Source organism: Pleurodeles waltl, chromosome 3_1, assembly GCF_031143425.1.
Source record: "Pleurodeles waltl isolate 20211129_DDA chromosome 3_1, aPleWal1.hap1.20221129, whole genome shotgun sequence".
Taxonomy (NCBI): domain Eukaryota; kingdom Metazoa; phylum Chordata; class Amphibia; order Caudata; family Salamandridae; genus Pleurodeles; species Pleurodeles waltl.
Window position 1 is genome coordinate 1,515,537,183 of NC_090440.1, and position 1,153,433 is coordinate 1,516,690,615.

A 1,153,433-nucleotide genomic window follows, 5' to 3' on the forward strand; every position below is an offset into this window, starting at 1 on the left:
GGCGGGCCGCCGTCAGGTTACCGTTCCGCGGTCGAAAGACCGCGGCGGTAATTCTGACTTTCCCGCTGGGTTGGCGGGCGGTCGCCTTCAGACCGCCAGCCAGCCCAGCGGGAAAGAGGCTTCCACGATGAAGCCGGCTCGGAATCGAGCCGGCGGAGTGGAAGCTGTGCGACGGGTGCAGTTGCACCCGTCGCGTATTTCACTGTCTGCGCAGCAGACAGTGAAATACATGTAGGGGCCCTCTTACGGGGGCCCCTGCAATGCCCATGCCAGTGGCATGGGCACTGCAGGGGCCCCGCGACCCCCCCTACCGCCATCCGGATCTCGGCGGTCCGACCGCCGGGATCTGGATGGCGGTAGGGGGGGTCGGAATCCCCGCGGCGGTGCAGCAAGCTGCGCCGCCGCGGAGGATTCAATGGGGCCGCGGTACACTGGCGGGACCCCGCCAGTGGTGCCGGTCCGACCGCGGCTTTACCGCCGCGGTCGGAATCCCCATTGGAGCACCGCCGGCCTGTCGGCGGTGCTCCCGCGGTCCTCCGCCCTGGCGGTCAAAGACCGCCAGGGTCAGAATGACCACCTATGTATCCTGATACTTGAAAGACTATGGGTCCTGACATTTAACACCTTGTAACACCTATCATGCATGCATTTCTGCATTGTGAATTATGATGTTTTTGTTACACATTTTGTGTAATGTTTTACCTTGTTATTTCTAACTGTTCTTCTTTATCCTTTAGTATATTTAGTATAAGGGAGGGGGATGTGTTGTGATGATCTGGGGAATGTTGGGGAGCCAGGAACCTCGATGACACTGGTGTTCCAGGTATTGACGTGGAGCTGGGAGGAGAGAGTTCCATGGCGGTTGAGGCGGTCAGAGAATGTACGTCCTGCTGTGGGTTGGTTACTACGGAATAAAACTCTTTTATTGAAATCATTCGTCTCAGCATCCTAACAAAGTTGTCAACAATATTAGATAAATTATCTACAGACACCAGAGGTGCAATTTTATTAATGGACACAGAAATGATTGCCGTAAGATCAATGGTTGTACAAAATCACCTTACGTTAGACATTCTTCTCACAAAGGAGGGCAGAGTTTGCAAAATATTGCAAGCCCAACAGTGCTGCATTTTTATTCCTGATAATAGTAAGAATATAAGGAAGTACACTGCAAATATGACAAATGTGAAACAGGACCTGAAGGAGTCAACAGTGACCTGAGCAAGCTGCGGCATATCCAGAATGCCTCCGCCAAGCTCATCATGAACATCCTCCACCAAGAACACATCACAGGACACCTGAGAGATCTGCACTGGCTCCCCGTCAAGAAAAGCATCAACGTCAAGCTCCTCATAAATGATTACAGTGCCCTCCACAACCGTGGACCCAGCTGCCTCAACCTCCGCATCATCTTTTACTTCCCTGCCAGACATCTCCATTCCTCCCAGCAGTCACTCGCCACCGTACCACGCCTAAGGAAGTCCTTGGCTGGAGGAAGATCCTTCACCTACCTTGCGGCAAAATGCTGGAACACCCTGTCTCTCACCTCAGGCAGTCTCCATTGCTACTTCAATTCAGGAAGGACCTTAACACCTGGCTCTTCAACTGAATCTTGAGGACCTACCCCCCAGCGCCTTGAGACCCTACTTTTATAAATGCTGATTGATTGATTGAACGGTGTCTGGGAAGCAATAGTTTTGGACTTTTCATCCTTGGCATGGTCACACTTAACTTTTTGCCTCTGTTTCCTAGGTTGTTGATGTGTGCTGGACTCTGTTTTTACTGTTTTTGTTACTCTTGGCACTTTACCACTGCTAACCAGTGCTAAAGTGCAAGTGCTCCTATACTAAATGTGTATGTAATTGGTTCATCCATGATTGGCATATTTGATTTACTGGTAAGTGCCTAGTACAGTGCACTAGAGGTGCCCAGGGCCTATAAATCAAATGCTACTAGTGGCCCTGCAGCACTGGTTGTGCCACCCACATTAGTAGCTCTGTAAACATGGCTTAGACCTGCAACTGCAGTGTCTCTGTGTGCAGTTTTAAACAGTAAATTTGAATTGGCAAGTGTACCCACTTGCCAGGCCTAAACCTTCCCTTTTCCTACATGTAAGGCACCCCTAAAGTAGGCCCTAGGTAGCCCCAAGGGCAGGGTGAAGTGTATGTTTAAGGTAGGACATATAGGGGGTCATTCTGACTTTGGCGGGCGGCAGTAATTCTGAGTTTCCCGCTGGGCGGGCAGGCGACCGCCAGAAGGCCGCCCGCCCGCCCAGCGGGAAACCCCCTTCCACGAGGATGCCGGCTCCGAATGGAGCCGGCGGAGTGGAAAGGGTGCGACGGGTGCAGTTGCACCCGTCACGATTTTCAGTGTCTGCTATGCAGACACTGAAAATCTTGGTGGGGCCCTGTTAGGGGGCCCCTGCAGTGCCCATGCCATTGGCATGGGCAATGCAGGGGCCCCACGACACCCGTTACCGGCAGCGCCGCCATGGAGGATTCCTCAGGCCAGGGGAAAACCGGCGGGAAAGATTGAAAGATTGATGCCCACGGCTGGAGAAACGGCGCGCAGCATCGCTCACGAAGGCTGGTGAGGTCGTAGCCCGCGCTGCGTGGTTTTCAGATCATCATGCAGCAGGATTTCTGACACAAACACTACTGGGTGTGTAAAAACAATGCAAGGCCTGCCCGGAACCGAGAGTGTGGTTCAAATAGACCCATTGCTCTCCTGCGGAGAAAAGAAACGACACATGCTGACTAGACTCAGAGAGAACAATGCAAGGTCTCACTCGTGAGTGAAATTGATGCATCGCAAGCCCTTTTTGACGCACACTCACCTATGCAGGTTTATTTTTGACACATTTCCATGCTAACAGTGTTAGCGTTGTGTACATTCCAGGTACATTTCCATGCTAGTAGTGTTAGCGTTGTGTTTAAAACTACATGAAGACTCTTTTTGGTTTTTATTTGATAACTTGACTTGTGTATTGTGGATTTTTGTCATTTTCATCTTGTTTTGTTTAGATAAATATTTTCTATTTTTCTAAACCTGTTTTGTGTCATTTTCTAGTGCTTTTATTGAATTACTGGGTGTGTTGGTATGAATACTTTACACCTAGCACTCTGACGTTGAGCCCGCTGCTCGTGCCAAGCTACCAAGGGGGTGAGCGGGTCTTAGCTGAGGGTGATTCTCTTTTACCCTGACTAGAGTGAGGGTCCTTGCTTGGACCGGGTGTAACCTGACAGCCAACCAAAGACCCCATTTCTAACAAATAGGTAATTTTTTTTTTTTAGCAGTTGGAAGGTAGTTTTGAAGTCTAGGGAAAGGAAGTGTTGGAACCATTTTGAAACCTCTATTGATAATGAATTTATGAGCTAGATGCAGTTGGTCTTTACAAATTATTTAAGAAGCTGAAAGAGAAAAGAACCAAGGCTAAAGGGAGAAAAGACGAGATTAAGATGGAGACCAGCAGGATCATATACTTTAGTAAAATCAGGCAGTTAGAGGAGTCCAGAAAACCTTACCTGGAACGACCTCTGAAATTTTGAGCTGTCTCATTGAAAGTGAGAGTTGGAATATGTGTGATGGCTTCATTCGCCATCAGAGGGGGGTCTGATGAAGCAGAAATTTTAGTATTGTCCCACATGTCACAGTGATCATCCATACATAACAGTTAATGCATTATGATAATCAAAGTACTAATAGTTTGATTGTTATATGATGCAATGAGAAGCCATATTAGTGAGCTTTCCCCTTAGAATAGTTACCGAAACCTATGTGGTATTGAGATTAAATTTCAGGTTTGAAGACTTAGGCCCTCATTATGAACATGGTGGTAAACTCTGCTCCACTGTCAGTGGCGGTAACTACTGCCAACAGTCAGGCGGTCTGGACCGCCAAATAATAAACCACCTGAAAAACAGGCATCCAGAAACTACTCACCGCCAGCAGAGGAGTGCCGACAACGATGGAAGTGACCACCAACAGGCTGACGAAAAGGCCCTACCCGCCCATCAAATAATGAAGCACTAGACCGGCGTCAGTTCCAGGGGGAGAACCACCGCCACGCAAAGCCAGGCAGAAATGAACTAAATAAAAGGAAACACTGAAGGCTCACACAACACGCCGAAGCGGACATGGATAGAGAGTTGAAAATCATGCCAGCCCTGCTCCTTGCTATATACCTCCACGACCGAGACCGCCGACGAAGGCGATGACGGTAAGTACCACAACCTGCTAAACAAGGTAAACAAAAGGGCACAGTTACATACCCACCCACTCCACTCACTCCGCAACGCACCCACAACCGCTTACAACAGCACAAGTCATACACCCCACAGCAAGAGGTACTTACCCAACTCAAGGCAAACTAAACCAGCCCAAAGTACACACATGTGCACAACACCCCCACAAAGAAACGATGAACCAAGGATCCTGAGTGTGCCAAAACCAACACTGGCCACTCGAACTTTAATTAAGCTCCATGAGCAACAGAAGTCCAACAGAAGGCCACTGGCCAGTCCATATTTTGAAGTCTGATGGGCCCCATTGGCCCCAACTTGACTCCCACAAGTGCAAAGGTACTCCACACCATAGGGGAAACAATGTGGCATCCAGGCACCTCAGGGAACAGGGGCAGGAGGTGGCGGGGGTGGGAACTTATGAGTGGGAGGAGGTGGCTTGGCTTTACGGTTGAGAGGTGGAGGGGGCTTGGGTCTGGTCGTAGAAGCTGGTGGAGCGGCCTTGGACTGGTGTGCAGCAGATGTTCCTGGGCCAGCATGGGGTCTCTTGCTTATAGGGGAGGTAGCACAGGATTGGGAAGGGCGGACAGGGGCGGGCTGTGATGTGGGAGGAGTGGACAGGGCAAGGAGGTGGGCACGTTTAGGGACGAGACGGGGTGGGCCAGTAGTTTCGAATAGGTCAACACAGGATAGGAAAAGTTTTTTAGGGGCAATCGGGGTGGACCTGGCGGAAGGCATGGGAGTGGAGGTAGAGGGAGTGGTCGTCACTGGTGTAGGTGTGTGTGATGTGGGTGCAGGTGACTGTACAGTATGCTGGGGTGTGGTGGATGTGTGTTGGGTGGGTGTTTTGGAGCGTTTGAGTGTCTTGGGAGGAGGGGGGGTAGACACAGTTGGACAAGACAGGCTGCAAGTGTAAATGTATGTTGTCTGTGTGTTTGCAAGTTTAGTGAGTGTGCTGCACATGTCAACCAAAGTCGTTGGGGTGAGTGCAGGTGTGGTGTCTGGGGTGCATGAATGGATGTCTGATTTTGTGGTGACTGCAAGAATGGGATCAGCAACAGTGAATGAGGGTGCAGTGCCTGTGAGTGTGCATGTAGAGGTGGCAGACAGGGAGGCGTAAGAGGTGGACACATGGGGGAAGTGGATGTAGGGGTGTGTGCCTTTGTATGTTGGCTGTGTGTATGCCTGTGGTGGGAAGTGTGGTGCTTGTGTTTTGCAGTGTGCTTCTCGTGTGTTGAGGTGTGTGCATGGCTGTCAGAATGTGTGCTTGGGACAGGTGAAGGGGGTGGGGTGCTGGAAGGGGTAGAGGTGGTTTGAGGGGGAAACGTAATGACCAGGGACACTGGCTGCCGTCAAAGAGAAGGCCAGAGCTTGAAAAGATCTCTGTAGGCCAGACACGGCACCATGAATGCCACCCAGGTAGGCATTGGTCTGCTGCACCTCTGATGCTAGCCCCTAGATGACATTGACGATGGTTGTCTGCCCTACAGAGATGGTCCTCAGGAGGTCAATAGCCTCCACTGGGAGGGCAACAGTCCTGACTGGGGAAGGGTATGAGGTGCCTGGGGCAAAGGAGATGCCCACCCTTCTGGGTGAGTGGGCACAGGCAACTCGGTGGGGAGCAAATGGGACTGCGGTGATGGTATGAGGGGTGGCGGAAGATGACACAGAATGGGTGGGCCCACTAGGGTCCGCCACCGCCAGTGAGCTCCCATCGGAAGAGGTATCAGAGTCACTACCTCCTGTGGTAGTTGCCTCCCCCGTGGTACTCCCCTCACCCTCCAACACACTGGTCCCCTTGGCGTCGCGCGACTCTACCTCTGTCGAACCGTGGGCACTGCATCCCCACTCGCCGGTGCCTCAGCTCCCTCGCCAGATGATGCTGATGTACACAGACAACACAAGAGAACAGGGATGGGGGGACACAACAGGAGAGACACTTGTAAATAGCTGAATGGAGGTACATAACTGGTTTACACATACACCCACCATGCAAATATTCCACTATGCAGCACCTACCGCTATACATATGGCTATGCCCCTGACTAGTGGCCACAACCCTGCTCTACAGCATTCCCTACATCACTGAAGGACCTGAAGTACTGCAGACCTGACCCTTACAAACCAACTCCCCACAGGGGCCATTATGTAAAAGGACATCAGTCAGAGTCCCTGCCACTAGACAGCATACATACCACAGCACGCTCACACATCCATCAAGGAGACATACAATGGTTTCTGTACTCACCCCCTTGTGTCTACTATGCAGCCTGCAAGCGGCCATCCAGGTCCGGATACACCACTGCCAGAATGCGGTGCATTAGGGGGGGTCGGTGCCCGACGTGCACCCCGTCCTCGTTGGGAGGACTTCCCCAGCTGGGCCTCGCAGGTCTTCCTAGCCCAGTGCTGCATGTCCTCCCACCGCTTCCTACAGTGGGTGCTCTGCCGGTTGTAGAACCCCAGGGTCCGCAATTCCCTGGCGATGGCATGCCAGAGTCACCTCTTCTGATGGGTGCTGACCTATATGGAACACACAGAAAATGGAACACAAAGGTCAGAATATGGCCATTACATTCAGCTGACTACACGTCTTCTATGGGATGGACACTCACAACAGCATAACAGGACCTCACACATGCAGCATGTCAGGAATCCCACAACAGTACAGTGTCAAACGTGCACACATGTTTACAGCCATCTACCTCCATTACACACATTCATGCCCCCCAATCCACCTATTCACCTGTACCTCTGGTCGACCGTAGAGCTTGGCAGACAGGGGCAGGACCCCGTACACAAGCTCATCCAGTTCCTCGCTGGTGAAGGCGGGGGCCCATTCCCCTGCCTCTCGTGCCATTTCCAGGACAAGACCCAGGACACAGAAGCACACTCAGGGGAGCACCTGCATGCACGTAATCCGGGAGTCAAGTGAAGTTTGGGTGACAAGATGGCGTATGCTCCACAGCGGTGTGCACCGTCACCGCCGGAGGCGATTATGATACGCTAAAAATCCTTATTGACAACCATGTTAACCAATGAATGATCGCACAGCAGTGAATACCGCCTTACACTATTACGACAACCGCTAGCAGTATGAGGTCACTTCCACTACATTCGGGATTACAGGTGGCAGACATTTTGGTAATTACTACGCAGTTATTAATTCCTCATCTCCACCATGCAGGCCCTATTGTCCCCAACTCCCATAGGCATAAACAAATATATATTTACTCACCACAACAGTCCCCATGTATCAATGAGATATGTCACTTCAGTTTAACATCCTACTATGCATATGTGTCGTTGACTTGTATGCAGCAGTGCTGAATATTTAACATTGTGGGCAGATGTATGAGTGTTCCTCACATGTATTCTCAGCTCCTCCTAGGTAGAGACCCATGTGGCCTCATAGGTGTACAGACCACTTGTAGATTTGGGGACCATGGTGGAGCGTCACATCACTATCAATTACAGACTCAACCGTGCTACAATTCCTGAACTTTGTGCATTACTGGATCCAGCACTGATCCCGGGTAATCAGAATCAACATGCCATCCCTACTGAAGTGCAGGTGCTCTCTGCACTCCATTTCCTGGCCACGGGCTCATTTCAAGTGACAGTGGGCATGGGTGCCATTTTTCACAGCCAATATTTAGCATTGTACTGTTCAGATTCCTGAATGCATTTGTACGACACCTGCAGTCCTATGTGAGGTTTCCCCAAAGTGCTGGCCTCCCTACCATCAAGTCTGACTTTTATACATGTGCCAACATTCCCCATGTGATAGGTGCCATCGATGGAACACACATAGTTCTCATCCCCCCACGAGTAAGTGAACAGGTGTACAGAAACAGGAAGACCTTTCACTCCATGAACATTCAATTGGTGTGTACTGCAGACCAGTACATCTCACACGTGAATGCCATTGCCCATATTTATATTTTGTTGACGCAAACCAGCGCCGGCACTGGTTTTCATAAAAAAATTTACCGCCAGCTAACGCCATTCCTACGCGCCATGTGAGCGCCTTATTTAAGGAATGACGTTAGCCGGCGCTGCGGACTTGTCTGAGTCCCAAAAAATTACTCAAACCAGGCAGCGCCGGGTTAGGGGAAAATGGGGGTTGTGCATCAAAAAAAGGTGCAAATCAGGTTTGAGGCAAAAATCATGCCTCAAACCGGACTTGTGCCATTTTTTGACTCACAACCTCCATTGAAATGACTCCTGTCTTAGCAAAGACAGGAGTCATGCCCCCTTGCCCAATGGCCATGCCCAGGGGACTTGTGTCCCCTGGGCATGGCCATTGGGCACAGTGGCATGTAGGGGGGCCCAAATTAGGCCCCACATGCCACTTTAAAAAAAATAAAAATACTTACCTCAACTTACCTGTACTTACCTGGGATGGGTCCCCCCATCCATGGGTGTCCTCCAGGGGTGGGTGAAGATGGCAGGGGGTGCCCCTGGGGGAAGGGAAGGGCACCTCTGGACTCCTTCCATGTTCAAAGACCATGGAAGTGAGCCCACAGGTCCCTTAATGCTGGCTTGGGAGTCAAAGTTTAAATATGGTACACGGTTTGTGCCGAATGTGCGTAAAAAACTTTTATGCACATTCAGCGCAAACAGAGTATAAATATTCCCCCATGTTTCCTGGATCAGTCCATGATTCCTTTGTGCTGAGGAACAGCAGTGTGCCACACATGATGGAACAACTACAAGGGGCCAGGCTGTCTGCAACGGAAGTTTGCCATTGACAGACCCGGTTTTCCCCCTTTTTCAGGTGATTCTGGCTACCCAACATGCGTTGGCTCCTGACACCAGTGAGGAATCCTAGGACAGATGCAGAGAGGAATTTCAATGAGGCCCACGGACGTAGTAGGAGGGTGACAGAGTGAACAATAGGTCTCCTGATGACTAGATTCCATTGCCTCCATATCTCTGGGGGATCCCTGGCCTATGAGCCTGAAAAGGTGTTTAGAATAGTGGTGGCCTGCTGCATGCTGCACAATGTGGCTGTGAGGAAATCTGTTTCCCTGTTAGAGGAGGAGGGGGCTGTATTTCCAGACCAGCTTCCTCAGAGAGGGGATGAGAGTGATGGTGATGATGAGGAGGGGGGGAAGATGTACATTCCGGGAACCAACTGATTCAATTGGACTTCCAGTAACTAAGTGGTACTATTTGATGCTGTTGCTGTCTGTGCAGTATACTGTCAGTATGCCTTATACTCTATGGGGGTGTTGGGTCTATAGACATTGTCACTGTGACCAGGTTTGCATGGGACATGTGACATTATGGACAACTTGTTTGACAATTCTGTTGGCACAACCACATGTAATGCTTGGGGTGCCATTCCTGCTATTAAGATATGAATAAAGGATTTCAAATACAATTTCATGCACACTTCGATTTCATTCAACATAATGACAGGGAACATTTACATTAGCGAACAGGTGTTTTAATTCGGTGTCAGGGATGCCATGGTGCTCTTTACAGTGATGGGAGTTGGCTACTGGTGGATGTCCATATTGGCTACATGGTCTCAGTGATTGTTGGCAGTGGTAATATGGCCATCTGTTATTTACAGTTTTTGGGGTTGTTATTGCCCAGTGTGGACGGTGGTTCAGTGGCACACTTGGAGGACAGTTCTTGTCAGAGTCACTTCTTAGAGGGAGCCTTGGTCTTGGCAGGTGTTCCAGTGACATATATGGGCCTGAGGGACCTTTAGGGTGCCTGGTGTTGGCCTGTACGGGTTGAGGTGCAGGTCTCCTGTGTGTCCTGAGATGGTGGCACAAGTCCAGTTGCTGCTGCTGCATTTGTTGGCCGGTCTGCATCTTGGCCTGTAATAGGGGCTTCCTGGTCTGTGGGGTTCTCAGGCTGGGTTGGGACAAGGTGCACCAGCGCACCTGCCATGGTGGCCATGGTGGCATTGTACAGTTTCCACTGCTCCATGGTCTCTTGGTGTTGGGCTCTCTGCAGCCTTTTGCTCTGCTCCAGGGTGGCAACAATCTGGGCCAATCTGTCCATGGTATGGCGGTATGCTCCCAGGACCTCTGAAATCACATCCTGGGCTGCAGCATCCATCCTGTGGCCTCCCCCCTGGGCCATTGATGCCCTCCCACTGGGCCTAGCCCCCTGTGCCTCTTTCCCCTGCACAGGTCTGGCGGTACCACTTGTACTGGGGCCATCGTCTTCCTGCCTGTTGGCAGGTGGTGACTGTGGCCTCTGTCCTTGTGTTCCACCAGTCTGTGGCCTTGACACACAGGTGTGGTGCTGGTTGCCCTGGCCTGATGTTGGTGGGTGTGTGGTGGGTGTTTCAGTTGTGTCCAGGGTGGGGCTGCTGGATGGTGACAGTCCAGGACTGTGTGAGGGGCCAGGGTATTCCTCACTGTCCAGAGTTTCCTCTTCAGTGTCCTGAGTGGTGCCTCTGTCTCCATATGGGGCACTGCCACTCTTTATCCTGTCCATCAGGGTGGCATGGGTGGTGGTGTCTGTTAGGAGGAATGGACATGTCTGCTACAGTTGCATAATCAGACGGGGGCACAGGGCAGGGCTGTTTTGTGCTGGTTTTCCACTTTTGGGCCATGCAGGGTGCCTTTGTGAGGTTGCCATTGCATTTTGCTTAGGATGTGGAGGTGCATTGTGGGTGGTGTAGTGCCTTTGTGATTCCTTGCAGGGGTGGGGGCTGTGCACAGGGGGAGGTATGTGGGCCAGTTGGTGGATTTGTGAGAATGCAGGGTGACTGGATGTAGTGATTGTGGCCTGGGTGGGGTAGTGGTCCTAGTGGATGTTGGAGGGGTGGGGTGGTGCATGCATTACAAGTGTGGTGGATAAGGGGTAATTGTAGATGACTTACCTGAGTTCATTCCTCCAGTGAGTCCAGTGAGCCCCTCAGGGTGAAGGATGGACAGGACCTTTTCCTCCCAGTCAGTGTAGTCGGGTGGTGTAGGTGGAGGTCTTCTCCCAGTCTTCTGGACTGCAATGTTGTGCCGGGATGCCATGGACCTCACCTTCCTGCGCAGGTCATTCCATCTCTTGCGGATCTCTTCGCTCATGAGTGGATGGTGTCCCATTGTGTTGACCTTGTTGACATTGGTCTGCCATAACTCCATCTTCCTGGCGATGGGTGTGTGCTAGACCTGGGCCCTGAATAATTTGGGCTCGACCTTCAGTATCTCGTCCACCAGGGTCCTTAGCTCCCTTTCTGTCAAGCATGGGTGTTTGGGGGTGCCATGGTGTGTGTTGTGAGTGGTGTGTTGTGTGGATGTAGGTGAGGGTGCTGTTGTGTGTTTCAGTGTGTGATTCGTCTGTTGTGGCGTTCAGTGTCTGCTTGAGGAGTTCTCAATCTCAATTGTCCTAATGGCATTGCAAAGGATTGTGGGGTGTGTCTGTTTGTGTTTTATAGAGTTGTGGATGTGTGTCCGATGTTTTGGTTTCAAACTTGCCAATGTGTGTATTTCTTACTGTTGGGTCCTATTGCTGGCCGTGGCGATCTGTACCACCAATGGTCGTTCGACTTCCACTGACCGCCGAGGTGATTTGTGCATCATTATTTGGAGGGCAGGAAGTTTGTTTGCTCGGCGGTGGCGGGGTGGAATGTCCTGCATTTCCACCAACAATGTTCTGGTGGTGACTGGTGGCTGGGAAAATGTTGAAGGATTCAGATTTTTGCATCTTTATATGGTGGGTTTCTGTTTACCGCCAATGGCGGGGAATGGGGGTTACTGCCATGCTCATAATGACTGCCTTAATCTTTCTTTATGTTATATTTTAGAGTCTAAACTACTTGTTACACATTAATATGTTTTTTACTCAACCAGAATGTATACTTGATAACACACAACAGAAAATGCATGGTGTTCGAAAGGGGGTCTTTGGTTGGCAGTCAGGTTACCCCATGTCCAAGCAATTACCCTCACTGTAGTAAGGGTAAAAGAGAATCACCCTCAGGTAGCCCCGCTCACCCTCTTGGTAGCTTGCCACGAGCAGGCAGGCTTTACTTCAGAGTGCTAGGTGTAAAGTATCTGTACCAACACACACAGTAGCTCAAAGAAAACATTACAAAATGACACAACACAGGCTTAGAGAAATAGAAAATATTTATGTGTTGTTTTTCCACGCCCAGAGATGTTGTGTCGTTGCAGCCTCCGTCAGAGATGCCGAGTGTTATTTCTCCAGTCGTGTGCATTGATTTCCCAGCCATGCAGCAAGCGATAGGTTGATTTCTGCTGCGGAGCTGGCGGCTTGTTGTTTCTTTAGCTGCTCTCGGAGGTTGCGTCAGAAATTTCCCCGCACAGTGATCTCTACGTGAATTTCCAACCTTGGTCCACCAACTTCACCTGTCAAGGCCCCAGGAACTGCATAGGGTACAACTTTGCAGGGCAGGAGTCTCAGCAGAGGTTCCAGGTGCTGGCAGAGAGAAGTCTTTTCTGTTCCTGAGACTTCAACAACAGGAGGCAAGTTCAGTTTCAAGCCCTTGGAGAGTTCTTCACAAGAAGGAAGGCAAACAAAGTCTAGTCTTTGTCCTCTTGCACAGGCAGAAGCAGCAACTGCAGAATCTTTACACAAAGCACAGTCACAGGCAGGGCAGCTCTTCTCCAGGTAGAGGTTCCTCTTAGTTTCCAGAAGTGATCCAAAGTCTGTGGTTTTGGGTTCCCTTCTAATACCCATTTTGCCCTTTGAAGTAGGCTAACTTCAAAGAAAAGTCTCTCTTGTTTGTGAAATCCTGCCTTTTCCAGGCCAGGCCCCAGACACACACCAAGGGGTTGGAGACTGCATTGTGTGAGGTCAGACACAGCCCTTTCAGGTGTGAGTGACCACTCCTCCCCTCCCTCCTAGAATAGATGGCTCATCAGGATATGCAGGCTACATCTCAGCTCCCTTTGTGTCTCTGTCTAGAGAGAGCTGCAAACAGCGCAAATGTCAAACTGACCCAGACCGGGAAACCACAAACAGGTAGAGTCACAGAATAGTTCAAGCAGGAAAATGCTCACTTTCTCAAGTGGCATTTCCAAACACACAATCTAAATATCAACTTTACTAAAAGATGACCCCAAACTCCACATGTCTATCCGCTCCCAAAGGGAATCTATACTTTCATCATTTTTAAAGGCAGCCCCCATGTTGACCTATGAGAGGGATAGGCCTTGCAAAAGTGAAATCTGAATTTAGCAGTACTTCACTGTTAGGACATATAAAACAAATTAGTATATGTCCTACCTTAAACATACACTGCACCCTGCTCTTGGGGTACCTAGGGCCTACCTTAGGGGTGCCTTACATGTATGAAAAGAGAAGGTTTAGGCCTGGCCAGGGGGTACACTTGCCAAATCGAACTGGCAGTTTAAAACTGCACACAGATACTGCAGTGGCAGGTATGAGCCATGTTTACAGAGCTACTATTGTGGGTGGCACAACCAGTGCTGCAGGCCCACTAGTAGCATTCGATTTACAGGCCCTGGGCACCTCTAGTGCACTGTACTAGGGACTTACAAGTATATCAAATATGCCAATAATGCATGATCCAATTACATACACATTTTGTATAGGAGCACTTGCACTTTAATACGGGTTAGCAGCGGTAAGGTGCCCAGAGAAACAAAAACAGCAAAAACAGAGTCCAGCACACATCGACAACCTGGGGAACAGAGGCAAAAAGTTAAGGGAGACCATTCCAAGGATGAAAAGTCTAACACGTGTCCCCCCAGCTGGAAGTGGGGAACAACTACCCAACCTCATGGGAGTTCTCATCACTAAGGCAGAAGACTCTGGACAGACCATCACCATTGACGTGTTCTGTACCAGGGTGGTGTTCCACCGTAAAGATCATCCCCTGTATAGAAATGGACCACCTCAACAGTTTTGGACTCTCACCCCTCATCTGCATTAACCATCCGAGGGGCCTGTGGTTGGTCTGAACCCAGAAGTGAGTCCCAAACAAGTAGGGTCTTAGCTTCTTCAGCGCCCAGAACACAGTAAACGCCTCACGTTCTATGGCACTTCACCGACATTCCCTGGGAAGTATCTTCATGCTAATGGAGGCTACAGGTTGATCTAGGCCCTCTACATTAAGCTGTGAGAGTACTGCTCCAATACCATGCTCTGAGGCATCTGATTTCACAGAAAACTCCTTGGAGTAGTCAGATGTCTTCATCACAGGTGCTGTGCACATGTCAGCCTTCAGGGCATCAAAATCAGTCTGGCAAGCCTCTGCCCAGACAACCTTCTTGGGTTGCTTCTTAGAAGTCAGCTCAGTCAAGGGGGCTCCCAAGCCAGAATGGTGTCAATTTGTGGCTGTAGGGGTGCCACCTGGCCACTCCCTACCTGGTGTCCCAAGTACACCACAGAACCCCAACCTATTTGGCACTTGCTTGACTTAATATTGAGGCCTGCAATCTGCATGGCCTTCAACACTCTGCAGAGCTGTTGCAGATGTTCCTCCATGAGGAACTAAAAACAGCAATGTCATCCAGGTAGGCGGCACAGAACTCATGCAGCCCAGCCGACACCTGGTTGACCAACCTCTGAAAGGTAGCAGGGGCATTCTTCATCCCAAATGGTATCACTTTAAATTGAAAGTGCCCATCTGGGGTAGAAAATGCAGACGTCTCCTTGCCCCCCTCAGTCAAGGCAATCTGCAATACCCAGACGTTAAGTCAAACGTGATGAGGTAGGTGGCAGCTCCTTACCAGTCAATGAGCACATCAGCTCGGGGATGGGGTGTGCCTCAGTCTTGTTCACCGCATTGAGTCCCTGGTAGTCCACACAGAGCCTGAGTTCTGGAGTGGCACCAGGTGCAGCAGCCTTTGGGACCAATACCACTGGGTTGGCCCAAGGACTACTGGAATGCTCAATAACCCCTAGAGTTAACATTTTGGATACCTCATCCTTAAAGCTAGCCCTGACCCTATCAGCCACCCTGTATACTTTCTGTTTAATGGGTGGACTCTCCCCAGTGTCAACATCATGTGTGCACAAGTGTGTGACCACCTGGGATCAGGGAAAACCGTGAGAACTGTGGCAACACCTGGCGACAGTCCCTCTGCTGCTCTGCAGTCTAGAAGGGGGAGAGGATCACTCCCTCCACAGGCCCATCTTTTTCTCCTGCTGACAGGAAGTCAGGAAGAGGCTCACTCTCCTCCTCCACCCCATCATCTGTTGCAAGGAGCACAGACAGTTCAGTCAGCTCAAAGTGTGGTTTGAGGCTGTTAACATGCAGGACCCTTGAAGGGTTCCTGGGAGTCTGCAAGTCCACCAGATTGGTGAGTTCACTCTTGCAATCCACCACCTCAAAAGGCCCAGTCCACTTGTCCTGGAGCACCCTAGGCTCACTGGTGCCATCACCCACACTTTTTGACCGGGTGGAAACTTGATCAGAGTGGCATTCCAGTCATACCACCGTTTCATATCCTCCTGGCTTGCTTCCATGTTCTCTTGTGCGAGACACCTGAAGCAGGCAGTCTGGTTTCTCAGATGCAACAGGGAAAAACGAATTTAGCAGTATTTCACTGTTAGGACATATAAAACACATTAGTATATGTATTTCCTTAAACATACACTGCACCCTGCCCATTGGGATACCTAGGGCCTACATTAGGGGTGCCTTACAAGTAAGAAAAGTGAAGGTTTAGGCCTGGCAAGTGGGTACACTTGCCAAGTCGAACTGGCACTTTAGAACTGCACAGACACTGCAGTGGCAGGTCTGAGCCATGTTTACAGAGCTACTAGTGTGAGTGACACAACCAGTGCTGCAGGCCCACTAGTAGCATTAGATTTACAGTCCCTGGGCAACTCCAGTGCACTGTACTAGGGACTTAAAAGTAAATCAAATATGCAAATCATGGATGAACCAATTACATACACATTTTGTATAGGAGCACTTGCACTTTAGCACTAGTTAGCAGTGGTAAAGTGCTCAGAGTAACAAAAACAGCAAAAACAGAGTCCAGCACACATCAACAACTTGGGAAACAGAGGCAAAAAGTTAAGGGAGACCACACCAAGGATGAAAAGTCTAACACATGGACATAGAATTTGTATGAACTATTAAATGTGGAAGTTCTGTATATCAAGCTAGCATGGGAATTTACCATCACACCAACAACAAAAAAGCACAATTTCAGTGCCTAATATTGTCATCTGCAAATATTGTTTTAGACTTTGATTACAAATTTCCATTTTTACCATTCCATGTCAAAACTCTTATTTAGGAAGTAATCACAACTACACGTGGTTCTGCATTTTCCTCATACTATAGTTGCTGTACTTGATAAATTTCCCATCCCCACAAATAATTTAAACCTGTCTAAAATTTACAGGGGGTAAATTGTTGTTAAATTTTATGACATGCAGATTTTAATGAATAAGGAACCATTGTTTATACACCATTAAGCATTTTAAAATGGAAAATTGAATCCAACATGACTATCACATGGAGGGAATTCTGAATCTTTACATTTTTTATATTTAGTACATTCCTTTCTAGCATACTTATGATCAAGGCCTAAAAATGCTGGGGCTAATGGCAAAGCCAGAGAGTGTGAAGAAAGTGGAGGTTTCCTGGACAATGAATGTGTCCATGCCTCTAGCACCAAGGGCAGCAATAACTGCATGAGCAGGTTAACACTTGGAATCAGCAAGGTGGACTTATGCAAGCCACTTTTCAGACCATAAGCATGGGCAAGCTTCCCCACACCTTTTCAGATATAGGTAACACCCATTGGAAATGCCCACTTTTTTCAGTTATGGAACATGGCAGGAGCCTTACAGAAAGAAGAAGCAGCAGGTAGGAGCAGACTTGTGAGTGTGTCCCAGAGGAAATATTAGAAACCAACAAGTGATATAAAGGGGCTGATTAGGGTATCATTACAAGCCCCTAGAGCCACAGTTGCATCATTTATTTTATGCAGAGGTAGCACTAAGCTGTCCCCACACTGTGTCACATTTGCACGTTGGTGCAATAGGACCATAGCACCAGTTTGTAAAGCCTTGTGCCATGTTATACCTGTGCCAGGTATAATGTATACAAGTCATGTGTTCCCCTGCAGGGATGCCCTTAAGAACAGCACAATGAAATCTTGTAGCAAAAATTTTTAACACCTGCTCAGGGCAGGTGTTAAAGTTATGCTGTGCTTTGTTCTATGTGCCTCCCAATGATTTGCTGGACTAGCAACACCATTTTTGATGTTAGTCCAGCAAAGCGCCACAGCTCTGTCAGGAATTCTGATGCAGCTGTGCTAACGAACATCATGGTGCATTGTATTGTAAATACAGAGCTACCATGGTGATGTTAGGGGAGCGTGGGGCGGTGTAAGCAAACTGGCACATTGTGAGCGATGTATCAGTTTGTAGTAATTGAGGCCCTATTTATCTTGAGTGGGTCCACCTTCAGACACCTCACTAAAATCATGTAAAAACACAGAAATTCCTAGGGAATGACTGGTGACATGCAAGGATATAATTTTTTTCTTTTATAATAACCACACCTAGCTCTCATTCAAAAGGTCTGCAATTAGAACAGTAAGTGCACCATTCTACAGCGGATCGTCGTCTTCTCAGTGGCCACACCAGTATCCCAACAGGATTGAGAGCCACAAACTGCTCCAAGAACTTTCAAATTCAACATGATCAAGAACCACATACTGCTCCAAGAGCTTTCCACACCAATACCCCCAATGGAATCCCAAACCACATCTCACTCCAAAGACTTTTTCAATCTGTTTGCCCACAAGAAGCTCCTATCACCAAAGGATTACAGACATCTCTGCCAGAACCATCCCAAGACCTGCAATGTTTCACAAGTTATGTGCTTTTATGCAAATATACATCCTCTGTTTACTAGGGGTGCTACCGCATCCATGCATTTCCAAAAAGCAACCTTGTCCAATTTAGTCTTTTCAGAAATCACCACAGCACTTGCAGAGGAACCTCTTCCATATCACCGATAATCACACAGCATCCTGCACTAGCATTCCACACAACATGTGATATAATTACATGACCACCGTGGGTTCCCAGACATCAGCCGGGTCATGTAACGTCTGTTCGCTAATACCACATACAGTAGGTGCAGATAGGCTTTACTTATCCCAAGAGAAAGCCCCTGAAAAAGCAAAATGCCTTCTCTATCTCTACCTATGTAGGAATATGGCCAAAATAGTGGAGCTCAATAGGGTAGTAGTATATCTGACCTGCTACAAGGACAAACCCACAGGTCTGTACATCTCACCGAGCCTAGCGTTCTCCAAACTGAGCTAGACAGGGGGCACAGAAAGGGAGCCATAGGGGAGGATACTTTTTGGCCCCAAGATTTTTTAGAGAAGAGATTCTTGGAGTTAGCTAAACCACCTAGCGAGTGCACAGACACATTGTAGGAAAGTACCCTCTTTTTGCCATGGTTACCCCCCATTTTCTTCCTGATGTCAGTGCTTGACTGTGTTCACTGAGATCCTGCTAACCAGTACCCCAGTGATTATGCTCTCTCTCCTCTAAGTTTTGCTGTTGCATACTGTTCACTCAGTATTTCACCCAAAACTGATATACTGGTGCCCCCTTAAAAGTCCCAGTATATGGTACCTAGGTACCCAGGGCATTGGGGTTCCAGGAGATCCCATGGGCTGCAGCATTTCTTTTGCCACCCATAGGGAGACCATGCAAAGGATTCGGCAGGACTGGCATTGCAGCCTGCATGAAAAGGTGTATGCACCCTTTCACTGCCATTTACACTGCACCAGATCACTTATAAGTCACCCCTATAGCAGGCCCTTCAGCCCTGAGGGCAGGGTGCAGAGTACTTGTGTGTTTGGGAAGCTCTGCACTAGCAGAGGTGCCCCCACAACCTCCAGGAACATTTTTCCAGACTTCGTGAGTGCAGGGATGTCATTTTACTCGTGTACTTGGCATAGGTCACTACCTATGTCCAGCTACATAATGGTAACTCCGAAAATAGGCTTGTTTGGTATCAAACATGTTGGAATCACACCCCAAGGCTTTTGCAAGCATTGGTTGTATGATTCCATTCACTCTAGTGGCTCATTAGAAGACCCCAGTATTGCCATTCCAGCCTTCTGAGGTTTTTCAGGCAGCCCCAGCTGCTGCCACCTCTCAGACAGTTTTCTGCCCTCCTGTTGCTTGAGCAGCTCACGCCCAGAAAGGCAGAACAAAGGATTTCCTTTGGGAGAGGGGTGTTACACCCTCTTCCTTTGGAGATAGGTGTTACAAGCTTGGGAAGGGTAGCCTCCCCAAGCCACTCAAAATGCTTTGAAGGGCACAATTGGTGCCCTCCTTGCATAATCCAGTCTACACCAGTTCAAGGGGAGTGACCACTCCTCTGTCCATCACCACCCCAGGGGTGGTTCTCATAGCTCCTCCAGAGGGTCCCGGGGTTTTGCCATCTTGGATTCCAAGTTGGCAGGGAACTCTGGGAGCATCTGAGCGGCCAATGCCAACAGGTGATGTCAGAGCCCTCCCCTAATTGGTGCTTACCTGGTTAGCTGACCAATCCCCCTTTCAGGGCTATTTAGGGTCTCTCTCTTGGGTAGTTGTTCAGATTCGGATTGCAAGACTCCAGCAGGAATCCTCTGCATCCTTTACTTCACCTACTCACTGAAGAACCTGCATCTGGACCCTCCAGGAACTCTACAAACTGCAACAAAGAAGCAAAGATGACTTTTGCAGCATTGTATCTTCAGCTCCCGCCAGCAACTGCAACTGTTTTGCGGCGCGCAATCTCAGAGGTCAGCCTGTCTTCAGCCTGAAACAGAAGAATGAAGGACTCTCCCTTGGAGGTAAGGAGTCATTCCTCTGCTTCAGCAGGCACCTCTCTGCATTGACCACCGGCAGCGTGGGTCCCCTCTCCTAATGAGTTGTGTGGATCCAACATCACAGGTGGCAGACGGAAGTAGTGCCGACGGTCCTGAAGTCCTACTGTCCAACTTTGGTAGAGGTAAGAGCTTGCCTCCCCACGCAAGACAGTACCCCCGTGCACCACGTATTTTGCAGTTGCCAAAACTTGTTGGCATCCTCCCACAAAGTTCTTTGGTCACCGTGCAGCTCTGACCCCCAGCACTCTCTCTGCAATGCACATCTTTCTGAGTGGTTCTTCGGCAACATGTGATACTTTGTTGCAGTGCTTCCTGGACCTCCTTTTACACCTTCCTCATCCCTGTGCTGTGGGAATCCTGTCTATGCTGCCTGGTATTCTGAGGGCTCTCTGAGTTGGTGATAGTCCTCCTCCAGGGTAGAGTCCACCAAGTCCTTCCTGCTCCTGGGCAGCGTCATTTTCTGCTAACTGCGAGCTTTGTTTGTACCAGGAAGGCTTGTTGGCGGAATCCAGCAACACAAACCAGACAGCAATCTTTCATCTGACGTGGGACATCATTGGCACCAACCAGGAACCCACATCCGCCTTCTTGGGTACAGTATTGACTGTTGTTCTTCACCCGTGGTTCTTCTTTTGCACCTTCATTCGGGTTTGCAGGGGCTCCTGTTCTCCTCTGTGCTTCCTGGACTTCGTCACCTTTTTCCACAGGTCTTCAGGTTGAGTAATCCACAATTTCCAGGGCTCTGGGGTGGGTTCTATTATTTACTTTTGGTGTTTTCTAATACTCCTAGCGCCCCTCTAAGCATTACACTTGCCTACGTGGGAAACCAACATTTGCATTCCACTTTCTTAGAATATGGTTTAACTGTTTTTACACCTGATTTTGCATACTAGTGTATATAATTTGTTTATTACTTACCTCCTAAGGGAGCATAGTTTCTGTGGTATTTTTGGCATTTGTGTCAACAAAATAAAGTACCTTTATTTTTGTAACACTGAGTATTTTCTCATGTGTGTGAGTACTGTGTGACTACAGTAGTATTGCATGAGTTTTGCATGTCTCCTAGATAAGTCTTGGCTGCCCTAGAGAGCCTGGCTTCTAGACATTCCTACATTTCACTAATAAGGGATAAATGGACATGTTATAAGGTGTAAGTACGATAGGTACCCACTACAAACCAGGCTAGCCTCCTACAGACGTTTGCTCCCGCTTCCATATGTGGTCACAGGATGGCCCTTAATGTTTCTGGGGCTGTCTTATTTAACAACCAGAGGACCACAGACATGGAGTTTCAGTGCATGACCATCTACCTCGATGAGATGATCTGTCAGAACTCTACTAACATCCGCTAAGGAAGAAAACAACACTTGCAACAGGCTGGAGTGAAAAGAACTGCTCATTATTTTGTCTGGGCTCAGTACAAGGAAATTCCAGAGGAATTTATACTGTTCACCAACGCCCATGTGTCAGCGGGAGGGTCCATACCCTTCTTCACCTTGCTGGTTGCAAATAACCAGGTGGTAAATGCTTAAAATGATGAACAGTACTGATCTTGGCCTTCATGTGATCAGGAAAGAGCTGTTGGGCTTGATTACTGCAATGGAGGTTGGAGTATGCATTGAGATCAGTGCATCCTTCTGTACGTTCATACCTGGCAATGACATGGACAATGGAACTCTGACTCTTGCCATTCAAGCATTGCACCAACTACAGAAAGAGATGTGTGAAGAGGGAGGACCCCCTGAGCAGGAATTGTTCACAAACTGGTTCTCCTGTCTTCCATGTGGCTGACTGGTCTGTGCACATTATTATTGTCCATTTTCATTCTGTTACAGCTTTTGTGTAATATCCTCCTATTGGGGGGGGTTCTTATTGTAAATTTGCAGTCCTCAAATTGGGTAGGACACAAGTAGCTAGGCAAGTGGGACAATAAGCTCCCGACAATGTGACTGTCACGATGCATGGGTTTGATGGTGTAGTTGAAAATTCAGCCAGGAGGGGGAATGTTAATAATAGAGTAATCGATGTTGATGCACACAGCGATATATTCATATACATGAAGAATGTTGCATCACAACTATTAGATTCTCCTGTTGTTAATTCTACATCAACCTCGGCATGTAGGTATGTGGTCAAGCAGGCTCTGAGACCTAGGCCTGAGGTTACTGACTGACAGGTCACAGATGGGGTAACACCTAGCCGGCAGATAAACGCACAAACAGGAAAACTCATATCAGATCCCACAGGTAGGCACAACAACACCACAATGGTCCCTGGTGATTGGCCCCAAAAAAACGCACATGGCCAGAGGGGTGCTTGCATTTTCAAAACACCATAAAGTTAGATGTCACATGTAGTTAGAAACACTTACCCAATCAGAACACAGCATACACAGCACATGCAGCAACCACACGTCCATCAGCACGAAAATCTGGGCACGTACTCACTCGCCCACATTGTGTCAATGCAAGGTCAAGGTTCACCTGCATTCATTATATGGAACTGTATTTATGACTCCATGCAACTATTAATTTTTTTTTTACCAAGAAAGGAATGTTTTATCAGATCTATTCAGAGAAATGTATAAAATCCTACTGCAGACTAATGTACATCGAGAGACAGACCTCGATTCTAAAACTGCTCTCCCGGCTGTAATGTTTAAATAGACAAACTGTTACTATTTTTTCAAGTGCCTTTGGTCTTTTGTTTTTGAAGGTAAATCCACATTCGAGCAACATTTTGGTGAGACATCCAGGAGATGATTGGTTCCTCTGACCCAACTGCGACCGATGGGTGGGGACACCACCATGAATAATTCACGTTTGCTCAATGAGAAAGGCGAGCAGACGCCGCAATTGATTAAAAGTTCTGCTGATTCCGCAGGGCGGAGGTCCACCCTGAAGCTGCCATCAGAAGGGTAAGAGACTACATCAGAGCCTTAGTTGTGGCATTTGGGTAAAAGACTAACAGCCCAACAACCCTAAGCACTTCCAGCACCGCCCCAGTCCAGCGCTAGAGCTCCCTGAAGTTTGATCCCCCCTGCCTGTCACATACAGGCCACTGAACCTCAGTGGCACAGAGAACACACACTGCCACCGGTTCCAGGGAATGCACCTGAGTGACAGTAAGGTTCATAGCATTTCTGGACAATGAGAGAACTAGCAGGGGTGAGGAATGGGGTCCCAGTCCTCTGTGATCAGATGCTGAGGAGGGAGCCACAGGGTACACTCAAGTAACAGATGAAACAGCAGAGAGTGAGGTTGAAGGCAGGTCCGGACAAAGAAGAACAGCACATAACCCAGAACAAAGGAGGCAATCTAGGTGAGATTTAAAAGAAAGATGTGAACTGAGGAGAGAGAGGGAGACAGAGAGAGAGAGAGAGAGAGAGAGAGAGAGATAGAGAGAGAGAGAGAGAGAGAGAGAGAGAGAGAGAGAGAAAGAAAGAGCACCCTGGAAACCCAATGAGAGAGTAAAGCAGCACACCTTCCACCTGAAGAGAGCAGGGGTAGGTACAGAGCCCCGGTTGAGGAAGAATCTGAGGTAGAATTAGGGGAGAGGCTTTTGACTTGGGTCCATGTCTCACCAGAGCACAGCAAAGGAGTGGGGCAGACTAGGAAACAGGGGCCTAGGTAGCGTGGTGCAAACTTAGCTTAGGTACAGGAGAACGAAAATGGCACCTTTTAATGCTCACCAGGAGAGCAGCGACAAAGACGCCTGCTGCTCCGCCAAAATGGTCAGGACAAATAATACAAGAGATATAGGTGGTCATTACAACCCTGGCAGTCGGTGTTAAAGTGGCAGTAAAACCGCCAACAGGCCGGCGGAAAAAAAATGAAATGACGACCGTGGCGGAAACCGCCAACATAGACAGCAACTTTAACACTCCGACCCCCACGGCGGTACAAACAAACACCGGCGGTAACCACCAACAGACAGGCTGAAGACAATGTACCGCCCACTGTATTACAACAGTCCAACCCACCACCTTTTTGGGGATTCACCGCGAACAAAAACACAGTGCAAACAGGACTTGGAAGGGAAAACGCTCACCTCTACACACCCCACGAGGAACCAGGATGCCATGGAACCGGAACTCCAGATACTGCCAGCCTTTATCTTCCTGCTTCTCTACCAGGAACAACAAAGACAGCGGCGAAGACCACGGCGAGTACTGCACCTACGACACAGGGGAGGGAAAAAAGAGTGACACACACTCGCAACACGCAACACTCCCACCCCCACCCTCACCCACTACAACACACACACAAGTACATGTAGTTACATTACATTAACAACCCCCAACTCCCCCTGGAAGAATGCAAGGACAAAAGGAAATGAGTCGAACGTTTGTAATATATTAAAAAACAGTAATCAAAAATATATACATTCATATACATATATTTACAATAGAAACAAATATATACACCAAGAATACAAGTCCAAGGTATTCCACCATCATAGTCCGTGGACCACTGGGCCCAAAATGCATGGGCGAGGCCCACACTCAATACCCGATCAAAACGGAGAGAACACTGCTAGGTCATCAGATAGAAATACAACAGGCACCTCAGGGGGAGGGGAGGGGGGGCACCTCAGCCGGATGAGTGCACATCGCCAGATCCACAAGGGGCTCCATGCCCATTGGTGTATCCTGGGGAGTGCAAAGCCAAAGTCTCTCAAGTCTCGCCAGTGGGTGGTTTGCCCACTGCTTTATCCTGGGGAGTGCAAAGCCACAGTCTCTCAAGACTCTCCAGTGGGTGGGTCGCCCACTGCTGCATCCTGGGGAGTGCAAAGCCACAGTCTCTCAAGTCTCTCCAGTGGGTGTGTTGCCTACTGCTTTATCCTGGGGAGTGCTAAGCCACAGTCTCTCAAGTGTATGCCTTTCTCCACTGGTTCTGGAGGGGGCTTTGTGCCCAGAGTGCTTCATCCTACCAAGGACTGAGGTAGTAGATGTCAATCTCCACTGGTTCTGGAGGGGGCTTTGTGCCCAGAGTGCTTCATCCTGCCAAGGAATGAGGTAGTGGATGTCAATCTCCACTGGTTATGGAGGGGGTTTTGTGCCTAGGGAGCTTTGTGCCCAGAGTGCTTCATCCTGCCAAGGACTGAGGTAGTGGATGCCTTTCTGCACTGGTTCTGGAGGGGGCTTTGTGCCCAGAGTGCTTCATCCTGCCAAGGACTGAGGTAGTGGATGTCAATCTCCGCAGGTTCTGGAGGGGGCTTTGTGCCCAGAGTGCTTCATCGTGTCAAGGACTGAGGTAGTGGATGTGATACTCCACTGGTTCTGGAAGGGGCTTTGTGCCCAGAGTGCTTCATCCTGCTCGTGGCAGCCTCAGTAGCATCGGAAGCTTTAAGGCTCGCTGGCCTGCGGTGCTTGTTGCAGCGGTGTCCTGTTCAGCGGTGCTGGTGGCGGCGGTTTTGTGTTCAGCGGTGCTAGTGGCGGCGGTGTCCTGTCCAGCGGTGTTTGTGGCGGCGGTGTCCTGTTCAGTGGTGCTTGTGGCGGCGGTGTCCTTGGCAGCGGTGCTTGTGGCTATCTTGTCCGCCGTGCAGGTTTTCCCAGACTTGCCTATTTTACTGTACCCCTTCCCCACCTTGGATGGTGGCGCAGCTGTGTCCACACTCCCAATTGTACCCCTGGGAGAGGCTTTGGTTGAAGATTTTTTCCCGCCAGGCACTGGCCAACCTTTTTGTGCTTTTGAGGTGGGGGACTGTCCATGGTCTGGCTCCTTGCCACACTGGCTGCCCTGCTGCCTGGCGGGCTCCAGAAGCCGGTTACTAGTGGCACCACTGTTCCCGCTGATGTTGTGGCTGAGGCGCTGGCTGGGGACCTGGAGAGGCGGGCCCTAGGAGAATGGGGACGGGGAAGAGGCCAAGGTTGGACAGGAAAAGTTTTTGGGACACAATGGGACGGGTAGATGGAGGGGGTTTGGGAGTGGAGGAAGAGGTAGTGGTTGTAGGAGGTTTGCGATTGGTGACTTTGGGTGAAGGTGAATGGGCTGGAGGCTGTCGTGAGGTGGATGGCTGTTGGGTGGGTGTGTGGCTGCGTTTGTGTACCTTGGGAGGTGGGCTCACAGACACACTGGGAGAGGACACAGGGCATGTGTGAATGGTAGTGGGGGTGGTGACTGCACATGAGTGGGGTGTGGTGGTGGGTGTGCTGGTGATGGAGGTAGTGGCTGACGATGTAGTGCATGCAGGTGTGAGTGGAGAGGAGACTGGGAGGGAGACAAGGACGAGGGGGACACAGTGGAGGCAGTGGCTGTTGGTATGTCTGCATGTGCATGATGCTTGCGTGAGTGCCTGTGGGATGTATGGTGCTTATGTTTGCTTGAGCTTCCCTTGTGTGTTGATGTGTGTGCATGCTGGTCTGATGGTGTGCTTGGGATAGGCTGAGGTACAGGGGTTTGGGTCTGGGTGGAGGAAGTTGGATGGGGGAAGCTAGAGACAGGGACAATGGCTGCCATCAGTGCTGAGGCCAGAGTCTGAAGAGCTCGCTGACCAGAATGAATGCCCTCCAGGTATGCATTGGTCTGTTGCAACTGCCTCTCTACACCCTGGATGGCATTCAAAATGGTAGACTGCCCAACAGTGAGGGACCTGAGGAGGTCAATGGCCTCCTCACTGAGGGCAGCAGGGGTGACAGGGGCAGGGGCTGAGGTGCCTGGGGCAAAGGAGATGCCCGCCCTCCTGGGTGAGCGGCCAAGGGGCAAAGGGGCTGCTGGGAGGACGGTGCTGGTAGGGGGGTGGCGGCTGTACCTGTAGATGCGGGGAGCACAGAGGGGCCCGCCACCGCAAGGGAGCTCCCATCAGAGGAGGAGTCCGTGTCGCTGGTCTCAGCTCCTGTCCCCGCTGTGGAGCTCCCCTCGCCCTCCGTCCCACTGGTGAATTCTGACTCCGTTGTGTCACCCTCCAGGGCCATGTGGGATGCAGCTCCCTCCTGCTTCTGTGCCACTGCTCCTCCGCTTGATGATGCTAATGCACACAAGCACAGGGAGACCACAAAAAGGGGGGGGGGAACAGAAGAAAGACATGTTGAGTGAATGCAACACCGCTACCGTTGGCGGACACTACAGACACAAAAGCCACCTGCACTACGCCTTGCACTTGGAGTTCCCCAATCAATCACAGGGACATGGGTTACAAGGCTTTGCCCGATTGCTGCACACATGAAAGTCACAGGAGCCTGACTAGGTGTAGTTGGCTCTGTACACCGGTGTGGTGGGGTGCCACAGGGCCTGCCTTAAGAAGGGACTTTGCCTACTAAACTTGCCCTGGCCTAGGGGAACCCACAGCCCTCCTCCCCCACCCAGACACCTACAATGCGTGCTGAATCAGCTGAATGAGAGTGTACTCACCCCCTTGTGGCTGCTGTGATGTCCTCAAGCACCCATCCAACTCCGTGTATGCCACCGCCAGGGTCCGTAACATCAGGGGGGTCATGGTGAGACGGGTACCCCTCCCACGTTGGGAAGCCATCCCCAGCTGGGCCTCCGCCGTCTTCTTGCTCAAGCGGCGAATGTCCCCCCATCTTTTCCGGCAGTGGGTGCTCCGTCTGCGGTAGACCCCCAGGGTCCGGACTTCCTTGGCGATGGTACGCCAAATATCCTTCTTCTGGTGGGCGCTGACCTACAGGAATAGTACAGGGGAAAAGGAGAAGATATAACAGTCCGCACCGTCACAGTCATTGGCCCGCATCCCTACCCTTGCCATGACGCACATGCACTCACCGTCCTTTCATTCACGACTCATTCCCCCCGCTATCTTTCATCCACACCACTCCAAACAGGCATTGCCCATACAGCATGCTCACAGTGTACTCACCTGTTTGTCAGGAGGACCGTAGAGTAGTGTGTACTGGGGGAGGACCCCATCCACTAGTTTCTCCAACTCCTCCGTGCTGAAGGCAGGGGCCCATTCCCCAGACACACGAGCCATTGTCTCTTCCAAACTGAGGTCACAGCAGCACTTGCAGTGTAGGACCTCTCCTGTCAAAGATCAGGTATCGAGTGATTGAACAGATAGAAAATGGCGGTCACGTCCGCGGCGGTGCGTACTGTGACTGCTGTCTTACATTGTCATTCGCTCCTGGGACCCAGAGGGTCCAATGTTAACCAATGCAGGATTGCGCCGCGGTCTTCGACCGCCTACCGCGACGGGGTACAACCCCAGTGCAGTTACCTCATATCCCCTTGTCCCACATTACAGGTCAGGCAGCCGCCATTTCAGGCGTCCACATAGCATTATTTTTTCCTGTGTCACACATATCTAGGCCTTGCTTAAACACTAATCCAGCCATATGTCGATTTTAAAACATTTTCAGTTTAAGTTGTGTTTACGTACCTCAGTGTTGGTTGACTCTCTGCTCGCTGTTCTCCTCCATAGAGAACGTCCGCTGGGGCAGGTGAGGAGATGACGTCATCCTCCAGTGTACAAACCGCTGGTGGACCTGCCGACAATGGAGGAGCGACATGTAATTATCACCTACAGACTTGATCGTACCTGGAACTGTGTGCCCAATTGGAGCCAGAACTGATGTCAGCTATCCGCCAACCCACAGGAACACCCCCTCTAGTGCAGGTGCTGTCAGTACTCCATTTCCTGGCAAGTGGGTCTTTTCAGACGACAGTGGCCATAGCATCAGGGATGTCCCAGCCTATGTTCTCCAAAGTGTTGTCCAGAGTGTTGTCTGCCCTGCTGAAACACATGCGCAGCTACATCGTTTTCCCTCAGGTGGAGGATTTGCCTACAGTGAAAGGTGACTTCTATGCCCTGGGACATATCCCCAACATTATAGGTGCCATTGATGGGACACATGTGGCCTTGGTACCCCCCGCAGGAGTGAACAGGTGTACCGAAACCGGAAGAGTTACCATTCTATGAATGTGCAGATGGTGTGTTTGGCAGACCAGTACATCTCCCATGTGAATGCCAAATTTTCTGGCTCAGTGCATGACGCTTACATTCTGCGGAATAGCAGCATCCCTTATGTGGTGGGGCAACTCCAGAGGCACTGTGTGTGGCTATTAGTGAGGACATGGACCCAATACAGTGTGACTAGGTGTCTGGGTCTGGGGATGTCCCTAAGAGTTAGTGTGTGTCTAACATTTGCAGGTGACTCTGGTTACCCCAACCTGTCATGGCTACTGACCCCAGTGAGGAATCCCAGGACAAGGGCAGAGGAACGCTACAATGAGGCCAATGGGCGGATTAGGAGGATTATAGAGAGGACCTTCTGCCTCCTGAAGGCCAGGTTCCAGTGCCTCCAGATGACAGGTGGTTCCCTATTCTACTCTACTCACCAAAGAAGGTGTGCCAGATCATTGTGGCCTGCTGTATGCTTCACAACTTGGCTTTGCGACGACAGGTGCCTTTTCTGCAGGAGGATGGTCCAGATGGAGGTGTTGTGGCAGCAGTGGAGCCTGTGGACAGTGAAGACGAGGATGCAGCAGAAGAGGACATAGACAACAGGAACACGGTGATCCAGCAATACTTCCAGTGAGACACAGGTAAGAAGACAACACTGCCTGCTACATCTGATTTAATTCTTCTCATCTGTCTGTCATTTTCACCCAGTGTATGGACACTGAGTTGTCACTTTCCCTTTCGATTTCACAGATGTGGGTCCCAATGTGTGACCTCTGCTTTGTTTCCGCATGGACTAGAGCTGTGTGACATAGGTATGTTGACATTACATTGGATATAGCATTTTGGCACAGTTATTGCTAATACACATTTTCGAAAGCACAAACTGACTCCAGATTGTTTTGTGATTTAAGGGTGTTTGTTTAAGTGTAAAATAGTGGAGGGGGTGGAAAATGGTCAGGGGTGATGGTAGAGGAATGTCCATGGCAGAGTCCAGTCTATTAGTCTCACAGGTGCATTGTCCAAAGGGGCATAGGAAGTGGAGCTGGGGCAGTTGATGGATGGACAGGGTGACAAAGTGGGACAGAAGGATGACAATCAGGGTGGTCTCATTTCTTGGCAGGAGTCTTGGCATTGTTCTTTGTCTTTGTCTTGGATCTCAGGGACCGCTTGCGGGGTGGTTCTCCATCTGCAGGGGGTGGGGTGCTAGTGTCGTGGTCCTGAGGCGGTGCCTCCTGTCCACTAGCGCCGGCGGGGGTGGTGGGCAGTTCATTGTCCAGGCTAGTGTCAGGGGCCCCTTGTTGTGCCACAGTGTCCCTCCTGGTGTTGACAAGTTCCTTCAGCACCCCTACAATGGTGCCCAGGGTGGAATTGATGGATTTGAGTTTCTCCCTGAACCCCAAATACTGTTCCTCCTGCAGTCGCTAGGTCTCCTGAAACTTGGCCAGTACTGTTGCCATCGTCTCCTGGGAATGGTGGTATGCTACCATGATGTTGGAGAAGGCCTCGTGGAGAGTGGGTTCCCTGGGCCTGTCCTCCCCCTGTCGCACAGCAGCCCTCCGAGTTCCCCTGTTTCCTTGCGCCTCTGTCCCCTGAACTGTGTGCCCACTACCACTGCCCCAAGGTCCCTGGTGTTGTTGGGGTGGTGGGTTAGCCTGGGTTCCCTGTAGTGGTGGACACACTGCTGCTTGACGTGTCCTGGGGACAGAGGTATGGGCCCGCTGGGTGGGTGCTGTGCTGGTGTTTCCAGAGGGGGAAGGCTCTGTTGTGGCTTGTGCCAGTGTGAGGGGAACCGACTGTCCCGAGGTCCCAGATGGGCCGGGCTGGTCATCTAGATCCAGTTGGACAGAGCTGCTGTCATCACTGTGGGCCTCTTCTGTGGGTGGAGTGGACATGTCTGGACCCTATTGTCCGGTGTTGTTGGGTAGGGGTGCTGCAGGGGTGTAAAAACATGATTATTACATCTGTGTGTGCCATGGTGTGCAATGGGTGAGTGACCCTATACCCCAGTGCTTGCATTCTTGTGTGGGACCTTGTGTAATAATGGTTTAGGGGGGTGTATGGGTATGTGCAGTGGACATGCTTTGGTGATGGGTGTCCATGCTTTGGTGTTACATGTAGGGCTTGGGTTTGGGACGTGTGGTTTGTGATATTGGGACATATGTGGGGAGCTGGAGTGATGGGGTGAGGGCAAGGGTGGGGGTATGTGATAGTATGCAGGTGGGTGGGGGATGAAGTAGTTAAAGGTTTGACTTGCCAGAGTCCATTCCTCCAGCTACTCCTGCGAGGCCCTCAGGATGCAGTATAGCCAAGACCTGCTCCTCCCATGTAGTGAGTTCTGGGGGTCCACCGCCAGTCCTCTGAACCGCAATCTGGTGTCTTGAGACCACGGAACGCACCTTTCCCTGTAGGTCGTTCCACCTCTTCCTGATGTCATCCCTAGTTCTTGGGTGCTGTCCCACTATGTTGACCCTGTCCACGATTCTTCGCCATAGCTCCATCTTCCTAGCTATGGTGGTGTGCTGCACCTATGATCCGAATAGCTGTGGCTCTACCCGGATGATTTCCTCCACCATGACCCTGAACTCCTCCTCAGAAAACCTGGGGTGTCTTTGTGGTGCCATGGGGTGGTGTGGGTGATGTGTGGGGTGGTGTGTGTTGTGATGTGTGGGGTGATATTTAGAGGTGTGTTGTGAGGTGCGTGGATGTGGTGTGAATGACGGTGTTGAGTGCCTGTGGATGGTATTGTTCTTTCTGGTGGTGTCTCTCTATGGCCTTCTGTCGCAATTGTTGTCGTAAGGGTTTGTGGGTGATGTGAATGTGTGTTTTATATTGTATTGAGTGTTTGGGAGTGGTGTGTGTATGTGTATCAGGTGTGTGTATTTTGAATTGTCCAATGTGGTTGTGTTTTGTAAGTGAATGTGTATTTTGAGCGCGGCTGTGTGTACCGCCAATGGAATACCGCGGTTGAAAGACCACCACGTGGATTCGTGGGTCGTGATAGTGTGGGCGTATTCCTGTTGGCGTGACGGTGTCGGGTTTGTTATCGCCAGTTTATCACTGACCTATGGTGTGGCGGACTTGTGTGGGTGTCTAGATTTTGGCGGATTCCGAACTGTGGGTCATATTGGCAGTGGCCATATTCCGCGGCCGCGGCGGTGTGTTGGCGGTCTTCTGCACGGCGGTAGGCGGCTTTTACCGCCAATGTTGTAATGACCCCCATAGTGTCTCAGGACTAAGGTGAGATCATTTCATGGCTGTTTTGTCACCTGCTAGTCCGCTAGATTGAAGGAAGTGATCAGTATGATAGACCCTGACTGGAGGAGGGATCATTCGAACTGGGAGACATAGCTGTTGTTTAAGATTGCATCCGGCATGGAGGGGAAGATCCCAAGTGGAACTTCTCTTACATGCAGGGTTGTCTAAAGAGATGGGAACACTATGTCGAGGGAAATCCAGGAAGCTGCCCAAAATGAAAATATGCCCACCACTACAGAAGGGCAAGTCAGAGACCAACCATGTGCCCTGGGCTCAGATGGACGAGGAAGGGCTAAGAGCCACTATTGTAAGATGGGGCAGGGTAATGGATCTCATGCTTTGAGAAGAACACTGCAGGAATAACCTTAGCTATAGGCTATGTTAAAATTTTGCTGAGTACCATTGTCGGTGAACAGACTAACATGGTGTTCACCCAAGCCTGCATCCCAGCTATCACACTGACAAACACGGAGCATGACAGCTCATATTCAATTCATACAGGCACCAAATATGGACAGTCCTGAGGGAAATGTTCCATGACTGCCCAGAAGATGGACGTTTGATCGCAGAGACCATGAAACTAGGGAGACCACAACAGGATTTCCAGACAGGTTGATAAAACAGTGGGGATAGGATACAGAACAGTCATGGACTGATATGGGTCCTCAGGTCATCTTTTTTTACAATATACTCAAAAGGAGTTTACCCTTCAAAAATACAAAGTGGTTTGAACAGCATAGTAGGGCTAGACACCAAACCCTGATGGGAGGTAGAAGCACACATATTGCACTTTCAAAAAAAGAAACAGGAAAAGGACAGGGAAAACCAGTTGCATGCCCAGAGAAACACTGCTAAGTTGCTCTAACATAAACTAAGGAAAACCACCCTCGAGAGGGCCACATTGGACACAAGCACACAAATGGCACCAGTTCTGAAGGGTGATACACCAAAAAAACCCTAGAGGGTTTCAATAGTGAGGGAGGTTGGCAGCCCCTAAACCTCATACAAAGCTACTATTGCCACAGAATCGGCCATATGGCCAACAGATGATAACTAAAGGCACACCACAAGCATAAATTGATGAGCTGGGGCCACAGCTGTGGCAGGGAGGAGTAACGGGGTAAGTAATGTCTTCACACAGACGCAGAACCCAAATGTGCAGTAAACTTAAATACCACCAATGCAAATCATCCATTTCTCACACACCTTTCACTGTACTAAACTCAAGAAAAGGACCAACGAGACAACATCAGAAATGTAAACCTTTACTTTCATTCTGGTATCCTCACTAGGGCCTGCCATTCTGGGTTGCTGTCCGCCTATTGATTGGGTGTCTTCACTAGAGTGCACCATTCTGTGTTGCTGTGTGGCTATCGACCAGGTATCCTCACTAGAGTTTGGCATTTAGGGTGTCAGTGGGAACCCAGGCCCCACTCTGCTGCTGGTCCCCCAGGACAGTGATGGTTGGCCACACCCCAGAGGGAGGGCAGTCTGACGAAGGAGGGCTGGACGGCTCCCCAACCAGTGCTTAAAAAAAGCTAGCACTCAAGTTCCTCACACCCACAAACCAACTAGGGGTGAGTTCCTATAACAAGGTCAAAGGTCCCCATTCACATGCACCCAGCCGGGACCGAAATGTATTTGGTGTGCAGTCCAAGTAGCAATAGTGCCCGCAGAGCGTGAACGGCCTCCAGCCAAATGGAGGCCCCTTTTTGGTTAGAGAACAAAGCTTATTAAAAGTGTATTGCTGACAGTGATTTTTCATAAACATTGGAATGCTTTATTACAGTAATGGTTACAACTAAATCATGGTTACAAATTTCAGTGACAGAGAGATTATGTTTAACATGTAATTCTTGGTCTTTTAATATGGTAACCCTGAAAAACCAATAGGACTGTTTTATTTTAAGTGATACTCTCCCATATGTCAATGTGCTATCTGGTGTGGGAGGGGGTCACTATGATTTGTCGGGCTCATGACCCATCAGGGTCGGGTGTGATTTCAGAATGACATCAAAGCAATTTCCAAAAACCTTGTGTAAATATTTGTAAATCACTGTGAAGTATTGAATAATGTGTGTGTAATAGATGCATTTTTCTTTTCCAAAGAAAAAGCACAGACTGGACCGTAATGTATTGAGTTCTACCTTGTTGCGCAAGCAAATGGTGATTACTACCCTACTCCACCTCCTGTGTGCAGGTCTTAGACTGCTCTGCTTCGCATACCTGAGAGAGTCAGGTGCTCCAGTGGGGTGCTTGAATTCCAGCGAGGAGATAATTGTGGACCTATTATTTTCCCAGGCCTCACATCTTGCAGAACTAGTGGCCCAGCTTCCTTACAATCTCCATTCCACATTGGGCACTAGCAGCTGTGCCTTACCCTCTTTGCACACATCACCGTTTTGGAACGTGTATAACCATTAAAATACAATATAGTAATGATAATACTGCTACTAATTGGTCTTATTAATTCATAAACGGTTGGTAACAACATATTTGGTGTTGCATTCTATACATCAGTTTGGTGAGGTGTAGATTTGACAACGAAAGCACGCCTTGTTACACATCAAAGCCCCGAGCTGCAGGCTACAGCCCTGGGGTTTTTGTGTGTATTTTGAGAACATGGAGGGATGTATTCCATCACTGCAAACCCCAGTCGCCTCTGTGTTTGGTGAGGGAGCAGAGGCATTGTGTTGACAAGGTGAAGAAATGCTGGCAATTTTTCCTACACGCAGCAGTAGCAGATTGAGTAGAATTTAGAGAGAGGAAGTGAGATCAGCCTTTATCTGGTAGAAATAGAAACCATTCAGAGGTGGGTGCTTCTGGGCCCCCTTCCCTTGCTTAATAAATAATAGATTTACAATAAGAACAATATTCTCGCCAAAACTGTTGTGATAAATGGATTCTATTGCTAATTCCTTGTAAGAATAAAATATGTTTCAGTCCCGCATCCTTACAGTGAGGCTAACCCATCGTTGGTGGTGCATGTTGCTTTATTTTTTCTGGTTTTGCGGATGCCCCAAACATCCATTTCCACACGTATGTCAACAACTTACACCAACAACTCACTGGTGCGCAGTAACTGGTGAGGAACAATAAAGGCTTCAATACATACATTTGGTAAAGGGTTCATGAAAGTATGTTTCATGCAGATAGTTTTTAATATAACACAGTATCATTTTCCATATATATATTACTTTTCTGGAGAACAGCGACAGATGAGGAATTCTTGGCTAGTTAATAAATTTTCATTAGTGAAATTTTGTATTCGCAAAAGCAGTCTGTCTACTGTGCTGCCACTCAATAGGACAAATTCGACATACATTTAGTTTTGGAAACGGCATAAGAGCCATACAAATTCAATACATTATGTATCTGTAATAATTATAAATTCAATACACCCCCAAATCATTAAAGCGCTTATGAAACTGTCAGCATAAGGGACCCAGTTATAGGTACATTCTCAGTTTTTAACAAAAGCATGGTGGGCTATTTCATCATGATTTACGTTAATTCTCGACTTGCCTGCATTCCACCAACCATAGATGATGCGGTGGTTGAATGACCAGCCATTCATAACAGAGAATATTAAAAAGGTCAGTGTAGTATAGTATGACAGAGCAGACAGTAAAAGTCTAGTGTTTGATTTGTATTTCGAATCAGTGAGGGGATATAATGTTATAAAACGTGCAATAAAACCTGATCAAGTGCTGTATGTTTAGTGTATTGCATGAATCAAAGTACAATGGTTCATTTGCCCATCTTGATGAGTAAACTGAGTGGAAGTATTAGAACACTAAGAAAGAAGAATCTCCGGTGCTCTTGTCAGCCTCACAGCGGTAGTATAATGTGGAAAATGTGCTGTATTTACTTACCTAACTACTGTTTACTCTTAATAATAAATGAGCCAAACATGTTTCAATGATGCTAAATTAATAATGAAAACATAGCAACGTTTTGCAATAGTTATTTACTTTATCTTTAGGCTTGAATAAAAGTAAAATATTGCCTTGAATAATAAGAACTAAGGCCAAGATTTACTCAGTTCACCCAATGCAGCACAGTATCCAAATGTGCTGCGCTGCGTTGTGCAAGAAGGGAAACATAGCACAGCGCCTTATCTACAAAGATTCCCCTTCTTGGGATGTCAGGCCAAGCGCTGGCACAGCCAGGCTCCCTTGTGCCATGCACACCTTCCCACCGTGGTGCGGTGCTCTCTGTCCAGTATAGGATTTGTGTTGGAGGTTTACCATTCCAGTACAAACTCCTGTGCGTACACAACCCAAAATGATTTCATGCATTTGACATGTGCTGTGCACTGCAACACGTGCAATACATCAGTTTTTTTGACAAATGAACACATTTCTCGATGTCTTTGCCTGACTCAAAGGAACATTGCTTTTTAATATTAAGCCCAGTCTGACTCTCTTAGTAGATCAAGATGTGTATCAAAACATGTAGGTGTTTTTCCTTGATCCAGCCCAGTAATGTCCCATTAGTTTTGTACGTGAAAACGTTCACCACCTTTTCGTAACAAAACACCTTTTTCTTTGGATAATAAATAGCATGCACTAACTCACTGGTGCCGGTACAAAGCTTAACTAACTCATGGTCTAACTCTGTAAACAGTTCTTCCTTCCAATAGCAATAAATGAGTGCATCTTAAGATAGTGTCTGTGCGATCGACAGCAGTGTCTGCTTCTCCACTATGGCGGAGGAGTGTCGCCTCTCCGCCAGCAGCAGAAGCTCAAACCTTTCACAATGAAGGGATAATAAACAGTTGAGTTTACTATGTTTATTATCCCTTCGCTGTGAAAGGGGCCATGGGATGACGGGAAGTGAGGGGGTGCAATGTGCACTCCCCTCACTGCGCATGTATGTTTGACCAGCCATCTCAGGCCGGCCAAACACACATATGCAGTGTGCTCTCTCCAGCCCGGCACTGTGTTGCCGGGCTGGAGAGAGCAGACACCGGCTCCGAGTCTGCCTGGTAGCTCCCTGGCTGGGCACTCCCAGCCAATCCTGATGCTGCTCTGAGCAGCATCAGGATTGGCCGCAGGACAGGCTAGGATCATGTCATGCCTGCACTCCATGATGGTGGAGAGGCGACACGGCGGAGCAGAGGTAAGTATATTATTTATCATTTTTTAAGTGTATTAAAATTCCTACACTGCTCCGCACATGCCGATCCGCCCCCTGTACCCCCAGCGGGCAGTGACTGACAGACAGGACATTTTTATTGTTTTATAGCGTCTTCTTCTGTTCAGTATGTCTGCCCACATAATGCTTTAATTTAGAGTTTACTTGTGCATTCTGGGAAACAACACGGGGTCACAAGTGCCTTCATGACCATCCCTCATGCTTAGCAGAATTACACATTTTCTTTCATTCTGTATGGGGTAGAGAAGGTTACACAACATAATCCCTGTCTGGCAAACAAATAATTAAAATGGGCTCTATGACATTTTATACCACTATTCGATTTGATACACAGTGGGGATGCAGTGCATCACTGAAGGGAGACAGAGTGGTGCACCCTCAGGGACAATACCTTCAAACACCTGACAAAGTGGTAATTTATTACTGGGCCAGTCTGTTAGGTACCTGACTAATGCTGCATGCCCTCAGAAGCCACTCAGGCTAATATTAGAGAACTACTCTTTAGATCTGGCGTTAATTAAGGCTTGTTATAAGTAAGATGGCATTACATTCCAGTGAGTAATTACATCACTGGGAAAAGATCAGAAATAGGTTCATTTGATTGGGAGTTTGCCCCAGGTAAGTAATGCTCAACAGTGTAAACAGGATCTCATTAATGAGTATCTCAATTGGGAAGACCATGGAAGAATAACCTGGGGGTTGCCATGATTGTTAGCTGTCCAAGCGCTATTACTTAATGTGCTCGAGAGCTTTCAAATGTATGTTGTCCACTGAATGTAAAGCTACTCTATATTTGAGCTTATTGTTAACCACTTGATTGCTCTGGCATCCCCCCTGGTGCTGAGCCTTTTTTTCAGATGATTGTGGCAGTTCGTGTTTCAGCTTTCGTAACCCTTTTCCACAAAATTATCCAGGCAAAATTTGCATCCTTTTTCCGAGATATTGGATGTTCTAGAGTTACCCAGGATGTGCCAATTTGCCTTGAGGAAATTGAAAAAATAGGTAAAAATATAGCAACATTTGGGGATGGGGTAGGAAATTTGGGGAAAAGTGGCGAATAAGAAAGCATATTTTCCTCAAAAGTTAAATTTTCCTTTTTATGCAGTTTCAACATACTTGCACTTTAGGATGGACACAGATTTTAAACCCGTGAGCGACCCCCAAAAATCTATATATATTTCTAAAAACTAGACAAAAATTCAAATTCGGAAAGGGATCATCTGTGTATATTGATGATGGTTTCCTAAAAGAATCTAGGTATTGAAATACAAGAAACCGAAAATATTAGGAATGAGATTGCAATTAATGACAACATTCTCATTTGTTAGATTTTACCATGGTGGTCAATTTATAAAGTTAACATATGGTTGAGTCCATCAGATTCTTTTTGTTGTAAGAATATGTAGTGTTTGTAGGCTACCCAAAACATATGCTACTCAGAGCCAACAATTGAGCTGCAGCTGGTTATGATTTTTCATTGTCTACCGACAATACAGCAATATGTAAGGAAAACTATGTATTTTTTAAATGTGCAAAAGACACTAAGGGGCATATTTATACTCTGCTTGCGCCAAATGTGCGTAAAATTTTGACGCACATCCGGTGCAAACCCTGCCCCATATTTATACTTTGACGTCTGACCCCCGGATGTCAAAATCCCACCATGCGCGTCATTTTTTGGAAGGGGGAACCTGCCTTGCGTTAATTATATGCAAGGTAGGCGTTCCCTTCCAAAAAATTTCTTTAAGGCCTGTGTGCCTTATTTATACTCTGGCATCATTTTGATGCACAGGAGGGTGCGGGCCTTAAAAAACGGCGCCCAGCTTGTGGGGCGCCGTTTTTTAACACCTGGGTCAGGTGGGCGTTAAGGGACCTGTGGGCTCAGAAGGAGCCTAGAGGTGCCCTCCCGTGCCCCCAGGGACACCCCCTGCCACCCTTACCCACCCCAGGAGGACACACAAGGATGGAGGGACCCATCCCAGGGAAGGAAAGGTAAGTCTGGTAAGTATATATTTTTTTATTTTTCTTAAGTGACATAGGGGAGCCTGATTTGGGCCCCCATACATGCCACTATGCCTAATGACCATGCCCAGGGGACAGAAGTCCCCTGGGCAAGGGGGCATGACTCCTGTCTTTGCTATGACAGGAGTCATGTCAATGGAGGTTGGGTGTAAAAAAAAATGGCGCAAGTCCGGTGTGAGGCCTGATTTTTGCCTCAGACCTGATTTGCACCATTTTTTCATACACAACCCCCATTTTCCCATACGCCGGCGCTGCCTGGTGTGAGTCATTTTTTTACACATACCAGTCTGCAGGGCTGGCTAACGTCATTCCATAAATAAGGTGCCCGCACGGAGCGTTGGAATGGCGTTAGCTGGCGGTAAAAGTTTTGACACACAGCTGCATTGGCGCAGTTGTGCGTCAAAAAGTATAAATATGGCCCCAAATTTAGAATAGTGGGTATTGGTACACCTCTGAATTTGGGGGAGGCATATAATTATGTGATTCAGAGGGAATTTTGCAAAATGACCTTTTAAAGAGAAATTCAATTCATAATAGCAAATGTCATTCTATTTTGTGTTACCACACTCGTCCCGATGAACCCACTACACCAATTGTGTGTCTTGCCCTGGCGTCTGTGACACAGAAGATCCCCAAAATGCAATATGGAGACATCAACATTTCCAGTTGAACAATTACCTGTTTTGAAAATGGGGGTGACTGTGATATTTGGGCACTGACTCCTCCAACGCTAAATAAAATCTATCAAACTTGTTTTTAAAACTAGACACGGAGAGGAGTCTAGGGTGGTGCACCTTGCATAGATCCAATGACAATTACTTACCCACAGTTCTCATCAAACCTCAAGCTTTGGCAATTTTCCTTACAGTTCTATAAGAGAAGTTTCTGCAATCTATGATTAAGTACAAATTACCTACCACCCAGAGTTCCCACAGTTTTTCCGATAAGAACAGCAGTGCACTTGTATTAGTGCACCTAGCACCTGCAATGAGAAAGGCCCCAGAACACAACATGGACAGATCATTTTTTTTCCACTTACAACAGCCCTAGTTTTTGCAATGTTGCTAGTTGTTGATTTTGGGACTGGGCTCAGCCTCTATCAACAGAAGCCCACTGATCTCACACATTTCTGAAAACCGAGATGCACAGCAGTTCAGGATGGTCTGGCTTGCTTAGACCCCATGAGGTTTTTTTACCCACAATGTCCTTAACACCTCAAATAGAGGGAAAAACACAAATCTTTCTCAAATTCCTGAGACTGAAAGTTCCAGAACCTTTTAGGATCCACAAATTTCCCTCTACCTACTGTTCCTATACTTATCTTGATAAAAATGGTATCCCACTTTTGGGTGGACCTAGTGCCAAGGACAGGAAAGGCCCTAAAATGGGACATGGCCAGATCAAATGTTTCCAGTCATTTTTTTGCAATATGGGCAGATGTTTAGTTTGGGCCAGGGCTCAGCTGTCACCAAGAGAAACCATCTAAACACAGATATTTCTGAAAGTCATAGACCCAGGGTGTCCAGGGTGTTCTGGCTTGCTTGAAACCAATTAAGGTTTCTTACTCACAATTACCTTCAAATCTTACATTTATGTAAGAGAAAGATTGAGAATCCACCGGTATCTACAAATGTCTTCCTACCCAGTGTTCTCACTCTTGTCCTGAGAAGAAAAGTATCCTACTTGTGGACCACTCAGCAATACCACCCAGCATTGCCACACTTCTACCGATAGAAGTGCTACCCAGTTGTGTGGCTCATCCTAACACCAATAAGACAACAGGCCTCAAAATGTAACATGGAGACACAGGTGGTAAGATTTTTTTAAAGCCATACAATTCCTGAAACTCTACCTCACATAAATGTAAAGAAAATATGTAATTTAGGCTAAGTTTGAGGTTGGCAGGACATTATAGAAAGGAACATGTGAGATCCATGCAAGGAACAGCACCCTGGATTTCCCAGGTGTCTAGATTCCAAAAGTGTCAGGGTTATGTATGGTTCCCGCCGAATCCAGAGCCAATCCCACAGCTATCCCATGGCCAAATCCGGTCATTTTTTTTACAGGAAATGTTCAAGTCTCCACATTGTATTTTAGAGCTGGTTGTGTCACAGGCACTACGATGAGCCAAACAAGTGGAGTTGTGTTTTTATCAGGAGAAGTTTGGGAATGCTTGTTGGTAGCATTATTGTCCATTCATGCATATTCCAGAACTTTCCCCTCATATAAATATGAGCAAATTGTGTGATTTTAAACAAAGTTTGAGGTGTGCATGGCATTGTGGGTAAGAAAACAACATGGATCCCACTTTAGGCTACCCACACTGATATCCCCTGTGTGTGCAGTTTTCAGAAATGTCTGCTTTTGGGAAGTATCACAGAGGCCACCAAGCCCGGGCCCAAATGCTGCAGCTACACCCAACAGCAAATCAACTTATTGTTTTGACAGAAAATGTTGAAATCTGCACATTGTGTTTTGGAGTCAAGTCTCATAAGTCAGGAAATGTTTTGATCGGAAAGAGTTTGAGAATAATGTGTTCTTTGACTTTTGTGGGTCTGCACAGATCCCAGAACTTCCCGTTGTAGAAATGTGAGGGAAATGTATGTTTTTAGCATTTGAGGTGTGAAGGGCATTGTGATTAAGAACAAATTGTGGAATCTCTATAAGGGACACCATTCTTGACGTCCTGGGTGTCTAGATTAAAAAAATGTCTGGACTGGATTGGTGGCCAGAGTGGCCGTCAGGTTCAAATATTGCAACTATGGATCACCAAATGAAGTAATTTTATTGACAATAAACATTGATGTTTGGACATTGTCTTTTGGGCCCTGTTATGTCAGGGACACAAAGCTGAGCTACACAAGTGTAGTAGCATTTTTGTCAGAAGAAAGGTAGGAATGCTGGGTAGTAGAAATTTTGTCAACCTGTGCTGATTTGTAAGAAAATATTGGGTTTTTAGCTACTGTTTGAGGTCAGATGGGAATTGTGGGTAACAAATGTCATGAGTCCTGTTTAAAGCAAACCATCCTGAACTCGAACTCCCCTGAGCACCCCTGCCTCCCCCAATCCTCCCCCCACTTGTTAAAATTTAAAACATGTCTCATTTGGATAGGATTCCATGAGTGGCGGCTAAGCCCAGGCCCAAGTCCTGCTGCTATCCCCATTGCAATAAGTACGTCTTTTTTTGACAGGAAATTGTCATGTCTCCACATTGCGATTCTGAGTCCGCTGTATCACGGGCACTAGCTGAATCGCACAAGTGTTGGGAGACATTTGGGAATTATTGCAGTAGAAATTTTGTGGGTTCATAGAATTCCTGACACTTTCCATAACCGAAATTCAAGCAAATTGTATGATTGTAGGCAAAGTTAGAGGTTTGCAGGCTTCGGTGAGTAAGAAGGCATCATGGAATCTACACAAGGTGCACCACCCTGGACTCCCCTGTGTGTTTAGTTTTCAAAGTTTCACAGCTTTGATAGATTTCACTGGACGGTGGTCCGGTCTAACTACCGCAGCTACCCATAGTCAAATGAGGGCAATAATTTTTTCCTAGAAGTTTTGATATCTTCATTTTATGTTTTGTGGTCTGTTATGTCACGGGCAATAGACCATAAATGGGGTGGCATTTTTATCTAAAGAAAGGTTGGAATAGTGGGTGGTAGGAATTTTATGGACCTGTGAAAATTTCCAGAATTCCCTTACAGAAAAATTAGGCAACCTTTGATTTTACGGACAGGTTGACGTTTTTAGGGGGTTGTTAATAGAATGTCATGCATTTCACACAAGGCACACCACCCTGACACCCCTGCAGATCTAGTTTTAAAAAATGTCTGGCTTTTATGTGCTTCCTTAAGCAGTGGAAGAGCTCAGGCAGGCCCTAATACTGCAGCTACCCCATTATTATTGTATATGTTTTGACAGGCAATGTTGATGCCTCCACTTTGCATTTGGGACTTGTTGTTTCACAAACCTCACAAGTGGGGTAGTATTTTCAATGGGAGATATTTGGAAACGATGAGTGATAAGGATTTTGTGGAGCCATGGAGTTATCAGAACTTTCCTTTACAGAAAAATGTAGAAATATTATGATTTTGGTCACAGTTTCAATCAATCATAATACTTGTAAAGCATGACTAGTCACCTGCTAGGGTCTCAAGGCACGACACGGGGGGGGAGTAAGTGAGCGGTTGTTGAGGAACAGAGGGGATCAGGTGAAGAGCCAAGTTTTGAGGTCCTTTCTGAATTGTGATAGAGTGGGAGATCTTCTGAGTTGAAAGGGAAGGGAGTTCCAGGTCTTGGCGGCGTAGTGGGAGAAGGATCTTCTTCTGTCCGTGGCCTTCCGGACGTGTGGGACGGAGGCGAGTGCAAGGTCGTCAGAGTGCAGCTGTCTGTTGGGTGTGTAGAAGTGGAGTCTTTGGTTGAGGTATTCTGGTCCGGTGTGGTGGAGAGCTTTGTAGGCCTGCATGAGAAGCTTGAGGCTTGCATGGCTTTCTGGGTAATAACACATCATGGGATTACTTAAGGTAAACAATCCTGGACTCCTCTGAGTGCCTAGTTATTGAAAATGTCTGGGTTTGGTAGATTTCTTGTGTGGCGGCCAAGCACGGGTCCAAATACTGCAGCTACTCCCATTGAAAAATAAAGTCATTGGCGTATCATTTTTATTTGGGATATTTGGAAATGGTCGGTGGGAAGAATTTTGTGAATCCCTACAGATTCTTCCACTTTCTCTGATAGGAATATGAGGAAAATGTATGATTTTAGGTTTGTATGGCACTTTCGATAAGAAATTGTTGCGGGTCCAAACAAAGGCCAAAATTCTCAACTCCCCTTTGTGCCTGGTTTTGCAAAAAGTCTGGGTTTGGTAGGTTTTCCTGGGTGGTGGTTAAGCCTGGGCCGAAACACTGCAGCAACCCTCATTGCAAAATCTGGTTATGCTTTTCGACTTGAAATTTTTATGTCTCTTCATCGCCATTTAGTGCCTGTTTTGTCATGGAAGTTAGGCCAAGCCATGCAAGTGGGGTAGTGCTTTTGCGGTAGAAGTACTGGAATCCTGGATGTGTAGATCTGTGCAGATTCTGGAACTCCCTAGCAGTCAAGTGTTAAAATAACTATTTTGGCAGATTTGTGTTAAGGATACGAAACTAAGGCATTCTGCTTTTGGAAAAATTGAAGGATGGATTTGATCTTATTACTAGTAGAGTTGACATGATTTCTTTGGCTGTCTAAATATCATCCTTGATTACACTACTTTCATTAAAGTGTCTTTGTATGCCACTAAATACCACTGTGAAGGCGTGTACGTTTGATCCACATAACTAGCTTTTGCTATTAAAAGAACTATTCTCATTAATACATAGACAAATGGTTCATAAATCACATTAGAAAGCCGTTTCCTGGGGCACTGGCCCTCACCCTTGTAGTCACAAAGGCGCTTTGTGCTGACAGCCCTGGGACTCAGGTACTCTGCTGAAATGAAAAAGTGACTGCCCTTTGGCAATAATACTGCTTCTACATTGAAAAGCCGACAAGCCATACTAAAGTTTCGATAAACACCACCACCCCCTACATTATCAATTACATTAACTTTACTTTAGTGGCTCTGAAAATATAAGCATTTGACAGAAAACCTAGTTAGCTTGCAAACAGAATGGCCTTCACCACCTTTGCTAATTCGATAGGTATATTTTCCTTATCAGCGTCTTTGGCGACTCATTTCATCTTCCTGCAGGCCTACCTATCACAGTCAAAAGGTGAAATGCCTGAATATTAAGCCATAATCCATCATTGTACACACACTAATTACTTTCTGTCCTCCCCTTCCCTTGTCACGGTGCACTAAAGCAGTTTTTTACAGAGTGACTACATTCATCTGAGCTGTTAGCTTCTCTGCTTCGCTGCATCCCCGTATGACCGGCTTGGTCTCAGCCCCCCAGAGAAAATGTGTGCATGCATACAGTATGTGAACTTTAGATAAATAAATAAACACTCCGAACAGCTTCCAGATAATTGAAAGCGAGTGAAGGAGGGAGCTGAAAGAAAACAATTTCTCAAGGGACAGGCGGCGGAGGTGGCAGGTATGATTAAAATCCATATGATTTATGGCTAGGTGCATTGCTAACATGACAGTCAGCCCTTTAGTGTTTGTTTGTTTTGGTACATTTGACAATAAAGTTTATTTTTTTTTCTTTTATTTTCCCTGCAGGTTCTGCTCAGGAGTAAGCCACAGAGGAATTCCCAGTGCCTGACTGAGCAGTAATTTAGCAAGCTCTCTGGTGCTCTTTCGCTGTCAGCATTAACATGTCAATTCATTTTAATAGTCTGGGCATGCTCGCTGGGCATGTATTTTCTCAGTGGGTATCCCAGGAGCCCACCGTGTGGCGCAGAAATGTGTTATAGCTTGTCCTGCATGGCAAGTTTATTATCGTTTTAGCCAAGAGTATTTGTTAAAACGCCTCACAAAATAACCAATGCTCATTGTTGCGCTGCTCCACGTTGAGACGATGCTGAATTATACAGTTTAGGTGAGGCTAATTACTAAAGTGCTAATAACTCAACAATATGGCCTACATCTGGATTATCTGTGCATGGCACTGGTTCAAAACATGCCCGGTGATACTTCATCTAATTTGGCAGAGTTAGATGATATCGTGCTATTGTGGGAATTAATTGTAATGATGATTTATAGTTGTCATGGCTCTAATATAAAACCAGCCCCTTTTTTCTTTCATTAACAAGATTGTGCAGTATTCTGAAAAAAAGGGACGAATACAATGCATAACGTACGTCTGTCATTTCAAGTTTTACTTAATGCTGTATCTAGCTTTTAAAGTGAGCTTGAAGGGTATATCAACATATAAATCAACTAGATATTTGTTTGATTGGTTAATTATGAAAAAACGCTGTCTTTTTTAACTAGGGAATGAATACTGTAAAGTGAAACTGGACTTATATTTTTTTGTTGACTTGCGTGATTACTACATATCCAGGGTTGCAATTTGGCAAACCTTTTACTTAATCTTAATTTACCTAAATGCCTTTTCCAGATTCGATTTAAAAAGGTTGGGGGGCATATCTATGAGCCCCATGCACAGCTGTTGCATCCCTTTTGGCGGCACAAACCTTCAACTCATATCTACGAGTCCACGCAAAGCCACTTTGAATGGCCTCATAGATAGGGAGTAAGGCAAGGCAGCACAAATCGCTGTGCTGCCTTATTCTGCATTAGGGAGGCATTTCATGGGAGTTGCGATGGGTGTTTGCATGCAATTCCAATAGATTTTGATGCATAGATTTACAAGAGCTTGAAAAACTGGGAAACGCCACAACCCTAGGCCTCCCCAGTGGAGGTGCAACAAGAAAAAATGCCTTTATTTCTACTATTTTTTTCTTCTTTCTCTGTGTGTAGAAGAAAAGGTGGCCTTCCTGCACAAAAACAATCCTGCCTACAATGCAGACACCCTTGCACAATGGTGCAAGGGTGCCTGCATTGGGGCTAGGATGCCAATACATCACCAGCACAGTAGAAAAGGACAGGAATGCTCTGCATGAAATAGATACCTGCCCTTTCCCTTTGACACAGGCAGTGCAGTACCTAAATATTTCTTTTTTTGGTGCTTCAAAAATCTAATCCTGAAACGTTGTGCAAGCTCAGCACAAAGTCAAGCACCTGTTTTTCTTTGCTTTTGAGGTGGCCGATTACCTAAGTTTTCATGCAGAGCAACAACAAATGGTGTAACACTATTTTGCGTGAAAAGGACAGAGCAGAAGAACACCATAACTACTAAAATATGACCTTAATCTCTCTATGCCTGGGCAGGAACAGTTCCTGCTGCTTTTGGCCAAAACAATCACCCCTACACCATGGTGCAAGGATCTGTGTGTGTGATGTCAAGTATAGAATTTGCACTGGAAGAAACACTATGCTTAGACATACGTTTGCACTTTCTTCACTTTACATGTGTCCTATACAATACTTTTCTCTTAATTGTGTCACAAAGTTTCGTCTACCATTTTAGTAGATCGGACTTTGTGTCAAAAGTCATGGGTGATTTAACAGAAACCCCCTTATACTACCCACGGAAGACCCGATTGAGGAAAAGTGGAGTCCTGTAGCACAAAGCTCTACTTTACATTATTTAGGGTTACTTTTAAATGTACATACAAATTTTCACTGGAAAATAAATTCCAAAACATGTTGAGCAGGTATGTGTCACTTTTGTAACAAATATCTGTCAGAAAGCATTATTCAATCTGCCCCAGTTGCCTAAGGTTATACATTTAACTAGAAATTTCTCCAAGCTAATGTGTGAAATTTAGAAATAAAAGTTGTAAACTTTGAGAAGCAATCTATGCTTACCATTTCTGACTTGTGCTGTCTTCATTTCATTCATTAAGTTGGGAAATTTGTAAGTTATGTGCATGGGTTTTAGACATCATGGCCCGTATTTATACTTTTTGACGCTAAACTGCGCTAACGCAGTTTAGCGTCAAAAAGTTTAGCGCCGGCTAACGCCATTCTGAAGCACCATGCGGGCGCCGTATTTATTGAATGGCGTTAGCCGGCGCTAGCAGACCGGCGCTGCCTGGTGTGCGTGGAAAAAAACCACGTACACCAGGCAGCGCGGGCGTAGGGAAAAATGGCGTTAGGGCGTCTGAAAATGGTGCAAGTCAGGTTGACGCAAAAAAAATCGCCTCCACCCGATTTGCGGCATTTTTAACGACGCCCAGACGCCATTTACATGACTCCTGTCTTAGTAAAGACAGGAGTCATGCCCCCTTGCCCAATGGCCATGCCCAGGGGACTTCTGTCTGTCCCCTGGGCATGGTGATTGGGCATTGTGGCATGTAGGGGGGCACAAATCAGGCCCCCCTATGGCAAAAAAAAATATATAAAAAAAAAAAATGTATACTTACCTGAACTTACCTGAATGTCCCTGGGATGGGTCCCTCCATCCTTTGGTGTCCTCCTGGGGTGGGCAAGGGTGGCAGGGGGGGTCCCTGGGGGCATGGGAGGGCAGCTGTGGGCTAATTTTGAGCCCACAGGTCCCTTAACGCCTGCCCTGACCCAGGCGTTAAAAAGAGGCGCAAATGCGGGGTTTTTTGCCCCGCCCACTCCCGGGCGTGATTTTTGCCCGGGAGTATAAATACGACGCATTTGTGTCGCAGTCATTTTTTTGGACGGGAACGCCTACCTTGCAAGGAAGGCGTTCACGCAAAAAAATGACGCTCTTTCCTCATACTTTGGCGCTAGACGCGTCTAACGCCAAAGTATAAATATGGCGTTAGTTTTGCACCGAATTTGCGTCGAAAAAAACGACGCTAATTCGGCGCAAACGGAGTATAAATATGCCCCCATATACTTAATGAGAGGTGAGAACGCATAATGAGCAATTATGCGTCACGGGAGTGACATAATAATGTAATCAACAATACGTATATTCTATGTCTCAATGTCACTAAAGTAAAATGGAACATTTAAATGTAATATTGAAGGTGCATTCACAATAGAATAGTAATAAGTCATATATGTGTTCTAATATTGATTTTAACATGTTGGATTGTGATTCTTACACATATTTATATTCATGTAGTTTTAATGAGGTATTATGGTGAACTTGCATATTATCATGTTTACTCATAATCATAAGATGCATGTATAATCATGTGTTTCAAATATGAATTAAAATACCATATTAAGTTAACTTGACTAAAGGCCTGAAATGTTGATTTTGTGTGCCTAACTTCCAATGTAGAGTTTGGCTTGTGTTGGAATGTTCTTTATTTGCAGATGCACCTGTCTGAATCTACAGTTAATAAATGGCATTTTGTGTAACTGAGATAGTAAGGTATGGGAAGATACTCTGGTGGGGACATAAGGAGAGCTAATGAACTGGGAAGGAAGGCTCCTCTTGGCGCCCCTGGATCCACAAGACACTCAAGGTCACCCTGATGTTCGATCGTGGGATGAGAACTTGGAAGGGGTTGCCAGTTTCAACTGTGCAAGGAAGATGGACAATTACTGTTGTGATGTTGTGGATTTCTCAAAGGTTCTGTAGGTTTAATTAGCCAGCATAGCTTTTCATGATAGAGCCGCAGATATTTTGTCATAGTGGAACCAATTCTGGATGCACATGTCAAGTTTGTGAATGATTGGACAGTGGGAATACAGCCTTACTACTCCCTATGTAATCATGGTTTCGCCATCAGTGCAATATACAGACAAACATGTGAAGTTAAATCTGTGAATAAAGACATCAATACACCGTTTCTTTTATTTAAGTGTTGGAGGCCCCAAGGAAGTCCACAGGTATGTACACAGAGTCCAGGTTTACCAAATCCAGCACAGAATTTGTGAATCCTTCGATAAAGGCTGTTTTAAAATATTTTCTTTACTATACAGGAGGGCAAGAGCTAAATTCTGATGTTAAACATTATCTGTTCTTAAGATCAGTAGCAGCCACTGATGTGCAAGAACCTATCCACAGTGGAAGGAAGGGATGCTATAAATAAATAAGAGCAACTATAAGACTTTTGGATAATATTATTAATTGAAAGATAGTGAAAGGATCGGTTAGTTATTTTCTACAAGATAAGACAGACTAAAAATCTTTATTAAGTGTATTGAAAATCTCTGATATCATACATACAGTACCAAAAATAGCTATGAGGAGGAAACAATTGATGATTAAAAGGAAACTTTAGAGAAGGCAACTAGATTATTAAATAATCAGGGTCAAACTGTCCTATAGGGTAATCAGGGAAAGCCCAACGGGAAGGTCTAACAGGTCAGTGTGTGGGCCAGTTTTTTGCCTAATTGTGGACCTGCTTTTTGGTCTGCTAATCTGGTCTTTCCTGTAGATTGATATTGAGACAGAAATTGTCTGCAAGAAGCCCCGATCCATGAAGTATTCCATAACTTACAAATCATTAGTCCGCATTTTTTACAAATGGAAAACTGGCCCAATGTGTGAACATGGGTCAGTTTTTAGCTAATTCACTAATAGGAACCACTTTTATTATGGTGCCTGAGTCTTTTTCCTGTCCCAGTTTGACTTTGTACATAGCAGGAACAAGGAAGAAATACTAAAATGGTAACATTGTGGAAGTTTGTAGCATGCTGTGAACCACAAGCATTACCCTACAGTGAAAACACTGTGCAGTAAGTCCAAGAACATAGAGCATTTTCCATTCGCGTTTGTACGAGAGAAGGGAAGTGGAGTGATTGTTGTCAAATCTACTTTAAGCTCTGTTTTTCTGAGAGGTTTTATTTTTGTTTATAAAGTGTAACTGAAAAAGTAAAAGTGGGACATAACACGACAAGCATCTGATTGTTTTTAACCCTTTATGTTCTGAGGATTCCCCAAAGTGCTGAACCATTTTTTTTATATTTAATGCCCTTTGTATTAAAACCATCACACCTTTTTTCCACAAAAGATATTCAGGCCAAATTCGTGTTCGTTTTCATACAAAGGACTGGGACTCTAAAGGCACTCATGATTTGTGAATTCGCTTGAAAGGTATTGCTAAAATTGAGTTTTTGGTGGAAATAGAGAAAAAGGTGCTGTGCAAAAAAATTGCTTCTTAACTATACCCAAGAGGTTTACAGTGCTACGATCACACTCTTTTCAGCTTTCTGGAATGGATTTTTTCATTACTATTTTTCCAAAATGGTAGTTAGTACTTTCCCTTTCATGGATTCGTCTTACTTGCTGTTTGGAGGGGGGGATGGTATGAAACAGAGATGATCCTGGAAAGGTAGAAAGTTTAGGAATAGTGGTTTTTTTCACAACTCAGAATGTGGTTTACCCATATGTGATTCAGAGGATATTTTCCAAAATGTGCTATTTCTTTCACACTGACTTACATTTGGAGGCCAGAAATGTACAGAAGCTCAATATACATGTTTAAGAAGTCTGTGTTCCCACAATTCAACTGATAAGATTGGTACCCTGCATGTGTGAGTGGGTCTATCACAGGAGACAGGAAATTGCCAGAACTACATCGAGGCAACGTTAAGGTTTTTGAATTTAGATTTTTTAATTGCATCAAATCTTACTCTGAATATGGAATAGCTGTGGTATGTGGGTCTGAAGTTGGTCAGCACACAAGGTAACCCAGCACAACCAACCATTTTTGAAAACTAGATTCCCTGGGGAATCCAGTGTGATGTAGCTTGTATGGAACTGCTCCTTTCTGATCCAGAATTCACTGCAAACGATAAACATTGCCAGAAATCACACATTTTCCTCATGTTTTGTAAGGGGAAGTTTCTGAATCTGTGAGGTCCTACCTTCCAGTATTCCCACACTTCTCTCTATAAAAATAGTAACACCATTGTGTGACTATTCCTGGTACTCATGACAGGAAACTCTCCAAATTGCAGCCCGGAGACATTAAGGGCCTGATATAGATATTGTCGGAAGGAATACTCTGTCACAAAGGTGACAGGTGTCCCATCCACTTTATTACGATCTCCATAGGATATCATGGGATCATAATAAGACAGACGGAATATCCGTCACATTTGTGACAAAGTATTTCATTTCGCCAAGGTTCCAAATCAGACCCTAAGTCCTTTCAAAACTCAAACTGTCTTGTGCACACAACCAAGTTATACAAAGAGTATTATACATATGTAATAGTAAAATACAAGAGTCCTGTATTATAATTGTTAGACCTCACAGCCTTAAGGTGGTCACCCTCAACTTTTTGCCTGCCTCCCTCCACTTTTTGGAGACTGTTTTTGCTGGTTTTAGGACTCTGCACACTTACCACTGCTAACCAGTGCTAATGTGCATATGCTCTCTTCCTTAAAACATGGTGATATTGGCTCATACCCAATTTGCTTATTTAATTTACTTATAAGTCCCTAGTAAAGTTTGCTACATGTGCCCAGGGCCTATAGATTAAATGCTACGAGTGGACCTGCAGCACTGATTGTGCCACCCACATAGGTAGCCCTTAACCATGTCTCAGGCCTGCCATTGCAAGGCCTGCGTGTGCAGTTTCACTGCCAATTTGACTTGGCATTTAAAAGTACTTTCCAAGCCTTAAACTCCCTTTTTCTACATATAAGTTATCCCTAAGATAGGCCCTAGCTAACCCATAGGGCAGGGTGCTATGTAGATAAACGGCAGGACATATACCTGTGTAGTTTATATGTCCTGGTAGTGTAAAACTCCTAAATTCGTGTTTCACTGCTGTGAGGCCTGCTCCTTTCATAGGCTAACATTAGGGCTACACGCATTTACTGTTTGAGTGGTAGATTCTGATCTGAAAGGAGTAACAGGGTCATATTTAATGCGCCCAGAATGGTAATACAAAATCATCCTGCTGACTGGAAAAACTGGACTAAATATTACTATTTTAGAAATGCCACTTTTAGAAAGTGAGCATTTCCCTGCACATAAATCCTTCTGTGCCTTACAATCCATGTGTGGCTGGGTTAGTTGACAGCTCCCCTGTGCATTTCACTCAGACAACCCCAAACACAGGATGCTTAGTCACACCTGCACACATCTGCATACTGAATGGGTCTTCCTGGGCTGGGAGGGTGGAAGGCCTGACACTTACATTTCAAAGGACAGTAGCCTGCCCTCACACAGTGGACTGCCAAATCCCTTACTGAGACCCTGGCAGACAGGATTGTACTGAAAGGGGATCTTGTGCACTCCTAAGCCACTCTTTGAAGTCTCCCCCACTTTAAAGGCACATTGGGTATATAAAGTGTGTCCCTGCCCCTCTCAACTCAGACACTTCTTGATAAGCTATCTACTGGGAAAGGAACTCTGAACCAGAACCTGCAACCTGGTAAGAGATGCTGCCTGGCTGCCCAAAGGACTCACCTGACTGCTTTGCTGTAAAGGTCTGTTGCCTTGCTGTTGCGCTGCTGCCTTGCTGCCCTCGGGCCTGCTGAGAAGTGCTCTCCAAGGGCTTGGATTGAGCTTGCCTCCTCTTTTCTAAAGTTTCAGGGCCAAAAAGACCTAGGGGGTTATTCTAACTTTGGAGGAGGTGTTAATCCGTCCCAAAAGTGACGGAAAAGTGACGGATTTACCACCAGCCGTATTACGAGTCCATTATATCCTATGGAACTCGTAATACGGCTGGTGGTATATCCGTCACTTTACCGTCACTTTTGGGACGGATTAACACTCCTCCAAAGTTAGAATAACCCCCCTAATCTCTGCAAAAAACTCCTTGTGCAGTGAAAAATCGATGCAGAGCCTGCCGGAATTGACGCACGGCCTGCACTACAGTGAGAAAATCACTGCATCACTGAACCGGAACGACACAGCCCGGCTTCGTGAATGGAGATCAACGCAGCGCCAGCATTGCAACTGGAACTTCCACGCATGGCCCACCGGATCGACACATCGCCAAGCAGCAATGATGCAGCCCGACTTCCTGCAAGAGGAATCGACGCAGCGCCCATCAGATCGACGTTGCTCCTGTGACTTCGTCATGCATGCCCAGGATTTCTCTGCATCGTCCTGGGTCATCGAAATACCACACAACCTAAAGAGGATCTAAGTCTGTGCGCCGGAAATCATTGCAAAGCCCTTGCTGCGTGGAAAAGCATTGACGCATCGTCTGTGTCCGTCCAGAGAAACCGACGCACACCTCGCCATTTTCCACGCACGTCCTCCTCTGCGGTCCCATGTAGATAATTTAGACGCAAACCAGGTACTTTGCGCTCTCAAAAGACCATTGTTGTTTTTAAGAACTGAAATACTCTATTTATCTTTACACAAGTGATATTTCAACTTGCATTTATCAAATCTTGATCATTTTGACCTTAATCTACTCAGATAAATATTATATAATTTTCTAAACCTGTGTGGTGCATGTTTGTGGTATATGCATTGTGTGATTGCATGATTTATTGCACAAATACTTTACACATTGCCTTCTAAGTTAAGCCTCTCTGCTCAGTGCCAAGCTACCAGAGGGTGGGCACAGGGTAGTTTGGATTGCGTGTGATTTACCCTGACTTGAGTGAGGGTCCTTGCTTGGGCAGGGGGTAACCGCAGTGCCAACCAAAGACCCCATTTCTAACAATAATACTAAAGAAGCACATTAGAGTAACACATCAATGTTCTCCCATGAAGTGTGCATGGAATAAGTCCACAAATAAAGAACAAGAATCATCACAATATGATTGAACAGTGTTGTTCCATAAACTGAACACCAATGAACAGAGATAGCATGTTTTTATGTTTCCAAAGATTGTACAGTTTATTTTATAAAGATGCTCAGTGTGATCAAATGTTTCAGTACTACCCTATGGCCCAAGGTTTAAACATGTAGCATTAAAAAACACATCCTGATTCGAACTACTATGTTTACATTTTCAGTTTCTCATTCCTATCAGTTGATGGGTCTGAATAGCCTGTTTCATGATTCTTGTATTTAGCAACCATGTAAAAAGCTTTGTCATTTCCTAAACTAGAGAGATTTAAAACAAAAGAAATATTCTTAAATGGCATTTTTCCAACTGCCAGACGACCATTGCATACACTGTTCTACGTCTTCTGGAAGAATACATTAGACGAGAATAATAGATTCAAACTTAAGCCTGCACTCTATGGTAAAAAACTAACGTTTTTCTTAAACATTGAGACGGACAAGATCTTAGAGACCTTTCTTGGTCACAAAGTAAAAGACACTAAAGAGTGTAAAATCTTATAGAAAAAGAATCAGCCAATCAGTTGAAGCATTTCCTTTACTTAGGTTTCTCTCAGTACAAGCAAGGTAGAGACCACATTCCCTCAGAGCAACCCAGAGGTCACAATACCCAAATTAATTGAAAAATGTGCTGAAATTACTGACTTTCTAAACAGGAGTGAACTGTTGGTGGCCAAAGCAGAAAATGAACAGGCTCTTTCTAGGTTCTGCACTGATGACTGTTCAGAAATGGAATACTTTCTCTTTCGAAGGTGTGGGCTGCAAGCCCATCTACTCAATTTACTTTGTTGAAAGAGAAACATGTGTTTCAAAAAGTCAACAAAATAATGCTAACAAATTATGACACTAGGGGCCAGATGTATCTAAGCCCCTTTGCGATTGCAAAAAGCCATTTCAGAATGTATCAAAGGCATTCTGAATGCAATTTTAAGGAATCGCTAAAATAGCGATTCCTTAAAATTGCTACCCTGTTTAGAGAGTCACAAATTGCGACTCTCTAAATAGGAAATCGCAAATAAGGAATCCTTATTTGCGATTTCCAAAGCACATGTAACAAGCAATTCCTTAATGCGAATTGGGCATTAAGGAATCGCTATTTACCACCAAGTTGAACTTGGTGGTAACCATGTTCAAATTTTAAAAATGCATTTAAAATGCATTTTTAAAATTTACATGTGAAGCACACATGCCCTTTTGGCATGTGTGCACCTTACATGTTGTAAAAAAATATGTTGAGGTGCAGCAGAGGGGGCCTTAGGCCCCCAGCACCCTGGACTTTGCATTTCCAAAAATTGTGAATTCCAGTTAGGAATTCGCGATTTTGGAAATGCAAAAAATTTGCAAATATGGGCCAACAGGCCCATAGGTGCGAATGGGGGCCGGTATCGCAATTTGCGATTCAGTAATAGCATTTGCGATTTTTAAAAAATCGCTATTACCGAATCGCAAATGTGATACATTGCATTTTGCGAATCAGAAATAGCGATTTCTTAAAAATCGCTATTTCCGACTCGCAAAATGCATTCTTGATACATCTGGCTCTAGAAGTCTTCCCAAATTCGTTGGGTTTCTTCAGCAAAATGTTCCTGCCACGTTTAGGCTGTCACAGATTTACATCACTGATTAACCTAGAATAAAGGTTTATGTGAAGTAGGACATATTTAGATGTGCGTATACTTGACCTGAATTTAATTGAATTGGCACATATAGCGCACTGCCTCTCCGAGGAGTAGTCTGGTGCTCTGCACCTCAAATACATGTCCAGTAGCTGCAAACCGCAAAACATGATTAAAAAGTCACATTTTCAGCTTCTTTTCAAACTTAGCAGCAGTTGGGTTGGCCCTCAGCTCGAGAGGCAAGCTATTCCATGCTGCCGAACCTCCCAACCCTCAGAAAGAGAAGTATCCACCAACAGCCCTGGAGCACCTAATCCTAAGGATAATGGCCAGAATGGTGATGGTCCAGTGCAGGTGCCTAGCAGGAGCATAGAAATCAATCCTATCCCTAAGGTATCCTCCACCATACTGATGAAGGGATTTATGAACAATGACAAAAGTCTTAAATAAAATCCTTTTTTTCATACGGAGCCAAATATGAACTCTAAGATACGGGACATGCGTATTTTCAGTAGTAAGACTAGGGTGGGGGCTGCTGCATTTTGGACCACTAGTCACTTGTTGGACACATTTTCAGGGAGGCCTAAGTACAGAGTGTTGCTATAGTCCAGCCTTGAAATTAATAGATCCTGTATGACAAATTCGCTGGCTGACAGCAAAATAAAATACAAAAATGTTCTTAAGACACACAGCAGTCTCAGAAAGGTTACTACCACCACATTAACCTGTGATTTGAAAGGGAGGCAGTCACCGAACTTGATACTCCATTTGTTTTTTACAGAATTCGCCTGCCTTCCAGGAGGAGGGACACCTGCTGGTCAAAAGGATTGCCATGTCTCAGGACCTCCATGCCAAAGAAACACAACTCTGTATTCTCATCATTACAGTAGAGCTGATAATGCGTGAGCTACTTGAAGACAGCTGACAGGCACACTCTGATATTTTCTCCCCAAAAGCCTATGCCCCTATCCCAGGTGAAGAGTATCAGGGTGTCATCAGTGTAAGAAATGTTTTTTCTCCCAGAGCCTCAGTGCGTAGTGCAAGTGGAGCGGGATAAATGTTAAATAATGGAGGACTCAAGACAGAGCTCTGTTGAACTCCCACTCATAGTTCGTCAGACCTAGGTGAAAAAGAAGGAATTCAGGTCTCTTGACCTCATCCCTCCAGGAACGAAGCCAGCCAGTCTAGTGCTCTACCCACAATTCCAATAGATTGCAGCCGAGTAGGAGAGCGGCATGGGACACCGTGTCGAAGGCAGCAGAAAGATCTAACATAATTAGCATTGCCTTCCCTTTGAAATCTAGGGTGCCTCTCATAAAATCTGTACCTCTATTAGTGCCATCTCCATGCTAAAGCTGGGCTGATAGCCTGACTGCCTCAGCTGTAGTAGATTATTGCTTTCCAGGTATTGAGAAAGGAGATGACTGACATGCTTCTCAGGAACTTTACATAAAGCTGAAAGCAAAGAAATGGGTCTGCAGTTGGTTGGTTGACCTCAGTCAGCCTAGGGTTTCTTCAACAGAGGTAGTATTTTAGCCTTTTTCCAGGGATGAGGCACTAATGAAGCTGATAAAGAATGATTTAAAACTTTGTTGGCCAAGGGATTAATGGTGCTTTCCCCAGCACTAGTACATTAGGAGGGCAGGGATCCACCAGGGATCCACACTTTAAGCCACATATGGCCATAAGTGATTCTTCGAGGGAGATTACCGGGACAAAGATACAATAGGTTTTTGTGTCGCATCTGCATACATTCCTTTCAACTTAGGGCTTCATTTACAAGAAATTGGGGCATCAATCATGATGCACCAATTTGCTTGCGCCGACCTGAGCCCCCCCTTACGGCACCACAGTAACATTGTTTTTACAATACAGTGCACAGTGGTGCTCATTAGCACAGCTGCGTCAAAATTTCTGATGCAGTTGTGGTGCTTTGCTGGACTAGCATAAAAAATGCTGGCGCTAGTCCAGCACAGCACGGGGAGGCCCAAAGAACAAAGCACAGCATCACTTTAATGCCTGCCCTGAGCAGGTGTTAAAAAATTACACTATAATGACATAGTGAAATCTTGCAGATTTCACTGAACCATTCCTAAGGGCCTCCTTGCGGGGGAACACCTCTCTTGCGTACATTATACCTGGTGAAGGTATATTGTGGCACAAGAGTTTACAAACTGGTGCAATGGTCCCAATGCACCAGTTTGTAAATAGGAAGCTGGGTGGAGGACTGTTCTGTGCGCCTCGCAAGGGGCTTGTAAGTGAGCCCATTTATTTCCTCCAAAATCATACTAGAGGAGAGGCTATGATGAACGACGCTGATCTTGTTCTGTAAGTACTGGGCTAACTGTTTCCCCATTCAGCCACATATACGCTGGCCCTTTCTCATAATCAACCTACGTAAGTTCATCATATTTAGATGTCAACATCACTCATGCAGACATTTGTATTGTTAGTGAATGACAGGCTGTCAATTGTAGCTCACACCAAATTAATGATTTTGAGGAAATGTGGATCATAGTTCACGAAGAGCAACTTTAACTCCAAAGCCTGGCCAAAACAGTGGTTGTTCCATTACATAATTCAGAAAGATTTTTTATTTCAGGCACCTGAACAGGTGATGTCAAAGTACCACCACAGAGTCAAGTTCCGAGAAAGAAGTATTTTTTCCGATTATTTGGTTTAGGTTTTTTGGCAAGTTGTTTACCAGCAAGAACCCGACCGTTGTTGAAGTTGAAGTGTATTGCTCTTCTTGTCATCTGAACATCTTGATAGTATTTGATAGATTAATGTGGACGCAGAATACCCGCAAACCTACCCATACATGCTCTTTCAGCAGGGCAGAGTTTAACTTCAAACACAAAAACGTTGATTCACCCAAGTTTCACAGGTTGCTGAACTAACATCACACATCACAGACCAATGACATCACCTTAGTCCCTTCCCTTACAGTCGCCTATTTACTGCTGAGGGGACAAGGAGGCGAGCAAGTGCTGAGAGCCCAGAAGGTACACATAGCTCTTAGAGGTCTCTACCTTTTGCTCTGCTGGAGCCTTCATGGCCCCTGGGACCTGTAGAACAGTCTCAGGGGAAGCAAAGTGCAAACTAAGAGTAGCAGCTGCATCTCGTCTTTGACAACCATGAACCGATATTTTCTGGGGTGGTTGTAGGTTGAACGGCATTCCACGGTTGCTGTTTGCCTTATTAAAGCTCAACTAACTGTTTGCTCAGTTGGCTAAAAAATATGTTATCCCTCCACTACCTATCGTCATTTTATTGCGGAGACTAGGTTATGAATAGACCGCATTATATTTGTCTAGATATAGATTAGGGAATCAGGGACGTGTACATCTCTAAAATGTTATCTTTGTTTATTGATTGGAGTGAAGATTATGTTACATTGGGTGAGCTGTTATCTACAAAGCCAGAAGTTTTAACATGTAACACTGACATCTCCACTGTGGATGATCAAAATGTTCATTTGCCTGTCATTCAAACGTCATTGAACTAAATTAACACTAGGCTATGCCCACAGTATCTTCGACAGAGGAGAAATGAGTAAATGTATTTGTACAATGGGAAATAAACAATTTGCATTTTAATGTTACCACTTTGCCTACTTTTTCCAACACACCGAACACTTAATTAAAAATATCTGCTTTTAGATGTGTAACAGCCTTGTCCATAAACGAAAATATGCACAGGCCTGAATACTGCATAACTCAGTGGAGACTCTGTGCAGAGGAGCTGGCATCTAATAAATCCCAGCCATTTATAATTTATATGAATACCCCTGTGCTTACTGTGAGTTATTCACGTGGAAATTGATACATCATGTTTTTTAAGAATGAGGCCCCCAGTCTTACTTCAAATAAAGCGATGAGGTTCATTTAAACCTAGTGTGTTCCTTCCGGCCTTCCAGACTTTTAATCTTCTCTTGTGGTACAGTAATACTTTTTCCTGCCTCATGAGAAAGGCGTGTAAGGTTGGAGTTCAGTTCATTAGCAGTATTTAACTAAGCCAAATAGAACAGAAGCTAAAAGGTCACCGCTGACACCGGACTCAGAACAAAGGTGAATTATGATGTCCTTTCTTTACTTATGTCATATAATTGAGTACAAAAATACATCCAAAATGATCTAATAAGTACATTAGCAATCAATTTTAAAATATTCCATTTAGCACCGTGAATTACCTTCTCACAGAAGAGGTAAAGTGTCATTATGGTCACCAGTCAAAATATAGTGCATGATTACGGAAAACTGGCATAATATTCAATGTTTTAACTTCCCTTTGCAATTCTTTCCTTGCTTTAGGGTCGTTCTCGTGTCTTGAATATATTTCCTTAATAATTAGTTTGTTCTCTTTATGTTTTCAGCTGCATTTTATGCTTTATTTGAATAATACTTAGACCGAATTAGCATGCTCTGTCTCGGTGCTATTAGCCTCTCTTTCGAGTCTTTGCTAATGTTGATGAAATATGAGGTTTCATCTTGGTTTCAAAATGCCATTAAGGGCTCAGGTGGTAAAAATCAACATGAAAAATACATGCTGCCTTCTCTCCTTAAATGCAATGTTGTAATCAGATTTCAAGTCATCTTACCTACCTCACTTATAGCTTTTATGGAGATTAATTAGTTTTCGGTTCTCAGTCATATGATCTTGTGCGGGTGTCTTTTACTAACTATGGCAGTCTGGATAGAACCGTCTAGAATTATGTCTCATTTCTTTGATCTCAAATTAATCCTGCTTTCTTCGAATCAAAGAGATCATCTATGTTTTTGAGCAAAATAATTTGATTGAGTGAGAAGGTGCACATTGAGCACATAATTTTGAAAAAAATATTACATTAAATCTAGATTTTTGTTATATGACTTCGCTCTTTATTTTCTCGAGGAATTTGCAAATACCCCTTTCCATTACCCTCTGATGCGCGACTGAATCGACTTAGTTCACTTTTGTATAGTGCAAACACTTACATTGTATTCTATGAGGATTAGATATATTTGTAAGAAACAATATAAACATCCACTGACCTTGCAAAATACGCCACTAACTGTTATGCCCCCACAGCTGCAAAGTTAGTTGAGAGGTGGATTTTTTTAAACGTTATAATTTCTAAAAGGAGGGTTCACAATAGGTTTATAGGAGAGATGAAACAGATGTAACAATTAGAGCTTGTTTTATCAAGCAATGGCATGTTCATCTGGCCTTGAACCTAGGCTGATTGTTTCCTATTCGGCAGCATTAGTTGCTATTAAAAACAAGTCACTACGGGGCCTGGAAGGACGAAGAGGAGAAGAGGGGTTACTGGATGCCTAGACAAAACATGTTAAGGTGGGGAATGTGTTAGCAGGACGGGTATAAAGTGAAGGGGAATTTCTTCACTGTTGTGAACTGTAAAAACTCAATAAATCTTTTTGAAACCTAAAAGTAAGTCACTAAATTGTTAGTCTGGTAACAGCACATTGTTCACATTTGCGTAAAACCAAGGGCACAGTCATTCCTGCTGATAGGTAACCAGCGTTACCTACACACTGAGAATATCACTTTTCTTACCTTTACAGTGGCCACACCTAGTGGTAACCTGAAGCCGCAGAAACATATATGTTAAAAGTAGACTTAACATGGAACAGAAATTAAAAGCCACAACGGGCACATATTTTACAAAAACGAGGAAATCCTTACAAATAAATGAAATCACCAATTTGTGCACCATAAGAAAGAAGAAGAATAAACCAATAAATGGAAGAACATTGTGTTTCTGTCCAGAAAAGATGTTTAAAAATGTAAGAGGATATCCTTCTCCATTCCCGGTACCAGAAGACCAAAATCATTAATCGAAGCAAACCCCAGCTCCTGATTCGGTACCCACAAGGTGACCACATAGTAAAAAAAATAACATTTCTGACAGCAGCTCCCTTCACATTGACAATTGACATGATGGAGCCACCACCGGACTGCTGCACGGAGACACCTTCTCACAGACGTTACCAATGTACCATTGACTGGCCAACTTACTGCTCTAAATTAGAGAAGCAATTTCAAATACATTCCTTTTACTCCCCTCGCTCCAAAACCTGGGACTCCAAAGAGAGATCAAAACCATAAGGATAGACAAAATGCCAAAAGAGAGGGGTGCAGACCGGGCACAATGGAAGGATGGAGGGGAAGTAAGAGCATAAGAGAGGGTGGAGAGCACAAAATAGGGTAGCAAACGGAGCCCAGACAGCACTCCTTATGGGAGAGAGAGTTAGAGGGTAAGAGAGCGCGAGTGCAACATAGGGGTACAGAAAGCTCAACAGAAGGATGGCAGAAAGAGTCAAATGAAGGAGGGATACAGACCTCTGTTGAGGAGTGGCTGAGTGAATTAAAAAAGCAAAACAGTAGAGTGAAAAAGGCATATTATAGGGGGCAGAGAGAGCACAGAAGAGAGAGACAGAGAAAACACACCAGGAGTGACTAACAAAGTCTATCGGAGGGTAGCAAGAAGAGAGCACAGATGAGAGGTGGCAGAGAGAGGGCACATCCTTTCTGTGGGAGTTCAAAGCTACAATCTTTGCATCGTTCCTCCAGGTAATGACAGAGGAAGGGAGTAGATACAGCCCTAGAAACTAGGAGTCAGATTTAAGAAAAGTGTTAATACAATACATGTAGCACCACTTTTCTTGCTGCCCCTTGCGCCCCCTTACCGCCACCCTGTGTGCGCCATACTTAAAATACAGCGCACCATGGTGCACGGTAGGGGGGCAATAGTGTGAGAATTTGACGTTATTGATGTACTGTTCAGGGTTAACACCAAAATGTTGGCGCTAATCCTGAAAAGTACATAGGGGCACATTGAAACCAATGGCATGCCTCCTTTTAACACCTGCTCTGAGTAGGCATTAAAAAAATGTCGAAAAAAAATGAAGCAAAACAATCTTTTAGATTTCTTTGCACCATGTTTTCAGCCCGTCTAATAGGGGAACACCCCCCTTGCATACACTATGCCTGGCGCAGGCATACTGTGGCGCAAAGGGTTACAAAGTGGCGCAATGCATGCATTGCTCTACTTTGTAAATTTAGTGCTGCGATTTTGGCCTGATTTGGCCACATTAGCATAAAACAGAAATTATGCTAGTGTCGAGCAAGGAGGCACTAGGGGCTCTTAAATATGCCCCTAAGTTTCAGACAGAAGGAGATTTTTGTCATGTGTGATCTTATTGTGGCAAAACATAAAACTCTGTGAAATCTGCTTACACCCTGTCCTTCAAAAACAATAGCATATAAAAACAAGTATGTATGAACAAACTTAAAAATACTAATGATAGTAACTTGGGCACATATGGTCCTTGTGCTAGCAGCCACGAGTACACTGCAGAAAGGAGATCAGCAACACTGATACCAAGATGAGAAAGTGCAAGCCATTACGAAACTGTGGCATACTAGAAGGATGCAACAGGACGCTGTGATAAGGAGAGACAGCAAGGACAGGCCGTTGAACAGTGGACAGCTACAAGATGATGATACATGTTGTGTTAGCTTATGCTATCTTATTAGTTATACATATTAAGAACCTTTTCATAGTGCATTCCCATTGTTAGACCTGACAGCTTTTTGGTGCGTCTCCCCTGTCTTTTTGCAGTCTGACATCCTGTTTTTATGGTACACTGGACACTGTTTTTGCTGTTTTTTTGTCTCTGCGCACGTTACCACTGCTGATCAGTGCTAAAGTGCAAGTGCTCCCTATCTAAATTGTATTGGTGATAGGGTTACCCATGATTGGCATATTTGATTTACTGGTAAGTCAGCTAGAGGTGCCCATGGCCTGTAATTCAAAGATGCCAATCATGGATAACCCAATCAACAATACTATTTCTAACACCCACCAGTTGTACGGTCACACAGCTTTCAGAATAAAGCCATTCCTTACAATGACCTAGAGTTGAAAGAAGGCTGTGAAGTCCCTTAAACAACAGGGGTGCACCAGATAGGATTGACAAAACAGAGAGGCGTTAACAAAGTGCTGCATTGACAGTGGTCAGTGACAGGGACTTGGATGTGGGTTTGACATGGGACTGAGGCAGAGAACAGTGATACTGGCTTATAATATAAAACATGGGAAGAAAGTTTCAGAAAAGTCCCTGGCTGAATAATGACTGCATTTGTTCACCTTATAGGCTTGGAGATCAGTGTCAAAAATACTGGCTCTCATGGACGAAACCATTTTTTATCTTGTATAGTGCAGACCATTATTTTGTGCTGCATACCACTCTTCAAAACTCAGCTTGACTCTTGAGAGGGTCCTGCAACCAACTGGCACTGGGTGCTTCAACCTGTATGGTGGCCATAGGGCTGACAATACATTCTGTTCCACCTCACCACACAGAGGTCCCACACCCACCTGTCTTGATGTCTGTCTTGTTTTGTAACATGCATTTCAAGAAAAAGAAGAAATGGACAAAATAGAGAAATAGTAGAATGACAGAGCAAAGATGAGAAAAAAAGGAAGGAGAAATAAATGTCAGAACACCTTCCAGAGGGCCACGGGACATACAAGTGCTACTGGCCCTACATGGTGGTTGAGGCTTTTTACTGCTGATATACTGGGGCATGATCTACTATGAATCCTGTTCAACTGGGCCAAGTATCCCTTCTGCATTTAACTCTTAGTGGTATCTGTGATCGAGCAGTTTAGACTCCCTTGGAGGGGAGGGCATGGTTAGTGTAAATACAGGTCATTGGACAAGACTGATTACTCAAAGAGGAAACAGTACACATAATAAATCAGTGTTCATCTAAATACACGATTTTATAATAAAAAGGAGGATTTTTATTTCTAACTCTACTTATGGAAAGGAATTGAACATTCAAAAGCAACAACACAAACCCTTTGAGGTTGGAGCTCTAATAGATGTCAGGGAAATAACTCTCCCACCCTACTTCGTGTAAAATGTTTGGGGTTATTCCTCATTCACTATTGGGCACATTCAGGTAATACTCACTACTAGGCTGTACTCAAGAGTTCCTCTTTGACTCTTCATGATTTAGTCAGAAATGCCCATGGTGCTGCAACTCCATTAGCAGTGAGTTCCCCGAGTCCCAACTTGCCCAGTTCACATCTCATTCACTCTTGCAACAGGGAAGAGTTCATCTGTGCAGCAGGTGCAGGTGCCTGCTGCATGAGCACCTGTGAGTCCTGCTCTGCACAGAGAAGTAGGCCTTGAGGCAGCTCATGCAACAGCACCCGGAGGCACAGGTTATCTCTTCTGTGCGGCAGTGCGGGAGACTGGAGTTCTTGCAGTTTTCAGAGCAGCACCCAGATCGTGCAGACACTGTAAGTTGGCTTTGCCAAGTGGGTGGAGGAATCCTTTTTTCAGATCCAGACTATAGTCCAGCGAGGGTGTGACATTGTTCATGACAATCTCTACAGTCTTCGGTCTTCAGTCAAGGGCAGTTCCCTCTTAGTGTGGGTCGAACCTGCCGAAGGTAGCATCAGTCTGTCCTTCGGGCGGCCATCTGAATCCTTCGGCAGTTTTGGTACTGGCATACCTTCCTGGCATATAAGGTTACCACAATACAGGATAGTTCAAGCACATGCTCCTCTGGTACAAGTGCCCACAACAATGTAGCTAAAAGTCTCAGTGTGTCACAGCAGCAATGTTACCAGTGACCCCCTCTGACATACAGGTTCAATGCAGCGCAGTGATACAGCTTCATCCAGCCCAGCATGTCACTTAACTCACTGCTCAGTTCTCAACAGCCCTGTCCTAGCATATGGGGATTGATGAGCCAGCAATGCATATGGGCAATGGCCCGAGGGGTGCACAGACATTTCCCTACACCTCGCTCAGGGAATCCTCATGTCAGGGCTCTGCACTGTACTTCACTTACTCCAATGTTTTCCTCTTTCTCACAGCACACTAGTCTTGGCAAGCAGACAGGCAAAGGTGCTTTAGGCTCCAGGGCAGGTGATCATGGTTTTCTGGGTGCTGCCCCCTGATCCAGTAGGGAGACTAGCAGTACTTTGCCCCCCATTCTGGTCACAGTCAGGAGTCCTGAGAGCCTACCCTTTTTACATAGCCCACCTGGCTGCTTGGCAGTTGACAAATTTTGGGGTCTCACCCACCCCTTCTTATCGTCCTTTTCACAACACCAAATGTGATTTACAATCTGAATGTTTGAAGTTTTATGAAGTTCAGCTTCTTTTGAAGTGTACATTTGTCTTCTTCTTTCAACCTGAAAATATGTCTATCACAGGAGGTACAACTCTGAAACTGATTGACCCACAAAGCAACTTATGGGAGGTGACAAGAGTTCACAACAGGATGCCAGCCACAATGATGTGTACATCAAAAGGTTAATCCAAGTCTTCCAACTCTACTATTTATGATACCCTTATCAGTCCCATTTACCTTCCTGAGATGAGTCCAGGCCCCTACCAATCACTGTTTCAAAGAGTAACCTCTTGAAAAGTAAACTGAGAATCCCTTCCTCCCTTCTTCCAGTATGTCCCATCAGCTCTCAGGAAAGCAGCAATGCACAAATCTGTATTGGGGAATTCCTCTACCCCTCATGTTTTCAGCAGGCCTGCCTGGCTCTGCTAAAATTGACCCAGGATGCTCTCCATAATGTACCAATGAAAGCACACTTCCTCATTGTACATTCACAGCACACTTACTGCTCAGCATAGTTACCTCCATGTGTTGTACCATTAAATGTTCACATACATTCAGTACACTTATTCAGGCCGCACAAACTGTTCAGAACTGGCATCTCTACTGGACTAGGGTGTGCTATTTGGAAACACTCATGGCGTGCACACTGCACAGCACTTCTATCGTCATGTATTGTACTTCACACATGCACACATACACCCAACACATGCTCTCCTTGTGAATGTACTTAACAGCACTACATCTCTCATGTAATGTATTCACAACAGGCATGCATACACTCAATATATGTACTAACCACACGTACTGCACAGTACTGCTCTATCCCTGGGGTATCTATGATGCCTTTGCTTTTTTTTGTTTGCTCCCCTCTCATAGTAACAAAGCTAGGCTGCTAAAGCACCACATGTTGACTGGATCGGTTGTATTGCAACATTGTGTACCTATATTTGGCTATTGAGGCAGATCCCAGGGACCTTTTGTGCTCCTATCTCCCATTTCTGTGGGCTGGTAGCACCGTGCTATGAACACACTGAGAGGGTGCTGCAGAGCTAGTTGTGTTGGAGTGTGGAAGAAAGTGGATACACTTTCTTTAGTGGAGCATCAGCTCAGCAAGCAACTGCCAGAAGCTTCCGATCTATGCAGTGCCTTTGTTCCTTTTTCCTCCAAGCTATGAATGCCAACAAAAAAGTTACTTTTTTATTTCTTGGGGTACAGTGAATGATTTTCCCAGCTCATGCTTGATGATTTTCTCTTCCTTTTTCCATGGAAATGGGTGATTTTGTCATTTTCTAAGAATGTCTACATAATTTTAACATTAGGCTGACATTCTTAGAAAATGCCTTTCTAAGAATGCCTACAAAGAACAAGTAAAAAGTAGCAGCACTGTGGTTGTGGTAGTTATTGATTAATGCTGCTTGGATGCACTGTTTGATTGAATAATATCAGTTCAGAATTCAACTTTCCTAATTTCTTCAACAAACCAAAAACCATGCTGCTCTATTCTGCATCACACATCAAGATTCCTTGCTTTTTTTCTGTCTTCTGTTCAGTTTAATTCAATAGCAGTTTACTTCCTTAAGATTTCTTATCTAGTCTAAGATTTCTTCCAGCCAAATGAGAATTTTGTGAAATATGAATTTCTTTTGTTTTGAACTGGCAGCCCTATCGCAGCTCTCATACTTATAAGATAGGTTCCAAGGATATTGGAGTATGGGTCTGATCAGATATCAAAAGACTTCGCCCAAATATAACCTCCTTGGAAGACTGAGGCCCTCATTCTGACTTCTGCTGAACCTGAACCGCCACGCCGGCAGTGGTCTTTTAACCCCCAGTAGGGTGGTGGTGCAGACCACCAAATAACGAGTGTGGCGGTTTGGCCTGTGCCAAACCACCATATTCCCGTTGCCAGGGCGGCTGGACTTGCCGGGCCAGAGACGACCATCTCCAACCCAGCGGGCCACCCAATACCGCCAGTGGTATACTGAGTCCCCGTTTGGCAAGGGATTCTGTGGCAGGAGCACTGCCGCAAAATCCCTGGAGGAAAGTCTACCGGCAACAGGAAGTTGCATTCCTGTTGCGGGTACATGACCGTCCCACCCCCTAACCCCCAGTAGAGACCCTCCCACCCTGCAGGTAAAGAACTACCACCCCCCGATCCTCATCCTGCACCTCACCCCCCCAAATACACACACAAACTACCTGACACACATGCACACTCATAACACCCTTACACACATGTGCACACACGCATCACCATAATTACACACAGACACATACACGCACACACAAACACTCCCCTCCAACCCCCATGCATTACATGCATACACACACTCACATTCACATAACCCACCCTCACTCCCCTTGCGGAGGACACTTACCTCGTCCGACGAGGTGTTCCTCCCTGAGGGGGCGGGACCTGGCTCTCCCACCGCCAGCCCTGCACCGCCATCACGACACCGCCAGGCAGCATTACAGGTCGTAATACAGCTAGCAGAGTCTATTTGGCGGGGCCGGAGGTGGGCCCACCTCTGCACCACCGACCGCCAATACTAATATTGGAGGATTTCCATCCAAATTGAGGCGGAAGTCCTTCAGTACTCGAAATATGGTGGTCGGACGACCGCCAGCACTGGCGGTTCTCTGGCGGCCAAGACTTTGGAGGTCTCACCAGAAGACTACCGAAGTCGGAATGAGGGCCTAATTGCCTACCACGCAGAAAGTTGCTATGAAAGTACATTCTAAGCCATGAAAGGCTCCCCCTATATCAACTAGGACCTACTGTTGACATTTAAAGTCATCTGATCTTTAGGCTTGACTTCAATGGTCATCATATATATCTATTATATCTAAAAGGTCATATATGCAGTCTAGACCAAGAATATTCCTACGAACACTGAAGGAGCCTATTTTATATGTACTGTGCGACATACTGCCACCTTTATACGGATCAAGATTAAGCCTACCAGGGACGACTGGAAAGGGATCCATACCGAAACACAAAAAAGCAAACCTCTGACTTCCACAAGTTGTTACCATCCTTGTTTTTGGCCTTCTCTCTTGATGTTGTAAACTCTACTTTCTCTCTTCACAACACCTTAATTCAATAGGTGTTTGATGTTCACATCTACAGGGAACAGTCATGCCTCCTTCACAATCTTTCAATCTGAATACCCCCACCACATAGACCATTCTGAGCTATGTCATCTTTCTACAAAGAGGCCACCTCTGAAGGCTACCTTCTACCTACAAGGTCCACAATTTCTGACTAGCATGGCTTGGCTTATAAACACCCTTCATTTTCCACATGAAAAAAAATATTCTACATAGGACAAAACACATATAAAAAAAAGAGGAATCTTGTTGACTGTCCCTTACACCTCCACCTTAAAACTGTATGTCTTCAACCAACCTCATATTCCATTGAGACATCATTGCAAAGCTAAAACCTAGACATTTTCAGGAGCCCCTGAGATTTCTATAAACTTGCCTTGTCCTAATCAGGGCACACACTTATATGCAGGCATGCTGCTTTTTCTGCCATTTCACCAAAAAGGTAACAATTCAAGCAAATTTGGTTTCATTATCTGAATACTGGAAAGAGCAAACTTCATCACCTGGGTTTGGTGTTTCCCATTTTCAAGAAGCTCACAAATGAATACAAAACTGAAAATGGATGAATACTCTTCCTCAATTTTGGTGGACTCCTCTTGTCCGGATGCTCTTTTTAGCACATTACCATAATGTCACAGCATTCCCAATCCGTGTGGATAATTAGAACTCTTGTTTTACAACCATTCTACACCACTTACATATTCCTGAAGGTAACCTAGCCCACAACCTTGTCCAATTAGGAATAATTGTTATCTCAAAAGGAAAAACTGCAATCTTTGTAATATGATGCTCTTTCACTCAATTTGTTTTACCTTGCCCTTTTGTGGAAACTATGAACAGGTTTGATGTAGGCTAAATTCTATAGGGTAAAGTTGCATTCTGGTGATCATTTCTATCCTGTTGGCTATGTCTGCCATATGCCCTATAGCATCAGTGGCACAGTGCTTGGTTCTCCTTACATTTGAGTGGCATCAGAATTCCCCCATATGCTGGCTCTTTCTCTTGGTCATTGTGGTGTATTAAGTGAGCCGGGTTGCACCTCTCTGTGAAGGAAAGAACAACATGCTGATGCAAGGTGGCCTCAATCAAGAGTGAGTCACTGCAAAGCTGTGGATTTGAGGTCTAGATGGCTGTACTGTTGGCCTTTTGTTGTCGTAGGTGTCCTAGGAGCCAAATGGTCTGCACAGAGTTCTGGGCTTCCTAGGAGAAATCTGATCTGCACATGCATTGGGAACCCCTCTGATTCTGCTCCTCTGGCATGGTATTACTTTCTACTCTTAGGACTACTGGGGGCTGGAAGAGTGAGGTCCACCTTCTTTTCTGCCCCACTCCACTGAGAGGGATAATTTCATAATGATGCTGTGGGCATGTCGTTTAGTAAAGTTTAAACATGTATTGCCCTTATATTGAAAATGCTAAAGTCACATGACTTACATGCAAAACCAGATGTTAGCAACACAAACAACACAGGCTGTCCAAAACATCTGAAGAATCTTAGTCTGACAAGAGCAATCATCATTAAACACTCCAAAAGAGCTATACTGAATAACAACAGAATTATTTGAGAAACAGCAACAGATTTCATATGTTGTGTAGTTGAATCAGTCATAATCAATTAATAAACATTCAATTCAATTATTGGGTCAGACATCCCTGCTTCTATTTTATTTAAAAAAGCCTGCCTGTGTGGGACAGAGCTTTGTCAGATGCAAAAAACAAAATAAGGCAAAATTAATTTGAAAAACATCAGAACTATGGTGCTAGCAAAAATGTGGTTGGATTTCTAAGGAGACCCTGTAAAGAAAACAAATGTGCATTGGTTATACCTCTCCTAAAAGAGACAGCAGATAACAAAGCCTTTGTCAGTAGAGCAGAGGAATAGCAGGTCTTTAGCAATCAGCATCAGCAATATGAAAAGGGCAACAGTTCAGTACAGTTGGGCCCAAAGTATCTGAACTGTTAGAATCATCTGAGGAAATGAACGTAACTGAACTACATAATCTAGAACTTTCTTTAATTAAAGTCCCAAAAACACTAGCTAGACTCATATTGAACAAGACAGTGAGGAGTAACCAACTGAATTACATTCTTTCTCCATTTTGCAACTTTCTCTACATTTCCTCGAGATAGGCCCATGTTGATTCTTCTCCGAATGGCAGTTTCCTCAGGGTATTAACATTGCAGAATACAGCACAGAACATGATATTTTAACTACCACTATATTTCCTACCAGAAACTAATACCCATTGTTAACACTTTCAATGGTTAACACAAGGAAGTACAGAACGAACAGATTGAAAAAGGCAGTAGTTTTCCACTTTGAGCTTTCAATGGGATAGCTAATAAACAACATTTGCAAAATAATTTCAATGAAGTCAGCATAACATCTCAACACTGTACTGTGGTATAATATTAAATATTAGGCCTTTTGAAAAATGATAATACAAGAAGAATAAAACCATTGTATGATTCAAACCATGTAAGTTCATAATTAGTATTTCATGACTATTAATTAATATCATGTATTTCAAATCCTATTTAGTACATTATTTAATCAGTCAATAATAATTTCAAATCATTAGTTCCATTCATCAATATTAATTATCTTTGGTCAGGCCAAATGGTTATGATTCAACAAAATGTTTTCAAAGTCATTTATTATTTCACATGGAACTCGAGGTGGTGGACACCTCCATGTCAGCCAGATTTCAAAAGTTCATGTTTTACATTTCTAGTATGATTCTCTCTAATAAGGCCCTTCAGTACACGTCATTTATGTGATTTGTTTACTTATATTTTATTAATAATGCTTGTTCTCCAACAATCCCTCCTCTGACAGCAAGATGTGCTGTCACAAAAGAACACATCATTAATGGAACAATTCAAAGCTTAGTTTCTTTTGGTATATCTGCTGTTAGGTTTTCGCCATTCTTCAAAACTTCTCAAATCACAAAAGTATCTGCTTCTCATTCTTTTAATTTCTCTTTCTTCCCTCCTTTGTTTATTTCTCATCATTTGTATTTTGGGAAGAAAGTGCAACAATGTTGCACCTTAAGCAGCCGACAGACTCCACCTTCTTTTGCTAAAAGGATGTCGAATGCAAGACGGTTCTGAAGAACTATAGAATGGACCTCAACCATTTCTGTATCCATGAGAAGCATTGCTCCAGAAAAAATTGTAAACATTCTGTCCACAGTAGTTGACAATTTTTAAATGTTCATGTCATTCAGAACAACTGCTACAGAAGGCTTCAAATATATCCCCAATTATTTCTGAATAGCTTGCCCTTTTTTGATCTTGGTCTTGATTTGTAATGAATATCACTTATGTTGTCTATCTGGTACATTTTATGGAAAACCAGTTTCAGATAACAAGTCCCATACCATCCTCTAGGGAGATGATAAAAGGCATTTTTACCACAAATATAATACACAACAGGTATCACAGAATCATGTCCATTTAGCATAAAGTCCCATGTCTTCCAAAATAGAAATACGTGCCTGCATTCACTCATTCCATAAACTTAGTATCAGTTCTGGATTGAGGCCTGTATATACAAAGCTTCCCTATGTGTTAGTTATGCTATATGCATTCTTATAATTGTGTTTTATTAAGACCTTTTTTATTTTCTCTTTTATTGCATTTCTTCTATATTCAGCCTGATTCAGGAAACTTTTCTCAACTGGTGAAAGCTTGCATGTCAAGTTAATCCCTGAGAGCACAGGCCGTACTGAATGTCAATGTAGGCTCAAAAACAACCCCTACAAGGTCTATATTTCTAGCTTTAGCAATACTACTCAGGTGTTGGTTAACTGGAACAAAAGAAAAGACCAGATTGAAATTAGAGTAAAAATACTGTATGTATTCCTGATGATGGAGCCTTGTTAATAAAAGACTACAACTGATCCCATAAATTAGTGGTATGCTATGATATGCAATTCCTTCTTAAACCAAGGAAGGAACTTGTGTACACACAGAGCATCCTCTCCATCAGTAGTCTCAACATATTCATGTCGCAAACAATAGTACACATTAGAAGAAAGATCTCCTTGTGAGCTATTTAAGTGAAAGTAACTCTCATATTTATAGAACTTGTCTAACTCAGAAAATCTAGTAATCTCTTGTATTGGAGAAGGTGTGTAAGTAGTTTCATCTTTATCAGAAATACTCATGCTTATAATCAACAACAAACTTAACAACCCATATATACAACTGACAATCCAACACACACATACTTGCACCCATTGTTCATATTGCAGTTGAGATTCATGGCCTGTAAAGAATCAAAAATGGAAGGAGGGAAAATATAAACTTAACTATTCAGCCACAACAAAAATCAAAAATAACCTTCCATTTTCTTTGCGATTATATACAGCAACTTTCAGGCTCTCCAGAATTCATAAAAAATCATTTTAGCAGTTTTATCAAAATCAGTTTAGAGTGTCTCTTTTAGTGGATCACAGTCTACTGGTCACTGACTATTATTTCCAGTGTGTAATGTCTTTCTTGGTCAATTGGCAATGTCATTTCAAAACTCAGTTCAAGTGTGATTTCAATGCTTCAAAATGCTGAACTGGATTCTCAAGGTAAAAACCATAGGACATAAACTTGTGTTTCAAATCATCGGCTGCAAGGTTCGCCCATTCAGGACCTGAGTATCTTCAACTTGCAACTCTTTTTGATTTTTGACTTGTACTTATTTCTCCTTTACTCCAATCACTTTCTTCTGCAGTTTCTGCTTCCTCATTTATGCTTAGCAACACATCAGAAACCTTTTCAACTGCATGCAAGAAAGGCCACTTATCTACTTTCACAGTTTTTCTAGACAATGATGATACAACTGGAATTACAATTCTTCTTGGTCTAGCAGGGATATGACAAGTTCTTTGACTTGTTTCACCTGCAAAAGTAGCCACTTCAGGAGGAGTCAAATCTGTATGATTTTGATTCAACTCAACTCCACTATCACCTACCTCACGAAAACAAAATAGTTTTATATCTTTTTCCCAATCATCTGCTTCTGGGATAGTCCTCTGGCTGAGACTCAACTCTTCTATCACATCCACTTCTGTTTCTGCTGATAGAGGAGGAGTGTCAGGATTGTCATCATCCTCAAGGTCAGCTATCAGAGGAGTACCTGGATCTTCACCAGTTTGCAGTCTTTACCTCTGCAGTCTCTTGCTCTGCTTCTGTAATGTGCTCCTCTTGAAACTGTACAGTTTTTGCTGGTGCTCTCAGGAACACTGGGTATTCATCATTCACAGGATATGGCACTTTACGAGTATGGCGTGCATTAATCCAGTTTGAAATTCCAGCACACTTCACAGCAGTCGTAGTCCCCAATATGGCCCGGAATGGACCTTTCAACCTAGGCTCCAAGCAAGTCTCCCACATCTGCTTCTTAATCACCACCCAATCACTAGCACTTAGACTATGACACTGGTCTTGGGATGGTGGCATGGCTATTGCGTCCACCTGGTGAGACAAAGAGTGAACCATATCAGATAGACCCTTGCAGTAATCCAGCACCAAGTTATCTGTTATGCTTACAAGTGCAGGAACAACTGGCCATCTCATGGCTCTGCCCATCAGTATTTCATATGGCGAGAGTCTTGTCCTTCTGTCAGGTGTACTTCGTATGCTCATCAGAACCAGAGGTAAGGCATCAGGCCATTTCAGAGTAGTAGATGCATACTTTTTTGCCAGTCGAGCTTTCAGCGTGCCATTCCTTTGCTCCACTAATCCAGAAGCCTCGGAACAGAAAGTACAGTGCAGCTTCTGCTCAGCGCTTAAGGCTGAACATAGCATTTTTACCACCTCATTACTGAAGTGACTTCTGCTATCTGATTCTAAAGAGGCAGGGACCCGAACCTTGGGATCAGCTCCCTACGTAACAGCTTTGCTACTGTGAGGTTATCCTTTCTACATGTACGGTAGGCCTCGATCCAATGACTAAATATACAGACAATCACCAACATGTACCTCAAACCACCACACAGTGGCATCTCAATGAAATCCATCTTCATTCTGTTAAATGTACCGCCTGATCTTCCAATTTGACTCAAATTGACAACAGTTCTCTTTCCTGCGACCATATGCTGGCATGTATTGCATCTGTGACAAATTCCTTTTGCAACCTGTCTACATTTCAGATTGAACGAGGATTGCTTAAATGTTAAATCATTGCATCTCTGCCAATGTGAGTTTGACCATGATTGTATCTAGCCATTAGTGTCAGTAGACAGTTTAGCAAGACTACCTGCCATTCATTTGAAACCCAGGTTTCATACATTTCTCTCTGGTCACAACCCCATTTTGTCCAGTTTCTTTTTCATATTCTGGAACCTCACCTTGCAATCTTTTTATTTCTTCCCAAGTGTCAACCATTGTCAACAGAAAACGTTGACTTGTCTCATCAGTACCTGTTACATTTTTCCACTCGTCATTGAAAGTGGCACAATGAAGTGCATAATATCTGGCAATTTGATCAGCATATGCATAATCCATAGAGATACAATCATTTGCTTTGCAATGCAGAGTTAACTTTACAACTGCAACTTTCTCAGGTAATTGCAGAGCTTTTAGCAATTCATTAATTATGTTACCATTTCTGATTGGTGAGCCTGAAGAGATCATGAAACCCCTTTGGGACCACAACTGCCCAAAGTCATGCACAACACCAAACACATATTGTCTGTCTGTTAAAAAATCATAATTTTGAGCTGTGATTAAAGACAGCATGCGCTAGTAAGAGCAACCAATTCAGCCACTTGTGCAAAAATACTCCTTGAAGCCATGACGCTTGGCACAGACCAGGGCTGGTGCACACAGCATAACCAGCTCTTAATGTTCCTGCATTGTCTCTTAAACAGGAACCATCAACAAAAATTTGGGGCACAGTTCATTAACATCCAGTAACACTGCATTTACATTTTCACTTCAGCAGTGTCTATAGGTAACAAAGTAGCAGGGTTAAGTATTCCACACCTCTTCAGGATAACATTTGGGGAACCCAGAGTTAATACCTCATAGCGAGTCAACCGAGCATTTGTCAGGGAAGGAGTCTTTGTCCTGGTAAGCAAGACCTCGACTGAGTGAGTGACAAGAACAGTTAAAAGATGTCCTATCACAATGCTCTCACTCTGGGCAAGACTAGCCCCTACCGCAGCCACCTGTTTCAGGCAGCCTGGTGAAGTAGCAGCACCTGGATCCAATGTAGCTGAAAAACATGCTACAAGATGATTTATGTCACCATGTACCTGTCTCAGTAAAGAAAGAGCACAACAACCACGTTCATGACAAAACAGTGAAAATGGTTTTGTGTTTTCAGGCATTGCCAGAGCTGGTACTCTGCACAGACTCTTTTTCAGCTCATTAAAAGCTTTCATACAAGCTTCATCAAAAGGCACCGTATCAGTAATATCTTTGTAAGTCAATCTTTGCAAAGGCTTGGAAATAATAGAAAAATTGGGAAGCCACTGGCAACAGTAACTCACCATTCCCCAAAACATCCTGACAGCTCTCTGAGTAACAGAAGAGTTTATTTGCACTATAGATGTAACACTCTCTGTTTACATTTCTTCCACCTTTCTCTATTTGATGTCCCAAATAGTTTATTTCTTTTTGACAGTTCTGTCATTTTGCTGGAGACACTTTGGCCCTCATTACAATATTGGCGGTAAATGCCACCTACCGCTGTGCTGACAGCCACCAACATACCCTGACCGCGGCAGTATACCGATAAAGGCATTATGACCCACACATAGAAATCCGCCATTATACAGACACACACACAAGTCCGCCAGACCAAAGACCAGTGATAAATTGGTGGTACCAAAACCCACACCATTACGCCAAAAGAACTACGCCCACAGTATCAGGGCCCATGAATCACCGCAGCGGTCTTTCAATCATGGTAAACCATTGGCGGTACACACAGCTGCGCTCAAAATACACACATACTAACAAAACTACACCACATTTGAGAATTCAAACTATACACACCTGACAAACATACACACACCACTATAAAACACACACCCACATTACCCACAACCCTTTCAATGAAAAAAAAGATTGCCAACTGAGAGAGACAAACCAGGAGCACCGACTCAATCTGAGCTACAGAACACCATCACCCATACACCATCCACACACCCCAGGTTTTCAGAGGAGGAGCTAAGGGTCATGGTGGAGGAAATCATCCAGGTAGAGCCACAGCTATTCGGATCACAGGTGCAGCAGACGTCTATTTCAAGGCAGATGGAGCTATGGCGGAGAGTCGTGGACAGGGTCAAAGCTGTGGGACAGCACCCCAGAACAAGAGATGACATCAGGAAGAGGTGGAAGGACCTATGGGGGAAGGTGTGTTCCATGGTTGCAAGACACCAGGTAGCTGTACAGAGGGCTGGCAGTGCACCACCACCCCCTCCCCCACAACTAACAACATGGGAGGAGCAAGTCTTGGCGATCATGCATCCTGAGGACCTCGCAGGAGTAGCAGGAGGACTGGACTCTGGTGAGTCAAATCTTTACTATTATGTTCCCCACCGTACCTGCATGCCATTACAAACTCATACCCCTACCCTCACCCCCATCACTCCACCACCTCACATATACCCCACTATCATAATCCACCCATCACAAAACCAAGCCCTGCATGCCACACCAATGCATAGACACCCATCACAGACCTGCATGGACACCCATCACTAAAGCATACACATTAGAGAGAATCACCTAGCCCACAAAATCACAACTCACACAAGGCAAAGCTGACAGGGCAATCACAACCATACATGGAAACACACCCATGCACAAATGGTGGGAGGACCTGCGCTGCTGGGCAAGGAAGATGGCGGGCTGGCCTCCCAATGAGGAATGGGCGCCCGTCATACCCTGACCCCACTGATGTTCTGCATCCTGGCGGTGGCTTATCCGGAGTTGGATGGGCACTTAAAGGCATCCCAACAGTCACAAGGGGGTGAGTGCAGATTCAGATTCCTGCGCGCGTTAAGGTTTTACCTGGGTGGGGGATGTGGGCTGTGGGTGCCCCTAGGCCAGGAGCGAACATGGCAGGGTAGGTCCCTTGTTGGGCAGGCTCTGAAGCACTCCATCCCCAATAGTGTTAGTGGCCATCTACTACTGGGCAGGGTCCTGTGGGTTTCAGGTGTGCAGCTAATGGCGTTAGTCATTGTACCTCATGGGCTGGTGACTAGCTGTGTACATGGTAGTGCATGGCCTAGTCCATAGGGCTTCTCCCTGTGTGTTGTGCATGCCAATGGTAGTGGTGTTGCTGGCATTGACCAAGTGTATCCCCTGTCTCTCCCCCCCTTTTTGATTTGTCACCCTGTCCTTGTGTGCATTAGCATCATCTGGCAGAGGAGCAGAGACACCAGCGACGGAGGGAGCTACATCCCAGACTGGAGGCCGAATCCCCCGAGGGCACCAGTGGGACAGAGGGCAAGGGGAGCACCACGACAGAGACAGTAAGGGACACTGCAGACAGGAAGCTACCTGGTGGTGGCAGTCACCTCTGTGCCCACCCCAACTACAGGTGCAGGCACCACCCCCGTACTAGCACCGCCCTCCCAGCAGCCCCTCAGCATGTTTCCCGTGCCCGCTCACCCAGGGGTGTGGGCATCTCCTTCGCCCCAGGCACCTCAGGCCCTGCCCCAGTCAGCCCAGCTGCCCTCAGTGAGGAGGCTATTGACCTCCTGAGATCCCTCACTGTTGGGCAGTCAACCATACTGAATGCCATTGAGGATGTTGAGATGCATTTTCAACAAACAAATGCATACCTGGTGGGCATTCACTCTGGCGTGGTGGCCCAACAGAGAACATTTCAGGCTCTGGCACTGATGGCAGCCATTGTCCCTGTCTCCAGCCTCCCCCCTCCAACTTCCTCTACCCAGTCCCAATCCTCTCAACTATAGCCTATTCCAAGCACACCTTCAGACCAGCAATCACCCAAATCAACACACAGAAGTGGCTCAGGCAAACACAAGCACCACACTTCATCTCACAGGCACTTACACAAGAACCATCCCCATGCACGCACACCAACATCCAGTGTCTCCACTGTGTCCCCCTCCTCCTCCTCATCCACCTTACTCCCAGTAGCATCTCCACTCACACATGCATGCACTACATCCTCATCCACTACCTCCATCACCAGCACGCCCATCACTACACACCCCTCACTGGCAGTCACTACCCCCACATCCATGCACACGTCCCCTGTGTCCTCTCCCACTGTGTCTGTGACCCCTCCTCTTAAAGTACACAAACGCAAGCACACACCCACCCAACAGCCATCCACCCCACAACAGCATCCAGCTCATGCACCTGCACCCAAACACAGCAGACTGACACCTCCTACAACCACTCCCTCATCCTCCACTCCCAAACCTTCACCCTCTTCCCGCCCCAATGTTCCTAAGAAGCTTTTCTTAGCCAATATTGACCTGTTCCTCCCCCCCCGTCCTTCACCTCAGGCCAGGGTTGCCAGAACCCAGCCCAGCACCTCAGCCACCAAGTCCACGTCCTCTGTGGTTTCTGCAGCTGTCAGAGGCTGTAGGGGGGCACCCGTCATGCCAGCCAGTGTTCCACAAACCCCTGCCAAGGCCATGAATATTCCGCCACCTGGCAAGGTCAAGAAGGACAGCATCCAGCAAGGAGAACGAGCCACAACCACCCAGCAAGGACACGTCAAAGACTCCAGCTGGCAGACCCAAGGTGACACCACTATCTGCCAAGGGCAGGAAGGGGCACAGAACACCAGCCAAGGCACTTCAGCCGTCCAAGCCTGCAGGTGAAGGCCTGGTGCCTACCAGTACAACCGCCAGCACCGCCACCTGCACCACCGCAATCACCACTACTGTCAGAAGCAGCAGCCCCAGTGGGCAGCTGTCCCAGGCTGCAGGTGAAGGGCTGGAGCCTCCCCTCACCCATGGCAGCACCTGCACCGTAGCCAGCACCACCACAAGTACTGCCGCAAGCACCGCCACCTGCACCGCTGAAAGTAGCACCACTGCCATCAGCAGCAGCCCCAGTGGGCAGCCATCCAAGGCTGCAGGGGAAGAGCTGGAGCCTCCCCCCACCCCTGGCAGCACCGGCAATACCACTACTGTGCAGCCATAGCCGCCAGCGGATGGACTGTAGTCCTGCTCCCATAGAGTATCATGCATCCTGGACAAAGCAAATCTCGTGGCTCTGACACCCAGGTGAGGGGCTGTGACCTGACTCCCCCAAGTGCTGCATCACTGGGCACAAAGCCCCCCTCCAGAACCAGTGAAAGAAAGCATCCACTCACCCTTTCCTTGGCAGGATGAAGCACACTGGGCACCAAGCCCCCTCCAGAACCAGTGGAAGAAGGCATCCACTCAACCTATCCTTGGCAGGATGAAGCACACTGTGCACCAACCCCCTCCAGAACCAGTGGAAGAAGGCATCCACTCACCCTATCCTTGGCAGGATGAAGCACAATGGGCACCAAGCCCCCTTCAGAACCAGTGTAGGAGCCTCCCACTAGAGAGACTCTGGCCTTGCACTCCCCAGGACCAAGCAGTGGGCAAACCAGCGACTTGAGAGACAGTGGCTTTGCACTCCCCAGGACCAAGCAGTGGGCAAACCACCCACTTGAGACACTGTGGCTTTGCACTCCCCAGGACCAAGCAGTGGGAAAACCACCCACTTGAGAGACTGTGGCCTTGTACTCCCCAGAAACAAGCAGTGGGCATGGAGCCCCCTCCCGGAGCAGTGGCGTTGTCACATCTTCCTGCTGAGGTGCCCCCCCTTTCCCCGTCCCCCTGAGGTGCCTGTGTGTTTTCGACCTGATGCCCCTGCAGTGTTCTCTCCACATTGAGGCAGGAGTCAAGTGTGGGCTTGGCCTATGTGTTTTGGCCCAGTGGGCCACGGACATTTTGAGTGGACATTGTCCCGCCTTTTGTAAATATTGTATATTTTGTAAATACTATTTTTGAGTTCTAAACATATTTATAACTATTTCTAATATAACACTTATTTGACACAATTCCTTTTGTCCTTGAGTTATTCCTGAGGGTTACGGGGTGTATATGTAATGTTGTTGCATGTGTTTGTGTGTATGGTGATGGGGGTGTTGCGTGTTGTGTGTTACTCTCTTTTTCCTCCCCCCTCTCCCCTGTTTGCTAGTGCAGTACTCACCGTGGTCGTTGTCACCGGCGTTGGTACTCCTGGTATATGAGCAGATACACCAGCATGGGAAAGACGTGGAGCTCGGGCTCCATGGGGTCCTGGTTGTTCCTTGAGTGTCGAAAGGTGAGTCGATTCCCTTCAGAACACTGTTTCCGCCGTGCTTTGATGTCGTTGCTACTGCCCCTGAAAAGGTGGCGGATTGGCCTCACATAATAAAGTGGGCGGTACATTGTCTTCCGCCTGGCTGTTGGTGATTACCGCCACAGTGCTTGTTGATACGGCTGTGGCGGTCGGAGTGTTAAAGTGGCTGTCTGTGTTGGCTGTTTCCACCATGGTCATGATTCAATTTTTTTTTACCACCGGCCTGTTGGCTGTTTTACTGCCGCATTACCACCGACCGCAAGGGTTGTAAAGAGGGCCTTTGTGTAAATGTTCACCCAGGTAATTTGGTACGGCAATAGTATCTTGCCTGCATGCTTCTTGTGTCTTTGAAGCAATCATTAAGTCATCAATGTACTGAACCAATATAGATTAGAAAGACATTTCCAATGATTCTACATTCTTTTTGAACACCTGATTAAAACTTGATGGGCATTCTGAAAATCCTTGTGGAACGCTACACCAGGAATACACACGATTGCAGAATTGAAAACAAAAGAGGAACTGGCTAACTTCATATAGAGGCACTGGGGAAAATACTTGGGATAATTCCACTATTGTGAACCATTCTGTGTCAGGTGGAATTTGGAATAAAATCACTGCTGGATTAGGTACCACTGGACAAAATCTGACCCCTATGTCATTTATCATCCTTAAACTCTGAACACTGCAAAATTTCCCACTAGGATTGTACAAACTAATAATAAGTGAATTACATGGGCTGCTCAGTACTTCTTACAAAACCACTTGTTCAACAAAATTTGCAATCAATCACATCTGGTGCCATGTGATATTGGGGAGTAATCGGCAAAACTGCATTAGGTTTAACTGTGACTTTGACTGGTTCCACTCCTTTAATTAGACTAATATCTTTTCCCGAAAGATCTCACACTTTTAGAATAACTGTTTCTTGTAGGTCACTTGGCAGACCTGTACTGTAAGTGCGGGGAAGCAAATAATCAATGGGAATTCTTCATTAATTAGATTACAGCCCACTGGTATGCATGATTCCTCATCATTACTGCTTGTTTGGATAGCAATTCCATAATTGTGCAAGTAATTAAACATCTTAATTTGCAGAACAAGTCTCTTTGCAACAGACATACTGGACTTGAGCCACAGACTACAAAGTTGTGCATGCCTTCAAAAGTTTCAATTTTAACAGGAATCAATTCAGTAATCAGCTTTAGTAGGTGTTGATTTGCTACTCCTACAACCTGTACTGTTCTCCCAGAAAGTGGCACATTGGGAACGTCTATAGTTCTGACAGTAGAGCATGTAGCTCCTGTGTAAACCAGGAATTAAATTTCATGACCCATATCTGTTTCATTTACATAGGGACCCTTCTAATACACCTCTAATGAAGTTGCCAGCACACATTCTTCCTATTCCGAACTTCCTCATGATTTCATCACTCAATTCATCATCACTGTATAATGGGTACTGTGTAATTATTTGTTGACCATTTTGACTTAACCTTTGACCCATGTTGACCTCAACCTCCAATGGCCTACCTGCTGCTACGCCATTGGAGCATGAGGTATTTCTATTTGCTGCTGCTGTGGCATCATTTGCATCCATTGTTGCATTTGCTGCTGTGATACCTGAAAACGTGGATTCCGATTTCTCAGTCATCTCAAATTTGGAAAAAGATTATGTTAATTCATCTGCATAACACCTTCCTGCAACATCAAAGGACATTCCCGTTTCCAGTGTCCACAATTCCCGCGCGCATGACAAGGTAACTTTTTCTTCATTGTCTGCACATCACCTGGATTCACATTAGCTTTCGGATCAATGCAATTTGCACTTCCACCACAACCACGTCCTCTTTCTCTCGCCTGTTACTGACCCTGAATCACTTGCATGTTTCCCAGTTCTTGTTGAACTCCATGCATCCTGAATTGTGCTGCTCTAATTTACATCACCATTGCTTTTTCTCCCAGTCTTTTCTGTTTCATGTCAATTTCGTCACTGCAATATTTAGCAAACTATAATACTTCATCAATCAGTTTTGCTTGCCAACAAATGACTCTCAAGCATGTTACTAATTACAGGTCTCAACCCCTGCACAAACCTGAACACAAAATGAATCACGTCTTTGAGCTCAATTTTCTCAGAACATGACAATTTAACTAACATTATTTCCTAGCAGAAACTAAGACCCATTGTTAACACTTTCAATAGTTAACACAAGAAAGTACAGAATGAACAGATTGAAAAAGGCAGTAGTTTTCCACTGTGAGCTTTCAATGGGATAGCTAATAAACACAGTTTGCAAAAGAATTTCAATGAAGACAGCATAACATCTCAACACTGTACTGTGGAAAAATATTAAAGCTTAGGCCTTTTGAATAATGATAATACATGAAGAATAAAACAATTTTAATATTCAAATCATATAAGTCTTATAATTAGTATGTCATGACTCTTAATTAATATCATGTATTTCAAACCATATTTAGTACATTTAGTCAGTAACAATTTCAAATCATTAGTTTTATTCATCAATATTAATTACCCTTTGTCAGTACAAATGGTTATGATTCATCAAAATATTTTTTCAAAGTTATTATTTCACATAGAACTCGAAGTGGTGGACATCACCGTGTCAGTCACATTTCAAACATGCATGTTTTACATTTCTACTATGATTTTCTCTAATTAGGCCCTTTAGCACACATCATTTATATGATTTGTTTACTTATATTTTATTAAATAATGTTTTTTCTCTAACAATGCTGTTTAGCTTCCTACTGAGAATGTGTCTGGTGCTCTGAGTGTGTTTCCAATTTCAGTGAAGTGTTGGCAGTGAGGATAGCCCCTCCACTGCTGAAAGTGTGAGTTCTTATATTGGGGTGCTTGTGAGTGGAGCTTGGATACACTGTGGTGCCCAGCACAGAGCCAGCACACTAGTTTTGGTAAGTTATGCTGCTAGAGCCCACTGCATGATCTAGTGAAGCTCACAATGACTTGTGCAGCTGCTGTGATTCTACAAGTTCTCTGCTGCTAATCCTCTGAACAGTGCATTGAGCAGATAAAGGACCATGACACAGCACAGCTACACAATTTGACTTATGACATTGAGGAAACTCCTACGGCTCATGAAGGATTTGATCACCCCACCAGTGTTTCCCGGGTGAACTTGTGGGAAGAACTTCTGTGCACCTTGTGACTTGTTGTGTCCTTTTCTTGAATTTGATGCAACTTTCATTGTGTAATATGGGGAAAGTAAATGTGTTGATGATGGACACAACTGTGCCTTGTTGCCTTGAGCAACTACTAAACAATCCCAGATACAAATCCAGGAAACAGAAACAGCTGGTTTAGCCATCACCGGCCCTTCTCAGATAGCTTCCCAGAACTGAGATAATTGTGAAAAGATTGAAATGGTGAAATGATTGATCTAAACAATCATGGAGAGTTGACATTGGGGCTTAAGATTGATCCAGTAGACATTGTAAACAACCTGGTAAGTGTTGAAGGAAAAGATGATGATCACAGTAATGCAGCCTGTCAAACTTGAAGATCTTGAAAGAATAATTAGATATCTTGAATTTAAAGCAGAGGATGTTGCTGGCTGCTCAGTGTGCAAAATCGTTTCGATTGAGAATCTTCCATAAAAGGCTAATGGCCCCAATGTAAACTCTTTCCAGATGAGTGGCTCCATAAAAATGTAGTTTCCAAGGGGACTTTCTAGCTTTTTCTCTGTTGAAGTGGCTAAAAGGACTCCAGTGCCCCTTGCTCAACTTGTGCCTCGCCAAAGCCAACAATTGCCAGACTTCTTAACTGCAGGGATCAAACTCCCATTCAACAGTGAAACCAGTATATTTCGATACCCTCATATCTTTTAGGGGCAGGAGGTGTCTCAATGGTTATTTGTGTTAGGGGACGTTAGGGAGTATGGACCTGATTTAGATCCTGGTGGAGGTGAATACTCTGTCACAAACAGACATCCATTCCACCGTATTACAATCCTATTATGTCCTATGGAGAACATAAGACGATTGACGGGCTATCCATCATGTTTGTGACAGAGTATACCATCTGCCAGGATCTCAATCAGGCCACATATCTTTTAGGATTTCTATTGTGGGCCCCTGGGAGATAGTGCTTTTCTCTCTTATATCATGTAATACCCCTCAATTCTATTTTTGTCACATTTGGGGGGGGGGGTGCTTGTGTTCCTTTACATTAATTACAATATCATCTTTTGTAGTGGCCTACCCACAGCTACATTATAGTAATATTTACCACATTTCCAATTCACAGTTTTCATCAATGTACTTTAATGGTTGTAGGTGCAGCCCATGTGAATTAATAATTGCTTTCCTTTATGTGATGTGATATATTTTGCTCTTTCTGTCATTGTGTCTGAAAATAATTGTATAAAGAAATAAAAGCTTCAAATATTTATACATTTGTTATTCATATCTAAAATTATGCAACTAGTTTTCTTATTTATACTTACAACTATGTTATTTTTAGGCATTTCACACGTACAAAGGGGGTGTTGTAATGTGAAGCAGGTGCTTACTTTTCTGTTGATAGAAAAAGAGAGTATCAGTTTTATTTGTAATGTATATTTGTTGTTGGCAGTTTGCGGAAATTGAGGATGCTAGGCTTTATTTGTTTCTGTTTTAGGGTGAGTTTCCACTTTATAACAATTTACATTTACATACTTTTTTAATGTCTTTTCTTTGGTATGAGATATTTGTCAGTTGCTTAATTTCTCAATGTATTGTTTTCTTTTAGTAAGTACAGGTAAAATGATGGAAGTAGTAGAATGTTTTGTTAACTATTAATTACAAGTACATTTTAGTTTAAATATATGTTTTACTTACTGTATAAAGTATTGGTTGATATAAATATACTTCTGTTTTCACATTCTGGTTAGAGAATCCAGCAGAGTTCCCTGTTCTTGCAGAATTTGTCATTTTTGGATTCTTAAGGTGCTAAAATTCTGTTTTGCGTTGAATTTGTTTCAGTTATGGTAAATGCTAACAGGTTTTATTTATAATATGTAGTTCTATACTTTTTAATACATACACATACACACTATATATAAATATATATATATATATATATATATATATATATATATTCCTCCACTAATGGTCCCCTCCATGCGCACTCTGTAGCTGGTGCCAGCATCAGGGAAGGACCGATTCCCTGAAAACTATATTCCAACGATTGACTTTCAGTCATAAGCGGCACGCGCAGGATCTTCAGAAATTCTATTTTTATTGCCAGATGACTCGATTACAATCCACACCAATGCATTTCAACCCTCCAGGGTCTTGATCGCTGAAACCCTGGAGGATTGAAACGCGTTGGTGTAGGTTGTAATCGAGTCATCTGGCAATAAAAATAGAATTTCTGAAGATCTTGCGTGTGCCGCGTATGGCTGAAAGTCAATCGTTGGAATATATATATATATATATATATATATATATATATATATATATTATCATGTGTATATGTCACATATTTCAGTGTTTAGGTTAATGTAAACACTAGGTATTTTAAAGCATATTAATGTATGCATGTTAATTGAATTAGTTTGGCAATGTTATTGTAGTCAAGATTGTATGAGGTGATATTTTTGCTATTTATATGTATATTTAAAGGTAAGAATATTTTGGTTCTGATAATGTTTGTTTAAAATGTTAGTAAAACAATATTTCTAACAGCAATATTTGTGTTCTCTATATTTGTGGTTTTATTAGTTAAGTATAGGAAGGCGATAGTTTTGTTAACAATATAAATGTTCTGATATTTTTGTATATCGACATTGAGTGCATCAATACTGTGTCATTGAACCAAAATGGGGTAACCCTATGTCACACAGATCACTGTGGCTGACATTCAGTTGTGTACCTCTAGTCACTCTCAATGCCTGTGGTGTGGGGCTATCAACCTTAGAGTTGCTCCTGCTGTGCCAGACTGCTTACCGGAGAATGGCAGGACAGATGAGAGGTCACTTCAAAAAGAAGCAGACTCACAACATAAACTTCAAAGACTCTGACCCAAAATCACATTCAGTGTCTGGAAATGGGCTATAAGAAGGGCATCTTGAGGAATCCAAAATTGTCAACTGTCAAGGAGCCAGTCGACCAATGTGAGGAGGTGAAACATTGCAAGACTTCTGCCTGTGGCCAGGACTGAAGGCTAAGGCCTGTCAATCTCCCAGCTGCGTGAGGGAACATCACTCAGGTAATCTAACACCACCTACTTGGGGCCTGGAACATCAGTGCCTGCCTGCTTGCCAAGACCAGCGTGCCCTGTAAGGAAGAAGAGAGTGTTGGAGGGAGTGAGATCTAGTGGGAGATCCTGGTGATTGGATCTCTGAAGCAAGGTGTGAGGAGAACATATTTTGCACAGTTTGAGTCATAGCCATTGAGTTAAAGGTAGTCTGTGACCCCATATGCCAGGTGGGCCACAGTGATGATTACTGCTGTGCTGATAGGGCTGTAGCCTGAATGCAGAGTGAAGTCAGCGATCCCATATGCTAGGTGGGGCTGCTATGAAGATTGCTGCCTGCCAATCTGGCCATAGGCCGATTGTGAAGTGAAGTCATCAACCATGTATGCCAGGTGGTGCTGCCCTGAAGATTGCTACCCTGCTGATAAGGCCATAGCCTGTGTGGGAGTAAAGTTGTTGACCTCATATGCTAGGTGGGGTCATTCTGAAGATTTCTGCCATGCTGATCGGGCCATAGCCTTTGTACAGAGTGAGGGCAGTGACCTTGTATGCAAGGTGGGGCTACCAGGATAAAGGCAAGGAGTGTGGTCTTGTTGAGACCGTCATTCCAGAGGCTTCAGCTCCTGCGAGGAGGGTGTGCTCGAAGGAAACTTGTCATCGAACTTGACTGAAACACTAGTGGAGACACTGGTCATTCAATCCCAACTGATTTATGGACTAGAAGGCCCCTGGGAATCTTGCATACCACATAGCACTTTGGCGCTGGAACACTTTTGACTTTAATAAGCATCGCAGTGTAGATACTGAGACTAAGACTACTAGTAGGCCTATAGTGAATGGGGAATAACTACTACCACTAACAGGGGAGTGGAACTCAGTAACACACCTACACACCTGTTAAAAAACTAGAGTCCTGACCTTGGGGGACTGTGTGCATTGTTTGTGAATGTGTTATTTTACTTTTTGCTAGTATATAAATACTTCTTTTTTCATAAAAGTAAGTATTGGCTGGACAATCATTTATTGATGCTACTGAATGTATTTTGAGCTATGAGCCTTTGTTCACCCCCTTTGTGTCTATCCCTGCCCCGCTGGAAAGCTTAGGAGTGCCCAACCCATGAGATCAGTGAGAATAAGGTGCTGAAGTGGTACATGGCCTTATTGATCTGGATCCATAATAGGTCAGGCCCCAGGACATTAGGAATAAAAGGCCTCAACTCCCACAGTTGGGCCCAGTAACTCCTGCTTAGCAATCACCGGCTGCAGGGTTGTATATGTGCCAATTGCGTTCTGGTGGCAAAGTGATCAGAAAACTGCTCTACTACCAATGACAATTTATACATAGCTTGTTCACATTTCACATTTAAGACAGTATGCTTTCTAACTAGGAAATTCCTACCATACAGCCACATGGACACTGCTGTACAATGCTCTTGGGGGGAGGGGCGGTAATAACACTGAGCCTCTAGAATACAGAGTCTTAGAACATTCAACAAAGGGTACTGGGAGAGCAGTGTATGCAGTACTAAGAAGTGCTGATAGCCCAGTGTTAAATGACACTAAGGCATGTTCGAAAAAGAACATTGTTGTGGTATTACCAGATGATGACTTGGTTTGAGTTTGCTTAAAACCCCTACAATTAAACTACCCATATCAAATATAACTGATTCCAGAACAACTTTGTAAAATGCACACAGGAGTTTCAGGGAAGTGCCTATGCATGATGTTCATAATGCTCAGTTCTACTCTAAGATTTGCGACTACATGGGAATATATTCACAAAGGCATTTTGTTGTATGTAAGGTACTACTCTTGTAGTACGTTTTATGTGCTCTTACATGCTTTTGTAAATTGGTCCTAAAACATGTAAAATTGGATTAGTATGAGAATATTCATACATATAGAGTTACTACAAATAGAAAGGAAAGGAAATAGAAACAAAAGTGCACTCTTTACATTTTTGCTAATATAGAGTTGAGGTTTGCGGGACGTTTCACAGGTGCATGTATGAGTATGTAAAAGATTACTCCTGTAGCAGTAATTCCAGTAGTCAGAACTGCTTTTGTGAATCGGTCCATTGTGTTTTTGGAGAGCGATGATTGAGACATGAGCATTGATATTGAACAGAATTAACCTTTGTAAACTTGAAATCGTCCTATTGAATATAATTGCTGGAGCTTCATAAGAATCTAAGGGAATGAGCTGGATGCAGGTTTATGTATTTACATACTTGGTTTTAGTAAACTTCAAGAGGGGAATAGTGATATACTAGAAGTCTGCAATGGCCCAACCATCAAAGGTTGGGTAACATATGTAATTAAATGGGTATAATCTGAGAGTAGGCACTCAGCACAGAGATTGATAGAATTCGAAAAAGGAGTATAGTTCAGTTTTGTAAAGCATTGTTTTTTTACTGTATATGAATAATGATAACCCACTGTTCATTGATCTGAGATACATTGACCTGTGTAGATAATGAATATTGCATGTATTCAATCAAAATGCTTTGGAGGTGATATCCCACCCGTCCTTGTTTAATTCCCCCCATTTCTTGTTTGATGGAAGCTTGCAATTCAACAAAATGTAAAAATAATTAGATGGGTTGGAGTAATGTAGTGTTACTGAACATCTTAATAATTCTATGGCACATGCATGATGCTATACTAGTGATCTTTCAAGAAGCAGGCAAACCTGGATCCACTATCTTCCATAGTTGATTTTTTTGTGTCTTTGAACTGAAAGACCAATGCATTGAGAGGCATTGTTAATAGGTTTATGTTATGTTAGTTACAGGGCTAAGGTATTCCCTTCTATTCCAAGTTCCACCATCTTGCCTGAACATCTTTGTTCCATCTCTTTGGTTTTACACAGTTAAAAGATGGCAAATGTTTGTTATAGTGAGCCAAGCCATACTATTAAGAGCTATGTTATGTTATATTGTGTTATGTTATGGGTATTTGTAGAGCACACTATCACCACAAGGGTGTTCTGGTGATGAGTAGGTATGTGTGCCTAGCCCGGCCTATGGTAGGTTGGCTAATTGAAAAAAACAGATCTTCAGCTTCTTGTGGAATTCCAGAAAAGAAGAGTCTCTGATGTGGAGTGGTAGGTTGTTCCACTCTTCAGGAGCAAAGTAAGAGAACACCCATTCTCCTGATCTGGTTCTGAGAATGCACAGGATGTGTGTGAGTAGGAGTCTTGGGGAGCAGAGGTGGCTGAAGGGTTGGAAGGAGATGTGACTGTTCAGCTAGCTGGGTCCTGGGCTGTGCAATGCCTTGAGTGTGCCTCTGAGGAATTTGAATTGGACATGTTTGTGTATCTGGAGCTAGTGTAGATCCCTGAGGAGTGGTGTGATGTGGGCTCTGTGTGGGAGGTTGAGGATGAGCCTGGCTGCTGAGTTGTGCATACTTTGTATTCTACTAGTGAGTTGTTTGGTGATCTCGGCAAAGAGGGTGTCCTCCTAGTCCAACTTGCTAGTGACTAGGGTGTGCGACAGTTTTTTTAGTGTTGCCTAAGGGCCATTTGAAGATCTTCCTCAGAGTTTTCAGAATGTGGAAGCAGGATGAAGTGACTGCATTTACTTGTGAGGTCATGTCCAGTTCTGACTTTGCCAGACTTCGCTTCAGCTTTATCTAACTCCTATTCCTTACTGCCAAATGTAGGAAGTAGGGAATTGTTTTGCCACTGTACCTCAGTGTTAGTGTTAGCTCTGCATTTTAGCTCAGCTGCCACTGCCTTTCATTCCTACTGCTGAAAATGAGTTTCACCCAGCACTACTGGTAGCAGAGAATCAAAGAATGGGTTTAAGTGAGTATGGAAGATGGGAAAAAGCTACCAAGCACAGTCCAAGGCAGCAGCATGAACATTCTTTGTATTACAAAATGCCCCTCTTACACTCCCTTTTTTGTAAACTTTGTGAAGCTGATGAAGCTCTTTAGAACATGCAAACTTGAAAAGTGTTTATAGTCACAACTTTGCACACGGCTACCTCCCTTGGCAGAGGTCTGGCTACATAAATTGGAGGAACCCATTATCAATGATGGAATTCTATCTCATTTTAAAACACATCATCCCCTTCCACGGAGGGTGTGTCAGGGTTTTCTTGATACACACTTCTGAATCACCTCAGCTTGTCCTCAGGCCCACACTGAGCCCAAATGCTTCATCGGGACTCGGAAGAAAACATCAGCTGATATGACTCATGTATGTTTCCCTGTTATGACTGATGGTTACCTCTTTCTTGTAATATGATGATACACAACATCAATGAAGGGATGAGAAACCACTGAGTAGTTTGTAGGCTCATTGTCAATTTTTGTATTGCATACTGGTCTGAGATTTTTCCATGAGGCAATTTCTCATTGGCAGTTAACATCTGCTTCTTCGAACTGTAGGACCATAGGTGTAAGACATTCACAGATGTATGTTAACAATGTGTGATGTCCAGAGATTTCTGGATGAAAGACCTGGTGTGAATAGGTTTGTCTGTTTCTCTCAGCACTGTTACCAGTAAACCATAACATTAGATATAGAGAACATCAAGTCAAGTAGGGCTAGGTGTTGAAACTAGCAAAAAAAAAATATAAAATCAGCCGAAGATGTCGAGAGGAAGAGGACTTTTTTGTAATCATCAGTTTATGAACTAAATCATATGTAGGGCTGCCCATGTTTGAGAAAAGATGTTCTGGTTGTCATGGAAGTCTTTCATACTGTAGACATTTCTTTATTTCTAGGGTATTGCATGTTGTCATATCTAGTGCGTGTCCCTTTAAGCGATACACACATACACATGCACTTGCATACACTTTTAATGCACTGCAAACTAAGTTTGGTGATGTGAGATAATAAAAGGTGCTTTTCAGCTTGGTCAGGCATGCATGCCAGCTACAAGACCGCGGATGAGAATTTCAGCATCACCTCTGCCCTTTCTACTGTGGAGCTTCTCTGCTGTATTCACAGAAAACACTTTGAACTGTGAAGCTGGCAGTCCTGATTGTTTTTACTTCACTTTTCTGCTAAACGTTTAACATGAATCGTGTTTGACAGTGCACTTGAAATGCTCTTAACCTCTGAGCCACTTCACTTTTCAGGTCCCATTTCTTACTGGCGGTGCATACCAGAATTTTTTTTATGTTTGGTCAGATGTTCTTTTCTGATTGTACCCCAAAAGTGCAACCTTTCCTGGTGGGAATTTCAGCTATAACTCATATGTTGAAAGGACCTCTAAAATGTTTAGTTGAAGTACCCAAGTTTGAATTGTTTTGTTGTTCCTCCAAAATTGCAGCGTAAATGAAATGTCTTTACATTTTTTGAGGCATAAAACGACATAAATATGCCATTCACTGTTCCTTTAACATAGCATATCAAGACCTAGCACGACACTTTCTTTGAGAAAGTGCATAGCACATGCGCTAGTTTGTGTAATCATGCTTTCTAGTCCTTGAGAATTAGGGCTGTTCTACCTGTCTTTGTCCATGTAATCTCGACATTTTGAATTAGTGAGGGAGGTGATTCGGATTTTGTTCCTCATCTTTTTTATGCTGAATGTACAGCTGATGAGGTCAGAAATGCTTTGCTGTAGGGATCAATTAGACATCTGCAGAAGGTCACCAGGCTAAGGAGCTGCAACAAATTGAAGCAAAGGCTCATAAATTATGAACAGCGAGTTGCAATGTGCAGGCACATCTAATGTAGAAAAGTCAGCTACCAAAGCAGCAGAAAGCACAACATGTGTGATAGCTTCTTAAATCTACTCACGTGAACGTGTTTATTATGTGTGTGTAAATGCAAATGTGGTCAATCTACTGGGGATTCTAAACGACTATTCCAAATCCAATAAATGTTGCCAGGCCTGCGCCATCAATATTGGAAATCTTTGTTTTACAGAGAAGCTGGAGAATGCTGTGTGTTTGCCACATTTCTCGAAGGATGCTTTATTCATAGAAACAATTATCTTGTCTGCATAGATAAACCACCAGATTTAACGTGTGATTCATCACAGGCAGATCTTCCCAGAGACAGGGTAAACATTAGTCATTGCTTTCTGTGAAAATAATGCAAAGTGAGAGACTTGGAGAGATACATCTTTTTCATGAATGAATGGAATTGTGTTAAAAGACTTATCCATGTTTACTGAAAACTCTATCAGAAGCAGTTGAGCATGCATTGTGAGAGTTATTTTCGAATATTTGACAGTTTGGAGAGACCACAACGATTCTGCACGCAATTTCGAATAGTTTTGCCAGTGAGAGCTAACCAAGCATATCTATTTTAGTACAAAGGTGCAAACACGTTGGTGAATAAGCGTAAGTATACCTATTTATTCTCTGCGTAATATTTATCAGTCATGTTGAGGTCATCGGAAAATATATTCTGAAAATCCATGTATTCAGTATATGCTTTGGAGTCAGTCATTGTTGTAATATTGACATATTTAAGAATGCAGATGAAAAAGTACTTAAGTAAAATAGAAAAACTCCGGTGTATAAATGCAGAATACCTTGCACTGCAAAATTAAATGTATTACTAAACATTATTAATACATTTATGTTTACACCTAACATTCAACAAATGGTAGGTTCTTTGCACTACTGATGGGGTATTTTGTCATAATTTGTACATTTTTGCTTTCATTGTCAGATAAACAGTATTAAACAGCTTTATTAAGGAATAAAAAATGGTGCACTTTTGTCTAGTTAAAATCTTACCTTCTGAAACCCAGAAGAAAGTAGATTCAGAACTAGTTCTTCAATTGAAAAAGTGTGTATTTGGTTATGCACATAAGTATGTTGTGGCTCTCGCAGTCTGTGTAAAGTGTAGACGTGGTATCTATTTAAAAACATTCTCATGATGAACAAATACTCTTCTGTTTTGTTTTCTGTGATGCATTCTACAACACATTTTCCTTATATATTCAGTTATATTAGTTTTTAAAGCATAGTAAATGATTACCTTACTGTGCACCAAGAGACAGTCTTTATTGAGGCTTTTCAAAGATCCCCTCACCATTACTCTCTAACAGTGCTTCTCATCTCTCCACAGCCGCTCTTTCACATGTATTTAGTTTGTTTTGTAGCACCTCTCTTACCAGTGCAGGGTGTTGGAGAACTTTACATCACACACCCATATAGAGACAATGAATCATATGTGAATAAACAAGTTTACAGAAGATGTTACATTAGACAAAGGGGACTGCAAGGGGTAGGATTCACATGTCATCCACACTGGTAGGCATTTTGTAAGAGTGCTTGGTTTGGGTAAGCATAAACTCAGGTGTCAGAACGCAAGACAGTGGTTAGGGTTGTCTTTACTAATCATTTATTTCTACCGAAGCACTTTTTAGGAAAATTATGATAGATTAAGACTGGAGAAAAAAACATAACTTTGCAAACTGCACAATGCAGTTTGCGTGTAGCTCTTTGATGGCATTTTATAGCTGAATGTGCTAGATTATGATTGTTACTTATGAACTCCACAGTAACAAAATAAACTCTGTGACAAAAGCAGTAACCCACTGAGCTATGCACAAAAAAATACTGGTCTGTGATGTGAATAGTACACATTCTTTGCAGCAGGCACAATAATCCTCCGGGCTGTCTTAGATGAGTCACAACTGCCACCAGACAAAAGTCCAATCTCTTTCCAGCAGGTATGTTAATCACCAGAATTATCTTGGCACTTTTATTGTTGCTTGAAAACTGTTGGATATACAAGAAACTCTACAGTGCTTTTAAAACTGCTAAACTGCTAAACTGCTACAATCCACCCCTCCCCCAGCAACAAAAGCGTTCCACCCTTCCAGTCTCCTGGTGAAATGACCAATGCTTGGTACGGCCAGTCCGGCCTTGATAATACCCACATATGATGCTTTATAATGTACTTCATATTCATTATAATCTTGAAGCCCTCAACGAGAATGACTGTTATGAAAGCAGAATTACTTGAACAAAGTTCTTCTTTTCTTTGTTTTTGCACTGTCTTAGCACTCCAAATGAAGCTGATGGTGTCAGAAACACCTGTTCTACATTTTTTTACCAGTTTTTAACTTAAAATATATTAACAAGTCTGCTGTGAATTTAGGACACAGACCACTGAAAATGTACACTACACATAAATAGACAACAATAATGTGCATTCAGATTAGCTAATGTGACCCTCATTCTGAGTTGATCTGTCTGATTGATATTCTATTGCCCGGTCAATTCGAAGTGGCCCATTGCTCCCCCAATCAAATACCATTGGTTCTGGAGCAGGCCAAGGGCACAGATATAGCCTGACCCCATGCGATACACTATTTAATCACAGGAGTCTGTGACACACACACCCCCTTTAGCCCCTGAAACTGCTGTGTCCTGATGCAGTCCTGACCCGCTGACCGCCACCCCTAGACCCACTTTGGCTCGATCCTATATACAAAATCGTTTGAGCAGGTGGTAAACAGGAGCCGAAAGTCCCTGGAATTAGCTATTACCATGGAAAAAAACAGGCCTGGTAACCCTAGGTCCACAAGGTTATTTTTCATTCCAAGGAGTTGCACGTGTAATGGTTGGAGTTGGGAATTGGCAAGTTGGGCCCTGGTAGAGGTAGCTCCACCTCTAAACTCTTGTGGCTGAGTCTTCCATATTCAATATTAATGGATAGGAACCTGTGTTTCACAGTGTAAATCATTTCATCTGGCTAGCAATGATTTTAAATGCTGCTGAGGTTGCAAGTACAATTTGTGATAAAACAGAACGCCAGTGAACAACAGTGTGTTTGTATGCACTGTGAAATGCGAAGGCATTGGAAGTTCTTATAATTACCTAAGTAACTTCCCAATGGTGCAGTAAAACTAAAAAAATAAAATTAAAGATAACAAATGCACATCTCCATTGGAAAAATATAGAAGTAAGCACGCTTATGCTTTTATAATTCTATCAGATAAAGAATGTAAAAATTATGGTAAAAATGCCAATAGCATCATGCTCTGGTGTTCAGTTAGTTCAATTTTATGTGCAAAGAATGGTTTAGGCTTAAAACACCGACAGAGTTAAAGCAAACTTAGCCTCAAGGAAAACTCAGTGAAATGACGATGCTTTTAACAAGGTTATTACTTAAGCAGCGACAGGTTTTTCAGATTTTAGCACCACCACGTTTTCACAGAATCTACAGCAAGTGCTAAAATAACACACACCTTCAGCTTCATTAAATTCACCAGTCTGATAAAATAACTGATATTTTGCTATATTACTGTAGTACCTCAGAAAACTGACTATAAATACAGTACACTAATAACAACTGTTTGCAGCACTTAGACAATAATATTTCATGTGCTTGGGAAAACTTGTTTTTACGAGGAGACTGCCATTATGTTTGCATATTGGCGGAGCCGGACATATTTAGATATAGTATTTTATTATTGTAGCAGCAGAAGTCTTAGAAAATCCTTGGAACTGATTTGATATTCAGAGGAAGAGGCTTGCTTAGTTAATCAAGTGAAATCTTATGTCAGTAAACACATTTATATCAATTGTTTTATAGTCAGTTGAGACGTTTTATGGAAAGTGGAGTAGAGAACAGTGTAGGAAGTACTGATAAGAACACTAATTTGAATTAGGCCGTCAGATTTTAGAAGAACCACGACTGGACAAAGCGTATCCTTAATAAATCAATGAGGATGGGCCTTCAGGGACCTGAAAGACATATGGCTAGTAATGGTGTATCTCAGGTTGTCTCATGAGGGAACCCATCTGGACACAGGCCTGCTGTTTTTCGCAGGCTGCCTTTTCCCTAAAACACCTTCAGTATTATCCACGGCCTCCCTCTCAAATGTCAGACCACCTGGGATATCCAGCTGTCAGCCTGAAAGGGGAGCTGCCTGGGACAGGCCGCGGCCTGCTCATCACGAAAGTACTGTCAATGACAAACAGTCCATGCTAGGTGCACGAGGTGAAGGGGAACCAAGGGCACCGAGTCTTCCACTGCACATTTCAACTATGTGGAACTCATTTAACTCCCAGAATAACACCTATAATTTTACCCATCACGTAAAACGTGCAGAAGAGCCACTTAAATTGTGGATTTCGATATTCATATTTACAAAAGGTTCAGAAACGCACGTCATAATTTTAACTACAATTATTTCATCAACAACAAAGTGAACAATAGTTTTGCACACAACATTTTGGGTTCACATTTCGAATGGTTGTGGACCTTGTGGTGATATATTTATTAATGTCTCAAGAAGGGTCATTCGAAGGCAATCGGGTGCCTCCTTCCAGAGTTGATTGACTAGAAATATGCAATATGTCGAATTCCAAGAATTCCGAGAACATTCTTTGACTGGAACCTTCCTGAGTATTTGCTTACATAGTATTATGCTTTTTTTCTTTTTTTTTATACTATATGTGAAGAGAAAAGTCACAAAGGTGCATTGTTATAAATGTTTGCTTTTCTGCATTTTCAACAGACTGTCTTTGCCTATTGGATTGACAGAATGTAATTGTTTTTGTAATACAACAAATTCTGATTTTTTTGCATTTTTTATTTGAAATTGTTCTATATTGACACCAAACGCTTTTCTGAGCAATATGATTGAAACTGCGCGTTTAAAATAAAATGGAAATAATAAACGCATACATTTCCCACGATACCGGTTTAAGAGATTAATTCTGATCCTGTAGAAACGAGTGTGAGCGAAAGAATCGGAATTTAAACTTGTTCGATTAATTTTACCACCCGCTGATTTCTCCTGGCCGATTTACCATCAAAATGTATCTGTGGCAAAAGGCAGGAAAAAAGGGAAATCTGGCGAAATTCAGTGTGGTAAAATGCGAATCGACATCTTGTGCTTTATTTTTCTCTGCAAAACTCAGAATATGTAGTGTTTCCTGTAGCTCTAAATATCGCACCCTAAGTTAACAATGTTTCCCACCCTTTTAGATCTGTTCACAATGTGCACACGTTTGAATCGCCACCAAAGCTCAAAATTGTTTTCTGCTTTAGGCTCCAGGCATTTTTGCAGAGATTTTAGCAATTTTTAATTCTGTGAAAGAAATGTGCAACATATTAAAAATAGGAGCTTGTCACAGATGTTCTTGATGTCCAAAATTTATTGTCATTCTAATCGTCCCAGAAAGCAGCCCTATCCTTCTATACTCCATCCTTTTGGCACGCCATAACTACAAGTCTCTGCAGCCTCAATCAGCAAAATGCTATCTACCTTTTAATGCCACTTCATTTCCTCAGATGTCCAACCCAAGATAAGCCAACCCACCAGTTAGTCAATACCTTCCAGACCGACCACTTCACAGCTATCTTCGCCTCTAACATTCTAGCCCCGATCATAAACAGATAATGCTTGCTTCAGCCACCACTCATTGCAGTCTCTCCGATTTTTAGCTACCCTTTGCAATGCCTCCATGCTTAGAATGGAGGGTGAAAAGAGTTATGTTCTGGCCTAATCATAGGTGGCAAATCCATTTCTCAGTCTCTGTGTGGCAGATGTGTTAATAAAACAGAGGCCCCTACCTCCAGCATGTCCCCTTGCTTCTAATGTTTCTACCTTCCCTGCCACATCTATCAGTACAAATTAATTTATAAACTGATTGCTCATGCAATGACTTGATAATTTGAGTTAGTTCTAAACTTTCACCTGGGACCTTGATTGGGAATGGTTTGTGAAATACATATATGTGCTTAAGGACTTTAATTACGAGTGGTTTGCGACATTTTGGTATGAGAACTGATTCCTTTTACCACAGATAATATCAATCTGAGTCTTGCAACAAACACCTCACAGGACAAGACATTAATTTTACTATGGTATGTATCAAAGTCTATATGTTATTCTCCAATTTAATGAGATGAACTCATAGTTGGTGTGTCAGAACTCCGTTCGGAGTGCCATTGGGCACACAGGGGTTACTGGGCCCAATCCTGGTGGTTTAGGCCTTTTTTTCTTGATGTCCTGGGGCATGACTGTTAGAAATGGGGTCTCTAGTTGTCAGGGGTTTACACTGTGGGCTACCAGAGACCCTCAGTCTAGTCCAAGTATGGGAGTCACACAGCTAAGATAACCCCCTACTCACCCCTTTGGTAGCTTGATTCAAGCAGTCAGGCTTATCTCAGAGGCAATGTGCAAAGTATTTGTACACGCACACACACACACAGTAACACAGTAGAAACAATACAAAAGAGCACCACACCAGTTTAGAAAAATAGCCAAACATTATCTGAATAAAATAAGACTAAAATGAAAAAAATCCAACATACACAAGTAAAGATATCACTTTTTAAAAGTGAAATGAGTATTAATCCAGAGGAATCAATGGTTGTATCTTTTTAACAGAGTGCATGCGATGCATAAAAAAAAAGGTGATGCGGGCCGCAGAGAAGCTGAGGCGATGGAAAAACAAGGCAGTGCATCAATTCCTTACTGCTCATGTGAGGTGATGGGTCGGTTCCTTACTGGAAGGGGATTGATTCTCTCCTCGCTGGAGAGGCGATGCATTGGTCCCTTACTGCGGGGGGTGAGGCATCGGTTCCTTACTGGCAGGGGAGGTGATGCATCAGTTCTCTCCCTGTAGAAGAGGTGATCCGGTTGTTTCTGGTCATGCAGCCGCAGTTCCATGTTGCAGTACAGGGTCGATCAGAAAGTGACACCCAGTAACGATGTGTGGGGAAATCCAGATGCACTGTGATAACAGAGCTGCAGTGGAACAGGAGCTGTGTCAGTCCTACTGGCACTGCGTTGATTCTTCCACTGCAAGACAGGTGTGGCATCAATTCTTCTCCTGCAAGCCAGGCGCTGCATTGATTTTCAGCTGCAGTGCATCATTGCATAGATTTTCTTCCTCAGGACAGCAGTTTCCAATTCCAAGGGACTGGATTTGCCACCACTTTGAAAGTCAGGACTCTCAGCAGAAGAGTCTAGGCAATGGCAGATTAAGTATGTGATGCCCCAGAGACTTCTAACAGGGGGCAAGCTCAGTTCAACCCCTTGGAGAACCTTGGAAAGCAGGATGTAGAAACCAAATTTCAATCCTTTCACTCCCAGGTCAGAAGCAGCAAGCAGCAGGCCAACACATCCAAGCAACTTATCCTCATTTCTTCCTTTGAATTAGGCAATCTTCAAAGGAAATTCCTTGTAGTGCAAAAGACCTGCTTTTCCTGCCCTGACACCAGACACACTCCAGGGGATTGGAGACTGCCTTGTGTAAGGACACGTACAGGCCTACTCAGGTGCACATGTCAGCTCCTCCCTTCACTCTAGCCCAGGGAGACCCATCATGGTGTGCAGAGTACACCTCAGCTCACTTTGTGAGCAAGTCTAGAGTGAATTCATAAACAGACCAACTGTCATCCTGACCCAGACATGTATCTACGCCCAGGCAGAGGCACAGAATGGTTAAGCAAAAAAAAGGTTACTTTCTAAAAGCCAAATTCACCAAGAGACATATTTTTAATTGTGAGTTCAGGGACCTCAAACTCCATATCTCCATCTGCTCCCAATTGGAAATTACATTCAAAAGGTATTTCCAGGCAATCCCCAAGTTAACCTATGGGAGAGATAGAACTTGCAATAGTGAAAAACAACTTTAGCAGTATTTCACTACCAGGACATGTAAAATACACCAGTGCATGTCCTACCTTTTAAATACACTGCACCCTGCCCATGGGGCTGCCTTGGGCCTACCTTATGGGTGACTTACATGTCGTAAAAGGGAAGTTTAGGTTTTGCAAGTGGGTACCTTTGCCAGGTCGAAATGGCAGGTTAAAACTGCACACACAGACACCGCAGTGGCAGGTCTAAGACATGTTTACAGGGATACTCATGTGGGTGGCACAATCAGTGCTGCAGGCCCACTAGTAGCATTTGATTTACAGGACCTGGGCACACATGGTGCACTATAGTAAGGACCTACTACTAAATCAAATATGCCAAACATGGATCAACCAATCAGCATTACAGTTTAGACAGAGAGCACTTGCACATTAGCACTGGTCAGCACTGGTAAAGTGCCCAGAGTCCTAAAGCAACAAAAACAAAATTCAGCATTGGATCAAAACAAGAGGTCAGAAGCCAAAAAGATGGGGGAAACCATGCCCAGGGCTGACAGGTCTAACTCGTGTCCCCCCCCCCCCCCATCCCCCCCCAGCTGAAAGTGTCTTGAACTACCCAACATCTTTTGGAGTTTTCATCACTAAGGCAGAAGAACCTGGACAGATCATTAGCATTGTTGTTTTCTGCGCCAGGGTGGTGTTCCACTGTAAAGTCTATTCCCTGTAGGGAGATGGACTACCTCAAGAGTTTAGGAGTCTCACCCCTGATCTGCATTAACCATCTGAGGGGCCTGTGGTCCATCAGAACCCAGAAGTGAGTCCCAAACAAGTAGTGTCTCCGCTTCTTAAGTGCCCAGACCACAGCAAAACATGACCTTTCTGTTGTGCTTGCTACACCTCTGTTCCTGGGCAAATAACCTCCTACTAATGAAGGGCATCAGTTGATATGGGCCCTCTTCATTTAGCTGTGAAAGCATGTCTCCCACACAATGCTCTAAAGCATCTGTCTGCACCACAAATTCTTTGAAGAAGTCAGGAGCCTTGAGCACGGGTGCTCTGCACAGGGCCTCCTTTAGGGTGTCAAAAAGAGGTCTGGCACACCTCTGTCCAGATCACCTGATGGGGCTTCTTCTTGGAAGTCAGCTCTGTCAAGGGGGCAGCAACAGTGTCATACCCTTTGACGAATCTCCTGTAGTACCCAGTGAGGCCAAAAAAGGCTCTCATCTCTGTCTGGGTCTTGCGGGGTGCCAAAGCCACAATAGTGTCAATCTTGGCTTTTAGGGTTTCCATCAGGCCGCTCCCTATCTGGTGTCCCTAGTACACCACAGACCCCTGCTGTATCTGTCACTTACTGGCCTTAATAGTGAGGCCTGTACTTTGCAGAGCCCTTAACACTTCCTAGAGGTGGAATAAGTGGTCCTCCCAGCTAGAGCTGAAGATAGCAATGTCGTCTATGTAGGCGGCACTGAAGTTCCCTCAACCCAGCCAGGATCTGGATGACCAGCCTCTGGAAGGTGGCAGGTGAATTCCTCAACCCAAAGGGTATAACACAGAGCTGGTAATTCCCATCTGGTATTGAGAACCCCAACCCCTCCTTGGCCCCCTTGGTTAAGGCAATCTGCTGGTACCCAGATGTTAGATCAAACTTGCTGAGGAACTTTGCAGGCCCCAACAGGGCAATGAGCTTGGGGGATGGGAGATGTATATGTTTTCGTGATGGCATTGAGCCTCTGGGAGTCAATAAAGAACCTTAGTTCAGGTGTGACACTGGGTTGTGTAGCCTTGGGGACCAGAACCACAGGGCTGGACCAAGGACTGTTGAAATGCTCAATCACCCCTAACTCCAGCATCTTTGAGACTTCCTCTTTGATGTTCCTCACTCTATCAGTCACCCGATAAGACGTGTGCCTAACAGGTAGGCTGTCCCCACTGTCATTGCCATGACTATACCATTGGGTGACTCCTGGGGTGAGCAAGAACACAGAGGTGAACTGTCCCAGTAACTGGCAACAGTCTTTCTGCTGCTTTACGGTCAATGTACAGGAGTAGTTCATACCCTCCAATGATCCATCCTACTCTTTGGAAGACAGGAAGTCAGGGAGAGGTTCCCTCTCCTCCTCCATATCATTATGTGTGACCAAGAGCATGGACCTCTCGAAATGAGGCTTGAGGCGGTTCACATGCAGGACCCTCAAAGGGTTCCTAGGCGTCTGCATTTCCACCAGGTAGATGACATTGCTCTTGTGCTCCTTTATCTCAAAAGGCCCAGGCCAATGGACTTGGAGAGCATGGGGCTCTACTGGGGCCATCACCCACACCTTCTGGATAGGCTGAAATTCAACCAGATTGATATTCTGGTCGTACGAGTGTTTCATGTCCTCCTGGATAGCTTCCAGATTCTCTTGGGCGAGTTTTCCTTAAGCGGGCTGTCTGGTTCCTGAAGGTCAGCATGTAGCTGAATACATCATGGGGTGGCTTCTTGGGAGCTTTCACCCAGCCCTCCTTCATCAAACTGACTGGCCCTCTCACAGTGTGCCCATACAGAAGTTCAAAGGGGCTGCAGCCAACCCTTTTCTGCGGTACATTCCTGTAGGCAAACAACAGGCATGGTAACAGGACGTCCCACTTATGCCTCATAGGTTCGGAGAAACCCATAATCATGCCTTTCAGGGTACAGTTCAACCTTTCAACCAACCCATTGCTTTGGGAGTGGTAAGGCATGGTGAACTTGTAGGTAATTTCACAGGCCTTCTACATGACCTTCATGTACAATTACATGAAATTGGTATCCCGGTGAAATACCATCTCCTTGGGCAAACCCACATTGGTGAAGAAGGCCATAAGTGCACTGGCCACAAGGGTGCAGTCACTGTCCTCAGAGGGATAGAGTCTTTATACTGGGTGGCATGGTCAACCAAGACCAGGATAAACATTTTACCCAGAAGCCCCACAATGGCAATGCCTACCCACTCAAAAATGGTGCTCATGACAAGGAATGGTTGAAGAGGAGTTTTGAGCCTCTTCTGAGATTTTTCACTCACCTGGCAGAATACATCAGAGGCGTTCCTCATTTGGGGCCAATAAAAGTAAGTGACAAGCCTCTCAAAGGTCTTGCCCTGCCCCAAATGACCTTCCAGTGGCACATCTTGAGCCAGACCCAGAAGGAAGGCTCTGAAACACTGGGGTACCACCAGCACATGGGCTGCCCCCAAGCTAAACAACCTTAGGCTCGCTACACAGGAAATAATTCTCCCAGTAGAACAGGTGAGATCCAGAGGTGTCATCAGCTGCCTGGGCCTTGGCCTGCTTCCAAAGGTCCTCAAAAGTGGAGCACACCTTCTGGGCTGCACAGAACTCCTTCCTGGTAGGGCTTCTTTCCTGCTGCCAATGGGTCAGCTCAGGTAGGTACCCTAGTTTGGCCACTTCGTAGGTTCTGGGGTTTCCCCCTCAGGTTCAGCCTCCTTATGGACAGTGGGAATCCAGTGGGAATCTCGAGCAGATTTCCTGCACTGCTTTCCCTTCCTCCTCATGGCAGGCACCTGAGCCACTGTTCCAGGCTCCAGGTCCTTCTGATCACCCTCTCTGTCAGCCATGGACTATGTGGTCATACATGTCCACTCAGACAATCCTAACATTTCCAATTGCGACCTGAGGTCCACCTCCTTCCAAGCAGTATGGTCCAGGTTGTTCCCTAGCAGACAGTCAACAGGCATTGATGGACAGCTACCCTAATGAACCTGAGACCGCCCCCATTCAAAGGAAACCTGAGCTACCAAACATTGACGCTCACTGATGTCTACTGCTACAACCTGGTGGACCACATTAGGGATTATCTGCTCCTGAGACACAAGAGAACAGCACACAGTTGTCATACTGGGTCCCGTGTGTCTCAGAGCCTCCACCCGCCTCCCATTGATAGTCACTCACTGCCCTTCCAGTTTGTTGTGTCAGGCATGAGGGTTCTCTGGACCACCTCACCCTCACCCAGGGAGATTAGGGTTAACTCGGCTGGCTCCCCAACACTAACTCAGGCCAACCTCTCCACAAGTATAACACTTGCCACCCCTAGTGTTTCCCCACTGGAGGTGGGCTGTACCCGCTTGGGACACTTGGGACTCCCCCTGAAATGCCCTTCCTGGCCGTAGGCGAAACACATCATGGGTCCCTTCCCTGCAGGCTTTCCTGAAGGGAACCAGCTTTTCTTTTCAAAAAGGGATTGGGAATCTTTACCCTGTAAAGTGGAATGGGGTCCTTTTGAGTACTCCTTACTTTTATCCTTATCCTCTCCCTCCTTCTTCTGTTGGGGACACTGCCCACCCTTGATTGAGTCTCCCACACGCAACTTATTTTAGACCCTGGTGCTGAGCCAGCGGTCCGGCTCCTCAGCAAGCTTTCTGGGGGTCAGTAAGATTGCTGTCAATCAAGTGTTGACGCAGCCCTGGAGAACAATGACTAGACAAAAGCTCCCATCCAATCAAATTTTACAGCCATTTGATATTTGTTACCTCTCTGCTCTTCACCCAACCAATAAGTGCTCTGCAGAAAGAATCAACATATTCCACCCAAGTCTGAGAAACAAGTATAGCACTCTCCCTAAAGTTTACCCTGAAACTCTCTGGCATAAGATTACACCTCCTTGTCAGGGTGAACTTCATGGTATGTCATCTGATCCTCTACTTCAAAGGCCAACAAGGTGCTCCTCCCATCCTCCAAGAAATACTTCCACAGGCCCACCCCCAATCTCTCTCGGTGGCCCTGTGCAACCTCAGTCCCACCTCATAACCCCTGAACCACTGCTCTATGTCATCCGCCACAACAAAATCCTTTACCATGTGATTGGGTATATGCACCTTAACCTCCAACAGTACCTACACTGCATTGCTGCCACCATATTTCCTGGACCTGCATTTTACATACAGCTCCTTCAGGCTCAGTTCTTGAGCTAAAAGCATTTTATTTTCTTCTATGGCGATTTTCTCTTTTGCTATAGAAATTTTCTCTTTCTCCACAGTGTTTTTCTCTTTTTCTGCTTCCCTTTTGAACCTGGCTAGTTGCAACTGAAGATCCATCTCATGCTTCAGCTTAAGCTTCTCCAGCTGTAGCTGCCTAGTCCCCATGCCTGTCCTCCAGCTCCTCTGGGGTCAGACCTCTGAGGAAACACTGCTGCTTGCCCTGGAAAATACCTTCCTCCCAGGCATAACCTGATTCTCCACAAAATTGTCCTTCAGATTTTGCTCCTCTCCCTCCACAATACCATTGTCCTCCCCAGTGTGCTCATCACCCTCCTTAGTCGCCAACAAGGCCTTCAGCACTTTTCACAGCTCCTCCTTTTTAGTGAGGCCTTTAATAGGACGTTTGAGCTCCTTGCAGAACTTTTTGAGCTGAGCTACCGACTAGGTCTGCAACATCTCCTGCTCAAACACCAGCTCTGCAGCTCCAACTGATTGATAACAAAACTGAGACATAATTGTGAATGAAACTCAAAAGTTGTGAAAAAGAAAAAAATCAAACGAATATGTTAGGGGTAATGCCCTGCAATATGGAAATAGTGCACACCAATCACTATATGTAAAGTACAAATACAAGTTACTTCCTCACTGCTGATCACCAGAAATGGGGCCTCCAGTTTGCAGTGGTTTGCACCCTGTCCAAGTAGGGTAAGGGAGTCACACAGCTAAATAACCCCTGCTCACCACCTTGGTAGCTTAGCTCAAGCTGTCAGGCTTATCTCAGAGGCAATGTGTAAAGTATTTGTACATACACAAACTCACACACATCCCTATACACGTGACACCCACACAAGTCCGCAACACCAAAGGTCAGTGATAAACTGGCGATACCAAAACCCACACTGTCACGCCATAAGAATACGCCCACACTATCACGACCCATGAATCAACGTGGCGGTCATTCAACCGCAGTAAACCATTGGCCGTACACACTGCTGTGCTCAAAATACACACACATTTACAAAACACTACCACATTGGACAAATCAAAATACACACACCTGATACACATACACACACCACACCCACACTACCCACAACCCCTTACAATGACATTTTTGAAAGAAGCACAGAGAGAGAGAATACCAAACACAACACCAGCATCCAACGGCACACAACACCATCACTCATACAACATCCACGCACCTCAAAGAACGCACACCAATACACCACATCACACAGCACAACAAACATCACCTCACACATCACCCACACCACATTATGGCACCTCAAAGACACCCCAGGTTTTCTGAGGAGGAGCTCAGGGTCATGGTGGAGGAAATCATCCGGGTAGAGCCACAGCTATTCGTATCACAGGTGCAGCAGACCTCTATTGCAAGGAAGATGGAGCTATGTCAGAGAATTGTCGACAGGGTTAATGCAGTGGGACAGCATCCAAGAACACAGGATGACATCAGGAAGAGGTGGAACAACCTACGGGGAAGGTGCGTTCCGTAGTATCCAGACACCAGGTATCTGTACAGAGGTCTTGCTGTGGACCCTCACTTCCTCCCCCACAACTAACAACATGGGAGGAGCAAGTCTTGGCGATCATGCATCCTGAGGGCCTCGCAGGACTAGCAGGAGGACTGGACTCTCGTAAGGCACATCTTTACTACTTTGTCCCCCCCACCCTACCTGCATGCCATCACAAACTCCTACCCCTACCCTCACACCCATCACCCCAACAACCCAAAGATACCCCACTATCACAACCCACACATCCCAATACCAAGCCCTGCATGTAACACCAGTGCACGGACACCCTTCACCAAAGCATGTCCAGCAGAGAGACTCAGCCAGGCCACAAAATCACCAATCACACAAGGCCCAAGACAATAATGCGAGCACAGAAGTAGAGGGTAACTCACCCATTGCACAAGATGACACACACAGATACAATAACTATGCATTTACACCCCAACAGGACCCCTACCCAATGTCACCGGACAGGAGGTGCCAGCCATATCCAGTCCCCCCACAGAAGAGGCCCACAGTGATGACAGCAGCTCTGCATGCCTGGACCAAGATTACCAGCCCGGCCCATCAGGGACCTCGGGACAGTCGGTTCTCCTGCCACAGTCCCAAACCACCACTGAACCTCCCCCCTCAGGAAACACAACCACAGCACCCACCCAGCGGGCCCATACCTCTGTTCCCAGGACACGTCAATCAGCAGTGTGTCCACCACTAAAGGGACCCCAGGTAAACCCACTAACCCAAGACAATCAGGGACCTGGGGACAGTTGCAGTGGGCACACGGTTCAGGGGACAGAGGCACAGGATAACAGGGAAGCTGGGAGGACTGCTGTGTGACCAGGGGAAGACAGGCCCAGGTAACCCACTCTCCACGAGGCACTCTCAAACATCATGGGAGCATACCATCATTCCCAGGAGACCATGGGCACGGTACTGGCCAATTTGCAGGAGACCCAGCGACTGCAGGAAGAACAGTACATGGGGATCAGGGAGGACTTGAAGTCCATTAACACCACCCTGGTCACCATTGCAGGGGTGCTGGCAGACATGGCCAACACCATGAGGGAGACAGAGGCACACCAACGGTACCCTGACACTAGCCAAACAGACGAACAGCCCTCCACGTCCGCCGGCGTTAGTGGACAGTAGGTCCCGCCATAGGAACAACAGGCCACCAGCACCCCACCCCCTGCAGAAGAAGCACCACCACGCAAACAGTCCCTGAGATCCAGGCACAAGACAGAGAACATTGCCAAATCCCCCGCCAGGAAATAAGACTCTCCTGATTGTCACCCTTCTGTCCACTATGTCACCCTGACAAACTTGAACTGCCATTAATCCACCTCCTATTCCCCCTTGTACAATGCACCTGTGATACCAAGAGACTGGACTCCACCATGGACATTCCTCCACCATCACTCCAGCCCACTGTACATACCCCTCCACCTATTAGCACTTAAATAAACACTCTTGAATCACAAAACGATCTGGAGTCAGTCTGTACTTTCACAAGTGTGTTATTACAACCTCTCTGACAAATAGCAATGTCAATGTTCATTTTCACATACCAATGTTCGACAGTTGTTGGGCAGCAGTAAACATAGCAGAAGGCAGAAAGTGGTACCCAGATCTGTGAAATGGAAAGCCAAAGTGAACTGTATGGGTCCATACATAGAGGTAAAAAGGCAGAATCATGCAATGTCCACCTGTAGTATGAAATGAGCAGTGCCAGTCTCTTACCTTTGTCTCTCTGGAAGTATTGCATGATGATTTTGTTTCGTTTGTCTATATCGTCTTCTTCTGCCTCTTCCTCCTCACTGTCCACAGGTTCCACAGCTGCCACAAGACCAATCTCAGGCCCATCCTCCTGCAGAAAAGGCACCTGGCTTCGCAAAGCCAGGTTGTGCAACATACAGCCTGCCACGATGATCTGGCACACCTTCTTCAGTGAGTAGTATAGTGAGCCACCTGTCAGATGGAGGCACCAGGACCCGGCCTTCAGGAGGCCGAAAGTCCACTCTATTATCTTCCTAGTTCGCCCATGTGCCTCATTGTAGCATTCCTCTGCCCTTGTCCTGGGATTCCTCACTGGGGTCAGTAGCCATGACAGGTTGGGGTAACCAGAGTCACCTGCAAATATCGAGGGACAACTGTTAGACACACACCAACCCTTAGGGACTCTGCCATACCCAGACACCTATTCAAACTGTGTTGGGACCTTCGGCTCACCTATCAGCCACACCCAGTGCCTCTGGAGTTGCCCCATCACATAAGGGATGATGCTATTCCTCAAAATGTAAGCTACATGCACTGAGCCAGGATACTTGGCATTCACATGGGAGATGTACTGGTCTGCTAAACACACAATCTGCACATTCATGGAATGGTAGCTTTTGCGGTTTCTGTAAACCTGTTAATTCCTGCGGGGTGGGACAAATGACACATGTGTACCATCAATGGCACCATTGATATTGGGGATATGTCCCAGGGCATAAAAGTCAACCATTCATTGTGGGCAAATCTTTCACCTGAGGGAAAACGATGTAGCTACGTATGTGTTTCAGCAGGGCAGACAACACTCTGGACAACACGTTGGAGAACATTGGCTGTGATATCCCTGATGGCATGGCCACTGTTGTTTGAAAGGACCCACTGGCCAGTAAATGGAGTACTGACAGGACCTGCACTAGAAGGAGGATTCCTGTGGGCTGGCGGATAGCTGACATCAGGTCTGGCTCCAACTGGGCACACAGTTCATGGCCTGTGGCACGATCAAGTCTCTAGGTGATAATGATGTGTCTCTCTTCCATTGTCGACAGGTCCACCAGGGGTCTGTATACCGGAGGATGACGCCATCTCATCATCTACCCCAATGGATGTGCCCTATGGAAGAGAAGGGTGAGCAGAGGGTCAGACACCACATAGCTTGCACAAGGGTGCTTTGAACAATTGCAATATATTCGGTGTGTGGCGCTGTCTGACCGTATTCCTGCCCAAAAGTGCTGTGACGCAGTTAGTTGCCCTGCCATGAGGCCCCCTGAAATGGCAGCTACCTGGCCTGTAAGGAGGGACAAGGGGAAATGAGGTAACTGCGCTAGCATCATGGTAGGCGGACGAAGACCATGGTAAATTCAGCATTGGTTATCATTGGACCCTATGGGTTCCAGGAGGCAATGACGATGTACGCCAACGGTGACGGTACACCATTTTCTATCTGTTCACTCACTTGATACCTGACCTTCAACAGGAGAGGACCTACATTGCAAGTGCTGCTGTGACCTGAGTCTGGAAGCGACAATGGCTACAGTGTCTGGGGAAAGGGCCCTGCCTTCACCGCGGAGGAGTTGGACAACCTGGTGGCTGGGGTCCTCCCCCAGTACACGCTACTCTACGATCCTCCAGAGAAACAGGTGAGTACACTGTGAGCATGATGGATGGGACATGAATGTGTGGAGTGGGTTGGATGGAAGATACGGGGGTGGGCTGAGGCCAGCATGTGAGGATGGTCAATGTATGTGTTTCTGGCCCAGGGTGGGAAGTTATGGCCAATGAGTAAGAAGAACCGGACGGGGGGGAGTAAAATCCATTCTTACTTCACTTTATCTCTAGTTCAGCGCCCACCAGAAAAAGGGTATTTGACATGCCATCGCCAAGGAAATGCGGACCCTGGGGGTCTACCATAGATGGAGCACCTACTGCCACAAAAAATGGGAGGACCTGCGCCACTGGACCAAGAAGACGGTGGAGGCCCAGCTGGGGATGGCCTCCAAATGTTGAAGGGGTGTCCATCGCACCATGACCCCCCTGATGTACCGGATCCTGGCGGTGGCATATCCTGAGTTGGATGGGCGCATGAGGGCATCACAGCAGCCACAAGGGGGTGAGTACAGTCACATTCAGCTGACTCTGCGCGCTGTATGAGGTGTCTGGCTGGGGAAAGTGGGCTGTGGGTTCCCCTAGGCCAGGGCAAACTTGCTATGGTAGGTCCATTGTTAGGCAGGCTCTGTGGCACTCCAACCCCAAAAGTGGTAGTGGCCATCTACACCTAGTCAGGCTCCTCGGGGTTCCAGGTGTGCATCAAATGGGCTTAGGCACAGTCCCCAATGGGCAGGTTATTTCCCAAAGAACAGTTAGTGCATGGCCTAGTGCATAGGGCTGCTTCCTGTCTGTTGTGTCCGCCAACCGTAGTGGGATTGCAGGCATTGACCATGTGTCTCCTCTGTCTTTCCCCCCTTTTTGTTTTGTCACCCTGTCCTTGTTTGCATTAGCATCATCTGGTGGAGGAGCATTGGCACCGGAACAGGAGGTAGCTGAAACCCACATGGCCCAGGAGGGGGAATGTACGGATTCTGAAGGTACCAGTGGGACGGAGGGCGAGGGGAACTCCACGATGGGGACAGGAGGAGACACCAGCGACAGCGACTCCTCCATTGATGGGAGCTCCCTTGTGGTGGCGGGCACCTCTGTGCCCACCGCAAAAACAGGTACTGCCGCCACCCCCACTATCAGCACCGTCCTCCCAGCAGCCTCTCAGCGTGTTTCCCGTGCCCACTCACCCAGGAGGGTGGGCATCTCCTTCGCCCCAGGCACCTCAGGCCCTGCCCCAGTCAGCCCTGCAGCCCTCACTGAGGAGGCTATTGACCTCCTGAGATCCCTCACTATTGGGCAGTCGACGATACTGAATGCCATCCAGGATATCGAGAGGAATTTGCAACAAACAAATGCATACCTGGAGGGCATTCTTTCTGGCGTGGCAGGCCAACAGAGAGCATTTCAGGCTCTGGCCTCAGTACTGATGGCAGCCATTGTCCCTGTGTCCAGCCTCCCCTCTCCAACTTCCACTACCCAGACCCAATCCCCTCTACCTCAGCCTATCCCAAGCACACCATCAGACCAGCATGCACAATCATCAACACACAAAAGTGGCTCAGGCAAATAGAAGCAACACACATCTCACAGGCACTCACAAAAGCACCATACCCGTGCAGACACACCAATTTCCACTGCTCCACTGTGTCCACATCCTCCACATCTTCCACCTCCCTCCCAGTCTCATCTTCACTCACACCTGCATGCACTACATCCTCAGCCGCTACCTCTATAACCAGCACACCCATCACCACACACTGCTCAAGTGCAATCACCAACCCCACTACCATTCACACGTCCCCTGTGTCTTCCCCCAGTGTGTCTGTGAGCCCTCCTCCCTAAGTACACAAATGCAGGCACACACCCACTCAACAGCCATCCATCTCACAAAAGCCTCCAGCCCATGCACCCTCACCCAAACTCAGCAGACGTACACCTCCTACAACCACTACCTCTGCCTCCACTCCCAAACCCCCTCCATCTTCCTGTCCCAGTGTGTTAAAGAATCTTTTCCTGGCTAACATTGACCTCTTCCCTACACCTCCTCCCGTCCTTCCCCGAGGGCCAGGATGTCCAGATCCCAGTCCAGCACCTCAGCCACAAAATCCTCAAGCACTGGGGTCCCTGCAAGTCCAGTAACATCGCGGGCGGCACCCATCAGGGCTGCCAGTGTGCCACCTAGTGAGGCCAAGGATCACCGTATTCCACCACCTGCCAAGGTAAAGAAGGGGCCCACTTACCATAGGGAAAAGCCGCCCCAACCACACAGCAAGGTCTCCTCCAAGACAAAAGAGGACAGTGCCAAGGTCCCAGCAGTGACTTCCAAGGTGGGGAAGGGACACAAGGCCAAAGGGAAGTCAGCTCAGGGCGCGGAGTCTCCAGGTGTGGGACTGGTGTCACCCGTTCTGCAAGACAGAACAGCAACCTGTACGGCGGTGGCAACCCCCACATGCACCGCCACCTGCACCGCCACATGCACCGCCACCTCCACGTCTGCTGCCTCTGCTACAGTCCCCAGCATCATCCGCAGGGGGCAGCCATCCAAGGCTGCAGGAAACATCCTGCTGTCTCCCTCCACAGGTGCTGACACCAGCACCACCGGCAGCATCTCCGCCGCAGGCACCGCCACCTGCCCAGCGACATGCCCAGCCAGTGCCACCACAGCCGACATCAGCATCATCCCCAGTGGGCATTCGTCCGAGGCTGCAGAAGACTTCTACATGAGGCACCACAACCAGCGCTAGCAGTACCAGCAGTTGGCAGGCAAAGTCACCGCAGGGAGGAGTGTGTCTCTGCCGCCAGAGTATCATGCTACCTGTTCCCAGAAAATCCCGTGGCTCAGACACCCAGGTGAGGGAATGTAAAATGCCACACCCCAGGTACGGCACTCTGGGAACCATGCCCCCTCCAGAACCAGTGGAGAACAGCATCCACTCACTCAATCCTTGGCAGGATGAAGCACTCTGGGCACCATGCCCCCTTCAGAACAAGTGGAGAACAGCATCCACAACCCCAGACCTTGGCAGGATGAAGCACTCTGGGCACCATGCCCCCTCCAGAACCAGTGGAGAACAGCATCCACAACCACAGTCCTTGGCAGGATGAAGCACTCTGTGCACCATGACCCGTCCAGAAACAGTGGAGAACAGCATCCATTCACCCTATCCTTGGCAGGATGAAGCACTCTGGGCACCATTCCCCGTCAAGAACCAGTGGAGAACAGCATCCACTTGAGAGACTGTGGCTTTGCACTCCCCAGGACCAATGCGTAGGTAAACCACCCACTTGAGAGACTTGAGAGACTGTGGCTTTGCACACCCCAGGACCAATGCGTGGGCAAACCACCCACTTCAGAGACTTGAGAGACTGTGGCTTTGCACTCCCCAGGATAAAGCAGTAGGCAAACCACCCACTTGAGAGCTTTGAGAGACTATGGCTTTGCACTCCCCAGGACCAATGCGTGGGAAAACCACCCACTTGAGAGGCTGTGGCTTTGCACTCCCCAGGATAAAGCAGTGGGCATGGAGCCCCCTCGTGGAGCAGTGGCGTCGTCCCATCATCCGGTTGAGGTGCCCCCACTCCCCTTCCCCCTGAGATGCCTGTTTTTTTTCCGACCTGTTGCCCCTGCAATGTTCTCTCCATTTTGAGGCAGATGTCATGTGTGGGCTTCCCCCATGCTTTTTAGGACCACTGGTCCACAGACATGTAATGGAACAGTATCCAGACTTATGTACTTGCTGTAAATATTTGTATATACTGATCTTTTAAATTTATGTTGGCCTATCTGGATTTTTGATGATTACACTCATTACAATCATTTCATTTGTTCCTTGCGTTCTTCCAGGGGGTTACTGGGAGTAAATGTAATGTTACTGCATGTGTTTATGTGTATGTTGTTGTGGGTGAGGGGTGGGGATGTTGTGTGTGTGTGTGTGTGTGTCACTCATTTTCCTCCTCCCCTCCCCTGTGTGCTAGGTGCAGTAATCACGTGGTCGTCGCCACCGTCGTTGATGTTCCTGATAGAAGAGAAGGTAAACCAACATTGGCAACACCTGTAACTCAGGCTCCAAGGCGTCCTGGTTCCTCGTTGGGTGTCGAGAGGTGAGTGGTTTCCGTTCCAAGTCCTGTTTCTGCCGTGCTTTTGATGGCATTGGTACCGCCCTGGAAAAGCTGGGGGATTGGTGCCTTGTAATACTGTGGGCTGTACATTGTCTTCCGCCTGTCTGTTGGCGGTTGCCGCCGCATTGTTTGTTTCTACTGCCGTGGCAGTCAGAATGCTAAAGTGGCTGTCTGTGTTGGCGGTTTCCGCCGTGGTCATAATTCCATTTTGTTTACCACCGGCCTGTTGGCGGTATTACCGCCGCTGTATCACCGACCGCCAGGATTGTAATGAGGGCCTATGTCTGAACACCTGCCTTGTGGGAACTATCCTTACCCAATGTTTTAAAAATATGCCAATAATAAAATAATGTGAAGAAAAGTTCAAAATAAAGGATCCTACTTCAACTCTGTAAATAAGTTGTTATTTAATCATGCGCACAGAACCCCCTTTGTGGGACTTGAACATGTGTTACCATCCTTGCGGGGACTTACTTAGTAAATATCACTTGTGATTGAATACATTCATAAAAACATTGCAAAATGTTATTTTTTAGTGCTTGGCCTAAATTTCCTAATAGTTTCACCCACACCCATTCACACATTCACTAACAACCAGAAAAACACTACTGCATCTTCTCACACACCCTCACAGCCAATCAGACACTCAGACACCCACTTGCAAACCCACAAAACTATAATTGCAGCCACTAACAGACCGGCAGAGCCACTCACACAACCAATTAGACACCCAGACAAACACTCACATGCCCACTTATAGTGATATCCATATAGACATATGGCAACAAGTATTCATACATTTACAAAGAAAACATATAGGTTCTCTTTCTCTAAATCAGAAAAGCTAGTTCCAAAAAGGACCTTGTATGTGTTGGAACTACAAAGAATTATCTGGAGAAATTCACAGAACATGTGCAAAGTCTTATTGAAAAAAATAGCACTTGTGGTTTACCACAGCCTTTACAAATGCTGGCATAGACTGCTCCCCAACTAAACAACTTTGTTGCACACTGCAAAAGAATGCAACTGTTAGCATCTGCTGAATAACAGCAGGAATGTTAGCCGTAACAGCTGCAGGCCCTGGGTCTCTATGAACAATTTGAGGTGCAGCAGATGATGCTGGTGACTGCGCTGCATCTCGCTTCATTTCTGATCTCATGAGGTGACAGGGACGAATGGTTTGCAAGTGCTTCGGTATGCTGCTGGTGCCAGCGAGTACTTCTTACTAGTTCCTCTGGATAGTTCTTTGCTGCAAAGGTTACAATATACAACCTTTGCAATGGTCTTTTCTCCAGAAGGTTTAGAGAAAAACTCCAAGCAATGGATTCCTTTCTGTGGCACTTGTTCTTCCTCTTCTTGTTCTCTCTGTTATTTTTCCCCCGGTCTATTCTAGCTCCCGATGCCATTTAAAAAATATTTTCCCAAAAAAACAACAAATAAAAATAACTAGTTCCTCCTGTGCTGCAGCGGGGTGAAGAATGAGACCCAAGCCAAATCTGTAGCTGGTACTTGCATTGGGCTCTTGAGAAGCCTTAAGCCCATTCTGAGCTTTTTCAAATCACTCAACCGACAAACTATTATTCAGGCAGTAATTCTGTCCCAATTAAATTACTACAAAATTCTGCACATAGGAGCCAACAAATTGACTACAAGAAGACTCCAGCTGGCCCATAATACAGCAGCTAGGCTGATAATCTCCCTCTACAAATTGTGCTCTGCCTCCGGTTTCTTCGCAAGCTGCACTGGCTCCCTGTGGATAAGGGTATTCACTCCAATAACCTGTGCATCAATCATAAGACCCTGAACACCAAGGGGGTTCCCATTCTGTCCGACCTCACCTTACTGACCTTTGTTGTGACCCTTTCACTCAGTCGATCTCAACATGGCCATTTTTCCCCAAATCAGGCGAGCAAGAGCAGGTGGTTGCTCTTTCCATGCTCTGGCCGCTTCTCTCTAGAACTCACTCTCTCTCCCGCAGGAAAACCTTAAACAATCTGCTTGTCAGGAAATTTCTTAAGACTTGGATCTTCTCCATCTAGCACACCCCATTAGGTGCCATAAGTTGCAGCTCATATGTCCCCTGGGCCCAGCACTGGGAAGCCCTGTTGTCAGGGTAACTATGCACATTACAAGTCCCTTTAACATAGGGTTATAGTGAGCTCTGTGCTGCACATATCAAATGCTACACTCCCTCCCTGCCAAGGAGAGTGTTCTCAATTAATAGTCCTGTCTCTTGTCAATCATTGCTTCAAGCACCAATCACCAAAGTAAGAAATCTAGCCATACAGGTTAGTCTGTCACAAACCAGAACACCAGTCGTGAACATGGAAAGAGGCTTTAGTGCCTAAGTCAGTTTTACACATACCACTACAACACAAAGAGGGTAGAGTGTTCTTAGAGAAAAGGGCACTATGGCCCTTATTACAACCTCAGTGGTCTTTTTCAAAGACCGCCGAGGTTCCGCCGGGCCGAAGACCACCAGTGTTGGCTGTCTTCTGCCAACCATATTATGACACCTGGCGACCCTCTGCCCTTTTTTGGATGGAGAGCCACCAGCAGCCATACTGGTGGTCGGCGGTGTAGTGGAGGCTGCTCCATCATCACCACCACCTCATCAGAACACCGCCCAATGAAATACGACTCAGTATTCGGCGTGGCGGTGTTCTGGTGATGGGGTGCTGGCAGGCCCCCATGGATCCCGTTCCCTCCCGGAGGATCACCGAAACAGGTAAGGTGATTGTCCTTTAGGGGAGGGGGTTGGGGGGGTGTTGTGTGGTGCGTGCGTGCATGGTGGGGGTGCGTTTGAGTGTGTAGAGGGGGTGTGTGAGTGTGTGTATGTATGTGCGGGTGTGATGTGTGTAGGGTAAATGTTACGTGTATATATGTGTGCATCTGTGCATGCATATGCGCGTGTATGTGTGTGAGTGGTGTGAGCGTGCGTGAAGTGAAGTGATGTTTGAGGGAGTCTATGGGGGTTGGGGGCAGGGATGGAGAGGGGGTCCTACTACCTGTGGGGGGTGGTCGTGGGTGTTGGGGGAGGAATCTGGGGAGAGGGAGAGGGGAGTGGGAGATCCTAATCAGTGCCAGGGAACGAATTCCCTGGCACTGATAGTGCATACCGCCATGGATTTCTTGGCGGTTGAATATCCCACAAAATTCATGGCGGTATGCGGGGTCCTGATACCCCCGGTGGACTAGTGACGGTCGCCGGCCTGGGGACCATTGTCTCCAGCCTGGTGGTCGTTACCGCTGTGGCAGATGGTGCGGGACATTGGCGGTTTGGCATATGCCAAACCGCCAATGTCATAATGGGGCTGTAATGACCCACAGCCTGTTTGCGGTCTTACCGCCATTTTTGCACCGTCCGCCAGGGTCGTAATGAGGGCCTATGTCAAACTACTGAATCAATTATTAATCTGGCAAAAAGGTAACAGCAGAGATGTCAGCCTATTGTAAATGTCTACTACAATGCCCCATCAACCCAGACAACCAGTTTACTAAACATATGAATTTACTGCAATCTACTACTACAGTAATTTATCACAAAAAGAGGTCTAAGAAATATGGTTTGTATGTCATAAAACAGATCTATACTCAGCCATCACTGTAGAGTGAAGCCTCAATAAAAAGCTTAGATTTGTGTGAAGCACTACAGAAACATCAGCAGGACACATATCAGCATAGAGGTTAGTACACTAATAAATAGTACACCCGCTCTGAAAACAGGATTGTACTTCAGATGATGTATGTTACAAATACTAAAATTCAGTACTAAGGAAAGAATGCAAATGTAACTAATGCAGTAGCTCTGTATGTATTTCTGTGTGAAGAACTTACGAAACATTAACATTCATTGGGTGATGTCATCAGTGGTCATTTGCGGTGTCATCAGTTATGTCAGTGACCATGTCATGAGTGATATAATATGAAGTCATAAGCAGTGTACTGAGGGGGAGTTAGTTATAGTTCACTCAGACAAGTATAACTGATGAAGTTCTATGTTTTTTTTGTGTAAAAACTGAGCCTAATTATAACGTCCTTGTAACCAATAATTTTTTCTTTGAATATACATTTACATATATATACACAAACATGCATATACACATATATATATATATATATATATATATATATATATATATATATATATATATATATATCAATCAAGGATTAGCAGTGCACTCCATTAGGGGGGATAAATCTTGTATTTCTTTCATTTGAAACTGGAAACAAAGGAACGAACAACGCGTTTCGACCGATATGGTTACATACAATGATAATTTCTGATACATTAAGAAACTAATGTTTATGCATAGGTCTCCCAGTATAAAATTTAGCGTTATTTTTAGTAGAGCGTTAATAATGGCTAGTTTAAATTTTAATTTAATTTAATTTCCATTAAAGTAGTAGCTACATTGACACATGCGTTTAACAACAAGTTGCCCTCTTTTTGTATATATTCATTGAAGATGAAATAATGTTGCTTGATTAGAACTGACTTATGCCCTCATTTGAAACGTAATAACATTTATAAAATCACCTATGTTTGTTTTATGTTGTGACGCAAGATTTAATGTTTCAGAACCACGAGTCCCAACATGCATGTAATTAGCACTGTATGTCACTATAAATAGAATTTGTAATAGTAACAGGATTTTCTGAACTCGAAAAAGACCAGACGGTCAAAACACGTTGTTCGTTCCTTTGTTTCCAGTTTGAAATGAAATAAATACAAGATTTATTCCCCCTAATGGAGTGCACTGCTAATCCTTGATTGATAAATTTTTTCTTGGGCTCAGCTCGCCCACAGCAGCAGCACCGGTATTTGGAGCGCGGTGCCTTCGAGAGCCGTTTTGCTTCATATATATATATATATATATATATATATATATATATATATATATATATCCTTCTGCCCTAAGGTAACTATAACTTGCACCCTCGCTATGCACTGCTAATTACCCCAAATATTATATCACTCATGACATCTTTGTCATCACTTAAAGAATCACTGTAATATTTGCAGTAAAATTATTGATGAGAAAACTGTGCATGGCAGGGGCACACGTTAAAATATATAATATATATATATATATATATATATATATAAAACCTACCTAATGGCAGTCGCCACTAGGTAGTTATAGTTAGGACCTTGTTGCCATAGAAAAAGCATTTTCTGACTTGCCCATATCTTTGACGCTGGTTGATGAATCTTCACAAAATTTTCGAACAAAATATGGCGCTCACTTCACCTGTTGTCTGGAAAGTTTTGGGGTGAACTGTCAAGTGGGGATTGAGAATAAGGGGGGTCTCAGAATGCTTTTTCCCCCATGGATTGTTCAATAGGGATTTTGAACATGACTATAGCCCGAAATGCTGGACGGAATTACACCAAATTTGGCAGAAAGCTATCTCTTCTTCCAGAAAGAGCCCTTTTTGATTCAGTAGTATTTGAAATTTTAAAGAAAAAACTTTTTTGTATATATAGGGGCAGAGAGCCATTGTGACACCTATGCAAGGAGCAGCACTTGGACTGATTAGCCACAACCTCTGCAGAAATTTGAAGCCACCATTTTAGAAACCGGGACACAGTCCGAGGACATGAAAATTGTAGGAGGCTGGCTCTCTATATAGTGTACAACAGTGACGTCCACTGTGAAGATAGTCCAAACAACCCCACTTTGGATTCCTGAGATAAAAAGCAAGCAGATTAATGCTCTATTTTTGTGGTAGTGTGGGTGAGCAGTTAGGCTTATCTTGGAGAAGTGCTAAGCGTTTGTTGTACTCACAGTATAAATAAATCTGGACCGACATTTGGAAGAATACCTCAAGACACATTTACAAAAATGCTTCTGATTTTTATAAAATTTTTAAGACCAAGTTTATCATTATATGGTCATTACTTCTTTTGTCATGATTTTTCAAAGTTTAGAAAATATATGCTTTTTGTGCGCAATTATGCATCATATGGATGAATGGGAAAATCTTTAAAAATGCACATAAAATCAGGCAATGGTCTCAAAAGTGACAACTTCTATTTTTAGATTGAGAGACACCTTAGGACGAGATAACTAATCAATAGGTCAATCAATACATCTATATTGTCATCAATATTTATCACAACAATACATTTCACTTTAGTCAAAGTCATTAATCAATTCAATACACTACCATGACCTTGCAGTCATGAATAACCACACCAGTTTAGTAGAATTTTATGAGTTTTATTCCCTATTGGTTACAATTCTAAAAGCAGATGTGTTAATCTCAAAACCAAGAAACATAATAGCATAGTCACGATATGGCAACTTTGATAAGATTTCATTAAGGCGAGAATCACAAACATCAAAACATAGCACGGCGTAAACATAGATCAATTTAGCAGAGTGTCAATAACGCGTCAGTTCAACAAAGCATAGATTCGGTTGTTTGTCTATTTGCGTCAATTTAGTGAACACCTGTCCTAACCACTGATTAGCATTGGCATGTTCGGCTTCATGCAAAACAATTTAGAACACCAATTTGGAAAACATCTAACTATGGTCTCTGTCAAAAGTAAGCAGTTGGTACCTAGAAAAGAAAAGCAAACAGACAAATCACAAATGCATTCTCATAATTACCCTCCAAAGTTTAGGTCAGCACACAGGTTCAGTCTTCGTCTTCAGGACATCAGTCAAATCGCCATCAGTCAGAACTCAGCTCCGGGGCAAAATGGGCACTTCCCTCATAAGGAGGTAAAGTGTAAATGGGCAATCTAAGGACGAGGATGGTTCTAAGCAAAATCAGCAAAAGTCAACAAACAGAGTGACAAAGTTTCTGGATAAAATCAACAGTATCTCCCTAACCCACCTAAATGGCTCCCTGTGTCATGGGTTTTTAACCCTTGTTCGTTGTACATTCCCCTAAAATTTAATTGGACATTGGTTATATCCCACTATCTTTAACCTATTAGAAAATGCATTAGGTCATTAATATTTCACCCCATATTATTTTACAGACACTTCATTGGTCCACATGATTAACGTCTTCAGAGGTAGCACGTCCGGTATGATTTCATCCTTCTGTAATTCTTTGCACATCTTTTGGTCAGTAGCTCCATGGTCCTCACCGGTTTGAATGACCTTGTACATTACATTAATCTACACTGTTGCATTTTGTCTAATATCATTCTACAAGCAATAAAGAATTTGTGAGAACGGATCTGCTATGGTTACATTCAGCTTCTAGTTTGAAGAAAACAAGAGGTCATGTCCTTTTGCGAGTCAGAACACTGCAAGATAGGAAATATAAATTTAATATGAGAGCCAAGCAGCTAAGCTTCGGCTCATGCTAACTTAAGGCCTACAAGGATGTCAGCACAAATTCAATAATACAATTATTAATAATTAGTATAAAACGTATTCAATATAACATTCTATAAACATTTTAGTCATTATTATTAGTCCACGTATACATTGGCGGCCACTCCCCGTGGTCACATTTCAAGTGCACGTTTAAGCAAAATTCACTATTACAGTTTCTATGCGGCATTATCACACATTAATTCATAAACATTTCAAGTTAATATAGATTATATAAGCTACGCTCTCAGATGAATGGGAAAATCTTAAAAAATGCACATAAAATCAGGCAATGGTCTCAAAAGTGACAACTTCTATTTTTAGATTGAGGTCGTTGAGATGTCCTGAAAGGCCAGCTGGAGAAGCTTGGGTGGTTACTGGTTCAAGCAGAAACAGCAGATAAAAGTCTTGGAGCTTGTGCACAATGGAAAAGGGGACACCTGGAAACACTGCACAGGTGGACCTTAAGGTAAGTCTGGTGGGTCCTCTTGGAGGGTAGATGTCTCAAGGGCTTAGGGACACCTAATGGTCATCTGTTTTGGTGTTGCAGGGGCAAGGGGGTCCGGGTGCAGTGCAGATAGGTCAGACAAGGGTTGTGAATCAGGGAGTCTTTGGAACTAGGTGCAGGTCAGTTGAAGGGTAGATTGCAAGTCAGCAATGCCACCCTGGGGGTGATTCCTGGGTGCCCTGAAGTCCCTCGACTGGTGCTTGCTTCTTGGCTTTGAGACTTTGGATTGGACTTTGGTTCTGAGTGATTGACTTTGGGGGTCCAGTACCATGGGCAACAGGGCATCTCAGGCCTGAAAGTTGCAGTGCCACAAAACGTGGCACATTGGTAAAGTCCGGTTTACTGGCCTACAGCCGTTCAGTATACTGGACTTCACAGGTTCCTTGCTTGCAGGTTGCAGGAGAATGCTACATGCACTCTGAGGGAGGTTCTTGGCAAGTTTCAGAAGGCTCTGGGGGGGTTTAGCATCCTTCAGGTTCTCAGGCAACACCTCAACTGTGATTTCTGAGTCCCAGGAGCAGCCACCAGGGTTTGGCACCTTTTTCTTTGTGCAGTGTGATTTCTGTTCTTGTGTCTCGGATCTTCTTTGTCCCTGATCTTCTTGTGTCTGTCAAATTTGATTTGTAGGTCTAGGGATGCCCACTAAACACTGCATTTAGTGGGTGTTGGGGGGAGTACTGCTAGTGGCCAATGTACCTTAGGGTGGCCACACCCTGTATGTGACCACTTCTGTGGAAAGAAGTCACATCCCTATCACAGTTTGGTTCCAACAGCGTCTCCTTTCAAGGATGCAGGGACTGGATTAGGCACCACTTGGCAGGGTAGGAGTCTCAGCAATAGAGTCCAGGTGCTAGCAGAGGAAGTCTTTGATGGCCCTGAGATTTCAGAACAGGGGCAAGCTCAGTCTAAGCCCTTGGAGACACTTCACAAGCAGGAAAACATAGCCAAGCCCAGTTGTTGTCCTCTCAATGGCAGAAGCAGGAACTGCAGGTCAACCCAGCAAAACACACTCACATGCAAAGGGGCAGTACTCCTCCTCCTACTCTTCAGCACGTCTCCTTGGCAGAGGTTCCTCTTGATCCAGAAGCAATCTAAAAGTCTGGAGTTTTGGGTCCACTACCCCTTTCTACCTTTGAAGTAGGCAAACTTCAAAGGAAAGTCTCTGTTGTTGACAAGATCTTCCCTTGCCCAGGCCTAGCCCCAGACATACACCAGGGGGTTAGAGACTCCATTGTGTGAGGATAGGCACAGCCCTTTCAGGTGTGTCAGCTCCTACCCCCCCCCCCCCACTCTAGCCCAGGAGACTCATCAGCATATCCCCAGCTCCCTTTGTGTCACTGTCTAGAGGGAATTCACAAACAGCTCAACATCAGTCTGATTCAGGAGTGGATTCCACAGGCAGGCATAGGCACAGATCTGTTAAGCAAGAAAGTGCCCAAATTCTAAAAGTGGCATTTTTATACTGACAATCTAAAACTTTACCAAAAGATGTATTTTTGAATTGTGAGTTCAGAGAACCCAAACCCCAATCTGTATCTGTTCCCAATGGGAAACTGCACTTAAAAGATATTTAAAGGCAGTCCCCATGTTAAACCATGCGAGAGATATGCCTGCAATAGTGAAAACCCAATTTGGTAGTATTTCAGGACATGTAAAACACATCAGTACATGCTCTACCTTTAACACACACTGCATCCTGTCGATGGGGCTACCAGGGAAGGTTTGGGCCTGGCAAGTGGGTACACTTGCTAGGTTGGATTGGCAGGGTACAACTGCACACACACAGACACTGCAGTGGTAGGTCTGAGCCATGTTTACACACTTACTCATGTGGATGGCACAATCAGTGCTGCAGGGCCACTAGTAGCATTTGATTTACAGGCCCAGGGCATCTCTAGTGCACTTTACTAGGGACATACTAGCAAATCAAATATGCCAATCATGAAAAAGCCAATTAAACATTCAGTTTAGCACTGGTCAGCAGTGGTAAAGTGCCCAGAGTACCAAAACCAGCAAAAACAAAGTCCAGCACACAGTCAAAAACACAGGAAGCAGAGGCAAAAAGACAGGGAAATCCACATCAAGGATGCCATGTCTAACAGTAAGTCTGGGCCTAAATAGTAACCCAAACACAGAGTTAAAGCCTTTCACCGAAAATCAGTACCTAGCAGAGTTTGACCAGCAAAGTACAGACATTGTGAAGTCAAATATGTTGTAAACATCCTATCCAAGAAGACGTCTAGATCCAGAAGACAGGTGTCTTCATGACATTCTTCAAAACTACAGATATAGAAGCAATGTAAGTGAAAACAGAGAAGGGAAATATGCAGTACTTGGATGTTACGGTTGTTTAGTGGTGCACGCAAAATCTAACTAAACATAGAAAACGTACCTGTCAAGAGTTTTTTCATTTGGTTCTTCAACTGTTCAAGACTTGGCAAAATGAATTAGAATTACTTGGAGACTATGACTGCCACAAAGATTCTTTCAATGCTGTCAAAGCTACTGTTCAGTGTTCAATTTTCATAAACTATTTACAAATGGTAAATGATGAAATACAAGAAGAAGAAATGATTGTTGCTGAGGTAGCTAAGGATAGTTTTCAAAACTGCTGTAGATCAGGACCACTGAGTCAGGATTCTCTTAGGCAACCTATTAATGAAAAGAAAGATGCAATAGCTATGAATGAAGTGGAAAATGAAATGGAGCAAGCAAGACAGGAATCTGTAGATCTGGAACAGTTAGTTGCACAACTCAACAACAAACAGAAAGACATTTATAGCAAAGTAAAATAGAAAATAGAACATGGATTTCTTCATGAGAAGAAACCATGCAATTGCCCATCCTTCAAGCCCATAATATTATATTTTAGTGGTCAAGTTGGTACCAGGAAAAGCTTTTTAATTAAAGTGAATCTGCACTTACCTACATAAGGCTACAGAATCAAACATATTGTTTGTGGTAACAGCACCCACTGGATTAGCTGCACAAAATATCAAAGAAATAGCTTTACGTAGAGGACATGCTACCGGTTGAACTTGGCAATGAACTGGAATACCAGACGTTATCTGGTGAAGCTTGTCATGAAGTGGAAAGAGTTTTGAAGAAATTTTTACTTCTAATTATTAATGAGGTAAGCATGGTTTCAAATGTAATGCTTGCCTTTATTCACTTCAGAATGCAACAGATTTTAAAAACAGAATATGACATCTTGTTTGGAGGAAACCATTGAAATGTTTTTGGTGACCTACCTCAACTAACTCCCGTAAAAGAATAGCCTGTTTTCAAGACTCTTTTGCATGAAGAAACTTGGAACTCATTGGGAAGTATTGGAAATCTAAACAATTGTCAATACTTCAAATACCAGCAACTCGTCTAAAATATGTGTCAAGCCTCTGACATGGAATAAGGAAATATTTTTAAGGATATTAGAGTAGGAGTTCTGATAGAGAATGGAAAATGTACCTTGGGAAGTCAAACTAGCTGGAACTGTTTTCCTCTAACAACTCAGCTACAGGGCTAAAATTTAATTTCTGAAATGAGGGGAAATCCATAGTTTCTTTATTGATATTCTTCAAGAAAGTGTGCCAATTTCAATTAAGAATTATTTTAACTGGGGAAAGAAGAAATTTTGAAAATTACAGCTGTCAACAAAACAGAACACCAGGTAGTGAAAGTGCTGCTGAGTGTAAAACTACAAGAAAAATTGAAATATTTTGAGAAATCTGTATCTAGGACTGCTGGCCTGGAGAAGTTTTTACGTGTGTGCAAAAACTGAAGTGTAATTTTGAGACCTAATTTAAATGTTGAAGGACTAGTAAATGCTGCTATGGTTAAAGTTATTGATTCCCTAATGGCGATGAGGTTGAATTCTTAGCTGTAAAGTTTGATTAGGTTGATGGGAAAAGGCAAATTAGAAAATGTGTTGTACTCTTTTTACTTGTAAAAGACCTGTGTGGGAAGTAGTTCCCAGTCTGTATTTTGTATGCTGTATCCATCCATAAATCACAAGGTTTATATTCAGATTCTGCATTTATTAATATTAGGAGTACAGTATTTAAAGAAGGAATGTCATATGTAGCATTGTCACTATTTTGAACAGGGTCTGGTTTATTTCGGGTTGATTGTAGACGTCTGGCATGGTTTGTAGTGGGTACTTAAGGTACTTACACCTTATACCAGGTCCAGTTAGTCCTTATAAGTGAAATGTAGTCAGTGTCTAGAAGCTAGGCTAGGAGACATGCAAAGCTCATGCAATACCACTGTAATTACACAGTACTCACATAAAAGAAAATACTCAGTGTTACAACATTAAAGGTACTTTATTTTGGTGACACAATGCCAAAAATATAATACAGACTATACTCCCTTAGGAGGTAACTAATACATACATTATATACACTAGAATGCAGAACTAGCTGTAAAAACAATAAGAAAACAGTGCAAATAGTGAAAATCACAATAGTTAGAAATTGTCCAAGGGAGAATACAAACCATATACTGTATTAAGAAAGTGGGATGCGAAAGTCGGTTTCCCACCTAGGCAAGTGTAGTGTGTAGAAGGGCGCTGGGAGTATTAAAAAACACCAAAGTTAAGTAAAAGAACCCATCCCAGAGCCCAGGAAAGCAAGAGTAAGGCCCTCATTCTGAACACGGCGGTTTTCACCGCCGTGTTCATGCTGGCAGACTTTCTAGTGGCCGCCAGCCCCCCTGGAACCCCAACCGGCCGTATTATAAACATTCTGCTGGTCCGGCGGGCGGAAACATTGTTTCTGCCCACCTGCCCAGCAGAATGCCTGGCCGGGACATTGCCGGCGGCTCCACATGGTGCCACCGTTAATGCCTCTGTGTGGCAGGGGCAGCTGCACCTGTCGCGCAGATCACTGCCCGTAAATCGGGCAGTGACCTCCGCGATGGGGCACTGCACAGGGACCCCTGCACTGCCCATGCCAAGTGTATGGGCAGTGCAAGAACCCCCATGGGGGCCCCGGAGCACCCCTTCTGCCAGCCTTTCCCTGGCGGGGATACCCACCAGGGAAAGGCTGGTGGAAATGGGATTATTATCCGAGGGGCAGCAGCGCTGCCCTGTCGGATAATGATTCCGTCCACCGCCAGGCTGCCTGTCGGAGGCAGCCTGGTGGTGGAGGAGGGCCGCCTATGGCGGCCCTCCCTGTCATCATTATGTGGCAGTCTGGGCTGCCATAGAGGATGGTGGGATTTCCCGCCACTGCCGGCATGGCGGCCCACACCGCCATGATCATAACAAGAGTCTAAATCACAGTAACTTACGTAGAATACACAAGAACACAAGAAACAAGATTATGCGAAACCAGAAGAGACTGCAAGACACCAATGATGGTCCCCTTCTTCCACAGGTCTTCAGGTCCAGGAATCCAAGTCCAAGAAGCACTGAAGACTCCAGGGAGAACAGGAGCCCCTGCTAACCCTGATGAAGGTGCAAAAGAAGAACCACCAGTGAGGAACAACAGTCAGTACTGCGACCAAGAAGACAGATGTGAGTTCCTGTTTGGTGCAGAAAATGTCCCATGCTGGATGGATGATTTCAGCCTGGTTTGCATTGCTGGATTCCACCAACAAGCCTTGGCACACAAAAAGCTTGCAATTAAAGGAAAATGCGCTGTCCGGGACCAGGAGGAACTGGTAGACTCTACCCAGGATGGGGAGTCAGAGGGTGCTCTCAGCAACTCAAAGAGCCCTCAGAAGACCAGGCAGCATGCACAGGAGTACCACAGCAAGGTGACAAAGAAGGTACAAAAGGAGGCCCACATCGCCAGAGAACGACGCATGAAGCTATGTATCACACGAAGGAGAGCTGGGGGCCGCAGCTGTATGGTGCACAAAGAAGTTCTTGGAAAACTGCCAACAAGCCTTGGAAACTGCAAAACACGAGGTGCACGGGGGTACTGTCTTGCTTTCCTACCTTGACCAAAGTTGGACAGTTGGACATCAGGACCGGTCGGGACCACTTCAGTCCACCATCTCTGATGCTGGATCCACATACTTCATCAGGAGAGGGGACCCAAGCCACTGGTCATCGTTGCAGAGTGGTTCCTGCTGAAGCTGGGAAGTGACTCCTTCACTTCAAGGGAAATTCCTTTGTTCTTCAGGTGCAGACTGAAGACTGGCTGTCCTCTGAGGAGGCACGACTGGGAAACAGTTGCAGTTGCTGGCAGGAACAGACGATACAATGTTGCAGAAGTCATCTTTGCCTCTTTGTTAGAGTTGTAGAATTTCTGGAGGGTCCAGATGCAGTTTCTTCAGTAAGAAGGTGAAGTAAAGGATGCTGAGGATTCCTGCTGGAGTCTTGCAATCCAAATCTGAAGAACCACCCAAGAGAGAGACCTTAAATAGCCCTGAAAGGAGGATTGGTCAGCTACACATGTAAGCACCTTTCAGGGGAGGGCTCTGACGTCACCTGCTGGCACTGCCCACTCAGATGCTCCCAGAGTTCCCTGCCACCTTGGAATCCAAGATGTCAAAACCAAGGGACCCTCTGGAGGAGCTCTGAGCACCACCCCTGGGGTGGTGATGGGCAGGGGAGTGGTCATTCCTCTTTCTTTGTCCAGTTTCACACCAGAGCAGGGACTGGGGGTCCCTGAACCAGTGTGGACTGGATTATGCAAGGAGGGCACCATCTGTGGCCTTCAAAGCATTTCCAGAGGCTCTGGGAGGCTACCCCTCCCATGCCTGTAACACCTATTTCCAAGGGGAGAGGGTATAACATCCCTCTCCCAAAGGAAATCCTTTGTTCAGCCCTCCTGGGCTTGAGATACTCAAGCAACTGGAGGGCAGAAACCTGTCTGTGGGGTGGCAGCAGCTGGGGCTGCCTGGAAAACCTCAGAAGGCTGTAATGGCAGTACTGGGGCCCTCTAAGGGGCCCCCCCAGAGTGCATGGAATCATACAACCAATGCTTGTGAAAGCCTTGAGGTATGATTCCAACATGTTTGATACCAAACATGGCCATATTCAGAGTTATGATTGTGAAGCTGGACATAGGTGGTGACCTATGTCCAGTGCTCGTGTAAAATGGGGTCTCCACACTCATGAATTCCTGGAAAATGATCCTGAAGGTAATGGGGGCACCTCTGCTAGTGCCCTCACACACAGATACTCTGAACCCAGCCTTCAGGGCTGGAAGGCCTGCAACATGGGTGACTTCTAAGTGAACTGGTGCAGTGTAAATGGCAGTGAAAGAGTGTATGCACCATTTCGCACAGGCTGCAATGGCAGTCCTGTAGAAGCCTTTGCATGGGCTCCCTATGGGTGGCAAAAGAAATGCTGCAGCCCAAAGGGATTCCCTGAAACCCCAATGCCCTGGGTAGTAGGGAACCATATACTAGGGACTTATAAGAGGGGACCAGTATGCCAATTTTGGGTGAAATATTGGGTTACCAGTATGCAGTGACAAAATTGAGAGGAGAGAGAGCATAATCACTCGGGTCCTGGTTAGAATGATCCCAGGGCCACAGCCAAACACACTGACATCAAGCAGAAAATGGAGATAACATGCCAAAAGGAGGGTACTTTCCTACATTTATTTTGATAAGAATTTAGTGCAGATGCAAGTTGTGTCAGAGGCTACACCAGATTAAGAAGTAAATATGCTCCTCATTTAGTACAGTATGCCGTTTATGAAAAACAGATATTATTTTCGAAGTGGAGACTTACAAAATAATCTATAAATTTTATCAAAAAAATACAGGAAAAACAAGGAAAAACAAAAAGACGCTTAGAAAAAAAATTGGAAAATGATAGAGATATTGTAGGTTACGAGTTGGAGAACACTAATGGTGTAAACTGCTATGCTAATTTTGTTCTCAATGTTCTCTTCCACCTACTACATGTTGTAAATGCAATTCAAGAAAAACCACAGAACACATTGTATACAGCAATGTTTCATTGCTTTCAATGCTTATCTAATGAAAAACCTGTAATCCATTCTGCTTCAGGGATTCAGAGCTAGTAGACATATAGGCCCTGATTCCGCCGTCCGCCAAGGTACCGCCGCCAAATGACTGCACCGCGGTCAGAAGACCGCGGCGGCCATTCAGACATTTCCTCTGGGCCGGCGGGTGCTCTCCAAAAGAGCGCCCGCCGGCCCAGAGGAAATGCCCCTGCAACGAGGACGCCGGCTCAGAATTGAGCCGGCGTAGTTGCAGGGGTGCGACGGGTGCAGTTGCACCCGTCGCGTATTTCAGTGTCTGCAAGGCAGACACTGAAATACTTTGCGGGGCCCTCTTACGGGGGCCCCTGCAGTGCCCATGCCATGAACAGGATGGCGGTAGTGGGTGTCTGAATCCCCATGGCGGCGGAGCGCGCTCCGCCGCCATGGAGGATTCCCCCGAGCAGCGGAAAGTCGGCGGGAGACCGCCGACTTTCCGCTTCTGACCGCGGCTGAACCGCCGCGGTCAGAATGCTTGTGGGAGCACCGCCAGCCTGTTGGCGGTGCTCCCGTGGTTGGTGGCCCTGGCGGCCACTGGCCGCCAGGGTCAGAATGACCCCCATACTGTGGATCCATAGTATTTACTGTAACTGCTCAACAAGATGCACAGGAATTCATAATGGTGATCCTTGGAGTTTTAGAAGAAAATGAAAATATTGATGACATATTTTGACTGACATGGAACCATGAGTATGAAGATTGATCTTTCTCATCTGCCACTGAAATACAATCAGAGAGATTTCTCTACTTAAATGTTGAATTCTAAAATGTGTCTTTTGATAAACTACAGAAGAGTGACAAAAACATGACCTATCAAATTGTAAATCAACTGTATTGTCTAGATTGCTTATGCCGAAAAGTGGTAAATACATTAAAGCAATGTTTCAGTCTTCGGTCTATGTGAATCATTACTGCTTGACACATCATTAGGCCTCTCAGGGGTAATGTCTACAAACAAATGTGCAAAATACAGCTGTTGATTATATCTGTTAGTAGTATTGTACAAGGTATAATAAACAAAATATTTTAATCATATGGTATTTTGCTTAGTGTAGTAACTGTAGCTTAATTAAATAATTTAGAAACTGTAGTGAGTGCAATTCCCAGTATCACTTATTTGTGGTGACATACTGTGGACTTATGTTTTTTCTACAATCTATATAATCGTGTTTTCCAAACTGTTCCAAAATTTTACAATATTCTGTTTATATGTACTAGTATAAAGCCTGGAAACAGAAAAAATGTGGGAAATTAAACATTTGTATTATAATGTCATAGTGTGATAGCATATGAAATGTATACAGTTTTGTTTCAGAACTATTCCAAACATAGTAGTAACATATTTATGTTAATTTTCTTTTTCAACAGTGTTTGGAGAGATATGGTATTAAATGTATCAAGACACTAGTAGTGGCAGAGAAATATTTCATTCAGATAGTTACGGGTATGAAATGCTTTGCCACAGCTTCTTTTTTATTACTCACCCATACAGTACTTCACACACGCTCAGTCACTCTCCCTTGTAAGTAATTACAAAACTGAACATCTACCACTTATACCCTCACTAACTCATTCACATAGTCATGCTCACACACCACTCATACACTTACTCACCCATACAAAACACATGTACTCAATCACCCAGAGTACTCATGCACTAATTCACTCATCTATATACCACTCATGCACCCACACACCCCATACACCACTTATACACTCTCAATGACCTATAATGCAATCATACAGTCACCCAGTCATCCATACAGTTCTCATGCACTAACCCACTCATCCATGGACCACTTATGCACTCACTCAGTCCAGTCCATTACAAACCACTCATACATTCACTCACCTATAGACACACTCATGCACTCACTCAACCACTCATACAGGACTCAGGCACTCACGTACTTGCACATGCAGGCACTCATACACAGTTAATCACCCATACACCACTTATGCACTCACTGAGCTACCCATATATCATTCATACAGTCACTTACCGATAGATCCAGTCATACACTCAATCATCCATACACCACTCATGCACTCACTCAGTCACCCATAGACTATTCATACAGTCACCCAATCACCCATACACTGCTCATGCACTAATTCACTCATCCATACACCACTCATACACTCCATTACATATAGATACACTCATATACTCAGTCACCCATACAGGACTCAGGTACTCACACATACACATACACTTGGTGATTCACCCATAAACCATTTATGAACTCAGTAAATAACTCATGCACAAAGTCATACAAACACAAAACGAAGAACATGCATTCAGACCATCACAAATATAACATGTTATTATTTTTTAACCAGAATGAGTGATTCCAAAAACAAGAACGTTTTTTTCAACTTTTTTCAATTTTGTGTTATCAAATAATTTTGTTATGTTTGGTGTTTTATTTTTCAAACCAAAACTTTAAAACATGGTGCTACCTTAAACACCACAAAATTTCATTGGAGAACAGAAAAAACAAAAAAAGAACACTTATGAGTGTTGATGCTGCTAATGATGGTCAGGATTGATTGCTCCCCCAACATTCAAACTGGCCTTACATTTTAGGCAGTACTATCCCACAGCTAATTCAGGAACAGTGACTGGTGGATCTGTAGATAGCACAGGGCCAGATGATGTGCCTGGCTACGACTCATGTTCTCTGTATGTTCCGAGGGAGGGTTCCCTTACCCTCTGTGCTCTTGCAAGGCATCCACTGTTGATTGTTTAGAGATGCTTCATTATGGATGAAGTTCCACAGGAATATTTTCTCTCAGGTACCCGAGACAGTACTTTTTTGCACAATGTGCATGTAACCTTCCGTGCATTCACCTGGTTTTCTCTCTCAGGGATTTAAAAAAAGGTCCCCAATATATTTTTCTTCCTCTTTTTTGGTGGTTCCTCTTTGTCAGAATGATTGCTTTAAATTTATTTTTTCTGTACTGAAGCAGCTGACAGTCTAGATTTGCCAGCAACAGCGAAACCACCAAAAACAAAAAACTATAGACAAACACAGGACTGTTCCCAGTGAAACACCAGAGGGGGGAGTGAAAATGGGTGGAGCATTCCTCTGCAAATAATGGAAAGGTGTTCAACCAATAAAATACTGCTTTGTGTGAGTCACGTGTGGTGTCGATTGCTTACTTATGAAATTTAATAAAAACAAGCTTTAAAACATTTGTCTGCATTTATACCACTTTTAGGGGCAGATTTATGAAAAGTGGTGCTGCACCTAGTGCAACAACACTTTTCTTGTGCCCATCAGTGCACCCTAATGCCACCATGTGTGCACCGTATCTAAAATATGGTGCACCATGTGGTAGTCAGGAGGACTAGTATCATAATCTTTTGACGCTAGTCCACCGCTTTGCTGGATTAGCATCAAAAATTATTGAATACAATGAAATTCTCATTTTAACACCTGCCCCTAGTGCCAGAATGCCCGCTTGCATACATTATGCCTGACGTGTCACTAGCAATGCTGTGATTGATTGGCCTCAACCTGGCTGCAAAGTTTCACCTGCCATTTTAGATATTGGTAAATGGTCCCCAGGGTGAAAAATTCTAAATAAAAAAATGCAATTGAATGGGTCAGGGTAGAGGGACCCTGACCCTTGGGTGCAATATAGGGGTTTGTAAGGGACCCCTGATGGGCAAAAAAGTGCCCTGAAATCTTTTTTTTCAGGTTTGTGGATCCACAGGGGCACTATGCACAGCCCTTGTTTAACTGTTTAAATCAGCAATGGATCCATGAATCATGCTGTAACACACATATATATATAAATCTATCTATATATATATATATATAGATATATATATATATATATATGTGTGTTACAGCATGATTCATGGATAAATATATATATATATATATATATATATATATATATATACAGATCCACATATCCACTGAGACATTCACAAACCCATGTAGACACACCCACTCACAGGCCCATGTGGACACACACTCACTGACAGTTCCACTTAGACACACTGTGAGAAAACATGGCTGATTGCAGAGGTCCCCTAACTCTGATGGCGCCCTGGGTACTGCTAACCAGTCCCAGGGCCTGTGCTCTGTGTAAAATGAGTATGCCAATCAGGATTATTATAATTGGTAGTATCAACCTACCTATAAGTCCTAGTATATGGTAAGGCATGTAGGTTTAGCTTAGGTACTGTACCCATAGCTCACTGCTGAGGTGCCCAGTGTCATTTTAAAGGAAGGCCTGCCTTGCTGGCTGCTTTTAACGTTTTATGCAAATTCGACTTTGGAATTAAAAGTACTTCCAAAGTCTTAAACTACCTTATTTTTACATATAATTCACCCCTAGGGTGTGCCTATGTGCCCCTAGGGTTGCATGCCATAAGCAGGGACCTTACAAAAATTGTTTTATAAGCCATGGTCAGTTAAAATAGCCAAAAAAGAAATTCCCTCACTGTAGTGAAAGGCCTCCATATGCTAAAATGGGGAGAGTTTATTTTAATTAAATTGAGTTTGGTATCAAATTATTTGTTATAATAAATCCCACAATTTACAATTGTTTGACATAATATAGCTAGTTCAGGTAAAGAGCTTTAAAACTCTCCCTGAAAGTTGCCAACTTCAGCTCTGTAGTGCCCCTCTCTGATTGGCCAGCCTCTGGCAGCCTGGCCAGGCTGCCTTCGTGAGGTATAAAGTGGCCTGGGCTGAACACAAAGGATGTGTCTGGGGGAGGAGATCTGCCTCAGCAGATGGGGAAGCAGGAAGTGGGGGACGGCAGCCAAACTGGTGTTCAAAGGCAGGGAAGGACATTTGAAGCAGCCCAGCACCTCCCTCACATCCTGCAACCCCAGACAATTAGGTGCCCTCTTGATTAGATTAGGAGAGGGCAGGAGAGGGGTGTGTTTAGGATTTTTAGACACACCAGTGGGTGGGCACAGCCAGATCTAACCTCCAAAAATCACTTTAAGCCATGTTGGATTTTTGAGGAACGTTGCTCCCTGGGATTGATTTTTGCCACACTTCCCAGGAAGTGGTCATCCAAGGGGGAAGGAGCCTGCCTGTGATTGGATACCCAGGACCCCCCTGTTTTTCACCCAGGAGCAAGGATAAATATGGAAGAGCTGCACACACACACACCTCAGATCCCCACATGGAAGAACATCAGAAGAAGAAGGACTGCCTGCTGGAACCCTGATCTGCACCTGGACACTGCACTCTAAAGGACTGCACCAGCTGCACACTTGGGCTTCACCACAAGAAGGACTTTGCCTGACTTCAACTGGTTCAAGGGGGGTCTCCTTGTTTGCTACAGGAGCAAAATAGTTAACCAGAGTCCCCTGCATCAAATCCTGAAGAAACTGACCAACCGGCCACTGTCCAGTGGTAATTTTGGAGTTTGAGGTGCATTCTGGGAGTTGGGGTCCGCACCCTCAAAGAGCAACCCTCAAAGAGCAACTCATAGCTTATGGAACCTTAGAGTGAGCTGTGGACTCCTATAGGACCTTCAAAGACATTCTGGAAGAAGATCTAGAAGTTTAGAGAATATTGGTGAACTTTTTGGAAAAAGATCCATAAAGGCACCGACCAGCCGCAATGAGTCTAGCCAGCTTGCCTCAACCGTGACTTGGTCTGACTTGCAGGTTCGTCCCGCTGAAGAAAATCTCCAAAAAAGTGACTACATTTGAAAGTAGAAATGTGCCTGGACCTCCAGCGCAGTGTATCCGAAGACGGCTCTGGGGATGTCAGATTAAAATTCAGGTTTGGCCTGGTTGAAGGATTTTCATCTTAAAGAATCATCTAAGTCCGAACGTAGAAATCTTCACTGAGGTCTCCTGTGACAGGTAACCGAGGAAGGGCTCCAGGGAGGTCGGATCGGACTGGCGACTTAGTCCCGCTGAAAAAAATTGACTGAGACCAAAGGTAAACTTTTGAGCGAAGCCTACTGCTTGCTGTAGCTGAGCAAGGCTCCATCTCAGTCGGTCTTAAACTTTGACTTTCCTCCGGTCGAGGTGTGATCTGATGACCAGATTTGCCGCATTTTATTTTTATGCACTAGAAAACAAGAATTCTTTAAAAATTCATATCTCCGTTTCCCCTTATCCAATTTTAAACATTTTGGTGTCATTTTGAAGATAAAAATATAATCTATTTTTATTAATTGTTGTTTGATTTTTATCGTGTTTTGTGTTTTACCTATTTACTGTTTTTAAAAGCTTTACACACTTGTCTCCTAAGTTAAGCCTTCTCGCTCATTGCTAAGCTACCAAGGGTTGAGAGGGGTTTAATTTATTGAGAACTAACTGGACTTCAGTGGAGGTTAATGGTCTATTGTTAAGTGTAGGTAATTACCTGCCCTTACCAGTAATCCACTTTCCAGCAATTTTGGTGTGCAGTGGTGAGATCCTGTACTTGTGTTTAAATTCACAATACAGTTTTAAGGGACATAAGTTAAAAATCCTCTAAATTGACCTAGAGCAAAAGCATTTTTGATTTTTCAAATTTGGACAAATTTTATAATTACTTAATTTTTGATTGTTCTAAATTGTTCTAAATTGTTCTGATCAATTGGTGCCAAAGGGGCATATTTATACTCTGTTTGTGCCCGATTTGCGTAATTTTTTTTATACGCAAATACGGCGCAAACTTAACTCCATATTTATATTTTGGTGCTAGACATGTCTAGCGCCAAAATATTGGAGTTAAAGTAATTTTGTGCCTGCGGAAAACTACCTTGCATCAATGAGATGAAAGTTAGGTGTTCCAGGGCAAAAAATGACTAAAGCCCCATTAATCCTCCAGTGCAAAAATGATGCACTGGGGAGGAGGAGTCAAAAAATTGAGCAAAGCTTGCTTTGCACTATTTTTAATGCCTGGTCAGGGCAGGCATTAAGGAACCTGCGGGCCTATTTCCATGGAGAACACCATGGAATAAGCCCACAGATGCCCTCCCCATGCCCCAGGGACACCCCCACCCACATCAGAGGGACAGTGGAGGATGGGGGACCCCATCCCAGATAAGTATAGGTAAGTACAGGTAAGTATTTCATTTTTGTTTTTTAAAGTTCAATTGGGGGCCCTGAAATGGGTCCCCCTACATGGCACTGGGTGCCAGGAGTCATGTGGTATGGATGGTTTTGCATCAGAAAGTGACTCTAGGCAGGTTAGAGTCATTTCATTTTTACTCTAACCTGCTTAACGTCATTTTTTGGTGCAAAACCCCCTTCTTCCATATTGCCAGCCCCACCAGACTAACGTCATTATTTTTTACTCTAGCCTACCCTTTGCACTGGCTTGCACCATTCCATAAATATGGTGCTCAGCTGGTGCACAGAAATGGTGCAAGCTGGTGCTAAACTTTTTGGTGCAAAACGGCGTTAGTGCAGTTTTGCAACAAAAAGTATAAATCAGGGCCAACGTTTCTTAAGTGACACAAAACTTGAGGGAGGCCATGGAGCTTGACCTGGCTAGCCTCCCACACTCACTGCAGCTGTGCTTGGGGTGTTGGGCAGAAAGAGGGGATTACCTGCTGCTGGGGGTTCTGTGGCATCAGCCCAAGAAGAAACAGACCTGGACCTCAGGGAAAGGGAACTTGAGGCACAGGTCCGATTTCCAGACAGGGCACCTCGGATCAGTGCAGGTTCATGATGACTTTGATGCCCAGTGATGATGCGTGAGAAATCCGGTTGCACGGTGTTGGAAAACCACGCTGCATAGGGTGTTGCATTGTTTCTCCAGCCGCAATGCATCGATCTCCCATCCACGATGCAGGTGGAGCGTCGATTTGAGCAACAGAGTGGGTGGCACTTCGTTTTTCAGCCGCGTTGCAGGTGATGCATTGAAAATTCCCCATAGGGTGTTCTGTGCATGGATTTCAGTCTGGGGTCTGCTGACTTCACCTCTCAAGGGCGCAGAAGGCAGAAAGGGCGGAGTCTCAGCAGAGAGTCCAGGTACTGACAGAGGAAGTCATTGATGGCCATGAGACTTCAAAACAGGAGGCAAGCTCAGTTCAAGCCCTTGGAGATTCTTCACAAGCATGAATATACCACAAAGTCCAGCCCTTATCCTCTTTCAGGCAGAAGCAGCAACTGTAGGCCAACTCAGCAAAGCACATCTCACAGGTAAGGGGCAGTACTCTTCCTCCAGCTCTACAGCTCTTCCCCTTGGCAGGGGTTCCTCTTGATTCTAGAAGTAATCTAAAAATATGGGATTTTGGTTCTACTACTTATACCCCTTTCTGCCTTTGAAGTAGGCAAACTTCAAAAGAAAGTCTCTGTTGTTTACGGGATCCTGCCTTGCTTGGGACAGGCCCCAGACACACACCAGGGGGTTGGAGACTGCATTGTGTGAGGGCAGGCGCAGCCCATTTAGATGCAAGTGACTACTCCTCCCTCCACTCCAACCCATATGGCTCATCAGGATATGCATCTCAGCTCCCGTTTTCGCACTGTCTAGGGGGGATTCACAAACAGACCAACTGTCAGTCTGACCCTAGCAGGGAATCCACAAACAGGCAGAGCCGCAGAATGATTTAAGAAAGAAAATGCCCACTTTCTAGAAGTGACATTTTCAAAATAACAATTTAAAAACAAACTTTACCAAAAGATGTATTTTTTAATTTTGAGTACAGAAACACCAAACTCCATATTTCTAACTACTCCCAAAGGGAAACCTCACTTAAAAGTTACTTAAAGGTAACCCCCATGTTAATCTATGAGAGATTAACATGGAACAGTGAAGAACTAATTAGGCAGTATTTCACTGTTAGGACATATAAAACACATCAGTACCTGCCCCACCTTTAACCTTCACTGCACCCTGCCGATGGCACTACCCAGGGCCTACCATAGGGTGCCTTACATGTACAAAAAGGAAAGGTTTGTGCCTGTTGAATAGGCAGTTTAAAACTGCACCCACAGACACTGCAGTGACAGGTCTGAGCCATGTTTACAGGGCTACTCAAGTGGGTGACACACCAGTGCTGCAGGCCCACTAGTAGCATTTGATTTATAGGCCCTGGGCACATCTAGTGTACTTTACTAGGGACTTACTAGTAAATTAAATGTGCCAGTCACGGAAGAGCCGATTACACATACAATTTACACAGGGAGCACTTGCACTTTAGCAGTGGTTAGTAGTTGTAAAGTGCCCAGAGTACCAAAAACAGCAAAAACAGATCCAGCACACAGTCAAAACATGGGAAGCAGAGACTAAAAGACATGCGAGGGTATGCCAAGGATGCCAGGTCTAATATTCTCCTTTTCCTAGTCATTTTGGATCACATACTCACTATTGTTTATTATTTTTATTTTATTTGTATTTATGTTTCTTGTTAGACCGCATTCAGACCAGTGGTATTGAAGCACTAAAACAGGAAAGTAGGCCGAAGCTATTCCAAGATCTAGGGGGAAAATAGCCAAGTCTTGAGTTGCTTACTTTATGGAAGAAAGAATGAGATTCCTCTGATCTCAATTTGAAAAGAATTCCATAACTTAGCAGCTGCTATTGCGAAAGCCCAACATCCCCCCATTTAAATTTTTTGCTCCTCGGGATCCTCTCCATTTTAAGATTAAGTGATCTAAGTGAGCAACTAGGTGTATACCAATTGATTGTGGTTTCTAAGTCATCTGTACCCTGGGAATTAAGAGCTTTACGCACCAAACACAGGGGCAACTTTATGGAAAGTGGAGTGCAGCACCACTTTCCCTGCACCCCCCCCCCCACCGCCACCATGTGTGCACTGTTTTTTAAATACGGCACACCATGGCACAGGGTAGAGGGCAATAGCATGATTTCTCATGATGCTTTTGATGTACTCTGCAGGAGTAGCACCAAAATATTGGCGCTACTCCTGCATAGTACATAGAGCCCCCATTCTAAAGAATGGAAGCCCCCTTTTAATGCCTGCTCTCGAGCAGGTCTTTAAAAGTGCTGTAAAAAATGGCACAAGGAAATCTCATAGATTTCCTTACACCATTCTTCTGACTCCCCTAACAGGGGAACGCCCCCTTTGCATACGTTATGCCTGGTGCCGGCATAATGTAGTGCAAAGGGTTAAAGAGTGGAGCAATGCATGCATTGTGGCAACCCGTAAATACAGCACAGGGATTTTGGCCTTTTTGGGCCACATTAACGTAAAAAATAACAACGTTAATGTGGCGCAAGGTGGCGCTAGGGCATTATAAATGTGCCCCACAGTGTCTTAAAGGTAATACATTTCCTAATTGGAAGCCAGTGCAGCTTCCACATGCCCTCCTTAATGGAAGAGAACCTGGATAACCCGAGCACCAGTCGGGTGGCTGAGTTTTTAACAAGTTGAAGCTTGTTCAAAGATGGTTGGTTAAATTTAAGCTATAGGGCATTTACAGTAGTCCAATCTGGACACAACAAGAGCCAGAGTTACCGTCACTCTGAGTTCCTGTTGGATAAATGGCAGGACTTTCTTTAGAATTTGAATTAGCCAGGAGGACGTGTTAGTAACTTTATTTACCTGACCATCAAAAGTTAATGCTGAGTCATAAATAACCCAGAGATTCCAGACCGCAGGTCTTGGTGTAGGTAATGCACGCATGTCTCGGGCTACCAGTTATGATTCCAAATGGTGGTACACGCACCATAGACTATAACTTCGGTTTTGTCCCCATTTATATTTAACCTGTTTTGATGCCTCTACTTACTGACTTCACTCACACAGGTTTGAAACCTGTCAGGTGTAATGTGAACTTTGTCTTGAACGGTAGCGATAACTTGGGTGTCATCAGTATATGAGGACACCTGGAAGTCAAAAGACCGAATCAGCTTAGACAGAGGGGCAACATACAGATTAAAGAGGGTCGGACTCAAAGATTATTCCTGGGGAACCCCACAGGAGATCTGGTAAGGGGCTGAGCGGAGGTGCCCGCACTTGACTTACAATATTCTCTCTTGGAGAAACGTCACCAAAATACTCAAAGCCAGGTAGGGTTGGTGGATCAGTATTTGGGGCAAGATGGTGTCGAATGCAGCTGACAGATCTAGTAGGATTAGAATAGCGCCCCCTTCCTGCTCCACCTGTTTTCTTATAATAATCAACAGGCCAGGAGAGACCCAAGGGAGACCCCAGTCATCCAAGAACCAGCCAGGAGGGTCCAGAAAAGTCCCAGGAGAAGAGAAAGCACAAGTGTCGCTTTAGCAAGGAGGAGCATGACATCTTGGTCAGACGTTGTGAGGTGATGGAGCACCAGCAACAGCTCTTTGTCACCTCCCAATAGCAAGTTGGTAGGAGAGACACAATATGGCAGCAAATAGTGGATAAAATCAACAGTGTCACAGAGGTGAAGAGGACTGCGAGCTGAGTGCAAGAAGTGCTGGCATGATTGCAAGCACAGGATTAAGGAGAAACTCACCAGGAACTGTAAGTCAGCACTGCAGATTGGAGGTGGAAGTCCCACACTGCAGGAGGACCTGGATGAGCTAGAGGAGGTGGCTGAAGCAGTCATCCTGGAGGAGCCACCTACCAGGAACCACCACAAATGCAGGGTAAGTTGCAGGGGGGGGGATATCTGGAACTTAACTAATGGCAGAAGGGGACGGCACATAGGACACACTCTATGCATGCTAGCGGGTAGCATCAAGATGCATAGGCCCTGAATCAAGATGCACCATCTCCACCCAAGCCACACATGTATTGACTCTTTGGTTGTGTTTTGCACTCCAACATATACACAACATCAACATAGGCCACTCATTATGGCTAAACTCCACCATGTAAATATGCACCACATTGCCTGGTAGGCATGCGCAAATAGTGTGGCTGTGCCATTAAAACACCCATTGCATTTTGTCAAAGCCCCTGTACCAGCACAACATAGACAGAGACTAGGAAGGAAGTCAATAACACACCAGGTGTGGTGTCCGGCTGGTGTCTCTGCCCAAAATGCTTCCCTTCCTCATGGTTGCAATGCCTTATCTTGTGTGTGCTGCATCTTGTAGCATACATTGAAATGCTATCTCAGCAAAAATAGCTTGTACACCAATCTTCACATGAACAAATCATCCCTTCAAGGCAGGCACCTCGTCATCATGCTACAACAATGTCTGTGTTGGTACAGGGAGAACAAATCTGTGCAGGTGCATGGGGAATTGCAGGGCTGTACTGTATGCAAGAAAATATGCACATTCCTGCATATCTAAACTGCTGCAGTGTACTGCAACACATATTGCAGCCTCCCTGAGCCATGCCACATGAGAAAAATCAGCCCTGAAGCTTGCAACCTATGGAACACAATCCATACTGGGAGAACCACAACACCTAAGACAACCATATGCGCCATATGGTAATGGCCACAAAATAAAATACATACAACACGTTGTGCATGTATGTGAACATCATGTGTGCAGCTGTACAAGTAGCAGCATTCTCACCATCTGACAAGATACAGGGCTAGATCAAACAGGAAATGATGATGCGTGCTGCTGTGCCAAATTTGCCAGCATCACGCACAGTCAGTTTCAAGATGCAAGGATGTGCCATATATATAGGGATACATCGCATCCCTGTGTACCCTCTTCCACAAGTGGTAATTAGATGTTGTGTGCCAACACAGCTACTCTTGGACCACAGTGCAAAATCTGAGGCAGTGTAAAAAAAAACGCAATTTGTGTAGTTATAGTACACCCACAGCAACACCCATTGCACACACCTTCCACGCAAAGGGCTGGGTGTGAAGGGGCCATATATGTAAGGTGGTGTCAAGGCACAAAAGGTGGCTTCATGCCACCTTGAACATATAGGGCAGGACATTGCTCTGCCTGAGCCTAATCAAAAGTGACACTCAGGTTGCTCTTAGGGCACCTACATATGCCCCAAAATGCCTATTGAGTTTGACCCATATAATGTCCAATGCTACACATAACTTCAACCACAACCTTAGGTAAGTAACATGTCACTGAGCCTCCAGTGGCAAATAAATGATGTCTCATGTCAAAGGTCAAAACAATCAAATATTGATTTTACATTATCTAATTGCAGAGGATGATGGTTTACCTCCTGTTGACTTGCCTGTCCTGGAATTTGCAGATGACATAGATGACCAGCTGTCAATCAGTAATGAACAGACTCTCCAGGATTCTCTAGGATCACTCCAGAGACCACCTCCAGTCGCAAGGAGGACACACAGCATTGTGAGGTCTCCACATGAACTACCCAGCTACCAACACACGCCACCAACCATTTTCACACAGCCCTGGACTCCAAGGACCCAGAGATCAGCTTTCATAGGACAGGTAGGAGTCCAATGGGAGCTGGCCAAGCAGGTGGGGGTTGGATGGAGACCATGGTAGGCAGCCTAGAGGGAGTACACACATGCCTCATTCAAAATAAGGACAACTCAGCTGCCATCAGAGGCACCCACTCCCCGCTAGGTGGACTCCAGAAGTCTCTGACTGATATAGCTGCTGTCATCACACAGAGCCTACAACAATCACACTCAACCCCCACCAATAAAAAAATGAAGCAAAACCCACCCCTATACTAAACCTAACATATGCCTACCCTACACTAACCTAATACTACCCATCACCACGCCCCAAAACCTAAAACCACCCCAAAATCTCACCCTAACACCTAAAGTACTCCACCCTCCCACCCTGCCCCTTAAACTACCACGACCCCCAGCCCTAAAACCTAAAATTACCTCATCCACCCACCCCAAAAAACTAAAATTACCCCACCCCTAAAACTAACCCCAACCCTACCCCAGCCCCACTTACCTGACCGCATCCTCTTCGATCTGAGTCTGTTTTCCTCTGTCTTAACCACGCATGTTTGTAGTTCTGGACATGCATGGTTAAGGCAGAGGAAAAAGGGTCATTGTTCAGGAAAGTGTTGTTCCACTTTTGTGGACAAAGACTCTTGTTTTTCCGCTGTTGTGGTTTAGGCTGCTTCCCATGCAGAATACCCTGGAGTCCATACATTAGTAATTGGCCTCCCTGATAGAAAACATGACTGCCTACCACCGTGATGTTGCTGCGGTGTTGAAAAATCAGCTGTTCCTCCTTGCTGCAATGATGCCTTATGTGTTGCCAACAAATGGCATGCTGCCCGGACCTTTGACTCCACATCTCTATCCCCTGACGTGTGTGTGGCTCCCTCTACCTCTACAACTGCATCAGCCATTGCACAGGATGCACCACACACAGAGGATGAAGATGTAGATGGAATACAATTCACGTGGAAAAGCACCCGGAAGCACCAGTCTGTGCCACATGGACAGTTTCTCCTTAGTTCTGGTCTTAAGATCATGCCAGTGTTGTGACAGTAGGAAATGCACCCTCTTCACCTAAACACTGTTGATTTGTCTGCTATGTACTGTCATTGTCTCTTTTATACCAAATGGCAATTTTTTAACTCCTCACTAATGAACACTACTGCTAACCATGTCTCATGACAAGTCCCTCAACCCTGGACTCCGATTGTGCTACATATGGCTAACGTTCACTCATGGGGTCTGTGAACTGGAGATTCTACAGAATTCACAAATTCAATTTCACCTGTAAATAAAGCACCTTGTACACATGTAGCATTTCTACGTTTATCCATGTCAATGTGTCAATGTGTTCAGAATATCAGCACATAATTGCATGACTGTCAGACACAAAGCCACACACTAGGATCCTAACATGAGAAAGATGAATGGTGGTGCTGTCGGCTACAACCAACTTACTGAGTGTTCTATATAAATTTTGAACAGATAACCTTTGTAGTAGACATATAGCTACGCTCTGAACCAAGTCAAAGATAATTTACTCAGATGGGAGTACCAGGACAATTTATTTGTGTGTATAGGAGAAGCTAACTTTATCAGTGATGCCCACCTGTCAGTGTTGCAGGACACAGTTTCAAATTTGCCTGTTGTCAGATGTGCCACACTTTTCAACAATGAAATTGCAGGACCCTATCAATGACAGATGAAGCATCATATTTACCTGTCCAAGGTAAAGTATACATATACTTTGTGAATGGCTGGAACACTGGATGGCAAATGTATGCACTAGTAAATGGTATGTAGCAGCCAATCTGACAGCTCTTTGGTCATAGGGGATACACATGGTAAACCTGGGAAATCAAGACAGTAAATATGCCCTGGGACATTTCTCCAACTTGGCCACTGCACTCATGAGAACCCCCAGACACACAATCAACTTACAAAATTATTAGGCTAAGAAAAACAGGATTTATTGTAAAAACATATACATACGACTAAGCTAAAAACTACCTTATGCTAAACTAATCTATACTAACTTAACAACTACACCTATCTAACCTATTATAAACTTATCATACACATGTAACACCACACTCTAAACATTGGTCCCCCACCCCCTTAAGAGACAAGATACACATAGATCAACATAAACTATAACTAAATATGTACTAACCTAAACTATGGCATAAACAAATATATATATTTTGGGTATTTTTATTTTTTATACACACATATTCCGGCATTACCCCTCACTCAACCCCCACCAATAAAAAAATGAAGCAAAACCCACCCCCTATACTAAACCTATGCCTACCCTACACTAACCTAATACTACCCATTTAAAACCCAATCTAAAACAATATTAAACAGTAAAAGAGAGGGAAAGGAACTGGGAGGTTGTAGAACAATTTAAGTTCAATTCTTTATTTCTTCAGTTGCTTTTTGATTTATCGCAACCCGTTTCTCAGCACTCTCCTCCAATTTTTCAAGTCTGGTTAAAATCTTGGCCATGTCCCATCTCATGTCTAGTTCACATTGGCTAGCAACAACTGACTGCAGCAGGTAGCTCAACTTGTGCCTGGCTCCTGGCTGGTGCAGTTGATGTGGAGGGCTTTGGACTGGCTGTGGTCCCCTGCACTCCTATGCCCATATTTATACCTTTTTTGCGCCACATTTGCAAAGTTTTGTGACGCAAAACCAGCGCAAACTTAAAAACACAATTATATTTTTTAAGTTTCCGCCGATTTTGCATCAAAAAGTGACACAAATGTGGCACAAAAAAAGTATAAATATGGGCCCTAATGTTTTTCCTACAGTGTCCTTGTGTGGCTGTGGCCGCTGTGGAGGTCCACCATGTGCAAATGCCCGCCTTTCCCCAGATGCCTTCTCACTGTGGAACCTCCTTCCCATTCGGTGGTATCCTGTTTCCACCTCCATTATGTGCCAGTAGTGTTCGCCCCTCCTATGAAAAGCATGCCTCTGGTCTGGTGTTATTTTGGCAGTGGAAACAAGAGGCAAAACAAGCATCAGTTACAGCATTGGGTGGAGGTTGTACATATTATGTACACTGCAACTGCAGATAACACACATTCCTCAATAATGACTTACTCCTCATCTATGACTATTTTCCCACCAGCCATCTACAGTATCATGTACATGTCACTGGGATAACAGCTATTCATTGTTAACCAACAGGGCCCAGAGCTGAACGGACAAAATTGTCCATGATCAACTTTTGTGTCAAACTTGTGATGATCACGTGCCCCAACAAGTCTGGATTTCCTGTGTGCCTGTGCATAAGGGCAGCTGTGTATGCAATCCATAACCTTGACACCCCTGGTGAAACATCAAGGCTTGCCCTGTCGTCAGGAATGCAAAGTGGGGGCAATATGATGGAGGGTCTGGTAACTTCCAACTGGCTATTCTAAGGTTTGGAAAATCTTCATTCATGTGTCACGGTGTAAGACCTGGCCTGAGCATATGTTAAAAGGGGGCACGCCATTGTCCATTATGTGGCGACATGTACAACTGATGCAATTTCCCCAGAACTTTTGGCCAAAGCCTGACCTACACATCGAATTTGTCTTCACATTACAGAACTGAAGCCCCCTAACCTGTGCTATGTTGTGCTAAATGTGTTAAACGGCACACACATGGTGGCTGTATGGGTGCCCTTAGGCCCACAGTTAATTTGAGACTGCACTGGGTGCTGCAACAGTATCCTAATACATTGTACATCATTTGCACATGCATGTCAAACATCCTCAAAGTACCAGGTAATCACACAGCATTCGCGTCATATGTGATGTTACCTACATCACTCACAAATATCATGGTGGCAGGACCATGTTGTGAAAACTGCTGAGATCTGTTGTGGGATGAATCATAGACTTTTCCCACAACCATCTGGAGCCGAGTTGTCTACTAATTGTGTACACTACTGACTGTTGTGCAGCATAATATTGGTCCTTGCATTAGTACAGTCTTATTATGTCTGAAGGGTTCTGAGGCACCTGTGGTGCATGTGTCTCCTACATAAGCCCCCAGAGACGTCTGAAGTTATAACCCACATCTATAGTGTCTTGACAGTAAGTGTAAGCTATGTGAGGAACACAGTGTTGACAATAGTGCTGTGAGAAAGTGGTTGTCAACAGGAATGCTACGTACATTAACAGCTGCCCTGACACCTATCATGGTAGACATCAATGAATATGCGGCCAGCCATTACAATTCCTTTTACACTCAATGTCATGCCAGCACACGTTGCCCCATGTGCTACAAGCAAGCCATTCATATTACACAACATTCCAACAGACATTATGTCACCATCCATTTTCCAATGATATAATAACGTTGGTCAGGCAAAACCATATTTCATAGCATTCCACACTTTAGACTGACAAACACCAAACCCCGGATTGGCACACATGACGCACAAGATGAAACTTACAAGCTGCATTGGGGTCTTCAAATCGGGCCTTCTCACCTACGGTGTAGGATAGGGGTCCACCTGCCAGACATCAATGGAAACCATTGCTTAAGGCAATTTGTACATATCAGTTATGGACAACATTGTTCACTGTCAACTTGTTAGGCTGAGTGAGCAAATCATCCTAGTGGTAGTTAAGAGCAACTGACAAACATCTATGAACAGTCAATCACACATAGTCTCAGGTAATGTAGACCCACGAACAAACAAACCATCACTGTCCCTGAAACTCCTGTGCTGCTTCTCACTGCACTATTTATACATTACATTGTCAAGCAAGTGTTTGGCAGCTCTACACCTCCATGACTATATGGGACTGCATTACACTGTATACTGCATCAAAGGGGCATGCAATGGTTGGTGCAGTGTGTTGGACCTGGCCCTTTTTGCAGGGTCATCCCCAAACTTTTTGCCTCATTCATCCTATTTTTTCTGACCACTTGTTGTTTGCTCTAGGACTCTGAGTACTTTATCACTGCTGATCAGTGCTAAAGTGCAGGTGCCTTCCCTTCTAAAGTTGGTATGATTGGCTTACACCTAATTGGCACATTTAATTTACCTGTAAGTCCCTTGTACAGTGGTATCTCTATACCAAGGGCCTGTAAATTAAATGCTACTAGTGGGCTTGCAGCGCTGTTTGCGCCACCCACAGAAGTAGTGGATTTAGTAGTAGTAGTGAATGGTCTTCCTGGGCTGAGAAAAGGGGAGGCACACCTGCATTTGTAAAAGCTGTGACCTGGCCTTACACAAAGTGCTCGTTTACCCCCAACTGTTGTCCGGAGCCTGTGCTGGAGGATAGAGAGAACACTCCTAGAAGCAGTTGTAACTGGTTGAAACCATCTTCTCCCCCTCTTTGAAATTGCTTTGCAAAACTGATTATAAGTACAGGGGATTTTCCCCATGTAAAACACACAAGAAACATTCTTTACGTAATGGACACAGAATGCTATTGGAGGGACCTACCAGGAACCGCCTTGGACTGCTGCTGCTGTTCTGACCTGATCTGCTGGGTCACTAGGAGGAACTGCCAATGACTGCATCCCCTTTGCGCTGGCTTGATGTTGGGCCCTGCCACCCTGTGCTTCACTTATGTCCCCAGAGGCTGGGTGCTGTGGCCTCTGCCACATAGGCTTCCTAGCCCAAGGACAGCGCTATGTTTGAGTTTCCTGTGCTGAGACAGAAGCACTTGGAGAGCGCTCTGTCCTTTATTTGTTTAGTGCCTGGAGAGCGCTTTTCTCTTCTTGCTGAGTGAGCTTTAAGCACAAGTAAAATGCTTTTATTTTTTTTAAGTTGCAGTGCACAAGGAGCGCTGGATTGGGTGTGATGAATCCCGTGTGAAGAAATCACCGCCACTGCCCGCATTCCCACAGCACATTCCGAAATGCACTACTTGACGTGCTCCCGGGTATGGTAAAGATTAAGGCGGGAACAGATGCGCTCCAGGTGGTGCCCCCTGGGTGCGGCGTACTGAGGAGTGCCCCCAGGGCACAAGCAGGCATCCATTCCTGAGCCTGGTGCTGCCGTGGTCGAGTCACAGAAAAGGAGGAAGCCGGCTTCCAGCGAGAGGGCAGGAGAGAAGAAGAGCGGGCCAGCCTGAGGGTGCGGGAGGCCCAGTGAAGCCCCAGCTGCAGTCCAGGAGGAGCACGGCTCGATGAGAGAGGTGCTTGTTCTCTCTGCAGCTGACTCGATGACGCAGGCAGCTGCAGACAGCGTGCGTAGCCTCACGCAGGGACCACCAAAGGCAAGGTGCCCTGCAAAGGAGAAGACCTGGGCCCCGGAGGGCCCAATGAAGGAAGGGGAATGTCCCCTGTGGTGGGAAACACATGGCCTGCTCGAGTGTGTAGGGGAGGGCGTGCCCCTGAAATGCACCAGATCATCCTTTCATGAGCATGTAGCAGGTCCCCGGCCTGGCCAAAGTTACCCTGCATTGCCACATTTATCGGATCCCTGACCAGAGAAGCACGTGAGCTCCTACTGGACATCTAAGGGGCTGGGATTTACTGCAACTTGGGTACGGTGGAGGTGAGAACACATCCATAATGATGTCCGGGCATTTTGTTGAAAGTTATCTACGGGGACATGTGTATTACTGGTAATATGTTTTAGTATAACCCATACATTTATGGTGATTTGTTTTCATAACTTGCCATGTATTTTCTGATGTTCCTGTTATGGGCATTTATGGTATGTTTACTAGGGCAAGTGCATTTTTAGTAACATGTTTACTGTGACCTTATGCCTTTCTGGTAATATGTGCTTTTACAGAGATATGTGCATTTTGGTACATTTTACCCGACTACTACTTATGTTGCAGGATAACCAGTAACCTATTTGTTTTATGTGATTACTGCTGGCTTTCGCAGAGTAATAGTACTGTTTAATGTTCTGACAACTGCTAGTTTTGCAGGGTATTACTGACATATGTTTGGTCTAATGATGTTGTATACAATACAGTTTATTTTTAGATAACTGGGTGTTTGTGTTTCCTTTGTGGTGGGGATAGTGTGTCACATGTGTTGTGTATGTTGTGCAAACGCTTTACACATTGCCTCTGGGATAGGCCTGACTGCTCGTGCCAAGCTTCCAAGGGGGTTAAGCAGGGGCTATCTTGGGTGTGTAACTCCCTCGCCCTGACTAGAGTGGGTGGGTATTGCTGGCTTAGCTGCATACCGTCACCAACCAGAAACCACATTTTTAACAGTGGCTATCCCATTGTGACACCTATAGCATCTGTGCCTGCCCCAAATGTTGTAGCATCTACCTCATTGTCACAGCAAACTTACAAACAACTGCTCAGAGGTTGTGTGTGTATTCCAAAGTGTTGAGGAATGCCATGATACATCCTTGTGTGAAGTAAGTAATATGTGTGTGCCATCACAAGGCAGACACATGATCAATAATGCTACTGAAGTTTACTTTTGTTAAAATAGTTGTACCTGCCTGCATGTTGATTGATTGAAATTATGAATGTATTGCCAATAGTGTGTGGCCAGCCATTATTGGCATGGTATAACATTATTTGTCCACGGAGGGATAAGAACATGGGCATAGACATATTCCTCAACACGGACACACTTGCTCTGTATCCAAAGATGCATTTGTTGGTGCAGGTTACTGAGTAATGTGCCAGTGATGGAGCAGATACAGGGTAGCCCCATACTGTTAGTGAGAAGCGACAGGCCTGTGGCACTAACTCAGCACGTGTGTAGTAATAGACATAGTTTAGGGTGTTTGTGATACACAATGTACAGGAAGAGGAAAGTGCTAGTAGTCTGGACCGAGTGCATGGTCAAGCTCCTTTATATGGCCTTGGCCAATGACACAAAGGGGCTGATTGAACAACAGTGGTGCAGCACCAATTGCATCAATACAGTCCTTGTAGCCCTCAGTGCACCCCTTATGCCCTCCATGTGTGTGCCTATGAGAATTAAGGCACAGCATGATGCAGGTAGGGTCAAACTGCATCTATTAATGTGTAGGTAAGTGATGTACTCAGCAGGAGTTGCAACACAACAAATCATCACGCATTCTGCTGAGTACATGGGAGCCCATCACAGACATTTATATGCTTCCATATCACACCTGCTCTCAGCTGCCATTCACAGTGCATGAAATATGGAATTTAGGTGTTTCTAATTTTTACCAGTGGCTTATGTATTTGCCTCCCAAACAGGTTTTGGAAACCCCTCCCATACATGATGCAGGCCTCATTTTGTGCTACTCAATACAGAGTTGCCCTATGTATGCATCACAACACATCGTAATGGTTGTGCGTGGAAAATAGTGCATCTGCCTTGCCTTGGCTTCATTACTGTACTTTTGATTTGCAGGTCTAAGATGCTGCTGGGGCTCTTCATACAGGTAGCATACGACATGTCAAGATCCATAACCATGACATGCAGCACTTAACCGTATCTACAACTATTATGCACATGTAAAAAATGGACTGTGGTGGAGCAGTTAGTAAGTATCCCATTTCCATACAACCTCAATGCCCAGATGAGCCAGCAGATCTTACTTCCTTGTAATGAGGTCTGCTCAGTGATGCTTCAGTTGGTGGTCTTTCCTTCCTGTCCCAAACACTCTTGTTAGGTGGTAGAGCACCTTGCCCCACTCCAACTTCCTTGCCTCTGTAGGGAGCCTTGAATGACATGGCCACCCAACATCAGCATCATGGCAAGGTAGTGCTGTACCAGCCATATAACCCCTCCCCCCCCCCCCAACTCATCAACCCAGATCCGCACCATCCTCCCTTTCCCAGACATACTGGACTGCAAAGGCACTTCACCCAAAAAAGAATGCCCAACACCTACCCAACAACTATACTACCTCAGACAAACACCCCACAACACACAGACAGAAACAGAACACTTACAATACAAAAGACAGTTTTAAAGACAAATAAAACAACAGCTACAGGACACAGCACAATAAACACTCCAAACCCCTGCAGCACCAGCTCCACCCATCCTCACATAGTCACAGACAATAAGACTGTGAAGTGCAAGTGAAATTGGACACACTGTACCATGCTTGGAGGCAGGTTGTCCTGTTTCATCACTTCCTGGGCCTGTGCATCCCGGTTTTAGTCAGGCGTCTTTTTTGACGCATGACGATCATGCGTCAAATTCTTCCCATTTAGGGTGAAATTGTCTGTGGACGTGCAATAGACATTCAGGGGCTAGGCTTCTTTTAGCTTAGAAGAATAGTATGGTATATGCGTAAAATAAATTGTGCATGAAGGTCATGCCTAAATTTTTCACCATGGTGAGTGAAATTGCCTTTGGACATGCGATAGACTTTCAGGGGCTAGGGATCTTCTAGATTAGGAGAATTGTATGGTAAATGCACATGCGTGAAAAATATTGACACAACTGTCATGCACCAATTTTTCAACATGGTGTATTAAAAGCCATGTGAACGTGGGATAGATGCTCAGGGACCAGGTGTCATTTTACTGACGTTGCAGAGTGTAGATTTGAGGCATTTGCATAATTATTTTTATGCATGACTTGATTGCGTGGAATTTTGCATTGTAGGCCTTCAGTGCACCCCGTTTCACTTACCATGTCACATGGGCTGTGCTACAATGTTGTTTTGTAGTATGGCTACATGTGCAGAACTATCCAGTAGTGTTATAATGGTAACACTGGTATGTTGAATCCATAGTTCGGTCTATGAGTCTGCTGCATGCGATTACTCATACCTTGTGCATATGTGCATGTGCAGCTACGCTGTGTCCACATACATGTTGGCACATGTGTGTACATATGTGTTTGAATACTAATTTGTGGGAGGGCTACATTGTTATGTCTGAGATTCAAATGTACACATTCCAAGAACACAATATATATAATGGCCTATGTCCAACACATGATAAGGCATGCAACAACCATGACAATTTGTACTCAGAATATGCAGTGGACTAGAACTGGGATGATACTATGTTACCCTTGTCAATTTGCGTATGCATGTGTGTCCACTCTGTGGTGTGTTATTGGATTTTAATTCATGATGCTCTGCTACACGTGTGACATATAGTTCCCCATGCATCTTATTTGCAGGAGATGGTATGTACACGTGTTACTGAAGGTTGGTATATGTTGTGTGTTTGTAAAGAAATGTGTAGTGTCATTTCTGTAACAAATGACCACAGTGGTGTGTTCAAGGGATGTGAAACCTCACATTACTACCCACCTGCATGGACACATGTTGGCATTTGATAAATGCATGTGTAGTTACATGAGTGCCACCTATGTTTCCATATGTCAGATCACAGGTGAAACTCATTTCTTACAGTCATTGATCTTTTGATACCTATGCCCTTACTTTTGTGCTAAGTTGCCTTTTTTTTCAGAATCCATAAACATTACCATGCCTGAGACATTATAGTGGTACATGTGTACTGAGATGTGTTATATGTGTGCATGCCTCCGACTAGACACTCACATTTGTCCACATCATGTTTGTTATGACTGCCACATACAATGACATACCACTGTGTAGCAGTGTTGCAGTCTGGTATAGATGCCAGCCTACTCATCATCACAACTGTGTGAGTTTGTATGGCAACACAAACCCATGCTTGCATGTGAAGGGGCATGTTAACGGAGCACCAGTTTACTCAGCCTCAGCCCATGCATTAGGCCCCTGACAATATCATGTGTTTATTTAGCCAGAGCAGTGGTGTGTGGGTTGAGCGAGGATCTAGCCTCTTCATGATTGCTTCTCAGCAGAACTATGCACACTCCCCTGCAGGCAGACACATGCACAATTGTAATCAAACAGACCTGGATATCACATTTTCCTCTGCAGTACTTCATGTTAGCCTTTCCTTCTCATGTACAGACGACTGGGTGCTGCACGTGTAAGGCATGTTTCATTATTTGATGTCCTTAGTTCTTTCCATGTTTAGCTTGTTTTGTTTAAGGGTCCATATCTGTTGTGACTTCAATTTTGGGAATATGCCAGGGTATAAATGGTGTTGCCTGTCACTGCCTCCTGTCATGGTGGCATGTGATGGGCAAATACCAGGGTATGGTAGTGGCAAACATGACTGAGTTATGTCCTGACCTGGCCACCCTTTCTGTACATATGTTAAATGTTGACATGTAGACACTGATGTGTTACAGTCAGTATTGGTCTATGTGTATTCCTTCTCCATGTTTTCCTACATTCCTTTAAGGTATGTATTGTCTGTGACATTTCTCCCATTTTTTAGGCTGCTTTCACTTTGCACATATCTTCTAGAGCAACATTGTCTGGTCATACATGGACAGGATGCTACATGTGACTTGTGTAATTTGTAGATGTACAAATCTCCTACTACTGGCTACTCGATAGTTACTGTCTCATTGACGGTATTTGTGAGATGTAATGAGTGCCATGCACACATGACATTACACCTGCCACAGTACTTGTGTTGTCTCCAAGTGATCTCCTGTGCTGTATTTGCAAGTATCTGTGGGCATCTCTAAGCTGTCCATTCACATCCTCCGTTGAACATGGGTATACATTTCTGCCAGCATGCCACAACTTAGGTAACTCTTTCCATGAATGAATGATGTTGAGGTGTGAAATCATTTCAGTGTTGTACTTTTCATTAGCCAAATGCAACATATATGGCTAGGTCTACTCCCACTCAGTTTAATGTTGGCTCTCTGACATTACTGAACAATGCTGGACATAGTTTCACATCCAACACCTTTTTGCGATGTTGTATCCCAAAACATGCTTGCGATCAATTGCTACTGTTGCTACCATGCACTTGTTCTGTCATGTGAGTGACAATGAGTCATGTGTATTGCTATGTGATTTTGTTATACAGAGCATACTAGATAAACATGCTGACACATGTCAAGCATTGTTGATACTGGTAAACCTGTTGCTACGTAGGACATATACCCGTACATCATACTTCCTATGTTTATCTGGATTTACTGTAAGCATGTGTCAAGACAGCATATGTGTGACATGTGTGCATCTTATGTACATAGGGAGTGTAACACACACTGCCTACATTCCACCCAAACTGTTATTTGGTGGTACACTGTCCCATTAAATTCTTAGATCCTGACAATGGGTCATGTGTTTGGATAGTGATTCTGCACCAATAGCTTCTTAATTTTCCTGGCAACCTAGTGGCCACTCCACAGCCAACGTGTGTGCTCCATATGTGAGGTACGGTCCACCATGTGTCAGGGTTGTGCCCAATGGCAGTGCCAGGAAATAATCTCATTAATACACTGTGCAGGCTCTGCATCTGACATTGGTTACAATCCCTGGGCATAGATACCTATGATGCCCCCCTTGTCCCACATGTACTATGCAGGCAAGGCAGCAATCACCCTGAGTTGTGACAGTGTTCAGTTCCAACAGTACTTAAACTCCATTTGCTGACAACCCCTACCTTATGTGTGCTCCCTTGCATACACCCTGTTAGGCATGGTGTTGTTGTAAGGAATGGGCTAGGATTGAGCACCATGGCCACTTGATGGCACAATATACAGGTGGTGCATGGATATAGGCCTTCAGGAGTCACATGCCCATGAATTGCGTGTCACTAATATGTGAGATGGGGGCAGTAAACCCTCTTACACCTCAAACGATGTTGCTGCATAACTTTTGTATTTCTTACCGGCTCCCTGATGTTTGAGTCACATTCCAGTGGTATATGTAGTGGAGAATCAGTAGGTCAAGGAGAATCAGATGCAAAGTATCTCATTTGTGCTATTTACAATTGGATGTTTTTAATCCAGTCACTATGTATAGAAGTTCTCAAAAATGTGGATAGTCCTATGAACTCCTGCAGCAGTGTTCTGTTGTTCCCCCTCCAAATTATCTGCTCCATGATCACCATCCTCCTCCTCGTTAGGGACATCTACCTGGTCATCCCAGGTGACATTTGTTCTGACACAGTTGTTTTGTAGGATTGCACATGCCAGTATGATTTTGCATACGTGTGGTGGAGCAAACAAGAGGCTTCCTCCTTTCAGGCCCAGGAACCTGAACCTTGATTGCAGACGCCCAAATGTCCTCTCCACCACATTTCATGTTCTTCTGTGCCCTTCTTTGTAGGCATGCTCTTCCATCATTGTGGGATTGGCAAATGGAGTCATAACCCATGGCTGTATGCCGTAACCTTGACCAGCAGCAAAGGAAAGTGAGAAGATGCTTTGCTAAATCTTTATAGTGGCTTGGAACATACCATGGCAGTTGTTAGTTGTAGTCGGAGTGGTAAATCAGACATGCGTGTGGTATAGTCTATGTTCCTGTTCTTGTGAAATGGTTTCAGTGGACTGTGTTAATAGACATGGCAATCTTGGGTAGTAACTGAAGGACCTGGGAATTTTCATATTGATTCCAAAATGATGGTTATAATTTAGCAGGAATGTGTTGTGTAGTCCATATTTGAAGCAGTGTTCTATTGTTAGATGGAACCTACCAGCTCCTTGCACCACAACGGTGTCAGATATAGAGACATCATAGTTGCCCTTCTAAGCTAGACTGTGCCGTCCATGTTACCATGTGGCACTGCGCATGCAGTGCAACATTTAGTGATCATTTGTGGCAGATGATGGTTGTGCCAGCCATCAAGTGTACGAGGATGCATATCACACATTTGTAGGATGATCAAATTTAGTGCAGTATATTTCTCCTAGCTTCCAATACATAATTTCTCACAGACACTTTCTACGTAGACAGTGCAGGCTTTGGGAGGGGGGGGAGGGGGCACACCTATTTTTCACATGGGTCGGTTAGTGCAGGGCATGTAAGATCAGGTATGCCCTCAATACTCCTACCAAGTCCTACTATGGCACCCATGATTTTTACAGTTTTTTCCCCACAAACTCTGCACCATGGTGGACTGTTTCTGGTACACAGAACATACATGGTTGGTGCTAGGGGCGCATGTGAAGTGGCACTGGATTAGGTGCTGCCCCTTTTCTCATTATTCTGCCCCATGGTCTTTAATTTCAGGTTAATTTGTATTCATATGTGTGACAATTCAGCAGACAGGTGTACATGCACACTTCAGTTATGTGTAGTTGATTATGACACTACTGAGTGACATTTGATTTAGGTTATGTCAGAGGCTTGCACCCTATGATTTACCAGGGACTGTGCCTATGTGTGACTTTCTTTAAATGGCCATGGTCTATGCCACTGATATAGCTGGGCTAATCTTTGTTTGGTGTAATGTGTGTGTGTGATTTGTATTTAGTTGTCAGCCTGTGGACACTTGTAGCGGTTTGTGAGCAGCTTCTGTATGCAAAGGGGACTTGGCTCCACCTGTCCTCACATGGTGTGCCAGTCAGGGTGTGGCTGTGTTATGTACATGTGGGTGTATGCAAAGTGCAATGAAGGCAGTGTAGTGTGGCATGTTACATATGTGTTGCCTGTACATCTATGTATCCCTGACTATGAGTTTTTGTGTGTTGTTTGCCTTGTTTGTCCTAGATGGTTGGTTTTTTGTGTGTGTAATGATTGGTATGGTGGCTTACCTATAAGTAGACCATTGCCATATTGCCCATCCTGGAACCATTGAAAGTGCAATGGCGGAATATTTATGCATCATAGACGCAGCAGAGATATTTTGCTAGGATGTTGGTGAAGAGCCCATGGTGGTCCACAAAGGACTGCACATTGATTGGGTGCGCTCATGCTTCCGATATAGGTGTTCTATTGTTGCAGGGGGCACCAGGTGCACATGGGTGCAATCCATTGCACCGAGCACATGGGTGAACCCAGCAAATAGGTAAAAACCTTGCTTGGTCTCCTGCTGCAGATGCTGGGTGTTTGGGAAGCAGCTGCAGTGGGGTGTATGATAGCATCCAGGACCCTATACAGAAGGACCGAGAAGGATGACTGGGACATACCAGCCAATTGTGCACCTGTTATCTGAAAAGATCGAGACGCCAGCATATGGAGGACAGCGAGGAGATTGGTCATGGATGGAATCGTAGTGGGAGTTTTCACCCTTGCTGTGCTGTGTGGCACAATGTGGTGCAGCAGGCGTACAATGGACTCCCGGTTCAGTCTGTACATCCTGATCACATCTTGTTCCGTGAGGCCAAGGATGGTTGTGCACGGTCTGAAGATCCTCTCCTGCCTTCTGCACTGCCTTTGTGGCTGCTGTGGTAGTGTTTGTGGTTACTACAGTGGTGATGGAGGGACCTGCTGCCGCCTGCGGCGTGTGCCAAGCTGGAGCAGTGTCACTTCAAATTTCTCCTGGAGGTTTCAAATGCTCCTCCTGTGTGTTTTCCTGGAGTTGTCATGTGTGGGCCTCTTTTTAATGTCTGGTCTGACCAGGTGTTTAATTTTTGCGCAAATTGGACATAGTGCCTCTTTTTTTCAGGTCCACTTCCTTAGTGTGCCATGTTTTTGAGTCAGTAGATAAATATGGTGCTAGCGTCATTTTTAGGAAGGGAACACCTACCTTGCATCTCATTGTTGCAATGAGATGCAAGGTGGATTGGCGCTCCATAAAAATGGTGCCAACTCTGATATTTTGACACTAGATGGGTCTAGCGTCAAAATATAGAGTTAGGTTTGCAACGCTTTAACCTTAAAAAAAAATATATATATAACGCTAAGGCAGCACAAACATTTCATAAATATGGGCCAAAAAGGTGACAATTTGTCCCTTTTTTTTTTTTTTTTAATGTTAGTTAGAAATACATTTTCCTTTCAAACATGTACCTGTTCTTTCGGTGTCTATACAGGTGGCTGTACAGGGACAGGAACTTCGTGGTCAGTAATTTCAACTCCTCTGCAGAGAAGTTGGGGCCCTGTCTCCTGCTTTGCTCTGAGAGGTCAGTAAAAGCAGCAAAGCTTAGGCAGGATTGTTGGCTGCAGTGTTAGGAAGCAAGTGAGCTTTTTTAATTTTAAATAGTATTATGCAATGCATTACTGTCATTAAATGCAATAGAGTAGTTTGTCATACTTCCACTGACTTAATTTTAGAAAAAGATTAAAATAATTTTGTGTAAATAATACATTTAAAATGTATTATTTAGAAACCGACGTTAAAATTGATAAATTACATTCCAACATCATTTTAAAAAATGCCACATGTTTTTGTGTCATATTTATACAACATTTAAGACATGAGGTGTGTCGATTATCAAAGAAAGGTTTGCAAATATAAAGTGATGTTTCTCTTTTTTTCTGAAATGCATACATGTGAACCTATGGAGAGGTAGAAGACAACAGCTTCAAGTTTTTAGACAATTTCCAGATCTTGCCACTATGGAAGAATGGGATATTATTCAAAATCCATACTGAATAGGCAAACTGTTCTTGATTTAGGTCAGCAGCTGGAGCCAGATCTTCTGCTTAACAATAGGGCTCATACATCAATAACACGAATAGTCAAAATCATGGCATGTGGCCACAGGATCCTTCCAATACACTGTGGCAGAATTTGATAGCATGTCACAAACAACTTTCAGTGGAAGTTCTCTCTTCAGTGATGAGACACATCAACAGTTTCCACGAATGAGGATTTTTTTTTTGCCAATGTGACAGGAGATTACTATGCTTTGGGGGGCATGTGTGCCACATGTGATTGGAGCAACTGATGGCACACATATTGCCTTAGTGGCAACACACAAGAGAACAGGTCTATTGCAATCAGAAGTACTTCTGTTCAATCATTGTGCACATTGTCTGCTTACCTGATTTGTACATCTCAAGCATGTGTACCCTTTTTCCAGGATCAACACACGATTCCTTTGTACTACAGAATGGCACAATATCCCTGCAAATGTCACAGCTCGGACTTGAGACGGTTTGGCTTGTTGATTAATACAATCGGTCATTATAATTAGTTGGTTAATTTCTAGTTTAAGAATCTACTATGGATTAGATATTTTTCCTCAATATATTTTTTTATTTCACATAGAAGACTCAGCTTATCCTAACTGTCCATGGCTGTTAGCATCCAACAATGCCAGGGGCAGTCCACTTCAATGAGGCCCATGGAAGAACAGATGCCAGTGGAGAAGGCTTTTAAGCTGCTAAAGGCCACATTTCACTGTCTGGATAATACTGGTTGAGCTCTCCTCTATTATCCAGATAAGGTGTGGAAAATCCCCTTGGTATGCTGCGATGGACCATCCAATACATTGGAGGAAGGAGACCATGATGAGCTACTGGGTGAGGATGTTGAAATGACAAATGAAGATGGAGTGGCGAAGAGGAAGGAAATGTACATCAATATGTTATTGACAAATATACATGAGTGTAAGTATATATCTACATCATGTTACATTCAATGTCTAAACAACTTGTAATATAATGAGCACATCAGTCTGTGCAGGGCATTTTTAGGAATGGGTAGTTCAGGAAATTCCAGAGCAAAGATGTTTGTTGATCAACATTTTGATCCACTGCCTACTGCATTGATTGACACTCATCTGTGATTGTTTTAAGTAATTATGTCCTCATAATTATAATTTGTCTATTTTGTCCTGTAAAATCATTAATTTATTCTCTTTTAGGGTCCTCCATGTCATCTTCATTTTAAAATTTCAAAGTTGTGATATTTGCAGTTATATGCTGCTATTGTAGAGTGCAAGGGCACATGAGTTGATCCTGTGAAAGCTACACGTATGTGCATATCTTCTGCAAAGACAACTTGCACTTGAGGTTGCATTAGATTTGTTTTCTGTTGAACGTTGCACCCATGTCAATGTGATGCTTAAGTTGCTCTAACCACATGTAAGTCAACCCAAAGAAAACTGATCTCCTTTCACATTTGCAAAATACTAATTTTATATTAAATCAATGGCTGCATACACTTGTCTCATCATTGCAGAAAGAACTTTTTGCAGACCACCACTTAGTCGGTTGTGATGTTCCACCAGATACAGCTCTAGCATATTGGAATTATGTTGTGGCCACAAAATGTAGTACTGCCATGATTTTGTCTATTGGTGTTATTGATGTAGTATTCCTATTCTGAGGCCAGATGTCAGCTTCCAACTGATGACATAAATAAGTTTGCTTATCGAATCTGATTTTTAGAATTAAATCTCATTCTTCCATGGTGTCAAGGTCTGGAATTTGAGAAATAAAAAAAGGCAGAGACTATTTGGGTTATGCATGGGTTGTAAGTTTAAAAAAAAAAACAATTACTCCTTACACATGTAAGAAATTATTACATTAGATTTGTGGTTATATTTTTACTTTTTTTTGTAAATGGGAGAACCAGTATCTAAATGTAATTGCTTTGGCACAATTGTTTTGATTTACATTTTCTAAATAATGATGGAAAGAACAGATAAAGTAAACAACATAAGAAATAAAAAAATCAGTATTTGACTGTTTAGGATTTATTCTACAAACACAAATCAACTAAAACAGAATGAAAACCTCAAAACAAACAGAAAAACTGTACATCATGGTGAATGAAACCTATTGTAGAGGAAAAAATGTTTAAAGTCCAATGTACAAAATACAACTGGAACCAAAAATGTAAATGTGTCCAGAAAATAGTCCAGAGTGAATGGTAGAAGCACACTGGAGGACATTAGATTCTCTGTTTTCTGCTGGTGGTGGTCTTGCCATCTTCTCCTGGTGGTTCAGATGAAATCTTCCAGAGGGGAGGCAACCACAGTTACAAGGACTGAGGTGGCTGCAGGTTTTTCGGCTTGTGGCAGAGCTTCCCTGTCTGCAGCTGAGGCAGGTGTATTGGGCATAATGTTGTATGGCTTCCGAAAGAGTGATGTTGCTGGGAAAGTCTTGAACATATGATGGTAAATGTCAAACAGAACCCCAGTAACGGAGCTCAAATTAGATTTAAGATTCTGCCTTTCTACATTGTGCTCCTCTGCAATGTCTATCCCAGGGCTCTGTAAAGACCTTGCCCAACATGTCTTCGGACATATGTAGGGATTTAAAAGATTTGGTCAATAGTGGCCTGGGTCACAGCGAACACAGTGGCCTCACTTTTCTGGCCCATAGATTCCTCCCACAAACCCTACCCCCAACTACCTTGTGCCCTTGAGCCAGTGTGCCCCTCCCACTGTGTCCTGGCAAATTTGGAAGAGGTGGTTGCGGAGCTGGCTCAACCGCAGCTAGGACTCGGGGCACAAGATTGGGGTGCTGTTCCTTTGGAACTAGGAAGTGGAGGCATCCACTGGCTGAGTTGTTGTAACAGCTGGGGTGGGAGGTGTAGGCAGAGTGGGACTCACTGGAGCTGTCAGTCCAGACAGATCATATGGGCCAGCCAGCTTCTCATCATCTGGAATTACAAAAGTGAAGACCTCACTGAAGGCTTGATCCTGGTCTGAAGAGGAGGTATCCTCAGTGACAGATGGGTGTCTAAGTACTGTGGGTATAGGACCAAATATTATTTACAAGTATACAATATACGTTTGTGTTATGCAAATGTATTCTGATCAACAAATAAAAATAGTATGATTGGATCCTTCCATGCTCTTTTGATAATTACCAAAACATTCTATAGTACACAGAAGCAAATTAATTACAGTGAACAGATGTTGTGAAAAGAGTTTACATAGCAAGTGTACATAAAATATACCACATACTCAACCAATTCAATAAGGAGGAGAAATGATAAACCATTCAAAGGTCTAACAGGCTGAAACGTAAACTAGTATACAACTTCTCAAAGTTCATATGATAACCAATTACATTAATCCTACTAAATACATTTTCATTACTACTTATATTCTGCATACAGCAGAACATGAAATAAACTCTTAAAGCATGTTGCTTTAAATTTGTGAAATCAATGACATCACTTCAATGATTAAAAAGGAAGTGGCATAAACTACATAAAATTCCATTTTTATTCATTGCATAAAACTGGGTTTGAGAAATGCCTAATTGTGACATATATATATATATAAATAAATAAAAAGACATGAGAGAATAACCAACGCCACATTGTAAACATGTTCCAGATACAAAAGCAAGGTATTGTGACAGTTGTTGGTAATGTCAAATTGAAAGTACTACACTTGGAAAATTGTAAGTTGACCACTCCTAGTATAATTTGACTGAATATGTACACACATTTACTAAAATCACACAAGTGTAACATGTTGAAAGGTGAAAAAGACTAATAGCACCATACCTTCATAGTATATTAGATAGGGTTTTGAACTGGCTAGCATAACTACAACAAAATACATTCAAACAAGTGAATACAAGAAACGATCAATCAAAAACATATGACATTTCCTAGTAGTAAAAAGGGAAGATAGCACAATGCCACTAATTTGAGGATGACAATAAATAAGTGATTGTAAACAGCTAATATGTCATTTTTGCTCTTTTGTTTAGTGAGACATTCAAAAATCTAACTAACCAGGATCCACTCCAGAGACTCCTGTCAAGCCTTCAGAATGTAGGATCTGCAAGACCTTGTCCTTCCAGGGAAATAGTTGTAATGGGGGCTGGGAGAACCAACACCAACTCTCTGGGCCTCCAGGTGACGCTTGGAGGCCAGGGAACTCTCTCTCCCACAGGTCATTCCACCTCTTCCTAATTTCCTCCTGTAAGTACAGGTTGTTGGCTACAGAATTCACTCTGTCAACTATTCTCAAATGCAATTGCCTTTACTGGAAATAATGGTATTTTGTACTTGAGATTCAAACATTTTCACTCTACTTGAATGATTACATCCACAGTGTCTGACAATTCTTCCTCTGCAAAACAGGGACTTCTCCACTCTACCATTATGAGTAAGTAAAATTGAATGCACTGGAGGACCTACAAGTTAAAGAATTTAAACAACTGAAAAATAAACAGAAAAATGTGTGGCAAATTCAGCTGCAAAATGGTGTTGCCCAATGGAATGCAAAAGACCATGGTCTGAAATAGAATGTATTCTGTAGTGTGGTATGCAGGTGTTCACAATTAGGCAAAGGACTTCAGCTGCTAGCATCCATCCAAAAGCCACAAACATAGTACCTTTTGAGCGGGTCCTAGATGGGGAGAGGCTATTAATCTGCATCAGATGAAACATGTAAAAGGAGGTCCAATGAGTATGTGGGAGAAACATTGAGGCTTGATGTTTTCCACAACTACTTCGAACTGGAATAGAAGGTGGGAGGTGGGGTGATGCTATTGCTGTGCATCAGATGAAACATGTGAAAGGAGAATTAGAGTGTGGGAGAAACATTTTGAAGCTTGCTGTTTTCCACAACTACTTCCAATTGGGATAGGTGGGAGAGATGCTTTTGATCAGCATTCGCTGAAATATGTGAAAGGAGCTCTGATGAGTGTGGGATAAAGGTACATCAATTCTCACAACCAACTATGTCTAACTGGAATGAGCTGGGGACATGGGAAGACGAGATGGGGCGATGACTACAGTGAGTATGTGGGATAAAGGTACATCAATTACTGCAACCAACTATATCTAACTGGAATGAGATGGGGAGATGACAGTGAGTGCGGGATAAAGGTTTATCAATTCCCACAACCACGTATGTCTAACTGGAATAGGGGGAGAGATGGGAGGTGCTTTTTATCTGCATCAGATTAAATATGTGAAAGGAGCTCCAATGCAAATGTGGGATAAAGGTGAATCTATTCCCACAACCAAATATATCTAACTGGAATGAGATGGGGAGATGACTACATTGAGTGAGTGTGTGGGATTAAGGAACATTCAGTTACAACAACCAACTATGTTTATCTGGGGAGATGACTAGAGAATGAGTGTTTGTGTAATGGTACATCAATTCCCGCAACCAAGTACGTCTAACTGGAATGAGAATGGGATGATGACTACAGAAAATGAGTGTGTGTAACGGTACATCAAGTCCCGCAACCAAGTATTTCTAACTGGAATGAGATTGGGAGATGAAGACAGTGAGTGTGGAATAAAGGTACATCAATTCCCACAACCAGTTATATGTAACTGCAATGCCATGAGGAGATGACTACAGTGAGTGGTTGTGTAAAGGTACATCAATTCACACAACCAACTATGTCTAACTGGAATGAGATGGGGAGAAGACTGCAGAGAATGAGTGTTTGGGTAACGGTACATCAAGTCCCATAACCTATGGGAAACTGGAATGAGATGGGGACAGGACTACAAAGAATGAGTGTTTGTGTAACAGTACATCAAGTCCCACAACTAAGTATATCTAACTGGAATGAAATGGGGAACTGGGGAGATGACTACAGAGAATGAGGGTTTGTGTAACGGTACAACAAGTCCCACAACCAAGTATGCGTAACTGGAATGAGATGGGAGGATCACTATAGAGAACGATTGTTTGTGTAACAGTACACCAAGTCCCACAACCAAGTATGTCTAAGTGGAATGAGGTGGGGAGATGAGATTACTACTGTAACGGTACACAAGGTCCTGCAACCATTTATGTATAACTGGAATGATATGGCTACAGAGAATGAGGGTTTGTGTAATGGGACATCAAGTCCTGCAACCAAGTAAGTCTAACCAGAATGAGATGGGGAAATGACAATATGACTGCAGAGAATGAGTGTTTGGGTGGCAGTACATCCAAGTATGTCCAACTGGAATGAGATGGGGCGCTGGGGAGATGGGGAGCTGAAGGCATGACTGCAGAGATTGAGGGCCATATTTATAATTTGACACAACACTGTGCCGGTGCAGTCTTGCGTCAAAAATACTGCTGGTTAACGCCATTTTGGTGCACTGTGCGGGCATCAAATTTATACTTTGACGCACGGCGGTGCAAACCACAGGTGTGAGTCATTTATTTTGACACTGCAGCGTCAAGTCGTAAAGCAAAACGACGTTAATGCGGTGGAAAGGACTGTGGGTCGATTTACGACCCCGCAAACCAGATATGCAGTTTGACGCAATAGCATAAAAATTCCCCCAAAACAGCCATTTCAGCAGAGGAGAGCCAAAATGGATCCCAGATGCCTCTACAGACCCCAGGAAGATAACAGACCAGGAACCAGCCAGGAGGACCCACACAAGAACCAGGACACTTAAGAAAAGAATGTGTTGCTTCAGTGCAGAGGAACAGGAAATTCTGGTTAAAGAGGTGACTGAACACCAGCACCAACTGTTTGTCACCTCAAAGTTGCCAATCAGTAGGAGAGAGGCTATATGGCAACAAATTGTCAACAAGGTTAACAGTGTGGCAGAAGTATGCAGAACAGTCAGAGTGTGCAGAAACGCTGGCATGACTGCAAGCACAGGACCAAGGAAAAGATGGCCAGGAACAGGAAGGCAGCACTGCAGACTGGAGGTGGGAGTCCAGCACACCAGGAGGCCCTGGACCACATGGAGATGGTCGCAGGCATCATTCCTGAGAAGATTGTCACAGGGATTCAAGGACAGGACAGACTACCAGGAGACCACGCACATGCAGGGTAAGTTGCATGGGGAATTATAATGCACTAATGTTAACCGTAAGCAGGGGGGATACCGACCACACAATGCATGGAACTCATAATATACATGGAGTGGCATGGGTAAAGGGGTATGGCATGGGGGCATGGCCTACACAGACAGAAGCTGGGGCACACCATTACACTACACCAACAGTCCCATGGGGCATGCTGTCATGCCAACGATGGAGCAAAGGAAAAGCCACGCCAGGAGGGAAGGGCACAACGTCTGACATCCCTGCACACATTAGCCACCATACCCCCTACATTAACTAGGGCCCAATTAACCTCTAGCCATACCGACAACTGGAATGTTAAAGTTGTCACTACCACCTCCGCTCTGTTTGCAGCTCAAGTAGCCAATAGCAGTAACTTCCCCATGGATCATGCACAGCAAAATTGAGGGTTGATGACAACTCCAATAATCCCCTGTAACAAGACAAAGGCCCCTGTCCTGTCAAATGTCAATGCCCATAGTTGTCGCAAACATCAGCCAATGTCATCAACAGTAGGAGCTACACAGCACGAAGGACATACCCATGCTGCATATGTCAGGGTCCATCCTGTGCCTGGGTGACAATGTAACATCCCAAATGTCATACTGCTCAGACAACAGCATTGAGGGGTAGGACACGTAACTGGTCACTGAAATACACCTGCACAGTAAGGGGAAGAAATAGGACACTGATAGGATTATCAGGGCAATCCAATGTACCACATATTCCCAACATCAGCTGTACACATTACCAATGCCAACATCCATATCGTGGCACAACAATGTTATGCATAGGCTACATGTCAACTACATAGAAGTGGATATCAAAGATCAGAGACTGGGGCAGGTCCAGATTGTTAAGTGTGCTGTCAGTGGCATCAGAGCACCCACAGCCAGTGAAAGGCCTCACCATGAGAATGGATGTAGACAGAGGGTTGAGTAGGACAAGAAGGTGGCAAATCACTATTTGGCCAGAACAAACACCTAGAGGAGATGATTGCAACAAGTCTAATAACTTACCACAGTACATGTGACATGCAGGTGGGGCATAGGCCTGGGAGAATGCCCATCTGAAAAACTGGAGCAATAAACATGAAACAAGATCACAATGTGAATTCATCACAAGGCAGGCACGTCACATCACTAATGCCACAACACAGACACTAATTGTACCCCATTTCATTGCAGAGGATGATGGATCTCCTGCGGATATGCCTGTTCCAGAATACCCTGATGACAAGCTGACAAACATTCCCCAGCAGACCATCCAAGAGGTCCTTGGAACACTCCAGACCCCACCTTCAGTCACAAGGAGCACAGAACAAGCAGCCATCAGAGGACCCAGCCACCACCCCAATTATAAGACCTGCCAGCTCCAATACAGCGGAGGACTGACGACACAGGCACCAGCTTTGAAAGAACTGTAGTTGGGGTACAGCGGGAGCTGGCCAATGAGGTGCGGGTAGGGATCCAAACTATGGGAGCCAGCCTATAGGGGGTGCGTTTGTGCATATCATCTGCAGATCAGGCAGCAGCCATGGAGGCGCTAATATCCTGCAAGGACTACAAGAAACGGTCAAGGAATTCACCACTGCAGTAAGGGAGTTGCCACAACACCTTGCACCCCAAACCTTCCACTGCATGCACAAATGCAATCATGACCCCCTCAGGGCCAACCTGGCTGCCTACCATTGTGATGTGGCTGCTATCCTTAAGAATCAGCAGATCCTCCTTGCTGTAATACTGCCCTTAAGACCTTCACAGGTAGCAGTGACCAGGATGTCGGACTCCACGTCTAACACAGAGGTGTGTGTTGCCCCTTCACAACCACCACCACCACGGATAGAGGAGGCAACACAGCAGAAGACATGGAACAGATCATTCACACGGAAAATTACCCAGTTGGAAAATGGGTTATTGGTAAGGGCAGGTATGTACCTACACCTAGCAACAAGCCACCAACCTCCACTTAGGTACAGTTAGGTCTCAGTAAATTAATCCCAGCTCAACCCTTGGTAGCTTGGCAACGAGCGTCAAGGCTTAACTTAGGAGACAGTGTGTAAAGCATTCAAATATCACAAAACAGTAATTAAATAAAACACAGGAAACAGTTTAAAAATCCAAAACCAATTTATAAAACTAGTTTATATTTTTATCTTTAAAATGACACAAAAACGAATAAAATCGGATAAAGGGAACCGGAGATATGAATTTTTAAAGAATTATTTTTCTAGCGCTTAGAAACAAAAATGGCCAATCGGGTCATCTGGTTGCACCACGACCGGGGCAAAGTCAGTTTCAGGCCGACCGCGATGGAGCCCTGCTCGGCTACAAGTCGCGGGACGCCTCGGTTAAAAAGTTACCTTCTGACTTAGTCTTTATTTTGAAGATTTTCTTCAGCGGGACGAACCTGCCAGTTGAATCCGACCTCCTGGAGCCCTTGTCCGGATACGCGATACTGGATTCCTCGGTGGAGATTTTTACCTTCGGACTTCGTTTTTTCAGAGATTTTTCTTTACCGGGACGAACCACCAAGTCAGGCCGGGTCGCGGTTGAGGCAAGCCGGCTAGAATTTCCGCGGCGGGTCGGTCCCTCTGGAGCTTTTTTTACAAAACTTCTCAAATCTTCTCCAAACTTCTGGGGCTTCACCCAGATGTTCTTTTAAGGTTCTTTTGGGGTCCACAGCTCACCCCAAGGGTCCAGAAGTTCTGAGATGGTCCTTGGGGGTGCGGACTTCAACTCCCAGAATGCACCTGGCGCAAACTCCTTTTTGGCCACTGGACAGTGGTCAGCTGGTCACTTTTCAAGAGTTGGTGCAGGGGGACTCTGGATAGCAATTTTTCACCTGCAGCAAACAGGGAGTCCCTCCTTGAACCAGTTGAAGCCAGGCAAAGTCCTTCTGGTGGTGAAGCCCAAGTGTGCAGCTGGTGCAGTCCTTCTGAGTGCAGGTTCCAGGTGCAGGGCAGGGGTCCAGCAGGGCAGTCCTTTAGTTCTTTTCTTCTTGAAATCTGGCGGGGATCTGAGGTGTGGGGGCAGGTCTGCCAGTTGTATCCTTGCTCCTGGGTGAAAAGCAGGGGGGTCCTGGTTCTCCAATCAGGTACAGGGTCGTCCCCCTGTGATGACTACTTCCTGGGAAGTGTGGCAAAAATCCATCCCAAAAGGCAACATTCTCTAAAAATCCAACATGGCTGAATCTGATTTTTGGAGGTTACATCTGGCTGAGCCCACCCACTGGTGTGGCTAAAAATCATAAACACACCCCTCTCCTAATCTAATCAAGGGGGCACCTAGTTGTCTGGGGTTGCAGGATGTGGGGGTGTTGCTGGTTGCTCCAGATGTCCTTCTCTGCCTTTGAAGACCAGTTTGGCAGCCCTCCCCCTTCCTGCCTCACCATCTGCTGAGGGGAGATTCTCTCCCACAAGCACATTCCTTTGTGTGAAGCCAGGCCACTTCACACATCAAGGCAGCTTGACTAAGCTGCTGCAGGCTGGCCAATCAGCACAGCAGCAAAAACAATGCAGGACTGAAATTGGCAACTTTTTAGGTAAAGTCTAAAACTCTTTACCTGAACAAGTTATATTAAATCCAACAACTGGAAGTTGTGGGATTACAACAATTAATTTGATACCAAATTCTTGGTATGCAACATTTAAGGAGACTTTAAAATTTAAAATAAAGTCTCCCCATTCTAGCCTATGAAGGCCATTTACTTCAATGAGGGAAAAACGAATTTGGCTGTTTTTACCTCACCAGGGTTTATAAATCTATTTTGATAAAGTCCCTGCTTATAGTTACATGGCACCCAGCCCTAGGGGCACATAGGGCACACCTTAGGGGTGACATGAAAAAATAAGGTAGTTTAAGACTTTGGAACTACTTTTAATTCCAAAGTTGAATTTGCATATAACTAATTTAAAAGCAGCCAGCAAGGCAGGCTTGCCTTTAAAATGACACTGGGCACCTCAGCAGTGCACCTAGGTGTGCACCACCTATGCTGTGGTCCCTAAACCTACATGCCCTACCATATACTAGGGACTTATAGGTAGGTTAACTTAGCCAATTATAATTAGCCTAATTTGCATATCCATTTTACACAGAGCACTGGCCCTGGGACTGGTAAGCAGTACCCAGGGCACAGCCAAGAGTCAGTAACCACCAGTACCTGTCCAAAAAGTGTGGGGGGGATTTGGGCAAAAAAGGAGGACTTTCCTACATACCCCGAAGCACTAGTCCCTGCCACATGGCCAACTATTACCAAGGTCCTGTGTTTTGTAACATGCTAGCCTTACAACAACTCTACTCCATGACTGTTCTGCTAACCACTGTATATCTTGCCAGCCTGCCCAGTGCCGGTCTCTTACTCCTTGGCAAATCCTGTCCCTCTGCACTGTCTGAAACATCACCCCAGCATGTCAAAAGCATTTCCCTTAACCCCTTGTGTAGGATCACAATGCAAGATGTCACTATAATGGACTCTCAATCATGGACAATGTACATATAGCACTACAGCACTTTTCAATAAATAGCACTTATGTCACATTACCCAGAGACAGATTTGTGGTGTATCAACTGCAGTAGATAACTGAAATGTGCCTACTGTCAAATAATGTAGCTTGTCAATACAACTGTCCTGAAATGATGTAGTCTGATAAATCTGCACTGTGGCCAGGATTGCATCATACTCTGCCCTTCCTGAGGGTAATATCTGATGAAGTGAGAAACCATACACCATCATGCTGTGTTGGACAGATTAATGCTTCCTCAAGGGATATTTAAGTCATCAAATTGTGGCAGCAAAATGTTGTCACCATGCAATACTAACATAACAGTGCACAGAAATCTAAGCCAACACTCCAAAAACTGCATAAATGAAGCAGTCTGCGTTTACATCCAAATAGGTAATCATGCTGAACAGTGTCACAAATGATCTATGCGAGTCATGAAGACTATTCTACAGGAGTGCTAATGACAACTCATCGTATAAGGGTGTCCTTGAACATCACACTGCAGTCAGACCTAAAACTGTTCCCCCAATACCAAGTCTGGAAGCACTGTTTGTGACTTCCAAAACATACTTAAACAAAAACATGTTGGGATCCATATTAACTGATTGGTGGTTGCAACGAATGGAGGAATCTTTGCAAGGTAGCTCTGGGGTAGCTGCCAATCTTACAGATGAGTTGGGATTTGTTTGTGGCATCGGACACAAATGTAATAGAACAAAATTAATGTACACTGATGCCAAGCAGCATTTCATACATACTGTAAAGGGTTCACTATATATTTATTAACTGGTAATCACAGAAGAGGAAACTGAGGGAAAAGTCTTACCTACCCTAATCTACCCTGACTACTCATTACCCACAACTGGCCCTAACTAACCTCAACTTACTTATCACATGTAATGAAATGTTCTAAACATTAACCCCTCCCCCGCCACCCCCCTTATGAGACGGGACAAAGAGGACAGATACTAACCTAAACATACTATCCTAAACAATTTTTTTATGTATTTTTATTTATTTTTTTATGTATTTTTTTATTAAAACACACAAGAACCCCAACATAGCACCCCACCCACTTAAGTAAAAATAGAAAGAATCAGGACCCCCCTAACACTAACAGCCTATACTAAACACTAAGCCCACTAAGCATGAGAACAAGGAAAAAGGAGGGAATCATGTCCATTGTCAAAGTCTAGAGGTTGGCCCTTCAGAGGGTCCACTTCACGGACCGCACACGCCTGTTAATATGGCGAACATCCCAGCTCAGATTACTGATCTTCCTCACATGGTCCATCTTATGTTCCATTGCCTGGAATGCTGCAGGGTCAACTGTTGGCACTGGCGCAGTCTGGGTACCGGCGGAGGAGGTTTGTGGTTGTGTAGAGCCAAGGCCTGTGGGCTGTCCTGAAGCTGTTGCAATGCTGGAGCCTGGAACAGCAGACGTTGGGTCAACAGTCCCAGCTGTGGGTGGTGTCACCTGGGCGGAAGTGGTGGTTGTGCTGGTGGTGGCCAAAGTAGGGCATGCTCCAGAGACCCGTTCATGGCAGTATCTACGGGCCATCCTCCTGAACCCCGACTCTACCAGCAGGATATGTTGGTATCTCATGGCCCACCTCTGGAACTCATGGACCTGGATGGGTGTCATGTTCGCAGCTGTGAAGGCAAAGGCAAACAATTTACATTAGAAACTGCATTGTCTGAAATGGCACAGGTAGTAAATCAGACAAGACATCTACTGTACTTGTAACAGCTCATATCACAATACAGATCATTGAATGTCCCTGATTAAGTACAAGGCAGGCCAGCCTGCAAAGGTCACATCACACATAGCACATCCAAAACCTACAAGATGGTTAGCAACTGCCATTGACTTACCATCTGAGTTCTGCCAGTTGTCAGCTAACAATCATGCTGCATATCCTCCGCCAATGCCTGGGCTACAGATGTCAGGGTACGGAATGCAAAACTAAAGCCACATGGGCTGCAAGTTGTAACTGGACTTGCCAGTATAGTACCCATGTGCCATACCAGAGTGTGTATACCGGGTTCCAACCAGTCAGTTATTCATATGTATACTGGTAGCATCAGTCCTAGGTACCCTATTCCCAAACCCATGCCTGTGTTTGGCGGGGGAGGGGTGGAGAAATTCCAAACATGGACTCCCAGGAGTGTATAGAAAACTCCATACGTGTTTGGCTCTACACACCACAGGTAAGGCCTATCAACAATTAGGAGTCTGCAAACCCTTGACCAATCCTAGCGCCACGTCATGAAATTCAGAGCTTGGTACACATCATATACTTCCAGTAAGGCATGACTTACAGACAGTTGCAAGAACACCCATGATCATGTTTAGCACGCACACCTAGGCCATTGCACTCAAGTGCCACATACTTGTAGCACTACAAGTGGAAGTACATGCTGCTAGGAAGTTCTACCTACAGTTTAATAAGTACTTTGGTGAATAGGGAAGCAGAAGTCTGTTGGAAAGCGATTTGCAGTACCAATCTGGGAGAATGTGGGTCTGACAGGCTGACTGGAGCGGAGTTCCAGTGACTCTTGTTGATACAAGTGTTATCCACATGACTCACCCCAGTACTCATTGTGGGGCCTACAGGAATGACCTAAAATCCCTAGGTGATTTAATCGGATAAGCATTGGCCAACTCAAAACATTTGAGAAACTGCAATCCCACTCATGGAACAAGACAAATGACTGGCCAGCGCATCACACCTTGCTATGTGTTCAACACAGGAGTCCACTCATCACCAGCAAACACAACATATAGCAGACATAACACTGGAGTGGTTGGGGTCCTCAAATGTAGCCACCCCTCCCACAGTGTAGGGTGCCGGTCCACCTGTAAGGCATGGAAGGACGAAATGTGCTCAGAATCTGTGCACTGACGGACAATTTCAAATACATATACAATGTGTAATCTGAATAAGGAAATGGCAGCCATTCAGACATGATGATACTGCATCTGATAGATCACGGCCAACATGTACATAGCATGGGTCCCCTGTGACAGTTACATACATCTGCACACATGCAGTGGCCCTAACTATCATATGGTGGCAAACATGCTGTCATTAGTGATCAGAAATAATGGAGTGTAATTGGATGTCTCTCTTGGATGCACGAGACAAAGCCTGGTTACGCGAGGACTGCATTTCAAACAGCCTATGTGGCCATGACACATTTATTACACATAGGTACAATATACAGAGGGGCAGGGACTTTTGTAAGCCCTCCTGTTAGTTTCTTCATTTGATGTGGCCCAGCAATGGTGATTTTCACCAACCATGGAGATGTGAACCCATGTGCATACCTTTGGACAGCCATCCATAATTGGAATGTGGCACAACTAACTAAATACCATTCTATGATGTTATCTGAGGGCACCTTACACCTTTTCACAATGTTTTCAAATCCATATCTGACATGTATCCAAAAAGATGAAGGACCACAATAATACTTAACATTCATACAACTTCCGTGAATGCTTTCCTTCCACACTCACATGACATGTCTGGGCCACTTTGCTATCATCAATTGACTAGAAGCCATCACTCATTTAATGCATCATGTAGTGTTTCTAAAGTCAGTCTAGCTATTGCGTCAAAGTTATCCAATATTTTAGTACATTTTTACTTCTCTGGCAAATGTGACCTATATAGACATGATTGGCTCCTATTTTGTTTGGTTGTCTGACACAAAGGTGGCACCAATTTACTTAACGGAAAAGTATCCTGTAGGTTTGCAGAGCATGTGCTTCCTGACAGCTAGCAATTGTGATCCTTCACATAGTGCATCAATTACCCTGTAATTTTCTGCAGCATTGCACAGTCAGCAACTTAGCTGGCAAATACTGTACAAATCTGATTTCAATACAGAGCATTTAATCGTGCACATTTACATGATTAGTACTCACCAACAGGGCCACCAATCACTATTCCCAGGTGGTCCAGCAGATCTTGCTCCCTGGTGATTAGGTCAGCCCACCGGTGCTTCAGCTGGTGGTCACTCCTCTGGCTGGCATACACGCGCTGCAGGTGATGCAGCACCTTTCCCCACCCGATTCTGCGCACCTCAGTGTGATACCCCTGTATCACCCTGCCCCGATCATGAGTGGTAGGAAATGGCACAAGCCATATAAAGCCCCAACTCCATCACCCATCCTGCCAAGACGTGGCCTACCAGACATCTTGGCAATGAAAAGGGGAATAAGGTATAAAGTAGAAAGGGGAAAGGGGGAAGTAGGGGTACAAAAATAGATTAAAAGTAAACTTAACCACTAAAAGAGCCCAACTATCCCCAAACTAGCACTACCCACAAAACACTGACAAACAAAAAACACAAGAATACTGGACAAAGTAAACAAAAACACTAGGACACTATACAACAATATTTATTTCACAAAACTCAGATAGCGCACACAGGGCACAAAATCACTGAACACAGCCACACAGTCTAGAAGAATCATACTGCAAAGTGAAAGTACACCCACTGTACATAATCTGTAAACCGGATATCCTATTACATCACTTCCTGCATGAAATGGCCGCAGTTTGTTGCGTTATGCGCAATTTCACACATACAGTTTGTGTCATTTTTTGACGCACAGGAGTCAAAATTAGGCTGCAGCCAAATAATTGTACAGACTATTTGGATGCAGCCAAATTTTCACTCCTATGCGTCGAAAAATAGGACGCACAATCTGTATTGCTGGAAAAAAAAAAATGAAAATGCTAGCAACGTCAAATTTTAAGTGCATGAACTGGTTTTGGGCATTTTTTCAGTTTGTTGGGTTACATTTGGGCCACAGATAGGCTGATTGCACCCACTATGGTGATGGTGTATGTTCACATGTGAGACACTGCAGCAGACGATGACCCGCTCTTCAACAGGAATTTGACGGTTGGCTGACGCACTAGATGGCCATGTGTGGCCTACATATATGTATTGCACAATTTGGGCATGTTTGGCATCAGGAGAGGATAGCAAGGTGTCGCACATATGTACAATACCTCAATGCCTATGGCATAATGTGTGCAGTGGCAACTAATGTAGTTGTTGACCAAGTGTGTGTGCGCATCACAATGCATTATTGAACATATGCTTGTATGAATGTGAAGTCAATGTGTCCATACCTTAGATGGAAGTCATTGTGGAAATGAGGACATGTGTTAGTCATACATGTAGCAACATCTGTTATGTGCACTTCCAAGATTTAGGGTAATGTAGATACCAAATGTGACAAAGCATGCACCAGATAGATGGCAGACGCTTGTTCATGTCAATGGTCCAAAATTTCACCATCCTATGTCCTGGATGTTTGCTAACAGCTTCCTAGGCACTTGTTGGTGAATCCCACAGTGAGTCAGACATATGCATTGAGGAAGTGAGTACCATGTAACTGGCCCAGACAGCCAAAGGTGAAACACAAATGTATGATGATGCCACAGTTGGTCATATAACTGAGACACAACTCCAGTGGCTGTGGTGGACCAGCCGACGAGGCAGCACGTGTCCACATATTTCCAGTGATCAATTGTACAGAGGTGACTTGTTCATGTGTGGTCCAATGTTGATCCTGTATATTTTTAGGGGGGTATGTTGTCAGTTACGTCCAGGTCTCATGAGTCAGTGGCAGCTATGCCTGTATCTACTGAGTATCCTTTGTTGATCAATGTGATTAAAGTGGATGAGGACATGATAACCTACATGGGGATGGTCCCACCCAGTCACTGAAGACATGTAATGAGACTCAACAGGGCAACCTTTCTTGTGCCAAGTGAGATAATGTCTCAGGTGTCATGTTCCGGCAGGTGTCATTACAACATTTGTACACAGGTTGGCCTCTGCAATTCCCACTGCATCTGGGAACATCATAGCCTCTGTGATGATTATTCTCGCAGCTATTCACCACACATGGCTCATCAATATGTTGTGAGCAATGAATGCAGTGTTAGGGAAGCAGATGTGGTGGGGTGTGAGTCCAATGATGGCATCCAGTACTTTGGGCAAAAAGGCAGAGAATGACGGCTGTGATATTCCGGCAACCAGGGCACCAGTTTGAAGAGACTTGCCAGCATGTGAAGTACAGCAAGCAGCTTTGTTTCTGTTGGGATGGTGCAGGGTGTCAGCAAGGTGGGTGCCAACTGTGGCTCTGTTTCGCAGCAGCTGCTGAACGGCCTGCAAGTTCAACTTGTACCTCTGGATGATGTGTTCCCTGAGGCCATGAAGGGTTGTTCTGGGGTGGAATATGCTCTCCTGCCTTCTGCGCTGCCTTTGGAGTCCCTGCTGGTGTTGTGGTAGCTGCTGGGCTCTGTCTGCGTGCACGCTGGATGAGAAACACCTCCATGTCTCCCTTTTGCTGCTCTGCTGCTTGTGTGTTCTGATTAAATACAGGTGCGTTTGCCCCATTTTAACGCCTGCCCTGACCCAGGGGTTAAATTTTGATGTAAAATCAGGCTGTGCGTCATTTTCAGGCTCCGCCTCCCGGCCGTGCGTCATTTTTACCTGAAAGCATAATTATGATGCACGTCCGTTAGTCATTTTTTGGACGGGAACGCCTACCTTACATATGATTAACACAAGGCAGGTTGCTGCATACAAAAAATTAAGCAGTGGAATTTGTCGTCCGTGGGCTTGGGCGTCAAAGCTTAAATACGGGGCAAGGTTTGTGCCGAATGTGTGTGAAAATTTTATGCACATTCAGCCCACAGAGTATAAATATGCCCCTGAGTGTTTGGGTGATGGTACATCCAAGTTCCGCAACCAGGTTTAGGAGGCTTGCCTGGTTTGTAGTGGGTACCTTGGGTACTTACACCTTATACCAGGTCCAGTTATCCCTTATTAGTGAAGTAGTAGTGTTCTAGCAGCTCAGGCTGATAAAGGGAGCTATAGCAGAGCAGCTTAGGCTGAACTAGGAGACGTGCAAAGCTCATGCAATACCACTTAGTTACACAGTATTCATACACAAGTAAAGACAATACTCAGTGTTACCAAAAATAGGTATTTATTTGGGTGACCGTACCAAAAAGATCTTCGAGACAATACTCCTTCTGGAGCCAAGTATTCTACACAATATATACACTAGACGACAAAATTAGACAAGTACATAGTCATAGAATACAAACAGGAGGAAATGCTTTGAAGGGCACAGATGGTACCCTCCTTGCATAGGCCAGTCTACACCAATTCCGGGACCCCTTCTCCCCTGGCAGGAAACTGGACAAAAGAAAGTGGAGTGACCACTCCCCTGCCCATCACCATCCCTGGGGTGGTGCCCAGAGTTCCTCCATGGTGTCCAACTTCAGCCAGTTTGCTTTGTAAGGTGTGGGGGCACTCTGGAGGGCTCTGAGTGGCCAGTGCCAGCAGGTGACGTCAGAGACCCACCCTGATAGGTCCTTAGCTGATAAGGTGGCCAATCCCCCTCTCAGGGCTATTTAGGGTCTATTCCTGTGGGTTCTCTTCAGATTCTGCTTGCAAGTTTCCTTCAGGAATCCTCTGCAACAACTTTGGACTCTTCTGACCTCAGATCACAAAACTTTTCTTCAGCAACCTCAGCTCCAAGTCAGCAACTGCAACAGTTTCCAATGTGCACGCTCTGGGACTCCCCATCTTGATCTTGCACCAGAAGGACTGAAAAAATCTCCTGTGGAGTGCCCGAGTCACTCACCTGATCCAAGCAGGCAGGTTCCAAGACGACGACCGGTACCCTGGGACTCCTCTCACAGCGACGAGCATGCTCCTAAGGACAGAGCATGGACATCATGGACACTGTCCTGAGGTCCTTCTGGCACAAATTTGGAGGTGGGAAGACCTTGCCTTCCCTGAGAGTGACCGTACCCCTGTGTACTGCATCTTCTTTGCCTCCTCAGGCCTCTGCACACGGCCTGGCCCAGGTCCCCAGCACTCCATCCTGTGACACTCAAGTTGCTGAGTTGTTATCTGGCAGCTTGGGACCTTCTTTTGCTGCATCAACTGTGTTTTGCACCTCCTTTGAACCCAGGTCCTGCGGCTCCTGGGGGTGCTGGCCTGCATCCTGAGGACTCTAAAGTGTTTGGGGATGCCTCTTCCTCCTCACACAGTTGAGGCCCCCAGATCCCTCCTGGGTCCATCCAGCACCACTTTTATGCAAAATGCACTTTTGTCGTAGCCAAGGCTTGTTGGCACCTTCCAACATGAAATCTCATCTGCAACAAACTTCACGCCATGGTACAACTTTTGCATCATGCAGCAACCCGTTGGCATCTTCCTAGAGTGCATTTCTGCAGTCTTTGACTAACAGGGGACTCTTTTGCACCCTCTTCTGGGTTTGGAGGGGCTCCTGTCAATCCAGAACTTTGACTTCTGGACTTGGTCCCCTTCCTTTGCAGGTGTTCAGGTCCAATAATCCAGCAGTTCTTTGCAGACTTTGTTGGCTGCTGCAAAATCCCAAAATTGAGGTGTAGGGTGTCCTAAGGAATCTTGCAGTACTTTACTCCTGCTTTTCTGGGCTCTGGTGTGGGGTAATTTACTTACCTTTACTGTATTCTTACCCTCTCGATTCTGCACACATTACACTTGTCTAGGGGGAGTTTGTGATTCACATTCCACTTTTTGTATATGGTTTGTGTTACCTCTAGAACCATTTTCTCCCACTGCATTCTATAGCATTTCCTATTGTTTGCACTGTTCTAGGACTATTTACTTGTTTAATTTTGGTGTCTAATGTATATATTATGTAGAATACTTACCTTCAGAAGGAGTATTGTCTAAGTTATTTTTGGTACTGTGTCACCCAAATAAGTACCTTTATTTTTGGTAACACTGAGTATTGTCTTTACTTGTGTATAAGTACTGGGTAACTATAAGTGGTATTGCATGAGCTTTGCATGTCTCCTAGTTCAGCCTTAGCTGCTCGGCTATAGCTTCCTCTATCAGCCTAAGCTGCTAGAACACTACTACTTCACTAATAAGGGATAACAGGACCTTGTGTAAGGTGTAAGTACCAAAGGTACCCACTACAAACCAGGCTAGCCTCCTACATTGGTGGTGCAGCGGTGGGATAAGTACTTGCAATTGCTTTACCACTTTGTTACCTGTGCTGTACACAAGAAAAGCTTGCTCCAATACTTACAGCATATATAATATATACCTAGAAACAATTTTGTAACTTTCTTAAAAGTTCTTTAAATGCTGCAAAAGTTTAAAAGTTCTGAAAAGTTATTTTCTCTAAAAAGAGAGCCCTGCTATTCTACTAACCATTTACTCACTTTCCTAAACGTTTTTCTTTCAATATGTCTTCTGTAGAAGCCACCCCTAGAGCTGTCACAATTACCTATGACAATTTAAACTATAAGCTTGAAGGGACTCTGCATTGAAAGAAATTTAGGGATTGGAAGAACCCTAATGAGGAGTACCTCTTAAATCTCCTCCTCCAGGATGACCGGGGAATCAGCACTGAGGAAGAGGTAGAGGATAACTCCAACCAGGAAATCAGAGGAGCAAGGTGAGTCCTGGGAGGGTCCTTCCACAGACATATCTGGCAATAAGCCCTCTAGTATAACTGGTAGTGGTAAGGGTTCACAGTCAAGTAGGGCTCTCTTCACCCCTAGAGGCCAGCTCACTAGTGGCCCCCGTTTGAGATGGGTCTGCCTCTGCACACTCATCTTACCTCTGTTTCAGAGGCTTCACATAATTCTAACCCTAAGGACCAGTCTCTAGATAGGGAACTCAGAAAGCTGAGGTTAGAGCAGGCCATACTGAAGCTAATGCAGCAGCAGTCGGCCTTAGACAGGGAATCCCTGGCTGTGGAGAAAGGCAGGGTTTGGGGTTAGTACCCCATGGCGGCGGCAGCAGTTTTAGAAATACAAATGTGAGGGAACCTTCATTTGATTCTAGGAATTTGCACAAAGTTGTCACTCCTTACAAGGATGGTGATGACAAGTGTTTTGCTGCACTTGAGGGCCTGTAAAGTTCAGATGGTCCCTCATGTACAGTGGGCTGCCATCCTTTGACAATAAGAAGTCTGTCTCTCCCCTTGACAGAGAAGGATAACCAGAGAGGATGATGCAGATAATTACCAGGTTCTTAAAATGCACTCTTGGGTGGTCTGGGCTTAACCACTGAACAGTACAGACCTAAGTTCAGAGACCAGAAAAGTGTCATGACAGGACAGACTTTGGGGACTGTTCTGTGAAGGCCGTAGAGGGTTGGTTACATGGCAGTAAGGTGACTGATTATGAAAGCCTATATAAAACTTATTCTGAGAGCATATCTTGAATAATTTTATGTCTGACTTGTTACATCAGTATCTTGTGGACTCAGATCTGACCTCTCCTCGAAAATTGGGAAAAAGGCAGACAATGGGTCAGAACAAGGGTGAGCAGAAAAGCTAATACAGGGGGTGACAAGGATGGCAAGAAGAAAGATGGTGAACAATCTCAGGACAAGCATGGGATAAAAGTAAACACAAAGATCCTTCTTCAGGTCTTACACTCCTCCGGGGGTGTGGATAAAACTTCAACTTCTTCTAACTCTTCACACAATCATGAAAAGCCTTTGTGTTGTGTGTAGAAATAAAGGCCATTGGCCAGGGGATATGTCCTGCACAGGTAAAGCCCCCGAGCCTACCACCACTAAGACAGACTCGTGTCTATCAGTGGTGGTAATAGTGGTGGGACTACTGGCAATAGTCAAACTAAGGGTGTAGTAAGGTTCACTTTTGAGACCATAATAGAAACTGGGGTAGACAGTCCCGAGATAGTTTGTCACACCTGATGACTTTTTACTTGCCACCTTGGCTGCTTGTCCCCTTAACATGGATAAGTACAGGCAGTCAGTCTTAATAAATTATGTTGAGGCTCAGGCCTACTGGGACACAGGTGCCAGTATCACTTTGGTGACTGAAAACCTGGTGTCATCTGCACAACACCTCCTTGGACAGAAGTACCAAGTTACTGATGTCAATAACTCCATTCAGTCTCTCCCCTTAGCTGTAGTTCAACTTAGCTGGGGTGGGGTTACTGGCCCTAAGCAGGTGGTAGTATCACCTATCTTACCTGTAGATTGTCTTCAGGAATGACCGAGGCCCCAGGTTGGGCGGAGGTCTAGTTTAGTACCCATGCATCCATGCTGGGTATCCCTGAGAAATTGCTTCCTCATTTCTGGTGAAATGAGGAAGCAAAGGAGAGAAAAAGGCCTGAAATCTCAGGATCCCTCTCCGCCAACAGGTAAGAAGGCTATCAAAGTATCCCTTCCCCACCCTGCCACTAAGGATACCATTCCTGTGGTGGGAGAAACCTCTCCTGGGGTGGAAACTGTACCAAAGGAGCCATCAGCTACCACAACTGGACTCCCAGTGGTAAAAGTACCTCTGTGGAACTAAGCCAGATGTGCAAAACTGCACCATTTTAGTAAATATGGAGCATCCCTCAAGCCCTCCCAGAGAAACTTTAGTGTAGCAGCCCTGCACTCCCTCTAAACACCTATGACAGCAGCCCTGTCCTGATGTGGAGCTTATAGGACAGCGTTCCTCTGCTCCAACTCAAGAGAAACCGCAACCTTGTTCTCTTACAGCCATATGGACAACATTTTTGCCCAGCTATGGCTTTGAGACAGCATTCCTGTCTAGCATTTCCTACAATTGACATAGGCCCAGTGGGCCAATCCCACTGGCCAACTTTAAAACATACTAATAGGAACTCTGAGAATTTACACTCACACTGTTTAAGTAAAAATCTTGAAACAGGGTAGTGTACATCCCCACAGGGAAGTAACCATATAGTGGATGATTAAGCGAATAACCACTATATCACTAAATTGCAGATCTACTCTCCACTTATCACCACTTAGACAATCAAGTCTCAACTGGCCATGGTTAGCCTTGTCCTTTGTTTGGGGGGTGTAGGAAAGTAGCCTCTTTCTAGCATGGTTACCCCCACGTCAGGTCTGTCTGAGTGAGTCTGTTTTTACACTGTCACTGGGATCCTGCTAGCCAGGACCCTAATGCTCATAGTTTGTGGCCTAATATGTATGCCTGTGTAGTGCCCAACTGTGTCACTGAGGCTCTGCTAATCAGAACCTCAGTCCTTATGCTCTCTGCTTTTAAATTGGTCACTGTAGGCCAGTGACATTTACCAATTTCAATTGGCACACTGGACCCCCTTATAAGTCCCTAGTATATGGTGCCTAGGTACCCGGGGCATTGGGGTTCCAGGAGATCCATATGGGCTGCAGCATTTCTTTTGCCACCCATAGGGAGCTCAGACAAACCCTCACAGGACTGCCACTGCAGCATGTGTGAAATAGTGCACACACTATTTCACAGCCATTTTCACTGCATGTAACTTACAAGTCACCTATATGTCTAACCTTCACTTGCTGAATGTTAGGTGCAAAGTTACTAAGTGTGAGGGCACCCTTGCACTAGCGCATGTGCCCCCAAAGAGTTCAGGGCCATTTCCCCAGGCTTTGTGAGTGTGGGGACACCATTACACATGTGCACTACATATAGGTCAATACCTATAAGTAGCTTCACAATGGTAACTCCAAATATGGCCCTGTAACGTGTCCCCTATTTCCAAATATAGTATTGGGGAGCCAATTCCATGCGTCCTGGGGCTCCACCTTGGACCCCCAGTACTGCCACACTAGCTCTGCGGCTTGCAGTGCAGCTATAGCCTCTGCCACCTTACAGGGTTCTGCCCTCCTGGGGTCTGGGCAGCCCAGTTCCAGGAAGGCAGAACAAAGCATTTCCTCTGAAAGCAGGGAGTTACACCCTTTTAGGAAATAGGAGTTGCAGACTGGGGAGAGGTAGCCTCCCCTACTCGCTGGAAATGCTTTGAAGGGCACATATTGTGCCCACCTTGCATAAACCAGTCTATACCGGTTCAGGGATGCCTTCTCCCTTGCTCTGGAAAGAAACTGGACAAAGGAAAGGGGAGTGACCACTCCCCTGTCCATCACCACCCCAGGGGCCGTGCCCAGAGCTCCTCCAGTGTGACCCAGACTTCAGCCATCTTGATTTGCCAGGTGTGGGGGCACTGTGGAGGGCTCTGAGTAGCCAGTGCCAGCAGGTGACAGAGCCCCTCATGTCCTTAGTTGATAAGGTAGCCAATCCCCCTCAGGGCTATTTTGGGTCTCCAATGGGTTCACTTCAGATTCTGCTTGCAAGTTTCCTTCAGGAATCCTCTGCAACAACTTCCGACTGACCTCGGATCAATCACAGCCTGCTCCAAGAAACACTGTAACTGCAACAAAGTGTCTACAAGAGACTTTTCTTCAGAAACCTCAGCAACTGCAGCAGTTTCCACAGTGTGCATGCTCTGGAGACTCCCTGTATTCATCTTGCACTAGGACCGAAGAAATCTCCTGTCACTCTCCTGCTCCAAGCAGGCACCTTCCAAGACAACAACCGGCATCCTGTGACTCCTCAGCGACAAGCGTGCTCCTAAGGACACAGAGGGTGGACATCATCAACATATTGTCCTGGGGTCCTGCTGGTGCAATTTGGAGGTGGTAATACCTTGCCTTCCCTGAGAGCGACGGTACCCCTGTGTACTGTGTCTTCTTCACCTCCTGAGGCCTCTGTACTTTTTGCAAAATTCCTTTGTGCACAGCCTGGCCCAGGTACCCAGCACTCCATCCTGCGATACTCAACTCGCCGAGTGGTTCTCTGGCGGCATGGGATCTCTTGATGTGCTGCATCAACTGTGTTTTGCACCTCCTTTGAACCCAGGTTCTGCGGCTCCTGGGGGTGCTGGCCTGAGGGCTCTACAGTTCTGAGAGCACCCCCTTCCTCCTCACACAGAGGAGAAACCCCCAGGTCCCTCGTGGGTCCATCCAGTGCCATTAAGCAAAATGCACTTCTCGTTGCCAAGGCTTGTTGGCACCTTCCAACATGAAATCTCATCTGCAACTTTATTCACGCTGTGGGACAACTTTTGCATCATGCTGGCAACTTCTTAGGGTACATTTCTGCAGTCATTGACTAACAGGGGACTCTTTTGCACCCTCTTCTGGGTTGGCAGGGGCTCCTGTCCTTCCTAGAGCTTCTTTTGAATTCAGAAATTGGTCCCCTACCTTTGCAGGTCTTCGGGTCCAATAATCCAGCAGTTGCAGACTTGGATGGCTGGTGCAAAAACCCAAAAATGAGGTAGTGTGTCTTAAGGAAACTTGCAGTACTTTACTCATGCTTTTCTGGGCTCTGGGGTGGGGTAATTTACTTACCTTTACTGTATTCTTACTCCCAGCAATTCTGCATACACTACACTTGTCTAGGGGGGAATTTGAGATTCACATTCCACTCTTAGTATGGTTTGTGTTGCCCCTAGAACCATTTTCTCCCATTGCATTCTATAGAATTTCCTATTGTTTGAATTGTTCTATGGCTATTTACTTGTCTAATTTTGGTGTCTAGTGTATATATTGTGTATAATACTTACCTCTAGAAAGATAACATTTGTTACTGTGTCAACCAAATAAATACCTTTATTTTTTGGTAACCCCGAGTATTGTCTTTAGTTGTGTATGCATAGTGTGTAACTATAAGTGGTATTGCATGATCTTTGCATATCCCCTAGTTCAGCCTAAGCTGCTCTGCTATAGCTACCGCCATCAGCTTAAGTGGTTAGAATACTACTACTTCACTAATAAGGGATAACTGGACCTGGAATAAGGTGTAAGTACCCAAAATACCCACTGCAAACCAGGCCAGCCTCCTACAACGGTATATGCAAGTCATGCAACCAAGTATATCCAACTGGAATGAGATGGGACAGGACTGCAGAGACTGCGTGTGTGGGTGACGGCACATCCAAGTCCTGCAACAAAGTATGTCTAACTGGAATGAGATGGGGAGGGGGCTGCAGAGAAAAATCAATAAAAAATTATAGAGCGTGCTACTCACTCGTGAGGGTCTCAAGGCGCTTGTGGTGGGGGGTGAAGGGGGTTACTGTTTGAACAACCATGTCTGGAGGTTTTTGGTTTTGCAGAGGTTGGTTGGGAGGGAGTTCCAGGTTGTGCGGGCGAGGTAAGAGAAGGCCCTCCCTCCTGTGGTGGTTAGTTGGATGCGGGGGGACTGTAGCTAGTGCGATGTCGGTTGATCGGAGGTTGCGGGTCGGAGTGTGGAAGTTCACTCTTTCGTTGAGGTAGGTCGGGCCGGTGTTGGAGGGATTTGTGTGCATGGATGAGGATCTTGAAAGTGATTCTCTTGTCTATGGGGAGCCAATGAAGGGATTTGAGGTGTGGTGAGATTTGTTCATGGTGGGGGAGGCCAAGGATGAGGCGTGCGGCTGGGTTCTGTATTCTCTGGAGTTTGAGTAAGAGTGTGGTGCTGGTGTAGAGGGCGTTACCGTAGTCTAGTCTGCTGCTGAGTGCATGGGTGACTTAAGAGTGTGGAAGCGGGAGAAGGTTAGTGCATTGATTTGCTGTGTCATGAGAGGGAGGTGTCCAGGATGATGCAGAGGTTGCATGTGTGGTTTGTGGGGCCTAGGGCAGTGGGCCACCAGGAGTCCTCCCATATGGTTTTGTTATGGCTGAAGATTCTGTTTTGTTGGAGTTATGCTTGAGGTGGTTAGTTGTCATCCAGTTTGCGGTGTTGAGGAGAGGAGCATGTAGGTTGGTTTTGGCGGTTGCGGGTGAGGGAGAGGATGATTTGGGTGTCGTCTGTGTAGGAGAGGATAGTGATTCCGTGTGGTCAGAGGATGTTGGCTAGGAGGGATCATGTAAATGTTGGTGTGGGGCTGAGGGAGGACCCTTGGGGGACTCTGCAGATGATCTTGATAGCAGTGGAGTGGAAAGGTGGAAGGCAGACTCTTTGGGTCCGGTCGGGGAGGAAGGAGGTGAGCCAGTCTAAGGCTTTGTGATGAATTCCTGTGTTGTGGAGGTGTGTGCGGAGTGTGTGGTAGCAGACAGTGTCAAAGGCTGCAGAGAGGTCTAGGAGGAGGAGTGCGACGGTCTCGCCTTTGTTGACTTTGGTCCTGATGTCAGTGCATGTGATGAAGGCGGTTTCTGTGCTGTGGTTCTTGTGGAACCCTGATTGTGAGGGGTCAAGAGTGTTTTATTCGAGAAAGTGGGATAGGCGGGCTTTGACTAGTTTCTTGGCAACCTTGGGGGGGAAGGGAGGTGGGAGATGGGGTGATAGTTGGAGGACCTCTGGGTTGGCTTTGGTTTTTTTAGGAGAGCAGTGATTTCTGCGTGCTTCCAGGGGTCTGGGTAGGTGGCGAAGTCAAAAGAGGAGCTGATTATGTCAGAGTATGGGGTGATGGTTGGGCTGGCTTTGTTGTAGATGCGATGAGGACAGGGGTCGGAGGGGGATCCGGAGTGGATGGAGTTCATGGTTTTTTCGGTTTCTTTGTGTGTGGTGGGGGTCATGAGTGGGGTTGAGTTGGGTGAGTGAGGGGTGTGTGGTATGAAGCTGTTGTGGATGTCCAGGATTTTGTGGTGGAAGTGGTTGGAGAGGGTGTCAGGGGTCGTGTGTGGGGTCTAGGTTGCTGGGTTTGGCTAGCTCTTTAGTGATGGTGAAGAGTTCTTTGCTGTTTTGGGAGCTGTTGTCAAGGTGCGTCTTGTAGTGATCTCTTTTGGTGGTGCGTATGAGTTGGTGATGGGTGCGAATGGTAGTTGAGGGTGGAGAAGTTGGTTGTAGAGAGTTCTTGTTGCCATATTTTCTCCACTTGGCGGCATTTGCATTTGGAGTCTTAGAGTTCGGCTTGAACCATGGGGCGTTCTTGATGTTGCGGGTGGCGGTGTGTTTTCTGAGGGGGCTAGTGTGTCTGTACATGTAGTGATCCATTTAGAGAGGTTGTGTGCTCCTGTGTTGGGGTCTTTGGTGTGGGGGGGGAGGTTGTGAGCCAGTTGGGCGTTCAGGCGTTGTGGGGATCTTGTCCCACATGCGGTAGAGTGTGGTGTGTTGATGGTGGTGTGTGGGGGGTTTGTTGAAGGAGAAGTGGATGCAGTGGTGGTCAGTCCAGTGGAGTTCGGTGGTGTAGGCTATGTGTTGGCTTGAGGTGAAAATTGCATCGAGCGTGTCCTGCTGAGTGGGTGGGTGCGGTGACCAGTTGTTTGAGTCTGAGGTTGGTAAGGTTGTCTATGAGGGAGGTTGAGTTGTGGTCTTGAAGGTTCTCCAAGTGAAAGTTGAAATCACTGAGGAGGATGTAGTCTGTGGAGGTGAGGGTGTGCAAGCTGATGGTGTTGCAGAAGGCAGGGCATGGTCCTGGTGGTCTGTAGATTAGTGTACCTCTGAGGGTGGAGTTGTTAATGTGGATTAGGAAGTGCATGTGTTCTGTGTTGTCAATAGTGTCTTGGGAGCTGGTGGTGACTGATGGTGTCCCTGTGTAGGATGGCGATGCCACCACCTGGCCTGTTCAGGCGGTCTTTGCGTTGGAGTTTGTATCCATTGGGGGTGGCGACGGCTATGTCTGGTTCAGAGTTCAGAGGAGGGGTTGGTCCAGGTTACCTTGAGGAAGGCGATGTCAGGTGAGTGATGTGATCCGGTACCAGAGTTCTACGGCATGTTTGTGAAAGAATGTTTTGGGTGACGGAACATCCAAGTCCGGCTGGGGGGGGGTGGGGGGAAGAAGAGGCGGGGAGGCGGCTGAGATGGCTGCCGAGAATGAGTGGGTGATGGTACATCCATGTCCCACAACCAAGTATGTCTAACTGGAATGAGAGAGGGGGAGACACCTGCAGAGAATGAGTGTTTGTGTAATGGTACATCAAGTCCTGCAACCAAGTGTGTCAACTGTAATTAGATGGGAATATGACTATAGAGAATGAGTTTAGGAAAATGGTACATGCAAGTTGTAGGAAATTCCTCCTTTTTTGCCTGATCACCCCCACACTTTTTGGATAGGTACTGGTGGTTACTGACTCTTGGCTGTGCCCTGGGTACTGCTTACCAGTCCCAGGGCCAGTGCTCTGTGTAAAATGGATATGCAAATTAGGCTAATTATAATTGGCTAAGTTAACCTACCTATAAGTCCCTAGTATATGGTAGGGCATGTAGGTTTAGGGACCACAGCATAGGTGGTGCACACCTAGGTGCACTGCTGAGGTGCCCAGTCTCATTTTAAAAGCAAGCCTGCCTTGCTGGCTGCTTTTAAATTAAAGTTATATGCAAATTCGACTTTGGAATTAAAGGTACTTCCAAAGTCTTAAACTACCTTATTTGTACATATAAGTCACCCCTAAGGTATGCCCTATGTGCCTCTAGGGCTGGGTGCCATGTAACTATAAGCAGGGACTTTATAAAAATAGATTTATAAACCCTGGTGAAGTAAAAACAGCCAAATTCGTTTTTCCCTCATTTAAGTAAATGGCCTTCATAGGCTAGAATGGGCAGACTATTTAAAATGTTAAAATCTCCTTAAATGTTACATACCAAGAATTTGGTATCAAATTAATTGTTGTAATAAATCCCACAACTTCCAGTTGTTAGATTTAATATAACTTGTTCAGGTATAAAGTTTAGACTTTACCTAAAAAGTTGCCAATTTCAGCTCTGCATTGTTTTTGCTGCTGTGCTCCGATTGGCCAGCCTGCAGCAGCTTCTGCCAGGCTGCCTTGATGAGGTGTGAAGTGGCCTGGCTCACACAAAGGAATGTGCCTGGGGGAGAGAATCTCCCCTCAGCAGATGGTGAGGCAGGAAGGGGGAGGGCTGCCAAACTGGTCTTCAAAGGCAGAGAAGGACATCTGGAGCACCCAGCAACACCCCCACATCCTGCAACCCCAGACAACTAGGTGCCCCCTTGATTAGATTAGGAGAGGGCAGGAGAGGGGTGTGTTTATGATTTTTAGCCACACCAGTGGGTGGGCTCAGCCAGATGTAACCTCCAAAAATCAGATTCAGCCATGTTGGATTTTTAGAGACTGTTGCCTTTTGAGATGGATTTTTGCCACACTTCCCAGGAAGTGGTCATCACAGGGGGACGACCCTGTACCTGATTGGAGGACCAGGACCCCCCTGCTTTTCACCCAGGAGCAAGGATAAAACTGGCAGACCTGCCCCCACACCTCAGATCCCCACCAACTTTCAAGAAGAAGGAACTTAAGGAGAAGAAGGACTGCCCTGCTGGACCCCTGGCCTGCACCTGGACCCTGCACTCAGGACTGCACCAGCTGCACACTTGGGCTTCACCACAAGAAGGACTTTGCCTGGCTTCAACTGGTTCAAGGAGGGACTCCCTGTTTGCTACAGGTGAAAAATTGCTATCCAGAGTCCCCTGCACCAACGCCTAAAAAAGAGACCAGTTGACCACTGCCCAGTGGCCAAAAAGGAGTTTGCGCCAGGTGCATTCTGGGAGTTGAAGTCCGCACCCCCCAAGGACCATCACAGAAGTTCTGGACCCTTGGGGTGAGCTGTGGACCCCAAAAGAACCTTAAAAGAACATCTGGGTGAAGCCCCAGAAGTTTGGAAAAGATTTGAGAATTTTTGAAAAAGCTCCAGAGAGGGACCGACCCGCCGCGGAAATTCTAGCCGGCTTGCCTCAACTGCGACCCGGCCTGACTTCGTGGTTTGTCCCGGTAAAGAAAAACATCCGAAAAAGAGACTAAGTCCGAAGGTAAAAAGTTGACCGGGACCTCCCAGCCATCGTATCCGAGAAGGGCTCCACGGATGTTGGATCAAGATCCAGGTTTATCCCGGTCGAAGGATTTTCATCTCGAAAAAAACGACTAAGTCCGAAGGTAGAAATAACCACTGAGGAAACCCACATCGCGTATCCGGACAACAGCTCCAGGAGGTCGGATTCAACTGGCAGGTTCGTCCCGGTGAAGAAAAACTTCAAAATAAAGACTAAGTCAGAAGGTAACTTTTTAACCGAGGCCTCCCGCGACTTGTAGCTGAGCAGGGCTCCATCGCGGTCGGCCTGAAACTTTGTCCCGGTCCTGGTGAAACCAGATGACCCGATTGGCGCTTTTTGTTTCTAAGTGCTAGAAAAATAATAATACTTTAAAAATTCATATCTCCGATTCCCCTGAACCAATTTTATTCGTTTGTGTCATTTTAAAGATAAAAATATAAACTATTTTTATAAATTGGTTTTGGATTTTTAAACTGTTTCCTGTGTTTTATTTAATTACTGTTTTGTGATATTTGAATGCTTTACACACTGTCTCCTAAGTTAAGCCTTGACGCTCGTTGCCTAGCTACCAAGGGTTGAGCTGGGATTAATTTACTGAGACCCAACTGTACCTAGGTGGAGGTTAGTGGCTTGTTGCTAAGTGTAGGTACCTACCTGCCCTTACCAATAACCCATTTTCCAACACAAGTCCTGCAGCCAAGTATGTCTAACTGGGGGGGAGATTAGGAGATGGCTACAGAGTACGAGTGTGTAATGGTACATCGTGATGGGGAGAGGACTACAGAGAATGAGTTTGGGTAACAGTACATCAAGTCCTGCAACCAAGTATGTTTAACTGGGGGAAGATGGGGAGATTCAGATGACACATGAGAAAGTAACTCCAATAAGTGGGTGGGACAAAGGTTCATAAACTTACACAACCATGTCCAACTGGATTGAGATGGGGAGATGAGAAAGTAACTCCGCTGGGGAGATATCTGCATCGGACGACATTTGAGAAAGTAACTCAGATGAGTTATTGTGGGAGAAAGGTTCATTAACTTCTACAATGAAGTCTAACTGGAATATGATGGGGAGATATCTGCATCAGATGATACATGTGAAAGGAACTCTGATGAGTATATGGGATAAAGGTTCAGAGGATCAATATCTTGCACCACCATGTCTAGCTGGAATGATATGGGGAGAGATACGTCTGCATTGTATGAAACATGTGTAAGGAACTCAGATGTGTGGGATGAAGGTTCAGAGGATCACTATCTTCCACAACCATGTCTAACTGGAATCAGATGGGGAGAGAGGGGGAGATGTCTAAGGAGAAGTTGAGAGAACAGGGAGATATATCTAACAAGATGGAGAGATGTGAGAGTGGGGAGATATGTCTAGCGAGATCTGGAGAATATATCTGTCAGATTAAACATGTAAAAGTAACTCCAAAGTGTATGGGATAAAGGTTCAGAGGTTCACTATCTTCTATGACAGGAAATGTGGAGATTACATCCGCATCAGATGAAACATGTGAAAGTAACTCGAATGAGTGGGACAAAGATTCAGAAGTTCACCATCTTCCACAACTATGTCAGACGGAGAGATGACATCCAATGAGTGTGTGGGATAAAGGTTTGGAGGCTTGCCATTATCCACAAGTATGTCTGACAGGGAGATGGGAAGACAATGTGCGTCAGATTAAACATGTGCAAAGTACTTCAATGAGTGTGGGCTAAAGGTTCAGAGGCTTGCTGTTTTCACAACTATGTCTAAATGGGGGGGGGGGGGGGGGGGAGAATGGGGAAGGATGGGAGATGCCACTGATCAGCATCAGTTGAAACATATGAAAGGGCCTCCATTGAGTGTGGGAGGAATGTTTAGAGGCTTGCTGTTTCCCACATCTATGTCCAACAGGAATGAGACTAGGACTATCAAACCTATCCAAAACCTCCTACACTGATTTATGTTAGAAATGGGGTCTAGTTGGCAGTCAGTTTATATCCTGTCCCAGTAGGACCGTCATTCTAGCCTGGGTAAGGAAATTACACATCTCAGATAACCCCTGCTTACCCCTTGGTATCTTGGCACAATCAAGCAGGCTTATCTCCAAGGCAAAGTACAAAGTATTTACACACAGTAACACCATGAAAAGCCACAAAACCATTCCACTCCAATTTAGAAAAATACTAATATTTATCTAAAACATACACGACCAAAAGGACAAAAATCCAATGTATACAGTTAAGATGCCAAATTTTAAAGTAAAGTCTTAATCCATGATAATCAATGGATAAAGGAATGTGTTGCTTTAGCACAAAGGACCTGGTATGCATAAAAAAACAGGTCCATCAGAAAAGCAAGTGATGCATCGATTCCTTACACAAGTGAAACCATGTGTATTCTTTCTCGACCAGGTAAGCAAGGCATCTATTCTTTCCTCACAGAGAAGGGATGCATCGATTTCCAAGCAGGCAGCCTCAAGTCTTTGCAGTGATGTTGAAGTTTCGACACTCAGGGACAATGTGTGGAAATTCCAGAAACTAATGAGCTGGGCTGGTGATAAACTGATTTCTGCAGCCACTACATCGATTTTACAGCCACAGGTGGGTGCTCCATCACTTTTTTGCCACTTGGCTCTGGTGCATGGATTCAGTCAGGTTTCACCAGCTTTTCCTTCGCAGGGCCCAAGGACTGATTGGCACTGATTTGACAAGACAGGGTCTCAGCAAGAGAGCCCAGGTGCTGGCAGATAAAGTCGGATGTCCGAGACTTCTTAACAGAAGGCAAGCTCAGTCCAAGCCCCTGGAGAATCATCACCATCAGGATACATAGCAAAGTCCAGTCTTTGTCCTGAGGCAGAAACAGCAACTGCAGGCCAGCCCAAGAAAGCACATAGCAAAGGTGCAGTACTTCTCACAGCTGTTCTCCTTAGTAGTGGTTCCTCTTGATCCTGAGGAGTTTTAAAATTGTGGAGTCAGTCCAATACTTACACATTGCGGCCTTTTAAGTGGACCAACTTAAAAGGAAAGTCTTTTTCCAATTTCTGTACCAATAGAAACAGAAAGAAACAGCATGGAAAGTTTGTTTTAATCATAACTACAGCTGTATTTTTCTTTTGGAGAATAGTTCATAAGGTGGTGGCTAGAAAAGAAAATGACAACTCAGATATTAAAGCAGGTGTAAACCTTCCTGCATGAACACACAGTTTACATCAGTTAATGCTGTATTGTATATGGGATTATTAGATTAATGATAATTCAAGTCTAGCTCCTTTGTAGGGTCACACTGCACTTTCTCAAGTATATTTATAGAGAGCACCTTCATGTCTGAGGATATCTTGGTAATGATTAACAGATGTTTGTTACCCAACACAATTGGGATCATTTTAGCAACCATGGAAGGATGAAAGGCTAAGTGAAAGCACTAGGATTCAAACATGTCATTATGAGGTCAAACACAGATCCATCAAATGAAAACAGTTTACTGAGACACCAGACTAATACTATCTGTTTGGTGTCTTCAATATATCTATCAATCTATCATTGCAGACATTGCTGTGGAGACTTGAGTAGGACTATCACACACTATCACTATGGGGACTTGAATATGACTCTACAAGCACACTATCTGAGACATGGTTAACAAAACAAACACTAACTTTGGGGACTTTGGCATCCCATTAATCACACTATCCCTGTGGGGACCTGGCATCCCTACATTCAAACATTCTGTGGGGACCTGGGCATCCTAATCACACTGTCATACCTGGGCAACCCCTATAATCACACTATCTGTGCGAATCTGGACATCAATATGATCAAACTCACTGTGGGGCTTGAACATCCCTGCAATCATACTATTACTAGGACTGCAACATCACTATAATGATGCTCTCATTGGGTACCTCCGGTAACACTAATCATACACAATTTATTTGAGGACCTTGATACCCCTATAATCACAAAGAAGCTATTTGGAACATTAGTATAATCATGCACTCTGGGGACCTGGACATGCCTATTGTCACATTTTCTCTGTGGTATCTGGGCATCAACATAACCACACACTATGTAGGAACTTGAGCATGACTCATGCACTTCTTCTATAAGGACATCCATATGTCTATGTTAAACTTTTGTCCCTACATGGACTTGATTTTGACAGTTTCTCTACAGGTCTATAGTTACTAGCTCTGAGGATGTGGCAGCCCCATAATCCACACTGAGGACTTGAGCATGACTAATATCTCTGTGGACCTGGGTAACATTTACACTGTGTGGGGCCTGGAGATCCCAGTAATCACATTCTGTGGGGACCAGGTGTCATCATAAGCAAACAAACTATCACTGTGGGGTCTTGAGCATCACTAATCACACTCAATGGGGACTTGAATGTGACTAAAGATGCTCCATCTCATTGGGTACCAAGGTTACACTAATCATACACCATTTCTATGGCGACCTCGATACCCATAGATTCAAAATTCACACTGAGTGTGGAGAGATGAACATTACTTTAATCATTGTCTTTGGAAACTTGAACATATATAATCACTATCAATGGGGGACCCAGGCATCTATATAATCACACACTATCTTTGTGAGAACTTGACTATCACAGCACTATCTTTTATGATAGACAGTCAGTTTCTCTACAGGTCTATAGTCATGTTTGTTTCCTTATTCCTTAACCCCTTCCCTGCCAACGATTTAACGGTTACATCCTTGGCAGTACCACTCGGATGCCAAGTACACAACAGTTACGTCCTGGACCTGGGACACAGGGAGCGCTAGCGCTCACCTGTGGTCCTCCCACCCCTCTTGGGCAGGGATGGAAGGAGAACCGCTTGCCCTTCCAGCGGTGACCAAATCCTCCACCCCGCACTGACATCTGATGTCAGCACACAATCATGCACTGACCTGATCAGAGGCCGCCCCCATCTTCCAGTGGAATCAGAAGAGAAATGCTTGCATTTTTCTTCCAATCGGGGGGGTGGGGGCAGGCAGAGCAGCTTGAAAGGAAAGGCCTTTCCTTCAAAATCTGAGCATTTCTGCAGCCTGATTGTAAAGCTATCAGGCTGCAGAAATGCCCACTATGCACCAGGGAGTTTTTTTTGTTTTGTTTACAGTGAAGGGAAGCAACCCCTTTGGCATGGTTCACTCACCTTGGGGTAAATTGTTTTTAGGCCATTTCAGCCTCCCTGGAGGTAGATCAGCCTATTTTTATTAGGCCAATCGGCCCCCACGGCAGCAGAAACCACTAGACACCAGGGATTTTTATATTTTTAAATCAATTTCACGCAAGATGCACTTATGCACGGTCACTGCCTTGGTGGAGGGGGGGTACACATTTATTTTAGGCCATTTGACCCCCTTGGGGCAGATCGGCCTATTTCTATAAGGCTCCTGCAAAGGGTGGGGTGGGCAGAAAGTGTACTAGATTCCAGGGAATTTAAAACAGTGGGTTGGTGGCTACCAACCAGCATGGGCATGGTTATGCCCCCACCTAAACTGAAGCGAGTAACAGTCTTCAGCTCTCCCCCCACACTAAGTGATCTTATCCCAAAGGCAAGCAAGAGGACATTTGAATATTTTGGGTTTTGTTTACATTTTGGCCACAAGAGCTTGTCTAACTCCAAATCGTCCCACTTGGAATGGAGTCAAGTCTGTTCCTGAAACAGAAGATAGTGATTTTAGCACCGCAAACCCTTTGTTGATGCCATTTTCAGGGGAAAAAAAAAAAAACTTTCTTCTGCAGCCATTTTGCCCCTTTTTTTTATTAACATTAGCTGTATTTTGTCTAATTTCTTGATCTCCTCCAGGGGAACCAATAAACTCAAGGTACCTCTAATTCATAGGATGTTGGAAAAATATGCAAATTTAGCGTGGGTAGCTTATGTGGACAAAAAAATAAGGGTTTAAGCATGAACTGCCCCAAAAGGCAAAAAAACGGCTTGGCACAGGAGGGAAAGGCCTGGCAGCGAAGGCGGTTAATGTGTGAGCACTCAGCAATAGGCTAAACATGCATTCAATATGCTATTGTTTTCTCCTGAAAAATGCATCATCATTAAAACTCAATTTGTGTGTGTTCCTATAGGAACAACATGTGTGGAAGGAACAAACTGATGTAATTTAGGTATAGCACTGAAAATAGCATTTACCTATTTGTTTATGACTGTATTTAATCACATGAAACGTCTGGAAAAAGTCCTCACAAGGTTAGTAACCCATGTCCAAGTTTGCATAAGAATGGTTCTGTACATGTGCTATAATGAAGCTTTATTTGTAAATTTTAATCAAGATCCAGTATCTATATTTTCTTGTCATTTTTCTGTAATTATTATATTTTAAGACCATTAGGAAAGCTCAGTCCCCCACAAGACAGGTACCCAAAAGGAGATATATATATATATATATATATATCTCAATTATTCGTCTGAAAATGAATCCCAGCTCGTACATGTTTTAAAATCTTTTTTTCTTCAATGTATGATGTCCATATGGGTTTTGAGGGAGTCTCCTTAAGGGCTGTTTAACAAAACAAAATAAAACCGTGTGACAAATATTCAATACAAAGCATTGAACATTTCATAGTGAATAAAAACATCCACAGATAAAATAACTGTTCTTGTGCCAAAATGCAAACCTAATGAACAGTTATAGGTTATACAATAGCAACGTCAGTGTCGTAAAAAAGGCCCCCGCGGTGCGGGTGATCGGGCGAGCTGCCTCCTCAGCACAGTGCTCTGGCCTAAGAACTCCTCCTTGAGCCCAGGGATTGGGAATTGGGAGAAGGGAACTTCCTGTACTGTCAGGGTGGTCTTAAAATTGGTTACGCCATTGAGCAGCTCAATTGTAATTACATTCGAACAGTACCTATTTCACTCTTGTATCTAGAACAACAAAGTAATTACTCTCTGACAGAGGTATAATTGTTGGAAAATATGAACACTCCACCAAACCAAGGTCACATCTCAGGCAGCAACAAACTCATGATATGAGAAAAAAACTTACTTATCTATTTTGGTATCTTAGACCTTAAAGATCTAACAATACTTTCCATCAAAGCTTAAGCCAAAAGGTACATTTCGCAGTAAATTACATAATACAATTCAAAACTAGAAATTATCTAATCTTTATCAGGATCGAACCCCGACCAGGTCAGTCTCATACATTGAGACACTGTTAAACCAACACGGTCCCACTTGCGTGTGAATAAAATGAAATCACTATTAGCATCCTACATACAATTTCTCGAAGATCCCCCCCAAAGGAAGTGAAACAAAGTAGTCAAAATAAATGTTTGCGTACTATAATAATGTAATTACACACGCAGTAAAACACTTATCATATTCGAACTGTTTAAATGATTCATAAAGTAGTTACATTCACCTACAAAAAGAAAGCAGAGTTCTATTTGGACATTAAAAAAGGTTAAGATCATCTCGGTCATGATTTTCTTCAATTAAGTTATGAATCCCACACAGCAGATTGTTGAGGTGAAATGTTGCAACGGGAGACAAAGGAAATCGAAAAGCCAATACGGACATTCAGAAAAGCCGTTGCTGTGTTAACATCCCCAGTAGCCCCTTCACTATATAGCACGCAAACGTGCAAGGACAAAAAGGGTTGAGATGTAGTATAACATTACCGATAAGTGATGACCCTCTTCCTGGGAAAAGTAAGTTTAAAGAAAAAAAATCTAAGGACATTTCAAACAGATACATTCCATATGTGCCCGTCACAAGCCAAACTGTACGCAAGGCCCAACGAGCCCACTATGCCAATCAGTTACAACTTTCAGAGCATCGGGACAGTCTCGCTGACACTAATGCAATAAATTATCTATTAACGCAACATTTCCCGGACCTAGAAGGAGTTAAATACACTCTAGAATTAAGCTCGTTCAGAAAAAGAGGATAACCACCCCATTACTTTAAATACGACACAGTCGTCCAAGTAGTCAGTGTCCAAAACAATATTAACCAATCAAAGGTATCATGAGGTAGAACAAGAAAATTTGGACCTAAAAAAAACTTTAAGTGCCCGCCATCTACAATTATATATTATTAAATTACCTCAAAAAAGACGCAAACAATCACAGCTCACATCGGCAAGAAACGTGCGCTCTTAAGCACCTGGTATTTATACCTTAGTGAATGATTTGCACCTGTGAGAGGAAGCATGGCCAACTATAGAGAAAGAGAAAAGACTTTTGAGCAAATTTCTAAACAGTATTCATAAGCCCCAACTACTACTATCAACCGAAACACAACACAAAGTGTGAGAACCGATACCACAAATAAATAATTTTTTTTTACTAAAAATGGGCTAGCTGGCAGAAAAGAAATGTTAATTAAGAAGGAAAAAAGCCGAAAAGGCGTGAACTATGCTCGAATTCTGAGCTGTAACTAGTCACATGAAGGTGCCTCTACTCCATATTGCTTCATATTTGTCTTTTGGAATAAAATCCTTCATTAAAATTGGAGGCGAACCCAAGAAACATTAGCAGCAGTCTTGAGTACATGAACCCTTTAACACTAACAGTCAGAAAGAAAAATCTTTCTAAATAGCCCGAGCAAGTCTCGAACCCCGAGCTTAGCCCATTATTAATAATAGGAAGTTGCATCTACTCTATATGGGCTTTCATCTAATTTTCAGAACAAAAACATAATTAAACCATTTTTAATTTGTTGATAAAAACTGTTTTCCTGGCTTTCCTCTTTTCTAAATCTTCACCACTCCTGTGATTTTTTACTTCCTTCATACCAATGAATTGTATATCCTCTGAGCAAGTGAGTGTGATTACCTGAAATGTATTGCCATTGGGTACTTGTCCAAATTCTTAATGGCCCTGAGATGCTCCTTCCATCTAGTTTTCAATTTGCACATGGTGGATCCAGTGTATTGTTTACCCACAAATATTATATAGATACTGTTGGAAGTGTTACAACAGATGAGTGAAGCAATACACAATTGATACTCTCCAGTTACATCTACAAATATCTTGACACCTGATACATGTTTACAACATATGCAGTTCCCACATTTGAGGGACCCTTTAGCTAGTCACAGAAGCAAGCTTGTTTTAGTACTCATGGGGTTGTAATTAATAGTGTCACTAGGGCTAAGTAATGTGCAAGTAATGTGTGTGTGCCTTTGTTTAGCTATATTAGCTGTAGATGGTAACAGGCTTTTGAGATCAGGATCCAAGGTTAAAACATCCCAATGTTTATGTAAGCTGTTATAGATTCTTCTGTTGCTATTGCTGTGAGTCTTGATACATCCAATCTCATTGTTGGTGTTTTTATTTTCTGTTGGAAAAGCCAATAGGTCAAGGGCACACGTTATAGTTACCTTAAGGCACAAGATATAGTTATAGCTGTTAAATTTCTATGGTTTATAAAATCTGGATGTAACTATAATGTTCCTGTAACCTTTGGTTTTTGAGTGAATATATATAGTATATTCACCAAAAAACCAAAGGTTACAGGGACATAGAATTCCTACAGTTATGGTTATACTTATAGTTTTAGTTATGTTAAGAACATATAGGCGGTCATTACAACATTGGTGGTAAAAGCCGCTTACCGACGTGCAGAAGACCGCCAACACACTGCCGCGCCTGCGGAAATCTGCCACAGCCATTATGACCCACAGCACGGAATCCGCCAAAATACAGACACCCACACAAGTCCGCCACACCAAAGGTCAGTGATAAACTGGCGAAAACAAAACCTCCACCGTCACGCCAACAGAAATACGCCCACACTATCACGACACACGAATCCATGAGGCGGTCTTTCAACCGCGGTATTCCATTGGCAGTACACACCGCCGCGCTCAAAATTCACACACACATGCAAAACACAGCCACATTGGACAATTCAAAATAAACACACCTGATACACATGCACACACAACTCCCACACACCCAATACAATATAAAACACACACCCACATCACCCACAAACCCCTATGACCACAATTGAGAAAGTAGCACAGAGAGAGACACCACCATCAACAATACTAGCATCCACAGGCACACAACACCATCACCCACATAACTTCCACACACCTCACACAACACCCCACTACATATCAGCACACTTATCACCACACACACCACCCCACACATCACCCACACCACCCCATGGCACGGCAAAGACACCCCAGGTTCTCGTAGGAGGAGCTCAGGGTCATGGTAGAGGAAATTGTCCGGGTAGAGCCACAGCTATTCAGATCACAGGTGCAGCACACCTCCATTGCAAGGAAGATGGAGCTATGGCGAAGAATAGTGGACAGGGTCAACGCAGTGGGACAGCACCCAAGAAATCGGGATGACATCAGGAAGGGGTGGATCGACCTACGGGGGAAGGTGCGTTCTGTGGTCTCAAGACACCACCTTGCGGTTAAGCGGACTGGCGGAGGACCCCCACCTCCTCCCCAACAACTAACAACATGGGAGGAGCAGGTCTTGGCGATTCTGCATCCTGAGTGCCTCGCAGGAGTGGATTGCGGAATGGACTCTGGTAAGTCAATTCTTAACTATTACATCCCCCACCCTACCTGCATGCCATCACATACCCCCACCCTCACCCTCACCCCCATCACTCAAACTCCTCACAAATGTCCCAACATCACAAACCACACATCCCAACACCAAACCCTGCATGCAACAACAAAGCATGGACACCCATCACCAAAGCGTGCCCACTGCACATACCCATACACCCCCCTAAACCACCATCACACAAGGTCCCACACAGGAATGCAAGCACTGGGGTGAACGGTCACCCACCCATTGCACACCATGCCACACACAGATGTAATAAACATCCTTTTATACCCCTGCAGGACCCCTAACCAATGTCACCGGACAGAAGGGTCCACACATGTCCACACCACCAACAGAAGAGGCCCACAGTGATGACAGCACCTCTGTCCAACTGGATCTAGATGACCAGCCCAGCCCGGGACAGTTGGTTCCCATCACACAGTCACAGGCCACTACAGAGCTTCCACCCTCTGGAAACAACGGCACAGCACCCACCCACCGGGCCCATACCTCTGTCCCCAGGACACGTCAATCAGCAGTGTGTCCACCACTACAGGGAACCCAGGCTAACCCACCACCACAACAACAACAGGGACCAGGGGGCAGTGGTAGTGGGCACACAGTCGAGGGAACGGAGGCCCAGGAACACAGGGGAACTGGGAGGGCTGCTGTGCAACAGGGGGAGGACAGGCCAAGGGAACCCACTCTCCACAAGGCCCTCTCCTCCATCAGGGGAGCCTACCACCACTCCCAGGAGACGATGGCAACGGTACTGGTCAAGTTTCAGGAGACCCAGCGCCTGCAGGAGGAACAGTATTTGGGCTTCAGGGAGGAACTCAGAACCATTAATTCCACCCTGGGCACCATTGTAGGGGTGCTGAAGGAAGTACTCAACACCAGGAGGGACACTGTGGCACAACAAGGGGCCCCTGACACTAGCATGGACGATGAACTGCCCACCACCTCCGCCGGTGCTAGTGGACAGGAGGCACTGCCACAGGACCACCACACCAGCACCCCACCCCCTGCAGAGGGAGAACCACCCCGCAAACGGTCCCTGAGATCCAGGGCAAAGACAGACAACGATGCCAAGACCCCCACCAAGAAATGAGACCAGCCTGAATGTCATCCTTCTGTCCCACTTTGTCACCCTGTCCATCCTCAAACTGCCCCAGCTCCACTTCCTGTGCCCATTTGGGCAATGCACCTGTGAGACTAATAGACTGGACTCAGCCATGGACATTCCTCCACCATCACCCCTCACCATTTTGCAACCCCCTCCAATATTGAGCACTTAAATAAACACCCTTGAAGCACAAAACAATCTGGAGTCAGTCTGTGATTTCGCAATAGTGTATTAGCAATTACTGTGGCAAAAACCTCTTTCAATTGTAATGTCAACATGCCTATGTCACACAGCTCTAGTCCATGAGGAATCACAGCAGATGTCACACAGTGGGACCCACATCTGTGAAATCGTAAGGGAAAGTGACAACTCAGTGACCATACACTGGGTGAAAACGACAGACAGTAGAGAGGTAATAGTGTTAAAGTACATGTAGTAGGTAGCTTTGTGTTCTTACCTGTGTCTCACTGGAAATATTGCAGGATCACTGAGTCCCTGTTGTCCATGTATTCTTCTTCTGCTTCCTTGTCTTCACTGTCCACAGGCTCCACAGCTGCAACAACATCGCCATCTGGACCATCCTCCTGCAGAAAAGGCACCTGTCGTCGCAAAGCCAAGTTGTGAAGCATACAGCACGCCACAATGATCTGGCACACCTTCTTTGGTGAGTAGAAGAGGGATCCACCTGTCATATGGAGGCACCTGACCTGGCCTTCAGGAGGCCGAAGGTCTGCTCGATTATCCACCGTGTTCGCCCATGGGCCTCATTGTAGCGTTCCTCTGCCCTTGTCCTGGGATTCCTCACTGGGGTCAGTAGCCATGACAGGTTGGGGTAACCAGAGTCACCTGCAAATGGCGAGGGACAACTGTTAGACACACACTAACCTGTAGGGATATCCCCAGACCCAGACAACCATTCCCACTGTCTTGCTTCCAGGTGCTCACCTAATAGCCACACACTGTGCCTCTGGAGTTGACCCATCACATAAGAGATGCTGCTATTTCGCAGGATGTAGGCGTCATGCACTGAGCCAGGGAACTTGGCATTCACATGGGAGATGTACTGGTCTGCCAAACATACCATCTGTGCATTCATCAAATGAAAACTCTTCCGGTTTCTGTACACCTGTTCACTCCTGCGGGGGGGACCAAAGCCACATGTGTCCCATTAATGGCACCTATGATGTTGGGGATATGTCCCAGGGCATAGAAATCACCTTTCACTGTAGGCAAATCCTCAACCTGAGGGAAAACGATGTAGCTCCGCATGTGTTTCAGCAGGGCAGACAACACTCTGAACAACACGTTGGAAAACATAGGCTGGGACATCTCTGATGCTATGGCCACTGTTGTCGAAATGACCCACTTGCAAGGAAATGGAGCACTGACAGCACCTGCACTTGGGGGGGGATTCCTGTGGGATGGCGGATAGCTGACATCAGGTCTGGCTCCAGCTAGGTACACAGTTCCTGGATTGTGGCACGGTCAAGCCTGTATGTGATGATCACATGTCTTTCCTCCATTGTCGACAGGTCCACCAGCGGTCTGTACACCGGAGGATGCCGCCATCTCCTCACATGTCCCAGCGGATGGTGCCTATGAAGGACAACAGCGAGCACAGAATCAACCAATTCAGAGGTACGTACCCATAGCTTACACAGAACACGAATCCTAATCCGAAAAGTGGCCTGTATATGTGTGTTGAGTCTAGGCCTAGGTATGTGTGATGCAGTAAAAAATAAAGCCATGTGGGCCCCTGAAATGGCGGCTGCCTGACCTCTAAAGTGGGACAATGGGATGTGAGGTAACTGCGCTGGCGTTGTACACCGTCACGGTGGGCGGTCGAAGACTGCAGCGCAATGCTGCATTGGTTAACATTGGACCCTATGGGTCACAGGAGCCAATGACGATGTACGCCGGAGGTGACGGTATGCACTGCCGCGGACGTGACCGCCATTTTCTATCTGTTCAATCACTCGATATCTGATCTTCGACAAGAGAGGACCTACACTGCAAGTGCTGCTGTGACCTCGGTCTGGAAGAGACACTGGCTCAAGTGTCTGGGGAAAGGGCCCCTGCCTTCACATCGGAGGAGTTGGAGAAACTCGTGGACAGGGCCCTCCCAGTACACGCTACTCTACGGTCCTCCAGACAAGCAGGTAAGTACACTAGGAGCATGCTGTATGGGTTATGCCTGTGTGGAGTGGGGTGGATGTAAGGGGGGGAGATTGCGGCGTGTATGAAACGACGGTGAGTGCATGTGCCTCATGGCAAGGGTAGGGATGGGGGCCAATGACTGCGACGGTGCACTTGGTAATAAGTTTCTCTTCCCCCTGTACAATTCATGTAGGTCAGCGCCCACCAGAAAAAAGATATTTGGCGTGCCATCGCCAAGGACGTCCGGACCCTGGGGCTCTTCCACAGACAGAGCACCCACTGCCAGAAAAGATTGGAGGACATTCGCCGTTGGAGCAAGAAGACGGCGGAGGCTCAGCTGGGGATGGCCTCCCAACGTGAGAGGGGTGCCCATCGTACCATGACTCCCCTGATGTTCAGGATCCTGGAGGTGGCGTACCCAGAGTTGGATGGGCGCTTGAGGGCATCACAGCAGCCATAAGGGGGTGAGTACACTCTCATCCTGCTGATTTTGCGTGCAGTGGAGGGGTCTGGGTGGTGGAGGTGGGCTGTGGGTTTCCCTAGGCCAGGGCGAGTTTAGTAGGTAAGGTCCCTCCGTAAGGCAGGCCATGTGGCACCCCACCCCACCTCTGTAGAGTTCCAAGTACACCTAGTAATGCCCCTGTGTCATCCATGTGTGCAGATGTCTTGAATAGCCTAGTAGGCCATTTCCCAGGGATTGAACAGTGGAGCCGAATAGCGCAGCGTAGTGCAGGGGGCTTCTGTGTCTGTCTTGACCGCCAACGGTAGCAGTAATGCATGCACTCAACATATCTTTCTTCTGTCATCCCCCCCTTTTTGTGGTCTCCCTGTTCTTGTGTGCGTTAGCATAATCAGGCAGAGGAGCAGTGGCACCGGAGCACAAGGGAGCTGCATCCCACATGGCCATGGAGGGCCACACTACGGACTCGGAGTTCACCAGTGGGACGGAGGGCGAGGGGAGCTCCACGGCAGGGACAGGAGCTGACACCAGCGACACAGACTCGTCCTCTTATGGGAGCTCCCTTGTGTGGGCGGCAACACCTGTGCCCCCCCATCTACAGGTACAGCCGCCACCCCCCCTTACCAGCACTGCCCTCCCAGCAGCCCCTCAGCCTTTGCACCATGCCCGCTCACTCGGGAGGGCATCACTTTGGCCCCAGGCACCTCAGGCCCTTCCCAAGTCACCCCTGCTGTCCTCAGTGAGGAGGCCATTGACCTCCTCAGGTCTCTCACTGTTGGGCAGTCCACCATTTTGAATGTCATCCAGGATGTAGAAAGGCAGTTGCAACAAACAAATGCATTCCTGGACGGCATTCATTCTGGTCAGGCGGCCCTTCAGTGAGCTTTTCAGACTCTGGCCTCAGCACTGATGGCAGCCATTGTCCCTGTCTCTAGCCTCCCCCCTCCAACTTCCTCCACCCATACCCAATCCCCTGAACCCCATCCTATCTCAAGCACACCTTCAGACCAGCATGCACACACATCAACACACAAGGGAAGCTCTGGCAAACATAAGCACCACACATCCCACTGGCACTCACGCAAGCATCACACAAATGCAGACACACCAACATCCACTGCCTCCACTGTGTCCCCCTCCTCCTCGTCTCCCTCCTCTATCCCAGTCTCGTCTACACTCACACCTGCATGCACTACATCTACAGCCACTACTGCCATCACCAGCACACCCACCACAACACCCCGCTCATGTGCAGTCACCACCCCCACTACCATTCACACGTCCCCTGTGTCCTCTCCCAGTGTGTCTGTGACGCCACATCCCAAGATACACAAACGGAGGCACACACCCACCCAACGGCGATCCACCTCACGACACCCTCCAGCGCATGCACCTTCACCCAAAGTCACCAATCTAACACCTCCTACAACCACAACCTCTTCCTCCACTCCCAAACCCCCTCCAGCTACCCGTCCCAGTGTCTCCCAAAAACTTTTCCTGTCCAACCTTGACCTCTTTCCCACACCTCCCCCGCCCCGTCGGTCTCCTAGGGCCCGACTCTCCAGGTCCCAACCTAGCACCTCAGCCACAACATCTCCGGGACCAGTGGTGCCTGTAGTCAACGGAATCTGGAGTGCACCAGCCACCAGGGCAGCCAGTGTGGCACGGAGCCACAGCACGGACAGTCCCCCACCTGTCAAGCATCAAAAGTTGGCCAGTGCCCGGCGAGAGAGGGGGAAGACTCCAGCCACCAAAGCCACTCCCAGGGTTCCCGGAGCGAGTTTGGAGTCAGCTGCGACAGCTTCCAAGGTGGGGAAGGGCCACAAGAAACCAGGAAAGTCTGGGAAGAGCAGCACAGCAGAGGAGACCGCCATCATCCCCGCAGCCCAGGAGGCCACCGCCATCATCCCCGCTGGCCAGGACTGACATCATCCCCGCTAGCCAAGAGGCCACCGCCATCATCCCCGCTGGCCAGGAGGCCACCGCCATCATCCCCGCTGGCCAAGAGGCCACCGACATCATCCCCGCTGGGACAGAGAGGACCGCCAGCACAAGCCCTGCTGGGACAGACAGGACCGCCAGCACAAGCCCCGCTGGGACAGAGAGGACTGCCAGCACAAGCCCCGCTGGGACAGAGAGGACTGCCAGCACAAGCCACGCTGGGACAGAGAGGACCGCCAGCAGCTGAGTCACTGCAAAGGAGCCCGCTGCCTCAAGCACCGCTGAACAGAGCACCGCCGCCTCAAGCACCGCTGAACAGGGCACTGCAGCTCCAAGCACCGCTGAACAGGGCACCGCCGCTACAAGCACCGCTGAACAGGGCACTACCGCTCCAAGCACCGCTGAACAGGGCACCACTGCTCCAAGCACTGCTGGCCCATGAGCGCCAAGGGCACTGACACTACTGAGTCCGTCACGAGCAGGATGAAGCACTCTGGGCACCATGCATCCTCCAGAACCAGTGGAGACTGTCATCCACTACCTCTGTCCTTAGCAGGATGAAGCACTCTGGGCACCATGCCCCCTCCAGAACCAGTGGAGACTGTCATCCACTACCTCTGTCCTCAGCAGGATAAAGCACTCTGGCCACCATGCCCCCTCCAGAACCAGTGGAGACTGTCATCTACTACCTCTGTCCTTAGCAGGATGAAGCACTCTGGGCACAAGGCCCCCTCCAGAACCAGTGGAGAGATACATCCACTTGATAGACTGTGGCTTTGCACTCTCCAGGATGGAACAGTGGGCAACCCACCCACTGTAGAGGCTTGAGAGACTGTGGCTTTGCACTCCCCAGGATATGGCAGTGGGCAACCCACCCACTGTAGAGACTTGAGAGACTGTGGCTTTGCACTCCCCAGGATTGAACAGTGGGCAATCCTCCCACTGTAGAGACTTGAGAGACTGTGGCTTTGCACTCCCCAGGATTGAACAGTGGGCAACCCACCCACTGTAGAGACTTGAGAGACTGTGGCTTTGCACTCCCCAGGATTGAACAGTGGGCAACCCACCCACTGTAGAGACTTGAGAGACTGTGGCTTTGCACTCCCCAGGATGGAACAGTGGGCAACCCACCCACTGTGGAGACTTGAGAGACTGTGGCTTAGCACTCCCCAGGATTGAACAGTGGGCAAGTGGCCCTCTCATGGATTTGGCATAGTGCACTCAACCGGCTGAGGTGCCCCCCCTTTCCCTCTCCCTGAGGTGCCTGTTTTCTTGCTCTCTGATGCCCCTGCAGTGTTCTCTCCATCATGGTCGGGGATCTTGTGTGGACCTCGCCCATACCGTGTGGGCCCAGTGTTCCACGGATTTCATTGGAGCACTACCTGGACTACTAAGCTTGGTGTATAATTTGTTTATGGTGTATATACATATTTTTGCGTACTGCATTTTAATATATTACAATGGTTACACTCATTTCCTTTTGCCTTTGCATTCTTCCTGGGGGGCGAGTAGGGGGGGGGACTGTGATGTATCATGCTGTATTAGTGTGTGTGTTGTAGTGGGTGAGGGTGGGGTGTTGCGTGTGTGTGTCCCTGTTTTTTCCCTCCCCCCACCCCTGTGTTGTAGGTGCAGTACTCACTGTGGTCTTCGCCGCCGGCGTTCATGCTCCTTGTAGAGGAGCAAGAAGATGAGGGCTGGCAGGATGTGCAGCTCTGGTTCCATGGCGTCCGGATTCCTCGTCGGGTTTGTAGAGGTGAGCGTTCTCCCTTCACAGTCCTGTTTCCGCCGTGTTTTTATCTGCGGTGAATCTGCCCCGGTAAAGGTGGCGGATTGGTAGGTTGTGATACTGTGGGCGTTACTTTGTCTTCCGCCTGTCTGTTGGTGGTAACCGCCAAGCTGTTTGTCTGTTCCGCTGTGGCGGTCGGAGTGTTAAAGTGGCTGTCTTTGTTGGCGGTTTCCGCCACGGTCGTACTTCCAATTTCTTAACCGCCGGCCTGTTGGCGGTCTTACCGCCGCTTTAACACTGTCCGCCAGGGTTGTAATGACCACCATAATTCCTTGCCTCAAGTTACTTTCCAGCACAAGTTATAATTTCTTCAGATAACTATAGCTGTTAGACCTGGCAACCTTGGCGTGGTCTCCCCTCACTTTTTGCCTTTACTTCCCAGGTTGTTGCTGTGTGCTGGACTCTGTTTTTGCTGTTCTTGTTATTCTGGGCACTTTACCACTGCTGACCAGTGGTAAAGTGCAAGTGCTCCCTATGTGAAATTGTATGTGTAAGTGGCTTTTTCATGATTGGCATATTTGATTTACTAGTAAGTCCCTAGTAAATTGAACGAGCGGTGCTGAGATCCTGTAAATCATATGCTACTAGTGCGCCTGCAGCACTGATTGTGCCACCCACATGAGTAGCCCTGTAAACATGGCTCAGACCTGCCACTGCTGTGTCTATGTGTGCAGTTTTATCACTGCCAATTCGACACAGCAAGGGTACCCACTTGCCAGGCCCAAACCTTACCTTTTTATACATATAAGGTACCCTTGAGGTAGGCCCTAGGTAGCCCCATGGGCAGGGTGCAGTGTATGATAATGGTGGGACATATACTAATGTGTGTTACATGTTCTAACAGTGAAATACTGCCAAATTTGTTTTTCACTGTTGCAAGGTCTAACTCTCTCATAGGTTAACATGGAGGCTGCCTTTAACTATCCTTAAAGTGCAGTTTCCCTTTGAGAGCAGATAGAAATATGGAGTTTGGGGTCTATAAACTCACAATTTAAAAATACATCTGTTAGTGAAGTTGGTTTTTAGATTGTTAGTTGGAAAATTCCACTTTTAAAAAGTAGGCATTTCCTTGCTTTAACCATTCTGTTACTCTGCCTTCTCGTGGATTTCCTGTCTGGGTCAGTCTGACCATTGGGCTGTTTGTGAATCTGCTCTAGACAGTACCACAAAGGGAGCTGGGGTGTAGCCTGCATATCCTGATGAGCCAGCTGGGCTGGCGTGGAGGGAGGAGTGGTCACATACACCTGAATGGGCTGTGCCTGCACTCACACAATGCAGTCTCTAACCCCAGGTGTGTGTCTTGGGTCTAGCCTGGCAAGGGAGGATCCTGTACACAACAGAGACTTTCCTATGAAGTATGTCGACTTCAAAGGCAGAAAGGGGTATAAGTGGTGGACCCCAAACCCGAGACTATTAGATCACTTCTTAAACCAAGAGGAACCTCTGCTGTTAGAAATGAGGTCTTTGTTTGGCAGTCAGGTTACTCCCTGTCAAAGCCTCTAGTCAGGGCAAAGGCAAAACACACCTGGTTAACACCCACTCACCCTCTTAGTAGCTTGGCACCAGCAGAAAGGCTTAACCCAGAATCAGTGTGCAAAATATTTGTACCAACACACACAGTAATACAGTGAAACACTACAAAATTAACACCACACAGGTTTAGAAAAATACAAAATATTTTATCTAAGTAAACAACACCAAATACAATAAAAATAAACAGTTCAAAATAAGACTTTAGTCATTAAAAACACAAAAATAGTGCCTAGAAGCACCAATACTGCAATTTGATATTAAGCAGTGTTGTGACAGAGTCGTTTCCCACAATGCAACGCCACTGGTGCCGTTTATGGAGTCAGTTGGACCCCAGGTACACTACCTTAGCAAAAAGTGAGGAAAACAGGCCTGTGCACGGAGTCGGGAAGCGAGGTGTCGCTGGATCTGAGGCGGCGTCGGTTCCGGTGCTGCGGGCAGAGGAGCAGAGGCATTGCAAAGAGGCATCTGATCCTTACTGCAGCGCGATGGAGGTGAGGCGGTGTCAGTTGTGAGGTGTGGGTCCCTTGGTACTTCCAGCAGAGAAGAAGTCTGGCGAAGTCACGGTACAGAAATTCACTTCCAGGGGCCCAGGAACTGGAATGGCACCCTCCTGCAAGCTACAGTACACAGTATGTAGACTCAAAACTGAATGGTGAAGCCTTTGCTGTTCCTAAGGCTTCAAAACAGGAGGCAAGCTCCCCTCCAAAGCCCTTGGAGATACCGCTCAAGCAGGAATGCACAATAAAGTCCAGTCTTTGCCCCCTTTCACAGGCAGAAGCAGCAACTACAGGATAGTCAAACAAAGAACAATCACAGGCAGAGGCAGCACTTCTCCTCAGCTCTTCAGCTCTTCTCCTTGGCAGAGGTTTCTCTTGATTCCAGAAGTCATCTAAAGTTTGGGGTTCTGGGTCCACTACTTATACCCCTTTCTGCCTTTGAAGAAGGCAGACTTCAAAGGAAAGACTCTGTTGTTCACAAAATCCTGGCTTGCCCAGGCCAGGCCCCAGACACACATCAGGGGGTTGGAGATGGCATTGTGTGAGGGCAGGCACAGCCCTTTCAGGTGTGAGTGACCACTCCTCCCTCCACTCTAGCCCAAATGGCTTATCAGGAAATGTAGGCTACACCCCAGCTCCCTTTGTGTCACTGTCTAGAGGAGATTCACAAACAGCCTGCTGGACCTGGCCCTTTTTGTGGGATCGTCCCCAGGCTTTTTGCCTCCTTCCGCATATTTCCCCTAACATCTTGTTGTTGGGTCTAGGACTCTGAGCATTTTTTCACTGCTGATCAGTGCCAAAGTGCAGGTGCTCTCCCTTCTGAAGTTGGTATGATTGGCTTACACCTAATTGACACATTCAATTGACTTGTAAGTCCCTTGTACAGTGGTATCCCTATACCCAGGACCTGCAAATTAAATGCTACTAGTGGGCCTGCAGCACTGCTTGCTCCACCCACAGAAGTAACCTTTCAAACCTGTCTCAGGCCTGCTAGCGCAGGGCCTGTGTGCACAGTTTAATGACACAGGGACCTGGGATCTAATTTTACTTGCCAGGCCCAGAACTCCCTTTTTACTACATGTAAGTCACCCCTAAAGTAGGCTCTAGCTAGCCCTATCGGCAGGGTGCTATGTATGTAGAAGGCAGGGCATGTGTCTGCTTGCGTGGCCTGTCCTGGTAGTGACAAACAGTCAAGTTGTTTTCTCACTGCTGTGAGTACTGCCTTCTCATGGGATTGCATTGGAAATGCCCTGCCTTATGTCTAGTTGGTATTGTCTGATTTATGAGGGGTAGCATGTTTGCTATGGTTGTAATGGTAGTGAGAAATGCTGCTTACTGGTGTAGGTGGATCTTTTTATGATCATTACAGAAATGCCCAATCTCGAAAGTAAGCACTTATCTGTGCTTATGACTCCGGTGTTTTGCAGTTTGACTCCAATCTATGTCTGGGCAGAGTGACAGTTGGGTTTTGTGCATACTTTTCAGACATCCTGTACACAGGGATGGCAGAGATGTCACAGAGGTGCATCTATATATTGAATGGTCTTCCTGGGCTGAGAGAAGGGGATGCAGGGCACACTTGCATCTGTATTGGCTGTGCCCTGGCCTCACAGAAAAGGCTTGTTCACCCGAAACTGATGTCTAGAGCCTGTGCAGGAGTAGAGAGGGGACACTCCTAAAACCAGTTGTAACTGGTCGGAACCTCACCTCCTCCTCTTTGTTATTGCCTTGCAAAACTGAGTACAGGGGGATTTTCCCATGGAAATGAGACATTCTGGACACTTGAACATGCTTGTAACTGGACGCAGAATGCTACTGGAGGGACTCACCAGGAACTGATTTGGACTGCTGCTGTGCTGACATGTGACCTGCTTGGTCACTTGGAGGAATCGCCCATGACTACAACCCTTTATGCTGGCCTGCTGCTGGGCCCGGCCGCCCAGTTCTCCATCTGTGTGTCTGCCAGGGGCTGGGTGCTGTGGCCGCTGACCCCTGCCATCACCCACTGTAGTGCATGAGGAACACTTCATTTATATTGTAGAGCACCTTGAGAAGTGCATTCATCTGCATATAAGCACCGGGAGATGCACTCTAATGGCTGCCTGGCTGCCTTGAGAGTGCCGAGTCTTGTAGGGCCCCCGTACAGTGAAAGTGTTTTGTTTTATTATCTTGAGCGCCGGGAGAACGCCTAAAATGATTGCTGAAATCAATGCCACAACCTGGGTATGTGGAGAGCCCGAGCGCACCCAATATCCTGCCATGTTCTGTGCCCCTGGGGCACCTAATAGTGAAGAGTGGCATGAGCGTGCTCCTAGCTGTGCCCCGAGCAAAGCATGCTCTGAGGAGTGCCCCCAGACACCAACAGGTCCTGACTTCAGCGTGATCACTGCTGCAGCCTGGGCAGGCTGCAGCTGACTTGGCACCGGATCGGGTGCTGGCAAGTCCATGTTAGGAGATGGATGGAGAGGAAGCCTCTTCGGAGGCTCCCCGCCCCACCAGTCTCTTATCCTCATGCTGCGGCGGGCAGGTAGGAAGCCTGACCAAAGGCTCCCCGCTCCAGCGGGCCCTCATTCTATGTGGAAGGACAGGCAGGGATGAAGCTTCATCGGAGGCCCCCCGCACTGAGCCCTTATTTTTGTCAGAGGTCACGTGCGGGGAGGAAGCCTCATCGAAGGCCCCCTGCGCTGCTTGACCCATCTCACCATTTGGGCTCTGTCCTCCTCTGGGATGGCCGGTCATGGCCTGGGGGGGCCACAAAGACTGCAGGTGCCAGGATTGGGTGTGGCCCCCCCGGAGGGGCTCCGATACCAGAACGGAGGGTTGCGTGCTGCCCTAGTCACCAAGCGGCCCCCGTTTCAGCACTGAGGAGCGCTGGGGGGGCCCTTTCCTTTGTGGCACTCAAGGCTCATGAAGACAGGTACATTTGGTGGCAACATGTTCATTTGGGGCACTTAGGCTGATATTTTTTCAGCTCATGACTGGCCATGTACATTTCTGATGCTCCTTCTATGGGAGTTCTGGGAATGTTATGCTAACCTGTTTTTAAGACTTGACAGGTGTTTCCTAATGTTCCTGGTATGGGCATTTATGAGGATCTTGTGAAATGTGCATTATTGTAGTAATGGTTTCCTGACTTCTGCTTACTAAACCATAATGAGTAACCTGTTTATTATATGTGACTACTGTTGATTTCTGCAGGGTAACAGTACTGTGTAACGTTCTGACAATTGCTTGGGAAGCAGGGTATTATTGACATGTTGTGTTTGGTGTAATGATGGTGTGTACAATACAGTTTATTTTTATATAATTTGGTATTGTGTTTCCTTTGTGGTGGGAATAGTGTGTCACTTGTGCTTATGGCTCTGGTGTTTTGCAGCTTGACTCCAATCCACGTCTGGGGCAGAGTGACATTTAGGATTTGTCCATACTTTTCAGACTGCCTGCACACAGGAAGGGTGGAGATGTCACAGAGGTACATCTGCATATTGAATTGTCTTCCTGGGCTGAGAAAAAGGGGAGGCGGGGAAACACCTGCATTTGTAAAGGCTGTGCCCTGGCCTCACACAAAGGGCTTGTTTACCCTCAACTGATGTCTAGAGCCTGTGCTGGAGGAGTGAGGGGACACTCCTGGAACTGGTTGGAACTGGTTGGAACCTCCGCTCCCCCTCTTTGTTAAACCTTTTCAAAACTGAGTATAAGTACAAGGGTTTTACCCATGAAAAGGAGACACTTGACACTTTTATCACGCTTGTAACTGGACACAGAATGCTGCTAGAGGGACTCACCAGAATCCGGCTTGGACTGCTGCTGCTGTGCTGACCTGTGACCTGCTATGTCACCAAGAGGAACTTCCACTGTCTGTATCCCCCTTGTGCTGTCTGGTTGCTGGGCCCTGCCGCCCTTTGCTCCTCTTTGGTGTCCCCATGGGCTGGGTGCTGTGACCACTGCAACTGCCTGCTAAGTGCCTCATGAACGCTTCTCTTTATCCATCTAGCGCCTTGAGAGCACGTTCTTTATATTTGCCTAGCACTCTACTTAATTAGCCTCAAAGCACCCTGAGAGTGCTCCTGGAGAGTGCTTTATTGTGTGGCTGCAGAAGAAAATCACCGCCGCGACCCAGGCACTCAGAGATACTCAAGCGTGTCCAAAGGGTGCTGTGTCCCGTGCCCCCGGGGCACTGCCAGGTGAAGAACTGAGCGAGGACACTCCTAATGGTGCCCCTGGGGCAAAGTACGCTGCAGGAAGTGCCCCCAAGCTCCCTCAGGCCTCTGCTCCTGGTGCCTGGAGCGACTGTGGTCAAACCAGGGCAAGGGAGGAAGAAGGCACCCAGCAAAGGGGCCACTGAAGAAGGTGGGAAGATCTTCCTGCCGGAGACCTCCACTCCCCAGTTTGGTGGATTGAATCCTGGAATGGGTGGGGTCCTGAGCTAGGAGGCTCACCCCCAACCTGCGTGCTGAGACCCGGGACACGTGGTCTTCGGCCCCCCTAGTGAGATGGGGCTGGCTGGAGCTGCCCTTCTCGCCCCACACTGCACTCCCCTGCTGGCGAACAAGGGGAAAAGGAGAATGGAGGAATGGACCCAAGGTGAGGGTTTCCAGTGTAGGTTGGCATTGTGGTGCTTTTTTTCTTCTCCCCGGCACATTTTTGGGGATCGTAGGGGCCTTCATTGTTTAGGAAGCCCTACACTGAGGGATGGGCTGAGGTCTCAATGGAGGCTCCGTCCCGCCAGGGGCAAACAGGTACCGCCCCACTCCAGGGGCATAGGAACTCCTGTGGGCCATGCATCACTCTCACTGACCCAGACCTTTGCGTTTGGTGATATGTATTGGGTCTGATTTGCCATGTGCTCCTTAATGCACCATAGAGTATCTGATGTGTTTGCTAATGTTATGGGCATGTATGCTAATATGATTCCTATAACTTGTCGTATGTTTGCTAATGTTCCTGTTATGGACATTTATGCCAATACGTTCTTATGACTTGCCATGTGTTTCCTGATGTTTCTGTTATGGGCCTTTATGAGGATCTTGCGATGTGCATTATTGTAGTAATGTTTTTCTTGACTGCTGCTTATGCTGCAGAACAATGAGTAACCTGTGTGTTATATGTGACTACTGCTGGTTGTTGCAGAGTAACAGTACTGTGTAATGTTCTGACAACTGCTTGGGTAGCAGGGTATTAATGACATATTGTGTTTGGTCTAATGATGTTGGGTACAATACAGTTTATTATTATATAACTTTGTGTTGTGTTTCCTTTGTGGTGGGGATAGTGCATTACGTGTGTTGTGTGTGTTGTACAAATGCTTTACACATTGCCTGTGGGATAGGCCTGACTCGTACCAAGCTACCAAGGGGGTGAGCAGTGGTTATCTTGGGTGTGCAACTCCCTTGCCCTGACTAGAGTGGTTGGGTTCTGCCTGGCTTAGGTGCATACCCTAGTCAACCAGAAACCCTATTCTAACAGAGTCCATACAACAATTTAAAGGGGCTAAAACCAAGTCGTTTTTGTGGCACCTCCCTATAAGCAAAGAAAAGCATGCCAAGGGGAAGTCCCACTTATGCCTGAAGGGCTCTGACAGGCCTATTATCTTGCGTTACAAGGTGCGGTTAAATCTCTCAACCAGACCATTTCCTTGGGGGTGGTAAGGAGTGGTTAACTCATAGGTCACCCACACTCCTTCCACAGAGATTTCATATATGTGGATATGTAGTTGGTACCCCTGTCAGATATCCCCTCCTTGGGGATCCCAATGCCGGTAAAAAAAAACATCAATGCACGTCCCACCACAGGGGCTGTGATTGATGTCAGAGGTATAGCTTCTGGGTAAGTGTAGGAGGCTGGCCTGGTTTGTAGTGGGTACCTTGGGTACTTACACCTTATACCAGGTCCAGTTATCCCTTATTAGTGAAGTAGTAGTGTTCTAGCAGCTTAGGCTGATAGAGGTAGCTATAGCAGAGCAGCTTAGGCTGAACTAGGAGACATGCAGAGCTCATGCAATACCACTTATAGTTACACAGTACTTATACACAAGTAAAGACAATACTCAGTGTTACCAAAAATAAAGGTATTTATTTGGGTGACACAGTACCAAAAATATCTTAGAGACAATACTCCTTCTGGAGGTAAGTACTAGACACAATATATACACTAGACACCAAAAGTAGACAAGTACATATTCATAGAACAATGCAAACAGTAGGAAATCCTAAATAATGCAATGGGAGAAAATAGGTCTAGGGGCAACACAAACTATATACTAAAAAAGTGGAATGTGAATCACAAATTCCCCCCTAGGCAAGTGTAGCGTGTGCAGAATCACTGGGAGAGTAAGAATACAGTAAAGGTAAGTAAATTACCCCACCCCAGAACCCAGAAAAGCAGGACTAAAGTACTGCAAGTTTCCTTAGGGCACACTACACCTCATTTTGGGGATTTTGCAGCAGCCAACCAAGTCTGCAAAGAACAACTGCTGGATTATTGGACCTGAAGACCTGCAAAGGAAGGGAACCAAGTGCAGAAGATGAAAGAAGTTCCAGGAAGGACAGGAGCCCCTGCCAACCCAGAAGAGGGTGCAAAAGAAGAGTCCCGGGTTAGTCGAAGACTGAGGAAATGCACCCTAGGAAGACGCCAGCAGGTTCCTGCATGATGAAAAAGATGTCCCACGGTGTGAGGATTGTTGCAGATGAGGTTTCGTGTTGAAAGTCACCAACAAGACTTGGCTATGACAAAAGTGTGTTTTTTGTCAAAATCGCGCTGGATGGACCCAGGAGGGACCTGAGGGCCTCAACTCTGTTTGAGGAGGAAGAGGAGGCTCTCAGCACTTTAGAGAGCCCTCAGAATGCCAGCCAGTACCCCCAGGAGTCACAGAGTCTGGGTTTGAAGGAGGTGAAAAATGCAGTTGATGCAGCACAACAAAAGAAGCTCCCACGCCGCCGGAGAACAACTCAGCAAGTTGAGCTTCACAGGATGGAGTGCTGGGGACCTGGGCCAGGCTGTGTACAAAGGAATTTTGCAAAGAGTGCACAGAGGCCTCAGGAGGCAAACAAGACACCGTACACAGGGGTAGCATTGTTCTCAGGGAAGGCAAGGTTTCACCTCCTCCAAATTGTGACAGGAGGACCTCAGGACAGTCTATGTGGAAAATGTTCACCCTCTGTGTCCTTAGGAGCAAGCTTGTCATTGTGAGCGGAGTCCCAGGGTACCAGTCGTCATCTTGGAATGTGCCTGCTTGGAGCAGGGGAGTGATTCCTTCACTCCACTGGAGATTTCTTCAGTTCTACCAGTACAGGATGAAGACAAGTAGTCCCCAGAGCATGCACACCATGGAAACTGTTGCAGTTGCTGACTTGAAGCTGAGGTTGCTGAAGAAAAGTGCCTCTTGTAGACACTTTGTTGCAGTTACAGCTTTTCTTGGAGCAGGTTGTGGTTGATCCGAGGTGAGAAGAGTCTGAAGTTGTTGCAGAGGATTCCTGAAGGGAACGTGCAAGCAGAATCTGAAGAGAACCCACAGGAGAGACCGTAAATAGCCCTGAGAGGGGGATTAGCTACCTTATCCGGTATGGACCTATCAGGGGGGGTCTCTGATGTCACCTGTTTGCACTGACCACTCAGAGCCCTCCAGAGTGCCCTCACACCTTGCAAAGCAAGATGGCTGAAGTCTGGGACACACTGGAGGAGCTCTGAGCACCACTCCTCTGGTGGTGATGGACAGGGGAGTGGCCACTCCCCTTTCCTTTGTCCAGTTTCCCACCAGAGAAGGGGTCCCTGAACCGGTGTAGACTGTTTTATGCAAGGAGCGCACCATCTGTGCCCTTCAAAGCATTTCCAGAGGCTGGGGGAGGCTACCCCTCCGGAGCCTGTAACACCTTTTTCCAAAGGGAGAGGGTGTAACACCCTGCTCTCAGAGGAAATGCTTTGTTCTGCCTTCCTGGGAATGGGCTGTCCAGACCCCATGAGGACAGAACCCTGTCTGTGAGGTGGCGGGAGCTGTAGCTGCAGTGCAAGCCTCAGAGAGCTGGTTTGGCAGTACTGGGGGTCCATGGTGGAGCCCCCAGTATGCATGGAATTGGCTCCCCAATACCATATTTGGAATGAGGGGACAATTCCACAATCTTAGACATGTTACATGACCATATTCAGAGTTACCATTGCGAAGCTACTTATAGGTATTGACCTATATGTAGTGCACACGTGTAATGACATGCCCACACTCACAAAGTCCGGGGAAATGGCCCTGAACTATGTGGGGGCACCTTTGCTAGTGCAAGGGTTCCCTCACACCTAGTAACTTTGCACCTAACCTTTAGCAAATGAAGGTTAGACGTGAAGGTGACTTATAAGTTACTTAAGTGCAGTGAAATTTGCTGTGAAATAGTGTGGCAGTCCTGTGTAAGGGTTGGTCTGAGCTCCCTATGGTGGCAAAAGAAATGCTGCAGCCCATATGGATCTTCTGGAACCCCAATGCCCTGGGTACCTAGGTACCATATACTAGGGACTTATAAGGGGGGGTCCAGTGTGCCAATTGAAATTGGTAAATGAAGTCACTGGCCTACAGTGACAAATTTAAAAGCAGTGATAGCATAAGCACTGAGGTTTTGATTAGCAGGGCCTCAGTGACACAGTTAGGCACTACACAGGCATACACATTAAGGAGGCCACAAAGTATGAGCACTGAGGTCCTGGCTAGGAGGATCCCAGTGAGACGGGGAAAACACACTGACATATAGGTTTTTATCTATGAGCACTGGGGTCCTGGCTAGCAGGATCCCAGTGACACAGTAAAAACACACTGACACACACTCACAAACAGGCCAAAAGTGGGGGTAACCATGCCAGAAAGATGCTACTTTCCTACAGAAAGTGGTGGAATGGACCAACAAGACCAAGAGAAACATGTTGCCCATGGCTCTCTTGGGATCCAGAGGCCCCACAATGTCAATACCAACCCTTTCAAACAGGGTGCTGACTACAGAAAAAGGTTGGAGGGCAGCCTTACATTTCCCACCACTCTTTCCATTTGCCTGACAAGTCTGGCAAGACCTACAATGCGCATCAGAGTGTCTGAAGATTTGGGGCAAGTAAAAGTAGGTGACAAGCCATTCTAATGTCTTGTCCTGCCCCAAATGTCCTGCTAAAGGCACATCATGAGTCAGACCCAGTAGGAAGGCTCTGAAGCACTGGGGTACACGAGAACACGGGCTGCCCCAGGCTCAGCAACCTTAGGCTCGCTATATTGGAGGCCATACTCCCAATAAATCAAGTGTGAAACAGACTCCTCGCCAGCCGCCTGGCCTGAAGCCTGCTGCAGCAAACCTTCTAAAGTAGGGCATGTTTTCTGTGCCTCATAGAATGCTTCCCTGGAGGGTCCCCCTTCCTGCTGCCTTTGAGTCACCTCGGGTACCTCCCCCAGTTCAGCCACCTTTTCATATGTAGGCTCTGGGGTGTTCCCCTCAGGTTCAGCCTCCTCTAGGGTGGGTTTCCCACACCCCTTGCCCTTCCTCCTTCGTGCAGACACAGGGGCCAATCTTTCAGGCTCCAGGGCCTCCTGATCACCCTGAAGGGCTGCCATTGACCAGGTGGACACACACCCACCGAGGCAGACCCAACAATGACCCATTCAAAGGGAACCTGCGCCACGCTGCCCAGGAACTCTGAGTTGACTACTGCAACTACTTGGTGAAGTCCATGGGGAACTAGCTGCTCTGGCTTTTGTGTCTCTAAGAGCCTCCACCCTCTGCCCATTGGTGATCACCCACTGCCTGTACGTCTTAGTGTTCATAGGTGTTAGGGTTCTCTGGACCATCTTACTATCCCCTAGTGAGTCAAGGGTCATCTCAGCTAGCTCCCACCCACCTGTAACCAACTCCTCCTAAAGAGCTACACTGGCCAAACCCTGTGACTGAGCACCAGTGGGTGCCTATGTCCCCATGAGACATTTGGGCTCTCCCCTCAGGTGACCCATTTGACACACATGCATAACACTTGCAGAGACCCCTCTATGCAGGTTTCCCTGTAGAGACGCATGTTTTCTTTTCAACTGGGGGATGGCAATCTTTACCCGGGGAACTTGGTTGGGGCCCTTCAGAGTACTCTCCCTGGTTTCCCTTACCCTCCACTTCTTCTGATGGGGACCCTGCCCACCCTCAGCGGAGTCTCCCCCATTCCTATTCTGGACCCTGGTTCTTTTCCCACTGGTCTGCTTCCTTAGCAAGTGTCCTGGGGTTAGTCAGCCTGCTGTCAATTAGCTGCTGGCACAGTTCTGGAAAACAAAGACTGTAGAAGTGCTCCCATGCAATCAAATTGTACAGCACCTCATAAGTTGTCACCTTACTGCCCTTCACCCAACCATCCAGTGACCTGCGAATATAGTCAACACATTGTAACCAGGTTTGGGATTCCTTCTTTTTGTCGGACCTAAACGTGTCCTTGTACTGCTCAGGGTTGAGACTATTGCCCTCGTCACAACCCTGGCGGTCGGTGATAAAGCAGCAGTAATACCGCCAACACGCTGGCGGTAAATACTGCCAAATTATGACCAGGGCAGTGTCAACTCACATAGACAGCCACTTTACCACACCGACCACCAGGGCGGAATCAACAGGCACCACAGCGGTAGCCGGCAACAGGCAGACGGGAGCCAATGTTCTGCCCTCTATATTATGGCAGGCCAATCCACCACCTTTTCTGGGGTGGTACCAACAACACCAAAAGCTTGGCAGAAACACTGCACAGAAGTGAAACGACTCACCATTGGACACTCAAGGAAGAACCATGCCACCATTGAGCCCGATCTGCAGATCTTTCCCATGATTTTCTACATCCTGCTCCACCACATACACCAACGACAGCAAAGACGACCACAGTGAGTACAGCCACCAAGCACACAGGGGAGGAGGAAAAAGAGAGTGACACACACATGCAACAAGCAACACCCCCACCCCCAACACCATACACACAAACAGATGCAGTAACATGACATGTATACCCCGTACCCATGAGGAATAATGCAAGGACCACAGGAACAGATGTAAGTAATTGTAACAATATAAATAAAGTAGAAATATGAAAATTCAATCAAAAAGTATATACATATGTAGAAACAAGGGACACTGCCCAGTCCTCAATCTGCGTTTGCCACAGGGCCACATTATAAAGTCCAAGGCCCCACTTGACTCCTGCAACAACACTGAGAGAACACTGCAGGGGCATCAGTTCGAAAATAGGCAGGCACTTCAGGGGAACGGGGAACAGGGGGGGCACCTCAGCAGGCAGATGGAACAACACCACTGGTCCAGGACGGGGCAACATGCCCTGTGCTTGGTCTTGGGGAGTGCAAGGCCACATTCTCACAAGTGGGTGACTTGCCCACATGCTCTGGAGGGGGCAACATGCCCCGTGCTTGGTTCTGGGAGTGCAAGGCCACAGTCTCTCAAGTGGGTGTCTTTACCACTGGTTCTGTAGGGGGCATCATGCCCTGTGATCTTCATCCTGGAGAGGATGGGGTGAGTGGGTGCCATACCCACTGGTTCTGGAGGGGCATCGTACTGCCCTGTGTTCTTCATCCAGGAGAGGATGGGGTGAGTGGGTGTCTTTACCACCGGGTCTGGAGGGGGCATCATACCCTGTGATCTTCATCCTGGAGAGGATGGAGTGAGTGGGTGTCTTTACCACTGGCTCTGGAGGGGGTATCGTGCCCTGTGATCTTCATCCTGGAGAGGATGGGGTGAGTGGGTGCCATACCCACTGGTTCTGGAGGGGGCATCAAGCCCCACAATGCAGATCTTGGGGAATGCAAGGCCACAGTCTCTCAGATGGGTGTCATACCCACAGGATTTGCAGGGGCAGGCCACACAACAGCCCATGGATGCAGGACTACAGACTGTCCGCTGGCGGTGATGGCTGCTCAGTGGTGGTGCTGCTGATGCTGCCGCTGATGGTGGGGGAAGGCTCCAGCCCATCCCCTGCAGCCTCGGACGGCTGCCCACTGCTGGTGGTGGTGCTGGTGGTGGTGCTGCTGCTGGTGGTGGTGGTGGGGGGAGGCTCCAGCCCATCCCCTGCAGCCTTGGATGGCCACCCACTGCTGGTGGTGGTAGTGCTGCTGCTGGTGGTGGGGGGAGGTTTCAACCCATCCCCTGCAGCCTCAGATGGCTGCACCATCATTGTTGGTGGTGGGGGCTCTGACTGAGTCCCAGCACCAGACCCCTTGTCCTTTCTGCCTTCTGGTGCAGGCCCCTTGCCCTTCTTGGCAGCAGTTGGGGATTGCTCCTTGCCCTACCTTGCAGCAGTTGGGGGTGGCTCCTTGCCCTTCCTTGCAGCAGCTGGGTGTGGCTCCTTTCCCTTCTTTGCAGTAGCTGGTGGTGGCACATTGACCTTCCTGGCCCCAGCTGGGGAGGGCTTCTTGCCCTTCCTGGCAGCACTTGGGACAGGTGCCCTTTCCGTGTGGCTGCCTGCTGCCCGGGATCCTTTCCCACCACGAGTTGCTGTGGACACTACTGGGCCCGTGGACTGGGTGGCTGAAGTGCTTGCCTGAGTATTACCCACCCTGGCCAGACGTGAAGGATGGGGGGGGAGGGCTGTGGAAGAGGTCAAGGGTGGAATGGAAAAGCTTCCTAGGGACATTGGTGCAGGAAGAAGGAGAAGGTCTGGGAGTGGAGAAAGAGGGAGTAGTTGTAAGAGGTGTCTGCTGTGTTTGGGTGCAGGTGCATGGGCTGGATGCTGTTATGAGGTGGATGGGTGTTGCGTTTGTGTACCTTCGGAGGGGCGACAGACACAGTGGGAGAGGACACAGGGGACGTGTGCATGGCTGTTGGGGTGGTGACTGCCAGTGAGGTGTGTGTTCTGATAGGTATGCTGGTGATGGATGTAGTGGATGAGGATGTTGTGCATGCAGGTGTGGGTATTGATGCAACTGGGAGGGATGTGGAGGATGAGGAGGAGGGGCCACAATAGAGGCAGTGGATGTTGGTATGTCTGCATCTGGATGGTGTTTGTGTGAGTACCTGTGGGATGAAGTGTGGTGCCTGTGTTTGCCTGTGCCACTCTTGTGTGCTGTCCTGTGTGCATGCTGGTCTGCCTGTGTGCTTGGGATAGGTTGGGGTCGAGGGGAATGGGATTGGGTAGAGGGAGTTGGAGGGGGGAGCGGGGAAACAGGGACAATGGCTGCCAACAGAGAGGAGGCCAGAGCCTGGATTGATCTCTGTTGGGCCGCCAAGCCAGTTTGAATGCCCTCCAGAAATGCATTGCTCTGTTGCATTTGGGCTGCCAGCCCCTGGATGGCTTTCACAATGATTGACTGCCCAACAGAGATGGATCGCAGGAGGTCAATAGTCTCCTCACTCAGGGCAGCAGGGCTAACATGGGCAGGACCTGTGGTGCCTGGGGCGAAGGACATGCCCACCATCCTGGGTGAGCGAGCACAGGCAACTCGATGAGGGGCTGCTGGGAGGGTGGTGCTGGTAAGGGGGTGGCAGCTGTACCTGTAGCTGGGGTGGGCACAGAGGTGTCCACCACCACCAGGGAGCTTCCATCAGAAGAGGTATCCGTGCCCAAACTGTCCCCTCCTGTCTCCGCTGGGGTGCTCCCCTCGCCCTCCGTCCCAATGGTGCCCTCACTGTCGGTGGACTCTGCCTCCTTGGTCCTGTGACTGCAGCATACCTGGGACCCACACAGCCCTGCCCAGTATTGTATGCCTAGGTTGGAGGAATTTCACATCAGACCCCTGCCCAAAATGAAACCTACTCTGCAATGTAAGGCCTGGCCTATGGGCACCCACAGACACATACCCCACCTAGACACCACCCCACCATGTGTAAGTAGTAATGATGGGCACTGTACTCACCCCCTTGTGGCTGCTGTGATGCCCTCAAGCGCCCATCCGGATCTGGATAGGCCACCGCCAGTATGTGCCCATCAGGGGAGTCAGGGTTCGATGTGCACCCATTCCTCGTTGGGAGGCCATCCCCAGCTGGGCCCCCGCCATCTTCCATGCACAGCGTCTCACGTCCTCCCACTGTTTCCGACAGTGGGTCCTCTGCCTGCCATAGACCCCCAGGGTCCACACGTCCTTGGCGATGGCACGCCATATACCCTTCTTTTGATGGGCGCTGACCTGCAGAGGTAATATACAGAGGGAAAGGTATCTGTTAGACCGTCCTGGCAGTTACACTCATGGCCCACCATGGCCCTTCCCATCCCCTTATGCACAGACATTGCCCAGCATACATGCTGCACACTGCCCAGGGCCCATCCATCAACTACCCCTACACAAGGCCTTCACACACAGCACTCCATGCATCATGCTCACAGTGTACTCACCTGTTTGTCTGGAGGACCATACAGCAGTCTGTACTCGGGTAGGACCCCATCCACTAGTCTCTCTAACTCCTCGGAAGTGAAGGCATTCCCCAGTCACATGGGCCACGGTAGGTTCCAGACACAGGTCACAGCAGCACATGCAGTGTAGGTCCTCTCCTGTTGAAGGTCAGGTAGCAAATGAGTGAACAGATAGAAAATGGCAGTGACATCTGTTTTGGTGCATACCGTCACCACCGGAGTACATCAACATTGGCCACTGTCCCCCTGGGGCCCAATATTATCCAATGAGGCGTTGCACAGCAGATCCCGACCGCCTCCCGCAACGGCGCACAACGTCAGTGGAATTACCTCACTTCCACCTGTCCCTTCATACAGGACAGGGGGACCATTTCAGGGGGGGCGCAGTGCATTGATCATAACTGCGTCACAGATCACAATTGTACATACAAGACATATGCCACTAATACACTTAAAATTCATATCATGCATTGAACTGTAGTGGCCACAATATACAGTTAATGACAGGCTCCTTTTGTCACTTAGACTGCAACTGCTGAGGATGAATAGAAGATGGAGACATCCCCCGTGTATTGACCCCTGGTGGACTTGGCAACAATGGCGGGCAGGCACATTATCCTCACCTACAGACTTGACAGGGCCACAATCACGGAGCTGTGTGCCCAATTGGAGCTTGACCTGATATCTGCTATCTGTCACCACACTGGGATCTGCCCTCTTGTGCAAGTCCTATCTGCGCTCCATTTCTTGGCAACTGGTTCTTTCCAAGTAACAGTGTGCTTGGCAGCAGGAATGCACAGCCAATGTTCTCAATAGTGCTGACAAGAGTACTGAGTACCCTCATTAAACACATGTGCAGCTACATTGTTTTTCCCCAGGTGGAGGATTTTTCCACGGTGAAGGCTGACTTCTATGCAATGGGACATATCCCCAACATCATTGGGGCGATTAATGGTACACATATTGCATTTGTCCCCCCCCGCAAAATGAACAGGTCTTCATAAATCAAAAACAAAATCACTCTTTGAATGTACAGATGGTGTGCTTGGTTGACCAGTACATCTCCCATGTCAATGCTAAGTATCCTGGGTTGGTGCATGATGCCTTTATCCTGAGGAATAGCAGCGTCACAAATGTGATGGCCCAACTCCAGAAGCACAGGGTGTGGCTATCAGGTGAGCCCTGGTTCCCAGCGAGTGGATGTTGGTGTATAGGTAAGGTATGGGCAATAAGGGATAGTGTGTGGCTAACAGCTGTCCAATGATATTTGCAGGTGACCCAGGTTACCCCAACCTATCATGGCTACTGACCCCTGTGAGGAATCCCAGGACAAGGGCTGAGGAACGTTACAATGAGGCACATGGGCGAACAAGAAGGGTCATTGAACGTACATTTGGCCTCCTGAAGGCCAGGTTTTGGTGCCTCCATCTGACTGGTGGATCCCTGTGCTACTCACCCAAGAAGGTCTGCCAGATAATCGTGGCATGCTGCATGTTGCATAACCTTGTCTTGAGACGCCATGTGCCTTTTCTTGTGGAAGAGGAGGCTGGAGATGGCCGTGTGGCAGCAGTGGACCCTGTAGACTGTGAAGATGAGGAGGTAGAAGATGAGGATGAGGACAACAGAACTGCAGTGATACGACAATACTTCCAATGACACACAGGTAAGACACTGTAACTTCACGTTTCATTGTCAGTTTTTTGTTTCACATTGTAACTGGAAGGCTGTGATTTCCCACTTCTATGGCCACTCACTTTACCCTTTGGCATCTCTTTTGCAGATGTTGGTGCCCCAATATTGCTCCTTGTGTGTTCCCTGCAACCAACTAAAGGTCTTTCCTATATAAAGATTACTGTACAGTTGAATTGCAATGTTTAAACCTTGTTAAACGAATACATGCTGAAATCATTTGACATACTCCATACTTGTATTTTTTCAAGTGTGTTTATTGCTGTGCTACAAAGAAAAGGGAGAAGTGCAATGGGCTGGGGTGATGATGGAGGAAAGTCCAGGGTATAGTTCCAGTCTATTTGTAGCACAGGTGCAGTGTCCATTGGGACATAGGAAGGGGACCAATGGCAGTTCAAGGTGGACAGGGTGACAGAGTGGGACACAAGGATGACAATCAGGAGAGTCTCATTTCCTGGTGGGTGTCTTGGCAATAGTTAATGGCTTTTGCCTGGATCGCAGGAAACGTTTGCAGGGTGGTTCTTCTTCTGCAGGGGGAGGGGTGCTGGTGGCCTGTTGGTCCTGTGGCAGGGCCTCCTGTCCACCAGCGGCAGCGGAGGTGGAGGGCTGTTCAGTTGTCTGGCTAGTGGCAAGGGCCTGCTGATGTGACACTGCCTGCCTCATAATGTTAGCCATGTCTGCCAGCACCCCTGCAATTGAGACCAGGATGGTTTTAATGGCCTTCAATTCCTCCCTGATCCCCAGGTTCTGTCCCTCCTGCAGCCGCCTGTTCTCCTGCAACGTGTCTAGGATCTGGCCCAGCGTATCCTGGGAATGTTGGTATGCTCCTAGGATCTCAGTGAGTGGCTCCTGGAGAGTCAGTTCCCTGGGCCTGTCCTCCCCCTGGTGCACAGCAGTCCTCCCAGTTTGCATGTTGTCCTGTGCCTCTGTCCCCTGAACCATGTGCCTACTGCCACTAACCCCAGGTCCCTGATTGTCTTGGGTTTGTGGTGTGCCCTGGGGTCCCTGTACTGGTGGACACATTGCTGATTTACATGTCCCAGGGACAGAGGTATTGGCACGCTGCGTGGGTGCTGTGGTAGTGTTTCCTGAGGGGGGAGGCTCTGTGGTGGTGTGTGACTGTGCCTGGGTAACCAAATGTCCTGAGGTCCCTGATGGGCCAGGTTGGACATCCAGATTCAGGTGAACAGAGTCACTGTCAGCACTATGGGCCTCTTCAGTGGGGGGCTGGATGTTGCTGGCACCTCTTCTCCAGTGACGTTGGCTGGGATACCTGTGGGGATGTAAATGCAGTGTTATTGTTTCTGTGTGTGACATATTGTACAGGGGTGGGTTGCCCTCTATGGCTGTTATTGCCCTGGCAGCTCTACCTTGTGTGAGTTGTTATGTGGTGGGCTAGCTGATTCTCTCTAGTGTGCATGCTTTAGGGATAGGTCTCCATGCAGGTCTGTGAGGGTTGTCCATGCATTGATGGTACATGCAGGGCTTGGCATTGGGATGAGTGAGATGTGATGGTGGGGTGTGTGGGAGGTGGTGGAGTGATGGGAGTGAGGGTAAGGGTGGGCGTATGTGATGGCATGCAGGTAGAGGGGTGAAAGTAGTAAAGAGTTGACTTACCAGGGTCCAGTCCTCCTGCTACTCTGGCTAGGCCCTAAGGATGCATGATTGCCAAGACTTGCTCTTCTCATGTTGTTAGTTGTGGGGGAGGAGGTGGAGGTCCACCGCCAGTCCTCTGTACTGCGAGCTGGTGTCTTGCTGCAATGGAACGTACCTTCCCCTGTAGGTCATTCCACCTCTTCCTGATGTCATCCCCTGTTCTGGGGTGTTGTCCCACGGCGTTGACCCTGTCCACGATCCTCCGCCGTAGCTCCATCTTCCTAGCAATGGATTTCTGCTGCAACAGAGCTCCAAATAGCTGCGGCTCTACCTGGATGATTTCCTCCTCAGAGAATCTAGGATGTTGTTGTGGTGCCATGGGTGTTGTGTGAGTATTGTGGGTGATGGTGTGTAGGGTGATGTGTAGGGTATATGATGTGGGGTGCGTGGGTGGTGTATAGGTGGTGGTGGTGTGTGTCTCTGGTCTTGTTTGTGGTTGTAGTGTCTGTCTTGTGCCAAAGGTTTGAATTGGTAAAGGGTTGTGGGTAATGTGGGTGTGTGTTTTATAGTGGTGTGGGTGTGGTGTGTGTATGGGTGTCAGGTGTGTGTAGTTCGAATTGACCAATGTGGTGTTGTTTTGTATGTGTGTGTGTATTTTGAGCACTGCAGTATGTACCGCCATTGGTTTACCGCCATTGAATGTCCGCCTTGGTGATTCGTGGGTCATAATGTTGTATGCACAGTTCTGTTGGCGTAACGGTGTGGGTTTTGATACCGCCAGTTTATCACTGTCCTTTGGTGTGGTGGATTTGTGTCTGTGGCTTAATAGTGATGGATTGTTGTGTGTGTCATAATATGGAGAACGGATATCCGCAGCCGTGGCGGTATGTTGGTGGCAGTCAGCATCATGGTAAGTGGGATTTACCACCAATGTCATAATGAGGGCCAATATCTTGTGAGGAGAGCATTCTTCAGTATAGAGTAAGTGAGTTCCTGATGATCCCCTAAAGATGTCAGAGTGTACCTCCCCTCTACCTCGAAGAGCTTCCACAGACCCGCCCCCAATGTGTTCCATGGATCATGTTCATGTGGAGAGAAGATTCATACCACTTGATCCACAGATTGATGTCATTCTCCCTCTTGTAATCCTTCACCAGGTCTTTAGGAATGTGCACCCTCCTCTCAGGCTGCACCGAGGTACTGCAGCCACCATCTCTGCTAGACTGTCTACTTTGATCTAGCTCCCTTAAACTGAGCTCATGAGCCAAGAGCATCTTTTTCTCCTCAATGGCCAACCTCCTCTGTTCCAGCTTCCTCTTAAGCTTCTCTAAATCAAACTGGTGCATCCTCTCTGCCTGTCTGTCTTGCAACTCCTCAGGAGTCAGACCTTTGGATGACACACTGCTACCTGCCCTGGAGACCATCCCCCCAGACAGAACAGGTACATCCACTACACTACCCGGATTACTCTGCACCTCCTCACCCACATCCTCCTCTTCTGTGTGCCCTTCAGCATCCTCAGCTGCCACCCAGGCCCTCAATGCCTTTTGCAGCTCCTCCTTTCTGGTGAAGCTCTTGATTGGGCAGGCAAGAGGCACCTCTACCAAGGGGAAGTGCTGGAGGAGGAGTACTGCCCCATAGGAAAGAACCCTTTTTTTGGGATGTTACCCCCAATTTCTGGCTAATACAATGTTTTTGATTGTGTCACTGGGATCCTGCTAACCAGGACCCCAGCGCTTATGTTTTTCCTCTGCATACTGGTGACCCAGTATTTCATCCCAAATTGGCATACTGGTCACCCCTTATAAGTCCCTAGTATATGGTACTTAGGTACCCAGGGCATTGAGGTTCCAGGGTATCTGTATGGGCTGCACCATTACTTTTGCCACCCATAGAGAGCCCATGCAAAGGTTTCTACAGGACTGCCATTGCAGCCTGCATGAAATGGTGCATGCACACTTTCACAGCCATTTACACTGCACCAGGTCACTTATAAGTCACCCATATAACAGGCCTTCCAAACCTGAAGGCTGGGTGCAGAGTACCTGTGTGTGAGGGCACCCCTTCACTAGCAGAGGTGCCCCCACATTGTCCATGACAATTTTCCCAGACTTCATGAGTGCAGGGACGCCATTTTAAGCATGCATTAGACATAGGTCAATACCTATGTCCAGCTTCACAATGGTAACTCCGAATATGGCCAAGTAATGTGTCTAACATCTTGGCATTCTACCCCAATGCTGATTCAAGCATTGGATTTATAATTCCATACACTCTGGGGGCTCCACAGTGGACCCCAGTCCTGTCATACCAGCCTTCTGAGGTTTTCCAGGCAGCCCCAGCTGCTGCCAGCTCACAGACAGGTTTCTGCCCTCCTATTGTTCAAGCAGCTCAAGCCTGGGAAGGCAGAACAAAGAACAAAGAAAGTCTCTAGAAATGCTCTGAAGAGCACAGATGGTGCCCTCCTTGCATAATCCAGTGTACACCAGTGCAGGGACCCTCAGTCCCTGCTCTGGCGTGAAACTGGACAAAGGAAAGGGAGGTGACCACTCTCCTGTCCATCACTACCCCAGGGGTGGTCCCCAGAGCTCCTCCAGAGTGTCCCTGGGTTTTGCCATCTTGGATTCCATGGTGATGGGGCACTCTGGGAGCATCTCAGTAGGCAGTGCCAGCAGGTGACGTCAGAGCCCTCCCCTGATAGGTGCTTACCTGTGTAGCTAAGCTATCCCCCTTTCAGGGCTATTTAGGGTCTCTCCTCTTTGTGTTTCCTTAGATACAGATTGCAAGACTCCAGCAGGAATCCTATGCATCCTTGACTTCACCTTCTACCAATGAAACTGCATATGTACTCTACAAACTTCAACAAACAGCAATGACAACTTCTGCAGCATTGTTTCTTCACCTGCTGCCAGCAACTGCAAATGTTTCCAGGTCATGCATCCTCCAGGGACTGCCTGTCTTCGGCCTGCACCAGAAGAACAAAGGAATCTCCCTTGAAGTGAAGGAGCCACTTCCCTGCTTCAGCAGGCACCCCTCTGCAGCGACGACTGGTGGCTTGGGTTCCCTCTCCTGAAGAAGTGCCTGGATCCAGCAACACAGGTGGTGGACTGAAGTGGTCCGACTGTCCTGAAGTCCAGCTGTCCAACTTTGGTGGAGGTTAACGCTTGCCTCCCCACACAAGACAGTACCACCTTGCATAGCGTGTTTATTCATTGCCAAGGCTTGTTGGCATCCTTCAACAAAGTTCTTTATTAACAGTGCAGCTCTGGCCCCCAGCACTCTATTCTGTGACACACAGCCTCCTGCGAGGTTCTCCTGTGGTGTGGGATCCCTTCGTGTAGTGCTGCATGGGCCTCCTTTTGCACCTTCTTTTTCTCCGTGCTATGGGACTCCTGTGCATGCTGCCTGGTCTTCTGAGGGCTCTCTGAGTTGCTGAGAGCTCCCTTTGTCTCGCCCTCCTGTCTAGTGGCCACAAGATCCCACATGGTCCCGGGCAGCGCCATTTTCCGCTAACAGCGAGCTTTGCATGTGTCAAGGCTTGTTGGCTGAATCCAGCGATGCAAACCATACTGCAATCATCCATCCAGCGGCGCACATCATCTGCACCAAACAGGAACCCACATCCGTCTTCTTGGGTGCAGTACTGACTGTTCTTCTTCACTGGTGGTTCTCCTTTTGCACCTTCATCCAGGTTAGCAGGGGCTCCTTTTCGCCCTGGACTCTTCAGTGCTTTTTAGACTTGGTCCCCTTCTTCCACAGGTCTTCAGGTCCAGGAATCCATCACTGGTGTCTTGCATTCTCTTCTGGTTCTTGCAATATCTTCTGTCACATGTTCTTGTGTTTTCTAGGAAAGTTACTGTAATTTACTCCTGCTTTCCTGGGCTCTGGAGTGGTTCCTATGACTTACCTTTGGTGTTTTCTTACACTCCCGATGCCCCTCTACGCACTACACTTGCCTAGGTTGGGAACCGACTTTTAGTATATGTTTTGTGTTATCCCAGGCCCATTTCTAACTATTGTGATTTTCAATATTTGCACTGTTTTCTAACTGTTTTTACAGCTATTTCTGCATTCTAGTGTATATACTGTGTATATTACTGACCTCTTAAGGGAGTATAGTGTCTAAGGTATTTTTGGCATTTGTGTCACCAAAATAAAGTACCTTTATTTTTGTAACACTGAGTATTTTCTTTCATGTGTGTGAGTACTGTGTGACTACAGTGGTATTGCATGAGCTTTGCATGTCTCCTAGTTAGGCCTTGGCTGCTCATCCACACCACCCCTAGAGAGACTGGCTTCTATACACTGACTAAATGTCACTAATAAGGAATAACTGAACCTGGTATAAGTGTGAGTGCCTTTGGCACTCACTACAAACCAGGCCAGCCTCCTACATGCCCCATTGCCTGTGACTGTGCTTTGCTGGGTTGGCCTGCAGTTGCTGCTTCTAGCTGAAAGCGGACAAAGACTGGGCTTTGTGGTATATTCCTGCTTGTGAAGTGTCTCCAAGGGCTTGGACTGAGCTTGCCTCCTGTTTTGAAGTCTCAGGGCCATCAAAGACCTCCTCAGCCAACACCGGGACTCTCTGCTGAGAGTCCTTTCCTGCCAATAGGCCCTTGAAAGGTGAAGTTGGCAGAACAAGAACTGAAATTGACACACAGAATGCCGTCTGGGGAAATATTCAGTGCACCATCTGCAATGATGTGCCAACCGCTTCCTGGCTGAAATCGATGCTCCACCTGCATTGCGGCTGGGAGATCGATGCATCACGTCTGGAGAAATGATGCAACAGCCGTTGCGGCTGCTGATAATCATGCAAGCCCCACGCAGTGCGGTTTTCTAACATTGTGCGATCGGATTTCACACACATCGTCCCAGGACGCAAAGTCATTGTGAACCTGCACAGATCTGAGGTGCCCCATTCGGAAATCAACACATCGCTCTCTTGCAAGGTAGAAAAACCACACATCGTCGACCCGTCCAGAGAAGAATCGACTTATGGCCTCACGGCCTCACTTACGAGTAAATAATCGATGCATCCCCGCCTTTTCCAACACACGCTCACCAGTACGGCTTTATTTTTTATACGAACCAGGTACTTTGTGTAAAATCAATGTTTCCATTGTTTTCTATAGAGTAAGACTCTTATTCTTTTGTAAATTCATATCTTGACTTGTGTATGTTGTATTTTTGTCACTTTGGTCTTGTTTCATTTAGATAAATAGGGGGTCATTCTGACCTGACCGCTGGAGCACCGCCAACAGGCTGACGGTGCTCCCATGGGCATTCTGACCGCGGCAGTACAGCTGCGGTCAGAAACGGGAAACCGGCGGTGCCCCGCCAGTTTCCCGCTGCCCTGGGGAATCCTGCAGCGCCGCCATGGGGATTCCGACCCCCTTACCGCCAGCCTGGTTCTGGCGGTTTTGACCACCAGAACCTGGCTGGCAGTAAAGGGTGTCGTGGGGCCCCTGGGGGCCCCTGCATTGCCCATGCCAATGGCATGGGCAATGCAGGGGCCCCCTAACAGGGCCCCACCAAGATTTTCAGTGTCTGCCAAGCATACACTGAAAATCACGATGGGTGCAACTGCACCCGTCGCACCCCTTCCACTCCGCCGGCTCCATTCGGAGCCGGCATCCTCATGGAAGGGGGTTTCCCGCTGGGCTGGCGGGCGGCCTTCTGGCGGTCGCCCGCCAGCCCAGCGGGAAACTCAGAATTACCGTGGCGGTCTTTTGACCCTGCAGCGGTATTCTGACGGCGGGACTTTGGCGGGCGGCCTCCGCCGCCCGCCAAAGTCAGAATGACCGCCATAGTGCCTATTTTTCTAAACTTGTGTGATGTCCATTTTGTAGTGTTTTCACTGTAATTTTGTGTGTGTTGGTACAAATACCTTACACATTGCTTCTGGGATAAGCTTCCCTGTTCGTGCCAAGCGACCAATGGGATGAGTGGGTTTTAACCAGGTGTGTTTCTCCTTTGTCCTGACAAGAATGAGGGTCCTTGCTTAACCTGACTGCCAACCAAAGACCCCATTTCTAACAGCCATCATCTAACCTGCAGCAAAGTGAGGAAGAGCATATGGGCAGGAAAGATAGAAATAACAGCTGACTCTTCCGATTGCGCTATATATTAAGGGCCTGATTACAACTTTGGAGGAGGTGTTAATCCGTCCCAAAAGTGACGGTAAAGTGACGGATATGCCACCAGCCGTATTACGAGTCCATTATATCCTATGGAACTCGTAATATGGCTGGTGGTATATCCGTCACATTTGGGACGGATTAACACCTCCTCCAAATTTGTAATCAGGCCCTTAGGTGGTCATTACAACCTCGGCGGTCTTTTTACAAGACCACCGAGGGACCACCGTGCGGAAGACCGCCAGTGGTGGCGATTTGCCGCTCAGCCTATTATGACCGTTGGCAGCTCTCCGTCCTTTTACGGACTGTGAGCCACCTACAGCCATACTGGCGGGAGGCGGGGAAGTGGAGGTTGCTCCACCTCCATCCCCACGCCAACAGAACACCGCCCAGTGAATCACGTCCTGTGATTCGCCATGGCGGTGTTCTGTTGGCGGTGTGGTGTCGGCAGAGCTGCCCCCATGGCTCCCGTCCCCTCCCGGAGGATCGAAGAAACAGGTAAGTCGATTGTCCGTTAGGGGAGGGGGTGGGGGGGTGTTGTGTGGGTGCATGGGGGTGTGCGTCTGTGTATGTAGAGTGGGTGTGTGAGTGCGTGGGTGTTGCGTGTTTTGGGAATGAGTGCGTGTATGTCTGTGGGTATGTCTGTATGGATGTGTGCGTGTATGTTTGTATGTGGGCGTGCAGGTCTGACTGTGTGTGTGGATGTAGGCATGTATGTCGGTGTGTGTGCGTGTGTGTTGGTGGTTCCTGCGTGCATGTTGTGTGTGTGTGAGTTATGTGATGTTGGGGGTCGGGGAGGGGGGCCCTGCGACCTTTGGGGGGTGGCAGGGGTGGTGGGGGTGTAGGGGAGGGAATCAGGGTGGGGGGTGGGGGAGACCCCTATCAGTGCCAGGGAAGGAATTCCCTGGCACTGATAGTGCTTACCGCCATGGATTTCATGGCGGTTCCAACCGCAGGAAATCCACGGCGGTAAGCCGGGTCAAAATACCGCTGGCGGTATAGTGATGGTCGCCGGGCTGGAGACCCTGGTCTCCAGCCCGGCGGGCGGAGTGGAGAACCAGCGGATGACCATGGCGGTAACCGCCATGGTCATAATACAAAAAAAAAGACCGTCAGCCTGTTGGCGGTCTTACCGCCGCTTCTCCGCCTTCCGCCAGGGTCATAATGACCCCCTTAGTGTGCTGTGGGGACTGGAGCCAGCCTGGTCATGTGGGCTTGGGATACTGTGTTTCCTCCAAGCAACATCTCACATCTTCTAAAAAATAAGAAACACACCAGAGTGCACTTTAAAAAAAAATAAGTGGCATCATGTGCCATGGCCAGTCTAAGAACTGCTTCTTAAAGCACAGAGAGAGGTTAAAATGGGTATATTGTTATGGTAGTGCTACAGAGGGGGATGGGACAACATCAAAGGAATCATCTTTGTGTTTCATGGCCATGGTGCCTGGGTAGGTCTGTAATAGGCTCAAGCCACACAAGAGAGGTACTGTTTTAATTGGAAGGAGTGTTGGAATGCTAGATGGCAGGAATTTAGTGGACCCCTGCTGATTCTAGAACCTTTCCTCATTGAAATGGGAGGAGAATGCATGATTCTAGCCAAAGCTTGGCCTTTGCAGGGCTTTTAGGGTAAGTAAACATCGGGATCCACACAAGTTACACTACCCTAGATTTTCCCGGTTCTCTAAGATTCAGAAATTCACTGAGTTCATTTTGTCTCTTTGCTGCTAGCTCACCCATAGCTCCAATCATGCATTCAATCACCATGGCATCACTTGCAATGGGGATAGGAATGCTCTAGTTCTCTGGGGGCAGAAAATCTGTTGAGGGTTTGAGGACTTTTGTTTAAAAATATAACCTTGCATCCAGTGGGCTTTCAGCCCCAAGGAATAACGGGGGATGAATCCTCTCCACTTAGCCTGGGTGCAGAAGAACTTCTGGTAGATTCATAGGCTGGAGGCATGGCCTGATGTCTGGGAGGGTTGCAGCCAGCACTTCTTATTTTATAATATCCTTGGTACATACAAGTGTACTTTTGGGAGTGTGGGGGAGATTCCCCAACCGGCCCCCTCAACAGAGGCAGAAAGACTGTTGGGCCCGTTCTTGAGAGGGCTACTGCCTGAGTGGGTGAGCCCAAATCTCTTCTTTTTTGTTAAATGATATTCCTGGTGCTAGTGAGCTTTCTGTCTATGCCTAGGTGGCCCTCCCTCATCAAATACCTCCTGGGCGATTCCCAGAGATCCACCAGAGAGATGTTCCACTGCAAAGGAGACGTTGTCTCAGTGGTAGTTTGTCACTTTCCTGCTTGGCTCATTGACATCTAAAGCATTAGACACCAACTGCTTTATGCTCCCGTGATGTCAGTTTGCTGTTCAGACTAATTGTCACACAAAAAAGTACTATAAGGTATGAGGGAATCTCATCCTTAATATTCTAAAGTAGTTTTACCAGATCGAAAATCCTTCTGCTGGTTGCACCAAAAATATTTTCTTCTGTGGTGGACAAACAGTTTATGTCCCCTGCACTTTTGTGGTAGTGCTATGCACATTAAACATTCTAAAAGGGATAAGAAGAAGATATTGGATGTGAAATTATATATTTTTTGAATTATTTGGTAGCTCCCCAATCAATCTCAATATCATAGTCATCAGGACACGGACATTTGTGAAGATTACACAGGTGTTATGTATAAGAACAGTCTTAGCAGATTTTTATGATATACATACACAGTATTGTTTCCTTCCATTACTCAAGTGCTGTACTTATATGTACTAATTGTAGTATGTTAAGATTTCAAAACAATGACCCTATTGAAGGGCACAGTGCAATGACAATAGAACATTTTAATTAATTTTTACATCTGCTCCTCAACAGGAAACAATACAGAGGACAATGACACAGAACCTGCAACCAATGTGGATGTAGAATACAATAGGACACAAATTAGGCTGGACACAGACCCCTCTAAGAAAGCATATAAAATGTAAAACTGAATTTGATGTTGATACCGTAGTACGCCCTACCAGATGTGCCAACCCCACCATTGTAGAGTAAATCCACAGAGGAGTAGCCAAAATCTTCCCAGGAGACCAATTAAGAGGACATTATTTACCCAGTTTATGAGGAAGCTCTATGCAACTTCACAGCATCACTTTGTGGATGACGACTCTGCAAGGAAAGTGTTAGAGGTACATCTCCTCAGCCACACAAAACTGCAAGCAGAGATGCTGTGCCAATTGAAACAATGTTTCAGTTTGTGCCATGTGTGCACACCTACACACCACACTATGCTTCATCCTAGTCTCATCTTGCTGCCCTTCCCCTACCAGTCTAAGCACAGACCCCCAAAATTATTCAGGCCCTAACCTACTCTCTACCCATTCATCTCTCAGCCACTCTTTCCCTAGCGAACACACCAATTACCCTCATGTGATATTGCCACCATAGACTTATACTATTGTTAGTATTTGCGAACTCCTGTTGTCAATGGTCTACCCCTCAACTTTGTCTATTGCACAGTGTCTCAGATGCTCATGTTCAATAAAAAAAGTTTACAAAAACAATGTTTCAGTTCACATTGCACTGATGCGAAAATTGTTGGCTAACACACAGATTTTGAAATACATGATTTCAACCGTTTTCTAGGCCCCAGAAAGAGTAGACACTACAAACCAAGAAGGCTCAACATGAAAGTCTGTAGGAGTTGATTGTACCATGCTCACAAAGCAACACTTTGGCTCTGCGTACAGCACATGGTGTATTCAGTAAGACCACTCCTGCAGTGGCTTCCCACTCTTCATTGGTAGAGAGTAGATCAAGGGGCATATTTATACTCCGTTTGCGCCGAATTTGCGTCGTTTTTTTTTACGCAAATTTGACGCAAAACTAACTCCATATTTATACTTTGGCGTTAGACGCGTCTAGCGCCAAAGTTCATGGAGTTAGCGTCATTTTTTGGCGTGAACACCTCCCTTGCGTTAATGATATGCAAGGGAGGCGTTCCTGTCTTAAAAGATGACTCCGAGGCATGTGCGTGGTATTTATACTCCTGGGCAAAAATGACGCCCGGGTGTGGGCGGGGCAAAAAACCCCGCATTTGCGCCTCTTTTTAACGCCTGGGTCAGGGCAGGCGTTAAGGGACCTGTGGGCTCTGAAGGAGCCCAGAGGTGCCCTCCCCTGCCCCCAGGGACACCCCCTGCCACCCTTGCCCACCCCAGGAGGACACCCAAGGATGGAGGGACCCATCCCAGGGAAGAAAAGGTAAGTTGGGGTAAGTTTTTTTTATTTTTTTTTGTGGCATAGGGGGGCCTGATTTGTGCCCCCCTACATGCCACTATGCCCAATGACCATGCCCAGGGGACAGAAGTCCCCTGGGCATGGCCATTGGGCAAGGGGGCATGACTCCTGTCTTTGCTAAGACAGGAGTCATGTTGATGGGGGATGGGCGTCGTAAAAAAATGGCGCAAATCGTGTTAAGACGATTTTTTTGCCTCGACCTGACTTGCCCCATTTTTAGACGCCCATTCGCCATTTTCCCCTACGCCGGCGCTGCCTGGTGTACGTGGTTTTTTTTCACGCACACCAGGCAGCGCCGGTCGGCTAACGCCGGATAACGCCATTCTATAAATACGGTGCCCGCATGGTGCTTCAGAATGGCGTTAGCCGGCGCTAATTTTTTTGACGCTAAACTGCGTTAGCGCAGATTAGCGTCAAAAAGTATAAATACAGGCCCAAATGCCTTTTGTCACTGCTCCTCCACCCTGGCATACTTTGTAATGTGCCTCAACTCCACCATACAGATGCCTGTAAAAACATGGGAATTAGTTATTTAATTCATTATATTCACCACATCTGGTTTACAAAAGTTCTAGACGCATGTCAGAAAATTAATTAAACACACTTGCTTGCACTGTGTTACATAGGAAAATGTTTTTTTAAAACAACAAGCAATTATTTATTACAATTATGCCTTATCTGGATATATCACCTTACCACACACACCTTTTCCATGCATAGCTTTACAATATATTCTTCACCACAAATACCTTTACCACACAGATGCCTTTATCACACAGTCATGCATGAACTAATCATGCATGCCTTTATCCTGCATTGCAAGTAAGTTTACGGTAATTAAAACCAGTTACATGGGAAGTTTTCATTAGGTTATCTTTTCCATAGGAAATTAATTTCTTGTTTGGCCTATAACTTTGTCATCGTTTGAGGAATCTCCACAAAACTTTCTAAAAAAGTGCTCTTTTTTGCTTAGTTTGTTTATGGGAAGTTTTGGGGTGATCCAACAAGTGGGGGATGAGAAAAAAGGGGATCCCAAAAAGCAAAAATCCCTATGATTTTTCTATTGTCTTTTTATGCAGCATTACTGCAAAAACTGCTGAATGGAATTACACCAAATGTAGCAGAAGTTAGAGCTTAGTCTTCAAATTGCACTTTTTATGATTCAGAATAAATCTGGTCAGTAGTTTTTGACAAAATGAGGTACAAAATATTTGCATATCTGGATGGTTGGGTCTGAGGGACTCCTGCTAGAGACTTGCAGGAGTGCCAGTTCAAAAACAAAACACTATCCAGTGGAAGTTAGACTCCAGCAGGAGCAAGCGCTCTGGTAAGCTGCCAGCAACATTTTTCTAATGTTGCTGGCAGCCATTGGAGGATTCAGGGACTTAGGGCCTGATTTAGAGCTTGGGGATATTACCACCAATCACCCGCGACCGCAGTCCATAATACTCCACCAAGCTGATGGTATTGACACTGTCATATTTAGCTTTATTGAGGTTCAACTGCCATCAGCGTCAACAAAGTCTCCTCTAAAATAGAACACTATCCAGTGGAAGTTAGACTCCAGCAGGAGCAAGCGCTCTGGTGAGCTGCCAGCAACATTTTTCTAATGTTGCTGGCAGCCATTGAAGGATTCAGGGACTTAGGGCCTGATTTAGATCTTGGGGATATTACCACCAATCACCCGCGACCGCAGTCCATAATACTCCACCAAGCTGATGGTATTGACACTGTCATATTTAGCTTTATTGAGGTTCAACTGCCATCAGCGTCAACAAAGTCTCCTCTAAAATAGAACACTATCCAGTGGAAGTTAGACTCCAGCAGGAGCAAGCGCTCTGGTAAGCTGCCAGCAACATTTTTCTAATGTTGCTCGCAGCCATTGAAGGATTCAGGGACTTAGGGCCTGATTTAGATCTTGGGGATATTACCACCAATCACCCGCGAACGCAGTCCATAATACTCCACCAAGCTGATGGTATTGACACTGTCATATTTAGCTTTATTGAGGTTCAACTGCCATCAGCGTCAACAAAGTCTCCTCCATTGCACTAGCTATATCCTGCAATATACCAGTGCTGGCAAGTAGCACTTCGTAGGGGTTGGGAGCATTGCGCCAACCATATTTAGATAACATAGTTGAGCTGGTGGTGTACCAGCAGCAGTCCCATGACAACAGGAGTCTCTCTCAAGACTCGTGCAGCATTGTACTATGGTTGTGGCTATTGGATGGATGTAAGCAGCCCACACTTGATGTATATTGGACCACTGTGAACACCTGTAAAATATACTATCATACACACTCCATTTCAGACCATAACCCTTTTCATTCCACTGCATACATGATGCCACTGACTAGCCAGATTAATTTCCTTTTTTCTATTCTTCCTCTGTTTTTTCAGTTTTTCGTTTTTTATTATTCTCATTAAAATCACTGTGAGGACACTAGTACATTTTTTTTCTGATCACTATGGCAGGGAGGCAAAATCTACGTTTTACAGAGGGAGAATTGACAACCATGGTGGATGAAGTTATGAGAGTTCCCACAAGCACCTTGTGGAGGCCCAGAGGACTGGTGGTTGTTCTCCCAGCCCACCATTACAAATCTTTCCCTGGAAGGTCTTGCAGATCCTACATCCTGAAGGCTTGACAGGAATCCTGGGTAGAGAGGAGACTGGTAAGTTACATCTCTGTATGTCACACTAGCCACAAATGGAGTCATTGCCCTTAACCTAACCATTCGTAATGTTTCTAGACATCTATCAAAACATATATATTTAAACTTCATTTTCCAAAATACCTCATGTTATCCAAATCAGCAGCATCATGATTGTAACAATCTATTTAACAATGACCAACACGTGTTGCCAGATTGTGTGTTGTTCTTCGTGAATCACCCCTTGTATTTGCCTAGTCCATTTCTGTATTTCAGTGTAGGTTGTTGTACTTCAAATGATAGTTTCCAAACTCAATCCACATGCACATGAAGGTATAGTGCTTGTAAGTGGTATCTTAACCTATTCACATTATACACAAGTGTGTACATATGGTAAATGTGTGCTTATCTTCACTGTATTAATATGTTACTCACTTTTATTGGCAGTAGTGTTTACAAATGACTACAACTACCATAATGCCCTGCTTTTGTCTCTGCAAAACAATAGTGCAATGTCTTTTTCTCCAACCTCAATTTCCTTCCACATATACACAAAAGTCAAAGCTTTACGAAGTTGTCATTCACTATTTTATGGTATGCATCAAATTTTCACATGCTGTGTTGATCCAGTATGTTGTCACCTTCTTGTTACTCCTTTGAATTGTTTTACTTGCTTGCATAAATCATAGTTTATGTATTTAAAGGTCTCTAATCATTTTCTTTGGCATGTTGAGTATAAGTAGTATTGATACACAATTTACTTTGCAGTGTTTCTATGATGGCATGTAATCCAATAAGTTGTAGCATGTTTTGTGTTTGAGGCAGCTAGGTCTTGAAATGACTCGGTTCTCAAATCTCCTCTTTATTGTGTTGAGTTGTATGTCTGGTACATGTAATGTACACATTCTAAATAACATTTTACATTTCAGGACATCTGTCCATCATTGTCACTGAAATGTGCATGAGTAAAAAGTAAACACTCACGCAAAGGCCTAAACATCCCATTAATTATAATTTTTCATTTTTTTAGGTTGCTTCAACTGTAGCTGAAGACGCATTTGATGTACAATACAGACCTTCAATATCTTTTTTCTATTCATATTAGGGCCAACACCCAGGGCCAGTGAATCACCATCTGCAAATGAAGACACCTTCACAACAGGTCAGGATCAAGCCTTCAGTGATGACACCACTCCTGCAAGTCTGGATGATGAGTGGATGCCTGAAGCATCTGGTCCTTCTAGGCAAACATCCCCAGTGAGTTACACTCAGCCCACACCTACACCTCCCACCTCAGCAGCTATAACAACTCAGCATATGGATACCTCTACTTCTTTTGTCCAGCAGACACAACTCCCATCTTGAACTCCCAGTCCTGACTACTGTTGAGCAACTACCACCCCCTCCAGTTGTGCCAGGACCCAGCGGGATGAGCCACATTGTCTCAAGGGTACAGGGTGGTGAGTGTAGGGGCCGTGGGAGGGAATCAGTGGGTCAGCAAATCGAGGCCACTGGCATCATTGTCATCAAGACCACCATTGATCAAGTGTAGGGAGCAATACAACAGTCTCAAGAAGTGATGGGCCAGGTCCTAACAGAGATCCAGGACCTTAAGCAGGTGCAGAAGGAGCACATTCATGACCTGCAAATCACAACTCCAATTTGTGCTCCTTGACACATGTGCAGGGCTTTTTCAGTACCATCTCTCCCTGTCTGTGGTCCTTCACTATCAGGACAAAATATACCTTTCACAGCCACAGAGAGGGAGGCCCTGCCACAATAGGAAACTGGTCCACCTATCCCAGGCCCTGTACCTGTAACCCCCGCCCCCCACCCGAGGGTACCTTTATCCGGACCACCAGGAGAGCATGAAAAGACATCCATCACCACCTCCAATAGAAGCAGCACCTAATTTCCTCCAGTGTGTTTCTATCATTCACTCTGTGAACTATTTCATGGACCCATTTACCTTTTTCGGGGAGAGTTGTATTTTGTACGTTGGACTCCAAACAATTTGTGCTAAATAAATATAGTTTCATTCAACATGGTTGACCTTAGATTTTTATTCTTGTTCTTTTTTATTCTGGTTACAAATATACTGCACTCATTTTTTTCAAAATAAATACACATAAAACAGAGTCAAAGACTTGTGTTGTATTTATTGTGGTAATTCCTTTTTTATGTCTTCTGTGCACCATCAATTTTGAAATCTGTGAAACAATATGATACTAAAACAAATACTAGGTACCAACTTGGTAATGTGATTCCCATGTAAAACAAATGGAAAAAGAAACAATGAAATCTGAATGTATTGGGGTCATACATTTGTAGGTGACACATCTGTGACACAATCAAATATGCCTCTCACAAACCATACAGAAGCCAGTCTGTGCCATTTGGAGGTTGACACTCCAGAACCCTGACACCATGGAAGGAATGGAATATTTCACAAAACCAAATTAAATAGGCAAACTACTATTGAATCATGACCTCAGCTGGAGTCAGACATCCTGCCATCACAATAGGAACCCTACATCAATAACACCAATAGTCTACTTGATGGCAGTATCCTAAATTGAGGCCCATGACCAGTTCAGGACACTGTGGCAGTATCTGGTGCAATGTCACTACCACCATTCAGTGGTATGCAAAAAAGGTTCATTCAACTATGGGGAGGCACATCAACAGCTTTCTACACTGAACACAAATTGCAGATTTACCCAATGTGAAAGGAGACCAGTATGCTATAGCTTCATATACACATGTGGTTAGAGCATGTTAAGCAGCACATATTGCCTTGGTGGCAACCTACAACAAAATACAGGTCTGATACAATCAAAACAACTTTCATTCAGTTGCAGTGCAAGTTGTTTCTGAATAAGATCTGTCCACCCAAAGTGGGCGTCTGTCCTAGGATCAACCCATGTTCAATTTGTACTTTCCAACAGCAACATATTAGTGGAAATGTCATAACTTTGAAATGTCCAAACGAATATGACATGATGAAAGACCCTAAAACAGAATAACAAGGGAAAATTAATGATTTCACATATAAAATTTGACTTGGATGATAAGTTAGGAGGACAGATATACTTAGCACAAGCAAAGTTATCCTTTGTCAATAAACACAGTAGTTAATGTAGGGAAAATTTGATCCACAAACATCTGTGCCTTGGATTTTCCTGAACTGACCATTCCTACCAAATTACTAACATAGATTGATATGTTCAGTATGTCACATGTTGTTCTGACAGTAGATGTCACAATATGTAAGGGTACACTTATACTCAGGTGAAGAAGTGGTCAATGACATCTTTACGTAGGTCAATTCCTTCCTCTTCACCACAGTCTTCATTGGGCGTTTCAACTTCTTCAACCGCTAGCTCTTCACAGTCTCCATCCTCTGCGATGACTGGGATGCTCTGTAGCAGGGCGATGTAATGCAGCAACCAACTGTGATTTGGCACACCTTATCAGGTGAGTAAAGGAGGGCTCCACTGGTCTTGTCCAGATAACTAAATCTGGCCTTTATGAGCCCAAAAGCATGCTCTACTAGCCTCCATATTGTTCCATGGGCCTAACTGAAGTGGACTTCCCCTGGCGTTGTTAAATTCCTTAATGGTGCCAATAACCATGGTCAGTTAGGATACACTGAGGCCCTCATCATGACACTAGCAGTAAATCCCTCTTACCGTAGTGGTGACAGCCGCCAACATACCGGCGCGATGGCGAATATCCGTTCGCCATATTATGACATACACTCAGCAAACCGACAGAATACTGCCACATATACAAATCTGCCAGCCCCAAGGTCTGTGTTAAAGTGTTGGTATGAACACCCATACCATTCCGCCAACAAAACAACACCCACCACATTATGGGCCACAAATCACCACGTTGGACATTCAATGGCACTAAACCATTGGCGGTACACACAGGCGCACTCAGAATGGCCACACAAATAGAAAACAACACAACATTGGCCTAAACGAAAATCACACCCCGGACACCGATAGACACATCACACACACCCACCCACAACCCTTTACAAACACCAAAAATTGCCACAAGACTAACATCAAGACTACTGAGACAACTATACACACACTCACCACAAACACCCATACATCCATCATGCACCCCACATCCTACACCCCAACACATTAATCAACACCCTCTGCACAAAACACACAACACGTCCCCACATGGGCACCCCCGTTTCACTGATGAGGAGTTGCAGGTCATGGTGCAGGAAATAGTCAGGGTAGAGCCACAGTTGTTTGGAGCACAGGTCCAGCAAATATCCTTTGCCAGGAAGATAGAACTATGGCGGGGGATCGTGGACAGGTTGAACGCTGTGGGACAGCATCCAAGAACAAGGGACGACATCAGGATAGGTGGACCGACCTATGGGGAAAGGTACATTCTGTGGGAGCAAGGCACCAGCTCGCCACGTAGAGGACTGGCGGTGGACACCCCCTCCCCCACAGCTCGCAGCATGGGTGAAGCAAATCTTGTCAATACTGCATCCTGACCGACTTACTAGAGTAGCTAGAGGGCTGGACACTGGTGAGTCAATATTTACTACTTATCACCCCCCATACCTGCATGCCATCACACCCCATCACCCTCACTCCCATCACTCCATACCATCCCACATACTGCACGTACACATCTGACTAACCCCAATGCTAAGCCCTGCATGCTATACCAATGCATGGACAGCCCTCCCAGCCCTGCATGTACATCCATCACCAAAGCATGCACAGCATGGAGAACTAACAATCCCACAATACATCACCATACACAAACAAAGGTGGCAGGGCAACAGCAATGATAGACGGGAAGCTTGGGATGTACAATATGTCACAGACATGAAGCATAATACATCACTTACATCCCCACAGATGTCCCAGCCAATGTCAGCAGCAAGGAGGTGCCATGGCTATCCAGTCCCCAAACAGAAGATGCCCCCAGTGATGACAGTAACTCTGCACTTCAGGATCTGGATCAACTACCTGGCCCATCAGGGACTACTGGTCAGTTGGCCTCCCAGCCCACTCACAGTCCACCACAGAGCCTACCCCATCAGTATCCAACATCACAGCACCCACCCAATGTCCCCACACCTCTGTCCCCAGGACACGTCAATCAGCAGTGTGCCCACCTATACAGGGACCACAGTCCACACCTCTCCCCCAAGACAATCAGGGACCTGGGTTCAGTGGCAGTGTGCACACCATTCATGGGACTGAGGCCCAGGGGAACAGGGACACTAGGAGGACCGCTGTGCACTAGGGGGAGGACAGGAGGCACTCACCAATGTCCTGGGGCCTTACCAACAATCCCGGGACAAGATAGTCCAGATCCTTACCAACATGCAGGAGAACAAGCGGCTGCTGGAGGAACACCATCAGGAGATCAGGAAGGATTTACAGGCCCTCAACACCAGCATGGTCTCCATAGCAGGAGTGCTGGCAGATATGGCCAACATCATGGGGGAATGGACAGCACACCAGCAGGCCCCTACCACTACCCAGTCTACTGACCAGCCCTCCACTTCTGCTGCAGCTAGTGGGCAGGAGGTCCTGCCACAGGACCCATAGGCCACCAGCACACCTCCCCCTGTAGAAGATGAACCACCCCACAAATGTTCCCTGCGACCCAGACAGAAGCCAGAGACACTTGCCAAGACCAAGACAACCACCAGGAAAAGGGACTCTCTGAATATCCCCCTTGTGTCGCACCCTGCCACTTTGTTTACTTTGAACTGCCTCTCCCCTTCCCATGGCCCATTGGACACTGGACCTGTGCTACAAGCAGACTAGAACAATACCCAGGCCTTTCCTCTACCATCACCCCATTCCATTGCACTTTTCCTTCAGTTATTTGCACTACAATAAACACCCTTGAACACAACATGAGTGGTAGTGTTTTATGTGATGAAAATTTGCATTTATGGAAACAGTCACATCTTGTGCAAATGATCTGTACACTGTGATAGCATACAATTAATGACCTATAGCTGTCTGTAGTCATCACATCAGTACACAGTTGGTATATCACCAAAATCTGCAAAATGAGAAGCCATAGGTGACAGTAAGTTGAGATGCAAAGGAAGTGAATGCCTTCCTGCTACAGCCACACAGAAAACATCAATAATCAGAGGAATGGTCAGTTCCACTGTCTCACCTGTGTGTCATTGGAAGTATTGACAAAAAACTGATGCTCTTTTGTCCACATCCTCATCCTCTGCCTCCTCATCCTCACTGTCCTAAGGGTCCACTGCTGTCACAGGGGCATTTCCAGTCTCCTCCTCCTGCAGATAAGGCACATGTCGTCTGAGGGCCAGGTTGTGCAACATGCAGCATGCCACTACAATCTGGCAAACCTTCTCGGGTGAGTAGCACAGGGATCCACCTGTCAGATGGAGGCATTTTAACCTGGCCTTCTGGAGGCCGAAGGCCCTTTCAAGAATTCTCCTTGTTCGCCCATGTTCATCATTGTAACGATTCTCAGCCCCTGTCCTGGCATTCCTCAGAGGGATCAGGAGCCAAGATAGGTTTGGGTAGCCAGAGTCACCGTGAAAGTATTGAGGGACAAACATTAGCCTTACACAATGGTACGGGGTTAACTCCAGAAGGCATATACTGACATACAATTGTGTGAGAAGTCAGGCTCACCTATTAACCACACCCTTTGCCTCTGTAGTTGTGCCATCACATTTGGGATGTTGCTGTTACTCAGGACGAAGGCGTCATGCACCAACCCAGTGACATGGGAGATGTACTGGTCAGCCAGGCACACCGTTTGCATATTGAGTGAGTGGAAACTCTTCCGATTCCTGAACACCTGTTCCTTCTGGCGGGGGGACAAACACAATATGTATATTGTCAATCGCCGCAATAATATTGGGTATATGTTCCATTGCATAGAATCCTGCCTTCACAGTGGCCAAATCTTCCATCTGGGGGAAAGAAATGTAGCTGCACCTGTGTTTGACCAAGGCAGACAAAACCCTTGCCAGTACAATTGAGAACATTGGCTGTGACATTCCTGCTGCCAAGCCCACTGTCACTTGGAAAGAATCAGTTGCCAGGAAATGGAGCACTGATAGAACCTGCACAGGAGGGGGGATCCCAGTGGGATGAGAGATAGCTGATATCAGATCAGGCTTCAATTGGGCACTCAGCTCTGTGATTGTGGCCCTGTCCAGTCTATAGGTGAGTATTATGTGCCTGTCCTCCAGTGTAGCCAAGTCCACGAGGGGTCTGTACTCGGGGGCTTGTCTCCTCCTGCTATTCATCTGTAGTGGTAGGTATCTAAGGGACACAAAAGTGAGTAGGCTGTCACAATTTGAACAATGGAACCACGACCTCAGTGTACATTGAGCATTGATGTGATGGGACAATGGGAATGGCAATGTATGTGCAAATTGGAGCAATGATGCAGTTATTGATTATCTAAATGTTGTCTACTACCATTAAATGGCGACCTACTGTCCTGTATCTAGGGACAGGGAAAGTGAGGTAACTCCGCCGACGTTGGGCGTCATGACAGAAGGCGGTTTTGGACTGCCGTGCTATTCCTCATTGGCTAATATGGGGTTCTATGGAGTACAGTGGCCAATGAGGATCAGCGGCAGAGGTGATGGTGTACACTGACACGGACGTGACCACCATTTTCTATCTAAATCCTCACTTGATTCCTGACTTTCCACAGGACAACACCTACACTGTGTGTGCTGCTGTGACATGTGTCAGGATCCTGCCATGGCCCGTGTGACCGGGGAAAGGGCCCCTGCCTTCACTTCGGTGGAGGTGGAGCCCTTGGTGGATGGGGTCCTACCCCAGTGTGGTTGCTGTATGGGCCTCCAGACCAACAGGTGAGTACACCTTGGGCACGATGCATGTGACAAGTTTGCATGGGGATGTGTGTGCAAGCCTTGTGTCATTTGGGGGTTTGTCTAGTGGTAGTGTACATGGTGGGCGCTGGGTGATGTGTGTGCCAGTAGAGATGGAAATGGAATTTGTGGGCAATATTTGTGACAGGCTGGATTGTTTGTGGAACAGTGTGCTCCTGTCTGTGTTTCTTCTGCAGGTCAGCGCCCATCAGAAGACGGGGTTGTGGCATTCCATCGCCAAGGACATGCAGACCCTGGGAGTCTACAGCAGGCATAGCACCCACTGTAGGAAAAGGTGGGAGAACCTGAGACACAGGGCCCGGAAGACCGCCGCGGCCCAGCTGTGGATGGCCTCCCAACGAGGGCAGGATGCCCATCGGAACCTGACCCCCTGATAGCCTGCATACTAGCAGTGGCCTACCCAGAGCTGGATGGGCGCTTGAGGGCATCACAGCAGCCACAAGGGGGTGAGTTCAGTGGGTGTTACAACTATAATTGGTAGAGGGCATGGGATCCTGTGGTGGGTGCCAGTTAGTGGGTGCCCCTTAATGCCAGCTCAGACATAGCAGCGTGATCTATCTCAAGGGTAATGGGTGTATTACAAAATCTGGTAACCTAGCTAGGTTGCATTCTATGTAAGACATGGCTTAGTGGGTGCAGTTGGTGGTAGTTGGCTCTCATCTTGCTGTGGTACCTAGCCAATGAAATGCCAGTGCGATGCATGGTGCTCAATCCTGATCCCTACGTGTGCCGGTAATGTGTATGCCATCTGTGGTGTTGGTGCTGTAATTGACCCAGTGCTCCCTTTCTCTCTCTCCCCTTTTTTTCTTCTGTCTTCCTGTCCATGTGTGCATTAGTATCATCTGGTGGAGGAGCAGGGGCACGGACGACAGAGGGAGCTGCATTCCACAGGACCCAGGAGGCAGAGTCCACCGACACAGAGGGAACCAGTGGGACGGAGGGCGAGGGGAGCTCCACGGTGGAGATAGGAGGTGACAATACTGACTCTGATTCCTCCTCCGATGGAAGCTCTCTGGTGGTGTCGGACACATCTGGGACCACCCCAGCTACAGGTACAGCCGCCACTCCCGTACCAGCACTGCCCTCCCCAATAGCCCCTCACCTGGTTGCCCGTGCCCACTCACCCAGAATGCTGAGCATCTCCTTCACCTCAGGCCCTGCCCCAGTGAGCCGTGCTGCCCTCAGTGAGGAGGATTTTGACCTCCTCAGATCCATCTCTATAGGGCAGTCAACCATTGTGAATGCCATCCAGGGGCTGGCATCCCAGATGCAGCAATGCAATACATTCCTAGAAGACATTCATGGTGGATTGGCTGCCCGACAGAGATCGTTTCAGGCTCTGGACTCCTCTCTGATGGCAGCCATTATCCCATTCCTACCGTCCCCGCTACAACTACCACATCGCAGTCCAAGTCTTCTCAACCCGAACCCATCCCATGCACACATACAGACAAGCATGCACACAAAACATCACACAAGAGTGGCACAGACAAAGAGAGGAAGCACACTTCAGGTCACAAGCACTCACAAAAACAACAGACAGATGCACACACAACAACATCCACTGCCTCTACTGTCTCCCCCTCCTCATCCTCCATCCGTACTCACACCTGCATGCACTGCATCAACAGCCACCATCACAACACCTCAAGACACTGTACATTCCTAAACTAGGATTAAATCAAATGATCCTCAAGTCAATTGTACTTACTAACAAGCCAGGGCCTGGAAGGTCCAAGTTGTGACATTTGCAGGGGTATGGTGCTTTTCCATAATAAAGAGGAATCATGTGTTGACCCAGGAAAGCGGGCACACACATCTGAGATGAATAAATCCGGTGTTAGAAATGGGGTCTTTGGTTGGCAGTCAGATCACCCCCTGTCCAAGCAAGGACCCGCACTCTAGCCAGGGTAAGTCACCCACAATCCAAATTATCCTGGGCCCAACCTCAGGTAGGTTGGCACTGAGCAGCCAGGCTTTACTTAGAAGGCAATGTGTAAAGTATTTGTGCAATAAATCATACAATAACACAGTATAGCACCACAAAAATACACCACACAGTGCTTAGAAACATATATATTATTTATCTGATAAGATGCAGGTCAAAATTATCTAAATGCATTGAGAATATGTTGAGATATCACTGTAAAAGTGATATAAAGTGTCTTAAGTCTTTTAAAAGCAATAAATGTCTCTTTCAAGCACAAAGTACCCGGCTTATGTGCAAAATCTCCGCAAAGAACCGCAGTGGAGGAGATGCGTGGAAACAAAGGGGTGTGCGCCGATTTCTCAGGCTGCACACAGGCGATGCGTCGTTTAGTTTTCACGCAGGGACGGCTGTGTGTCGATTTCTGGTGCCCAGTTGTTGATCCTCTTTGTGTTGCAGGGTTTTCGGGCGCCCCGGGGACGAGGTGTGGATTTCTTGCACTTGCAGGACGAAGTCACAAGAGCTGCGTCGATTTGGTGGGCGTTGCATCAAAATTTCTACCACATGGCAGGCGCTGCGTAGATTCGTCTCTGAAAGTCGGGCTGTGTTGTTCCGGCTCGGCTGTGCGATGATCCAGTCGGCGTGCGTTGAATTTCTGGTTGCCACGCTGGCGCTGCATCGATCCTCTCATTGCGAGGGCAGGCTGCATCATTCTGGTTTGGCGTGCAGTGAATTTTCACCGCGATGCAGGCTGTGCATCGTTTCTGGAAGGCTATGCGTTGAATTTCACCGCACAAGGAGTCCTTCTTGTAAAGATTAAGGGGGTCATTCCAACCCTGCCGGTAAAAGCCGCTTACCGCTGTCAGAAGACCGCCAACATACCGCCGCGGCCGCGGTAAACCGCCACGGTCATTCTGACCCACAACAGGCAATCCGCCAAAATACAGACATCCACAAAAGTCCGCCACACCAAAGGCCAGCGAGAAACTGGCGATGACCAAACCTCCACCGTCACGCCAACAGAAATACGCCCACACTATCACGACACACGAATCCACGCGGCGGTCTTTCAACCGCGGTATTCTATTAGAGGTACACACCGCCGCGCTCAAAATACACACACACTTACAAAACACAGCCACATTGGACAATTCCAAACACACACACCTGATACACGTACACACACCACTCCCACACACCCAATTAAATATAAAACATACACCCACATCACCCACAAACCTCCACTCCTAGAGAATCGGGACCACTCACAGAGAAATAGAGAACCGAGCACCCAGACGTGCATATTACATTCACCCAGCAATATTACCACGCATTTCACACAACACACCAATACACATAACCACACTTAGCACCACACAATCCACCCCACACATCACCCACACCACCGCATGGCACCGCAAAGACACCCCAGGTTTTCTGAGGATGAACTCAGGGTCATGGTGGAGGAAATTGTACGGGTAGAGCCACAGCTCTTCGTGACACAGGTGCAGCACACCACCATTGCCAGGAAGATGGAGCTATGGAGCAGAATAGTCGACAGGGTCAACGCTGTGGGACAGCACCCAAGAAATAGGGACGACATCAGGAAGCGGTGGAACGACCTACGGGGGAAGGTGCGTTCAATGGTATCCAGGCACAACATCGCGGTGCAGTGGACTGGCGGCAGACCCTCACCTCCTCCCCCAGAATTTACAACATGGGAGGAGCAGGTCTTGGCGATCCTGCATCCTGAGGGCCTCGCAGGAGTATCTGAAGGAATGGACTCTGGTAAGTCTCATCTTCACTACTTCATCCCCCCCACCCCACCAGCATGCCAACTCATACCCCCACCCTCACCCTCACCCCCATCACACTTACTCCTTGCAAATGTCTCACCATCACAACCCATCCATCCCAACCCCAAGCCCTGCATGCGACCACAAAGCATGGACACCCATCACCAAAGCATGCCCACTGCACATCCCCATCCCCCCCCCAACCATCGTCACAAAAGCCCCCACACAGGAATGCCAGCACTGAGGTACACGGGCACCCACCCATTGCACGCTATGGCACACACAGATGCAATAACCATCCATTTATACCACTGCAGGACCCGAACGCCACGTCACCGCGCAGGAGGGTCCACAAATGTCCACTCCACCCCCATAAGAGGCCCACAGTGATGACAGCACCTCTGTCGACCTGGATCTAGATGACCAGCCCGGCCCATCGGGGACCTCGGGACAGTCGGTTCCCCTCAGACAGCCACAGGCCACAGCAGACCTTCCCCCCTCTGGGAACACCAGCACAGCACCCACCCAGCGGGCCCATCCCTCTGTCCCCAGGACACGTCAATCAGCGTGTGTCCACCACTACAGGGCACCCAGGTTAACCCACCGCCCCAACAACAACAGGGACCTGGGGGCAGTGGTAGTGGGCACATGGTCCAGGGGACAGAGGCCCAGGGAAACAGGGGAACTGGGAGGGCTGCAGTGCGACAGGGGGGGGGACAGGCCAAGGGAACCCACTCTCCACGAGGCCCTCTCCTCCATCATGGGAGCCTACCATCATTCCCAGGAGACGATGGCGACGGTCCTGGCCAGGTTTCAGGAGATCCAGCACCTGCAGGAGGAACAGTATTTGGGGTTCAGGGAGGAACTACGAACCATCAGTTCCGCCCTGGGCACCATTGTAGGGGCTCTGAATCAGGTAGTCACCACATTGCGGGACACTGTGGCACCACAAAGGGCCCCTGACACTAGCATGGACCAAGAACTGCCTACCACCTCTGCCGGCGCTAGTGGACAGGAGGCCCCGCCACAGGACCAACAGGCCACCAGCACCCCACCCCCTGCAGAAGGAGAACCACCCCGCAAGCGGGCCCTGAGATCCAGGAAGAAGACAGAGTAAGATGCCAAGACCCCCGCCAGGAAAGGATACCTCCCTGATTGTCATCCCACTGTCCCACATTGTCACCCTGTCCATCCTTAAACTGCCCCTGCTCCACTTCCCACAGCCATTTGGACAATGCAACTGTGATACAAATATTCTGGACTCTGCCATGGACAATCCTCTACCATCACCCCTCAATGATTTGCAACCACCTACCAATATAGAGCACTGTAATAAACACAGTTATTGCACAAAACAATCAGGAGTCTGGCTGTGATTTTGTACAAATGTATTAGACATTACCGTACCAAAATGCTTATTTACATTGTGATGCCAACATACCACTGTCACACAGCTGTAGTCCATGGGGAAACAAAGCAGATGTCACGCAGTGGGGCCCACATCTCTGAAATCGGAAGAGAAAGTCACAACTCAGTTACCATACACTGGGGGAAAAGGACAGACAGTAGAGAGGTAGTAGTGTTTAAGTATATGTAATATGCCGGTGTGTATTCTTACCTGTGTGTCATTGAAAATACTGCTGTATTACTGTGTTCCTGTTGTCTATGTCGTCTTCTTCGGATTCCTCGTCTTCACTCTCCACAGGCTCCACAGCTGCTGCAACACCACCATCTGGACCATCCTCCTGCAGAAAAGGCACCTGTCGTCGCAAAGCCAGGTTGTGAACCACACAGCAGGCCACGATGATCTGGCACACCTTCTTTGGTGAGTAGAAAAGGGATCCGCCTGTCATATGGAGGCAGCGGAACCTGGCCTTCAGGAGGCCGAAGGTCCGCTCGATCACCCTCGTAGTTCGCCCATGGGCCTCATTGTACCGTTCCTCTGCCCTTGTCCTGGGATTCCTCACTGGGGTCAGTAGCCATGACAGGTTGGGGTAACCAGAGTCACCAATTAGCCACACACGTTGCCTCTGGAGTTGACCCATCACGTAAGGGATGCTGCTATTCCACATGATGTTCGCGTCATGCACTGAGCCAGGGAACTTGGCATTAACATGGGAGATGTACTGGTCTGCCAAACACACCATCTGTACATTCATCGAATGATAACTCTTCCGGTTTCTGTACACCTGTTCACTCCTCTGTGGGGGAACCAAAGCCACATGGGTCCCATCAATGGCACCTATGATGTTGGGGATATGTCCAAGGGCATAGAAATCACCCTTCACTGTAGGCAAATCCCTCATCTCAGGGAAAACGATGTAGCTCCACATGTGTTTCAGCAGGGCAGACAACACTCTGGACAACACCTTGGAAAACATAGGCTGGGACATCCCTGATGATATGGCCACTGTTGTTTGAAATGACCCACTTGCAAAGAAATGGAGCACTGAAAGCACCTGCACTTGAGGGGGGATCCCTGTGGGTTGGCGGATTGGTGACATCAGGTCTGGCTCCAGCTGGGCACACAGTTCATGAATAGTGGCTCGGTCAAGCCTGTATGTCAGTATGACATGTCTTTCCTCCATTGTCGACAGGTCCACCAGCGGTCTGTACACGGGAAGATTCCGCCATCTCCTCGCATGTCCCAGCGGACGGTGCCTATGAAGGACAACAGCGAACACAGAGTCAATCAACCCACAGGTACGTAACCACAGCTTGCACATAACACGATTCTCAATCCATTGAATGGTTTGTATGAGTGTTGATGCAGGCCTAGGTATGTGTGACGCAGTAGAAAGTAAGCCATGTGGGCCCCTGAAATGGCGGCTGCCTGACCTGTGAAGTGCGACAATGGGATGTGAGGTAACTGCGCTATAGTGGCACACCGTGGCGGTAGGCGGTCGAAGACCGCGAAGCTAAGCAGCATTGGTTAACATTGGACCCTATGGGTCTCAGGAGCCAATGACGATGTGCTCCGGCGGTCGCGGGAGTGGCCGCCATTTTATATCTGCTTAATCACTCGATACCTGATCTTCGACAGGAGAGGACCTACACTGCAAGTGCTGCTGTGACCTCGGTCTGGAAGAGACAATGGCTCATGCGACTGGGGAAAGGGCCTCTGCCTTCACTGCTCAGGAATTGGAGAAACTTGTGGATGGGGTCCTCCCCCAGTACGCGCTACTCTACGGTCCTCCAGACCAACATGTAAGTACACTGGGAACATGCTTTGTGGGCAATGCCTTTGTTGAGTGGGGTGGATGAAAGATGGTGGGGAGGGGAGCGATTGAGGCATGCATCAAACGACGGTGAGAGCATGTGCCACATGGCAAGGGTAGGGATGGGGGGTCCACTCACATTGAGCGTGCAGAAGGTGATGACTATTTTTCTCCCCTGTACATTTCACATAGGTCAGCGCCCACCAGAAGATCGATATTTGGCGTGCCATCGCCTAGGACGTCCAGACCCTGGGGGTCCACCACAGACGGGGCACCCACTGCCGGAAGAGATGGGAGGACATCCGCCGCTGGAGCAGGAAGACGGCGGAGGCTCAGCTGGGGATGGCCTCCCAACGTGGGAGGGGTGCCAGTCGGACTTTGACCCCCCTGATGTCCCGGAACCTGGCGGTGGCCTACCCCGATTTGGATGGGCGCGTGAGGACATCACAGCAGACACAAGGGGGTGAGTACACTCTCATCCTGGTGACTTTGCGCGCAGTGGAGGTGTCTGGGTGGGGGAGGAGGGCTGTGGGTATCCCTAGGCCAGGGCGATTTCTGTAGGCTAGGCCCCTCCCTAAAGCCTGGCCCTGTGCCCCCGCCCCCCACCTCTGTAGGGTGCCAAGTACAGCTATTCATGGCCCTGAGTCATCTATGTGTGCAGATGTCGTCCATAGGCTTGTAGGCCATGTCCCACGGATTGAGTAGTCGACCCAAAGTGCGCGGCATAGTGCAGGGGGCTTCTGTGTCTGTCCTGTCCGCCAACGGTGTCGCCAATGCATGCACTCAACATGTCTTTATTTTCTCCCCCCCATTTTTTGTGGTCTTCCTGTTCATGTGTGCATTAGCATCATCAGGCGGAGGAGCAGTGGCATCGGAGCACGAGGGAGCTACATCCAACATGGCCACGGAGGGCCATGCAACGGACTCCGAATTCACCAGTGGGACAGAGGGCGAGGGGAGCTCCACAGCGGGGACTCGGGCAGACATCAGTGACACCGACTCGTCCTCTGAAGGGAGCTCCCTTGTGGTGGCGGCAACATGTGTGCCCCCTGCAACAACAGGTACAGCCGCCACCCACCGCACCAGCACTGCCCTCCCAGCAGCCCCTCAGCGTTTTCCCCGTGCCCGCTCACCCAGGAAGGTGGGCATCTCCTTCGCCCCAGGCACCTCAGGCCCTGCCCCAGTCACCCCTGCTGCCCTCAGTGAGGAGATCATTGACCTCCTGAGGACGCTCACTGTTGGGCAGTCTACCATTTTGAATGCCATCCAGGGTGTCGAAAGAGAGGTGCACCAGAGTAATGCATACCTGGAGGGCATTCATTCTGGTCAGGCTGCCCTTCAGCGATCATTCCAGACTCTGGCCTCAGCACTGATGGCAGCCATTGTCCCTGTCTCTAGCCTTCCCCCTCCAACTTCCTCCACCCATACCCTATCACCTGTACCTCTGCCTATCCCAGACACACCATCAGACCAGCCTGCACACACCTCAACACCCAAGGGAAGCTCAGCCAGACATAAGCACCACACATCACACAGGCATTCACACAAGCAACATCCACATACAGACATACCAACACCTACTGCCTCCACTGTGTCCCCATCCTCCTCGTCTCCCTCCTCCCTCCCTGTCACGTCTCCACTCACACTTGCATGCACAACATCTTCAGCCACTACGTCCATCACCAGCACACACACCAGCACCCCCGCACACGTGCAGTCACCACCCCCACTACCATTTACACGTCCCCTGTGTCCTCTCCCAGTGTGTCTGTGACCCCCTCTTCCAAGATACACAAACGCAGGCAGCCACCCACCCAACAGCCATCCACCTCACGACAGCCTCCAGCCCAAGCACCTGCACCCAAAGACACCAGACTTAAAACTCCTACAACCACAACCTCTTCCTCCACTCCCATACCCACTACACCTACCCGTCCCACTGCTCCTAAAAAGCTTTTCCTGTCCAAACTCAACCTCTTTCCTCCAAGTCCCCTACCCCGTCCATTTCATAGGACTACAGTCAGCACCTCAGCCACGACAAAACCGGCCCCTGTCATCACAGTCTGCCATGGACTGTGGAGTGCCCCACCATCCAGGGCAGCCAGTTCGGTACGAAGCCAAGGCACGGGCAGCCCACCCCCGGAGAAACATCCCAAGATAGGCAGTGGCAGGCGCGAGAGGGGGAAAACACCAGGGACTAAAACTCCTATCATGGCTGCGGCAGGGAGTGTGGAGACAGCTGGCACACCACCCAAGGTGGGGAAGGGCCACAGGTGATCAGGGAAGGCTGGGAAGGGCAGCATGCCCGACAACACCGCCATCAGCCCAGCTGGCCAGGAGGGCCCCGCCAGCCCCATCCCAGGTGGGCAGGAGGCCACCAACAGGCCCGGCACTGAAGCCCAGGAGGGCCCCGCCAGCCACAGGACAGGTGACAAATGACCTCCCCGCCATGGCCGGATCCGCTGAACTGGGCCCTTCATCTCAAGCACCGCTGCGCTGGGCACCGCCGTCTCAAGCACCGCTGCGCTGGGCACCGCTGTCTCAAGCACCGCTGAACTGGGCCCTTCATCTCAAGCACCGCTGAACTGTGCCCTTCATCTCAAGCACCGCTGCGCTGGGCACCGCTGTCTCAAGCACCGCTGAACTGGGCCCTTCATCTCAAGCACCGCTGAACTGGGCCCTTCATCTCAAGCACCGCTGAACTGGGCCCTTCATCTCAAGCACCGCTGAACTGGGCCCTTCATCTCAAGCACCGCTGAACTGGGCCCTTCATCTCAAGCACCACAGCGCTGGGCCCTTCATCTCAAGCACCGCTTAACTGGGCCCTTCATCTCAAGTACCGCTGGCCCATGAGCGGCAGGGGCTGGCCCGCATCTTTGTCGGACAGGGCTCCACGAAGCACTCTGGGCACCAGGCCCCCTCCAGAACCAGTGGAGACTGTTATCCACTTGTGAGACTGTGGCTTTGCACTCCCCAGGATGTAACAGTGGGCAGCCCACCCACTGTCTGGACTTGTGAGACTGTGGCTTTGCACTCCCCAGGATTGAACAGTGGCCATGGAGGCCCCTCGTGGATCTGGCGTCGTGCACTCATCTGGCTGAGGTGCCCCCCCTTCCCTTCCCCCTGAGGTGCCTGTAGTTTTGCTATCTGATGCCCCTGCAGTGTTCTCTCCGTTGGAGTCAGGTATCCTGTGTGGGCTTTGCCCATGTGATTTGGGCCCAGTGGTCCACGAACAATGCCTGCTACAATGCTCGGACTTGTACATTTATGTATATAAGAGTTTTTGATGTGTATATATATTTTTTTGGCAGTATTACAATATATTCCAATGTTTAGAATCATTTCCTTTAGTATTTGCATTCTTCCGGGGGGTTTGGGGGGTGTCACTCTGATGTGTTGCTATGCATTGATGTGTATGTTGTAGTGGGTGAGGGTGGGTGTGTTGCGTATGTGTGTACCCGTAATAATTTCCCCTCCCCCTCCCCTGTGTCGTAGGTGCAGTACTCACCGTTGTCTTCTGCGCCGGCGTTCGTGCTCCTGGTAGAGGAGTAGGAACACTATCGCTGGGAGTATGTGGAGTTCGGGTTCCATGCTGTCCTGTTCCTCGTGGGCTGTATGGAGGTGAGCACTTTCCCTCCGAAATGGCTGTTTCCGCTGTGTTTTTATCGGCGGGGCTACCGCCCCGGAAAAGGTGGCAGATTGATAGGTTGTGATAGAGTGGGCGGTACATTGTCTCCCGCCTGTCTGTTGGCGGTGACCGCCGCGCTGTTTGTTTGTGCCGCCGTGGCGGGCGGTGTGTTGTTGTGGCGGTCCCTGTTGGCGGTTTCCGCCAGGGTCGGAATTCCATTTTTTTTTCCTCCAGCCTGTTTGCGATTTGGCTGCAGCTTTAACACCGACCGCCAGGGTTGGAATGACCCCCTAAGTCTTTTTGGTCCTGAGACTTCAGGGAACAGGAGGCAAGCTCCTTCCAAGCCCTTGGAGAGCACTTCTCACTGCAGCCAGAGAGCAGCAAGGCAGCAGGGCAACAGCAAGGCAGCAGTCCTTCACAGAAAGCAGACAAGTGAGTCATTTGGGCAGCCAGGCAGTTCTTTTTGGCAGGATGCAAGTTCTGGTTCAGGTTCTCTTCTCCAGGAAGTGTCTCAGTTGGTAGGGGCAGAGGCCCTGTTTAAATACCCAAATGTGCCTTTGAATTGGGGGGGACTTTAAAGAGTGGCTTAGAAGTGCACAAGGTCCCCTATCAGTTCAATCCTGTCTGCCAGGGTCCCAGAATGGGGTGTGGCAGTCCTTTGTGTGAGGGCAGGCTACTGTCCTTTGACATGCAAATGTCAGGCCCTCCACCCTCCCAGCCCAGGAAGACCCATTCAAAATGCAGATGTATGCAAGTGAGGTTCAGTATCCTGTGTTTGGGGTGTGTCTGAGTGAATGCACAAGGGAGATGTCAAATAAACCCAGCCAGACGTGTATTCTAAGGCACAGAAGGATGTAAGTGCTGAGAAATGCTCATGTTCTAAAAGAGGCATTTCTAAAACAGTAATATTAAATCCAACTTCACCAGTCAGCAGGATTATGTATCACCATTCTGGCCATACTAAATATGACCTTCCTACTCCTTTCAGATCATCAGTTACCACTCAAACAATATATAAGGGCAACCACAATGTTAACCTATGAAGGGAGCAGACCTCACAGCAGAGTAAAAACAAATTTAGTAGTTTTACACTACCAGGACATGTAAACTACACAGGGACATGTCCTGCCTTTTCCCTACACAGCACCCTGCCCTATGGGTTACCTAAGGCATGCCTTAGTGGTGACTTATATGTAGAAAAATGGGGGGTTTAGGCTTGGCAAGTACTTTTAAATGCCAAGTCGAATTGGCAGTGAAACTGCACACACCTGCCTTCCAATGGCAGGCCTGAGACAAGGTTAAGGAGCTACATAAGTGGGTGGCACAATCAGTGTTGCAGGCCCACTAGTAGCATTTAATCTACAGGCCCTGGGCACATATAGTGCACTTTACCATGGACTTATAAGTAAATTAAATAGTCCAATTGGGTATGATCCAATGTTACCATGATTAAAGGGAGAGAGCATATGCACTTTAGCACTGGTTAGCAGTGGTAAAGTGCGCAGATTCATAAAACCAGCAAAAACAGCATATAAAAAGTGGAGGGATGCAGGCAAAAAGTTAGAGGTGACCACCCTAAGGCTGTCAGGTCTAACATCCGGTAAGCAGGCAACTTGCACATTGATGGAATTGAAATTCTTCCAATTGCAGTAGACCTGTTCTGTGACGTTTGGTGGCACCAAGACAATATGTGTGCCATCAATTGCTCCAACCACATCTGGTAGGCCACACAAATCATAAAATTCTCCCTTCACATTGACCAAATTCTGAGCTTTTAGAAACTGGATGAAGCTTTTGATGTTTCTCATCACTGAAGCAAGGGCTTCTTGTAGCTCACCACTGAAAGTTGACTGTGACATGCCTACAGATACTACAACAGTGTATTTAAAAAAGTATGTGGCCACAAACTGAAGTACTAGGATGAGTTTCACTATTGGTGTTATTGCTGTTGTAGTGCTACTGTGAGGCAGGAGATCGTACTCCAGCTGCTGACACAAATCCAGTATAGTTTGTCTATTTAATCTGATCTTTTTTATTATGATCCTTTCCTCATGGTGGCAAGGTCTGAAAATGGTCTGAAGACTTGAGGATGCCTTCTCCTAGACATCCTGGGTTCATATGTCTGTACGTAAGGAAAACATACTATCAATTACATTTGTCACACATGAATTTCACAACCAACCCATATCTTATGTCTTGGGTAGATTAGTGATCTTCTAGCATCATATATGTTCCCATAATTTTGAAAAAAAATTCTACATGTCTGACTTTTGTTTTACAATGAATGTGTGAATATTCTATTTGAAACATATGTGCATGTTATGTATTTATATTTTTACAATTACGGTCAAAGGAAGTATAACATACACTGCAGCACTATCAATGTAAAACACAGTAACAGTTCACTGTTTTAAGTGTCAAATTGTGGCGAAACGGTGTTGTTCATATGTGAGATTTGTATACAAAGTACTCACCAATTTGAGTGCTGGTGGCGCACAAATATTTTAAAAATATACAGCTTCATGTTCTAAAATGGCAGGTGCCTGACTTTGTTGTTAGGACATCGACTATACAACGGCTGTCAATGTAAGTTGACGGTGTAGTAGGTGGAACACTCCACAACAGACACAGACACAGCCTTAGGCTAACATGTGTGATGGCTGTGCACAAAAGCCAATGGCTCTGTCCGTCTCTGCCACAGAGCGTGTACCCCATGTACTTGTATGCAGTATCAGGAAAAAAGCTCACTTGCCTCCTATCACTGTAGACAACAATACATCCTCAACCTTTGCTGCTGTTACTGACCTCTGGGAGCCAGGATGCTGGGCAAAGCAGGTAACAGGGTCCCTGCCTTTTCCCCTGAGGAGATAGAAATCCCCACCAGGGGGTTTCTGATCCTGTTTCTGTCAAGCCATCCACATAGGAATCTAGAGGAACTGTTACATGTTTGAGTGGGAAATGCTTGACAAAGTAATTTGTTCCTCCTTTCTACACAGTCTAATGTGTCCACTTTAGTTAATAAATAAAGTGTTGTTATTGGATTGTAGTGAATAGAATGATTTTGCTGGGTACAGAGTGTTGACAGGAATGTCTCTACATTGAAATGAAGTCACCTGAAGAAATAAGGTACATTTTCAGTTTGTGTTACTCAAAATTCCAGATTTAATTAGACACACTGCAGGCTCCTTACTTCCAGTGACCAGTAGACACTGCACAAGTAATATGAGAGAAAACATACAACCCATGTCGAAAAAAGTGAAATGTAAAGTGCAAGAAAATTTGTCAAAGGTGTGGAGTTGTCTGATGGTGTTCAAGTGAAATTGCATCCCATAGTTAGAAATCTTAGAGTATCTGTGTGTTTCAAAAATGTAATGGTGCCACATACAGTATGGTGAAATGTATTTCCTGCGCTGAAAGTCTAAATTACACTGGCTCTCAATCATCTATACAAGTATGTTCCATTACTACACACACCTGTTCATACATCACCAAACACAATGTTCTCACTGACACATGGCAGCCTTCCATATTGCACTTGGTCACTATGGGGGTCATTAAAACCCTGGCGATCTTTGAGCGCAGGGCTGTTTTGTTGGGAGCACCGCCAACAGCCTGGCAGTGCTTCCTTGGGAATTATGCGCACCGCCGGGACCGGCGGTTTCTTGCCACTTTAGTCCCGGCGGTTTAAATCCCCCAGGGCAGCGCTGCCCAGGGGATTACGAGTCCCCCTCCCACCACCCTTTTCATGGCGCCTTGAACCGCCATGAAAAGGCTGGCAGAAAGGGGAGTCGCAGGGGCCCCCTGCCACGGCCCCCTGCAGCTTTTCACTGTCTGCATAGCAGACAGTGAAAAGCACGACGGGTGCAACTGCACGCGTCGCACAGCCGCAACACCGGCGGCTCCATTTGGAGCCGGCTCCTGTGTTGCGGCCGAGATCCCCGCTGGGCCGGTGGGCGAAAACCAGGTTTTCTCCCGCCAGCCCAGCGGGGATCTCCAAATAGGCCCTGCGGGAGTGCGCCCACATTGACGGCCGCCTGGCGGTTTCAGCTTGCCGGGCGGGGGTTGCCGCCCGTCAAGGTTGAAATGAGGGCCTATATGTGGTACAAACCATAGCATCTGGGTCTTTGAAGATTAGGCATGAAGACAATGTAGCTGTGCATGGGATTATGTGCAAATAGTGTACAGGTTGTTTGACTTTTAGTGTCTCACAATGATTTGGACTAACCAGGATTGGCTTTCACTATAGGAACTGTTCCCTGGATTGAAGGTGATAGACAGTGTTGAGGTTACTCAACAGATCACTGCCAATTAGTATTTACTAGGAAATTTCAAACGTTTGAAAATAAATCTGTATTGACTGGTTTGTGAATGCATGTGAGAGATGCAAGAAAATTACATAACACCACTTCAGACAAACAAAATCACTCACAATCTCTTTTTTTTTTTTCACCAATACCTGTCAAAGCCCATCAAAAGTGGGGCATATGTAGTTGTAACGAAGGCTAGGAAGTGGGAAAAGCTTTATTGATTGAACTCCAATATTGGAGTGTAAGTTTATTGTGCGAGGGATGTGTGGGATAACTCATGGGCAGAAAAGCAATGATGTAGATGGGTGTGGGGCAGTATATGCACTTTAACATCTGGTCAGCCATGGGCCAGGTTCAGCATTTATGCACTTTATGTTGTATGGGGAAATGGAGGTCCAGGGCAATGGACAGCTTAGATGGCATTGCACTTTAAACATTGGTCAAGTATGGGCCATAGGTTTGCCCTTTTGTTTTGTGGCCACTGTATGCACATTAGGCACTTACAAGCATGATTGCACTATCTTTGGACCATTTTTGCTCCTCTGAGAGGCGAAAGTAAGGGCAATGAATAATTGTAATGTCTTATTGTCTGATATCAATGTGTAACTGCATATTGAAGGTCGTCTCTTTGAATGCCAATGACCTAAATAATTATAAAAAGAGGTGTGCAACAGAAGCGTGGGTTAGAGCTGAGAGTCATTCAGTAGTTTTATTGCAAGAGACACATATTTCAGGCAAGAAGATTTTAGAATTGTCGATGTTTAAAAAATGGTCAGATTATGGGGGTTCTCTACTGCTCAAGCGGCGCATCATTGCACCGCAATTTTTCTGGCCAAAAGGCTAGGAGCCGAAGTGCTGGATTTTGCTAGTGATACAAATGGAAGTTAGTGCTGGGTGAATTGTTCGGTGCTTTCTAGATGACTTTCGTTGGTATGCTTTCACGTCCTGTAGAAGGTAATCTGAGGTCTTACGAGGAGCTTTTTCAGTTTTTTATACAAGTTCCAGGTGAAATTATTATGGGAGGGGACTTCAGCTTTCGCCAGGACCACAATATAGACTCCTCAGTAAAAAAAAAAAAAAACTGTTAAAACCTAGAGTTCTGAAAGTTTTGAGGAACTATCAAAGAACCTTGGCACTTATTGATCCAAGGAGGGTGTCTATTCCGACTACAATAGAATAAACTTGTCTGTCTAGTAAATTCCGTAGCTTGTCTCAGATTGATTTCTCTTTACTTTCAAAAACCCTGGTTTTTATGGGCCAGCGGATGCTTCGTAATGGCTTTTCAGACCACGCAATACTTGCTTCGGAGGTATTGGTGGAAAACTCAGAGGTGGATCTTTAACGAGCAGTACCTACAGGAAAAAGGATGGGCTCAGATATGTGAAGAGGAGATTAGAGAGTATCTAAGCAGGCAAACATGGGTCAGCCCCTCCTAGTGTAGTGTGGGTTGCTCTAAAAGCATACATAAGGGGATCATGATAGCAAAGATGCTGCTAAAATTAGGAGCATAAAGCAACAAAAGCAGACTTGATAGTTTAGATACATTTTTAAGGCATCCTTTCAGAGCAAATAAGAAGGAGCTAGACCAGACTAACCAGGCATTAAGTGAGCTGTATTATACTAGGTGCACTAGGTGCAAGGTGGTGAATCCTGCCTTCATGCAGAAAGTTGATGAGTAAAGTAATTTTATGAGGAGATTCTTAACATGGTAGACACATGAGCAGGCTTCTAGCAATACGATTCATCCTTTGAAATGCCCAGCCTCCGGTGAAAGGTGTATGGAACAAAGGAAAATGTGGGAAATAATGTTAGAGCATTATAGACGGATATATAGTCAGAATGAAGCAGTAGATGCAGAAGCATTGGAGAAATATTTAAAAGGACTCACTATTCCTACTTCACCTAAGATATGGAAAGTATTGACCAGACATTAACCAAGGATGAAAGAGTGGAGGTGATTAAAAGGCTCCCAGATGGTAAGGTGTGTGGCCCAGCGGAATTTTTAAAATCCTTCCTTGATATTGGCAAATTACTTTTTTTTGGTAGCCAACACAATGCTGAAGGAAGGCACTATTTGGATATTGTTCCGTACAGGGAATGTGCTCAGCTATGTGAAATAAGGTAAAGATGGGGAAGATCCTAACCCGTACTGCCCATTACTTTACTAAACTCTGATTATAAAATAATCATGAAACTTCTTGCCAATCGATTTCATTTGATAGCAGCCAAATTAATCCATTGTGACCAGAATTGTTTTATTGCCAGTCGCCAGTTGGCAACAAATTCACATTATCTAGCCGAAGCACTGGACTATTTTTCTGTCAATATCACTCCTGCTGCCTTTCTTTTACTGGACGCAGAAAAGGCATTTGGCATTGTGGTCTGGGAAATGCTATTTGACATCTTAGCAAATTTTGGGGTGCCTTCCCAGATCACAGGGTTGGTGCACAGGATGTATTGGAATGCTGAAGCCAATATTATAATAAACGCCACCTGGGTGGGTAAATTACAAGTTTGTTGAGGGACTCGTTAGGGCTGCCCACTCTTACCAATTTTGTTTGCTTTTTCTTTGAGCCATTAGCAATTGCAGTAAGGCAGAATACTGAGATTTGTCCTCCCATTTTACAGATTGGGAAGATTGTACTGGGAAAATTATATGCTGATGATATTATGTTGATTCTCTACAGCAACAAAAGCTCACTGGGAAAATACCTTTGATATATTCCCGCAATTCGAGCAAGTGGGGGGCTAATAAATTAATAATAAAAAATTATTCTTTGCGGATGCAGCTCTGATAGATTACTTTCTGAAATTGTGCCTTGTGTAAACGGTCAGCCCAAAGATATTTGGGGATTAGTTATTCCTCAAAAGTTGAGGATTTATATGGTCTTAATTTTGCTCCTTTGCTTTTTTTTTAAGTGCAGGGTATGTCTGCACGGTGCAGATCCCTTTCTTTAACTATTTTAGGAAGAGTTGCTTTGATCAAAATATCTATTCTGCCATTATTTAACTTTTTGTTCTCAGCTACCCCATGTGTTTTAACCACATCCTTTTCGAGGAAAGTGGAGTCTATGTTTATATCTTTTATCTGGCAAAATAAAACTGCCAGAGTAGCACTAAGCACTTTATAAGAGGAATTGGAGAAGCACTTCCCAATCTCAAAGACCATTATGATACAATATCATTTTTTTAGCAGGATTTCTTGGAGTTGATTTTTAAGGTGCATAGCATACATGATGTGGTAAAACTAGCAAAATCACCAAAGAAAGTTAGCTATAATAGTATAAGGTGTTTTTTTCAGGAAGCAGGTCAATCTCTACCACAGATGCGCAGTTCCTTATATCAACGCTTCCACTCCTCTGTCAGAATTGGTGTGGGAGTCCGGCATTCAGCTGGATCCGGAGGTAGTAAGAAAATGGGAGAGTGTTAGATTTAGGAAGGTTGCAGACTTTTTGTCCGACAACAGGTGGAAGAGTTTGTCGGAAATTGGGGAAGTAGTACAAGGCGATATCCTGCTCCTTCGCTCTTATAGAGCAATGTTCACCATATTTAGTAACATTAATTGTGAACAGATTTGAGATAGTCAAGAAGTGGTAATAGAATTGGTGGAACCCCCAGACTATAAGTGAGCGGGAGAATGGAAAAAGCTGCTTGCAGATCTGAAGTTACAGGACCTTTGTTCGAAAGCTATTAAAAAATGGGAAAATTAGGAAGAGTTAGGATTAACAAAAAATATGTTGGAGGAAATCAATAGGTTGAATTGTAATGTTCTGAGAGGAATCAATTGGTGCAGAATACTATATTTCAGTAAATTACTTCTTTATAGAGCCCCACAATTTTTAGCTCTGGCTAATTCTAACTGGTCTGGGCACTGTTTTCTATGTATTGTGGGGACTGTTGCAAATTGGACAGATGTTATGGGTCTGTGTGCCCCTATTCAAGAATTTTGAGAAAAAATATTTAAGCACCAAGAGAATGCCTGGCGGATCAAAGTAACTCCTAGTATCTGGTGGATAGCATTGGGATACGATCCCACCAGTAGATTAGCTCCCAGATTCATAAAGCTATTTTATGTTGCAATGGCCACATCTTTATTACTTCAAAGGTGGCAAACCCAGTCAATCCCCACTGTAGAGGAATGGGTGATAAAAAGTAAGAAAATAAGAAATAAGGAGCAGCTTCACAAGTTGCAATGCAAAGAGCTCAGAGATTTGATCTCATCTAGGGGAGGTTTATGGCAGATGCTTTAGCATATTAAAGAAGCTGGTAGGGCTGTTGGGAAACTGTCTTATCTAGATAATTTTGATGATATTATGAAATGTCATATTTTATTGCTGCTTTGTTGAGGTACTCTACGATAAAATATGACCTATCAATGTAATGTATTTTCATAATATTGTCAGAGTATGAATGCCATGTTGCAATGGTTTCATAGTAATTTTGGATCTCAATAAACTAAAATAAAAAAGTGGGACACATGGAAGGCCATTGCAAAGAAGGTGTGAAGGTCCAAAAGCTGCGCAGCCTGCCTTGCAGGAAGAGGTGGGATGACCTCTAACACTAGACCAGAATTTTAGGCCAAGTCTGGCTTGGCCAGACTTCCCAAAGAGGCAAGAGCCTCCACCGCACCCTGCCCCCCTAATGGCCCACACCCTTGCCATGACCTACCCAGAGCTTGATGGACAGTTGAAGGCCCAACAGCAGCAACAAGGGGGTCATTTATTGTATGCACCTATTCTTGTTTAACTTTGATCATTTTAAGCTATGTTGTTTGGCATCAACTTGAAGGTTGACACCCATCCAATGTAGAAGATGATTTTTGGAGGTGTAAGTTTTTAAGACATGTCTTATGCTTTTGGTGTATTGTTTTATGCTAAACGTTTTCACTAGTTTCGTCATCACAAGCCAAATACTGTTTAGACCAGACACATATCTGCATCAGAAAAAGGGGTATCTGCATTTTCTCCACGTTATAAGGGACATTTGTACCACACTGTCCCATTTGAGGATTGGGTCATATGTGATATTCCATCACAAGGTAATTCAGGCCCTATTATTGCTGACATGGCATAGTATACGCTTATGATACTGTTGAAGTTTCAAATTTTACATTTGTAAGTTGGTACAATGACAATATGATCATGTTCATCTGCTTCAAAAGGTCTGGAAATATGTGTATAATGGCATCATTTTGTATCTGAAATATGCTAGAGATATGTTCTAACAGCAAGATTCAAGTCAGTTCATGCAGACAGTACCAGATTGTCATGAACCTTTAGTCCTTCACAAATGTGCATGTAAGCCAGTCTGTGTCAACCAACATGAATTCTTATGCCAAACTGTATTGACCCAAAATGACATTCAAGTGTCCTTAGTTGTGCTCAAATGAGAAATCAATGATGGTGAGAAAGTGATACTTAAGAGAACAATTGCAGATGTAAGTTTACATCACATACATGTTAGATTTTCCCACCTGGATAAATTAATATCAGCCTCAAAACATGAATCTATTGGAAATGTGGAAATATTTTTGCTCTGTACTTAAGTGAACAAGGAATATAACCAGTGTGTATTCATGCTTTTGATGCCATTTGTTATGCAGAGAAATAAAAGTGGATGAGAGACAAAAGGCATACATGATATGGGAGCTAGCATGGAGAATTTCTAAATGGTGAGCAAATGGTTTGTGGAATTCTTTCCTACATGCATGAGATACTGATGATACAGAAGGCAAGTTTGAGAGCCTTGAATCTAGTTTAATATGTAGACTTGGCAAGTGTTTTGTGAGCAAAGTTCATATTCCATTCTATTTACACAGATACACTCAGACTATAGTATAAGGCGAAGGTGGCAGCAGCCACTTTGACAGGGAAGAAGCTGGGCACTGTGGTACCAGTGCAGACACCACCAACACTGACGGACCCAGTTCCATAGAGGGTGAGGGGACAAGTACGGAGACCACCAGTGTCTCAACATCATCTTGGGAGGCTTCCAAGGGAACATTAGTCCTAGTGGTAGTGGACCCTAGTGCAACAAGTCTACCTGCATCTCTGTCCACCAACCATATTTCCATCTCCACCTCCCTCTTGCCACCCTCGAGTCAGCTAGATCCAACACCCTAAAAGGGGTGACATCACCTTTGCTACAAACACCTCCAAACCTGGCCCTGTCTCCCAGGCTGCACTCAATGAGGAGGCTATTGACCTATTGTGGACTATCTCTGTAGGCCAGACTGCAGTATTGTATGCCATGCAGGGGATTGTGGTCAGATGACACAGATGCTAGCTTACCTGGATGGCATTCACAGTGCCATGTCTGGCCTACAGAGGTCATTCCAGGGTCTGGCCTCCTCACTGACTGCAGCCTTCCACCCATCCCAAACTCCTACCCCGACTCCCACCCCTTCTCCATCCCAAATCCCTCTTCCCAGCCCAATCCAAAGCACACTTACACATTTGCATGCACCCACTAAAACAAACTCAAACAGCGCATCCAAAACAAACACAGCAAGAAACACAGACGCACATACAAACATAATACACCACACCCCCACCACCACCACAAGCATATCTACAGCATCACAAACATCCATACCCACCACCACCACACCTGTAGACACAACACTCTTCTGTGACACAAACATCCACACCCACACCCACACCAACACCCACACTCACATGTACTGCACATCCACAGGCACCAAATCCACACACAGAGCCTGTACAGCACACCCATCCACACACATACATTGCATGTTACACACACTGAACACCCACTGTCATCCACACAACAGACACCTAGTAAGAGACATAAACTAACACATACAACATATAAAGCAGAACCACAGGCACCAGCAACATCAACAGACACATCAGACACTACCGGGAGAGCCATGGGGGCCCCTGTACTGCCATGCACTTGGCATGGGCAGTGCCAGGGTCTCCATGGGCAGTTCCATCATGCTTTTCACTGCCTGAATTACAGGCAGTGAGTAGCGTAACGGGTGATGTTGCACCTGACGCACCGCAACATAGCCGATGTCTCGATTATGAGCCGGCATCAATGTTGTGCGTAGTTTCCTGCTGGGCCAGTGGGCCAGTGGGAACTCATAATAGGGCCAGCAGGCTAAAAACCGAACTGGCGCTCTTCCGACCCAAAAAGTGGCCTCCCTCCAAACTCATAATGCGGCCCAAAGTGTGTAAAGCATTCAAGTATCACAAAACAGTAATAAAATAAAATACAGGAAACAGTTTAAAAATCCAACAATATAAAAATAGGAAATATTTTTACCTTTAATTTGACACCAAAACAGATAAAATAAGATAAAGAGAACGGGAGATATGAATCTTTAAAGAATTAATGTTTTTTTAACAATTAGAAACTAAAAGCGCCAATGTGGTCATCTGGTTGCACCTCGATTGGGTCAAAGTTTAAGGCTGACAACGATGGAGCTCTGCTTGGTTACAGCAAGCGGGAGGCCTCAGTCGAAAGTTTACCTTCAGACTTAGGGGGTCATTCTGACCTCGGCGGTCGGTGTTAAATCGGCGGCCAACCCGCCAACAGGTAGGCGGTAAAAAAAATGGAATTCTGACCCTGGCGGGAACCGCCAACACAGCCCGCCACTTTAACACTCCGACCGCCACGGCGGGGCAAACAAACAGCGCGGCGGTCACCGCCAACAGACAGGCGGCAGACAATGTACCGCCCACCCTATCACGACCCACCAATCCGCCACCTTTTCCGGGGCGGGAGCACGGCGGAAACAGACCACGAACGGGAAAACGCTCACCTCTATACACTCCACGAGGAATCTGGACAGCATGGAACCCGAATTAAACATCCTACCAGCGATTGTCTACCTGCTCCTCTACCAGGAGCACGAACGCCGCCGCAGGAGACAACAGTGAGTACTGCACCTACGACACAGGGGAGGGGGGAGGAGAAAAGATTACGGGCACACACATACGCGACACACCCCCCCCCAAATCCCCACACACCAATGCAGAGCAACCAGTCAGATTTACACCCCCCAAACCCCCCGGAATAATTCAAAGACAAAATAAAATTATCATTAAAATAGAAGTATATTAAAGCATATTTGAACTTAAGTGAAATATGAGATTTTTAAAACAAATAAATCACAACATGAACAATGTATACATAGTCCAAAAGTCTGGCACATATTGGCTACATGCCATTGTTCGTGGGCCAATGTGCATAAACACAATGGCAAAGCCCGCACACGAGACCCGATTCCATGGGAGAGAACACTGCTGGGGCATCAGATAATAAAACCACAGGCACCTCAGGGGGAAGGGAAGGGGGGGCACCTCAGCCACATGAGTCCACGACGCCAGATCCACGAGGGGCCTCCATGCCCACTGTACCATCCTGGGGAGTGCAAAGCCACAGTCTCTCAAGTCTCTACAGTGGGTGGATTGCCCACTGTACCATCTTGGGGAGTGCAAAGCCACAGTCTCACAAGTCTTTTCAGTGGTTGGATTGCCCACTGTACCATCCTGGGGAGTGCAAAGCCACAGTCCATCTGGTGGATTACAGACTCCACTGGTTATGGAGGAGGCATGGTGCCCAGAGTGCTTCGTGAAGCCCTGCCCGACACAGATCCGGCCTTGCCAATAGGCCAGCGGTGCTTGAGATGAAGGGCCCAGCGGAGCGGTGCTTGACAGGAAGGGCCCAGCGGAGTGGTGCAGAGACGGCGGGGCCCAGCGGAGCGGTGCTTGAGATGAAGGGCCCAGCGGAGCGGTGCAGAGACCTCGGGGCCCAGCGGAGCGGTGCTTGAGATGAAGGGCCCAGCGGAGCGGTGCTTGACAGGAAGGGCCCAGCGGAGTGGTGCAGAGACGGCGAGGCCCAGCGGAGCGGTGCTTGAGATGAAGGGCCCAGCGGAGCGGTGCTTGACAGGAAGGGCCCAGCGGAGCGGTGCTTGACAGGAAGGGCCCAGCGGAGCGGTGGTTGAGATGAAGGGCCCAGCGGAGCGGTGCTTGACAGGAAGGGCTCAGCAGAGCGGTGCAGAGACAGCGGGGCCCAGCGGAGCGGTGCTTGAGATGAAGGGCCCAGCAGAGCGTTGCTTGAGATGAAGGGCCCAGCGGAGCGGTGCTTGACAGGAAGGGCCCAGCGGAGCGGTGCAGAGACAGCGGGGCCCAGCGGAGCGGTGCTTGAGATGAAGGGCCCAGCGGAGCGGTGCTTGACAGGAAGGGCCCAGCGGAGCGGTGCAGAGACGGCGGGCCCTGTTCAGCGGTGCTTTTCACGACGGGGCCCTGTTCAGCGGTGCTTCTCACCGCGGGGCCCTGTTCAGCGGTGCTTCTCACGGCGGGGCCCTGTTCAGCGGTGCTTCTCATGGCGGGGCCCTGTTCAGCGGTGCTTCTCACGGCGGGCCCTGTTCAGCAGTGCTTCTCACCGCGGGGCCCTGTTCAGCGGTGCTTCTCTTGGCGGGGCCCTGTTCAGCGGTGCTTGTCTTGTGTTCCTAGGGAACCAGATCTGGGCAATCATTCCCGCTCAGTCGCCATCCGACCTATCGCTTGCGGGGCCCTCCTGTGCTGGACTCCTGGGCCAGGGGGTGTCCTCCGTCACACCCCAAATAGGGCTGGTGGGGCCCTCCTGGGCAGCTTGCCTGCTGCTGGACTTCTTCGCCCTGCTGCCCTTGCCCTCCTTTGAAGAATCTCTGGGGCCCTTGCCTCCCTTGGAAGAATCTCTGGTGCCCTTGCCTCCCTTGGATGAATCTCTGGGGCCCTTGCCCTCCTTGGAAGAATCTCTGGGGCCCTTGCCTCCCTTGGTGGATGGGCCAGGTGACGGTGCAAGGCTGGTGTCCTTGGGGGCAGCCGTCTCAGGCCTGTGGCGCCGGCCCTTGCCTTTTTTGCTTCTTTTCCCAGGGGGTGGGCTAGCTGTCCCCTTGCTGCTGGCCGATGTTCCTGCCCTAGCAGCTGGTGGACTCCAATAGCCCTGAACGATGGTCCTAGTAGGTGCAGGGCTTGTGGTGGCTGAGGTGCTGGTTGGAGTCTTACGAGATGGAGGGGGTGGGTCAGTTGTTGGAAAGAGGTCAAGGTTGGAAAGGAAAATCAATTTAGAAAGACAGGGACGGGTAGTTGTAGTGGGTATGGGAGTGGAGTAAGAGGATGTGGTTGTAGGAGAGTCAAGTGTGCTGTCTTTGGGTGTAGGTGCTTGTGACAGAGGCTGTCGTGAGGTGGATGGCTGTTGGGTGGGTGGCTGCCTGCGTTTGTGTGGTTTGGAAGAGGGGGTGACAGACACACTGGGAGAGGACACAGGGGAAGTGTAAATGGTAGTGGGGGTGGTGACTGCACGTGTGCGGACTGTTCTGGTGGGTGTGGCGGTGATGGACGTACTGGCTGATGGTGGTGTGCATGCAGGTGTGAGTGGAGACATCAGAGGGAGGGAGGAGGGAGACGAGGAGGAGGGGGACACAGTGGAGGCAGTGGGTGTTGCTGTGTCTGCATGTGGATGTTGCTTGGGTGAATGCTTGTGTGATCTGTGGTGCTTATGTCTGGATGAGGTGCCCTTGGGTGTTGAGGTGTGTGCAGGCTGGTCTGTAGGTGTGTCTGGGATAGGCAGAGGGACAGGGGAGTGGGCCTGGGTTGAGGAAGTTGGAGGGGGGAGGCTAGACACATGGACAATTGCTGCCGTCAGTGCTGAGGCCAGAGCGTTGAACGATCGCTGATGGGCAGCCTGACCCGAATGAATGCCCTCCAGGTATGCATTGCTCCGATGCACCTCCCTTTCTACCCCCTGGATGGCATTCAAAAGGGTAGACTGCCCAACAATGAGCGTCTGGAGGAGGTCAATGATCTCCGCACTGAGGGCAGCAGGGGTAACTGGGGCAGGACCTGAGGTGCCAGGGGCGAAGGAGATGGCCGGCTTCCTGGCCGAGCGGGCACGGGGCGAAAGTTGAGGGGCTGCTGGGAGGGCGGAGCTGGTGCGCTGGGTGGCGGCTGTACCTGTTGTTGCGGTGGGCACGAATGTTGCCGCCACCACAAGGGAGCTCCCTTCCGAGGACGTGTCGCTGACATCTCCACGGGTCCCCGTTGTGGAGCCCCCCTCGCCCTCCGTCTCACTGGTTAGGTCCGAGTCTGTTGCAGGGCCCTCCGGGGCCATGTGAGATGCAGCTCCCTCGTGCGCCGATGCCACTTCTCCTCCGCCTGATGATGCTAATGCACACATGAACAGGAAAACCAAAAAAAAGGGGGGGGAAGAAAGAAAGACATGTTGAGTGCATGCATTGGCGGCACCGTTGGCGGAGAGGACAGACACAGAAGCCCCCTGCACTACGCCGCGCACTCGGGTACATTACTCAATTCTAGTGACTTGGCCTCCAAGTCTATGGACGACAAATGCACACATAGGTGAGCCCGGGCTATGGATAGCTGTACTTAGCACCCTACAGAGGTGGGGGGCGGGGGCACAGGGCCATGTCTAACGGAGGGGCCTAGCCTACAGAAACCGCCCTGGCCTAGAGATAGCCACAGCCCTCCTCCCCCACCCAGATGCCTCCACTGTGCGCTAATATAGCGGCATGTGCTGATACTCACCCCCTTGTGTCTGCTGTGATGTCCTCACGCGCCCATCCAAATCGGGGTAGGCCACCGCCAGGATCCGGGACATCAGGGGGGTCAATTGACGACTGGCACCCCTCCTACGTTGGGAGGCCATCCCCAGCAGAGCCTCGGCGGTCTTTCTGCTCCCGCGGCGGATGTCCTCCCACCTCTTGCAGCAGTGGGTGCCCCGTCTGTTGTGGACCCCCAGGGCCCGGACGTCCTTGCCGATGGCACGCCAAATGTCGATCTTCTGATGGGCGCTGACCTATGTGACATGTACAGGGTTGAAAAATAAATATCTTCACTTTTCTGCATGGTCGATGTGCGCGGCCCACCCTCCCCAACCTTGCCATGTGGCACATGCTCTCATCTGTCGTGCGTTGCACTCCTCATTCGCTCCCCTCCCCACCATCTTACATCCACCCCACTCAACACAGGCATAGCCCATACTACGTGCTCCCAGTGTACTTACCTGTTGGTCTGGAGGACCGTAGAGTAGCGCATACTGGAGGAGGACCCCATCAACAAGTTTATCCAATTCCTCAGATGTGAAGGCAGGGGCCCTTTCCCCAGTCGCAGCAGCCATTGTCTCTTCCAGACCGAGTTCACAGCAGCACTTGCAGTATAGGTCCTCTCCTGTGGATGATCAGGTCTCGAGTGATTAAGCAAGTAGAAAATGGCGGTCACGCGACCGCCGGCGCACATCGTCATTGGCTGCTGAGACCCATAGGGTTCAATGTTAACCAATGCTGCTTTGCGCCGCGGTCTTCGACCGCCTACCGCCACGGTGTGCCACGCCAGCGCATTGACCTCACATCCCATTGTCACACTTCACAGGTCAGGCAGCCGCCATTTCAAGGGCCCACATGGCTGAATTTCTACGGCGTCACACAGGCCTAGGCCTTGCATTGCCAATCATACAAGCCATTCAATGCATAGCGAATCGTGTAATGTGCAAGCTGTGGTTACGTACCTGTGGGTTGCTTGACTCTGTGCTCCATGTTGTCCTTCCTAGGCACCGTCCGCTGGGACTTGCGAGGAGATGAAGGAATCCTCCCGTGTACAGACCGCTGGTGGACCTGTCGACAATGGAAGAAAGACATGTCATACTTACATACAGACTTGACCGAGCCACTATACAGGAACTGTGTGCCCAGCTGGAGCCAGACCTGATGTCCCCCATTCGCCAACCCACAGGGATTCCCCCTCTGGTGCAGGTTCTGTCAGTACTCCATTTTTTGGCAAGTGGATCATTCCAAACAACAGTGGCCATATCATCAGGGATGTCTCAGCCTATGTTTTCTAAGGTTTTGTCCAGAGTGTTGTATGCCCTGATGAAATACATGCAGAGCTACATTGTTTTCCCTGAGGTGGCCGATTTGGCTACAGTGAAGGGTGATTTCTATGCCCTTGGACATATCCCCAACATCATTGGTGCCATTAATGGGACCCATGTGGCCTTGGTTCCCCCCAGAGGAAGTGAGCAGGTGTACAGGAACAGAAAAAGTTATCATTCTATGAATGTCCAGGTGGTCTGTTTGGCTGACCAGTACATCTCCCATGTAAATGCCAAGTTCCCTGGGTCAGTGAATGACGCGTACATCATGCGAAATAGCAGCATCCCTTATGTGATGGAACAGCTACAGAGACACCGTGTGTGGCTAATAGGTGACTCTGGTTACCCCAACCTGTCGTGGCCACTGACCCCAGTGAGGAATCCCAGGACAAGGGCAGAGGAACGCTACAATGAGGCCCATGGGCGAACTAGGAGGATTATAGAAAGAACCTTCGGCCTCCTGAAGGCCAGGTTTAGGTGCCTGCATATGACAGGGGGATCCCTAATGTACTCACCAAAGAAGGTGTGCTATATCATCGTGGCCTGCTGTATGCTTCACAACCTGGCTTTGCGACGCCAGGTGCCTTTCCTGCAGGAGGATGGTCCAGATGGTGGTGTTGTAGCAGCTGTGGAGCCTGTGGAGAGTGAAGAGGAGGAGGACGACGGGGACGACACAGACAACAGGGACACAGTGATACAATATTATTTTCAGTAGCACACAGGTACGAATCAACCACGCCATTTTACATTTACTTAAAGTCTCCTGCCTCTCTACTGTCTGAGTTCCCCCCCAGTTCCTGTTAACTGAGTTGTGACTTTCCCTTCCGTTTTCAGAGCTGTGGGCCCCACTGCGTGACCTCTGATTTGTTTGCCCATGGACTACAGCTGTGTGACAGTGGTATTTTGTCATCACAATGTAACTGCACATTTTGGCACCGTTATGTCTAATACATTTGTTCAAAATACAAGCAGACTCCAGATTTTTTTAGTGCAAGAAGTGATTTAATTCAAGTACTAAATTTAAGGAACATGATTGTAAAACGGGGATGGGTGATGGTGGAGTAATGTCCATGGCAGAGTCCAGTTCTCAGTCGCACAGGTGCATTGTCCATATGCCTGTGGAAGGATGGAGCAGGGGCAGTTCAAGGTTGGACAGGGTGACAATGTGGGACAGTGGGATGACATCAGGGGGTATCGTTTGCTGGCGGGGGTCTTGCAATCCTACTCTGTTTTCTTGTGAGATCTCAGGTTCCGCTTGCGGGGTGGTTCTTCTTCTGCAGGAGGTGGGGTTCTGGTGGCCTGTCGTTGTGTGGGGGCATCCTGTCCACTAGCGCCGGCGGAGGTGGTAGGCTGTTCCTGGTCCAGGCTAGTGACAGGGGCCCTTTGTGGTGCCACATGGTCCCGCAATGTGGTGACTATCTGGGTTAGGGCCACGACGATGGTCCCCATTGCAGAACTAATGTTCCTCAGTTCCTCTCTGAACCCCATGTACTGTTGATCCTGCATGACCTGGATCTCCTGGAACCTGGCCAGTACCGTCGCCATCGTCTCCTGGGAGTGGTGGTATGCTCCCATGATGGAGGAGAGGGCCTCTTGGAGAGTCGGTTCCCTGGGCCTGTCCCCTCCCTGTCGCACAGCAGCCCTCCCAGTTCCCCTGTTTCCCTGGGCCTCTGTCCCCTGGACGGTGTGCCCACTACCACTGCCCCCAGGTCCCTGTTGTTGTTGGGGTGGTGGGTCAACCTGGGTGCCCTGTAGTGGTGGACACACCGCTGATTGACGTGTCCTGGAGACAGAGGCATGGGCCCGCTGGGTGGGAGCTGTGCTGGTGTTCCCAGAGGGGGTTAGGTCTGGTGTAGCCTGTGGCTGTCTGTGGGGAACTGACTGTCCCGAGGTCCCCGATGGGCCGGGCTGGTCATCAGGGTCCAGGGAGACAGAGCTGCTGTCATCACTGGAGGCCTCTTCTGGGGGTGGGATGGACATCTCTGGACCCTCCGTGGCAGTGTGGTGGCGTTCGGGTCCTGCAGGGGTATAAGAGTATGGTTATTGCTTCTGTGTGTGGCATTTCGTGTAATGGGTGGGTGGCCATGTCCCCCAGTGCTGGCATTCCCTTGTGGGGGCTTTTGTGATGGTGGCTTGTGGGGGTGATGGGTGTGTGCAGTGGGCATGCTTTGGGGATGGGTGTCCATGCTTTGGGGACGCACGCAGGGCTGGGTTTTGGGATGGGTGGGATGTGATGGTGAGCCATTTGCAAGGAGTTGGTGTGATGGGGGTGGGGGTGAGGGTGGGGGTATGATTTGGCATGCAGGTGGGGTGGGGGGAATGGAGTAGTGAAGATTTGACTTACCAGAGTCCATTCCTCCGCCTACTCTTGCGTGGCCCTCAGGATGCAGGATGTGCAAGACTTCCTCCTCCCATGCTGTGAATTCTGGGGGAGTAGGTGGGGGTCCGCCGCCAGTCTTCTGCACCGCAATGTTGTGCCTTGATACCATGGAACGCACCTTCCCCCGTAGGTCGTTCCACCGCTTCCTGATGTCGTCCCGATTGCGTGGATGCTGTCCCACAGCGTTGACCCTGTCCACTATTCTTTGCCATAACTCCATCTTCCTGGCAATGGTGGTGTGCTGCACCTGTGCCCCGAAGAGCTGGGGCTCTACACAAACTATTTCCTCCACCATGACCCTGAGTTCTGCGTCAGAGAACCTGGGGTGTCTTTGGGGTGCCATGGGGTGGTGTGGATGAGGTGAGGGGTGGTGTATGCGTTGTAGAGTGTGGTGAGTGTGGTGGTGTATGGTGTTTTGTGCGTGGAAATTGTGTGGGTGATGTTGTGATTTGCCTCTGTGTGATGGTGTACTCTATGCTGTGCTCTCTCTCTCTGTCGTTCACTCGCAATTGTGGGCATACACTGCATGGCAAGTCCCATTCAACTTTTTACCTTCAGACTTAGGGAGTCATTCCGAACTTGGCGGGCGGCTACCGCCGCCCGCCAGGCGGAAACCGCCATGCGGCAGCACTCACGCGGCCCCCATTCTGACATTCCCGCCGGCCCAGCGGGAATGAGGCCGCAACACAGGAGCCGGGTCCGAATGGAGCCAGCGGTGTTGCGGCCGTGCGATGGGTGCAGTTGCACCCGTCGCGCTTTTCACTGTCTGCTAGGCAGACAGTGAAAAGCTGGCCGGGGCCCTGTTAGGGGGCCCCAAGACACCCCTTACCACCAGCCTCTTCCTGGCGGTGAAAACCGCCAGAAACAGGCTGGCGGTAAGGGGGTCATAATCCCCAGGGCAGCGCTGCAAGCAGCGCTGCCCTGCCGGATTATAGCCGCCGGGGCAGAAATGGGGGAAAACCGCCGGCCCCGGCGGTCCGACTGCGGCTTTACCGCTGCGGTCGGAATGGGAAAAAAAGCACCGCCAGCCTGTTGGCGGTGCTTGCGGTCAGAATGGCAGTTGCACCCGTCGCGCTTTTCACTGTCTGCTAGGCAGACAGTGAAAAGCTGGCCGGGGCCCTGTTAGGGGGCCCCAAGACACCCCTTACCGCCAGCCTCTTCCTGCCGGTGAAAACTGCCAGAAACAGGCTGGCGGTAAGGGGGTCATAATCCCCAGGGCAGCGCTGCAAGCAGCGCTGCCCTGCCAGATTATAGCCGCGGGGCAGAAATGGTGGAAAACCGCCGGCCCCGGCGGTCCGACCGCGGCTTTACCGCTGCGGTCGGAATGGGAAAAAAAGCACCGCCAGCCTGTTGGCGGTGCTTGCGGTCAGAATGGCCCTGGCGGTCTCAAACCCCCAGGGTCAGAATGACCCCCTTAGTCACTTTTTTGGAGCTTTTTCTGTGACGTCGGACGACCCTCCACAGCAAGCTGATTTTGAGTCAACGTCATTGGATTGCCTTTCCAGGAGCCCCGGGTGAAATGCTGGAAGCCTGGGGCTCTGGAGATTTTCAGCGGGACGGACCTGCAAGTCAGTCCCGGTCGCGGTTGACATAAGTTGGCTTGACTCTCAACGGCGGGTTAATCCCTTTATGAAGTTTTTTACCGAAAGTTTTCCAATCTTCTACAAACTTCTGCATTTTCTTCCAGAAGGTCTTGGAAGGTTCTTTAGGAGCCCACAGCTCACCCCAAGGTCCCTGAAGCTCTGAGTTGCTCCTTGAGGGACTCCAACTCCCAGAATGCACCTGGCTCAAACTCCATAATAATCAAGAGTTGATGCAGGGGACTCTGGTTAGCTATTTTTCACCTGTAGCAAGCAGGGAGTCCCTTTCTGAACCAGTTGAAGCCAGGCAAAATACTTTTAGTGGTAAAGCTCAAGTGTGCTTTTGGGGCAGTCCTTCAGAGTGCAGTTTCCAGGTGCAGGTCAGAGGTCCAGCAGGGCAGCCCTTCTTCTTCTGATGTTCTTCCTTGTAGGGTTCTGAAGCGCGGGTGCAGCTCTGCCATATGTATCCTTGCTCCTGGGGTGGAAAGCGGGGGAGTGACTGTACAATCACAGGCAGGCAACTTCCCGCTTGGATGACCACTTCCTGGGAAGTGTGGTAAACATCAATCCCAGGGAGCAACATTATTTAAAAAATCAACATGGCTGAAACTGAATTTTGGAGGTGAGGTATGGCTGAGCCCACCCACTTGTGTGGCTAAAAATCCTAAACACACCCCTCTCCTGCCCTCTCCTAATCTAATCAAGAGGCATCTAATTGTAGGAAAAGGTCCTGAGCTGCTCCAAATGTCCTTCCCTCTTTTGAAGACTAGTTTGGCTGCCCTTCCCCCCATCCTGTTTCACAATCTGCTGAGGCAGACCTCCTCCCCAGGCGCACCATTTATGTTCAGCCCAACCCACTTAACACCTCATCAAGGTAGCCCACCAGCTGTCAGAGGCTGGCCAATCAGAGAAGGGCACTACAGAGCTGAAGTTAGCAACTTTCCAGTTTAGTTTTAAAACTCTATACCAGAGCTAGTTTTATTAAATTCAACAATGGCAAGTTGTGTGATTTATTATAACAATTAATTTGTTTCCAAACTCAAAACATCTGCGTCTTATTGGGAGTTTATTAATTAAAATAAGGTATGCCCATTTTAGTCTATGGGGGCCATTCACTACAATGTGGGAAAAACGAAATTGGCTATTTTACCTCACCATGGTTTATAAAACAACTTTTATAAGGTTCCTGCTTATAATAACATGGCACTCAACCATATTGACACTTAGGGCACACCTTAGGGGTGGCTTATATGTAAAAATAGAGTATTTTAAGATTTTGGAAGTACTTTTAATTCCAAAGTCGAATTTGCATATAACTTTAGTTTAAAAGCAGCCAGCAAGGCAGGCCTGCCTTTAAAGTGACACTGGGCACCTCAGTAGTGCATCTATGGGAGCACTACCACTGCTGGGATCCATATACTGGGGACTTACAGGTAGGTTAGTACTGCCAATTATAATTAGCCTAATTTGCATATCCACTTTACACAGAGCACTAGTCCTGGGACTGGTAATCAGTGCCCAAGGCTCAGCCATTAGTCAGTAATCACCAGTATCTGTCCACAACAGTTGGGGTGACCAGGGCAAAAAGGAGGACTTTCTTACAGTGTGGTTCCAGTGGGACTAGCGGCTGGAAGTCTTGGAGCTGGTGCGCCACAGGAAAGGGACCAATTGGAAATGCACTGCACAGGGGGACTTAGAGGAGAGTCCGGTGGGTCGCCTTGGAGGGTGGAGGTCTCAAGGGATTAGGTACCCTTAGACCAACGCTTGTTCTCCGATGCAAGGGCCAGGGAGGCCAAGTGGAGAGCAGATAGGTCAGCCAAGGGTTGTGTGTCAGGGAGCCTTTTGAGCCAGGTGCAAGTCATATAGAGGGCGGTTTGCAGGGTAGCAGGGCCAACCTGGGGGTGGTTCTGGGGCGCCCTGATGTCGCTTGACTGGTGCTTGCTTCTGGACCTTGGAGAGTACGGAGTGGACTTATCTACTGGGTGTCCGATGGTGGGGGTCCAATATCCCTGCTTATTGCATGGTTCAGCCACTGGAGGTCGCAGTGCCACAAAACCTGGCACACTTGCAGGGGCTTGTCCTCCAGGTTTGTCAGGTGAGATTTGGACTGGCTGCTGTGTCTGGTTTGTTGGTTAGAGGCTGGTTGGTGAATTGGACTTCACTGAGTCTTGCCTGCTGGTTGCAGGGAGTCATATCTTCACTCTAGAGGGAGGTTCCTGGCAATTTTTGGAAGAGTGGAGGACCTCTGGAGTTTCTTAGAGTGCGTCCAATGTCCAGTCGACCCCTCAGTAGTGATTGTTGAGTCTTGGATGCAGCATGCAAGGTTTGGCACCTTTTTCTTTGTGTAGCAGGTCTTTTGTTCTCAAGCCTTGGGTCCTCTTTGGGAATGCGTCAAAACCACACACCACATCAGGGGAGGCGTAACAAGGAGAAATATCTTTATGTCTCCCTGTGCTCTCTGCAGCACACATAGAAAGAGGAAAACATCTCCATGGATTGTTTTTGTACAGAAAGGTGCCCCTTCCAGCAAAAAAACAATTCTGCATGCAATGCACGTACCATTGCAGCATGGTGCAAGGGTGCCTGCATTGTCACTAGGCAGCCAAAATGGTGTCAGTGCAGGGGGGCAGGACAGAAAGGTATAGTGTTTGGTAAATACAGTGCAATTCTCCTCTTTCCTTGTGGTGAAGGGCAGCACAGCAAGGTCACTTGCTGCCCTACCCTGAGCTACTATTTTAGTGAATATGCTGCAAAGTTTCTATTGTTCTCACATCAAGTACATGTTATTTCTATAAAACGAATACTGTCATTTTAATCTTGTACAATAATGGCACAATTTGAGTATACTTTTCCCGAAATGCCCTTCCACAAAAAAAAAAATGCCAATAAAGAAAATATTAAATGTTAAAAATGCAAAGAAAATGATTTCTGGAATACGAAGAATTCGTAATTGCCATTGTAAATGCTAAACTACTCAAAAACCGGCAAACCTTTCATACAAAGCATGCAAAATAAATACTCACACAGTAAAGAACAACAAACACTACACTTTAAATACATCTTTAAACTTTGAGCATATGCAATTTGAGAATATGACGGAATGACATTGTACATATTGTCAATTACAAAGGTTAAATCATGGACTCGGTTTTTGCATGATTCAAGACAAGATAGCTCTTAATTCAGATGTGCATGAGTTTCAAGTTTCAGTGCTGATCTGTGAGAGCAGAACATAGGAAATGAATAAAACACAAGTTCGACATTCATATACTATGGAGTGATGCTCATTCAAGGATGCTGCAGGAAAGAGGTAAACTGCGTATGTGAAATTATAAAAATGCCGAACAGACTGTCTTGTGATGACGTTTTCCCTCGATTGAGTACAAAAATGTATATATTTGTGTGAGCTGGTTAGGCTAAGATAAATCAGCAGCCTATGAAAAAATAAGATTGTCACAAGAGGAAGTACAGTAACAGATGTTTAAATCTTTGTTCAAGCAAGCTAGGTAATAGGAATCACTGAGAAGAGAAAAAAATAAGGTTGTCGCTGAACATTGTACATTGGAATCAGCGAATGGCTGAGGGCTCGTGTGAAGGACATTGATTATGTGCGAAGAAAGCAGAACAACCACCATATTGCCTGCAATACAAGGACACAAGAGAACAAAAGTGCAACTATTTGTGAATAAAGGTGGAGGTAGACAAATGGGGTAAACTCGGTGATTGTACCTAAAGGTCACTGCACCCATGCATCTTTGCTGAACTCTAGCTACAGCAGAATAAAAAAAACTCAAAGCAAGTAGAGGGCACTATTGTCCCCACACCCCGAAACTTGTGTCATTGAACGAAAGGAGAGATCTAGCTTTTTTTGTGAATTGAGTTTTTGGGTACTGACATTTTCCTGTCTGTTTTCAGAGGTCATTGAGCAGATTTCCACACATTTTTTAAATTTCAACTTCTTTCCCAACGTTTTGAACCTCGTTCATTCCTGCTGCTTAGTGAATGCTTCATAGACGAAAGTAGTTATTTTCCTTAGGGTTTTGAGAGCTAATCATGCAATGGACCCATTACTAAACCTTCCAAGACTGAAGATTAAAATATAGTTTTTTTGTAGATTCCCCTTTCAAAGCTTTACCTTGTAGCAAAAATGACTGACATTTTAGTTACATCATCTATTAGTCCTAAAAATGGTCGAGATGCACACATTTAATGGTGTATGGTCAAATAGAGAAAAGGGGCTTTATTTAATGTGAGGATTACGGGCCAGATGTAGCAAAACGCCAATTTGCGAGGTGCAAAGTGCAAGTCCATGCGACTCGCAATTTGCACCTCGCAAATTGGTATGCAGTACGGTGTCTCAGACACCGACTGCAACTCGCTATGGGGTCGCAATGACCCACCTCATGAATATTCATGAGGTGGGTCGCAAATTGCGGCCCCATAGCGAGTATAGGCACTCGCAAACATGGAGGCCTGCTGTAGTCAGCAGACCTCCATGTTCGTGACTGCTTTTAAATAAAGCAGTTTTTTTTTTCTCTTTGCAGCCCGTTTTCCTTAAAGGAAAACGAGCTGCAAATAGAAAAAAATACCGAAACCTTTTGTTTCGGGTTTTTTCAGAGTAGGCAGTGGTCCATAGGACCACTGCCTGCTCTGAAAAAATAATTTTGTGAGCATTCACAAAGGGGAAGGGGTCCCGTGGGGACCCCTTCCCCTTTGCGAATGAGTTACCATCCACTTCAAGTGGATGGTAACTGCGAGTTGATTCGCGACCGCTTTGGCGGTCACAAATCAACTTAAATCGCGGTGCGAGTCGCAAATAGGAAGGGAACACCCCTTCCTATTTGCGAGTCGGAAACACATTTTGCGAGTCGGTTCCGACTCGCAAAATGTGTTTCTGCATCGCTTGAGGGCTTTTGCACCTCGCAAACGGCGTTTTTTGCCGTTTGCGAGGTGCAAAAGCCTACCTACATCTGGTCCCACATTTCTTAGTGTTCCAATAATGAAAAAGCAGGCTGATATGGAAATTATTTAAATCTTAGCCAAACATTTCACTTGGTCCTTAGCTGATTCATTTGTATATTATTTATTTAATGTTATCTCTACAACTCTTAAGAATACATGCACTAAAAAATAAATTATGCTGTATCAGAGAATGAAAGTATAAACAAATTAAAAGCGACATATATCAAAAAGTTAATTATGGTTTTCAAGAGTCTAAAGAGAATTTAAATTCGATCAAAATAATAACAACGTCTTTTCAAATGTGTTATATAACTACCAAAACATTCCAAACAAGCCAAATATTAGTGCATTTTAGATTATTGCTTGATCATTCCTATAAAATAATCAAGATGATCCATAAATGTGTATACTTTGAGTAAAATGCAAGCCATTCCCGAGGGATTGCTGATCTAGTGCAAAATAGCTTACAGTTCATAACAATTTCCATATCCCCATTGTACAGTCACATCGGATCATCACAAACTTTACCAACGTTCCGTCTAACCATATACATGTGTGTTTGTTGGCGATACCCGAAGCCTAAATGTAGCACATAAATTGTTCTGTGCTTCAGGATAATGCTATCTCAATCCATTTAAAAGCTGGGATGATCCTCGTGTAGGAGGAACCTCTTAATCTGGGTGTCAATTTTAGTAGTGCTGTGCCAAGCTTCCCTGACCTTATAATGACAATTTTCCACTATGATCCTGCTGGGTGAACCTGAATTAATGAAGGATGTGTTTTCTCTGAACTGACCACCAGGGGTCAGGGGTACCAGGATGTAAACGTAGGTGTGAAAGCAAAAGATCTTTTCAATCTTTTGTAACAATGGTACATCAATGTGACCTCATAGCGCTGCACCATAAATAGACACTACAACCACTTTCTATCTATATATATGCAATCTCCTGCTCAGAGAGTGAACAACCTTCTGCTTATACTTTAGAACAGCAGCAATGGCTTTTCTCAGAAAATGAGCTGCATTAGCTTCTTGTTGGAATCATGGTAATCTGGTGAGACTATGTATACCTTTTAGAAATTGGGTTACTGGTTGAGTGTGGTGTCAGTCATGTGACCCAGGCAGGAGGCAGGCACCAGTTGGCTAAAGCAAGGAAATGGCAGATTTCTAAAATTAGCTTTTTTATAATTGTCTCTTAAAGACTGTGTTTGCATAAATTAGGATTTTAAATTAGGATTCCAGAGTCATGAAGCTTGAAGTGGTTATCTCTTTCCATTTGGAAATTACACCTAAAAAGTAATAAGGCAACTGTAAAGTTGTTCTATGGCAGAGATAGGCCTTGCAGTAGTGAAAAATGAATTTAGGAGTTTTTAAATATGCTATTTGGGGATGAGCCAATATTACAATGTTTTGAACGGTGAGCACGTGCACTTGATCACTGGTTGGCAGTCGTAAAGTGCTCTGAGTTATAAGGCCAACAAAAATAGGTCCAGCAAAATGGTGGAGAAGAGGAAAAAAGTTTGGAGAAAGACCTTCCTAAGGCGCATAGGTATAACACATGCCCTCCAGCTGAAAGTGGGGAGAACTATCCAACCCCTCTTTAATAAGGCAAAAATACCTGCGGGGAGAACTCCCCAATCCCTCTTTAGTAAGGCAAAAATACCTGAAGAGACCATCAGCATTGGTGTGGTCTGACCCAGTACTGTGTTTTCACGGTAAAATCCAGTCCCTGTAGGGAAATGGATAAGTTAAAAAACGTTGGATCTTCACCCCTTAGTCGCATTAGCCACCGGAGGGGCCTGTGTCTTTCAGAAACTGGAAGCGAGTCCCACACAAGTATGGTCTCAGCTTCTTCAGTGCCCAGACTACAGCAGAGGCTTCTCTCTCAATAGCACTCAACCTCTGTTACCTGCGAAATAGCCTCCTAGAGATGAATGATATAGGTTGAGCCAGGCCCTCCTCATTTAACAGTGACGGCAGCAACAGATGATATCAGCAATCTCCTTGACTGAGGCAAAACCACAGCCCTCCTTATACTAGACCTCTCCGCCACCTTCAACACTGTCTCCCGCCACACCTTCTGCACTAGAATGCATGATGCCGGCATCTGCAGCAAAGCCCTAGAGTCGATCCATTCTTTGCTCACTGGCCATACCCAGAGAATCAGGCTCCTACCGTTCACCTTACAACTGACAGAGATCAGCTGCAGAGTTTTTCAGGGCTTCTCCCTGAGCTACACCCTCTTCAACATCTACATGACCCCGCTTGCTAACATCATCAGAAACTACAGACTCAATATCATCTTCTACACTGACGATATCCAACTGACCCTCTCCCTCATCAACAAGCCTACAACTGCAAAAAGCAATATCCACAACAAAATGAGGGCAGTCGCCACCTGGATGAAGCCCTCCACCTGTGACGACTTCTGATGGCACTCACAGCTCGGAACCCCCTACACCAACCAACTATACATGCAACCTCTGACATCATTTTCAACTCCTCATTGTCAATGAACCACAAAGTCAACAGCGTTTCATTCTCATGGTTCCACACACTGTGCCTGCTCCGAAAGATCTTCAAATGGATCCAAATTGAATCAAGGAGGACAGTCACCCATGCACTCGGCACAAGCAAATTAGAAAATGGGAACACACTCTGTGCCGGCACCACCCAAACACTACAAAAAGAACTGCTGGGAATCCAGAACGCCTCATCCAGACTCATCCTGAACATTCACCGCCACTGACACATCCCCGGTCACCTGAGAGACCATCAATAGGCTCCAGATCATCAAAAGAATAATATTTTTAAACTCCTCATACATGCATACATGGCCCTTCACAACATTAGACCTGCATACCTCAATCACCACCTGATCTTCCACATGCCCACCAGACACCTCTGCTCTGGCCAACTGGCCCTCGCACGCAACCCAAGGATTTACAAGAACTCAGCTGGAGGAAGATCCTTCTCTTACCTCGCTGTAAAGACCTGGAATGCTCTTCAGCTACGCCTCAGGCAAGCACCCTCACTACCTTAATTCAAGAAGAACCTCAAGACCTGGCTCTTCGACTGAACTCCTACCACTCCCAGGGCCTTGAGACCCTCACAGGTGATTAGCTTATTCTACAAGTACGCTGATTGATTGATTGATTGATTGATAAGACTGCCCCATACCACGCTACTAGCCATTTGTTAAGAAAATAAATTACTGGTAAAAGTCAGGGGCCTTAAGCACAGGGGCTGTGCACATGACCTGTTTTAGAGAGTCAAAGGCCTTCTGGCAAGCCTCCATCCACATCACCTTCCTGGGCTGCCTTTTCAAAGCCAGCTCAGCCAAGGGGGAAACAATGGTACCACAATCCTTGTGTAGTGCCCAGTGAGACCCAGGAAGGCCTGCACTTCTGTTTGTGTTTTTTGGGGCTCCCAGGCCAGCATTGTCTCTATTTTGTCCTGCGCCTTTTTCCCTCTCACCAGGTGTCCCAGGTACATGACAGTCCCCTGCCCTATTTGGCACTTACTGACCTTGATTGTCAAGTCTGCCTGCTGCAGAGTCTGAAGCACTTCCTGCAGATGAAGTAGGTCGTCCTTCCAGGTACTACTAAAAACAGCTATATAATCTAAGTAAGCAGTACTGAAGGCCTCCATCCCAGTCAAAACTGGTTCACCAGCCTCTGGAAGATAGCAGGGGCATCCATGAGTCCAAAGGGCATTACCTTAAACTGGACATTTTTCATCATTGAATCAAAGGCTTCTTGTAGCACACAACTGAAAGTTGGCTGTGACATGCCCACAGATGCTGCCACAGTGTATTTTAAAAAGACAGTGGCCACAAAATGAAGTACTACATGGGTTTCACTACTGGTGTCATTACTCTTGTATTCCTATTGTCAGGCAGGAGATCAGACTCCAGCTACTAACACAAATCAAGTATGGTATGCCTATTTAATCTGATCCATGGTGGCAAGATCTTCAAACGGTCTGAAGTCATGAAGATGCTTTCTTCTAGCCATCCATGGGTTCAAATGTCTACATGTAAGGAAAGCAAACTATCAATTAGAATTGTCACACATGATTTTCACAACCAACAAATATCTTAGGTCTTAGATAGATTAGTGATCTTATTGTGTCATATATGTTCCTATAATTTTTGAATATTTTCACATTTAAAGTTTTTTACATGTCTGACTTTTTTTTTTACAAATAATGAGAGAATGGTGTATTTGAAAGATATTTGCACATTATTATGTATTTATTTTTATACAATTACCGTCAATGGAAGTATTACATACTCTGCAGCACTATCAATATAAAACACAATAAAGGTTCACTGTTTTATGTGTCATATTTTGGCAAAAAAGTGCTGCACATAAATGAGATTTGTATACAAAGTACCCAATGGTAAAAATGGGGTGTATGGTTGGCAGTCAGTATGTACTCTGACCAATCAGGGGCCTCACTCTAGTCAGGGTAATGGAGATACACACCTAGGATAATCCCTGCTCACCCCCTTGGTAGCTTGGCACAAGCAGTCAGGCGTATCTCTGATGCAATGTGTAAAGTATTTGTACCAACACACACAGTAATAAATTGAAAACACTACGAAATGGACACCACAGCAGTTTAGAACAATAGTCAATATTTATTTGAATCAAACAAGACCAAAACAACTAAAATCCAACATACACAAGTCAAGTTATGAGTTTTTAAAGTAAAAAGAGTCTTACTCCATAGAAACCAATGGAAACATTCTTGTTATACAAAGTACCTGGTTTGCATCGAAAATAAAGCTGCATGGGCGAGCATGCATTGGAAAAGTCAGCGATGCATTGATTCCTTACTCACAAGTGAGGCTGTGCGTCATTTCTTCTCCGGTCGGGTAGACAATGCGTCATTTTTCTTTCTTGCAAGAGAGCCATGCATCGACTTCCAGACAGGGCACCTCAGATCCACTCAGGAACACATTGATTTTTGATGCCTAGCGATGATGCGTGAATCTTCGGCCACATGGTGTTGCTACATGGGGTTTGTGGTGTTTTCAGCAGCCGCAAGCCGGTGTTGCATTGTTTCTCCAGCTGCGATACAGGTGATGCGTCGACTTCCCAGCTGCGATGCAAGTGATGCGTCGATTTCAGAATTTTTTTAATATGCCATTTGGGGATAAGCCAATATTACAATGTTTTGAACGGTGAGCACATGCACTTTAACACTGATTGGCAGTCGTAAAGTGCTCCTCATTTAACTGTGATGGCAGCAAGGAATGACCTACGCACTCTCCTCCACTGAGGCGAAACTGTAGCCCTCCTCATACTAGACCTCTCCGCCACCTTCAACACTGTCTCCCACCATACCCTCTGCACTAGACTGCATGAGGCCTGCATCCACAGCAAAGCCCTAGAGCAGATCCTCTCCTTCCTCACCGGCCATACCCAGAGAGTCAGGTTCCTACTGTTCACCTTACAACTGAAAGAGATCAGCTGTGGAGTTCCTCAGGGCAATACCTGAGCCCCACCCTCTTCAACATATACATGACCCCGCTTGCTAACATCAACAGAAACCACGGACTCAACCTCATCTTCTACACTGACAATACCCAACTGATCCTCTCCCTTACAGACAAGCTGACAACCGCAAAAAGCAACTTCCACAACAAATGAGAGCAGTGGCTGTCTGGATGGGCCCTCCGCATGGATGAAGCCCTCCACCTGGGACAACTTCTCATGGCACTCGGAACCCCCCACACCCACCGACCATGCACACAATCCAAAGGGCATCACCTTAAACTGGAATTGGCCCTCTAGGGTAGCTTACCTCTCTCTATAACCTTCTCTCAGGGCAATCTGCCAGTACCCTGAAGTTAAATCAAAATAGCTTAGGAACTTGGTAGCTGTTAACCTATCAATGAGCTCATCAGCTCGAAGAATGGGGTGTGTATCAGTATAGGTGAATGAATTGAGTAGTCGGGACAGCACCTGACTTATGGTGCGATGCCAGTGGCGTTGCCTTTGTTAACAACATCACTCGGCTAGACCAGGGACTCCTGGATGGCTCAATGACCCCTTGTTCCAGCACTCTAGTGACTTGTGCTTTGATCCTGACCCTCACTTTGTCAGACAGCCTGTACATTTCGTTCCTATCAGACAGGCTGTTGCCAATATTTATATCATGGGTACACATGTGTGCAAGTCAGGGAATGAGGGAAATAGGGAGGCAAACTGTTCCAGTAACTGAGAACAGTCTCTCTGCTAGGGTGGGATCAAGGTAGGGGAGTGGTTGGCACCTCCCACTGACTTATCTTTCTCTTTGGATGACAGGAGATCAGTAAGAAATTCAATGTCCTTCTCCTTCCCATCATTTGTCACCAGCAGCATGGTGACCGCAGATTTCTCACAGTGGGGTTTGAGGCGGTTGAGATGGAGTACCCTTAATGTGTTCCTGGGAGTCTTCAGATCCACCATGTAGGTGGACTCTCTTTTCCTCTCCACCACCTCATATTGCCCAGTCCAGCAATCCTGGAGAGTACTGTACTCCACTGGCTCCATCACCCACACTTTCTGTCCATGTTGAAATTCCACAGGGGTAGCTGGACAGTCTTACCACTGCTTCATATCCTTCTGTCTAGGCTCCACATTCTTAGGAGCTGTCTTTAAGAAGTTGTTCCTCTAGTTCCTGAGGGCGAGGATCTAGCTAATCACATCCTAGGGAGGGTTTCTTCTGAGTTTGCTCCCACCCCTCTTTGGCAAGGATGAGAGGTCAGCTGACACGGGAACAACACAGAGTTCAAATGGGCGAAAGCCCACTGCTTCCTGTGGCGCCTCTCTGTAAGCAAAGAGCAGTCCTCACTTCCTCCTCATGGGCTCAGGCAGGCTGGCAATTATGCCTTGAAGGGGCAATGCCCACCAAGACACGGATAACCTATTGCCTTGGGCAGTCTTGGGGTCCATGGGTCCTAAAATATCAATTCCCACTCTCTCAAGGGGTATGTCAACAAAAAGGATGGGAATCAGGGGAGCTTTTAGCTTCTTCTAAGTTGTTCCACTAGCCTGGCAGGTGTGAAACGTCCTACAGAAAGTTGTCTGCTTCCGGGGCCAATAGAAGTGGGATACAAGCCTGGCAATGGTCTTGCCCTGCCCTAGGTGTCCTGTCAGGGGCATCTCATGAGCCAGCTCCAGTAGGAAGGTCCTGTAGCACTGGGGAACTACAAATACACAAGTTGCCCTATTCTGAAGAATCTTAGGTTCACTTTACAGGATATCATTCTCCCAGTATATGAGGTGATCTACATAGGTATCAATAGCTGTGTGGGCTTTAGATTGCTGCCTCATGCCCTCGAGGGTTAGGCACTACTTCTATGCCTTGCAGAAAGTTCAGGTAGGGTACCACAGGAAGTAACGTTCTACCCAGGAGGCTCTGGAATGGCTTCCTCTGGTGCCCCATTTACCTATGCTGGGGGACATTCAATCAATCAATCAATCAATCAAAGGATTTATAAAGTGCACTACTCACCCGTTAGGGTCTCAAGGCGCTGGGGGGGGGAGCTACTGGTTATAAAGACATGTCTTGAGGCGTTTCCTGAATGTCAAGAGTTCTTCGGTCTGGCGAAGGTGGTGCAGTAGGGAGTTCCAGGTCTTGGCAGCTAGGTGAGAGAAGGATCTTCCTCCGGCGGTGGTGCTGCGGACGTGGGGGACGGAGGCGAGGTCAAGGCTGGCGGAGCAAAGATTTCGGGTGGGGGTTTGGAAGGTGAGTCTGTCGTTGAGGTAGGCTGGACCTGTGTCGTGGAGGGCTTTGTGTGCGTGGATGAGGAGTTTGAAGGTGATCCTCTTTGATACTGGTAGTCAGTGTAGGTCTCTGAGGTGGGGGGAGATGAGGTTGCAGCGTGGGACGTCAAGAATGAGGCGGGCGGATGGGTTCTGGATTCTTTGCAGCTTTGTTTGGAGTTTGGTTGTTGTTCCTGCACATAGGGCATTTCCGTAGTCCAACCGGCTGCTGACCAGGGCGTGGGTGACAGTTTTCATGGTTTCAACGGGGATCCACTTGAAGATCTTGCGGAGCATGCGGAGAGTGTTGTAGCAGGAAGAGGAGATGGCGTTGACCTGCTGAGTCATGCTGAGTGTGGAGTCCAAGATGAATCCCAGGTTGGGTGGGTGGGTGGTGGGTGAGGGTGCGGATCCTAGGGAGGTGGGCCACCAGGAGTCATTCCATGTTGATGGGTTGAAGCAAAAGATGAGGATTTCTGTCTTCTCTGTGTTTAACTTGAGGCGGCTTGATTCCATCCAGCTGGCAAAGGCGTGAAGTCCGTTGTGGAGGTTGTTCTTTGTGGTTGTAGGATCTTTCGTGAGGGAGAGGATGAGCTGAGTGTCGTCTGCGTAGGAAACTATGTTGATGTGGTGGGTTCGTGCGATGTTGGCGAGTGGGGCCATGTAAATGTTGAAGAGCGTGGGGCTGAGCGATGATCCTTGGGGCACGCCACAGATGAATCTGGAGGCTTCTGACAGGAACGGTGGGAGGCGGACTCTCTGGGTTCTGCCTGCAAGAAATTACGAGATCCAGTCCAGTGCCTTGTCACGGATTCCAGTGTTGTGGAGGCGTGTGCGGAGAGTGTGATGACATACCGTGTCGAAGGCTGCGGAGAGGTCCAGGAGGATGAGTGCTGCTGTTTCTCCTTCGTCGAGCATGGTCCTGATGTCATTTGTTGCAGCAATGAGTGCGGTCTCGGTGCTGTGGTTTTTGCGGAATCAGAATTGGGAGGTGTCGAGTGGCTTGCTGTCTTCCAGGAACCGGGATAATTGACTGTTCACGATTTTTTCGATGACCTTGGCTGGAAAGAGGAGGAGGGAGATCGGCCGGTAGTTCTTGGGGTCGTCTGGGTCTGCCTTTGGCTTCTTCAGCAGGGCGTTGACTTCTGCGTGCTTCCATCTTTCTGGGAAGGTGGCTGACTCGAAGGAGCTGTTGATGGTGTTGCAGAGTTGGGGAGCGATGATAATGTTTGCTTTATTGAAGATATTGTGTGGGCAGGCGTCCAATGGTGATCCGGAGTGGATTGTGGCCATGGTGTTGGCGGTGTCTTCTATGTTGATGGGGGTCCAGGTGTGGAGGAGGTAGGTGTTGCTTGGGGCGTTGGGTTAGTGGGTGTTTGTAGTCAGCTGGTGGGTCTGGGGGTGGAAGCTGGTGTGGATTTCTTCTATCTTTCGACGGAAGTGGGTTGTGAGTGAGTTGCAGAACTCCTGTGATGGCGGGGGTTCGTTGGAGCAGGTCCTGGGAGTGGAGAGCTCTTTGATGATGCCGAAGAGCCCTTTACTGTTGTGAGCGTTGGTGTCAATGTTGTTTTTGAAGTGGATCCTTTTGGTGGTGCGAATCAGTTGGTGATGTTTGCGTATGGCATCCTTGAAAGCAATGTGGTTGGAGTTGGTAGGTTCAAGGTGCCAGGTTTTTTCCATTCTGCGACGTAGCCGTTTGGATTCCTGTAGGTCTGGGGTGAACAGCTGGCCTTGATTCAGTGTTTTTTTTTTTTTTTGAGTGGTGCATTCAGCGGTGCATTCAGGGTCTGGCTTCACATGTTCCTTTTTCTTGCCTTTCCTGGTAGCTGTCTGAGCAATTCTTTCAGGCTTCAGACCTTCATGACTCCCTTCCTGGGTAGCCATAGGCCTGGTGGTCACACAAACCCAGTCATGTAGCCCTAACAGTCCCAGGTGTTACCGGAGCTCTGCTTCCTTCCAGGCAGAGTGCTGAAAGTCATTTCCTAACAAGTAGACTACAGGCATAGCACGGCGCACAGCAACCTTCAGAAGACCTGAGACCCCACCCACGCACTCAAAGGAAACAAGAGCTATGGGGTAGTGGGTCTCCCAGTAATCTGCTACCACAACCTGGTGAAACGTACTAGGTATCACCTTCTCTGAGGAACCCAGATGATACCTGAAAGTAGTTATACAAGCTCCTGTATTATTCAGGGCCTCTTCTTCCTGCCCATAGATGGTGACCCACTGCCTATACTTTGAAGTATTGGAAAGTACATGGGCTTTTGCCATCATATTTACATCGCCCATGGACACTAGGTTAACCTCAGTAGTATCCCCACACTAACTGGGGACATTTCCTCCCCAACCACTATGCTGACTATACCCTCTGACAACTGGGAAGCAGTACCCTCTTGGAGCACTTGGCATCTTCCATCACAAGCCCATACTAATAGCACTTTAGGACAAACTTTCTAGTTTTCTTATCTGTAAGATTTTTTTCTGGTGGCCGGATTGAGCTTGCAACCCTCTCTCCTGTGAACTGTTTTGGGGGCCTTAAGATAAATCCTTGGTTTTATTTTTATCTCCCTCCTCTTTCTTATGTTGGGAACCTTTTGGAAGCCGTCCCAGACACCTTCTTAGAAAATCGGGTGCTGATTTGCTTTCCACAGCTCTGAAAAACAAGAATGGAGCATGTGCTCCCTTAACATTAGGTTATACAGCCAGTAAAAATCATACAATTTGTTGACCTTCACCCAGCCCTTTAGTGCCTTGCTGGCCTAATCAAAGAAATCCACTGGACTGATTTGGGAGCTTATGGCTGTCTCTGAACCTCTGAAAGTACATTTACAGGGGCCAGCTCAAACTTAACAACAAGGATTGCCTTCATGGGGATATACCTGGTCTGAGTCTCTCCCTCTAGTGTCAAGAGCGTGTCCCTCCCCTCTGTGTTCATGTCTTTTCACAGGCTACCCCCCAGTACTCTTCATGGACCTTATGTACCCTGAGTGCAACTTTATAAGCAACAAACTACATGTCTATATCATCTCCCACTACATAGTGAGCACCAGCTCCTGTGGTATGGAGAAACTCACCTTACCAGCAGATAAAGTCGGCATGCTGCCACCAACATGTGGTTTGCCTTTCGCTTCAACTACATCATGTTTTTCATTCTCCAATAGTAGCTTTTTCTCAGCCAAGCCTGCTTTGCCTCCATGGACAAGTTATCCTCCTTTTCTATTTTAAGTTTAGCCATCTCTAGCCTGAGCTTTATCTCTTCCCTCCTGTTCTCTGTCTCCCTTGGAGCAGACCCCAGCACGCCCACACTGCTCTATGCATAGGACTTAAATTTTAATCTTAGAAGGTGGATACATCCCTCTTCAACAAGCTGCATACCAGGATCCTCCTAATAGTCCTACTCTGATCCTTCCTCATCATCTCCTTACTCCTCATCATCTGTTGGTGACTGGTGGGCCTCTACCAATACCCTTAAGTCCTTTTGAAGCTCCACCTTCCTGCTGCTCCTTTTTGAGGGCAGCTTCGTCTCCTTACTAACTCCTTGAGTTCAGCCACAGTATAGCTCTTCAGGTTGACAAGCTCAAGCTTCATCCTTGCATGTGGGGCTAAAGACACTGACAGGTGGTGTAGGGATCCATTTAGAAAAACATAAAGGACAATCAGGGAGAATTTAAAACTCAAAATGGCCTTAGATATGGAATGGTAGTATACACCAAATCACTGTTAGGCACTGCATAAGCACAACTGTTTCCTCATTGCTGAACACAAATGTTAGAATTTGGGTTATTAGTTGACTGTGGTAGAAGCCCTGGCCCAGCAGCAACCACAATCCTAGTCAGGGTAAGGGATGATCAACCCCCATATAACTTGTATTCAACGCCCTGGTAGCTTGGCACAGAGCAGTCAGGTTTAACTTATAGAAAATGTGTAAAGTATTAGTGCAACACTTCAAACATTAAAACAGTGAAACCATTATAAAAAATAAAGCAAGGCTAAAACAACAAAAATCCAATCAGTCGAACCAGAGTTGTGATTTTTTAAAGAATAAACTGCAAGATTCAGCCTAAAAGCATAAAGTGCCTACCACAGCTCTCTCGTCACAATGGACCAAGTCAAAGTCAAAAGTTCAAGCCTACTGATATGGAGCTCAGGATGGATACAGTCCCAAGTTATTTCAGCTGAAGTTTTACTGTCTCAATTTTTGGGTCAAGAGTCCTGTTTGTGTGGAAGATGTTTGCCAGGAATAATAGAGTGTTGCTGGCGATAGTTGATGAGGTGCGAGGAGCAGGACGGGTATCGTGGATGGGTGGGCTGGAGCCTCACATTGGTGTGCCATAGAGCTTGTTTTAGGGTAGTGTGAAAGGTTTGACCACACTGGGTGCTGACATGGAGGGTAGGCAATGACCTCAGGGGAGGGGCTGTGTATACCAATAATTTAGGATTTAAAAGCACCTGCTGCAAATTTCTTCGTGTGCCCAGCTTTTAGGCAGCAATAAAAATGTCAAGATCACTCTTGTGATTAATGTTCCTGCTAGGGAGAGATCAGTTTGTTGTTAAGTGGCAGTTTTGACTAACCATAAAGTAGTGCAAAGAACAGATCTGTGTTTTATGTCTATAGCTGAGTAGATTAGTCAACTCAGCAAAGCACAGTCACAGACAAAGGGGCAGTACTCTTCTTCCAGCTCTTCAGCTCTTCTCCTTGGCAAAGGTTCCTCTTGATTGTAGAAGTGATCTAAAAATCTAGGGTTTTGGGCCACTACTTATAGTCGTTTCTGCCTTTGAAGTAGGTAAACTTTAAAGGAAAGACTTTGGGGCATATTTATACTCTGTTTGCGCCATATGTGCGTCAAACATTTTGACGCACATTCAGCGCAAACCATGGACCATATTTAAACTTTGACGCCCGAGCCTGTGGACGTCAAAATTCCTCTGTGTGCGTCATTTTTGGGATGCGGGAAACTGCCTTGCGTTAATGACATGCAAGGTAGGCGTTGCCCCCAAAAAATGACTTTAAGGCCTGAACGCCTTATTTATACTCCAGCGTCATTTTGACGCACAGGAGAGAGCAGGCCTTAAAAAAACGGTAGACAGCCTGATGTGTGCCGTTTTTTTAACGCCTGGGTGACGGTAGGCGTTAAGGGACCTGTGGGCTCACTTCCATGGTCTCTGACTATGGAAGGAGTCCAGAGGTGCCCTTCGCTGCCCCCAGGAACTCCCTCTGCCACCCTCGCATACCCCTGGAGGACACCCATGGATGGGGGGACCCATCCCAGGTAAGTACAGGTAAGTTCAGGTAAGTATTTTTTTTTATTTGTTTAAAGTGGCATAGGGGAGCCTAATTTGGGGCCCCCTACATGTCCCTGTGCCCAATGACCATGCCCAGGGGACAGAAGTCCCCTGGGCATGGCCATTGGGCAAGGGGGCATGACTCCTGTCTTTCCTAAGACTGGAGTCATTTCAATGGGGGTTGTGCGTCAAAATATGGCGCAAGTCTGGTTTGAGGCATGATTTTTGCCTCAAACCTGGCTTGCACCATTTGTTGAGGCACGACCCCCATTTTCCCCTACGCAGGCGCTGCCTGGTTTGAGTCTTTTTTTTTACTCAGACCAGCCCGCAGCGCTGGCTAATGTCATTCCTTAAATGAGGCGCCCGCATGGCACGTAGGAAGGCCGTTAGCCGGTGGTAACATTTTTGACGCAAACCAGCGCCAGCGCTGGTTTGTGTCAAAAAGTGTAAATATGGGCCTTTGTTCTTCGCAAAATCCTGTCTTGCCCAGGCCTGGCTCCAGACTCACACCAGGGAATTGGAGACTGTATTGTATGAGGACAGGCACAGCCCATTCAGGTGTAAGTGATCACTCCTCCCTCCACTCTTGCTCAGATGCCCCATCTGGATATGCAGGCTACATCCCAGCTCCCTTTGGGTCACTGTCTAGATGGGATTCACAAACAGCCCAACTGTCAGTCTGACTTTCTAAAAGTGGCATTTTCAAACTGACAGTTGAAAAACCAACTTTATCAAAAGATGTATTTTTATATTGTGAGTGCAGAGACACCAAACTCTGCATTTCTATCTGCTTCTAAAGGTAAACTGTACTTAAAAGTTATTTAAAGGTAGCCCCCATGTTAACCTATGAGAGAGATATGCCTTGCAACAAGGAAAACCGAATTTGGCAGTATTTCACTGCCAGGACATGTACATCACATCAGTACATGTCCTACCTTTAACATTCACTACACCCTGCCCATGGGGCTACCCAGGGCCTACCTTAGGCGTGCCTTACATGTATAAACAGGTAAGGTTTGGACTTGGCAAGCGGGTACACTTGCCAGATCGATTTAGCTGTGCAAGGCTTCACACACAGACACTGCAGTGGCAGGTCTGAGACATATTTACAGGGCTACTCGTGTGGGTGGCACAACCAGTGCTATAGGCCCACTAGTAGCATTTGATTTACAGGCCCTGTGCACCTCTAGGGCACTTTAGTAGGGTCTTACTAGTAAATCAAATGCACCAGTCATGGAAAAGCCAATTACACATACAGTTTACACAGGGAGCACTTGCACTTTAGCACCAGTCAGCAGTGGTAAAGTGCTCAGAGTAACAGAAACAGTGTCCAGAACACAGTCAAAACATGGGAAGCAGAGGCAAAAAAGACAGGGGAGATCACACCAAGGATGCCAGGTCAAACAGCATTCATTTGGTAATGTATACTTGCACTAAAATGAAAATTGTGTATGTCTTCGATTTATGTTCTATACAGGTATGTCTACAATGATGTTTGACACAGATTTCTTACGGACATATGTATGTCACAAGTTGTTTTAAAAAATATTACTGCAACAAGTATTTTACTGCACTGGTTCAGATTTAATGTTAGGTGACTAAATAATGTACACAAGCAATATGTAATGCTTGCTTTTGAGTCTAGTGACAACAGGGTCATGTTTCTTTCGTGGTCCAGTAGCAAAAGCAGCGTCAGGACTCGTACAGTCGGGTCCAGTTGAAAACAGAAGTGGAAATGGGAGAAAATGTGGGTTTTGCCTCATTTCCCTTCCAATTTGTAAATTCAGGTGTGGAGGTAACACCACTACAGGTGCCTTGGCAGAAAGGCACATCGTGATTCGCTTGGCAGGAACAGTGGCTGTAGTGCCGCCACCAGCCACTTTATCCAGTGGTGCGGTCAAGGCCGGTTGAGATTTCTGGCAAAGTCGTCAGTACTCACATGGTCTCTCGTCTATGGGACCCCCACCATCTAAATTGAGCCGGTAGACAACCAAGGCGGGAGACAGGTGTTCCAAGGGAAAATAATCAGCAGGACTGTTACCGTCAAGATCTAAATCAGGCCCTTAATCTTAAACACATAGAAAGCCAATGAATATGCTGAGTCTCGAATCAGTAACTATAAGAGCAGTGGATTCATATTTTGGTATTAATTTGAAAAAAATTGTTTGGGTAAGTAATCAGGTTATTTGTTGACAGGGGTGAGAGACCCCTCAAGTAATAAACACAGGCCTTGTGTTTATGAACCACAAAGATCAGTAAATAAACCTGTGTTTAACGCTTGGATAGCCTGGCATAAAAGCAGTCACGCTTAACTTAGAGGCAATGTGTAAAGTATTTATGCAGCACTCCAGCAGTAATGAAGTGGAGCACAAGATGAGACAGTTCCCAAACCGATTTAGAAAAATCAAGTACAATTTATTAAACAAAAATGACACTAACATTACAAGAATCAAATAAGTAGAACTTTAGTTATGAAGTACTAGGTGAAAATAGTGACAAAAAGCACAAAGCGCCACTCAGATGTGTGTATTCACCATAGACAGGGTTAAAGTAACATGTACAGAGTGACCATGAAGGAGTAAGGGTCTGATGCAGATACCAGGTTCATCTCAAAAAGGGGAGTGCAGGCAGAAAGTCAGGGGGAATACCACACCAAGAATGTTAGGTCTAACAGTTTGCCTAAAATACGAGTAGATTTCTGAAGTACTTGGCTTAATTGGATGTCCAAACATCAGGAGCCAGGGAGGGATTGGCTTTAAGTAAAATATGTGGGTCACTGTTCATACAGGGAAGATGAGTATTCAGATGTCATTTAGCCTCATATGTTTATTTAACATTTTAATTAACATTTTAATTGGCTAATGTCATTCCTTAAATGAGGCGCCCGCATGGCACGTAGGAAGGCCGTTAGCCGGTGGTAACATTTTTGACGCAAACTAGCGCCAGCGCTGGTTTGTGTCAAAAAGTGTAAATATGGGCCTTTGTTCTTCGCAAAATCCTGTCTTGCCCAGGCCTGGCTCCAGACTCACACCAGGGAATTGGAGACTGTATTGTATGAGGACAGGCACAGCCCATTCAGGTGTAAGTGATCACTCCTCCCTCCACTCTTGCTCAGATGCCCCATCTGGATATGCAGGCTACATCCCAGCTCCCTTTGGGTCACTGTCTAGATGGGATTCACAAACATCCCAACTGTCAGTCTGACTTTCTAAAAGTGGCATTTTCAAACTGACAGTTGAAAAACCAACTTTATCAAAAGATGTATTTTTATATTGTGAGTGCAGAGACACCAAACTCTGCATTTCTATCTGCTTCTAAAGGTAAACTGTACTTAAAAGTTATTTAAAGGTAGCCCCCATGTTAACCTATGAGAGAGATATGCCTTGCAACAAGGAAAACCGAATTTGGCAGTATTTCACTGCCAGGACATGTACATCACATCAGTACATGTCCTACCTTTAACATTCACTACACCCTGCCCATGGGGCTACCCAGGGCCTACCTTAGGCGTGCCTTACATGTATAAACAGGTAAGGTTTGGACTTGGCAAGCGGGTACACTTGCCAGATCGATTTAGCTGTGCAAGGCTTCACACACAGACACTGCAGTGGCAGGTCTGAGACATATTTACAGGGCTACTCGTGTGGGTGGCACAACCAGTGCTATAGGCCCACTAGTAGCATTTGATTTACAGGCCCTGTGCACCTCTAGGGCACTTTAGTAGGGTCTTACTAGTAAATCAAATGCACCAGTCATGGAAAAGCCAATTACACATACAGTTTACACAGGGAGCACTTGCACTTTAGCACCAGTCAGCAGTAGTAAAGTGCTCAGAGTAACAGAAACAGTGTCCAGAACACAGTCAAAACATGGGAAGCAGAGGCAAAAAAGACAGGGGAGATCACACCAAGGATGCCAGGTCAAACAGCATTCATTTGGTAATGTATACTTGCACTAAAATGAAAATTGTGTATGTCTTCGATTTATGTTCTATACAGGTATGTCTACAATGATGTTTGACACAGATTTCTTACGGACATATGTATGTCACAAGTTGTTTTAAAAAATATTACTGCAACAAGTATTTTACTGCACTGGTTCAGATTTAATGTTAGGTGACTAAATAATGTACACAAGCAATATGTAATGCTTGCTTTTGAGTCTAGTGACAACAGGGTCATGTTTCTTTCGTGGTCCAGTAGCAAAAGCAGCGTCAGGACTCGTACAGTCGGGTCCAGTTGAAAACAGAAGTGGAAATGAGAGAAAATGTGGGTTTTGCCTCATTTCCCTTCCAATTTGTAAATTCAGGTGTGGAGGTAACACCACTACAGGTGCCTTGGCAGAAAGGCACATCGTGATTCGCTTGGCAGGAACAGTGGCTGTAGTGCCGCCACCAGCCACTTTATCCAGTGGTGCGGTCAAGGCCGGTTGAGATTTCTGGCAAAGTCGTCAGTACTCACATGGTCTCTCGTCTATGGGACCCCCACCATCTAAATTGAGCCGGTAGACCACCAAGGCGGGAGACAGGTGTTCCAAGGGAAAATAATCAGCAGGACTGTTACCGTCAAGATCTAAATCAGGCCCTTAATCTTATACACATAGAAAGCCAATGAATATGCTGAGTCTCGAATCAGTAACTATAAGAGCAGTGGATTCATATTTTGGTATTAATTTGAAAAAAATTGTTTGGGTAAGTAATCAGGTTATTTGTTGACAGGGGTGAGAGACCCCTCAAGTAATAAACACAGGCCTTGTGATTATGAACCACAAAGATCAGTAAATAAACCTGTGTTTAACGCTTTGATAGCCTGGCATAAAAGCAGTCACGCTTAACTTAGAGGCAATGTGTAAAGTATTTATGCAGCACTCCAGCAGTAATGAAGTGGAGCACAAGATGAGACAGTTCCCAAACCGATTTAGAAAAATCAAGTACAATTTATTAAACAAAAATGACACTAACATTACAAGAATCAAATAAGTAGAACTTTAGTTATGAAGTACTAGGTGAAAATAGTGACAAAAAGCACAAAGCGCCACTCAGATGTGTGTATTCACCATAGACAGGGTTAAAGTAACATGTACAGAGTGACCATGAAGGAGTAAGGGTCTGATGCAGATACCAGGTTCATCTCAAAAAGGGGAGTGCAGGCAGAAAGTCAGGGGGAATACCACACCAAGAATGTTAGGGCTAACAGTCTGCCTAAAATACGAGTAGATTTCTGAAGTGCTTGGCTTAATTGGATGTCCAAACATCAGGAGCCAGGGAGGGATTGGCTTTAAGTAAAATATGTGGGTCACTGTTTATACAGGGAAGATGAGTATTCAGATGTCATTTAGCCTCATATGTTTATTTAACATTTTAATTAAATTAAATAAATACATGAATAATGTATCTTTACAACCATGACATTTTCCAACCAATTGCATCCAACAAAAGACAAAACAAGCAACGTGCCCATCTAGTTTGGTAACAAGACTGAGACAGTCTTTTGGTACCTTTTGAGGGCAGAGCAATATGTCAATCCTAGATATACATCAGTTTATTTCTGTAGGACATGCCTAAACTACAGGAATCTGTAAATGTCATGCCATATTTCACAAATAAAAGATTACGTGGCTTCATGCTTGCTGGCCCCCAAATACCCTTCTTATGATATAATCCTAATCAAAATCAAATTGTCTGAACTGCATTAACTACCTGAGTTCCTCATTCTGTCACCTATCCAGTGAGGAGTCTCATTAGTAAATCTACCAGTACATCCAAGCATGAACATAGGTCAGTTTCCATTTGAATGATTGTAACCTTGGACTCCAGTCAAGTGTTGGGAGTAGAATGTAGAGGTAGTCACCATCTATCATTGCACATCATGTCAGAATCTACCACATAAAGACAAATATTTTGGCATAGAGTGATATTGTATCATACTCCACCCACAAAAGCCTATTGTCAACACCAGGACAGTGCGCGCTCTCCGGGCAACATAATGCAAAATGACAAACCTTATGCAATGTAATACTTCATGCATTGTGTGCTGATATTGCATATTAACTTTTTGCATTGCAGGTATTTACCTTGAAATGTCATTAATGCTGTTAATAATGTATTGTTCATTTTCAAGCCTTTCTTGCAGCCTGGCTGGGTTTGGCATGTGGGTGGGGCTTGGGTCTATTTAAGGAACCCAGCCCAGCTCCACGTGCTCACTATTCAGAGGTCCTGGTGCAGAGCAGCAGCATTTTCCTGGCTCCTGTTCCAGAGGCCTACTTGGACATTTCCTGGCCCTGTCCTTATTATCTAGCTGATCTTCAAGCAGGGTGGTAAGACGGAGGTAGGGTTAGGCCCCCGGACTCCGTTTCTAGAAACATTTGAGTTTTTGGCTTTGTGATTTTCAGTGTGCGTGATTTATTCTTGGCACTTAACCCTTGCAGTTCGGATCGGCATGATGTGCGATCATTTTGAGGCATTTGAATCTTGAGGGTTGAATAGGCAACAGTGTGCTCAATTCATTCTTGGCAATTAACCCCTGAAGTTCGCATAGGTCGAGTGCGCGATCAATTCGAGGCATTTGAATATTGATGGTTAAATCGGCAACAGTGTGTGTGATTCATTCTTGGCAATTAACCCATGCAGTTCGGATAGGCAGAGTGCGCAATCATTTTGAGACATTTAAATCTTGATGGTTGAATCGGCAACAGTGTGCGTGATTTATTCTTGGCAATTAACCCTTGCAGTTCGGATCGGCGGAGGGCGCGATCATTTAGAGGCATTTGAATCTTGATGGTAAAATCGGCAACAGTGTGCGCGATTCATTCTTGCCAATTAACCCTTGCAGTTCGGATCGGCAGAGTGCGCAATCATTTTGAGGCATTTGAATCTTGATGGTTAAATCGGCAACAGTGTGCGTGATTCATTCTTGGCAATTAACCCTTGCAGTTCGGATCGGCAGATTGCACGATCATTTTGAGGCATTTGAATCTTGATGGTTGAATCGGCAACAGTGTGCGTGATTTATTCTTGGCAATTAACCCTTGCAGTTCGGATCGGCAGAGGGCGTGATCATTTCGAAGCATTTTAACCTTGATGGTCGAATCGGCAACAGTGTGCGTGATTCATTCTTAGCAATTAACCCTTGCAGTTCAGATCGGCAGAGCACGCGATCATTCCAGGTATTTGAGTCTTGATGAGCAGTCTGGCAATAAGGTGTGCAATAATTTCTGGGCAATTGAATCTTGAAACTCAGGTCAAACAGAGTGTGATCTTTCTAGACAAAACAAGTTTAGTCAGTTTGCCTGTCCTACAGTATCACTCATGAACCCTATAGCAGTTCATTCTTTGGGAACAAATGTACTAATTGATTCTTGTTAAGATGTAATTGCTATTCTAAGGACTAACTTGAGAGAGTTCAATGTTCAGAGCATATGATTATAAAAAGGTTACGTTATTGAAAAGTTCTTGATCTCTCAAATTATTATAGTATAGATAATTAAAACAAAGTTCATGAAGATTAATGTGAATAACCTTGCTATTGTGTTCTTAACTCTTGCTTCCACAGGTCTCCTTCCCCGCTGTTCCCAACCTAAAACCCCATCCCCCACTTTACCATTCTTTAACTCTGTGCTATGATAGCTAGTAGAGTTTGGAGCTGCCAAGAGGTGGACATATTGGGAACAGAGGCAAACCCCGAGGATCCTGTCTCGCTGACACTGGCAATCATGTGTCATCTCTCCAACATTTTTCATTCCACTTAGAATCCTGCACTCATTCCTCCCTCAAGGTCCCCCTCAGCCACTCCTGCCCTTTACCCATCTCGTAGCTCTGTCACCATCAGTGCCCAGGTAGCTAAATCATCTTCCAATCACTCATCTTTCCTTACATGCTTCACTCTTATTACCTCTCCCTGTGCCCATTGTAGGAGGCTAGTCTGGTTTGCAGTGGGTACCTTGGGTAAATACACCTTATACCAGGTCCAGTTATTCCTTATTAGTGAAGACGTAGTACTCTAGCAGCTTAGGCTGATAGAGGTAGTTATAGCAGAGCAGCTTAGGCTGAACGAGGAGACATGCAAAGCTCATGCAGTACCACTTGTAGTTACACAGTACTTATACAAAAGTAAAGAGAATACTCAGTGTTATCAAAAATAAAGGTATTTATTTGGGTGACACAGTCCCAAAAATATTTTAGAGACAAGACTCCTTCTGGAGGTAAGTACTATACACAATATATATACTAGACACCAAAATCAGACAAGTAAATAGTCATAGAACAATGCTAAGAGTAGGAAATCCTAAAGAATGCAATGGGAGAAAATAGGTCTAGGGACAACACAAACCATATACAAAAAAAGTGCAATGTGAATCACGATTTCCCCCCTAGACAAGTGTAGTGTGGAGAATCGCTGGGTGAGTAAAAATACAGTAAAGGTAAGTAAATGACCCCACCCCAGAGCCCAGAAAAGCAGGAGTAAAGTACTGCAAGTTTCCTTATGACACACTACACCTCGTTCTTGGGATTATGCAGCAGCCAACCAAGTCTGCAAAGAACAACTGCTCTATTAATGGACATGAAGATCTGCAAAGGAAGGGGACCAAGTCCAGAAGTCGAAACACGTTCCAGGAAGGACAGGAGCACCTTACAACCCAGAAGAGGGGGCAAAAGAAGAGTCCACAGTTAGTCGAAGACCGCAGAATTTCACCTTAGGAAGATGCTAGTGGGTTCTTGTATGATGCAAAAGATGTCTCACAGCGTGAAGATTGTTTCAAACAAGATTTAGGGGGTGATTCTAACTTCGGCGGGCGGCGGAGGCCGCCCGCCGAAGTTCCCCCACCAAAATACCGCTCCGCGGTCGAAAGACCGCTGAGGGTATTTTGGGATTTGCCCTGGGCTGGCGGGCGGCCGCCAAAAGGCCGCCCGCCAGCCCAGGGCAAATCAACCTTCCCACTAAGATGCCGGCTCAGAATTGAGCCGGCGGAGTGGGAAGGTGCGACGGGTGCAGTTGCACCCATCGCGTATTTCAGTGTCTGCTAGGCAGACACTGAAATACTTTGTGGGGCCCTCTTACGGGGCCCCTGCCGTGCCCATGCCACGGCAGGGGCTCCCAGGGGCCCTGCGGCACCCCCTACCGCCATCCTGTTCCTGGCGGGCGAACAGGATGGCAGTAGGGGGTGTCAGATTCTAAGGGCAGCGGTAAACCGGCGGGAGACCGCCGGTTTACCCTTTCTGACCGTGGCCAAACCGCCGCGGTCAGAATGCCCTGCGGGGCACCGCCAGTCTGTCGGCGGTGCTCCCGCCGACCCTGGCCCCGGCGGTCTAAGACCGCCGGGGTTAGAATGAGGGCCTTAGTGTTAGAAGTCACCAACAAGCCTTGGCTATGACAAAAGTGCATTTATTTTGTCAAAATGGTGCTGGATGGACCCAGAAGGGACCTGGGGGCCTCAACTCTGTGTGAGGAGGAAGAGCAGGATCTCAGCATGGCAATCAGCAGCTCCAGAAGCCACAGGATCTGGGTTTAAAAGAGGTGCAAAATGCAGTTGATGCAGCACAACATAAGAATGTCCCACGCCGCCAGAGAACAACTCAGTGAGTTGAGAGTCACAGGATGGAGTGCTGGGGACCTGGGCCAGGCTGTGCATGATGTAATTTTGTAGAGTTCACAGAGGAGGTGAAGAAGATGCAGTACACAGGGGTACCATTGTTCTCAGGGAAGGCAAGGTCTTACCTCCTCCAAATTGCGTCAGCAGGACATCAGGACAGTCTACGTCCATGATGTCCACCCTCTGTGTCCTTAGAAGCACGCTCGTCATTGTGAGAGGAGTCCCAGAGTAACGGTCATCGTCTTGGAAGGTGCCTGCTTGGAGCAGGGGAGTGACTCTGTCACTCCACTGGAGATTTCTTTTGTTCTTCTGGTGCAGGATGAAGACAGGGAGTCCCCAGAGTGTTCACACCATGAAAACTGTTGCAGTTGCTGACTTGGAGCTGAGGTTGCTGAAGAAAAGTGTCCTGAAGGAAACTTGCAAGCAGAATCTGAAGAGAACCACAGGAGAGACCCTAAATAGCCCTGAAAGGGGGATTGATTTCGTTATCAGGTGTGGACCTATAAGGAGAGGTCTCAGATGTCACCTGCTGGCACTGGCCACTCAGAGCCCTCCAGAGTGCCCCTGCACCTTGCAAAGCAAGATGCTTGAAGTCTGGGACACACTGGAGGAGCTCTGGGCACTGAAGTGGTAATGGACAGGGGAGTGGTCACTCCCCTTTCCTTTGGTCAGTTTCCCTCCAGAGCAGGGCAGAAGGGGTCCCTGAACCGGTGTAGACTGATTTATGCAAGGAGGGCAGCATCTGTGCCCTTCAAAGCATTTCCAGAGACTGGGGGAGGCTACCCCTCCCCAGCCTGTAACACCTATTTCCAAAGGGAGAGGGTGAAACACCCTGCTCTCAGAGGAAATGCTTTGTCCATGTCTGTGAGGTGGCAGCAGCTGTAGCTGCAGTGCAAACCTCAGAGAACTGCTTTGGCAGTACTGGGGGTCCATGGTGGAGCCCCCAGGATGCATGGTATTGGCTCCCCAATACCATGTTTGGAATGGGGGGCAATTCCATGATCTTAGACATGTTACATGGCCATATTCGGAGTTACCATTGTGAAGCTACATATATTGACCTATATGTAGTGCACGCGTGTAATAGCATCCCCACACTCACAAAGTCTGGGGAAATGGCCCTGACCTCACACTTAGTAGCTTTGCACCTAATCTTCAGCAAGTGAAGGTTAGTTATATAGGTGACTTATAAGTTACTTAGGTGCAGTGAAAATGGCTGTGAAATAGTGTGTGCACTATTTCACGCATGCTGCAATGGCAGGCCTCTGCAAGAGTTTGTCTGAGATGCCTATGGGTGGCAAAAGAAATGCTGCAGCCCATATGGATCTCCTGGAACCCCAATGCCCTGAGTATCTAGGTACCATATACTAGGGACTTGTAAGGGGTGTCCAGTATGCCAATTGAAATTGGCAAATGAAGTCACTGGCCTACAGTGACAAATTTAAATGCAGAGAGAGCTTAAGCACTGAGGTTCTGGTTAGCAGAGCCTCATTGACACAGGTAGGCATTATACAGGCATACATATTATGCCACAAACTATGAGCACTGGGGTCCTTGCTAGCAGGATCCCAGTGAGACAGGCAAAACACACTGATATATAGGTTTTTATCTATGAGCACTGGGGTCCTGGCTAGCAGGATCCCAGTGACACAGTAAAAATACACTGACACACACTCATTAACAGGCCAAAAATGGGGGTAACCATGCTAGAAAGAGGCTACTTTCCTACACCCATTCAAACATATCTCTAAGCCAATCAGTGGAGCTGGGGGTTGTACACTCATCCATTTAATGGTGATGTGCCTTTTTGCCAACAGCAGGCCGAACAGAAGGAACTCGTGGCTGAGTTTCTTTTTCACTGGGGTCCAGATGAGTGCCAGCTGTACAATTTGTGGAGAACGTGGTACCTCCCATCAAATCACCTTATTTAAAGTCTCCAACACTATTGTCCAGTATGGCAATATCACAGAACACTGCCACACCACATGCACAAAGTCTGCCGCAGGAGAATCACATTGAGATGAGCAAGTGGCATATATCTTCTGTACAGTAGTAGGTGTAAGGTATGCCTGGTGTGTAAAGTTGTACTGTGTCAGCTTAAAATGTGCATTAGAATTCACTATCCCCCTTCATGAACCTGTTCCCATTCTCGGGTGATGAGTGACTCGCCCAGCGTGTGTTCCCATTTCACCTGTGCCTTGGGCACATTTTTTGGCAGGTCTGCTCTCAGTGTGCGGTAAAGATGCGAGATCAGTCTGCTTGCCCCATCCAATGTGAGCAGCCCAGCCAATGTCTGTGAGGGTATTGTTTCCTCAGGGAAACAAGGCCATATTTCTTGTGCTGTTGCCTGTATCTTAACATATTGCAGTTATTGCCTGGGACCTAACGTAAATAATCCTCCCGTGTCTACCCATGTGATAAATGGACCACTGAGATATAAATCTCCCAGGAATCTGCCGCCACCAGCTCTCCAATGTCGCACAGATATCACCTCAGGTATTCTCGCAAATGGTTGTAGCACCCAGAATGGCATATCTTGCGCATATGATGCGCAACGCATGACTCATAACTGCCCATTCCCAAACCCAGCAGCTACAATAACAGCTACAATTAGTAAAATGGCTCACAGTCATTATTGGGAGCATACACATTCAACATGAACAACTCATGCCCATCAAAATCACACACCTCCAAGTCACGTACAGCCATCCAGATCCATAATGTGTCTCCTGTAATGGAAGGGTACCCTAGAAGCCACCCAAATTAGTGAGCCTCGGTCATACCCAGAATATGAGTTTGCTTATAATTGTCCTCATCAGGGTTTACAGAGGCTAAGAAAACAATCTTTCCACACATGTGTATCCTGTAGGAATGCCACAGAGACCCCATAGCACTCTAGTTACGCAAAGACCCTTCATCATTTCACCAGCTGGGTGCGTCCCCTGACATTCCATGCTAGAAATTTAAACACTTCATCGGCCATAATCATCACATTTTATCACCATATCTTGACTAGCCTGCCAAGAGTTGATGTCCCCAAACCTCTCTCCATGGCCCCGCAACATGAGGTTGCAGTGTTCCCATCCTTATAAGCAGAATTTGTCTTTCTCTCCCAACTTCCCCCACCCCTTGGGCAGTAAAGCAAACACACACTGCTTAAACCTAGACAGTGCAGAAACTAGTGTCCCCCACCCCATTCCCGCTGGTACTATAATCAACTCAAAAAGAGAGATATTAAAAAAATAACAGAAGTATATGCTGCGCAAGGAGTCAGTATGCCATTGGGGCTGCAAGGCAGTGGTTCTCATTCAGTCCTGCCAGCGCTTGTGCCCATTAAAAACCTATTGTTCTGCCAACCTGATATAATGTGAAACAGATACAATAATAAACTTCTCCCCCCCTTGTATTAACAAGCATATGACCCAATGGCAAAATATAATTCAAGGATAGTTCAATTAGTTCCACCAGGAGTAACACAAAGTTTGCTGTCACTAATCAGTAAATGGTGGTCACAGCACACCAGGCACCACTGTACCAGATAGTATTTTGGAATTACACAGCATTGTAGTCTTATGGCACTGTTCTATAGGTACCACGGTGGACCGCCATCTGGGCCATCTGTGCCATCTGTGCCATCTGTGCCATCTGTGCGGCGTACCCCATGGTTCGTCCCTCAGCCCTACCCTCTTCAAAGTCTACATGGCCCGCTCGCTAACATCGTCCAATCCCACAACCTCAACATCATCTCACATGCCAACGACACTCAGCTGATCCTCTCCCTCACCAAGGACTCCGCCAAGACCTACCTCCGTGAAGGAATGAAGGCCATCGCCGAATGGATGAAGAGCAGCTGCCTCAAACTCAATTCCGACAAGATGGAAGTCCTCATCTTCGGCTCCACCCCCTCCGCATGGGATGACTCCTGGTGGCCTGCGTCTCTTGGTACCACTCCGACTCCCACCGACCACGCACGCAACCTAGGATTCATCTTGGACCCCTCACTATCCATGACACAGCAAGTCAACACCATCTGCATGCTCCGAAAGATCTACAAATGGATGCCCACCGAAACCAGAAGAACAGTCACCCAAACCCTCGTAAGCAGTAAGCTGGACTACGGCAATGTCCTCTATGCAGAAACCACGGGCAAACTCCAGAAGAGGCTGGAACGCATCCAGAACGCCTCCACACGCCTCATCCTGGACATCCCCACCACTGCTACAACACAGACCACCTGAAAAACCTGCACTGGCTTCCAATCAACAAGAGAATCAGTTTTAAACTCCTTACCCACGCTCACAAAGCACTGCAGAACACCTGATCAGAATACCTCAACAGACGACTCGCCTACTACACCCCGACCCGGCATCTCCACTCCGCCGACCTCACCCTCATAACCGTCTCACGCATCCACAGAACTACAACCGGCGGTAGATCATTCTCGCACCTCGCCACCAAAACATGGAACACTCTTACATCCCACCTGCGTCAGATCAAAGACCTTCTTACCTTCAGGAAACTTCTCAAGACCTGGCTGTTCGAGCAGTAGCAGCACCTCCCCCTCCTTCTCCCCTCCTCAGTGCCTTGAGGCTCTCACAGGTGAGTAGTGCGCTTTACAAATTCCTGATTGATTGATTGATTGCTGTCCGTGCCTATTCCAGGGCTACCCTGTTGAACCTGGAAGGACTTCCAGGAGTCCAGCACCATCTTTGTGTCTCTGAGGGTGCCATCTGAACACAGTACTATTTGGCCCAAAGGACCTTCGTCCCCGGAGGATTTCCATCAGTTTTTTTCATTTTTTTAATTATGCTGAGTGATTCTGCACTATTGAGGAAGGTGTTCCATCACCAGATTGATTTTGGATGGGAGCTCCAGGACAATGTATTCATCCAGTCACTGGCCTTAGCAGCTATAAAAAACGAATGTACCTTTCCATTATGCACAACACAGAGCTTTGCTGGAAATATCAGGCTGTACACAGATTAAGGTCGCATAGCCTTTTCTTAGCATCCAGATATGTTTTGCATTTGTTTTGAACCTTCTAGAAAAAGTCCAGAAATATTGATACTTGTCGCCCCTCAAAAGCCAGTGGGCCTTTAATATGGATGTGCTGAAGAATTGTGTTGTAATCCCTAAAAACGGGTGCTAATGGCACGTGGCGGGGCAACAGGATTCAATATAGGGACCGGCGCTCAATGCGCCCTCTCGACTGAACATTTTCAATAATTGAGGTAGGCACATACCTTTACTGATACAATCTTCCAAGAAGAGCTCCACAGATGGGCCTCCTGCCCTCTCAGGGAAGCCCATAAATCAAAGGTTATTTCTGCTGGACCTTTTTGATAAGTATTCCATCCATTCCTCAATCCTCGCTGTCAGTTACTGTAGTGAGAATATAATGTCTCGTAGGGTGGTCACTTCCTGTTGCAGCTCTCCTACATTTGTTTCTGTGTTGTCATGTAGTCAGCAACACCTCGGAGGTCCACTCTTAGGAGGTTGAGATCAATGACCACCAAGTCTATCTTGGTGGCCAGCTCCGTGGGGGTACTCTTGATGGCCTCCAGCAGGTCTGCTAGTGGAAGGGCAGGGCTTGATTGCTTATTGATCTGTGCTCTCTGGTCAGTCAACGATCTCTCACCAGTTTTTTCCATTGGAGGGACCCGTCTGTGTGCAGTTCACAAATTTATTGGACTGGGCCTGGCATGGCCCTTTATCTTTCACCATGGTGATAAGACGTGGGCTTCCAGGTGTTCACTCCACCGTGGTCCTTCTTAGTTGTTTTGACCCCAGACTCCCGGTTCCTGCAATGATGGTGGCTTGCTTTCACTAAGGGGGTCTCAACTGGTCAGCCCACAAGTGAGGATTCCCTAAAGGGGAGTTGCTGAGATCAGCCCCCACACAGGTCCAACCAATTATTGCAGAAAGAATTCAGGGGTCTAAGGCCTTCAGAACACCTTTCTCCATTCATTGAGTAGTAGAAGACTACTGTCTCTCCAGGCCCATAGGTGACTATATATGAGGCGGCAAGTGTTGTTCCTGGACCCCTCACTCACTGTCTCATTCACCAAACATACTTTGGGTGCTTGAGTCCTGCAGTACTTTCCCTGAGCTCTTCCCAGAGTTACAGTCTATCAGGTCCTCAGGCACCAGGCATGCCTACATATCTGCTGCTCTCCTCCGAGGCAGGCACTGCTCAGCTCTTTCAGGGGCTGATGCCCCTCTTCAGTGGTCTGTCACCAAAGATAGATTTGGTCTTGGGATCTTCCAGATGAGTCTTCTTGAATTAAAGAGATGCTACTGGTGAAAGTCTCCCCCAGGGACCTTCCACCATGGAAGGGACACTGTGCACATTTACTTTTTGTGTATGCTTCATGGGTCTAGGCATGAGCACAGAGTTGTCTCTGCATAGGATTCCAGGTACAGTGGAGTGGCATAGAATGTAATAGTGTACAGTAGTGTGACATACACTGCAGTGTTGTACAGTAGAGTGGCATAGAGTAGAATAGGGTCCAGTGGAGCAGCATAATTTGGAATAGCAAAGAGTGGAGATGCATACAGTGGACTGGCGTAGAGTGCAGAGACATACAGGGTAGAGTCGAGTGGCATAGACTGCAGTTGCATACAGGGGAATAGTGTATAATGGAGTGCTGTAGACCGCAGGGGGTACAGAGGAGTGATGTAGAGTGCATTGGTATAAAGGGGAGTGATGTAGAGTCAAACTGAGCATAGTGGAGTGTCAAACAGTGTAGTGGGGTAGATTAGAGTGGTGTACAGTAGAATAGCATACAGTGGGAGGCAAAGAGTGAAGCTGCAAGGTATGGCATGTGGTAGAGTGTTTAGCGTATAGTGGCATACCGTAGAGTGTAGTGGTGTAGAATGGAGTGGCAGACAGTGGAATGAGGTATAGTGTAGTAGTATAGAGTAGAACAGCATTGAGTCTAGTGGTATAGAGTAGAAAAGCATATAGGCCCTCATTACAACCCTGGTGGTAAATGCCACCTAGAGCCGTGCTGACGGCCACCAACATACCGTGACCGCGGCGGTATACCACTATGGGTATTATGACCCACACTGAGAAATCCGCCACTATACGGACACCCACACAAGTCCGCCACACAAAAGGTCAGTAATAAATCAGCAGTACCAAAGCCCACACCTTTACGCCAACAGGAATAGGCCCACAGTATCAGGACCCATGAATCACCACGGCGGACTTTCAACTGCGGTAAACCATTGGCAGTACACACCGCTCAAAATACACACATACTTACAAAACTACACCACATTGGACAATTCAAACTACATACACCTGACACACATACACACACCACACCCCCACACCACTATAAAACACACACCCATGTTAGCCACAACCCTTTCAACGAAAAAATGATAGCAAACAGAGAGAGACAAGCCAGGAGCACCCACTCATTCAGAGCCACTAAACACCATCCCCCATACACCATCCACGCACCTCACAGCACACACCCCAACACATCACCCCACACATCCTCACACATATCACTCACACCACATCCATGGCACCCCAAAGACACCCCAGGTTTTCAGAGGAGTAGCTAAGGGTCATGGTGGAGGAAATCCTCCGGGTAGAGCCACAGCTATTCAGATCACAGCTGCAGCAGACATCCATTGCTAGGAAGATGGAGCTATGGCGGAGAATCATGGACAGGGTCAATGCCGTGGGACAGCACCCCAGAACAAGGGATGACATCATGACGAGGTGGAACAACCTACAGGGGAATGTATGTTCTGTGGTTGCAAGACACCAGGTAGCTGTACAGAGGACTGGTGGTGGACCCCCACCTCTTCTCCAACAACTAACAACATGGGAGGAGCAAGTCTTGGCGATCATGCATCCTGAGGGCCTCGCAGGAGTAGCAGGAGGACTGGACTCTGGTAAATCAATTCTTTACTACTTTATCCCCCCACCTGCATGCCATCACATACCCCCACCCTCACTCCCATCACTCCACCACCTCACATATACCCCACTATCAAAACCCACCCATCCCAATACCAAACCCTGCATGCCACAACAATCCATGGAACCCCATCACCTAACGTGCATGGACACCCATCACCACAGCATGCCCAGTAGAGAGAATCACCTAGCCCACAAAATCACCACGCACACAAGGCAAAGCTGACAGGGAAATCACAACCATAGAGGGAAACACACCCATGCACAAGATGGCAAACGCAGATACAATAACACTGCATTTGCATCCCCACAGGACCCCCCTTCTCAACGTCACCGGGGAGGAGTTGTCAGCTACATCCAGTCCCCCACAGAAGAGGCCCACAGTGACGACAGCAGCTCTGCACGCCTGGATCCCGATGACCAACCTGGCCCATCAGGGACCTCTGGACAGTCAGTTACCCTCCCACAGTCCTAAGCCACCACAGAGCCTTCCCCCTCAGGAAACACCACCACAGCACCCATCCAGCGGGCCCATGCCACTTTCCCCAGGACACTTCAATCAGCAGTGTGTCCACCACTACAGGGACCCCAGGCAACCCCACAAACCCAGGACGATCAGGGACCTGGGGTCAGTGGCAGTGGGCACACGGTTCAGGGGACAGAGGCACAGGCCAACAGGGAAGCTGGGAGGACTGCTGTGGGACAGGGGGAGGACAGGCCCAGGGAACCCACTCTCCAGGAGGCACTCACCAACATCCTGGGAGCATACCACTATTCCCAGGAGACATTGGGCCAGATACTGGCCAAGTTGCAGGAGACCCAGCGGCTGCAGGAGGGACAGTACCTGGGGCTCAGGGAGGACCTCAAACACATCTACACTACACCATCCTGGTCACCATTGCAGGGGTGCTTGCTGACATGGCCAACAACATGAGGGAGGCAGTGGCACACCAACGGACCCCTGACACTAGCCACACCAAAGAACAGCCCTTCACCTCCACCGGCGCTAGTGGACAGGAGGCCCGCCACAGGAACAACAGGCCACCAGCACCCCACCCCCTGTAGAAGAAGAACCACCACGCAAACAGTCCCTGCTATCCAGGCAGAAGCCAGAGAACATTGCCAAGGCTGCCGCCAGGAAATTAGACTCTCCTGATTGTCACCCTTCTGTCCCACTCTGTCACCCTGTCCACCTTGAACTGCCATTACTTCCCTTCCTATGCCCCCTTGGACAATGCACCTGTGATACCAATAGACTGGACTCAAACTGGACCTTCCTCCACCATCACCCAGGTCAATTGCACATCCCCCTCTACTTATGAGCACGTGAATAAACACCCTTGGAACAAATAGAAATCTGGAGTCTGTCAAATGAGTCAAATATGTATTAGTACAACATTATCAAAGCATTGCAAGTGATATGTGCAGTTATGTTTACATTGGAATTACATTTAGTATGCAGCAGTAAGCATACCAGGAGCCAGAGTGGGCCACAGAGATCTGAAAATAGAGATGCCAAAGGGTACAGTAAGTGACCATAGACATAGGAAAATCAGGCTGCCATGTACAATGTCCAACAGAAAACTTAAAAGTTGAGAGAGTTTCAGTGTCTTACCTGTGTGTCACTGGAAGTACTGCTGTATAATATTACTTCTGTTGTCCACACCTTTTCCTCTGCCTCCTCTTCCTCACTGTCAACAGGCTCCACCGATGCCACAAGACCATCTCCAGGCTCATCCTCCTGCAGAAAAGGCACATGGCATCTCAAGGCCAGGTTGTGCAACATGCAACATGCAACATGCAACGATGATCTGGCACACCTTCTTGGGTGAGTAGTCCAGGGATCCACCTGTCAGATGGAGGCACCAGAACCTGGCCTTCAGGAGGCCAAAGGTTCTTTTAATTATCCTCCTTGTTCGCCCATGTGCCTCATTGTAACGTTCCTCTGCCCTTGTCCTGGCATTCCTCACTGGGGTCAGTAGCCATGAGAGGTTGGGGTAACTAGAGTCACCTGCAAATATCGAGGGATACCTTTCCGACACAAACTAACCCTTAGGGACCACCCCATACCCAGACACCAACTTAAACTGGGTGGGGACCTTGGGCATCATGCACAGAGCCAGGATACTTGGCATTCACATGGGAGATGTACTGGTCCACCAAACATACCATCTGCACATTCATAGAGTGATAGTTTTTTTCTATTCCTGAACACATGTTCATTTTTTCTGGGGGGTGGGGGCAAATGCTACATGTGTACCACCAATGGCAGCAATGATGTTGGGGATATGTCCCAGGGCATAAAGGTCAGCTTTCACTGTGCCAAATCCTCCACCTGGGGAAATACGATGTAGCTGCGCATGTGTTTCAGCAGGCCTGACAACAATCTGGTCAACACGTTGGAGAACATAGGCTGTGACATCCCTGATGCCATGGCCACTGTTGTTTGGAAGGAACCACTTGCCAGGAAATGAAGCACTGACAGGACCTGCACTAGAGGGGGGATACCTGTGGGCTGGCGGATAGCTGACATCAGGTCTGGCTCCAATTGGGCACACAGTTCTTGGACTGTGGCCCGATCAAGTCTGTAGGTTAAGATAATATGCCTGTCCTCCATTGTCGCAAGGTCCACCAGGGGTCTGTACACCGGAGGATGGATGTCGCCATCTTATGTTCATCCTCATTGGTTGAAGCCTATGGAGGAAAACGGTGAGCTTAGGGTCATATTCACGCATCAATTGAAATATTGATGCTTCTTTTCCTTTACAGAACGTGTATGTGAATCCGAGAGTCAGTTGCTGTGCCAATGTCTGCTGTGATGCAGTTAGGTGCCATGGCCTGTGCCCCCCTGAAATGGCGGCTGCCGGACCTGTGAGGTGGGACAAGTGGAAATGAGGTAATTCCGCTGGCACTGTGCGCCGTTGTGGTAGGCAGTCGATGACCTCTGCGCAGCTTCGCATTGGTTCTCACTGGGCCCTCTGGGTTCCAGGAGCCAATAGCAATGTACGCTGGCGGTGACGGTATGCACCGCCGAGGACGTGACAGCCATTTCTATCTATTCACTTACTTGCTACCTGGCCTTCAACAGGAGAGGACCTATACTGCAAGTGCTGCTGTGACCTGTGTCTGGAATCAACAATGGCTAATGTGTCTGGGGAAAGGCCCCTACCTTCACTTCGGAGGAGTTGGAGAGACTGGTGGATGGGGTCCTATCCCAGTACACATTACTCTACAGTCCTCCAGACAAACAGGTGAGTACGCTGTGAGCATGATGAATGGGCCATGATTGTATGGAGTGTATTGTGTGTGTAAGCCACATGTAGGGGGGCTGAGGTGTCCTGGGCAGAGTGCAGCATGTATGGTGGTCAATGTATGTGCATCAGGGGATGGGAGGGATATGGTTGGCCATGGGTGTGACGGTCCGGACGGTTAACTAATTCCTTTTTCTGATGTCTTTTTCCTGCAGGTCAGCACCCATCAGAAAAAGGGTATTTGGTGTGCCATCGCCAAAGAGGTGGGGACCCTGGGGGTCTTTGACAGGCAGAGCACCCACTGCCGCAAACTATGGGAGGACCTGTGCCGCTGGGCAAGGAAGATGGCGGAGGCCCACCTGGGGCTGGCCTCCCAACGAGGAAGGGGTGCCTGTCGTACCGTGAGCCCCCTGATGTTCTGCATCCTGGCAGTGGCCTATCCGGAGTTGGATGGGTGCTTGAAGGCATCACTGCAGCCACAAGGGGGTGAGTACAGAATCTGAATCATGACTGTGTGCGTGTGAAGGTTTACCTGGGTGGGGGGTGTGGCCAAGATGGCGTCCGGAGCAGACGCTTTGTGGGAGCTCCGCTCGTGGCCCGATAAATATATGGCAAAATATCCAGTCCTGCGTGGCTTTGAAGCCATATCTGGGGTGTGCGGTGCTTCCCTGGATCGAAGGAAATGTTCACAAGCCCGAGGCAATGTGCTGCCTGCCTCGGGATGTGGACCCGGAGGCCGGGCCTGCGAGCGCCGGAGCCCTCGATGGGGCAACGAGAAGAGAGGTGCTGCCTGGTCCGCGATGCTGGCGCAGCTGCTTCTGGACTACTGAGGGCCAGGAAGCCTGGGTAGAAATGCAGAAGGCGTCCGCTCGGGAGCACGGCCGGCCGAGCCCCAGCATTGATGAGTGGACCCTGCGGGGGCCCAGGTGGAGTGGCGGACTGCGTCAGGGCTGCACCCGCGGTCGGAAGCGCAGTTGATCCGGCAGACGGTAACGGCTCTCGTGAAGGCAGTGTGGTGATCGAGAGGACGCGCTGCTGCACTGGAGTGCGGTGAAGGACATGTGCAGGCACTGCAGGTCTCTTTTGTGAGTCCAGGCCGCGGCAAGGCACCGAGCAGGATCGCCCTACCATAAATGGAGTGCACTGGACACAGGTAGCGGCGTGCACGATGGACAGCGGTGGCTGGAAGCCCCTTTTCCCTTATCTCCCCTTTCTGGTGGTTCTGGGGCCTGATCGGACGATACGGCAATGACATAGTGAGTACTAACAACGCCTCTACAGCTTGCAAGATTGGACTGAGGGTCACTGTAGCTACCCACCGAGCTGCACATTATTCAGTCATTATATGTTCCTGCCCACTGATACATGAGGACCTTTTGAAGTACTGTGCCATAGGTGGGGCCTTCCTGGTATCGCGCTGCGCAGCGGAATTGGGCATCGGAGGCGGCCCACCTGGGACATAGAGCACGCAGACCCTGGGATCACCCTGCAACACACTGAAAACAAAGGTTAAACCTGGCCCAGAAGTGAACACCAGCACATAGCTTGCTGCGATCTGCGCCGTGGATCGGTCTCCTGGCACGGGATCATGACAGTGCACAGATTGGTGGTCTATCTCCTTTGGGTGCAATCATGGTTGAACCAAAATCGACCAAGGTGCGACATAACGCAGATGGGGGCGTCCCTCCCCTGGCAGGTGCTTCAGATGTTCAAGTCACCACTCTACCCCAGGTGAGCGAAAAACTGCGCGCTCACTCCCCACAGTTTGACAAGCTGCTACAAGCAGTGATGGACACTAAAACCTTGTTGGAGGGGAAAATAGACTCAGTTGCGCTGGAAGTCACCCTACTCCATATGGATCACCGTCAATTAGTAGATAGAGTCCCCATTACTGAGACGGTGCTCAGCATGGCTCAACCGGACATTAATAACATGAAAGCTCAAATACAACGGATGGAGGAGGTAATTACTCAACTGCAGCGCACGGCTGAAGATGTAGAGGGCAGTTCGAGATGAAACAAAGTTAGATTCCTGGGATTCCCTGAACAGGTAGAGACACCTAAAGCTGAGGTGTTTTTGGAACGTTGGCTGACATACACAGTATTGATGCATGACGCTCCCTCTGCATTGGTGGTAGAACGGGCTCACTGGGTCCGGGGCAGGCCGCTGTGCACGGGGGTCCCACCTCGACCCCTAATCACCCGTTTCCTCAACTACCGTGACAGAGATCAGATCCTTCAAAGCTTCAGATCTCTAGGCCCCGTTTGAATGGACAGTGTCATCACAGCATACCCTGACTATACTGGGCAGGTGCAACGTAAACGGACCTCGTTTGCAAAAGTTAAACAACTGCTCCGCAAATGTAATATTACTTATTTGCTCCTGTTCCCGGCTCGCCTCCGGGTGATGGATGGAGAAAGGACCCTCATCTTCCCGACCCCGGAGGATGCCTGGACATGGCTGCACGCCAAAGGCCTGGTGGATCCGACCAAAGAGGATACCAGACAGAAGGACTGTATTACCCCTCACTCCCGCAGGAGGAAAAGAACCGGGGTAGAGGCGCACCCGTCAAGGTCACAGGCGGCAGATGATCAAGCACAAGTCTTGAAGGAGGCCAGCCTATTCGTGGGGTCGCAACCCACAAGTCGCCGAGAGACTAGAATAACTGACTCGGGCTCACCACAAAGTAGTCCTAGCCCGCCTACCTCCCCGCTGTTATGTGTCCCGGACCTCACCCCGCGCACGGCCAATGACATTTGAAACTGCGGATTGTCGCACCTAAGTTGCAACTTCTTCAGACAAGAGAATCATGGTAGTCAAAAAGGATCAACACACGCTCGTTCATGGGCCTGCAGGTGAGGGCGGACAGCTTTCTTGTATGCGAAACGGGGGCCGTGCCCATGGTCTTGCGGGTTTGTGTTCTCATGGGAGTCCAAGTCGCTTCACTCCTCATGGGTGTTGGAACACCTGTGACCATGCAGGAGCACAATTTGACTAATGCGGGCCGCAGCCTGCGTTCCCCACATCTTTTCTGACTACACCCCCCCACACCCACATGGGTCTCCGAACAGAACAAGTTCGAACAGTTGTCTATACTGTTACCGGTTGTGCCAAAACGTTTCAAGTTGGGCTTAGCCCCATAAGTTTTCTTTTCCACAATATTCTTTCTCTATCTTTGTTTCTTTTCTTGCTCATGGGGGGGTGGATGGGCTTAGGGGGTTGCGGGGGGTGCCGGCCGGGGTGACTTGGGTTACCACCCGACCCGATCTCGCTGCACAGCGGTATATGGCTGGCTGCGCTTTCCCGCACGCTAATCAACATGACTACATATAGGGCCTGATTATGACCCTGGCGGACGGCGGAGGCCGTCCGCCAAGGTACCGCCGCTGAATGACTGCACCGCGGTCAAAAGACCGCGGCGGCCATTTAGACATTTCCTCTGGGCCGGCGGGCGCTCTCCAAAAGAGCGCCCGGCGGCCCAGAGGAAATGCCCCTGCAACGAGGACGCCGGCTCAGAATTGAGCCGGCGGAGTTGCAGGGGTGCGACGGGTGCAGTTGCACCCGTCGCGTATTTCAGTGTCTGCTTAGCAGACACTGAAATACTTTGCGGGGCCCCCAGGGGCCCCACGGCACCCCCTACCGCCATCCTGTTCCTGGCGGGCGAACCTCGTTCTTGGGATTATGCAGCAGCCAACCAAGTCTGCAAAGAACAACTGCTCGATTAATGGACATGAAGATCTGCAAAGGAAGGGGACCAAGTCCAGAAGTCGAAACACGTTCCAGGAAGGACAGGAGCACCTTACAACCCAGAAGAGGGGGCAAAAGAAGAGTCCACAGTTAGTCGAAGACCGCAGAATTTCACCTTAGGAAGATGCTAGTGGGTTCTTGTATGATGCAAAAGATGTCTCACAGCGTGAAGATTGTTTCAAACAAGATTTAGGGGGTGATTCTAACTTCGGCGGGCGGCGGAGGCCGCCCGCCGAAGTTCCCCCACCAAAATACCGCTCCGCGGTCGAAAGACCGCGGAGGGTATTTTGGGATTTGCCCTGGGCTGGCGGGCGGCCGCCAAAAGGCCGCCCGCCAGCCCAGGGCAAATCAACCTTCCCACTAAGATGCCGGCTCAGAATTGAGCTAGGCAGACACTGAAATACTTTGTGGGGCCCTCTTACGGGGGCCCCTGCCGTGCCCATGCCATGGAACCGCCAGGAACAGGATGGCGGTAGGGGGTGTCAGAATCCCCCATGGCTGCGCCGCCATGGGGGATTCTAAGGGCAGCGGGAAACCGGCGGGAGACCGCCGGTTTGCCTCTTCTGACCGCGGCCGAACCGCCGCGGTCAGAATGCCCTGCGGGGCACCGCCGGCCTGTCGGCGGTGCTCCCGCCGACCCTGGCCCTGGCGGTCTTAGACCGCCGGGGTCAGAATGACCCCCATAATATCTTGACATGGAAAGTGAGAGGCATGGCTGGCATCTCTTAGCGCAACAGCATACACGCATATCTGAAGCACCACAAAATACTCATAGCCATATTGCAGGAGACACACCTCACATCAGTAGACCTTAATGCTGTTGGTAGGAGGTGGTCTGGATTGTATACGGCACCGGGGCATCAGAATATGCTAGGGGAGTCATGGTGTGGATTGCTCCAGGAGTCCCCTACACGGTGGAGCACAGCATAGTGGACAAGGGGGGCAGATTTGTCCAGCTTGAGGGGTCCCTGGATGGGAGACTGCTGGTTATAGTGGGTCTATATGCTCCAAATGTTAAGCAAGGGGAATTTCTGTTAACCACTGACTCACGTTTATTAAGGGATCCGTCGTTACCTAGTATATGGGGTGGGGATTTGAACTGCGTACCATGTATAGACATGGACAGATCTCACCCTCCTCTCACGGGTGTACCTAGTAGGAGGACCTCCCAAATACTGCAGTCTTGGTTGTCAGATCGAAGGCCTGACTATATGTGGAGGTACTCACAACCATTGGATAGGGAATAAACCTTTTCAACCCCGGTCCACTGTCTTTACACCCGAATAGATTTGTTGCTTAGTTCCCACAGACTGACACACACCTTGACCAGCGCCACATATATGGCAAAGACCATATCAGACCACTGCCCTTTGATAGCATCCATTCAATTTAGAAGAATGCACACACGTATTCCCTCCTGGTGCCTCCAACCAAGCCTGCTGCTAGACCCTCCGTTTCCTAAGGAACTGGCTGATCACATAACTGCTTACTTCACACTTAATGCTTGGACAACATCTTCCCGGGCCAATGAGTGGGTTGCACATAAGGTGGTTCTAAGGGGCTTGTGCATGTCAGTGGCTGGGGGGTGCAGCGTACATTAACGCTGGATCTTTGAAAGACTGAGAGGGAACACCGGGCGGCGGAATGCGGGGTTGCAGGGAGCACAGTTGTAACGGAAGAACTCAATACGGTACGCGCACAGTGGACTGAGGTAGACTCACGTCTGCGACAATATGATTACCGCCACTGTGTAGCTCGCGTGCACTCTGAGGGGGTTCGTTCTGGCAGACTGTTGGCCTGGTTGGTCCCATAGGGGCTATTCGACTTGACACGGGAGTCAAAGTTAATACTCAATCAGAAATTAATGAAGCTTTCAAAGGATATTATAGTGCTCTATACAAGGCACGTCCCCCCCCCCTTCCTCAGAACAGCTGGGAGATTTCTTTAAGGAGCTCCATCTGACTCGCCTCATTGAAATGCAGGTGCAAGACTTGGAGAAACCAATTGACCTCGAAGAGATTCAGCAAGCCTTACGCCAATTGGCCCATAATAAAGCACCAGGCAGTGATGGCTTGCCCGCAGAGTACTATAGTACATTCTCTGCACAAACTCTCACACCATATCTAGACATGCTGAGAGAGGCCTTCAGTGTAGGCCGACTTCCAGAGTCGCAGTGGGAGTCAGTAATAGTGGTACTCCCTAAACCGGGTCGTGACCCTCTAGACGTCGGTCATATCGCCCTTTATCACTGTGGAATTCGGATTGCAAGTTATTGGGGAAGGTGTTGGCTAACCGCCTACTCCAGCTGATGTAATCACAGATACATTCAGACCAATCTGGCTTCATATCTGGCCGCAACACCTTCATTAATAAACGTGCCTACTGAGGATTATGGCAGATACCCCAGAGCTGGAATACAAATGGATAGTAGTATCGTTAGATATTGAGAAAGCATTCAACACTCTCGGTTGGCCCTTTTTGATGGAGGCATTGAATCAAATAGGGTTTGGTAAAACACTCATTAGGTGGATTAAGGTTTTGTACTCTGACCCGATGGCGAACGTTAAAATGGGTGGAACCATATCTGATGGGTTTAATATCGAAAGGGGCACAAGACAAGGTTGCCCTCCTTCGGCAATACTGTTTGCACTGGCGATCGAACCCCGGGCCTGCGCTTTACTGTGGTGCTACACCACTTTTAAATACCTTGGGGTGAATGTGTACCATGATGCAGTGGACCTTAAAGAGGGCAATTTGGGGCATGTCCTTAGGTCTGTTAGAGGCTCTTACTCTCATGGCTACTGTATTATTTTTCTGCACTACCTCTGATACTCCCCGGGCCTTTTTTCAGAGTCCTGGCCAGTCTGTTGACTGATCTGGTGTGGGGCAATGGGCGTGGGCATGTGGCCCTAACAAAAATATATCTGCCACTTACACAGGGCAGTTTGAGCGCTCTGCACTACGAGTTGTACTTTGCAGCTGCGCAGATTCAATGGGTGGTGTACTGGCTGCAGGACCCCCTGTGTTCTGAGGCGCAGACGGTACTTACTATCTTGGGACACACTAACGTGCTACGTTGGTTACTTGTTCATGATGGTCCGCTGCCCTCACGCACTACCCTATTGAATGTGGCTTGCTGGGCTTGGCATCGGTATGTGTCACTTGGGAACCGGACCACACAATACTCCCCCAGGAGTCCCCTGATGGCCGTCCCGAATATTGGGATGGTAGCCAGAAGGCACAGACTGATGTCATGGCCCGCAAAAGGCATATAAACGATAGGGGACTGTGACCGGCCAGGGTCAAGGACGACACGATGAGGTAGGGTTGGTTGATATTCTAGGTGTACTTTATTGGATTTAGAAATGTTTGGCGTGACATATAATGGATTTTCTTGTGCGGTTTCTTCTTTCAGTGTCCTTCTTCTGGCTTTTCACCTCTTCCCTGGTTTTCTTTCTTGCAGGGCTCCCAGGAAGCGCATGTAAGAAAAGAACAAGAGAAGGTACCGGTAAGTTCCTTTTCTTTTATCTTCTGGCTCTTTTCTTTCCCTACCCTGCATTTCTTTCTCCTTAGTCGTACTGTAGGAATTTTCTCTCCCTCTTGTTCTAATTTCTTTTTTTCTCCTTTTCTCTTCCACTTCTATCAATAGATGGGTATTGCCATTTCTACCTCTCACTCCCTGGAAGCACTCTCTATCAGTGGTTCCTTTTCTTATTTCTTCTCCTCTACTGTCTTTTCTGTGTATTACTTTGTGTCTTTCTGTTTTTATAACTTCTGTTGGGTTTCCCTTTTAGCTGGGTTTATTTTCTTTTCTTTACTTTTCTTTTCTTTTCTTTTTTTTTCTTTTCTTCTCTCTTTTTTTCTCTCAACTATTTGCAGGTGCAGACGTAGTGTAGGTGACTCTGCCCTTTTCTTTTCCCTGAATGTTGATATCTGTTTTCCTTCCCTTATTTTTCTACCCAGTTTCCCACTTACCCGTGCCTCTCCTTCCACTTTCCCCACCCAACCACCCTTGCTCCCCGAGTTTGTTCCCGAGACGCACCTGTGGTTGCCACGCTTCTCCTGAAGCGTGGCTGGTGGACTCGCTTTACGCTTCCTGGGACGCCGGGGTCTTAGGTCCGAAGTTCGACTCTTTTTCTCCTGTTGACTTTCATTGGTTGACGCCGCCTTCTTTTTCCGCACTGCTGCTCCTCACTCCTCCGGTGCGCAACCCTGTCTTCCCGGACACCGGCTTTTAGCTTCTCTCGTCCCGCGCAGCAACTTCCTGGCTCCTCCTGTGCTGCCAGAATAGATTCCTGATTTGCTGCCTCGACGTGAGGAACCGGGGTATTCACAACAGCGCCAGCACAAGCTGGGTTTGTGAATGGGTCGCATTGTGCCGGCCCGTCACAAGGACACTTTTTGAGGAGGGACACTTCTTGCCTTATGCAGAACTGGCAAGTGCCCATGATCTGGGACAAGGTTGGTTCAAAGCGTACGGGGGTTATGCCAGCTAGTACGCTTCACTTGAAAATGTGGGGACCATGAACCCCCAACAGCTCCTATCCTACACGACTTACTAGACGGCTTGGACACAAAAGTTAATATTTTAAGGATATATAGAACCTTGCTGGCTCATCCAGAGCAAATACAAGAACAGGCAAAGGCCAAATCGGATGGTGTCCTGACCGCGCTATTGACACAGCGGGCATGGAGCATGGCACTTGTTTTGACGCACTAAGGGGGTCATTCCGACTCCCGCCGGCGGCGGTAACCGCACGCCCGGCGGGAGCCGCCGAATGACTGCACGGCGGTCAAATGACTGCGGCGGCCATTCTGGCTTTCCCGCTGGGCTGGCGGGCGACCGCCAGAAGGCCGCCCGCCGGCCCAGCGGTTAAGCGCCTTCAACGAGGAAGCCGGCTCCGAATGGAGCCGGCGGAGTTGAAGGCGTGCGACGGGTGCAGTGGCACCCGTCGCGATTTTCAGTGTCTGCTTGGCAGACACTGAAAATCAATGTGGGGCCCTGTTAGGGGGCCCCTGCAGTGCCCATGCCATTGGCATGGGCACTGCAGGGGCCCCCAGGGGCCCCACGACACCTGTTACCGCCATCCTGTTCCTGGCGGTGAAAACCGTCAGGAACAGGATGGCGGTAAGGGGGTCGGAATCCCCATGGCGGCGCTGCAAGCAGCGCCGCCGTGGAGGATTCCCTGGGGCAGCGGGAAACCGGCGGGACACCGCCGGTTTCCCGTTTCTGACCGCAACTGTACCGCAGCGGTCAGAATGCCCATGGAAGCACCGCCAGCCTGTTGGCGGTGCTTCCACGGTCGTTGGCCATGGCGGTCGGTGACCGCCAGGGTCAGAATGACCCGCTAAGTCTCCTGGAATCCTCGATTCAGATACATGCAGTTCAATTACCTACACCAAACATACTTATCTCCACATAGGCTCTGTCGTATGTTCCCTCAGGTGAACCAGGAGTGTCCGAGATGTGGTGTTTCGGATGCCACTTTCTTCCACATGATGTGGGAATGTCCCCCAGTGTTGAGTGCATGGCAGAACATAACCTCATTGATGGCTGACTGGGTGGGTCACCCTCTATCTCCCACACCCGAATCCTGTTTACTTATGAACCAACAGAGATCCAGAGGGAGGAAACCGGTACATAGATGCATTGATCTGGCATTTGTTATATTTAAGCGCCTCCTTGCGATGTATTGGAAGGCGTCAAGTGTACCGAACGAACACCAATGGTCGAGGGACCTGTTGCGTTGGACGAGGGGGGAAGCACAGGTGCTGCACTCCCTCCAGGACAGAGGGGTGCTGATTAAAGGGGTTGACACGTGGGACTCTCTCATTATCCGGTTGGAGAATAAAGATGACACCCGACTGCTGTGAGGCTTCCACAGATTTGTTTACACATGACACTTAAGCACTTGAGATAGGGGCATAACGGTGAAAGTTTGGTGCATATCTGAAGTACCCCTGTTGCTACCTAACATCTCACACCAGTGTTGATTTACGAGACCCATATGGGGCAATAATGCAATAGGCCTTATAAGTGACATATTTATTACTGGGTGATAAGGGCACCGCATTCCTCTACACTCTACTCAGAAATATGCATGACATGAAACCCGCCCCAGCAGTCTGCCGCACTTCTCCTCCCTACTCCTGCTTCTCCCCCCACTCTGGGCACCTCTTCCCAGCTGGGATGTCCTCACCCCCTCCGTGTGTGATGTTTCACGAGCAATTATCTTATTTCGTTACTGTATGTTTCTATACTTTCCCTTCTCTTCCTTTTAGTTCTTTGATTATGAATATTTGCTCACTACAGGTTGCACTAACTTATGTTGGCACAATTATGTGCGCAGTAATATTGTACCTGGATGCATATTCAGACTGTTTTGTGATAAAAAGCAATAAAAAGATTTTTTTAAAGAAAAGGTTTACCTAGGTGGGGGATGTGGGCTGTGGGTGCCCCTAGGCCAGAGAGAACATGGCAGGGTAGTTCCATTGTTGGGTAGGCTCCGAAGCACTCCTACCCCAATAGTGTTAGTTGCCATCCACTAATGGGCAGGGTCCTGTGGGTTTCAGGTGTGCAGCTAATGGCGTTAGGCAATGTACCTCATGGGCTGGTGACTAGCTTTGTAACTGGTAGTGCGTGGCCTAGTGCATAGGGCTGCTTCCTGTGTGTTGTATACGCCAACGGTAGTGTTGTTGCTGGCATTGACCAAGTGTATCCTCTGTCTCTCCCCCCCTTTTTGTTTTGTCACCCTGTCCTTGTGTGCATTAGAATCATCTGGCGGAGGAGCAGAGGCACTGGAGACGGAGGGAGCTGCATCTCACATGGGCCTAAAGGCCGAATCCACCGATGGTGAGGGCACCAGTGGGATGGAGGGTGAGGATATCACCATGACAGGGACAGGGGAGGAGACGACAGACAGCGATTCTTCCTTCGATGGAAGCTCCCTGATGGGTGCGGACACCTCTGTGCCCACCCCAACAACAGGTACAGCCGCCACGCCCCCCCACCAGCACCACCCACCCAGCAGCCCCTCAGCGTGTTTCCCGTGCCTGCTCACCCAGGAGGGTGGGCATCTCCTTAACCCCAGGCACCTCAGGCCCTGCCCCAGTCAGCCCTGCTGCCCTCAGTGAGGATGCTATTGACCTCCTGAGATCCCTCACTGTTGGGCAGTCAACCATTCTGAATGACATCTAGGGTGTCAAGAGGCATTTGCAACAAACAAATGCATACCTGGAGGGCATTCACTCTGGTGTGGTGGCCCAACATAGAGCATTTCAGGCTCTGGCCTCAGCACTGATGGCAGCCATTGTCCCTGTTTCTAGCCTCTCCCTCCAACTTCCTCTACCTAGTTCCAATCCCCTCAACCACATCCTATCCCAAGCACACCTTCAGACCAGCATTCACCCAAATCAACACACAAAAGTGGCTCAGGCAAACACAAGCACCACACTTCATCTCACAGGCACTCACACAAGCACCATCCCCATGCAGACACACCAACATCCACTGCCTCCATTGTGTCCCCCTCCTCCTCGTCCACCTCCCTCCCAGTAGCGCCTCCACTCACACCTGCATGCACTACATCCTCATCCACTACCTCCATCACCAGCACGCCCATCACTACACACCCCTCACTGGCAGTCACCACCCATCCATGCACACGTCCCCTGTGTCCTCTCCCAGTCTGTCTTTGACCCCTCCTCCCAAAGTACACTAACACAAGCACCCACCCACCCAACAGCCATTCACCTCACAACAGCATCCTGCCCATGCACCTGCACCCAAACACACCCAGACTGACACCTTCTACAACCACTCCCTTTTCCTCCACTCCCAAACCCTCTCCATCTTCCCGCCCCAGTGCATCTAAGAAGATTTTCATGGCAAACATTGACCTCTTCCCTATCCCTCCCCCATCCTTCCCCTCGGGGCAGGGTGTCTAGAACCCAGACCAGCACCTCAGCCACCAAGTCACCGTCTTGAACTCATAGAGGCTCAAAGGGGGCACCCATCTGCCCAGCCAGTGTGCCACCAACCCCTGCAAAGAACAAAAGCATTCCACCACCTGCCAAGGTGAAGAAGGGGCCAGCATGCAGAAAGGACAAGGAGCACGCACCACCCAGTAAGGCCTCTTCAAAAGCTCCAGCTGCCAGAGCCAAGGTGACACCACGATCTGCCAAGGTGAGGAAGAGACAGAAAACACCAGGCAAGGCACTTCAGCCTATTAGCAGCCGTAGCCGCCGGCGGATAGAGTCCAGCCCTGCCTCCGTGGACTATCATGCAACCTGGTCCCTACAATTCTTGTGCCTCAGACACCCAGGTGAGGGACTGTGAACTGCCACACCCCAAGTGCTGCATCACTGGGCACAAAGCCCCCTCCAGAACCAGTGGAGAAAGGCATCCACTCACCCAATCCTTTGCAGGATGAAGCAGACAGGGCACAAGGCCCCCTCCAGAACCAGTGGAGAAAGGCATCCACTCACCCAATCCTTGGCAGGATGAAGCACACTGGGCACAGGCCCTCTCCAGAACCAGTGGAGAAAGGCATCCACTCACCCAATCCTTGGCAGAATGAAGCACACTGGGCACAAGGCCCGCTCCAGAACCAGTGGAGAAGGCATCCACTAGAGAGACTGTGGCTTTGCACTCCCCAGGACCAAGCAGTGGGCAAACCACCCACTAGAGACACTTGTGAGACTGTGGCTTTGCACTCCCCAGGACATCGCTGTGGGAAAGACACCCACTTGAGAGACTTCAAAGACTGTGGTTTTGAACTCCCTAGGAGCAAGCTGTGGGCAAACCACCCACTGGAGTGACTTGAGAGACTGTGGCTTTGCACTCCCCTGGACCAAGCAGTGGGCAAACCACCCACTGGAGTGACTTGAGAGACTGTGGCTTTGCGCTCCCCAGGACATCGCTGTGGGCATGGAGCCCCCTCGAGGAGCAGTGGTGTTCTTCCATCTTCCGCTGAGGTGCCCCCTCTTCCCTGTCCCCCTGAGGTGCCTGTGTGTTTACGAACTGATGCCCCTGCAGTGTTCTCTTGGTATTGAGGCAGGAGTCAAGTGTATGGTGTTGTGGGTGAGGGTGGAGGTGGGGGTGTTGCGTGTTGCGTGTGTGTGTCATTCTCTTTTTCCCCCCTCCCCTACGTGCTAGGTGCAGCACTCACCGTGGTCTTCGCTGCCGCCTTTCAAATTCCTGGTAGATGATTAGACAGACCAGCATGGGCAGGACCTGTAGCTCGGGCTCCATAGCGTCCTGGTTCTTCATTGAGTGTCGAGAGGTGAGTGGTTTCCCTTCCAAGTCCTGTTTCTGCCTTGCTTTTGATGGCGTTGGTACTGCCCCGGAAAAGCTTGCGAATAGGCGGGTTGTGATGTAGTGGGCGGTACATTGTCTTCTGCCTGTCTGTTGGCGGTGACCTCCCCGGTGTCTGTTGCTACCGCCGTGGCGAACGGAGTGTTAAAGTGACTGTGTTGGTGGTGTCCACCGTGGTTGTGATCCCATTTTTTATACTTTCAGCCTGTTGGCGGTATTACCGCTGCTTCAACACCGACCGCCAGGGTTGTAATGAGGGCCTATATTCCTAATTATATTCCTACGCCAGGACCTTGAGAAAGCAACATCAGATTTAGATCACAGCCTTCACAAAGCTGAGAAAAGACTTGAGCAGGTTGAAACCTTCATTGCCAAAGCACGTGAACAAGATGAATTGAAAGAAAGGGTAACATCATTGGAGAAACATTTCATAAGCATATTGGAAAAGCTGGAAGACAATGAAGATGATCCTAGAAGGAGCCACGTTAAACCAACAATAAACATCTGTCCTGACACTCAGAGAGATCTCTAGCTGTGGAGCATCCAAAGAAACATAGAAAATTGAAATCTTTTCTTGTAAACTTTCCAACACAACATATGTGGTGGTCTATCTGGCCTGGTTTGGCCTTGCCTGCCCCCCTCCATTGCACCAAAGTAGCCTGATCACATAATGTACAGTAACAAGAACAAGTTAACCCTCCATTTTGGATTTTCGTATGTTCACTATGGTCACAATTAAAGATGTTTTCGTGCATGATAAGAAGCCAGTTAGCAGTTGTGTTCCAAGGTAGATAGGGAGCTCCTGCCGAGCAGCAAGTTAAGTAGCATGGATAATATCTTTATCAAATTATGGGTTGTCCATATATTTACTCTTCAAAAAAGCACCCCAAATATTGATCCAACTTATAATTCCCAAGATAAAAGACTTATTAATAGTGTCAATAAATGTCCAGGGCCTAAGCACCCTGGTAAAAAGATGAAGTGTGTTGAACTACCCTTGCTGTGAAAATTTCTCAGAGAACCTTGCCTACTAAAAAAAAGACACAAAGGCTTCATTGATTAGTTTCCTAGCCAGTTTTACACAATGCAACCTCAAAGGCGAAAGTGGTGTTAGTCTTCCTACAAAGACATCTATAACTCGGATCTGCAACTATAGACAGGGCAAATACGATGGCAGGAAACATAGGAGGCATAAACAATCGCAAAATAACAGTCTTATGTATCTATGGCCCTAGTGAGGATAAAATACATTTTTTACCTCCCCGTTCTCCACAATCACCACTGTAACAGAAGACCTACTAGTCATTGGGGCAGCTTTAATACAATATCTACTGAAAACAGGTCAATCTACAGATAGGGATTATCATTAGAAGGTAGGACCTCGGCCTACACAATGTTTGATAGCTACAACACCTCCAGGAAAGGGACTATATGTCCTGCTCCAGATCTCACTTCAGAATCTACATTTGTCTTGTGAATAGAGCGATCTTTGACCTGGTCCTAAAAGATACCTGAGATGTAGGAATCTTGACAGATTACTCCCCAATTAGCTTGGCAATGGGGATACACAATTCTAAACCTCCAAAAGATAGACAATGGGGCAGATTTAAGAGCCCCTTGCAGCATGTAACAACACATTAGTGTCATTTTTTTTACACTAATGTGGCATTAGATGCCCAAAAACGCCACACCAGACTTACAAAGTGGTGCAATGCATGCATTGCGCCACTTTGTAACCCTTTGCACTGCATCATGCATGCACCATGCATAATGCACAGCGTTCCCCTGTTAGGGGGGCTGAAAAATAGTGCAAAGAAACCTAACAGATTTCTTTGCCACTTTTTTGTTGCACTTTTAAAGCCAGCTAAGAACAGGCATTAAAAGGAGGCACACCATTACTCATAATAGGCCTCAATGGGCTTGGCAGGATTAGCGTAAAAAAAATTGACGCTAATCCTGCAAAGCTCCAAACTAGTGTCAAAAATTGTAACACTATTTCCCTAACTACTGCCATGGTGCACTGTATCCTAAATACAGCGCACACACGGTGGTGTTAGAGGGGCACTAAGGAGGCGCAAGAAAAGTGGCGCTGTACTGGGTGCAGCACCACATTTCTTAAATCTGGCCCTATGTTGCCTCTATGATGAAGAACCATCCCAGACCCTCCTTCAATGATTAATGGTAAGTATGCTGAAGGCTATTTTTTCTACATGAGCATCATTATCCAAAATCATCACAATGATCTAGGCAGGTGCTCCCTGCTGCATATCATTTTGAAGGGTGCTGGGATGTCTCATGGTTCATCAGGATTAATTCCATAAAGATGAACTTCCTCCTGTGATCCTCTACATGGCTCAAACTCTCCCACTAAGATGTATAGAAATGTATATTAATTTTAGCCTGGGGAACTAGGCTACATAGATTGGTAAAATCACATTATTAACAACAAACCCTAAAAAGATACTAGGACTTCCAGAAATGTCTAGAAATCTAGAAGCAGCCCAAATTTGCTCAGTCCTAGACTAGATAGGTGAATCGTAAATGAAGCCCAGAAGCATAGCTGATAACCTCAGAAAGATAGTCCTAGATATCCTTAAGACACCCATGGTGCCCATACAACCACATGTCCAGTGCTTGCAAAAAAGCACACAGCAGAAACACTTCAGTCAAAAAAAAAATCACCTAGAAAATAAAATCACCCTTGCATCAAATAACTTGCTTCTAAAAAATAGGAACCACATGTGCAATGACATTCCAAGTCAGGATTTTCAACCTTCACTGGAAAAAGGAAAATAGAGGTTTATTCCTTTAGCAAAGTGTGTTATTGTAAGGGTAGTTATACAGCATTTTCCATACCCCACGGCAATCCTAAAGAGCTCTTACTGTGTTATTTATACAGCGCTTCATACCCCTGATAAGGTTGGTGAGCTTACTGATTTACTTTAGTGTTTTCTGTACTTTAGAAGTAGATGGTTGAATGTATGTTGTTTGTAGATTGGCCCAATGAGGAATCTGTTTTGATATTTGTGAAGTTTGAAACAATATGGTGACAGCACAGAGTGCCCAATGTAGTTGCACATTAGCATGGAGTGTAAATGAGAGTGTGAGGACAGATGCAGTCAAGCATGCAGGTACTCTCCAACTTCAGGCTAGCACTTTCAAATTTGGAGCCCACCTTTGGTGGATATTAGTTAGGACAAACAGGGGTTTGAAGTGTACCAAGTAGCATCAAATGAACAATTCCATTGAAGCACTGTAAGTCAGCACAGAAATGCTATATGGAGTTCACTCAGAGAAATAGAGGATTCACCCAACTGATTGTGCTTAATACGTTACGAGATTGGACGGGGAACTCAAATGTCCTCACCCCATTGCAGGCAGTGTTCCGAGATGGTATTGGGACTATTGAACAGGTCTTTGTACTTTAAATGCCAGAACTCTGCAGCGCTACCAATGCCACAGGACGTGCTAAATAGTGATTTTGTTTCCCGCTGCGGGGGACACTAGAACTCTGCTCGCTGCACCCAGGGTCATGGGGGGGGCGCCACCAATGCCACAGGATGCGCCAAATAGTGGTTTTGTTTCCCAGTGCATGGGGTGCCAGAACTCTGCTCGCTGCCCCCAGGTTCATAGGGGGCAGCGCCACCAACGTCAAAGGATGTGCTAAATAGCGCTTTTGTTTCCTGCCGCGTGGGACGCCAGTACTCTGCTCGCTGCCCCCAGGGTCATAGGGGGCGGCACCACCAACGCCACAGGAGGAACTAAATATCGCTTTTGATTCCCGCTGCATGGGAACTGCCCTCCGTGCCCGACAGAGACCGACTGAGGCCGGGCTGGGCTACTTCTCTTGGCCCTGAGGTAGGATTTGTTCCTGAGATATATATCATTTGTTTGGCATTAGTACTGTTGTGCTGCTGATAATTTTCTAGTGCAAGAATGGGGAAGCGCAAGGCAAACGGAGGTCCAACAGTGGGCCTAGTACAAACTAAAGTTCCTAAGCTACACCAAACGCCACATACTCTCTCAAATTGTGTACAAATGAAATAGACACTTAGATTGAAGAGATAGAATCATTACTGAAGAAAAAGGAGAAGCATCCTCTGAAAGGACTGAAAAGTGGCTCTCTTTCCCCTCTTCCTGAAGGCTAGAATTCCTAGCAAGGAAACCATTGCTCCAAATGGCGCTGCTTTGTTGACACCAGTGGAACAGGCCGAAGGTTTAAAACCAAAAGCGATGGGAATCAGTTCCTCACATGTAATTGCAGAGACTCTACCATTAATTAGCGTGATTGTTCACAATATCCCCTGCACAAATCGCTTTTTGCCACTGGAGACCCATGATTGCCTTTCTGAACAAGGAAGATCTATCCCAAGACCACGACCTCCAAGCCAACAGCCCATTGTGGCCCTTTCCCAGGAGGAAGTTGTATCTCTTATTACTGGCTTAAAAGAAGAAGTGAGGGAGCTGAAACAATTAATGGTGGAAGTACTAAACAATCTTCGTTCTACCAGTTTGATGAGGGATACTGCACCCATGTATAAACAAGAGTCCACTTCTATTTCCCCCACCTCCTCCAAACAAGGAACCGTGAGGAAAGAGGGCTGTTCTAGCCCTCTTGTTCGGTTGACCTATAGTGATGGAGGATCCCAGGCTAGCTCTATTATTTCACCTGGAAACAAGGGTCAGTCTTGTGTCTTGCCTCCTACTGGCTTCTGCATAAAATTGGCCATGGACATTACCTCTGTGCAAACTCCCTCTAAACCCTCTAATAGTGGCTATCTAATTTATATGTGTAAGGCACCTCCATTACCTCCCAATACACACGAAGATAGATCATCATTAATAAACAAAGCTATTCATTGGATATGGTACACTAGACAATGTGGTTCAATTATCCATTCAGTTATATTATCTGCTGAACATTTTACTGAGAAGGTGGGACACTGGGACAGTATTAAGCTGATGTTAGCCAGTCCTAGGTTGGTAAAGGGTTTGCTATTCCTGGATGCTTGTAATCCCTTGCGAAGTGGTTCGAATATTTGCCTCCAAAGCTGCTGGCCTGTGAACAGTGCCTTGATGGGGGGAATGTCCAACATTTTGAATAATAGATCCCAAAATGAGGGAACTGGGGCCTTAGCTCTACCTGAAATGGTAAATAGATACTGTCTCAGATATCAATTGACTGCCTTCTTCCACTGCCCCCGGGACTAACATTGTATACCCCTCTGCAGACAATTTGCATCCGATTAGTGAATTAGATTTTGAACTATCTCCCCCTAGGAATATGGATTAAGCCCACAATCCAGATATGGTAATACTTAAGGAGATTCCTGCAAGAACTTATGCTTTGGAGTTTTTCCAGAAGGACTCCAAGGGTTATGTGACTCCAACTCCGGAATTCATGACATGGAATGTAGCCTGAATCCGAAACAAGTTAGATTATGTTGATTGGGGGGAGCATATTGACAAGTTTAACATCTGTTTATTTCAGGAAACCTGGGCTACTTCAAACATTTATAAACAGGGGTATAGCTCCTTTTGTAAGGATGCTAGTCTGTCCCCTGCTGGAAGAGCAGCTGGGGGTCTTATTTCATGGATACAAATCTCCGAGGTGTGCAAAATTAAGGAAATTTATATGGACTTGGTTGATATATTGACTGTATCAATACAGTTAAAGCAGGGTCCCCTGTTCTTGTGTGTTAATGTTTACAATAGACCAGGCCCCTTGAACCAAATGTCTAAAACCATTTAGCTGTTGAATGCCCTTGTGTTGGATTTTCTTTCCTCTCATTTTATCATTGTAGCTGGTGATGTTAATGTGTCCCTTGAGATGAATTCTGTCTTTTCTGAAATCACGCAGATAGAGGATTCAATATGAAATATTCTACCTTTTCTGTCCAACAGAAAATAGCCGAAACCTAGCAGTAGGGCGCTCCAGGTCATAGATCTTATGATAACTCACGGCCTACACCCAGGAAATGGGTGTTTTCCATCGGACACTCAAGCAAAACCCTTGTTCTTTAAAGGGACTTGCAGTAGTTTACTTGACCTTGTGCTTATTGATGTGAGGCTTTGGCATGCTATTAAATACATTAGGGTGGGCAACCAATATAATAGCGATCATGCCCAGTCTTGGTAACATATGATGGGCAATTTTTTGCCAGAAGAGATGTACATCAGGGTTACAGAGGCACCCCTCCCCTAGTGGTGTCATCCAATAAGCTTGCCTTAAAATGGGAGTCCTTTATAAGATCAAATAAACTAGTAGCAAAAATGCGTGTCCTAGTATCTACTTGAACTATGAACTATCTAATGGTCATTGTTCATATACCCCGATTGAGGTCATGGACCTACATGCCGGCCTATTTTCTTCTTTGAAAGAGCTATGTTTTAGAACTGTTAGAAGGAAAAAACAACCAAAATTCGGAGTGCACCATAGGTGGTTTGGCAAGACATGCATTGTTTAAAAGCAATAAAATCAACTGATTGTTCCAGCCAGAGTCTGCTCCCTATCTCTTAGCCTTGTACCTGCTTGTTTCTTCCAGAGCCTACTCCCTGTTTCTCAATCCTATTCCTGCCTTGTTTCAGTATGACCCTGCTCTTTGTTTTCCAGTCCTGTTTACTGCTTATTCCTTCTCCCTGCATTCCAGCCCTGTCCTTGCTTGTTCCAGCCAGTGCCTGCTTCCTGTTTCCCATTCCTGCTTCTGTTTGTTCCAGCCAGAAGCTTGCTCTCTGTTTTCCAGTCCTATTCCTGCCTTTGCTTCAGCCTGAGCCTGTTCCCAGTTCCTGCCTCCTAGTTTGTACCTTCTGTTTCCATTCCCTCTTGGGTATTTGCGTCTCGTAAGTGTTCTATCAGTCTTCACCAGTGTATACGTTTTTTCCTTTGTTCTGGGATTGGCTCCTGGGTTCTAGGAGGCAATTTCATCCCCCATCCTTTGTCTAGTGTTATACGTTGCCTTTAGTGCCTAACCGTGACAGTGTGCTATTGCGGTTTTTCCAGGAATTGCCACTGTGTTTCCAGCTGGACCCACAAGAGCTTGTCTTGTGTATGTAAGTACTATCCTTGTCTGTGCTCGGAGGGTCCAGAGACAGAATCACTTCTGCTGCCTTCTTTCTATGGGGCTGGTGGGGTGACTATCTGCAAGAGCACACTGCACAGAGGCATTGACATTCCCTGTTGCTGTGGGAGGTTCTGCGCCCTACCCTTTGTGCAACCCCAGTGTGTTTGTCCATTAGAAATCCGTTCCCTGTTTGTTCACACAAGGGTTGCTCTGCTTTTAATTTCCTGTTTCCTGTGCCTGTCCATAGCTGTCCTTTCCTGTGTATGCCTTTAGCTGCTTTTCTGCCCCAGTACACTACCACTTTTGGATATTCTGTGACCTCAAGGGGTGTCCCAACCAGAGTTCTGATCAGACCCGCCCGAAACCGTGACATTTTCATTCTGCTCATGCAGTCAAAGTATTATTATGGAGTTAGTTTTGCATCAAATTTACGTAAAAAAATGATGCAAATTCAGCCTAAATCAAGTATACATATGCACCTAATTTTGGTAATTCTGTGTTACTCTTTGATGCAAAATTACCAAACATTACTCATTTATTAATGCATCAGTAATTTGGGAAAGAAAATCCTATCCCAAGAGCACATTCAGCAAGCGCGAGTAGCAGTTCACGCTGCTGTTTGTGGTCTGTTGCATTTTGCCCTATTTTCTTAGCCCAAAATGCATCATTGCATCCACTTTGGATCCAAGAGCAATTTTGATGTAAATTTATTTGAACAAAAAACAATCACATAGGTGTATATGGTATCTCAGTGCAGTGCACCACCTTTCATTAATTGCAGATAGGATCAATCGTCAAAAGTGAAGTATTTTTGGATTGAAAACTCAACCAAATTGCTTTTAGCAATGTTTATAATGCCACTAACAATTTTCAGATATAACAATTCAAAATTCAGTAAATTCATGGAAATAAGATTTTACTTTATTACATTGAGAAAAAGTTAATTTGCACAAAAAATATTTAGATAAATACAGGATTATGCAGCTTTGCCTTTTGAATGTCTGTCATTTCTGCTGCTAGCATGTTTTCTGTTGAGCAATGTGTGTTTAAATGCAAAGTGTGTTTAAGCCTGTAGTGCAGCCTACTGTCTACAGGGGCAGAGCTGAGCAAAAATGTAAACATGTGATGAAACACAGGTCCCCACAATGCAATTTTTTAGAAAGTTGTAAAAATTGACACAGATGTTCCTGAAGTCATTTTATATCATTTAGAAGACATTGCTGAGTGCAGGTCCCCACAGTGCAACCAAGTCCCCACAGCGTGAGTGTGTTATCACACCCAAGTCCCCACAAGTATAGTAACACAAACCTGCACACACACACACATACACACACACAGTATAACAGTGAAAACACTACAAAAGGACTCCACACTAGGTTATAAGAATAACCAATACTTATATGAATAAAATAAAATGAGACCAAATAGACAAAAAATCAACATACACAAGTAAATATATCACTTTTAAAAAGTTGAAATGAGTCTTAATCCAGAGGTGATGGATTGGTTTCCAGTCACACAGCCTCAGTTCCTTGCTGTGGTGCAGGGTTGGTGAGAAAGTGGCAGATGCGCTGAGATGATGCAGCCGCAGTGGAACAGGCACTACATCGGTCCTACAGGAGCGGCGTCAATTCTTCTGCCACAAGCCAGGCACTGCATCGATTCTTCTGCTGCAAGGCAGACGTTGCATCAATTTTCAGTCACAGTGCATCAATGCATGGATTTTATTCCTCAGTTAAGCAGTTTCCACTTCGAAGGGCCAAGGACTGGATTTGGTACCACTTGGCAAGTCAAGACTCTTAGCAGGAGAGTCTAGGCACTGGCAGAGGAAGTCTTTAATGTCCCTGTGACTCCTAACAGAGGGCAAGCTCAGATCAAGCCCTTGTAGAACCTTGGAAAGCAGGATGTAGAAAGCAAAGTCCAGTCCTTTCACTCCCTTGACAGAGGCAGCAAGCAGCAGACCAGCACAACCAAGCAACAGGCAGAGTGGCAGTTCCTTCTTTGGCATCCAGCTCCTCTTCCTGGTGGAATGCCCTGAGCCCAGAAGTGTTCTAAAGTTGTGGTCTCAGAGGTCTAACACTTACACTCATTTCTGACTTTGATCCTGCCTTTTCTGTCCTGAAACCAGACACACTCTGGGTTGGAGACTACTTGATATAAGGACCTGGACAGCCCTCTTCAGGTGCAAATGTCAGCTCCTCCCTCCACTCTAGCCCAGAAAGACCCATCAGGATATTCAGGGCAATGCTCAGCTTTCTGTGTGTGACTTTTCAGAGTGAATTCATAAACAGCCCAACTACCATCCTGACCCAGAAATGTATTCTACAGCCAGGCCGAGGCACAGAGTGGTTAAACAAGAAAATGCACACTTTCTAAAAGTGTCATTTTAAAATGTACAATCTCAAAACCAAGTTCACCAAGAGACATATTTTAAATTGTGAGCTCAGAGACCCAGGACTTCATATGTCTATCTGCCCCCAAATGGGAAATTACACTTGAAAGGTATTACCAGGCAATCCCAAGTTAACCTATGGGAGGGATAGAACTTGCAATAGTAAAAAACAAATTTAGCAGTATTTTACTATGAGGACATGTAAAACACACCAATACATGTCCTACCTTATATGCCTGGCACCCTGCCCATGGGGCTGCCTTGGGCCTAACCTAGTGATAACTTACATGTAGTAGAAGGGAAGGTTTGGGCCTGGCAAGTGGGTGCCCATGCCAGGTCAAAATGGCATTTTAAAACTGCATGCACAGACATCGCAGTGGCAGGTCTCAGAGATGTTTACAGGGCTACTCATGTGGGTGGCACAATCAGTGCTGCAGGCCCACAAGTAGCATTTGGTTTACAAGCCGTGAATACACATGGTGCACTATACTAGGGTCTTACTAGTAAAACAAATATGCCAATCGTGGATCAACCAATCAGCATTACCATTTAGACAGAGAGCACTTGCACTTTTGTACTGGTCAGCAGTGGTAAAGTGCCCAGCTTCCTAAAAGCAGCAACAACGAAATTCACCAAGGATGATAACAGGATGTCAGAAGCCAAAAAGATAGGGGAAACCATGCCAAGAGCTTACAGGTCTAACCCTGACCTACTATAGATCCTTAGCAGATGCGCCATGTACCACTTCAGGGCTTGACTCTCAGTGGCAGTACAGGTCAAGCAGTTCAAGGTTTCTCGGGAGGGAGGGTAGATACATGGGGGGTGAGCACAGGTTCCATAATTAAAATGTGAGCAGCTGCAGCAATAAATGATTGTCCAGTCAAATCCTTGCTTTAAAGAAAACATGGGTATTCATGTGCGATCATAAAGTAAGATACAAAATTCACAAACAATACACAAAGGCCCTTAAGGTCAGGGCTCTAGTGTGTCATAGGCATGTCCCTGTACCCCACTCCCCTCAAACTAGCAGCAATTTGTACTCTCCATTCACCATAAGTGACATTCAGATGAAACCCCACTAGTAGTCCAAGTCTCAGGAGTCCCAAGCTGACTCTTAATTAACGTGTTCCATTCCCTCAGCACTATCTTGTAAGCAAGTTCCTATGGGGCTGTCTGGCCTGAAATCAGTCTTACCCAGACAAGCATCTGTCTCTGGCAAGTCTTTCACACAGGCCACAGTGCGTTGTTTTTCACAAGCCATCCTGCAACAGCAGCAACTGGTGGGGGGCTTGCATTACTCCTCCAGTGCTGGATAGGGTCTTTGGTTCCTCCCATGCGGGAGCGAGAGGGATGCGACAATCCTTGTTCTGTTACTCAGTCCCACTAGAATCACCAGGGTGTCCTTATCTTCATTCAGTTGTCTCCACCAGATCAAGCTTCTTGTTTGGTCCCCAGTGGTCCTCTCTGGCATACGTGGTCACTTTTCCTGCTCTAGGCATAGTCTTCGGCCAGACTGGCACATCAACAGTCTTCACAATGGCCCCACCTGGCATAGCCAATTGCTTATTTGTTACCCTGACATGTGCTACGGCCTGATTGGCACAGCAGCAAACTTCACGGAGGCCTCACCTGACATATGTGGTCACCGACTTGTTACTGTACATGAGATAAGGCACCTCTGGCATGGCAGCAATCTTCACGGTGGCCCAACGTGGCTTACAGGGTCACTGACTTAACACTGCACATAGGCGATGACCCGTTTGGTGCAGAAACAATCACAGCTCACTTCAGGTCAGCCCTCCTCTGGCATATGGTAGTCACCAACTTTTCCCTGCACATGGGCAATGGCCAGGTCGGTGTGGCAGATGTTTTGTCACACCTCAATTTAGAGAGCTACTCAACAGGATTCCCCTACTGGATCTCGCTCCCTGCAACTCTCTTCTTCACAGGACACACTGGTCTCGGCAAATAGGCAGGCACTGATGTTCCAGGCTTCAAGACCTGGTGGTCTTGGATTCCATGGGTGATGTGCCCTCATTAGGCTGGGAGACCGGCAGGCCTTAGCATCTAGTCCTGGTCACGGGGAGATGTCTTGCAGAGCTTCTTTTTCATGCACAGCCTGACAGGCAGCTTCACAAATGACAATTTTGGGGGTCTCAAGTTCTTCTTCTAGTCCATTTTTCAGACACAAATATGATTTACAGTCTGAGTTTTTGAAGTTTACGTTGGGGGCCTCTTTCCTTTGAAGTGCACTTTCCTCTATTCTCTGTAGTTTCAAACAAAGTCTGTCATTGCAGGTGCGACTTCAAATCACATATACCCAAAACACAGGCCTTGCAATTAACTACAGGTTCACACTTGGATGTCAGCCACAGTGATTTGTGTATCGAAAGGTTACACCAGGGTCTCACCTCTACTTTTTATGATTCTCTTATCAACCCCATCTCCTTCCTGAGATGTACCCAGACCCCTTCCTGGTGACCTCTCTCTGAATCAAAGAGCACCCTTTGAAGTGTACTGGGTAGCCTGGCTCTCCCATCTTACAGTGTGTTCGACACAGCTTACAGGAATGCAGTAATATGCAAACCTCTCTGGGATTTCTTTACCTCCTCTGTCATATTTCTTCATTCAGCCAAGGGTCTCCCAAAATGGAACTCAGAGTCTTCCATGCATTGTGCTCTTCACAGGCATACATACACCCAGCACATGCATATAACACACGTGCAAAGCATAGCACTACATCCTTCATGTATTATACCATTCACAGTAACACATATATCTAGCACATGAATATAAGATACACACACTACACAGCACTACTTTATCCGCATATTCTACTAATCACAGGTGCACATACACCCAGCACTGGTATAATACACACGCACTTTGCAGCACTACACACATAAATTGATGTAGGCCAAGGATGAGTTAAGAACACAGCAGAGGAATTTGTAATGAGTGAGCCTGTAGGCCTCGCACAAGTGACCAGGTAAAAAGGACCTATTCACTTCTACTGGTCACTACACAGTATGCTGCCATCACTGCGATCATGTGTCTTAACTCCTGGCAAAGATAGTAGCCTTTCACCACTATGAGGATAGCGCTTTAGGCGTCCCTCCGGGTCCAAAAGGTCCCCAATCTATGAGACAGCCCTATGTCACGGTGCACACGCATTATCCATGTTTACCCATAACAATAAAAATCAGCATAAGGGATCCAGACATCATTACAGTTGGAGTACTCAGGGGCTGGGTGCACCTCCATCATCATGCAAGGGACTTTTCCTTCCCAATAAGGTAATATTTTTCACAGCTGTTAAATTCCAAACCCTAGATGTTAGCCGATGTGATAATTGACGCACCTGGGCAATGGGTACCGAAGATGAGGGCCTAGGTGGTTTTGGTAGCAGAAACTTTGAGGATTTGGGGAGGTTGTGTGTAAATAGTGCCAGTTCACTATATAATTTTCATGTGACATTCCTAAAGGGGGATATAAACCCGCTGTCTTACTTCAAACATGCATTTCATCAACAGGACTAGTGAATCTGTGTTTAAATCAGACGTGTAGATTCCCCCACAGTCACACGTGACACATAGAAAAGCACACATTTAACATTTCTTTCATTTTCAAGCTTTTTTTTTAGGTTTACAGAGTATTTACCAGTGCTTTAAATGGCCAGGTACTGTCTGGTGCTGTGTACCTAAGCTTTGAAAGGGAGAGGATTTGCACTTCTCACGATGTTGCAATACATTTAATGGGATAGTGCTGGCACTTCTCAGGAGCAAACAGGTACTCTGAAAAGCGAGTACTTGCACTTCTATTTTTCCATTAAAAGGACTGGTAGTTACAGGTGTAAAATTAACCACATCATGTAGTACGTACCATCACAAAACAGCTTTTTCACAAACAGTTTCAACACATTTTACTACTACGGCATATATAAGTTTAAAATATTGTTTAAAAATGATTCTGCTACTCCAATGTCTCCACATTTTTAAATCCATGCGACCATTTGTAGGCAATGACTCAGCACCTATATTTACCAAAAAAATTAGGTGCTGGATTCAGAGGATGATAAGACTGTGTTCTGTGAACTTAATTCTGTTCTACCGTTTAAAGAACTTTAATTTTTCACAGCTTCTTATATGGGACAGATAAGAAGTTATCCATAAACAAATATCTCTTTGTAGAATTAATTAGATAATTTGCAAAATGATCAGTAAATTGTTCTTCGATGGATTTCTCTGTGATAAGTGCCACCATCCAGGGATGTTTCCTTTCAATTTTCATTAATATATGTCGAGTTTCCTTAGTTTTAGTACGTGCAAGGCTACAGTGACTAACCAAGAAACTTCAGTAAACCAATTTTACATTTATGCGTGTACGTTTCAAAAATGTAAACAAATTGTCCACCCAATTTACACATCTTTTACCTCAGTATTTACACATATGTCAAAAATAAACACATTCATGTTTCGAATTTCTTTTAGGTTGCCAAATAATTTCAGCGTTTATAAAAAGGCTTTCAGCCCTACACCTACAAAAAATATAGTACTCGTTTAAAAAAATGTCATTATGAACGTAATAATGTTTTTTATACTGCGCACTTCATTTCTGAAGTCCAGCTCGCCACCTGCTAATGGTAAAGTGTTTTTGTATTATTTTATTAGAGAGCAGTTAACTTTAAGAATGACAGTCTTGAGCAAACAGCAAGGAAGAAATTAGCATAGCTTTTAGTTCAGTGGTTGCGAATTGTCAGAATAGTTTTTAATAAATAGGTTTTGCACATCGCAGATGGAGAGACAACACAACTGCCACAACTGCGGCCATGTCATATACCGTTTATATTGCAAACATTCAACACGTTCATTACAACCACCCAACTTGCATACAGGCCTCCAGGATAGAGGCTTAAAGCAACAGAGCCACCAAGAACTTGGAACTTTCTGCTTCAGAGACTCTAAATAAAACAGTGTAACAGCAAGTTTGGCAGGGCGGGAGCAGCTTTTTTCTTCAGTGCTATTATTCAACCAAACTCTAAATAAGGTCTCTAATTTGTATCAACTCAAAGTACTGAATGCAGAGTCATATGAAGGAAACACTACTTACATGAATACCTTCTAAATTCACATATTTAGTTGATTTGCTGTTATTTTACTAACATTGTAAATTCTCTTTTTGCTTTCTCTAATATGGCAAAAAACACAGCCATGGCATATGAGGGATGGATCATGAAGGCACTTGATTCCATCTCACAGGTTAAAAATAACGTAAATGGTCCTGGGTTCTCTTATACAATTAGTGCCTCATTTACGAAATGCTAGTGCCACAGGAGCATCACTTTTTTGCGATGCTACAGTGGTGCTGTGCACTGCGCGATATCTACAAGGCGGCGTTAAGCCACTTTTCCGGGCTTAACGCAGCCTTGTAGATATGGGCCGCCGGACGCAGTTTTTTGCGGCTAAGGGGCTTGCTATGGATGTTACTGTGGGCATACCCATGCAACACCCATTGCTTTTTGACACTGCCCCAGATTTACAAAAAAACGTAAACGTGAGGCAATAAGGAGAAATATTTTCATTTCAGCTCATTTTTTTTGCTCTTTCTGAAGCACACCTAGAAGAAGCAAACCACCATTAAAGATTTTGTGCAGTAAAGAGTTCCTTCCTGCACAAAACAATCTCCCCGTCAACGCGACCATCCTTGCACCATGGTACCATGGTGGCTGCATTGGCGCTAGGCAGCTAATTTAGCACCAGCGCAGGAAGAAACACAGGGATGCCCCACAATCTTTTAAATACAGTGCATACCTGTATTTTGGAAATGACGCAGTTCAGCACAGCAAGAATTCTTGCGGCTGCAGGCTGTGCTATTTTCTTGTAGATGAGGCCCTTAGGTTGATAAAATAGAAGCATCGCAGAGAGGAGAAAATATGGAAAAAAGACTACAGTCTGGTAGAAATAGACAGTTATGAGGAAATTATCTGGGTGTACAAACGTCCCATCATAGAAGGACAAAGTACATTTTTCATGTTAAAAATTGACAAAGCTTACACTCCACAAAGCTTTTCTCTGTGGTGAAGCTCATCTCCGGGCAAGCCAGTTCCCTCAATTTAAAACTCCCAGGCTTTTTGTGATGAGCTGGCTAAGTTTTTTTAATCAAAGATTTTGTCCGTCCCTCATACTTTTCCTCAGGTAGTTCCTCAGGATGATGTTTCACACCTAATTGCTGAGAACATACCTGATATTTCTCAAACTTTAGAATGATTGCCCCATGCTAGACCTAACATCCCTGGTGTGGTATTCCCCAAAACCTTTTGCCTTCACTCCTCCTGTTTTACTGATATTGTTTTTGTTGTTTTTTATGACTCTGTACTTTACCACTGCTAACCCATGCTAAAGAGCTTATCTTATCTCCTTTAAACATGGTAAAATTGGACTGCACCTAATTGGCACATTTCATTTACCTGTAAGTCCCTAGTTAATGGTACTGCATGAAGCCAGGGCCTGTAAATTAAATACTATTAGTCGGCCTGCAACAGCCATTATGTCACCCACTAAAATAGCCTTTTAAAACATGACTCAGACATGCCACTGTAGCCTGTAGTGCAGGCCTTTTAATACATATAAGCAACCCCAAGGTAGGTGATAAAGGCTCAAAGGCAGGGTGTTTGTTTAGAAAAATTAGGACATATGTAATTAAGTTTTACATGTCCTGACAGTAAAAAACCTCTGAAGTGAAGTAGTTTTTCACTGTTGTAAGACCTAACTCTCCTACTGATTAACACTGGGTTACCTTATTACATATTAATAAGTTCTACTTTCAGATTGGGAGCAGACAGAGCTTTGCAGTTTACACTCTAACAAACTGTAATTTAAAATCCTTTTTAGTGGTGAGGTTGGTCGTTTTCACAATTCTGAAAATGCCACTTTTAAAAAGTTTAAAGTATACTAAAAATGATTAATGGAATGCTTGAATTAATATCTGCCACTGGTAATTATTCAGTGCCACAACCCAGTTCATCATTATTTTGCACACCCTGCCCCTGCAATTTGGACCCAGGCATATGCAAATCAGTCTTGAACCTGCTCCAATGGGAAAAGTCCAGCCAAAACGTTTCAGTGCAAGCACCCATGTTTGTGATGCAAATTGCTATCTATTAAAGTTGTCTAACCTGAAGGACTTTGTGTCAAACAACACCACTTTGACGCAAAAGTACATTAGAGAAATATATTTATTACTCCAAACATTCCACATATTACATGAAAGCTGCACTGTAAAGAGCACATACAATCTGTAAAATGTTTAAAAATTCTGTAGGCATAATTTTTTGTCTTGGAAGGGTATACATACAGTGCAAAACCTATGCTGGACACCACCCACATGCCTTGGCTTCATGGTGCAAAAAATAAGTGGATAGCACTAGGCAGCCTGTTTATGCACCAGGACAGAAGGAGAGAGTGCCAGCAGGCTATTGCTAGTAAATATATGTTTGTGAGCTGCTCTCTCCCTCACATCACAACACAGGAAAGTTTGTTGCTGTGCTGTGTTGCCTGATATTTTAGTAAACCACCTCCTACAGCCACTGCCAGGCTGCCTTGTACGGACACAGAAGCACTTACCCTATGCCACTGGCAGGTTTCCTCCAGATATATGCTATCACTATCACTTGATAGAGAACAAACTGATACTCCAGTAGACACAGACATTGTATGAGGAGAATTGATACCAGAACCCTTTCTACCAAGGACGTGCAGACAATCAACCTCCCAAGAAAGTCACAACCTGTTGATGTTGGTCTGAACACCTGTTAGGTCCAAGAGATTCACAGTTGCGTAGGTACTTTCAAAATTATAAGTTCAGTAACCACAGAATTCAGGATCAGATACAATGATCATTAGCTAGTTTCTGAGAAGCATGCAATTGCTCCTAAAGCTGATGTTTCTTACTAATGTGAGCCAGCAGGCATCAGGATTCTCCCCAACAATTGCTATGCAGTCTAATCAAGAGTGTTGCATGGGAATTCAAGTAGTGGTCTACACATGTTCCAAGGAAGTGGCAATGTAAGATCATTAGTATAGGCATTGCTGGTTTTGTGTTGGACTTATGAAAACACAAGTTGACATGGTAACACAGGACACTTGGTGGCAAAGATGAATGAGGACACGCACAAGAAAGAGGAGACCTATGAGAAAATGGAGATAAACAGACCAGAAGAGTTGTAGTGTTGACTTTATAGTCTCAACCTGGCCCTGAATTAAAGATGGTAATCCAAGAGTGGTAGAAGTGATGGAGTGATATGTGACTATCAACTCTTGAGAATTGTTATTTTATACAAGGCAAGTGAGAAACACAAGCTTCACATGGTCATAAAAGCCACATGGGGATACAGGCATGGGGATGAAAGACTGATAAAATGGACAGGACAGATGGGGAGTTATATAAGGTGAATGGGGCATAGGAGAGGCAAGGAATACCATACAATGTATTCTTTGGCACCACCCTGGCAACTGGCCATAAGTATGAGGTTGCCAGAATGGAGTGCATGGTTTACAATATTTCATAGCTACTGGTGGAATGAACATTTGGGTCATGGCACCAATTCACATGGCCTACCAGGGAAAGCAGATGTTTGTGGGCATCAGATTTACTGTTCTAAAATGATGGGCATGTTCTGTGGCACAGACCTGGAAGATACGTTTACATGTTGCAGAAAGGAAAGGCTCTGTACAATAGATTGAAGAAATGGGAAGGCTGGCACAGAGAAGACACAGGGAACAGTTTACAGGGAGTCATGGTAGAGACGGGGCAAGAAAGTGGGGCAGTAGGCAGATGAAAATGGAGAGGTGCTATTAAGCACGGAGAGATGGGAAACAGTGTAAAATTAGAAAGAGGAGCGATAGGAACAGTAAACTGGGATGATGTGAGTGACAAGGAAGACACCGAGAACAAAAGTCAGAGAGCAGTGGAACTAGGTAGAACAGTAAAAACAGGGGCTGGTGAGGCATTCAGACAAGGAGATATTGAGACAGTGAAGGCACAACAGAAAAGGTAAACAAGGGAGAGAGGGAGATTAAGAGGGGACACAGGTAAAAGGCACTTGTGCCACAGCCTTTATGTGCAGTAACGGATCCTCCTCTATGGTGGCAGAGTGTCACCCCCACCAGCAGCAGAAGCTGCAAACCAAAAAATAAAAACAATAATAAACAAAGTGTATTATTGTTTTTAAATTTCAAGAGGCAGGGCCACAGCAGGCGCTGACAGGGAGGGAAAGGGAGTGCATAGCACTGTCCACAGTGTGCATGTATGTTTGTCTGTCCGTCTCGGACCAGCAAAACACACATGCGCACTAGGCTCTCTCCAACCTGGCACTGTGTTACCGGTATGGAGACAGCAGGCAGAGGCTCCTACTCTGCCTCGGAGTGCCAAGCCAGGGTGGTCAGGCCAATCGTAACACTACTTTCATGCTGCCAGTAGCCTGAAAGCAGTGGTAGGATTGGCAGCAGGGCAGACTGGGAGCCTGTACTTGCTGTGATGAGGATCGAGGAGCAGCGTGGCAGAGGTGGTGGCGGCGCATCAGGTAAGCTTTTTTTACATTTTTGAACTTATTTATTTATTGTTTATCCTTCTTTTCTCCCCCCCCGCCACCCTCTGCCCCACCCCTTTTGACTGTTTCAAGCCACGATTGCTTATATGGCCTTATTAAAGAGACATCAGGAACAGCAGGCCTGCATTTTCGGGTGAGATGCAGTCAACAACTGCTACTCCATCAGGGTGAGTAAAACATTTTCTTTGGGTCCTCCGCCAAGCAATGCAGCTTCAGTCTTAATCATGGTGAGATTCTTCTTCAGATCTTGTCCCTCACATAAATAAGGGCATTGCTATTTCTATTTGATTTTCCACAGTATGCCTAGCTATACCCACATGGCATTCCTCTGATTAGTGAGGTGTTATAAAATACAGATTGAGGGAAGCAGCCTGATTAATTGGTCAGATGCATTATCATGACGGGCCCTGCTGGTGCAGTGCAGTGCCGAGCACCTGCATGACGTAAAGTGAGTTCCTGTAACCCGACCTTTAACGGAGTAAGGGTGTTAGCGTGGCTGACCTTAATAAGTAAGCTTACAAGGGGATGCGAATAGGCAATTAAGATGTTCTTACCATAGCTCCAGTACATAATCAATACACAATAATCATTAGCAAGCAATAAAATGAATAATCAATGGAGTCAGTAATTGTTAAACGCCATGACCTTTCAGTCATGAATAACCACACCTTTACTTAAAAATTAGAATATTTATTTCCCTATATTAACAATGTTAAGGTCATCTAGATTAATTTTAAAATCGAATGAAACACATACAGAAACAATACTGGTTGTCCAAAGCGGTGGAAGACATGTAATCTAATCAGAGCTTGAACTACAACACATTCTAAGGTTATGGTGGAAATCAATAACAAAGTCAACTGCTCAATGTAATTATGTACATGAGGTTTAGCAGAGAAATTCCCCAAGCATTAGTCCCTGTTATCATAATTCATTAGTGAGAATCCTTAACTAACATCAGATTAGCATCAGCATGTTGGGCTTCATGCAAGACAATTTAGTAACACAAATTTGGAAAAACATCTAACTATGGCTCTATCAAAACAGTGCAGTTGGTACCTAGAAAGAAAAGCAAATGTGCATAATAATCACAGTTTAGGTTATACCTATCCTCAGTATGGATCCGCAAAGCAGAATCAGTCTTCGTCCTCAGGACATCAGTCGATCAGCAAGGCATCAGGATTCAGCATCAAAGTTCAGGAAAGGCAAAGACTCTAAGCAATAAAGTTATGCACGTCTCTTGTTAAGATGCAATATGGGCAATGGTCAGAATGTTCGTCTTCTCTGTCTTCTCTCCGTGTGATCCTGTTAAGTCAAAACTGTAAAAACTACCCCCTAAATCCATATTGGTCAGTTAATCGTATGTTCACGTTTTGTCCAATAAAAATAAAATCCCAAATCTATGAATTCTAATATTACTCCGTTCACATGTCGTTGGTTGATTTGTCTTGCAATGTCCTCATCATCCGTCTTGTCAGGTAACAATATTGTTGCAGCTTCTACTCTAGTCAGTATCTTCATTGTTCTGGTTCTGGGACAGTCAGTCTCACACACATTACACATAAAATGCTGCATTAGCAGGAACATAATCTTGTAGCACTGGATTCTCATGAGAAGCAAGCTTTAGCTACAAGCACATAATGTAAAATGGAAAATCACAGTTTAATTCTCTAGAACAGCTATTTTATTAAACAGCTTTTACATGAGGCCTGGCAAGTAGGCCAAGACACTTGCTAACTTAACCCCTTCGCTGCCAGGCCTTTTCCCCCTCCTGTGCCGAGCCTTTTTTTGGCTATTTGGAGCAGTTCGCGCTTAGGCCCTCATAACTTTTTGTTCACATAAGCTACCCATGCCAAATTTGCGTCCTTTTTTTTCAACATCCTAGGGATTCTAGAGGTACCCAGACTTTGTGGGTTCCCCAGAAGGAGGCCAAGAAATTAGCCAAAAAACAGTGAAAATTTCATTTTTTTAAAAAAAATTGGAAAAATGGGCTGCAGAAGAAGGCTTGTGGTTTTTTCCCTGAAAAGGGCATCAACAAAGGGTTTGCAGTGATAAAATCACCAGCTTCCCAGCTTTCAGGAACAGGCAGACTTGAATCAGAAAACCCAATTTTTCAACCCAATTTTGGCATTTTACTGGGACATACCCCATTTTTACGATTTTTTGTGCTTTCAGCCTCCTTCCAGTCAGTGACAGAAATGGGCATGAAACCAACGCTGGATCCCATAAACCGCAACATTTCTGAAAAGTAGACAAAATTCTGAATTCAGCAAGGGGTAATTTGTGTAGATCCTACAAGGGTTTCCTACAGAAAATAGCAACTGAAAAAGAAAAATATTGAAATTGAGGTGAAAAAAACATCAATTTTTCTCTAAGTTTTACTCTGTAACTTTTTCCTGCAATGTCAGATTTTCGAAAGCAATATACCGTTACGTCTGCTGGACTCTTCTGGTTGCGGGGATATATAGGGCTTGTAGGTTCATCAAGAACTCTAGGTACCCAGAGCCAATAAATGACCTGCACCCTGCAGTGGGTTTTCATTCTATGCCGGGTATACAGCAATTCATTTGCTGAAATATAAAGAGTAAAAAATAGCTATCAAGAAAACCTTTGTATTTCCAAAATGGGCACAAGATAAGGTGTTGAGAAGCAGTGGTTATTTGCACATCTCTGAATTCCGGGGTGCCCATACTAGCATGTGAATTACAGGGCATTTCACAAATAGACGTCTTTTTTACACACTGTCTTACATTTGGAAGGAAAAAATGTAGAGAAAGACAAGGGGCAATAACACTTGTTTTGCTATTCTATGTTCCCCCAAGTCTCCCGATAAAAATGATACCTCACTTGTGTGGGTAGGCCTAGCGCCCGCGACAGGAAACGCCCCAAAGCGCAACGTGGACACATCACAGAAAACAGACCTGTTTTTAGCAAAGTGCCTACCTGTAGATTTTGGCCTCTAGCTCAGCCGCCACCTAGGGAAACCTACCAAACCTGTGCATTTCTGAAAACTAGAGACCTAGGGGAATCCAAGATGGGGTGATTTGTGTGGCTCGGACCAGGTTCTGTTACCCAGAATCCTTTGCAAACCTCAAAATTTGGCTAAAAAAACACATGTTCCTCACATTTCTGTGGCAGAAAGTTCTGGAATCTGAGAGGAGCCACAAATTTCCTTCCACCCAGGGTTCCCCCACGTCTCCCGATAAAAATGATACCTCACTTGTGTGGGTAGGCCTAGCGCCCGCAACAGGAAACACCCCAAAGCGCAATGTGGACACATCACAGAAAACAGACCTGTTTTTAGCAAAGTGCCTACCTGTAGATTTTGGCCTCTAGCTCAGCCGCCACCTAGGGAAACCTACCAAACCTGTGCATTTCTGAAAACTAGAGACCTAGGGGAATCCAAGATGGGGTGATTTGTGTGGCTCGGACCAGGTTCTGTTACCCAGAATCCTTTGCAAAGCTCAAAAATTGGCTAAAAAAACACATGTTCCTCACATTTCTGTGGCAGAAAGTGCTGGAATCTGAGAGGAGCCACAAATGTCCTTCCACCCAGCGTTCCCCCACATCTCCCGATAAAAATGATACCTCACTTGTGTGGGTAGGCCTAGCGCCCGCGACAGGAAACGCCCCAAAGCGCAACGTGGACACATCACAGAAAACAGACCTGTTTTTAGCAAAGTGCCTACCTGTAGATTTTGGCCTCTAGCTCAGCCGCCACCTAGGGAAACCTACCAAACCTGTGCATTTCTGAAAACTAGAGACCTAGGGGAATCCAAGATGGGGTGATTTGTGTGGCTCGGACCAGGTTCTGTTACCCAGAATCCTTTGCAAACCTCAAAATTTGGCTAAAAAAACACATGTTCCTCACATTTCTGTGGCAGAAAGTTCTGGAATCTGAGAGGAGCCACAAATTTCCTTCCACCCAGCGTTCCCCCACGTCTCCCGATAAAAATGATACCTCACTTGTGTGGGTAGGCCTAGCGCCCGCGACAGGAAACACCCCAAAGCGCAATGTGGACACATCACAGAAAACAGACCTGTTTTTAGCAAAGTGCCTACCTGTAGATTTTGGCCTCTAGCTCAGCCGCCACCTAGGGAAACCTACCAAACCTGTGCATTTCTGAAAACTAGAGACCTAGGGGAATCCAAGATGGGGTGATTTGTGTGGCTCGGACCAGGTTCTGTTACCCAGAATCCTTTGCAAAGCTCAAAAATTGGCTAAAAAAACACATGTTCCTCACATTTCTATGGCAGAAAGTTCTGGAATCTGAGAGGAGCCACAAATTTCCTTCCACCCAGCGTTCCCCCACGTCTCCCGATAAAAATGATACCTCACTTGTGTGGGTAGGCCTAGCGCCCGCGACAGGAAACGCCCCAAAGCGCAACGTGGACACCACCAAAATTTTGGAAGAAAACAGAGGTGTTTTTTGCGAAGTGACTACCTGTAGATTTTGGCCTCTAGCTCAGCCGGCACCTAGGGAAACCTACCAAACCTGTACATTTCTGAAAACTAGAGACCTAGGAGAATCCAAGGAGGGGTGACTGGCGGGGCTCGGACCAGGTTCTGTTACCCAGAATCCTTTGCAAAGCTCAAAAATTGGCTAAAAAAACACATGTTCCTCACATTTCTGTGGCAGAAAGTGCTGGAATCTGAGAGGAGCCACAAATGTCCTTCCACCCAGCCTTCCCCCACGTCTCCCGATAAAAATGATACCTCACTTGTGTGGGTAGGCCTAGCGCCCGCGACAGGAAACGCCCCAAAGCGCAACGTGGACACATCACAGAAAACAGACCTGTTTTTAGCAAAGTGCCTACCTGTAGATTTTGGCCTCTAGCTCAGCCGCCACCTAGGGAAACCTACCAAACCTGTGCATTTCTGAAAACTAGAGACCTAGGGGAATCCAAGGAGGGGTGACTGGCGGGGCTCGGATCAGGTTCTGTTACCCAGAATCCTTTGCAAAGCTCAAAAATTGGCTAAAAAAACACATGTTCCTCACATTTCTGTGGCAGAAAGTTCTGGAATCTGGGAGGAGCCACAAATTTCCTTCCACCCAGCGTTCCCCCAAGTCTCCCGATAAAAATGATACCTCCCTTGCGTGGGTAGGCCTAGCGCCCGCGACAGGAAACGCCCCAAAGCGCAACGTGGACACCACCAAAATTTTGGAAGAAAACAGAGGTGTTTTTTGCGAAGTGACTACCTGTAGATTTTGGCCTCTAGCTCAGCCGGCACCTAGGGAAACCTACCAAACCTGTACATTTCTGAAAACTAGAGACCTAGGGGAATCCAAGGAGGGGTGACTGGCGGGGCTCGGACCAGGTTCTGTTACCCAGAATCCTTTGCAAAGCTCAAAAATTGGCTAAAAAAACACATGTTCCTCACATTTCTGTGGCAGAAAGTTCTGGAATCCGAGAGGAGCCACAAATTTCCTTCCACCCAGCGTTCCCCCACGTCTCCCGATAAAAATGATACCTCACTTGTGTGGGTAGGCCTAGCGCCCGCGTCAGGAAACGCCCCAAAGCGCAACGTGGACACATCACAGAAAACAGACCTGTTTTTAGCAAAGTGCCTACCTGTAGATTTTGGCCTCTAGCTCAGCCGCCACCTAGGGAAACCTACCAAACCTGTGCATTTCTGAAAACTAGAGACCTAGGGGAATCCAAGGAGGGGTGACTGGCGGGGCTCGGACCAGGTTCTGTTACCCAGAATCCTTTGCAAAGCTCAAAAATTGGCTAAAAAAACACATGTTCCTCACATTTCTGTGGCAGAAAGTTCTGGAATCCGAGAGGAGCCACAAATTTCCTTCCACCCAGCGTTCCCCCACAACTCCCGATAAAAATGATACCTCACTTGTGTGGGTAGGCCTAGCGCCCGCGACAGGAAACGCCCCAAAGCGCAACGTGGACACATCACAGAAAACAGACCTGTTTTTAGCAAAGTGCCTACCTGTAGATTTTGGCCTCTAGCTCAGCCGCCACCTAGGGAAACCTACCAAACCTGTGCATTTCTGAAAACTAGAGACCTAGGGGAATCCAAGGAGGGGTGACTGGCGGGGCTCGGACCAGGTTCTGTTACCCAGAATCCTTTGCAAAGCTCAAAAATTGGCTAAAAAAACACATGTTCCTCACATTTCTGTGGCAGAAAGTTCTGGAATCTGGGAGGAGCCACAAATTTCCTTCCACCCAGCGTTCCCCCAAGTCTCCCGATAAAAATGATACCTCACTTGCGTGGGTAGGCCTAGCGCCCGCGACAGGAAACGCCCCAAAGCGTAACGTGGACACCACCAAAATTTTGGAAGAAAACAGAGGTGTTTTTTGCGAAGTGACTACCTGTAGATTTTGGCCTCTAGCTCAGCCGGCACCTAGGGAAACCTACCAAACCTGTACATTTCTGAAAACTAGAGACCTAGGGGAATCCAAGGAGGGGTGACTGGCGGGGCTCGGACCAGGTTCTGTTACCCAGAATCCTTTGCAAAGCTCAAAAATTGGCTAAAAAAACACATGTTCCTCACATTTCTGTGACAGAAAGTTCTGGAATCCGAGAGGAGCCACAAATTTCCTTCCACCCAGCGTTCCCCCACGTCTCCCGATAAAAATGATACCTCACTTGTGTGGGTAGGCCTAGCGCCCGCGACAGGAAACGCCCCAAAGCGCAACGTGGACACATCACAGAACACAGACCTGTTTTTAGCAAAGTGCCTACCTGTAGATTTTGGCCTCTAGCTCAGCCGCCACCTAGGGAAACCTACCAAACCTGTGCATTTCTGAAAACTAGAGACCTAGGGGAATCCAAGGAGGGGTGACTGGCGGGGCTCGGACCAGTTTCTGTTACCCAGAATCCTTTGCAAAGCTCAAAAATTGGCTAAAAAAACACATGTTCCTCACATTTCTGTGGCAGAAAGTTCTGGAATCTGGGAGGAGCCACAAATTTCCTTCCACCCAGCGTTCCCCCAAGTCTCCCGATAAAAATGATACCTCCCTTGCGTGGGTAGGCCTAGCGCCCGCGACAGGAAACGCCCCAAAGCGCAACGTGGACACCACCAAAATTTTGGAAGAAAACAGAGGTGTTTTTTGCGAAGTGACTACCTGTAGATTTTGGCCTCTAGCTCAGCCGGCACCTAGGGAAACCTACCAAACCTGTACATTTCTGAAAACTAGAGACCTAGGGGAATCCAAGGAGGGGTGACTGGCGGGGCTCGGACCAGGTTCTGTTACCCAGAATCCTTTGCAAAGCTCAAAAATTGGCTAAAAAAACACATGTTCCTCACATTTCTGTGGCAGAAAGTTCTGGAATCTGGGAGGAGCCACAAATTTCCTTCCACCCAGCGTTCCCCCAAGTCTCCCGATAAAAATGATACCTCACTTGCGTGGGTAGGCCTAGCGCCCGCGACAGGAAACGCCCCAAAGCGCAACGTGGACACCACCAAAATGTTGGAAGAAAACAGAGGTGTTTTTTGCGAAGTGACTACCTGTAGATTTTGGCCTCTAGCTCAGCCGGCACCTAGGGAAACCTACCAAACCTGTACATTTCTGAAAACTAGAGACCTAGGGGAATCCAAGGAGGGGTGACTGGCGGGGCTCGGACCAGGTTCTGTTACCCAGAATCCTTTGCAAAGCTCAAAAATTGGCTAAAAAAACACATGTTCCTCACATTTCTGTGGCAGAAAGTTCTGGAATCTGAGAGGAGCCACAAATTTCCTTCCACCCAGCGTTCCCCCAAGTCTCCCGATAAAAATGATACCTCACTTGCGTGGGTAGGCCTAGCGCCCGCGACAGGAAACGCCCCAAAGCGCAACGTGGACACCACCAAAATGTTGGAAGAAAACAGAGGTGTTTTTTGCGAAGTGACTACCTGTAGATTTTGGCCTCTAGCTCAGCCGGCACCTAGGGAAACCTACCAAACCTGTACATTTCTGAAAACTAGAGACCTAGGGGAATCCAAGGAGGGGTGACTGGCGGGGCTCGGACCAGGTTCTGTTACCCAGAATCCTTTGCAAAGCTCAAAAATTGGCTAAAAAAACACATGTTCCTCACATTTCTGTGGCAGAAAGTTCTGGAATCTGAGAGGAGCCACAAATTTCCTTCCACCCAGCGTTCCCCCACGTCTCCCGATAAAAATGATACCTCACTTGTGTGGGTAGGCCTAGCGCCCGCGACAGGAAACGCCCCAAAGCGCAACGTGGACACATCACAGAAAACAGACCTGTTTTTAGCAAAGTGCCTACCTGTAGATTTTGGCCTGTAGCTCAGCCGCCACCTAGGGAAACCTACCAAACCTGTGCATTTCTGAAAACTAGAGACCTAGGGGAATCCAAGATGGGGTGATTTGTGTGGCTCGGACCAGGTTCTGTTACCCAGAATCCTTTGCAAAGCTCAAAAATTGGCTAAAAAAACACATGTTCCTCACATTTCTGTGGCAGAAAGTTCTGGAATCTGAGAGGGGCCACAAATTTCCTTCCACCCAGCGTTCCCCCACGTCTCCCGATAAAAATGATACCTCACTTGTGTGGGTAGGCCTAGCGCCCGCGACAGGAAACGCCCCAAAGCGCAACGTGGACACATCACAGAAAACAGACCTGTTTTTAGCAAAGTGCCTACCTGTAGATTTTGGCCTCTAGCTCAGCCGCCACCTAGGGAAACCTACCAAACCTGTGCATTTCTGAAAACTAGAGACCTAGGGGAATCCAAGGAGGGGTGACTGGCGGGGCTCGGACCAGGTTCTGTTACCCAGAATCCTTTGCAAAGCTCAAAAATTGGCTAAAAAAACACATGTTCCTCACATTTCTGTGGCAGAAAGTTCTGGAATCTGGGAGGAGCCACAAATTTCCTTCCACCCAGCGTTCCCCCAAGTCTCCCGATAAAAATGATACCTCACTTGTGTGGGTAGGCCTAGCGCCCGCGACAGGAAACGCCCCAAAGCGCAACGTGGACACCACCAAAATTTTGGAAGAAAACAGAGGTGTTTTTTGCGAAGTGACTACCTGTAGATTATGGCCTCTAGCTCAGCCGGCACCTAGGGAAACCTACCAAACCTGTACATTTCTGAAAACTAGAGACCTAGGGGAATCCAAGGAGGGGTGACTGGCGGGGCTCGGACCAGGTTCTGTTACCCAGAATCCTTTGCAAAACTCATAAATTGGCTAAAAAAACACATGTTCCTCACATTTCTGTGGCAGAAAGTTCTGGAATCCGAGAGGAGCCACAAATTTCCTTCCACCCAGCGTTCCCCCACGTCTCCCGATAAAAATGATACCTCACTTGTGTGGGTAGGCCTAGCGCCCGCGACAGGAAACGCCCCAAAGCGCAACGTGGACACATCACAGAAAACAGACCTGTTTTTAGCAAAGTGCCTACCTGTAGATTTTGGCCTCTAGCTCAGCCGCCACCTAGGGAAACCTACCAAACCTGTGCATTTCTGAAAACTAGAGACCTAGGGGAATCCAAGGAGGGGTGACTGGCGGGGCTCGGACCAGGTTCTGTTACCCAGAATCCTTTGCAAAGCTCAAAAATTGGCTAAAAAAACACATGTTCCTCACATTTCTGTGGCAGAAAGTTCTGGAATCCGAGAGGAGCCACAAATTTCCTTCCACCCAGCGTTCCCCCATGTCTCCCGATAAAAATGATACCTCACTTGTGTGGGTAGGCCTAGCGCCCGCGACAGGAAACGCCCCAAAGCGCAACGTGGACACATCACAGAAAACAGACCTGTTTTTAGCAAAGTGCCTACCTGTAGATTTTGGCCTCTAGCTCAGCCGCCACCTAGGGAAACCTACCAAACCTGTGCATTTCTGAAAACTAGAGACCTAGGGGAATCCAAGGAGGGGTGACTGGCGGGGCTCGGACCAGGTTCTGTTACCCAGAATCCTTTGCAAAGCTCAAAAATTGGCTAAAAAAACACATGTTCCTCACATTTCTGTGGCAGAAAGTTCTGGAATCTGGGAGGAGCCACAAATTTCCTTCCACCCAGCGTTCCCCCAAGTCTCCCGATAAAAATGATACCTCACTTGCGTGGGTAGGCCTAGCGCCCGCGACAGGAAACGCCCCAAAGCGCAACGTGGACACCACCAAAATTTTGGAAGACAACAGAGGTGTTTTTTGCGAAGTGACTACCTGTAGATTTTGGCCTCTAGCTCAGCCGGCACCTAGGGAAACCTACCAAACCTGTACATTTATGAAAACTAGAGACCTAGGGGAATCCAAGGAGGGGTGACTGGCGGGGCTCGGACCAGGTTCTGTTACCCAGAATCCTTTGCAAAGCTCAAAAATTGGCTAAAAAAACACATGTTCCTCACATTTCTGTGGCAGAAAGTTCTGGAATCCGAGAGGAGCCACAAATTTCCTTCCACCCAGCGTTCCCCCACGTCTCCCGATAAAAATGATACCTCACTTGTGTGGGTAGGCCTAGCGCCCGCGACAGGAAACGCCCCAAAGCGCAACGTGGACACATCACAGAAAACAGACCTGTTTTTAGCAAAGTGCCTACCTGTAGATTTTGGCCTCTAGCTCAGCCGCCACCTAGGGAAACCTACCAAACCTGTGCATTTCTGAAAACTAGAGACCTAGGGGAATCCAAGGAGGGGTGACTGGCGGGGCTCGGACCAGGTTCTGTTACCCAGAATCCTTTGCAAAGCTAAAAAATTGGCTAAAAAAACACATGTTCCTCACATTTCTGTGGCAGAAAGTTCTGGAATCTGGGAGGAGCCACAAATTTCCTTCCACCCAGCGTTCCCCCAAGTCTCCCGATAAAAATGATACCTCACTTGCGTGGGTAGGCCTAGCGCCCGCGACAGGAAACGCCCCAAAGCGCAACGTGGACACCACCAAAATTTTGGAAGAAAACAGAGGTGTTTTTTTGCGAAGTGACTACCTGTAGATTTTGGCCTCTAGCTCAGCCGGCACCTAGGGAAACCTACCAAACCTGTACATTTCTGAAAACTAGAGACCTAGGGGAATCCAAGGAGGGGTGACTGGCGGGGCTCGGACCAGGTTCTGTTACCCAGAATCCTTTGCAAAGCTCAAAAATTGGCTAAAAAAACACATGTTCCTCACATTTCTGTGGCAGAAAGTTCTGGAATCTGAGAGGAGCCACAAATTTCCTTCCACCCGGCGTTCCCCCAGGTCTCCCGATAAAAATGATACCTCACTTGTGTGGGTAGGCCTAGCGCCCGCGACAGGAAACGCCCCAAAGCGCAACGTGGACACATCACAGAAAACAGACCTGTTTTTAGCAAAGTGCCTACCTGTAGATTTTGGCCTGTAGCTCAGCCGCCACCTAGGGAAACCTACCAAACCTGTGCATTTCTGAAAACTAGAGACCTAGGGGAATCCAAGATGGGGTGATTTGTGTGGCTCGGACCAGGTTCTGTTACCCAGAATCCTTTGCAAACCTCCAAATTTGGCTAAAAAAACACATGTTCCTCACATTTCTGTGGCAGAAAGTTCTGGAATCTGAGAGGGGCCACAAATTTCCTTCCACCCAGCGTTCCCCCACGTCTCCCGATAAAAATGATACCTCACTTGTGTGGGTAGGCCTAGCGCCCGCGACAGGAAACGCCCCAAAGCGCAGCGTGGACACATCACATTTTTTCATTGAAAACAGTGCCTACCTGTAGTTTTTGGCCTGTAGCTCAGCCAGCACCTAGGGAAACCTACCAAACCTGTGCATTTCTGAAAACTAGAGACCTAGGGGAATCCAAGATGGGGTGACTTGAGGGGCTCTGACCAGGTTCTGTTACCCAGAATCCTTTCCAAACCTCAAATATTGGCTAAAAAAACACATTTTTCACACATTTCGGTGACAGAAAGTTCTGGAATCTGAGTGGAGCCACAAATTTCCTTCCACCCAGCGTTCCCCCAAGTCTCCCGATAAAAATGATACCTCAGTTGTGTGGGTGGGCCAGGTGCCTCCAACAGAATAAGGCCCAAAACTTGTAGAGATACAGGGGATAGTACTGCGAGTTTATAAGGACATATTCTTTTATACATCTTTAGACTGACTCTGCTTTGGGGACCCACATACGTGAGGTGTCATTTTATTTGGGAGACTGAGGGGAACACTGGGGAGTAGGAATTTTGTGCTGGAGTGGTGATCGTACGAAGAAAAGTCAGGAAAATATGCTTTTTTTAAGCACATTTTGAGGTTTACAGAGGAGTCTGGGTAAGAAAATGTTGGGGGATCCACGCAAGCCACTCCTCCCTAGACTCCTTGGGGTGTCTAGTTTTAAAAAATGTCTGGGTTTGGTAGGTTTCCCTAGATGAAGGCCGCACACAGGACCAAAAACATAGGTGCCCTCTCCCCCCCCAAACACAGGTAGTTTTGTAATATATCGTTTTGATGTGCCCACATACGTCCGTGATGTGCCAAACACTAAAATTTTGAAAAGAAACACACTTAGGTTATGTGAAAAAGACCCCTCACCCACCAACCAAGTTGGTGGCATGCTTCATCATCGGGGTCCCACCTGAGGCACCTAGCGTGTCATAGGTGTGCTGCGACGCCTGATTACAGCGGAGCAGGTTTGGTCATTTTTACCACACATACTGGTTGGATTTGGCACGAGGGTGAGTGATGGTTCAGTGGATCAAATTTTACTAACAAGAGCTTTCACAAAAATGAAAAGCACTGTTAGTAACTGAAAGGCAAAAAACTGAACCAATGACTCACAGCTCGTGAGCTGTAAAGCCTCGACAAGGCACCAACCGCTTTACAGTCCATTCACACAACTTTCATACATGACACACACAAGGCCATTCACACCGCCAGCCACGGGCCCAGCACATTACAACACTCACATCGACAGACAGCGCCACTCAAGGGCCCATCACTTACATACGCCCACATGCCTGATACAACAATCACACCAGCTGATGGGAGTGTGTGGACTGGTGTTTGGCTGGCAGTGTGTTGCAGTAGCCAACATCAAGTCAATATGTACAGTCTCAGCCAAGCCCCACTCCACACACAATGGCATCATATATTTTTTTATTTTTTTAAACAGAGGAACCCCTAACTAAGTAGAAAGAATTACAAAACAACAAACACAAAAGCTCTAACTAACAACATGACAGAAATGCTAACCATGAAACTAAACACATGAAAATACAAAACAGACATGAGTTTACACTCATGGTTGTTCCCAGAAATTCTTCTGGGTGTGGTAATTCTTAAAACAAGCACCGACACACAGCCCAGGCTTTGAAGGACAATCTGGGCAGTACATTCGAGACTCCCTCCGGATACCTCTTCGAAAACACACTCTACATTTCTTAGCTGGAAAGTCTTTTTTGGGTGTGGGAGGAATGTGCTCAGCAAAGTGGCGATCTTTCAATCTAGCCACATCCTCCACCACTGCTTCTCTAGGAACTCTGGCCTGTTCCACCACAATAAGGCTCTCTATCACTGACTCCTGAAATTTCACAAATGTCATCTTTGAGTCTGGAGACCTATCCCTAAACACAATAAAAGCATTGAAGGTTGCTAAGTGGAAGAGGTGAAGTGCTAACTTCTTATACCAAACATAAGACTTACGAATAGCAGTATAAGGTTCCAACCTCTGGTCAACTCTATCTACACCTCCCATGTGCTTATTATAATCTAAAATGCACACAGGTTTGCGCACTTCAGCAACCTGGCCCCAAACAGTCACAGGGGAAGTACTCTCATCATGGATGGTACTTAGCATGTAGACATCCCTCTTGTCTGAAAATTTCAAAGCTAGCAGCTCCTCGTTCCGCAAGGCACAGCACTGTCCCCTCTCAAGTTTTTTACAGACAAGCTCCCTTGGATAGCCTTTCCGGTTAGAACGGATTGTGCCACAAGCAACTGTGTCCACTCTAAACAATTCCTTGAACAACTGCACACCAGTGTAGAAGTTATCTACATACAAATGGTGACCTTTGTTGAACAGTCGTCTACCAAGATCCCACACTATTTTCTCAGTAACTCCAAAAGTGGGAGGACAACCAGGGGGGTCAATATTGGAATCCCTACCAGTGTACACACGGAAACTATACACATATCCTGTCCTACTTTCAGACAGCATATACAATTTAATTCCATATCGTGCCCTTTTGCTAGGAATGTACTGCCTAAAAACCAAACGACCCTTGAAGAGGACCAAAGACTCGTCCACACTTATCTCTTTGCCTGGAACATAGACCTCCGAAAACCGATCTACAAAATGATCAAGGACAGGCCTAATCTTAAAAAGACGGTCAGAATCTGGGTGATCTCGTGGCAAGGCTAATGCATTGTCAACAAAATGCAGCATCCTAAGAAGAAGCAAATACCGATTACGACTCATGGTAGCTGGAAATATAGCTGTTGCCATCAAGGGACTAGTAGACCAATAAGAAGCCAGTGACGGCTTCCTTATCAACCCCATCAAAAAAGTCAAACCCAAAAACTTTTTTAGCTCCTCCAAATTTGTGGGAATCCACTGGGCAGCTCTAGAGTGTGGCCTAAGTCTAGCAGCGTTGTCCCTCAAATGCTGCTCCGCATACAAATTAGTCTGCTCAACAATCTCTTCCAAAAACACATCATCCATGAATAACTCAAAGAAATTGATAGGCATAAAGTTCTCTGTATTGGCGTTACACCCCGGGAGACCAGTAAAGGCAGGCAACTCTGGCTGCTCCATGTTTGGGGCAACCCAGACATCAGGTCTTCTAACGGGAAACCTTTCAGCCCCAGGTTGCTGCACTATTGGCACATCAATGTCCTCCTCTAAAACAGAACCTTCATCTGCACTGAGTGTGGCTTCATCATCAGAAGATTCCCCTCCAACAGAAACATCACTGCCAGAATCTCTGACTTCCTCCTCTGCCTCAGATGCAGAGTCCGTCTCATAGTCATGATCAGACTGTGACTCAAAAAGCATACCAACCACCTGCTGAGCGGTCATCCTGCGGCTAGCCATGATCTCTCCTGCTAAAATTAACTGGACAAATTCACCACCAACAACCAGCACTGTGTAAGACAAGTAACAAAGTGTAGCTTTGTTAGTAAGAGTTACAAACTCAAAAACTATACCGCTCACTTGCCTGAAAAAGCTTGATTCACCAGCAACTACACAGCAATCACCAATAATATCCCACTAAAAAGAAAGAAAGAAAGGCAAATTAGAAATAAGACAAAACAAATATCATTGTGCACAAACCTAAGGACAATTTCACACACAATCCTGCATTTAGTACACCCCCTACAAACATGTCATTCATGCATGGCAACAATACTCCTTTGGAGTAAATTGTTTTTACTTACCTAAAACATGCAACTGTGCAAACTGCAGGTCAACCACCGCCAAAACCGCAAGGAGCCACAGCAAATAAAGCAAAAGCTTTGAACTAGAACAAAAAGGAGGAAAACATTTTTTATCACAAATGCAAAGACTTCTTCAGTTGACAAACACCCCACCATCAAACATTTTAGAAATTGGTGCCTAAGTGGATTCTGCCATAGGGGCAGATGGGCCTACTAAAAAAATAGGCCTGTCTGCCCCAAGGAAGCCAAAAAATACCTTTAGTACTGTGTCCCCATGGAGAGCGACCCTTGCCAAAGGGGACAGCCCTCAAAGAAAAAAAACACACACAACACTATCCCTGGTGCCTAAGTGGCTTCTGCCCCCTTGGGGGCAGGTGGTTCTAGAAAAATAGGCCCATCTGCCCCCAGGGGGGGCAGAAATGGCCAACAGGTCAATGCCCCCCTTGGGGGGGCGCCCGTGCCCAAGGGGACGCCCCCACACAAAAATAAACACATACAAAAAAATCCCTGGCGTTCTAGTGGTTTCTGCCCCCCTTGGGGGCAGATCAGCCTAAAAATAATAGGCTGATCTGTCTCCAAGGGGTGCAGAAATGGCCTGGGTACATGTGCCCCCAAAGTGGGGGGCGACCCTTGCCCAAGCCCCCCCCATCCACTAACACACACACACACACACACTATCCCTGGTGTCTACGTGGCTTCTGCCCCCCTTGGGGGCAGGTGGGTCTAGAAAAATTGGCCCATCTGCCCCCAGGGGGGGCAGAAATGGCCAACAGGTCAATGCCCCCCTTGGGGGGGCGCCCGTGCACAAGGGGACGCCCCCACACAAAAATAAACACATAAAAAAAAATCCCTGGCGTTCTAGTGGTTTCTGCCCCCCTTGGGGGCAGATCAGCCTAAAAATAATAGGCTGATCTGTCTCCAAGGGGTGCAGAAATGGCCTGGGTACATGTGCCCCCAAAGTGGGGGGCGACCCTTGCCCAAGCCCCCCCCCATCCACTAACACACACACACACACACACTATCCCTGGTGTCTACGTGGCTTCTGCCCCCCTTGGGGGCAGGTGGGTCTAGAAAAATAGGCCCATCTGCCCCCAGGGGGGGCAGAAATGGCCAACAGGTCAATGCCCCCCTTGGGGGGGCGCCCGTGCACAAGGGGACACCCCCACACAAAAATAAACACATAAAAAAAAATCCCTGGCGTTCTAGTGGTTTCTGCCCCCCTTGGGGGCAGATCAGCCTAAAAATAATAGGCTGATCTGTCTCCAAGGGGTGCAGAAATGGCCTGGGTACATGTGCCCCCAAAGTGGGGGGCGACCCTTGCCCAAGCCCCCCCCATCCACTAACACACACACACACACTCACTATCCCTGGTGTCTACGTGGCTTCTGCCCCCCTTGGGGGCAGGTGGGTCTAGAAAAATAGGCCCATCTGCCCCCAGGGGGGGCAGAAATGGCCAACAGGTCAATGCCCCCCTTGGGGGGGCGCCCCGTGCCCAAGGGGACGCCCCCCCACAAAAATAAACACATAAAAAAACATCCCTGGCGTTCTAGTGGTTTCTGCCCCCCTTGGGGGCAGATCAGCCTAAAAATAATAGGCTGATCTGTCTCCAAGGGGTGCAGAAATGGCCTGGGTACATGTGCCCCCAAAGTGGGGGGCGACCCTTGCCCAAGCCCCCCCCCCCATCCACTAACACACACACACACTATCCCTGGTGTCTACGTGGCTTCTGCCCCCCTTGGGGGCAGGTGGGTCTAGAAAAATAGGCCCATCTGCCCCCAGGGGGGGCAGAAATGGCCAACAGGTCAATGCCCCCCTTGGGGGGGCGCCCCGTGCCCAAGGGGACGCCCCCCCACAAAAATAAACACATAAAAAACATCCCTGGCGTTCTAGTGGTTTCTGCCCCCCTTGGGGGCAGATCAGCCTAAAAATAATAGGCTGATCTGTCTCCAAGGGGTGCAGAAATGGCCTGGGTACATGTGCCCCCAAAGTGGGGGGCGACCCTTGCCCAAGCCCCCCCCCCATCCACTAACACACACACACACACACACTATCCCTGGTGTCTACGTGGCTTCTGCCCCCGTTGGGGGCAGGTGGGTCTAGAAAAATAGGCCCATCTGCCCCCAGGGGGGGCAGAAATGGCCAACAGGTCAATGCCCCCCTTGGGGGGGCGCCCCGTGCCCAAGGGGACGCCCCCCCACAAAAATAAACACATAAAAAAACATCCCTGGCGTTCTAGTGGTTTCTGCCCCCCTTGGGGGCAGATCAGCCTAAAAATAATAGGCTGATCTGCCCTCAAGGGGGGCAGAAATGGCCCTAAAAGACATGCCCCCCAAAGGGGAGCGACCCTTGCCCAAGGGGGCGCCCCCCCATCCACTACACACACAATCCCTGGTGCCTAAGTGGCTTCTGCCCCCCTTGGGGGCAGATGGACCTAAAAAAAATAGGCCGATTTGCCCCCAAGGGGGGTAGAAAAGGCCAACAGTTCTCTGCCCCCTTGGGGGGGGCGCCCCTTGCCCAAGGGGGCACCCCCCCCACATAAATACACATAAAAATAAAAAACCCTGGTGATCTAGTGTTTTCTGACCCCCTTGGGGGCAGATCTGGCTAAAAAGTAGCCAATCTGCCCTCAAGGGGGGCAGAAATGGCCCTAAAGGACATGCCCCCCACAGGGGAGCGACCCTTGCCCAAGGGGGCGCCCCCCCATTCACTACACACACAATCCCTGGTGCCTAAGTGGCTTCTGCCCCCCTTGGGGGCAGATGGACCTAAAAAAAATAGGCCGATCTGCCCCCAAGGGGGGCAGAAAAGGCCAACAGTTCTCTGCCCCCTTGGGGGGGGCGCCCCTTGCCCAAGGGGGCACCCCCCCCAACATAAATGCACAGAAAATAAAAATCCCTGGTGATCCAGTGGTTTCTGCCCCCCTTGGGGGCAGATCCGCCTAAAAAGTAGGCCAATCTGCCCCCAAGGGGGGCAGAAATGGCCGTAACAAATTGCCCCCACAAGGGGTGCGACCCTTGCCCAAGGGGCCGCTCCCCGCCAACAAGAAACAGGAAAGAACAACAAAAAAAAAAAATCCCTGGTGTCTAGTGGGCATTCCTGCTGCCCGATCGCAATGCGATCGGGCAGCAGGAATGCTCAAAGAGACACCGGGGGAAAGGAAAAGCCTTTCCTTTCCCCCGGTGCCTCTTTAGCCCAAACCCCCCACCCACCGGGAAGAGGAACTCACCTCTTCTCCGTTCGCCGCACAGGAAGCAAATGGCTTCCTGTGCGGCGAAATCCCCATAATGAAGTCAGCGCGCGATCGCGCGCTAACGTCATTATGGGGGGGTGGGGGGGTCGGGGGTGGAAGGGGAAGGGCTTCCCCTTCCATCCCTGACTTTGGGGGGGTGGGGGGAAGCACACAGAGGGAGCGAGAGCGCTCCCTCTGGGCTGTGTGCCGAGGACGTAGTGGTTACGTCCTCGGCACAGCAGCACTGTGCCGCGGGACGTAACCACTACGTCCGCGGCACAGAAGGGGTTAAGGCCTACAATTAATAAAGCTAAAACTTACTGCATAACACATAATATGACATACTACTACATTAGTCAAGCATATATTCAACATTTCTTATTATTAAATCATTGATTAGTACATTTCCTTAACATTGGTGGACATTCTTCGTGATCACATTTTCAAATATGTGCGTTATTTTTCTACACAAACTTATTATTCAGAATACGTAAGCAATCATTAATAATTTTTTTATTAAAACAACTGTGCCTGCAAGGGCAATAGTTTAGACTGTACATCTCAGAAACAGAAAGAAGCAAACCTTGCTCACTGTTTCCGAGCTGCGTGGTCTGCATATAAGGCACTTACACAAAGAAATATTGGATTCAATTAATTTACTTTACACACAAGCTCGTAGAAATAGGCGCTCGGCTCTGGCTCCGCCATAGTGATATGACCCAGGACTTCCTATGATGTCCGCTTTTTCTCTTTTTGATTTCTCCTTTCCTTCTGACATTTACGCTGTTTATGAGAGTAATCTTTTCTCGGCAACTGCAGTGGAAGAGGAAACAGCTGATGGGATGCCCACATAAGCAATTTGTGTTAGTATCATGGATTAGTGCTTTTTGCTGTTCGTTAACAAATACAATTCCGAATTTCCATCACATACGTACACACATCTTTGAGACAGAATGTAGATGTACTTAAGTGAAATTAGGTGTGCCAAAACGCAGGCATAAGAATAACAACATGGTATTTCCATACGCTAGCTCTGGGTTGGACATTACTGTCTGTATCCATACATTTACAAAATGATTTGTGAATTCCAAACATTTATAAACTTATAGAGATTCCGCGTGCTTAAATTATAAGAATGTTTTTTTAAGTCAGGTCGAAGGTGTGTAACATCACCAGCACGTTAAAATGATCCGTTCAGTCACAGGCAGGTATTTCGCCCTCCTTTTAAGCCCGCTGTGTACTTTCAGTTGAACAGTCCATTGCTGCTTGCTTGCACCACAAACTAAAACTATGTATCTGCACCCGGCAACTCTCTCATTTAGTTTTAACGTTTCTAACTCGATCAAGGCGTCATCTATTCAGCTTAATATTGAAAGATATGCGCAGGCTTTTTGGAGCCGTTCTGCGTAGAGTAACAACACGTTTTCATTGACAAATGCTAAGAACATCTATGGAGGCCTATGGAAAACGTAGAAAGGACGCTTCCACAGGCAATTACAGTCGGACATACTTCCATCCCGTTCTACACTAACACTATCAAAATGTACCAATACATTTGCGATTATGATGGAATGCTTACGAAGTATTAGAGCACACGACGGGATATTAACTATTTAAATAGCAATTAAGTCGTTTAAGCAGCATCAGCACACCTGTACAACAGAAAGCATGCACACCCTAAACATCTGTCTGTGCCCACCTGCCAGACACCTGTTCTCCCTTTTCAATGCTGTTTGATTGCTTGAGATGTTTGAGACTCTTGTGAGGTAATGAGCGATTTTACATTCTGCATGATTGAAAACAGGTGTTCTAATGCTGTACAGAACCACGCATGAATAATTCAGTTTGTTTAGACGCAAGACGTTTAAAAGAAGTATTGGCTTTATTATTTTCATAAACATTATGCTTATGCTCATGATGAACAGTAACTGCTCTTTTTTCAGCATTCGCCAAGTGGAGGATGCCGCCTGCAATGTGCTCACTCTCTTTTCACTGTTTCTTTATCTTGAAATCTAAAAATAGGCACTCACATAATAAAGGGAAGCACAGATTCGTTTGCATCTGATCAATTAATAGGGACACAAATATAATGATATAATTCTGGCAATTAACTGAAACAGTGTTTTCTTAGTTTGTCTGCCTTCTAGTGGTAACTCAGTATAACTCTCACAATGTGCAGCAGGTTGTAACAGATAGAATAATGTATATTGTACTTAATCCCTATCGCTGCTGTAAATCCATTCTATAGTTTTAAGAGTGTCGACATAACTAAAACAACCACAAATTACAGCAACATTAACTGCATGAGTGCTGATGCACCCCCATACCGTTATTCACCCCTGCTGAGTATTCTTTTACATTTTGTATCAGTTTAGTTTGTTGTTAAGCCCTCGTAAGTTATTTCTTCAAAAGGTATATAGGACAATTTATTTTCCATCCCCACTCCCAGATGTGGACTGTACAGATATCAAGGGGCATTTTTATACTCCGTCTGCGCCGAATGTGCGTCCAAAAATTTTGACGCACATTCAGCGCAAACCTTGCCCCATATTTAAGCTTTGATGCCCGAGGCCGCGGATGTCAAAATCCCGCCGTGTGCGTCATTTTCTGGATGCGGGAAACCGCCTTGCGTTAATGAAATGCAAGGTAGGCGTTCCCGTACAAAAAATGACTTAAACGCCCATGCGTCGTATTTATGCTTCCGGGCAAAAATCACGCACGGCCGGGAGGCGGAGGTGGAAAATGACGCACAGCCCAATTTGCGTAAAAAATTAATGCCTGGGTCAGGGCAGGCGTTAAAATGGGGCAAACACACCTGTATTTAATCAGAACACACAGAAGCAACAGCAGAGCAGCAAAAGGGAGACATAGAGGTGCTTCACATCCAGCGTGCACGCAGACGCAGAGCCCAGCAACAACAACAGCAGCTACCACAACACCAGCAGGGACCCCAAAGGCAACGCAGAAGGCAGGAGAGGATATTCTGCACCAGGACAACCCTTCATGGCCTCAGGGAACATGACATCATCCAAAGGTACAGGTTGAATTGGCAAGCCATTCAGCAGCTGCTGCGCAACATAGAGCCACAGTTGGCACCCACCTTGCTGACACCCCGCACCATCCCAACAGAAACCAAGCTGCTAGCTATACTTCACATGTTGGCGAGTGGCTCCTTTCAAACCACTAGTGCCCTGGTTGCCAGGATATCACAGCCATCATTCTCTGCCTTTTTGCCCAAAGTACTGGATGCCATCATTGGACTCACACTCCGCCACATCTGCTTCCCAAACACACAGCAGAAGCAGCAGGAGACAAAACAGGGTTTTACCTCATAAATGGATTCCCACACATCCTTGGTGCCATTGACTGCACACATGTACTCCTTGTGCCACCTGCAGCAACTGAACACATATACCGCAACAGGAAGCACACACACTCCATCAATGTGCAGGCCATTGTGGATCACCAAGGATTGATCACCAATATTGTGGCAAAGTATCCTGGGAGTGTCAATGACTCATTCATCTTCTATCACTGTACCATCAATCAACACTTCCAGGATGGACGATACAGCAATGGACTACTTGTTGGTAAGTACAGAAACCTACTTATATACACCCTTCACAGCAACCCTATAGGACACACAACACATAGACCACGACAGCAACATGTGGACAGGAACACACTGAGGTTGTGACACCGCTAGCCATGTTTGATAGGTCTGCAGTGAACATGTCACACATCTGAAATTAGTGTACAGTCTAATGTCAAGACGTCAATGATCACAACGTATGGAGAGGTTTGGCTAATTGTCACCTTGCAAAATGTAAGCGTCTCACTGATGTTTAAATTAATCCATTGCATATGTCTAAAGGTATGAGATGTCCAGGGTACATAGATGCCAACGTGTTACCATTTCTGTCAATTTGAATCTGTGTATGGAACTATCATCTCACCCCCAGTGAAGACACAGGGATACCTGTAGCACAAGTCACAATGCTAGAGAGTGCACACTGTACTGCAAATCCCAAAACATACTGCTGACAACTGGTCAGCAGCCAAACACACGTTCAGCCAAGGAAACAACCCAATGCAGATGGTACATCCTAGAAGCCTAGGAATCAACACAATAACACAAAAGAGCCACAGACAACACAAGACAACTACTGCCATGCAAGGTGATATAAATGGGGCAAGATAAGTCAACATGATACCAATCATTTTCTCTTTCAGCTGATCAGGGGTATGGGATCCAGCCATGGATTATGACACCATTTGGCAACCCAAGCACTGCAGCAGAGCGTGCCTACAATGAGGCACCTAGGAGGACATGCACCATAGTGGAGAGGACCTTCAGCATCCTCAAGTCGAGATTCAGGTGTCTCGACATCACTGGTGGCAGCCTCCTATATTCACCAGAAATGGTCTGTAAGATCATTCTAACATGTGCCATCCTGCACAACATTTGTATACGAAGGAACATTCCCCTATTAGAACCAGAGCCACAAATGCCTGAAGAGGAGGAAGAGGAGGATGCTGGCCTCCAACATGAGGGGGAACAACAAAACACAGCTGCTGGATTGCGTAGGCGCCAACATATTGTGAACAATTTCTTTTGAAACAACTCACCATCACCACTGTATCAACATATGTAAATAAACACCTATAATAATCATCATATCATGGTCTGTGTAATACTTTTTACTCACCTTTATTTCTAACTATCAGAATAAGAGTGTAGCCTCATGGAGCATTGCTGATATACCGATCAGGACACAGAAATTTCCAAAGCAATTGTGATGCGTATAATTCAACAGTCATATTCACACACACTGTAAATTACATATATCCTGTACATTTCACCTTTGAAGGGCAATAGCAGAGGACCACAACTATTTCACACATACATGTTGGCAACATGGTTCATCGCAGCATATGGCACACAACTAAAACACCATCAGTCTATAAGGGAAAAAAAATGCCTCATACATGAGGCAGTGGATGTGCTATTGAATTGGTGACAGGAATGTATGACCAGACCCTTGACAGCAGTAAGTCGTACAGCACCTATTTTTGCAAGGACTATCTGTGTCTAGAGTTCCATATAAGCAGAACATAGACAGCACAAGTGCCACACCTATGACAAGCATTGCGCACATGACATTCCATGTACATGTCAGCCCATGTCCTTACTCATGACACACCCATGCTCCTGGTCTCACCCCACCTGTCTGAAGAGGTCCCTGGAATGGTAACATGTGTACCCAGATGTTCCCTCCTCTCCACACACAGACTAACAATAGTAATCCAGTGTGCTTCACCCTTTTGTATGGTATGCCATTGTCATAGTACATCTGACTGAATGGACGTCAGGTCAATTAATACACTGGCTTGTAGTTTCTAAGCCCTGTTATCACCTGTAGATTGCTTCCCATGTGAAAGGTACTGTTGAACATTTGAACTGGAATCTCACCTATAGGACTTGTGAGAAACTGATGCAGCACACACCTGTGAGCACCTCCATGCAGACCACCCATTTGAACATGCACTGCCCTTGCAGATGCTTGGAACAGCATAGAAGCTGCCATTTAGTTGATTACACTGTTATGCATTGCTAGAAAAATAAGCCGTGGAACACAGCCCTTGGGTTTATGTGTCACCTTCCAAAACACTGGACACAGTCTTTCATGTCAACTGTCTTGTTCTTCCTCCGACCAGTGTAAGTCAGACCACTGAGTATTTACCTTGTGAAATTGCTGGATCCTGATTGACCCTGCATCCTGTCAGCCTGACTGGCACCTGTCTGTGCGTTACCCTAAAGATTCCTTGTGTCTACATATGTACCACACTTGCTTTCCCAAACCTCACATTCCTCAGGGGGTATTTTGTCAGGTGCTTCCTCAGTGCATACTCAAATACATTGTATAGCATCATCTGCTTTTTTATTGTACCATAATTGTAAATTTGTCTCCAAATTCCCAAATAATGGCCTATCCCTTGTCTGGGTCTCATGTATGCATGAACAACAAAGTGTGACAGTGTACCAGGGCCGTATGCAGGAATTGGGTAAGGTGCCTCCAGCAGAACCAGCAACCTCTGATAATGTGCATGAAAATTCCACACATGTTAGGATCCTGACAATTCACACGCTGAATCAGATTGCTCACAACATATTGATGGCCTGTGCGTGCTGAATAGCTGCAAGATTAATCAATACAAAGGCTATGATGTTCCCAGATGCAGTGGGAACTTTACAGGCCAACCTGTGTACAAATGGTGTAATGACACCTGCCAGAACATGACTCCTGAGATATGATCTCACTCAGCACACCAAGGTTACCCTGTTGACAGTCTCATAACACGTCTGCAGTGACAGGGTGGGATCATCCCTATGTAGGTTCTCATGTCCTCATCAACTTTACTTCCATTGATCTCAGTAGGATACTCAGTAGATACAGGAATAGCCGCCACTGACTCATGATGAGACCTGGGCGTAACTGTGACAATATAGACCCCTAAAAATATACAGGATCAACATTGGACCACACACATGAACCAGACACCTCTGTGCAATTGATCATTGGAAATATGTGGACACGTGCTGCCTCGTATGCTGGACCACCACTGCCACAGGAGAGTTCTGGGCCAGTCATATGACCACAACTGTGGGGTGATGTTACAGTTGTGGGTCACCTTTGGCTTTCTGTGTCAATGACATGGTACCCACTTAGTCTGTACATGTGCCTGACTCACGGTTGGTTCACCAACAAGTGCCTAGGAAACAGTTTCCAAATTTCCAGGACATGTGATGGGCAACTTTTGGACCATTGACATGAACAAGCGTCTGCCATCTATCCGGTGCATGCTTTGTCATTTGTGGTGTCTACGTTACCCAAAATCTTGGAAGTGCTCACAACAGATGTTGCTACATGTATGACTAACATATGTCCTCTCTCATTTCCACACTGACTTGCAATCAAGGTTTGGACACATTGAATTCACATTCCTACAAGCATATTTCCAATAATGCATCTTGTGATGCACACACACACTGGGTCAACAACTACATTAGTAGCCAATGCACACACATTGAGCCATAGGCATTGAGGTATTGTACTTATGTGCGTCACCTTGATATCCTCTCCTGACACCAAACAAGCCCAATTTGTGCTATACATATATGTAGGCCACACATATGGCCATCTAGTGCATCAGCCAAGAGTGAAAATCCTGTTAAGGAAGTAGGGGATCATGGTCCGCAGCAGTATGATGTCTCACATGTGCCCATAAACCATCAAGACCAAATTGGGTGTAATCAGCCTATCTCAGTTGTGTCACAAATGTTACATTACATTAAAATGGTAAAATGACCCTAACCCAGTTAATGCCCTGAAATTTTGATGCATATGCGTAAATAAATGACACACAAGCGTAAAAAAATGGCACTTATGCCCGAAAAACTATGCATAATGCCCTGAAAACACCATTGACTCTTCCGCACTGTACCTCAGAAAATTGGTTAAGTGTTAGACTATTTCCAAATATATGGATGCAGGCTCATTTTTACCCCTGTGCGTTGAAAAAAATGACGCCCAGACTGTATGCGTCAAACTTTTTTGACGCATAATGATAAAAATGGCCACCATTTTAGGCAGAAAGTGATGTAATAGGATATCCTGTTTACAGATTATGTACAGAGGTGTCAGCACCAGAGCAATATGCGCTCTATTGGCGACAAAAATGCAAAAACCCAGCACTCTCAAAACAACGTAATTTATGCATTGTGCTGATATGTTGTGGTTTAACCTTTTGCATGTGCAGAGTTCAATCCTGAAAACTTATTTTTAATATGCTTACACATACTGTTCCTTTGCAAAGTATTGCTGCAGGTTTTCAGAGTGTGTTAGGGTGTGACCCCTTTCCAGGGCCTTCCAGAGACTTTCCCTGCAACATGCCTGGGCGTGGTTCTGGGCTGGGCCAAGACTCTATAAAAGAGAGCCAGCCCAACTCCCAGTGCTCACTATTCAGAAGTCCCGGTGCAGAGCAGCAGCTTCTTCCTGAGCTCCTGTCCCGGCGGCCTATTTGGATCTTCCAGTCTTCTGCCCTAATCCTTCATTGGTGATCATTGTTCCAGGCGGTAAGACGGTGGTTGGACTGTCCCGACACCGTTATTTAGAATTTTCATATTCTTGGTTTAAATTCTTAAATGAGTAACAGATTACTTGCGCGCTACCATTTCTTGACATTTAAATGGTAGGTTACAAAGAGGCAAGACGTGCAATTTATTTCATAAAGGTTTGACTTTGTTATTCATTGCGCGCTACCATTTCTTGACATTTACACGGTGGCTTAAGAATCGGCAAGACGCGCGATTCGTTTTATGGTGTTTAAACATTGTTGTCCATTGCGCGCTACTATTTCTTGACATTTACATGATGTTTTACGAATTGGCAAGACGCACAATTCGTTTCATGAGCATTTAACTTTGTTTTTCATTGCGCGCTACCATTTCTTGACATTTTACATGGTGGCTTAAGAATTGGCAAAAGAAGCACGATTCGTTTCATTGTACTTTGATCTTGTTATTTATTGTGAGCTGTTATTCCTTGACATATACATCGTGTTTTACGAATCGGCAAGACGCGCGATTCGATTAATGATGATTTGACTTTGATATTCATTGCGTGCTGCCATTTCTTGGTATTTTACATGGTAACACTCGAATTGGCAAGACGCACGATTCTCTCATCGAGTTTAATTCATATTGTTTATTGTATGCTACTATTCTAAGATATTTATTATGTAATATTCGAGTTGACAAGTTATGTGATTTGTTTCCTGAATCCATATTGTGTTATTCATGGTGCACAATCCTTTTATGGTGTTTACTATATATATATTTATCTGCAATATGCGCAATTTGTGTTGAAACATTTTAAGAGTACACAGAAGGCCAGAGTTTCTAGATGCAATATTGTATGGTCCTAGTATACATTCTCAAAACAGGATTTATATGACTGGTTTAAAATTTAGTCAGAATGTTTTTTTCTGATTCTCATGTAAAGGAAAGTACTTGAATAAGAAAGTTTCCATGTAATTCATCTTGATTCCCCTACAGGTATCCGGCCATCTTGAAACTTAGTCATTTTAAACTTAACTCTTAGATTGTTCATGTTTTCAGAGTGACTAGGCTTAGAATCAAAGTCTAGTATTGATTTCAGGAGATATAATTTTCACATATTGTGTGTTCTAACCTTTTTCTTACTACAGGTCTCCTTCCCAGCTGTTCCCTTCCTAATCCCCGCTTCCCCTCTTGGACTCTCTCAGTCTCTGTGATTTATCTATCAGAGTCTTGGAGCTGTTCAGTGGTGGACGTGTTGGGAACGTGCACAGACCCCGAGGATCTGGTGACTCTGGCAAGAGGGTGCACTTTCACTTTCACTTTGCAGTCTGTGATTCTTCTAGACTGTGTGGCTGTGTTGAGAGTTTTGTCTGGTCAGATTGTGCTTTTGACTCCTGTTTGGTGCATTACTTGTCATTTTATGAATAAAATGTTGTTGTATCCTGTCTGAGTGTTTATTGTGTACAATTCTCTAGTATTGTATTGTCTTTGTTGTTTTTGGGAGTCTGTTGTGGGTAGTGATAGTTTGGGGATAGTTGGGCTGTTTTAGTTGTTTAGTTTACGTTTTTCATATTCTACTTTCCCCCTATTCTCATTTGTTCCCCTTTATCCCCTATTTCCCTTTTTTCTGCTAAGATGTTAGGTAGGCCTCGTCTTGGCAAGATGGGTGAGGAGGAGCTTGGGGGTTTCATATGGCTGGTGCGTCATTTCCTCCCCCTTATGATTGAGGCAGGTGGGCGGGTGATACAGGGGTATCACACAGAGGCACGGAGGCTCCAGTGGGGAAAGGTATTGCATCACCTGCAACGCGTCTATCGGACCCCAAGGAATGACCACCAGCTGAAGCACCACTGGGCTGACCTCATCTCCAGGGAGCAAGATCTACTGGACCACCTGGGAATTGTGATTGGTGGCCCTGTTGGTGAGTACAAATCATGTAAATGTGCACGATTAAATGCATTATAGTGACATCAGATGATTTGTATAAGATCTGCCGGCAATGTTGTTGAGTGTGTGGAATGCTTTGGAAACATACAGGGTCATTCATGGACTATGTTAAGGACCAAAATTGCTAGCTGTTAGGAAGCAAGTGCTCTGCAAACTTACTGAATACTTTTGCTTAATGTAAGTTGGTGCCGCCTTAGTGTCAAACAGTAACACAAATCAGGAGCCAATTATGTATAGATATAGGTCACATTTGCCTGTGAGGTATAGATTTTCAAAATCATTACCAACATTTGTTGACGCAACAGCTAGACTGACTTTCGAAACACTACATGAGGCTGAAAATGAGTACAGGCTTCACGTCAATTGATGATAGCAATGGGGCCCAAACATATGTCTCACGTGTGTCTGGTGAGTGTGTAACGAAAGCGATCACGGAAGTTCTATAAATCTTAGGGATTATTGTGGCCCTTCGTCATTTCGGATACATGTCGGATCTGGATTTGGACACATAGGGAAAAAGTTCAAGGTGCCCTCAGCTAACATCTTAGACTGGTATTTGGTGTTTGTTGTTCTACCTTTCGTTTACGGATGGCTGGCCAAAGGTATGCACATGGGTTCAAATCTCTATGGTTGGTGCAACGCATCATAGCTGGGCCACATCAAATGAAGAAAATGTAACAACATGAGGGCTTACAACTGACCCTGACCCTCTGTACATTGTAACTGTGTGTCATAAACTTGCCATGGCCACAATGGCTGGTTGAATGGTAATGCACTCCTCAAGGAAAGTGTCTTTGAATGTCTCTCTTGGGTACACATGATGAGACGAATACACTCCATTATTATGTCTGCTCACTAATGAAGGAGCATGTTTGCCACCACATGATAGTTAGGGCCACTGCATGTGTGCAGATATGTCCGTAAAATTCACAGGAGACCCATTGTATGTACATGTTAGCCATGCTATATCGGATGTAGTATCATCATGTCTGAGTGGCTTTACTTACTTATGTAATCTTACACATAGTATTTGTCTTTGGAATTGTTGGACAGTGCACAGAATTTGAGCACATTTCTCCCTTCCATGCCTTACAGGTGGATCCGCACCCTACACTGTGGCTGAGGTGGCTTCATTCGAGGACCCAGACAACTCCAGTAAGTGTTGATATGTCTGTTATGTGTTGTGTTTGCTGGTGATGTGTGATGGACTCCTGTGTGTTGAACACACAGCAAGGTGTGATGCGCTGGCCCAACATTTGTCTTGTTCCATGAGTGGGATTTCATTTTATCACCATTTTAGAGTTGGCCAATACCTTATCCTATTGTCTTATTTAGGGATTCTAGGTCAGTCCTGTAGGCCCCGCAATGTGAATGGGGATGAGTCATGTGGATAACACTTGTATCAGGAAGAGTCGCACTGGACCTAATCTGTGATTTAGTCAGCCTGTCAGACATACATTCTCCCAGAATGGGGCTGCTAAATGCTTACCCACAGACTTCAGCTTCCCTATTCACTAATGTACTTATTAAACTGTAGGTTGAACTTCCCAGCAGCATGTAGCGCCACATGTAGTGCTACGAGTATGTGGCACTTGAGTGCAATGGCCTAGGTGTGCATGCAAATCATGGCCAGGGGTGTTCTTGCATCTCTGTGTTAGTTGTAAGTCGTGGGTTACTGGAAGTACATGATGTGGACAAAGGTCTGCATTTCCAGACATGCGTGGTGCTGGGATTGGTCAAGGGTTTGCTGTCTCCTATTTGTATATACACCTTACCTGTGATGTGTGTGTAGAGCCAAACACATGTCCAGCTTTCATAAGCTTCCTGGGTGTCCATGTTGTTTGAAATTGTTAGCTCTTACTCCACCCCCCACCCTCAAACTCAGGCATGGGTTTGTGAATAGTGTACCTAGGACTGATGACACAACTTTGGTACACAGACATGAAAATCAGTGAATCTTTTGTCTGAGCCTAGTATACACAACCATTTTTCACACATGAGTACTATACTAGCAAATCCATTTACAACTTGCAGATCATGTGGCCCTAGATTTCCATCCCGTACAATGACATTTGTAGCCCTGGCATTGGCGGAGGAAGTGCTGCATGATTGTTAGCTGACAACTGGCAGAACTCTGAAGGCAAAACATGCCAGTTGTTACCCATCTTGTAGGGTTTGGATGTGCTATGTGTGATAGAACCTTTGTAGGCTGGCCTGCCATGTACTTCTTCATGGACATTCAATGATCTGTATGATGATATGAGCTGTTACAAGTACAGTAGATGTCTTGTCTGATTTACTTCTTGTGCCATTTCACACAATGCAGTTTCTAATGTTATTTTTTTTATTTGTCTTCACAGCTGCAAAAATGACACCCATCCAGGTGCGGGAATTCCAAAGGCGGGCAATGAGGTATCAGCATATACTTCAGGTAGAGTCTAGGTACCGAAGAATGGCCAGCAGATACCAGAACGAACGGGCCTCCGGAGCCTGGAGGGCATTCCCACAGGGCGGAACCACTTTGCTCACCACAGCCAGCACCACCACCACTACCACCCAGGTGGCACCACCAACAGCTGGGACCGTTGTGGCAACCAGATCAGCAAGTTCTCCAGGCCCTAGCACAGCACCACCTGCAGGGCAGCCCACAGACATGGACACTACACAGCCCCACACTTCATCAGCTGGCACCCAGACCACCCCAGCTGCAGCTATTGACACTGCTGCTTTTGCTGAGATGCAGCGTAAATTGGACCGTGTCCTGCAAAAAATGAGTCACCTGTGGCAGGATGTGCGACATATAAACCGGCGGGTGCGGTCCATTCAGCGGACCCTCAGGAGGGCCAACCTATAGACATTTTGACGGACGTGATTCCCTCCCCTCCCTCCTATTTCCTTATTCTTATACTTTGTGGGTTTAGGGGGCTTAGTGTTAGGTTAGTATAGGCTGTTAGTTTAGTTAGTGTTAGTGGGTGGGGTTGGGGGTCCTGATTATTTCTACTGTTTCTTTTTTGAGTGTGTGTTGGCAATGTTGGGGTTCTTGTCTGTTTAAAAAAAAATACAAAAAAATATATATTTGTTTAGTATAGGAGAGTATGTGTTTAGGTTAGTATCTGTTGTCCTCCATGTGTCCCGTCTCATAAGGGGGGTGGGGGGATGATGTTTAGAACGTTTCGTTACATGTGATGAGTAAGTTTAGCTTAGGTTATTTAGGGCCAGTTGCGGGTAATGAGTAGTTAGGGTAGATTAGGGTAGGTAAGGCTTTTCCCCGAGTTTTCTCTTCTGTTTTTACAGTTTAATAAATATGTAGTAAACCCTTTACAGTATGTGTGACATGCATGTAGGTCAGGGCCTTGGCATGAGTGTACATGATTTCTTTTGTATTACAATTTGTGTCCTATGCTACAAACAAATCCCAAATTAGCTGTAACATTGGCAGCTACCCCAAAGCAACATTGCAAAGATTAGACCATTCATTGCAACCACCAATCACAGTTACTATGGATCCCAACGTGTTTTTTTTCTATAAGTATGTTTTCAATGTCACATACAGTGCTTCCAGATTTGGTATTGGGGACACTGTGTTATGTCTGACTGCAGTCTGATGTTCAAGGAAACCCTTATAAGGTGAGTGGTAGTAAGCACTCTTGTAGTATTGTGTTCACGACTAACATAGATTATTTGTTACACTGTTCAGCATGATTACTTATTTGAATGTAAACTCAGACACCTCCATTCATGCAGTTTGGTGACTGTTCGCTTAGATTTGTGGGCAATGTTATTTGTGTTAGTTTTGCATGAAGGCAACATTTTGCAGGCACTATTTAATGACTTAGATATCCCTTGAGGAAGCATTATTCTGTCCAACACAGCATTATGGTGTATAGTTTCTCTTTTCATCAGATATTACCCTGAGGAAGGGCAGAGTATGGTAGAATCCAAGCCACTGTGCATAGTTAGCAGACTACATTATTTGAGGACAGTTGTATTGACAAGCTATGTAATTTGACAGGAGGCAAAATTCAGTGGTCTACTGCACGGTTGATGTGACACATTACACAGAGACAAAGTGGTTGTGGAAGTGCTATTTATTGAAAAGTGCTTTAGTGCTATATGTAGATTGTCCATGATTGTGAGTCCATTATAGTGATATCTTCCATTGTGATCCTACACAAGTGCTAAAGGAAAATGCATTTGACATGCTAGGGTGATGTGTCAGACAGTGCAGAGGGACAGGATTTGCCAATGAATAAGTGAGAGACAATCACAAGGCAGGCTGGCAAGATATACAGTGGTTTGCAGAACAGTCGTTGAGTACAGTTGTGGCAAGAGTGGCATGTTACAAAGCGCAGGACCTTGGTAATAGGTGGCCATGAGGCAGGGACTAGTGCTTCCGGGTACTTTTACGTGTGAAGGTGATCTGTTCCATGTCTTCCTCTTCTGATGTGTATGTTGCTTCCTCTATCCTTGGTGGTGGTGGTTGTGAAGGGGCAACACACACCTCAGTGTTTGAAGACGTGGAGTCAGACATCCCGGTAGCTGCTACCTGTGAGGGTCTTAAGGGCAGTACTGCTGCAAGGAAGATCTGCTGGCTCTTAAGAATAGTAGCCACATCACAACGGTAGGCAGCCAGGCCGGCCCTGAGGGGTTCAATGTTGCATTTGTGCACGTGTTGACAGGATTGCTGTTGTAGGTGTTGGGTCAACTGTATTACGGCTGTGCTGATTTCCTTCAACCTTTTTTCTACTTCCTGCAAGATAGTTGTTCGCCTTGGATAGCTGCTGCCTGTTCTTCAGTTGACATCATGCACAAAGGCACCCCCTCTAGGCTGGCTGCCATAGTTTGCATCCCCACCCACACCTCTTTGGCCAGCTCCTGCTGTACTCCAACTACAGTTCTTTCAAAGCTGGTGCCTGTGTCATCTGAGTCATCAGCTGTATTGGAGCTGGCAGGTCTTACAATTGAGGTGGTGGGTGGGTCCTCTGTGATGGCTGCTTGTTCTGTGCTCCTCCTTGTGACTGAAGGTGGGGTCTGGAGGGTTCCAAGGACATATTGGAGGGTCTGGTGGCTGATGTTTGTCAGCTCGTCATCCATGTCATCAGTTTAGTCCTGGACAGGCATATCCACAGGAGATCCATCGTCCTCTGCAATTAAATAGGGTACAATTAGTGTGTCTGTGTTGTGGCATTGGTGATGTGACATGCCTGCCTTGTGATGATTTCACATTGTGATCTTGTTTCTTGTTCATTGATCCAGTCTTTCAGATGGGCATTCTCCCAGGCCTATGCCCCACTTGAAAGTCACATATATTGTGGTAAGTTATTAGACTTGTCAGAATCATCTCCTCTAGGTGTTGGTTTTGGCCAAATAGTGATTTGCCACCTTCTTGTCCTACTCAACCCTCCGTCTACATCCATTCTCATGGTAAGACCTTTCACTGGCTGTGGGTGCTCTGATGGCACTAGCAGCACTCTTAACAATCTGGACCTGCCCCAGTCTCTGATCTTTCACATCCACTTATATGTAGTTGAAATGTAGCGTATACTATGCAAAGCATTGTTATGGCACGATATGGATGTCTGCATTGGCAATGTGTACAGCTGATGTTGGGGAATGTGTGGTACATTGGATTGCCATGATAGTCGTAGCAGTGTCCTATTTCCTCCTCTGGCTGTGCAGGTGTATTTCAGTGACCAGTTACATGTGTCCTCTCCCTCAATGCTGTTTTCTGAGCAGTATGACATTTGGGATGTTGCATTGTGACCCAGGCACAGGATGGACCCTGACATATACTGCATGGGTGTGACCTTAGTGCTGTGTATCTCCTAATGTTGATGACATTGGCTGATGTTTACGGCAACTATGGGCATTCACAATTGACAGGACTGGAACATTTGTCTTGTTTCAGGGGATTGTTAAAGTCGTCATCCTCAACCCTCTAATTTAGGTGTGTATGATCCATGGGGACGTTACTGCCATTGGCTACTTGAGCTGCACACACAGCGGAGGTGGTAGTGGCAAATGTTGTCACTGTTACATTCCAGTTGTCGGTATGGCTAGAGGTTGTTTATTGGGCCCTAGTTAATGTAGGGGGGTATATTGGCTGTCGTGTGACAGGATGTAAGATTGACGTTGTGCTCTTCCCTCCTGGCGTGGCTTTACCTTTGCTACATCGTTGGCATGGCAGCATACCCCCATGGAACTGTTGTTGGTGTTGTGTTATGGTGTGCCCCAGCTTTTCTCTTTACAGGCCATGCCACTGTGAGGTACCCCTTTACCCATGCCACTCCATGTATATGATGACTTCCATGCATTTTGTAGTTGGTATCCCCCCCGGTTGTAGTTAACATTAGTGCATTTTAATTCCCCATGCGACTTACCCTGCATGTACGTTGTCTCCTGGTAGTCTGCCCTGTCCTGTCCTTGAATCCCTGTGACAATCTCCTCAGGGATGACGGCTGCCACCATCTCCTCCATGTGGTCCAGGGCCTCCTGGTGTGCTGGACTCCCACCTCCAGTCTGCAATGCTGCCTTCCTGTTCCTGCCCATCTTTTCCATGGTCCTGCGCTTGCAGTCATGCCAGCGTTTTTTGCACTCGATGACTGTTCTGTGAACTTCTGCCACGCTGTTAATCTTGTCAACAATTTGTTGCCATATTGCCTCTCTCCTACTGATTGGCAACTTTTAGGTGACAAACAGTTGGTGCTGGTGTTCCGTCACCTCTTTTACCAGGATTTCCTGCTCCTCTGCACTGAAGCGACACTTTCTTTTCTTCTTCTCCCTGTCCTGGTTCTTGTTTGGGTCCTCCTGGCTGGTTCCTGGTCTGTTGTCATCTTCCTGGGGTCTGTACAGGCATCTAGAATCAATTTTGGCTCTCCTCTGCTGAAATGGCTGTGTTTGCGGGGAATTTTGACGCTATTGAGTCAAAAAACGCTGCATAACCGGTTTGCGGTGTCGCCCCACAGTAATTTCCGCCGCATTAACGTTGTTTTCCTTTACGACGTGATGCTGCGGTGTGCGTAAAAAAAATGACTTACACCTGTGGTTTGCGCCGCCGTGTATCAAAGTATAAATTTGAAGCCCGCAAGTTGAAAAGAAATGGCATTAGCCAGCGGTAATATTTTTGACGCAAAACTGAGTTGGCGCAGTTTTACGTCAAAAAGTATAAATATGAGCCCAAGAGTTTGTGAAGGGCCTCAGAAAATAGCCAAAATCAGTGCTTATTTTGTGCGCATAAAAAAAAAATGCGGAAACGGTGAAGAACAAGAAACTCGGGGCCTTATTTACCCTGTTCTTTCCCTATTACTATGTGTGCTACACTATGCAAAGAGGAAAAGACTCTTGTGATTATTTTTGCGCAGGAAGGTGTCTCTTACTGCACAAAAATAATCATCCCTACAATGCAGGCATCCTTCCATCATAGTGCAAGGGTGCCTGCATTGGTGCTAGGCAGCAATTTGTGCACCAGCGCAGGGGGAGAGGACAAAAATGAGCCTTATCATTTAGACACAACGTATTTCTGCCCTTTTCGAGTGGGGCAGGGCGACACAGCAAGACACTTGATGCACCGCCCTGTGCCATTGGCCTTGTAAATGACGCCCTCTGTGTTTTTTAAAAAAAATTACATTAACTAAAAGTTTACTGTGCTAAGGTCTGTGGAGATTTTTATTTATTTTTACATGTTTGTTTTTTCAGTTGTGGTCAATAGTTCCTATTTTCACAGTTCAAATCTATTGGAGAATAATGGTAGAAAGGAATGTGAATGCATAGAACCTAGAAAGCTATACATTTAAAGAGCTAGACCCTGAAACAACTAGACAGCCTTCTGAGATGCAAGGAGTCCTTTAGGTCGATTGCTCAAGGTTTTCCAAAAAATAACAACATAATAACTGAATTAGTGAAATTGTTAATGTAAGTAGAAAAATAGAGAAAGAGGCAACACGAATTTCATGTGCATCTTTTTGCACTTAAGATCGATCTACAAAAGTAACAAAGTTACGTCAGTCAGACCCTTTAAGTCACAAAGATATGTAGTCTTTGTCGAATTTCCTAAGCTGTAAACCAAGATGCGGCTTACTATGATTTTTCACAGTGATTGGCCATGTGTCACTTCATAAGGAATAACCTGATGTATAATAGCTGGGTAAGAATGAAAGCTGTGTATTTTTTATATTGTATCCGAAAATCTTGGTTAAGAGATTTGGGTGTTTTTTATCATTCAACATTTTGGATTTTCCATGATCCCAGGTGATTCTGAGGGTGTTCTTTAAATGTATTTTTCAAGCCTGCTCCCTTGCAATGTCAAAATTCAGTATATAGTAATGAATGCCGTACCATTCTACAGTCTAACAATTCTCTGGATAGAAGCAGTACCCCATTTGTGTGGGTGGATATACAGGTGAGAAAGAAAAGGCCCAAAAATACACCATGTATTGTCAAGATTTTAAAACGTTGATCAATTCTTGACAAGATGGTCTAACATGAACGTCACTCAGGGGTGGCAAGGGGTCGCAGCTGCAACTCCTGGCACTGGCTTTGCGACACCTGGTGGTAAAATCAGTCCCAGGCACACAAGGGCAGCCCCACTTTACTTGTTTTTAGTTTTTTGTTAATTCCTTATTCCACTAATAGTGAACAATATGTTATTATCCACACTTAGGGCCAGATGTACCAAAAAAGCAATTTGCGACTTGCAAATTGCGAGTCCCTGCGACTCGCAATTTGCAAGTCGCAAATTGCTATGCAGTACGGTGTCTCAGACACCGACTGCAACTCGCAATGGGGTCGCAATGACCCACCTCATGAATATTCATGAGGTGGGTCGCAAATTGCGGCCCCATTGCGAGTATGGGCACTCGCTAACATGGAGGCCTGCTGACGTCAGCAGGCCTCCATGTTAGCGACCTGCTTGTCAATAAAGCAGGTTTTTTTTTTTTGAAGTGTAGCCGTTTTCCCTAAGGGAAAACGAGCTGCACTACAAAAAAAAAACGAAACCTTTAGTTTCGGATTTTTCAGGGCAGGGAGTGGTCCCTTGGACCACTCCCTGCCCTGAAAAATATTTTGGGGTGCAATCACAAACTGGAAGGGGTCCCATGGGGACCCCTTCCAATTTTCGATTGGGTTACCATCCACTTGAAGTGGATGGTAACTGCGATGCCATTTGCGACCGCATATGCGGTCGCAAATGGAATTGCATCCCAATGCGACTCGCAAATAGGAAGGGAACACCCCTTCCTATTTGCGAGTCTGAAATGCATTTTGCGAGTCGGTAACGACTCGCAAAATGCATTTCTGCATTGGGATATGCGTTTTGCGACTCGCAAACGGCAAATTTTGCCGTTTGCGAGTCGCAAAACGTTTGCTACATCTGGCCCTACGTGTAATAAAGAATGAATTACAGTTTGCTGGAATATAATTCTTCCTGGAAGCTGAGGTAAGTAAAAAAAAAAAATTTAAACGTATTTTGTGTGCGCTTGCAAATGAGAGCGGGCTTATGTGAGAACAAGAGTGTGTATGTGAAAATGTGTGTTATGCATAAGCATGCATGTGTGAGTGAAAGTAAAGGTTAAGTTGCATGGGATGTCACCTCTGCTGACCCTGCCATTTCAATGATTTGATTTTCATGTGGTCTACGCCTAGGGTTAGACTGCACCCAGGGAACCCTGCCAACCACAGACATTTCTGAAAACTAGATATGTGTGAGAGTCAAGGGTGGTGTGGCTTGTCTGGATCCCACTACTATTTCTCCCCCAGAATGTCCTACATATTTCAACATTTCCAGTTAGGGAAAGTTGCAGAAACTGTGGAGAAAGAAAAAAGTTTAACCACCCAGCATGCCCACACTCTTCCAGATAATACGACTTGTGTGGGTGGGCTCATCATCCAAGACAGAAAATGCCCTAAACGCACCATGGAAAAGGGAAGAGTTTTGATTTCAGTTGATTTGATTCTTGAAATATGGGTACCAGATGTATTTGAGCCTGGGATTTTACTGCACTCACCGAAATCTCGCATCAAATATATTGCTGATTTTTTATGTGAATTATACTGACACTTAGGGGGTCATTCCGACTCCCGCCGGCGGCGGTAACCGCACGCCCGGCGGGAGCCGCCGAATGACCACACTGCGGTCAAATGACCGCGGCAGCCATTCTGGCTTTCCCGCTGGGCTGGCGGGCGACCGCCAGAAGGCTGCTTGCAGCGCCGCCATGGAGGATTCCTCAGGCCAGGGGAAAACCGGCGGGAAACCAGCGGTTTCCCTTTTCTGACCGCGGCTTTACCGCCGCGGTCAGAATTGGCCTGGATGCACCGCCAGCCTGTTGGCGGTGCATCCGCGGTCCCCGGCCCTGGCGGTCTATGACCGCCAGGGTCGGAATGACCCCCTTAGTATATTGATAGCTGTCATGTTTGAGCATACTCATCAGAAAGCACAAGGAAACATTACCACCTTCAGACATTGCTGGAGGAGAACTGTCAGAAAACGATTGCCCAGGCCTTGTTCACATCCACACAGGATTATGCCAATAGTCTTTATTTAGTCCTACCTCCTTTCTTAATTCAATGGCTCCAAACTATTAAAAACTCTGCTGCACGTTTAATCCCCTTAGCACCCCCCTATTGTCACCATGTGCGTGCCATATTCAAAATATGGTGCATCATGGCAGTAGTATGGGGCTAGCGTCTGCATTTTAGACACTAGTCCGGCGCTTTGCAGGATTAGCGTAAAATATTCTGACACTAATCCTGCAAAGCACCTAGAGGCCCATTGTAAGCATTCTCTTAGATTTCCTTGCACCATTCTTTTGGACTCCTAATTGGGGAATGCCCCTTTTGCATACATTATGCCTGGCACAGGCATAATGTAGATCAGAGGGTTACAAAGTAGCGCAATGCATGCATTGCACCACTTTGTAAATATGATGTCGCGTTTTTGGCCTTCAATGCCACATTAGCATCAAATTATGACGTTATTGTGGCTTTGGAATGGCTCTAGGGGCTCTTAAATATGCCCTTTACTTCCCAAATTATGGAATGCCTTACCATTCAATCCTCTTTGTAGCTCTTCTGAATTTGTCTACCTTCCAGAAGAACCTGCCTAAATCTACCTTCAAGAAGAGAATCAAGACCCTACGTTTTGATTCTAGCCCATTGTGCTAACTGGCTGGTCCCTGGTTGGCTTCTCATCTTTAGCTGAACTTTCCGCTAATGCTGGCATGCCTCTTTGGAGGTTACTGGATGCTTTAGAAATGCCATTGCGTTGTATTGTAATGTATTGATCACTAGAAGCATAGGCAGGATAATTTTGGGAAAACTCACAAAAAGTCATTAACATTTCAGTGAGTGAAAGTTTGAGACTCGGTGATGCATTATAAAAGTCTTACTATATGTGGGGCGAACTTGGGCAAGGGACCAGAACGGTAAAAAATGCACGATGAAGCCTTAACATTTTTTATATCAATTGTGTTGATTATTGGGATCTAGGTAGCAGCTTGATTTGAATCTGGGGCAGGCGGTAACCAGGGAAGCCTACTAGTCCGAGACATTTCTGGAGGATGAGGCAAGGCTGTTGTTGCTTGCATATTACATGATACTGTTGTGTAGCCATTTTAGTTATAGCTCCATGCACATTATTTTAACACAATATGTAACCTAGATATATTTTATTCAGCTTCATCTTATTATTGTTAAAATAACCATTTTTACAGTCTTGTTTTATTTCTGTCTATCTAATTGTTTTTGCCTAGGCCAGCACTCTGTTCTCAAACAAGACATTCTTGATCACTCTGTGCTTCTTTCAAGGCTACAGCACGGTACATTGCCAGTGAACGTGGTAGAAGTTTAGTCTCTAGCATTTGTAAAAAACACACATCTTTACGTAGGGACATTTTCTTGGAATATCAGCTATGTTATTATAAAAACACTTCCTTGTCCCTTACACGTTAGAAGGATATTCCAGCCAGGGAACCACAACTCTATGCTGATTGCCAAATGCTTCGCTACAGACGCTAAAGCAGACCGCAGGCCTTTGCTCAGGTATGGGGGTTGATGTCTTCCCAGGGGAGCCAGAGGGGCAGAAGTAGAGCTTAACATGTAGTGCTCAATCATAATGTAGGTAGGAATTAGTCCATCGATTATAGTGACAATATGATAGCATTGTTTCTATGCTTCATTCTTCTCATCACAATTTTAATACTGTCATGTTGTGTCGTCCTGGTTATTGCAGTTCACGCTTTGCTATCCAAGATGCAGTCGTTTTATTAAACTCATTATTGAAACATATACTGCTTCTGTTTGTCATTTATATATGAGACTAAATTGTAAATGAGAAAAACGGATGAGACCTCAGTGACCACGACTTCCCTGTGAAGCCAGGTATGTAATGTGCTCGACTTCCCAGTCATCGCTATCTCTTGGTGGGGATGAGGCACTGCTAGTGGGCCGGAGTAAAGACCAGGATTGGAGCGACAGGTGTCACCCGCAGTGGGTTAGATTTAGTCTCCCTCACCGCGAGCGATTCTGCCGCTCAAAATCCAGTAGTCTCATTAGAATAAGGAGAGCCTACGTGACACTGCTTTTTCTCATTCAGAAGATGTGTTTTGTGGCTTACTGTGTGAGCCAGTAATGAAACAAGAACTCACCATAGAAAAATCAACATTTTTATTTGAATTATTTGTATTTTTATTATATTGCTATAGATATAGATATTGATATAGTTTTGTAAAACGCGACAAATGCCCGAAGGTGTCTTGCTGCTGACATAAAGACCAGGTAGATAGCACCAAACATATCAGCCTTAAATAGGGGTGGTGAGCAAACAAGTTTTAAGATGCTTTTTAAAACTAGCAAAAAATGTCTGAGTTCTGAGAGCCACAGGAAGTGAGTTCCATAACTTGCATGTGCAGTACACAAAACTCCTGCCTCCCCATGAGACTTTGTTGCAGTTAGGTATAGCTAAAGTTCTAGTTACAATGGAGGGCAGTTGTCTTCTGGGAGTATACCATTTGAAGCTTTTCTGTTGAGGCTTTGAACCAATCACATGAAGGGAATTATGGGCCAAACAAAGTGATTTGATGGCCACCTGTTTCTCCATAGGAAGCCAATGGAGGTCATCTAACACTTGAGACACAGAATGTGACTTAGGTAAATTCCTTAGATGACGGGCAGCAGCATTCAGTATAAGTTGGAGTTTAGAAAGTGTGCCTAAATGAAGGCCCTGATGCAGAGCATTGAAGTAGTCCAGCCGAGATAGCACCAGTGCAATAACAGATTTTCATTCGATCAAAAGGGGTGAAGGGAAGAACTTTCCTTAACATTTTTAAAATGAAAAAGCAGGAAGAGGTTATTTTCCTAACCTGCTCTCTGAATGTAAGGCTGGGGACAAACATAACCCCAAAATTTTTGACTTTCAATGCTAGACTGGGAAGTGTACCCAGGGACTAGGGCCATCATGAAGAGTTCGAGAACGAGGTGTTCTTGCCAAGAAGAAGAATCTCAGTTTCATCTGAATTTAGCTTGAGACAATTAAGCCTCATCCATGTGGCCACCTCACACTTACGAGAATTGAAACTGTTTGCGGCCTCCTCAAAACTGTTCAGGGTGGACACAGTAATTTGTGTGTCACCTACGTATGCTATAGTGGAAAAGCCAAAAGATTTATCCAATCTCACTAAGGGAGTAGAGAAAATATTAAACAACAAAGGGCTCAGAGAAGAGTTTGGGGAGACGTCACAAGGTAACAAGATGGATTTTGATCTAAACTCCCCAAGGCAGACCGACTGTTCTCTATTAGAGAGAAAAGAGAGCACGAGGCCTAATGCTGGTGTCACATAGTTTCTCATTATCCTAATGAGACTACTGGATTCGGGCTGTAGAATCACCTGTAGTGCAGGGGACTGAGTCTGGTCCCGCACCATGTGACAGCTGTCAACCTAATCTGGGTTCTGTCCTGGTTAACTGGCAGTGCCTCATCTCCACCCAAGAGCAGGGATGGTGGTGCATGACATAAATTACTCCTCATGGGAATCGTGGTCATTCATTTCTCTCAGTTACATTAGTCTCACATGTGTTGGGACAACCAAAGGCAGAGTAAAGTTCAGTAAGGTTTTATTGAAGTAACTGCATCTTAGATAATAAGGCATGTATTGCAATAACTAGGACAATGAAGCATAACAAGATTCAAATTGTGACAACGAGAGTAAAACACAAACATAACACTACCATATTGTCACAAGTGTTTGTAGAGATAGTTCCTACATAGGCTATGTTAGAGCACAGCATGTTAAGCTCTATTTCTGCCCTTCAGGTTCCCCTGGGAAGCCATCAACCCTCATACCTGAGCAAGAGGCCTGTAGTCCACATACGCAGCTGCAGCGAAGCAATCAGCATGTAGTTGTGTTCATCTGGCTGGAATCTCCCTCTAACGTACATGGGTCAAAGTAGTGTTTTTATAATAAAACAGCTTATGTTCCAAGAAAGGATCCCCATGTAAGAGTGTGTATGTTTCTGTGAACATTGAAGACAAAGCGTACCACTTTTGCCGGCAACCTATACTGTAGCCTTGAGAAAAGCACAGAATGAAAGAAATGTCTTGTTTAAGAACGTGGTGCCGACCTAGGCGGAGAACAGCTAGATAGGGAAAATAAAACAAGACCGCAAATATGGCTACTGTTAAAATAATATACCGAAGCTAAATAAAACATATCCAGGTTAAAGTGCACAGCGGCAGGCCTAGTTTTGCTAAAATAACATGTATAAAACTAACGCTAAAATAGCTACACAACACTGGGCCACAAACCCCAATATGGGATAAGTGTTAGTTAAGGATGTCATGACTCACCGTATCAAAAACAGCTGACAAATCAAGCAAGATCAGTTCCGTCTTCCCATCTGATTCACTCCGAAACTATAATAAAGCTGTTTCTGTAGTATGGTAAGATCTAAACCCACCTTGAGCTTCATCTAAGAGATTGTGCCTTGGGATTAACAAACAGTTTTTATCAGAAGGGGGACTATCAGAGCCTTTTTCCATTAACTAGGAAACTGGCCGGTGGTGATAACCCTGTTCATTAAATTTGTCAAAGTGGGAGCAACAGTCTCAGCTATTCCCTGAATAAGTTTTGGAGAACAGGGATCTAACAGTGCACTACAGTAGGTGAGTACGATAATTTCAATCAACATTAAATAACAGGAACTCTTTAAGCCCTTGATTATTAGTTTTGGGAGTTTAATCGCTGGGAAAGTAGGGGTTACTACTAATGTTTGCATCAAAATCGCTGCAAACAACTTCAACCTTATTTCTGAAATAGCTAGCCAGACTGTCACAGAGAAACTGATTAGGTGAGGCAGTAGCGGGAGAGGAATGCTTTTTGACAGTTTTAAACTGGGCCTGTAAATCAAATGCTACTAGTGGGCCTGCAACACTTGTTGTGCCCCCCACATTAGTAGCCCTATAATCATGTCTCAGACCTGCCACTGCAGTGTCTGTGTGTGCAGGTATAACCTGCCAATTCGACTTGGCAAGTGTACCCACTTACCAGGCCTAGACCTTCCCTTTTCTTACATGTAAGACACCCCTACGGTAGGCCCTAGGTAGCCCCCTGGGCAGGGTGCAGTGTATGTTTAAAGTATGACATACACTAATGTGTTTTATATGTCTTAAGAGTTAAAGACTGCTAAATTTGATTTTCACTGTTGCAAGGCCCATTCCTCTCATAGGTAAACATTGGGGCTGCTTTTAAATATCATTAAAGTGTAGATTTCCTTTGGAAGCGGATAGACATGTGGAGTTTGGGGTCTCTGAGCTCACAATTTAAAAATACATCTTTTAGTAAAGTTGATTTTAAGATTGTGTGTTTGAAAATGCCACTTTTAGAAAGTGAGCATTTTCTTGCTTAAACCCTTCTGTGAATCTGCCTGTTTGTGGATTCCCTGTCTGGGTCAGTTTGATAGTTGGGCTGTATGCACCTCTCTCTAGACAGTGGCACAAAGGGAGCTGGGGTGTAGCCTGAATATCCTGATGAGCCATCTGTGCTAGGAGGGTGGGGAGGAGTGGTCACTCACACCTGAAAGGGCTGTGCCTGCCCTCACACAATGCAGTCTCCAACCCACTGGTGTGTGTCTGTGGCCTGGCCTGGTCAAGGCAGGATTTCACAAAGAAGAGAGTTTTTTCTTTGAAGCAAACCTACTTCAAAGGCCAAAATGGGTATAAGAAGAGCACCCAAAACCACAGACTTTAGATCACTGCTGGAAACCAAGAGGAACCTCTGCCTGAAGAAGAGCTGAGGAAGAAGAGCTTCCTTGCCTGTGACTGTGCTTTGTGGAGCTATCCTGCAGTTTCTGCTTCTGCCTGTGCAAGAAGACAAAGACTGGACTTTGTGTGCCTTCCTTCTTGTGAAGAACTCTCCAAGGGCTTGAAACTGAACTTGCCTCCTGTTGTTGAAGTCTCAGGGACAGCAAATACTTCTCCCTGCCATCACCTGGTGTCTCTTCTGATTCTCTTGCCCTGCCAAGAGGTACCCTATCCAGTTCCTGGGGCCTAGAAAGGAGAAGCTGGCAGGCCAAGTTTAAGAAATCCACGCACAGACTGCCGTGTGGGAAAAATTTCAGCGCAACCTCCAGAAAAACAATGAGCTGACGGCTTTGCGGCTGAAATCGATGCTCCGCCTGCAGTGCAGCTGGGAGATCGACACACGCAGCTGGGGAAATGACGCGCAGCATCGCTGATGGAGGCTGGTGAGATCGCAACCTACACTGCGCGTCTTTTGGATCACTGCGTGGCAGGATTTCTGACGCAAACATCGCTGGGCATGTAGAAACGACACAAAGCCTGCCCGGACCAGAGAGTGCTTGTCCGGATCGACGCATCACTCTCCTGTGGAGGGAAGAAACAATGCACGCTGACCCAACTGAAGGAGAAACGATGCAGGGTCTCACTCATGAGTAAAATCGATGCATCACAAGCTTCTTTCAACACACACTCGCCCATGCAGAGTTATTTTTGACACGACCCAAGTACATTTTCACGCTAACAGCATTAGTGTTGTGTTTAAAAGAACATGAAGACTCCTTTTGCTTTTTAATTATTAACTTGACTTGTGTATGTTGGATTTTGGTTGTTTTGGTCTTGTTTTGTTTAGATAAATATTCTCTATTTTTCTAAACCTGTGTTGTGTCATTTTGTAGTGTTTACATTGAGTTACTGTGTGTGTTGGTACAAATACTTTACACCTAGCACTCTGAAGTTAAGCCTGCCTGCTCGTGCCAAGCTACCAAGCGGGTGAGCGGAGGTTAGCTGAGTGTGATTCTCTTTTACCATGACTAGAGTGAGGGTCCTAGCTTGGACAGGGGGTAACCTGACTGCCAACCTAAGACCCTATTTCTAACATGTCTTAAAAATGAAGCCCCAGGAAAAACAATAGCATCAATCTAGATGCCAGTGCCACACTAAAAGAATAAGAATATGTATGAGTAGCAGACGTATTTGTGCTATCGGCCTCATTATGATCTTGACAGATGGGATACTCCATCCTAAACATGACGGATACCCCGACCGCTACATTTTACAAGTTCCATTATGTCCTTTGGAACTTGTAAAGCGGTGTCGGATAGGGATGTCCGTCACTTTTGTGAAGGGGATTCCATTCGCCAAAGTGATAATGAGGCTCTAAGATTGGATGGCACTTGATGAAACCAACCAACCCTAGATATTGGTGAGAACTAGGCAGCTTAGGCAATCCAGGGACTCATTGCAATTTCTTACAGTAAATGTTCTGCACATTTTAAACGTTGGGTGAAATCACAGAATCAAAGAATCACAGCTTTATGACAAAAGAGAAAACCCTTTGACCCAAAGAATGTAGGGCTCTGGGGAGCTGCTATAACTGAGAGAGCTCCTATAGCAGCTGAAGAAATGGAGTGAGTGTAAGTCAGATACTCATGGCTAACTGTCCCTGGGCCTGAAGATTGCCGCTGCCCTTCAAAAATATTTATGATATTTTTAAGGCATTGCCAAAATCTGTCAACTCATGTCAAATCATTGGAGAAGAAAACTGTATGGACCTCTGGGGCAAAGGGACGGCCCTTTCAAATAAACAAATACTCCCGGGCATCTAGTCAGATGAGCGCCCTCAGAGATTTATCAGACTGAGAATAAATGGCCAATTGTGATGTCAAAGGAGAATTAAAAAATGGTCCTTTCTGAGGAGGGGGCAGCTAAGTATCAGGAAGGGCCAACGTTTAACCTCATTGATAAAAAATGCAAAATACATATAATCTCTGGTCTACTAGTAGGATGTCTGGTCCCCTGGAGCTAAACACACCAATCCCTCCTGACCAGGGACCAAAAAGTCTGCATAACCTCCCAAGGAGAGGTATGTGTGGGCCAGTACCATTAATGGCGGATCCTTCTTCCCCATTCAAATAAATATAACTCCTTGGCATGGGGTGAAGATATACATCTATATATCTATATCTATACATAAATATATATATACATTCAGGGATGTTATAGATTTTTTTTTTAAAACAAATAAATTAATTTAAAACACCAAATGTTATAGGGATGTTATATATATATTGAGAGAACAACAGAACCATGGGAGGAGCCTCAAGGCCCTCGCGGGCCTAACGGCTCCTCAAATCCTGTGGGAGCCAGCATTGCTCCCACAAGCAGGGAGCTGCTTTAAATAACAGCTAACTGTCTGGGGGAACAATGTTTTCATATGTTTCCCTGCAAGCATATTTGCATTAATTTTTATTAAAGCCCTATGGGGGTGGTGGTTCCAGGGGCTGTGGGGGGGGGCTCATCCCCCCGCATTCATTGTCATTAAAGCCCCAGGGAAGTGGCAGTCCCTGGGACTGGAGCAGGGGCCACACATCCTCACTATATGCGATGTAATAATCACCCTATGGAGGTGGCTGTTCCTGGGGTTTCAGCAAGCCCAGGAGGGGAAGCCCTGTGCACCCCCTCCTTATGTTGGACATGCCCCCAGAGAGTTGACCCACTGGGCCTTCATTAAAAGCAAGTGCGGTTGCCTGCATTTGTTCTTTAAAAACAAATTTTGTGAATTTGCAACGTCATCATGAATTCATAGCATCAAATGTTTTTTAAAAGTGCTTTTTTGCCCTGACGGGGTCCCTCTGGGGACTTCAGCAGCAGAGCTAATGGGTCAGGCTGCATCTACCCTGACCTGTTTTCTTTTTTTCACTTTTTTTTCTGGAACTTGGCTAAAGCCGAGTCCCAAGATGGCTGCCACCACTTCCTGGTTTAAAGTGTTCGCAGGCAATCAGAACTCTGCAGCTCTCTGCACGAGCTCCTATTATTCACAAAGTCATTGGGGTGGATCTGCAACACTAGATATACAAATTTATTTTCCCTTTATTATCTCAAAGACCACTGAAAGGATTTACATTAAATAAGACAAAGCATAATCCGTGGACGAAAGCTAGCTTTCTGCCAAATTTGGTATATTTTCATCCAGCGGTTCGAGCTGTGGTTGTGTTCAAAGTTCTAATAGGAATTAACATATAAAACAGATGTTTTTGAGCCCCCTTTTTTCTGCCCCCACTTGACAGATCACCCTGAAAGTTATAGTGTGCAATATATATATTTGGGGTGATCCGTCAAGCAGAAGCCAAGAAAAAGGGGCTGCTAAAAAAGTTGTGTTTCCCATGTTAATTCCCATAGGACCTTTAGATACACCTACAGCCCAAACTACTGGATGAAGTTGCACCCAGTTTAGCAGAAAGCTAGTTTTCAGTATTCAGTTTGTGCTTCCACTTATTTGATGTAAATCCGTTTAGTAGTTTTTGAGAAATTTTGGAAAATCCAATTTGTATATCTCTGGCTGCAGCAACTTGAAGATTATTTCATGAATATCTGGTGGAAATTCACAGGTTTTCACGAAAGCGCATGCAAAAAGAAGTACTGTAATTGGCTGACTGCAACATGACTAGAAAGTTCTGGTGGCCATTTTATTTCACAAGACATAGGGGGTCATTCTGACCCCGGCCGGCGGCGGAAGCCTCCGGCCTGGCTGGGACCGCCAGAATACCGCTGCGCGGTCAAAAGCCCGCCGCGGGTATTCTGGGTTTCCCGCTGGGCTGGCGGGCGACCGCCAGAAGGCCGCCCGCCAGCCCAGCGGGAAACACCTTTCCATGAGGATGCCGGCTCCGAATGGAGCCGGCGGAGTGGAAGGGGTGCGACGGGTGCAGTTGCACCCGTCGCGATTTTCAGTGTCTACATGGCAGACACTGAAAATCTAGGTGGGGCCCCACGACACCCATGACACCCCTCACTGCCATCCTGTTCCTGGCAGTCACAACCGCCAGGAAAAGGATGGCGGTGAGGGAGTCGGAATCCCCATGGCGGCGCAGCAAGCTGCGCCGCCATGGAGGATACCTCAGGGCAGCTGAAAACCGGCGGTCTCCGTTTCTGACCGCGGCCAAACCGCCGCGGTCAGAATGCCCTTGGGAGCACCGCCAGCCTGTTGGCGGTGCTCCCGCGGTCGTTGACCCTGGCGGTCAATGACCGCCAGGGTCAGAATGACCCCCATAGTCCCCAGCAGTGAAAATCCTAATTGAAAGTTTCATAAAATGTCCGGTTAAATGTACCCTGGCCCCAGGGGTGTGATATAGGTGTGTTTTAAGGGGAAATTATGAGGTTAAAATAATTTCACATCACCATGTGCGATATTCACAAAAACTCACAAATGTTCATGAATTTTCGCAAAATATTCGCAAATATGATACAAATCTGAAAGAAATATCACAGACTCATTTGTACACTAACTCATTCACTCATACATGTACTTAGAAAATCATGTGTCCACTCACACACCCATTCAGAAACTCATGCACCCACTCACATCCACTCATAGACTCACATACCCTTTTTCAGACCCACTCAGACACTCACAAGCCCATTCACAGTTCCACTGAGAGAGACAGTACTTATGGCCAATGTGCGCTGAGCATGGCCAAAGGCTGTGTATTGCATGGGGTTGGGTGTTTAAAAGGGCTTGGCTGCAAGGCGTGGCTGCAGGCCAGGCCTTGCAACCACCCATTGCTGCGCATGACCTTTTTCCGTGTGCGGCAGGGGTCAGAATAACATGTAGTAATTAAAATTATTTTACATTAAAAAACATAGATATTCACTGAAAAAACAAAGGTTACAGGGACATTACAATTAAGTTTTGAATTTACTCATACAAAACCAAAGAAATTCAGCAGTTATAGTTAGAGTTCTTTAAAGTAACTATAGCTTGCATCCTTCGCCATCCACAGCTAATTTCTCCACATATTCTATCAATGGTGATATCCTCTATGGCATCTTTGATATTATCACTGCAACATTTGCAATAAAATTATTGATAAGAAACCTGTGCATGACAAGGGCACGAGTTATAATTACTTGAAAGAACTTTAACTATAACTGCTGAATTTCCATGCCTTTGTACAAGTAAATTCAAAACCTTACTGTAACGTCCCTGTAACCTTTGTTTTTTTCAGTGAATACCTATATAAATATTTATATATATATATATATATATCTACTGGAGAGCTTGAGAACTCATCTGGGGGGGGTCCATTTCTTCTCAAATTGTGTTTGCCCAAGCAGGGCTGAAATGGACAGGCTCATAATTGCTCGTCTAGGCAGCAGTTTCTTTCAAACCTTTTTTCTGCATTTTTCTTCTCAGTGTTTTGAAGGAGATTTCTTTTTTTTTTTTTTACTCCCGGTTTCTTGTTTTTGTTTGAGCCCTTTTTAAAAAATAAAGAAAGTGAAAAATGGTAAAAAACACAAAAAATGCAGTTGTACAAATTGTTACTCAAAAAAGCTATTTTCAAAGCTACTCTATACTTTCACTATGTATGTTGTTTGTACTATGTTCACCTTTTTTTCTTCTTGGTTGCTCCAGCGAACCACTCACAAGAGTCATGATGCTCTCATATTCAAAATGGGTGACTATCGTGAGATTCTTGTGAGAGCCAGGTGCACAGTTCTCTGCTTCCACTGTAAGGTGACAGTTTGCTAGTTTGCACTTGTGAGCGTCTCGCAAAAGTGTACTTTTATAAATGGAATTTACATTTTCACTGAACATATCCTGTTGTAATAGGTATTATTTATATGCACCAGATTTTCGCTACCCATTTTTTATTATTTAAAAAAAATACTTTACAGGTACAATTTACATTTTCCTTCATTACATTACGTACCACTTACAATCCCCACTACTAGACAATCAAGAGAAAATGGCCTCTCCACTGAGAGCTTGAATTAAAAAAACTAGTGTGTAGAGTAGAGTGTAAAGAGACACTGCCTCTCCATTCACACCTTTTCCTGGCTCAATAGTATGCATTATAGGATAGTACTCACCTCACATGTAACACCTCACTTTTCCATACTAGAATTACAAGTACTGCCATCCCCATTAAAATCTCTCCACAGGGAAATAACCATATTCATTAGTCTGTGGAAATGGATTTCATTCAATCATAGCTCTCCGCAGCTTAACATGTATGTGTATGCATTAGTAGGTAGGGGACATTGTCTTCTGTACTAACACCTATCTCCAGGACAACTTTGATGTGCAGTATGGTGTAATGAACCAGTGGCATCTGTCCTCATACCTCTCCTCTACTCATTCCTCTTCTAATGCTGACAGGAATGCATAGTAGACTGTGGTGAGAAACTGCCCTGTTCCTGATGCAAGTCTCTTGCATGATAATTCTGCATAGTAAAAAGTGTGGAGAGACTGGGCTCTCTCCTGTGATGTGTCTCTTGGATAATGCTTATGCAAATAAGGGTGTGAAAGGTGGTCACACCATTCCCAAGTATGACAGAAATACAAGTAAACTATGGAGTTTCCTTTATACACATAAGTATGTCTTGCATAACATCTACAGAGATTATGATATGCAAACACTCTGCCTTTTTCAGGTGAGATATCTCCCCAGAGTACATACATTTGAAATCGGCTGTTGGTAGAAACTGTTCCCTCTGCAAAATCGCCTCTTCATAATGATGAATGTCCATAATGGAGTATAACATGGACTATTGTCTCTCTTCAGAACTGTGTCTTGGACAACTTGTGTCCCTATGTCATTGTGAAGACATACTTACCTATGCTTCAGATGCCTCCCAATGGCAACACCCATATATATTAGGGTGTGCACAGCAGCTGATAGCAGTATGTATTAGAGTATACACATGCACTTACCTCTGTGTTAAGATCCCTCTCTTGCATCAATGTTACCAGTATTACAGCATGCAACACCTCAGTGTGGCATGCCAACTAACCATACCTGCATTTTAAAACAATTCACTCCTCTATTATTAACTCTCCATAGAGTAAAAGATGAGCATAGTATCATTTACATACATCTACATTTAATAGCATATTTAACAGTACCTCGAACATGGTACTGCCAGTTTTATTGAATTTCACAATTCTATAATAACCTTCAGATTTACAATAAATATTAAGGAAACAAATCCACAGTAACATTAAACTTATTTATTACAACAAAACAATTTAACAATACAAAACTACACCAACTATACTAACAAACATTCTAAACAACTATAACATTAAAAAAACAATTTTAAAACACATAACATGTTTTCTAACACTCATAAGCACTTCCTAAAACAGCCACCCTTACACTTTATTTGCCTACAGGATTTTGATGTAGGTAGCACTTCTTTTAAGGGACGGGCGCAAAGCGCTCCATCCCTCTTCTAATCTCTCTTTCGGGGGATTTTAACCATGCCCATGTTAAGTCAGTCACTTTCATTAGTTAGTGAGCTTGCCTTTTAAAATCCGCTGGTTTTCATTCATAAAAGGCATGCATACATCATCCCTTTTCTGGTGTTTAGCCCTCCTCGAGAGCACCAGTAAACTACTGAAAACATATGAGGCCCCATGTTTTACGTATGGTTTCTGGCTACTAATAGCTCTAACTCGACGTAATGCGAGACCCGTTGCATTGCAAATGCTTGTTGAGTCTTGTAGCCACCATAGCCTGACAAATAGCCTTTGGATTCTGGCCAGGTGGCAATAAATTCTCAGCAAAGCATTATATCTATATAAACAGTTCACAAAGTCTAGCTCCTCTAGAATTAGCCCATGCTGCTGGAGAAATCAAGTGTTCAGACAACTGCACATCTTCCCAACTTGAATACACTGTGTCTAAACAGGTAGTTATTGATGAACAGCACAATAATCCTGCCCTTCTTAACAAGACTCTTATTTAAGCAGATAATTTTCCTCCTCAGAGACAAGTTTCTATTTTCCTCCTGAAAAAGACATTATTACCAAAAAGATAAAAATTAAATATAGGTCAATAATTGACAACAGGGATACATCAGTACATTTTGTAAACATAATATGCAGAGTCTAAAAAGAGCAACCAGGGCAACCAGATTAGTTATTTTGTGACGGATACTTTAATCCTTAGCGTTGCAGTATGCGAACAAAAATACAAATATACATTATGTGTCCGGATAAGTGAGGGTCCTTCGTGATATCAAGGACCAATAGTACACATCAGGCTACGTTACCTGTCAGCGCTACCTTACGCTGTACCCGGCACGCTTACCGAAGCGTCACTGACTCCCGGATCCTGGGGAATCACCGATCTCTGCTCCAATTCGCAGACTTGGTCTACTGAGACCTCAGACGGAGTGTGTATCCCATACTACGGATTCACCCTTTGGGGTATTCTTATGCCCTGATGTGTACTATTGGTCCTTGATATCACGAAGGACCCTCACTTATCCGGACACATAAATCACAATCTTCCGGCCTTGAAGAAGTCCGTAAGGACGAAACACGTGTTGGCTATCACTGATCTCACGTATTTTCAATTGTTTACATGGACTTTGTACATCTATGTATATTTGTATTTTTGTTCGCATACTGCAACGCTAAGGATTAAAGTATCCGTCACAAAATAACTAATCTTGGAGTGCCCTGGTTGCTCTTTTTAGACTCTGCATATTGTTTTATACAGCACTCAACGTAGTCGGTGCTCTGCTACCGCCTATGTGTCTGTGTATTTTCGAAACCCGTGGTGGTTGGGTTTCTGCACCAGGTTGGCACCCAACATATGTTTGTACTCTTGATAATATATTTCTGTATTTACTTTCTGCCAGATGTGCAATGATAAGCATTTAACCACTTCTTCTGAGGAATGTTGACTTATTGCACATTTTGTAAACATGTCTACATCTTTTACCTACAATCCCATATTTAGATCTAATGCACCATTAAGTTGTTATTCCTTTCTCCTGAAAAAATCCACACCTGTGCCCAGTGCAGGTTTTTCACACATACATTATAACTTGCCATCAAACCTTGTCTCATAAAAGCTTATAAAGTAACACATTCCTCTTGAGACAACTTTGCTGACACTCACCACAGCTTTTCACTCTAGAAATAGCAATATGTCCACTCAAACATTTCAAAGAGCTAAAGTATTATGAGGTTCATAACTACAGTACAGCTTGTATCATTAAATTATTTGTTCTATAATTTGGCAAGCACTGCTTTCTTCACTTACAAGTACCCATAGTTTGAACATTTAATTTTTAACACAATCTGCAAACCTTCCTCACATCTCTCTTCATTGTAATATGTGCCTTAAAATCCTATATTAATATATCTACACCACCCAAACACCTTTCTCTCTATAAACACGACAGCTTCGGACACTAGACCCAGCCAACCACCAAGAACCTACAACCCCAGCCATCACCCTCAACGCCTGGACTCACATCAGCACGGAGGAGACCAAAGCTACCATGAATTCCATCCACCCCGGTGCCCCCAACAAAGCCGATGACATCATCGTCCCGCATCTCCAGACCATCATCAACAGCTCGTTTGCTTCTGCCACCTTCCCCGAGAGCTGGAAAAACGCAGAAGTCAACGCCCTACTGAAGAAACCTACGGCGGACCCCAGCGACCTGAAGAACTTCTGTCCTATCTCACTCCTCCCCTTCCCTGCCAAAGTCATAGAGAAGACCGTCAACAAGCAACTTACCAACTTCCTTGAAGACAACAACCTACTCGACCCCTCTCAGTCCGGATTCCAAGCCAATCACAGCACAGAAACCGCCCTCATCTCAGTCACAGACGACATCAGAACTCTGATGGACAACGGAGAAACAGTCGCCCTCATCCTCCTCGACCTATCGGCTGCCTTCGACACCGTCTGCCACCGAACCCTAACATCCCACCTGTGCTCCACTGGCATCCAAGGATTGGCCCTGGACTGGATCTCCTCTTACCTCTCTAACCGCTCCCAAAGAGTCTACCTCCCTCCGTTCTGCTCAGACCCCACCGAGATCATCTGCGGCGTCCCACAAGGCTCCTCGCTCAGCCCGACTCTCTTCAATGTCTACATGAGCCCCCTCGCCGACATCGTACGCAAACACAACATCAACATCACCTCCTATCCCGATGACACTCAGCTGATACTTTCCCTCACCAAGGACCCCACTGACGCCAAGACCAACCTGCAAGATGGAATGAAAGACGTCGCAGAATGGATGAAACTCAGCCGTCTGAAACTGAACTCAGAAAAAACGGAAGTCCTCATCCTCAGAAACACCCCGTCCGCCTGGGACGCCCTAGGCACCGCACCAACCCCCTCAGACCACGCATGCAACCTCGGATTCATCCTGGACCCGCTTCTCACCATGACCAAACAAGTCAACGCCGTATCATCTTCCTGCTTCCTCACCCTCCGCATGCTCCGAAATATCTTCTGTTGGATCCCCGCTGACACCAGAAAGACTGTGACCCTCGCCCTCGTCACGAGCCACCTGGACTACGGAAACACCCTATACGCAGGAACCACCGCTAAACTCCAGAAACGTCTGCAGCGAATACAAAACGCCTCCGCCCGCCTCGTCCTCGACATACCCAGCAACAGCCACATCTCCGCCCACCTGAGACACCTGCACTGGCTTCCCGTCAACAAAAGGATCACCTTCCGGCTCCTCACCCACGCACACAAAGCCCTCCACAACAAGGGACCCGAATACCCCAACTGTCGCCTCAGTTTCTACACGCCCACCCGTCAACTTTGCTCCGCCAACCTCGCACTCGCAGCTGTCCCTCGCATCCGCCGCACCACGGCAGGTGGGAAATCCTTCTCCTACCTGGCGGCCAAGACATGGAATTCCCTCCCCACCAACCTCAGGACCACCCAGGACCACCTCGCATTCCAGAGGCAGCTCAAGACCTGGCTCTTCGAGCAGCAGTAACCCCCTCCCCCTAGCGCCTTGAGACCCTCACGGGTGAGTAGCGTGCTTTATAAATGTCTTTTGATTGATTGATTGATATAAACATACTGTGGAACAAGTGTACCAACATTAGTACACTTAACAACACTTCACAAGAAAGTTTTCAAAATATATTGCTAAATACCTGAACTTGGAAATCTTCCTTAAATGCAAATTACAACACCAGTCAATTTCAAACCAGATGCATTAACTTCTGCTTAGCACAGCTCAAAGAGACTTCCTTTTCCTCCAAAGCATGAAGGACAGACAGAGCTATTTCTGGTTCTGCACCCAATCACGTCATGGCATTTATCCAAACATGTAATTAGAATGGTAACTACTGGTTGAGCCGTAGCCCTGTTTTTGTTGCAAGACTCTCTCAGGATTGTAAAACATCTCATACCAGACCCATTTATTTTCTTCATAGTAGTTATTCTTCGGACACCTCCTCTCTATACTCTGCACACACACAGCAGTCTCAACTAAAACCTCTCCCTTGGAAAATATTTTGTGCACCTCACTTTTCGTTTTACAATCTTATGAGTATTCCATGAGTGCGGGAGCACCCTAATGCATGCCTTCAGCTGTGTATTTCTCTGTCTCTCATGAGAATCTTGTGAGCTGAAGCATTTAGGATATTTCTCATGGAGAACAGGTCTGCATCCTTTAGTATGGATAGTAGAGTATTCAAACACATAAGCCTGTGCACTGACAACTTTCTTTATAATCAGTTTTCTCTACAACCCAAACCTTCTTTCCACAATATCGCAAGACTCTTGTGAGATCAAAAATTAATTTTAAATCACACAGTGTGCACTCTTCTTCATTGCAGTACTTACAACTTTTACTTCCTTCTCCTACGACTTTATGAATAAGTAACCACTCCAGTCCCACCGTTCCACCATATGGCAGCAGTATAAAGCAGGGAGTGATGAGAGACTGGACTCCTCAAAAACATCTCACCACACAATAAACACTCTATACAGTAGGGTATAATATGGACTGGCCATTTCACTGAGTCCTCTCCCACGACAACAGGTTTGTGCATTATAGTGTAGCCATGGATTGTCTCACCAGTAAGAACTCTCACTTGGATGAAGGGTGTGTGTAATAGTATATAGGAAGAAACTGGCCGCTACACTAAGAGTTGACTCAGATTACAGTTATGCATACCAGGGTGTGTGCCGGGACCTGTCTCTCCAATAAGACCTCTCTCCTGGATGACAGGTGCACATAGTAGGCTGTGGGAAGGAAGGGTGTGTCTAGTAGGGTGTTTGGATGGACTAGCCTCTATCCTAAGATATCTCTGTTGAATAACAGATATACAATTAGAATATGGTGAGGAAATGACCTCTGTACTGAGAAGTTTATCTTGGATGACAAGCATACAGGCTAGGATACAGACAGACTGCCAGGTCAGCTCAGATATCTTTCCAGAGTAACATATGTCCAAAATAGGTTGTGAGTATAGACTTGTGGCAGTGGGCATAGCGATAGGGAGAAATGAGGCACTCAGGTGGGTGATTGAATATATAAGTGGTTTATTGTAAATTACTGGTATCTTTGTAACAGTCACAGTCTTCTCTCGCTATGTTTTGGTGATCTCCTTTGTTCTCTTCTTTCTCAGAGTTCCCGGTAGCTGGTGGTGGCTTCCCGGCGGTGGTATCGTTAGGTGGACTAGAAAAAGGAACGAAAGGTAGGTAAGTGGTATGTCTGGGTGACTGATTTGTATGAGTTAGTGTGAGGGGAGGGTGTAGAGAGCGAGAGAGAGAGATAGAGAGAGAGATATATGTGGGTGGAGTGAGTGGCGGTGAATTGGTATAAGACTCCAATCCAAGGGAAAAGGAAAAGGAAAATAGGAAAGGATGGGTATGAGTTAAAGGGTCCCGTTCCTTCACCTCTGTGGATTCCAAAACCCTCTTTCCAACAAAAGAATCGCTCTTGCTCTGTGTTATGTGATTAGTGTTTCCCCTCGTGCTGATACTATTATACCTTCCCAAACTCCCCTCCCACCTCCCTCTACTCGCCTCCTTCACCCTCCTCCCTTCCCACTATAGCCCTTATTTTATCCTTTAGATAGGACCGTACCTACTGTAGCCACGCCCCTCCAGGGACGTGGCGGAGCTCCTGCATTCTGGGACCTTCTTGACACTCCGTGGGGTTGTTCCTGGATGTCAATGTACCTCGGTTAACTGGTTCACTTTCCTCGTTGTCTGTGCTACCTTCGTTCGCGTCCTCCTCATTTTCGCTCTCCTCTCGAGTTTTGGCATCTTCCTTTTCCATGTCTTCCCTTCTCTCTACACGGCGCACACGTTGTCCGTCTTTTCTTTTTAGGCTTTCGGGAACCCGGATATCCGGGTTCCCGACTTCCGCAGCGTCTTTCTCTATGGGACCCCCGGGGCAGGTCTCGCTCCGTGAATCTGCACCGCATGTAGCCAGGATTTCTGGCACCCGGCTACAGCTTCCTTCCCAAGAACGGAACTGATGGAGTTCCGAGATCCAAGGATAACGTGATAGATAGTCTGCAGTACACTGGAGATTCCCTGGGATAAAACAAACCTGAAATGAAAAGGGTTGGAGTTCCATAAACCACCTGAGGATGCGCGAGTTCGTATTCTTGTGGGAGGCTAACCAGGTGAGAGGACCATGGTCGGTATATAGAATAGAGAGATGACCCAGAAGGTAGTACTGTAGATTCTCAATGGCCCACTTAATGGCTAGACACTCCCTCTTGATTATTGGATAATGTCGTTCCCGAGGCATCAGCTTTCTACTAATGAATACTATAGGGTGATTATGTCCGTTTTCGTCTGCTTGAGACAATACTGCCCCCAACCCCACGTCTGAGGCATCGGTTTGTAGGTGAAAGGGTTTAGTAAAGTCGGGACATCGCAAGACCGGTTCAGTCATGAGGCGGGATTTTAAATGTTGGAAACTAGATAGTTGATCTGCAGTCAAGACTGATAGTTTGGATGGTTGGCTTTTCTGTAACAGGTCGGTAAGGGGTGCTGCTATTGTGGAATAATTGGGTATGAACCGTCTGTAATAGCCTATTTACCCCAAAAAGGAACAAAGTTCTTTTTGTTGTTGTTGGAACTGGGACCCGTTGGATGGCCTCCACTTTGTTTTTCTGAGGCTGCAGTTGTCTCTTCCCTATAAAGTACCCGAGGTATGCAATAGGGTCATGGACTAAGTGACACTTCTTCGGGTTAGCTGTAAAGCCTGCTGCACTTAGGACACGGAAAACACGGTTTAGATGGTCGAGATGGGCTACCCAAGATTCGCTAAAGACTACTATATCATTTAAATAGGCGGCTGCACAATGTTGGAGGGGTCTTAGAAGGTGGTCCATTAACCTCTGGAAGGTAGCAAGAGCACCATGCAGGCCAAACGGAAGCATTGTGAACTGGTTAAGCCCTGAGGGTGTCGAGAAAGCCATCTTTTCCTAGTCCGCTGGAGCCAGTGGTATTTGCCAATACCCCTTGGTTAGATCGAGGGTTGACATATATTGGGCCTTGCCTAATTTTTCAAGTAGATCGCCGACTCGTGGAATGGGATATGTATTGAATTGGGATATGGCATTTAACCAGCGAAAGTCAATACAGAAACGGATTGAGCCGTCCGGTTTCGGGACTAATACGACCGGTGAACACCAGGGGCTGACGGATGGTTCTATAACTTTCATTTGTAGCATGGTTTTTATTTCCTGCTCAATTAGATGTCGTCGGGCCTCTGGAATACGGTAGGGTCAGAGACGTATGGTTTGACCCTCTGGGGTTTTGATATGAGGTTGTATTAAGGTTGTCTTACCGGGCTTTCCTGAAAAGAAGCTGGTATGCTGAGCCAGGAGGCTATTCAGCTGTCTTTGTTGGGGTTTTGGAATATCTGGATTGATCTGGGGACGTTCCGAGGATATATCTGACTTTGTGGGACATAACTCAATATCTGAGGGTTTCTCGGGTGTTACCACAAAACCTGTTGCTACAGGGGGTAAGAGAATAGTGGGTTCTTCCCACTTCTTTAGCAAGTTGATATGATAAATCTGAACTCTTTTTGGATTCTGAGATAATTCTATGAGGTATGTAAAAGGGGAGACCGGTTTTACAACTGTATAGGGACCTTGCCATTTGGCTAATAGCTTGTTGTCGGAACTGGGACGTAATATGAGGACTTTGTCGTTGGGCTGGAGTTGTCTTACTTTCGCACCCTGATCATAATAACTCTTTTGCTTGCTCTGGGCCCTTTTCTTATGGTTGCAAACGTCTTCCCATACTGTTTGTAGTTGGGACTTGCGTTCATGGACGTAATCTAATAAGGGTTTTTCACCTTCTTCTTCTTCTTCCCATGTCTCGGCCGCCATATCTAATAAACTACGGGGTTGTCGCCCAAAAAAACAGCTCGAAAGGACTATGTCCCATAGAGGCTTGTTCGTGGGACCTTATGGCGTAGAGGACCAGTGGGAGCTTCCTATCCCAGTCTCGCCCTGATTCTGAGATGGTTTTCTTCAACAATGATTTTATGGTACGGTTATACCTTTCGACGAGGCCATCAGTTTGTGGATGATATATCGATGTTTTAAGTTGTTTGACTCCCAGTATTTTAAAGACGTGTGCCATTAAGGCTGACATGAATGGTGTACCTTGATCAGTTAAGATTTAGCTAGGGAACCCGACTCTGGAAAAGAAGCCAATCATGGCTTGGGCTACATTCCTGGTCGTCATACTCGTGAGAGGTATGGCCTCTGGATATCTGGTGGCGTAATCAACGAGGACTAAAATGTAGGTATACCCTTTGGCGGATGGGGCCTATCAAGTCCATTCCAACTCTGAAAAAGAGAATTTCTATTATTGGTAAGGGTTGTAAGGGAACTTTTCTCTGGGGTCCTGGGTCTACTAATTGGCATTTGGGACATTGGGTACAAAACCGTCGGGTATGAGCATAAACTCCTGGCCAATAAAACCGACGTAATAAGTATTCTTCTGTTTTCTCTCTACCATAATGTCCCCCCCAGGTTGATTGTGAGCAAGGTAGAGAACCTGTGTTCGGTAGGGCTCGGGTACCACTAATTGTCTTTTTTCACAATTGTCATGTTTGATGACTCGGTACAGGAGATTTTTGCATATGAGGAAATATGGACCCACCTCGCCTGTACTTTCTGTTTTGGCTCCTTTCCAAGCATGTTGAAGGGACGGGTCTTCCCATTGACTGCTACGGAAGGAGGGTAAGGGGGACGGGATAGTGCCCAAAACCTTCCTTGAGTTCTCTTCCTTCTCCGGTGTCCAGTATAGTTGTTTCTCGCGCCTCTTTTCCCGTTTAGTAGGTCTGTAACGGAGGGGTTCACTCTCTAATGGGATGTCCGAAAAGGGAGCCTCTGCCCACCAAGAGTCTAACTGGACTCTTGTTTTTACCCTCTGTAATAGTCCCGGAAAATGTATATAATCTGTCCCTATGATACACTCTTCAACCAGGTGGTCCATAATCCCCATTGGGACCTCCTCCTGTTTACCTTCCCACTCGAGAAGAACTGAGGAAAGGGGGTATTCCCTCTCATCTCCGTGGATACAGCATATGGAAACCCGCTGTTGTGGCTGATGTTCTGATAGTTCAACCAAACTATTTCTAAGGACTGACTGACTATATCCGAGTCTACTAGGGCTTTAATGGTTTTGCCATTGACTCTTATCTTCTGCATATATCTGGGGTTGCCCTTCCCTGTGCAAAGGACTCTTCCCTGTGTTATCCAGATCTCCATAGGCTCTGTCTTGTCCTCCTTACGAGGGCATGCCAGTGCTATGTGTCCCCATTCGCCACAACTGTAGCATTGAGGTTGCTGCATAGGAGGTTTTTCACCTGCTCTGGGCAAGGGAGTGTCTTCGACCATCTTTCGGAAAAAGGGCCGAGCAGGTACTGGTTGAGGGCTTGTCATTTGGAGGGTCCACTCTTGAACTCAGTCGACCGGTGGTAGGCACAGGCCAGGTTAATTGTCATGGTGGTATCGACTTTAGGGTGCTGTCGAATGCAACTATGTGTGGACGGGGGAAGGGATTCCAAATACTGTTCCAGCAGGACCGGTTTTATGACGTCTTCCCTTTCTGTTCCTATGGGCCCTAGCCATTTAAGTCTTTGGGCCTGATTCTGACCCTGGCGGCCGGTGATCGCCAGGGTCACCGGCCACGGGAGCACCGCCGACAGACCGGCGGTGCTCCGAAGGGCATTCTGACCGCGGCGGTTCAGCCGCGGTCAGAAAGGGTAAACCGGCGGTCACCCGCCGGTTTACCGCTGCCCTTCTGAATCCTCCATGGCGGTGGAGCGCGCTCCGCCGCCATGGGGATTCAGACACCCCCTACCGCCATCCTGTTCATGGCGGGAAACCCGCCATGAACAGGATGGCGGTAGGGGGTGCCGCGGGGCCCCTGGGGGCCCCTGCAGTGCCCATGCCAATGGCATGGGCACTGCAGGGGCCCCCGTAAGAGGGCCTCGCAAAGTATTTCAGTGTCTGCTATGCAGACACTGAAATACGCGACGGGTGCCACTGCACCCGTCGCACCTTCCCACTACGCCGGCTACATTCTGAGCCGGCGTCCTCGTGGGAAGGTTGATTTGCCCTGGGCTGGCGGGCGGCCTTTTGCCGGCCGCCCGCCAGCCCAGGGCAAATCTCAGAATCACCGCAGCGGTCTTTCGACCGCGGTGCGGTGTTCTGACGGGGTTACTTTGGCGGGCGGCCTCCGCCGCCCGCCAAAGTAAGAATGACCCCCTTTGTCCTTTACCCTATAATACAGTGTCCTGGGGTCTACGGTAGGAGCCCATTTTATTTTACAGACTCTTAGGCGATAGTACTCCATATCGTGTCCCACACGTTCCAGGATACTCTTCTTGATTTCCTTGTATGGGGTTGTCCCATCTGGATTGGCTGTTTGATATGCTGTTTGCAAGATGCCCGTTAATAAGGGAGCCACATATTGACCCCATCGCTCTTCAGGCCATTGGGCGGAAGAGGCCACTCTTTCAAAATTTGCATCGGGGTCCTCCCACTCTTGAAACTTTTGGAGGACCGAACTCGGTACTTTGGGGTGGACCTTACTGGCAGCAATGGTATCTGTTAACTTTTGGATGGCTGTCTCGCGCACCGACTGATTATTTGCCATTATAGTGGCCTGGCTTTTTAGTGCATTCTGGAGGGCCTCTCTATCCTCCTTGGCTTCCCTTTGTTGTGCTTCCCATACCATTTGCTGATGCCGCTGGCCTTCGGCGAGTTATTGTATCATATCCTCTATGGTGGGCTTCACTTCCATGAAGTTCTCAGTGGGCTACCCTCTATCGATACTCCCTATCCCACTTCTGACACCTCTGTGGCAGTGGGTATAGCGATAGGGAGAAATGAGGCACTCAGGTGGGTGATTGAATATATAAGTGGTTTTATTGTAAATTACTGGTATCTTTGTAACAGTCACAGTCTTCTCTCGCTATGTTTTGGTCATCTCCTTTGTTCTCTTCTTTCTCAGAGTTCCAGGTAGCTGGTGGTGGCTTCCCGGCGGTGGTATCGTCAAGTGGACTGGAAAAAGGAATGAAAGGTAGGTAAGTGGTATGTCTGGGTGACTGGTTTGTATGAGTTAGTGTGAGGGGCGTGTGTAGAGAGCGAGAGAGAGAGAGAAAGAGAGAGAGAGAGATAGAAAGAGATATATGTGAGTGGTGGTGAATTGGTATAAGACTCCAATACAAGGGAAAAGAAAAAGGAAAATAGGAAAGGATGGGTATGAGTTGTAGGGTCCCGTTCCTTCACCTCTGTGGACTCAAAAAACCCTCTTTCCAACAAAAGAATCACTCTTGCTCTGTGTTATGTGATTAGTGTTTCCCCTCATGCTGATACTATTATACCTTCCCAAACCCCCCTCCCACCTTCCTCTACTCGCCTCCTCCACCCTCTTCCCTTCCCACTATAGCCCTTATTTTATCCTTTATGCAGGACCGTACCTGCTATAGCCACGCCCCTCCAGGGACGTGGCGGAGCTCCTGCTTACTGGAACCTTCTTGTCCCTCCGTGGGGTCGTTCCTGGAGGTCAATGTACCTCGGTTAACTGGTTCACTTTCCTCGTTGTCTGTGCTGCCTTCGTTCGCGTCCTCCTCGTTTTTTGCTCTCCTCTCGGGTTTCAGCGTCTTCCTTTTCCGCGTCCCTTCTCTCTACGCGCCGCACGCGTTGTCTGTCTTTTCTTTTTAGGCTTTCGGGAACCCGGATATCCGGGTTCCTGACTTCCGCTGCGTCTTTCTCTATGGGACCCCAGGGGCACTTCTCGCTCCGTAAATCTGCGCCGCACCCAGCTACAAGACTGCTTTCTCTACCCTTACTTCTCTTTGTGATAATGATGTCATTTATACATTATAAAATGAGTATCCTCTCTGTTGGTAACTGTGTCTTGGACAACCAGTGTGCATATTTAAATGCATGTATATACTCACCTCTCTCAGACTCTCCTTATGGTGATAGACATGTATAGTAAGGTGTACACAGAGCCAGGCCTCGGTGCTGAAACGTCTATTGAGAATGGCAAGCATATATACTAAGATGTGCAAAATAACTCCTTTCTCCAGAGACTGATAGCAGTATATCGTACACTATAAGAATGCATTCACCTCTGTACCACAACCTATCCCTTATATAAAAATATGTATACTACAGTGGGAAGAAGCACGCATCTCTTTATAATACCTTATACATACAAATACATGGAGCAGTAAAGTTACAGTTCTTTAAGATGGAATTATCACTTAATGTCATCATTGCAAGACTGTAATAATTTTGGAATTTTTAAAAAGTTAATAAGGAAATAATTCTGTAGTAACTTCAAAATTTTATTTGAAAAAATATTTAACAACAAAAAACAACTACATTAACAAACTACAGCAACTGTAAAAAAAGAAAACAATACAAGCACATGTATTCATTTTTTAATTTTTCTGTACCCTCCGATCACCATGCAGATCTACCACCTCCACTTTTGCTTCATTTGCCAACTGGATTTTGATGTACATATATCTTCTTTTCCTTTGTTTCAGCCACATTACCCTGCCAAACAATGTCTCCTTTAATAATCTATTTATGGAATGCTGGGTAGCAAAAGAGTAATCGGGTAATTGGAAACAACCAGTTTGTACCCCATTACAGGAATCTACAACTGCCCAAGCAGATAACAAACCTTTTCTAAATAAAGCACTTTTAAGCTGTGTAAGACAGCAGATCATTGTGTTATCAAAAACACGAAGAGCTATACAGAACAAGCTTCTTCAAGGGTACAAATGTTGCCGTAGGCAGTAACTACAACATCAATTTTGCAATTATTGTTTTCCTGACTCTCCACACAGTTACTGTTCCATCTTTCTTCCAAAGTGAACATTTTTGTTTCCTCGTGGATGTATGCTGTGACATGATACTTCTGTTTTTCAAAACTTCTGATTTCTATATTTCTCATAAATAACACAAGAAAACCAAAAAACGTAAAGTTACATTCAGATCAATAATTGAGAACAGCGATACTTCACAATATACTTGAAAGGCTTTTTATTTTTTTTACCCACAATCACACAGTTATATGTACTGTACCACAAACTTTATACTTCTTTCTCTTGAAGAATTCAACAGCCTCAATCAGTGCATTTTTTCACAATTAAATTATAAGATGCACGTCAAACTGGGTTTTATGAATGTTTATAAAGTAACACATACCTCTAGATAAACCTTTCCTAACAGTGAAATAGCAATATCTCCACTCAAACATCTCATAGGTATGTGTACAGTAAGGTTAATAAAAACACTAGTCCTTGTATTAACACATTGTAGATTCCTTATAATCTCAGAAACACCGCCTCTTCTACTTACAACTACATACAGATTCAACATTTCATTTTTTAACACAATGTCCAATACTTAGTGGTATCTCCCTACAATCTAAACTCTATGCCTAAAAACCTATACAAAAAATGCACCTCCACACACAGCATTTGACTCACTAAACATTGTATAGAATTCGTTTGTTATCAGTAGTATACTTACTGACACTTCTCAACTAAGTTCATAAAGTATATTTTTAATTACCTGAATTTAGAGCAGTTTCCTAAATGTAGCTGAAGACACCAGTTTGTGTCAATTAAAAAATTCAGTCACTTCTGCTGAGCACAACTCCAATAGGCTTCCTTCTCTTCCAAATCACCAAGAACAATGTGAGCTATCTCTGGTTCTGCACCCAATCACATCACTGCATTTCTTCAACAATGTAATAAAAATGGTAACTATTGACTGAGCCTTGGCCCTTTTTTTTTTACTTCCCACATACGATCATGTAAAACACACACAGGATTGTAAAACACCTCTTGGCAGGGCCAGTATTTTTCCATGCAGAGGTTGCAAGAGGCTTGTGGGATTGTAAAATACTTCATGACAGGCTCAGTAATTTATCCTCAGGTCTCATGAGATTGCACTTGTCCATGCAGCAACCTTCACTCATTGAAGCTTGTGAGCTACTCATGAGAGAGTCTCACGGAATACCACCAGAATTGTAGGGAAATAGTAGTATTTGGAATGGAGTATCCCCTCTACTAAGACCTATCTGTTACTTGACAAGTATGTGTAGTAGGGTATGGGAGGAGACTGGCCTTTTCACACAAATGTCTATCTCATTTGACAGGTGTGCACAGTAGAGTGTATGGAGGGACTGGCCCCTCCACTGAGACCCTTCTTTTGGATGATGGGAGTACGTAGTAGGGTGTGAAGAGAGACTGGCCCCTTCCCTCAGACCTCTTCCTTATATGATAGATGTGCGTAGTAGGGTGTCTGCATGGACTGTCCTCTCTTTTCACACCTCTTTCTCAAGTAACAGGAGTGCATAGTAAAATGTGTATATGGACTGCCCTCCCCTTCCAGATCGTTGTATCAGATGATGGGTTTGTGAAGTAGGGTGTATGGAGAGAGACTGTATATCCATTAAGTCCTCTCTCTCAGATGATGGATGTGCTTAGTACTGTATATACATGGATCAGCCACTTCTGCCAGACATTTCTCTCAGATGACAGGCATGCATATTAGGCTGTGCACATGGTCTGGCCTCTTCTCTCGCAACTCTGTCTCAGATGACGGGTGTGAGTAGTAGGGTGTGTGGAGAGAGACTGTGGCAAACACTACCTTCAGTAATACTCTTTCCTACAGCAGCAAGTGTGCAGACTGCAGTGTAATCAAAGATCACATACACTTTTTGTCGCACAAGAGTCTCGTGAGATGGTCACTTTTTTTAAAAATAAGAATTAATCATTTACTCATCACAGTGCGTATCTCCTACACACTTACTCTCAAAAGCAATGGCCACAAAATGCATTCCAACTAATGGAGTTTATTCAGAACTCATCCACTCCTTTTTACTATTTGCAATCCTCCAAGAGTCCCGCAAGAAACTAAAAATTAGTTAAGAACAATATACATTTATATTCATCAAAATAGTTGACACTTACACACCTCCTCTCTAAACCTTGGGGAACAGCATGCCTTTCACCTCAAATTTTTCACAGTAAACAGTAATGACTTTCCTATGTTATTTCTAACATTCCAACAAAGCTTAAACTAATGTTATAGTTAGGTGAACTGTTCAGTAATAAAGTCACATTTTAAACCCTAAAAAACACAAAAATTTACCAGTTATAGTTGTCCTAAGTAACTATAACTCATGCCCTAATCTAACTATAACTGATGCCCCGGCATACACAGTTTTCTCATCAATAATTTCATGGCAAACATTGCAGTGATATTATCAATGATGTCATTGAAAATTAAATGAGTGATTTACTGTATGTGGTAATTAACAGTGCATGGCGAGAGTGTGAGGTATAGTTACCTTAGGGTACAACTATTGTTACTTAGGATAACTGTTACTGGTAAATTTCTGTGTCTTTTTTAGTTTAAAATGTTATGTTGTTACTGGACATTTCACCTAACTATAACATTACTTTAGGCCCCTATTTATGAAAAGTTTGTGCTGCCATTGCACCATTTTTTTTACTCGAACGTGGCGGTAACCCTGCAATATATTTATAAAGTGTCGCTAGAGCTGTCTAGCATTACTTTTCCTTGGCTTCCATCATTTTTTAGGGGTACCGATTTACCTTGCGTTGTTTATCAACAATTCTATGCAAGGTAGCACACTAGCACTATATTTATGAGCCTTCAGATAACTGATGCACACCTAGGATCGCCTAGGAAAAATGGTGCAAACTCTGATTTGTGTCAAAATGTTAATGCCTAGTCAGACCAGGCCTTAAAATGACACAAAGCCATAAATATTTAAGGAGCACTCACAGAAGGCACTCTGGCAAACAACAGGACAACATGAACCCGTTACTCCTACAGCTTGACACCCGGAGACGACAACAGTGATGACGCAAAGCACCACCACCACCACCACTGCAGCACCTCAACCACCACAACAGCAGCCACATATGCAGTGCAAAAGGAGAGAGAGAATATTTCACCAATAGTCATCCATCTTTGGCCTCAGGGAACAAGAGGTCATGCAACACTATCGTCTGAAGTGGGAGTCCATAGTAAGCCTGCTCCACCAAACTGCTTCTGACATCACAGCAAGAGTGGAAAGTCCAACAACCATACCACCCATGACCAAGCTCCTGGTTGTGCTTCACATGCAGGTCTCTGGTTCAGTTCAGATCACTGCATCACAAGTGGGTGGTATCTCTCAACCATCCTTTTCTGCATCCCTCCCTGTGGTAGAGGACACCATCATCTGCCTCACCCCGCACCACATCCTGTTTCCCAACACCCAGCAACTGCAGCATGAGGCAAAACAAGGATTCTACCAGATCGCTGGGTACAATGGATTGTACACATGTCCAACTTGTCCCTCCTATTCCAATTGAACACCTTTTTAGGAACAGGAAACACACACACTCCATAAATGTGCAGCCCAGTGTGGACCATCACAGGATATTCACCAACATCCTTGCTAAATATCCTGGCAGCTTTCATAATGCCGACATCTTCAGGCACTCAGGTCCTCATTCCGAGTTTGGCGGTCATTTTCGAAGACCGCCGTGCAAACGGCAGCCGATACACCACCAGCAATGGTGGAGTGAAGCCCACCGCATTATGAGTTACCAACACAACACCGCCAAATTATGACCGAAAAAACAACACTGTCGGCCCAAACGACGGTATGAGGGACACGGCTGCACCACCACGCTGAGAAAAAGCCATCTGCCAAATTCCGATTCACAAATCAGCATCAAGGAAACCAACACGGCGGTAATCCATTGGCGGTCCAAACCGCAGCGGGAAAAAAGTAGCCACCAACGCAGCAACACTGCACCAGATAGGATAACACCAATAGAAACACCTGCAACAAATACACACACCTGTCCACAGCACTACAAAACACCCTCCACACACACCCAGAATCCTTTGCAAATAGAAACCCTGCCAGAGTGAGAGAAGGACACACTGAAAGAAGGCACTACACCTAAATACCACAGACACCATCATAGTAACCACGCACCACACAACACACCACTGTACACAAACCCCACATAGCACACACACATACCATTACACATACTCCCAACTACAAACAGCACACACAGAATCCCTGCACACCATATGCCCCCACCTACAACACAACCACCATGGCACCACAAAAAAAAAACAGATTCATAAAGGAGAAGCTCAGGGTAATGGTCGAGGAAATAGTAAAAGTGGAGCCGTGACTGTTTGGAGCACTGGTCCAGCAGACATCCATAGCCCGGAAGAATGACTTATGGTGGAGGATAGTCAACAGGGTGAAAGCAATGGGGAACCATCCATGCACAAGGGAGGACATTAGGAAGAGGTGGAACAACCTTAGGGGGAAGATAGTGGCCATGGCTTCGAGGCACCAAGTGGCCATCATGAGGACTGGTGGCAGACATCCAGCACCTCCCCCAGAAATGGCACCATGGGAGGAGATGGTCCTGGCCATACTACATCAGGAAGGGCTGATGGGAATTGCTATTGGACTGGACACTCATAAGTCCACTGTACTTATTGGCCACCATGTCCCTGTGTACAGCATGTACTCCCATCACCTTCTCACCCCCTCAAACCACTTGAACGTGCACAATCCCATCATTGGCCCTATACCCACACTTGTATGACACATCTCCCCACTGACGCCATTCCCTCACAGCCCAACCTAGTGCATGGATGCCTCACACAGCAGAAAGTACCACAACTACCACAATGCAACACTCCCTACCCTTGCCTGACTGCTACGTCCATATCACATCTCTGCAATTGCATGTTAAACCATGCCACTCCCCATCACCAATATGTGCTAGGAATGCACATCAGTATATGGCAATGACAGTAGCAAGACAAATGTAAACTGTACTGCAAATTAGGGCCATTGCAATTTTCCACTGATGGGAACACAAGCAGTGGACTAGAAAGTGTCACTGCCATTACTGCCCTACAAATACAGTGAATGAGGGAATACAACCATGTGTGTCACCGCAAAAATAACATCATCTGACAAAATACCTCTCATCTCACAGGTCTTCCAAGTACTGACACACAGCAGAGGAGCCCAGTGACAGGAAGCCCAGGCTTGGATGCAGCACCAATCGGGGAGGATTCCAATGCAAGTCTGGATTCGGACAATGAACCTGGCCCATCAGGCATGAGTGGTAAGTCCACCACACCCAGCCTCACCCTGCCCATAACTCAAACCACCTCCCCTGTGGCAGCCAGTGCACAGCAGAGCCCACCTTCCCATACCTGTGTCCCAAGGTCACATCAATCAACAGTGTATCCCACAGGACAGGGGCAGGTGTCAACGGTGCAAACCCAAGACAATGACAGTCCTGGTGTCAGTCAGAGGGGGCACACTGCACCACAGGCACAGGGAGCAAGGGCCAGTGGGAGGACAATCGTGGGAAAGGGACAAGGCAGACACAGGACACGACTGGCCAGGAGGCCGTCTCCAGGGTCCTGGCAGCCTACCAGCAAACCCAGGATCAGTTGGGCCAGATACTCACCACCTTGCAAGACACACAAGGCTGCAGGAGGAATACCACCAGGATGCCAGGCAGCAGTGGCAGGCACACAATGCCACTATGGCCTCCATCTTAAGGGAGTTCAAGGAATTCAACTGCATCCTGCAGACATTTTCCACACAACTGCAGGCCCCATCCAGTAGTCAGTCAACACCAATGCCCTCAACATCAGCACCTGCTACTGGAATGGAGGCACAGCAGGAGGACCCACAGGACAACAGCACCTCTACCCCTGTAGCTGAGGAACCCCCCGTAAAAGAGGTGTCCCATCCAGACATCATGCACGACCCCAGGCCAAGACCAATCCCCCCACCAGGAAGTGATCCCTCTTCTGAAATGTCACCCTTGTGTGCCACTGTGAAATTCTACACTAAATAAACACCTATTATCACAAGTCATGGTGCATGTGTCTTTAATGTTAGTATTGCCAAATATGTTGAAGAACAACAAAAGAATACACAGGTCTACACAACCTAAATGTTCAAGTTACAGATGTAGAGGGATACTCCAGCAGCTGTGTAAGTACATCCTTTTTGTTTTAACATCCACTGTCAACTATGCCAACAGGCAAATCTGCAAGCAGGCTGCAAAGAGAGATGTCACCTGAAGAGGGACAAATAAATGAAATGAGGTACAAGGTGGTAAGGAATGTAATCCACAGTCATACATCAATAGCATTTGAAAACAAACACAAGATGAGTATCCCAGCAGCTATGTTACACCATATCTAAGGGACTGCATTGGCATTCACACACGTGTGGGACAGGAAAGATGAAACATAGGTAACATCCTCAATTGCACAACTCCTGAGTAGTCATGAACAGGTACTTGACACCCAGCAAATGACAATGCATGACATGCCTATGCAGCAGGGCACAAATGATAAGTCCCCCTAACATATCCCCAAATAAGCAGCTTGAGGACCTTAAGCCTTTAGTGCAACTAGAAGGCTGTACCGCAATGGCACCAGCATTCCACAAATGAACTTAGCAGCTGTGCATTTCTACTACATCTCATGGTGAGTCACCTACCCTTCAAGGTCATTACCCAATGTGCAAGGCTCCAGTCCCCACACATACCTTGATGCATGTAAATACTAGCTACAGATTGGTTTCAGCAATACATCTCCCAAGTGCAAATGATATATAACGCAGACATACCTGAACATCAAGGAAAGTAGTCACGAATCATGTCAGTCCTGTTGTCATGTGCCTCATCCTTGTCAGCCTCTCCCTCAGCATCAGAGTCACCGGGCACAAACACAGCTCCAGCATTTACGTCCCCCTCCTCCAAAAGTGGGATGTGCCTTCTGAGGGCCAGATTATGGAGCATGCAGCATGCAACAATGATTTTGCAGACTTTCCCTGGATAGCATTGTAGTGCACCATCAGACACATGAAGACAACAAAATCTGGCTTTCAAGAGACCGAAAGTACATTCAATAACATGCCTCGTCTGGCCATGTGCCTGATTGTATCTGTTCTCCCTAATAGTTGGATGTCTCACAGGTGTCAGGAGCCAGGGCAGGTTGAGGTATCCGAGGCCCCAGGGCAATGTGAGTCCCATCAATGGCCCTAATTACATGTGGGACATTTGAGAATTTTTAGAACGCTGCTTTAACAGTTGGAAAATCTGGAGGTAGTTGTAACCTAATGTACCTGTGCACAGGCTTGAGTAGGGCATCCAGCACATCCTGCAACACCTTACAGAACTAGGACTGCGAAAAGCCTGCAGCCAGTCCCACTGTGTTCTGAAAAGAGCCACTCACTAGGAAATGCAGGACTGACAACACCTGGACTTTTGGAGGGATGGCAAGGGGATTCCTCAAACCCAGCAAGAGGTTGGCCTTCAAATGGGTGACCAGTTCCCTGATGCACAAACGGTTCAGGATAATGTGGCACTCTTCCATGGTTTCAAGATCTACGAGTGGCCTGTAAATTGGTGCATTCCTCATCACTCCATTGTGACAAAAACTGTGCGGGGGTACAAACTGCAATCAGGGTATCTGTCACAATGTAGGCTTCACAGTATGACACATGACAGTCATTATGTAATAGTTATGCAAGTTGTCTGTAATGTGTCTGTAATGTGGGAGTACACATTACTCTACCCTCTGTACCTAACCAGACGATGGCACATGATTCCTGTGTGAATCGTATACAGGACATGTACACCTACACCTTCCCTATGTTTTAATATACTGATCAAATATGCTTACAATTGTTGTGAAAAGTCTATAAATTTCAGTAGACACGCACTATATGTGGCTATATTCTGTCCGGCATGCATTGTACTGCTGGAAATGACCTGGTTCCGCCGGTAGGAGTTGTCATGGCGGAGTGCGGTCAGAACTGCTGTGCAGCTCCTCAGTGGTTAACATTGATGTCAATGGGAGACTGGGACCAATGATGATCACTGCCGGCGGTGACAGTCATGACTGCTGTAGTCGTAACCGCCATTTTATGTGGGACAGTTCATTAGACTCCTGGCATTCGGAATAGACAGACCTCCACTTTGTGTGCTGCTGTGTCCTGTCTCTTGGAGCAACAATGGCACGCACTGCAGGGAAAAGGGCCCTAGCCTTCTAAACAGAGGAGCTGGAAAAAAAACTGGTGTAAGGGGGCCTACCCATGTATGGGCAGTTGTACGGAGCTCCAGGACAACATGTCAGTACAGTGTCCTTGGTCCCACAAGTTGAGAGTTGTTTGACAACGTATGTGTATGCACATTGACATGTCATGACTGATTAGGTCTATAGCATGCACATGATATGTGTGGGATATTGCCAGTATGCATGAGCAGCGTTCGTTGTGTGACGCCAAAGCTTACTCCTAGATTGGTATCATTTACATCTTGTCCCCCCTTTTCTCACTCTTTCCCCATCAGGTCAGCGTCCACCAGAAGAAAGGGTTGTGGCGAGCCATCGCCAAGGAAGTGCAGACCCTGGGGGTCCATTGCCGGTGGATCACACACTGCAGGAAGCAGTGGGCGGACCTGTGAGGCTGGGCACGGAAGACCGCAGAAGCCCAACTGGGGATGGCCTCCCAACGTGGGAAGGGTGCACGTCAGACCCTGACCCCCCCCAGTTGGCCCGCAGACTGGCGGTGGTGTACCCTGATTTGGATGGGCGCATGAAGGCAGCACAGCAGCCACAAGGATGTAAGTGTTGACTGTCAGGTCACTACTGCCTTCGGCGAGTTGTTGTATCATATCCTCTATGGTGGGCTTCACTTCCATGAAGTTCTCAGTGGGCTGCCCTCTATCGATACTCCCTATCCCACTTCTGACACCTCTGTGGCAGTGGGTATAGCGATAGGGAGAAATGAGGCACTCAGGTGGGTGATTGAATATATAAGTGGTTTTATTGTAAATTACTGGTATCTTTGTAACAGTCACAGTCTTCTTTCGCTATGTTTTGGTGATCTCCTTTGTTCTCTTCTTTCTCAGAGTTCCAGGTAGCTGGTGGTGGCTTCCCGGCGGTGGTATCGTCAGGTGGACTGGATTTTGGAACGAAAGGTAGGTAAGTGGTATGTCTGGGTGACTGGTTTGTATGAGTTAGTGTGAGGGGCGTGTGTAGAGAGCGAGAGAGAGAGAGAAAGAGAGAGAGAGAGATAGAGAGAGATATATGTGAGTGGTGGTGAATTGGTATAAGACTCCAATCCAAGGGAAAAGAAAAAGGAAAATAGGAAAGGATGGGTATGAGTTGTAAGGTCCCGTTCCTTCACCTCTGTGGACTCAAAAAACCCTCTTTCCAACAAAAGAATCACTCTTGCTCTGTGTTATGTGATTAGTGTTTCCCCTCATGCTGATACTATTATACCTTCCCAAACTCCCCTCCCACCTTCCTCTACTCACCTCCTCCACCCTCTTCCCTTCCCACTATAGCCCTTATTTTATCCAATGTCAATGTACCTCGGTTAACTGGTTCACTTTCCTCGTTGTCTGTTCTGCCTTCGTTCGCGTCCTCCTCGTTTTTTGCTCTCCTCTCGGGTTTCAGCGTCTTCCTTTTCCGCGTCCCTTCTCTCTACGCGCCGCACGCGTTGTCTGTCTTTTCTTTTTAGGCTTTCGGGAACCCCGATATCCGGGTTCCGGACTTCCGCTGCGTCTTTCTCTATGGGACCCCCGGGGCACTTCTCGCTCCGTAAATCTGCGCCGCACCCAGCTACAAGACTGCTTTCTCTACCCTTACTTCTCTTTGTGATAATGATGTCATTTATACATTATAAAATGAGTATCCTCTCTGTTGGTAACTGTGTCTTGGACAACCAGTGTGCATATTTAAATGCATGTATATACTCACCTCTCTCAGACTCTCCTTATGGTGATAGGCATGTATAGTAAGGTGTACACAGAGCCAGGCCTCGGTGCTGAAAAGTCTATTGAGAATGGCAAGCATATATACTAAGATATGCAAAAGAACTCCTTTCTCCAGAGACTGATAGCAGTATATCGTACACTATAAGAATGCATTCACCTCTGTACCACAACCTATCCCTTATATAAAAATATGTATACTACAGTGGGAAGAAGCACGCATCTCTTTATAGTACCTTATACATACAAATACATGGAGCAGTAAAGTTACAGTTCTTTAAGATGGAATTGTCACTTAATGTCATCATTGCAAGACTGTAATAATTTTGGAATTTTTAAAAAGTTAATAAGGAAATAATTCTGTAGTAACTTCAAAATTTTATTTGAAAAAATATTTAACAACAAAAAACAACTACATTAACAAACTACAGCAACTGTAAAAAAAGAAAACAATACAAGCACATGTATTCATTTTTTAATTTTTCTGTACCCTCCGATCACCATGCAGAATTACCACCTCCACTTTTGCTTCATTTGCCAACTGGATTTTGATGTACATATATCTTCTTTTCCTTTGTTTCAGCCACATTACCCTGCCAAACAATGTCTCCTTTAATAATCTATTTATGGAATGCTGGGTAGCAAAAGAGTAATCGGGTAATTGGAAACAACCAGTTTGTACCCCATTACAGGAATCTACAACTGCCCAAGCAGATAACAAACCTTTTCTAAATAAAGCACTTTTAAGCTGTGTAAGACAGCAGATCATTGTGTTATCAAAAACACGAAGAGCTATACAGAACAAGCTTCTTCAAGGGTACAAATGTAGCCGTAGGCAGTAACTACAACATCAATTTTGCAATTATTGTTTTCCTGACTCTCCACATAGTTACTGTTCCATCTTTCTTCCAAAGTGAACATTTTTGTTTCCTCCTGGATGTATGCTGTGACATGATACTTCTGTTTTTCAAAACTTCTGATTTCTATATTTCTCATAAATAACACAAGAAAACCAAAAAACGTAAAGTTACATTCAGATCAATAATTGAGAACAGCGATACTTCACAATATACTTGAAAGGCCTTTTATTTTTTTTTACCCACAATCACACAGTTATATGTACTGTACCACAAACTTTATACTTCTTTCTCTTGAAGAATTCAACAGCCTCAATCAGTGCATTTTTTCACGATTAAATTATAAGATGCACGTCAAACTGGGTTTTATGAATGTTTATAAAGTAACACATACCTCTAGATAAACCTTTCCTAACAGTGAAATAGCAATATCTCCACTCAAACATCTCATAGGGATGTGTACAGTAAGGTTAATAAAAACACTAGTCCTTGTATTAACACATTGTAGATTCCTTATAATCTCAGAAACACCGCCTCTTCTACTTACAACTACATACAGATTCAACATTTCATTTTTTAACACAATGTCCAATACTTGGTGGTATCTCCCTACAATCTAAACTCTATGCCTAAAAACCTATACAAAAAATGCACCTCCACACACAGCATTTGACTCACTAAACATTGTATAGAATTCGTTTGTTATCAGTAGTATACTTACTGACACTTCTCAACTAAGTTCATAAAGTATATTTTTAATTACCTGAATTTAGAGCAGTTTCCTAAATGTAGCTGAAGACACCAGTTTGTGTCAATTAAAAAATTCAGTCACTTCTGCTGAGCACAACTCCAATAGGCTTCCTTCTCTTCCAAATCACCAAGAACAATGTGAGCTATCTCTGGTTCTGCACCCAATCACATCACTGCATTTCTTCAACAATGTAATAAAAATGGTAACTATTGACTGAGCCTTGGCCCTTTTTTTTTTACTTCCCACATACGATCATGTAAAACACTCACAGGATTGTAAAACACCTCTTGGCAGGGCCAGTATTTTTCCATGCAGAGGTTGCAAGAGGCTTGTGGGATTGTAAAATACTTCATGACAGGCTCAGTAATTTATCCTCAGGTCTCATGAGATTGCACTTGTCCATGCAGCAACCTTCACTCATTGAAGCTTGTGAGCTACTCATGAGAGAGTCTCACGGAATACCACCAGAATTGTAGGGAAATAGTAGTATTTGGAATGGAGTATCCCCTCTACTAAGACCTATCTGTTACTTGACAAGTATGTGTAGTAGGGTATGGGAGGAGACTGGCCTTTTCACACAAATGTCTATCTCATTTGACAGGTGTGCACAGTAGAGTGTATGGAGGGACTGGCCCCTCCACTGAGACCCTTCTCTTGGATGATGGGAGTACGTAGTAGGGTGTGAAGAGAGACTGGCCTCTTCCCTCAGACCTCTTCCTTATATGAGAGATGTGCGTAGTAGGGTGTCTGCATGGACTGTCCTCTCTTTTCACACCTCTTTCTCAAGTAACAGGAGTGCATAGTAAGATGTGTATATGGACTGCCCTCCCCTTCCAGATCGTTGTATCAGATGATGGGTTTGTGAAGTAGGGTGTATGGAGAGAGACTGAATATCCATTAAGTCCTGTCTCTCAGATGATGGATGTGCTTAGTACTGTATATACATGGATTAGCCACTTCTGCCAGACATTTCTCTCAGATGACAGGCATGCATATTAGGCTGTGGACATGGTCTGGCCTCTTCTCTCGCAACTCTGTCTCAGATGACGGGTGTGAGTAGTAGGGTGTGTGGAGAGAGACTGTGGCAAACACTACCTTCAGTAATACTCTTTCCTACAGCAGCAAGTGTGCAGACTGCAGTGTAATCAAAGATCACATACACTTTTTGTCGCACAAGAGTCTCGTGAGATGGTCACTTTTAAAAAAAATAAGAATTAATCATTTACAGACTGTAATAATTTTGGAATTTTTAAAAAGTTAATAAGGAAATAATTCTGTAGTAACTTCCAAAATTTTATTTGAAAAAATATTTAACAACAAAAAACAACTACATTAACAAACTACAGCAACTGTAAAAAAAGAAAACAATACAAGCACATGTATTCATTTTTTAATTTTTCTGTACCCTCCGATCACCATGCAGAACTACCACCTCCACTTTTGCTTCATTTGCCAACTGGATTTTGATGTACATATATCTTCTTTTCCTTTGTTTCAGCCACATTACCCTGCCAAACAATGTCTCCTTTAATAATCTATTTATGGAATGCTGGGTAGCAAAAGAGTAATCGGGTAATTGGAAACAACCAGTTTGTAACCCATTAAAGGAATCTACAACTGCCCAAGCAGATAACAAACCTTTTCTAAATAAAGCACTTTTAAGCTGTGTAAGACAGCAGATCATTGTGTTATCAAAAACACGAAGAGCTATACAGAACAAGCTTCTTCAAGGGTACAAATGTAGCCGTAGGCAGTAACTACAACATCAATTTTGCAATTATTGTTTTCCTGACTCTCCACATAGTTACTGTTCCATCTTTCTTCCAAAGTGAACATTTTTGTTTCCTCGTGGATGTATGCTGTGACATGATACTTCTGTTTTTCAAAACTTCTGATTTCTATATTTCTCATAAATAACACAAGAAAACCAAAAAACGTAAAGTTACATTCAGATCAATAATTGAGAACAGCGATACTTCACAATATACTTGAAAGGCTTTTTATTTTTTTTACCCACAATCACACAGTTATATGTACTGTACCACAAACTTTATACTTCTTTCTCTTGAAGAATTCAACAGCCTCAATCAGTGCATTTTTTCACGATTAAATTATAAGATGCACGTCAAACTGGGTTTTATGAATGTTTATAAAGTAACACATACCTCTAGATAAACCTTTCCTAACAGTGAAATAGCAATATCTCCACTCAAACATCTCATAGGGATGTGTACAGTAAGGTTAATAAAAACACTAGTCCTTGTATTAACACATTGTAGATTCCTTATAATCTCAGAAACACCGCCTCTTCTACTTACAACTACATACAGATTCAACATTTCATTTTTTAACACAATGTCCAATACTTGGTGGTATCTCCCTACAATCTAAACTCTATGCCTAAAAACCTATACAAAAAATGCACCTCCACACACAGCATTTGACTCACTAAACATTGTATAGAATTTGTTTGTTATCAGTAGTATACTTACTGACACTTCTCAACTAAGTTCATAAAGTATATTTTTAATTACCTGAATTTAGAGCAGTTTCCTAAATGTAGCTGAAGACACCAGTTTGTGTCAATTAAAAAATTCAGTCACTTCTGCTGAGCACAACTCCAATAGGCTTCCTTCTCTTCCAAATCACCAAGAACAATGTGAGCTATCTCTGGTTCTGCACCCAATCACATCACTGCATTTCTTCAACAATGTAATAAAAATGGTAACTATTGACTGAGCCTTGGCCCTTTTTTTTTTACTTCCCACATACGATCATGTAAAACACTCACAGGATTGTAAAACACCTCTTGGCAGGGCCAGTATTTTTCCATGCAGAGGTTGCAAGAGGCTTGTGGGATTGTAAAATACTTCATGACAGGCTCAGTAATTTATCCTCAGGTCTCATGAGATTGCACTTGTCCATGCAGCAACCTTCACTCATTGAAGCTTGTGAGCTACTCATGAGAGAGTCTCACGGAATACCACCAGAATTGTAGGGAAATAGTAGTATTTGGAATGGAGTATCCCCTCTACTAAGACCTATCTGTTACTTGACAAGTATGTGTAGTAGGGTATGGGAGGAGACTGGCCTTTTCACACAAATGTCTATCTCATTTGACAGGTGTGCACAGTAGAGTGTATGGAGGGACTGGCCCCTCCACTGAGACCCTTCTCTTGGATGATGGGAGTACGTAGTAGGGTGTGAAGAGAGACTGGCCTCTTCCCTCAGACCTCTTCCTTATATGAGAGATGTGCGTAGTAGGGTGTCTGCATGGACTGTCCTCTCTTTTCACACCTCTTTCTCAAGTAACAGGAGTGCATAGTAAGATGTGTATATGGACTGCCCTCCCCTTCCAGATCGTTGTATCAGATGATGGGTTTGTGAAGTAGGGTGTATGGAGAGAGACTGTATATCCATTAAGTCCTGTCTCTCAGATGATGGATGTGCTTAGTACTGTATATACATGGATTAGCCACTTCTGCCAGACATTTCTCTCAGATGACAGGCATGCATATTAGGCTGTGGACATGGTCTGGCCTCTTCTCTCGCAACTCTGTCTCAGATGACGGGTGTGAGTAGTAGGGTGTGTGGAGAGAGACTGTGGCAAACACTACCTTCAGTAATACTCTTTCCTACAGCAGCAAGTGTGCAGACTGCAGTGTAATCAAATATCACATACACTTTTTGTCGCACAAGAGTCTCGTGAGATGGTCACTTTTTAAAAAAATAAGAATTAATCATTTACTCATCACAGTGCGTATCTCCTACACACTTACTCTCAAAAGCAATGGCCACAAAATGCATTCCAACTAATGGAGTTTATTCAGAACTCATCCACTCCTTTTTACTATTTGCAATCCTCCAAGAGTCCCGCAAGAAACTAAAAATTAGTTAAGAACAATATACATTTATATTCATCAAAATAGTTGACACTTACACACCTCCTCTCTAAACCTTGGGGAACAGCATGCCTTTCACCTCAAATTTTTCACAGTAAACAGTAATGACTTTCCTATGTTATTTCTAACATTCCAACAAAGCTTAAACTAATGTTATAGTTAGGTGAACTGTTCAGTAACAAAGTCACATTTTAAACCCTAAAAAACACAAAAATTAACCAGTTATAGTTGTCCTAAGTAACTATAACTCATGCCCTAATCTAACTATAACTGATGCCCCGGCATACACAGTTTTCTCATCAATAATTTCATGGCAAACATTGCAGTGATATTATCAATGATGTCATTGAAAATTAAATGAGTGATTTACTGTATGTGGTAATTAACAGTGCATGGCGAGAGTGTGAGGTATAGTTACCTTAGGGTACAACTATTGTTACTTAGGATAACTGTTACTGGTAAATTTCTGTGTCTTTTTTAGTTTAAAATGTTATGTTGTTACTGGACATTTCACCTAACTATAACATTACTTTAGGCCCCTATTTATGAAAAGTTTGTGCTGCCATTGCACCATTTTTTTTACTCGAACGTGGCGGTAACCCTGCAATATATTTATAAAGTGTCGCTAGAGCTGTCTAGCATTACTTTTCCTTGGCTTCCATCGTTTTTTAGGGGTACCGATTTACCTTGCGTTGTTTATCAACAATTCTATGCAAGGTAGCACACTAGCACTATATTTATGAGCCTTCAGATAACTGATGCACACCTAGGATCGCCTAGGAAAAATGGTGCAAACTCTGATTTGTGTCAAATTGTTAATGCCTAGTCAGACCAGGCCTTAAAATGACACAAATCCATTAATATTTAAGGAGCACTCACAGAAGGCACTCTGGCAAACAACAGGACAACATGAACCTGTTACTCCTACAGCTTGACACCCGGAGACGACAACAGTGATGATGCAAAGCACCACCACCACTGCAGCACCTCAACCACCACAACAGCAGCCACATATGCAGTGCAAAAGGAGAGAGAGAATATTTCACCAATAGTCATCCATCTTTGGCCTCAGGGAACAAGAGGTCATGCAACACTATCGTCTGAAGTGGGAGTCCATAGTAAGCCTGCTCCACCAAACTGCTTCTGACATCACAGCAAGAGTGGAAAGTCCAACAACCATACCACCCATGACCAAGCTCCTGGTTGTGCTTCACATGAAGGTCTCTGGTTCAGTTCAGATCACTGCATCACAAGTGGGTGGTATCTCTCAACCATCCTTTTCTGCATTCCTCCCTGTGGTAGAGGACACCATCATCTGCCTCACCCCGCACCACATCCTGTTTCCCAACACCCAGCAACTGCAGCATGAGGCAAAACAAGGATTCTACCAGATCGCTGGGTACAATGGATTGTACACATGTCCAACTTGTCTCTCCTATTCCAATTGAACACCTTTTTAGGAACAGGAAACACACACACTCCATAAATGTGCAGCCCAGTGTGGACCATCACAGGATATTCACCAACATCCTTGCTAAATATCCTGGCAGCTTTCATAATGCCGACATCTTCAGGCACTCAGGTCCTCATTCCGAGTTTGGCGGTCATTTTCGAAGACCGCCGTGCAAACGGCAGCCGATACACCACCAGCAATGGTGGAGTGAAGCCCACCGCATTATGAGTTACCAACACAACACCGCCAAATTATGACCGAAAAAACAACACTGTCGGCCCAAACGACGGTATGAAGGACACGGCTGCACCACCACGCTGAGAAAAAGCCATCTGCCAAATTCCGATTCACAAATCAGCATCAAGGAAACCAACACGGCGGTAATCCATTGGCGGTCCAAACCGCAGCGGGAAAAAAGTAGCCACCAACGCAGCAACACTGCACCAGATAGGATAACACCAATAGAAACACCTGCAACAAATACACACACCTGTCCACAGCACTACAAAACACACTCCACACACACCCAGAATCCTTTGCAAATAGAAACCCTGACAGAGTGAGAGAAGAACACACTGAAAGAAGGCACTACACCTAAATACCACAGACACCATCATACTAACCACGCACCACACAACACACCACTGTACACAAACCCCACATAGCACACACACATACCATTACACATACTCCCAACTACAAACAGCACACACAGAATCCCTGCACACCATACGCCCCCACCTACAACACAACCACCATGGCACCACAAAAAAAAAACAGATTCATAAAGGAGAAGCTCAGGGTAATGGTCGAGGAAATAGTAAAAGTGGAGCCGTGACTGTTTGGAGCACTGGTCCAGCAGACATCCATAGCCCGGAAGAATGACTTATGGTGGAGGATAGTCAACAGGGTGAAAGCAATGGGGAACCATCCATGCACAAGGGAGGACATTAGGAAGAGGTGGAACGACTTTAGGGGGAAGATAGTGGCCATGGCTTCGAGGCACCAAGTGGCCATCATGAGGACTGGTGGCAGACATCCAGCACCTCCCCCAGAAATGGCACCATGGGAGGAGATGGTCCTGGCCATACTACATCAGGAAGGGCTGATGGGAATTGCTATTGGACTGGACAATCATAAGTCCACTGTACTTATTGGCCACCATGTCCCTGTGTACAGCATGTACTCCCATCACCTTCTCACCCCCTCAAACCACTTGAACGTGCACAATCCCATCATTGGCCCTATACCCACACTTGTATGACACATCTCCCCACTGACGCCATTCCCTCATAGCCCAACCTAGTGCATGGATGCCTCACACAGCAGAAAGTACCACAACTACCACAATGCAACACTCCCTACCCTTGCCTGACTGCTACGTCCATATCACATCTCTGCAATTGCATGTTAAACCATGCCACTCCCCATCACCAATATGTGCTAGGAATGCGCATCAGTATATGGCAATGACAGTAGCAAGACAAATGTAAACTGTACTGCAAATTAGGGCCATTGCAATTTTCCACTGATGGGAACACAAGCAGTGGACTAGAAAGTGTCAATGCCATTACTGCCCTACAAATACAGTGAATGAGGGAATACAACCATGTGTGTCACCGCAAAAATAACATCATCTGACACAATACCTCTCATCTCACAGGTCTTCCAAGTACTGACACACAGCAGAGGAGCCCAGTGACAGGAAGCCCAGGCCTGGATGCAGCACCAATCGGGGAGGATTCCAATGCAAGTCTGGATTCGGACAATGAACCTGGCCCATCAGGCATGAGTGGTCAGTCCACCACACCCAGCCTCACCCTGCCCATAACTCAAACCACCTCCCCTGTGGCAGCCAGTGCACAGCAGAGCCCACCTTCCCATACCTGTGTCCCAAGGTCACATCAATCAACAGTGTATCCCACAGGACAGGGGCAGGTGTCAACGGTGCAAACCCAAGACAATGACAGTCCTGGTGTCAGTCAGAGGGGGCACACTGCACCACAGGCACAGGGAGCAATGGCCAGTGGGAGGACAATCGTGGGAAAGGGACAAGGCAGACACAGGACACGACTGTCCAGGAGGCCGTCTCCAGGGTCCTGGCAGCCTACCAGCAAACCCAGGATCAGTTGGGCCAGATACTCACCACCTTGCAAGACACACAAGGCTGCCTGAGGAATACCACCAGGATGCCAGGCAGCAGTGGCAGGCACACAATGCCACTATGGCCTCCATCTTAAGGGAGTTCAAGGAATTCAACTGCATCCTGCAGACATTTTCCACACAACTGCAGGCCCCATCCAGTAGTCAGTCAACACCAATGCCCTCAACATCAGCACCTGCTACTGGAATGGAGGCACAGCAGGAGGACCCACAGGACAACAGCACCTCTACCCCTGTAGCTGAGGAACCCCCCGTAAAAGAGGTGTCCCATCCAGACATCATGCACGACCCCAGGCCAAGACCAATCCCCCCACCAGGAAGTGATCCCTCTTCTGAAATGTCACCCTTGTGTGCCACTGTGAAATTCTACACTAAATAAACACCTATTATCACAAGTCATGGTGCATGTGTCTTTAATGTTAGTATTGCCAAACATGTTGAAGAACAACAAAAGAATACACAGGTCTACACAACCTAAATGTTCAAGTTACAGATGTAGAGGGATACTCCAGCAGCTGTGTAAGTACATCCTTTTTGTTTTAACATCCACTGTCAACTATGCCAACAGGCAAATCTGCAAGCAGGCTGCAAAGAGAGATGTCACCTGAAGAGGGACAAATAAATGAAATGAGGTACAAGGTGGTAAGGAATGTAATCCACAGTCATACATCAATAGCATTTGAACACAAACACAAGATGAGTGTCCCAGCAGCTATGTTACACCATATCTAAGGGACTGCATTGGCATTCACACACGTGTGGGACAGGAAAGATGAAACATAGGTAACATCCTCAATTGCACAACTCCTGAGTAGTCATGAACAGGTACTTGACACCCAGCAAATGACAATGCATGACATGCCTATGCAGCAGGGCACAAATGATAAGTCCCCCTAACATATCCCCAAATAAGCAGCTTGAGGACCTTAAGCCTTTAGTGCAACTAGAAGGCTGTACCACAATGGCACCAGCATTCCACAAATGAACTTAGCAGCTGTGCATTTCTACTACATCTCATGGTGAGTCACCTACCCTTCAAGGTCATTACCCAATGTGCAAGGCTCCAGTCCCCACACATACCTTGATGCATGTAAATACTAGCTACAGATTGGTTTCAGCAATACATCTCCCAAGTGCAAATGATATATAATGCAGACATACCTGAACATCAAGGAAAGTAGTCACGAATCATGTCAGTCCTGTTGTCATGTGCCTCATCCTTGTCAGCCTCTCCCTCAGCATCAGAGTCACCGGGCACAAACACAGCTCCAGCATTTACGTCCCCCTCCTCCAAAAGTGGGATGTGCCTTCTGAGGGCCAGATTATGGAGCATGCAGCATGCAACAATGATTTTGAAGACTTTCCCTGGATAGCATTGTAGTGCACCATCAGACACATGAAGACAACAAAATCTGGCTTTCAAGAGACCGAAAGTACATTCAATAACATGCCTCGTCTGGCCATGTGCCTCATTGTATCTGTTCTCCCTAATAGTTGGATGTCTCACAGGAGCCAGGGCAGGTTGAGGTATCCGAGGCCCCAGGGCAATGTGAGTCCCATCAATGGCCCTAATTACATGTGGCACATTTGAGAATTTTTGGAACGCTGCTTTAACAGTTGGAAAATCTGGAGGTAGTTGTAACCTAATGTACCTGTGCACAGGCTTGAGTAGGGCATCCAGCACATCCTGCAACACCTTACAGAACTAGGACTGCGAGAAGCCTGCAGCCAGTCCCACTGTGTTCTGAAAAGAGCCACTCACTAGGAAATGCAGGACTGACAACACCTGGACTTTTGGAGGGATGGCAAGGGGATTCCTCAAACCCGGCAAGAGGTTGGCCTTCAAATGGGTGACCAGTTCCCTGATGCACAAACGGTTCAGGATAATGTGGCACTCTTCCATGGTTTCAAGATCTACGAGTGGCCAGTAAATTGGTGCATTCCTCATCACTCCATTGTGACCAAAACTGTGCGGGGGTACAAACTGCAATCAGGGTATCTGTCACAATGTAGGCTTCACAGTATGACACATGACAGTCATTATGTAATAGTTATGCAAGTTGTCTGTAATGTGTCTGTAATGTGGGAGTACACATTACTCTACCCTCTGTACCTAACCAGACGATGGCACATGATTCCTGTGTGAATCGTATACAGGACATGTACACCTACACCTTCCCTATGTTTTAATATACTGATCAAATATGCTGACAATTGTTGTGAAAAGTCTATAAATTTCAGTAGACACGCTCTACATGTGGCTATATTCTGTCCGGCATGCATTGTACTGCTGGAAATGACCTGGTTCCGTCGGTGGGAGTTGTCATGGCGGAGTGCGGTCAGAACCGCTGTGCAGCTCCTCATTGGTTAACATTGATGTCAATGGGAGACTGGGACCAATGATGATCACTGCCGGCGGTGACAGTCATGACTGCTGCAGTCGTAACCGCCATTTTATGTGGGACAGCTCATTAGACTCCTGGCATTCGGAATAGACAGACCTCCACTTTGTGTGCTGCTGTGTCCTGTCTCTTGGAGCAACAATGGCACGCACTGCAGGGGAAAGGGCCCTAGCCTTCTAAACAGAGGAGCTGGAAAACAAACTGGTGTAAGGGGGCCTACCCATGTATGGGCAGTTGTACGGAGCTCCAGGACAACATGTCAGTACAGTGTCCTTGGTCCCACAAGTTGAGAGTTGTTTGACAACGTATGTGTATGCACATTGACATGTCATGACTGATTAGGTCTATAGCATGCACATGATATGTGTGGGATATTGCCAGTATGCATGAGCAGCGTTCGTTGTGTGACGCCAAAGCTTACTCCTAGATTGGTATCATTTACATCTTGTCCCCCCTTTTCTCACTCTTTCCCCATCAGGTCAGCGTCCACCAGAAGAAAGGGTTGTGGCGAGCCATCGCCAAGGAAGTGCAGACCCTGGGGGTCCATTGCCGGTGGATCACACACTGCAGGAAGCAGTGGGCGGACCTGTGAGGCTGGGCACGGAAGACCGCAGAAGCCCAACTGGGGATGGCCTCCCAACGTGGGAAGGGTGCACGTCAGACCCTGACCCCCCCAGTTGGCCCGCAGACTGGCGGTGGTGTACCCTGATTTGGATGGGCGCATGAAGGCAGCACAGCAGCCACAAGGATGTAAGTGTTGACTGTCAGGTCACTACTGCATGGTTGTGCACTGTCACCCTCCTTGGACTTTGAATGAACATAGTCAGATGTGATTTAGGGAATGTACCATCCTGGTTGCCACACCCATCCAGTAGGAGTGTGTGATGGTCGCTATGTTGAGCCATGTAGGATGAGTAGAGGTGGTACAGTGCCACATGTTGAGCTGTAGGTATGGGTCTCTCAAGTCTGCTATCATGTCAATGGCTGCATCCTCCATCTCTGCGTATATTGTAGTAGTTTGAAGTGGTCATGATGGCACTGTATATGGGTAATGACAGGCATGTTACATAAAGGTTGCAGTTTCATCACTTCCTACATCAATGGATTGTCTGTACCACATGTACTCCTCACATTCCTATCAGATAGCTAGTGTCCTGAGTCTCTCTCTGCTTAGGTTAGTATCATCCTGTAATGGATGACATGTGGTTGGGTATAGTCCTGGGCTTGATTCTAGGAGTAGTCAGTTTGGCATTCTGCCACCCTCCTTTTCTCTCTCCTCCTCTGTCTATGTGGGCATTAGCATCATCTGGCAAGAGAGGAAGGGCACTGGCGAGTGGGGATGCTGCAGCCCACGGGACCCAGGAGGCGGCAGCAATGAAGCCGAGGGGACCAGTGGGATGGAGGGCGAGGGGAGCCCCACGGGGGAGACTGGAGCTACCACAACATCTGACTCAGATCCTGCCTTCGATGGAAGCTCCCTGGCTGTGGCGGACCCTTCTGGAACCACACCAACAGCATTGTTGTTCACCATCCCCCTTTCCAGCACCGCCCTCCCTGTAGCACCCCACCCAGTTGTCCGTGCCAGCTCACCCAGGAGGGTCAGCGTCTCCTTTGCCGCAGGCACCTCTGCCCCTGCCCCAATCAGCCCTGCTGCCCTCACTGAAGAGACTATTGACCTCCTGAGGTCCATCTCTGTGGGGCAGACAATGATCTTGAATGCCATCCAGGGACTGGCATCCCCGATGCAGCAGACTAATGCGTTCCTGGGAGGCATTCATGGTGCCTTGTCTGGCATCCAGAGATTGTTTCAGGCTCTGGCCTCCTCATTGACGGTAGCCTGTGTTCCTTCATCTTCCGTCCCCCCTCCAGCTACCTGTTCCCAATCCACAAGCCCTCTCCCTACACCCATCCATGGCACACCAACACACACGCATACACCCAGCATAACAGACAAGGTGCGCAAAGACAGACATGGGCATCACAAATGTTCCCACAGTCATGCACACATCTGCAGACACAACAACACTTCTCTCACCACCTCCTCCCATACAGTCATATCTCCACTCATACCTGCCAGCACAGCATCATCACACACTGGTCCTGCTGTCATTCCTGTTATCCCCTCAATCACCACAACAGCAGACTCACAGTCACACACCTCACACACCACATCCACTCACTACAACTACCGTCTCTGCCACCTGCAGCACATCCACCCCACTTGCACACACCACCACAACATTCACTCACACATCACTCATTCCCTCTCCCTGCATCTCTGCCCCCTTCCAAGAAATGCATATGTACCCACTCACCCACCCAACATTCAGCCACCACACACATCCAGACACTGGACACACCAGCATCCATGTATAGCACACAGACACATCAGACAAGCACTCCCTCTACCTCCACTCCCAACCCTCAGTCATGTGCCTAAGAGAGTTTCCTTGCCACCCTTGACCTCTTCCCTATACCTCTCCCACCCCGTCTTCCCCATAAACAGCGTGTCCCCCTGCCATCTCAGGCCCTTCCACCGCCCATTCCTTGGGTGCCCGCTATGGTGTTTCCCCTGCTCCTCCACCCAGCAAAAAAGCCACCCCTCCCTGTGCCAAGGTCACCCCTCCCAAGCCCAAGCTGAAACGTGCCCCTTCCACACCCAAGCCTCCCCCACCACCCCCACACCCCTGAGGTGCCTGCCTGTCTCATTGCTGCCCCTATGAAGTGGAGGTCTAACTTCAATCAGGATTAAAGTTGGGCCCACATTAATGGACAATATGGGGGTCATTACAACCCTGGCGGACGGTGTTAAAGTGGCGGTAAGTCCGCAAACAGGCCGGCGGAAATAAAAAGGGTATTATGACCGTGGCGGAAACTGCGAACAAAGACAGCCACTTTAACACTCCGACCACCACGGCGGTACAGACAAGCAGTGCGGCGGTCACCACCAACAGACAGGCGGGAGACAAAGTACCGCCCACAGTATTACAACAGGCCAATCCGCCACCTTTTCCGGGGCAGATTCACTGTGGATAAAAACACGGCGGAAACAGCCATTTCAATGGGAAAACGCTCACCTTAACATGCTCCACGAGGAAGGAGGGCACCATGGAGCCGGAACTCCAAATACTCCCTGCGATAGTTTTCCTGCTCCTCTACGAACATCAGCAATGCCGCCGCCGAAGACAACGGTGAGTACTGCACCTACGACACAGGGGAGGGGGGAGGCCAAAGTCAGGGACACACACACGCAAAACCCCCACCCCCACCCCGACCCTCGCACACTACAACACACACACCAATGCATTTACACAAAATTACAGTAACAACCCCCAACCCCCCCGGAAGAATGCAAAGACAAAAGGAAATGAGTGCAACCATTGTAATATATCAAAATACAGTAACCAAATACAGTAACCAAATATATACAGATAGATATCCTCATTCAAAAATTTATACATCACGATTAGTAGTGCAGGTATGCACCATTCAATGTCCGTGGACCACTGGGCCCAAAATGCATGGGCGAGGCCCACACACGATACCTGTCCAGAAACAGAGAGAACGCTGCTGGGGCATCAGATCGAAATACAACAGGCACCTCAGGGGGAAGGGAAGGGGGGTTACCTCAGCCGGATGACAGCACCACGCCAGATCCATGACAGGGCTCCATGCCCATTGATGTATCCTGGCGAGTGCAAAGCCACAGTCTCACAAGTCTTTTCAGTGGGTGGTTTGCCCACTGCTTTATCCTGGGGAGTGCAAAGCCACAGTCTCACAAGTCTTTTCAGTGGATGGGTTGCCCACTGCTTTATCCTGGGGAGTGCAAAGCCACAGTCTCACAAGTATTTTCAGTGGGTGGGTTGCCCACTGCTTTATCCTGGGGAGTGCAAAGCCACAGTCTCACAAGTCTTTTCAGTGGGTGGTTTGCCCACTGCTTTATCCTGGGGAGTGCAAAGCCACAGTCTCACAGGTCTTTTCAGTGGGTGGTTTGCCCACTGTACCATCCTGGGGAGTGCAAAGCCACAGTCTCACAAGTCTTTTCAGTGGGTGGGTTGCCCACTGCTTTATCCTGGGGAGTGCAAAGCCACAGTCTCACAAGTCTTTTCAGTGGGTGGTTTGCCCACTGCTTTATCCTGGGGAGTGCAAAGCCACAGTCTCACAAGTCTTTTCAGTGGGTGGGTTGCCCACTGCTTTATCCTGGGGAGTGCAAAGCCACAGTCTCACAAGTCTTTTCAGTGGGTGGGTTGCCCACTGCTTTATCCTGGGGAGTGCAAAGCCACAGTCTCACAAGTCTTTTCAGTGGGTGGGTTGCCCACTGCTTTATCCTGGGGAGTGCAAAGCCACAGTCTCACAAGTCTTTTCAGTGGGTGGTTTGCCCACTGCTTTATTCTGGGGAGTGCAAAGCCACAGTCTCACAAGTCTTTTCAGTGGATGGGTTGCCCACTGCTTTATCCTGGGGAGTGCAAAGCCACAGTCTCACAAGTGTTTTCAGTGGGTGGGTTGCCCACTGCTTTAACCTGGGGAGTGCAAAGCCACAGTCTCACAAGTCTTTTCAGTGGGTGGTTTGCCCTCTCTACCATCCTGGGGTCTCACAAGTGGATAACAGTCTCCACTGGTTCTGGAGGGGGACTGGTGCCCAGAGTGCTTCATCCTGTTAAGGACTGAGGTAGTGGATGCTGTTCTCCACAGGTTCTGGAGGGGGACTGGTGCCCAGAGTGCATCACTCTCCCCGTGACGGTCCCAGTTCCGTCACTGGCCCTGGCGCATATGGGCTACCGGTGCTTGATGTTGCGGTGCTTGCCCTGTTCAGCGGTGCTTGCCATGGCGGTGCTTGCCCTGTTCAGCGGTGCTTGTCCTGTTCAGCGATGCTTGCCATGGCAGTCTTTGCCCTGTTCAGCGGTGCTTGACCTGTTCAGCGGTGCTTGACTTTGCTGTATCTGACCTGTGGAGCGGTGCTTGCCCTGTTCAGCGGTGCTTGCCATGGTGGTCTTTGCCCTGTTCAGGGGTGCTTGACTTTGCTGTCTCTGACCTGTGCAGCGGTGTTTGCCATGGCGGTCCCTCATTGCCCAGCGGGGCTGTGGCTGCCGGGGCCCTCCTGGGCACTGACTCTGGTGGTGGTCTCCTGACCAGTGATGATTGGACTGCCCTCCTGGGCACTGACTCTGGCGGTGGTCTCCTGACCACTGACGAATGGACTGCCCTCCTGTGCACTGACTCTGGCGGTGGTCTCCTGACCAGTGACGATTGGACTGCCCTCCTGGGGACTGACTCTGGCGGTGGTCTCCTGACCACTGACGATTGGACTGCCCTCCTGGGCACTGACTCTGGTGGTGGTCTCCTGACCACTGACGATGGGGCTGGCGGTGGCGTCCTGGGCAGCGGGGATGATGGCGGCCTTCTCCGCTGTGCTGCTCTTCCCAGACTTTGGCGCTTTCTTCTGCCCCTTCCCCACCTTGGGAGGAGTCACAGCTGACTCGACACTCCGCCTGGGATCCTTATGAGTGGCTTTGCCGGCTGGAGTCTTCCCCCTCTCCCGTCAGGCACTGTCCAACTTCTGGTGCTTCACAGGGGTGGGACTGGCTGTGCTTTGGCTCCGTGTCACACTGGCTGCTTTGGTGGCCGGTGCACTCCACATACCTCTAACAGGCACCACTGGTACCGGAGATTTTTTGGCTGAGGTGCTAGTACGGGACCTATGAATTGGAGGGGGGGGTGGTGGGAAATAGGTCAACGTTGCTCAGGAAATGTTTCTGACGAACACTGGGACGGGTAGCTGGAGGGGGTCTGGGAGTGGAGGAAGAGGTGGTGGTTGTAGGAGGTTTAACTTTTGATGATTTGGGTGCAGGTGCATGTTTTGGAGGCTGTTGTGAGGTGGATGGATGTTGGGTGTGTGTGTGCCTGCGTTTGTGTACTTTGGGAGGGGGCGTCACAGACACACTGGGAGAGGACACAGGGAACGTGTAAATGGTAGTGGGGTGGTGAGTGCAGGTGAGCGGGGTGTGGTGGTGGGTGTTCTGGTGCGAGTCCTAGTGTCTGTAGTGTTAGTGCATGCAGGTGAGAGTGTAGACGACACTGGGAGTGAGGAGGGAGATGACGAGGAGGGGGACACAGTGGAGGCAGTGGATGTTGCTGTGTCTGCATGTGGGTGATGCTTGTGTGAGTGCCTGTAGGATGTGTGGTGCCTATGTTTGCCTGAGCTTCCCTTGTGTGTTGAGGTGTGTGCATGTTGGTCTGATGATGTGCTTGGGATAGGCAGAGGTACAGGGTATTGGGTCTGGGTGGAGGAATTTGGAGGGGGGAGGCTAGAGACAGGGACAATGGCTGCCATCAGTGCTGAGGCCAGAGATTGCAGGGTTTGATGATGGGCAGCCTGACCAGAATGAATGCCCTCCAGGAATGCATTAGTGTGTTGCAACTCCCTTTCTACACCCTGGATGGCATTCACAATGGTAGACTGCCCAACAGTGAGTGACCTGAGGAGGTCAATGGCCTCCTCACTGAGGGCAGCAGAGGTGACAGGGGCAGGGGCTGAGGTGCCTGGGGCGAAAGTGATGCCCACCCTCCTGGGTGAGCGGGCACGGGGCGAAGGCTGAGGGGCTGCTGGGAGGGCGGTGCTGGTAGGGGGGCTGGCGGATGTACCTGTAGAAGTGGGGGGCACAGATGTTGCCGCCACCACAAGGGAGCGCCCATCGGAGGACGAGTCCGTGTCGCTGGTTGGTGATCCGCTGACTGACGTGAAGCTCCCCTCGCCCTCCTTCCCACTGGTGTATTCAGAGTCAGTGGTGTGGCCCTCCATGGCCATGTGGAATGCAGCCCCTTCGTGCTCCGGTGCCACTGTACCTCTGCCTGATGATGCTGATGCACAAAAGAACAGGGAGAGCACAAAAAAGGGGGGGACGACAGAGGAAAGACAGGTTGAGTACATGGCTTACCGCTACCGTTGGCGGACAATATAGACACAGCAGCCCCCTGCACTACGCCGCTCTGTTGGGCTCTACACATGCAGTTCCTGGGATATGGCCTACATGGCTATGGTGGACATCAGCACACATAGATGACACAGGGGCCTGGATACCTGTACTTGGCACTCTACAGAGGTAGGGTGGAGTGCCACATGGCCTGCATTACGGAACTCGCCCTGGCCTAGGGAAACCCAAAGCCCTCCTCCCCCACCCAGACACCTCCACTGCACGCAAAGTCAGCTGAATGAGAGTGTACTCACCCCCTTGTGTCTGCTGTGATGCCCTCAAGTACCCATCCAACTCGCCACCACTAGGATCCGGAACATCAGGGGGGGTCATGGTGCGACGGGCACCCCTCCCACGTTGGGAGGCCATCCCCAGCTGAGCCTCCGCCATCTTCTTGCTCCAGTGGCGAATGTCCTCCCATCTTTTACGGCAGTGGGTGCTCTGTCTCTGGTGGACCCCCAGGGTCCGGACGTCCTTGGCGATGGCACGCCAAATATCCTTCTTCTGGTGGGCGCTGACCTAAATGACATGTACAGGGGAAGAAGGGATGTCATTAGCAACTGCACCGTCGAAGTGAGTGGCCCACATCCCTACCCTTGCCATCAGCACATGCATTCACAGTCCTTCGTGCTTGCAGATTTCTGCCCCCTTCCTTCTTACATCCAGCCCTCTTCACCCAGCCATAGCCCATACAACTTGCACCCTATGTACTCACCTGTTGGTCTGGAGGACCGTAGAGTAGCGTGTACTGGGGGAGGACCCCGTCCACGAGCTTCTCCAACTCCTGTGCAGTGAAGGCAGGGGCCCTTTCCCCAGACGCACGTGCCATTGTCTCTTCCAGACCGAGGTCACAGCATCACTTACAGTATAGGTCCTCTCCTGTCGAAGATCAGGTATCGAGTGATTGAACAGATAGAAAATGGAGGACATGTCCACGGCGGTGACGTCCGCGGTGGTGCGTATCATCACCGCCGGCGCACTTCGTCATTGGCTCCTGGGACCCATAGGGTCCAATGTTAACCAATGCAGCATTGCGCAGCGGACTTCGACCGCCTACCGCGACGGTGTACAATGCCAGCGCAGTTACCTCACATCCCATTGTCCCAGTTTAGAGGTCAGGCAGCCGCTATTTCAGGGGCCCACATGGCTTCATTTTCAACTGCGTCACACATACCTAGGCCTGGACTCAACACACATACAGACAACTTTTTGGATTTTGTTTCGTGTTCTGTGTAGCTGTGGGTACATACCTCTGAGTTGCTTGACTCTGTGGTCGCTGTTGTCCTTCCTATGCACCGTCAGCTGGGACATATGAGGAGATGGTGGAATCCTCCGGTGTACCGACCGCTGCTGGACCTGTTGACAATGGAGGAGCAACATTTAATCATCACCTACAGGTTTGACCGTGCCACAATCCAGGAACTGTGTACCCAGTTGGAGCCAGACCTGATGTCAGCAATCCGCCATCCCACAGGAATCCCCCCTCAAGTGCAAGTGCTATCAGTGCTCTATTTCCTTGCAAGTGAGTCATTTCAAACAACAGTGGCCATGGCATCAGGGATGTCCCAGCCTATGTTTTCCAACGTGTTCTCCAGAGTGTTGTCTGCCCTTCTGAAACACATGAGGAGCTACATCGTTTTCCCTCAGGTGGAGGATTTGGCTACAGTCAAAGGTGACTTCTATGCCCTTGGACATATCCCTAACATCATAGGTGCCGTTGATGGGACCCATGTAGCTCTGGTCCCCCCCACAGGAGTGAACAGGTGTACAGGAACCAGAAGAGTTATCATTCGATGAATGTACAGATGGTATGTTTGCCAGACCAGTACATCTCGCAGGTAAATGCTATGTTCCCTGGCTCAGTGCATGACACCTACATCCTGCGGAATAGCAGCATCCCTTATGTGATGGGTCAACTCCAGAGGCCCCGGGTGTGGCTATTAGGGGACTCTGGTTACCCCAGCCTGTCATGGCTATTGACCCCAGTGTGGAATCCCAGGACCAGGGCAGAGGAACGCTACAATGAGGCCCATGGGCGGACTAGGAGGGTGATCGAATGCACCTTCGGCCTCCTGAAGGCCAGGTTCAGGTGCCTCCATATGACAGGTGGTTCCCTATTCTACTCACCAAGGAAGGTGTGCCAGATCATCATCTCCTGCTCTATGCTTCACAATCTTGCTTTGCAACGCCAGGTGCCTTTTCTGCAGGAGGATGGTCCAGATGACGATGTTGTGGCAGCTGTGGAGCCTGTGGACAGTGATGAGGAGGAAGCAGAGGAAGAAGACATTGACAACAGGGACTTAGTCATACAGCAATATTTCCAGTGACACACAGGTGAGAACACTTTCTTGACTACTACATTTACTTTCACACTTCTACCTTGATGTGTGACATAGGTATGTTGACATTACATTTTCTAACGGATTTTGTCATTGTCATAGCTAATACACATTTTCTAAATCACAGACTGACTCCTGAGATTTCTGTGCTTCAAGGGTGTTTATTGAAGTGCTATTTATTGGAGGGGGTGGTAAAATGGTGATGGGTGATGGTGGAGGAATGTCCATGGCAGAGTCCAGTCTATTAGTCTCACAGGTGCATTGCCCATATGGGCATAGGAAGTGGAGCTGGGGCAGTTCCAAGATGGACAGAGTTACAAAGTGGGACAGTGGGATGACAATCAGGGTGGTCTTATTTCTTGGCAGGGGTCTTGCCATCGTGCTCTGTCCTGTTCCTGGATCTCAGAGACCGCATGCGGGGTGGTTCTCGGTTTGCAGGGGGTGGGGTGCTGGTGTGGTGGTCCTGTGGCGGGGCGTCCTGTCCACTAGCGCCGGTAGAGGTGGTGGGCAGTTCATTGTCCATGCTTATGTCAGGGGCCCCTTGGAGTGCCACGGTGTCCCTCATGGTGTTCTGTATGTCCTTCAGCACTCCTACGATGGTGCCCAGGGCGGAGATGATGGTTCTGAGTTCCTCCCTGAAGCCCAAATACTGTTCCTCCTGCAGGCGCTGGGCCTCCTGAAACTTGGCCAGGACCGTAGCCATCGTCTCCTGGGAGTGGTGGTATGCTCCCATGATGGAGGAGAGGGCCTCGTGGAGAGTGGGTTCCCTTGGCCCTCCCAGTTCCCCTGTGTTCCTGGGCCTCCGTCCCCTGGACAGTGTGCCCACTACCCCTGCCCCCAGGTCCCTGTTGTTGTTGGGGTGGTGGGTTATCCTAGGTTCCCTGTAGTGGTGGACACACAGCTGATTGACATGTCCTGGGGACGGAGGTATGGGTCAGCTGGGTGGGTGCTGTACTGGTGTTTCCAGAGGGTGGAAGGTCAGTGCTGGGCTGTGCCTGTGCGAGGGGAACCGACTGTCCCGAGGACCACGATGATCCGGGCTGGTCATCTGGATCCAGTTGGCCAGAGCTGCTGTCATCACTGTGGGCCTCTTTTGTGGGTGGGGTAGAGATGTCTGGACCCTCCTGTCTGGTGACTTTAGGTAGTGGTCCTGCAGGGGTGGAAAAGCATGATTATTGCATCTGTGTGTGTCATGGTGTGCAATGGGTGGGTGAGCGTGTACCCCAGTGCTAGCATTCCTGTGTGGGGCCTTGTGTGATGATGGTTAGGGGGTATTATGGGTATGTGCAGTGGGCATGCTTTAGTGAAGGGTGTCCATGCTTTGTTGTGTCATGCAGGGCTTGGTGTTGGGATGGGTGGTTTGTGTTATTAATACATTAATGAGGAGTTGGAGTGATAGGGGAGGGGGTGAGGGTGGGGGTGTGTGATAGCATGCAGGTAGGTTGGGGGATATGATAGTTAAGATTTGACTTACCAGTGTCCATTCCTGCACCGACTCCACCGAGGCCCTCTGGATGCACAATGGTCAAGACCTGCTCCTCCCATGTTGTTAGTTCTGGAGGAGGATGTGGGGGGCCGCCGCCAGTCCGCTGTACTGCGATGTTGTGCCTGGAGACCACGGAACGCATCTTCCCCCGTAGGTCGTTCCACCACTTCCTGATGTCCTCTCGATTTCTTGGGTGCTGGCCCACTGCGTTGACCCTGTCGACTATTCTTCGCCATAGCTCCATCTTCCTTGCTATGGAGGTGTGCTGTACCTGTGATCCAAATAGCTGTGGCTCTACCCATACGATTTCCTCCACCATGACCCTGAGCTCCTCCTCGGAGAACCTGGGGTGTCTTTGCCGTGCCATGGGGTGGTGTAGGTGATGTGTGGGATGGTGTATGTGGAGATGAGTGTGGTGATGTGTAGTGGTGTGTGGTGTTTTGTGCGTGGATGTTGTGTGGGTGATGGTGTTGTGTGCCTCTGTGTGGTGGGGTTGTCTATGCTGTGCTCTCTCTGTCGCCTTCGTCTATAATTTTTGGACGTAGGGGTTTGTGGGTGATGTGGGTGTGTGTTTTATATTGTATTGGGTGTGTGGGAGTGGTGTTTGTATGTGTATCAGGTGTGTGTATTTTGAATTGTTCAATGTGGCGGTGTTTTGGAGATGTGTGTGTATTTTGAGTGCGGCGGTGTGTACCGCCAATGGAATACCGTGGTTGAAAGACCGCCGCTTGGATTTGTGGGTCGTAATAGCATGGGCGTATTTCTGTTGGCGTGACGGTGGAGGTTTTGTTTTCGCCAGTTTATCAGTGACCTTTCTTGTGGCAGACTTGTGTGGGTGTCTGAATTTTGGCGGATTCTGAGATGTGGGTCATAATAGCTGTGGCGGAATTCCGCGGCCGTGGCGGTGTATTGATGGTCTTCTGCACGGCGGTAAGCGGCTTTTACCGCCAATGTTGTAATGACCCCCTATGTCCTGCTGAAGAGGACTTTGGACTTGCCATTGGCACATTTTGTATATAGTTTATTGTTTGAATACAACTGCCCACGTTGCTGTGGTTGGCAAGATAAGATGCTTGTCCTGGTTTCCTACTACATGGTGGTGTGACATCTGTGTGCACAGGTGTGTGATGTCTGTGTGTGGATTTGTATGCGTTATTGCATGCGCTTGGTAGATGGTTTAGGCCATGGGGATGTTGATGATTTGTGTGTCTGCTTGCTTGTGTGTTTGTATGGGGTGTTATGTGTGTCCGTGTGTCTAGTGCTGCATGTGTGTATTTCCTTGATTGTTGGTTGTATGTGTTGTGTCACCTGTATGATTGTTTGGATGTGTGTTCACAGCTATTGATTGTGTATCATTGCTACATGGAGTTCATGGTGTGTGTGTATGTGTGGTGTTGCACAACGTGCCCGTCTTTGCCATCGTTGAGGTGTTTGTGGGGTAGGTGTTGTGTGGTTATGGGGTATGTTGGTGGTGTTGTTGTGCATTGTAATGTATTTTTGGCATGCATCTCCATGGCTTGGTGTGTGTATGGGTATTTGGAATTGAAGTATGTTGTGTGTGCATGTGTGTGAACTTCACTGTGTGTGGGGGGTATATGTGCTCTGTGTGGGAGTGTATCACTAGCATTTCCCTTCCCTCTGTGCTAGGTATACTTACGGTTGTCGTCTTCATCGTCGTCGGTGGTCCGGAAGGTGTATGGCGAGATGCAATGCTGGGTAGACTAGCAGTTCATTTGCCAAGGCAGCCACGGTGGCGTCTCTGTGCCTGGAGGTGGGTGTTTCCATTTATACTTTCTGTTTTCGCCAGGTTTTTCATGGCGGTAAGGCCCCACCAGATAGCCTGGTGGAGTGGTTACTCGGAATATGGACATCATCAGCTTGGCTGCTTCCTGCCTGAAGTTGTCTTCCGCCGGCGGATGCTGCTCGTTGGCAGTTGTGGGGCTGATGGTTAGTTGTCTGTATTGCGCTGGGTTCACTGCTTTACTTGTTATTTGGCGTTCTGCACCGCCACCCTGCCGGCTGTCACAAGACCGCCATCTGCGTTATAGTTCGTTTACTGCCAAACTTGGAATGAGCACCTCAATGTTAAACCAACTCTTACAGGATGGACAATATGGCAATGGCCTACTCGTAGGTAAGCAAGCAGCAACTAATTGAATGACACACACAACATACAAAACATATGAGTCAAACAGAGCACACACCACAGTCCACTCATAGACAGAGAAGCATGTATGACCGTTGAGCAACACAGATGCAACATGCATTACACCACACGTCCAATGCACATCACCATCACATACAGCCACATGCAAGCCCCTTGCACCACCGGACTGTCACTTTTAATGATGCACTGGTGCACAATGACCTCTCTGCATTTAAAAGGTGGTGTCAAGTCACTACTTGTGTCCTAACACTGCCTTGAAAATAAAAGCTCCTTCACACTCATCATTTCAGTGTGGAAGAGGTCTATGATCAATTTTGCTGTGGGCATGCCACCGTAACACACCTTCCACATTTGGCACTGCCCCACATTTACGACAATCTGTAAACCTGAGGTAGCACCAAAACATAATGCCTCCCTAGGACAAATACTTGATACTCTCATTGCGTATACTTCTCCCATGTGTGGTTCATACTGTAGCACACATAAAAAGAGGAAATTGCCATCACTGATTGTTCATGTGCAAAAAGGGACACCTTTCTGCATAGAAACAATCAGCCCTGCAAAGCAGGCATCTTAGTACCATGATGCAAGCGTGCCTGCATTGGAGCTTGGCAGGTGATTTACTGCCAGCACACTGGTAGAGGACAGAAATGCACCATATCTCGGAAATATGACATATTGCCAGCCTTTAATGGTGGTGCAGGGCAGTGCAGCAAAACACATTATGCCCTGTCCTGTGCCTCAGGGGTTTGTAAAGTAGCCAGATACATGACAATAAATCTCAAACTTCTATGCCACACTTTGCATGATATCTACATACACACATGCTTGCCAGTCAGGAAATTTGGAAAACAGCTCTGTGTGCAAGAGAGGTGTACCATGTTCAAGGGGGGGGTTCACATGCAACACACAGGGCACAACACCTGTCTCATGGCATACACCACATAAAATGGGTTCTAACTCACACTTCATAGCTCTTGTGCAAGTAATAGGACAAGTGTTCAATAATCTGCAACATCCTGCATGAGTGAACTGTCATAGCACACAAATCACAGAATCACCATGCCCCTGAGGCTGTACACGTCATTGAAAAGAGCACCACCACACACCAATACAATTGTGCATGCAAACAGGAACGCATACAATGGCATATGCAGGTCTGATTCTCTATTCCATTGACAAATTCTGTGCCAGATCAGTTAGAAAGAAACACTAGTGCTAGTCTGATGCTGTATCTCCTCTTCCATTGCAGCGGACCAAGGTAATGGCATTGACCCAAATGGAAACACACATACTGATGCAGAGAAGGCTTATAATGAATGCCACAAAAGGACCAGAAATGTGAATCTAGAGGACATTTGGCATCCTGAAATCCAGGTTCAGGTACCTTGATGTATCTGGAGGAAGACTAATGTTTGACTATTATATGCACCACCCCTTGTGTGCAAAATAATACTGGTCTGTGCAATTTTGCACAACATCTGGGTTCGCACCAATGTTCCTTGGGAGGAACAGGTGGAGGTCCCCAGGAAGGAAGATGAGGACAATGGTGCACAACAAGAAGGTGGGTAAGCACACAACTCTGCTTCTGGAACACACAGAAGGGAAAATGTTGTTCATAACTTGCTTACTTAAAGACTGTACTTTATTCATCATTGAGCACACATTTTTTAATAAATCACTTGAACTTGTTTTGGAGTACCTTTGTAACATTCACATACCTTATCAATTCACCCTCATCTTGGAAAGCATGACTAGGCCACAACAGTTGGAAAACAATTTGTAATCATTCAGGAAGACCAAACAACTGCACACAATGCACTAATACATGAATGTGCAAGTGTAATGTATGCATTGCCTGTTGAACATATATTTTACATAGCAATGCACATATCACACAAGTCTGTCTGGTTGACATTTGACAGCAGCCAAATTGGAAAAAAACAAGTGAAAACTGGTGTTCAGATGTTTGGCCTAGGTAGGACAAGAGTAGTCAGTACCTACATCAGGAAGTCAATGTCTGCTATGTAACAACTTTGGGGGTCATTACGACCCTGGCGGAAGGCGGAGAACCGGCGGTTAGACCGCCAACAGGCTGGCAGTCTTACCTTGTGGAATTATGACCATGGCGGTCACCGCCATGGTCATCCGCCGGTTCTCCGTTCCGCCCGCCGGGCTGGAGACCTGAGTCTCCAGCCCGGTGGCCGTCACTATACCACCGGCGGTATTTGGACCCGGCTTACCTCCGTGGATTTCCAGCGGTTTGAATTCCTTCCCTGGCACTGACAGGGGTCTCCCCTACCCCCCCCTCACCCCGACTCCCTCCCATACCCCCCACCACCCCTGCCACCCCCCAAAGGTGGCAGGGCCCCCCTCCCCACCCCGACCCCCAACATCACATAACTCATACACACCCGACACGCATGCAGGCACCACCAACACACACACGCACACACACCGACATACATGCCAACATCCACACACACAGTCAGACACGCACACCCACACTCAAACATACACGCACACATCCATACAGACATACCCACAGACATACACGCACGCATTCCCAAACACACATCACCCCCACAAGCATACACACACTTACACACCCCCTCTACATACTCAGACACACACCCCCATGCACACACACAACACACAACAATCCCCACCCCCTCCCCTAACGGAGGATCGACTTACCTGGTCCGTCGATCCTCCGGGAGGGGACAGGAGCCATGTGGGCTGCTCCGTTGACACCACACCGCCAACAGACCACCGCCGCGCCGAATTACAGGACGTGATTCGCTGGGCGGTGTTCTGTTGGCATGGCGGTGGAGCAACCTCCACTTCCCCGCCGCCCGCCAGTATGGCTGTTGGCGGCTCTCCGTCCGAAAAAGGACGGAGAGCAGCCAACAGTCATAATACGCCGAACAGCAAACCGCCACTACTGGCGTGCTTCCGCACGGCGGTCCCTCGACGGTCTTTGAAAAAGACCGCCGAGGTTGTAATGACCCCCTAAATGTCTGAATGCCACAATCACAGGTGACAACTTACAACATACCTCCCCAGTGGGACTCACACATATGACTAAAAGTGAGTTACATATAGGGGACAATGCACCTGTACGTCTAGGTCTGTCAGACTCAAATCAGCTGTCATCTTGCATGCATGTCAAGCAATGTCAAAGCAAGTCACAAACCCTTTGGCAAACTGTATGTGTGAATAAGGACACAGACATGTTGAAACATGCATGTTCTACTCATATGTGTCAGGACTATTCACATAATCCAACCACACTTATATTGCATGTGACAAAGGATGATGACTGCAGCTGTGTGTGACTGCTCATGTCAAACAAACAAATGTGAAACGGCAGCTGAGACACTCCTCTCCTTAATTTTGCCAGGCAATACGTGGAGGTGACTCAAAGACTACACAAGTGCTGTGGCTGGAGTTGAGATATGTGTGTGTGTCAGTCGCTCATCTTGCAAACAATGGAAATTCGAAGGCAAATATTGCTTAGGCTGTATCAGAAGCAGTGTCCTTTGGTAATTTTTACTTTTATGAAACAATATGATTTGCAAGAAGAACTGGAGAGTAGGGATAATAAAGGTGAGGAAGAAGTACAATTTGCACAAATTGTGTCAATAACATTGCCCTAGAAGCCAACAGTACACAATCTAGCTTCAATGTTTGGGAATGATTACACATTGTCAAAAACCCACTTCACAAAACAATATTGTAGCCTTGTAAGTCCATACTCATAATAACACATATTGGGGGTCATTACAACCCTGGCGGACGGTGTTAAAGCGGCGGTAAGACCGCAAACAGGCCGGGAAAAAAAAAAGGGAATTATGACAGTGACGGAAACCGCCAACATAGACGGCCACTTTAACACTCCGACTGCCACGGCGGTACAGACAAACAGCGCAGCCGTCACCGCCAACAGACAGGCGGAAGACAAAGTACCGCCCACAGTATTACAACAGGCCAATCCGCCACCTTTTCTGGGGCAGATTCACCGTGGATAAAAACACGGCGGAAACAGACATTTCAATGGGAAAACGCTCACCTCTACACACTCCAGGAGGAAGGAGGACACCATGGAGCCGGAACTCCACATACTCCCTGCAATAGTGTTCCTGCTCCTCTACGAACATCAGCAACGGCGGAGCAGAAGACAACTGTGAGTACTGCACCTACGACATGGGGGGGGAGGCAAAAGTCAGGGACACACACACACGCAACACCCCCACCCCCACCCCGACCCTCGCACACTGCAACACACACACCAATGCATTTCCAAACATCACAGTAACAACCCCCAACCCCCCCCGGAAGAATGCAAAGACAAAAGGAAATTACTACAACCATTGTAATGTATCAAAATACAGTAAGCTGATATATACAGAAATATTTACAAATGCCAAAATATATACATCACGATCAGTAGTGCAGGTATGCACCATCCAATGTCCGTGGACCACTGGGCGCAAAATGCATGGGCGAGGCCCACACTAGATACCTGTCCAGAAACGGAGAGAACACTGCAGGGGCATCAGATAGAAATACAACAGGCACCTCATGGGGAAGGGAAGGTGGGGCACCTCAGCCTGATGACAGCACCACGCCAGATCCACGACGGGGCTCCATGCCCATTGATGTATCCTGGGGAGTGCAAAGCCACAGTCTCACAAGTCTCTACAGTGGGTGGGTTGCCCACTGGACCATCCTGGGGAGTGCAAAGCCACAGTCTCTGAAGTCTCTACAATGGGTGGGTTGCCCACTGCCATATCCTGGGGAGTGCAAAGCCACAGACTCTCAAGTTGATAACAGTCTCCACTGGTTCTGGAGGGGGACTGGTGCCCAGAGTGCTTCATCCTGTGAAGGACAGAGGTAGTGGATGCATGTCTCCACTGGTTCTAGAGGGGGACTGGTGCCCAGAGTGCATCACTCAACCTGTGACGGTCCCAGTTGCGTCACTGCCCCTGCCGCCCATTGACTAGCGGGGCTTGAGTTGGCGGTCTTTGCCCTGTTCAGCGGTGCTTACCATGGAGGTCTTTGCCCTGTTCAGCGGTGCTTGCCCTGTTCAGCGGTGCTTGCCATGGCGGTTTCTGCCCTGTTCAGCGGTGCTTCACTTTGCTGTCTCTGACCTGTGCAGCGGTGTGTGCCATGGCGGTCCCTCATTGCCCAGCGGGGCTGTGGCTGCCGGGGCCCTCCAGGGCACTGACTCTGGCGGTGGTCTCCTGAACAGTGACGATTGTGCTGCCCTCCTGGGCACTGACTCTGGCGGTGGTCTCCTGACCAGTGACGATAGTGCTGCCCTCCAGGGCACTGACTCTGGCGGTGGTTTCCTGACCTGTGATGATAGTGCTGCCCTCCAGGGCACTGACTCTGGCAGTGGTCTCCTGACCAGTGACGATTGTGCTGCCCTCCAGGGCACTGACTCTGGCGGTGGTCTCCTGACCAGTGACGATAGTCGGTGGCGTCCTGGGCAGCGGGGATGATGGCGCCTTCTCCGCTGTGCTGCTCTTCCCAGACTTTGGCGCTTTCTTCTGCCCCTTCCCCACCTTGGGAGGAGTCACAGCTGACTCGACACTCCCCCCGGGACCCTTGTGAGAGGCTTTGCCGGCAGGAGTCTTCACCCTCTCCCGTCGGGCACTGTCCAACTTCTGGTGCTTCACAGGGGGGGGACTGGCTGTGCTGTGTCACTCTGGCTGCCCTGGTGCCCGGTGCACTCCACATACCTCTAACAGGCACCACTGGTACCGGACTTTTTTGGGCTGAGGTGCTACTACGGGACCTATAAATTGGAGGGAGGGTGGTGGGAAAGAGGTCAACGTTGCTCAGGAAAAGTTTCTGACGAACACTGGGACGGGTAGCTGGAGGGGGTCTGGGAGTGGAGGAAGAGGAGGTGGTTGTAGGAGGTGTAACTTTAGGTGATTTGGGTGCAGGTGCATGTTCTGGAGGCTGTCGTGAGGTGGATGGATGTTGGGTGTGTGTGTGCCCGTGTTTGTGTACTTTGGGAGGGGGCATCACAGACACACTGGGAGAGGACACAGGGAACGTGTAAATGGTAGTGGGGGTGGTGAGTGCAGGTGAGAGGGGTGTGGTGATGGGTGTTCTGGTGCGAGTCCTAGTGGCTGTAGTGGTAGTGCATGCAGGTGAGAGTGTAGACGACACTAGGAGGGAGGAGGGAGACGACGAGGAGGGGGACACGGTGGAGCCAGTGGATGTTGCTGTGTCTGTATGTGGGTGATGCTTGTGTGAGTGCCTGTGGAATGTGTGGTGCATATGTTTGCCTGAGCTGCCCTTGTGTGTTGAGGTGTGTGCAGGCTGGTCTGATGGTATCCTTGGGATAGGCTGAGGTATAGGGGATTGGGTCTGGTTGGAGGCAGTTGGAGGGGGGAGGCTAGACACAGGGACAATGGCTGCCATCAGTGCTGAGGCCAGAGATTGCAGGGTTCGATGATGGGCAGCCTGACCAGAATGAATGCCCTCCAGGAATGCATTAGTGTGTTGCAACTCCCTTTCTACACCCTGGATGGCATTCACAATGGTAGACTGCCCAACAGTGAGTGACCTGAGGAGGTCAATGGCCTCCTCACTGAGGGCAGCAGAGGTGACAGGGGCAGGGGCTGAGGTGCCTGGGGCGAAGGTGATGCCCACCCTCCTGGGTGAGCAGGCACGGGCCGAAGGCTGAGGGGCTGCTGGGAGGGCGGTGCTGGTAGGGGGAGTGGCGGCTGTACCTGTTGAAGTGGGGGGCAGGGATGGTGCTGCCACCACAAGAGAGCTCCCATCGGAGGACGAGTCCGTGTCACTGTTTGCTGATCCAGTGACCGCCGTGAAGCTCCCCTCGCCCTCCGTCCCACTGGTGTACTCAGAGTCCGTGGTGTGGCCCTCTATGGCCATGTGGGATGCAGCCCCCTCGTGCTCCGTTGCCACTGTACCTCCGCCTGATGATGCTAATGCACAGAAGAACAGGGGGAGCACAAAAATGGGGGGGGGGACGACAGAAGAAAGACAGGTTGAGTGCATGGCTTACCGCTACGGTTGGCGGACAATACAGACACAGCAGCCCCCTGCACTACGACGCGCTGTTGGCCTCCACAGATGCAGTTCCTGGGATATGGCCTATATGGCTATGGCCGACATCTGCACACATAGATGACACAGGGGCATGAATACCTGAACTTGGCACTCTACAGAGGTGGGGTGGGGTGCCACATGGCCTGCATTACGGAGGGGCCTAGCCTACGGATCTCGCCCTGGGCTAGGGAAACCCACAGCCCTCCTCCCCCACCCAGACACCTCCACTGCGCGCAAAGTCAGCAGAATGAGAGTGTACTCACCCCTTGTGTCTGCTGTGATGCCCTCATGCGCCCATCCAACTCAGGGTAGGCCACCGCCAGGATCCTGAACATCAAGGGGGTTATGGTGCGACGGGCACCCCTTCCACATTGGGAGGCCATCCCCAGCTGAGCCTCCGCCGTCTTCTTGCTCCAGCGGCGAATGTCCTCCCATCTTTTACGGAAGTGGGTGCTCCATCTCTGGTGCACCCCCAGGGTCCGGACGTCCTTGGCGATGGCACGCCAAATATCCTTCTTCTGGTGGGCGCTGACCTACATGACATGTACAGGGGAAGAAGAGAAGTCCTTAACAACTGCACCGTCGAAGTGAGTGGCCCATAACCTTGCCCTTGCCATGTGGCACATGCATTCACACTCATTCATGCTCGCTGAACTGTGCCTCCTTCCTTCTTACATCCAGCCCTCTCCTCCCAGGCATAGCCGATACAACTTGCACCCTATGTACTCACCTGTTGGTCTGGAGGACCGTAGAGTAGCGTGTACTGGAGTAGGACCCCGTCCACGAGCTTCTCCAACTCCTGTGCAGTGAAGGCAGGGGCCCTTTCCCCAGACGCACGTGCCATTGTCTCTTCCAGACCGAGGTCACAGCAGCACTTGCAGTATAGGTCCTCTCCTGTCGAAGATCAGGTATTGAGTGATTGAACAGATAGAAAATGGCGGTCACGTCCGCGGTGGTGATGTCCGCGGCGGTGACGTCCGCGGCGGTGCGTATCATCACCGCCGGCGCACTTCGTCATTGGTTCCTGGGACCCATAGGGTCCAATGTTAACCAATGCAGCATTGCGCCGCGGTCTACGACCGCCTACCGCGACGGTGTACAACGCCAGCGCAGTTACCTCACATCCCATTGTCCCAGTTTAGAGGTTAGGCATCCGCCATTTCAGGGGCCCACATGGCTTCATTTTCTACTGCGTCACACATACCGAGGCCTGGACTACACACACATACAGACAACTGTTTTGGAATTTGTTTTGTGTTCTGTGTAGCTGTGGGTACATACCTCTGAATTGCTTGACTCTGTGGTCGCTGTTTTCCTTCCTAGGCACCGTCAGCTGGGACATGTGAGGAGATGGCGGAATCCTCCGGTGTACCGAACGCTGGTGGACCTGTTGACAATGGAGGAGCGAAATTTAATCATCACCTACAGGTTTGACCGTGCCACAATCCAGGAACTGTGTACCCAGTTGGAGCCAGACCTGATGTCACCAATCCGCCATCCCACAGGAATCCCCCCTCAAGTGCAGGTGCTATCAGTGCTCCATTTCCTAGCAAGTGGGTCATTTCAAACAACTGAAAGGGGGCCACAACACCGTCATCTGGACCATCCTCCTGCAGAAAAGGCACCTGGCGTTGCAAAGCAAGATTGTGAAGCATACAGCAGGCGATGATGATCTGGGACACCTTCCTTGGTGAGTAGTATAGGGAACCACCTGTCATATGGAGGCACCTGAACCTGGCCTTCAGGAGGCCGAAGGTGTGTTCAATCACCCTCCTAGTCTGCCCATGGGCCTCATTGTAGTGTTCCTCTGCCCTGGTCCTGGGATTCCTCACTGGGGTCAGTAGCCATGACAGGTTGGGGTAACCAGAGTCCCCTAATAGCCACACCCGGTGCCTCTGGAGTTGACCCATCACATAAGGGATGCTGCTATTCCGCAGGCGTCATGCACTGAGCCAGGGAACATAGCATTTACCTGGGAGATGTACTGGTCTGGCAAACATACCATCTGTACATTCATTGAATTATAACTCTTCCGGTTCCTGTACACCTGTTCACTCCTGTGGGGTGGGACCAGAGCTACATGGGTCCCATCAATGGCACCTATGATGTTAGGGATGTGTCCAAGGGCATAGAAGTCACCTTTAACAGTAGCCAAATCCTCCACCTGAGGGAAAACGATGTAGCACCTCATGTGTTTCAGCAGGGCAGACAACACTCTGGACAACATGTTGGAAAACACAGGCTGGGACATCCCTGATGCCAAGTCCACTGTTGTTTGAAATGACACACTTGCAAGGAAATGGAGCACTGATAGCACTTGCACTTGAGGGGGGATTCCTGTGGGATGGCGGATTGCTGACATCAGGTCTGGCTCCAACTGGGTACACAGTTCCTGGATTGTGGCACGGTCAAACCTGTAGGTGATGATTAAATGTCGCTCCTCCATTGTCAACAGGTCCACCAGAGGTCGGTACACCGGAGGATTCCGCCATCTCCTCACATGTCCCAGCTGACGGTGCCTAGGAAGGACAAAAGCAACCACAGAGTCAAGCAAATCAGAGGTATGTACCCACAGCTACACAGAACACGAAACATAATCCAAAAAGTTGTCTGTAAGAGTGTTGAGTCCAGGCGTAGGTATGTGTGACGCAGTTGAAAATGAAGCCATGTGGGCCCCTGAAATGGTGGCTGTCTGACCTCTAAACTGGGACAATGGGATGTGAGGTAACTGCGCTGGCGTTGTACACCGTCGCGGTAGGCAGTCGAAGACCGCTGCACAATGCTGCATTGGTTAACATTGGACCCTATGGGTCCCAGGAGCCAATGACGAAGTGCGCCGGCGGTGATGATACGCACCGCCGCGGACGTGACCGCCATTTTCTATCTGTTCAATCACTCGATACCTGATCTTCGACAGGAGAGGACCTATACTGCAAGTGCTGCCGTGACCTCAGTCTGGGAGAGACAATGGCACGTGCGTCTGGGGAAAGGGCCCCTGCCTTCACTGCACAGGAGTTGGAGAAGCTCGTGGATGGGGTCCTCCCCCAATACACGCTACTCTATGGTCCTCCAGACCAACAGGTGAGTACATAGGGTGCAAGTTGTATGGGCTATGCCTGGGTGGAGAGGGCTGGTCGTAAGAAGGAAGGGGGCAGAGTTCTGTGAGCATGAAGGACTGTGAATGCAAGTGCCACATGGCAAGGTCAGGGATGTGGGCCACTCACTTCGACGGTGCAGTTGGTAATGACTTCTCTTCTTCCCCTGTACATGTCATGTAGGTCAGCGCCCACCAAAAGAAGGATATTTGGCGTGCCATCACCAAGGACGTCCGGACCCTGGGGGTCCACCAGAGACTGAGCACTCACTGCCGTAAAAGATGGGAGGACATTCGCCGCTGGAGCAAGAAGACGGCGGAGGCTTAGCTGGGGATGACCTCCCAATGTGGGAGGGGTGCCCATCGCACCATGACCCCCCTGATGTTCCGTATCCTGGTAGTGGCCTACCCTGAGTTGGATGGGCGTTTGAGGGCATCACAGCAGACACAAGGGGGTGAGTACACTCTCATTCAGCTGACTTTGCGCGCAGTGGAGGTGTCTGGGTGGGGGAGGAGGGCTGTGGGTTTCCCTAGGCCAGGGTGAGTTCCATAGGCTAGGCCCCTCTGTAATGCAGGCCATGTGCCACTCCACCCCATCTCTGTAGAGTGCCAAGTACAGGTATACATGCCCCTGTGTCATCTATGTGTGCAGATGTCCACCATAGCCATGTAGGCCATATCCCAGGAACTGCATCTGTAGAGCCCAACAGCGCGCCGTAGTGCAGGGGGCTGCTGTGTCTGTATTGTCCGCCAACAGTAGCGGTAAGCCATGCACTCAACCTGTCTTTCTTCTGTCGTCCCCCCCCTTTTTGTGCTCTCTCTGTTCTTTTGTGCATCAGCATCATCAGGCGGAGGTACAGTGGCTCCGGAGCACGAGGGGGCTGCATCCCACATGGCCATGGAGGGCCACACCAGGGACTCCGAATACACCAGTGGGACAGAGGGCGAGGGGAGCTTCACGGCGGTCACCGGATCAGCAACCAGCGACACGGACTCGTCCTCCAATGGGAGCTCCCTTGTGGTGGCGGCAACATCTGTGCCCCCCACTTCTACAGGCACATCCGCCAGCCCCCTACCAGCACCACCCTTGCAGCAGCCCCTCAGCCTTCGCCCCGTGCCCGCTCACCCAGGAGGATGGGCATCACCTTCACCCCAGGTACCTCAGCCCCTGCCCCTGTCACCTCTGCTGCCCTCAGTGAGGAGGCCATTGACCCACTCAGGTCACTCACTGTTGGGCAGTCTACCATTGTGAATGCCATCCAGGGTGTAGAAAGGGAGTTGCAACACACTAATGCATTCCTGGAGGGCATTCAGTCTGGTCAGGCTGCCCATCATCGAACCCTGCAATCTCTGGCCTCAGCACTGATGGCAGCCATTGTCCCTGTCTCTAGCCTCCCCCCTCCAACTTCCTCCACCCAGACCCAATCCTCTGTACCTCAGCCTATCCCAAGCACACCATCAGACCAGCCTGCACACACGTCAACACACAAGGGAAGCTCAGGCAAACATAGGCACCACACATCCCACAGGCACTCACACAAGCATCACCCACATACAGACACAGCATCATCCACTGCCTCCACTGTGTCCCACTCCTCGTCATCTCCCTCCTCCCTCCCAGTGTTGTCTACACTCTCACCTGCATGCACTACCACTACAGCCACTAGGACTCGCACCAGCACACCCACCACCACACCCCGCTCACCTGCACTCACCACCCCCACTACCATTTACACGTCCCCTGTGTCCTCTCCCAGTGTGTCTGTGATGCCCCCTCCCAAAGTACACAAACGCAGGCACACACACACCCAACATCCGTCCACCTCACGACAGCCTCCAGAACATGCACCTGCACCCAAATCATCAAAAGTTACACCTCCTACAACCACCTCCTCATCCTCCACTCCCAGACCACCTCCAGCTAGCTGTCCCAGTGTCCGTCAGAAACTTTTCCTGAGCAACATTGACCTCTTCCCCCCCCCCAATTCATAGGTCCCCTAGTAGCACCTCAGCCAAAAAATGTCCGGTACCAGTAGTTCCTGTTAGAGGTATGTGGAGTGCACCGGGCACCAAGGCAGCCATTGTGACACAGAGCCAAAGTACAGCCAGTCCCCCCCGTGAAGCACCAGAAGTTGGACAGTGCCCGACGGGATAGGGGGAAGACTCCAGCCGGCAAAGCCGCTCACAAGGGTCCCGGGGGGAGTGTCGACTCAGCTGTGACTCCTCCCAAGGTGGGGAAGGGGAAGAAGAAAGCGCCAAAGTCTGGGAAGAGCAGCACGGCGGAGAAGGCCGCCATCATCCCCACTGCCCAGGAGGACTCTGCCAGCCCGATAGTCACTGGCCATGACGCCACCACCAGAGTCAGTGCCCAGGAGGGCAGTCCCATTGTCACTGGTCAGGAGACCACCGCCAGAGTCAGTGCCCAAGAGGGCAGTCCCATCGTCACTGGTCAGGAGACCACCGCCAGAGTCAGTGCCCAGGAGGGCAGTCCCAATGTCATTGGTCAGGAGACCACTGCCAGAGTCAGTGCCCAGGAGGGCCCCGGCAGCCACAACCCCGCTGGGCAATGAGGGACCGCCATGGCAAACACCGCTGAATAGGTCAGAGACAGCAAAGTAAGCACCGCTGAACAGGGCAAGCACCGCTGAACAGGGCAACGACCGCCATGGCAAGCACCGCTGAACAGGTCAGAAACTGCAAAGTCAAGCACCGCTGAACAGGGCAAGCACCACTGAACAGGGCAAAGAGCGCCATGGCAAACACCGCTGAACAGGTCAGATACAGCAAAGTCAAGCACCGCTGAACAGGGCAAGCACCGCTGAACAGGGCAAAGACCGCCATGGCAAGCACCACTGAACAGGTCAGAAACTGCAAAGTCAAGCACCGCTGAACAGGGCAAGCACCGCTGAACAGGACAAAGACCGCCATGGCAAGCACCGCTGAACAGGGCAAGCACCGCTGAACAGGGCAAAGACCGCCATGGCAAGCACCGCTGAAAAGGTCAGAGACAGCAAAGTCAAGCACCGCTGAACAGGGCAAAGACCGCCATTGGCAAGCACCGCTGAACAGGGCAAGCACCGCCAACTCAAGCACCGGTAGCCCATGTGCGGCAGGGGCAGTGACAGAACTGGGACCGTCACGGGGAGAGTGATGCACTCTGGGCACCAGTCCCCCTCCAGAACCAGTGGAGAACAGCATCCACTACCTCATTCCTTAACAGGATGAAGCACTCTGGGCACAAGTCCCCCTCCAGAACCAGTGGAGAACAGCATCCACTACCTCAGTCCTTAACAGGATGAAGCACTCTGGGCACCAGTCCCCCTCCAGAACCAGTGGAGAACAGCATCCACTACCTCAGTCCTTAACAGGATGAAGCACTCTGGGCACCAGTCCCCCTCCAGAACCAGTGGAGAACAGCATCCACTACCTCAGTCCTTAACAGGATGAAGCACTCTGGGAACCTGTCCCCCTCCAGAACCAGTGGAGACTGTCATCCACTTGAGAGACTGTGGCTGTGCACTCCCCAGGATAAAGCAGTGGGCAAACCACCCACTGAAAAGACTTGTGAGACTGTGGCTTTGCACTCCCCAGGATAAAGCAGTGGGCAAACCACCCACTGAAAAGACTTGTGAGAGTGTGGCTTTGCACTCCCCAGGATAAAGCAGTGGGCAAACCACCCATTATAGAGACTTGTGAGACTGTGGCTTTGCACTCCCCAGGATGGTACAGTGGGCTACCCACCCACTTGTGAGACTTGAGAGACTGTGGTTTTGCACTCCCCAGGATACATCAATGGGCATGGAGCCCCCTCGTGGATCTGGCGTGGTGCTGTCATCCGGCTGAGGTGCCCCCTCTTCCCTCCCTCCTGAGGTGCCTGTTGTATTTCGATCTGATGCCCCTGCAGTGTTCTCTCCGTTTTGCTCAGGTATCTGATGTGGGCCTCGCCCATGCATTTTGGGCCCAGTGGTCCACGGACATTGAATGGTGCATATCTGCACTACTAATCGTGATGTATATTTTGTTGCATGTGTATATATATCTGTATATATTAGCTTACTGTATTTTTATACATTACAATGGTTGCACTCATTTCCTTTTGTCTTTGCATTATTCCAGGGGGGTTGCTACTGTGATGTTTGGATATGCATTGGTGTGTGTGTTGTAGTGGGTGAGGGTGGGGGTGGGGGTGGGGGTGGGGGTGTTGCGTGTGTGTGTCCCTGACTTTTGCCTCCCCCTTCCCTATGTCGTAGGTGCACTACTCACCGTTGTCTTCGGCGCCAGCGTTGATGATCATCGTACAGGAGCAGGAAGACTAGTGCAGGAAGTATTTGGAGTTCCGGCTCCATGGTGCCCTCCTTCCTCGTGGAGTGTGTAGAGGTGAGTGTTTTCCCTTTGAAATGGCTGTCTCCGCCGTGTTTTTATCTGCGGTGAATCCACCCCGGAAAAGGTGGCGGATTGGTAGGTTGTGATACTGTGGGCGGTACTTTGTCTCCCGCCTGTCTGTTGGCGGTGACCGCCGCGCTGCTTGTCTGTACCGCTGTGGTGGTCGGAGTGTTAAAGTGGCTGTCTTTGTTGACGGTTTCAACCACGGTCATAATTCCCTTTTTTTTTTCGCCGGCCTGTTTGCGGTCTTACCGCCGCTTTAACACCGTCCGCCAGGGTTGTAATGACCCCTATGTCTTCCCCTTGGAACACACCATAGATTGTCAGACATATGCACTGTCTTAGGTCTGAGTTAGTGGACCACATACCAGACCAAGCCACTAGCATCCCTCGGTATACAGTTGTCAAGGGTATCATGTGTATGAACATGTTTGACACATTGGTCCGCTATCCTATCTGTGTGACTAAATTAAGAGAGGACATTTGTCATCTGCGCAGTGTCATACCACTAATGCATGTTCCCTCATATATGTACACTCACACTACACACATTGTATACGTGTGAAGACAGGAATGTGGGAAATAGAACCATAAACATGCACACTTGCAATCCATATCACGCAACCCCACATACCAACATACATTAAGACACACATTTCACCATTTGCTTCAAAAAAAGAAGCATGTGGTCATTTTCAGCCATCAGAGTATTCGAAAAAATGACGCATCTTACCTGCGCGTAAAAATTAATACAATGTGCCCTGTCAGTCTTCTATGAAAAATACACAATTTCCATCACTCATCAAAAGAAACAACACTTTACATCAAACTGTGACGCATAAGCCCAGGAAGTGATACAATTGTACTTCCTTGCTACAAACCAGGAAATGTGAAGTTACTTTCACGTCAGAGTCTTTTAGTCTGTGCTTATGAGAGGTTCTGTGGTGCTGGTGTGAGGAGTGTTTTCTTTAGTATTTTGTGCTGTCTGCTGTGTGCGTTTTGTCTCAAAGTCCTTTTTGCAGTGTTTTGGTCATAGTGTGTTGTAGTTAACTGCGTATTTTCACGTGTCTGCCTCTGGGGTAGATTAGTTTGTTGGGGTAGTTGTGGTAGTTTGGGGTATTTGTTTGGGTGTTCAGGTGCAGTGGATTTTGAGAGGGTCCTGTCGGAGACGGAAAGGGCATGCCATATGACTGCTGATGAGCTGGGAGGTTTTATATGGCTCATTAGCCACTACCTACCTAATATGGTGGCCATGGGAGGTCTCCCTATTATGCACTACTAAACAGAGGCTCCGAAGCAGCAGTAGGGGAAAGGTCCTCTTCCAACTCACCAGCGTGATCAATATCCAGTGCACTGACCACCAGCTGAAGCACCGGTGGCCAGACCTCATTGCCCAGGAACAGGACCTCCTGGACCCCCTGGGAAATGAGGTTGGCAAAACTGTGGGTGACTACACTGTATATGTGGCTGATATCTGCTTTGCATTTGCATGTCATTTGGCCACAGGGCTTATTTTACCATGGCATGACAAAGGCCAGGACTGCAAGTAAAGTGTCTTTGCCAAACTGCCTCCATGACAAGAGCAGCAATGCACCGTCAGTCAGACGGATGGCATATTCCTGTCTTTGTTTCTTGTGCTTAGCCACAAGATTTTGATGTGCACCAATGCCAACACACATGTGTCATGGGCCTACCAATGGCTGTCATAGAGACATGTTGAATGGCTCACTTGAGAATTCCCAAACCTAAGTCTTCTATGTCCTTCAGCAAATCGTGTTTAATGTGTAAAAGTTGCCCATGCTGTCAATTGTTCAACATTCAGAGTTATGTCTCATGTTATGTCTTGCAGGTGGACCCGCCCACTACACCATTGGAGAGGTGGCACGCTTTTCAGACCCTGATGCTACCAGTAAGTGTCAACCTGTATGTCTAATGTGTAGTACAAGGGTTGTGCATGATGTTGTATGATGTGAGCAATGCCATGGAAAAAGTGCAAGTATGGCAATTTGGACACCATCTTCCATCCTTGGGTATGGAAAGTATGTAGGATGTTATGTCCAGGATGTGGATTACACAAAATGATGCACTGGTGGCAATGTGTGCTGCAAGGGCCTTGTGATTGTTGGACATGTTGTTTTGAGGCCAAACACAGTGATGGCAGACAAGACATGTGCCAGAAGTACTGGGTCCTACACATGTATACAGGGTGGCAATATGTTAGTCACAGTACATGTCAATGCTCTTGTGGCACACTTAGGGCATGTTAGGATTAAGGACCATGTGAATAGGTCACAAAGGGGCTTATCGTCAAGCCTCTTGCACCCCAGGTGTGTCACTTCTTCACATATATGCAAGTGGCTTGCAAATAAGCACCTCAGTTTGTCAGGACAGTGCTCAACATACCATATATGAACACTGTATTTCAATTGCACCCCCATGTTGTGTTATACCCTATACTCTATTTTGGATGTGGCAACATTGCCAACCCATGTAATCCTCACAGATCTTGACATGCGTGTATGACATTAGCAATGTTCATACAACATTGTCATACAACATGCCATTACTCAGTACATCTTCAGATACTTCTGGTCCTGATAGTGTCCATGATGTCATGCAAATTGCTTCACGGAATGAACAGTATTAGCCAGTGCTGTTGCATCACTGTTCAGATAAAATATGGGGCATGGATGCACCCACATATGAGATGGTGGTGCTGATTGTTATTGTGCAACATGCTGACCTGAACTTATTGTTCATGTGTTGATGCATCAGGTTGCCACACCACCTGAGGGGAGGCAATGTAGTACTGCTACAATGGACTGCCAATGTTATGGGCCTCGTATTTGCATCTTTCAATGTGTGTTTGTAGGAAAGTAGCCTCTTTTTAGCTTGGTTACCCCCACTTAATGCCTGTTTGTCAGTGTGTTTGACTGTGTCTACTGCGACCCTGCTAAGCAGGACCCCAGTAGGTATGCTCTTTCCCTTTAAAATGGTTGTTGCATACTGGTAACCCAGTATTTCACCCATAATTGGCATGCTGGTGTCCTCTAATAAGTCCCTACTTTATGGTACTTAGGTAGCCAGAGCATTGGGGTTCCAGGAGATCCCTATGGGCTGCAGCATACCTTTTGCCACCCATAGGGAGCCCATGCAAAGGCTTCTACATGACTGCTATTGCAGCCTGCATGAAAAAGTGCATGCACCCTTTCACTGCCATTTAAACTGCACCAGGTCACTTATAAGTCACCCCTATAAAAGACCCTCCAGCCCTGAGAGCAGGGTGCAAATTAACTGCGTGTGATGGCACCCCTGCAGAGGTGCCCCCACAACCTCCAGGACCATTTTCCCAGACTTCGTGAATTCAGGGATGCCATTTTATGTGCGAACTGGACAGAGGTCACTACCTATGTCCAACTACATAATGGTAACTCCGAACATAAGCATGTTTGGCATCAAACATGTTGGAATCATACCCCAAGGCATTTGCAAGCATTGGTTGTTTGATTCCATGAACTCTGGGGGCTCCTTAGAAAACACCCAGTATTGCCATCCCAGCCTTCTGAGGTTTTCCAGGCAGCCCCAGCTGCTGCTACCTCTCAGGCAGGTTTCTGCCCTCCTGTTGCTTGAAAAGCTCAAGCCCTGGAAGGCAGAACAAAGGATTTCCTTTGGGAGAAGGGTGTTACACCCTTTCCCTCTGGAAATAGGTGTTACAGGCTTGGATGGGATAGCCTCTCCAAGCCACTGGAAATGCTTTGAAGGGCACATTTGGTGCCCTTCTTGAATAATCCATTCTACACCAGTTCAGAGATCTGAAGTCTCTGCTCTGGCGTGAAACTGGACTAAAGAAAGGTGAGTGACCACTCCCCTGTCCATCACCACCCCAGAGGTGGTGCTCAGAGCTCCTCCAGAGGGTCCCTGGATTTTGACATCTTGGATTCCAAGTTGGCAGGGAACTCTGGGAGCATCTGAGTGGCCATTGTCAGCAGGTGACGTCAGAGCCTTCCCCTGATAGGTGCTTACCTGTTTAGCTGACCAATCCCCCTTTCAGGGCTATTGAGGTATTGAGGGACTTTCCTTTGGGTGTTTTTTCAGATTCGGATTGCAAGATTCCAGCAGGAATCATCTGCATCCTCCACTTCAACTTCTCACTGAAGAAACTGCTTCTGGACCCTAAAGAAACTCTACAAACTGCAACAAAAAAGCAAAGATGACTCCTGCAATATTGTATCTTCAGCTCCAGCCAGCAACTACAACTGTTTCCCTGGTTGTGCATCCTCAGAGGACAGCCTGTCTTCAGCCTGCACCAGAAGAGCGAAGGAATATACCTTGGGTTGAAGGAGTCACTCCGCAGCTTCAGCTTGCACCTACTGCAATGATGGCCGGCTGTGTGGATCCCCTCTCCTGCTGAGCTGCAAGGATCCTGCATCACGTTTGGTAGACTGAAGTGGTCCCGATGGTCTTGACGTCCCACTGTCAAACTTTGGTGGAGGTAAAGAGCTTGCCTCCCCAAGTAAGACACTTCCCCCATGCACCACGTGTATTGCAGTTGCCAAGGCTTGTTGCCATCCTTCCACAAAGATCTTCCTGCACCATGCAGTTCCGGCCCCCAGCACACTATCCTTCGACACACATCTTCCTGAGTGGTTCCCCGGCGGCATGGGAGCCTTTGTCAAAGTGCTGCTTGGCCTCCTTTTGCACCTCATTTGTCCCCATGCTGTGGGACTGCTGTGCATGCTGCCTGGTCTTCTGTGGGCTCTCTGAGTTGCTGAGAGCCCCTTCTGACTGCCCCTTTTGGGTAGAGTCCACCAGGTCCATCCTGGTCTCGGGCAGTATCATTTCTAACTAACCACGAGTTTTGCGTGTGCCAAGGCTTGTTGGCAGACTCCAGCGATGCAAACCAGATTGCAATCCTCCATCCGGCATGGGACATCACTTGCACCAACCAGGATCCGAATCTGCCCTTCTTGGGTGCAGTACTGACTGTTCTTCTTCACCAGTGTTTCCTTTTTTGCAACCTCATCCGGGTTACCAGGGGCTCCGGTTCTCCCTGGACTCTTCTGTGCTTCTTGGACTTGGGCCTCTTCTTTTACAGGTCTTCAGGTCCAGGAATCCACTGTTGATGTCTTGCAGTCTCTTCTGGTTCTTGCATAATCTTCTTTCTCGTGTTTCTGTGTGTTCTGGGAAAGTTATAGTGTTTTACTCCTGCTTTACTGGTCCCTGGGGTGGGTTCTAGTACTTGCCTTTGGTGTTTTCTAGTACTCCCAGTGCACCTCTACACACTATACTTGCTTAGGTGGGAAACCAACATTCGCATTCCACTTACTTAGTATATGGTTTTTGTTCCCCCAGACCCATTTCTAACTATTGTGATTTTCACTAATTGCACTGTTTTCTAACTGTTTCTATGCCTACTTCTGCATATCAGTGTATATAATTTGGCATTACTTCCCACCTAAGGGAATATAGAGGGTCATTTTGACCCTAGCAGTTACAACCGCCTACCGCCACGGCGACCGCTGCCAAAAGACTGCTGCTGCGCTTACCAGCTGTCTGCCCTATTATGACCACAGCCGGATTTCCACCAGAACGATAGTGGAAACCCGGCTGTGGCCATTCTGGCAGATGGCGGTAAGGTGGCGCTGTTGCCAGCAGCAGCACCACGCCAGTAGACCGCCGCAGACCGCATCATGACCCCTGATAGAGCCTGGCGGTGTTATGCTGGCGGACGCTGCTGCTGGCAGCAGCTCCCCGTCCCGTCTCCTGCCAGAGGACTCCCTCACAACAGGTAAGTCAGGTGCTCCGACAGGGAAGGGTGGTGTTGTGTGTGTATGTCAGGGTGTGTGTTTATGTCTGTGCGTACGCGAATGCGGGTGTGTGTTGCGTGTTGTATGTGTGAGCGCGTGTATGTTGTGTTGTGTGAATGCGTGTGTGCTTGTATGTATGTAAGTGTGTGAATGGATGTCTGCATGTGTGGATAAATGTGGGAATGAGTGTATGAATGCGTGTGCGTATGTGAATGAAGGTGCATGAATGAAGGGTGGTCTGGAGAGGGAGGTGGGAGTGGGGGGGACCTGGGGAGGAGTAGGGGGCGGGGAAGACCCCTATCAGTAACAGGGAAGGAATTCCCTGTCTATGATAGTGCCTACCACCATGGTTTTCGTGGCGGTACGGTTGCCACGAAAACCATAGTGGTAGGCAGGGTCATAATCTCGCAGGTGGGCTAATGATGGCCACCGGGCTGGAGACTGAAGTCTCCAGCCTGGCGGTCATTACCACTGTGGCAGGCGGTGTGGTACATTTGCGGTTTGGCCTTAGCCAAACCGCCAATGTCTTAATATGGAGAAAAGTACCGCCAGCCTGTTGGCAGTACTTTCCTCCATATTAACGCTGTTCGCCTGGGTCATAATGACCTCCATAGTCTATGGTATTTTTGGCATTTGTGTCACCAATATAAAGTACCTTTATTTTTGTAACACTGAGTATTTTCTTTCCTGTGTGTGAGTACTGTGTGGCTACAGTGGTATTGCATGAGCTTTGCATGTCTCCTAGATAAGCCTTGGCTGCTCATCTGCAGCTACCTCTACAGAGCCTAGCTTCTAGACACTGCCTACATTTCACTAATAAGGTATAACTGGACCTGGTATAAGGTGTAAGTACCATAGGTACCCACCACAAACCAGGCCAGCCTCCTACAGTGTTGCAAACATCAACAGCCATTGTAAGTGGCAGATAGCATTACTGTTAGTTGATGTTGCAGGATGTGTACCTCCCTGCACATGTGCATTTGGACCTGCAACGGGAGGCACCCCTACACTATGCTGAATGTCAGTGTTGGTGTAGGGCAGCATTTATTGTCCCATCACCAAGGGTAGTATAGGGATTCATTGCATGTCAGTGACAACTACACATCCTTCAATAGCTGACATGATTCAGATCTGCAAGCTGGGCTGTTGCACTGCACTGTAAAATTTCACAAAACATGGGTAGCTATGTGCCACATTTCAAAGACACTGACATCGTAGTGCCCCACCAGTGTACAGTTCTACATAACATTCCAGTTGTGTATTGTAGTAGCTCATATTCACCACGCCAAGGAAAAGCACCTTGCATGCCTTATCATGGCCTAGTAATTATGTGCCTCTTTCACACCTGTCATTGTATGTAGTTGGCATTCATTTGTATTGCTGGGTATTCCCATGCAACACATGTTGGACCCACCCAGCTTCTGATACCTTCCCACATTTTTACATCTGGGTTCACTTCCATTTTGTCCAACAACTTAGGGGTGGTGTAAAAGTGAGGGGTGTGTGAGATCTTTTTAGTTCCCAGTAATTTTATGTTTCTATGTGTATTCTATTGTGCCATTTCCACATTAGCCTCACAATTTATGGCAGTATTGTAGCGCTTTGCTGCATTAGCGTCGTAAATTATGGTGCTAGTGCAGAAAAGCTCAAAGAGGTTCATTGATTAGAATGGATGTGTCACTTTAATGCCTGCCTTTGGCAGGTATTAAAAATGACCTCAAAAGATGGCACATTGAAATCTTGTGGATTTCAATGGCCAATATTTGCAGGCCTCCCTGCCTGGGAACTCCTCTTTTGCATACGTTATGGCTGCCACAGGCATATTGTGGCACAAGGGTTTACAAAGTGAAGCAAAGTATGCATTGCGCCACTTTGTTTAGTGGCAAAGGGTAATGGCCACCTTGAGACCACATTAGCGTCAACAAAATGATGTTGGTGGTGCTAAGGCCTTGTAAATATTGTATGACTTCCTAGTGAAACAAAAAGACCACTTGTGACTAATGTTATGCAGGAAGGTGTCCCCTTGTGCACAACACCAACCAACCCCACTACACAGGCACCCTTGCAGCATGGACACATGGCAACAACTTGTGTACAGTGCAGATGGTAATAACAGACATGTCCCATATGTTGTGTGTATATTTCATTTGTGCTCATTCCCAGTGGCGCAGGGAGACATATCTCAGTTCTTGCTGTCCTGCCATGCGCAACAGGCCTTGTACATGATGCCCAATGAGAGTTACACATCAGTAGATGGTACAATTGCCACAGTGAAGGGAGTGGTGTGAAGGTTGAGAACTGATCTGTGTGTATGGAGGAGGAAGTGCACATTACATGGGTTTAGCCATTACTGTACCCCATGCAACCCTTCACATGCATTCATGCATATATGCCTCCCCCTTCTGCCATTTGTTAGGTAAAGGATTGCCCCCACTGCAACTTTCCCTGCATTTGTCGTTGTTCTTGATATGCTGCACTGTTCTGTTCTGGGACTCCTGTCACCAACTCCTTCGGGATGACCACTGCCGCCATCTCCTCGAGCTCACCCTGCTGATCCTGGGGTGACTGACTTTAACCTCATTGTCTGATGTGCTGCATTTCAGTTGCTGGCCAGTTTCTCTTTTGTTCTGCGCTTGCAGTCATGCCAGCATATTTTGCAGTCGGTTACAGTCCTCTTGAGCTCAGCTACACTGTTTACTTTATCAACTACGGACTACCGGATGACCTCCTTCCTACATATTGGCAATTCAGAAGTGACAAAGAGCTGGTGTTGGTGCTCTGTGATCAAGATGTTCTCCTCCTTACTGAATCAAAATGCCCTCTTCCTTTTCCCCTTCTCCTGTGAGTCTGTCAGTCTACCCTGGTTGGCACTGGGCTCATTGAGGTCTCTATGAGGTCTCTACAGTCCTGCATTCTCCATTTTGGGTCCTCCTGGCTTGTGTTTGGCATTTTAGCTGGTGTTTTTTTATTTTTTACTCTTTTGACGGTGCAAGCACGATTAACATCAAAAACATGCCACAAATCATGATATAACCACTTTTGAAGCATTAGCATAATTTTTCATTTTAACATGTTGCAAAGGTTAGCATCATTTTTTTATGCTAGCTTTCACTTAGCTTCATGGTGTGCCATTTTATAAATATGGCTCACGCATGGCGAAACAAGAAGTCATTATGCAGTGTTAACAATGTTGACACACAACTGCACTAGCTCATTTTTCATAAACATGGTCCTTAGTTTTATCTGTAAATTTCCAGGGTTTTATTATTGTGAAGTAATATTTTATTACCATATGTAAAGCCAACCTCTGGTCCCTGCAGGCCAAAGATTGGACACTGCCCCTTATGTCTCATTTTTGCATTTTTCCTAAGATTGGGACCGAGTCCAGAGTCCTGTGATGGCTCCCACCAATTCCTGGTTAAGGTGGTGGCACCCAATCAGATCTTAGTTTGAAAACTGTTGGATCCATGGAAGCTCTGCGTCCCTAGATATACAAAGGGTTTCAGCATTAATTTCACAAAAACTACTGAGTGGATTTACATCAAATCACAAAAATCACTCTTTTTGGAACAAGATCTATCTTTCTGCCAAATCTATTCAATTGTTTGGCGTGTAGCTGTGTCTAAAGTTACTATGGAAAAATAAATGAGGAAAACTAATTTAGGAATCCCCCTTTTGTCTTGGCCTCTTTTGACAGATCAACCCAAAACGTTCCATGTGCAAACTAGTCAAAAAGTACCACTTTGTAGAAAAAGTTTTGTGGAGAGTGGTGAAACAATGCCAAAGTTACTATTAACACAAAAAAGGCATTTCCTATAGAAACACAATCCTAACTGTTACTACCCAGTGGTAACCAACACTGGGTCATGTATATCTACAGACACATATATACACATATACACATCCTTTGCACTGCTTTTACCCTCACATACTAAATCACTCATGACATAATAATCAACTACATTTATATCATCCCCAATCACATCTGAAATGCCATTGTTGTTGACAATAGTGTACATGTTGGAGGCACAAGTTAAAGTTACTTGAGATAATGAATCTGGTAAGTTTTATTGGTTTTATTATTTTCAAATGCTATATTTTACATGACATGTTCACCTAACTATATCATCCGTTTAGCCTTTTTTCTGTGAATTTCTAAGGTTTTGATAATATAAACGTAGACATTCTTCCAATACCTGATTATAACTTCACTTTAACCTTCGGAAATAGTTATACTTATGTTAAGAAACTATAACTGGTGGCCTAAATTTACATAACAGTACAAATTAAAGTTTCTTTAGAAAAGTATAACCATATGTATAACTATACCTGCTGAATTTCTATGGTTCTGTTTGTGTAATACGTGACTCTAACTATAACGTCCCTGTAACCTTTGTTTTTTTTCAGCGAATTTCAATGCTTTATTTAACACAAAGTAATAAATAAGTACCATACGTTAATCCAAACCCCACCATGCATGGCCTTCTTCTGTGTGGGTTTGCTATATGAGTGAGTGCATGTTTTTTACCAATGGCCTACAGATCCTTGGACCCTTCACTATTTTACACTGAGGGTCAGGCTGAGCACATCAGTAGATCCGCGGATCCATGGATCGGCTCAAAAATTATTTGGACACTTGTTTTGCATGTAAAGGGTCCCTTGCAGACCCTTCCATGTTTTCTGTGGGGTCAGAATACCTCTATCCTTATCCCTTATGTGATATTTTGTATTTATATTTTCTCTTGGGCCCCTGCCAAGAAACAAAATGGTAGCTGCAACTTTCCTTTCATGTTGCAGCCAGCTAATCCAGGCCTTCCTTTTGGATTTAGATCCGTGAGTCCCTTCGGGTACCCTCAGGTACCTGCGAATCCCCCTTGGGTACCAGCAGATACCCCAAGGATCAATGTTCCTAGATAGCTAATTTTTTCTCTTTTAATAACTCAAAACTACTGAACAGAGTTACACCAAATTCCCAAAAAGGGTTCTTTCTGTCCCAAGATGTAAGTTTCTGCCAAATCTGTTATAATTTCGTTCAGTAGTTTGGGCTGTATCTGTACCTAAAAATTGCAAATCCCTATAGACATTGCATGGCCAAAAATTTTTGGGGACCCCCCTTTATCTTGTCTCCTGCTTGACGAATCACCCCACAACTTTCAACACAGCATCAAAAGTGAGTGCAAACTAGTTTTGAGAATTTCATGAAGATTCGTTAAACAGTGCCAAAGTTATTAGCAAAACAAAAAACAAATTGATCCTAACTATAACTCCCTACTGTGATCTTGTTATACCACAGACATAGCAGTTAACCCTTAGTGGTTATACCACTCCCAGCTGTCTTAAGGGGTGAAGTCCATAACACAGGAGGAAAGGTGACTTTACGTCTGGTAGACTGACAAACTTCTGCGATACAAGCCACTAAGAATAGCAATCCACATACTCACCCCACTAGGGAAAATTCTTGTTTAATTAACATCATAAAATTATTATCCTGGAATGTAGCAGGGGTGAGAATTAAGTAAAACGATCCTGAATGGTGCTCTTTTATAGACCAGCATCATATTGTGCTACTCCAGGAGATGTGGGCAACAGAGCAAGCATTTAGGTCGGGTCCATCTCCTTTTCATCTAACGCTATACCACCAGTAGCAGGTAGACCCTCTGGTAAAGGACGGACCAGATATGGTTCTAATATGTTTTTAATTTTACTAACCAACAATATTAATAAACCTCTTTTATTCCACAAAACTAAACATTACACGTACATAGTTTGCACCAATTTGTTTTACACACTGACAGCTGACAGAAGAGGACCTTTAAAGAGACAAACTGTTATGTGAATCTGATGTCTATGGTTTATGTACTTTAAGTTGTTAATGGGTACATTACATTAATACAGTATTTTTCTATAGAGTCTTTAATGTACATTTTTCGTTTGTTTGAATTGATTCATTTTTTTCTAGCTTTTGGACACAATTTAAGAAAGCTTGATTGTAAATCATCTTTCTATTTCGATTGAGTAGTTGCATTACTATTGTCACAAAATAATTGCAGGCATCCGTAACACATCATCAATGCTGCTGGGGACATAGGCTGCCTGGAAAACCTCAGAAAGCTTTTGAACACAATTTAAGAAAGCTTGATTGTAAATTTCTTTCAAGATTGAATCTATATTATTTTGATCAATTATCGTGCAGCCCCTAAAAGCACTGGAGCCCACAGACTGGTGCCTACTTTGCCTATTTGGGAATCCGGCACTGAAGTGAAGCCAGGCACATTGCCATCTTTAACATCTGTATCAGCTCACTCTGCCCTGCCCAATCACAGTCAGCCCGTGTTGGTCATCTTTCTGTTTCAATTGAGTAGTTGCATTACTATTGTCACAAAATTATTGCAGGCATCTGTAACACATCATCAATGCTGCTGGGGACATAGGCCACAGGCAAGCAAAGGATGTGGAACAGATTGTCAACTTGATGATTACACATAGGCTGGGGCCATTGATTGGCTCTACTCCTGCTGATTTTCCTTCCCATCCAGCCTTAAAAAGAAGTAATATTGATTATATTTTTCTAGACAGCAAACTTTGGCCTTGATGTGATAGATATGGAGGTGATCCCCAGAATGGACAGTAACCATGATGCGCTCTCTGTCCAAATCCAGTCTAGACCTTTATGAATATACACTCACTGTGCAATTGCCTCCCATGCACAGCTGTTACAACTAATAATAGAAGAAATTCCATATGGGCCTCAATTGCATAAAACACTATAACTTTTTCCCAATTGTGCCATTTTTTTGTGGAAGCATTGGGCCCATGTGAGTCAACCACCAAAAGATTGATTAATTTTGTCAGTATCCTTTGTGAAATAATGGATCAGATCAACACCAGTTTACAAGGGAAGGGCAGAGGGCTCATTTGCATGGAAGTCATCCTGAATGGTACACGGGTGAATGTAGATCTGCCAAAACAGCGTTTCTTGAAACTGTTTAAAAAGGTGAGCACACAGAAAATGCCGAGTGCTGAGGCAACTATGGTTAAATGTAAGAGTCAATGAGAGGCAGCGCAGTGAGTGACCTCAAAGAATCCTTCTCTAACAAGAACGTGAAAGTTTTCTGGAAATCCATTGCTAATGAGAGTTGCTCTATGATAACCACTAGAAGCGGTGGTACAGCCAGATGCATGGGTTGCCCCCTCCTCTGAATTATACAGCAGATGGCCCAATAATTCTTCTCCCTGCAACAATGTATCCACAACACCCCACATGCAATCTGAAGCTGAGGTTGGCACCACTGTAGAATTTGTGTTGGTAAAAACGGCACAGTCCTTACACCAAATTAAGTGGGAGAAAGCACCTGGGCCCCATGGCAACCCAGGAGACATGTTTATATTTCAACCAGAAATCTGGGTTCCCTATTTAAATACTTTGGATAACACCATTATTAGAGGGGAGGATAGTCGCCATCCTGGCATGGTGCCACCATCGTGACCATCTTTAAATAGGGTAGGCGGGATGTTCCCTCTAACTACAGACATATCAGTCTGATCAATAACAGCCAGAAGATTTTCCGTAGACAGGTATTGCCCAGACTCCTCTGGTCGATGAATGACCACTATAATATTTTAGACAGCCAGGCAGGATTCAGGAGAAAGGTTAGTACCTTGGACCAGGTGTTCTGATTCAGGACGATGTGTTGGAAATGCATTTCTTTGGAAAGGGACCATTTATATGGGGCCTTCATGGACCTGAGAGCCGCCTTTGACATGGTCCCCAGGGATATCCTATTGAAGATCATAGAAAAGCATGGTTTCTCTGAGATCTCCTAAGAACCATGAGGGTCCTGCACTCTGAGTCTTAAGCACAGGTTAGGTGGAACACAGGGGTGAGCTTACACCAAGGACACCAGTAAATCAAGGCATGAGACAAGGATATGTGCTTGCTTTCACACTGTCCGGCCTGTATATTAATGGTGTAGTTGAGTGGCTGGGAGAGTGCAAACATAATTCACCAAAGTCTGCAGCTATTAGTACTCCAATTGTTATGTTTGCAGATATCACGGTTCTTCTTTCTCGTCCCCTGATGGACCTCAAATTCCTCCTGGAACATTCTACCTCTTTTTGCAAGGCTAGAGGCCTTGAGATAAACCCTACAAAATCAAAATTTTTGGTGCTGAACACTCACTGTTCCTTCAAAAGCAGGATTGCGGTGGAGAGGGTGCCTTTAGAACAAATGAATATGTTTGATTATTTGGGCATCAGGCTAACTGACAACTTCACCTGCCCCCCCCAGATAGGAAAAAGCAGAGCTGTATTACCTAAAAGGGTAGCTGCTGTGGTAGGAAAACACAAGATCACATCTAGTGGTGCTATCTCACTAGCTCTTGAAGTCTACAGGGCCACTGTTGGAGCAGAGATCTAGGGTTCTGCAGATCTGTCTCTTTTAGTTTAAACTGAAAATAAATGAATCAGTTCAATTCTCTTTTTGCCCTCAAGTACACCCTTGACAACTCTATGTATTGATCAGGCGATTAATAAAGTAGACACAGTGGCCCTTTTAAAAACTTTGACGTAATGGGTACGTCTTCGGACTACCCCAGAATTGGCCTTCTACAGAGATGCCTTAGCAGAACTCATACTCTAACAAAAGTGGATGTACTTCCTGTTTTAAAAAGATAAAACATTGTGTGATGTCATTAAAATGGAGAATGTATTTTAATCCCCACATAGAATGAGTAAAGATTCACCTATTGAATTGAAGGAAGCTTTATGGGAATTCACACTGAACAGAATGTGCAATGGCCAAAAAGGGGTGCATTTATGAAAAATTCATAATCCAAACGTACACACTACTTTTTGGCATATCTAGATAGGATCAGGCCCTGGCAGGCCAAATTAAATTTAGAATTGGGTGTCTAACATTGAGGTCATTTACAGGCAGATGGAACAAGAATACTATCTCGACTCCTAATTGTCCTATTTGCCTGCCATCTTATGAATCAGTAGAACACTTTGGGTGTCATTACGACCCTGGCGGCCGGCAGTATGTTGGCGGTAACACCAGCAACAGGCTGGCGGTGTTCCGCCAGCAATTATGACCGTGGCGGAATTGCCACGGCCATACCGCCGGCCCCTCCACCTTCCTGCCAGGATTCCGCCTGGCGGTCAAAATCCCCAGTGCAGCGGTGCCAGCACCGCTGCCCTGGGGATTATGAGTCCCCGACCGCCGGCCTGTCCATGGCGGTACACACCGCCATGGAAAGGCCGGCGGTAAGGGGACTTGGGGTGCCCCTGGGGGCCCCTGCACTGCCCATGCACTTGGCATGGGCAGTGCAGGGGCCCTCAGGCATAGCCCCGTCTCGCATTTCACTGTCCGAATTTCGGGCAGTGAAATGCGCGACGGGTGCTACTGCACCCGCTGCACATCAGCATTGCCGCCGGCTCTATTACGAGCCGGCTGCAATGTTGATGTGACATTTCCGCTGGCCCAGCGGAAATGTCATTATAGGGAGACAGAAATACCGCCGGCAATGGCGGTATTCTGTCTCCCGCGGCCTCGGCGGTCTTTTGAAAAGACCACCGAGGTCGTAATGACCCCCTTTATTTTCTTCTACCTAGGGTAAAACTTGTCATGGCACTGCAGAAATAGGTAACCATATCAACAATGGGCTAGTCTGAACTAATCAAGGCTATGCTTTCTTGGTTTCGTTTTACTATCTTAAAGTTTGTTAATCAAGTCACTCAGAAACTGCCAATGCACCTTGTATGATCCGTACATTAGTTTTAGTTCAGTACTACCTATTTTCTTCTATTTCTTATTGACTTCAGTAATTATGATAACTAAAAACAATTTTTACTTGTTTTAATTTACAAACATTCTAGTAATGATAAATTATGAATTTCTTGGAATTTAAACTATGATTTTCTCTCTTTCTTCTGACAAGTTATGGTTATTACCATACAGATAAATCTAGGCCACAGAACATGTACAAATTCCACCATAGCATATGGCGGAGCACAGTAGGTTTTTTGTCTATGGTTTGTAGTTTTTTTTGCCCTTGCCTTTGTGTTGTCATGATAATGGAGAATAACTATATGTAAAATCTTATTGTGAGGAAGACTATCAAGAGCAATCTATTGTACAGCCACAATGAAAATGAATGGTATTTTTTTTCTGTTTTTATTTTGTACCTTTTCTGATCACTGTTTTTTTGGGGGGACTTTTTACTGTGGATGAGTTTCACTAACGGTGTCTCACCCACGGTAACCACATGGCATACTGATGTTTTTACCACCAGTGTCTGCCTTTTGAGATAGGTCTGCTATGATGCAGCAAGGATAAGGGGTGATTGGCTGGTTACATGTGTTCACATGTGCCTGCTCATATTCCTATGCACATATTGGTGGGCTGAACATGGGGGGCTACTTTCATGCACAGCTCAGTAACAGCGCACAGGAAGCCTGGTGTAATGTGGACTCTGCAGGATTAGGTATTTCCCTGGGATAGGCTTCTTGAGGGCAGTGTATACTATTAGGGAAAGCCAGTATGCTTTACTCTTTTAACTATAGTGTCACCCCATTATACACATAGGGAGGGAACTGCCTTAGAATGTAGTTTCAGTGTGCATTGGCCTTCAGAGACCTTTGGAATATCGAATTGGAGTGTAACCTGTGCAAGAACACAAGATTTGTAAATTCCAAAATGATAACTGTACATCTTATGGGTCATTCAGAGTCTCCATAATTTCCTGAATTTCCTGCCTCAGCTTAGGATCAGAACCCAGGCCTTGTGTCACCTTGCTTTGCCCAGTAATTATATGTGACCGGGCATCCTGATGTAAAAAGAAAACAAGCTGAAAGGCCGCCCTAAAAAGAGAAAAAGAAAAAGAAAAATACCAACACAGGTTTTCCTGGTACAGTGGGAGAGCTGTTCTTTTGATATTCACCTTCTCCATGAAACATTCCCCCAGGGCCTTTTAAACTCAATGCATTTTCACCCATATCTCTGGTTATGGTGGCCCCAGGACACCATCTCCAAATCACTCTGCACAACACAGTATTTTGTCCAAGGATACTTGCGAAGTCATCAGTGTGAGTTTGTGGAGGGGAATTATTACCTCCCTTGGATTTCAATGCCTTTTCAAGCACTCCAAAGGCTGGAGCTTTTGTTTTACAACTGGGAGTGTTTTGCCTTCTAGGGGTTATGTGTATTATAACATTCAGGAGTGCCTGAAAATGCACAAATATAATATTCATGGTGTTATCCTCCCTAGATGCCGACTGCATGGTTGCAGTGCAATGCTTATTCACTGTGATGTCCTCTAGGGGCCTTTGTTACCACTACAGTTTAATGTCAAATAGTTGAGAGAATGCACAAACACAAGGTTTATTCCTGATAAATGTTTTATTGGGTTATCATAATGATTTCAGATGTTTTATCAATTCATCATTATCACAATAATGACAATGACTCATGCAAAAGTAATGTGTTCATTACAATGCAACTGTTGAAACTCATTTGCTATGTTTTGGTGACCCTACTAGGGGGTCGCCAGTGATTATACCATGTCATTTATGGTATGTTCCATCTGTCGTTTTTAAAGAAAAAGTACTGGCTGATTAATCATTTATTGAGTATTATTAATGTGTGTCAGTGATTGAAGATTAATAGCCCACACCACATCCCTTGAGTAGGGCCTTCTACTGCCCCGCTTTACTACCCTGTGAGAGTCAGGTGCTACAATGAGGTTTTTGGTTCCCAGTGAGGACAATTGTGGACCTATTATCAATATATACACACACACACACACACACATGCACACCCACACCCCAAACACACACATACACATTACCAAGTGGAAGTCACCATTGGGAAGTTATAGTTAGATCTGTGTTTCCATAGGAAATGTGTTAGACCTGATAGCCTTAGGGATGTCTTCTCCCAATGTTTTGTCTTCCTCCCTCCATTTTTCTGATCTGGTTTTTGCTGGTTTTAGGACTCTGTACACTTTACCACTACTGCCCGGTGCTAAAAGATTTGTGCTTCCTCCCCTAAACTTGGTAACATCATCTCCTATCCAATTGGCATATTTAAATTACTTATGAGTACCTAGTAAAGTGCACTAGATGTCCCCAGGGCCTGTAAATTAAATGCTACTAGTGTGCCAGCATCACTGATTGTGCCACCCATTTGCCTCAGGCCTGTCATTGCAAGGCCTCTGTATGCAGTTTCACTGCTACTTTGACTTGGCATTTAAAACTACTTGCCAAGCCTTAAACTCCCATTTTATTACTTATAACTCCATCCTAAGATTGGTCCTAGGTAGCCCATATGGCAGGGTGCTATGTATGCAAAAGGCAGGACATGTACCTTAAGTTTTACACGTCATGCTAGAGAAAAACTCACAAACTCACTTTTTACTTTTGTTAAGCCTGCTCCTCTCATAGGCCAGCATTGGAAATTCCCATATATACTTTTAAGTGATAATTTCTGATCTGAAAGTAGTGGCATTGTCATGTTTGGCATGGTTGGAATGGTAGTTAGAAATCCTGCTTACTAGTGAAGTTGAATTTAACATTACTATTTTAGAAATGGAACTTTTAGAAAGCAGGCTTTTCTCAGCACTTACTGCTCTCTGTGCCTTACAGCCTGTCTCAAATCCTCATCTGGTCTGTGCTAGTTGACAGCTTCCCTTGTGCATTCTGCCCAGACAGCCATAAACACAGTACACCCAGCTGCATCTGAATTCATCTACATACTGATGGGTCTTCCTGGGCAGGAAGGGTGAAGGGGCTCTCACTTACACTTCAAAGGCTAGTAGCCTGATCCCACACAAAGAACTTATAACCCCCCCAAAGATCTCTTGGAAGAACTGGTGCACTTCAAGTCTCCTTCACTTCAAAGGCTCATTTGGGTATATATACTGGGTCTGTGACCTCCTAAAATCAGATACTTCTGAACCTACAGCTGGACTCTGTCAGAAGGACTACTGTGCTGCCCAAAATACTCATCTGGACTGCTTTTCTGGAAGGACTGCTCTCATATTTGTTGCCCTGCTGCCTGCTGTTCCTTGACTCTGCTAGAAGGACGTTGCCTTTCAAGGGCTTGTCAGCTTGCTTCCTATTAAGAAGTCTCAGGACCATCAAAGACTTTCCCTAAGAGAGAAAATCCAGGGCTCCAGAAAAATTGCTGCAACACTTGCAGAATCAACGCAGTGGCTGTCTAGTGGTTGAAAAATGTATGCAGTGCCTATAAAATCAAGGCAGTGCCGGTTTCATCATCACAGCACGTTTGTATTTTCCATGCATCGTCCCTGGGCATCCATTTGTCATCAATCCCAACACCACATTAAGGAACCAAGGCTGCGTGCCCGAAAATTGCCACATCACCTGTCTGTGAGGAAAGAATCAATGCATCACATTTGCTGCACCGGAAAATCGATGCATTGCTTTACTTTCTGATGCTTAATCTCCTTTGTGGCCAACAGCGTCTTTATATTTGATACATTCCAGGTACTTGTGCTAAAAAGATACATCCATTGATTCCTGTGTACTAAGATTTACTTAAACCTCTAAAAAAGTGATATCTTAACTTGTGCATATTGGATTTTTGTCATTTTTGTCTTGCTTCATTCAGTTAAATAGTATCTATTTTTCTAAACAGATGTGGTGTACTTTTTGTGGTGTGCTCGCTATGTTACTATATGAGTTATTGCACAACTACTCCCCACATTGCCTTCTGAGTTAAGCCTGCCTGCTTTCTGAAAACCAAAGGATAATTTAGGTTGTGTTGTGATTACCCTGACTAGGATTGTAGTCCTTACTTGGACACAGTGCATACCTCCACCAACTAGAGACCCAATTTCTAACAAATCATCTCTTGTACTTTGCTAATAACTTTCTTTTCAAATCTTTTCAAAAAGGTGCTCTTTTTTACCTGTACATGGAAAGTTTTGGGGTGATTCGTCAACCGGGGGCTGAGAAAGAAAGGGGTGCCAAAACACAAAATCTCCATGCATTTTCCATAGACTTTTGTAAGAAATGTCACTGCAAAAACAGGTGAGTGGAATTACCCCACATTTGGCATGAAGCTAGATCATGGTCAGAAAGCAAGCTTTGTGTAATTTGGTGTTGATCTGTCCATTCGTTTTTAGAGAAATTTAAAGTTAAAAATATTCATGTTTGACACCGACATAGTAATGCTTTGAACTAATAAAAAACAGAAATCTACCAGTTATACTTACCAGAGCAAACTGTCAATTGCACTCTGCCATGCACTGCTTATGAACCCACACATTACATCACTCATGACATGTTCTATGACATTATTCATGACATCGCAGATGTCAAATGACATAGTTGATAACGTCACTGATGACATCAATGAAGACATCATCCATCCTACTTTTATACACATTACTCTACACAGGAATATAGCATTACAGGTATGGAGGTAGGTACCTAATAGAAATATATAGATAGCATCTTAATGCTGATAGAGTTAAGTTCCTTATTTTGCAAATTAAACTCATTGACAAAGTACAAATTAAAACATTAAATAACATGCACACATAACTCAAAATATTGTAGTAGGTATTCACACTTAGGGCCTGCTTTGCACCTTGGCAGTTATACAGCCAATCTGTCATGGAGGCGGACCTGAGAACAACATCAAGTTGAGGGTGTTCCACTTGCTGTGTTTAGATGTTTTGCAGCTGAGCCGCGCACAGCCACAATGGGGTCATCTTGCTAGCCTTCAGGCTGGCGGGCTCCTGCCAACACTATTTAGAAGTTAAAGTCCTGCAGACAGTGTACTGCCTGGCGATTGATGATGGAGGGAGGTAGTAACTGGGCCTAGTGGAAATCAAATAGTGGCAGTGGCTACGGAATAGAGGTAAGTTGCACACCCAGTGTTCCTTAGCCATATGTGTCCCCTTGCACAGCATATAACATAACACACCTCATACACACTATTTTCCATTGCCATTCTAACACCACATAACACATACCTGCTGAAAACACACATTGCCATGCATCCATGACACAACATACACACAACATTGCTATTACACCCACACACATACCAATTACAACAACCAAAACAACTATACACTCTTCAGCACAAACACACTCACATAAAGGCACAACTACACACATTACAGCAAAGACTGCCACATAACAACAACACTCACCAGCATGTTGCATACACCACCACAACACACAACAACATCAGACACATAGGCATGTGCACACATACTGACACAACCACACCACCTACTCCAGCTCCATCCACCTCAACTAGCCAATCCAATCTCACACACACACACACATACTGACTCACACATACAACTTTAAGCACAACATGATAGGATCATATTCTCTTGCAATTTGCAAACATAGACATTCTTGACAAGTGTGATTATAACATCATTGTGGTGCCAGCATTGATTTGGCAATGGATACTGACACTATTATAACAGCTGTATATGTATGCGGTGAGTGTCTTATACCAGTGTGTCCCCATCCATGTCGGACAACACAGTTTCCCCGACATATGCAGATGACAGTAATTTTTTAAAATGACTTTAACATGTATATGACTGTAGTGGTCCCAAGCTTGTATGCAGTGACCACACAATGGACAAAGGCAATTTGGTTTCCCTACCTTCCAGTCCAATAACAGGAGGATCATGTTTTTTTTGTGTCCAGTGGTAACAGCGACACAAGGTGTTGTCGAGTCATGTCCAGTCAAAAACTGAAGTGGAATCTGGAAAAAAAAGGCATGTTTTTACCTTATTTCCCCCCAATCCGCCAACTCAGATGTGGAGCTCAGACCGCCACAGTTGGGCTGGTGGTAAGGCACATCCTTGGTGGAGTCGGCGGGCCTAAGGTAGGCTGTCCCCTGAACCTCGAACATCTAAATCTGATGGATGGACCGCTAGTGTGGCAGACAAGTTTTCAACCAGAAAACCAACGGTAAGACAGTTACTGCCAAGATATAAATCAGGTCGTTAGCCATCATAAGCAAATATAAAAACTAGCATATTTTAATGAATTAAATTAGCCTAAATAATGATGCCAGTTAGAATGCTGACTTTATATGTTTAAGTCCAGTTTTACACATTTATTCAGGTGCTTTGCACAAGATATTTTTCTTTTGCTTCCCACTGCAGATGCTGTAAATTTCCAGAAGCCTTCTGTTAGCTAGTGACTAGGCATTTCTTTGTATTTGATAACTGATAGTGAGGTTCTCACAGGCAGGAGAGGGAGATGCCAGGAAACACAACTTGTGGAAAAAACTGTTGGAACCATAAGATGCTGTACAGAGTAACAAATCAAGGACATAGGTGGTCATTATGACCCTGGCGGTATTACTACCGCAGGGCCAAAAGGACGGGAGCACCGGCAACAGGCTGGCGGTGCCTCCCGGCGTATTATGACCGCGGCGGTTGCGCCGCGGTCACACCGCCGGGGCCGGCAGTTTACCGCCACAATGGCCCCGGCGGATGTAATCCGCCAGGGCAGCGCTGCTTGCAGCGCTGCCCAGGGGATTACGACTCCCTGACCGCCAGCCTTTTTCTAGCTGTCTGAACCGCCAGGAAAAGGCTGGCGGTACGGGGAGTCATGGGGCCCCTGGGGGCCCCTGCATTCCCCTTGCCACTGGCATGGGCAGTGCAGGGGCCCCCTAACAGGGCCCCGGCCAGCTTTTCACTGTCTGCATAGCAGACAGTGAAAAGCGCGATGGGTGCAACTTCACCCGTCACACGGCCGCAACACCGCCGGCTCCATTAGGAGCCGGCTCCTATGTTGCGGCCTCATTCCCGCTGGGCCGGCGGGCGCAAACATGGTTTGCGCCCGCCGGCCCAGCGGGAATGTCTTAATGGGTGCCGCAGGAGTGCCAAAGTCGTAATGACCCCCATAGTCATGTATGAGCCATTGTAAAGATGTATGAAACTGGGGAGTTTGCCTACTCCCAGAGTTTAATGAAGAATGATTAGTTCACAGGAGTGAGAATGAAGAGAAATATTACAACTAGTGTTTTGTTGTATTAGAAGAGCATGTGTTCCTTAGACTAGAGAGCAGTTCCTATAGATGAAAGGTCTTAGAGAGCAGATCTTAGAGATGCTTAACTTTGTACTGATAAGATCCTCCCAGCTTCTACTAATCGCCACTGCCTGAGTGCTAAGGCTTCATGCCTATGCATTCTTACTCTCTCTTCAGAAACTATTTTATTTTTTTTTAAGTTGACACCTTACTTTATTTTGCTATAGAATGACATTCTCGCCCAACCTTCTTTTATTTAGATTATTCAATTTTTTTGCTACAGAACACACTTGCTGCATTCTTTGCATTCTACTTGCAACTCTTAAAAATGTGCTGTTTTTTCTTAGTTTGAAATGTCAACTTTTAAATTAGTTGACTCTGTAATAATGATGACTAAAATGTTAATACTTGCTGAACCAATGATGGATTAGAACTAATTGCTAAAAAATCCTTTAATTCACTCCAGTTTTCTTTGTTGTTTCTTGTGAAGTCTCAATCGATCTTCACTGTTTATGGTGACTACTGTAAATGATAGCTCCTTATCTATTCTGCTTGTCAACTAACAAAGGTCTTTACAACCAATGGCAGGAGTGATATGATATTTATACTTCACATTTGAGATACAAAATGCACCTTTCCGGCAATGTTAAAACACATGTGACCCCCCCTTAGGTGAAGCAAGCTTTTGTTATGTGCAACATTGTCCCTATACCATATGCCTCATTGGTAGCCAAGCTAATTTTGACAATCAACCACACATAGGCCCTGATTTAGATCTTGGTGGATGGGTTACTCTGTCACCAACGTGATGGATATTCCATCTACTGTATTACAATTTCCATAGGATACAATGGAATTGTAATATTGTGGACAGGATATCCATCACATTTGTGACAGAGTAACCCATCCACCACAATGTAAACTAGGTCCATAGATGGTTAACCCCTTCTGCAAACAGTGTTCAATCTATATGCTAGTGTTCAGAGAAAAGCAACTTCCTCCAGACACTTAAGTCCTGCTACATAATGAATACTATACTACCGACACCCTTTAGCCTTTATCAAACCTTTCACAATTAGTCAATTTCTTGTGAAATATGAACCAGACACAAGTAGAAAAGTGGCTACCATAAACAGTGTTTTCACAATCAGACACACTGTATGCAGATAGTCAATCTCTCAACAGGAGTGCACTAAAGATTATTGAAAAGTATCTACTAAGAACAGTATTAGCTCTATGCAAAACCTGGGGGCGTGGCTAACCGCCCAAGATGGCAGTCGTCTAATTACAGAGCTCCTGGTCCGGGCCCGACGATATAAAAAAATCCGTATCAAAATGAGGCCATCCATCGACGAAGAAACTGCAGCCACCCTCGACTAGTAAGGGAGCACTAAATGGAGCAAATAAAAGCTCCTGTTCGTCATTGTGCTGGAGAAGATGAGCTACGATGGGAGGCGTGCCTAGCGAGTGGATGATTGCGCTCGGACGCAACGGCCGCGAGGCGGGTAGCATACTGCGGTGAATCGGGGGCTTGACGAGGGCATGGTCGAGATCGGTATCGAACGAGAAGAGTTTGGGCTGTGGCACTGGGGGCCTCTGCCACTCCCGAATACCTGCTCCCCTTCCCCCCACGGACTACCGTGAAATCCTGGTGGCAGAGGAGACAATGCACCCGGGGGCAGGAAACGCTGGAAGCCTCGAACGGTGAGGAGCGCAACAAGTGGGGAAATGCTGAAGAATGGCCCGCTCATACCAACGGCGAGTGACACACACTAAATGGCATTGCACTGATTGAAGAATGGCCATTACATGAGAGAAGGCAATGAGGATGGAAACAAGTGGTGAATAAGGGGCGCTACTGGCATCCACTTTTTGACCATAAAACTAGCAATGTGGCTGACCAGTGAGTACAAGAGCCGCCAACCTATAAATGAGGCTGTGAGGATAGGGGACTACTTTGGAGAAAGCCCCTCACTGATCTGGCTATAGGGGCTAGAGCGCCGACCTCTCAGGTCCGACACACTGCATGTGGGCAAGATCATGGGCTGCACAAAGGGCAAACACCTCGATTGCACAGAGACGCCGGCTTCGGGGAATCATGTGCAGGCTACAGGAACAGACACCCCAGTGGATAACTGGATGTTATTTTACAGGAAGATAGGGAACCACAGCTGACAATAGAACAAAGACTATGCTCTATATCAAATAGAACTTGGTATTGTGAAGGATGATAAAAAAAAAAACTAACAGACAGAATAAAACAAGCAGAAACAAATGTCGCTTCTCTCCTTCTTGCCCATAAGGAAAGTAAGAGCGCTATTCAACACCTACAACAACAAGTGAAAGCCCTGCAAGAGAGAGTCAAAGATGCAGAAGGAAGATCACGCCATAACAATAGCCATATAGTTGGCCTCCCGGAGGGGAAACAAGGGCGAGACGCCACACAATATGTAGAGGCATGATTGAAAACAATGGCAACGGACGGACTATCGACTGACTTCACAATAGAGAGAGCGCATTGAGTTCCTGGCAGAAGGCCTCCGCCAGGAGCACCGCCGCGGCCCATGATAGCCCGGGTATTGAACTACAGGGATCGTGACACCCTGCTGCAAGCGGCGATAGAAACGGACCCTATCATCATAGATAATGCTCAAGTATCCTTATACCTGGACTACACGCTGCCGTTCCAGAGTCGTAGGGCTTCCTTCCAGTCAGTATAGAAACAACTCCGAGTGGAAGGGCTATCATATGCCCTACTGTTTCCAGCCCGATTGCGCATCACACACAATCAAAAAGCTCATTTCCTTGAAACACCTGATTTGGTGCATGATTGGCTGGACTTGACCTTCCCGCACTCGAGCCACAAAGAACAAAGTGATACCCTACCGCCGAGACAGACCCACCGGCCCTGCAAAGACAAGCAAGGTCGACAACATCCCACACGAAGAAAAATTGGACCAACGTTGTCGCAAGTATTGGAAAGCCAGAAAGCAGCAATACAGTCAGCATACTCCATACAAAGAGAAGGATCTCCTCCTCCTGGCGTTGCCTCTTCTGTAGACAGCACTGTTGCGTCCAACTCAAAGGGAAGCATGGCACTAATCCCTTCCATTACTCTGCAGACAGTGCAGGAGCTCTAACAAATAGAATGAGTGATCTCCTGTTGGTCATCTCCGGGGCAGAAGTAAAAGATCTACAGAACATTACTGAATGCCCACCCAGACCAGAAAGTAAGTTAGAACGATCAGATCTAGGTTGGGCACATCGCCTCCTTTTGAGAGTACTGGCTGATAAAGGAAGGAGGGTTTAGCTGTGAAAAACCGAGCACCGAGGTGCATGGATGAAGAATGATCCTATTCCTTAATGGATGAGTCCCCACCTCCTGTGGAGATTATAACTCCTTTCCTAAGTGGTGGGTCTGGGCGGTCGATCTCTGTGACCCCTATCCTATATGACGAAAACTGTTAACCACAGAGGAGACACACATAGCCTATATCTTGTACAACCCCCCATTGCATAGGCTTGTTTGTTTGTTCACATAATAATGGTTATAAGCCGGTAACGTTCCTATTATGTAATGGTTTGGCAAAGTCAGTTTTGGCTCTGCCTAGTATTGGGCACAGTTGTGGGAAATGCTTACTATATCAAAATTATGACATCAACAAATGCATTACAGAAAATACATATGGAGAACAGCAGGTTGGTGTGGATTGGGAGAGGGAATGGAATACTAATGTTATATCATTTATATCATGTTATATCATGTTGTCGGCACATGATTACAATATTATCACTTGGAATGTATGTGGAATGAGGTCCATCCACAAACGGCACACTACTCTGCGTTTGCTCGTGGAGCGGCCGTATGGATACGATCTGGGGTCCCTTTCGAGGTACTGGATGCAAAGGTGGATAGGGATGGCAGAGGCCAGAGGTAACTTAGATGGGAAGCCTGTGGTGCTGGGAAGTCCTTATGCCCCAACTAGCAGACAGGATACTTTCCTAGAACACCTATCGAATGTCCTCTCACAATGCGCGCACATCCCCTAGATACTGAGAATGGATTTTAATGCAGTGTTGGATACCTCCCTTGACCGTTCTACCCCCACTGTCAGGCACAAATGTGCAGAGGCAGGTGGAAACACTGAGGAATTAGTTACAAAGCTGGGCTCTCATGGATATATGGCTGGCGAAAAATGGAGGGATGAGAGAATACTCCTTCTACTACCACCCACACAAAGTGCACTCAAGACTTGATCGTATTTTCTGCACCAATACGCTGCAAACCCAGATGATCCATGCTACATACTTAGGGAAAACATTATCAGATCATAATCCACTAGAATTGACAATGAACTGGGGAAAGCTGTCCACACTGATTCCAACATGGCGACTACAACCATTGCTACTCGAGGATGCTGTGTTGAAAGAGGAAATGGCCCAAGTAATAACTAATTTCTTTAATGACAACATGGGAACTGCGTCCTCGCAGTTAGTGGAATGGGAGGCGTTCAAGGTGATAATAAGAGGAGCGATGATGGGAGCAATGACAGGAGTACGAGTGGTCATACTGAGGGAGCTAAAACAAGTAGAAGACAGATTGGGGGCCCTAGAGAGGGAAGCAGTGTTTCGGACCCCCCAGGCCCAGACTTTGCAAGAAGCCAGGGCCGAACATGCAGAACAACTCGAACGATTACGAAAGGTAGATTATGCAAAAAATAAGGAACATACACACAGTGATGGGGATAAGGCGGTGCGCTTTTGGCACGCCTTATAAAAGACGAGCCATATCCCACTCCCATATTACACATGCATACTCCACAACTAACTAGTAGAAATACTCAATTGGAGATCAACACGGCATTTCGAGACTACTACACAACCCTGTATTCTGCTCCACTAGCACTAGATCAGGTACAACTCAGTTCCTTCCTATCTGACATTAACCTACCGACACTTAATGACATGGCCAAGCAAATCCCAGGAGCACAGATCATCAAGGATATGTTGCGTAGTAAATCACCAGGATCGAATGGTCTTCCGACCGAATTTGACTCCTTATACAGCTCAGAACTGGCCCCTCAATTGGAGAAGTTTTACCATGCTTCGCTGACAGTTGGCAATAGTGACCTCGCTACTAAAACCTGGCAAACCTGCAACAGATATGTCGTCCTATAGGCCTTTATCATTACTAAACACAGAATACAAAATACTAGCTAAATTGTTAGCACAGAGACTCCTTCCCTTCATAGGCAACTTGATAGATACAGATCAATGTGGATTCATACCATCTCATAATACCTCCCTAAAGATACGCCGATTATATCATATGATAGATTCTGCCACAGAGAGATACCCCCAAGTGGGTTGTCTTTTCTTGCATCTGCTCCAGGCATTTGATACCTTAAACTGGGACTATGGGCGTGATTCTAACTTTGGAGGACGGTGTTAAACCGTCCCAAAAGTGGCGGATATACCACCTACCGTATTACGAGTTCCATAGGATATAATGGACTCGTAATACGGTAGGTGGTATATCCGCCACTTTTGGGACGGTTTAACACCGTCCTCCAAAGTTAGAATCAGGCCCTATATGTTTGAAGGACTGGAACAATTTGGGCTCCCTCATGACTACATACGCTGGGTCCGACTGCTATACGCTGATCCTACAGTGAGAGTGCGCACTAGGCAGAACATTTCAAACTCCTACCATATTCATAGAGGTACTAGGCAGGGATGCCCGCTGTCTCTCCTGATGTTTGTCTTGGCGGTGGAACCCTTAGCACACCAACTCCGATGAGACGCTGAGTCGTGGGGAATTGATGTAGGCGGTACAGTGCACTCGATATTGGTATATGCTGACAACATTATTCTATATGTGAGAGATCTTGGTCACAGCCTGAACTCTGTTGCGCAGATATTTCACAATTTCGCACCGTTCTCAGGACTAGACACAAACTATAATAAATCCATAGCATTCTTCTTTTGTAAATTAGATATGGATTCAGGATCTAACAATTTCCTACTGAGCCCAGCCAAGTACCAGGACATAATAAGTTGAGCTCTAATTTCTAAATTAATGAGCCCAGAGGATTAGGCTTCCCCAGTATCGATAGACTCAATAGACCTCCCTAGCCCACCCAGTAGAAATTGATAAATTGGAGTCAGGGCACTGGGCTTCCCCATAGCCAACAAACTTATTAAACACCCCAACCTGCCACTCCAGATAGGAGTTATTAAGTTGAAATCATTAGATAGTCAATCAACACCTGATAATGAATGCAAGTTATCTCCTGACAAAGTCATAGCACGCTTGTGGCTAATATCAGCCATCCCGCCAAAACAATTAGCAGGAGGTGGAGAGGATTTAAGTCTGATACCACTCCCATTGGACTTTCGAAGATAGCAAGTACGCATTTCAAAGTCAATACGATTATTTATCAACAGTCTATCTACAAAACAAATAGAAATAAAATCAAATTTGGATCCGGGCAGGGAATGTCGAGCCACCTCCACAATATCTGCGCAGATAACAGAGAGGCACTTCTGCTGGACTCTCAACCAGTATATAACCTTATTTAACAAGGAGTCCCGAGTTTCCACAACCCTTGGGGAAAATTTAGGAACTTCAACCACAAACAATGTATCTCCTTTGTTCCCAAAAGCCTAAGTCTGATTCTTGGGTGCAGACCATCTCTTTTCAACCTGATGTGGACATCATCGGGTAACTCAGTATGACATTTTAATTGAAAGGTTGCTCCACTCGGCACCTGGAATCCAGTCATCTCACTGTGGTCATCAATTATAGTTTTACCAGATCTATGAGGCCTGGTACACCCCTGATCTTCAGCAACAACCACATGCTTGTGTTTCGTGGCCTCAGAGGGGGCCCGTGAACCTTCAATGTGGGAAACAAAGTGAATGGAGGAGGAAATGGGACCGGCTGTAAATATTGGTTATCTACTTGAGGCCTAGACTCAGATGCAGCCAAAAGTGATGGGTGTGTCCCTCATGACAGAGCAGAGCACATCCAATTTTGGTCGAGAACAACTACAGCCACCGAACAACCCAGGATCCCTCATCAATTGGTTCATCAGTAACAGCTCCAGCTTCTTTACTTCATCTAGCTTGCGATGAACAGAAGCTAAATCAAGGCTGTCATGCAGCCTCAATGGTTTGTCCAAATCTTGGGGTGGGTTAATATCGTCTCCAACAGGCATGCATGTCCCAGAGCGTTTGTGTATAGTAGTGTTACAAGATCCGTTCTCCAGTGGCCCATATCGATTTGAGCATGAAATCATGGGGGGCAGGGAGCCTCATCCTAAATGGGAGGGCCATCTGTGGTGCTCAATACTGTGTCCAACCCACTGTCAACCACTCGAGTTAATTCCAACCCTAACATTTCAACATAAATGTTTGATTCGGTCTCCTTTGATAGATTCGGGGGCTGTTGTTTTTTCTTAAATATATCTGGTATTTTTACAGCAGGGGGATCCTGTTGTGAGGACAGTGAGTTGGAATTGTCTCTTAAGATGGCCTCCATTTCTTCTATTAAAATATCTCTGTCTTCCAAGGAGTGACTACCTTGTTAAGGAATGAGGGTAGTTTCCTACATTTCTTTGTACCACTAGACTGAGGGGGAGTATCCACAACCTTTCATTTCCCCATGTCTAAATAGCAGGGTAGTAAATAGCATGAAAAATAGCTGAATACATAGATAAATGGATTAAACCTGAAGGGATTTTACTTACTTCCTTGAATGATAGTGACGCCCAGCCCAGCCTCTATCGGGCGATGACAGGTGAAGACGGGCACGTCTTGGCCCTGTCTTCCCCCGGGCACATCCCGTGCTGCAGGAATCAAATGGCGCTTAAGAGCGCTGGTAGTTCACAGGGGTACCTGGGGGACATAGTCCCACCCCAGGTCCGAATCAGGGCCTCAAGCAAAGTCCTCTAAAACGCGTCCCGTGCTGCGGGAATCAGATGGCGCTTAAGAGCGCTGGTAGTTCACAGGGGTACCTGGGGGACGTAGTACCACCCCAGGTCCGAATCATGGCCCCAAGCAAACTCCTCTCAAATGCGTCTCGTGCTGCGGGAATCAGATGGCACTTAAGAGCGCTGGTAGTTCGTGGGGGTACCTGAGGGATGTAGTTCCACTCCAGGTCCAAATCAGGGCCCCAAGCAAAGTCCTCTCAAACGCGTCCCCTCACTTACTCACACATATGGATTTCATTCATGAACACAACCTGCCTACATCACTATTTTTACTATACGCAAACATAATACACTATGTAAAGAACCACTGGGCTCCAGACGGTAAAGAGCTCCCTACGCACAATTTCATTCATACTTTATACGTGATAGGAATGTGAAACACCTAATAAAATAGCTTTATCAAGAGCTTAGAGTACATTTACTATAGCCCCTAACAGCTCTAAGAGCTAAATGGGGAATAGACGTGGGCAAAGAACTCTCGGACAAGGAGTGGTCTTCAATTCTGGAGTACCCTAGGCAAGTATCCCAAAATACAAGGTTCAAGTTTGTACAATATACCATACTACATAGAGCGTATCTTACACACATAGGCTACACATACTATTCTCAACGCTCTCGCCAACATGTCCAGGATGTGGGGCGGAGGATGCAGAGCTTTTACACATGCTTTGGAGTTGCCCTAGTATCACTCAATACTGGCACGATGTGGGTACCATCTTGGAGAGGGTGACAGGAAGCTGTGTCTGGAGGACATCGGAGGCATGCATGCTTCGGTTATTTCCCCACACAAAAAAAAGGAAGATATCCTCAGGGTTTGCAGACTTGGCCCTACTATTGGCAAAATGCCAATTGACTAGGCGCTTGAAGGCTACATTATCTCCCTCGATTGTGCAGTGTAGTGCAGAGGTGATGGATTGGGGCTAAGCCGAGAGTACCGCCCTCAGAAGGGAGAAGAGTAGGGAACTGAGAAGACACCCTATGGCATTAGATTGGGATGAGTTGTTGGATACTTTTAAAACAGCATGCACGACGGAGAGTGAGTCTAACTGAAGACATAAAATTACTCATAATAAGCTACTGTAATTATCAAAGCCCAACTGTAGCCACTGAAAATTGTAGATAATAGAGATGGGATACAGGATTATTAACCCCAGATCACAAATACACTGCAAGATCTCTTCTACACCAGAACTAGGTTGTGGTCATGTGCTAAGTAACAAACGGTTGAAATAAGACACACCACTGCTGTGATTATTATATGAGAACACAATGTCGAGTTTAAAGGGGGAGGGTGGGATTGTTAATTATTATTTGCCACAAGTTATTAAAAGAACACAGTATCACCTGTTAGAGTTAAATATACCATGCTCATGATATGTAACTATGCATTAGACTAGAACGAACATTATAATAGAGCCTTGACATAAGAATAGCTGTTTGATTTGTAATGTACGGAATTATGCTACTGAGATAAAGATTATACATAATATGCAACAGATGACACAAAGTACAGCATGAATGATATTGTTTATTAAATGCCGAAAACAATAAAAATGTGTTTAAAAAAAAGTTTGATGCAAAACCTCTCCAAAGAGAGACTGCTAACTGTAAACACCAAAGGCCTGATGGATTTAAAGGTCATACAGCCCACAGCCTTCATACTCTGATGAAAACTTTATAGATAGATCACCTTCAGTGGCTAATCAAGCATGTGCACATGGGTAAGTATCTGATGCACACACTCCTCTGTCGTATGTAGAAACTGTCATGCTGAGACAATTCCCTCAAAATACTCAAGGCTGTTTACAGGAAATAGGGGTATATGTTTGGGGATAACACGCATTGTAGCACTGCAAGCCACATTGCTGCACTGCACTGTATGACAAGGAAGAGGCAGGAATGCACCATATTTAAGGCAATACGGTGCATCCCTGCCTTTTCCCCTGTGCTGGTGCCCTTTTGGCAGCCTAGAGCTAATGCAGGCATCCTTGCACCATGGTGGCTGCGTTGAGTCAATATTTTGGTCCTCAATATTAAGAGTTAGATTTCGTGCCCCACAATAGATATGTCCTTGATATTCCTACATACAACTATAATTCCTTAGTAAAGATGCAGTCCAGTAAGTTAACAATCGGACAGGGAGAATCGGCCCTTTCTAACGATACTGCCCCAATTTTAGTTTTTGCTTCTGGGCCAAGCTGTGCCCATGAGCACAGTAGAATTGTCAAAGCTGTAGTATGTAATGTTTTTTGTATATTCACTTTCAACTATGTTGGTGTCAGTCCCCCATACCATGCTTACGGGGTTGGGGGAGGTGCCCTCAAAGTAAAGCATTCTGGTGTGAGAAGCATCATGGACTTCTCTGCTCTGAGTGCAAGGATGCAACCTCTATGTCTTCTTCACTGTAGTGGTAGGAAAGTGGAGGACATGGGGGTCAAGTCCTGCACATTTAACAGGGTAATACATTTATAATTCCTTCTGTTTTACATCACACATCAACAAAAAAGAACTTTGCAGTTATTGTCATCTAGCTTTGAACCAGTTGTTTGGTAAACACATGAATTTGCTCATACTTTTCTAAAACTCTTTAAAATATTATTTAAAATATTCCATTCTGACACAAGTTTGGCTCCTTTATTACATGGTAATTTGTTTAACATTTGAAACTGGGTTAATATTTTTAAAGAAGGTACCCTTCCAAATTTAATAAGTACAATCTGGTTAGATGACAGCTCAGGCCTAAGAAAATCACTTCACAATTCATGATGGCATTTTCACAAGAAGCAGTCAAGTATCCAAGGAAATTAGTCTTAATTTCAAGCAGTACTAAACAAAGTTAAAGCCACAATCAAAAAAGACAATAACATTTTAAAACCAATTTAGAAAATGAAAAACAAGTAAGAAGCAAAAAGGAAATGGTCAAAAACAGATATGAGGCAAAAGATCACCACCAATGAATAGTCACAGCTCGTGTTGGTCACATGTTGCAACTTTGTAAAACGTTGAAGATTGGGTAGGCTATGTGGGTAGGAACGGTCAAAGTTTGTGACTGTGGAGTCTTGGACACCTGGGCAACAGAGAATGCAGTAACTTGCATGGCCTCACTGTTTTCGGATCTGAGGAAACACCACATTAAGCCTGCAGCTCTAGGCTTTGAGTTTCACTCATCTGGGCCTGCCATCCCTTAGGCTTCTGGGCGCCTAACTGCTGCTCCTTGATCCTCGAGCTCCAAAATCAACAATCACCTGCCTTAAGGTTTCCAGCTCCTTTTCAAAATGCTGCACCACAAATAATTTTGAGGTTTCCATTCTGGATTCTTTCACTTTTACATAATGACTGTTTTTCCCAGTCCTTTGTATTTCCTGTCATGTGATTGTGATGTCTCCCAGGGTGTGCATGGTTGAAAGCTGCATAGGGTTGTGCACCCATGGGTGGTTGGGTGAATTCAAGGCTCTACTCCCAAACCCACGCCTTGCATGGTCAAAGTGAGGTTTGGGTGCCTGCAGGGTTTGGATGTGGGCTAGGACCTGTGCACAGCTGCATGCTGTACATGACCATGGACATCTCACTTTAAATGTTTAAAAAATGAGAGATGTAGACTGTCATTATGAACATGGCAGTTAGGACCGCCATTCCGGCGCTGGCTGTAATTACCACCACAGGCAAGGCGGTCCAAAACGCTATATTATGTTCATGGAAGGACCGCCACAGGCGTAACTCTGCCACTGCCAGGCTACTGCCGCCAGGCAACCTGGCGATGGCAGAGTTACATATCCGACAGGGCAGCGCTGCAAGCAGTGCTGCCCACCGGATAATGTACCTGTTTTCCCCCAGCCTTTCCCAACATTGCTGCAGCAACTGAAATTGCATCATTACATCCTTTATAACAACACTGTGAGTAACTCCCACTCTCACCAGACTGCAAAATACCCCATATTTTTCATCACTTACAACATGTTCTATAACATAATTGATAACATCATTGCAACATTGGAAACTACATCATTTATGACAATACTGTGCATTGTAATGTACAAGTCATAGTTAATGTATGCTTGAAGTTATAGTTATTGATATAACTATACATGTTGAATTTCAGTAGTTTTGTAGCTTTAAAACAGTATGTTTAACTGAGTTTTCACCTAATAATATTGTCCATTTAACCTTTTTAATGAATATATATATATAGACTATCATTGAATGATTTATTTCAAATTGTAAAGCAATGACAAAGATATATATGTCCATACATTCTAAATTGAGCCTAAGAAGAGGCAATTAATTTATATTCATAGCAAACCTAATATGTAAGCAATAAAAAAGCACTCACGCCTCAAGAAACTGTTTCTACTTTTGCAAAATTATGGAAAATCATTTTGTTTTCTGATTTACCTTGCTTAAAATGTCATGTGGTTGAAGAAACGGATAAGCACAGCAAATCATGAATATCTTCTTACTACAAAATATGATGGCTGTGATATAAAGCAAGTCATACAGTACTCTTAAAATGCCATACTTGATGAGGGTATACTTTGCTCTAATAAGTTGTGTCCTTTTTTAATTTGGTGCTAACTTCCTACAGATGCTTTTCTTAAATATTATATATCATGGAAAAAGCGGTAGTACACTTGGATTGCAGATTGTATGAGTGGGTAATTAAACTCTTGTTAGCTACAGGCAACCAGTTTCTGACCTCATTTAATGCTATGGGCTGAAAAGTTGTCTTTATTTCAAGAGATTAATTGCCATCACAATGGGACTTGCAATTTGAACATTACTGTATGATGTCAATTAATGACTGAAGGAAGGTGGTTTACAAACGTAATGTGGAAACCCTCCGTGTATTACATAATATGTGCAAATAATTCAAGATTTGAAAAGAAAATACAAAAGACTTTGGCCCAGATTTATACTCTGTTTGCGCTGAATTAGCTTAATTTTTTTTATGCCAATTCAGCGCAAACCAAACTCCATACTTATATTTTGACACTCAACTAGTCTAACTTCAAAATATTTAAGTTAAAGTCATTTTTTGCTGGTGGGAAACTATCTTGCATCAATGAGATGCAAAGTAGGTGTTCCTGGGCACAAAATGACTCTAAGGCCCTAGCGCCTTATTTATCCTCCTGTGCAAAAATGGTGCACAGGAGGGAGGCGGGCCTAAATAATGGCGCTCAGCTTGCTTACTGCCGTTATTTTGATGCCTGGGTCAGGGCAGGCATTAGGGGACCTGTGGGCCTATTTCATGGTGGAACACCATGGAATACGTCCACAGGTGCCCTCCCCAGGCAACATGGACACCCCCACCCACACCAGAGGGATAGTGGAGGATGGGGGAACCCCATCCCAGGTAAGAATACGTGGAGGGCATGACTCCTGTCTTTTGTCAGACAGGAGTCATGTGGTATGGTAGGTTTTGCGTTGAGAAATGACACTAGGCTGATTAGAGTAATTTTTTTTTTTTACACTAACCAGCCTAACGTCATTTTTCAGTGCAAAACCCACTTCTCCCATAACGCCACCCCCACCCGGCTAATGTCAATTTTCTTGGCAATGGCCCACCCTTAGCACCGGCTTGCGCCATTCCTTAAATATGGCGCCCGGCTGGCGCTCTGGAATGGTGCTAGCCGTTAGTAAACTTTTTCACGCAAAACTGCATTAGCACAATTTTGCGTGAAAAAGTATAAATATGTGCCTTTGTGTTTTTAATGTGTACAGGTCCGTTAGATGGAAAATAAGCAGCACTCCAATCAAATCATAACAGCTATATAGATTTAAACTTTGTTCAGGAAACATGAGTTTGCAAAAAGACAATTTTCCATTGCTATTATCATCAGAGTGTTCATTTAAATAAAAAAAATGTGTATTGTGTCCTGTATTGGTGCGCAGAACATGAAATTGACCTTTTAGGACACAACGTCTCAGCATTGAAACATGCATGGCATTCTTTCTCTAAGGAAGGTTGATGGGAACAAATGTAATGTATGTGAAATATTTGTGATATCTTGATATTTGCCGTGCAAACAATATATGGGATAAAGTACCAGCTGATGTACATTACAAGGGTATTTCAAGTCACCCGGGAGTTCCATGAACAGATAGAGGAACACAGCCAAAGGCAGTGGGTATCTGATTCATTATAAAACATAGTCAAAATGTCAGCCTTTCCATAAACTGTTTAAATGATTGGTGACTTGGTCTTTACATAAAAGACCTAGCATGAATTCAGATATGAAGGATAAGAGCTGAATCTACTGTGAAATTAAACACTTTAAAAAGGTTAATAATTTGTTACAAAAATATATATCATTTTAATATAAATATAGCAAAAATAATCCTTAGGCTCTGTATTTGTACAGATGACTAGAGACATCACACGTCACCTCTACTAAGGAAATGTATTATATACGGGATACCGTACCCCAGTTGTACATTATAAGGATAATGCAAATCAACAAGGGTTTCTTTGACCCTATAGAGGAATTATGCTGAATGCCAAGATTTTTTATTAGCTCATGGAACTCTAAAGTAACTTGCAATATTCTTTTAATGTGCAGCAGAGAGTATTTTAAGGCTATAGTACATAAGTACACCAGTGCCCATAACTCAAACTGCATCAGTTCTTAGTGTATTGTTCTTTACTATGACAGAGATAATACATTTGCTGATATGAATAATAAACATACAATCTGTAGGGCCAAATTAAACACATAAAATGCTGTTAGCGTTTTTGGAAAAAAAATATTAGAACCAGGGTTCCAATCTAAGGGCCTGATTACGACCTTGACGGATGGGATACTCCATCACAAACATGACGGATATACTGCCCTCCATTTTACAAGTTCTCCATTTTACAAGTTCCACAGAGTATCCCATCCACCAAGGTTGTAATCAAGCCCTAAGTGTTTCAGCTGTCACACTCCTGTTTTAATTACTGTTAAAATACCAATATTTAAGATGCATAATGAAATCACACTCATATTACTTTACAAATACATGTTTCTTTTCAATTTGTCCTAAAATATATCATTCTAATTGTATTGTTCATCAAAGTATAGAAAAACACTCTGGGTGGTTGGCTGTGTGCAACACAGGGTTGGGTGGATATAGGGGCTTGTCTGAAGACCCTGCATGGCATTGGTTGGATTAATTTATAGTAATTAAAATTACATTTTGTTAAACAAAACATGCAAATTCACTGAAAAAAACACAAGTTACAGGGATATTATAGTTAGGAAATAAAATTAAAAAACATAAAAATACAAATTTGACAGGGGCATTATAGTTAGGCTTTCAATTTACTAACACAAAACATAGACAGTCAGCAGTTAGAGCTATTTCAAGAAACTAAAACATGTGCACTAAGGTAACTATAACTCCCATCCTCGTCATGAACGTCTAATCACCCCAGATATTACAGGCCTCATGACAACTTTTATAATGTCAATGAAAATATCAATGATACATTAGCTGTCGAATTATTGAAGAAAAAAAATTGTGCATAACATAAATAAACATAAAATAACCTAATTTATAATCAAAAATTTTTAGGGCCTGGCTACTTTCTTGGGGATGGGATACTCCATCACAAATGCGACAATATTCCATCTGCTGTCTTATGACCTCCACAGGATAGATTGGAATCATAATACGGCGGAGAAGGTATCCGTCACATTTGTGCCAGAGTAACCCCATCTGCCAAGATTGTAATTAGGCCCTTAATTCTCAAAAATAGCATTAAATTAAAAATGTTTAGTTCAACTTCCCATCTTATTTCCCTACAAAGCTACCAACCTGTAAATAAATTATAATTTAAATAACCAAAAGCAAATCATTTACATAATTAACAAGCAATGAAATGATTAAATCAAAACAAATTAACAATATTTTTTAACTTTTCATAACTTATTTGACTTCCAACTTTAGACCCCTAGAAACCTAACAACTCACTACTAACATATAAATCACTATTACTGCTAATAAAACTCAAATACAAATGTTAATTTAAATTTTTAATTCAAACTGTAATGTAACATTACAAAAACATAATTAATAATCTATTAAAAAATTAATTGACAATAAAAGCCAAATAAAAAATACATTAAAAATAATTCCACTTCATATAAAAATAGCTTCACACCCTATGTCTGTACAAACTCTACAACGAGCAATAACACTACAAATCAATAACATTAAAAAATACTCTCACTTAAAATTACAAACAATTGTTTGTATAATTAGTAACAATTATACATCTAACAATTAATTTATTAGCTGAAACATTAAAAAACAATATTTTTTTTACTTTGTTAAAAACTATGGGCCTGATTCTAACTTTGGAGGACAGTGTTAAACCGTCCCAAAAGTGGCGGATATACCACCTACCGTATTACGAGTTCCATAGGATATAATGGACTCGTAATACGGTAGGTGGTATATCCGCCACTTTTGGGACGGTTTAACACCGTCCTCCAAAGTTAGAATCAGGCCCTATATTCTTAAAAACAATATTATAAAAAAAAAATTTGTATCACAATATTTTTTCAGATATTTATTTTTTCTGCCATTTGTAACTCAATATTTTGGCCAAACACCCAGTGTACACTGCTAAATAAATCTGATGTCTCAATACCCACAGTATAAATCACATAGCACATACTGGGTTTAGGTTTCGGAGGAAGGGATGTCCGTCATGGTTGTGACGGAGTAACCCGTCCCCCTATATCTAAATCAAACCCTAAGTCTAAGATAAAACAACAGTCAGTACAAGAAATAGGGATGAGGAAAACTGAGATAAAAGATAAAGGAAAATAACAACAAGGCAAAGGAACTGAATTGTTGGTGCAAACTACACTGTCAAGCAGAAGAGTCAAACTTGCCAGGCATGATTTTCAGTGTCTGTTAATATTTTATAGGGCTCTGCCCTCTCTCATGTGGAAGGCAACTAACAGTCCTCAGGTGTCTTGGATAGTATATTTCAGACCTGACCCTGGAAGCTATTGTTCTCTGTGACTGTAGTCTCTACTACCCCATGTTCTCTTACATGGTGCCATATACTGAAATCAAACATGGAGGAGCTTAGATGGGAGAAGAAAAGTTGTTTAATTGATGATTGTGAAGTAATTGTCCTGTTGCCATGTTTTGCATTGTTTGCATTCTTTGAAACAGTAAATGTGAGTCCCCTATAAAAAGTTAATTTTTACAGTCAAAGTGAAACATCCCAAGAATGATGGTAACCGTGAGTTTCTGAGTGAAACGTAGATCAGGAAAAATCGTCTGACATTTCACATGACTTCAAAGGTACTTCTAGTCTCTTTGATAGCATATTGGTATTACGCTGTGCTCCTGGGCCCAGATTAGCAGAGGCTGATAGTTCTTCATTTTGCTGGTTAGAAAGTTTGAGGCATATTTACCAGTTGGTTTATGTTGTGTATTTACATGGTACATGCGAGACACAAACTTCAATTGTTAATTAAGAAGCCATGAAAGGTCACTTTGCATATTCTGTAAATCTGGAGTAACGCAACACGGGGCAAATCACTTTGTTGCCTTACTCTGCTCTGGGAAGGCAATCTATGGGCATTGCTTGTGGTGTGCCCATGCAACTCACATGGTTTTTGACGCATTCCCATATTTACCAGAACTGGTAGACCTGGAAATGCACCAAAAATATGTCTTTCACTGGTGAGGTGTAACAAAGTTAGCCTGCCAAAAGGGAACCAGCACAGGGGAAAAGGCAGGAATGTTGTGTATTGCCTTAAATACGGTGCATTCCTTCCCTTTCTCTGAGGCTCAGTGCAGCCCAACAAGGTGACTTGCTGCACTGCGTCACATTCTCAATATTAGACCCCTCTGTTTTGGATGAGCTATGCTTAAGAAAAGTCATCAGCATCCATAGATCAATGACTCAGAATGTAGACAGTGTCTACATTCTTCTAGTTGCCCAGCTCTAATATGATTGGAATATCATGAGCAGGGAAGTAGCATGTGAGGTGGGAGGGTCTGATACGGGCCATTTGAGGTTTAAGGAGGCATTTAATAGACTTTCTGCAGTGAGGTATGCTATATTCAATGCTAAAAGACATAGGGTGAATGAGGTAACATGATGATAGCGATCTGTCAGAGCAGGGTACCTTGGAAGCTAAGTTCCTTTTCATTTATCAACAGAGAGTGGTTGTCTGTAATAATATTTATACTACTAATATTTCTACTACTACTACTACTACTACTACTATTACTACTACTAATATTAATAATAATATTAATAACAACATTTATTTGCAAGACTATGGGGCATAGTTATACTTTTTGGTGCAAAGCTGCACTAACGCAGTTTTGCATCAAAAAGGTTTGCGCTGGCTTGCACAATTCCTGAATGCAAATATGGTGCAAACCCTCGCAAAGGGTAGGCTAGTGTAAAAGATGACATTAGCCAGGTGGGGGTGGTGGTATGGGAGATTGTACCAAAAAATTAACCTAACGCCTGCCCTGACCCAGGTGTTAAATAATGGTGCAAAGCAAGCTTTGCACCATTATTTGACCCCTCCTCCTCGTGCGTGATTTTAGCATGGGGGGATAAATATGGCGTTAAGGCCATAGAGTCATTTTTTGCATGGTAGCGCCTACGTTACATCTAATTGACGCAAGGTGGGTTTCCATGTCCAAAAAATGACTTTAACTCCATAACTTTGGCGCTAGACGGGTCTAGTGCCAAAGTATAAATATGTAGTTCGTTTTCCCACTGAATTTGCATGAAAAAATGACACAAATTTGGTGCAAAAGAAGTATAAATATGACCCAAAGTCTCAAATTAATCTAAAATGAAAAAGGAACTAAATTACACTATGAAATACACCATAATAAGATCTTAACATTTACTGAGATCCACAAATCTTTACAATTCAAAACAAATAAAGTCAGTCACCATATAATGTCATAGTTAACTATATAGTAACTCCCAATTTATAACAAAAACCACACGCCACATAGTTTGTAATAAAAAGCATCAATCATCAAAAAGTGCAATAACCAAAGTGCAACCAATCAACGGCTGACGTATGACAAGAATAAAATCAATCTTATAAAATATCTGATTTCCAACCATAGAATCAATTATATTTTGGGAAAAGCAATCACAACACACTTTACATTAGGTCAATTTAAAAAATAAACTCTATTAAATCTTCATATAAAGTCCAAGGTCAGTTAAAATTTTGAACTAATCCATCTAAAATAAAATTTGCAGTGCCTCTACTCAGGCCCGCACCCTTAAATCATATCAGTCGAGAAAAAAATGAGTTGTATTAAATGTATCCTTTAGGGCACATAGACAGTGACACAATATCTTTGATTTTTCTCATCGATCCTTTTATCCTCCCTGCTAGATGTAGGCCTATCCTGACTATTAGTAAAATGGCTTGTAAGCATTTATTAAAGAGCTTAGATATATACTGGTACTTTCCTGAAAAACTGAGCCAGGAGAATATTAGCAAATTAGCAACCTCAGAGTGGAAATATTCTCTCTCTTAGGCGGTAATGTACTTTTTAAATTAAAATAATCAATTCCTCAAACTGTAAAATGTTTATCTCCAAACTAGCAACACAAAAGGATGCTTGTTTCTCGTCCAGGGAGGACTTGCCCTGGCAGTTTGGGCTGGACTTTTCCAATGGAGAACAGGGTCAAGACTGATTTGCATATGGTTGGGTCCAAACTGGGGTGGCATGGTGAGCAAAAGAACGTTGGATTAAACTCAGATCTGTGACTGGGGTGAGTGCTTGAAAAGTTTCAGCACTCTGTCCATTATCCTTTTGTATTGTTATCCCCAAACTAGACCTACCCAGAGAACAGATGATGAGATTGGAAAGCCCCAGTCCCTTTAACTAAGGACTTTTGAGCATATTAGAAGTGTGGTAGTATCTTTAAGAAATAGTTAATTGTCCACAAATCAAAGGTACTTAGCTAAAGCTGAAATTTCCCATTAATATAGATCCAATTTTATTGCAAGGGCCATAGCACTAGGTATTAAAGAGAAAGGTTTTTCTAAGCAGCCCACTTCACACTTGAGTTTAAGGCTACCAATTAAGCTCTGTGTAGGAATAGGGGATCCTTTTGCCCTGCATTGCTTTTTTTAATGGATTAAAAGCAAGTCTTCCATATTGTGAGTCAAAACACTTTCAAGCATTTGAGTATTTGTTGTAGCTATCAGATTTGTTTTGAAGGTCAAAAGACGGGTGTCTCTTAATACATTTTCTGAAAAATTAAGTCCTAAACACTTAAATGTTCATACTTGCTCTAGCGAACTGTTCATAATGAACCTCATGAGCTTTTTAGGCAATTTAGAGATTTTTTTTTTGATCTTATCAACGTTCATTGTTAGATAATTAATTATATACATTTTGCCAGGAGCTGAAATCCTTCTTTGCAAGTCATATGGGACATGATCCTTAAGGATCAAGTAATCTGCATCTATTAGACACAGATCATGAAGAAGTCCTATTTTCAGGGAGGAAGAGTTAGTTTTTGAGATTGAACTTGGGAGATCAGGTAAAAATAAACTAATTAATAATAGAGCAAGGACACACCCCTGCTTCTGTCCACTTTCAATGACAATCTTGTTTATGAGCTTTCTAATCCTATTACTAGCTACTTTGATTCAATTTGGCTTTGAAGAACTTGCCGAGACCAAGACAAACTAAAACAAAACCAGGGGGGGATTTAAGGTTAGAAAGATTCCTCCATAGCACATTCTGATCTACTCAGTCGAAGGAGGCTCTGACATCAATAAAACAACAGCAGAGTGTTCCTGCTACTGCTATGGATTTCTAGGCTAATGCCCAGAGAACAAAGAAAGGATCTGTGCTAGAGTGGTTTTCCCTCAACCCACCTTGCACTATGAAACTACTCTCTTCCGCCTTTTACCAACTTTTGAGACAGTTTTAGTAGCTCTATCAAACTGAGATGTCCATCTAGAAATGTCTGGGCCTTTGCAATCTTTTTATGTCTGAGTTTATAACAGCCACACTCCATGAGTCTGGTATCTCAGCATTTAAAACTAACCAACAGAGGGCAAAGACTAACAAAGCAAATTGGTATCAAAATTGCTAATAGATTATCTTGGCCTTCATCCCAAGGCATCTTCTATGTCCTAGTTATATCTGCATATATCCCTATTTTGAAGTTGCAATAGAATATAATACTTGTGCAAGTTGCAACATAATTAATTATCCCTTTTTTTATAAAGAAATATAATAAAGAAGGTTTGTCATGTGTATCCACATATTACTAAGAAGCAGGAGTTATTGAGATTTGTCTATTAACTAACTTCTAAAAGTGTATAGAGTTGCTTAGCCTAATTGCCTCAAGATTCTCAGGTCAATTAGACAAGAAGTCATTATGTTTGTTTGTATTTTCTTTTAGATACAAGCTTTGTACCTGTTATTGGCCTCTAAAACAAAGTCACAGTGAACTAAAGTGAATTCTTAGATAGATGTCAACAGATAACGTTGTTTCTTGCCGCTAATATTGTACACACCCTTTTTGGGGCTGTTGATCCCTTAATTAAAGAATAAAGAATAATACCTTTCAAGATCTAAGTTTAGTGGGGAATTAGAAAAATCGTTATTGACCTTGATAACAAATATTGCTAAGCTGCTCTCATTAGAAATGGAGACTATCATTATTTGTATCTAGGAAAAATCAAGAGTCATCTATTCTTTTCTAATAATTCAAATTTTGTTATCCGATAATGGCATGGCGAGATGGTCATAGGTTTTATAACCACATGCTGTAAAACATTTAATTAACAAAAGATGATTGCAAGTTACAATGTATGTCAAAAGCAACCAATCCTTTTCCAAATCTTAACCCTTTGTGTGTGCAGGGCAGCTCAAAAGCTTTTTGCACGCACAACGTGCGGGTGCAGAGGATGGCCCTGAGCCGCCCTGGTCTACAAGGCAGGAAATCCCTTTGCTGTAAACAGCAGAGGGATTTCATTTTTTATTTTTCAGCCTCTTCAGGCATTGTTTTTTTAAATGTAATGACGATTGCCATGCATGGCATGCTGACGTCATTACAGTGAAGGTGAAAGTGAAATAAACCAATCCTCTCATTCCACTTTCACTGCTTTGGTGCTTGGGGACAAATCTCAGCCTACCGAGAACTGAAGTACACTTGAGAGGTATTGTTAGAAAGGGGAGAATCGCCCCTTTCCAATGGTACCCCTCCCAGTTGGACCCTTGCTCTGGGATTGCTGAAGGAGGGCGATCCTCAAGCAGGAATCCAGTCCACTAGACACCAGGGATTTATTTTAGCTGCAGGGAGCAACCCTCAAGGCAAAGGCCACTCCTCAGAATTGGGGATACATTTTGGCCATTTGCTGCCTCATCTGGGCAGAGTTTGACCTCATTTTTAGGCTAATCTTCTACCCTTGGGGTTGTTGGGTCGGAAAACCAGTGGACCCCAGGGCAGGGATTTCAAAAAATATATCTGGAAAGCAGCCTCTTGGGCAAAGATCACTGCCCATTGTGGGGGAATTATTTTGGTCCTTTTCTCCCCACTCCATAAAATGGGGAAACCGTCTTTCTGCCCTCCTAGGGAGAAGTTGGGGACAATTATTTCACTCTGTCTCTGAGAGAAAGAAAGCCCACTAAACACCAGGGATTACTTTTTCTTTTCTTTTTATTTGTAGGGGTGGGGGCTGCCCAGCATGGGCATAACCATGCCCCCCCCCAAAAAAGAGAAACAGTCTTTCTGCCCCCCAGGGGCAGATAGGACAGCCTAGTGCCTGTTATTGGCATCTAAAAAAGACACTATGAACTAAAGTGGATCCATAGAGAGATGTCAACGGATTTCAGCCCGAGCACCAAAGCACACAGGAGAAGTATCGTTGGATAGGGAATAATCTAATGGAACCCTCCCCAAGTGGATCCTGGCTTGTGGATTGCCGAAGGAGGGCAATCCCCAAGCAGGGATCCACTCCACTAGGCACCAGGGAATATTTTAGTTACAGGGTGTGGCCCTTTGGGCAAGGGTCACTCCCAAGAATTGGGGGTACATTCTGGCTATTTTCTGCCCCTCCCAGGCAGATTCCCCTCATTGTTTGTCCAATCTGTAGCCGGGGAAGGGGCAGAAAACCACTAAGCACAATGGATTTGTAAAATATATATGGGGAGCGGTGCCTCATGAAAAAGTCACTCCCAATTATGGGGGCATTATTTTGCCCATTTTCTGCACCCCTGGGGGTGGATCAGCCGTATCTTTAGTGTGATCCACCCCACAGATGGGCAGAAAACCACTGGACATAAAGGATATTTATGTAGTGCAATACAATGAGGTAAGCAAACCCCTTGTTGAAACTCAAATTATGGGGACATGTTTTCATAAATATATTTTATTAAAACCATCAGTTAGGCCTGCCATAAAAACTTAGTTACTCCTGAAGTGCACACAATGGATGGTCCTTATTTTATTATTCATTACAAACCAGAAGATAATGTTATAATTGGAATTATCAGCAGAGGTGGCTGCAGAAATTTCACTTATTTCTAAACAATGCAATTATACTCCAACTGCAATAAGCAAAACATGTCGAAATTCTGTTAAATGTTGAGTTTAATAGTTTTTATTATAGAATACATAATTTAACAGTGGATGAAGCCTGTACATCAATTAAAGCATAGAACTGATATATTATATTAATAAAGAGGTGTGTAAGAAACGTTAGGTATGTTAAATTTCTTTAAAATCCTGGCATAAACAAACAAAATAAACTGCAATCAGCTTTACTTAATTGATATATTAAAGATAGACAACTTGGAAAAAAAGATGAATAATGTGGAGAGAGGAGGACAACAAAGATTATATGCAAATGAGTTTTATAAGGTAATAATTCTGAGACTAAAACAGATTATGATAAAGTATATAAACGTATTAAAAGAGCAATAGGTTAACAACGTGGAATTTTGAGCAGTACTTCAAGGATTATACATAACCGCAATATTAGATAAATAATTAGTAACAGCAAAACATAATTTGTCACATTTAATAGCTAACAGCAATGAATGAAGGTTATATCCATCTATACTTTGATTATAGCAAACTAGGTTCCACCAGACTGTAACAGGGTTATGATCCTTAGACTTACTTGTCTAAGACTTACATCTAGACGTAGCCAATCAATGATTTTTCTAAGCAAAACATTACAAGCCCATAAACAGTGTAACTCATCTGAGAATGATTTATCTATTTAAAAAACTGTAAAAAGTGTTTGGGATTATCTTAATTGTTCGCTATGCATCCATCCATCCAGAATATATAAGCCCTAGGGTATGTAAGGACCAGCAGACTATGTGAACCAACAATTGAATCACAGCACTAGCAAGTATCAATATTAGCATTTAAAATGAACTCATGTGAAAAGGAGTATAGTACAATCTATTATAAAAAAAAAACAAGGTTTGAGTTAGGCTAGTGGATTGGGCAGTGGAGTGTAATGTTGCTCAAGTCTTGTCTCACATAGAGAAAGATTGCCCAATTATAATGTAGGTCTGAGCCCCATAAAAGCTCAGACTCTCAGTTGAAGGGATCCTATCATCTTATAAATAACAGAAGCTCTTGTAATTATGGGATATCACACATTATTAATGGTGTTCATGGGTCAGAGGACACTACTGATTCCAAAACAAAATTAATAATATCCTTAACCTGTTGCATATGTCAGATGGCCAAGAGCCATCCGATGCTCATGTGAGTCAGACAGCTCCCGGCCATCCAAGGACATGGCACAAGAAATCCCCCTGGTGCATGTACCAGAGGGATTTCATTTTGATATGTTTTGCCTTGATTGCTGGGGAAGAGCTTCCCCCGCAACCAAGGTTAAAAATCCCCCCACCCCACCCCCGTAATGACAACATCATTACAGGGGAAAATCAAAGATTGGCTCATTTGCTTTCATTTTCTTAGGTACTCAGGGACATATCTCAGTCCCTTGAGCACTGATTTCAATGGGAGAGGTACCAATGGAAGTGGGAAAATATCCCCTTTCCTTGGGTACCTTTCACTAGAAGATCCCTGCTTTGGGACTGCCTCAGGCAGGAGATCCCCAAGCAGGTATCCACTCCACTGGGCCTCCAGGGAGGGGGGAGCGGCTCCTTAGGCAAAGGGTTTTGCTACCCCTTAATTGTTTTAATGGCACAGTCTTTCTGGCCCACTGGGTGGCAGATGGAGGCAATAGTTCATATTCTCCCCCGAGGGGGCAGAATAGAAAGCCCACTAGCCACCAGGGGCTTTGGCCCATATTTATACTTTTTGACTCAAAAATGAGCAAACACAGTTTTGTCTCAAAAAGTTTAGCGCTGGTTTGCGTGTTTTTTAACGCCATCTGGATGTCATATTTATAGTATGACACATGATGGTGCTAAAAAAAATGATAGAGTAAAAACTTTCGACGTAAACCCTTGTGCCCTGTCGTAAGTCAAATCGATGTTATTGCTGCAAAACTGACTCTAATACGTTTTGTGGCACGTAAACATGTCACAAACGGGTATGCACCATTTTAGACCCTCATTGGCATCAACTTTAGATGTTAAAGCAGGAAAGGTGGCAAAGCAGAGGGAAGATGGAATCAGCAGGCCAGGAAAGACCCAGGGTGACCCCATATACCTAGGAACCAGCCAGGAGGACACACAGAAGACCCAGGGGAAGGAAAAGAAAAGGTGCAAGTGTCAGTTATTGAGGAGGAGCATGAGATCCTTGTGAGAGAGATGACGGAGCACCAAAACCAGCTATTTGTCACCTCCAAATTGCCAATTGGTAAGCAAGAGGTGATATGGCAGCAAATAGTGGACAAAATAAACAGTGTGGCAGAGGTGAAGCAAAGTGTCACCAAGTGCAAGAAACGTTGGCATGATTGTGAGCGAAGAAGTAAGGAGAAAATGGCACAGAACAGAAAGGCAGCACTGCAAACTGGAGGTAGAAGTCCAGCATCACAGGATGACCTGGTTGAGGTGGAGGTGGAGGAGATGGTTGCAGCAATCATCACGGAAGAGCTGGTCACTGGAATACAAGGACAGCCAATAACTGCCAATTTTTAAAATGCAAAAAGGGGGAGGCACATAGGACACAATCAAAGCATGTGAAGGGAGTGCAGTGGGACACATTGCACGTGAATCAAGTTGTGCCATTTAAACATAAGCAACACATGTACACATGCCTTGGTCGTGCCATGCACCACAACACATACACAACCTGAACATATGTCAATCACCAGGGCAACATGTACATATGCATCACATAGGATGGAAGGCATGTCTAATTACTGTGCCTGTGTCATCACAACACCTCTTTGAAGACTGTCAAACCTACCCTACCCACACAACTGAGACATCAAAGACTGGGAAGCAGCCAATGCCATTCCTGGGGTAACGTCATGATGGTGTCTTTTTCAGAAACACTTCTCAACTGCCATTTCCCATTGCCAAAACATATGTGTGCTGCATCTTACAGCACACACTAAAACAGCACCTTAGATAATATCATACAGACATGTGCAGGAACCAACACCACCCTGCACATAAACAACACATCCTCATAAGGCAGCCACTTCGCCATCATGGAACAACAATGCCTGTTTGGGTGCAGGGAAAATTAATCTGTGCAGCTGCTGAGGGAATTGCACAGTGGTCCTGTATCACAGGAAACATGGCACTACCCTGTGTAACTAACCTGGTGCAGTGTGAAACCACACATATTGACGCTGATCAGAACTGTGTCACTAGAGAACATATGCCCTACAGATGCAATCTGTAGAACACAACACATACAGGCTGAGCCCACAGTAACTCTGACACAACCATGTGAGCCACATAGGAATGGAGAGACAATCACACAAACACAACACATGGTGTATGTCTCTGAACATCATGGTGCACAATATCACTTTGAAGGGTGGGGATGGCACATGGGCAAGTCTGGCATTGGTAAGACTGCTAGTGCAGTAAACCCTCTGCGGTTGGCAGTATGAGTTACACGCTGGGATGGCAGTGGAAATCTGTCTTCTCATGTCAGCTCTGTAGGGCAGTTACCACAACATTGTTGCTGGATCAAATACAACCAGCACCAATCTTGGGTGCATTGGGTGTGACAGCACACATTGCACTTGTCACTGCAAATTAGGCAGTGGAAAGAGCAAAGGGTTTGGCCATGGGGCCCCCTGCACTGGCCACGCTAGGTGCATGGGATGTGCAGGGGCACACCACACCACCTTACCACCAACCTTTGCATGGGGTTTGGACCGCCATGCAAAGGCTGGCAGTAAAGCAGTAACATACCTGGATGGTGGCGCTGACTGTAATGCTGGGCTGGTTTAACAAGACAAGTGGCAGTGCCAGTCTGTAAGCTGCTGGCAACCTGCCAGTGCCAGGCCATTGGCCATGGGACATTCCACATGGTCTGCTTGTGCCACTTCCACCTGTGCTGTTGGTGGTGGTCATATTATCAATGGCAGCATGATGGTCATTGGACTGCCAGACTTGTAATGAGGGTCCATGTATGCACCAGTACAACTAGCTGCAAAAGCTCCATCAAACTGGCTTGAGGCACTGATCAAAAATTGAAAATTTGTCAACTGGCTTTGTTCATAATTTGGTGGCATCAGGCACTGTCAAGTAGAGAAAGATGTACAGATCAACAAATGATACCCATGCTGTCCATCCCTGGGTCCACCCCTGTGGCAGTGTTAAACTAACTGCACTGCCACAATGTTGCATCCCTTGCACCAAAGTGCAAGTTTGGCTGCATTGAGGAGGAGACATTAGTAATTTAGGAGGATCACTTTCCAGCACAATCAGAAACTGAAATGGCAATCTGCCAGGTCCATGTGTGCTTTGGAATGTACAAGACCAACATCTGGGTTGTAAGTTGTCAGTGAGCCTCCAATAGCAAACTAATGGCGTGACATGTCAACTGCCACAACATAGAAAGACTGATTTTACACCATCACATTGCAGTGGATGTTGTCTCTCCTGCTGATCTGCCTGTCCTTGAATTCTCTGATGACCTGGATCATCAGATGACAACCATCAGATCCTCCAGAATGTCCTGGTATCCCTCCAGATACCACCTCCAGTTGCAAGGAGGACACTCAATGTAGCAGCTGTCCCACATGACCCACCAAACACCCAACATTTACAACCTGCCAGCACAGACACAGCTCAGGACTCCGAGGACCCAGGGACAAGCTTCCAGAGGACAATGTTTGGAGTCCAGAGGGAGCTGTCAAAGCAGGTGTGGGTGGGGATGGAGACCGTGGCAGCCAGGCTAGAGGGAATGCGCACATACCTTGTGACAGCTAATGAACACACAGCTGCCAACCAAGGCACACACCAGTGTCTGAAGGACATAGCTGCTGCCATGATGGAGATGCTACAACAACTGCCCTACTAAAATGGCATCTTCATGATAGAGAACAAGCTGGACTCCATTCAGGCATGAAGTGGCCTCCCTCAGGGCTACCACCAGGATGTTGCTGCTATCCTGAAAAATCAGCAGTTCCTCCTTGCTGCAGTGATGTCATATGTAATACCACAAATGACATCTGCCAGGAATTGGAACTCCACATCTTCACCCACTGAGGTGTGTGTGGCCCCCTCTAACACCCCACCACCACCACCACCACCAATGGCATAGGAGACACCTCACACATCAAAGGATGAAGGTGTGGAACAGATCACCTTTACTCTGAAGAGTACCCGGTAGCACCAGTCTATGCCACATGGGCAGTGTTCTGCTTAGTTCTGTGCTAAAGATCATGCTTGTGTTTTCACAGTACGATATGTGCACTCTCTGTTGACCTGTGTGCTATGGACTGTCATTGTCTCTCACTTAGGCAATTTGTGTTCCTCCACACTGATCAACACCACTCTGACTCATGTCTCAGGGCCGATCCCTGAACCCTGGACTCTGATTGTGTCACAAAACTGTTATTCACAAATGAGGTTACACACCTGGATATATCACTTAGATATTTTCACCTGTAAATAAACACTTTGTACACATTTTCCATGTAAACGTTTTCTGTGATTCATCTACTCAGCAAAATAATAGTATTGTGTGAAACCATGTCAATGACCTCAGAAGATCAGAACATGAGTAGTGAACTGTGGAGCCACAAAGCTACACACAAGGATCCAAACATGACAATGATGCATGATGTAGACTTCTCATGAACTGATGGATACATATAGACTTTGGTCAAGATATACGGCAGGTCCGGCAGAAAATCAAGTATAAGGCAATGTAGCCAGTTGGGAGTACCAGAATAACACACTGGTGTGGTACAGAGGTAGCTAACCTCATCAGTGATGGGCACCGGTTTCTGTTGAAGGATAGAATACCATTTGGGCCTGATGTCAGATCTGTCACAATTCCCAACATTGTCCAAACAGGACCCCAACAATGACAGCTGAAGGTCCAGACTAACCTGTCCAAGAGAAGGCAGACAGAGACATAATAAATGGTGGCTACGCTGCATGGCAGATGCATGGACTAGTAGATGTGATGTTGCAGCCAATGTGACAGCTCTGTTGTCAATAGATGATGCACATGTTAAGAGAGGAATTTTAAGGCAGGACAGATTCCTTAGGCCAACCCCCAATTTGCCCTGTGCACTTAAGGGAAGACCCTGAGAATCAAGAATATTACACAAATTGTATGGGAGAATGCAAAACTATTTATTATAAATTCAAGTAACCTAAAAAAAACTAAAACCTACCCTTTCCTAAACTAACCAATACTAACTATACCTATCCGTCAGCTAAAGCTATCTACCCTATGTTAAACTTAACTTACACATTGAAAACCACACTCTAAACATCGCCCCCACACCACTCTTAAGTTACAAGACACAAGCAGGATAACAAATACTAATACTACACATTTACTAACTAATCCTAAAGAAATATCTATTTTTTGTATTTTTATTAAAGTGTATTTATTTTTATTATTTATCTTATTTATCTTATTTAATAAAATACATAGATTCCCCAACATGACTCTACAGCCAACCACCCACAAATAAACGCATAAGAAGAAAAAAAAACACCCCCCAACTACAATTATCCTAACTAATCTATATACCTACACTAACCTAACACTAACCCTCTAAAACCCACAATAAAATCTCAGACAACTTCATGAGGGAGGGGACTGAACTGGGAGGTTGCAAATCACAAGGAAAGTCACAGTTTGGCTTTCATGATGTTCTTCTTGATGTATCTCAACATCTTTTTGTTGTTATTAACTTCCTCCTCCAATTTGTCTAAACGAGTTAGAATAAAGGATACATCCCTCTGCAGATCCTGCAGCAACTGAATCGAACTGGCAGCAGGTGGTGTGAGCAGTTGTGCTTGTGTGGCGACTGCTGCATCCAATGTGGTAGGGGTGGTGCCAGCTGTACCACCTGCACTGCTGAGGAGCCTGAAGCTTGGTGGACCTTTTTAGGCTGTGTGGGGGCCCCCTGTGGGAATGCCTGCCATTCCCCTGTAGCCTTCTCTGCCCAGAAGCGTCGACCCATGCATCGATATCCTGATTCTACATCCAGGATGTGGCGGTACCGTATTGCCATCTTCTGGAAGTCAGTCCTCTCCTCATTTGTCATGTTGGCGGCTGTAATATGAAGACAAGCAACCATCAGTGTCAGCATTGGGCGGAAGCTGTACAGATTACTAGTTTACACTGCTACATCTAATAACACATGCATTCCAACACACATTCCAGAAAAGACAAAGGGCCTGATTTATAGAATGTCAGTGTCACCTTTGTGCGAAGGCGGCGCTAACTTTTCATAAATCATGCCCAAAATTTCTCCTCATCTGTCCCTATTTCCAACCATACATCACCAGTATTGGGTACATGTCAGTGGGAGGAGGGGATATTGATGGTAACCATAAGTGGTCAGAGCTGATAGGTGCACGTGCAATCCTGATCAACATAACTGTCACCTACACTGTGAGCATCATGTCTTTCTACAAATGTAGTATTCCTCTCCCCCTGAGCCTAAGGGGGGATGGCCATGCTATCCATCAGCTCAACAGTCCTGGTCATCCACCAAGGCCTGACCACTCATTCATAGGGTCAAAGAATGGACCATATGATAGGAGGGCTACCAACCAGGAAGCTGCTATCCTAAGGTCAATCACATCTACATTCATGTGTCCAGGTGTGGACACCCATCAATATATGATCTGTCATAACCATTCCTTTCACACACAGGGCCTTGACCTGCATGCAAGGCAGTGACATTCCACAAAATTGGAACATAACTGGAGTGCAAAAGACGGAGCGCCATGCTGGAGGAAAATTGGCAACCCAGTCCTCCGCCTTCATACCAACACATGGATGCACCAAATTAAATCCAATATGGTGGTCCCCTGGGCACATATTGCTTACATATGTCAATTCAGGGAGCCTTGCCCCACGGTGCATAGTTGGCTGTGTTCAGAGGGAGTTTGATTATGTGCCGGAAGGGCCACCTTCCAACACAATTAAGTAACCGACAAAGAGGATATACAATTTAGATGTGTGCTCATTTAAAGAATTTGGAACTGCCTCTGTTGTGAGTAAATCTGTAAATCAGGGACTGCGTCTAAATGCAATGAGTGTTGCTGTGGGTGTGCCACAGCAACACCCTTTGCAGTTTATCACACTACCCCAGATATGTGAGTCTATATACACCTGAGTCAGAGCAAATTTGGCTGACCCCACGCCAGGGGTGGTGTTAGCAGGGTGCAATGAGGAGAAATGTTGGCATATCCTCTTGGTTGTTGCTCTTTCCATGCGTGCTGCACTCTGCAACACGCAGAGCAAGGGCAAGTTGCATGTGGAGATAGTTTTTGTGCAGGCGGGTGTGCCTCCTGCACAACAACTATCCTCCCTCTCAACACAGCCATCCGTGCACCATGGCACAAGGGTGGCTGCATTGGGGCTTGGCTGCAAATTTAGCTATAATGCAGGGGACAATACAGGGGTGAACTGTATACAATTAAATACGCCGGATCCCTGTGTTGTGAAAATGATGGAGTGTACCACTGGTCATTTTCTGACAGCGTTGCACTTCGTCATTCTTAGTTACACTTGGCCCTAAATGTGGCTTGTCACCACCTTGTATACACGATGCTGGTCATTGCGTACCACGAGCCTCACAAGACGTGACCCTCTAGTGGTGCTTGGGGCTCTTAAAAATGGGCCATAATATCATGATACAGCCTACTATGATATCTGATCATTGGACAGTTTAAAACATCTGGCATTGTATTACACACACATGATTCACTGACACCAAACCCTGGATTACTTCACAGGACACACATTCTCACACCTACTGGATGCATCAGGGTCTTTAAACAGCGCCACTTCACCAATTGTGTAGGGGGCTGGTCCACCTGTAAGACAAGCATGGTAAACCATGTTTAGTTTCTATTCAAAATCACTGCAAGTGGACAACAAATTTCAGTGTAAACTAGTTAAGACTAGTGAGCAAGTCATCCTAGTGGTAGATCAGTGCAACAGACAAACCACTATGATCACTCAATGGCACATACACTCAGATGAGATTGAGCCACACATCTGAACACTAGCACTGGGCCAGAGACTCCTGTGGTGCTACACCCTGCAAAATTTATATGTGGCATTGTCATGCAGGTGTCTGTGGGCACGACACCTCCATTACCAAATCGGACTGTTTGATCACGTATTTTCCATCTTAGGGCCATGCTATGGTTGTTGCAGTGGCAGGCCCATTGTCACACCCATAGCATTTCTGCCTGCAACAGATGTAGGAAACATCTACATCATCATCATAGCTTACAGACAAGCTACTACCCTGGGATTGTGTGGGTATTGCAAGATGTTGGAGATTTGATTATACACCCTGCAATGAACAAAGTCAAATGTGTGTGCTATCACAAGGCAAAAACGCTTAAGGAATTGCTGTGGCTTTGGACTCATGGGCAGTTGGTTAATCTACCTGCAAAATGATTGAATCGTGACATGTATGTATTGCAAATAGTGGGTGGCCTGCAATTGTTGCCATTGTATACTATTGTTAATCAAGTGAGGGAGAAGTACATGGACATAGAAGTGGTCAGAGGATGCATCTGGTGTTGCTAGTTAGTGAGTGATGTGGCAGAGATGGAGTTGATACAGTTCAGCCTCATACTGTCAGTGAGGTGTTGTAGGCCAGTGGAACATACCCTGCACATGTGTGTGGCATGGGGGTGGTAGAGGCTATCTGTGATAGATCACGAACAGGAACTGCCTGTAGTTTCTTCCCAATTGATGTTCAATCTTCATTACATGGCCTTGCCTAATGATACCACGGGGCCAATAGGACAACAGTGGTGCAGCACCTGGGACTTGATTAATAAAAAGTGAGCACCACCTTTGTGTTATTTTTAGATGCAAAAACAATGCAAAATTATAAATCATAAGCCATGGCAGTGGCAGAACAGTATCCCATGTATAGACTGTGCAGGCTCCACTTCTTCCATTGGGATCCATCCCTGGGCAAATCATGATGACCACAGTTACCGATTGAGTCACCCCTCGTCACACATGTTCCATGCAGGCATTGCAACTATCACCCTGAGTTCTAACAGTGTTCAGTTCCAACATTACTTAAGTTCAATTTTTTTGCATCCCCTACCTTATGTGTGGGGCCCTTGCATACATCCTATTAGGCCATGATGTAATTGGGTGTGATGGGCTATTGAATAGCAAGTTGGCAACATGAATGTACAAAATATGTAGTGGTCCATGGATTGTGTCCTTCAGTTGTCACATACCAGTGATAAGGCTGTAAGTGATATGTGTGATGGTGGCAGTGTAATCTATTACATCAAATATGATGTTGCTACAATACTTGTCAGTCTAGTGTTTGTTACATGCTCCCTGAGGTTAGAGTCACATTCCTATGGTATATGTAATAGAGATTGAATAGACCAAGGCAGGATTGGTGGAAAAATGAGAACTGTTTATTTACATATTTTTTATGGTTATTTCTGTGGTTCTTTTGTATAAAAGTTGTCAACAATATGTTGTCTCTGGCGTACCCCAGCAGCTGTGTTGTGCTTTCCCCCTCCAAATCATCAGTACATCCTCCTCCTGAGGCACGTCAGCAACCTGGGTGTACAATGGCACGGTCATTCGCACACTTATGTTGTGCAAGATGACACATGTGAGGATTATTTTACACACAATAGGTGGGGCATAAAGAAGGCTGCCTCTTGGCAGGTCCAGGCACCTGAATCTGGATTTCAGGATGCCAAATGTCCTTTCCCCCACATTGCGTGTCTCATGGTGTCGCTCATTGTAGACACGCTCTGCTGTTGTATTAGGGTTTGCAAATGGGGTCATCACCCATGGCTGCATGCTGTAATGCTGATCTGCTGCAAAGGTAAGAGATGAAAGTTGACGTTAAAGCTTGCAAAAGGTTTTGTATGTAGCATGGCAGTTGTTAGTTGGAGTAGGGTTTGACTCAGACGTGTTTTTGGAATGATGTGAGTTCTGGCCTTGTGCTAAGTTTTACTAGCACTATGTTGTTGGACATGACAATCTTGGGTATTGGCTCATGGACCTGGGACATATAATTAGGATTCTTAATTGATGCTCAGTATGTGTGTTCCATGTGTTATGTAGTGTCTCTTTATAGCAGTGTGCTATTACTAGAGGGGACATGACACATCCTTGGACCACAATGGGGTCAGATGTAGAGACAACATGGTAGCCCTACAAAGCTTGGACATCCCAGCCATTTTGACATGTGGCGGTATAGATGCAGTGCAACACTACGCAGACAATTGTTTGTTGTCCCCTCTGCCTGCGCCAAATATGCAGCCATGCACCAACGCTGCCAACCTCGCAACAGGGTGCTTGGATGGCTACCCTGTGGGAGTGGATAAATCTGTGCAGGAAGGGACACCTTCCTATACATATACTATCTTCATGGGCAAAATGCTCTTTCTATGTGTGCCGCAGTATGCAGGACGCATGGGTGGCACATTCATATGAGGTCAAATCACAGTATATTTCCTTATTGCAACCTGCAAATGCCACCCCTTGTTTGATGTTGGCACTGTTTCAAGTTTTAGGAAACGCCTACATCTGGGGTAGCATCATCATGCTATGTGTCTTGCCATGATACACCAATGGCAACACACATTGCATGCCCCTTGCATGCAAAGCGCTGCAAGGGAGGGGGCTGCGAGGGAGGGGGCCCTATTTACAAGGTGGCATCAAGTCACAAAAGAGTGGTCATCCACCAACTTGTAAATACAGTGCAGGGCATGGCAATGGCACTAGGGCCTCCTAGTGATCTTGAGTGGCAGCTGATGTTTATGTCAGCCATCAGGTGTACAAGGGTGTGTATCCCAATATTTCAGGATGATCAACATTACTACCAGTATTTCTCCTATCTTCCAGTACACGAATCAGCATTTATACTGCCATGCACAGTGCAGGCTATGGGATGGGGCACAGCTACTTTACAAATGTGTTCCTTAACATGTAAGGTCAGTGATGTCCTCTAGTCTTCTACAGGGTCCCACTATGGCATCCATGATCTTTACTGTTTGACAGTGACTCTTCCCCATGTTGGGCCATTTATTGTCTACGGTACATGCAAGATGGTGTTGGGGGTCATTAAGTGGTACATGTGAGGTGGCACTACAGTAGGGGTGATGCCACTTCTCACAAATCTGCCACAAGGTATATAATGGCAGTTAATTTGGTATTTCTATTTGTGTGACCCAATGAATCAAGTAGATGTATATGCACACTACAAATAAGTCAGGTATATGTAGATGAGATGTAGTTGATATTGGCATCATTTGTCTGGCATTTGATGTATGTTCTGCCAGAGACTTGCACAGTAAGAGTTAAGTGGGGCTATGCCTATGTGTGACTTTCTTTATATGACCATGGTGTATGCCATTGACATTACTGTGCTATTCTTTGTTTGGTGTAATGCGTGTGAGTGACGTGTATTTAGTAGTCAACCTGTCGGCACTTGTAGTGGTTTGAGGACATCTTCCATTAGCAAACAGTACATAGCTCCACCTATCCTTCATGTGGTTTGTCTGCCAAGTTATGGGTGTGTTAGGTACATGTGGGCGTATGTGTTTGTGCTGTGCACTGATTGTGCTGTACTACAGCATGGTGCATATGTATTATTACCTGCACATCTGTGTTACCCTGGCCATGTGTCTTTGGAGTGATGTATGTCTTGTGTGGCCTACAGGGCTGGTGTGTTGTGTGTAGATTGCTAGGGTTGTTGGCTTACCCACAAGTAGGCCATTGCCATATTGGCCATGCGGGAAGTGTTTGTTGATCCTGCTGTGCCTGAACATGTAGGCATCATGGACACTACCAGGATACTTGGCTAAAATGTTCCTAAATAGCCCACAGTGGTCCACTATGGCCTGCACATTTATGGAATGTGTATCTGTTCTGTTGCTGCAGGTGGTACAAGTCGGACATGGATGCAGTCTATTGCACCCAGCACATGCGGAAACCCATCATTTTGGTAAAAGCCTTGTTTTATCTCCTGCTGCATTTTGCTGGGTGTTCGGGAAGCAGATGTGGCAGGGTGTCAGGGAGATGATTGCGACTAATACCTTCAGCAGGCAGGCCAAGAAAGACGGCTGTGACATACCAGCAACCAGTGCACCCGTTGTCTGGAATGAGACACTTGCCAGCATATGCAGGACAGCTAGCAGCTTTGTGACAGGTGGTATGTTATGTGGTGTCTGCAGCCTGGCTGTGATCTGTGGCTCAATGTGGTGCAGCAGGCATAGCATGGCTTGCCGGTTGAGACGGAAAGTCCTGATGCGGTCTTGTTCCCTGAGGCCAAGGAGGGTTGTCCTGTTCCAAAATATCCTCTCCTGCCTTCTCCATTGCCTTTGTGGGTGCCATGGTGGTGGTTGCTGCGGTAGTGGTGGAGGGTGCTGTTGTGGTTGCTGTCCTCTGCGCCATGTCCCAAGCTGGAGCAGTAACACTTCCATCTTGTCCTGTGGGTTGTCAATGTTGCTTCTGTGAGTTTGCCTCAAGTATTGGGTTGTGGGCCTCATTTTAACACCTGGTCTAAAGCAGGTGTTAAAATTTTATGCTAATCAGGGGCTTCGTCATTTTTTCGCTCTGCTTTTTAGGTGTGCATCGTTTTTACATTTGTGTCTAAATATAGTGCTATGGGGTTAGCATAATTCTTTGGACGGGAACGCCTACCTTGCATATCATTGTCGCAATCGGGCGCAAGGTGTTTTGGTGCATCCAAAAGGTGACGCTAACTCCTATCTTTTGTTGCTAAATGGGTCTAGCGCCAAAATATAAATATGGAGTTAAGTTTGAGCTGAATTTGCATCAATAAAAATGACACTAATTCAGCTCCAGCAGAGTATAAATATGCCCCTTCTTTCTTTATTTAGTAAAGGGTAGAGGCTGCCCAGAATGGGCAATGCCAGCACCCTCCCCAAGGAAATAGGAACTGTCTTTCTGCATCCCAGGGGTGGGGGGGGCAGAAAGCCCCTAGACACAAGGGATGTTTTTTTTAATAAACAAGGGGAGGAATCTGCCCAGAATGGGAAGGGTATAGCCCCCACCCCCAAAAGTAGGCATAGCCTTTCTGCTCCCCAGGGGGACAGAAAACCCACTAGGCACCAGGGATTTGTTTTTAGAAAGGTCTAGGGGTGTGGCTACCCAGAATGGGCATACCAATTTCCCAACTCCCTGAAATTAAGTACAATCTTTCTGCCCCACCTGGGGGCAGATTGGGGTTAATACCCCTTATTTGCACCTTAGAGGGACAGAGAGCCCAGTAGACACCAGGGATTTATTTTAATAAAAGAGGGGTGAGGGTTGTCCACCATGAGCAGATGGAGGCAATTACCCCTGATCAGGCCCCGAGGGGGCAGACAGCCCACTAGACACCAGAGAATAAAAAAAATAATGGGGTGCACATGGTTATGTCCCCAACCAACTGAAGGGGACAACAGTCTTTCTGCCCCCCTTCCCCCTCACAGTCTAAAGCATCTCCTCCTAACCTCCAAATGGTATGCAAGGGGATATTTGGCTGTTTTGGGTATTAACTTTATATATGGGCCAAGAGAGCTTGGCAATTCCAGAATCGTCCTACTTGCAATGGTGAGTAGCTGCATTTTTTGGACTTGGTTATTCTGCCACCTGGATAAACCTACCAGACTCAAACACATCTGAAAACTAAACATCTGGGGGAATCCAGGGTGGTGTTCTTCATGTGCACTTTTAAATTGTGCGTTTTCCCTACAATTCTGTGATGGAAACTTGCATAAACTGCAGGAATCCACAAAATTCCTACCACCTAGCATTGCCCCATCGGTACTGATAAAAAATTGGCCCCACTTGCGTGGATGCCCAAAGAATAGTCAGCCTGGAACGCATATACAAACCTTCCCTTTTTTACACACTTTGCCTCCTTCTGAATTTCTACACTTTTTTTGCCCTTCCCTGTCTCAAGCATTTGGTCCACCTACCCAAGTACGATATCATTTTTATCAGGAGACCGACGAGGAAATTTGTGGCTCCGATCAGATTTCACAACTTTCCATCACAGTAATGTGTGGAAAATGTGTTTTTTGAGGTTTGCAAAGGATTCTGGGGAACGGAACCTGGTGAGAGCCACACAAGTCACCCCGTCCTGGATTCCCCTAGGTGTCTAGGTTTGACAAATGTACAGGTTTGCTAGGTTTTCCTTAGTACTGGCTGAGCTAGAGCCCCAAACTCACAGCTAGGTCAGTTTTCTGTGGAGAAATTTGATGTGTTCATGCTGCATTTTGGGCCATTTCCTGTAGGGGGCACTAGGCTTACCCACACAAGTGAGGTACCATTTTTATCAGGAGTCTCAGGAAAACACAGAATAGTAGAACAAGTGTTATTACTAATTGTCTTTTTCAGCATTTACGCCTTCCAAATTTAAGACAGTGTGCAAGAAAGAAGTCATTTTGAGAAATGCCCTCTAATTCACATGCTAATATGTGTGTCCCCAATTCAGAAATGTGCAAATACCCACTGCTTCTAAACTCCATATCTAGAGGCCACTGTAGATATACCTATGTTTTGTTGTTACCTATTTTCCAATTTTTATATTTTATGACTTAATCATTGTATACCCGGTAAACAATGAAACACCATTGCAAGGTGCAGCACAGTTATTGGCTCTGGGAACATAGGATTTTGGTGAACCTACAAGCCCTACATATCCCCGCAACCAAAAAGGTTCAGCAAACGTAACAGTAAAATGCCTTAAAACGTCTACCATAGTTAGAAGAAGTTACAGATGAAAATGTAGACACAAATAGCTGTTTTTTTCAACTCTATTTCAATCTTTTATTATTTCAATTGTTACTTTCTACAGAAAAACCTTGAAGGATCTACACAAATGATCCCTTGCTGAATTCAGAATTCTGTCTACTCTTTAGAAAAAATGGTTTTCTAATAAAGTCTGCCTGTTCCTGACAGCTGGGAAGATGGTGATTTAAGCACTGCAAAACCTTTGTCGATGCCATTAGCAGGGAAAAATATATATGCTTTCTTCTGCAGCACTTTTTTACCACTTTTCACCAAAAAACAAAAATGTAGCTGTATTTATGCTAATTTCTCGGTCCCCTCCAGGGGAATCCATAAACCCAGGGTACTGTGAGAAAGTCTAGGAAGTTGGAAAAAAGAACACAAATTTGCTGTGAATACATTTTGGGGACAAAACATTATGGGGGCCTAAGTGTAAACTACACCAAATAGCCCAAAAAAACGCTGAGCACGTGGAGAAGGCCTTGCAGCAAAAAGGTTAATAAGGTACTATTAGTTATTACGTTCATTTAGAAAATCATGTGACCTGGACAAGACAGTAAAAGGGATAACTGAATCTCTGAACAGTTTTTAAAATGTTTAAATTCCCTTAGGTATCCATCACATGCAAAATAAATATTTTTACCTTTCTTCTTAGTCAGTTTGTTGTACCAAATAAGAGTATTTAAAAAATTTTAACATGCAGATAGATTAGAGACTTGGGCCCTCATTCCAACCCTGGCGGTCCACGGAAGCACCGCCAACAGGCTGGCGGTGCTTCTTGTGGTATTCCGACCACAGCTTACAGCCGCAGTCGCCCAGCCGGGTCTGGCGGTTACCCGCCGGATTAGCCCCGGCTGGGAGAATCCTCCATGGTGGCGCTGCAAGCAGCGCCGCCATGGGGATTCCGACCCCCTTCCCGCCAGCCTGTTTCTGGCGGTTTTCACCGCCAGAAACAGGATGGCGGGAACGGGTGTCGTGGGGCCCCTGGGGGCCCCTGCACTGCCCATGCCACTGGCATGGGCAGTGCAGGGGCCCCTAACAGGGCCCAAGCATGATTTTCACTGTCTGCATAGCAGACAGTGAAAATCGCGACGGGTGCAACTGCACCCGTCGCACCCCTGCAACACCGCCGGCTCCATTCGGAGCCGTCTTCTGTGTTGCAGGGCCTTGCCCGCTGGGCTGGCGGGCGCTCCCTTGGCGGGCGCCCGCCGTCCCAGCGGGAAAGTCTGAATGGCCCCCGCGGTCTTTTGACCGCGGAGCGGTCATTTGGCGGCGTAAGTCTGGCGGGCGGCAACCGCCGCCCGCCAAACTTAGAATGACCCCCTTAATGCTTGATTATGATCTTGGTGGATGAAATACTCTGTCACAAACATGACGGGTATTCGTTTGCCATATTACGATATCCAGGGGATATGTTGGAATTGTAATATGGCAAACCGGCTATCCGTCATGTTGTGACAAGCAACCCCGTCTGCCAAGATTGTAATCAGACCCTAAATATGTTTTCCACAAAGTACAGAAGTGAATAACCATTGCAGGAGGATTCTGTAAAATGTGATCAGCCACCTAAAGCTAGAGGGGAATTAGTTTGTCCTCATTTAAGGATAACATTTTGTTTAAAACTGTTAGGATGAGAAAGTTCCCTGTATTGTAATCAGAGGTGTACCCATGCCCTTAGTACCTGACTTTATATGTATCAGATATGCAGATTTTATTTTGCCCTGGCATCATGTAAACTCGCATGCCTGCAGTGGCCTAGTCCCATCTTTGATTATACAAGTTCTAGGAATTGTCCTATGACCTCATGGCTGCCAGAATACTACGGTCCCTGCCCTAGATTTAGCACAACAATTGGTGGTGGCATTTTGCTGTGGCTCATGATCTTGTTGTTGACAAGACTTTTCAGGGAGAATGGGTTGTACTGGCCCCTCTTATGTAAAGTTCTGCTGCTATGTGAAAGTCAAAGCATTGCTCTGATATCCTTTGTGCATTTCGAGTGCAGGTGCATGTATATCATGTTTGGATTGTATGTGTAGTAGCATAAAATAGAGTGTGTATGAATATCACTACTGAAGCCTGTGGGATCTATTGTGCATCCACTGGTTTAGTATAGCACAAGATGGAGGAAGAGAAGAGCTTCTTCAAGAACCGGAAGGGTATCACTTCCATTCCTGTGGCTGGAGGGTGGACACCCTGACATTGAAGCAGGGAGGATTAGAAATTCTTTAACTTTTTGTTTTACAAAAGGCTTCTGAATAAGTGCTTCCTGAGAACCCCCATTTGGTTAATCTTATAGGAGCGGTGAAGGACTCTAATTGTTGTTGCGTAAAGTGAGGACGTTTCCAGGTCAGGCATTTCCTTTTGTCAGTACCACATTACTGTTGCAAAGAGGTTAACGGCAGCCACGTGCAGAAATCTCACTCTTCCTAGTTCCCATTTTGTGGGTACTCCAGTTTAGAGACAGCCCCAGTGCTACTTGTTGTGAAAAGCATCACTTTACAAAGGGCTATGTCTGCAGAACAGCCTGAGAAGCACACTTAATAGGTACTTCCCCCAAGCTGGTTCTGAAGTTTGAAACACTGAGTCTACATATCAATCCCTAAAATGTGCATTAAAATGGGAAACAAATAATCCCAGTTTCTCCTGTTTCCGAGGAAGACAATGCTACCCAGTGTACATGAAGGACTGCTAAATGATTAGCACTGGTGTCTGCTAGTCAGCCAGTCTCCCAGAGGTGATGGGGCATCACCTGAAATCAGCACTTTCTGCAGAGGGTCTGTCTAATGCCTAGAAACCCATCTACCTGCTCTTCCTCCAGGAGGAGAAGCCCATCATGTTCATGGCCTGAGAAACCCACAGAGAAAACAGACTTCCTGAGCTAGTGAAGCCAGGAGTGACCTGGGCTGTTGTGGATCTTCCGGTCTCACTCCATGGTTCTCAGTGAGTACTGTAAAAGACTATATACACATCCATATATATGTCTGGAAGTGGGCTGCATCTACCTTGTCATGTGTACTGGCCTCGGTTGGACTGCAACTGCCTGTAAATTGTATCAGCCCAGTGATGGGAGCCATCTGTCTTGTTGTGGGTGTGTCGTCCATGACAAGGCTGCATATCTGCTGTGCTGTGTGTATTGAGCCAAGCCAGGCTGCAACTGCCAAACTGTGTGCACTAACCTGGGTGACAACTGCCTTGTCATGCATCTTTGTTGTACTAGAGATGGACTTCTACTGGTGATCATTCACGTAACCCAGCAGCAGAGCCCACCTAGTGGCATACAGCAGTCCAGTGCAGCTGCGGTCAATGAAGATGTGAGTTGCACCTATCATTCCCAGCAGCCATTGCTGAGACCACACACAATTACCTCAGAACCCACCTTCAGTTGGACATAGCTACTGCAACTGTGCTAGCTTGAGAAAAAGGATGAAAGGTGTTTTTTTCGCCCCACTACAACTGTGAAATATAATTAACAAGAATGAACAGTGAACTCATTTCACATTCAGCTTTTAGGGAAACATATCCTGCAGTTCAGCCTTATTCATGCATTTACCATCATTTGCTGAGGCACATTCTAGATAGGGTCACTAGGATCTTAGAGAGCACCTGAATGGGGTGCTGATAAATAGTGTCCACAGGGAGTCATGATCAAAGGTACCACTCTGTACTCTTTTGTGGAGTGAAGCATATTGCTGTGTAAATGGAAGTATGTTCCTTTTTCAAAAAGGCAAACTCTGGGTTGGTCTTTAAAGTTATTTTTGGTGTTGGTCGATTATTATGTTCTGAATTAGTGCCCTCTAACCTACCTCCCGGGAAAGGCTGTAACTGCTTACCTTTGCTGCTGTAAGAGTGAAGCATGGAAAGTGTTGTGGTTGGCCCAGCTTGCAGAGCCGTGCGAAGAAAGTCCACTTGACAATAGTGGCAAATGAATTAAGCTACCACAACCGGCTCTCAGTAGCCCCTGTCTGCCCTGTACCCCATCCCCCGCCCCTGCTGGGTCTGATGGACACTATAATTTAATTAAATATTTACAGAATAAGCCACTCTATGAACCAAGATCCAGAACATTTATGTTTAAGTGTCATGGAGGAAGCTGTGTTTAGTAACACGGTGAAAGTTAGAAATTGAAGACTAGAGTGGCTACACAAGTTATGGTTACAGTCCTGTGCCCAGGCTTTGGAGCATTTATGTCCTTTTATCTACAAATAAATATGGGCGCTGTATTTATTGTGTGCAATGTATGTATTACATTTACCTCAGCATTGTACCTCACACCACCAGTTAACAGAAGTTGTGTACTGCTCAACAAAACTAGTCCCAGAAACTCAAATTCTAAAGACGAAATTATTGGCTGTAAGCCACTTTGCAGTGGCATCTAATTGTTGAGGTCCTAGGACAATATGCAATACATGTTAGAAGGTTGCTTGGCTGTTTCTGAGTTAACTCGGGCTCAGAGAGCTGACAAATTTGCTGCACCCTGTATGGAAAAATTGTGTCAATGATGACTGGTCTCTAGTGTGGCATTAGGGCCTTTGTGCCTGTCTGGCTAAATAAACACAACATACCAGGCATCCGTGAGCTCTTTAAGAGACTGTTTCCACGTGAGCAGATAAGAGATGTTTCCACGTGAGTAGTTGCAACCTCATCTTAGCAAAAGCCTTGGATGGACCGATTTTGCTTTCAGAGGTATTTGCTTTGTCAAAATAATGTGTTTTCAAATGAGTCATCTGGTAGGACCAGCTTCAGACCCTGTGGTTGGTGATCACTCACAGATTCTGTGATTGAAAGTAGCACAACCTGGTTCACCCATGAAATGGGAGGTGCAGGGTGAACCCTTGGTCACACCACCATGGCTGTTAGTGTGGCATTAGGGACACATCCAGTCCAAACGACGCTGAAGTCATGCTAGGACACTCCAATGTCCTGTGCTGTGTTGTAGAGCACTTGTTAGAATTGGACGATAATAGACGAAGTGCTAAATCTTTCTTTGAAAGGTCCTCCTCCTACGAGGAATGTGCCATAATTTTGACCTCATATGGATTATTATGGCAGTGGTAATTCAAACTAGTACATTGTCCAAAGGGAGAAAAATCTACAATGGACCCTATAGCACATCCGCAAAAAACGTGAAGACGTTACATCGATACTTATGTCCTTGTGTGTTGTTTATAAATGTATATTTGTCATTTTCATGTCTCCGATCCAAGAGAAAGAGGGTCTCGGTTTTCTAGGACAGTGGTTCCCAACCTTTTGATTTCTGTGGATCCCCACTTTAACATTAATGGAACCCAGGGACCCCCAATGAATCATCATGAGAATCCGGAGACCCCCGCCTGAGTCATTACTGGAAGCTGGGGACCTAATTTGTCAATATTTTTTAATTTTCTAAGCTCTCGCGGACCCCCTGAGAAGGCTTCACGGACCCCCAGGGGTCCCCGGACCACAGGTCGGAGACCACTGCTGTAGGAGATAGTTTCTCTTTAGAGATTTTAGCGACTATGTGTTGCATAACAGAGGATCCCGTTTAGAAGATGGAGCACTGAGCAGGTCCTGATTAGGTTTTGTTCCAAGAACATTGGAGTCTGTGCTTTGCGATCTAGCAGAGAATGCTCTAACAGAAGATGTGCTATGTCCACTACAAACTGAAGGATGTTTTATTACTGTCTCTAAATGAGGTCCTCTTTCTATAGATTGGCCTCCTTCTGTTTTTTTTTTTTTTTTTTTTTACGGTGCAAATTTTTCACTTTTACAATTTCACGGTTCTTTTTCATTTGCTAAACTGAAGTAGAATTAACTTTTTACTCCGCTTAGTGGTCGGGATATCTTATACGTTTTTGAAAATGAATAAAAAGAACTAACTATGGAAAGAATTTTTCACATTAACTGCACATGAACGATTGCACACTTGGGTCCTTCTGTGTCTATGTGCTAAATGAGTGGTTAACCCTTAAAACACTCTTTCAATGAAGTTCTGACGCTGGGAGCATGTTTTACAAATTATGAAGGGCATGTCAGTGAAATGATACAGGTACTTTAGCACAGATTCATCCACTAACTGAAACTCATCTGTATACAATTAGGTTCACAATTCAATTTAAAATAGCTTCGACATACATTTTTTCATTTGTTTCAAATACTAGAGGTTTTGTAGCGCAGTATGAAACAGAATGTTTTTCTCTATGATCTGAACTATTTCGCAATACTTATTAGCAAACAGTCTTTAAAATATACCTAGAGTGGACTTTGACTCCACTCAAAGGAGTATTTTCCTTTGACGTCATGCACTATGTCTCCTATGCAGTGTTTGGGTTGCAATGCACGAGGGGATATTTGCTTTCTATAGTACTCTTAGTAAACACATATTTTTTATCTAATATTTTCATTGTGTACAGAACGTGATTGCTATTTTTTCACTGCAGAAGGCTTCCTTTGTAATGGGAGAAAGACATTGGTTTACTAATACTTGAACAAGCTTAAAGGGTTCAAATATATTTTAATAAATATGAGGGACATTAGTAACACGTGTCAAAGAGCAGAACACAGGCACTGGCCCATGACTTCAGACTATATAGTCGAGGATCAAATCAATTAAAAAAATTAAACATATCACGGTAGATGATGAGTGGTTATGATGTTGACCAAAGCAGCAGAGCAGTCTTAGTGTTTTTTTCATGAGACAAGTGACAACCGCCTTTGCACAGGAGTACTACCGTTACATCGTGTTCAATGGCTCCACCACGTAAGATATTATAAGCGGAACTCGGAAGCGGCTAGTCTCTTTGCCTTCGGTAAAGGAGGAGTTTTACTTTGTGCATGTGTCTGGGGGTGCTCCATTACACTTTGAAAGTAATTATAAATCTTCCAAAATAAGCAAAAGAAAATGGCCTGTTTCAGCTACATTACGACAGGGAGACAGTAGAATTAATGGCATGTTGAAGATTTTTGTTTTACTAAAATCAAAGGAGGGAACGATAGTTGCCACAACATAATAATATTTATATCAGAATAAAAGTGAATATGATAATACTGTTGCCTATCTTATCCTGAAGAAAGAGTGCATCTTCTTTATTTACTAAATTGATGATTTTTAATAGCAGCTATTTGCTGAATCATGTTTACTTTGTAGTTTGAACATATGCATGCCAGTGTCAATCTGAAGCACAAGTCCAGTGAATGTTAGCCACTCGTTATTAAACCAATCAGTCAATCAGAAATTTGTAAAGCGCACTACTCACCGTGAGGGTATCAAGGCAATGAGGTGGTGGGGGGTGCTGCTACTGCACGAACAGCCAGGTTTTGAGAAGTTTTGTGAAGTTAAGGAGGTCTTTGGTCTGACGCGGGTAGATGAGAAGAGTGTTCCACGTCTTGACAGCGAGGTGCAAGAATGATCATCCGCCGGTTGTAGTTCTAAGGACACGTGGGATGGTTGTGAGGGTGAGGTGGGTGGAGCAGAGATGCCGGGACGAGGTGTAGAAGGAGAGCTATCTGTTGAGGTATTCTGGTCCGGTGTTGTGCAGTGCTTTTGAGCGTGGGTGAGGAGTTTGAAACTGATTCTCTTGTTGACTGGAAGCCAGTGCAGGTCTCTCAGGTGGCCTGTGATGTGGCAGTGGTGGGGGATGCCCAGGATGAGGTGTGCAGAGGCGTTCTGGATGTGTTGCAGCTTCTTCTGGAGTTTGGCCATGGTTCCTGTATAGATGACTTTGCCGTAGGCCACTTTGCTGCTTACGAGGGCTTTGGTGACTGTTCTTCTGCTTTCGGTGGGGATCCATTTGTAGATTGGTAGATTAAAGTGTTGCAATAGTGTTGTATGGCAACTGTATAAACATAATAATGATGGCAACTACATAAATATATAATAATAATAATACATGGAAGCTGCTGTCTTGGAAGTTTCAGGGTGATCAGTCAAGTCAGGGGCAAGAAGAATGGGGGGGTCCCAAAATGCTTTTTCCCAATGCAATTTCCATAGGGATTTCTAGACACAACGATAGCCTAAACCACTGGACGGAATTACACCACATTTGGCAGACAGCTAGCTCTTGTAATTTGCTATAAATCTGTTCAGTAGTTTTTAAATAATTAAAGAAAATAGAAATTTGTTTATCTATGTGGAGCTTAAGCAGAGATCTCATGGTGAGATCTGATTGGCTGCCAACATTTCCAGGATGTACTGGAAGCCATCTTCCGACCAATATACATGATACCACCTTCTAAATGATCTACAAAGCTGTAAATGAGAACTAAAGCTTAAATGTAGGGAAAAATGCACTTTAAGGAAAATATATATATATATATATGGTCAGTCATTCAAAAGATCTTTATTCGGCAGTTGGAGAGTGGGAACTTTGACGTAGCCCCAAACACCTGCCCCGTATAGGGCTGCTGAAACACACTTAGAATTATAGAGCGTTACAATCTGAGAAGAAGGTCAATGGCCCAGTTTACGAGTAAAACGGAAAATCACTTCAATATTCCTTGCCATTTGCTGGGTCTTAAAATTAAGGTGAGTATTCCATAACATGGAGGAGCTCACATGCATACCTAAATAACAAAAAATCTTCACCTTATTAATAATGTTGCCCCCCATAGTAAATTGTTTAGACCTAGTATTTCGAGGGCCACATGTCATAACAAATGTCTTAGAATAATTAACTTTCAGATCAAGGTCCAGCATAAAATTTTAAAAAAGGTCCAACAGGCCTTGTAAGCCGTTTGCAGTGCGAGCAATTAATACAGCATCGTCTGCATATCATAAAACTGGAAGCAATCTGTGGCCCATCTTCGGTACATCCTTCCCATATTTTATCAAAAAATTGTAAAGCCCATTTATATATATCAAAAAAAGAAAAGGGGCTAAAATACACCCCTGACTTACTTCCCTGATTGAGGAAATGGGGGAGGTTCTATCACCAGAAGGGCCAAACTGAACTGACACCTTTCAATCCGTGTTTAGACGCTTTATGAGCTCCAATATGGTCACATCACACCCCAGGGATCCCATAATTTGCCATAACTTCTCCCTATTTACTGAGTCAAAAGCGCTAGATAAATCAATAAATGCCATATGTATGGATTCCTTTTTGACAGTTACGTATTTAATAAGAATGAGGTGCAGGTTTAGTACTTGCTTAACTGTGCGTAAACCAGGTCTAAAACCAAATTGAATTGGGGATAAAATCTGTGCCTCAGTCGCCCAAACCTCCAGGCGAGATAAAATCACACTACCCAGAATCTTGGCTGTAAAGTCAATAAGAGATATTGGTCTATAACAAGAAGGATCCTGTCTATTGCCCTTTTTAAATATAGGAATAATAATAGCCAATTTCCATGAGGAGGGTATATTACTTTTAACAACACTTCTTAGCACATTTGTGACTAAGGGGCCCCAAAGATCAAGCATAGATTTAAAGATATGTACAGGAACACCATCAGGGCCAGGAGCCTTCCCTTGCCTTGATCGATTAATGGCTCCAAGGACCTCATGAAGATCAAATGAAATATCTAGGATATTTGTATTAGAGTCTATATTAGTCTGTTTAATATTATTATCCTCCTTAATCAAAATATCATTTTCATTATTATCTGAGTAAAATACTTTCCTAAAATGATTCATCCATACATCCTCTGCAATAAGACAATCATCAGCCTTGATGTTACTATCCGGGAAATATGAGTGATTTACCACCTTCCAAAATTTTGAAATGTCCTTCGTATAAGAGGCAGCCAGTAGCTCTTCCCATGCCTTAGTCCCTATTTCTAATTTCCTTTTTTCCAAAGTAGCCTTATACTCAGCCCTAGCTAATTTAATTAAATGACAAGAAGGAGGAACTATTTTAAAGGCATCTTTAAATTTTTTATGGGCAGTTGAACACGCAGAATCAAACCATCTATGGGCGACCAGACCCAAGGAAGGCCTGTCCGCCACCAAAGCATGCAAAATAAAATTACTTAAAAGTTCAAATTCTTGGACTATATGATTATGGACTAGCTGCTGGGACAGAAAAATATTAATAGAATCTAGCCTAGATCTTATAATTTCCTGATTAAATGTTTATTATATAATAAAAAAAATCATAAAATAAGGTGAGGACCCGATTAAAGACACATTCAATAGTGGAAGTTGTAAAGATACAAGAGCTAAAAGACCTCCTCGTGCCCTTCCCTTAGAAGAGGTTAATGCCGGTCAGTAAAAAGATGTGTACCCATCCAAGAGAAACGTATCTTTTGACCAAGTCTCCTGTAAACAGATTATGTCAAAAGATGTTATAAAACTCGTCCAATCCAGGTTATTTATTTTAGACCGAAGCCCCGCAATGTTCCAACTGATCAATCCTATGGGTTTGGGTCCTAAACATAATACCGATTTATCGTCAGTTTTAAAAGGGGTAGTATCAACTGGGATCTCACTTTCTTCCTGTATAAAGTTATCATGGTCATCATCAGTCATTAATCTCGCCAAATGTTTGGATCCTGGGCTTACGGTAACCGCGAGTCAATCATTCTCATCAAGGGAATTAAGAGCCAGGAAGCGATTACTAGTAGGAACATTTACTTTAAAATGTGGCCTGACTAAGGCCAAACTGTGATTACTAGGGTCAACAGTAGAACATTGTGGTAAAAGAAAAGGATCATAAAAATGGCACAATGAATGTATATGAATCCCATTTTCTGACCTATTACAACAATCGGAGTTAGCCAATAGGTAGTCAACAGAACAGGGATTAGCAAAATTGAGTACAACACAGTCTCCATCATCTGCTTTTCTTAGGTACCCAACCCACTTCACCCTACGCACCATAAGAATCTTATTGTTTGGATAAAAGTTAGATTTAAATTAAGATTTCAGCCAGTGAGCAGACTTCCTAATTAAGGCTTGTGTATCTTCTTTTTTGTTGCTATCAAAAGGAGGCACATTTGTTAACACCAAAACTTACGGAATACAGTCAGGAGGTAAATGCAATAATTCTGCATGATTTATAGATTTGTTAAATAAAGAAAAGTTTGGCCCAAGGGAATAAACTTCCTTAAACTTTTCTTGAGGGAAATCATTCACAATATTAACTTGACCAATTGTGTCCAAGGAATTGGCCGAGGGTATACCAGTTCCTTGAGATGACAATATAGGTGATAAATTATCTTTTTTTACCACTTCCTGGCTATAAACATTTCCCACACTTGACAATCCTAAATTAACTGACCTCTAAAATTACACAAAAGGATTTAAGTATGGAATCTATTGAACCAGTGAGATCACACAGGAACATCCTTGTCCGTAGAGTATTCATTGGTAGAAACCAAAACAACTGATTCGTTGACACTTATTGCTGGTGGAGTATAAGTTCTCTTTTAAGGGCCCAAGACCTTTTTATATTCTTGGAACTTTTACCCGCTCTCCTCTTCTTCAATGGGGAGAATCTACCTGAGAGCATTCCAAGGAGGAATTAACACTTAAAACAGGGGTTTTAGTTAAATCTTGTGGGGGCATATCACAGTGAACAGACTGTGTAATATTAGTAGACGAAACCAGCGGAAATTATCCAACCTTTGGATTAGTAATTATATGAACAGTAGGCTCCAGTGGAGGTTGTGGAACAGATTTTTGGACAGCCCCAATCCTTTCTTCTACTTGCTCCAATTCAGATTCAAAAGCCCCAATTACAGAGGATAAATAGCTGGTAATGGAAGGTTGGACTGAAGAACCCAGCCCACCTTCCCCCTTTTGAAGACTGTTCTTTCTTTTCCCCATATTGTATAATATTCACACACACCACCTAGAAAAGGAAAGACAACAACAGTACCTTCTGTCCTCAATGTATTCACCTCAGGCCTGAGTTCTCTTTAATGGTTTATGATATGACCAAAGACGAGGGGTAGCCCAGCCCGACCTCAAACGGGCTCGTATGGGCACAAATCTAGCCCTCCCTGGCCCTCACCGCAGGGCAACGCAGCGCGTTAATAAGCGTAATATTAGATTCCTTCCCGGGCGGGACAATGAATCCTAGGACAAAAAGCCCCCCTAATAGAGAACAGATGCCTTTAATCGAAATTCCTGGTGAACACACGATCTTTGGGCCCAATATAGCAGTGAAGATGTCGGGGTTGGCCCAGCACAGCCTCTTTCAGTCAATAACAGGCGAAGGAACGGCCTGCCCTTGGCGCCGCCCGCACGTGTCCCGCGAAGCGGGAGCGCAAACAAAGTTTGTAGGGGCTCTGGTCCCACCCCCACCCCCACCGCCAACTGAGAATCCAGCGTTTCCCGCGAAGAGGGAGCGCAAACAAAGTTTATAGGGGCTCTGGTCCGGCCCCCACCGCCAGCCAAGAATCCAGCGTTTATATATATATATTCCAGCACTCACTTCTTTCTCTTCTCCTGAAGATAAGTACATCGACTCCTAGTTGTAGTAGTTTCAAGCACTTTAATTAAACATGGAGATATGCTGCAGGATAGCTCACTAACCCAATGGGTTTCTGCTCTATCGAGCCTTGATCACGGGGAAGTCTCTCTGTATTTAGTAATGACCATGTGTTTTAAAGACGCCGGTCAAAATCTCCTTCAGAGTGCGCAATTAAAACAAGTAAAACATTTTCAGGTGTCCCAACATAGCGTGATTCATAGTGCAATTCAGTGCAACAACTAGAGAGCTAACAATCTTACGTATGACAAAAGTGTGGCACACTTGAAGCCATCTTGATTGAATCAAACTGGTAAAAATTTTTTTTTTTTTTTAGAATAGAATAAAATAGAAGGGATCTTTTTGTCAAATATATTATGGTTAGTGCTGTGGAAAGAAACAATAGGACGCATTTTAATATCTTCCTCTTCTATTTCATTGAAACATTCTGCCATACAGACTGGAACATGCACTTTCAACATCAGCAGTAGACTGCTAGTTACCTTCCTGGTGATCATCAGCTTTACTCCGGTGTTCTAATGAGCAACTAGAGTTCTAACAGAGAAAAACATCCCATATTTAGCACAAATATCACCCAAATGTAGCCCAAAGATATATAGCCTGATGACAGAAGTGTGCAAAATACTTATTTTTTGTTTTTTGCAGTTTTGTATAGGCAGACTTCATCTGAAGGTATTGGAGTGCTTTATATGAGCATCAGTTACATTACACATTGACTTTGGTTTTAGGCATGGGGAGATTAAACTGGTTTGCTCTCAATCACAGGATGTCGAGCTGACATTGAAACTCAAACCTGGTTCCTCAGTTGCAGTTCTGGCCATAAGGCCACATCCTCTCCCCTAAGTGTAACAAATAATCAAGTGATCAACTGGATAAAAATATATAAAGATTGCAAATGTTATAAAGTACTTTGACGCCATTTAACAGCTCAGAAAATATGTCCTCATTTTACATTTTTAGTGCACTAACCTTAATTTCTGTGGGAATAAGACCCTCTCATTTTTAGCATTTTATTAAGGAAATGCTTTAGGTATTACAGTTTTTATTACATCAAGATGACGGCCTGACACACTTTTGTATAGAATGTTAGCAATCTAGTTGTTTGTTGGAATACTGTGGGGAGCTAGAGGTCAGGGGCAAGGAGGTGGCTGCAGAGGTAACAGGATGAGCACACTTGTTAGGTTGGAGGGGCAATGGCAGCACAACGGACCTTGAAGGGCAGGGGCGAGGGAGACACGGTCAACAAATTCAGGGCAGGCAAGAAAGGCTGTGTCAATATATCAGACCATTGAGGGCACTAGAAAGAGGCAGTGGCAGTGCTACCATACATGCCAGAAGACCCAATTTAGGCAGGGGACTCTTGATGTTTTTAAGCACAAAAGGGATTTATTTGATCTGTCTCCTGCCTAAAATCTCCTTTTTTCAGTGTAAGTCAATGGAAAAAATACATTCCTCAGGTGTTTTTTTTTTCCAAATCTCCTTTACCAAGTTCAAAATGTTGGAATGTATGATACATTGGATCATGGAGGGCAGTGTAATAGGGTAGAGACATGGACTCGGATAACCGAGGGTAGGCGGGAGATGAACAAGGACACCAAACTGACCTTACAAGGCAGGTGCACAATACACCACCACATGGCAAGCGGGATGGCAGTGCAGCACAACTGACCATGGAAAGCATAAGGGAGGGGAAAGGGCCATGCTCATGGACAACAGAGAGCAGAGGGGAAAGAGGCAAGGCCAGCAAGCTGACTATACTGGATAGACAGGAGGGACAGGTGTAGCATAATGGAACATGAAGGGCAGGAGACAGGGGGCAGGGACACGACAACAGACCAGACAAGGCAGGAGGAAGAGGTTAGGGGCCTGCACATGGAAGAAAGTGGTCATGGGGCAAGGGGGCAGGGCAGGAGCAGCAAACTGACCAAGGAGGGCTGGTGGGATAGACAATGGAAGCACAACACACCATGGAGGGCAACAGTGAGAATATAATTGCATACACACAGGCAAAGGAGGGAAGGGGGTCAGGTGCAGCAAGCTGACCACAGGTGGAAGGGGCTGTGGCAGCACAAAAAAACATGCATGGCAAGCGGGAGGGTTAGTGGCAGCACAACAGCCTTGGTGGGCAAGAGAAAGGGGGCAAGGGCATGCACAAGGTATCATGGAGGACAGAAGGGAGTGGTAGGGGCTGGAGACAAACAAGAGACACCCAAAATTTGTTTGTGGTCCTCTAGAGAACTCCTTATTTTTATTTGTGTCACCCACCTTCATCTAGTGAGGGCTCTGCCCACCCTTGTGGTGATCCCCCCAATACCATCTTGTGTCCACCTGCATAGCAAGCTCCCTGGGGTCAGAGAGCTTACTAACAACAAGGTATTGGTACAGATCTGGAAACAATACTGAACATGTGCTCTGTTGCCATCAGGTTATACAACCCCTGGTACGTCTTCATCTCACTGCCCTTCACCCAGCCATCCAGTGCCTTGCAAAATGAATCCACACAATCCACCCAGATCTGCTGGGACAGCTGCTGACGCTCCCTGAATGTTTGCCTGTCCTTTTCTGAGGTCTGACCAAACTCCCTGATTACGGCCTCCTCCGTAGGTGGGGGCATGTCATCCTTTCTCTCCCTTCTAGGGACAGTAGATTAGCCCTCCGCTCAGTACGAATGAGCCACCACAGACTAGCTCCCCAATCACCCTCAGGGACCTGGTGCAACTGCAGAGCAATTTCATAGGCCTCATACCGTCTTTCTATGTCCCTCCCACCACAAAGTCAGACACCAAATCCTTGGGTATGTGGACCCCCTGTCACATGGCACTGATGAAATGCTGCCACCATCTTGGTTGGCCAACCTTTTCACCTCAAAGGCTCTCTCTGCCGTCTCCTCCATTTTCAGCTTAGCCAGTGCCAATTTTATTTTCCTCTCCTCCCTCCTCTCCTCTGGAGCTCCTCTGAGGACAGGCCTCTAGATGAGATGCTGCTCCTTGCCCTGGGGGGGGGGGATCCTCCACTTCATTGGCTCCCTGCTCACCGCAGTTCCAGGGAATCCTGATCCTGCTCTACTTCATCCTCTATTACGTGATCCTCCTCCTCATCTGTCATGGGTGCATCCTGCGCTGTTCACCAGGCCCTTAGAACTTTTTGCAGCTCCACCTTCTAGGTGAAGTTTTTTTGTAGACAGCACATACCCCATGCAGATGTCCTTGAGCTGGGCCACAATGTAACTCTCCAGCTGGGCCAGCTCGTAGTTAGTTTTGCAGGAGCAGGTTCAGATGTAGAACCTCCAACCAGAGACATGATTTTGGGGAAAAACAAAAATGTCAATGGTGGAGAATAGAAAAGTTAAAATTACCAACAAAAGAGAATAGGGAAAAAATGACAATGAGGATCGTAGACAATTGATTTGAATTTTTCTTATATGAAGATGGTTTTGTACACCAAATTATTGTAAGCTGCTGCACAAACACAAGTTCTATCTTCAGCACTGTGTTAGATATTGGGTTTTCGATTGGCAGGGGTATGTGCCCTACCCAAGGAGGAACCACAATCCTAAACAGGATAAGTGAATACACACCATAAATTAACCAGTGCTCACCCTCTGGTAGCTTGGCACAGAGCAGGTAGGCTTAACGTAAGAGGCACTACGTAAGGTATTTGTGCAACACTTCAAACAGTAAAATAGTGAAAACACCACACAAAAAGATACCACACCTGGGTCGAAAACACAGAGCTTACTTTTCTGAGTAAAACAAGACAAATATGACAAAAATCAAATATGTAGAGGTCAAGATAAGAATGTTAAAAGATTAATAAAGCAATATATTGCTTCAAAGCACAAAGCACCAACCGGGGCTATCCGATCATGGTAGACAGGGTGAAATCCTAAAGTTCAAGCTGACAGTGAGGTCAGATAAAGTCCAAGAGAAGTCCTACTGAAGTTTTACCTTCTCAAAGTTGAGCCAAGAGTCCAGCTCACAGGGAAGAAGTTCACTGGGAGCATGGAGAGTGTCAATGGTGGTAGTGTGTGGGTGCCAAGAGTTAAACGGGCATCACAGACAGGCAGTCTGGAGCCTTGTAGTGGTGAGTAGCAATGCTTGCTGTATGAAGACATGAACTTGCAGCAGCTCGTGCTGATCCTTCATGAATTAGCACCATTCTTGTGTAAGTGGGCCCATTTACAGTCACAAATAGACCAAAAACGTGATTTCAAGAGCCACAAAACCACGTTCAAAACCACGTTCAAGGTCCTGTGACTGGAGGGGAGCTTCTTGGGGAGCTGGCACTGGTTGAAGGCGGGGCCAGGAGCTATAGCAGTTGTGTTGGAAGTCTTTTGTGTCCCTGAGACTTCAGAAGAACAGGAGGCACACCAGCAAGCTCTTAGATTCACTTTGGTTCTGGGGATGTAGGAATACAGGTCCAGTCCTTCTAACTCCCAGGCAAGGAGTGCAGCATGGCAGGCACAGAAAAGCAGGAGTCTAGCAAAGTTCAGAAAAGTTCCAGCAGAGCGGCAGTCCCTTCAGTAGCACAGCAGTCTGTTACGGGGTGAACGAAAACGCTCTTAAGAATCAAAAATAACCACACAGACTCTTCTCGGCAATCCAATGACAGTATTTACTAACTGTGTGATAAGGAGAAAAACACTGTGCACTGCACCACAGCTCTGCATGACCTGCCTCTGTGGTTTTTCCTCAAATGTCTGTTCACGATCAGACCTTTTTATACACATCAGCACACTACTTTATTACACATGATCAATAATAGATAACTTGGAAAATGGAATAAACATTACTCCCTCTTTAATATACATTTGATAAAGGTTTATGACCGAGCATTTTTTGACCTATGAATGTGTACGCGCTATTTGTAAATGTAATTTATTTGAAGTGTGTGCTGACTACATTGTATGTCTGGGAATTCTGATTGTTCAGAATTTGGTTTCTTTCCTGTGTCCATTGTAAGTTGTGTACCTGTGTGCTTTGGGCTAATTCAATTATGTACCCATTATCTAATCAGTCGGCAATCTGTTTGTAGACACAGAAAGTGTGTCAGGGACTTTTGTGCTAATGTCATAAATACTTGCAGTTGGTTAGACATGAGTTGGCCTTTAACAGATGACTCTTTCATGTGCCTTATTCCACTACATCCTTGAATGAACCTACATCCTTGCTTGCATCAGTGTGGGGAATAGACCCAAACTGTTTTTTGATTGTGAAAAGTGGTGTAGTTTCTACTTGTGCTTTATGTTGTGCTATGAATTTACATTTAAAATTTACAGTAGTGCACTTATTTTGTACATACAACAAGTCCTTCTTCCTGCCAGAATGCCATCAGGTCCAGAAGTGTACAGGGTTCAGTGTCTAGTACTTATACCCAGTTGTGCTTTGGAGTGGGGGAGACTTCAAAGAGAGGCATTTGAAGTGCAATATGTCTCTGCCCTTCCTTCCCTAGCTCCTGACACACTACAGGGGGTTATGCAGCCCTTTGTGAGGGCTCAAGAAACTGCCTATTCAGGTGTGTCAGCTTATCTCTCCCACCCTGAGCAGGATGACCCATCAAGTTGTTCATGGCCCATCAAGATGTGGGTTGCCCATCAGGCACACCTATGCTCCCTTTGTGCGTGGCTGTCTAGAGGGGATGCACAAGAGCCCAGCTGCCATACACCAAGAGGTTTATTGAAAGGTGGCAGAAGGACAGAGTGGTTAAAGGGTAAAGTAAGAAACTGCCAACTTTCTGAAATGGTATTTTCATGCTTACAATTTAAAATATCCTACTGTACCATGAGTTGTGATTTTAAATTGTGAGTCTAGCGACATCAAAGTTGAAATATCAATCTTGGCCCAACTGGAAATTAGACTTATATAACGGAGTAAGGCAATCTCCATGTTAACCTTTGAGAGAGATAGGCCTTACATTAGGAAGATTTTGGGCCTGGCAAGAGGGTTAACTTGCCAGGCCGACATGGCAGATTACAGTGCATACACAGAGTCTGCAATGGTAGGCCTGGATCATGTTAAAAGGACTACCGAAGTGGGTGGTATCATCAGTGCTGCAGGCCTACTAGTAGTATTTGATTTACAGGCCATGGGTATAGAAGTGCACTTTACTAGGGACTTACAAGTAAATGAAATATGCCAATTGTGGGTATGTAATGTTTTTAGAGAAAGCACACGTGCACTTTAGAGCTGGTCAGCAGTGATAGAGTAACAACGAAATATCTACCTACTTGAATAAAGACATTTTTACAAAACCACCAGCAATAAAAAACGCTTTAAAACATGTGTAGGTTAGCCTATTAATGCCTGCACGACAGCTAACAATAAAATACTGTGAATGACATAATTGTTGTTGAATGCAATGTACCTATCGCCCCCCCACACAAAAAAAAAAAAATAATACACAAAGGATTCCAATATGCTAAAAATATGCATCGGACAAATATCATCTGTACAAGCTGGAAGGAAACCTTCATAAATTAACCTTATTAGTGCACCTCTGTAAGCGAATGCCAAAAATGCTACTAATTTGCATTAAGATCGATTTTTCAGGTTGGCTGCATGATTTAATTAAAGAAAAGATTAAGAATCATTAAACAAGCTGCTCTACCTTGCAATAACAGAATTCATATCTGATTCAGGTTAACGAAAACACAGATGGTGATTCCGTAACTGTTGAGTTGCTGTAACAGAATGAAAATGATCCCATTAGCTAGCTGGAAATGTGGGGGAATTTAAAAATTAGTATGCAGATGCATTGTACGGCTCGAGACAGCTTGGTCTGCTTGGATCACCGCTGATTATAGTTTGTTTGGGTTGGCAACACTGAACTCAATAAATGAAAGAATGTTCCAGTGTACCACAGTTGGAAACTGTTCAAGGTTGAAATAGGTGTGCAGACTTTCGAGATGAGAGAGCTACGTAAACAAATGCCAATCAATTCTCGGCTGGCAAACGTCTTCCCGAATAAGCCTGATGTTAAAAAGCTAGTATCTTTAAAATTGAAATCAATTTTGTGATATGTGTGTTCACGTGGTACTTATTATTGCAACGGCATTTTAAATACAGGACATTATCGAGGAGGGTTTATCATCTAGCTTTCAGTATGGATTTTGTTCTCACACAATAGCAGGAAATAGGTTTGCAATCCAGCAGAGAAGGAAAATAAATAAAAAAAGGTGCACTGACTCGCCTGTTAACCAGTGAATGTTTGATTTCACAGAACTAAAACTGCATGGTAGGGCGTTTGATAGACTAACCCCAAACTCTAAATCAGGCCCTTAATATTCCTCTATCTGAAATTTGTTGAAAATGTATTTGTGTAATCCCCACTCGAGGGATATGATTTTATAGATCATTTCTTGAACCTTCACGTAATGTACAGCTCTAGGTCTACGCTACATACATACCAATACATGCATGCATCATCTCCAAATGTATTATTTGACCATGAACTGAATATGAACTACATTACTGGCTTATGGTATTTCTTATTATCAATACATTGTGATTTGTGATCATTTGCAAGGTAAAATCACTCCTGCAAAGCATATAGGTGAAGGGGTTTGAGGTCAAGAGTCCCAATGATAACACCAGGAATCATAAGTGCCAAGCCAGAAGTCATAGTTGTGATCCCTGGCAACCCCTAAATGAATTCCATTGAATTTTACTCTGAAGAGCAAAGCCTTTACCACACTGTCTTTACACAAAATACTTCGACCACAATTTCTTTAACACACAGGTAAGTACCACGTAGATACGTATTTGTACCTTTAGTTTTTTATTAATTAAAAATAACCGAATTCTTGTGCTATTTAAAAAAAAGAAGTGTGGTTTATGTGTGAGTAGAGGGAGGTAAGGGTAATTTCAGGGTTCAGAAGTTGGTGGAGGTAAGGAGAAGGGAACGTAATTTAAGATAAAACGTAAGATGAAAACAGGGAAGGGGATACATATATCTGTGTGTCCAAACACACACCAACCAAACAGATTCATATATATATATTCCTCAGTTATAGTTCTCTCGAGTAACTGTGCTTTAAAGTAACTATAACTCATGCCCCTGCCTTGGCTAGTATGGTGCAATCATGTTAATAAAGTGTGGATTATGTGTGAGTAGAGGGAGGTAAGGGTAATTTTAGGGTTCAGAAGTTGATAGAGGTAAAGGAGAGGGAGCACAATTGTGGGTTTTAGGGCTGATAGCAAGATAAAAAGAGGTAAGGGTATACATATATATGTGTGTCCAAACACACCAACCAAACAAAAGTAACTGCTTCGAAGTAGCTCTAACTCATGTCTCTGCCTTGGCTACTATTGTCATTAGTCATGTCAGTTCTGATGGTGCAGTCATGTTAATAAATGATGTCATAGAACATGTCAATGCTCATGTAATATGTGAGGAAATTACCAGTGCGTGGTCTGGGCGTGAGCTATAGGTACTTTAGAGCATGAGTTATAGTTTGTGAGATAACTATAACTGGTGAATTTCAGCTTTTTTTGTTAATTTGAAACAGTATGTATTAACTGGCATTTTCAGCTAACTATAAAGTCCTTTTAACCTCTGGTTTTTTTCAGTGAATTTCTAAGATTTTTTTTTAATGCAAAGCATGATATTATTACCATACCTAACTATAACATTGTTTTACCCTTTGTTTTTTCAAGTGACTATCTACAGTTTTTGGAACATACAGTATTATTTTTTTACCATTTGTAATGCCAATTTCATGGCAGTGACCAGGGCCTGAGTACAACCTTTCAGCCTTGCATGGTGTGGTGTTGGCTGCAGGGCCTGGCCTGTGGTTTAGCCCCATGTCGAACACTTGTGCAGGAAGCCAACCCCACGGTCAACACAGCCTTTGACCACATACAGGGTTGGTTTAACTGCAGGACCTGGCCTGATCGAATCCCTATTGGTGCTGAACTCCCCCCACTCACTGCAGTGTTTGAGAACAGGAACTGGCACACAGATCCCTGCAGGGCCAAGACTGAATATAAAGGGTGTCATTTTAAGTAAGACATACTTTGTCAAAGGGTCAGAACACCAAAATATAAAAAAGTGGGCCTATTGGCTTTATGGAGGAGTCAGGATGTCAACATATCTAAATAATGTGTCATTAAGGACCAATAATTATAATCAAATGTTCATTCCATTAACCCCTCTGGTCCAGGTCACAACCAGTGGCTGACACCAGGGAGAGGGTTAAAAATGTCTCCGGTGCAATGCACCAGAGGATTTTTTTTATTAACCTCCTTCCGCGTCTCCTCCTGCCCCCACCCACCTCTTTGTGACATCTGACTTCACATTTTTCCCTACCAGAGCTGTTTAGGAGCAGGTGAGTGTCCTTTCTCCACTCCAGTGGAGAAAAAAGGCCAACACGGCCTCCCCAAATGCCAGGGAGGCATCCATGGAAAGAGAAGAGTCTCCACTTTCAATCAATGCCTTCCTGGCACCATTTCCTGGTCATGGATCGCCATGGATCTTGTTTGGGTGGTGGGCGTCCATGTAAGTGGGCCGGCCTCCCCTGTGGGGGCACAAAAAAATTAAAAAAGATGTTGGGTTTAGTCTGGGGGGGGGGGCGATCGCGCCCCCAAGATTAAGAAATAAATGTTTTTTAAAACCAAAATGGCGGGGTCCGCCATTCCTACACAGGCCGACCCCGTGGGGGCATATTTTATATATTTTTTTAAAATGGTGATCATCCCCCCTCCTCCCACACCACCCCCCCAGGGAATTTCTTTTCTTTTTTTAAATGAAAGGGGCATTTTTACAGTTGAGGGCAAAACGCTCTGCCCCTGGAGCAATCTCTCTGTGGGCTTTTAACCACACCCATGTCAAGCCCATCAGTTTGGTTGGTTCATGGGCTTGCCTTTTTAGGGTGATTTAATTAGGGAAATACATGGATATTTGCACTTTTGCCGGTTACATGGATAATTGCACTTTTGCTGATACATTTCATTGTGAGCGAACTTCTGTTTCCTTTTGAGTGTTTGCTTCACGCTCGTAGCGGCTGTTGGCTTGCTTGTGTAAAACTGTTTTACTTTTCAGTGTATGTGGCAAGAAAGGTCCGGTTAGGAGTTGTAGGATGCTGGCCTGGTTTGTACTTGGTACCTGAGGTACTTACACCTTACACCAGATCCAGTTATCTCTTATTAGTGAAATGTAGGGAGTGTTCTAGCAGCATAGGCTGTCTATAGGTAGCTGTAGTATAGCAGCTTAGGCTGAACTAGGACACATGCAAAGCTCCTGCAATACCACTACAGGTACACAGTATTTATACACAATAAAAGACAATTCTCTGCGTTACCAAAAATAAAGGTACTTTATTTTAGTGACACAAGGCCAAAATATCTTAGAGGCAATACTCCTCCTTGAGGTAAGTACTATACACAATATATACACTAGAGACCAAAATCAAGTAAGTAAATAGTCATAGAATAGTGCAAACAGTAGAGAATACAATAGAAAGCAATAGGCCTGGGGCAACACAAACCATATACTAAGAAAGTGGAATGCAAACCACAAATTCCCCCCTAGGCAAGTGTAGTGTGTAGAAGGGCACTGTGAGTGTAAGAGATCACCCAAGATAAGTAAAATACCCCACCCCAGAGCCCAGGAAAGTAGGAGTAAAGTACTGCAAGTTTCCTCAGGATACACTGCTAGTCGTCATAAGAGTTGTTGCAAGAACCAAGCAAGACTGCAAGTAAGAAATGGTGGATTCCTGGACCCGAAGACCTGTGAAGAGAGGAGACCAAGTCCAGAAGTCGCAGAAGATTCCAGGAAGGACCGGAGTCCCTGCCAACCTAGAAGATGGTGCAAAAGAGGATTCTCTGGTTAGAAGAAGTCTGCAGAAGAGCACCAAATAAGATGGCTGCAGGTTCCTGCATGGTGCAAGAGATGTCCCACGTCAAGATATTGGATGCAGGCTGTTTGCGTCGCTGGATTTGTCCAACAAGCCTTGGTTCAAGCAAGGTCATGGTTTGCGTAAAAAATTGTGCTGCCTGGACCCAGGAGGATTCTGGGGGCCTCAACTCAGACTGAGGAGGCAGATGGGGCTCCCAACACTGGAGAGAGCCCACAAATGACCAGGCAGCACCAACGGGAGTCCCAGGACACGGGGACAAAGAAGTTACAAATTGCAGTTGGTGCAGCACAGCAAAACAAGGTCCCATGCCGCCGGAGAACAACCCAGAAAGTTGTGCATCACAGGATGGAGTACTGGGGGCCTGGGCTACACTGTGCATGAAGGATTCTTGGAAGAAGTGCACAGAAGCCCAAGGAGCTTCTGGGGTACTGTTGCAAACCGGGAAGTCAAGGTCTTACCTCCTCCAAATTTGGACAGCTGGACCTTAGGACAGTCTGGGCCGTGTTGGGCCACCACCTGTGTTCCAGGGAGCATGCTCATCATCAGGAGAGGAGTCCCAGAGAACCGGTTGTCATCGCAGAAGGTGTCTGCAGGAGCAGGGAAGTGACTTCCTCACTCCAAGGAAGATTCCTTTGGTTCTTCTGGTGCGGGTGAAGACAGGCAGTCCTCAGAGCATGCACTCCTTGGAAACTGTTGCATATGCTGGCTGGAGCTGAAGTTGCAGGCCACAGGAGTTGTCCTGGATACTTTGTTGCAGTTACAGTGGTTCCTGGATCAGTCTGCAGTTGATCCGATGGTCAGAAGCTGAAGCAGAGGATGCAGAGGATTCCTGGAGGAGTCTTGCAAGCTGAATCTGAAGAGACACCCACAGGAGAGACCCTAAATTGCCCTGAGAGGGGGATTGGCTACCTACCCAAGTATGCACCTACCAGGTGGGGTCTCTGACGTCACTTGCTTGCACTGGCCAATCAGAGATCTCCAGAGTGTCCCCACACCTTGGAAAACAAGATGGCTAATGCCTGGGACACACTGGAGGAGCTCTGGGCACCACCCCTGGGGTGGTGATGGACAGGGGAGTGGTCACTCCCCTTTCCTTTGCCAGTTTTAAGCCAGACCAGGGACTGAGGGTCCCTGAACCGGTGTAGACTGGCTTATGCAAGGAGGGCACCATCTGTGCCCTTCAAAGCATTTCCAGAGGCTCTGGGAGGCTATTCCTCCCAAGCCTTTAACACCTATTTCCAAAGGTAGAGGGCGTAACACCCTCCTCCGAAAGGAAATACATTGTTCTGCCTTCCTGGGACTGAGCTGCTCAGACCCCAGGAGGCAGAACCCTGTCTGTGAGGTGGCAGCAGCTTTAGCTGCAGTGCAAACCTCAGAGAGCTGGTTTGGCAGTAGTGGGGGTCCATAGTGGAGCTACATATAGGTATTGACCTAAATGTACTGCACGCGTGTAATGGTATCCCCACACTCACAAAGTCCTGGGTATTGGCCCTGGACAGCATGGGGGCACCTTTGCTAGTGCAAGGGTGCCCTTTACACTTAGTAACTTTGCACCTAGCCTTCAGTAAATGAAGGTTAGACATATAGGTGATGTATAAGTTACTTAAGTGCAGTGAGAAATGGCAGTCCTGAAGAAAGGTTTTTGTGAGCTCATTATGGGTGGCAAAAGAAATGCTGCAGCCCATAAGGATCTCCTGGAACCCCAATGCCCTGGGTACCTAAGTACCATTTTCTAGGGACTTATAAGGGGGGTCCAGTGCAATGTTACCTCTAATTCTTTTGCACTGTGTGCAGCAGTATAAGGTCTCTGTGCGCTGCAGCCAGGGATATGTGCGCCAAGAAATTAATCATTCATGCGAGTGCAGCGCATAACAAACAAGATTTTTGGCATTTGCCTCTCCATAGCTTAGTTTTACCACTAAAGCAAAAATGGGATAGCTGTATAAACATTGTTCCATGTAATAGGGCATTAAGGCAGTTTTGTGACCTGGTGGCACACCCCAAGGACATGACCTGTTGATTGCCACCTACACCCCAGTTAGAGAAAACAGAAAACAGGAGGTTGAAGAATTATGAAACTTTAATGCATACTCTCAGTGTGCTACAGTGCGCCATGCATATCAAATAGAGCAAGTTGTACAATTAGTTAACATTTATAATTTGATGAACACACTACTGATAAATGCCATGAGGCTCCTGCCAAGAGACAGGCTGAGAAATGTTCTTACCCAAGCCACACATGGACTGTAGGAGCCGCATCAGAGTTTAGACAAGTCAGGTGTCAACATTAGATGTGTGACATGTTTGTTTCTCTCACTGGTCCTTGCCATTCTTCCAGTGCTGATAAACTCGGTCTAAGTCAACCTTCCCATTTGAGGGGTAGGCCTTTGTCCTCATCAGCATATCTAGGTGACTCTCCTCGAGTATGTTTCTTAATTTGGACTTGATTGCATTCATGAGGATGAATCCTCATTCACAGTCTACACTTGAAGCCTGGAAAGTTGCACAGACATCATCAAGCTGATATACAACAGTATACTGTGCAGCATTCCGCAGAGTGAAATTCACCATGCCTTGAAAGGTCCTAAACAATCCGCTTTTTATATGTTCTGCCCCCACATATTTATAATCTATGTATTGCTGAACAACATCATCAGGGGTGTCACCATTACCCAGGACCAAGATCTTCTTATGCTTTTCAACAAGTCTTCGTACATTCTCAGTCCCAAAATCAAACTGTGATGGTGTTGTTACTGCATGTAAATCAAAGCTTGTCCATTCCTTCAATTCATCTTCTGGGAACCTTCTTTCCATGTGCTCACAAAGATGTTTAATGAAAGATAACATCGGCTCACTATCATACTCTCGATCCTCTCTGTACCAAGCCATCAGATCTCTTACTGTGTTGCTCCAAAAGACAGTGTCGCCCAAGTACTGTTCCTTTATTTGACCAATTTTTGCTCTTGCCTATTGTACTGCTTCAATAGTGGTCAAAGAGCTTTTCTGAAACAACTTGCACCAAGATGCAAGTTCACCCAGAATGTCATTTAGTGCTGCAAAGGAAATATGGTAGTTGGCGTCAGATAGTTTTTTGTAGCAATATTTAGCAATTGGGTGATTCTCCTCAACTCTTTCATGATCAAAGTATTTGAGAGCAACCACATAATTACACAAGAGTGCACCAACATTCGTCACTTCATTGAGTGGCCGAAAGGAGACTGCTTCACATTCAGTCAATCAATCAATCAAACATTTGTAAAGCGTGCTACTCACCCGCTAGGGTCTCAAGGCATTGAGGGGGAGGGAAGGACTGCTACTGCTCAAATAGCCAGGTCTTGAGGTGTTTTCTGAAGATCAGGAGGTCCTAGGTCTGTCGAAGGTGGGCGGGGAGGGTGTTCCAGGTCTTGGCGGCGAGGTAGGAGAAGGATCTGCCCCGGCTGTAGTTGGATGGATGCGAGGGACGGCGGCGAGGGCAAGGTTGGCGGATCGGAGTTGGCAGGTGGGAGTGTAGAATGTGAGTCGCTTGTTGAGGTAAGCCGGGCCTGTGTTGTGAAGGGCTTTGTGAGTGTGGATGAGGAGTTTGAAGGGGATCCTCTCGGTGACAGGGAGCCAGTGCAGGTCTCGGAGGTGGACTGAGAAGTGGTCGCTGTGAGGGATGTTGAGGATGAGGGTGTGGAGGCGCTCTGTGTCCGTTGTAATTTCTTCTGGAGCTTGGATGTGGTCCCTACTAGAGCGCGTTGCCATAGTCCAGTCTGCTGCTGATGAGAGCGTGGGTGATCGTCCTTCTTGTTTCGGATCCATCTGAAGATCTTGCAAAGCATACGGAGGGTGTTAAAGCAGGAATATGAGACGGCGTTGGCTTGCTGGGTCATGGCGAGTGATGAGTCTGGGATGAAGCCTAGATTGCGTGTGTGGGTGGTGGGTGTTGGTGCGGTTCCTAGGGTGGCTGGCAACCAGGAGTCATCCCATGCATAGCGGTTGGAGCCAAGGATGAGGACCTCTGACTTGTGCGAGTTAAGTTTGAGGTGGCTATTCTCCATCCAGGTGACGATGACGTGCAGTCCATCGTGGAGGTTGGTTTTGGGGGTGGCGGGGTCCTTGGTGAGTGAAAGGATCAGCTGGGTATCGTCGGCGTAGGAGACGATGTTTAGGTTGTGGGATCGGACGATGTTGGCGAGCAGTGCTATGTAGATGTTAAAAAGAGTTGGGCTGAGGGAAGATCCTTGGGGAACCCCGCAGATGGTTTTGGTAACCCCCAACAGGACAGGAAGGGAGGAAGGCAGATTCTCTGCATTCGGCAAGAGATAAAGGACGTGATACAGGCAAGAGCTTTGTTGAAGATTCCTGCATTGTAGAGGCAAGTGCAGTGTATGTGGTAGCAGACGGTGTCAAAAGCAGCCAAGATGTCCAGGAGGAAGAGGGCTGCGGTTTTGCCCTTGTCGAGCATGGTCCTGATGTTGCCGGTTGCGGCAATGAGGGCAGTCTCGGTGCTATGGTTCCTCCAGAATCCTGATTGGGAGATGTCCATGGTGTTGTTGTCTTCCAGGAAGTGGGTCAGTTGTCCGTTGATGATCTTTCAGTGACCAAAGCAATTTCGTTCAGCTTGCACTTCCTTACAGGTGAGCGGGAGAACACAGTGTAGACAGTCCTCAGTAATGTTTCCATTTCCTTGATCATCAGCACTTTTTTCCAGGCATCATCAGCTCCCAAATCTTCTCTGTGAGCAACACAGTGCTGCTCAACTAAATGGGGGAAGGATTTTTGGAGGTGGGTAGCAATACCATTGTTCTTTCCCAGCATAACTGTTGCACCATCTGATGTAAACTAACCATTTTCATAAGGTCCAGCTTATTGCCAGTGTAGAAGTCTTTTGCAGCCATAGTGATAGCCTTCACATTGCATGTACTCAGAGTTGGAAAGGGGCCATAGAGAACCTGATCTCCCAGCCACCTCTTTGTGATCTTCCTCTGATGCTTCTCAGAGGTAAGTCAGAGGATCTCTATCACTTTACAAGGCAATTGACCTCAGGAAAGTAGCCGAGAGAGGTCAATCGTGTTCATCCACAACCACTGAAAAGATATCTGATATCAGACAGATGCCTTTAACATTATGAATAACGCCCTTGATTTTGACAGGGACTTAATGGCTAGAAAGGGCATCTGCAAATATAAAAGCATGTTAAACTGATAACCATCACACTTAGTTCAACCCATACATAGCCTTAGTGTTGAAGGTAGTGTGTCAGAATGCCTCACAAGGCAGTGAAGCCATGATGCCTGGCTGCCCGGAGAACCAGGAGCCCAAATAGCAAAGGAGTGTAGACCATGATGTAAGAGTACTTCCATAGATGGCTGTGCTGGTTAGGCCCTCTGCTGACAGAGGATCCATTGCCGCTAGAAGACTATGCTTTCAGGGTCCTATACATGCAAAGATATCCATTGATGTGCCCGACTGAGTTGGGGTCTTTAGCATCCATCCACCAGAAAGTGACAGGGAAGCTGCCCATCGCAACACTGGATGCAGGGTACCGGTGCTGTCTGAAATCTCCTGAGTGACCTCAGGGCATACAGTGAACACTGCTGGCCATGCCAAAGGGTCTAAGATCTTCCAGGAACATCCAAGGGCTTGTACTTGAGAAACACAGAACTAGAAATGCTGATGTTCACTCACCTCAAAACCCATTTCCATGGTGATTCCCACAAGACAGAGAGAGGATACAGCCAGCACGCCATAGAGGCAGGATGGCCAGATATGTACAGTGATGTGTAGATGAAGAGGGTGGGTGGGGTCTTTCTCAAAGTCTTATGGGGGAGTGGAACTGATTGTGAGGAAGGTGAATGAAAATTGTATGTGACAATTGTATTAAGCGTTTGGCCCGGTTTCCTGATTATATTCAGAGCTGTCAGAAGGGAGAGGGGAACGAGAGCAGTTCGCCTCAGGTCCCCGCGCGGTTTCAGCAATACAAAAACAATAGATTTCTGTCAAATGGAAGCAGGCATATCATCTTTGTTAGTAAAGAGGCAGCGTGAATGTCCATACCACAAGATGGCACTAGAAGCCACGTTTTCTCTGCCTGGATTGTATTTTCGGTAATACTTGTCCACAAAGTTCCCATTATGTTTTGCCTCAGGCCTCACAAAGACTTCTGACAATCCTGATTATCCCTCGGACTCTGGTCAGTCTTTCAAAACTCAAAGAGGAAATTAAGAATCAATGGTCTTTGCAAATCTGTGGAGCAAAACCTGTGGGGACATAAGGAGCAGGATACTTTTCATTAACGGGAGAAGCGGTTACATTCATCAGAGGGTAATGTACAGTTTGTCAGAACTGCAGCATCACCGTAAATTGGTGGTACTGAAGCTACGCCAATCCATTAAGAGGTGTGACCACCACAGGATTTCCAATGGCTGCCGCTGAATACATCGTACCTGGAGGCATGTCTGCCCCAAGGCCATCAGCATATGGGCCACCCACCCTAATTAGGGTATCACTAGACTTCCCTACCAGGCATGGTGGCCCCAGGTGGGGAGATTACACCCAGGGCCCGCACGTGTAGGGAAAAAAAACACACACGCCAGGCCATTGATGTTTGAGTGACTTAATGAACAGAGCAGAGAAGATGCCCTCTAAGCACACTTACCTGCTTTCATTTGGTGCTCTCCATGTGCAGGGGGTTCGCCTCCGGTTGATGCACTGCCGTCCTGCTCTGCCGCGAAGAGAGTGACCGTGTTTTTGCACTGTTTCTAATTTTAAACGTTCCGCTGACATACTGTTTCACTCGCTCGCGTGAGGCAGCGACGTGTGATGCAGGCACTGTGACGTGACTTACACCTTTCACGTTTGGCAGAGGCCTGCACAGTGTGGGAAGGAAGGGTCACATTAGGACACAAACTATGAGCACTGGGGTCCTGGTTAGCAGGATCCCAGTGAGACAGGCAAGACATACTGACAAACAGACAGAAATTGGAGGTAACATGCCAAGGAAGATGGTACCTTACTACAGGAGTTTACAACGCTAATAGCTTTAACTCAGGCAAATGCAAGACCCATTGCATTGCAACTGTTTGTTTTATACATGTGTGCTTTTCCATGGGGGTCACAATCCGCCCCAGGGAAAGCACACATGTATAGAAAAAAAAAGTGATGTAGAGAGTCTCTCTCTAAATAAATATATATCTATATGTAACAAGAGACACATCTCTGTGTGTGTGTATCTCTCTCTCTCTCTCTCTCTCTCTCTCTATATATATATATATATATATATATTTTGTATATACATGTAACAAGAGACAAATCTCTCTATAGATGTGTATGTTTGTGTGTGTGTGTGTGTGTGTGTGTGTGTATATATATATATATATATATATATATATATATATATAAAACACAGTTGTCCTCATGTGAAAGCACACTCCCAACAGGTTCTATAAATGGGAAGAAAAAGCAAAGCCGGCAACTCACAGTGAATTCTTTAATCAGTTTCGTTATTCCAGGCCTTAGGTTATAAAATCATCTCTGGACATGTGTTTCTGGGTCAATCCCTTCATCAGCAGAGAAAAATATAAAAGTGTTTCACCCTCGTAGGTGCAGCCAGTGCTGGAAGTGTTCCAGGCATTTCTTTCTTAGTGAAAAGACCGGCATGGCTTCAGCTGGTCTAATTACAGGCACCTTATTAGTCTCTTTAAATACCAATCCGCCCCAGTGGGCCTCTCAAGTGAGTAACAGTGAATGCTGGTTGTGGTAGTCCAGCAATGTTTTCATTCTGCCCCAAGTGGGTTGCTGGAGCCAAACGATATAAAACACTTTTTTACATGTGTTATTTTCCGGGAGCCACGATCGCCCCCGCCAGGGAAACCACACATATATAAAAATGAGATATATATATGTATATAAACATATATATGGAGAGATTAGAGAGAGATAGATTCTCTTTATATATAAATAGATCTGCCTTTGTCTAGTGGCAGTTTTGACACTATAAAGTAGCTCAGATGGTTTATATGCCTGCTGTAAATGATATACATGTATATTTGCTGAGTGGATTAGTAAAGCCAGGCATTACCTGAGCTTTAAACCAAATGAAATGTAGGTGGAGGGGGCAATGGAGATATGAGGGGCACTTTTCCTGGGTGGTACTGACGGAATTAGAAGAGAAAGTCATGGGAGTCAGAGCACCAAAAATGACAAGCAATTTTGTGACTGTATCTACCTTTTACGTAGGCTAGTACTTTAGAGGGACAGTTTAGCCACTAGCAGAGATGGCATCTCATTGGATGACTGCTGCTAAAGCCCTATCTCAGGTTATGGAGGATAGCTCTGAGGCGGGATCAGAGACTGAGACAGCATCTGAGGGAGAGGACAATGTAGAAAAATCTGGGAGTGATTTTTCAATCGGGGAGTCCCATCTGAGGACACCTCTTCCAGTGATTCTGAGGGAGACAATGACGACATTCGTGCTGTCCCTCTGCAAGCATAGTCTGTGCAGAGGGAAAACAGCGGGTTAGCCGAACACAGAGAGCAGGTGCGTGCATCCACAAGTACAGAGAGAGTGCTCTATTGGCACCCCCCGAATTAGTTCAGCCCCAAATTCCACCTTTTACTGGTGACGCTGGATGTAAAGTCAATACGGGCAACTTTTTGCCAGTGGACTACGTCCATCTATTTTTCCTTCAGGAAATTATGCAGCAAACAAATGTTTCTAGGACACGCCAGTGGACTCCCACTTCGCTGGAAGAGGTGAAAATATTTTTGGGCCCTACGCCCAAAATGGGGTTAGTGCAGAAACCCATCTTGCAGTCCTACTAGATGACTCACACGGTTTGGGTAACCCCTATCTTCCCACCATACCTGAGCAGAGATCATTTTTTGCTACTGCAGCGCACACTGCATTTCAATGACAATTCTGCTACATTGCCCCAGGACCATCAAGACAGGTTGTTCAAATTTCGGACTGTCGTGGAAGTTTCCAGAGATCTATACTCATGGAAAGAATATAGCAGTCGATGAGTCCTTTATCCTGTACAAAGGACGGCTGTTGTTCAGACAGTGCATTGCAAGCAAAAGAGCTTACTATGGCATAAAGCTGTACATGCTCTATGAGAGCTCTTCTGGCTATGCGTACAGCTTGAGAATGTATACGGGGAAGGACTTTACCTTAAACCCTGTAGGTTGCCCTCTCGCATTAGGGGTCACAGGTAGGATTGTATGGGAACTTGTCCAGCCACTCCTTCTCAAAGGTTATAACCTTTATGTGGACAATTTCTATACAGGAGTAGAGCTGTTCAGTGAACTCTACAAAGCTGGCACTGTGGCCTGCAGTACAGTTCATTGTAACCACAAAGGATTCCCGCAGGAGCTTGTTTGCAAGAAGCTCCAGAAATCCCAGAGTACTGTGTTGTGTTCCAATGAACTGCTCGCAGTCATGTTCTTGGACAGGAGTGATGTATACATGCTCACTACAATTCATGATGAGAGCACGTCCCCCATCACAGTTTGTGGTCAGATGGCCCAAGTCCACAAGCCCATCTGTATGCTTGATTACAATGAGTACATGGATGGAGTGGACAAGATTGACCAGGTGCTTCAAAAATACAATGTGTGTCGTAAAACTTGCACTTGGTACACAAAACTTTTTACCCACATGATCCAGATGGCAACATGGTATGTTGTTTACCGTGAGACAACCAAAGGAAGACTCATTACTTTCTTTGACTTCCAGTTGTCTTTATTTGAAAGCCTCACTGCTGTTACAGAAGCAGCAGCAGCCTCCACCTCGTATGTTCTGGAGGATGTGGCAAGGCTGCAGGAGCAACGCTTTGCTAATCGTTTTCCTAAAACACCCAAAACAGATTGTCCATGTCGTCACTGTAAAGTGTTGTTGAAGCATGGAAAGCGGTAGAGAATTGGTTTTATTGTCCCCAGTGCCCATTTTAACCATGCCTCTGTATCCCTTCTTGCTTTTCATTGTATCTTATTAAAGCAAAGTTCTGGGAAATCGACTGACGTCGAGCTGCTGTTGGGTAATTCTTTCAGTGGCTGTGCATGAAAACAGAATGTCCATGGGCCACTGCTTTGTTAGGCAAGGAGCCACAGAATTTTATTTCATCATCAGAAAATTATGGACTTCCTTATGGCCTGCTTGAGCCCTATATCCACTGTCAGAATATGGTAGGTGTTCCGTTCAAATAACGTGCATTATAGTCCCCATACTGCACATACTAGTGGACAGAACATATGCCACATTGTCACGGAGTACCTTGTGTGTCAAAATGTTAAAGGCATGACTGAATTTTGAAGAGGGAACTTCTGTATGCTACACAATGACCACCATGATTGCCAATGAGAACCAAAGTAAGTGTAATAAGTCAAACAAATGACCTGTCGGACATATTCACTAACATTTCTACTTGTTTGAAAGTGTGCAAACTCAATTTGTAGCTTCGATTTCAAATCAAAATTAGAAGTGTTGGTGAATGAGTCCCACAGGATATTTGTTTGACTTTTTTCTTTAGAGATCTAAGGATTTATTCACCAGCCTGTCTGCCTTAGTTTCAACGATAGATATGCTCGCTCAGTTCGAGGAATAGGTCTCCCAAGGCATACTCTGACACCCCCAACTTGCAAAGACAAACTAGTATAAGTTCACTTGGCAAATATACAGGATTAGTCAGGACTATGATGAGGACAGAGGCATGAATGGGTAAGGAAAGCTAATGGTAGATGTGCCTTTAGAGGGATATTGCACAGGTAGAAGGTAGATAGTAAAAGTAGTACAGATGTACATCATCTACTCTATGGATTCAAATCCATTGGTGCCATCCAAGCACTGAAGGACAATGACACATATGGCTCAGTGTTGGATCTGCTTCTCATGTTCATCATCCATCAGAACTAAGTAGATTTTCAATTTGCTGTATTCTAAGTGCATTACAGTCACAGCACTGCACATAATGTTGGCTGGGACATATACTACATTCTCATGGACTTCCCTGTGTGCGAAACACTACCCTTTTTCATAGCCTATGACCTTCTCTTTTGGAACATCGTGAGAATTCCCCAGCATGCCTGCCTTCGTTTCAAAGGTAGATATGCTCACTCAGTTTGAGGAATCGGTTTGTACGGCATAATCGGACACCCCCAACTTGCATCCAAAACACTGGTAGGAGTTGGATTTAGTACAGTGAGTGTGCGAAAGGCGCATGAAAAATGTGTCTTCCTGAGCCTCGGGTGGCTGTCATGGGAGTCATTGGTAAAGGTTTGTTACACATGCCTTCTGTAATGTTCAGGAAGAAAGAGGCAGTTACTTGACAGGTGGTAAAATGCAGTCAAACTTATTTTGTACTGTGTCGTCTGAATGTGTTGGGCCCTTGTCTGGCAGATGTAAGTTAATGTGAGTGCAGTGATTGGTTGGATTGGGCCCATGGCCAGTGGTATGAAGGGTAGTTTGTTGTGCGTGAACGGCATGTGAATGGACCATAAAGTGGTTGGTTCCTGGACGTGGCTTTATGGCCTACCTTCAGAAGGCTTGGTTTCCATATTCAGATACTTTGATAAATATTCATGCTTTAAAACCATAATTTCTGGATGTGCTGACTTGTGTGGCTCCTTCGCACAGAATCCCCTTGAAATCACAAACTTTGCTTAAAAACACCTTTGTCTTGCATTTCAGTGAGGAGAAGTCCTGGAATCTGCAGGCAGCCACAAATTTTCTACCACCTAGCATTCCACTAAGTCTCCAGTGAAAAACATTGTCTTATTTTAGTGGGTGGGCAAGTGACCACAACAGGGAAGTACCAAAAACAGATTGTGAAGACTTCAACATTACCTACCACAAAACAGCCTGGTTTTGTAAGACAGTCACCTGAGTATTTGGTCCCGGGATCGGCGGCCATACAGGGAAACCTACCAAACCCAGACATTTCTGAAAATTAGACACCCGGGGCAGTCCACAGAAGTATGGTGTGTTTGGATTTCACAAAGTTTTCTTACCCAGAATACCCTGCAAAAGTGAAACGTTGATTAAAAACACTATTTTTCCTTGCTTTTTCATCACAGAATCTACAGGAATGTGCAGGGATGAACAAACTTCCTACCACCCAGTGTTTCTCCCCTTGTCCTGATAAACAAACAGCCCCACTTGTGTGCCTGTGCCTAGTGCCTGCGTCAGGAATGGATCACTCCAGGATTAACAGTAGCCCTAGTGCAAGGACTACCATTAACATTTGTGTGATCCATTCCCATTGCGGGCACTAGTCTACCCACAAAAGTGAGGTACCATTTTTATCAGGAGACTTTGGGAAATGTTGGGTGGAAGGAAGTTTGTGGCTCCCCTCAGATTACAGAACTTTGCAGCACCGAAATGTGAGGAAAAAGTGTGCTTTGCCAAATTGTGAGGTTTGCAAAGGATTCTGGGTAACAGAACCTGGTGAGATCCCTAAAAGTCACCCCATCTTGGGATCCCGTGGGTTTCTAGTTTTGAAATATGTGTGCGTTTGGTAGGTTTTCTTAAGTGCCTGCTGAGCTACAGCCCAACTCCACAGCTAGGCACTTTCCAAAAACACATCAGTTTTCAGTGTAAAAATGTGATGTATCCAGGTTGCTTTTAGGGGTGTTTCCTATCATGGACACTAGGCCTGCCCACACATGTGAGGTGTGCTTTTTATGGGGAGACTTATGGAAATGCAGGTTGGAAGGAAGTGTGTTGTTCCCCTCAGATTCCAGAACTTTCTATCACCGAAATGTGAGGAAAAAGTGTTTTTTGCCAGATTTTGAGGTTTGCAAAGGATTGTGGGTGCCAGCACCTGGTGAGAGCCCCACAAGTCACCCCATTCTGAATTTCACTAGGTGTCTAGTTTTTAGAAGAGTATTGGTTTGCGAGGTTTCCCTAGGTGCTGGCTGAGCTAGAGCCCAATATCCACAGCTAGGCACTTTGCAAAAAACACGTCCGTTTTCATTGGAAAAATGTGATGTGTCCACGTTGTGTTTTGGGGCATTTCCTTTCGCGGGCACTAGGCCTACTCACACAAGTGAGGTACCATTTTTATTGGGAGACTCGAGGGAATGCTGGGGGAAGGAATTTTCTGGCTCCTCTCAGATTCCAAAACTTTCTATCACCAAAAACTGAGGGAAAAGGTGTTTTTTTTGCCAGATTCTGAGGTTTCCAAAGGATTATGGGTAACAGAACCTGGTGCGAGCCCCACAAGTCATCCCATTCTGGATTCCCCTAGGTGTCTAGTTTTCACAAATGCACAGGCTTGGTTGGATTCCCAAAGTGCCGGCTGAGCTAGAGGACAAAATCCACAGCTTGGCAGTTTCCAAAAAACACGTCAGATTTAAATGTAAAAATGTGATGTGTCCATGTTACTTTTTGAGGCGTTATAGGTAGTGGGCACTAGGTCTACCCACTCAAGTGAGGTACCATTTTTATTTGGAAACATGAAGGAACACAGAATGGAAGAACAGTGTTACTGCCCATTGTCTTTCTCTACATTTTCTCCTTCCAAATGTAAGACAGTGTGGAATAAAGAAGTGTATTTGAGAAATGCCCAGTAATTGACATGCAAGTGTGGGGACCCCCAAATTCAGAGATGTGCATATAACCACTATTTTTCAACACCTTATCTTGTGCCAATTTTGAAAATTCAAAGGTTTCCTTGATACCTATTTTTCACTCTTTATATTTCACCCAATAGATTGCTGTATATCCGGTATACAATGAAAACCCATTGCATGGTGCAGCTCAATTATTGGCTCTGGATACCTAGGGTTCTTGATGAACCAACAAGCCCTATATATCCCCACAACCAGAATATTCCAGCAGACTTAACAATATATTGCTTTTGAAAATCTGACATTGCAGGAAACATTTACAGAGTGAAATGTGCAGAGAAATGGTTGTTTTTTTCACCTCAATTTCAATATGTTTTTTATTTCAGCTGTTAATTTCTGTAGGAAAACCTTGTAGGACCTACACAAATGGCCCCTTGGTGAATTTAGAATTATGTCTACTTTTCAGACATGCTTAGCTGTCTGGGATCCAGCACTGGTTTCACACCCATTTCTGTCACTAATTTGGAAGGAGGCTAAAAGCACAAAAAATTGTACAAATAGGGTATGTCCCAGTAAAAAGCAAACAATTTAGATTAAAAATGGGGTTTTCTGATTCAAGTCTGCCTGTTCCTGAAAGCTGGGAAGTTGGTGATTTTAGCACCGCAAAGCTTTTGTACATGCCATTTTCAGGGAAGAAACCACATGCTTTCTTATGCAACCTTTTTTCCCATTTGTCTGAAAATAAAAACTACATTTTAGCTGTATTATGGCTAATTTCTTGGTCTCCTCCAGGGGAACCAAAAAACTCTGGGGACCTTTAGAATCCCTAGGATGTTGGAGAACAAGGACGCAAATTTGGCATGGATAGCTTATGTAGACAGAAAGTCATGAAGGCCTAAGCGCAAACTACCCCAAATAGCCCAAAAAGGGCTCAGCATGGGGGGGAGAAGGCCAGACAGCTAAGGGGCTAATTCGCACAGTGCATTGTTTAATGAAAGTGCCCGCATAAAAACATTCTTAAAGTTTCATTTAAGTAAAACACACAACAATCTCTTTGAGTGTTTTTTAACATTTTTCATGCTGAAAAGTGCATCCATAGAACCAACCACATAGAGGCTCTACAATCCATCTGAAGAGCATTGAGCTCAGCCTAGGAGTATTTAAAAAAAAATGGTAAGCTCTTCTGAGGTCATGACCCAGAAGACTTACTGTCTGTTTTTTAATGCTGAAAGGGGGCCAGTGCATTCTCTCCAGCCCCCCAAATAATATTATAAAAAGTGTTTGGTGGTTCCCCTGTGCTTCTACAGGTGCCACTGGCATCCAAAAAATGTAAACAAATAGCCTTTGCCGGGCATTTTGGGATGAAAAATAAACAACTGCTTCTTGTTTGTTTTTTTATTTACTTTTTTGGGGTTCCCTGGTGCCCACCAGAGCATCCACTTGTTTTTTATTTTTATGTAGGGGGTGACGGGGGCAGCCCCAGGGACCCCAGGCCCTGGGCAGCTCCACAGTTATCACTGTGATGAGAGCTGGTCCTTTTGTCGTGTTTTGCTGTGTGACCTGGCACCCATCTGGGACACCAATAATCCTGAATTTGTGGGGGCCACATGGATAGCCCCAGCCCCACAGAGCCCTATCTGGTACCAGGTCCAGCACCATACTGGGTGATGGTGGGAGCTGGCACCATTTTACTGCTCACACTGGGTGCGAGCAAAGTTATGTTTTTCATCTGGGAGAGTGTGGAAATGTATGCCCGCCCTCTCCCAGGTAGAAAACAGCAGTGTCCGAGGGAATGGGTTCCCTAGGACACTGAAGCCATATTGGGCCCCAGAAAAAAAGGGTCTTGGGGCAGAACATAAACTCAGGGAGTGGTGCCCTATGCACACCTCACTCCCCTTTTGTCAATTATTGGACCTAGGACATAGGGTCCCTACAGTCTCTTCAAGGCACAGGAGAAGGGGCCACGTGCCCGCCTCCCCAATATATACTGCCACAAAGGAAAGAGTCCTTGGGCCCTATCAATGACTCGGGGAGGCTGGTCGATTCCCCTTAATAATAATTTATCAGCCTGAGGAATGGGGACCCCAAGGTCTGTGGAATGCTGAGGGAGGGTTGCTGTGTGCCCCTCCCCATTATCCATACATACCAGCCCCGTGGGTTGGGGTCTTGGGCCCTATTTAAGGCTTGGGGAGGGGAAAGCATGCCACCTGCCTTTTTTTAAACAATACACTGGCCTACTTCAGGGTTTTAAAAAAAAACAAAATACACAAGAGAACTTTTTGTTTTTTATTGGTGCAACGAATCAGCGAACCCTCTCTAGATCTGCAGCACTGATGAAAGATTTCTTTTTTCCCGCCCCCTAGGTCTAGAGGGCAAAGTACCCTCATGCTTCCACCCTATATGTTTTGTTTTATACTTTTTTATAAGCCAGAACATGATGATGCCTACTGATACAAACACTCTGTATTTCGGTATATTTACAGTAGGTTCAGCCTAAATCAGAAACCCATGTCTTCAGCAGCATATTGTGTAGTGTTGCAGTTCTGCTTCAATAAAGTTTTACAACCGAAGGATGGACATTACAATTGTGGGTATAAAGCAGGAAAGTGAATTAAAGAGAGGAAAAGAGGGGGAATGAGGCAATAAAAATGTCAAGAACAAACATTTTCCCTTCTTAGCCATCTGTTTGACATCATCTTCCCCATGGGATCCCCATCCTCATAGGACCTGTTTAACCTACTGAATTGTAACAACTACCCCAGTGGGGGCAGGCAGTGGTCCAGGGAAGTCCTGAATTGGAATTGTTTTTCTTCAAAGCAACATTTTTCCCTTTGATGTATAAAGGCTTTCAGGTTAGGAATGCAAAAGCAGCACTGAAGTCAGCTGTTGCTTGAAGGAGTCCAACCCCTTATTTGCAGCAAATCACAGGAGTCAACAACTCTGATCTCCCTAATTAGTTGTTTTGTGTAGGCGTTGGTTCATGAAGTCTGACTCCACAGAATTCCGTGGAGTTGAATAAAAACTCAGTGGAATTCAATGGAGACGGGGTTCCGTGAACTGCAGAGTCCTGAATGCTCCCGATCTCGGAAGAGCTAAGCAGAGTCGTGCCTGGTTAGTCAGGCCCGACCCTGCTTGGTGCTTCTGAGATTGGGCGCAAGTAGGAGGGCCATAGGCAGTGAAAGCTGCTGTTTCAGGCCTTTTGTGCACCGGCATGTCCTGTGTGCAGTGCACACAGGGCAGGCCGATCCTCGAGAGGCCTGAAACTGCAGCTTTCTTTCTTTATATAAAATAGTGTGTTTATATATAATATTAATATATATATATGTATATATATATATATATATATATATATATATATATATATATATATATATATATAGGTATATATATATATGTATATATACATATATATATATATATATATATATATATATATATATATGTTTCCCTGTAGCCCTGACGAAGTTCTTGAATGGGTCGAAACATGTTGGCTAGTTGTTGAAGCAATCTGTGGATCATAAATAAAAAACCTTTCACAAAAAAAGCAGAGGCTATTCTGAAGACTTTCTTCAATAATATGAATACATAGCGGAATGTTTTTGGATATACAAGAAAGTCAAACATGAAGGACTTTCCCATGGGTTTATATAATCTGGAAGTTAAAATGTAACCAATTGTTTGATGTCATTGGTCCCACAAACCATGGCCTAACCTTAAAAAAATGAAAGAAAAGTTGTAATTTTTCTTTTTGAAACTCATCCCATTTTCCTTTAAGGAAAACAGGCTACATTTAAAAAAAAAAAGATTGCTTTCGTGAAATGCAATCACAGACATGGTTGTCTGCTGACACCAGCAGGCCATCATCCCTGTGATTTTTATGATTCACATTGGGTCTCAAAACAAGGCCTACCTCATTATTATTCATGAGGTAGGTCTATTTGCAACCTATTGGGGCTCGTAAAATTTGTAAAACACATATTTGTACATGGTTACATTCAATTACCAAATAGCGACTCACAAAAATGTGCTATTTGGTAATCACAAACAATTTCCTATATATGTCTCGCCCTTAGTGTGAAAACTGCACATCTATGATCTGTGGATTACAATAGTATATCAGCCCCTATATCCCATAATCATATCTTCATTTATTTTATCCAAAACAGTTTTAAGAATGCTACTGGGGAAGCTGATCCACAGGTACTGAAAAGACTCCTAATTTTACTACTTACTCTCAATCATTATTATTTCAGTTTCTTGAATAGAGTCTTTCGCTTCAATCTATTACATCCAAATATTCAGAATACATGAACCTTTATCCCCCTCCTGCAACATACCTATTAAAAGATTTATCACATTGTCTGAAAACCATCACCTTATTTTTTGTTGAAGTGATATTCATGAAATTATCGCTGCTGAAGTTTTCTAACACAGTCCAGAGTCTGTGGAGTCAGGTTAGGCTATGCTCTGATGTAGCACAAATGTTATTGGTACCCCTGACATCACAGTGGTCATCTATATCTGACAATGTATGTGTTTTGATAATTGAGGTAATAATAGATTTATTGTAAAAAGGTGCACAGAAAGTTTATATTAGTGTTCATCCACTGTGGGATAGAGGACTTAAGTGGGGTGGCATAGCCTATTAACGTCATGTTTAATAAATTAGTTTGATTTTATGTTATTCTATATGAACTTAATTAATAGTAGTTTGCAGTAAAAATAAAAAATTTTGTAGAGAAATGTTTAAAATACTACATGTAAATATTGAGATTGCGGTTCTGCACCATACCTACTGCAATATATTAGCAGAGGTATTTATTTTAAATCTACTGTAACATGGACACTGACAAAATTTGTTAATGTTGAATTCATAATTTTGAATGTTATCTGTACTTATTTTGCAAAATCGAATGTGCCATTTTAATTCACTTTACTTAACCTAAGTGAGGCCTGCAAGGCCCCTATTTCCGACTGTGCAGAAAATGTTTAGTAATTCTTGCTAACATGAATCTTTTCTTTCAGACTTTGTTCCCATGAAATGCTAGCTCAGTAATAGATGCCCTATTTTTTTACACATAGTGAGCCTGAGAAACTAACTTCAAGGCTAGTGCATTACGAACTCTGGAAATAAATGTCTATATTTGTTTCAATCCTTACAGATGATCTAAGATGGGTGTCTTTTCTCATGATGGACTTGGGAATCTTACCTGATTTTCAGTTCTGTTTTGCATGACAGTCTACAATTGGACAATTACAACTTCTGTGTCATGTAGGGTGATGGATGAACAAACCATCTTGCATATGAACTTTACATACTGTCTCCCAGTGGAACCTGCAGCATTCTTCTGTAATCTTCTTGCCCTTCCCTTTATGAGTGGACCCTTGGACTCTGAGAAGTACAGTCCTATCTACCCTTTCCCCCTCTTTTACAATGTTTTGCTGAGACATAGAAACATTTCCTCTGACCCCAAGAGAAGACTCTTGACCGAGAATCTGACATGCTGATGCCTTCCCTTTTTACCTATACTAAGAGCCTTGATGAAGTTCAAACAATTTGAACGAAACGCATTGGCTGTTTTGGTGCCAGTGTTGACAAAATAAAGGAACTCCATATATTGCAACACACTTTGATTGACCATTCCACATTGCGTGTTTGTTTTGAGTACTATTTACATGACCTTGAGTCTAAGCTTGCAATAAAACCCCTTAACCTTATTCCAGACTGGCGTTTACATTGTCTGGCCAAATGGGTTATGCTGTCATTCTAAAATGATTTATTGTGAATGTGTTCCTGCCAACTTTCTCCACACCCTTATGCTGGGTGAAAAGATTCATTTACCTCGTTGTACAATATAACCATAAGCAAAATATGCTTTAACAGTTCTAAGAGAACAAGGTTGTCAACAGCCAAAAGTTGAAAATCCTCCCACTGTAGCAGCATAAAGAGGTTGGTGAGCAGGTTCTCTTAAATGTTAATTCATTGTTTATGGGCTTCTTCTGAAAGAAAGTTTGCAGAAATAATGCCATGCCCGACATGCATAGTGAAGGAAACAGATAAAGACAACATATTAAAATAGGGAAGATCACTGAGAGAAATAGAAAAAATGAGCATGAGAATCAAAGCAAAAAAAAGAAAAAGTGAAAATGAGAGAACTAGATGGATAGCTTGAAAGGGAACAAAAAGAATGAGCGGAGTAAGGAAGGGTGAAATGAAGGAAGTTAACAAGGAAGGAAAGGTGAAACTCAGGACTGAGGGGTAAAATGACTAAGTGGAAGGCTGGACGGATGGAAGGGTGAAATGAAAATTAGATGGAAGGGTGGATGGATGAAAGAAAGGCTTGATATGTGTAAGGGTGAATGGATGGGAAAATGCAAGATTAGGAAGATTGGTCAAAGGTTGAGGGTAGGAAAAATGAAAACATTGATTGAAGACATATTATTGATGAGTGGATGAGTGAAAGGATCAATGTATGTCTTAAAGAGTGGTCTGATAGATGGATTAATGGATGGATTAATGAATGGATGGATGGATACACAGATAGATGGATTGCTAGATGGGTGGGTTGTTAGATGGTTGGATTGTTAGATGGTGGGTGGATGGAAGGAGTGATATTAAGTGAAGGGACAAGCAGATGGATGGATGACTTGATGGATGGGTGAAAGCATGTAGAGAAGGAGGGTGAAAGGGGAAAGAGAACTCTTTTAAATAGGGTCAGGTTTGCTTTCTCTTTGTCATTCAAGGGATGGTTCAAGTGTGACAAAGTAATCAAATTTTCTGGTTACACCCTTGTGCCAAGCACACAAATGTTGAGGGGAAAATGCTTACACACAGTTTAACCATTGACAATCAGGATGGATTATTCCCACGAGGAACAGGGTCAGCTCTGATTTACCGAAGGAAGACCTTTGTCTAGAGTAGCACAGTTGGCAAACAATTATGGGTTGGAATGGCACCCCAAGCAATTACAAGTGATTAGACTATTTGCAAACATTCTTCATATTATCTTTTATGTGTATTATTACTTCATTGTGCCAACATGTTATAAAAAAAGTAGCCCAGTTTTGCATGGAAACCTTGAAAATTAAAGAGACGTTGATTCAGAACAAACACCAGTTGTAAACCCTTGTATGTCTGAATTGCTTTAGAATATTTTCCTCTTTCATTTAGATGAACTATCAAAGAATGACCTGGGTTACTCCTAATAGATCAAGCTTCATCTGAAGGTTGCCCAAATCACATCAATAACACTATTTCATTCCTTATTGGTATAAAACCAGAAGCTTGAATAGTTAAATATTTGATATAATTATTGCTACCCATCCCCGTCTAATTCCTGTTTGGGACCATGGTAAAAATAGATTTTCATTTTACGACTTTTGTAATTTACTAAATAGAGATTTAGTGACAAGTCTGATTCCCATTTCAAATAGAGATATCAATCAATAGTTGGCTGCCTGTCTCCAACCCCCTTTCCCTCTTGTCATTGTCACCAAGAAAGGGGGAGGTTTATTAACTCTGATTTCTGATTATACAGCTTGGCTGTAAAGTGCAGACAAAGGATTCGAAGGGAAAAAATCAGCTGCTGAGAATTGCTTGTTCAGTTAGGTGCACCTTTTGAACAACTTCTCCTCTCTGCTTCCTTTTCTGAAAGTAGTGGAGTTCACCTTTAGGGGGCATTACTGATAGGTCAATGTATGCATGTCAATGTCAAACAGTCCTAGTATCCAAGCATCATATACATGCAGCTGCGTTAGTAAACAATACAATAGGCCAGCTCAACGTCTTGAGGCCGTTCTCCAAATTGGAACTTAATGAACCTTATGATAAACCTAATAGGTAGAGGGATGGCCCTTTTCAGATATTCCCCCAGCATACCCTACATTATGTAGATCAGTTGAAGGTGAAATAAAAATATATTTTTTAAGCTTTCCCATAGTTCATTGCTGCTTTAAGGCTGGGGTTCACAAAATTCCACAGCTTGGTTACGGACTCTCAGAGTCATTAGGGCTCTTTTGGAGATCAGATTTATATTTACAGAGCAGGGCACACCTAGTTGCATGATGATGTGCCAGTCACTTTAGTAACTCTGCCCCTTTGTCACAGAAGGCCTTGTGTTTGTTGTGAGGAACATTAAATGCAATGCACAAACCCATTAAGAATCTGTGAGCTACTTTGCACCGTTTTCTTTGTTCTCATTCCTCCACAGATTCCAGCACATTCTTGCTGCCTGATTCGATATCTCAGAGCATATTTAGCTAGTGTCTTCAGAGCCCAGTGCTGCAATTCGAAGCATTATTCACTGCATTGGCTTGAAGAACAAAAAACACTCAGAGTCAAAAAGGATTCCAGTTTTATTTTTCTCTTTCAGTTCTCTAGATTGCTTGGCTTTTGGTTAGGAGGTCAGTGATAGTGTAACAAATCATATTCTACTCCTTCCAGCAGCAGGGTAACTGTCTGGACTTTGTGAATTATCTTATTGCAACACCATCATTGATCTCTGATCACCTTTCCAAATGCAAATTGATATATGTGCCACTGCATATTTTTGGAATTTCACATTAAACTGCAAACGCGCCACAGAATCGTAGCTATTATCAATACTGAATAGTGGATTCAGCGCTAGAGGACGATGGATCGAAGCAACATAGTTTTGAGGGGATGTCACCAATGGGAGGTGTGAGGACCATCAATAACAACAACAATCAATATTATAAAGTTTCAGTCAATAACTACACCACTTTAGTAATTAAAAATCATGGATGTATTTCCCTATATTAACAACGCTAGTGTCACGAAAATAACTCTCAAACACAAATGATAAACATATAAGATCACTATCAGCTGGTTAAAATGTGGATGTATCTTACTCTAATTAAAACAATTAAACAAATTAGCTCTAAAAGAATCACACTTATTAATAATACAAAAACTGGTAATAATGGCAAAGAATACATTAGTTCAGCATCAAATGATCCCAGGACAAGTCATGAGCATATCAAGATTAATTCCACAAATTAGCATTACATGTTGGGCTTCATGTGAAAAGAATTTAGTAACATTAATTTAGAAAACTCTTAACTTGATTATGATATATAAAAAACTATTAATGTGCAGCAAGAAAACCATTATTTGCAGCTGGCACCTGGAAAGCAAGAGAGACACAATTCACATTTAATAACATACATTACCACAATAGTAGTAACAGCAAATGATCAGCTTCAGCTTGAGGTCACCATCAGCTACCTCATCAGAAGATTCGGGCCTAATGACAGCTAGTCTCGAACCTCGACTGTTCTAGAAGAATAGCATTGGATGAAGAATGACAAACTCACTAACCCACAAACTAATGAACTCACACCTAATCATTCTGCACAGGCTGTTATACTAAAATCTAATCAACTCATGATTGGTCAGACTATGGGGTGGTTTCATTTCAGCCAATCAACAACTAAATTGATGACTTAAACTTAACAAATCTATGTTAACTAGGACATTTTCTCCTGATGTATCTTTACTTCTTCCGTCCCGTCTGTAGCTCCATTGTCTCATCGCCTCTCAAATATCTTGTTCTCAGGAAGAAACTTTTACTGTATCTGTCTACTTCCATCCTTGAGGAAAGACCAGATGTTAGTAACATATCAAAACAGTAGGACATTTCAACTTATGCAATGCTCAGTGAATACACGACCTTGTAAGACATAACACTGCAACCCACCAGGGGTAGCTGTGGATATGTCTACACAAGCTTTGAAAACACCCATTATGAAAGCTTTCAATCATGGAAAATAACCACAACCTTTGAATATAATTTCGCTTGGCGGAGAACAGAAAAACAAATATTTCAAAAGTTTCTCGTTTTACATGTTAGTTCATTACACATTTTAATTTGAAAATCATGAATAAACATATTAGAAAACTCACACTCTCACAATCCCTTCTCTGACGACTATTTATGTAATAACATTACTCTTTAATAAATTTATTTATTATCATTGAATTCAAAACTTTGTCCCATTTATTTCTGAATTATTTATTTTTCTATTCATTTTTTCCCTTCTAATTTTCTCTTCTTAACACGTTTTATCACTTTATAGGTTCCCCAAATCCCAATTAAACAAAACACAATTATTGACACCCATTTTGCTATGTTCAGAATAACATTTCTTCCCACATTGCTAAACCAATTTCCCACAGCTTCAATTCCTTTTCTTTATTATTAGTGTTCGTCACGTTAGTGATTAAGTTTTTAACCTTCCCCAAGTTATCAGGGATAAAAGAACAACAATGATTAGGACCAATTAATTTACAAACTCTGCCCTCTTTCACCACAAGAATGTCTAATGCAAGGCGATTCTGATGTGCCATAGCTCTTGTAGCAGCCAACTCTGTGTCCAGAAGAATAATAGCTCCGGAATATCTTGTCAACATATTATCCACTATTGTGGACAACTTCTGAATCTTAATCGAATTTAAGACTACTCCCACTGAAGGAATTATAGCCCCAAATATGTCTCCCATGATGCTAGAAATTGATTTTCGCTTGTGTCTCGTTTGAAATTTCATCGAATCAGGAATCTTACTCGGTCGTCCGACTGATAGATTTTTGGAAAGACTATTCCCAGATTACATGTCCCACCCTCTAGGAAGACGTAATATGCCTTTCTTCCACAAATATAGTAAATCCCAGGTATTGGAGGGTCTTGTCCCTTCATCATAAAATTCCACTTACTCCTGAACATGAAAACATGCCTACATTCACTCTTTCCAACAAACACTCCATCATTCTTATTCCAAGGCCTTTGTATGCAAAGTTTTCCTACATGCTCAGCATCTATTGTTAGTGTACCCTGTTTAGTGATATCTATATAAGCATAGTCTATTCCAAGCTTTCTACTTATAATTCCCTTATCCATTTTTGCCTTTATATCTCTCCTTCTATCTTCTGTATTATCTAAAAATGTCTTCTTTACTGGCGTTAGTAAACAAGTCAAGTTATTAGGATAAGCAAAGGCATTTCCAAAAGTTAAAGTAGGCTCAAATAAATCTCTCATAATTACCATGTTATTTTCTTTGGCTATTTCATTCAAATATCCTATGACAGGTACAAATGATAATACCATATCATAATTTGAATAAAAATATTGAATATATTCTTGATTATAGAAACATGTTAGCAAAAGACTGCATCTTACAGCATAAGTCACAGGTAAGCTGTGATACGTAGCTCCTCCTTCTGCTGAAGTTGGAATCTGCGTACATACATAATATTCAGTCGCACCCATCACTTCAACATACTCATGCAATAAGCGATAGAAAACATTAGAAGCAAGCTCTTTTTCCTCATGTAAGTATTTTACATCTATTCTAAATTCATCTTTTGTTAACGGCTTATCAGTCAAGTCTAAAGAATTCATTTTCACAGTCTGATTTGCTCCATCAATCTCATAAACAGACACACCCACAAATAAAAATAAACATATCAACACACTTGTTACCACTAGACCAATACCAAACACTTTGCAACAACTTATTCTATAGATTTGGTTATGTGAATCGCTGATTTGCTCTCTTAGCAAAAATAAAAAAATAAAAATTTCCAAAAATTTCCAAAAGTTCAAAAAAACTTCAAAAATCCCACCTTTTTTTTTTTTTTTATATTAATTCATTCACTCTTAGACAGTTCCTCCTTTGTGAAGTTCAGTATAACAACTCGTCTAAGTCAGGTTGATTATTTGTCATCTCCAGTAATTCTCAATAATACTAAATTTTCATTCACTTTAACCCAATGTCTCTTTCTTGTGAATGTTCACGTTCCAAAGTCAGAATTTTCGAAGTCTCTGTCAAAACAATAACTCAAAAATTCTTCTTGCCAGTCACTTGTATTTAAATATGCCTATTCAGGTCCAGCATATCTTCTGCTTGCAACACTTTTCCTTTTTGGCCACCTTCCACTTTCACGATCTTCTCCACTAGTGTGTTCTTCTCCAGGCAACTCCCTCTCTTCTGGTATTGATGGTATCACATTAACCTTTCATTTTTCTGCAGTTTTCTCTGGCCAGTTGTCTCCTTTCAATGTTCCTTTTGCCAATAGTCTTCTCAATATTGAGTCTTCACTTGCCCTTGGACCTTTCCCTTCAGACGTTCCCGCAATTGGTTCTGGAAGAGTATAATGCACTGGGGCAGGACTATTCTCAATTACTTTACCACGGGGTCTGTCTCGTCTTCGGTTTGGTTTGTCAAACCACCTGCTACTGAGGTCAACCTCCTCTGAGCAGATCTTTCTTCTGTTATTCCCTGTTTTCCATTCTTGTTCGAGGAAACCCTCCTCAGATTCAAATCAGTCTCACTTCTTTCTTCTTGAACTGATTCTTCTACTCCTTTTACAACTTGTTCAACCTCTTCTCTGTTTTGTTCTTTTTCATCTGGTATAGGAGTAGGTACATCTCTGTCATTCTGGATATTTTGCTCACTCTCTTCTCCTTGGTTTCTGATATTCTCAACTTTTGGTAGCCTCAACAGTTCTTCTTCTCTTTCTGTTGGATCATGCACCTTCCGCGTATGGCTCGCATGCACCCAATTTGGCAAACCAGCACACTTCATAGCAGTTGTTGTAGTGAGCACGATTTGATATGGTCCCTTCCAACGTAGTTCAAGCAAGACTTTTGCATGTGCTTCTGTATAAGCACAAGTCTCCTGCTCTCAGACTATGGCCCTCATTACAACTTTCCACCCGCCAAGTTGTATCCGCCGTGTGACCGCCAATGCGGCCGCACTCCCGCGGAGGCCATTAAGACATCCCACTGGGCCAGCGGGCGCAAACCAAGTTTACGCCCGCCGGCCCAGTGGGGATGTCGGCTGTAACACAGGAGCCGGCTCCTGCTATGCAGACAGTGAAAAGCTCCATGGGGCTGTGGCACGGGCCCTGCACTGCTCATGCCCAGGGGCCCCATGACTCCCCTTTCTGCCAGCCTTTTCATGGCGGTTCCTACCGCTGGCAGGAGGGGGACTCATAATCCCCTGGACAGCGCTGCAAGCAGCACTGCCCTGTGGGATTACAACCGCCGGGACCAATGTGGCGGGAAAACGCCGGTCGTAATCCCCTAGTTTGTACCACCAGCCTGTTGGCGGTACAAACTCCAAAACAGCCCAGGTGGTCTTTGACCGCCAGGGTTGTAATGAGGGCCATTGCCCTTTACCTTGTGTTTACTGGGCTGTTGCAACTTCCACCTGATGAGAAAATGACCGAACCACATCAGCCAGGCTTTTGCATTAATCTAGCACCATCTCATCTGTAATATTCACAAGTGCGTTTGCAGGTATTGCTGATAATCTCATTGCTCTCCCCATCAATATCTCATGTGGACATAACCCAGTCTTTTTGTCAGGTGTACTTCTCATTGACATTAGTACTAGAGGTAGAGCATCTGGCCATTTCAAATTTGTTGATGCACACTATTTTGCCAATCGTGATTTCAGCGTTCCATTCATTTGTTCTACAAGACCTGAAGCTTCTGGGCGATGACTGCAATGCAATCTTTGCTGAATGTTGAATGCCAAGAAAAGCTATTTTATCACCTCATTATTGAAATGTGTACCCCTATCTGATTCAATGAGACCGGAAAACCAAAATGTGAAATTGGTTCTCGCAAAAGCAATTTAGCTACAGTTAAACTGTCATTTCCCCTTGTTTGGCAAGCCTCAATCCAATGACTGAAAATGCACACAATGACCAACACATATTTCAAACCGGCACATGCAGGCATCTCAATAAAATCCATTTGCATTCTACTGAATGGACCTCCTGCCATACCGATGTGACCTATGTTGACAATTGTTCCTTTGCCAACATTCAACAGCTGGCATATTATACACCTATGGCACACCAACTCTGCAACTTGTCTGAATTTTGGATTGTACAAATATTGTTTAAAACTCCTGATCATTGCATCCCTTCCAATAAGTGTTTGACCATGGTAGTACCTCGCCATCTGTGTCAGTAGACTGTTTGGCAGACCTACGTTTCCTTCTACTGTCACCCAAATTTCATACTCCCTTTGTATGCATCATTGTTTAATCCAATCTCCCATTTCCTCTTCTGGCACATTGTTCTGTATTGCTTTCAATTCATCTAGTGTCTCCACTATGTGTACAGTGAAATTGGCATAAATCTCTTCATTTTCAGACATCAATTCCCAATTTCCCTTGAATGAAATTCCATTAAGAGCTCAATATTTTGCAACCTGGTCTGCATAAGCATTTCCCAAAGTTACATAATCTTGTCCTCTCTGGTGTGCACTTCATTTGACCAGGGCAATTTTCACAGGTTTCTGCAATGCTTGTACCAAATCATGTATCCTTTCCCCATTTCTTACAGGTGATCCTGAAGAACTAAGGAACCCTCTCTGTGACCAAATTTGCCCAAAATCATGCACAATTCCAAATCCATATTTGCTACCAGTATAGATTGTGACTTTCATTTGATCTGACAATTGACAAGCTCTGGTAAGAGCCACCAGCTCCGAAACATGTACAGATATTACTCCTTTAAGCCATGAAGCTTCTAGTGTGCTTGTGACTGTACACATTGCCTACCCTGCTCTCAATGCACCCCTGTTGTCCTGTAAGCAAGAACCATCAACAAAAAATAATTTGATCATTGTCTTCTAAACAAATATCTTTAATGTCTTCTCTCGGTTTAGTACAAAGGTCTATCACTTCCAAACAACCATGTTCAACATCATCTATGTTGGACAGATCTTCCCCCTCATTTGGTAGTAATGTTGCCAGGTTAAGCACTGTGCACCTTTTTATTGTCACATTTGGTGCCACTAGAATAACTGTTTCATAAGGAGTCAATCTTACATTTGTCAAATATTGTGTCTTTGACCTTGTCAGTAGTATTTCAATTGAATGAGGTTCCATTACTCTCAGAGGATAACCCATCACAATATTTTCACTTTGAGGTGTGCTTTGTTCAACAGCTGCGACAGCTCGCAGGCATCCGGGTAGGGCTGCTTCAACATTATCCAAGGTAGCTGAAAAATATGACACCGGGCGATTGACTCCACCATGTTTTCGTGTTAAGAGAGACAAAGAACATCCATCTCCGTCATGACAAAACAACAGGAAAAGTTTTGTGTAATTAGGAATACCCAAAGCTGATGCTTGACACAAGCTCTCTCTCAGCTCAGTGAAAGCTTTCACACTCTCCTCATCCATCATTATAGGATCTGTGTCAATCTTTGCAATGGCTTTGAAACCGCTGAAAAATTAGGGATCCACTGTTGACAATAACCCACCATTCCCAAAAACATTCTCAATTCTTTTTGGGAACTCAGCATTTTAATTTTCATTATTGCCGCCACTCCCTCTCTGGAAATTCTCCTCGACCCTTTCTCAATCAGATGTCCCAAATACTTCACCTCTTGCTGACAGTATTGCAACTTAGCTGGAGAAACTTTATGACCATTATCTCCCAGGAAATTCAACAATGCATTTGTATCCTCCTTACAGCCTTCCTTTGTCTTTGAAACAATTAATAAGTCATCAATGTACTGCACTAAGGTCATCTTGTAGGGTATCACCATTGACTCCAAATTATTTTTCAAAATCTGATTGAAAATTGATGGTGATTCTGAGAACCCTTGAGGAATCCTGCACCAACAGTAGACTCTAGTCAGGAATTTGAAACAAAAGAGATATCTGCTGTCCTCATGAAGAGGTACTGAGAAAAATGCTTGGCACAAATCAATGACCATGCACATAGACACTGAAAGAAGGCAGGGTAATGGAGACCCAGAAATCCATGCTCAAAGATGATTCTGTTAACCCAATTTAATCTTTGACTGGAGAAGATGGATCCACTCCAGGTTGGATCTGAACATTCAAGACCATTCTGCACATGTTCTCAAAAGTATGTTGCAATCCTGGGTGGCATTCTGTGTGCATTGATAGAGAACAATGTGTGATGATTCTTTAGTTTCTTCGAAGAGATCAAGAGTGCTTCTGCAATTTCAGATAGGGCACATTACTCAACCTGGGTTGATGTTAATGAAGAGTGTGGATCAGTTCTATGTATTCTTGAAGATGTCCTATATAACAAACATCAAGGTGATTAAACAAATGCTTTAAATAATATCACTTTGGCCAAATTCCAGTCCATCATTTTTCGCCCACTGTGCTACTCTAAACAGTGACATGTAAAGAAATCTTGGTCCATCTCTAATAGGAAAAGTCCATTCTGAACTGCCATGCCAGGTATTCTTCCGACAGAAAGGTAAGCAGCCAAAAACTGGTTTCAGCCTACTTAGTATTCATCATAAGATATAGCTTAAGTTCTATTGCACATATTGTGTCTAACACAACAAACAAAAAAGTGATTGAAGAAATGTTTGACTTAATCCCTGCCGCTGACTAACACTCACGGATGTATGCCCATCCATCTTTTTTGCCCATTATGTCACTCTAAACGGAGACAAGCCGCATGCAAATCAGTCTTCGTTCAGGATACTTTTCAATTAAAAGTGCTGCAGTGCTGAAAATTGAGGGCTGATTAGGTAATACTGGGCATATATATTATAGACCCAGTCATAGTGATGTATCTTTAAAATGCCTTTTTTTTAAATCTCTTTATTGGAGTTTTACAGCATTGAAAACCAATATACCACCCATATTTTTGGGCACACAGTATCCATGTTGTAAAAGCCTCTCCCATCAGGACACACCTTAATGCCGGGCAGCAGTTCCGACTCACCTCCCGACATTAAACAATAAACAATGCACTTAAATATTGAAGCACATTTACGTAGGAGTCCAGAGGGAACACAGCCTGTGGTCAGTAATGGGTCCTAGGTGATACAGGACACCATACAAATTCCTTAATATGCAGGGCAATGGATGACCAAGAATATCCGAAGTCATAAACATAGCTATTAACACTTCCACTCTCAGGGCGGCCTCTCATGGTTCTTCACCTCTAACGTTAAAAAATATGTGTCCACATAGTGCATTTGGGTCCTCTTCCACCCTGAAGACAAAGCCTGGCAATTACATCCACCTCCGCCATCACCCATTTCACAAGTTCATGTACCCAGCGCCCCATGCTCGGTGCCAAGCTGGCCTTCCAATGCCTTTAATGCAGCTCAACCACTTCATTTTGCACTGTCAGGTGCTGTGGTGATACCCATGAGGCAGCAGGATCTTGCAAATTATTAATACTGGCTGAAAATGTAAAGATAGATGCCTGCGCAGGGCAGCAAATCTCCGTCTAGGCCAATGCCGGAATGCCTATTCTGCCACTCTAGCACTTAGGGCTGTTTTTAGAGGAGGGTGAGCTACCATAACTCTTTAGGGCTGTTTTTGGTAAGAGTTAACTACCACAACTCTACCATGCCCTAGTGCCCAATTCTAGTTATGGAGCGTGGAGTGTGACACTTCTTTCAACAACTTTTGCCAGAGCAGATTTTGATTTCCAGTACTGCCCTGATCTTGTCATTCACATTTGTCAATTGCTAATCTTGCAAACCTGTTTCTTAAAAGGGCAGAGGGTGGATTGACAAAAAATGTCACTTAGTAAAATAGACATTGGTGGGAATACATATCAAACCACTGCCTGTTTGCACGGAATACCCAACTCTCTCCCATGGACAGCTCCCATTGTTAAAATTTATTCTGACTGAAACGTGCTATCAGTTAACTTCGATAATTTCATTTGAAAGCCATACATGCATTTCCTTGTTTATCACAAAAAGGGGTGGAATTATTTTGCCAGAAATATTCCCTTATATTTGCTAGGAAGTTTAATTCTGCAGGTTTTTTCCACTCGCAGTGTTATTTATACACCATGTGGTTTGGTATTTGATTCTGGCAAATCCAGGCAGTGTGAAAAAAATTGAATACATCAAGCGATGGAGTTCTACCAGTTAGTGTGTAAGGAATGCTAGTAAGTAAGGTTTCTCTTTAACAACATACTTGGAGCGTTTCTAACTTCTTGTAAAGGTATATGCGTTTGGAACCAAGGCTGAGAACTGGCTGAGCCAGTATGCCTTTTTATCCTCCTAAATAAATAAATGAATAGTAGTTTTACTTTAGAAATTGCGAGTTATGATCCTCAGCTTTATTCGTGTACCTGAACAGCACAGCTTTACTTTATCTTTCATGATTTCTCCTATTATTCTTTTTTTTCTAGATCTCCTCAAATGCATAAAATATGTCTCTTTTCGAAAGCAAAAATGGCCATTTGCTTGATAGAATATAGATGAATAATTCAGTGTTCCATGCTATGATGACAACTAATATTAGAGCAATGCATTATTAATTTCTAAAGGTGCTCTGAAAAAGCACAATAAACACAAACTAAATATTTTAGGTATGCACTGTCCTTTGCATTTTTAATATATTTTGAACACGAGGGACTCATTTAAAATGCGATTAAATTCAAAGGGAAACATTATTCGTATCGCAGATTTAGCGAATCGTAAGTTATGAGCCTCATATAGCCAAAATGTACACCTTGATGAAATGGACACAGCGGCTTCTTTGCACAATCCACAAACACACTGTAGGACTCGTTTCCATGCGGCCCCCCATAAACAGCACTTTCAAGTATTACCGTGCGTATGTATTCTACTGCAATGAGTGCATGAAGACAATGCAACAGTAACATATTGCTGCACAGTGTGAAGCCACATGAGCCTGCCTTATGAATATTACACAGGCCTTTAGTGCTGTGAATCTCTTGCAGAAAGAGTGTGGTACAGGAATATTGCTTTTGTCAGAAGAAGGGATTTGAAGCCGTCTGAAGGACAATGACCATCTTATCTAGAATGAATTCAGCGAGAGTGTTAATTGTTTTGTGTTCAATAAGTGAACAGAAATGTGATTGTTGTAGGAAACAGGCTCTTTATACAGTGGACTAATCTGAGGTACACTGTGAAAAGAACCCAAGCAATCCCTAGTGGTATCAAAGAGGCAAAAACGACATCCCATTTGCTCTCTTTTGTGGTAGTGTAGTCAAACGGTTAGGCATATCAGAGGGTAGTGTTAAGCATGTAAGGCACATACTCATACAGTAAGTGAGACACACACTCAATAAAGAAATCCAACACCAATTTATAAAAATAACATACTTTTATATAAACATTGATAGTAAGATCACCGGAATCAGTTGAGTACTTTTCAAGTAAATAATTTGTAGAGTTTGCAGGAGTTGATGCTGCATTTTTTCAGATGCAGTAATGTGATCCTATGGAGGAAGAAGAAACACTGAATGAAGGTGTAGTACAGTGAATAATGGGACCAATCTACTGGACTAAGGATAAGTATGAGGCAAGGTCAAAGGCCACACCAACAGGTCACCTCAGATGGCCCAGGGGCGGTCGGGTGCAGTTCAGCATCAGTGCCCCGTGCAGGTCCATGGAGATCTGTCCGGTCACAATGTTGCTGCAGGGGTGGACTGAGAGTCCACTCTGGGCGAACCACCAAGGGAGTTCAAGTCATGCCATGCTCAGAAAAGTAGGTACACGAGTGGTCCTCTTCGCTTTGGTCCGGGGTGTCTGGGTGCAGAAGTGGTTTGGACCATCGGTTTTACCATCACGACTGGGGGCCTAGCCCAGCCGAACCAACAAATATGCCAGGGTCTCACGAGTCTGGGAGATGCAGGCATACCAGTGGTCCTCTTCTCCTCGGTTTAGGGATACCAGATGCAGAGATGCAGTAGACCGTTAGGCCTCCATCACCAGAAGCAGTTGCGGTGAGGGCGGTCTGCAGAGTCAGGCTGCAGACGCCATCAGGAAATCCACAGAGGGTACGCATGGGTGGGCTTCTTCTCTGGAGCACCTGGGAACCACACTGGCACCATTGGCCCACTTCAGTTTGGGCTAGGTGGCTTGGGTGCAGTGGGGCTATCCGACATCAGGTTTTTGATGGTCCTGGTCCTCCCAGTGCTTTTTATGGATGCAGGGAAAAAAACTCTTCTGCTCCAAAGGTGGTCTTCTTTGTGCTTTGCGAAGCACTGGCAGCTCTCCCAGTTTCTTGGAGGCTGCAGTGGCAGGCCAGGTCAGTTGCTCCTTGGGGCTGGGGTGCAGCAGGCAGACTAGTGGGGTTGGAGCAAAGTCCGTCATACACCTTGGTTCTCAGGTTTAGCAGGTTTCTTGTCCACTCTTTTCTTTGTGTCCAGCAAAGATCTGAGTTCCTGGTATCAGGGAGTCCCCCTAAATTCTCAATTTAGGGGGCATTAAGGGGAACGAAGGTTAGTAGCCAATATGCTACTTACCCTTGGGGACACTACACCCCATAGATGACCGCTTTCTTTGGGGAGTGGTCATCACCCTGTCCCAGAAATCCTAATTCCACCACACACAAGATGGCGGAATTCCTGAGGCTGTGTTTATTTCAGGCTTGTCCCCTTAGTGGTATGTTCAGCTCTGAAATGCAACACTCTTCCTGCATAGCTAATTTTCCCACCTGTCCAGGAGGGTCTTGGAGCAAGGGGGTCCGCATTGCCCTCTGAGGAAGACCAGTTCTGCATACCAAAGGCAGTGGAATGCAGATTTGCAGGTCATCCTGTTGGGAGAGCATGATTTGTCTCTGACCTCCAGAGAACAAAGGCTCTCAGACTTGGGGGTCAGATTCTCATCTGTCGGCGGCAGACTGGTTAGAACTAGTCAATGAGCTCACTAGCAGTTGGTAGGTTTGCTGGGGGCACCTCCAAGATGCCCTTTGTGTGCATGTATTATTAAATCCACCACTGTAATCAGTGAGGGTTTAATAATAAAAGATGTTTGATACCAAACATCCCTATTTTCAGTGAAGCTATCATGTAGCTGGGGAACTCTCATTGACTAGTGTCCAGCACATGTACTTAATATGTCTTCCCTGTTCACATAGTATGTCTAAGAATCGACAAAGACATAATAGGGGCATATCTGCCCTTACAGCTATGTCCACACCTGTAATATAAGGCATCCTGCCTCAGGGATGGAAGGCCTGCTGTAGAGGTGACATACAAATATTACATGCAGTGTTTAGGTGACATGGCACACAGGCTGCGTGCCATGATGTGTTTTCACTTTTATGGAGCACCTTGTTATGCAGCCTGTAATGGCAGTCTGCATGAGCTTGGTGCTGCATCTCTCAGAGATGCACGTTGCAGCTGCAGCTCTTAGGGGCCCTCTTTAGTATAACTGCCCTAAGTACTAGGGGCACCATTTAATAAAGACTTAGGTGCTAAAGGGTCTGGCCACTTGGGAATCAAGTGACCAGGTGTTTTTTTTTGGGAAAGGAACACTGGCACTGGGGACCTGGTTGACAGGAAACCAGTGAACTTCAGTCAAAGTTGTGTCAAAAACAGGCAAAACATGGGGGGTACTGCAACCAGAATCCAGCTTCCTACAATTGTCCACCCAGATATCTATCCTTTACTTCATCAGAGTGAGCAAAAGATATAGGAGCAAATTCATGAAAGCATTTACAAGTATGGGAAGAAGTACTACAGCAGTACTCTTTAATTTTTATACACCACATAATGTTCATCTCCCTATGAATAGCGTCAAGGATACACAGTCCTTCACATTTCTAGTAGCTGTATAATAAATATTCCCATTTCATTTCCATTTTAGGTGGCCTTTTCACAAAGGCATTTTTAATTACATAAAGTAGTATGCCTGTAGTCCTCATTTTTGTACTTTTACATGCCTTTGTGAATTGGCCTCTAAATATCTAAAATGTGACTAAAATAAGCATATTATGGGAGTATACATGTACAAGTACAAGAACACTCTTGTAAACTACTTTCCGTACTCAAAAATGCTTTTTGCGGATTCACCTCTATTGTTTTGGGATCAGTTCCGAAAGCATGGAAGAGCACGTAAAGAATATTACAGGAGAGCATGCATAAGCATATGACAGCAGGATTACTTTAGATACTCCAAAATGCCATTGCGAGTGGGGCCCTGAAACACTAGGCAGTCTTGTTATTCCTGGGTTTATTTTCACTTTTCTTAAGACCTTATAATACCCACACCCAGCAAACTATTTGCATGAGGCAGTGACACAGTGAAAAGGGAAGATAAAAGGTACCAGATTATGCTATACGGCCAATGTTCTTAAGATAGTGTGATGTTCCTTTTTATCACAGTAGCATGCTTTCAATTATTGTGGTGATACTGCACTGGCATCAACATTTGCAATTTACATTTCGGTCTAGTGTTGAAGACAGATTTCCTATCTCCTTGAGCTCATACGTAAAGTTGTTCCTTTTGTAGCAAAAAACACATTTGCAAGTCAGACATTACTAAATTTTGTTAAAAAATAAGGCAAGTTATTTACCAGTGACCCTTAATGTGCAATTGTGTGCAGAAAAGTGTTTCTGAATAATGAGATAGGTGAATGAAAATGTATTTCTGTACCAACTCTGTTAGCATAGGAAATGTCATTAATGGAACTGATATTTTGATGAGAGGGATGGGCATGGATGCTTCCCACTAGGAATATCACACACAACACAGGGTTATGAACCACGGGGCTTAGCATCAACCAACTGACCCAGTTTGTGTATGTCCACACAGGTACACGGTCACAGAACAACAGTTCTTCTTTGCTTCATGTTTGTGTGCGGGTGACCTTAATGCTAGATGGGACAGAGAAGGCACCCAAGAGGGGGAGCACAGTCATCAACCCCTCACCTTCTTCGGGTCATGTATGGTCATCGTCAAGAAATCATGCTGCAAAGTGCTTCTTCCCCGATAGTAGTAGTGTGAACGTTTAGGCCCTCATTACAACCCTGGCGGTCGAAGTTAAAGCGGCTGTAATACCGCCAACAGGCGAGCGGCAAAAAAATTGGAATCACGACCATGGCGGAAACCACCAACACAAACAGCCACTTTAACACTCCGACCGCCACGGCGGTAGAAACAAACACTGCGGCGGTAACTGCCAACACACAGGCGGAAGACAATGTACCGCCCACTGTATTACAAGGCACCAATCCGCCACCTTTTCCAGGGCAGTACCAATGCCATCAAAAGCACAGCGGAAACAGTCTTTGGAACGGAAACCACTCACCTCTCGACACCCTACGAGGAACCAGGACGCCATGGAGCCTGAGTTACTGGTGCTACCGATGTTGGTTTACCTCCTCTTCTACCATGAGCAACAAAGACGGCAGCGGCGACCACGGTGAGTACTGCACCTAGCACACATGGGGGGGGGGGGGAAAAGAGAGTGACACACACATGCAACATGCAACACGCAATACCCACACCCCCACCCTCACCCACAACCCCATACACACAAATACATGCAGCAACATTACATATACACCCCGTAACCCTCTGGAAGAATGCAAGGACAAAAGGAAATGATTGTACCTAGTGTAATCATACAAAAATCAGATATGGAAACAGGTCTGTAACAGATCATTATATACAAATATGTGCAGCAACTACGTAAGTCCGGATAGTGTTCCATTCATTGTCCGTGGGCCAGTGGTCCCAAAATGCGTGGGCGAAGCCCACACATGATCCCTGCCTCTAAACGGAGAGAACACTGCTGGGGCATCAGTTTGAAAATAAACAGGCACCTCAGGGGGAAGGGGAGGGGGGCACTTCAGCCGGATGAAGGGACAATGCCACTGCTCCATGAGGGGGCTCCATGCCCACAGATTGGTCCTGGGGAGTGCAAAGCCACAGTCTCACAAGTCCCTCAAGTGGGTGGGTTGCCCACTGTTTAGTCCTGGGGAGTGCAAGTCCACAGTCTCACAAGTCTCTCAAGTGGGTGGGTTGCCCACCGATTGGTCCTGGGGAGTGCAAAGCCACAGTCTCACAAGTCTCTCAAGTGGGTGGGTTGCTCACTGATTAGTCCTGGGGAATGCAAAGCCACAGTCTCACAAGTCTCTTAAGTGGGTGGGTTGCCCACTGATTGGTCATGTGGAGTGCAAAGCCACAGTCTCTCTAGTGGATGCTGTTCTCCACAGGTTCTGGAGGGGGCTTAGTGCCCAGAGTGCTTCATCCTGCCAAGGACTGGGGTAGTGGATGTGTCTCTCCACTGGTTGTGGAGGGGGCTTTGTGCCCAGAGTGCTTCATCCTGCCAAGGACTGGGGTAGTGGATGCTGTTCTCCACTGGTTCTGGAGGGGGCTTTGTGCCCAGAGGGCTTCATCCTGCCAAGGACTGGGGTAGTGGATGTATCTCTCCACTGGTTCTGGAGGGGGCTTTGTGCTCAGAGTGCTTCATCCTGCCAAGGACTGGGGTAGTGGATGCTGTTCTCCACTGGTTCTGGAGGGGGCTTTGTGCCCAGAGTGCTTGATCCTGCCAAGGACTGGGGTAGTGGATGCTGTTCTCCACTGGTTCTGGAAGGGGCATGGTACCCAGAGTGCTGCACATGCTGTGTGGCAGTTCCCATTCCCTCACCTGGGTGTGTGTGCCACGAGATTTCCTGGAAACAGGTAGCATGATACTCCATGGAGTCAGAGACACACTCCACCCTGCTGCGACTTTGCCTGCCAACTGCTGGTACTAACAGTGCTGGTTGTGGTGCCTCCTGTAGTCTGTGCAGGGTCCAGGATGTCTCCTGCAGCCTGGGACGGCTGCCCACTGGGAATGTTGTCCATGTCGGCTGTGGTGGCACTGTCTGTGTACCTCACGGGGCAGGTGGCGGTGGTTGCGGCGGTGTCTGTGGCGGAGATGCTGCCGGTGGTGCATGTGTCAGCACATGCGGAGAGAGAGAGCATGATGTCTCCTGCAGCCTCGGATGGATGCCGACTGGGGATGATGTTGGGGACTGTTGCTGAGGCAGAAGACTTGCAGGTGGCGGTGCAGGTGGCAGTGGTTGTGGCGGTGTCCATCACCGTACAGGTTGCTGTTCTGTTTGGCAGAAGGGGTGACACCAGTCCCTCACCCGGAGGCTCCGTGCCCTGAGCTGACGTCCCTTTGGCCTTGTGTCCCTTCCCCACCTTGGAAGTCGCTGCTGGGACCTTGGCACTGTCCTCTTTTGTCTTGGAGGAGGCCTTGCTGGGTGGTTGGTGCGGCTTTTCCCTACTTCTTCACCTTGGCAGGTGGTGGAATAGGGTGATCCTTGGCCTCGGTAGGTGGCACACTGGCAGCCCTGATGGGTGCCGCCCGCGATGTTACTGGACTTGCAGGGACCACAGTGCTTGAGGATTTGGTGGCTGAGGTGCTGGGCTGGGATCTGGACATCCTGGCCCTAGGGGAAAGACGGGGGGAGGTGTAGGGAAGAGGTCAACGTTAGCCAGGAAAAGTTTTTTAGACACACTGGGAGTGGAAGATTGAGGGGGTTTGGAAGTGGAGGAAAAGGTAGTGGTTGTAGGAGGTGTACGTCTGCTGAGTTTGGGTGAGGGTGCATGGGCTGGAGGCTGTTGTGAGGTGGATGGCTGTTGAGTGGCTGTGTGCCTGCGTTTGTGTAGTTGGGGAGGAGGGCTCACAGACACACTGGGAGAGGATACAGAGGACATGTGAATGGTAGTGGGGGTGGTGATTGCACAAGAGTGGTGTGTGGATGTAGTGCACACAGGTGTGAGTGGAGATGAGACTGGGAGGGAGGAGGAGGATGTGGAGGAGGGGGCCACAGTGGAGGTAGTGGATGTTGGCATGTCTGCATGGGGATGGTGCTTGTGTGAGTGCCTGTGGGATGTGTGGTGCTTATGTTTGCCATATCCACTATTGTGTGTTGATGAGTGTGCATGCTGGTCTGATGGTGTGCTTGGAATAGGCTGAGGTACAGGGCATTGTGTCTGGGTAATGGAAGTTTGAGAGGGGAGGCTGGACACAGGGACAGTGGATGCCATCAGTGCTGAGGCCAGAGCCTGAAATGATCTCTGTTGGGCTGCCACGCCAGAATGAATGCCTTCCAGGTATGCATTTGTTTGCTGCAAATGCCTCTCGACACCCTGGATGGCATTCGAAATGGTTGATTGCCCAACAGTGATGGATCTCAGGAGGTCAATAGCCTCCTCACTGAGGGCAGCAGGGCTGACTGGGGCAGGGCCTGAGGTGCCTGGGGCAAAGGGGATGCCCACCCTCCAAGTGGGGTTGGCGGCTGTACCTGTTGATGCGGAGGGCACAGAGGTGCCCCGCCACCGCAAGGGAGCTCCCATCAGAGGAGGAGTCGGTGTCGCTGGTGTCTCCTCCTGTCCCCGTCGTGGAGCTCCCCTCGCCCTCCGTCCCACTGGTGCCTTCAAAACTCCGTAAATTCACCCTCCATGGCCATGTGGGATGCAGCTCCCTCCTGCTCTGGTGCCAATGCTCCTCTGCCAGATGATGCTACTGCACACAAGGACAGGGTGACAAAACAAAAAGGGGAGGAAAGACAGAAGAGACACATGGTCAATGCCGGCAACACCACTACCGTTGGCGGATACAACACACAGTGAGCAGCCCTATGCACTAGGCCTTGCACTAACAGTTCAGAGGAAAAGCACATGCCCATGGGGGACTCAGACCCATTTGATGCACTCCTGGAACACACAGAAGCCTGACTAGGTGTAGAGGGCCACTACCACAGTGCCACTGAGCCTGCCAAACAATGGATTTACCCTGGTGCGTTTGCCCTGGCCTAGGGGAACCCACAGCCCACATCCCCCACCCATAAACCTCATAAAGCGCGCAGAGTCAGCTGAATGAGACTGTACTAACCCCCTTGTGCCTGCTGTGAAGCCCTCAAGCGCCCATCCAACTCAGTATATGCCACGGCCAGGATCCGGTATATCAGGGGGGTCATGGTGCGACGGGCACCCCTTCCACGTTGGGAGGCCATCCCCAGCTGAGCCTCCGTCGTCTTCTTGGTCCAGCAGTGCAGGTGCCTGAGGTGCCTGGGGCAAAGGGGATGCCCACCCTCCAAGTGGGGTTGGCGGCTGTACCTGTTGATGCGGTGGGCACAGAGGTGCCTCGCCACCGCAAGGGAGCTCCCATCAGAGGAGTTGTTCTTTTGTGGCAGTGGGTGCTCCGTCTATGGTAGACCCCCAGGGTCCGCACTTCCTTGGCGATGGCACGCCAAATACCCTTCTTCTGGTGGGCACTGACCTAGAGGAAAAGTGAAGTAAGAATGGATGTTACTCCCCCGTCCGGTTCTTCTTACTCATTGGCCACAAACCTCCCACCCTGGCCCAGAAAAACATACACTGACCATCCTCACATGCTGGCCTCTGCCCCCTGTATCTTCCCTCCACGCCACTCCATACATTCATGTGCCATGCATCATGTTCACAGTGTACTCACCTGTTTGTCTGGAGGACTGTAGAGTAGCGTGTACTGGGGGAGGACCCCAGCCACCAGCTTGTCCAACTCCTCTGCGGTGAACGCACGGACCCTTACCCCAGACACTGTAGCCATTGTCGCTTCCAGACTCAGGTCACAGCAGCACTTGCAGTGTAGGTCCTCTCCTGTTGAAGGTCAGGTATCAACAGATAGAAAATGGCGGTCACGTCTGCGGCAGTGCGTACCGTCACCGCCGGCGTACATCGTCATTGGCTCCTGGAACCCATAGTGTCCAATGATAACCAATGCTGATTTGCGCCGCGGTCTTGGACCGCCTACCGCGACGCTGCACAACGCCAGCACAGTTACCTCATTTCCCCTTGTCCCTCCTTACTGGCCAGGCAGCCGCTATTTCAGGGGGGCACATGGCAGGGCAACTAACTGCGTCACAGCACTTTTGGCCAGGAATACGAACAGACAGCGCCACACATCGATTACATCACGATTGTTCTAAACACCCTTGTGAAACCTATGTGGTGTATGACCCTCTGCTCACCCTTCTCCTCCATTGGGCACTTCCACTGGGGCAGGTGTGAGATGGCGTCATCCTCCGGTATACAGACCCCTGGTGGACCTGTCGACAATGGAAGACAGACACATCATTATCACCTACAGACTTGATCATGCCACAATCCAGGAACTGTGTGCCCAGTTGGAGCCAGACCTGATGTCAGCTATCCGCCATCCCACAGGAATCCCCCCTCTAGTGCAGGTCCTGTCAGTACTCCATTTCCTGGCCAGTGGGTCCTTTCAAACAACAGTGGCCATGGCATCAGGGATGTCACAGCCAATGTTCTCTAACGTGTTGTCCAGAGTGTTGTCTGCCCTGCTGAAACACATGCGCAGCTACATCATTTTCCCTCAGGTGGAGGATTTGCCCACAGTGAAAGGTGACTTCTATGCCCTGGGACATATCCCCAACATCATTGGTGCCATTGATGGTACACATGTGGCATTTGTACTCCCCGCAGGAATGAACAGGTGTACAGAAACCTCAAAAGCTACCATTCTATGAATGTGCAGATGGTGTGTTACGCAGACCAGTACATCTCCCATGTGAATGCCAAGTTTCCTGGCTCAGTGCATGACGCTTACATTTTGAGGAATAGCAGCATCCCTTATGTGATGGGGCAACTCCAGAGGCACCGTGTGCGGCTAATAGGTGAGCCCAAGGTCCCAACACAGTTGACATAGGTGTCTGGGTATGAGAGAGTCCCTAAGGGTTGGAGGATGTCTAACAGTTGTCCCTCGATATTTGCAGGTGACTCAGGTTATCCCAACCTGTCATGGCTACTGACCACAGTGAGGAATCCCAGGACAAGGGCAGAGGAACGCTGTAATGAGGCACATGGGCGAACTAGGAGGAAAATAGAGCGCACCTTCGGCCTCCCGAAGGCCAGATTCCTGTGCCTCCATCTGACAGGTGGATCCCTATACTACTCACCGAAGAAGGTGTGCCAGATCATCGTGGCATGCTGTATTTTGCACAACCTGGCCTTGCGACACCAGGTGCCTTTTCTGCAGGAGGATGGGCCTGATGTTGGTCTTGTAGCAGCTGTGGAGCCTGTGGACAGTGAAGAAGAGGAGGCAGAAGAAGAAGATATAGACAACCGAAACAACATCATCATGCAATACTTCCAGTAAGACACAGGTAAGAGACTGGCACTGCTCCCCTCATATCATACTACTGTTGGACATTGCCTGAATCTGCCTTTTTTCCTCTGTGTATGGACCGTGACATGTCACTTTGGCTTTCCATTTCACAGATCTGGGTCACACTTTCTGCCTTCTGCTATGTTTACTGATACCCAACAACTGTTGAACATTAGTATGTGAACATGAACATTGACATTGCTATATTTCTGAGAGGTTGCAATTACACATTTGTGAAAGTACAGACTGACTCCAGATTGATTTGTGATTCAAGGGTGTTTATTTCTGTGCTAATAAGTAGAGGGGGCTGTGCAATGGGCTGGTTTGATGGTGGAGGAATGGGTAGGTGCTGTGGTGTTGTTTCCTCAGGGGGGAGGTTCAGTGGTGGTTTGTGACTGTGGCAGAGGAACCAACTGTCCAGAGGTCCCTGATGGGCCGGGCTGGTCATCTTGATCCAGGCGTGTAGAGCTGCTGTCATCACTGTGGGCCTATTCTGTGGGGGGACTGGATATGTCTGGCACCTCCTGTCCGGTGACGTTGGGTATGGGTCCTGTTGGGGTGTAAATGCATAGTTATTGTATCTGTGTGTGCCATCTTGTGCAATGGGTCAGTTACCATCTACTCCTGTGCTTGCATTATTGTGTTTGCCCTTGTGTGATTAGTGATTTTGGGGTCTGGGTGGGTATCTGTACTGGACATGCTTTGGTGATGGGGGTCCATGCATAGGTGTTGCATGCAGGGCTTGGTATTGGGATGGGTGGCTTGTGATGGTGGGGTGGGGGATGTAGTAGTAAAGATTTGACTTACCAGAGTCCAGTCCTCCTGCTACTCCTGCGAGGCCCTCAGGATGCAGTATTGCCAAGACTTGCTCCTCCCATGTTGTTAGTTGTGGGGGAGGAGGTGGGGGTCCACCGCCAGTCCTCTGTTCTGCTACCTGGTGTCTGGCTACCACTGAACGCACCTTCCCCCGTAGCTCATTCCACCTCTTCACGATGTCATTGCGTGTTATGGGGTGCTGTCCCACTGCGTTGACCCTGTTGACAATTCTCCACCATAGCTCCATCTTCCTAGCAATGGAGGTCTGCTGCACCTGTGATCAGAAAAGCTGTGGCTGGACCCAGATGATTTCCTCCACCATGACCTTGAGCTCCTCCTCAGAAAGACTGGGGTGTCTTTGAGGTGCCATTTTGTGGTGTGGGTGATGTGTGAGGTGCGTGTTGTTTGAGGTGCGTGGATGTTGTATGAGTGATGGTGTTGTGTACCTGTGGATGCTGGTGTTGTGTTTGCTAATCTCTCTCTCTGTGCATCTTCAAAAAAAATCGTTGTAAGAGGTGGTGGGTAATGTGGGTGTGTGTTTTATAGTGGTGTGGGTGTGGTGTGTGTGTGTGTATCAGGTGTGTGTATTTTGAATTGTCCAATGCGGTTGTGTTTTGTAAATGTGTGTGTATTTTCAGCGTGGCGGTGTGTACCGCCAATTGATTACCGCGGTTGAAAGACCCCAGCGTTGATTCGTGGGTCGTGATAGTGTGGCGGACGGTGTAGGTTTTGGTATCGCCAGTTTATCACTGACCTTTGGTGTGGCGGATTTGTGTGGGTCATAATAACTGTAGCGGATTTCCACCGTGGCCACAGTATGTTGGCGGCCGTCAGCATGGCGGTAAGAGGGATTAACCTCCAGGGTTGTAATGAGGGCCTTAGTCTTTGTCAGTGTTTGCGCAGGGACATCCCAGCATGCATTTGGAGAGATGCAGGATGCAGTTTTTGACTGCAACCAATCATTGGATGTCCATAAAGCGTCCCCGGGACTCACCGTCTTTCCTTCCAAAGGACCCCTGAGATAACAATGATGAAAGTGTAACACCTAATGACGTTCTCTGCATCTCTAAAGGATCCTTTTGCTGGTTACATGGAGCAGGCACAGAGGAAAAGTAATTTCGTCCTTTAAACGTGGCCTAAGCTTTACCCCCTTCTCTAATGCAAACCCTCGATTCCCAGTGATTTGGTTAAAGGGGTAGTGTCATGCTGCAAAACATACTTCGATATATCTCAACAAAGCTATGCTCCTCTACACACGCATTTCTATGTTGACTCAATAGTATGCATTTCATTCCCAGTGTTTGACAATATTTCAGTCCCCGGCTTCATGGTAATAGCCTCCTGCATAACTTTAGGTTACTCCAATTAAATATCCCATTGCTTCGGCATCCAGAGCATCAAACATAGGTGTATATTTGTGAAACCTCACAGACATATTTTTTTCCTTTCAGGGACTTTTTCACATAATGTGTAAATTATTGGTTGTTTCCAACTTGTACATGTTGCAAAGATCTTTCTGGTGTTGAGAAGTGTTAATAGTACAGCTACAAGTGACTTACAAACTCCTTTATCACATTGTAACATGCTAAATACTCTTGCTCTTACAGCCCAAATCTGTGATAAGCCGTATTGTGAGACTGACATTATCAAGTGGCAGAATAGATTCATAGTGTAAGGAGACATACCATTTGTGGATATTCATTATCACCTGTACAGAAATAGAACTGATTCGTGTGAGTGTGAGGAGTGCATAATTATATATTATTGAAGTTACAAAAGTGGATTAGCAAATCATTTATCATAAAAGCTGTTTGTAATCATTCAGATATGGTTCCATTAGAAAAATGCTTTAAAGTAGCATTAAATATTTAAATTGCGTGTTAGCACAACAGCTGGATTAATCACTTTCACATATTTGTTTATAAAAATATATCTAAAGCATACATTCCACATAATGTGCGGATCGGTGAAACAATTCACACATGGGAGACAGGATAAGGATGGCTTGGAGATATCAGAGGTCACTGATACTTTTGTAACACATATTCCTATGTTGCAACTTCACAAACTTTGCTTTTAATTCCAATTAGCGTCAAATATAGTACTTCTCCATTGTACCCCCTTAAACTGAACCAGCTGAAGTAACACGACACAACTTTTACTGCCTTGAGCGACTCACCAGTACATCGCGTTGTTCTTTGACATACCCAAAAGCAGACCAAATGCAACGTGAGCATTCACAGAAAAATTCCACCAAAAATAAATAGGCATAGTTCCATTTTTGTTGTGTGAGTCGATCAGTTCATTTCAATTACATTTCGAGGTGATATGTCCACCTTTTTCATTTTTACAAAACAAAAAACATCAACACAAAAGTATACAAAGAGACTCGTGTTTAGTGTGCCTTTTTTGCTTTGAGAATTATTGAGCATTGGAGAGCGTCTTACATAACAATGACTTTTCTCTGCACACCTGTGTTATTTCAACATGATTGTCATCATTCTTTTTCATAACATTATTATTGTGAGTTTCCTTGAACAACAAGTGGGCTTCAGTGCATGTGGTCTACATTTTGTTGTATCAAGGATAGTGCGTAGAACAAGAAAGAGTTCCCAGGTTATTAGGTATGTTGCTTGTTCTTAACTCAATAGAGGTTTATCACTTGGTAGAACTTCGTTCTGAGTTTGGTGAAGTGAACTAGTGACTCCAGATATGATCACTTCTCTTAAGTCGAAATTGTTGTTGGTCAACGAGTTTCAACATCCCTGCTTTATTCGTCTTCTCCCTCTCTTCTTTTTAGCTCAATGTGGTCATCCTTCAAGGTCGGCTTTGTGAATGACTATCATGAAGTTGCCCTTATTATTGTGGACCAATGTATGATACCATTTTTGGGGTGGGATAGCTAGATATCGAACAGATTTGCTTCTGATAGTTTAAGTTATATTGCGTCCGGTACTGTGAATGCTATGGGCCCTTTGTACTATTTACTGGTAGCAATACTGATTGTTATTTGCGACCAGTACTTTTGTGAGCAGTAAATATTTTTTATGAACCAGCTTATGTACCACTTGATCAGCTACTTAAAAACAGAATTTAACTGAGTTGCAATCTGACCCACCTAATCAATATTTCGAAGGTATTTCCAGTGGTGGCTGCCACTGAACGGAGTGGCAGAGTGAAAAAATAAACAATATATATATTTTTTTTAAAACACTTACCTTCTCCGAATGGAGATGGGTTTGTCTCCTCCGTCCTCATCCGGAAGCACACAAGCTCCAAGACTCCCTCAGCCAATCATGACGTCAACAGCAGCGTTGTGATTGGTTTGAGATGCCTACTTTGTCGCTCACACAGGGACTGGGACCCTGTGCACTTTCTCCTCTCAGCTGTGCAACACAGCTGGGAGAAGAAATGCGAAGTGTGCATGTCTGTTTGGCCATCCTAACACAGCCGGCCAAACAGACATGCGCAGTTATGGTGCCCTCACCATAACTCCTCCAGCCCCCTCCAGCCCGCCCGCCCTAACCTGGCTCAGCAAAAAAAAATGGTAATAGCGCTCCGTTATTATAATTGTATTTTTCCTTCTACTGCAAGCAGTGGGGCGATGCTCCTTTGCCTTATCGGAAGAGCCACGGCTGGGTAGTTCGCTCATTGTGACTCAATCCTATTGGCCACAAACGCAGGGATGGTGGCCTGCAAGGGTCAGCAGGCCACCATGTGTGTGATTGATTTTCAATTAAGTAAACCCATTTCCTTTTTAACGCAGTTAGTTTTCCTTAAAAGAAATGAATGTTAAAAAAACACTTTTTTTCGTTTTAGAATTTAATAGGTGAACAATTTTTTTTTACATTTACCAAGGGGAAGGGAAAGCATTTTTCCGACTCCTAAAATAAGACTAGTGCATAAAAATTGCAATGGTTACAAATGCCATATTGGAGGGTTTGCCTCTGTGAAAATGCTTAGTACATCCGGTACCTTGTTTCCTCTAACGTGCATGAATTGTTTCGCAAATTGCTGTTGCTTCTCCCTAAGCCCATTTCAGCAGATCTACCCACTATGTATGGAACTGTGAAGCATTTGGAGATTTCCTTGACTTGGCTTTTCACTGTTTTTCTGAAGTGTGTGCTAAGTCAACAAAATTACATATCAAAGTCACTCTCTTGGATCTCACCATTAACCCAACTAAACCTGTAAGGTGCAATGATGATGTCGTACCTGTAAATACTCGAACCAGGTCAGTAACTATAGTACAGAACTGCACGATGGAGGGATATATTCAGAACATTTGTTTAGAAAAACGGATTTTAACACTCCTGACTGCATTTTATGTAATCCCTGTGGCATTAAGTTTTCTGCGGGGGCACTGTATTGTATAGTTTTAATCTTGAAAGCATTCCTGAGGACGAGGGTATCAGAATTGATTCATCTTCGATAATTCCTGCCACTTATTTGCTTTCCAAATGTCCCTAGGTGAATCTAGTGATTCATTTCTCATTTCCTGTAATGCCCAATATACTGTTGAACTTTGTTGAACTTGTCCTATGTGTTCATATTCAGTCATCCAAGAAATAGTTTTGGGTAGACTCTTTAATACTCCCTCTGAATACTGCATCCTGAATGGCTGCCACTTGAAAATGCTTTCACAGGATAGATGCTAGCTGTTTTCATTAGGCCAATTTCATTGTCTGAGGACTATGGTCAGAGATTCTCTTACTCAGATACTGTATGTTCTCTCTATATCCCAGAAGGTGTGAGATGAGAAACAGCAGGCCTAGCCTCAAATCTGGTGTTGTACATTGAAGAAAAAAATGAATGGTTTTTCTTTCGTGGATGGAGTGCCCTCCACCTATTCATCAGGTCCCAATTCCTTAACCAACAAGCGGACCTGTTGGCTGTTACTCTAGCATTAGTCCGGGGCAATGTTGGTAAAGAGCTATCTAGATTAATGTTAGTGGTACATTTAAAGTGACATCCACAAAGCATTAGAATATGCAATGGTTTGTTTAGTTGAGTAGCATTCATCTCAAGGAGTTCTATTGGTGAAACATTTCTGATTTACATTCATATAATCAACCAAGGATGTTCAGCTCATCTGCCCTCAAGAACCATATACCTGGCCCCAGGATCTACTTGCTTCCTGTTCAATCAGCTCTCCACAGTGATTCTATATCTTACATCCCTCTGCTTTGAATAAGTGAGTTTCTTGGAGCGCTATTTCTACCCTTCAACATCATAGCTAAGCATATATTCTATTGTTCTAAGTCATTAATGTAAACTGCCTTTTGAGACAATTAGTTTTCTGTATCAGAAGTACTGCTCTATCTCCTTTAAGTGGTGAGATGGCATTCATTTCCCAACATCCAAGGCCTTCTCCAACCTACTCATAGCCTCGCACATATAGTTGATGAAGGCCTTAAATGTGAACACTCACTAACTACCCTCCCGGGTCACAATGCTGGACTAACCTGGCCCATAAAACAATGTTATAAACAAAGAGAACCCAATTTGCAGCCTGTGGGCTGAGAGGTGTGTTGGTTCGGGCAATCCACCTAATTTGTAATTTTTGCACAGTTGACATGGCTGTCTTTTCATAATTAAGCCTAGATTAAAACTTGGTGTGCCCAAATGTCTGCATGACTGCATTCAAATGACTAGCCCAAAATATTAGCGAATGTCCAGTTCTAGCTCCAGTGGAATCAGGTGGAGAGCAAGTATATTTCTTTAAAAAAGCCAAGAAAAGCCCTGCATAAAAGCAAAACCCATTTTTTAAACTCCCGAATCGACGGCAAGCACCAAAGAGGTGCTGCAGCATTTTTTTCAAAGCTGTATAGGGGGAACAGATAAGTACATAAACATGATAAATGTAGCAATGAGAACTCTGCATGGATGTCAGAGTCACCAGATCCTCAGGGTCTGTGCACGTTCCCAACACTTCCACCACAAGACAGCTCCAATACTCTGATTAGATTTATCACAGAGTCTAAGAGAGTCCAAGTGGGGAAAAGGTGATTAGGAAGGGAACAGCTGGGAAGGAGACCTGTAGGAAGCAAGAGGTTAAAACACAACATCAAAATTACATCTCATGAAATCAGTACCATGCTACAACTCTAAGCTTTGTCATTTCTGAAAACATGAACAATCCTAGAATAGTTCTAAAGTTGAATAGATCTTAGATGACCGAAAACCTGAAGAGGAAACAAGAAAAGTTAAATAGAACTTTCAGATTCAAGTACTTTCTTTAGCATGAGAATCATGAAAACATTCTGAGCAATTTCTAAACAATCATATGAATCTTATTTAAGAATACATATCAGGAACACACAGCATTACATCTAGAACTCTGATCTTGTTGTGTTCTTCTCAAAAACATTGGGAAAAGTAAATTGTGCACATTGCAGGTTTTTATATGTGTACTACACACCATGAAGGATTGTGCACCATGAAATCACACCATATAGATTCAAGGAAATAATCATGCAACTTGTCAACTTGAAAATGCTACCAAAGAAATGTCTCAGAATGGTAGCACACAGTAATTTTCAATATTTATACACAAGGAAAAGAATCGCGCATCTTGCCGATTCGAACAACACCGTGACACTGTCAAGAAATGGTAGTGCGCAATGAATATTATGAATTAACCACAAAGAAAGAATCATGCATCTTGCCGATTCGAAGGCCACCATGAAAATGCCAAGAAATGGTAGCGCACAATGAATAACATGAAACGCACTCAAGGAAAGAATTGCGCGTCTTGCCGATTCGAATGCCACCATTAAAATGCCTCGGAAATGGTAGAGTACAATGAATATCAAGAATCACACACTAGGAAGGAATAGAGCGTGTTGCCAATTCGAATGCCACCATGAAACTGCCTCGGAAATGGTATCGTACAATGAAAATCAAGAATCACACAACAGGAAGGAATCGCGTGTGTTGCCGATTCGAAGGTCACCATGAAACTGCCAAGAAATGGTAGCGCACAATGAATAACATGAAAAGCACTCAAGGAAAGAATCGCACGTCTTGCTGATTCGAATGCCACCATTAAACTGCCAAGAAATGGTAGCGTACAATGAATGCCAAGAATTTCACACAAGGGTAGAATCGCGCATGTTGCCGATTCGGATGTCACCATGAAACTGCCAAGAAAATGGTAGCGTACAGTGAATATCAAGAATTACACGCCAGGAAAGAATCGTACGTGTTGCCGATTCGAATGCTACCATGAGACTGTCAAGGAATGGTAGCTCGCAATGAATAACATGAATTAATCTCAAGGATAGAATTGCGCGTCTTGCCGATTCGAATGCGTGCACACAAATGCCATGAAAATTCTAAATGCACAATTACACGCACATGAGCAAAAACTATTAACATCAGAAATTAGGCCCAAGAATTAGAGCGTCATCGAATACGGGGTCGGGGGCCCAGCCCAACCTCCGTCTTACCGCCCTAAGAATTACCACTGAAGAATAGAGCACAGAGGCCAGAAAGGTCAAGGTAGGCCACCGGAACAGGAGCTCAGGAAGTTGCTGCTGCTCTGCACCGGGACCTCTGAAGAGTGAGCACGTGGAGCTGGGCTGACTCCCTTTTATAGAGTTTTGGCCCAGCCCACAACCACACCCAGGCATGCTGCAGGGAAAGCTTCTAGAAAGCCCTGGAAAGAGGACCACACCCTGACTCACTCTGAATGCCTGCAGCAATACATTGCAAGTGTACAGTATTTATAAGCACCTTAAAAATTAATCTTTTGGATTGAATTCTGCAATGCAAAAGGTTAAACAATAACATATCATCACAATGCATAAATTACATTATCCTGAGAGTGTTTGTTTTTGCATTCTAGACGGCGGTAGAGCACGCACTGTCCTGGTGTTGACAATGGAGCTTGAAACTGTAACAAAATATAGTATCAAATGAGTGCAAGAGTATTAGAATGTATATTGCTATTCACTCTCTCTAATGTTGTACCCCTTTTGAGTGCTACAAATACATAAAAAGTATGGGCAAGGTTACTGATTTAACACATGACACAGGTAGTAATCATAGTATGAGGAATATTAAATGGTTACAGGTTAATTCCAGGTACCTATTATTACATATATAAACTACAGGACATAGGGCCATATGTACAAACACTTTTTCCCATAGGACACAGAATGGCTAAAAACCTATGCAACATCTGGCCCATATTCACATGATCCTAGCACCACCAGAGTGTCACTTTTTGTGATGCTCCGGTGGTGCTGTGCACTGCGCCATATTTAGAAGGCAGTGCTAAGCCACTTTTTGTGGCTTATCGCCGGCTTGTAAATACGGGCCCTTCCGGTACAGTTTCCTGTGACAGAGTGGCCTGCAATGGGTATTGCTGTGGGTGTTCCAACACCCATTGCTTCTGACTCTGTCCTAGATTTATAAGAATTTGTAAATCTGTGGCAGCGTCAAAAACTAATATCACTCCAGGGGTGGCATTAGCATGGTGCAACAAGGAGAAATACTTGTATTTCTCCTCATTTTTGCTTTTTCTATGTGTACAGTGAAAGGGCAAAATGCCATGAATGATTGTTTATGTGCTGGAAGGTGTTTCTTTCTCCACATAAACAATCATTCCCTTCAACGCAGACACCCTTCCACTATGGTGTAAGCATGCCTGTGTTGGCACTGGCAGCTAAATTTAGCAGCAGCACTAGGGGAAACACAGGTGTGCGCTGTATTTGTGTAAATATGGTGCATCCCTGCTTTTCTGAAGTGACGCAGCGCAGCACTGCCAACTTTGGCTCAGCACGGTACTGAACCCCTTCTAAGTTAATATGCCCGTTTATGTCTTAACATGCACACAAAGTAAGCGCTGAAAACAAGATGTGCCAACACAAGCACATGTTTAAGTAGTATGCTAGCATAGCTAACACTATGCAACTGGCAGCTGTATCTTTTAGCTTTCTATCTCCATTCTTTTCCCCGTGACTGCTCACACAATAGTCTAGAAATAAATATAGGGGCTCATGAAGAGTGTGGTGGATGCAAGGCATCAACTGTAAATGATGCACCAGACTCGCGGATCCCTCATCCTCTATAGAGATGTGGAAAGGTTGCGTTTCCGATGTACGTGATTTACCTGGCTCTGCTGTCAGAATCCCCTAACTGGTGGCTCTGACATCATTGAGCAGGCAGCCTTACAATTTAAAAAACTCCATCCTATTTAGTGTGCCCCTTCTGATGCTAAGTCCTGTAGGATACCACTGCAGTCCTTAGAAGAGATGTAAAAATGCCCCGATGAAAGGGAGAAAACTATATGATCTGGAAGGAAATCTCTTTTTTGTTTGGCAGAAAGTAACCTTGTGTCGGGGGTTGTTTCCGGTTAACAAAAACAGAGCTGAACTTCCAAAGATAGTCTGCCCTGTGTCGCAATTTTGCTGGGAGTGCTCCTACGGCATAAGATGGGGTCACTTTTGGTGAAATTACTGTGCCACAGTCTCTGAGAACTCAGGTGGCAGGTGGCAGCTGCGAGGCTCGGATAGGTATTGTGTCCACAAAATGAGCAGTTTAGAGGTCTTTCTGCCAAAATGTAAATAACTACCTTAGCCTGAATAAGCTTACATTGATGGCGTGGCTTCGCTTTTTATCTGTCCTTGGGAAAGCTCTATTGGCATTCACCCACACACAGCACAAGACCAGTTAATTTGAAAAGAAGAAAGAGTATGGAAACCATTTAAGTGGTAAAGTTTGTTATTTATTACGGAATAGCGAAAGCACGGATTGAACTTTAACGCACACATACATCTCTCAACAAAATAAATCACTTTAAAATCAGTCAACATTTTCAAAAGTTGTTTGTCTCATATTAGGGATGCAGCACACTCTAACATTTTGCTATCATCCTCATTCGAATCATAGGATCCCTAAATAAGGTGTTGGAGAAGTAGTTGTACTGCTGTTAGAGTACTGAAGATCTGCGCTACTAGAAACGAACAATACAGCACACTTGCTAAATATCTGTAGGAAACAGTAGTTTTGCCATTTTTCCCTAGCCCTAGACACATTACAAGATTACAACTGTATCACGCATTTTTTTTCTCGAGTTATGGTGTAATTATACATTGTAATTTTCATTGGCTAACCGGAGAACTTACACTTTTCAATAAGATGCAAATAAAACTTTTGCAGTAACGATGGAATGTAAATAGTAATCCAAAATGGCGTTTGCACCAATGAGGAACTACCCTTCACTTACACGATCTATGTAATACAATGTCATTTCTTTAGCCATGGGTTCTTCCGGATCTTTTTTCTCCTAAAATCTTGGGGGCATATTTATACTCCGTCTGCGCCAAATGTGTGCCAAAATTTTTGATGCACAGTCAGCACAAACGTTGCCCCGTATTTAAACTTTGACGCCAGATCCCGCGGATGGCAAAATTCTGCCGTGTGCGTCATTTTTTGGATGCATCAACTCGCCTTGCGTTAATCATATGAAAGGTAGGCGTTCCCTTCCAAAAAATGACTTAAACGGCCGTGCATCGTATTTATGCTTTCTGGCTAAAATGACGCACGGTCGGGAGGCGGAGCCGGAAAATGACGCACAGCCCGATTTGCATAAAAAATTAACGCCTGGGTCAGGGCAGGCGTTAAAATGGGACAAATACACCTGTATTTAATCAGAACATACAGAAGCAACAGCAGAGCAGCAGAGCAGCAGAGCAGCAGAGCAGCAACAGGGAGACATGGAGGTGATTCTAATCCAGCGTGCACGCAGACGCAGAGCCCAGCAGCAACAATAGCAGCTACAACAACACCAGCAGGGACCCCAAAGGCAGCGCAGAAGGCAGGAGAGGATATTCCACCCCAGAACAACCCTTCATGGCCTCAGGGAACACAACATCATCCAGAGGTACAGGTTGAACTGGTAGGCCGTTCAGCAGCTGCTGCGCAACATTGAACCGTAGTTGGCACCCACTTTGCTGACACCCCGCACCATCCCAACAGAAACCAAGCTGCTTGCCATATTTCATATGCTGGCAAGTGTCTCTTTTCAAACAACTGGTGCCCTGGTTGCCGGAATATCACAACCATCATTCTCCGCCTTTTTGCCCAAAGTACTGGATGCCATCATTGGACTTACACCCCTCCACATCTGCTTCCCTAACACACTGCAGAAGCAGCAGGAAACAAAACAGGGGTTCTACCTCATTAGTGGCTTCCCACATGTCCTTGGTGCAATCGACTGCACACATGTATGCCTTGTGCCACCTGCTGCAACTGAAAACCTCTACCGCAACAGGAAGCACACACATTCCATCAACGTGCAGGCCATTGTCGATCACCAGGGATTGATCACCAACATCGTGGCTAAATATCCTGGGAGTGTACATGACTCCTTCATCTTCCGTCACTGCACCATCAATGAACACTTCCAGGATGGACTGTGTGGCAATGGACTACTTGTTGGTAAGTACAAAAACCTACTTATATACACACTGCACAGCAACCCTCTAGGACACACAACACATAAACCACAACAGCAACATGTGAACAGGAACACACTGAGGCCGTGACATAGCTAGCCATGTTTCTTAGGTCTTCAGTGAACCTGTCACACATCTGAAATTACTGTACAGCCTAATGTTAAGATGTCAAAGATCACAACGTGTGGAGTGGGTTGCCTAAATGTCACCTTGCAAAATGTAAGGGTCCCAATGACGTTTTCATGAATCCATTGCATAAGTCTAAAGATATGGGATGTCCAGGGTACATTCATATGAACGTGTTAACAACACTGTCAATTTTAACTTGTGTATGGAACTATCATCTCACCCCCAGTGAAGACAAAGGGACACCTGTATCACAAGTCACAATGCTAGGGAGGGCACACTGTACTGCAAATCCCAAAACATACTGCTGACAACCGGTCAGCAGCCAAACACTTGTTCAGCCAAGGAAACAACACAATGCAGATGGTACCTCCTACAAGCCTAGGATGCTACATTATAGCACAAAAGAGTCACAGACAACACAAGACAACTACTGCCATGCAAGGTCATTTCAATAGGGCCAGCTACATCAACATGATCCCATTAATTTTCTCTTGCAGCTGATCAGGGGTATGGCATCTAGCCATGGATTATGAAAACCTATTGGCAACCCTAGTACTGCTGCAGAGCGTGCCTACAACAACACACATAGGAGGACACGCAGCATAGTCGGCATCCTCAAGTCAAGGTTCCGGTGCCTCGACATCACTGGTGGTAGCCTCCTATATTCCCCGAAGATGGTCTGTAAGATCATCCTAACATGTGCAATATTGCAACACATTTGCATCAAAAGCAACATTCCCCTCCTGGAACCAGAGCCACACATGCCCGAAGAGGAGAAAGAGGAGGATGCTGGTCTGCAACATGAGGGGGAACTACAGAACACGGCCGCTGGTATACGCAGGCGGCAACATATCCTCAACAATTTCTTTTGAATATAATCACCTTCACCACTTTAGTTAACTAATTTAAATAAACACCTATAATAATCACCATATCATGGTCTGGCTATTCATTTTTGCACACCTTCATCTCTACTTATCAGAATAAGAGTGTTGCCTCATGGAGCATTGCTGAGATACTGATTTGGACACTGAAAATCCCAGAGCTAATGTGATGCCTAACATACAATGGTCACATACACACACTGTAAATGACATCTATCATGTACATTTCTCCTTTGGAGGCCAATAGCAGAGGACCACACCTATTTCACACATACATGTTGAAATCAAGGTCCAACGCAGCATATGGCACACAACTAAGACACCATCACTCAATAAGGGGAAAACAAGCCTCATACATGAAGCAGTCGATGTGCTTTTGCATCAGTAACAGGAATGTCTGACCAGACCCTTGACAGCAGTAAGTCCAACTGCATCCAATATTTGCAAGGACTATCTGTGACCAGAGTTCCATAGAAGCAGAACATAGAGAGCGCAAGTGCCATACATATGAGCAGCATTGCACAAATGACATTCCATGTACATGTCAGCCCATTTCCTAACTCCTGACACACCCATGCACCTGGTCACAACCCACCTGTCTGAAGAGGTCCCTGGAATACTAAGATGTGTACCCTGATATTACCTCCTCTACACACACAGACTAACAATAGCAATCCAGTGTGCTACACCCTTTCCTATGGTATGCCATTGTCATAGAACATCTGACTGCATGGACGTCAGGTTAATTTATACACTGTCCTCTAGTTTCAAAACCCTGTTAGCACCTGTAGATTGCTTCTCGTGTGAAAATGGCTGTTGGCCCTTAGAATGCAAATCTCACCTACAGGACTAGTGAGAATCTGATGCAGCCCACACCTGTGATCACCTCCATGCACACCACCCATTTCAAAAAGCACTGCTCCTGCTGATGCCTGGAACAGCATAGGAGTTGCCCTTTTGTCAAATACACCGTTAAGCATTGATACTAATTAAGCTGTGTAACACAGCCCTTGGGTTCATTTGTCACCTTCAAAAACACAGGACATACACAGTTTGACATGTCAACTGTCTAGTTCGGCCTCCAAACAGTCTGAGTCAGACCACTGATTATGTAACTTGTCAAATTTCTGGATCCTGAATCACCCTTCATTCTGTCAGCCTGACTGGCATCTGTCTGTGCGTTACACTAAAGTATCCCTGTGTCTACATATGTACCACACTTGCGTTAGCAAACCTCTCATTCATCAGGGGGTATTAGGCATGGGCTTCTTCAATGCATACCCAAATACATTGTATAGCATCATCTGCCTTTTAACTGTACCATTTGAGTAAAATCCTCTGGGAAAAGCAAAATTCATGGCCCATCCCTTGTCTGGCTCTCATTTAAGTATGAATGACAAAGTGTGACAGTGTCCCAGGGCTGTAGGCAGGGATTGGGTATGGGGCTTTCAGCAGAACCAGCAACCTCTGATAATGTCCATGAAAAATATACACATGTCAGGACCATGACAGTTCACACACAGAATCACAACATATTGATGGGCCGTGTGTGGTTAATAGCTGCGATAATAATCAGCACAGAGGCTATGATGTTCCCAGATGGAGTGGGAATTGCAGAGGCTAACCTGCGTACAAATGTTGTAATGACACCTGCCGGAACATGACACCTGAGACATTATCTCACTCAGCACAGCAAGGTTGCCCTGTTGACTGTCTCATTACACGTCTTTAATGACAGGGTGGGACCATCCCCATGTAGGTTCACATGTCCTCATCCACTTTACTCACATTGATCAACCAAGGATACTCAGTAGATACAGGAATAGCTGCCACTGACTCATGATGAGTCCTGGACCGAACTGTGACAAATTACACCCCAAACTATATACAGGATCATAATTGGACCACACACATGAACAAGACACCTATGTGCAATTGATCACTGGAAATATGTGGACATGTGCTGTCTTGTATGCTGGTCCACCACAGCCACTTGATAGTTGGGGCTCACTCCTATGGCCTCAACTGTGGTGTCATCATACATTTGAGATTCACCCTTGTCTGTCTGTGCAAACAACATGGTACCCACTTCCTCAATGCATGTGTATGACTCATTGTGGGATTCACAAACTAGTGCCTAGGAAGCTGTTACCAATACTCAAATTTCTGGATCCTGAATCACCCTTCATTCTGTCAGCCTGACTGGCATCTGTCTGTGCGTCACACTAAAGTATCCCTGTGTCTACATATGTACCACACTTGCGTTAGCAAACCTCTCATTCATCAGGGGGTATTGGGCATGGGCGTCTTCAATGCATACCCAAATACATTGTATAGCATCATCTGCCTTTTAACTGTACCATTTGAGTAAAATCCTCTGGGAAAAGCAAAATTCATGGCCCATCCCTTGTCTGGGTCTCATTTAAGTATGAATGACAAAGTGTGACAGTGTCCCAGGGCCGTAGGCAGGGATTGGGTATGGGGCTTTCAGCAGAACCAGCAACCTCTGATAATGTCCATGAAAAATACACACATGTCAGGACCATGACAGTTCACACACAGAATCACAACATATTGATGGGCCGTGTGTGGTTAATAGCTGCGATAATAATCAGCACAGAGGCTATGATGTTCCCAGATGGAGTGGGAATTGCAGAGGCTAACCTGCGTACAAATGTTGTAATGACACCTGCCGGAACATGACACCTGAGACATTATCTCACTCAGCACAGCAAGGTTGCCCTGTTGACTGTCTCATTACACGTCTTTAGTGACAGGGTGGGACCATCCCCATGTAGGTTCACATGTCCTCATCCACTTTACTCACATTGATCAACCAAGGATACTCAGTAGATACAGGAATAGCTGCCACTGACTCATGATGAGTCCTGGACCGAACTGTGACAAATTACCCCAAACTATACTCTAGGACATAGGATGTTGAAAATGTGGACCATTGACATGAACAAGCGTCTGCCATCTATCTGGTGCATGCTTTGTCACATGTGGTGTCTACGTTACCCTAAATCTTGGAAGTCCACATTACGGATGTTGCTACATGTATGACTAACACATGCCCTCTCTCATTTCCACAATGCCTTGCATCTAAGGATTGGACACATGGACGTCACATTCATACAAGCATATGTGCAATAATGCTTCATGTGATACACACGCACTTGGTCAACAAATACATTAGTTGCCAAAGCACACACTTTGAGCCAAAGGCATTTAGGTATTGTACATATGTGCGTCACATTGCTATCCTCTCCTTATGCCAAACATGCCCAATTTGTGCAACACATATATGTAGGCCTCACTTATGACCAACTATTGCGTCAGCCAACCGTTAAAATACTGTAAAGGGAGTAGCGAATCATGGTCCGCTGCAGTATGATGTCACACATGTGAACATACACCATCAACACCATAGTGTGTTCAATCAGCCTATTTCTGATGTGTCCCAAATGTAACATAACAAAAAAACAGAAAAATTGCCTAAAACCAGTTAATGCACTGAAATTGTGACATTCCTAGCGTTATGCATAATTTTTTGCCCACCAATACTGTATTTGCGTCATTTTTTTTGACTCACAGGAGTGAAAATTAGCCCGCATCCAGATATTTGTACAGGCCATGTACTATTATTTGGAAGTGGGCTCATTTTCACTCCTGTGCGTAAAAAAAAATGACGCAAATACAGTTTTGGTGGACAAAAAATTATGCATAACGCAAAAAAGGGCGGACATTTCATACAGGAAGTGATGTAATAGGATATCCTGTTCACAGATCATGTACAGTGGGTGTACTTTCACTTTCACTTTGCAGTCTATGATCCTTCTAGACTGTGTGGCTGTGTAGAGAGTGGTGTCCTGAGATTTTGTGCTTTTTTGTCCTGTGTGCTATCTGTATTGTTCATTTGTGAAATAAATATTGTTGGTGTATACTGTACTACTGTGTTTTGTGTATATTTATCCATTTATCTAGTGTTTTTGTTGTCTGTGGGAGTCTGTTGTGGGTAGTGTTAGTTTGGAGATAGTTGGGCTCTTTTAGTGGTTAAGTTTACTTTTCATCTGTATTTGTACCCCTACTTCCCCCTCTTCCCCTTTCTATTTCTTTTACCCCTATTCCCTTTCACTTTTCCACTATGTCTGGTAGGCCACGTCTTGGCAGGATGGGTGAAGAGGAGTTGGGGGGTTCATATGGCTTGTGTGCCATTTCTTGCCACTCATGATCAAGGCAGGGGGCAGGGTGATACAGGGGTATCACACAGAGGCGCGCAGAATCCGGTGGGGAAAGGTGCTGCATCACCTGCAGCATGTGTATGCCAGCCAGAGGAGTGACCACCAGCTGAAGCACCGGTGGGCTGACCTCATCACCAGGGAGCAGGATCTCTTGGACCACCTGGGAATCGTGATTGGTGGCACTGTTGGTGAGAACTAATCATGTAAATGTGCACGATTAAATGCTCTGTAGTGACATAAGAGGATTTGTACTATATCTGCCAGCTAACTTGCTGACTGTGTGTAATGCTGGGGAAACATACAGGGATAATTGATGCACTATGGTAAGAATCACAATTGCTAGCTGTCAGGTAGCACGTGCTCAGCAAACTTACAGTATACTTTTCCATGAAGTAAATTGGTGCGGCCTTTGTGTCAGACAACCAAACAAAATAGGAGCCAATCATGTCTATGTAGGGTACTATTGACAGAGAAGTAAAGATGTACCAACATATTGGCTAACTTTGTTGACGCAACAGCTAGACTGACTTTAGAATCACTACATGATGCAGAAAATGAGTGCTGCCTTCACGTCAATTGATAATAGCAAAGTGTCTCAGACATATGTCTCATGTGAGTCTGGTGAGTGTGGAAGGAAAGCGTTCACGGAAGTACTATGAATGTTTGGGATTATTGTGTGCCTTGATCTTTTTGGATACATGTCAGATCTGGATTTGAAAACATTGTGAAAAGGTATAAGGTGCCCTCAGCTAACATCTTAGAATGTTTTTTGGAGTTAGTTGTGCCACATTCCAAATATGGATGGCAGTCCAAAGGTATGCACATGGCTTCACATCTCCATGTTTGGTGCAAATCACCATAGCTGGGCCACATCAATTGAATCAAATGTAACAACAGGAGGGCTTACAAAAGTCCCTGCCCCTCCCTCTGTACATTGTACCTATGTGTAATAAATGTGTGATGGCCACAAGGCATGTTTGACTGGTAATGCAGTCCTCAAGTAACCTGGCTTTGGATGTCTGTCTTGGATGCGCATGATGAGACGATTACACTCCATATTTTTTTCTGTTCACCAATTACGGGCCTTGTTTGCAACCACATGATAGTTAGGGCCAATGTATGTGTGCAGATATGTGTGTAACTGTCACAGGAGACCCATGCTATGTACAAGTTGGCCGTGATAAAGTAGATGCAGTATCATCATGTCTGAATGGCTGCCATTTCCTTATTCAGCCTACACATTGTATATGTTTAAGAAATTGTTGCTCTGTGCACAGATTTTGAGCACATTTCTTCCTTCCATACCTTGCAGGTGGACCGGCACCCTACACTGTGGGAGAGGTGACGACATTTGAGGACCCCGACCACTCCAGTAAGTGTTGATATGTCTGTTATGTGTTGTGTTTGCTGTTTATGGACTCGTGTGTGTTGAAAGCATAGCAAGGTGTGATGCGTTGGGCAATCATTTATCTTGTTTCATGAGTGGGATTTCAGTTTCTCACATGTTTTGAGTTGGCCAATGCGTATCCAATGGTATTATGTAGGGATTGTAGGCCATTCCTATAGGCCCCACTGTGAGTACTGAGGTTAGTCATGTGGATGACACTTGTATCAACAAGAGTCGCACTGGAAGTTGGCTCCGATTTATTCAGCCTGTCAGACCCACATTCTCCAAGATTGGTAAAGCAAATTGCTTTCCAATAGACTTCTGCTTCCCTATTTACCAAAGTAGTTATGAAACTGTAGGTAGAACCTCCTAGCAGCATGTACTTCCACATGTAGTGCTACAAGTATGAGGAACTTGAGTGCAATGGCCTAGGTGTGCATGCAATTCATGATCATGGGTGTTCTTGCAACTCTGTGTCTGATGTAAGTCAGACCTTACTGGAAGTATATGTTGTGTACCAAGTTCTGCATTTCCTGACATGTGTGGCCCTATGATTGGTCTAGGGTTTGCTGACTCCTATTTGTTGATAGACCTTACCTGTGGTGTGTGTGTAGAGCCAAACACGTGTGGAGTTTTCTATACACTCCTCGGTGTACATGTTGTTGGAAATTGATGGTTGTTTGTCCACCCCCCCACCCTCAAACACAGGCATGGGTTTGTGAATGGGGTACCTAGTATTGATGCTACCAGTATGTTACACATACATGTGAATAAGTGACTGTTTGGTTGGAACCTAGTATACACACTCAGGTATGGCACTTGGTACTATACAGGTAAGTCCAGTTACAACTTGCAGACCATGTGGCTTTAGTTTTGTATTCCGTACACTGACATTTGTAGCCCAGGTCTTGGCGGAGGATAGGCAGCATAATTCTTAGCTGATAACTGGCAGAACTCAGATGGCAAGTCAAAGCCAGTTGTTACCCATCTTGCAGGTTATGGATGTGCTATGTGTAGTGTGACCTTTGTAGACTTGCCTGCCATGTACTTCCTCAGGGACATTCAATGATCTGTATTGTGATATGAGCTGTTACAAGTACTGTAGATGTATTGTCTGATTAACTTCTTGTGCCATTTCACACAATGCAGTTCCTAATGTAGATTATTTGCATTTTGTTACATGTGATAAGTAAGTGTAGCTTAGGCTAGTTAGGGACAGTTGTCGGCAATGTGTAGTCAGGGTAGATTAGGGTAGGTAAGATTTTTGCATCAGTTTCCTCTTCTGTGATTAGCATTTAATAAATATTTGGTTAACCCTTAATAGTATGTGTTAAATGGTACTTGATCCTGGGTTTGGATTCAGTGTACATAAATTTTGTACTATTACATTTGTGTCCTATGCTACAAAAAAATCCCAACTGAGCTGTACGATTGGCAGCTAGCCCAGAGCTACCTTGCAAAGTGTCCACCCTTCGTTGCAACCACCAATCACAGTTAATATGGATGACAATGTGTTTCTGTTGACAAGTGTGTTTTCAAAGTCACAAACAGTGCTTCCAGACTTGGTATTGGGGGAACAGTTTTAGGTCTGACTGCAGTGTGATGATCAAGGACACCCTTATAAGATGAGTTCTCATTGGCACTCTTGTATTCTTGTCTTCATGACTCTCATACGTCATTTGTGACACAGTTCAGCATGATTACCTATTTGTATGTAAACTTAGACACCTTCATTTATGCAGTTTTTGTAGTGTTTGCTTAGATTAGTGTGCACTGTTATATGTGTTATTATTGCATGTTGACAACATTTTGTGGCCACTATTTGATGACTTAGATATCCCTTGAGGAAGCATTATTCTGTCCAACACAGCATGATGGTGTATGGTTTCTCACTTCATCAGATATGTCCCTCAGGATGGGCAGAGTATATTGCAATCATGGGCACTGTGCAGATTTCTCTGACTACATAATATCAGGACAGTTGTATTGACAAGCTACGTAATTTGACAGTAAGCACATTTCAGTTATCTACTGCACAGTTGATATGTCACATTACCCAGAGACAGATTTGTTGTGTAAGTGCTATTTATTGAAAAGTGCTGTAGTGCTATATGTACATTGTCCATGATTGTGAGTCCATTATAGTGACATCTTACATTGTGATCCAACACAAGGGTTTACGGAAATGCTTTTGGCATGCTGGGGTTGATGTTTCAGACAGTGCAGAGGGACAGAATTTGCCAATGAGTAGGAGAGAGACAATCACTGGGCTGGGTGACAAGATATACAGTGGTTTGCAGAACAGTGCTTGAGTACAGTTGTTGCAAGACTGGCAAGTTACAAAGCGCAGGACATTGGTAATAGTTAGCCATGTGGCAGGGACTAGTGCTTCTGGGTCGTTTTCCTTGTGAATGTGATCTGTTCCATGTCTTCTTCTTCTGATGTGTGTGTTGCCTCCTCTGTCCTTGTTGTTGTTGGTTGTGAAGGGGCAACACACACCTCAGTTTTAGAAGACGTGGAGTCAGACATCCCGGTCGCTGCTCCCTGTGAAGGTCTTAAGGGCAGTACTGCAGCAAGGAGTATCTGCTGGTTCTTAAGAATAGCAGCCACATCACGACGGTAGCAAGCCAGGTCGGCCCTGAGGGGTTCAATGTTGCATTTGTGCACGTGTTGACAGGATTGCTGTTGTAGGTGTTGGGTCAACTGTATTACAGCTGTGCTGATTTCCTTCCGGGTTTTTTGCTGTTCCTGCAAGATAAATGTTAGGGCTTGCATAGCTGCTGCCTGATCTGCAGATGACATCATGCACGAACGCACCCCCTCTAGGCTGGCTGCCATATTTTGCATCCCCACCGGCACCTCCTTGGCCAGCTCCCGCTGTACTCCAACTACAGTTCTCTCAAAGCTGATGCCAGTGTCGTCTGAGTCCTCAGCTGTATTGGAGCTGGCAGGTCTTACAATTGGGGTGGTGGGTGGATCCTCTGCGATGGCTGCTGGTTCTGTGCTCCTCCTTCTGACTGAAGGTGGGGTCTGGAGGGTTTCAATGACCTTTTGGATAGTCTCCTGGGGAATGTTTATCGGCTCGTCATCCATGTCATCAGGGTAATCTGGGACAGGCATATCCGCAGGAGATGCATCATCCTCTGCAATGAAACAGGGTACAATTACTGTGTCTGTGTTGTGGCAATTATGATGTGACATGCCTGCCTTTTGATGAATTCACTTTGTGATCTTGTTTCATGTTAATTGCTCCAGTCCTTCAGATGGGCATTCTTCCAGGCCTATGGCCCACCTGCATGTCACATGTATGTTATTGAGTTATTAGACTTGTCAGCATCATCGCCTCTAGGTGTTGGTTTAGGCCAAATAGAGAATTGCCACCTTCTTGTCCTACTCAACCCTCTGTCTACATCCATTCTCATGGTGAGACCTTTCACTGGTTGTGGGTGTTCTGATGGCCCTGGCAGCCCACTTAACAATCTGGACCTGCCCCAATATCTGATCTTTCACATCGACTTAAATGTATTTGACATGTGGCATATCCTATGCATAGCAATGTTATGACACAATATGGATGTTGGCATTGGTAATGTGTACTGCTGATGTTGGAGAATGTGTGTTACATTGGATTGCCCTGATAATCGTATCAGTGTCCTATTTCCTCCTCTGACTGTGCAGGTGTATTTCAGTGACCAGTTACATGTGTCCCCCCCTCAATGCTGTTCTCTGAGCAGTATGACATTTGGGATGTTGCATTGTTACCCAGGCACAGGATGGACCCTGACATATGCAGCATGGGTATGTCCTTAGTGCTGTGTAGCTCCTATTGTTGTTTACATTGGCTGATGTTTGCAACAACTATGCGCATTGACATTTGACAGTACTGGGGCCTTTGTCTTGTTTCTGGGGATTGTTGAAGTTGTCATCCTCAACCCTCTAATTTAGGTGTGTATGATCCATGGGGAGGTTACTGCCATTGGCTACTTGAGCTGCACACACAGCGGAGGTGGTAGTGGCAACTGTTGTCAATGTTACATTCCAGTTGTCGGTATGGCTAGAGGTTGTTAAGAGGGCCCTAGTTAATGTAGGGGGTATGGTGGCTGACGTGTGCCGGGATGTCAGTTTGACGTTGTGCCCTTCCCTCCTGGTGTGGCTTTCCCTTTGCTCCATCGTTGGCATGACAGCATGCCCCCATGGGACTGTTGTTGGTGTTGTGTAATGGTGTGCCCCAGGTCTTCTCAGAACGGGCCATGCCCCCATGCCGTGCCCCTTTACCCATGCCACTCCATGTATATGATGACTTCCATGCATTTTGTGGTCGGTATCACCCCCCTTCTCACAGTTGACATTATTGCATTATAATTCCCCATGCGACTTACCCTGCATGTGCGTTGTCTCCTGGTAGACTGCGCTGTCCTGTCCTTGAAACCCTGTGACGATCTCCTCAGGGATGACGGCTGTGACCATCTCCTCCAAGTGGTCCAGGGCCTCCTGGTGTGCTGGACTCCCCCCGACAGTCTGCAGTGCTGCCTTCCTGTTCCTGGCCATCTTTTCCTTGGTCCTGCGCTTGCAGTCATGCCAGCATTTCTTGCACTCAATGACTGTTCTGCGTACTTCAGCCACACTGTTAATCTTGTCGACAATTTGCTGGCATATAGCCTCTCTCCTACTAATTGGCAACTTTGAGGTGACAAACAGTTGGTGCTGGTGTTCCGTCACCTCTTTAACCAGAATTTCCTGCTCCTCTGCTCTGAAGCAACACTTTCTTTTCTTCTTATAAGTGTCCTGGTTCTTGTGTGGTTCTTCCTGGCTGGTTCCTGGTCTGATGTCATCTTCCTGGGGTCTGTAGTGGCATCTGGGATACATTTTGGCTCTCCTCTGGTGACATGGCAGTGTTTGCAGGTTTTTTTGATGCTATTGCTTCAAAAAACGGCGCATATCCAGTTTGCGGGTTGTAAATCGACCCACAGTCATATCCGCCGCGTAAACGTCGTTTTGCTTTACGACTTGACGCTGCGGTGTGCGTCAAAAATAATGACTCCCACCTGTGGTTTGCGCCGCCGTGCGTCAAAGTATTAATTTGACGCCCGCACGGCGCACCAAAATGGCGTTAGCCGGCGGTAATATTTTTGACGCAACACTGCGCCAGTGCAGTTTTGCATCAAAAAGTATAAATATGGCCCTTGGTTTTTGCTGATATCTTTAAGTGTGTTAAAAAAATGCGTGACTGGGGTGTGCTGGTGGGCATCATTTACAAAGATCTAAGGATCTTTTTTGTCAAACTGAAGTTTTGGTGCCGGCATTAATAGTATATTCATCAATGAATATTACATAAAATACTAGATCATAGAATTGTGAATTAATGCCTTTCAATTCCACAGAAAAGGGTTATCTATGTCAAAGAGTGGTTGCCATCCATAGCCACCTTACTTTCCTACACTTATGAAGTTCACACTGTGGATCACATTCATAGATTTAATTTACTATTTAATTTTGGTCTAATTTTAATTCTACATTTCAGTACGATGCCCTTTCTACTTCACTCCAAGACTATTGTTCACATTATGAAGTAATTTCATTCTGGTGTGATGTGAATGCTAGCATTTAATGCACAGCTAGGCCCTTGTAGAATTATGGTGTCACGTACTATTTTGAAATTGCTTGGGATCATGTCACACCAACGTCTCAGTAATGATTCTGAGAATAGCCTCCTTTTATCCTATGGGCACTGGCCAGCCCTTGGTCACTAGAAATGAAGCAAAGATTGAATTTGCAAACGCATGTAGGTGCTCAGAGGCTGTAGAGACAGTTAAGAGGTACTGATTTCCCCTTTTGGGAGGAGGAAAGTATTAGCCACTCACCTTCATACATATCTAAGTATCAATATATAATGACAAACCTTTGACATGTGTGAAGGGAATCTAATGGACTGGACACATCTGTCAACTTTCAGAATGTTTGTCTACATCCACTCTGTGACGTGACTGTTTGGGTCATGAATAGGGCAATTTGTCTGCCACATTTGTGTGCCAGTGGGTGAGTGGTTATTAAATTAATAGAGTCATTGTAAATATGACGTTAATACCCACCTTAAGCCCCACCATGTCCCATAAACTCATAGAAGCTTGCATTTCTAAGCTCACTTTCCTTACAGATTAATTAAATTCAAGCTCCAAAAGTGCTTCAGTCCACAAGTCCACATGGAACATTCATGCAGTGATAACAATTTTCCACACTAAATACACACAAAGGCTAATAGTGGGTCAGGAATGCATGTACTTATATATTATTTGTTATATTTTTATAGTGATGATAACCAAGGCCCTTGAACATATATAAAGGTACAAAGTCATGCAATACACCTAACAACAAATAGTGTTTTTGACATTTTCACAAATCCAAAGAAATCATTGTATAACAGATCCTGACATTTTCCTTTCCTTTCCTAGAGGACATCCTCATATAGTTTACATAGATAATAGATAATAATTCCTGACTCAATGTTAGCCTGTGTGTGTGCTAGTATGGACATTGTTATCACTGCACGAGCGTTGTGTGCTTATTGCTTGAGTGATTGTTCTTAGAAAGTGGTTCATATACAGTATAGGAGCAGGCAATATAGTGCAACACATGCAAGGCCTCTGGGATTTACTGAACACCTTAACAACCCTCAAAGGCTGAAGGTAGATTTGGCATAGGAGTTCGTGTGCGAGATACACCTCAATGAGCCATTTTACAAATCGACCAAATTTCATATTTAATCATACGAGACAAGCTGAATGCTGTTGAGTCATGGAGACCACAAAACACATTAATTCTGTGGACTGCATGGGTTCTAGTGCTCTTCAGGGTGTGAGGCAGTGAAAGCACTTTCCCATGCCCTTTCGAACCAGGTAATGAATGCATCATATAGACGATGCACTGAATTTGCTAATAATAATAGCTTCAATAGATTTATCAACCTCCTTGTCATATATTAAGTTGGCAGGTGTTTGCACAACAGGTTTATATGTGTAGATTTGATTTTCATGCCTAAACTGTAATGACATTTTATAGTATTTAGTGTACTGATGAAGTAGGTACACACAGATGTCCTTTGTGGGGTTGCAGGTATGTATATTGCATCTACAGTGTGGTGATGTGCACAATAGCTTTCTCAACAGGGTTGTCAAAGTCAAATGGTAGTTAAGGGTACTGGGATATGCTTAAATGCCACTGTTTGACATTCGCTTATAAAGGCGTCTCATCAATCACTGCAGTTGCCTTGGGTAGAGAGGCAAGTATCTGTCATCTCTTGAAAGCTAAATTGTTACTAGAAAGATAATTGAAAGCCACATTCCTCTGGAGGACAATTTAAAATGTGTTTCCTTCTTCAGGTTTAAATCCACAGATTACATACTATCAACATTCTATCACAAAAGATCTCCCTCCTATATTTCTAAAACCCTGCATGAAAAATTAACCTTGACCTAAATGTTGAATTGTTTCTTCCTATATTTGTTTTGAATGCCCATCTCCTTCCCTTCTACCTTCTTCATCCCTCCTGCATAGATACAGTACTCTAAATTGAATGCCTATCTTTAAATCTCTTTCTTTGAAACCATAGCCCTGCAATTGAACAATATCTATATTTTCCATCAACCATTTGCTTCTCAGAGTTTTGGAAGTAAGGATGGTGTGTGAACGCAACCAGTAGCGCATCACACGCTGCCCCCTCCTTTTCTGCCCGGTCCCCTTTCTTTGCAGTCCATGAAGGATGCAGAAACACCAATCTACTGAAGCGCCAATGGAGCAGTTAGCCAGCTGCCTCAAGGAAGTTCTTAATTCGTCATGCTCTAGCTGGTAGGAGGAGGAAATAGTTGGCCTGTAAGGGATCTCGATGGACGCCTAGCACTGACAGACTTCAAAAGCACTGCAAGAGTGTCTTCCCAGAACCCCCAGCTTCCCCAGGCTATAGTCTGCAGGCCAACACCTGCAAGGTGTGTGAGCGCAGCACAGCCGTGAACAATGTCTCTTAAACAAAAAATGAAACTCTCATACTTGAAGCAGTAGGGAGTAATTTTGGCGGGAGTGTCTTTTGATAAAGCCTTCTCCTGACCGCAACAAGTCTTTGATGTGTGTATAAAAGCAAGTTAAAAGCAGACCCTGAAATAAATTGGTATGCGGATGCCATTGGCAGCTAGATAAAGTCTCCCTCACACATTTGGCTTTAAGGGAGATGAACTATGTCTGTAAAATCGCTCAGAGGAGATGCTAAATCTAGTAAAGCTATTTTTTCTGCGAAGTGTTTACACCTATCCAGGGATAGTCATAAGTATGCATTAAAAAACAGCGATTTCATACCAACCAGCACTAGATAGTGCTTCTCCAAGGGCCGAAGGGGGAACAATGGCTGGATCGACATGATAGAAAGGGGAATATCAGAGACTGTGACGACAAGAAAGAATAGTAAAATGGCAGAGGTCTTTCCCTTTTTTCAAGCCAGGTGAGTATGATTAGGAGCAGTGGGAAAGCCGCAGTCGCAGAACACTCGCCCATAAATGAAAGGCCTAATTGGATCCCGCCAAAACATGCTGCGACTCTGATGGATGGTAATCCAGGTGGAGGAAACAAGCACCCCAATTTCGGGTAGGAGGCCTCCCCTTCAATAGCAATATAGTCACGCGTATGCAAGAGAATAATCCAAATCTAAGCACTTCAGTAAGGCCAGCAGAGAGTGATCTCACATCGGCCCTGAAACAATTCTTCAGGAAATGTTGGCAGAGATGAGAAAGATCAAGAAAAAGCAGCAGGAAACTGCAAAGTTAATGTCTGACTGCCTATTCAGTCTTGAGGAGAATATATCTCAGGTACTGGAGAAAATGGATGAATGGAACAACGTATATCAACTTGTGAGGATAAACTTGAGCAGAATTCAGGAGCAGTGGCTCAAATAGGAAAAAAGCTGACGATCCTTCAGCACAGGCAAGAAGACCTAGAAAACCATTCTAAAAGGTCTAACCTTAGGATCACAGAAATGCCTGAATATAAGGAGGACGCAAACAAGGCTATTAACTATGTGAGTAATTTGATTCACAAATTTGTGCTTTCGGACTGCACTCAGGACTTGACCATTGTACATGGACACCGAGTTCCGTCTTTTCTTCCAGCGAAGTACTCCTCACTCTTTCAGTGAATTTTGCCAACTTTCATGTCAAAGAGAGGATTTTGAGAAAGGCTATCTGCCAGAAAATGTTTGAAATCGACAAGGAATTCTCAATCAAAATATTTCCAGACATGACAATAGACTCAGCCCGCAGATGCAAGGACTTTAAAACATTTATTCCTCTTTTTTAACAAGCAGACACACATTCTGGTGTCATACTACTGGCAAAGCTTACAATAAAACACAAAGGCCGTTTTAATGTGTTAACAACCTTGGAAGCAGCTAAAAGATATCTGAAGGAGCTGTCACAAGGCTAAGAAGGTTGAGATACGGCTACTTATTTGAAAAGAGCATTGAGGAAAAGGGACCGTCAAGGCAAGGTGGCTGGGATGGAGGGAGACTTGGCACAATTCCATGGTGCCCAACGGTGGAATGACGGGGGAGCTCTGGGGACAGAACGAAGGGATATGGAAGGTGGGCAGGGAGAAATCACAGCTATAAAAAAGGAAGACTTTACTACGGGAATGTTTTAAAACATAATATTTTCATCTGCATGGTGTGCTTATTATGTGCTCAGGCACTTTAGTATTAGAGCATTGTGACATGAGTTACTTTAGGCCTTCAGGGCAAAGACACTACTGTAGGAGACTGGCCTGGCTTATAGTGGGTACCTGATGTACTTACACCTTGTGCCAGGTCCAGTTATCCCTTAGTAGTAGATTAGTAGTGTTCTATCAGCTTAGGCTGATAGAGATAGCTATAGCAGAGCAGCTTAGGCTGAACTAGGAGACATGCAAAGCTCCTACTATACCACTTATATCATATAGCACTATATCATAAGAAACACAGTGCTCAGAGTTACTAAAAATAAAGGTACTTTATTTTAGTGACAATATGCCAAAAGTATCTCAGAGGATATACTCCCCTAGGAGGTAAGTAATATACACAAACTATACACACAAACCAAAATCAGGTAAGTAAACAGTTAGAAAAGTAGTGCATACACTGTAGAACACAATAGAATGCAATAGGAGACAATAGGCCTAGGGGCAACACAAACCATATACTCCAGAAGTGGAATGCAAACCACAAATGGACCCCAGACCTAGGGTAGTGTGTAAAGGGTCGCTGGGAATGTAAGGAAACACTAAGGGTGTCCAAGATACCCCACCCCAAGACCCTGAAAAGTAGGAGGAAAGTTATGCTACTACCCCAGAAAGACAGTAAAGTCGAGATAGGGAATTCTTGAAAGACAACAACTGACTTCAAAGCACTGAAGATGGATTCCTGGACCTAAGGATCTGCAAAGGAAGGGGACCATGTCCAAGAGTCACGCAAGTGTCCGGGGGGGCAGGAGCCCACTAAACCCGGGATGAAGGTGCAAAAGGGCTGCCTCCTGGTGGGAGAAGTCAAAGATTCTGCAACAACGGAAAGAGCCAGGAACTTTTCCTTTGGTCAGAAGATGTCACACGGCATGCTGGAGGATGCAGAGTTGTTTTCATGCAGAAAGACTGCATACAAGCCTTGCTAGCTGCAAGAGTCACAGTTAAAGGTTTTGGGTGCTGCCAGGGCCCAGGAAGGACCAGGAGGTCACCCCTTGGAGTAGGAGACAGAGGGGGTGCTCAGCAACAGAGAGAGCCTATGCAAAAGCAGGCAGAACCAGCAGAAGCACCTGAACAGGCGTTCAGAAGATCTGAGCACAGCGGTCATCTCAGCACAACAAAAGAGGGTCCCACGAAGTCAGAGGCCAACTCAGCAAGTTGAGCAATTCAGGCAGAGTGCTGGGGACCCGGGCTGTGCTGTGCATGAAGGAAGTCTTGCAAAAGTGCACAGAAGCCCTAGCAGCTGCAGTTCACACAGTACACAGGATTACAGTCTGGGGTGGGAAGGCAAGAACTTACCTCCACCAAATTTGGACAGAAGGGCCACTGGACTGTCGGGGACACTTGGATCCCACTCCTGTGTTCCAGGGACCATGCTCGTCAAGATGAGAGGGAACCCAGAGGACCGGTGATGCAGAAGTTGGGTGCATGCATTAGCAGGGGGAATATTCCATCAACCCACAGGAGATTTCTTCTTGGCTTCCAGTGCAGGTTGAAAGCAGACAGCCCTCAGAGCATGCACCACCAGGAAACAGTTGAGAAAGCCGGCAGGATGAGGTTCTACACTGTTGCTGGTAGTCTTCTTGTTACTTTGTTGCGGGTTTGCAGGCGACCTGGAGCAGTCAGCGGTCGATCCTTGGCAGAAGTCAAAGAGGGAAGTGCAGAGGAACTCTGGTGAGCTCTTGCATTCGTTATCTGAAGAGAAACTCACGGAGAGACCCTAAATAGCCCTCAGAGGAGGATTGGCTACCTAACCAGGTAAGAGCCTATCAGGAAGGGTCTCTGACGTCACCTGCTGGCACTGGCCACTCAGAGGTCTCCATTGTGCCCTCACACCTCTGCATTCAAGATGGCAGAGGTCTGGGACACACTGGAGGAGCTCTGGGCACCAACCCTGGGGTGGTGATGGACAGGGGAGTGGTCACTCCCCTCTCTTTTGTCCAGTTTCACACCAGTGGAGGGGCTGAGGGCACCCTGAACCGGTGTAGACTGGCTTATGCAAGGAGGGCACCATCTGTGCTCTTCAAAGCATTTCCAGAGGCTGGGGGAGACTACTCGTCCACAGCCCTTAACACCTATTTCCAAAGGGAGAGGGTGTAACAATTTCTCTCAGAGGAAATCCTGTGTTCTGCCTTTCTGGGACTGGGCTGCCCAGACCCCAGGAGGGCAGAAACCTGTCTGGGGGTTGGCAGCAGAAGTAGCTGCAGAGAAAACCCCAGAGAGCTAGTTTGACAGTACCCGGGGTCCATGCTGGAGCCCCGGGGATACATGGAATTGTCCCCACAATACCAGGATGGTACTGGGGTGCCAATTCCATGATCCTAGACATGTTACATGGTCATGTTCGGAGTTACCATTGTGAAGCTACACATAGGTATTGACCTATATGTAGTTCACACGTGTAATGGTGTCCCCGCACTCACAAAGTCCGGGGAATTTGCCCTGAACAATGTGGAGGTGCCTTGGCTAGTGCCAGGGTGCCCTCACACTAAGTAACTTTGCACCTAAGCTTCACTAAGTTAGGGTTAGGCATATAGGTGACTTATACGTTACTTAAGTGCAGTGTAAAATGGCTGTGAAATAACATGGACATTATTTCACTCAGGCTGCAGTGGCAGTCCTGTGTAAGAATTGTCTGTGCTCCCTATGGGTGGCAAAATAAATGCTGCAGCCCATAGTGATCTCCTGGAACCCCAATACCCTGGGTACATAGGTACCATATACTAGGGAATTATAAGGGTGTTCCAGTGTGCCAATCAGAATTGGTAAAATTAGTCACTAGCCAGCAGTGACAATTTTAAAAGCAGAGAGAGCATAAACACTGAGGTTCTGGTTAGCAGAGTCTTGGTGATACAGTTAGGCACCACACAGGGAAAATATATAGGCCACAAACCTATGAGCACTGGAGTCCTGGCTAGCAGGATCCCAGTGACACATATCAAACACACTGACAACATCGCGTTTCCACTATGAGCACTGGGACCCTGGCTAGCAGGATCCCAGTGAGACAGTAAAAACACCCTGGCATATACTCACAAACAGGCCAAAAGTGGGGGTAACAAGGCTAGAAAGATGCTACCTTCCTACAAATACTTAACAATGCTATTTGCGGTGGGCGTTGTTAAGCTTGGTAAGCACTTTTGATGCTTTTGCACACTATTTTAACTTATTGGTACTGCATGATTTACTGTGATATGTAACATTTATGCACTTAGACACTTTACTACTTCAACACTTTGACATGCAACACTTCAGGTCCCCTAGAGAACAGATCTTCACAGCACATTTTAGACGTTTCTTGCATCTTACTTTTATGGCTGCCTCAACATGTAGTATTTTAAAATGAAAATGAGGGAAGAGAAATATATCACCTTGATATCTCTGAGGGCATACCAGGTATTGGATCAGACTCACCCTATTTTCAGGGGGCTTATACCTGTCTTAGAGAGATTGATTGCTGGTCAGGGTCTGCAAGTGGACAATGAGCAAGTCAGGTGAATGTGAAGCGGAGACAGAGCACTGAATTGAACATCATGTCATTTAATGCCAATGGCCTGGAAAATAGATACAAAGTGAGAGCAATTGAAGATTGGATCAAAACATATTTACCTGATTTTGTATTGATACAAGAGACCCACTTCAAAGAAGGTATGAAACCGTTTAAAATCTGGGCTGGTTATGAATGCTGCTTGAGTGCTAAGACTGCACATAGGGAGGCAGCAATATATATATAAATAAAAAATATCAAGTGTGAAGTTAGTACTTCCCACACAGATAAGGAAGGCTGGTAGACCAGGGTCAGCGCTCTAATAAATGGGGCCAGTATATTAAGAGCAACAATCTATGCCCCCATTGCAGGTGAACAGGCTCTGTTTATTGAACTTTTTCAAAAAATAATAACCATCCGGGGAGGGTTAATTCTCAGAGGAGATTTTAACTTCTTGCAGAATCCCGATTTAGACTCCTCTTCAGGCACCTGCAAGCAAAACAGGCCCAGAACAGATAAACTGATGTCAGTATAAGCAGGCATTGAACCTCATGTTTCCATGGAGGAATAGAAATCCGGTTCAAAATGAATATCCAGGTGTTTCAGAAAGATGTAAGTTTGCTGCTAACTAGACTCTTTTTAACCACATCAGATTTCTGTTTTAATAAATATCTACATAATCATAATGGCTCATCGGACCACTCCTCAGTGGTAATGTCGGTGATAGGAGTTGGAATAGATAGACCCGTTCATATGAGTTTAAAACTTCTATTTGTGCAGCAATAACCTTGAGAAATACAGTAGACAGGAGAGGGCTGACAGAAAAGAGAACAGGTCTAGAACAGGAACTGCAACAGGCCACGGAGGAGTTTGTGTGAAACAAAACAGGGAAATCTAGACAGCGACTAATGAAAGCCAAACAGCATATGCAAGAGTATTACTATGAAGTAGGATATATCTCGAAAAGCTCATAATTGCAGAAATTATAGGAAGAAAGTGAATACGCTGGCCGGTTTTAAGCCTGGCAAGCTCGGGATAGAATAGCGCAAAATACTATAATCTCTCTATAAGATGAAGGCATGGAAACGCTAGTCTCCAAACCCTAAGAGATATATGCCTTGTTTAGGTTGCATTTTTATCATATTTATAACTTGGAGCAAGGGGAAGATATAGAACACCTTAACTCTTTTATTTAAAGGATCCAAATCTCCAAATTGAAACAAAGGCAGGCTCTGGAATTGATTACTTCATTCACCTAAAAGAGGTGGACAAAGTAATTAAATCTATGGCAAATGGTAAAGCTTGTGGTGAAGACAGCATTCCAACTGAGTTTTATAAAAACAATTACATCTTCTCTGAGTCACCGGATCCTACAAATTAGCAACCACATTTTAGAAGGCAGCAATATTCCACCATCCTTTATTAATGCAACTGCTGTTAGCTTTCTTAAGAAGGATAAAAACCCAGAAAGTATTAATTTGTATAGAACCATCAGCTTCTTAAACACCAACTATAAAATCATTATGAAACTATTTGTGAATCTATTGAACAGGGTAGTAGGGGACTTAGTTAATGCTGTTTCATTTGAGGTAGGCAATTCTACACAAATACACATTTTTTGATCGAGGCCCTTGACTTTTTTAATCAGAAACACATTCCAGCCCAAGTCCTACTTTTAGATGCTCAAGAGGCCTTCGACCTGGTCTGTTGTGAGAGCCTTTTCTGCATTTTAGGTAGATTCAGTTTTCGACTAAAATGTATACACACAATTCAAAATACGTATTAGGAGTACCCGCTCAGTTGATAATAAACGCAAGAGATACAAGAACATGTAAGGTAAATAAGGGAACAAGATAGGGTGCCTCCTATCTTCTTTGCCTCATTTATAGAAACACTCGCCACTGCTATACGAACAGGGCATAGCATAGAACCACCAGTCAGAGGGATGTCCAAAATCAGACTATATGCAGATCATATAGCACTGTTCTTGAAACCTGGCTTTGATTTTCAGAAAAGGTTATTCAAGGTGTTTCACAGATTTCAATTTGTGGATGGTTATAAGATAAATACATTAACAACAGAAATGTTCTTATGTAATTGTACTAGTAGCACTTTATCTCCTGAATTGTGCTCCCTCATTACCTCTAAACCTAAGAGACATCTCGATATATATTCCACGGAAGATACTGATACACTTTATGCATTAAATGATGGGCCTTTAATTAAGAAGATTAGAATGCTCCTTTCAAAATGGACGGCCCTCCCTATATAAATAATGGGCAGTGTTGCTCTGATGCACATGTCCATTTTCCTGCTTTTTTATTCACTGCTTTGCCCTACACTTTACAAATGAAATTGTTTAGAGAAATAGAAGGAATGTTTTCAACTTTCATTTGGGCGAACAAAGTGCAAAGATTAGTGATAAACATTCTTTATAAGCTAGTTTTAGATGGGGGCCTAGGACTACCACATTTGAAGGAATACTATGCTGCCTGTTTTCACGTTTTTCTTACTGATTTTGTAACTCCCCTGCTGTTCAGAGACAAACAGATCGTTGTTTTCTAAAAAATTTCTGGAGCATAGAATCAGAGAATTTTCATGTTTTACCAAATGTCCTAAAAAAGTTTGATAAACATTTTTGCAATGGTTGCTGAATTTAAAATGGGAGTTTTTGTACAGTTTATGCTATCCTTGCTGTCAATGGTGCAACTAAACTAGCTGATATTTCAACTGGACTTCTTCCCCTATTGGCAAAAAATTGTCCATGGATGGGAGGTTAATGGATACTATGCTATTAGGGATTTTTTTTTAAATCTCACCAATTTGAAAAAGTGGGTCGATATTGAACGTGGAATAAGCTATTTGAAAACATGAATAAAATGGTCCTATATCCAAATCACACATTTTATAATGCAATTAGACCTTACTTGCATCAAGGAGAGTCTCAGTTTAGTAATAGATTTGATTGATACTCAAACACTCAGGCCTGCGAAGTACTGGAAGGCTAAACTAGAAAACTAGTGGTATTTGATAAAAATACAACGGAGGCGGCAGTCAAGTAAAGAATTGCATAAAGAGAAAGAGTCAAGGTATAGGATAAATTAATATAATTTCTCTCTTTTAAAATGGACACATTTTCATGGAATTCAATTCTATGCCTATTACACAGAATGAACTCCCAGATATTACCAAATTGCTTTAGATACCAGAGGGAAGTCATAGAGAACAGGACCTACATGATTTGGCAGTGCCCCAGGCTTACAACATTCCGATCCTCCCTTCAGGAGTACTTCAGGCTCACACTGAAAATAGATTTTCCCAATGATCCACTTTTGGTATTAACAGGGTATTCGCCTGATGTAAAGGTAAAATTAGATCGTAGGAAAACATTAATTATGATCACTCTAGTTGTGAGATCTATTGCAGGATTGGAAAACCAAGCTAATACCCATATTTGAACACGGGGATGCCAAAATGTTAAAAGTAAAGGGTCTACAATGACTCTATGCACATTCTTTTTATTTTTACGCAAGAGGGAAATTAATTTGTATTATGTTATTTTATAAATATTTAGTGCAATGCTTCAGTAGCAAATTTTTCTCAGAACTATGTCAACATACCACGAGCTACATTAAAAATTAATGGTGGTCTTTTTTCTTCTTATTTAGGAAAACTCTTCCAATTAAAAATAAAAATAAAGATTTGCTTCCTACATAGCCCCTTCTAATGGTTACACCTTAATCGTCAACGCACCACAAAGAAACTGCATTGGAAAGCTCCTTTGAGCGCACAAGACTAATCCCAATAACCATTGGATTGACGACTAACATTGGGCTCCTTAGTTGCCTTGAAGCACTTTAACACCCTGTAAGGGGCAACAAGTGCTATATCGATGCAATATCTATACAAATGCAATAAAACAAGCAAACAGATTTGCACGTCTGATTAATTCTGTAGGTCAGTGGATTATTTGTAGATGGGGGTATTCACCTTCAACTAGCAATAATATCACAATCGCTAATAGGTCCAGTCATATCTCAATAAACTACTCCTTGCTCAGCCCTTGGTATCTTAGCAAATGAACAGTCAGACTTAACTATGGAGAGAGGTATATTTAAAGCATTTAATACCAACAACGTAGTAAATAACTAAAAGACAAAACACATTAAATATCCAACTCCACTTTCTAAACATGGAGAATATTTTTATCATTAGAATGACACTAAAAGGGCAAACATCTGATGTAGGAAACCAGAGATATGAAATTGTAAAGGTTAATAAAAAATGTATCATGCTAGCACTAAAAAGCCTAAAGTACCACTGTGACTATCTGGTCATACTGGGCGGGGTCGCTGCAATGGAAAGGCTGATGTAAAGACAGGAAAGGGGCCACAGGGGGGACCCTGCACTGCCCATGACCATATCGTGTGAAGTGCTGGAGTCCACCTGTCAGTACACTCGGAATCTGCATTGTCTGCAATGGCAGACAGTGCGCATTCCGAGTAGGCTGCCAGTGCAGACAGTGTGGCGGCATTGGCCTCAGCTCTCCCTGGGAGCCAAAGCCAATGCCGCTGCAGGGTCTGTGCCGGCCAGCCTTGAGGGGAACTCATAATATAGTGGTAGGGAGCCTATCAGCTTTGCGTTCTCCTCCCCACCATCACATTGGTGGTCCAATGGTCCGACCACCAAAGTTGTAATAAGGCCCTTAGGCCCATAGTTATACTTTTTAAGTGCCGCATTTGCTTAGTTTTTTTACGCAAAAGCATAAAAACTTACAAAATACAATTATATTTGGTAATTTTGTGCCACTTTTGCGTCAAAAAATGAAGCAAATGTGGCATTAAAGAAGTATAAATATGGGTCTTTGTCTTTTTCTGGGATCTTTTCTCTTGAAGTTGAGCCCTTGGGTTACTCAGATCTGAATTCCATTTGACGAGGGGCAGTCTGTTGCAGCACAATGGCTCAGTAATCATTCAACAGTGAGGAGGTCAAGAGCTTTCAGTGTGGCAAACTGGCATGGTCAGACCGATGTGCAACTTGACGTCAGTAGCTTGATTCTCAACTTCAACATGATCTTCTCTTGGAGCTTTTCTGCAAAGCTTTGCAAAAAAAGTCTTCCTTGGTAGATCTTGCAGTTTCTTGATTCCTTTGGGGGGAAGTAAGTGTCCCCTAGCTCAGATCTTGGTGGTTAGGACTAAGATTCCCACAATGCACCTGCACGGTCCAGGAAAAATCCAGTTGCAAGCAAGGCAGGCCTGGCTTTAAAATGAGACCAGGCACCACAGCAGTGCACATGCAAGTTCAGTTGCAAGCAAGGCAGGCCTGGCTTTAAAATGACACCAGGCACCACAGCAGTGAACACTTAAGTGTATTAAGTCCACCAGGGTCTCTAAACCTACATGTCGTACCATATTCTAGACGCTTACAGGTAGATTGTCTTGGCCAATTCAAATTATACAAATGACCACATACCTTAAGAAGACAGAGCACCGGCCCTGGGCTTGGTTAGCAAAGCCCATGACACCTTCAAAGTCAGTAACCACCAGCATCAGTAAAATAAAACGGGAGTAATCAGGGCAAAATGGATGACTTTCCTACAAAACAATGGTATTCAACTTGCCAGAGTGCACTATACACTTCTATAAAAGGTTGATGCATTTTCATTGGATACAGAGTATGTTTTAAGTGAAGTTTGGTGGAACTCAGTGGAATGTCCCTTTTTGATGCCAGGTAACAGACTCTTAGTTGTAAAGTGACAGAAGACCCTCCATATGTGTCTATACATTTCCCCCTACCTTAGTCAGTTGTACATGGTTACCTTTTGTTATTAGAACTCCCACTCATCTCCCTACAGGCTAATCAAAATAAGTTTATGATAATTCTGATACTTTGAAAGTACTCTGATGGAAGGTCTTGTGATTGTTTAACTTGTCACATTACTTAAAGGTCTAATCAGAAAATAGTCAGTTGATTATAACTTTAAGGTATTTCTCAAAGCTTCCTCATTAATCTGGAAAATTAGAGAAATTATTTTGCCAAAACTGATACTCTCTTCATACCTGTTGAATTTCTGTCATTTATCACTAATTGGAAAAACTCTGCTGGTTCCACTTACTCAATTATATGTGTGCCTCATTAAAAATAGTCAATGATGTTCAGTAGTTGAACTTGTGATTTATAACACTCTGGCCTCCACTAATCAATGTTCTACCCCATATGTATTTATGAAATCCATGTTATTGCTTTTGATAATACATTCATAGAGCTGTCCAGGAACACATAGGGACTCATGAAATGAATTAATGTAACCAAGTGTAGGAGCCTGGCTCTCTATATAGTGTAGGAAAATGACATGCACTGTGCAGAGAATCCAAGCAACCCCACCTTGATATCAGAGGTAAAACTCAAACCACCTAATGTTCTGTTTTTGTGGTAGTGTGGGTGAGCAGTTAGGCTAATCCAGAAGATGTGGTAAGCATTTGTTGTACTCACAGGACCACTAAATATGGACACACACCCAGAAGAATAACTTGAGAACAATTTACAAAAATACTTCAGAATGGTATTAAATGTTTAAGAGCACCATCATCAATATACGGTTAGTACTTCTTTTCTCATGAATTTGTAAAGTTTAGAAAATGTTTTTGTATGTAATTACGCATTATAGGAATCAATGGAAAAAACTTTGAAAATGCATATAAATATCGGCCAATGCTCTCACAAATGTCATCTTCTACTTTTAGTTCATTGGAATGTCCAATTGGCCAGCCAGAGAACGTCAGGCGGTTCCAGGTTCAAGAGGTGGAACAGCGGCCAAAGGTGCTGGAGCTGGTGCCCAAAGGAGAAGGGGACCTCTTGGAAACACACTGCAAAGTTGGACTTACAGGTAAGTCTGGCGGGTCCCCTTGGAGGGTGGAGATCACAAGAGGTTAGGGACCCCTAGAACACAGCTGGTTAGTCAATGCAAGGGCCAGGGAGCCTGGATGAAGTGCACATAGGTCAGCCAGGAGTCATGCATCTTAGGGTCCTTGGAGTCAGAAGCAGGTGAATATGAGGGTGGATTGCAGATCAGCAGTGCCACTATCAATCTGTCCTAAAGTCCCTCAACTGGTGCTTGCTTCTCGGCTTTTAGGAGCCGGAGTGGACTTTGCTTCTGGGTGTCTGATGATGGTGGTCCACTACCCCAGATAGTTATGTGCCACAGCCCTAGAGAGTTGCAGTGCAGCAAACTTGGAATGGTAGCAGGTAGCCGAGCTGTTGGGTCAGGGGCGTTGGTCTGGTCACTTTACCAGACTTAAGGGGTTCCTTGCTTGCAGGGTAGTGGGACTGACACCTTCAATCAAAGGGAGTTTCTAGGTGCTTTTTAGAAGGCTGGATGTGCTCTGGGGCTCCTTCAGGATTCCAGGCGACACCTCAGCGGTTATTGTCGAGTCCTTGGATCAGCAGGCAAGGTTTGGTGCCTTTTACTTTATGCAGCAGGACTTCAGTTCTCACCCCTTGGGTCTTCTTTGTTTCTTGTTTTCTTGTGTCTGTTGAGTCTGATCTCTTGGACTAGGGGTGCCCTCCAAATACTGCATTTGGAGGTTGATAGAGGGCATACCTGGTAGCGGCCAATGGGCCACTTACCTTATGGTGGCTACCCCCAATAAGTTCCCACTTCCCATGGGAAGGGGTCACATCAATAACCCTGATTGGCTATTTTCCTACAATCCAAGATGGATGAAAATGAAATGGAGTGGTCCTCTAGCCTGCCACACCTGAGGGATGGCCACTCCTCCTATCTTTGCTAAGTTTCCCACTGGTTTTCCCACCTAAAGTGGGGGTAAAACCATTGGGCTGCCATCTGCTGCTAGCAGCAGAGATAGAAGTCAGATTTCAAAGGTGGCAAAGCTTTTGAAGCTGACTGCTGGTGCAGGGTGCTTGCCCGGTGGAGGGGGTGTAACACCTCCACCAAGTAAAGGCTTTGGGTTCTGGTTCCTGAGAGCAACAGGCTTTCACGCCAACAGTCCAGATTCAAAGACTGGTGGTGGCAGGCTGATTAGGACCAGTCAACAACCATGTCAGGGCTGCTAGGATTTGCAGGGGGCACCTCTAAAGTGCCCACTGGGTACATTTCATATTAAATCCAACCATGCCATCAGTGTGGTTTAATTATTCTGAGATGTTTGATACCAAACAACCAAGGGTTCAGAGAGGCCATCATGTAGCTGGGGAACTTATAAACACCAGTGTTCAGCACATGCATTTGCTATGACTTTCCTGCACACAATGGGGGTGATTCTGACCGCGGCGGTCGCCGCCCGCCAAGCGGTTCCCGCCGAAAGACCGCGGCAGTCATTCTGGCTTTCCCGCGGGGCCGGCGGGCGACCGCCAGAAGACCGCCGGCCGGCCCAGCGGGAAAGCCCCGTCAACAAGGAAGCCGGCTCAGAATTGAGCCGGCGGAGTTGAAGGGGTGCGACGGGTGCAGTGGCACCCGTCGCGATTTTCACTGTCTGCACAGCAGACAGTGAAAATCTTTGTGGGGCCCTCTTACGGGGGCCCCTCGACACCCCATACCGCCATCCTGTTCCTGGCGGGCGAACCGCCAGGAACAGGATGGCGGTATGGGGTGTCAGAATCCCCATGGCGGCGCAGCTGGATTCCCATGGGCAGCGGAAAGTCGGCGGTACACCGCCGGCTTTCCGCTTCTGGCCGCGGCTGTACCGCCGCGGTCAGAATGCCCGGCAGAGCACCGCCAGCCTGCTGGCGGTGCTACCGCCAACCTCCGCCCTGGCGGTATTTACCGCCAGGGTCAGAATGACCCCCAATATGTCTTAAAAATTAGCAAAGACACAGTAAGGGCATATTTGCTCATCCACACATAAAACATCACATGCATTATAGTGGACCTCGCCTTAGGGCTGTAGGGCCTGCCAGAGGGGCGACTTACCTATATTTCATGCAGTCTTAGTGGGCATGGCAGTCTTGGTGAGTACCATGTGGAGTTTGCAACTTTGGGTTCACCTTGTCATGCACTTTCAATGGTAGTCTCCATGAGTCTGGTGTGGGGCCACTCAGAGTGGCATGATTGGCACTGCAGCTCTGAGGGTCCCTCTTCAGTACCCATGCCCTGGTATCAGGGGTACCATTTACTACGGACTTACAAAGGTGGTTTAAGTACCAAACATAGTATAGTTTTGGTGAAAGAGATCTGTCCCTGGAAACCTGTTTAGTAGGGACCCTGGGCACTTACAGTTTGAAACCACATAATTTTCAGGCAAAAACTGGGGGGCTACCATATCAAAAGAGGCCCTTTCTCACACTAAGGGGCATATTTACAAAAAGTGGTGCGTAGGTCCCAATAATCCACTTTTCTTGCATCACCCCTGCCCTACTTAATAACACCATGGTTGCAACATATTTACAATATCGCACACCATGGCGATCATTAGGAAAATAGCGTAACATTTTTTGGCACTATTGTGGAGCTTTGCTGCACTAGCATCAAAAATGTTGACGCTAGTGCAGCAAAGCACAGGGAGCCCATAGATTAAAATGGGCTTGTCATTTTAATGCCTACTCTGAGCAGGCATTGATTATGACTTCAAAAAACGGCACAGTGAAATGTTGTAAATTTCACTATACCATTTTTTTCAGTCCTCCCTGCGTTGGAATGCTCCCCTTACATACATTATGCCTGGCGCAGGCAAAATGTGGTGCAAGGGTTTACAAAGTGGTGCAATGCAAGCATTGTGCAACTTTGTGAATGTGGTGTAGGAGAAAGGTCTACTTCAAGCCGCATCAGCGTAAAAAAAAAAATGATGCTATGACGGTGCAAGGAGACACGAGGGGCTTGTAAATATTCTCCTAATGATGGTATTCTTATTCAAGCACTGATCACTCTGTTCGCTGCTTTGTCAACGAGCTTACCTAAACTACACAATCAATGAGGCTGCTATGAGCATACCACTTTCTAAGTGCAATAAACAACTTGAGTCTTCGTACACTCTCTTCCCTGTTTCAATGTTTTGTGTATTGTTACACTCAGTGAAACTGGTAAATAATGTAACAGTCTACAGGTATTAAACTTACACACTATACGTACAGAAGGCCCCTAAAAACATCAAATATATCCTTATTCACAAGGGAAAACTCAGAGATCTAAAAAATGACTCTGTTCACATCATCAAATAAAAATCAGCAGATTTGTGGTAGAGGAGAATTAAAGGCTCTAGATATACAATGTTCCTTTTTTCTCAAATTAGACTACAGAAAAAATGTGAAATAATTGATAAAGAAGTGAAGAAACTTTCATTTGGATACATTCTAGACTAGTTCATTTCACTACACCAAAGAAGCCAGTTACGTCTTGCTATACATATATCTTTATTAGGTTTCATGCATCCATTTACAGTATGCCATTTATGTAATGCTACATATTAACAGTGGAGAAGAAAACTTTGTAAACCTCCACAAAAGCCCTTCAGATTCTTTTTTTTATATAAAAAGGTTTTTCAAGATCTGCTTGGCCTCCTCTAAATGAACACTAGGCAAGGAAATCCTGTTCTGCATCCGATGAGCTAATTCGACAGCGTCCAGCAATTCTTCCACCTTATTAGCCCACTGCTTATTCTGAAACACTTTATCTGCTATAAACGGCCCCCAAGCTGTGACCTTAAATGCCTCCTAAACTGCAAAGTGTGAAGCTGTATTACATTTCAACAAGAAAAATTATTCACTAAATTCCCTCATATTATCCACCCTTTCCTGATTGGAAAGAAGGGAGCAGTCCAGCTGCCACTTGGGCCTTTCCCTCCCAATTGTTGGCACCTGTATCATAATAGAGACCACTAAGTGGTTGAAGAAGGCATTTACACAAATATCTGAACGTACCCTGCTAATCTATAGGGAGATTTAAAAAAGTCCAATCCTGAGGCAATATGGAAGTGGTATGAAAAACAGGTAAACTGTAAATGTGCAGGAGTATCACAGTGCAAGGGTCATTTGAGTAGTGATCTTGCTTAAAGGTATCATCCACCTACCTTGTCTGAGGTACTGACTGCTTTTTAGTCGCATTAGAACTATTGAGTGCCAGATCCTGTATGAAATTAAAATCCCCACCCAAAAGTATCAGGCCCAGAGACCCCATTGCCATATTAAAAATCTGAAAGGGTGCCTCAGTCTCATCAGTGAGAGTCCATAATTGTAGGAGGCTGCCTGGCTCATAGTGGGTGCCTGATGGTACTTACACCTTGTGCCAGGTCCAGTTATCCCTTATTAGTAGATTAGTAGAGTTCTAGCAGCTTAGGCTGATAGAGGTAGCTATAGCAGAGCAGCTTAGGCTGAACTAGGAGACATGCAAAGCTCCTACTATACCACTTATATCATATAGCACTATATCATACGAAACTCAATACTCAGAGTTACTAAAAATAAAGGTACTTTATTTTAGTGAAAATGTGTCAGAAATATCTCAGAGGATATTCTCCCTTAGGAGGTAAGTAAAATACACAAAATATACACACAAACCAAAATCAGGTATGTAAACAGTTAGAAAAGTAGTGCAAACACTGTAGAATACAAGAGGATGCAATAGGCCTAGGGGCAACACAAACCATATACTCTAAAAGTGGAATGCAAACCAAGAATGGACCCCAGGCCTAGTGTAGTGTGTAGAGGGTCACTGGGAGTGTAAGAAAACACTAAGGGTGTCCAAGATACCCCACCCCAATACCCTGGAAAGTAGGAGTAAAGCTACCCTACTACCCCAGAAACACCCTAAAGTCGTGATAGGAGATTCTGCAGGGAAACAACTGACTGCAAAGCACTGAAGACGGATTCCTGGACTTGAGGACCTGTAAAGAAAGGGGACCAAGTCCAAGAGTGACGCAAGTGTCCAGGGGGGGCAGGAGCCCACTAAACCCCAGATGAAGATGCAGAAGGGCTGCCTCTCGGTGGAAGAAGCTGAAGATTCTGCAACAACGGAAGATGCCAGGAACTTCTCCTTTCCACAGAAGATGTCCCTCGGTGTGATGGAGGATGCAGAGTTATTTCTATGCAGAAAGACTGCAAACAAGCCTTGCTAGCTGCAAGAGTCATGGTTGAAGAAAATGGGTGCTGTCCGGGCCCAAGAAGGACCAGGAGGAAGCCCCTTGGAGGAGGAGACAGAGGGGGCACGCAGCAATATAGAGAGCCCAGGCAGAAGCAGGCAGCATCAGCAGAAGTACTTGAACAGGCATTCAAGAAATCTGAGCATGCCGGTTGTCTCAACACTACAAAAGAGGGTGCCACGAAGCCGGTGGTCAACTCAGCGAGTTGAGCAATGCAGGACGGAGTGCTGGGGACCTGGGCTATGCTCTGCACAAAGGATTCCTTGCAAAAGTACACAGAAGCCCTAGCAGCTGCAGATTAAGTAGTACACAGGATTACTGTCTGGCGTGGGGAGACAAGGACTTACCTACACCAAATTCAGACAGAAGGACCACTGGACTGTCGGGGTCACCTGGATCTAGCTCCTATGCTCCAGGGACCATGCTTGTCAAGATGAGAGGGACCCAGAGGACCAGTGATGCAGAAGTTTGGTGCCTGCGTTAGCAGGGGGAAGATTCCGTCGACCCACGGGAGATTTCTTCTTGGCTTCTAGGGCAGGGTGAAGGCAGACAGCCATCAGAGCATGCACCACCAGGAAACAGTTGAGAAAGCTGGCAGGATTAGGCACTACAATGTTGCTGGTAGTCGTCTTGCTACTTTGTTGCAGTTTTGCAGGTGTCCTGGAGCAGTCAGTGGTCGATACTTGGCAGAAGTTGAAGAGAGAGATGCAGCGGAACTCTGGTGAGCGCTTGCATTCATTTTCTGAAGAGAAACCCACAGGAGAGACCCTAAATAGCCCTCAGAGCAGGATTGGCTACCTAACCAGGTAAAAGCCTATCAGGAGGGGTCTCTGATGTCACCTGCTGGCACTGGCCACTCAAAGGTCTCCATTGTGCCCTCTCACCTATGCATTCAAGATGGCAGAGGTTTGGGACACACTGGTGGAGCTCTGGCCACCACCGCTAGGGTGGTGATGGACAGGGGAGTGGTCACTCCCCTTTCCTTTATCCAGTTTCATGCCAGAGCAGGGGCTGGGGGATCCCTGATCCGGTGTAGACTGGCTTATGCAAGGAGGGCACCATCTGTGCCTTTCAAAGCATTTCCAGAGGCAGGGGGAGGCTACTCCTCCCCAGCCCTTAACACCTATTTCCAAAGGGAGAGGGTGTAACACCCTCTCTTGGAGGAAATCCTTTGTTCTGCTTTCCTGGGACTGGGCTGCCCAGACCCCAGGAGGGCAGAAGACTGTCTGTGGTTTGGCAGCAGCGGTAGCTGCAGTGAAAACTCCAGAGAGTTAGTTTGGCAGTACCCGGGGTCTTTGCTGGAGCCCCGGGGATGTATGGAATTGGCACCCCAATACCAGATTTGGCATGGGAGGACAATTCCATGATCTTAGACATGTTATATGGCCATATTCGAGGTTAACATTGTGAAGCTACATATAGGTATTGACCTATATGTAGTTCACACGTGTAATGGTGTCCCCGCACTCACAAAGTCCGGGGAAATTGCCCTGAACAATGTGGGGGCACCTTGGCTAGTGCCAGGGTGCCCTCACACTTAGTAACTTTGCACCCAATCTTCACTAAGTGAGGGTTAGACATGTAGGTGACTTATAAGTTACTTAAATGCAGTGTAAAATGGCTGTGAAATAACGTGGACGTTATTTCACTAAGGCTGCAGTGGCAGCCCTGGGTAAGAATTGTCTGAGCTCCCTATGGGTGGCAAAAGAAATGCTGCAGCCCATAGGGATCTCCTGGAACCCCAATACCCTGCGTACCTAGGTACCATATACTAGGGAAATATAAGGTTGTTCCAGTGTGTCAATCAGAATTGGTAAAAATGGTCACTAGCCTGCAGTGACAATTTTAAAAGCAGAGAGAGCATAAACACTGAGATTCTGGTTAGTAGAGTCTCAGTGACACAGTTTGGCACCACACAGGGAACACATATAGGCCAGAAACTATGAGCAATGGGGTCCTGGCTAACAGGATCCCAGTGACGCAGGCAAAAACAAACTGACACACAAGTAAAAATGGGGGTAATATGCCAGGCAAGATGGCACTTTCCTGCAATAATAGCAAACCAAAATAAGAGGAGAGCCATTTGCAGCCACCCTCACCCAAAGCCACCTACCTCTTGGGTCCCTAGTCTCCTAGCTTACTGACCAACCAATACTACTCCACAAAAAAATCACAACACCCCGTAATGCCAATCCTTCTGAAGCCAAATATGCACGTAAAAAATATTGAGAAACAAAAATCCTTGGGGAATTATTCTTAAGGTAGTTCTTCTGCAAAAACAGGGCCATGGGAAAAGCGAGGTCAGCCATCTTATCAGTCCACCCCATTTATGCACGTTATAAATACCATTTGTATTTACAAGAGAGAAACTTTATATGAAGTGTCATGGAATATATAGAATTCGGAGGCAACCAAAACATCCAGAAACATAGCTGAAAGCATCTCTAACCCTACTGTAATTCTGCTCATATTTCTGATACACATGCTCTCCACCACCCTGAAACCCATCCAAAAAACCTGAGAGACCCCAAAGACCACCCCAAAAAAACCTTGCTCCTCTGAGGGGAGATTTGCTTCGCTTGCATCCAAAAAATGTGGGTGCGTGACATTGTACCTGTCTGCCGAAGTGACTCTAAAATGCAAGTCCCACCCCCATAAAATAAAAAAGAAAATAAATATTATCCATAATATCACCTCAGACATGATTCAATTCAATGCAATGTTTTTTCACCCTCGATCATAATTTTTTAAAGAAACTCCTAAGCATCAGTGATGAAGGTAAACACATAAAGTTGCCCTTTTCCTAAGACTTTCATCTTAGATTGTTGTATTATATGGGTCTTTGCTCCGTGCGCTCTAAACAGATCAATCACTTTGCGGAAGTCCCTTCAATGACAAGCTGAAGCTGCTGACATATCCGAAAAGATGAGACAGTTAGATATAATTGAGGTTGAAAAATGTTTCATCTCTATTGCTTTGGCCAGGATACGTTCCTTTACTCAATAATCAGAAAAATGAACCAAAATAGTGCAAGGATAGTTGAGTTGGAGGAACGATGGACTGGGACTCTTTGAACCCTTGTTATAGTCAGATTCCCTGGGTAATCAAGTAAAACATTGGCTTTGATAAAAGAGTCCACCCATTGAAGCACCTTCTGTTATTCAGATCCTTCTGGGACCCCTGTAATGCGCAGATTAATACTTATTAATAATAATGATTTTCAAGTTCATCAATCATAGATTCCAGAAAACTCTTTTGTTTCTCCATTTGGGCAACTGATTTCTGCAACACTATAACTTTGCCTTCTAGATCACTTATCCTGGTCTCTGCCTCTTTAAGCCTTCCTGGAGGCTGCACCATGTTTTCTTCGATCTTAACCTCTCATGTAGCATAGCAATCTCAAGTGCCTTTGAGACTAAATTCCCTATTCAAGGGCATGATTATATCAAGCACTACCTTGATGAGTTGGTCCTCGGTACTGCAAAACACCTCTGCCTCTGCTGTGAATGTGGCTCCTGTTGCCTCCATTCTTCTTCCTGTTTATAGATCTGGTCCAGATAGGCAGATAACCACATGATTACCTTGGGTGGGAGTTGACTTTGTATTTTGCTAAACTCTGGCCCTCATTACGAGTGTGGCAGTCTTAAGACTGCTATACTCACAGTGATGGTAGGACCGCCGCCAAAGTGGCAGTCTGACCTCCATATTACGACTTTGGTGAAAGCACCACGGTCGGACCACCGGCACCAGCACTTTCAGGCCGTCCGATGGCCTGGCAGTGCTATTGGTCTTAATCCACCTATGCAGCACTGCTGCCCTGGGGATTACGACTCCCGTGTCTGACAGCTTTTGCATGGCAGTTCCGCCACCATGCAAAGGCTGGCAGAGATGGGGTGCCGGGCAGTGCAATGGCCCCATGGACAGCATCATCGTGCTTTTCACTGCCTGATTGATTTGTCGCACCCGATACAGCGCAACATTACAGCCTGCTCGATTGAGAGCTGGTGTCATTGTTGTGGTGAGTTTCCTGCTAGACCAGCGAGAAACTCGTAATAGGGCCAGCGGGCAGAAGACCAGAGTGGGGGTCTTCTGACTCAAAGAGTTTGGCTGCCTGCTACACTCATAATGAGGACCTCAGTTTCTAAAGCCAAAGCCTGTACAGATTTCTGTGTCAGAGGCTCGCAAACAGATTTCTGAATTACTGATAATAGGAGAACCACAGGTTGCACTGGAACTTCAATCCCCATCAGTTGTGAAATCAGTCGCCCAGTTCTACCATTTATAAAGAGGGGATACTCATTAGCTTTACCATGAGTCAGATCCACCCCTACCACAGTTACCACTGGTGATTCATTGTTACATAATACCTCAGATTGAGTCCTTCAGGACGGAGATGCAACCTAGTCGGTCCCTATGCATGATTCCCACCTCTGCTCCCGACTTACTAGAAGAACACACCCACTCCATAGCAGCCATAGTGAGTTGCAGTATTAGCTAGAGGCTGCGACTTGCCTGAGCAGCTGCGGACTTAGCTTGGATAGCACACTTTTTCACTCTCTGAGACAGGATGGGAGTAAAGTTCGAGGCACCAGCTACATTGCTAACCTTTCCATGCTGCTTTCTTGTGGTATCCTAAAGGAGTAGCTAGAACACAGCAGGGACAGACTGCTTCTAATCCAGACTGTGACTGTGCCCTATCACACATAATACCCAGCAGAAACCCCAGCTCTACTAGGGATGCATCATATCTTCATGAATTGTGCCTCCTAAATAGTAAAATCTATCCCCCTTGCACCTAAGTAACTCTCAGTTCATGAGGTGGGGGAAAAGTAAAAAAAAAGAAGACCCACACGGCTCCTTCAACTAGGAAAACATTGCCAGTCCCACCAATTTAGAGCCACCATTAGTCACCACCAGCAAAAAATAATTCTCTCCACAGCCACAGTGAATGCATGCCTGCCCTGACTCCCTGGAGCCTGCTACACTCCCCTCTGACTGCAGAGCAAGATGGTCTCTCTAGCAGGTGAGGTTAGCACCAAGCTCCAAGCTCCCTTCAGTTGTGCCTCCTCTTGTACTGGTGACTGACACTAAACTTTCATAAACTGTGGTGACCCTCTCACTGAGAAACAGTGCAATGCGGGTGACCTTCACTGTAGGAGACTGGTGAGGGAATCAAAGCAAACATGGCTCCTGCTATGGCCGTGGTGAGATGCCATCAGCTAAGATGGCCAGGAGGCAGGGCAAGTCAGGTGGAATTACCGGCAGAGCATGTGGGATACCCTGGCCACCCCCTTCTGATTGTTTGTGTAGGAGATGACCTCCTTTCACTTTGAAATGCATCACAATTTGGGCCTATGGTAACTTGAGTTCTGTTTACAATGTCCTCCAATTTGTCCCGACATCACCAAGATCACATGTTAGTGCTGCTGCTAACAAATTGCAAGTCTCACACTAATACAAAGAAAGCTTATCACAGAGATCTATTTGCTATGCATCAAGGACACTTCAACTGTCCCACGCTATGTACATACAATGTACAATGTATTTAACTGCAGGACTCAGTGCGGGAATATCTGCATATTCCATGTAGTACTATCATGAGGGACTCTCCATATGTATTCTGTGGTAAAAAAGTGTATTATTACTTGTTTCTTGCATAGCCTGAGAAGCATGTACCCATTCAGAATATATGACTGTCTTTGTCCAAAGTCCTATAAATGGACATAGATTTCCATGGGAAGGGAACTCCCTTTTCCCCGCTCTTAGAAGGAGAATCTGTGCTGGATTTTACCTAGAACTGCTCTGAATTATATATACTTATGATCATATGCTTTTCTGCTAAATTCTGTAATGCAATATATTCTGTAACCTAACCTATAATTCTTTATATGAAGCTTTGAACTTACAACCCTTTTCTCTCATTCTTATTAGAATGTTTATCATCTTCTACTGAATTTAAATGAGTGATCGCTCCAATCATGTAGCATCATCATCCATATCAGGACTACACCACTCCCAGACTAGTGAGTGGTGCTCCTCATTCATGGTATTTAGGGTAGAGAGAGAGCACTGCCTTTTGAAACAGTGTGAAATACATAATGAAATACATACCTTGAGTGAGAACATACTGAGATAAACCAACATTAACTACCCTCTTTATTACTGGGCACACACAACTCAACAATTAGAAAATCGAGAACAGTGAGATGCATTTTAATACAAACCCCTGCATGTGGCCTACTCCCGAACAATGGTACACATAGTGAGAGGCCCCTTGTTATTCTTTATTAGGGCCATAAATCATGTGTGTCTGTTATAAATCTCTTTGACATTTATGAGCCATACAGGGCCATAAATCATTGTTGGTAGGCCTAAAACCAATCATTGTGAAATGTATATTTAGCAAGGCCATAAATCACCTTGCCATAAATCAATTGGTTTTGAGGTACATTGAGTTTTGGCAATGGGATTTGTCCTTTCCTGTGGAGGGGTAGTCCTTTTAACATTTTTAGGCTAAATTCACTACCTTTGCTCCTTCGTTGCATTTTACCCTCCAGTGAACCTTGGCTGAGAGCACCTTGTTTCATGTATCCCTTCCACCGCCGTAAAGCTTACTTCTGTAAAGCATCCCAGGGTAAGGTGTGCTGCAACCCAGCTGTGTCAGTGTGGCCTCTCCATCTTCCTCACTCTCCTTTCTGCCATGCCACCTTTGGGCTGTCACCTGATGATGGCTCCCTCCAACGTTCAGTCCCTTTATCCATAGCCCTCTAGTTTCATGGCTGTCCAGAGGCTGGCCCTGAATACCTCTGTCCCTTCTGTGGACAAGCGTACCCCATCGACATGGAAGTACTCTGGTCTCTGCAGGTTGATGAGACCATGGTTGATACTCTCCCAGCCATTAGGAATGCAAAATGTTTTTATTGCCACCATAAGCTTCTTTCTTTACTTATCCAGCGCTCCTGCTGAACCCGGGTCCCCTCTATTTCTGCTTTGGAATAATCACTGAACAAATCAAAATTGTGTTAACGAATAGCCTGGCGGCCTCTGTTAAATCTAATCTAATCTAATGCACGCGAAGAGCTCCCTCCTTCCCAGCTTTGCCAGGTCATTGCTGTACCAGGTGGATAATCAAAATGTTGCAGCTTTTTAAGTGTAGACCTTAGTTTCTCTCATTGCATTCCTGGTAGTAGGGTCCACTCAATGTCAGTCCACTGCGGGCATAGTTTCCTCCTAGGCCTGCTGTGGTTCCTCCAGGTCTGGGTTCTCTGCACAAATGAGTGACCGACCACCCACGCTGTCTTGCGCTCAGTACCTGTTTGTGATGTAAACTGCCCCCCCAGTCACCTTTGTAGAGGATGGGCTCGCTACTTCTTTTCTAAGAGGGGTACCTTCCAACAGCTCTATTCCAGTCCAAAGTGCTGCCCCCTGATGTAGCTCCTATGCACGTTGGACCACCATCCACCTACTGTTTTAATGCTTTCTGGAGGCATGGTAGAATGGGCATCTGAGGTTGCCACCCCTGTGAGGAATGAGTGTGTGACAAAGTGGTCTGCTGCCAACCCTGTTTTGGTCAGTGCCATCTTCAGCACCATTTTCAACTGGAAGGTGCTGAGGCATTCTCAGATGTTGTATGGAAAAAGCACCACTGTCGGTTTCAGCACGATATCCAGCCCACTGTATTACAAGTTCTATTATATCCTATGGAACTTGGTGGGCGGGACATCAGTCACTTTTGGGACGGAGTTATCCCCTCTGTCAAACTCGTAATGAGGTCTTAAGTGTCTCCTGACACTGATCACCCAGCAAAGATTATGGTTGTTGAGGTACCAAAGTAGAGGTCCTAGCTGTGGCTGCCGTTTTTATTCCCCCACAACCCACTCTGGGTATGAAGTGGTGAATTCAAACCCAAGCATGGCCTACTATTGGCCACCTGTAATTGCACCCTTTTTTGTCCATTTGGCGCTCCTGGCCTACCCCCTTGCCTTTTTTCCGGAAACAGGGGGGGCTGGGGTGCCACGTCCTGTTAGCTCCTTTTGTGCACTCTTTCCCATTTCTCATGGGCCTTAGAGAGGTTTCTGCTCCAGCCCCACTAGCCCCATGTGGGTGCAGGCCTTCACCTTTTATATAGGTATACGTTTTTACAAATCTTCAGTGCATACTGAATTTTAAATCAATTTATAAAATGATAATGTTGGTATATATATAGTGTATGTCACTGTAACAGGACCCACGGGAATTTAAGTTTACTGTTGTGCTGCATGATAATTTTTGTAGCTTTACTACATTGCAGGATGTAGTCCACACAATGCAGATAGCAGTCAACATACTGAGAAAGAGTAAACACATACACACATCCACAATAGATATTAAAAAAGACGTAATCATATGTGTAGTGAACATTTTAAATTATCTAAATTATCTAAATTGAAGCAAGATAGTTTAGAATAGAATACCTAATTTCGAGTAGGTCATCAGAAGGACAACACATCAGCACGACTGTAATGTGGTGAATTAGAGACACCCATTCATTATCTCTACCGGCCTCATTAAAATGTTTTAATGTGGCGTTTATTTAATATCCAAACAGATCTTTAATCTTGCCTCTGATCAAACACCTGAGCTTGCAATTTCCTGCACAAGACAGATATTAAACAGGTTTAAATGCTGTTGTTTAAGAATTAGTCTGCACACTCACTAGAAGTCGGTTTTTGGCAAGTCAACCCTGTTTCACCTTTGAGGATACAGACATGATTAACTTTAGACTTGATACCATTTTAATTGTTCTTTTACCTCCCACTGTGTTACATACAGAAAACTGAAAGAACAGTTCAATGAACAATGTTGGGCGCTTCATAATAAGATAAGTGTCATCCCTAACAAAGGGACCCAAGCACAGAGACACAACAACAGACAATAAAATGAAGCAGCAACTACCTATACCCACTATCATGAAGGTCTCAAGAAACTGAACACTGACTGATCCATGCCCACCAAGAGTATTCTTTCATGTTTGAGAGAATGGTGCAACACTAGTCAGAATCACCCCTGTAACAAATTGTTAATTGCAAGGTACATTAAAGGAAAGACAACCTATTGTGAGCCATACTGTACTTGTTCATGTGAACATGATCCAAATGATGGATGGAACAGATTGTCCATTAGTGCATTGTTACAGAAGGGGTGCTGAACATTGTGAGACAGTGAGTGATTGAGAATGTGAATAAGCGAGTTAAATGATTTGTATAGCTCATAACTCTGTTACTGACCCCATTCTGATATTCCCCATCCAACTAAGGAAATAATGAAGCAACCACTGGGAGAGCACAGGAGGATGTTATTAGTAAAACAGTTACTTCAAGTCTTGTCTAGTCTAGTCTAGACATTTGTAAAGTACATTAAAAACCACAATAACTTCCGTTTTGTATCCATTTAGCTTGAGTCATCTAACTGACATCCATTCCGCCACATCTTTTAGACACAACTTAAGCTGTTCCAAGTTGAAAGCTGTATCGGGGTGAGAAAGATAACAGTCTGAATATAATACTACTGTGAGGTCATGAGATTACACGATTTCTGCCAGAGGGAATAAGTACAGATGAAAAAGCATGGTACTCAAAGATGAGCCCTGCAGTACTCCACACTTCAAAGAATGGATCGGCAAATAAAATGGATTCTGACATACCTGGAACCGCTAATCCATCAGGAATGATGAAAACCAGTTCAAAGCCAGGTTGACAATACCTGCGTCCTTCAGTCTCTGTAGTAATACTGTGGCGAAACAGTATCAAAAACTACAGCCAAATACAGCACTATTGCTGCTGCTGAGCAACTATGGTCAAGTATTTTGCTCAATTGAAATGTGACCACGTCGTCTCTGTAGCATATCTAGCCCTAACCCCTTCTGGGTGGGATGGAAACAACCATGACTTTCCAAAAATGATGAAAGATGGTGATTAGCATATTTTTCAGAGTTTTTACCTATCCCCAGAAGTATGGATATTGGCCTATAATTGTCTACTAATGTACTAACAACGGTTCTTATATTAAAGGCCTTACAAGGGTTAGGCACTATATCACTCTGTAGCTTGGATGTCACTTAGGGGTCGCAAGGGGTCGCAACAGCACCCGCTAAGCAACCTGTTGTGACCCCTGCTGATTTGCTTGTGACCCCTGACTCCAATTGACATCTATCAGGACACCAGTAAGATTATTGCTTTCATTAAAATACTATGCATTTTATGCTAACTTCTTTGCCATCATTAAAAAATGTTGTACAAGACAGCCTTGAACTCGGAAGGCGACACGAGTACGGCATCACCAAGGCAGGGACTTACTTGTGCGCATGTACAGGCATGATGGCTGCCAGAGCATCTTTAGTTTGGCATGCACTTTTAATGTTGCTGCCAACAAGCAGAGAGCTTGATGCCTTCTCCCTCTGCATTTATGATTTCTAACACCGCAATTCAACCGTAGCATGATGTAGGCCTTGACTTGGTATGTATTACCCATCCTGGGTGTGAAGTAGTGTCCCTGCACTTAGCTCTAGAGGTCTGCACCACGCTGCTAATGGCATATGTGGGTAGGCCCTTGTGCAGGAAGATTATTTATAATTACATTATCAGATCAAGGGGCATATTTATACTCCGTTTTTGCAGCAAATTAGCATCATTTTTTTAACTCTAATTTGGTGCAAAACTAACTCCATAGTTTTACTTTACAAATTTATGGAGTTAAAGTCATTTTTTGGAAGTAGAAACCTACCTCGCCTTAATGAGATGCAATGTAGGCGTTCCCGTGCAAAAAATGACTCTATGGCCTTAACGCCATAATAATAGTCCTATATAATCCATAACAAGTCAAACTAGTTGACCTCAAAGGTTAGCTCAATATGGTGTGCTTTGCTGGATCATGCTGGTTTGAAACTCTGTTATGTAAATGCTTGTTTCTTGGTGTGAGATCATGTCTAGAGCACAAATATCTGCTCTGTTCAGCCTCCTCTCCGAGCCTCAGTTCGTAGCACACTGAACCCCCACTTTAAAAATAAAAGCTTTGACCAAGGGAGTTTGGAGAGAAAACTCAAGTGTTGAAAATCGCTTTCCAGTGTCCAAGTCAGAGGAAATGTTGTGCATAAGGGCAATTATCGTACCTCTCTCTCCCCACTCAAGTCAGACTAAACCAAGCACTTGTAGCAGAGCACAATGCTTGTCCTGCTCTAGTAAAGTCGTGAAACATCTGACTCCAGCTGGGCCAGTCTCTGCACAGGAATACAGTCTCTGCAGCCCAGACCACCAGTGAGTGCTTAAAGACCTTCATAACCATGCACTGGTTTGATCTCGGAATCATTTTTCAGTAAGATGATGCATGTGCAAATTCACTACGAGGCACTGAGTTGCTGGTGAACACTGAACAGGCATTTCTAGAGTTGTCTCCCCCTATCCATACCTACCTTTTCAGTGGTATGAACTTGAAATGGATATTTCGGATTTTCTTATTCAAAGTTTTGGGTGTCCTTGGATGTAGCAGTGTCACTGCTGCCCTACTTGTGCAGTATGAAGCTATTACAAATGAGCAAGCTGTTGTCTTGGGAGATGGCTGACAAAATCATTGTGTACACCTCAGATAAAAATACGCATGTCCCTTTCACTCAATGGCCACTATTCAAAACCCACTTCTGAACACTTCGAGCACCATCATATGTGTGCAGGACAAAAATACCCTGCATTATCTTGCTTCCTTTTACAACATGGACCCAAAGGTGCAGTAAGGTCAGATGAGCATATTCTAAACTGGTTAATATTTTAATACTATGTGTTCCCTTCTCTTCCCCTCTCCTTCATTCCAAGCTTCTGTGACTGATGTTTTTGGCACCTCTCTTTATTTACCCAAACCCTTCTTTCTCCGTCCTCTTTTTTTCCATTACTTGTATCTCTCTCCCCTTCTCGTTCACTCCCTTTCCTAGAGTTCTGGGCTCCATTCTGCATCTTGTCCCTTCCTTATTCCTTTTTCTCCATGTTTTTTCACTCTGTTTGTTTCTGCCCCTCCACACTTCATTTCTTTTAACTCATCTCTACTTTTACTCTTGTTTGCCAAACTCTTCATTTTTACATCCCCTTGTCTGTGCCACTCCACTTTCTGGTTGAACATCACTTCTACTTTCCTAAACTTTTGTCTCTGCCACTCTCCCTTGTCTTATTCAGTGTCACTCATTACTTTTCTTTTTCTAAGGCTCATTGTTTCTAGTCTTTATATTTCACACATTCTCTTTTTCGCTATCCCAGCCTCTCAATGTCTCTTTCAAACATTCTCTCCCCCGTGCATACCTGCTTTACTACTTCTACCTTCTTCCTTTTCATTCCCTTCATTTATCTACCTTTCTTTGACTTCTCCCACTATCTTCCACGTGTTACCCTCTCATTTCTTCCCTCTATTTTCTGATCTTTCACAGGTGTGATAATGCTCTCATTTTCCTTCCTCTTTCATTCTGACATACCCTCTCCTATTAGTTATCAAATGGTTTTTGCAATGGGAAGGTGAAATCATGATTTTAATACACAAAGCATAAAGCAGCATTCACAGCCCTTACATACTGTGATGCTCAGGATGTGATCACCCTTCAAGCAATAATAGTTCTAGCTCTAGTGCACTCTTTACATGTTGGAATTTGCATAGTGCACTTCTTCTCTTGGTATTGCCTTGTAATGTGTTGAGCTTTGCTGATTTTAAGTAGACTTGAGTGCGTTTCAGGAAGGTTGTTTCGTCTTACGAGTATATGTGTGTGTGTGTGTGTGTGTGTGTAGCATGGTCGGAGGGAACCATTGTGTGCGGTGTTTATCGGTCTTCAATGTTATGAGTTAACTGGATCAGAGTGATATTGCCTCCATGGAAAGAATAGTGATATTTCAGCATATGTTGTCTGAGCACCATCACTCAACGAGCTATTTTATATGGATAAAATGTATATTTTAATGATTTTAAGTTGAGACACCTGCTCACGTCTCCATTGTATTTTTTTGCAAACACCATCTATCATTAGATTTCCCAGCAGCTGAGCCAATGTTTGCTATCCACTAATCCTGGGAAGCTGCAACGGCTCCTCCCGGCCAAGGATGTATACCAAGTTGTGGAAAAAGTTGCTCGTAGAATGTGAATTGCTTTAAACATCGCTCCGACCTACTTTCCCAGACTAAGCTTCCATTGCATGATACAAACAAATGACAAAAAAAAACTTGTGCTAAGTGTTATATTCTTATCGACTCATTATACAACACATATTCATTGTAAATTTATTTTAACATGATCAGCATATTTTTCATTGTTGTACTCTATTTAAAAACTTTGTTGCATTATCTCAAGCCTGTATCTAAAGATACATATTGATACATATAGCAGTTTATTTGAAATTAGAGAAAACTTTTTTCTATTCGCGATACCTGTTTTTTACAATAAAAAAAACATGTGATTTTGTCTTGTGTATATGTTGTATTTTGTCATGTAGTGATATTGAATAAGTGATGATTAATTGAGGTGCTTATACTAACTCTGTATGTGAATATAGGGGGAATAGTCATTTGTACAAATAGAAGAGGATTTTATAATAAAGAGTGTGTAAAGAAATACAGGACACTCAAGTGATCAATGCATGTGTCACTTTTGAAAATAATGGGAATGTATTTGTCCCGACTACAGTTTATTCTTAGTGTTGGTTTGATTTCCAGTCCACAGGTATTGGGGTTATAGGGAATGGCCCCTTTTTGGTTCTATATAAAATGTATCTTGAAGCATTTTAAGTAGGATTTGAATAAAGTATGTTTGTTGCTAGAGTATCCCACTTGCATCTGGTACAGATTTTGCAATCTATTTGTATGATGTAACTAACCAAAGGTTCAGCTCAGTTTTTGTAATAGCACTGGGTCAAAAGATCACGCATTGTCACCTCCTATCACGTCACAGTCGTCCAAAGTTCACATTTATCACTTCCTGTTATGTCATCAGGTAAAAGGTCCTGTAATGTCTTTTCCTGCGTCATAATCTGAGAGTGATACAGCATGTGATGCCACTTCCGCTACCCTAACATTTTGGTGAATCTATAACCACCCTCTGTAGTAAGAGATTCAACAACTCTGCCAAAACAGGGAGAATTGAACCATTACCTTGTAGAAGGATAGAAAGTGGTGCAGGGTCCAATACAGAGCCAGACTTAACTGTTTTCATTAATCCTGCAAAACATTCCTTTCTAGTAAGGGGAAATTCTGAGAGAGTAGTACCAGCATGATGTCATGAATATGAGTTGTTGAACCCTCTGGACATATCAGCTTATATGGGAACAGGGCATACATATCATTGACTTTAAAAAAACAAAATAGCCAGTTCGCTACAGTGGTTCTCAGAGAGCACCATCGTACTGTATCTGCACTGGGTTTGCAAAGGAATTAGCTATCTTAAATACTTCGTCGGCTGATTTAGATGACCTATTTATTTGTGATGCGTAGCAGGCAGAACGTGCCTCTGGGGTTAGGAAGCGATGTCTTTTTACTGCTTTTTTTGTATTCCAATTTACAGCTTGTAGCATATGTCTTTCCTTCCTTTCCCTGTGTTTACATTCTTTCTTCAGTTCATGAAAATTGATATTGAACCATGGGGCTCATTTTATGAGTCCTAAGTGGAACATTCTTGTCTAAGGAGGAGGTAACCCAAACATTGCATGTTGAGCTGCCTCACTAGTATCACTTCTTAGGTTCAGAGGGTAGATTGAAGGGTATATTTCTTACTATTTGCATCTATTTTTGACCAGCACCAGTCTATTTTCCATGCGTAAGGGTGAAAAAAGTGTACTTCTTGACAGCTAAGAGTAATAGGGATCAGATAGTTAATTCGACCATGTGACTGGTTTAGGATGGACACATTACTAACATACAGTGAAGATTGCTAAAAATTGTGTCAAGTAGGTGACCTTTCTTGTGAGTAGGTTCCTCATGTGACTGAATCTATAATAGGGAAGCTAGGTCCTGCAGGAGATTCTTTGTAACAGCACAAATGAACACATTAAATTGTATGTTTAACACACCCAGGAATGTAAAGTTGGACTTGTTCAAAGCCTGAAGTTGAAACTGGGCCTGGGTACAAAACTATACTCTGCCACCAGAGTTTGTGGAATTTGGGCACTTTGTGCTATGAGGAGTAATGCGGAGTTCCCGAATTCTGCATTCGGATGCATAGTGGACTTCGTTCATGCACACAAGATTTGGTTTTAGCGCTCTCTCGCAAACATCACAATACTATACGGCCGCAAGCGAGTGTGCACAAGACTCTGCGTTCGCTTGTGCTGTCTCCAGCCACACTCGTGAAACTTCATGTATACCCACGCTGCTTCTGACTTGCAACACCATCATCCCATTGGGAATATTGTTCCCAGCAGAGACAGTGGTTGTTTGGTGCTCCAACTGCCAAACTCTTAATTTGGCGGTCGGAATGTCAAACCATGGCGGACATGACCACCGTTGTCAGTATAGCGGCCTGTTGACTGCCAGACTCATAATGAGGCCCTTATTTTGCTTGAAATCACACAACTAAGTTCCAAAACTATTAAATAAGGATGTTGTTTGTTTGCTTGGGCATGCACCAGTATTTCTTTGTATGTTAATTTGATTTGAAAAAGTTACAGTTGTTGGGTGGACTGGAGATTTAAGTATGGGCCTAGTTATTTATTTTGCATTTCATTGATTTTTCAACTTTTGTAAAGAAACATTCATAATTGTTGTACAGCTCAGTACCTTTTCTACATGTTTGTAACATTTGCAATATTATTTTACTATATGGTCTAGGTTTCCAAAGGGCTATCTAGCCAGTAGGCCCAATACTAGTAGTCATCAGTGCATGAAATAAATGTTTCAGTGGTATATGTTTTTTTTTTAAAAACTAGTCAGATCATGGTATAACATAAGGAAGAAGAGGGTGACATCCTCACATAAAGCAGCCCTGTCCCCAGCAGTGCACCAGAATAACCTGCTGCAGCGACCTCACAATAGCACAGAAAGATTCAGAGTCAAATGAAGGCAGTACAGAATCTGGTAACTGCACCACCACACATTAAGCCTACCACTGCATACATCTCAAAAGTCGCATGCGTCAGTGGCCCGACAAAAGAAGAAAGTCCTGGCTACTATTATGAGCATGTTTGGGCAGGTGGATCCGTATTACCACAACCACCCAATGGCACGTTTGTACAATGGGAAGCTGGCAAAAATCTTAGCCCTGAACCTTCTCCATTTTTCTTCTGTGGATGGGTGGGGTTCTTAGAGTTTGTGGCAGTCATCTACCCAAAATGGAAGGCTCCAAGTCAGACTCATTTTGCCAGAGTTCCAGTGCTGCATCACGATGTGCTGCAATTGGTAGGACAAGCTTTGCAGCAAAGTGTTGTCTACACTATCCACCTGACGACAGACAAATCAACCAGTTGTCAGACTACAGATTACATAGGCATCACTGCACACTGGATCTATTTTAAGTGGGTGAAGTAAAAGCTATCTACTGGTCTTGGCCCTGAAGACTTTTTAAGAGCGTTTGATGACATGCAACAGTAGCCATGTTTGCCATGGAGAAATCAAGTACATCTGCAAACATCTTGGATGAATTTAAAAGCAAGGAATCTGAATGGCTACAACTCAGCGGTGTCCGAATTGGATTTGTTGCCATGGACAATGGCAGTAACGAACTCAAGGCCATGGCAGACTATGGCTAGTTCAGGGTCTTGTGTTTGGCATACAACATCAACCTGGCTGTGCAAGACTTTCTCAAAAAAGAAGAAATAATTAGCAATGTAGTTACCACCTGCAGACGAATCTGCACTCATTTTAGCCATTCTTTTATAGTCTGAAAGCTGTTGAGGATTATTCAGCATGGTAACAGAGTGCCAGTTACAGTCATGATACAGGAAGTGCGAACATGTTGGACGTCAACCTATTATATGTTGCAATGTCTGTTTAAGCAGTACCAGCAGACCGATGACTATGTCATTCTAGAAGGACGGGATGAGTTAGACCTGATAACCTTAGGGTGGTCACACCTAAATTTTTGCCTGCCTCCTTCCACTTTATGGACACTGTTTTTGCTGGTTTTAGGACTCTGTGCACTTTACCACTGTTAACCAGTGCTAAAGTGCCTATGTTCTCTCCCTTAAAACATGGTGCCATTGGTTTATACCCAATTGGCTTATTTAATCTGCTTGTAAGTGTCCCCAGTAAAGTGCACTACATGGGCCCAGTGCCTGTAGATTAAATGCTACTTGTGGTGCCTGCAGCACTGATTGTGCCACCCACATAAGTAGCCCCTTAACCATGCCTCAGGCCTGCCACCGCAAGGCCTGTGTGTGCTGTTTCACTGCCACTTCAACTTGGCATTAAAAAGTACTTGCCAAGCCTAAACTCCCCTTTTTCTACATATAAGTCACCCCTAAGGTAGTCCCAAGGTAACCCATAGGGCAGGGTGCTATAGGAAAGGCAGGACATGTACTTGCTGTGTAATTTATATGTTCTGGTAGTCTAAAACTCCTAAATTCTTTTTACACTGCTGTGAGGCCTGCTCCTTTCATAGGCTAACATTAGGGCTACCCTCATATACTGTTTGAGTGGTAGATTCTGATCTGAAAGGAGTAACAAGGTCATATTTAGTACGGCCAGAATGGTAATACAAAATCTTGCTGACTGGTGAAGTTGGATTTAATATTACTGTTTAAGAAATGCCACTTTTAGAAATTGAACATTTCTCTGCACTTAAATCCTTCTGTGCCTTACAATTCACGTCTGGCTGGGTTAGTTGACAGCTCCCTTGTGCATTTGACTCAGGCAACCCCAAACACAGGATGCTCAGTCACACCTGCACACATCTGCGTACTGAATGGGTCTTCCTGGGCTGGGAGGTGGAGGGCCTGACACTTATATGTCAAAGGACATTGGTCAGCCCTCACACAATGGACTGCCACACCCCCTTCTGGGACCCTGGCAAACAGGATGGAACTGAAAGGGGATCTTGTGCACTTCTAAGCCACTCTTTGAAGTCACCCCCACTTCAAAGGCACATTTGGGTATTTAAACAGGGCCTCTGACCCTACCAACGACACTTCTGGGCAAGATACCACTGGTGAAGAAACTCTGAACCAGAACCTGCAACCAGCCAAGAGGAGCTGCCCGGCTGTCCAAAGGACTCACCTGACTGTTTTTGTGCAAAGGACTGCTGCCCTGCTGTTGCCCTGCTTCCTTGCTCCGTTCTGGCTCTACTGAGAAGTGGTCTCCAAGGGCTTGGATAGAGCTTGCCTCCTGTTCCTTGAAGACTTAGGGCCAAAAAGCCTTCCCCCTGCAAAGAACTCCTTGTGCGGTGAAAATTCGAAACACAGCCTGCAAGAAATGACGCATAGCCTGCATCGCGTGAGAAAATCACTGCACGCCTGTAGGAGGCTGGCCTGGCTTGTAGTGGGTACCAGAGGTACTTACACCTTTTGCCAGGTCCAGGTATCCCTTATTAGCATAGAAGAGGTGTTTCTAGCAGCTTAGGCTGATAGAAGGTATCTATGGCAAAGCAGCTTTGGCTGAACTAGGAGACAAGTAAAGCTCCTACTATACCACTGGTGTCATATGCACAATATCATAAGAAAACACAATACACAGATATACTAAAAATAAAGGTACTTTATTTTTATGACAATATGCCAAAAGTATCTCAGTGAGTACCCTCAGTATGAGGATAAGATATATACACAAGATATATGTACACAAACCAAAATTATGCAGAAAATAGCAAAAGGAAGTAATGCAAGCAATGTAAAGTTACAGTAGATTGTAATAGGAGCACATAGGTATAAGGGCAACACAAACCATATACTTCAAAAGTGGAATGCGAACCACAAATGGACACCAAACCTATGTGAGCTTGTAGAGGGTCGCTGGGACTGTAAGAAAACAGTGAGGGTTAGAAAAATAGCCCAACCCAAGACCCTGAAAGGTAGGTGTAACGTGCACCTACAACCCTCAGAGAGCACAGAAGTCGTGATAGGGGGATTATGCAAGGAGAACAAACACCAGCAATGCAACAACAGTGGATTTCCGGACCTGAGTACCTGTAAGACAAGGGGACCAAGTCCAAGAGTCGCGACAGTGTCGAGAGTGGGCAGGAGCCCAGGAAATGCTAGCTGAGGGTGCAAGGAAGCTGCCAAAGGGTGGAAAAAGCTTGGTGTTCTGCAAGAACGAAGAGGACTACGAACTTCCCCTTTCGAGGATGGATGTCCCACGTCGTGAAGAAGCTTGCAGAGGTGTTCCCATGCAGAAAGACCACAGAAAAGCCTTGCTAGCTTCAAGGGCCGCGATTAGGGTTTTTGGATGCTGCTGTGGCCCAGGAGGGGCCAGGATGTCGCCACTTGGATGAGGAGACAGAGGGGGTGCCCAGCAAGTCAGGGAGCCCTCACAGAAGCAGGCAGCCCCCGCAGAAGTACCTGAACAGGCATTTAGAGGAAAAGTGAACCGGAGTCCACCTGAAGTCACAAAAGGGAGTCCCACGACGCCGGAGGACAACTCAGAAGGTTGTGCACTGCAGGTTAGAGTGTCGGGGACCCAGGCTTGGCTGTGCACAAAGGAAATCCTGGAAGAGTGCACAGGAGCCGGAGCAGCTGCAAATCATGCGGTACCCAGCAATGCAGTCTAGCGTGGGGAGGACTTACCTCCACCAATCTTGGATTGAAGAGTCACTGGACTGTGGGAGTCACCTGGACAGAGTTGCTGAGTTCGAGTGACCATGCTCGTTGTGATGAGAGGGGACCCAGAGGACCGGTGATGCAGTCTTTTGTTGCCTGCGGTTGCGGGGGAAGATTCCGCCGACCCACGGGAGATTTCTTCAGAGCTCCTGGTGCAGAGAGGAGGCAGTCTACCCCCAGAGCATGCAACACCTGGAAATAGTTGAGAAAGCCGGCAGGATGAAGCGATACAAGGCTGCTAGTAGTCGTCTTGCTACTTTGTTGCGGTTTTGCAGGCGTCCTGAGCAGTCAGCGGTCGATCCTTTGGCAGAAGGTGTAGAGGGCGATGCAGAGGAACTCTGGTGAGCTCTTGCATTCGTTATCTGGTGAGATCCCAAACGTAGAGACCCTAAATAGCCAGAAAAGGAGGTTTGGCTACCTAGGAAGGAGGATTGGCTACCAAGAGAGGTAAGAGCTATCAGAAGGAGCCTCTGACGTCACCTGCTGGCACTGGCCACTCAGAGCAGTCCAGTGTGCCACAAACACCTCTGTTTCCAAGATGGCAGAGGTCTGGGACACACTGGAGGAGCTCTGGGCACCTCCCCTGGGAGGTGCAGGTCAGGGGAGTGGTCACTCCCCTTTCCTTTGTCCAGTTTCGCGCCAGAGCAGGGCTGGGGGATCCCTGAACTGGTGTAGACTGGCTTATGCAGAGATGGGCCCCATCTGTGCCCATCAAAGCATTTCCAGAGGCTGGGGGAGGCTACTCCTCCCCAGCCTTCACACCTATTTCCAAAGAGAGAGGGTGTTTCACCCTCTCTCAGAGGAAGTCCTTTGTTCTGCCTTCCTGGGCCAGGACCCTGGCCAGCAGGATCCCAGTGTGACAGTGAAAACACCCTGACATATACTCACAAACAGGCCAAAAGTTGGGGTAACAAGGCTAGAAAGAGGCTACTTTCTCACACAACCCCCCCCCCCCAAACGAAGGACAATAAGGCTAACCTTGGCCAGTTGAGTCTTTATTGTCTAAGTGGTGATATGTGGAGAGTAGCTCTGCAATAGACTGGTTACTCCCTTTATCATCCACTATATGGTTACTTCCCTGTGGGGATGTAAACCACCCTGTTTGAGGTTTTTTAGCTAACCAACAATGTGAAGATATATTTTCAGAGTTCCTATCAGTAAGTGTTAGTTTAGAAAAGTGGGAATTGCCCACTGGACCTATTTCTAGTGATTAGAATGCCAGACAGGGATGCTGTCTCAGTAAAGCCATAGCTGGGCAAAAACGTTGTCCATATGGCTGTAAGAGAGAACAGGGATGCTGTTTCTCTTTAGTTGGAGCAGGGCAGGGATTCTGTCTTATGAGCTCCACACTAGGGCATGGCTGCTGTCCTAAGTGTTGTGAGGCACTAAAGTTTCTCTGGGAGGGTTGGAGGGATACTCCATGTTAACTAAAATGGTGCCCTTTTTCTCACCAATATTAGTTATCCCACAGAGAGGTACTTTCACCTCAGGGAGTACAGCTATGGCACCTGATGATTCCCTTGGTACAGGTGCCACCCCAGGAGAGGTTTCTCCCACCACAGGAATGGTATACTGAATGGCAGGGTAGTTAGGGGATACTGCAATACCCTTTTTTACCTGTTGTTAGAGAAGGATCCTGAGTTTTCAGGTCTTTTTCTCTCCTTTGCTTTTTCATTTCAGCTGAAATGAGAGGAAGCAATTCCTCAGGGATACCCAGCATGGTTGCATGGGTATAAAACGCTACCTCAGCCCAACCTGAGGTCTCTAGGTCATTACCTAAGAGACAGTCTACAGGTAAGCTAGGTGATACTACCACCTGCTTAGGGCCAGTAACTCCACCCCAACTAAGCTGAACTATAGCTAAGGGAAGAAACTTAGTGTAGTTATGGACATCAATAATCTTGTACTGTTGTCCAATGATGTGTTGTTCAGGGGGCACTAGGTTTTCAGTCACCAAAGTGATACTGGCACCTGTGTCCCTGTAGGCCTGGGCCTCAGCACCATTTATTGAAACTGTCTGCCTGTACTTGTCCATTGTATGGGGACAAGCAGCCAGTGTGGCAAGGCCAATGCCACCAGGTGTGACAGAAACTGTCTTGGGACTAACTAACCCAGTTTCTATGATGGACCCATAAGTGAACCCAACTACACCCTTACTTTGACTGTTGCCAGCAGTTCCACCACTATTACCACTACTGCTAGGGTCACTAGAGTTTGATGTATTAGTAGTGGTTGGCTCAGGGGGTTTACCTGGACAGGACTTATCTTCTTGCCAATGGCCTTTATTTTTACACACATAGCACCAAGGCTTTTTAACTTGATTTGAAGAGGATTTGGACCCACCACCCCCACCAGAGGATTTTTGTGGGCCTGATGAAGACTCAGTTTTACTTTTGTCCCCACCCTTGTCAGAAGACTTACCATCCTTCTTCTTGACATCCTTGTCACCCCCTGTATGAACCTTTCTGTTCACTCTTGTTCTGACCCATTTGTCTGCCTTTAATTCCCAATTCTTGGGGAGAGGTCAGATCTGAGTCCACTAGATATTGGTGTAACAAGTCAGACACACAGTTATTCAGAATATGCTCTCTCAGAATAAGATTATACAGGCTTTCATAGTCAGAAACTTTACTGCCATGTAACCACCCCTCTAAGTCCTTCACTGAACGGTCAACAAAGTATATCCAGTCTTGGGAGGACTCTTTTCTGGTGTCTCTGAACTTTATCCTGTATTGTTCAGTGGTTAAGCCAAATCCATCCAAGAGTGCATCCTTCAAACCTGCAAAATTGTTAGCATCACTTTCTCTAACAGTAAGGAGCCTATCCCTACCCTTTCCATTGAAAGATAGCCACAATATAGCAGCCCACTGCCTTTGAGGGACCCCCTGTACCATACAGGCCCTCTCAAGTGTAGCAAACCACTTGTTGATGTCATCCCCCTCCTTGTAAGGGGGAACTATCTTGTGCAGATTCCTGGAATCATGCTCTCTAACAGGATTACTATCAGGAATACTGCTGCTGCCACCATGGGGTCCAAAACCCAATCTCTGTCTCTCCTTCTCTAGGTTTAGGGATTCCCTGTCTAGAGCCAGCTGTTGCTGTTTAAGCTTCAGTCTGGTCTCTTCCACTCTCAACTTTTTGAGTTCCCTTTCTAACATGTTGTCTTCAGGGTGGGTGGTTTGGGAATGCTTGGACACTGAGGATAGATTGGAAACAACAGAGGGAGATCTGTCCCTAACAGCTTGGACTCTAACAACCTGGCCTCCAGGAATAAAAACATCCCTACTATGATGGGAGCTCCTATTACTACCAGCATTGCTATGTGGTCTGCTGAGGGGCAGATTTGGAATAGAACCCTCCCCACATTTCTCAAGGGGTTCCCCTGAGTCAGAATGGGAGCTATCTATTAACTTCTCATTTGAAGTGCCAGCTAGGGACTCATCATTCACAATGAGCATTTTATACAGAAACTCTCTTGTAGGGTTCTTTCCTATCACTAAACCTCTATCTAAGCAGAGACTCCTGAGGCTCTTGAAATTTAAATTGTCATAGGTAGTATTGACCATTTAAAGAGCATACTCTACTGCAGACATGATAAAAGAAGGTTTAGAGACAGTGAGAAGAAAGAAAAAGTTTCAGGACTTTTTAAAGAACAGGGAAAAAAACATTTTCAAACTTTTAGAAACTTTTTAGAAGTTTGAGAGTACTTTTCAGCACTTAGTAGAAAGTGTCAGAGGAGAAAAGCAAAACTTTTTGGTTAGGTGTACATACACTGAACTTGTTTTGTATATTATTCTCTTATGAAAAGTACACAATGACAAAGTGGTAAGTAGTTACAAGTACTTATCCCACCGCTGCACACGTGTAATGGTGTCCCCACACTCACAAAGTCCGGGGAATTTGCCATGAATGATGTGGGGGCACCTTGGCTATTGCCAGGGTGCCCACACACTAAGTAACTTTGCACCAACCTTCACCAGGTGAAGGTTAGACATATAGGTGACTTATAAGTTACTTAAGTGCAGTGGTAAATGGCTGTGAAATAACGTGGACGTTATTTCACTCAGGCTGCACTGGCAGGCCTGTGTAAGAATTGTCAGAGCTCCCTATGGGTGGCAAAAGAAATGCTGTAGCCCATAGGGATCTCCTGGAACCCCAATACCCTGGGTACCTCAGTACCATATACTAGGGACTTATATGGGTGTACTAGTATGCCAATGTGAATTGGTAAATTTAGTCACTAGCCTGTTAGTGACAAATTTGGAAAGCAGAGAGAGCATAACCACTGAGGTTCTGGTTAGCAGAGCCTCAGTGAGACAGTTAGGCATCACACAGGGAACACATATAGGCCACAAACGTATGAGCACTGGGGTCCTGGCTAGCAGGGTCCCAGTGACACATAACAAACATACTGACAACATAGGGTTTTCACTATGAGCCCCGGGCCCTGGCTAGCAGGATCCCAGTGTGACAGTGAAAACACCCTGACATATACTCACAAACAGGCCAAATTTGGGGGTAACAAGGCTAGAAAGAGGCTACTTTCTCACAACGCCAAACTGGAACGACACAGCCCGGCTTCACCGAGTGGAGATCGACGCAGCACCAGCGTTGCAACCTGAACATCGACGCACGGCCCACTGGAGCGATGCATAGCCAAGCCGGAATGGCGCAGCCTGACTTCCTGCAAGAAGAATCGATGCAGCGCCTGCTGTGTGACAGAAATTTCCCCGCATCGAGCTCCGGATCGACGTAGCTCCTGTGACTTCATCCTGCACGTCCAGGATTTCTCCGCATCATCCCCGGGGTGTCCAAATACCCCCCAACCTGAAGAGGATCCAAGTCAGTGCACCGGAAATCAACGCAAAGCCTTCCCTGCATGCAAAATGATCCATTCATCCTCTGTGTGCGCACGGAGAAACCAACGCACTCCTCCCCGTTTTCCACGCATCTCCTCCTCTGTGGTTCCTTGCGGAGGTACTATGTGCTTGCAAGAGACACTTGTTGCTTTTCAAAGACTAAAGATCCTTTTTATCATTCTCTAAAGTGATATTTCAATGTGTACTTATCAAGTCTTGATTGTTTTGACCTGCATTTATCCAGATAAATATTCTATATTTTTCTAAACACTGTATGGTGTATTTTTGTGGTGTTATACTGTGTCATTGCATGATTTATTGCACAAATATTTTGCACATTTCCTTCTGGGTTAAGCCTGAGTGCTCCGTGCCAGCTATCAGAGGGTGGGCTCAGGAAAATTTGGATTGTGTGTAATTTACCCTGACTAAAGTGAGGGTCGTTGCGTGGAGGAGGGGTAACCTGACTGCCAACCAAAGACCCTGTTTCGAACAGGATGCAATTGGGAAAGCTATGACCATGGATGCTGACATTTGGGGCCTAGTCAAATGTCTGGCACAGATACTGTTCCCTTTCGAGGTTGTCACCTGGGCAGTTAGCAAGGAGGATAGTACAATGGACCATGCTATCCCATTGTCGCATCTTCAAAATGACATTGCCAAGTCCAAAGTGTACATCTGTGACACCCTTCATAATCCACACTTCAAAAAAAAAATCCCACTTTCATTCCTTTTTCTATAGGGCATGTTTCAAAATACAAGAGGTGGGTTGTTGAGCAAGCCAGAGAACTGGAAGAACAATGGCTGGAACTTAGAGTCCCACTCTGCAGTTCTGTGGTGCCACCTTCAACTTCCGGAGAGGGCAGTTGTGTTCCACAGAAGCCAAGAACAGCAACAAGAAAAGCGTCAACAACAGCATCAGAAGAATTTGACCCAACTTCTTAATTGGTTTGTTTTCAAGTGGCAGGTCTTAAGTCCAGCGCAGAGGTGAAGGCAAAATAGGTTGAGCAAGTGGCTGCATCAATGACACTTCAGAGGATGTTGCAGGTGTATCTGGATGACCCGAAAGAGGTGAATCAAAACCCATTGGTGTATTGATGAGAAGATGTATCATTGGCCAGAGCTCAGCAGGCTGGCAATAAAGTATCTGGATTGTTCTAAAGCCAGTGTATCTGCTGAACATGTGTTCAGGGCAGATGGCACAGATGTTACAGTGAGAAGGACCAGTCTCTCACCTCAAAACATTGAGAGATTAACCATGATCAAAATGAACCAGCATTTTATGCCACCTGATTACACTGTTCCCCAAACACCACAGGAGGAGGGAGAGGATGATTAGTCAGAATCAAGTGTGTTTACTGACCAACGTCTGGGTAAACCACGTCGTTTTGAGGGCAAACTCTATTTCCCAGACTTAGTATTCCAGTGTCACCATAACCCTTTTCAATTATTTCTCATTGAACTTCTTCCTTTGAAAAAAAGATAGCTAGTGGAACATTGTGTTAGATTTATGCTGCCCTACCATTTATAATAATCACATATATGCTGTGAAGAAGCCCCCACATTCCCTTCAGGACATTGGAGACAATGCCTGCCTGTCAGACAATCTGCACTGTTAGGCGGCATGCTGGTTGGCCCTTTTAAGAGGTGGAGCAAATTTCCTTTAAAGCTGCGTGTTTTACCTTTATGACTGTTCGTCGTCACTGATTTCTACTATTCCCCCGCACTCATTTGTTCATTTGGGCCTCCATGTTGGCATTCTCCCCTTCATCTCATGGCTATCTTCCTGGCAGCTCTGTTCCCTGCCCTTTCATGAAGTGCTCAGTGTCCTTGACCCTGGTATCGCAACAGGTTCGTCCTTGGCGTTGGGTTTCTTCCTGCTTCAGTTGTAGAACTCCTGACTACCTTCAGAAAAACACAAAGAATAAAAACAATGTTAAAGAAGCAATCCCTTCAGGCTGGTAAACAATTGAGACTATATAAAATATACAAGGAAATACTTATCTAATGGAGTATTAAAGAAATGACTGTTGATCTTGACCGTCTGTTGTCTAAAAAAGAAAAAGAGATATGTGTTCTTTGCACAAGGTTTAGTTGACCTGACAACATTAATTATAAAAGAAGCTACATACATTTAATTAATTTATGTATTATTATTATGATTTTCTCAAGGATTTAATTAAGTGATATTTATTGACTGTATAAGGAGAATTTAGTTAAGGCTATACCAGTGATAAACTGATGAACATTGATACTCCATTAGATTAATTCTGTTTTAGAGTTTTGAACAATAGATACTTGTCAGAATGAACTGTTGCTTCTTATCTATTCTAATCCCAGAGTCTAGACACTATAGGTAGATGGTGTGGGAGATTACTGACCTATTCATATACATATATAGTGTGTATTTTCTTTCTAATGTTCTTAAGCTTGTTTTCTAGAATTAGCGCACTGTGAATTCCAACTTACAAAGAACTTGGCGCTTGAAAGGGAAGAAGGGACATTAGGTATGTAGGAAGGGGCAACAGTGTTTGGGTAGTAAGCTCATTGTAAATATTTTAAACACTTAGGCCCTCATTCTGACCTTGGCGGTCCTAAACCGCGAGGGCTACGGGCAACGGAAGCACCGCTAACAGGCTGGCGGTGCTTCAGTGCCCATTCTGACCGCGGCAGTAAAGCCGCGGTCAGAAAAGGGGATCCGGCGGTTTCCCGCCGGATTTCCCCTGGGCCAGAGAATCCTCCATGGGATTCCGACCCCCTTCCCGCCAGCCTGTTCCTGGCGGTTTTTACCGCCAGGAACAGGATGGCGGGAACGGGTGTCGTGGGGCCCCTGGGGGCCCCTGCACTGCCCATGCCACTGGCATGGGCAGTGCAGGTGCCCCCTAACAGGGCCCCACAAAGATTTTCACTGTCTGCTTTGCAGACAGTAAAAATCGCGACGGGTGCTACTGCAACAGCACCCCTGCAACTCCATTCGGAGCCGGCTTCATCGTTGCAGGGTCTTTCCCGCTGGGCCGGCGGGCGGCCTTTTGGCGGTTGCCCGCCGGCCCAGCGGGAAAGCCAGAATGGCCTCCGCGGTCTTCTGTGGTCAAACAGCCGGTACTACCAGGTTGCCACCAGGTGATAGCCTGGCAGTCTCGGCGCTTGAAATCTGCCAGGGCAGTGCTGCTTGAAATGCTGCCCTGGGGATTACCAGTCCCCATTTCACCAGCCTTTGCATGGTGGTAGCCCCGCCATGCAAAGGCTGGAAGAAAGGGGATGCCGGGGGCCCCTGCACTGCCCATGAACTTGGCATGGGCAGTACAGGGGCCCAAATGGACAGTCCTGTTGCGCTTTCCACTGCTCGAATTACGGGCAGTGGAAAGCGCAACGGTTGCTGCTGCACCCACCACCACATTGGTGCCCGCTCGATTACGAGCCTGCGTCAGTGTTAAGGCCCTGTTCTCCGCAGGGCCAGTAGGAGGAAATGCTGTTTCCTGCAGAGAACTAATAGGGCCAGCAGTGTTCAGGCCTCACAGGCGGCCTGATGACAGGACGAAATCGTAATGAGGGCCTGAGTTGCGTTATTTACATTGTAGAAGCTGAAATACCTACCCGGTGTCATCAGGTATGAATCCGGTATTGGACTTGGTCAAACTTCTTCCCTTAGTCCCAGTGGGCCAGACGTGAACATTCAGTGGTCTGTTTGGTTGCAGAGAAGTAGGGAATTAAGTTGTATCCATTTCACTCCTGGGAAAAGGTAACAAGTCCTTACACTGCCTCCCTCACATGCCATTGCCTATCCTTTTACTATCTTTACATCATCTAGCTGGGCTGCCCCAGAAGATCATTGATTAAAAGACTGCCAGTGCCAAAGCCAAATTCCAATGTGTTGCCACCATCAAAGAGAAGACAATATTTTGTATCAGCCACCGTGCTTGGATTGGAAGAAATAACTAATAAATATTGCATTAATGTGTGGTGATATATTGAGTGATTATGAGTGATGATTGATGATGTATGTGGTGGCTGACAGCGAGGGAGAGAGTTAAAGAAATTTTTAAACGTGATTTCGATGATTTGCAATGTTTGGGGAGTGATGCATGACCTTCTATTACCTGGGCAATATTCCACACCGGCCAATTTAAAATCATCTTTTTGCCTTGTGTTGTGTGTTGCGTAAATGCTCAACCTTAATCAACCACTCCTGACCCTGAGCCCACTTTTCCTGACTTGAGGATTTCATTTCTGAAGTTTCATTTTTAAATGCTAGCTCCCCTTTGCACAGAAGAAGTTGATATTGTTAGTTTTCATTATCGTAGCAGGCCTTCTTTGTTGTGTCAAACACTGTCATTGTGGTAGTCTGGACTCATACTTCCTAAAGTTATAATATATGACCCACTAGTTCTCTCTTTTCTTTCAATTTAGTTGACAATGATAGATAACCCTTCGATTAATCCTGGTTTTGGAGTTCGCATAGTTGTGTCTCCCCTGTTAGCGCGCTAGCCTGCTACTACTACTACTACCACCCCCCTTAAGATGCCACCTTGAGGAAAACCCTGCAGTAAGAAGACTGAGGTGTTAGCAATCTCTTCATCTATCTAGGTTACAGAAAAACTATGGATTGAAGTGAACCTGTTTAATTAGTAATTAACTTGTACTGAAGAAGATGCTGTTTGTGTGTATCTATGTACTTGTTGGCAAAATAGGCAATGGCAATCGTCCCCTAATGGTCAATATAGTTTCATAGGGCAGTAAAGCCAGGGTATAACTAAATGACATAGACTTTTTTTAAGCAGATTTGAAAAACAGGCTACACTGAAAGACAGCAGTGCAAACTAAAACACCAAAATAAACATTTGAGGCATAAATAAAATAAAATAAAATATATTAGCCCTTTTTATTTTTACAAAGAGAACACCCACCCTTTCCACCCATAACAGGCCCATCCTTCTCTCCAAACAGCTCAATAAAGTCTGAAGTCCAAAACCAAGTACCAACTCCCTCACCACCCATTCCACCCACAACAAGTCCCTCCCACCAAAACAAAAAATTAAAAAAGGGATCATAAGAGGGCACTGTTGATTTGGGTCGAGAGCTGGTCCAGGCTCTGCTTGATCCTCTCCAGGCTGCTCTCCACCTGCTCTCCAGGTGATCCAGCTGCTGCAGGATGGGCTGCAGCAATATCCTCTGCGTGTTAGCTCTGGAGAAGGTGGCAGAAGTTCCTGATAGCTGGCGGCGGTGCTGATAATGGAATGGCTGGCAGGCTGGAGGCTGGAGGCAGGGGCTGGCTTGCTAAACTGGGGCCTAGGTCAGATGCATCTTGTATTTCTGACTTTTCATCCTCCAGGACCACCAGCGGCCGGTTTTGAGCCTGGATGGTCTCCAGCCTCTCCCACCGGAGATGGGCCACTATCTCCTGCCTGGTGGGTGGTGCTGGTGGACCAGCAGGAATAGGTATATCGAGAAAAACAAAAAGAAAAAAGATCAATTGTAAACAATGCTCTGTGCAAACACTTGTTTAAAATTAAGTAGTGGGTGGCACAGTAGCAGTACATTGCTGGTTCACTAGGGCCTTTGGAATTTGTGATTATCATTAAGAGAGTCACAGGGACAATTGTATTTTTTATCCACACATGCCTTACATAAAAAGCATTGACTGTCTGGCAGAAAAAAATTAAAGCACGATAATATAATACATGATTAAAAAACAGTGATTTGATTTTTTTTTCCTTTTAAAGGCTTTTCTAGTAACTAAACATACACTTTGAGTGGAAAAATATAAATAAAAATAAAGTACCTCTCATTAAGGCATTCAGCACTGTGGAGTACAAGTTGTGCTGCTAAACTAATGGAAAAACAACAGATGATGGACATGCTATTAATGGAGGCATGCTATTCAGTGCCTTGGGTACTTTGCTACTGTCTGCAGCTGGGACATCTGTAGTTGACAAGTATCTATCTTTAATTCCAATGGCCCTGCTCTTCTCTAAATGCCTTTCACTTTCTACTCAGACTCCAAAGAGGCATATGAATAATAAATAAGGTACTACATCACAGCTCACATATAATATTTGGATATTATTATCCTGTCTGTAGATGGTGGGGAAAATATTGCACTGCACTACAGGGAAGGAAACGGGCTGTATAGATTGCAATTGGTGCATTACTCACAGAGTATCCCTTTCGCCAAACTTGAAAGTGAAATCAGGCACTTAGGGGGTCATTCTGACCCTGGCGGTCATGGACCGCCAGGGCCAACGACCGCGGGAGCACCGCCAACAGGCTGGCGGTGCTCCCATGGGCATTCTGACCGCGGCGGTACAGCCGCGGTCAGAAACGGAAAACCGGCGGTGTCCCGCCGGTTTCCCGCTGCCCTGGGGAATCCTCCATGGCGGCGCTGCAGGCAGCGCCGCCATGGGGATTACGACCCCCTTACCGCCAGCCTGGTTCTGGCGGTTTTGACCGCCAGAACCTGGCTGGCGGTAACGGGTGTTGTGGGGCCCCCTAACAGGGCCCCACTAAGATTTTCAGTGTCTGCATAGCAGACACTGAAAATCGCGACGGGTGCAACTGCACCCGTCGCACCCTTCCCACTCCGCCGGCTCCATTCGGAGCCGGCTTCCTCGTGGGAAGGGGTTTCCCGCTGGGCGGGCGGGCGGCCTTCTGGCGGTCGCCCGCCCGCCCAGCGGGAAACTCAGAATAACCACGGCGGTCTTTTGACCGCGCAGCAGTATTCTGGCGGTTCCCGTTTGGCTGGCGGTGCCCGCCGCCAGCCAAACTCAGAATCACCCCCTTAGTCCCACTTTACTCACTGGCCTCGCCCACCACCATAAATTATTTCCAACAAATTAATTCTCTGGGCAGTAAGTCTGGGCAGTAAGGAAAGGAAACCGGACTTATTCTACTGCAGGGCAAGGGGTGAGGGATTAGATGGGTAGGTGAAGCTTTTGCTATAGAATAGAGGGGTGTCACTGATCATCGATTTGTTATGTGCTTAAGCTCTGGCTTATCCAGTCACTGTAATTGAAGAAACTATAAAGGTAAAAACCTGAACAGGCGTAAAATAAGTCTGTTATGGGAAACCATGAAATATATTTTGGAATCACTTCACATAGCCATAGAAATGTGGACTTTTGTTTGGGTGGGACAGAAGAACTTAGGAAAGAATAAAGAAGTGAAGTACTAAGAGCGACTGAAGTACTAAGAGTGACTGATTGGGCAAAGGAAAACACACCTTGTGTGTTCAGTTTGCAATGCTTTGAAGACTTTGTAAATGCTGTACTAACTGAAGCAGACACACATTGCACAGCCAACAATACAGTCATGAATTTAACCATACTGCATTTCGGCCATAGGTAACGAAATGCCATGGGCAGGGAGGGGTTGATGTATGAATGAATATGGGTGGTATACATGTCCACCATGCTTAACAAATGCGACGTGTCCAGGGATTAGAACAAAATTTAAATACCCAACACTTAACGGTAAAGTGAGCGAAGTAGTTCAGTAGTATGACCCTCTCCAGAATAGTTCCCTTGTTTATTCATCCAAGCAATCATTCTTTCATTCTTCCTACTATATTGACCCATAGCCACCATGATGCTGGCTTTACTATCTCTCATCAAGTCCATTTAGTCCATTCAGTATCCACCCTTTCTTTCAATCTTCCTTTCACCCATCCATCCATTCTCCCAATACTCAACCATGCATCCTTTAACCCACCCACGCATCCTTTCGTTGCACTTATTTCACCCATCCTTTCCTTTAACCTTCCGTTCTTCCTCATTTCCATCAAGCCATCATTTTTGGTGTAAATTATGTGAGCTATTGCTAAATTGCAGATAGAAGAGGCCATACCTCAACAACCGCTGTAGCTGGTAAAGTGGGTGGTTCACAATCATGAGTCACAATGACGCACTTTTACCTATAAGTAAAATAGTAATTAACAATAGTAAAGCCAAGTGACTTCCCATAGCCAGTCCCTGCTGCCACTTCTGCCCCTCCAATTGACACTCCTCCTGCAGCAACACTGGTGATCAGCGTGGCTAGAAAAAAAACATTAGATTTTTTTAGATTACAACTACACCTCCCCTTAATTTTTATAATAAAATAAATGCAATCATAATACATCACTACATTTCGGCTACCACTGCAGCATCTTCTATCAGAAATATCACTCTGGGCCTTTTGTTGTTTCACAGTGTCAGAAAAGCCAGGTAGTTAAGCCAACCAAAAACCATTTATAATGGAGGGGCAGAGCTATAGCCTATAATGATGATGATGACTCTAACTCATTGAAGCACAATGAATGGGTGGAATAATAATGGTCAGTGAAAGACATAGGGTGTTGGTTGACAAATACAATGGGACCTCATACTTTTTAAGGAAAAAAAAAACAAAATAAATCAGGGATAACAGCACTTAAACAAAATGTGGATAGGGGAGTTGGAAAAAAGGGGAAAGTGTAAAAAAAAAAAAAAAAGCAAAATTAAAAGTAGTATAATAGCAGGCAGAGGTAAAGGTTAGGGAAATAATAATAATAAAGAATAGGACTTACCGGATTGAGCATAGCCCTCAGCATTGGGGCTGGGGGTTGGTGCCTCCTCCCTAGCTCTTGCCAGACCGGCCTCCATGCTGCCACTCTTCTTGCCTTGGGTACAGATGTAAGAAATAAAGAAGATACAAAAATAAATTAGTGGTACAGTTAATCCCCACAAAATTATTATAACAGGCAAGTGCAGTAGCATTGTATCAAAATCAGATCACCTATGGTGCTAGTATTGATTATCGTTGAGTTGGCTATACTCTATTCCAAATTTTCTTAACAGAATGGACATTTGGAACTAATTCATTGCAATGAATGATCTTTGATTCTATTCTCATTTTTCAACCCCCTTGATGCACCAACTCAGTCTCCCTTTTTTCATAGATGCATACTAGTACTACACAGTGTGAAATTGCGTGGGACTGTATGAGCTACATAAAGAAAGTCACAGAGAACGTTAACTCACTGATATCACAAATTTATTAGGACAGAGGAGTCTGCATTGTAATGGTTTCTTAAAAAATCAGCCAAAGCGAGCACGGGTACGAAGAAGTAGAGCCAAGCAGCTGTCTAGCTAATACTGGATCACATAAAAATATTCTTAACATAAACTAAATGTAACTTACCTCAGGTGTGAGCAGCATACTATTTTAGTACTGTAGAACACAAACACAACAAATAATTTAATTAATACTCACAGAGTCCTAGAATTTCAATGACTAGCAGGTCAAGCAAAGGACATCTGTCCAGAGGTGCGTCGGCTGCTGGGTAGTGCACTGGACCTCGCTGATGTGCTGCACATACCTAAGAACCCTCCCCCAACGCAGCCCATGGTCCCGCAGGGGGTACTTGCTGCCAGGACTGCTGCCTGCTGGCAGCTTGGGTTGGAGGTGGCGCTACATGTTAAAAAACAGTGCTGTTGTGTCAACCTTGCAAAATATGGGCCAGGGCCGCTCCACTCGGTGGTGCCTCCTCCCACAGGGTAGGTGGCTGCTGCTGGCTGTTTGGGGGGGGGGGCTGGCACTGCCGCTTCCCTATTTGCCGCCCTGCTCTGCAATGGCATTGGGTGGGGGGGGAGAAACAAGAGAATGAACACATTTACATGTCAAGAATAATGAAGGACAAAATGTAAATATAAAGAAGAGAAGCATAGAATGCTACAATACATGAGACAAAACGGGGAACTAAATAAACAGCAGATAGCCTGAGATAAATATCATTCAATGTGTATGAGAGGCTGATATTTGATAAATCATAAATATTCAATACAGTTCAGCCTTATTTGTTAAGTACATACTTACGATGAGCAGCAGAAAAGTTGTTTGGTATCGGGAAAGAAAGTGGTGATGGAGTAGAAACATTGTTAGCTATTTTCTGAAAATAGAATAAGTATAATCGGTAAATGGGGCACATGAAAGTAATTTCAGATGTTCGACACAAATCCTCAGCACTGAGCTAGACTGCAGTAATTTTGAAACCGAGATTGTCATCTTACCAGGGAAAAACAAACCCCAAAGACTTCCATCCAGTCTTTGGCTTGCCCATCATAGCTCCCAACCTATGCTTGCTTTAATGGTCAGAAATTGTGGAATTTTCTTTGATCACTACATTTCCATGGCTCCACATATTAATCCACTATCCTCCTCCTGCTTCCTCAGCTAAAAGTCAAGATCATTCCCTTTTTAACTCCTGAGAAAACTTCACTTAGTGGTCAGGCATCAATCTTAAGTCAACTAGATTACTGTAACACATTGCTTCTTGGCACACCCTTCTATCTACTCTAAAGATGTCAATGAACTCAGAATTTTGCCACGTTGCCACTTGGTGCCCCACTTATTGCCTTTACATTGGCCTGATTGAAAATGCTGCAATGGCTGACCATATCCAAGATGATCCTTTTTATGGCTATTTTCACTACATTACCATGTCTTTTTAAGACACAAATTAGTTTATTATGCCTTCTCTGCAGCTGAGATCCAGCACTGCTTACCTGTTAGCTGCCCCTAACAATCAGCAAGTTCAGCTGGGAGGGCAAACTTTCTCCATTTTAGCCACTCAACATTAGAAGCTGCTCCCTTCCCATCTAAGATCTCTTGATCAGTTGAAAAACTCCAAAAATTCTTGAAGACTCTTTGCAAATTAGTGGTCACACCTTCACCTTTGCTTTTTAGTAGTGTTTCAAATGTGATTAACATCAGTACACCTTTTCGGTGTTTGCATGCCCTAGAAAAACAGATTCAAAGCTAAAAAGTGATTGGACTGCTCCAGATAATATCAGTTTCTATGTCTGATAGTTGGATCATCCTTATATTCAGCTTGTAAAATATCCACATGTAATGTGGACACCGGAGATGACATGGGTAACACTCAATGTTTGCTCACTTTACACATGTATACCCCCCAAAAAAGGATTGGAAGCAGTTTGCAATTTTCTGTCAAATGGATCAGCCTATCATTTACAACACACAGGTCTGCTGATTAAGGTAATTGAATTTATTTTGGATAATAATGTGTTTTTACATGAAGATGCTTGGTATCGCCAGGCTCAAGGAGTAACCATGGGATCCCATTTTTCACCATCATATGCAAATCTATATATGGGTTTCTTTGAACAGCTGCATATTTGGAAAGAAGGTCCCTCACATTTGACAGAACACATATTCTTTTGTGGGAGATATATTGATGATATCTTATTAATTTGGACAGGATCCAAACTCCTTGTAGGTGAGTTTTTTTAACTTATCTCAATACCAATGACTTCAATGTACAAATGACATATGAATCCAGAAAAAGGCCATTTTTTTTTTTTTTAGATATACAGCTTATGGTTAAGGACAACACAATCCAAACAAGAAATTATCGTAAACCAACTGCATGCAATGCACTATTACATGCAGATAGCTACCATCCTAAGTCACAGCTATCAGCTATACCGTTTGGTGAAGAAATTGTAGTGAAACAGAGGTATGTGAAATGAAATTGAACAACTTGGAGCATAGATTTCTACAAAGAGGTTATGCTAAGAATGTTATATCGGCAGCCAGACTGAGAATAAATATGGTATCTAGGAAATCTCTACTGGAGAAATCAAAAAATCCAAAAAGTCAAACAGCTTTTAACTCTGTTTGTTTTTGCACACCTTTCAGTCAAAACAGTGATGATATTTACAAAATATTATGTAAACACTGGGAGGTTCTACGTACAGACGATACTCTTTCTCGTATTATACCCCATATTACCAAAGATGGTGCACAAAAGAGGAAAAACAATAAGGAATATGGTTTGCAATAGCTTTCTGATGCCAATAAGGGATAATACTACTACATGGCTATCTCCAATACCCTGTGGCTTCTACAAATGCGGCTGTTGTAACATGTGCAGCATTGCACTACACAAGACATCTAGTTTTAGTTTTAATGACAGCAATACCTACAAAAGTGATACCTTTATCAACTGCAATACAAGATATGTGATTTATATCTTAATATGTGAATGTGGTGAAATATATGTAGGCAGCCCAATCTGTCCTCTCAAAGAGAGAATACAGGAACACATGCGATCACTTAGAACTAATGATCCATTATCTCCTGTAGTACATCATGTTAGTGAAAAAAATCAGATAACAGAGATTCCATTAATCAAGTTCATGGGGATTGCTCAGATCCAAAATAACCCAGGGGGCAATCAAATGTTAGAATTAAGAAAAAATAAGGCCAAATGGATGATTAGACTAAGAGCAGTGGAGCTAGGCATGAATATAGATAATGAGATGTATCATTTTTTGTAATTTTTTTCATATAATAGTTGGCTTTTTGTATATAGACATCTATATGAAAAATGAATATGTGATGGATCGCTGGACATGGTTAGAGACCTGTAATATCTCTATGGAGGATGTAAGATTTAATGGAATTATTGTAATAAGACTTAATATACACAATACTATGTTTGTACTGTATCTCTATTACATATAGGTCTTAGAAATTTCACTTTTGATCAACTAATTACTCTTGATAAGAAACACTTAATATATTCATGACATATATATTTTCTGCATACATGCGAACATAAATATTTAATTAATGGCACTTAATATACTAAAATTCTATGTCTTACTAACCATCAATCATAACACATACTTGCTCCTCTTATTGACATATACCTCATTCATATATATGTGATCCTAGATGTACTATTGGTGGTATGAAATATCAATATTTTCCTATCCTTTTGGGATTAGCCAATATAAGGTGCATGACCGCTTGTGATCTTTAGATGCCCTGATATATTGCTATATATTTGATCCACAATTGGAGATAGAGATGTGATTTCCATTGATACAGTTTATATATAAATGTCTAATTGATACTGTTTTGAATATTATAATGTGGTACATTTGGGTACATACGACATTGCATTTATAAAAACATTTGCATGTTGGTGGCTTTCATATAGTTTCCGGGTTATTATGGGTAGATACTTAATACATTATATGATACTACATGAATTCAAATAATTTATTCGGAGTACGTCTCTATAAACAGATTTTTGCGAATGTTGTTGATAAGGACGTATATTTTTTAATTTTAGTTTTGGTTTCTAAGATTTAAATATGTCTTTTTTTGAATTTGGAATATGATGATATAGACATATATGACTTTACGTTCCTTTAATTAAGTATATGTATATTTGACATTTATCTTTACTTACACTTTATTTGTGACAGGACTTAAATATAGAAACCTTACATAATGAAATTTGGAAGTTACTCATCCTAAAATGTGTTGTTAACGATGCAAAATGGCCATACGAATCACATTTCAAGATGGTGACCACAGGGGTGTCTCTCTCACACGGCGTCTAGAATTGTGTGATAAGCATTTGAGGTATGCTGATTGGATGGACAGGAGTTTTTAAAGCCACTGAAAGGGGTAGAATTTAATGTTTGCCTGAAATTTGCAGCAACACCATTACTAAGGATTGTTTCCTGTTTGGTTTAGGACTGTTTCTAACTTTATACAGGTAAGATGATTGTGTCACAAAGGATAGATACATATATGGGTAGATGTGACTTTCTGAGCAGTATACTTAAGAATAGAGTTCATCCGAGATACATTTGTTGTGTAGAGGCGTCTTTGGCTGATTGCTAAGATGATACGGTACTCACAGATATTGAGCAATTATTTGGTTTACAAACTGTTGTACATGCATATATTATATAGTTCATTTTTAAATTCATATAACTGGAGTGTTCGGCCGTTGAACAAATAGAATTAGATAGATGTCCTAGTAGTCCTTTTTCATTTTTACGCCGACTTTATAATATTTTCATATATTTATGCATGTTCTTAGACATGACAATAAATAATTATATGGGGAGATGCGGTGAAGGTTATTTGATTGGATTATTGTATGAAAGGACTATTAATATAGAAGTTGTATATTGATCACAAGAATATGTTCATTTGATTTAAGATGTAAGTGAGGATGAGGACATCCATAGTAATATGTTCTGGACTTTGGCAAGATATATAATGCTTTCTATGTGCAGTTTACATTTGAATTGTGATAAACTTCAGTTTCTCTTCAGTGATTGTGCTCTTTATGTTACTTTGGAATTCCTTGCTTGATTCACATAAGGTAATTGCGTTTTTGTGTGTGGTGTTAATTTTGGATTGCTTTGGATAAGTAAATACTAATATTGGGATATTTTGGTACAATATCAATTGAAAGTCATTTCTTTTCAATTTTTTACTTTTTTCGTATCTTATTTATCTATTTTTTATTTTTCATCTTTTACTTTCTGCAATCAAGATAAATACATATAGCACAGATAGACCAAGGCACACAAAAAGGTAAAAGTTCTTCAATGTTTCTGGGACGTAAGTAAAGCCCAAGTATTGTACATCCAGAGGTGGAGAGTAAAAGCGATGAATCCAAGTTGTTGATATGTTAGAGTCTTTATTCGCAGGTATAGGTTTGTGTCGTCTTTACAGGAAACAGCCAACACGTGTTTCGTCACGCAAGTGACTTTATCAAGGCTGGGCCCGTCCGGCCAGGTGCAGAGGACAGCAGTGAGTTCAAAATGGTAGAAAATACGATGGTCAGTCCCGGGTGGGACTGCCGCAGGTGTGCGGTGAACACAGTAGTCAAAAGGCTGGTGCTATCAGAGCCCTGAAATTCAGTAACGAAGCGTCCAGTCCATCACGCGAGGCGAGTCACAGCCGTACTCACTGCTGTCCTCTGCACCTGGCCGGACGGGCCCAGCCTTGATAAAGTCACTTGCGTGACGAAACACGTGTTGGCTGTTTCCTGTAAAGACGACACAAACCTATACCTGCGAATAAAGACTCTAACATATCAACAACTTGGATTCATCGCTTTTACTCTCCACCTCTGGATGTACAATACTTGGGCTTTACTTACGTCCCAGAAACATTGAAGAACTTTTACCTTTTTGTGTGCCTTGGTCTATCTGTGCTTATTGTCATTGTGTACCCTGGTACACAACTCTTTGTGCCCAACAGGGTAGTGGGGCACCTGACCGAGTGGCACCTTCTTTCTCCTATCGGACTCACTGTGTTACCTTAACAAGAACTGTAACGGAACGGAAGTGCGGCTTTCTTACAACGCACTACCCTTGTATTTTAAATACATATAGCGTTTATATAGAAAACGTGGGTATTTGGTAAGGAAACGTCATCTCACTTTGCCACTTTCCATCTGGTGGATTCTAGAATTTATATGATACATTTCTTAGTGCATCTTTTCCTTTTCATTTTCTTGTGCACAAGTCCAGTCTTCAAATATCTTCGACATTAACTCACCTGCATGACTTGTGCATGCCTCAATTATGCACTCATGGAGATATTTGTTTTTTCCTAAATGGGTTTATATTTCAGTTCTACATTACAATACTAATATTACTTTTCAGTAGCCCTGAAGAAGTCATATGAGAGGACGAAACATGTGTTGGCTATTTCCATTAAATGTTTGAATGGTCAAACATTTCCATAATCCTTGGACTGTGATTCCAACATCCAACTGACATGGGCGGAAAACTTATCTTTCAACAGTGAAAAAACATGAGTTTTTGGACTGAAAAGAACTCTCAACTTCTCTTTTGATATACTGTTGATGGTCATTTCCTCTTATTTAATGATTTATGTTTTGGACCAGTACTCGCAATGATTTCATCTATTGTACAATGATTTAATCTAATGATTTATGCTTTGGACTAATGCTCACAACAATCTGATTGAACACTTATAATACTTGATTTAGCAAAATTATGTAAAAAATATATTTTCATGTTCTGTATTGAGCATTATATGGTATAAGAACTAATAAGACATTTCAAGTAAAAAATTGTTTATGGGGATCCATAACTATTGTGGAAATATTACATAATTATATTAAGACATTTGGAATTGGTATTGATGATTGACTGTATTAAGGAGATCTTTGAATTGAATTTACATACAATCGAACAAAGGCCTTTGTAATCAATAACTGCTTACATATGTGTGCCTTACTTTCCTTTATTTTATATTTAGCTTTGAGAGCTAGAAGTGTTAGTCAAAATGCACATCTTGTTTCAACTGTAAGCCAATTTAATGTAATGGGAATAGAAGTAATGTGGTCAAGTCATTTACTTCTTGTGACTTGCTTTGATAAAAGAGGATGGACCACTTGGGGGGGCTTATAGTGTGTTTGGTGTGCCTATATTAAGAGAATTTCAGAAATTTAGCATGAAAGCTGTAGTATTCCTTTAAGCCTGACTCGGCCATAGTTCTGGGTAGTTTGTTTATGTGTACATGAATAATAAAAAAGCTATTTAGATTTTGGCAGAGTGGGACATCTACCATAAGATGGTTGTGCTCCCACACTACTAATCTGGCAGATTCACTGCCTCATTTAGAGAATTAGAGGAAATGGAACCATATGATTTACAATGGAAGAATCTCAGCTGGCTCCTCATAAGAAACCCTTGACACAGCAACCTAAGAGCAGAAGGACCTCTGAGTTAAAGCTGAGGTAGCCCACAACACTTAAGATAGTTCAACCACAACTGATTTTCCTTGCCTGTGTTCACCATGCCAGGCATGAAAGACCTGGGCAGAAAATGCAAAAAGTGGTTCAAGGAGAGTGCTCCATACATGAAAGAGCCATTGTTAGAAAGTGGGTTGTTGGTAGACTGGAGTGTCAGCCCTGGTCAAGTAGCAACCATAATCCTAGTGAGGATAAGGCACAAACAAACCCAAAATTAACCTGTGCTCACTCTATGGTAGCTTGGTACAGAGCAGGCAGGGTTAACATGGAGGCAGTGTATAAAGTATCTGTTGAACACATCAAACAGTAAAACACTAAAAACACCACACAAAAAGGACCCTACACAAAGTTAAGAAAAGTAGAACTTGGTATAATAAATACAATGACCAAAACAACAACGATCCAATAAGTAGAACTTGAGTAATACATTTTTAAAGAATAAACCATAAAGTAGCACCGAAAAGCAAGAAGTGGCAACCACAGATATCTGATTGCATCAGACTAGGACAAAGTTGAAAGTTCAGGCTGACAGCGAAGGAGTGTGGGCCGCATAAAGGGACCCAGTTGGGCCTGCTGAACCAAAGCATACCCTAATTCCAGGTAGCGATGTGTCAGTTCCAAATTACGCAGTATAGGGGATGGATTTTCTTCAGCAGCACAACAGTCCTTCCTGGCAGAGAATCCACAAGTCCTGAAGTGTACTAAAGTGGTAGTGTTGGGGGTCTACTATTTATACTTTGGTGCCCTGGTTCTGGAAGGTGGGAGAAGCTTATAAACAGTGCTTTTGAAGTGTGAGTAGTCCCTTTCCTCTCGTGCTGTGGCTCAACGACCCTGTATTGTCACTCTCGCCACCTTCCAGAACCAGGGCCCAAGGAATACTGGATACTAAGACACCACATCTTAAGTATGCTTCTGGATCTGTGGTTACCAAGAACAAGGGATGATGTGCTGCTAAAGGCCTGCCACTCTGCTGGAAGGCTGTTTAGCTGGACTCCTGCTTCGCTGGTTTATCTATTCCTGTTTCCCGCTTGCCTGGGAGTGAGAAGAAGTAGACCACCATCTCTCTAACCTACAACCCAGAGTGACTCCAAGAGCTAGTCAACTGGTCTCCTAATCTGAAGTTTAAGGGGACAGAAAAGACTACCAACCACCCTGCTCGTGAACCTAGACTCTACTTACTGTGAGTCTGCCCTGCCAAATGGTGCCACTACAGTCCTGGATCTGAGGCAGTTGGCCTGAGGTGCTTTGCTCCAGTGGAACCGACACATTCTCTCTTGTGGGAGCAAAGCCATTGCTTCACTGCTGGTGCGTGGGAAAAATCAACATATCACCTCTACTGCATGGGTTGAAACCAGTGTAACCAGAATCACATTGCTCCTGGACGTTGGATCTCAAAACCAGTGCAACAACTTCCAAACCCTCACTGTGGCATTTTTCTCAGTGCAAGGTCCTCGCATCCCCTTTGATGACAGCCTTGACGACGAAGCATTGTAGCCTCTGCGCTCATTGGAATCGATGCATCACCTTGACTGTCCAACACATTCATGATGTTGCCACATTTGGAACTCGCACAGCAGCCTCACTGCATCTTTGAACTGATGCATCACTAAAGTGTGAAGAAAAGTGACGCATCCCCTCTACTGAGTGGTTCAGAACTGATGCATTGATCTGCAACTTGGATTTAAGGTACTTTGGTTCAGCGGGCCTTACTGGGTCCCTATAGAAGGCTCCATTGTGGTTGGCCCGAATTTTTTACGTTGGGCTGGTCCGTTGCAACCAGATGTCCCAGTTGTCTGATGCTTCTTGCTTTTAAGTGCTAATTTACAGTTTATTCTTCAAAAAATCTTAACTAAAGTTCTGCTTATTGTATTTTTACTATTTTATGCCTGGTTTCCTTTATTAAAACAAGTTCTATTTTTCTAACCTGGCATGAGGTCCTTTTTTCTTTGGTGATTCCACTCTTTTACTGTGTGAAGGGTTGCACAAACATTTTACACATTGCCTCCAGGTTAAGCCTGACTTTTCTGTGCCAAGCTACCACAGGGTGAACATAAGTTAATTTGGGGCTTGCATGTGCCTTACCCTGACTAGGATTGTGGTTGCTGTTTGATCAGGGCTCACACCCCAATTAACCAACAACCCAATTTCTAACATTGGTGATCAGCGGTGAGGATAGGGCTTGTGTTTGTGCAGTGCCTCACAGTGATTTGTTGTACACCATTATCACATACCTAAAACCAATTTGAGTTTTAAATTCTCCCTCACTGGCCTTTTTTTTCAAACTTTATCCTTACGCTTCCTGAATGTCGGTGTCTGTGGCCCAACCTGCAAGAAAGGAGCTTGATGTTACCCACCTGGAGAGCTACATTTTTGCCCAGCAAAGGAGTTGTGGAAGGAGAGGGGACTGCCCACCAAGAGGAGCAACAGGAAGACAGAGATCCAGAAGACCTTGAGGGCATGTGCAGAGGTCAACCAGTCACTAACAGATGATGAGGAGGGAGAGGATGATGAGGGAGGATCAGAGCAGGGCCAGTAGGAGAACCTTGTAATGCAGCCTGTTGAGGAGGGGAGCAACCTACTCCCAGGACTGAAAGTTCCCTCCAATGCAGAGAGCAGTGTATCTTACAGAGACCTGTCCCTGAAGGAGCTGGGGGATAGGAGGGAAGAAAGGAAGCTCAGGCTGGAGTTTGGCTAAATGGCCAAATGAAAGGTGGAAAAAGGGACCAAGCAAGCTGAAACTGACAGGGTCTTGTCTCAGAAGAATTTGCTTTTGGGGCATGAATAGCACATGAGAGAGCTGGAGCAAATTGCAAAGCAACCTACAGGCCACAACTGTGATAGTATCAGTGTACCAACAGTATCTGCTGGTGGGGGTGTACATGCCCCAGGATATAGTACTTAGCTATGTGGTGGGAGATGTTATAGTCAAGTGGTTTGCTGCTTATGAAGTTGTACTCAGGGTACATAAAGAACCAAGGGAATACTGGAGGTAGCCTGTGGAAGCACATGCCCATGGTGGGGAGGGACACACTCTTAACACTAGAGGCATAGGACCAGATCAGGTATTCCCCCATGAAATTAATCCTTTTGTTGCTAAGTTTGGGCTGACCCCAAGAAGTACTTTCAGAGGTTCAGGGTCAGCCACAAGCTCCCAAGTCAGTCCTAGGTGGATTTCCTAGATTATGCAAGCAAGGCACTGAAGGGTGGGGTGAGGGGCAGCAAAGTTGATGATTTTAATGGGCTATATAACCTAATGCTAAGGGAGCACATGCTCAATACTTGTTTTCCAGAGATTTGCCAAACTCCTAGTACATAGCAACCTTACTGATTCTAGGAAGCTTGCTGAGCTGAAGCTATCTGGGGGTGGACTCCAAAAGGAAGGTTCCCAACAGAAGAAAGAGGGGGAGATAAAAATAAAACCAATGAGCTCTCTCAAGCACCCAAAACAGTTCACATAGGAAAGGGTTCCAACTCCAAACTGGCCACCAGAAAAAAGGCTTCACAGATAACAAAACTGGAAAGTGTGTCCCCAAGTGTTATGAGTGCTATGAGTATGGGCATATCAACAGAGATGCAAAGTGCACCAAGAGGGTACCGCATAACACTTGGGGAGGAGCTGGCCCCGGTTAGTGTGGGGGAGACTAGTGAGGTATCCTTAGTGTCCCTGTCGATGCAGAGATGGTGCTCAACACCCTTCTAATATTCAAAGCATAGGCAGCAGGTCACCGTTAATGGGCAGAAGTGGAGTCTCTGAGGGATGAAGGAGCCAACATGACTATTGTCTGGTGTCATCTTGTGTCCTCAGAGCAGGTGATAACCAATACATTTCACCAGGTTGTGGTAGCAGACAACCAGAAGAGCTAGTACCCTGAAGCTCTTATTCCCCTTTAGTGGGTGGGGGGTCCTCAGGTCTTCTGAAGGTTTTTATGAACCCAGTTATCCCCGTGGACTGCCTGTTGGGGAATGACCTGGAACATGCTGCCTAGAAGGAAGGAGAGCTAAGGTCACGCCTGGGAATGTTAGGACTGCCTGAGTGGGTCTGTGCAATCACCAGGTCTATAGATGCCCAGGAAGTGAGTCAAGAAGGTCTGGAGCCTGGAAGACTGGGCCTGACTGCAGCCAGGAAAAGGAAGGGCAAGGGACATGGCAAGCCAGCCCCTGACTGACCTCAGCACAAATGGATGGGGCACTGGAAGAGGCTGTCCCAGAGTCTACTGGGAAGGACATTGCCTCACTTGGTACCCTGCCTAAACTTTCTGCATTGCAGTTGAATGGTAGCCCACCAGATAGGAGTTCTGCTAAGCACAGAAAGAGGCACAGGGGCAACTTGTGTGTTGGTAGGTCCCCACATTTACAGGGCCTTCCTATTGAGGATGGCACATGAGATACCCTTGGTAGAATATCTGGGGGAGGACAAAACATTTACATCCTCCCACTTCCATTGAGTGTCTCTCACTTCTATTGGCCCCTGATGAGGGCAGCCTCTGATGCATTATGTAGGGATTGTCCCAACTGCCAGGCTTGTAGGAAAACAGGTATAAAGCTAAAACCTGCCCTGAAACCCACACCTGTTGTTGGCAGACCCTTTGAGAGGGTAATATATCCTACTATGGGACCTTTGGACCCCAAGGTAGCCTTAGGAAATAGGTTTATCCTAGTCTTGGTGGTCCATGCCACTAGGTACCCAGAGGCAATCCCTCTGCAGACCGTTACTGCATCTGCAGTGGCTAGGGCCTTAATGGGGATTTTTAGCAGAGTGGGTTTCCCCAATGAAGTGCTGTCAGACAGGGCCATGAAATTAATGTAGTCATATATGACGTTTATGTGGAAGGAAGGTGGGTTCTCCACACCCTACCATCCACCAACCAATGGGCTTGTTGAAAGATTCAATAAGACCCTTACTGGCACGATTGCAGGCCTGCCTGAGCCCATGAGGTGGAAGTGGAACATCCTCTTGCCATGCCTGCTCTTTGTTTGCAACAGAACGGGATGGGCTTTTGCCCATTTGAACTTCTATATGGTCACCCTGTCTGAGGATCTCTCAGTATAGTTAAAGAAGGGTGGAAGCAAGCTTCCAAGAACACACCCCTCAGGATGTGGTTATGTACATGCTAGCCCTCCGGAACCAGATAGCCAAGATCTGGAAGAGAGCTTCCAAGAAGCTGGAGGCTAGCCAGGAGGCTATGAAGCAGTGGTACAACCGTACAGCTACACCTGTGGAATTCCAGCCAAGGTAGAAAGTGTAGGTGATGGAGCCAGTGGAGTCCAGGGCTCTCAAGGGTCATTGAAGTGAACCATATGAGGTGGTAGAGTGGAAGGGGGAGTCCACCTACATGGTGGATCTCAAGACCCCCAGAAGCCCCTTAAGGGTACTCCATCTCAACTGCCTCAAACCCCACAATGAGAGGTGTGAGGCTATCATGCTGTTGGTGACAGATGATGGATGATGGGAAAAGTAGGAAAGTGAACTTCGCCTGATCTCCAGTCATTCAAAGACAAGTATGGGTCAGTGGAAGGAGTCGCCATCTTCCCTACCCCTACCTCAGAGTAGCAGAGAGACTGTAACCAGTTACTGAGACAATTTTCCTCTTTATGTTTCCTCACTCCTGGCATTACACACTTGTGTACCCACAATATAAATACTGGAACAGCCTACCTGTCAAAAAATAAAATATACAGGCTGTCTGACAAAGTAAGGGCCAGCATCAAAGCAGGGGTCACTAAAATGATTCAGGCCAAAATAGAGACCCTACAATTTAGCACAGAAGCCGCAGCACTCAAAACAATGTTCATAATAAGTATGTCCTCCAGTTGAGTTGGCTGTAGTGGATTATTTTAATTAGTAGGCAAGGGCATCAAAAGAGATTGGTTGAGCATTGATCCATAAATACAGCCAAGTAGTCAGTTGAGCATAGTTCCATATCCACAGCCAACACGTGTTTCGTCACAACAGGTGACTTTTTCAAGGCTGTGAGATGACACAGTAAGTAGGTAAGTAAGTAAGGTCTTTCACTAACAAAATGAACAGGGTGAAGGGTAAACCCTTCTGACCGTGGTAAGTCTTGTTCCTGGTCTATGTCGACCACATCTATGCAGGAAATGGAGTCCGACCTGCTAAATAGAGACCATCCTGGCCTGGGAGCCCCCAAAATCACAAACAGAAGTGACAGTCTTCCTGGGCCTCACTGGATACTACAGAAGGTTTGTCAAGGGGTATGGCACCATTGTTTCCCACCTCATTAAGTTGACTTCTAAGAAGCAGCCCAAAAAGATGATCTCGATCGAGGCCTGTCAGAAAGTTCTTGACTCTTGCAAACAAGCTATGTGCACAGCCCCTGCGCTCAAGGCCTATAACGTTTTCCAGGAATTCATTTTTCAAAGAGATACCTCAGAGCATGGGATAGGGGCAGTTCTATCACAGCTAAAATAGGAGAGCCTTGACCAACCTCTATCATTTATCTCTAGGGATTTACTTCCCAGGGAACAGAGGTGGAGTCCTATTGAGAGAGAAGCCTTTGCTGTAGTCTTGCCACTAAAGAAGCTGAGACCATACCTGTTTAGGATTCAGCTCGAAATTCAGACAGACCACAGGCCCCTCAGGTGGATAATGTAATTGAAGGGTTAAAATACAAAAGTTTTTGAGATGGTCCATTTCACTACCGAATGAACCTTATGGTGGAGCACCATCCTGGCTTAGACCAAGCCAATGCTGATGGTCTGTCCAGGTTTTTCCTGCTTAGTGAAGATAACTTTCAAGGGCTTGGGTAGTTTTCCCCAATTTCAGCTGGGGGGACACATGTTAGACATAATAGCCTTAGGGTGGTCTTCCCCCAAGCTTTTTGGCTCTCCTGCTCCATTTTTCTGTACCTATTTTTGTTGGCCTTTGGACTCTGAGCACCTTACCACTGCTAATCAGTGCTTGCTAAAGTGCATGTGTTCACTCCTTAATACAAGGTAATATTGGCTCATTCCCCAACTGGCATATTTAATTTACCTATTAGTCCCTAGTAAAATGTTCTACATGTGCCCAGGACCTGTAAATTAAATGATACTCGTGGGCCTACAGCATCAATTGTTCCACACACTTAAGTAGCTTTTTAAAACATGTCCCAGACCTATCAGTGGAGAATCTGTGAGTGCAGTTTACACTGCCATGTCAACTTGGTAGAACACACCTTTTACCAGACCCAGACCTTCCTCTTTAATACATATAACTCAACCCTAGGGTAGACCTTGGGCAGCCCAGAGGACAGGGTGCAATGCATTAAAAAAGTAAGACATTCACTTTTCAGTGTTACATGTGCTGGTAGTGAAAAACACTTACATTTGGTATTTGTTTTTTTCTCTATTGCAAGCCCTATCTCTCATATAGGATAGCATTGGTGCTGTCTTATTACATCATATAATTGTAACTTTCAAATAAACTGAGATGACCTCTTTGAGTTTGGTGTCTATGGAATGACAATTTCAAACTCCAACTTATGGTGAAGACGGATTTTTAATTGTAATTCTGAAAATGCCACTTTTAGAAAGTTGACACCTTATTGCCTTAGCTGTTTGTGGCCTGCAACCTGCCTCTGGTCACATGACTGAGTATAGTTGCAATTGGGTTTTGTGTATTCTTTCTAGACAGCCATACACACACAGTGGGAGCTTAGGTGTGATTTAATGACTTAGGTAAGTCACACCTAAGTTACCACTGTGTGTGGCTAAGAGCAATACACAAAGCCCAACTGCTAACTACACCCAGTCATTTGACCAGCGACAGGATGAAGGCACCAAATAGCTAAGGCAAGAACAGGTCAACGTTCTAAAAGTGGAATTACAGTTTATAATCTAAAAACACCTTAAATTGGGATTTTCAATTGTGATTCTACAGCCACCAACCATGAAGGGGTCATCTCTTCTCATTTGAAAATTGCAATTCTACTACCAGGACATGTAAAACTATAAAGCACTCTGCCCTATGGGCTATCCAGTGCCTACTCCAGAGGAGGGTTTGGCCTGGCAAAATGTTTATTTTGAAAGGTTGGCATGGTGGTGTAAACCACAGTCACAGCCCCTGCAGTGGCAGGCCTGGGATATGTTTTAAAGGGCTACTTAAGTGAGTGGCACAATTCGTGCTGCAGGCCCACTAATAGCCTTTCATTTACAGGCCCTGGGCACATGTAGTACACTCTACTATGGATTTATAGGTAGATTAAGTATGGCAATTGGGGAATGACTCAATATTACAATGTTTAATGAGTGAGAACATGCATTTTAGCACTGATTAGCTTTGGTAAGGTGCTCTGAGTCTTATGGCTAACTAAAATAGGTACAACAAAATGGAGGAGGAGAGGCAAAAGGTTCAGTAGAAAACCACATTAAGGCTGACAGCTTTAACAGTTTTAATATTTTTATTTTTCAGAACTAAATAAATTTCCACTTTGCAGCCTTGTTTGTCATTAAGTCTTAATCATGAGAGGTTGAAAAACACACAGTGGTACACATGCCATTGAAATGTGATGAAAGTGTATCTGCCAATGTATCATGGCTTTCATGACAGGTATTCCCAACAGGTAGGATGGGACCTCAGCATTTGTTAAAGATCCTTCTCCAGAGGAGTAGAGGAAAATGCTTCTGCCAACCTAAAAAGCCAGTGGGTTTTCCTGCCACAAGCCTCCAATTCTTCTGTCAATATTTATTCTAAGGGTATCTTTCAGTGATAGTATGTTTGCTCTCAGGATTGATAAATGACTCCACCCTGGTTTGACAGGTCTCTAGCAATGTGGAGATAAATTCATCAGTTTCTGAGGATTAGGTTTTAGGTGTGTTTGTGATGTATGAAATGGTCAGTGTTAAAAGAGTGATACCTTCAAAGAAGGGGGCCTTAAAGTAAAGTGAATCTCATAAAATGTTTAAGATATTCCTGAACTATTGAGATGTAATGTGAAGCATCTAAAATAAAGGTTGAATAGAGTATGCACAAGGATTAACCCCTCTAGTTTGTCTAACAAGAGTGGTCTTTGGTTTGAGATTTGTTTGGGTTGTGCTAAATGGCCTGTTTTAAACGAGTGATATCTTCAAAGGAGGGGGCTTTAAAGTAAAGTCAACATCATAAACATGTTTAAGATATTCCTGAACTATTGAGATGTACCATGAAGCAATTAAGAAGAGTATGCACAAGGTTTAGCCCCTCTTGTTTGTCTAGCAAAAGTGGTGTTTGGTTTTTGGTTTGAGATGTGTTTATTCCAATTGTTAAATACCAGATAAACCATGCCAGTATGATCCCATATAAATGTATGCAATCTTTTCAGGTTTCTACTAAGATGGGTTGGTTCATAATATCTATATTTGCTGATAAGTCTAGGAGGTTATGGAAGCATAATTCATCACTAAAGCCCAGTGTGCTAAGACCTCCTCAACCATTTACTATAATAGGCTGTAGCCTGATAAAAATCCTGATTATGGATTGTCGTGGAAAAGAGCAGGACAACAAGTGTTCAGTTGATAACATCCCAGTGAAAACTGTTTGTCTTAAACAACATGTTCAGCAGGAACAATTTCTTGTCTATCCATCTTTATTAATGGTTGACCATCTTATTACATTAATCTGCTGCACCACCATTTGTTTTACATATTGTCAAGAAAGTAATAGAAGAACAGGCCAAAAGAAGAGTGGGAATATTACACAGACCTGCCATCAAATCAGTGAAACTCCGATCTGTTTTCCCTAGAGTTAGCAGCGGAACTACGTTGTAACATAAACTTACAATTTAGGACTGAATGTCTGATTTCAGGAACCACTCATAACAGTAATATGAAATGTTTTAATCATAGAATTAACTATCTCTAGCAATAAACCATCAGCAAAAGATTTTTAAAGATATTCCTAAAAACTGAAACAGTTTGGAAGCACACCTCTGGATGGTTCAGTCCAGAATAGGGTCCAATTTGGAATCAGAAGGCACAACAGTTGAGAGCAAAGGTGGAGAATACTTCTCATACATTGGCACATATATTTCTCAGCATGGAGATCTCTGCTCGTCTGGGACAGCAGATCAGTTGCAAACTTCAGAATATTACTAACTAGGCTGACATTTGAGAGGGGAGGGAGAATGATGGTGTAAGACAATTCAGTGTTACTAATCTCAATAGTCTCATTCATCCATGTCAACATCATGGTAAGTTTTAAGATTAAGGCATTTGTGAAGTCTTACTAGAGCTTAAAAGAAGTGATGTTTAAAGTACAAATAGTTTGCACACTGCACATTGCTCTATAAGAAATGATACATTTTGTAGATGGTTAATTGTATTATCTGCAGTATTGTTCAATAATTTTTTACTTTTTGTCACTGCAGCCAGTTTGTACTAACATTGCTAATTAAACCTTTTCAAGGTGTTTGTTTCTTCTCTGAACTAAATAGACTAGTGGGTCTGACACCTCACAGCTTTAGAGGGACAACCCTCATTGCACATTGTTTTTAGGAAACAGGAAGGGGCTAGTAATAGTCACATTAACACCCGGAGTTGTATTATGCCCATTAATTAAACATTTAGGAGAACAGGAAAAAATGTGTTCTCATTTGATCATGACATGACACATAGGATTGATGCATTTTGGTAGAGCAGAGGGAGAAGATGGAACCAAGGGAACCATTAGTTTGACCATATCTGTGGAGGCACTTTTTAGGTCTGGCATATGAATGTGTTTGTAAAACAGAAGATCCACTGGGTGCGTGCAAAAGGATTCGCATTTAGAATTACACTAATGTGGGGGTAATAGCTTTACTGGAGGGAATGGCTGTGACCATATATTTTTTGTCTTTAGAGAACAAATGAAATGAGACAATGTGTTTTTGTTTTTTACAATCATTAACTTACTTTAATAATCCACCAGAGGGATTTATACTGAAAAAAGGAGTCATTAAATATATGGAGCTATGTGCTATACAGTTATTGTTTTTTCAGTTCTAGAGGACGGTTCAAACACAGAGAAAAGGACATGGTGAAAGATGCAAAGGCTTTGGAGAGCACCCAAGAGAACGATTCTCATCTGTAAATCAGCAGTTCACATGGGCATAGATCCTCCATCACCATTTCTGCTTTTTCTTTTTAAACAAAATCTGAATGATTAAAACAACTTACCCATCCCACCCCTCTGATAACTCACAGATTTTTTATTGTGTGAATTAAAGAGGCAACAGCCTGTAAGAAATCACACATTTTAAGCTTATTTATGCGTTCCTTTATAACCATACTCCGAGCATTAAAATGCACACACATCATCATCCTCTTGCATATTTGTGAGTCTAATATGCACCATTTTAGGATAATGTGTGAAATCCTAGTATAATTATGTACCCGTAGCATTTCAAAACACTGCTTGAAGCAGGCTTTATTACACATTACAACAACACCATGTACCATTCAAATATATGCATGCAGCCAATGCTCACTTCTCATGGCCCAATTATCAATAGGTGGTTCTCTATAGGGATTGATTTGTAAAGCCCTCTCTGAGTGCACTCAGATTCACCATTCTGTCAGGATGTGACCAACTAATGCGAAAACTCTGGGGATCCTACCAACAGTATTAGAGACAACCATTTGTTGAGGGGCCTGACTAAATGGACCATATCTGCCCAGTAAAATAGTCTGATGGCAAAGCCATTCTATTCCTGATCTGTATTTTGAAACCAACAACTTCTTATGGTTGTGTCCTGACGAGGCCAAACTTAATTGAACTGAAATGCATCAATATCAGACTATTTTCACCACAAGATTGTCAACATCTATAACAACTTAACCCCCAGCCCACGATCCTCGACCACCTTGGCACCCAAAACCACACACCCCTCCCCATCAGCTCTCCGAATGGAAAATACTCTCCACAGAAGACACTATCTCAATCATCACCTACATCCACTGCAGATCCCCCTCAGACCCTTGCCTACACCACATCTACAACCTCAGAAGTGCAGTCTTCAGAGACGCCTTCACAGAAATAGTCAACATCTTCATCTCTTTGGCCACTGTCCCAGACACCTGGAAACGTGCTTAGGTCAAACCCCTCCTAAAGAAACGCTTAGCCAACCCCTACAAACTCAAACACTATTGCTCAATCTCGATCCTCCCTTTCCTTGCAAAGGTACTGAAAAAAGCCATCAACTGCCAGCTCACAGACTATTTCAAAGATAGCAGCCTTCTAGTCTCATCACAATCTGGATTCAGACCCAGTCACAGTGCAGAAACTGCCCTTATCGCATCCACAGACGATATCTAATGCCTCATCGACCAGGGAGGTTCCACTGCCCTCATCCTCTTCAACCTATCTACAGCCTTTGACACCGGCTCCCATCCCACCCTTATTGCCAGTCTACATCACATCAGCATTCAGAACAACACACTGAGCTGGACATACTCCATTCTATCTGGCCGAACCAGAGGATCCACGTACCTCCCTTTGTCTCCAAACCCAAAGACATAATCAGTGCCGTACCCCAGGGTTCCTCCCTCAGCCCCACCCTCTTCAATACCTACATAACAACTCTTGCAGCCATCACCCACAGACTCAACATTGTCTCTTATTCCAATGACACCCAGCTTTTCCTAACCCTCACAGATGACGGTGTCACCACAAGGACCAACTTCCAAAACAGCATGGCCATCATCACCACCTGGATGAAGACCAACTGCCGTAAGCTCAATTCAGTCAAAACAGAGGTCCTCATCTTCAGGAACAGGCCCTCCCCCTGGGACAACATGTGATGGCCCGCTGCCCTCAGTCCACCCCCACTAGCAATGCACGCAACCTCAGAATCATCCTGAACACCCACCTGACCATGAAGCAAAAATCTATGCTGCCTCCACTGCCTGCTTCAACATCCTCTGCATGCTCAGAATTTATTTCCGCTGGATACTGCTATCATCCAGAAAAACTATCACCCAGGCCCTCATCAGCAGCTAACTCGACCACAACAATGCACTCTATGTCAGAACCACAATACAACTTAGGAACTGCCTCCAGACCATCCAGAACCCAGCTGCTAGACTCACCATCAACCTCCCTGGAAGAACCAGCATCACCCATCAGCTCAGGGCTCTCCACTGGCTCCCAGTCCAGCATCTCTAGGTCAAGTTTCTTGTACAGAATATGAAGCAGGATTAAGGGCTTAATTACAACCTTGGCGGAAGGGATTAATTTGTCACAAACATGATTGATATCCCGTCTGCCATATTACGAGTTCTATTATATCCTATTGAACTTCTAATATGACGGATGGGATATTTGTCATATTTGTGATGAAGTAATCCCCTCCACCAAGGTCGTAATCAGACCGTAAGTGCCTTTTCTTGACTGCTCTATAAGGTATCCATAACTCTGACAATCCTTGATTAATGAACATTGTAATGAATCTAAGTAGCATAATAGTAACATATGTGTCATTTGACAGTACAATGACTCAACTGGAACCATTTCAAACATCTCACTAAACCTGTGGCACAACATGAAGGTCACTGTCCTCCAATTTGTTGTTAAGTTCTTGAACAATGTGGACCATATTTTTTGAATATATCTCTTCTGGCACCAAATCCTCATTGACAATCATTCCACTTGCAATAATTGGAAATTCAGTTTTCACTGAAGCAGCAGCAATATTTTGATGAGTTAACATCTCCAAGTTCATCATCTTCGATGTTGATTACAAGAATTTATCAAGTTGAACAGGTATAGGTGTTGAATATTTGATGCAGGCAAGGACAATTGTTTCACTTGTAGACATTTGCCTGATTATCTCACATTCTTTGACAGATATTTCAAAATAACTGTCAAAGACAATGTGCAGTTCTTGCAAGGTCACACTGACTTTGATATCTGTAGAACAGTCTGAACCATCCCGACGAAGTTTTGCATGGATGAAATCTTGACCATTCACAATTGTGACATCTAGGCCCTCATTATGACATTGGCGGTAAATTCCGCTTACCTCCATGCTGAGGGCTGCCAACTTACTGCCACGCTGGTGAATATATGTTCACCATATAATGACACACACACACTAATCTGACAGAATACAGCCACATACACAAATCAGCCAGACCGAAGGTCATTGCTAAGGTGGCAGTCCCAAAACCCATACCGTTATGCCAACAGAACAATGACCATCACATTATGACCCACGAACCACCACAGCGGACATTCAACGGTGGCAAACCATTGGCGGTACACACCACCACATTCAGAATGGACACCCACATAAAAAACAACACTACATTGGACAATACAAAATACACACACCTGACACCCATGCACACACCACACCCACAAACCCACACCACTATAAAACACACACCTACAATACCCACAACCCCCTACGTACAACAATTGCCACCAGGATACTGAGAAGAAGAGCACAGAGACAACTAGTCACACACACCACCTCTTTACCCAACACACTCTCACCAACACACATCACACAACACCCATGGCACCACAAAGACACTCCCGTTTCACTGAGGAGGAGTTAAGGGTCATAGTGGTAGAAATCATCAGGGTGGAGCCACAGCTCTTTGGAGCAAAGGTGCAGCAAATATCTATAGCAAGGAAGATAGAGCTATGGTGGAGAATCGTGGACAGGGTCAACACTGTGGGACAGCACCCAAGAACAAGGGACGACATCAGGAAGAGGTGGAACGACCTACGGGGAAGGTATTTTCCATTGCAGCAAGACACCAGCTTGCCATACAGAGGTATGGAGGTGGATCCCCACCTACTCCCCCGCAGCTGACAGCATGGGAGGAGCAGGTACTGGCACTACTGCATCCTGAGGGACACGCTGGAGTTGACGGAGGACTGGACACTAGTAAGATAACATTTAAAAACTATCAGCCCCCATACCTGCATGCCATTACACACCCTGAATTCCATCACTCCACAACATCCCACACACTCCACCAACACATCTCACTAATCCCAATGCCAGGCCCGTCATGCTGTACCAATGCATGGACACCTCTCCCAGCCCTGCATAGACACTCATCACTAAAGCATGCACAGCATAGGGAAACTAACAATCCCACAATACACCAACATACACAAGCAAAAGCTGGCAGGGTAACACCAACCAAGCTAAGGAAGTACAAATGTCATACACTCGAAGTGTAATACATAATTTACATCCCCACAGGTACCCCAGGCAACGTCAGTGGGGAGGAGGTGCCACCACTATCCAGTCCCCCAATAGAAAAGGCCCCCAGTGGTGAACGCACTACCTACCTGGCCCCGCAGGGACCACTGGACAGCCGATTACCCAAGGCTACTCACAGACCACCACAGAGAATCCTCCATAAGGAACCAACACCACAGCACCCACCCAGAGTACCCACGCCTCTGTCCCCAGGACATGTCAATCAGCATTGTGCCCACCTTTACCGGGACCCCAGGGCACACCTCGCCTACAAGACAATCAGGGGTCAGTGGCAGTGGGCACATTGTTCAGGGGACAGAGGCACAGGCCAAAAGAGACACTGGAAGGACTGCTGTGTGCCAGGGGGAGGATAGGCCCAGGGAACCAACTCTCCAGAAGGCACTCCCTGAGAACCTGGGAGCCTACCAACATTCCCAAGACACGATGGGCCAGATCCTAGACAATGTGCAGGAGAAAAGGCGGCTGCAGGAGGGATAATATCAGGGGATCAGGGAGGACTTGCAGGCCATCAACATCACCCTGAGCTCCGTAGCAGGGGTGCAGGCAGACATGGCCTACACTATGAGGGAGGCAACAGCACACCAGCTGGCCCCAACCACTAGCCTGTCATCTGAACAGCCCTCTACTTCTGCAAGTGGGCAGGAGGCCCCACCACAGGATCCACAGGCCACCAGAACCCCCCGGAGAAGGTGAACCACCCCACAAACATTCTATGCAAACCAGACAGAAGCCAGAGACATTTGCCAAGACCACCGCCAGGAAATGAGACTCTCCTGACTGTCCCCCTTGTGTCCCAGTCAGTCACCTTGTCCACCTCCTTGAAACTGCCATTTCTCCCCTTCCTATGTTCCCTTGGACAATGCTCCTGTGCTACGAACAGACTGCAACAATACCGGAGGATAGTTGATGAAGGCCAGTGGGGCGTTTTGGTTCTTTTAGATCTATCTGCAGCCTTCAACACTATCTCCCCTATATTATTGATGTCTCGTTTGCATCAAGTGGGATTGAGGGACCAGGCGCTTAAACTCTTGGAGTCCTTTCTTACAAATAGATGGACCACAGTTAGCTGTGGTGATTTTAAATCTACACCTTATCTTCTGCCTTGTGTGATCCCTCAGGGATCTTCCCTCAGCCCCACATTGTTTACTGTGTATGTAGCGCCATTGGCTAGCCTAATCCACACATTTGGTTTTACTCCATCTTCCTATGCTGATGACTCCCAGCTTTTTATTCCTATTAATCAGCCATGGAAGGAGGTTGCAGATCGGCTTAGTAACTGTCTGCTGGCAGTGAGCAAATGGATGAATATCAATTGGCTTAAAATGAATGCCACCAAAACTTAAATCTTATGTTTTGGACTTGGAAAAAATGTATGGAACTCACGGTGGTGGCCCTCTGAATGTGGCAACTGTCACGTGCCTACTACTGTTAGTAGAAATTTGGGCATCTTGTTTGATGAATATTTGTCATTTAAAAAACAGATTAATCATACGGTAAACATCAGTCTATGGTCCATTAAAATGCTCAGAAAAATCTTTCTTTATCTGTCACATGAATGGAGAGTATCTGCTATTCTGGCACTAGTGATGTCCAAGATAGACTACTGCAATGCCCTGTTCCTTAATTTGGACAAGGGGCAGATTAATAGACTCCAATTAGTCCAGAATTCCGCTGTCCAAGCAGTTCCTAATCTCCTGCGATGCATATCAGCTAGAGAGTCTTAAGAAATTACATTGGCTGCCGGTGGAGCAGCGTATTCAGTTCAATTCGCTCTGTCTCACTTTTAAGGCAGCTCATGGAATAGGACTACGGTATTTGACTTCTAGACTCCACTGGTATGTACCTAAAAGAAACCTGAGGTCGTCCCAAGCCTATTGGATACAGGTCCCTCGCACACATAAAGCTAAATGGAGAGATAAAGCTTTTACAGTGGCTGCTGCCAGAGGATGGAACTCGCTCCCTCTGAATATTAGGCAAGAATCCTGTTATATGAAATTTAGGAAAAAGGTAAAAACCGGGCTTATTCCTCGCTAACTTTCTGGTACATTATGATCAGGGTTTTTAACTCTCTTGTTTTTGTCTCTCATTGGATGTTTCTTTATTATTTTATTCTCGTCCTTCTTTTTTCTGTTGTTTTTTTTCCACTATGTGCTCTCCTTCTAGTGCTTCGATGCTCTTTTGAGTAGGAACGCGCTTTATAAATCTCGAATTAGAATTAGAATTACAATTACCCTGGACTTTCCTCCATTATCACCCCATCCCATTGTAACTCCCCTCTATATATTAGCACTACAATAAACACCCTTTGATAAAAATAGACTTTGAGTATGTCATGTATTTCAAATATGTATTGATTGAAAGAGCTATAACCATTGCAAATGACCTATACATAAAATAAGCATAGAATTAATGACCTATAGCTGGCTGTTGTGATCACACCAGGAGTATTTGTCAAATCACCAATGTTAGAAATGGGGTTTTTGGTTGGCAGTCAGGTTGCTCTCTGTCCAAGCAAGAACCCTCACTCTAGTCAGGGTAAGTCACACACAATCCAAAATCAGCCTGTGCTCACCCTCCGGTAGCTTGGCACGAGCAGTCAGGCTTAACTTAGAAGGCAATGTGTAAAGCATTTGTGCAATAAATCACACAACACCATAGCATAACACCACAAAAATACACCACACAGTGTTTAGAAAAATATATAATATTTATCTGTGTATCTTCAGGTCAAAACGATCAAAGTTGCAATACGAATTTGTAAAGATATCACTGAAAAGTGATAGAAAGTGTCTTAAGTCTTTAGAAAGTAAACAAAGTCTCTTTCAAACACAAAGTACCTGGTTTCTGGTGGAAAATCTCCTCAGAGGGCCACAGGAGAAGAGGTGCGTGGAAAACTGGTGTGTGCGTTGATTTCTCCTCAGCACACTTGCGTCGTTATTTTCCATGCGGGGAGTCGGGCGTCGTTTTCCGGCGCGCGGACAGTCTCTTACTGTGGTTTGCGGGGAGTACCAGATGTCCCGGGTCTGTGCGTGGATTCTCCTGCTTGTTTTCCGGCTGCGCGTCGTTCTGCGGGGCTGCGCGTCGAAGTTTCGATCTCACGGCAGGCGTTGCGTCGATTTCTCCTTGGAAGTCGGGCGGCGTTGTCCTTGCGAGGCCGTGCGTCGAAATTTTGGTCTCACGGCAGGCGTCGTGACGATTTCTCCTTGGAAGTCGGGCGGCGTTGTCCTTGCGAGGCCGTGCGTCAAAGTTTCGAGCTCACGGTAGGCGTCGCGTCGATTTCTCCTGGAAAGTCGGGCGGCGTTGTCCTTGGGAGGCTGTGCGTCGAAGTTTCGATCGTCCCGAAGGCGTCGCGTCGATCAGCGTCGGTGTGCAGCGTTTTTCTTGCCGCGGAACAAGCTGTGCGTCGAAAAGTTCGGCGCACGGAGCGTCCAAGAGGAAGAGAGAAGTCTTTTTGGTCCTGAGACTTCAGGGAACAGGAGGCAAGCTCTATCCAAGCCCTGGGAGAGCACTTTTACAGCCAGACAGGAGTTCAGGAAGGCAGCAGGCCAACAGCAAGGCAGCAGTCCTTTGTAGAAAAGCAGACAGGTGAGTCCTTTGAGCAGCCAGGCAGTTCTTCTTGGCAGGATGTAGTTTCTGGATCAGGTTTCTTCTCCAGCAAGTGTCTGATGAGGTAGGACAGAGGCCCTGTTTTATCCTAAGTTGTGCCTTTGAAGTGGGGGTGACTTCAAAGAGTCTCTAAGAAATGCACCAAGCCCCCTTTCAGCTCAATCCTGTCTGCCAGAGTCCCAGTAGGGGGTGTGGCAGTCCTTTGTGTGAGGGCAGGCCCTCCACCCTCCCAGCTCAGGCAGACCCATTCAAAATGCAGATTTATGCAAGTGAGGCTGAGTACCCTGTGTTTGGGGTGTGTCTGAGTGAATGCACAAGGAGCTGTCAACTAAACCTAGCCAGACGTGGATTGAAGGGCACAACAAGATTTTAGTGCAAAGAAATGCTCACTTTCTAAAAGTGGCATTTCTAGAATAGTAATATTAAATCCGACTTCACCAGTCAGCAGGATTTTATATTACCATTCTGGCCATACTAAATATGACCTTCCTGCTCCTTTCAGATCAGCAGCTGCCACTTCAACAATGTATGAGAGCAGCCCGAATGTTAGCCTATGAAGGGAGCAGGCCTCACAGTAGTGTAAAAACGAATTTAGGAGTTTTACACTACCAGGACATATAACCACACAAGTACATGTCCTGCCTTTTACCCACACAGCACCCTGCTCTAGGGGTTACCTAGGGCACACATTAGGGGTGACTTATGTATAGAAAAAAGGGAGTTCTAGGCTTGGCAAGTACCTTTAAATGCCAAGTCGAAGTGGCAGTGAAACTGCACACACAGGCCTTGCAATGGCAGGCCTGAGACAAGGTTAAGGGGGTACTGAGGTGGGTGGCACAACCAGTGCTGCAGGCCCACTAGTAGCATTTAATCTACCTGCCCTAGGCACATGTAGTGCACTCTACCAGGGACTTACAAGTAAATTAAATAGTCAATCATGGATAAACCAATCAGTAGTACAATTTACACAGAGAGCATATGCACTTTAGCACTGGCTAGCAGTGGTAAAGTGCCCAGAGGTCAAAAGCCAACAACAACAGGTCAGAACAAATAGGAGGAAGGAGGCAAAAAGTTTGGGGATGTCCCTGTCAAAAAGCCAGGTCCAACAACCAACATCTGCAAAATTAATATCCAGAGGTAACAGTAAGTAGGGGAAAGAAGTGGGTAATGCCAGCATGCCACTGCCACTCAGAATACACCAATAGTCATAGAAATGTAAAGTTGCACTGTCTCACCTGTGTGTCATTGGAAGTACTGACGTATCACCAATGTTCTGTTCTCCACATCCTCAGCCTCTGCCTCCTCATCCTCACTGTCCTCAGGGTCCACTGCTGCCACAGGGGCATCTCCAATCTCCTCCTCCTGCAGAATAGGTACATGGTGTCTGAGGGCCAGGTTGTGCAACATGCAGCATGCCACTACTATCTGGCAGACCTTCTTGGGTGAGTAGCACAGGAATCCACCTGTCAGATGGAGGCACCTGAACCTGGCCTTCAGGAGGCCGAAGGTCCTCTCAATGATCCTTCTGGTTTGCCCATGTGCCTCATTATGACATTCTTCTACCATTGTCCTGGCATTCCTCACAAAGGTCGGCAGCGACGATAGGTGTGGGTAACCAGAGTCACCTGCAAATATTTAGGGACAACATTTAACCACACACTATCCTATGTGGCCAACAACATACGCATACACCAACATATACTGGGTGGGGACCAAGGCTCACCTATTAGCCACACCCTGTGCCTCTGTAGTTGGGACATCACATTTTGGATGCTGCTATTCCTTAAGACAAAGACATCATGCAGCAACCCAGGATACTTAGCATTGACGTGGGAGATGTACTGGTCCGCCAGGCACACCATCTGCACATTCATGCAGTGGAAACTCTTATAATTCCTGTACACCTGTTCATTTTGCTGGGGGGGACAAACGCAATATTTGTTCCGTCATGCACCCCAATTATATTGGGCATATGTCCCATTGCATAAAACCCAGCCTTCACAGTGGCCAAATCCTCCACCTAGGGGAACGCAATGTAGCTGCACATGTGTTTTATCAGGGCAGACAAGACTCTTGCCAGCACGATTGAGAACATTGACTGTCACATTCCTGCTGCAAAGCCCACTGTCACTTGGAAAGAACCAGTTGCCAGGAAATGGAGCATTGATAGAACTTGCACAGGAGGGGGGATCCCAGTCAGATGACGGATAGCTAAGATCAGGTCAGGTTCCAACTGGGCAAACAGCTCTCTGATTGTGGCCCTGTCCAGTCTATAGGTAAGTATGATGTGCCTGTCCTACAGTGTAGCCAAGTTCACCAGAGTTCTGTACACGGGGGTATGTCTCCATCGCCTATTCATCTGCAGCTGTAGGTATCTAAGGGACACAGGAGTGAGTAGGCTGTCCCAATTTGAACAACTATACCACAACAGCAGTCCACATCGTGCAATCATGTTTTGGGACACTGTAATTTAAAAGTATATGCCCATATATCCTGTGACACAGAAATAATCAATAGGCCTGTTCACCCCCCCCGAAATGGTGACTGCCTGTTCTGTGTGGAGGGACAAGTGGAAGTGAAGTAATGCCACCAACATTGTTCGCCGTGGTGGTAGTTGGTTGTGAACCGCCGTGCAATTCCTCATTGGTTTATATTGGGCACTATAGGGTACAATGGCCAATTGGGATCTACGCCGGCTGTGATGGTATGCACCGCCATTTTATTTCACATTCTTCACTTGTTTCCTGACGTTCCATAGGAGAGGACCTATACTGTATGTGCTGTTTTGACCTGTGCCTGGAACCTACCATGGCCCATGTGACATTGGAAAGGGTCCCAGCCTTCACTTCGGAGGAGTTGGAGCAACTGGTGGATGGGGTCCTACCCCAGTACGGACTGCTGTATGGGCCTCCAGGCCGACAGGGGAGTACACTGTGGGCACGATGCATGTGACATGAGTGCATGGAGTTGTGTGGGAAGGCATTGTGTAAGGGGTGGATTTCCTCTCGGCGGTGTACATGGTGTGTGCTGGGCTATGTGTGTGCCAATGGTGATGCAAACGGGTGTGGTGGGCCATTTGTGTGGCAGGCTGGACTGTTTGTCTAATGCTGTTCTCCTGTCTGTATTGCCTCTGCAGGTCAGTGCCCATCAAAAGAACGGACTCGTGCCATCGCCAAGGACGTGCAGACCGGGGGGGTTTATGGCAGCACCCACTGTCGGAAGCTGTAGTAGGACCTGTGCCGCTGGCACAGAATACAGCGGAGGCCCAGCTGAGGAAGGGGTGCCCGTCGGTCCCTGACCCCCCTGATGGCCTGCATACTGGCAGTGGCCTACCCTGAGCTGGAGGGGCGCATGAGGGCATCACAGCAGCCAGAAGGGGGTGAGTACAGTGGCTATCATTACAACTTATGGCTGGTGGGGTGGTATCCTGGTGGTGGTTGTATGGTGGTTGTATGTTAGTGGGTGCCCCTAGGCCAGGCCAGGCCAGACATAGTAGCGTAGGTCCTCTGAAGGCTAAGGGTTGAATGGAAAATACTGGTTACCTAGCTTGTTAGTATTCACTTCTAGGCAGGGCTGTGTATCTCCCAGGTGTGCTGCAGTTGGCGGTGTCTGCCCCTCCTCATGCCTTGGTGACTAGCCATTTCACTGGTAGTGCAGTGCATAGGCCTGTTCCCTGTGTGTGAGGGTGCTGTGTACGCCAACAGTGGTGTTGGGGCAGTCATTTACACAGTGTATTCTTTGTCTCTCTCCCCTCCTTTCATGTTTTGTCATCTTGTCCTTATGTGCATTAACATCATCTGGCGGAGGAGCAGAGGCACCGGTGACAGAGTGAGCTGCATCCCACAGGACCCTGGAGGCAGAGTTCACCGACACTGAGGGAACCAGTAAAACGGAGGGCGAGGGGAGCACCAAGGCAGAGGCTGGAGGGGACAACACAGACTCTGATACCTCATCAGATGGGAGCTCCTTGGTGGTGGTGAACACCTCTGTGACCACCCCAGCTGCAGGTACAACCGCCACCCCTGTACCAGCACCGCCCTTCCAGTAGCGCCTCAGTGAGTTGCCCGTGCCCGCTCACCCAGGAGGGTGGGCATCTCCTTCGCCCAGGCACCTCAGGCCCTGCCCTAGTGATCCCTGCTGCCCTGAGTTGAGGAGGGTATTCACCTCCTAAGATTAATCTCTGTAGGACAATCAACCTTTGTGAATGCCATCCAGGGGCTGGCATCCTAGATGCAGCAATGCAATGCATACCTGGACGGCATTCATGGTGGATTGGCGGCCCAACAGAGATCGATTCAGGCTCTGGCCTCCCCTATGATGGCAGCCTTTGTACCTGTTTCAACTGTCCCCCATCCAACTACCACTTCCCAGTCCCATTCTCCTCAACCCCAACCCATCCCAAGCACACAAGCAGACAAGCATGCACACAAGACAACACCCAAGAGTGGCACAGGCAAGCACAAGTACCACACTTCATCCCACAGGCACTAACACAAACACAATACAGTAGCAGACACAACAACATCCACTGCCTCCACTGCCTCCCCCTCCTCCTCCTCCTCCACCTCCCACCCAGTTATGTCCACACTCATACCTGCATGCACTACATCAATATCCACCACCAACATCATCACCACACCAAGCAGAACACACACCTAACTGGCAGACAACTCCACAACATCCATTTATGCGTCCCCTGTGTCCTCTCCCACCGTGACTGTCCCCCGCATCCTAAAGGACACAAATGCAAGCACTCAGACACCCAACAGCCATCCACCTTACAACAGCATACAGCCCATGCACCCAAAACCAGCAGACCTACACCTCCGACAACCACTCCCTCATCCTCCACTTCCATTACTCCTCCCTCCTCCCGCCCCACCGTCCCCAAAAAGCTTTTCCTTTCCTATATTGACGTCTTCCCTACCCCTCTCCCCCATCCTTCAGTCCACGGGGACAGTGGTAGTACCACCTACTCGTGGTGGTAGGGATACCAGACCAACAACACTGAATGGGAAGGAGCCAGCACAACCTGGAATGAAAGGGAGGAGTTTGGCACCAGCAGTGAGGAAGGGGAAGGAGCCTGAACCACCTGTGAAGAAGGAGAAGGAACCTGCAGGTGCTGTGAGGAATGGGAAGGAGCCTGCACCACAAGGCAGAGAGGGAAAGAGCCCATCCACGCCTGCCAGGAAGGGTAAGGGATCCCCAACCCATGAACAGGAGGACAAGAGGCGCTCTATGCCAGTGGAAGCTATCTGGCAAACACCGCCACCACCAGCTGCTGTCATGGGCCCTCACTGCCCACCGTGGATATGCAGCCATCAGTGCGTGCAGGGGCTGCCCAAGAGCCTCCCCCAAACACCACCAACATGCAGCCATCAGTGAGTGCAGGGGCTACCCAGGAGCCTCCCCCAACCACCACGAACATGCAGCCATCAGTGAGTGCAGGGGCTGCCCAGGAGCCTCCCCAACCACAACCAACATGCAGCCATCAGTGAGTGCAGGGGCTGCAAAGGAGCCTCCCCCAACCACCACCAACATGCAGCCATCAGTGAGTGCAGGGGCTGCCCAGGCGCCTCCCCCAACCACCACCAGCATGCAGCCATCACTGCCGGCGGACGCCATGTAATCCACCCCCCAGGGGCTACTGTGTGGGCTCCCTCCTCCAGAACCAGTGGGCAAGTCACCCACTTAAGAGACTGTGGCCTTGCACTCCCCAGGACAAAGAGTAATGGGCATGTTGCCCCATCCAGAACCAGTGGGAAAGACACCCACTCCAGAGAGTGTGGCCTTGCACTCTCCAGGACAAAGAATAATGGGCATTTTGCCCTCTCCAAAACCAGTGGGAAAGACACTCACTCCAGAGACTGTGGCCTTGCACTTCCCAGATCAGAGCAATGGGCATGTTACCCCCTCCAGAACCAGTGTGAAAGACACCCACTCCAGAGACTGTGGCCTTGCACTCCCCAGGACAAAGAGCAATGGGCATGCTGCCCCCTCCAGAACCAGTGGGGTATTCACCCACCTGAGAGACTGCGGCCTTGCACTGACCAAGACAGAGAGCAATGGGCATGTTGCCCCCTCCAGAACCAGTGGGCTTGTTCCCACATCTGGCTGAGGTGTCCCCCCTCCCCCTGAGGAGCCTGCCTATTTGCAAACTGATGCCCCTGCAGTGTTCTATCAGGATGTGGTCAGGATTCCAGTTGGGCCTTCGACTGTGCCCTGTGGCCATGTGGGCCCTTTGGACTGGGCAGTGTCCCTTTTTTATACAAGTCTACATATCTGTTTCATTGACTATTCGGATTATTACTTTTGATGCTGAACTGATTACAGTCACTTTCGTCAGTTCATGTTGTCCTTGCATTATTCTGCCGAATTTCAGGTTCAAATTGTTTTTGTAGTGCAGCTGATTGTGTGTATGGTGTGTGTGGTGCGTGTGTGTCACTCTTGTTTTTCTCCCACCCTCCCTTATGTGCTAGGCGGCTGTACTCACTGTTGTCGTCTTCGTTGGCGTCGGTGTTTGTGGTGGAGCATTACGTAGAAGATCATCAGGAAAACTTGCAGCTCGGGTTCCATGGCGGCGTGGTTCTTCCTTGTGTCTCCAATAGTGAGTCCTTTCACTTCTGTGCTCTCTTTCCGCCAGACTTTTGTTGGTGTTGTGACCACCCCGGAAAAGGTGGTGGTTTGCAGGGTCTTAACATGGTGGGCGGAACTTTGACTTCCACCTAGCTGTTTGCGGCTACCGCTGTGGTGGCTGTTGTTTCCGCCCTGGCTGTTGGTGTGGTACATTGGCTGTCTATCGGAGATATCACCGCCATGGTCATAATTTGGCAGTACTTACTGCCAGCCTGTTGGTGGTATTACTGCCTCTTTATCACCCACTGCGAGGGTCGAAATGAGGGCCTATGTCTTTTGAATGAAGTGCACCCTTTGCCTTGTTCACTTCTGAGATAAGATATGCAAAACCTAATTTGTCATTCTTGTTCTTGAAAGTATTCAAACACAATGGGGGTTATTCCAACTTTGGAGGAGGTGGTAATCCGTCCCAAATGTGACGGATTTACCACCAGCCGTATTACGAGTTCCATAGGATATAATGGACTCGTAATACGGCTGGTGGTATATCCGTCACTTTACCGTCACTTTTGGGACGGATTACCACTTCCTCCAAAGTTGGAATAACCCTCAATGTTTCTTTAGCCTCAAATATGATGAGCCTACCTTGTAATGAACAAACATAATGAGTTCCACTCAATACTGACTGGACATTTTTACTTCCAAATATTTCAGCCTCAATAAGTGCATTGTCTATGCAACATCCACTGAGATAACTTTCTGCATGCTGCATCGCAGCTTTTGTCATATGGAAAACACCCATCACTTTATAAATATCATTAAATTCTATTGGATTGCTCATACCAATGTCAGCTATAATACGGAAAACACATTCATGGCAGAAAATTGGTAGGATAGGCTGATCTTCAAGCTGAGCACACACATTTTGGACATTTTTTAGAGCTGTGTATACTATTGTGTAGTTTGTGAATGGAGATGGTATTACTTGTAAAAACTCAACCTTCTTCAGTGAGACAGTACTCTGGGACATCAGAGTTTGAATTCCAGCCTACTGGGGACCTGGCTTTTCTTCATCCCTCACTCGGCACAGAATGAGTAATATGATAAATTAAGTTAAATCAGCTTTGTGGACCATAGCATGAAGTACAAGAAGATCCATATCCTCAGCCACTTTGAAACTTTCTGGTAGAGTGGGACATGTTGATGGCTTGTAGTGATTTTGCACATGCTGGCAAGGCAGTTGGTGTACACGTTTGCAATTTTATTTGATTATGCCTACAGCGGGCACAGCAGCAGTTACTTTATTGGCACAGTCTTGAAAAAGCACCATGGCAGAATCATGCTTGCTGGATGTTCCACACAAAAAAGAGCTGTCTTCAAAATTATCAAGAGCAGCAACTGTAAATCTTTTCCTGGTAAAGTGACTTGGAAGTGGTATGCTGTCGGATTAACAAGATTTTACGGCATGAGCTGTGAACAAGTTCCTGTTCCGTTACTATTTCATTACAGCTTGTTGATACACAAATCCTATTCATTGAAGTGATTACCTTGCTACTTTTGCACTTGTCATAGATTGTGTGGGCAGTCATCATGTGTAGCAGAGTTTTATTTTTGCCATGATGTAGTGTTTGGAAAACACATTTGCACAGCATAAGCCTGTTGATTCTCTGGATTGTCTTCCACTTCTTTGCTTACATCTTCAAAACCATCACCAATGTTGTTGCCTACTCTTCCAAACTCAAGAACTTTAGTTTATGACAGTTTTGCTTTGCTGATCTAAAAAAATTTAAAAAAAATGTTGAGACATTGTCAGACATTCTTGCTAACTCCTATGATTTGCAGAGCTCTAGGGCATCCCAAAATTTGTAATTAAGTCAAAAATCTAAATCTTTCAGGACATTTCTTATAATGGTTCTTGCTCACTTTACGGCATCCTGTAATCTTATTTTGGCAGCAGGAACTTCAAGAGTCAAATCAGCTGAGAACACCATAAGTGGCTCATTCTTTTTGTTAAAGTGACTAAAACAAATTCCGTCATTGTACATTCTCACCAGAAAAATCTAAATTTCATTATAATGTATCAATACAGTTTCATTAATGTTGACCATTATTTCTCTGATCTCACTGAGTGTGAACCTGTAGCCAGCATTCAAGAGTGGCTTTAAAACTTAATTAGCTTTTTCGAAGAGTGCAAACTAAACTGAAGGTTGGCAGTTACGCTGCTGCTGGGAGCTCATTGTACATTCATATCTACGAATGTGTGCATACATGCAGTTCAGGTGGGCATGCAAATCCACTGCAAATACATTCACGTCTCTATTTAGATCAGCTTCTCAACTGAAAATGTGTCTTCGAAGAATATACTTGCAGATGAAAACACGGTTGCCCTTTGGGACTCATATACTCCGTACTTTGTTTTTACATCAATCCTTTTGGCCTTTGTTCTGGCTGAACCACAGATAACACATTGAAGATCCTCTGCTTTCTGATCAGTTGGAGGTGGAAGAGGGGTAGCCATCGATCTTCTAAATGGATTAGCACTGGGGTTTGTTGTTGTCTCAGGAAATTTAGATTCTTGTTGTGATTCACTGGCTTCTCCTATTTTTTGATGAATGTTTCCCATGCTTTTTCCATTGTATATATGACTTCTCGTACTTATTGTTACAGTGATAAAATACTTGACCCCGCAAACCTATGTTTTGACACCAAAATGAAATATATAGATCTCATGGTTCCTGAAATAGTACATCATCACTACAACGCACATGTTATTTTTAAAAATGTAGTCTAGAAAAAATCGGCCCGGGTTAGCAAAGTCTACCCAAGCTAAATTACTTCTCTAATGATACAAAAACATAAATGGAACATGAAAGTCTCTGGACAACACTTGTTTTGCCGAAGTATATCAAGGGGCCAGGACTAAATAGTGAGCTATGCCATTATTGTTGTACCCAGAAACAGTTTTACAAATGAATCTCCTTAGAAAAACCCTTATTTCCTGAGATATTGTAGCCAAGGCTTGCATAGGGTTATTCAGGTTTCTCCGTTAAACTTTCTAATTATCAATAGGAGCATTAATATATTCTAAAAATATTATTGGCCCATGCCCTATAATCTGCATGGCGATCCTGAAATGCAATTTAAGATTATTATGTACACATATATATTAAAACATATATGCTTTAATACCATGCATTTATGCAGTTTGCTAGAGAACCCAGTTACGCTCAGGCTTACACAAGGTAAAACCTGCAACCATGACACTGTACTAGCAGGGAATCTCAATAGCTGGGCAAAGCTTGGTGAAGTTCAATTACTTCATCAGAAATCATAAATTCAAAGTTTCCCTGCCTACAGCAGACACAAATGAGGTGCAGGATGTTCGGTCTGATAAAGACTGTCTGCACCAGAGGGACCTTTGTTGGCATAGCAGGGGCTAATGTGGCAGTTGATGAGAAAGAAAAGCACTTGGGTGAGGAACAGGAGCTCTAGTTCTTTGGACAGACTTTGAGGCTGGAACATAAGGACCCTGTGAAAGAAACAGTAGAGCCATGTGGCATATGACATGCTGGGTGTCAGACTGTGATGAAGCACTGCCACAGTGCAACAACAGCTATCCAGCTGCAAATCACTGAGGGGGTCATTACAACCCTGGCGGACGGTGTTGAAACGGCGATAAGACCGCCAACAGGCCGGCGGTAAATAAATGGGAATTATGACCGTGGCGGAAACCGCCAACAAAGACAGCCACTTTAACACTCATACCGCCACGGCGGTACAGACAAACAGCTTGGCGGTCACTGCCAACAGACAGGCGGGAGACAATGTACCGCCCACAGTATCACAACTCACCAATCCGCCACCTTTTCCGGGGCAGATTCACTGCAGATAAAAACACGGTGGAAACAGCCATTTCAAAGGGAAAACGCTCACCTCTACACACTCCACGATGAACGACGACACCATGGAACCGGGACTCCAAATTCTCCCTGCAATAGTCTTCCTGCTCCTATACGACGATCATCAACGCCGGCGGCAAAGACAATGGTGAGTACTGCACCTACGACATAGGGGAGGGGGAGGCAAAAGACAGGGACACACACACGCAACACCCCCACCCCCACCCCGCCCCTCACCCACTACAACACACCAATGCATATCCAAACATTACAGTAACAACCCCCAAACCCACCGGAAGAATGCAAAGACAAAAGGAAATGAGTTCAACCATTGTAATATATCAAAATACAGTAACCAAATATATACAGATTTAGGGCCAGATGTAGCAAATAATCAATTTGCGACTTGCAAATTGCGAGTCCCTGCGACTTGCAATTTGCAAGTCGCAAATTGGTATGCAGTACGGTGTCTCAGACACCGTCTGCGACTCGCTATGGGGTCGCACTAACCCACCTCATGAATATTCATGAGGTGGGTCACCAATTGCGGCCCCATAGCGAGTCTAGGCACTCGCAAACATGGAGGCCTGCTGTAGTCAGCAGACCTCCATGTTCGTGACTGCTTTAAATAAAGCATTTTTTTTTTTTTTTTAAGTGTAGCCTGTTTTCCTTAAAGGAAAACGAGCCTCACTTAAAAAAAAATCCGAAACCTTTAGTTTCATTTTTTTTTCAGGGAAGGTAGTGGTCCCTTGGACCACTACCTACCCTGAAAAAATATTTGTGGGTCCATTCACAAAGTGGACCTATGGGGACCCCTTCCAATTTGCGAGTGGGTTACCATCCACTTGAAGTGGATGGTAACTGCGACACCATTTGCGACCGCATATGCGGTCGCAAATGGTATTGCATGCCACTCCAAATCGCAAATAGGAAGGGAACACCCCTTCCTATTTGCGATTCTGAAATGCATATTGCGAGTCGGTACCGACTCGCAATATGAATTTCTGCATAGGGAAACGCGTTTAGTGAGTCGCAAACGGCAATTTTTGCCGTTTGCGAGTCGCTAAACGTTTCCTGCATCTGGCCCTTATATACACATTCAACAAAATATACATCACAATTAGTAGTGCAGGTAATGCACCATTCATTGTCCATGGACCACTGGGCCCAAAATGCATGGGTGAGGCCCACATCAGATACCTGATCAAAACGGAGAGAACACTGCCGGGGCATCAGATAGAAATACAACAGGCACCTCAGGCAGAAGGGAAGGGGGGGCACCTCAGCCGGATGAGTGCACCACGACAGATCCACGAGGGGGCTCCATGCCCATTGATGTATCCTGGGGAGTGCAAACCCGCAGTCTCTCAAGTCTCTACAGTGGGTGGTTTGCCCACTGAACCATCCTGGGGAGTGCAAAGCCACAGTCTCTCAAGTCTCTACAGTGGGTGGGTTGCCCACTGTACCAGCCTGGGGAGTGCAAAGCCACAGTCTCTCAAGTCTCTACAGTGGGTGCTTTGCCCACTGTACCATCCTGGGGAGTGCAAAGCCACAGTCTCTCAAGTCTCCACAGTGGGTGGGTTGCCCACTGTACCATCCTGGGGAGTGCAAAGCCACAGTCTCTCAAGTGGATAACAGTCTCCACAGCTCTGGAGGGGGACTGGTGCCCAGAGTGCTTCATCCTCTGAAGGACAGACGGAGTGGATGCTGTTCTCCACTGGTTCTGGAGGGGGACTGGTGCCCAGAGTGCTTCATCCTGTTAAGGACAGACGGAGTGGATGCTATTCTCCACTGGTTCTGGAGGTGGACTGGTGCCCAGAGTGCTTCATCCTGTGAAGGACAGAGGTAGTGGATGCATGTCTCCACTGGTTCTGGAGGGGGACTGGTGCCCAGAGTGCTTCATCCTGTGAAGGACAGAGGTAGTGGATGCATGTCTCCACTGGTTCTGGAGGGGGACTGGTGCCCAGAGTGCTTCATCCTGTGAAGGACAGAGGTAGTGGATGCATGTCTCCACTGGTTCTGGAGGGGGACTGGTGCCCAGAGTGCTTCATCCTGAGAAGGACAGATGGAGTGGATGCATGTCTCCAATGGTTCTGGAGGGGAACTGGTGCCCAGAGTGCATCACTCACCCTGTGACGGTCCCAGTTGCGTCACTGCCCCTGCTGCCCATGGGGTGGCGGTGCTTGCCATCGCGGTCTTTGCCCTGTTCAGCGGTGCTTGCCCTGTTCAGCGGTGCTTGCCCTGTTTAGCGATGCTTGCCATGGGGGTCTTTGCCCTGTTCAGCGGTGCTTGCCCTGTTCAGCGGTGCTTGCCATGGCGGTCTTTGCCCTGTTCAGCGGTGCTTGCCCTGTTCAAAGGTGCTTGCCTGTTCAGCGGTGCATTCCATGGCGGTCTTTACCCTGTTCAGCGGTGCTTGAGTTGGCAGTTTCTGACCTGTTCAGCGGTGCTTGCCCTGTTCAGCGGTGCATTCCATGGCGGTCTTTGCCTTGTTCAGCGGTGCTTGAGTTGGCAGTTTCTGACCTGTTCAGTGGTGCTTGCCCTGTTCAGCGGAGCTTGCCATGGCGGTCCTTCATTGCCCAGCTGGGCTGGGGCTGGCGGTCCTTCATTGGGCAGCTGGGCTATGGCTGCCGTGGCCTCCTGGGCACTGACTCTGGTGGTGGCCTCCTGGCCAGTGACGATCGGGCTGCCCTCCTGGGCACAGACTCTGGCGGTGGCCTCCTGGCCAGTGACCTCCTGGCCAGTGACGATCGGGCTGCCCTCCTGGGCACTGACTCTGGCGGTGGGCTCCTGGCCAGTGACGATTGTGCTGGCGGTGGCCTCCTGGGCAGCGGGATGATGGCGGTCATCTCCGCCGTGCTGCTCCTCCCAGAATTTGGAGATTTCTTCTGCCCCTTCCCCATCTTGGGAGGAGTCACAGCTGAGTCGACACTCCCCCCGGGACCCTTGTGAGCGGCTTTGCTGGCTGGAGTCTTCACCCTCTCCCGCCGGGCACTGTCCAACTTCTGGTGCTTCACAGAGGGGGACTGGCTGTACTGTGGCTCCATGTCACACTGGCTGTCCTGGTGGCTGGTGCACTCCACATACCTGTAACAACAGGCACCACTGGTCCCGGAGATCTTTTGGCTGAGGTGCTAGTACAGGACCTATGATTTGGAGGGGGGGGAAGAGGGCAAGCTTGGTCAGGAAAAGTTTCTTAGGAACACTGGGACGAGTAGGTGGAGGGGGTTTGGGAGTGGAGGAAGAGGTAGTGGATATAGGAGGTGTACGTTTGGTGACTTTGGATGAAGGTGCATGCGCTGGAGGCTGTCGTGAGGCGGATGGCTGTTGGGTGGGTGTGTGCCTGCGTTTGTGTATCTTGGGAGGGGGCGTCATAGACACACTGGGAGAGAACACAGGGGATGTGTAAATGGTAGTGGGGGTGGTGAGTGCACATGAACGTGGTGTGGTGGTGGGTGTGCTGGTGTGGGACGTAGTGGCTGTAGTGGTAGTACATGCAGGTGAGAGTGAAGACGACACTGGGAGGGAGGAGGGAGATGACGACGAGGGGGACAAAGTGGAGGCAGTGGATGTTGGTGTGTCTGCATGTGTGTGATGCTTGCGTGAGTGCCTGTGGGATGTGTGGTGCTTATGTTTGCCTGAGCTTCCCTTGTGTGCTGACGTGTGTGCATGCTGGTCTGATGGTGTGCTTGGGATAGGCTGGGGTTCAGGGGATTGGGTCTGGGTATAGGAAGTTGGAGGGGGGAGGCTAGACACAGGGACAATGGCTGCCATCAGTGCTGAGGCCAGAGTTTGCAGGGTTCGATGAAGGGCAGCCTGACCAGAATGAATGCCCTCCAGGAATGCATTTGTGTGTTGCAATTCCCTTTCTACACCCTGGATGGCATTCAATATGGTAGACTGCCCAACAGTGAGTGACCTGAGGAGGTCAATGGCCTCCTCACTGAGGGCAGCAGAGGTGACAGGGGCAGGGGCTGAGGTGCCTGGGGCGAAGGTGATGCCCACCCTCCTGGGTGAGCGGGCACGGGGCGAAGGCTGAGGGGCTGCTGGGAGGGTGGTGCTGGTATGGGGGGTGGCGGCTGTACCTGTAGAAGTGGGGGGCACAGATTTCGCCACCACCACAAGGGAGCTCCCATCGGAGGATGAGTCCATGTCGCTGGTTGCTGATCCTGTGACCGCCGTGAAGCTCCCCTCGCCCTCCGTCCCACTGGTGTATTCCGAGTCCGTGGTGTGGCCCTCCATGGCCATGTGGGATGCAGCTCCCTCGTGCTCCGGTGCCACTGTACCTCCGCCTGATGATGCTGATGCACACAAGAACAGGGAGACCACAAAAAGGGGGAGGAAACGACAGAAGAAAGGCAGGTTGAGTGCATGGCTTACCGCTACCGTTGGCGGGCAATACAGTCACTGAAGCCCCCTGCACTACGCCGCACTGTTGGGCTCTACAGATGCAATTCCTGGGATATATCCTACATGGCTATGTATGCACACATAGATGACACAGGGGCATGTATACCTGTACTTGGCACTCTACAGAGGTGAGGTGGGGTGCCACATGGCGTGCATTACGGAGGGGCCTAGCCTACGGAACTCGCCCTGGCCTGGGAAACCCACAGCCCTCCTCCCCCACCCAGAAACCTTCACTGCGCGCAAAGTCCACTGAGTGTTGTTGTACTCAGCCCCTTGTGTCTGCTGTGATGCCCTCAAGCGCCCATCCAACTCAGGGTAGGCCACCGCCAGGATCCTGAACATCAGGGGGGGTCATGGTTCGACGGGCACCCCTCCCACATTGGGAGGCCATCCCCAGCTGAGCCTCCGCCGTCTTCTTGCTCCAGCGGCAAATGTCCTCCCATCTTTTCCGGCAGTGAGTGCTCCGTCTGTGGTGGACCCCCAGGGTCCGGACGTCCTTGCCAATGGCACGGCAAATATCCTTCTTCTGGTGGGCGCTGACCTACATGAAATGTACAGGGGAAGCAGAGAAGCCATTACCAACTGCACCGTCGAAGTGAGTGGCCCACATCCCTAGCCTTGCCATGTGGCACATGCATTCACAGTCCTTCGTGCACGCAGAACTGTGCCCCCTTCCTTCTTACAACCAGCCCTCTCCACACAGGCATAGCCCATACAACGTGCTCCCTGTGTACTTACCTGTTGGTCTGGAGGACTGTAGAGTAGCGTGTACTGGGGGAGGACCCCGTCCACGAGCTTCTCCAACTCCTCTGCAGTGAAGGCAGGGGCCCTTTCCCTAGACGCACGAGCCATTGTCTCTTCCAGACCGAGGTCACAGCAGCACTTGCAGTGTAGGTCCTCTCCTGTTGAAGATCAGGTATCGAGTGGTTGAACAGCTAGAAAATGGCGGTCACTTCCGCAGCGGTGCGTACCATCACCGCCGGCGTACATCGTCATTGGCTCCTGGGACCCATAGGGTCCAATGTTAACCAATGCAGCATTCGGCGCGGTCTCCGACCGCCTACTGCGACGGTGTAGAAGGCCAGCGCAGTTACCTCACATCCCATTGTCCCACTTTAGAGGTCAGGCAGCCGCCATTTCAAGGGCCCACATGGCCTGATTCACAACTGCGTCACACAGACCTTGTCGCACAACACAGGCCTTGTCGCACAACACAAATACAGGCCATATTCTGTGTATGAATGGTGTTCTATGTAGACTGTGGGTGCATACCTCTGAGTTGTTTGACTCTGTGGTCGCTGTTGTCCTTCCTAGGCACCGTCCGCTGGGACATATGAGGAGATGGCGGAATCCTCCGGTGTACCGACCGCTGGTGGACCTGTTGACAATGGAGGAGCGACATTTGATCATTACCTACAGGTTTGACCGTGCCACAATCCAGGAACTGTGTACCCAGTTGGAGCCAGACCTGATGTCAGCAATCCGCCATCCCACAGGGATCCCCCCTCAAGTGCAGGTGCTATCAGTGCTCCATTTCCTTGCAAGTGGGTCATTTCAAACAACAGTGGCCATGGCATCAGGGATGTCCCAGCCTATGTTTTCCAACGTGTTGTCCAGAGTGTTGTCTGCCCTTCTGAAACACATGCGGAGCTACATCGTTTTCCCTCACGTGGAGGATTTGGCTACAGTTAAAGGTGACTTCTATGCCCTTGGACATATCCCCAACATCATAGGTGCCATTGATGGGACCCATGTAGCTTTGGTCCCCCCCCCCACAGGAGTGAACATGTGTACAGGAACCGGAAGAGTTATTCGATGAATGTACAGATGGTATGTTTGGCAGACCAGTACATCTCCCAGGTAAATTCTATGTTCCCTGGCTCTGTGCATGACGCCTACATCCTGCAGAATAGCAGCATCCCTTATGTGTTGGGTCAACTCCAGAGGCACCGGGTGTGGCTATTAGGGGACTCTGGTTACCCCAACCTGTCATGCCTACTGACCCCAGTGAGGAATCCCAGGACCAGGGCAGAAGAACGCTACAATGAGGCCCATGGGCAGACTAGGAGGGTGATCGAACACACCTTCGGCCTCCTGAAGGCCAGGTTCACATGCCTCAATATGACAGGTGGATCCCTATTCTACTCACCAAGGAAAGTGGGCCAGTTCATCGTGGCCTGCTGTATGCTTCACAATCTGGCTTTGCGACGACAGGTGCCTTTTCTGCAGGAGGATGGTCCAGATGACGGTGTTGTGGCAGCTGTGGAGCCTGTAGAGAGTGATGAGGAGGAAGCAGAGGAAGAAGACATTGACAACAGGGTCTCAGTTATCCAGCAATATTTCCGGTGACACACAAGTGAGAACACATTCCTGCCTACTACAAGTACTTTCACACTTCTACCTCTATCCTGTCTGTCGATTTCAACCAGTATATGGTAACTGAGTTGTACATTTCCATTACGGTTTGACAGGTGTGGTTACCAACGTGTGTCATCTGCTTACATTCCTCATGGACTTGAGATATGTGACATAGGTATGTTGACATTACATTTGAGAACGGATTTTGTCACTGTCATTGCTAATACACATTTTCAAAATCACAGACTGACTCCAGATTGTTTTGTGCTTCAAGGGTGTTTATTGAAGTGCTAAATATTGGAGGGGGGTGGAAAAATGGTGAGGGGTGATGGTGGAGGAATGTCCATGGCAGAGTCCAGTCTATTAGTCTCACAGGTGCACTGCCCATATGGGCATAGGAAGTGGAGCTGGGTCAGTTCCAATATGGACAGGGTTACAAAGTGGGATAGTGGGATGACAATCAGGGTGGTCTCATTTCTTGGCGGGGGTCTTGGCATCGTGCTCTGTCCTGTTCCTGGATCTCAGGGACCGCTTGAGGGGTGGTTCTCCTTCTGCAGGGGGTGTGGTGCTGGTGTGGTGGTCCTGTGGCGGTGCCTCCTGTCCACTAGCGCCGGCGGAGGTGGTGGGCAATTCTTCATCCATGCTAGTGTCAGGGGCCCCTTGGAGTGCCACAGTGTCCCTCCTGGTGTTAAGTATCTCCTTTAGCACCCATACGATGGTGCCCAGGGCGGTGCTGATGTTTCTGAGTTCCTCCCTGAACCCCAAATACTGTTCCTCCTGCAGGCGCTGGGCCTCCTGAAACTTGGCCAGGACCATTGCCATCGTCTCCTGGGAGTGGTGGTATGCTCCCATGATGGAGGAGAGGGCCTCGTGGAGAGTGGGTTCCCTAGGCCTGTCCGTCCCCTGTCGCACAGCAGCCCTTCCAGTTCCTCTGTGTTCCTGGGCCTCCGTCCCCTGGACTGTGTGCCCACTGCCACTGCCCCAGGTCCCTGTTGCTGTTGGGGTGGTGGGTTATCCTGGGTTCCCTGTAGTGGTGGACACACAGCTGATTGACGTGTCCTTGGTACGGAGGTATGGGCCCGCTGGGTGGGTGCTGTGCTGGTGTTACCAGAGGGTAGAAGGTCTGTGGTGGCCTGTGACTGGGTGTGGGGAACCGACTGTCCCTAGGCCCACGATGGTCCGGGCTGGTCATCTGGATCCAGTTGGACAGAGCTGCTTTCATCACTGTGGGCCTCTTCTGTGGGTGGGGTAGAGATGTCTGGACCCTCCTGTCTGGTGCCGTTGGGTAGTGGTCCTGCAGGGGTGGAAAAGCATGATTATTGCATCTGTGTGTGTCATGGTGTGCAATGGGTGGGTAAGCGTGTACCCCAGTGCTAGCATTCCTGTGTGGGGGCTTGTGTGATGATGGTTGAGGGGGTGTTATGGGTATGTGCAGTGGGCATGCTTTAGTGATGGGTGTCCATGCTTTGTTGTGTCATGCAGGGCTTGGTGTTGGGATGGGTGGATAGTGTTAGTAGTGCATATGTGAGGAGTTGGAGTGATAGGGGAGGGGGTGAGGGTGGGGGTCTGTGATAGCATGCAGGTAGGGTGGGGGATATGGTAGTCAAGATTTGACTTACCAGAGTCCATTCCTCCACCGACTCCTCCGAGGCCCTCAGGATGCATAATAGTCAAGACCTGCTCCTCCCATGTTGTTAGTTGTGGGGGAGGAGGTGGGGGACCGCCGCCAGTCCGCTGTACCGCGATGTTGTGCCTGGAGACCACGGAACGCACCTTTCCCCGTAGGTCGTTCCACCTCTTCCTGATGTTGTCCCGATTTCTTGGGTGCTGTCCCACTGCGTTGACCCTGTCCACTATTCTTTGCCATAGCTCCATCTTCCTAGCTATGGAGGTGTGCTGTACCTGTGATCCAAATAGCTGTGGCTCTACCCGTATGATTTCCTCCACCATGACCCTGAGCTCCTCCTCCGAGAACCTGGGGTGTCTTTGCCGTGCCATGGGGTGGTGTAGGTGATGTGTGGGGTGGTGTATGTGGTGATAAGTGTGGTGATATGTAGTGGTGTGTGGTGTGTGGTGTTTTGTGCGTGGAAGTAGTGTGGGTGATGGTTTTGTGTGCCTCTGTATGGTGGGGTTGTCTATGCTGTGCTGTCTCTCTGGCCTTCGTCTAAATTTTTGGTCGTAGGGGTTTTTCGGTGATGTGGGTGTGTGTTTTATATAGTATTGATTGTGTGGGAGTGGTGTGTGTATGTGTATCAGGTATGTGTATGTGTATCAGGTATGTGTATTTCGAATTGTCCAATGTGGTGGTGTTTTGGAGATGTGTGCGTATTTTGAGCGCGGCGGTGTGTACCGCCAATGGAATACCGCGGTTGAAAGACCGCCACGTGGATTCGTGGGTCGTGATAGCATGGGCGTATTTCTGTTGGCGTGGAGGTGGAGGTTTTGTTTTCACCAGTTTATCACTGACCCTTTGGTGTGGCGGACTTGTGTGGGTGTCTGTGTTTTGGTGGATTTCGGGATGTGTGTAATAGTAACTGTGGCGGATTTCCGCGGCCACGGCGGTGTGTTGGCGGTCTTCTGCACGGCAGTAAGCGGCTTTTACCGCCAATGTTGTAATGACCCCCTGAATGTTTTCTAGTTGCCTGGCAGGACAGCTGTTTTTTAATTTCATACGCTTCGCACTGCATGAACGAGGCTGGAAAATTTAAAAATCACAATTTTGAAAATGGAAAGGCACATTAAAGGAGCAACCACCCCCAGTACAAAGTGTTTGTAGACATTATAATTTGAAAAAAAAAGTTAGAAGGTGTTTTCTTTCAGATGGCACTTAGGGGCATATTTATACTCTGTTTGAGCTGAATTAGCATCATTTTTTTTTACACTAATACAGTGCAAACTCAACACCATATTTCTATTTTGACGCTAGACCCAGCTAGCGTTAAAATATTGGTGTTAATGTAATGTTTTGGATGTTTGAAACCTCCTTGCATCAATGAAATGCAAGGTTGGCGTTCCCATCCAAAAAATGACTCAAATCCCCAGCGCCATATTTATTCACCTGGGCAAAAATGACGCACAGTTGGGAGGCAGTCCCAAAAAATGATGTTAACACTCATTTGCGCAAAAATGTAGCACCTGGGTCAGAGCAGGTGTTAAAATGAGGCAAACTCATCACTATTTAAGGAGGACACACAAAAGCAACATTACCAACCCACAGGAGAAGATGGAGGTGATACTGATCCAGCTTGCGAGGCGACCAAGAGGACAGCAACAACTACAGCAATCACCACCACTACATTGTGGCCCACAAAGGCAATGCAGAAGGCAGGAGAGGCTCTTCAGAACCAGAACCACCCTCCTTGGCCTCAGGGACCAGGACATCATTAGGACCTGCAGACTACACCTGCTGCACCACATTGAGCCACAAATCACAGTTAGCCTGCAGACCCTACACAACATACCACCTGTGACAAAGCTGATAGCTGTCCTGCGCATGCTGGCAAGTGGCTCATTCCAAACAACCGGTGCCCGGGTTGCTGGTGTCTCACATCCGTCTTTCTCTAGATTCCTGCCAAAGGTGTTAGTTTCTGACATCCCGCCACATCAGCTTCTCCAACACCCAGCAAAAACAGCAGGAGAACAAACAGAGGTTCTATCAAATCCATGGCTTCCCGCATGCCCTTGGTGCATTTTACTGCACCAATGTCCGGCTCGTACCACCTGCAGCACCTGAGCACTTATACTGGAATCACAAGCACACGCATTCCATTAATGTGCAGGCCATAGTGGACCACTGGGGACCATCCACAAACATTTTGGCCAAGTATCCTGGGAGTGTCCATGATGCCTTCATATTCCGGCACAACAGGATCAATGTACAATTCCAGGATGGACAATATGGAAATGGCCTACTTGTGGGTAAGTCAATAAACCCAGCAATATACACACAACACACCAACCACATAGGACACACAAGACATACACCACTACATGAACACATGGCCAGGGTAACACAGATGTGCAGGTAACATTTATGCAGCATGTTGCAGTACAGCACAATCAATGCACCCCACAAACACATACACCCAGATGTACACAACACACCCACAACTTGACAGACACACCATGTGAAGGACAGGTGCAGACCTGTACCCTTTGCTAACAGAAGAACTACACAGACCTCTAAAAGTGCACATAGGTTGCCCACTACGTACACTTTACACACAGTATATCAAACAAAGAATAGCACAACCATGTCAATGTCATACACCATGCCCATGTCATGTACGTTCCCTATAGGCACATACCCCTCAAGTCATGCCATGCAAATCACTGCCAGAACAAACATCAAATACCAGACAACTGCTGTCTATACCAACTACATCTCATCAACTCATACCTGACTTATCTACAGTGTGCAGAGACATCTGCCTGACTCATTGGCTCACAAACATAGGAATATAAGATCAATGCCCATCACATACCATGTGCCAGATGTGTGATAAGTGGTACCGCACCTACTGTAGTGCCACCTCACATGCAACACCTAATGACTCACAACACCATCATGTCTGTACCAGATATAATAAATGGCCCACCATGGGGCAGAGTCACCGTCAGACAGTGCGGATCATAAATGCCATAGTGGGACCATGGTGTAGAAAACAGGGCGTCACTGACCTCACATGCACTGTGCCAAGGCACACATTTGCTAAGTAGCTGAGCTCCATCCCAGAGCCTGCACTGTGCATGTATCAACAGTATAAATGCTGATTCATGTGTTGGAAGATAGGAAAGACAACAGTAGTTATGTTGATTATCCTGTAACAATGGGATGTACACCCTTGGACATCTCATAGCTGCCACAAATATTAGCTGCCACACTGGATCACCAAGGGACCTATGTAAAAGCCCACAGTGCCCCTGTCATGGCCTGCACTGTATGTACAACTTGGCAGATGGCCATTTCATAATGACTTGAAGCCACATTGTAAATCGGTCACCCTCCCATGCTGTATGTAGTGTGGTAGGGGTTTGCAATGTGTGTCGCTGCAGGACTGTCACCACAAGATACATAGCATGATGCTGCTGACTCAGATGTAGCTGTCACCTAAAGTCTGAGGCAGTGAAAACAACAAACACCACCGAAGGGGTGCTGTATGCAGGTTGCAATAAGGATGTAGACTGTGCTTTGAACGAAGATGATAGTTCCACCAATGCATGCTGCATATGTATAGTGTGGTGTCCCTTCCTGCACAGATACATCCACCTCCACAACGCAGCTAGCCAAGTACCCGGGTGCAAAGTAGGTAGAGTAAGTGCACATCTGCATATGAGCAACTTGCACAGGGGACAACAATGTGTTGCCTAGTAACAAGTCACACATGGGGCATTCTTAAATAGTCTAAGTGATGCAGGATAGTGCAGCTAGTTTTGGAGAAGTATTGTGCATTGTCACTTACCATTTAAAAAAGGCCCAGAGTGTCGCACATCATCTGCAATGACACATGTCAAAATGGATGGGATGTCCAGGCTCTGTAGTGCTACCATGTTGCCACCACATCTGGCCCCATTGTGTTTTAAGGATGTGTCATGTCCCCTCTAGTGATAGCACACTGATACAAAGGTGAACTACACAACGAATGGTACATACTGTACATTATGATCATCAGTTTGGAATCCAAATCATATGTCCAAGGTCCTTGAGCCAAACACAAGATTGTAATGTCCACAACCCAGTGCTGAGGAGACATTATACAAGGATAGGAACTCACAGCATACCACAAACACATATGAATCACAACCAACTCAAGATATCAACTGCCATGCTACATGACAAGCCTGTTGCAAGCCTTAACAACAACTCACTTCTTTAATCTTTTGTGCGGGTCAGGGTTATGGCATACAGCCAGGGATAATGACCCCATTTCCCAACTCAGGCACATCAGCAGAGCGTGAATATAATGAGGGACCTCTGAGGACAAGGACTATTGTGGAGAGGACATTTGGCATCCTGAAGTCCAGATTCAGGTGCCTGGACATCACATGAGGCAGCCTCCTATGTGCCCGCACATTGTCTGCAAGATTATAATGACGTGCTATCCTGCACAGCATATGTGTGAGGATGAATGTCTCCTTATATAAGCAGGTTGATCACATGCCTGAGGAGGAGGAGGAGGATGGTGGAGAAGAAAATGAGGGTGAACAGCACAACACAGCTGCTAGGTCATGTCGCAGACTGTACATTGTTTAGAACTTCTTCACTTAATAATCACATAAATCACCTTGTACATTTTGTCAATAAACACATCATTTATTCACTCAATCTGGCTTTGGTCTCTTTAATCTCCACAACATATACCTCAGGATTGTGAGTTTAACCTCACGGAGCAAGTTACAAACACTAATCTGAAGAGTACCATAGCAACATCACATGTGATGCGTAAGATTGAACTGCTACCATCACACACATCACAAATAGCCTCATCACTTGAATCTGACAACTGAAGGACACAATCTATGGACCACAACATATTAATTACATCCACATTGTCAACTTGTAAAACAATAGCTCATCACATACAACTACAACATGTCCAAATAGGAGGTAAACATGGGCCCCTCATATGAGGCAGTGAATGTTAAAATATGGTGAGACTGTAATGTTTGAACAGACCACTGAGAGAACTCAGTGTGAGAGTTGCAATGGCTGCATGGAGCATGTGTGACCAGGGGGGGACATCATTTGTGACAATGGACATCATGATTAGCCTAGGTATGAGAAGCAATGGAAGAAGTTGGGCCTGTGCAGTACATCGATAGAAATAAGTCCTGCCACGGCCATGGGGCCAATCCTGACACAGGGTACACATGACTTCACACTTTGCATGGACACTTCTGTGGTAAGCAAATCATGGATGAGAACATAAGCAGCTAGGGCTGCAGGTCCACCACACTAAAACAACAACCATTGCTAAATGTAATGAGTTTAATCTGACTTTTGTGTTCAAAACATGATATGGATGGAATGTAGGCAGAGTGTGTCAATCACAGTATGTACCAAATATGTACACATTTCAGACATATGTGTAGTCCACACACAAGTCACCTAAAACTCAAGATAAACATATGGAGACAGTTGTCGAGTAACATTTCCTAGATAGCATTCATCAGCCATCATCAACAATGCCCGAGCTGTGAATGTTGTCAAAAATGTTATGCTCTGTAAGACAACTACACACATCACATAAGTAAATACTATTCACAATCATATACCATAATTGTTGCATATTACTGACCACCATACATATGTGGCTACACTGTTGTCACACATGCATACATATGCATGACGTGAAAATATTTGCATGCTGTTGATTCAGTAACACCCACATCAGTGTACCAGACCAATCACACCCAAATCACATTGTTGCATGGACTACCAAATATGACCATACGCAAAATGCCACACTGCAACCCAGCCCATACCATTTGTATGCTGATACAGGGTGCATCCATAGACAGTGGAACAAAATCACGCAATCAGGAACATAGTTAAAAAATGTGATGCAAATGTGTCGAAAACAACCGCAAACGCAAAGTATGTGACTCATGGGCCCTTAGCGTGAATTCCACCTTAGCACTCATCTCAATGCTGATTTCCTGTTAATTCGACTTATAAAGGTAATGCGTTAAAATAAAAGACGCACGTAGGTCATGCATCTGAAATTCTCACGCAATATCTCATGCATCAAATAAATACATGTATAACAGAAAATGTGATGCACGGGGGCAGGAAGTGATGCAATAGGAAATCCTGTTAACAGACATGGTACAGTGGGTGTACTTTCACTTTCTCTTTAAAGTCTGTGCCTCTTTTGACTGTGTGGTTGTGTCCTGGAGTTGGTGGTGTGGTCTTGCTCTGTATTGTATCTTGTGGTGTCCCTCCTGTTATGTGTTGTTAGACCTGACAGCCTTAGGGTGGTCACCCCTACCTTTTTGCCTGCCTCCCTCCACTTTTTGGACACTGTTTTTGCTGGTTTTTAGACTCTGTGCACTTTACCACTGCTAACCAGTGCTAAAGTGCATATGCTCTCTCCCTTTGAACATGGTAACCTTGGACCACACCAAATTGGACTATTTAATTTACTTATAAGTCCCTAGTAGAGTGCACCATATGTGCCCAGGGCCTAGAGATTAAGGGGGTCATTCTGACCCTGGCGGTCATGGACCGCCAGGGCCAACGACCGCGGGAGCACCGCCAACAGTCTGGCGGTGCTCCCATGGGCATTCTGATCGCGGTGGTACAGCCGCGGTCAGAAACGGAAAACCGGCGGTGTACCGCCGGTTTCCCGCTGCCCTGGGGAATCCTCCATGGCGGCGCAGCTTGCTGCGCCGCCATGGGGATTCCGACCCCCATACCGCCATCCTGTTCCTGGCGGTTTTGGCCACCAGGAACAGGATGACGGTATGGGGTGTCGTGGGGCCCCTGCAGTACCCAGCATCATAGTATAATTACGACACCCGGTGGTGTTAAAAAATGGTGCTAGTCAGCGCTAAACTTTTTGACGCAAAACTGAAAGAACAATGGTTTAATGAATTAAATAAATATACACCCCCCCTCTATCATCCAGCTGGATGTTAAAATGAAAACTATATGCAGATAATTTAGAGATAAGCATCATTAGTATTGAAATAGAAACCTTTGTTAGACAGCTGCCTCTCTGGAAATGGTCTACACGATATGCATTTTGTTACAAAGGCTGGCCAACATGGAGGGAGATAAAAAGAACAAAAAAAAGAAATCTAATTGATAAACATGGAAGAGGAAACCTCACAAACTTTGATAATACATTAATGAAAATGTAGCTGTGAGGCAGGTGCCTACATAGGCAGCATTTTCATTGGTGCTGCCAGCTGTAGATAATACTTCAAAATGGGAAGCCGAAGCTAAATCTGACAATGCTGCTGTGTTTTGTATCAATCCTCCACCACCCCAGAATGCTGCATTTATGCATTCAAGTGATGCTCCAGGTTGAGAAGTTGGGCTTTTGGTTGAGAAGTGAGTAACACAACCAGAATACCTGTCAGGGTAAATAACAGAAGTCACTTAATCAACCCATTGGTAGCTTGGCACAAAAGCAGTCAAGCTTTACCAAGAGGAAATGTGTAAAGCACACAGACAGTAAAATACTGAAAACATAACATAACACAAGAAAAATCTCACACCAATTTAGAAAAATAAAGTAAAATGTTATAAATTATTTTACACAAAAATGAAAATAAATAAAAAAATCCAATCAGTAGAACCAGATGTCTGCAATTTCAAACATTTAAGGTAAGTATAGCCCCTAAAACTACAAGGTGGTCCAAAACATTTAGACACATATGGTTCTGGATTTTCCTTCCTTCCTTTCCCTGCCTGAATCTGAGAGGTCTGGGGTGATAATAGTTGAGTGTGAAGTATGTATTAAGTGTGGCTGAGGGAGCCCCTTTGAAGAGCAAGTGTAGTAGATGACACCTCTGCCGCTCCCATTCTGATAAGATGGCACATTGTGATAACATCTATCCCCTCTTAGCATCACTCTCTGGGAGGAATACATAAAGTCCAACTGCCAACTATACCTACTTGTGTGGCTCAGGATAACGGCTGCAGGAACCAAATGGTTAGGGCAAGAAAATGCTAAATGACACAGTGAAATCTTGTAGATGATGCAGATGTGCTAACGAGTGCCATGGTGCGCTATATTTTAAATACAGTGCTACCATGATGCCTTTAGGGGGCACAGAGCAGCAAAAGCAAACTGATGCATCATGATTGATGAACCAGTTTGTTGTAAATGAGGCCCATAGTCTTTACAGAGAAGGATCTACCACTGAGTATTGGTCTCAATAATTAAAAATGTGCTCTTTACATTCACATTTTCTGTACCATATCTATTTGCTGTACAAATGTAATTGGTCCTGAAGGAGTAGCATACAATGCAAAGGATAAATCCATGAAGGGGCTTAATCCCCTGAGTATCTGCATCCTTACATTCAAAATGAGCAACTCACCAACAAAAGAAGCTCCCAGAGTATCAGCGATATACGTTTTCTTCATATTTTTTAGTACAAAACCCCAGCTTTGAGTATTTTTTAAAAACAAGAAAAGAAAAACATTCTGTCCAGACTTACATGTTAACGAGGCAGGATAGTCTAGTGTTTTGCCAAAAGTACCTCTGCACCAGAAGATTTTGTTTAAAAAATCCCCACCCACCTGGGGGAATATCTGGAACTAATGTGAGGAGGTCAGCACAGGGCTAGCAGAAGTGGGGTCTCAACTGCTGTTGTACACTTGACTGTCCACGTTTTACCTCTGGAAGAATATTATTTTCTATTGCATTTCAAACCAGGAATATCCATCCTATCCCTTGGAGAAGATTTGCTAACACAATATATTATGTGTTTGTAAAACTTCTTCTGAGTTTAAATCAACATTTTGTGAAACAATTTCTGGCTTCACAGCAATGAAAAGAGCTGTACGCATGCGTACAATGAATGTACATGTTTAAACAGTTTTGTGAACAGAGCCAATCATGAATAGTGTGATGGAGTTCATGAGGGGTCCGATGTAGATCACAAAGGGCCTGATCTGTACCATATTTTCAGGATAAACACTGACAATGTGACCAGAGCTTTAGTCCAGTGGTTTTCAACCTGTGGTCCGGGGACCCCAGTGGGCCCCCAAAGTCTTCTCAAGGGGTCAGCAACTGCTTAGAAATTTTTAAAATATTAACAGAATCGGTCCCGATCTTTCAGTAATGACTCAGTGGGGGGGATCCCCTGATTCCGTTACTGATTCAGTGGAGGTCCCTGGGGTCCAGTAATGATAAAGTGGGGGTCCACAGAAGTAAAAAGATTGAGAATAACTGCTTTAGTCAATAGCTTAAAATTCTGGCACTGATACGTCACTCTTTGACCTTGAAGTAGATGATACAGTGTGAGCAACAAATTATTACTCAAAATTATTGAAATTCGTCAAATATTTAAAAGGTGTATAAACTAAACTCACTCTGCATATTATAATTTGTTTTGTCTGTAACATGTCTTTTCATTGTTGTTTAAATCATTAACAGAGCAGTGGCATAACATAAACCGATAAGGCCCAATTCAGAATTTGAAAAGGGGCCCCTGAGTTTTTCATAAGTCACAAATATTAATTTTCCTTAGGTGAATGTTTTGGGGGTCCTGACATGCCCCTGTGACAGAGTATACCTAAACTTTCCTAAACATAGAGATGAGCGAAGAAGTATGAAGAACTGACCATTGTATTACATCGCCTAATTGCATTTGCAAATGCTTCAAACAGTAAATTAGAAATTAACTCAAGCAGCCTTACACAGCTGCAGTAGGGATGATTGGCATTGTTTCTTGCATTTTCATCCACAGAATGACGTTTCTTCATAATGGAGAGACGACGTCACTCTTTGACGGGGCTCAAATGATATAATGTGGGTGCATGCTAACATTTCAATTCCTTGTGAGACCATCTAATGCCATAACGTTCCTGTTTGATCAGTTGTCACTACTGCTCGTTGTGTGGGAACAAACATCTTTAATTAACTGTATGACCAAGGCAGCTGTTGCCTCAAATAAAGCCCCAAACTCTGATGCCTGGCTTATTCTGCTGGATATCTGAATGTGCCAGTGGCATGAGACTGATGCCACTTTTATGCAAAGTAGCACAGCATGGCTTCCTTTTCAATTCAAAATCTCTTGTTAATTCCTTCATGGATCACACTAATGATGGATCTCAAATTCTCTGTTAATATATTGCTACCAAACACGTATCTGCTTTTACTTTGTACACATTATACTCTCCTCAAATGCTCTTTTGTTCCCTGTTTCTTTCTTCCTACTCCAGCATTTATTTTGGACAACGCTCGCTGATATTCTTCTCACTGTATAACATAGTGTCCCACTCTATTTTGCAAAGTTAGAGTGCCGTATAGTGTCTTAACCTACACATTTATTTAGTCTGAATCATGGTTAACAAGGACTAATTCCTCTCCAAACTGACTAGACAAAAAGACAGGTAAAACATTTATTTGTAGACTTTGACTGGAGTGAGATTTGAAACAGAACATCGGGTAAATGGAGTAAATTGCTACGTTTGCAGATTACTATCAGGGAAAAAGATGAAAGAGGAGCGTTATCCATCGCTTTTCAAAATCTGAAAAAAACTGTTGGATGCAGGCCATTAAGAATCAAGGAGTTGTTGGTCTTTCAACTTTACTTGGAGCTCAAAGCATAACATTCTTACTTGGTCTTGCAGTTTTTGTAGGGGTATATTTCGTTATAGACAGTATTACAATTAAGTATGTTAATCTTTGTGTTCTAACTTAATCGCTGCTAGTAATGGAGAAAGGCAAGCATGCTACAAATATTATTCATCGTGATCAAATTGGCGAATGCATACGAATAGTTAGAAAAAGTTCCCACCAAATAGGCTTAGCCCTTTCCTAGTGATATAACAATGAATGTATCAGTCGCCTATGCCAGCAGTTGCTGTCGCCTTCCTCAGCACAAATTTTGACATCACACACTCAGAGCTTTCCCACCTTTGTAGACGACTGCATTGGGACCTCTCTCTTCAGCAATTTGCTGTCCTCGAGCACTGGCACAGGCATAATGTGGTTCAAGGGGTTACAAAGTCTCAAACTGCATGTGTAGCGCCAGTTTGTAAACATGACACAGTGATTTGGTGTTGGTGGGCCACATTAGCGTCAAACAAAATGACACTAATGTGGTGCAAGGAGGCACCAGGCCTTCTTACATTTGGGCTTCAGGGTCAAATATAGACAACACCACACATATTCTGCATGGGTGAACTGTCAGACCAGAAGTTAATACCAGTCACTAGGTCCCTGAGGCACAGCACATGATTGGAAAGTGCACCATCATACACAAAAACAACCATCCATTTAAACAGGAACACACACAATACCATATGGAAGTTTGAATCGCCCACTCCACTCACAACAAATATGCGCCATGGCACATAGTAAATAACAAATATCCATGTCTGTCACCTTTACTCACATTCATTTGCAGCGTACCAAGGTTACAGCATCCAGCCATGGGTCATGACCCCTTTTGCAAATCCAACAACTGGTGCTGAGCGGACTTAAAATGAAGTCCACAGAAGGACCAGGAATGTGGTGGAGATGACATTTGGCCTCCTTAAATCCAGGTTCAGGTGCCTGGCTCTAACAGAAGTAAGCCTGTTATATGCACCAGTCCTTATATGTAAAATGATACTTGTGTGTGCTATTTTACACAACATCAGTGTACGCATCATTGTCCCCTGGGACGAACATGTAGATGTCCCTAATGAGGAGGATGAGGACAAAAATGCACAACAGGAGGATGGGGAACAACCAAACGCTGCTGCTGGAACACATAGAAGAAATCAAATTGTGCACAACTTTTTCTCTTAGAGACTGTACTCCAGGATTCAATCATTTAAATAGTGCAAAAAAATCACTTAATCTACGATTTGTGATGGCAAACTCGTTATCACCATCACGTCACATTTTGCACATATCTCAGATAGCATGACTACACCACAACAGTTGCAAATAACTTTGGAACATAGTCTGGAACTAAAAACAAATGAAAAGGATGTACTACCACATGAATGTGTGGGTGGAATGTAGGCATAGTCTGTAGCAATTACAATTTACATTTTTCACACATATCACACAAGTATGTTGACTTGACATATGCCTGCAACAATCCTAGAAATACATATGAAGACTGCTGTACAGATGTATGGCCTAGGTAGTAAAAGGTAAGCAATTACCTTCAATGACAGGTTTGTGTCTGCTAGGTAACCAAGCAAAGTCTGAATAACACTGTCACATGTGATAACTGAAAACATACTCCTCAGTGGCACTCACATGTTTAACCAAGAGAAAGTGACATACATGGACCAAAACACCTAAATGCCTAGGTCTCGCAAACTCAATCCAGTTTGAAATGTGCATGTAAGTCCAAACACGTCACAGACCCTTGCCAAATTGTATGTGTGATGAAGGAGACATACGGGTTGAATGTCACATCTTCTCTACTCATAGCTGTCATGAGTACTCACACATACAAAATACACTCATGGTCAATGTGACATAGGCTGTGGAATGCAGATGTGAGTGAGTGCATATGTTGAATAAATGATGTGGAAGGACAACTGAGAGACTCCCTTACGTCACTTTGAGATCCAATATGAGGAGGTCACTCAGACACTACACAAGTGCTGTGGCAGGTGTCCTGTAATGTATGAGGGTCAGTCATGAGATCTAGCAAAGCCTGGAAATGCGGGGGATAATATTGATTAGCCTGTAGAAGAAGCTGTGTCCATCTACAAAGTACACAAGTCTGACTTAGTATGCTGTGCATGAATGAAGGGACAATGTTGATGATGAAAATGGGTCTTATGGATAATCAGCAGACATAGGTCCTCATTACAACCCTGGCGGTCGGTGATAAAACTACTCCTGGAGGGGGCTACTTGCCCTCTGCGATGTCCTGGGGAGTGTAAAGCCACAGTCTCTCTAGTGGGTTGTTTGCCCACTGCTTGGTCCTGGGGAGTGCAAAGCCACAGTCTCTCAAGTTGGTGGTTTATCCTCTGCTTGGGACTGGGGGGTGAAAGCCACAGTCTCTCAAGTGGGTGGTTTGCCCACTGCTTGGTCCTGGGGAGTGCAAAGCCACAGTCTCTCAAGTGGATGCCTTATTCCACTGGTTCTGGAGGGTGCCTTGTGCCCAGTGTGCTTCATCCTGACAAGGAGGGGGTGAGTGGATGCCTTCTTCTGGAGGGGGCCTTGTGCCCAGTGTGCTTCATCCTGGCAAGGAGAGGGTGAGTGGATGCCTTCTTTCACTGGTTCTGGAGGGGGCCTTGTGCCCAGTGTGCTTCATCCGGGAGAGAAAGGGGTGAGTGGATGCCTTCTTCAATTGGTTCTGGAGGGGGCTGTGTGCCGTGAGAGGCAGATCCTGGATGGTGCAAGGTCACAGTCTCTCACCTGGGTGTCACACCTACAGTTGTTGCAGGGGCCAGGACGCAGGTCCTGTCAGTGCTCCATTTCTTGGCAAGTGGGTCCTTTCAAGCGACAGTGCCCATGGCAGTAGGGATGTCACAGCCTATGTTCTCAAATGTGCTGACCAGAGTGTTGTCTGCCCTGATGAAACACATGCGCAGTTACATTGTATTCCCCCAGGGGAAAAATGAACAGGTGTTCAGATATCGAAAGAGCTTTCACTCTCTGAATGTGCAGATAGTGTGCCTGGCGGGCCAGTACATCTCCCATGTCAATCGAAAGTATCCAGGGTCTGTGTATGATGCCTTTATTTTGAGGAATAGCAGCATTCCATATGTGATGTCTCAACTCCAGAGTCACAGGGTGTGGCTAATTGGTGAGCCCATGGTCCCCACCCAGTGTCTGTTGGTATATGGGTGTGGGTTTGGCCCTAAGGGTGAGTGTCTGGCTAACAGGTATCCATTGATATTGGCAGGTGACTCTGGAATGCCAGGACAAGGACAGAGGAACGTTACAATGAGGCACATGGCGAACAAGGAGGATCATTGAGTGCACCTTTGGCCTCCTGAAGGCCAGATTCCGGTGCCTCCATCTGACAGGTGGATCCCTGTTCTACTCACCCAAGAAAGTCTGCCAGATCATCGTTGCATGTTGCACAACCTGGTCTTGAGACGGCAGGTGCCTTTTCTGCAGGAGGATGAGGCTGGAGATGGTCGTGTGGCAGTGGTGGAGCCTGTGGACAGTGACGAAGAGGAGGCAGAGGAAGAGGATGTGGACAACAGAACAAATATAATTCAACAGTACTTCCAGTGACACACAGGTAAGACACTGTAACTTCACCTTCTATTGCAGTTTTGTGTTGGACATTGTACATGGTAGCCTGATTTTCCAAATTCTATGGCCACTTACTGTACCCTTTGGTATCTCTATTTTCAGATATCTGTGCCCCACTCTGGCTCCTGGTGTGTTTACTGCTGCCCACTACAGGTCATTTGTATATATAACTGTACATTTTAATTGCAATGTTACAGCTTGTTAAACTAATACATATTTCAATCAATTGACACGCTCCATATTTGTATTAGTTCCAAGGGTGTTTATTTATGTGATAATAAGTGTAAGGGGTATTGCAATGGGCTGGGTTGATGATGGAGGAAAATCCAGGATAGAGTCCAGTCTTTTGGTAATACAGGTGCATTGTCCAAGGGTGCATAGGGAGTGGGGCAATGGCAGTTCAAGGTGGGCAGGGAGACAGAGTGGGACACAAGGGTGACATTCAGGGGAGTCTTATTTCCTGGCAGGGTTCTTGCCAATGTTCTTTGGCTTCTGCCTGGATCGCATCGACCTTTTGCGTGGCGGTTCTCCTTCTGCAGGGGGAGGGGAGCTGGTGGCCTGTTGTTCCTGTGGCGGGGCCTCCTGTCCACTAGCGGCAGCGGAGGTGGAGGGCTGTTCATCGGTGTGGCTAGTGTCAGGGGCCCAATGGTGTGCCACTGCCTCCCTCATTGCGTTGGCCAAATCTGCCAGCACCTCTTCAATGGTGACCAGGGTGTTGTGGATATCCCTCAGGTCCTCCCTGGTCCCCAGGTACCGTCCCTCCTGCAGCCGCTGGGTCTCCTGCAACTTTGTACAGTATCTGGCCCATCGTCTCCTGGGAATGGTGGTATTCTCCCATGATGTTGGTTAGTGCCTCGTGGACAGTCGGTTCCCTGGGCCTGTCCTCCCCCTGTCACACAGCAGTCCTCCCAGTTTCCCTGTTGTCCTGAGCCTCTGTCCCCTGAACCGTGTGCCCACTACCACTGACCCAGGTCCCTGATCGTCCTGTGTTTGTGGGGTTGCCTGGAGTCCATGTAGTGGTGGACACACTGCTGATTGATTGACATGTCCTGGGGACAGAGGGATGGGCCCGCTGGGTGGGTGCTGTGCTGGGGGGAGGGTCTGTGGTGGTATGGGACTGTGCCTTGGTCACCGACTGTCCAGAGGTCCATGATGGGCCAGGTTGGTCATCCTGATCCAGCCGTGCAGAGCTGCTGTCATCACTGTGGGCCTCTTCGGGGGGGACTGGATGTTGCTGGCACCACCTCTCTGGTGGCGTTGTGTGGGGGTCCTGTGGGGATGTAAATGCAGTGTTATTGTTACTGCGTGTGACATCATGTGCATGGGTATGTTTCCCCCTATGGTGTTATTACCAAGGCAGCTTTGGCTTGTGTGAGTTGTGATTTGGTTGACTACGTGATTGTCACTAGTGTGTATGCTGTGGTGATGGGTGTCCATGCAGGACTCTGAGTGGTGTCCATGCATTGGTGGTGCATGCAGTGCTGATTACTGAGATGGGTGGGTTGTGATGGTGGGGTGTATGTGAGATGGTCCTTAACAGAGTCCAGTTCTCCTTCTACTCCTGCCAGGCCCCCAGGATGCATGGTCTTCAAGACTTGCTCCTCCCATGCTGTTGGTTGTTGGGGAGGAGGTGGGGGTCCACCGCCAGTCCTCTATACAGCTATCTGGTGTCTTGCAACCACGGAACGTACCTTCCCCCATAGGTCGTTCCACCTCTTCCTGATGTCATCCCTGGTTCTTGGGTGCTGTCCCATGGCGTTGACCCTGTCCACGACTCTCCGCCATAGTTCCATCTTCCTAGCAATGGATGTCTGCTGCAGCTGTGATCCGAATAGCTGTGGCTCTACCTGGATTATTTCCTCCACCATGACCCTTACCTCCTCCTCTAAGAACCTGGGGTGTCTTTGTGGTGCCATGGGTGTAGTGTGAGTGGTGTATGTGAGTGTGTGTGGGGTGATGTGTTGGGGTGTGTGCTGTGAGGTGCGTGGATGGTGTATGGGTGATGATGTTCTGTGGTTCTGGTTCTGTGGGTGCTCCTGGTGTGTGTCTCTCGCTCAGTTGTAAATTGTTTGTAGTGGTAAAGGGTTGTGGGTAATGTGTGTGTTGTATAGTGATGTGGGTGTGTGTGTATGTGTGTCAGGTGTGTGTAGTTTGAATTGTCCAATGTGGTGTTGTTTTGTTAGTGTGTGTGTATTTTGAGCGGAGCGGTATGTACCACCAATGGTTTACCTCGTTTGAATGTCCGCTGCAGCGATTCGTGGGTCATAATGCTGTGGGTGTAGTTCTGTTGGCGTAACAGTGTGGGTTTTGGTACCGCCAGTTCATCACTGACCATTGGTGTGGCAGACTTGTGTGTGTATCTGTATAGGGGCGGATTTCTATGTGTGGGTCATAATACGCAAATAGGTATACTGTTGAGGTATGTTGGCGGCGGTCAGCATGGCGGTAAGCGACACTTACTGCCAATGTCATATTGAGGGCCATAATGTCAGCAATGTTGACCTAGAACCATACCTGACAAAATATGTCATAAATGTGTGTGAAGGAACACACATGGGCTAATACTCATTGTACAACACAACAATGTTTCAATGTAACAACAGACACAGATTCACAAAGAATGTGTAGGCCAGTCACATTGCCAATGACTACAACTATGTGCTTGGCCAGCACAAACAAGTTTGACAGGAGCAAGTGACAAATAACAGTATCTGTACCATAGGTCTGAAGATATGACCCAGTTCCACAATCTATCAATGACCTATCCAAGCATCATAGGAATAATCTCACTTATGTATGTCAAGTCATGTCAGACTTTACCAAATGATGAGATGTCCAACATAAGCAAAGTGCACGTCCCCAGTGTATAATAGGGCAAACCTGACATCAACTACCTCAAAGTTAACAAAACATACTTGGTCATGGACCACAAATGAGCAGGTGTATGTCTGCAGGTGACTGTGCATCACAGTGCTGATGATCGATCTTGAGGATGGCAGACCACCACTCAACCCCCCCCCAATCACCAGAGGAGGCTACATTGACTCTTGACATAGTCAGAGGCCTGTTGCCTGTGCGCCGTGAACTGAGCTCAGTTTACCACAGTCAACCTGTGTCAAAACATGCAATAATGGCCCTGTGTGGGCATACAAAGTGCCACTGGAGCACTGATGACTAGGGTGCCATCACTGACTCAGAGCAGCCCGGCCATACAGATTGTATGCTATTAGGTAAATCTGGCAATACAAAAAAGGGTAAGTCATTGTATATTCCAAGTGTATGTGCTAAACCTTTAAGGGCCAGATGTACAAAGCCTTTTTGCATTCCTTAACAGTCCAAATCAGTATTCCAGGCCATTAAGAAATACAAAACTGCCTCTTCTTATGTTCAAAGGCCCTTAAGAAATCATAAATTGTGATTTCTACCTTGTAGAAATTGCAATTTGTGATTCCCAGTATAGGAAATCGCAAATAAGGATTCCCTATTTGCGATTCCTCTTCTGTTGTACAAAGCATTTCCTAAATGTGACTTGCAAATTTCATAGATGCGATTACCACTGACTTGAAGTCAGTGGTAACAAAGTGCAATTTAAAAAACAGCATCCCAAAGTGCATGTTTTAAATTGCAATAGAGCACACACCTGCTCCTTAGGCTTGTGTGTGCTCTACAGGTGCACTCCTCTTTTTGGGGTGCACAAAGGGGGGGCCTTTTGCCCTTTGCCATCCCTGATTTTGCATTTCCTAAACAGTGATTACTTAATAAAAAAAATCACTATTTAGGAAATGCAAACCGGCCCATTGACTAAAATGCAAAGGGATTTCTTAATACCGATTTTCTAATAGCGATTCTACTTTGTAGGAACCACTATTAGGAAATCAGTATCTCTGTACTTAGCATTTTGCATTTCTAAAATAGTGATTTGTATGAAGTCGCTATTTAAGAAATGCATAATTGCATTTTTGTACATCTGGCCCATAATCCCTCAATTTTAGCATACATGTCCCATCTTTAGAGGACCAGGCTTGGTGCCGTCTATTTGCGTATGGAAAAAAGGGAACAACTCACATTTATAATTGTGTTTGTGTCACATGTTTACTTACAAACCTATATGAACAACACATATGTTCCTGCATAGGGAAACATAGTTAATACAGATATAAGTACCCACCCTTGAGACAATGGCCTACATATATCCTCGCTGGAATGAGAATTGGTATTTGTCAAATCCCTAAACACACCACTGTAGTGTGGATCACTTATAATACATGAAACATAACTTTACGTAACCACGTTACATACATACCAACAATGACAGATGTCAGCACACCATCTCCAACAATTAGCATGCATGGGGAACTATATGTTATATGTGTTGCTTTGCTTCATTAAGTCTGGTCCTGAGAACACACAAGAGTGTGGACATACTAGCACTCACATTGTCATGGGTCACCAGATCTGAACCCAGCCTTAGTCAACAGCATCCTTTGCTAAAGATTTTTCAAGGCTATCATATGCATGAACATGTTTTGCACATGGCCCATTCTATCTTATGCTGTGTTGTGAAATGTACGGTGGGAATGACAAGGTGGTAGACCAACAATATGAGTTCCATCACATATTTACACTCACAGTACACACAGTGTACACATGTGGAAACCTGTATGTGTAAAAGAGTCCTCATACTTATGCATATTTGCAAACAGTATCAGTCTCCCATTCATCACACACACCTACAAAAATATGGAAACACATTCCTATGTAACCGGTACACAGTGAAATACACATGAATACATATGTTGCCTTACCATGCAAACAACAAAGATCCATTGCCCCTTTAACTAGGAATGTTAATCTGAGTGCCCTGTCAGCCTTTCCTCCAAAAAATCCATGCATGTCCATCATGCATAAAAAATTACACATACAGTAGTTCACCATACATTGCAAATCACTAAAATGATGCCTCGTACCATGTGCGTCTAATCTAAGTTGTCATGCCTTGTCAACCTTCATAGAGAAACTCACACGTGGCCTCATGCATCAAAAAAGATGCATATGGTAGTCCTTTAAACATTGCAGTTACCAAAAATAACACCTCACCCCTGTGTGTTGAATCTAAGTCATCATGTCTTGTCAGCCTTCATTGAAAAATCTACGCATGGCCATCATGCATCAATAACAACTATGCATATCAGAAAAGATGACACATATGCCCATGAATTGATTTAATAGGTATTTCTTGTTGCACACATGGAAAAGTAAACTTATTTACACTTTTACTTTACAACCTTGTAGTCTGTGCTTGAGAGAGGTTGTGTGGTGCTTGTGCTGGAGTGAGGATTGTTGGATTTTGAGTCTTTTGGGCTGTGTCCTGCTGTGTCTTGTGCATATTGTCAATTTTGACATTTTATTGTACATTTGTGTTCTGTTATCATGTAAGTATTTTCGAGTGTCTGTGTTGGGGTAGTTACATTTGTTGGGGTAGTTGGGGTTAGCTGGGGAATAGTTTTCTAATTTTTAGGGGGTATTTAGGTTGCAGTGGAGGGAAACTGCAACATGCCAGGTAAGTGAAGGGTAAAGAGGATGAGTGGGAAAGAACTGGGAGGGTTCATATGGGTATTGTGCCACCACTACCACCAACATGGTGGCTATGGGTGGCTGTGTTATCATGGGCTACCAAACAGAGGCACAGAAGCTGCGGGAGGCAAGGTGTTCTACCAGCTTTGATGCATTTTCTTGACGGAGTGCATGGACCACCAGTTGAAGCACCAGCGGGCAGTCCATATCTGTGAAAGGTATCTCCTGGATCACCTGGTCATTCCGGTCAGTGGCACTGTCAGTAAGTACCCCTTTTACATTGCAACATCCCTATTTGCAATGGCATGACAGTAGGACAAAAGGATTACTTCAGCATGTCATGACAAAGATGAGGACAGCCAGTTTTGTCTCAGCAACATGCATTCCTGAGAAGTGAGCAATGCACAGTTGTAGACAATTTGCACATTCCTCTTCTTGTACCTTGTGTATTGCATATACATATTTAAGTTAAAAAAAAACACACACATATGCAATGGTGCAAGGGTAAATGCTTCCCAGGCACAAATGTTCGTGTCCATCATGGGCTTGACAACTGTGGGAATTTACAAAGTAATGTTTAAGTGATGGCAAACATGATGCTGGAGTTTGGGTAGTCATCAGTGTGTGTGTTCCTTGAGTCACGTATGTGCAGAGTGACACAGCAAGCACACAAATGTAAGAGGACTTGCAGGCCCCTACTGTAACATCAATGTCATAGATTTTGGAGGTAATGCTGCTGATGGAGGCAAATATTGCCACACCATACGTCAGAAGTTATGCAATGCAAGCATTTTGGCAGATATAAACCCTGGTGCCACATGATGCCTGTGCCAGGCATGATGAATGCAAGGTGTGTATTCCTGCGGTAGGAGGCACACATAAAATGAACATTTAAATCCACTAGGTTCCACTGTGCCATTATTGGAGTTAACTTGAATGTGTGCATAAAGCAGGTTGGGTAAATTACAATACCATTGTTTTCAATATTCCTCATGTCACTTAGCAGGATTGGCACCTACATCTATGGTGCAAAGCATGCTAAGTACCTCCATAATGTTATAGTTCACAGGGTTAGTATTCTAACATGCTCCATGGTGTGCCATATGTCAAATATGGCACATACATGGTGGAGTTATTTGGTGGTAGTAGGGGGTTGAAAAGTCGAGCATCTGAGTTGTTGCACCATTTCACATAGATTTACTACAAAGTACTAGGCTTCTGTCAATTGACAGTATGCTGTCCTCAAGAAATTATAACATATGTATTTGAGACATGTATGTATGGGTGAATCCCATATCTGTTCATGTTTTTGTGGGCTAACAATGTCTATCTGAATGACATGTTAAAGATGCCAGTTGGTCAGTCCTAAAACTAAGTTGACTAGGTATCTCAGCTAAACAAGTGGAATGTGTAACAGTTGTCCATGCTTTTCTTTGTTCGGAAAGCACAAAACTATGTTTTCCTATCATGTCTTGTAGATGGACCTCCACCCGACACCATTAGCAAGATTTCCTGTTTTGAGGAGCCTGATGCAGCCATTGTTACCTTGTATGTCAAATGTGTAGATCGAGGGTTGTGTGTGAGAGAGTATGTTGTGTGGAATGCCATGTTAAAATGGCATGCGTGTCAATTAATACACCATCATCTGTACTTGGGTAATAACATCATGTCGATGGAATGTTGAGGATGTGGAATGAGTTAAATGATGCACAGGTGCAAACGAATGCTGCAATGGATTTGTGAGTCTTTGGAAAAGGTACTTATGCACACAAACACAGTGAAGTCAGTCAAAATATGTGTCAGTTTTGCTGGCTTTCAGAAATGTATGGATGCTGGCAACTTATTTGTCACAGCACATGTTACTGTACTGTGTGCCACACATTGAACAAATTTACTCTGGACATGGTACAATTTTTTACACGTGTCAAGATCTCCAAGGGGCTTATCATACAGACACTTCCAATACTATTGCTTCACTACTCTTCAGAAATTAGGAGAGGCACTGGCCATGCAAGGACCTTTTTTAGAAGGCAAACAGTCAGTTAATTACACATAGAAATTCCAGCTGTTCTCCAGATGATTGTGGGACAAGTCTACAGATTTTAGCAAACAAGATGTGTGCAGGTGAACCTACATGATCTACCTAGCATGATGAGAGTGAGCAAGCATGGTCATATCACGTGTGTATAAGATGTGCATGCTGAGTGTTTACCTGGCACTTAAGAGATGTTTCAAGCTTGTGCACAGATAGTGTACAGCATTGGATAGCTGTTATACCTCCAACTTGAACAATATATTGTAGATGCATTGGAGGCAGATTGGTATAGACTTGGGCCCTCATTATGACCCTGGCGGTGTTGCACCGCCAGGGCCAACGGGGGCGGGAGCACCGCCGACAGGCCGGCGGTGCTCCCTTGGGCATTCTGACCGCGGCGCTTTGGCCGCGGTCAGAAATGGAAAACCGCCAGTCTCCCGCCGGTTTTCCGTTGCCCATTTGAATCCCCCATGGCGGCGCAGCTCGCTGCGCCGCCATGGGGGATTCTGACACCCCCTACCGCCACCCTGTTCCTGGCGGTTCGCCCGCCAGGAACAGGATGGCGGTAGGGGGTGTCGCAGGGCCCCTGGGGGCCCCTGCAGTGCCCATGCCAATGGCATGGGCACTGCAGGGGCCCCCGTAAGAGGGCCCCGCTAGTATTTCACTGTCTGCATAGCAGACAGTGAAATATGCGACGGGTGCAGTAGCACCCGTCGCACCTTCCCACTCCGCCGGCTCGATTACGAGCCGGCTTCATGGTGGGAAGGTCGTTTTCCCCTGGGCTGGCGGGCGGCCTTTCGGCGGCCGCCCGCCAGCCCAGGGGAAAAGTCAAAATACCCGCTGCGGTCTTGCGTCCGCGGTACGGTATTTTGACGGCGGGACTTGAATGAGGGCCTTGGTGCTTGATGTTTTTTAGGATGTCTGGTGAACAACATGTGCCATATGAAGATACTGTTTTCATTGCATGCTTGTTCTACCTCCACTCTATGCAGTTTTTGAAGACATGTTCACCTCATATTTAAGCAGCCACAATGACTCCAGCACAGTAGCGTGCCTTTGAAAGGAGGGCTGAGAGGTACAGGCACTTCTGTGATGGGCCAATGCTCATTGTGTGGCGTTACATGTATAAGATAAGTTTAGATTAAGATAGTTAGCTGTAGATTAAGTTTAGATGAGTTACAATAGGTTAGGTTAGTTGAGGTTAGTGTGTAGTTTAGGTTTTAGATAGATAGGGTTTTTCAGTTTTAATACATCTTGATAGTTTTCTATAATATACTGTCCATGATTATTGACTGTCTGGGTGTTAACATGTCTGCACTGGCCACATTAGACAAATGCCTTTTTGTTGTGCATTCAATATTGATTCACATGTCTGACTCTGTATCCCCTATGACCTGTCTTTTTGGCAGCGGTATGACATCAGCTACTCAACACACTTTTCTGCGCAGTTTCTGACACTCTGATTGTGTATTGATAGAAATTCTAAGAAAGGTGATCATGCAACATTTACTGTATGTGCTAAGTTCTGTAACATTCATTCTTGGAAAGGTTAGCACATTGCAACCCACCTCATTTGGGGAATGGATACTTGCACATAAACGGCCCACTCCTCACAGTTCTACATATGCCTATTTTGTTGGTCACATCAGTGTTGTATTGGTACAATCATCAGGGATATTTCCAGACACTAGTGTTCTGAACCACACATGCCTTATGTAAACTTGCATGGTACCTGTTTATCACATGGTTGGAAGACACTGTTTTTTTTCAAAGTCCACAATGCTATCAGTCACCTTACTCATGTTTGGGTCTATGTGTGGCTTTGTGTTTGACAGAAAGCCACCCATGTCCTTTTGTTATGCAGTCATTTTCCTAGCTTCACACAATGCATACATTTGAAACAGTTGATAGATCACTGAAAAAAAACAGTACATACGTGATGTTGATAATTTATTTACATGTTCAAGTTTTATATCAGATGATGTACAATGTACAGTTCACTGACCCGATGAGATATATCAAACAATTGAATGTCCAGTCAGAGTCCAAGGGTTAGGGACATCATGAGACTTGTGTAGGAGAGGTGAGCATCAGTGAGGAGATGCCCAGATGGACAACAGATAGGAATTGAGACTATGGCACTCCAGGCATGATGAGTTAGCTGTCATAGAGTGAAGATGGCATATTGGCAGCTGCCACTACACTGGCATGATCTTAAGCACAGAACTAAAAAGAGATACTGTACCTGTGGCACAGACTGTAGCTACCGGATGTTTTTTCTAGTGAATGTTGTTCCTTCCATGTCTTCATTCTCTGATGTGTGTGGTGCCTCTTGTGCCCTGGGTGGTGTTGTTGTGAAGTTGAGTGGGCACACACACTTCAGGGGATAGAGAGTTGTAAAAGCAAAGGTCCCGGCAGCTGCCATTTGTGGGAAAGTGAAAGGCAACACTGCAGCAAGGAGGAACTGCTGGTTTCGCAACTACAACAGATACATTGCAGTGCTAGGCAGCCATGTTTTCAATGATGGAGGCCAGATCCCGCTGCATGGACTCCAGGACATTTCAGAGGGCCCACAACCTGTTGTGAATCATGCTTCTGCCTCAGGACAGTAGCTATATCGGCCAGGGAGTGCCTCTATGGAGTCACCATTGGCACAATCTGCCAGACCACATTTCCCAGTATGTTACTCCCACCTTGATTTCCTTATCATGGGCTTCTGCATATGTAGCACTTTCATTGATTTGACTGTGATAGATATGCATGCCATGGGCATTGTTAGGGATTTGTACATACACCACAAATGGAGATGTACAGATTAATTTGCATTTGGTTTTAGTGATACTTGAGTAAGTCGCTGACTCCTCTGCCACCCTATGTGCGTGGTTGGAGTGATGGAAGGGTCTGAGTTGTCAACGTGCATCATCCTAGCCACTTTGAGTCATGTGCCCAGCATCCTGCACTCCCCATTGTGAGATTCAGCCACCTCGTGTGCATGTGTGCAAACAGGAAGTTCTCCCTTTTTGCAGAACAACATTCATTCATGCATTGAATGTTTCCTTGATGCAGAGCTGCAAGGATGCCTGCATCTCTGAAATGAGTGTTGATTTGATAGAAGATAGACCTTCCTGTTACACTCATACACACATGGGTGTCAATGCAGGATGCTGAACACATGACTCAAAGTGGCTAAGGAGATGCATGTGGAAAGCCCACCCACTTCCATACCTCTAACAACACACATGAGGTGGCATGAGGATTTTACATATTTTGAGGCTTCTTGATGTGTGAATGCATCATGTTGGGACACCACAATAGGGGTGGCCTTGTAGTCGTAGTACTCGTGATTGACATTGTTGTAATTCTATTCTGGACTACTTCCAATGTGTGTTGAAATCATCATCAATCATTGTAAGTGGCAGACAGCATTCCTGTTAGTTGAATTTGCAGGATGTGTACCTTCCTGCACATATGCATTAGGAATGGCAAGAGGGACACCCCTACACCATGCAGTTTGTGTGGCAAAGTTGGTATTGTCCATCGTATGTGTTGACATGAAAAAGTTAGTAGAGGGATGCACTGCCTATCTGTGACAACTACACATCCCTGCACATTTGAAATGATTCAGCTCAGCACAGCAAGCTGAGCTGTAGCACTGTGTCTTTCTTAATAAATTGATACATATGTGCCACAATATCTGGACACAGACATCATAGTGCTCTACTAATGCATATTTATATACCTTAAATTGGTGGATAGTAGTAGCTCATAGTAACCATGCCAAGGTAAAGCACCTTGCATACCTTATCCTGTCCTATACCTCATGCCCCCCCACCACTGACACTGCATGTGTATATTTGGGATGTTCCCACGCAAGACTTGTGTGACCCACCCAGCTTCTGATGCCTTTAAAATACTGCACATCTGTATTTGGTTCAGTGTAGTCCAGGAACTCAAGGGCGGTGTGGAAGTGAAAAGTGGGTGTGTGATAAGTTTGTATTTCCAAATATTGTAGTTGTTCAATGTGTGTTGCATTGTGCATCACACATAGCGCAATCTAGGTCCTCCTGGGGTGTGGGACTTCCACATCCAGTCTGCAGTCCTGCCTTTCAGTTACTGGCCAATTTCTCTTTAGTTCTATGCTTGAAATTGTGCCAGCGCTTCTTACAATAGATGACAGTCCTCTTCACCTCTGTCACACTGCTGACTTTGTTGACAATTGACTGCTATATTGCCTCCTTCCTACCTATTGGCAAGTTGGAGGTGACAAAGAGCTGGTGTTGGTGCTCTGTTACCTCTCTGACCAAAATGTAATTATCCTCCTCACTAAAGCGACACTTCACATTCCTTTTTTCCTTCTCCTGAGATTTTGCAGGTCCATCCTGGCTTGTACTGGGCAGATTAGGGTCTCTCTTGGGTCTCTCCTATCCTGCATTCTCCATCTTGGGTCCTTGTTTTTTTTTTACTTGTTCACTGGCTTTTTTTTACACTAATGCTGCAAAATATGGCGCTATCATGATTAACATCAAAAAGACATGCCACTAATCAAGCTAACACCACTTTTGCAGCATTAGCGTTGTTTTTCCTTACGACATGTCGCAAAGGTTAGCATCATTTTCTTTTTACACTCACCTTTCCTTAGCATCATGGGGAGCCGTTTTCTAAATACAATTCATGGATGGCGCAAGGAAATGTCGTTAGACGGGGTTAATTTGTTTGACTCACAACTGGTAGGTAGGTACATGGTAGGGCTTAGTCATGCCACAATCATCCAATATTGCATTCAGATAGGCTGGCATAAAGTTAGTGCCCCTGTCTGATAGGTCCTCTGTTAGACCTGGCATTATTGGTGTTGTTTCCCCACCCTTTTTACCCACTGACCTCTCATTTGTTTTCACTCATTTTTGCTGTCATTTAGGATTCTGGGCACTTTACCACTGCTGACTAATGCTAAAGTGCAGGTGCTCTATACTCTTAACATGATAACATTGGCTTCTCCACAATTGGCATATCTAATATGCTTGTAAGTCCATAGTAAAATGCACTATATGTCCCCAGGGCTTGTAAATTAAATGCTACTAGTGGGCCTGCAGCACTGATTGTGCCTTCCACTACAGTAGCCTTTCAAACACATCTCAAGCCTGCCACTGCAGAGCGTGAGTGTGCAGTTTTAAACTGCCATTTTGACCTGTCAAGTGTACACACTTGCCAGACTCAAACCTTTTAATTTATTACCTTTAAGTCACCCCTAAGGTAGGCCCAAGTTGACCCCAAGGGCAGGGTGTAGTGTATTTGAAACATTGGACATGTACTTTTAGGTTTAACATGTCTAAGGAGTTAAAAACGTTCAAATTTGTTTTTCACTATTGCAAAGCCTATTTCCCCCAAAGGATAACACTGAGATTACCTTAAAACATATTTTAAGTGTAATTTTTAATTGGGAAAAGATAGAAATGTGGAGTTTGGTGTCTCTGGACTGAAAATTTAAAATCACAACTTATGATGGTGAAGTTTGATTTTAAATTGTAAGTCTGAAAATGCCACTTTTAGAAAGCTGGTATTTTCTTACTTTAACCATTCTGTGCCTCTGCTTCTCTCTTAATATCCATCTGGGATAAAAGACAAATGGAATTTGTTCTAGACAGTCACACAGAAAGGGGAGGTTGGCTGTGACATTTGCAGCCTCATGGCCAGTCACACACAAAGAGCGGTTGGCTGTGACATATGCAGCCTCATGGCCCATCACCAGGCAGATGAGTCATCCTGTTCCCTCTAGACAGTCACACACAAAGGGAGCTTGGTTGTGACATTTACATCCTAATGGCCCATCACCAGGAGCTGAAATGTACACCTGTATAGGGCTCTGCCTCCCCTTATACAAAGGGCTGCATACCCCCTTGGAGACTGTCTGGAGCTAAAGAAGAAAGGGCAGTGACCTTGTGCTTTTCAGAGGCCATTTGAAAGCCTCTCTCACTTCAAAGGCACATTTTGTTATACGTACTGGACCCAAAACCCCACCAAATCAGCACTTTACTGGAGCCAAGGACATTCAGTCAGGAAGACGGACTGCTATGCTGCAGGAGGGACTGCCACTCAGCAACTGCATTGCTGTGTTGGCCTACTGCTTGCTGTGGGTTGTGCTGTAGGAAGGACTGCCAATTTGCTACTTGCTTTGCTGTGTTGTCCTGCTATCTGCTACTTCATGCCTGCAGTGAGATGGACAGGACTTGTTATCTACATCCTTGAACCCAAGATTCCCCAAGGGCTTGTTGGCATGCCCCCTGTTCTCCTACAGACTCAGAGACATCAAAGACTGCCTGCAACTCTCCTGGTTCTGCTGGACTCTGCCATCTGTGAGTCCTACCCTTGCCTGAGGTGCCCCTCTATTCTGGGCCTCAGAAGTGGGTTTTAGCAGCCTTTTCTCTTTTGGCATTGATGCTTTGGGGATATTACGCCAATCGGAACTGACGCATCACCCCTTCAATGGTGATGCAGCAGCTATTTATCGACATTGCCTTGACATCGAGTGCAGCCCGACACCAATGAATATCGTATGTACAATCTACTCAATTCGAAGACTATACTTGCCACAGTTTGATGATGATTGTTAGACCTGACAGCCTTAGGGTGGTCACCCCTAACTTTTTGCCTGCCTCCCTCCACTTTTTGGACACTGTTTTTGCTGGCTTTTAGACTCTGCACACTTTACCACTGCTAACCAGTGCTAAAGTGCCTATGCTCTCTCCCTTAAAACATGGTAACCTTGAATCATACCTGATTGGACTATTAATTTACTTATAAGTCCCTAGTAATGTGCACTCTATTTGCATAGGGCCGGTAGATTAAATGCTACTAGTGGGCCTGCAGCACTGGTTGTGCCACCCACTTAAGTAGCCCCTTTCCCTTGTCTCAGGCCTGCCAGGCCTCATACAGTATTGAAGTGGTAGCTGCTGATCTGAAAGGAGTAAGAAGGTCATATTTAGTATGGCCAGAATGGTAATATGAAATCCTGCTGACTGGTGAAGTTGGATTTAATATTACTATTCTAGAAAAGCCACTTTTAGAAAGTGAGCATTTCTTTGCACATAAATCTTTCTGTGCCTTACAATCCACGTCTGGCTGGGCTTAGTTGACAGCTCCTTGTGCATTCACTCAGACACACCCCAAACACAGGGTACTCAGCCTCACTTGCATACATCTGCATTTTGAATGGGTCTTCCTGGGCTGGGAGGGTGGAGGGCCTGCTCTCACAGAAAGGACTGCCACACCCCCTACTGGGACCCTGGCAGACAGGATTGAACTGAAAGGGGACCTGGTGCACTTCTTAGCCACTCTTTGAAGTCTCCCCCACTTCAAAGGCACATTTGGGTATAAAACAGGGCCTCTGCCCTACCTCATCAGACACTTGCTGGAGAAGAAACCTGGACCAGAAACTACATCCTGCCAAGAAGAACTGCCTGGCTGCTCAAAGGACTCACCTGTCTGCTTTCTACAGAGGACTGCTGCCTTGCTGTTGGCCTGCTGCCTTGCTGAACTCTTGTGTGGCTGTGAAAGTGCTCTCCAAGGGCTTGGATAGAGCTTGCCTCCTGTTCCCTGAAGTCTCAGGACCAAAAAGACTTCTCTTTTTCACTTGGACGCCCCGTGCGCTGAAATTTTCGACGCACAGCTTGTTCCGCGGTGAGAAAAACGCTGCACACCGACGCTGATCGATGCGACGCCTTCGGGACGACCGGAACTTCGACGCACGGCTTCGCAAGGAAAACGCCACACGACCTCCAGAGGAGAAATCGACGCGACGCCTGCCGTGAGATCGAAATTTCAACGCGCAGCCCTGCAGAACGACGCGCAGCCGGACAACAAGCAGGAAAATCCACGCACAGACCCGGGACATCTGGTAATCCCCGCGATCCACAGAAAGAGACTGTCCGCGTGCCGGAAAACGACGCACGACTTCCCCGCGCGAAAAATAACGACGCAAGTCCGAGTGTGCTGGGGAGAAATCGAAGCACACGCCCTTTTTCCACGTATCTCTTCTTCTGTGGCCCTCTGAGGAGATTTTCCACTCCAAACCAGGTACTTTGTGCATGAAAGAGACTTTGGTGGTCATTATGACCCTGGCGGTATTACAACCGCAGGGCCAAAACGACGGGAGCACCGCCAACAGGCTGGCAGTGCCTCCTGGCATATTTTGACCGCGGCGGTAGCGCCGCGGTCGCACCGCCGGGGCAGGCGGGTTACCGCCACAATGGCCTCGGCGGATGTAATACGCCAGGGCAGCGCTGCTTACAGCGCTGCCCTGGAGGTTACGACCCCCCTACTGCCAGCCTGTTTCTGGCGGGTCCAGGAAGAGGCTGGCAGTAAGGGATCTCCTGGGGCCCCTGGGGGCCCCTGCACTACCCATGCCACAGGCATGGTCAGTGCAGGGGCCCCCTAACAGGGCCCCGGCCAGCTTTTCAATGTCTGCATATCAGACAGTGAAAAGTGCAACGGGTGCAACTGCACCCGTCGCACAGCCGCCGGCCCAGAGGGAATGTCATAATGGGGGCCGCGTGAGTGCGGCCTCATTGGCGGCTGCACGGCGGTTACCGCCTGGCGGGCGGCGGTAGCCGTCCGCCAAGGTCATAATGACCCCCTTTGTTTGCTTTTTAAAGACTTAAGACACTTTGGGCCTGATTCTGACTATGGCGGACGGCGGAGGCCGTCCGCCATAGTCCCGCCGCCAAATGACCGCACCGCGGTCAAAAGACCGCGGCGGCCATTCACACATTTCCTCTGGGCGGCGGGCGCTCTCCAAAAGAGCGCACGCCGGCCCAGAGGAAATGCCCCTGCAACGAGGACGCCGGCTCAGAATTGAGCCGGCGTAGTTGCAGGGGTGCGACGGGTGCAGTTGCACCCGTTGCGTATTTCAGTGTCTGCAAAGCAGACACTGAAATACTTTGCTGGGCCCTCTTACGGGGGCCCCTGCAGTGCCCATGCCATTGGCATGGGCACTGCAGGGGCCCCCAGGGGCCCCCAGCTGCACCCCCTACCGCCATCCTGTTCATGGCGGGTTTCCCGCCATGAACAGGATGGCGGTAGGGGGTGTCTGAATCCTCATGGCGGCGGAGCGCGCTCCGCCGCCATGGAGGATTCCCCCGAGCAGCGGAAAGTCGGCGGGAGACCGCCGACTTTCCGCTTCTGACCACGGCTGAACCGCCGCGGTCAGAATGCTCGTGGGAGCACCGCCAGCCTGTTGGTGGTGCTCCCGTGGTCGGTGGCCGCCAGGGTCAGAATGACCCCCTTTATATCACTTTTCAGTGATATCTCTACAAATTCACATTGCAACTTTATTTGTTTTGTCCTACAATTATCCTGATAAATATTATATATTTTTCTAAACACTGTGTGGTGTATTTTTGTGGTACTATATGGTGGTATTGTATGATTTATTGCAAAAATACTTCACACATTGCCTTCTAAGTTAAGCCTGACTGCTCGTGCCAAGCTACCAGAGGGTGGGCACAGGATAATCTTGGATTGTGTGTGACTTACCCTGACTAGAGTGAGGGCTTTTGCTTGGACAGGGGGTAAGCTGACTGCCAACCAAAAACCCCATTTCTAACAATGATGAATTTCCACTCTCTTCAACGGAGTTCGACGATGACACAGGATCGCCTTTTCGCAGTTCAAAGGCAATGCAGTGGATTATCAAGGCTCCATCAAAAGCACTGTTTCATATTTAGGGGGTCATTACAACATTGGCGGTAAAAGCCACTTACCGCCATGCAGAAGACCGCAAACACACCGCTGCGGCCGTGGAATTCCGCCACAGCTATTAAGACCCACATCCCGAAATTCAACAAAATTCAGACACCCACACAAGTCCACCACACCAAAGGTCAGTGATAAACTGGCGAAAACAAAACCTCCACTGTCACGCCAACAGGAATACGCCCATGTTATCACGACCCACGAATCCACGTGGCGGTCTTTCAACCGCAGTATTCCATTGGCCGTACACACCGCCACGCTCAAAATACACACACTCTTACAAAACACAGCCACATTGGACAATTCAAAATACACACACCTGATACACATACACACACCACTCCCACACACACAATACAATATAAAACACACACCCACATCACCCACAAACCCCTACGACCAAAAATTCAGAAAGAAGGCCAGAGAGAGACACCACCATCCACAAACTAGCAGCCACAGGCACACAACACCATCACCCACACTACTTCCCCGCACAAAACACCACACACCACTACATATCACCACACTTATCACCACATACACCACCCCACACATCACCTACACCACCCCATGGCACAGCAAAGACACCCCAGGTTCTCTGAGGAGGAGCTCAGGGTCATGGTGGAGGAAATCGTCCGGGTAGAGCCACAGCTATTTGGATCACAGGTGCAGCACACCTCCACAGCTAGGAAGATGGAGCTATGGCGAAGAAATGTCGACAGGGTCAACGCAGTGGGACAGCACCCAAGAAATCGGGACGACATCAGGAAGAGGTGGAACGACCTACGGGGGAAGGTGCGTTTAGTGGTCTCAAGACACAACATCGTGGTACAGCGGACTGGCGGCGGACCCCCACCTCCTCCCCCACAACTAACAACATGGGAGGAGCAGGTCTTGACTATTCTGCATCCTGAGGGCCTCGCAGGAGTCGGTGGAGGAATGGACTCTGGTAAGTCAAATCTTAACTATCATATCCCCCACCCTACTTCTATGCTATCACAGACCCCCACCCTCGCCCCCTCCCCTATCACTCCAACTCCTCACAAATGTACTAATAACACAAACCACCCATCCCAAAACCTTGCATGACACAACAAAGCATGGACACTCATCACTAAAGCATGCCCACTGCACATACCCATAACACCCCCCTCAACCATCATCACACAAGCCCCCACACAGCAATGCTAGCACTGGGGTACACGCTCACCCACCCATTGCCCACCATGACACACACAGATGCAATAATCATGCTTGTATACCCCTGCAGGACCACTACCCAACGTCACCAGACAGGAGGGTCCAGACATCTCCACCCCACCCACAGAAGAGGCCCACAGTGATGACAGCAGCTCTGTCCAACTGGATCCAGATGACCAGCCCGGACCATCGTGGACTTCGGGACAGTCCGTTCCCCACACCCAGTCACAGGCCACCACAGACCTTCACCCTCTGGTAACATCAGCACAGCACCCACCCAGCGGGCCCATACCTCCGTCCCCAGGACACGTCAATCAGCTGTGTGTCCACCACTACAGGGAACCCAGGATAACCCACCACCCCAACAACAACAGGGACCTGGGGGCAGTGGTAGTGGGCACACGGTCCAGTGGACTGAGGCACAGGAACACAGGGGAACTGGGAGGGCTGCCGTGCGACATGGGGCGGACAGGCCTAGGGAACCCACTCTCCACGAGGCCCTCTCCTCCATCATCGGAGCATACCACCACTCCCAGGAGACGATGGCAACGGTACTGGACAAGTTTCAGGAGACCCAGCGGCTGGAGGAGGAACAGTATTTGGGCTTCAGGGAGGAACTCAGAACCATCAGCTCCGCCCTGGGCACCATCGTAGGGGTGCTGAAGGAGATACTTAACACCAGGAGGGACACTGTGGCACTACAGGGGTCCCTGACACTAGCATGGACGATGAACTGCCCACCACCTCCGCCGGCGCTAGTGGACAGGACGCCCCGCCACAGGACCACCACACCAGCACCCCACCCCCTGCAGACGGAGAACCACCCCGCAAACGGTCCCTAAGATCCAGGAACAAGGCAGAGCACGATGCCAAGAACCTCACCAAGAAATGAGACCACCCTGATTGTCATCATACTGTCCCACTTTGTAACCCTTTCTATATTGGAACTGCCCCAGCTCCACTTCCTATGCCCCTATGGGCAATGCACCTGTGAGACTGATAGACTGGACTCTGCCATGGACATTCCTCCACCATCACCCCTCACCATTTTACAACCCCCCTCCAATATTGAGCACTTCAATAAACACCCTTGAACCACAAAAAAAATGGAGTCAGTCTGTGATTTCGAAAATGTGTATTAGCAATGACAGTGACAAAATGCGTTTTCAAATGTAATGTCAACATACCTATGTCATACATCTCAAGTCCATGAGGAATCTAAGCAGATGACACACGTTGTAAACACACCTGTGAAACCGTAAGGGAAATGTACAACTCAGTTACCATATACTGGGTGAGATCGACGGACAGGATAGAGGTAGAAATGTGAAAGTACTTGTAGTAGGCAGGAATGTGTTCTCACCTGTGTGTCACTGGAAATATTGCTGGATAACTGAGTCCCTGTTGTCAATGTCTTCTTCCTCTGCTTCCTCCTCATCACTGTCCACAGGCTCCACAGCTGCCACAACACCATCATCTGGACCATCCTCCTGCAGAAAAGGCACCTGTCGTTGCAAAGCCAAGTTGTGAAGCATACAGAAGACCACGATGATCTGGCACACCTTCCTTGGTGAGTAGAATAGGGAACCACCTGTCATATGGAGGCACCTGGACCCGGCCTTCAGGAGGCCGACGGTGCGTTCGATCACCCTCCTAGTCCGGCCATGGGCCTCATTGTATCGTTCCTCTGCCCTGGTCCTAGGATTCCTCTCTGGGGTCAGTAGCCATGACAGGTTGGGGTAACCAGAGTCCCCTAATAGCCACACCCGGTGCCTCTGGAGTTGACCCATCACATAAGGGATGCTGCTATTCCGCAGGATGTAGGCGTCATGCACAGAGTCAGGGAACATCGCATTTACCTGGGAGATGTACTGGTCTGCCAATCATACCATCTGTACATTCATCGAATGATAACTCTTCCGGTTCCTGTACACCTGTTCACTCCTGTGGGGGGGGCAGAGCTACATGGGTCCCATCAATGGCACCTATGATGTTGGGGATATGTCCAAGGGCATAGAAGTCACCTTTAACTGTAGACAAATCCTCCACCTGAGGGAAAATGATGTAGCTCCGCATGTGTTTCAGCAGGGCAGACAACACTCTGGACAACACGTTGGAAAACATAGGCTGGGACATCACTAATGCCATGGCCACTGTTGTTTGAAATGACCCACTTGCAAGGAAATGGAGCACTGATAGCACCTGCACTTGAGGGGGGATCCCTGTGGGATGGCGGATTGCTGACATCAGGTCTGGCTCCAACTGGGCACACAGTTCCTGGATTGTGGCACGGTCAAACCTGTAGGTGATGATCAAATGTCTTTCCTCCATTGTCGTCAGGTCCACCAGCGGTCGGTACACCGGAGGATTCCGCCATCTCCTCACATGTCCCAGCGGACGGTGCCTAGGAATGACAACAGCGACCACAGAGTCAAACAACTCAGAGGTATGTACCCACAGTCTACACAGAACACCATTCATACACAAAATCTGGCCTATGTTTGTGTTGCACAACAAGGCCTAGGTCTGTGTGACGCAGTTGGTAATGAGGCCATGTGGGCCCCTAAAATGGCGGCTGCCTGACCTCTAAAGTGGGACAATGGGATGTGAGGTAACTGCGCTGGCATTCTACACCGTCGCGGTAGGCGGTTGAAGAACGCAGTGCAATGCTGCATTGGTTAACATTGGACCCTATGGGTCCCAGGAGCCAATGGCGATGTACGCCGGTGGTGATGGTACGCACCGCCGCGAATGTGACCGCCGCGGACGTGACCGCCATTTTCTATCTGTTCAATCACTCGATACCTGATCTTAGACAGGAGAGGACCTACACTGCAAGTGCTGCTGTGACCTCGGTCAGGAAGAGACAATGGCTTGTGCGTCTGGGGAAAGGGCCCCTGCCTTCACTGCAGAGGAGTTGGAGAAGCTCGTGGAGGGGTCCTCCCCCAGTACACGCTACTCTACGGTCCTCCAGACCAACAGGTAAGTACACAGGGAGCACGTTGTATGGGCTATGCCTGTGTGGAGAGGGCTGGTTGTAAGGATGAAGGGGGCACAGTTCTGCGTGCATGAAGGACTGTGAATGCATGTGCCATATGGCAAGGGTAGGGATGTGGGCCACTCACTTCGACGGTGCAGTTGGTAATGACTTCTCTTCTTCCCCTGTACATGTCATGTAGGTCAGCACCCTCCAGAAGAAGGATATTTGGCGTGCCATCGCCCAGGACGTCTGACCCTGGGGGTCCACCACAGACGGAGCATCCACTGCCGTAAAAGATGGGAGGGCATTCGCCGCTGGAGAAAGAAGACGGTGGAGGCTCAGCTGGGGATGGCCTCCCAACGTGGGAGGGGTGCCCGTCCAACCATGACCCCCCTGATGTTCCAGATCCTGGCGGTGGCCTACCCTGAGTTGGATGGGCGCTTGAGGGCATCACAGTAGACACAAGGGGGTGAGTACAACATCATTCAGCGGACTTTGCGCACAGTGAAGGTGTCTGGGTGGGGGAGGAGGGCTGTGGGTTTCCTTAGGCCAGGGCGAGTTCCGTAAGCTAGGCCCCTCTGTAATGCAGGCCATGTGGCACCCCACCCCACCTCTCTAGAGTGCCAAGTACAGTTATACATGCCCCTGTGTCATCTATGTGTGCAGATGTCGACCATAGCCATGTTGGACATATCCTAGGAATTGCATCTGTAGAGCCCAACAGCGCGACATAGTGTAGGAGGCTGCTGTGTCTGTATTGTCCGCCAACGGTAGCGGTAAGCCATGCACTCAAACTGTCTTTCTTCTGTCGCTCCCCCCCTTTTTGTGGTCTCCCTGTTCTTGTGTGCATCAGCAGGCGGAGGTACAGTGGCACCGGAGCACGAGGGAGCTGCATCCCACATGGCCATGGAGGGCCACACCACGGACTCGGAATACACCAGTGGGACGGAGAGCGAGGGGAGCTTCATGGCGGGGACAGGATCAGCAACCAATGACATGGACTCGTCCTCCGATGGGAGCTCCCTTGTGGTGGCGGCAAAATCTGTGCACCCCACTTCTACAGGTACAGCCGCCACCCCCTACCAGCACCGCCCTCCCAGCAGCCCCTCAGCCTTCGCCCCGTACCCGCTCACCCAGGAGGGTGGGCATCACCTTCGCCCCATGCACCTCAGCCCCTGCCCCTGTCACCTCTGCTGCCCTCAGTGAGGAGGCCATTGACCTCCTCAGGTCCATCACTGTTGGTCAGTCTACCATTTTGAATGCCATCCAGTGTGTTGAAAGGGAATTGCAACACACAAATGCATTCCTGGAGGGCATTCATTCTGGTCAGGCTGCCCTTCATCGAACCCTGCAAACTCTGGCCTCAGCACTGATGGCAGCCATTGTTCCTGTGTCTAGCCTCCCCCCTCCAACTTACTCCACCCAGACCCAATCCCCTGTACTCCAGCCTATCCCAAGCACACCATTAGAACAGCCTGCACACACCTCACCACACAAGGGAAGCTCAGGCAAACATAAGCACCACACATCCCACAGGCACTCATGCAAGCATCACACACATACAGACACACCAACATCCCCTGCCTCACTGTGTCCCCCTCCTCGTTGTCTCCCTCCTCCCTCCCAGTCTCGTCTACACTCTCACATGCATGCACTACCACTACATCCACTACATACCGCACCAGCACACCCACCACCCATTTACACGTCCCCTGTGTCCTCTCCCAGTGTGTCTGTGACGCCCCCTCAAAAGATACACAAACGCAGGCACACACCCACCCAACAGCCATCCACCTCACGACAGCCTCCAGCGCATGCACCTTCACCCAAAGTCACCAAACGTACACCTCCTGCAACCACTACCTCTTCCTCCACTCCCAAACCCCCTCCAGCTACCCGTCCCAGTGTTCCTAAGAAACTTTTCCTGGCCAACCTTGACCTCTTTCCCACCCCCCCTCCAACTCAAAGGTCCCGTACTAGCACCTCAGCCAAAAAATCGCCGGGACCAGTGGTGCCTGTTACAGGTATGTGGAGTGCACCGGCCACCAGGCCAACCGGTGTGGCACGGAGCCACAGCACAGCCAGTCCCACCCCTGTGAAGCACCAGAAGTTGGACAGTGCCCGGCAGGAGAGGGGGAAGACTCCAGCCAACAAAGCCACTCACAAGGGTCCCGGGGGTAGTGTCGACTCAGCTGTGACTCCTCCCAAGGTGGGGAAGGGGCAGAAGAAATCTCCAAAGTCTGGGAGGAGCAGCACGGCGGAGAAGACCGCCATCATCCCCACTGCCCAGGAGGCCACCGCCAGCCCAATCATCACTGGCCAGGAGGCCACCGCCAGAGTCACTGACCAGGAGGCCACCGCCAGCCCATTCGTCACTGGCCAGGAGGCCACCTCCAGAGTCACTGCCCAGGAGGCCACCGCCAGCCTAATCGTCACTGGCCAGGAGGCCACCGCCAGCCCAATCGTCACTGGCCAGGAGGCCACCGCCGGAGTCACTGCCCAGGAGGCCACCGCCAGCCCAATTGTCACTGTCCAGGAGGCCACTGCCGGAGTCACTGCCCAGGAGGCCAGCCCAATCGTCACTGGCCAGGAGGCCACTGCCAGAGTCACTGCCCGGAGGCCAGCCCAATCGTCACTGGCCAGGAGGCCACCGCCAAAGTCACTACCCAGGAGGCCAGCCCAATCGTCACTGGGCAGGAGGCCACCACCACAGTCACTGCCCAGGAGGCCAGACCAATTGTCACTGGCCAGGAGGGCCCTGCAAGCCACAGCCCAGCTGACCCATGAAGGACCACCAGCCACAGGCCTGCTGGGCAATGAAGGACAGCCTTGGCAAGCACCGCTGAACAGGCCAGGGTCCGCTGAACAAGGCAAAGGCCGCCATGGCAAGCACCGCTGAACAGGGCAAGCACCGCTGAACAAGGCAAAGACCGCCATGGCAAGCACCGCTGAACAGGGCAAGAACCACTGAACAGGTCAGAAACTGCCAAGTCAAGCACCGCTGAACAGGGCAAAGACCGCAATGGAATGCACTGCTGAACAGGGCAAGCACCGCTGAACAGGTCAGAAACTGCCAAGTCAAGCACCACTGAACAGGGCAAAGACCGCCATGGAATGCACCGCTGAACAGGGCAAGCACCGCTGAACAGGTCAGAAACTGCCAAGTCAAGCACCACTGAACAGGGCAAAGAGCGTCATGGAATGCACCGCTGAACAGGGCAAGCACCGCTGAACAGGTCAGAAACTGCCAACTCAAGCACCACCGAACAGGGCAAAGACCGCCAAGGCGAGGACCGCTAGCCCATTAGCGGCAGGGGCAGTGACGCAACTGGGACCGTCACGGGGTGAGTGCTGCACTCTGGGCACCAGTCCCCCTCCAGAACCAGTGGAGACATGCATCCACTCCGTCTGTCCTGCACAGGATGAAGCACTCTGGGCACCAGTCCCCCTCCAGAACCAATGGAGACTGTTATCCAATTGAGAGACTGTGGCTTTGCACTCCCCAGGATGGTACAGTGGGCAACCCACCCACTGCAGAGACTCGAGAGACTGTGGCTTTGCACTCCCCAGGATGGTACAGTGGGCAAACCACCCACTGTAGAGACTTGAGAGACTGTGGATTTGCACTCCCCAGGATACATCAATGGGCATGGAGCCCCCTCGTGGATCTGGCGTGGTGCACTCATCCGGATGAGGTGCCCCCCCTTCCCTTCCCCCTGAGGTGCCTGTTGTATTTCTAGCTGATGCCCCTGCAGTGTTCTCTCCATTTTGATCAGGTATCTAGTGTGGGCCTCACCCATGCATTTTGGGCCGAGTGGTCCACAGACAATGAATGGTGCATTACTAATCGTGGTGTATATTTTGTTTAATGTTTATATATTTATGTATATATTTGGTTACTGTATTTTGATATATTACAATGGTTCAACTCATTTCCTTTTGTCTTTGAATTCTTCCGGGGGGGTTGGGGGTTGTTACTGTAATGTTTGGATATGCATTGGTGTGTGTGTTTTAATGGGTGAGGGTCGGGGTGAGGGTTGTGATGTTGGTTGTGTGTGTCCCTGTGTTTTTCCCTCCCCCTCCCCGATGTCGTAGGTGCAGTACTCACCGTGGTCTTTGCCGCTAGCGTTGTTGATCCTCGTATAGGAGCAGGAAGACTATCGCAGGGAGAATATGGAGTTCCGGCTCCATGGTGTCGTCGTTCCTCGTGGGGTGTGTAGAGGTGAGCGTTTTCCCTTTGAAATGGCTGTTTCGCCGTGTTTTTATCCGTGGTGAATCCACCCCGGAAAAGGTGGCGGATTGGCCTGTTGTGATACTGTGGGCGGTACATTGTCCTCCGCCTGTCTGTTGGTGGTGACCGCCGCGCTGTTTGTCTGTACCGCCGTGGCGGTCGGAGTGTTAAAGTGGCTGTCTTTGTTGGCGGTTTCCGCCACGGTCATAATTTATTTTTATTTTTTACTGTCGGCCTATTGGCGGTTTTACCGCCGCTTTAACACCGACCGCCAGGGTTGTAATGACCACCTTAATCTTTAAAAATTCATATATTGACTTAAATTTATTGATTTTTGGCTTTGTTATACTAAAATAAATATTACCTATTTTTCAATTGTGGTGTGGAGCCTTTTGTGGTGTCTTTCACTGTGTTACTGTAAATAATTGTTGCACAGATACCATACACACTGCCTCTTAACTGCTCTGTGCCAAACCACCAGAGGCTGAACACAGGTTAATTCGGTCTTGTATCTGTCTTACCCTGACTAGGATTGTGGCCCCTACTTTGACAGGATGCATACCCCTGCAACTAGAGACCCAGTTTCTAACATTGGTAATCAGTGGTGAGGATAGGACTTGTGTTTCTGCAGTACCCAACAGTAATTTAATGTGCACTACTACTCACACCTAGAACAATTAGAATCAATTGTCTCTAATCCCTTTTGGCATCTTTTCCTACTATATTCAATTGTTATTTTTCATTATTCAATTGTCCTTAATTGGTGTGTTTTGCTTTTTACTGTGAATTGAGCCTCTTGTTGGTGGTTCTGCATCTGCACCTGTAAGAATGGAGTTTGAGCTGGGCAAGTTTGAGGATTACACTGTGGTCTAGCTCAAAGATTTCTGTATGGATTTTGGGCCTCCTGCAAGAAGCAAGAAGGCATGATAACTTATTCAGAAGCCCATGCTGCAGCAAATGAGACCTCAGAGGAGACTGAGGAAAAGATGCATGTGGAAGATTATTTGGACTAGTGTTTGAGAGGAGGCCTTGGGCTGCTGTCTATAGGGGAGGTGAGCAACTTACTTCCAGGAATGAGGGCTCCTTCCAGAGCAGGAGACAGCATGACATCCAAGGGCCTGTCCCTAGAAGAGCTGAAGGACAGACCGGAGGAGATAAAGTTAAAGTTAGGGTTGGATAAGCTCCAATTAGAGAAGGAGAAGGCATTGGAGTACAAAAAATTGGCCATAAAGATAGAGGCATGTTAAAAGAGATTGGCTATGGAAGAGTGAAAGATGATGAAACAGGCATTGGAGGAGAAAACATTGGCCATGAAGATAGAGGCACGCCAAAAGAGATTGGCTATGGAGGAGTGAAAGATGATGTTGGCTCAAGAGTTGAGGGTGAAATAGCTGGACAACAGAACCAGACCAGTGGAGTTCAACAGTGATAGTGGCAGCAATTCTTCTGTACTCTCTCAGAGGAGGGTTCAAATGCACAAGGGTCTAGGTTGTTATTTTGTGGTGAGAGATGACATAGACAGATGGTTTGAGGTGTACAATATTGCTCTGCAAATACACAAGGTCCCTGAAGCAGATTGGGGAGCTAGCTTGTGGAGCCATATCCAAAGTGAGGGGAGAGATGGCCTATTTCCCCTAGTAGGGAGTGGCAAGACAAGATATCCTCCCATGAAGGAGGCCCTAATCAGGAAGTTTGGTCTGACCCCAGAGAAATATAGGCGGACAATCAAGGATAGTTTAAAGATTTCTCAACAGACCTGGGTGGATAGTGTAGATTTGTTTTGCAAGGCATTGTATGGTTGGGTGAGGGGCAGTGAGGTAAAATTGTATCAGGGGTTGTACAATTTGTTTTCAATAGAGCACCTGTTCAGCATTTGTTTTTGAGATCTGCGCCATCACCTTGTTGACTGCGAGTTCACTGATTCCAAAGAGCCTGTCAAGAAGCCGGACCGCTGGGTTAGCACCAAGGTCCCTGATAAGGGACCTGGGGGAATAATGTCAAGAGTGGGCAGGGTCCTCACCAGAAGAAGGACAGGGGACAAAAAGAGTGAGGAGTTCTCCAAAGAGCCCCCAACTAGTTCTGCGGGACAGGGTTCCCTTTCCTCCTTTGAGGAAAAGAGGAAATGGTTCTCTGAGAACAAGTCTGCAGGGAAGGCTCCAGTGAGGTACATTGAATATCAGCAGGAAAGGCACAACAAGGGAGATGCCAAGTGTCCCAAGCGGGCACAGACCCCCATTAGCAGGCAGTCACTAGGGTTGGCTCATGTAGCGCTTGGGGAGGAGATGGCCCTAGACAATGCTGGGGAGGAAGTACAGTTAATCCTAGTATCCCGGGGTTATGAAGAGATGGTGGAGAGAACCCACATGCCTGACAATACTAAAATATATAGTCAGTGGGTGTCCATCAATGGACAGAGTGTGGAGACACATGAGTCAGCATGACAACCATCAGGTGTCATCTGGTGTCTTCAGAACAGGTAGTCCCTAGCATGTTCCACCAAGTTGTTGCTGCTGACAACTGCAAGAGCCACTGTCTAGTGGCTCCTGTTAGCCGAGGGGGGGGGTCTCAGGTTCCTTGATTGAAGGTGTGAGTCTGTTGATGCTTGTGGTTTCCCAGCTGGGTATTGACATGGAGCACACCATCTGGAAAGAGGTGGCGCCAAGGTCACACTTTGAAATGAGTGGGTTACCCGAGTGGGTAGTAGGAAGGACCTGGCTCCTGGAACAATAGACCTACCTACCCGGTGAGTAGGAATTTAGGGAGGAAGTGCAAGGCCCTACAACATTCACTTGTCAATGGCACCCCTTTTGAACAGGTTGGCATCGACATTGTGGAGCCTCTGGATCCCAATACAGCCATGGGCAACAAATTTGTTCTGGCCTGGGTGGACCACCCCACCCTGTACCCTGAAGCTATCTCTCTGAAAACAGTGACTGCGCTCATCATGGCCAGAGCACCGATGGGGTCATAACCCATTTGGGTTTCCACAAGGAGATGGCATCTGACCAGGGTACCAAATTCATGTCACATTACAGGAAGGCCATGTGGAAGGAGTGTGGGGTAACTTATAAGTTCACCACTCCTTAATACCACCAAACTAATGGGTTGTTTGAAAAGTTTAATCATTTAATAAAATCCAAAAGGCATAATTTTGGGTCTCTCTGAACCCATGAGGCATAAATAGTAAATCATCCTGCCACGCCTGGGGTTCGCATACAGGGAGGTACTACAGAAAGGGGTTGGCTACAGCCACTTTGAACTTCTGAATGGGTACCCTGCGAGAGGGCCTTTTACTCTGGTGAAGGAGGGCTGAGAGCAAGCTCCCAGGAGAGCGCCCAGGATGTGGTCAGCTACATGCTGGCCCTCCACAACCAGACAGTGCACTTCTGTAAGCTCACGCAAAAGAACCTAGATGCCAGCCAGGAGGACATGAAGTGCTGGTGTGACCAGAATGTCACCTGGCCAAAAAGTTTGGGTCATGAAGGCCATGGAGACCTGTGCTCTGCAAGACCACTGGTCAGGCCTTATGAGTTAAAGAACCTGAAGAGCAATGTCACCTATCTGATGGACCTCAGAACTCCCAGAAACCCCTTGAAGGTTTTACATGTGAACCGCCTCAAGTCTCATTTCGAGAGGTCTGAAGTCACCATGCACTTAGATACTGATGAACAGGTGGAAAAGGAGAGTGAACCTCTCCCCAAACTCTTATCTTCCAAAGAGCAGGATGGAGCAGTGGAGGGTGTCGGCCTTTCCCTTTCACTGACTCTAGATCATCAGATAGCCTGTCGCCAATTGTCGGGCAGTTTGCCTCTTTATTCTCCCTTACCCCAGTCTCTCTACATGGTGCACCCATAATACTGACACTGCAGACAATCAATGGTGCTGGTCACAAGGCTGCACTGTCAGTTTGGTGTGGACTACTGTGGGCTCACTGCTGTCACCAGGACTGATGCACATCCCATCCCCACAGTTAATGAGCTCATGGATCGTCTTGGAGCTGCTAAGCTCCTCAGCATGTTTTTCCTAACATATGGATAATAGCAGATTGCCATGACTGATGGGACCAGAGACAGGTCTTTGTTTTCTACACCGGAAGGGCACTCTCAGTTATGCAGTTCCAGGTCATGGGCTTCAAGTTAAAGAATGCCCCTGCCACATTCTAGAGGTTGGCGAATCAAATCTTAGCTGGACTGAAGAACATCAGCGCTGCCTATCCGGACAACATTGCGTTCCTCAATTTTAGCTGGGAGGACCACCTGTGCCACCTGACAGAAGTGTTTTAGGTTCCACAAAGGGCAGGCCTTACAATCAAGGCCAGTAACTGCCAGATAGGGAGGGCTCTGTGGTCTACTTAGGACGCCAAGTAGGGGGTGGCAAGGTGCAGCCCTTGAAACACAAGATTGACACCTTTCTGATTTGAAAACCTCCCCAGACCCAGACTGAAGTGCGAGCCTTCCTAGGACCCACGTTATTTTATAGGAGATGACACCATTGTTGCCCCTTGACAAAGCTGACTCCCAAGAAGCAGCCTTGTGGTTAGAGGCGCAGCAGAACATTTTTGACACCCTAAAGGAAGCCATGTGCACAGCACTAGTGGTCAAGGCCCCAGATTTCTCCAAAGAATTTGTTATTCAGATGGACGAGTCAGAGCATAGCATAGGTGATGTGTTCTAATAGCTAAATGAAGAGGACCTGTATCAACCCATAGCTTTCACCAATAGAAAGCTACTTATGCATTGTTGGCACAATTGTTTTTGTGCAGGAAGGTATCCCTTCCTGCACAAAAACAATCAATGGAGGTGTTTTACCTCTTTTTCTGTGTGCTGCAAAATGAAGCACACATAGAAAGAGGAAAACACAGGGAGAAATAAAGTTATTTCACCTTGTTACGCCTCCCATGGGGAGACACACAGTTTTGATGCATTCTTGTAAATCTGGGAGTGTGTCAAAACCTATGGGTGTTGTGGGAAAACTCACACAACACTTATGGAACTCCTACTTGACATAGAGTAAGGCAATGTTGTGCTGCCTTGCCTTACTCCCTATCTATGAGGCCATGCAAAGCCACACAGGGTGGCTTTGTGTCACCTCATAGATATGATTTGGAGGTCTGTTCTGCTATAGATTCATAAAAAGTGACAGGACCCTTGTAAATGGGATCCAATGGATTTAACCCAGATCTGAAACAATAAACTCTGGGGGTTGCATGAATCTGGTCTACTCACTATTGATGAATACAAATATCTTGCTGTAAAAAACCCCAGGTATCCACGCATTTATATTCTCCCAAAACTACACAAAGGGGGGAATTTCCTACCAGGGAGGCCCATTATATCTGGCATTGACTGTCCCACTGAAAAACTGAATATGTCCACTCTTGTTTACAAAAATTTGTATGCAATTTGCCTTTCTTTATTCAAGACATAAGGATATTCTCAACAAATTTGAGGATTTTCCCTGGTCAAATGATCTTCTATTTGTCACCATGGACGTGAATACTCTATATACTTGCATTCAACAACAATTTGGAACTCAAGCAATCACTTCTTATCTGAATACAAGAACAGCTGATCATTACGACCACAGTCTCATGCTTTTGGAAATGATTGACATTATTCTATCAAAAAACTATTTTCTGCACAACACTGATTGGTTTCAACAAGTGCAAGGGACCGCAATGGGTTAAAAATTAGCCCCATCGTACGCATGCCTGTTTATGAGAAAATACATGCATGAGGCAAACATGCCTCCCCCTGGACAGAATTTATTGTGTTCTGGGGGAGATATATAGATGATATCATTCTGCTATGGAATGGACGATTGAACAGTTCAATATGTACCATGCGTTTCTTAACGAAAACCCATACAATGTTAAACTCAGCATACACTACAGTAAGGACACAATTGATTTTCTGGATATTAGATTTTTTGTAACACATAACTGCACACAGAGTGATTTATATAGAAAATCTACATCTTGTAATAGCATTCTACATGCAACAAGTGCCCACCCCAAATCAGTAATTCACAATATCCCATTTGGTGAGATGGTGTGTTGGACTTTTTGCCTTACGCAGGGTCATCCCCAGTCTTTTTGCCTCCTTCCTCCTGGTTTTTCTGAACTCTCGCTGTTGGCTCTAGGACTCTGAGACCTTTATCACTGCTGACCAGTGCTAAAGTGCAGGTGCTCTCCCATCTAAAGTTGGTATGATTGGCTTATGCCTAATTGGCATATTTAATTTACCTATAAGTCCCTTGTACAGAGGTATCTCTATACCAAGGGCCTGTAAATTAAATACTACTAGTGGGCCTGCAGCGCTGCTTGCACCACCCACTGAAGTAGACCTTCAAACCTGTCTCAGGCCTGCTAGCGCAGGGCCTGTGTGTGCAGTTTTCTGCCACAGGGACCTGGCATCTAAATTTACTTGCCAGGCCCAGAACTCCCCTTTTACTACATGTAAGCCACCCCTAAGGTAAGCCGTAGCTAGCCCTATGGGCAGGGTGCCAAGTATGTAGAAAGGCAGGACATGTGCCATATTGCATGGCCTGTCCTAGTGGTGACAAACAGCCTAACTTGGTGTCTCACTGCTGTGAGTGCTGTCTTCTCATAGGATTGCATTAGAAATGCCCTGCCTTATGTGTAAGGGGTATTGTCTGATTTATGAGGGGTAGCGTAGGCGTGTTTGGTATGGTTGTGATGGTGATAATAAATGCTGCTTACTGGTGTGGGTGTATTTTTTATTACTATCACAGAAATGCCACTTCTAGAAAGTGCACATTTATCTGTGCTTATGACTCTGGTGTTTTGCGGCTTGACTCCAATCCACGTCTGGGCAGAGTGACAGTTGGGGCTTTGTGCATACTTTTCAGACAGCCTGTACACATGGAGGGTGGAGGTGTCACAGAGGTGCATCTGCATACTGAATAGTCTTCCTGGGCTGAGAGAAAGGAAAGGTGGGGCACACCTGCAATTGTAAAGACTGTGCCCTGGCCTTACACAATAGGGTCGTTAACCCCCCACTGATGTTTGGAGCCTGTGCTGAAAGGAGAGAGGAGGCACTCCCAGAACCAGTTGTAACTGGCTGGAACCTCCTCTCCCTACCATTGTAAAACACTGTAAGAACTGACTATAAGTACAGGGGAATTTTCCTCACAATTTGGAGACTCTTAGAATCATCTTGGAACTGGACACCAAAGGCTGAAAGGACTCACCAGGAACCGCCATGGACTGCTGCTGCTGTGCTGACCTGTGACCTGCCTGGTCACTGTGAAGGACTTGCCACTTGCTGCCTTTCCCTTGTGCTGGCCTGTAGCTGGGCCCTCCACCTGAGGACCTTGTCTTAAGATTCTGCTCCCCAGGGACAGGGTTCTGTTGCCCCTGACCCATGCATCCATTTCTTCATGAGGGGTGCTTCTCCGTAGTTGCGGCTGCCATAGCGCTGATTGCAGCGCGCTTATGGAGCCTTGGGAGCTCGTAGACTCCTTGCTCCATTGTGCCCCTTTAAATAAGATCACCTCAGCGGCCCGGGAAGCTGGAAGAACACTCACGCACCACATCGGGTGCAGGCGAGTGTCTGCTCGGGCCCCAGGAGGGGTCCGATCTTCTTGTGGCTTCACAGCAGGACCAGGGGAAGGCGCGGGGATTGCCCCCTTCCCCCTGGCCTCTGCGTTAGGAGCAGGGCGCTCCTTTTCTGCTGTTAGGTAAAACGGGCATTATTGTGGGCCCCACCCTTGGTGGCAGGGCCAGTGGAGGCCCGGGGACCCCCCAGAGATTGCAGGTCCGGGGAGGGGCCTGTCATTAAACCGGAGGGGGTGCGTGGTGCCCCCCTCCTGCCCTAAGTTGTTTTTGCTGGCCTTGGCCCCCCAGTGAGGGCCGGTTGAGGCCCTTTGGGGCCCCCAGTAATCACGGTCCCCAGGGGGGCCTGTCTATAAAAGAGAGGAGGTGCATGTCGCCCTCCTCTAACCCCAGAGTATATGGGGGGGGCGTTTTGCGCATAGGAGCGCCGGGGGCCCCATTGCTCGCCTTCTAGGCACTGGAGGTGCCTTCATCCAACCAGGTACTGTTTAAAGGGCCAATATAGTTGCAATCCAAAGTTCTTTCTACAGACTTTTGTTTGATTCATATATTACCTACCTGCGTTTGATGTTTTTACATATGTGTATGCAAATGTTCCTTTTATGGGCATGACTTGCTAATGTGTTTCCCTAACTTGCCATATGTTTTCTAATGTTCCTACTATGGGCGTTTTATGTTATTCTTATGACAAATGTTCTAATGTGATAACGTGATTCCTGACTACTGCTTATGTTGCAGAATACTGAGTAACCTGTGCGTTATGTGTGACTACTGCTAATTTGCAGAGTAACTAATGTGTAACGTTCTGACAACTGCTAAGGTAGCAGGATAGTACTGATATATGATGTTTGGTCTGATAATTGCGTTGTGTACAATACAGTATATTTTCATATAATCTGGTGTTGTGTTTCCTTTGTGGTGGGGATATTGCGTCACATGTGTTGTGTATGTTGTGCAAATGCTTTACACATTGCCTCCGGGTTAAGCCTAACTGCTCGTGCCAAGCTACCAAGGGGGTGAGCAGGGGTTATCTTGGACGTGTAACTCCCTTGCCCTGACTAGAGTGGGTAAGTTCTGCCTGCCTGAGGTGCATACCCTAGCCAACCAGAAACCCCATTTCTAACATGGTGCATGTGAGACGCAACTCTAGTACCAATGACACATTTCTCACACAAATTCAACATGTTAAACAGAGATTCATTAAGAGAGGGTACGATGATAAGACCTTATCTGATGTGGAAAAACAGATCATGAGAATTTCTAGGAAGGAAACGTTGTTTGTAAAGTCTTGCAAAGATAAAAGAAAATGTTCTGACCAGTTGTCTTTTGTGACCCAATATTCAGTCCACAGCCAGGACATTTTTAGGATCTTAAAACGTCACTGGCATTTGCTTATGGACATACCGGGATTGAAAGGGCATATATCCAAGACACCAAAAATTACTTATCGTAGAGGTATGACACTCAGGGACCAACTATGCCCTAGCTATGTTGCAGTTTCAAACAAAGTCACATGGCTCTCTACGAAACAGAAGGGTTTCTTTACATGTCACAAGTGCAATATCTGCGCCTTGGGTTTATACAAGTCCAAAGATTTTTGTTATAACACTACTAGAACATATACTATCAAGCGATTTATCAATTGCAATACAAAATATGTGATCTACATTTTGGGCTGTACATGCAACAAGATCTATGTGGGAAGTACTGTGTTGTCTCTTAAATTAGGACTACAGGAACACATACGAGCTATTAGAAATAAGGACACTAGATATCCACTAACATCTAATATAACGTTGTCCAATCCAGATGATGCACATATCTGGTTTCAAGAGATAGATCACATCCCCCCCCCACCCAAGAGGAGGAAACAGAGAACTCATTTTCCGCCAAAAGGAGGCAGCATGGATCTGCCGCCTATGGGCGGTTGAGTTGGGTCACAATACAGATCATGAATTTCACTACTATCTATAACAATGTTTTATATTTGTATATACCAAATGTAATGTCTAAATTCATGTTTAAGTACTGTTTGAAGTGGATAGATGGATGTAGCACAACATTTTGCACTTCAATTTGTTATGAGATTACATGAATATTTAGTTCCACTATTCTCTGTAACCATGTATTACCAACTTGATAATTGATGAGGGGTATGCTTAGGCCCTGCACTTTTTTCTGATATATTGATTATGACTATTTTGGAACTATATTTGTCCTTTTGATTATGATGTCAAATTGTTATTAGTGGCTACTACCACTATTTATATATTTTCTTGTGTATACCTCAGAAACTGTACATACTTTAGTATTTCTGTGCTATCAGTATGATCAATTTGTTAAATGACGACATGTATAAATAGGTCTTGCTTCATTTTCAGATATACTAATTATCTGATGGTATCAAATAGCATTGAATAGTGATACATCTTGTTAATTTTAAACATGACTGTCACATTTGATTTATAATTTTCCTTTTCTGGGCCAAAACATAGAATGATTATCCTGTCACAGTATCATGCATCTAATCTCGAACAAGATGGCCGCCCACTTTCTTCACATCTATGTCGCTTGTTATTCTTGTCATACCAAGGTGTGTTTTTTTCCCACCATTTACTGACGCGTTGTTACATATTACCAAGATGGCCACCATTTCTAACCTTATGGTCCACCTTTTATTTCTATTCCTCGGCCCCGGACTTCTGGGATCAGAAGAATCACAAAAGAAACGCCCGTAGTTAAGAACGCATATAATCTCGAACAAAATGGCTGCCCCCCTTTTCCACATTTATTTGTTTGTTATTCTTGTTGAGCTCAGAACGCGGTGTTACATAGTACTAAGATGGCCACTACCTCCAACCTTATGGTCCACCTTTTATTTCTATTCCTCGGCCCCGGACTTCCGGGATCAGAGGAATCACAAAAGAAGCGTATGTACTTTGGAATGCTGACGGCAGCGGTAAAGTGGAAACCGCACCGACGAATCGCTGCTGGACTTCTCTGGCTCCGAACGGCTCTCTAATCACAATAAGGGCCATGGCTAATTTCCACTCTACATCATGAATTCCTCTTTAATATTCGGGTAAGATATTTTACCTTCCATTTGCACGTCTGTACTGACGGAGGATTCAGTTTTAAAAACATTGATCGGTTTATACAACCCACCGCTTGACAATGACCATCGGTGGATGGTCTATATAATGTAAGGGTTTCCTTGCTTATTGTTACTTTATGAGTAACACAAGTTGTTCCCCTTGACAAACATTCGAATGACATAACGGGGGGCCAGGCTGGATATAATTATCTCGATTTGTTGGCACTCATTGCCTATGGCTCCTTCTGATTTGGTTATACAATGGTCTGGTTCTTCTTTTGTCCCTCATTTTACTAGATCCACTAGGAATATGTATGTGAAGAAATGCTTAAACCGTGACCAACTAGAAACTGAATAGGTATGTTTAGACTCACAGCTGTGTATATACTTATATATGTACACATCTATTTTCAATTTCTTCTACATTTGTATTTACACTCACCTTTATGTCTTGTCTCATCATTATGTTTTGTTTTTACCATGTGTTTAAGTGTTGTTTGTGTGTTAATTTTTTATTACACATTTTGTTACAGCCCTGAAGAAGCCCTATGTTAAAGGGCGAAACGCATTGGCTGTTGCTACTATGCACATTATGTTCTACCAAGAACATTATGGAGGGAAATCACTGAATGGAAGAAAATAAAGAGAAGATTTGATGTATCCATCTCACAAGAGAATTGGACTTTCTTTATATGTGAATTGATAATTGCTAACAAGTGGTGCACCACCATTATAATTTTCATTATTGGTATCTTTCAACCTTCCGAGCATCTTTGCAGCAGGTGCTTTGGTGGAGTTGCACACTAAGGACTGTTACCCCCTTCAGTTGAGGTGGGCGCATAACCATGCCCAGACTGGTTGGTAGCCACCACCACACTATTTTTAGTTTTTTAGTAATTCCCTGGCATCTAGTAGACTTTCTGCCCCCCAGGGTGTGGATCGGAGGTAATTGCCCTGGTGGGCAGAACAACTTTGGCCCCATTTATTTGAGGTGGGGATATGGCCATACCCCCACTTTCTTATTTTGAAAAAAAAATCTTGCTCTCTGGTGGGCTTTCTGCAGCCGGAATGCTCAGAGAGACATTAAAGGAAAGGTCAAGCCTTTCCTTCACTTTTCATGTCTCTCTGCCTCCCCTGACACCCCCCTGTCAAGGAGAAACAAATCTGTTTCTCCTCGGTTACACTGGAAGCATGGCTTCCAGAGCGACTGGAGTTGACCACTGATGAGGTCAGCACGTGATCACGCATTGACGTCAGCAAACATCACTGGGAGGCGGGGAAGCCGGGGGTAGAAGGGGAAGCGAGGGCCAGTCCCAGGACGTAATGTGTCCGTCCATGGCGCCTGGTACTTTTAGGTAGTGACCACAACCATTTGATTTAAATTGTCACACTGTTAAGCTTGAATTTCATGGAGTCAAAATTGCTAGTTTTTGTTTTTCTTTTGGTTGTTCCCACACTATTGTTGGTTATATGTGCATAATAAAGATTCATGTAGTGTCCATTGGAGAGAAATCATAGGTTTGATTGTATTCCTATATATATGTTTATGTTTTCACATTACGCATGAGGGACCCTTCTTCCTATATAAATACTTTTAGAAAGTTTGCTTTTTTTTTTTACTTTAACCACTCTATGTCTATGTCTGTCTCTAAATACACATCTGGGGTAGATGAGCCTTGTGCATTCCCTCTAGAAAGCCATACATAAAGGGAGCTTGGGTGTGACATGTGCATCCTGATGGCTCATCACTAGGATGATGGGTCTTCCCAGGCTAGATGAGCATAAGAGCTGACACTTACACCTGAATAGGGATGTGCCTCTCCCCATAAAAAGGGTTGCATTCCCCCTTAAGGTAGTGTCTTGACGCAAGGAATGAGGGTCAGGTACAATGCGATCTTCCGAGGCCTCTTTGAAGTCTCCCCCACTTCAAAGGCTTAATCAGGTATAAGCACTAGACCCTAAACCTCAACAAATTAGAACTCTACTCAACCAAGGATTTTCTGCTAGAAAGCTGGACTGATCTGCTGCCAGGTGGGAAAGCCACTCTGCAACTGCATTGTGGTGTTGGCCTACTGCTTGCAGAGTGCTGTAGGAGGGACTTGCTACTTGCTTTGCTGTTTTGGCCTGCTGTCTGCTCCTACTTGCCTGCAGGGAGAAGGATGGGCTATATCCTTAATCACAAGATTTCCAAGGGCTCGATTGCTTGCCCCCTGTTCTCCTGCATTCTAAGGGACATCATAGACTGCCTGCAACTCTCCTTGTGCTGCTGGACAAAGCCATCTGTGAGTCCTACCTTTGCCTGAGGTGCCCCCCTGTAGTCCTGGGCTTCAGTAGTGGGTTTTAGTAGACTTTTCCCTCTCGGGATCAATGCATCAGGACTTTGTGGCTATCAGAACCAACGTATCTCTCCTTGGATGACAACGCAGAGGCTGCTTGATGACATCACCTTGATCATCGACAGACATCGGATCCACGATCTACTCAGCTCGGTGACGATGCTTGGTGTGGTTCAACTTATTTCCATTTCCTTCAAAGGAGTTCAACGACGATGACAGACCACCTCTGCGTGCCATGACGGCAATGCAATCGATTCTCAACATCGACAAAGGCTCCTTCGAAGATACTGTTTCAGCCGACCCTGTCTGAGTCCCGTAGGTGGCCTACCCTCCATCACGGTTGGCCTGGATTTTGGATTTGCACCGGTCCCTCGCAACCTCAAGTTACCTTTTTAGCGCTATTGACTTCTGAGCACTGTTTTCACTTTTAAGACCTGATTAGGAGTTTGGGAGCCTGACCGTCAGCCCACCAGACCCGTGGGGAGGAGACTGCTGTGGAGTTGGAGGTCCCCCCTCCACGGCCCAATTACAATGTTTCCACTAGGCTGACTGGTGGAAACCTTGGTACTAGGATTCTGTCAGTCAGCCCAGTGGAAATAGTGTGGCGCCATTGGTCTAGACTCCTTAGGGAGCCAAAGCCAATGCCGTCACACAGAGGGTACCCCAAGCACCCACAAACTGTGCAATATCTGCCAAAGTAGTCATAGTCATGGGAAGTACAGGGACCGCCCTATGTGGCTCCCAGATCTCCCTTTCAGCCAGCCTTTTCATGGCAGGGACCCCACCATGAAAAGGCTGGCGCAAACTGAAGTTGTGATCAGCACCGTGGTACTGAACACAGCAAGCTGTGGCTGACCCTGTGGCTCAACCCGTCAGAATCCCTGATCTTGTGGTGGTGGCAGTCTACCAGAGGGTGAGCACAGGTTAATTTAGGATGTGTATCTGACTCACCCTGACTAGGGTTGTAGTTCCTGATTGGACAGGGTGCATACCTCTGCCAACTAGAGACCCAGGGAAATATTTAATAACCTTCAGAAATTCTCCATATTTACAATTATATGGGGCATTTCTTCTCTCTCCTTTTGCTGGCACACTTCAGGTACCCTAGTGCCAATGCCACCATGGTGCAAGGCTGCCTGTATTGCAAGGATAGTTGTTTTGCGCAGTAACAATTTCCCAAGACATTTTCCTCTTTCTATGTGTGCTGCAAACTGCAGCACACATAGAAGAAGGATATAAAAAGGAGAAAAAAATAATTTTTTCTTTGTTCAGCCATCCTCTGGGAGGGGTATCGATTTCGAGCAATCCCAGGTTTACAAACATTTGTAAATCAGGAATTGGGTAAAATCATGGTAAAGCATCCCAGAATTAAATGTAATGCAACGCAATGCATCCACTGCATTGTATTACATTTTCTTTGCAAAGGCATGCAAGGTGGTGCAAATAGCCCCTTGCATGGCATTGTAAATATTTACTATCATTTTGTGTATGGGATGCACCACAAATGTGGTGCAACTATGGCACAAAATGTTAATAAATATGGCCTCCAATTTCTGGCAACCTTCTTAGAGAACCCAACCCTGGTGAAGATTTCAAAGAGGATCTGGCCATTGCAGGATCAGTGACTTTCCTATGAAGGATAGCTCTGGATACCTAGTAGCATGGTCTACTACAGCCTGTAAGAACCTGTTTCCAAATACTGTTTGTGGATCCAGGGGACCAACAATGTCAATCTCCACCATCTCAAAGGGAGTCCCCACCACATGTAGTGGTATGAGGGGAACCTTTGGCTTGCCCCGGTCGTGCCACTGGCTTGACAGGTGACACAGGATGACAGAAATCCTTCACCTTTCCAGACATCTGAGGCCAAAGAAACAGTTGACAAATCTTTACCAATATCTTGGTCTGTCCCAGATGTCCAGTAAGGAGATGTCATAGGCCAGGTTAAGGAGGAGCTCTCAGTAATGTTGGGGGACCACTAGTCTCCTGGATGCTTCTGGTTTTGGATCCCTTATCTCACGATACCTTTTGGGTACCACTAGCATCACTTTGTTCTTGCCTGATAGCTAACTGCCTAACCAGAGTGGGATGAGTCTTTTGCCATTGGCTCACGTCTTCTCTGGAGGGACCTCCTCCTCCTTTGAGTTCTGCAAACTCTGGCAAGTTTCCTAAGGAAGCAGCATCCCATGAAGACACCACACCTTCCCCCTAGGGTTAGGCTTCTTCTGGGACTTAGGATCTTTGGTAGTTGGTTCAGAAAACCTCCTTAACCATGCATCATTAACAATGCGGACAATTCCCAAGCAAGCGTAACCACACTTGCTAGAACAATGCATGGCTTCTTCAGTGCCTTAACACACATGTGTTAAACTACACATGTGCATAGTTTAGGCACAGAAAAAGCCATGCTTTGTTCGGAAGAGGACACAGAGTATGCAGTGAGGTAAATGGGGGTGGGGCAGGGGTAGGGGTTGGATTAAGGGATTCCGAGTGTGCTATTTTTTTAAAAGTGTGAGAGGTTTGGGTATTTTTTTTAGGGCTTAGGGTGGGTCGTTGGGCTATTTTTTTTTCAGGGGCAGGAGTGGGGGTGTTGGGGTATTTGTTTTATTTAGGGCTTAGGGTGGAGGGTGGTTTATTTTTAAAGGAGTGGGAGAAGGTTTAAGTAAGGGTGGGAGGAGGGAGAAGAGAAGAGGAGGATCAGGAGAGGACCTGGTGAGGTATGTGGTGTTTGGCTGTTTTGCATGCCATTTCCACACATGCCTTTACTAGGCATGTTTTTACAACAACATTTGTTGTAAAGGTATGCGTGGTAAAGGCATGTGCAGAAACAATGTGGTTGTGGTTCTGACCGCGTTGTTAAGGCATGCGTTGTTCTGGCATGCATGGTTCCATCACACAACCAGTTGGTTTATCATCCTTCCTGAGCTTTTCCTTGATACTAGGGCTCTGGGTCATTTGTTCAGCCTCCAGGATCCCTGACTTTTCCTCAAGGCCTTTTGTGCTCATGTGGATACACACACATTCAGGAAGACCCAGTATGTTGGCATTAATCCCTCTTTCCAACTCTATCCAGGTAGAGGTTTCTAGGTTATTTCCAAGCGAGCTTGCCACTGGGATGGCAGAAGACACAGCTACCTTATTTGAGCCAGAATCCCCTCCCCACTCCAAGCCTCGCACAGCTGAGGGTTGTCACTTTGTAACATTGTCAGAGTTGACCATCAAGGCTAACTTGGTCTGTGGAAACCAGCTTAACTATGTCCATGGTTATGCTGGTACTTGTATCCTTTAGAGCCTCTACTTCAATTCCATTGGTTCTTGGACACAACCTGTATTTCTCCATACTTGGAGACCAGTGGGCCAAAGGTTCAGACTCCTCCCTTTCCAGGGTAACTCAGGCCACGTCGATGTATCATTTATAATTCCCAGGGATACAACTTCCATCCATCCCCATACTAGCAATGCATTTGGTATGGTCTCCAGTAGGTGATATTTTGGAGCACGCTGCATTTCCTTTCTTGTGCCCTGGTTGCTTACAATGACAGTATACCCCAGCCTTTGAAGGGTCAAAATTCCCTACCAAGTCTTCCCATCCCTTGGAATGGGATGTGGAGCTGGGATACCCATATTGTGCATTTGGGGGGGGGGGGGTCTTTGTTTATATCTGTGCCCCCTTCATTCCCCTGAATGGGGTGCTTGTCCCCCTTTCTTATGATTATTTCCATGGGATATTTTGGGCACCCTAGTGCACTCATCAGCCATCTTACCTATCCCTGTTGAATCTCCAGATGCTGGTGTAACTTCTCTGAGGAACAGTTAGTGAGTATTTGCTCTTTGACCATTAAGTTATAGAGCCCAGCATAACTGTTCACTCTGTAACTCTTTATCCAGCCCTCCAGTGACTTCGTGACTTCACAGAAGCAACCACAAAGTCCAACCATGTTTGTATTGCCCCTTGTGATTGTTCCTAAAGTACTGCTTTTATTCCTCTGGAATAAGACCAGACAGCTCAATGGGAGTCTCTTTTATGTCTGGACTCCGCCACCTGATCCTAATGTGTCAGAAACGTATCCCTCCACATAGTTGGAGTTAGCTACTACAACAAGGACCCCCATAGTCCTCTCATAGGATGATAACCATTTGTCAATGTCATCATGCTCAACAAACTCAGGAACAATGACTTAGAGGAACCTGGCATCATAGGTACCCCTTTTAATTAATCACCTTGTGTTAATTGCTGCCACCATCTTCTTTGGGATTGAAGCCCAACTGGGGCCTTTTTTCCTCTTGGGACAACTTTCCTCCAAAACTAGTCTCATGGCTTTGAGCTCTAGGAGACTCTCTTGAGTGGAGTTCTGCTCACTACCAGACGTGGACAGGCTCCTGGAGGTCAGGCTGTTATTGTTCCCCTCATCCACGTCTTTGAGACTTCTCTGTTATCATCATCATCTCCACTGTCATGGTGATCTCACTTCAACTCTATTGGCTTCTTTCCAAACCCTCAAGGTCTTTTCCAGGTCCTCCTTTTTGGCAGAGATGGCCAAGTTAATCTTTCTCTCCTCTCACACCCAAGAAAACCATCCTGAGGATGAGGTAATTGATCCTCAGGATAAGTAAGGTGACCAAGTCGATAACCATGTTCTTCAAAGTTTTGTGTAACTTTACTAACTTTTAATAAAATATTTCAAACTTTTCTAAAAGTTGGTAAACTCCAGGAAAAGAGTGCCTTGGATAATCAGAATTTGACAAAACTTTTAAAACTTTTTTATATGTGACAGTGGAGTTTGAGTGGTTACTGACTTATTAGGTGTATGGATTACACTGCTAGGCACCAATGTGAGGAAAGTAGTGGATTATATTCTGTGAAATACACTCCTGTTACCAACTTGGTACCAGTCAGGCTTGTTTGTTAAACCTTAGTTCAACCTTGGGTAGCTGTGGGTTCACGCAGTCAGGCTTAAACAAAAGAACAAGCCAAAGAAGTACCAAAGCAATGAAAAAAGAAAGTCACATAATGCAAAATAAATTCAACAACAATTTATGTAAATAGATCCTTTTTATGATTTTTTTAGACAACAAAATGAACAAGGTCCACTGCAGGGTTCTGGAGATATGAATCTTTAAGTAAACCATCAATTACACCTTTTCACTCAAAAACATGAACAAGCATTGGTAACCGCTAAGTTTGAAAACTGAAAAACTTTTAAAGAATTGTGTTTGGCTATTCTGGCCCACTTTAGGGAGCCACTTTGTACAGGGTGAAGGTCAGGGGGCTAATGAGGAGTAGCAGGACATTTACCTTGCCACAAAAGCAGTATCAAGTCCAGTTCCAGGTGCTATGGGTGAACCTCCACAGGCTTTAATGGAGTGGTCCTCATGCAATGGATACAGAATGCTGAAAATGCTGTAAGATGCTAAGGATGCTGTGTGGTTGATGGGGGTCTTCCTAGGGCTACTCTGGTTCATAAGGGGTGGCTTTAGCCACTCGGGTCGATGTCCCATGAAGTCCTCTTTGATCCAGCAAAAATTCAGTTCCAACTGTGCTACTGGTCTCTGGTCATAGTGAATCCAGTGATTTCCTTTGATGAAGACAAGAGCCCATTTTGGGTGACCAGGATGACTCTCCCAGGTCTAGCAGCCTATGCTGCAACTTTTGAGCAGCGGTAATTGGTCACCCAGGGTGCATTTCTTCAGTTAGGGGCGATGAGACAATAGGGGAAATTAACTGGCCAGAACAAGCTTCTTCAGCTTTTGTAGCTCTGGTGCTGTAACAGGAAGTTAGTGGACTGACTCTTGGAGTTCATCTATTCTGTCTGTGGCTCAGGAGTGACTTTTCTATGAGCCGTGTGCAACAGGCATAGTCCTCTCTTTGCTAGCTTAAGTATCAGCACGTGCAGTTGAGTGGTTGGTGCAATCTCTATTGCAAGGCCCAGGGAACAGCACAGCAGTCCTTCATTGGTCTTTCCAGTCCAGGTGTAATCTGAGCTCTGGGTGCCACAGGTGTCATATTTATGCTCAGAAAGTGTCTTTGGGGGCTGGAGTAGTTACTACTCAATGAGCTACTAGAATCCTCTCCGCCTGGTGATTATTGCTCGCTATGTGTGGCATCAAGCTGTCCCTGAGTGCACTATTCTGCCCACTCCATAGATGGCAGAACCTCTCTATCAGTTTGTGGACCTTGGAGACCACATTAGAGGTGTGGCTACCTTAGGGCTACACAGTTTGACAACTGTCCTGACCTCTCTGTCCTTGACACCTACCCAAGCACCTCAACAAATGAACAGCCTCTCTTGTGTGTGCCCATCATTTGCCATTCAAAGGTGGCTTCCTCTTTAAAGTACATATTTTGGGCTCCCAGCCTGTGTGGCTTCCTGCCAGGGAGAGTTGACACCTCTACCAACAAAAGGCCTTTATTGTTTGTACTGCTGGTAGTAGATCACACTTCTCCCCAGGAGGGCAGAAGGCTGTCTTGTGCCTCGCACATGTGAGTGGCCACAGGAAGACCTGGGCAACAGCAAAGCAACTTTCTAGAACAGTTACATTATTTTTTTCTTCAGCATCAAATCGGGTTTAATGTAATGATTATTTTGATACCTTGAATTCTCAATTTTAGTAGTTCTTTCTGAAGTCAGCACAGCTGAACTTTCAGTGTGTAACTTGATACTGGCCTATGAGGCTACTAATGTGTCCACAGTAAAAATGACAATTTGGAGTTCTTACTGTTAGAAATGTAAAAATAGATGTCCTCCTCTTTGATATACAGCTCCGTTCCTTAGGACTCATTAGGCTTGTGGCAGGGGTCACACATGTGTATTAAAAAGGGAAGTTTGGGCTTTGCCATTAGTTTAAACAGCAAAGTTGAGTTAGCAGTTTAAAACTGGTCAGCCAGTCTGCAGGCGCAGGCTGGGAGACATGTTTTCCGATGTAATTTCCAGACCGTTGGTCCCACTGGTACCACATACTAGAAACCTATAAGTAAGTAAGGCTATACCAATTGGGTGTAAGCCAATCAAATATATTTTTTATATTGTCAGAGCACCGGCACTGAGATCTGGGTTGTAGTCCTCAGCACACTGTTAGAATAAAAAAAAGAAACAGCAGCATCAGTCCAAAACTTTGGGAGTGATCATTAAAAAAAAGGCATTTCTTTACAGAGTTCACATGAAATTCAGGGTAATTGAATGACACCTGGTGGGTCTTTTATAGAACAGTGTCAAACGTATTGGAGGGAGGAAGTCATTGAAAACTCCTGATAGGTAAATGTGTGCTGACGATAAGCTGTACGCAATTAAATCCTCACAACGTGTCTTTAGAGTTCCCACTGCCCCATTCCCTGCATTGGCAGTACCAGCAATTGACCCAGTGTTTGCTAAAGCTTCTACATTTAGTTGTTAGGTGATTATAAAATTCAAAGCAGGAACATGCAGAAATTGAGTGCTTCAAACAGACAGTTTCATGCCTTTGTGGTATCCCTATTGATCACCTTTTGTCTGCAGGAAACAGCCCATGATCTTGGACTGTGGTGGAACCACCATATTATTTCATATTTCACTGATGAAGATGGGGACAATTTCCTTATACGCCATAAAAGGGAGCTGAGAGAAGCATGCCTGAAACACAATTATTTGAAATTACTACACACAATGCATTGGTTATATACCACCCTACAAGCAGCTCAACTGAGCCCCAACTCTGTACTGGAGAAGTGAAATAATGCACATTACTTGCGAATGTCAAACTTCAACTCACTACATGTCAAAAATACGAAATGACAGGGTTACTGAGTCTCTTACTTTCAGACTCCAATGTTGTACAGAACAGGTCATTTCAGCAATATTTTTTCACCACACCGGATGTTGATTTCTGTGTACATTTCATGTACATTGCAGCATGTAAGATAGGTATTCTATGGTACTGGAAACTCCTAGATATACCCAAGTATCAAATAGGGTTGCATGACATTTGATAACCCTGCACATAAGGGAATCATCCATAAACTAAAGTGCTTAGTAATCAAGTATGGTAAAATTGCTAAACGAACCATGAGGGTCCACTATATGTTTATTTGTTTCTTTCCTAGAGAAAGTGGCTCACATGGTTTTACTTGTTTGACAAAATCCCAATATAGAGAACAGCCTAAAGAAACCAGGCTGACAAAACTCCATTTTGTTGAAGGACCACAGCAAGCAATACACATTTCCATTAAAACAGGAAGTACTTTCTCTTACTATAAACAGAAGATATGTAAGCTATATGTTTTTAAAATCTGTACTGGATTTTGTGGCTTTTATGTTGCATGTTGACCCAGTTGCTATTTTACATAAATTATTGAGTCAGTTCCCACGGGATGCAGAGGACAAGCAACAAAGGGAACTAAGAAAAGAAAAAGGTAATTCAAGTCCAATTAATAATTACTTTTGTGTTAATGAAGATGCACAGGTTGCAGGTTCTCTGAGTGAAAAAGTGATCTTCCACAATATAAAGGAAGAGCAGTACAACAGATAGAAAAGAATCATATGGGGAAAACAATACCTGGAGATCCTTGTTGCCTTATGTAAATACAAAAAATCAGAAATCTATTTACAGCCTCCTAGCAAGAAGGAAAAACACTATTGAGAACATCAGTGGAGAACCTAATCTAGAAATAATAAGTGTTCAGTAAAAAATAATGATGCAGCTAGTACCCTTTGGTCAAATAAACTGTAACTTCAGTACCATGAAAATGAATGGCCATGCAAATATCATTAAATCTGCCATATGGTGGGCAAGTCTCTAAGATTACACAATTAATTGATTTAATAGAATTGTTCTGGGAAACTAATTTCACCTGAGCCCTTTCCTTAGTTCATGTGATCTATGCATTGCACAAATGTATCTTAAGTGATTTACCGTTCTAATATACCATATCTTTCTCTGACAAAATGGGAAGACTGATATCTGACAAGTATAATTTTCTTCCTCTAATACGGATATGTGGGGCGGAACTACAGAGAGCCCTTCTCTGGAATGTTGTTAATAATTTGGAAGATGTGTGTCCCTATGAATTAAAAAATGCCACTCTTATTTGGTCAAAACACAGTTCCGAGCAAACCTCTGCTTAACCATTGAGAGCTAGGGCACAAGCAGCAGGCAATGTCCAGAGAAGTATTGTTGGACTTGCGACTCTCAGCATGGTCATCCCCAAACTTTCTGTCTTCACCCTCCTGAACCTGCTTCTGTTTGCTTTTAGGACTCTGCACACTTTACCACAACTAACCAGTGCTAACGTGCTTGTGCTCTCTCCCTTAAACATGGAAAAATAGGATTACACCAAATTGGACAATTTAATTCACTTGTAAATCCCTAGTAAAATGGTACTACATGTGGCCAGGGCCTGTAAATTAAATGCCAGTGGGCCTGAATTACTGATTGTGCCACCCATAACAGTAGCCCTTTAAACCTGTCTCAGGCCTCCAATTGCAGCATGTGTGTGCATTTCTAAACTTCCAATTCGATATAACAAAATACACTTTTTGTCAGACCTTATTCTTCCTCTTTAATGCATATGTCATCCCCTAGGTAGGCCCTATACTGCCCATAGGGCACGGTGCAATGTATTTAAAAAGTTGGACATGAATTTTTAAGTTTTACATGTCTTGGTGGTGAACATGTCTCAAACATGTTTTAACTACTGCAAGATCTTCCTCTCTCATAGAATAAGATTGGGTTACCTCATTACTTTTAATAAGTGATAACTTTCTTTTGGGAGTAGGTAGGCATATCAAACTTGGTGCCAAAGAATTATAATTTAAAACACTCCTTAATGGTAATGTTGTATTTTAGGTCACAATTATAAAAATGTCACTTTTAGAAAGTTAGCATTTTCTTGTCCCAGCCATATGGTGCTTGTGGCCTGTATCCTGAGTCATATGACTGTTTGTGGCAGGGACTTGGTCCTTGTGTACTGCTCCCACACAGTGCAACAAAGGGGGAGTAGGTGTTGGCAGGATGGGCCATCTCTGACTTGATGGGTGGCAGAGCTGTCACCTACCACACTCGCACATTACAAAGGTCCTGCATCACGACACTCACAAAGTGTTTCACACTAATCTTTTAGGCTCCCAGACAAGCTGGGGTGAGAGCAGGGAGGCAGGAAATGCCAAACACCTCTGGGGATGGAAACCTCCAGAACCTTTCCCTACCTCAAAGCTGGCACCAGGTATAAATAGTGGACCCTCAGGCCCAACTTTCAAGTACACTTTTGGACTTGTGGAAGACCAGAAGAACTGCTTTGCTGATCTGCTCCAAGACGGAATGCTACTCTACTGCCCTACTACTCTGCTGCCCTTCTGCCTGAGTGAGAAGGACAGGACCTACATCTTGAACCCAGGACCACCAGAGTGACCCCAAGGGATAGGAGGCATACCTCCTGATCAGAGACAGGCTCGAACTACTGTGAACCCTGCACCTGGACTCTGCCTACTGTGAGTCATGCTCCCTAAGTGGTACCACCCATATCCGGGACCCTTGAAGGTGGGCATGAAGGTGCTCTGTCAGCCCAACTGTGGTCCATTGGCAGAACTGATGCAGCACATGCAAAAAGAACAAGTGATGGACGGAATGCTGAACAATGTCAAACATTTACCCCAGTACAGAGATCTGGGCCTAAATCCATTGTTTTTTTGCTACCCATGCCGTTCCAGTTCGCACCCAGCCATATGCAAATCAGTCTTGATCCTGTTCCTCATGGGAACAGTCCAGCCCGAACTGCCAAGAAATAAAGCAGCAGGACACATCTCCTTGCAGCTCCTCATCAGAACCACAGCTGTGTTTTGCATACCAGACGCAAGACCTCATATATAAATATGTTTACTCGCTTCCTTTCTTCCTGTTTCTTATTTTTCTCTGGTTCACAATAGGCCTTTCCTTGTTTTCTGCTTTTTTATTAGTAATAATCACACAACTAGCCATAGTGATGGTACAGAAGCAGGACACCAAGGGTATTACATCTGCTACTGCAGAACACATAACACTTCATGTGGAAGCTGTCCTGTTGCGTGTATTTTATACCATTCTGACTAAAATATTGGGCATGGAAAACTACCATCATAAATCAAGTGAGATAAATATTTATAATAATTCACATGTCATGCTGCTGTACTCAACTTTTTATGTGTGCTGCATAGTTCCTATCCTTTTAGAATTTAGAACCTACTGCTCAGAGAAGGCGGTAAAAGGAGGCACACCATTGTTTGTAATGGGCCTCAATGGGCTTTGTAAAATTAGCGTACTTTGTTTTTACTGCTGCAACTCTTTGAACTAGTGTCAAAAATGATGACGCTAGTTCCCTAACTACTGCCACAGAATGCCATATCTTAGATATGGTGCAAAAATTGTGGTTTCAGAGGGGCTCTAAGGGGTGCAAGAAAAGTGGCACTGCACTAGGTGTAGCACCACTTTTCTTAAATCAAGGGAAACAGGCTAGAGCATTGCCTCTGGCTCGTAATCGAGCCGGCAGCAATGCTGTCGTCTGCAGGGTGCTCCAGCACCCTCGCAATGCTCACTGCCTGCAAAGCAAACAGTGAATATTGCAATGCTGCTGGCCAAGGGGGGCCCTGCACTGCCCATGCCAAGTGCAGTGGCAGGTCTGGCCCCCCATGTCCCGCTGTGTCTCCCTGCACCTGTTCTCTGCCAGTCTTTTCATGGAGGTACTACCACCAGGAAACCGCTGAAGGAGAACAATTTCGTAATCCGTAGGACAGTGCTGCTTGCAGCGCTGCCCTGGCAGAATAGGATCTCCACTACCGCCAGCTCACCATGATCCAAGATTCTGGTGGAGCTTCCGGTGTCCTGGCCGTCTGAATGCCAGGGTTGTAATGTGGCAGTCAGACTGCCACATTGGCGGCAGTCCAGACTGCCACCACAAGTGTGGCAGTCCATAGACTGTCAGACTCGTAATGAGGCTCTAATTGTTATATGTCTATGGGTCATTTTGTATCCTTTGAACTGCATAAATGATAAACCTACTTGAAAAGTTTTCAAAGAATTACAAAACACATGAAAACTGGACCAGACAGGATTGATTTCTGTTGCAAATTTCAGAGATGATTTTTCTACAGCCCCTAAATATGATATTGTGTTATCATACAAATCTTTGGGAAATTATCTCACTGGGTCTTAATTCCACTTCAGTCCAATTTTCATCTTTACTCTTCAAGAAATACTTGTATGGCAGGATATCTCAATATCGAAGATTACCAGGTTTGTGCTTGAGAATCTAAAATTATGTTGGGAATGACCTTTACAGTAGACTTCAGGATGTTATCAATCTTTGGGACAAATGTATTAAGCTATTTAGCGCTTGTTAAGTCTGTGATTTTCTAAATCAGAGGGTTTGCGACCACTAAATGGTTTGCTCAAATGTAAAACCATTTAGGGCCATATGTACAAACACTTGTTCCCATAGACACAGAATGGGTAAAAACCTTTGATACATCTGGCCCTTAGTGATTTGGTAACATGTTAAGACATTTGCAAATGGGAAGGAGTTGTGCTCTGCGAATGTTAGAAAATATATATTTTAAAGGTAGGCAGAAGTCCCAGGCACTTTTGCCTACGCCTAAAAAATGAAAGCTACACTTTCCTTTTTTATTAACATTTTCTTTAAAAACAAGAAGTTGCATTAAAAAAAATGTTTTATTTTAAACCAATCACAGACTTGGTGGTCTGCCTTCTTCAGAAGGCTTCCATCCATGGGATAGCTGTCATTCCTAATGGGTTGCAAATTGTGACCTACTTCATTATTATTCATGAAGTAGGTCGATTGTGACCCACTAGGAATCACTAATTAAAAATTGAAAGTTTCATACAACATGATTTGGAAAAATCATACTTTGGAATTCGCAATTCTAAATGTTCATACAACTCGCCCTATGACATTAACCGCTTAGGTGCGGGCGTCGGCCACTGGCCGACGCCCACACACCCTCCCTGGTGCGGGTCACGACCAGTGGCCGACACCAGGAAGGGTATCAATAAATCCTCGGGTGCGTCGCAGCCGAGGATTTTTTTTTTTTTTTAAACCCCCCCCGGGAGACACGGAAGCTTCCGTGTCTCCCCCCGCCCCCCCACCCGCCCCTTTGTGACGTCAGCGCGCCTCGCGGCGCGCTGACGTTGCAAAGGTGTTTTCCCCATCAAAGCAGGAAGCAGCCTTGCGGCCGCTTCCTACTTTGATGGGGAAAACGGCCTTTCTCACGTTCGGGAAAACCTCGTAAGAAAGGGGAGTGTCTCCCCTTTCTTACAAGGCCTTCCTGAAAGTGTTTCCTGGCCCCCGATCGCAGCTGCGATCGGGGGGCCAGGAAACACTTTGAAAAGGCCTCGTAAGAAAGGGGAGACTCTCCCTTTCTTACGAGGCCTTCTCAAACTGTTACTGGCCCCCGATCGCAGCTGCGATCGGGGGCCAGTAACAGTTTGAGAAGGCCTCGTAAGAAAGGGGAGAGTCTCCCCTTTCTTACGAGGCCTTCTCAAAGTGTTTCCTGGCCCCCGATCGCAGCACAGCTGCGATCGGGGGCCAGGAAACACCACTAGACGCCAGGGATTTCACTTTGGGGGGGCGGCCCCCTCGGAAAACGGGCCGCCCCCCCCCCGGGGGCATAATTAATAAAAAAAAAAAAGGTAGGTGCCCCCTGGGGGGGGGGGGGGGGCGCGATTGCGCCCCCCCCCAGGGGATTGTTTTTTTTAAAAAAATAAAAAAATAAAAAAATGACAGGGGGTCGCCCGTGGGCAGGGTGACCCCCTGTGGGGGCAATTTTTTTTTTAGATGTTGTAGGGTTTCCCTGGGGGCCATTTTGGCCCCCAAGGAAACCATACAACAACTAAAAAAAATAGATCTATATATAGATCTATATTTATATATCTATGTAGATAGATATATCTATGTACATGGATATATCTATAGATATATCTATGTACATAGATATATATATATATATAGAGGTAGATCTATATATACCAAAGAGATTTATAAAGTGTGCTACTCACCTGTGAGGGTCTCAAGGCGCTTGGGGGGGGCGGGGGGAGGGAAAGGGGCTGGGAGGTTCACTGTTCGAAAAGCCAGGTTTTGAGGCCCTTCCTGAAAAGAAGTAGGTTTTGGGTCTTGCGAAGGTGGGTTGTGAGGGCTTTCCAGGTTTTGGGTGCAGGTAGGAGAAGGATCTGCCCCCGGTGGTGGTGTGTTTGATGCGGGGGACAGAGGCGAGAGAGAGGTCAGCTGAGCGGACGTTTTGTGTGGGGGTGTGGAAGGTGACTCTCGTTGAGGTAGGCAGGGCCTGTGTTGTGGAGTGATTTGTGTGCGAGGATGAGGATCTTGAAGGTGATCCTTTTGTCAATGGGGAGCCAGTGGAGGGATTTGAGGTGTGGAGAGATGTGTTCGTGTCGGCGGAGGTCGAGGATGAGTCGTGCTGCTGAGTTCTAGATGCGTGTAGTTTGCGCTTGAGTTTTAGAGTGGTGCCGGCGTAGAGGGCGTTTCCGTAATCAAGCCTGCTGCTGATGTGTGCGTGAGTGACAGTTTTTCTGGTCTCTGTGGGGATCCATTTGAATGTTTTTCAGTATACGGAGTGTGTTGAAGCATGAGGAGGTGAGAGCGTTGATTTGTTGGGTCATCGAGAGGGAGGAGTCTAGGATGATGCTGAAGTTGCGTGCGTGGTTGGCGGGGGTGGGTGCAGGGCCTAGCGTGGTAGGCCACCATGAGGGGTCCCAGGTGTTTTTGTGTGGGCCAAAGAGGATTATTTCGGTTTTGCTTGAGTTGAGTTTCAGGTGATTGGCTGTCATATATATATATCACTTTTGTCAATATGTGTGTGGTTTCCCTGGGGGGAAAAGGGTCCGACTTGTCTAGTGGCAGTTTTAGTGCCATAAAGAAGCGCAGAAGGGTTATATGCCTACTGCAAAGAGCAAATCTGTATTTTATGTAAATAGCTGAGTACATTAGCAAAGTCTATGGAGAGATGAAGGGCACTTTTGCTGGGTGGTAATGAGGGAATCCGAGGAGGAGGGAGTGGGAGCACCAATAATGATTGTTGGACTGGGCGCAGGAGATGCTAAAGACTGTGACGAATGGTATGTGACAAGGTGTTTTTTGAGTGTCTTGAAAGTACGTGCTGATTGAGGGAAGAAGCGCAGGTAAGGTGGCCTCTACTGTTGCACGTATCTCACACACCATCGATTTTGTGACTGTCTACGTAGGCTAGTGTTTTAGAGCAACAGTTTAGCCAATAGCAGAGATGGCATCTTGATGGATGACTGCTGCCTACACTCGGGTTATAGAGGACCGCTCTGACATAGGATCAGAGACTGAGACATCAGATACTGAGACAGCATCTGAGGGATAGGACAATGGCGCAGACTCTGGGAGTGATTTTTCAGTCAGAGGAGTCCCATTCGATAACTCCTCTTCCAGTACATTATGAGGGAGGTGATGAGGACAGTCCTGCTGTCCCTTCGCAAGCTGTTTGTGCAACTGGGTAATAGTGGGTTAGGCCAACCCAGAGAGCAGGTGAATGCGGCGGCAAGCAGAGAGAGAGTGCTCTCTTGGGAGCTCCCCAATTTAGTTCAGCCCCAAATTCCACCACCCAAATCATATTGTGGAGACATCAAAATTATCCATGGCAAAACAAACTGGTTTTGTAAGGCAGGCACCTGTGTTTTTGGTCCTGGATTCGGCGGCCATATAGAGAAACACACTAAACCCAAACATTTCTGGAAACTAGACATTCGGGGGAGTCCACAGAGGTGTGACTTGTGTGGCTTCCCCAAAGTTTTCTTACCCAGAATACCCTGCAAAGCTGAAATGTTGAAAAAAAACTCAATTTTTCTCGCATTTCTGTCACACAAACTACAGGAATATGCTGGGATCCACAATATTCCTACCACCCAGTGACTCCTCACCTGTCCTGATAAAAACACTACCCCACTTGAGTGCCTACACCTAGTGTCTGTGTCAGGAATGGATCACCCCAGGGTCAACAGCTGCCTCACGTAAGGACCAACATTGACCGTTGTGTGATCTATTCCTGTCGCAGGCACCAGGCCTAACCACACAAGTGAGGTATCATTTTTATCGGGAGGCTTGGGGGAACGCTGGGTGGAAGGAAATTTGTGGCTCCTCTCAGATTCCAGAACTTTCTGTCACCGAAATGTGAGGAAAACTTGTTTTTTAGCCACTTTTTGAGGTTTGCAAAGGATTCTGGGTAACAGAACCTGGTCAGAGCCCCGCGAGTCACCCCATCTTGGATTCCCCTAGGTCTCTAGTTTTCAAAAATGTACAGGTTTGGTAGGTTTCCCTAGGTGCCGGCTGAGCTAGAGGCCAAAATCTACAGGTAGGCACTTTGCAAAAAACAGCTCTGTTTTCTGTCATGTGTCCACATTGTGTTTTGGGGCATTTCCTGTCGCGGGCGCTAGGCCTACCCACACAAGTGAGGTATCATTTTTATCGGGAGACTTGGGGGGATGCTGGGTGGAAGGAAATTTGAGGCTCCTCTCCGATTCCAGAACTTTCTGTCACCGAAATGTGAGGAAAACTTGTTTTTTTAGCCACTTTTTGAGGTTTGCAAAGGATTCTGGGTAACAGAACCTGGTCAGAGCCCCGCGAGTCACCCCATCTTGGATTCCCCTAGGTCTCTAGTTTTAAAAAATGTACAGGTTTGGTAGGTTTCCCTAGGTGCCGGCTGAGCTAGAGGCCAAAATCTACAGGTAGGCACTTTGCAAAAAACAGCTCTGTTTTCTGTGATGTGTCCACGTTGTGTTTTGGGGCATTTCCTGTCGCGGGCGCTAGGCCTACCCACACAAGTGAGGTATCATTTTTATCGAGAGACTTGGGGGGACGCTGGGTGGAAGGAAATTTGAGGCTCCTCTCAGATTCCAGAACTTTCTGTCACTGAAATGTGAGGAAAACTTGTTTTTTTAGCCACTTTTTGAGGTTTGCAAAGGATTCTGGGTAACAGAACCTGGTCAGAGCCCCGCGACTCACCCCATCTTGGATTCCCCTAGGTCTCTAGTTTTAAAAAATGTACAGGTTTGGTAGGTTTCCCTAGGTGCCGGCTGAGCTAGAGGCCAAAATCTACAGGTAGGCACTTTGCAAAAAACAGCTCTGTTTTCTGTGATGTGTCCACGTTGTGTTTTGGGGCATTTCCTGTCGCGGGCGCTAGGCCTACCCACACAAGTGAGGTATCATTTTTATCGGGAGACTTGGGGGGACGCTGGGTGGAAGGAAATTTGAGGCTCCTCTCAGATTCCAGAACTTTCTGTCACCGAAATGTGTGGAAAACTTGTTTTTTTAGCCACTTTTTGAGGTTTGCAAAGGATTCTGGGTAACAGAACCTGGTCAGAGCCCCGCGAGTCACCCCATCTTGGATTCCCCTAGGTCTCTAGTTTTCAAAAATGTACAGGTTTGGTAGGTTTCCCTATGTGCCGGCTGAGCTAGAGGCCATAATCTACAGGTAGGCACTTTGCAAAAAAACAGCTCTGTATTTTGTGAAAAAATGGGATGTGTCCACGTTGTGTTTTGGGGCATTTCCTGTCGCGGGCGCTAGGCCTACCCACACAAGTGAGGTATCATTTTTATCGGGAGACTTGGGGGAACATAGACTAGCAAAACAAGTGTTATTGCCCCTTATCTTTCTCTACATTTTTTCCTTCCAAATATAAGAGAGTGTGTAAAAAAGAGGTCTATTTGAGAAATGCCCTGCAATTCACATGCTAGTATGGGCACCTCGGAATTCAAAGATGTGCAAATAACCACTGCTCCTCAAAACCTTATCTTGATCCCATTTTGGAAATGCAAAGGTTTTCTTGATACCTCTTTTTCACTCCTCATATTTCAGCAAATGAATTGCTGTATACCCAGTATAGAATGAAAACCAACTGCAGGGTGCACCTCATTTATTGGCTCTGGGTACCTAGGGTTCTTGATGAACCTATAAGCCCTTTATATCCCCGCAACCAGAAGAGTCCAGCAGACAAAACGGTATATTGCTTTCAGAAATCTGACATCGCAGGAAAAAGTTACAGAGTAAAACATAAAGAAAAATGGCTGTTGTTTTCAGCTCAATTTCAATATTTTGTTATTTCAGCTGTTATTTTCTGTAGGAAAACCTTGTAGGATCTACACAAATGACCCCTTGCTGAATTCAGAATTTTGTCTAGTTTTCAGAAATGTTTAGCTTTCCGGGATCCAGCATTGGTTTCACACCCATTCCTGTCACTAACTGGAAGGAGGTTGAAAGCACCAAAAATAGTAAAAATGGGGTATGTCCCAGTAAAATGCCAAATTTGTGTTGGAAAATGTGGTTTTCTGATTCAAGTCTGCCCGTTCCTGAAAGGTGGGAAGATAGTGATTTCAGCACCAGAAACCCTTTGTTGATGGCATTTTCAGGGAAAAAACCACAAGCCTTCTTCGGCGGCCCTTTTTTCCCATTTTTTTTGAAAAAACTAACTTTTCACTGTATTTTGGCTATTTTCTTGGTCTCCTCCAGGGTAAACCACAAACTCTGGGTACCATTAGAATCCCTAGGATGTTGGAAAAAAAGGACGCAAATTTGGCGTGGTTAGCTTATGTGGACAAAAAGTTATGAAGCCCTAAGCGCGAACTACCCCAAATAGCCAAAAAAGGGCTCAGCACTGGGGGGGAAAAGGCCCAGCAGCTAAGGGGTTAAGGGCCAGATGTACCAAAGGATTTTACCCATTCTGTGTCTATGGGAAAAAGCTTTCGTACATATGGCCCTAAATGTGAGTGAATCAGAGATAATACGTTTATTAATTCCATTTAATAGAGCAGTTCTAGTTCAAAAGAGGTAGGATCATTGGGGTGTGAAATGCTTTGATACACTCGTTGATAAGTAGAGTATGCATTTAATACTCATCTGAATTTATGTTTGCCATTTACTCCATCTGAAATGCTTAAAATCGTTTAAAATGATTATAAAATGATTTATCTTGTGCATGTTTATCACTCTTATTTGTGTTTGAATCTTGATGAAACTTTTAAAAGCCAATGGAGTGTATGATCCGATCCGATGATTATTTCCAAGCGTATGTCTCAGCCTGGAAAATTCAACATTTTAGGAGGGTTCTATCTGAACCAGATGTCCTCTTAAGAAAATAAGAGAAAAGTAGGTGGAAGCCAAACACTAAACTCAGACCTCAGTCTAATTGCGTACCAAACAGGGAATACTAACAGATATTCCATCACAACTGGCAACCAATTTTTTTTTCCAAGTGGCAGAGATATGATTGCAATTGATGTAGTGCCTTTGTAAATCGCTGGGTTTTGAGCCTTCCAGAGAAATTGCGACAGATTCAAGTGTTAACCATATCCTTTATTGGCTCCTAAATGTCATCAATTGAAAGTAGCAGCTGCCAGTGACTGCAACGATTATAGGTCTACCCTCGTCAGCCTTTGCACTCTAGTCTGAGAAGTGGAGTTCAAGGGAATAACCTTTAGACGCCAATTTTTTATTGTACTGCATCAACACGGAAATGACATCGTTTTAATGCATCACATTTACCCTTTGCCCTAACTGTTGAATTGGAGGCTTATTAGTCGCGGAATGTAAATCAAAGGTTTGCCTCACATGAGTCCGTATAGGTAAATTAAACAGAGAATGCAAACGTTCACCCCTAAAGGAGTATCTCGGTGCTAAAACTACACCAAAGCAGAATTTAAAAAATGCTGAAGACATTACTGCCAAGGACAATCAATAGCAAAGTTTTGTAAACAAGCAGGTTTTAAGGCTTTCTTAAATTTACATAAGTAGGCAACCAACCTAAGATACCTAGGCAGAGTCACACTTCATAATAAAATCTACTGAAAAGGTACATTTCCAAAGGTTTTAAGGTGGAATCTAGGAACTGTCATACTGAGTTTGTCCATAGATCTCAAGAGGGGCTTTGGCTGTTAAAGACTAAAGTCAGAGGTATGAGGGGAGCCACTTGTGGAAAAAAGGTTTTGGCAAAATGTACGGCTGACTTTCAAAATATCAAAATCCTAAATATTGTGATACAAAAATATTGTGGCAAAAATATCAGTCACAAAAATATCGTTTTCCTATACATATAATGGTAAGTACAAAAATATCAGAAAACATATTGTTTTACACTGATACAGAAAAATGTACAAAAATGATGATTTTTTAAAAATCTTTATAGTTAAAAATAGTAAACATTAAATATTTTAACAAGTAACAGTAATATAATTTAAATTAAATATATTTATATAATATAACAAATCTATATTAATATTTATAACACATACGAATGCCTAAGTTATCTTGTTCCGTGCAATATCACTTTTGTAATGTGTTCTGGTGGTCTTGTCTTCTAAATACAATCAAAAACATTGAAAATTCAAAATGCTGAAACTTTAGACTATTTAGTATGATGGTATATTATTAGGACTTCAAGCATAAGCCATATTCCTTAAATAATGGAAAGAGCTGGGATAACAGAGACCCCTGGTTTCCACAAGATGAGATGCAAGTAGCAGGTATACAGATATCTATTTCTTTTTCCTACCATTTTTCTAAGAAGACGTCTTGCAAAGCCAACATTTTGCCATTTATCCATCCATCCACAGATGGCAACTTTTTATCCAACAAAACATTTGTCAACTACATTTTTACATTATTTTTTAAATGGATGGAACAAAAACTATAGGTCTAAAAGTGTATTTTTTAAATAATTGATTCTAATGGCATTTGTATTCCTTGGAAAGGATGCATTTATGACTGCAGTCACCATTATGATCAACCGTTTACCGGGATAGCCTTGTGTAAATGTGGGTTTTATTATTTGTACCTTAGCTAACATCTTTTCTAACAAGATGAATTTGAAGTTATATATGAAACTAGTATTAATTTCGGACTGATGCTTTACAGCTTTGTCCAGATACATTTTTTCCTATTCAGAAGATATTTATTAAAGATGAGATTCTCTGTTAAAACTAAACATGCTCTCACAGTCTTACACTGTTGGCATACAAATGGGAGATGACTAGATTATTGAATATTTCAGTGAAACAAGAAAGTCAGAGGCACAAGAGCAATACAAAAGGCAATATAAATATCACAGTATTATCATTTTTACAACATAATAATAATGTATTTTTATTATTATTACAAATGGTAATTAAATTAATAATAATAATAATAATAATAATAACAATAATAATAATAATAGCAGTAGTGGTAGTAGTACTAATAGTAGTGGTATTAGTAGTAGTACTTACTATTAATCTTATGCAAGATGTATATGTTTCTAAATTAGATGTTACTTCTAGGGCAACGTGTACATTGCAAAGCATTGTTGAATTCCTTGAATTGCAATATTCTATGAAATCACACAAAACCTTCAATCTATATCCTAATTAAGGGTCTGATTATGAGTTTCCAGCTTGTAATCGAGCCAATGGCAATGCTGTAGCCTGCAAGGTGCACCAGAACCCTCGCAATGTTACTGCCTACAAGGCAGAAAGTGAGCATTGCAACTGTGCTGGGCAGGAGGACCTCTGCAGTGTTCATGTCAAGTGTAAACACCATAAAAAGGCTGGCAAAGACTGCCAGTGCCACGCTACCGGGATCATGGATCCTGGCAGTGCTGGTGGAACCGCCAGGGTCTTTATGTGGATGTCAGACTGCCGCAGCAGCAGCATTCCTGACCGCCAGCCTCGTAATGAAACCCGAAGTTATAATGGTCTATGAAATTCCATGAATATTTTCACAATTATAGGCTCTCAGAAATAGCAATGTCTTGCAAAGGTTTCTGGTTGTAAAGTGGTTAGTAAGAGTGATAATGTGTAGTGGGGAACTGTTTTAAATAGAGGTTAAGTGGAGTAGACAGAACTAAAGGACATCACTTTCTAATTCAACGTAATTAAATTATAGTGTTAAGCAGGAAAGAATAAAAGAGAAAAAATATTGTGGATTAATGTTTGTATTTTTACCTGAGTAAAGCTTGGAAAATACTTGAAAACTATGATAGATTGTTCATAATTGCAGGACTGTCACATAAGGCGTACATTTACAGTGATTTTAATGCACTCTATTTTACTAAATAACACCCAAGACACTGAAGCAAAAGGACTTCTGCATTTTGTAGATGTTCATATGTTTTGACAGAAAAAGTGGTAAGTCCAGATAAATATAATTTTCAGGAAAAATTATGGAGATAACAAACGATAGAAGAGTATGTATCACATGCAGATTTTCTAGCAAGGAAAATCCATCAGAGTTTATTGGGATTTAAATAGGACAGTTTGAGTGACACTCATAAACTAGGAGATCATATTCTGAATTTTCAGTTTTCACACTAGCATGACTAAGATTGAACATGCATCTGTATGGCTCACGTTTATTTGTGCCTCATTTGGGTAAGCCCCTCTTTTTTACTTATCAGTGGGTAACTCTTTTACGATGTTACATCACTAGATTTATATTTGAACACAAACATTGTGTTGTTTTACCCATTGCAATAGCTAGCACCCTAGCACACCAAGAGGTCTGAACTGGCTATGGAAACATATATTAAAGGAAAGAAGGGAGGCAGCCTGTCTCTGCTGTACTCCTTGAAAAGCTGTAGAAAAAGAATACAAAGAAGAATGAAGTTTGGAAGTCATATTTTTTTCTTCTTTCTGATAAATAGGATTCAATCCAGCAATGCACTTCTTGGTAGACTCTAATTGTTTTAATCTTGGCAACTGAAAAGAGACTTAGGGCCACATGTACGAACTTCAGGTTTTGCGACTCGCAAAATTGCGAGTCATAGCGTCTCGCAATTTGAGGGTTGCAAAACCTGATGCACAACAGTGTCAATGACACTTTTTGAGATTCCCAGTGGGGTCACAAATTACCTACTTCATGAATACTCAGGAGGTAGGTCGCAATTAGCTACCCCATTTGGAATGGCCGCCCTCACAGAGATGGTGGCCTGCTGGAGACAGCAGACCACCATGTCTGTGACTGCTTTTAAATAAAGCATTTTTTTTTAATGCAGGCCGTTTTCCTTAAAGGGATAAATATTCCTTAAAAATATTTTTGCTGCCATTCACAAAGGGTATTTGCAAATGGGTTAGCACCAATTTGAAACTGTTGCTAACTCCGATTGTTTTGCGACTGCATTTGCGGTCACAAAACAATCATACATGGGACTGCAACTCGCAATTAGGAAGGGAACACCCCTTCCTAATTGCAACTCGCAAACCCTTTTTGCCATTCGATAAATAGATTACGAATCACAAAAATGGGTCTGTACATTCTAAATAGCATTTTCCACGCCGCAAATGGCCTGATTCGCCGTTTGTGACGTGGAAAATGCTTCGTACATGTGGCCCTAACTGCTTTAAAGCCACACAAACCTTGCTACTTCCTTAGATCCTCATGAGTTGATTGGCCATGATTCTTCCCTCTGCAAGACCTGGCATCTGAGCTGGACTGACTTAAAAATGTTCTTCAAAATAACAATGACCTTAATTTGGCTAACCAAGATCTATTACATACATTTTGGAATCATATTGGGCTTTGAAGGTTGGGATGTGCTTTATCATCTACTGGAGCCTCTGTTTTTTGTTTGCAAGCTGTGAAAAGGAAAGGAAGGATATTCATAATAGTGCCTGTAGTGTTACATATTCCTCTCAAAGCATGTTATAACATATAATCACAATGTATTTACATTTTTAAAGGCAGTATTTACATCCTATTCATGTAAATAACGATGAAGAAAATGGTAAAGTGCCAGATATGTAATCTAAATTGCATCTTTCTAGAGGGCTGCACTTCGTAAAATCATTAACCATTATTTATTCATGTAGTATTGGGTAATGGAAAATAAGTAGTAGATCTTTCAATTAGAGACTCAAGAAAGTGTATGCATTTTCTATGTAATGGCTGGGCGTTCCACTACTTACCTGATCAGAGCTGTCTTTGTACCAGATTCAATTCTGACCCTAGAACTTGCATTCATATTTCCTTTTATCATGGTCTCCCAAAATACAGGGTTGGAACAACACCTTGTGCAGGCTGAATAAATATTACCATCCATCTAATTCATATCTCTGGAGTGTAGTAGAGCCAGTAAAGAGAGAAGTTTTTTATATTTCCCAGGTATTCAGCAATCAGGATCTGATACATGTCCACGAGTGCATGGAGCCATAATTCAGATTCCAGCCTTCTACTCCCACTCATGGATTATGTGCTTACAATAGTGATTAAAATAAGAGTTTGAAACACTTGTAATTTTTTAGGGATAATCCCTTTTCTAAATTCTAGCCAAAATAACTTCTAAATTGTAAATGCAAAAACAGCCTCATGCTGGGATCCTGTAACATTTTTAGCAGCAAAAAAAAAAATTACACTCCCTATTTCGTGCATCTACCTAAATTCCAGAACCCCTCACTTGGCCCAGAACCCAAAACCAGAATCAGTTATTTCTTCAGGCATATTGAAAATTATCTTGAAAGGGAGCAGGCCGTTTCATTTAATTTTTTTTTCAAATTACATTGTCTGCCTACACTGGTATAAATCTAACAGAGACTTGCTAGCACGCACAACACAATCTGACCAAAAAACGTTGTGCTTAGAAATTAAAAGCACATGTTAATCAACGAATTAGATCTCCATCTCTGTGAGTGTTCAACTTCCCTTATCCAATGCTCTTATAAGCTTCCAACTTATTATATATCAAGATTTCATATCCCTCGTGAAGGCTACTATCATTTGATTGTATCTAGAAAATAAAAGTGAATTTAGGGCCAGATGTACAAAACTCCCAAATTGCGACTTGCAATTTGCGAGTCCCTGCGACTCGCAAATTGCAAGTCGCAATTTGGGATGCAGAAAGGTGTCTCAGACACCTTCTGCGAGTCGCTATGGGGTCGCAAAGACCCACCTCATTAATATTAATGAGGTGGGTCGCAATTTGCGACCCCATAGCGACTCAGGGCACTCACGGGGATGGAGGCCTGCTGGCAACAGCAGACCTCCATGTCCGTGACTGCTTTTAAATAAAGCAGTTTTTTTTTTCAAAGTGCAACCCGTTTTCCTTAAAGGAAAACGAGCTGCACTTTGAAAAATAAACCGAAACCTTTTGTTTCGGTATTTTTCAGGGCAGGTAGTGGTCCATTGGACCACTGCCTGCTCTGAAAAATTATTATTAGGTCCAGTCACAAAGGGGAAGGGGTCCCATGGGGACCCCTTCCCGTTTGCGAGTGGGTTACCATCCACTTCAAGTGGATGGTAACTTGCATACCACTGCGACTCGCAAATAGGAAGGGAACACCCCTTCCTATTTGCGACTCGGAAATGCATTTTGCGAGTCGGTTCCGACTCGCAAAATGCATTTCTACATACCAGATGGGGTTTAGCGACTCGCAAACAGCGTTTTTCGCCATTTGCGAGTCGCTAAACCTTTCCTACATCTGGCCCCAAGATTGATCCAGCCCACCAGAGAGATCAAACATCAGGCCACAACTCACATTTCTATTTTTCTCAAAAACAGTTTACAGCTTAATTTATATAAAACTTGCAGCGATTATTAACCATAATCTCTAAATATGGCGCTGACTTACGTTGCTATCTCCCCTGAAGATATTCTGGCAACATGTATTTGTTTGAGTTCAGAAGTATCACTTTTCTTTTTCATGCACGGATCCTATTGTTAACACCCTTGAGTATTGTTCAATGATAATGAACATCTATCTCACATTTGCAGTACCTGGGTACACATGAGGGCTACATGATCAGCATGAAAACACATTTTATAAGCGCCAACCAAATAAGTAGAACCGCAAACCTAGGGGTCTCCCTTAATCTTCTTGGCGAGAAGCTCTATGTAAAAAGTGAATAGTAAAGGGGTGGGCATCCCCGTCTCTTTCTAATGCTGCTACAGGATTCTCCTTCCAAAAACAAACTATAAGTAGCCCTGTCATTGAAAGTATCTGAATTAATAAGACTAATTGACTTTCACAATGTATGGCCTTTATCTGTTTAGAAACAAATCCTGCGTGCCCAGTCCTAAATGATGCTGGGAGTAAAAATTTGAATAGAATATTACTAGAAATTGTTGTGAGCTTGAGGGATAAGTTTGTCCCACAGTTACTTGATAACTCACTATTAGGACCCACCTCTTTCACACTTGACATGTATCTGACTTCATCCCAGCACCTCTTGGTCTTTTACTTCTTTCATCAGCTCTTTTGCCTTTGATTAACTAAACTCTCTCTGTCTATTCCTTTTCTGTCTCCATTATTCCAGTGTTGGGATTGACTATTTCCTTCATTTGGCACTAAGGGGGTCATTACGACCCTGGCGGTTGACGGAGAAGTGGCGGTTTTACTGCCAACAGGCTGGCGGTAATCATCCGCCACTTCTCCGATCAGACCGCCATGGCGGAGACGACCGCTGGGCTGGAGACTTGGGTCTCCAGCCCAGCGGTCGTCACAAGACAGCCGGCGGTATCATGGCCTGGCTTACCTCCATGGATTTCATGGGGTTTGGAACCGCCATGAAATCCATGGCGGTAAGCACTATCAGTGCCAGGAAATTCCTTCCCTGGCACTGATAGGGGTCTCCGCCACCCCCCAATCCCTCCCCCGAGTCCGTCCTCAACACCCCCACCCCCCTGCCACCCTCCAAAGGTGGCAGGACCCCCATCCCCACCCCTACCCCTGAAATCACAACACAGACACACACCCGACACGCATGCAGACACCACCAACACACATTCCCGCACACACACGAACAAACATGCCAACAGACACACACACAGTCATACACGCACACCCTCATTCAGACATACACGCACACATCCATACAGGCATACATACAGACAGAAACGCACACATTTCCATTCACACTACACCCCCCCATGCATACACGCACTCACACACCCCCTCTCCATACTCACACGCACACCCCCATGCACCCACACATCACACAACACCCCCCCACCTCCCTCCCCTAACGGACGATCAACTTACCTTGTCCGTTGATCTTCCGGGAGGGGACGGGATCCATAGGGGCTGCTCTGCCTCCAGCACACTGTCAACAGAACACCGCCACGCCGAATCACAGAACGTGATTCGGTGGGCGGTGTTCTGTTGACGTGGAGGTGGAGCAACATCCACTTCCCCGCCGCCCGCCAGTACGGCTGCTGGCGGCTCTCCGCCCGGAAAAGGACGGAGGGCTGCCAGCAGTCATAATATGCCGAGCGGAAAACCGCCACCACTGGCGGTCTTCAGTACGGCGGTCCCTCAGCGGTCTTGTGAAAAGACCGCCGAGGTCAAAATGACCCTCTATGCCTGTTTTTGCTATGTCTCCTGGCTGGGAGCTTTCAAACCTTGTAATTCTCCTCAAAACTCCTTGTAACACTGGATTATGTTAGATGGTGTCAAACATTTGTTGTCTTCATTTCATTTTGTTGTTGCTTATCTCATTGTGGTAAACTAGTCCCTTGTTGCAGTACTCCCAACTTTTGGCCCAGTTTCTGAAGGCAACTTAGACTTGAGTGCACTTGGTTCCTGCTAACCAGGTCACCAGTTCCAGTGTTCTTCCCCTAAAAATGGATAAAAATATTGCCACAATTGGCAAGTCCTTTAGCTGCCACTATACGTCCCTAGTAAATGGTACTTAGATATCCCGGGCATTGGGTACTAAGGGTACGCCCCTGAGGGCAGCAGCACAGATTGTGTCACCCTCCAGGGACTTTGCATCTAAGTGCACCCAGCACGGCCATTGCAGACTGATTGTCTTGGTGCAATCCTGAAGTGCAACCCTGACATGACACACAACCTGTGTGCTCTGTCCATTACACACTGCATACAATATAGATATGCCCCACCTATGGCAGGTCTTCTTGCCCTAAGGCAGGGTGAGCTATACTGCATGTGTGGCCATAGATGCATGAGCAATAAACCCCTACTGTGTCCCTGCCAAACATGGGTCATAGTAAGTGAACAGAGCAGCCATTTTACATGCATGTGCTGGACACTGGTCGCTACAAGTTTCACAGATACATGATAGCCCCTCTGCATCCGAACAATAAATCCAAATTAGTATTAGTATGGATTTATTGAGAAATGTGCCCAGGGTCCACTTTAGAGGTGTCCCCGGCAAAAGCTAACTACCCTTGCATGGTTCCTGGCCTGTCACAATCAGCCTGCCACCACCATACAGGATTTGGGAATTCTGCTGTGAGAGCCTGTGCTCTCTGGGTCCAGAGAACAAAGCCCTTTGTGGGAAGAGGTGTTACATCTCCTCCTCCAGGAATGTGCGCAGCCATGCCTATTAGCTTCAAAGGGCTTACCACCCTTAAACCTTGACCCGAGCTCTGCTGCTAGCAGCAGATGGCCATCCCCATTGCAAACCCCCACTTTTGGCGGGAGCAAAGCCGGGAAAACGCACGAAGGATAGGAGGAGTAGCCACCCCCAGCTTGCACAACCCCTAAGGTGTTGCATCGAGGGGAAATTTCATTTGCCTCCATCTTACATTGAAGGAAAATAGCATATCAGGGATAGGGAAGTGACCTCTGCCCACAGGAAGTGATTATTTAGTGGGAGTAACCACTTCAAGGTAGATGACCCATTGGTCACTGCTAGTTGCTCCCTTAAACATCCACTAAATGCAGTATTTAGTGGGCACTCTAGACCTTCAGTACAGATTCCAAAGACACAAGAAGAATAGCAAAAAAGAAGACCCGAGGCTTGAGAATTGCATTCCTGCTGCACAAAGAAAAAGGTACTAAACCCTGACTGCGACACCCAGAACTCGACAATCGCCACTGAGGTGTTGCTCGGACATCAGACAGACTCTTAGAGTCCCTTGAGGGCCTTCAGTCTTCTAAAAATCACTGAAGATCTCCCTCAAGACTGAAGGTGTCACTTTTTAGCAACTAAGACCCAAATACCAGTGAAGTCCATTTCACTGACCTAACTGCTGTCCAAGGAACCACGTACAGCAGCCAGACCACAATTTACAAAACAGACCTCGGGGACAAACCCTGCAAGTGTGCCAAGTTTGATGGCAGTGTGCATGCCAGTGGCTGAATTGCGCAATAATCCAGGTTACTGGTCACTCGATGTCGGACGCCAGGAAGAAAGCTCCACACCATCTTCCAAAAGGACCAGGAGGAATCACCATTGAGGGACTTCAGAAACCACCAGAACCACCTACCAGATTGACTCTGAGGACCTGCAAGCAATCATCAAAATGACCAGCCACCTCATTCCAAGGCACCTTTGCACACAGCTCTTGACTCATTACCTGCTCTGCAGTCGGCCTTCCTGAGTTCTACACCGAAGAACCAGCTGTGCTCCAATGGTCCCCCACCCTTTGTGAACCCTACATTCCAGGGGGACCCACCTGACTCACCTTGAAGTCCACCTGTGCATTGCTTTTCCAAGCGGTCTCCCGATGTGGTCTTGCACCAGCTCCAATTGACTTTTCAGCAGCTCTTCCTGCCAAAACCGGGAAGGACTCAAACTCCTCCGGCTGACCCATAGGCCTTTTTGACGACCTCGACCTAAGAACAAAAGGAGACATTGGTAAACATATTGCCTGATTTTATATGCATTTTTTAAGTTTTATCCTATTGATTCCTATGTAGCATAATTACACACAAAAATACTATTTTTCCTAAACTTTGAAAAATCATAATCTAAAACCTACTTACCCAGTTTTGATGATCTCGGTCTTAAAAATTTATAAAAATCTGAAGTAAATTGGTCTTCAGTTATTCTTTTGAGTGTGTGTCTTGCTTTATTGATACTGTGAGTATGAAAAATGCTTTGGACTTCTCTGAGATTGTCCTAACTGCTTGACCAAGCAACCATAAAAATTAAAGCATTAAGTGGTCTAGTTTTAACCAACATGTGGTTGCTCAGACTCTCTGCACAGTGTGTCTGGTTTTGCACACTACATCAAGAGCCAGCCTTCTACATTTGTTGTCTCAGCGGTGGGATAAAGGCTTTGCATGTGGTGCTAGCACTATGTCAATTTGCGTGCACATGAATAACTCTCCAAATCGTCTTTAGCTTAATTGCATTGTTTTCAATTGGCTGAAAGTTTTGCACATTTTTAAACTAACCGCTAGGGCCCATGTTAGGTCCCTAAAACAATAGAGTTAAAAGTCCTTACTTTAGTTAGCCTTATCACAAAAGGGATAACAGGTTTATAAAAAGTCCCAGCTTTAGTAAAGTAAAAATGTTGGATTCAGAGAACTAGAGCCAGGAGCTTGGCCTGGACCCTTACATGGTGTATAAAGCTGACCAGCTTAGGTGCCTGATAGCTTAGCATAAAAAAGCCCACTCCACAGAGGAAGTAGATGGTGAAACCTCGGGTGGAGATGAAGATGCTTTGGACAATGGGGATGAGGGTAGCTCCTCTATCCTTAGCTTTAGTGGTGTGCACTAATGAAGATCTGCCTTCAGCCACACTGACCAAAAAACTGGCCTTAGAGACCCAGCTTTTGTAATTTGAAACAAAAAGAAAAGAGTTAGGCTTAGCACTCATGTCTGATGGAAAAATATCAATAAATAGGGAGAGAATTAGATCTTTCAACCTAAAACTCCAAAAAGGATGTGTTCCCCCTTACCAAGAAGGAGATGATACCATAAAGTGGTTCATTGCCTTTGAAAGAGCCTACATGGGGAGGGACATCCAAAGGAAGCACTGGGGCACTCTGTTATGGGAATTATTCTCATGCAAGTGCAGTGATAGGCTCCTGACACAGACTGAAACAGATATTAAATTGTATGACCTCATGAATAGTACCCTAATTAAGGGATTTAGCACTGAGGAATACAGCATAAAATTCAGGGGGACACAAAAATCCCAGAGGTAGTCCTGGATAAAACTTGTGGTCTTCTTAGTAAAAATGCTAGGTGGTTGGTTAGAGGGAAACAAGGTACATGATTATGAAGGGCTGTAAAATTTGATGATGAAAGAACACCTCTTGAGTAATTGTATCCATGAAAAGCTGTACCAGTACCTAGCAGATTTGGGACCAGTCTCCCCCCACGAGTTTGTGAGAAAGGCTGATCATTAGGTTAGAACTAGGGTGTCCAAAACTAAAACTGGCTGGTGTGACCACAAGAAAGATTCAGGGAAACCCCACAAGAGAAAAAGATGAACCACCCTAGAAATAAAGAAAAAGAGTCATTTGGGCCCCACAAATCTGTCCAGGAGGGTGGTCCCAAAGACACCTCACAAAACAAAAGTGGGTACCGGGGTAAAAACTGGATGCCACTAAGGCATCGTGCCATAACTGTAAACAGACAGGGCACCGGACCAAGGACACTTCTTGTCCCAAAAACCAACCCACTAGTAAGCCCTCAGGGATAGCTAGTGTAGTCTTAGGGAATTAACCCTCAGATGAGGAGGTCTTCTTGACCTTTAACTGGAAAGTGGGCCCCACATGTGAGATGGAAATTCCACAAGGGAGTAGACATTTCCACCACCTTCTGGTGAATGATATCTCAACCACTGCCCTGAGAGACATCTATGCCAGTCACACAATTGTGCATGACAGACTGGTGTTCCCAAACCAGTAATTTCCAAGAGAGGCTGCCAAGGTAAGGACTATCCCAGGAAAGGTCACTGATAGGCCTGTAGCCATAGTGCCCTTAAAAATAGGTGGATCCATTAGCTGGAGAAGGGTGGAAGTCAGTGGAGACCTTCCCCTTGAAGGGCTCCTTGGAAATGACCACACAGATGTTAGTAAGAGCCCAAATGAGGAACTGGTCTAGTGCCAGTCCTTTCCTAAGGAGTCCGGAGGTGATGCCCCTGCGAAGAAGAAACAGCAAAAGAGAAGGAAAGGTTGACAACCATAAACTAAGGCACCAGAAAGCCAAGGAGTTTCTGCTCCATCAGGGGAGAACTCCACCGTTGAAACCCAACTTGACCCCCAAGAAGTCTTGATTAGTCAGGCATCTGTTCAGCCTGCGTTGGTGGCTCCTTAGCTGGCAGAAGAGAGAGTCGAAGAATGGTGTTCTCTGCAGGATGTAGAGACCCCCAGTCCATAACAGCAGACAGGCAGCCTGAACCCAATGAAGCCTGTGACTTAGCCCTGTCCCCTATAGGTGAAGAGCTAAAGGTGTGGTTCTGGGCACTAACAGCAGTCGGTGGGGTCTGCTGGGTGTCAGCCTTTAAGGCAGCACTGTCCTTGGCATAGTGGTCCAACGCCATACCAAATACCCCCCCTTTACCCTGTTGGTAATGGGGGGGGGGTTTACTCAAGTTGTGGGTGACATCCTTGGGTAACATAGGGGCTGCCCTGGCTAAAATAGGGTTAGCAGGGATGAACACCTATGACCAAAAGACATAAGGGAAAAGTGAAGACAATAGTGGAGCAGGTGTAAGAAATTTCAGATTGGTTCTTGTGACTGTTGTGGTAGGTCAATTCCCCAGTGGGAATAACCTGAACAGTAGGATGTGAGGCAGCGTAGACCCTACAACAAACCAGCCTGTTTTCCCTACTCTTCCTCTCCTGACAGAGTAGGAAGAGTCTCCCAAATATTGGCTGAGTCTCCTGGCCTGTGGGCTGGGGGAGTTATGTGGTGATACTGGCCCCTTGTTGCAGTCCCCCCCACGCTTTTTGTCTGGTTTCTGAAAGCAATTTGGATTGGAATGCACTGGGTACCTTCTAACCAGGAGAAATCTCCTGGTGATGGACTTTATAAACCACCAGAACCACCCACCAGAGTGGCCCTGCTGATGTGCAAGCGACCCTCAAAGTGACCTGCTCCTGATTCCAAGAGTACTTTTGTGCACATCTCTTGGCTGACTTATTTGCTCTGCACCCGGCCTCCTTGAGTCCTGCACTGGAGAACCAGCTGTGCTCTAAGGTCCCTCACCCTTTGTGACCTCTACACTCCAAGGGGACACACCCAAATCACCTTAGAGTCCACATGTGCATTGCTTTTCCAAGTGGTCCCATGCAATGGTCCTGCACCAGCTCCAAGGACTTTTCTGCTGCTCTTCCTGTCAAAACTGGGAACCGCCTGAACTCCTCTGGCTGGCCCATAGGACTTCTTGACGACCTTGACCTAAAAACAAAAGGAGACATTGGAAAACGCATTGCCTGATTTGATGCATTTTTCATTTTTTCTCGTATTGATTCATACTGTGCGTAATTAAGCACAAAAAGACTATTTTTGCTAAGCTTTGAAAAATCATAACTTAAAAAGTACTTACCCGATTTCGATGAACTTGGTCTTACATTTTTTTTTCAAAATCATCTGACGTATTTTTGTTAATTGGTCTCGAGTTATTCCTTTGATTGTGTGTCTTGCTTTATTGATACACTGAGTACGACAAATGCTTTGCACTTCTCCAAGATTGGACTCACCGCTGAACCAAGCTACCATATAAAATAGAGGATTAGATGGTCTACTATTTACCTCAGTAAACCAATGTGTGGTTGCCCGGAGTCTCTGCACAGTGGGCCTGGTTTTACACTCTACGTAGATAGCCAGCCTCCTACACTAATGTGTGGTATATTCTCAGTGCAAGGATTAATGTCCAGCAATGTTTGGGCCTTTTTGACTTCACATTCTAGTCTATCAATACCATCACACTCTGTCTTAATCTTTTTTTAGCAACAAATTACTTGACAAGTACCCTCAAGATGGCTACCAATGTGTATTAAGTAAGTATACATTTATCAATATTCATCAAACAGGTGCCTTTGTTTACTTCTCCAAATACAAATAAATGTTCTTTCATTTGGTGAACTACAACATTATTGGCTAGCATTGCCTTGACCATTTGCCAAGAGGCTCTACTTATCCTTATTGGCTTCTTCTTCAAGTGAATTCACTTTCAAAATTTGAGAATGGGAAGATTACGTGGCAGGCAGAACTGTTAATTTTTATATCTCTTGAAATAATAAAATAATCAAATGTGGCTTGACTGTTATATTGCTAATTCACATAAGTGCATTGCCTTTGAGTAGGATGGGTTAGCTGCCACATATCTCTAAATAATGATCTTCAAGTAAGCCCTCTATAGTTACATAATATGTATCCTTCTCTGCTTGGTTTACCTGTACTGAAAAACTGGCACAATAAAATCACCTACTATTGTAATGGGATCTAGATTAATCACCACCCTAAAACAAACCTCATTATAACACTACGGTCATCATGACTTGGTCCATAGTAATTCAACAATAAGAAATATTAACCAGACTAAGTAATTATCAGCATTAACCAGTAACTACTGTTATCTCTTACTGTTTTTGTAACCCTCAACCCCTCGATTTTGTCTCCAATAATGATTGCTAAAACTCTGTGAGCAGTGCGAGTTCCCTGCAGGGAGAGAATCCATGCCTTCTTCCTCCTTAACCAGCTCATCACTAGATGGCGTTTACATCTTCTTCATAAACCATTCACACCCACTGAAATTATTTTAATGTTACCTCAGCCAACATTCTTGACTCTGAACCCTCAAGCTACTGTTAACAACCACACCTTAATTGCTTTACATTTTCTTTCAATTGTACTCCATTTTGCTTCCATTTTCTTTTATGAACAACGTGTATGCTATTTCCACCCTCCCCTCAAAGCCCCCTCTAGAGAGACTTTCCAGCCCATTAGACATTGTCCATTACTCTTCCCCATTTGCCTTGAGAAGGCACCGAGGTAGCTGAGGTCTTTGTAGAAGAGGTGGGAGGTTAGCAGTTGCCCCATATTTGCAGAAACAAACGTTCCCCTAAATATGGGTGTCTCGGTGCATTAATCCTCATCATTGTTCTTCCCCCCTTTTTTACTAAATAAATTGAATCTATTTTAGAGTCCAATTACTTTCTGCATGATTTTCCACAAGACATTTTCCTCATTTCTCCCAAATGACTGTGTCCTTTCCAACAGCTATTTTTGGGACCTACCGATACATTTCTATGAAAGGGTAAAAATCTTTAGGGACTTAGGGAGAAACTAATAAATGAAGTTAGTGATGTCAGTTATGGACTGATAAAATAAACATGACGAGAACGATTTCTGAAGAAAACAGGGTCAAAAATCACACGAGGAACAAAACCTTTGCTACTCTTCACTGCAACTCCAAACTCTTCTTCTGAGAGCTTTGAAAACGATTAAGCTGCACTAATGAGAAGTTGGAACGGGTGATGAAAAAATGCAGTACAATATTGTTTTAAAAAATAAATAGTGTGAGTTGCAAAAGGAAGCATGTCACACACGGTTTACAGTATACTAACTTTAGACTGAGTGACACAACTAATACAATGCTCATTAAGGATTCAGAAGGGGTCTCTCCAAGGTTTCACATATAAAGTCATCCTATGCTGAATGTAATTTTGCAATATACTTTGGTTACTGTATGTTGTAAGACAACAGATATTTGATATAACAATTGGATTATACATATGTCCCCATGTTGTTTCGAAAAATCTTGCCTTTTTGCTGTGTTCTGTTCAGGATTAAAACGCATGTTTACAGTATTGTGATAAAAAATTATGCAGCTTTTTGGGGTGTCCAAAATGTCATATCTTACACGGGTGCAGTCTTAAATCTTCTGGAGCTTAATTACTGTGTTGACTGATGTTCGAAAGTATGGGAGAAGAGGGAGTAGGCAAAATCCAGAAGGAGAAATTCAGGAATTAACTCTGAGACCAACTCAATTATTGCTACGAAATACTTCAATTGATTAGCCATTGCTACGAGTGAGGTTAAATAGTCTATAGTTAAGTCAAGACGTGATTTGAAGATGTTGTTTTCATCACGAATACTGTGAGAACACCCACTATTCTCCCCAGTATACAATGACTACATTAATGCAGTTATAGTCAATATTGTATATCTCCAACCTCACCATTTTCACATTTCAAGTATTTATAAATTAAATGCTTTGCTTTCTGCATTTTAGATAATCTTTCACGGATACATTTTTCTATGGGTTTGTCTAACTGATTTATTGAAAATACTTTTTGAAATCATCTCAAAATAAGTGGCTGTTCTGGAAAGAAACGTTCTGCTAGTGCAGGCAATAATTGTATATACCTTATACAGGCTATACTCCATACTGTCAGGTCACAATACACACATTCGTATGAGTCAATAATCTTAAACCTGTAACAGCCCACAAAATCTAAAGGGGGAACATGAAGTTTCTCAAGGCTCACCTTAAAAATAAGCAACTGTATCTGGCATGAAAATGAAAACAACAATGTCTTAGGCATCAGAATGAAAATGATGGCATCTTTGTGTATCAAAAAAACCTTTAGTATCAGTGTTATAAAACAAAAAGTATTTGTTACCGTTGCTGAGTGGATTAGCATGCAGTTACTTCACGTCTTATGTTTCTCACCCTGTGGTGTAACTGGACAGCAAACAATGCCAGTATCCAGTGGAAGTCATTACCAATTCTATTAAATGATGGCATTCATTTTAGGAAATGTTCAGTTTTTTCGATGACTGTCTATGATGCTATCAGTTTGTTAAGCCCAATAGGGACCAAATAGATACAAGGACCTATTCGGAAGAACTAAGGACCTTATTTAGAGTTTGGCAGAAAGGATACTACTTAGTGTTGAAATGTGACAGATACTGTGTCTGTTCTATTGCAAGCTCTACTTGCTATAATGTACTTGTTATACAGCGAACAGGACAACCACCAGCTTGTGACATGGAATTCTGGCTGCCAAATTCTAAATAGGACTACATTTTGTATTATGATTTTGTGGGCTTTCCGAGCACCCTTGCAACGCCAGAAATTGGTCAGAATGCATGTGCCACAGATTCATTTTTGAAGTGTTAAAACAAAGATATTATGGTGGCTTAGAAGGGGAAATGCCACTCAAAGGAAAAATATCAAAACGTGATGATTGGGTGGTTGCGTTGGAAAGTGTATGCAATAGGCACATTCTCTGTTCTTTTTTTGTGACAGCAGAGACACGAGTGAGTAGCTACTCCTCGCTTTCCTCCCAAAACGTCAGCTTCTAAAAGTAGAAAATAATTTTGTTATATAAAGGGCTCACTTCGAAGCTCATACAAGGCTAGTTAAAAACCCTGTATGCTAAGGTCTGCTAGATTTCTCGAAGAAGTCTTTAATGGAGAAGGTGGGAGACAGAAGGGCTTACTTCCTATTACTGAAATATATAATTGTTCACGTAATTGAGAATTGAGCAAAACATATTGTTTTTGATATACAGGAATATAAACTAGGCTGTTCGGTACTAAATATGATCATTGAAGTGCTGGCTTCTGCACATTGGGAGAACACAGTCTGTGACTGATGCATATAGTTGTTTTTCTCAAAGTGGGTTGATGGGAGATTAATGTTTCATTCTTCTTTACTTAACCATTTTCATGAAAACAAAGGTTGGCATCAGAGAATAACCCTCTAACTTTTAGGAACAAAATATCCCCAGCTAAATTTCTAATTATGGCAATGTCATAAATAAGGGCAGCCTCATGACACAGACAGCCAAAGTTGATGCTTATCGCATATTTCTCTTTGAAAGTGGCATACCACGAATGTAGATTTTGCCAGGTAATTTCTCTGTGCACTGTTATGCAAAAATACATTAATTGGGGACAGGACTGGATTTCCACCGACATGCGTTTGACGATGTTCCTTATCAAGCTTGAACGTGCAGTTTTGTTCCATCCGCATGCATTATCTCGGAAGCACAAATCATGACGTCAGCTTAATGTTTCTCATGCATGTTTCATATTAATGAAATATTGATGTAATTGGTCATTGACATAATTTCTGGTGTCATACCACGCATAAATATATGTTATGTGCTTTTACTCGTTTCACTGACTTAATATCACTCTCCCAAACTATAATCGACATGCACCATGTATTTAGGGGTTCACTAAATGTTTAATAGGAAAGTTTACTCCTTAAAACACTTTCAACTTAAATATAAATGCGCTATCACTTGCTATCCACAACTGAATACCCACACCAGACTTCATCATGTACGTAGCCTTTTTATAATAGTCTTGAAAATATATTGGAAAGTCGAGTGAAAAAAGAAAGACAAAGGAATTATAACATTTAATCAACAGAAAAATTAATTTTCAAAATGAATGCGATTGTATTTTTTAAATGTGCCTTATTCTCTCTACTTCGTAGATTTACACAATAAATTGAACTCGTGCTTTCATGTCACATGCTTGTCTACATTGGTAAATATTTATGTCTGCAGTCTGAACAAGAGTAGGTTTCAAATTATTGGAAACCTCAAAATACACACATTCACGCTGGAATGAGATTATGTGCTTGCTCTGATGTCCAAGTGCACCATGGACCATTAAACTTAACATCTTTCTGTGCATGAAAAAAGCAAAGCAAACAAGGACAATGACAAAACTGGGAAAGCTAAATGTTAGAAGAGCACTGAGGTACTGATTCATTAATGAGCCAGACACCTGTTACATGAAGTTTCCAAGGACTCATAAAACCTGTACTGAAAATCAAACCTATGTTATGTTTATGTATTTAAACTAGGCTAGCATTAGAAATGTGGACATTATCCTGTTTCTGTACATCACAAAAAAGCTGTATTCATGGCGTGTAGTATAAAACTTTGTTTCTAGAACAGAAAAATATACATTTTATTTCTTTTAAGTGGTGAAATCATCCAGGTTCATTTGTATAATACTTGGCTAGAAGTCTCTTTATCCACATAATTACCACTCTAACATCTGCCTATATTTTTCTTCAAAACAGTTAATCATAACAAATACTATTTTATGATAGCATTAACCAAACTTGCAGGCAATCACACCATCCAGCGTATCCCTCTTATCTTTTTGCAAAACAGAACCCTACAAATTTGTGATATCTTCACTGCTTACTGAAAAACTTTCAAATGAATGTTAGGAAGGAATTCAATTGGGAAATATCTATTTGCGAATTAGGGCCTGCATCCCCTCGCTGAATGCTGTTGTACATGTGCATAAAACACAATTTTAGATTTTGACACTTTATAGTAATGCAACCTTTTAATGGGCAACTCCTCTCAATTGGTCCTGGTAAATTTACAACAGATCTGCTGTACCTTTCTCTCAGTTGACTCATATTTATGTTTGATGCATTACTGTGTCTTGGCTGCAGTTAGATATTAATAATGAACATGTGCCAGTTCTGTAATTAGACATAATTATTATATGCAACTTCCTTCTTCATGTGCCTTGATTTTGTGAGACTGGATCATGAGTTAAATTTCTTAACCCTATCCTGCATCAATTTCTTTCTAGTGAAATGGAAACAAACTGCAGTACAGAAAAGTAAATATATGGGAGAGAGATGCGAAACAAGATACAAATCATTTTGTATAAATGTAGAGATTTTTCTGACTAAAAGCTTTCCATGCTAAACTCCAAGAATATTTACTTCTCTACATCTGCTAGGGAGGAGTTCCTCACAGGATGACAATCCTGAACAAAGGCTCATTTGCAGTATTCAAACATATATTCTGCCACAATGCTGTACCTCAGGTGAAATGCATATGGACACACATACACCCTTTCATTCTCAAAAGATTCCAGTGTGATTTCAATACTGCCCGCCCTTCTCTTGCAATTGTAGCACCAGGCGCGTTCACCAGACAACACACATTCCTTCAACACTCCATACGACACTCTTCCCTCTCTCTCTTCCAGCAGTTAATATACACCTCATTTTCACACCATGTTCAGAATCACTGAATTATTCATTTTGTGGAAGAACACATTTACTCTGCTGTGTTTACATGGGAGATTGGGTGCCAGGGAGTCTTTTACATTTTTTTGACTCAATTATTTTTTCTGGCAGGACACTCTTCAGCCGTAGGCATCCAAATACAGCCAGTGTCTGCCATGTCATTCTGGAGCTGCCAATTCTCTCACTGATGTGTTTCCCAAGTCTTCCCAATTGTCAATGCCGCAAGTGTTCACCACTGCTGTAGGGTATGCAGAATATTTTGCGATCCTCACGGTAGGCAATAACACATCTGTAACAATCAGCCCATCTGAGGTGCTTATGCACAGCTGTGTTCAGCCTGCCTGCCTCTTCACCGCAGTGGATGTCAAGCATCTTATGACGGAGAAATATCTGGTTTAGATCATTCTTCTCGGAAGAGACCAACATTTCATCCATACGGCTATGCATTAGCAGTGCTTCTATAACCCCCTACCACTGAGGGCCACTATCTTTTAATCCACAACTGTACAATATGCCTATATTCTGATTCCAAAATTGTCACACAGCTTAGTGCATTTCATAGACTGATGAAGGTATTCCACTGCATACCGTCCCATAGCTTGTTCATGGGAGCCTTCGCATCCTAGCCAATATGGATTACTACTGCCATTAACAATGGCAATTATTTTGTAAAGCAACTGGCAGTCATGATACTAAACTAATAAGATACCAGAGATGCTCTAACAACCAAAGACAGTTTTAATATTTCCACAAAACTATGTTTACAATAAATTCTGCAAATACTAAGGCTCAAGATTTTCCATTGTACAAACTATAACTAGTTCTATGAGAGCATGGCTTTTATTCAGCAAAATCTAACCTTGAGTCATAAAAGATGACATTAAGGTGTTAACTGGTTTTCTAAATCTAAATTCATTAGATGGGTAAATAGCATGCACATGATTCATTAGATGGGTAAATAGCATGCACATGGTGTGCTTATAGTGGCTTTAGCAAAATTCATGCCCAATTCAGCCTATTCTAAAATGCTAGATGGTTTGAACTTCATTTTAAGAGGACCTTATGCACAATGTCTTATCCTGTGGTGGCAAGAAACCATTTATTAGCATATGTTTTATTCAAAATACCAATAAAGCAGTATAACATAACAAAACAGGCCATAATATAAAATTAATCCCACGAACGGTCATTACACAAATGAATATCACTGAATATAAAGGGACCGTGTACTGAGGAGAAACAAGCAGTTCCCTTTACCTAGGCCTCCATCACTGGCAATCACCAACAATCAGTATTCTAGAACATTCAATTTTTTAATAATGTCTTTTGAGTTTTGAGACAGAGAAAAAATGCATAATTCACTGGAAGGCTCATTTAAAAACACTTGTTGCTCAGGAAAGTAAAGAAAGCAGTATATAATGGGATTACTTCTATTAACTCAACGTTTGTCTGACACCAACAATGTATCCGTAAAGTGTTTGACAATTTAGAAATATTAGTTGGCCTCAAATTATATACTAATGGTAAACTAATGATTTCAGCCTACATAGTAAATACAATACTTAATGGGAATCCACAGGGCGTAGAATGAAAATTGCTCTTCATTTCGACATAATTCAAGCTTTTCAAATCTTGCCTTGAAATTTTAGGAGGGTTTTCAATTTTTTGTTGCAGATTTATTTCTATAGTCACCACACGCTATTGCATGTAACCTCTAATCTACATTTCATGCACCGTTTCTGGTAGGCTTATTGTAGCATACCAAAATGGAGAAAAAGTCACACTTCAGCTTTCAGTAAGTTTCAGATGGATCCACAGATATCTATAGGATATAAACAAACATTCCTGTTAGTACCTTTAATTCGGTCTTTTTCAGTGCAACGTATGCGTGCGAATATGAACCTCCAAGCCTCTTTACTAGGGGTGGTCTGTACCAAAACATAGTATTCCCAAATGTGATACGCTTCTCGTCCACAGAATAATTGCACTTCGCTGCAAAGCTTTGAATTGTGAAATATAAAAGGACCACTCCTTCTGAGAGCTGAATGTATTCTCCTTCTTAACTAAAATAAACTAAGCATGCTGCAAATGTATTATTTGCAGCTACAACAACTTTTACGTAAATAACGGTCATTTAAACCACTATCATTTTCTCCGTGAGTACCTAATGTTGGTGAAATCAACTATGCCAAGACGAGGAACTTGAACTATTTCTGTCTACAAATGCAAGTTACATTTGCAAATGCCAGATGCCATGCATATAAAAATGTCATTATGTCTTTCATTCAAAAAACGCAAACAAATGTCCACTCAATTTACATAATTACTAATCCAGTATGGATTCTTAAGCCACATTGAGGCCACCAGCTGAAATATACTATTTATACTTGGTGATTTGCTATTCATTAAGGTTTTTGAGTGTGGAGAAAGGAAAAGACTCACGAGATGAGAGGCCTAGAACGGGGAATGATGCCTCTTTCCTATCTCAACAATAGTACAAAATTGAGTATTATGCTCTGTACATCTGCATAGTTGGAAAATTGCCATGGCATGTTTTCAGGTAGATTTATTTTAACAAAAGTTATTTAACCCAAACCGGGATTTAAATACCTTTAGTTTGGCAGGAAGGTAAACTCACACTGAAGAGTTTTTGTGACTAATAGGAGAGCAGTTGTCTTGGATGAAGAAATTGCTCCCTGCAGTCTATGAGGCAATAAACAGTGTTTACTCATGTCATTCATACGTACTGTGATCGTTTTTTCTGTATTACAGTTATAAGTGTGTAAATTCGCTTTTAATAATACATTTGCTCTGAATAACGTTATTGGGCCACAATTAGGGGCATATTTACAAGAAAGTGGCCCATCAGTTATGATGTCCCACTTTTCTATCATCGCCCTGCGCCCCCCTAAAGTCACCATGGTATTGCTGTATTTACTATACAGTGCACCGTGGCGCACATTAGCACAATAGTATCATAATTTACACGCTATTGTCTAACTTTGCTAGATTAGGGCAATAAATTATTACACTAATCCAGCAAAGCACAGGGAGGCCCAAAGGTTATTATGGGAGGGTTACTTTAATCACTGCCCTGAGCTAGCGTTAAAAATTAGGAAAAAAAAGGCACAGTAAAATCTTGTAAATTTTACTGCACCATTTTTTTGGGCCTCCCTGCGTGAGAATGCCCACCTTTCATACATTATACCAGGCACAGGTATAATGGGGCACAAGGGGTTCCAAAGTGGCGCAATGCACGCATTGAGCCACTTTGTAAATAGGGCGCATGGTGGGGGCCTCCTTAGCATAAAAAAATTGATGCTACGGCAGCGCAAGGAGGCTCAAGGGTTTTTTAAATATGCCCCTTTGTTTCACTGCTATGGCATAAATATGATTGTGTGTGTATTATATACAGTCTCTGAAATACATTAACAATTAGAACAATGACTGCTACATTTCTGAATCACATTTCATGGGCTCCTGCTTGACAAATCAGCACAAAACACAACACAAAGTGGATTTACTTTTTTTTAAAAGTGTTGTGCAGATTAGTGAAGCAGTGCTAAAGTTGTTAATAAAACAAAAAAAGCCTTTCCTATAGAAACTCTGACCTAATCATGACTACACTGTTGCTATCACCACCAATGCAATATGTGTGTATGCATGTGTGTGTGTCATATAAAGTCTAAAAAATACAGCAGATAACTAGATCAATGACTACTACATTCCTGATTTCACGAAGGTGCCTTGTTATTGTAAAAGGAAATTAATGGGAAAAGAAGTGACTGTTTTAGGTGAGTGCTGAGTTTTGGCTTATAATGTTTACCTTTCATTGAACTGGCACAGCACTCATGACTTCCAAATGTGATTGATTGAGGGAGACTTTGAGTTTTTTGAGTTTAGGAAGCACACCTTCTCAGTGCATTCAAGCCTTCAAGAAAATATCATAAAGGTTTTAGTGACAATAAAGATTTGACCCACCACCAGAGCTTCATTTAAGCCGGTGGTTGCATTTTAGAACTTAAGATCCCGATGACTGTAGTAGTGAGTGAAAGCTAAATCCACCGAAAATTGTATTAAGTTGGCGTCAGAGAGAGTAAATATGAAGCATATAACAAATTTAGTGCAAATGCCACCTACACTGACTTCCTATTTAAACAAATGGTTCATTTCAGGGCCTAACTACTTGTACACAAAGAAAATCAGAGAAAAGTACCTGCCTTGAAATTCAACTTGCCGACTAGACCTCTCCAGTCAGCCTAGAAAACCACACTCTTCCTTCATCTGTTCAAATATAAACGCAGGGCAGCATAAATCCTCAGGCTCAATACATTGTCCAATAGAACTCACTTCATTTAACTCTTCGAATTAAAGACAGTTTTCTGAGATTCAGAAAGCCTCTGAAGATACTCTTGTTTTGACAGACTTGAGGTTTGTAAAGCAGCCAGTGACCTGTGCTCCAGCTGTCCTCCTGTTAAGTGTTTTTTTTTAACAGGTAACTCTCCTTCATCACCGTATTCTCCCTTTTCATTAGACATCATTCTGAAGAGACCTTTAGTCGGCCCTAATATTATAAAAAATATGATAGAACAAATTAACATATTTAGATGTGTTCGCAATATTTACGAGCTTTCTGGTTAAATGGAATTTGTTTAAAGTTTTAAAAACAATCAATATTAAAGAAGGGACAATTTCAGTGGTTGCCTTAGGTACTATTGGCAGCACATTTTGTAAGAGCTGAAAGTCAAAGTTACAATCTTCCAAAGAGGAGTGGCTACAGGACACGTAAGTGACACAAACATGCGCAAAACCTTTTTTGTTTTTCAATTTACTTTCCAATCTATTTTCAAAGTAACATAGAGCATTATTCAACTCCAAGGGGGTGTTTCCTGGGTGGTGCTAGGGCGTTCCCATGAACCACCCATTGTTTTGATGCAAATCCTTTTCTAATAACATCAGCAAACAAGGGTTTGAACCACAAAAATAGCAACACTTTGAGGCAGGCGTTGAAAAGGAGAAATGTTTGTACTTGTACTAGCTTTTCCCAATTTGCTTGTGTGCTGCACTTTACAGCACACAACCCAAGTAGAAAACATTTTACAGTTTGTCTAAGCATACTATTTTGTACTAGAAGTGTATCCTTCAAGTACAAAACCTATTCTAGAACCACACAGATACCTTTGCACTGATGCGCCAAGGTGTGTGTGTGTGTGTGTGTGTAGCGATTTAGTGCTAAGAAAAGAGAAAACTAGTGCCTTTTTTAGTAGATATGGCACTTTTATTGCTCTCTCATGCAACACAGGGCAGCGTAGCAACTTTGGTTGCAGCTCAAAAGTTATGTGACATTTAGGTATATCTAGGTGAAAGGTGCTTACCTTTCATAGTGTTTAGACTGCTTACGGTTAATTAATTGCATTGTCACTATTGTAACACTTCTAACTGATTCCTTAACAATTAAAAGTTGTAAATAATTTCTAAATATTTCAATTTCTGTTTGCAAAATGTGCATCTTATAAAACCTACAGTGGACTTCCAGTTTATCTGCAACTAAACAAAGTTGCAATTTTGGTCTCCAAAAAATAGCACCACTTCGTCTACTAGAATAACACACAAATGACATTTTTGTTAAAATAAATTTCTGTATTATGTAAGCATGGATAAGATGTTATGAATTACATAATAATTTCATGTTCTAGAGTTCATTGCATCCATTTTCATAATGGAAAGAGTTGACTTACTCTTTGCCTTTTTAACATTAATTACACACTGCATACATGATGAATAAGATTTTGCCCAATAAGCCACTGTCTATTGTGGGTAAACTACTGTGCTGGATTCATTATACCCCATAAAATTGATTGGCATGAACACAGCAGTGTGATGTGGCACACTTCATGCCTTCTGACAGCGCGTGCGTGTACTTCTCTGAATTTATTAATAGAATTAAAAGGCACCTTTTCATATGTCTGGACACATGGTACTAATATGGGGACACCGATTTCAAATGAGCAAACTGTCTCCAGCAAACATTAGGTTGCTGCGAGGCAGATATGACGCCCTCCATATATTTGCCATACAATACTGCTCAGACTCAACAAAGGATAAAGGCATCATGAGACAATGTTTCAGTTCAAAAATATATACAACACTGGCGTAATATGAATAAATATTTGACCTTCGATGTTTTGTCATGAAACATTGCTGTCGCTTACATCTTTCTACTGGCTGTCCTTAAGCACATTGTCAAGTAACATATTTTTGCCTTGAAAATTTCAACAGGAAAGCTAGAAAACTGATCACGTGACCATACAAATTTTTTAGAGGATAAACAATCGGTGTTGGATGTCTATGTTACGCTCCTGGAGCAGATTAACTAAGATTTCACACAAGGGAAGGGCCGTATTGTTTTGCATGAAAGAATTTACAAAGATATTGCACATTTCAACTTTCTCCTTTATACTGCCTTGCGGCAATACAGGCACCCTTAAATGATGACACATACAGGGCCGGCTTTAGCGCTGGTGATGCCCTGTGTGGCAGTATTTTTTGGCATCCCCCACCCCAGGATCACCTCCTAGTATTCACTCACTACCACCCGGAAAATGTGCCCCTCATCTCTCCGCAGCCAAGTGTCGTAACAAAGGCCTCCACACCCCCCAAGTGTGAAGCGGACCCTAGCTCCAGACCCTCCCCTCAGCACAGTGCACAGTGCAGGGGCATTAGGCCCCTGACTGGGTCCAGGGAGCAGAGGGCCCCCTACAGGTATTATGCAGAGGGTCCTCTTCAGTTTCATTAGGCCACTGATATTGCCCCCTTTTCACATACATTTATCTGTTTCAAAGCACTTGTAAAGGCTGGATTTTACTAATCCACACAGCTATCCACATAAAATATAGCTCTGTTCTTTGCAGCAGGTATATTAACCCTCCTATTAACCCTCTGCACTACTTTATGGTGAGTCAAAACTACTACTAGACAAAACTCCCATCTCTCTCCCAAGCAGGAACATTAATCACAAGAGGTATCTTGGCATTTTGATTGTTTCTTGAAGGCTGGACGCACAAGGAACTTTTCAGCAGGTGCTTTTAATTCGCAACTTTTGTAAATTATTGCTAAACAGAGTGTCTGCCCCCCGAGGTCATCGCCCCCCAATCCAGGTCTGCACCTAGTGTGGCTGCACCACTCGCACCGCCCTAAAGGTGGCCCTGGGCACACGGGTGTGCCTGTGTTAAGGTAAGGTCAGGAAACTTCTTGTGCAGGAAGTTGTACTTTCCACCCCAAAGATATTCTTTAAGGATTATTCCTCTTTGCATATGTGCTGCAGAATGCAATAAACATTCAAAAAGAAGCAACAAGGCAAAATAAAGTTATTTCTTCTTGCCACCCCTGCCATGGATAGGCACACCATTTTTGCGTGTAAACACACGCCCCACTCATGTAAATCCTCCTGTAAGCTAACACAAGGCAGCGCTAAATAGATTTTGTGTCTGGACTGCTCCAAAAAAGTGACATAACCCTACAACAACATATTAGTAAATCTGAGTCCCGGTATTTAGCTATATGAGCTACTTTGGCACCAGAGTGGATAGTGACCACTTCACATTGACACCATTCATTTGTGTGGCTCAACCAGTGGCTGAGAATTTACATGCAGTTGGAAATAATGAAAGTGTGGGCAGATGAAACAAATACAGTTGTGGCAAATGTAATGGCAAAATTCAAAAAATGGAAAGCTGCACAGACCGAGCGCTGCACATTCAAATGAGAACGCCCACTCGAAAAGCATTGATGGTTGGTGGAGCTAGTAAGCAGAGTGTTCGGACAGATCCCAATTAAGTTGGGGCTACATGGATGAACTCAAGGTGAACTCGAGTTGTGATTTTGGTGAGTCAACCTCTGGGCTTCACTGCAAACCTTGACATTTGGAAGCCAGACACAAGTTTGAAGTGTTGTTCCAGATAACATGTTTCGTCGTAAGCAATCCCACTGGAATTAGGGTGTGGATTGAAATGTCTACATTAGAGTAGAGGTTATCCAGAATACCTAATACGTTTTCTGTGTTTTGTATATATGTATCATAGTTTATTGTTCACATCACTGCACATCTGAGTACTGCACTGTCTCCACTATTTAAACATATGAAGCACCTATTGGAGGAATAGACACTGAAATCACTGCTGATATCAAGGCTTGAGTGGATCCATGTTCCTCAACTTGATGGTAATTTATGAATGAGACTCACAAAACCATTGTGCTTTTACCAGATCATATACAACCACAAACTCACTGTGACCTTAACTACTCTTTTCAAACAAGATAATATTGCATCAAACCAAGTAAATCTAAAAATCGTCAGATTGTGTAGGTCTACGAAGGCACACATGAGGTATGTTTTGGACTCTTTTTTCAATATCTTGATGAACACAATCTGTTTGTGTCTCTCACCGAAATCATATGCCTTGAAATCATAAGTATTTTTTTTTTCTGGCAGCCATTGCGAAGGTTAGACATTCATGGACAACATGCAGTGGGGATAGCACAGGTACTTGCAGGTTTTATCAATATCACATCAATAATTCAAGCACCAGCCTTGATGTTGTCTGCAGCTAGTACACGAGCATTGGCTCTTTGTGTTTCTTTACATTTTGGCCACTGTCATTTGTTGATGATGGTTTTTAATAATTATCAAATTCTGTTACAAATGAACTGTACTCAGTACTGCATAGTACTATGACAGTAATACCCCACACTCCTCCCTGTTTCTCGTCCAGGGTTATGTCATGTTGGTCCTGAAACGTGACACATTTTCAGTCCTCCCTATTACATGTTTATTAGAATATTATATACTTATCATAAGGTGGACAGGATGACAGAACTGTCGAACTTGAAATAAAGCCCTTGGCCTTAAACTGACCACAGACACCATATTGTTTTGTATAGAGCACATACCGCATGCCATGCTGCTGTTAAAATTATTATTTGTAAACTTCAAAGGATATCTTGCTCTCACTTTGTACTTTAAACCGGATTCAGCTTGGCCATTGTTTGCACGTTACCAGTTTTTATCTGCTCACTCACAAATACGTTTTCTGTGTAATGTGTCATCAGCACATAGATTCCGTTTATGAACTGTAAATGTTTTAATCATATTGCTTCTGTGCACTATAAGTTGTGTAACCAAGTATGCACATCGAAGCTTGTATTGATGCAGATGTCATGTATTTTCCCTAATTTCTCTTTCATCCCCCAAATAGCTGATGCCTTTATTTCCAATATTATACAATGTTCTTTCATTCCAAAAGCATTTTTGTGTATTTAGATATTATGCTTAAAGTTTATATATTAAATTGGTCGTCTGAATAGATTGTGCTTAGGCGAAAGCAGAAGAGTTTTAGATTTCCACATGAGTGCGGGAGGCAATTCTCTCTTTATTTCTTTCACCGTACATCATGATCAGAAGATTTATTTTATGCAAAATAAACGTTCAGAATAATAAAATAAGGCCCATATTTAAATAAGGGTAGTGCTGCCTTTGTGGCATAATTTTTGACGCAAAAGCTGTGCTAATCTAGCACCATATTTATGTTTGTTGCTAGGCCAGTCTAGCGACAAAAATCTAGCCTTTGTGTCATTTTTTGGGACCGTCACCCAACCTTGTGCCGTTTAATGACAATGATATGAAAGGTAGGTGTTCCCTCCTAAAAAATGACGTTAGGTCGCTAGCAACATATTTATGAGCCAGTTGATAAAATACGAGTGCCTAGGAAAAATGGAGCTAACACTGGCTGGCGTCAAATATTAAATGTCTGGTCAGACCAGGTGTTAAAGTGATGTTAGACACAGTTTCATAGGGAAACACATTGCAAACACCTTGGAGTCCACCATGATGTCACTATTTTGGGTAGCGGGATGCCCACCCAAACCCCAGCAACACCACCACCCACACCACAGGACACTGCAAGCAGAGGGAGCCCATTCTCCATAAGTTCCATCCGTGACTGTAGTATGCCACCGGGGGCCTCATGTAGGTCCCCAGTATGGCACAGGTGCTGTTGGGGTTGTCCTGGGGAACATTGTAGTCATTGTACTGTCTCCTGTCTTTTCTTAGACAGTCATCATTTTTTGACTGCTTGTGCGACCGAAAAATGATGCTAGACTGACTAGCGGCACAATTTATGCTGCTAATCACTCTACTGTCATTTTTGGCCCACTTGCGCTATTTAGTGTATCGCTGTCCATCACGGGCTAGCATCATTTTTTATGATGCTAGCCTTTTCTCAGCACCATGGTGCATCATTTATTAAATATGGCGCAGCCATGCCACTGAGAAACAGCGTTATGCGGCGGTAATTGTTTTGACGCACAACTGTGCTAACGCAGTTGTGCGTCATTTTTCATAGATATGGGCCTAAATGTTCACAGCCCTCACATTTTTATGACATTTTAGCTTACATAGGCTATCTGAGACTGTTCCTCTGAAAACATTTTTACAGCAGAGGCATAACTTGTTTTACAGAGAACCTAGCAAACTGGATAAAAATATGATGTACAGGTGTGAATGTTTGTAAACTCAGTTGAAATACTGACCCTCGTTATGGCAATACTTTAAAGAATTATGATCGGGCACCTAGGAATTCTAAAAATGCACTGTAAATATTATGTTGCTGACTTTCATAATATTTAAATTTATCACGTATGCTGTCATTACTATTTTACTTGCTTCCTGCAATTATTTTGTTTTATTTAATCTGGACTAAAACTGCCTACATCTAACGTCTTTACACAAATAGCAGTGTGGAGGTTTTGTGGGCATGCAGATGTGAAAGATGCCACAATTCAAAATAACAACAATAAATACATATTTGACAGTATCTATCAATATTACGTGTTCCATGCACATTATCTTCAGGTAGGCTGAGGGAGATGAGTTGGTCACAATATCTGTTTTCCCTGTGCCCAATATTGGTTCATATATGCATTTGCAATAGAGTCACATCAGATCTACAGGGTAATACAAGTAACTACTTCCAGTCAATGACTTACTCTCCATTATCAAAACTCACAAAGTAAATAATCCATAACTTTCACTTTACCTTCTCATTTTATGTTATCTCTGTACAAGACACAGTTAAGATCACTGATGAGAAAAAAGTACTGGGTTTCCTGCAAGCACACACATCTACCTCACTATTTGTAAAAGAGTGCTACTCCTCATTGCTTTCTGACAACTCAAAGACCTAGGGGTCATATTACATAAAGGGTCTCTGCAGCCGTGTTAGACCTGGTATACTTGAGGTGGTCTTTTTTTGCCTCTGCTTCCCATGTTTTGACTGTGTTGGACTCTGTTTTTACTGATTTTGGTACTCTGGGCACTTTACCACTGCTGACCAGTGCTAAAGTGTAAGTTCTCATGTGTAAATTATATGCATCATTGGCTTTTCCATGACTGGCATATTTGATTCACTAGTAAGTCCCTAGTAAAGTGCACTAGAGGTGCCTAGGGCCTGTAAATCAAAAGCTACTAGTGCGCCTGGCGCACTGATTGTGCCACCCACATAAGTAGCCATGTAAACATGGCTCAGACCTGCCACTGTAGAGTCTGTGTGTGCAGTTTTAAACTGCCAATTCGACCTGGTGTACCCACTTGGTAGGCCCAAACCTTTCCTTTTTCATACATGTAGGGCACCCGAAGGTAGGCCCTAGGTAACCCCATGGCCTGGGTGCAGTGTATGTTAAAGGTGGGACCAGTACTGATGTGTTTTACATTTCCTAAAGTGAAATACTGCCATAGGTTAACATGGGGACTGCCTTTAAATAACTTTTAAACACAGTGTCCCTCCGGGACTTGACAGAAATATGGAGTTTTGTGTCTGAACTCACCATTTACAAATACATCTTTTGGAAAAGTTGGTTTTTGAATTGTCATTTTGAAAATGCCACTTTTAGAAAGTGGGCATTTTCTTGCTTAAACCATTCTGTGACTGTTTGTGAATACCCTGTCTGGGTCAGACTGACAGATGGGCTGTTTGTGAATCCCCTCTACACAGTGAGACAAAGAGAGCTGGGGTGTAGCCTGCATATCCTGATGGGCCATCTGAGCTAAAATGGAGGGAGGAGTGGTCACTCCCACCTGAATTTGGCTGTGCCTGTCCTAACAGAATGCAGTCTCCAACCCCCTGGTGTGTGTCTGGGGCCAGGCCTGGGCAAGGTAGGATCCTGTAAACTACAGAGACTTTCCTTTGAAGTTTGCCTACTTCAAAGGCAGAAAGGGGTATAAGTAGTGGACCCAAAACCCTAAATTTTTAGATTTCTTCTGGAATCAAGAGGAATCTCTGCCAAGAAGAAGAGCTGAAGAGCTGGAGGAGGAGTACTGCCCCTTTGCCTGTGACTGTGCTTTGCTGGGTTGGCCTGCAGTTGCTGCTTCTACCTAAAAGAGGACAAAGACTGGACTTTGTTGTGCATTCCTGATTGAGAAGAATCTCCAAGGCCTTGAACTGAGCTTGCCTCCTGTTTTGAAGTCTCAGGGCCATCAAAGAATTCCTCTTCCAGCACCTGGACTCTTTGCTGATTCTCCTGCCCTACCAAGTGGTGCTCTGTCCCGTCTCTGGGCCCTTGAGAGGTGAAGTTGGCAGAACAAGAACTGAAATCCATGCACAGAACACAGTTTTTCTTCTTTTTTTTTAATTTTTTTATTTTTATTTTTTTGTGAGGGGAAATTTTTGTCTCACCACCTGCAAAGTGCCTGAAAAACGATGCTCCACCTGCTTCGCAGCTGAAATCAATGCTCCACCTGTAACGCGGCTAGGAGATCGATGCATTGCGGCTGAAGAAATGACGCAACACCCGCTTGTGACTGCTAACGCAAACTCCACATAGTCAGGTTTTCCAACACAGTGCGACCAGATTTCACATGCACCACCGCCGGGCATCAAAGTCATCGTGAACCTGCGCGGACCCACGGTGCCCTGTCTGGAAAGTGATGTATCGCTCTCTCACGGGAGAATAAAACTACACATCACCAACCCAAGAAGAAAGCGGAGAAGAAACAATGAACTGCCTCACTTGTGAGTAAGGAATCAACATATCGCTGACTTTTCAGATGAACGCTCACCCATGCGGCTTTAGTTTTCATGTAAACCAGGTACTGTGTGTAAAATCAACATTTTCATTATTTTCTATGGAGTAAAACTCTTATTCTTTTGAAAATTCATATTTTGACTTGTGTACATTGGATTTTTGTAATTTTGGTCTTGTTTGATTTAGATAAATATTGCCTATTTTTCTAAACTGGTCTAGTGTCCATTTTGTAGTGTTTTCACTGTATTACTGTGTGTGTTGGTACAAATACTTTACACATTGCTTCTGGATGAAGCCATTTTGCTCGTGCCAAGCTACCAAGCGGGTGAGAGGGGGTTAACCAGGGGTGTTTCTCCTTTACCCTGACTAGAGTGAGGGTCCTTGCTTGGACAGAGGGTAACCTGACTGCCAACCAAAGTCCCCATTTCTAACACTGGTGATTAGCGATGAGGATAGAACTTGTATTTGTACTTGACAAAGGTTGTTAATATGACGCCAGCGGTCAGTGATTATGTGGCAGTAGTACCGCCAACAGGCTGGTGGTACATACCACCACATTATGACATTGGCGAGTTGGCTGCAGCCAACAGTCCAATTTACTATACCGACCGCCATGGCGGTATTAGCCGCTGGGCCAGAGATAAGAGTCTCCAGCCCAGCAGCCACTTTTGTACCACTGGCGGCATCATGTCCCTGCCTACCACCATGGTTTTAGTGGCGTTCACAATGCCACGAAAACCATGGCAGTAGGCCCTACCAGTGACAGGGAATTCCTTCCCAGTCACTAGTAGGAGGCACACCCACCCTCCCAAACACTCCCCAGATGCCACCTTCCATCCATGCCCCCTTCTGATATCCCACACCCCATACACTCACACTCGCAGACACGCACCACGCATACACACACACACTCACACTCACACTGGCATATATGCATTCATTCACGCATATATCCATTCATTCTTGCACACATCCCTACACACATTCATACTGACACGCACACACGCATTCACATTTCCATTCATACACGCATTCTCACACATGCATACACCCATGCAAACAACACTGCACACACATCGCATTCACACACACACAACACCCCCACTCCCCTCCCTTGTCAGAAACCCAACTTACCTGCATCCAGGGGATCTTCTGGCAGGGGACTGGACGGGGTGCTGCTACCTGCAGCAGCACCCGCCAGCAGAACACCACCAGGCCGTATTATTTGTCACACTGGCGTGGCGCTGCTTGAGGTAGCAGCACCACATTAACACCATCCACCAGTATAGCCACAGCCAGATTTCCGCCCTTATTCTGGCAGAAATCCGGCTGTGGTCATAATCTGGTGGGCAGATGTTAGCTGCGGCGACGGTCTTTTGGCGGCTGTTGCCCTGGTGGTAGGCGGCATTTACAGCCAATCTTATAATGAGTGCCATAGTGATTAAGTGTACACTACTGTTTTCAGTGCAGACCATTATGTGACCACAAACTACTTGTTTTTGCGTTTTCTCTTTTTGGACTTTTTTTTCCTGCTTCCTTATTTTTTGGTCATTTTTTTTTAAACGTCTCTTGGGAACTCTGTTCTTTTTTAAACTTTGCATCTGTAAGTGAACCATGCCAACATGTCTCCAACTGGGGATGCACCAGCTGTGTCTACGAAAGCTGTTTTTGAGTTGGAAAAACTGGAGGAGTACAGAGTTGCTCAACTGAAACAGTTTTGTAAGGATCTTGCCTGCCCCATCACGAGCTCCACTAGGAAGGAGGAGCTGCAAAAGGCATTGAGGGCCTGGTTGCAGCCAAGGAGGCTGGGGGGCACACAGAGGAGGCGGATGAAGGTGAAGAGGTGCAGAGTGTTCATAATGATGTAGTGGACGAACCTGTTACACCTGGGGGATGGTCTCCAGGATAGGTAGCTGGGTGTCTTCCAGAGGTCTGACTCCTGACGAGTTGTAGGACAGACAGGCAGAAAGGATGTCCCAGTTATAATTAGAGAAGCTTAAAATGGAGATGGAAGAGCAAAGTTTGACCATAAAGGAGAAAAAGATGCCATTGGCTCATGAGCTCAGTTTAAGGGAGCCAGATCAGAGGAGCTAGACTAGAAGTGATGGTGGCAGCAGTAGCTCAGTGCAGCCTGAGAGGAGGGTACACATTCTAAAGGACTTAGTAAAGGATTACAAGAGGGAGGATGACCTCTATCTGTGGTTTAAAGGCTATGAGTCAGCTCTCCACATGAACATGGTCCCTGAAGCACATTGCGGGTGGGTCTGTGGAAGCACTTTGAGGTAGAGGGGAGAGACACTCTGACATCCTTAGGGGATCCTCAGGGACTCACCTACTCTATCATGAAGGATGCCTTACTCACAAGATATGGTCTCACCCCTGAGCAGTACATGGAAAAGTTTAGGTCCTACAAAAAGAAGGAATCCCAAACCTGGTTTGAATGTGTTGACTCTTAGCAGGTCACTGGATGATTGGGTGAAGGGCCGCATGGTGACAACTTTTGAGGGGCTGTACAATTTGATTGTTTGGGAACATTTGTCCAGTCTTTGTTTTCCAGAGCTGCACCAGCACCTGATTATTAGCAAGCTGACTGACCACAGAAAGCTTGCACAGGAAGCCGACCAGTGGGAGAGCAACATTGTTTAGAAGAGGTATGGGGGAGACCATGCCAAGTGTTGGCAGGGTCCCCATCAAAAGAAGTGGGGAGTAAGAGTAAAGAGGGGGAGCTCTCTAAAGGGTCCCAACCTAGTTCCCAGGATGAGGATTCCCAGCCCCCAGCAGGAAAAAAAACATGTCTCTCTACAGGGACACCTGCAGAGAAGCGTCCTCACAAGTGCTTTGTATGTGATCAAGAGGGTCACATAAGGGGGGATCCCAAATGTCCTAGGGGGACACAGGCACCCATTGGTCACAGGGTTTGGCCAGTGTAGCTCTTGGGGAGGAGATGTTTCCAGGTGGGTGGGAGCCAGATGAGATGACTCTTGTCTCACTAGGAGACAGTGAGATGGTCCAGAAGACCCTCATGCCTGGGCACACTCAGAAATACAGGCAGTGGGTGCCCATCAATGGACAGAGGATGGAGGCTCTGAGAGACACAGGAGCAAGTGTGACTACTGTGAGAAGTCAACTGGTGTCTGAACAGCAGATAGATCCCCATGCACTTCACCAAGTAGTTGTGTTAGACAACTCAGAACACATGTGCAGAGTGGCCAGGTTCCCTTTAAATGAGGGGGGGGTCTAAGGTTCCTTGAGGGTAGCTGTGATTTCAACCATGCCTGTAGTTGTCTGCTTGGCAATGACCTTGAGGATTTGCCTTGGAAGGAGGAGGAAAACAGGTCTCACTTGGAGATGTTGGGTTTGCCTGGGTGTGTGTGTGTGTCCACCAAGTCAATGGCAGGCCGTGTTTTGCTTTACTGCTGACTGAGCCAAAATCCACACACTGAAAGGAGTCAAAAAGATTCTCTAGAATGCAATTCTTAATCTGATGAAGACATTTTTTATATATTTTTGCAAGGCTCGCGACGGAAGTCTTGTATAGCCAAAAGTGTACTTTTAAAATGTGCAACAATGAAGTAAGACCATATACAAAGAATCCTCAATCTATAAACAGCAAATACATACATGCAAGGATACAAACACTTATATTGATATATGTATATATATTTATACACAATGCAAAGCAAATAATTAATACAAATATATCACCGTAGGGCCTGTCTGGTGCTTCATCTTTCTCCTTCCAGCAAGCTGGACCCGGCTCGACTGCAACGAGAAAGAGAGAACTCTACCCTCATGTGAAATATATCAGGCATTCAACATCTAAAATCCTAATTGAGGTCTCTGAATCGCCCACTGTCGACCTGGGTCTCTTATATATTTTAAAATGAGGAAGGTGCTTTCTCCTGCTGCACAAGAAGTATTAAAAAATGCTGGCTATTTTAGGTAAGCTTTAAAAGAAACACGTCGGAACTTGGCCAAAATCCTGAGGTGTCTCTCCCAAAACCAAACCGTTCCCTGCTGTACCATAAACATCAGTCTAGTACATCCTTATTTCACTAACTGACTCCTCCACCTCATGTCCTAGCTCTTCGGTGAGAAAAAGAACACACAGAATAGAAAACACATTGCATAACATGTTTTGTACAGAAAACTACTCACACCTTTAACGTGGCAGTGAAGCTAAGGCTAAGCTGAATACAAAATGGAGTCTGTAACTGGTAACCACTAATGTGACAATGGACAGCTAAGCCATGTGCAAAGTGGTGCGACACGAAGTCAGTGGTCAAAATACAAATATCACTACAGCCCATGAGGGTGATCAGGAGACCCTGGAACCTAAAAGAGTGACCCAGGTGTCTGCCAGAAGGAGGAAGGGCAAGGGGCATGGGAAACCCCCTCCAGAAGTTACTACGGTCTGGGAGGAGGCTTAACCTGAGGGGGATGCCCCGGAGGCTACAGGGGAATAGGTGGCTGAGCTGGGGGAGGTCCCTAAGCTGACTCAGTGGCAGCAGGAAGGGGGACCCATCAGGGAAGCATTCTGTGAGGCAGAGAAGACATGTCCTGCTCTGGAGAGTTTGTGGTAGCAGGCTGCAGATCAGGTATCTGGCAAAGAGTCTGCGTCATGTCTGATTTATTAGGAGGATGGCTTCCTCTATAGTGAGCCTAAGGTTGCTGATCCTGGGGCAGCCCATGTGCTGGTGGTACCCCAGTGTTTCAGAGCTTTCCTACTGGGTTTGGCTCATAATGTGCCTTTGGCCGGACATTTGGGGAAGGACAAGACCTTTGAGAGGCTTGTTACCCACTTTTACTGGCCCCAAATGCACAAGCGCTCCAATGCATATTGTAGGTCTTGCCAAACTTGTCAGGCAAGTGGCAAGAGTGGGGGAAATGTAAGGCTCCCTCCAACCTTTTCCAGTTGTCAGCACTCCTTTTGAAAGGGTGGGTATTGACATTGTTGGACCTCTGGCTCCCAAGACAGCCATGGGTAACAGGTTTATCCTGCTCTTGTGGACCATGCCACCCAGTACCCAAAATCTATACCTCTGAGATTGATCTCAGTCCCGGTAGTGGGACGGGCATTGATGGGGGTTTTTACCCACATGGTGATCCCCAAAGAGGTGGTATCTGATAGGGGTAGCAACTTCATATCTACTTATATGAAGTCTCTGTGGAAGGAGTGTGGGTTGACATATAACTTCACCACTCCTTACCACCGCCAAGGAAATGATCTGGTTGAGAGATTCAACCGCACCTTGAATGGCGTAATCATGGGCCTGTCAGAGACAATGAGGCATAAGTAGGGCATCCTCTTGTCATGCTTTCTATTTGCTTACAGGGAGGAGCCACAAAAGGGTCTACGTTTTAGCCCCTTTGAATTGTTGTATGGACACCCTCAGAGAGGACCTCTGAGTATGGTTAGGGAAGGCTTGGAGGAGGCCTCCAGTAAGCCCCCCGGGATGTATTTAGCCACATGCTGGCTTTTAGGACCCAGACAGCCCGCTTCAGGAAGCTCGCTCAAAAGAACCTGGAAGCAAGCCAGGAAGACATGAAATGCTGGTTGAGTTTCAGCCTGGCCAGAATGTGTTGGTGATGGCCCCAATGGAGCCTAGGGTGCTCCAGGATAAGTGGACTGGGCTATTTGAAGTAGTGGAGCACAAGAGCGATGTCACCTATCTGGTGAACTTGTGGACTCCCAGGAACCCTTTAAGGGTCCTGCATGTGAACCACCTCAAACCTTACTTTGGGAGGTTTGAGTTGACAATGCTTCTAGCAACAGACAATGGGGTGGAGGAAGAGGGTGAGCCTCTTCATGACCTCCTGTCTGCTAAGAGGAAAGATGGGTCTGTGAGGGTGTGAACCTCTCCCATCCCTGACCCCAGAGCAACAGAAGAACTGGTGTTGGGAGAGTTTGCCTCATTGTTTTCCTTGGTCCCAGGGGTCACTCATTTGTGTAACATGATGTGGACATTCGGTACAATCCACCTGTAAAAAACAAGATTTACAGGGAGACTGACAAGGTCAGGACTAACATCAAGGATGATGTGTCCAAGATGTTAGCAGTAGGGGTTATTGAGTTTTCCAGTAGCCCTTGGGCCAGCCCTGAGGTTTTGGTCCCAAAGGATGCTGCTCCAGGTGCCACTCCAGAACTCATGTTCTGTGTGGCTTGCCTTGGACTCAATGCGGTCACAAAGACTGACACGCACCCCACCCCCCGAGCTGCTGAGCTCATTGATCGGTTATGTGCTGCCAAATATCTCAGCATGTTTGACATTAACGTCTGGATATTGGCATGTTGGCATATTGGTCTGACTAAGGGGGTCAAGGAGAGGTCTGCATTCACTACCCCAGATGGCCACTACAAGTTTAGGGTGATGCCCTTTGGGATAAAGAAAGCCCCTGCCACCTTTCAGAGGTTGATTAATCAGGTTTTTGCTGGGCTGGAGGACTTCAGTGCCACCTACCTGGATGACATTGCTGTGTTCAGCTCGACTTGGGTGGAACACTTGCAGCACCTCTGTTAAATGTTGGAGGCTCTGCAGAAGGCAGGCCTCACTATTAAGGCAAGTAAGGGTCAAATAGGGCAAGGTTCTGCTGTGGTGGTCTTGGTACACCAGGTGGGGAGTGGTCAGGTGGCACCCCTACAACCAAAGATTGACACCATTCTGGCTTGGGAGCCTCCCAAGACTCAGACTGAGATGAAAGCCTTTTTAGGTCTCACAGGATACTACAGAAGGTTTGGCAAGGGTTGACTTCTCTAAAGAATTTGTCATGCAGACTGATACTTTAGAGCATGGTGTGGGGGCAGTGTTGTCACAGCTAAATGAAGAGGGTCTAGACCAGCCTGTAGCCTTTATTAGTAGGAGGTTGCTTTCCCAGGAACGTAGGTGGAGTGCAATTGAGGGTGAAGCATTTGCCGTGGTCTGGGAGCTGAAGAAGCTAAGACCCTACTTGTTTGGGACTCACTTCCGGGTTGATACAGACCACAGGCCCCTCAGATGGTTAATGCAGATGAGGGGCGACAATCCAAAACTGTTGAGGTGGTCTCTTTCCCTACAGGGAATGGACTTTACAGTGGAACACTGCTCTGGAACAGAACACGCCAATGCTGATGGTCTGTCCAAATTCTTCCGCCTCAGTGATGAGAACTCCCATGGGGTTGGATAGTTCTCCCCCACTTTGGGGGGGACACGTGTTAGACCTGGCATCCTTGGTGAGGTCTCCTATGTCTTTTTTGCCTCTGCTTCCATTGTTTTGACTGTGTGCTGGACTCTCTTTTTGCTGTTTTATGGTACTCAGGGCACTTTACCACTGCTGACCAGTACTAAAAGGCAAGTGCTCCTGTGTACATTATATGTATCGGTGGCTTTTCCATGACTGGCATATTCACTAGTAAGTCCCTAGTAAAGTGCACTAGATGTGCCTAGGGCCTGTAAATCAAATTCTCATGCAGGCCTGCAGCACTGATTGTGCCACCAATATAAGTAGCCATGTAATCATGTCTCAGACCTGCCACTGCAGTGTCTGTGTGTGCAGTTTTAAACTGCCAATTCTACCTGGCAAGTGTACACACTTGCCAGGCCCAAACCTTCCCTTTTTATAGATATACGGCACCCCTAAGGTAGGCCCTAGGTAGCCCCATGGGCAGGGAAGTGTATGTTAAAGGTGGGACATGTCCTGATGTCTTTTACATGTCCCTACAGTGAAATACTGCCAAAATTGTTTTTCTCTGTTGCAAGGCCTATCTCTCTTAAGATGGGGGCTGCCTTCAAATAACTTTTAAGTTCAATTTCCTTCTGAGAGCAGACAGAAATTTGGAGTTTGGTGTCTCTGAACTCACAATTTTAAAATAAATCTTTTGGTAGAGTTGGTTTTTGACTTGTCAGTGTGGAAATGCAACAGTTAGAAAATGGGCATTTTCTTGCTTCAACCATTCTGTGATTCTGCACCCGCCTGCAGGGGAATCTCTGTCCTCTGAAACTGCCGGCCGGGTGCCACCTGCACTGTGAAAGGTGGCCTGGGTGCTTTGGTCTGCCATTCTGCCTTTCACTAATGTGCTTCCCCAAGGGCAACATGAATTTACATCTTTTCTGAGGGGCAACATATTATCAATAACAGGGTGCACTGTTCCCGTTTGCACCCAGTACATCTAGTTAAAGAAGCAGCGTGGTACAAACTAGGAGCAGGCTGCTGATTAACTGTTGTGAATGCCACTTTTATAGTCTTGATGTGGAAGAGGCTCCCAACTGAAGTCACTGTGATATTTACACTTCTAGCAAAATCATTTCTTACTAGAAATGATAAATACATAATTGCACTGAACATCGATCTCTGACAAATGGAGGATGTTGGTTTGCCAAATGTCCATTCGGTGCACATGCAGGGGCTGCAATGAAGTGCTTGCTTTGTGATGACTATTAATGGGCTAATGAAGAGCTTAGCACATAAAAGCCAGGATGCAATTTATCAATGAAAAGCCTAAAATATTTAGGCCCATATTCAACAGAAAATGATGGAGCGCGACGCTGTGCCAAAATTGGCATCACTGAGCTCCATCATTTTCACAGCGCAGGGATGTGCCGTATTTAATTGAATACAGCACATTCCGTGTTGTCCCCTGCGCTAGTGTTAAATTGAGCTGCCTAGCACCAAAGCAGGCATCCTTGCACCATTGTGCAAGGATGTCTGCATTGAGGAGTTTAATTGTTTATGTGTGGGAAGGTTGTCATTACCTGCACATAAACAATCACTATTGGTGATTTGGTACTTCTGGGTGTGCTGTCATTTTGAAATGATTGTTTATAGGAAGGGACAACTTCCCACGTATTAACAATCATGACTGGCATTTTGCTCTTTCCATGCGTGCTGCAGAATGCAGCACGCATAGAAAAAGCAAAAAACAAAGGAAGAATAAAAGTATTCCTCCTCGTTGCACCTTGCTAATGCCACCCCTGGGGTGCTGTTAGATTTTGGCGCTGCCTCAAGTTTACGAAAGCTTGTAAATCTGAGTTAGCGTCAAAATGCAATGGGTGTTGCTGTGCCACTCCCACAGCAACACCCATTGCATGTCCCTTCCATGCGAAGGGCTGTGTGTGAAACAGCGGTATAATGCCACCTTGTAAATACAGCGCAGGGCATAGCGCCATGGAGCATCACTAAAAGTGACGCTCCAGTGGCGCTAGGGGCTCTTAAATATGCCTCATAGCTGCTCAAATTTTTTACTTTCACCTAAAAAGCAGCTGTAAAATGGTATTAAACACCAACGGGTTCCTTTCAAATGTCTAGTGTTGAAACTAATTCATTTGCATCTGATTAAAGCCATAATCACTTTCAAGCATCTGACAACATTCTACATAGTATTCTATAGTATTTCATTTTAGCAAATAAAGAAGAGACTAACTTTCACTTAACCATCTCGGTCCCTATTCCACAAAATTATGTTAATTCCTGGAGCCAACAGCCCACATTTCGGCCCAGCCAATGACACATTCTCGCATCTAACCTATCATCATGCTGTTTGATGGATATACACAGTGATCATAACTGTTTTAAGATAATCTGTCCCTTTTGGAAAAAAGAACTCCATTTTGACATGCTTTTACCATGCTTTTAGCATAAATATTAGGGGCTTATTTGTAAGCCCCTGGTGCCACCAGTGAATCAATTTTTTATGATGCCCACCCTGTGGTTCTGAGTGCAAACCCATGTCTACGAGGCCACATAAAGCCACTTTGCATGGCTTTTTGTGGCCTCATATAATGAGTGCCTTGGCGCTAGGCACCAAATTGTGTGCTGGTGCTGGCTGAAAGGACGGGAATGGACTCTATCTCATAAATAAGGGGCATTTCTGCTCTTTCAAACTGGCATAGGACTACAAAACAATAAGACTTGCAGTGCTGCCTTACACCAATTAATTGAAAATACACACCTGAGCGTCACCATACCACTGATAATTTTCTTTGCACGGATTTTAATTATTTTTGTTCCTATTTCATGAATGCTACAGTTTTTTTTATTTGAACAGATTTAAGGATTATCCATTATTTTTCGGAATTGCTTTGTTGAATGTTTCAATTTTCATAGGAAATGTAAGTTAAAAAGTAATTTACTTAACATTTTAATGACCAGTACCTTTGACGATGCTCCCAACATTGCAACAATATGCTGTCCTTTGACTGCTGGCGCTCAGAGATGAAAATGGGGGCAGGGGTTGGGAGTGAAGTTCAAAAGCCAGCTCCCAACAACAGGGCACAGTACAATCCTTGAGGCTAGGTTCCTTGCAGCAGAGAAGCAACAGTTATGGGGATCAAATTAGCACTGATGATTTCTGGCATTATTAGCACCTAATTAAATGTACATTTCATTGAGTTCTTAAAGACTGTACTAATAGGCAAATGTGAGAAGGGGCTAGACAAGGCATACTTCTGCTGCTCCTATTGGGACATAAATTGAGAGTTGGAGAGAAAGTTTATAAGCCAAAACGGCGGAATTACATGAAGTGAGGGAACTGGAGTGTATCCTCACAGTTTTATGTAGATGACAGCGGAAAGAAGGAAAGTGATGACCCTGAAAATGCTTTGTATCATAATTTCCCTACCTTAGACGTAATGCATCTTAACATCCAGATGTAGATGAGACATTCAGATATTATCTGGTACAGAAGCATTTCAAAATATAGGAAGAAGAAAGCTGAACAATGAGAAAAGAAAGTCCCTTTGACCTACTAGGAAAGGAAGTGCCACGTGTACACAGATTTACTGAAGCTGCATGACCAAATCCCTTCTAATAATACAAATCAGAAATGTTGGTTTGGAATTTCTAGCTACCATTTCACGGGCATATCCTACCTTTCAAAATACAGTTTTGTATATTTCCTGATTTACTGTCTCCATCAAAACAAAGTTACACAAAGTAAGTGTTTGAAAACATTCTGAGAGATGATAATGCTCCCCTTGTCAAATAAAGAAGACAGGACTGTCTGTATTGATAGTTAATGATCCCAAAATGTTGAATAGGTAACTAGGATTGTTTAAAAATATCAAGAAACAACTTTTATTTACAAACCAGATGCTTTTGTTGGACCTGGGAAAATAAAGCAGCTTCTTATTCAAGAGGCAATCCATTCTGATTGTCCTCACAGAAAATATTTAACATGAATAAACAGAGTGCAAAGAGTTTCAATAGCATGGACCGCCTTTGGTGCAAGGTGGGATAAGCCTCAGTAATATGATATGGTTACCATCTCTAAAGTACAATTGGAACATCGTAAGATTTCCTGTCCTTGATGAAATTTACAAATAAAGGCTAACCTGACCACTTAAGGTCCTCCGAAACTCTTTTAAGATTCCAGTTGAAAGACAGCTGATTTGTAGATTAACATAAGCATGTCTGCAGTCCATTCCAAAGAGAGGCTTTATCAAGAAGATAGCTTCCCTTTTTGTTGCAGTCAGATACTCGGTGCAGTGTTCGTACAGAGTCTCCTTTTGTTTTCAAATATTACTGGATTTTTCATTCATAGACCATAAGACCAAATACTTTACATTGAACTTGATCCACACACAATCGAAGGACAATGACAGTGAGTTATGTCAACCTCTATCGACTCAACTGAATTGCTGTCCGTCACCTATGTAGCCTTTGTCTGTCATAAGGGTACTGATTGCTTCTTGACCAGTTCTGTCTATAGTAAAAGTGCCACGCAACATAAAAGGAAACAATTGTGTTGATTGTAAGATTTTATATTGCACTTCATATCGCTAACGGTGTCATGAAGTTCTCTGAGTCACATTAGAAACCTGAGTGCTCATTTCAGAGTCAAGGTTCGAACTGACTGTTGGTTGTAGAATTTCCAGTATGTGAGGTATTTAATGAGCTGTGTGTGGTGTGGCGAAGTAATCTAAACATGGTGTGTTGATGTCACTGTGCTTTCATATGAGACACTGAAGAATAATGCAAGACTAGAATGCTTTGTACATTCTGATGATTATAAATTAATTGGATTAATCACACGTTAGTTCAGTTTGATTTTTGTATTAGTAAAACACAGCCTACACCCTAAGGTCTCTTGGCACAAAAATGTTAAAGACACCACAGACATTCAATTAGAGTTATAATGAAAAGAGAAAGATTTAAGATTCCTCCAGAAGAGAAATCAATAGGAAGTACATTTTAGACCTAGAAGCATGTGATTCCAAAGCCAATAGGCAATATAGAACAAGATTTCCATCAAAAGAAGATTTGTTAAAGCAGTGTTCAACCAGCAGATTCAATAAAGCTGAGCAAAGAACATGTATGGGAGTGTATCTAGTTATTGTAGATGTGAATGGCCATCCATACATCTGTTCAGTTTTTTTTTTAATGTGTTTTAATATGTTGTCATACCTGATAGAATAACAGTGCCAAATGTGCATTACATCTCAACAATGCTGTTCAGCATGATAAAAACAGAGAATCGACTGAATGTGATAATACAGCAATTGACATCTTGATAAGGCATTAATCAGTGTTGGCAAACTCACAAACAAGAAACCATAACTGGTGGAACCGTAGAGTCTGCATGAGGAAAGAATGTAGTGCATTGTGTAGCAAGGAAGAAGATAGGAAAAGCTGTCTCTATTGGGGGACGTCTATAGGAGTTAGTGTGAGTTACGGGGCACAAGAATACAAACAGTGAAGCCCCTTCATGGACAGTGGTAAAAGGCGACTGGGGGACGCATGGGTCAGGATCATTGTCGGTCCTTACAGGGAAGGCAATGTGGGCAGTGGAGCCTATACAGGGTATGTAACCTTTCATCACGCCACTGGTAAAAGGGGCCTTTGGCAACGATGTTGGTGTAGACATGCTTATTCCCCAAGGTGGCATGGCTCAGGGCGGATGTGCATTGTTTTTCACTTCCCCATGAAGTAAGTGGGTGTCCCAGCACATCCCAACCGTTTGTGAGCCCCCAAACATGCGGAGAACCCTAAGAGTGCTAGTGTCCGCCCCCATCTATATCAGTCGTATAGACAGCCAATCAGTGAAGTTCAGGGGGTGCAGACTCCATCCATGCCATTGCTATCAGCCTTTTATTTTGGAAAAATGCAAGATCAATACATTTGTGAAGGTGTTTGCCACCTTTCATTCAAGTTCAGATGCCTAATAGGCAGGAGACAGCTGTGGGTTCAAAAAGGTGTGGCGCCAGTTCAGCCATTGTCTCTGTGCCCGCTAACTATGTCGGGTGCAATACCGGGCAATATCATATCATGTGATAAATCCAGTGCCTGGCAGGTGACCCCGCCGGCACTCTGGGTTCAGGTTTGGGTACATGTGCTTAGTTCGCTGAGGGGAAAGATAAGCATGATGCACATGACTGAACTGTGTGACTTGGAATCAGGAATTGTGGGAGATGTCTTTTACCAACTGAACTGCTCGGGACTTGTGTTTGTCCGACAGGGGTTGCAGCAGCACAGCATCTCACTTTGCACACATGCATGCATAGTTTAGGGGCGTGCAATCAAGGGAGGTGTATAGAACAGTGTTAGCATTGCACTGGCCTGCATGAGTCAGAACTTCATGTGGCACAGCATTAATGGAAGGTTCCCTAGCACTAAAAAGTCCCATGTGATGAGTATTGCATGTTGCATGGTATGGTATGCCAAGAAATGTCCAATACCTATGCTGTACATATCTATGACGTCCCGATAGGCATGAGGGAGCCCTCATGGTAGAGGTGTCCCAATTGGTCCACTTCCACTTCCCTTCAAGTTTTGAGCTGCACATTGCATCTCAAATGCATGGCAGGTCCTCGAATGCTATTGCTGGCAAGTATAGGAGATGAGACCTCTTGCCATGCACAAACCTATGCCAACAGCTGCAAGCCACAGTCATCTGACATGTTTCAGGACGGGGTGAATATTTGAGACAGATAGCCATGTGTAAATATGAATGTTGCCTAATGCTGCATGAACTAATGTCCCTTCAGAGCCTGGGGGGTGTATGGAGCCAGGCATTAGGCCACTGCAGCTGCGCTGCTGTGTAATATAACTCGAAATTGGGTACAGCCATACCACCCTCTGTCAGCGGCTGCTGCAGGGTGGCGAACGCAACCCGACAATGCTCCTTGCTCCAAATCACTTCCAACAGTAAGTCGTGCCACTCACAAAAGAAGCTCCTAGGGAGCACCAGGGGGAGTGGGGCAAAAAAGTACAGTAGCAGGGAGCACCAGCATCTTAGAGTTTGCCACTCAGTCTAACAGTGAGGGAGGAAATGACAGATCGCACTCATGCTCTATCCAGGTTGCCCTCCTTAGTATCCCTTTCTGAGTGAAAATTTGGACTTCTAAGTATTTAAAAGTGTCACAGTACCACTGAAGATTCATTCCCTGGAGACCAGACCTATGCAGAGCTGGACGCAGTGCCAGTGGGAACCGACAGAATTTAGGCTAGTTCACGTGCAATCTCGAAATGTCACTGAAGTCATCCAGCAAGCGCATGAGGCCCGAAAGGGTGACTTCTGCATTGCACAGATCTACCAGTGCATCATCCACATAAAGTGAAATCAGATGGTGCACATCCAGCTCTGGCATACCCCTGTTGCATGCGTGCAGGTGAAGGTGGTAGGCAGTGGCACAATGGCCAGAACAAGCAGGGGAGGCAGACATCTTTGTCATGTGCTCCTCTCTTATGTTAAAACTGTCAGATATCAACTGGCCAGCTTTAACCCTCGCCGACAGGTTATTGTTTAGGGTTTGGATTTAACCCAAGAAGCCAAGATTGAATCCCATGATTTCAAGTTTGAGAAGAAGAAAATCCCATCTCAGGGTGTCAAACTCCTTATCGATGTCCAAGTACACATGGTCGAAGGCCACATGCTCAAAGGCATCCAGGAGGGTGCCATGCATTTAATGCAGCAATCAGTGAATATTTATAAAAGTACTATGTCCCGGTGTAAATCCTGATTCGTCCGAGTGTACCAGAGTACTGATTATAATGAAAAGGTGGTTTGCTAATATCCTGCTCAAGATCTTACAGTTGAGGTTTAAGAGTGATAAAGATTGGTACAAGCAACCAACCAGTGAGTCCCTGCCCAGTTTGGGGAGGACCACAATCAGGGCCTCTTGGAGCAAGGGCTGGGAGGTGCCTCAGTTTCCTGCCCTCAGTGTACTTGTCCAACAGATGTTAAGTAGTCAGTCCCATGGGTCTTATTTTGGGCAATTTGCAAAATAGCCAGCCATTTTCCACCTAGTTGCAGGGATCTGTCCAGCTCATGCCATTGTAGTGGAGTCAGTCTGGCCAACGGTAATGCATACATTCTGGGTTTGGGGGAACGTGGGCAGAGTATAAGCCCTGGGTGTGCTCATGATAGTCATCATTTATGGCCAACTTTGATGTGATAATGGTGCCATCCTCCTGGCAGAGCACAGGAGTCGGGGCACATTAACGATATTCCTTCACAAGCTATACCAACAACTTTGCTGAACGATCGCCTTCTGCATGAAGCTGAGTCATGAGATGTCTATAATCATGTTTGCCCAATGTCATTTCAGCTTCAGCCCGCTGCTTGTACAGCTGTCAAAGTTGTTCAGCCGATGCAGCACGAGCAGCTACTCTAACCTCTGGAGGCCGCAGGGCATGTTCAATGGCCTGGAGGTCCCCTAGCAAGCACCGGTGCAACCCCCCAGGTGGCTGTGTACAAACACTTTGTGTGCATCCGACCCCAGAGGCTGGGATGAGGCAGAGTCTTTATTGAGTTCAAAGTTTCGAGTTATACACTGCGTTAACAGAGCTGAGGGTCAGAGACAGCCTATGTCTGGAGCAACCAGGTGGGTATTGTGTGAGGTTGTCTGCCCCAGTGCAGGGTAGCTATTAGTGGACAATTGTCGGAATAGGTGCATGCTAGGTATTCCGATTGGGTTACCAAGGGGCCTATGTGCTCCATGCACCAGACAGGGTCACCAGTAGTGGATAATAGTCTGAATGGGTGTGCTAAGTATTCCAATTGTGTTACCGAAGGGACTAGGTGCTCCATGCAGAGAAAGAGGTCAATCCTGTTGTGCACATCATGTATGGGAGAATAAAAGAAAAATAAATATTACTGGTGTACCTGGTGTCCAAGGCGCAAGGCATCATATAGCTGGTGGTGTGCGGTCCAGCTATGAAAGTGTTGCAGTATGCAAGAGAGGGGATGAACAATGTAGATCCGCATCCAGTATGCAATTAAAATCACCCACCCTAGAATCCTGGGTGTTGGGGTTCCAGAGGAGTTCCGGGGTGACTGTGTCCAGGAATACGGATAGATCAGCATTGCGAGCATATATTGCTACCAGTGTAAGGAGTGCCCCATCAATTTGTCCCTCTGCAAAGTACCTTCCATGTCCACCCTGTGAGTGTCAACCACAAAAGGGGCTTCTGGGATGATCCAGATGAGCACCCCTGGCGTAAGCTGAAAAGGTGTGCCATACACTTGACTCCTCCATCTCGCATGAACCTTTTGTAGCTCCATTGACGTGAGATGGGTTTTGGGGAGAATGGCAATGTGAGCGTGCCAATGTTTGAGATACGCATAGATGCAGTACCTCTTCGTGGGGGTGGCCATGCCATGCACAATCTATATCATTATGTGATAACGTGGGATGTGTGTGCCAAGCATGGGCCTCAGCCAGGAAATGGCTGGTGAAACATGCGGTGATATATGTGACCCCCACCCCTCATCATGACTCCATATAAAGGCAATCCACAAAGGAGCTCCGTGGCATCCCAACAGCAGTTTCTGTATGTTAGACCTGACAGCCTTAGGGTGGTCATCCCCCAACCTTTTGCCTGCCTCCCTCCACTTTTCTGACACTATTTCTGCTGGTTTTGGGACTCTGTGCAGTGTACCACTGCTAAACAGTGCTAAAGTACATATGCTGTCTCCCTCAAACATGGTAACATTGGTTCATTACCAATTGGCATATTTGATTTACTCATAAGTCCCTAATAAAGTGCAATACATGTGCCCAGGGCCTGTAAATTGAATGCTACTAGTGGGCCTGCATTACTGGTTGTGCCACTAACATAAGTAGTCCCTTAGCCATGTTTCAGGCCTGCAATTGCAAGGCCTGTGTGTGCAGTTTCACTGCCATTCGACTTGGCATATAAAATTGCTTGCCAAGCCTTTAGCTCTCCTTTTTATACACAAAAGTCACCCCTAAGGTAAGTCCTAGGTAACCCATGGGGCAGGGTGCTATGTTGGTAAAAGACAAGACATGTACATGTGCGTTTTATATGTCCTGGCGTGGAAAACTCCTAAATTAGTTTCCCACTACTGTGAGGCCTGCTCCTTTCATAGGATAGCATTAGGGCTAACCTCATGTACTGTTGGGGTGGTAGATTCTGATCAGAAAGGGGTAACCAGGTCATAATTAGTTTGGCCAGAATGGTAATAGAGAATCCTGCATACTGGTGAGGTTGGATTTTATATTACAATTTTAGAAATGCCACTTTTAGAAAGTGAGCATTTCTCTGCGCTTAAAATCCATCTGTGCTTTGCAGCCTGTCTCCAATCACCGTCTGGGCTGGCTGGTTCACAGCCTTCTTGTGCATTCCACCCAGACAACCACAAACACAGGACAATCAGTCACCTGAACTCATATGCATACTGAGTGGATCTTCCTGGGCTGGAAGGGTGAAGGGCCTGACACTTACAGTTCAAAGGCTACTGGCCTGCCCTTACACAATGGACTTCTAAACCCCCTACTAGGACCCTGGCAGACAGACCTGTACTGAAAGGGGAACTTGTGCACTTCAAAACCACTCTTTGAAGTCTCTCCCACTTCAAAGGCATTTTTGGGTATGTAAACTGGGTCTCTGACCCCACGAAATCAGACACTTCTGGACCTGAGCCTGCAACCTGTCAAGAGGAACTGCCTGGCTGCCCAAAGGACCCATCTGGACTGCTTTGCTGAGAAGGACTGCTGCCCTGCTGTTTTCCTGCTGCTCATCTAACCTCTGATTGTGCTGATGTTGGAAAGTCCTCCTTTTTGCCCTGGTCACCCCACACTTTTTGGACAGGTGCTGGTGGTTACTGACTCTTGGCTGTGCCCTTCCCTGGGCTTACCTGGCTTACCAGTCCCAGGGCCAGTGCTCTGTGTAAAGTGGATATGCAAATTAGGCTAATTATAATTGGCAAAGTTAACCTACCTATAAGTCCCTAGTATATGGTAGGGCATGGAGGTTTAGGTACCCCAGCATAGGTAGTGCCCCCATAGGTGCACTGTGGAGGTGTCAAGGGTCATTTTCAAGGCAGGCCTCCCTTGCTGGCTGCTTTTAAATTAAAGTTACATGCAAATTCGACTTTGGAATTAAAAGTAGTTCCAAAGTCTTAAACTACCTTATTTTTACATATAAGTCACCCCTAAGGTGTGCCATATGTGCCCCTAGGGCTGGGTGCCATGTAACTATAAGCAGGGACCTTATAAACATAGTTTTATAAGCCCTGGTGAGGTAAAACAGCCAAATTAGTTTTTCCTTCATTGTAGTGGATGGCCTCAATAGGTTAGAATGGGGAGACTTTATTTTAATTGTATAAAGTCCCCTTAAGTAACAGATACAAAGAGTTTGGTATCAAATTAATTGTTATAATAAATCCCAAAACTTCCAGTTGTTGGATTTAACATAACTTGTTCAGGTAAAGAGTTTTAAACTTTACCTGAAAAGTTGCCAACTTCAGCCCTGCAGTGCTTTTGCTGCTGTGCTCTGATTGGCCAGCCTCTGGCAGCCTGGCCAGGCTGCCTTGATGAAGTGTGAAGTGGCCTGGTTTCACACAAAGAGATATGCCTGTGGGAGGAGATCTCCCCTCAGCAGATGGTGAGGCAGAAAGGGGGTGGGCTGCCAAACTGGTCTTCAAAGGCAGAGAAGGACATTTGGAGCAACCCAGCAATACCCCCACATCCTACAAACCCAGACAATTAGGTGCCCCCTTGATTAGATTAGGAGAGGGCAGGAGAGGGGTGTGTTTAGGATTTTTAGCCACACCAGTGGGTGGGCTCAGCCAGATGTAACCTCCAACAATCACATTCAGCCATGATGGATTTTTGAGGAATGTTGCTCCTTAGGACTAATTTTTGCCACACTTCCCATGAAGTGGTCATCACAGGGGGAAGGACACTGCACCTGATTGGAGTACCAGGATCCCCTTGTTTTTCAGACAGGAGCAGGGATAAAACTGGCAGACCTCAGATCCCCATCAGATTCCAACAAGGAAGAACTACAGGAGAAGAAGGACTTCCCTGCTGGATCCCTGGCCTGCACCTGGACCCTGCACTCTGAAGGACTGCACCAGCTGTACACTTGGGCTTCCCAACAAGAAGAACTTTGCCTGGCTTCAACTGGTTCAAGGAGGGACTCCCTGTTTGCTACAGGTGAAAGATTGCTAAGCAGAGTCCCCTGCACCAACTCCTGAAGAAACCAACCAGCTGACCACTGTCCAGTGGCCAAAAAGGAGTTTGCGCCAGGTTCATTCTGGGATTTGTAGTCCACACCCCCAAGGATCATCTCAGAGCCTCTGGAACATTGGGGTGAGCTGTGGACCCCGAAAGAACCTTAAAGGAACATCTGGGAGAAAATCCAGAAGTTTGGAGAAGTTTGGACAACTTTTGAAAAAAAGCTCCATAGATGGAGCGACCCGCCGTGGCAACTCTAGCTGGCTTGCCTCAACCGTGACCCGGTCTGACTTGCAGGTTTGTCCCGGTGAAGAAAATCTCCAAAAAAGAGACTAAGGGGGTCATTCTGACCTCGGCGGTAAAAGGCGCTTACCGCCAGTCAGAAGACCGCCATAACACCGCCGCGGCCGCGGAAAGCCGCCACGGTCATTCTGACCCACAACGGCCAAACCTCCAAAAATCCGAACTCCACTGCAGGCCGCCACATCAGCTGGCAGCGATAAACTGGAGATGACCAAACCTCCACCGTCACGCCAACAGAAAAACGCCCATGCCATTACGACCCACGAATCAACGCGGCGGGCTTTCCAACGCGGTATTCCATTGGCGGTACACACCGCCGCGGTCAAAATACACACACAGCACCAAAACACAGGCACATTGGACAATTACAAATACACACACCTGATACACATACACAACCCACTCCCACACAATCAATCAACTATAAAACACACCCCCACATCACCCACAAACCCCTACGACCACAATTACTGAGAGAAGGAGAGAGAGACACAGCAGACAATCCATAGCAATACACACTGAGGCACACTACACCATCACACACACCACATAGTAGCACAAAGCACCACACACCAACATACTCATCATCACATACACCACCCCACACCTCACCCACACCACCCCATGGCACCCCAAAGGCACCCACGCTTTTCGGACCAAGGACTCCGGGTCATGGTGGAGGAAATCCTAAGAGTGGAACCCCAGCTCTTCGGCTCACAGGTGCAGCACACCAGTATAGCTAGGAAGGCGGAGCTATGGCAGCGGATCGTGGACAGGGTCAACGCGGTGGGACAGCATCCCAGGAATAGGGAGGACATCCGCAAACGATGGAACGACCTACGGGGGAAGGTCCGATCGATGGTCTCCAGGCACAACATCGCGGTCCAGAAGACTGGCGGCGGACCCCCACCCAACCCTCCCGAATTTACATCATGGGAGCAAGAGGTCTTCAACATCCTGCATCCTCAGGGCCTCGCAGGAGTAGCCGGAGGAATGGACTATGGTAAGTCCAATCTCAACTACTAGATCCCCCCCACCCCACCAGCATGCCAACCCACACCCCCACCCTCACCCCCAACCCCCCAGCACACATCCTCCCTGACAATGTCTCACCAGCACAACCCACCCATCCCAACACCAACTCCTGCATGCCAACACAATCCATGGACACCCATCACCCAAGCATGACCACCGCACTTACCCCCCCCCCACTAACTACCCTCACAACACCTCCCTCAAGGGAATGCCTGCACTGGGGGACGAGGGCACCCATAACACGCACGCTATTGCACACACAGAAACAATAACCAAACTCTCTTACCCCATGCAGGACCCGAACGCCAAAACACCAGCCAGGAGGGTCCAGAAATGTCCATCCCACCCCTGGAACAGGCCCACAGTGAGGACAGCAGCTCTGTCGACACTGAACCTGATGACCAGCCCGGACCATCGGGGACCTCTGGGCAGTCGGTTCCCCTCACCCAGACACAGGCCACACCAGACCCGACCCCCTCTGCCAACACCAGCACAGCTCCCACCCAGCGGGCCCATGCCTCTGTCTCTAGGACACGTCAATCAGCGGTGTGTCTGCCACTACAGGGCACCCAGGCTAACCCAACACCCCAACAACAACAGGGACCTGGGGGCAGTGGGAGCGGGCACACCGTCCAGGAGACAGAGGCCGGGGGAAACCGGGCAGCTCGGAGGGCTGCTGTGCGACAGGGGGGGGAGGAGAGGCCCAGGGAACCCACTCTCCAAGAGGCCCTCACCACCATCATGGGGGCCTACCACCACTCCCAAGAGACGATGGCGACGGTACTGGCCAGGTTCACGGAGATCCAGGCACAGCAGGAGGAACGCTACATGGGGTTCAGGGAGGAGCTGAGAATCATCGGGACCGCAATGGGGACCATCGTCCTGGCCCTCAACAGGATAGAAGACACGTTGCGGGACCATGTGGCACCACACAGGGCCCCTGTCACTAGCCCGGACCAGGAACAGCCTACCACCTCCGCCGGCGCTAGTGGACAGGAGGCCCCAACACCACGGCAGGCCACCAGAACCCCACCTCCTGCTGAAGAACAACCACCCCGTAAGAGGAGCCTGAGATCCAAAAAAAAGACAGAGTAGGATGTCAAGACCTCCGCCAGCAGGACATACCTCCTGAACTCTTCCCACTGTCCCACATTGCCACCCTGTCCAACCATGAACTGCCTCTGCTCCATCCTTCCACAGGCAAAAGGACAATGCACCTGTGAGACTGAGAACTGGACTCTGCCATGGACATTACTCCACCCCCACCCATCACCCTTATAATCACATGTACCAATATCTAGCCCTGTAAATAAATCACATATTGCACACAAATCAGTTTGGAGTCATGCTGTATTATTAGCAAATGTATTACATATTACTGTTCAATATCTGTTCTGTCAATTAGTGATGACAACATACCAATGTCAATACGCTGTAGTTCATGGGCAAACCAAGCAGAAGTCAGGCACTGCGTCATACAGCACTGAGAAGGGAAGGGAAAATCAAAAATTACCCAAAAAGATCTGGTGGGAACTACAGAAAGTACAGATGCAGGAGGCTAGAAGCAATTGTGAAATGGCGTGGGTGATTCTTACCTGGGTGTTACTGGAAATACTGTTGTATCACTCTGTCCCTATTGTCTGTGTCGTCCTCTGAGTCTTCCTCCTCTTCACTCTCCACAGGCTCCACGGCTTCTACAACACCACCATCTGGACCATCCTCCTGCAGGAAAGGCACCTGGTGTCGCAAAGCCAGGTTGTGAAGCATACAGCACGCCACGATGATATGGCACACCTTCTTTGGTGAGTACATTAGGGATCCACCTGTCATATGCAGGCACCTAAACCTGGCCTTCAGGAGGCCAAAGGTTCGCTCAATCACCCTCCTAGTACGCCCATGGGCCTCATTGTAGCGTTCCTCTGCCCTTGTCCGGGGATTCCTCACTGGGGTCAGTAGCCACGGCAGGTTGGGGTAACCAGAGTCACCTATTAGCCACACACGTTGTCTCTGTAGCTGCTCCATCACATAGGGGATGCTGCTATTTCGCATCACATACGCGTCATGCACTGACCCTGGGAACTTGGCATTTACATGGGAGATGTACTGGTCAGCCAAACAGACCACCTGGACATTCATCGAATGATAATTTTTTCTGTTTCGGTACACCTGCTCATCGTCTTTTGGGGGTACCAAAGCCACATGGGTCCCATCAATGGCACCAATGATGTTGGGGATATGTCCAAGGGCATAGAAATCACCCTTCACTGTAGGCAAGTCACCCTCCTCTGGGAAAATGATGTAGCTCCGCATGAGTTTCATCAGGGCAGACAACACTCTGCTCAAAATCTTAGAAAACATAGGCTGAGACATTCCAGATGACATGGCCACTGTGGTCTGGAATGACCCACTGGCCAAAAAATGGAGGACTGACAAAACCTGCACCAGAGGGGGAATCCCTGTGGGTTGGCGGATGGGGAACATCAGGGCTGGCTCCAGCTGGGCACACAGTTCATGGATAGTGGCACGGTCAAGTCTGTATCGAAGTATTATATGGCGTTCTTCCATTGTCGACAGGTCCACCAGCGGTCGGTACACGCGAGGATTCCTCCTTCTCATCGCAAGTCCCAGCGGACGGTGCCTAGGAAGGACAACATGGAGCACAGAGTCAGCCAAACCACAGGTACGTACAGACAGCTTGCACAGTTAAAGAATGGCAATGGGTTGAAAGGCGTGTATGTGTGGCAATGCAAGGCCTAGGCCTGTGTGTCGCAGTCAAAATTAAGCCATGTAGGCCCTTGAAATGGCGGCTGCCTGACCTGTGAAGTGGGACAATGGGATGTGAGGTCAATGCGCTGGCGGGGCACACCGTGGCGGTAGGCGGTCGAAGACCGCGGCGCAAAGCCGCATTGGTTAACATTGAAGCCTATGGGTTTCAGGAGCCAATGACGAAGTGCGCCGGTGGTCGCGGTACGCACCGCCGCGGTACGCACCGCCGCGGGCGTGACCGCCATTTTCTATCTGCTTAATCACTCGAGACCTGATCATCCACAGGAGAGGACCTATACTGCAAGTGCTGCTGTGACCTCGGTCTGGAAGATACAATGGCTGCTGCGACTGGGGAAAGGGCCCCTGCCTTCACGTCTGAAGAGTTGGAGAAGCTCGTGGATGGGGTCCTCCCCCAGTATGCGCTACTCTACGGTCCTCCAGACCAACAAGTGAGTACACCGGGTGCACATGGAATGGGCTATGCCTGTGTGGATTGGGGTGGATGTAAGTTGGTGGGGTGGGGGGCGAATGAGGAGTGCAACGCCCGACAGATGAGAGCATGTGCCATATGGCAAAGTTGGTGGGGGGGGCCAATCACATCTAACATGCAGGTCATTCATGATTTCCTCCTTTCCACCCTGTACATGTCAAATAGGTCAGCGCCCATCAGAAGATCGAGATTTGGCGTGCCATCGCCAAGGAAGTCCGGAACTTGGGGGTCCACAACAGACGGGGCACCCACTGCCGCAAGAGGTGGGAGGACATCCGCCGCGGAACAAGGAAGACCGCAGAAACACTGCTGGGGATGGCCTCCCAACCTAGGAGGGGTGCCAGTCGCACCATGACCCCCCTGATGTCCCGGATCCTGGCAGTGGCCTACCCTGAATTGGATGGGCGCTTTAAGACATCACAGCAGACACAAGGGGGTGAGTATCAGCACATTCTCCTATCTTTCTGCGCAGTGGAGGCGTCTGGGTGGGGGAGGAGGGCTGTGGGTGACATTAGGCCAGGGCGCTTTCTGTAGTGTAGTCCTCTCCCTTAGGCATGGCCCTGTGCCCCCGGCCCCCACCTCGGTAGGGTGACAAGTACAGCCATTGAAGGTCCAGCATCTCCCATGTGCGCGTTTGACGTCTCTTGGCCTGTTGTCTTAGTCAGTAGTACTGAGTAGTGTACCCCGAATGCGCGGCTTAGTGCATTAGGGACCTGTGTCTGTCCTCTCCGCCAACGGTGTTGACATTGCATGCACTCAACCTGGTCTTCTTTTTTCTCCCCCCACCCTTTCTCTTCATCTTCTTGTGCATGTGTGCATTAGCATCATCAGGCGGAGGAGATTTGGCATCGGAGCACGAGGGAGCTGCAGGACACAAGGCCCCGGTGGGCCCAGGAACAGACACCGAGGGCACCAGTGATCCGGAGGGCGAGGGGAGCACCACGACGGGGACCGCTGGTGAGAGCAGCGAAAGCGACACGTCCTTGGATGGGAGCTCCCTAGGGGTGGCGGCAACATCCGTGCCCCCCGCCTCTACAGGTACAGCCGCCACCCAGCGCACCAGCCCCGCCCTCCCAGCAGCCCCTCAGTCTTCGCTCCGTGCCGGTTCGCCCAGGAAGGCGCGCGTCTCCTTCGCCCCAGGCACCTCAGCCCCTGCCCCTGTTGCCCCTGCTGCCCTCAGTGCGGAGCTCATTGACCTGGTAAGGACGCTCATTGTTGGGCAGACGACCCTTTTGAATGCCATCCAGGGTGTGCAAAGGGAGGTGCAACAGAGCAATGCGTACCTGGAGGGCATTCATTCGGGTCAGGCTGCCCATCAACGAGCGTTCACTGCTCTGGCCTCAGCACTGACGGCAGCCATTGTCCCTGTTTCCAGCCTCCCTCTCCTTACTGCCTCCAGCCTTTCTCTGTCTCCTGTTCCTCAGCCTATCCCATCCACACCATCAGACCAGCCTGCACACACCTCAACACCCAAGAGCAGCTCATCCAAGCACAAGCACCACAGATCCCACAAACACTCACCCAAGCAACACCCAGATGCAGACATGCCAACAGCCACTGCCACCCCTGTGTCCCCCTCCTCCTCATCTCCCTCCTCCCTCCCTGTGACGTCTACACTCACACCTGCATGCACCCCAACATCAGCCAGTGCTTCCATCACCACCTCACCCTCCAGTACAGTCCACACTCGTGCAGTCACCACCCCCACTGCCATTTACACGTCCCCTGTGTCCTCTCCCACTGTGTCTGTCACCCCCTCTTCCAAGACACACAAACGCAGGCAGACACCCACCCAACAGCCATCCACCTCACGACAGCCTACAGCACCAGCACCTTCACCCAATGACAGCACACCTGACTCTCCTACAACCACCTCCTCTACCTCCACTTCCATCTCCACTTCTCCTACCCTTTACCTTGGCCCTAAAAAACTTTTCCTGGCTAACCTTAACCTCTTTCCCCCCGATGAGCTCCCCCATCCATCTTCAAAGAGTCCCAAGAGCACCGCAGCCACCACCAGCCCAGCTTCGGGTGTCACTGTTGTGCCTGGGTTCTGGAGCCCACCCTTTGCCAGCAGTGACACATCGATCAGCAGCAAGGACACGTCCAGCCCCCCCCCCCGGCAAGAGGACCCGCAAAAACAAGGGCCGCCGTGCGAGGACCGACAGGGCTGCCCCCAAGGAGCAATGTGCGGCCACTTCACCACCCACACCATCTAGGGGAGGCAAGGGCCCGAGAGCCCCATCAAAGGAGCGGAAGGGCAGCAGGAGCGCGGAGAAGGTGGAGCCCACATGCCACATCCCAGCTGGGAAGGAGGACACTAAGGAGGCCAGGAGTCCGTCCCCGAAGGGTCCAGAAACGTCACGGTCCGAGGGCGACTGAGCAGGGAGTCCAGGCCAGGTCTGGCTCCCTTGACCTGCTGGATGAGCACCGCTGAACAGGGCCCGTGGTGCAGAAGAGCACCACTGAACAGGGCCCCGCCGTGGAGATAGGCACCGCTGAACAGGGCCCGCAGTGCAGAAGAGCACCGCTGAACAGGGCACGCGGTGCAGAAGAGCACCGCTGAACAGGGCCCGCCGTGGAGATAGGCACCGCTGAACAGGGCCCGCCGTGGAGTAGAGCACCGCTGAACAGGGCCCGCGGTGCAGAAGAGCACCGCTGAACAGGGCCCGCCGTGGAGATAGGCACCGCTGAACAGGGCCCGCCGTGGAGTAGAGCACCGCTGAACAGGGCCCGCGGTGCAGAAGAGCACCGCTGAACAGGGCCCGCCGTGGAGATAGGCACCGCTGAACAGGGCCCGCGATGCAGAAGAGCACCGCTGAACAGGGCCCGCCGTGGAGAAGAGCACCGCTGAACAGGGCCCCGCCGTGGAGAAGAGCACCGCTGAACAGGGCCCCGCCATCTCATGCACCACTCCGCTGGGCCCTTCCTCTCAAGCACCGCTCCGCTGGGCCCTTCATCTCAAGCACCGCTACGCTGGGCACCGCCGTCTCAAGCACCGCTCCGCTGGGCACCGCCGTCTCAAGCACTGCTCCGCTGGGCCCTTCCTCTCAAGCACCGCTACGCTGGGCACCGCCGTCTCAAGCACCGCTCCGCTGGGCACCGCCGTCTCAAGCACCGCTCTGCTGGGCCCTTCCTCTCAAGCACCGCTACGCTGGGCACCGCCGTCTCAAGCACCGCTCCGCTGGGCCCTTCCTCTCAAGCACCGCTACGCTGGGCACCGCCGTCTCAAGCACCGCTCCGCTGGGCCCTTCCTCTCAAGCACCGCTCCGCTGGGCCCTTCCTCTCAAGCACCACTCCGCTGGGCCCTTCCTCTCAAGCACCGCTCCGCTGGGCCCTTCATCTCAAGCACCGCTACGCTGGGCACCGCCGTCTCAAGCACCGCTCCGCTGGGCCCTTCCTCTAAAGCACCGCTCCGCTGGGCCCTTCATCTCAAGCACCGCTACGCTGGGCACCGCCGTCTCAAGCACCGCTCCGCTGGGCACCGCCGTCTCAAGCACCTCTCCGCTGGGCCCTTCATCTCAAGCACCGCTCCGCTGGGCCCTTCCTCTCAAGCACCGCTCCGCTGGGCCCTTCCTCTCAAGCACCGCTCCGCTGGGCACCGCCGTCTCAAGCACCGCTCCGCTGGGCCCTTCCTCTCAAGCACCGCTCCGCTGGGCCCTTCCTCTCAAGCACCGCTCCGCTGGGCACCGCCATCTCAAGCACCGCTCCGCTGGGCACCGCCGTCTCAAGCACCGTTTATGGTTCACTGTGCCCACCATGCCTCCTCCTTGACCAGTGGAGACTGTCATCCTCCTGATGGACTGTGGCTTTGCACTCCCCAGGATGGTCCAGTGGGCAGCCCACCCACTGTAGAGACATTGAGAGACTGTGGCTTTGCACTCCCCAGGATGGTCCAGTGGGCAGCCCACCCACTGTAGGGACATTGAGAGACTGTGGCTTTGCATTCCCCAGGATGGTCCAGTGGGCAGCCCACCCACTGTAGAGACATTGAGAGACTGTGGCTTTGCACTCCCCAGGATGGTCCAGTGGGCATGGTGGCTCCTCGTGGATCTGGCGTCGTGGACTCATGTGGCTGTGGTGCCCCCCCCTTCCCTTCCCCCTGAGGTGCCTGTAGTTTTTACATCTGATGCCCCTGCAGTGTTCTCTCCAAAGGACTCAGGTCTCCTGTGTGGGCTTTGCCCTTATTTCTCAAGACTTTGGCCCACGGACATGCTGAATTCGTAGGATGTGCAGGACTTGGTACTTCAGTTATACACTGATGTGTATGTCATTAGTTTTGTTGTGAATATCTTTCATGGTTGTACGATAATTTTCTGGAGCTTTTTGGTACATAAATATTTATTCCAAATATGATTATGTCCTAGCATTTTTCAGGGGTGTTTGGGTGGTGTCACTGTGACTTGGTGCTCTGCATTGGTGAGTACAGAGTTGGGGGCGGGGGGGTCACATATGTGTGTGCCCGTAACCTTTCGTCCTCCCCCTCCCGTGTGTTGTAGGTGCAGTACTCACCGTTGTCGTCTGCGCCGGACTTCGTACTCGTGGTAGATGAGAAGGTAGACGAGAGCAGGTAGGATGTTTAATTTGGGTTCCATGCTGTCCTCCTTCCTCCTGGAGTGCGTAGTGGTGAGCGTTTTCCCGTCCGTAGTCTGTTTCTGCCGTGTTTTTATCGGCGGTGCTCCCGCCCCGGAAAAGGTGGCGTATTGGTGAGTTGGAATAGTGTGGGCGGTACATTGTCTGCCGCCTGTCTGTTGGCGGTGACCGCCGCGCTGTTTGTTTGTACCGCCGTGGCGGTCGGAGTGTTAAGGTGGCTGTCTGTGTTGGCGGTTCCCGCCAGGCTCAGAATCCCATTTTTTTTACCGCCAGCCTGTTGGCGGGTTGGCCGCCGCTTTAACACCGACCGCCAGGGTTAGAATCACCCCCTAAGTCCGAAAGTAGGAAGTTGACCGGGACCTCCCAGCCAGCGTAACCGAGGAGGGCTCCAAGGACGTCGGATCAAGATCCAGGTTTACCCCGGTCGAAAGATTTTCACCTCGAAAAAATGACTGAGTCCGAAGGTAAAAATCTCCACCGAGGGCTCCCGTGACGAGTATCCGGAGAAGAGTTCCAGGAGGTCAGATTGGACTGGCAGGTTCGCCCCGCTGAAGAAAATCTTCAGAAAAACGACTAAGTCCGAAGGTAAACTTTTGACCGGGGCCTCCCGCAGGCTGTAGCCGAGCCGGACTCCATCGCAGTCGGCCTTAAACTTTGACTTTGCCCCGGTCGTGGTGCGACCAGATGACCAGATTGGCGCTTTTTGTTTCTAGGCGCTAGAAAACAATAATTCTTTAAAAATTCATATCTCCGGTTCCCCTTATCCGATTTTATTCGTTTTTGTGCCATTTTAAAGATAAAAATATAATCTATTTTGATAAGTTGGTTTTTGATTTTTAAACTGTTTCCTGTGTTTTATTTAATAACTGTTTTGTTATATTTGAATGCTTACACTCTGTCTCCTAATTTAAGCCTTGTCGCTCGTTGCCAAGCTACCAAGGGTTGAGCTGGATTTAATTTACTGAGACCTAACTGGACCTAGGTGGGGGTTAGTAGCCTATTGCTAAGTGTAGGTACTTACCTGCCCTTACCAATAACCCATTCTCCAACATTTTTGGTGTGCAGTGGTGGGATCCTTTACTTGTGTTCAGTATCGTATTACAGTTTTCATTAAAACAAATTAAAAATCCTTGAAATTGTCCTAGTGCAAAAATTGCTTTTAATTTGTAATTTGGATTAATTTAAAGTATTGAATTTTTGTGATTTTTCTAAATTTGTGTTTCCAATTTTTGCAAAAAGTTTTTGTTGACACAAAACTAGGGAACCATGGAACTTGATCTGGCTAGCCTACCCACACTGACAGTAGTCCAGCTTACGGGGTTGTGTACTGCAAGGGGGTTGCCTGCAACCACTGACCTCAGGAAGCATGTCCTGATTAAATCCCTGACAGCATGGGCTGAGGCCCAAGAAGTAGGCCCAGAGGTAGCTCCAGAGGAGGAAGAAGCAGGGGAGGATGCTAGCTCCAACCACTCAGGGGAGGGAGGGCATCTGAGCCAAAGTGAGGAGGAGGAAGCCCAGTCCTCACTACACACAGTCACTAGGGTCATACCCAAAGCTAGTTGGGGGGAGGGGGTCCCTTCAGGAGGAGAGAACCTGTCCCTCAGGGAAAGAGAACTGGAGGCCCAGCTAGCATTTATAGCTTTGGAGGCAGAGAAGCTGGCCCTAGAAAAGAAAAAGTGGGCATGGGAAGAGAAAAGAGATGGTGGCAGCGACAGAGAAGCTGAGGTGTCCATGTGTGGAGGGATTTGCCCCAGATTACCCAAGGGGGTGGTTCCTGCATACATAGAGGAGGAGGACATAGATAAGTGGCTGGGGGCCTTTTAGAGGGCCCTCCGGATGAGGAGTGTTAAGCCTCAGTACTGGGGTTCACTTCTTTGGGAGTTGGTCCACAACTTTTGGAGGGATAGGCTCCTAACCTTGAGGGGGGAGGATGCAGATTCATACCCCAGTATGAAGAGATGCTTGATTAAAAAGTTTGGTCTGATCCCAGAGCAGTATAGGCTTAATTTTAGGGACACCCAAAAGACAAGCACCCAGTCCTGGGTGGACTTTGTGGACATCTCAGTTAAAGCACTAGAGGGCTGGATACAGGGCAACAAGGTAAGTACCTTTGAGGGACAGTACAATTTGATTATGAGGGAGCACCTTCTAACCGATTGTGTCCAAGAGAAGCTCCGCCAGTATCTAGTTGATTCTAAGTTGACCAACCTCAGAGAGCTGGAGGAGGCAGCAGATGACTGGTTAAGAACTTGGGTTAACCAGAAACCCCCAGGGGGTGATCAGAAAAAGGGAGGACATGGTTCTTCTCAGGAGAAGAACCAAAGGAAAGTTGATAAAAAGCCCAAGGAGTCCTCACAAGAGTCTCCAAAATCTTCTCAGGGTGGGGGAGCCCCAAGCCATTCCACTTCTAAGGGGAAAGGGTATCAGGGGAAGCATTATGATCCTGGTAAAGCAGGAAATTTTCAGGAGCTTGCTAAGGCCAGCAAGTGCTTTGAGTGTCATCAACCTAGACACAAAAGAGGAGATGCTATCTGCTCCAAGAAGTCCCCCACTGGTGGGCAATCCCAGGGGAATGCTAGTGTAGGGATGGGGGTGGAAGTTGGCCCAGGACTGGGATCAGTGTACACAGAGGTCACTTTAGTATCCGTGGGTGGGGTGGACATTGCAACTATGGCCACCTTACCTCCCAGCATGGAGAGGTATAGGCAGAGGCCTAAAGTCAATGGGACTGAGGTGGAAGCTCTGAGAGATACAGGAGCCAGTGTGACAATGGTCACAGAGAAGCTGGTTTCCCCAGAACAGGTCTTACCTGGTGTCTTCCACCAAGTGACTTATGCAGATAGCAGAACCAAACTCCATCCCATGCCCATGGTGAGCCTGGAATGGGGAGGTGTGACTGGCCCTAGGAAGGTAGCTGTAGCTCCTACCCTCCCAGTAGAGTGTCTGCTGGGAAATTATCTTGAAGCATCTGAATGGTCAGAGGTGGAGAGAAGGGTCCATACACAGATGCTGGACCTCCCTGAATGGGTGTGTGCTGTGACCAGGTCACAGGCAGCACAACAGGGAAGTGCTGAACCTTTGGACTCTGGAACAATGGGCCAAGCCTCCAAGAAGAAGAAAAAGGGCACTGGGTCTGGCTTGCCAGCCCCCACAACTACAGAGGATCAGGAGGAATCCAAACCTGTGGGGGAGGATCTGACCTCTGAAGGAGGGCCACTTCCCCTGCAAGCTCTGCCTGACTTGGCAGAACTGCAGGGGGCAGGTGGGCCCACCAGAGAAGAGTTGTGCCAGGGACAAAGAGAGTGTCCCACTCTTGAGGGCCTAAGGCAGACTGCTGCCAGGCAAGAACAAGGGGATACTAGTGGTACCCACAAGGTTTACTGGGAAGATGGAGTTCTCTACACCGAGGCAAGGGACCCCAAACCAGGGGCAACCAGGAGAGTGGTGGTCCCCCAGAAGTATAGAGAATTCCTCCTCACTTTAAGTCATTATATTCCCTTAGCTGGACAGTTGGGAAAGACCAAGACCTGGAACAGGCTGGTCAACCATTTTTATTGGCCCCAAATGTCAGAAAAGGTCAAGGAGTTTTGCAGCTCCTGTGTTACCTGCCAAGCCAGTGGCAAGGCAGGGGGCAAGCCAAAGGCTCCCTTGATACCACTGCCAGTGGTTGAGACTCCCTTTGAGAGGGTGGGGATTGACATTGTTGGTCCCCTAGACCCACCAACTGCCTCAGGCAACAGGTACATTTTGTTGGTTGTGGACCATGCCACCAGGTACCCTGAGGCAATACCCCTCTGGACAGTCACTGCTTCACAGTGGCTAGGGCCCTACTTGGTGTGTTCACCAGAGTAGGATTCCCAAAGGAGGTGGTCTCAGATAGGGGCACAAATTTTATGTCTGCCTATCTGAAAGCCATGTGGGATGAGTGTGGTGTTACTTATAAGTTCACCACCCCCTATCATCCACAGACCAATGGTCTGATGGAAAGATTTAATAAGACCCTGAAGGGCATGATCATGGGATTGTCTGACAAACTCAGGAGAAGATGGGATGTTTTACTCCCATGCCTGCTGTTTGCCTAAAAGGAGGTGCCACAGAAGGGGGTTGGATTCAGCCCCTTTGAATTAATGTTTGGGCACCCTGTAAGAGGCCCATTGTGCTTGGTGACAGAGTCTTGGGAGAAGCCTCTCAAAGAGTCCAAGGAGAATGTGCTGGATTATATGCTGGGCCTGTCGTCACGCATGGCTGAGTACACGAAGAAGGCAAGCAGAAACCTGGAGGCCAGCCAAGAGCTCATGAAGCTCTGGCATGACCAGAAGGCTACCATGCCTCAGTATCACCTGGACAGCTGGTGTGGGTTTTGGAGCCCATGGCTCCTAGGGCACTTCAGGCCAAATGGACTGGGCCCTATCCAATTGTAGAGAAAAAGGGTGAGGTCACCTACATGGTGGACCTTGGCACCCCGAGGAATCCTCATAGGATCCTGCATGTCAACAGATTGAAACCCCACCAGGACAGGGCAGACATGACCATGCTTATGGTCACTGATGAAGGGAAGGAGGAGGAGAGTGAGCCTCTGCCAGACCTCCTGTCCTCAAAGGAACTAGATGGGTCAGTGGAGGGAGTGGCACTCTCTCCCAAGTTGACAAACCAGCAACAAAAAGACTGCAGAAAAGTTTTGACTAGCAACAAAAAGACTGCAGAAAAGTTTTGGAGCAGTTTGCTAGTCTTTGCTCCCTGACCCCTGAAATCACCAATTGGTGTGTCCATGAAGTTGACACTGGTGACACTTACCTGTCACAAAACAAGCTATACAGGCTGTTTGACCAGGTCAAGGCCAACATCACAGCTGAATTGGCTAAGATGTTGGAGCTCAAGGTAATTGAGCCCTCTGACAGTCCTTGGTCCAGTCCAGTGGTACTGGTGCCCAAACCTAATCCCCAAGGTGGGAAGAAGGAATTGAGATTCTGTGTGGACTACAGAGGTCTAAATGCAGTCACCAGGACTGATGCTCACCCCATACCTAGAGCTGATGAGCTCATTGATAGGTTGAGGACTGCCAATTTCCTGAGCACATTTGATCTGACCTCAGGATACTGGCAAATTGCCTTAAATCTAGGACCTAAGGAGAGGTCAGCATTTTACACACCAGAGGGCCACTTTCAGTTCAAGGTGATACACTTTGGCCTGAAAAATGCTACTGCCACCTTCCAACAGTTTGTGAATAGAGTCCTGTCTGGGTTGGAATCTTTCAGTGCAGCTTATCTGGATGATATAGCTGTATTTAGTTCCACCTGGGAGGACCACCAGGTCCACCTGAAGGAAGTGCTTCAGGGCCTGCTTCAAGCAGGCATGACTATCAAGTCAAGCAAGTGCCAGACAGGGCAAAGCTCAGTTGTGTACCTGGGCCACCTTGTTGGTGGAGGCCATGTACAATCTCTCCAGCCCAAGATCCAGACTATCCTGGATTGGGAGGCTCCTAAAACCCAGACTCAGGTCAGGGCCTTTCTTGGCCTGACTGGGTACTACAGGAGGTTTGTTCAGAATTATGGGACCAAAGTGGCCCCTCCGACTGAGCTGAAACAGCCCAAGAAGGTCATTTGGAACCCAGAGTGTCAGATAGCTTTTGACACCCTAAAACAGGCTATGTGTTCAGCACCAGTGTTACTGGCCCCTGACTATAGCAAGGAGTTTATAGTGCAAACAGATGCTTCAGAGGAAGGGATTGGGGCAGTGTTAGCACAAGTTAATGAAGAGGGCCAAGATCAACCAGTTGCCTTCATCAGCAGGCGACAACTCCCCAGTGAGAAAAGATGGAGTGCCATTGAGAGGGAGGCCTTTGCTGTGGTCTGGTCCCTGAAGAAGTTGAGGCCATACTTGTTTGGCACTCACTTCCGTGTACAAACTGACCACAGACCTCTCAGATGGTTGATGCAAATGAGGGGGGAGAACCCAAAACTGTTCAGGTGGTCCATTTCCCTACAGGGGATGGACTTCACAGCGGAGCACAGACCTGGGACTGCCCATGCCAATGCAGATGGCCTTTCCTGGTTTTTCCACTTAGCTGATGAGGACTACCAGGGTGTAGGTTAGTACCCATCACCTTTCATCTGGGGGGGGACAGTGTAGGACAGTCCTCCTTTGTGCCCTGGTCACCCCCACACGTTTTGGACAGGTACTGGTGGTTACTGACTCTTGGCTGTGCCCTGGGTACTGCTTACCAGTCCCAGGGCCACTGCTCTGTGTAAAGTGGATATGCAAATTAGGCTAATTATAATTGGCAAAGTTAACCTACCTATAAGTCCCTAGTATATGGTAGGGCATTGAGGTTTAGGGACCCCAACATAGGTAGTGCCCCCACAGGTGCACTGCTGAGGTGTCCGGTGTAATTTTAAAGGCAGGCCTGCCTTGCTGGCTGCTTTTAAATTAAAGTTACATGCAAATTCGACTTTGGAATTAAAAGTAGTTCCATAGTCTTAAACTACCTTATTTTTACATATAAGTCATCCCTAAGGTGTGCCCTATATGCCCCTAGGGCTGGGTGTCATGTCACTATAAGCAGGGACCTTATAAAATAGTTTTATAAGCCCTGGTGAGGTAAAACATCCAAATTTGTGTTTCCCTCATTGTAGTGGATGGCCTCTATAGGCTAGAATGGGGAGACTTTATTTTAATTTTAAAAGTCCCCTTAAGTAACAGATACAAAGAGTTTGTTATAAAATTATTTTTTATAATAAATCCCACAACTTCCAGTGGTTGGATTTAATATAACTTGTTCAGGTAAAGAGTTTTAAACTTTACCTGAAAAGTTGCCAACTTCAACCCTGCAGTGTTTTTGCTGCTGTGCTCTGATTGGCCAGCCTCTGGCAGCCTGGGGGGAGGAGAAGGGTCTCATCCAAAGAGCCACATCTTCAGGTTCTTCCTGAAGATGGAGAGCGACTGTCGAGACGGGGCCACTCACCTGAAACGCAGGATGTCTGCAGGGGCGATGGTATGCTCCGACCTCCTGGAACACCTCTTGGCGCTTCCTGGTGGACACAGAATCTCCAGCAGGTGTCCCAAAAGGAAAGGGGGAGTGGAAAAGAAAGAGGCAAAACACTGCCACGTCTTGCCGGTCCAGCCAGGCACCCTGTATCTTCGGGGGGTCAGGTCGTTGAAGACAGAGTGATAGTAGAGTTAGTGCACTCAACTTCCTTGAAACTGAATCTCTCTTTCTGATATGGGCATGGGAGCGGTAGAAGAACACCGGGATGCTCCAGCACTTTTCTTGGATAATAATAACTGTTGGCACAATTACTAACACTGCATTACCAAAAACCCAAACTGAGTACCATAACAATAAGTACTGCAACACTAGGGCTGGCTTCACAGAGATTCTCTGTTGCACACTACAATTAGAACTGTGGTTGCACTTATTATGCACAAGAAAGACAAACAAGGGCATTAATTATATCATGTACAACTTTCCTGCATGCCTAGGGTTAAACTAAAAGGAACACAAATAATCCAAGAAATACAAATGTCCACTCTGGGTTTAAACAGTTAGGGTGGCACAGTTTGATTTGGTTTCACTGTGTGTGTGAAAAACCCTTCAAAAGCAAATTCCTCAAACCTGAAACACAGGCATGAATGACACAATTTAAATCCAAGAGTTTTGCTATTAAAGAAAGAAAAGCCACATACATGCTCTTTTAAAATTGCACTGTCACTTTTTGTAGTACTTGAGCTCAAGCAGATTTCATGAAGCACATTTAGGCAAGTAACTACAATAATAATGTAGAATGTTCAGAAATGCATTTGTCTCTTCAAGATAAGCACTCTGCCAAAATGCGAGGTCTGAAATACACCAGCCGTTCTAGGAAAGTGCAGCGCTCAAAGAACAAACTCCCTGGAGAATACTAGACACTTAGCTGCAGTCTTTTCCGGAGTGCTGGAGGAATGCCTGGTGTCAGCTGGTACAGGAACAAAGAAAAGAATTGCCTCAAAAGTCCTAAATACGAGGATGACAGCTGGGGCTGGAATACCAAATAAGATGCTGAGATCAGGAAGCAAAACAAATCCAAGCAGCTTCACTCTGCTATTTATAGCCAACCAGGAATGCAGTTGATTTTCCACATGTGAATGAGTCACCACACCCAATTCGAAGCACATGTCTACACCTGCTCACATTAGCAAACAAGCATTGGTAAAACAAGCAATGAGAAAACCAATTGTGTAACACAGCACATTATGTTTACTTAGAAACATGAATGTTTAACCAAGAACAGAGATATGATTTAACCCTAATCCCTGGGGATGCTGACAGATAACACAGGAGGCACCTTGGGGATTCCTGACAGCGACGGGCTTTGTCTGAAGTGCAGGGGGAGGATGTTCCAGCTCTTTGCTGCAGTGTAGGTGAAAGATCGTCCTCCGGCGGTGGTTTTGTCGATGCGAGAGACGGTGGCCAGGGCCTTCTGGGCAGAGCAGAGGGATCTGGTAGGGGTGTGGAAGGAGATGCGGTGGTTCAGGTAGGTAGGTAATGCATTGTGTCTGGCCTTGCACGTGTGGGTGTGAAGCTTGAAGGTGATTTGCTTCTAGACCGGTAGCCTGTGGAGGGTCCTCAGGTGCTGGGAGATCTGTTCTCGGTGAGGGAGGTCCACAATCAGTCTGGCGGTGGCGATCTGCATGAGTTGAAGTTTTTTGATGTTCCTAGTTGAGGTGCCAGTGTAGAGGGCGTTGCGATAGGCGAGCTTGCTAGTGACTAAAGCGTGGATGACTGTCCTGCGACAGTCTGCTGGGACCCATCTCAAAAATCTTCCAAAGTTTGCAGAGTGTGTGCCAGCAGGAGGCTAGTGTAGCACCAGGGTAGAAGGTAGAACCAGTCAGCTTTGGAGAATAGACAGAGGTAACACTAGTGTCCCTGGGAGATGCTGAGATGTTCCCAAAAGCCCACATGCCTGTAAATACTTCCAAGCATAGGCAGTAGGTCACCATCAATGAGCAACAGGTGGAGGCTCTGCGGAACACAGAAGCCAGCATGACTACTGTCAGGGGTCAGCTGGTGTCAGCAGAGAAGGTCCTCCCGAACACATTCCACCAAGTCATAGTCGCTAACAATCGCGAGAACCACCTACCAGTAGCTCTGGTTTCCTTAGAGTGGGGGAGGTCACTGGTACTCTAAAAGTAGCTGTGAGTCCTGCCATGCCTGTAGATTGTCTGTTAGGCAGTGACCTGGAGCACACTACCTGGAAGGAGGTAGAGCTAAGGTCACACTTGGAAATGTTGGGATTTGGCTGAGTGGGTCTCCATGACCACAAGGTTGATGGCTGCCCGGGAGGAGAGTCAAGGGCGTCTGGAGCCTGGAAGAATGGCCACGACAGCGGCCTAGGAGAGCGGCAAGAGGTGCAGGAAACTGGTCTCTGAAGTTCCCGCAGTGATTGATGGGGTCCCTGAGGAGGAGGCACCTGAACCAACTGGGGAGGACATTGCTGCCCTAGGTCACCTGCCTGAGTTTGCTGGCTGGCAAGTTGAGGGTGGGCCCACCAGGTAAGAATTCTGCAAGGTACAGAAAGAGTGCCCCACTTTTGACGGTTTGAGGCAACAGGCCTCAGCTCAAGCAGCAGGTGAAGCCTCTGGTGATCACCTTATATATTGGGAGAATGATCTCTTTTATAGTGAGCCTACGGTAGTGGAGGCTGGGGCAGCACATGTGCTGGTGCTCCCCCAGTGTTACCGGGCCTTCTCACAGGGGCTGGATCACAGCATTCCCTTGGCATGATATTTAGGGCAAGACAAGACCTTTGCCAGGCTTGTCATCCACTGTTATTGGCCCTGAATGCGGATGTCCTCAGACGCATTCTGTAGGTCCTGTTCCACCTGCCAGGCCAGTGGGAAGATAGTGAAAAGGCTCAATGCCCCACTGATTCCACTCCCCGTCATTGGCACCCCCTTTGAAAGGGTGGGCATCGATGTTACTGGTCCATTGGACCCCAAAACTGCCCTAAGCAACAGGTTTATCCTGTTTTTGGTGGACCATACCACCCGCTACCCAGACGCAATCCCTCTGGTGGCGGTGACTGCACCAGTGGTGACCAGAACTCTGATGGGGATATTTACCCGTGTGGGATTCCCAAAGGAGATTGTGTCTGACAGAGATACAAACTTCATGTCTGCATACATTGAGTCCATGTGGGATGCGTGTGGGATGACTTTTAAGTTCACCACACTCTATCATCCTCAAGCCAATGGTCTTGTGGAGAGATTCAAGAAGACCTTGAAAGGCATGATCACAGGCCTCCCTAAGGCCATGAGGCGTAAGTGGGATGTCCTCTTGCCATGCCTTCTCTTTGCTTACAGAGAGGTACCTCAGAAGGGGGTAGGGTTCAGTCCCCTTGAGCTTCTCTATGGGTACCTTGTCAGGGACCCTTAAGCATTGTAAAAGATGGGTGGGAGAAAGCTCCCAAGGTACCCCCTCAGTATGTGGTCAGCTACATGCTAGCCCTCCGCAACCAGATGCAACGCTTCAGGCAGAAGGTCAAGAGCAACCTTGAGGCCAGTCAAGAGGTCATGAAATGATGGTATGACCAGAAGACCACTCTGGTGGAGTTTCAGCCTGGTGACATAGTTTGGGTGATAGGGCCAGTAGAGCCTGGGGCTCTCCAGGACCACTGGCCTGGCCCATTTGAGATCAAGGAGATTAAAGGGGAGGACACATACTTAGTGAACCTCCAGTCCCCTAGGAACCCCCTAAGGGTGCTCCACATAAACCGACTGAAACCCTATTTTGAGAGGACTGAGTTCAACATGTCTCTGGTGACGGATGAGGGTGTGGAGGATGAGGAGAGTGAACTTCTCCTGACCTCCTCTCTGCCAAGGAAAGTGATGAGTTAGTGGAGGGTATCAATCTCTCTGACTCCCTGACCCTGGACCAGCGAGGGGACTGCTACCAGTTACTGAAGCAGTACTCCTCCTCCCTGTTTTCCCTCAACCCTGAACTCACACACTTGTGTGTACATGACATTGACACAGGAGACAGTCCCCCGAAAGGAACAAAAGAAAAGAACAAAATTTACAGGTTCTCAGACATGGTGAAGGCCAGCATCAAGGAGGAAGTTGCCCTGTGGTGCTGCTACCCAAGGCTGCTGCACCTGGTGCTAAGCCAGAACTTAGGTTCTGCGTGGAATATTGGGTCTCAATTCTGTTACAAAGACAGACGCTCACCCCATCCCCCAAGCTGATGAGCTCATAGACAGGCTAGGTGCTGCCAAATTCCACAGTACCTTTGACCTCACATCAGGGTACCGGCAGATCGCCTTGACTGAGGGGGCTAAACAGAGATCCGCTTTTTCTACTATTAAGGGACATTACCGGTTCAGTGTGATACCCCCTCTATCTTCCAACGGTTGGTTAAGGGGGTTCTAGTTGGTAAGCATGTGTTCTGCGCTGTCTACTTAGAGTTCCAGCTGGGAGGAACACCTGCTCCACCTCCAAGAGGTGCTCCAGGCCCTGCAGCAGGGAGGCCTGACAATCAAGGCCAGTAAGTGCCAGATTGGGCAAGGTTCAGTGGTGTACTTGGGACACCTAGTAGGTGGTGGCAAGGTGCAGCCTCTCCAGTCTAAGACTGAGACAATCACGGCTTGGCAACCACCTAGAAACCAAACAGAAGGGACAGCTTTTTTTAGGCCTCAATGGATAGTATCGTAGCTTTGGCACATTAATGCCCCCTTAACAGAACTTAATTCCAAAAAGCAACCTAGGTTAGTGAATTGGACAGAGTCTTGTCAGAAAACCTTTTACTCTCTAAAGGAAGCCATGTGCTTGGCACCCGTGCTCAAGGCCCCTGACTGCTCCAAGGAGTTCATCATGCAGACAGATGCTTCAGAGCATGGCATAGGGGCGGTTGTAGCACAGCTGAATGAGGAGGGCCTAGACCAACCAGTAGCCTATAATAGCAGAAGGCTATTACCACGGGAAAATAGGGGGAAAGCCATAGAAAGAGAAGCATTTGCTGTGGTCTGGGCACTGAAGAAGCTGAGACCCTACCTGTTTGGGACTCACTTCCGGGTTGCGACAGGCCACAGGCCTCTCAGATGGCTCATTCAGATGAGGGGTGAAAATCCTAAACTCTTGAGGTAGTCCGTTTCCCTACAGTGTATCCTTTGTCTCTTCCCCGTTTTCTTTTGTGATCCTGTACTTATTTTCATTAGCATCATCTGGCGGAGGAGCAGAGGCACCAGTGACGGGGGAGCTGTATCCCACAGGACCCAGGAGGCAGAGTCCACCGACGGTGAGGGCACCAGTGGGACGGAGGGTGAGGGGACAGAGGGTGAGGGGAGCACCACGGCGGAGACTGGAGGGGACAGTTCAGACTCTGATACCTCCTCTGATGGAAGCTCCCTGGTGGTGGCAGACATCTCTGTGACCACCCCAGCTACAGGTACACCCGCCACTTCCATAACAGCTCGCTCTCCCAGCAGCCCCTCTTCGAGTTTCCCGTGTGGGGACTGACAATGCCAGTGCTGATGGTCTCTCATATACTTCTGCCTTAACGATGAGAGCTCCCAAGGGTGTGGGTAGCTCTCCTCACTTTCAGTTGGGGGGGGTCACATGGTAGACCTGACAGCCTTATAGTGGTCATCCCCTATCTTTTTGGCTGCCTCCCTCCACTTTTCTGACACTGTTTCTGCTAGTTTTAGGACTCAGTGCACTTTACCACTGCTAACCAGCAAGGAGCAATCCCCAGCTGCTGCCAGGAAGGGCAAGCAGCCATCCCCAGCTGCTGCCAGGAAAGGCAAGGAGCCAGCCACAGCTGCTGCCAGGAACGGCAAGGAGCTATCCTCAGCTGCTGCCTAGAAGGCCAAGGTGCCTGCCCCAGCTGCTGCCAGGAAAGACAAGGAGCCAGCCCCAGCAGGCATGAAGGACAAGGAGTCTGGTGCAGGGACTCAGACAAAGCACCCACCACCAACCATGGTTGTGCAGCCATCCGAGGCTGCAGGGGATGGGCTGAAGCTTTTTCTCCCCACCAACAGCTGCACCACCACCACCAGTGGGCAGCCTTCCAATGCTGTGGGGGATGGGCTGGAGCTTCCCCCCCCACAACCACCAGCAGCAGCAGCACCACCACCACCAGTGGGCAGCCGTCCGGAGCTGCAGGGGATGGGCTGGAGCTTCCCCCCACAACCACTACAAGCAGCAGCAGCACCACCACTCCCAGTGGACAGCCATTTGAGGCTTCAGGGGATGGGCTGGAGTTTCCTCCCACCACCAGCAGAAGCAGCAGCACCACCACCACTGAACAGCCATCACCGCCAGTGGACGGCATGTAGTGCTGCCTCCATGGGCTGCTGTGCGGCCTGCCCCCTGCAAATCCTGTGGGTATGGCATCCATCTGAGAGACTGTGACCTTGCACTCCCCAGTATCAAGAGCACAGGGCATGTTGGCCCCTCCAGAACCAGTGGGCAAGTCACCCACCAACTTCAGCCTCCCCAGGATCAGAAGCACAGGGCACGATGCCCCCTCCCGAACCAGTGGGTAAGTCACTTACCAACCCCAGGCTCCCCAGGATCAGAAGCACAGGGCACAATGCCCCCTCCAGAACCAGTGGGCAAGTCACCCACCAACCCCAGCCTCCCCAAGATCAGAAGCACAGGGCACGATGCCCCCTCCAGAACCAGTGGTCAATTCACCCACCAACCCCAGCCTCCCCAGGATCAGAAGCACAGGGCACGATGCCCCCTTCAGAACCAGTGGGCAAGTCACCCACCTGAGAGACTGTGGCCTTGCACTCCCAAGGACCAAGCACAGGGCATGTTGCCCCCTCCAGAGCATGTGGGCAAGTCACCCACTTGAGAGACTGTGGCTTTGCACTCTCCAGGACCAAGCACAGGGCATGTTGCCCCCCCAGAACCAGTGGGCAAGTCACCCACCTGTAAGACTGTGGCCTTGCATTCCCCAGGACCAAGCACAGGGCATGTTGCCCCCTCCAGAACCAGTGGTATTGTTTCATCTGCCAGCTGAGGTGCCCCCCATTCCCCGTCCCCCTGAGGTGCCTGCCTAATTACCAACTGATGCCCCTGCAGTGTTTTCTCCATGTTGATGCAGGTGACAAGTGGGGCCTTGGACATTAGCCTGTGGCCCTGTAGAACACGCACACTATGGACTGGGCAGTGTCTCTTGAACTGTACATATGTATATACCCTTACATTGCATTTTCTTATTACACTTACTTTTGCACAATCCTGTAGTCTTGCATAATTCCTCAGGGGTATGGGGTAAATATGTTTTATTACTGCAGATTGTGTGTATGGTGTTGGGGGTGGGAGTGTGCGTTTTGCGTGTGTGTGTCACTCTCTTTTTTCTCCCTCCCTCCCCTGTGTGCTAGGGGGCTGTAAAAACATGGTCATCTTCGCCGTCATTGGTGTTCATGGTGGAGCAGGACGTAGAAAATCATCGGGAATGTATGAAGTTCAGGCTCCATGGCAGTGTTGTTCTTCCCTGTGTCTCCAATGGTGAGTCCTTTCCCTTCTGTGCAGTGTTTCTGCCAGGCTTTTGATGGCATTGGTACCACCCCGGAAAAGGTGGTGGTTTCCGGGGTCTTAATATGGTGGGCGGAACATTGACTTCCCCCTGGATGTAGGTGGCTACCGCTGTGGTGGCTGTTGTTTTCGCACTGGCGGTCGGTGTGGTAAAGTGGCTGTCTATCTGAGTTCCCACCTCCATGGTCATAATTTGGCAGTAATTACCGCCGGCCTGTTGGCGGCATTACTGCCACTTTATCACTGACCACCAGGGTTGTAATGAGGGCCTTTGTCTTTCATGGTGCGTAACTGGATTTGGGAGTGACATACAGTGGAGCCCGTGGAGGACAAAGCAGTTTCTGTTTCATCCACGTAGTCTACAGGTTTATGGTGGTCCACCTTTAGCAGGCTCACATCTACGGATACAGCACTGATTTTCATTTTCAGTGTTGTTTTAGTGTCCATAATGGCCTGGAGGAATCTTTTTAGAATTGCGACAAGTGTTTGTCAAGGGTTGACCCCAGGTGCAAAGTTCTCATGGTTTGTGCATCGGTTGACAGGGACCGCCCCTTAACAATGAGATCGAGGGGCTGGGATTTTACAGTCCTGGTCTTCCCCATCATGGAGCTATGGTGGTGGAAAGGGGTGCACAGATTACAACAGGTGTATGCAGACAAGGGCCCTGCTGGCTCCTGAGGTCTCCAGCCACAAACCCCAATGACAGAATGATGGAGCTCCAGTAGCAGGCAGTCACATACCTCTGCTCATCTGCAGGTTGGCAAGGACCCCCAGGGTCTCCGGACCTCCTCAGAGAGTGGGTTGCTCTAGTCCAGTAAAAGAGACACTGCCACCAGCTGGTGAGGAGACAGCTTTCAGTTGGGGAACACTGAATCAGAACAGGGCAGCCACAGATTGAATAGAGGTGGAGGTAGTGTAGAGCCTGACAACTCCGGAAGCATAAGAGAGGGGGTTGGTCATGTGGCGAATCAACCAGAAATAATGTGGGATGCGGAAACTTAGGGCCTTATGTTACATGTCATGTGACCCATGTATTGTGGGGACAATAAAGCACAGGCAGGTCATAGCAGAGAAGGGCGACTAATCCTTAATAGGGCATTAAACAGTGGGGCATGAGAAGGTACAGTCACTCAGCAGTGCCAGCATACAGTTTAGTTCCTGGAGAGTGCCCCCATTGCCAGCTCCGCAGGCAGGGTACTGGTAGTGTGGCGCTTCAGTTCTGCGAGCCCCCCGAGGTCCGTCTGCAAGATGGTGACAGATCAAGCAGAAACCTCAGTGAGTATCCACACCGAATGTACATAGTGCTCACCTCTGGGTGTGATGAATCTCGAAGCTCTTACAGGGGGACACATACCATCCTGAATCCCCTGGATTCACCCATTTGGCTCAATAACACTCCCATTGCTTCACAGCATGGCTGATGTCCAAAGAATTGGTGAAAGCCACAAGGGCCACTGACAGTTCAAAAGCCAAAGCACTCGTTGTGGAGGGGGCTCCTCTACTTGCACCTCCGTGAGTACTTGTATGACAGCCAGAGGCAATGAGGTGCTCAGCTCACAGCATTACTTGCAGGGGCCTTGCATGCATTTATCTTGGCTGCACGATGCCTCTCCAGCTCCCTGAGCACTGCACACTGCACAATTGGCACTCAGGCCATGCCACCGCGTGAATGCGCCTTGGTCAGAGTAATGTGCAGACCCTGTGGGGAAGCATTGGGGAGAGGACACAGTCGCCGTACAAGCCGCTGGAGGCCCGGTTGGCTGTCAGGACCACCCTCTCCAAGTGGAAATGCCTCCTCAGAAGCACCTCCTGGAGACACCTAGTGAGGCTTGTTAGGTCCATTAACACCTGCGAGAATTGCCATGATGACTCACAGCGATGAGTACCTGGTACCTCCACCACCCCCCAAGACCTGCACAGGCCCTGTGCCACACCAAGTTCCTTGTGGTTCGGGAGCACGGTGGGATCATTCCATCCAGCTCACAGGAGTGTGGTGCGGAGTTGTGTTTCAGTGCCTTTCAGAAGCCACCCACATTGGGGGCAGCATCAGCAAACAACTAGAAGCCAGTGGGGGCAACGGCAGGTGGGATGCAGCAGATTATGCAGGATGGTGATTGGACCCTATGCATAGCTCTTTTAAGTAGAGTCTTATACAGTCACCATCTTGGCCATACCCCTCTCCATACATCTATTCCCTTCACATCTGATTTCATTATTATTTCTCTTGTGAGTGGGTAACCAATAGAGTTCCTTGACAATAGGTTTATGTGGTGAAGTGACAAGCGGAGATCTCTTTGGTGTGCAATCACAAAGATGGTCATCTACTGTCTCTTGCAGTTCACCATCCCTGCTATTGTCTACAGTCATGAGGGGGTCACCATTTGTGACCTGCTTAATAAATATTAAGTAGGCAGGTAGTCATGTGAACCCTCCATGATTACTTATTTTGTTAACCAACCTCTTAATAATTATTTTGGTTTGCAAAGTAAAATGTTGGTCATAAAAAGTTGGTGTACCACTTTTTGTAACCAGTTTGTACGTAATCAGGCCAATAGTTATTACCTGTGGGACATTTTAGAGTATATGCATTCTGGTATCAGGAAGTTATTTTATCAATTTCCTTGGTTATACATGTGGCTTTATATAACTGGTAGAAGTAATGAAGATCTTTTGCCTTCCTGACTGCAGTTTTGTTGATCTTGAATGGTGTTGCAGCATCAGATTGTCCTTGGTATTTTTTTTATTTCCCAAATTTTTCTGGCAGAGGAGGCCATGGTGGGCCAGCAGGCCACATTCAGTCTAAATTATCACATATCTGTGGTAGGTCTGTGGATGGTTTTTATTAAACAATTGCAGTTTCACTTACAACTCCCTGTAGAATTGTTTACCTATAGTTCAGAGAGTTTTTCCATTAACTGAGCTTACTCAGGCTGGTCTTTGTGTGACCCTAATCCAGAGCATGTATTTGTTACAGAAAAGAGCTGAGATACTTGCTTCTGCATTGTAATGTTTTTGGGCTAGTTTTGGATTTTAAGTACTCAATGGCATCTTGTTTGTCATAAATAGAAAAAACTACTTTGCCTCCAAAAATGTTACTAACTACAGATTATTATGTTAGGGCACAATTTACGCATAATGCACATAATTTTTGCAGTTCTTAGTTGAGCTAAGTGTTCTCTGTGTAGTATAAGACTACACAACTTCGCACAGCACTATTGTATTTTGTGTATATCTAAAACATTCCAGCCTCATTGCTCAGATCCTTCACATTAGGAGACAACAGGTAACAATGAAAGGGAGACAGTGTGATGGAAACTCACCTCGTTCATTATTGAATTCATCCACGTCATGAGATGGAGAATAAAGGTTGCCAAGTTTCAACTAGACTTTATGTGAGGGAGCAGAAAAGAGCAGTAAGAAGAGTTTGAAGAGGCAGTTAACATTATCTCATGCCTCCCAGCACAGATTTCTAGAAGATGAAATTAGGTATAAACTTTGCCTCATTCTGGAGTCAGAAGGAAATTGAGCAGGAATTGTATCTATATCTCTCATTACTCTACCAGAAAATAAATAATAATGGCTGAAGTTCCTGGGTGCTGATGCCCCTTCCTGTCACTCAGAACCCCAAGTACGAATCTTCAAAATACAAGGAAAATATGTTTTTCCCATTAAAGTATGTATTACACAGCTACACTAATATAGTCAGAGCATTTCATACAACAGAACATACATCCTCTATGCTTGATGGGGCACCATGTATTGCACCTATTTATTAATGCAGTTTTAAATAATATGGATATTGCCCAAAGGTGAAGGTAGTATAGCACTTTAAAGAAATGGATATTACATATGAAAACATAACAATAGTCATAAATTGAAAGTAAATGGGTGTAAACAGGTTTAAGAAAGTAATATACAATAGTAAGGAATAGAGGTAAGCTTCAAGGCAAGAGGTAGTACTAAATCTGAGTACAACATCTAAGACTACTACTGTAGGCACAAGTGAAATTGACTAAAATGTCATTTGAACAGAAGGGCATTCAGTTCAGAATTAAAGATTATCAGTGAAGTAGTGATGTATAAATTCAGAGGGAAAAGGTTACAGCTACTTCTTGCACTACCTGAGAGTGTCTGAGGCATACATAATTCCCTTTTAGAAGTATGGGGTTCCAAAAGCAGAAATTCAGCATTTCATTATGGTCCAACCCACCAGATAACTTTAGCCTGGCAGCCAGCAAATGTGGTTTGGGTGCCAAGTGAGACATGTAGGCCATTTTATAATTATCTCAGGCTTCAGTGAAAGGGAGAAAAAAGTGAACAATTCTGATGAGATGTGATAATTGCTTTGAGCCCAGAAATGAATTGTACTGCCACATATAAAACTCTTTTTAGTGGAGCAAGATATATTTTGGGGAGAGAGTTGGAGAAGTAAATTCTTGACACCTTGAATTCTCAGTGTTTTAATATCTTGCTCTCTGGTGAAGTGATGCATTTCCTGGAGCAAACACAATTGAAAGTGTGCATTATTGGCCATGGTGTTAACTTGTGACTGTTGCTTGAGTCTTTGGAACTGTCAACAATGGTATGGTTGCAGCTAAGGACATTCACTAAATCTATTCAGGGATCATTTGCAGTGATGAATAGGATGATGAGGAAAATTATGTTTTAGTTGGATTCAGTTTTAAGTGGTGGGTAAATGGTGGGTTTAGAGTGTTGGCAATATTGGGTAATTACCTTAGAGAGGAAATGTTTTGATACAATTGAGTCTCATCAGCATATTGATAATCAAATATCTGTGAATTCAATAGTAAGACTCTAAGGGATTTGATGTACAAATTAAATATTGTTGAGGCTAGGATGATTCCCTGAGGGGCCTCTTGTATATGAAAAGAAAGTAGCTAAACAGTTAAATGTCACATTTCAAACAAATATCAGAACAAGTTGATAGAATTATTTGTTATTTCAAGTAAATTTTATTGACTTGATGAAGAAATTTGTAGGTATGTTTAAAAAAAGACATGCGTTTGATGCAGTGTTATTTACACTTTTCTAAAGTATTCCAAAAAAGTGTTTCTGAATAAACACCTTTGCTATGCAATATCTTATCAGTGCACATTATAAGGTCTTGGGACCCTTTGTACAAAGGAAGAGAGTTCCCTAAAACAGGAAATGTTTAATTTACGCCTTGAAACAAAGCGTTTGACAGAGATTAAGTTGAAAGTTAACACATGCATCTGGCTACAATTTCAGAAAATCTTTACCACCCTTATTGACCAATAGTTAGGAGTATTTTACACATATATATATATTCATGAAATCCTGCCATTAGATATAATGCGCTTGTAATAACAGTGGATGGAATATCCGTCACACTTGTGATGGAGTAACCCGTCCATCAAACTCTAAATCAAGCAGAACATTTTTTTATGATTTCTTGTAAAGACTTTCCAGAACACAGAAAACACATATAATAGTCATGTAAATAGAATACAACAACTGGTCTGTGAATGGACTTCAATAAATACAGTTTTTCACTCAAAATGTAAAGAGCATGAAATGAGTATTTAATGACTTGACTTCAGTAATTAAAAAAATTATATGTGGATATGAATAGAGGGAATGACAGTGTTACATCTGTGTCAGACAAAATCATCAATACTCCATGGTAAATGTAAAAATGTGTAAACTGTAAACGTGTAAATAGTTCTGTGGTTTATTGCCTGGTTTGGTTGGAATCCAGATGGCCAGCTTCTGTGAACATTTAAAGTCTTCACACACTCTGTTTAATGAGATGCCATTTCTACATGAGCAGATTAAGACTAACATTAAGAGAACACTATATACACTCATTTAAGGATTTGAAAGAATAAACTCAGGTATAAACACAGTTATAAACCTTTCCTCTTTTGATGCGTAGACATTTTTTAAGACATGTTGGTCTTTCCGAAAAAGGGTCCTAAGTGATCTCTCTTTTACTGAATACACAAGAAAATTCTTTGTTAATGGACGAAACACTCCAGCCACCGCACCCACCCTAAAGTGGGATGTTTCATCATAGGGTCTCCCCTCATGCTACTTGCAGAAGCTTGTGGTGTGGGCTACAACTGTCCAAGGGGTAGAGGTGGCACAACCAATGCATGTATAGAAGTCGCTGTCTTCTGTTCCACATTTCTGCAGGGGGCATATGGGAGCTACTTTCTGAAGCAGCTGGCATGCAGTATCAGTAACACACTCATTGTCTTTGTACCCAGAAAGATCAGGTACGAAGTTTTAGAAAAAAAAAGTGATTTACTTTGACATAACTGGTTAATTAAAATGTTACATTAGCCAGGCACACAATTTTTGAGTAGGAAACAAATGGACGTTTTAACTAAGCAATTTTCTATACTGTGGTGAAAATAGGCCTATTGGAGAAGGTGGTTTTATGGAGAAAAGATAGACCTGTGTAGACAATTACAGTTCTCAGATTTCCCTAAATGAATACAGCTAAATGACAAAACAGTATGCAAAAACTGTGTTTACAAGGAGCTAGTACAACTAAAACACAATTTAGACAAACCTGAGGTCAAACACTTTAGTGGCTGATAGCTGATACTCTTCATCCAACTCAAATATGTCTACATTAGTTGAATGAGGGTAAATTGAAAAATGTTATTGTTTTCAGGCTTTTCAGATATATAGTTGAATTAATCCATAAAAATATATTTTCCCCTAAATCAAGCAATATAATTTTGAGGTCCAGGAACCATAATCCATGTTTTCAGCTTGTTCATGTCACTACAAGGATCCTGGTCAATTGTTACCCTTCTTGAAGAGCAGCTGCTGTGAAAAAAGTTTTTTAGACAAGTATAGATGAAGGCAGCTTGAGTATCCATAATGTAGCTGCATCATGAAACCTGAGAGCAAAGGATAAGCCATAGGGACAAGATAACAAGAAGGATTATTATCAAATATGTATGAATGCATGTCTAAATAATGGAGCTTTTATAATTGTTCTCAATGCAGCTGACAGTTCTGAATCAAGAGAATCCCTCCCCACTTAAAGTTGGGTAACAAAAGGTGTCATGGCTGATGTACAAGGATGATTTAGTTATAGTAAATCGAACAGGAGGAATGTTGCAAAAGCAAACTACCACGGTTGCAAGAATATAGAGCCAGGAACAACTCAGGAGCCTATTCACAAAGATAACTATACATGTGTACATTTACTTATGTGTATATTTACTTCTACACCAAGGAGCAACTCTATACTTTTTTGTTATTCAACATTCTATGTGGATTTACACCTACATTTAGACTTTCATGTATCCTCCTCCTCAAACTAGGGGGTGGAGCTACCTACAAAAGGACTTTCAAGTTTTATGATAGTAACTTTGCACATATGAGATTTCTCTCAGGAAAGAATAGGAAAATATAAAAATTACATGGTTATAGGGCCAACTGGACTTTGGCTACGCCTTGCAGATGGAATCTGTGATGGAGGGAGTCCTGGCTCCTCAGTGCTGTTGTTAGTGTCCTCGAAGGCTTAGAGGTGACACAGAGGAGCTGCTTCAAAAACCCTGAAATGTTGGGTCTTGCAACATTTTTGGTTTTCCCGGGTGTTTGATTTTCATGCACCTTCCTTGGACATCGCTTCAGGTTTGCCCCTTTGGAAGATTCTGAGCCCATAAGCCGACTAAGTCAGAAGGTAAAATCCTTGACTGGACCAAACCCACTTCTAGTATTTGACCCGTGCTCCATTGCAGCCAGCCTGAAATCGCACCTAGGTCCTTGTCTACTGCTTCCATGGATGATCATTGGTGCATAGTGCTTTTTGGCACTATTTTTATTTAAAAAATTTAAATGTTTATTTCTCCATTTCCCCCTTATTTAGATTTTGTTGTTTTGGTGTTATTTTGTTTCCCAAATTGTACTGTCATATTCTAATTCGTTTTTTGATTTTTACTGTTTGGTGTTTGACTTTATTACTGTTTTGGTACTCCATAGATGCTTTACAGTTTGCTCTGAGTTAAGGCTTTCTGTTTTGTGCCATAGCTACCAGGGCACTGAACTATAGAACCACTAGTGGCATACTTTTAATTGATTGATTATTAACCTCATGATATGGAAATGGGTTTCAAGGTGTTCCTTTCAAATTGCCCCTAACCCAAAATGTCTGTCATGAGTGACCCTATGTGACAAGCATGAACCTCATTTAGTGGTTGCTATGACCCCTAGTTTACATCCCCCTGACACCGTTTCTGTGAGCCCTGGCCTCAGAGGTGAAGAATCAGAACAGAATATACATAGTTTTCTTTCTACAGCCCTGTTTACTTTCTACTTTTTTTATAGGGTCATTACACTTTCTGTGCGATAAAATAAATGTCTTGAGTGGTGCAGGATTCTTTATAATACATCATAAAATGAAACGTTTAAAAAAGCTTGTACCAATGCTTCATTACTGTGAATACATTAAAAAGCTTGGAGCCATGCTTCATTATTGAGAATACATAAAAAACATGAATTGGCAAAGCCAATGGGGTAAAGCTGGTGAGATTTTGTTTATTATTGTAAGAATATGCCAAAAAAAGGAAAGAGAATGTCACTTAAACATGGCATACAGGCTTGCAATAACAATTTGAATTAAAGATACGTACAGTTGCATACAGTTTTAATAGATCAGTACTGGTCTTTCCTAACAAGCAAGTCTACTTAGAGAAGGTATAAAAAGCTGTTTAATTTTTAATGCATGTCACAGGGAAATATGATTTTCCTTGACACAAGGAAACATTAGCTTTGAAGCACTGTAACCTGAAGACATAGTTTAAACAATAGGGCCTGATTCACAAAGGTAAACTTACACTTTTGTGTAAGTTTAAAAAAAATTGTGTTCACAAACTATGAGTTAATAATATTAGGATTACAACTGTGGAGACTCCACAGTTTGGTGGAGAACTCCACACATATAAAGGACAGGCATATTTTTTTATGCTTGTAGCTTTCTGCTCTGACTGCAGAGGCTCTGCAGTCATAATTTCACTATTAACCCTTAGTTTATGAATCCAAAAACAAATAATAAGCTTGCACAAAAGTGTAAATTTACCTTTGAGAATCGAGCCCACAATGACTAAACAATTAACATAAGGGAATATGAAGGAAAAGGCATTGGAAAAGTATTAATCCACCATCCTTTCCAAGATAAGTGTACTGATATTTAGGCAGAGGTATGTTGTACTCAGGCAAAATAGCATTTTGCCTGAGTACGTATGCATCTCCACTCACAGCAGCCAATGGATGAAATGGGCTAATCCATTGTCCTGCAAGGTGCGGAAGCAAAAAGTGGATGAAAAGAGCTGAGCCAAAGCACCTCTATAAATATGTTGTTTCATATTTTTTGATTTCTGATTTTTTTCTCATTACACGAGGGTGGTGAAACAGCTAAAGCTGTCTTTAGGGAACGCCTAATGATATGTTTGAGCAAAACAGTCATTTCTATGCTTCACAATCATCACAGTTTCTTTCAAGTAATCGTTCGTTAAACTTTATTTCGGCAAATATTGCCATAAAAGTCAAGACAAGAGATAGATACAACATACATATATACATTTCACAATTAAATATAAGATACAATACATACAGTTGGCAAGAAATATATAGATGTCTCCATGATTAAGCAGTACCGCATATAAAAATATAAATAACAACTTATAAATTAATTAAAAGCCAGAACTAAAAAAATTAATTAACTTGGATCGAAGAAATAGTGCATCATATACCTATACAAGGAAGGGAAAGAGCGGGCCACCTAACAAAATATTACAGTTTGTGACCAAGTCGTTTTCTGATAAGGTACACATTAAATAAAAATCTACTCGTGCCAAACACCACTAATTGTGAAGTATTAGACTGAAATATGCGCTCTGCTTCTTTGTAGGATCTAACCCCCACATATTTACAAACGGGTTTGATCCAACAATCCCTTAGTTTCTTGTATACTGGGCAAAAGAAGAGTAGATGAACAACATCTTCTTTAGCCCCTAAAGTACAGAGAGTGCACAATTCACAACCTTTTACCCCTCCCCAATTGCATGTGTATGCATTAATCTGTAAGACCCCGTACCTAAACTGTAGATATAGTACTTTTGCCAGTGGAGGACCGATCTCATCCAAAAATTGTTCGAAATTAGGTGTATCTTTTATGTTCAAAAAGTTCAAAGTCAGAATACCAATCGATGAACTATGCAATAGCTCTCCGTTGACATAAGACCAGAAGGTGTCCTTTACATATTTCCTGGTACATGTTGTCATATTCTGAGGAACTTCCCATAGGTGTGATAAACCTAATCTCTCATACCATTTAGATACATATTTTAACCAAGGGGTATTCATATGACCATCTATCTGAGTTAATTCAGTCAATCCACTCTTGTAATCACTCAACTCCGGGGTTACCCATAACCTAACCCAATACAGCAGTGGTCTTAATAATGCTTGATAGTCTGCTCTTTTAAGGTTAATATCAAGGAAAACAGGGACTAGAGGAGTTCTTGTCGGTATTTTAAGTAGCCTTCGTACAAAGTGGTTTTCCGTTTTTCCAAAATGATTGTTACAATAGTAGCCCCAGAGTTCAGCACCATAAAGGGCGGTCGATTGGGCCTTCGCTTTATATACTTCAAGTGCTGGTGAGATTGCTTTAGAATAACTAGCTCCGTGTACTTTTAAAATAGGCATTGAGTTTTGTTTAAGGGATAAGATGCTTTTATCCATCTGTCCTTTCCAGGACAGATTACTATCCAGCATTAACCCCAAATAATTAAAACTCCCTACCTGTTCCAGTTTTTGATTCTCCAAGGACAGATTATTCCTGAGGGATTTCTTGGGGTTTATGGACATGTACTTAGTTTTGGTGGGATTTATTTCTAGCCCCTTCCCCACACAATACTTCTGGAAAGAATCCACTAAGTTTTGCAAACCTCTCGGAGTTTGAGAAATAAGGATGGTATCATCGGCAAATAATAATGCCGTAACCGGCTCACCACCTAGCTTCGGGGAGTCATGTACACAATTCCTTAAGTAGCTTGGAATATCATTAACATATAATGAGAAGAGTGTAGGTGCTAACACGCAACCTTGGCGCACACCACGGGCTACAGGTATGGCCCTTGAGGTTTCACCATCTTTTCCCCATCTTATTTTTGCATAGTTCCCTGTGTGAAGCTTAATAAGTTCTTTAAGGAGTTCCCCAGGGACCGCCATGTTCCTTAATGTAATCCACAACAGATTGCGCGGAACAAGATCAAAGGCGGCCCTTAGATCCACGAATGCCACATAGAGACTACCCTTCCTTATGTTTATATACTTCCAACAGATGCACATAAACCTAAACACCTGGTCAACCGTACAGATTTTTATTCTAAAACCCGCCTGATATTTGGTTAGTATTTTAGTCTCTTCAATCCAATCTAAAAGCCTATTTAAAATATGTCTGGCATATATCTTTTGAAAAGTGTCTATTAAACTTATTGGGCGGTAATTGCTTGGATCATAGCGATCACCTTTTTTTAAAATTGTTATGATTTCTGCCCCTTTCCATGAATCGGGGATTGGTGTGCCTGCCACAATGGAATTACTCAGGTAATTTATATAAGGCCCCCACACATCCACATCATATTTTAGTAGATCGCCGGGAATTTTATCAGGGCCTGGGGCTTTGCCCATTTTCACAGCTAATAAAGCCTTATTAGTTTCTTCTAAACTAAAAGTTAATGGAGCAATACTCATTTCTAAAATTGGCTCATAGTCCCCGAAGGGCAAGCTCTCCTTTTTGTTAGCATAGAGCTTAGTGAAGTGATCACACCAAGGGGGTCATTCTGACCCCGGCGGTCTAAGACCGCCGGGGCCAGGGTCGGCGGGAGCACAGCCGACAGGCCGGCGGTGCTCCGAAGGGCATTCCGACCGCGGCGGTAAAGCCGCGGTCGGACCGGCAACACTGGCGGTCTCCCGCCAGTGTACCACCGCCCTTTGGAATCCTCCAAGGCGGCGCAGCTAGCTGCGCCGCCTAGGGGATTCCGACCCCCCCTACCACCATCCAGTTCCCGGCGGTCCGCCCGCCGGGAACCGGATGGCGGTAGGGGGGTCGCGGGGCCCCTGGGGGCCCCTGCAGTGCCCATGCCACTGGCATGGGCACTGCAGGGGCCCCCGTAAGAGGGCCCCGACAAGTATTTCACTGTCTGCTTGGCAGACAGTGAAATACGCGACGGGTGCAACAGCACCCGTCGCACCTTCCCACTCCGCCGGCTCGATTACGAGCCGGCATCCTCGTGGGAAGGGAGTTTTTCCCTGGGCTGGCGGGCGGTCTTTTGGCGACCACCCGCCAGCCCAGGGAAAAACTTAGAATACCCTCCGCGGTCTACTGACCGCGGTGCGGTATTTCGGAGGGGGGAACTCTGGCGGGCGGCCTCCGCCGCCCGCCAGAGTTAGAATGACCCCCCAAGTGTTTTCATCTAGGAAAATATCCTTTGTTGATCTACCCTGCTTATTTCCCTTAGTGATTAAATTCCAGAACATGCTCTGATCCCGTAACTTAGCTGCATTCAAGAGATCCTCCCAAAAATTTTCACCCCATACTTTTTCAGCTTGGGCCATAGTGTTTTTGTAGGTTAATCTACCGCTTTTTATATCCAAACAGTTCCCGGATTTTACTGCCTGGATCAGTCTTGATTTTGCTATTCGACAATCTTTATTATACCATGGGTTCGCTGTCTCAAGATGGTTCCTTATCCTATTACCATCTTTTTTATAAATTTTACTCAGTAGTGGAGTTAGTGCATCTACTAGCTTAAGATGTAAATCTAGAACATCTTGTGTTCCCACTAATGCTGGCTGTAAGTCTCCTACCGTTTCAGTAAATACATTGTAAATATTTTCCAGCGTCTTTTCTGATCCCAAGATATATGGCCATCTTAGAGCACGCCTGTTATTGGTTACCTCTAGCTCCGCGACCGTGGTATTTAATAGGGTCTCTTCTACGGATCTAATAATAAATGATTGAGAGTCTAGCCATAGTTGGAGAGGGAAATGATCACTCTCCGTCCTATGGTCTATCTTGAAATCAGTTATTTGGTCCCATATATTCCGGGTAGCCATTACAAAATCTATATGTGACCTGGAATTTCCCCTAAAATAGGTTGGAGCTGCTGGCCTGTCTGATCGGAATCGACCATTACAAGCCCTTAGATCATGTACCACAGTCAATTGTAAAATCTGTAAGGCGGCTTTTGTGCTTTTAGCTGAGCTTTCAGATTCTAAGGGCAAAATATCATTGGCAGCATCTTGTTCATCAAATAGTTTTTCCAACCCCAAGACAGGCTCATATTTACAGTTAAAATCCCCACCAACTAACACCTTTACATTATCTCCTAATGAATCTAAAAAGGAATCCAAGAGCTCTACCACCTCTGATTCCTTGTTAGATGGGGACGGTCTATTATATATATTTATTAAATGTATAGTTTCTTTCCCTCTTGTATCAATTTTAAGGCCTAGTAGGTCCGGAGAGGGGATGGATAACTGGGTGACATCTATTTCTAGAGTCACTTTAACCCAGATAACCAGCCCCCCTGAGGCTCTACCTCTAGTTGATGGAATAGCATGAGAACAGTATGTTTTATACCCCAACCTATGGGGGGTTTCTACCATCCAAGTTTCCTGTAGGAATATGATATCGTAATTCTCAATATAGGAACACCATACCACATCCTCAAGGTTCCTGGCTAAGCCAGCTATATTCCAAGATATCAGTCTAATATTTGTTTCCCCTTTTACACAGGGTGAATCTAATACTATAGGTAAGTTGTCTTTACCTGTAACATCTTCTAGTTCAACTAAAGGATTTAACTCTTTGTCTTGATTATAGTCTTTACTAACGTCATTAACCTCCATAGTCACTGTGAGGCACTTATCAGGTACGCCCAAACCGATTACCTTACTCAAAATAGAATAAGGGGATTTAACGCTATTTGCCAATTTAACTGTCCATGAATTTCTGGGGCTCGGAGGTACTATAAGTTTCGGTTCTAAATATTCTATACTCTGTTTTTGATCCCACGTCTGGGTATATACTAACATTTCTGTGATAGAATCCCCTGCTCGTGGGAGTCAATCGTTTTCATCCAAAGTACTCAGTACCGAAAATCTATTTTCAATTGTAATATACAAATTTGTGTTTCTTCTATTAGTCAAGAGTCTGTGTTTTTTAGAAAGTTCTGATGTACTGGCTAAATGTCTATAAAAATAACCCAGAGGGTGCACACCCACGTCAGACTCTTCTACATTCAAAGAAGCTGCTTTAAGAAGAACAGTCGCAACATGTGAGGGTGCCTAAAATTAACAATTACACAATCCCCCTTACATTTTTTCCTCGCGTTTCCGATCCATGGTACCCGTCTGGTAGACAGTATATGATCGGATAGGTGTGGGGGGAAGCCACAATTTTTGTTTAACCAAGCAACTAATTTCCGTTTGAGAGAATCATGTGATTCCTCACGGAAATTCATTGCTGTTGGGTCTAAGGGAGGGACATTCGAGAGGACTATGACATATGGTTCACAATCAGGTGGGAGATCAATATGATTTGGTCTGATCACGGGAGTAGTGTACCTCACGATATTAGATGCAACTGCTTTCGTATGAGAGGTACTATCCACCATACATGGTTGCTCCCTAGATTCTGGTAAACATGACCTCTGTGCTACAGCCAATTGTGCAGAGTTACCGGATTGGACGGGTAGCTCAGACTGTTTCATAGTCTGTTCCTTACACATCTTATCTAGAAGACCACCCAACCTAGATACCTCCGTAGATAACAATTCAATTTTCTCTATAAGAGGTTTAGTCATTGGTCTAGTTTTTCCTCGAATAGCTTAGCGATGTGACCCAAGAGATCACAATTCACATCATCCTTATTAATTATAATCTCGTTATTAGCTACATTACTTCTATGACCATATTCTATCGTTGGTTTAGGATGTATGTTCCCCCGCTTAATTTGCGTTTTTCTGCATTTTCTAACAGCTCTCTTAGGAGGAGAGTGAGACAATGCAGGCTCACTCGGGGGCTCCAATGGGTCTTGAGTTAGTGGTTCTAAAGCTAAGGGTAAAATGGCTGAGTTTCCCAAAGGCAAAGCTTCAATATTAGGGGGATCCACCATATTAGAACCGCTACCATCGTCTACAGAGGAAAAGATTTCTGAGGTGGACTCCTTCCCTAAGGATTTCCTTCTATCAATGTTTATCTTGCTCACCATTTTAACCAAGTAATTATCCAGGGTGGAAATATTTTTAGCCATTCTACACCACCCTCACGTATATAACAACCACTACTAGTATTGATAAAATACTTGATGGACTGTCTAGTATTTAGTATTTATAGCCCTCCCCTACACAGAGCTTTTATATATCGTAACAGAGTAAAGGGCACCTACATATATCAGCAGTAACACAGAACAACAAGTATATATTTCCCAGAAGGTACGATAACTCAAATAAATGGAGCCCAAGTATACAGCTTACTAGAGCGTTATCAGAATAAATAAAGGATTAAAAGTCCACTAGCAACACAATAGAGACACCAAAAAAATGTATCAGGTAGATGAAAAGAATTTGGGCAGTCACTCCTTACTATAAGCGAAAGAGGGGTGGCCCAGCCCAGCCTCTTTCGGACGATGACGGGCGCAGGACGGGCCCGCCCTTGGCCCGGGCTTCGCCCGGGCGCCGCCCGCGTGCTCCCGCTGCGAGGAAAGTTTAAAGGGCTCCTGCCCTAGCACGATTGGCTGCCGCCTCCTGCCGCCTCCACAAACGCGCGTCCCGAGCAGCGGGAGCAACGGGGAAAGTTTAAAGGGCTCCTGCCCTAGCACGATTGGCTGCGGCCTCCTGCCACAAACGCGCGTCCCGAGCAGCGGGAGCGCCGAGGAAAGTTTAAAGGGCTCCTGCCCTAGCACGATTGGCTGCCGCCTCCTGCCGCCTCCACAAACGCGCGTCCCGAGCAGCGGGAGCACCGAGGAAAGTTTAAAGGGCTCCTGCCCTAGCACGATTGGATGCCGCCTCCTGCCACAAACGCGCGTCCCGAGCAGCGGGAGCGCCGAGGAAAGTTTAAAGGGCTCCTGCCCTAGCACAATTGGCTGCCGCCTCTTGCCGCCTCCACAAACGCTGGTCCCGAGCAGCGGGAGCATCGGGGAAAGTTTAAAGGGCTCCTGCCCTAGCACGATTGGCTGCCGCCTCCTGCCACAAACGCGCGTCCCGAGCAGCGGGAGCGCCGAGGAAAGTTTAAAGGGCTCCTGCCCTAGCACGATTGGCTGCCGCCTCCTGCCGCCTCCACAAACGCGCGTCCCGAGCAGCGGGAGCACCGAGGAAAGTTTAAAGGGCTCCTGCCCTAGCACGATTGGCTGCCGCCTCCTGCCACAAACGCGCGTCCCGAGCAGCGGGAGCGCCGAGGAAAGTTTAAAGGGCTCCTGCCCTAGCACGATTGGCTGCCGCCTCCTGCCACAAACGCGCGTCCCGAGCAGCGGGAGCGCCGAGGAAAGTTTAAAGGGCTCCTGCCCTAGCACGATTGGCTGCCGCCTCCTGCCGCCTCCACAAACGCGCGTCAAGTAATCACAAAACATATTAATAATGATAAGTAGTAAATTAGATATTCACATAGTTCATACTTAATATATGGTCCAAAAGGAATAATAACGATGAGTGTGACCACCACTGTTGTTTTAAATCTCTTTTTTGTGAATTTCTCTGTGACTGATGAATACATTTTCTCTTCAGTGACATCACATTTTGTAGTATCACCAGGCTCATGGTCATGTGTCATCACTTCCTAGGATTTGGGGGTCAAAGATCATATAAAGTTACTTTTTGTGATATCATTAAAGTCAAACGGTGTGTGATGTCACTTCCTCTACCTCTGCCATTTTGGTGAATCGACATCTATGGGGACAAGTCGGAAAGCAGGCAAACTAACTTCACATCTGTATTGCAAGCATTGTGCCGGATGTTCACATAACCAGAGTTATGAAACATAAAATGTCTGCCATATTTGACTGTCAAGCTGTAATGAGATTATTCGTAAAAAAGAAAGGCGTTCCTTTTCAGACCCCTGGTGGTAAAAACCTTGTGACTTTCGGCAATCAAACAAATCTAATAATATTGCTAAAAATGTTTACAGAGCAACTCACTTTGTTAAAAGAAATAATGCGAATATTATTATACTTGTATATAAAGAATGTAAGAGTCTCAACATGGACGTTAACGCGTTTCTTTACTCTATTTCAAATGTATACTCCCATTATCACATTGAAAATCTGATTTCCTAGCATTGTGTTCTAAAAATTTTAAAGTGCTTGAGTAGAACCCCTGGCAGGGAACGTAACATCCCCAAACTTAGTGGGAGGGAAGGGTAAGGGAATTTATCACACAAAGGAGGTCACAAAGTCCTTATACAGAAAAACAAGAGAGAAGATGTGGTTGTGACCGTTGTTTCTCCCAATGCAGAAAAGTACTGCTCAAACTATTCTGATGCAAAAGAGGGAAAATGCTAACACCTTAAAAAGAATAATAATAATAATAATAATAATAATAATAATAATAATAATAGATGTGTCACTTTGCTGAAAATGGCACTGCCATTCTATGATGAGATAAGTTAAAATACCAGAGTAGTTCCTGTCTGGTGTCTTGTGATAAAGGAGCAAATCTGTAAGATCTGTTTATTAAATGATGTACGGGTATCCTTTGGAGGGTCCTCAAATGTGCAGATGTGAAAAAATATATCCTGGTACGAGAACCTGCCATTTGAGCTATTCCTTGAAAGAAATGGTGGCTGAGGGAAGGTTCTCTGAATCTTTAATATGATCGTTTTTGTTTCAGATTTGAAACACAAAAAAGTAACACTTTGGGAAAATGGGGAAACAATCATAAATCCCTGGAAAGTTACATCTTCCACTGAAGAAAACTTGATTTCTCCACGATTATCACAAAACCCACATATTAATGGAGGTAACCCATGAATTAGGTTGTTGCTCGAGCAGAAATTTTACCTGGTATTAGAAGAAAATCTAAGAAATAAATAGCTCTCTTTATATAGTGCAACACAATGAATAGATTACAGTTAAGCATACATTTTTTTACTATTCATTAAAACAAACTTTCATTTAAACCAGTTAAAACTAGTAATACACAAGGTACAGCAGCAAACGTTAATTTAAATCAGAGCACAGCACTTTTAATTTCGAAATTTTTAAACAGATTCATAACTCACAAATAATAACGGTCTCACCAACCATTAACACTAGATCAACAGTGCAGTGTAACTGTGCAAAATACATGTTTTTCATAATCCGAGAAAGAGAAATATAGGGTCATATTTATACTTTTTGATGCAAAACTGCACCAACGCAGTTTCACGTCAAAAAGTTTAACGCTGGCTAACGGCATTTCTTTGCGCCATGCGGGCGTCAAATTTATACTTTGACGCTCCGTGGCGCAAACCACGGGCTAGAGTCATTTTTTTTTACTCTGACCATTGTGCCACGTCGTAAAAAAAAATTATGTTAACGTGGCATAAATGACTATAATCCGGTTTAAGACGTCGCAAACTGGATCCGCGCCATTATTCCCCGCAATAGCGTCAAAAAGCCATGCAAACACAGCAAAATGTGCTAAGGAGCCCCAACATGGATCCCAGAAGCCATGGGAGACCCCAGGAAGACTCCAACTGACCAGTAGCCAGCCAGGAGGACCCAGACAAGACCCAGGAGAGGGAGAGGAAGAAAAGTAAGTGTCAGTTCAGTGCAGAGGAGCAGGAAATACTGGTGAAAGAGGTGACGGAACACCAGCAACAACTTTTTGTCACCTCAAAATTGCCAACTGGGAGGAGAGAGGCAATTTGCCAACAAATTGTGGACAAGATAAACAGTGTGACAGAAGAACGAAGAACAGTCACTGAGTGCAAGAAACGCTGGCAAGGCTGCAAGTGCAGGACCAAGGAAAATATGGCAAGGAACAGGAAGGAAGCACTGCAGACTGGAGGTGGGAGTCCAGCACCGCAGGGGGCCCTGTACTAGATGGAGGGGATGGTGGCAACCGTCATCCCAGAGGAGATCATCACAGGGATTCAAGGACGGGACAGCGCAGACTACCAGGAAACCACAGAGATGCAGGGTAAGTTGAATGGCGGACAAAACTGCCTAAATGTTAACTGTAAACGGGGGGGACATACCTACTACACATTGCTTGTCAGCCATGAAAATCAGGTAGTGGAAAGGGCAAAGGGACAAGGCACGGGTGCATGGGCTGTGCAGGGGAAATGATGGGCACAGCACAACACTACACCAACAACCTTTGCATGGGGGTACTCTGCCATGCCAAGGACGTTGGAAAGGCAAAGCCAGTCCCGGAGAGTATGGTACAACATAAAACTGGCCTGCTGTAACACAACAGCTGATATTGTCGCTACATGAACTAGGGCTCAATTTCCAGTCCCAGGCCATATCCACAAGTGGGATTTACCATTGACAACAGTTGCCACTACCACCTGTGCTGTGTGTGCAGGTCAAGTAGCTAATGGCAGTTACGTGCCCAAGGACTAAACACACCCAAAATAGAGGGTTCAGGATGACAACGTTATCAATCCCCTGTAATTCCTAACAAGTGCATACCCTGTCAAATGCTCATGTCTATAGGGGCAATAAACATGAGGTATTGTTACTTACACTACGAAGTACACAGCAGTAATGTCATACCCATGCTGCACATTTCAGGGCCTACCCCGTGTCTGTGTTACAATAGCTGCAATACCACCTTGCAACATCCCAACTGTCATACTGCTAAGACAACAGCATTGAGGGGGAGGACATATGTGTCTAGCTAGTTAAACACACCTGCACCGTCATAAGAGGAAATGGAACACTGCCAGGCCCATCAGTGCAATCCAATGTAGCACACATTCCCCAACATCAACATTACACACTACCAATGCTGACACCTGCATGGTGGCATGCCAATGCTATACATAGTATGTGCTAAGTCTCAGCAACATATAGGTGTATGTGAAATATCCAATACTGGGTCAGTTCCATACTGTTAAGTGTGGTGCAAGTGGCATCAGAACACCCACAGCCATTGCAAGGCCTCACCATGCTAATAGAAGTAGAGGGTTGAGTAGGACAAGAAGGTGGCAACATACAATTTGGACAGAACCTACATGTAGAGGATGAGACACAGACAATTCCCCAAACAGTCCACACTACATGTGACATGCAGGTGGGGCATAGGCCTGGGAGAATGCTAATATTAATGACAGGAACAATGAACAGGAACAAAGATTAAACTGTTCCATTAATAGGAAGTCAGTAACGTCACATTACAACTGCCACAACACAGACACACTAAGGCCCACATTTATACTTTTTTAGCGCCGCATTTGTGTCATTTTTTTACGCAAAGCGGCGCAAACTTACAAAATACATTTATACTGTTTTAGCGCCACATTTGCATCATTTGTTTTATGCAAAGCGGCGCAAACTTTCAAAATACAATTGTATTTTGTAAGTTTGTGCCGATTTGCGTCACAAAATGACGCAAATGCGGCACTAAAAAAGTATAAATGTGGGCCTAATTGTACAGTATCTCATTGCAGAGGACGATGGCTCTCCTGGGGATATGCTTGTTCTGGACTTCCCTGATGACATGGATGACGAGCTGACAACCATTAGCCATCAGTTCCTCCAAGATGTCATTGAAACCCTCCAGACCCCACCTTCAGTCGCAAGGAGTAGTAGAGATAAATTAGCCATCACAGAGGATCCACCCACCACCCCAATAGTACGACCTGCCAGCTCCAACCCAGCTGAGGACACTGGTACCACCTTTAAGAGGACAGTAGTGGAAGTACAGCAGGAGCTGGCCAAGGAGGTCCGGTTGAGGATGCTAAATATGGCAGCCAGCCTTGAGGGGATGCGCACGTGCATGATGTCATCTGAAGAACAGACAGCAGCCATGCAAGCACTACCATCCCTCCTGCAAGGACTACAACAATGTGTAAGGGAATTCACCACAGGAATTAGGGAGTTGCCACAAAACCTGGCATCCCAAATCTTTCACTGCGTTCACTAATGCAATCATGACCCCCTCAGGGCTGACCTGGCTGCCTACCACAGTGATGTAGCTGCTATACTCAAGAACCAGCAGCTCCTCCTTGCTGCAGTAATGCCCTTAATAGCCCCAGTTGGCAGCTACCTGGAGTTCTGACTCCACTTCTTCAAACACTGAAGTGTGTGTTGCCCCTTCAAACCTACCACCACCAAGGGCAGAGGAGACAACACACACATCAGAAGATGAAGACGTGGAACAGATCACCTTCACCCATAGGAGTACCCGGTAGCACTAGTCCATGCCACATGGGCACTGATATCCTAGGTCTGTGCGTGTTAACATGCCAGTCTTGCTACAGTTGCTCACATGCATTGTTCTCCAGCACACTGTTTACCTTGACACTATGCTCTGTAATTGTCTCTCACTACCTCATTGGCAATTCATGTTCCTCTGCACTGTATGACACTTCACCCCAGCATGTCCAATGACAAGTCCCATTTCACTTGTGTTGCATCACAATAGAAGGCGTCACACTAATGGACTCACAATCCTGGACTATGTAAATATTGTGCTACAGCACTTTAAAATAAATAGAACTTACACAACCACTTTGTCTCTGTGTAATGTGACACATCAACTGTGTAGGAGATTAGTGATGTATGGCACATGTCAATGGCCATAGAATGTCAATACAACATGGTTGAAAGAATGTGGGCTGATAACTATGCACTGGGGTCTGGATTTTATCATCATCTGTGCTTCCTTAGGCTTATTTCTGAAGTGGAATGAAAACAAACAGTATATTACTGTGTAGGACAGAAAAAGTCAGCTTCAGGTATGTATAGGCTGAAAGTCAATGTGGCCAACATTCCCTTCAAGACAATCTTTATGTATGGGACATCTGACTATAAACTTTCATCACACACACACACACCATACAGCAGGAATGGATGTGCATGAGTGTATGGACAAATATGCAACCTGGGAGTACAATGTAAGAAATGATAGGTGTGATTTATGTATACAGAACTACATAAGATTATAACATCACTCAGCTTATCAGGGTTCACATGAACATCAGGCTCCAGGCAGACGTCCCACAGTGCCCAAGATTCCAATTCAGGACTCAAACAATGACAGACTTAAAAACACATCCAACCTTCCCAACACATTGGGAACCATAGTAACCTTGAGTGGTGGGTGCAAAGGCTGTCAGATGCATAGAGAAGTAGCTTTGGTGTAGCTGCCAATGTGACAGTTCATTTGGAATTGGGAATAACCATGTCAATAATGGGATTCTGACGCAGGATGTAACAGAAATGCAAATACTAAATTGACACTGTACACCCATCCCAAGAACCTTATCCCCAAGCATATGACACATACTGTAAAGGAGTACCTAAAACTTTATTTCAGAGTAATAAAGGAAACTTAAACTAGGGAAAACACCTTAACTAACTTAACCTATCCTAAATACACATTACCCACAACTGGCCCTAACTACCCTAAGCTAAACTTACTTATCACATTTAACTAAACACTCTAAACATCAATCCCCCACCCCCCTTATATGACGGGACACATGTAGGACAACGTATACTAACCTAAACACATACTAACTTATCCTAAACAAATTTATATTTTTTGGTATTTTTTAAAATCATTTTTTAAAATTGTTTTTGCATTTTTTTATATACACATAATCCCCAACATCATCCCCCACACACCCACAAAAAAACATGTAATAATATAACCCCCTCCACCCCAACCCACTTATACTAACTAAACTAACAGCCTACTCTAACCTAACACTAAGCCCCCTAAACCCACTAAAGATAAGAACGAGGAAAGAGGAGGGAGGGAATCATGGGTGAGGATCCATTAATTACAAATTGGCCCACCGCAGGATTTTTTTGATACCCCGAGGTCTCCTGCTATTGCGGGACACCTCCTGCTGCAGCCTGTCCATCCTGCGCTACATTCTTTGCATGTCACATTTCAGTGTCTGTATGTCCTGATTGTCTATCACAGCAGCTGGGGTTGTTTGTGTTCCACTTGTCGATGCCATTGCTGGTGCCGGTGCCATGGTTGGAGGGGGAGGTTCAGGAGGTGCTGGTTGTGGGCCTGGGTCTTGACATAGAGTGACCTGACACGTTATCCTGAAGAAGATACGACCTGTACGGAGATTGAACTAAATGAATGATAGAGGCGTCGCATACGGGAAATATTTGGAATACATTAACCCTTGAGTAAACAAATAGATTCAGTCGGTTGGCAAGTTTAAATTCTGGGAAGAAAAAGTTGTCCATAAGATTTTAGAAGATAGGAGACTCCCATCAGTCAGTCCTGGAGAAGACCCGTTGTGGAGCAGTGAATTAGCCCGGGATAGAAAGGGGTCGAAACGTCGACGTGAATATTTCAGCCTGGATTGGTTTTTGCTTAGGATATCAAGGAAGGACTCAATAAGTAGATTTATACCTCCAAAAATTAGAGATTGATTTAATGCAGTGAAAGAGGAACCAACCGGCTGCCTTTTTATCTTTATATAGTTTGTGGATCATTGGGATATTGATTATTATTTTTCTTTATTGTTACACACAAGCACTTTTTATTTATTTTTTGCACTGGTTTGTCCTTCCATTTTTGGTTTTATGTTGGGTTGTTCCTACTGAACAATTATATAAATAGGATTTTAATGTTTATATGTGAACAAATAAAAGATTACTCTTAACGCATCTTGCACCTATGCTGCTTATAATATTTGTAAATAATTGTTGTTCTCCTTTGGGGGCATTGTAGTCTTTGATATTCAGTTTCCACCCAGCCCCTTTGGGTTTATGGGTAACCCTCTGTGGTTTAAAAGTGTGCTTGTGGGCCTGGAGCAGATGAGGTTGAGCGACATGCTACAGTTGCTGTCATCCTTTGGGCGACAGTCGTCTGTGCTGTAGTGGTGGTGGTGGCTGTTGTGGGCAAGGCTGGCCCCCCTTGGGCAAATGCCCTCCAGACCCCTGTGGCTCTCTCATGGCAATGACGGTGTGCCATATTGCGGAACCCAGCCTCCACATCTATATGTGGCGGTAACACATTGCCCGCCTCTGGAATTCCTTGATCTCATGGGTATTCATGTTGGCAGCTGTAAAAATAGAGAAAGCCAAATTAGTGACATAATTGTGTGATACATCTACAGATGATATTCTAACTCTTCCTCAAAAATAGCACATACAGTCCAAATCACAGTACAGATTATAGAATGTCCCTGAGGAATGACATGCCAATGCAGCCTACACACCTACTATCTAACAGCACAGCAATGCACAACACGGTGTGTACCTAATTAAATGATCTTTGCATCTTTGTACTGCTATTAGTATGCTGCAAGTACTTCACATGTGTCAGGCCAACTATTGACTATCTTCTGGATGACAATCAAGGCCCACAAGACCTGTGATTTGTAAATGGAACTGCATGGACGGTATGCAGTTGCTAATCATGAGGGGACATCATAGGTTGGAACACATGAATGTTTGAATTACATGCCTGTCTTCTACACTGGGATCCTCACACGTAGGTACACATATTTTCTAACCCTAACCCTGTGCCTCAGGGGGGAATGGACATGCAACACATACTTTCAAACATCAAGGACAGCCAGGAAGCTTTGGACAGCTGTCCATGGGTTTAGTCAGTCCACCACAGGTAAGGAGGGCTGCCAACTAGGATTGACTCAAATACTGGACAGTCACATCCTCATTTATTTTTCCAAAAACAAGCACATTGATGCAAGCACCCATCTGGCCTTGACCTGCATGCACGCCTATGACATTTCACTCAAGTGCCACATAAACGGAACACAACAGGTGGAGCTAGATGCTGCTAGGAAGTAAAACATACAGTCCTACATGTTCATTACTTAACAGGGATGCTCAAGTCTGTGGGTAAGACTTCGGCATCACTGGTCTGTGTGAATCAGGGTATTACTTGCTGACTAAATCATGAAACTGGCCACCTCCAAATTAATCATTGGCATACATGTAGCAAAAAATCACCATGTTCACCTGCCCATGCTTATAGCGCAGCACTCGACTCCCAATATATCACTCTCCGCCACAGAATGTCCTGCTCAAACATGGAACAAAATGTCAACCTCCAGTCAAGTCACATATCAGATCATGTGCCAGCACATCATACCTTGCAATGAGTCCAGCACACAGGAGCCAATCACACAACAGCTGCAAACACAACACAACATATTAACACTTACTGGATATGTCTGGGTCTGCAAATCGATCCACTTCACCAACTGTATATGGGGCGGTCCACCTGTAAAACATGGAAGGGTGAAATGTGCTCAATGTCTGCTCCCTGTACAAAACTTGGATCAACAAATTACTGTGTGTGACATTTTATATGATAGAGCAGCACATTAGGCATATAGACACCCCAACAGACATACTACTGCAAACATACATTGACACTGTCCCTCCAGTGAGTGATAGACACACATATGCACACATGCACTGGCCCTAACAATCATGTGGTGCCAAACATGATTAATCAATGTTGTGCTTAATTATTTCTAGAGGGTACTCCATTTCATCATTTGTTATTAGGAGAGACATGCAAAGTCACATTACTGGTGCACTGCAATACCAGTGACTCAGGTATTGTGGCTTGGGCATCAAGAGACAATGTGTGATGCTCATGTGGGTTGAGTTTTGTTCAGGAATTATTGTGCTTTCAATGATCCATTATATGTGTAGCTGTGTCATATGTAGGTTACATATGGCACATTGGCAGTGTACCCAGAGCCGTATATGCCCCCTATGACACCATGATGGCGGGGATCCTGTGTGTTACTTGATGACAATGTTAGCTAAACATGGATTTCCCATTTATCTAAATGAAAACAACAAAAACATATATGCTGACAGTGTGTAATTTGATCATCCGTGACAGAATGCATTGGCACAGGTGTAGTCATTGCACCTGAAATGTGTTCCCAGGGGCCCTGTGTACCTATATCAGGTATTGTAGAACACAGTTTGCCACATTCATTATCTTACAATTGCCAAGCTGGGTGATCTGTGGTTATACAACTGAACTGACACTGCCCGCTTATTAAAACATGGTTTAGCAAATTTCCTACTTCTGCAATCTTGATGAGGTTGGTCTCTATTTGTAAGCACCTTGGGCATGGCGGCACTCACAGGAATGCTGGCCTGCTGATCTTAGCATACCACCATGTCTGTGATAGCCTTCATACTGAGAAGTTAACAATTGTACATATGCTGCACTAGATCAGCAGGGGTGTACCAAACGTAAACTAGCAAACTATTTTGTTACTTTAAATGTATGATGGGAGCTGTCAGTGGTCCCTTGCTCAACATCATGCAAATAAATAATTTGTGACCATCCATTCACAAAGTTTAGGAATCCCATGATGACCCATTAACTTTATAAAATTGTTTGGCTATAAAGTGACACAGATGGCAAATGCACCAGCTCTCTACCAGCAATTGTGCCCAAGGCAAAAATGTTGTTGGGCCATGCTACTCAATGATAGGATTTCTACGCCTACTCCGAGAAACCACAACTTTAGTGCTAATGCAATCTGGTAGAATCCCGGCACAGTTATGTTTGGCCATGTGAAAGATTATCTGTCCAGATGTGATCACACAGAAGCAATGAACTTAGGGCCAGATGTTCATTTTTTTATCTGTAGCATTTGCTTCATTTGTTTACGCTACAGCTATGGAAAGTAGCACAAAATATTTAGATATTATCAAGTGTGCATTACTTTGGCATCCATAATTAATTTAAATGCTGCACAAACCAAGTCGAAATATCAGCCATGAATACTGTTCAGACATGTATTAAAACATTTGGGGACTACATTGGTTCCTTGCATTAGCATGTGAAATACATCTCATTCCTGGTACACTCACAGGCCCTGAATAATAATGTTTGTGCCGCATTTCCATCATCTATTGACATCAAAGCAGCACTAATTTACAAGATAAAGTTGTCTTCTGTAGGTTTGTGCAGCCTTTGCGCCAACAAATGACAGTAATGTGTAGCAAAAATTGTATAAATCAGGGTCACTGTTTGTTCAACTTCCATTCCACATGTCCACAAACATTGCATGCAGCATGTCGCAAAATCTGCTACTTTTACTACAGAGAATTTTACTGTACACATTAGTTTAACTTGTACTCACCAACAGGGCCACCAATCACCATACCCAGGTGGTCCAGCAGGTCCTGCTCTCGGGCCACCAGGTCAGCCCAGCGATGTTTCAGTTGGTGGTCATTGCACTGGCTGTTGAACAGTCTTCTTAGGTGGAACAGCACCTTTGCCCACCTGAGCCTCCTAACCTCCGTGTGTTACCCCTGTATCACCCTGCCACCAGCCTCCAACATCAGGGGGGAGGAAGTGGCACACTAGCCACACAAAGGCCCCCAGTTCCTCCTCACACATTCTCCCCAGACATGGCCTTGCCAACATCTCAGCAATAATAAGGATAGGAAAGAGTAAAGAGGGAAAAACAGGGAAAGGAAGTATGGAAAGGAAACTTAAAGAACCCAAAAAACGCCCAATAATACCCCAACTAACAATAACCACTAACACACTCCCAAGAGCACACAGACAAATCTAATCTAAAAAAATGACAAAAACACACTTACACTGATTTACACAGACACTTACAAAAACAACAGATGACAATGGCAATAGTACGCAGGAGGCAAAAACACAATATTCACAGACACAACTCTATACACAGCCACGCAGTCTAGAAGAATCACAGACTGGAAAAGTAAAGTACACCCACTGTACCATTCCTGTAAACAGGATATCCTATTACATCACTTCCTGTCTCAAATGTGTTGCGTTTTTATTATAATGCGTAAATTTTTATGACGCTTACGGGCTTTGCGTCCATATTTTTTTACGCATATGCTTAAAAATTCCCCGCATTCAAGGATCAATACAATTTGAATGGATAACCGATTTCATGGGATTCAGTGTTGGAATTAACGCTAGGGACCAATCGATGTATTATGGGTGTAAGCATCATTTTTGAACACATATGTGTCATATTTTGATGCATATGTGTCTTTTTTATGCTTTTGTGTCAAAAAATCTGTCTATAACTGTGTTTGTGTCATTTTTCTTTTTTTTTAACATACATGAAGGCTAAAACTATACAAAGATCCGATGGTATGACCTGCTGTATGTGTTCTAGTGTTTGGGCACATGTGGCAGACCACACTACTGTGGACCATAATACTCATGTTGTTGTGCCAGATTAGCTCTCATAACTGACGCAACAGCAACACAAACCCTTTAGAATCAATTTGGTATTTCATAGTTTGAGCAGGTGTTGCATCAATAGAGGATAGCAAGGCTACGCAACTAAACAAATGGACTCATGGCCTGTGTGTATATGTCTGTGAATTCGGTATTTCAATTGTTGATGTGCCTCTGTGTGAAGTCACAAGACGTGTTTTGCATAATGTGCATGTAAGAATGTGTTGTAATTGTGTATAACCTTCAGATGCCATTCATTGAGGTACATCAATATGATATGTGTTTGTTTTATCTGTTGCATCTCATGCTGTGTGAATTTCCCTGACTATGGGGACAATACATCTCCCATGACAAACTATACACAGGATAGATAGAGGACAGTTTATAATGGCAATGTCAGAAATGGAACCCATCACATTTAATGAAATGTTGGATACCACTTCATGGTCACTTGTGTGTATACTACCCAAGAGTCACGCATTTGAAAATGCTAGGTATGTACAGTGTTTGTGACACAGAGTCTCAAATCCAATGCAACTTTTTTTTTGTACACACAAAATTTTGAGTCAGGTACATGACCTATGTTTCTCCTGTGGCTGTGGAGGACCAGCAGACCATGCTGCATGTGTTCACATATTTCCAGTGGTTCATTGCACAAAGGTGCCCAGTTCAAGTGTGTGGCCAGGTGTACCCTGTGTAAGTATTGGCCTACATGTTGTCATAGTTACGTGCAGGTCAAGTCATGAGTTGGGGGGACATTCCCTCAATTAACAGAGTATCCTTCAAAGCAGATTTGACCTAAAGCCAAAGATCAACTAACGACACACATGCTGATAGTCCAGCTATGGCACTGCAAAACTTTGATGAGACTGACTACAGGGCAACCTTGGTTTGCTCAAAAACTTTATGGATGAGTAATAGGTAACAGGCAGCTTTCATCACAACATGTGTACACAGGGTGGTCTTGAAAATTCCCACTGCAACAGGGAACATCTGTGCCTCTGTGCTAATTAATCTCACAGCTAGTCACCACACAAGCACCATCAAAAGGTGGCGGCAGAAGTGTATCTGTGTCTGGACCGTCAGGGCACAAACATGTTTTGTCCTCACTTACACATTGGCAAGCCTTGTTTGTTGTGCTGGGGGCACCGCACCAAATCCATGCATACAGCCATAGCACACTTTCACTTTTTGGCAATAATGAATACATGCCATTTGAATACATGTCCCAGAACTGATTACGATGAGTAAAATGATTAAACTATACTATCTATTTGAGGATTCATTTTAGATCTACCAGACACAATACCCCATGAGGAAAGAGAGGGCAAGCAACTATGAGACAAATGTAGCCACAGGGAACCTCTATGGTTCACGCAAGGACAGGAACCAGTCTGGCTGACAGGATGCAGGCTCTGTCAGGAACAAACATGAACAAGGCAAATACACAGTGAGCAGACTCTGACTGGGAAAAGCTGGTACAACACTGTGGGAACTTAGAACAGTTTGTGCTGTGGTCTGCAACGTTACACAATCTCCTAAGGGCTCTGGTACACAAGTGATTTGTACGCCAATGCACAACAAGGAAATTCAGAAAATAGCAATTTCTATGCAGTTCCAGGCAGCAGCAAGGGCAGGGCAAGTTCAAATGGCTGGTCTGTATGGTAGTGCTCACACGTGAGTGCAGCTTCAGTCTCTCACAAGTCCTGGAGTTGAGAATCAAGTTCAAAGGGCCAAGTGGACCTTTCACATGGCAAGCAATGGACAGGTGATTACAGGTCTAACCGACTACCAGGCAGTGCATTATTTGACCTGAAGTCCATGCAGACTGATGAACTATGACTATGGCATGCCATACTGAAGTGGGAAGCCCACAGGAGTCAGAATGGGAGTCTGGGTGTGTGTAGCTGAAGATTCTCAGGGTACAGATAGTCCATTTACAGGGCCCCCTAGAGAAGGGTGGGGAGAGACTTAAAACATGGCAGTGGCAGGACTTATTACCTGGGATGGACTGTGCAGGGCATGTCTTGTGAGCAATGCTTGTCATACCTGGGGCACTCGTGCTATCCGTTTTCAACTTAGATGGACTTCTTGTCACACATGCTCCTTGCAGAGATAGCTGATGTCACACTTACTGCTGTCAAGAGTCTGGTCATACATTCCTGTTACCAATGCAATAGTGCGTCCAGTTCCTCACATATGAGACACTTCTTTCACTTATGATTGATCGTGTCTTAGTTGTGTGTCATTTGCTGCAATTGACCACGTTGGCAACATGGATGTGTCTCATAGCTGTGGTCCTTTGATATTGTCCTTCACATGTGAAATAGACAGGATATATGTCATTTACACTGTGTGTGATGTTGGCTGTACATTCATACCCATCAAATGTGATGTGGCGTTTTCAGTATCCTAATCTGTATTTCTGCAATGCTCCATGAGCCTAAACTCTGATTCTGATTCCTAGGGATCATGTGATACATAAAAAATTACCCATAGCATGATTGAGTGATGAAGTTAGGTGTTTAATGACATGTGATAACAAAGTGGTGATGGTGACAATAGTTTGAAGAAGTTTAGTATGATGTGTTGTCTGCGACGCAATCCTGCAGCAGTGTTTGGATGTTCCCCCTCATTTTCACGGACAGCATCCTCCTCTTCCTCCTCTTCAGGCATTTGTGTTGTGCAGGATGGCACAGGTCGCTAACTGGATGACAGCAAGCCACCTCAAACTGAACTCCGAAAAAAACGAGATCATCATCTTCGGCCCCAACAAGACAGCATGGAACGACTCTTGGTGGCCCACCACCCTTGGACCACCCCCAACACCCACCACCCAAGCACGCAATCTCGGCATCATACTTGCCTCATCTTTCTCCATGACTCAGCAAATCAACGCCATATCATCCTCCTGCTTCAACACCCTTTGCATGCTACGCAAGACTTTCAAATGGATTCCTTTAAAAACAAGAAGAACGGTCACCCACGCCCTCATAAGCAGCAAACTGGACTACAGCAATGCCCTCTAAGCAGGGACCACAGCCAAGCTTCAGAAAAAACTCCAGTGCATCCAGAACGCAGCCGCACCTCTCATCCTCAACCTCCCTTGCTACAAACACATCTCTGCCCACCTCAGATCCCTACACTGGCTGCCCATCAACAAAAGGATAATTTTCAAAATCCATGTCCACGCTAACAAAGCCCTCCATGACACCGGACTAGCCTACCTCAACGAACGAATCAACTTCCACAAACCAACTCGACAGCTCCGCTCCGCCGACCTCGCCCTTGCTACAGTCCCCGCATCCAACGCACCACCTCCAGCGGCAGATCCTTCTCCCACCTCACTGCCAAAACCTAGAACTCCCTCCCCACCAACCTATGCAAGACCCAGGACCTCCTAACCATCAGAAAGCACCTCAAAACATGGCTTTTCAAGCAGAACCCACCCTCCCAGAGCCTTGAGACCCTACCGGGTGAGTAGTGCGCTTAAGAAATATGTTTGATTGATTGATTGATTGACAGGTCATGCCGACCATTTCAGGTGAATATAGGAGGCTGCCTCCGGGGATGACCAGAATCTGGACTTCAGGATGCCAAAGTCCTCTCAAATATGGTGTGTGTCCTACGATGTGCCTCATTATATGCACGCTCTGCTGCTGTGCTTGGATTGGCAAATTGGGTCATGATCCATGGCTGGATCCTGTAACCCTGATCAGCTGAAAGAGAAAATGAGGGTAAATATTTGGTTGTTGTTTGCACCTTGATTATCACTTTGCATGGCAGTTGTTATCTTGTGTTGTCTGTGACTCATCTGTGTTTGTGATATTGTGTGGGATCCTAGGTTTCTGTGATGTTCTTTCTGCATTGGGTTGTTTAACTATCAAAACTGGTGTTTGGCTGATTGACCTGATATCAGTGGTATATTTCAAAACTTGCTGTTCCATGTGTATCTCTCATGCATTATGTAATGTGAAAGAAGTGTCCATGTGCCTTCACTGGAGGTGACATAATACTTCCACACACACAATCGATTCCACTGTGGTGGTAACACAGCTGCACTATATGAGCTGAACATCCCATCCAATTAGACATAAGTAATGCAACAGTGAGGCGCTATGATTTGGCTACGTGACAATGTACAACACATCTCCATAAGTTGGCAGCACTGAAGTGTTCACAATTGACAATACACAATTATCCCATGTGTGACAAGTTCTAGGCAAACCTATTTTTGTGCCTTCACCGAGTTGGCTCATGTGCAAACATGTACCTACACTACTGAACTTTCTCCAGGTAAGCTGGCTAACTTGGTTGTGGGGTGAAAGTTTTAGTGTCAGAAGGTGCATGTGCCTGTACATCTGTTATGTATATGGGGAATTGTCTCAATCCGTATGTGTAGCAGTGTTCACTTTGCATTAGTGTCACATCCACATGTTTTCATAGCACAGTCCACTTCCTTATTGCTAGCGGGCAATGTCACCCCAGGAGTGATATGAGATGTTGGTACTGCCTCGATGATTCCATGTCACCATCATTATGCTATGTGTCTCATGGTGTTTGACCTGCAACAAAACACATTACACACCCCTTACACAAGACGTATTGCTTGGAAGGGTGTGTGATTGAGTGTTATTGATGTGATATTGGAAGATTCATCTTCCAAGTTGTACTGCCAGTTAAGACCATGTCATTGTCACTGTGTGGTTTTAAATTGTGGCCCTGGAGTGCCATCTCTTGTTATGTGCATCTGTCATTTGTCCATAGGTGTGTATCTCATTGGGTCAGGATATCAAACATGACTACCAGTGTCAAAACCTCAGTGTCTTCCTGGCCACGTGTCAATGTAGTGGTGTATGTGTTGTGTGCCCTACAGGGTTGCTGTGCTGTGTGTAAATTCCTAGGTTTCTGTACTTACCGACAAGTAGGCCATTGCCATATCGTCCATCCTGGAAGTGCTGGTTGATGGTGCTGTGGCAGAAGATGAATGAATCATGTACACTCCCAGGATACTTTGCCACGATGTTGGTGATCAAGCCATGGTGAGTCCGCCGTTGCTCGCACCACACATTGTTGTGCTGCACAGTGCATCCGGAATGATGTATACTGACCCGTGACCCGACCCGGACATCGGCGGCTGCCGGGGTAGTGGTACCTCAGCAGTCTACACTTAAGTGCAGTCCAGCAGCCATGATGATGAATTCTGGGGCATTAGTCATTGAGTTCTGGATCGGTCTGTAGGCCTACTACAGCCTTTGCCCGGGGGAGTCGTCTGTGACAGTGGGCTGGCATGTACGACACAGATTAGTAAGTGTTACTACTGGTATCTTCTCCTTCCTAATTTCATTTACGTTATGAGTTTTTCATCATGAGCCAATGTAAAGTTACAGTTGAAGCCTCAGAGCCTGCAGCTCCTCTGTAACTGGCTGCTGAGTGCTTGACACAGGCTGCAGCTGGTGTTGTGGCTGCAGGGCTGAGCAGCGACCCGCTCCGGGGTGGAACGCTCAGCTCAGTAAATTGATTTATAACTTTTAGAGAGCTAGCAGATGAGTAAAGGTCTTTTGAAAAATTGACAGCCTGATCCTCAACCTCTCACTTTCCTGAGTCTTGTCCAGTGCTTCATGTCCATGATTCAGCTGCCTATAGGGACTTAGAGTAATTACAATAATTTATTAGCAGGCAGCTGAGATAATCCGCTCTGGGGCCTCTCCCATCCTGTTTGATACAGTCAGGTCCTACAGTGCCCTTCCATTGCTAGTGCATTGCAGCAGTTTTAAGATCTTCTTACAGTTTCTCACTGCTCAATTGGGTGTAATTTCTGCAGAAAATGCACTTTTGAGTCTGCAGGTTTTCAGCAATAGAAACAAAACTTTGCATGTAACTGTGAAAGTTGCCAAGGACAAAATGCCCTATCTACACTTTAAGACCAATAGTTTAGAGGATAGTTCTCCAAAGAGTAGCTCAAGAGCTATGGATAGCTGTCCATCTACCTAAAAGTAGCTCTTCTGTGTGCAGCCCAGCCTAATAAATCAAAACCTTTTGCTTTGTTTAATTAATATAGGTATAACACAATTGTGTGTATTTGAAACAAACAAGTGCATATTTTTGGAACCCATAAGCTGAAGTTTGGAGAAAAATGTTGGAATGTCCAAAACAGAATTAAAATTGATATTTGAGTAAGAAATCATGTAGCGTTGGGGAGATGTAGTACTAAAAATACCTTTGAACCAAGGGCATCAGAGCTATGGCTGTTGTAGAGGCATTCCAAATTGACAAAACTTATTTTAAATTACTGCTGAGAGCCCTAACTGATACACTGAGGTGATCACAGCTTGTAATATTGTATAAGTGGGCTACTTACGTAATCTTGTCTGGTGGAGTCACTATTATTACAATAATAATAATATGAGTAGCTCAGGATAATTTGTTAGCAGTTATTATCGAAAACTGGTTACTGGATCAGTTTGTTGTTCCCATAATAATAATAAACTTTTATAACAACCCAAATGCGGCACACAAACAGCATCTATTAGATGCAATAGAAAATGAACTGCTAGCTTAAAGAGCTTAATACGAGAATACCTCCTGGATCATTACAAGGAATTTTAACAAAGATGGCCAACAGCGGAAACAAAGTAGCAGAAAAGACGCTTTGGATCAGAGCCTGGGAATACTGCAACAAGTATCGTCCTTTAGGGACATGGACAAATGTGATCACCCTCTTGTAAGAATCCTTGAGGCATTAGGGTTGAGGGTCCTAAACAGTCAATTTCCTAAAGACTGACCAAGGAATCCAACTCATAAGTCAAGGAAATCTGCATCTACCCTATATTACACATTTACCCCAATAGCCTTCTTTAAGTGTTTCCATGACTTCAGTATAGAGGTGAGATGTAAAAGTGACCACCACCCACAAATTATGGAAATAGCAAACAACAATCATTATGTGACGCTGCTGCAGAAGATAGAACAGGACCCAGGAAGTCATCTACATTGCATAAGAGGGTCCAATCTGTGTTTTGAAAAATACAGGGCATGGAAAGGCAACATACTTTCCAACCAAGTGATTCAGGTGAATAAAATCACCATGTTGGAGGCAAGGTTGTCAGCATTAAGGAATTGTCTAGAACCAAATTACTGGCCCAGGGACGGCCCTCCACCAAGCAAAAAACAATGGTTCACGCTGGCCTTAAGGCAACAATGATGTCAGCTCAACAAATCAGCCAGACTCCTACAGAGACAGCCGTTGGACAACAGCCTCCTATGTGCCTTTTGTGAGCTTAGGAAAAAATATAAGAAGGTAGTATGGGAAGTAAAGCATGCCCACATTGACCCGGAATGGATCAAAATTGTTGAGGCAACAAAATAGAAGAACAGTCACCCATTGTGGTCAACTGTAAATCAACTGGAGCGCGGGTCCAACAGGCTCCATAGCAATGCAATGCAGGAGGAGAAGTGAATCGAGCACATCTTGATGCTCTACAGCAGTAAGGAAGCAGATGAAATAATTTCCATCACTAGTTGTGAGCTGAACCCATTGTCCACTGAAATACAAAGGTTTGGGGGACAAATTCAATGCTGCCAATTTAGTGGAGCTCCAGGTCCAAATGACCCCCCCCTACAGAGTTCTAAAACATGACCCTGTCTTCTGGTCTGGCTTGCTCTGCAATATTTGTAATGCCTGTGTCAAGAAAAACAAAATTCCGGAATCCTAGAAAGGGGCAATTTTTCAACCAATCTTCAAGAATGGTACCTACGGGAACCCAGACAGCTATTGATCGCTCTCCTTGACATTGAAGCAAAAAAATGTGCGGGTCTCCTGCTAGAAGAACTGAAACTATGGACAGCCAAGCTAAATCTGATAACCCTGAACGAAACTGGCTCCCGACCCTCATCGAGTACCTCAGACAATCTGACAGCATTAGCCATGTCTGCGGAAAAATACACAAATAAGAAATTTAACTTCTACACCGCTTTGTTGACGTATCCAAAGAGTTTAATTCAGTAGAACGGCACAGGTAATGAAGGAAACTAGTGAACCTCAATATTCCTCCAGACCTGTTAAAAGCAATACAGCTGTTATACTCTGACAATTAAGCAAGTGTAAGATAGGCTGCGATAGAAGAGTGACTACTAAAATCTAGATAAAAAGAGGAGTCAAGTAAGGCTGCGTACTGGCTCCAATGCTTTTCAATCTATACTTGACAGACCTGTGAACTCAACTGAACGCTGCTAGGTCCCATCCTCCCTGTTGGACCTGGCCTTTTTTGCGGGTTCATCCCCAGAATTTTTTCCTCCTTCCTCCTATATTTTCTGACCTCTCCCTTTTGGCTCTAGGACTCTGAGCACTTTATCACTGCTAATCAGTGCTAAAGTGCAGGTGCTCTCCCTACTAAAGTTGGTATGATTGGCTTATATCTAATTGTCATATTTAATTTACCTGTGAGTCCCTTCTACAGTGGTATCTCTATACCCAGGGCCTGTAAATTAAATGCTACTAGTGGGCCAGCAGCGCTGCTTGTGCCGCCCACTGAAATAGCCTTTTAAACCTGTCTCAGGCCTACTAGTGCAGGGCCTGCATGCACAGTTTGCTGCCACAGGGGCCTGGCATCTAAATTTACTTGCCAGACCCAGAATTCCCCTTTTACTACATGTAAGTCACCCCAAGGTAGGCCCTAGCTAGCCCTTTGGGTAGAGTGCTAGGTATGTAGAAGGCTGGACATGTGCCTGGTTGCGTGGCCTGTCCTGGTAGTGACAAACAGCCTTTTTGGTTTCTCACTGCTGTGAGTGCTGCCTTCTCATAGGATTGCATTGGAAATGCCCTGCCTTATGTCTAGGGGCTGTTGTCTGATTTATGAGGGGTAGCGTAGGCATGTATGGCATGGTTCTAATGGTAGTAAGACATGCTGCTTACTAGTGTAGGTGGATTTTTTTATCATCACAGAAATGCTACTTCTAGAAAGTGAGCATTTTCTTGTGCTTATGACTCTGGTGTATTGCAGCTTGACTCCAATCCACGTCTGGGCAGAGTGACAGTTGGGCTTTGTGCATACTTTTCAGACAACCTGTACACAGGGAGGGTGGAGGTGTAACAGAGGTGCATCTGCATTTTGAATGGCCTTCCTGGGCTAAGAGAAAGGGGAGATGGGGCACATATGCATCTGTAAAGGCTGTGCGCTGACCCCATACAAAAGGGCCATTTACCCCAAACTGATTATTTGGAGCGTGTGCTAGAGGAGAGAGGGGCACTCCCAGAACCAGTTGTAACTGGTTGGAACCTCCTCTCCCCTCCTTTGTTAAACCATTGCAAAACTGATTATAAGTACAGGGGCTTTCACACCACAATTTGGGAACCCTATGGAACTGAAACATACTTGTAACTGGATACAGAATGCTGCTGGAGGGACAAACCAGGAACCACCTTGGACTGCTGCTGCTGTGCTGACCCGTGACCTGCTGGGTCACTAGGAGGAACTGCAAACTGCCTGCATCCATCTTGTGCTGGCCTGCTGCTGGGCCCTGCTACCCTGTGCTCCATCTTTTTATGTCCCCCAGGGGCTGGGTGCTGTGTCCCCTGGCCCCTGCAACTGCTCATTTGCAGTGCATGAGGAGCGCTGCCTTCACCTTGCTTATGGGGTGGTTACATCACCTGGGGAGCCCTTTATTTGCTGTTTGTGAAGCACCCTGAGAACTCCTTGTCTTTTAAATCAATAGTACCTCGAGGAGCACTTTTATTGTTGCCCCCCAGCACTTCATAAGCATGTTGTTATGCTGGAACTCACTGCTGCGACCAGGGGATCTAATAGTATGAGCGCGTCAGACACACGCTGGCCCCGGTGAACCACAGAGTGACATTAGGTGTGAGCGCACTCTTAGTGTGCCCCCGGGACAAAGCACACTCTGAAAAGGGCCCCTGGGGCAAAGGCAGGCATTCACTTTGGTGCCTGTTCACCGATGCGGCCCAGACGGGCGGCAGCTGACTCACGCACCAGGTGGGGGTGCAGGCGAGTTATACCTTTGTGGAGAACGACGGGGAGGAGACCTCATCCGAGGCTCCCTGCCCCACCGGGCCCTCATTTCTGCTCCCCAGGACGGACGGGGAAGGAAGCCTCATCGGAAGCTCCTCTCCCCACCGGGCCCCTATAGCTGTCGCCAAAGGTCGCAGGCGGGAGGAAGCCTTCTTGGAAGCCCCTTGTGCCTCTCAACCCCTTGTTGCTGGGTGGTGCTCACCCCCCCCCCCCTCAGGAAGGCCAGAAGTGGCCCAGGGGAGAGCCACAGAATCTACAGGTGCCCAGATTTGAGCGTGGGCCTCAGAAGGGGCCCCCATATAAAAACCAGGGTGGTGGGTGCCACATCCCTATCATAAAACCGGCCCCCGTTTAGCACAGAGGACCCGCAGTTACTTCATGGCACTGGAAGTGCCCTCATCATTACAAACAGGTACTCTTCCTGGACACATTCTTTTCGAATGTTCCTTGTAGGGGCATGCTGGGACTTGTATGCTAACCTGTTTTCTCTTATGATGTGCCATATATTTGCTAATGCTCCTATTATGGGTATTTATGCCAATATATTTTTGGGACTTGCCATATGCTTGCTGATGTTCCTGGTATGGGCATCTATTATACTTCCATGACACATGTATTGTGTAGTAATGTTTCCTGACTACTGCTTGTGTTGCAGAATAATAAGTAACATGTTTTATATGTGACTACTGCTGGTTTCTTCTGTGTAACAGTATTGTGTAAAGTTCTGACAACTGCTTGGGTAGCAGGGTATTACAGACAGGTTGTGTTTGCTCTAATCATGTTGTGTACAATACAGTTTATTGTTATATAACTTGGAGTTGTGTTTTCTTTGTGGTGGAGATAGTGCATCCCGTGTGTTATGTGTGTTGTGCAAGTGCTTTACATATTGCTTCTGGGATAGGCTTGACTGCTCATGCCAAACTATCAAGGGGGTGAGCAGGTGTTAGGTGTGTAACTCCCTTGCCCTGACTGAGTGGGTGAGTTCTGCCTGGCTAAGGTGCACACCCTTGCCAACCAGAAACCCCATTTCAAACACTCCCAAATTGGGGAATCAGCCCTTAACATCATTATTATGTGCAGGCAATAACGTCCTATTGAATCTTTCAGGCACAGGCCTGCAAAAAGTACTAAACAGCTTTGATGAGTACTGCAAGACAAACAAGCTGTTGGGAATCTGGAAAAAAACAAGGTAGTCATCTTTGGCAAGTAGGTAATCAAGAAAAATCAATAGCTCTGTGGGAACCAGCCACTAGGCAGAAGTAGCAGCTATAAATACCTCTGAGTCTGGCTACAGGAGAGCTGGTCACATTACCTGCACCTAAACACCTTGAAAGCAAGAATGGCATCCCAAATTGCATCCATACAATCCCTGTTGATGAAGTCCGACCTGGAATCCACTCCTCACGGTAATCAAGGCTAAGGTTTTGCTTTCCCTGGAATATGGTCTGGAAATATTTGCTAGCAAGTTTCACTTTATGAACATTGGTCACAGTAAACTGTTTCACCTTCTCTTCTGACTTCCACACAGCACCTCACCAGAGCAAATCAGACTGAAATTCGGACTACAAGACCAAGCATTAGTACAGGATGGGCACTCCTCAAATATGCCTCTATGCTGAGACAGGTGCAACTAAATACGCTAAAAACACTGATGTGGGAAAAAATAGGAATATACTTGCCAGAAGTTGCAAATCCATGGGCTAAAAGAATGCCCTCGGCAGTAAAGCATTTTCAGGCAGAGGACCAATAGCAAAACTCCCTACCCCACAAACTCTTCACGCAATTATTGAATAAGCAAATCAAGCGGCTTTTGTGGAGCAATGTTAAAGATACATTTCAAACATGATCGCATACATAGATGACAATTAACACTAACAAGGCCCCGATAGCGCAGCAATACATGCCAGTAATATGGAAAAATATGCTAAAAATAAAGGTGCTCAAAGTCAGACTCAGACTACTCCCCTTTTTGGATGCAGCTCCAAAATGACTCACACTCCCAAACAGCGGGAGATACAGGTTTTGCGCGTACCACCAGGAAGACCTTCTACACATTCTTTGTATATGTCCTGCACTTTAACCTTGGCGGAAGCTGAATCTCAAAAATATCTTCAGCTCTAATGGTATTAGATCATGCCAGCAGGCAATTCTATTTTGTCTCGAAGGATTGATACCAATATATGACATGCTTGGCCAAATTCATCTTTAAAGCGGAGCCTCTCGTACATCAGGTGCCAAACAACCAAGAAAGTTGACCGAGCTATCAGCCTGTGTCCTAATTAAACACTGTCAGCCCCATCGCTGACAGAGACCTTTTCCCTTAACTGTAATACTTCACCCTGACTCCACACTGGCAAAACTATATTTTAACCCTTTGGATGCCTGGGGCGTAATGGTTACATCCTGGGCAGCACCGCTCGGGTGCCCAGGATGTAACTGTTACGTCCTGCACCCGGCCCTTGGGGGAAGCACTAGCGCTCCCCCTGAGAGCCACCCACCCCCCTCCCATGGGTAGGGCTGGAAGGGGAATTGCTTTCCCTTCAACCCCCTTCTGCTCCCCACCCCCTCAGTGCCGTCTGATGACCTCATCATGGGTTACCTCCCATTACGCTAAAAGCATGCTTCCAGCATGACCTGAGAAGAAACAGATTAGTTTCTCCTCGGTACAGGGCAAGGGAGGTCACGGAGGCATGAAAAGGGAAGGAAAGGCTTTTCCTTCCCCTTTCATGTCTCTCTCAGCATTCCCGCAGCACGATGGCATAGTGATCATGCTACAGGAATGTCACTAGACACCAGGGATTTTATTTTTGTTTGTTTACTGTTATAAGGGGAGGGACCACTTAGGCAAGGGTCACTCCCCGGGGCCAATTTTTTAATTAAGCCTTTTGTGCCCCCGGGGGCAGATTGGTCTAAATTAAGTAGACCGATCTGCCCCCAGAGGGAGGCAGAAGGCACTAGACACCAGGGATTTTTTTTTTGTTTACATTCAGAAGAAAGCGACCTCTTAGGCAAGGGTCACTCCCCGGGGGGGCAATTATTTTATTAGGCCTTTTCTGCGATCGGCCTATATTAATTAGGCCGATCTGCCCCCATTGGGGCCGAAGCCACTAGACAACAGGGACTTTTTTTGTTTACATTTAAAAGGGGAGCAACCCCTTAGGCAGGGTCACTCCCCAGGGGGCAATTTCTTTATGAAGCCTTTTCTGCCCCCTTGGGGGCAGATCTGCTTATAATAATCAGGCCGATCGTGGGGGAAGAAGCAACTAGACACCACGGATTTTTGTTTTGTTTATAATTGGGGAAGGGTCGCTCCCCTGGGGGGGATTGTTTTCAGGCCATTTCTGCCCCCCCTATTTTTAGTAGGCCAGTCTGCCCCAAGGGAGGCAGAAACCACTACACACCAGGGATTTTTTTCTGACAATTTCAAAAAAGGTGAGCAACCCCTTTGGCAAGGGTTGCTCCCCTTGGAGGCAAATTTATTTTAGGCCATTTCTGCCCTCCTCAAGGCAGAGCAGCCTACTTTAATTAGGGTGATCTGACCCCAAGGGGGGCAGAAACCACTAGGCACCAGGGATTATTTTTTTTAATTCATTTTTACACCTGGGGAGCGACCCCTTAGGCAATTTTATTTTAGGCCATTTCTGCCATCTTGGGGCAGACAGGCCTATTTTTCTTAGGCCAATCTGCCACCAAAGGGGGCAGAAACAACTAGACACAGGGATTTTCTTAGTGCCAAATTCACACAAGTGGAGCAACCCCTTAGAGAAGGGTTGCTCCCTTGGTGGACACATTTATTTTAGGCCATTTCTGCCCCCCCTTGGGGGCAGATTGCCTATTTTTGTAAGGCCGATCTGCCCACTAGGAGGGGCAGAAAGCCCACCAGACACCAGGGCCATACCACCACCCCAAATAAATGGGGACACAATTGTTCCACCCACCGGTGGGACAATTACCCTGACACACTCCCTGAGGGGGCAGAAAGACTACTAGATTCCAGGGAATTAAAAAAAAAATATATATAGTAGGGTGGTGGCTACCAACCAGTGTGGGAATGGTTATGCCCCCACCCCGACTGAAGTGGGTAACAGTCTTTCAGCTCTCTCCCACACATTAAAACATCTTATACCACGGCAAGCAAGAGGACATATGATTCTTTTGGGTTTTGGTTTTATATTTTGGCCATGAGAGCTTATCTAACTCTCAAAAATATCCCACTTGGAATGGTGTGAGCTGAACTTTTTGGACTTTGGGATGTTGCCATGTAGAAAAATCTAAGAGACCTAGACACATCTGAAAACTAACCATCTGGGTGAGTCTAGGGTGGTGTGCTTCACATGCACCCCACACCATTTTCTTACCCACATCGCCCTGCAGACCTCCAACTTTGCTAGAAATCACACATTTTTTCCACATTGTTGTGATGGACCCTTCCAGAATCTGAAGGAATCCACAAAATTCCTACCACCCAGCATTGTCACATCTATACTGATAAAAACTCTGCCACACTTGTCAGCCTAATTTGTTTTTTTCAAACTGCCCTTTTGGACCTGCATTGGTTTCCCCTCATTTTTGGCATATTTTTGGCTCTTCCCTGTCACAGCCACTTGGCCCACCTACACAATTGAGGTATCATTTTTACCAGGAGACTAAGGAGAACATTGGGTGGTAGGAAATGTGTGCCATTGTGGTGATCCCACACAAAAATGTGGTAAAAATTGATTTTTTAGCTAAATTTTAGGTTTGCTGAGGATTCTGGGTAAGAAAACACTGTGGGATCCATGCAAGTCACACCTCCCTGGACTCCCTCATGTGTCTAGTTTTCAGAAATGTTTGGGTTTGGTAGGATTCCCTATATGGCTGCTAATCACAGGACCAAAAACACAGGTGACCCCCCCACCCTGCAAAAACAGGTCGTTTTGTATTTGATAATTTTGATGTGTCCACATAGTGTTTTGGAGCATTTCCTTTCGCGGGGACTAGGCCTACCCACACAAGTGAGGTACCATTTTTATCAGGAGACCTGGGGGAACACTGGGCAGATGGAAGTTTGTGTCTCCCCTCAGATTCCAGAACTTTTCAGCACCGAAATATGAGGACTAAATAGGTTTTTTGCCGCATTTTGAGGTTTGCTAAGGATTCTGGGTAACAGAACCTGGTGAAAGCACCACAAGTTACCCCATCTTGGTTTCCACTAGATGTCTAGTTTTCAGAAATGTGCAGGTCAATTTTCTTTCCGAAAATGTGAAGTGTCCATGTTGTGTTTTGGGGCATTTCCTGTTGCGGGAACTAGGCCTACTCACACAAGGGAGGTACGATTTTTATAGGGAGACTTGGGGAAATGCAAAGTGGAAGGAAACTTGTGGATCTTCTCAGATTCCTGAACTTTCTATCATCGAAATGTGAGGGAAACATTTTTTTTGCCAAATTTTGAAGTTTGCTAAGGATTCTGGGTAACAGAACCTGGTGGGAGCCGCACAATTCACCCAATCTTGGATTCCCCTAGGTGTCTAGTTTAAAAAAATGCACAGGTTTGGTAGGTTTCCCTAGGTGCCAGCTGAGCTAGGGTCAAAGTCCACAGCTAGGCACTTTGCAAAAAACAAGTCTGTTTTCTTTGAGAAAATGGGATGTGTCCATGCTTGTGTTTTGGGCATTTCCTGTCACTGGCACTAGACCTACCCACACAAGTGAGGTACCATTTCTATCGGGAGACTTAGGGAAAAGCTAGGTGGAAGGAAATTTGTGGCTCCTCTCAGATTCCAGAACTTTCTGTCACCGAAATGTCTGGAAAAAGTGTTTTTTTTGCCACATTTTGAGGTTTGCAAAGGATTCTGGGTAACAGAACCTGGAGAGATCCCCACACGTCACCCCATCCTGGATTCCCCAAGGTGTCTACTTTTAAAAAATTCACAGGTTTGGTAGGTTTCCCTTGTTGCCGGTTGAGCTAGAGGCCAAAATCCACAGCAAGGCACTTTCCAAAAAACACGTCAGATTACAATGTAAAAATGGAATGTGTCCATGTTGCGTTTCCTGTCGTGGGCATTAGGCTTACCCATGCAAGTGAGGTACCATTTTTATTTGGAGACTTGGGGAAACACAGAATAGCAGAACAAGTGTTATTGCCCCTTGTCTTTCTCTACATTTTTTCATTTCAAATGTAAGACGGTGTGTAAAAAAGACTTCTATTTGAGAAATGCCCTGTAATTCACATGCTAGTACGGGCACCCCAGAATTCAGAGATGTGCAAATAACCACTGCTTCTGAACACCTTATCCTGTGCCTATTTTGTAAATACAAAGGTTTCCTTGATACCTATGTTTCACTCTTTAAATTTCACCAAATGAATTGCTGTATACCCTGCATACAATGAAAACCCATTGCAAGGTGCAGCTCCTTTATTGGCTCTCGGTACCTAGGATTCTTGAGGAACCTACAAGCCCTATGTATTCACGTAACCAGAAGAGTCCAGCAGACGTAATAGTATATTACTTTTGAAAATCTGACATCACAGGAAAAAGTTACAGAGTAAAATGTGGAGAAAAGTGGCTGTTTTGTTTCCTCAATTTCATTTTTTTTTTTTATTTCAGCTGTTATTTTCTGTAGGAAAACCTTGTAGGAAATACACAAATGACACTTTGATGAATTCACAATTTGCTCTACTTCTCAGAAATGTTTAGTTGTCTGGGATCCAACAAAGATTTCACACCCATTTCTCTCACTAACTTGAATGAGGCTAAAAGCACAAAAATAGTAAAAATGGGGTATGTCCCAGTAAAATGGCAAAATTGTGTTGAAAAATGTCGTTTTCTGATTCAAGTCTGCCTGTTGCTCAAAGCTGGGAAGATGGCGATTTTAGCCCCACAAACCGTTTGTTGATGCCATTTTCAGGGGGAAAAAAACACAAGCCTTCTGCAGCCCTTTTTTTCCCATTTAAAAACTAAAAAAAATTCACTGTATTTTGGCTAATTTCTTGGTCTCCTCCAGGGGAACCCACAAATTCTGGGTACCTATTGAATCCCTAGGATGTTGGATAAAAGGACACAAATTTGGCATGGGTAGCTTATGTGGACAAAAAGTTATGAGGGCCTAAGCGCGAAGTACCCCAAATAGCCAAAAAAAGGCCTGCCACCTGAGGGGGAAAAGGCCTGGCAGTGAAGGGGTTTATCAGCTCTTTATTCGAGAAAACTGACGCAGCACCTTGTTAGATATTGTCTGCCAATGTCCCCTGAGTTGGCACAAACGACACTGATATGACACAGCTTTTGGATTTCAGTGCTTCCATTCGTGGCCAAATATGTTATTACTGTTTTATTGGGTTTTTAGCAACTTGCGTGAAATAGGTTTTTTTATTCGGCTGTTTTATGGTGCCTTTGTAGGCAGCGGTCTTTTATATGGCAATTGCGATAATTTTTATTAATTATGCAAATAAAGTATTCATTGGTTCCTTGAACTGTGAAGAAGGCCCTATTACTGAAAAGCTGGAGACCACTGGTTTAGGGATTACAATCAAGGTGTGTTTAAAATTGTGGGAAGCATTTGTGACTTGAGAAAACCTTGAGTAGTGTCTAGTGTTTTACATCAGTCCAAAGATTCCCAGTAAATTTTTGTAATTGTAGCTAATAGGATAAGATCGTTCCATTAGTGAGGAAGACCAAGGTGGTCATTATGATTCTGGCGGTCTTCTGACCGCCAGGGTTAATGGGGCGGTATCCCCACCGAAAGGCTGGCGGTAATGACTGCCAAATTATGACCATGGCAGTGATCCATCTCATAGACAGCCAATGTACCACGTCAACTGCCAGCGCAATACGAACACTGAACCCAGCGGTAGCCACCTACTGGCAGGCAAAAGACAACGATCTGCCCACCATATTATGACATAGCACACTGCCAGGATTTCTGGGGCGGTAGCAACAACACCAAAGCCTGGAGGAAACACATCATATAAAAGGAGACACTCAGCTCCAGAGTCGGCGGCTGCCATGGAACCCAAACTGCAAGTCTTCCCAATGCTGTACCACGCCATGGCCATCCTGGAGCACCAGCGCCGATGAAGACGAGAATATTGTGATTCCTTGTATAAAATTTAATACACTAATATAAAGCAGTGAATAACTTAGCCAACTCAGCTGAAAATTGTGGGAAAAAATCTCTAGGGGGACTGCAAATTGTACAGTTCCATCTTGGCTTGATAGTGAGGTGCAATCTCTCATTTAAAAGCGTTAGCCAGGGGTTGTGGCAGATCAATGGAAACAACTGTTTATAACTAAGATTTCCAAGTCTGTACCTAAAACTGAATTAATAAAATTAATAGCTAAAAAAGTCTGATCATTCTTGCACAAATGTATAATTGTTAACAAGTTAATTTTCTACCTTAAACAATACATTGGGGCTGTAAGAGACGATACACATCTAGAGACTTGAGCCGAGGCTCCTGCTTGAGTGGGGGCTCCTGCTTTTTTGTGCATGAGGAGCCTCGCCAGCTCTCTGAAATTATGGTATGCATGCAACATTGTCCAAACAGGAAGTGCATCATTCCTGCCCATTCCCCACTTGCTCCTTTAAAGATGCTGGCTGGAAATGTTACTGTTCAGAGCTTATAGGCTTATACTCTTCGAGGTGCTTGCTAGCGAGAAGTCGCTTAGAGTTTACCCTAGAGTATTTCATAGAAAGAAGCTGAGAACAACTCTGTACTAAAGAAAGGCTTGAAGTCTGATCCAGCCAATTACTGACCTATCAGTCTCATTGACTCTAGCCCAAAAAAAACTTTTTTAAATTAATACTAAATCAGCTGATTTTTGGATAGAGGAAAATGAGATATTGACCCAATTTCAGGCTCGTTTTCGAACGGAAACTAGTAGAGTAGATGAAGTTTTCACGTTTCAACTACTTAGTTGGAAGGAGGTAGATCTCAAAAGAGCCAGCCTTTAAATCGCTTTTGTCGACTTTAATGTGGCATTCAATATGACTCCAAGAGGTAAGTTATGGTGTATTGTTAGAGATCTAGGAGTTCCAGGCCAATTTCTTGATGTTAATATTGAGCTCGACTGAGACACTTATGCCCATGTACGTTGGCGAGCAAATGGAGAAATTACTGAACCCTTCAGGGTTAACACAGGAGTAAGGCAAGGTTGTGTTCTAGACCCCCATTATTCTTGCTGTTTATTAATGGTTGCATAGGCTATCTCTTGGACTGTGACAATGATTTCTCGGTACTAGGGGGAACGAAAATGCCAGTTTCATTGTTTGCAGATGATGCCTTGCTAGTATCTAGAACTCCCAAAGGTCTTGAGATCCTTTTGAAAAGAACTTTCTGCTCTGACTATGGCCTTGTACTTAATGCAAACAAGACAAAGTTCATGGTCATTCATCCTCATAAAGGATTTAGAGGGACCATGACATTGGAAATTAGACGAGTTAGAGAGAGTGCTTGAATTCGACTATCTTGGCATTCATTTGTCCAGTGCCATCACCAGGGTAAATCAGGTCACAAAAAGCTACCCAATAGTAAACCATAGGACAGCCAATATCCTAAAAATTTGCAAACAAGACTTCCCATCATCCAATCACTCCCCTTTTTGAAACTTGGAGGGCCAAAGCTGTAGCAGCTGAGGACTATGGAGCTGAATTGTGGGGTCATGGCAATCTTAATACCCTTGACATAGCTGAGAACAACTTTTTGAGAGCGGCACTGAAACTCCAGCAGAGTTCTCTATTAGTTTTCAAGATAGATTTAGGCTTATGTCCCATAGCCCTTGTAGTTTGTCTGAAACTGATTTTGTACAGGCTATGAGTATGGACTACTCCTGAGCAGAAGTATTACAGGGAGGTCCTTAGTGATATTTTAAATAGGTCACAGGGAAGGGCGAAGTTACCCTGGCTAAAGTATGTTAAACAGTCACTTTTATTACTGGGATTGCAAAAGAACTGTCTAGAACTGCATAAAATCATATTACCTGCAATTAATAGGCTGAAGCAAGTCTTTTGGGAATAGGCAGAGGTTAAACTCCATAATCAACAAGACCTGGGGCACATGTCTGAGCGTTTTCTAGAGTTTCACTCTTTGAAGATTATATGGATGACAAAGACCCCCTATTTACTAAAGCCTTTTATCTAAAGTTTAAGGGCCTGATTCACAAAGGCAAACTTTGGGTTACAACTTTGGGAATTCACAAAGAGAATTTAAGCCTATTATCTTTATACCTGCACTTGGGGAGGATCTCCACCCTGTGGGTGGACTTAAAAACAGTGGGCAGAAATGCCCTCTGTGAATTACCAAAGTCATAAACTTAGACTTTTGGTCTAAGTTTAGACCGAACACCTACGTTTCCCTTTGTGAGTCGGGCCCCAACTGCAATGAAAGTGTTGGATCACTCCTCTATGTTGCCTTTTGGCCATTCACAAGTATAAGATGGTATTGAGATTATACAGAGTAGAAATGTCCCCAACCATTGTTTTTTCTATTGTGAAATATTTTGGAGTGTATTTCTATAAAATGAGTACCCTAATGGCTCCATACGCACCGATTAGTTTAGCCGGATCCCCTCCAATTTGAATTTTTACTACTGTAGCAAATGAATGTTTTAACTGATGTTATCGATTTTATTATATTCCTGTGACTACTATGTCAAATGTAAATAATATTTTCTGAGAATATTTATTTAGCAGGGAAATGTGATGTTTTTGTATTGTCTTGTTGATTGTTACTTTTTTGGTCAATGACCGAAATAAAGTATTCTAAACTTATAACTTGAATTCCCAATTCAGAGTCTTCAACTTGCTGCCACGTTGATGTAAGTGTTTGCACGTTAGAATTTAAGTCCCCAGTCAAGAACCATTGCACATTAGGATGAGACAAATGAATGGATTGTGAGACTTTAACAAGAGATTTTTGTTGGGCTTTTTTCTTAAATGGTTGTCAGGTTTATATACATTTCCAATGGTTGTTGTTGCAGGTATCAGAGCGTCAGTGACTGAGGAGTGTAGTTTAATGATAACTATATATATATATATATATATATATATATATATATATATATATATACACTCTTCCACATCCTTCAGCATCTTTCTTTCTTTTTCGAATAATTAGGCTTGGGCATAATATTTGCTCTGATTTTGCCACAGGAAGGATGATCATTGCCAAGTCTCTTGCAGGCATACTATTTCATTTGTTTGCAGTTCCTGTAGTAGATCAGATGTTTTAAGCAGATTATTCAAGCCTCTAATGTTTCTGGATACAATGGTCAACGTGTGATCTAAGCAATGATTTTGTTCTCAAATGTGCATACATGTTCTAGTGTTAGGGACAGCAATCATTTTTACATTCTGCAGACTTGGAGTTGCTGCTATACTATGAATTGATTACTTGTCTTGAGGTCACCACCCCTCCAAAAGCATTGCTGATTAATTTAGGGCCTTCATGATTCACCCTGCAAGGGACTGCAGCTGCTGCTTCACCTGGGCTTACACCCCAGTCAACCAACTACCCAATTTCTCACATTCACATCCTGAAAAAATTCAACGTAGTACCTTGGCTGAAAATGGTACATATTTTTAAAATGTTTAGGGGCATATTTATCATTAAGTTTTGTCATCCTTGCACCATGCAACAAGGATCAAGGGCTATGCAACTACTAAGCCAGATTTGTCAAGCCACGCAAGGCCACCTTGCATGGCCATGCATCACTTGATAAATCTAGAGTACTGTAATGCAGTGCAAATTGCTGCCTCAGGGAAGCCTTACCTGGGGGCATGTTGGTGTTCCCACGCATACGACCATGGATTTTGATTCATTCCTAGATTTACCAGCACTAGTAAATCTAGGAATGATTCAAAATGCTACGCCTTCCCATGGGAGTCATAACAATGAAAAATATCTTTATTTCTCCTCGTTGTTTTCTCTTTCTAAGTGTGTATAAAGAGGAAAATGCCTATTAGGATTGTTTTTGTGCAGGAAGGCCACCCTTCCTGCACAAACATAAATCTGCCTACAATTCAGACACCCTTGCACCACAGCACAAGGATGCCTATGTTAGCATAAGACAGCCAAAAGTGTGCCAGAGCAAGGAAAGGACAAGAATGTGCCATATAATGTTAAATACTGTGCATTCCTGCCCTTTCACGCAGTACAGCAAGGTGACTTACTGCACTGTGCCCCATGAAAGTTTGATAAATCTGCCCCAAAGTGTCACAGAAATGGCCAATTGTAAATTCTTATTTCAGGAAAATGATTTCTTCAGGGTCGGAGAAGCATCATTTTATAATTCTATTACATAATTTCAAACTTCAGAAATTCTTATCTGACATATAATCATGAAAATGATTCACCCAAAAATGAAAATTACCACCTAAACTTACACATGCTCTATATTTAATTGTTAATAGTGTAAAGCGGCCTGTCCGGAGATAACAGGCAATTCAATTCATAAAGGAAACACATATTCAATGAGTGCAAAACTACCTTTGGTAGATTGACCTGAGAGACAAGACAACCTTTATGGAATGTGCCACTACATCTTGTGTCCAAAAAACCGAAAACATATTAATAATAATCATTCAAAAATAAAAAGATAATGAAAAGCAAAACTACAGAAAAAACAAAAGGGGATCCAAAGTCATAGAAAGGCAAAATATCTCTAATATTGGGGTTTTGCCCAATTTGTTATCTGTTATAAAGGGGTTCAAATAAAACATGCTCATAAGCAAATTGCATTCACAAGGGAACAAGCAGAGTTTAGAGCTCTGAAAAATGTCTATGCAGTTAACATTTTAAAAGGCAGCCTGTCCTTCACCATCATTTTAAGAATCTTTAAGGGTAGGTTTCCAGTGATTCAGTCCTCTTGAGGAAACAATGCTATTTATTGAAAATCAAGTTTTAGATGCGCTCTGTCCCAGGAACCTGCCCCTTCAAAGTACTATAGGTCTAAGTAACCATTCCCCCAGCAGTGCCCACAATACTTTCATGGAGTTCCATCGCAACAGATTTTTTCAAAGTCCAACAGCTGCCTGTGAACTCAGCACACATTCTAAAGCAAACAGCTTGCAGGAGCTATCCCTCAGATAGACAAAGCAGACCTGACACTCTATGACACCTGAAGTAGAATCCTGTGGTTGACATGTAATAGCCCCAGGGTCAAATCCAGCAGAAGAATTTGAACTCATGCTTTGGGTAGGTGCCTGTGTATTGCCTCCACTGCTGGTGCAAGAACATGTTAATCTCTGCTTCTCAAGTGTTCACCTTCTTCAGCTGAGTAACAATATGTTTTTTCATTTTTACACTCCCAACATAAAAGTTCTATTTGAAGGCCCCTTTTTGAGAGTCAGAGGGACAGATGAGAGATGGTTTTGTTACCAAATTTAATTATATTAATTTATCACTCTTGGAAGGATGAAAGGCTGTGTGTACACTGAGCTTTTAAACTTTTGATGCACGACAAATACACATCTCTGCAGTGAATGTCTGAGCTACCAGACCCAGCACAATCAACTCTTCCCATGGTAGTCTGATGACTACGCCACTCCCAATGTGGCAAGCCGGCACTAAAATGCAATGAAGATGCAAAATATTTATTTTCTGAAAATATTGTATATAATGGCCCTCATTACAACCCTGGCAGTCGGTGTTAAAGCGGCGGTAATACCGGCAACAGGCCGGCGGAAAAAAAAAATGGGATCACGACCATGGCAAAAACCGCCAACATAGACAGCCACTTTAACACTCCGACTGCCACGGCGGTAGAAACAAACACCGCAGCGGTAACCGCCAACAGACAGGTGGAGGACAAAGTGCCACCCACTGTATTTCAAGGTGCCTATCTGCCACCTTTTCCGGGGCAGAACCAACGCGATCAAAAGCATGGCGGAAACAGTACACAGAAGGGAAAACACTCACCTCTCGACACCCAACGAGGAACCAGGACGCCATGGAGCCCGAGTTACAGGTCCTGCGCATGTGGGTGTATCTTCTCATCTACCAGGAGTACGTATGGCAGTGGCGACAACCACGGTGAGTACTGCACCTACAACAGAGGGGAGGGGGAAAAGAGAGTGACACACACACGCAACACGCAATACCCCCACCCCCACCCTCACCCACAACAACATACATACAAATACATGCAGCAACATTACATATACACCCCGTCACCCCCTGGAAGAACGCAAGGACAAAAGGAAACGAATGTAGCTAGTGTAATCATGAAAAATCAGATAGTCAAAATTCAAAATTCAGTATATACAAATATGTGCACCAACTACACAAGTCCGGATAGCGTAACAATCATTGTCCGTGGCCACTGGGCCCAAAATGCATTGGCGAAGCTCACACTAGATACCGGACTGGAAACGGAGAGAACACTGCTGGGGCATCAGATCAAAAATATACAGGCACCTCAGGGGGAGTGGGAGGGGGGACACCTCAGCCAGGTGAACGCACAACGCCACTGCTGCACGATGGGGCTCCATGCCCATTGCTGTATCCTGGGGAGTGCAAAGCCACAGTCTCTCAAGTCTCACCAGTGGGTGGTTTGCCCACTGCATTATCCTGAGGAGTGCAAAGCCACAGTCTCTCATATAGATGACGTGTAGAACTATTATTAGAATTATTCAATGTACTAATAAGATAATAATCAGTCCCTAATTATGGCGGTGGCCAAGGACGCGATTGATTGAATTTCTCGGAACACTATTTCAGCAGCTACTAAACGGACTGATTATTATCTTATTAGTACATTGAACACTGTTATAATCAGACCTTGAATTACATTTTATGCCTGGAGAAAGCCCTGGTGGACACATCCTAGAGGGCGAAACACATCTTGGCTGAGTACTCTTTATGTTCTATACGTCATCTATATATTGAACTATATGCTGAAATTAAAACATCCCTACAAACCACAAGCTCGACTAATGTCTCAGATATTTTCTTCATAAAATTAAGGAACATCGTATGCTTACAATAAAATGTACATTTAGGTACTTTCTATGGCAATCAGAAGCCTATAAATCTCTCCAAATAAGTGGAACTCACCTTTCACGAAATAGTTTACCTTTTTCACCTTGACAGGTGGCGGAATGTCCTTGCCCTCGCTACGGGGCACACTGGCAGCCCTGATGGGTGGCCCACTCAATGACCCCGCAGTTGCTGGCACCACTGTGCCTGGGGATTTGGTGGCTGAGGTGCTTGGCTGGGACCTGGAAAGCCTAGCCCTAGGGGAAGGACGGGGGGAGGTGTAGGGAAGCGGTTAATGTTAGCCAGGAAGAGTTTTTATACACACTGGGACGGGAAGATGGAGGGGGTATGGGAGTGGAGGAAGAGGTTGTGGTTGTAGGAGGTGTACGTTGGCTGAATTTGGGTGAAGGTGCATGGGCCGGAGGCTGTTGTGAGGTGGATGGCTGTTGGGTGGGTGTATGCCTGCGTTTGTGTACTTTGGGTGGAGGGCTCACAGACACACTGGGAGAGGACACAGGGATGTGTGAATGGTAGTAGGGGTGGTGATTGCACATGAGCAGAGTGTGGTGATGGGAGTGCTGGTGATGGAGGTAGTGGCTGAGAATGTAGTGCATGCAGGTGTGAGTGGAGACGAGACAGGGAGGGAGGAGAAGGACATGGAGGAGGGGGACACAGTGGAGGCAGTGGATGTTGGTGTGTCTTTTTGGGGATGGTGCTTGTGTGAGTGCCTGTGGGATGAGGGAGCTCCCATCAGAGGAGGAGTCGCTGTCACTGGTGTATGCTCCTGTCCCCGCTGGGAGCTCCCCTCGCCCTCCGTCCCACTGGTGGCTTCAGACTCCGTTGCTTCACCCTCCAGGGTCAAGTGGGTTGCTGCTCCTTCCTGCTCCGGTGCCAATGCTCCTCCGCCTGATGATGCTATTGCACACAAGAACAGGGAGACCACAAAAAGTGGGTGGAAAGACAGAAGAAAAACATGTTCAGTGCCTGCAACACCACTACCGTTGGCAGACCAACTGCTGCACACCTGGAAGTCACAGGAGCCTGACTAGGTGTAGATGGCTCTTACCACTAGTGGCGTTGGGGTGCCACATAGCCTGCCTCACAAGGGACCTGGCCTACCAAGTTCGCCCTGGCCTAGGGGAACCCACTAACCACCTCCCCCACCCAGACACCTCGTTATTCAGCTGAATGAGAATGTACTCACCCCCTTGTGGCTGCTGTGATGCCCTCAAGCGCCCATCCAACTCCGGATAAGCCACCGCCAGGATCCGGGACATCAGGGGGGTCATGGTGCGACAGGCATCCCTTCCACGTTGGGAGACCATCCCCAGCTGGGCCTCCGCCGTCTTCTTGCTCCAGGGGTTCAGGTCCTCCCATCTTTTCCGGCAGTGGGTGCTCTGTCTGTGGTAGACTCCGAGGGTCCGGACGTCCTTGGCGATGGCATGCCAAATACCCTTCTTCTGGTGGGTGCTGACCTAGAGGAATGGTACAGGGGGAAAATAAATTACTCACCCGTCCGGACCGTCATACTCATTGCCAACCAGTTCCAACCCATGCCCTGACGCACATACACTCACCATCCGCACATGCAGGCCTCAGTGCCCCTCCCATGTATCTTCCATCTCAAAGCAGGCATTGCCCAAGCAGCATGCTCACACTGTACTCACCTGTTTGTCTGAAGGACCATGCAGTTGCGTGTACTGGGGGACGACCCCATCCACTAGTTTCTCCAACTCCTCTGAAGTGAAGGCAGGGGCCCTTTCCCCAGACACTGTAGCCACTGCCACTTCCAGACACAGGTCACAGCAGCACTTGCAGTGTAGGTCCTCTCCTGTTGAAGCTCAGGTATCAAGTGAGTGAACAGACAGAAAATGGTGGTCACGTCCGCAGCGGTGCGTACCGTCATTGGGTCCTGGGACCCATAGGGCCCAATGTTAACCAATGCAGAATTGCGCTGCAGTCTTCTACCGCCCACCGCAATGGTGTACAACGCCAGCGCAGTTACCTCATATCCCCTTGTCCCACCTTACAGGTCACGCAGTCGCCATTTCAGGGGGCCACATGTGATGGATAATAACTGTGTTACACCTAGCTAGGCCGGGAATACAGACAGATACCGGCACATTGCGGATTAATAACGTTTCTGCAAATAACACATTTGATACCTCAGTGTTGGATGACTCTCTGCTCGCTGTTCTCCTTCATAGCGCATGTCTGCTGGGGCAGGTGATGAGATGGCGGCATCCTCCGGTGTACAGACCCCTGGTGGACCTGTCGACAATGGAAGAGAGACACATCCTAATCACTTACAGACTTGCAACAATCCTGGAACTGTGTGCCCAGTTGGAGCCAGACCTGATGTCAGCTATCCGCCATCCCACAGGGATACCCCCTCTAGTGCAGGTCCTGTCTGTACTCCATTTCCTGGCCAGTGGGTCTCTTCAAACAACAGTGGCCATGGCATCAGGGATGTCCCAGCCAATGTTCTCTAACGTGTTGTCCAGAGTGTTGTCTGCCCTGCTGAAACACATGCTCAGCTACATCGTTTTCCCTCAGGTGGAGGATTTGCCCACAGTGAAAGGTGACTTCTATGCCCTGGGACATATCCCCAACATCATTGGTGCCATTGATGGGACACATGTGGCATTTGTCCCCCCCGCAGGAATGAACAGGTGTACAGAAACCGGAAGAGCTACCATTCAATGAATGTGCAGATGGTGTGTTGGCAGACCAGTACACCTCCCATGTCAATGCCAAGTATCCTGGCTCTGTGCATGACGCTTACATTTTTAGAAATAGCAGCATCCCATATGTGATGGGGCAACTCCTGAGGCACCGTGTGTGGCTAATAGGTGAGGCCAAGATCCCAATACAGTTGGCATAGGTGTCTGGGTATGGGGCTGTCCCTAAAGGTTAGTGTGTGTCTAACAGTGGTCCCTCGACATTTGCAGGTGACTCCGGTTACCCCAACCTGTCATGGCTACAGACCCCAGTGAGGAATGCCAGGACAATGGCAGAGGAATACTACAATGAAGCACATGGGCGAACTAGGAGGATAATCGAACGCACCTTCAGCCTCCTGAAGGCCAGATTCCTGCGCTTCCATCTGACAGGTGGTTCCCTATACTACTCACCGAAGAAGGTGTGCCAGGTAATCGTGGCCTGCTGTATGCTGCACAACCTGGCTTTGCGATGCCAGGTGCCTTTTCTGCAGGAGGATAGGCAAGAGGGTGGTTCTCCATCTGCAGGGGGTGGGGTGCTGGTGTCCTGTTGTTCCTGTGGCGGTGCCTCCTGTCCACTAGCGCCGGCAGAGGTGGAGGGCTGTTCATCGTCCAGGCTAGTGTCAGGGGCCCGTTGGTGTGACACTGTGTCCCTCCTGGTGTTGACAAGGTCTGCCAGCACCCCTGCAATGGTGACCAGGGTGGTGTTGATGGACTTTAAGTTCTCCCTGATCCCCAGGTAGTGTTCCTCCTGCAGCCGCTGGTTCTCCTGAAACTTGGCCAGTACCGTGCCCATGGTCTCCTGGGAATGGTGGTAAGCTTCCATGATGTTGGAGAGTGCTTCGTGGATAGTGGGTTCCCTGGGCCTGTCCTCCCCCTGTCGCACAGCAGTCCTCCCAGCTTCCCTGTTATCCTGTGCCTCTGTCCCCTGAACCGTGTGCCCACTGTCACTGCCCCCAGGTCCCTGATCGTCCTGTGTTAGTGGGGTTGCCTGGGTTCCCTGTAGTGGTGAACACACTGCTGATTGACGTGTCCTGGGAACAGAGGGATGGGCCCGCTGGGTGGGTGCTGTGCTGGTGTTTCCTGAGGGGGGAGGCTCTATGGTGGTTTGTGACTGTGTCAGGGGAACCGACTGTCCCGAGGTCCCTGATGGGCCGGGCTGGTCATCTTGATCCAGGCATGCAGAACTGCTGTCATCACTGTGGGTCTCTTCTGTGGGGGGACTGGATATGTCTGGCACCTCCTGTCCGGTGACATTGGGTATGGGTCCTGTTGGGGTGTAAATGCATAGTTATTGTATCTGTGTGTGCCATCTTGTGCAATGGGTGAGTGACCCTTTACTCCTGTGCTTGCATTATTGGCTTGGTCCTTGTGTGATTGGTGATTTTGGGGCATGAGTGAGTCTCTGTACTGGACATGCTTTGGTGATGGGTGTCCATGCATTGGTGTTACATGCAGGGCTTGATTTTGGGATGTGTGGGTTGTGTTAGTGGGATATCTGTGGAATGTTGGGGTGATGGGTGTTAGGGTAAGGGTAAGGGTGGGGATATGTGATGGCACGCAGGTGGGGTGTGGGGGATAAAGTAGTAAAGATTTATCTTACCAGAGTCCAGTCCTCATGCTATTCCTGCAAGGCCCTCGGGATGCATAATTGCCAAGACTTGCTCCTCCCATGTTGTTAGTTGTGGGGGAGGAGGTGGGAGTCCACCGCCAGTCCTCTGTACAGCAATCTGGTGTCTGGATACCACGGAACGTACCTTCCCCCGTAGGTCGTTCCACCTCTTCCTGATGTCATCCCATGTTCTTTGATGCTGTCCCACTGCGATAACCCTGTCAACAATTGTGCACCATAGCTCGATCTTCCTTGCAATGGATGTCTGCTGCACCTGTGATCTGAATAGCTGTGGCTCTACCTGGACGATTTCCTCCACCACGACCCTGAACTCCTCCTCAGAGAACCTGGGGTGTCTTTGAGGTGCCATGATGTGGTGTCGGTGATGTATGAGGTGGTGTCTGTTGTGATGTGTGAGGGGATGTGTTGGTGTGTGTTGTTTGAGGTACGTGGGTGGGGTGTAAGTGATGGTGTTGTGTGTCTGTGGATGCTGGTGTTGTTTTAGGTAGTCTCTCTCTCTGGCCTTCTTTCTAAATTTTGGTTGTAAGGGTTTGTGGGTGATGTGGGTGTGTGCTTTATATTGGATTTAGTGTGTGGGTGTGGTGTATGTATGTGTATCAGGTGTATGTATTTCGAATTGTCCAATGTGGTTGTGTTTTGTGAATGTGTGTGTATTTTGAGCGCAGCGGTGTGAACCGCCAATGGAATACCACGGTTGAAAGACCATTGCGTTGATTCGTGGGTCGTGATAGTGTGGGCGTATTCCTGTTGGCGTGACGGTGTCGGTTTTGGTATCGCCAGTTTATCACTGACCTTTGGTGTGGCGGACTTGTGTGGGTGTCTGTATTGTGTCAGATTCCGAGCTGTGGGTCGTAATACCTGCGTGGCAGAAAGCGGGATTTACCGCCAGGGTTGCAATGAGGGCCAATATGTCATCTTAAAGCCTATTCTAAGGTCTTAACTCAAAACTGGAGGTCATAATCTAGTATTCCACATTGAGAAAAAATGCATAGTTTACATACCCACTTTTCAAATTATGAACCTTGTTTTTTACGTGGGGAAATTGATAGGAATTTCTGAATTGTTTTTAAATAAATTGTTAGAGGTCTCCTCTAGTTGATAAAGCCTATGTGGAATACTTGATCAAATATCAGTACCAAATTTGAAGTCAGACATAGTGCATTCATCTCATGTCTGTATTTATCTAACTCATGAGGGAGTTCTTGTTTTTTAATAATGCTGTCATTTGTCACATTCTCAAGTCATGAACATTGTCACAAGTGAGAGTTATCTGATTGCCTTTCTATCCATCTCTCACCAGTCAAAATGACCTCTGGCATGCTGTTCAAATAGCAGTCTAAATGATTGAACCACCTGATTTCTGAAGAAATCTGCTCTTGTGGGCTGAAATCGGACATGGGGATGAGCTCAGAAGTCCTTATGACATATTCTTCTAATCCTTGTATTATGCATTCCTAAAATAGATTGAAACTCTCTACCACACTATTTGTTTGCGGGGAAAAAAGAATAACTTGCATGTGTCTCTAAATATATGGCACATGGACCTTTCACATGTAGAAATGAGTTGGCCCACTGAGCAAGGAATCCTCCATCAGTTGCCAATTTGGAAAGGATCCGCTTCAGAGTCTTGCCCTCACTGTGGCAATAATGGACTGAGAAACTCTGCTTATGCACTTCTTGATTCACTGATAATAATTTCAGGAATATTTTTCCTTGTCACAATATGAGATTGTATTCAACAACTAACATAACTAGATATGCCCTCGTCTAACAGAATGATTTAATTTCCTAGACAGAATAAAGAATCTTCTGTAACATCAAAGCACTATCAAACTCCTGACTGTCCCTGAGTCTATGGCCCTCATTACAACCCTGGTGGTTGGTGTAAAAGTGGCGGTAATACCAACAACAGGCTGGTGGTAATTACTGCCAAATTATGACCATGGAGGTTAGATCGCAGATAGGGGACGGGGAATGGGGGGAACCTCAGCCGGGAGATGGAACAAGACCACCGGTTCTGGGGGAGGCCACATGCCCTGTCCTTGATCCTGGGGAGTGCAAGGCCACAGTCTCTCAAGTGGGTGACTTGCACACATGCTCTGGAGGGGGCAAGATGCCCTGTGCTTGGTCCTTGGGAATGCAAGGCCACAGTCTCTCAAGTGAATGACTTGCCTACATGCTCTGGACGGAGCAACATGCCCTGTGCCTGGTCCTGGGGAGTGCAAGGCCACAGTCTCTCGAGTTGGTGACTTACCCACTGGTTCTGAAGGGGGCATCATGCCCTGTGCTCTTGACCTGGGGAGACTGGGTTGGTGGGTGTCTTACCCGCTGGTTCTGGAGGGGTATCGTGCCCTGTGCTCCTGATCTTGGGAGGCTGGGGTTGGTGGGTGTCTTACCCACTGGTTCTGGATGGGGTATCCTGCCATGTGCTCTTGATCCTGAGGAGTGCAAGGTCACAGTCTCTCAGGTGGGTGTCATACCCACAGGATTTGTAGGGGCAGGACTGACTACATACCGTCTGCCGGCGGTGACGGTTGCTCATTGTTGGAAGTGGTGTTGCTGCAGCCGCTGTTGGGGGGAAGCTCCAGCCCATCCCTTGCAGCCTTGGGTGTCTACCCACTGGTGGTGGTGGTGGCGGTGCTGCTGCTGCTGGTGGGGGGAAGCTCCAGCCCACCCCCTGCAGCCTTGGATGGCTGCCCACTGGTGGTGGTTCCACTGCTGGTGGGGGGAAGCTCCAGCCCATCCTTTGCAGCCTTGGATGGCTGCACAACCTTGGTTGGTGGTGGGGGCCCCGTCAGAGTTCCTGCCGTAGGCCCCTTGCCCTTCCTGCCTGCTGGTGCTGTTTCCTTGGTCTTCCTGGCAGCAGCTGGGGCAGGCTCCTTGCTCTTCCTGATAGCAACTGGGGCAGGCTCCTTACCCTTGAGGCTGCCTGGTGCAGACTTCTTCACCCTCAGGACACGTGCCCTGGATCCTTTCCCACCACAAGTGGGTGTGGTGACTAATGGGGCTTATGGACTGGGTGGCTGAGGTGCTTGGCTGGGTTTTTGCCACCCTGGCCAGACGTGCAGGACGGGGGAGGGGTAGGGAAGAGGTCAATGGTGGATAGGAAAAGCTTTTTAGGGAGATTGGGGTGGGAAGAGAGAGAAGGTTTGGGAGTGGAGGAAGAGGGAGTAGTTGTAGGAGTTTTCTGTCTGCTGATTTTGGGTGCAGGTGCATGGGCTGAATGCTCTTGTGAGGTGGATGGCTGTTGGGTGTCTGAGTGCTTACACTTGTGTACTTTAGGAGGGGGGACAGACACAGTGGGAGAGGAAACAGGGGACGTGTGCATGGCTGTTGTGGAGGTGTCAGCCAGTGAGGTGTGTTTTCTGCTAAGTGTGGAGGTGATGCTGGTAGTGGATGAGGATGTAGTGCATGCAGGTGTGAGTGTAGACGGAATTGGGAGGGAGGTGGAGGAGGAGGAGGGGAGAGACAGTGGAAATTGAGGATGTTGGTATGTCTGCATCTGCATGGTGTTTGTGTGAGTGCCTGTGGGATGATGTGTGGTGCTTGTATTTGCCTGTGCCACTCTTGTGTGTTGCCTTGTGTGCATGCTCGTCTGTCTGTGTGCTTGGGATAGATTGGGGTTGAGGGGAATGGGATTTAGAAGAGGAAGTTGGAGTGGGGGAGGGTGGAAACAGGGAAAATGACTGCCATCAAAGAGGAGGCCAGTGCCTGGACTGATCTCTGTTGGGCCACCAAGCCAGTGTGAATGCCCTCCAAGAATGCATTAGTCTGTTGCATCTGGGCTGCCAGACCCTGGATGGCATTCACAATGGTTGACTGCCCTACAGAGATGGATCTCAGGAGGTCGCCCTAAGTCCCACTGGTGCCCTCACCGTCAGTGGACTCCGCTTCCTGGGTCCTGTGGGATGCAGCTCTCTCCGTCGCCGGTGCCTCTGCTCCTCTGCCAGATGATGCTAATGCACATAAGGACAGAGTGACAAAACAAAAAGGGGGGGGGGAGACAAAGGATACACTTGGTCAATGGCTGCACCAACACCACCGTTGGCATACACAGCACACTCACACACAGGGTACAGGCCTACGCACTATGCATTGCACTACCAGTGATATTGCTAGCCGACAAGGCATGGGGAGGGGCACACACCGCCAAATCCATCACACCTGGGACCCACGCAGCCTTTACCAGTAGTGGATGCCTACGAGCTAGTTAGGAGGATTATCCCTTCTGGACCCTTGCCACCAGGGGACGTATGCTGCAATGTCAGGCCTGGCCTAGGGGCACCCACTGACACACATCCCCCACCCGGATACCACCCTACCATGTGCAACTTATAATGATGGGCACTGTACTCACCCACTTGTGGCTGCTGTGATGCCCTCAAGTGCCCATACAGCCCAGGATAGGCCACCACCAGCATGCAGACCATCAGGGGGGGTCAGGTTTTGATGGACAGCCCTTCCTCGTTGGGAGGCCATCCCTAGCTGGGCCTCCGCCATCTTCCGTGCCAAGCCTCTCAGGTTCTCCCACAGTTTCCGACAGTGGGTGCTCTGCCTGCCATGGACCCCCAGGGTCCGCACTTCCTTGGAGATGGCACACCATATACCCGTCTTTTGATGGGCACTGACCTGCAGAGGGAATACACACAGGAAAATAGTATTAGTCAGACAGTCCTGCCTGTTACACTTATGGCACACCATACCCCTTCACATCACCATTTACACACACATGGCCCAGCACACAACGTGTACGCCGTCCAGGGGACATCCACCCACCTCCCTTACACGATGCCTTCACACCCCACTCCATGCATTCATGCCACATGCATCGTGCCAACAGTGTATTCACCTGTTGGTCTGGAGGCCCATACAGCAGTCTGTACCGGGGTAGGACCCATCCACCAGTCTCTACAACTCCGCTGAAGTGAAGGTAGTGGCCCTCTCCCCAGTCACACGGGCCATGGTAGGTTCCATACACAGGTCACAGCAGCACGTGCAGTGTAGGTCTTCTCCTGTTGAAAGTCAGGTAGCAAGTGAGGAATATGATAGAAAATGGCGGTCACGTCCACGGCGGTGCATATGTCACCACTGGCGTACATCACCATTGGCCACTGTAACACATAGGGCCCAATTATAACCAATGAGGAATTGCACAGCTGTTCCTGACCGCCTCCCGCAAGAGTGCACAATGTCAGCGGAATTACCTCACTTCCACCTGTCCCTGCACATGACAGGCGGACACCATTTCAGGGGTGGGGGTAGGCCCTGGATAATTACTGGGTCACTGTTTAATTTTGGACATACAGGACAATTCTCACTGACCCATTACTATTTGACAGCATGCATGGTACTGTTGTAGCCCCATTGCTCAGTTCGTGACCGGCTCCTCTCTCTTTTGTTCCTTAGATTGCTACCGCTGCTGATGAATAGGAGATGGAGACATACCCCGTGTACAGACCCCTGGTGGACTTGGCAACAATGGAGGACAGGCACATCATCCTCACCTATAGACTTGACAGGGCCAAATTCACAGAGCTGTGTGCCCAATTGGAGCCTGACCTGATATCTGCTATCTGTCACCCCACTGGGATCCCCCTCTCGTGCAAGTTCTATCAGTTCTCCATTTCCTGGCAACTGGTTCTTTCCAAGAGACAGTGAGCTTGGCAGCAGTAATGTCACAGCCAATGTTCTCAATTTTGCTGACCAGAGTAAACACATGTGCAGCTTTCATATGTGCTCATTTACTGTACAGTTGAATTGCAATGTTTGTACAGGGTTAAACGTATACATACTTAAAAAATGTGACATATTCTATACTTCTATTTTTTTCAAGGGTGTTTAATTAAGTGCTAAGATATTGAGGGGCAAGTGCAATGGGATGGGGTGATGATGGAGGAAATTCCAGGGTATATTTCCAGTCTGTAGCACAGGTGCATTGTCCATGGGGACATAGGAAGAGGAGCAATGGCAGTTCAAGATGGACAGAGTGACAGAGTTGGACACAAGGGTGACAATCAGGAGAGTCTCATTTCCTGGCCGGGGTCTTGGCAATAGTCTCTGGCTTCTGCCTGGATCGCAGGGAACATTTGTGGGGTGGTTCTCCTTCTGCAGGGGGATGGGTGCTGGAGGCCGGTGAGTCCTGTGGCGTGGCCTCCTGTCCACTAGCAGCAGCGGAGGTGGAAGGCAGTTCAGATGTCTGGCTAGTTTCAGGGGCCCGCTGGTGCGAGACTGCCTCCCTCATAATTTTGGCCATGTCTGCCAGCACCCCTGCAATGGAGACCAGGTTGGTGTTAATGGCCTGCAAGTCCTCCCTGATCCCCTGGTACTGTCCCTCCTGCAACCGGCTGTTCTCCTGCATATTGTCCAGGATCTGGCCCATCGAGTCCTGGGATTGTTGGTAGGCACCCAGGCTCTCTGGAAGTGCCTCCTGAAGAGTTGATTCCCTGGGCCTGTCTTCCCCCCAGTGCACAGCACTCCTCTCAGTTTCCCTGTTGTCCTGTGCCTCTGTCCCCTGAACCGTGTGCCCACTGCCACTGACCCCAGGTCCCTGATTGTCATGGGTTTGAGGTGTGCCCTTGGGTCCCTGAAGTGGTGGACACCCTGCTGATTGACGTGTCCTGGGGACAGAGTTGTGGGCACCCTGGGTGGGTGCTGTGGTGGTGTTTCCAGATGGGGGAGGCTATGTGGTTGTCTGTTACTGGGCTTGGGTAACCGACTGTTCAGAGGACCAGGTTGGTCATCCAGATCCAGGAGACCAGAGTTGCTGACATCAATGTGGGCCTCTTCAGTTGGGGGACTGGATATGGCTGCACCTCCTCTCTGCTGACATTGGCTGGGATACCTGTGGGGATTTAAATGTCATGTTATTGTTTCTGTGTGTGACATATTGTGCATCAGTGGCTTGCCCTCTTTGGATGCATGCTTTAGTGATAGGTGTCCATGTAGGTCTGTGAGTGGTGTCCATGCATTAATATGGCATGCAGAGCTTGGCATTGGGATGATTGAGATGTGATGGTGGGGTATGTGGGAAGTGGTGGAGTGGGAGTGAGGGTGAGGGTGGGCGTATGTGATGGCATGCAAGTAGGGGTAGTAATAGTAGAGAGCTGACTTACCCGAGTCCAGTCCTCCTCCTACTCCTGCCTCAGGATGCATGATTGCCAAGACTTGCTCCTCCCATGTTGTTAGTTGTGGGGGAAGAGGTGGGGTCCACCACCAGTCCTCTGTACAGCGAGTTGGTGTCTTGCTGCAATGGAACTTGCCTTCGCCCGTAGGTCGTTCCACTTCTTCCTGATGTTATCCCTGGTTCGGGGCTGCTGTCCCACGGCGTTGACCCTGTCCACGATTCTCCACCATAGCTCCATCTTCCTAGCTATAGATATCTGCTACACCTGTGCTCCAAATAGTTGTGGCTCTACCCTGATGATTTCCTCCACCATGACCCTTAGCTCCTCCTCTGAGAATCTGGGGTGTCTTTGTGGTGCCATGGGTGTTGTGTGAGTTGTGTATGTTAGGGTGTGTAAGGTAATGAGTTGGGGTGTGTGATGTGGGGTGCGTGGGTGGTATATAGGTGTAGGTAGTGTGTGGCTTTGGTTTTGTCTGTGGTCATGGTGTCTGTCTCGTGGCAATGGTTTGTAGTCGTAAAGGGCTGTGGGTATTGTGGGTATGTGTTTTATAGGGGTGTGGGTGTGTGGGTGTAGTGTGTGTATGGGTGTCAGGTGTGTGTTGTTTGAATTGTCCAATATGGTGTTGTTTTGTTTGAGTGTATGTATTTTGAATGCGGCGGTATGTACCGTCACTGGTTTTTACCACCATTGAATGTCTGTTGTGTTGATTTGTGGGTCCTAATGTGGTGGGTGTAGTTCTGTTGGTGTAACGGTGTGGGTTTTGATACCGTCAGTTTATCACTGACCTTTGGTGTGGTGGATTTGTGTCTGAATAGTGACGGATTGGTGTGTGTGTGTCATAATATTGTGAACGGATATCTGCCGTGGCAGCGGTATGTTGGCAGCAGTCAGTGTGGTAGTAAGCGGGATTTACCGCCAATCTCATAATGAGGGCCTATGTGTTTAGGAACACAGTAAATCTTGTCTTGCCGGTTACTGAGGCAAGCTGGTTACAATGACACCTCCCTTGTCCCTAAAAATGACTTTTATTGCATGGATCTTCAGTTTTGTGAGACTCAGGCTGTCCTATAACAACCCAGAGAACTCAGGCCAAAACCCTTTATCAAACAATGAAGTCTTCTTCTGTAAGTAACCATAATTCTGCAGATTCAAAAAGAGGTTATTTACTTTGGGCTTTCATCATTCTTCATAGCTGATGGAGCTAATTTCTCTCCAGTATATATATCTTCCTTGACATATGCCCCAATGCATGGGATGTAATTGCCATTAAAAATGTTAGTATTGTTGTTACCAAGGACTATAAGTGATACCTCTCCATTTTAAGAACAGATATAGTAGCATAAAAAGATCGTGGCTCAAGGCTAGTCACAGTGGGTGGACTCAGAGCCTTCCAGAGTTGTACCTGAGGACTTCTTAGGGCTTGGAGACAGTCAGACCCCTCCTTCACTCAAGTTTCACCCCAGGGAGGGGGGCATCACAGTCCTCGAGGAACCAGTAGCAGGCTCAGGGAACCTGGGCAGCAGCAGGTGCTGGACGATTATGGATCCCACAGTGGGGAGCCCATTGCCTTCCATGGTTCTCTCCAGGGCGGCGCAGTGGGTGTTGCTTCCCTCTGGCTGAAAAGGCCAGAAAGGAAAGCCAAGCTGTGGACTTCTCTGGTGGAGTCTACACTGTTTGGAGCTTCCTTGAATCAGCTAAAGTTCTATTTTAACTCCCACCACAGCCCTGAAAGTTCTCTTCACCCCTGCTTGATACATTGTTTCCCCAGTGAGCATTGAGTGGCTTGTTGCAGTTAAACCACTTCTGGGATTCACAAGTGCAGTCCTGCTTTGATGAGGGGGATTTTCTGTACCTGTTATCTTAGCATGTGAAGAAAGGGAAAGAAGAGGCTTCTGGTGGAGAAAGTGGCTGTCAGCAAACCTGAAACACCAGGGGAACCAGATACTTCTGATGGGTCAGCCAGCTAGGATATCCTGAGTGGCATTACTGAATCCAGAAAGCTGAAATTTGGTGATGATAATCAGGGGGATAACCTTGACTCACCTGATGATTCTGGTACCACATGAATACTGCTCCAATCTTCTCCTAGAGGACCATCAATCACTACATTTCACCAGTTCATATTATCACAAGGGATGTTGGGTGTAAGATAGCTCCCCTCCAATATATCTATCAGACTCCCCAGCAGCATCAGAAGTGGTGATGATGGAAAAGCCAGTATTCGTCTTCAGCACTACCTCGTCAACCTCCAGGCTTCCACAAGCTGCACCTCCAATGGAAAGTACCAATTCTTCTATTGAGGGGGCCGCCCAGAGCTTTTGCCTGTTAAGCTGTTAGGACCGATGTCCCTAATGAGCGTATTTCCCAGACTTCTCAAGTTTGTCTGACAGTACCAATGAGGACGAAGTGCTTCATCCTGAGGCTTCTCAGCATGTGGTGAAGTGAGGCATCGGAGCACTGGTGCTTTTTAGGCACAAGGAAGTTTCTGGTGACAATCTTTCCAATAACAGCAGCCCAAAGGCTGGTACTGGATTTCTGACAACCACTCAACTTGAGGATCTGGTCACGATGGGCTTTAGTTAGGGGACCCTTGATCCTGCATTACCCAGGGCAGAGGAAGAACTGCTTTTGGGACCTTAATGGTATTGAACTTACATCTACAAATCCTCTCACCCCTGAATCAGTTACATCGACATTCTCTACAATTGCTCATGGAAATTCAGCCATGGCTGCAGGATCACAAGCAGACATTTCAACAGATGCTCTTGCATCATCTTCTATTTATGATCTTCTTTTGCAGCGCATGGAAAAGTACAGGAAGGATTCTGTAGCTTTGAAATCAGCTCACCTTTTCGTTTGCCCAATTATGCCCATTATCTTCTGGTCATCCTTGTCCATGTATGCAACTTGATATTGTGGCGTGAGATTTTTAGAGCTGTCCTTCCTAGGTCAGCGATCAGAGCCTGTTGAGTTGAGTTTTTGTACGTTTGTGAACACATCCCTTCCCTTCATTACATTGGGGCAACAATTTCTCTTATGGATTCAGCTACACTGTGGATAAAATACAAAGATCAACTGTATTTCTGCTATGGCACAGCAAAGGTCACTGAGTTGCTATACAACTGGTGGTCTACAAATTGAACCACCGTTCCTGCTGGCCTCATTTTAACTCACTTGGCAATTTTTGCGGTTGACTCAATGTTTTCTCATCTGGAGTTTTGGTTTCCTTTATTTCTGAATATAAGATTGGTTTAATGCTTGTAGTGTAATTGAGGAGTTGTTGCTCTCTTTCGGGTCTCTAGCAACTGCACTGTTTCACTTTTCTCTTATCATTATAGGTATATCTTGGGAGCACTTGGTCTCTGTGTCTATCTGTGATCTGATTCAACTAAGTTGGCTGGGCACTGGGGGTGGATGCCCTTCTTTGGGCTTATATTTGGAGGGGTGGCCTGGTTTGTAAGGCAGGGTGGTGGGGTGTGCAAGGTGATGATTACAGAAGTACTAATATTGGGTGGTGTGCTAATATCACAACTCACGGTGGGAATGGTTCTGGGTTAAAAATTGAAGAGAAGAAATTGAATGAGGGAATTTAGGGATCAGCCTCAGAATGATGTATCTTAATGCTTGTGCAGTAGCATCTCCACAAGGACATGTTATGACAATGGCTAGTTTTGACAGGGGTCATGGATAAAACCTCCATATTTTCTAATGTAATAATACTGGTATTAAGGTATTCCATAAGTGTAAGCTAATAAGGAAAGAACTATGGTGGTCATTCCAACCTCGGCGGTAAAAGGCGCTTACCGCCAGACAGAAAACCGCCACGGTCATTCTGACCCACACTAGGCAAACCGCTAAAATCCCGCCATCCACAAAAGTCTGCCACACCAAAGGTCAGCGATAAACTGCCGATGACCAAACCTCCACCGTCACGGCAACAGAAATACGCCCATGCGATTACGACCCACGAATCCACGCGGCGGTCTTTCAACCGCGGTATTCTATTGGCGGTACACACCGCCGCGGTCGAAATACACATACACCTACAAAACACTACCACATTGGACCATTCGAAATACACACACCTGAGAAACATAAACACACCACTCCGACACACCCAATACATTATAAAACACACACCCACATCACCCACAAACCCTTACGACCAGAAATATCGAACGAAGACCAGAGAGAGACACCACAATCTACAAACAAGCATCCACAGGCACACAATACCAATACCCACATAACTTCCACGCACCTCACACAACACACCACTAAATAGCACCCCACCTATCACAACACACTCCACCCCACACATCATCCACACCACCCCATGGCACCTCAAAGACACCCCAGGTTCTCAGATGCTGAACTCAGGGTCATGGTGGAGGAAATCCTATGAGTAGAGCCCCAGCTGTTCGGGACACAGGTGCAGCACACCACCATTGCCAGGAAGATGGAGCAATGGCAAAGAATAGTCGACAGGGTCAACGCTGTGGGACAGCACCCAAGAAATCGGGATGACATCAGGAAGAGGTGGAACGACCTACGGGGGAAGGTGCGTTCCATGGTATCAAGGCACAACATCGCGGTACAGCGGACTGGCGGTGGACCCCCACCTCCTCCCCCCGAATTTACAACATGGGAGGAGCAAGTCTTGAACATCCTGCATCCTGAGGGCCTCGCTGGAGTAGGCGGAGGAATGGACTCTGGTAAGTCTCATCTTCACTACTTCATCCCCCCCACCCCACCTGCATGCCAACTCATACCCCCACCCTCAACCCCTTCATAGCTACCACTTGCAAATGTCTAACCATCACAACCCACCCATCCCAAAACTTAGCCCTGCATGCGGCCCCAAAGCATGGACACCCATCACCAAAGCATGCCCAATGCACGTACCCTCTCACCCCCCCCAAAACACCATCACAACAGCCCCCACAAAGGAATGCCAGCACTGGGGTACACGGGCACCCACCCATTGCACGCCATTGGCACACACAAAAGCAATAACCATACTTTTATACCCCTGCAGGACCCGAACGCCAGGTCACCGCGCAGGAGGGTCCTCAAATGTCCCCTCCACCCCCAGAAGAGGCCCAGAGTGATGACAGCAGCTCTGTCTCCCTGGATCTAGATGACCAGCCCGGTCCATCGGGGACCTCTGGACAGTCGGTTCCCCTCAGACAGGCACAGGCCACAGCAGACCTTCCCCCCTCTGGGAACACCAGCACAGCACCCACCCAGCGGGCCCATACCTCTGTCCCCAGGACACGTCAATCAGCAGTGTGTCCACCACTACAGGGAACCCAGGCTAACCCACCACCCCAACAACAACAGGGACCTGGGGGCAGTGGTAGTGGGCACACGGTCCAGGGGACGGAGGCTCAAGGAAACAGGGGAACTGGGAGGGCAGCTGTGCGACAGGGGGGGGACAGGCCTAGGGAACCCACTCTCCACGAGGCCCTCTCCTCCATCATGGGAGCATACCACCACTCCCAGGAGACGATGGCGACGGTCCTGGCCAGGTTTCAGGAAATCCAGCTTCTGCAGGAACAACAGTATATGGGGTTCAGGGAGGAACTGAGAAACATCAGTACCGCCATGGGTACCATCGTAGTGGCCCTGAATGAGTTAATCTCCACATTGCGGACCACTCTGGCACCTCAAAGGGCCCCTGACACTAGCATGGACCAAGAACTGGCTACCACCTCCGCCGGCGCTCGTGGACAGGAGGCCCCGACAGAAGACCAACAGGCCACCAGAACCCCACCCCCTGCAGAAGGAGAACCACCCCGCAAGCGGGCCCTGAGATCCAGGAAGAAGACAGAGTAAGATGTTAAGACCCCCGCCAGCAAAGGATACCGCCCTGATTGTCATCCCACTGTCCCACATTGTCACCCTGTCCAACCTTAAACTGCCCCTGCTCCACTTCCCACAGGCATTTGGACAATGCACCTGTGAACCTGATAGTCTGGACTCTGCCATGGACAATCCTCCACCATCACCCCTCACCGATTTCCAACCACCCATCCAAATTAGAGCACTTGAATAAACACACTTATTGCACATAAACAATCTGGAGTCTGTCTGTGATTTTAACAAATGTATTAGACATGACAGTGCCACAATTGTTATTCTCATAGTGATGCCAAAAAATCGCTGTCACACAGCTGTAGTCCATGGGGAAACTAAGCAGATGTCACGCAGTGGGGTCCACAGCTCTGAAAACGGAGGGAAAGTCACAACACAGTTACCATACACTGGGGGAAAAAGTCAGACAGTAGAGAGGTAGGAGTCTTTAAGTAAATGTAATATGCCGGTGTGTACTCTTACCTGTGTGTCACTGAAATTATTGCTCTATTACTGTGTTCCTGTTGTCTATGTCGTCCTCTTCGGCTTCCTCTTCTTCACTCTCCGCAGGCTCCACAGCTGCTACAACACCACAATCTGGACCATCCTACGGCAGAAAAGGCACCTGGCGGCGCAAAGCCAGGTTGTGAAGCATACAGCAGGCCACGATGATCTGGCACACCTTCTTTGGTGAGTACATTAGGGATCCACCTGTCATATGGAGGCACCTGAACCTGGTCTTCAGGAGGCCGAAGGTGCGTTCTATCACCCTCCTAGTCCGCCCATGGGCCTCATTGTAGCGTTCCTATGCCCTGGGATTCCTCACTGGGGTCAATAGCCAGGAAAGGTTGGGGTAACCAGAGTCCCCTAATAGCCACACACGGTGCCTCTGGAGTTGCCCCATCACATACGGGATGCTGCTATTGCGCAGTATGTAGGCGTCATGCACAGAGCCTGGGAACCTGGCATTAACATGTGAGATGTACTGGTCTGCCAAACAGACCATCTGGACATTCATCGAATGATAACTTTTCCTGTTCCTGTACACCTGTTCACTTTCTCTGGGGGGTACCAAAGCCACATGGGTCCCATCAATGGCACCTATGATGTTGGGGATATGTCCAAGGGCATAGAAGTCACCCTTCACTGTAGGCAAATCCCCCACCTCAGGGAAAACGATGTAGCTCCGCATGTGTTTGAGCAGGGCAGACAACACTCTGGACAACACCTTGGAAAACATAGGTTGAGACATCGCTGATGATATGGCCACTGTTGTTTGAAATGACCCACTTGCTAAGAAATTGAGTACTGACAGCACCTGCACTAGAGGGGGGATCCCTGTGGGTTGGCGGATGGGTGACATCAGGTCTGCCTCCAGCTGGGCACACAGTTCATGTATAGTGGCTCGGTCAAGCCTGTATGTCAGAATGACATGTCGTTCCTCCATTGTCGACAGGTCCACCAGCGGTCTGTACACGGGAAGATTCCTCCATCTCCTCGCATTGCCAAGCGGACGGTGCCTAGGAAGGACAACAGCGAGCACAGAGTCAATCAACCCACAGGTACGTTCCCACAGCTTGCACACAACACGATTCACTATGCATTGAATGGTGTGTATGAGTGTTGAGGAAAGGCCTAGGTATGTGTGATGCATAAGGAATTAAGCCATGTGGGCCCTTGAAATGGCGGCTGCCTGACCTGTGATGTGTGACAATGGGATGTGAGGTCAATGTGCTGGCGTGGCACACAGTGGCGGTAGGCGGTCGAAGACCGCGGCGCAAAGCCGCATTGGTTCACATTGAATCCTATGGGTTTCAGGAGCCAATGACGATGTGCGCCGGCGGTCGCGGTACGCACCGCCGCGGTATGCACCGCCGCGGGCGTGACCGCCATTTTCTATCAGTTTAATCACTCGATACCTGATCTTCTACAGGAGAGGACCTACACTGCAAGTGCTGCTGTGACCTCGGTCTGGAAGAGACAATGGCTGCTGCGACTGGGGAAAGGGACCCTGCCTTCACCTCTGAAGAATTGGAGAAACTTGTGGATGGGGTCCTCCCCCAATATGCGCTACTCTACGGTCCTCCAGACCAACAGGTAAGTACACTGGGACCATGCTTTGGGGGCAATGCCTGGGTTGAGTCGGGTGGATGAAAGATGGTGGGGAGGGGAGCGATTGAGTCATGCATCAGACGACAGATGAGAGCATGTGCCACATGGCAAGGGTGGGGATGGGGGGCCACTCACATTGAGCATGCAGAAGGTGATGTCAATTTTTCTCTCCCTGTACATGTCACATAGGTCAGCGCCCACCAGAAAATCGTAATTTGGCGTGCCATCGCCAAAGACGTCCGGACCCTGGGGGTCCACAACAGACGGGGCACCCACTGCCGGAAGAGGTGGGAGGACATCCGCCACGGGAGCAGGAAGACGGCAGAGGCTCTGCTGGGGATGGCCTCCAAACGTAGGAGGGGTGCCAGTCGTCAATTGACCCCCCTGATGTCCCGGATCCTGGCGGTGGCCTACCCCGATTTGGATGGGCACGTGAGGACATCACAGCACACACAAGGGGGTGAGTACAGTCTCATTCTGGTGATTTTGCGCGCAGTGGAGGTGTCTGGTGAGGGCTGTGGGTCTCCCTAGGCCAGGGTGAATTCTGTAGGCTAGGCCCCTCCGTAAGGCATGGCCCTGTGCCCCCGCCCCCCACCTCTGTCGGGTGCCAAGTTCAGGTATCGATGGCCCTGTGTCATCTATGTGTGCAGTTGTCGTCGATAGGCTTGTAGGCCATGTCCCACGGATTGCGTAGTGGACCCCAAGGGCGCGGTGCAGTGCAGGGGGCTTCTGTGTCTGTCTTGTCCACCAACGGTAGCGGTAATCCATGCACTCAACATGTCTTTATTTCTCCCCCCCCCTTTTTCTGTGGCCTTCCTGTTCATGTGTGCATCAGCATCATCAGGCGGAGGAGAAGTGGCATCGGAGCACGAGGGAGCTGCATCTCACATGGCCATGGCGGGCCATGCAACTGAGTCGGATTTCACCAGTGAGACGGAGGGCGAGGGGAGCTCCACAGCGGGGACTCGTGCTGATGTCAGTGGCAGCGACTTGTCCTCTGAAGGGAGCTCCCTTGTGGTGGTGGCAACATCCGTGCCCCCGCAACAACAGGTACAGCCACCACCCAGCGCACAAGCACCGCCCTCCCAGCAGCCCCTCAGCCTTCGACCCGTGCCCGCTCACCCAGGAAGGTGGGCATCTCCTTCGCCCCAGGCACCTCAGGCCCTGCCCCAGTCACCCCTGCTGCCCTCAGTGAGGAGGTCATTGACCTCCTGAGGACGCTCATTGTTGGGCAGTCTACCCTTTTGAATGCCATCCAGGGTGTAGAAAGGGAGGTGCACTGGAGTAATGCATACCTGGAGGGCATTCATTCGGGTCAGGCTGCCCATCAGCGATCGTTCAACGCTCTGGCCTCAGCACTGACGGCAGCAATTGTCCCTGTCTCTAGCCTCCCCCCTCCAACTTCCTCCACCCATACCCAATCCCCTGTACCTCTGCCTATCCCAGACACACCATCAGACCAGCCTGCACACACCTCAACACCCAAGGGAAGCTCATCCAGACATAAGCACCACACATCACACAAGCATTCACACAAGCAACATCCACATGCAGACATACCAACAGCCACTGCCTCCACTGTGTCCCCCTCCTCCTCGACTCCCTCCTCCCTCCCTGTGACGTCTCCACTCACACTTGCATGCACAACATCTTCAGCCACTACGTCCATCACCAGCACACCCACCAGAACACTCCGCACACGTGCAGTCACCACCCCCACTACCATGTACACGTCCCCTGTGTCCTCTCCCAGTGTGTCTGTAACCCCCTTTTCCAAACCACACAAACGCAAGCAGCCACCCACCCAACAGCCATCCACCTCATGACAGCCTCCAGCCCAAGCACCTGCACCCAAAGACACCAGACTTCACACTCCTACAACCACATCCTCTTCCTCCACTCCCATAACCACTACACCTACCCGTCACTCTCTTTCCAAATTGCTTTTCCTTGCCAACCTTAACCTCTTTCCAACAACTACCCCACGCCGTCCATCTCATAAGACTGCAATCAGCACCTCAGCCACCACCAAACCAGGACCTATCAGGACTGTTGTCCAAGGACTGTGGAGTCCCCCACCCTCAAGGGCAACAACTCCGGCGAGGAGTCAAGGCACGCCCAGCCCACCCCCTGAAAAGCACCCAAAAGTGAGCAGTGCCCGGCGCGAGAGGCCACGGACACCAGGGACCAAAATCCCTACCCTGGCTCCGTCTGGAAGTGGGGTGCCACCTGGCACACCGCCAAAGGGGTCAAAGGGCCACAGACGACCAGGGAAGGGTGGGAAGGGCAGCACGCCCGACAAGTCCGGCAGCAGGCCAGCTGCCCAGGAGTGCCCCACCAGCCCCCTCCCAGGTGTGCAGGAGGACACCCAAAGTACCGGTACGGCAGCCCAGGAGGGCCCCGCAAGCCAACGGACAGATGGGCAGGAAGGCCCTGCCAGCCACAAGCCAGGTGGCGAGTGACACCCATGCCTGGGCCGGAACCGCTGAACTGGGCCCTTTCAAACAAGCACCGCTGAACTGGGCCCTTTCAATCAATCACCGCTGAACAGGGCCCTTTCAATCAAGCACCGCTGAACTGGGCACCGCCGTCTCAAGCACCGCTGAACTGGGCACCGCCGTCTCAAGCACCGCTGAACAGGGCCCTTTCAATCAAGCACCGCTGAACTGGGCACCGCCGTCTCAAGCACCGCTGAACAGGGCCCTTTCAATCAAGCACCGCTGAACTGGGCACCGCCGTCTCAAGCACCGCTGAACTGGGCACCACCGTCTCAAGCACCGCTGAACAGGGCCCTTTCAATCAAGCACCGCTGAACTGGGCACCGCCGTCTCAAGCACCGCTGAACTGGGCAACGCCGTCTCAAGCACCGCTGAACTGGGCACCGCCGTCTCAAGCACTGCTGAACAGGGCCCTTTCAATCAAGCACCGTTGAACAGGGCCCTTTCAATCAAGCACCGCTGAACAGGGCCCTTTCAATCAAGCACCGCTGAACTGGGCACCGCCGTCTCAAGCACCGCTGAACTGGGCACCGCCGTCTCAAGCACCGCTGAACAGGGCCCTTTCAATCAAGCACCGCTGAACAGGGCACCGCCGTCTCAAGCACCGCTCCGCTGGGCCCTTCATCTCAACACCGCTCCGCTGGGCCCTTCATCTCAAGCCCCGCTGGCCACCGCCGTCTCAAGCACCGCTGAACAGGGCACCGCCGTCTCAAGCACCGCTGAACTGGGCACCGCCGTCTCAAGCACCGCTGAATAGGGCCCTTTCAATCAAGCACCGCTGAACTGGGCACCACCGTCTCAAGCACCGCTGAACTGGGCACCGCCGTCTCAAGCACCGCTGAACAGGGCACCGCCGTCTCAAGCACTGCTCCGCTGGGCCCTTCATCTCAAGCACCGCTCCGCTGGGCCCTTCATCTCAAGCACTGCTCCGCTGGGCCCTTCATCTCAAGCACCGCTGGCCCATTGGCGGAAGGGGCAGGCCCGCATCTGTGTCGGGCAGGGCTGCACGAAGCACTCTGGGCACTAGTCCCCCTCCAGTGCAAGTGGAGACTGTTATCCACTTGAGAGACTGTGGCTTTGCACTCCCCAGGATTGGACAGTGGGCAACCCACCCACTGTAGAGACTTGAGAGACTGTGGCTTTGCACTCCCCAGGATGGTACAGTGGGCAACCCACCCACTGTAGAGTCTTGTGAGACTGTGGCTTTGCACTCCCCAGGATGGAACAGTGGGCAACCCACCCACTGTAGAGACTTGTGAGACTGTGGCTTTGCACTCCCCAGGATGGAACAGTGGGCATGGAGGCCCCTCGTGGATCTGTCGTCGTGTACTCATGTGGCTGAGGTGCCCCCCTTCCTTTCCCCCTGAGGTGCCTGTCGTTTTTCTATCTGATGCCCCTGCAGTGTTCTCTCCGTTTAGGTCATGTATCTTGTGTGGGCCTTGCCCATGTGATTTGGGCCCAGTGGTCCACGGTCAATGACAGCTAGAATTATCGGACTTTTCATATTTATGTATATATTAGTTTTAAATGTGTGATATTTTTATAAGGCAATAATCCAATATATTCGACTGTTTATGATCTATTCCTTTTGTCTTTGCATTCTTTCGGGGGGGCTTGGGGGTTGTAACAGTGATGTATTGCTATGCATTGATGTGTGTGTTGTAGTGGGTGGGGGTGGGGGTGGGTGTGTCGCGTATACAGTATGTGTGCCCGTAATATTTTCTCATCCCCCCTCCCCTGTGTCGTAGGTGCAGTACTCACCGTTGTCTTCTGCACCGGCGTTCGTGCTCCTGGTAGAGGAGCAGGAATACAATAGCTGGTAGGATGTGTAATTCGGGTTCCATGCTGTCCAGATTCCTCGTGGGGTGTATGGAGGTGAGCGTTTTCGGTTTGAAATGTCTGTTTCCGCCGTGTTTTTATCGGCGGGGCTACCGCCCCGGAAAAGGTGGCGGATTGGTGGGTTGTGATACGGTGGCCGGTACATTGTCTCCCGCCTGTATGTTGGCGGTGACCACCGTGCTGTTTGTTTGTCCCTCCGTGGCGGTCGGAGTGTTAAAGTGGCGGTCTCTGTTGGCGGTTTCCGCCAGGGTCAGAATTCCATTTTTTTAACCGCCAGCCTGTTGGCGGGTTAGCCGCCGCTTTAACACCGACCGCCAGGGTTGGAATGAGGGCCTATATACCTTGAGACCACAAATTGTATGTCTTTAGGAGACACACTTTTCCCTGGAACAAAATCCATTGTTGATGAGTTGGGTTACAGAGTCCTGTGTACCACTTGTTTTACTTTGGCACAGAGGAGACTTGCCCTCTTGGTACTGGACGGCAATTGGGTTGAGGCATATATCAGACCTGAACGGGAGATGGCTCATTGCAACAATGCTCTAATATCTAAATCACCATGGGCCAGATGTATCAAAAAAGGCATTTGCGATTCAGAAATAGCGATATTTAAGAAATCGCTATTTCTGACTCGCAAAATGCAATGTATCATATTTGCAATTCGGTAATAGCGATTTCTTAAAAATCGTAAATGCTATAACCGAATCGCAAATTGCGATACAGGCCCCATTCGCATCTATGGGCCTGTAGGCCCATATTTGCAAATTTTTTGCATTTCCCAAATTGCGAATTCCTAACTGGAATTCACAAATTTGGGAAATGCAAACCCCCGGGTGCTGGGGGCCTAAGGCGCCCTCTGCTGCACCCCAAGAAGTTTTTTAAGGACATGTAAGGCGCACACATGCCTAAGGGGCATGTGTGCGTTACATGTCAATTTTACAAATGCATTTTTAATGCATTTTTAAAATTTGCTCATGGTTTCCACCAAGTTCAACTTGGTGGTAATAGCAATTCCTTAATGCCCAATTCGCATTAAGGAATTGCTTGTTACATGTGGTTTAGAAATCGCAAATAAGGATTCATTATTTGAGATTTCTTATTTAGAGAATCACAATTTGTGATTCTCTAAACAGGCTCGCAAATTTAAGGAATCGCTATTTTAGCGATTCCTTAAATTTGCATTGCGAATGCCTTTCATAAATACTGAAAGGCATTTTTGCATTCGCAAACGGGCATTCTCACCATTTGCGAATGCAAAAAGGCTTGATACATCTGGCCCAATATGTCTAATCCATGGGCCGAATGAGGATGATCCAATGATTTTTGATTGTGTGTTAGCCGAAGTTCATCTCTGACCCAAACCCCTGATTATCTGAGGCACTTTTAACGTCACATTATGTCTGTGTCCAGACTGCAAGTACCAGGGGATGTTAAATTTGAATCTGGTCAATGGGGGGGAGTAGCTTTTTAGAGATGATCAGCAAAAAATTATGACTTCCTTCACATTGGTTGAGGGTTGGCTTCTTTGCCGACCCAGGGAATCCGGTTTCACTTTTTACTCTGATCCCCATAAATTTCTTTACACAGATCGACTACCTGAATTTGCCGGATATTAACATTCAAGTTATTCCAAGGATACTAGCAGACTATAACTCAGTTTATTTGTACATTCTAGCTGGAGGGTCACCCTCAAACATCTAGGTCATATGGGTGGACCTATGAGTGGAGACTGCTTATTGAGAATTAATATATTCATTCAATTAATTTTCATCTAACAAATTACTTATAGGTCAATGCTGTTCCGCTGCCACTGCCTTTGTTTGAGATGTGCTTAAGGCATTTCTTTTTGGCATACACTGAAGATTGTAATGTATCCATGAAAGGAATCGGTGCCTTGGAGGCTCATGTGTACTCTGCTGTTTTAGTGAGCACAATCTGGTGCACAGTACAATTGACCAAGACTGGCTGAGGACCACATTTCTCTCAGAACAATTTGTTACTTCATAAGCTGCCCTTAGGAAAACTATTTGAAATAGGGCTAAGCAATTGTTAAGCTTTGAAAATAATGAAGAGATGTGTTGGCTACTCTCCTTAAAGGTTAAGAACAGAGCAAGTGCTAATACCATTCAGAAGAGTGCTAATGACAAATGCCTTTGCTGCCTGAGTTGCTAGAGAGGACTACAGACCCCAAGAACCAACTTGAGCCCAGGAGGAGAGCTTTGATGGGTGGTGAGTGCTCATAAATGCATTGTGCTCCTCACATGTGCAGGACGCATGTGGGACATGCCTGGGTGTGTGCCCATGCAAAAACTGTGCGAAGATGACCCATTTGTACCCGTTGGAGTGTGGAGAAGGCTGGGCTAGGCCCCTTCTCTTTGATCTGCTTCTTGTAAGGGAATTGTTATCTTCATTGCTAGTGAGGGTATAGCAGCGTTGAGTGATGTTTGGGAGCCTGGTTGTGTCATTTAACTTCGCTTACTGATTATAGCAGCCTAATTGAGCAGGATGGGGAAAGAGAACACCACTGGTGTTCCACCTGCTACCATTTTTACCACCAAAAGTACATCCATTGACAACATGTTGGAGAAGGTTGTGGGGGTTATTAGTACGGAAATAGCCCTCACAGAGAGAGTTATCTCTTTGAACTCTGGCACATGCTCAGTACACCCCTAGCAGTGGATCCAGCACCCTTGCATTTGGTGGATTCACCCCTTTGCAATTTTGCAAGCTCCTTGGATATGGGCATATCGCAAACTGGACGTTTGGTACAAGCTATTCAGAGTGAACCTAGACAGTAGTTAAAAGCTAGAGGATAAATAGGGGCACCTGGTTCAACCCAGTAGAGGCCAATACCAAAACCTTTTATTCCGACAGCAAGCATCTCATGGAAGGAAGCTTCATTAAGCCTAAAGGTCTGTTGGAGATCAAATTATCCCCTTGATTCACTGCTTAAAAGCCACTTAATCACAGCTTACCCCTTTGACCTTGCAAAGGTCTCCTCCTGAGAACGCTGATGTTGGGGTACTCACTGATATTCACTCATTGTCAAAATCTCAGCCCAACAAGAATGGCATGGGAGCAGTAAGGGGCACTCTTGCAGCCAGTTACCAGCCGTGTTTGGTGACACAGGGGCCTGATCTTATTTCTTCAGATGGCACTGGCAAGCCTCAGCCCAGCAAGCCCTGACCAGCTGTGTGGAGTGGTTACTTGGTCAACTGAGATGGGCAGGCCCATAGGGTGAGAGGATAAATTATATCCCAAGCCAAGTACACATCAACTTTCTACCTGCAACTTGCACTTATGTTGCTGTTCTTATTGGAATATCCCCTCTATAGGAAAACCAGTTGAAGTCCCATGTTGAGTTTTCAAACAAAGTTTTAGACTAGCTTATCCATCACAGGGATTTCCCATTTCACCAGGCAGAAAGACACAAGCTAATGAAGACTGTGTTATTATGAATTTTAGATCCCCTTATCTTGTTCAAAGGCTTCCGTTTAGTAACTTGAATAATGATCCTGTGATTACTTCCATCACTTTGGTACCACTCTGCTTGTTCTATAAGCCCATTGGGTTTTACCTTCACATCTGATTCAGCAGGTGTCTAAGGCCAGCCCTCATAGTCTCCGAAACCATTCTTCTGAGATTTTAGCATCTCAGTTGGGATCACCTAGTATTCTTTCAGAGTTCACAAGAGATCAGTTTTTGGTACCGGTCGCTAACCGGTTTTAGGCTCTATCTGACATTGACTGCCCAATTGCAAGCTTGTCATCATCCCCATCACCCCATCATTAAGGGTCCATTGTCTCAACAAGGATTGGCTAATTGGCATCTACCAGCATCAGCTGCCCCTTTTCTTTGCTGAGTTGGAATGTTGCAGGTCTTAAGAGTAAGAAAACTGACCCAGATTTGTTCAACTTCATGGCTGATTATGATATTGTTGCCTTTCAGAGTCTTGGGCCACCCTACCACTCTCTTGCCCCAGTTTTGCTTGTTACTCAAGCCCTGCTGTACACTTTACTCAGAGGTGAGCCAGAGGTTGACTTTCAGTTTTTGGTACCGGTCGCTAACCGGTTTGAGGCTCTATCTGACATTGACTGACCAATTGCAAGCTGTCATCATCCCCATCACCCCATCATTAAGGGGCCATTGTCTCAACAAGGATTGGCTAATTGGCATCTACCAGCATCAGCTGCCCCTTTTCTTTGCTGAGTTGGAATGTTGCAGGTCTTAAGAGTAAGGCAACTGACCCAGATTTGTTCAACTTCATGGCTGATTATGATATTATTGCCTTTCAGGAGTCTTGTGCCACCCTACCACTCTCTTGCCCCAGTTTTGCTTGTTACTCAAGCCCTGCTGTACACTCTACTCAGAGGTGAGCCAGAGGTTGACTTTCAGTTTGTTTCCAATTGAATCTCAGTGTAAAAGTGACAGTGATTGACTCGGGTTGTACTGCATTCCACGCTTTGTGAATTAAGGACAATGTGAGCCCTTTTTATTTTTATTTGATCACAATCTATAATAATAATTTTTCTAAGGCTGTTTGTACATCCTTTAGAAAACCATTTAGGTTTTTAAGCAATTTGAACCCATCCATGTCTGAAGTCACAATGCAACCAAGATACAATATTTGTGGAGATTATAATGCCAAACTCATTGCAAACACAGAGGAGTTGGGACCAACCTGGGAGGGTGTTATCAAAAGCAGAAGGGTAAAGTTGAGTTTTTACCTACCATGGAATGACATGGTGTAAATGGGTTGTTTTTTGTGTGGGGCATGGCCCAGTCTAGCCCTCCTTTAGAGGGATTGGGTGGGCCTCCATTTTAGACTATGGGCCAGATTTACAAGGCCGTAAGCAGCACAGGAGCATCACTTTTTGCAACGCTCCGGCGGCACTAACCATTTCTCCGTATTTACAAGGAGGTGTAGCACCACTTGTTGCAGCTTTATGCCTCCTTGTAAAATGGGCCACTCACATGCAGTTTTCTGTGTCAGAGGAGTGTTCAATGGGGGTTGCAGTGGGCGTTCCACCACAACACCCACTTCTTTTGATGCTGCCTGTGATTTGCAAGAATTTGTCAATCTGAGGCAGCGCCAAAATCTAACATCACTGCGGGGTGGTGTTAGCATAGCACAAAGAGGAGGAATACTTTTATTCCTCCTCGATTTTTGGTTTCTCTATGTGTGCTGCAATCTGCAGCACACATAGAAGAAGCAAAATGCCATGGATGATTGTTTAAGTGCAGGAAGGGACACCTTCCTGCAAATAAACAATCACACCCCTTAACTCAGACACCAGTGCACTATGGTGCAAGGATGCCTGTGTTGTCGCAGGCTGATTAATTTAGTGTCAGCGCAGGGGGAAACAAAGGGGTGCACTGTATTCTTGTAAATAAAGTGTGTCCCTGCATTTCAAAACTGGTGCGGTGCTTCTAATTTTGGTGCAGCCATATTTGCTGTAAATATGGCCCTATATTTTTGCAACCAAAGATTTTCTTTCCTCTCAGGGTATAGTTATAGAGATCTGGTGGGGTGATCCACAATGTACTTATGGACATAGGGCATTTCTAGTTTAGAAGAGAAATCCAGAAGTAGCTCCTGTTGAGATCTCCCAACACTTTGGAAATGTATTAGGACTGGTATGGTTTCTGAAGGGTTACCCTTTGTCTTTTGGTGAAGAAATGTTTGTCATTATTTTTGGGATGTTTAGCTAAGGAGAGTGGGAAAGTATTTTTGTCTCATTAAAGTTTTTTATGTGCCAGTATCAAGAGTCATTTGATGAAAACCATTAGAACAGCTTCAAAATGTCCTCAGTGGTTTGACGGATTTTGTATGGCGGCTAACCAATATTTGAGAAGGGCTATTGCAATGAGATCAAGGGATACCAAGGACGTCTGTGAGTCAAGGAAATGTTATAAACTCACCCTCAGGGGCAGGAAGAATTTCCTAAAATAAAGATTGGAAGCAGATTGGGAAGGCAGTCACGGAAAACTGTAGAAAGCTGTTCTGGGAGGGCCTCCAACAATCAGGACCCCCCAGAGGTAGGGCACCTAAAGTGGTGCCCGACAACATTTAAGTATCTTGGGATAAACATATATCATGCCACAGAAGACTTAAGAGACGGGAACCTGGGGAAGGCGCTAACTTCCATTAAAGGCTCCCTACAATTCTGGAACAAGCTCCCGCTCTCGCCACCCGGTAAGGTGGCGATTGCCAATATGTTGATTCTACCTAGGCTCTTATATTACTTTGCGGCCCTGCCGATAACCATTCCCAAACGTTTTTTTGGCAATTTAAATACAGCACTGCTGCGGCTCATCTGGGGAGGTGGCAGAGCACGAGTGGCGCTAACCACATTGCAATGCCCGCTAGACAATGGTGGCCTGGGAACTCTGAATTTTGAAAGATACTATGCAGCCGCACAACTTCAGTGGGTCCAATATTGGATCCACAGACCAGAGCAAGCGGAGCCCATGAGTCTAGAGCCTCGGCGGAATGGGACCCCCCCTCATAAACTGGCTGACGTCTAAGCCCCCCAAAGTGGTACTTTGCTCGCAGCCGCGCATGCGTGTTGGGCTAAATATGTGCAAAAAGGAGCGGATAAGCTTCCTTACTCCCCACACATACCGCTAAATTATCTATTGGCGGGGACTGCAGCAGGAATGCAAGCTGTAAAGCTGTGGAGTGAAGCAGGAATACAGACAGTAGGAGATTGCTTTGAAGATGGCAAATTAATGACGTTCGAGGCTCTCCAGGCCCTTACGGAGATAAATCCGGGTCAGTTCCTGACATATCATGCCGTATGTCACGAAATCAGAAAAATATGGGGAATAGGCATTTCGGAACCAGAGACCTCCGCAGTGCTCCACCAGCTACTACAACACAGTGATCAAACAAAAATAATATCCAATTTATATAGAATCCTCAACAAGACGCCTGAGGTACAGGCAGGGAAGGCATGGGGTAGATGGAATGCAGTCCTCCCCACCCAGATCCCACTGAAAGACTGGCCTAAGGCCTTGTCTCACATTAGAGGTGTGTCAAGGAATCCCAGATTTAGATATACCCAATTCAATTACACGCATCAAACATATCTTTCCCCAGCCAGAATAAAGCGCATGTTCCCTGATTCAGTACCAATATGCCCCAGATGCAAAACACCGTCAGCCCCCTTCTACCATATGGTATGGGATTGCCCTAATATACAAATGGTCTGGGCGGAGGTGGTAGGGGAGGTATCTGGGCTAACGGGTCTTGCACTGTTAGCAGACCCTGGGTCCTGCCTGCTGGGGCTGAGAAAGAGACCCAAAAAACAGAGACACCTGCACAAATTTATAGACTTGGCCTTTTTAATGTACAAAAGATTAATAGCAATGCATTGGAAAGCCCCCAAAGCTCCCGATCTGAAATCCTGGTACTCTCTAATAATACGTTGGGCTCGCACTGAATACCAGGTACTAAAAAGAATGGTGCGTGAAGGGCGACAACACACAGGATGCTCCACCTGGGAGGATTTGGTAACAAAATTGGAGGCCAAAAACGATGAGATGCCTCCTTGAATTGGGGTACATATACTCGCGAGAACCACTACATAAATCCCCCTGCATCCCCCGCTACAGAAACAAAACCCATAGGGGACTCAGGCACCACAGCGCATGTATATCACTTCTTTCCATCTTTCTAGTAATAATTGTCTATCAAACCTTCGCCACCACAGTACCAGCGACACGTGAGGAGCAGGAAATAAGGGGTGCTATCTGCATACACTAATCCGGATGGCGCCCTCATCAGGCAGCCAGGGAATTCATGCATGCAAAACAAGGTCCACACTGGTCATGAGCGAATGCCTATATAAAATAAATAATAATGGATAAACCCATTGAGGGTGAAGCCAGAAATGATACTGTAAAACTAGAAGTGTTCCGTGAACTGCATAATGGGGGGGGGGTGTGATTGTTAAATGACCTAGATATTAGTTATTGTATTGGTTTATCCTGTGATTGCAAACTGAACAATTTGTATTATATTTTGAAATATAAAATCAATAAAAAATATAAAAAAGAAAAAAAAAGAAAGCTGTTCTGGGATACAGTCAATAATATGCAATTATATCAGACTTAGATATGCCCCTCTGATCTCCGTTTTAACTTGTAACATAACACGGTTAGTATGGATCACACAGTTTAACTTCATCTATCAAGTAGATTGAGGATCAGGCTGGGTAATACACCTCCTTTGCAAATCACACTTTCTGAGATACGACAAAGTTAAGGTGGCAAGGTCCAGGGCCTTACTACAGTCTTCAGATCCCGAAGTTCCATGCACTCTCAAATATTGTGCCTATCTTTAAGAAATGGGATCGGAATTTGCCCCAACATTACTGCGCAACCTTCCTCATTGATAATATGGTCAACATTATTGGCAGGGTAATTTTTAAGCTGTTTAAAGCCTGGTCATGTCAGAATAGTATTCTAACTCATTTTCAATACAGCTATCGTCCTGGGGTGGGTATGGTGGACCAATGTCTGATTTTGCATTTGGTTCTTGGCACGTAAACGTTCACCGGACACAGTCCAATGTACTTGGTATTAATTGACTTGTCACAGCCTTTGATTCTGACTTGTTTTTTTTGCTCTAGCCCAAGGCATGTGGCAGGGGTGCATCTTGTTTATGTTAACCATCTTTGCTCTCAACTAGATGCTCCTCCTGATGATGTTCCCAAAATTGCTAACATTTCTCCTGGTGTTACTTTACGCTGATTATGCCGTTTGTGTAGGTAGGACCCCGAGAACCATGTGCAGCCTCGTGCAATCATTTGTTTCACATATGGGTAACCTTGATTTAGTAACAATGTTGTGTAAATCCCATATTACTCTCCACTGGTATTGGAGGTCTATTAACTGGCTGCTTTTGTGTCTCACCTTAGCTTGGTTCTTGGCAGGGAGCCATGGAATCTAGGGCTCATGTTTTCGGATTGTCTACCCTAGAGCGATTCTGTCACTCCCCACACTGCTATGATTCACACAGTGTATTTCAAGAGGACCAGGTTTAAGACTTTGAAGGTGTTTTATCTAATCTGGACCTATCTTAACAACACAATTCCTGACATTAGTCTTTGTAATCAAAATACCTACCTAGGGTATAACCCAGATATGCCTTTGATTAACTATCACAGCTTTCTTGAGCGTTAGGAGTGCTCTAAACTCTTTCCTGTGGGAGATATTTTTAAGGGTGGCATACTCCTACTGTTAGACCAGACAGCCTTAGGGTGCTCAACCCCCAACTTTTTCCTGGCTCCCTCCACTTTTCTGACACTGTTTGTGCTGGTTTTAGGACTCCTCGCACCTTACCACTGCTAGCCAGTGCTAAAGTGCATATGCTCTCTCCTTTAAACATGGTAACATTGGTTCATTCCCAAGTGGCATATTTGATTTATTTATATACTAAGTAAAATGCACTACCTCTGTCCAGGGCCTGTAAATTAAATTCTATTAATGGGCCAGCAGCACTGACTCTGCCACCCACATAAGTAGCCACTCAACTATGTCTCAGACCAGCCATTGCAAGGCCTGTGTGTGCAGTTTCACTGCTACTTTGGCATTTAAAAGTACTTGCAAGGCCTTAAACCCCTTCTTTTCTACATACAGTCACCTCTAATGTAGACCCTGGGTAACCCCTCATGCAGGGTGCTATGTAGGTGAAAGGCAGGACAGGTACACGTGTTTTAGATGTCCTGATAGTGAAAAACTCCTAAATTCATTTTCCACTACTGTGAGGCCTGCTCCTTTCATAGACTAGCATTTGGTCTGCCCTCATATACATGTTAAGTGGTAGATTCCGATCTGAAAGGGGTAACTAGGTCACATTTAAAATGGCAGAATGTTCACAGAAAATCCTGCTTATTGGTGAGGTTGGATTTTATATTACTATTTTAGAAAAGCCACTTTTAGAAAGTGTTTTTTACAAAACTACAATGACCCTTTAGGAGACAAGACAAAAACAGATTTAACAACAAGACCACCCCTTATTTCTTTCATGCAGCATAGATCCATAATAATTTAGGAAAAAATCCTTTATTATATATACAAAATATATTCTCTACTCATACACAAAAGATTAAATAAAAAGACTCCCCCATCATATCACCACAACAGAAGGACAGAACAAAGGGCGAAAAGATGAAGTGATCATGAAATAGAAAAAAGAAGACACAATCGTTCTCCCACTAAACCATTCAAAAAAAGAAACTTAAAAGATCAGCCTGTTGGTTAACCCTTTTTCCACATTGAATCAATGTCCATTATTGTCAGAATTCAATTCCCTCTTTTGTCCTTCATTAAATATTTCGAAAGAAACCAAATCCAGGCTAAAGCGTCATTGTTGACATTTTGACCCCTCTAGCTGTTGGGCCAATTCCGGGCTCCACACCTGGTCTTCCTCAGGACTAATAGACAGGGGGCATATGCAATCATCCAAACGAATATATCAATGTTCCTGTTACCCTCCCATCCTCCTTACCACTATGCTGCAACAATATCTACATCAATACTCATCCACATATTTCATAAAACAGACATCTTCTCCAATAATACTTCAACTTTCCACCAATCTAGAAAGTAAGAAACTAACTCAGTTGATCACCTCACATACCCAATAAGTTATTTCACAAGAAAAACACATTCAGAATACTCTTACCAAAAATATATGAGGTTTATTATTCCCAATTTCCTCCTTCAGTCAAATTCACACCAGAATGATTCCATATATCATTTATTCAGGTCTTATTTCTTCCCTAAAATAAAAATAGAGATATCTCATTTGTACACCTATAAAGAGTAATCACCCAACTAACAACTCAAGCGTATAAACATGTTCAAAACTTATTGACTTCACTATAACTCAGACTTACTAACAAATAACCATCCTTGGCCCCTCATTTAGTCAAATACAATTCACTCCTTATGCTACACGTTCCATTATCCTCACAGAAACCGCCTCACTTCAAGGCAAACCAAAACACAATTCCAGCCTATGTCTTCTTATAATGCCCTTTGGTCAAAAAATATCCTCAGAAAAAAGTCCCAACTACCGCCCCCAGGGACTCGTTACCTTTTCACAGCCGGTAACCCACTCGTCTACCTTTCGAAGCCTCTGCTTGCCAGCTAAAGAGAAAAGCCCATGTTTAAATATTCACAATCAGTACGCATGCATCCGGCGACTGAAAACATGCTTGGCATGCAGAAGTGTTCACATTCGTCTGTGTGCACGCGCCACCCGAGGCCATGTTCCAAATGAGGACGTCACAGCCCCCTTTCTCTAGGTTGACCAGATTTTGAGGAGAAAAACCCGGGACAGGTCAGACATAAAAGAGGGACTAAAGACTTTACACTCACTTTTATATCTGGCATGTCCCATTTCTTTTAGTAGCTTTTTGAATGTGTACCTGTACATGTGTGTGTATATATATATATATATATATATATATATACACATACACACACACACACACATTTACAAGACTACACATATTAAATTAACTATGGCTTGACCTCCCAGCCTGCATCCCCAACCCGACCCCAGCCACCTCTCTCTGCTCCCCACTCCGTCTCTCAGCTGGGAGCAGACAGGGGACTGTGTTGCCTGACAGTAACAGATAAATTACTTTAAATATTGCATACTTTGTAGGCGTCTGTTAAAAGACAGCATACCTTTAACTTAAACTTGCATAGATAATCTGACCTTTGTCCCAAAAACCGGGACATTTATGTAATGATCTCACCTTTGTCCTAAAAACCGGGACATTTGTTTAAAACTAAGAGAAGCATCGGGACATCGGGACAGTACTCTAAAAGCCAGGACTGTCCGGGGAAATCCGGGACGTCTGGTTACCCTACCTTACTCCATTACTTTATATCATCAATGTAGCTAAAAGCTTCCCGAAATCGATACATCTTTACACAACAGAAGGGCAAAAAGTTAGTACGTGGCACGCCCTTTCAGCCCTACATTCTCAATATATTCATGTGGGCAATCATATCTCCATGTTCCACAAGATAATTCAAGCAGCTAAATCTACAGCGTGTTTTAGAAAAACCACCAGGGAACAATACAACATTCATCATTAGTGCATCTAACATTTAATTTGCGCCACTTAGCCTCAACTTTTCATCTTACGATGTTCAACTCTTGTGCATCCATATATCCACAATATCTTTAGACCGAATTTGTACCAATCCTTCTCATTCATAATTTGTACGGCCAAATCGTTACATGGTGTTACGTTATAGACATTCAATAGTGACATTGAATGTTAGTATTCAAACAACGCTTTCCTCTTGTGCCTTAAGATCCACCATAGCACCTACAGCAATAACCATCGCCCGATCAATCAACATGACCCATGCAGACCCCAACTAATTCTGGCTGTTTGCCTGGCTATTTTCTCATGTTCATTCAAACCCTGAAAAACTGAGTCCAAGAGATGGATCCATTACATTCTTGTAAATTCAGAATGTCTGTTACATTCCCCCCTCGTTGGTTAATATTGATCTTATCAATCACCAGCCATCTCAACGAGCCCACCGAATGATTCAATGCAGTAAAATGATCCACCAACGGTGCACCTTCTATCTTACATCTGATCCGACTACAATGTTGCAAAATCCACACCTTCACTTTCTGTTTTGTCTGACCAACATGTACTAAATCACATGGACATTTAATTACATAGATGACATTCATACTGTTGCAATTCGTATGTTCTTTCAATGTCACAGACACAGGCTTATATTTAAATGTTTTCATTTCTAGACATTGTTTACATGCTTTACATGATCCACTTTTAAAATGACCCACGATCTTTGGTAAATTCAACATTGACAAAGGAGGAGGTTTTAGAGGTTCAGCCAGTAAGGAGCTAACCATCCAATCTTTAATGTTCTTGCCCCTCTTAAATGCATGCATAGGGGGATCCTTTACTTCAAGTTCGTCTGAAATTAAAGTCTAGTGTTGGTTAATAAATTTCCGTACTTCTTGTGCAATATGTCATGACAAAAATCATCCTATTATTGCCACTATCTGGACATACCCTAGGTTCAAGTAGCTGCTCCAGATGGCACAACCAAGCTCTTTTACGTGCTTTTCTAACTACACTTTTCGGATACCTCCGTATAACTACACGGTTCATCAGATCTTCAGATTCTACAAAGTAATACTCTTTACGGGAGCAGTTCCTCCGAAGATGAAGGAATTTCCCATAGGGTAAATTGTCCCTTTGATTACGATGGTGATGGCTCGTATATTGTAGGAGAGATTTTTTTCTCGCTTTCTCTAAAGAGTGGTGTATAGTCGGTTCTCTTGCACTTTAACCGTTATATCCAAAAAACTGATCTCAAAGGAACTATACTGTATAGTAAACTGTATATCCTTGATCTACCATTTAACCATTTATGGAAATTCAACAGATCACCTTGTGTGCCTGTCCAGATCATTATCACATCGTCAATATATCTTTTCAATAAGGTTATGTGTGCAAAATATGGTAATGCTCTATCAAAAATGAAGTGTTGTTCAAAGTTATCCATATGCAAAATCGCGACATCCGACCGAAGGTGGCGCCCATAGCTACTCCTTTTGTTTGTACATAGTAATCTCCCTGGAAAAAGAAAAAAATCTTAGTCATTGCTATCTCCAGTAAATCAACTATGAAACCCGTAGGTAATTGCAAAGGCTGTGCTTCCCCATCCAATACTTCTCTAATCACCTGCAAAAAAATGAGCATTTCTCTGCACTTAAAAACCATCTATGCCTTTCAGCCTGTCCCCAATCAAAATCTGGGCTGGCATGTTTGACAGCGCCTTTGTACATTTAACCCAGACAACTACAAACACATGACACTTAGTCACACCTACACTCATCTGCATATTGAATGGGTCTTCCTGGGCTGGAGAGATGGAGGGCGTGTCACTTACATTTCAAAGGCTAGTGGCCTGCCCTCACACAATGGACTGCCAAACCCCGACTGGAACCCTGATGGACAGGACTGCATTGAAAGGGGAACTTGTGCACTTCGAAACAACTCTTTGAAGTCTCCCCCACTTCAAAGGCATTTTTGGGTATATAAACTGGGTCTCTGACCCCACCAACTCAGACACTTCTAGATCTGCACCTAAACTTTGTCAGAAAACCTGACTGGCCCCCCAAAGGACTCTCTGGACTGCTTTTCTGCAAAGGACTGCTGCCCTGCTGTTGCCGTGCTGGCCTCTGACTGTGCTGGAAGGACTCTGCTTTCCCCCAAAGTGCTCTCCAAGAGCTTGGATTGAGCTTGCCTCCTGTTCTGGGGTCTCAGAGAGTACAAAGACTTCCACTGCTGGCTTTTTTGCTAGTACACCCACTTCATCTTCGGAACAACTTCAGTGATGCCAGAGATGCCTCAGCCAGCTCCCACTCCATGTACATCGCTGCACGCACTACCGTTGGCCTGCAACACAAGTCCAATGTCGCCACGACTCCGCTGACGTCACCCTGGGTCATCGTGACACTACCAGCGTCAACGCCGGGTCACAAGGAATAGATGCATCACAGACAACAACGCATCATCTCCCCCTGCATCTGGGCGGAGCCGATGCCACACCTCCACCTGCCTTGCTGCAAAGAACGGACACCTCTCCACTTGGACGCCGTAAGGGACTGACACCGCACCGACTCCACTGACTCCTCTTTCTGACTCTGTGCGACGTTCTTGTTCTTTGTTTTCCAAAGGTACTGTACCTGGGGGTCCATATGACCAGCACCTGGTGTGTCAGATTGCTGGGAACTACTCCGTCAATGACGCCGTGATAGCCCCAGTTGGAGCTTGGTGTTTTCTAGGTGCTTTAGTTGGATTTAATCTTTAAAAATTCCTAACTTTGCTTGTGTACATTGGATTTTCATAATTTCAACAGAACTTTATTCTGTTAAATATTCTCTATTTTTCTAAACCTGTTTGGTGTCTTTTTGTGGTGTTGTCACAGTGTTACTGTATGATTTCTTGCACAAATACTTTACACATCGCCTTCTAAGTTAAGCCTGACTGTTCAATGCCAAGCTACCAGAGAGTGGGCACAGGATAATTTGGAATGTGTGTGACTTTCCCTCACTAGGATTGTGGTCCCTACTTGGACAAGGGTGTATACCTCTGCCAACTAGAGACCCCATTTCTAACACCTACCCTATGAGACTGTAGCAATGGTTCTCCCTTTATTGTATGTTTTCTTCAGATATTTACAACTGCTCCATTTCTTAGCAAGTCTCAAAACAGATGAGATCCACTGCTCCCAGAATAGCTTTCTAGACCTCCTAATGAGAAGCCCTCATATGTGGAATATCAGTTTGGCTTCTAAAATGATTGGAGCTCAAAAGGAGGGCTGATCTATTTCAGATAAGGGTGTATAAGTGGAGCCAGCATCTCATTAGAGGGGTGACTTATGATGACATCAAGCTTAGTATTTCCCTTGTGAAGAGTGTCCTAAATGTTTCTCAAATTCAGCCCCATCATACACATTAATGACTTTTATGACATGCCTCACCATTTATACATCATGAAGTTGAAATAAGATGGGAAATGGTTCCGGTGTTGGGATGAAGTACCAGAAGTTGTCCATATCTTCACAGAATTTCTGCCTTTAGGTAACCATTGGGACAGTACCTTTAGGAGTAATTATTGGGACAGTATCTTCAGAAAACTTAATGGGATCTTTCACACTGATATTGTTTGGGACCTGATGTGAATCATATTGAGGCACTCACTTTCAATCCCATTCAACCTTGCAGGGATTTATGACTATGCAATCACTCTTGCTAGATTAGTCCTGGCACAATATTGGCTATCAAGGAATTGGTCTTAGCACGATATTGGCTACCAAGGAAGGCTCACAACCCAATGGTTTGGTGGTATGAATTTTTAAATATGTGCTTTCTTGAAATGTCTGTTCTACACAATGTGGAAAGTAGAACCAGGTTAAGTTGGATATGGGATCTACTTAGGGCATGGATGTGCTAGACTTCTGCTGGTCATGATTTGACAGTATTATCATACCACTTTCATCTGTGTTTTAGAGGACGTGCTCTGCATGATGCTTTCTGCACTCTATGCTGTATCTTGGACTGTTCCTTCTAATAAGGTTAATTGTTCCTCTTGTTTATTTTGTCTCATGTTATGTATCTGTTGATGAAAGTTTTCTTCAGTAAATATATATATACTAAAGATACTTTTCTTCTCCCATTCAAACCTTGTTACCAAGGAAGACTCCACCTTTAGGTTCTGCAGTGGCCTAACCTAGCCTTTTGCATTTAATGGCTACTCCTGGTAAGTCTGGGAGCAGCAAAGTGGGTACTCTTCAAAGACATATGTGCCACCTTAGCCTGTGTGAAAGTACCTTGTGTAAGGTTTCAAGGCCTGCCTCTACCATTCAAGGGAAGCTTAAATACACTTTGTTTTCTAATGATCAAAAAGCTCATTGAGGGCCTAAAGGACCTTTCTCAGTCCAAGAAGTGAACATGGAGTATGACCTCCAATCCCCTGGTGGATGATTTCCAACAGTATTGGAAGATCTCCTCCTCCTTGGCTGGAATCGCACTGCACTAATAAGAGTAACCAACTGGGCTGTGTTTGCTATGAAGACAAAAGGGTTTTCTATGTTGGTACCATGGTCTTGGTAAACGGCTTTCTTTTCCAAAACAGGAAAAATAATTGACCATGACACGCAGGTAGTTTTCTACTTGTGTGTCAGGGTAGTAGACTGAGTTCCATGCCCAGGAGAGCCACAGCTTGAATGACGGCCCAGCAGGTATATCCACCGATGGCCGCCTACCCCTAGATTAGGCACTACAACTGTCATTGTGACTTGGCTGCTATTTGACAGACTAAGTATCAGGTGAAAGGTTTCCACCGATGGAGCCAGACAAGGCCCTTTAATTCATCTAAATGAAGAATGGGATCCACAAGTTTGGCAGACCTTTTGCCCGAACAATTTATGTCCGTGAATTAAGAAAACCTATAAATGGCTCACTTTAGTCAGAATGGACGTTTGTTGACTGCTGTAAAACAATACAAAACGTACTATGCACAGAAGTTTCTAGAAGAGCACACCAAGGTTAATTCCCACCCTTCTGAAACATTCCAAAACATTTTTAAATCAGATCACCCATTCATTTTTTTGCCACAACCCTTTCTAAAGCATCCATTTTTATTTTTAAATACGGTCTTTTTTCTAAAATAATGAGGCTATATACTTACAAGTATTATTAATCAATATTTCAGTGCATGCATGTTGATGGGCACATTTCTCTCTCCGAGTGAGTCTTTAAAGAATTATGAGTGAACACGGCTGTACAGAACTTAACTAGAAAAAAATTGCAGTATAACATATGATTATAAGCAAATTAGATAATGAAAACTTTGAAAAGAGCAAGATCTAAATTAACAATTTAGTAGACCAGCAATTTAAACAGTGTTGGGAATACAGACAAACTTGTTTGCACCTGTGAAGGGGCAGCTTAAAAAAAGTAATTCTTTGAATAGGATGGAGATCTTTAGCCACTTTTCTAATTACATTAAAACGTTCAACGGATGTGTTATGAGGGACAGTGTGTACATTGTCTCCTCTTGTGGTTCAGGAGCAGATAGAGGTGGTATATCCCTGATTAGGAATCTGAATTATCCATTTCTATCAATTACCGTTGGCAGCTCCATAGATATGCACGCTAAACAGGTAAATATTTCACCTGCATCAATAAAAGCTCATTGGGCTCTTTAGCCAAAATATTCTACCGTAGGCGCCAATAGGTTGATACGATTTCCTGAGATAAAGTCCTGCTCTCCATTACAGGAAGCCATATTAGATTTGCTGCTGCTCACCAAGCTGGCCAAATGCATAGCACTCTTGATTACTATTCATCAATTAGTGCTTAATTGCAACTAGCTGATATGCTCAGCCCTGGCATTATAAATCTTGCCTTAGGCAAGGGCATTTGCACATTGACAGGATTGTACTTTGTCTGCCAATCTTTGTACGTACAGTTGGTAGTTTGGTTTCAATGCATAATTTAAGGAGTGACATCACTTAGATTGCTCCCGGAATTCACATAGTATTATTAGCCATGCCGTACCGTTCCAAATTACAATTTCAGAGAGCCCTACGTTATTACTTGAGTTTGCTTTCCAAGTCGATAAGACTGATAAAGCCAGTATGTATCAATGTTTCTTTCCAAATAAAAAAAAAAAAACTCTTATGATTTGCTTTTAATCTAATTGTGAGCGGTCTTCAGCATTGGTGGAGGTACCACTGAAATAGGCAAAGCAAATGAAAAGACATAAAAAACGACTACCAACTTATGTTTCCGATTTTCACGTTGTACTTGAAGCATCTGCCCTTCCTACGTTTATTTATTGTGTGCAGACACATATATGGCAGTTAATTTTTAAAAGTGATACAAATAGGTGCACTATTTGGAGGTGCAGACTGTCTGTGACACTCCAGCCAAGCACACACTTGAAGACGGGCACTAGGGTTCTATCTTCTGAGTTTGTTGCAGGAGGGGTTTTACCTATTGGCAGCTGATGACCGTTATGGTAATAATAATCAATGTGTTTAGTAAAGATTATAATTTCTTTTTCAAGCAAATTAAGATTTTGATTAATTCCTAATACAATGAAAGCAATTATTATTATAATCTCTGTTTGAAATAGTGGTAAACTACATATTTTGAGATAATGTAAATTAAATTTTAGACAAGTTGAGCAAGTCTCAAAATGTTTTTTTACACTTGCAAATTCACTTGAATTGATTAAAAAATGCACCACGGGCACACAAAAAAGTGCACGTCTTACAAAGTAAAATGCTAAAGATGCTTCGACGCCTCGTCAGGGGTAGTAAGCGCTACATAAATACGATTACAATACAATACAATACAGTCTGGTACACCTTGCACTTCATGTGTTAAATCTGCTGAACGCATGTGCAACTTGCACATACCTAAATTGTACATTGCTGCACGTTTCTGTAGATTTGGCAAGTAAAGGAAAATAACCTCAGATGCATGTGTAAAATGGCACTGTCTTGGAAATAGCCTTGGACCGACAATATAGTTGACGTAAACGCCTTTAATGGTGCCAATTCAAGAACAATTGTCACAATCAAATACAATTTACACTCTTTAACAAGTGTTTTTGTAGACCTGGCAAAGTCAGGTGTTTTTCCCAGAAGCATATAGGAAACAAATCGCGTTTCTGTATACAATCCTATGTATTTAACTGCCCCTTTTAAATGGTAATGGAAGGTGTGCTTTCTGACGGTGGGACAGCTGCCAGTTTCACAGTGAGAAAAGCATCGAATTTACAGTGTCTGGTGCTCCAACATTTAAGGTGCTGTCACTAGACCATAATGTACACTAATGTGGCTCAAGGATGCAATTTTAGCCTTGCCATATTTACAAAGTTGCGCAAAGCATGTATTGCGCCACTGTGCGACCCCTTGTGCCACATTATGCCTGCATCAGTATTATGTATGCAAAGGAGCGTTCTGGCATTAGAATCTACAAGATTTCACTGCACCATTTTGGCATCATTTTTAATGCCTGGTCAAAGCAGGTATTAAAATGACACACCCATATTAACCTATGGGCCTTCTTGCACTTTGCTCCACTAGCATCAAAATCTTTGACGCTAGTGGAACAAAGCACTGCAACAGCATAAAAAATTCTGATGCTATTGGCCTAACGACCACCATGGTGTGCCGTATTATAAATACGGCACACACATGATGTTGTTAGGTGGGGCAGGGGTGACGCAAGCAAACTGGCGCATCACTACTGATGCGCCAGTTTCTTGTAAATCTGGTCCTTAGTCTCCACTGCTTTAATCGGGCTACACTTGTCACGCTCACCAAGTCAGAACAAAGATTGCATTGCACACATGACCAAGAGAAACCACATGGTGACAGGACATGTATTAAGTTGTATCGAGTATGCTTGCTTTTGTGTCATTGATATCATCCCAACGGAAAAAACATGACTAAGGTATACAGATTTTGGACAATCGATTATTAACTTCAGACAACACGGAGGCATTTTCTAGGGTTGGTAATGCATGTAAACATCAAAATAAAGTGGGACACTGCTGAGGAAGAGATCTGGCACATAGGCTTTACCAATTAAATATTAGATCATGAAAGCTGTTTAATTTGACAACATAACCTCTTCACAGGTCACTCTTACTTGTACTGAACAGAGCAAAAATTCAGTTTGTTAAATATGACTCCAAGTTCATATTTAACATGCTCAATCTATACTCAACAGATTTTATCAGGGAAAGGTAGCATTCAGTAAACGAGTTTTTGTTTCTAATTTTGAATGATCTGGTACGAGCTGCACGTAAGCAAACAAAATGGGTCCTTAAATCAAAGTTAAAAATAAAATTGGATTTTTTTATTTAAGCAAATCTGTTCTAAACAGCGGCTGCAAACATCAGTAAATAACATGAAACCACAGTAGCTCATTTTAAGTCGGGAGTCTGGTGCCCGAGATTCTGGTTAGCTGCACAAGGAAGCGTGTGTTTTCTTGAATGAACGCAAGCCCCACTGTTCGGAGCTTACTATCATTCAGGAGGAGGAACTTTACATCTGCCCACAGAGCGTTTGGTTGAAGTCTGAGCTACACAGTAACAAAGCAACATGCATTTTAGCATATACAACAAAAGGCTGACGTCAATAAATGTACGAATTGCTTTCCAGAGAACGTCATTACAAGCTGATTATACTGTTATATTGGCAACTACTAAGATGGCAACCATTGGGGTTACATTTCAAAAATACCCGTAATCAGAGGCGTAACGTACCACCCTTGCAGCCCCTCTGGCGGAGGGGTGCCCCCTACCCTTCAGAGGCCCTGCAACACTTCAAGCAGGCCCCATTCCGCTGAAGGCCAATGAATATCTATGAGATATGGGATACTCGGGGGAATCTCATCCCATTCTGCAGTGAGGCCTGTTAGACCTGTCAGACTTAGAATGGTCTTGCCCCAAAAAGTTAGCCTTCACCCTCCTATTTTGCTGAATTCGTTTTTTGTTTTTTTTGCCCTTAGAACTCTGTGCTCCATACAGCTACTGTGGAGGGGCCTGGAGGCCATGGGCATTCCTGCAAGTCCTTTAGACATTCTGGTGAGGTTGCACTCAGAAAATTATGTACACTTTAGGTGGGGAGGTTTTGGCTAACTGACAGAGCGGTTCAGGATTAATTGTGGTGTAAGGTAAGGTTGTGTCCTTTCCCCCACCATCTTTCAACCATACATTAATGGTGTAGTTGATTACTTAAATAGGAATCGGTGTGACTCTCCTAAAATGGTGTACCGGAGGGTGCCGGCTCCACATTTTGCCAATTAAATCCTTTTACTTTCTAAGTCACCTGGGGGTTTACAGCACCTGTTAAATTATTTTAATAATTTTGTGATGAGAGGGGATTAGAGCTCAATAGCTTCAAGACTAAAATTATGTTATTTCATCCTGCATGTCAGAAAAAACAGAAGCTAAGAATGTATGTGAGTAATTGATCAGGGGTTCTTCTTTGATTACTTGGAGGTAAGACTTACACCTAATTTCAACTGTATTCCTCAAATAAAAAAAGAACATACATCGATGGACATCTTCCAAGAGAGAGGCACCAGCTGTTGAGATCTACAATGCAAAAGCTCTAGAGGCAGCCATGAAGGGAGCAAAAATCTTGGAGGGGGGGTGAATGCCAAAATGTTGTCATTAGAGGAAAACAAGTTTGTTAGGTCCCTGTTGGGTCGTCTGGCTAGCACTCCATTGATTCCAGTGTCTGGATTTCGCCCAGAGGAGTATTCTCCATAGGATAGAGTGTTGTCTGATTCTGTCTCTGGGCTTCTCGAGCCCTTGAACCCTACCAGGGAGGCCTCAAAGATCTAGGGCCATATTTATACTTTTTGACGCAAAACTGCGCCAATGCAGTTTTGCGTAAAAAAAAATTGCGCCGTCTAACGCCATTTGGAAGCGCCATGCGGGCGTCAAATTTATACTTTGACGTACGGCGGCGCAACCAACAGGTGGGAGTCATTATTTCGTGACGCACACAGCGTCGGTCTGTCATAAAGGAAACCAACGTAAATGCGACGCACATCACTGTGGGTCGATTTACGACAGCGCAATCGTGAAAACGCCGTTTTTTTTCACGCTATTGTGTTACATTTTTGCGCGAAAACTGCCCTTTCAGGAGAGGAGACCCAAAATGGATCCTAGATGCCCCAACAGACCCCAGGAGGATGAGATCAGACCAGGAACCAGCCAGGAGGATCCATACAGGAACCAGGACATTTAAAAAAAAAAAAAGAAAGTGTCCCTTCAGTGCAGAGGAGCAGGAAATCCTGGTGAAAGAGGTGACGGAACACCAGCACCAACTTTTCATCTCCTCAAAATTGCCACTCAGTAGGAGAGAGGCCATCTGGAAACAAATTGTGGACAAGATTAACAGTGTGGCTGAAGAACGCTGGACAGTCACCGAGTGTAAGAAACGCTGGCATGACTGCAAACGAAGGACCAAAGAGAAAATGGCCAGGAACAGGAAGATAGCAATGCAGACTGGAGGGGGGTGTCCAGCACAACAGGAGGCCCTGGACCACATGGAGGAGATGGTCGCAGCCGTCATCCCGGAGGAGATCGTCACAGGGATTCAAGGACTGGACAGCGCAGACTACCACGACACAACGCACATGCAGGGTAAGTCGCATGGGGAATTCAAATGCAATAATGAGGATTGTAAGCAGGGGGGGGATACCTACTACACAATGCATGTAAGTCAGCACATATATGAAGTGGCATGGGGAAAGGGGCACGGCAGGGGGGCATGCCCAGTACTGACCGAAGCTGGGGCACGACAAAATACAGCAACCACAACAGTCCCACGGGGACATCCTGTAATTACAACAAGAGAGCCAAGGGAAAGCAGTGACAGGTGGGAAGGACACTACCTCAAATCCACATCCAGGCACTTGTCTTGCACAATCTATTCCCCATCAACTAGGTCCCTACCTGTAATGCTGTAGCAATACAACAACTGCAACTTAACTGCCACCACAGTTGACAATAACACCTCTCATCTCTGTGCAGCTATAGCACCAAATGGCAGGAACCCCACCCTGGAACATACATACCTAAAATAGGGGGTGAGGATGACATCTGCAATTACTCCTAGAAATAAGACAAAGGTACCAGTACACTCAAATGCCGAATGTCCATAACTGACACATACATAACCCTAAGTAAACAGCAATAGGAGCCACACAGCACTAACGACACACACATGCTGCATACGTCAGGGTCCCTCACATGCCTGGCTAACAAGGCTACATCACTAATGTCATACTGCTCAGACAACAACATTGAGGAGGGGACACAGGCAACTGGTCACTGAAACACATCTGCACAGTCTTACAAAAAAATAGGACATTCATATGATAAACAGGCCAATCCAGTAAGACACACATTATACCCCATCATATACAAACATCAACAATGTTTACATCCATACCACATCCTAACATTGACATGCATAGGTAATGCCACGTAACATGTACAGTTCATGCAATGTGAATAAAAAGTGTATGGGGCAGGGCCTGAGAGGCAAGTGTGCTGGCAGGGCAGTCACAACACCCACAGTCAGTCAAAGTGTAGTGTGGCAAGTGAAACGTATACTTTGCGCATTAGCCTCAGGCTGGAGGCCTTTGTGCATCTTACCCTGAATGTACTAATACTCATTTGCTCACATCTAAGAGCCTCAGAGCACTTTGCACTAAATGATTCTCATTGCCCTTCCTATCAGTTAATGTAGCAAATAGTCAGTCCTAGGGTGTTGTTAATTAGTCAAATCACCCTGTTTTGCCTACTTCTGCACTGGAGTTTGCCAGAACATATTCACTCTGTGCCCCAGTCAAGGATACCGTCTGGTACGTTGCTGATAGATGTGGTAGGGTTGAAGGTCTGGCATTCCTGCGTAGGGAAACCTTGTCATCACCATGACATATGTCTTTTAAATTCACTTCCTCGTCCCAAGACACGCATGGGGGAGTTTCCAAACATAAATTCACAACTAGATGCTGCCTGCCTTGCTGCTGATGCACAACCAGATCCCAGCCCATTCCTCTGATATGAGGGATGATGTCTCCCCTGTGATTCAGACAGGCAAGCTCCAAACTTAACATGCTGTGCTATACATAGAACAAGCAGAGGGAGAGTAGAAACTGTTAGGCACCATGATAGTTGTGTACTAATGTATTAGTCTCCTGCGGACTATTTCAATTCTAACAGTGTGTATTGTTTGGGTTATTGGGGCTCACACCTAAATTCCTACAAGTCAGTTGTACAATGAAACTTCATATCAAACAAATACTGTCTTTGTCATTTGTGTATGGGAACATACCGGAAAAGATAGAAATGTGTAGGACCTGAGTGACCACCACTTCCATGAGAAGTTCCAAAGATGTCATGCGCTCGGATGTCTAAACATTCCTTTGATGTGGGAGACCAGAGGCACTGCTAGTTAGTCTGAGCTAAATTGAATATCTGGGTGACAGAGTTATATACAAGTGGGTCAAACTTAGTCCCCCACACCATTAGCTATCCTGCTGCCTAGAAAGCCAAGAATCACATGTAGGATAATGAGAGCCCACCCAACAAAATGTCCCTCCATAACAATAGTGAAACACCGAGTGAGGAGTAGGACAAAAAAACGCCTATTTCTAAATAATTACAAAGCAACACCTAGAGGCGACCTGGCAGACATGTCTGAAAGATCCATATCATACATGTGACACACAGGTGGGCCATAGGCCTACAACAATGCCCTATGACGGACAGCAGATACCAAGACAAACACAGAGTACAAAGTTAAGGCATCCAAAGGCTTGTATCTTAAAGCAAAATTGGCACAACACAGACACACTAATTGTACCCTGTTTCATTGCAGAGGAACACGGATCTCCTGCCGATATGCCTGTCCATGAGTTCCCTGATGACATGGATGACGAGACCATCAACCTCACACAAGAGACCCTTGACATGGTCCTTGAAAGCCTCCAAACCCCACCTTCAGTCACAAGGAGGAGCACAGAAGAAGCAGCCACCACAGTAGAACCACCCGCCACCCCAATTGTAAGACCTGCCAGCTCCAACACAGCTGAGGACTCTGACGACACTGGCACCAGCTTCGAAAGAACTGTCGTTGGGGTCCAGCGGGAGCTGGCCAAGGAGGTGCGGGTGGGGATGCAAACTATGGTAGCCAGCCTTGAGGGGGTGCGTTCGTGCATGTTGTCAACTGCTGATCAGGCAGCTGCAATGCAAGCCAGAACATCGCTCTTGGAGGAACTTTTAAAAACACAGAAGGAAATCTGCACAGCTGTCATCCAGTTGACACAACAACTCCAACTGCAAGCCAGTCAACGTGTGCACGAATGCAACATAGAACCCCTCAGGGCCGACCTGGCTGCCTACCATCGGGATGTGGCTGCCATTCTGAAAAACCAGCAGGCCCTCCTTGCTGCAGTACTGCCCTTCATTCCTCGACAGGGATCAGCCCCCGGGATGTCTGCCTCCATGTCTTCTAAAACTGAGGTGTGTGTTGCCCCTTCACAACCAACAACAACAAGGATACACCAGGCAACACACACATCAGAAGAAGAAGACATGGAACAGATAACATTCACACGCAAGAGTACCCGGAAGCCCTAGTCCCTGCACCATGGCCTACTCTGACCAAGGTCCTACGTTTGGACACATGCCAGTCTCACTACAACTACCCTGAATGACTGTTCGGCAATCCACTGTATGACTTGTCCCCATTGCCAGTGAATGTCTCTCTCCTACCATTTGGCAATTCATGTTCCTCTGCACCGTCTGTGACCTCACCCCAGCATGTCAGGAGCATCATCCACACCCCGTCTGTAGGATCACCATGTAAGAATGCACCAGAACGGACTCAGCTAACATTGGGAATGGACATTTTGCATTACACCACCTACAAATAAATATCACTTGCACACCTATTGTGTCTCTGTGTCATTTCACACTTCAACTGTGCAGTAGAAAACTCCAAAGTGGCTGTGTGGCAACCATGTAGATTCTCTATACTACTGTCCTGATTTCATGTATACTGAAACATCTGTGCAGTGGCCAATATTGCATCATAGCTTTACTATACTGAGGAAAATAACTGATGAAGGGACTAAGCACACACAATCATGCTGTGTTGGACAGAATGATGCACCATCTACAGCTATTCTAGACAACTAATGGTGGCTGAGAAATGTAGGCACCATGCGATACTAAAATTGGAAATTATGCTGTAAAATGAAAGGAATGATAAACAAATTACACTGCATCAATCACCCTTACGGCGTATACTTCCATGAAGTAAAGTCATGCTGAATCAGTACACACATGATGTAGGTCAGCAATGACAGCAACAAGACAAGAGTGTGAACAAATCCTCATCTACAAAGCTCTCCCAGAACTTCACAATGCTGTCCGACCTATCTATTTACCTACAATAACAAGTCGGGAAGCACTCTTTGTGAAGTAGGATACATACCAACCACAAACCTTGATGATCAATGCACACTACCAATGTTGGCTCTCCCATATGGTGGATACTTACCAAGTTAGCACACGGGTAGCTGGCATGTTAAACCTCATTAGCCTGGGGATAGCGAGCATGGAACACAAATGTCATACTAAAACTTTCTGCTACACTGATGTCAAGGCTATGAAAAGGTAGCAACTAACGCATCAGGTAAAGGGTTAACAATTTTTTTATTTCAAAGTAGTAATAAAAGAGGCAACTAAGGGAAAGGTAAACCTACACTGATCTAACCTGACTACTACTAACCCACAACTGTCCCTAACTAACCTAAGCTAAACTTACTCTACACATGTAACGAAACAATCTAAACATCAACCCCCCACCCACCATTAAGAGACAAGACACATGCAGGACAACACTTACTAACCTACACACATACTATACTATCCTAAACAAACATATATTTTTTTGTGATATTTTTTTTTTAGAATTTTTTTTTTTTTTTTTTTTTATTAAACAGGAATCCCAACATTGCCCCCACCCACCCACACAAAAATATTAGATAGAAAGAATAAGGACCCCCACCCTCTTACCTAACACTAACTAAGCTAATTTCCTATACTTATCCTATAACTAACCCCCCAAACCCAACTAACAGTGTGAAAAAGGAAAGAGGTGAGAGGGGAGGGGTAAAAGTTCAGGAGGGCAAAATGACTACTGATTTTCCCTCTGTAGTGTGCGCCGGATGGAGCGCACCTTCTTCTTCACCTCATTCATGTCCTCCGCAAGGTTGTCAACCTTGCGGATCAACCTGTCCAATTTTCTGGACAATGCCTGGAAGGCTGCAGGGTCAATAGGAGGGTCAGTGCTGGTCTGGGTGCCGGTGGAGGTGGAGGTTGTTGCTGGAGTGGAGTGGCCACGAGGCAGCCCTGCTCCCAACACACGGCTGGGTCCAGGTCTGGATGAAGATGCCTGGTCCGTTGCTGTGTCCCCTTGGGCAGACCTGGTGGATGTAGTGGCGGTGGTTGTTGGTGGCACCGTTGGGGGAGCCTGTGGTGTGGCATACCACGCCCCGGAGGCCCGATCCGAATTATATCTGCGGGCCATCCTCCGATACCCACACTGCACCTGCAGGATGTGGCTGTACTTCATTGCACGGCGCTCGAAATGGTTGCGCTCTGCGGCACTCAGGTTTGCAGCTGTGAAGAGAAAAGGGAAATATTGAGCATTGAATTTACAGTGGGTTGAATACCACCATGGGTCATTTGTCCATTACTAGAAATTTATTTTTTGCAGCAATTGTTACAACATAGTTCACGGAAAGGCTCAGAGGAAGTACATGTGAATCCTGCATACTTAAGGGCATATCACACCTAGCATATACATGTCTCTACATGATGGATGACATCACCCTAAACTACTCAACCAAATCATACCTAAGGCATGAGACATTATGGCACCAGCTCTTCCGCATACTGACTTCACTACATATGTCATTCTATGTGATAACAATCACACTCCTCACTCAATGGCATTTGGAATTAGTTGTGTGCTAAGATTGAACCCCTGGCCCAGAATCATATGTCCACACTAGGGGTCAGATGTAGGAATCTTGAAATAACAACTAGCAATTATGCAAAGCAGAACGGTGTCTCTGACACCGTCTGCGAGTCGCTATGGGGTCCCGAAAACCCACCTCATGAACATCAATGATGTGGGTTCCAAGTTGCCCCACCGTAGCGACTATGGGTACTCACGGGGATGGAGTCCTGCTGGTACCAGCAGAAATCCATAGACGTGACTGCTTTTAAATGAAGCAAGTAATTTTTCCCCAAGTGTAGGCCGTTTACCTGAAAGGAAAATGAGCTGCAATTAGTTTAAAAACACAACAATTCAACTAGGAAATTTTCACGGTAATTATTGGTCCCTTAGACCACTGGCTGTTTTGTGCAGGATTATTTTGGTCCACTCACAAAGGTGAAGGTTTACAATGAGGACCCCTTCCAGTCAGCAAGTTGGTTACCATCCAGTTCAAGTGGATGATAACAGCTACTCACTTTGCAACCACGTACTCGGTTGCAAATGGGATTGCCTACCACTGTGATTTGCAAGTAGGTCTGGTAAACCCCTTTATCATTTCCATTTTGAAAAGCATTTTCCTAATATGTACATGACCACCAAATACATTTTGGAATAGGAAACAGACGTTTGCAAATCACAAACATATATTTCTGCCATTTGCTACGTGTAGACATTTTTCTCACTCTGGCCCTAGGTACTAACTCAAGTCACAAAAGGTGCTAAGTACGTGTAACATACTGGTTGCTACAGTCCTAGGTACCCTGTTTCACAGTAACATCCCAGTCTTTGTGGGTGGTGTGGGAAGAACAACCAACAATCCCATGTTCAATGCACACCCAGGAGTGTACAGAAAGTTCAACAAGTATGTGCCTTCACACACAACAACTATGAAGGGCTAGCAACACGTTGTAGTCAGCCCAACCTTGTCACATCCCAGGTCCACACATGTCAAAATGATATGACTTAGCCCAACATAACATACTATTAGTGAGGCATGTTTAATAACACACACAGAGGAGGTAGAACACCCATTCACATGATTCAACTGAACACCTAGGCCATTGCACTCAAGTCGCATACACTTCGAGTTCACCTTGTGGAAGTACATGGCCCTGGAAGATCCGACCTACAGTGTACACAGTCCATCCTCAACTAGGAAGAAACACTTGTCATCAAAGCCATGTGCTAAGCTATCTGGGAGACTGTCAGTCTGATATGCAGACTCAGTTGATGGCAAGTCCGTGACCAAGTCTAACATTGACCAGTGTATTCCAAATGAGTCATACCATTCCCAATTGCCGCCCTAATTGAATGGGCTACAACCCCTCAATCTGAGAGATGACTAGGTATTGCTTTACAGAAACATTATTCAAAGTTGATATCACACTAAAACAACAAAGCCAATGAACGGCCAGCACATCAAATCATGAATTCTCTTGAACACAGTAATCCATCATGCTTCATTACCAAACAATGTAAATAGCACTCAGGCGACACTCACTGTAGGTATCGGGGTCGTCAAAATGGGCCACCTCTCCCACGGTGTACTGGGCTGGTCCACCTGTAAAGCATGAAACAAAGATTATACTCAGACTGGGTGAACGGACAAATAATTTCTGTTACAATGACACTGTGTGAATATGACATGGTAATGATAGACTTTCACACATGCTCATCCTGCATGGATGACTTTCTATTCAACATTATCATTGGATGAGTCTCCTGCTCCAGTGTCACACCCTACTACACTCATGCAGTGGCCAGGACAGTCATGTGTCGTCCAAGTTAATCCTCCATTAGTATGCCCCAACAATAATGTTAACCATACATCTCAGCATGTGCATCCCAGAGAGACATTCCAAAACTGGTTCCATGAGGACTGCATGACCACTCACAATCAAACAGGCTATGTGGACAGGTTCAACACACAGCAACCAGACACACATGTGACATATGTGTGAACAACATGACTAACTTCATGTGACGTGAAGGCAACACACATGTATAGCATCATCATGTGTTTCCAATTTTCTGTCTAGATATGGCGTCTGCATACGTAGGTATGTTGTTTCTACATGACGTACTCACTGGCCATTATGACCAGTGGAGTACAAATAGAGCAGTTCACGTGTTGCTTTTCTGACACAAATGCAACACTACATTACATGCAGCTACAGGCATCTAGTATGTGTTGCAAAAATGAGCCATCGGACTGGTAGCATAGGTCTTCATACACATTCTGCAACAAATACACATTAGGACACATATGTATACCTTTGTAGCGCAGCATTTGCAACATTTTGTGACGCAGAGAGACTTAGCAAAATACAAATAGATGTTGGATTTTAATGCTGTTATTGCGTGTACATGTGTTGCAAAATATGGGGATTTATGTGTATAACCATGGGCCTAGGTTTCCCTAGCATTACACACAGTCAGCTACTTATTTTGCAGATTGGCTAACAATCATCACATGTTCACACACAGATTTCTATCATTCCCATTTAATAGATTTTTACTCACCAACATGGCCACCAATCCGGAGTCCCAGGTGGTCCAGCAGGTCCTGTTCCCTGGTGATCAGATCTGCTCAGCGGTGCTTGAGTTGGTGTACATTTCTCAGACTCCCGTAGACCCGGACCAGGTGATGGCGCACCTTCTCCCACTGGATTTTCCTCGCCTCCGTGTGATACCCCTGTATCACACGGCCCCCAACTTCCAGCATTAGTGGGAGGAAATGGCTTACTAGCCATATGAACCCCCCAATTCGTCTTCACCATCCTGGACAGGCGAGGCCTACCTGACATATTGAGAGGACTAATGCTGGACAAAATAAATATGAAAGTAAAAGTGGGAAATGGGGAAAGGTAGAGGTGTGAAAGAAAAAGAAGAAGGAGAAAAATAGCCCAACTAACCCCCCAAACTATGCTACCCACAACAGACTCCCACTGACAATACAAACTATCATAGGTATAGACAAAATAACACTAAACAGACTGAGACAATGTTATACAACAATAATAAATTGACACTAAGACAAAATACAAGGCACACAGGACACAAAAGCAGTAAAACACAGGACAACACCTTTCACACAACCACACAGTCTAGATAAATCTGAGACTGCAAAGTGAAAGTGAAAGTTAACTCCCAGTACAGATTTTGTACACAGGATATCCTATTACATCACTTCCTGCAGAAAATGGGCGCCGTTTTTATTTTCCCGTTTTGCGTCATATTTTCACGCATACACAGTTGTGCGTCATTTTTTTTTTTACGCATTACAGTGCACATGATGCGGAGTGAAAAAATATGATATGAATATTAATATTTTATAATGTACATGAGATGACCAACATATTGTCCATGTAGCGTCAATTTTACCACGCATACAGCATGGGCGTCATTTTGTTTACACGTACAGTAGTGCACATGATGCGGAGTGAAAAAATATGATATGAATATTAATATTTTATAATGTACATGAGATGACCAACATATTGTCCATGTAGCGTCAATTTTACCACGCATACAGCATGGGCGTCATTTTTTTTACACGTACAGTAGTGCACATGATGCGGAGTGAAAAAATATGATATGAATATTAATATTTTATAATGTACATGAGATGACCAACATATTGTCCATGTAGCGTCAATTTTACCACGCATACAGCATGGGCGTCATTTTTTTTACACGTACAGTAGTGCACATGATGCGGAGTGAAAAAATATGATATGAATATTAATATTTTATAATGTACATGAGATGACCAACATATTGTCCATGTAGCGTCAATTTTACCACGCATACAGCATGGGCGTCATTTTTTTTACACGTACAGTAGTGCACATGATGCAGAGTCAAAAATATTGTGGATGTAAATTATACTTTGAAGGCAAAATATTAAGACACTTTTGGATACATTTGTATTTGACTCTGCATTGTGTGCACACATGTACGTGAACAAATTATGACGGCCATGCTGTATGCGTAGAATATGGAGCAAATTTATCCTTATGTCTTCATGTTTTTAGCTTTGGAAAGGTGATTTGTCATGGTCAAACGGTGCAATGTGATACACATATGTGTTTGTATATGACACATGTCCGTTGTTTTATGTATAGAAGGCATTCACACTGTAATGTTTGGGATACGTTAACTAATGTATTGACCATATTTGACGACATATTTGGTGTAATTGCTGATGGCTATTTTGAAATGATGGTTGGGATACCATTATGTATTCCGTCTCCAAAATGTGTCCACATTTATGATGGTGATGCTTTTATCTGTAGTCCTAACAGGGAGTGGGAGAGTCACTTTCAGTTTTTATGGGGCTGAGCATGTCCCATTATGATTTTGTGTTTCAGATTTGTGTTGGACTTGTGACATGGAGGCCACACATGTGCCTTATGCATGTGTTTAGTTCACAAGTACATGATTCTTGTATGTTTTGGGGGCGGTAGAGGTGGACTTAGGCCCCCAGCACCCTAGGATTTGACCATCCAGAATAGCTACTGTATCCATGGAGTGTATTTATTATATCATGGCAAACCTGCAGCAGCGGGCTAATGTAAGGCCATATGGTATGAATGACTGTTGACCATTCATTGATCTCATTAGCCCATTTGACGTTTGCAGTAATGATGAATTGGAGCAAACTTGCATACCATTTTCCTATGACTATGTTTGCAAGACTCTCAGCGTTCCCGATGTGATAATGAGAAGAATATTTTGGTTGTCTGTGTCCCTTTCTGCATAAACTGGTTTAGTGTCATGTTACAATCTTCCTGCTAGGTTCAGACTGGGACACAACTGTGATGGTCTACTTTCAAATATTAGATTGATTGTATGACATATGTGTACATGTGTGTGGGAATGTGGATCCACTATCACCTGTCTGGGTGTATGTTGTCACTGTAACTTCAAGGTCTCCTCCTGAGTTAGTGGCAGCTGATGTTGTAGCTATTGTGTATTGCTCATATCACACACTTGAGAGAAGCCATTGATGACATGGTCACGTACACATGGATGGTCCCACCCAGTCTCTGAACAAGTGTAATGTGACTTTCAAATGATCTTCAATTTTGGGCTGGATGAGAGACTGTTTCAGTTGTTTGGATCCGGCATGTGTAATTGTCACATTTGTACTCTTGTTGGGCTCTGTGTATGGTAATGTATCATGTCACATCCTACCCTCTGTGCATACAGTTGTGATGTTTATTTTTGGTGTGATGAATTTTAATGGCATTCTTGATCAATGAGACAACATTCATCTTCAGCTATTTCAAACTAAAGGTGGTCAGAAATGAATAGGCCAAAGCATGATGTGGTGTTTGTTATCTGTGTTTATTTACAAGTGTGGAATACAAGTGATTATAATAACTTAAGTAAAAAAATTGTTCACAAGCTGTTGGCGCCTACGCACTCCTGCTGCCGTGTTAGGTTGTTCCCCCTCCTGTTGCAGGCCAGCATCCTCCTCATCATCATCCTCAGGCATGTCTGGGTCCGGTTCAAGGAGGGGAATGTTCCTTTTTTCACAAATATTGTGTAATATGGCACAAGTGAGTATGATCTTACAGACCATCTCTGGGGAGTATAGTAGGCTTCCGCCAGTGATGTCAAGGCAGCGGAACCTTGACTTTAGGATCCCAAAGGTCCGCTCCACAATGCTACGTGTCCTCTTGTGGGCGTCATTGTATGCCCGCTCAGCAGCAGTATTTGGGTTCCCATATGGTGTCATTATCCAAGGCTGGATGCCATACCCCTGATCAGCTGAAAGAGAAACACAGAATGGTATCAATTAGATGTAGGAGGCACTGTTGTACGTATCTTTGATGGAAGTAGTTGTGTTGTGTTGTCTGTGATTATTTTGTGTACTAATGTGACAACCTATGGTTGTTGGTGGAAACTTTGGCATTGTTTTTTTTCCTTGGCTGAGCAAGTGTTTGTTGGCTAACTGTTTGTCAGCAGGATGTATCGGTTTCTCAAGTACAGTGTGCCCTCCCTTGCATTGTGACTTGTGACACAGGTGTCCGTGTGTCCTCACTGGGGGTGTGATGATAGTTCCATGCAGAGTTGAAACATGAAAGTGTATTAGAAACGTTCAATTGAACATACCCAGGCCATCCCATCCCTTAAAACGTATGCATTGTATTAGTGTACAGGTTATTGTGAGACTTCCAATTTGCAAGGTGACATTTAGGCAACCACAGTCATGAATGTCTTCACACTAAGCTGTAGAGTAAATTCCAATGTGTGAGAGGTTCAATGGTGACTTGTGAAACATGGCTAGTGATGTGAGTACCTCAGTGTGTTCCTGTCTAGGTGTTGCTATTGTGGTGTATGGGTTGTTTATCCTAGAGGGTTTCTGTGCAGTGAGTATATGAGTAGATTTTTGTCGTTACCAACAAGTAGTCCATTGCCATACCGTCCATCCTGGAAGTGTTGGTTGATGGTGCTGTGACGGAAGATGCGTCATGTACACTCCCAGGATATTTAGCCACAATGTTGCTGATCAGTCCTTGGTGATCGACTATGGCCTGCACGTTGATGGAATGTGTGTGCTTCCTGTTGCGGTAGTGGTGTTCACTCGCAGCAGGTGGCACAAGGCGTACGTGTGTGCAGTCGATTGCACCAAGGACGTGCGGAAAGCCACTGATGGCGTAGAACCCCTGTTTAGTTTCCTGCTGCTTCTGCACTGTGTTAGGGAAGCAGATGTGGCGGGGTGTCAGTCCAATGATGGCATCCAGTACTTTAGGCAGGAATGCGGAGAAAGATGGTTGTGAGATTCCACCAACCAGGGCACCAGTTGTCTGAAAGGAGCCACTTGCCAGCATGTGAAGTACGGCAAGCAGCTTTGTTTCTGTTGGGATAGTGCGTGGAGTCACTAAAGTGGGGGCCAATTGCTGTTCAATATTTGTCAGCAGCTGCTGAATGGCCTGCCAGTTCAACCGGTACCTCTGGATGATGTCTCGTTCCCTGAGGCCATGCAGGGTTGTTCTTGGGCGGAATATCCTCTCCTGCCTTCTGCGCTGTCTTTGGGGTCCCTGCTGTTGTTGTTGTGGCTGCTGTTGTTGCTGCAGGGCTCTGCGTCTCCGTGCACGCTGAAGAAAAAGCACCTCCATGTCTCCCTGTTGCTGCTCTGCTGCTCTGCTGCTCTGTTGTTTGTTCTGTGTGTTCTGATTAAGTACAGGTGTGTTTGCCCCATTTTAACGCCTGCCCTGACCCAGGCGTTAAAATTTCACGATATTCGTGCTTTGCGCGATGCTTTTGCGCCGCCTGCCGCGCGGGAGTGATTTTTGCCCGGAAGCATAAATACGACGCACCGCTATGTGCGTCTGTTTTTGGACGGGAACGCCTAAAGTGCGTCAAAATTTTTGACGCACATTCGGCGCAAACGGAGTATAAATATGCCCCCTAATGTCTCCAGTAGGTGTAAGGAAAATTCCATGGATGAAGTGTGTGAAAGATCTTTTAGGGAAACTGGGAGAATTATTGGACCTCTCCAGTAGAGATGTGGTTGTCCTCAAAAGTAGGCATCAAGGGGACTTCATGGGACTTTGTTTCAACCTAAATGGTAGTCTAGTGCAGAGGTATCTTAACAGCAGAGTTTGTAGATGTAAAACCTTGTGCTTACTACGAAACCACTATTGATGATATTACCCATCTCTTGACCCATGAACTGTATTTCAGTTTAGGTACAAGGCCCAACCAACTAACCAGTTCCGTTGCAAGTGGATGTGGGACACTGGCAGGGGAAATCATTGCCCTGCTTGTATAGAGGCACCTGAAACAATCCCTCATATCTTATTTTTTGTCCTTTGTATCACATCCACAGAGAAAGGTTAGCTCCACTATGTAGGAATTTGGGTACTAGCAGCACACGGAGGCCTTTAGAATCCTCAGTGCTGATACCTCTAGAGTGGTGGTCTTCTCTATTGCCAAATATGTGCGGTTTGTATGAATAAGATGTTGCAATAATATCCAAGGTCAAGGGCAGTTGATGGTTATAAACGCATAACAATGTTAGTCGGAGTTTAATTCCATATTGTTATCTAGAGCAACCAAACAAATGGTCCTTTTTGGCTGAGGTAGGGATGTGATCTAAAAGTTTGCTGTAAACTCTGTGTTATGTGTTGTCATTTTTTGTTGACACAAACCAGCTTATTATCCTGTGGCCTATAGTTGTGTTTTTCTAATTAAGTTATTGATTAGTTGGTGGCTTTTGATAATGTTTTTAGATGGTCCAGCAGCAATAGTTAATTTCTCTATTTAATTACCCATCCTTTGCTCTGGCTTTTTAGCATTTGGCATTGGCGTCTTTCTGTGCATACATTTGCCAGCAAAATAAGGTTTTGTGATTTCTCAGTTTATTTAAGACCTGGTTGTTTACCTTTTTAGCGTTTTTTAAATATTTTTTATTCTGTCCTTAATTCTCTTCATGGCCTACATAGAAGAAAATGTGCAATTCTTTGTGTATACCCACTGTATGCCAGTATGCTGAATTATTGTATGTATAACTTATATTATCTTAATGATCAAAATAAAGTTATTTGATGATGATGCTTTTTACAGCTGCTAACCACTGTTAAAGTGCTTGTACTCCCACCCTAGAACATGCTAACACTGGCTTACATCTGTTTGACATATTCGTATATCTTCGACCCAACATTGCGGCCTGTGTGTGGACTTTTAAACTGCCATTTCATCCTGGCAAAATACACCATTAACCTGGCCTCAAACTGCCTATTTTTGACAAATAGGTCACCCCTAAGGTAGGCCCTAAACAACACATTGGGCAAGGTTCATTATATTTAAAAAGGTGGACATGTATTTTTGGCTTTACATGTCCTGGTACTGAAAAACTACTAAATTCATTTTCAGTACTGTGAGGCCTAACTCTTTGACAGAATAATGTCGGGTTACTTTATTACATTGAATAAATGATAAACATTGTGAGGGAACAGGTAGGAATGTCATTTTGGGTGTCTGAAGAAAGGTAATTTAAAATCCTCTTTAACGGCAAAATGGTAAATAAGTCACAGTTCTAAAAATGCCACTTTTTGAATGTTGTCATTTGGGGCCTGCATCCAGTATCCTGGGTTATATGACTAGGTGTAGTTGGCAGTTGGCCTTTGTGTGTTACTCCCAGAGAGTATCACAATAGAGGGTCTCAGTGTTGTCACCTAACACAAATGCACTTCAAAGGCACTGGCCCAGCACATTCACAACGGTCATCCAACTAACCTATTGTGGCTCAAGACAAACTGGGACCAGGCTGAGGAGGCAGGACATTTCAGTCACCTCTGTGAGGGAAAACGTAAGAAGTTTCTCTCAATTTAAAGGGGGCACCAGATAAAAAACCCTCAGACCCACTCTTCAGATCACGTCTGGACCTGTAGAAGACTCAGAAGTAGGACTGCTCTGTTTCTGTGCAACTGGAAGGTCTGTCCTCCTGCAGGGAGGACTGCTCTGCTGCCTGAAAAAGGAAGACTGGACCTAGAACCACAAGAGTGGCTCCAAAGGTTTGCTGAGTGGCCTCTAGTTTGGAGCTACAGGGAAATAACGAGCTCCAAACACCTGTCCTGCATCTGTCCAGCTGCCCAGGCCCAACTGGACCTGCCTGTGCCCTGCTGCTGGCATCTGCTAGATTGAGTCTTGATCCCTAAGAGATGTCCCTCCAAGGCTTGGACTTTGGCTGGCATCAGACTACACTTTTCTTGGCTTAGCTATGGGTTCCTTCAGAACCAATGCAGTGTGATGTAACTCAATTCGGGACCCCACCTCACAGCCATCCCAGCTCCTCACTGGAACCAATGCAGCATGGTGCAACTCGATGCAGGACCTCACATTGAAGCCTTTGCAGCTCCTCATAAAAACAGATGCAGCGTGTGCAACTCACCGCAGGGCCTCACATCGCAGCCCTCACAGCTCCTCAATGGAACCAATGCAGCACAATGCACCACTCTGCATCAAGATTACAAGTACTATCCTCATTTGGACTAACTCCATTGTGTTCAGCCTGAACTTGTGACTTTGTCCCACGCTGATATGATCAGACAGCAACATATGGTACTTTGTGCTTTTAGGTGCTGTACTTTCCTTAAAACTTTGAAAATGCATATCTCTGGTTCTACTGATTGGAATTTTGTTGTTTTGATGATAAATAAGTTAGGCCCTCATCATGACATTGGTGGTAAAAACCGCTTACCGCCACGCTGACGGACGCCAACATTCCGCAGCAGTGGCAAAAATCCGTCATTACGACACAGACACACTAAACCGACAGAATACAGCCACTGTTAGAAATGGGGTATTTGGTTGCCAGTCAGGTTTCCCCTGTCCAAGCAAGGACCCTCACTCTAGTCAGGGTAAAAGAGAATCACCCTCAGCTAACCCCTGCTTACCCCCTTGGTAGCTTGGCACGAGCAGTAGGCTTAACGTCCAGAGTGCTAGATGTAAAGTATTTGTACCAACACACAGAGTAACTTAATGAAAACACTACAAAATGAGACAGCACAGGTTTAGAAAACTAGGAAATATTTCTCTGAACAAAACAAGACCAAAACACCAAAAATCCACAATACACCAGTCAGGTTATCAATTAAAAAGCAAAAAGAGTCTTCATGTAGTTTAAAGCACACACTAACACTGTTAGCGTGAAAATGTACCTTGGGTGCATCAAAAAAAAACCTGCACGGGTGAGTGTGCATCAAAAAGGGCTTGCAATGCATCGATTTCACTCATGAGCGAGACCTTGTATCATTTCTCCTTTCGTCGGGTCGGGCATGTTGTTTCTTCCCTCCGCAGGAGAGCGATGCGTCGATCTGGTCAGCAATCTCGGGTCCGTGCAGGCCTTGCGTTGTTTTTACATGACCAGCGGGGTTTGCGTCGGCAATCCAGCAGCATGATGATCCGAAAACCATGCAGCATGGGTTGCGATCTCCCAGCTTCCATCAGCCATGCTGCACATTGTTTCTTCTGCTCTGTGCGCCGATTCTTCGGTTGCGTTGCAGGCGAGCATTGATTTTCAGCCGTGAAGCCAGCGGCGTGTCAATTTTTCAGCCGCAGATCGGAGTTGGGTCAATCTTTTCCCCACACAGCATTCTGTGTGAGGATTTCTTCCTCTTAGGCTGCCAGCTTCTCCTTTCAGGGTCCCAGGAACTGGATGGGCACCACAGGGCACAGTAGGAGTCTTTCCAGAGACTCCAGGTGCTGTTTCAGAGAGAAGTCATTGCTGTCCCTGAGACTTCAAAAAACAGGAGGCAAGCTCTAAATCAAGTACTTGGAGATCTTCACAAGATGGAAGGCACACAAAGTCCAGTCTTTGCCCTCTTACTCTGGCAGAAGCAGCAACTGCATGAGAGCTCCACAAAGCACAGTCACAGGCAGGACAGCTCTTCTTCCTCAGCTCTTCAGCTCTTCTCCAGGCAGAGGTTCCTCTTGGTTTCCAGAAGTGTTCCAAAGTCTGTGGTTTTGGGTGCCCTTCTCATACCCAGTTTCTCCTTTGAAGTAGGCCTGCTTCAAAGTAAAGTCTCTCTTGAATGTGAAATCCTGCCTTGCCCAGGCCAGGCCCCAGACACTCACCAGGGGGTTGGAGACTGCATTGTGTGAGGGCAGGCACAGCCCTTTCAGGTGTGATTGACCACTCCTCCCCTCCCTCCTAGCACAGATGGCTCAGCATGATATTCAGGCTACACCCCAGCTCCCTTTGTGTCACTGTCTATTGTGAGGTGCAACCAGCCCAACTGTCAAACTGACCCAGACAGGGAATCCACAAACAGGCAGAGTCACAGAAATGACATAAGCAAGAAAATGCTCACTTTCTAAAAGTGGCATTTTGAAACACACAATCTTAATATCAACTTTACTAAAAAATCTGTTTCTAAATTGTGAGCTCAGAGATCCCAAACTCCACATATCCATCCACTCCCAAAGGGAATCTATACTTTAATCATATTTAAAGGTAGCCCCCATGTTAACCTATGAGACGGACAGGCCTTGCAACAGTGAAAAACTAATTTAGCAATATTTCACTTTCAGGACATATAAAACACATTACTATATGTCCTACCTTAATCATACACTGCACCCTGCCCTTGGGGCTACCAAGGGCCTACCTTAGGGGTGCCTTACATGTAAGAAAGGGGAAGGTTTAGGCCTGGCTAGTGGGTACACTAGCCAACTTGAATTTACAGTTAAAAACTGCACACACAGACACTGCAGTGGCAGGTCTGAGACATAATTACAGAGCTACTTCTGTGGGTGGCACAACCAGTGCTGCAGGCCCACTAGTAGCTTTTGATTTACAGGCCCTGGACACCTCTAGTGCACTGTACTAGGGACTTACAAATAAATCATATATGCCAATCATGGATAAACCAATTACATACACATTTTGCAAAGGTGCATTTGCACTTTAGCACTGGTTAGCAGTGGTAAAGTGCCCAGAGTAACAAAAACGGCAAAAACAGAGTCCAGCACACATCAACAACCTGGGAAACAGAAGCAAAATGTTAAGGGAGACCATGGCAAGGATGAAAAGTCTAACAGCCACATACGCAAATCGGTCAGTGGTAAATTGTCGGTACCAATACCTATATGGTTATGCCAATGGAACAACACCCACCACATCATGACTCACGAATCACTATGGAAGACATTCAATGGCGGTAAACCATTGGCGGTACACACCGGCGCGCTCAGAATGGACACCCAAATGCTAAACTACACAACATTGGCCAATTCAAACAAGACACATCTGACACCCATACACACACCACACACACCCACTCACACCACTATAAAACACACATCCACATTACCCACTAACCCTTTACGGATACAAATCATTGCCACCAGACAGACATCAAGACCACTGCAACAAATAGACACACACCCATATATCCCTCATGCACTCCACTAAGCACACCTAAACACACTATCCAACACCCACACACTTACACACACCACATAACACCTGTGGCCCAACAAAGGCACCCCAGTTTCAGAGATGTGGAGTTGAGGGTCAAGGTGGAGGAAATATGCAGGGTAGAGCCACAGCTGTTTGGAGCATAGGTACAGCAGATATCCATTGCATGGAAGATGGAGCTATGGCGGAGAATTGTGGACAGGGTGAACAAGTCCCATGAACAAGGGATGACATCAGTAAGAGGTAGAACAACCTACGGGGGAAGGTGCGTTCTGTGGCAGCAAGGCACTAGCTTGCCATCCAGAGGACTGGCGGTGGACCCCACCTCCTCCTCTACACCTCACAGCATGGGAGGAGCAAGTCTTGGCATTACTGCATCCCGAGTGACTCGCTGGAGTAGCAGGAGGACTGGACACTGGTAAGTCAACATTTACCACTTATCACCCCATACCTGCATGCCATCGCACCCACTCACCCTCACTCCCATCACTCCACTACATCCCACAAACTGCACCTACACATATGACTAACTCCAATGCCCAGCCTTGCATGCCATACCAATGCATGGACAGCCCTTCTAGCCCCGCATGGACACACATCACCGAAGCATGCACAGCATAGGGGAACTAACAATCTCACAATACATCACCATATACAATCCAAGGTGGCAGGGCAAAAGCAACAATAGAGGGGAAGATAGGGATGTACAACATGTCACAGGCATGAAGCATAGTACATCGCTTACATCCCCACAGGTGACCCAGCCAATCTCAGTGGAGAGGAGGTGCCACGACCATCCAGTCCCACAACAGAAGATGCCCCCAGTGAAGACAGTAACTCTGGACTCCAGGATCTGGATCAACAACCTGGCCCATCAGGGACCACTGGACAGTCGGTCACCCCAACCCACTCCCAGTCCACCACAGAGCTTCCCCCATCAGTTACCAACACCACAGCACCCACCCAGTGTACCAACACCTCTGTCCCCAGGGCACGTCAATCAGCAGTATGCCCACCTGTACAGGGACCAAAGTTCACACCTCATACCCAAGACAATCAGGGACCTGGGGTCAGTGGGCACACTGTTCAGGAGACAGGGGCACAGGGCAACAGGGACACTGGGAGGACCGCCATGCACCAGAGGGAGGACAGGCCCAGGGAACCGAATCTCCAGGAGGCACTCACCAATGTCCTGGCGGCCTACCAACAATCCCAAGACACAATGGGCCAGATCCTGAACAACATGCAGGAGAACAAGCAGCTGCAGGAGGAACACCATCAGGAGATCAGGGAGGACTTGCAGGCCCTCAACACCACCATGAGCTCCATAGCAGGGGTGATGGCAGACATGGCCAACATCATGAGGGAATGGACTGCACAGCAGTGGTCCCCTACCACTAGCCAGTCTATTGACCAGACCACAACATCTGATGCAGCTAGTGGACAGGAGGCCCAGCCACAGAACCCACAGGCCACCAACACCCTTCCCCCTGTAGAAGGTGAACCACCCGCAAACATTCCTTGTGAACCGGACAGAAGCCAGAGACACTTGCCAAGACCAACACCACTGCCAGGAAACAAGAATCTCCTGATTGTGTACAAACAGACTGGAACAATACCCTGGACTTTCCTCCACCATCACCCCATTCCATTGCACTTTACCATCAATTTTATAGCACTACAATAAACACCCTTGAACACAATTTGAGTAACACTGTTTTATGTTTCTTAAATGTGCATTTGTGGTAACAGTCACATTGAGTGTAAATGATCTGAACACGGTGATAGCTAACAAATAATGTCCTGGAACTGTCTGTAGTGATCACATCAGGACAATATTGTCATATCACCAACATCTGGAAAATGAGAAGCCATAGGTGACAGTAAGTTGAGATGCAAAGGAAGTGAATGCCATCATGCCACAGGCACACAGATAAATCAATAGTCAGAGTGATGGTCAGTTCCACTGTCTCATCTGTTTGTCATTGGAAGTATTGTCATATAAATGATGTTCTGTCATCCTCATCCTCACTGTCCTCAGGTTCCACTGCTGCCACAGGGTCATCTCCAGTCCCCTCCTCCTGCAGAAAAAGCACATGTCATCTGAGGGCCAGGTTGTGCAACATGCAGCATGTCACTACTATCTGGCAGACCTGTCCAGGTGAGTAGTACAGGGATCCACCTGTCATATGGAGGCATCTGAACCTGGCCTTCAGGAGGTAGATGATCTGCTCGATTATTGTTCAGGTTCACCCATGTGCCTCATTATAATGGTCCTCATCCCCTGTCCTGGCATTCCTCACATGGGTCAGCAGCCATGATAGGTTTGGGCCACCAGAGTCACCTGCAGGTATTGAGGGACAACATTTAGCCTTACACAATGCTATGGGGATAACACATGAAGGCATACACTGACATACAGTGGGTGGGGGATCTGGCTCACCTATTAGCGAAACCCTGTGCCTCTGTAGTTGGGACATCACATTTGGGATGCTGCTATTCTTCAGGACGAAGGCATCATGCACTGACCAAGGATACTTGGCAGTGACGTGGGGAGATGTACTGGTCAGCCAGGCAAACCATATGCACATTCAGTGAGTGGAAACTCTTACAATTCCTGAACACCTGTTCATTCTGGTGGGGGGGTACTAACATATTATGTGTACTGTCAATCCCACCAATTATATTATTGATATGGCCGATTGCATAGAATCTTGCCTTGACAGTGGCTAAATCTTCCACCTGGGGGAAACATATGTACCTGCACGTGGTTCACTCGGGTAGACAAGACCCTTGCCAGCATAATAGAAAACATTGGCTGTGACATCTAGCTGCCAAGTCCACTGTCACTTGGAAAGAACCAGTTGCTAGGAAATGGAGCACTGATAGCGCTTGCACAAGAGGGGGATCCCAGTAGGATGACAGGTAGCTGATATCAGGTCAGGCTCCAATTGGGCACACAGTTCTGTGATTCTGGCCCTGTACAGTCTATAGGTCAGTATAATGTGCCTGTCCTCCAGTGTAGCCAAGTCCACAAGGGGTCTGCACATGGGGGTTAATCTTCTCCTCCCATTTATGCACAGCAGTAGGAACTTAAGGGACACAAGAGTGAGTAGGCTTTCTCAATTTGTACAATGGAACCACAACCTCAGTGTACATGTTGCATTTATGATGATGATGGAGGTGGAGATCATCAGTGGCAACTGTAATCCCAAAGCCATAAAAGTTATTAGAGACTAATGGGGCCATATGTATGAACACATTTTCCCATAGACATAGTATGGGGAAAACCCTTTTGTGCATCTGGCCCATGGTCTCTTGCATGAATTCACATCACACTAAGACGAAGAATGTTGACTGGGCTTAGACTCACAAGGTAGAGAGCATTAGGTAATAACTCATTGTCCTCAAACAAATGCCAACATTTAGTGCTTCTTAATACCCTAAGGAAAATCGTAGCATTGGAGTAAAACAAAACATGAAATTGCAACTAGCTGCCTTCTGATTGCGAGAGGATATGACCACCTTTAACTACTTATGTGTCACCTATGAGCATATATCCTGGATCCCCATTGACATCACAAATGCCACACTAGCTGCATGAAGAAAACGACACAATGAGTGACTAAGTTGCAAGAGAAGTGCTAGGCACTCAGACATTCAGGGTGGAACCCTGTCATGGTGCTTTTCATGGTGCGTGATCAGCTTCTTGGGAGAAAAGTAAACATTCTATTGAGGCACAGCATATCAACTGCATGCAATGGCTACTCTATCCAATAACGTCAGTGTCATTTGGAAAATAATTGAGTGTACCAGAATCAACTTTCACAACTTGGATGAATCTTGCCCTCTTCCAGAGCTGCCTCTGTCTGTGTGGGTTTGAGGCCACTTTCAAGTCAAATGGCCTAAAAGTGGAGGAAAATACTACTGAGGAAACAACCAACCCAAAATCCACTAAAAAGGGCAGTCTGTCTCTCCAGACAGTCCCAGCACAAACATATCCATGCATAACATTAATCATAACATTAATCATCCCTCAGGAACTGAACATCCCAACATCAGCTTTAGCAGAACCCTGCAGGTTTTGCATGACCATCCTGCTACTTTGAGATTTCTCTGGTGGACTGCAGGCTGGTAGGAGGGTCCAATCATTTTGGTTGGGCTGTCAACATTAAAATCCCCTAAACCCAATTCTTGTTGCAAATATCCTGCAGTGTGGGGCTGGTTTTAATATTTTGTTCGGCCTCATTTTTGTTTCTAGCCTGGCCCGGAGGCCAGGCCTTGAACAAATCTGAGATACTATGGCCCATATTTATACTTTTTGATGCACAACTGCCCCAACGCAGTTGTGCGTCAAAAATTTTAACGCCGGCTAACGCCATTCCAAAGCGCCATGCGGGCGCCTTATTTATTGAATGACGTTAGCCGGCGCAGCTGACTGGTGTGCGTCAAAAAAAATTACTCACACCAGGCAGCGGCGGCGTAGGGGAAAATGGAGCTTGGGCATCAAAAAATGGGGCAAGTCAGGTCTGAGGCAAACTTTTGGCCTCAACCCGATTTGAGCCATTTTATTTGACTCCCAACCCCCATTGAAATGACTCCTGTCTTAGCAAAGACAGGAGTCATGCCCCCTTGCCCAATGACCATGCCCAGGGGACTTATGTCCTGGGCATGGCCATTGGGCATAGTGGCATGTAGGGGGGCACAAATCAGGCCCCCCTATGCCACAAAAAAAATACGAAAAAAATACTTACCTGAACTTACCTTAACTTCCCTGGGATGGGTCCCTCCATCCTTGGGTGTCCTCCTTGGGTGGGCAAGGGTGGCAGGGGGTGTCCCTGGGGGCATGGGAGGGCACCTCTGGGCTCCTTCTGAGCCCACAGGTCCCTTAACGCCTGCCCTGACCCAGGCGTTAAAAAACGGCACCCATCAGGCTGGGCGCCGTTTTTTAAGGCCTGCCCCCTCCTGTGCGTCAAAATGACATCACAGTATAAATAAGGCGCACAGGCCTTAAAGTCATTTTTTGGAAGGGAACGCCTACCTTGCATATAATTAACGCAAAGCTGGTTCCCCTTCTAAAAAATTACGCACATGGTGGAACTTTGACGCCCGCGGGGTCGGACGTAAAAGTATAAATATGGGGCAGTGTTTGCGCCGATTGTGCATCAAAAATTTTGACGCACATTCGGCGCAAAGAGAGTATAAATATGGGCCTATGTCCCATTAGCTGCGCCATCACACACCTTCAGGCACAAACACTTTGATGTAGGTGATGATGCAGTGAGATAAGTGTTGAACTTCTAATTCTCTGTTATACATTGTTTTAAAGTTAATGCACATAGTAACCTCTTTTGATATTAGGTCTTCTAGTATTACCAAAACAGTTTACTTATTTGGCTTTACCTCATTAGTCTATAGCTAACATTACAATTTCCTTTAGCTCAACATTATCTCAATGCTTTGACTTTTACCTCCTCAATACTGATTATTAAAATAACTCAATCAATTAACAATATTACATATGCTGTTGTTTTAGCACTAAGACTTTTTGTATGCACATTAAATTAAGGTATACAATGTTCACTTATTCTGGTCATATTACTAAGACTGAACCCAAAAGTGGAGTTCAATATTTTGTTGTTTGTATTTACTTATGCGTACGTTGAAGCTCAGTCAATCAAGAAGAACAAAGTTTGAAACATCATGGAAATGTATGTTGAACTGCATTAAAAGTCTAAACATAAATAAGATAAAACCAATAACAGAAAAATAAATATGGTTATTTTCTTTTCGGGACCCTCACTCCACTCCAAAAAGCACTTTCCATTTTTAAATAACGTAATGGCATGTCGACGTTTTTATGTTAACTAAAAATAATATAAAATAACCCCAATTAAGTAACCATTGCTAACACTAACCCTAATCACTGTTAAGCATAGAATTAATGTTATAAAATTAAACGTGATTTGATACCCAAATTATTGCTCTAATGCTAACCCTAACTCTCATATTAATCAATGTTTTATACATTTTACATAAATTAAATTGTATGGCTTTGTATGAAAAAACAGAAACCTAATTTAATTCTAACATTAATCACAACCCTATAATAGTAAACAAATATTATTTTATAACTTTAGATCATTTCGAATGAATGTGTTAACTAAGGGATTATTTTTTAAAGTAATTGGACCGCTTTCCTAATCTTAATGGTAACACTAACTCCATAAAATAGTAGTTATTATTTTTATATATTCATTTTATTTGCTTTTTATTTCATCACTTTAAATTAATAAATTGTTGAAGTTCATGGAATAAAATTAACTAATATACACCTTTTGACCGGGTTATAGTGCATAGTGTAATATAATTTAAGTAACAGTTTTGCTTGAGGTAATTCTCAGTAGAGGTTTGACATTAAGGGGGTCATTCTGACCCTGGCGGTCACCGACCGCCAGGGACAACGACCGCGGAAGCACCGCCAACAGGCTGGCGGTGCTTCCTGGGCCATTCTGACCGCGGCGGTAAAGCCGCGGATTCCGACCCCCTTCCCGCCATCCTGTTCCTGGCGGTAAAGGATGGCGGGAACGGGTGTCGTGGGGCCCCTGGGGGCCCCTGCACTGCCCATGCCACTGGCATGGGCAGTGCAGGGGCCCCCTAACAGGGCCCCACAAAGATTTTCAGTGTCTGCTTTGCTTTGCCACTGCACCCGTCGCACCCCTGCAAATCCGCCGGCTCCATTCGGAGCCGGCTTCCTCTTTGCAGGGGCTTTCCCGCTGGGCCGGCGGGCGATCTTTTGGTCATTTGACCGCGGTGCGGTCTTTTGGCGGTCTCTGCCTGGCGGGCGGCGCCCGCCGCCCGCCGGGGTAGGAATGACCCCCTAAGTGCCTTCCCAAAATTGAACTTGATAGACTTGATTGGAGCGGATTGACATTCAGCAGCCGTGGTGTTTTTTTGCATTATTGTTGATTTGTCACATAATCTGCAATGTTCTTGATACTCTGCAGATTGCGACAAGAAAATTTTATCTAGGTCAATTACACAAAAAGTTACCAAAAACACTACCACATGTGTTCCCATGCAGTGGCAGGGCTTTTGTCACACAGAGGCAGGTCACCCTTCAGTTGCTGATTGATGTATGTAGGTGTTATAACGCTATTAATGAGGTGAAACCTTTGCCCATGCGTTTTAACGTGCACAAATTACAGCCTAGGGTGGTATTACTGCTTCATTATGTGCCACATTATGCTGCATGATTTATCTTTTCTTTCCTTATAATTTAGTCACCCTGCCTCAAAATGTGGTCCTCACCTTCCTAATAATCCAAACTGCATTGATTATGTCACAGTGCTTTAGAAAAGGACCTGGTCATATCTCACACACACATGAGCATGTGACACTGACAGCAGTGGCAGCCAAATAAAGGAGACGTGGGGAGAACACTGTGGCCCAGATTTAAGAGGGCATAGCACCACCTTGCACCACATTAGTGTTACATTTTATGACACCACTGTTGCCAAACAAGCCCAAATTTGCGGAGCCATATTTACAAAGTGCAGCGATGCATGCATTGCACCACTTTGTAATAATCCCTTGTCCCACATTAGGCCTGTGCCAGGCACAATGTATGCAAGGGGAGCGTTCCCCCAGTAGGGGACCACATAAATGGCGCAGTGGCATCTAAGAGATTCCACTGCATCATTTTTAGTGGCTATTTTTAATGCCTGCACAGTGCAGGCATTAAATGGGGGCATATCATTGTTTTAAGTGGGCCCCTGTGTACTCTGCAAGATTAGCACTAAAATGCTAGCACTAATCCTGCACACTACATCAATAGCACCAAAACATTTGACGCTATGGCCCCTACCCTGCTCCATGGTGTGCCGTATATTAAATATGGCGCACACATAGTTGTGGTAGGCGGGAATTAATGGGATCAGGAAAAGGGGTTCTGCATTGGATGCAGCACCACTTTTCTTAAATTTGGCCCTGTGTGCACAACGTTTCTTACTGTTATTCTAGTTCACAGTGAAGTTACAACCAGTAGTTCCCTCCTAAACATACAAAGGAAGTGCCCTGTGCACAAAAATAAAGGCGGTTTTATTAACCTCTGAGCATTGCAGGTATGTTCTGCTCCTGACCAGAAAAAAAGGTAATACAGCTTCTATGATATCCTCATTATAAATGCTATGTCTTCAATGTTAGCCTTTTATGCTCTACGACAAGTACTTTTGAATAACTGCTTGTTAGGTGTTTGAGGATGGAGTAATGAGTTTTAGCCCTTTAGAAGCAACCCTTATTTTTTTTAGCAGCGTGGAATGTGACATTTGAATCCTATGCTGCTTTATGTTCCATTTTATTGAATTATTTTTGTGCTGTTCGTGAAATGATTTATCATAGCTCAGAATTCCTAGCACACGCGTATTTACTGATGTGGCAAGGTGGCCAGTAAGTGAAATCCGCATTTGAAATAGACTGCATAAAGGTATGGTATACAAAAAAGTAAGCAGTTTGTTTTTTATTCTCGTTTTCCTAATGTGAAGTCCTAATAAGGGGCACATTGAAAACTGAAAGCGCTTATAAATGTTAGGTTATGTTTTGTTACTATGTATTGTATAACACAGTATTCGCAAACTAGCTAATCTTTTGGAACCTTGTGCAGATATAGACCCGCAGTCGTGTTTTTTTCACAACACTTTATAATCAACTACTTTTCATTTGTGTACATAATAGCCCTTGTTACAGAATCTGAACTACTTAGGCATGGTCAATCTATGTACTTAGATGATAATAAAAGTGTAGTGGATGGATGTGGGAAGGATCTTGTATGATTGTGCAATTGCTACGGTGTTGGTGGTTCCATATTTTGCTCAGAATGTTCCTAATCACTTTTTTAGCAGTTTGTTTATGAATTGGGTCCGATTAGAAAAGCTAATTTATGCATGCAAATCTCACTTGCACATTCAAATGGCTTGTTCCATAAGTACCAATCCATCTTGAGTATTAAAATATAAACCAAAGAGGGAGATGGAGCAAAACTCCACCCATTTGCCCCCGCGATGTATCACTTCAGCGCAAAAAGGTTCAGATATTGGAAGTGATTATTGGTACACCAGTATATCAGGCAGAGATGAAGCAGTGTGATGGCACAATTCAGGCTTTTATGGCACTGCTATACAGTTTTAAATCTTTCCTTTTGATGACTTTCTGCTGTAACTGCACATGGGCTGGCACTCGCCCCCTGGCCGAGCTGTGATTTGGATCATGTCAAAATCTGTTTCATTGGGATGCAGTGTGGTATGTACTTTTGTGATGATATGTTACCAGCATTCTCAATTGGGAGACACATCAAAACCAAGAAGCCTTAGGTACCTAGGTAATTCTTAAATTGTTAAATGTATCAAAAGAACACAGGGTCTCACTCCATGATAACATCTGTGGAGATGGTCGTGATATGAAAATTGCGAAGGCTCCCCCGTCCCCTCTATTATGAGAGGGTTTTCCTTTTCCCTTTTTAGAGCTTTTTTCTCCTTAGAGTGTCTTAAACCTCCGTCATGCACCATGATAGCATCTTTCATACCTGGGTGGGACAGTCAATAAAATGTCATGCCATTCCTTTCTTCTCAGCTACAATTACTATTATTTGTGGTGGGCCAGTAATATCTCCTTTGGTTCCGATATTCATCAAACCTGAATTTGCACTCAAAAACAAATTTACAAAAAGATTATATCATTCCAAAATGGTTTATAATTACACATGAGAATCCTATTTCGGGACAAGCAATTGGTGTTCAAGGGCAGGGAAGCCATTGAAAGCTGATGGTCATCAATACACTTGGAACTCTGTGCCCTGCTGTGAATTATTAGATATTTCCTCAAGTTAATTTAAGGGTAAACATCTTCTGAATGTGGAAAAGGGTAAAGAATACCTAAACATGGTGGTGTATAGGAAGAGGGATTTCTGATGACAGAAATATTTTTTTCTGTGGAGTAAAAAGAGCCAACAATAATTTGTAGGAATGATTACCCTGTTTTGCATGCACAAGAACCCTGTGGAGGGTTGGCTACAAAAAATATACAAATTATCACTTCCATGTAAGTAATCAATGTCAAAGGTTTTGCTTTACTTCTGGATGGAATCTGAGTGCCTGGCAAAGGATATTTCATTCAAATTCGGTGGGTTAATCTAGCTATGTACGCTGATTATAATACGACGTGTGGTGCTATGCACAATGTCCTTAAAAAGTGAAATAAAACTTTTTGAGCGGTACAGATTTTGCCACTTTTAAGGATGCCTGCATAACACATGAGAATCAACAGGTTGTGCCATTGAGACTTTAAACATTGATTAAACTGCAACACAGAGCCGCCGGAGTCTGCTGGAAATTGAATATGGAATACATCAGAACATAGAAGCGAAGCGTAAAACTGCAAGTGAAGGTTCACATCTCTGCCTGGGCGTACAGTTATGTTCTTTTTCTACTCACAAACACCAACAGACAAATGTTTCCAGGTGATTTTCTTTGAAGTCGTCTGGCATAGAGTGTGGTGTCCTAGTCCATCTGTTCGGAATTCTTGGTAATTTATTATTATCTTCCTCAAACAAGGTGGTTAAATGCTGATCATTGCACATTTGGCAACAGTGAAGTCCGAAAACATAGTTTCATATGTACAAAGGTGCCAACCTGGTGCGGAAACCCAACCACCACGGGTTTCGAGAAATGCACAACCAAATAGGCGGTAAACAGACCGGCTACGTAGTGTGCTGTATATAACAATATGCAAAATTCAAAAAGAGCAACCATGGCACTCAACGGTAAGTAACAGTTCTTTTAATCCTTAGTGTTACAAGAAATAAACAGCCATAGTAGGAAAGTACAAGTCCATGTATACAGGTGAATATAAGTGAGATCGGTGACAGCCAACACGTGTTTCGTCCTCGCGGACTTCTTCAAGGCTTCAAGAATAAATGTATTCGGATAGCTTAGTATTTCTGTGTGCAGTAATTCAGCACAGCCATAACAGAAAAACTGAGTATTGAGTCTCCAGGTAAGGGAGGGTCACTCGTTATGCAGGGACCATTAGTGATCTCCAGGGCAAGCGAGCTGCCCTGGGGGGTGTACCCGTAGTTCAGGAAACACCCTTCGTCTGTGGTCTGAGTAGACCCAGTCGATAATTCCCCACGATCTGGGAATCGGAGGCACCTCAGTGCGTGTGCCAGGTACGCGTATGATAACGCTGCCGAGTACGAAACACGTGTTGGCTGTCACCGATCTCACTTATATTCACCTGTATACATGGACTTGTACTTTCCTACTATGGCTGTTTATTTCTTGTAACACTAAGGATTAAAAGAACTGTTACTTACCGTTGAGTGCCCTGGTTGCTCTTTTTGAATTTTGCATAATTTATTATTATGTACAGGTCGAATAGCGACACCCTTGCAAGCAGACCCTTTTTTTCTTTTGTTCTGCAGAGAAATCATTTTTCTCTGTGGCTAAAGCCCTTCCCCGGCACCAAATGTGGCTCTGATCCATGTCCCCTTCTCAATCTGGAAGGAGTGTGCTCCATTTGTTTACTGTAGTAACTTTGTAACCATTTGCTTTTGGCAGAGATGTCTGCAGTAGTAAATCAATTGACATCCTCAAGGAATTCTTTTGTGAATTCCTGCCAGGCATAAATGAAGGTATTTTCGATCTAAATCTATATGTATAGCCGAAAATAGCTTTATGGATAGGGCCAATATTTATAAGAAAGAAATCAAAGACACAATCCGTGATTGGAGGAGTGCTTGCAATAAGTCGAACCACTGGCAATTGCTCTGGGTTGCGCCCCTTTCATTTGCCCACCATGCCACCTCAAATCAGACCAAGCCATATTCCAATTAGTTTTGACCTTGCTCCAAAAGGAATAGTCAGGATTGCCAGTAGCTAGACTTATTGCGAGTAATGTCTCATCACTTTTTGTGTGTTTAATGTAATGCTCTAAGTGGCCAAGGGTATGCCCAGATGTGGGTCCCCTGCTCACTGTGCCACTTGAACCAAGCTACATCTGACTGAAGAGCCCAAGTCAGGGAGAACCTGGTCTTGGGGTGCCAATGTTCCTGTTCAGGGAGGACCTGGCATGGCAGTTTGAGCTTGACTTTTCCCACGAGGAACTGGGTCAAAGCTGATTTGCATATGGCTAGGTCCCACCTCTGGTGGCATAGTGGGCAAAAGAACAATGGGTTGCAATGATGCCCCAAGCAATTGCCAGTGGTCCAACTTATTGCAAGCGTTCCCCCAATCAACCTTTGTGTGTTTCAGGAAGAAATCTTAAAGAATACTACTCCAATGCATACTTACATATGACTTAGCTCGATTAATATGTCTGCATTGAACTTTAAGAATAACAAATCTAACTGGAAAACAGAAGCATCGCCTGATCACACCAAAGCGGATTAGTGCTTAGTTCTTAGACTTTATGATGACTCTTAAGAAACAACCATACATTCTATTAATGAAGAAACAAACTTCAGACTTCTTGATTTAGACAGTTATTTGGCCTGCACTCCATTTTGATAGGACTCCTTAACATTCCCTTTCCAGACTGGGACCAAGTGTTAACACTATTCAATAAATCGAACTAGTTGCCCAGAAGCATAACTTCTCTCAACCCTAAACCTAGGAAAATGGTGACAAAACCCAAAATGGATACTTCCCTCAAGATTCATGGGAATGCTGATAGGAAATTGTAGCCCTTTGCCACTCACCTGCACTATTAGGGCTTGCCAGACAAGAAGGCTGAAATAACCGCACTTGTATTTATTTTTCTTTATAAATATCTTAAACAAATAGCTAGATATTTAAAGAAATACACAAATTAATAAGTATCTCACTCTTTGTCTTGTACTGGAGATTTTAGCCAATAACACAAATGAGCAAGAAAGTGTTAAAAGCGACAGGAACGTCTGCTTTGAAAGGGGAACTAAATATAAAATCTCGAAGAGCAGAATCTCTAAATTAAAAAAAAAAAAAAAAACTTCACAGACATGGTGAGAAAAGAAACACATTAACAGTTACTAACTGAGTTAGAGGGGTTGGGAATCTAACATGTGACCGAGAAAGCAGAAAACGTTTCTGCAATTAATTTGAATCATTTTTTTCTGAAAAACAAGCATGGCACATCCAGTATCCTATGATCCCTTAATCAGCATGCATTTTACCATACAACCTATTTCCAGCGACATATGAAAATGATTTCAGTATTCTTGTACGCATCATAAACGTCCACTTGGACGTGGTTCGGAAGAATGAAAGGGCATATTTATGCAAATACATCTTAAAGGACAGTCCTGTGAAAAGACCCAATCAGATAACAAATCTGCTCTACAGAATGCAGAGGTGTCAGTCAATACAAGTGCAGGCGAGGCAAATGTAACTGCTCCTGCTCATGACTTGGAAGGCCTATTTCTATGGTATTATCGCGTGTTTACAGTTCCCCGCCTCCTCCTAGATTGGACAGTACATTACCTCGACCACTGCCGTTTTTTAATTCCCTGTTTTGATCCCCCAAATCATCCAGTCGTTACCTCGATGTCCATCCTGAACAAGACGACCTCTGCTTTGTCCGGAGTAAGGGTCATTAATTACTGAGATGGTGTGGGATCCAGGTGATATCAGTGGAGGGGAGGTTTGTTTTTTTATTTTTATTTTATTACTGGCACCACTCCACTGCCTGTATGTCCAGCTATAGTAGACTATTATTATTTTTCTGAATCTGCATCAATGAGTGAGAATCTGTCACAATCACTTCTTAAACTGCGTTTTTTTCTGAATGAAAAGTGACCTTGTAATTAATAAGATGGCTCGGTGATTTCAACACTCACTATTGTAGCATACTGTGGACTGGAGGTCACGTGTTTGATTCCAAGCAGAGGCCGACTCGGCTCTCCATTCTTCCTAGGTAAGTAAACTGAGGCATTTGCTATTTACAGCGCTTAAAACTGCAAAGGTGCGGTATGACTTGCTATGTAAAGAATATATATTTTATTAGTAGTAGTAGTAGTAGTAGTGTTGTTGATAATAATAATAAATAATAATAAATTGTGTGAGACCTGCCTGAAAAGAAAATGGCCACCCCATTTTCTACAGCACTCCAATATTCCTTCATTTTTGGCATATTACATTTGTGTACTCTTTTGCCAGCGGAGACTGACACAACGCTTCGCGGAGCTGTGTGGATAAACGCGTCCTGTTGTTAGTTTCAGCCTCTACTCCTGTGTTTGCAACTGATCACCAGAGGTAGAAGGGGTGGGTCACCAGAGCGAGGAGTTGCAACTCCCAGCTGGCACGCGGCGTTCATAGCAGACTGCTCATGTCAAAGGCGCGGTGCAACTACAACATGTCAGCTCCATGCAACGCCAGCTCTCGGGTGGAAAGAGACATTCGTCAATGTCTTATTGCAACTGATGCCTGGCTATGTCAAGCACCCGCTGAAAAGCCGTGCATTCAAGTCCAATCAGATTTCAAGAAAGGGGTCGAGACCAAAAGCGATTTTTTTTTTAAAGGAATTGACGGGTGTGTTGTTAGTACTAATAGACAAATAATACCTGGGAGTATTTTTTTTACAGCAAGATTTAACGTACAGATACAAGATCAACCAATGTCATTACTGCATAATCTGTTATAAAAAGAAAAAGAACGATTAAAAGTGGCAAGCTGATAAAAAAAACTGAGGTACCAATGATAACCGTTTCATAGTTCCATACACTTGCCCACAAAAGCGTCAAGAAAGCAAGCAATAGGAAAATGTGACAATTGCATTTCTATAAATTTTCACTGCATTTTATTATATGCAGATCTATTTGGCACTGCAGGGTCATAGGTTATTCTAGTTGTATTACATGTACTCGCTCTTGTAATGAGAGTTGAGTCTGTATCCAAAATAATCTTGCAATAGGAAAGCTTTCAATCATGGATTATATCAATCGTTTATTGTTAAATCATTTTGTTGCCAATATGTTTCTTATGGGCAAGTTTCTTTCCCCAGGTACAGTTTCAGCAGCTCACAGCGGGCCTGTCAAACGCAGGGGGCTGGGACTGCAATTCCTGATTAATAGAAATAATAATTAGGTTCGGATATGTGAAGGAAGAAAACTCCATGTTGCTTTAAACAAAGAGTTAAGGTCTTATCTTAACTATGCATTAGAGCTGCAATGCGAAATGGTCATGCAAAATTAATTTTTAATGTGTTCAATTTATATTAAAAATTTCTGCAAGTGTGTGATTTTTTTAAAGACTGGAATGCTACTTCATTTACCATATTCCCCGAAGGTGTTTTCTATTTTTTCAAAAAGGGGCTCTTAAACGGAAGCCATTTTAAGGATTTTATGAGACATTATGTGCGTTTCTGTATGCAAGTTAGCAGTTAAGTACCACGTATTATATTTTGTAATATGCCTAAGTGATATTACAGGCTGAATATAGCCCTCAGTAATGTCTGTTCCTGATTTTTTAATTTGTCAAGAAAATGTTGTTTTAAATAGGAAGCAAAATCATTATGATTTGCAAAATTAGAGCCACCAACATTCAAAGAAGGAAGAGAGTATGTAAGAAAGGAAAGGAAAAACAAACGATGGTTAAGTGTTAGCTCGTATCCCTCGAACTAGGAATACATTTACTTCATTACATACACAAAGTGTTTCTGAGCTCTTTCATATTAAACACGTTTATAAAGATAGTCTTGGCATAATATCAAATTATTGAAAAAATGTGCATTTGTTACATGGCAAATGGCAACCTACACATTGTCTGAAGCATGGGCTGATTTCATACACTACTCACAGTGGAGTTATTTTTGTGTGAGAAGAATGTGCCTATATAGATCTATGCAACCTTTTTGCACTGTTATGATTGGAGGGCAATAAGTCGGTACTAACTGGTGCCAACATGTTTCGTGCTCCTTAATTTTCCATTCTTTTAGCACGTTTAATTCGTGAAAAGAGTCGGAAAAAAGGCGCTGTTTGGCATACACATGGCGCCTTTTAATGTTTAATCAGTAATATTTGTACAAGTAAGCACGACAACGGTATAGATAGAATTTCTCCTTTGCCGCAATTTAAATCGTACAGAGTCACGGTACGTATGCAAGGATCTTCCATGATACATGGCGACTCATCTTCAGATGTACAATTGAAACAACGGAAGTACAGCAAACAATGCGTCTTATAGCGGTTATTAGGTGCAGAAATAGACTTGCACGAATCATCACTAGCAAATTGTGTGCAATTAAAATAAAAAAACGGATGGGGTTGCCACATCCTCCTCCCAACTGAAATAAGAGATTGGAGTCACCTGGCATAATTTATGCCATCCGGCCCATGTTGTGCCAGCTAATCTCTTCAATGCAGGCCTGTGTAATGATGCCAAGAAAATACTTACATTTTCTACTGGCGTCAATTTTGAAACATAGCTAAGTACTTCTATTTTGTTAAAGATGTGAATGGGTTTTTCAGTTTTCCTAACGATATAATTGTGGATGGTCGATTTTGAGGAGTGGTGGCACAAAAGTAAGTTCTAGTTCCTGCAGCAGAAATAAGGAAGGAAAGATGTAGCTAGGCCTTAATCCATATAAATCAGCGTGGCAATAGGCGCAGCCTGGATAACTCTCTCAGTCATAGCTCCCTTGAAATTATCTGTCATCGAAGCGAAGACAAGTGATATGTGTACTGAGACTGCTGGCAGAGCGGTTTAAAATGCCTTCTTTTACGAACGTATAACATCTCACAAATTCCATCTGAACACATGAAGAAATTCCAAAAATCGAGTGCCATATCCCGTGTTTAAGTGTATCCGATCATAAGCATAAAGCAGAAACATTATGGATGCATTTTCAAATGTGCATGGCTAAGGCATGTCTTCCATTATAAAACTGTGAGGAAATAAGAAAATAAACTTTTTTTGGCAGGCCGACTATTTGTCTTACAACAGTTGCTTACACGTTCTGAAAATGTTTTATCTCCCCTTCCGCTGCACCTGTCCCTGGGTGAATAGAAGCACATCTGTCGAATCTTGGCATGACAAGCGCACATGTACATCTGTGAAAGATGACTCCATTTTTTAGTAGAACACTGTATACTTTTAGGCTTCTGCAGCATAGCATGAATATTGCACAATGGCTTTTGTGTCTTGCACTCAAATGCAGGAAGGCATCTAAATTGTGAATGGGGACCATAGAAATTTTCCAACAAAGATGAATTCCACGCTTAGTGCAACTCCCGCTACGCGTGTAGCACTAGGTTAATTTCACCTTAAGTCTCGTAGTGAGCAGTCTAAGTGCTTGCTCATTCCGGCAACCAGAAAGGTCATTTTTTTATTGATCCCCAAAGATTTATGAAACCCATCTGGAAATGGTTTGAATTGACAAAAAAAGTTCAGTGTGTTTTGCCTTTCGCGGAGATCTCGTAGGTCGTACTCAGGAAATAATAATTGTCAGGTTGTGGGAATTACTAGATGTAAAATAAAGTGAGAACATTTGTGGTGGGATTTGCAAAGAGAAAGTGATGACCATACTTCCTGAGCAGTGTATTCTTTTTTCAGCTTCATAAATCAGCCCTCATTCTTGCTCAAGGAACTGCTGTTCTCATTTCGCCTGGCAGGTTTACTAGCAGTGCACTTAACGCTGCGCAGCAGCCAAAGTTGATCTGCTGCGTTGCGTGAGAGAGACGGAGAGAGCAGGACAGCACCTTATCTACAAATATTTGGCACTGCTGATCTGTCCCAAGAACTGGCAAAAAATTAGGCTGCCTTTATGTCTAATATTGTAATGGAACAGTACCATTCTGGTACAAAATACTGTTCTTAGACACACTTCAAAACTCTTTTCAACTCTGTATCTGTGTTGTATAGTGCAGTATGCATGCAAAGTTTGAAAAAAAAACTTTCTTCTACTTGGCTCCTGCCTCAAAGATGGCTTTTTTGTGCAGAGCCCTGTCCACAAATGTAAGTAGATATGGTATTGTTTCAAAAGCCATGCGTGGTAGTATAGGAAACTCTATATATTACCTATCAGACATTCTCTTGACCCAAACTAACACATAGCCGTGCATAGCACTATTTTGTGTTATTTTTATGCAACTTTACGGCACAAAGTTTTGCTTTAGAAAGTAAATAACAAATAAACACTTTGTGCTGATTTGTTTCACTTTTTTATTGCTTTGCACCAGCACAAAGTTTTGACAAATCTGTCCCAGAGTGCCTATAAGGAGTGGTTCAGGATTTAGGAGAACTTTGCCAGTCTTCCCTCTCTGAGACCCATAAGGCCGAGACACAGAGTACTTTAATCAAACAATCAGTATTCGCAGAGCGCAGCACTGTCACTCTCCTGGTATCTGGGCCTGGGATGTGCAGTCTCCATTGTAGAGCCAGGTCTTGAGCTTTTCTCCTAAAATCTGCCAGGGGTGCTGTTCGCAGGTGGCAGCGGCAGACCGTTCCAAGTCTGGGTAATGATGTAAGAGAAGGAGTGGTCACGGCTGCAACGCATGGAAGAGCGCAGTTGTCTGGAGGGTTGATGAAAGTTAAGTTGGTGGTTGATGTAGGGTGGTCCTTGATCGTGCAGGGCTTTGTAGGGGTGCATGAGGATCTTGAACCAAAACTCTTCCCTTGATCAGGAGCCAGTGGAAGTTTCTGAGGTGGGGGGTGATGTGGACTTGTTTGGGGAGGTCCAGGATGAGTCTGGCTGAAGCATTCTGTATGGTCTAGAGTATTTTGAGGAGTTGCCAATGTAGAGTGTGTTGCCATAATCGAGGAAGCTGGTGATGCAGGCCTTGGTGATGGTTTTTCTGGTGTTTGTGGGGATCCACCTGAAGACTCGACTGACCATGCGGAGGGTGTGGAAGCAGGCAGAGGCGACTGTGTTGATTTGTCGCTTCATGGTCAATTCGCTGTTGAGGATGGTGCTGAGGTTGTGTGTGTGGCCTGTCGTGGAGGGGGAGTCTGAGTTCAGCTGGCCACAAGCTGTGGTCCCAGATGGATGTGTTTCTCCTGAAGATTAGTATTTCTGTTTTGTCAGAGCTGAGTTTGAGGAAGTTACCTCTCATCCAGTTGGCTACGTTCAACACATCATGGCGTCACATAAGTTTGTGCTTGTGGTGGAGTACTTCCTTTTCTTAGCACTAGAGGTACTTGGCAAAATACATAATAACTGCTCCCAGGAATTCAACAAGATCAGAGAGATATATTTTACAGCTATATTTGGGCCAACATGGCCTCTTGACAACCAGGCAGTTTTTCAATGATATATGTGTCTGTTGCAGAGTTCCCTTGTTATTATAAAGGGAAATCCCTAATAATTTGGGGTTTATGGCCTAAAAGCTTAGACTTTTAGGTCAACTATGCTAGCCAGCACAAATCTCCCTGAAATGTGCATCTTGCCATTCCACAACAGAGGAAGTTGTGGTTTCCAATTTGCACTTAATGGCTGAGGTTCATGACTACAGAAAACTTTGATATTCTTTAGACAAATGGGTTCTTGATAACTGTGACCATGGAGAAGGGAGAGGCTTTTCAAAAAATGGTTCACACAATGTAAGCCTGCAACACTGTGAAAGTGCTGTGCTCTGAACAAATTTCCCTAACTTGTGTGGCTTTGTCGATAAAAGATTGTTGTCCATATTGCTGAGGCATATAATATTAAATGCTGAAACAAAATAAAAAATAATAATTTTGTGATCCAAAAAATAAGTGTGATTTTCTCAAATTTGGAAAACGTAGTAAACAGATAACCAATAATGTTCTGTCATTTATGGTTTGGCCTGTCTTGTGGAGAAGTATCACGGAAGGACCCATTTCCTACCCATACCCATTTATCATTCTCACTGATGACACTACGGTGAGGATCAATTCAAAACAGAATTGCCAAATCTGACAGAAAAAGAAAAGGTGATGGCTATATTTATTTGCAGAGAGAGTGGAATAGTATGTTAAGTTACCATTGCTCCCACAGCATACTCATATGCTCCACTAATTGTCTTTCATTAGTTACATTTAACTTGGCAGTGAGGTGCCACAAGACCAAACATACGCCCAGCACTTGAACCATTGACACCATTATCATTATCATCCACACACTCACAAATTATCTTTCTCTTCAAATTTACTCCTGTCACTGGGATTGGAACGGCAGTGTGGGGGTGCTGGCCAATGTGGGCACTTCACAAAACATATAGGGATTTTGAACAGTTAAGGTGCTACTGATCAACCTACTGTAGAAAGTGTTAAACCCTGTCCAGATGAGTATGGCAACACATTCATCATCTCTTTTTTTGTACTTTTTGTTTTTTTAAGAAATAAGGTACAAGCTGTTCTTTAGAAGAAATTTTTCTCCAAAACATGAATCCAATTTAATATGATATACATCATTATAGAAATGATGCTCTCTATCTAAATGGGTCTCAATGTTAAGAAATCAGCACGAACTACAAGTGGAATGAAATCAGATATTTTTCACTCACCAGGGCTTTGGTACCTATTTTTTAGGGTAAGCATGTAAGTGGCTCATCAGCATTTTGTGCACTGAATTAAATCCCTGGATGTGCTAAATAGTTAAGCTCAGATCTCTTCTCATTCCTAGAGTCACTATCTTGTACTCTGAGTCAGAACTGTGCTGCTTAATGTGTGCCACTTAGGTAAACACCTTGCTCATAATAATACCAAGATATCTTCAGTACACTCACTCTAGATACATTCCTGATGATAGTCAACTCCCACAGAGGGGCCTGTGAATGATAACACTTCCATTCACTAACCCATACTTCTGTTCTTGCACTGTGCAGACTCATTTAAATCTTTCCTCTGGATAATACCCAGATTGTGACATCATGATTAATTGATTTAATAATTCCATATTCTCTACAAGACAGCAGATGCGATTCTAAAAACTTAAATACGTCCTTTATAAACACTGTATGACCAGTCGAAACTATGAGCAACGAACATGCAAATGTTTGTGCAACTGCAGAAAAATTCCTGAAGTCAAACATCAAACAACAGACACAACAACAATCGTACATACCGTGTAAGAAAAAATAATGCCTGTAGGAAAACTGTGAACCCTTTTAACTCAATGCATCACATAATTTGTGCACAGTGGTATTACGCCCATCAGAATATTGGGAAATGCAAATAAGTGATGGATTGCATGCATGAATTAATCCCAGCTACTGGCAATCGCTCAGGAGGCATTCCAGTTCAAAATGTTCAACTCCGTGCACCATTTGAAACAGAGGCCTGCCTCATCAGGCATTCTTGGGTCTTGCACAGAGGTCATGGGATATAGAGGCTTAGCTGACTTGCACCACTGAGCTATGTCCCCTGGCTATTGCGACTTTTCTTGCGTCATGACCATAACGGTTTCACTTGCTGCCTTATAAAAGCCAGCAGCTTTTCTTTGTGCCACACTTTGTAAGACCACACATCCAATGTTTTTCGTCCCCTGCTTTGTGCTATATCTGTTTCATGCAATGCATCTATATGTCTATCAAAACTATACTTCAGTGCCAGGTTTCATACGTTTTACTTTTATTTTACCAACACAACCTGGAAAATCTTACCCCTTGGTCTTTCGTCTTTCAATATACAACATTTCTGTCTTTGTTTCTAAAGCCTGCTACAAAAAATTGATGCAAGCCAAAATCAATTTCCAAACCACCTGCCTTCCCCAGAGTAAAATTTATACCCTTGGTCTAAAAAACCATCAACTTTTCTGAGTCCAAGCAGGCACGTGAAGAGCACATGTAGCAACAGTGTTGGATATGTTTTAAACTGCACTCAGTACGTTTCTAGACACATTGAACAGTTCTCTAAACAAGCACTTTGGCATAGAATTCAAGGTTTGAGAGATTTAACATTGGTAAAGTATTTCGTATAACATTGACAAGCCGACTTTCAAAGGTGTGTGATAAGATTTTCACCACCTACGTCGCCGAATGATAAAACGATCAATGCTGGGGCAGTGCAGTAAAATTCTGTAAGAATTTGTATACCTTAGTTCACACCATGTAAAGCTGCTAGTGCCCCTGGTAGCTAATCCAGCTTTGAGGATACACATGAGATAAGTGATCAGTTTCTCGAATAGGTTTTTGTGGTGTCCGTTTTTTTTGTCGTCATTTGCCCTGCAGATTCATGGTTGTATTTAACCCACTCATCTCAATAGTATTGCTTTGGACATTGTATCTACTGCCCAAACCGCTGAAGGCACATCTTGGAAGCCACATTGCCAATGTTAGATTGTTTTACTCCATAAGGGCCATAATCATATGAAAAATATCTTATCACTCTCACCACTTAAAAGGGACATGAGCCAGTGGTTATTTTCTTGTTCGATTATTCGACACTGGCGTACAATGGTTTTTATGGCATTAGGCCTCTTATCTGGATCTAGGAAGTTCTTCTAGAACCCATTTTTACTAATCTTCCACCTTACTAATAGAACCATATAGATCAGCAGATATTTCTCTTCACGTGTGAAAAGGCATTCTACACTGTGTAACACGGCAAATGTTATTAGGCCACTGCTTACCTTCATATGTTTACATAAGATGTTGGCAATGAGGGCAGTCACTGTCTGCTGCAACATATGAAGAGCAGGGCAGGAGTCGAACATGTAAGTCATTGACAGTGGGCGAATAACATTTAATGAACATGACTATTCCTCCACCTTTGAACTGAGGCAACTTCTCAGATATCAAGTAGATCCTGTAGATCTTTAAGAAAAAGCTATACCTAGGCAGTGCATGGTGAAGAGCTTTAAAAAACCATATTCATGGATACTTTTTCCGTATCATGGTACTCCAACATTTGCAAGTACCTGAACCACACTTATCCACAGAGACCCTTGTCTCCTCTTTAGCTTCTCAGAAACAGTTACATCATTTGGTCACCTCTTTTTCCATAGTGTTAGAAATCTGAATTCTGCCTTGCAACTGGCAGCTCCCTGTATTTCGAGGAAAGACGTATATATTATTTCAGCAATAGGTATTTGATCTTCCACCTGCGTCTGCATAAGGGAACTCCCAGGATCTATGCTAAACTTTCATAATTAGGTCGCTCCAGAATAGTAACACAAATACCAATAGTATAATAACTAATTTAGCCTTAAAACAGTCAGGGGTTGCTGCTAAGTCCTGAAGCGACTTCCAAGTTACGTCATGTTGGATTCCCATTTTATTTTAGCCTTTTTGCTGCATTATGTCCCTTAGTCCATGCCTTGTTCGAAGTATTTGGAAGTGAGAACATTTAAATCAAAACCCATCACTAAAATAGTCTTCTAGCATGATTTGAGAAGGCAAATACCAATTCCCCTCCTTATGATGAGCTAATACACCTCTAATATTTTTAAACTGGAAAGCTAAAAGTAAAATTGGTGAGGCTCTGCATCCATTTTTCACTATTAATTTCATTTTTCAAAAATATATCTTCTCTTTAAATGCCCTACGAAGCTGTGAAAAGTCTCTTGAGTTTTATTGGTTTGCTTTTATCTGCTTAGGAGAAATTCAGACCAATATAAACCTACATTTTGGCAGTGTTGACATTTTTAAGATGCTTATGCTGTTGAATAAGTTTAAGGGCGGACATCCCCATCTTTAAAAGGGTTGTGACTTTCTTCCATACCTTGTTAGGTTTACAAACCATAAGATGCAGAGGCTTAACATGCTTGTTATTCCTAAGTACCTTATTTTCATGTCTGAGGAGTTGAAGAAGTAGAACACCATGCCCCTTGACTTCCGTTTATCCATTGCATATTCTGACATTACATCAAAATCCTCCATTATCTTAATAACCCTCTGTTGGACTTGGCCCTTTCTGCAGGGCCATCCTTAGACATTATGCCTTTCCCCTCCACTTTTTGCTGAATTTGTATTTGTTGACTTTAGGACTCTGGGCACTTTACCGCTGCTAATCAGTGCTAAAGTGCACTTGCTCTCTGCTTAAAACATTGTAACATTGGCTTATCCATGATTGACATATTTAATTTACTTATACGTCCCAGTAAAGTGTACAACATATGCCCAGGGCCTGTAAATTAAATGCTACTAGTGGGCCTGCAGCACTGGCTGTGCCACCCACTTCAGTAGCCCTTCAAACATGATTCAGGGCTGCCACAGCAGTGCCTGTATGTGCAGCTTTAAACTGTCATGCCATCCTGGCATGTTAACCCTTTTGCCAGGCCCAAACCTTCCTTTTTAATACATATGTCACCCCCAAAGTAGGTCCTAGACAGGTGCAGTGTATTTTAAAAAAAGTAGGGCATGTACCTTTAAGTTTTACATGTTGTAGTAGTAAAAAACTCTTAAATTTGTTTTTCATTACTGCAGGGCCTATCTCTCCCATAGCATAACATTGGGATTGCCTTATTACATTTCATAAGTGTAATTTCAAATTGGGAAGAGATGGAACCCCCAGAGTTTGGTGTCTCTGGAATCACGACTTAAAATCACAACTTATAATGAAGTCATATTTTAAAGTATAATTCTGAAAATGCCACTTTTTTAGAAAGTTGGCATTTTCCTACTTTATCCATCTGTTGCCTTCTACCTGTCTCAAATAAACTTCTCGGTGGCAGCTGGACTTGTGTATTCCCTTGAGACAGCCATACACAAAGGGAGATTGAGTGATGGGTCATTAACATCTTGATGTGCCATCCTGGGCAGGAAGGGAGAGAGGAACAGACACACCTGAATGGGAGGTGCCTGTTTCCACACAAAAGGTTGCATACCTCCCTGTAGTAAATCTGGAGCCAGATCAGGAAGGACAGGGTCTCTGTGCACTTCAAAGGCCTGTTTTTGAAGTCACCTCCACTTCAAAGGCACCACTGGGTTCAAGAACTGGAATTCTGACCCTACCAACTCAGTACACTTTTGGACCTGTGGATACTCTAACAGGAAAAAGGACTGCTGTTTTGCTTAAAGGGCTGCCACTCTGCTGAAGTCTGCTGAACACCTGCTCTACTGTGCTGACCTGCTGCCCTCCTTACCTGGTAGTGAGAAGGACTGGACCTATATCTCTCCCATTGAGAGCCAAAATGACTCCAAGGGGTTGCTGTCTTGCCTTTAGTTCTTCTGACATCTCACGGACACAAAATACTTCAACCTATCATCACCTAGAGCACCTGGAATCTGCTTGCTGCAAGTCTTGCCCTGCAAAGTGGTGCCAATCCAGCCCTGGGCTCTTGGAAGTGGGTATAAAGTGCTGCAAATGCCAGAATCCACACATCTTCATCAGAACCAGCACACCTTCATCTTTGCATAAGTCGTAACCAGCACATCCTCGTCATTGCGAGGCTCAGTTCTGGTGGATCGCACTTGGTACGAGTGCAACACCATTGGAACTGCCACATCGAAACCACTGCATTGCAGCCATGCATGGAGACAATTGACACATCCCCTTGACTGCATGGAGGGACCCTATGCATTGGCCTTGGCACTGGCACACCTCGGAACCAGTGCTTTGTTTTCAGAACTGAAGCATTGCCATCATTGTGTGGAGAAAATCGACCCATCACCTTAACTGCGGGATCGACACAGATGCATCACCTGCCTGCACACCGCATCTCTCTGCTGGGACCATAATCCAGGTACTGTTTTTCAGCGGACATTGCATGGTCCCTGTAGCCAGCCCATGTTCCATCATGAATGGCCTGAACATTTGACTTTGACCCAGTCTAACATGACCAGATAGCCCCGGTTGGCATTTTATGCTTCTAAGCACTACAACTAAGTTTATTCTTTAAACATTCAGATCTCAATTTCTATTTATGGGATATTTATCGCTTTGGTCTTGTTTTGTTCATTAAATTAGCCTCTAGTGTTTTTCCCTGGTGTGTTTTTTTTTGTGTAGTGTTTTCACTGATTTATCATTTTAAGTGTTGCACAAATACTATACACATTGCCTCTTAAGATAAGCCTGCCTGCTTGTGCCAAGCTACCAGAGGGTGAGCACAGGTTAATTTAGGGTGTGTATCTGACCTACCCTGACTAGGATTTTGGCTCGTGCTTGGACAGCGTGCATACCTCTGCCAACCACAAACCCAATTTCTAACACCCTCCGAATAGTTGTATGAGCATTTGAAGCATATATCTTTACATCTTATAGATCACTAAATTCACATGTTTCTCATTACAGAAGAATTGTGCAACATTCCTTTTAGGCATAGTTTTTGTGATAGGTGTTTGAAAAAGAGGAAACACAATGCTGGCAAAAGGAGCACCTTTGTCTGGTTTATCTTTTTATCCTGAACGTGGCTGTGCAATGGACATTTACTAATACGCTTGCTACCAAAGATTTACATAGCGCTCTGATCAGCTATCAAGATTTTGGACCAAAGATAAGGTGGCAGATTTTTCAAGGCTCTGAGCATAAACTTTTTTTGCACTGGAAGGTTGCCCTTTTGTTAATGCGATGTGTACAGTGGACTATAAGTGGGAGGGTATCCTTGTGCTGAGCAGTGTGAGTCTAGTGAAACCTAGAGCCTAGTGGGACTACTCAAAAAGCCATGTCTTCAGATTCTTGCAGAATTCAAGAAGTGAGAGGAGGCTCTTATGAAGGCCATTCCATGCTTTGGGAATGATGGAGGAGCTTGACCACTATATCTCATTTGCCGTAAGTGCAGGATGTGTGCAAATAGGACACTGGACAAGTGGAGTGGGAAAGCAGATGTGATTGTTGAGGGATGCTGGGCCATAGTTATGTAGTGACTCGAAAGTGTGGGCCAGGATGAGGAATTGTGCTTGTTTAATTATGGTGAAATAGCCGAGCTCATTCAGGTGTGGTGTGATGAGTGTACAGTGTGGCAGGTTGAGAGTGATTATGGTCTATTTTGAATGATCTGCAGCCTTCTGGTGAGTTTTTTCATGATCAGACATAGAGGGTCTTCTCGTAGCTCAGAATGCTTGTGACAAGGGTGTGCATGGCGGTTTTCTGGGTGCTGATTGGGAGACATTTGGAAATCTTCCTCAGCATCTTCAGGGTAGGGAAGGATGAAGCAGTGACCCCATTAACTTGGGTGTATTTCAAGTTTGCTGTCCATTATGATACTGAGGCTCTTTGATAGGGTGGTGAGGGTGGGTGTTAGTCCCCGCTCTGTTGGCCCTATGGTAAAGCACTCTTTCCGAAGGTCAAAATTTCGATCTTGTCAGTGCTCAAGTTCAGACTGTTAGTCTTAATTAAGTGGGCGATTTCAGTCATGCAGGCTTTGAACTTCATCTGGGTACTGGGTGTCTTGTTCATCAGGGAGAGAATGAGTTGCATGTTGACGGTGTAGGAGAAGACGTTGACGTTGTGAGAGCACATAAATCTGGCTAGAGGGAGCATGTATGCATTTATTGGGTAGGGCTAAAAAAGAATCCTTGCAGAACTCTGCAGATGAGGTCACAGACATCCAAGATGAACAGTGACAGGCTGATTAACTGGGCGCTTCCAGTCAGCAAGGAACAGATATATCAGAGTGCATGTCCTTGGATTCCACTGTCTTGTAGGCGTTGGATACGGAGGGGATCAGACATTATGTCAAAAACTGCATAGAGGTCTATGATGATGGGGCCACATTGTATTCTTCAGTTGCATGTTTTCAAGCACCTAAGAAGGCAGCAGAAAAGGCAGAGGCATTTAGAAATGGTGTGAAAATGGCACTGATGGGTTGCAGTCTCTGAAGTAGACATGGTTCTTCCTCTGTATGTTATCTCCATGTCTGAGGTGTTTAAATAGCAAAAAAAGTAGTGCTAATAATGCTCTACTTTCCATTATCTGGGCATCCTGTGACAGGTACTGTGCATGTTCCACCCAAGATTTTCAGTTCAAAGCTAGATCTAAAAAGATTGTCAGACCTGGCTTCACAAACGAAAAATAATTCCTCCATGAGGTCACTGCAAAGTCAAAGAAATGTCTTAATTTCTCCAACGCTTTCACTCCTTCCATATGTGTTCCACTGTACAGCACAAATCTAATGTGTTAAATGTAAAAACAAAACTTTCTAACCGTAGGATTTTGTACTGTATGTTTGTTCTTTTAGTGTGAAGCCTCTGCTACACACCTCAGCATGGTGCCTGCAGAATGACTCGGCCACACAAGAAGTTCTAAATCACACGTCTTTCTTCCTCTTCGTGAACCTGTGATCTCCAACATTCTAAAGCAAAGTTTTTGTACATTCCATTCTAGTGATTATATCATGCACTGATATGAGGTGCTCGGGGAGCCAGAAAGTTTATGTTCTAAATCATGCAAGACAGTACATCTCCCCCTTTCATAAATGTAAAATTCAATTTTTTTAGAAATTCATCAGACTGACACAAATATCTAGATATATAGATATATTTATACATTAAATCTCTTCAATTGATCTATTTGCTGCTTTGATCTGTCGACCTGCTCTGGTGAATGGAAGTTGTAAACAGTCTTGTTGAATGTCAGAAATTGCCAATGATGGTAAGAAATCAGCAACAGTCATTGACGTTTAAAAATCAGTTTCTCTTTCACAATCTTGAGTCGAAGACTGATGAAAAAGAGGCCTGAAGTGAAAAGAGTCTCTGGTAAGGGACTTCCCAGGTCGATGGGCAGTCACTATGTTTCCTTTGGTAGGCACTACTTGAAAAGGTTCAGCATTGTAAGGAACATCAGAATTTCTTTTTCGTAGCTGTTGAGTGATCACCAAATCTCATTTTTGGAATGAGAGGTTTTTTTGCAGGTCACCTCCTTTCTGCATACATTTTCATTTTCTGTTTTTGAACAAACTCCCTCATACAAATCAGGTCTTCATTAGTGTGTCTCTCTCTGGGCCACTGGGGTATCTTGGTTGCCATTGCTCACCAAACATCAAGGTCACAGGACTTTCATCTGTGGTCAAGTGGGGTGTCAACTGATAAGCTTGTAAAGTAGAGTTCAGTACTGCCTCTAGACTAAGCATCTCATGAGTTGTACATTGTACTATTTTCCTTAGCATACTCATAAAACGATCAAGAAGTCAATTTTCCTATGGACACAAGGTGTGATCTTTTGATGCTTCCATCAGAAAATGTATGGCAAAGGAACTGGTAACGCGTCCCTTTATGTCAATTTTATACACATTAGGACACGTTTTAGGCCGATGAATCTTTTGACCCAGTGGTGAGACACCGTAGAACGAGATAACTGATCAATATGTCAAGCAATATGTCAATGACATTTTCAACATATATCACCACAATATACTTTACTTTGGATAAAGACATTTATTAGACTGTTCGGCGCAACCATGACCTTTCAGCCATGAATAACCACGCCTTTATTGGAGTTTTTGTGAATTTTATTCCCTATTGATTACAATCTAATAATAAAAGTGTCAATCTCAAAACCAAGAAGCATATGAGCAAAGTCACAACACGACAGCTATGATAAGGCTTCAATAATACAAAGATCACAAACATAAGAGCACCAAAATAAGATATGAATAGATCAGAGTGCATAGAATGTCATATACGTCTCAGTTCAGCATAGCACAATGTCAGTCACGCCTATGTGCGTCAGTCAAAGTGATCACCTAGCCTAACCACTAATTAGCATCAGCATGTTGGACTTCATGCAAAATAATTTTGAGCACGAATTTGGAAAACATCTGACTAAGGACTCTATCCAAAAATACAGCAGTTGGTACCTAGAAAGGAAAAGCAAACAGACAAATTACAATAGCATTGTCATAATTACCCTCCTCGGAATAAGTCAGAATAGAGGATCAGTCTTCATCTTCAGGACATCAGTTGGATCGCCAACAGTTTATTTCATCTAAGGAACGGGGGACACTTCCCTCATAAGGAGGAGAAGTGTAAAGGGGCAGTCTATGGATGAGGATGGTTTTGTCTAAGTCTCAAATTACCAAACAGAGTGACAGAGTTTCTGGATGCAATCAATATAATTCCCTACCTAATTCTCTTGACTGTTCTGTGTCATGAGTTTTTATCCCTTTTTCACAATACATTCCCCCAAAATTCTATTGGATAATCGCTATACCCCACTATCTTTAGCCTATCAAATTATACAGTAGGTAATCCACATTGTCACCCCACGATAATTTATAACACTTTGATTGGTCTTCATAATTGACGTCTTCGTAGGTGGCACATCCGGGGTTACTTCATCCTTTGGCACGTTCTTCAGGTCAAAAGTTCTCTTTTCCATGGTTAATGTCCTTGAATGTATCTACATTTGTTGCAAAACGTATAAAACTTATACTAAAGCGGCTAGCATGCGGATGGGAACAAGGCATATCTTGCAACATAAAACAAAGGAAAAGAACACATGCTGGGTCATGGCCTTTTACGAATCAGCACACTGGAAAACAGAAAAATATGCTTTAATATGAGAGCTACATGGCTAAAACTTCAACTCACGCTAATTTAAGGCCTATGGATTCTAATGCAATCTTCGTAGGTGTTAACATATTCAAATAATCATAATGCAAGCAATTATTTCTTACAGTCGATATTAGTTTATGTGCAAAATAGTAACTTTACACTTATAATCATGTTAAGAATACATTTAAGCAACTTATATTTTATGATCGTTTCTATATGCAGCATTGTTAGATATTTATATAAGCATTTCACATCTAATATACGTAATATTTAAAGTACGCTCTGTCAGAATATCATTTTTTTATTTGTTATTGAGCTCACACTGGTCTGTATTTAAAGTCAAACCTGCATCATTGAGTAATTGACATACTTGTGTGAGGGCTCTATCATGATCCTTTTGTGTAGCTCCAAAAACTGATATGTCATCGCGATAGTTAAATGTATTCACAACAGGTTGCATAATGTGATGTATGACGTCTTGGAAAAGTACTGCAGCCTATGACACACCAAAACTAAGGGTGTCATTACAACATTGGCGGTAAAAGCCGCTTACTGCCGTGCAGAAGACCGCCAACACACGCCGCGGCTGCGGAATTCTGCCACTGCTATTATGACCCACATCTCGGAACCCGCCAAAATTCAGACACCCACACAAGTCCGCCACACCAAAGGTCAGTGATAAACTGGCGAAAATAAAACCTCCACCGTCACGCCAACAGAAATACGCCCACACTATCACAACACACGAATCCACGCAGTGGTCTTTCAACTGCGGTATTCCATTGGCGGTACACACCGCCGCGCTCAAAATACACACACACATACAAAACACAGCCACATTGGACAATCCAAAATACCCACACCTGATACACATACACCACTCCCACACACCCAATACAATATAAAACACACACCCACATCACACACAAACCCCTACTACCAAAAATTTAGAACGAAGCACAGAGAGAGACACCACCAGCAAGTACAACAGCATCCACAGGCACATAACACTATCACCCACACAACTTCCACGCACCTCACACAACACACCACTACATATCACCACACTTATCACCACACACACCACCCCACACATCACCCACACCACCCCATGGCACGGCAAAGACAGCCCAGGGTCTCGGAGGAGGAGCTCAGGGTCATGGTGGAGGAAATCGTCTGGGTAGAGCCACAGCTATTTGGATCACAGGTGCAGCACATCTCAATTGCAAGGAAGATGGAGCTATGGCGAAGAATAGTGGACAGGGTCAACGCAGTGGGACAACACCCAAGAAATCGGGAGGACATCAGGAAAAGGTGGAATGACCTATGGGGGAAGGTGTGTTCCGTGGTCTCAAGACACCACCTTGCGGTTCAGCGGACTGGTGGCGGACCACCACCTCCTCCCCCACAACTAACAACATGGGAGGAGCAGGTCTTGGCGATTCTGCATCCTGAGGACCTCGCAGGAGTTGGTGGAGGAATGGACTCTGGTAAGTCAAATCTTAACTATTACATACCCTACTTGCATGCTATCACATACCCCCACCCTCGCCCTCACCAGTATCACTCCAACTCCTCACAAATGTACCAATATCACAAACCACACATCCCAACACCAAGCCCTGCATGCAACAACAAAGCATGGACACCCATCACTAAAGCATGCCCACTGCACATACCCATACACCCCCCTAAACCATTATCACACAAGCTCCCACACAGGAATGCCAGCACTGGGGTACACGGTCACCCACCCATTGCACACCATGCCACGCACAGATGCAATAATAATGCCTTTCCACCCCTGCAGGACCACTACCCAACGTCACCAGACAGGAGGGTCCAGACATGTCCACTCCACCCACAGAAGAGGCCCACAGTGATGAAAGCACCTCTGTCCCACTGGATCTAAATGACCAGCCCGGACCATCGGGGGCCTCGGGACAGTCGGTTCCCCTCACACAGGCACAGGCCACCACAGACCTTCCCCTCTCTGGAAACACCTGCATAGCACCCACCCAGCGGGCCCATACCTCCGTCCCCAGGACACGTCAATCAGCTGTGTGTCCACCACTACAGGGAACCCAGGATAACCCACCACCCCAACAACAAAAGGGACCTGGGGGCAGTGGCAGTGGGCACACGGTCCAGGTTACGGAGGCCCAGGAACACAGGGGAACTGGGAGGGCTGCCGTGCGACAGGGGGGGGACAGGCCAAGGGAACCCACTCTCCACGAGGCCCTCTCCTCCATCATGGGAGCATACCACCACTCCCAGGAAACGATGGCAATGGTACTGGCCAAGTTTCAGGAGACCCATCGCATGCAGGAGGAACAGTATATGGGCTTCAGGGAGGAACTCAGAACCATCAGCTCCACCCTGGGCACCATCGAAGGGGTGCTGAAGGAACTACTTAACACCAGGAGGGACACTGTGGCACTCCAAGGGGCCCCTGACACTAGCATGGACGATGAACTGCCCACCACCCCCGCCGGCGCTAGTGGACAGGACTCCCCGCCACAGGACCTCCACACCAGCACTCCACCCCCTGCAGAGGGAGAACCACCCCGCAAACGGTCCCTGCGATCCAGGAACAAGACAGAGCACGATGCCAAGACCCCCGCCAAAAAATGAGACCACCCTGATTGTCATCCCACTGTCCCACTTTGTCACCCTGTCCATAATTAAACTGTCCCAGCTCCACTTCCTATGCCCATATGAGCAATGCACCTGTGAGACTAATAGACTGGACTCTGCCATGGACACTCCTCCACCATCACCCCTCACCATTTAACTTCCCCCTCCAATAATTTGCATTTAAATAAACACACCTAAAGCACAAAATCATCTGGAGTCTGTCTGTGATTTCGAAATAGTGTATTTGTAATTAAAGTGACAAAATGTTCTTGAAATAGTAATGTCAACATACCTATGTCACACAGATCAAGTCCATGAGGAATCTAAGCAGATGACACACGTTGGGACCCACATCTTTGAAACCGTAAGGGAAAGTGACAACTCAGTGACCATACACTGGGTGAAAACGACAGACAGTAGAGAGGTTGTAGTTGAAAAGTACATGTAGTAGGCAGGAATGTATTCTCACCTGTGTTTCACTGGAAATATTGCTGGATCACTGAGTCCCTGTTCTGCATGTCTTCTTCATCTGCTTCATCCTCACCACTGTCCACAGGCTCCACAGCTGCCACAACACCGCCATCTGGACCATCCTCCTGCAGAAAAGACACCTGTTGTCGCAAAGCCAAGTTGTGAAGCATACAGCACGCCACGATGATCTGGCACACCTTCATATGCAGGCACCTGAACCTGGCCTTCAGGAGGCCGAAGGTCCGCTTGATCATACTCCTAATTCTCCCATGGGCCTCATTGTAGCGTTCCTCTGCCCTGGTCCTGGGATTCCTCACTGGGGTCAGTAGCCATGACAGGTTGGGGTACCCAGAGTCACCTGCAAATGGTGAGGGACAACTGTTAGACACCCATTCCCACTGTCTTGCTTCCAGGGGCTCACCTAATAGCCACACACGGTGCCTCTGGAGTTGACCCATCACATAAGGGATGCTGCTATTCCGCAGGATGTAGGCGTCATGCACTGAGCCAGGGAACATGGCATTCACATGGGAGATGTACTGGTCTGCCAAACATACCATCTGTACATTCATGGAATGATAACTCTTCCGGTTTCTGTACACCTGTTCACTCCTGTGGGGGGGGACCAAAGCCACATGGGTCCCCATCAATGGCACCTATGATGTTGGGGATATGTCCAAGGGCATAGAAGTCACCTTTCACTGTAGGCAAATCCTCCACCTGAGGGAAAACGATGTAGCTCTGCATTTGTTTCAGCAGGGCAGACAACACTCTGGACAATACGTTGGAAAACATAGGCTGGGACATCCCTGATGCCATGGCCACTGTTGTTTGAAAAGACCCACTTGCAAGGAAATGGAGCACTGATAGCACCTGCACTTGGGGGATTCCTGTGGGATGGCGGATTGCTGACATCAGGTCTGGCTCCAACTGGGTACACAGTTCCTGGATTGTGGCACGGTCAAACCTGTAGGTGATTATCAAATGTCTTTCCTCCATTGTCGACAGGTCCACCAGCGGTCGGTAAACCGGAGGATTCTGCCATCTCCTCCCATGTCCCAGCGGACGGTGCCTATGAAGGACAACAGCGACCACAGAGTCAAACAACTCAGAGGTACGTACCCACAGTTTACCCAGAACACCAATAATACACAATAGGTGGCCTGTATGTGTGTTGAGACTAGGCCTAGGTATGTGTGACAGAGTTGGAAATTAGGCCATGTGGGCCCCTGAAATGGCGGCTGCCTGACCTCTAAAGTTGGACAATGGGATGTGAGGTAACTGCTCTGGCATTGTACACCGTCGCGGTAGGCGGTCGGAGACCACGGCGCAATGCTGCATTGGTTAACATTGGACCCTATGGGTCCCAGGAGCCAATGACGATGTACGCCAACGGTGATGGTATGCACTGCCGCGGACGTGACCGCCACGGACGTGACCGCCATTTTCTATCTGTTCAATCACTCGATACCTGATCTTCGACAGGAGAGGACCTACACTGCAAGTGCTGCTGTGACCTCTGTCTGGAAGAGACAATGGCTTGTGCGTCTGGGGAAAGGGCCCCTGCCTTCACATCGGAGGAGTTGGAGAAGCTCGTTGATGGGGTTCTCCCCCAGTACACGCTACTCTTCGGTCCTCCAGACAAACAGGTAAGTACACAGGGAGCATGGGCTATGCCTGTGTGGAGAGGGCTGGATGAAAGAAGGAAGGGGGCAGAGTTCTGCGGGCATGAAAGACGGTGGGAGCATGTGCCACATGGCAAGGGTAGGGAGAGGGGCCACTCACTTTGACGGTGCAGTTGGTAATGACTTCTCTTCTTCCCCTGTACATTTCATGTAGGTCAGCGCCCACCAGAAGAAAGATATTTGGCCTGCCATCACCAATGACGTCCGGACCCTGGGGGTCTACCACAGACGGAGCACCCACTGCCGGAAAAGATGGGAGGACATTCGCCGCTGGAGCAAGAAGACGGCAGAGGCTCAGCTGGGGATAGCCTCCCAACGTGGGAGGGGTGCCCGTCGAACCATGACCCCCTGATGTTCAGGATCCTGGCAGTGGCCTACTCGGAGTTGGATGGGCGCTTGAGGGCATCACAGCAGACACAAGGGGGTGAGTACACTCTCATTCAGTCGACTTTGCGCGCAGTGGAGTTGTCTGGGTGGGGGAGGATGGCTGTGGGTTTCCCTAGGCCAGGACGAGTTCTGTAGGCTAGGCCCCTCCGTGAGGCATGGCTCTGTGGCCCCCCCACCCCACCTCTGTAGAGTGCCAAGTACAGCTATTCATGCCCCTGTGTCATCTATGTGTGCAGATGTCATCCATAGCCTTGTAGGCCATTTCCCAGGAATTGCACTGTAGAGCCCAAGAGCGCGGCATAGCGCAGGGCGGCTTCTGTGTCTGTCTTGTCCGCCAACGGTAGCGGTATTCCATGCACTCAACATGTCTTTATTCTGTCCCCCCCCTTTTTGTGGTTTCCCTGTTCTTGTGTGCATTAGCATCATCAGGCGGAGGAGCAGTGGCACTGGAGCACGAGGGAGCTGCATCCCACATGGCCATGTAGGGCCACACTACGGACTCAGAATTCACCAGTGGGACGGAGGGCGAGGGGAGCTCCACGGCAGGGACAGGAGCTGATACCAGCGACACGGACTCGTCCTTTGATGGGAGCTCCCTTGTGGTGGCGGCAACATCTGTGCCACCCGCATCTACAGGTACAGCCGCCACCCCCCCTACCAGCACCGCCCTCCCAGCAGCGCCTCAGCCTTCGTCCCCTGCCTGCTCACCCAGGAGGGTGGGCATCACCTTCGCCCCAGGCACCTCAGGCCCTGCCCCAGTCACCCCTGCTGCCCTCAGTGAGGAGGCCATTGACCTCCTCAGGTCACTCACAGTTGGGCAGTCTACCATTTTGAATGCCATCCAGGGTGTAGAAAGGCAGTTGCAACAAACAAATGCATTCCTGGAAGGCATTCATTCTGGTCAGACGGCCCTTCACCAAGCCTTTCAAACGTTGGCTTCAGCACTGATGGCAGCCATTGTCCCTATGTCTAGCCTCCCCCCTCCAACTTCCTCCACCCAGACCCAATCCCCTGTACCGCTGCCTATCCCAAGTACACCATCAGACCAGCCTGCACACACCTCACCACACAAGGGAAGCTCATGCAAACATAAGCACCACACATCCCACAGGCACTCACGCAAGCATCAGACACATGCAAACACACCAACATCCACTGCCTCCACTGTGTCCCCCTCCTCCTCGTCTCCCTCCTCCCTCCCAGTCTCGTCTGCACACACACCTGCATTCACTACCTCTACAGCCACTACGTCCATCACCAGCACACCCACCAGCACACCCCGCTCACGTGCAGTCACCACCCCCACTACCATTCACACGTCCCCTGTGTCCTCTCCCAGTGTGTCTGTGACACCCCCTCCCAAGATACACAAACGCAGGCACACACCCACCCAACAGCCATCCACCTCACGACAGCCTCCAGTGCATGCACCTGCACCACCTCTTCCTCACTCCTAAACCCCCTCCATCTACCTGTCCCAGTCTGTCCAAAAAACTTTTCCTGTCCAGCCTTGACCTTTTTCCCACACCTCCCCCACCCCGTCCATCTCATAGGTCCCAAAGTAGCACCTCAGCCACAACATCTCCGGGACCAGTGGTGCCTGTAGTTACAGGTATGTGGAGTGCACCGGCCACCAGGACAGCCAGTGTGGCACGGAGCTACAGCACAGCCAGCCCCCCCCCTGTGAAGCATCAGAAGTTGGACAGTGCCAGGCGGGAGAGGGGGAAGACTCCAGCCACCCAAGCCACTCCCAGGGGTCACGGTGGGAGTGTGGACTCAGTTGTGACACCTCCCAAGGTGGGGAAGGGCCACAAGAAACCTGGCAAGTCTGGGAAGAGCAGCACGGCGGAGAAGACCGCCATCATCCCCGCTGCAGAGGAGGCCACCGCCAGCCTCAGCCCTAGCCCAGCTGCCCAGGAGGCCACCGCCAGCCCCAGCCCAGCTGCCCAGGAGGCCACCGCCAGCCCTAGCCCAGCTGCCCAGAAAGGCCTGCCAGCCCCAGCCCAGCTGGGCCATGAAGGACCGCCAGCCCCAGCCCAGCTGGGCCATGAAGGACCGCCAGCACAAGACCCGCTGGGCCATGAAGGACTGCCAGCACAAGACCCGCCTGCCCATGAAGGACCACCAGCACAAGACCCGCTGGGCCATGAAGGACCACCAACTCAAGCACCGCTGAACCGGACAAGCACCGCTGAACAGGGCACCGCCAAATCAAGCACCGCTGAACAGGGCACCGCCAACTCAAGCACCGCTGAACAGGGCACCGCCAAATCAAGCACCGCTGAACAGGGCAAGCACTGCTGAACAGGGCACCACCAACTCAAGCACCGCTGAACAGGGCACCGCCAACTCAAGCACCGCTGAACAGGGCACCGCCAAATGAAGCACCGCTGAACAGGGCAAGCACCGCTGAACAGGGCACCGCCAACTCAAGCACCACTGAACAGGGCACCGCCAAATCAAGCACCGCTGAACAGGGCACCACCAAATCAAGCAGCGCTGAACAGGGCACCGCCCACTCAAGCACCGCTGAACAGGGCACCACCAAATCAAGCACCGCTGAACAGGGTACCACCAAATCAAGCACTGCTGAACAGGGCACCGCCAACTCAAGCACCGCTGAACAGGGCACCGCCAACTCGAGCACCGCTGAACAGGGCAAGCACCGCTGAACAGGGCACCGCCAAATCAAGCACCGCTGAACAGGGCACGGCCAAATCAAGCACCGCTGAAAAGGGCACCGCCAACTCAAGCACCGCTGAACAGGGCACCGCCAAATCAAGCACCACTGAACAGGGCACAGCCAACTCAAGCACCGCTGAACAGGGTACCGCCAAATCAAGCACCGCTGAACAGGGCACAACCAAATCAAGCACCGCTGAAAAGGGCACAGCCAAATCAAGCACCGCTGAACAGGGCAAGCAGCGCTGAACAGGGCACCGCCAACTCAAGCACCGCTGAACAGGGCACCGCCAAATCAAGCACCGCTGAACAGGGCAACGCCATCTCAAGTACCGCTGAAAAGGGCACTGCTAAATCAAGCACCGCTGAACAGGGCAAGCACTGCTGAACAGGGCACCGCCAACTCAAGCACTGCTGAACAGGGCACCGCCAAATCAAGCACCGCTGCACAGGGCACCGCCAAATCAAGCACCGCTGAACAGGGCACCGCCAACTCAAGCACCGCTAGCCCATGAGCGTCAGGGGCACTGACGCAACTGAGACCGTCACGAGGTGAGTGATGCACTCTGGGCACCAGTCCCCCTCCAGAACCAGTGGAGACATGCATCCACTACCTCTGTCCTTCACAGGATGAAGCACTCTGGGCACCAGTCCCTCTCCAGAACCAGTGGAGAGATCCATCCACTACCTCTGTCCTTCACAGGATGAAGCACTCTGGGCACCAGTCCTACCTCTGAACTTCACAGGATGAAGCACTCTGGGCACCAGTCCCCCTCCAGAACCAGTGGAGACATGCATCCACTACCTCTGTCCTTCACAGGATGAAGCACTCTGGGCACCAGTCCCCCTCCAGAACCAGTGGAGACATGCATCCACTACCTCTGTCCTTCACAGGATGAAGCACTCTGGGCACCAGTCCCCCTCCAGAACCAGTGGAGAGATCCATCCACTACCTCTGACCTTCACAGGATGAAGCACTCTGGGCACCAGTCCTACCTCTGAACTTCACAGGATGAAGCACTCTGGGCACCAGTCCCCCTCCAGAACCAGTGGAGACATGCATCCACTACCTCTGTCCTTCACAGGATGAAGCACTCTGGGCACCAGTCCCCCTCCAGAACCAGTGGAGGCTGTTATCCACTTGAAAGACTGTGGCTTTGCACTCCCCAGGATAATATAGTGGGCAAACCACCCACTGGAGAGACTTGAGAGACTCTGGCTTTACACTCCCCAGGATAATGCAGTGGGCAACCCACCCACTGTAGAGTCTTGAGAGACTGTGGCTTTGCACTCCCCAGGATAATGCAGTGGGAAAACCACCCACTGTAGAGACTTGAGAGACTGTGGCATTGCACTCCCCAGGATAATGCAGTGGGCAACCCACGCACTGTAGAGACTTGAGAGACAGTGGCTTTGCACTCCCCAGGATAACGCAGTGGGCAAACCACCCACTGTAGAGACTTGAGAGACTGTGGCTTTGCGCTCCCCAGGATAATGCAGAGGGCAAACCACCCACTGGAGAAACTTGAGAGACTGTGGCTTTGCGCTCCCCAGGATAAAACAGTGGGCAAACCACCCACTGGAGAGACTTGAGAGACTGTGGCTTTGCACTCCCCAGGATTGAACAGTGGGCATTGAGCCGCCTCGTTGTCATGACCACACAAACTTGCCAAGTCAAATCAAAGAAGTGCATGAGAAAAGCAAAGAGATATCCTCAGTGGAGACAGCAAAGCCCAAACTGGAAGAAGGTTTGCAGAGTAATCTTGCGCTTATTTCAAAGGAAGAATCAAGAAGAGAAGATCCAAGATGGCCGCTGTGAGTCCTGAAGGTTAGTTACAGTTCTAGTCTTGCAATCGGTTGGTTGCTAGGTTACGAGCTCTCCAGCTGGAAGCCTTTCACTTCAACTGAGGTCTGACAGGAATCAGCTGTGTGGAGAGACAGCGCGCTTCAGAACGGAAACTTCTGTGAGGTAAAATTAAATTTGAAGATTATATTACAGAAAACAGATAAATATTGTCAAGGTTTATTCGAAGAGTTTGATAGTAGACAGTTCCCGTGGAAGTCGGCAAGGCTACAGAGTTAATGTATGAATTAACCTTATGTTTACAAGGTTCTTGTTTAAGATATTAAAGTCAAAGAAAAAACGAACTTTAAAAGAGCAAGTATCTACAAATGTTAAGGTTATAAATAAAGGCCAAGTTTAAAGGAGAAACGAACTGTTAACAAATAAGCATTTACAAATTCAATGGTAATAAACCAAAATAGAGTTTAAAAGAGAAACAAACTTAAAAAAACAAGCATTTACAACTACAAGTTATCGACAGATGTCAAAGTAAGGAAGGAGAAACTAACTGTAATAAACAAGTATTTACAAATGCAAGTTATCAACAAATGTCGAAGTAAGAAAGGAGAAACGAACTTTAATAAACAAGCATTTACAAATACAAGTACTGACAGAAGTCACAATAAGACAGGAGAAATTAAATAACATCAGCTGATTTGAAGAACGCATTATCACCAACTATATATATATATATATAGCAACATAAAACCAATCTCTAACAAAGGTTGAGAAGTTCTTCCAGAATCAGTAATAAGCATTTTTTTAAGAAGAGCTATCATTTATAGAGAGAAGCAAGGCTACAGAGAACTCAGGGTGAGTGAAGAAATAATAGAATTAAAGAGAATTAAGTGTTGAGAGTAGAAAGTGAAAAACTGATGTTGTATGTCCCTAGTAATTGCGACTGTGACTCTTGCAGGTGCTGTATCCAATCTTAGATGTGAAGAGGCAGACTCAGTACTGGCGTTCATCATCTCTGTGGCAGTCTCTCTACCATCCCATTCCCATTTCCCCCTCCGGGGTACTCGGCACGAAGGATTAATATTCGTTGTGAGTAGCTCGGGTCGGGACTGAGGAGTTATCTTCTGCTTCTGAGGAAATCGAATTGAAGTATCCTGACAGATTGAAGTGCCCATCACCCTAATTTTAGGGAAAAAACAGATTTCCTCCTGAGCAGAATGGCAGAAGGAATTGATATAAAAGCATTAGCCACCGTTTTGGAACGGTTACAGAAACAATTAAATAACACCATAGAAGAAACAGTCCAAATAAAACAGCGAATAAATGATTTAGGGAACACCGCTAAATCAAATGAATCTGTGTTTTCACAAATCCCTAGCCCTTCACAGTCTGCAGGTATATCCACTCAAGTAATTCATGCGGTTTCCCCTATTATTCCTTTGGCTCAACCCGAGCGCTTCGGTGGGGATCCAAATAAGGCGCAGATTTTTCTGACCCAATGCTCATTGCATTTTTTATGTAGACCAGTCATTTTTTCCGAAGACCAGTCCAAAGTGGCATTTATATTGTCTTATCTGACAGGAGATGCGGCCGCATGGTCCATGCCAATAATTTCCAGAAATGATCCTGTTTTATATAATTTCCCAAATTTCAAGGAAGAGTTCTTAAGAATATTTGATCGGCGAACTGCAGCTCAAGCCACTGACAATGAACTACTGGAAATCAGGCAAGGTAATAAAGATCTAGTAGCCTATCTGGCTCATTTCAATAAACTCATTGTAGAGACTGCCTGGCCGGAGACAAAAAGAGCCGCCATATTTTATCGTGGACTGAGAGATGAATTGAAAGATGCCTTAGCACAAGTTCCAAATAGACCCACCGAAATTTCAGAGTTAATTGATCTTGTGTTACAGATTGACCACCGGTTAACTGAACGAAGAGCAGAAAAGAGAAGAGAGTATCGACCATTTCCCCTGAGAATTGATTGTGTAAGAAATGATCATACGAGAGCCAGAGAAGGGATAATGATAGAAGAACCAATGCAAATTGGTTCCATCCGAGGTCCTTTATCTAAGGAAGAAAAAGAGAAAAGAAGAGTGAATCAACTATGTTTATATTGCGGTGCATCTGGGCATTTTGTTAAAAACTGTCCCAAGAAACCCAAAGCTCTTCAGTCGGGAAAAGGCCAGCTTCATCAGTAGAGGGAGTTGCCCTGATGAAAGCAGAACCCAAGACAACTCCTTTAGATCAACGAGTGGCGAATACCTTACAAACCGCAGCGCCACATTTGGTACAAACAGTATCAGTTAAGACCCTTGAGAAGGAAATTCAAGGGATCTCAGTTATGATAGACTCTGGAGCTACGGGCAACTTCTGTGATATCAAATACGCTTGTAAAATGGGTATTCGATTTATCAAGAAATCTACTTTGGAAGTAGTAAGAGCTGTGGATGGAACACATCTTTCTTCAGGACCCATTTCCCATGAGACCGAACCAATTCAGATGCAAGGTTTTGGTGGACATCAGGAGCAGATAATCTTTAATTTGATAGATGCTCCACAATTTCAACTCATTTTGGGTCTGCCCTGGCTTACAGAACATAATCCCCAAATTGATTGGAGCAAAAGAACGATCAAGATGAATTACTCTTACTGCAAAGAGAATTGCTTTCATGATGGAGTGGAAGTGTCCACCAAGTCCCAAGCGGCCTGTTTATCATCACACTCTTCAATGATCTGTGCACTAAAGACAGAAGAAATCCCAAAAGAATATGAGGATTTAGTCGCCGTTTTTGATGAAAAGGAGGCTGAGAAATTGCCACCACATCGACCCTACGACTGCAAAATTGAACTGGAGCCAGGTGCGATATTGCCATGTAGCAGAATATACGCATTGACCGAAGCAGAGAATCAACATTTAAAGGAGTATTTGGATCAATATCTTGCTAATGGTTTTATTCGTCCTTCTGAATCTCCAGTGTCATCCCCACTATTTTTCATACCAAAGAAGTATGGGAGTCTTCGAACTTGCATTGATTATCGAGCCCTCAATCAGGTTACCATCAAGAATCGATACCCACTGCCTTTAGTGTCAGTTTTATTAGATCAAGTAAAGAATGCTAGAATCTACACCAAATTGGACCTGCGAGGAGCATATCATTTGATTCGAGTGGCTTCAGGGGATGAATGGAAAACCGCTTTTCGGACTCGATACGGATTATTTGAATATCAAGTGATGCCTTATGGGTTATGCAATGCTCCCGCTGCCTTCCAGCATTTCGTTAATGATATATTACGAGAATTCCTCGACCGGATTGCCGTGGTTTATATAGATGACATTTTAATCTTTTCCGACAATCTACAGGAGCACATTTCCCATATTCGATCCATCCTCACAAGTTTGCAAGAAAACCATCTCTATGTAAAATTGGAGAAGTGTGCATTTCATGTGGAACGAGTTGAGTTCTTAGGATTCATTTTGTCACTAGAAGGAGTTAGTATGGATCCTGCCAAGATAAAGACAGTGCAACATTGGCCTTCTCCTTGCAATGTCAAAGAGATCCAGAGTTTCTTGGGGTTCGCTAATTTTTATCGAAGATTCATATCCAATTTTTCTCAAGCAGTTACACCCATTACTCGATTGTTGAAGAAAAGAGTGAAGTTTGAGTGGACAAAAGAAGCTGAAAATGCTTTAAATTTTTTGAAGAATTCCTTCGTCTCAGCTCCAATCTTGCTCCACCCCAATCCAGATGAGCCATATTATGTGGAGGCAGATGCTTCAGATGTTGCCATAGGAGGTATCCTTTCTCAGCGTCATAAAGATACAGGTCAATTACATCCAGTGGCCTATTTCTCTCGAAAATTAACACCACCAGAGATAAATTATTCAATTGCGGATAAGGAGCTATTGGCAGTCAAAGAAACTTTTCGTGAGTGGAGGCATTACATTTTGGGAGCTAAGCATAAAGTGACCGTTTACACGGACCACCGAAATTTACAGTTTTTAAAATCAGCTCGAACTCTAACAGCTAGACAACTGCGTTGGTCCCTATATTTTGCAGACTTTGATTTTGTTATCACTTTCAGACCAGGAAAAGTAAATGGGAAGGCAGATGCTCTATCTCGAATTGATACCGGTGCAGTTAAAGAGCCTCCAGAAAAAGAATTGATTATTCCACAAGAGAAGTTCATATCTGCCATATTGTATGAAAATGTAACCAAAGAAATTCAAGAAAACTTAACATTCGAAGGAATGCTGAAGTGGTCCAAAGAAGTCCAAGGAAGAGAAATCAAAAAAGGTTTGCCATACTTTAAAGGTGCACTGTATGTTCCGACTGTGGAGCTGCAAGAAAAAATTCTTCAGGCTTATCATGACGATCAATTGGCTGGACACAAAGGAATTCAAAAGACTCAAAATCTAATACAACGAGAATTTTGGTGGCCAAAAATGAAAACTCAGATAAGACAATATGTGTGAACTTGTGACAAATGTCAAAGAGGGAAATCAAATAGAACAGCTTCACAAGGTCTGTTAAGACCTTTGCCCACTGCACCCCATGCCTGGCATACTGTTACTATGGATCTTATAGTGGACCTCCCTAGTAGCCAAGGTTTTAACACTATCCAATTTTTGTAGACACTTTCACTAAAATGGCGCATTTCATTCCTTTGAAAGAAATCCCTCGAGCCCCACAGGTTGCACAGTTGTTTACACAACACATAGTACGCACCCATGGTATCCCAAAAATTCTAGTTTCAGACAGGGGGTCCCAATTTGTTTCTCGCTTTTGGAAGGCCTTTAGTAAAAGATTAGGAATTGATTCTCGCTACTCTACCAGTTACCATCCTGAAACCGATGGGCAAACAGAGAGAGTGAATCAAGAGTTAGAACAGTATTTAAGACTCAATTTATTCAATAAAGAGAAGGAATGGCCAGAGTTGATGTGGGCAGCTGAATTTGCTTACGATAATGCTGTTCATTCCACCACTGGGTTCACCCCCTTTTATCTGAACCGTGGTAGACATCCTAATGTAATGTTGGGTAAAGAAGATGATTCAGTGCCTGCAGTAGAAGAGATGGTGAGGGATTTGCAGACCACGTTAGTTAGGGCTAGAAAAAACATAATTCAAGCAAAAGACTCATATAAGACTCAGGCTGATAGAAAAAGAAGAGAGAGACCCATTTATTCGAAAGGAGACAAAGGGGGTCATTCTGACCCCGGCGGTCTAAGACCGCCGGGGCCAGGGTCGGCGGGAGCACCGCCGACAGGCCGGCGGTGCCCCGCAGGGCATTCTGACCGCGGCGGTTCAGCCGCGGCCAGAAAGGGTAAACCGGCGGTCTCCCGCCGGTTTACCGCTGCCCTTAGAATCCCCCATGGCGGCGCAGCTTGCTGCGCCGCCATGGGGGATTCTGACACCCCCTACCGCCATCCTGTTCCTGGCGGTTCGCCCGCCAGGAACAGGATGGCGGTAGGGGGTGCCGCGGGGCCCCTGGGGGCCCCTGCCGTGCCCATGCCAATGGCATGGGCACGGCAGGGGCCCCCGTAAGAGGGCCCCACAAAGTATTTCAGTGTCTGCCTAGCAGACACTGAAATACGCGACGGGTGCAACTGCACCCGTCGCACCTTCCCACTCCGCCGGCTCAATTCTGAGCCGGCATCCTAGTGGGAAGGTTGATTTGCCCTGGGCTGGCGGGCGGCCTTTTGGCGGCCGCCCGCCAGCCCAGGGCAAATGTCAGAATCACCGCAGCGGTCTTTCGACCGCGGTGCGGTGTTCTGACGGCGGTACCTTGGCGGACGGCCTCCGCCGTCCGCCAAGGTTAGAATTAGGGCCAAAGTTTGGTTATCCACTCGTCATTTACGTCTCAAAGGAAATCGCAAATTTCAGCCACGATTTATAGGCCCATTCAAAGTTGACAAGATGATCAATCCAGTGGCAGTTAAATTGCAGTTGCCAGCTCATCTAAAGATACATACTGTTTTCCATGTCTCTTTGTTAAAGAACAGTCCTCCAAATTTACGTCAAAACTCCCCTCCAATTCCTATCCAGATTAGCTCTGCAGAAGAGTATGAGGTTAATCAAACCTTAGATTCCAAAATCCGTAATGGCCAGCTTTATTATCTAATTGATTGGAAAGGTTATGGTCCAGAGGAACGATCCTGGGAGCCGCACGAGTATGTATATGCTTCAAGATTAGTGTGAAACTTTCATAGAACCTACCCAAGCAAATCTAAATTGGAGAACTGTTCCTTGAGGGGGAGTACTGTCATGACCACACAAACTTGCCAAGTCAAATCAAAGAAGTGCATGAGAAAAGCAAAGAGATATCCTCAGTGGAGACAGCAAAGCCCAAACTGGAAGAAGGTTTGCAGAGTAATCTTGCGCTTATTTCAAATGAAGAATCAAGAAGAGAAGATCCAAGACGGCCGCTGTGAGTCCTGAAGGTTAGTTACAGTTCTAGTCTTGCAATCGGTTGGTTGCTAGGTTACGAGCTCTCCAGCTGGAAGCCTTGCACTTCAACTGAGGTCTGACAGGAATCAGCTGTGTGGAGAGAGAGCGCGCTTCAGAACAGAAACTCCTGTGAGGTAAAATTACATTTGAAGATTATATTACAGAAAACGGATAAATATTGTCAAGGTTTATTCGAAGAGTTTGATAGTAGACCGTTCCCGTGGAAGCCGGCAAGGCTACAGAGTTAATGTATGAATTAACCTTATGTTTACAAGGTTCTTGTTTAAGATATTAAAGTCAAAGAAAAAACTAACTTTAAAAGAGCAAGTATCTACAAATGTCAAGGTTATAAACAAAGGCCAAGTTTAAAGGAGAAACGAACTGTTAACAAATAAGCATTTACAAATTTAATGGTAATAAACCAAAATAGAGTTTAAAAGAGAAACAAACTTAAATAAACAAGCATTTACAACTACAAGTTATCGACAGATGTCGAAGTACGGAAGGAGAAACTAACTGTAATAAACAAGCATTTACAAATACAAGTTAGCAACAAATGTCGAAGTAAGAAAGGAGAAACGAACTTTAATAAACAAGCATTTACAAATACAAGTACTGACAGAAGTCACAATAAGACAGGAGAAATTAAATAACATCAGCTGATTTGAAGAACGCATTATCACCAACTATATATATATATATATAGCAACATAAAACCAATCTCTAACAAAGGTTGAGAAGTTTGTCCAGAATCAGTAATAAGCAGTTTTTTAAGAAGAGCTATCATTTATAGAGAGAAGCAAGGCTACAGAGAACTCAGGGTGAGTGAAGAAATAATAGAATTAAAGAGAATTAAGTGTTGAGAGTAGAAAGTGAAAAACTGATGTTGTATGTCCCTAGTAATTGCGACTGTGACTCTTGCAGGTGCTGTATCCAATCTTAGATGTGAAGAGGCAGACTGAGTACTGGCGTTCATCATCTCTGTGGCAGTCTCTCTACCATCCCATTCCCCTTTCCCCCTCCGGGGTACTCGGCACGAAGGATTAATATTCGTTGTGAGTAGCTCGGGTCGGGACTGAGGAGTTATCTTCTGCTTCTGAGGAAATCGAATTGAAGTATCCTGACACTCGTGGATCTGGTGTCGTGCACTCATCCGGCTGAGGTGCCCCCCCTACCCTTCCCCCTGAGGTGCCTGTTGTATTTCTATCTGATGCCCCTGCAGTGTTCTCTCTGTTTTGATCTGGTATCGAGTGTGGGCTTTGCCCATGCATTTTGGGCCCAGTGGTCCACGGACTATAAATGGTGCAATACCTGGACTACTATTCTTGGTGTATATTTTGTTAATAGTGTATATATGTCTATTTTTGCGTACTGCACTTTAATAGATTACAATGGTTACACTCATTTCCTTTTGTCTTTGCATTCTTCCCGGGGGGGTTGGGGGGTGTAACTATAATGTACAGATATGTATTAGTGTGTGTGTTGTAGTGGGTGAGGGTGGGGGTGGGTTGCGTGTGTGTGTCCCTGTTTTTTGCCTCCCCCCTCCCCTGTGTCGTAGGTGCAGTACTCACCGTGTTCTTCGCCGCCGGCGTTCGTGCTCCTGGTAGAGGAGCAGGAAGACTATCGCAGGTAGGATTTGGAGTTCCGGGTCCATGGTGTCCTCGTTCCTCGTGGAGTGTGCAGAGGTGAACGTTTTCCCTTCGAAATTCCTGTTTCCGCCGTGTTTTTATCCGCTGTGAATCCTCCCCGGAAAAGGTGGCGGATTGGCCTGTCATAATAGTGTGGGTGGTACATTGTCTTCCTCCTGTCTGTTGGCGGTGACCGCTGCGCTGTTTGTTTGTACCGCCGTGGCGGTCGGAGTGTTAAAGTGGCTGTCTTTGTTGGCAGTTTCCGCCACGGTCGTAATTGCAAATTGTTTTCTGCCGGCCTGTTGGCAGTCTTACCGCCGCTTTAACACCGTCCGCCAGGGTTGTAATGACCACCTAAGTCTCTTACATCTAAACAAACCAACATGTGTAGCAAGGGTTGGAATAGATCTGCATTTTTCTTCTAGTTCTAACTGATGATAACCTTTATTCAAGTCAAGTCGAGAGATGATTTGGGCGCCATTCAATTGTGTAATCATGTCAGCAGTGTGCAGCCCTGGATGTCACTCTTGTTCAATCGCTGTTTTCTCTTGGCACATGTCAACGCATATGTGCACAGCTCCTTCATCACCATTTTTAAGCACTATTACTATGGGAGTAACCCATGGTGTATGACCAGTGCAACACTCATTAATGTCGTGCTTAAGTAATGATTCAAGTTCATTTTCCAAACCTTCTTGTAAATGTTAATCAATTCCTCTCTGTCTCTGAGCAACAGGGTGGACATCCTCAATAATATGTTGTTTTACTTTCATAGTCTTTAACTTTCCTACACCTTGAAACAATTAAGGAAATTGACTTCCTATTTTGTGATGAGCATTCATGTTGTAATTCACTGAAATCAATCCCATGTCAGAAGCTGTGATGAAACTGAGTAAGCCAACACTTGCCACTGTACCTTAAAGCATATGCATCAGTGCTTGTACTTTGTTTTCTTGTGCTTTTCTATTGCCATGAACGAACCTTTAATCTTCATCAATTGCAATGCAAAGTGTATACTTTGCTCTTTGACGGCATGAGGTGCAGTAGCGCAGACAGCACATTGTACTTGTTTTCAGGTGTTATATTTATGAAAGCACCACTACTGATAATTAAAGGTATGGAACATCCATTTATTTTCAGCATAATCCTGGGACAGTGTTTGTATGATTTCGTTATTTGGATGTCGACTTTTCTTTGACTGACTTTGTCCTCACAGACAACCAATCTGATATGTGCATGCTTTTCTGAGATAAGCATTGACATGGCACAATCACTCTCTACACATTCACTTATTTTTGATGTCCCAGCTTGGTCTTGTGGGCGCACGTCGAATGTTATTTCTGGAACATTCTGGTGGTCATTTCGTCTTCACACTGTGAGGCATGTACTTTTTCCTTTGCTCTATACGTTGTCAGGGAATGTTTCTATTTAGCACAGCCTTTACATTTCTGACAAAGGGCAGGACATTTTCCTTCATGTGGAAATACAAATTCACATTTGAAACACAACTTGTTTTTGCATTTAGACATCACTTTGTGTCCTTCAGACTTTTGTTTCAAATTACTTTTCACAATCATGACTGACTCACTCAGGGCACCTCTGACCTCCATGTCAGCTGCTTACTTTTTATCTCCTTCCTCAGCTTTACCATCCATCCACACTTGCTCCAGACTAAGGCCTGCATTACAACGTGGTGGTAAATTCTGCCTACCGCCGTGCTGACGGCCGCCAACATACCGTGACCATGGCGGTAATCCGCTACGGGTATTATGACCTACACAGAGAAATCCGCCAAAATACAGACACTCACACAAGTCCGCCAGCCCAAAGGTCAGTGATAAAATGGCAGTATCAAAACCCACACTGTTATGCCAACAGGAATACACCCACAGTATCACAACCCACAAATCACCGCACCGGTCTTTCAACTGCGGTAAACCATTGGCGGTACACACCGCTGCACTCAAAATACACACACACTTACAAAACTACACATTGGACAATTCAAACTACACACACCTGACACACAACAGAGAGAGACACAAGCCAAGAGCACCCACTCAATCTGAGCTGCAGAACACCATCACCCATACACCATCCATGCACCCAAACACATCACCCCACACATCCTCACACATATCACTCGCACCATATCCATGGCACCCCAAAGACACCACAGGTTTTCTGAGGAGGAGCTAAGGGGCATGGTGGAGGAAACATCCAGGTAGAGCCACAGCTATTCGGATCACAAGTGCAGCAGACATCCATTGCAAGGAAGATGGAGCTATGGTGGAGGATCGTTGACAGGGTCAACGCCGTGGGACAGCACCCAAGAACTAGGGATGACATCAGGTAGAGGTGGAACGACCTGCAGGGGAAGGTGCTTTCTGTGGTTGCAAGACACCAGGTAGCTGTATAGAGGACTGGCGGTGAACCCCCACCTCCTCCCCCACAACTAACTACATGGGAGGAGCAAGTCTTGGCGATCATGCATCTTGAGGGCCTCGCAGGAGTAGCAGGAGGACTGGACTCTGGTAAGTCAAATCTTTACTACTTTATACCCCCCACCCTACCTTCATGCCATCACTAACTCCTACACCTAGCCTCACCCCCATCACTCCACCACCTCACATATACCCCACCATCACAACCTACCCATCCCAATAACAAGCCCCGCGTGAAACACCAATTCATGGACCCCCCATCACATTCCTGCGTGGACACCCATCATCACAGCATGCCCAGTAGAGAGACTCACCCAGCCCACAAAATCACCACACACACAAGCCAAAGCTGACAGGGAAATCACAACTAGACAGGGAAACACCCATGCACAAGATGGCACACGCAGATACACTAACACTGCATTTGCAACCCCACAGGACCCCTACTCAATGTCACTGGAGAAGAGGTGCCAGCTACATCCAGTACCCCCCAGAAGAGGCCCACAGTGATGACAGCAGCTCTGTACACCTGGATCAAGGATGACAAACCTGGCCCATCAGGGACCTCTGGACAGTTGGGTACCCTGCAACACTCCCAACCCACCACAGAGCCTCCCCCTCAGGAAACACCACCACAGCACCCACCCAGCGGGCCCATGCCACTGTCCCCAGGACACGTCAATCAGCAGTGTGTCCACCACTACATGGACCCCAGGCAACCTCACAAACCCCGGACGAGCAGGTACCTGGGGTCAGTGGCAGTGGGCACACGGTTCAGAGGACAGAGGCACAGGATAACAGGGAAGCTGGGACCTGTGTGACAGGAGGAGGACAGGCCCAGGGAACCGACCCTCCAGGAGGCACTCACCAACATCCCGGGAGCATACCACCATTCCCAAGAGACAATGGGCCAGATACTGGCCAAGTTGCAGGAGACCCAGCGGTTGCAGGAGGGACAGTACCTGGGATCAGGGAGGACCTCAAACTCATCTACACCATCCTGGTCACCATTGCAGGGGTGCTGGGTGACATGGCCAAGACCATGAGGGAGGCAGTGGCGCACCAACAAGCCCCTGACACTAGCCAAACCAATGAACAGCCTTTCACCTCCACCAGCGCTAGTGGACAGGAGGCCCAGCCACAGTAACAACAGGCCACCAGCACCCCACCCACTGCAGTAGGAGAACCACCCTGCAAACGGTCCCTGTGATCCAGTCAGAAGCCAGAGAACATTGCCAAGATCCCCTCCAGGAAATAAGACTCTCCTGATTGTCACCCTTCTGTCCCACTCTGTTACCCTGTCCACCTTGAACTGCAATGGCTCCCCTTCCCTTGCCCCCTTGGACAATGCACCTGTGATTCCAAGAGACTGGACTCTACCCTGGACATTCCTCCACCATCAGTCCAGCCCATTGCACATCCCCCTCTACTTATTAGCATTGAAATAAACACCCTTGGAACAAATACAATTCTGGAGTCAGTCAATTGATTGAAATATGTATTAGTTCAACATAATCAAAGAATTGCAACTCAAATGTACAGTCAAATATACTTTGAAATTACCTTTGGTGGGCAGCATGACACATAGCAGGAGCCAGAGTGAGCCACAGAGATCTGAAAATAGAGATGCCAAAGGGTACAGTATGTGCCTACAAACATAGCGAAAGCAGGCTGCCATGTACAATGTCCAACAGATAACTGTTAAGTTAAGTTACAGAGTCTTACCTGTGTGTCACTGGAAGTACTGTTGTATTATGTTGCTTCTGTTGTCAACATCTTCTTCCTCTGCCTCCTCTTCGTCACTGTCCACAGGCTCCACCACTGCCACAAGACCTTCTCCAGGCTCATCCACCTGCAGAAAAGGCACCTGGCATCTCAAGGCCAAGTTGTGCAACATGCAACATACAACGATGATCTGGCACACCTTGGGTGGGTAGTACAGGGATCCACCAGTCAGATGGAGGCACCAGAACCTGGCCTTCATGAGGCCGAAGGTTCTTTCAATAATCCTCCTTGTTTGCCCATGTGCCTCATTGTAACATTCCCCTGCCCTTGCCCTGGCATTCCTCACTGTGGTCTGTAGCCATGAGAAGTTGAGGTAACCAGAGTCACCTGCAAATATCGAGGGACAACTGTTAGACACACACTAACCCTTAGGGACAACCCCATTCCCAGACACCAACTTATACTGGGTGGGGACCTTGGGCTCACCTATTAGCCACACCCAGTGCCTCTGGAGTTGGCCCATCACATATGGGATGCTGCTATTCCTCAATATAAAGGCGTCTTGCACAGAACCACAGTATTTGGCATTCACATGGGAGATGTACTGGTCCGCCAAACACACCATCTGCACATTCATAGAGTAATAGCTTTTCCTATTCCTGAACACTTGTTCATTTCTCCGGGGGGAAGAGGGGGCCAAATGCCACATGTGGACCATCAATGGCACCAGTGATGTTGGGGATATGTCCCAGGGCATAAAAGTCAGCTTTCACTGTGGCCAATTCCTCCACCTGGGGTTATACGATGTAGCTGTGAATGTGTCTCATCAGGGCAGACAACACTCTTGTCAACAAGTTGGAGAACATTGGCTGAGACATCCCTGATGCCATGGCTATGGTTGTTTGGAAGGAACCACTTGCCAGGAAATGGAACACTGACAGGACCTGCAGGGGGGAACCTGTGGGCTGGTGGATAGCTGACATCAGGTCTGGCTCTAATTGGGCACACAGTTCTTGGATTGTGGCACGATCAAGTCTGTAGGTGATGATAATGTGTCTGTCCTCCATTGTCGCCAGGTCCACCAGGGGTCTGTACACCGGAGGATGCCGCCATCTCAAATTCAGCCTTAGCGGTTGAAGCCTATGGGAGAAAACAGTGAGCAGAGGGTAATATTCACACATCTGTTGCACTAATGATGATGTTCTTCCTTTACAGAAGCAGTATGTGAATCCGACAATCAGTTCCTGTGCCTATGTCTGCTGTGATGCAGATAGGTACTATGGCCTGTGCCCCCCTGAAATGGCGGCTGCCTTACCTGTGAGGAGGGACAAGTGGAAATTAGGTAATTCCGCTGTCGTTGTGCGCCGTCGCGGTAGGTGGTCGATGACCGCTGCGCAACTTCGCATTGGTTATCATTGGGCCCTATGGGTTCCAGGAGCCAATGACGATGTACGCCGGTGGTGACGGTATGCACTGCCGCGGACGTGACTGCCATTTTCTATCTATTCACTCACTTGCTACCTGACCTTCAACAGGAGAGGACCTACACTGCAAGTGCTGCTGTGACCCATGTCTGGAAGCGACATGTGTCTGGGGAAAGGGCCCCTGCCTTCACTGTGGAGGAGTTGGAGAAACTGGTGGATGGGGCCCTACCCCAGTTCACATTACTCTATGGTCCTCCAGACAAACAGGTGAGTACATTGTGAGCATGATGCATGGGCCATGAATGTATGGAGAGCTGTGTGTGTAAGCCACATGTTAGGGGGGGGGCAAAGGCGTCCTGGCCAGAGTGCAGCATGTAAGGTGGTCAATGTATGTGCATCAGGGGATGGGAGGGACCTGGTGGGCCATGAGTCTGACGGTCCGGACGGTTGACTAATTCCCTTTTCTGCTGTCTTTTCCGTGTAGTTCAGCGCCCATCAGAAAAAGGGTATTTGGCGTGCCATCGCCAAGGAGGTGCGGACCCTAGGGGTCTTTGACAGGCAGAGCACCCACTGCTGCAAAAGGTGGGAGGACCTGCGCCGCTGGGCAAAGAAGATGGCAGAGGCCCAGCTGTGGCTGGCCTCCCAATGAGGAAGGGGTGCCTGTCGCAAAATGACCCCCTTGATGTTCTGCATCCAGGCGGTGGCCTATCCAGAGTTGAATGGGTGCTTTAGGGCATCACAGCAGCCACAAGGGGGTGAGTACAGATTCTGAATCCAGACTTTGTGCGCGTTGAGTTACCTGGGTGGGGGATGTGGGCTATGGATGCCCCTAGGCCAGGGCGCAGATGGCAGGGTAGGTCCCTTGTTGGGCAGGCTCTGAAGCACTCCTACCCCAATTGTGTTAGTGGGCATCTACTACTGGGGAGGGTCCTGTGGGTTTCAGTTGTGCAGCTAATGGCATTAGGCAATGTACCCCATTGGCTGGTGACTAGCTATGTAACTGGTAGTGCATGGCCTAGTGCATAAGGCTGCTCCCTGTGTGTTGTGTACGACAACGGTAGTGGTGTTGCTGGCATTGACCAAGTGTATCCTCTGTCTCTCCTCCACTTTTTGTTTTGTCACTCTGTCCTTGTGTGCATTAGCATCATCTGGCGGAGGAACAGAGGCACCAGTGATGGTGGGAGCTGCATCCCACATGGGCCTGAATGCCGAATCCACCGAGGGTGAGGGCACCAGTGGGACAGAGGGCGAGGGGAGCACCACAACGGGGACAGGAGGGGAGACCACAGACAGCGACTCCTCCTCCGATGGATGCTCCCTGGAGGTGGGGGACACCTCTGTGCCCATGCCAACAACAGGTACAGACTCCACCCCCCCACCAGCACTGCCCTCCCAGCAGCCCCTCAGCGTGTTTCGTGTGCCCGCTCACCCTGGAGGGTGGGCATCTCCATCGCCCCAGGCACCTCAGGCCCTGCCCCAGTCAACCCTGCTGCCCTCAGTGAGGAGGCTATTGACCTCCTGATATCCCTCACTGTTGGGCAGTCAACCATTCTGAATGCCATCCAGGGTGTTGAGAGGCATTTGTAACAAACAAATGCATACCTGGAGAGCATTCACTCTGGCGTGGCAGCCCAACAGAGAGCATTTCAGTCTCTGGCCTCCACACTGATGGCAGCCCTTATCCTTGTCTCTAGCCTCCCCCCTCCAACTTCTTCTACCCAGTCCCAATCCCCTCAACCCCAGCCTATGCCAAGTACACCTTAAGACCAGCATTCACCCAAATCAACACACAAAAGTATCTCAGGCAAACACAAGCACCACACTTCATCTCACAGGCACTCATACAAGCACCATCCCCATGCAGACACACCAACATCCACTGCCTCCACTGTGTCTCCCTCCTCCTCTTCATCCACCTCCCTCCCAGTAGCATCTCCACTCACACCTGCATTCACTACATCCTCATCCACTACCTCCATCACCAACACGCCCATCACAACTTACCCCTCACGAGCAGTCACCTCCCCCACAACCATGCACACGTCCCCCGTGTCCTCTCCCAGTGTGTCTGTGACCCCTCCACCCATAGTACACAAACGCAAGCACCCACCCACCCAACAGCCATCCACCTCACAACAGCATCCAGCCCACGCCCCTGCACCCAAACTCAGCAGACACCTTCTACAACCACTTCCACGTCCTCCACTCCCAAAACCTTCTCCCTCTTCCTGCCCCAGTGTGTCTTAGAAGCTTTTCCTGGCAAACATTGACCTGTTCCCTACCTACCGTCCTCTCCCCGGGCCAGGGTGTCCAGAACCCAGGCCTGCACCTCAGCCACCAAGTCGCCGTCCGCTGTGGTACCTGCAACTCACAGAGCCTCAAAGGAGGCACCCGTCAGCCCAGCCAGTGTGCCACCAACACCTGCAAAGGACAAAAGCATTCCGACACCTGCCAAGGTGAAGAAGGGGCCAGCATGCAGAAAGGGCAAGGAGCACGAACCACGCAGCATAGCCTCCTCCAAAACTCCAGCTGCCAGAGCCAAGGTCTTACACCATCTGCCAAGGTGAGGAAGGGGCAGAAGACACCAGGCAAGGCACATCAGCCGTCAGAGGCCGCAGGTGAGTGCCTGGTGGCTACCAGCACACCCGCCAGCCCTGCCACCTGCACCACGGCCAGCAATGCAAGCAGCCCCGCTGCAAGCCCCGCTATATGCACTGCCGCAAACACCGCCACTGCACCGCCACCAGCACCGCTGCTAGCCCCATGGCTGTCAGCAGCAGCAGCCCCAGCAGCAGCCCCAGTGGTCAGCCATCCGACGATGCAGGAGAAGGGCTGGAGCCGCCCTCCACCACTGGCAGCACCGGCCCCTGCACCACAGCCAGCACCGCCATCTGCACTGCTGCCAGCACCACCGCAGACCCCGCCGCAAGCACCGCCACATGCACCGCTGACAGTAGGGCCAATACCAGCAGCCCCAGTGGGCAGCCATCCAAGGATACAGGAGAAGGGCTGGAGCCTCCCTCCACCACTGGCAGCACCCCCACCAGCACTGGCACTACCACCTGTTTGCAGCCATAGATGGCATCCAGCCCTGCCTTCATGGACTATAATGCAACCTGGTCCCTGCAATACTCGTGCCTCAGACACCCAGGTGAGGGACTGTGAACTGCCACACCCCAAGTGTTGCATCACTTGGCACAAGGCCCCCTCCAGAACCAGTGGAGAAAGGCATACACTCACCCAATCCATGGCAGGATGAAGCACACTGGGGACAAGGCCCCCTCCAGAACCAGTTGAGATATGGATCCACTCACCCAATCCTTGGCAGGATGAAGCACATTGGGCACAAGGCTCCCTCCAGAACCACGGAGAAAGGCATCCACTCACCCAATCCTTGGCAGGATGAAGCACACTGGGCACAAGGCCCCCTCCAGAACCAGTGGAGAAAGGCATCCACTAGAGAGACTGTGGCTTTGCACTCCCCAGGAGCAAGCAGTGGGCAACGTACCCACTTGAGAGACTTAAGAGACTGTGGCTTTGAACTCCCCAGGAGCAAGTAGTGGGCAAAGCACCCACTTGAGAGTCTTGAGAGACTGTGGCTTGGCACTCCCCAGGAGCAAGCAGTGGGCAAAGCACCCACTTGAGAGACTTAAGAGACTGTGGCTTTGCACTCCCCAGGAGCAAGCAGTGGGCAAAGCACCCACTTGAGAGACTTGAGAGACTGTGGCTTGGCACTCCCAAGGACCAAGCAGTGGGCAAACCACCCATATGAGAGACTGTGGCTTTGAACTCCCCAGGACCAAACAGTGGGCAAAGCACCAACTTGAGAGACTGTGGCTTTGAACTCCTCAGGACCAAGCAGTGGTCAAACCACCCACTTGAGAGTCTGTGACCTTGCACTCCCCAGGACATTGTTGTGGGCATGGAGCCCCTCCAGGAGCAGTGGCGTTGTACCATCTTCCAGCTGAGGTGCCCCCCCTTCCCCGTCCCCCTGAGGTTCCTGTGTGTTTTCGACCTGATGCCCCTGCACTGTTCTCTCTTTATTGAGGCAGGAGTCAAGTGTGAGCTTGGCCCATGACTTTTTGGCCCAGTGGCCCATGGACTTTTTCATGGACAATGTACGGCCTTATGTACATATTGTATTGTTTTCGTGAATACTGTTTCTCAAAATGTTACGTATATCTGCCTAATTCTAATATATCACTGATTTAACTCAATTCCTATTGTCCTTGTGTACTTCCAGGAGGTTACGGGGTTGTAAATGTAATGTTGCTGCTTGTGTTTATGTGTATGGTGTTGTGGGTGAGGGAGGGGGTGGGGGTGTTGCGTGTTGCGTGTTGCGTGTGTGTCTCACTCTCCTTTTCCTCCCCCCTCCCCTACATGCAAGGTGCAGCACTCACCGTGGTCATCGCCACTGCCTTTGGTATTTCTGGTAGTTGAGGAGGTAGACCAGCATCGGCAGGACCTGTAGCTCGGGCTCCATGTGGTCCTGGTTCTTCGTTGAGTGTTGAGAGGTGAGTGTTTTCCCTTCCAATTCCTGTTACTGCCGTGCTTTTGATGGCGTTGGTACCACCCCGGAAAAGCTGGCGGATAGGCGGGTTGTGATGTGGTAGGCGGTACATTGTCTTCCGCCTGTCTGTTGGCGGTGACCGCTGCGGTGTTTGTTGCTACCACCATGGCAGTTGGAGTGTTAAAGTGGCTGTCTATGTTGGCAGTTTCTGCTGTGGTCGTGATCCCATTTTTTTACCGCTGGCCTGTTGGCGGTATTATCGCTGCTTTAACACTGACCGCCAGGGTTGTAACGAGGACTTAAGAGTTTCTCTCAGCATTGTTGTCTGAATGAATCAGACAAGGATCCATCAATTACTCTAGGCTGCATGGCTTCTTCGTTATTAAATTAATTTAACTTACAGTGTTTGATAAGTGTGTTGTCTTTTCACAAATTCATCGATTGTTTCACCAACCCCTTGACATTCTTGACTGAAAACTTATTATTCATAGTCAACATTTGACACTAGATTGAATTTGAAATGCAGTGCATTCGTAATCTGACGGTACTTGACTTCTTCATAAGTTCTTGGCATTGTTTTTATGACTTCTTTTACTCCATCACTAGCAAGATTTTTTAGATATTTTATAATCTTCCTGTTATCATTTTCTTTAAGTGCATCAATGAAATCCTTAAATGTCTCTATCCATGTAGTCTATCTGGCACCAATATTTTGCTTTTTGGCACGGTTGAATGATGGTTTGAGGAAGCGGCAGCATTGTAAATGTTCATGGGAGTGGCTGACGTAAAGGGTGGAGCTCTGTCAAATACTGTCAACTATCCCTGGGTACCTGCATTATCATGGAGGTATGATGATGTTTCAGCCCCTGGGTCTTTGAGGACATGCTTTGGAGTTTTGACCTTCATGGTCTCCAAAGGAGCACTGTCACTCATGGACTTGTCTGGAGTTGTTCTGAGCCACCACCTTGCAGCTTTGATGGTGTGCCACTTTAGGTATTGGACAGCTCAGTAAGCACAACCCCATTGCTGCTTTGTGGGTCTCCTCGCCCAGTGCTGAGTTTGTAATGTTCCAGGTAAGATTAATAGGACTATGCTTCCTTTTCCTGTATTCTGTCAGTCAGCGCTATTAGGTATCTGATAATTATCTTTACCTTTGCTTTTTAAACCTGGGAGACTACACCTTTAGTGTAAATGCTCCGTATATTGTATAACTTTATTTTGTGTGGCAGAAAGATACCTTATTGCATGATCTTGGTTGTAGTTTCTTGACCAATGATGTGTAGACTTTTCAGTGACGCTCGCTTTCCATTCACATGCTTCACAATGGCTGGAGTTGCCCTTTGACTCCAAATACAACAACTGTGGACTCTGCCCTTCAACAAAGGCACACATGGAATGCTGGAGCAGTTTGCTTGGACCAAGGAAAACTCTTCAGGACAGCACTTTCTTCTTCAGGTTACCATCCCCTATCTCATCATCAGTTGTAGCATCTTCTCAAGTTTGGCACCTGCTGAACGACTAGGCCACACACGGAGCTATAAATCACACGTCTTTATTCCTTTTCTTGTACTTGGGAACTCCACATTCTAAAGCAAGCTTTCATACATTCCATTCTAGCATTACACCACACACTGATACTGTGTCCTCAAGGAGCCAGAAAAGTTCTGTTTTAAACCATGCAAGACACTAAAATGGTGTGTGCTTGGTGATAGGCAGCCAGTTTGTGTGCCACCACAGGAGAAGAGAACAGCAGCGGGCCATATCTAGTAAATATAGCTCCATACTGCGTTCTCTTCCTAGTGCAACACACCGAGCTATGTTACTTCTTTGTAAGGCTGGCCCGAAATGTATACGAATCTGCCACAAGAACATCCAATTAGCCTGATCAATCGCTCTGGCTGCATCCACAGAATAAATTGCTGGGGGTGCCCCATGCAAACCTCCAAGTCAATTGACCAGATCGGGGTGTTACTGATTTTCATATACCGAGTTCATGACGTACTTACTGAGCCTTGTGGCCATTACCACTGACCTATTCTGAGGTGCACAGCAAACATGCTTTAAATAAACTCTGCATTTTCTGTTTTACCTAACTACCTACGGACGAAAAAAATTGTTCTCATGCAAAAGGTTATTTTTTAAATGGCTTGCATTTACTAATAACTTCGATTAAAAAAATACATTTAGATTAAGTTGAATACAATATTATAAGTACTTACATAGAAGATAAACTACTACAATTATTGAAATGTAACTTCGCTGGCAAGTGACATCATTTTAAGTTATTGAACGATCATAATTGTGTTTTTTAAATTGTGTTTTTTAAATTGGCTCGTCCCCCTGTACATCATCGAACTGAAGTACAGTTTTAAAAATGATTTATACTTTGTTCAACTTAGAATTGGAGCTGTTTTTGTGCATGCACTGCTTTGAAACCTCTCTTATTAAAATTGCAGCTTCTGGGTGATTAGAGGCTAACTTCCGAGTCAAAACTGTTAAACTATGAATATGCGCCAAAATCAGTGCAAATAAATCTGCAACATGTTTTCTGCTTGTGCTATCAAAATAATTCTGTTTTCCTGTGGCTTTGTAATAAGCATTTATTTTTGTAGTATCTTAAGAAACAGTTTCATGGGTAAATGCGTTCCTGCAAATGATGGCGCCACCTACTGGTGAGCATGTGGATTTTTCCCACTGACGTAATCTGCACTTTCTCCCTCAAGTCTAAAATTGGAACTACTGGCGTCAAGATGACTGAATGCAGGATGTTTTTGTCCGGGGGTGTTTTTCTCCACTGTCAAGAAACAAAGAAAACATAATGAAATACATTATGCAAATGTAAAATTCGTAAACCCACACCCCCTCCCCAATTTAATGTACCCTCCAACCTCTAAAGTGGCAGAGAAATCAAAGTACCCTACGGGGTGCTAGCTGTGTTCTTGCTTCCCCTATGCAAATAGTATCAATCTCTGTGAACAGATTTAAATCCTGTATCTGTGCTCTACATTTTTTATAGGAAGAGTGTCAAGGTTTTCTCTAGTTTAAAACTAGGCATTACTCGATGTTATCAATCAAAGTATTTCAGCCATGACTTGTCAATAAATGATGGTGAAGAAAAAAAAAAAAAAATTGGCCTCTCTTTGTAGCACAAGACTATCATTTCTGCTCTACACCATCTTTCTTTTGCATTTCAGTCATACATAGACGTCCTTGAAAGCAATGAGAACTATTTTGTTGCTAGGACTCTCTGTGGTCCTTCAAGACCTCTCTAGTGATATTTTGATGCTGCAAGGAGAAACAAGGAGGAGAGGCAACGGAGGTGGAGAGAAAGATTTGAGGAAGTGAGGGGGTGGTTTCAAAATGTGAGAAGGAGATATGGTTTGCGAGAAAGTCATGGGTTTTGAAGACTAGGTTTTAGAATCCGAAGGAGGCACAGCGAAAGACGGATATGACATTATTAACTAGTTTCTTATGATATGGTCAACAACTATATAATCTGAATATCCAGTTATGTGGCAACACATATGTTGTATTATACACTCTGTAAACCTAGTAATACTGTTTGCCACTTCCGAACCTCAATTTCTGAGATGCAGGCTGTGAGGAAGCAGGCAAATCGTACATATGCCCTGGCAAAGGACGGGGTAAAGTAGTTCCATGTGGCATCATTAAGGATGTAAGGATGTAAATTAAATATTTTTTACTTATACTGTTTTAATCTAGTGAAATCGTTGGTGTGCAGCAAGTGTTTCTGTATGCTCCACCAGGCGATCAGAAAAGGACAAACAATACATTCTGTTTCTGTTCAAAGCTATGTTTTCCTGTAACTTGATCCCAGGAAAAATGAATGTCCTAGTATTTTTCCTGCAAGTGTTTCATTGCTCTAACATTTGGCAGAGGAAAAAACTTCTGCCCTAGGCTTGCACGGGTGTATTTGATGCTTGAGTGAGCTTTTGGTTTCATTTCATGAAGGAGTAAAGGCACTGTTCAATTTTGTCATTCGCCTAGATAAATCGACCATAGAACTGTCTTCAGAAGCGAAGCAAATAAACTCTGCGTAAGTAATACATAATAGTGAATAATAAGAATTAGTCAGTTTTGACAATTTACAGAAGTAGTATGAATGTTATTGCCATTGACAAAAAGTAGCAGAATCAGAAAACCAACAGTCCAACAATTATTATTTTATTTATTTATTTTAATGTTTTCACTACTACCAAACTAGCCATGAAGTGCAGTGACGCAATCTCCATAGCACAGTGAGTTTAATGTAAAACAATTAGGCGGCATAATACGTAAATGTCTTTATTGATGAGACCCCAAATAGCAATAAAGAAATACCAGTGCGTTGTGACATCATTGAATCAGAGAGTATGCAACAGCAGCCTCTTGTAGACAGCCTCTTCGTGGCTGCTACTCCTCGTATTAAATAAAGCATTTTTGTACTTTTCTCTCGATACCTCTCTGTACATTTCTGTTATTTACATTCTATGTATTGCCCTTTACCTTTCTCCTCTTGAGGAGTACGCTTCAATTTAGCTTCTGTTAGCCCATGATCAATTTGTCTTTTTGTCTTTGTTCATTCCTTTTTTCTTGACCCACTTTTGAGCTGTTTATTTTTATACTTTCACTGTTTTCCTCTGTTGACTTCCCATGTATTGCCCTCATTTTTAGAATATAGGTTGCAGACTAAACGAATGTAATTATCAATAAGTCTTGCATGATCTTGCTGTTAAGTATTTTTTGAATGGGGTTGTTTGTAAGTCATTTACTAACCCTGCAAACATGACTAATATGATTGATTGCGATGACGTAATACATCTATTTGCTTCCTCAGTGTGTTTCTAATTGATCATTTATTTAGTAACACAAGGGTTTAGTCTATTGATAAAATATTTGTATATTTATCAATGTTTTGATGATTAATCTATGATTGCAACCAAAGGGATTGAGGTCGATGTCTGATCCCCACTTGTATCTCATCAAATATGTAAGTGGTATCTTTATGTTTTACTTTCATTGGCCTGTTTGTTTCTCTCTTTCTTATCAATTCAATATATGATAATTAGGGCACAAATGTTTTCTACAACAAATTTTGGCATTTACTTAAATAAAACAGACTATAAGATTTAATTTTGTGTTCTCTTACATAATATTAACTAATCTCACTTACTCTAATGCGTTTTAATGTAATGCAATAGGATTCTGGTTTGGTTAGCCGTGGCTAAGAGAACGTTTGTAATATATCTGCCAATAGTCCTGTCCAAGAAATGTCCGTCATTTACAATTCCCTTGCCTTCCATGAGGCATCCGTCGCTCTTTTGTCTTTTCATATAAGCTATGCTCTAATATGTCTCATGTTTGCAGAATAAGATCATGCATCTCTTCAGCTCACTCTCCAAAGAAACTCATGCATGCCAACCCGAGGATGTACTTCTCTGTTGTCCACCTCCCTTGTAACTTGATGTTACCGTGGGAAAGCAGGATGAGATTTTCTGCAAGCTCAATCATACGTTTCTCTAGGTCACCCCTGTATCTTTGCCTGGTCAAGGTTGTCAATACTGTTGGGTCATCAATTGACCCTTTTCTGGTACCTGGTGTCCATGAGCAAGCACCTCTGTCTTCCAGTGTGGTGCCAGATTTCCGGTAAATAGTTCTTATTAGTCGCTTGCTGAAAAAACACAAAGACCTAGCAACTCTTTCTAACTATTGTCCAATGTCCTACTGCCATTGAACATCAAAACTGTTGAAAGCTACATTAATCAGTGAAGTAACAACGTGACAGGACTTTGGTAGTTGTCTTCAGGAGTGCATTTAAGAGTAAAATACATCCCATGAGTGAAAAGCACAACAACGAGTCCTTGCTCGGCATCCACCCGACTGTAACTGTCATTCCCCGATTACCTCCACAAAAACATTCAATAGTAACATTTTAACTCTATTCTAAGAATTACATAGCACATGTGCGCGTATATTTACAAGTTACAACAACCAGCAAGTGTCCAATACACAAAAATCTAGTGTAATTGCTTACAAGTCGGGTTTTTGTCCAAATCTGACCACCAACCAAAAAGTGACCACCAACAACAACATTAGAGCAACACTGGATGCTGGAGACTCTGGATACTGGAGAGGTATCTTTAGAGTCCATATGTCAAATTCACCCATTTGATTCCTGTAATCTCTTGCTGTTAAAATTATTATTAGCTCTTCTGTTCAAAAGCTATGATTGGGACACTTTGTCTAGGACCTAGAAAACAGTTCTAGATTTTTTCTATCTACATGCTATCCTCCTTACTCTTTGTTTGCAGTGAAAACACAAAACCTCTTGAGCGAAATTTTAAGTAATTTTGACCTTATATGTCTTGGTATCATGTCTTCTTTGTGACCCTGAGAAGGCATGGGCATCTCACAGCATTGAGCTTCCCTTTCAGCTTAGTTGCACTCTGTGATAATTTTCAATTCATATAAATCGGAAGAAGGTAATATGGGTTTTTCCTTCCAAGGTGCAATTAAGCAAGACTGTTAATGACACCAATGTCCGCTCCAGTCCGCCATGGAATCCGCAACTGAAATACTAAACTTCTCCTTTTGTTTTTCCTTCTTGGTGGCCGACTCAGGTCCTTCTGTCTTCCAGGACTTCCTGGTAGCACAGGAAGTGACATCACTGGATCTCCCATCATTCACCTACACCAGAAGTGACATCACTGAATTTTCCATCATGCATCTGGGCATGAAGTAATGTTACTGGTTTTCCCACTAAAATCGTCTTCAAAAGAAGTCAAGCTAGAGGACTTCATTTTCCATCACCCATCAGCACAGCAAGTGACATCACTGGATCTCCCATCATCTACCTACACTGGACGTGGCATTGAAGAATTTCCCATCATGCATCTAGACAGGAAGTGAAATTACTGGTTTTCCCACCAAATCTGTCTTTAAAAGAAGCCAAGCAAGAGGACTTCATTTCTCATCCTCCATCAGTACAGGAAGTGACATCACTGAATCTCCCATCATCCACCTTCACGAAAAGTGACATCACTGAATTTATCACCGTATATCTGAAAACAAAGTGACATTGCAGGTTTTCCCACCAAAACCGTCGTTAAAAGAAGAGGCCATGCAAGAGGACTTTGGGGGTCATTCTAACTCTGGCGGGCGGCGGAGGCCGCCCGCCAGAGTTCCACCCTCCGAAATACCGCACCGCGGTCAGTAGACCGCGGAGGGTATTCTGAGTTTTTCCCTGGGCTGGCGGGCGGTCGCCAAAAGACCGCCCGCCAGCCCAGGGAAAAACTCCCTTCCCACGAGGATGCCGGCTCGTAATCGAGCCGGCGGAGTGGGAAGGTGCGACGGGTGCTGTTGCACCCGTCGCGTATTTCACTGTCTGCCAAGCAGACAGTGAAATACTTGTAGGGGCCCTCATGTAGGGAGACCGCCAGTGTTGCCGGTGTGACCGCGGCTTTACCGCCGCGGTCAGAATGCCCTGCGGGGCACCGCCGGCCTGTCGGCGGTGCTCCCGCCGACCCTGGCACCGGCGGTCTAAGACCGCCGGGGTCAGAATGACCCCCTTTATTTCCTATTTCCCACCAGCACAGGCAGTGATGTCACTGGATCTCCTATCCTCCACCTACACAGGAAGTGACATTACTGAATTGCTGGTCATACATCTGTACAGGAACTGAAATTACTGGTTTTCCCACCAAAACCACCTTTAAAAGAAGCCAAGCAATAGGACTTCCTTTCTCATCACCCATCAGCACATGAAATTACATCACAGCATCCTGCACTGCTCCCTCCTCTCAGGACCTATTTAATGGCACCTGCAACACAGACTAGTGCAGTGGATGTGCTGCCAGAGGCAAGCCTTTCTGCCCCTGTCCGTGCCTGGGCCACACACAGTGCATTGAACCCTGGCCCTATCACTGCCCAGCGATACTCTGCAGCACTCCTTAGATCGCTAGACCCTGGACACTTCCCCCAACTGCTTCTGTGCCACGCCTCACATTATAATAGGAGCTTTCACCTGAACCAACTGCAGGTTCTCCACACACTCACACAACACAAGAAAATACTAACAACACCCTCAACATCTCCTCTCTACACAAATGTCACGCTAGGATGAACAATGCAGACACCCCCACCCTATACCACATGCCAGAGCAAATCCACACGTCAACATCCACTCACATGGATGCTTCTCAACACATGATCAATTACCAAGCACACAACCGAAATACAGGACCTGCTGAGTTGCAATGCCCCAGGCATCCTCTATATCACAAAGACCTGGCTCAAGCCCTCATTGGCTTCCGACATTGCCATGGTACTTTTAGCAGGCCACAAGATCACTTGACAGGATCAACTTCACAAGCCAGGAGGAGGACTCTCTATCATCTACAAGAAATCCATCAAATGCACAACATCCACAGAGAATACCACCCCATTCATTGAACACCTGCAATTCAAGCTGCAAACCTCAGAACACTTCACCATGAACTAAACCCTTGCCTACAGACTGAGTCTCCTTTACCAGCCTCATTATCAACTTCGTCACTCCACTCACCATCGCCTCCAGAGCCTGCATTCTCCTCGGTGATTCCAACTTTCACTTGCAAGTCTGTAACAATCCCTGCTCCACAGCACTCCTTGAGAGCTTGAGCAATAACAGACTCATCCAGCTCATCCCAGAACCAACACACACTGCAGGACACACACTGGACCCCATCTTTACCACAAGCGATGGCATCAAATACAACTCCACCACACAGTTTATATGGACTGACCACTCCATCATCCACTTCCAAATTAACACACCTCAAGTCAACACCCCTGCCAGGTTCAGAATTCCAAATCGCAGCATCAAAGAAGCAGACTCGCTCAGCATCCTCAGCATAGATCAACCTAACATCACAGACACCCTCGACAAAGGCATAAACAACATCAACAACTGGATCAACAACTGCATGGACTCCCTTGCACCCATCAAACCCAACAAGCAAAGTAGACCATGTAAACAGGCCAGCTGATACGCAGAAGACCTCCAAGACGCCAAACAACACTTTAAACAGCTAGAGAGGAAATGGAGAGCCAGTCACAACACCTCCAACAGAACTATCTATAAGGCTGCACTCAGATGCTATGACCAGATACCAAGAAAAAAGCACTAGTAAACTGCAATGAAGGAAGCTCTAACAGCTGCAAGGAGATCTTCTCAATCATTAAGGCTTTTACCTCACCCTCAGTCACTATCACCATAATCACTGCCTACCAGCAACTCTGCACCAACCTATCCAATTTCTTCCACAGCAAAATCACAAACAGTTACAGCTATTTCACACAACGACCCAACCCCGGAGAACTCATTGCTAACCTACAGTCCACCAACCAGGTGGCCGCCTAACCGAATGGAAAACTCTCCCCAGAAATGACAGAGCTGCAGTCATGCAGACCATCTACTCAGGGTGCCTAACGGATCCATGCCTCCTCCACATCTACAACCTGGGAAAATCACCAACCAGCCCCACCCTGATCCACATCATCAACACCTCCATCACACCCACTATTTTCCCAGATGAAGAGATACTTTCAGAAATCCACTCCTTCCTCAAGAAGCCCACATCCGAACAAATCAACTGAGCAACCTCTGATCGATCTCCCTGCTCCTCTTTCCAACCAAAGTGCTTGAGAAGGCCATCAACAGGCAACTCCCGATCCATATTGAACTTTACCATCTTCTAGACAAAACGTAGTCAGGATTCAGAAAGAACAACAGCACCAAAACAGCACTTATCATGGCCAACAATGACATTTGAATCATCCTAGAGCAAAGAGAAACTGTGGCCCTCATCCTGCTCAACCTCTCTGTGGCCTTCAACCCTTTCTTTCATAGCACCTTCATCAGAAGACTCCACAAGTTTGGCATACAAGGATTTCCTCTGAAAATGAATCTGTTCCTTCCTCACGGAAAGAACCCAGAGTGTCAGGTTGCCAGCCTTCCAATTAGAAACTAAGAAATTGATATGCAGACTCCCACAGGGATCGTCCCTCAGCCCCTCCCTTTTCAACATATGCATGACACAGCCCCCCAAAATCATCCGATCCTAAGATATCACTGTCATCTCCTATGCCGATGAAACGCAACTCAACCTCTCCCTGATGGACATAACAACCACCGCCACAAACAACTTCACCAACTGAATGATGAAGGAAGTAGACTGGATGTTATCCAACTGCCTGCAGCTCAATTGTGACAGGATGGAAATACTGGTCTCCAGCAACAAGATGTCCCCATGGGACTCCATCTTGTGGCCATCGGACCTACGACCAACACGTACAACCACAGACCATGCAAGAAATCTAGGGATCATCCTAAACAACAAGCTCAACATGACAGCTCAAGTCAAAGGAGAGTGCACCCTCCTCTTCCACATCCTGTGCATGCTGCAAAAAATATTCAAATGGCTGCCTCAGAACACCAGATGGATCATCACACTAACGTACATCACCAGCAGTCTGGACTACGACAACACCCTTTACACCAGAATCTCCAATCAACTCCTACACAGACTCCAGATCATCCAGAATACAATTGCAAGACTCATACTCAACCTCCCACACCTCACCCACATCATACCACACTTCAGGTAGCTTCACTGGCTCCCCATTCACAAATACAGACTGTTAGAAATGGGGTTTCTGGTTGGCTAGGGTATGTACCTCAGCCAGGCAGAACTTACCCACTCTAGTCAGGGCAAGGGAGTTACACGTCCAAGATAACCCCTGCTCACCCCCTTGGTAGCTTGGCACGAGCAGTCAGGCTTAACCCGGAGGCAATGCGTAAAGCGTTTGCACAACACACACATACATGTGACGCAATATCCCCACCACAAAGGAAACACAACACCAGATTATATGAAAATACACTGTATTGTACACAACGTAATTATTAGACCAACATCACATAACAGTACTATCCTGCTACCTTAGCAGTTGTCAGAACACGTTACACATTAATTACTCTGCAAACTAGCAGTAGTCACACATAACACACAGGTTACTCAGTATTCTGCAACATAAGCAGTAGTCAGGAAACACGTAATTACATTAGAACCCTTGTCATAAGGATATCATAAAACGCCCATAGTAGGAACATTAGAAAACCTATGGCAAGTTAAGCAAACATATTAGCAAGTCATGCCCATAAAAGGAACATGTGCACACATATGTAAACACATCATAGGACAGGCAGGCAATATAACATAATTACAAAGTCTGTAAAAAGAACTTTAAATCAACGTTACATTAGTCCCTTTTAAAGTACCTGAAAATGATGAAAAGGCACCTCCAGTGCCTAAAACGAATAATGGGGCCCCGGCGCTCCTTTGCGCAAAAACGGGGGCTTCCAAAACATTGCAGATAGAGAGGGGCGGCACGCACCCTCTCTGACTCCTTATCGGGCCCCTTCTGGGACCCGTGATCACCGGGGGCCCCCCGGGCCTCCACCGGCCCTCTCCAGGGGGGGGGCCCCGAGTCAGGGAAATCTTGTGGTTAAGGAGGGGGGCGCCACGCACCCCCTCCAAGCTGTGCACGGGCCCCTCTGGGGGCCCGCAAACTCCTGGGGTCTCCCGGGGCCTCCGTTGGCCCTTTCAGAGGGGGAGACCCCTTTCCGATGGCCTGGGCCCACGAGGGGGCCAACCAGAGAGCTGGCGGCAAGGGCAAGCCTCCGATGAGGCTGCTTCCCCGCTTGCACCGTTCGGGGAGAGCCCTCCGGGGCTGGAGCAGGTGAGGGAGAGGCGTCCTCCTCTCCCTCCTGCTCGAACACAACGCCGGCACCAGTTCGGCCAGCCGGTGCCCCGGGGGCGCTCCTCGGAGCGATCCCTACCCCGGGGGCACCGCTAGGAGCAGGCTTGCTCCTCGTTACTTCTGAAGTGGTTTCCTCGCGCCCCAGGGCACGGAGCTGAGCGCGATCCTCGCGCTTCACAGAATTTACTTCCCCGGGCTGCGGCGGTGATTTTCATCAACGAAGCGCTTTTCACAGCGCTTAGGAAAATTATGCAGCCTGGGCTGTGGCGGTGATTCCCAACGAAGCGCTTTTCACAGCGCTTTAGGAAAATTATGCAGCCTGGGCTGCGGCGGTGATCTGGGCTCAAAATAAAGCGCTCTGCACAGCGCTAAGGCCAAATCTGACACCCGGGCAGCGGCGGTGATCCTCTGCAGCAGCTTTAAGAAAGAGCGCTTTTCCTAAGCGCTAAGGCAATGCTGTAGGAGATCGGTGCAGGGGTCAGGGGCCACAGCACCCTGCCCCTGGGAACAATAATCAAGGAAAAGGTACAGGGCTGGTGGGCCCAGCTACAGGCCAGCACAAAGGATGCAGATGGTGGCAGTTCCTCCTAGTGACCAGGCAGGTCACAGGTCAGCACAGCAGCAGCAGTCCATGGCGGTTTCCTGGTGAGTCCATTCATCAGCGTTCTGTGTCCAGTTTCAAGTTCCAAGAATGTTCAAATTGTGGGGAAAATTCCCCTGTACTTATAGTCAGTTCTTACAGTGTTTTACAGTGGTAGGGAGAGGAGGTTCCAGCCAGTTACAACTGGTTCTGGGAGTGCCCCCTCTCTCCTTTCAGCACAGGCTCCAAACATCAGTGGGGGGTTAACGACCCTATTGTGTGAGGCCAGGGCACAGCCTTTACAAATGTAGGTGTGCCCCGCCTCTCCCTTCTCTCAGCCCAGGGAGACTATTCAGTATGTAGATGCACCTCAGTGACACCTCCACCCTCCCTGTGTACAGGCTGTCTGAAAAGTATGCACAAAGCCCCAACTGTCACTCTGCCCAGACGTGGATTGGAGTCAAGCTGCAAAACACCAGAATCATAAGCACAGATAAATGCGCACTTTCTAGAAGTGGCATTTCTGTGATAGTAATAAAAAATACACCCACACCAGTAAGCAGTATTTATTATCACCATCACAACCATACCAAACACGCCTACGCTAGCCCTCATAAATCAGACAATACCCCTACACATAAGGCAGGGCATTTCTAATGCAATCCTATGAGAAGGCAGCACTCACAGCAGTGAGACACCAAGTTAGGCTGTTTGTCACTACCAGGACAGGCCATGCAATATGGCACATGTCCTGCCTTTCTACATACATGGCACCCTGCCCACAGGGCGTACTTTAGGGGTGACTTACATGTAGTAAAAGGGGAGTTCTGGGCCTGGCAAGTAAATTTAGATGCCAGGTCCCTGTGGCAGAAAACTGCGCACACAGGCCCTGCGCTAGCAGGCCTGAGACAGGTTTGAAAGTCTACTTCAGTGGGTGGCGCAAGCAGCGCTGCAGGCCCACTAGTAGTATTTAATTTACAGGCCCTGGGTATAGAGATACCACTGTACAAGGGACTTATAGGTAAATTAAATATGCCAATCAGGTATAAGCCAATCATACCAACTTTAGATGGGAGAGCACCTGCACTTTAACACTGGTCAGCAGTGATAAAGTGCTCAGAGTCCTAGAGCCAACAGCGAAAGGTCAGAAAAACCAGGAGGAAGGAGGCAAAAAGACTAGGGATGACCATGCGTATGGCCAAAAGTCCAACACAACCCCCTACCAGCCAAAATCCAGGGGAGAACAATCAATACCTTGATGTACTTTCCTGATTGGGGCGATAGAACAAGGACCCAGGCCCACAACAGCAGGGGCATGTTCCAGTTCTACGCCTTCCTGACTCCACTGGGATCTCTCTGTCAATGCGTCCCAGGCAGCCTAGACCAACCCACGGGGATTCTCTAGCTGCCAATGGCCAGAACCAGGCCCCAGGCCATCTAGGAGCCTCTGGTCTCTGAAACCATAATGAGTGGGGGGCGGTAGCCCCAGGTGCAAAGCAACCTGTCTCCACTCCATTTTTGATCAGTTCAGGGGCTCTACCCTGCCACTGATCCACCAACCTAGGGTCCGCACCCATAGGTTCTACAGGGGCTAGAGGCGAGGCTCTCCTCCCTCTACCCCTCCTTCTAGGATCCCGCCCTCCTCTCCTAGGAGGGGTATCACCAGAATCCACACTTGCCAGGGTGCTGGGTACAGCAGCCCTGCACAACTTTCTCGCCAGCCCAGGATCACTACCTGGCGACTGACCACCCAACCTAGGGACGACACCCTTGGGTTGCACCGGGGTCCAGGGCGGGCTTCCCCCTCCCTGAACCCCACTTCCAGAGTCCTGCATCTCCCCACCTCGGGAGAAGCCACCAGAAGTTTCACACGGGGAGGTGAGCGCACTAACCGCCCCCCCAACCAGGTCAGAGTTTACCCCCTGAACCTGTCTATCTAGTCCAGGGACGACACCCTTAGACTGGACCATTGCCCAGCGAACCAGGACTTCCTTGGGAGCACACCTACCCCCTACCAGATCAGAGCTTACCCCCTGAATCTGGCAATCCAAACCAGAGTCACTACCCTGCGGTTGAACCACTGCCTGGCGCACCAGGACTTCCTGGGGAGCACACGTACTCCCCATCAGGTCAGAGTTTACCCCCTGAACCTGATCATCCAACCCAGAGTCACCACCCTGCGGTTGAATCATTGCCTGGCGCACCAGGACTTCCTGGGGGGCACACCTACCCCCCACCAGGGAAACACTTTCCCCAAGGGCCACACAAGAGTCTGGCTGGCGCAAGTCTCCTGACCTCTGCCCATCGGACAGAGTCTGGATTCCCCCCAGCCCAGAAATGGTCTCACCAAGGTCATTCCTGGGGGGCTCTGCACTCAGAGCTGACCCCTGACCCTCCAGGTTCTCCACTGGGGCCCGCAGCCCCCTCTCAACCCTATGCCTGGATTTCCGCCTCCTCCGCTGTAGAGCGAGACTACCAGACACCAGGACCGGCGGAACGCTATCACCAGCCACCCGCCTAAGTCCTAATGACAAAAGGGGATCCTTCTGAACAGCTGGCCCTACGGCACAGGTTAGGCTCACCTCCTGGCGTTCACTCATGGAACCTTCAGGGGCCTGGGACGGTATCTTGGGCACCTTGGGCCTCAGCCCAGCCCCATTCCCTCTCCTCGGAGACGGGACATGGGGTCCCTCACCCATCACAGTCCACTGGGACCTACCTGGGACACTCCATTCCTTTCCCACCACACCTTGTTGGGAAACACCTAGACCACTCTCATTAGGAACACCCCCTAATGTCACACCAGACCCTCTGGTACGCAACCAGAAGTCTGCCTCCTTTGCAAGCTCCCTGGGGTCAGAGAGCTCACACACTGACAAGTGTTGGCGTAACTCTGAAAAACAACAACGAAACAGGTGCTCTCTGAGAATCAGATTAAACAGCCCTTCAAAATTGTTTACTGTGCTACCCTTCACCCATCCATCTAGTGCAATGCAGCAAGCCTCCACAAACTCCTCCCAAGACTGGTGGGACAGTTTCTTACCACCCCTAAACCTTTTTCTGTATTCCTCAGGGGAAAAACCATACTTCACAATCAGTGCGTTCTTCACAGCGGAGTACCCCTCCCTGTCACTCTCTTCTAGAGTCAGTAGGGCATCCCTCCCCTCCTCAGGAATAAAACTCCCTAGGCCAGTTCCCCAATCCTTCTCAGGGATCCTGCGCTCTACCAGAGCCTTCTCATATTCCTTTAACCACTGACGTATGTCACCCCCCTCTTGGAACCTAGGTACCAGATCTATGGGTACGTGAGGAACCTCTTTGCTACAGCACTGTACATTGCTGCCACCACTGGACTCCACCTGCAACGCTGGTGAGTCCAGAACCTTCAGACTGCGCTCTAGAGCGAGTCTTTCTCTGGCAAAGGCCCTCTCTGCCTCTGCCATTCTCTCCTGTACTAAGGCCTTCTCTACCTCAGCCCTTCTCTCCTCAACAGCTAGGCGCGCTAACTGCAACTTCAGGTCCCTCTCTTCCCGCCTATCTCTTAGCTCATCAGGCGTCATGGAATGAGAGGTAGCCCTGCTTCTTACACTGGACCCAGCAAGGGACTCCCTATCACTGGGGCCTTCCCTGTCAACTGGCGTCCCCAACCGGTCATTCTCACCCTCCTGATCAGTCTCTCTACCACTCTCTAGGGATGAGGTCTGGGAGCCCTCCCATTGGGAACCCTCGCTACACTCAGGATCCTCTGGGTACCCCCTATGCACACTCCCTCCCTGGGTAAATGTCACAAACCTTTCAAAGAAATTCAGAGATCTCCTGAGGTCCCCTTCTACAGGCAGCCCTCTCTCTCTACAGAACCCCTCTAATTCCCCCTGCGTGTAAAACGGCAGGTCCTCTAAATCAAAGGTAAGCCCCATCTTGAAAAGGTACAAATAACTCAACTGTGACAACCACAATACCCAAGCGTGAGAACTGAAAACAGGAAAAATGACCAAAGAGAGAAAGTTAAGAGAAGCCAAACATGTGATGGTCTAAACGCAATCCTTGTAGTGAAATAATGAGTCACAATGGTATTGTGCAAGCGCAAGTCCTATCCTCACCGCTGACTTCCAATGTTAGAAATGGGGTTTCCGGTTGGCTAGGGTATGTACCTCAGCCAGGCAGAACTTACCCACTCTAGTCAGGGCAAGGGAGTTACACGTCCAAGATAACCCCTGCTCACCCCCTTGGTAGCTTGGCACGAGCAGTCAGGCTTAACCCGGAGGCAATGCGTAAAGCGTTTGCACAACACACACATACATGTGACGCAATATCCCCACCACAAAGGAAACACAACACCAGATTATATGAAAATACACTGTATTGTACACAACGTAATTATTAGACCAACATCACATAACAGTACTATCCTGCTACCTTAGCAGTTGTCAGAACACGTTACACATTAATTACTCTGCAAACTAGCAGTAGTCACACATAACACACAGGTTACTCAGTATTCTGCAACATAAGCAGTAGTCAGGAAACACGTAATTACATTAGAACCCTTGTCATAAGGATATCATAAAACGCCCATAGTAGGAACATTAGAAAACCTATGGCAAGTTAAGCAAACATATTAGCAAGTCATGCCCATAAAAGGAACATGTGCACACATATGTAAACACATCATAGGACAGGCAGGCAATATAACATAATTACAAAGTCTGTAAAAAGAACTTTAAATCAACGTTACATTAGTCCCTTTTAAAGTACCTGAAAATGATGAAAAGGCACCTCCAGTGCCTAAAACGAATAATGGGGCCCCGGCGCTCCTTTGCGCAAAAACGGGGGCTTCCAAAACATTGCAGATAGAGAGGGCGGGGGGGGCCCCGAGTCAGGGAAATCTTGTGGTTAAGGAGGGGGGCGCCACGCACCCCCTCCAAGCTGTGCACGGGCCCCTCTGGGGGCCCGCAAACTCCTGGGGTCTCCCGGGGCCTCCGTTGGCCCTTTCAGAGGGGGAGACCCCTTTCCGATGGCCTGGGCCCACGAGGGGGCCAACCAGAGAGCTGGCGGCAAGGGCAAGCCTCCGATGAGGCTGCTTCCCCGCTTGCACCGTTCGGGGAGAGCCCTCCGGGGCTGGAGCAGGTGAGGGAGAGGCGTCCTCCTCTCCCTCCTGCTCGAACACAACGCCGGCACCAGTTCGGCCAGCCGGTGCCCCGGGGGCGCTCCTCGGAGCGATCCCTACCCCGGGGGCACCGCTAGGAGCAGGCTTGCTCCTCGTTACTTCTGAAGTGGTTTCCTCGCGCCCCAGGGCACGGAGCTGAGCGCGATCCTCGCGCTTCACAGAATTTACTTCCCCGGGCTGCGGCGGTGATTTTCATCAACGAAGCGCTTTTCACAGCGCTTAGGAAAATTATGCAGCCTGGGCTGTGGCGGTGATTCCCAACGAAGCGCTTTTCACAGCGCTTTAGGAAAATTATGCAGCCTGGGCTGCGGCGGTGATCTGGGCTCAAAATAAAGCGCTCTGCACAGCGCTAAGGCCAAATCTGACGCCCGGGCTGCGGCGGTGATCCTCTGCAGCAGCTTTAAGAAAGAGCGCTTTTCCTAAGCGCTAAGGCAATGCTGTAGGAGATCGGTGCAGGGGTCAGGGGCCACAGCACCCTGCCCCTGGGAACAATAATCAAGGAAAAGGTACAGGGCTGGTGGGCCCAGCTACAGGCCAGCACAAAGGATGCAGATGGTGGCAGTTCCTCCTAGTGACCAGGCAGGTCACAGGTCAGCACAGCAGCAGCAGTCCATGGCGGTTTCCTGGTGAGTCCATTCATCAGCGTTCTGTGTCCAGTTTCAAGTTCCAAGAATGTTCAAATTGTGGGGAAAATTCCCCTGTACTTATAGTCAGTTCTTACAGTGTTTTACAGTGGTAGGGAGAGGAGGTTCCAGCCAGTTACAACTGGTTCTGGGAGTGCCCCCTCTCTCCTTTCAGCACAGGCTCCAAACATCAGTGGGGGGTTAACGACCCTATTGTGTGAGGCCAGGGCACAGCCTTTACAAATGTAGGTGTGCCCCGCCTCTCCCTTCTCTCAGCCCAGGGAGACTATTCAGTATGTAGATGCACCTCAGTGACACCTCCACCCTCCCTGTGTACAGGCTGTCTGAAAAGTATGCACAAAGCCCCAACTGTCACTCTGCCCAGACGTGGATTGGAGTCAAGCTGCAAAACACCAGAATCATAAGCACAGATAAATGCGCACTTTCTAGAAGTGGCATTTCTGTGATAGTAATAAAAAATACACCCACACCAGTAAGCAGTATTTATTATCACCATCACAACCATACCAAACACGCCTACGCTAGCCCTCATAAATCAGACAATACCCCTACACATAAGGCAGGGCATTTCTAATGCAATCCTATGAGAAGGCAGCACTCACAGCAGTGAGACACCAAGTTAGGCTGTTTGTCACTACCAGGACAGGCCATGCAATATGGCACATGTCCTGCCTTTCTACATACATGGCACCCTGCCCACAGGGCGTACTTTAGGGGTGACTTACATGTAGTAAAAGGGGAGTTCTGGGCCTGGCAAGTAAATTTAGATGCCAGGTCCCTGTGGCAGAAAACTGCGCACACAGGCCCTGCGCTAGCAGGCCTGAGACAGGTTTGAAAGTCTACTTCAGTGGGTGGCGCAAGCAGCGCTGCAGGCCCACTAGTAGTATTTAATTTACAGGCCCTGGGTATAGAGATACCACTGTACAAGGGACTTATAGGTAAATTAAATATGCCAATCAGGTATAAGCCAATCATACCAACTTTAGATGGGAGAGCACCTGCACTTTAACACTGGTCAGCAGTGATAAAGTGCTCAGAGTCCTAGAGCCAACAGCGAAAGGTCAGAAAAACCAGGAGGAAGGAGGCAAAAAGACTAGGGATGACCATGCGTATGGCCAAAAGTCCAACACAGACAATTCAAATTTGTCATGCACATATACAAAGCACTCCACAACACAGGACCAGAATACCTGAACAACTGCCTACACCTTCACCAACCCATCTGACACCTGTGCTCTACCTCACTCTCACTTATCTGAAGAAACTATAACTTGAACAGGAAAGTAACTTTGGTCAACGAGTTATAGTTTCTTAATATAAGTATAACTATAACTATTATAGTTATTTCAAGTAACTATAACTCGTGCCCTAGGGTAACTATAACATGCTCCCTTGCCATGCACAGTTTTCTCATCAATAATTTTACTGCAAATATTCCAGTGACATTATCAATGATGCCGTAGAAGATGTCATGAGAGGTGTAATATCTGGGGTAATTAGCAGTGCATGGTGAGTGTGCAGGAGGTAAGGATGGTAATCTCTATGAGTCGCCGTCTGGCATGTTGGCAGGACCTCCCTACCCTTTTCTTCGAGAGCATGATAAGGGGATGTTGGAACGCACAAACAAGATTGTTTTTGAGTAACATTTGCTGCATAATTTTCTTCATATGACATAGTTATATGCTTTGAATATAAGAGAGATATTTGTACGCTTGTGCTTTGGATTATACAAGTCTTGTTATATTCATCTTATTTCTAAATATATTAATAGATATAATTTAACTGGATATTTTTGCTCATCTCTTTTATCAAAATATTGATCAACAAGAGGATCACATGTAACACTACTTATGTAGTATATATAATAAAGTGCATTTGTGGGCGACGGTATGTTGGTATCACAATATGTCCTCTGAAGAAATGAATATTGGAGCATATCAGGGCTGTACAAAATAAAGATTTGAATTATGCCATGTCCAAACATTAATCCACACATGAAGGAAAAGATTGGATGAATATGAGCTTTTCGCTATTGCCAGTATTGTTAAAAATGAAAGAGGTGGAGACCGTGAATTGAAACTTAGAGGCCTAGAATCACGTTTGATTATAAAATTGTGGACTAAGACCCCGAGGGGTCTAAATGGGGATGAAGAACTTTACAGCCAGCTATAAACACTATAAGAAGAGCTTGAAAAGATTGAAAAAGGATATAGGAAATATATATTAAAAATCCTAATAAACATGGTATTGAAAAGTGATAAAAGAAATAAGTAAAAATATCCCGTTCAATTATTATATCTATTAATATATTTAGAAATAAGATGAATATAACAAGACTTAATTGAGTTGAAGGAAAAATGAATAACAATTTGTAATAATCTGGACATATAAGATATACAAGAATACAGTGTGTATTAATGAATTGAGAAATGTTAGGTATATAGACAAGAAGTAAGGACAATATGTATATATGGCTTGAATAAGATCTCTTATCCCTGTGTTAAAAGAAGAGTCGTTAATTTGGATTTCATGTAGAGTATTTTTGTAAAAGATTTTTGGTGGTTTTAATGTTGGTGTACTACGTTTCCCATAATGCACTGTTAGGTATGTGCTTGTAACAGTATAAAAATAAGACATAGAAAATGCACTCACAAACTGTGAGCAAGACCTGTTGGTTGAAACGCGTTGGTGGTGGATTTGGTGCTGTATTTGAATAATAAAAGGATTAACTCGCTTGGAGTGCTACAGATTTACAATTGTTTGGTTTGGAAAATAAATTAGGGTTTGGTCCACCCCTGCCGTGTGCACCAGCGAAAAGCGCGCCACAATGAGGACTGTTTTGCTGGGAGAAATATATATATATCTGTATGTATATATATATATATAGTTATTTATTTAAAAAATGGCAGAGACATATGTATGGATGTGTCATGGAACACAAATACCCCTCCCATGAAACATCCCTGCTCTGGACCCACACATCACCCACATTACAATACCATGGAAGGTCAAGGGGATGCACAATATTTTGTGAGACAAATATCCAAAGCTCACAATGCAAACAATTCCTGCACAATACGTATGGGGACATCAGGAGCGCTCCTTGAAAGATGCTGCCCTGGGACACATTTTACTTTGCACATCCCCTAAAATACCACTTGCACTAGAACTTGCCGTTCATGTATCTAAGGGACAAACAATATTTGAGCTAAGTGACATTCCTGTCTGCATAATGTGTGAGTGCAAGTCAAGGAAGCAAACACACCACCAACAACATGGGCCATACATCTAAAAAAAATAGCTGTAAGGTACACACAACAAAACAGACCCAGGGTCGATCAAATGCAAAGGAAGCTAGCACATTGGAACACCCTCCATGTGTGGACAAACAAAACTCTAGCTTCCACACATGAGACAAATGTACAATCCATATCAGGGGGACAATTCTAACACAATTCATGCTGACATTGGCCAATTCAAGATCAAATACTTACCATAGCAATCAGAACACAATGCAATGACTCACCAATTGGATTAACAAACACATATCCATACAGTGAACATCTACCCACCGTGGGTGACACCAGCACTGCCCTCAAAGTCAGGTTTTGCAAACAACAGCAAATGGATCCGCAATTAGGGTGACACACACACAACTGTAGGCATACAACACAAGTTACTCAGTAACAACAAAAAGATAGAAAAGTATTGGCTGGACAAATGTGTACCAAACAAAACAACAACTTGAGTTTATTAACAACAAATGATACAGATCAAAGGCATTGGACAGACCACATGAGTCCATGCTCAGTACTGTGCCCAACCCTGACTTCAATCACTGCCAGGAAACATCCACAGGGAGGGGCATCAAGTGGGCAGGCAGGCACCCCAGGGATCATGAGTGGGTGGGGTGTGGTTGGATGTGGGTTGGTTGGGTTTTAAAGGGGGAGCTTTTTCTTGGGAGGGGTGGGCTTTTTCTTTGGGGAGGGTTATGGGTGCTTGCAGGAGGGGCAGGTGTGGCAGGGGAGGAGTTCAAAGTGGAAGGGATGGGTTAGGATGTGGGTGGGGGCCTCTTGGGTTTTGGAGGGGGAGGGAACAAGATAAAGGGCAAAGTCAAAAAGGAAATTCTCTTTGGGAAAATAGGTAGGGGCATCAGAAGGGATTGGGGATTTGAAGGTTAACGTAGTGGTGGTCTTGTCTGTGGGTGTTGATGCCTTGGGCATGTGATTGTGTGAGATGTGCTTGTTTTTGGGTAGCATCTGTTGCATGTATGAGTATGGGCATTTGTGTGTCTTAGGGCTGTGAAGTGGAGATGCTGGGTGATGTGGGAATTGTGGATGTGGGTGTCTGTTGGGGTGGTGCCTGTGGCGATGTTGTGGATGTGTCTGTATGTGTTTGGGTGGTGTCTGGGGGTATGGTGGATGTGGTGGATTTGTCTATGGGTTGTGGGGTGTTTCTAGGTGTAAGGTGGGTGTGGTGGATGTGTCACTGGCTGCTGTGGTGGTATCTGTGGGTATGGTGGTTGTGTAGTGTGTGTGTCGGAGGGGATCAATCAATCAAATAAATCAATCAGTATTTATAAAGTGCTGCTACTCACCCGTGAGGGTCTCAAGGCACTAGCGGGGGAGGGGCCTCATCCGAAAAGTTATGTCTTGAGGTTCTTCCTGAAGATGGTGAGCAACAGGCTTTGTCTGAGGTGCAGTGGGAGGTTGTTGCAGCTCTTCACTGCAGTGTAGGTAAAAGATCATCCTCCTGCAGTGGTTTTGGGCATGTGAGGGATGGTGGCCAAGGTCATCTGAGCGGAGCGGAGGGATCTGGCGGCGGTGTAGAAGGAGATGCAGTGGGTGAGGTAGGCTGGTCCTGCTTTGTTTATGGCCTTGTATGTGTGGGTGAGAAGCTTGAAGGTGATTCACTTCTCAAACCGGTAGCCAGTGGAAGTTCCTCAGGTGTTGGGAGATGTGTTATCGGTGAGGGAGATCCAAAATGAGTCTGGCAGCTGTGTTCTGGATCAGTTGAAGTTTTTTTATGTTCCTAGTTGAGGTTCCGGCATGGAGGGCATTGCCCTAGTCGAGCTTGCTTGTGAGTAAAGTGTGGGTGACTATCCTGTGACAGTCTGCTGGGATCCATCTGAAGATCTTCCAGAGTTTGCAGAGTGTGTGCTGCAGGAGGTTCACCTGGCAGGTAATGGATAGGGAGGAGTCGAGGATGATTCCTAAGTTGCGGGCACGCTCGGTCGGCGCAGGGGGGCACTGAGGGATGTGGCCCACCATGAGTCGTCTCAAGCTGAGGTGGCGTTTTCAAAGATGATGAGCTCTGTCTTGTCGGAATTGAGCTTGAGGCAGCTTTCTCTCATCCAGGTGGCGATGGCTTCCATTCCTGCGTGAAAGTTCCCTTTGGCCATGTCTGGGTCTTTGGTGAGGGAAATGATGAGTTGTGTGTCATTGGCATATAACAAGATGTTCATGCTGTCTTCTGACAATGGCAGCAAGAGAGACCATGTTTACGTTGAACAGTGTGGGACTCAGTGAGGATCCTTGAGGGACTCCGCAGTTGACTCCTGTGGGTCTTCAGGTGTAGGGTGGGAGTCTGACTCTCTGCGTCCACCCGGAGAGGAAGGAGTGGATCAATTTCAGGGCTCTTCTGCAGATTCCTATGTCGTGGAGTCTGGTACGCAGAGTGCTGTGGGAGACCGTGTCGAAAGCTGCTGAGAGGTCGAGGAGTATGAGTGCTGTGGTGTGGCCGTGATCTAGGAGTCAGCGGATGTCGTTGGTGGCTGCCACGAGTGCTGTCTCCGTGCTGTGATTACTGCGGAAGCCGGACTGAGAGCTGTCCAGGGAGTTGTTGGCCTTGATGAAATTCTGTAGTTGTTCATTGATTGCTTTCTCTAGTACTTTGGAGGGGTAGGGTAGCAGTGAGATGGGTTGGAAATTCTTTAGTTCTGATGGGTCTGCCAAAGGTTTCTTCAAGAGAGGGCGTATTTTGCCTTGTTTCCGGTCCTCAGGGAAGGTGTTCGTGCTGATGGAGTAGCTGATAGTGTTACGAAGCTCGGGGGCGATTGATGCGCTGGCTCTGATGTATATGTGGTGCAGGCAGGGGTCCGATGGGGCTCCGGAGTGGATGCTGTTCATGATGTTGACTGTTTCCTTTGTGGTGAGCATGGACCAGTCGTGGATGGTCTGGGCAGGTTCTGGGGGGGTTGGGTCAGTCGCAGGTTCCAGTGCCAGGTGACAGAAAGCTGTTGTAGATGTCTTGGATCTTGTGGTGGAAAAAGGAGGTGAGTTTGTTGCAGAGGTCCTGTGACGGGGGATTCAGGTGGCTTCGGAGGGGGGTTCTGTGAACTCATTGATGACTGAGAAGAGTTCCTTCAAGTTGTGTGCAGAGGAGTTGATGCACTCCCAGAGTGCATCCTTCCTTACGTTCTTGATTTTTCATCAGTGGGTGGCAGTTGAGGCTCTGAAGGAGGCAAGGTCTTCGCTGGATTGGCTGTTCCTCCATTTTTTCTCTAAACGTCTATGGGTACGCTTTGATTCTTGGAGTTCAGTGGTAAACCAGGTGGCCTTCTTAGTTACGCGTTTGGCCAATGTCAGCTGGCGAGGGGCTAGAGTGTTGGCGCATTCGGTGATCCATGTGCTGAGATTGCATGCTGCTGTGTTGGCGTCGTCAGGGGGGGGGAGGGAGGGATTTGGTGAGCGATGAGGTGTGTTGCTTGTGGGTGATTTTGTTCCATTTCCTGTGGGGGGTCCTAGAGGTGCTGGTGCAGCTGCTGAGTGCAGTGATTGTGAAGTGTATGGAGCTGTGGTCGGCCCAGTCTGGGGTGGAGATGGTCTTGATGATGATCCGGTTGCTTGAGGTGAAGATGGGGTACAGTGTGTATCCTGCGATGTGTGTGGATGTGGAGACCAGCTTTCTGAGGCCGAAGGTGGTGAGGTTGTCGAGTAGATCGGTGGTGTTTGGGTCGGTGCTGTCCTCAAGGTGGAAGTTCAGGACGCCGAGGAGGAGGTAGTCGACTGATGCTAGGGCTTGGGTGGTAGCGATGTCTACGACGTTGTCTATGAAAGGCAGACAGGGGTGGTGGTGTCTGTGGATATGGTGTCTGTTGTGGTGTCTGTGGGTGACTGTTGAGTGCCTGCATCCCAGTGTGTCTTGTTGTGCTTGTGTCAATGTGTGATGCTCGTGTATGTTGAGGTGGGTGTGTGCGGATGAGTCTGTGTGCTTGGGGCAGGTAGGGGAATAGGGAATTTGGAATGGGAAGTGGAAGGTAGTAGGTGGAATGTCAGAGGTGGATGGCTGCTGTCAGTGAGGAGGCTGGAGCCTGAAAATATTTCTGTAGGCCAGACATGTCACTACGAATTCCTTCCAGGTACACATGTCTTCTGAAGTTGGCTTGCCAACCCCTGTATGGCATTCATAATGGCCGTCTGCCCCAGAGAGAGACTCCTCATGAGGGCAATAGCCTTCTCACTCAGGGCAGCAGGGGAAACGGGCTGGGGCTGAGGTGCCTGGGGTGAAGGAGACACCCACCCTCTTAGGTGAGGAGGCACGGCCAACTGGGTGGGGAGCAGCAGGGAGTGTGGCGATAGACCTGGGGTGGTGGGTAGGGATGTTACAGGAACAGGTCCTCATGGGTCCGCCACCACTAGAGAGAGGCCACTGGAAGTAGAATCTGAAGATGACAAGGTTGGTCCTGTGTCCTTCTTGGCACTTCTCTCACCCTCCAGGCCACTGGGTCCCTTCATGTTGTGGTGTCATGACTGGAGGTACCATGGCCAGATGCTGCTCCACTTGGTTCTTCCCTGTCTATGATTAGCAAACATTACCATGACACCAAGGAGGCCCCAGCAACATACTACATAAAACTAGCTCTTACATATACCAAACCATATTCATACATGCCACATGAAATGTTACAGTTGCCCACAGGAAAAACAGGATCTCAGGCAACTCCAATTGCATGGATGAGGTTGTCCAACACAGTAACCATTGAACAATGAGGAGAACTCATCACCTTCAATGGTTTGCCTCATGGAGCATACCTCAGTTCCCTGCTGTCACACAATAGTAGGACAATGCCAAGTGCATTCCCACAGATCCCACACAAGTCATGCATACATCTATTTGTCACATAACCAGTACCACAACAATAAGAATTGACACTCCAAAATCCTGACATGTTGCTGACAGCACTAAAGTGCCCTAAAGAAGGTGACATGAAAATACCCATTTCACCCTGGAACTATGCACATAGGTAGCACTAATGTTGCTCAGATATACTACACATTTGGCATGGAAAAGTACAAGACAAAATGTGAAAATTGTCAGGGAGACATGTCTCTAAAATCCACAACACAAATAACCTCTACTCTATGGCACCCCTTACAATGACATACTCTGATTGCATAAGTAGAAGTCATAAGTCCTTTGTAGTTTGGAGAGGCCCAGGGATTGTCAAGTACTTGTAAAAGGCCCTCAAGACGTTGCCCAATGGGAAGCTACATCACTGTTCCCATTTTGGTACTGCAAACCCCGATGCCCATGGATGAAAGGTTGCACTCAACCACATATGATTTTCACATAACTGCAAGTCAATCCATGATGCATACCAACAGTCAAGTAACAAACCTTCCCCATTTCAGATGTGCACAGCACTTAGTACATTATGCCACATCAATGGCAATGAAATACACAATGTGTAAAACCTGTAGTCCTACCTGTTATGTTCCTCATTGCTACTGCAGTTGTACATGCTAAATGACATGCCATGATGAGTAAGGGTATGTGTGAGCCAACAATCAATGGTGACACACTCAAGTCTGTGCTACCACATGAAATGTAGCCCCATTACATTTGTCCAATTCCAAACACAATTTGGCATGCATATATATATATATATATATATATATATATATATATATATGGGAATACATATCCCATGAATACAGGTAGATCATGCATGAAACAGCAGTGTACCCATTTTGTCAAAAGTGAAAGGTACACATGCTGACATGTAGGTACATGGAATTTTGGCAACAGTGATATCACACAAATCACGTCAGTGGGCATTCCCTACTTTACTAAGGGAAAGTATTGATCTGTAGCTGCATCCAAAGAGCAATGTATGCGCTGTCACATATATGATGCCCACCTCCACATGACAGACAATAGTGAGGCACCAGCATTCATCACACACTAAAGACAACTGGCCTCTGGGAGGCAGATGCCAATTTGCTCACTTGGCCAGACACATGGCTGAGGACAGTGATCACCACTTCTTTTTCTTTGTGCTGGTCTGTTGCATAGAATTTAGATCCACTACAACAACAAACATTACTTGATTTATGAAATATACACAGCCACGTGTTGTCCATGGAAAGCAACATTTTGTGGAGTGTACTCAGTTGTGTACTAGATCCTGGGCTAGTAGGCAAGGCATGTCAGTATGCACAAAAATCCATACCTACACAAACAGTTACTCATCCTGTGTGCCACACATGGCTCATCCCTAATTGTCAGGGGGATATGTCAGAACCTAACACATCAACCTGGCTATGTGACAGGTAGAAATCTGCCCTGGACTTACCCCCTTGTAGCTGCTGTGCTCCCTTAAGATGCCCATCAAGGTCAAAGTAGGCCACCCCCAGAATGCAGGCCATGGGGGGATCATGCTCAGACATGTGCCCCACCCAGGTTGGGAGGACAGCCCCAGCTGGGCCTATGCAATCTTTGGAGACCAGTGTCTCAGGTCCTCTCATCTCTTGCAACAGTGGGCACGCCATGGTCCACATCTTATGGGGGATTGCTCTCCAAATCCCCTTCTTCTGATGTTCAGTGACCCATATGAATGCAAGTCAAACAATTACAAACACAGGTTTTTGCACATTTGGTTGTGTCACACAAGTCACAACACCAGGCTCAAAATGGCAATTTGTCAACACATCATAAGTGTAAGGCGCACATGCCAAATAGTACAGGGTCATGACTATGCACTTTTGGAGTCATCTGCAGACTAACCCACTACTCTGCTAATGGCCTACAATGACTAAGCAAGCCTATTGACATCAGGTAGCCATGCTCCCGCAAAATGTATTGTGATGTGAGCCACAATGAAGCACTACACGCCAATGTGACATTTGAAGGGTAAACTCCTTAGGCTAAACCGGAGAAACACATTTACACTCTGCAACATTGACTCAATGCATACAGCCCCTACAGGCAACTACCATTTTACAGACTTCACCCCTACAGCCTAATGACAATGAAAGGACTGGCATGGTGGGTACGAAAAGTGTCTTCCCTGTGCATGTGTGGACATGTAGCCTACCAAATGCAGACTAATGCCATTCAGGGTGTGTTTCTGTTGGATATACCTGGACCATACAACAAACATTTGAATATACGTTTCAATCCCTACAGAGATGGCATCCAACATACAAAGGTGTTTGGCTCAATTGCTGCTATGTAACCAAGCTACTGAGTCTCCCAGGAATCTACACACGGTCTGCACTGTGGGTTTCTCATTTGTGCAATACGGCTGTACAGGACAAATATGACTTCTGTGAAGGTGACAACAGAGCTGTGGACGTAAGGGAACTGCCATGAGTCAAAGACACATATTGACAATGATGCAAAATGCAAATATGGACTAGTTAATGGATTTACCTCAGCTCCCATTTCTAATCTAGTCAATGGACTGAGGCATGCAGGGCAAGTGTTGCCAGTAGAGCCTCATATTGGCTACATGACAGGATCTGCAGGTCTACAGGGAGTGGGCACAGTGGCACAGTGACTCTCCCACAGCCTGGAGTATGTCCCATACAGGGAGATACATTTGACAGGCCCTGGCCTCTGCAGTCTGAGCATACAGAACTTAAATGACCCTCACATTTCCATCACTTCCATGCATGACATTACATCATGTGGCCATCAGCAATGTGGTTTGTGGCTGGTGTGGCAACCTGAAGGGCAGAGTGAGTCATGATATGACTTCCAGACAACAGTTGGGCAAGGCCAGTTGTGGGGTGAAAGATCATTGGCACAATACACATTGCTTACAAGATTCTCAAATGACTCAGACAAGATGCTGTTATGACTCTGTCATCCCATTTCTAGGGAGCACTGTAAGGGAACTATTGGTAGCCTGGAATCACCTTGAACACTTATCTAGAGTCCCTTGCTGACTTCCGTTTGTTTCTCTTTTTGCCATGGTATACTTTTGTAGTATTACATTTGCTTCATGGGGCTGCAAATCCCATAATGCACAGCCTGGTATGCAGGAGAGCCTGGATTCTGTTCCCATTGTTTTCTATGGGAGAAGTCCAGTTGCTCCTTTTCACCAGATCCTCTCATCCAGGACTTGCAAGTGTCTGAAACTACACACACCTTAGACCTCTCCTGTGCAGCCCAGTCATGTGATTCTACCTGGGGTTTGCTGTAGCCTGGAACTGCTTATAAAAAGCCATTTCCTCAAGATCCCCATCGTGCATTGGAGTTGGATTCCTTTGTGTTACAAACCACTTATCGGATGGTGTTCCAGTCTTGTTCCTGTTCTGTTCCAGCTTGAACCTGTTTCCTGTTTCTGCCCTGCTCCTGATTGTTCCAGCCAGAGTCTACTCCCTATCCCTTAGCCTTGTACCTGTTTGTTTCTTCCAGAGCTCACTGTTTCTCTGTCCTGCTCTTGCCTTGTTACAGCCTGAACCTGTTCTCTGTTTCCCAGTCCTGTTTAGTGCTTATTCCCATTCCTATTCCCTGTATTCCAGCCCTGTCCTTGCTTGTTCCAGCCAGAGCCTGTTCTCTGTTTCCGATATTCCTGTTTCTGTTTGTTCCAGCCAGAAGTTTATTCTCTGTTTTCCAGTCCTATTCCTGCCTTTGCTTCAGCCTGAGCCTGTTCCCAGTTCCTGCTCATGTCTTCTAGCTTGTTCCTTCTGTTTCCATTTCTTCTTGTGTATCTGTGTCTGGTAAGTGTTCTATCAGTCTTCACCAGTTTATAAGTGTCCTCCTTTGTACTAGGGCTGGCTCCTGGTTCCAGGAGGCAATTCCAGCCCCCATCCTTGTCTAGTGTTATACATTGTCTTTCGTGCCTAACAGTGACAGTGTGCTATTGCTGTTTTTCCAGGAATTGCCACTGTGTTTCAAGCTGGACCCACAAGAGCTTATCTTGTGTATGTAAGTACTATCCTTGTTTGTGCTCTAGGGTCCAGAGACAGAGGGGGTGATTCCAACCTTGGCGGGCGGCTACCGCCGCCCGCCAGGCGGAAACCACAAAGTGGCCGCCATGCGGGCGCAATAATGCGGCCCCATTCCAACATTCCCCCAGGGGCCCCAGGACACCCCTTACCGCCAGCCTCTTCCTGGCGGTGTAAACCGCCAGAAACAGGCTGGCGGTAAGGGGGTCATAATCCCCAGGGCAGCGCTGCTTGCAGCGCTGCCCTGGCGGATTATCACCACCGGGGGAAAATCGGCGGGAAACCGCTGGCCCCGGCGGTGCGACCGCGGCTTTACCACCGCGGTCAGAATAGGGAATGAAGCACCACCAGCCTGTTGGCGGTGCTTCCGTCATTCTTGCCCTGGCGGTCCAAGACCGCCAGGGTCAGAATGACCCCCAGAATCACTATTGCTACCTCCTTTCTATGGGGCTGGCGGGGTGACCATCTGTAAGAGTAAACTGCACTGAGGCATTGACATTGCCTGTCACTGTCGGAGATTCTGCGCCCTATCTTGTGTACAACCCCAGCGTGTTTGTCCATTAGTAATCCGTTTCCTGTTTGTTCACACAAGGGTTGCTCTGCTTTTACTTTCCTGTTTCCTGTGCCTGTCCATAGCTGTCCTTTCCCATGTATGCCTTTAGCTGCTCTTCTGCCCCAGTACACTACCTCTTTGGGATATTCTGTGACCTCAAGGGGTGTCCCAACCAGAGTCCTGATCAGACCCACCCGAAACCGTGACAGATGCATCCGCAGCTCATGCTTTCATGCACATACATGTTGTCCAACATTTACAACTGTCCGAAACAAACAAATGTCATTGTGTGGCAGTAAAGTCTCCTTGTCTAGTTATGTGCATCCACCACAAGGAGGATATAGGACCTTAAAAACATCACATAGCACAATGTGAATGACCACAAGATACAGCACTGGTCTCCAATAATTGCACGATGTACATTCCATTGATTTCACACAAACTCAATAAAAGGCACACAAGAAGACTAACTGGCACACAGGGGCACATTGTAGCCTATGAGGAGGGAAAGAATGTTGTTGAACAGAATCAATTTTGCCTATGAGGTACTTGCTTGCTCCTCTGGTGAGTCATAGAGCTGACCATACAGGGTAAGGAGCTTGTTCACAAGCCTCTCCAGCTCCTCTGGAGAAAAGGCAGGGGCTCTTTCATCTGATGGACATGGCATGATTGTGCCCAAAGGCAGCACACAGCAGCTGAAGTGGTGGAGGTGTTGCTGGCAGCAGTGTCAGAAGTCATTGCGTGATTTTGCACAACACGGCGTACACATACGCCATGCATACGTATGCCATTTATGTGTTCATCAACACTGACGGACATAGCCATTGGGCTGCGACCACCACAGGCAACAACCTTAGCCTATGGCTGTGCCTCCTGTAGTTGGTACTGCCCTCCACATGGACGACTTCTGCTGGTGGACACGGGTGGTTCCTGATGTCCAGTAAAGTAGGTCAGGCATCTACCAACGTGGTGGTTTGAAATACTGTATATGGCCCTGTTAAATGCGTCACTACAACAATATACACTTAGCATCATCACAAACATCCTAAATCTGTCTTGTTGCGTAGGTTCGACAGCACAACCACCAGTGTAGTGTGTTGCCAGGCACAGATGGCATATGACAGCGGTGCACGGTCCACCAACGCTGATTGTATTTTGGGCTGTCGGAAAAGACTGTCACATTTCGAGGGGCAATTGAGTAGCAGATAGTTGGATGTTGCTCAAATCCATGTTGCAGACACTTGTGTAGTTGACAGCTGTGATGTGTACTAGGTGTAATATATTTCCACTCAGAAATGCTTTGTCACATGATTTTGTTGGAATGCGTCATGTATGATGCTGTGGACAGAGTGACTAATGTTCCAAATCATGTTTATTCACACATAGGTACCCTGAGAGATTGAAAATGCAGCAACTTCCTGTCTACCATCCATTGCCAGACATTCAGACCATGGAGGAACACCACATCATCCAGCTCTACTTTCTGAATAGGCTAAAAATAGTCGTTTTATGCCATCAGTTAGAGCCAGATCTGATGCCAGCTAACAGTAATCCATACTGCACACTGCCTATTGTTCAAGTCAGGTCAGTATTACACCTCCTGCCCACAGGGTTTTTCCAACATACAGTGGCCCTATCTGGTGGTTTGTCACAACTTATGTTCAGTCTGGAGTTGAGAGATTTCCTCTCAGCAATGTTTAAGCACATTGACAGCTATGTCAGGTTACCCCAACATGAGGATTTTCCCAATGTGAAGGCAAACTTTTATGATTTTGCCCACCTCCCACATATGATGGGTGCCATTGATGGCACATGTGTTGGTTTGGTGCCACCTCAGGTCACTTCACAAGTCTATCGCAACAGAAAAAACTTCCTTTCCATCAACGTGCAAGTTGTCTGTTTGGCAGTTCTATCCATCACAAACATCTGTGCCAATTTTCCTGGATAAGCCCATGAATTTCTTTATGATGCAGAGCAGCGCCAAACCCCTGCTGATGTCGCAGCTGCAACCAGAGAGGTCCTGGCTGGTTGGTAAGTTACGTCTGTCCTGATTGTGTGTGCGCAATGCCAGGTGCCACGCTCATTAAGTCAGAGACTCATTGTTGAACTTACGTTCCATTCCTTAACAGGAGACTCAGCGTATCCAAACCGTCCTTGGTTACTGATGCTGCTGAGGAATCCAACTATGCCAGGCCTACTTCAAAGATGCCCATTGAAGAACTCAGCAGGCAATGGAGTGGGCTTTTGGGCTTCTGAAGGCCAGATTTTACTTTCTGGACAGTAATGGGGGAGCCCTACTTTACTCACTCAGGAAAGTGTATCAGATCACTGTGGCATGCTGCATGTTTGACAACATTGCCATGTCGAGTGATATCCCATACAACCTAGGCTAGAGGGAGCCTGCAGTGGCACCGGATGAGAGTCATGAAACGCCAATTGAAGATGTCAGCGGTGAAGAGGAAGGAGCTGACTTGCGAAAAAATCTCATCCACAGCTACTTCTCATGACTGTAAGTATGTCGTGTGATGTCATGACTGTGACTACAATGAACTGTAGTTGTGAGAATGTGTGGAGTTTTTTTAAACAGTTAGGGAGCTGATACTCTGCAAGAAAACAGCCAAAAGGCTGATCGATGAGATAGCTTTTGGCACATCCCCACCTTGATGATGTTGCTTTGTGTCAGGTTTCTTGCAATGTGCTTTGTTTTCCAGATGCTTGCTATGTGACCTGTATAATATGTATGGTTTCATGTTTAAACTCCTTGTTTTGTTCTTTGTACAAGGACCTTCACCATGACATCTTAATGTAGGCCTTTCAGAGCTGTGACATTGGCAGTTATGTGATGCTATTCTGACTTACTAAGTGGACATAGATTGTTCCAGGTAATGTAGGTCACAGAGTTTGAGTGTAGGAGACCTGTGCCAAGACAGCTTGCACAGTCTTTGGCTGGAAGTTCAGAAGTGCCCATCGGCCTTGTTTTGTGTCCTGTGGTGGGCCTGATGCATTGTGTGTCTCATAATGTGGTCAGAAAAGCTGTAGTCCTAGACCAGGACCAAGTCACTCCCCTTTCACATTGGCTAAACACTTTTTTTTGTCTGACCTGTATATAGGTGTAAATGGGTTTCATCACTGTAGGCCACTTTTTGCCTGTGCAAAAACACTGACATATGTTTGTGCCATACCACCAGATGCATGAACACTGGATTCTAATGACCCTGTGAACATAAACTGTTGTACTGACATCTGTCTGAATCTTGGATTATGTGATCTTGGATTACTTTGGTGTAGTATGTGATAAGGCTCAAGCTGATGACATTTACCAATTCAACATTTGCCTATTCTACAGGACAATGTCTGTCAAATCCCTCCCTTCCGTGATCTGGAGATCTGTATCTGTTGGATTACTTTGGTGTGGTATGTGATAAGGATCAAGCTGGTGACATTAACCTATTCAGTGTTTGCATATTCTACAGGACAATGTCTGGCAAATCCCTCTCTTCCATTGTCTGGAGGTCTTTACCTGTAAGTATGCTCATTTACTTAGTATGAGTCAATCAATTATGATTTACAATAGTTCATACATATTGACAGCCTATGTGCTGAACACTGTAATACAATGTTTTTGTTTGACCAGACAATTGTATGCATGTGTTTTTGTAGGATGGTTGTAATCCTAAACTTGACACTGTCTACATGCAACATAATCCATCCTGAACAAGTACCTTGAATCATCATGGTATAGTTCATATGGTCTGACATATCTACATGCATAAATGTGAAATCAAAATCAGCAGAGAATGAGTTAGGGGTGGGTGATTTTATTGTGAGGCTCCGAGCAACAGAAGATATATGTGAGATGACTCAACAAAAAATGATATGGGAAGGTGTCAGATATGGTGAGGGAAATCATTTAAGTAGATGCCACACCATTGAATGTCTGGAGTACTCCTACCATTGGAAATAAAAGGTGGTTCAGGATCAGTCCAAAGAGTAAATGAGTGACACACAAAGGAGGACCTTACGGGAGCGGATTATTGCTGGCAGTGGTGGGTGTCTTGTCGTCAAAACCTTCTGAATTATTTTTCGAATGTCCCTGTTTGCAAGGGGGGATCAGCTGCTACAGAGGCACGGGTGCCTGTGGGTGGCTGTGCATCTGGCAGGGCCTCTCATTCCTGTGGCTGGCACTGATGTCCATGAGCCTGGTGTTGATGAGCCAAAGGAAGGGGAAGATTGGTTTTGAAAAGCCCTGCTCAGGGTTGTATGTATGTCCCTCAGAACCCCTGTTAGGGAGGTCAAATTGGAATTGTGGGCCTCCAATTCTTGACATGTCCCTATGCATAACCCTCAGTAGCTGCTTGAATTCCTGGAGTTCGGTCAACACCTGGCCCATCACTCCCTGTGACTCCTGATGGACCCCCAAAATGAGACTGATGGTGTCCTGGCAAACAGCAGCCCCAGTTGCCTCACTGTACTGGTCCACAGAATCCCCCCATGCACCATACCGCTATGAGTCTGTGCCCTTGGTACAGGGTGCCCTCTCCAACTGGTTCCTGGACCCTCAGTGTCCAAAGTGTTGAACTGCATTTCAAGATTCAGGACCGGGGGCATTAGATGGTGGGCACTGTTCTAGGTACACAGATCAGGGGCAAATGGTTGCCTGTGATGTAAAAGCGACAGGGCTGGGAGGTGACATTGTGGACACAGTGAGACTCACTGTAGTTATCTGACCAGGTTGGTCAGATGTGCCAGTAACTTCCTCCTGATCTATCAGTCCAGGAGTGTTGTCGTCACTGAGGGCTTCTTCCAGGGGGGTAGTGGTAGTCTGTTCTGAGGCCCTGGTGTGCCCACTGGCAGATCTACCTGTTGATTAAAAACGTGCATTGTTACTGGTTGAATTGTGAAATCTACCAAAGGATTTATGCTACAGTAAGCAGAGACCTTGGACATAACTAAGTTGTAGGTAATCCAATTGTGCTAAGTTACCATGATATTGGGTGATTTGATATGTGTGAAGTATGCCAACTCTTTTTGACTCAAACTGTGCTGAGATGTGCACATCAGTTGCACTTTTTACCACCAGTTAAGCCAACAAAGTTCAGAAGCAACTTATGGCTTTGACCTTTTGGAGGCCTAGTTGAGTGTGGGGTAGGCAAAACCAGGACTTTGTTGTACATGTGACTGGAGTCATCATGCGCATAGTGCTGGGTCAATGTGTCTGCTGCCAATCTGGTGGTGCATCTCGAGGCCTTAGAAATACTTGTTGTACATACTGGGTAAGATGTCATTCCTATCCTCAATAGTTTCATCTTGGCTTAGCAGGTCAAGATGGAGCTAGGTAGACACATTTCTCTCAGTTGAGCATGAACTGTATCTTGGTCACTCTCAGGTGAGTAAACCTCATTTGAGAGTTTGAAAACAAGGGTATTTAGGCAAGTGAACACTGTGCTGGTGGTTGGTGTTAGAGAAACAGGGTCTCCTGGAAGTTGCAGTCAGACCACTCTCTCTGCTACACACACTATGCAAATGGTATCCTTACAGGGGAGTACATTTATGTGTGAGTTCACTAACGGATGTTTTAGGCTAAGTGTCCACTGGGCTGGTGTTTGGAGTTGGAGGAACAGTGCCTCCTGGGAGTTGCCATCAGGTAACTCCCCCTAATACACACACTACACATATAGGGCCAGATGTACCAAAGGATTTTACCCATTCTGTGTCTATGGGAAAAAGCTTTCGTACATATGGCTCATAGTATCCTCTAAGGTGAGTAAACTTCAATTGAGAGTGAAGACACAGGAGTAATTGGGCAAGTGACCACTGGGTTGATGTTTGGAGCTAGATGAACAGGCCTCCTGGAAGTTGCAGTCTGATAACTCCCTCTACTCCACACTCTATAAAAATGTTATCTTCTCAGGTGAGGACACTTCATTTGAGAGTGACGGCACAGGGGTAATTGGGCAAGTGGTCACTTGGCTGGTGTTTGGAGTTAGAGGAACAGTGCCTCCTGGGAGTTACAGTCAGGTCATTCACTCTACTATACATACTATACATATGATAACCTCCCAGGTGAGCAAATGTCAACTGAGAGTCAGCAAACAAGGGTATTTGGGCAGGTGCACACTGTGCTACTGGTTCGAATCACAGAAACAGTGCCTCCTGGGAGTCAGGTCACACCATCTACTCCACAACACTTGACAAATGTTGGGTATTGCATATCTGTACGTAGGATGCATTTAAATTTGAGCATACATTTACAACTTTGGGACAAGCAATGAGTCCTGAAATGTGTATTTGGTATTGTGAGACTTACAGGTACCCTTTGTAAATATGGCATGTGATGGGCCTTGGAGGCTGTGGTGTTGGTCCCAATAATGCACACTGACTGTGTTAGCACTCAGATACTCGGGGTACTGAATTTTGTTGAGGCACATGAAGAAGACACTTGCAACAGCTGAGTTGTAAGCATGCATGACATTGCAATTTTGTGAATTTTTTGTGTTGTGACTTACCAGACTCCACTCCCCCTAATATTCCTATCAAGCTCTCAGGAGGCACTAAGACTTTCTCCTCCCAGGAAAGGAGCATTGATGGAGCACTGGGAGGGTCACCGTCAGTCTTCGTGGCCTCCAGCTGTTGCCAGGAGACCAAGGAATGGTCCTTGTCCTAGAGGTCGATCCACCTCTTCCTAATGTTATTCTTTGTGCGCAGGGTGGTGCCTTCAGCATTCACTCTGTTCAATATCTTGACCCACATTTCCATTTTCCTACAGAGAGGAGTGTGCTGGACTTGGGCTCTAAACAATTGTGGCTCTACCCTTATCAATTATTCCACCATGACTCTCAGCTCATCCTCTGAGAAACGGGGAATTTTTTGAAAGTGACATGGTGAAAAAAGTATGAGTGACAGGGACTTACTTAATGGGGGAAGTACAATAGCGAGTGAATAGAAAAAAGTGTGTGCATGGTGTTCTATAGGTTGGTGGAAAATGGGGTGTCTAATCTGTGAAAAAAAAATCAATAAATGTTGGTGATGGTTTTTTGAGTCTGTGTGGAAATGCCAAGGATTGTGGCCTGTGAAGGGGTGTGTTTTATAATGTGATTTGGTGGTATGTCCACTGGACCAATATTTGTCAACTGTGTTGTTTTTGAATTTATCCAATGTGCACTTGTCTGTTACTTTTGCTGAGCACGGACCATGGTGGTCAACTGCCATTGGCTGTCCACGCCAGGAGACTGCCACAGCTACAATGTGGTTGTAAGAGGTTTGCTTGTTTGCCACAGCTCTGAAGGAGCTGGAGGCCGGGTACGAGCTGGTGGTGGTCTGCCTTTTTTGCTTGGCAGGCAGCGGTCCTGGCTGTTTGCATCATAATACAGCGGTCATGGGGACCTCCAGTGCAGCAGTCTTTTCAGGACCACCAATGTGGCAGTCTGGTGGTCCGACCACCAAACTCGTAATCAGGCCCTTACACTAATAATAGGATTAAAAATGTGAAAATTTAAATTAACAAACGTAACAATAATGCTATTTATCACAATTAATTAAAAATAAAATGAAGATTAAAAAAGCTACATTTAAATAAAAGTTACACATGTTTTAAAAGCACTGAAGAAAAAAAAGAAAAATATTCAAAAATATCAATCATTTAGCAAAAGGTTTGGAATTTTTGGAGTCAGATTTAGTATTCCTACTCTGCCTTAAGCAACAGTCGGGAAAGTGTTACACTTTGGAGGGATTACATTTACTATTCCCATTCTAACTTAAGCAAGTGCAGGGAAAATGTTGGACACTGGACTGGTTACATTACTGTTTCCACTCCAATGTAAGCAAAAAACGGAAATGTGATGGACTTTGAAGGTGTTAGATTTATTAATCCCACTCCAACTAAAGCAACAGTAGTGAAAGTGCTGGACTTTGGAAGAGTTAGTTTTCCTATTAATGCTCTAAACTAAATGAAATCAGGGAAAGTGTAGGATTTAGGGGGGGTTAGGTTTACCTTCCCAAGTCCAGAGTAAGTAATGGTAGGGAATGTGCTGAACCATCGAGGGTTAGATTTATGATTCTATCGCCAATCCAACAACTGTGGGGAAAGTGTTGGATTTAGGAGGGATTAAAGTTACTATTCCTATTTAATTCTAAGCAACAGTAAGGAATGTGTGGCATTTTAGATGGTTAATATTTACTATTCACAATTCAATGTAAGTGAATGTATTACATGTGTTGGCATTAGTAAGAGTTCCATCTACCATTCCAACTACTAATCATTTTGAAACATATATTTAAGTACCTAACAACATAAAGTTATTAAAACATATTCTAAGGGAAAAATACGCCATATAAATAAATACAATTAAGCATAAAAAACCCATTCATAGAACAATAATAATACAAAATAAAATAACAAAGAAATAAATGAATGTTTTTAAAATAAAAACACTACTACACATATAAATAAATTATAAATAAACGAATGACATTAAAATAGTTATGCAATACAACAAATACAATGAAAAATAAACACACAGTTTACAAAGTTTATTGTTAACTAGAGTTATCATTGAATTAACAAGTAATTAATGGCAACAAATTATTTAAATGACAAATCAGTAAAGGTTAAATATTTAAATATTCAATTTGCATAAAAAATAATTTGTAAAAATACTTATGTCAATAACTTCCCACCCTATTCCTCTATAAACTCAACTAAAATATGAATGACTCATTAAACTCTACAAAAACAAAACATACATTGAAACCAACCCAAGTGGGGGGGACTGGGGTGATGCCCCCAGAACTGATTTGGAGTGATAATAGAGGATGGAAACACTTATTTCCCTGGTCAAAACTCTGGATGGGTGCACAGCCTTAGCATAAGAGCAAAAAGGTTAGCCCGCCAAGGACTGTGTGAATAAGGGGCATTGTGAAATTGTGTGCAGCAGGACAAACAGGATTTTCAGCAAAAAAAGGTAGGGAAAGCACTGGAAACGTTTACACCATTGATTAGGGGGGCAGCAGGAGCCACTCCACTTTTTAACAATTGAGAGGCTTAAATATGGCATAACAGGTGCCCACCTCTGAAGACTTTCTGGACCTACCGATGAACAGAAAAAGCCTGGACCTGCTGTGGGAAACCTGAGAGGAACCCCAAAGGACCTGACCTGCTTCGTTTTGTATGTAGAGTGGACCCCAATGGTGAGTTGGCTGATCTCCTGTGTAGGTACAGGGCCACAACAAGGTGGACAAAACGTTTTCCTGAACAGCCAAGCTGACCAGTATCAACTCGACCTGACCTGGACCATTCTGGTGGCCCCTGCTGGAGTGAGTCTTGACCCCCTGGTGCTAACCTGAGGTCATGGGATCTTTGGCTGTGTCAAACTAGACCTCTGCTGCTCATGAAGGTAATTTAGAACTGATACATTTTATGTGTTAACATGGTTGAGTGTCAAACAGTGTAAATGAACAGTATTTAACATAATAATGTTGTTTAAGTTGCCATAAGTAGTCTGTAAAACAAATTTACTGGGAAGCCTGTTTGCATTATAAATGTAGCTTTCACAAGTTGCACTGTGCACTGTGTTCATGATCTTGTTCATACTCTGTTTTTCCTTTATTTCTTTAAAATGTCAAAATGTGATCAGTTCTGTGGAGATATTTATGTTAGTTGTAACAATTTACGAGCTCACTGCCTATTTCCAGGGGAATATGCATACAATGTTTACATATTAAAGATTGATGTTTTTACTAGTAGGATTGTGGTTTATGCATATTTTCAATCAGCGTTTGTTTAGTAATGCAGTGCTATTTTCCCTTTCTATGTAGGCTAAAAGTACTAATTGTTTATTAAGTTTGGGATGATTTTTATAGTTTATTGTTTTTTATATATGTGTCTTGTTTAGTAGAACTCATGATGCCACTTCACACCTTGCTTAGGGCCTGGACCTTTGGTGCTGAAATGTTTTAAAACTGTTGTATTTGGAAAGTTAACAGTTGTCTTTCCCTTGCTTCGCTTGAAGACAGGCTTTATGTCACACTTCTATTGAATCAAGAGTTTTCATGATTTTCACCTTCCATTATACTGAGCAATCCCTATGACTATTTACTCCTGATTTATTGTTTACCTTGTTTTAAGCTGCATTTGTTCTAGCTCCTAATTAGAACAGCCTCAGCTTCCATTGCTTATGCTGATTCACATGTATTTGCATTTTCATTATTTGGAATCAAATTCTCAAACCACTGCCTTTTGCCTTCTATAATAATTCTATAAATTCCACTAAAGTATCCCCTACATGTACCATACCGTATGTACGCATGTCATCTGAACTATCAACAGTTGCTCACAGGAAAAGCAGTATCTCAGACAACTACAATTGCATGGCTGAAGTTGTCCAATCACAGCACCCTTTGAACAAGTAGGAGACCACATCACCTTCAATGCTTTGCCTCATTGAGCATACCTTAGTTACCTGTTATCATACAATAGTAGGCCAATTCTAACTTCATTCCCACAAATCTCACACAAGGTAATGCAGACATTTATTTGTCACATACACAATAACACAACAATGTAAAATTAAGCTCCCAGGACATGCCATGTTGCTGACAACACTACAGTAGCTTGGAGAAGGTGACATGGAATTACTCATGTCACAATGGAAACCTATCAACAATGCACACTTCCCCAAGTGAAAATTGTCCCAGTGGAGTTGTGGAGGTAGTACCAATGTTGCTCCGATATGTCACACATTTGGCACGGAAATGGACACTGTAGACATCATTTACAAATTGACAGGGACGTATGTCCCTGAAATCCACACACAATGAATCAGCAAGCCCCAGGAAAATCATCACTAATGTCTGGCACCACTTACAATTAGATACTCTGATTGCATCAGTAGACGCCATTAGTCATTTGTATGTTGGAGAGGCACAGGGATATGAAAGTACTTGTAAAATGCCCCCAACATGTTACCCAATGGGAAGCTACATCACTGTCTCCATTTTGGTCCTGCAAACCAAGATGTCTGTGGATGAATGGTTGTACCCAACCACATAGGATTTCAACATATGTGCAAGTCACTCCATGACGCATGCCAACAGTCTGGTAAAAACCTTTCCCATTACACATGTGCTGTGCAGTTTGCTACATGATGCCGCATCAATGGCCTGCACATGCACATTGTGGCTAAAACATCTAGTCAGAAATGCCTTGCCCCTCATTTCTACTGCAGCTGTACATGCCAAATGAAATGCAAAGACGGTTAAGGGCATGTGTCAGCCAACAATCACTGGTGACAATCTCCTATCTGTGGCACCACATGAAATGTGCTCCCACTGCAAATGCCGTATTCCACACATAGGTTGGCTTGCAGATATATGTGAGGGAATACAGGAATCATCCCATGAACCCAGGTAGACCATGCATGAACCAGCACCGTACGCATTTTGTCAATGGAGAAAGGGACACAGGTTAACATGTAGGCACAAGGAATGTTGACAACAGTGATGGCTCAGAAATCATGTCAATGTACATTCCGCACTTACCAAGAGAATGTGTTGATCTGTAGTTAACCCAAAGAACAATGTGTGCTCTGTCACAAGTATGATGGCCATCTTCACATTACAGATAGTAGTGAGACACCAGCCCCCATCACACGCTGAAGACAAGTAGCCTCTGGGTGGCAGATGTCAATATAATCATTTGACCATACACATGGCTCAGGAAAGTGATCCAGCACTTCTTTTTCTTTGGCCTGTAAAACTGAGAAGCAGTGGTCTGTCGCATAGAATTTACACCCACTACAACAAACACCACTTAATTGATCAATGTACACAGCCTTATATGCCCTTAGAGAAACATTTTTTTATGGATTGTACACAGTTGTGTCCTAGGTCCCGTGGGCCAATAGGTAAGGTACATCAGTATGCACCACATGACATATTAACACAAACAGTCACTCATCTACTGTGTCACAGATGGATCATCCCTAATCGTCAGGGTGAGATGTCAGAATCTAACACATTAAATTGGCCGCGTGACAGGTGGGAATATACCCTGTACTCACCCCCTTGTGGGTGCTGTGTTCCCCTCAAACACATATCAAGGTGCGGGTACGCCACCACCAGGATTCAGCAATTAGGGATCATGGTCTGATGAGCGCCCCACCCATGTACGGAGGACAGTCCCGGCTGAACCTCAGCAGTCTTCCGGGCCCAGGGTTTCAGGTCCTCCTACCTCTTCCAACAGTGGGCAGTCTGCCGGCTGTGGACCCCCAGGGTCCACACCTTCCGGATGATGGCTCTCCATATTTCCATCTTCTGATGGGTGTTAACCTGCATGGATGGCAAAGGCTAATCAAGAAATTACAACCAAAAGTTTTGGCACAAATGGTTGAGTCACACACATGTCAGAAACACCAACCTAGAAATTTTCAAATGGCTACCACACCCCAAGTGTAAAGCACACAGGCCAATAAGTACACTGACATAACTACAGACAAATATATCCATCTGCTGTTCAGGACCTACAATGACTATGCAGGCCTACTGACATCAGACAGCACATGCTCCAGCAAAATCTACTATGATGTGAGCCACAATGAAACACAATGAAACACACACATATGTGGCTTCTGAAGGGTAAACTCCTTAGGCCTGAATGGGCCAACATATTCATACTCAGCAAGATTGACTCACTACATACAGTCCCTATGGGCAACTGCCATAGTACAGACTTCAACCTTACACTTGAGTGACAATGAAGGGGCTGACATGGTGGGTACAGAAAGTTTATTCCTTGTGCATATGTGGACATGTGGTCTACCAAATGCAGACTCATGCCACTTTAGTGGGTGGGTTCTGTGGTATATGCCTGTACCACAGAACACTCTTTTGGACATATATATCTATCCTATTCTAGGAAGGTAGCCTCTTTCTAGCCTTGTTACCCCCACTTTTGGCCTGTTTCTGAGTATATGCCAGGGTGTTTTTACTGTCTCACTGGGATCCTGCTAGCCAGGACCCCAGTGCTCATAGTGGAAACCCTATTTGTCAGTGTGTTTTATATGTGTCACCGGGACTCTGCTAGCCAGGATCCCAGTGCTCATGATTTGTGGCCTATATGAGTTCCCTGTGTGGTGCCTAACTGTATCCTTGAGGCTCTGCTAACCAGAATCTCAGTGTTTATGCTCTCTCTGCTTTTAAAATTGTCACTGCAGGCTAGTGACTATTTTCACCAATTCTAATTGGAACACTGGAACACCCTTATAATTCCCTAGTATATGGTACCTAGGTACCCAGGGTATTGGGGTTCCAGGGGCTCCCTATGGGCTGCAGCATTTCTTTTGCCACCCACAGCGAGCTCAAACAATTCTTACACAGGACTGCCATTGCAGCCTGAGTGAAATAACATCCACGTTATTTCACAGGCATTTTACACTGCACTTAAGTAACTTATAAGTCACCTATATGTCCAACCCTCACATAGTGAAGGTTAGGTGCAAAGTTGCTAAGTGTGAGGGCACCCTGGCAAGCCAAATCTGGTATTGGGGTGCCAATCCCATGCATCCCTGGGGCTTGGACCCCGGGTACTGCCAAACTAGCTCTCTGGGGTTTTCTCTGCACCTACCGCTGCTGCCAACCCTCAGACAGGTTTCTGCCCTCCTGGGGTCTGGGCAGCCCGGTCCCAGGAAGGCAGAAAAAAGGATTTCCTCTGAGAGAGGGTGTTACACCCTCTCCCTCTGAAAATAGGTGTTAAGGGCTGGGGAGGAGTAATGTCCCCCAGTCTCTGGAAATGCTTTGAAGGGCACAGATGGTGCCCTCTTAGCATAAGCCAGTTTACACTGGTTCAGGGATCCCCCAGCCCCCGCTCTGGCGTGAAACTGGACAAAAGAAAGGGGAGTGACCACTCCCCTGTCCATCACCACGTCCGAGGTGGTGGCCAGAGCTCCTCCAGTGTGTCCCTGACCTCTACCACCTTGAAGTCAGAGGTGTGAGGGCACAGTGGAGACCTCTGAGTGGTCAGTGCCAGCAGGTGATGTCAGAGACCCCTCCTGATAGGCTCTTACCTGGTTAGGTAGCCAATCCTCCTCTGAGGGCTAGTTAGGGTCTCTCCTGTGGGTTTCTCTTCAGATAACGATTGTAAGAGCTCACCAGAGTTCCTCTGCATCTCCCTCTTCGATTTCTGCCAAGGATCGACCGCTGACTGCTCCAGGATTCCTGCAAAACCACAACAAAGTAGCAAGACGACTACCAGCAACATTGTAGCTCCTAATCCTGCTGGCTTTCTCGACTGTTTCGTGGTGGTGCATGCTCTGAGGGCTGTCTGCCTTCACCTTGCACTGGAAGCCAAGAAGAAATCTCCCGTGGGTCAACAGAATCTTCCCCCTGCTAACACAGGCACCAAACCTCTGCATCGCTGGTCCTCTGGGTCCCCTCTCATCTTGACGAGCGTAGTCCCTGGAACACAGGAGCTAGATCCAAGTGGCCCTGACAGTCCAGTGGTCCTTCTGCCCAAATTTGGTGGTGGTAAGTCCTTGCCTCCCACACCAGACAGTAATCCTGTGTACTGCCCTATCTGCAGCTGCTAGGGCTTCTGTGCACTTTTGAAAGGATTACTTTGTGCACAGCACAGCCCAGGTCCCCAGCACTCCGTCCTGCATTGCTCAACTCGTTGAGTTGACCACCGGCTTCGTGGGACCCTCTTTTGTTGTGTTGAGACTGCTGCTGTGCTCAGATTTCTTGAACACCTGTTCAAGTACTTCTGCGGTTGCTGCCTGCTTCTGCATGGGCTCACTCTGTTGCTGAGTGTCCTCTCTGTCTCCTCCTCCAAGGGGCGACCTCCTGGTTCTTCCTGGGCCCAGACAGCACCCATTATCTTCAACCATGACTCTTGCAGCTAGCAAGGCTTGTTTGTGATCTTTCTGCGTGGAAACTACCCTCCATCCTCCAGCATGCTGTGGGACATCTTCTGACCAAAGGAGAAGTACCTGACTTTGGTTTGTGTGTATATTCTGTGTATTTTACTTACCTCCTAAGGGAGTATATCCTCTGAGATGCTTTTGGCATATTGTCACTCAAATAAAGTACCTTTATTTTTAGTAACTCTGAGTATTGTGTTTCTTATGATATAGTGCTATATGATATAAGTGGTATAGTAGGAGCTTTGCATGTCTCCTAGTTCAGCCTAAGCTGCTCTGCTATAGCTACCCCTATCAGCCTAAGCTGCTAGAACTCTACTAATCTACTAATAAGGGATAACTGGACCTGGCACAAGGTGTAAGTACCACAAGGTACCCACTATAAGCCAGGCCAGCCTCCTACACCTACGGAGATGGCATCCAACATACAAATGTATGCATTGTACAATTTCTGCTATGTGACTAAGATACTCACTCACATATCATGGCCTCCCAGGAATCAACACACTGTCTGCACTGTGGGACTGTCATTAGTGCAATAAGCCTGTACAGGACAAATATGACTAATGTGAAGGAGACAACAGAGCTGTGGGAGTAAGGGACCTGTCATAAGTCAAAGACACACATTGGCATTGATGCCAAAAGCACATATGGACTTCTTCTGGGATGTACCTCAGTACTCATTTTAACTTAGGGCCTCATTGCGAGTATGACGGTCCTGTGACCGCCATGTTGGCAGTGGTGGTCTGATCCCCAACAGTCTGGTGGAGCAGACCATCGTATTACGAGTTTGACGGTCACAGAAATAGAAGAGTGCCAGCCGTCTGCCAGCCGCACCAGCAAGCACAGACTGCCACGGTCACCTGGAAGCACAAACAAACCGTCAGAGCCTGTGTTTTCGCCGGACTTGTTACGAGGTTGTACACTGCCAATGTGACCGTGGTAGTCTAACCACCAGCAAGAAGCTACCAGACACAGACATTATAAAGTGAGACACTCACCTGCAGACAGCTTCACATGTCCGGAGCTACCATGGAGCCCTTCGCAAACGTCATCTCACTGCTCATGCTTGCTGAAAGACAACAAAATCAACACTGCCAAGGATGACAGCAACCATAAGTACACACAACTACCTGTATCTTTAATCTTAAAAACAACTTGTGGTGCAGGGAAACACATTATAAGGGGGGGTACGCCATGGGCAGTAGGTACACGTCTCAAACCACACAATCACTGACATACAGCAACACAATACGTACACTTAAGCCAGCACACTCAGACTGCACTGCAACAATACAAATATGCACAGCTCAGACACAGGGCCACTGAAGGCTACACAACATTGTCATACACAGCAACAACAACACACCTACACCACATATAGAAATACAAATCACACACTCACATTCAACACTGTTCAGGAACTTTCCACACATATCACACATATCTATTGATGTGGCATGGAATACATAAAACACCACCATGACAATGGACACACACATCACACCACAAAGGAAACACAATAGCATATACAATAGACTGAGAGACAAATAAACAAAATAGTCAAAGAGCACCATACCAACAACACCTACACAGTTAGGATGGGAACATCAGGAGCATACATGAAAGGAGACTGCACTGGAACACATGTCAGGTTAAAAAGGCTCCTCAAACAACATGCACACATGAAATGGCCCTACATGGAACTCGGAGACAAAAAATACCAAAACCTATTGTCATGCACAGCTGCACAATGGGGAAGGGCATGTCAGCAAAACACAAACAACTTCTACACCATGGAACATACCTCTAAAGAAATGAGCTGCAAGGGACACACACCTAAATGGACATCTGCACATCCAAATGCAAAGCAAATTAGCACAACTTGACACACCAAATTGCTGCACTAACACAACTCGAGAAAACACACATCACATGTAAACAATAGCCATATCAGGGGGCAAGGCTAACACCATACATGCCCACATTGGACAACACAAAAATAAATACTTACCATACCAAACAGTACACAACGCCATGAAACCAACATTGCATATAACACACATACCTAACACACAACATATATCCTTCCCTTGGAACTCACATGCTGCAGACAACAGTGCATGGGGCAGCAAGCAGGCACAAACACACACAACTAGAGGCACACAACTAAAGCAACTCAGGAACAACATAAAGCTAGGAAAGGAACTGCAGGACAAAGGTATACCCAACAGAATCATTTCTTTGGTTTAATGCAACAACAATAATAGCAAAATCGACATCCAAAGGCCAATGGCCAGTCTAATAAATGTCCAAATCATGGCACAGTGTTGTGCCCAAACTTGACTCGTAACTGCCATGTAACCTCCACAGTAAGGGGTATCAGGGCAGGGGTGGGGGTGAGGAAGATCAGATTTGGGAGGGGAGGTTTGGGTTTGGATTTGGGAGGGGGCTCCTTTTTGGGAGGAGTGGGCTTCTTCTTGGTGAGGCGGGTGTGGGTATTTGCCGGGGGGAAGGGGAAGCTTTGGAGGTGGAAAGGATGGCCTTGAAGATGGTTGAGGACCTTTAGGGTGTGGTACAACGGGAGTACAAGGGTAAGGTCCAGCTCACAAAGGAAAGGTTTTTTTGGATGCAGGGGGATGGTTATCAGAAGGGGTCGAGATTTGAATGTTGAGGGAGTGGTTGTCTGACATGTAGTTGTGGATGGCTTGGGTGTGTGCTTATGGGAGGTACGCTTGTGTGTGGTGGGTGTCTGTTGGGTAGGTGAGGGAGGGCGAGGGAGGGTGTTTATGTGTCTTAGGCTTAGGGGGGATGGAGGTGCTGGCGGGTGCTGTGGTGGGTTGGTGTCTGTTGGGGTGGTGACTGCAGGTATGGGGTGTGCTGGATGTAGGTGTGTCAGTAGTTGTGGTGTCTGCTGGTGTTGTGATTGGTGTGGATGTCTGTGGGTCTGCTGAGGTGTGTCTGTGGATGGGATGGGTGTGGTGGCTGTGTCTGTGACTGTTGTGGTGCTGTCTGTAGGTATGCTTGATGTTGTTTGTGTGATGCTGGAGGTGGCATGGTGTCAGGGAAAGTAGTAACTGTTGCTGTGTCTGCGAGTGGATGTTGTGTGTATGCGTGCCGGTGGTGAATCTTGTGGTGCTTGTGTTTGTGTGCGCTACCTTTGTCCGTTGAGGTGGATGCCTGACGATTGTGTTCTTTGAGTAGGTAGGGGAAGGGGGGCTTTAGTCCGGGAAAAGGAAGTTGGAAGGGGATGGAAGGTGGCAGATATGAGTGGCTGCCGTCAGTATGGAGGCCAGAGCCTGAAAAGATCTCTTTAGGGCAGCCATTGCACCATGAATGCCTTCCAGGAATGCATTGGTCTGCTGGAGTTGACCTGCCAATCCCTGGATGACATTCACAATGGTGGACTGACCCTCAGAGATACTTCTCAGGAGGTCAATAGCCTCCTCACTGAGGGCAGCAGAGCTAATGGGGCTGGGGTGGAGGTGCCAGCGGTAAAGGAGACACCCACTCTCTTGACTGAGTGGGCACGACCAACCGGGTGGGGAACAACAGGGAGAAAGAACGGGGTTGGCAGACAAGAATGGTACAGGAGGGGTCCCTGATGGGTCTAACCACCATTAGGGAGTGGCCACTGGAGGAGGAATCTGATGATGAAGATGTAGATCTTGTCTCTCTCCGATGCACTCCTTAGCCCTCCAGGCCACTGGCTTCCTCTGTGTCAGTGGCATCTTGACTCGAGGTCCCTTGGACAGATGCTTCCCCACTCGGCTGTGGCCCATCGCCTTTGCTTGAGAAATAGGGTCACAACTTGGACCTGATAACACTTCAACCACAACTCTGAGTGACAAACAATACTGTCAGGTCAAGTAGGCCCCAGCAAAAAACTTACACCTACGTGGCAAATACATGTGCCATAACTTAAAGAAAATCAGGATTTCAGACTACTAAAATTGCATGGATTAAGTCTGGCAAACCCCACAACCATACTACAACTAGGTGACCTCTCCATCCCCAACGCTGTGCCACATGCAGCAGACTCCAATTAACATGTATCCAACAAAAGTATCCTATTGCAAAGTACACACCCATATTTCACACACAATTTTGTGCACTTTCAGGATGTACCAACAATTTGGGATGAAGCCAATGACATCTAGCTAATTCTGATGTAAAAGTATGATATCCTAGAGAATTGGAAATAGAAATACCCATGTCATAATGGAGACATATCAACAATATACAGATCTACAAGTGACACCTGTCACAATGGAGTCAAGGAGGTACTTTCGGTGTCACACAGAGCACCCTTACATGTGTAAATTAAAGGAACACCATTGACGTCAGCTTCAATATGTCATGAGGTAATGTCTCAAGGATCCGCACAACATAGAATCCCCAGGGGTTTCACCACTAATGTCTGACATGCATGACAATGAAAACATCTGAGTGTGTTAGTTGTACACATCTATCCTTTGAATGTTGTAGAGGCACAGAACTCACAATCACAAATAGAAGGACTCAGATGTGTTGTTCAATTAGAAGATACATCACTACCCACATCTTGGACATGCCAAACATGGCAGCTATCTGTGGATGAATGCATGTACCCAAACACATGTGATGTCAACATCAATGCAATATACTCCATGATGCATGACAACAGTCAGGGAACAATCCTCAATAAATACACATGTGCAGAAAACTCTTCAATATGATGTCATCTCAAGGACATAGATAAACACAGATTGGTCCCATAATCTTGGGCCACCTGTCATATCCCGCCTCGCTACAGCAGGTTCACATACCAAATGATACTAAGAAGCATGAAGGTATCTGTCAGACAATACACAGTGACAACACACTTCAGTCTGTTACACAACATAGACTGTACCAACATTGCAAATGTACCATTCCACTAACAGTTTTCTAAGCACATTTCAGTGAGGGGATACAAACATCATACGATCAACATGGCTAGGACATTCTTGAAATTTCAGATAATGAATGTTTCCTAAAAGGAAAAGGACACATACTGACAAGTAGGTGCAATGAATTTTGGCAACAGTCGTGGAACATGATTCATGTCAATGGACATTCTCCACTTACAAAGGGAAAGTTGTTACTTCTGCAAACAATTATACAGGTAAGCCATGTCGCATATGTGATGGGCACCAGCACAGACTACAGTGAGGCACCAGTACGCATCATACACTGAGGACAATTTGCTTTTGGGTATCAGATGTCTATATACACATATGCACAGACACATGGCAGAGGACAGTGATCCATAATATAATTACCTTTCAGTCTGTGACTTTCAGGGGAAGTGATTTTTGGCTCACCATTAACATCCACTACAACAACAAATAGTACATGAATGAGGAGTTGACACAGCCATTTTTGGACCCTGCAGAGTTAAGTGGTTTGTGAATTCTCCCATGTTTTGTACTAGGTCCCAGGTTCAGAAGGCAAGGTACACTAGTAAGATACACAAAACATGTCAACACAATCTCCCAAATACTATGTGACACTAGGCTAATCCCTAATTGTCAGGTAGAGCAGTCAGTACCCCACACAATCACCTGGCAATCAGAAAAGCAGGAACTCTCTGTGTACTCATCCCCTTGTGGCTGCTGTACTGCCCTCAAATGCCCACCCAGCTCCAGGTAGGCCACTGCCAAAATGAGGACCATTAGGAGGGTCATGGTCGGACAGGCACCCCACCCATTTTGGGAGGACAGCCCCAACTGGGCCTCCACAATCTTCCGGGCTTAGTGTCTCAGGTACTTCTACCTCTTTCTGCAGTGGGCGCTCCACCGGCTGCCGACCCCCAGGGTTCGCACCTTCTTGACAATGGCTCTCCAAATCCCTTTCTTTTGATGGGCTAACCTGCATGAATGCACAAACACAAGACAGGAAATTATGTCCCCAGATGACAAACAAAATAGCAGAATCACATGCATACCCATTGCAAACAACAATCTGTTTTGCCCAAAATGCCCAAGTGGGGCACTTACCTGGCACTGAGTACATGGACAAGACTACAAACATTTCTAATTCTGCAGACCAAACCACCACCCTGCTCAAGCCCTCCACTAACTAGGATGGTCAGCTGACATCTTGTGTGACATGCCCTGCCATTCTGACAGATTTCAAAAACTATGGGACACAACACAACTTTGTGGCTTCCGATGCCACAGCAACTGCAGCTCGGTGGCCTTTACTACAAATTTTGACACACATGGGCACAATCTTACCTGTGAGGAGGGTATATATGGTGAAGTACAGGGAAAAAAGTGGACCTGAGGCACCTACCTTCCCCTCTGGTGCACCAAAGAGCTGTTCATACAGGGGTTGGACCTCCTCCAACTGCTTATCCAACTCCTCTGGGGAGAATGCAGGAGCCCTATTACCTGCTGGATGTGGCATGATTGCTCCCAGAGGCGGTACACAGCAGCTCAGGTCAGGGAGGTCTTGTTGGCAGCAGTGTCACGAGTCAAGTGAGGGATTTTTCAGAACATGGCAGTCACATCTGCCACGTATACAGCCATCACTGCCGGCAGAGACAGCCATTGGCCCAAGACTGCCATTGATAACAACGTTAGCCTATGGCTGTGTCTGCCGCAGTTGCAACACCTGCCACCATGACGACTTCCGCTGGTAGATGTGGGCGGTTTCTAGTGTCCAGTGGGGTAGGTCAGGCACCCATCATTTTAAAATGATTTAAAGTTGTATTTGGTTAAATAAAAATGTGCCAGAACTTTCACAAATGGTGTAAACAACTGATAAGTCCTTGTTCTGTCATTTATGTCCTTCTATTTTGAAAGCATTTTTGTACATTGCCAGGCACAAGTTTATTTTATCCACTGACACCACCCACCAGTCATTTTAAATTAGGGAACGTATGTCACATTCCGAGTAGCATGTTTCATGTAAATAATTGTTGCTTTCCAGATAGATGATGTGTACACATTTGTGGTAAAGCAATGGGGAAACATGTTGCGTCTGTGTAATTGACAGTGGTAACGTACTGAGCATCATGTCATCAAATCATGGCATGCCTTGTCACAGTATGTCAAGAACATGCATGATGTAAGTTGCAACAAATACATTGGATGATGACTATACTCATTACTTGTCCTACGTGGGTACCCATGGAGGGGAAGGATCAGATATCCTCCTATCTCCCGTCCACTGCCAGACCTCCAGGCCATGGAAGACAGACACATCATCCAGATGTACCATCTGAACAGGCAAACAATTGTAGATTTCTGTCATAAGTTGGAGCTAGATCTACTGCCTGCCATTTCTCATCCAAATAGCATACCACTCATTGTACAAGTTATGGTAGGGTTGCACTTCCTGGCCACAGGGTCCTTTAAACATACAGTGACCCTATCTGCTGGGATGTTCCAGCCCATGTTCAGTCTGTATTGAAGATGTACTCTCAGCAATGTTGAAACACCTGGACAGCTATGTCTGGTTTCCTCAACGTGAGATTTATGCCCATGTGAAGGTTGATTTCTGGGGTTTGGCACACATCCCACATGTAGTGGTAGCTACTGATGGTATGTGTTATGAAACACAAAAAGAGAGTTATTGGAGTGATACCATCCCACACATACTCCCAAAGTAAATCTACATATCCGTCAACCACTGAAGGTGTGGGGTAGTAAACGTTGAGGGTGGAACTTGATCAGTGTGCCCTCAATTGTTGAAACCGGCTAGGTGGGGGTTGGTGCTATGGGAAATGTGTTGAGTGTCTCTATCAGGGTGGTTGTATTTAAGCAAAGGGGAGTTCCTTTTACTGACTAGGTGGTCTCACACACATAATAGTGTCATGCTTCATCATTTGACCACCTAGCCCCGACCAGGTAAGATGGTACTACCTGGGCGGACTCAACCTCTTTGTTAAAGGAACAAGAGGGAGTGCTGAAATAAATCTTACTGGATAAATCTCAGGGATCCAGATAGGGTTAGAATAAAATTTCCATGTGTGTCACCTATTTCAATCGTTTAAATTTAATAAAGGTGCATGCAGGTAAGGATACCTGATGGTACACATGTTGCCTTGATTCTACCGCATACCAATGAACAAGTCTATTGGAACAGGAAGAACTTATATTCGATCAATGTCCAAGTTGTTTGGCGGTCCTCTACGTTTCACAGGTCTGTGCCTGTTATTCGGGTTCAGTCCATGATGCCTTCATCATGTGGAACAGCGCAATTCCACAGCTGATGTCACAAACTGTACCCAGAGGGGACCTGACTGGTTGGTAAGTCACATATGTCATGTGTGTTTGCATCAAATGTGTGCTGCAGAAGAAACAATGAGAGGGACTAATTGTTGCACATATGTCCCAATCAATTACAGGGGACTCTGCATAAACAAACCATCCATGGTTGTTGCAACCGGTGAGGACCACAACTACACTAATGAAAGTCTGCTTCAACGATGCCAATGGAAGAACACGGGTGTTATGGAGTGGGTTTTTGGGCTCCTGAAAACCAGATTTTGGAGCATAGACAAGACTAGTGGCCCCCTTCTCTACTCACCCAATAAAATATGTATGATTATTGTTGAGTGCTGCATGCTCCACAACATTGCCCTGAGGAGGAGCCCACATATACCAGATGAGAGGGAGCTAGCAGTGCCACCGGATGAGAATCCTCAAATGCCAAGTGAGGATGACAGTGATGAGGTGGGAGGTGAAGACTTGTGGGCAGATCTCATCAATCAATATTTACTTGAGTGTAAGTGTGTGATGAGATGTGATTCCTGTGATTGTATGGGAAACTGTAGTTGAAGGATGTGTTGAGTAGCACATGTTTTTCACACAATGCAGTGTACAGCCAAAGTGTCATTGCAAATTCAGAAAGAAAAAAAGCTAATATAATCATTATCTTCTTTGTTTATGTCAGTCTCATGGAAATGTAAAAGGATGTATTGAAGTCTCTTACGTGGTTATGATCATATATATGTATTTCTCCTTCCTAAAGTTCTTGCATTTTGTTTTATTCAGGTCTCTTCACCATGCCATCCTCGTGAGGGTCTTTCAGAGTTGTAACATTGGAATGTAGCTGTTGCTGTCCTGACGTATGAAGTGGACATGGATTGATCCAGGTAATGTTGGTCACAGGTTTGGGGTGTATAAGTCCTTTGCCAAAAGCAGCTACGAAGTGGGTATAATTCTGAAATGCACAATAAACTTGCTTGATGTGGTGTGTTGATCCCTTTGTCTCATATGTGTGATCATATGGTCTTGATACATGTCCTCCAATGCAATCCATGCATTCCCCCTTCACATCATGTTTGCAATGATCCAGTATGATCTGTATGTAGTTGTCAAAGTGTTTCCTCATTGCAGGTCACAGTGGCCGTGCCACAACACTGACATAAATGTGATTCATACCATCAAATGCTTCTTTATTGTAATAGGATGAGTCTATGATTAGGGGCAGTTGTACTGCCCTCTGTCTGTATCATGGCATGTGTCAAGTTGGTAGACCTGGTTTTGGTATGAGATAAGGCTCATGTGTTGGTAGTAATCTTCTGCATGCCACTACCTGTGACATATCTCTCCTTCCATTACCATCTTATGTATTATTCATATGCATATTTCATCTTTTTGAGATGCTAAATGTTAAATCCAACATTTAGCATCTCAAAAAGATGAAATATTACTAGTAGGCATTATTTTAGTGTTAGTTGTGTTTATTTACATGTGCACAGGAAAGAAAGGTAAAACTCCAAACAGAAATGGATAGTGAAGGAATCAGTCATAGCGGATGTAATCATTATAGTAGATGCCACAATATTTAACGTTCAGTGTCCTGCTAGCATGTAAAATGGAAAGTGGTTGGTGAAGGCCAGATTTTGCTATCTGGACTGGATTGGTGGAGCTCTCCTCTTCTCACCCAGGAAAGTCTGTCAGATCGCTGTGACATGCTGTATGCTCCACAACACCGCCCTGCGGAGGAATATCCCATACATCCCAGAGGAGGGGGAGCCTGCAGTGCCACTGGGTGAGACTCCTGAAATACCAAGTAATGATGACAGTGGTGAAGAGGAAGTAGCTGACTGTGGAGAGATCTCATCAACAGTTACTTTTTATGAGTGTAAGTATGTCATTTAATGTGATGACTGTGACTGTACAATGAACTCTAGTTGTGAGAATGAGTGGGGCTTATTTTTTTAGAATCAGCTAGGGAGCTAATACTCTGCAATATTCATCCAAAGGCTGCTAAGTAAGAACGTTTTTGACACATCCCCACCTTGATGATGTTGTTTTGTTTGTGTCAGTTTTCTTGCAATGTACTTTGTTTCCTAGTTGCTTGCTTTGTGACTTGAGTCATAGGTATGGTTTCAAAACTATACTCCTTGTTTTGCTCTTTGTATAGGTACCTTCACTATGGCATCTTCATGAGGGCATTTCAAAGTTGTGACATTGGCAGGTATCTGGTGCTGTTCTGACATACAAAGGGGGCATGGATAGCTCCAGGTAATGTAGGTTGCAGAGTTTCAATCTATAAGACCTGTACCAAGACAGTGTGCACAGTGTTTAAGTGGAGGTACAGAAGTCAACATTGCACTCGTTTTGTGGTAGGCCTGAAGCACCATGTGTGTCATCATATGGTCTCGAAATATGTAGTCCTAGCTTTTGATCACGCCATTTTTCCTTCACACTGGCTAAACACTCTTTTTGTACGACCTCTATATAGCTGCAGATGTGTTTCATCCATGCAGGCCACAGTGTTTTGTGCCACAAAACTGACATATGTTTGTGTCATACCATCAGATGCATGAGCATTGGATAATGATGTTCATGTGATCAGGAACTGTTGTACTACCATCTGTCTGTATCTTGGATTATATGATGTTGGACTACTTTTGTGTGGTATATGATAAGGCTTAAGCTGCTTACATCAACCACTTTAATGTTTGCCTATTCTACAGAACATTGACTGACAAATCCCTTCCATTCGTGTTCTGGGAGTCTGTACCTTGAAATACGTTCATTTACTCAGTATTATCACTCATTCTTGTTTCCAAAAGTCTTATATATATATATATATATATTGACAGCCTATGTGCTGAACACTATAATGAAACTTTTGGTTTGGCCAGACACTTGCACTAATGTGTTGATGAGTAATGGTTGAAATCCTGAGCTAGACACTCATTTCTTTTAACGCAAATTCGGTGCAAAACTAACTCCATTTTTATACGTTGGTGCTAGACCCATCTAGCGCCAAATTTGTGGAGTTAAAGTAATTTTTTTGGGACGTGGAAACCTACTTTGCGTCAATGAGATGCAAAGTAGGCGTTCCCGTGCACAAAATGACTCTATGGCCTTAGCGCCATATTTATCCCCATGCTAAATCACGCATGGGGGAGGAGGGGTCAAATAACGGTGCAAGGCTTGCAAAACCTTCTTTCCATACCGCCAGCCCCACCTGGCTAACATTTTTTTTTTGGCTAGCCTACCCTTTGCACCGGCTTGCACCATTCCATAAATATGGTGCCCGGCTGATATGGAGTCAAATTCATTTGACTCAAGCAGCTGTTGAATTATGCAGATCATTAGCACTTGGGAGGATGGCCTGAATATGGCATATTGCCAGCAGTGCAGGCAAAACAGTAGCTAGGCAGGATATGGCATTGCCCATTTGGAGGCATAGTTGAGTGTGATGCAGGCGAACCCAGAACTTTGTTGTATATGTGACAGGAGTCTTCGTGTTCCTAGTGCAGTGTTAATGTGTCTGCTGCTGCTACCATTCTGGTAATGCATCTTGAGACCGCTTGAATACTTGTTATACATACTGGGTAAGGTGTCATTCATGTCCTCAAATATTTCATCTTGGGCTAGCAAATCAAGATATAGCTATGTTGACAGATATGTCTCAGGTTTGGGCATGATCTGTGCTTTATCAGTCCGTAGTGAGTATATTTCATCTGAGAGTTGACAAACAAGGGTTTTGGACAAGTGGCCACTGCGCTGTTGTTTGGAGTTAGAGTAACAGGGCCCATTGGGCTTTGCAGCCCTGTCACTCCGTCTACTTCCCAACACTTAGCCAATGGTATCTGCTCAGGTGAATACAACTGAGAGCGAAGACTGGTCTGGTATTTGGAGTGAGAGAAACAGTGCCTCCTGGGAGTTGCAGTCAGGTTAATCCCTCTACTTCACACACTTGACAAATAGTATCCTCCCAGGTGAGTAAACTTAAATTAGGAGTTACCAAACAGGGGTCTTCGGACAAGTGTACCCTGTTCTGGTGTTTGGCATTAGAGACACAAGGCCTCCTGGGAGTTGCAGTCATTCCAATCACTCTACTACACACAATATATGCATAGTATCCTCCCAGGTGAGTACACTTCTTTTGTGAGTTACCAAACAAGGGTATTTGGACAAAAGATCACTGAGCTTGTGAGTAGAGTAACAGTATAAGAGGCTCCTGTCCTTAGCAGTCATGTAATTCCCTGTACTACACACATTGTACAAATTTTATACTACCAGGTAAGTACACTTCATTTGTGAGTTACCAAGCAATGGATTTAGACAAGAGAACACTGGGCTGGTGAGTGGAGTGAGAGTAACAGAGCCTCCTGGCCTTAGCAGTCATGTCATTCCCTATGCTACACACACTATAGAAATGTCATCCTCCAAGGTAAATACACGTCAATTGTGAGTTACCAAACAATGCTATTTCGACAGGAGCTCACAGGGCTGGTGAGTGGAGTAACTGCCTACTGGCCTTAGCAATCATGTCACTCCCTGTACTAAACACACTATATAGATATTATCCCACCAGATGAGTACACTTCAATTGAGAGATTACAAAAAGGGTATTAGGACAAGAGTACACTGGTCTGGTGTTTGGAGTTTCAGTAACAGAACATCCTGGGAGTTGCAGTCAGGTCACCCTCCCTGTTATCCTCCCAAGTGAGTCCACTTCAATTGAGAGTTAAGTAACAGATGTATTGGGGCATGTGACTACTGTTGTGGTGGTTGGAGGTGCAGTAAGCAGAGCTGCTGGGAGTTGCATTCATGTCACTCTCTGTACTACACACACAATACAAATGTTATTGTCCCAGGTCAGTCCACTTTAATTGAGAGTTAAGTTACAGATGTATTGGGGCATGTGATCACTATGCTGATGGTTGGAGGTACAGTATACAGGGCCTGATGGTAGTTGTAGTCATGTCAATCCCTATACTACACATACTTTTCAAATGCTATCTACCCAGTTGGCTATACTTAATTTGTGAGTTACCAAACAGGAGTATTTGGACAAGTGACCCCTGGTCTGGTGTTTGGAGTTAGAGAAACAGTACCTCATGGGAGTTGCAGTCAGCTAATTCTCTGTACCACGCACACTATACACGTGTTGGGTATTACATATCTGTATACAGACTGCATTTAGGTTTGGGCATACATTTACCTGTTGAGACATACCATGCGTCCTGGTATTATTATTGCATATTGAAAGACTTACAGGCCCCATTTGGACCATTGGCATGTGAAGGACCATAGCAGCTGTGATGTTGGGTCAAACAATACAGACTGACAGTGTTAATACTCAGATACCATGGGTATTGAATGTTGGTGGGTACATGAACATGACAGTGGCAAAAGCTGATCTGTGAGCATGCATGGCTTTGCATTTTGGTGGCATTTTATATGTTGTGATTTACCAGACTCCAGTACCCCAGATATTCCTGTCAAGCCCTCAGGATGCAGAATGTCCAAGATCTTCTCCTCCCAGGGAATGAGATGTAATGTGGCACTGGGAGGGCAACCACCAGTCTACCTCGCCTGAAGCTCGTGCTTGGAGATCAGGGAATGGACATTGACCCTAAGGACGTGCCACCTCTTCCTAATGTCCTCCTTTGTGCGCAGGGTGGTGCCTAAAGCATTCACTCTGTTAATGATCCTGTCCCACATTTCAATTTTGCAACTGAGAGGAGTATGCTAGACTTGTGCTCAAAACAAGTGTGGCTCTACTCGTATGATTTCATCCACCATGACTCAACTCATCCTCTGAAAAACAGGGATTTTAAAAACGTAACATGGAGGAACAAAAAAAAAAACATAGGTGACAGTGACTTACTAAACAGGGGAAGTGCAAAAGGTTGCGAATGGACAAAAGTGTGTGTAGGGTGTTCTACGGGATGGTGAAAAAAAGAGGTATCTAATCTATGAAGTGTATGGGGAATAAGGTGCTCTGACTTCTGTGTTTTGCATTGGAAATGCAAAGGGTTGTGCTCTGTGAAGGGGTATGTTTCATAGTGTTGTTTGCAGGTGTGTCCACTATGACAATGTGAGCCAGCTGTGTTGTTTTTAAATTAATTCAATGAGCAGTTGTCTTTTACTTTGCTGAGCGCAAACCACCATGTTTCCGACCACCATTGGCTGAAGGGTCCACCACAGCGTCTGTGTGCTTGTAATGATCAGTGGTTGGTTGCACTGCTGATGGAGGTCGAACTGCCTATTTCCAGGACCTTGTGCCGCTGGTGGTATGCCATTTTGCTTGGCGATCAGCGGTCTTGCCTGTGTGAATCATAATAGTTTGGCTGAAAGATCGCCAACATGGCGGTCTCTTCAGGACCGCCAACCTGGTGGTCTGGAGGTCCGACTGCCAAACTTGTAATGAGGCCCTAAATCTCATGTTAAAAGTCTTGACTTGGCAAAGGGGCCAAAAGTGTCTGGTCAGTGAGAGGATTTTCCTGAGAGTGTGAGTTAAATTTCTCCCACTCTGGGCTTTCCCCATCAAAACAAATGGCTTCAGAGGGACCTCATCCAATGCCTATTCGAATTCTTGGGGACAACCTTGGATATATTCTGCAGTGTTGCCCCATTGAAGGATTTTGCTTCCCAAATAAAATGACTAAGGGCCTCATTATGAGTTTGGCGTTGCTGGGACAGTCAAACCTGCAGTGACAATCCAATGGCCGCAATCTTGACGCTCAGACCACCAGATTATTATCCTGGCAGTCTTAGCACCAGGAATCCACTGTGTCCACCAGAATCTGGGATCCCGGCTGGTTGGCGGCAGTGAAAGTTAGGGTAACCATGGCCTTGCTGATCACTAATTTCCTTTGCGGCAGCCTTTCCAAGGCAGGATCCCCACCATGAAAAGGTTGGTAGAAAGGCAGGGGGGGGGCATAGTTGTGGACTATGGCAGACAATGTGCATTCTGAGGGTGTTGTGTGTGGTGGCATTAGCCACGCTCCCTGAGCGAGGCGAGGTCAGTGGCACAGCACTGTTTCTGCCGGGCTGACCTGAGGCAATGACTTAATATGGCTTTTCTGCCAGTAAGCCCAGTGGAAACATTGTAATATGACAGTGATGAGGCCACTGGCTTGATGGCCGCCTCACCACCGCCGTATTAGAGTTCGGGCGGTTCAACCACCGAACTCATAATCAGACCCTAAGTCACAAAGTAAAAACTCTGACCTATTTTGAACCTGGTTGGTGTAACTAATCAAGGTTCCATCGTGGTAGGGCTCAAAACGTGTCTAGGTTTGGTCCTGTTCTTCAATGACCATTGACTAATATTGCCACTTGGAATGTTTTTCTTGCGATTTTTACTTAAAACATTAATAGTTAATAGTTCCGGTTCCCCATTTTACATTTGTATAGTTTTAGGTAATTTATTTTATTTAATTTTATACTTTAATTCTAAATCAGTTTGTGATTTTTATTGCTTGAGGTTTTGAATTTATAACTGTTTCACTACTGCATAAATACTTTACACATTGTCTTAGTTAAACCTGTCTCCTTTGTGGAACAGCTACCAGAAGGTTGAGCGCTGATTAATTTGGTGATGTTAAGGACTCACGCTGAACAGTGATGTGATTCCTTAAGGTAGGCAGCCAAACACCCCAAATAATCAGATTTCTTACAGTGATCCTGAAAGATACTGACCCTTCTCACTTTAATGGTTTCATTTGTTCCTCCTTTCCCTTGAAGGGCCCAGCTACTACCAGACTTCTTGTCAATGTTTGCATATAACACCATAAAAATTTTAAAATAGAAAAGTATTGTTGCAGGAATATTATGATTTCAAAAATATTGCTGACATAATTTTAAGTCTTGTTTTTAACATTGTAAAAATATATCATTTACTAAATTTTGCTGAATTAATGTTTGTTTTTATGACATTTTTGTTACATCTATGAGTGTGGTTTAAGTGTATTTTATGAAGTTAATTTAAAAACAGTTTGTTTTGTATGTTTACTTAAAAAGTAATGTTTATTGTATTTAATTTCAAATGTTAGAAGTTTTCTATATTCAAATGTATGTTTATTAAAATGTTATGGATATGGGGCTTATAGGGTAAAAGGCTTTGGATATTGTTAAAGTATGTCTGTCTAAATAAAACTTTCGTTTTTGAATTAGTAATTTTACAGTGTATACATTTTAGATTTTACAAGTTTATATATAAAGTTGCGCTGTTTCACATACTGTTTCAATTTTTAGTTAAAAAAGTATCTTTACAATTTCCTGTTACTTTTAAATTTATGTATATGTAATATTATTTTATGTAAATGTGCTGTTAATATTTAATAAAATTCACATATTGTATAAATGTTTGTATATATTATTGCAATATTTATATTTCGTGTTATAATACAAAAAGTGAAATATTTTGTTTTCACTTTGTTCTTTTTATACATAGAATTTTTAATGATTTGTTGATTACAAACTTTTATTACATAGTTAAATAGAAAAAGTTGTGTTTTAATTTTCCAATTGTTTTAAATCAAACAAGAGATTTTTGTTGGCTGGATATTGGTTTTGTGGGGAAGTAAGGTGAGGAGATTTTTGAAGTATTAATTTTTATATTGATATTTTGATCAATGTTTTAGATTTCAATTGTTAGTAATATATGTGTACATTTTTGTTTTTGATATGTTGAAAGTTTGAAAGTGAAGTTCTATATGTATTGCAAAATTATCTTTAATTTTGTATAAATGTTCAGTTAGTGTAGTTATTGTATGCATATTGGCCCTCATTACGAGCCTGGCGGTCTTAGACCGCCAGGCCCGCGGTTGGCGGGAGCACCGCCGACAGCCTGGCGGTGCCCCGCAGGGCATTCTGACCGCAGCGCTTTGGCCGCGGTCAGAAATGGAAAACCGGCGGTCTGCCCGTTGGAATCCTCCGAGGGGATTCTGACACCCCCTACCGCCATCCTGTTCCTGGCGGTTCGCCCGCCAGGAACAGGATGGCGGTAGGGGGTGTCGCGGGGCCCCTGGGGGCCCCTGCAGTGCCCATGCCAATGGCATGGGCACTGCAGGGGCCCCTGTAAGAGGGCCCCGCTTGTATTTCACTGTCTGCTTAGCAGACAGTGAAATATGCGACGGGTGCAGTAGCACCCGTCGCACCTTCCTACTCCGCCGGCTCGATTACGAGCCGGCTTCATCGTGGGAAGGACGTTTTCCCCTGGGCTGGCGGGCGGCCTTTTGGAGGCCGCCCGCCAGCCCAGGGGAAACCTCAAAATACCCACTGCGGTCTTCCGACCGCGGTACGGTATTTTGGCGGCTCCCGCCAGGCGCGCGATGACCGCGCCCTGCGGGAGTCAGAATGACCCCCATATTGTCTTAATTCTTTAAAAATGTGATTTTGTATAATATTTATGAATTAAAAAAAATATCATGATTCTATTTTTAAATTTTCAAAAATTAATTCTAAATGTCTGAGTTATTAGTTTGAAACCTTTTAATTATGTATACTGTTTGTTTAGGAATCTTTATCTTAGATGAACATTATGATTATTTTTATTTTTAATAATATTCAATGTTCAATATTATTTATTAAATATTGAGAATATTGATTTTACATTGTGTTATGTTTAATTTTCAGACCTTTTATGTAAATTGTAATTATTTATTGTAATTACCATTTATTGCTTTGCTTTTGTATTACTTTTTAATGATTTTGCCATTAGTGATGCATACCGGTTTTGGATAACTAAGTCAAACCTCTTTGGTGTCCAACACCTTCCAGAAAATGGTTTAGACTGGAGTGAGAATAATACATAGGACCGCTTCAGTGTCTAACACCTTCCCCAAAATCGGTTAGATTGGAGGGGTAATAATGAATCAGACCCCTTTAGTATCCAACTCTTTTCTGAAAATGGTTAAGATTAGAATGACAAATATGAACCTGTTAGGCACCAGCACCTTGGCCAAATTATTTAGATTTGAACTTGAGTAGTAAATGTGACCCCTTTAGTGTCCAACACAGTCCCCAGATGCACTATATTATATTGTGAATAGCAAATGTGACTAATCCAGTCCCCACCCTCCTTCTCCAAACTGGCTTAGACAGGAGTGAGAATAGTAAATCCAATCCATTTAGGGTATTATTATGAGTCTGCTGGTCAACAGACAGCCAGACTCGTGGTGGCGGACGGACTGCCGCAGTTATGGCAGTCTGACTGGCACATTATGAGGTTGGCTGGCAGAACCGCCAACCTACCGGCGTCTCTGTCAAGATATCTGATCCTGACGGGATGACAGCAGTGCAGGTTGTAATCATCCAGGACGGCACTGAAGTTAGCAAAGCCCTGCTGATTACAACCTTATTCTCCGCCAGCCTCTTCATGGTGGTGCCACTGCCATAAAAACACTGGCAGAGAACAGGTGCAGGGGCTCACAGGGGGGCCCCTGCGCTGCCCATGGCATAGGCAAATCAGGGGCCCCCTGCCCAGCACCCTGGAAATGCGCACTGCATATTGTGCAGAGAGGGCACATATCCAGGGTGCTGGTGCCCCCTGCGTGTGGCAGCATTGCTGCCGGCTCCATTATAAGCCGGCAAACAATGCTGCTTCACCTTTCCCACTGAGCTGATGGGCAGGAACCTTGGTTCTCATCTGTCAGCCCAGTGGGAACTCATAATAGGGCTTATGGGGAGACCGCCACCTAGACGACGGTCTCCTTACCTCGGGTCTGAAACTTGTTATAAGGCCAGTAGGACCTCATTTTGAGTTTTGCATACGGGATGACCAATCTGGCGAAATTCCAACGGGGAGGTTGCTGACTTACTTGTGACCTCCCGGCTGGGCAATTTATGACTTTCCTGCAGCCGAGTAGGAAAGTTGCAGCAGCATTGTCACCGGCTCGTAATCGAGCCAGTGGCAATGCTGCAGCCCACAGGGTGCACCAGCAGCCTCGCAATGCTCACTCTCTGCACAGCAGACAGTGAACATTGCGAGGGTGCTGGAAAGGGAGACCCATGCAATGCCCTTGCCAAGTACATGGGCGGTGCAGGGGGCCCCCTGAACTCCTGCACCTCTTCTCTGCCAGCCTTTTCATGGCAGTGAAAACACCAGGAAAAGGCTGGCAGCGTACCAGGTTGTAATCAGCAAGGCGGCTCTGTCTTCAGCGCCCCTCTGGCTGATTCTGACCTCCGCCACCGTCAGCCCATTGGGACACCGATCTCCTCAGAGACAGCAGTACCCTGGTGGTCTGACCACCAGGGTCATAATGTGGCAGTCAGCCCACCACACCTCGAGTCTGCGGTCTAGTGACTGCGAGGCTCATAATGAGGCGATCCTGACCACCACTGCGAGTCTGGCGGTCTAGTGACTGCCAGGCTCGTAATGAGGCCCTCAGTGTCCAACACCTTCTCCAAAACAGCTTAGATTGGAGTGGCAACAGTAAATGTTGCTCCTTTAGTGTTCAACACAGTACTGTAAATGAATTATATTGCAGAGGAAATAGAAAATTTGATTAGTTTAGTGCCCAACACTTTTCCCAAAATACTTGATTTAAGTGGGAATAATATACATAGCCTCTTTAGAGCAGAAGCACCTTTCCCAAAATGGTTTAGACTGGAGTGAGAATAATAAAGTTTACCTCTTAAGTGTCTTTCACCAACATGATTTGTAGTTTGTACTTGTTTGTAGAAGGTATTAATAATAAAAACAATTTAGGCATACATGACAATGTTTGCAAATGGTTTTATTTATGGATTGCATTTATTTTATTTTAGGCACACTTTCAATGTTTATTTTAGAGATAAACATAAAAACAAATACATCATTTTCTCTTGTTATTGTGATACACAGTGATATATTCTTTTAGTACAGTATTGCATGTACTGTATTTTTTCACATTGTTTTCAGTCATGTATATTTTTAAACCTTTGTACACAAATGAAGCATATTTTTTCATACCTGTATTTTTCACATGTAGATTTCATTCATGCCAGTCACTGTTCCCTGTTGCTGATTGACAGACTAGATAAGAACATTTTTACAATTTTATTTGGGGGAGGAGTTGGGGATGTTGGTAGGTATAGTAAGTGTGGGTTACAGTGTTTTGTTATGTTTATTTGGTAAGCTGCTTTAGTCGCAGTTTGTGTTTCATTGTTATGTACCGTAGTGCGGTAGGCTAACTATACTTTGGGCCTAATTACGGGTCTGGCGGTCTTGAGACCTTTCCCAGTGGGCTCAGTGGGAAAGTTGTAATGGGGCCGGTGGGGAGACCAGCACCGTGGCAGTCTCCTCGTCGGGAGTTTGGTGGTCGTATGTTTCCATCCACCAAACTCATAATGACCCCCTTTGTCAGTAGGTTACTAGAGAGATTTTCATATTTTCTAATATGTTGGTAGAGTTGTGATATTCTATTTGTACTGTATTTGTGAATAATATATTATAAGGGTGGGTATGTAATGCTTGTTTCCAGTTTTGGAAGTTGGAGTGCCTTTGCTTCTATTTTTAATGCATGTTAAAAAAAATGAAAATTCATTTGGTTTGATTTTTACCGGCATGTTTTTTTAAATTTCCTTTGATTGTTTGGATTTCTGGAAGCTTTTCATACTTTTTTTAGATGGTTCCAATGACTGTGGACAACTGTGGGTTTAATTTGGGGATTTCATTTTTGTATTTGATTTGGGTCATTTTGATTTTAATTTTTACTTTTTTGAGGAATGGATATTTTGGAAAAGGAGATGGATCAAGTACAACCGCTACTCAAGTGTAAGTGGAATTTGTATTTTTTTAGTTTGGGAAATGCTATATTCTTATATATGTGTTTTGCTCTTTTTGCAAATCAGAATGTTTCATTTTATATGTATGTGTTTGAATTTGTGAGCTACATTATATATTTTTTTAATGGAACCTTTTTGTGTTTTAGGACTTTTTTAATTAAACCAAATGATTTTCTTCTATATTAGTATAATTTTACTATACACTGATTAATAAAAAAATATTTATTTAACACTGTTTATTTTATGCTGGTGCTGATTTTTGTATTTTTGTGTGTATTGGTTGTGTATTGGTAGTTGTTTTATGATAGTGGGTCAGCTTTTATTTCTAGGTAGTCTGAATTTTCATTTAGCTGTTTTAGGCTTGATTGGCTTATTGACTGTTCTTTTGTTAGTTGTTGGTAGATTTGTTCTTTTTTGGGGAGCTTTTATTAATTTGTATAGTTTTGGTTGGCTCTTCCTATGGTGGCTTGGAAGGCATTTATCCTTCCACCATGATTTTTGTCAGGCTTATTGAGACATGATGCTGTCAAAGACATTCCAGCATGGTATTTGGAATTTGGAATGGGATTTGTGTCCAAAATGGTGCAGTCTGCAAACCTGAGTCTCTTCAAAGTAGTTGATTAGTGGAATTAGGGTGTGATTTACTAACATTTTGCACTGGCTGTGCATCATAACAATGATGCAAACTAGTGCAAAGTGTTTTTTTATTATTTACTTTCCAGCACAACATTATATTTGCACTGGAAGTTAACTAAACGAATGGCGAAGCAGCTGAAGTGCTGCTTTGCATTACTTAGCATCAAAGGGGAGTTACATGGGTGTTACCATGCAACTACCCACCCTTTTTGATGCAAAACCGTATCGGAAAACAATATGAGACAGTAGTTCTGCAACAACAAAATAACATCTTTTAAAAACAGGCATTTAAATGAGAAATGCCATTTCTCCTTTATTTTGTTACTTTGCATGGTGCTGCACCATGCAGCACACATACAAAGTAGGAAAAGTTTCAACTGTTGTCTAGGCATACTATTTTGTAGAGGGAGGGAACCCTTCCAGTACAAAGCCTATGCTAGACTCTGGCATACACCCTTGCTCTATGGTGCAAAGGTGTGTATGTGGCGCACAGGAGTTACAAACTGCACCAGCACTAGAGAGAGGGGAGCAGAGAGCTATATCGCTGTAGAAATAGGGCTCTCCTGCTTTCTCCCTGTCATGCAAAGCAGAACCGCAATTTTGGCTGCTGTGCTGCATTGCCTAACAGTTTACTAAATCTGCCCCCTGGATTTTGGTCATTTGGTTGGTAAAATAAATATTCTTTTAACATGTTGTAGTAGTTAACTACAGGTACATAGGATAGTGCTATAGACCTTTTCCTTTTAAAAGCAAACTGGCTGTTTGCAGCGTAGACTAAACTGAATGCAAACTTTGCAGATGTCTCCAAATGCTTTTGCTGAAATGGTAATAGCAGCCTTGTATGACTTTGTCAGGATATAGTTTAATAATTATTTGTTTTATTGTCTGTTAAAAGACTGTTATTATTTTATGTGGAGAGAAGGTGTTAGTTTTTTTATGGGGTTTAAAATATGTAAAATATGTTGCACTTTACTTGTTAGGAAGCAGTGGTAAAATAGGGCTGTCTTAGTGTTCTGATATTCACCATGTATTGTTGTATAGATATATGTGTGAATAGTGGAAGGCATATTTTGAAAGTTCAGGCCATCATCCTTGTTTGACATTGGCTTAGGAGGTTATTTTCAGGTGCAAATATGATTACTCTTCTGCTGTTATTGTGATTTTTGCAGAGGAAGTGATCATGGTTGTCTGTAGTTTTGGAATAAGTATGTCTTGGTATCATCTAGGGGCAGCAATGTTTGTCTTGGGTTTATGTTAAAAATACAGGTTCAGTTTTAGGGGCTGGTGGAGTTTAACATTTAAGTTTAATGTATAGGTGTTATTCTATTTTGTATAACTGTCCTTATTTTACTTACTGTGAAAGTGCCTTTGTTCAAGTTTCTGAGTGTGAAGTTGGAGGTGTTAGTGTGCAGCACTTCATTTTTGCTCAAGTGTTTCTTTGGTATCTAATGATTGATAGAGATGATAAAAGAGAGAGTTAGTAATATATTTAGACATTTTTGGTTTACAATTATGTTAGGTCACTTGTGAAGCTGGCTTTTTACTTAGTTAAGGGCCTCATTATGAGCGTTGATGGCCGGACCACCTCACTCCAGGTGGTCTGACTGCCCAATTCCATTCCTGGCTAGAGCATCTGTCAGGGGACCACTGTTCCTGCCGGGAACATGGCTCCTGATGGTATGACGGCAGTCAGTTTTGTATACAGCCAGGGTGATGCTGAACTCAGCGTCGCCTGGATGATTATAACTCTTCTCGCCACCAGCCTTTCCATGATGGTTTCAGTGACATGGAAAGGCTGGCAGTGAGGGTGTGCTGGAGGCCCCCCCTGCCCAGCACCCTCTTGCAGACAGTGCGGATTCTGCAGATGCTGGTCGGCCCCCTCTGTGCTGTGAGATAGCACTCTGCTCTTTTAAGGGAGCCATGTGCTATCTCATAGCACTGTTCCTGCGGGTCTGACCAGCAACAGTGCTCTACTGTAGGAACATTGTAGTATGACGGGGCGTCACTGCCATGGCGGTGCATCCTACCCGCAAGTTTGGTGGTCCCACGATGGGACCGTCAAACTTGTAATGAGGCCTTAAGTCTTCTATCTGGCTTTTCTTCCTGCAATCTGACTGAGTGTCCTTTTTTGTAGTTGCTGAGGTTTTCCTAATAAATGTAGTCATGTTTTGTGCTCTGTACCAAAATTCTTAAGATGATTACTGAAAATATGGAATAGTACACTTCTGGGACTTCTAAAACAAAAAGTTAAGACATCATATGGCCTACCAAGGGTGATGTCTCCATAACGGATTCTAAATCTTGAAATGTACCTACTCTTGCGAGAAAACAACAGAAATACTACTAAATTTCAATCACAGATCACAAACTACAAACCAGGACAAAGATTTACTGACAAAAGAAATACTGCTAAATGTATTTTTGAAGAAAAAAAGATGGAAAAAAATTAAAATAATGACACCCCTGATTTACTCTACTCCTGTTTAATGGATTACCAGATTTACTGACATTATGCGGCCTACTATGGGTGATGTCTTTTCACCTACCACTATCATTTATACACATTAATTGTATTATAAAACAATAATATACATTATATTATTTAACAAGTATAGGTAAGTTAGGTAAATATTTGTAGTGAGTCTGGTGTAAAGTAATGCTAATTTGAAATAATGTGGTATGCACTTATTTATTTTTTTACAATCTATATGATTGTTTTTCAAGGAAGAGCATCTATGCACATTTCATGTTTAGTGTAAAAGTATAGAAGGTGAGAACAGTGAAGGAAGGAAAGGGAATACAATATCAGTGTATAATTGCTATACAATGATATTAATTTCTTGTGTTTTATTATTAACAATAGCTTTTTTCATTACAGATTATTAACCTTTAATAGAGAAATTTATAATATGAAACTTTAACTTCTACTTATGTTTTTTCTCTTTCAACACTGATTGAAGGATGCCTTTTTTGCAGTAATGTAAGTAACCAATTGAATCCTTCTTCATTCATACACCATCTATACATAAACGTTATACAAAAAAATTATTATAGTAAAACAATACACATTAATAGAAGCTATCCTGCCATACCCATATGCATACAATAAAACACCCAGAGGCACATGCATGCATGTATACTCTACCACACCCAGCACACACTCATGCATAGACTACCACACCCAGATGCATACCATAAATTAGTAGGCCCAGAAACAGACTCATACTGTGACGGAGACACTCAACAACACACAGATACATAGACTGACACACCCAGCCACACACAGATGTATAAACTACCAAACACAGGAACACAGACACCATGATGGATACACATGACATGCCTGACACACAGTGATGCACACACTGACACACCCAAGGAAACACTGATGCATGCACTAACACACCCATCCACATACCCATGCAGACACTGACACACCCAGACACACACTGATGAACACACTCCCACACTCAGACCAATTCTGATGCATACACTGACATACCCAGGCAAACACTGACATGCCCAGACAGACACTGATGCATATACTGACATATCCAAGCAAACACTGATGCATACACTGACAAACCCAGGCACACACTTATATATACACGGATACACCCAGACACACTCATCCATAAACTGACACATCCAGGCACACTCTGATAATACACTGACATACCCAAGCACACTGTGATAGATACGCGGACACAGCTAGGCACACATTCATGCATACACTGATAAACCCTTGTACACACTGACATACACTGAGACAACCAGGCACACACTGATGCACACATTGATACACCCAGTCATACTCATATATACACTGACACATGCTGACACATACACTAACAGACCCAGACACACTCTGAAACATACATTGGCACACCTAGGCACACACTGATGCGTACACTGACACCACCAGACATATACTGATGAATAGACTAACACACCTAGGCACACACTGATACATACACTGAAACACCCAAGCGCACACTGTGACACTCTGATATATCCACTGACACACCCAGGAGCACACTTATACATACACTGATATACCCAGACACACTCAGCCACACACTGACACACCCAGGCACACTCTGATGCATACACTAACACACCCAAAGACACTGAGACATATACGCTGACACACCTAGGCACACATTCATGCATACACTGACACACCCTTGTACACACTGATAAATACACTAACACAACCAGACACACACTGATGCATACACTAACACACCCAGGCACACTGATGCCTACACTAACACACTGATGCATACACTGACACACCCAGACACACTCGGCTACATACACTAACACCACGAGGCACACTCTGATACATACTCTAACATACCCAGACAAACTCTGATGCATATGCTGACACACCTACACAAACATATATGCATACACTGACACACCCTTGTACACATTGAAACATACACTCATGCCCCCAGACACACTGTAATGTATACACTGACAAACCCAGGCACACACTGATACATATGCTGATACACCCAGGCACACAATTATTATAAACACACATACTAACAGGTGCATACAACACATACAAACAACAAACATATAGTTCATCTTTCTTTTCTAAGAAGAACTTTTGTTCAGTTTCCAAACCTTTTTTGATATTCTAAAGCTTTTTGGGGGTGTTTTTTGGTTTTTAAAATGCAGAAATTGTGTCAAAAACACAATACCAATCTGCACAAAACTGGTGCATATGGTTACACATAAAAAAAAGAACTTAACACTTGTGGCAATGTTTTGCTGCAAAAATGGAGGAAAATGATTTCTCGCCGGCAAAGATCACCATAATGCACTTCCAACAAAATGTACCCATATCTTTTAAGTCTGCAATAACAGCAAATGTCTGTGCCAGGCATTTGTATGGTGTCCCCCACCTCTCCAGGTCATTGCTGTGATGTTGTCTCTCTCTCCTTTTCCACATGGAACAGATGTCTTGGATGAAATACCTGTAGGTGCTTTAACATGGAGCTAATCCTGTGACTATATTTTTTGAGGTTCCTTGGGAGAGGATTTTGCTGCAAAGGTTACATTGCACCTGCCATGCAACGCCCTTTTTTCGTCAGATGGAAATGAAAAAGACTGACATGATCCTTTCCATCCTTTTGGGCTGTTCATCTTCAGGCGATGATGTTGAAGTCTGTTGAGAATCTAGTGCCTGAGATGATGCTGAGGCTGTCATATTCAAAAAGCAAAACCACCCAAAAGAAGAAACATTCTCTTACAAGTGTGAAAGAGATTTTCCAACCTGGTACCTAAAAACAAATGGGAAAAAAAACTGGGTGTGGGTGTCCTTTTCATACTTGAAGAGTGTTTTAGTCCATCAGATTTCTTTATTCCTGTGTCAAATGATATTCGTAAAGACGTCAGGTACAATGTAACCGTGAATACTGAAATCAGTATCAAAACGTACTTTTAAAGTTAAAATACTTATGAGTACTTCTCTGAAAACGTTAAAGTAGTAAACCTCCCACCTCAAAAATAAATTTAAGATTGTGTATATATGATTTTATCACTTTGTAGAAATCACTGTAAGTTTTGCGGATAGTTCTCAGAACCGGGATCTACAGGACAATTCAATAAACATTTGGAATATCAGGAAAGTTAAAACAAATTCAACCCTTATGCAATACATTAAAATAGCAAATATCAATGTTGCAAACTGTTTAGGCCTTTTTCAAGACCAGAGGACCTGAAATCTTTAACCAATCTCCAGCCCGGCCCAGGGAAAAATACTAGTACCTTGTCTAACAGGCTACATTCATCGTAAGTAAGCACAGAGCTAAAATAACCATTTAGGGCAGGGTGTCATTCTCTGTATCTGTCCTTTCATTCCAGATGCATTGGGCTTTGGCCACTTTCTAGCCCTCTCCATGGGTGTCAGGTCACTGGCCTTTCTGCTTTCATTCAGGTAAGTAGGCACAGAGGCAAAGCAGATATTCTAGGTGGAATGGTTTGCTTAGCGCCCTCATCATGCACAGTTTCTTCATCAAATATTTTACTGCAAATATTGCATTGATATTAGCAATGATCCTATCAAAGATGTCATGAGTGCCGTAATTCATGGTGCACTTAGCAGTGCATGGTGAGGGCGCAAGTTATAGTTACCTGAGGGCACGGGTTATAGTTACTTGAGGTAACTCTAACTATAACTGGTGAATTTCTATGGTTTTGTACGTTTAAGATGTGGGTCTAACTATAACATCCCTGTAATCTTTGGTTTTCTAAGTCAATTTCTATGTTTTTTTTTTTTATAATTCTATTTTCTGACTATAATGTCTCTGCAACCTTTGTTTTTTTCAGTGAATTTCTATAGTTTTGTAAGGTATAGTAATTTTCATGCGTATGTCTGTGACTAGATGAGTGACTGTCTGAATGGCTGTCACAGAGTGTAACAATGAATTTGAGTACATATATATATATATATACCTATATTTATATATATATATATATATATATATATATATATATATATATATATATATATATATATATATATATATATATATATATATATATATAAAAATATGTGTGTGTGTGTGTATATATATATATATATACCTATATATATATACATATATATATATATGTGTGTGTGTGTATATATTTATATTTTTTATCGGAAGTGTTTGTGACTCTGTCACAACGTTACACAGGGGTATTGCGTTGCAATGGAGTTGCAAATCCACAATCGCAAAAAAAAAACACTCAATTCAGCTGCTGTCTGAAAACATTTGAGATGATTGTCAAGTGGGTGCCAAGAAAGTGGGTCCCAAAATGTGTTTTCCCCATGCAATTTTCCAGAGGTATTTTCGATACGACTACAGCTCCACCTGCTGTTGGACGGAATAATACCAAATTTGGCAGAAAGCTAGATCTTGGTCCAGAAAGGATGCTTTTTGTAATTTTCTGTAAATCTAATCAGTAGTTTACAAGGTACCAAGTAAAAAATATTTATGTGTGTCTAGAGACTCATATCCACCCCAGTGGATCAAACAGCAATGTCAGCGAGCAAAACTAACCAATTAAATTGAATGAAGCAGTGAGGGTAGATGTAACCTTACCCCCATGGGTGTTATAGAGGGATCTGTAAGGGACCAGTCATGGGGAAGAAACTAGAAAAATGTTTCTTTTTGTCCCTGTGTAACTCCGCAACATATGGCAGATCCTGACTCTAAACATAAAAATACACCTGCTCACAGACCATTTCACAGACTCAAAAATCCACAAAATCACAATCACATGACTCACAGACCAACACAGCCATTCACACACACTCACTGACCCACAAAACTACTCACACACCCATTAATTGACTCACACAGCCACTTACACAACCACTCATAGACCCACATAGCCTCTCGCACACCCACTCACACAACCATACAACCACTCACACACATACAAAACTACATATAGAACTATGCAACCACTCACATACCCAATCACAGACCCATACAGCCACTCACATCCCCGACTCGCTTTGCCATACATCCATTCACATACCTACAAAACCACTCACACTGACTCACAAACCCAATCACTCACCCACTCACTCACAGACCAATACAGCCAATCACACACCCATACAACCACTCACACACCCACTCACACACCCATACAGCCACCGATACCACCCACTCAAACACGCACACAACCAGTCACGCACTCACTCACAACCATAGAGCCATGACACACCTACTCACTCTTTCACAAAACCACTCACACACCCACTCACAGACCCATACAACTACTCACAGATCTATACAACCACTCACAAATCCACCCACACAAATACAGCCACTCACACACAACTCACAGACCTGCAAAAGCACTCACACATCCATTCACAGACCCACACAATCACTCACACACCCACACACAGACCCATACAACCACTCACACACTCATGCAGCCACTCACACACCCACACAACTATTCACACAACCATTTAGAGACCTACACAATTCTTTGGACATCTACTCACACAGTGACTCACAGCCATTCACACACCCATTCACATACCCATACAGCCACTCACACTGATACAGCCACTCACACACCCACTCAAATACCCATTCACAAACTCACATAACCACCTACAGAACCACACAGCCATTGACACAACCACTCACAGACCCACAAAACCACTCACATACCCATACACAGACCCACACAATTACTTAGACAACAACTCACAAACCCACTCACACACTCACATACCTATTCACAGACCCATATCGCCCCTTATACACATTCTCATAAACCTATACAGTCACTCACATACCCACTTAAACCCCCACACACAGCCACTCACACACCCACTCACAGACCCACACAAGCACTCAGGCATCCACTCACAGACGCAAACAGCCACTCACATATCCATACATCCTTTAACACACCTACTCAAATACCCATACAGACAATCACACACCCAATCACAGACCCACACAATAACTCACAGATCTATAGAGTCACTCACACAGCTCCTTATACAGACACATCCACACTCTCTCACACACCCACACAGCCATTGACAAGTTGACTGTATTAAATAGGTTGTTGTTTTGAATGGTTTTGGCGGATCTGAGTGAGAAATTTAAAAAAAGGATTTGAGAACAAAAAGTATCAGTGTTTGGGAAAAGGGTTGGCTCTGAAAAAAGCATTTCTGTTAATAATTTGTAGATAATGATTACACTTAGAAGAGGATGCAGTCTTTCAAGTTGGTGAGGAGCACCATGCTGCCTCTGTCTGTGAAATGGACTCCCTATTTTGAATAAATTCCGTGCATATTGAAGTGTATGCTCCGGTGGTATATACAGCCCATGTTGTGGTCTTGGAGGAATGCAGAAACAGTTTTAATTATGTTTCCTGGATTTTGTTTATCTGTGGACATAATTCGGTTGACCACTGTCACTTTTGTCTTTCACAAATGTTGGAAACACCAAGGCAGTGTATGGGAAAAGTGTCAAAGATATCCTTCATTAGGATTTCATGTCCTACCCCAGTAATAGTGCCTAGGCCATTTCCACCACAGTGCACAATCATGAGGTCTGGATGTTGGCACGTCACACTGCCTTCAACCAAAGGCAGCAACTAAAGCCACTTAAACCCTTTCTGCCGAACCACGTAATGTGTACATAAGCCAAACCCAGGTCCCTTTCAAAACCACACTTTCCAGTACACTCCCTGGACCAAAACACAAAACTATGGCCCACAATCCACACTCTAACCATTTTGGAGAACAGCAGGAGCAGCATACAGGAAAGGCTGCAGCAGAATGAGATAGTTTTGAAGATTAAAGGCAATTAAAATGGAGGACAGCACATAAAGTATAAAAGATCATATTTGATTGGATGGTGGGGATGTCCAGGGAAGTAAAATTAGGTAGGTAGTGACATTAAGAAAAAAGTAAATAACTCTGGATTGACTTTTGAAAAATAAAAAATGTTATGTTTGTGGGGATATGCTTGGAATTGTAAACAGTCAACCACACCTGCTACAGTTACATTTGAAGCTAGTATGCTGCTCAAAGAAAGTCTTGTGAACTTTAACTTTAACCCTGTGCTAGCTGAGAGTATTCTAAACATGGTTACTATGAAAATGGAGCTAAAAGAGTGTGGGGGAGGAAGCAAAAGAGACTGCACTGGGAAACTTACAAGCAGATTGGTGTACAAACATTACTCATCAGGAAGTGTTTAGCTTGTACTTAAGTACTTTATACAAATAGTAATATGAATGCAAGGAATTAACAGCAGATTGTTAAATTAATTTAGGAGCTTCAGTATGGATCCTCAAATCTGCTGTGAATTAACACAGAGGTACACGCTCTGCCGTGCAAAGGATCTTTACAAGAAACCCAGAAAGGGTTAACAAATATTGACCATTTAGAATTTATATAGCAAAAATAAAAAATGAAAGAAGGCTGAGATTGGCTAAGTACAGGAGTATCAGTGAAAGCTCAGTGGAAAGGGTAGCCATTAGAGAGTGGAAGAGCATTGCTATATTTCTGACTTGAGATTTGCACTGACAACTTACATTAAGGGATATATTGAGACAGAGTTGGAGACCAGCAATGAGATTTCACATGTATGTGAATTAAGTTGAACAGAAAAAAATGTAAATAAAAACAAATGAGTGTTTATAAGCTGGAAGAAAATGTGTAGGTTCTACTCAAGAGTAAATGACAAAATGAAAGGGAGGGTAGAAGAAAACATTAATTAAAAAGACAGCAAAGGAGGAAGAGAAATGGGTTTACAGAAAGTACAGTTTTTTTATTAGCCCTGTATGAATGAGTGTGTGTGGAAGTAGATGTAATTTAATAGTATGTAATTTACATCCACTCACACAGTAACACAGTAATGTCAGCACCTAGTTACACTCCTACAGATATACTTCTGTACCCACCACTCATATAGTCAGAGAGTAACTGACACTATGGGGGTCATTATGACCCTGGCGGTCAGTGTTAAAGCGGCGGCCAACCCGCCAACAGGCTGGCAGCCTAAAAATATGAATTCTGACCCTGGCGGGAACCGCCAACACAGGCCGCCGCTTTAACACTCCGACCGCCACGGCGGTACAAACAAACAGCGCGGCGGTCACCGCCAACAGGCAGGCGGCAGACAATGTACCGCCCACCCTATCACGACCCACCAATCCGCCACCTTTTCCGGGGCGGGAGCCCCGCCGATAAAAACACGGCGGAAACAGACATCTCCAATGGAAAACGCTTACCTCAACACACTCCACACGGAATCGGAACAGCATGGAACCCGAACTCCACATCCTCCCAGCCATTGCCTTCCTGCTCTTCTTCCAGGATCACGAACATCGCCGCAGACGACAACGGTGAGTACTGCACCTACGACACAGGGGAGGGGGGAGAAGGAAAGGTTACGGGCACACACATACGCCACACACCCACCCCCACCCTCACCCCCACCGAAATACCTACACACCTATGCAGATAAAAAAGTCAGAGTGACACCCCCAACCCCCCCAAAAACAAAGACAAAAGGCAATGAATGTAAAAGCAGAACCATATTATTGCAAAAATAAAGTATAGCGACCTTCGCAATATATGAAGAATGAATACACATCTAGAACTCTATCCATACAAGTAGCAAAAGTCCGGCCCAGTCATTCAAAGTCCAAATGTCCGTGGGCCAATGTGCAGCAACACATGGGCAAAGCCCAAACACGAGATCGAGTCCATTGGAGAGTACACTGCTGGGGCATCACTAAAATAAAAAGACAGGCACCTCAGGGGGAAGGGAAAGGGGGGCACCTCAGCCACATGAGTCCACGACGCCAGATCCACGAAGGGCCTCCATGCCCACTGTGCCATCCTGGGGAGTGCAAAGCCACAGTCTCACAAGTCTCCACAGTGGGTGGGTTGCCCGCTGTGCCATCCTGGGGAGTGCAAAGCCACAGTCTCACAAGTCTCTACAGTGGGTGGATTGCCCACTGTGGCATCCTGGGGAGTGCAAAGCCACAGTCTCACCAGTCTCTACAGTGGGTGGATTGCCCACTGTGGCATCCTGGGGAGTGCAAAGCCACAGTCTCACAAGTCTCTACAGTGGGTGGATTGCCCACTGTGGCATCCTGGGGAGTGCAAAGCCACAGTCTCACAAGTAACTACAGTGGGTGGATTGCCCACTGTTACATCCTGGGGAGTGCAAAGCCACAGTCCATCAGGTGGATTACAGAGACCACTGGTCATGGAGGAGGCATGGTGGGCAGAGTGCGTCGTGAAGGCCTGCCCGACACAGAACCGGGACTGCCAATGGGCCAGCGGTGCTTGACAGGAAGGGCCCAGCGGAGCGGTGCTTGAGATGAAGGGCCCAGCGGAGCGGTGCTTGACAGGAAGGGGCCTGTTCAGCGGTGCTCCTCATGGCGGGGCCCTGTTCAGCGGTGCTTCTCACGGCGGGGCCCTGTTCAGCGGTGCATCTCACGGTGGGGCCCTGTTCAGCGGTTCTGGTCACGGCGGGGCCCTGTTCAGCGGTGCTTCTCACGGCGGGGCCCTGTTCAGCGGTGCATCTCACGGCGGGGCCCTGTTCAGCGGTTCTGGTCACGGCAGGGCCCTGTTCAGCGGTTCTGGTCACGGCGGGGCCCTGTTCAGCGGTGCTTCTCACGGCGGGGCCCTGTTCAGCGGTGCTTCTCACGGCGGGGCCCTGTTCAGCGGTGCTTCTCATGGCGGGGCCCTGTTTAGCGGTGCTCCTCACGGCGGGGCCCTGTTCAGCAGTTCTGGTCACGGCGGGGCCCTGTTCAGCGGTGCTTCTCACGGCGGGGCCCTGTTCAGCGGTGCCTGTCTTGTGTTTCCAGTGAACCACACCTGGCCAATACTTGCCGCTCAGTCTGCATCGGACCTTTCCGTTGTAGGGCCCTCCTGTGATGGAGTCCTGGGGCCCTGGCTCTCCTTCGATACCCCCGGAATGGGGCTGGTGGGGCCCTTATGGCCAGGTCGGCTGCTCCCTGCCTTTTGCTCCTTGCTGCCCTTGCCCTCCTTGGCAGACTGTCCGTGGCCCTTGGCTCCCTTACCCGATGTGGCAGGTGACGGTGCAAGGCTACCCTCCTTGGGGGCAGGCGTATCAGGCCTGTCGCGCCTGCCCTTCAGTTTTTTGGTCCTCTTCCCGGGGGGGGGGGGGGGGCTGGCTGTGCCTTTGCTGCTGGACGATGTCCCAGCCCAGGAAAGGGCGGACTCCAAAAACCAGGCATGACGTTCTTTGGAGTTGCTGGGCTGGTGGTGGCTGAGGTGTTTGTGGAACTCTTACGGGATGGAGGGGGTGGGTCAGGTGAGGAAAAGAGGTCCACTTTAGAGAGGAAAATTTTCTTTGGAGCCATGGGAAGGGTGGACTGGTGTGGAGGGTATGCTGGTGATGGGTGCAATGGCTGATGGTGGTGTGCTTGCAGGTGTGTGTCGAGACGTCACAGGGAGGGAGGAGGGAGACGAGGAGGTGGGGGACACAGAGGAGGTAGTGGCTGTTGGCATGTCTGCATCTGGATGTTGCTTGTGTGTCCTGTGGGGCTTATGTCTGGATGAGCTGCCCTTGGGTGTTGAGGTGTGTGCAGGCTGGTCTGTAGGTGTGGATGGGATAGGCAGAGGAACAGGGGAGTGGGACTGGGTGGAGGGAGTCAGAAGAGGGAGGCTGGAGACAGGGACAATCGCTGCCGTCAGTGCTGAGGCCAGAGCGTTGAACGATCGTTGATGGGCAGCCTGACCCGAATGAAGGCCCTCCAGGTATGCATTGCTTTGATGCACCTCCCTCTCCACACCCTGGATGGCATTCAAAAGGGAAGACTGCCCAACAATGATGGTCCTCAGGAGGTCAATGACCTCCTCACTGAGGGCAGCAGGGGTGACTGGGGCAGGGCCTGAGGTGCCTGGGGCGAAGGAGATGGCCGGCTTCCTGGCCTTGCGGGCACGGGCCAAAGGCCGAGGGGCTGCTGGGAGGACGGAGCTGGTGCGCTGGGTGGCGGCTGTACCTGTAGGATCGGTGGGCACGGATGTTGCCGCCACCGCAATGGAGCTCCCTTCCGAGGACGTGTCGGTGTCGCTGCCGTCTCCACGGGTCCCCGTGGTGGAGCCCCCCTCGCCCTCCGTCTCACTGGTCATGTCGGAGTCCGTTGCATGGCCCTCCGGGGCCATGTGAGATGCAGCTCCCTCTTGAGCCGATGCCACTTCTCCTCCGCCTGATGATGCTAATGCACACATTCACAGTAAAACAAAGAAAATGGGGTGGGGGGTGGAAAACATAAAGACAAGTTGAGTGCATGCATTGGAGACACCGTTGGCAGAGAGGACAGACACAGAAGCCCCCTGCACTACGCTGCGCACTTGGGGTACACTACTCATTCACTGGGACATGCCCTACAAGCATATGGGCGACAACTGCCCACACAGTATACACTGGTCCATGAATCGCGTTACTAGGCACCCTACAGAGGTGGGGGGCGGGGGCACAGGACCATACTTCACGGACGGGCCTATCCTACAGAAATCGCCTTGGCCTAGGGATACCCACAGCCCTCCTCCCCCACCCAGGCACCTCCACTGCAAGCAAAATAGCTGAATGTGCTGGTACTCACCCCCTTGTGTCTGCTGTGATGTCCTCAAGCGCCCATCTAAATCGGGGTAGGCCACCGCCAGGATCCGGGACATCAGGGGGGTCAAGGTACGACTGGCACCCCTCCTAGGTTGGGAGGCCATCCCCAGCAGAGCCTCTGCGGTCTTCCTGCTCCCGCGGCGGATGTCCTCCCACCTCTTGCGGCAGTGGGTGCCCCTTCTGGTGTGGACCCCAGGGCCCGGACGTCCTTGGCGATGGCACGCCAAATGTCAATCTTCTGATGGGCGCTGACCTATGTGACATGTACAGGGGGGGAAGAGAAACATCATCACTTTTCTGCATGCTCGATGTGAGTGGCCCCCCCTCCCCAACCTTGCCATGTGGCACATGCTCTCATCTGTCGTGCCATGCATTCGTCATTCGCTGCCCTCCCCTCCATCATACATCCTCCCCACTCAGCCCAGGCATTGGGCACTATGCATTGCCCCCCGTGTACTCACCTGTTGGTCTGGATGCCCGTAGAATAGCGCATACTGGGGGAGGACCCCGTCCACGAGCTTCTCCAACTCCTCGGAACTGAAGGCGGGGGCCCTTTCCCCAGTCGCAGCAGCCATTGTCACTTCCAGACCGAGGTCACAGCAGCACTTGCAGTATAGGTCCTCTCCTGGGGATGCTCAGGTCTCGTGTGATCAAGCCGAGAGAAAATGGCGGTTACGGCCGCGGCGGTGCGTGCCGCGGCGGTGCGTACCGCAGCGGTGCGTACCGCGACCGCCGGCGCTCACCGCCATTGGCTCCTGAAACCCATAGGGTTCAATGTTGTCCAATGCGGCTTTGCGCCGCGGACTGCGACCGCCTACCGCCACGGTGTGCCACGCTTGCGCAATGACCTCACTTCACATTGTCACACTTCACAGGTCAGGCAGCCGCCATTTCAAGGGCCCACATGGCTTCATTCATACTGCGTCACACATGGCTAGGCCTTGCACCGACAATCATACTAGCCATTCAATCCCGAGAGATTTGTGTACTGGGCATGCTGTGGGCACTTACCTGTGGGTTGTTTGACTCTGTGCTCCATGTTGTCCTTCCTAGGCATCGTCCGCTGGGACTTGCGAGGAGACGGAGGAATCTTCCCGTGTACAGACCGCTGGTGGACCTGTCGACAATGGAAGAAAGACACGTCATACTCACCTACAGATTCAACCGTGCCACTATACAGGAACTGTGTGCCCAGCTGGAGCCAGACCTGATGTCACCCATCCGCCAACCCACAGGGATTCCGCCTCTAGTGCAGGTGCTGTCAGTACTGCATTTTTTGGCAAGTGGATCATTTCAAACTACTGTGGCCATTTCATCTGGGATGTCTCAGCCTATGTTTTCAAAGGTGTTGTCCAGAGTGTTGTCTGCCCTGATGAAATACATGCGGAGCTACATCATTTTCCCTGAGGTGGGTGACTTGCCTACAGTGAAGGGTGATTTCTATGCCCTTGGACACATTCCCAATATCATTGGTGCCATTGATGGTACCCATGTGGCTTTGGTTCCCCCAAAAGATGATGAGCAGGTGTACAGGAACCGTAAAAATTATCATTCGATGAATGTCCAGGTGGTCTGTTTGGCTGAGCAGTACATCTCCCATTTAAATGCCAAGTTCCCAGGGTCAGTGCATGACGCGTACATCATGCGAAATAGCAGCATCCCTTATGTGATGGAACTGCTACAGAGACACCGTGTGTGGTTAATTGGTGACTCTGGTTACCCAAACCTGCCTTGGCTATTGACCCCAGTGAGGAATCCCAGGACCAGGGCAGAGGAACGGTACAATGAGGCCCATGGGCGGACTAGGAGGGTGATTGAGCGGACCTTCGGCCTCCTGAAGGCCAGGTTTAGGTGCCTGCATATGACTGGTGGATCCCTAATGTACTCACCAAGGAAGGTGTGTCATATCATCGTGGCCTGCTGCATGCTTCACAACCTGGCTTTGCGACGCCAGGTGCCTTTCCTGCAGGAGGATGGTCCAGATGGTTGTGTTGTGGCCCCTGTGGAGCCTGTGGAGAGTGAAGAGGAGGAAGACAAAGAGGACGACACAGACAACAGGGACAGAGTGATACTGCAGTATTTCCAGTGACACACAGGTAATAATCTACTCCTGCATTGTATTATATCTGTAACTGTAGTGGCTCTCTACTGTCTGACCTTTCACCCCAATGTATGGTAACTTAGTTGTGTATATCACTTCCTATTTCAGTGATCTGATCCCCACGGAGTGCCCTCTGGTTTTTTTCCCCATGGACTACCACTGTGTGACACTGGTATGTTGTCATCACAATGTAACTAGAAATGTTTTGTTGGTTATATCGAATACATTTGGTTTAAATAAATAGATAGCAGAATCCAGTTGGTTAATGTGCAATAATTGTGTTTATTGAAGTTTTAAAATAGGTGTATAGTTCAAACAGGGTGATGGTGGAGGCATGTCCATGGCAGTGTCCAGACTGTCTTTCCTACAGGTCCATTGTCCATATGCCTGTGGAAGGTGGAGCAGGGGCAGTTCAAGGTTGGACAGGGTAAACAAGTGGGACAGTGGGATGACATCTGGGGGTTTCCGTGCATGGCGGGGGTCTTGACATCCTACTCTGTCTTCTTCCTCGATCTCTGGCCTTTCTTGCGGGGTGGTTCTTGTTCTGCAGGGGGTGGGGTCCGGGAGGGCCGTTGCTGTTGTGTCGGGGCCTCCTGACCACTAGTGCCGGCGGAGGTGGTGGGCTGTTCTTCCTCCATGCTAGTGGCAGGGGCCCTTTGGGGGGCCACATGGTCCCGCAATGTGGTGACAATCTGGTTGAGTGCCACCACGATTGTACCCATTGCGGAACTGATGCTGCGCTGTTCTTCCCGGAACCCCATGTACTGGCCCTCCTGCATGGCCTGGATCTCCTGGAACCTGGCCAGGACCGTCGCCATCGTCTCTTGGGAGTGGTGGTACGCTCCCATGATGGTGGTGAGGGCCTCTTGGACAGTGGGTTCCCTAGGCCTGTCCTCCCTCTGCCGCACAGCAGCCCTCCCAGTTCCTCTTTGTTCCTGGGCCTCTGTCCCCTGGACGGTGTGCCCACTACCAGTGCCCACAGGTCCCTGTTGTTGTTGGGGTTGTGGGTTACCCTGGGTGCCCTGTACTGGTAGACACACCGCTGCTTGACCTGTCCTGGAGACAGAAGCATGGGCCCGCTGGGTGGGTGCTGTGCTGGTGTTTCCTGAGGGGGGTAGGTCTGCTGTGGCCTGGGGCTGACTGAGGGTAACCGACTGTCCAGAGGTCCCCGATGGTCCAGGCTGGTCATCAGGTTCTAGGTCGACAGAGCTGCTGTCATCACTGGGGGCCTGTTCTGGGGGTGGGATGGACAAATCTGGACCCTCCGGGCCGGTGTGTTGGCGTTCCGGCCCTGCAGGGGTAAAAGAATATGGTTATTGATTTTGTGTGTGCCGTGGCGTGCGATTTGTGGGTGCCCTTGTCCCCCAGTGCTGGAAGTCCCATGTGGGAGGAGTTGTGAGGGTGGTTTGTGGGGGGGATGAGTATGTGCAGTGGTCATGCTTAGGTGATGGGTGTCCATGGTTTGTGTTGGCATTCAGGGGTTTGGGTTGGGTTGGGTGGGCTGTGCTGGTGAGACATTAACAGGGAGTATGTGTGCTGGGGGGTTAGGGGTGAGGGTGGGGGTGTGGGTTGGCATGCTGGTGGTTGGGGGGGGTGAAGTAGTTGAGATTAGACTTACCAGAGTCCATTCCTCCGCCTACTCCAGCGAGGCCCTCAGGATGCAGGATGTTCAAGACCTCTTGCTCCCATGCTGTGAATTCAGGTGGAGTGGGTGGGGGTCCGCCGCCAGTCTTCTGCACAGCGATGTTGTATCTTGACACCATCGACCGCACCTTTCCCCGTAGGTCGTTCCAGCGCTTTCGGATGTCTTCCCGATTTCTGGGATGCTGTCCCACAGCGTTGACCCTGTCGACGATCCTTTGCCATAGCTCCGCCTTCCTGGCTATTGTGGTGTGCTGCACCTGTGTGCCGAAGAGCTGGGGCTCTACCCTGATTATTTCCTCCACCATGACCCTGAGTTCTTGGTCCGTGAACCTGGGGTGTCTTTGGGGTGCCATGGGGTGGTGTCGATGAGGTGTGGGGTGGTGTTTGTGGTGATGAGTGTGGTGGTGTGTGGTGTTTTGTGCGTAGATGTGGTGTGGGTTATGATGTTGGGTTCCTGTGTGTGTTGTGGTTTGCGTTCCCTGTGCTCTCTCTCTGTGTATTGCGCCTTGTCTCTGAATTTCGATTTGTGGGGGTTTGTGGGTGATGTGGGTGTGTGTTTTATATGGTGATGGGTGTGTGGGTGTGGTGTGTGTATGTGTATCAGGTGTGTGTATTTCGAATTGTCCAATGTGGCTGTGTTTTGTAAAGGTGTGTGTATTTTGAGCGCGGCGGTGTGTACGGCCAATGGAATACCGCGGTTGAAAGACCGCCGCGTGGATTCGTGGGTCGTAATGGCATGGGCGTGTTTGTGTTGGCGTGACAGTAGAGGTTTGGTCATCTCCAGTTTATCGCTGACCGCTGACGAGGAGGGCTTCAGTGGATGTCGGGTTTTTGGCGGTTTGGCAGTTGTGGGTCAGAATGACCGTGGCGGTTTACCGCGGCCGCGGTGGGATGATGGCGGTCTTCTGACCGGCGGTAAGAGACTTTTACCGCCAGGGTCAGAATGACCCCCTCTGTCCCATACCAATAAAAACACTTATGCATCCATTTACTCATCTAAACTTACACTTATATAGTCATTGAAAGACCTGTTCAGCCACGTCACACCTACTCAAATATCTATATAGAAATATTTGTACCCCACACTCCCACAGTTAGTTACATGCACTTACTACTCACATATATGCACAAATGCATAGAGGCATTCACACACCCTGTCAGACAGTGACAAAGGTGCTTCCACATCCACAGCACTTATGTAGCCACCTGAAACAGTTACACACCCAAACACTCACTAACACAGCCAGTTACCCATCCATACAGCCACTTACCTACCCATTCAGACATCTTTACAGTCACTAACACATCCAGCCACACACCCAGACAGCTATCTACACATCCAGTTACACACCCACAGAAGCACTTATATACTCAATCACATATGCACTCAACTACTTATACACTCAGTCACTCACTCGTACAGTAACTATTATACAGGTTTAAACACTCATACTGAGACACTTACATAGTTTCCTACACTCTGACATAACCACTGATGTAGCTATTTAATTGATTATAAAATGTAATCCAATAGTGGGTAATATAAAGTAAAATTTATTCTATATTTGCTTTTTAGGTATCTACTTGTGTTGAAAGGAGAGACTTCAAAAAGCCGAGACAGATACAAAGAAGAAAAGCACCGAAGAAGGAGTGTTCTTTGCTTAAAACTGACATTAAAAAAACTACATGATGTGGAGAATGTGCAAAAAAGGGCTGCTGGTAAAGTAACTAAGAAGTTTCTTAAAACATTATGTGCAAAAATAAAAAATGTTGAAAAATTGCCAATAAAATGTGAGGTTTAAAATCAACTCACAAAGGAGAAAGGGTAAGTCACACTGAGAGTGAAACATCTTATAATAAAACACCCAGTTTGGTAAGAATACAGAAACATTTGAATAAAAAATGAATTAGAAGGTTTAGAAGAAGGGTAAGACAGAATTTGGCCTGAACATGAAGCAGTATAAGAGGGGAAGGGCAGCACTGAAGCAAAAACAACATATTGAGAGTGTAGTTGATAAAGCATTTGCCCTGAAGCACCAACTATTTATCTTCATAGCAAACAGAATGGGAACACTGACAAGACATTGTTATCTATGCAGAAAAGAAGGTTTATTAATTCAAAAAAATGTAAAACATTCAAAGGAGAATGGAAGCATTCATCTAGTAAGAGTCTTTCTTTAATGAAAAAGATACTTACAACAGAAAGCATTAGTGCATACAGTTGAAACAACTGGCCAATGCTATGAGGTAAAAGATGGTACTCTGATTGCAAAAGAGGAGATGGTTTCTTGAAATGCAGAGGAAGCGATAGTTGAAGAGATGCAAAGAAGGTGTAGTCATGCCACAGAGTATAATGGGATTGCAGCAGTATTTGTAGTGTTTGACAGGAATCAATATATTAAGAAATTGTCTATGTCAATTACCCGATGGAAGTGTGAAGCAGAAAACTGCAATGCTGCAAGTGTTAGATCCATGTAATGTCCAGAAATAAACCACATTTCAAGGACACTCACAGGCATGCCTATCTAGTAAAGTATGCACAAATACTTTTCATCATTTTGGAATGTTGGCCATTCATCATTCAAAAACACAGAATTTAGTTAGAAAACATTACTTTGTAAAACGTCCTGCATTGTGTTTAGGGTAAAGGAACAAAGAACTGATGTATGGTAGAGTTTTGGAGGTTAAAAAACTTTGTGAAGATATTCATTCATTTTTCTTTGGTCCTGAAGTGGAGTTTCAACAAAAGGAGGAATTGGTAAGATCAGGTGTAGAGCAGCAAAACACAGATATTAGTACTGATAACTTTGCACAAGAAATAGTAAAGTTTAATGCAGTTTCTATAGAGAAACCAAACTATCCTTGTATTTGTTGTCGGCACACTCACCACAACAGCCAAATTCGAAATGTTGTTGTGTCCTTGAAGACTTAACAGGAATACAGAGAAAAGTAGGTAGAATTTGCAGTGTATTTATATGTGGAGGAATGTTTGATTTGTTGACACACCAGATCATGTGTAACTATTGCTGTGACAAATTAGAGGATGATAAAATACCTACCAGAACAATTCGTAATAAGTTTGAGGTGGTTGAAATTCTAAAGGAACTTCAACATCTCAATGTTTATGAAGGAATACTGATACAATCTGAATACCCATTTCAAGCGATAGTTGCTATTGAACCAAAGAATGGGAAACTGCCATCCACTGAGCTTCAGAAAGGGCTTAAAGGTAGAGTTGGGTATCTGCCTTTACATTTTAAATGCAATATTCAAACTGTGGGTGTGGAGAGAGATTTGGAAGAACTGCTTGTAATTCTAGTGAATGATTTGCCCACAAAATACAAAAACAAATCTGGCAGGAACTAGTGGATGTAAATAAGGTGAAGAAAGCTACATAGGACCTTAAAGATAATAATGTGTACTGTAAAGATGTAGATATTGTCTAAAATGGAAGTTGCATAAACGAAGAAATGTTCCCTCCAGGTGGACACTTTGAAAAATTGGATAGAAAGTAGAAAAATAAATATAAGAGCACTACAGTATCTCTCCACTGCATTTAAAAAAGGTTATGGGGGATGCCATTGAACTTTATCAGATCAAACAAGCTAAAGGAACTTCAATGAGTGTGTGGGAGAAATGTTTAGAGGCTCAATAATTTCCTCAACTATTTCCAACTGGATTAGGCACACGGTATGATAACTGCCCTGTACAAATACCTGTTGCTGAGTTTAAGTCAACAAGATATTCAGAGAACCCTAGATCTTGACAAAGTATTCCATATGTTCTATCTGTTATTTGAAAGTGTTTTCTTTGGGATATCATATACTGTTAACCATATTCTAAAGACAGGAGTTAATGTCTGCAAACCACATAGTAGAAAAAATCCATGGCAAAGATGAGAAGCTCTTGTACAATTTGATAACTCTGATAGCATGCTAACTTTGGACCAATGAATACTGGTATTATCGTCATGGTGAGCACAAGTGTATGTTGTGAAATTTAGGTGCACATTCTTGGTTTGTAACACTGAGTTGTTCAGACTACGCATCAGATGATTTACATGAGTTTTTGAGAGAAGCAATCACTAACGTTAAAGACATTGAAATGAAGACACCAGGAGAACTTCGCTCTTTGGATCCTGAAAATGTTTGCAGGTACTTCAACCACAGATTTCAACCTCTGTTGTTCTTCCACTGCACCAAAACAATCCACCTCTTGAAGTAGTTACTGATTTTTCTTTTACCAAAAAGAGCAACAAACAAAACGGGCTCCTCATATTCATATGCTGTTATGGATAAAAGATGCACCACAATTTGGAATAGAAACCTATGAGTCTGTACTTTCTTTCATAGAACAGTATATTACATGTACAACCCCAACTGATGACATAATTCTAACACAGAAAGTGCTGCATTTCCAATCTCACAGATGTGTAAAATACTGTTGGCAGAAATGCAGAGAAAAGGGAACATTTGAAGACAAAATGTTGTTTGGGATTTGAAAGACCTGTTATTTCAAAAAGAAGAGTGAACAGTTTTATTTCTGCATTGAGACAAACACTTACTCATAAATCACCGAAACCACCTACAACCTGAGGAGAACAAAGGCATTCAAATATATTAATGACTACAATCCTGTCATTTTGAAAATGTGGAATGCCAATTATGGATATTCAGTTTGTAGCAGACAACTCTATAGCTGTTGCTCGTTATGTAACTTAATACGTGATAAAATCTAAGAGGACGGATATGAAAGATGTGGGGGAAAAGGTATCTGCTGAAAGGTCTCTAATAAAAAATACTTGTACAGCTTGAGTTTGAAGATGCTTTCTCACAGAGAAATTGGAACCTATGAATGCTCTGATCAGTTGACTTCATCTAGTTTATATTCTAAGTCGAGAGGAATTGTTTGTGTGTATATAGGCCTAGCATCAACTTGAAACAGAGTTTTGACAAAGTTACTTGAAATTCAATATCTTGACAAATTTGATCCAGATAGTACAGACATTTAAAAAAAGAATTTATTGGACACTTACTGACCAAAGAGGAGTGCACATCTTGAAAATGTTTACCTCTATGAAGTTCTCTAGTACTACACATATAGAAACAATGTGACAGAAAATGTAGATGAAGGTAAATTTGCAGTTGTCGGTTGCAATTGGTGTTTGGTGTGTAACAGCAAAGGCAGCCCAATTAACCGTAGAAAACTGAGTTGTCACACTATTGAAAAGAAATATTTCTATATGGCACCTTTACAGCTGTTTAAACTTTGGCGTTCTCTAATCAGAATTACTAGGAGAGTTTGATGTCTATGAAGACACTTTCAATGCTCCAAAGGATGGTATTCAGTGATCAGTATTTCCTAACTACTTGAAAGCAATGAATGGTAAAATTGAGCAGGAAGATACAATTGTTCCTGAGGTAGCTAAGGGAAGTTCAAAAAGCTGCCAAAGTTCAGGTCCTCAAAGCCAGGACTCACTTAGACAACCAATAATTGAAAATGAGGCTATTATTGCAATGAATGAGGTGGGGACTGGAGTGGAGCAAGCAAGACAGGAAACAACTGATTTGTCACATTTACTTGAACAACTAAGTGATGAGCAAATGGAAATACATATGGAAATGAAAGCCACAGTTGTGCATGGATTGTTTATGACAGCAAACAGTGTGCATGCTCAACATTTACACCTATACTGTTGCATGTCAGAGGTCAAGCAGGTACTGGTAAAAGTTCTTACTGCTTTCCTACAGATAGTACAGACTGTAAATTACCATGTCAATCAATCAATCAATCAATCAGTGCTTGTAAAGCGCAGCAACTCACCCATTAGTGTCTCAAGGCACGGAGGGGGAGTGTAGTGTATACCGGTGAGGTGGTTTAGAAAAGCCACATCTTCAGTTCCTTCATGAAGCTGAGGAGGGAGGTGGTCTGTCTAATGTGGATAGGTAGGGGGTTCCAGGTGGTGGCTGTGAGGTAGAGAAGGAGCGTCCTCCTGTTCTGGTTTCCCTGATCCGGGGTACTTCTGCAAGAGAGAGCTCAGCTGAGCGTAGGGCCCTGTGGGGTACATAGAAGTTGAGCCGCTGGTTCAGGTAGGCTGGTCCAGTGTTGTGGAGGACTTTGTGCATGGGTGAGGATCATGCATGAAAGTGATTCATTTCTCTATGGGGAGGCCAGTGCAGTGTACGTAGGTGTTGCAGGATGTGGCAGTGTCAGGGTCGAGGACCAGTCTGGCGGCGGCGTTCTGGAGGTTTTTCAATTTGCAGAAGGGTTTTTTGTTGCTTCTGGCATTGAGTGAATTGCCGTAGCCTAGTCTGCTGGTGATGAGGGCGTGTGTGACAGTCTTTCTATGTTCTAGGGGGATCCATTTGAGGGACTTGCATAGGAGGCGGAGGGTGCGGAAGCAGGTGGAGGTGACTGAGTTGATTTGTTGGTTCATGCTGAGGTCGGGGTACAGGATGATTCTGAGGTTGTGGGCTTGGCTGGCGGGGGTGGGCATGTTTTGGAGGGTGGGTGGCCACCAGGAGTCACTCCATGCATTGGGTTAAGGGCCCATGATGATAACATTTGTCTTGTTTGTGTTAAGTTGGAGGCAGCTATTTCTCATCCAGTTGGTGACTGATTCCATGCCTTCGTGGAAGCTGTGTCTGGCCTTGTCGGGTTCATTGGAGAGGGAGAGGGTGAGTTGGGTATCGTCGGTTTAGGAGATGATGTTTATTCTATAGCTTCTGACGAGGGTGGCTAGCGGAGCCATGTAGACGTTGAACAGCGTGGGGCTGAGGGAGGCTCCCTGGGGCACTCCGCAGGTGGTGTGTGTGGGATCTACGAGGAAGGGGGTGAGTCTCACTTGTTGTGTTCTGCTGGAGAGGAAGGATTGGATCCAGTCCAGGGCCTTGTCTCTGATGCCAGCTTCGTGGAGTCTTCTTATCAGGGTGTGATGGGAGACTGTGTCGAAAGTCACCAAGAGGTCTACTAGGATGAGTGCTGCCATCTCTCCCTTATCCAGTAGGGAGCGGATGTCATCTTTTGCGGTGAGGACGGCTGTTTCGGTGTTGTGGTTTGTCCTGAATCCGGATTGGGAGATGTCGCGATCATGTGGTCTTCTATAAATGTGGTGAGTTGGCTGTTGACTGCTTTTTCAATGACTTTCACAGGGAATGGAAGTAGGGATATGGGCCTGAAGTTTTTGAGGTTGGTGGTTTCTGCACCGGGTTTCTTGAGGAGGGGGTTGATCTCAGTGTGTTTCCAGTCATCGGGGAGGGTGGCGGTAGCCAGTGAGCAGGTGATGGTGAGGCGGAGCTTGAGGACGATGGTGTCTGCTGCTCTGTTGATGATGTGATAGGGGCATGGGTCCGTGGGTGCCCCGAAGTGTATGGACTTCATTGTTTTCAGTGTATCTTCGGTGGTGAGCGGTGTCCAGGTGGAGATTGTTGGTTTGTTGGTGTCAGGGTTTGGTAGAGGGGGTACTGCGCGTGAGTTGTCCTTGCTGAAACTGTTGATAGTCCTGATTTTGTGGTGAAAGTAGGTGTTGAGTCTGTCACAGAGGTCCTGTGAGGGTGGGATGTCCGTTGTTTCACTGTTGGGTTGGGAGCTCTCCTTGACGATGTTGTGTGCTTGTGAGAAGATTCTGTCTTGTATAGCTTTCTTTCTGTGGTTTCTGGTGAGTTGGTGGTGTGTGGTGTTGGCGGCTCTGAAGTTGCTGTGGGCTTCTGAGAATTTGGTGTTTCTCCAGATTTTCTCGATGCAGCGACAAGTGCGTCTCAATTCACAGAATTCAGGGGTGAACCAGCTGGCTATCTTTGCATGGGTGTTGTTCTTTTTGAGGGGAGCTATGATGTTGGCACAGTCGGCGATCCATTTGTGGAAGGTGTGTGCTGTAGTGTTTGGGTCATTGTTGTGTGCGATGGTGGGGGCGGCGGTGGCAGGAGCGGCGGTGAGCTGATCATCGGTTATTCTTGTCCAGTTTCTATGCAATGGTTGGAGTTGAGGTCTGATGACGGTGGGTGTGTTGAAGGCGAAGTGAATGCATCAGTGATCTGTCCATGGGAGTTCTGTGATGTAGCTGAAGGTAGCAGACATTCCTGTAGTGAAGATGGGATTGAGGGTGTGTCCTACTGAGTGTGTTGGCTCTGTCATGATCTGTCTGAGTACTATGTTGTGGAGGTTGTCTTGGAGAGATGCGGTGTTGGGGTCTTGTAGATTCTCAAAGTGGAAGTTGAGGTCTCCCAGCAGTGTGTAGTTGGTGGCTGTGATGGCTTGTGCGAAGATGCAGTCCATGATGGAGTCGTCGAATGGAGTACGAGGTCCGGGGGAGGTGGTAGATGATGCTTCCCCTGAGGGTAGATGTCGGGCTGGTGTGTAGCTTGAAGTGTAGGAGTTCCATCAGGCTTGTGGATTCTTCTGAGTCTTTGGAGTGTTTGTTTACAGCACTTACTGGATTAGCTACACACAATTTCAAATGTATTACTTTTCATCTGCTTTTGATGCTGCCTGTGAAATAAACTGCAATATCGAAAGTTATCAGGTGAAGTTTGTCAGGAAGTGTCAAGAGTGCTAAAAAGTTAAAACTTTTAATAATCGATGAGGTGAGCATGGTCTCAACCTTAATGCTTGTCTTGTACATTTGAGAATGCAAGAGGTTCTGAGAACGAATTATGATGCCCTTTTTGGAGGAAAACATTTCATATTTTTGGGAGATCTACTGCAACTTAGACCTATAAAAGGTCAGTCTGTATTAAAAACACTGCTTTATGATAAAAGTAGGAAATCTTTTGAAAGCTTTGGAAATGTGTATATATATGCAGTTGTATTTCAAATACAAAGAATTAATAAGAAATATGCAACAAGCATCGAACATTGAATATGGAAATATTTTGAAAGAGATTAGAATAGGTGTTCTGTCAAAAGCGGTGTGTTCAAAAACTAATTTTCTTAAAAACCAGTTTCCAACAACAAAGACAACAACAGAACTAATGTTCACTTTGATACAATAAGGTGACTCTATTGTGTACCTAATACCTAAATTGCAGGAGTATGCCTCTTTCAACAAAGAATTGCTTTAATTACCGTAAGAAGAAATTTTGCAACTGAAAGCAACATATAAATTGGAAGACCTGGGTGTGACTGAGGTGCTAAATGAAAAGTTGTACATAAAACTAGATTGTTTAGAAAAATATGTCTCATGAACTACAGGATTGGAGAAATTTTTAAGTCTGTGCAAAAACTATAGGTTGATTTTGCATTAAAATGTAAATGCTGAGGAAGGATTGTTTATTGGCTCTATGAGTAAGGTTGTTGATATTATTAATATCCTCATGGGAATGAGGTAGAATGCATTGTGAATGAATTTGATCAGACTGACACAGCAAAGCAGATTGGACAGTCTAATGCAATTTTGCTTTAGAAAGATTCATGTGTTAGACAGAAACAGTTTCCAACATCTCTAGCATATGTTTTTACTATTCATAAATCACAAGGTTTAAGTTTAGGTGCAGCATTTATTAATATTGGTATTACAGTGTATAAGGAAGGCATGCAATATGTAGCTTTATCTCAAGTTAGGACATTGTCTGGTTTGTATTTGATTGCATTTGATGAGAGCAGATTAAACTCAGACTCAAGTTGTGTTACAGAATACAACTGATTAAGAAGTGCTTCTGCTCCTCATTTCAGACAGTCTCCAGTTTATGAGAAATGTTCCATCTGTCCGAAGCAGAAAGTTTCAAGGCAGTGTACAGATGGGAAGGAAACAGAGGAAGGAAGTTGTTAAGAAACAAAAATTAAAAAATATTGGAGATATTGTAGGTTATCAATTGTCCAATCCCTCTGTTGTGAACTGCTATGCTAATATTGTGATAAATTTATTTCTAGAGCTCATGATTAACCTTGGGTGTCTTGGCGCTAGCTCGATAGGAAACCCGAGACCCAAAGCTCAAAGTTTGTGGCCTGTTAACAGAATTGAAATGGACAATGTACTATGCTGCAGTTCATAGTGAACTTAATAACCAGGTATGTAAGGCTTTTGTAAAGACAAGCAGATTGTTTTCAGTAATGAGGTGGAGTGACAAGGTACTCCAGGTTCATGATGCTCTGATTACAAATCTTCCTCCTCCCCATTAACTAAGTCTGACTTTAGGGACCGTTGCATTCTTGACTGTGGATTACCACAATGTTCTTGCTTGACTGTACCATTTAAATGAATAAACTGAAATGTTGATTTTTATTACAAAATAAGGCATATGTACTGATATATTGCTTGATAAAGTTATGCATTGTAAAATTTCTTAGATTAATTTTGTAAATGGAAATACTAATTCATAGTTTTTAGTTGTTTTTTTTTACAGATGGTTGGCACGTATTGGAGTAATGTGGTTAACAAATGAATTCTTCCAGTGTTCTCCTATTAGATTAAATTGTCAGGGTGTTCCAGACTACAATTAAAAACATACACCCATTTACATGACCATACAACCACTAATACACCACTCAAACAGCTATGGACATTCACTTCTCACATATCTACACAGTCATTCAAAGACCCACTTGCAAACCCAGAAAGGCACTCAAACAGCTGGTTGTACACTGAGACACTCACTTACACAGCCACTAACACAGTCATACAAGAACATACACACCAACTTACACCTTCTCAGAGCCACTCACACACTCATCCAGCTATTCCCACAACCACCCACATACCTATATACCCACTCACAAACCAACTCACACACCTACTTACACACCCACACAAACATTTACATCCCCACCAACACAGCCACACAGTCATTCACACAGCTACTGAGACACCCATACAACTACTTACACACCCACTCAGACACCTATTCACAATCACAAACACACCCACACAAAACTATTCATGCACTCAGGCACCCACTGATACACACTCTCACAAACTCACTACTGTAGCTTCCTCACAGACTCACAAAGCCACTCACACACCCATTCACACACTCATATATCCACTCACACAACTATTCATATCCTTACCCATCTACTCACACACCCACTAAACCCTAACATGCCCAGTGCCACACCTAAACAGCCACTTACCCACCCCGCCACACACCCAATGACATAATTACACACCACCATAACCACTACAACACCCACTAGTATACTCACACAGTTACGCAGCCACTTAGACACCTATTTACACAGTCAGACACCTACTCAGACTCCCATTGACACACTTACACACATACTCAGACATCCATTCACACACTGATACCTACCTTCCACCCACTCACATATTGAAACATTCACTGATACACCCAGAAAACCATTACTGCACCTTCTCATGCACCCACAGAGCCTCTCACACAACCACTCCCACACTGAGTCAAATACTCTCACACCCACTAACACACATTCACACAAACATACCCACTAACACACCCATTTATACTGACATACCCACTCACACTCCCATTCACACAGACACACCCAGTTGCACACTCATTCACATACTCACACATTCCCTTATACACATACCAAACTACTATTGCAACTTCTGACAGATTCGCACAGTCACTTACACAAGCAGTCACATTACATTAGACCCTCACAGCCCCTCAGACAACCACTCTCACACCCATACAAACAATAACACATGCAGTCACAATGACATATATAAAGACATAAAGTGCATGTATTCAGACATTGACAAACAAACATATGTTTTTTCTTTCTTTAAACTAGACATTTGTGGGGGGGGTTCAGCCTGTATATATAGCTGGCACAGACTGTTTGCCAACAGTAATAATTATATTGCTCACTGTAAAAAATTATCCAGCCTTCAGCATCTCTAGTATTCCTACAGGTAGATTTGCTGTACTGGCACTAGGTCCACAGGAGCAATACGTTCCGCAGCAGATGTAGATGCATGCGGTCCATCCCCCTTTATCTTGGCTCTTGTGAGGTGATGAGGGTGTATGGTGCACAGGTACTTCACTGTGCTGCTGGTGCCATGCAAATATTGTCTAGTAGTCCCCATGGACAATTTCTTGTTGCAAAGGTTGTAATTTACAACCTTGTGGGAACCACCCCCTTCTCTCCAGAAGGAATGGAGAAGACTCTCTAAGTAGTGGACTCCTTCTTATTTGGGGGTTCTTTTTCAGCTTTTTCTGGTTCTCCCTCCTCTTCCTAGCTTTGTCTGTCTTCTACAGATGCCTTTTTAAAAAAATCTTTGAAAGGAGCGCCAAAAAAAAGAACAAATTCCAACTTTTATTGGTAAGGTGTGATTTTTAAAGTGACACACCCAAAGAGGAAAAAAATTGGAAGGAATTCCTTTAGAATAGGATGGCTGGTGTTTTAACCAATAAAATCCATTTGTTTCTCTGTCAGATTGGGTTCGCAGATCCCTTGCGGCACTCTGAAAATCCAGAATTATGTATTAAAAAACCTTTGAAGCTACAATTTGCACATTGGAACATATATTTTTATTTCAATTTCACTAAATCACTCACCTTGAACATCAATTTTATAGTGTCCATTTGTGTTTTTAAGTGTTGTTGAAAATCACGCTAGATCTGCAAGATTCCACTGTGAAAGCCGGAACAGGAAGTATGCATCAAGAGGGCTTGCGGGAGATCCAAATCCAAATTCAAACAACATAATATCTTGTTTTTAACATAATTCAACTTCTGTAACCTAATATTTTTTATAGGTTTTACACCTAAAATATTTGTAGATTAAAATCACTTAAATAAAATTAAGGCTAAATTAATGTTATAGTTCGATGGGTTTTATTAATATACCATTTTTTAAAACAAACTTTTCAAATTCAGTCAAAAACCCAAATGTTGCAGGCATATTACAGTTAGGAAAAGCCATTAAACACCTGTAGAAATTCACAAAAAACAAAACAAAGGTAACATGGGCAATATAGTTAGGAAATACCACTAAAAACCATAGAAATTCACAGACAAAACCAAAAGTTACAGGGATGTTATAAATAGTAAATAGCATTAAAAACCTAGAAATTCACTGAAAAAAATGAAGGTTACAGTGACATTATAGTTAGGAAATAACATTTAAAAAAATATAAATTCACTAAAAACAAATATTACAGGGACATTACAGTGAGGAAATAACATTAAAAAACAACAGAAATTAACTGAAAAAGCCAATGGTTAAAAGAAGATTAGAGTTAGGAAATAGAAATCAAAAACTTAGAAATTCACAGAAAAAAAACAAAAGTGACAGGGACGTTCTAAGTTATGTTTAGATTTTACAAACACAAAAACATAGAAATTCAACAGTTATAGTTACCTTAGCTAACTATAACTTACACCCCTTCAATGCACTGCTTATGACCTCACATATTACATCCCTCATGACATGATCAATGATATCACTGATGGCAACTCAAATTTTTTTTTACTCTAAATCTAGGACTAACAAAATTCAATATTAAACAAATTAATTTATTACATGAAATACAAATTAGGAAACATAATAATTATGATATATTTGATGACTTTACAAATAACATATCTGAAAGAATGATTTAACAACTCCCTTCATAGTAAAATGTTTTTAATTTATTTAATATGTATTAAAAGTTATGAAAATTATGTTGAGTTTCATTTAATTTAATTTAATTTTATATTAAGTTTATTATTAGGTTTTAAACAAATGAAATAATTATTTAACAAATACACATTTCTTTTAACATTATACAACATATAAGTGTTTTTAAAGTCAAAATAATTTTATCTTTTTTAATTATTTCCTATAGGGGGTTATTTTAGATTCTCACCCCATTAGTTTCTAACATAGTTTCTAACAGAGTGTGTTGTGTGCTGTGGTACATGTGAGTGGTCACACATGGTACTTGATGTCTTCCAAAAGTGGGCTGGAATACATTTACAACAGTTTTGTCACCTTTAGGGATGTAGTAACTTTAGAAATGTAGTTTCTGAATAGCAATATGCTTACTTTTTTGTGTGTCCGTGTTTGTATCAGCCTGCCCTTCTCGAAACTTCTCTTCTCTTTTCCATAAGCCCCACACATTTTGTATAAAGTATTGCCCATGTCCATCTACTGCCCCATACCAAATTACCTTTCTCTGCTCTTCTCTGTCACAAAAGATTTGTATTTCAATGTGGCTGGCAATTTTACTCTCATTCTACAACACATGCAAATGAAGCAGCAAAGCTATTGAGCTAGCCATGGCAGACCGGCGTCCACATGCTGCCCTGGCTAAATAAAAGCAAATCAGCCTGACATTCAAGAAACCTCGATCTTCTCAACTGGATTCCCCCAGGAAATCCTTAGAAAAATGGTTGCCAAACAGTTAATTTTACAACACATTTCCTTATTCAAATTTTGTACAACGCTGTAGGTTTTACAGGGGAATTAGTGGAATAATTCATCATTTCGGAGTGTGTGTGCCAAAGTACTTAGAAATAATATGTATCCATGGCAGCAAATCACTTATGTACCAATAAGGACTGAGGCCCTCATTACGACTTTGGCAGTTTTCGGCAAGACCGTCATGGTTAATGCCACCACCATACTGCCAGTGGTGGCGGTACAGCGACTACCATCACAAAAACAAACCGCCCAAATACAGCCACAAAACCAATACCACCAGGCCATCAGACTGTAAAATGCTGACTGACCTACCACCGGCCCTGCCACGCCAACCTCATTCCGACCACCCTATTATGAGTCATTTTACAGCACAGCTCACATGCACAGTGGTAAACTAACGGCAGTCCGCACCGCTGCAGTAGAGAAATGCACTGCCAATAGTATCCAACACCCTATTGGACAGTTTGAATACCCCACACCTGAAACACATACACACACCACACACACCTGCTCACAGCACCATATAACACCCCACACACAGCAACAATCCAGTGCGATTACCACGACCAGCCAAGATGCACACCCCATTCACAACAAACATTGCACACCTTGCACACACCACAACCCACCAGCACCCACTTCCAAACACCTCCACACCACCAATCACCCCGCACTGCACCCTACCCACATAGCACATCCCCCAACATGTCACCCATGGTTCACAGACAATGAGTTGCAGGTCATGGTGGATGAGATCATCAGAGGTGAGCCACAACTGATGGGAGTCCAGGTCAAGCAAACATCATTGATCAGGAAAATTGAGTTATGCCAGAGTATTATCGACAGGGACAATTCAGTTGGCACCTATCCATGCACAAGGGAGGATATCAGTAAGAGGTGGAATGACCTCAGGGGAATAATCCATTCCATGGCATTCAGGCACAGGATTGTCCTGAACAAGACTGGAGATGGGTCCCCACCTCCCCCCTTGACTTAACATCCTAGGAGGAGTAGGTCTTGGACCGGAGGGACTTACTGGAATTGACAGAGGGCTCAACATTGGTAAGGCAACAATACCCCCCAGGCATCAACCACTCTTAACCAGCAACCCCCAATCACCCCACGCCCCTGCCCTGCATGCCACACCACCCGTCTCCCACCATACCCACACACTCCCTGTAACCGGGCGTCCATTACCACGGTTACGAGCCATAGCCCGAGCTGATGGAATCGTGCCCCGGGGGTACGGCCGGGCGAACAGCCGAACAGGAAGGGATATCGGACCCGGATATCCGGGTCACAAGAACAGAAATATGGAGAGGAGAGAAGCGAAAGCAGTTTGGGCCTGACAAGCCAGAACGAGACTCGTGGATGGAGACAGAGTGGAGAGCGACGCCAGGAGCAGAAGGAGGAACCGAGTCCCGGGAGACCGATGAGCGCGAGACCTCGAACGACGGCTGCGGGAATCCAGAGACCAGGGGACAGCTGGGGACGGATCCAAAGACCCCCACAGAGACACCGAGGAGGAACAAAGAACGCCGCCAAGTCCCAGGAGGGGCCTGGCATACACAGGTACGATCGTACCTTAAATTAAAACTCCTACCCTAGTGGATCAGGGGTGGGAGAAAGCTTGAGGGAACTGAGGAAGGGTTGGGAGGAGGGGATTAAAAAAAGGGAAAACTATCTAACGGCACACAGGAGGGGTGGTGAAGATAACTACCCTCCTATACAATGAAAATAGAGACAGAGAGTCTACGTGCACGGTAAAGGTGGATACCCTACAAATTTAGTCCTCTCACACCCCTGCACCCTTGCCCTTCCACACCCCTACTAACCCATATAAATTCTATGAAACCAACATCTGCACTTACCTGTTTTCCCTTTCTTTCTTTTTGGGGAAACCGGTAAACCTCTTCTGGGGACGAGTTCCTGATCTTTCCCGACAACCAGCCAGATGGGGTCCTGACCACCAATCGGAATGCCCTAAAGGAGATTAATCCACATCATTAACGTTATGGGATAAAAGAAGAAGGTAAGAATAAAGACATTTTCAAAGACAATAGACAGTGAAGGCCCACTTAAATAGAGCACAAATAAAAGGAAATTGCAACCAAGCCCGGTGCCTATAGAGTTATTTACATATCCAACACGTGTGGAACAAGAACCCACTATACTCAACCCTAATGCATGGATAACTATCACAATGTGAAGAACCACAACTCCCACAATGCATGGCACCCCACACAGCAAAAATTCACTGTACCACTTCACAGTGGAACACCTGCATGGACAACCATATCACAGCCTACACCTACTGTTTGCTACATCTGCCTCCAAACACATGGCAATGCCAACCACCATTCACAACCCATATGGCACATAGAAACCATGGCACAGTCCCCATAACCAAATCAATGTCTGCAGTGCTGCAGCTGTGATTGACATCACTGGGAAGCAAATGAAGCCACTGACTGCACCACACCATGAAAATGACAACTACACATCCACATACAAACTCTCCCTCTTTCCATCCACAGGTCACCCTGCCACTGCCACCTAGCACAGGATACCAGGGTCAGACAGCCGTCCTCATGATGATAGCCCCAGTGGATGTCTGGATGGGGACAAGTTGCCTGGGCCATCTGGGGTGACTGGTCAGTCCACTCCCAGCAGCCCCACCCTGGACACACCGGACTCCCCATTCCAGGTGGCTTCCACACCTCAGACAGCCCTTCCTCATCATACCTGTGCCCCAGGCACCTCTCAATCAGAAGTGTGCCCCACAGTACAGGGGCCAGAGTCAAAGGCACACACCCCAGACAATGAAGGGCCTGGTGCCACTGGGAGTGGGCATATCATGCCATAGGCACAGGCACAGGGGGCTAGTGGCAGTGGGAGGGGATCAGTAGCCCAGCAAATGGGGCAGACACAACAACTGGGTACCCAGGAGGCCCTCACCCAAATCTTGGGTGCATACCACCAAACCCAGGACACCATGGCCCAGATCCCTGCCACTGTGAAGGAGACCCAGACGCTGCAGAGTGAATACCATCCGGAGGCTATGCAGCAGTGGCAGGGCAGACCCACAGTACCACCATGACCTCCATGGCAGGGGTGATGAAGGAACTCACCACCATCCTGCGTGAGTCCATCTCCCACCAGCAGGCCCCTTCATTAGTCACATCACTTTTGAGCCTTCCATGCCAGCGGCAGCTAATGCAAAGGAGGCCCTGCCACAGGACCCACAGGACACCAGCACCCCTACCCCTGTAGTCAACCAGACATCCTGCCGGAACTGATGTCAAGACCACCACCAGGAAGTGACCCTCTCATGGACAGTCTCGCTTGTGTGTCACTGAGGCACCCTGTTGACTGTCTACTGTAGTTTCATCCAAAACGGACTTCATCTCATGAGATTCAGAATTTGGCGTTTGCCGTGAAACGCCGATGGTGAGCCACACTTAAGCCCTGATGAAGTCCGTTTTGGATGAAACGCGTTGGCTAATGAATGTCTGAAGGATTAAAATGACCAAGGAGAATTGATTGGAGTAATAAATTGGAATATTTTCCCAAAAGACTTGGATGGATTATAATTCTTATTAACACTTACAATATTGACTACGGTGGTGCATTGACTGAATATATGGTGTTTTGTTGGGTCTTCTGATATAAATGTCACCAATGATGCACATTAAATGCACCCTGAAAACACATTTCACACGTACAATGGCAGCTGCCTGTCCTGCATGCACTGAACAGAAGAAGTGTGCTCATCCCGCCAGCATAACACGTCATGGCGGTAGGTGGTGTAAACCACTGTGCAACTCCTCATTGGTTAAATGGTTTCCTGTGGGAGACAGGAGCTAATGGTCGTTGCCGCCCGCAGTGACGGTGATGTTCTCGGTGGCTGTGACCTCCATTTCATGTGCTCATGCTCCCTTGACTCCTGACAGTCGTGCACAGAAGACCTCCACTCCATGTGCTGCTGTGTTCTGACTCTGGTAGCCAAGATGCCACATCTTGCAGGAGATAGGGCCCCAGCCTTCAACCAGGAGGAATTGGAGAAGCTAGTGGAGGGGGTTCTACTCCCATGTAGACAGTTGTATGGGGCACCAGAGCAGCAGGTGAGGCCAATGTGACTGTCCTGTCTTTGAGTGGTGTGAATGGGGATGGGGGCCTTGGGATGAGTCAGTGTGACTGAAAAATGGACATGGGTGAGGAGTCTGAGCCTATGTGGATTGATGACATGTGAGTGCAGTTGTGAGATGTGTGCTGTCCACTGCTGTCCCTGTGATGCCACTCTACATTTATTTGTCCCTCTGTCTGCATTACCCATGCAGGTCAGCACCCATCAGAAGGGGATTGCCATTGAGTGCCATTGCCAAACAATTGTGGACCCTGGGGGTCCATGCCCGGCGGAGCACCCACTGAAGAAGGAGGTGAGAGGACCTGAGACGCTGGGCCCGGAAGACCGCAGAGGCGGGTGACCCTCAGACCATGACCCCGTGATGGCCCGCATTTTGGCAGTGGCCTATTCTAAGGTGGATGGACAGCTGTAGAATGGGTACTAGATGGATTCATGTCCACTATGTGTATTAGCCAGCAGGGCAGAATTCGCATCATGGATGTGTGGTCATGCAGTCTATGAATTGAGGTGTGGTATCTGAGTTGTCACCTACTACCAAACTGTGCTAGGCAGCACATGCCAACAAGATCATAGCATGTGTAGGTGAGGGCATGTCGTGTCATGGCATGGAATCAGAAGATGTTGTAGTTACTTTGTGTGACTGTTGTGCTGGCATTGACCGATTGCACCCTGTCTCTCTCTCTCGCTCTCTCTCTCTCTCTCCCACCCACCATCCTTCCCTCTCTTCCTGTGTCTTTGTGTGCATAAGCATCATCTTGCGAAGGAGAAGGGGCACTGGCAAGTGGCGATGTTGCAGCCCACGGGACCCAGAAGGCTGATACAAGTGGAGCCGAGGGGACCAGCGGGATGGAGGGCTATTCGAGTGCCATGGGGGAGACAGGATTGACAACACCATCTTCAGATTCCTCCTCCGATGGATGCTCCCTGGCAGTGGCAGACCCATCCCAGCACTATCCTTGTTGCCATCTCCGTACCACCACCGCCCTCTCTGGGTGGGCATCTCCTTGTCCGCAGGCACCTCTGCCCCTGCCCCAATCAGCCCTGCTGCCCTCAATGAGGAGGCTATTGACCTCCTGAGGTCCATCTCTGTGGGCAGACAACCATTGTGAATGCCATCCAGAGACTGTCATCCCAGATGCAGCTGACCAATGCATTCCTGAAAGGCATTCACGGTGCACTGTCTGGCCTGCAGAGATCGTTTCAGGCTCTAGCCTCCTCCTTGACAGCAGCCAGTGTCCCTTCTTCTGTCCCCCTCCAGCTACCTGTTCCCAAACCTTCACCCATCCAAGGCACACTTACTGACCTACATGCATCCACATCAACAGACACAGTACGCAAGGACAGACACATGCACCACAAGTGCCACCACTGCCATGCACACGCACAATATTCAGGTGCAGACAAGAAAACATCCATTCCCTTCACCGACTCCTTCACCACCTCCGCCCTCACAGTCATGACACCACTCACACCAGCAGTCAGCACCTCATCAATCACAGATCCTGCCACATGTGCCCTCACTTGCACCGTCACCACAATAATACACCCCTATACATGCACCCCATAAACCACATGCACACATACCACGACAATCAACACTCCCACATGCAGCACATCCACCCTACCTGCAGACACCACCCCAACATACACTCACACACACCCCCTCTTCCATCTCCCTGCATCTCCTCCACCCCTCCTTCCAGTACATCTAAACGCCCACACTCACCCACCCAAAACTCACGCAGAACACTCATGGCACACCCACGCACCTGCACCCAAGACACCTCCACGTACACACCTCTCAACCATACCCTCTCCCTCCACACCAAAATTTCCTTTCCATGACCTACCTTGTGCCTCTAAGAAACATTTCCTGGCAGAGTTTTCCCTGTTCCCCACCTCTGGCCCAGTCTGTGTTCCCCCCAGTGCCTCCACTGGTCACCGCCATGCCCCTTCCCCACCTAAGATGTCCACCCCTAGCAAGACACTGTTACCCCTCCCACAGCCAAGGCCAAGCCCACTCCCTCCACTTCCAGGGCCGGGCCCAAAACCGCCCTCTGCTCCTGGCTTAACTACCACTGTCCAGGGGCAAGCCTAAGGACCCCAATCCAAACCCTAACCCAAAGGACTCTCCCTCCAAACCCAGCCCAAAGGACCCCCACTCCAAACCCAACCCCCCGACCCCTGAGGTGCCTGCATGGCTCATTAATACCCCTGCCCTGTATAGCCCAGCACTTTACGGACAGGACTCAGGTTGGGGCCTCATTTAGTGCCCTGTGTTGTGGGGGCACAATGGACAATTTTGGACTGGCCCTTGGGCCTCAATGCACATAGTTTTAATGGTTTTAAATTATGTATTATATCTCCACCTCTGTCCGTTGGCGTAGATGGAGTCAACCTTGTCCTGGCTTTCTATCTGCGGTATGTGTCATAGTTACACGATTTGGCATGTGTGTTTGTGTGTATTTGTGTGTTGATATTGGTGTTTGTTTCTGTGTGTGGGCATGGCTTGCCGTGCCATGTGTGTGTGTTGTGTGTGTGTACTAATGTCCTTCCCTCTAGTGTGTTCTAGGCTGGTATAATTATGATTAGTGTATTGGTCGGCATAGCTGGGCCTGGAAGTATATAGCCAGCAGGGGTTTTTGGAAGACCTGCAATTTGTGTGCCATCGCGCCTACGACATGCCTGTGTTCCCAAAGGTGAGTGTTCCATTTTATGTTGTTTGTTTCTGCCATGCTTTCCGTGGCGGTGAGACCGCCCCAGAAATCCTGGTGGTGTGCAGCCTCATAATATAGACGTGGGAAACTGCCTGACCACCAGCCTGGAGATGCGTGCCGCTGGGTGCTCTGGTCTGTCCACACTGGTGGTTTGGAAAGAAACCTGGCTGTGTTCTGGAGTTGCCTTCACCCGACTTGTGATATGGCGGGCTTCACCGCCGAGCCCATAACGGTCCAACCGCCATCTTCACTGCATCGGTCCACTGACCACCATACTAGTAACAAGGGCCTCAGTATGCCTCACATTGACATGAAGCATGGAAAAACAGTAGATACTATTGATGCACAAGTAACGTGTGGTTAGAGAAGGAGCACTGTGTACATAGTAGTCAACCTGTTCAACGGTGCACAGGGCTATGGTCTGCTGTAGCAGTAGATTACTTGCTTACATGTGATTTTGGTGTCACACCAAACAAACCTGAAAATGGCTCCAGCTCATAGGAGCTGCAGTGAATGACCAGGTGGCCATTTTGACAATGCTGCTGTCTTACAAATTAATTGTTTTAATGAAAGGTCTCAGTAAATTAGTGATAGGGTCTTAGGTGAATTACCAACATTGTGGGAAGAAGACTTAAGTTGTGGGATATTGCATGCTTGTGAAAGGATCCGATATCAGTTGGGTGCAGTCTCTTAAGACTTCTGTAGGTAGATGGTAACTACTCGGCACCAGAGAGCATGTGGTGATGAGGGGACTATTATTTCCAAACAACTACTTAACATGTAGCAGGCTAAGCAACTAGAAGATGGGTATTCAGGGCAGTAGCCAGCGTATGCCTCACTATCTAAGATAGAGATGGCCTGGTTTTCAGAAAGGTGTCACAAAAGCCCAGACAGGCACCAAATGAACATTCCTGGCACTGCCTCTGCCTGCAAAACCCTAAGAAAGGGCATGCTAATGTGGTTTCTGTGTAGGGGTGTCACGGTAGCATCTTTCAGAATCTGAATACACAAAAAGGTTGTGGCATTTCTACCAGATTCCTGGGAACTAAGGCAATTAAATGCACAGACATCAACAAAAGCACTCATACATATCAAGAAGAGGCAAACCTCAAGGACTCAAAGCTGTAGCTGTGAGACAGACATGCAAAAAATAACAATCAAACCTAAGGGACAGAAATTCAAAACTAAGAGGAAGCACCGGGAAAAGCAAGCTACGAACACAGCAATGAAAGTTTCAGCTGGCTAGACCTATTTTAACAAGCCAATGGGCACACCTCTGTAATATGTTTGTTTCTAACTTTCTAGGTATCACTACTTTTATTCAGGTTCTGCTTGTTAGTAATAATATGGGTTGTTATATTAATACATAGGTGGTCATTACAACCCTGGCGGACGGTGTTAAAGCGGCGGTAAGACCGGCAACAGGCCGGTGGTAAACAAATAGCAATTACGACCGTGGCGGAAACCGCCAACAAAGACAGCCACTTTAACACTCCGACCGCCACGGTGGTACAAGCAAACAGCGCGGCGGTCACCGCCAACAGACAGGCGGAAGACAATGTACCGCCCACACTATTATGACAGGCCAATCCGCCACCTTTTCCGGGGCGGATACACCGTGGATAAAAACACAACGGAAACAAGAATTTCGAAGGGAAAACGATCACCTCTACACACTCCACGAGGAACGAGGACACCATGGAACCGGAACTCCAAATCCTACCTGCGATACTCTTCCTGCTCCTCTACCAGGAGCACAAACGCCAGCGGTGAAGACCACAGTGAGTACTGCACCTATGACACGTGGGGGGAGGGAAAAATCAGGGACACACACGCAACACACCGACCCTCACCCACTAGAACACACACACTAATGCATATCAATACATCACAGTTACAAACCCCAAACCCCCCGGAGGAATGCAAAGACCAAAGAAAATGAGTGTAACTATCGGAGTATATTACAAATAAGTAGGCAGAAATATATATATACACCATTAACAACATATATAAAAGGCATAGTAGTCCAGGTACTGCACAAAGAAAGTCCGTAGAACACTGGGACCACACGGTATGGGCAAGGCCCACACAAGATCCCCGACCATGACAGAGAGAACACTGCAGGGGCATCAGACAACAAGAAAACAGGCACCTCAGGGGGAGGGAAAGGGGGGGCACCTAAGCCGCTTGAGTGCACGACACCAAATCCACGAGGGGGCCACATGCCCACTGTTCAATCCTGGGGAGTGCAAAGCCAGAGTCTCTCAAGTCTCTACAGTGGGTGGGTTGCCCACTGTTCAATCCTGGGGAGTGCAAAGCCACAGTCTCTCAAGTCTCTACAGTGGGTGGTTTGCCCACTGCCATATCCGGGGGAGTGCAAAGCCACAGTCTCTCAAGTCTCTACAGTGGGTGGGTTGCCCACTGCCATATCCTGGGGAGTGCAAAGCCACAGTCTTTCAAGTCTCTACAGTGGGTGGCTTGCCCACTGCCATATCCTGGGGAGTGCAAAGCCACAGTCTCTCAAGTCTCTACAGTGGGTGGCTTGCCCACTGCCATATCCTGGGGAGTGCAAAGCCACAGTCTCTCAAGTGGATAACAGTCTCCACTGGTTCTGGAGGGGGCATGGTGCCCAGAGATCTTCATCCTGTGAAGGACAGAGGTAGTGGATGATGTCTCCACTGGTTCTGGAGGGGGACTGGTGCCCAGAGTGCTTCATCCTGTGAAGGACAGAGGTAGTGGATGGATGTCTCCACTGCTTCTGGAGGGGGACTGGTGCCCAGAGTGC